This window comes from Leopardus geoffroyi, chromosome D2, assembly GCF_018350155.1.
Source record: "Leopardus geoffroyi isolate Oge1 chromosome D2, O.geoffroyi_Oge1_pat1.0, whole genome shotgun sequence".
In the NCBI taxonomy this organism is placed as follows: Eukaryota; Metazoa; Chordata; class Mammalia; order Carnivora; family Felidae; genus Leopardus; species Leopardus geoffroyi.
In genome coordinates, this window is record NC_059334.1 from 8,887,022 (window position 1) to 9,928,280 (window position 1,041,259).

Genomic DNA, 1,041,259 nt, shown 5'->3' on the forward strand with positions numbered 1-1,041,259 from the left:
AGTTCAGAGCTTATCATCTAAGATATTCACTTCTGCCTGGAGCCAGCATTCTGTCCGTGCCCCCGACGCCTGCAGCAAAGCAGTGCGCCTTCTAGACACAAGCCAAGAGAAGGAAAGGTGTGCATGGATTTCAGTTATAAACGTGGGATCTGTGACCAGCATGGTTATCCTTTGGAATGGGGGAAGAAGCAAGCTAGCAATTCGGTATTCGTGCTAAAAGCCGTTGAAGTGTTCTTATACCAAACTCGAAGAAAGCACCCTCTCATCTTCCCGGGACCTCCCCTATACGCTTCACTCAATTTCCCCCAATGTGAACGTCTTGCAGAACTACGATACTTTCATCAAAACTAAGGAAGTAACTCGGGTGCAATTCTTATAACTAAACTACAGAGTTTATTCAGATTTCGTCAGTTTTTCCACTAATGTCCTTTTACTGGTCCAGGATCAATCCAGCATACCACTGTACAGTCACCATCCGTCACTGTCCCCTCCAATCTGTAAGAGTTTTTTTGATCTTTCACGTCCTTCAGATGGCTGAAGAATAATGGTCAGGTATTGTGAAGAATGTCCCTGAATTTATGTTTGATGTTTTCTCCTGATTAGACTGAAGTTATATATTTGTAGGAAGATTCCCCCCGAGAGGATGTGCCCTACCTACCTATCAGGTGACACAGGATGTAAACATGATGTGACTTACTAACCGTGATTACTTGGTTAAGGTAGTGCCTGACAGGTTTCTCCACTATATGGTTAGGATTTTTCCCTTTTCAGTCTACAGTTAAAAGTGGGTTGGGGGTGCTTTGGTGACTCACTTGGTTAAGTGTCCGACTCTTGGTTTTCAGCTCAGGTCATGATCTCACAGGTTGTGAGCTCAAGCCCTGCATCAGGCTCTGCGCTGTCAGGACAAGCCTGCTTGGGATTCTCTCTGTCTGTCTCTCTCTCTCCCTCTCTCTCTCTCTCTGGCCCTCCCCAGCTTGTTCGTTCTCTCTCTCTCTCTCTCTCAAATAAACTTTTAAAAAAGTGAGTTTCCAAATCCAGTGCACACTCAGGGGCAGAGGAAATAAGCTGTATCTCGAAGTTTTGCTCATATTTTCAAATATTTATTAGTGAATTTGAGGAGAGACCCTCTGAGGCTACACAAGTATACTGTTTGTATTTAGAGTTTTGGCCACTAATTTTAGCTTTCATTGCTGGATCTTGCCTGCAACCGCTTTTACTACAGTGTTTTAAATGGTGACTTTTCTATTTTACTTCTTCTATATTTATTTATTGAGATTCTTCTGTAAAGCAAAAATTTTCGTTTTCCCCATTTATTCCATCGTTTATTTCCGTCAGTACAGGCTCATAGATATTTATTTTATTCTCAACCATTTTTACTCAACCCCACCTTTTGCACCCAACTCTGTGATGTGTTTTACATTTTATAATTTTACTCTTTTTAGAATGTCTGCAGAATCATCGAATATGTATCTTCTGGGTGTGGCTTTTTTCACTTGGCAAAATCCATTTAGGACTCATTTGTGCTGTTGCTCTTTTTCTTAAATTGGCTCCTTTCTCTCCACTCTTTCCATTTCATCCAATGCTATCATGTTATTATGTCGCTCAAATTGTCCCAGCTTTGGCATTGAGAGCTATCACACGTTAGCTTTGGGGTCCTTTTAACAAATCCGTATAACTGTTTTTAAAGCACTTCCTTACCTTTTTTTTTTTTTTAATTTTTTTCAACGTTTATTCATTTTTGGGACAGAGAGAGACAGAGCATGAACGGGGGAGGGGCAGAGAGAGAGGGAGACACAGAATCGGAAACAGGCTCCAGGCTCTGAGCCATCAGCCCAGAGCCCGACGCAGGGCTCGAACTCACGGACCGCGAGATCCTGACCTGGCTGAAGTCGGACGCTTAACCGACTGCGCCACCCAGGCGCCCCTAAAGCACTTCCTTACCTTTTGACACACAAGGTGCTCCCGGCTCCTTGAATTCTCCCTGTCCAGCCCTAGAATCAGGCCTTTCTCCAAGGAGCCCTGGTTCCTTTTATCGGAGAAATCGAGATCTGAGCTCTAGGTGTGCTCATTGGTGCTGGGTGAAATTGTTTCTAGACACTCTCAGCTGCCACAGCTAAGAAATACATGTATGTACTAATCCATGCTAGTAATCTGTTTCACAGTATCCACTGTATCCATCCCAGTATCTGTTCACAGTATCCACAGTATACATACACGTGACTGCCTACGTGAAAATTAGTAAGCTAACACTGATACCTTTTCGTCTAACTCAGGGTTCATTCTAGCCTTCCCACCCACCCCTTGCTTACTTTTAACTTCGCAGTTAGACACTGAGACACCTGCCTACCATTATGTACAATATGTTTATTCTTTTTGCCCTAATGTACTTGTAGTTTCAGAATTGCTAACCCCTGTGAGAATTTACCAAACTAGAGAGTTTATGTACATTTCTCTTTGTTTTGAGTCATAATGTATCCAGTCAAAATGTGGCTTTATGGAATTATTTAGGTCAGCTCCTATTTCCCCACTTTTTAAACTCAGGTTGTGTGATAATACATTTGTAAAAACACAATCACTAGGGGGCGCCTGGGTGGCTCAGTCAGTTAAGCGTCTGACTTCAGCTCAGATCCTGATCTCCCAGTTCATGAGTTTGAGCCCCGCGTCAGGCTCTGTGCTGACAGCTCAGAGCCTGGAGCCTGCCCCAGATTTCTGGGTTTTCGTCTCTCACCCCTCCCCTGTTCATGTGCACTCTCTCTCTGTTTCAAAAATAAATTTAAAAACATTAAAAAAAATTTTTTTAAAAGATTTATTCCTGTGGTAGTGTGAGGCACTAGTTCATTCCTTTTTTTAGTACTGAACAGTATTCCATTTATAGATGATCCACAGTTTATTCACCTATTGAAGGATAGCTGAGCTGTTACCTATTTTGGTGATAATGAATAGATAAGTATAAACATTTGTGTTGATACTTTTGTGTTTGACATAGTTTGCAATTCACTTGGGTAAATACACAGGAGTGAGATTACCAGATTGTATGGTAAGTATATGTTTAAATTTATAAGAAATTCTAGAACTTTTCCAAAATGTTTGTATGATTTTCATTCCCACCACCAATGTGTGAGAGTTCCTGTCTCTCAAAGTCCACAGTGGTGGCATTTTGTATTTTCAGTGTTTGTTTTGTTTTTCTATTCTAGTAGGGATGTGAAGGCCTTATGGCAGCTTAAATTTGCATTTCCTTATAAACTAATGTACATGTTTTCACATGCTTAGGTGCTAGCCATGAATCTTCCTTAGGAACTTGTGACATCTTTTGCCCATTTGGTTTTCTAATGAGTTTTAATAGACTTTAAAAATGTTGGTTTATTTTTGAGAGAGAGAATGAGTGCGAGCAGGGGAGGGGCAAGAAGAGAGAGGGGGGCAGAGGATCCGAAGAGGGCTCTGTGCTGACAGCAGCGAGCCTGATGCAGGGCTCCAACTCACAAACCATTAGATTGTGACCTGAGCGAAAGTTGGATGCTCAACCGACTGAGGCACCCAGGTGCCCCTTTTGTCCATTTTTTAAAAGTTATTCTTTGTTTTTATTATTTTAGAGAGAGAGAGAGAGAGCACAAGCTGGGGAGAGGGGCAGAGAGACAGAGAGACAGAGAAAATCAATCAGACTCTATGCTTGGCACAGTGTCCAAGCTGGGGCTCAATCCCACAACCCTGGGATTGCAGTTTACTGCCAGAACCACCCAGACTCCCCCTGCCTTTTGTCTGTATTAAAGATGAATTGTTTATTTTATTTTTGTTTTCAATAACTCTTTATTCTGATACAAATGCTTTGTCAGAAATGTGACTTGCACATATTTTTTTTTAACCAGTGTGTGGCCTATCTTTTCATTTTAACAGTATCATTCTTACAGCAAAAAGTTTCCATTTTCATAAAGTCCAGTTTATCTGAAGTTTTAGAATTTTAAATTTGTGTAGGTCTAAAATCCATTTCAAGTTAATTTATGTACAAGCTGTGAAGTGTAGGTTGGCATTCTTTTTGTTTGTTTTTGGTTTTTGCAGCTGAATATTTAAATTTTTTTTTACCTTTACTTTTGAGAGACAGAGAGAGACAGAGCACGAGCAGAGAGGAGCAGAGAGAGAGGGAGACACAGAATCCAAAGCAGACTCCAGGCTCTGAGCTGTCAACACAGAGCCCGACACAGGGCTCGAACTCAGGAACCCGTGTGAGATCATGACCTGAGCCGAAGTCAGACTTTTAACTGACTGAGCCACCCAGGTGCCCCTGCATATGAATGTTTTAATGTTCCAGCACCATTTGTTGAAAAGACTGTCCTTTCTACTGAGCTGGCTCTGTGCCTATGTCAGCAACCAAGTGGCCATGTTTATGTGGGTTTATTTTTGTTCTCTCTGTTCTGTTCCACTGATGTCTCTGTCTACCCTTTCACCAATACCACACTGTCTTTAATATTACTGGTTTAGAGTAAGTTTTGAAACTGGGTAGTGTGAGACCAACTTTATTTTTCTTCAAAATTGTTTTGACTATTGTAGATCATTTGCATTTCCATATTAATTTCATAATAAGCTTGTCATATCTGTACATAGTTTTGCTGGGATTTTGACTGCATTACACTTGAGTCTATAGATTAATTTGGGAGGGATTAATGTATAATATTGAGTGTTAGAAGCCAGGAACATGGTATATCTCTATTTATTTGAATCTTCCTTAATTTATTTCATCAGTGCTTATAGATTTCACCATATAGTTCTTATATATGTTTGTTAAATTTTACATGGGTATTTTGTTTTTGACACTTTTAAATTTTTTACTTTTAAACTTTTTTAAAGTTTAAAAGTTTAAAACTTTTAAACACTTTTATAAATTATACACATACACATGTTTACAAAAATCATACACCTGTAATTTTCTTTTTTGAAGATTTTTTTAAAGCATTTTAGGGGTACTTGGGTTGGTTCAGTCAGTTAAGCATCCGACTTCAGCTTAGGTCATGATCTCAAGGTTCATGAGTTCCAGGCCCACATCAGGCTCTCTGCTGTCACCATGGAGCCTGCTTCTGAAGCTCTCTCCTTCTCTCTACCTCTCCCCTGCGCGCACACACATATGCATGCTCTCTCTCTCAAAAATAAACATTTTTTTTAAAAAGCATTTTATTTTTTTCTTTCCCTTTGTTTGTTTGTTTGTCTTTAAACCAAGTTAGTTAACCTATAGTGTAACGATAGTTTCAGGAGTAGAACCCAGTGATTCATCGCTTACATATAGCACCCAGTGCTCATCCCAAGTGCCCTCCTTAATGCCCATCACCCAGTTAGTGTATCCCACACCTCTCTGCCAGCAACCCTTAGTTTGTTCTCTGCATTTAAGAGTCTGTATGGTTTGTCTCCCTCTCTGTTTTTACCTAATTTTTCCTTCCCTTCCCTTCCCTTCCCTTATGTTCATCTGTTGTGTTTCTTAAATTCCACATATGAGTGAAGTCATATATTTGTCTTTCTCTGACTGACTTATTTCGCTTAGCATAATACCCTCTAGTTCCATCCACAATGTTGCAAATGGCAAGATTTCATTCTTTTTGATCACCAAGTAATATTTCATTGTGTATATATACCACATCTTCTTTATCCATTCATCAGTTGTTAGACATTTGGGCCCTTTCTATAATTTGGCTACTGTTGATAATGCTGCTCTAAACATTGGAGTGCATGTGCCCCTTGGAATTAGCATTTTTGTATTCTGTAGATAAATACCTAGCAGTGCAATTGCTGGGTTGTAGGGTAGTTCTATTTTTAATTTTTTGAGGAACCTCCATACTGTTTCCCAGAGTGGCTACACCAGTTTGCATTTCCAGCAACAGTGCAAAAGTTTTCTCCCTTCTCCACATCCTCACCAACTTTTGTTGTTCCTGAGTTGTTAATTTTAGCCATTCTGACAGGTGTGAGGTGGTATCTCATTGTGGTTTTGATTTGTATTTCCCTGATGATGAGTGATGTTGAGCGTCTTTTCATGTGTCTATTAGCCATCTGGAAGTCTTCCTTGGAAAAGTGCCTATTCATGTCTTCTGCCCATTTCTTCACTGGATTCTTTGTTTTGGGAGGAAGATTTATTTTTAAACAATCTCTACACCGCCCAGTGTGGGGCTCAAACTCACAACCCCAACATCAAGAGTCGCATGCTCCACCAACTGAGCCAGCCAGGCTCCCCTACACCTGTAATTTTAAAAAGCACTAAATTATATATAATTACATATGTATATTACATATACATATGGCATATATTTTGTATGTATAACTTCAAATTCCAATGGATCATTTCTGCTACCTGAAATACAATTGGTTTTGTGTGATCACTTTGTATCTTGCAATCTTCTGTTATATTTCGAGCTTTTAAAAATATTTATTTAGGGAGAGAGAGAGAACATGAGCAGTGGACAGAGAGAGAGGGAGAGAGAGAATCCCAAGCAGGCTTCATGCTGTCAGCACAGAGCCCAGTGCAGGGCTCCATCTCAGGACCCATGAGATCATGACCTGAGCCAAAATCAAGAGTCCGATGCTTAACTGGCTGAGCCACCCAGGTGTTCTTTGAACTTTTTTTATGGGTTCCATGGGATTTTCCACATGGGCAAACCTGTCCTCCGCAAGTAGACATTGTTTGTATTTCTTATTTTTTATTTGTATGCCTTTTATTTCTTCTTCTTGTCCTATGCACTAGCTATAAATTCCAGTACAATGTTGTAAAAGTGGTAAGAGAGGCCATCCTTGCCTTGTTCCTGGTGTTAGCAGGAAAACATGAATTCTTTCATCATTAAGTATGATGTTAGCTGGAAGTCGGTTTCAATGCCCTGTATCAGGTTAGGGAAGTTCTCTTCTATTCCTAGTATACGGGACGTTTTTACCATGAATGGATGATGAATTTTATCAAGTGTTTTTTTCCACATATACTGAGATGTGCATGTGGCTTTTCTTCTTCCGGTGTTAATATCGCAAGCTACACTGATTGCTTTTTTAAATTTTTTATTTTAGAGTAGTTTTAGATTTACAGAAACATTACAAAGATAGTACAAGAGATTCTGTATCTCCACACCTAGTTTTCCCTATTATTAACATCTTACTTTAGTTTGGTACATTTGTCATAATTAATGAATCAATACATTAATACTTTATCGAGGGCACCTTACTATTTACCTATGCCTTTTTATGTTCTAGAATGCTATCCAGGAAGAATGCATATACTTGTCACCTCTGGCTCCTTTTGGCTGTGACAGTTTTTCTGACTTTTTTTGACTTCCTCATTTTTGACGATTTTGACAAATTTGAGGAGTCCTGATCAGGTATTTCGTAGGATGTCCTACTAGAAACTGCTGTTTTTCTCATGATTAGACTGCAGTTCTGTGTTTTGGGGAGGAAGATCCCAGGGTTGAAGTGTTATTTGAGCACATGCTATCAACATGCCTTATCACTTTTGAGGTGTCCCTGTTAATCACCTGTCACCTGGCTAAGGTAGCATTGTTCAGGTTTCTCCTCTATAAAGTTACTCTTTGCTCTCTCCTGTTTTCATACTGTCCTCTTTGGAAGGAAGTCACTGTGTGTAGGCCATACCTAAGGAGGGAGAGTTATGCTTCACCTCCTTGTGGGCAGAATATCTCGAATGTATTTGGAATTCTTACAGAAAATTTGTGTGTTCTTCCTCATTTACTAATTTATTCAATCATTTATAACAGTATGGACTCCTGGATATTTACTTTATGCTTTACACAATCCTACTTTATTTTTTTTAATGTTTATTTATTTTTGAGAGAGAGAGAGAGAGAGCAAGCAGGGGAGGGACAGAGAGAGAGGGAGACAAGAAAATCGGAAATAGGCTATGTGCTGACAGCAAAGACCCCATGTGGGGCTCAAACTCACAAACCATCAGATCATGACCTGAGCCGAAATTGGACGCTCAGCTAACTGAGCCTCACGGGCACTTTGATCCTACCTTATTTTGTTGCTCAAATTGTTCCAGTTTTGGCCACTGGGGCTCTTTCGGTTAGCTCTTGTGCTACCCTTCCCCCATTACAAAAATAAAAATAATAAGTTTTATTGCAATATAATTTGCATAACACACAACTGACTCATTTAGAGTGTACAACTCAATGATTTTTAGTATATTCACAGGAAAGAGTGATCATCACCACAGTCAAACTTAGAACATTTTCATCACCTCAAAAGAAGCTCCAAACCTTTATTACCCCCGTCCCCATCCTAAGCAACTAGTAATCTATTGTTCTCTCTATAGATTTGTCTCTTTGGGACAGTTCAAATATGCGGAATCAAACAGTATGTGGCCTCTTGTGACTGATTTCTTTCACTTAGCATAATGTTTTTCAAAATTCATCCATGTTTTAGCATGTTTTAGTACTTCATTCTTTTTTTTTTTTTTTTTTTTTGGACCAAATAATACTCCATTGGATGTACCACATTTTGCTTAGCCATTTGTCAGTTGATGGCCATTTGAGTTGTTTCCATTTTGGATATTATGAATAACGTTGCTATGAACATTCATATGTAAGTTTTGTATGGATATATGTTTTCATTTCTCTTGGGTATTTACCTAAAAATTAAATTACTGATTCAGATGGTAGCTATATGTTTAATATTTTGAGGAACTGATAGCCTGTTTTCCAAAGGATTCACCATTTTTCAATTTCACCAGAGTGTATGATGGTTCCTGTTTTCCACACCCTTACGCACATTGTTTTTACCTGGCATTTTTATTCTAGTCACTCTAGTTGGTGTGAAGAGGTATCCACTGTAGTTTTGATTTGCATTTCCCTGATGAATAATCAAGTTAACATCTTTTCATAAGTTTATAGACCATTTGTTATCTTCCTTGGAGAGTTTTTATTCAGATCATTTGCTTATTTTTAATTGGGTTGTTGCCTTAAGAATTGACTTGTAGGGGCACCTGGGTGGCTCAGTTGGTAAAGCTTCCAACTTCGGCTTAGATCATGATCTCATGGTCTATGAGTTCGAGCCCCACGTTGGGCTCTGTTCTGAAAGCTCAGAGCCTGGCTCCTGCAGCGGATTCTGTGTCTCCCTCTCTCTCTGCCCCTCCCCAGCTTGGGTGCTCTCTCTCTCTCTTTCAAAAATAAACGTTAAAAAATAAAGAACTGATTTGTCAAAGTTTGTTATATACTCTAGATGCAAATTTCTTATAACATATATGATTTGCAAATATGTAATCCCATATTGTGGGTTGTCTTTTCATTCTCTTGATAGTGTCCTTTCAAGCACAAATGTTTTTCATTTCAAAGAAGTACAGTTTATCTATATTTTGTTATATTGCTTGTGATTTTGGTGTCATATCTAAGTGCTCATCACCAATTTCAAGATCATGCAGCTACACTCCTATCTAAGAGTTTTCTTCTAAGAGTTTTATAGTTGTAGCTCTTATGTTTTGGTCTTTGATACATTTTGGGTTAATCTTCTCATATGGTGTGAAGTAAGGGTCCACCTTTATTTGTAGTGGCTATCTGGTTGTACAGCACCATTTTTTAAAATATTATTCCTTCCCCACTGAATGTTCTTGACCAAAACCCCGCTAACCATAGATATATGGGTTTATTTCTGGACTCTCAGTTCTGTTCCATTGTCCCCTTATGTCCATACTATGCTGTCTTGATGCATCTGCTTTATGTAGGTTTTGAGATTGGTGAGTGTGAGTCCTCCAACTTTGTTTTCTTTTTTAAGATTACTTTTGCTATTCTAGGTCTCTTGCTAACTCATATAATTTTTTGAATCAGCTTGTCAGTTTCTGTGAAGAAGCCAGTTGGGATTATGATAGGATTTCATCAAATCTGTAGATTCACTTGAGGAGGATTGCCATCTTAACAATACTATTCTGCTTCAAAACTATGGGATGTTTTCCCATTTTGTTAGGTTTTTAAGTTTTCATCAGCGTCTTGTAGTTTTTAGCACAAGTCTTGTACTTCTTTTGTTAGAATTATTCCAAAGTATCCTATTCTTTTGATGCTATTATAAATAGTACTGTTTCCTTAATTTTATTTTCAAGTTGTTCATTACAAGTATATAGAAATACAATAGATTTTTTATATTGATCTAGTATGCTGCCACCTTGCTGAACTCAAGGATTCTTTAGGATTTTATATAAACAAGATAATGTCATCTTGGATGAAAAGAGATGTACTTCTTACTTTCCCATCTGGATGACTTTTATTTCTTCTTGTCTAATTGCCCTTGCTAAAATGTCTAGTGCAAAGTTAAATAAAACTGACAATAACTGGCGTCCTTGAATTTTAATTGATCTTGTTGGAAAAGCATCCAGTCTTTCATCATTGAATATGTTATTAGCTGTAGATTTTCCTGGGTGATCCTTCTCAGATTGAAGAAATTCCCTTTTATTCCTCATTTGTTGAGTGCTTTTATTATGAAAGGATATTGGGTTTTGTTCCTTGTTTTGTGTGTCTATGGAGATGATCATGTGATTTTTGAAAGTTAAACCAACCTTGCATTCCTGAGAAAAATTCCCCTTCATCACAATGTGTAATGTTTTTGTATGTTGCAGGATTCAGTGTGCTATTATTTTGCTGGGGATTCTTGTGCCCAAATTCATAAAAGATACTTGTCTTGTTTTATTTTTTAATTTATTTTAACATTTATTCATTTTTGAAAGACAGAGAGAGACAGAGCACAAACGGGGGATGGCCAGACAGAGAGGGAGACACAGAATCTGAAGCAGGCTCCAGGCTCCGAGCTGTCAGCACAGAGCCTGATGCAGGGCTTGAACTCACGGACCATGAGATCATGACCTGAGCCGAAGTCAGCCACTTAACCGACTGAACCACCCAGGTGCCCCTATTTTTTATTTTTTTTTTGTCATGCCTTTGGTTTTGATAAGATAATACTGGCCTCATAGAATGAGTTGGGAAAAGTACCATCCTCCTCTATTTTGGTGAAGTGTTTGCAAAGAATTGGTGGAATTCACTTGTAAGCCATCTAGACCTAGGCTTTTCTTGCTGGTAGTTATTGATTAGTCACTTCGTGTCTTTACATGTTGTAGGTCTACTCAGATTGTCCATTTCTTCTTCAGTCAGTTTGGGTCCTTTATGCCTTTCTAGGAATTTTCCCATTCATACTAAGGTATCTAATTTATTGGCATGTAATTGCTCATATTATTTCTTACCATCTTTTTTTTTGTTTCTGTAAGGTGGGTAGTAAAGTCCACTCTTTCGTTTCTTATTCTAGTACTTTGAGTACCACTTTCTCCTCTGTCCACTCCCCTCTCATCGGTATAGTTAATGTTTGCCAATTTTTTTTTTACCTTTTCAAAGCACCAGCTTATGGTTACATTGATTTTCTCCACTGTTGTTCTGTCTCTATTTTATTAATTTGTACTCTAATCTTTTGTTATTAACTCTTCATACTTGCTTCAAGTTTATTTTACTTCCTCTTTTTAATGTCTTAATGTGGAAGTTTAGTTTATTGATTTGAGATCTTTCTTATTTTAAATATAGGCATATGCAACTATAAATTCCTCGCTAGGCCCTGCTTTAACTGCATCCTATATATTTGTTATGTTGTGTCTTCAGTTTTCTTCATCTCAAGGTATGATATAAATTCTTTCTTATTTTTTTCTTTGGACCATTTGTTATTAGGAGTATGTTGTTTAATTTCTACCTATTTGTAAACTTCCCAGATTTCCTTTTGTTATTGACTTATAGTTCCAGTCCATTGTGGTTAGAGAACATACTTTGTATTATTTCTATCCTTTCAAATTTCCTTAGGTTTGTTTATGCCTAGCATATGGTCTATCTTGAATAATGTTTTATGTGGACTTAAGAAGAATATGTATGCAGGTGTTGTTGGATGGAGTGTTCTATAGATTTCTCTTAGGTGTAGTTGGTTCATGGTGCTGTTCGAGTCTTCTTTTTTGTTGTTGTTGTTAATCTTCTGCCTAGTTGTATCTTATTGGAAGTGAGATATTGAATATTAGTCTCTGACTAATATTTTGAGTTGTCTATTTCTCCCTTCAAACCTTGCAGTTTTTGCTTCATGTGTTTTGGAGCTTTGTTTTTAGGTGTATATGTGTTTATAATTGTTATATTTTCCTGATGGATTGACCCATAAAATGCCCCTTTTTATGTCTAGTAACATTTTTTGCTTCAAAGTCTATTTTATTTGATGTTAGTATAGCCACTCCAACTTTTTGGAAACTGCTATTTATATGATACAACTTTTCCATCCTTTTACTTTAAATCTATTTATAGCCTAGATCTAAAATATGTCTCCTGTAGATAGCATATAGGAGGATACTGCTTTTTTTGCCCATAAAACAAACACTTCCTTTAGATTATATTGTTTAATCCACTTACATTTAGTGTTATTATAATATGGTTAGATTTATATCTGCCATTTTATTTTTTTGTTTTCTAAATATCTCATTTAAATTTTTTTAATGTTTATTTATTTATTTATTAAAAAAATTTTTTTTTCAACGTTTATTTATTTTTGGGACAGAGAGAGACACAGCATGAACGGGGGAGGGGCAGAGAGAGAGGGAGACACAGAATCGGAAACAGGCTCCAGGCTCTGAGCCATCAGCCCAGAGCCTGACGCGGGGCTCGAACTCACGGACCGCGAGATCGTGACCTGGCTGAAGTCGGACGCTTAACCGACTGCGCCACCCAGGCGCCCCAATGTTTATTTATTTTTGAGAGAGAGACAGAGAGATACAGAGTATAAGTGGGGGAGGGGCAGAGAGAAGGAGACATGGAATCTGAAGCAGGGTCCAGGCTCTGAGCTGTCAGCACAGAGCCTGACATGGGGCTTGAACCCAAAGAGCTGTGAGATCATGATCTGAGCTGAAGTCAGACACTCAACCAACTGAGCCACCCAGGTTCCTCTAAATATCTAATTTTTAACCTACTCCTTCTTTACTATTTTCTGCATTAAGTGAATATTCTCTAATGTGGCATTTCAATTTCCTTAGTGATTTTTTTTCATTATAACTTTTGAGTCATTTCCTTATTGATTGCCCTAGGGCTTACTACAAACATATTTTGTTTTCCTGGTACAGTAGTCCACCCTCCGCCATGGAGATATGTCCCAAGACCCTCAGTGGATACCTGAAACCACATACAGTACCAAACCTTAGTCATACTAATTTTTTCCTCTATATGCATACATGCATATGATAAAGTTTAATTTATACAGTAGACACAGTAAGAAATTAACAAAAATAACTAATAATGAAACAAAAATTATAGCAATATACTATAATAAAGGTTATGTGAATGTGGTCTCTCTCAAAATATCTTATTGTACTGTACTTAGCCTTCCTCTTGTGATGATGCGAGATGATAAAATGCCCACATGATGAGATGAAATGAGGTGAATGACATAAACATTGTGACATAGCATTACATTACCACTGACCTTTTGATAATACATCATGGGTAACTGAAACCACAGAAAAGGAAATGCAGATAAGTGGGGGACTCCTACATATAAAAGCTTATTTTTGTATAACTTTTAAAATCATGGTAAAAAATCATGTAACATAAATTTACAATCTTAACCATTTTTAAAAAAATGTTTTATTTATTTTTGAAAGAGAGCAAGCATGAGCAGGGGAGGGGCAGAGAGAGAGGAGGACAAAAGATCCAAAGCACGCTCTGCATTGACAGTAGTGAGCCTAATGTGGGGCCTGAACACACAAACCATGAGGTCAACCTGAGCTGAAGTCGGACACTCAACTGACTGAGCCATCCAGGTGTCCCTCAGTCTTAACCATTTTTAAGTGTATGGTTCAGTAGTCTTAAGTATATTCACATTGTTGGGGAGTGAACTTTTCCATCTTGCAAAACTTAAATTCTAAACCCATTAAACAACACCTCCCCATTTTCCCTAGCCCCTCAACCACCATTCTACTTTCTATTTCTATGAACTTGACTGTTTTACAGACCTTCTATAATTGGAATCATACAGTCTTTGTTTTTTTATGACTGGCTTATTTCACTTAGCACAATGTCTTCAAGTTTCATACAGGTTATAGCATATGAAAAAATGTCTTCCTTTTTTTCTTCTATTGGAACACCACATAAAAAGTATTAGTCCTGGGGCGCCTGGGTGGCGCAGTCGGTTAAGCGTCCGACTTCAGCCAGGTCACGATCTCGCGGTCCGTGAGTTCAAGCCCCGCGTCAGGCTCTGGGCTGATGGCTTAGAGCCTGGAGCCTGTTTCCGATTCTGTGTTTCCCTCTCTCTCTGCCCCTCCCCCGTTCATGCTCTGTCTCTCTCTGTCCCAAAAATAAATAAACGTTGAAAAAAAAAATTAAAAAAAAAAAAAGTATTAGTCCTGAATTTTTTCATTAGAAAAATAGCAGAGGGTGATAGTATAGGAAATCTGATGACTCAAAAAAAAAAAAAAGGGTGAGCTCATGGGTTGAAGATGAGGGCAACTAAAATACTAAATGAATGATCAAAGAACTTAAACTTCTATTAATATCATTAGATTACAAAAGGAGGACATATGAAAAAAGAGCTCAGGGTGCCTGGGTGTCTCAGTTAGTAAAGCATCCGACTTCAGCTCAGGTCATGATCTCACTGTTTGTGGGTTTGAGCCCTGCATCAGGCTCTGTGCTGACAGCTCAGAGCCTGGAGCCTCCTTCAGATTCTGTGTCTCCCTCTCTATCTGCCCCTCCCCCGCTCATGCTCTGTCTCCTTCAAAAATAAATAATGTCAATTTGTTTAAACTTTTCATATAACTTTCAAAAATGTTGCCAATCTTACATGTCATAAGAATTATTATGTGGTATTTTAAATCCTTACATTTCTGTTATTTCTTATAATATACTTTAATATACAATAAGTGGATTGCTCATTTTTTATTGTGTTTTAGGAATATTTTGTATGGTTTAGATATGAATTTTTTTTTGCAAATTTTGTATCAAATGTGTGTTTAGCAAATATTTTCTTATAATCTGTTGTCTGTTTTTTCATTCTCTTAGCACTACTCTGTCTTCCACAGAGTAGATGTTTATAATGTCAGTAAGTCCCGTTTATCCATTTTGTTTCATGGATTGTTTTGTAGTGTATATAAAAATATGTCACCAAACCTGAGGTCTCTTAGATTTTCACCTGTTATCTTCTAGAAGTTTCTTAGTTTGCGATTTTGCATTTAGGTCTATGATCCACTTTGAGTTAATTTTTGTGAAAAGTGTAAATTCTCTGTCTAGATTCATTTGTTTTGCATGTTTGTCCTATTGTCCTAGCATTATTTGTTGAAAAATTATCTTTTCTTCATTAAATTGCTTTTGCTCTTTTGTCAAAAACCAGTTGGCTGTATTTGTGTGGGTTTCTGAATCTGTTCTAAAGACAGATAAAGACATTGATCTATGTCTTTATTTGCTAATACATACTGTCAAAAATCAATTGACCATGGATGTGTGTGGTTATTTCTAGGCCCTCAATTCTATTTATTTTTCTATATACCTATCCTTAAAGCAGCACCACAGTGTTCTCTTTTATGTAGTTGTGTAGTAAGTTTATAAATCACAAAGTATGAGTCATCCAACTTTGTTCTTTTTCAACATTGCTTTGCTATTCAAGATGCTTATTTCTTTATGAATTTGAGAATTGGTTTTTTCATTTCTGTAAAATGGCTGTTGGAATTTTGATAGCGATTGCATTGAACCTGTATATGGCTTTGAGTAATATTGCCATCTTAAGAACATTAAGTCTTCCATAGCATGAACATGGAATGTCTTTCCATTTATTTCAGTCCACTTCAATTCTTGCAACAATGTTTTGCAGATTTCAACCTACAATTTCTTTATCTCTTTCTTAAGATTGTTCCTAGTATTTTATTCTTTTGTATGCTATTGGAAATGGAATTTCTTAATTTCCTTTTCCATTGCTGCTGTACAGAAACACAGGTGATTTTTCAGTATTGATCTCGTATCTTAAAAATTAACCTAATTCATATACTAGGGCTATTTGCTAGTATTTTATTAAGGATTTTTATAACTATACTAATAATTTTCATCTGTAGTTTTTCTTTGTGATGTCTTTTTTGTTGTTGTTTGTTGTCTCTTCTTAATAAGGAGAATGCTGGCATAATAATGAATGAAATGTTCTCTCCACTATTTTGTGGAAGAGTTTGGAAAGATTGATGTTAATTATCCTTTTAAATATTTGGTTGAATTTATGAGTAAAGCCATCTGATCCTAGGCTTTTCTTTGTTGAGGGGTTTTTCATTACTGATTTAACCTCTGTCTATTATGGATCTGTTGAGATTTTCTATTCTTGAGTTTAGGTAATTTATGTGTTTCTTGGTATTGTTTGACATTTATTGTCGGTGTATTTGTCTTTTACCTTACATGAGAAATAAAAAGAGGACTTACTAACACAAAATACAGTGATACTTGTTTTTATATTTACCTGTGTAGTTATCTTTACTGGTATTCCTTATTTCTTAATATGGCTTCAAGTTACTGTCTAATGTCTAGTGCCCTTCCTTTTCAGGCTAAAGAAGGCCTTTTAGAATTTCTTATAGGTCAGGTCTACACTGACTTAGCTTGACTAAACTTTGGTCAGGCCTCTCTTCCCTTCACAAGCCCTGAATTTTGTTTTGTCCTCAGGTCTGAGCCTGAACAGCTCCCTGAACAGCTCATCCCAAGGTTGGCTGACCACAGTGGGAACATTTCATGTGAGACTACCCCATCATGCTTTTTGTTCACCTCCCCAACTCACTTGCCCAGTTTCCTCTCGAAAATTTCTGCTGAGCGTTTTCCATCCTCCCTATAAAAATAGAAAAACCTTTTTCTAAAGTTTATTTCCTTATTTAAGTAATCTCTACACCCAACATTTGGCTTGAACTCACAACCCTGAGATCAAGGGTCACATGCTCCCCCAACTGAGCCAGCCAGTTGCCCCTTTTTTCTATTCAATTTTGAGATGCTTTCAGATTGAAGTCAGAGCATTGTTCCCATTGCAATAGTCTTTTTGAAATAAGTTTCTCCTTACCGAAGTCTGGATTTATTTTATTTGATACTTGAAGGGTCCAGGGCTTATCTTCCTCACTGCTGAGAGAAATGCTATTATTTTATATATTGTTTACTATTATTTTTATTTCATTGCTAGCATTTCCTAGTATTTAATTCGTTTGGCTTTCTACTATTCAAGGTAACTTTCCTATTTATGTTAATAACATACATCGATTTACATTTTTGCCTCCTTTGGTAGCTTGGTGTTCAAAAGGCACATAGGCTTTAAGACTTTTTCTCTGAGGTACTGAAAAAATACAGGGCTGCATACAGAAGTGACAACCACCTGCCACAATCTCTGAATTGCTAAAGAAACATCAACGTTTTCAAAATTCTCCAGGTCCTTAGCGAGCGGACTTGTGGGAAATGGAGTCCGGAAGTTTGAGAGTCCGCCGCGCGTGGTCATGGGAACGGGTCTTCTGCGGCTCCTTCTGCGCATGTGCAGAACTTCGCAGGCCCTTCTAGGTTCTCCCGCTTACGGTGAGAGTCGGTGCGCAGCCTCCACGATCCTGCAGGTCTGCCTGCTGCTCTGGGAGCTGGTGCGGCCCAAGTGGGAGGGTTGGCGAGGCCAGAGGGTTGGAGAGCTCCCAAAGGATCCCTGAGCGGCTCCAGGGAGCGTTGGTGCCTAGCGTGGGGAAGAGGCCCGCGAACCCCGGCGGGACCCTCGGCTGTTGTACCCGAGAGACTGGGTGGGGGAGGCTTCTGCCGGGTGGAGGGACTCCGGGACCGGAGAGTTTGTGTTAGGGGGAGGGGCCGGCGTGGGATGCGGGGATGCGGGGACGAGGTACCCCGGGGAAGATGCACGTTCCGCGTGGATCCCGGGGCGTGGCTTGTGCGGCCGCGGGAGGAGCGTCCAGTGCGCATGCGTGGTGGGTGCGCTCAGCCGCAGAGAGAGGGGGCCCGGGTTGAGCGGGTGCTTTGATGCAGGGCAGCACCGGGTATAAAAGAGTCATCTGGGAAAAATAACCTACCTGAGACTTTACGTCTGTAAAACTGAAGGTATTCATAACACCTGCCTCCTGGAGTTATTCAGAGGCCTAGCAGTAAATATTAGCGACTGTTAACAGACTTCTTATTCGTTACTTTATGCTCACTTAGGTGGGTATAGCTCTCCCTGCTGTAACAAATTGGAAAACTGAGACCGAGAGGAAAGTTATATGCCCGAAGTCACAACATTAGCAGATAAACTAGAAGACAATTTTAGTTGTTTCTCCAAATGTCATGGTCTTTGCAATTTACTATCTTGGTTATAAAAGCCAGCACTGCATCCTGCACAACGCTTAGCAGAAGTAATTTGGCATGTGAAGAAACAATTTGAACGATTGAATCTTACCATGGCAGTTCTGTTTGAGGGATTTCTAGATGTCTTCAGAGCCTCTGATAGACAGCATAATTGTTTCTGAGTTAGGTCTGTAACTGTTCTCAGAAGCCTTGATTTGAGTTTATTGAAGGTCTGACCTGAGAGATTCCATGGAGCAACAAATACAGTTGAACTGTGGGTCTGGGTGACAATTCAGTTAAAAAGAATTTGCCCCTTAGGTACATTTCTCATCTACCTTTGAATGAAGCACGTTTTGTCAAGTAAGGAAGAGTCTCTGGGAACAGAATCTTACCTGGAGAGAACCATTCCATGATTTGACTGAGTTTTTGAGCAGAGGCAGTGTAGTTCCCAGAGAGGAGCAGATTCTAGGTTTGCACAGCCTGTTCAGAATGAGTGAGATTTGAGAATGTTGCCACCTTCAGAATCCTTCAGGGCTGCCTAATGAAGGGAAGTCTGGACCAGGTTTCAGAAGAGAGGCATCTGGGTTGCACCAATGGAGGACAGTTAGGCTACACCGGAAATAGAACTTCATTGGAGGCGCTCCAAGGACGTGCAGGAAGGGTCTTAAAACCAGATCTGAGTCAGTCTTGTCTCACCAATCCCAGCTCATCCCCCACTCTCTTTATTTTTCACTCATTCTTCCCAGATTCCGAGCTGTCTTTCACATGATGAATCTGACATTTAAAGGTGTGCGGATGAGTTCTTTATAGGATAGCAGTACAAGAAGAGTTTGTTTTTCTTCCTAAAAGGTGAGGAAAAATTGGTGCTGAGGGTGTAAGTGAATTTCCCTGGTTTTGTGTTAGGGGCAGAGCCCAAAGTAGATAATGAATCTCCCCACACCCAGGCCAGTGCTGACCACATCATCACTGTGGAAACACATCTCTTAAAAGACAGCCGTTTCAGAGTGTACATCTATTTTAGAAAAACAATTAAAAAGTACCCTTACCTGAAAGTGCCTCCGTCCTTTTTTTTCACAGCTTTGGTTGAGTTCTCTAATTTGGGGAGTAAACAAGGAAATATAGATGTAACAACTTTTATTATAAAACCTTTGCTGAAGGTGTAGTGTTCCTTCATTTAGCATATTGTCATTTGTTTAACCAATTTTCTGATTTTTAAAACTTTGAAGTAGAATAAAGGGGTTATTATTTTAAACTATTTTAAAATATCAATATTGTAAAATATCAATAGACAAGAGTTCCATTCACCCAGTGAAAAATTGCACACCCAAGCTTTGCGTGGCCAAATCACAGTCCCATGTGGACATGTGGGTGCTTTATCTTATGTCCTTTCCTGCCCCTTCTCCAAGGTGAAAAGGATATAAAATGCCTATAGAGAGGCGTTTTATCCTGGTGATGTTGGCAGCTTTTTAAGAAGGCAAATCCAGGAACTGCAAAGCAATCTGTATCTTTAATGACTTCATTCCTGTTTTTCTATCCCAGCTATACTTTCAGAGATTTCAACATTTTTCCAAGAAAGACCAGCAAATTATGAAGAAATCCTATGTGAGTTGTTGTTGAAGTCATTTTATGCTTTGTTTTATAATGGATTTTATGAGGGTAACGACTCCTGTATTTTAAATGAAAAGTAGAAATAGATAAAATGAACCTGAGGGAAACAGCATGACACAATGGTTCTCAAACTTTAATGCACATCAGATCAAAACTGGAAAGTTTATTAAACCATAGAATGGGACCCGAAAATTTTCATTTTGAACAGGATTGCAGGTGATGTTGAGGTCTATAGACCAGTAGCATTGGAGTAACAACAGATCAATAGGGCAAAGTTGACGAGACACACACACACACACACACACACACAGTTCAAATGAAATTAGATGGTTAGCAAACTTAAGTTGCAAATATTTCTGACCTTATAGCCATGACCAAAAAAAAAAAAAAAGACCGTTACATTGATCATGCACCAAGCAATCTGACTCCATTTGGAGCCTAAAGACTTTTTGGCATTGAGAGGTGAATAGAACAACTTTTGTTTCTTTTATGTAGATGATAAACAACCTTCTGGTGGCAACCAGAATGCCTGTAATTATCTTTCAGTGGAAGCAAAAGACAAAGAGCTGAGCAGAGCCCAGTTAATGAGGTTTTTTAGGAGACAGTGTTACTGAAGCCACGTAGACAGCTTTCCGATGATCTTGATTTATTTTTGTTTTTGTTTTCCCTTGATAAAACCTAGAGCTCCTGTAGGCTAAATGGATGGTGTGTCCTTAAAGTTACTCTGGAATTCTCAGTCCCTGGCAACCAGTAAAATACATTCTGTTGCTGTAGACTTGCCTCTTCTGGGTCTTTTATATAAATACAGTCACATGATATGTATTTTTGTACGTCATTCTTCCTTCACTTAGCAGAATGCTTTAAAAGTTTGTTCATGGGGCGCCTGGGTGGCGCAGTCGGTTAAGCGTCCGACTTCAGCCAGGTCACGATCTCGCGGTCCGGGAGTTCGAGCCCCGCGTCGGGCTCTGGGCTGATGGCTCGGAGCCTGGAGCTTGTTTCCGATTCTGTGTCTCCCTCTCTCTCTGCCCCGCCCCCGTTCATGCTCTGTCTCTCTCTGTCCCAAAAATAAATAAATGTTGAAAAAAAAAAAAATCTAAAAGTTTGTTTGTATTGTAGGATGTTACAGATTTCATTTTCTTATCCAACTTTATTAAGGTGTATTTGACAAAACTCTAAGACATTTAAAGTGTACATCATGATGATTTTGATATTTGTATACATTGTGAAAGGACTCCTCCCGTCTAGTTAGCAAACACGTCCGTTACCTCACGTAGTTCTTCGTTTCTTGGTGTAGCAACTTTTTTTTTAATGTTTTATTATTAAAAACAATTTTTTTTAATGTTTATTTTTGAGAGAGAGAGAGAGAAGAGACAGAGTTTGAGTAGGGGAGGGGCAGAGAGAGAGGGAGACACAGAATCTGAAGCAGGCTCCAGGCTCTGAGCTGTCAGCACAGAGCCCTATGTAGGGCTCGAACCCACGAACAGTGAGATCATGACCTGAGTTGAATTCGGAGGCTTAACTGCCTGAGCCACTCAGGTATCACTGGCATAGCAAATTTTAATTGTACAATACAGGGATACCAGCTCTAGGCCCCATGTGACACATTAGATCATCAAGCCTTCTTCATTTTATAGCTGAATGTTTGTGCCTTTTTACCAAGACTTCATTCCTTTTTATTGGTGAATAATATTCCATTGCATAGATGGACCACATTTTGTTTATCCACTTATTGGTTAATAGACATTGGGTCTTTTTCTGCCTTTCCACTATTGTGAATAGTGCTGCTCTGAACATTTCATGTGCAAGTTTTGCTTGAATATGTGTCTTTAGTTCTTCTGGGTGTTTACTCAGAAGTGATAATGCTGGACCATATGTTAGTTGTATTCTCACCTTACTGAGGAACCGCCAGACTTTTTCACAGTGGCTGCACAATTTCACATTTCCACCAGCAATGTATGCAAGTTCGTTTCTCCTCGTTGTTGACAACACTTGTTGTCTTTTTATGTTAGCCATCCTAGTGGGTATGAAGTAATGTCTCATTGTGGTTTTGATTTGCTTTTCCCTAATGACTAATGAGTACCTTTTCATGTGCTTGTTTGGTATTTGGATATCTGCTTTGCATGCATGTCTGTTCAAATCCTTGGCCCATTTTTATTATTATTATTACTCCTGGCACCCTTTATTTTTATTTTTTTTCTGCATTATTCTTTTAATGTTTATTTTTGAGAGAGAGTGATTACGTGAGAGTGGGGGAAGGGCAGAGAGAGGGAGAGACAGAATGTGAATCAGGTCTGCACTGTCAGCGCAAAGTCTGACGTGGGGCTGGAACCCACAAACCGTGAGATCGTGACATGAGCCAAAGTCAGATGCTCAACCGACTGAACCATCCAGGCGCCCCTCAAATCCTTGGTTCATTTTTTAAATTGGATTTTTTGTTAGTATTTTGGGTACTAGATTTTTTTAAAATGTTTTTACTTTATTTTTTGAGAGACTGAAAACTAGTCAGGGAGGGGCAGAAAGAGAGGGAGACACAGAATCCAAAGCAGGCTCCAGGCTCCAAGCTGTCAGCAGAGAGCCTGACGCAGGGCTCGAACTCACAAACCACGAGATCATGACCTGAGCTGAAGTCGGATGCTCAACCAACTGAGCCACCCAGGCGCCGCATTGGGTACTAGACTTTTATCAGATGTATGATTTTCAAATATTTCTTCTCATTCTGTGAGTTGTCTTTTCATTCTCTTGATGGCATGTCCTTTGATTCACAAAAGGTTATAATTTGGTAAAATCTGGTTTCTCTTTTTCTTTATTGCATTTGCCATTGATGTCTTGTCTAAGAATCCATGTCAAGTCTAAGATCATGAAGATTCTCTCCTGTTTTATTCTAAGAGTTGTAGTTTTTAGCTCTTACATGTAGGTCTTTGATCTGTTTTGAGATAATTTTTGTGTATAATATGAGGGAGAGGTCCATTTTCATTCATTTGCATGTGGATATCCAGTTCCAGTGTCATTAGTTGAAGAGACTGTTTTTTTTCTCCTACACCCCTTAGGCTTGTTACTGTTAGGTAAGGTGCAGTTTTGTTGTTGTGTAATGAATTTCTGTAAAGAAAGACTTTTTTGTAAAGACTGTATTTGCTCCATTTCATTACAGAAGTGTATTCCATTTACCAGTGGTGAACTAGTAATTAAAAAAATTTTTTTAATGTTTTTATTTATTTTTGAGAAAGAGAGTGCGCACACATGCAAGTGGGGGAAGGGCAGAGGGAGAGAGGGAGACACAGAATCCAAAGCAGGCTCCAGGCTTTGAGCTGTCAGCACAGAGCCTGATGCGGGGCTCAAACTCATGAACCGCGAGATCACGACCTGACCCCAAGTTGGACACTTAGCCTACTGAGCCACCCAGGTGTCCCCCAGTGGTGAACTAGAGATTTTGTTAAATACCTGGGGCCAACAAAACCAAAAATCTCTGAGTCCTTGCTGCTGGGGTCTAGGTGTGTTGGGTTATACCACCACCACCGGCACGAGACCGGGCCGTTGACAACTCTTCCCTCGCGCTCACTTCCTGTTGGCGCAGAACTGATGGCCACCAGAGGTGAGAGCCTGGGGCTTTATTGGGTCTTTTCTGAACATGCACCCTGTCCTGAATACGTGTGTCTTCTAGATTTCCAGGAACATGTGGAAGCGTTTCAGTCTCAAGCTATTCCACTCCCCAGCGTTTCTCGCCAGACTTTTTTGGCATGTCTTGTTCGCCCCACGCGTTATCTTTTGCCCCTGGTGGCAGCAGCTGGTTCATTTGCCTTCAAATGTTTTCAGCAGGTGCCCTCCCTGTATCCTGTGATGTGTGACAGTTATATGAGTATTTTGCCTTAGTCTTTTCATGTCTCCACTAGACAGGTCAAAACAGACAGTCCCCATTGTTTGAGAACCAGCTCTCTTCTATTCTCTCCAGCACCAGGAATCCACACCAAGAATGTGGGATTTCATCTTCCAAGACTGTTGCTGAGCCAGCTCGTGGGTTGAATTGTGTCTCCCGAAAATTCATGTGTTGGAGTCCTAACCCCCGATACCTTAGAATGTGACCTTATTTGGAGGTAGGATCTTTACCAAGGTAATCAAGTTAAAGTGACATCATTAGGGTGGGCCCTAATATGGTATGACTGGTGTCCTCATCAAAGGGAGATTTGGACCCAGAGTTGCGTACAGAGGGAAGATGATGAGACACAGGGAGGCGGTCGCCTGCAAGCCCACGGAAGAAGCCTTGACCGGCTTCTTCTCTCACAGAAGGAACCACCTTGCCAACACCATAGTCTTGAAGTCTAGCCTCGGCACTGCGACCGTAACTTTCTGTTAGGACAGCAGCCCAGTTTGCGTTCTTTGCTGTGGCGGCTCTGCCCACGAGGGCCCCCTGTAAGGCTGAGGTGGAGCAAGGCTAAGTCAAAGCCACACGGGTCTCTCCTACCAGGTTTCAGCTGCCTTCTGTATCCGTCCTTCGGTAGGTGGTTGTCAACCTTTCCCTCTTTTCCAGAGGTCTGATAAAATTCATTCTGATAGTTGTTGCCATTGTTCTGATGTTTCTGTGGAGGGATGGACCCTGGGCGGTTCCCCGCTCTTACCTTCCTGACCCAGACCCGCTTCGGGAATCGTTTTCAGGGCACGAGTTGCTCGACCTCTCTGCCTGTACTCTTGTGCGGTCCCTACTGCTGGCTCCTGTGACTCCACACAAGCCCCTTCCTCCTGTCAGTGAGATTTCCCTCGTGGAATCTTGACTTGGCAGACCATGTTTCCTATTACATTAATTTCCTACTAGAGCTGTAACAAATTACCGCGGAGGTAGTGGCTGGAGCCGACACAGATTTGTCCTCTTACAGATCTGGAAGTCTGACGTCTGAAATGACTCTGACGGGGCTAAGGTCAAGGCAGTGGCAGGACAGGTATCTTCTGGAGGCTCTGAGGGGAGAATCTGTTTCCTCGCTTTTTTGGCGGGGTGGGGGTGGGGGGGCTCTTGTGGCACCTTCCTCCATCTTCAAAGCACATTACGTCAATCACTGCCTTTTTGTCTTCATGTCGCCTTCCCGTCTGTAGTCCAGTCTCTGCCAGCTTGTTAGGACACCTGTCATTATGCTCCAGGCAAGATCTGGATAATCCAGGAAAATCTCTTTTCAAGATTCTTACCTTAATCATCTATGCAAAGCCCCTTCAGCCATGTACAGGAATGTTCACAGGTTCCAGGGATTAGATGTGAATATCTCTGGGGCCATTAATCACCCTACCACTCCTGGCTTTTCATCCCTGACTCACTGTTCGCTTCTATTTGCGTATGTACATTGATTTGTCATTCCATTTGTGTAGGGAGACAACCGTATGTATGTATCATGAAGGAATATATATTTTTGTTGTATATGATTTTTAGAATTCTGAAGGCTGTATCTCATTTGATGTGTATGTTACCTCAGCTCTGTGTTTAAAATTTAATATTGCATTTAAGATCTATCCAAGTTGATTAATACTTAATTCTTTCTAATGTTGTTATGACACCATACATTTTAGTTGTCCGTTTCTTTAAGGCATGCCATTTTCATCTTTCATTTTTATGTATAATTCTCCAGTGAACATCTTTTACATTTTCTCTCCCCGAGTAAGAGCAAGCATTTCAAGCACACCAGAGCCTACACACATGATTAGGATTGTTGGACCATGAAAGGAAAGGACTTGCACTGTCCCTTGGTACTGCCTGATTGGTCTCCTAAGTAACCAAACGGCTCACGCCAGCTTATAGGATAGCACAGAGTTCTTTACCTCCTTATTGATGGTTGTTATTGTTATTTAAAAAGTATTGCTTGGGGCACCTGAGTGGCTCAGTTGGTCGGGCTTCTGACTGCAGCTCCGGTCTTAGTCTTACAGGTCGTGAGTTCCAGCCCTGCGTGGGGCTCTGTGCCGACAGCTCAGAGCCTGGAGCCTGCTTCGGATTCTGTGTTTTCCTCTCTCTCTTGCCCTTCCCCGGCTCTCTCTCTCTCTCTCTCTTTCTCTCTCTCTCTCTGTCTCTCTCAAAAATAAATAAACATTTTTAAAAAAATTTAAAAATTATGGCCAGTCTGATGGATAATGAAAGCCTCATTGTTGTGATTTGTATTTCTCTGATTATTTTATCAGATTGTGTCTTTCAGTTTTCTTCTGTGAAACGTTGGCTTATATATTTTGTATATTTTTACATAGTTTTCTCTTGATTTCGTTCTTGTGTTTCTTATTAATTTATAAATATCCTTTATGAGTTTTGTATAGTAATCTTTGTTTTTATTCGTTGTAAATATCTTCTCCAGGGTTTGTTCTATCTTTTAACTTTACGGTATTGTTGGTCACGTGGAAATGTTGTATTTTGATGTAGGCAGATTTGTGAATCTTTTTTTCAAGGTTTTTGTTTTTATTTGTTGGGTTTTGGGGTTTTTTTTGTGTTTTTTGTTTTTGTTTGTTTTCTGCAGTCCTTTTATCCTTTGGGTATATTCCCATTGTGATATGTAGTCACATTCCTATGCCTTAAATTCAGCAGATATTTTCTCACTGAGGTGTACCATCAAATTGAGACACAATTAGATTCATTTGTTTCATTTGCTATTTGTTTTAGGGTTTTGTTTTCATTTTGATAATTATTTTTGTTTAAGTATAAAAAACACAGTTTTCTGAAGATGAACTATACATATAATACACAGCAGATTCAGAAATCAGTCTGGCTTCTATCTCTGTCCCCTCCATCCTGTTTCTTGTTCCTTCCCTTACCTTTTGAGGGTGACCATTTTGTTTTAAGTTTTTTTTTTAATTAAAAAAATTTTTTTTTTAATTTTAGGGCGCACATGAGCAGGGCAGAGGGAGAGAGAGAGGGAATCTCAAGCAGGCTCCACATTCAGTGCAGAGCCTGATGTTGGGTTCGCTCCCACAACCTGGGATCTTGACCTGAGCCGAAATCCAGAATCAGGCCGGCAACCAACTGAGCCACTCAGGTGCCCCAAGTTTTCATTTGAATTCCAGTTAATTAACATACAGTGTTATGTTAATTTTACTTGTACAATACAGTGATTCTCATTTTGTTATTTTTAATTAAGCAGACTCATGTGTAGGTCTTTGTGGGTCGCATATTATACTTGATTTTCTCACTTAAACTTTTTGTCACTTAATAATATATTATGGAGTTCACTCTGTAGCACTATACGGAGATATTCCCCAGTTCTTTTTCCAGTCGCTCCGCACCACTCCATGGTGTGAGTCTATCAAAGCACATTCAACCAGTTCTTTATTGATCAGTGTTTGGGTGGTTTCTAGTCTTTTGTAAATATAAATAGTGATGTAGCCTTGTGCCTATGTCTTTTCTTTCTTTGGCTAGCGTGCCCTGTGGTTGGTTCCCAGAAGTGGGATTTCTGCGTTAAGTGGTAAATTCATCTGTAATTTAGCCAACTATTGCCATATTCCACTTCTTAGTGGTTAATCATTTTACATTCTCAACAGCAGGATATCAGGATGCTTTTATGTCAACAGCAAATTAAATTAAGTATATATGCTGTTATTCTTTTGGATTTCTGCCAGTCCGATAGGAGTGAAATGGTTCGGTATAATTTTTATTTTCACTTTTCTTTTTATTTTTTTTTTAATTTTTTTTTTTCAACGTTTATTTATTTTTGGGACAGAGAGAGACAGAGCATGAACGAGGGAGGGGCAGAGAGAGAGGGAGACACAGAATCGGAAACAGGCTCCAGGCTCTGAGCCCTCAGCCCAGAGCCTGACGCGGGGCTTGAACTCACGGACCGCGAGATCGTGACCTGGCTGAAGTCGGACGCTTAACCGACTGCGCCACCCAGGCGCCCCTTCACTTTTCTTTTTAAAGGGTGAGCTTGATTTTATAAGGTTTAGTTAGTGCCATTAGTGTTTCTCTTCCTGTGAGTTTTCTCAGTTCTTGTCCATATTTCATGGGGCAGTTGCTTTTTTTCCTTTTAAGGAGCTCATTATATAGGGATATTAACCCTTTCTTTGTCACCTAAGTTGTGAATACTTACCTCTGAGTTGTCATTTTTGTTTACTTTTGATTTTATTTTTAACTTTATTTAACTCTGCAGAGGGTTTTCTTTGCTTGGTTTTTAATTTTTTTGGTAAAATTTGTTATTTTATTTTATTGCATCAGGATTTTTAGTCACGGTTAGGAAAATGTTATTCTTTCTTAAGTTATCGGGGAACTCACCTATGTTTTCTTCTATACCTTACGGAGTCTTTTACATTAACCTTGACCAATCCGTTTGCAGTTTTCTTGATGTATAGATGAGAAAGGATCCCATTTATCTTTCTTATCCTATTAAGTTATTTTATCACTGTCTGTTTAAAAAAATTTTTTTTAACGTTTATTTATTTTTTGAGAGACAGAGACAGAGGGTGAGTGGGGGGAAGGGCAGAGAGAGAGGGAGACACAGAATCCGAAACAGGCTCCAGGCTCTGAGCCATCTGCACAGAGCCCCATGCAGGGCTCGAACTCACAAACCGTGAGATCATGACCTGAGCTGAAGTTGGTCACTCGCCAACTGAGCCACCCAGGTGCTCCAAGTTATCTTATCAGTGTTAATGAAAGATTCTTTTTCCTACTCTATGATATTGTCTTTATCATTTACTAAATTCCAGATGCATTTGAGTCTCTTTCCATTGATCCCTTTTTTTATTTATGTGTCTTGTACCACGTTATTTTAATTATGGCAGCTTTATGTTTATATCTGGTACTGTCCGGTAGATTAATTCCTCCTCATTGCTCTTTTCTCAGGTTTTTCTTGGCCTACTTTGCTTTTCTTCCAATTAAATATATAACCAACTTGTTTTATGCCCACTTAGAAGCTTGATGGTATTTTTTTGAGACTGCATTAAATTGCCCTATTAATGTTACGAATCAAAATCTTTTTGATGCTAAGATTTCTTATGTGAGAACATGGGCTAGCTTTCAGTTTCTTCTAATAGCTTCTTAAAGGAGTGTTTTCACAGCTTTCTTTATGTAGGTTTTGTTCATTTTTTGTTATGACTTCATGTCTAAGTATTTTACTTCAGCTTTTATATTTTCAAAGTTAAAAAGATAGAAGCATTTTCCCCACATACTTTCTTTGTCTGTGATATCCCTATTTGTACCCAAAGTGTCCTTTAAACTTTACTGGGTTTAGGATCCAATTAAAGATCATACCCTTATATTCTTTCATATGATAGATTTTTATTTTTTAAGTCCTGGTCACATGTCTTGCTGAGTAGTTATTCTTGAACTTAATGCTTTAGAATCATCTGAAACTCTTCGAATATTCCTGGACCCAGACTATGCTTCATACCAGTTAAGTCCGAAGGTCTGGGGATGATGCCTGGCTGTGGGCAGCCATGTCGAGAAGCAGGTCTGTGGAGTGGCCCCCATGTCTGGTTCGATGGATCTGTTTTTCCTCATGATTAGAGTCAGATTGTGTATTTTTATTAGGCTCATTTATTGTATACTTGTAAGGTATGACTGTACCATTATTAATAATACCACCAAATACCCCACTTGAAAAGTAGAGTTTTCTTGTCTCCTTTTGTAAACTCATAATCTGTCACAGGACACTTGGAGACTGTGTGAATGTTCTTATTCCCAATAGCCTTTCACTCAGTGGTTGATGGTGTGGGTTGAGCATTTTTCTCATGTTGATTGGCCATGGATCTTTTCTTTTGTGAAGTCACTGTGTTAGGTCCTTTTCCCATTTTTCCATTAGTTCATGTTGTTCCTTACTGATTTTAGGAGCATTTTATATATTTTGGATGTAATCCCTGTATCATTTCAAGATGTTGCTAAAATTTCCTGTTCTCTGGTTTGCTTTTTTAAAAAATTATTTCCTTTTGATTAATAGAAGCTCTTAACTTCACTGTCCTCCTATTAATTTCACTCTTTTTCTTTATGGTTAGTGTTTTTGGTGTCTTGCTTAAATTTTTTTTGCTTGTCTACAGATTGTGAAGATAGTTTTTTGTGTAATATTCTGGAAGTTTTACTGATCGCATTTCAACCTACAGTCCATCTGGAATTGATTTTCACATATTATGTGAGATTGAAATCAAATTTTTTTTTTCAGTGTCCTTTTCTCACTGCTTTACTAGTAACACTTTTTTTTTCTTTTTTTTAATAAACCAGGTGTCCATGTTTGTGGGTCAGATTCTAGATTATAAATTTAGCTCCATTGATCTTTCAGTTTATTCTTTTACTGATAGTGCACTCTGTTAAATTACTCTAACTTTGGAATAATCTTTATATCCACTAGTACATCAGTTTTGTACTTCATAATAAATTACCTCAAATTTTACAGGTAAGAACAACACAAATTTATTATCTCACAGTTTTTGTGGATAAGGAGTCTGGAAATAGGTTATCTAGGTCCTCTTAGGCGTAAGGTTGCAATCAAAGTGTCACCTGGGTTCCCTTTCATACATATGTGGCAGAATTTATTTCTACATAGCTCTAGAACTCAGAGTAGCCTGCTTCTTTCAGATCAGTAGAAGAATGTCTCTGATATTTTACCCTCTTTAAGTGACTCACATGATTAGGTCAGGCCCACCCAAGGCAATCTCCCATTTAGATCAGAGTCAGCTGATTAAGGGATCTTAATTATACTTGCAAAACCTGTTTTGCCATTGAATATAACATAACACAAGGAACACAATATCACAGGAACACAAGTCTCTCCCACTTAAGAGAAGATTATATCAGTGTGAGGCTCTTTGGAGGTCATCTTGGAATTCTGCCTACATCATTGTGAGTTTACTCATTTTGTTCTCCAAGATGGCTTTGGTCATTCTTGGTCATTTGAGTTTCTTCATAAGTTTGAGAATGAACTTGTCAGCTTCCACAGAAATATCTGCCAAGATTTTAATTCTGATTGTCTGGATTTAACCAATCGTTCTGATTTATAGGCTAATTTGGGGAGAAATTAGGTTTTTGTAATATTGAGTTATCCAATCCATGAATATAGTGTATTCATTTATTCGGGTATTCCTTGTTTATTCTCAATAATACTTAAAAAATTTCTGGGTAATAGTCTAATCTTTTCCCTGTTAACTAGTTTTTAATATATGGCATGAGCATTTATTAGCTATTTGTTTTGATAACCTGGGAGTGATACGTCTCTGTCTCTGCCTGCTTGTGTCTGTTTCTTGCAATATTTTCCACAGTGGTCATCTCCTAAGTGGGTCATATATAACCCAGGGACTGTGCAAGAGTCTGTTCAGTAATGGGAAGAAAATACTCAGATGCCTCCCTACATTTATTTTAATCCAAAAAAAAAAAAAAAAGAATGGAGAAATCTAATGTACGGTGAAATGAATATAGACAGTAATACCGTGTATTATCATTAGGTAATGTGGTAAATAGAGCTATGCCGGCAATCATTATAATATATAGGTGTATCAAAGTTATACAATGTTACGTGCCAAATTTATTCAGTTGAAAACAATAAAAGTGACTTAGAAAAAAAATAACGAGGAAACTTAATATATAGATTCACATTATAAGTTGACAATCCTATGAAAGAAAGGTTTCTTAGAAGAGTAACCAAATATTTTGGATGCCCCTATTCTACTGGAGTTACGTCCAGAATTGCTCGTACCACGTTCCCTGAATACCACTATAGCTCTTTATCTTCTCAGAGTCCCAACAGTACTCCCCTGTGTGTTCATTGTTACTGCTTTCACTACATATTTTGGACATATACATGGTGATGCTGTTGCCCGAGTTTCGTGAATGATACTCTGTTATCAGTGAAACCCACCCCAGTAGCAGGAGTAGAACTTTTCTCCCCTCTGTAACCTCCATCTACATCGTGCATCTTTTTCCTGTAGTAACATCTCATTGCAGTTACATGCTTACACGTTTATGTGTGTTTGTCAGATTATATGCTCCTTGAGGACAGTGACGTGGTGTTATTGGTCTTCAGATCCTCAGAGTAGGAGAGGTCTTTATGGCACGTAGGCACGTACCACGACCCCGGTAACTTAGCACAACGGTGAGGACCTTTCCAGTCAAGTGCACAAGTAGACATGCCATAACACATTTTCTAATTGCCTGTGAATGGCGAACTCCCTAACGGTTCTCTGACAGCTGTTCCATGCCTTCCAGTTCTGATTACTTACACTTAAACACAAACGTGCTGTTTCAGGGATCCTTATCATTTGAGGACGTGACTGTGGGCTTCTCCCAGGAAGAGTGGCAGCACCTGGACCCTGCCCAGAGGACCCTGTACAGGGACGTGATGCTGGAGAACTACAGCCACCTTGTCGCAGTGGGTAAGGGGTTGTTTGCCATGTAGACTCCTAGTATGCACATCCTTTCTTGATTTGAAACCTGTAGAAGCTTTGTTGAATTTAGTGATATGGAGGCTTGATACTCAAGTATTAAGGGGAAGGATTGTTGAAACACCATAAAGAATGTTTTCTTTTTCGGGGCTCCTGGGTGACTTAGTCGGTTAAGCGTCTGACTTTGGCTCAGATCATGATCTCACGGTCTGTGTCAGGCTCTGTACTGACACCTCAGCCTGGAGCCTTCTTCGATTCTGTGTCTCCTTCTCTCTCTGCACCACCCCCCCCCCCCAAATAAATAAATCTTAAAAAAAAAAAAATGTTTTCTATTTCAATGAAAGATTGTATTTGGCCCCTGAAGCTTCGTTTTCTGTGTTCTTCAAAGGCCTTGAAACCCATGGGCCTAGCCCAGTTGCCATGTCGTTTCCCATTCACAGGGTGCTGCGTCCCTAAACCAGACGTGATCTTCAGGCTGGAACAAGGACAGCAGCCATGGCTTGTAGAGGAAGAGTCCCTAGACCAGAGCTGCCCAGGTGAGTTAGTATGTGTTAAACGGATGGACACCCGATGGCATGGTATGAATTCCTTTTATTCTCAGGTGCTTGCTTGTATGTTCATTTTCACATTCAGCAAATACTGAGTACCCACTGTGTGGCACGAATGTTTTAGGCGCCAGAAATATTTCAGCAAACTAAATTTGTTCCTCACTTCGTGGACCCTGCATTCTGATAGGGAGAGAAAGATAAGAAACAAACAACAGTTCATACATAACGCCCAAACGCATAATATGCCAATAAAATAGCGAGGAAGTTAAAGATGAAAACTGATGAAATGTTATACTTGAGAAAAGAGGTTCAGGAAGGCACTTGGGTGATACCAACTTGAACGGAATGAGGTGAGGATTATGGATGGCAGAGGAGACATTAAATGTCAGTCCACCGAGGCAGGAATGTACTTGGTGTTTTTGAGGACACACACGTGTCACTGTGGACTAGGGGAAATGAGTGAGCAGAGAGTGGTAAGAGTTGACATTGTGGAGGTAACGGAGCTCAAATTACATAGGGCCGTTCAGGCCATGATAAAGACTGATTTTATACTGAGTCAAATGAAAAGCCATTGGTAGGATTTTACCTACTAAGCAACATATGCTTATTTTTCTTTTAACTTTTCTCTCTGGCCACTGGGCAAAGAAAATACTACTGGGGCAGAGGGATGAAAGGGAGACCAGCAGGACAGTACTGCAGTCTCTGAGGAGGGGGGATAGGTTACCCCCGGTTGGGAGTGGCGGAGAAGAGTAGTCATGGTTGGCTTCTGGTTATGGTTTGAAGGTGGGACCTATAAGATGTGCTGTGAGTTGGATGAGGAATGTGAGAGAAAGAAAGGAGTCAGCAACTCCAAGGATTTCATCCAGAGCAATTGGATGAATGGTTACCGGTTGCCAAGATGGGGGGAGATTGGTGAGAAGCAGTTTAGAAGTCATAGGAGTTTAGACTGCACATACCAAGTTTCAGGTGATTATAAACTGTCCAGGTTTACCTGGGAGTAAGTAAGCATTTGACTGTTTGAGCAGAGGTAGTTTAGGGGAGACCCCAGGTTGGAGATGATTTATTTGGAAATTATCAATTTATGGTAGTACTTAAAGTTTTTAAATTTAGTGTCTGAGCCTAAGGGACCAGACAGCCTCTCCTTAGAGGTACCAATGAACAGATCTGAGAGGTCTGAAGACTGTCCCCTGGGCTACCAGCTTTCAGAAGTCATTAAAATGAGAAAGCTCAGTGAAGAAGAGAGAAAAGCAGTTTGGGGATAAGGTGGAAACAGAGAATGTGGCGTCCTGTAGCCAAGTTAAGACAGTTTTCAAAAACAAAATGAACGTTTTGAAGAATATGTAACGTCAGCCTTTTTTCTCTCTCTGCTCACAAACCATCCAGAAGCATTAAGGAAAATGAACCACATACATGTCACTATGACACGAGAGGATATCTGAAATCCCAAATCAGTACAGGTGTAAATGGTGTGAAATTGGACAAATCAAGGAGCGTGTGTATCAGCAGGCCGGTAGAAAACAAAAGCATTTCTGATGCTCCGGGGGACTGGCGCAGTGCTTTTCGTGAACAGAGTGCGTAGTCTGAGGTGTGAAACGTAAAACTTAGATTAACAGCAGTGCTGTGCCCTAGAAGGCTGAGCTCCCTCGGATGCAGTTTGCTTCTGCCAAGCAGATGTAGTAAAGTGTAGAAACCAAACATATCTTCCAGTAGCCTCTTCTGCTTCTGTGATAGCGCAAGAGAGGCTTTATGTCTGGGAAAACCGCCTCACAGACGTCTAAATGTGGAGAGAGAATCTTACGCGCTCTTAGCGGGTACTTGCAGGACACAGAATTTGAAGCAAAAACTCACTCGGTAACAATTGGTAAGGATGTGCAGACCTTCTACAAAAATGAGGGAAGCGGTTAGGAGGAAAGGAAAGTTCCAGACGGCAGTTGCCTTGGTGACCAGAGCTCTGTAATTAGCACATCGGGTCGCTCGGACCAATAGGGTATTGTCAGAGTCTTCATGTGAACCGCTGTGTCCCAGAGCGGCGTGTCGGAGAGGTGGAAGGGAGAACGATAGATCTGTGGTCTTCTTCCTGTTCTCCTTTATTAGATGCAATTGTTCTGTAGAGGTTTAAGTACCTTTCTTTTCTGGATTGCATCAGACGGTTTGTCTGGGCAGATGCTGGGGCCCCAGAGCCTCCGTGGGTCCAGTTCAGTTACCGGGGCATGTAGTTTCTGGAAGTCAGCTCGACACCTGCCGTTCCTCACTCTGGAGCGACAGCAGTGCCAGCGCGGTGACCCGACGCAGGGATCGCCAAGAGAGAAGCCGCTGCCAAGGCCGCTCTGGCTATGAAGGAAGGCAGAGTTTGGCTGATCTATAAACTGAGTCCAGTACATGTGCAAAATGCTTGTTCATAAGGAATTACCTTGTCAGCCTAAGACGTGACTCTCTTCCCTTCTCTCGAGTAAACCTTGTGCAGCGTGCTGTTCCTTACAAAGCTCACCTCCTTTCAGCCTGAGTAATTGAACAGGAACCAGCGCAAAATACATACAAAACTGTTGCAAGAAAAAAGGGAGGACAAAGATCGGCAAGAAAGATAGTAGGTGATTGAATTGTCATTTGATCAAAGTAGTCATAAAGTAGATAAATACTGTGACCAAATATTAAATAATGAGTTTCAAAAGAGAGAACTAATGGAATTAATTACCTCTGTGATACAAGTTTTTAAGAAAGATGTTAATAGAGAACAAATTGTGGGGTGTCAAAGTCAGAAAAGAATTGAAACAAAAAATAAAATCACAGTCAAGAAAGGAAATCGGAGGAATCGCGAGAAAGAAGAGATAGTGTTGAAATTACATTCAGAAGGAAGTGAGACATGCGAGCGAGAAGCAGCTGAAACGAGTCCTGAAGATTAGAGGTCCCCCGCATGCTCTGCCTACAGTTCGTCCCCCAAATGGGAAAGTAAAGGAAATAGAACAAATATTTAAAACAACCCAGGAACACTTTTTGTGGGGGCGGTTGGAGGGAGAGGTGCAATTGAATCTGTATAAAAGGGCCAGTCGCATCCACATTAGGATAGATTCTAATAAAGGGACGGGATTTCAAAAACAAAGAGTCAATTTGATAACCAGCCAACATAAGAGAAAGTCCAACTAGCTTCAGACTTTTCCATAGTTAAATCTGTAGGTAAGAATTAGCACAGCAGTTCCTACAAAATCCTTAGTGTGTTCCATTGACAGTATTATACCCATTTAAGAAGATCTTCTTTAATGAGGAACAAATCTTTTTCGAATAGGCAAGAACCCTAGGATCATTGTTCCTGGAAGCCTCTATTAGAGAATGAGTATCAGGTAACCAAGGAGTGACAGAAAGAAAGCATGGTAAAAAGACTGGTGGTGGGCTTTGAATTTAACTGAAGAACTAATTAAAGCAATTGTGGGAGCTAGCTGACAGAAGAGAATGTACCAGTTGCAAATCTGGGCAACACAAAGGCTGGGTGTCTGTGTAGATAAAAGGAGGCTAAAAACAAGTGGAGAGCAATGAAGGTGTACGAATACACCTGTTATAACACGATATGTGCATTCCTGAAAAATCACTGCTCCATATGAAGCAGTAAACTAAAAGTCACTGGGCTGATGACAAGATGGGATTGGGGCTAGAACACTCAAAAGCTTTGTCAGTGACACAGTGAGATAGCACCGTTCGAGTCTCCAGCTAGAATTTTGTATTCATTTATTTCTCCTTTCAGTTCTGTTAGGTTTTGCTTTATCTATTTAAAGATTTATTATTGGGGTGCCTGGGTGGCTCAGTTGGTTAAGCGTCGACTTCGGCTCAGGTCATGATATCACGGCTCGTGGGTTCGAGCCCCGTGTTGGGCTCTGTGCTGACAGTTCGGAGACTGGAGCCTGTTTTGGACTGTGGATCCCTCTCTCTCTGCCTCTCCCCTGCTTGTGCGCTCTCTCTCTCTCTCTCTCTCTCTCTCTCTCAAAAATAAACATTAAAAAAACTTTTTTTTAAAGAATTATTAAGAATTATTATTAAGTGTATAAATATAAGGATTTTTATGTTCTTCTCTTAATGAGATGACCCCGTTATGATGATGTCTCTATCTCTCGTAGAACTTTTTGCTCTGAAGTGTGCTTTGATATTCATACACCTACTCCACAAATCCTAGGTAAGCCATTTATTAGCTTAGACAAGTCACTTAACCTCTGTGAGCCTCTGTTTCCTCATTGTATATTTCAATAGTAAGACCTTTGTCACAATACGTACGAGCATCAGATGAGGCAAGGTACAAATCACAGTGCCTTGCTAAAATAGGCATTCAGGAAGTTTACACCTCCAGCTAACATTTAACTAATGCCCTCCTAAAAGCTTGGGATACATCAGAGATACATCAAGGATTCTGCTTTCGTGGAGCTTAGATTCAGGAGGGAGGCACAGAGGTAAGGACCATAGACGAAGAAGTAGACAATAAACAAGGGTGCAAATAATTTAATCTTATAATTTCAGGTCATGCTGAATGCTATGAAGGGTTTTATTTTTTATTTTTTTAAATTTTCTTTTTAATGTTTATTTTTGAGAAAGAGAAAGAGCCCCCGCGTGCATGCACACGTGAGTTGGGAGCATAGAGAGAGGGAGACACGGAATTGGAAAAAGGCTCCAGGCTCTGAGCTGTCAGCACAGCACTCGAACTGATGAACCGCAAGATCATCCCGAGCTGAAGTCGGATGCTCAACCAACTGAGCCACCCAGGTGCCCCATTATGAAGGGTTTTAAAGATAAGAAAATGAGGTGATGTGATCGAGGGCATTTGGGATAGGTGGACTGTTTAAGCCAAGTGGCCCAGGTGGCTTCTTCAGAATTTTAGTTGAAAAGGACCTAAACCATGTGATCCCTGAGAAGAGCGTTTTCTGAGAGAGAGGGGAGTGTGCTTGACTTGTCGGGTCAACGGCAGGACGGCTGGTGTGGCTCTGGCGTGGCAAGTGCAGTGAGCAACAGCATGGAGTAAAGTTGGAGACCTCAGCATGAACTTGATCTTGATGTTCTCAGCCATGCCGCTAAATTTGAATTTCATTCAGATAGAACTGTGGGGGTCTATTGCAGTTTTTAGGTAGTGACAGAGGCTAGAATATAACAAAATTTTAAACTTCATATGTGATTCCTTGTACACACGACTCCATAATCCCTTGGGGTCTCTGGCATGAAAAGAGGGTCTTTGGTATACTGGGCTGACTGGATGCTGGGGGCCACTAGACCGCTTCAGCAAGGGGCTGGCTGCCACCAGTGGCCTGTGATTTAATCATTCAAGCCTGGGCAATGAAACCTCTGTAAACACTTTAAACAACAGAGTTTGAGTGTTGAGTTGCGTGCCCGGAGTTCCACACGCTCACACACCGCTCACGTCCCAAACCCTTGCCAATGTGTGTTTTCCTTCTGGCTGTTCCGGAGTTGAATCCTTTATAATAAACTAGTAATAAATAAGTAAATTGTTTTCTGAGTTCTGTGAGTTGTTCTAGCAAATTATCAAATCTGAGGTGGGCTGGCTAGTCACAGGAACCCTCAGTTTTTAGTCAGAATGCTGGAGGCAAAAAAAGAAAGATGCATACATAGTACCTTCACCTTTCTTTTAATTAACGTTTCCATGTGTATCTTTTTCCATCTTTTTTTTTGTTGTTAAGTTGATTTATTTATTTTGAGGGTGAGAGCACAAGCGGGGGAGGGGCAGAGAGAAAGGGAGGGAGAGAATCCCAGGCAGGCTCCACACTGCTAGCTCAGAGCCCAACTCTGGGCTTGAACTCCCAAACCATGATGTCTTGACCTGAGCTGAAATCAAGAGTTGGAGGCTTAACCAACTGAGCCACCCAGGTACCCCTCCATCTTTTAACTTTTAGCCTATTTATATTTAGAGTGGATTTTCGGGGCGCCTGGGTGGCGCAGTCGGTTAAGCGTCCGACTTCAGCCAGGTCACGATCTCACGGTCTGTGAGTTCGAGCCCCGCGTCAGGCTCTGAGCTGATGGCTCAGAGCCTGGGGACTGTTTCCGATTCTGTGTCTCCCTCTCTCTCTGCCCCTCCCCCGTTCATGCTCTGTCTCTCTCTGTCCCAAAAATAAATAAACGTTGAAAAAAAAAAAAATTAGAGTGGATTTTCTATCGATAGCATTCAAAGACCCGTATGGTTGAGTCTATTTTACCTAGTGTGAAAACCTCTATTTTTTAATAAGAATATTTCAAGCATTTAAGTGTTTGCCCTATGGAATACAACATCTTTAATTTATCAGTCTGATTTCAAATGACATACTAGTTTACATGTAGCTTTGCAATCTTATGTCAATATACGTCTGTTCCTCCCATTCTATGTGATATTTTACTTCAAACCCCACAAGGCATCTTTTATTTACTTTCTTTTTTTAAATCATTAGCACTGTATTTCTTTGTGCAGCTTACTCTTTCTAATGCTTCTTTTAGTATTTCTTACAACATGGATGTGTTGGCAGTGAATTCTCTCCACTTTGATTTGTCCAAAGAACCTTTATTTCCTCTTCATTTATGAAACATGTTTTCTCTAGATACAAAATTCTGCGTTGACACTCATTTCTGTACATACTTGAAAGATCCACTTCATTTTCTTCTGGCTTAATGTCCCTCCTCCTGTGATTTTCAAGTGTTTGTTCTTCTGTTCTTTAATATTCTGTTTTGTTGCTTTCAAGATTTTCTTTTCATTTTGGTTTTCAGCTGTTTAGCTTTGATTTGATTTTTGAGGTTTTCTGGGTATTCCTTGCTGTTTTCTCAGTTTCCTTTTTCTTTTTTTTTTTTTAAGTTTGTTTATTTTGAGAGAGAGCACGAGTGAGGGAGGGGCAGAGAGAGGGAGAGAGAGAATCCAAAGCAGGCTCCGCGCGTCAGCACAGAGCCCGATGTGGGGCTCGAACTCGCGAACTGTGAGATCATGACTTGAGCCAGAGTCAAGAGTCAGATGCTCAACTGACTGAGCCCCCCAGGTGCCCCTGCTTTCTGTTTCTTAAATTTGTGGTTTGATGTATTTCATCCTTTATTTTTGGCAGGGACTGCAGTTACTTATGTGTGGCTGTATTTGATTGTGTTCCATAGTCCTTGAGTGTCCTATGTCAGGAGAATTTCATCAGTGTCTGTGCTGCATTTTCAGCCGCCCTTCCAAGCCTGTGTCACAGAGGGTTTACCTCTCTGCTCCGGTTCCTCTTGCGGCAGTTGACTGAGCTGATGCTATTTCAAAGAGGAATAAAGCCAGACTCCAGCTAAAGGTGATAGATACAGATTTTATTCAATAGCTATGGGAATAGTAAGTGAGAAGCTTCAGTAAAACTGAGCTCAACTCCAAATACTGCTAAGGCAGCTAGGGACTTATAGCCAACAATCTGGGGGGATCACTGCATAGAACAGTACTAAGAGGGACATCAGGGGTAGGGGGATTCTTGCTAAGTGCAGAACAGGCACATCAAGGGCAGGGAATAAGGAACTTGATCAGATATCAAGGGTGAGGGGCTTCCCACTAGACTGACTTAAAAGGACTCTTGCTAGAACCGAATTCAGCATAGATAAACATGGAAAGGCCTAGTTGAGAACAAGGCTCAGTGGAGCCTAACTAAGGTTTAGTCAACGGGAGAGTTCTTGTCGGAGCATATCGTAAAACTTGGGTTGATCCTGAAATAAACGATAGAAGCCGTACCTTTTATTGTGTAATTTCGTTGTAAAATTCTAATGGAGATACTACTAGAAAAGAGAATATGATCCCCAAAAGGATGCTGGAGATGAGAGAAAGAGCAGTTAGTGATTAGGAAATTAGAAAACATCCAGGTAAATTTGAACAATAATGTGTATAAAATGATGAAGATATCTAATGTGTGGGACTAAACATGACACTATGATCCGCAAAACAATAACTGCATATAAACGAGGTGAGAGGTGGTCAAATTGAGTTTGATGCTTCTTTTATTCAGAAAAAGAGGTTCAAGATTTTGAATTACTTTAGATTTGAAGTATTTATGGTAAGATTAACGGAAAGCCACCTAAAGCTGAGAAACCAGTGTGTGTAGCTTTCAAAGTTGTAAAGAAGAAAAAGTAGAAAAGATACAAAATTCGCCCAAAAAGGAAAGAAGAATCAATAGAGTGGATAACTGTAGCCAATATAAAGTACCAAGTAAAATGCAAGAGAGGACTTTGCAACATTTCGATAATCACCATCGAACCGACTAAATTTATCTGTTAAAAGACATCTTGTCAAATTGGATCTTCAGAATAGGGTAGTACCTTCCTATGGCTAAGATACCAGGTTTTCGTTTATCCTGAGAAGTCCACGCTTCTATCTTCATCTTTTGCCCACTCAACATTCAGCGTTCTACTTTCCTGTGTGTAGGACGTCCTGGGTAGGACATACTGATCCCTTCAGTGTGACAAGAACTAATATTACAATTAGCATTTACGAATCATAGATTTTCCCCACTTGATTTGTTACCTTCTCTGAGTCTTCTACTCTTACAACTGACCGTCATAGTATTTTATTTTTCTGCCTTCTTCCTTCCTTCCTAATGTTAGATCAGTATTGTTATTATTTTGTAAACTTTGCAAATTATTTTATATTCTCGTTTTGCACTGACATCCCCCAAAACACTTGGGCATACTGTTTTACTCTTTGATGGTCTAATTCCTAAATGAAATTAGACTTTGCCCCACAAAGCATCTGATTTGTCATGTTAATATCCTGAGTTATATTTTCCCCAATATGTAATATAGCAAATTTAAGTTTTCCTCACTTAATGACCCTTAAATGTGGCTACATCTCATCTGTGTGGCACAGAACTGGTGCTAAACTCCCATTTAATCCTTCTTCCTGAGTTTTACCCCCAGATATGCTTTCCTGCCCTACAATGTCACATTTCATTTCTAATGTATTTGCTAATTCTTGTGAATTAATACATGAAGAGTACATGGAACAGTACCTGGCTCACAGAAACGGTCTGTTACTGTTCCTGTTGAGAATATCATCGTCATGAATTTTAAGTTTACACTCAGCTTTCCACACCTTTTGTAATGTAAAATGTTCCTTCATTGCTTTGGTTTACATTATCTGCTGTAGAACCTGGTTCCTGATGGTGTATGGATTTTGAATGAAGCTATTATCTGGATTATAATTTTTTCTGAGAGCGTCCTTTTTTTTGTTATATAACATAGAGTAGATATTGGGTCATTACTTAATTCATTAACTGTGACTCTTGGGTGAGAGAGCCTATATACATTCATTCAGAAAATACTATAAGAAATTAATTTCTTTTTTTTTTTTTTTTTTTTTTTTTTAAATTTTTTTTTTTTTCAACGTTTATTTATTTTTGGGACAGAGAGAGACAGAGCATGAACGGGGGAGGGGCAGAGAGAGAAGGAGACACAGAATTGGAAACAGGCTCCAGGCTCTGAGCCATCAGCCCAGAGCCCGACGCGGGGCTCGAACTCACGGACCGCGAGATCGTGACCTGGCTGAAGTCGGACGCTTAACCGACTGCGCCACCCAGGCGCCCCAAGAAATTAATTTCTAAACCCACATGTTGGGTTATAAACCTGTAGATTCTCGTCCAAAATTATAAATTTGATCAAGAACAAACTTGATCTTTGTTTTGGAAAGCACACCACTTGTTAAGGACCATTACTTTCAGAATCCACTCAGATGAATTTAGAGGAAATCAGATATAAATACTTCTGATACCATAGTTTGCGGTTGGAAAAAGAAAAAAAGACTACTGAGTATTCTAAATTTCAGCAATTAACAGGATATGTTTATGTTTCAAGGGAGTATAATCTAACGTTGTGATAGAATGAGATGTATAGAATGTGATTGATTTTATTTATTTATTTTTTTTTTATTTTTATTTTTTTTAATTTTTTTTTTTTTTAACGTTTATTTATTTTTGGGACAGAGAGAGACAGAGCATGAACGGGGGAGGGGCAGAGAGAGAAGGAGACACAGAATTGGAAACAGGCTCCAGGCTCTGAGCCATCAGCCCAGAGCCCGACGCGGGGCTCGAACTCACGGACCGCGAGATCGTGACCTGGCTGAAGTCGGACGCTTAACCGACTGCGCCACCCAGGCGCCCCAAGAAATTAATTTCTAAACCCACATGTTGGGTTATAAACCTGTAGATTCTCGTCCAAAATTATAAATTTGATCAAGAACAAACTTGATCTTTGTTTTGGAAAGCACACCACTTGTTAAGGACCATTACTTTCAGAATCCACTCAGATGAATTTAGAGGAAATCAGATATAAATACTTCTGATACCATAGTTTGCGGTTGGAAAAAGAAAAAAAGACTACTGAGTATTCTAAATTTCAGCAATTAACAGGATATGTTTATGTTTCAAGGGAGTATAATCTAACGTTGTGATAGAATGAGATGTATAGAATGTGATTGATTTTATTTATTTATTTTTTTTTTATTTTTATTTTTTTTAATTTTTTTTTTTTTTTTAACGTTTATTTATTTTTGGGACAGAGAGAGACAGAGCATGAACGGGGGAGGGGCAGAGAGAGAGGGAGACACAGAATCGGAAACAGACTCCAGGCTCTGAGCCATCAGCCCAGAGCCTGACGCGGGGCTCGAACTCCCGGACCGCGAGATCGTGACCTGGCTGAAGTCGGACGCTTAACCGACTGCACCACCCAGGCGCCCCGAATGTGATTGATTTTAAATTTCAGTGTATGTGGGACTTGAAATTGTAGAGAAGTTTGTGAAGACATGAATTACGAGACATGTCATTTTCCTGAAGAATGAAGTTGTGAGCAAGTCCAAAGTGGGAATGTAAGCTCGCTGAGTGAAAAGTATTGGTTGAACTTGAACAAGTTTTGGCAAATTAATAGTCTGGCATTTCTAGAAAGAAGACATTTATTATGGACTTGTGAAGTGATTAGTTGAACAACAACTAATTATGTATATTGTTAGTAAAAAGTCCCTTCCCCCCCCCCCCCCCCAGAATGATAACTGCAGTCTGTTTGCTGTGATGGCACTTGGAGACAATGGGCTGTGAATAGGTTTTACATTGTATGTACTAAGCAAGAAGGTAACGTGAAGTATGGCTGAGAATTCTTAGGGTAAATAAATGTAAATATCTTTTAGTGTTTTAGGTCAGGTCTTCCATGGTTATGAATAAAACCAGGAAAGGTGGAGATCTGAGTGTCAAGAAAAAATTATTACTATTATATCAGAGCATGTTTAAAATGGGGGAAAACTAGCATCTGGTGATAGCAGAGGTTCCCTTTTGAACAAACTCTGAGACTAAGCTGAATATACCACAACTAAAAACGGTTGATGGATTTGGTCATTTCAGCCTTCTTTCTCATCTGATTTCATATTTCCTGGTAGACATTTGTAAGTAACATGACTGGAGGGAAACTTAGAAGCTACGTTACAGGAGTCCTTTCATAAGCACAAAGAAATCGGTGTTTTGGGGATTTAATTTGGCATTGACAGTATAATAAGTTAACGTGTAACAAAATAGACATAATTAAAAAAAAATTTTTTTAAGTTTATTTATTTTGAGAGATAGACTGGAGGAAGGGCAGAAAGAGAGGGAGGGAGAGAGGGAATCCCAGGCAGGGTCCATGCTGTCAGCACAGAGCCTGATGTGGGGCTCGAACTCACAAACTGTGAGATCATGACTTGAGCTGAAACCAGGAGTCAGACATTTAACTGAGCCACCCAGGCACCCCAAAACAGAGGTAATTTTAAAAAGAAGGGGATGAAACTGGAAACATGTAAACCATAGAATTTAGGTGCACAATGTAAGGATGGGAAGAAAATTACCTAAAGTCTGATCCTTCAGAATATCAGATCATCCCTCTGGTACCTCTTTAGGGCATTCTCATCTACTTCTTTAGGGCCTCTCTAGTTCTCTGTATTTCCCATTCCTAGATCAGCCCCCTTTTTTTTCAATGACTGTTTCCTTTTCTTCACCGTGCTTTATATTTATTTCTACTGTGTATATGAAGTCTTGAAGTACATATTCGTAAATTGCCAAATATAGTTGTGTTTGTTATAAGTTTCTATCCCCCTTTTTCCACCCTGTCAGGTTTTATTTCTTTTTTTTTTTTTTTTTAATTTTTTTTTTCAACGTTTTTATTTATTTTTGGGACAGAGAGAGACAGAGCATGAATGGGGGAGGGGCAGAGAGAGAGGGAGACACAGAATCGGAAACAGGCTCCAGGCTCTGAGCCATCAGCCCAGAGCCCGACGCGGGGCTCGAACTCACGGACCGCGAGATCATGACCTGGCTGAAGTCGGACGCTTAACCGACTGCGCCACCCAGGCGCCCCCTTTTTTTTTTTTTTTTTTTTTAATTTTTTTTTTTCAACGTTTTTATTTATGGTTTTATTTCTTCTGATACAAAAGGATGGGGCAACACGACTATTTGGATCTGTCTTATTTCATAAAACTAAGTCAACTGTGTAAAAGGGCATTTGTTTGTAAGTGTAATTTCATCATAATTACCATAAGATTCATTACTTATGATTGTTGTGGTTGTTTTGTTTTGTTTTTTTCCTTCATTTCTAGAAGTCTGCAAAGTTGATAACCAACTAGAACAGAATCAAGAAGTCCAGCACAGACATTTCTGGCAGGCTCCATTTATCAACAACAAAACACTGACTGTACACAGAGGTAATGTGTTAGGAAACATTTTTAATTTCAGCACAGACAGCATTCCTTCCATAAAAATACCCTGTAAATGTGACTCATGTGGTATGAATTTGAAATGTATTTCAGAATTAATTATTAATAAGAAAAACTATTTAAGTAAGAAGCCTGATGACCTCATTCCATGTGGGAAATTTTTCCTTCATAGTAACCCTGAAAAAACTCAAATGGGGGAGAAACCTTGTGAATTCATTCAAAATCAAAAATATGTAAATCGTAATGAAGATTTCATTCCATATCAGAAAATTAAAAATGTACAACAATGCTTAATTCAAAGGAATAAGGAATATGAGGAATACAGGAAAGAGTTCCATGAGAAGGCACTTGTCCCATATAACCAAGCTGGTATAGGAGAGAGTCCTCGTGAACATAATGAATCTGATAAAACGTTCTGTAATAATGCAACCCTCGTAGTCTGTAAGATAGCACAAAGAATGGAAAATCTTCATGAGTTTAATGAATACGGTAAAACATTTGAGAAGTCCTCCCTCTTGAAACCTAGAGTTCATTTAAAGGTGAAGGGTTATGAGTACATTGGTAGAGTGGTTAGTTTCAATAGGAGATCAGACTTCCCTGACACAGGAGATAGAGTATTTGAATATAACAACTTGGGAGAACCTTTCTGGGAGAAGTCCGTTCTTAATATAACTCCAAGAACACACGTAGGAGACAAAGTCCATGAATGTAACGAATGTGGAAAAGCATTCTGCAAAAAGTCAAAACTCACCAAACACCAGAAAATACATCCAAGAGAGAAACCATATGAATGTAAGGAATGTGGGAAATGCTTCTCTCGGAAATCCCTCCTCACTTTACATCAGAGAATCCACACAGGAGAGAAACCCTACGAATGTAAGGCCTGTGGGAAATGCTTCTCTAGGAGTTCACACCTCATAATTCATCAGAGGACTCACACAGGAGAGAAGCCCTATGAATGTAAGGAATGTGGGAAGTGTTTCTACCATAAGTCCTATCTCACAGTACACCAGAGGATTCACACAGGGGAGAAGCCCTATGAATGTAACCAATGTGGAAAAACCTTCATAAGCAACTCAGTCCTCACAATACATCAGAAAACACACACAGGCGAGAAACCCTATGAGTGTAATCAGTGTGGGAAATTCTTCTCCAGAAACTCGTACCTTACGGTACATCTGAGAACGCACACAGGGGAGAAGCCCTACGAATGTGAGCTCTGTGGGAAAACCTTCTGTCACAAGTCAGATGTTACGAAACATGAGAAAACTCACATAGGGGGAAAACCCTATGGATGTAATCAGTGCGGGAAAACCTTTAGTCGTAACTCGGGCCTAAAAGTTCATCAGAGAACTCACACAAAGGAGAAACCCTATGAATGTAACGAGTGTGGGAAATCCTTTTCTGAGAAATCAGTTCTCACAGTACATCAGAGGATACACACAGGCGAGAAACCTTACCAGTGTAAAGAATGTGGGAAAACCTTCTACAATAAATCGGACCTCACTAAACACCACAGAACTCACACAGGTGAGAAACCCTATGAATGTAAGGAATGTGGGAAATTCTTCTCTAGGAATTCATACCTTACAGTACACCAGAGAAGTCATACAGGGGAGAAACCCTATGTATGCAAAAAATGTGGGAAAACTTTCTACCTTAAGCCAGACTATATAGTACATAAGAGAACACACAGAGGGGAGAAATCCTATCACTGTAATCAGTGTGGGAAGACTTTCACTTGCAGTTCAGTCCTCAGATCACATCAGAGAACTCACACAGGTGAGAAGCCCTATGAATGTAATGAGTGTGGGAAATCATTTTCAGAGAAATCTGTTCTCACCGTACATCAGAGGATACACACAGGGGAGAAACCTTATAAGTGTAACGAATGTGGGAAGTCCTTCTATCATAAGTCAGATCTCACTAAGCATCAGAGAACACACACAGGAGAGAAACCCTATGAGTGTAAGCATTGTGGGAAAACCTTCAGTTGCAACTCAGGCCTCAAAGTACATCAGAGAAGACACGTAAGAGAGAAACCCTATGAATGTATTGAGTGCGAGGTAACTGCCAAGAAATCAGTTATCACAGTACATCCAAGGTTACACACAGAGGAAGAAAACTAGTAAATATAGCAGTGAGAGGAATCTTTCTCTCGTGAGTCATACCTCAAAATACCATGGAAAATTTACAAAGGACGTGACTCAGAGAATGTAAAGAATGGCAAATCTCTTACCAGAAGTCATCTTCCAGAGCAAACGAGAATACTCATAGGGGAAAACACTCTGAATTTGATGAATGTTTCAAAATCTGATGTAAATAAGACAACTAAAAATGACTGCATGTGGAAGAAAGCCTACTGATACGTGTAGGGAGTATGGGGGATTATTTTATTATGAATTAGAGCTTATTAAACCAAGAAGTTACATAGGAGGTAATCCTGTCAATCAAAGATATGAAAATGTTCTTCCAGAATTTGGCCATTAGTAATCAGACCACATTTGGGAAAAACTGTCAGCATCTTACATTTTTTTTGAGACCTTCGTCCACAAGTTGTACTCATTTGTAGGTCAGAGGAGTAATAGGGGGGATACCCAAAGAATGCAGCAGACGTAGTTGAGCAACTTTATCAGAAATGCCCTTTGTTGAGCAACACAATTGATAGTGAGAGGAAGTCCTAAACGTGTTTTGAACGTACAGGCTTTACCAAAATTCAGACTTTATTATATCTGAAGATTGTATTGAAGGAAGTATGTCTTTAGGAAATATGGACAGAAATTTTCCTTTAGATCTCTTATCCCTAAAGTTATGCTTTTCTCTGATCTCAAAATTCTTTAATAGAAATAAAGCTGATGGTAGACATTTATAAAAATACTAACCATGCAATGTGAAGCTTTTTGAAAAGAACAAATAAACAGAATAATCTTCTCAGTCTCTGATTTCGCTTTTGGAGAAACACGTGTCACCCCGTGACATTCCCTATCATGAGCCATCGTATGTTTTTGATTAGTCCGCCCCCCAACTATGCTGTTACCTCTGCAAATAATGTGTGATGGTCTGGTTCCTCCTGGGATCTACTGTAGGGGTTCCCACCGTGGACTAGCCCAGCCCAGAATGTACACCGCCACCAGCCAGGGGCAGTCTGAAGGATGTGTCTGCTTCCTCTTCGTAGGTTCTGGAACCAGAAATAACATTGAGTGTATACTCTGTAGTACTCTAGTGCATATGACCTTTGTGCCCCAGTTCAAATTTACAGGAAGAGCATCTTAGCTTTGTTGCTTGAATTCAAGCCTGTTGACCCAATTATAGCCTGTCTCTCCAGGGGGGAGAAACTTGACATATTTCCTATGTGTGTCAGATTATGAGCAATAGCATAACCATTGTGTGCCTGTGTGCCTGATGCAGGTTGGAAGTAATGTACTACAAGAATAGTTGAATTCTCTGCATACCGTCCTCAAAACTATCCCATACCCTATAACTTTTTCCACCTTCAGCACTTTTCTCGATTTACTTAATATTGATCCATGTCTCATTACTTTTACAATAATATTTTAATGTATGTTTGTGTGTGTGTGTGTGTGTGTGATTGATTTGCTAGGGTATCGGTGGGAACACGTGTTTTGTAACTTGTTTTTGTCTTCAGATGTATGGTTTTGATATTTATACATATGCTTTAGTTGATTTGTTTTAATAAAGCATAATATATGATTATGTAACTGTAACAATAATGTCTATTTTCCTGTCTGTGATTTTCAAATTTTTACGAGTTTCATTATTAAAACAATGTTTCAAAATTAAAAAAAATCAACTCTGGGCAGTCATTTAAATATGGTTAAATATACCCTATTTAAGTATCCAACTTGAGTTTTATTATATATATGTGTGTGTGTGTGTGTGTGTGTGTGTATAAATTTACATCCAAATTAGTTAGCATATAGTGCAACAATGATTTCAGGAGTAGATTCCTTAGTGCCCCTTACCCATTTAGCCTATCCCCCCTCTGACAACCCCTCCCATAACCCTCTGTTTGTTCTCCATATTTATGAGTCTCTTCTGTTTTGTCCCCCTCCCAGTTTTTATATTATTTTTGTTTCCCTTCCCTTATGTTCATCTGTTTTGTCTCTTAAAGTTCTCGTATGAGTGAAGTCATATGATATTTGTCTTTCTCTGACTAATTTCACTTAGCATAATACCCTCCAGTTCCATCCATGTAGTGCAATGGCAAGATTTCATTCTTTTTGATTGCCGAGTAATACTCCATTGTATATATACACACCACATCTTTATCCATTCATCCATCTATGGACATTTGGGCTCTTTCCTTACTTTGGCTATTGTTGATAGTGCCGCTATAGACATTGGGGTGCATGTGACCCTTCGAAACAGCACACCTGTATCCCGTGGATAAATGCCTAGTAGTGCAATTGCTGGGTCATAGGGTAGTTATATTTTTAGTTTTTTGAGGATATGTATATATATTTTTTTTTTTTAGTTTTTTTTTTTGTTTTTTTTTGTGAGGATATGTATATTTTTAAGAAAGATCTGTTTAAACATTTTTTAAAAATATTTATTTATTTTTGAAAGAGAGAGCACAAGTGGTGGAGGGGCAGAGACAGAGGCAGACACAGAATCTGAAACAGGCTCCAGGCTCCAAACTGTCAGCACAGAGCCGGATGTGGGGCTTGAACCCACGAACTGCGAGATCATGACCTGAGCTGAATTTGGACGCTTAACCAACTGAGCCACCCTGTCACCTCCTACTTGAATTTTAGTAAGAGTATACTCACACGTATTACTTCTACAATTAAGAGAGACAACACCCTCATCACCAGGAGGGTTTCTCCTTCCCCTTCCCAGCCACTCCTGGGACTTCCTCCTCCCTCCTGGCCCCTGGCAACCAGTGATCTGCTTTCTGTCACTAGGTTAGATTGATGTTCTTAATATCATTTCACGTAAATGGATCTATACAAGATGTCCTCTTGCTCATCTGTCTTTTATTCTGCATGATTTTGAGATGCATCCATGTTTTAGCACGTATCAGTCACACATTCGTTTTTATTGCAAAGTTGTATTTTATTGTATGCATATATTACAGCTTCTTTATCCATTCTGTTTCCAGTTTTTGATTATTAAGAACATAGCTGCAGTGAACTTCTTGTGCATTTTAATGTAGGCGTGTTTTTATTTCTCTTGGGTAAATATTGAGGAGTAAAATTTCTGGGTTTGTAGGTTAGTATATGTAATGTCTGACTTGTCTGAAGTGCTTGTTACGTTTTGCATTTCCGTCACCCTTGTGTGAGAGTCGCAGTTATTCACATTTTTGCCAGTACTTTGGTACCGTGACTTTTGACTGAAGCCATTTTCATGTGCCTAGTGGAATTTCCCTGTGCTTTTCATTTGCATTTCCCTAATAATGATGTTATGCATCTTTCAAGTCCTGGCCATTTGTGTATCTTACTTTGTGAAGCATCTGTTCAAATCGTTTGCCCTTTTCATAGTTAGGTTGTTTGTCTTATTTGTATTGATTGTGAATATTCTCAATTTTTAAGAGGCCACTTAAAAAGCTTTTCATTTTGATGGGGCGCCTGGGGGCTCAGTCGGTTAAGCCTCTGATTTCGGCTCAGGTAATGAACTCACGGTCCGTGAGTTCAAGTCCCGCGTCAGGCTCTGGGCTGATGGCTCAGAGCCTGGAGCCTGTTTCCGATTCTGTGTCTCCCTCTCTCTCTGCCCCTCCCCCGTTCATGCTCTGTCTCTCTCTGTCCCAAAAATAAATAAACGTTGAAAAAAAAAAATTAAAAAAAAAAATTTTTTTTTAAGTTTTTCATTTTGATAAAATCCAGCTTATCAGTTTTAATATTTTCTAAAAAATCTATACAGACCCAGTAGCATCAAAGATTTTCCCCTGTTTTCTAAATGCCTTGGCTCTATGTTTAGGTGTATGATCTGTTTTGAATACATTTTTGTGTATAGTGTGTGTTAAGCGTCGAAATTTAGATTTTTCCATTTGAACATTCACTTGTTTTAGTACTATTTATTGAAAAGACTGTCTTTTCTCCATTGAATTACTTTGGTGCCTTCTTAAAAATCTCAGTTGATTATTTGTATTTGTGTCTGTGTTTTTGGGGGTTCTACCTGTGGACGCTTTTTTTCTGTCTCACTAACCTGTTTATCTTCTCTACATTGTCTGTATTCCCATACCTTTGTTAATAAGTCTTTAAATGAAATTGTATAAATTCTCCAACTTTGTTCTCTTGGCCAGTATCGTTTGGACCTTCTAAGTCTTTTGTGTTTCCACATACATTTCAGCATGAACTTGTCGATTTCCAAAAAAAGAAAAGAAAGGCTGTTTTAATACTGCTTTAGGATTTTATTGACTATGTAAGTCAGTTTGGGGAAAGTTGACATCTTAATAATATTGAGTCTTCTGATCCATGAATATGATCTCTTTCCCTCCATTTAATTAGATCTTTAATTTCTTGAAGCAGCATTTTGTATTGCCAGAGTATGGATATGGTGTGTTTTATTAGATTTATCCCTAGGTCTGTGTCTTATAAGCAGTACTGTTTATGTACTTTCACTTTTTGGTTGTTCTTTGTTAATCAGTAGCAGCACAGTTGATCCCTGTGTATTGACCTTGTTTCCTGTAACCTTGATAAGCAAACTTCATTTTGGTGGCTTTTTGGTTAAGGTTTTCTAATAATGGTATATGACCATGTCTCCTGCAGTTCCTTTTTAATCTTTATGCTTTTTACATCTTTTTTTTTCCCCCTTTTCTGCATTTTCACTACAATGCTGAAGAGAATTGGTGACAAGATATTCTTGTCTTATTCTGTCTTTGGGGACAGCTATGTGTCATTCACCACATGTCTCATGTCCGCCATGAATGGTGTTTTCTACTTGAGTTTGCTCAGAGTTGTATCATGAATGGAGTTTGATTTTTGTCAATTGGTCTTTTAAGCACAAAATCTAATAGTCATATGATTCCTTTTTAAATTTTTCTAATATGATTAATTTATATATATATATATTAAATGTTCAAATAACCTTGTATTTCTGGAATAAAATCCAGTTGGTTGTGACCTGTCATTTATACATGGGTGAGTTTGGTTTGCAGACACTGTGTTAAAAAGTTGGTTGTGTCAGTATTCATGAAGAATGATGTTTGTATGAACTATACCAGTCACCTCTTTCATTTATAACATTGATAATTTGTTTTCTCTCTTTTTCTTCATCAGTTTCAAGGAAATTTACCAGTTTTCCTGGTTATGTTTTTCAAAAGAACGTGCTTTTGGTTTCATTGATTTTTCTCTATTTATCCTTTTTTTATTTTATTGACTTCATTTCTTTACTATTTTTATCCTTCCACTCACTAGGGGATTAGTTTGTTCTTTCTTTGACTTCTTATAATGAAACCTGGGTTTTTCATTGGTTTTGATATTATTTTCATTTTAATTATAAGCTTTTAAAGTTCTGAATTTCACTCTAGCATCTAGAAGTTTTGGACAGTTATGTGTTCATTTTCATTTAGTTCAAAAATATTTTCGGGGTGCCTGGGTGGCGCAGTTGGTTAGGCGTCCGACTTCAGCCAGGTCACGATCTCGCGGTCCGTGAGTTCGAGCCCCGCATCAGGCTCTGGGCTGATGGCTCAGAGCCTGGAGCCTGTTTCCGATTCTGTTTCTCCCTCTCTCTCTGCCCCTCCCCCGTTCATGCTCTGTCTCTCTCTGTCCCAAAAATAAATAAACGTTGAAAAAAAAAAAAATTTTCTAATTTACCTTGAGATGTCCCGCCCCCTACCATGGGTTATTTAGAAAAGCCTTGTGTGATTTCTGAATATATGGGTATTTTTTCACATACTTTTCTATTATTCATTTCTAACTTAATTTGTTTGTGTTCTGAGAAAATAATCTTTATGATTTCACTGAAGTTTATCTTTCTTGGTGAATGTTCCATGCGCATTTGAAGAGGTTATGTATTCTGCTGTTATTAGGCGAGATGTTCAAAAACGGGGTGCCTAGTGGCTCCATTGGTTAAGCGTCTGACTCTTGGTTTCAGCTTGAGTCACGATCTCACATGGGGTTCTATGCTGGGGGTGTGGTGCCTACTTGAGATTCTCTCTGTCCCTCTCTTTGCCCCTCCCCACTCATGTGCTCTCACTGTCTTTCTAAATAAATAAGCAAAAAGAAATAAAATGTCAGGCCGAGTTGGTTGATAATGTTTTGCAAATTATATGTATTTATGATAAATTTCCCTTTCACCGTTTTATCCATTTTTGAGAAAGGCATGTTGAGGTTTCCAACTGTAATTGTGACTTTGTGTTTTTCTATTCTGTCATTTGTCATATAACCCGAAGCTCTAATGTTAGGTACGGTCACATTAAGGTTGTTAGGTCTTCTTTTTCATTGTGAAATTTTTCTACTTATTCCTGGCAAAACTGATCTTCCTGAATTTTTTTTATAATAATGTAACCAGTTACGCCTTTTATGATTAGTGTTTGCATGGTATATCTAATGCCATCTTTTTTAAAAAATCTGTATTTGTCTTTATATTTAAAGTGAATTTCTTATAGGATAGAGTTTGCACTTACTTTCTTATCCTGTCTGATAATCTCTGCCTTCTGTTTGAGTGCTTTTATTTGGAGTAAGTTTTTATTTGAACATCTACCATCTTGCTATTTTTTAAAATTTTAATTCTTATCAGATGCTTGTAGATTGACATGAAGTTTTTAGAAACAATGCATATAAGTCTTGTGAAAACTTTACACAGTTTTCTCTAATGGTAACATTTTGCAAAACCATTGGATAAATATCACATCCAGGATAATGACGTTGATAGAATCCTCAGGTCTTGTACAGATTTCTCCAGATATTTTTCATTTGTTTGCGTGTATATATTTAGTACAATACAGCTTTGTCACTTTTGTAGGTTGTATGTATCTGCCACTGTAGTCAAAATACTCTATTGTTCCCTCATCACAAGGGCCTCTTGTGTTGCCCTTTTGTAACCACACCGCCTTTACTCTGATGTGGCCTCACTGTCAGTTCAGAAATTTGTATTTATGTGTAAACATGTATGTTACGTAACCTTTTGGAATCGGGTTTTTTCATTAGATATAATACCTCCGATATTCATCCAAGTTATGTGTATCAGTGGTTCATTCCTTTTTGTTGCTGAATAGTGTTCCTCATTTTATATATATAACAGTTTCCTTAACCATTCATTCATCGATAGATATCTGGTTTTATTGCAGTTTTTGGCTATTAGAAATATGCTGCTATGAATGCATGGTATTATATTCCCATCAATAATGTATGAGTGATCAGTTTCTCTGCATCCTCACCATCATTTGTGTTATCACTATATTTTGTTTTAGCAATTCTGATAGGTTTGTAGTGAACGCTCATTGTCATTTTACTTTGTGTTTCCCTAATGGTGTTTAAAATATTTTCATCAGTGTATTTGCTGTCTGTGTGAAACAGGTTCTATTGTCTTTTGCCCATTTTCTACCTGGGTTGTGGTTTTACTGTGGAGTTTTGAGAGTACTGCATATATTCTGGACTGTAGTTCTCTGTCAGATACAGGCATACCTCAGAGATATCACAGGGTCGGTTCCAGGCCATAAAAATAAAGCAAATATTGCAATAAAGCAAGGTAAATTAATTTTCGGGTTTCCCAGTATATATGAAAGTTATGTTTACACTATACTGTAATCTATTAAGTGTGCAATAGCATTATATTTAAAGAAAGAAATAGTACATACCTTAATTTCAAAATAATTTATTTCTGGGGCGCCTGGGTGGCTCAGTTGGTTAAGTGTCTGACTTCGGCTCAGGTCATGATCTCGCAGTTTGTGAGTTCGAACCCCACGTCACGCTGTGTGCTGACAGCCCAGAGCCTGGAGCCTGCTTTGGATGCTGTGTCTCCCTCTCTCTCTGCCCCTCCCTCACTCAGGCGCACTTGCACATGCTCTCTCAAAAATAAATAAACATTAAGAATAAAAAAAATACTTTATTTCTAAATTATGCTAACCATCATCTGAGCTTTCAGGGAGTCGTAACTTTTGGCTGGTGAAGGCTCCTGTCTCAGTGCTGATGGCTGCTGACCCATCACGGTGGTGGTTGTCGAAGGTCGGGTGACTGTGGCAAGTTCCTAAGGCAATAGTGCAAAGTTTGCCACCTCAGTGGATTCTTCCTTTCATAAGCAGTTTCTCTGGGGCATGTGCTGCTGTTTGCTAGTATTCTGTTTCAGGTAGAACTTTCAAATTTGGGGTCCATCCCTCTCAGACCCTGTCACTGGTCTATCAACTATGTTGTGAGATATTCCAGATCCTCTGTTGTCATTTTAGCAGTCTTGATGGCATCTCCATCAGGAGCAGATTCCATGTCAGGAAACCACTTTCTTTGCTCATCCATAAGAAGCATCTCCTCATCTGTTCAAGTTTGATCATGAGATGCGACCATTCAGTCCCGTCTTCGGGCTCCACTTCTGAGTCCAGTTCTCTTGCTTTTTCACCACGTCTGTGGTTACTTCCTCCCCTGAGCTCTTGAACCCCTCAGTGTCATCCATGAGGGTTGGAATCACCTTCTTCCAGACCCCTGTCAATGTTGATGTTTTTACCTGTTCCCGTGAATCACAAAGTGTTCTTATTGACATCTAGAATAGGAAATCTTCCCCGGAAGGTTTTCAATTACTTTGCCAGATCTATCAGAGAAATCACTATCTCTGGCAGCTACAGCCTTTTAAAATGTATTTCTTAAATAGTAAGACTTGAAAGTCAAAACTATTCCTTGCAGCGTGAGCTGCAGAATGGATGTTGTGTTAGCAGACATGAAAGCAACATTAATCTCGTCCATCTCCATCAGAGCTCTTGGGTGACCGGCTGCATCGTCCACGAGCAGAATCTTTTTTATCTGGGTGATAATTGTCAGCAGTTGGCTTAAAATATTCAGTACACTATGTTGTAAACAGATGTGCCATCATGCAGGCTTTGTTCCATTTATAGAACACGGGCCAAGTAAATTCAGCATAATTGTAAATGACCCTAAGCTTTTTGGAATGGTAGATGAACATTGTCTTCAGTTTAAAGTCAGCAGCTGCATTAGCCCCTCACAAGAGTCAGGCTTTCTTTAGAAGCTTTGAGGCCAGGTGTTGACCTCTCTCTCGACGGCATCTTTTTCCAATAGAAGGCTGCTTTGTCTACACTGAAAATGTGTTCGGTGTAGCCGCCTTCCTGAACCCTCTCAGCTGGATCTTCTGGAGAACTTGCTGCAGCTTCCACACTAACACGTGCCCCTCCACCTGGCACTGTGATGTCACGGAGACAGCTTCTTCCCTTAAACCTCATGAACCAACCTCTGCTAGCTTCCAGCTTTTCTTCTGCAGAGCACCTCTCTCTGCTCTCACGGAATCGAAGAGAGTTAGGGCTTTCTCTGTAGTAGTCTTTGGCTTAAGGGAATGTTGGGGCTGGTGTGACCTGTCCAGACTACGCAAGCTTTCCCCACATCAGCAACAGGCTGTTTTACTTTATCATGTGTGTTCACTGGAATAGCACTTTTCATTTGCTTCCAGAACTTTTCTTTTGCATTCATAACATGGCTGACTGGCACAAGAGTTGTAGCTTTTGGCCTGTGTTGGCTTTTGACGTGCCTTCCTCACTATGCTGAATCATTTCTAGCTTTTGATTTAAAGCAAGAGACATGTGACTCTTCGCTTAACACTGAGAGGCCACGGTAGGGTATAATTGGCTTAATTTCAACATTGTTGTGTCTCAAGGAATAAGGAGGTTCATGGACGGGGAGAGAGATGGGACGGCTGGTCGGTGAAACAGAACACACACATTTATGATTAAGTTCGTCATCTTGTGTGGGCATGGTTCTGGTGACCCCAAACAATTATTATACCGACATTAAAGATGACTGATCGCATGACCATAACAACAACAATAATAATAATGAAAAGGTTTGAAGTACTGTAAGAATTAGCAAAAGGTGACATAGAGACATGAAGTGAATAAATGCTTTTGGAAAAACGGTGCCGAAAGAGTTGCTGGACGCGGGATCGCCACAGAACTTCAATTTGTAAAAAATGCAGTATCTGTGAAGTGCAGTAAAGCAAAGTAAAATAAAACGAGGTTTGCCTGTATTTGAAACTTTCTCAAATTTGACCGAAAACATGAATGTACAGATTGAAGAAGGAAAATAAACCACAAGAGGATAAATTAATATAAGTCAATGCACAGACACGTTTGATTAAAACTTCTAAAAACTGATAGTGAAGAGAAAATCTTGAAAGAAGTTCGAGAAAAACTGTGTATTAACTTTTAGGGAACACCGATACAAATGGCAAGAGATTTCTCCTCTGAAACCTTGCAAGGCTAGAAGTATATGGCATACAATTGTTCAAGTGATGAAAATATTGTCTCCTGTGAGCTTTATATGAAAAATAGCCTTGGGGAAACAGATAAAGGATAACAGAATTTGTTGCCTGGTGACCTGCCTACAGACAGTGGCTAAAGGAAGTTCTTCAAGAAAATAGTAACAGAAGGAGTCTTGGAAATTCAGAAAAGAGAAGGAAATGGGTAAAAATTTGGTAAGTATAAGGCTGTTGTCATAAGTTTATTAAATTATTTCATATTGAAAACAGACACACAAAAAATAACACCACCTGATTTGGTACTTAGTGTATGTAGAGAAAATACTAAGGGCAATTAGATTTCCAAATAGGACCTGTAAAGAAATTGATAATTTTCCATACTTCATTCGAAGTTTTAAGACATCACTACCAGTGGACTATGAGCAAACAGTAAGAAAATGGTAAAAAAAAGAATATACTGAATGTGAATTTTGCCCAGGCCGTCCCTCAGCAGGATCTACTCTGAGGTGCATCCCATACAGTTACTCAGAGTCCACAGTGGTGTTAGACGCCGTTCCTCCAGTGGCGCTTTATTCACCTTCCCTGCTTTCCTGGCCAACTCTCTCCATCCCCCTCTGGTTTTCCTAGGTGACATCCAAAATCAATTCTGTGTGCCCAGTTCCTTGTCTGTCTCTGCTTTCGTTCCAACCCAGAGCAGTAGTGTTGGCGCCACAAGTGGGCCTACAAATGAGAAGTTGAGTTTTGGAATCTAAAACTAGATCGCTTATTAGTCAGATGGCAGTGAAGTCCACGTTGCTGATGGTAAGTGGTAGGAGGCTAATCCTCGTCCCGTGAAAGAAGGATTCTCGAATGTGGTAGAGTAGGGTGAGGAGGGGTAGGCTGGTCTTCCGCAGTAGCTGCAGCACTTGAACAGGATGGGGCAATGATAAGTTTATGAGTTGTGGAGTTACCGACTTTCCTGCCTTAGGAGGCTTGAAGATGGGTTCAAGTTAACTGTCAACACGGGGCACACAGTAAAGGACAGCAGACCGCCATAGAAGCTTTCAAAGGAGTCTTCTATCCCGAGATGTAAGGCCATGTCCCGTAAGTCATGCCCCAGCTTTAATTGCGGGGGAGCAGGAGCTCGCCATGGTGCGGGTGTCACAGACCTCTTGTGTGAAATTCAGGAACCTCCTGAATGGGGGTGGGAAATTGAGATCTCGAATGGGGAAATTTGCAGCCGTACACAGGAGACTTGGGCCTTGAGGTTCCCTTAAACTCTTCAGATGGGCAGAAGAAGCCATTTCTCCTTAATAGAAAGAAGGGCACTGCCATTTCCTAGAGACGGTGTGGATGCCCTACATGGGGCAGATGTCTTTCAAGATGGTACTTGGCCTTTTCAAAATCTACCTTCCTCTCTTCATTTCTTACATGAAGATGTAATGTGAATTATTGGTGGATTTAGTTCTGTAATTTCATTATTTATGATTGGTCCCTCTGTTGTTGTTGTTCTGATTTCTTGCCTCTTTTACTGTTGAATTTGAATATTTTTTAGAATTCTACTTTAATTGATCCGTTGGCTTTTTATTTTATTCATTTTTTTAAATAAATTTAAATGTTTGTTTTTGAGAGAGACAGAGCGCGAGCAGGGGAGGGGCAGAGACAGAGGGAGACACAGAACCTGAGGCAGGCTCCAGGCTCTGAGCTATCGGCACAGAACCCGACGCAGGGCTCAAATCCACAAACCATGAGATCATGGCCTGAGCCGAAGTCAGACACTTAACTGACTGAGCCACCCAGGCGCCCCAATCTGTATCTCTTTGTATTGTACGTTAGTTGCTCTAGCAACTGCTTTTTCAGTGTACATTTCAACTTTTCACCTTCTAGTTAGAGTTAATAATGTACCATTTCGCATAAAACGTAGAAAACTTGCAACCGAAAAAGTCCATTTACCTCCTTCCTGGCACTGTTCTTTTTGTTGTAGTTGTCATATGTGCATTATGAACTCAAGAAAGACGAGGTAATTTTTGGTTTCTAGCTGTTACAGACTGAATGTTTGTGTCCCTTCAGTTGTTGAAACCAAGCCTCCCGATATGATGGTATTAAGCATTGGGACCTTTGGGGACTAGGATTAGATGTGGTCATGAGGGTGGGGCCCCCACGAATTGGATTTGGTGTCCTTGTAAGAATCCCCAGAGAGCTTGCTTCCTCTCCTCTGCTCCCTGCTACATGAAGATTCAATGAGAAGTCGGGTTTGCAATCCAGAAGAGGGTTCTCACCAGAATTTGACCACGCTGGCTCCCCAGTCTTGAATTCCCTAGCTTTCAGAACAGTGTGAATAACATTTCTTTTAATTATAAGCTACCTGCTGTATGATTTTTTTTCTTTTTCTTTCTTTTCTTTCTTTCTTTCTTTTTTTTTTTTTTTTTGGTAACAGCCTGAAATGACTGACATGGGTCCAAGATTTTTTTTTTTTTTTAAAGGGCCACAGTTTTGTTCTTTTTTTTAAATTTTTTTTTTTTTAACGTTTATTTATTTTTGAGACAGAGAGAGACAGAGCATGAATGGGGGAGGGACAGAGAGAGAGGGAGACACAGAATCGGAAGCAGGCTCCAGGCTCTGAGCCATCAGCCCAGAACCCAACGCGGGGCTCAAACTCACGGACCCGCAAGATCGTGACCTGAGCTGAAGTCGGACACTTAACTGACTGAGCCACCCAGGCGCCCCAATGGGTCCAAGATTTAAAGATTAATGTGTTGTCCATAAGCTGTCACCGCAGACCCCTGTGAGTGGAGGCCCTCTCGTTGCCTTTTGGTCCTGTGCCCTGTATAGTATTTTACTCTCTGTACTTTCGACTGTTAGTCTTGCCAGCTGGCTTCTATTTCGGAATTCACCCTCTCTCTTGGCATTTGTGAGAGCAGTTCCATAGCAGCGTCTCCCACCATTAGACTTGGCCTCCAGAGGAGAGTCCCTGCTAAGCTCACTCATTGTCCCTGTGCTCCCCTCACGGGTATGTTCTTACCACTTCATTGTTCTCTGGGCCCTAACAAAATTGGTGCCATCTCTTGAGAGGACCCAGCAATCCCATTCCTCTTTATAACTCCTGGAGCTTTGGTTTAAAATTGTAGGATGACATCCATGAATAGGTCGCAAAGTTCTTTCCATGGATTTGGGCAAACTTTTCATATACAACACTGAAGTAGAATATAAAACTGCATTATAAGTAGCGAAGGTATTCTTTCCAGAAATTTTTTTAGGATATATATTTCTTCAGTTGTATTTGTATATACTAGAAATAGTTTTTCTTCCGTCTTTAATGCTCTTACTCTAGATTTTAACATGACACATCCCCGTATGTACAGTCAGTGTGACGTCAGTGAGGACTTCCTTGATCACGCACCCGCCTCCATCAGTTCTTTAGCTCTCTTAGGTTTTCATCCTAGCACTTCCTGCAGTGAGCCATGAGTTTCTTACTTTTTGATCCCTACCCTGTCTTCCCCACCTAGAATTAAGCCTGTGCGAGCACACGGAGCTTTCTTTTACTGCTTTAAACCCTATGCCAAGAATAGTGCCTCGTACGTAGTAAGTGCTAAGACGTTGTTGAGGGTATGACCACATTTAAGTTTTTATTGTCATTGAAGAATACCACATTGCTTAGAGGGAAGTGAAGTTAAAAAAGTAGGGGAAAAAAGTGTTTGGGAAACAAATGAGTTTGGTTAGAGAAACTCATAATCTAAGACTTAGTAAGTGCTCATATCAATAAGTAAAATGGTAAAATAGAATTGATTATCAAATATAGTAATACGTCATAGGTGGAAACGATACTGTTTAATGAAACATTTCAAGTTGATATACATATATTCATTTATGAATACATGTGAATATACATATAGATATATATATAGATTTATAGCCTTTATCATATATTTACATATCACATATTCCCACATATATCCACAAAGTTCACTTACTCATTCTTCAGCTATTGGCTGGAATGTCATTTTCTCAGTGAGACCTTCCCTGACTACCTTTTTAAATTTGAATTCTCTCTCTATAATTCTCTCTCCTCTTTTATTTTTTCAAATAATGCTTGCCATCTTGTCTACTATATGTTTTACTTTTTTACATTTCCTAAACTCTCTTCCTCCCCCAACACCCTGCGCATCACTACAATACAAGCATTATTAAGGTAGAGATGTTTCTATTCGCTATTTCCAAGTGCCTAAAATAGTTCCTGATGAATGGTAGGTACTTAACAGAATTTTGTGAATGAATTAATTTAAATTTGTGTGGTTATGCTGGGTCATGAAATATAATAAATTATTTCTTATAGTGTGTTGAGATTTTTTTAAATGTTTAAAATTCTCTATAAAGAAATTCTTACTCTGGGCACCTGGGTGGCTCAGTCAGTTAAGCATCTGATTTCAGCTCGCCGTCTGTGAGTTTGAGCCCTGCGTTGGGCTCTGTGCTGACAGCTCAGGGCCTGGAGCCTGCTTTAGATTCTGTGTCTCCCACTCTCTCTGTGCTTTCCCCACTCACATTCTGTCTCTCTCTCTCTTACTCTCTCTCTCTCTGCTTCTGTCTCAAAAATAAATGTTTTTAAAAATTAAAAAAAAAAAGGGATTCTTACTCCTCAGCAATGAGCAATAATTACATTCAGCTGTAATAGTGAATCTCTTACTCCTTTATATAATGAAATTATATTTCCCTTATCATAAAAAATTGGAAACTAAATGTTCTACAACTGAAAAGATTCTTGTATGAAGTAGAATAGTATGTACTAGTTTCATCAACTTGACTGTACATAGATCATATAGATAACCCTGAAAACCATAGAATTGAATAGCAAGGTTTAGAAGAGCTTACATGCTACCATAGATAGAAAAATTGCAAAGCAAAAATATATGTTATTTCTAGTGTTGTTGTTGTTGTTGTTTTAGTGTTTATTTATTTTTGAGAGAGACAGAGACAGAGTGTGAGCAGGGGTGGGGCAGAGAGAGAGGGAGAAAGAATCCAGAGCAGGCTCCAGGCTCTGAGCAAGCTGTCAGCACAGAGCCTGCTGCGGGGCTCAAACTCACAAACCACGAGATCGTGACCTGAGCCAAAGTTGGACGCTCAACCGACTGAGCCACCCAGGCGCCCCAAATATATATTATTCTAGACACAAACATACAGAGTAAAAGTATAAGTAGATACAGAGGATAAAGGAGTTTAGAATAGCTGAGAATGGAAAGGGTACAGTGGGGTGAATGATTTTATAAAGATCGGCATGGGCTTTGGTTTTTGTAGCCTTTTACTTGTTAACAGGGCAATAGGTGATCATATTATTCTCGATTCTTTTCTGCTTGCAAGAAATATTTTCTTCTTAAAATTACCAGGCTTCCGATACCCTAAAAAGGTTATCTGTAGCACAGAACCTTGCACCTCCCCTGACCGTATTGCTTTTCTGGGAATTGGACTGGTGACCCCCAGGGCACATGTCATGGAAGATTCCAGGAATGGCAGTCCTCCAGCTTCATGTTCATGAACATTTTGCACCTAGAAGAGAAGAGGCAGGGATGGCCTGCGGTGCTACCTCTGGCTCCTCTCAGTCTCTCTCGGGGGAGATTGTGGCCAATTTTAAGCTCCCCTAGGGAGGATTCTAAATGAAATAGACCAGGCAGGCACTACGTGGAAAGCTGAGGCCAGTCTTCTGACAAACGTGAGATGGGAAGGTCACAATCTTGTGAGGATTTCCCCCAATGTGACGAGAGTTTGAGAGGAAAGGAACGGAATTTCAAGCCAAGGGAATGATGAGGTGAAGGTACTAACTGCTGATTATGATGTTGGAGCCTCTCCAAGGATGTCTGTAATTAGGGAGTCCATATTTTGTCAAAGAATTACTTAAGAGATATTTAGCATTCTGTACACAAATTTACTCTGGTATAATTTACAAATTATACCAGACAGTCGTGCCAAAATAAAGGATTCATTTATGAAGATAAAATGGTAAATCGTAGCTACAATGAGAACAGTGAATCTTACCTTTTTACTTTTTATTTATTTTTTTCTTTTTAGGTAAAGTGAGTAGTAGTTTGGCAGCTAACAGAAATCAGTTTGGGAAGTCTGTCTTTACGTAGCCTATCCAGGACATCCAAGAAAAGATGAGTTTTTATAGATTGTCTGAAAAAAAGTGAGAGCTTAACTGTTAAGTACATGTGACAGGTTGTCTCTATATAATCGGTCAGTGTCCTTCTATGAGCAACTCTACATTAGATCGATATCATTTTCCTCATTAGAAGTTTTCAGACTCCTTCATTTTGGACAAAACAGTTTTGACCATAAAGGCTTTAGTCTCTTTAGCGCAGAATCATCATTTAATGGAGGCTGAGCATACTGGCCGTGTAGCAACCTTTAAGCACCTGGAAATCAGACATCTAGAAAGATTCTGTCTACAGTATTCAACATCAATTTTAATTTCTTGGTATTATTCTAATGAATGGAGTTATTTCAGTCTGTAGGACCTTTGTGACTTAAGCCGTTTTATTCATTTGTTCCAAAGTCAGAAATAAATGGATGACCTATTCTGGTAATTTTCCTCCATGCTTTTATTCTTGTAGCATTTAAGAATATAAATATAGGGGCACCTGGGTGGCTCAGTCGGTTGGGTGTCCGACTTCGGCTCAGGTCATGATCTCACAGTCCGTGAGTTCGAGCCCCGCGTCAGGCTCTGTGCTGTCAGTTCGGAGCCTGGAGCCTGCTTTGGATTCTGTGTCTCCCTCTCTCTCTGCCCCTCCCCCACTCATGCTCTGTCTCTATCAAAAAATGAATAAACGTTAAAAAAAAATTAAAAAAAAAAAAAAAAGAATATAAATATAGGAAATGGTCCTTTTCAGTGTGATTTTAAGACTAACATTGATTGGTGTCTCTTTTAACATATATAATATCTTTGTAGACTTTGTAGGTGTTCTGGTGACTTTACTTTTAGAAATGGAGTTTTTACTTTTCAGGCGTATGACTGTGTACGTGACATTGGCTTTTTGATAAATCTAAACTTAAGCTTTATGAGGGGGAAATTCAAGCCCAATCTCAGATCATTTAGTAACAATTTTATGAGAATTTATAGGGATTTTATTTATTTAACATTTTTTTCAGTGTTTATTCATTTTTTAGAGAGAGAGACAGAGCACAAGTGGGAGGGGCAGAGAGAGAGAGACACAGAATTCGAAGCAGGCTCCAGGCTCTGAGCTGTCAGCACAGAGCCCGACATGGGGCTTGAACTCACAAATCATGAGATCGTGGCCTGAGCTGAAGTCCGACGCTTAACTGACTGAACCATCCAGGCACCCTGTGAACTTACAGGGATTTGAAAAGTATAGGGGCGCCTGGGTGGCTCAGTGGGTTAAGCGTCTGACTTCGGCTCAGGTCATGATCTCACGGTCTGTGAGTTCGAGCCCCGCGTCGGGCTCTGTGCTGACAGCTCAGAGCCTGGAGCCCGTTTCAGATTCTGTGTCTCCCTCTCTCTCTGCCCCTCCCCTGTTCATGCTCTGTCTCTCTCTGTCTCAAAAATAAATAAACGTTCAAAAGTATAGATCACATTGTCATTATTGTTAGTAATAGTTGTAGAACTTTGGGCTAAGGAATACTAAGCATTTCTCAAAGCATCGTATATTAATCATGTTTTTTCATTTTCTGTATTTTACGTTTGACAGCTTAAAAAGCTTCTTGGCCAGGGAGAGTCTGCCTCCCTTAGAGACCGCACAGGGCTGGGCCTGGAGCACCTCTTGCATATGCAGACCAACTAGTAGCAGCCCCAGCCTCCTACTCTCTCTCATAGAATCCAGTTCCCCTGCCCTAATCAGCCAGACAGCTAGAAATACCCCTTTGGTCCAGCGCTATAATGCTCGAAGAGGGAGGGCCCCTAGCCCTGTGTGAACTTTACAGATAAAGCATGATCTGGTCAACTGTTAAATCTCTTAGATAGAATCTTTATTCTATCTAAGACAGTGTCTGGACAGTTTCCCCCCTGCACTTGGGTTTAGTCTTTCTAATACTCAGCATACAGCTGTGGCTGGGGCAGCAGCATGAGACGGTCTAGTTTAGCTAGGATTGCTTCTTTTTCGTGGCAATAGATTGTGGTGTGTGGGCAAATCCTTGTTAGATGTCAGATTGAATGGTGGTCATTGTGGTATTCTTCATGGCAGCAAGACTTGCGCTGCATGTACCGTAAAACTTTTATCAAAGAAGAGACTGGTCAGTACCTGAAGCAAGCTTGACTTCTGGCTCCCTGTCGGTTTCACTCGTCTATTACTATGTAACAGGAACACTCAAAACTTCATGGCTTTTATAGTGGTTTGTTCTTGTAGGTGGAGTAGGCGGCTCCTGCACTTGGCATTAGCGGAAGTCTCGCTTGGCTGGGCCAGAAGATCTAAGAACCTTCGCTTCTGTGTCTGGGATTATATTGGGCTTTCACCTCTGGTAGCCTGAGTTTCTTCACAGCTTGGTGATTCCAGACTACTTGGACTTTGTGCACAAAGAAGATTAGCTTCAAGAAGGAAAGAGGAAACTGCCACACTTCTGAAGGGTTGGCCTGGAATCTGTCACATTCTAGTGAAGCCAAAGCAAGTCAGGAGGCCAGTCCAGATTGAAGGGGATGAGGAAAAAAAAGGATCTTTTTAGAACGGAGTAAGGAAGGGATTGATTCTGTCCACCGTTGGCCACCATACTAACCAGAGAAGGGCTATACTCATAAGTCAGTCCGGGAAAGTAAAGTGATTCAGGGCTTGGGAAGTGGATTCAGGGATTGGCAGGCTTTTAGAAGCAGAAGTGTTGGGGGACTGACTTGCTGGCTTTCAGTTGTAAAGGTTTGGTCACTGGAGTGAGGCTGCACCTGACTGACGTTCCGAGCACGGGCGAACTGAATGCTGGTGTTGATTGGCTTTCAGAAATGTGGAACTGTCAGGTTGGCTGGTCTTCTTCATAAGCATGTGTGGTGACAAGACACCGATCGTTTCTCTCTGATCCATCAATTCTCGTGGTTACTAATTCGTGGCTTGAGGCTCTTGCCAAGAAGCAGTCCAGTTCCCATCTTGAATTTGAAGACCAGGAATATTTTATTCTCATCAGAGTATTTTTAGAAGATTTTCATTAGCACAGACTTTATCCTTTTTTTCCTTTTTCGTTTTTTAATGTTTATTTTGGGAGAGAGAGAGTGCGAACAGGGGAGGAGCAGAGAGAGAGGGAGACACAGAATCCGAAGCAGGCTCCAGGCTCTGAGCTGTCAGCACAGAGCCGGATGCAGGGCTCGAACGCATGAACCGCCAAGATCATCACCTGTGCCAAAGCTGGATGCTTAACCGACTGAGCCACCCAGGCGCCCCAGTACAGACTGTATTCTTTTTTTTTAATATGAAATTTATTGTCAAATTGGTTTCCATACAACACCCAGTCAGTGCTCATCCCAACAGGTGCCCTCCTCAGTGCCCATCACCCACCCTCCCCACCCTCCCACCCACCCCACCCCCCCCCCCCCGACTTTATTCTTAATAATAGGTTTGGCAGAGTTACTGGACTTTCCCCACAAAATACTAATTTTTATTTAATTTTTGGCTGCGAAGCCAGGGGAAATTTAGAAATATATTTGCTTTCAAAGCAGGTTGAAATAAAGAACTACCCTAAAGATGACTGTAGTCAGGATGGCATGCTTATGTCAGTGTTGGGTAGAATATTGGTAACAATATTGTATTTGAATGTTCGGAAGTTATATAAATCATGCAGTCACTAAATATACTAGGTATTCATTAGTGGTAAACATTAGACAAATCAGAAGGAGGCATGCGTAAGAAGTTGAGCATCACGAAAGTCATCGTTAGGAAGGGGAGGTAAGGGCAGGATATAGATTGGAGCAGCATTTGACAACTGAATGAAGTTCAGGCAGTTCAATAATTTTACTAGTAATGTAGTGATACTAGTAATGTAGATTACTGGTAATGTACCTGGTGGAATTGGGTTGGGTATTGTAAGGGTTTTGTTGTTATTCAATTACGTTAAGTATGACATAAAGATGGTATTTTCTCATAGGACAGTGAGAAAATTATAAAATGATACAGGGAAAGCGGGCCATAGACTTGTAATAAAGTAAAGGAATATTTTAAGTAGGGACAAATTAACAATTCTGTTTAATTCAGACAATGTTTATTTCATACACGTAGTGCTACATTCCATCAGAAGATGTTTGCATTTTATGACAGTTCAACCAGTAAAACACATTTCTTTGAAAAAAAATTCTAATGCTTAGGCTTTTAACATATAAATACAATGTACAAAATAAATATACCACAAAAACCACCCACCCACAAACTGCTGTGTGCATCACTCCTGGAACATGTAGCATATATAAAAGTACACTGTATACATTGATTGTGATGTCTTCAGTCCTAAGTAACAGAAAAACTTGACTTTGTAAAGTGCCAGACAGTAACTGTCTTAGGCTCTGTGAGCCATATGGTCTCCCGTCAGAACTACTCAACTCTGTTCTTACAGTGCTGAAGGCAGCCTCAGGCAGAACAGAGACTGCGGTCTCTGTTTTATTACTTTATTAGTGTTCCAGTAAAACTTTATTTATGGACACAAATCTGAATATAATCGGCACATGTCACAAAATATTCTTTTTTTTTTTTTTTTTTTCAACCATTTAGAAATGTAAAACCACTGTTGGCTTGTAAGGCTACAAAGACAGGCAGCGGGTCACACGTGAGTATCTGAATCATTCGTAGGAAAATGCACAACCAAGCCAAAGCAAGGCACTACAGCAAGAAAGTGAGTGATGAATGCTGGGAGCCAACCTTTTTGTTTTCCAGCATCATTCAAGAAATACAATTATAGTGATAGTCGTAGCCAACGTACGCTTTTCTCGTCTCTCAGACGCTATTCTAAGTGCTTTAAAAATATTAACTCATACCTCCAAGCAATTCTAACATTCTCACTTCTCTTATAGAAAAGGAAACCGAGGCACAGAGAGGGTAAGTGGCATGCCCCATGGGATCTGAGCCTTGGCAGTGGGAGTCCAGAGTCCACACTCTTAACCGCTGCCATGTTGTGTGAAGAACATCCTTCCTCACACAAAATTCTCCTGCAGATACCTCTGCACCCTCCTAAAACGTCAGCAGTGGGACAGACACTCCTTCTTCACACAGCACTGTTTATCATACAGACTGTTTCCATCAGCTGTTTTTTCTTAGGAATAAATGTGTCCCTAATGCAAAATTTGGCTGACCACGAGACAGCTGGAGAATTTTACAAAAAGACTTTTAGCTTCTTTCTGAAGGATCAGTTCAGGAACATCTGAATTCACTTAAAAATGCCAGGAAATAGAGATGCATTAAATTTTAAAAGAACAGTACACTTAAAATACACACTGGAACAACAGGAGTCGATGCTGAGGGTTGACGTGGGATCTCCTCACGCACGTGAGAGCTGCGGAGCTGAGGTTACGGATTTTCCTGTGTACACTTACGGATGGGATCCGTGTACGCACAGACATCTGTGATCGGCCTAGCAGCACACAGACACACGTCAGCTCCACTCAAGGACTTTTCACGTGAGTTTAAGGATGTCGCCTGGCTTCTCAATGGGTTTGTGCTTTTTAAAAAGCTTCATCTATCTATCTATCTAGACATTTGCAGGTTTCTTCAAAGAAAAAAATAACCCGACCCTCACAATCCAGTCGCTGCAACATGACTTCTGGCGTAACTGTCACTCCCACTCAATACGGATACTGAGTTTTTGTCAGGAAATTGACGTATTTGAGATGTCTGCGATGGTTCTATCCTGGCATCGCTCATCTGAAGGTCACAGAGACGTCACTTCTCAAGAAGGGCTTCTGGATCTGTTTCGACATCTAGTCACCCCTTTGAGCGTTCGGAGTCCACCTGTTGTAAAGTATTTCTGAAGCTCAGGATGGACACAGATAGGAGGCTCTCATTCACGTGAGCTTTGGGATATCTAGGGATGGCTGCCCTGACCAGAAACTTCCTGACCTTCGTTTTTTTTATTTGTTCTTCTCTCATGTGATTTCTGTGTTGTGCAGTATACTGTGACTTCTAAAAGAATGGTCTCTCTCACGCTTTACAATTTGTAGAGTGTCTGACACTAAAGTCTAACATATGGTAAAAATTTCTTCCTCTAGATTCAAAGAATTTTTGTGTATTTGCTGTCAAGAAAAACTCTTATGACTGAAACTTTCCCATATAGATGATATTCCTAAGTTTTTTGGCCTTGTGTGAATTATCTGGTTATTCTGAAGGATGAACTCAGAAAAAAGTTCCCAATTCATACTGTTTATAAGCTTTTTTCCTCTGTGTGTGTCTTCTGATGGGCAGTGAGTTTTGATTTCTGGATAAAAGTTTTCCTACACTCCTGACATTCATAGGGTTTCTCCCCTGTGTGTTTTCTCTGATGGATGATAAAATGTGACTTCTGAGAGAAGGATTTCCCACACTCCTTACATTCATAGGGTTTCTCTCCTGTGTGAGTCCTTTGATGTAATCTGAGGACTGAATTCACAGAGAAGGATTTACCGCATTCTTGACATTCATAAGGCTTCTCCCCTGTGTGTTTTCTCTGGTGTTTAGTGAGGTCTGATTTATAGTAAAAGTTTTTTCCACATTTATTACATTCAAAGGGCTTCTCCCCTGTGTGAGTTCGCTGGTGCACCGTGAGGGCTGACTTCTGGTAGAAACACTTGCCACACTCCTTACATTCATAGGGTTTCTCTCCTGTGTGAGTTCTCTGATGAGTTTTGAGGTGTGAATTTCTAGAAAAGAATTTCCCACATTCCTTACATTTATAGGGTTTCTCCCCTGTGTGTGTCCTCTGATGTACTGTGAGGTGTGATTTCTGGGAAAAGGATTTCCTACATTCCTTACATTCGTACGGCTTCTCCCCCGTGTGTGTTTTCTGATGTACCATGAGGTATGCCTTAACATAGAAGAACTTCCCACACTCATTACACTCATAGGGTTTCTCTCCTGTGTGTGTTTTCTGATGTTCCACAAGGTGTGGCTTCTGGTAGAAGGATTTCTCACACTGATTGCATTCGTAGGGTTTCTCCCCTGCATGAGTTCTCAAGTGTCTACTAAGAGAGGACAGGTGGTAGAAGGTTTTCGTACATTCTTTACATTCATAGGTTTTCTCTCTGGCTTGACCTTTCTGTTGTCTTGTGAGGTCTCCATTCCTAGGGACCGATGTCCCACATTCCCTGGGTTTGTCCTTTGAGTGAGTATGCTGATGTATTAGGAGGATAGACTTCTGGCAGAAGGACGTTCCACATTCACTACATTTATAGATTTTCTCTCTGGCAGGAGTTTGCTGGTGTTTTGTGAGTTCTCCATTCCTAGAGAGAAATTCCCAAAGTCAGTAATACATAAGATACTCTGGCTGAGAACCCATTTCTAGAGATGTTCCCATACTGATTCGATTCATGGTTTCTCTACTATGAATGTTCTGACACACACTGTGGTTTAACATTAAGTAGCAGGAACCTTCCTTTGCATTGTATGCAGTCTCTTAATTGCCTGAGATCTGCTTTGGGTAACAAAGCCTCCCTTCCTGTGCAATTGAAGAAATGAAAGACTGCTTCAAAGTTTGAATCTCCTGGTCCTACAGAAGATCTCCACTGGGGAAGAGGGCTTTCCCATTTGGAAAGTGAATTCTTTGGAATTCACTCCAGTGTTTTAGTTTTCTCACGTTTAGTATGAACTAGTGCCTTCCCACTTCCAGTACTCCCATCAACACTTTTTTTTTTTTACAAGTCTTTTCATCTTAAAATCAAAATCTTGAACTTGCCTTGAATTTTCAGCTTGGCTTCCCTGGGATCTTGCTCCTAAGTCATGAATCTTCCAAAGGTCTTCTACAAAGGAATTCAAAATTTAATGCTATTTAAATCCTAACATATTATTATGGTTGTAGGGCTGATTCTTAGGCTTCAGGCCAATCTCCCCAAATAAAGGAATTCTTATATGCAAATTTCCTCTATGCCTTTGGTTTAGAAAAAATATAAACACTAAAGACGGTTGGAGCAGACAAGGGAAGAAATGTCATTATAAACCCAAGTACTCTGACACTTTACAAACATTTTAAAAACCTGGAGAAAAAAGTTAAGGAAAAAGAAAAAGAATGGGGAGCAGAGAACAAAAGACATTCAGAGTGCTGCACAAGAATCTGGGACTCAGAATGCGGTAAGCCCATTATAGACAATGAACAGTAAGTAGGATGACAAGAAAAATTAGTAGACGACCGTGTCCACTGGAAATATTGGGGAAAGATGAAATTGGATGCAAAGCTAAGCCTTTGTCAGCCAGAATTTAATTTACTGTTCATTAGTGACTATAAACTTCTACTTTATTTCCTCTGTACCCACACACGACAGTCTAGATGCCTAGTCTAGTCCCTACAGTGACTAGATCACAACATGTGTGGAGGAACAGTTCCACACTCCGGGCTCTCTCCGTCTCACTGGCGTAATTTTCACCGGGACAGAAGACCCAGGAACACATACATCCCAAAGGAAAGATGATTAAACAGCAGTGTGCAAGCCATCATAAAGAGGATGAGTTTCCATTTGTAGCACAGATGTTTTCAAGCCTGACCACCAAAAAATACTGCATCTCCAAAGTAGCGTTACCACGACCCAATGCCAGTCTTCCACTGCTTTCTTTTTTACAATTTTTTTTTTCAACGTTTATTTATTTTTGGGACAGAGAGAGACAGAGCATGAACGGGGGAGGGGCAGAGAGAGAGGGAGACACAGAATCGGAAACAGGCTCCAGGCTCTGAGCCGTCAGCCCAGAGCCTGACGCGGGGCTCGAACTCACGGACCACGAGATCGTGACCTGGGTGAAGTCGGACGCTTAACCGACTGCGCCACCCAGGCGCCCCTGCTTTCCTGTCTTAGTTTCGACATTTCTGCTTCAATTTACTACATGATCTTTAAGGATTAATTATTGAACATGATCCTGGAACCTTTACTGACCTTTAGATTTACTCCTCTTTAAAGGCCTGAAAGGAAGCGAAAGATAAAGAGCAGGGGCTTGGGGTAGGAATTTCATGGCCTTTGCAGGGAAGATGTAAGAAGTTAACGTGACGGGGACATGTGCAAGGCTAAGTGAGATGCACAGGAAACAAGAGCCTGTGTGTCTTTGGTCTTAAGAAAGGATGAGCCCTTGCAGGAGTGACTGTGAAAGGCATAGAGCAGAAGAAAGGGTCTGTCTCTTGTGAGTTCAGATTGAATATTTCCACAAACATCTAGTGAACAACTAAGAAATACCAGGCATTGTTCCTAGTCCTGGCAACGCAGAAGCTCACAAGTACAGGAAAAGCATTTAAGGAGCAGAGTGAGATCATCTTAGTGGGTTTTCTGTTTTTGTTTTTTTATCTTAGTGTTATAACACTCCAAATAAGGTGCAGATTTTAGGAGGGATAATCAGTACCTGTGTGAAAGACAAACACCATCTAAAAGGAAGTATCAACTCTGAAATAATGTAACTGATGAAAGGCATAATGACTTGTAACCTAATTTCAGAGTTTAAAGAGAGAATAGGAAGTTAATAAACTGGTGCTGAGAATAACTGAGGCACATTTCATTGTTAATAAAAGGAGGGAAATGGCATTCGAAGAAAAATTTATGGTCAGATTTAAGATCTAACACTTTAGGGGTGCCTGGGTGGTTCCGTTGGTTAAGCATCTAACTCTTAATTTCAGCTCAGGTCATGATATCACAGTTTGTGAGATTGAGCCCCACATTGGGCTCTGTGCTGACAGCGCGGGGCCTGCTTAGATTTCTCTCTCCTCCTCTCTGCCCCTCCGTTGCTCATGTGTACACGCAAGGTTAGGCAGGAATTAGTTTTGTATATAGGAAAGAAAAGTAAATCTATTTTACAAAGTCTGGCAAAGGACGAATTTATGTGGAAAGAATGAAAACTGGAGGTGCGATTTATGTTGCTTGCATATGCAGACCAGGTGCCCTCAGTCATTCCCAGATGTATAGGGCATTTAAAAAAGAGATTCCTGAAACATATTTCAGAAGGCAAAGGCACCAACCACCTCACTAGCGACAGGGGTTCTAATTTCTCTCTCACCTGGGTAGTTCCGACGTGGAAATTCCACCTCCAGTATCCACGGTTCTTTTCCTTGCTTCAGCTTGAAGACTGCATTTGCCTTATTCACACAGTAACCTATGAATGGAGAAGAAAACACGGTTTACTGGGGACTTAGGGCCTGTGAAGGATAAGGAAGTACAGTTGGAGAACACTGAAGTCCTACTTTGGCTCGGCAAATTTAGATTCTTTCCCCGGCGAGGGTGGGGACACACATTCTTTCTGGTGCCCGAAATGGCCTCATCACATTTGACCCCTGAAACAAAGCCAATATGGCGCAGCCCTACAGGGACCTTACATGTTGCAGCAACTGGGAAAGGAAATGTGAACTACTGGCAGTTCCACACGGGGAAGTTTTCCTCACCCACTGAGACTAGGTGACCATAGTTCTCCCGCATCACTTCCTTGTACAGGGTCCTCTGAGCAGCGTCCAGTAACTGCCACTCCTCCCGGGTGAATTCCACAATAACATCCTTGAATGTTACAGGTCCCTGTAACAACATATTTTGGTTGAAACTGAAGTATTCAGAGTGGAGTACCATGAAGAAACCACTTGTGAACTAGTTCTTAATGTGCCATCAGGTTTACTCTAGAAAGCTGGATACATTGCTACTCTGTACGTAGATAAAATATCTGCTCACTCTATTTGCTGAGCTACCGCTCCATGCCTGGAATCCTGCCAGGAGATACATAGATGAATGAAAGCAACTGTTCCTGCTGTGAAGGAACACACAGTCTGACAAGGAGGCAGAGACGTAAATACTCAAATGCAATACACGTGGCAGGTGCTCTGACAGAAACATGTACGAGCTATAAAATGGTCACAAGAGGGAGTGGTTACTTGAATTTGGTATTATCAAGTTAGATTTTCTAGGTTAAGCTGACTCATGGAAACTTTGGGAGCAAAGAAGACAGAATTGACAAAGACATGGATGGATGCATGAAAAATGGCAAGTTGAGGAAAATTACAAAGAAGACAGTCTGATATGAGAATAGGGTGTTGGACAAGATTAGTTAGAAGGTAATACAGTCCGGTCCAGTGACAGAATATGGAATAATTTTGAATGTGTCTCTGGATCATTAAAATGTATTTTGCATACCCACTGAATTGGTACCTGCTTATTATATTTGTAATCGTTTATTAAAAATTGGCAAGTTTCGGGGCGCCTGGGTGGCGCAGTCGGTTAAGCGTCCGACTTCAGCCAGGTCACGATCTCGCGGTCCATGAGTTCGAGCCCCGCGTCAGGCTCTGGGCTGATGGCTCAGAGCCTGGAGCCTGTTTCCGATTCTGTGTCTCCCTCTCTCTCTGCCCCTCCCCTGTTCATGCTCTGTCTCTCTCTGTCCCAAAAATAAATAAACGTTGGAAAAAAAATTAAAAAAAAAAATTGGCAAGTTTTATTTCTATTTATAATTAAAAAACTAATTCTAGTATTTTATACTATGTGGACTGTCTTACATGTTTTTGGTGATACATGTGGGTAGTAAGCAGAGCTACAGGAGTAGACTGGCAGCTTAGAAGAAAACACTAAAGGGGCACCCAGGTGCCTGAGTCGGTTACGTGACCAACTCTACATTTCGGCTCAGGTCATCATCTGGTTTGTGAGATCGAGCCCTGCCCCGCGTAGGCCTGCTTGGGATTCTCTCTCTCCATCTCTCTCTCTCTCTGCCCCTCTTCCACTCGTGCTTTTTCGAAGTTAAAAAAACACTAAAGAAGAGGCAAGAGCACATCAGAAATATGGAGTGTTACAAAATTAAGAGGCATACATGAGCAATAAACATTTAAAGTAGCAGCAGTGGGGGCACCTGGGTGGCTGTCGGTGAAGCATCGGACTTCTGCTCAGGTCATGATCTCACAGCTGGTGGGTTCAAGCCCTGCATCCGGCTCTGTGCTGTCAGCTCAGAGCCTGAGCCTGCTTCAGATTCTGTCTCCCTCTCTTCTCTGCCCCTCCCCTGCTCACACTCTTTCTCTTTCAAAAATAAACATGAAAAAAAAAAAAATAAAGTAGCAGCAGTGGGTAAGAAATAACTTCCTTGGAAATTAATTATTGAGAGAAGGGGAGGTTACTTCCCATAGTACCTCTATAGTTTGATAATGGCTAGAACTATAATGCTAATTATTTTCATTCTCATTTTTATTGACAGGACTATTTAGGGCTATGAAATTTCTTCCAATTGTTGCTTATATTTCATAAAATCTGAAATGTGAAAATTTGAGGAACTTCTTCATTGGATATAAATTCTTGCTTCACATTTCTTTCCTGAAAACACCATTCTATTCTTTTACATATAAGTTGCTAATAAGAATTATGTCCATTCAAAAAGAAAAGAGTTATGTCAATTTTATTTTCTTTCCTTGCCAAGAGATGTAGACTTTGTTCTTTGTGGCCTAGAGGACTCTTTTTTTTCCCTCTGCTTTTAGGTCTAATAGTTTTACTAGACTCTCTCTTGGTGTTTACCATTCTGGGTCAGTTCTCTCTGGCACAGAGAGTCTTTTCAGTATGTAATTCAGTTTTCCTTTTCTTTATGGAAAGTTTCCTCTGATTAAATATTAGTTTTAGATTTTGCTATTGACGGATTCTACTTCAGCTTCTACTTCTGTTACCCTGTCTTCCTCTTCCAGTTAATTCTTCCCCCTCCCACTTCCTGGGGTCTCTTTTCCATTTCTCCTGTGTATCATTTATCAGGCGTTCATTCGTCTTCTCCCCAAGGTGCCCTGAAATTTAATCTTCTATTCTGAGATGATGTGCTGTTCTACCATTTCTTTCCTGAGTTAATCTGCTTACATTTTATATCTACTTGTTTTTCCATGTCTGTTCTGAGGCTTTAATCTCTGGGGTTCAGGTTCTTTCCTGTCTGAAACACGTAATATTGGAAGGCTGTACTCTCCTCTACTTTGTGTGTGTTTGGGGGAGGAGTATTGACGTCAGCTGAAAAAATGTCAGTTCACACATTCCAATTTTTCTTGTATTAGCATTATATACATGTTGAGTAATATTTTTGGTTCATGATAAAATGAAGATAAAAGTTTATTTTATGTTGGGGAGGGGTGGAAAGTGTTACTTAGTTCAAAAATGTCTCTATTGGCATAGTATGTTCACATTTTTTTTTAATTTTTTTTTAAACGTTTATTTATTTTTGAGACAGAGACAGACAGAGCATGAATGGGCGAGGGTCAGCGAGAGGGAGACACAGAATCTGAAACAGGCTCCAGGCTCTGAGCTGTAAGCACAGAGCCCGACGCGGGGCTCGAACCCACGGACCGCGAGATCATGACCTGAGCCGAAGTCGGCCGCCTAACCGACTGAGCCACCCAGGAGCCCCATATGTTCACATTCTTGAAGAAAGCACTACTGGGGGAGGTATCTTTAGATTCTGTGTAGTGTTTTTTTTTTTTTTTTTTTAGGGCACCTGATTTCAGCTGCTTGTTTTCTTACGTGCTTTCAGTACGGGCACACAGGAATTCTATTTGTTTTCCTCTGAGTTGCTGATGTTCCTGCACACATTCTGAGTCCCTTCTTTTTTAATCCCAGTGCCAGTACTTGGACCCCACGATTCCAGACTTTGCCCCATCTTTCCCCGATCAGGGTGAGCGCCTCTGCTTGTGGCAGAGTCCACTTGATCTTCTGTTCCTTTACAACTGTGACCTCACCATCCTGTGTCTTCCATCAACCCCCTCCTGACTTCCTGCTCTGGGGGGAGCTCCCAGCTGCTTCTGCTCTTGACAGTGATCTCCCAACTTATACATAAACTGAAGCGTCCTGCCTCCTAGCTATACAGCAGGTTGTGTGGAGATGTTTGTATTTTGCCAGCTAACATTATTCTATAAAAGAAATTGAGAAAATGAGAAAAAGAATCAGTTGGGCAGAAAGAGGCAATGAGTTGAATTTTGTTCACACTGTGAAGTGACTGTTGAACATACAGCTGGAACTGTCCATTTTGGCATGTAAGTGAATTTCCACAAATAATATTGTCATATATATTTAGCAGGGTTCTGGAAGAGTCCAAAGAAAAAAGAAAAAGAAGTCTGTGGAAATAGGAATTTTCAAGATGATGGTAGGAGAAACTAGGCCAAGACCGAAGCCTGACAGAACTTCTGTAAATAGAAGAGCAGGCCAGGAGGAGAGTGCTCAGAAACCAAAGACAGACAGATTCACAACAAATGGGCAGTTCTGTGAAGCCAAATGTAAACATCCAAGGTAGAGTAATTGGGTAAGAGCACAGCAAGGGAGTGAAAGCTGTAGTCATTAAGCACGATGATTGGAGAAATTTTGGGAAGACTTAAAATTCTTCAGAGAAACCAGCTTTTGGATGCACATCCTAACAGCTCGGGAAAACAAAGGCCTGGAGTTTGATAAGGACAGAACAACGGATTTGGCAGGGAAACTGATCAGAGTCAAGCTTCTAGGATTCCTTGTCCTCACCCCCTTTTTAAAGAGCATTCAGGGGGCGCCTGGGTGGCGCAGTCGGTTAAGCGTCCGACTTCAGCCAGGTCACGATCTCGCGGTCCGTGAGTTCGAGCCCCGCGTCAGGCTCTGGGCTGATGGCTCAGAGCCTGGAGCCTGTTTCAGATTCTGTGTCTCCCTCTCTCTCTGCCCCTCCCCCGTTCATGCTCTGTCTCTCTCTGTCCCAAAAATAAATAAACGTTGGAAAAAAAAAATAAATAAAAAAATAAAGAGCATTCAGTTGAAGGCAAGAACTGGTGAAATGAACTGACCACATAAAGCAGAGGAAGACACTGGCTCTAAGTGTGGGAACAAAGCAGCCAGAAAGAGAAACACAAAATGGTGTTATACACATTGTATTCCCTTATAATACAAAAGGGTTTTTGTTTTTGTTTTGTTTTGCTTTACAAGGCAACACCTGTGATGAAATACTTACAAGTACTGTTTTCTTATAGCAATATCGCTTTGGCAATTAAGAGAATACCTAAGATAATAAAATGGACATGTGACTTTTCATATGCGGAGCCAAATGCTACAAGACAAAGAAGGAACACCCACAAAGATCTAATGAAAAACGTTTTGAATCTAAAATCCCATGCCTTGCCAGATTTTCAATCAAGGATAAATTTTAAAAAAGATGTCTTCTTGGGCACCTGGTGGCTAGGTCGGTTAAGCTTCTGACTGCTGATTTTGCCTCAGGTCATGATCTCCTGGTTTGTGAGTCAGCCCTGTCTCTTGGGGCTCATATGTATCTCTGTGTGGAACCTGCTTGGGATTCTCCTCTCCCTCTCTCTCTTTGCCCTTCCCCTGCTCATGCTCACTCACTCTCTCTCAGACTTTTTAAAAACAGATGTTTTTGTAAACATAAGGATACTAAAAGCATACAAACTATGCAACTGTTCTCCAAAGTACTTGGATACACTGAAAAGGAAACAAGAAGGAAAAGCACGTGGTAAGCCAGAAATGACAGCTAACAGATATGAGATCACTAAGAACTTATTTCTGGGATAGCCATAATAGGAAGCTGTGGGGAGTTAAAATGGATTGCATTCAGAGACCATGAAAAGGAATAGACTATTGTGCATACTAAACAATTACACTGTCCTTTCTAGATTACTGATTAGTATGTTAACAACGTGCTCACATCTTTTCATGGAATACTGACAAGATCATTTTCTGACCAGAAGACAAATCTGAAAATAACTGAAATCATATAGATTCTCTGCCCACAGCTGATTTAAACTTAGAAATCAAATACAAAATTATGTAGGAAAGTGCCAAATATTTGGAAATAATATTTGAGCACTTTTGTTTAGTGTTACTGGAAAACAAAAAGTTCTCTGAATGATCAAGAAAATTGATAAAATTATATCCAGAATGATGAAGAAAACAAAACAAGTTAACAATATCAGAAATGAAAAGGGTGACAATTCCTATAGGCCTTGCAAATGTTAAAAGAAGAATACTGTGAACAATTCTAAGTTTATAAATTTGACAACTTAGATGGAATGGACCAATTCCTGGAAAGAAAATATTAAATCTCACTTAGAAATACCTAGAGCTGAATAGTCCTACGTATTTATTCAGTAAATTGCTCTTGTAGTTAAAAACCTTTTGATGTGAGTGATGGTAGAGAGCTTCAAAAATTGTTCCCTCCAACTGAGGCAACCATTAAGCTGGCAAAAACTGACAAAATCAACTTTTTCAGAACTCTAGAATCTAATTCTAAGAACAAATGAAAAGCTTAGAGCAACTAGTGAGGTACTTAAGAAAGAGGATGCTAACCATGAAGAAAGCACTGGTATTTCTGCTTGCCCACCTACCAACCCCCTCTCCAGTGTAGCAAGGGCAGTAGGGACAGTGCCTGTGTTCCTGGTGCAGATTGACAGGGTGAGACAATACAGATTTTGTGTTCAAAAACTGCTAAGTGTATTGATCTGTCTAGTGGTTTCCTGGTGGGTGAGTGCAGAGGCTTGCCTGCCTTTTGCCCTTCTAGGTCTGGAATGGCATCCTGGGCCAGACTCAATGAAAACTACGCCATGACATGTACGGTCTGTGGCACGGTGGTGGGAAAAGCAGAGACAACTCCAGATGCCCGGGAAGGTGGAAGCTGAGGAGGAAGACAGTAGGGAGAAAAAGGGCCTGCACAGACTACAGTGCATAAACCAGGGACTCCAGAGAGCAATGTGCATGCCCAGGGCTGGACACAGGCTCAGAAAACACTAGAGAGGACACTGGGGCTGACATCCATCTCTGGCTAATTTTAGGGCTCTTCAAAAGAGGTGGAGGGTAAGGCAAAAGGGTAGACAGCATGGTTAAATGGAGAAGGAGTGCCCCAGTGCAGAGCCAATATGTAAATATCGAGTGAGTATTTGATTTTTCTTTTTGGTTCCAGAAGTTTAAGGAAATCTCTGTCACATCACCGGCTGACCTCTGAGATAATGGAACAGAAATGGCAATGACCACACTTGACAAGAAACATAGCCTTTGAAAAATTGGAGTAAACAAATGAACAAGTCCAGCCTTCAGCGAGCAGCAAAAGCAAACCATGGGGAGGGGGACAACCTGCTTTCCAGAGTTAAGCACATTATAATGTTTATTCATATTACAAAACTTCTAACCAAAAGGTAAAGGCATAAACAAGTAGGCCCATTCACAGGGGGAAAGAAAAGGAAATTGACAGGAATCATCCCTCAGATTATGCAAATACTGGATTTACTAGACAATTTAAATCGACTCTCTTAAGCGTGCTCAAAGGGCTATAGGAAACCACTGACAAAGAACTGAAAGAAACTAGGAGAACAATGTATGAACAAATAATATTAAAAAGGTACAAGTTATAAAAAGAAACCAAAAAGAAATTATGAAATTCAAAGGTACAGTAACTGGAATATAAAATTCAATACAACACATCGAAACAGATTTGAGCAGGCAGAAAAATCTGTAAGACTGAAGACATTTGAAATGAATCAGTCTGAGGAGAAGGAAACAAAGAATGAAGAAAGATGAACAGAGCCTAACAGGACCTGTGAGGGCACCATTAATCATACCAACAGAAGCAAACTGGGAGTCCCAGAGGAGAAGAGGCAGGAAAAGAGACATAATATTTGAAGAAATAATGGCCAGAAACTTCCCATATTTGATGCTAGACATAAATGTACACACAGGAAGCACAGTGAACTCCAAAAAGGAAAACTCAAAGAGCTCCATACCAATATACATTATAATCAAATTGTCAAAACCAGAGACAAAAAGTCTTTCAAAAGCAGCAAGATCCTCACTATGATTAAATCCTTAACAGAAACTTGGAGACCAGAGGCACTATGATGCGTTAAATTCCTGGAAGAAAAAAACTGCCAAACAAGAATTCTAGCAACACTGTCCTTCAGTAGTGCAGGAGAAATTAAAAGGTATTTGAAGATACAGGCTCGGGGACTAGCAGACTTGCCCTACAGGAAATGTCAAAGGGAGTTCTTCAGCTTGAAATGAAAAGACATTAGACAGTAATTCAAGGCCACATGAAGAACACAGGTAAAGGTGACCGTAGAAAAATATAAAAGCCTGTATTATTGTATATATTTTTAATGTTTGTTTATTTTTGATTTTAATGTTTGTTTATTTTTGAGAGAGTAAGACAGATCTGAGAGAGGAAGACACAGAATATGAAGCAGGCTCCAGGCTCTGAGCTGTCAGCACAGAGCCCGACACAGGGCTAGAACTCACAAATCACGCTTACGGACTAAGCCACCCAGGCACCCCTATTGTATTTTTTATTATAACTCCTCTTTATGTGCTGTATGGTTTAAAGTCAAATGAATAAAATAGTTAACTGTAAATCTAGGTTAGTGGGCACACAAAATACGAATATATGTGACACTAACAAAATGAAGGGGGAAGAATGAGCTGTTTCAGCAGTTGCTGTTATGCAAGTGAAGCTAGATTTGTATCACTTCAAATTGTTAGGAATTAGGGATATTAATTGTAATTGTCAGGGTAACCACTAGAAGATAACTTTTAAAAGGCGAAAGATTTATACGATCTGAAGAGAAACCAGAGTATGAAGATAACTTTTAAAAGTAACACAAAAATAAAAGGAAATGAGTAAATCAAAATGGCACACTAGAAAAAATTAAACACACAAAAACAAGACAGTCTTAGAGAAATTAAGGGAAATGAAGGAATACACCCAGAATAGATGTCAAATTGCAGAAGTAATTTAATTTAGGGTTTATGCTGGTTAAACTGAAGATTATAGGTTTTGAGGGAGAATAACAAAGAGTCCTCATCATAATATATCAGTATGGGGGCGTCTGCTTGGGATTCTCTCCTCCCTCTCTCTGTCTCTCCTGTTCACATGTGTGCGCATACCCTCTCTAAATAAATAAAACTGAAAAGTGTATAAAGTATAAAAGTATATATCAGTGTGGGTCCATAATACCACTGGTGATGATAACCTAGATTATTTGTTAAGGTAGTTTTTGCCAGTTTTCTCCACTGTAGAGTAGCTTTTTCTTTTTCACACTGTATTCTTTAAAAGAAATTTACTAAGTCCAGCACATACTCGAAGAGGGAGTAGGCCCCACCTGTAGAAGTTGGCACTATCTACATATATTGTAATTTTTCACAAAGAATATCCTCTTCTCCCTGCTTACTTATTTGTTCAGTCATTTATTTATATCGCTATGGCTTCAAGTATTTAATGTTTTGCGTTAGAATCCAATAGTGTGTGGGGCGTCTGGGCGGCTCAGGAAGTTGAGTGTCCAACTTCGGCTCAGGTCATGATTTTGTGGTTCGTGAGTCTGAGCCCCGTGTCGGGCTCTGTGTGCTGACAGCTCAGGGCTTGGAGCCCGCTTCGGATTCTGTGTCCCTCTCTCTCTGCCCCTCCCTCACTCATGCTCTGTCTCTCTCTCTCTCTGTGTCAAAAATAAACAAACATTAAAAAAATTAAAAAAAAAAAAAAAGAATCCAGTAGTGTGTTATTTTGTTGCTCAATTGTTCCAGCTTTGCCTACGAGAAGGTCTTTCAGGCTGGCTCCATGTCCACTTGACACGTCCTCATCTTTCTGAGCACATACGTTGTGACACTACAAAATTATATGGGCTTATTCTAAATTTCTATTACCTCATCCCTCAAATCAAATATTTCTCCATGTTATTCTAGTTCCCTTTCATTGGAGGATGGTAGTTAGAAATCAACACCTGTGAACCACGTATGATTGTTGCTACTAGACTCTCGTCACTGTTTACAGGCACTTCGGCAGAGTTAGAAAATATATGTGTATGAACTCGTGTATACACACATCCGTAATCATTTCTCTAAATACATATATGTCAAGCTAGTATATATTAAGGTAGTGTATATAAATTTGCTTTTCAATAAATGGGAGCTGGAATAAATGAGCATCCATATACAAAAAATGAACCTCAGCCAATAGCTTATACTTTATATACAAAAATCAACTCAAAATGAATTATAAACCTAAATGCAAAGTGTAAAACTACAGCATTTTTAGAAGATAGGAAAAAGTCTTCGTGACTCTGAGCTAAGCAAAAACTCTTTAGATACAACACCACAAAAAATTTAGAAAGAAAATCTGGAAGTCAGAAAAATTTGCTCTGTGAAAGTTATAGTTGAGTGGAAAGAGTAGGCACAGAAAGCGAGCAAATATTTGAAAATCACAGAGCACTCTCAAAATGCTTTGATCATATAAAGAACTCAAAATTCAGTAAGAAAATAACCTAATTTAAAACATTCGGGCAGAGAAGATATATAGATGGCAAATAAGCACATTAAAACATTTCCAGTATATTAGTCATTAGGAAAAATGCAAATTAAAACCACGATGGCCTACCACTACATCCCTATCAGCATCCCTTTTTTTCTTGAAAAAAAAAAAAAAAAAAAGAAACTGACAATACCAAATGCGGACAAAAATGTGAAGCGAGCAGAACTCTGCACTTTGTGGTGGGAATACAAAACAGTACGGCTACTCTGGAAACGGTTTGGCAGTTTCTTATGAAGTTAATCAAATACTTACAACATGACCAAGTAAGCACTTGCCTAGGTACCTATCCAAGATACATGAAAATCTAAACATAGAAAATCTAAGCACAAAAATCTAAACACAGATATTTGTAACAGCTCCTTTCATAACTGCCAGAAACCCAAATGTTTGTCAGCTGGTGAACAGATTAATGAATGGGGTACATACATACAAGTTCCTAGTCTCTAGCAATGAAAAAGGATGAGTTGCTGATACTTGGAACATGATTAAATCTCATGCATTATGCTAAATGCCAGTTGGTAGTCTTAAAAAACTACATACCATTTGGTTCAATTTATATGACATAACAAGAAAAGGCAAAATTATAGGGATAAAGAATAAACTGGTGATTGCCAGGAATTAGTGGTGGTGAGAGGGACCAAGAAAGTTTTGAGATGATGAAACCGTTCTATATCTTCACTGTGGTGATGACTGTGCCTTTATGCATGTGTCAAAACTCACTAAAATGTATACCCAAAACGAATGGATTTTGCTGTTAAGTTAAATAAGGAAGATAAGAACACAGCACAAAACAAAAACGACTTTACACCACAGAAGATACCAAGTATTCACAAGGATATCGAGAAACTGGAACCCCTGTCCATTGCTGGTGGGAATGTGAAATTGTGCAACTACTACAGAGGATATGTGTCGATTCCTCAAAAACCTAAGCCTATAATTACCACATGATCCAGTAATTCCACTCCTGGTTATATATCCAAAAGAACTCGGAGCGGGGACTCAAACAGATACCTGTACACAAGTATTCATAGCAGCATTATTCACAATAGCCACAAGGGGCAAATGTCCCAGTGTCCACGAAGACGAACGCATAACAGAGAAGCTGAGAAGATGGTGGAGTAGGAGGACCCCAAGCTCGCTCCATCCCATGGATACAAGCAGGTAACACATCACCGTGAATAACTCAGCAAACAACCAAGACAAGCAGAACAAACTCCACAGCTAAAAGTAGAGAAGAGGCAGGTGCCTGGGTCTGTTAAGCATCTGGCTTTGGCTCAGGTCATGATCTCACGGTCTGTGAGTTTGAGCGTGCGTTGGGCTCAGTGCTGATAGCTCAGGGCCTGGAGCCTGCTTCTGATTCTGTGTCTCTCTGCCCCTCCTCATGCTCTCTCTCAAAAATAAAGACACATTAAGAAAATAAAATATTTTTAAAAGTAGAGAAGCAGCTCCATCACAGAAGTCGGCTGAGAATATTATCAGAAGTGGATGCAAAAGTAAAGATGGAACTCATTAACTCATTAAAAGTTATAGAATCTTGATTTTTAATAAAACACCAATAGCAAAAAAAAAAAAAAAGATGAATGCATAAACTAAATGTAAACACAAACAGATGAATATCATTTTAAAGTCTTTAACAGGAAGGAAATCCTGTCACATGATACAGTGATGACACTATGCTGAATGAAATATGCCAGTTAAAAGGGGCAAATACTGTATGATTCTACTTATATGAAATGCCTAGAACAGTCAAGTTCATAGGTGAATAGATTGGTGGTTTCTAGGGGAAGGGGGAAGGGGAGTTACTGCTTAATAGGTAGAGTTTTAGTTTTGCAAGATGAAAAAAGTTTCAGAGATGGATGGTGGTGATGGTTGTACCATGATGTGAATGTACTTGATGTTACTGAACTATGCAATCAAAAATGGTTAAAATGGTAAATTTTATGTATATTTTGCTATAATTTTTTTTTAATTTTTTTTTTAACGTTTATTTATTTTTGGGACAGAGAGAGACAGAGCATGAACGGGGGGAGGGGCAGAGAGAGAGGGAGACACAGAATCGGAAACAGGCTTCAGGCTCTGAGCCGTCAGCCCAGAGCCTGACGCGGGGCTCGAACTCACGGACCGCGAGATCGTGACCTGGCTGAAGTCGGACGCTTAACCGACTGCGCCACCCAGGCGCCCCTATTTTGCTATAATTAATAAAAGCAAAAGCCAATACCCACAAAACGCACTAAAAAAACTATAAAAGTATCAAACGTTGGCATACACACCAGACTTAGAGGGATCAAAATCCCAGAAAAAAAGAAATTGATTGGAATGAGTCCTATGCCTTTAATTCGTATTCTCAGGGCATTTTCAAATTTCATAAGCAGGGAAAAAATGCAGGGCAGAAAATATCTTAGAGCTGGCATCTCAGGAATAAGGATAAGAAGCTAGTTCTGAATAGAATGTAGAAAAGGAAAAGAGAAGCTGATCTCACTATAACCATGAGAACAAGCCCCTAACCTAGAAAATTACAAGTTTTCCAAAACCTCGAAGAGAACCAAGAATCCAAAGATGAACAAAGGAAAAAAACTCAGAAGAGAAAAGAAAACCACAACTTCTTTCACTTTTGGGGGCTAGTAGGGGACAGAGAGAACCAGGCCAACTTTTCGCAAAATGTTCATGTTTGCTTGCGGGCTTCTGTGACCTATTAGAATCGCTAAGAGCTTTAGTCACAAAGCAAGTGATCGCCAACCTGCCATTTGATACTATCTGGTTTCATATTCAAAACAGAAGCCTAGTGTCTGCCGCACTTTTACTTCCCAAGTGTCTCAAGGTGATCAATTTATTTTGAGTTGGAGAACCAGGGAATGTTTCAGCAGCACATATAATAAGTCGGGGAAGCAGTTTCTGGAACCAACTAGGAAGGTCCATAACAGACACGGATGCTCTGAAGTACAAACAGCCACCAGTTTTCCCCCGAGCCCTCTACTGAGTACGTGGTGTCAACCCTCCAGTGGCTGGGGGCAGAGACGATGGGCAGGACGAGAGGTCTCAGATGGGGAAGGCTCTGCAGGAACTTCTCAGTTACTCCTCAGTAGCCTAGCTGGTGGCTAGGCTGCACAGCAGATCACTGGAGACCTGGTGGCGCTCAGATCCCAAGCTGTGCTGAAGAGAAAGCCTGCATCCTGCCCTGAAATCATCTGAAGCCAGTGGTGAACTGACCCTAATGTCCAGGGTCAGCTCAAGTATATCTCAGATCAGTTTAGCAACCAGACTGATGAAGGGATGTGCCTTTTTCTGGAGCTATTATTTACTTTGACCTCTACTGTCCCTTTATAAAATGTCTAGCACATAATACAGAATTAGGGGACATGCAAAAAAGTAGAAAATTTTGATACATACTAAAAAAAGAAGCCTAGGGGCGCCTGGATGGGTCAGTTGGTTAGGCGTCCATTCAGGTCATGATCTCAAGGTTAATGGGATCAAGCTCCATATCAGGCTCTGCATGGACAGTGTGGGGCCTGCTTGGGATTCTTTCTTTCTCCTTCTCTCTCTGCCCCTCCCCAGCTCACACGCATGCACACATTCTCTCTCAAAATCAGTAAACAGACTTAAAAACAAAGAAGCCTATTGAAGCAGACACAACCTAGATGTTGGGATTAGCAGATAAGGACTTCAAAGTAATTACAATAAAATGTTAAATGACTTCATGAAAAAACAGACTGGAAATGAAAGAATGGGGAGTCATAGCAGAAAAAACAAAAACCCAGGAATTTTTAGAATTAAAAGATACAGTATCAGAAGTGGATTCTGTGGGCTTATGAAGAGAATTAACAAAACAGAAGGAAACTATGAACTTGAAAAAAACTCTGTTCAACAGAAATATCCAAACTAAAAAACTAAAATAGCCTCCAAACTAAATACAGCATTTGAAGATATTCAGGACAATATGTACATGGTGTCTAACATTTGTGTAACTGCAATCTTAGATCTTAGGAAGAAAAAGAGAGAATGGGGCAAAGAAAATATCTGAAAGTGTTCAAGAATTTCCTGAAATGATAAAAGGAACAAACCATAAGTCTTTATCATCCCAGAGGGATAAAACAAAACAAACTGTACCTAAGCACATCACAGTCTAACTGTCAAAAACTAAGGATAAAATGGAAAATCTCTTTTGTTTTTTAAGGTTATTTATTTATTTTGAGAGAGAGAGGGAGAAAGAGTACAAGTGGGGGAGGGCCAGAGAGAGAGGGAAGAGAGAGAGAATCCCAAGCAGGCTCCCTGCTGTCAGCACAGAGCCTGATGCAGGGCTCGAACTCATGAACTGTGAGCTCATGACCTGACCCAAACCAAGAGTTGGACACTAAACCGAATGAGCCACCCAGGCACCCCAAGATAAGACTGAAAATCTTAAGCACAAGTGGAGGAAAAAGACACATTATTTCAGATGAATAACAATGAGACTGACATCTCAGAAACAGAAGACAAAGGCATCCTATAAATGCAGAAATGAATAAAATGCTCAGCATCGAGGTCTATATTTGGCAAAAAAATATCCTTTAAAAACCAAGGTGAAATAAAGACATTATCAGAAAGACAAAAGAAGTGAATTTGTCGCTGTCACTCCTGCACTACATGAAATGATAAAACAAGCTGCTTCAGCTGAAGGGAAAAGACATCAGAGACAATCCCAGACCTGTAGGAAGGAATACAGATACCTGTATATACAGATATTTGTATAAACATAAAGCAGTATTTTATGTGCATACACACGTGCATACTCAAGTTACTTTAAAAAGTCAATACCGTTTAAAGTAAAAATAACAAATATTTGGGGTTAAAACTGTATGTAAAAGTGAGATATAAGACAAGGACCACACGGGTGGGAGGATGTAAATTGAATTATGCTGAAGAAAGTTACTATATTGTTCATGAATAAATATTACTTGCAGACATAGGTGATAAGTTAATGGTGCATACTGTAGTCACCAGGCTAAGCAATAAACAAAATAACACAAAAGTAGAGCTTAAAAGTCAATAATACTCAAAATGCTCAACCTACACGAAGTACAACAAATCTCATTAGGATAATGAAAAATCCACACACAAACGTACTAGAATAAGATCTTAAAAATAGCTAGTCCAAAACACACAAATTTACTTTAGATGTCTGACAAATTAAAAGGTGAGTTTTCAATAGTATAATATAGTGAAATGCTTTCAATGTTTTAAAACAGAAGAACTTCCAACCAAGAGTTGTATACACAGTGAAAAAGTTCATTTATATTTCAGAAAAACCAAAGTGAGAATTTTCCACCAGCAGATCCTCACTAAAACAAGGAAACAAGCAGAATAAAAACAATAATTATAAGGGCACTTGGGTGGCTCAGTCGGTTAAGCGGTCGACTTCAGCTCAGGTCATGTTCTCAGTTTGTGAATTCGAGCTCCACGTCGGGCTCTGTGTTAACAGCTCAGAGCCTGGAGCCTGCTTCAGATTCTGTGTCTCCCAATCTCTGCCCCTTCGCTGCTCTGGCTCTGTCCCTCTCTCTCTCAAATGTTTAAATAAACATTAAATTTTTTTTTTTAAAAAAACAGTAATTATAAAGGATGTTTTCAAAGAGAAGAAATTTATGCCAACACAACTTTAGGGATAAAAAAGATCTAATTTGACCAAAATGGCTATGAACAAATAAAAAAATACAGTATCTGCAGAAAATGAACTTTTCTAAGAGTTGGTCGTGAACACTGTACTCAAAGTTACTTCAAAAAACAAAAAGGCTCGCTAGTCATTTGTGCTGTCCCAAACTGACCGTTCAACTCAGCAATTAGTTACAGAGCCTAACACAGGGGAAACACTGTAGCACCGTCGAGTGAATTCTGGATCAGGAGAATGGCACATAGATATACATTCAAAACTGACAGAAGCAGAACTGTAGAGTAGGTAAGTTTGGTTTTGTTTGTTTGTTTGTTTGTTTTTTTTGAGCTTCCTCCTACATTATTTCTCCCTCTTTCCAAAGCCTCTTTCTCCCACTATCATGCCCAAAAGCTACGATTTTTAGTTAGTAACAGATAATGTCTACATAGGGGGGGTGCCTGGGTGGCTCAGTCGGTTGAGCATCTGACTTTGGCTCAGGTCATGATTTCACAGTTTGTGAGTTCAAGCCCCGCATCAGGTTCCACGCTGACAGTGGGGTTCTCTGTCTCTGTCTCTCTCTCTCTCCCTGCCCCTCCCTAGCTTGCTCACTTTGTCTCAGAATACATAACAAACTTAGAAAAAAGAATCCAATACCAACAAGCCCTGTGTAATAACTGGCTGTAAAATGTTTGGGGCACTGGGTGGCTCAGTCAGTTAAGTGGCCAACTCTTGGTTTTGGCTCAGGTCATGACCGCACGGTTCGTGGGTTCAAGTCCTGCATCAGGCTCCACACTGAAGCTGGGGGCCTGCTTGGGATTCTCCCTCTCTCCCTCTCTCTCTGCCCCTCCCCTGCTCATGCTGTCTCTGTCTCTCTCAAAATAAACAAACTTAAAAAAACTTCAGCTTAAAAAAAAAAGATAATGTCTGTTCAAAAAATTTATGATACAGTAGAAATACCATGTCAGAAGTTGGGCTGTGATAGTTATGTAAGAGTGACTATGTCAAGTGCTTACCAAAGGGCTGGGAATTTAAAACAAAGATATGGTTACCACAGAACTCAGCATTCATTTTTCTCTGGGTAATGAATGGTGAGAGGAGATTAAGGTGGGGCACACAGGGGCTTCCAAGATACTAGTAATTGTCATTTCTTAAGCCAGATAGGGGATACAGCTGTGTTTCATTAATATTCCCTAAAATTTACATATACATTATGCACATTGTTTTGAATGACTTTTAAATAAATAAATAAATAAAATTGAAATTCAGTGTTTCTCCAGCCCACAAGGTCCTACATATTCTAGCCCCTTCTACGTCTTTGATTTTACCTCTAGGTCATTCTTCCCTAGGTTGCCTCTAGCTTCAATGTCTTGAATACTGTTTCTGGAACACGCCTCAAGGTGCTTGTATTTATTGTTCTTCCTATCTAGAATGCTCTTCTCCTAGAATTCTACTTGGTTCCCTTATTTAATTTAGGACATTTCTCAAATATTACTTAAAAAAAATTTTTTTTTTTAATGTTTATTTATTTTTGAGACAGAGAGAGACAGAGCATGAACAGGGGAGCGGCAGAGAGAGAGGCAGACACAGAATCTGAAGCAGGCTCCAGCTCTGAGCTTTCAGCACAGAGCCCGACGCGGGGCTCGAACTCCCGGACCCTGAGATCATGACCTGAGCCGAAGTCGGATGCTTAACCGACTGAGCCACCCAGGCGCCCCTCAAATATTACTTTTTAGAGCGGTGTTCCCCAATCAACTTATCCCCTGTTCCTCACTTCTCTGTATCATGCTGTCCTTGTAACTGCTTGTTTACCTCTGAGCACATACACGAGGAATATCACTCAAATGCTGACACATATAGAAAATATATCACATTTATTCGTATCCCCACCAATCTCCTCAGAAAAATCTTATACGTTAGAAGTTGTCTGCTTCACAGCGGAGGATACAATTTTCCAAAATTCTAAGTTTCACTTGAAACCTCAACTTTTTTTTTTTTTTAATTTTTTTTAATGTTTATTTGAGACAGAGAGAGACAGAGCATGAATGGGGGAGGGTCAGAGAGAGAGGGAGACACAGAATCTGAAACAGGCTCCAGGCTCTGAGCTGTCAGCACAGAGCCTGATGCGGGGCTCGAACTCACGGACCGTGAGATCATGGCCTGAGCCGAAGTCGGACACTTAACTGACTGAGCCACCCAGGCGCCCCGAAACCTCAACTTTTAACATTGGCAATAAATACCAAGAGTCATTTTCCTTGAAGTGACAGGCTCACTTCAGCCATTTTTGGGAAAATGGTAAATACTTCTCCGAATAACTATAGTTTGTCTGACAGTTGCTCTTTCAAGCAAAAAAGGTGGCCAGGAGAGCTCACAAATCACTTGCACAAGTGCTTTTCCTAAATGACCAACCATCATTCCTCAGTATGCAGCAAAAAGAACTGTATGTGCACTTCCCATTTGGTCATACTGAATAGTAAAAAGGGGTGTGTTTGGGGGGCGCCTGGGTGGCTCAGTTGGGTGTCCGACTTTGGTTCAGGTCAGGATCTCACAGTTCACGAGTTCGAGCCCCACACTGGGCCCTGTGCTGACAGCTCAGAGCCTGGAGCCTTCTTCGTTTGGATTCTGTGTCTTCCTCTGTATCTGCCCCTCCCCCACTTGCACTGTCTCTCTCTTTCCAAAATGAATATTAAAAAAAAAAAAAAGATGGGTATTCGGGGGGTCAAAATGTAATAAAATTAGTTACTTTTACTGTTTCATCAAGGCTGTCCTTAAGTGAAGGTGAATTTTTTACTGTTGAGTACACTGTTGAATACAGTCACCTGCTATCATTGTCTCATTCATGTCCAACAGCAATCTATTCACCACTGCTTTTACACCATCAGTGTAAAAGGCAATTTGCATCTTAGTATTAGGTTCTGACCTGATACACTCCTTTGAAAAGGTCTTGGGGAAGCCAGGGGTCTGCATTCTGGAACTGCTGTGTTATTCAAACAGTATTTTCCCTGAAGGTAATTTTTAACTATTTCCACTTTTCTAGTTTAATATATGGGCTCTTTTTCGTAAAACTCACTGAAAATACACACACACACACACACACACACACACACACACAGGGCTAAATAAATGACTCACCTGATACTTGTTCATTTTCTGCTGCTCTTGGGAAAGGATAGAAACTATGAAGCCAGAACAGGGAAAGGTGGAAGACAGAAGTCTTAAGAGACCTTATCTTGCCGCTCAGGAATCACCTGTGAGAAATTTCCATACATTTTAGTCAAACATAAACCCCTAGGAAAATATCCCTTTGAGCCATGAGAAGGAATAGAAAGGGCATGATAAAGGAATACCCACCTGTCCATTGGTGACTCTGATACAACCTGGATGAATCTGGGAAATTTTTGAGTGAATCTAAACATTTCTTTCCTACTAGCTGTTTTGCAAATTATGTACCCATTTACTAAATAATACAAAAGAATTGAAAACTTAAACATCCAATAAGAGCAAGTTAGGCGAAATGTGTAACACATATCCAAAGTGTGGATCCCTATGCTGGCATTACAAATGATGTTGAAAAGCACTGATAAAGAAGTGTTTGTTACATAACAATTGTTCCTATTAACATTATAAACCCCACGAAGTTAGAAAGTCTTCAGAGCTCTCAAAAATTAACATGTCTCTTCTCCCTAAATTGCAGTTTCTCAAAAATCACTTCTCTAAGACACCAGTTTTGACTTAAGCATGGTGCAGTGGACCTGGAGACTTTGGTTCCGTGCTAGTCTCTGGCATTAACAAACCTAGTGACTTCGTTTCAGTGGTATTATATTTAACGTGAGGAGGAATTAGATCTAATTTTGAAACTTTCATGTACCATTTTGATTCTGTAAATTTTCACTCAGTGCCACAAATCCCGACAGTACCCTGGAATTCACTGTCCCCTCCAAGCCTGGGCTGGGCCAAGGGTAAAATTTAATTAGGCCTCGAAGAATGATGACAGGGACACAAATCTAACTTCTAAAATAACAATTTGACACCATAAATCCCAGAACAGGCCCTTGATGTAGGTAAGCAAAAGGTAACTAGATGCCATAATGCTGAGATAGCAGAAAGCTCTTCCCGATGGCCTGATGCTTACAAAATGCCTAATAATAAGCCCAGATACACCAGCCAGAGGCATTATGATAGCACCTTAATAACACGGAGCAAGGATGAAATTCCAGTTTTTGTCTTTTTAACAAAGTGTGTCCCATTCCCCCTCTAGAAAGTAGTCTCCGGCTTGGAGAGGATTCCCAGCTTCTCCAATAACACGTAAGATTCAGGGCTCAATTTACATGTGTAACAGTCCTCTGAGAATACAAATAGGTTGGAGAATGAGGGAAGGGCCTCAATTATCCTTTTGACACAAGGGTTCTGAGGAAACCTCAAGAATTTTTGTTAATTGAACACTAGGTTAGGTCCATTACACTCCACAGTTATGCTTAGGGACAATTATTGTACTAAATACAGCCCAAGGCTGTAGGAAACCGCATGAACCAAAGAGTAAATAAAACGAATTTACCCACCCCCGTCACCGCTAACGCTGAGTAAACCAATCAATTTCCGACCTTTCGTACTCCTGTTTATGAAAATGGAGGTGGTTAATGCCGATTCAAAGGATGGTCATGATGATTATGATTAAATGAGCCAAGAATGAAAAGAACAGCATACCTCGGTAATAATAAAAGCAGCTCACCTTTATTGAGTCCTTATCAAACTTTATATATACGGCCCTATTTAATACAGCAAACAACCCCAGTAGTTAGTGTGGTTATTTTACAGATGAATGTCCGAGTCGTACCCAGGTCATCCTGCCCAGTTAAGTGGCGGGCACCGGACGCGCGCAGGTCCCCCAGGCGGACACCGCCGCGGCGCCGACAGCCACGCCAGCAGCCACGCCAGCGCGGACGCGGCGGGCCCGGGGTCCACGTCACAACAGCCGTTCCCCCCGCGTCCCTCCCCGCTGCTCCCGCGGCCCAGGCCAACTCGGGCAGCCCGGCTCCGCAGGTCGAGAGCCAGGCTTCTGGGGAGGGGCGGCAGGTGGACAACGGGCTTCCCCGCCAAGCCCCCTGCCCGGCCCCCTCCCCAGTCCTCGGAGGCCAGCCTGGCGCTCAGAGGGGGGCGGCGCCTTCCAAGTTCTCCGACTCGTCGCAGCCGCGGAGACCCGGCTTCCCCCCGCCCCCGGCCTCGCACCCGCAGAGAGGCCTCCGACACACCTGCAGGGGCTCGGCCACCGCTCCCGGCCCGCGCAGGTTCCAGGCCCCGCCCTCTGCCGCACCGCGGAGACCTGCAGGCCCTGGAGTCCTATCCCGCCCTGGGGCAGGAGACAGAAGATGGCGACTATCAAAAGGAGAATTGCGCATGCCCAAAAGCCCCGCGCGCCTCACTCTGGAACTACGCTTCCCAGAAGCCTCGATAGCAACTCCATTTTGGATGACATATGCTAATACGGCCTGGCCTCCTCCAGCCGCCTGAGCGCTGCTGGGATTTTCGGGACGCCCCCCCCCCCCCCCCCGTGATTACTCACAGTGACAGCTGGTGACAGTGGCAGCCCACAGTCAGGGGGCTTGAAAACAGATAACTAACCGGAAGCGGTGCGAATATTGATCAAGTACTTGGAACCAAATACAACAATACATTCAAATAATAATGCCCACTGACATCTGACTTTTATTTTAGGAATGCTAGTTTTCAAAATTATGCAAATGACACGTGAAATCTGTAATAAGGAGAAAATACGTATAGGCTAAAACAGAAAACTAGTACCACACATACCATTGCCCAAAAGAAAGAAAAGTTTAATGTGAGTGCACAGTCTGAGATTTTTTTTTTTTTACTCATTTTATGCTAATAGTATAAAATAACTCCTTTCACTAGGGAATATGCACTGAATGTGCAGTGATTTCCTGGTCAGTCACATTATGACATTAACTTAGTTTTGTGCCAACAAAAATGAATTTCCATTCAGTGTAATGACAAAAAAAAATTTTTTTTTTGGTAAGATTAACTTTAAAACCTAAAATCCATGTAGACAAAATATACATACACATTTGAGTATGTGTATATTATGTATACATACACACATAGCTGGCTCGCAGGGTGGAGCAACTGGATGTGGGAGTCCCAAACAGACCAGGTTCAGCCACCAATTGCTGAGAAGGCAGAGAGACTAGCGGTAGTGAAACAAGAAAGGAATTTACTTTTAGTGAGGCTAACACTGGGAAGACAGCGGACTAGCATCTCAAAGACTGTCCCCCAAGTGCTAAAAATGCTTCCAGGTTTATTTTTCAAAATGTGGGGCAAAGGATGGTGGGTACTGCAAGGAGGCAGTGAGAGTCGAATGATCATTGTCTTGGAGTCAAACATGGGTGGGGTCTTGCAGGCTCGGGGTAGTCCTTATTCCTTAAAAGGGTACTGTCAGGTTTGGGGGGGGGGGGGTGGATGCTTGGTCCTCAGGGTCCTCCACCGGAGCCATGAGACCAGTTGGAAAGAAAGATGCGACTAGAAAATCTGAGGTCAAAATGGAGGCAGCCCAAGTCCTCTTTCATATACCCCAGTGTTCTGGATGGGAGGTGTTGGAAAAATAATTAAAAATAAAGGGTCATCTTAATTCTGCCTAAACGAGTGATTTCAGATTTTGGCCTGCAGAACCATGGATGTAGTTACTATTTACCGATGAAGGATAATTCACCCATAGATATACAAGTATTTTTACACAATAAATGTATCATTTTTATTTACTGTTATATTTTATAACCATATATATATATATATATATATATATATATATATATATATTTCTTTTTTTGTAACTGTTTTATATATTAAAGTACCTGCCTTATTCTCAAGAGAGTCTGTGGTGGTCACTCCCACAAGCGATGGACACACACAAATATACAAGTCATACAGAAATAACCTCTTTAACAAAAATGCATACACCCAGACTCACTGACACAATAAATACACTTACATAGCCTGACTGGAATGATGTCTATTTGAGTCCTTACCTTGTGACAGACACTGTCATATCTCCATGAATACATACATACGTTTCATAGATTGCTCCATGTTACTGGCGTGTTTGTTGTTGTTTGTTATTTTTTATTTCAGAATATATTTTGAATATCCCTTGTATGATTTAGTATACTTCTACCTTATCACATTTATTTTTTTTAAGTTTATGTATTATTTTGAGAGAGACAGAGTGTGAGCAGGGGAGGGGCAGAGGGAGACAGAGAATCTTAGGCAGGGTACTCATGGTTCCATGCACAGAGCCCGACATGGGGCTTGAACCCACAAAACCGTAAGATCATGACCTGAACCGAAATCAAGTGTCAGATGCTTAACCAACTGAGCCACCCAGGTGCCCCCACTTTATTACATTTAAAGGCTGCTGCTTGTTATTGAATTTCATGGATTAGCATATTTACCATAAAATCTACTGAATATTTGTACCGACTCAACTAAACTGTGAAGGACATTCTTTATATAAATCTTTGAATTATATTAGCATATAACCCAATAAGTGGAATTACTCGTAAAATCTTTTTTATTAAAGTATGCATATATTTTCTGGCTTATTTAAAAAAATATATTGCGTCCTTAATTTAGAAAAGTTATTTTCCTTTTCTTCAATTTCGAGACAAACTTTGCTTGGTAGAGATGTTATTTTTTTACTGTATTGCTGGATTCCATTTTTTAACATTTTAATTAAATTCCCTATTCACAAGAACTGATAACTGATACATGCTTTCCTATTAGTTTTGTGTCTAAATGATACTCCCAGTTTTTTTTACTTTTGCAATCTTTTATTGAAGTTTCTATTTTCAATCACAGAAAAAAGGGAGCACTCACATACCATTGTCTATATTGGACAAATTTCACCTTTTGCCGTATTTGCTTTATCTTATGTTTGCTGAAATATTTTAAAGTTAGGTATATTTCACTCCTTAATACTTCAGTATGTATCTCTAAAACTAAGTACATTCTTTAATAGCGCATCTATACTCAAATTCCCATAATTGTCCGCAAATGTCTTTTAAAGATTTTTTTTTTCCAAAACCAGGACGCAGTAAAGGACCACAAATTACATTTAGTAGTTCTTCTATGTAGGGCCAGAACCACAGACCTGCCAGAGTAACAATGTCCATACCCTTTGAATGGGATAGGTTTATTTACATTTTTATTTACAGGAGTGCAAGCGAAGGACTATGGTAGACGTAGTCTTGAATTTTATTTGCTTACCCAGCAGTACTTGCGCCCTAGCCGTGGAGAGTGCTGCGCACGCGCAGCTCCGCCATCTTCCTGGTGCCCCTCCTGCGCCTGCAGGTTTAGAGAAGCCCTATATTCCGTTTCCAGATTTCCCAATAACTCTCAAGGTCCTGGTTGCCCACCTTCCTAACAGCAGAGGTTAGAGCGTGGGCCGGGTGGGAAGCGGCGTTGACCCGCGGTGGGGAGGAGCGGGACCCCAGACAGCGGGCAGGGGCGTCCAGGTCCGGACCATTGGCTTGGGTTCGAATGGCCCCCCAGCTCTAAGAGGGTGGTTCTGCCGGTGCGTCCGCGGGACGGGGGTGGGGGGCGTGCGCATGCGTGAGGGTGCGCTCTGCCTGCGTGGAGAGCCCCGTGACTTTTGATCTTGGCTTACAGCTCTGTAACAAGTGCCGTGAACGTCATCACCTTTGTTTTTGTCCTCAGTGGCCCCAGCTATCTAGGGGGACAAGAAGTTCCAAGAGGTGCAGATTTGGGGTCCTGGGTGAAGGTTCCAAATATGAATTTGCCTTCTAATCTTATATCCTAATTTCTAAAGAACCTGTGGGTTCTTGTGAAGTTAAAGACCTGGGTCTCCAGAAATAAATCGCATCCTGAAGAGACCCTTGGGACATTTGATCCCTCCCCAGAGTTTCAGTCCCAGAAAGGGGTAGATCCTGGAACTGCAGGGCATAGCATAGGAATTCTTCGTTTTCCTGTTGCGTAAGGTGCCACTGTAACCGAACTAACCTGAGTTCACTCCTTGGCGAGTGACAGATGCAGACTACACCAGGTCGAGTTGTACAAAGGAAAATTTGCGGCAGATAAGGAGCTCATGAGGCATAACTTTCAAAGCCTTGACTCCCTGAATAAGGTTGAACGGGTTCCTTTTATTTTTTTTTTAATTTTTTTATTTTTTCAACGTTTATTTATTTTTGGGACAGAGAGAGACAGAGCATGAACGGGGGAGGGGCAGAGAGAGAGGGAGACACAGAATCGGAAACAGGCTCCAGGCTCTGAGCCATCAGCCCAGAGCCTGACGCAGGGCTCGAACTCACGGACCGCGAGATCGTGACCTGGCTGAAGTCGGACGCTTAACCGACTGCGCCACCCAGGCGACCCGAATGGGTTCCTTTTATTTAGGGTTAGGATGAATATTTAGAAAGGGGATCTTTGTCATTGTATTGTAGATGGAGTAAGGTCCTGCAGTCGCCTTAAGGCAACCTACCTATACTCACACACATTCTGTGTTATGTAAATGGTACTCCTATTTGAACCAAGATGTTAGTATTATAATATGGTGGTTGCCGCACCTTCTAGAGGTCACTCCATGATCCCGCCTGCTCAGGGTTAAGCTCAAAGTGGTCCTGGCGGTGTTGGGGCAGTTGGTATTGGGGCATTCGCTATCCCTTGACAGGTGATTCCAGTTTGCATTTGCCTGCGTTTAGAGAAGCCGGAAAGAGCTTAAGGAAAAGTGTGGGACAGAGATTGGTGAGTACAAGCTGGTGAACAGTAAAGGTTAGGTGTTAGGGTCTAGCAGGTGACAAATCCCTCCTCTAGTTTTTTGTTTTTGTTTTTGTTTTTTTTTTTCCTCTTCATTCTTGAGGGGCACAGGGCAAAGGTCCATCTTCTGTAGTTGTTTCCTGGTGGACATGGGCTTGGTCATTAGGATTGTTAGTAGAACAGAATTTTCCCTTAGCCCGTTGTAGATATGTCTGTGGATCACCAGGTTTAACCTCAAACTACTCATATATTTGTGTTATGACCATCTGTAATTTTTGGCCTTCATGAATTTGCATGTGAATTGTACCAGCCAGTTAACTGTGCAAGGTCCAAACAGCAGTAAGAGCAGTCAGATTATTAGTGGCCACAAGAAAAGGTGATCAACAAATTAAGGTATACATACCATGGGTGTCCTGGGTGTGCACAGGCTTTGCAGGCTCTACTAAGGTAAAGCCAGTTAAGCAGTTTTGGGCTCCAGGAGACTAGGGTCCATTCCCTGTATTACTTCGTGATTTACTGGATCTCAGGCCCTCATCCTCAATGCCTTGGGTGGCAAATAAAGCAGTTCCCAAACCCCCTAGGTCTGGCCAGTCCTGTTCATGCTCTCCATTTGATTTTTCCATGTCCCAGCAGTACTGTGATATTTCTTTTCTGCACACTAATGGGTTTTGTTTGGAGAGCAATCATCATTAACGTCAAAGGTAAAAGGAACTATAGTTGTTGGGACTTGGCTGTCATTCCCTATCTCAGGAGTATACTTGTAGCGTGGCTTTTGCTTTGAGGTGGAATTTAAGTATCATGTTATCCTCTCTGCATCATTAATAACTGGAGTAAGGTGGACACTTTGTATTGCCCTGTGGGAATGGCCTAGTTGTATAGCTATGGAAGGGGGGTTTTCAAAGGATTTGGGGGAGCTCATAATGAAGTTAATGTTATGGTCATTTTTTATTGGGTGGAACACAGGCCATACGGTTCTTTAGTTTGTTTCCGTTTGCTATGATCCTTCTTATATCTACTAGAGAATTTCGCTCCCAGGGATGCTTCTCTGTGTTTATGGCTTTTGACATCTCTAGCATATTGGTGACAAGAACTAATATTAAGAGGGTATTCATTATAAAAATCAGAACAAAGTAGATTGGGCTAGATCATTAATAATCACGGAGATAATGATGGTCTATTATGGGACCTGACAGCAAACAATACAGGCTGAAGAAAAAAAAAATTATTTAGAGTTGGGAAGCCTTTTTCTTTTCTTTTTTAAGTTTATTTATTTTAGAGAGCGAGTGAGCGAGGGGTAGAGAGAAGGAGAGAGGGAGGGAGAGAGAATCCCATGCAGGCTCTGCACTGTCAGCGTGGAGCCTGAAGTGGGCTGGAGCTCACCCGAAGCGGGGCTCAAACTCTCAAACTATGAGAGCACAACCTGAGCCGAAGTTGGTCACTTAACCGACTCAGCCACCCAGATGCCCGGAGAACTCTTATTCTTTGAGGCTGCACTTATCTTGTGTCTCTGGAACAGAAGTTTCAGGCCCTCGAGTGGTTCACTGGAGTCTCTGTTGTCATCTGGCACTGGTAGCGTCTCCTTCTGGGTCTCGGTGCAGACGCCTTCTTTACCATGGTGGATCTAAGGTACGACTCCCTCTAATTTTAAGGAGGGGTGTGTGGTTCCTAGTACTGGGTGGGGCCCTGTCCATATAGGGTATAGGTGATTCTGAGGTGCCCCACTTTTCCAAGTTTGAGGTACACCCAGTCCCCAGGGTAAAGCTTGATCTCATTGGCTAGAGGGAGGCCAAAATTCCCGTATTTGTTGAGCATGTCCATCACCTGTCGGGGATTAAGTATATGCTTAGTGTCTACAGAAACCTCTGGGTCTGGAGGTAAAAAAAAAAATCAGAACCTTTTGGGAAGGGCCTCTTGTAAGTCATTTCAAATGGGCCGAGCTTTAGTTTGCCCTTTGGGGCAGCTCTCATTCTGGTGAGAGCTATTGGTAGTATCTTTAGCCAGTTTTCCTGTGTTTCCTGGCATAACTTTGCCAGGGTGTTTTTTGGGGTTCTGTCAGCACATTCTGTCTTCCTAGAAGACTCAAGTCTCCAAGCAGATTGTCACCTCCACTTGATATTTAAGGTCTTGGCTATCTCAGAAATAATTATTGATGTAAACGTTGACCCATTATTACTTCGGATTGACCTTGGCAATCCAAATCGAGGAATTATCTCTTATTCCAGCCTTTTCTTATTTCATTAGCTTTTTCTTTCCTACAGGAAAAGGCGTCAGTCCATCCAGTGAATGTATCTATAAACTCCAAAAGGCATTTAAACCCTCCAGGGGCCATTGGCATTACAGTGAAGTCTGCTTGCCACGCCTCCCCTGGTATTGTCCCCCAGATTTTAGTTGCTCTAACCAGAGGGAGTACCTAAGGTCTGGTTTGTACATTTTGTCCAGCAATAGGCACATTGGTTTGTTATTTTCTCAATAATTTCTTTCACCTTCAGGATGCTCATGATCTTTATTAACCACAGGTATAAAGCTCCTTTACCATAATGGGTCGAGTCGTGTGCACTCTTAGGGAGGCCCCAGGCAGTCAGCTTGGGTACCCAGATTCTTCCATTGTTATTTATCATCCACCCTCTGATTAAGAGACCATTGGTAGCCCAATTTTAAGCCTCCTCTATCTCCTGGGGGTAGGTGGAGAAAACTTATTTAGTGATAAAGACAGAATTAGAGCTAGCTGCAAAATCTCCCTACTTGGCAACCCTTTTTGCGGCTGCATCAGCCAAATTATTTCCCTTTGTTATCTCTGAATTTCCCTTTGGATGGGTTCTACGATGAACCACTGCCGCTTTTTTAGGCTTCTGTACAGCTTCGAGCCGCCTGTGCATTTCCTTGCCATATTGAATTTCTCTATGGTTGCTGTAGTCCTCTTTCCCTGCATGTGGCTTCATGGACATGCATTATAGAGAAGGCATATTTAGAATCAGTGTAAATGGTTAACACCTTGTCTTTACCCAGCTGGAATGCTCTGGTTAGTGCGGTTACTGCGGTTACTGCTGCTGCCGTTTGGGCTGAGGTGCCTGGGCCCAGGCCTTTAGCTTCTCTAGGAGGGTTTAAGGGTACTACTGCATATCCTGCCTTCCTAGTCCATTTTGTGTAAAACTGATTTCTTCTGCACTGGATAGACAGGTTCACTCTTGAGATCTTTGTGGCTAGAGTAAACTTGATCAAACACTTATGGACAATCATGGATAATCATCATCAGGGAGTAGGGTGGCTGGATTTAAGGTGTGACATGGCCTCAGTTGTGTCTGGGGGGCATCTCTCAGCATGGCCTGATATCATAGCATTCTGTTTTGGGACAGCCACTGATACATCCCTTGCTTTCCAGTAAAGTAGAAACCTGGTGTGGGGTCCGAACAGCCATAGGTTGGCACGTAGTTTTTCTTCTTTTATCAAGATACACTGCTACAGCTCTTAGGCAAGGGGGCCAACCCTTGGCCATCATGTCCAATTGCTTAGAAAAATATGCCACTGCTCTTTTTACAGGCCCCAGCATTTGTTTTAATATCCCTACAGTTGCCTCTCATTAACATGCAAATCAAATGGCTTAAGATCTGGCAGTGTGAAGGCTGGAGCCTTCCTAAGCAGGGCTTTAAGTTTATTGAAGTCTTGGCCCCAGGACTTATCGCTTGCAGATGAATCTGTTTCAGATTCCCACAGCTTATTACTAAGAGGTTTTGCAGTCATCCCCAAAGCAGGACTCCAAACACAGCAAAAGCCAGCCATTCCCAAAGACTTATGCAGTTGTTTGCGGGTTTTTGGTGGGGCTAGCTGACATACTACCGTTTTTCTCTCTTGGAGGAGGCTTCGCTGTCAGGTTCCTTAGAAATTTGGGCCTTTTCGTTTGAGACCATATACCATGTCTGCCAGGAAATTTAACATGGATCAACTGTTTTTGTCAGAAACTTTCTGGGTGGGACTAGTTATTGAAATATCATCTACATATTATAATACAGTGCTGTTTTTCTAAATTTAACTCACTTAAATCTCATCCCAGAATTTTCCCAAAGATGGTGGGGGAACAGTTCAGCAGTACTGTTGTGTTTGATGGGAGCCAGGATCTTCCCACTCAAAAGCAAATAGTTCTTGGAATTTAGGATCTAGTGGGATGCAGAAAAAGGCACCCTTTAGACCTGACACAGTGTAATATTTGCTGTTACTCAGTAAGTTGGTCAGTAGAGTATAGGGATTGGGTACTATAGGATGTATGTCTCAAACAGCTTCATTGACAGCTCTGAGGTCTTGAATAAATCTGTATTCCCTACTTCTGGCTTTTTAGTAGGTACAATTGGGGTGTTACCTAGGGATCTACATGGCCTAATCAACCCCTGTGTTAAGAAGATCCCTTGTATAGCATCTGGTTTTAAAGGGTATTGCCTTACCTTGAGCCAGCAATCTAGCTGTCTCAATTTTACTTTTACAGATGGGGCATTAATGGCATGCCCCCACCTGCCCTTACACCCAGACTTTTCCAGTTGACTTGGCTTAAGGTTTTTTTTTTGGGGGGGGCGTGGTGGGGATTTTCTCTCTTTTAAATACTGGCATATGTTGTAATAATGCCATGAATTCGGTTCCTTGGTATCTAGGGAGTTGAATTTGTAATTTGCCCTGTCCTGAACTTAGAGTGACCCCTGTTTTGGCTAAAATATCTCATCCTAAAAGAAGAATGGGACATTCTGGCACAGATAGAAAACAGCATTTTAACATGTTTTGTCTTATTTCACAAGTCAAAGCCTCTAAAAACTTTGGTATCTCCTTTTCCCGAGACTCCTTTTATATTACAGTTTTTGTTAGAAAGGCTACCCTTCTGGGTGTTCAGTACAGAGAAAGTAGCTCCGGAATCAAGTAAAAATTCAACTAGCTCTCCTCCTATTGGTAAGGTCACCTGGGACTCCTCGTAGGAGATGAGGATCTAATGGTCCAAGACCAGCTGGGGAGCCCCATGGCCCTCTCATACCTTCAGTGAGGGACAAGTGAACTGATTCAGCTTTGTGCTTCTTCCTTTCTTTCCAAGAGCAGTCTGAGCAATCCTGTTTCCAGTACCCTTCCTGCTTACAGTGTGCACATTGATTGGACCCCAACTTTGTTTCTGGTCTCTTGATCCCGCGGAGGGGACTGGGAGCACTCACCCTTGGGGTGTCTTTCCTTCTCTTCCTGTAGGCCGGAGAGCTACCATCAAAGGAGACCTTGCTTTCTCATTTTCTGGTCTTAACGTCTTCCATCACATTCTTTCTATTGAACACCTCGAAAGCTAGTTCTAGAAGCTGAGGAGTTAGTTTTGAGACTCTGCCAAATTCTGGAGTTTCCTTTGAATGTCTGGAGCAGGTTGAGGTATGAACTAGGTTATTAAGGACCATATAAACTATGCTGAGTCTCGGGGTCCCAGTTTGTATTTCATCTTGAGCAATTTTGCAGCCTTTCCGTAAAGGCTAATGGATTCTCATCTGTCCTGTGTTGAATCTCCCTTAAATTTAAGGGAACAGTTTATACGAGATACGCTTATCTCCTTCATAGCTTTTTATAAATATAATTTATTGTCAAATTGGCTTACATACAACACCCAGTGCTCATCCCAACAAGTGCCCTCCTCAATGCCCATCACCCACTTTCCCTTCTCCCCCAGGCCCCATCAACCCTGTTTGTTCTCAGTATTTAAGAGACTCTTATGGTTTGCCTGCCTCCCTCCCTCTCTGCTTGTAACTTTTTCTTTTTTCTTTCTTTCTTTTTTTTGTCCCTTCCCTTCTCCCATGGTCTTCTGTTAAGTGTCTCAAGATCCACATATGAGTGAAAACATAGGATATCTGTCTTTCTCTGACTGACTTATTTCACTTAGCGTAATATCCTCCAGTTCCATCCACGTTGCTGCAAATGGCATGATTTTATTCTTCCTCATTGCCAAGTAGTATTCCATTGTATATATAAACCACATCTTCTTTATCCATTCATTAGTTGATGGACATTTACGCTCTTTCCATAATTTGGTTATTGTTGAAAGTGCTGCTATAAACATTGGGGTACCTGTGCCCCTATGCACCAGCACTCCTCCATAGCTTTTAAGAAAAGCCTTGATATGCCCTAAACTTTGTCTCCCATCATGGGAGTGGGGATCCCACTCAGGGTCAGCTCTTACCACTGCTGCCTCGTTCGTTCTTCGAGGATTTGATCCTGGCTGATTATCAGCTTCATGTCTGGCTTATGCTAACAAAGCAAATTTCTCTCATTAAGACGGTGGTTAGCAAAGCTTGAATATCTGCCTACATTGGATTGTTGGTAGAAAAGACATCCTGCATTAACTTTGTAAATTAATCAGGTCAGCCCATAGCCCTTTAGTGTGTGCCTTCCAGTAATACAGGTCTGAGGTAAAAAATGGGATGTGGACATTATAGAGACTCCTGTCTCTTTCAGACTCCATCGGTCTCTGTCTGTCTCAATGGAAACATCCCATCCCTGGCTTGAAATTGATCCCTAATCTGGTAGTGCTATCTGGCAAAGGAGGATAAAGGGATACAGGAGACATAGGGGAAGGTTTGAGGATGTTAGTCAAGGTTTAAGGGCTGGTGCTTATAAAACTGGGGGAGCCAAGGCCTGAGTACCAGAGGAATAAGGCAGAGGCTGATTACGATCTAACGACTTGGAGGAGATGGCAATCTGGGCAAAGATTCCCTGACTTTAGGTTTTCTGGAACAGGTCTTCTCCATCAGAATATAGGAAGCATTTTTAGGGTTTTAGGTTCAACCGTCATTTTCCAAATCTTAGAATTCCTTTGCAACCCCACATTTTGATACAATGCCATAAAACACTGACCATATGAAATCTCTTCCCATTTTCTCTCTTTTACAGAATAAGCTCAGGAGAAAGTCCTATGTTTTCAGGTTAAGGGAGGGTATTTGAATAAATGCTTTCCATTTCTGGAGGTTATAGCCCAACGGCCTCTCCTTCAGAATAGAATTCATCCCTCCCATATTCTGGGATTCTTTCTTAGGGTTTCCTCTTACCCTCCACAAAGTAATTTATAATCGTTAGTGGTGACACAAATGCCACGCAACCTCACCCACAATATGTATGAGACTCGGTTGACTTAAAACCAGGCTCACAAGGAGAGAAAGTTAATGCTAAGGCGTCTAAGTGGGTGTGGGTAGTTGTGCCTTACAGAGTAGTGGCTGGGGCACAGGCTGCCTCTTCCATCCCCTCAGTGTCCAGGTGGTCCCAAAGGATTTATTGGCAGAGTGACTCAGGGAGAACCTGGTTTAGATTCAATAACTCAAGGCACACTTCCCTTTTTAAGAGGAAAAACAGAGCAGTACAGGTGTCCCCAACAGACAGATCAAACAGGTCAAACGGGTAAGATGGAGATACCCTTTACCATGACTGATTCTAGACTAGTCTCAGTTGGGCCACTTTCTCGTTTGCCAGGCTGAGGCACTCAGTCTCTGAGTGGCCAGGTCTTGTCCTGTGCCACTCAGGGATGTCTGCACCTGACTCTAATTGAGTGTTCAGTCCCCCAGAGTGTTTACTGGAGAGGCCCTGTTCTTAACTGACTGCCGGCCTGCCAGGCTTTGTGAGACAACTCAAAGAAGATACTCTTCTAGTCACACCATAGGATCCATACCACCTACCTACCTCTGTGGAGAGATTTCAGAGCAAGAGGCTCAGGGCAGCCGCAGTTCCTTCAAGGGGTCAGCAGCATCAGTCCAGAGGCACAGACCGCACAAAGGGAGAGTCCCCTCCAAGAATTCCTCTCCCAGTCCCCAGTGTGGATGTGTGAGCCCGGATGAACCGCTGCCAACTGCTCCATCGGTGGGGAACCAGGTAAGCAGACAGCAGGACCTCAGAAGGACAACAGTCCCATCTGCATTGCCAGATTTGTAACCCAAGTAACAAGAGTTTGCTCCTTGGTGTGTCCCAGATAGAAACTACATCAGGTGGAGTTGTTGCACAAAGAGGGTCATGGGGAGTGACTTCCAAAACCTGACTCCCCGAGCAAGGGTAAATGGGTTCCTCTGTTTAGGAATAGGATGAATATTTAGATAGGGAAGCCTCGTCCGCCACAGCTCACGCACACGCACACACACACACACACACACACACTCTCTCACTCTCTCACTCTCTCGCACGCGCACGTACTTTCACTTTAATAAACTTTCTCACTGTGTTGTGTCTGTCCTTGAGTTCTTTCTTGTGATGAGACCAAGAACCTTTGGTGACATCTTTGGGAGGGCTCTGGGGTCAAGGCTCCATGGCCCAGGATCTCCCCAGTTCACCCAGCAGCAATTTCTATATACCCCATGTTAACTTTCCCTATTTTTAACATCTTACGTAAGTGTGGTACATTTGTCCCAATTAGTAAGCCAATAAAGTCTGTATTTTCTCATATTTTCTCAGTTTTTCTGTAATGTTCTTTGTTCTGTGTTCCTCTCTAGGATACTGTACTACATTTAGTAGTCTTATCTGCTTAAGAGCCTCATGGCTGTGATCAGTTTCAAAACTCTCACTTCCTAATTAGTTTCCTTCCTTTTACTCATATCTCAGTTCTCTAGGCTATTTATCTATCAGTATGGTAAAAATACTATATTTCTTCCCAACTCTGTGCAGTGACATCATGTGGGTAGTTTGAAATTGGCCATGGCAGGAGTATTTATGCCTCCAAAATTGGCAAAAAAGTCAGAGCTTTTTTAAAAAAATTTTTTATTTATTTTTTTGAGAGCCTGTTATTAGATATTTTCCTCTGTTGGCACTATCTCTATGTGGCCGTCTCTTTTCAGGAGCCAATAGGACAGTGTCCCATAGGAAGGCATTTTACCCACTGGTGTACAGAGTATTTGTAGGCCAGTAAATCCAGGAGCTGTAGGGGAGGCAAGATGTAGGGGAGTCATTTATGACTCATCTCTGTTTTGTTATTTCTCAGTTGTGTCTGCACAGGACTCTATGCTTTTGTAAGAACGGCAGAAAATGGACAAATCCCAGGTGAGTTGTTTTTTATTATTTCCTACTTTGTTTACATTAGATCTTCTGAATAAGGTATGACCATTAAGATGTAAATGTAGAAATAGGTACATGTCAACTTAGGAGGAAATATGGAGTAGCAGATTAGTAGCAGAGCTAAGGGCACAGTGTGGCAGTAACCTTCAAGTGCTTGAAGTTTCTATGCTGAGCTCTACATTTGTCTTGGATAGCAGTAGCAACCATTACTATAGGGAGTAGCAAACATTATTACAGGAAGTGCAATGAAAATAAGAATAAACCATAATGATTCTTAATGGGACATGAAGACTGTCCTGAAACTGAAGTCTGAGAACATGGTAGAAAGAGAGGACATATTGCCAAAGCATAACTGGTTTAGATTATCAAGAGATCATACTACTCAGATCTAAACAATGAGCTGTTCATGGTCCACTCAAATCTGGGATAAAACCTTCTAGTATCTTGAGAAGTGATGAAGGGCAATAGAAATAATTTACTGTAACTCTTCATGAAAATGGTTTTGGTTTTTGTTTAGAATTTCATGTGCTGGTTTTCAGCAGGAAGTTCAAATTATATTCCCTGGAAAATATTTCTGCACATCATGTTTCCATTTTAACCCACTGCATGCAATTTTGGTTCTTTCCCACCACCTGCCTGAATTTGTTCTGGTGAAAATTCACCAGTGAATGTGATCTTACTGCTTGGCAACATTTCTTCTTTTCCAATAAAGCATTTAATATTTTAAATTTCCATCTAAGCACTACTTTAATTGCATCTCACAAGTTTTTGTAAGTTGTGTTTTCACCTTGATTCCACTTAAAATATTTTCTATTTCCTTTGAAACTTCTGTTCAACCCCGGGGTTATGTAGAATTGTGTTATTTAATTCCCAAGTAATTGGAGATATCCAGAGATTTTTCTGTTACGGATTTCTAGTTTGGCCAACAAACATAATATGTATGATTTCCTTCCTTGTAATTTCATCGAGATTTGTTTTATGGCCCGGAATACAGTCTATTTTGATGACTATCCCACTTGCGCTTAAAAATAAAAGTATATTCCACAGTTGTGGGGTGGCATGTTTGGTAAATGTCACTTAGTTTAGTTAAATGATGGTGTTGTTTAGGTCTTCTGTAGTCTTTCCAATTACCTCTTTACTTCTGTTAATTACTGAGAGAAATACTGAAGTCTCCGACTGTATTACTCTGTTTCTCCTTTCAGTCTTATCAGTGTTTACCTCATATTTTGAAGATCCTTTGATAGGTGATATATATTTGATTTTGTCTGGGAAAATTGACCCTTTATCATTAAAGTAATGTGCCTACTTATCTTTGATAATGTCTCATATGGTCTATTTTGTCTGATATTAACATAGCTACTCCAGCTTTCTTTGGATTATTGTTTATGTTGTATTTCTCCATTTATCTTTTTTTTTTTAATTTTTTTTAATGTTTATTTAGTTTTGAGAGAGAGAGTGAGACAGAGCATGAGTGGGGTAGGGCCAGAGAGAGGGAGACACAGAATTGGAAGGAGGCTCCCAGCTCTGAGCTGTCAACACGGAGCCCAATGTGGGGCTCAAACCATGAACCGTGAGAACATGACCTGAGCCGAAGTCGGACGCCCAACCGACTGAGCCACCCAGGCGCCCCATCCGTTTATCTTTAATGTATGTATTTAAAAAAAAATTTTTTTTTCAACGTTTATTTATTTTTGGGACAGAGAGAGACAGAGCATGAATGGGGGAGGGGCAGAGAGAGAGGGAGACACAGAATCGGAAACAGGCTCCAGGCTCTGAGCCATCAGCCCCGAGCCTGATGCGGGGCTCGAACTCACGGACCGCGAGATCGTGACCTGGCTGAAGTCAGACGCTTAACCGACTGCGCCACCCAGGCACCCCGAATGTATGTATTTTTATAGGTAAAGTTGAGTTTCTTCTAGACAGTATGTAATTTGTCCTACTTTTTAAAAAATCCAATCTGACAATCTCTTTATCTGGTCTGATCAGAATATCCACATTTAAAAATTGATTATTGACATGTAGGTTAAAATCTTCCATTTTGCTAGCTCTATTTGTTCTTTATCTTTGTCTTTTTCTTTTCTTGGATTTTAGTTGAGTGTTTTCTATTATTCCATTTTATCCTTGCTATTAACTTATTATTTATACCTCTTTTTTTAAGTTTTAAAATAACCAAGGACTTGGGTGCCTGGGTGGCTCATTTGGTTGAGTGTCTGACTTTGGCTCAGGTCATGATCTCACCTTGAGTTTTTTTTTTGTTTTTTTTTGTTTTTTTTTTAATTTTTTTTTTCAATGTTTATTTATTTTTGGGACAGAGAGAGACAGAGCATGAACGGGGTAGGGGCAGAGAGAGAGGGAGACACAGAATCGGAAACAGGCTCCAGGCTCTGAGCCATCAGCCCAGAGCCTGACGCGGGGCTCGAACTCCCGGACCGCGAGATCGTGACCTGGCTGAAGTCGGACGCTTAACCGACTGCGCCACCCAGGCGCCCCTCACCTTGAGTTTGAGCCCCGCATCGGGCTCTGTGCTGACAGCTCAGAGCCTGGAGTCTGCTTCAGATTCTGTCTCCTTCTCTCTCTACCCCTCCCCGCCCCTCACTCTCTCTCACTTTCTCTCTCAAAAATAAATAAACATTAAAAAAAATTTTTTTTAAATAGCCAAGGACTTATAACACACATTTTTAATCAGATTTATTAATTTAAACCAAATATTAAACCACATGATGGATATAGTATAATGACCAGACAACAGTATATTTCCCAGTTCTTCCTTCCTGCCCTTTATGTTATTTTTTACTTTACTTTAACATATTTTATTTTACTTTAACCTATGCTATATACACATAGTACAATTCTACTATTTTTCCTTTAGACAGTTTCCTTTAGACAGTTTAGCAACCTACAGCCCCCGTGCAACCACCAGTTTGTTTTCCATGTTTATGGGTCTGTTTCTCTCTTTTTTGTTGTTGTTAGGAGTCTTTTTTTTTTCTGTTGTTTGCTCGTTTTTTAAATTCTACATGTAAGTGAAATATAAATGAAATTATGTGGTATTTGTCTTTCCCTGTCTGATTTCACTTAGTATAATACTCTCTAGGTTCAACCATGTTATCACAAATATACAAGCTCTGATTCTTTTTTGTGGCTGAGTAATATTCCATTGTGTATGTATACTACATCTTTATCCATTCATTTATCAGTGGACACTATTGTTGCTTCCATATCCTGGCAATTGTAAATAAATACGGGAGTGCACATATCTTCTTGAAGTAGTATGTTTGTTTTTTTGGGGGGGGATGCCCAGTAGTAGAATTACTTGGTTGTATAGTATTTCTATGTTTAATTATTTGGGGAACTTGTAGATTGCTTTGCATAGTATGAAAAACAGTGGCGGCAACGCTTTACTTTCCCACCATTCTGACCACTTTTTGCTTGGATTCTTTAGGGTTTTTTAATGTTTTTAAGAATGCTTTATATATTTTGGATATTAACCCCTTATCAGACATGTCATTTGCAAATATTTTCTCCCTTTTATTTGGCTGCCTTTTTATCTTGTTGTTGGTTTCCTTCACTGTGCAAATGCTTTTCAGTTTGATGTATTTCTGTTTTGCTTTTATTTTTTTGCATAAGGAGATTGATCCAGAAAAGTATTGCTAAAGTTGATATCCAAGATATTACTGCCTGTATTTTCTTTTCAGAGTTTTATGGTTTCAAGTTTTACATTTGGGTCTTTAATCTATTTTGAGATTATTTTTGTCTGTAGTGGTACAGTTTCTTTCTTTTGCGTGTAGCTGTCCAGTTTTCCCAGCAGCATTTATTGAAGCAGATGTCTTCCCCATTGTATATTCTTGCCTCCATTGTCATAGATGAAGTGGTATGTGTGTGTAAACCTATACACATATAGGTTTATCTCTGGACTCACAGTTCTGTTCCGTTGACCTACGTATGTATTTTTGCAACAGTATCATACTGTTTTGATTACTCTGTCTTTGTAGTATTTCTGGAAATTTAGGATTGTGATCCTTCCAGCATTGTTCTTTCACGACATTGCTTTGGCTATTTGAGATCTTTCATGGTTCCATACAAATTTTAGGATTTTTTGTTCTACTTTTGTGAAAAACAGTATTGGTATTTTGATAGGGATTGCAGATCTGTACATTGCATTGCATAGTATGGACATTTTATTTTAATTTTTTTTAATGTTTATTTTTGAGAGAGAGACAGAGCATGAGAGGGGGAGGGGAAGAGAGAGAGCAAGGGAGACACAGAATCCGAAGCAGGCTCCAGGCTCTGAGCTGTCAGCACAGAGCCCGACGTGGGGCTCGAACTTACAAGCTGTGAGATCATGACCTGCGCCGAAGTCGGATGCTCAACCAATTGAGCCACCCAGGCGCCCCGTTTTCTGTTTTGTTATTAACGCAACAGATTTATGTGATTGATTTTGTATCCTGCAACTTTACTGAATTCATTTATCAGACCTAATAGTTTTTTGCTGGGGTTTTTAGCTTTTTCTATATGTAGTATTATATCATTTGCAAGTACTGACAGTTTTATTTCTACCTTACCAATTCAAATGCCTTTTATTTCTTTTACTTGTCTGATTGCTATGGTTAAGAATGCCAGTACTATTTTGAATAAATTGATGAGAGTGGACATTCTTGTCTTGTTCCTGATCTCAGGGCAACAGCTTTCAGATTTTCACCATTGACTATGACATTGATTGATTTGTGTATATTGAACCATCCTTCCATCCCTGGAAGAAATCCCACTTGATTGTGGTGAATGATTTTTTGAATATCTTGTTGGATTAAGTTTGCTAGTATTTTGCTGAGGATTTCTTTTTGTGTGTGTGTCTTTGTCTGGTTTTTCTATCAGACTAATGCTGGCTTCAGAGAGTAAATTAGGAAGCATTCCTTCCTCTTCTGTATTTTGGAATAGTTTGAGAAGGATAAGTATTAAGTCTTTAAATGTTTGGTAGAATTCACCTGTGAAGCCATCTGGTCCTGGTCCTGGACTTGTGTTTGTTGGGAGTTTGTTTGGTTTTTTTAAAGTTATATTTGACAGAGAGCTTGCATGAGCCAGGGAGGGACAGAGAGAGAGAGCATCCCAAGCAGATTCCATGGTGTCAGTGCCGACCCTATTGCGAGGCCTGATTCTACGAACTGTGAAGTCATGACCTGACCTGAATCAAGAGTCAGATGCTTAACTGACTGAGCCACCCAGGTGCCTCTGTTGGGAGTTTTTTGACTTCCAGTTCAGTTTCATTTCTAGTAATTTTTTTACCAGGTTTTTCTGGTGTTCTGGGAATTTATGTTTTTTATTTATTTATTTATGTGTTCTATGTTCTAGGAATTTATTCATTTTTTTCTAGATTGTCCATTTTTTCTAGGTTGTCCAGTGTAATTTTTATAGTAATATAATCCTTTGTACTAATGTGTCATTTTTAACTTAGCTTCATTTCTGATTTTATATGTTGGAATTTTTTCACGTTTTTTTCTTGATTAGTCTGGCTAAAGGTTTATCAATTTTGCTTATTTTTTCAGAGGACCAGCTCTTAGCCTCATTGATATTTTCTTTTTGTTTCTTTTTAGTCTTTATTTCATTTATTTCTGCTCTGATCTCTATTATTTCCTTCTTCTGTGCTAACTTTTGGTTTTGTTTGTTTTTCTTTTTCTAGTTCCTTTAGATGTTAGATCATTTATTTGAGTTATTTCTTCATTTTTGAGATAGGTCTTTATCACTATAAATTTCTCTTAGTATTGCTTTTGCTGTGTCTCAAAGATTTAGGACTGTTGTGTTTTCATTTCTGTCCAGATATTTCTTGATTTTTGTCTTTGATTTCTTCATTGACCCGTTGGTTGTTTGGTAATATGTTATTTAGACTTACATTTAGATTTTACATATTTGTGTTTCTTCTAGTTTTTTTCTTGTAACATTTCTAGTTTTATCCTTTTTTGGTTGGAAGAGATACTTGATATGATTTCATTCATCTTTAAATTGTTGAGACTTGCTTTGTGGTCCAGCATGTGATCTGTCCTGGAGAATGTTCCATGTGCACTTGAAAAGAATGTGTATTCTGCAGTTTGTGGGTAGAATGTTCTATAGATGCTGTTATGTCCATCTGGTCTAATGTGTCATTCAAAGCCACTGTTCCCATATTGGTTTTATGTTCTAGCGATTTATGCATTGATGTAAGCGAGTTGTTATAGTCTCCTACCATAGTATTAGTGTCAGTTTCTCTTTTCATATGGTAACATTTCCCTTATGTGTTTGGATCCTATTTACATTGGGTGAATATATTTTTTCAGTTGTTATATCCTTTTGTTGGGTTTGATCCTCATCCCTTTGTTATTGTTAATGACCGTTTTTGTTTTTTGTTACCGTCCTTGTTTTAAAGTGTATTTTGTTTGATTTTGATAATCCCTGGTGCTTTTAGAATTATTATTTCATTTGCTTAAAGTATTTTTTCCATTCCTTCACCTTCAGTGTCTTTGTTTCTTTAGTTCTGAAGTGAGTCTTTTGTAGGCAGCATATAGTTGGGTCTCGTTTTTTTATCCATTAAGTCACCCTATGTCTTTTTATTGGAACATTTAGTTCATTTACATTTAAAGTAATTGTTGATAGGTATGTACTTACTGCTATTTTGTTAATTGTTTTCTGGTGGTTTTGTAGTTGTTTTCTGTTCCTTTCTTCTCCTGCTCTCTTTCTTTGTGGTTTGATGGTTTTCTTTAGTGTTTTGCGTGGATTCCTTTCTCTACATTTCTTTGTGCATCTGTTAAATGTTTTCAGTTTGTGTTTACCATGGGGTTAAGGTTACAATATCCTATGTGTATGGTACTCTATATTATGTTGAAGGTCACTTAAATTTGAACATACTATAAAAGCACTAAATTTTTACTTCCTCTTCAGTGTTTTACCTATGTGATGTGACATACCTTTTTATTTTGTGTATCACTTGAGTAATTTTTGTAGATATAATTGATTTTACTATTTTTGCATTTTAACTTCCATAGTGACTTTATAAGTAACTAATCTACTACCTTTACTATATGTTTGCTTTTACTAGTGAAATATTTTTCTTTCTTAATTTTCCTACTTCTTGTGACCTTTTGTCTCCACTTCAAAGAGTTCCTTTAAAATTTCTTTTGAAGCTGGTTTAGTGGTGATGAACTCTTTTAACTTTGTTTTCTTTTGAAAACTCTTTATCTCTTCAATTCTAAGTGATAGTGTTTCTGGGTAGAATATTCTTTTTTGTAGGTTTTTTTCTTTACAGCACTTTGACTACATCATACCAGTCTCTTCTGGCCTGTAAAGTTTCTGCTGAAAAATCAGTGATAGCCTTATGGGGTTTTTGTTATGTGTAACTGCTTTTCTCTTGCTGCTTTTAAGACTATCCAGGGGCGCCTGGGTGGCTCAGTCGGTTAAGCGTCCGATTTCGGCTCAGGTCATGATCTCACAGTTTGTGGGTTCGAGCCCCACGTCGGGCTCTGTTCTGACAGCTCAGAGCCTGGAGCCCATTTCAGATTCTGTGTCTCCTGTCTCTCTCTGCCCCTCCCCTGTTCATGCTCTGTCTCTGTCTCAAAAATAAAAAATAAACAGTAAAAAAAAAAAAAAAAAAAAAAAAGACTATCTTTTATCTGATTTGTGTCAATTATGTGTCTCAGTGTGGGCCTCCTTGACTTCATCTTGTTTGGGGCTCTCTGTGCATCCTGGACCTGGGTGTCTTTTTCCTTCTCCAGATTACGGAGGTTTTCAACTATTATTTCTTCAAATAATTTTTCTGCTTCCTTGACTCTCTCTTTTTTTTTTTGGTACCTCTATAGTATAAATGTTACTTGGCTTGATGATGTCACAGAGCTCTTTTAACTTACCCTCAGTTTTTTCTTACACTTTTTTATTTTTGCTGTTTGGCTTGGTTGCTGTCTTCAGGATTGCTGATCCATTCTTCTGCGTCCTCTAATCTATTGTTGAAGAAGTATTCTAATGTATTTTAAATTTCAGTTATTCTATTCAGCTCTGAGTAGTTCCTTTTCATATTTTATATTTCATTGTTGAAGTTTAGGTTACTTCATTCACTCTTCTCTCAAGTTTGGTATCTTTATGACCATTAGCTTGAACCATATGTGGCACATTGGCTTATGTTTATTTCAGTTAGCTCTTTTTCTGTTGTTTTGTCTTGTTCTTTCAAATTTTATTTTTTTTTTAATTGTTTTTTAACGTTTTATTTATTTTTGAGACAGGGAGAGACAGAGCATGAACAGGGGAGGGTCAGAGAGAGGGAGACACAGAATCTGAAACAGGCTCCAGGCTCTGAGCCGTCAGCACAGAGCCCAACGCGGGGCTCGAACTCACAGACCGCGAGATCATGACCTGAGCCGAAGTTGGTCGCTCAACCGACTGAGCCACCCAGGCGCCCCTCAAATTTTATTTTATTTTATTTTTTATTTTTTTTAATTTTTTTTTTTCAACGTTTATTTATTTTTGGGACAGAGAGAGACAGAGCATGAACGGGGGAGGGGCAGAGAGAGAGGGAGACACAGAATCGGAAACAGGCTCCAGGCTCTGAGCCATCAGCCCAGAGCCCGACGCGGGGCTCGAACTCCCGGACCGCGACATCGTGACCTGGCTGAAGTCGGACACTTAACCGACTGCGCCACCCAGGCGCCCCTCAAATTTTATTTTTAATGTTTATTCATTTTTTGAGAGGCAGAGAGACACAAAGCACGAGCAGGGGAGGGGCAGAGAGAGAAGGAGACACAGAACCTGAAGCAGGCTCCAGGCTCTGAGCTGTCAGCACAGAGCCTGACATGGGGCTTGAACTCACAAACCGTGAGATCATGACCTGAGCTGAAGTCAGATTCTTAACTGACTGAGCCACCCAGCTGCCCCTGTCTTCTTCTTTAATTTGGAACATATTCCTCTGTCTCCTCATTTTGTCTACCTCTCTGTTTCTATGTAATAGGTCAGCTATGCATCCTCATCTTGAAAGTACTGGCGTTGTGTAGATAGGGTTCTTTTCCCTGTTGTGCAGTCCCTCTGGTCACTAGAACCAGATGCTTCAAGGGTGTCCTATTATTGCTGAGCTGTGATTGCTGTGAGCATGCTGATAGGTGTATCTTGCACTCTGTTCAGCTACCTGTAATGACCCGCTTTGCCTGCTGCATGCACACTGGGGTGGGAATCTTTCTCCCTGTCTAGCCAAGAGGCTTAGCTGCACCATGCCGGCTTGCTCACAGGTTGAGCCAGTACTCAGCCTGGTTGTCTGCATTTAGCTGCTGGGACAGCTTGGGTGCACTGATCACAGCTCCCTGCACGGCCAACTGAGAGTCTCAGCTGCTTGAGCTGTAGGTGCGTTGGTGTGTGCGGTTACCTCCCCACTTCCCCAGGGCTTGAGTCACTTTGGAGAGGCACTTTCCTCACCGGGGCTGCCTGCCAGGTGGGTGGGCTGGGAGCGGTTTTGGAGAAGCACCCTCCTGGGTGGGTTGATGGAGTAGGTCTTTAGAGGAGCACTGGGTGGGGTACATTGTGGTAGAAATGTAGATGCAGAGTGTTTGTACTGGCTTGTATAAGTGTCTGGCCAGGCTCTGGGAGGGCAAAGAAAAATAGTGCCTTCTAGCTTCCTCGTTTTTGGAAAAAGCTTCTGCAGATCCCCACCCTTCCTGCACACATCCTAAAATTAGTCAATAAATTTTCATGTATACCCCCAGGTGCTTTTCAAATGACTGCTTTTTTTTTTTTTTTAATTTTTTTTTTAACGTTTATTTATTTTTGAGACAGGGAGAGACAGAGCATGAACGGGGGAGGGTCAGAGAGAGAGGGAGACACAGAATCTGAAACAGGCTCCAGGCTCCGAGCTGTCAGCACAGAGCCCGATGCGGGGCTCGAACTCGAAGAGTGCGAGATCGTGACCTGACCAAAGTAGGCCGCCTAACCGACTGAGCCACGCAGGCGCCCCTCAAATGACTCCTTTTATGCTGGGATTATAATAACAGTGATTTTCTTCTAACACATTAGGCATGTCACTTTGTTGTGTTCTAGTTTTTATGGCTCCTGGTGAAATTGTCTTTATTCCTTGTCTGTCATGTTTCTTTGTTCGCTGGCTGCACTTAGGATTCTCATTCTTCTCTCTCTCTTTAGTGGTTTTAATATGTTGTGCATTGTTATGCTTTTGGGAGGCATTTATGCTACTTGGTATTGTTGAGCTCCTTGGATCTTAAGTTTGTTTCTGTCATTAATTGGGAGAAATTTTAAGACACTATTTTTTGGGGTTGCCTGGGTGTCTCCGTCGATTAAGTGTTCAGCTCTTGATTTTGCTCAGGTCATGATCTCACAGTTCCGTGAGTTCGAGCCCCATTGGGCTCCATGCTGATGGTGCAGGGCTTCCTTGGGATTCTCTCTCCCCTTCTCTCTGCTCTTCCCCCACTCATGCTGTTTCTGTCTCTTTCAAAATAAATAAACTTTAAGACACTATTTCTTAAAGTGTTTTTCTGTTCCATTCTTGACCCCACCCCCCAGGTCCCAATTATGCATATGTCAGAACATGTTATTATATTTCACAGCTTTCTAATGTTTTGTTTTCTGTTTTTCATTTTTTTCTTCTCTTTCAGTTTTAGTTGGATAATTTCTATTGACCCATTTTCAAATTCGTTTATTCTTTCCTTACCGGTGTTAACTGCTATTCAGCCTGTTGAAGCTTATTTTTCGTCTGTTACTATATTTTTATTTCTAGATTTCCATTTAGTTCTCTTTGCTGAAATTATCCATTTGATTTTGCATATAATCTTTTCTATTAGAGTCTGAAACATATTAGTTATAAGTAAAATCTTCTTAGGTAGTTTCAACATCTCTGTCATATGTGACTCTGGTTCTGATGGTTACTTTGTATCTTAGTAGTATCTTGGTAGTTTCTTTTCGTATGCTTTGTAAATATGTTTTGAAATGCGTATATCTTGGGTCAGACTCTAAACTGAGGTAACTAGATTCCTGGAATCTGGGCATGACTTTCCTGCTAGGCCTTTAGCCCAGGGGTTTGTTTAACTGTTAGGAGTTGGGCAGCATGTGAGGGCTACTGTTTCTGCTATTACTCACAATGCATCACAGGCTTCAAGTTTCTATAGAGACACCTTGTGTTTTAGGATACGGGTTTCTTTACAGCTATGTCTGTTCATTTCTGAGTTTTAAGGGTTCTCTTTGCTTTCTGTCTCAGAGACAGTCTCGTTCCATGTATTTATTTATCTCCTGTCCATCTATCAGCAATATTCTATTGATACTTGTTACGCCACGCTTGTTAGCTTGGTGGTGAGAAGTCGTTGACAGAATATGTCCTCTTTCTCCAATACAGCCTCAGTGTTAGGTGTGACCTTGTGGCCGTGGCCTTCTTGGTTCTCTTGCCCCACCCCCAACCCCAGCTGTACTTGGAGACTCAGTGCATAATCCTGCCCTTCCCCCAGGAGTAGTGTAAGTGCCCAGTGGGGTTCCCAGAGACAAAGCTGGTAAGAAGGGGCAAGTCTCAACGTCTGTGGTCTGAAGGGGTTTCACACTGTCGTGTCAGTTCACACTCAGTCTTCATTAATAAATGTGACCCCTATTCTGGTGAGTTCTTACCTGTGGTGCACCTCAGGCAAAAACATACATTTTGTCTCTTCCTAGATTTGGGACACTTGGGTGCTTTGTGACCTTGGCCCTCCTGTAAGTTAGGGGGGAAAAAGTTGTGAATTTGAAGTTAGTCTGGCTCATTTTCATCGTAGGAATGAGTGGTTTTCTTATTTGGTTTATATATCCTGGGGTAGAAGCTGAAGTCAACCCATGTTTTTAATACTTTCAGTATTTTATGTATACTGTGTTGCTTCGTAATCATAAAGCACATTTATCCATCATGTTTCAAGCCCTGCATCTCTAACTCTTTAATTAAGCATAAGCTGTGACACAAAATAGTTAAATTTTTGACTCCAGTATACTTTTTACATATTCTAATACATTCTAGTAATAACCTTATTTTCAGTTTTGGACTGTGTCATGTTTGTATAATATTTAACTTTCTAGAGAAAAAGAACAGTGTTTTATTTTTTTTAGTATTTATGACACCCAGAACATTTCAAGGCATAGGGTATTAATAAAGTAAAACAAGCATGATGTTGTTTCATTTTTCTTTCTTGTACAAACCCTAACCCAAAGTAATGTACACAGTAGGCATATTGTAACAGATACTCAACAATGAACCTGACAAGAATTAGTTCCCATGTTTCTTTCCTGTGCCACTCCAATTCTGGCCACTTCAGACTGAGCAAAAATGTGCTGTTTCAGGGGTCACTGTCATTTGGGGATGTGACTGTGGACTTCTCCTGGGAGGAGTGGCAGTGCCTGAACCCTGCTCAGAGGACCCTGTACAGGGACGTGATGCTGGAGAACTACCACAGCTTTGTCTCATTGGGTAAGCAATTTGCACACCGAACTTTCTATAGCGTGCATTTTATTTCTTAGATACCAAAGCATTTGGTCTTTTGTGGTGAATATTGTTGAGACTTTTGCTTCAGGAGACTGAGGTGGTTAATCTCTTTTGAGCACGAGGAAGAATATTGGTATTTTCACATCCCACGAAAGGTTTAAATGAGCCTCATCATGGTCCACCTCCTGAAAGTATACCTCCTCCCTCCTTTAGAATTGCTGTACCCATGCAGCTTTGCCCAAATTCTGTGTCATTTTTCCTTTTACAGGGTTTCTCATTAACAAGCCAGAGGTGATCTTCAGATTGGAGGAAGGGGAAGAGCCATGGATAGTAAAGGAAGAATTTCTGTACCAGAACTACCCAGGTGAGTTAGTACCAGGAAGGTTAGTGAGGAAGCCAGGAGAGATTACAATCTAAGTGGTCAGTTCAGGAGTTGGACATTTCAAATGTTTTCTAAGAATCTCTTAGTGGCACCTACTTTTCAAGTAGAGAAAGGATATGTATATGATAAAATTGAAAGCGAAAAGGGTAATGCCTGAGAATGACTGTATGCTGGTTTTCTGATTATTCAAAGCTCGGGGTCCAAGGGTATCATTTATGCAGACGAGTCAAGTGATAAAGGGTTTTTTGTGTGTGTTTAATAGCACAAAGCTAAAACTTAGGTAATAAAATCTAAAATTTGGTTCTTGAGGAGAAGAGAGGAAATAATATTTTCACTGCTACCTGTAGTACTTGATACTATTTAAATAAATAGGCAATAAATTAATGGGATTACAAGCTTGTATTAGATTAACTACTGTAACAAAAGCACAGCCATTGTTATTTTACAAGATTATATCTTTGTACCTAAAAACAATGGGAAAAAGACCGATTATGTGCCGGAAGAACATTGCTAAAATGAAACCCTCAGTAAATCCTACAAAGTAGAAATAGGACGTTCCCTAGTTGTAGTCTGATAAAACCAGAAATCAGTAACAAAATTATGAAGTTCAGAAGACAAACTAATTCTTTTTCTTTTGCATTTGTATTTCTTCCTTGTAAACTTCTAATATTTCTCATGTTCTTACTTTACATCAATATCAGGTAGAACTACATTCCCTCATACTTTGCTTTATTCTAGTTCCTAATTGTAGTTGGTGAGAGGTTTTTTTGTTGTTGATGGTGGTGGTTTTGTTTGCCTTAGAACGTCTTTTCTTTCATTAGTAAAAAAGACAAAGTAAATCTGTGTTACCCCTATTATTTATTTAATGAAATTTAAATTAACTTGCCTTTTGCATTATGCATTATGGCCAAACTTGCCATACTCCATTATGGCCTTATTTGGCTGCTGCAATCTTATTTTTATCTTGCTTGCACTCATGCTAAACACCATTTGATCCCCTCATCAAATATCACTTAAACATACTGTAATCATTCACACCTTTCTTCATTGTGTGCTTTCTCTGACTGAATACTAAATGAGCTAATGAGTGAAAAGTCCTCAGAACAGTGTTTAGTATATAAATAAAACATTTTTATTGTTATTATGTTGAATAATATAATATTATAGTGTAGGTTATAATATAAAAATAACCTATAATAGTATAATAACCTATAATAGTATAGGTTAAGTGTATCTGCTTCCAAGAAACAGACCTTGAATGTTTGAGCCAATGTAATCTCTTCTTTCTCAGAGTGTCCAGCATGCAGTGGGTCTTTCACAAGAAACAAAAGCAAAATCATGATGTTTCCTTATTGTATCTATCTTTTTTCACACCTGATGAATGATATTACAGAAAATGGCAATCATGGTACTCTTTCTTACTTTGGTGTATAACCTGAAATAGACATTTGATAAGCACGTGTTGATTGGAATCAAGTAGAAGAAAAATTTCATATTCTGAAAACATTGTGAGGGAACTCATTCTGATTACTTGCATGAACCTATAGTTCTGATTCATCAGGTATAAAAAGGCATAGTGTCGAAACATTTGTGTTTGAAAAAATTCTCCAGGTAATACTGATACGCACAGCTTGTTGAAGTCTATTAATTTAAAATTACTCAGGTTCAAAGGAAATCAGAGAGTTAACAGCACTTGTTATGAGCAGTGGTTATAAACTATGGTCTGCAGACCTACCACATGTTATTGTAAATAAAAGTGTTTTTTTTTTGCAACACAACCATACTCATTTGTTTACATATGATCTTTGGCGGATTTCATGTACAAATAGCAGAACTTGATGTTGTGAAAGGCAGGTATGGCCTGCAAAGCCTAAAATGTGTACTGTTTTGCCTTCTAAGGAAGTTTGCCATCCTCTGGATGGAAAAATGAGGATTAAATTATGTGAAACATTTTAAATTCAGTGTTTACTTAAGAAAAATTTGTTGTATTCCCTCAAATCTAAGAAGCCATAGTTTGTAACTGGACCATTATGTGATGAATCACTAAGGTAAAATATTATATTGTGACTTGTTGATCACAGATATGTGATCAATTATAACATGCATTCTGAGTTTAGAACTTAAATATATGTGTATCGTATTAGGTGAGATAGAGTATGTTACAAAGCAGTGGTATTGTTGTGTTAAAACAGTTGATCTACGTAGGAACTACTTTTAGATTTAGGATAAATTTTGAAAGTCTTGAAGAAGATTTGAAAAGGAATTCTTGAAATTTTGGAAAAATAGTGCTATTTTGTCTTTTTTTCTAGATACTAAATTGACTATATCCTAGCCTTGGCTCTGAGTGAGGGAACACACTTTGACCTTGTAGTCACGAATGAGTACTTTAATGAGACAACTGACTAAACTGGAGCAAAGGGTATTGACTGGGGAGTTGTAGAATGGCAGCTTGAAAATCTGATATGCAGGGGGCACCTGGGTGGCTCAACTGGTTAAGCTTCCAACTTTGGCTCAGGTCATGATCTCACAGTTCATGACTTCGAGCCATGCATTGGGCCTGCTGCTGTCAGCTCAGAGCCTGCTTCGGATCCTCTGTCCCCCTCTCTCTGCCACGCCCCACTCACGCCGTCTCTCTCAAAAAGGAATAAACATTAACAACAACAAAAATCTGATGCGCATTTAGTTGGTGTAAATTTTGTTTGTCTGAATGGTGACTTGTAACAGTTTTCCATGTAGTACATGCTTCAGGCCAGTGGCACTTTTTTCAGCTCGGGGCAGACTTTGTTGCACTGGGCAGAAAATGTGGACAATACTTTTTAAAATGGTAAATCAACGTAAACATTACTCATTTTCTGGGATTTGGTTGAAAAAATATGATCCTTAAATTTTGATAATAAATAGAAATGTGGAAATGTGAGCTGTGAACTGTAAAGCAAAATTAAGTATTAGTATTTTGGCACAAGAGTGTTGTTTCAAGGAAAAGCAAGTGAACATAAACGTGCCATGGTAGGTTCACCTATTGAATAGCTCCAGTAGAGCGATATGAAGGTATCAGAGCCAAAACAGGGTGATACATCCGATGTATATTGGCACAAGATTACTTAATGTTGTCATTGTTTTATACTTTCTGTTGGTTGTTGGTATTCCTGTGAATCATAGTTGGGAGGGGAGTTATAATGCAATCAGTGACTCTACTTAAACATCAGCCAGTTGGCTCATTCAGCAATTTACCTTGCTATTAATGCATAGGAGGAAACTTCAGCTGGAAGAATGAAAACTTGTTTAGATGTTACTAGAACAATATAGGTTTGAGAGTATGAGGTCTACTCTGTAGTCTCTCTCCTTAATGTCTCATGTTTTCCCTCTGAATACCTTTGTCTACTGGTTTTTCTTGTCACTCCAATTACTTTTTATTAGCTCGGTTGGACCCATCTTATGTTCTGTGACTTTTCTCCTGCTGAATCTGTCACTCCTATAGAATCTTCCATTCTCTGTACACTGCTAATTGCATTTATATCTTCATTTCTGTTTTAAATGTTTTATTTATAAAGGGCTAAATAATTACATGTCCTTGTGTTAATAGCTTTTCTCCCTTTTTCCACTTACGTTTTCTTGAACTAGATGGGAAAAAAGGCCCTTTGATCCTAAGAGACTACCAAAACCAAAAGTCAAGTATATAATAGGACATTTGTATCTTAATCCAGTTCCATTAGAATGGTGAAATCTTATGGTCTGTTCAATATTTTCATTTCTAGAAGACAACAAAGCTCATTACCTAACAGAGAGAATCCAGGAAAACCAAGACAAATATTTGCCACAAGTTGCATTTAAGAACAAAACACTGGCCTCAGAAAAAGTTCATGCTTTAAGACAACCATCTAATATGAGTGCAAACTTTGTTCCTTCAAGAAAAATGTCCTGTAAATACGACTTACATGGAGTGAGTTTGAAAAATATTTTAATATCAATTGGTAGTAATAGAATTTCTTCAAGAAAAAAATATGGCATTTTAAATGTGTATGAGAAATTACTTGATGTTAAACAGGAAAAACCTCATGCTCAAGAGATTTCTTGTGAAAATAGTCGGGATGAGAAAACCTTTGGTCATAAGAATGGTATTATTCAGCACCTAAATACTCAGACTTCAGAGGAGACTTTAAAATATAATGATGGTGGAAAACCCTTAGGAGAAGAGACCATAAAAATTCCACACAGGCAAAATGACATAGGAGAGAAACTCTGTGAATATAAGGAACCTGGGGAAACCTGTGAGATATCATCTCTGTTGAAATATCATGCGGTCTACACAGAAATAAAACAATCCAAAAGCAATCAAATGGAAAATAATTTCAGTCAGATGTCACACTTCACTCAAGTTCAGAAAAGCCAGAGAGGTGAGTGTCTATTCAAATGTAATGAATGTGGGCAAACATTCAACTACAAGTCAAATCTCACAGCGCATCAGAGAACACACACAGGAGAGAAATGCTATCAACTTAATTCACGTAGGAAGACCAGTCACAAATCAGTTCTCACAGACCATTGGAGGACACATACAGGGGAGAAACTTTATAAATGTAGTGAATGTGGGAAGTCCTTTTACAAGAAGTCATCCCTCATTCGACATGAGAGAACATACACAAGGGGGAAGCCCCACGAATGTAATGAAAGTGGGAAAACTTTCACCTTCACTCAACATCAGAGAACTCATACAGGAGAGAAACGCTGTCAGTGTAATGAAGACAGTAAAACTGTCTGTCAGCAGTCAGACATAAAGAGACATCAGAGGATTCACACAGGGGAGAAACGCTTTCAATGTAATGAATGTGGTAAAACTTTCCATTGGCAATCAGACATTAAGCTACATCAGAGAACTCACACAGGAGAGAAACCCTTTCACTGTAACAAGTGTGGTAAAACTTTCTATCGGCAGTCAGATGTTAATGCACATCAGCGAATTCACACAGGAGAGAAACGCTTTCAGTGTAATCAGTGTGGTAAAACTTTCTATTGGCAGTCAGACGTGCATGCACATCAGAGAACTCACACAGGAGAGAAACCCTTTCAATGTAACAAATGTGGTAAATCTTTCCATAGGCAGGCAGACGTTAATGTTCATCAGAGAACTCACACAGGAGAGAAACGCTTTCAATGTAATGAATGTGGAAAAACTTTCTACCGGCAGTCAGACGTTAATGCACATCAGAGAATTCACACAGGAGAGAAACCCTTTCAATGTAATCAGTGTGGTAAAACTTTCTATCGGCAGGCAGACGTTAACGTGCATCAGAGAACTCACACGGGAGAGAAGCGCTTTCAATGTAATGAATGTGGTAAAACTTTCTATCGGCAGTCAGAAGTTAATGTACATCAGAGAACTCACACAGGAGAGAAGCCCTTTCAGTGTAATGAATGTGGTAAAACTTTCTATCGACAGTCCGATGTCAATGCACATCAGAGAATTCACACAGGAGAGAAACCTTATAAATGTAACGAATGTGGGAAATCTTTTTACGAGAAGTCATCCCTCACTCGACATGAGAGAACTCACACGGGAGAAAAACCCTATGAATGCCAGGAGTGTAGGAGAACTTTCTGCCAGAGGTCAGCCCTCACTCAACATCAGAGAACTCACACGGGAGATAGACCCTTTCATTGTAATGTGTGTGGCAAAACTTACCGTCATCTCTCAGCTTTCAATGTACATCGGAGAACTCACACAGGAGAGAAACCCTTTCAGTGTATTGAATGTGAGAAATCTTTTCTTACAAAGTCGACTCTTATTAATCATCAGAGGACTCACACAGGGGAAAAGCCCTATGAATGTAATGCATGTGGGAAGAGTTTCCGTCATAAATCTACCCTCACTACCCATCTGAGAACTCACTCAGGAGAGAAACCTTATAAATGTTGTGAATGTGGAAAAGCTTTCGGGCGGAAATCAGCCCTTACAAATCATCAACGAATTCACGTAGGGTAGGAACCCTATAGCAGAAATGTGCTATGTTTTTCCCAATACCCATTTCTCTTTCTTTATGGTTACACAACTAGTCCAGATTTGCTAGCCTGTCTTCCATACACATGAGGCCATATGACCTGTGACTCACAATATGGGCACAAATTCCAAGCCTGTAAAAGACCTCATTTGGAATTTTTCCTACTTTCGTTTTTCTTTCCTTATCAGGGGGTAATGGAGATATCCTCAGGACAACGTGGAAGCTAGTCATTAGAGATTACAGATTCTTTTTTTTTTTTATTAAAAAATTTTTTTTTCAACGTTTATTTATTTTTGGGACAGAGAGAGACAGAGCATGAACGGGGGAGGGGCAGAGAGAGAGGGAGACACAGAATCGGAAACAGGCTCCAGGCTCTGAGCCATCAGCCCAGAGCCTGACGCGGGGCTCGAACTCCCGGACCACGACATCGTGACCTGGCCGAAGTCGGACGCTTAACCGACTGCGCCACCCAGGCGCCCCTAGAGATTACAGATTCTTAAGTTGGGAGAAACCAGGGTCCTGGGCAGAGTTTTGCCTTCACTAACATCACTTCGTAAGTCTTGTAGACGAGAAGTAATTTTTTTTTTCAGCCATTACGTGTTTAGAGCTTTCTGTTGTCATAGTGTATGCTAGCCATGCTTTATCCCATCTATCCTGTGAATCTAATGAAGGAATGAGAAACACTGTAGGTCAGAGAATTCATTAGGGGAGAAACCGCTCTCAATATCCTGCATTTTAATAAACCTTCATCAACAAGCCAAACATTTTATAAATCAGAAATTTACAGTGGAAAACCCCAAAAATGAATGTAGGAAAATTTTCACAGTCTGATTGTCCAGTAGATAATTGAGAGTAGAATAAAGCTAACAACCTGAAAAACATTTCAAGAGTTATATATCAGAATACGTAACAAAAGAAAATTGTCAGTTTAGGAAATGAGGAAAACATCCTTACCTAGAAATGATCTTATTCTAGAAGCGATGTTTCGGATGCAGTATTAAATAACTTACAAATAATATGACACAGGATGTTTATTTAACGGTCTTGCTCATCAAGGAACACATCGCTTTGAAAAAGGCACGAGTGAGTTGAGTCAGAGCAGCGGCATTAAATGTATATGAGTAGCGTCTGTGCTAGGTCAGGCTTGCACACGACAGTGCTCTTTAACAGCTGTTTTCTGTATCCTTGATTTTTGTTTTGTACTCACAGTAGTTACAGTAGGAGCATTGCACCCTTACCTAAGTAACTTTTGTAACGTACACTAGGATTTCTGACACTAAATACTATTGTCCCATCACATATTTACACCTTAACATATATGAATTTTAAAAGGAACATTGAATGAGTAAATGTCATGTGTGTTTTCTGCTTTTTGGTGGCATATATAACTCCATATAGACATTGTGAAGAAACTGTCCTTTTAGTAAATCACCCATATAACATTTAATAAAGTCAAGATTTATTGGAAATCTGCAACGATTCAGCACACAGTTGTTTATGATACACATATGAGTTAATTTTCAAAGGTGGCCTTGAACATTAGTACTTCGTACACTGCATGGATTAAAAGCAGGGCCCATTGAAGACATTTCCTCCATTTTTGTGTTTTCTACAGGGTATGTTTAGTAAGTTTAAGTGCAAAGTGCAGATATTGTGAGCACAGAACTCTCTGCATTTATATTTTTTGTGGTAGGCTGCCACGTTTCCACCCTAGAATTATGCATGGTTTCTGCAAACTGTTTTATGCCTGTCACTTACTATTTGAGTGACCTGTGTAGTGATTTTTTTTTTTTCAACGTTTATTTATTTTTGGGACAGAGAGAGACAGAGCATGAATGGGGGAGGCGCAGAGAGAGAGGGAGACACAGAATCGGAAACAGGCTCCAGGCTCTGAGCCATCAGCCCAGAGCCTGACGCGGGGCTCGAACTCACGGACCGCGAGATCGTGACCTGAGCTGAAGTCGGACGCTTAACCGACTGCGCCACCCAGGCGCCCCATGTAGTGATTTAATCTTTCTGCTTCAATTTCATTATCTACCTCACAGATAGTGAACAGTTTGGGTTGATGTTTTCTGTTATTAGAGCCAAAGGCAGTCATTCCATAGTATGAAGTGTATTTCTGCTTCTTGAGTTGATACAAGAAGATTCTTTTTAGAACTTTGTATTTTGTCAGGTTTGTCTTTAAAATATATGAAACAAATGTGTTTAGAATAAACAGAATAATCTATTGACCTCTTTGTGTTGTTGATTAAATATGGTGTGAACTAAAAATCCAACTTTTTTTTTTTTTTTTTTTGCAAATGACTAGCCAATGGATCTTTCACCTGTTCATTCATTTGCCCTTACTTCACTGATTTGAAACCCCATTTTTTGTACAGACACCCTTTGGTGTGGCTATTGCATTTCTAGGCCCTGCGTTCTTGTCCCTGTTCTTGCCGTGTCTACTGCTGGTCCATAATCTAGATGGACCAACCACAGGACACCACCCTCCTTCCCTACACTGAAGATTTCACTGCTGTTCACTCTCTGCTTTTTGCCACTGTGTATAAACTCATCGTGAATTTCGGTGGTTCTGGTAACATTTTGTCATCTTCCACACTGTGCCTTGAATACCATTTATTAAAACCAGCAAAATGGTTTTGAGTTATGACCATGTTTATATATGTAGCTTTTGTTCTTTTTAGCATCTTATGCTCCGTTCTATTAAAATAACTTCATTCTGTTGAAAGGCATCTTGTTTCTAATTTTTCATTGTTATGAACAATACTACTTTGGACACTTTGTGTTTATGCAGACTACAGCTGCATCCTCAACCCACAGTAAGAAACACATTTCTGTAAATACAGCCGAGCACTTGTTGATTCAATAAATATTAGTCACTATGTAGAAGGCGTTGTAGAACAGTGAATACAACAGAAGTTCTAATCTAATCTTCCCAAGGTTAAATTCCAGTGAGACATAATCAGCGTTGTCAGAAGAGAGAAACCACAGCAGTGATTTCAACAGAAACAACATGATACAAGGAATTGTTAACTTGGTGTACTGTTGTCTAGGGACCTGAAAGGGTATACGGGGAACCCTGAGATATGAAGAAGAATCTGAAAGGGGAAAATGAGAGTCAAATGTATCCCTAGGACAGCAACTGCAGGCAGCAGCTTCAAGCTCTAGGCTGGTAAAATGAAGGGGACAGGGTAGGTGTCCCTCAGAGCTGAAGTGCAGAACTCCAAAGGAACCTGTTCCACTGCTGGGGGTATCTGAGCCCAGAGGAATGGCCTCACAGGTCTGGGACCCATATTGGCTGCCTGACGTTGGTACTTCTGATGGGGAAACACTGTAAAAGTGAATTCAGCGCCTTGTCCTCAGAGGACATTACACCTGACCGGGTGAAGAAGCATTGGTAAGGTGCTGACAGCACAGGACATAGAGGGGAAGCCCACAGGAAACAGGAGGAAGCATGTCCCTCTTCCCTCCACCCTTGCAACCCGCCAGCATATACTATTGGCAAAGTATGACAGCTGGCGAAACAGAAGTGTGGTTACAGTAGAAAAAGTTGGCTCAGCCAGCCTAGTCAAGCGATTAAAGTTAACATAAATAATACCGACAATTAGTGTCATTCGATAGTATTAAATTTGTGTGCCATCTAATAGGATGCAGTGAGAATACAGCCAAAAATGCATAACCTGAGTCAAAGCAGAGAGGAACATCAAACCCATGTTGAGGCACACTCTTTAAAATAAATGACTTGTGGGGCACCTGGGTGGCTCAGTCGGTTAAGCATCTGACTTTGGCTCAGGTCATGATCTCGTGGTTTGTGAGTTTGAGCCCTGCCTCAGGCTCTGTGCTGACAGCTCAGAGCCTGGAGCCTGCTTCGGATTCTGTGTCTCTCCATCTCTTGGCCCCTCCCCTGCTCATGCTCTGTGTCTCCCTGTCTCTCAATAATAAATAAACGTTAAAAAATGACTTGTGGCACGACTGGGTTGCTCAGTCGGTTAAATGTCCAACTTCAGCTCAGGTCAGGAGCTCGCGGTTCGTGAGTTTCAGCCCCGTGTTGGGCTCTGTGCAGACAGCCTGGAGCCTGCTTCAGGTTCTGTCTCCCTCTCTCTGCCCCTCACCTGCTCATGCTCTTTCTCAAACAGTTAAAAAAAAATTTTTTTTTTAATAAATGACTTGTGATCTTCAAACATGTCATGATCATGCAAGTCAAGAAAACTAAGAAAGTGTCCCAGGTTGAAGGAGACTGAAGAAATAGCAAATTACAATGCAGGATCATGGATTAAATCATTTTTCTGTAAAGGAAATTATTTAGAAAATGGGTGAAACTTGAATGAGGTCTGAGGATGAGGTGGTAGGTATTAGTGTTAGTTTCCTGATTTTGAGGATTGAAATGTGATTATGTATTCTTGTTACTAAAGTATGTGAGGTGTTGGAACATGCTGACAACCTACTCTCAATAATTCAGAGAATAAAAGGTTATTTGCGCTACTCTTGCAAATGTGTTCTGAGTTTAAAATTATTTCCAAAGACTAACGTAGCTTGTACTTGATAAGTAAATCACCTACTCTTTAACTTAGTTAATAATGTTAAGCTACAAGTTAAAACACAGACTTAGTTAAAAATTGAACTGATTCTAAGGATCTTCCCTAGAGGAAGTCCGTGTATTCAGAGCAGAAGAGACAGGACTGTGAGCTGATTACTGTGTGTTTATAACTCATACGTGGATCTTTGGGTCACATTCTTTGAAACAATAAAGGAAATTGGAGGGCATTGGCAGCTATAACTGGTAACCATGCTTACTCCTGAGTTGATGGTCTCTCGGTTCAGGCATTTTATTCTTGGGCTGACACTAGCCATCATACGGGGAGGAAGAGGCATTGTGGATGTCCTGTGGGGAGGAAGGAGTGACTGGGTTATCTTAGGTAAACTTCCCCCCTCTGTGCCCTCTATATAATTACTAAACGTATGTTGTCAAACATTTACTATCAGGCCCTGTGCTATAAGTTATCAAATTTAACTTTTAGTAAGCCGGGGGAGTGTGAATGAATGGCTATATTAGTGACGATGAGAATGTGGATCAGGGAGGAGACATCACTCTACCAACGTCATGTGGAACATAGGAGCTATGGGTAGTGTGGCATCCTTAATGTGACTAGAAATTAGACCCTGTAGACCGTGTTGTCTAATTGTACATCTTAGTTAACTCAGGCTGCTATAACAAAGTCCATAGACGGGGTGGTTTATAAACAGCAGATAATTATTTCTCACGCTTCTGGAGCCTGGGAAGTCTAAAATGAGAGCCCTGGCAGATTTTGTGTCTGGTGAGGGCCTGCTTCCTGGTTCATAGAGGTCCGTTTCCTCCCTGTGTCCTCACATGGCAGACGTGGTGAGGGATCCCTTTGGGGCATCTTTTCTGAGGGCACTAATCCCATTCATGTGGTCTCCGCTCTAATGACCTAATCATCCCCCGAAGGCCCCACTTCCAAATATTAGGACATTGGGATTAGTTCCCCACAAAATGATTTTTTTTTGGAGGGAAGGTGATATGGGGCATAAACAATCTATAGCATTATTTCATTTTTATTATTTTTATTTTACAAATAATATTGGAATATATGTATATATTTTTAAATTACAACTATTCCTTTTTTTCTTCCTCCCCTTCCCAGTACAGGGACAGCAGTCCCAATGCAGGCCAGTGAGGGGAAGTGAAGAGGAACAGAATAGTGTGGCTGCTCCCATTACGGAAACACAGGCCACTAGGGACGTAGGGGTTAAGGAGATTATAGATAGAAGAAATAGTTGGCATGGGTGGAGATTGATTACTTCGAGGGAAAGATGAAATGTATTGAAACTGATAGCCAAATTTCTCCCTGTTGAAAGTATTTACAAATATAGAAAGGCAGAAGACTAAGCAGAACCCTGAGGTGTTGACATAGAAATATTTATAGGTGCGTATGTCTACATATGTGTGTAGACACATGCATGTGTATATGCAAATGTGTGTGTGTGTGTGTGTGTGTGTGTGTCCTCCATACATGTATTTCCTAGCTCTTTATACTGAGATTGCTTAGAAGCAAGTACATCCTCACAGCAATGAGCACTACCTTCCAGAGTCTGGTGCCTAGATACTACCTTCCACTTAAAGGAAACAGAACTCCTTTGTAAATGGCTGATTCCAAACTTGGGCCAGGGAAAGCGGATGAACCTAAAATATCTTCTTGAGGGAGAAGGCAAAGAGCTGCTCAAGGAATAATGGGGGCATAGCAAAAGTACACAAAAGCCATCTCAAAGATGCTCCTGTTGGCCAAATCTGAAACAATTTGAGCATAAAAACAAATAGTAAGAATGGAATATAATCTTTGGTACAAAACAGAAAGCCATGAATCCGTATTGATATAGAAATAAATGAATGGGAGAAGGGGAACCTTTTCCTTACTAATATATGTATGAGGAATAATGGAAATAAAAAAACAGTATTTGGTAGTGATTGATTCAGGTGAGATTATTAACAGATATTAAGATTGGTGAGTGGATGAGGGACAGATTATTGGCATAATCTCAGAATATATCTCCACAAATACCAGTTTCAAAGGGGATAATGGTGATTTTTTTTGGCAGGGAAACCTACCAGACACCAAAATGACAAGATAATCAAGGCTAATATCACCACTGTCAACAACGTGTGCCCCACGACGCGACGCATTGATCTATCTTCTCTGTGGTTACTACTAAGAAAGCATGACCTAAGTCTGGTGATGAAACATAGGATAGACCCAGACTGGTGGCATCCAGGACCAGGAAGGAAAAAGATGTTGGGACAGCTGTTGAGATTTGAAGGGGGTTTGTGGATTTGACAGTAGTGTTCTGTTAAGGTTGATTTCCTGACTTGCTTGTTTGGATGGTGGTTCTGTAGGAAAGTGCCCTCGTTTTAGGAAAATGCATAATGGAGTACTTAGGAACTGTGGTGTATGGTGTCTGTTGTTTGATCTCAAATAGGAAAAGAATGATCATACGAGGATAGTTGGTTAAATAGGTACATGCAAAAAGAATGCAGTGAAATGTTAACAGTTGGGGAATCTAGGTAAGGAGGTTATCGGAATTTTTGCATTGTTCTTGGAACTTTCATGAAATTTGAAATTATTTCAAAATGATTCATTAAAGAATTAATTTCTTTGGACCCACCACCTTTACATTGGTAGCCTGCCTTGCTTTAACCATTGCTATTAGTTCAGTGTGTAACCTTTTACATCTTCCTTTACCGTATAGTTAAAACCCACATATATGTATGTAAAAAGAATACATAGTAAGAGTACTGTCTTACTTTAAGATTGTTTTAGTTACGCAAATTTTAAATGACCTCATATAAACATTGATGAAGTCTGAGTTATTATCGTAATGTTGAAAGAATACAAGTTCTGAATTATTATTAGTTGTCTGGAATAACAAAATGTTAAAACTGACATCTCAAACGAAGTACAGATTGTCCCTCTCGTTGCCATATGGTAATGATACTTTAGCTAGTAAGCCGAAATGCATTCTGTAATTGTTTGTATCTTGCGAATGAACCCCACTCTTACATAAGTGCATAGGAAGTTTTATGTGTTATTTGATGATTTGGGCTTCTTTTATTTATTTTTAATTTATTTTCTTTTAGATGTTTATTTTTGAGAGACAGAGTGCAAGTGGGGGAGGGGCAGAGAGAGAGGGAGACAGAGGGTCCAAAGTGGTTCTGTGCTGACAGCACAAAACCTGACGCAAGGCTCAAACTCATGAACTATGAGATCATGATCTGAGCTAAAGTCAGACGCTTAACCAGCTGAGCCACCCACGCGCCCTAGACTTCTTTTAAATTACAAATTGAAATTGAAAATGTCTCTAAAAAAGGGAAGAAGGAAAATGTTTCTTAAAATCTTTAAAAGTCAGGTGCCTGAGTGGCTCAGTTAGTTAAGCGTTCGACTCTTGTTCTCAGCTCAGGTCTTTTTTTTTTTTTTTTTTTTTCCTTAATGTTTATTTTTTGAGAGAGTGTGAGCAGGGTAAGAGCAGAGAGAGAAAGAGGGAGACACAGAATCCAAAGCAGGCTCCAGGCTCCAAACTGTCAGCACAGAGCCCGATGCGGGGCTCAAACCCACAGACCGTGAGATCATGACCTGAGCCAAAGTCAGATGTTTAACTGACTGAGCTACCCAGGTACCCCTCAGCTCACGTCTTGATCTCAGGGTTGTGAGTTTAAGCCCCGCATTGGGCTCCATGCTGGACATGAAGCCTACTTAAAAAAAGAACCAAAAAAAACCAAAGCAAACCAAACAAACAAAAGAAGCCCCCAAAACAAAAAACTTCGAAAGTCATCTAAATAAAGGAAATAAAAAACCATCATTAGGCAAACAACACATCAATGATTGCTGTAGACACTATCCATTAACAGATACTAATATTAGAAGGCTATAAATTTGAAGAGAAATGGCATAGTTGCATGGCCTGAAATGATCTCCTCCAAGATACTCACAATGTGAAAAATTGTAACTTTACAGCAGAGGACCCTGGCAGACAGAACTTTACCAGAGTGGTTAACATCTCCAGTAATAAGACACAGCAACATCATGAACCCCCTGACTGGATGCTCTGAGAAGCACAGGTCTCTTCTGTGGTATTCTTGCCCAAAACATACAAACATGAGAAAACATCAGCCAAACACATTGAGGGACATTCTACAAAATAACTGACCAGTATTCATCCAAGTGTCAGGGCTGTGAAGGATCAGGAAAGACTGAGGAGCGTCCCTCCAATCAGGTGACATTTACTGCACAGACTGCAGATACCACGTCTTAGAACTCCAGCTCATACTCTCTTCTGAATCTAGGACCAAACCTTCCACAGTCATAGTCCTCGATGGCTTCTGAGAATGGCAACATCTTCCGGGTCTTGCCCACTTCTTGGGAGATGAATAACAAATTCTGATCAGAAATATAAAATATGCTCATCTTTGGACTTCTCTTACCGCTCTTTAGCGCTGGAGAGGGAACTCAGGCTAGAGAGTGTTATCTTTCAGGTTGAATTCCTGTTCATTGTGCTGGGCCTTGGGTCCTTGAGAATGATACACTTGCATAGAAACTTAATCCAGGGTGCCAAAGTCTGACTCTCTAAGGATGCTCAGTTCCCTAGAAACTCAGACTGTATTTTGTATAAACTCAAATGCCACTGGGGACACAGCGTGGTGGGACAGTGCAGGTATGTCCTAGGGACTTCAGTTATGCTGTGTTCTAAGGACTCTGAAGAGACAGCCAGAGATCACAGAAAGATAATGCTTATTTAGTAATCCCTGGTCCCATATCCATCCCAGCACGTCCTGGGGAGCTTGGAAATGCTAAGTGAGCTGAGAGCTCGCACAATGGACCTGTATTCTATAACGCATAGGGATTATATATATATACATACATACGTATATATGTGTGTGTGTATATATATATATATATATATATATGTATAAAGATATATATATATAGCTATATATATAAAGCTATATGTATAAAGCTATATATAAAGCTATATATATATATATATATACATATATATATATGGATATGTATATATATATATATATATATATATATATATATATATATATATTTAGAGCTTGGTTTCTGAACATGGGGCACTGTTGCCTTTAATCCTTTTGGTTGGGTCTTTCCTGGGTCTTGGGCAGTTCCCTCACACACATACTTATCGTCTCAGCAGCTTCCTGTCTGGGCCACTCTGTCCTTTACCTCGGCCCTGCAAACTTTAGCTGCTCTCATGAATGCTATGTAATGGTGCCCTTTTACCTGTAAGAAGGTAACTTCATCTGGTATCAAGAACTTACAAATTAAGTACAAGCTTATTTTCTATGCCTCGGAATCTTTTCAGATGATCTATTGAATCATTGTGGTTTCAACCTTTAATACCATTCTGATTAAAAAAAAAAACAAACCTCTGGAGTAGAATTTTGATGCGAACATGATGCATAGAATGTGAATACCCCACCATTCTGCAAGTAATAATTTAGAGGAAGATACTTTGCATAATATACATGAAATGTTGAGAAAATAAAGTATTAAAATACAAGTACCTTATAATGCTCATAGAGTAATGTTTTTGAAAACTGCACCCATCCTTCTTTGCATTTATTCTTGTTGTGGCGGAATAGTGGCCCCCAAAGAGGTGCACATCCTAATCCCTAGAATCTGAGAATATGTTACCTTACCTGGCAAAGGAGACTTAGCAAATGTGTTTAAGTTAAGGATCTTGAGATGGGAGACTATCTTGAGTTATCCCAGTGGGCCCAATATAATCACAAGAAATCTTCCAAGGAAAGAGGGAGGCAGGAAAGTCAAAGTCAGAGAGATGTGACAACATGGGCAGAGGTGGCAGTGATGCAGGATGAAAAGGCAAGGACAGCCTTTAGAAACTCGTAAAGGCAAAGAAGTGGATTCTTCCTCCCATAGAACATCCACAAGGAATGCAGCCCTGACACCTTGATTCTAGCCATGTGATAGCTGTTTTGCCCTTCTGAATTCCAATAGCATACTCAACTTGTGTTGTTTTAAACCACTATGCAGTAATTTGTTACAGCAGCAACAGGAAATTAAAACACCTCTAAATGGTTAATTTTGAATTTTGAGGAGTATGAATTTGTTTTTCTTTATCACTTTAGGATAAGTGGGTACGTTTTTATTGAGATATAATTGACATATTAACATTGGGTTAATATGGACTTACATATCTACCAGCTGCTAAGTTTGTACCCTTAAACAACATCTCTCCTGTTCCCTGAACGCCCAGCCCTCAGTAACCACCATTCCACAATCTGTTTTTGTGAGATAAGCTTTTTTAGATTCCATATAACTGTTATCCTACAGTATTTGTCTTTCCTTTTCTGACTTACTTCACTCCCATAATGACTTCAAGGTCTCTTCATAGAGTTGCAAGTGGACAAGATTTTCTTTCTCATGGCTGAGGAGTAGTGTGTTTTATGTATTTACCACACACCTTCTTTATCCATTCATCTGTTGATGGACACTTACATGGTTTCCATATCTCGGGTATTGTGAATAATAATGCAGTAAACATGGGAGTGCATGTATCTCTTCAGTGTCCTGTTTTCATTTTTTTAAAAAATTTTAATGTTTATTTTGATAGCCCATGCACACGAGTGGGGGAGGGGCAGAGAGAGCGAGACAGAATCCGAAGCAGGCTCCAGGCTCTGAGCTGTGAGCCCAAAGCCTGACATGGGGCTTGAACCCACAAACCGTGAGATCATGACTTGAGCCAAAGTTGGACCCTCCACCGACTGAGCCACCCAGAAGCCCCGAGAGAATATGCTTTTGTAAAGTACATATTTTTTTTTTTAATTTTTTTTTTTCAACGTTTATTTATTTTTGGGACAGAGAGAGACAGAGCATGAACGGGGGAGGGGTAAGGAGAGAGGGAGACACAGAATCAGAAACAGGCTCCAGGCTCTGAGCCATCAGCCCAGAGCCCGACGCGGGGCTCGAACTCCCGGACCGCGAGATCGTGACCTGGCTGAAGTCGGACGCTTAACCGACTGCGCCACCCAGGCGCCCCTGTAAAGTACATATTAAAGTACACAAAAATCAAAGAGAAAAAAGTATGTACAAAAATTTGTTCAGATTCTTAGTGGAATGTTGTCAAAGAATATTGAGTCTTTCACTGAAAGGGTTGATCTTTTGGGGTGCCTGGGTGGCTCAGTTGTTAGGGCGACCAACTTCGGCTCAGGTCATGATCTCACCACTTGTGAGTTCGAGCCCCGCTTCAGGCTCTGTGCTGACAACTCAGAGCCTGGATCCTGCTTCGGATTCTGTGTCCCGCTCGCTCTCTGCCCCTCCCTCGCTCCTGCCCGCGCTCTCTCTCAACAATAAAACGTTAAAAAACAAAACAAAAAACAAAACAAAAAACAAAAAACGGTCAATCTCCCATTTCTTCAAGTAATGTTAACGTCACAGAGGAAAGAATATGTAGACGAATAAAGAAATTTTGTTTTGGACTGTCGATTTTCTGATGTATCCTCAATTATTATTCATTGTTGTCGTGATTTTGATGAACAAGCTTTCTTGATACCGCCCTTGACCCCTGGCTTTTTATTTCCTGAGAGAGTTGCTGATGGTGACAGATCCTAATTTTTTTCATATTCTTTTATTGTATTGATGGAGTCTATTTCATAGTATTTCAAAAAGTGAACTCGACAAGCAGGTTGCTTTCCTTGACAGCTCTAGTCTAAATTGCACACTGGCGTCACATAGAATTCAGCTGCAATCCGTAACTTTTGGGGAGTCCCTGACGGGCTCTGACTGCTTGGGTAACTAGGTCAAGCTCCCCAAACTTCCCACGTGCTAGGTAAAGACTGCACTCTCAGCCACCCTCCAACCACTGGTCGGTGAATCTGCAGGGAAAGGTAGTTTTCTGCCTTTCGGCGCGGACTGCTCACACTGTCCGGTTCTGCGCATGCCTAGTTCTGCGCATGCTTAGTACAGCCTTCTGCCTCTGGGCACTTCCGCCAGGCTTTTCCTCCCCTCCCGTTTTCCTCACTTCTCGCGTGGGAGGCGGTTCCCCGGCCGCCGAATCTCTGCGCTTTTCTGGGGTCAGTGCCTCATGACGAGGGAACGATAGGTGAGCGCGGGACGGTTGGACGAGGGCCGAGGGGGCGCTGCGCTGACTGGGACGTCGCGGGGCGGCTGTAGGCGGTCGGTGCCGGTTTGTGTGGAGGAGGTCCGTGGACCGGTGACGGCGGGATGGGGACGTGTCCATCAGCACTAGAGGTCGGGCCCCCCGGTGCTCAGTCCCTGCCGGAGCGGCCGGGGCCGTTCGCGGGCCCGGTTCTGGAGGCCGCGGGAGGAGGGCGTGTGCCCGGAGGCGGTGGGAGAGGGACGGCGCTGCGGCCGGGAGGGGGGCCCGAGGAGCGCGTCGGGTGGAGGCGGGGTGGTCCGGGAAGACGGGCGCCCCTGCCTGGACTGACTCGGTTACCGCCCCGCCTCTTGGTTCTCCTTGTATCCTTCCTGAGTCTGAGCGGCTCTCCAGTGGGGTCCGTGACTGCTTCTTGAGGTGTGTTGTTACTCAGTCCGGCATTAGGGAAGGATCTCCAAGAATCCCTTACTTTTTGTCTCATTGAATAGAAACATTGTTTGTTTGTTTTTCTTCTCGAAGGTTACTGACTTATTCAGAATCACAGTTTGTTAGTGGCGAAGACTGGAAGTTGTGTCTCCCGACTCCAGAGAGACTTCCTGCTTTTCCACACGAGGAAAGGCAAATTACTTTATAAAAAGATCCTTGTTTTTAAAATTTTTATTTTTGAGAGAGAGAGATAATGACTGTGAGTGGGGGAGGGGCAGAAAGAGAGGGAGACACAGAATCTGAAGCAGGCTTCATCCAGGTTCTGAGCTGTCAGCACAGAGCCCGATGGGAGGCTTGAACTCAGGAACTGTGAGATCATGACCTGAGCTAAGTCAGGCGCCTAACCTACTGAGCCACGCAGGTGCCCCTGTAAAAAGATCCTTTTGAGAAACCCAAACAGGACAAAGAAAACATAGACCTGTCCTTAAAGCACTGCTTTTTATCATTTTCTGTGGAATCACTGACCAAAGGTTTAGTAACAGTAGGGAAATTGATAAACAGATTAGTCAGGAGTATTTTTTTTGTAAGTTTATTATCAAGACAGAGAGAGAAATAGAGCGAGTCAGGAAAGGGCAGAGAGGGAGAGAGAATCCCAAGCAGGTTCCACACTGTCAGCACAGAGCCTGATGCAGGCCTTGGTCCCACGAACCCTGAGATCGTGACCTGAACCAAGAATCGAGGCTGAACTGACTGAGCCACCCAGCTGCCCCAGGTCGGGAAGTTTTTTGTTTTTTGTTTTTGTTTTGTTTTTTTTTTTTTCTTTTTACAGTAGTTTGGTGAAGAGTTAATGTTGCTTCACTGAGTATATTGTTTTATTTAAACTAACTTTTTTATTTAAATTTTTTTTTTGTGAGCATCAAGAGAGGTTTAAACTGTGAAAAAATCCCCAGGAAGCAAATATTTACATTTAGGTGGTCTTTGAACATCTGCTGTCCTTTCTGAAGGTCAGAGCAACTGACACGCTTCCTATCTATTGGGTTGTATAGTTTTATAGGGCAGGAGCATTCAGGAGCCACCAGGCAGGCCAGCTCTTTTAGGACCTCATTCCTCCTGTAACTCAGCACAGCACCAGAGTTGTCTACACTTTTCCAAGACAGCAGAAAATGAACAAATCCCAGGTAAGTTGTTCATTCCCCACTTTATTTTGCGATGGACTTGGTGAATCCCATTGTAATGGGAAATTAGCAATAGATAGAAATCTACCTTTACAGAAAATAGAGAGTAACAGATCAATAGCAAGACTAAGGTGGCTTGTAGATACATACTGATCATTCTATATCTTAGAGTTTCTAAACTGACCTACAAATAACATCTCTGTTGTTTCTGATAACCATGGAGAAAGGAAGACACAGTCTTTTGGATACAGACAGAATTTTTTCAAGACACAAAGACTTCTTAGGTGATATCTTTTTTGGTTTTAACATAGGGACACATAGTGAATATCCTTCCTGTGACAGCCCTGAAATGAGTGCCTAAAACTGTTCCTCACTGAGAGTAAAAGGGTCTGAGAGATAGTTCAAGTAGTTAATTTAATGATGGTCATGTTCGATCCTGGTGTAAAACCCGGTATGTTCAGAGGAATGAATGGTCTACATGCCTGTTAACAAAAACTCTCCATAACTGCTTTAGCCAGGTTGTGTATGCGAGTTTTATAGCAGATGGTTCAAAGTTAAATTCTCTGGTAAATGTGTCTGAGCTTCTCAAATTCACCCTATAGATTTCTGTCTTGGTTTTTCCCTTCCACTTTTTTGGGGTTTGTCCAGGTAAAATTGCCAATGATTTAATTGTAATTGCCTTCCTTCAAGAACTGCTCCATTACTCTTCTGACAGTCTCTCCTGGGGAGTCTTCTTTGTCTCTTCTGATGGCTCTTTCCTGTAGCCTTCCTCATTGTACCCCATCGTTCAGTTCCAAGTTTGTATCCTTTGTCTACTAGTCTTAACGTTTATCTCTACATATATGCTGGAAAAATAATACTGTTTATTATTTTGAGCACTTCTAATAATATGTAAATTATCTTAATGTTTGTATGACAGGCATTTTCTCCCCTCAGTACACTAGTAATTTGAGATCTATCCATAGGAAGTTTATTTACTTACTTTTTTAAATAAATAGTTTTTTAAAAATTTTATTAGAGTTTGCGAGTGGGGGAGAGGGGCAGAAGGAGAGAGAGAAAGGAGATGGAGAGAGAGAGAGAGAATGAGAATATCTTTTTTTTTTTTAATTTTTTTAAACGCTTATTCATTTTTGAGACACAGAGAGAGACAGAGCATGAGCAGGAAAGGGGCAGAGAGAGAGGGAGACACAGAATCCGAAGCAGACTCCAGCCTCCGAGCTGTCAGCACAGAGCCCCCGACGTGGGGCTCGAACTCACGAACCGTGAGATCATGACCTGAGCCGAAGTGGGACGCTCAACCAACTGAGCCACCCAGATGCCCCAAGAATGAGAGTATCTTGAGAGAGAGAATATCTTAATCACGCTCCACACTTAGGGTGGATCTTGACCCAGAGCTGACTCTCACAATCATAAGATCATGACCTGAGCTGAAATCAAGAGTCCGATGCTTCACCACCTAGGCATCCCTGTAGTTTGTTTCTTTTAATGTTGGATTTTCGTGCTGTCTGGCCAAAGTGTATCCTAAATACTATATTTCATTGGTAGACATTCAGGTAATTCCATTTTTCATTGATATAAATGCTGCTGTGAATATCCTTGACATTCTCTGATAAATGCAAATGTATCTCCAGACTCATGAACATTGCTTCTCAGAGTGAGGATCTTTGGCCAGAAATGGCAGCGTCACCTCGAAACTTGTTTGACATGCAGATTGTGATCCACCGTCCCAAACCTACTGGAAGAGAACTTTTGGAGGCCAGGCCCAGTAATCTGTGTTTTTAACAGGATGTCCATGTGATGGTGTTAAGTTTAAGAATCATTGCTCCAATGTCCAGTGATTAGTATTTTTGAGTTATCGGATATGAAGATTTCTAATTTTTCTAGGTAAATTGTTATTTATTAGAAAACTACTTTTCCTACTTTCTCTCCAGATGTAAAAATTATCTTTACATTGAAGGGTGAAAAACTTCATTGTTTAATTTCCATGGGTCTGATTATTTAGTTTGTGCAACTTTCATAAATTTATGGCTTTTTAGGTTGTTTTATTCTACTGAGTTTTGTAAGAATTCCTGTGTATTTTATTTTATTTATTTATTTTTTAAAGTTTAATGGGCATTGAGGGGGGCACGGTTGGGATGAGCACTGAGTGTTGTATGGAAACCAATTTGACAATAAATTATATTTAATATATATAAAAAAAATTTTTATTTATTTTGAGAGAGACATAAACAGCGTAAGTCAGGGAGGGGCAGAGAGGGAGACATAGAATCTGAAGCAGGTTCCAGGCTCCAAGTTATCAGCACAGAGCCCGACTCAGGACTCAAACCCATAAACCGTGAAATAATGACCTTAGCTGAAGTTGGACACTCAACCGAGTGAGCCACCCAGGTGCCCCACCAGGCAGATTTCTAATGCATTAAAAGCTTAAAATTCTACCTCAGTGGAGGTTTAACATGCCAGTGTGATTTTCCAGGTACTTTTCAAAAATTGTTAAATTTCCCCCAAATCCTGGAGTCTTCACAATTAGATGGTAATTTCAAACAATACTACTTTCGGAAATCTCTTTTATTTAGAAATCCTGCACCTCTTTCTTTTGATCAGAAATTACATAGCTTTTCTTCAGCTTATAAAACAAATTCTACTTAAAATATAGTTTTATTTTTAAAATAACAAATAGATTGCCAGCTTGCAGAGACCTGGGGGAGCAGGTTCCATCCTCAGTTCTCTGCAAATGCTGCTGTCGCTGTCGGTGCCCCGATGTCCCTCTCCCTGAAGCTACCAGTTGTTCCGTCTCCACATTTAATGTATGTATAAGCCATTCCATTGCTTCTCGGCCACTCTTACCATTTGCAGATGTTGTACTTACCGTCAGTCCTTCAAGGTAACTGCTGAGACAGACTCCTTTCACAATGATTATGGCTTCTTGAGTCAAAAGAATTTTTTCTGGGTCCTGAGAATGTGGTTTGTATAGAAGTCTGTCATCCACTGAAACCATATTTGTAAATGAAATACTAGCAGATCTAAGTTCCATTGTTTTGTCTATGGGAACAACTACAGAATGTTTTTGCACATATGTTTTAGTTCTTGCTGCACCAATAAGAGATTTCACAGTGGAAGGCAATCCTTGCTCTGTTCCGAGAAGTCTTTGGCTGTGAAACTTTCCAAAAGGATCTGTATGTTCTGTCCAGTACATCAACTCCAAGCAAGCTTGAGGTCATAGGGTTCAGGTATTTCTGCACTGCGACTGTTGAAACAGTTTCCCATGGGTGATTAGAAATGCGCTCTGAAGTCCATATCTTCATGGTGTCGTCAGCCTGCATGATGACCCTGGCGTTCTGTAGGAGACAGACATCAGGTTACTTTCTTCCCATACGATTTGTCTAAGAACTCTTTTTGAAAACTTGAGTTTCCCCACTGTTTTGCAGTGTGATGTATGTCATAGTGCATACATCTATGTCTGGGTCCTTTCGCGCTCTATTCATTTCCACTGCTTAGTTTGGCCCTTTTTAGGCCAGTACCACATTTGATAAAAAATATTTCAGGTGAGTAGTGTACATCCTTCCACACTTTTTTCGTCTTCAGCAGGATCCTGGCTTCAGTTGGCCCTTTGTGTTCCTGTACAAATATTGTTAGCATTCACAAAATAACCTGCTGGAACTTTATTTGCAGTTGAATTGAATCTATAAGTCAATGTGGGAAAAATTGCTTATTTTCTGATATTGAATATTCTGCCTGTGAACATGATGTATTTTCTACATTTATATAAGTCTTTAGTAATTTTAAAAGTTTCTTTGTGTGTGGAATTCTTGCACACCTATTGTTAGAGTTATTTCTATGTGTTTAGCATTTTTATTAATATATATGCTTTTTTTTTTTTGAGAGAGAGAGAGAGAGAGGGTGAGAAAGAGAGGGGAGAGGGGTGAAGGAGAGGGAGAGAGAGAATTTTAAGCATTGTCCACACTCAGGGCAGAGCCTTACAGGCCTGGATTCCATGACCCTGGGATCATGACCTGAGCCTAAATCAAGAGTTGGATGCTCAACCAAGTGAGCCATTCAGGATCCCCTAATATACCTGTATATATTTTTTTAATTTTTATTTTTTAAATTATTTTTTAATTAATTTATTATTTAATTTACATCCTAGTTAGCATATAGTGCAACAATGATTTCAGGAGTAGATTCCTTAATGCCCCTTACCCATTTAGCCCATCCCCCGCCCCACAATCCTCCAGCAACCCTCTGTTTGTTCTCTATATCTAAGAGTCTCTCTTTTGTCCCCCTCCCTGTTTTTATGTTATTTTTGCTTCCCTTCCTTTGTGTTTATCTGTTTAGTATCTTAAATTCCTCATATGAGTGAAGTCATATGATACTTGTCTTTCTCTGACAGATTTCGCTTAGCATGATACCCTCCAGTTCCATCCATGTAGTTGCAAATGGCAGGATTTTATTCTTTTTGATTGCTGAGTAATACTCCAGTGTGTGTGTGTGTGTGTGTGTGTGTGTGTGTATGTATATATATATACATATAGACACATGCTCACACACACACACACACATACATTCATTTTGCATCTTCTTTATCCATTCATTCATCCATGGACATTTGGATCCTTTCCATACTTTGGCTGTTGTCAGTAGTGCTGCTATAAACATTACGATGGATTTTCCCCTTTGAAACAGCATACCTGTATCCCTTGGGAAAATACCTAGTAGTGCAATTGCTGGGTCTTAGGGTGGTTCTATTTTAAATTTTTCGAGGAACCTCCATACTGTTTTCCAGAGTGGTTGCACCAGTTTGCATTCCCACCAGCATTGCAAAAGAGATTCTCTTTCTCCGCATCCTCGCCAACATCTGTTGTTGCCTGAGTTGTTAATGTTAGCCATTCTGACAGGTGTGAGGTGGTATCTCATTGTAGTTTTGATTTGTATTTCCTTGATGATGAGTGATGTTGAGCATTTTCTCATGTGTCTGTTATCCATCTGGATATCTTATTTGGAAAAGTGTCTACTCATGTCTTTTGCCCATTTCTTCACTGGATTATTTGTTGGGTGTTGAGTTTGATAAGTTCTTTATAGATGTTGGATACTAACCCTTTATCTGATATGTCATTTGCAAATATCTTCTCCCATTCCATTGGTTGCCTTTTAGTTTTGCTGATTGTTTCCTTTGCTATGCAGAAGCTTTTTATTTTGATGAGGTCCCAATAGTTCAGTTTTGCTTTTGCTTCCCTTGGCTCCAGTGACGTGTTGAGTAAGAAGTTGCTGCAGCTGAGATCAGAGGTTTTTTCCTGCTTCCTTCTCTAGGATTTTGATGGTTTCCTGTCTTACATTTAGGTCTTTCATCCATTCTGAGTTTATTTTTGTGTATTATACATATATTTTCAATTGTACTTTTCATTTTTATTTTTATTTATTTATTTTTTTTAATTTTTTTTTCAACGTTTATTTTATTTTTGGGACAGAGAGAGACAGAGCATGAACGGGGGAGGGGCAGAGAGAGAGGGAGACACAGAATTGGAAACAGGCTCCAGGCTCCGAGCCATCAGCCCAGAGCCTGACGCGGGGCTCGAACTCACAGACCGTGAGATCGTGACCTGGCTGAAGTCGGACGCTTAACCGACTGCGCCACCCAGGCGCCCTCAATTGTACTTTTTAATTGCTTGTTGCTGGCATGTTATTTTTTATATATTGACCTAAAATCCAACAATTTTTCTACACTAATTTACTATACCTAATAATTTATCTCAACCTTATTTGCATTTTTTATATATACACATGTGTAATCTGGTATTGGTGACACTGCTGTTTACTTTTTCCAATTCATAAAACCTTTTTTTCTTTATTGCCCTCGTAGGTCCTCCAATATATGATACTCAATAGAAGCAAAGAGTAGGTTTCCTTGTCTTTGTTCTGTTCTCAAAGGGGAAGTTTTCCTCTCAATATGTGATTTTTGCTGCATTTTTTTTTTGCATTTCTTACCACATCAAGGATGTCCAATTCTATTCCTAGTTACCTAAAGTTTTTGTTTTCTTCATGAGTGCCTTTTAAACTTTATTAAATGGTTTTGGACATCTATTGAAATCATATTATTTGTCTCCTTCATTTTCTTAGTTGGTGAATTACATTAATTTTTAAATGTAAAACTACCTGGATATTTCTGAAATAAATCTAACTGGGTCATGCTAATATTTTGTTTCGGGTTTTTGTTTCTATGCCTATGAGAGAGATTGACCACTAAGTTTTTGGCCAGGGGGAGATATGTTCTTCTTAGGTTTTAGTATTTAGCATCAAAGTATGTTGAATTCATAACATGAATTCTTGAATGTTTCCTCTTGCTTTCTCTACAAGATTTTGTTTTATTGCTACTTCTTTCTTAGATATACATCCATCTGTGGCACCATCTGTGCATGGAGTTTGTTTGTTTCTCCTTCCTTCCTTCCTTCTGTCCTTCCTTTCTTCCACACCCAATCAGGGGCTCATTTTATACTCTGTTTGTATGATGTTGGCCTTTTCTTTTAGGAGATTCTACATGTAAGTAACACCATATGGTGTTTGTTTTCTCTCTTGACTTACCATAATGCCCTCAAGGTCTGTCCATATTGTCACAAATGGTAAGATTTCCTTTGTTTTTATGGTTGAATAGTATTCCATTGTGTGTTTACACACCACATTTTCTTTATCCCATCCATTCCTCTGTTGATGGACACTTATACTGTGTCATGCCTCAGCTATTGTAACGAATGCTGCAGTGAACGGGGCATTAAGGTGTGTTTTGCAGTTTTGATTCCATTTCTTTTGGATTTGTGCCTAAAAGTGGGATTTCTGGATCATCTGGTACTTCCATTTTTAATTTTTTGAGGGACCGCCATAGTGTTCTCCAAGGTAGCTGCGCCAATTTACATTCCCACCAACAGTGAAGGGTTCCCTTTTTACGCCACATTCTTGCCATTTATTATCTCTTGTCTTTTTGAGGGTAGCCATGCTTAGAGGTGTGAAAGTGATATTTCATTGTGGTTTTGGTTTGCATTTCCTTGATGATTCATGATATTGAGCACCTTTCCATATACATATTGGCCGTTTGTAGGTCTTTGGAAAAATGTCGGTTCAGGTCCTTTGCTCATTTTAATTGGATTATTTGCTGGTTTGCTTTTTGAGTTGTATGAGTTGTTTGTACATTTTGGATATTAACATCTTATCAGATACATGATTTGTGAATATCTTTTCCCAATCTGTAGGTTACTTTTCAGTTTATGGACTGTTTGCTGGGCAGGGCTCTTAAGTTCGATGAAGTCTTGTTTGAGCTTTTGTTGCCTTCCTTTTGGCATCTTATCCAAAAAAACATGATCCTAGAGAACAATGTTGAGCTTCTCCCCTATGTTTTCTTCTAGGAATTGTATGGTATCAGTTCTTATGTTTAAGTCTGATTCATTTCAAGTTAATTTGTATGAGTGGTGTAAGATAGGGGTATAGTTTCATTCTTTTGCGTGTTGGTATCCCGTTTTCCCACCACCATTTACCGAAGAGACTATCCTTTCCCATTGTGTGTTTTTGCAACCCTGTCAAAAATCAGTCGACCATATATGCGTGGGTTTATTGGGGGGTTTCTGTTCTGTTCCATTTGACTGCAACTGTTTTTATCACTGAAATAAGTCTCTCTTTCGCTGCAGTTGGTATTCCCTGTAATGTACCTTAATTAGGCCTTCATTCACTTCGTTCTTAACCACTTATGAATAGTTAGTACGTGTCCTAATGTGTGCCAGCTGGTGAGGATTCTAAGACTGAGACATCGCTCTTTATAAAGAGAAACTCTTAGAACTGTGTAGGGCATTAAAAGAAACTCACGTGATTTTGACGTTACTATAAGTCCTACAGTGGGGATCCTGTTTTGTTTTCCTTATGATTTTTCATTTCTGGTTAAAAATGAAGAGACAAGATTTTCAAGCCTAAAATAACATAATTGTTTTTTGTATTGGGTGACATAACCCATTTGTATTTGTTCTTGTTAGGCTTTAGTCCCTCCATCTGACAATGTATTTCTTCCCTGTGCTTTTTCTTGGTTGTGTGGGGCATCCCGATTGAGTGGGAGCCGGCAGGGGGCGCCAGTGAAGAATTCACTCAAGACAGAACAGAAGAAATAGAAGTTTACCGGATACCCTGCAAGGGAGCAGCAGGCAGGATGGCAAAGGGGAGACCGTCTGCTACTAAGCGGTGGTGAGGGGCTGTAGTTCTAGAGTAGCTGTAACTTTTCCCCCTTTTTTGGTAATCTTAGGCACTGTGCCTGCCGTGGGCAGCCCATTGCTCAGTGAGGGCCTGTGGCTTAATGAGCCTGTTCACGTCAGCTTGGTGGTCATGGTCGTGGTCGCTGTGGGTCCTTTTGCCTTGCTCAAGCTTTGACTGCTCAAGCTTGTTGTATACACAAGTGGTCTCTAGAGGTTGTTCGTTTGTATTTTATTGGATTATTTTGTTTTGTTTTTTCACCACTGCATCAGTCAGCTTGTGTCGTAACAAAGGATTCCTAAATTTATTTTTTGTTTGTGTCTGTGATCTTAGGAGCTAAGGCGTGGCTCTGTTCCCTGTGCTGTGCATTATGGGGTCAAGGATGAAGGATGATGTCTCTGAAAACTTCTCCCTGAAGTGACACATTTCCCTTGTACTGCTTTTCATTGGACAAAGCAAGTCACGTGGCCCAGGTTCATGTCAGGGGCAGGATTTGTAATGTACCTTTAGGGGCAGGCTGGGGGGCCAGGACTTAAAGTTTACTCCTTCTAGAGTGGTTCAGTATTCAAGTTTTATTCTATTATTAATTATCATTTAAGTTTAAATTGTGGTTATAGTTTGTAATTTTCTTTCAACATATAAAAGGACTTTTATTATTACCGCAATTCGACCTTTACCTTCAGTCATCTTCTGCTATCCCGTATTTTGTGGAAGCCCTCTGAAGTATTTTGTTTTCCTTAATGAAGAATATTTGTAATACTGTTTTTCAAACAGTTTCATGGGGCACCTGGGTGGCTCAGTCGCTTTAGCATCCTTCTCTTGATTTCGGTCCAGGGCATGATCTCACGGTTCCTGGGATGGAGTCGTGCTTGGGGCTCCACTCTCACAGCATGGAGCCTGCGTGGGATCCTCTCTGTCCCTTTCTCTCTGCCCCTCCCCTGCTCGTGCTCTTTCTCTCTCTCAAAATAAATAAAGAAACCTAAAAAAATTTCTTGAATCAGTTTCATTTAAGGACAGAGCTGGTATGTCAGGAATGATTTGGAATCGAATATATCTCTTGATTGGTGAATTCTGATTATGTGCCTGGATAATACTACGTTAAGTAAGTTTTCTGGATTAGCTAGTGCAATCCTACACCACCTTCATGCTGTAGGTACTGAAATTACAGAAGCTTATAAGGATTTACATTCGGGATCTATATAGAATAGTTCATTTGCAGAAAATGCAGTTTGAGAAATGGACAAATTTGAGATCTCTTGAGTCCGAGTCTACCAGGAGATGCCTCTTCTGCCAATTTGCTACTTGAAATGTGGGAACTGGAACTCACATTACAAATGATACTGGAAGTGTTCTCAGTAGTTCCTGAGGTGCCTCCTGGTTTTGAAAATGACTCAGGAAGATCTTTGTGTGCTGCTGATTTTATCATCTTGCTCACCTCACTTCTTCATAGACTTGTCATGTCTCAGTGTATTCTCCCACTTCAGATACTTAAGGAACCTCAGCCTTTATACTCACGATATGTAGCTGCATCGACAGGTAGAAACACGTTATTTACATATATTTTTTAACTTTTTTATGTTTATTTTTGAGAGAGAGAGAGAGAGAGAGACAAAGACAGAACATGAGTTGGGGAGGAGCAGAGAGAGAGGGAGACACAGAATCCCAAGCAGGCTTCATGCTGTCCATACAGAACACGATGTGGGGTTCAAACCCGTGAACAGGGAGATCATGACCTGACCCGAACTCAGACGTTTAACCAACTTAGCCACCCAGGCACCTTCGGTTTTACCTTTTAAACTGGAGAATAAAAATTTGTAACAAAATGTATTGATAGTATATTTATGTAATTCATAAATAACAACTTCGGTAGTACTCAAAAATATTCTTTTTGTTTTTAAAGTTTTTTTTAACGTTTATTCAATTTTGAGAGACAGAGAGAGACAGATCATGAGCAGGGAAGGGGCAGGGAGAGAGGGAGACACAGAATCCGAAGCAGGCTCCAGGCTCCGAGCTGTCAGCACAGAGCTCAACGCGGGGCTCGAACTCACGAACCGCGAGATCATGACCTGAGTAGAAGTTGGACGCTCAACCGACTGAGCCACCTGGGCACCCCAGTACTCCAAACTATTCTTTAAGGTGGAAAGTGATCACACATTTTGAAGACTTGGTCTAGTTTACTCTGTGATCCATTGCATGAATTCCTTTATGGCCCTTTCTGTCATCACAGATCCAGGGTGGAATCTCAACTTTTCTTCCGCCATTTGCCCTCTTCTCATTTCGCGAATGTGGTAGAGAAGCCCCGCTTTTCCTTGCACCTGGGACCACGACCCTGTGTTCATGAGAGCACGGGGTTCCTGTTCTCCTACAGCCGTTGTTCAGTGAGGCCCCACAAAGAGCTAATTTTGCTGCTCGTTTGTTTTAGTCTGTCTTGTGCATACTTCATCTTAGCAGTTTTAACCTGTTACTGCATGTTTTCTTATCAGATTATGTGCTCCTTGAATACAAGAACAGCTTTATTAATCTTAGCATTTCTAAGAATTGGAACAGTTCCGGATATATTGTGGGATTTGGTGATTTTTACATTAATAATACCTTGAAACAATGGCATAGTGTTTGCTAGATTTCTCGTCTTCCCTCAAAGCCTAAAGCCAAACACACCTTCTGCAGACTATTTTGGTAATCATGAGAAGGATTGGTTCCCATACAGCTTTTCCATGTCACCCAATTCTGTGAACATTTCAGACTGAACAGAAATCCCAGGGATCAGTATCATTTAAGGATGTGACCGTGGGCTTCACCCAGGAGGAGTGGCAGTGCTTGGACTCCAGTCAGAGGTCCCTGTACAGGGACGTGATGCTGGAGAACTACAGCCACCTTGTCTCAGTGGGTAAGGACTGTTTTTATATAATTCCAAGTAGCATGTTTTGATCGTGTTAATTATGAGGCGTATAGGCTGTGTGCCGTGTTGAATGATATTTAAGATTGGAATTCAGGAGTCATTGCCGATTGATCACTTTTAGGCGCCAGGAAGGTAGTTGTGTTTACCTCTCCAGTGAAGTGTTCCGTGGCTTCTTCACTGAGCAGCTGCAGCGGCTTCCTCCTCTTCCAGAGGCCCTGAAGTCTAGGCCACCTGGTCTGAATCCTGAATGATTTCACGTTGACAGGGTCCTGTGCTACGAAACCAGAGGTGATCTTCAGGCTGGAGCAAGGAGAGGAGCCATGGATATCGGAGGAAGAATTCCGAAGCCAGAGCCTCCCAGGTGAGTTGATACATACGGCACGGATGAACATCAGGACATTTATTACCTTCCCATGATTAACCCAGGGCTGGACAACTTTGGAATGTGTTTTTAAGGTATCTGTTTAGAAGTCATAATCCAGTGAGTGACTGAGAATACTGGTTATTGAACCAAACCTCCAGATTCTGCTGTCACGAAAAATGTTCTCCTGTTTGATTCACGTTTTGAATATTCACCAGTTCTTACATTTGTCAACAGACCAATCTTTGCCTTCCTCCCCTTTGCCATCGTTTTCCTGCATGAGTCTGTGTTTCTCAAAGCAGTGTCAGCCTCCGACCTTACCTGCGTTGTTGCACTGCATTCCTGCTGTTCCCAGGCATTGTTTCATACACTGATTTTCCGACTCAAATAATTTTTGAGTGCTTGCTGTTGTCTAAATACCATAGTAGTGAGAGGCGCGTGGGTGGCTCAGTCAGTTGAGCGTGTAACTTCAGCTCAGGTCATGATCTTGCTGTCCATGAGTCGAGCCCTGCATCGGGCTCTGTGCTGACAGCTCAGAGCCTGGAGCTTGCTTCAGATTCTGTGTCTCCCTCTCTCTTGGCCCTCCCCCACTCGTGCTCTCTCTCTCTCTCAAAAATTAATACATGTTAAAAAAATTTTTTTGATTAAAAACAATTAATAAATGCCATAGCAGTGAAAGATTAATGTGCCAGTGACTTTATACAAGTAGCACTAGTGGCCAAGAGATGCATGCAGAGATGGTCAACATCACTAACGTGAGGGACATGCACATCCGAGCCACGTCACACCATTTAGAATGGCTAGCACCAAGAAGACAAGAGAGAACAAGTGTTGGCGAGGGTGAGGAGAAAAGGGAACTCTTGTGCACTGTCGGTGGTGGTGATGTAAATCGGTTCACCTACTGTGGAAAAGGGTGTGCAGATTCCTCAAGCAGTTAAATATAGAACTGTCCTAGGATCCCGCAGTTGTACTTGGGAACATACCCGAAGAAAATGAAAAGAGGATATCGAAGAGAATATACACATTCACGTGTATCACGGCCTTATTCACAATAGCCAGATCTGGACACAACCTGCGTGCTCGTCAGTTCATGAATGGCTAAAGAAAGAAAAGAAAGTAGTAGTATTCAGTCATGAGAAATGACATCCTGCCACTTTAAGAGAAAGACATTTACCGTATGGTGTCACTTATATCTGGAATCTGGAAAAGGCAAACTCATGATAACGGAGGGTAATGTGGTGGTTCCCAGGGGATGGGGAGTGGGAAAGGAGGGATGGTACAAGATCGGACGAGATAAGTAAGCCCTAGAGATGGCGGATACCATATCAAGAATGCAGACAGTATCGTATTGTGATCATCACACTTGCCAAGACACCAGAACTGAATCGTTCCAATCACTAATAAGGCATGGGAATTGTGTAACATATTAAAGGTGCTGATTATTGGTACAGTAGCAGTCATAATACAGTTTATAATTGTCTGAAACTAACATGTGCACCTTGAATTTATACAGTTATATGTCTCATACATTTAAAAAGTAGCACTAGAAAGAGATACTTCTGCATATTAACGCTGTGTAGTGGTATAAAATGACCTTGGTATAAATTGTGCTGCTTTAAGAAGAGTAGTCAGGGGAGACCTAAAGTAGGAGATCAGCCACCATTAGAATAGGATTTGAGTGAAATGTTTGTGTGAGTTGGGTGGTTTCTGCCTCTTCTCAGCAAGGGGAATAGCACCCACTAAGCCAATGAGCAGGAATGTGTTTGGTGTTTTTTGGGAAATAGCGAAAAAAAAAAAAAGTACAATGGCCAAAGGGGAGTGATTGATGAGTGCGGGACAGGAAATGACGTCAGGCAGTTGTGGTCCACAAGGTAAATACCATAAATCTTATTAAAGATTTTAATATTATCCTTATTAGTATATTTTGGTTAATAAGCTATGTGTAGTTTATGTTTATAAGATCTTTCTTGCCCCTGGAGAAGATAATGGGAAGAGCATAAGCACTACAGATGTCGCTAGAGGATGCTTGTCGTTTTCCTTAAGGGTGATTATGGTCAGTCCCGATTGGAAGGCATGGAGGTAACGAGAGGAGGGTGGATTCTCTCTGTGTCGGGAAGAAGAGTAACAGAAAGGGAAGAGAGGGTGGGATTTGAAGGATTTTAAAGAATAATGGTTCAAAACTTCCCAAGTTGGGCAGTAGAGCTAAAAGTACTCATTGAAGAATCTGCATGAACTGTAAGAAAGATCAATGCAAAGGGATCCATGCCAATGGCATGTCATGATTACATTTCTAAAAACAAGAGAATGTTTCAAAGTAGCCGTAGAGAAACATCTCCTTTTCTTTGGAAATGATAGTGGATGTTTCAGCCAAAAGCATGGAAGCTAGAGGGAAATAATGCCCTTATTTGAGTACTGAAAGAAAAGAACTTTCAGACAAAAGCGGTATCTTATGAACATATATTAATGAGAGGAGAGCTGAAGATACCATAAAAAGGAAAACTAAGAGAAAGTGTTGTAAGCAAACAAAACTTTTAAAAATGGCTAGAGGACGTTCTCCGAATCGAAAGGAAATAACACTAGAAAGGTGGAACTTTAGAAAAGAAAGAAAATGGAAGTGGCAAAAATAAGGGTAAATATAATGGAGTTTTCTTCTCATGAGTTTCTATAATCATATTTGATTCAGGCAAAATTTAGAAATACCTTATGATTTGATGCTCTATGTGTGGAGAAAATGATATAATTACATTTAAAAGATAGATTAAAGGGCTTTAAATGGAATTAAAGTGTTACATTTCTCTTGAATTGATAAGATGTTGATCCGAGAAGACTGTGATAAATTATATGTGTGCCTTTTACCTAGAAATGGACTCAAATACCTAGAACAACCACTAAAAAGTTATATGAAGTGGTACATTCAGAAAAAGCGTAAACAGAAAAAAATGAAATACTCTAATGAAAATGGAATGTTTAAAATAATGTTCAGGTAAGCAGTAAGAAATTAAGTTAGGAAGAGATGAATGAGAAACTGAGAAAACAACCGAAAAATAAAATGGCAGACTTAAACCTTGACATTAGCAGTGTTCACCATCAATGTAAATGAACTAAGTACACCAATAGGCGTATAAATTGGTAGACTGCTTGAAACAGAAAACATGATGCAGAAATATGTTATCTACAAAAAATTCACTTCAGACAGAATATAGGTTGATAGGGAATAGAAAAAGATGGGGGCGCCTGGGTGGCTGGGTTAAGCATCTGAGTTGGCTCAGGTCATGATCTCACGGTTCGTGAGATTGATCCCCACGTCAGGCTCTGTGGTGACAGTTCAGAGCCTGGAACCTGCTTCAGATACTGTGTCTCCCTCTCTCTCTTCCCCTACCCTGCTCATGCTCTGTTTCTCTCTCTCTCAAAAATCAACAATAAAATTTTATGAAAAAGATGTACTATGCAAATATTAATGAAAACAAAAGCAAGATTGACTCCATTAATATCAGATAAAGTAGTCTCGACATCAAAGAAAATTATTAGAGAAAAACAGGCAGTGATCCAAAATGTAACCCCACCAAACAACAGAAACTCCTAGGACACAAATCAAAACTGACTGAACTGAACGGATAAACAAACAAATCTTCAATTATATTTGGGGAATTCAGCACCTTACTGTTAGTGATTCGTAGAACTTGTAGACAACAGATATGAATTAATAGCAGATGTGGAAGAGCTGCAGAGCACATCCCTGAACAGGATTGAACGAAAATGTAGAATACTACCTAAAAGATTGGGGTGCCTGAGTGGCTCAGTTGATTAAGAATACTACCTAAAAGAGCAGGATATGTGTTCTCCTCCAGTGCTTGTGGAGCATTCAGTAAGGTAAAACATATACTGGGCCATGAAGAAAGCTTAGGAAATTTTGCAGAACTGAAATCATGCTATGTTGTCCGTACATAAAGAAATCAAACTGTGGGGGCACCTGTGTGGCTGAGTTGGTTGGGAGTCTGACTTCAGCTCAGGTCATGATCTCACGGATTATGAGTTCAAGCCCCATGCTGGGCTCTGTGCTTACAGCTCAGAGCCTAGATCTTGCTTCAGATTCTGTGTTTCCCTCTCTCTCTGCCCTTCCCCGACTTGTGTTTTGTCTTTCTCTCAAAAATAAATAAAAACATTACCCCCCCCCCCCAAAAAAAACCCTCACAAAACAAAAAAAAAAGAAATCAAACTGAATCAGTAACAGGAAGTCAACAGACCTTACAAATTAAACAAGACCCATGTAAGTAAAGCATGAATCAAAGAAGGCTCAACGGAAATTTTAAAAATACTTAGAACTAAGTGAAAAAGTATACCAATTTGTGTGTGAAGCAGGTTAAAGTGCTGTTATGGAAGTTTATAGTAATAAATGCTAACATTGGATAAGATGAAAGGTCTTGAATCCATAATGAACTTTCTACGAACTTTCTACCTGAAGAAAGTGGAAAAGAACAAAGTAAATCCACAGCAAGTAGGAGAAAGAAAATGAAAAAAGCAGAAATCAATGAAGTTTATAATAGGAAAACAGTAGAGAAACCTAATGACACAAAGCCAGTGCTTAGAAAAAAAATAAAATTGATAAACCTAGCAGTCTTCACACACACACACACACACACATGCACGCATACCCCAAACCACCAATATCAGGAAGGAAACGGGGCTATCACTTCTGGGTTCATTAACAGGATGATACTTTAAATGTTATGCTTTTAATTTGACAGTTGAGAAGAGATGCATCAATTCTTTAGAAATCCTAAACTACCAAACTCAAAATGACATGGACAATTTGGTCCATAGATTGTCATAGAAGATGATGTAGATAATTTGAATTAAAGAAATTTAATTTAAAATAGATTAAAAAATCTACAGATGTTTTTACCGTCTATCAAACATGTAACCATTTAAGGAGGAATTCACACTGATTTTATACAATCTCTTCTAGAAAAAGAGAAGGAAACAGTTCTAATGGAGTTTTTTCTTATCCCGATACCGAAACCATGTAACGATAGCCCAGGAAACAAAATTAATCTATAGATCGATATGTCCCATAAATTTACTAGCACAATTCCTTAACAAAGTATTAGCAAATAGAAACTAGCCCTGTATAAAAAGAATCCTACACCGTGACCGAGTGGGATATATTCCCAGTATGCAAAAGTGGTTCAACATTCCAGAACCAATCAGCGTAATCTACCATAGGCTGACAAAGATGCTGTTATACATAAAATTGCTTTATTAATTTCCTTTCAGATTGTTGATTGCAGTTGCATAGAAGCCTCACCTGATTTGGGGGTCTTATATTGTGGCTTACAGCTTTTCTGAATTTATTTATTACCTCGAGTGGCCTTTTTGTAAATTCCTAGGGATGATTTGTAGTTAGAGGGAACTTTTCCACTCTTTCTTTAAGGCCAAAGAATTGTTTTCTTAATCCCAAAAGCAGATGGTCGCTCTTGGAAGAAAAACTACAAATAATTCTTAGGAATATAGATGCAGAACTCCAAATAAAGTCCAACAGTGTAGGAAAAGAATTATATGCCATGACGAATTAGGATTTATTCCAAACCTGCAAGCTTATTCAGCATTCAAAAATCAATTAACATAATCCATCCCATCAGTAAGCTGCAGAAAGAAAAACTGTATGATCCTTTGATAGGATCCTTTGATGCAGAAGAAGCATTTAACAGAATCCATGTATGATTAAAATTCAGCAAACTAGGAATAGAGAATTTCCTCAAGTTGATGAAAAACATCTACCAAAAAATCTGTTAACATCACATATAATAAAGAGAAACTGGGTGCTTTCTCTCTAAGATCAGGAGCAAGTCAGGGCCATCCGGTTTCACCACTCTTAATTTGACATCTTCATAGAAATCCTAGGTAATGCAACAAAACGGATATGAAAGGTGACAAGGGAAGAAATAAAACTCTTCTTTTTGCAGAGATTCGATTGTCTAAGAATCCTAAAGCAGCACACTCCTACAACATAGAAGTCATTTATAGGGAGGTTGCCGGATACAAGCTTAATATTCAACAGGCATTTGCCTTATTAATATTTTAGTTGTAGTTGTCTTGTTATTGGTGAGTTGTAAGCGTTCTTTACATATTCTGTATATCAGTCCCTAATTAGGTGTATTGTTTACAAATATTTTCTCCCGTTTTGGCGTTGTCATTTTAGTATCTTGGCTGTGCGCTCTGCAGCAAAAGAGTTTTTTGTTTCATGAAATACAGGTTATCTGTTCTATCTTTTGTCGCTATTGGTTTTGGTGTTGTATCTAAAAGGGCTGTGTCTATCCCAAGGACAAAAACATTCACTCTTATATTTTCCTTAAGTAAATAGTTGTTACATTTAGGTCTGTTACCCATTTTTGTGTATGGTGTGAGAAAGGGGTTTAATATTTTGACATGTAGATATCCAATTGGCTCAGCATCAGTTGTTGAAAAGGATTTGTGTGTGTGTGTGTGTGTGTGTGTGTGTGTGTGTGTGTGTGTGTGTCCATGTGTCTGTGTGTCCGTGTGTGTGTACCCATTTCACCTACCCGAAAACCCACACCTCTGGAACCAGCAGTATGCTCCCTGTATCTATAAGATCCCTGTTTGCGGTTTTCATTTTTCAAATTCCATATATAAGTGAGATTATACAGTATCTGTCTTCCTTTTTCTGACTTGTTTCACTTTGCATAATGCCCTCAGGATCTATCCATGGTGTCCCCACATGGCAAGAATTCATTATTTTTTATGGATGAATAATATTCCACATGTATATAATGTTTGTAAAATGTATAGTAAATATACACATATATATGTATGTAATACATGTATAATGTAGTGTATGTAATTTATGTAATTTAATATATAACTATTTAGATGTTTGTTCTTCGTTTATTTATATAATGCTGCAACGAACAAACGTGTATATCTTTTCAGGTTAGTGTTTTCATTTTTTTCAGATAAATACCCAGAAGTGGAATTGCTGGATCATATGATAGTTGTATTTTTAATGTTTTGAGGAACTAACTACCATGTTGTGTTCTGTGGTGGCTTCACAATTTACCTTCCCACGAACAGTACCCAAGGGTTTCCTTTTCTTCACATCCTTGTAAACAGTGGTTATGTCTTTTCTTTTTGATAATAGTCATTCTAATAGGCATGAAGTGATATCTCATTGTGGTTTTGGTTTGCGCTTCCCTGATGATGTAGAGTACCTTTTTCAAGTACCTGTTGGCCGTCCGTATGTCTTCTTTGGAAAAATGTCTATTCATATCCTCTGCCCATTTTAAGTCAAATTTGATTTTTCTTATTGAGTAATATTAGTTCTGTTTTGGACATTAACCCCTTATCAGATAAATGGTTGCAAATAATTTCTCCCATTCAGTGGATTGTCTTTTGATTGTATTGATGGTCTCTTTTGGGGTACAGAAGCTTTTTAGTTTGATGCCGTTCCATGTGTTCTTTTTTGCTTTCGTTGCCTTTGCATTTAGGGTCAAATCCAAAAACTTATTGCCAAGATTGATGTGTAACCTACTGCCTGTTTTCTTCGAGGACTTTCATAGTTTCAGGTTTTGTGTTCCAGTGTTCAGTCCATTTTGAGTTAGAGTTTGTGTATAGTGCAAGATAGCAGTTTAATTTCACTCATGTGGCTGTCCATGTTTCCTAACACCATTTATTGAAGTGGTGACTGTCCTTTCCCTATTGTGTATTTTGGCTTCTTTGTCATAGATTAGATGACTTAGATGTGGGTTTATTGTGAACTCCCTATTCTGTTGCATGGATCTGTGTGTCTGGATTTATGCCAATAGTATATTGTTTTGATTACAATAGCTTTGTAGTATAATTTGAAATCAGTGAGCATGCTACCTTTTGCTTTGTTGTTCCTTCTCAAGGTTGCTTTGGCTATTCAAGATTTTTTTGTGGGGGTGCCTGGGTGGCTTGGTCCATTAAGTGTCTGACTTTTGATTTTAGCCCAGGTCATGATCTCATGGTCCGTCAGATCGAGCCCTGCATAGGGCTCTGCACAGACAGTGTGGAGCCTGCCTGGGATTCTCTATCTGCCCCTACCCTGCTCACATGCATGTGTCCTCTTTCTCTCAAAATAAATAAACATTTTGGGGGCAGGGGGAACCTCTTGTGGTTCTACACGCAAACTTTAGTATTATTTCTTCCAGTGTGACAATTGCTTTTGCCCTTTTCATAGGGATTGTATTAAGTCTGTAGGTTGTTTTGGGTTGTAAGGACATTTTAATGCTAATCTTCCAATCCAAGAGCATAGTATATCTTTCCAGTTGTTTGTGTTGTCTTCCATTTCTTTCATTGGAGTTTTATAGTTTTTAGAATACAGATCTTTTATATTCTTGGTTAAGTTTATTCCTAGGTATTTATTCTTTTGGTGCAATTGGAAACGTATTCTTAATTTTTATTAAGAATGTTTTCTTAATTTTACCTCTGTTGTTTTGTTATTAGTGTATAGAAATGCAACAGATTCTTGTATATTGATTTTTTTTTATTCTGCAATTTTACCTAACTTATACATCAGTTCTAATAGTTTTTTGGTGGACTCTTCAGGGTTTTCTATATATAGTATGACTTCTTCACATAGTGATAGTTTCACTTCTTTAGCAATCTGGATGCCTTTTAGTTATTTATTTTTGTTCTGTGATTGCTGCAGCTAGGACTTAACTTCCATTACTGTGTTGAATGAAAGTAATGAGAATGGATGGACATTCTTGTCTTGTTCTTGATGTGAGAAAAAACTTTTAGTTTTTCACCATTGAGTATGCTGTTAGCTGTGGGTTTTTAATATATGGCCTTTATTATGTGGAGGTATGTTCCCTTTAGCCCCACTTTGTTGGAAGATAACCTTATGATTTTTATTCTTTATTTTGTTAATGTGTGTGTCACGCTAATGGATTTGTGGATTATGGACCATCCTTGAATCCCTGTAATAAATCCCAGTTTGTTACCGTATATCATCCTCTTATTATATTGTTGCATTCAGTTTCCTAATATTTTCTTGAGGTTTTTTGTATCTGTGTTCATCAGGGATATTTTCCTGTAATTTTCTGTTCTTGTAGCATCATTTTCCGGTTTTGGTATGACAGTAATGCTGGCCTTGTAAAATGAGTTAGGAAATGTTCCCTCCTGTTCTATTTTTTGGTGGAGTTTGAGAATGGTATTCTATTTTAGGTGATTTGTGGAATTCACCAGTGAAGGTGTTTGGTCCTGGGCTTTATTTGGTGGGTGTAGGGAGGGGGCTTTATTTTTAGGGAGGCTTTTTTTTCCTGATTCAGTTTCCTTAGTATTAATTGGTCTGTTCAGATGTTTTATTTCATCATGATTCACTCTTGGTAGACCATTTTTCTAGAGATTCATGCATCTCATCTAGAGTGTCAAATTTGTTATGACATAATTGTTCATAGTCTCTTAAAATCCTTTGTGTTTCTGTGTACGAGTTATAATGTTTTCGTTTTCTTTTCTGATTTATTTGAGTCCTCTTTTTTTTGGCAAGTCTAGTAAAAATTCAGATAATTTTATCTTTTCAAAGAACCATCTCTTAATTTTATTGATCTTTTCTATTGTCTTTTCAGATCATATTTCATTTATTTCTGCTCTGATCATGATTATTTCCTTCCTTCTGCTAACTTGAGTTTCATTACCTCATCTTTTTCTCGTTCCTTGAGATGTAAGGTTAGGGTTTTGTTTTGTTTTTTGTTTTGTTTTGTTTTGTTTTTTTTGAGAATTTTCTGGATTCTTACTGTAAGTATTTATCACTATGAATTTCCGTCTGAGAACTGCCTTTGCTGTATCCTGTAAGTTTTGATATATTGTATTTCCATTTTCATTTGCCTCAGGATATCCCTTGGTTTCTCTATTGAGTCATTGGTTGTTCAGGAGAGTGTTGTGTAGTCTCCACATATCTGAATTTCTAGTTTTTGTACTGGTAATTGATTTCTAGTTACATGCAGGAAAGATGCTTGATAGGGTTTGGGTCTTCTTAAATTTGCTAGGTTTTGTTTTCTGTCTTAATATATGATCAGTTGTTGAAAATTCTTCATGTGTACTTTAGAATTTTTCTTTGTGGATGAAATGTTTGTAAATGTCTATAAAGCCCATCTGGTCTAACGAGGCATTTAAGGCCAATGTCAAAAGTTGACAACACCTGATGATTGAACATATTCTAAAGTTCTGTGTTTGTATTCCCCCCTCCTTGTTTTATGGTTTTGATGTCAAATCCATAACTTTTAATCTCCTGTATCTCTTAACTAATTATTAGAAGTAATGTTTTTGTTTTGTACTTTGGTCCTTTATGTTTCATACTGCTTTTGTAAGTGATTAACCCACTATCTTCACGACATTAGGATATTCTGAATTTCACTATATATTTGTTTTTACCAGTGAGATTTATACTTTAATATGTTTTCGTGTTACTAATTTGTATTCTTTTGTTTCAGCTTAAAGAAGTCCCTTTAACATTTCTTGTGAGGCTTTTCTGGTGTTGGTGAATTCTAGCTTTTGTTTGGGAAACTCATTTATTTGTCCTTTGATTCTAAATGAGAGCTTTGCTGTGTATTGTTGTCCAGTAAAGATTTTTCTTTTCCCATTCTTTGAATATACCATGCCACTGCCTTCTGACTGGAAAGGTTTCTGCTGAAGGATCTGATAATCTTATGAGAGTTCCCTTTTCTGGAACCAGTTGTGAATTTTTTGCTACTTTTAACATTCTCTCCGTGTCTTTAGTTTTTGGCACTGCATCTCATAATGTGTTTCAGTGTGGGTTTTTTGAACTCATCTTACTTGGAAATTTCTGAGCTTCCTGGATATGGATTTCTTTTTTTCCCCCCAATTTGGGGAAGTTTTCGGCTATTATTTCTCTCAGTGAATTTTCTGCCCCTTTCTTTTTCATCCCCTTTTGTGATTTCTATAATGCAATTGTTGGTCTGCTGTATATTGTCTCATATGCCTCTTAAGCTGTGTTCACTTTTCCCCCTGCTCTCACTGGGTGAATTCCACTGTCTGACTGCAGATTACTGATTCATTCTGCCTCATTGTTCTGCTATTGAATTCCTCTAGTATTTGTCAGTTGTCTTACTGTATTTTCTGTTTGGTACTTTCTGGTACTTTCTTCATGTTGAGGTTCTCACCGTGTTCATCCGTTTTCTCCTGAGTTCGATGAGCATCTATATGACTATTATTTTGAACTCCTATTAGGTAAATCACTTGTCTCCATTCCATTAAGAACTTATTCTTAGGTTTTTTCTTGTTCTTTCATTTTGAACACACATTTCTTTGTGTATTTTTCTTGATTCTCTGTGTTGGTTTGTGTTCATTAGATAAAACAGCCACCTCTCCTAGTATTGGAAGAATGGCCTGGTGTAGGTGATGAACCTTATCATTCGACCCTGACTTAGCTCTTGGATGCCTGTCAAATTTTCATGGTTGTCTAACCAGCCTCTTTTATTTGTAGTGGCTTTCAGTAGTTGAGGGTGTTCCAAGACCTGTCACTGTCCCAAGGGGAGGATCTCACTCAGCATCTAGATTCAGGCTGATTGGAAGGGAGATCTTCAGACGGTATCTCTTCAAGTATGCAAATATGTACAGTCCTGTGAGACCGGAAGCAGAAGCGATGCTGGCCACCAGAGCTGGGGAATCTAAAAGTGTTCACTAGGCAGTAGGCGCCCAAGTATGGTGGAGGAGTATACACACTGCTTTCCAGAAGACCCTGGCGAGCTGGAGTGAGGCCGAGGGAGAACGCGGAGAGAAGATACCCTCCAGCTCGAGTGAATCAGAGGGAGAGCGCGCTGTTGGTGCTCACTTACCATTGCCGGATGATAAACCAGCCTTGCGTTAGTAGGATAAATCTCACGGGGTCTTTGTGTGTAATCCTCGTAATGTGTTACTCGATAACATTTGCTAGTATTGTGCAGAGTATCTGTGGGTCTGTATTCCAAAGATGTTGCTCTTAGTTGTTTTAGACATTGAACTGTAGTTGTCTTCTCTCATCATGTCTGAGTTTAGTGTCGATGTAATATAAGGCTCATATAATTAGGGGGGAGGTGTTCTTTTCTATTGTTTGCAGGAGTGTTTGAATAATCAATATTAATTATTACTTAAACGAGTTTAAAAGTTCACCAGTGAAACCATCTGGACCTGGGCTTCCTTTATGGGCAGTTTTAAAATGACTGCAGTGTGTTTACTTCTTACACTTTTTTTCAGATAGCTTATTTCTTCTTGTGTTGTTATATTTTTTCCGATTCTTGGAATTTTTGTATTTCAGCCAAGTTATCAAATTAGTTCAAAACATTCACTTATATTTTGTTTTTGTAGCGTAGAAAACATTCCAGGTTTGTAATGTGAGTACATTCTATCCCTAGCACGTGTACCGTCTTTATTTCACAACTTCAGTAATTTATTTTTTTTAGAAACATTTATTTGTTTGTTTTTGAGACAGTGCACATGAGAGTGAGCAGGTGAGGGGCAGAGCGAAAGGTGGACAGAGAATCCCGAGCAGGCTCCACGCTGCCAGCACAGAGCCCAGCGCAGGGCTCAGTCCCACGAATCATGAGATCATGACCTGAGTTGAAATCAAGAGCCGAATGTTCAACCGACTGAGCCACCCACCCAGGCGCCCCATAACTTCAGTAGTTTGACTCTTATGTCTCTTATTTCCATGTCAGCCTAAATACATTTTAGTCAGCTTTATTGATATTTTAGAAGAGTCATCTATTACTTTTCTTTGCTGGTTTATTAATTTTTATTCTTCTCATTTCACATCCTTCCTTGCTTTGGTTTGTATTGCTTTTTTTCTCCCGTTGTTCTCAGGTATACACGGCAGGTTATTCATTTGGGATTGTTCTCTTTTAATATGATTATTGCAGGATAAATTGTCTTCTAAGTACTGTTCTCTGTCTCATAAGTTTTGGTGTATTTGGTCTTCGTTTTTACTCAAAGTATTTTCTTAAGTTTCCTGGATATTGTTCCCCTCTATTTTATTCAGAGATGTGTTATTAATATACTATTTGAGTTTTCAAAATTCCTTCTTGTGATTGATTTATAATTGCCTTCCATTTTGGTGGGAGAACATTTTAGAATGTATTCTGGGGAATCTTTCATGTGTACTTCTGAAGAATGTGTAATCTGCTCTTCTTGAGTGGAGTGTCTTATATATACTTGTTAATCTGGTTACCTGATAGTGTTATTTTTATCTCTTTTTTTCCCCTTTTATTTGTATTCTACCAGTTGTTTTATCCATTACTTAAAGTGGAATTTTAAAGTCTTTAATTATTGTTGATGTGTGTATTTTTGCTTTGCATTCTGTCAGTACTTGCTTGAGACTTATCGTTAGCAGCGGATAATTGTTCGCATTTATGTCTCCTTAACTGATGGACTGTTTTGATCATATAATGTCCTGCTTTATCTCTAATAACATATTTTGTGTAAAAATGTATTTTGTCAGATATTAGTATCGCCTCTCTAGCATTATCGATGGTGTGTACGTGATAGATCTTTCTCTGCTTTTAAAATTTGCTACCTATTTGTTCCTTTGGAGCTAAGAGTGTCTCTTGTATACAGCATCTGTTTGGATTTACATATTTTCTGCAACCTAACATTTACTGCTTTTGATTGGATTTCTAAATCCATTCCCAGTTTTCTGTTATTGATACGGCTGGATTTACTCCTGCCATATTACATTTTGACATTTATCTGCCCTAAACAGCCTTATGAACCTGTAGTTCTTTTATATTACTGCCTTCGTTTTCATTAAGTGAATATGGTTTAGCATAATATTTCAATTTCTTCAATGACCTTTTCACTTTATTATTTTCGTAATGGTTGTTGTTATAATTTACCTAAGAAATTCACCCTATCAGACTCCACTTCAGATTTATACTCCCTCATCTTTAGTGAAATATAGAAAGGTCATTCATATGTAATTCTATTTCTTCTCCTCTATCTTTGGGCTGTTACTTTTGTACATAGTAGATCTGTATATGTTGAAATTCCAACAATACATTGTTGAATTACTACTTTATATAATTGGATGTCTTTTATTTTTTATTTTTTTAATTTATTTTATTTTATTTTATTTATTTATTTTTTTATTATATGAAATTTATTGTCAAATTGGTTTCCATACAACACCCAGTGCTCATCCCAAAAGGTGCCCTCCTCAATACCCATCACCCCCCTCCCCTCCCTCCCACCCCCCATCAACCCTCAGTTTGTTCTCAGTTTTTAACAGTCTCTTATGCTTTGACTCTCTCCCACTCTAACCTCTTTTTTTTTTTTTTTTCTTTTTTCCTCCCCCTCCCCCATGGGTTCCTGTTAAGTTTCTCAGGATCCACATAAGAGTGAAACCATATGGTATCTGTCTTTCTCTGTATGGCTTATTTCACTTAGCATCACACTCTCCAGTTCCATACTGGAACTGCTACAAAAGGCCATATTTCATTTTTTCTCATTGCCACGTAGTATTCCATTGTGTATATAAACCACAATTTCTTTATCCATTCATCAGTTGATGGACATTTAGGCTCTTTCCATCATTTGGCTATTGTTGAGAGTGCTGCTATGAACATTGGGGTACAAGTGCCCCTATCCATCAGTACTCCTGTATCCCTTGGATAAATTCCTAGCAGTGCTTTTGCTGGGTCATAGGGTAGGTCTATTTTTAATTTTCTGAGGAACCTCCACACTGCTTTCCAGAGTGGCTGCACCAATTTGCATTCCCACCAACAGTGCAAGAGGGTTCCCGTGTCTCCACATCCTCTCCAGCATCTATAGTTTCCTGATTTGTTCATTTTGGCCACTCTGACTGGCGTGAGGTGATACCTGAGTGTGGTTTTGATTTGTATTTCCCTGATAAGGAGCAACGCTGAACATCTTTTCATGTGCCTGTTGGCCATCCGGATGTCTTCTTTAGAGAAGTGTCTATTCATGTTTTCTGCCCATTTCTTCACTGTGTTATTTGTTTTTCGGGTGTGGAGTTTGGTGAGCTCTTTATAGATTTTGGATACTAGCCCTTTGTCCGATATGTCATTTGCAAATATCTTTTCCCATTCCGTGGGTTGCCTTTTAGTTTTGTTGGTTGTTTCCTTTGCTGTGCAGAAGCTTTTTATCTTCATAAGGTCCCAGTAATTCACTTTTGCTTTTAATTCCCTTGCCTTTGGGGATGTGTCGAGTAAGAGATTGCTACGGCTGAGGTCAGAGAGGTCTTTTCCTGCTTTCTCCTCTAAGGTTTTGATGGTTTCCTGTCTCACATTCAGGTCCTTTATCCATTTTGAGTTTATTTTTGTGAATGGTGTGAGAAAGTGGTCTAGTTTCAACCTTCTGCATGTTGCTGTCCAGTTCTCCCAGCACCATTTGTTAAAGAGGCTGTCATGGGGCGCCTGGGTGGCGCAGTCGGTTAGGCGTCCGACTTCAGCCAGGTCACGATCTCGCGGTCCGTGAGTTCGAGCCCCGCGTCAGGCTCTGGGCTGATGGCTCAGAGCCTGGAGCCTGTTTCTGATTCTGTGTCTCCCTCTCTCTCTGCCCCTCCCCCGTTCATGCTCTGTCTCTCTCTGTCCCAAAAATAAATAAACGTTGAAAAAAAAAATTTTTTTAAAGAGGCTGTCTTTTTTCCATTGGATGTTCTTTCCTGCTTTGTCAAAGATGAGTTGGCCATACGTTTGTGGGTCTAGTTCTGGGGTTTCTATTCTATTCCATTGGTCTATGTGTCTGTTTTTGTGCCATTGGATGTCTTTTAAAGAAACTGAGAGAAGAAAGGATAGCAAATATCTCCACGTGGAGTTTGTTATATTAACTTTCTTATTCACTATTTCTGCTTCATTTCATTTGCTGCTGTGGATTCATGTTACCATCCAGGGTCATTTCCTTACCCCAGGTTACCTGTGCTTTTCTGCCTCATTTTGCCTCATTGTCAAATATATTTAATTTCTACGGTTATAGACTGAACAGTATAGGTATATACATAATGATTGTTGCATGGCCTTGGCCATATGGTTAGGAGAAGAAATACGTCTTTATCCTGTCTTTTAAAATACCGTTATTTTTCCTACAGTCCTTATAGATTTGAAGTCATGACTGGGAATCTATAGGTTTATTTACATCACCTTCAGTTTTCAAAGCAGTGCTGGTATTTTGGTTGACTGTTGGGTTTTTTTTTTTGTTTTGTTTTGTTTTGTTTTGTTTTGTTTCTTTTCTTCTGCCAGCACACTGACTGTGTCATCCTACCTCCTGGATTCTGTGTGTTTGATGAGAAGTCAGGTGGTCATCTTACTGGAGTTACCTTGTATGTGGTGAATTGTAATTCTCTTGATACTTAAGAAATTTTCTTTCCTCTTTAGTTTTTAATATTTTTACTGTGATGCATTTTGATGTGGATCTCCGTTTATCCCTCGTGAAGTTTATCTATCATCTTGGATTTGCATATTGTTTTTCTCTAAGTTTGCAAAGTTTTACAACAACTATGTTGAATAATTTTTCTGCCCCTTACTCTTTCTTCTTTTCTTTTGATATTCCCATTATGAATATGTTGGTGCAGATAATGGTATCTTTCATTTATTTGAGGCTTTGATCAGTTTTCTTCATTCTTATTTCTAGTGTTTAGACTGTATTATATCTACAAGTTTACTAATTCTTTCTTGTATAAGCTTCATTGTAGTTATTGTAAATTTTCAAATTTAGAATTTTCATTTCATTCTTTTCTCTGTTTATTATATTTTCTGTGTGAGAAGGTATCACTACTACCTATCACCACTACCTCCCTTTTTTCCGTAAATATGGTTACTTTGTTTTTAGTTTATTTTTGAGAGAGAGAGAGACAGAGAGACAGAACATGAGCAGGATAGGAGCAAAGAGGGAGAGACAGAATGCGAAGCAGGTTCCTGGCTCTAAGTCAGCACAGAGCCCCCTGCGGGGCTCGAACTCACGAGCCATGAGATCATGACCTGAGCCTAAGTCGGACACTCAACCGACTAAGCCACCCAGGCGCCCCAGTGTGGTTCCCTGTTGAACATGTTTATAATAGCTGCTTGGAGGTCGGCTAAATCCAGTATCCAGACCCTCTCAAGGACAGTTTGTTGCCTGTTATTTCTCCCACGTATGTGAAATTTTCCCGTTTGTCTTGTGAACCTGTAATTTTGGACGAAAGCATATTTTAGATATTTTCTACCGAGTCTGATAGGGCTTCTTGTTATTTTTGCTTGCTTATGTATTTGTTAAGTGACTTGATTGTATTATTTGACTGAAGTCTTTTCCTCTTGCAGTGTACTGTTGGCTGATGTCTCTTGTCAGAGGGCTCTGCCTTGGGCAGTGCACATGGTTCGTAGAATGGCAGTCGCGTTGACAGGGTGCTCTTTGAGTGTGTCTATGATGATTAATTCTGGGTGTCAACCCGAGTGGCCTCAGGGATGGCCAGACTGGTAAAAGTGTGTCTTGGGGGGTGTTTCTGGAAGCAGCATTTGACTCAGTAGACAGAGTAAGGAGATCCACCCTCACCATTATGGTCAGATATGCTCTAATTCGTTGAGGATGGAATGGAACAAAAGGCAAAGAAGGACAAATTCTCTTTCTCTTTTTGCGCCGGGACGTCCATCCTCTCTGGACAGGATCAGTGCTCCTGGTTCTGGGGCCTTCAGGCTCTGGGACTTACACCACCAACCCTCTAGTTGGCAGGCCTTTCATCTTTGCTGGGAGTTACACCATCACCTCCCCTAGTTCTCAGGCCTTTTGAAATACAGTTGGCTTTCCTGGTTCTCCAGCTTTCAGACAGCAGACTGTGGGACTTCTTGGCCTCCGTAAGTGCAAAAGCCGGGTCCTTTAATAAACCTCTTCCTTTGTCTGTGTCGCTCTCACACGTACATATAGTACCTGGCTCTGTTTCTCTGGAGAACCCTGATTAACAGTGTCTTTCACTGATCTCTGTGTTAACCTCCCTGCCTCTAATGGTGTCACATTCTGCCCTTAGCCTCTACTCATTGTTGGCTCTTCGCTCAATGTTTCCAACGTTGTCCTGAGTCACACATTCTATAGTTTGGTCCAGTTAAATGTGAGTCCTTTCAGAGAGTAGTGTGTGAGGCGACTCTTTGGTACTGCCCTTCATGCCACCATTTTTGAGATCATCTCCTGGAAAACACAGTTGGAGGAAATCATTAGAATATCTTCATCTATTATAAGTGTATTTGTGTGAGTGGTTCTGGTGGATCGGAACAAATGCAATAGCCTGGGATGCCTCTTCTTTGTCTCTTTGCCTTGTTCCTTCTGGTGTAATGTCTCTTGTGTTCCAGAGCTGCACACACCACCAGCTGAGTTTGCCAGGAGCCCCCAAGGAACCAGGTTTTTTTAAAAATTAATTTCTCTTTTTGTTTGTTTCTTTTTGAGATAGAGTTCACGCGTGAGCAGGGAGGTGCAGAATGAGAGTGAGACACAGAATCTGAGGCAGGCTCCAGGCTCTGAGCTGTCAGCACAGAGCCCGACCCAGGGCTTGAACCGAGCCCTGACATCATGACCTGAGTTGAAGTCAGACGCTTAATCTACTGCGCCACCCAGTTGCCCCCAAATTACCAGCTTTTTGAGTTAACACTTGTACAACTGTTTTTCTGTTTCTGTTTTATTAACAGAAGGGATCATGAGGGACCCGGGAAAACTGACCTGGAATGACTCACTCGAAGGCATCCTTTAGTAAATCTACTGGGCCTTAATAATGAATAAAAAGTTTTATCTATATTATTATTTTTTAAGTTAATTTATTTTGAGAGAGAGAGAGAGAGCGCGTGCTCATGAGCAGGGGAAGGGGCTGAGAGCCCAGAGGGCTCGAATTCAGGAACATAACCGTGAGATCATCAAGTGTCAGAAGCTAAACAGAGTGAGCCACTCAGGCCCCCTCATCTGTATTATTTTTAAGTTTATTTTTGTATTTCAATGATTTTACCTTTATTATTTCCCTCCTTGTGGTTTCTACTTCTTTCTTTTACATTATTGTTGCCTTTTTGTACCTTTTTTTTTGGGGGGGGGGTCAAGGATTCAGTTGTTTTTCATTCCTTTTCACTGATACATGTAATGCTATGAAATCTCTGATCAGTACGTGTATTCCACATAGACTCATAAGTAATATTTTCAGTGGTTTTTTTGGTTTAGCAATTCAGCTTTGGTCTGTGTTTCCTTAAAAAAAGAGAGCAGTTTAGGGGCGCCTGCGTGGCTCAGTCGGCTAAGTGTCTGACTTCAGCTCAGGTGATGATCTCACGGTTCGTGGGTTTGAGCCCTGCATTGATGCTGACAGCTCAGACCCTGGAGCCTGTTTTAGATTCTGTGTCTCCCTCTCTCTTTGCCCCTACCTCACTCGCGCTGTGTCTCCTATTGTCTCAAAAATAAATAAACATTAAAAAAAAATTTTTTTTAAAGAAACAGAGCAGTTTACCAGACAGTTGTTTGGTTTTGAAGTCCTGATGGAAGAAGTTTTGTCTTCCTGAGTAAGTTCTAGTTTTAGTGCATTGTTCCCTGAGTGTGTTACCTTTATCAAGTTTTTTTTTTAAATGTTTTGTGCATCCTTGAGATGTAAGTGTATTTTGTATTAAAAGTTTTGATATGAAAAATTGTATATGGGTAATAATACATGTCTTCCTGATTGTTTGTCATTGCCTCTTCTATACCCTGACATTGTACTTTCTGATCTTTCTTGAAATACTCTTTTTTGTATCAGTGTGTTTTGTTTTTTTCCTTGCTTCTCTGAGTTTTGCTTCGTCTTTCAGTACTCACTGTTATTTGTACACTCAGAGTTGTGGGTGTTAGCCTTGCAAAGTGTTTTGTTTTTCTTTTTTTTTTTTTTTTGTCCTTCCTGATAACTAGATTGTATCTGTTTCCTTATTGTTTCCCTTTTACTGGGATAATATTGCCCATTCCTTTGTTTTTAGCTTTTTGAGTCATTTTCTGTCAGTGTGTTTCTACTTTGCAGCAGAGATTTGTGACTCAGTTTAAAGTCATTTTATTAATTGGTGAGTGAAGCCCATTCACATTTACTAACATGACTCCTGTTTGGTCTCATATCTGTCATTTTGTTACATTTCATGAGTGCATCATTTTTACAGAATCATTTTGTTTGAACATATGTTTTTTTTGTTTGTTTGTTTGTTTGGAGGCAGCCAATTAGAAAATATTGATGTTTTTGTTCTAGTAGTTACTTTTACAGTAATGTCTTTTATACTGGCCTTAGTTGCTCATTTCCTTATTTAACCTTTCATTTGATGTTTCAGCGTTTAGTGACCTTCTTTAGACTATTCTATGGCTCTCTCTGATCTTATTCTTTCTTCCTTTTTTTCCTGTTTCCTGTAGGCTTTTTAGTTGCATTATTTCTGCTTCACTGGAATATATAACATTTATGTATTACTCTTATGTTCTTGTTCTCAACTTTCTTTTTGTCTTAGTCCTACACTGCTCAGCTTTTCTGCCAGTGTGTCCTATCAAATCTCGGTTGCTTGAAGTTTGTCCTCTTCTAGAAGGTTCCGTGATTACATTATTACCTGATTTCTTGAATATCTAATATGATTGACCTCTTCCCAGAGCCTGGATACTTTTAAAGGATCACGTGGCTGGATATACAACCCTTGACTTCTACTTGGTTATTTGTTGAAAAGGTTGCTGCACTGACCTCACTTGGTTTATTGGTGACAGAGTCTCTTGCCCAATCTACATGTTTGTTTGTTTGCTTATTGAGACTTGATCTTTCTGTCCAGAGGAGACTTGTTCACTTTTAAGGTTTACAGTTTCATTAAAGCATGTCTTAGGAAGGACTGTTTCAGGTCAGCTTTCCTGATGGAAAAGGAAAGTTCATGGTGGTCCTTAAAATATGCGGGTAAGATCTCTTTTTATTTCTGGGCAATTTTCTTAGATAATGGTTTTTAATACTGTATTTATTCCATTGTTTTCTTTTTTTCTCTTTAGAGACTACAGTCACACATATAATTTTAATTTAAAACATGTACTTTATTATTTGGTAGATCACCTGCTTTATCCAGAACTTTCTCTGTGATCCAGTTTTCTTTCTTCGGTTTTATTGTCATTCGTTTTTTTTTTTTTTGTTGTTGCTCTATTGTCATGTCTTTTTTCCATGCTGTTTATTAAAATTTCATTCAAGTCTCTTTTCTCTTCATGCTTCCTACGAGTTGGCCTGAACCGCTCTAACAAAACACCACAGAGTGGGTGGCCTGTGTAGCAGAAATTTATTTTTTACTCGTCTGGAGGTTGTAAGGCAGGATGAAGGTGCCTTCAGGGTGCCTTCTGGTGAGCCCTCTCTCTACAGCTTGTGGCTCTCTCCTCACATGGCTTTTTTTCTGTGCACACAGGGAGAGCAGGCAAGTGCTGGTGTCTCTTTGGCTTCTGATCAGGAGGTCATTCCTATCCGATAAGTGCTACACCCTGATGACGTAATTCAAACCTTAATTAACCTCCTTAAAGGCTGTGTCTCTGGATGCAGTGACATTGGGGATTAGGGCTTCAGCATACAAGTTTGGGAGGGGGACAGTTCAGCTCATAACCAGGTTCTTACAATTTGAGTCATATTCTAAGATCACTCTGGCCTTTTTACAATTGAATTCTTCACCCGATCAGCCCTTGCCTCCGTAGTTCCCATTAATACTCCAAGTCCCTTGGGTCGGAGTTCTCGGTGGTCTGAGCCGTCATCTGTCAGAACGAAGATGTCTGCTCCATATTTTCCCTCTCACAGTGGGACTTCTCCTTTGAGGGAGTGATTTTATTTGCATGTAATTATCTATACGTTCTAGGGGCACCTGGGTGGTTCAGTCCGTTGAGCGTCTGACTTCAGCTCAGGTCAGGATCTTAACGGTTCGTGAGTTGGAGCCCCATGTCGTGCTCTGTGCTACAAGCTCAGAGCCTGGAGCCTGCTTCAGATTCTGTGTATCCCTCTCTCTCTGTCCCTTCCTTGCTCACACTCTGTTTCCCTGTCTCTCTCTCAAAAATAAGTAAGTATTTAAAACAAAGGACTTTAATTATCTCTAAGTTCTCTGTCTCTTCCTCTACGTGTAGTTGCCACGGGCTCAAGCTCTTTCTCTAGATGTGAGCTCTTTTATCAGTTTCTTCTGTATTAAATGTTTATTTCCTCAGTGGTGGTTTGAAGTCAGTAGTATTTTGTATTTCCCAGTTATGCTGAAGTCACGGGTTGTTGATTGGTCATTTTATTTGCTCTCCTTATGTTGATCCTTAGAGGCATTTGGAGGATAGATGGAGACGTTTCGAATTTAGTAGCTGCCGTTACTCCTCAGACGTCGGAATGCAGATGTATGCTTGCAGTAGTTTCCTCTCCTTTCTTCCACCATGCCAAGCCTTTTGTTTCTTGTTTCCATTTTCGTATTTTCATGTCCAACAGAAGAAATCGAAAAAATAAGTACGTATAGTTATTTTCTTCCTTGGAGACTAGAGAAGAAATCAAAATCCACTGAAACATAGGGCGTTTGTATATACGTTGCATTCCAGAAGAAATGCGTTAGTACTTATGTGTACGGTTAATTTTTCCTATCTTTAGAAGTCTTGGAAACTGATCACAAGAAAGGAAGGAGGCAAGAAAACCAGCATAAACCTATGTGGGAAGTTGCATTCATCAGTAAGAAAACGCCGACCAAGGAACGAGGTAATGTAATAGGAAAACCATTTAACCTGGACACAAATTCGTTTCCTTGCAGAGAAAGCCTCTGTCAGTGTGACTCATATGGAGTGAGTTTCAGCTGTATTTCTGAATTGTGTATCTATATGAAAAACTATTTAGGAAAAAAGACTAATGAATTTAATGACTGTGGAAAATTGCTACTCAGTATTGAACACAAGAAAACTCCTACCAGCGAGCAAAGTGAGTATTTTAAACATGGGGAAACTTTCAGTCAGGTTGAGGACTCTGTTGATAGTGAGAAGATTCAAAGTGGAGAGCAAAATTTTGAATATTACATGTATCAAGAAACCTTCCCCGAAAAGGCAACATTGAGTACGTACAAGAGAGAGATCACTGAAGAGAATCACTCTGAATGTATTGAATATGGGAGAACCTTCTTTCCTAACTCCTCTTTCCTGTCACATCACATGAATGCCTCCGAAGAGAATCATTGTGGACTGGGTACTTGTGGGAAATCGTTACGTGTGAAGTCTACCCTTTTGAAACCTTATGAGGCACGTATGAATCCCTCGGAGTGTAGTGAGAGTGGGGATCATTTCCGGGGGGATTTATGCCTTCCACAACTTCAAACAAATCATAAAGGAGAGAAACACTTTGAATGCAACGAATGTGGGAAAGCCTTTTGGGAGAAGTCCCACCTCACTCGACATCAGAGGATACACACGGGAGAGAAACGCTTTCAGTGTAATGAATGTGGAAAAACTTTCTGGGAGAAGTCAAATCTCACGAAACATCAGAGATCACACACGGGGGAGAAGCCCTATGTGTGCAACGAATGTGGTAAAGCCTTCAGCCACAAGTCAGCCCTCACGTTACACCAGAGAACACACACAGGGGAGAAACCCTATCAATGTAGTGCATGTGGGAAAACTTTTTACCAGAAGTCAGACCTCACCAAACACCAGAGAACACACACAGGGTTGAAACCCTATGAATGCTATGAATGTGGGAAATCTTTCTGTATGAATTCACACCTTACAGTGCATCAGAGAACTCATACAGGAGAGAAACCATTTGAATGTCCTGACTGTGGGAAATCTTTCTGTCAGAAGTCACATCTTACACAACATCAGAGAACCCATGTAGGGGATAAGCCCTACAAATGTAATGCATGCGGGAAAACTTTCTACCACAAGTCAGTTCTCACTAGGCATCAGATAATTCATACAGGGTTGAAACCTTATGAATGTTACGAATGTGGAAAAACCTTCTGCTTGAAGTCTGACCTCACAGTGCATCAGAGAACTCACACAGGGGAGAAACCCTTTGTGTGTCCTGAATGTGGGAAATTCTTCAGCCATAAGTCTACCCTCTCTCAACATTACAGGACACACACAGGAGAGAAACCCTTCGAATGTCACGAATGTGGAAAAATATTCTATAATAAATCGTACCTGACTAAACACAATAGGACACACACAGGGGAGAAACCCTACGAATGTAACGTATGTGGGAAAACGTTCTGCCAGAAGTCTCAGCTCACTCAGCACCAGAGAATCCACATAGGAGAGAAACCCTATGAGTGTAACCAATGTGGAAAGGCTTTCTGTCACAAATCAGCTCTAATTGTGCACCAGAGAACTCATACAGAAGAAAAGCCCTATAAATGTAATGAATGTGGGAAGTCTTTCTGTGTGAAGTCAGGACTTACTTTACATCAGAGAAAACACACAGGGGAGAAACCCTATGAATGTAACGAATGTGGGAAATCCTTCAGTCACAAATCATCCCTCACAGTGCATTATAGGGCTCACACAGGGGAGAAATCTTGTCAGTGTAATGAATGTGGGAAAATTTTTTACCGAAAATCAGACCTTGCTAAGCATCAGAGGTCACACACAGGCGAGAAGCCCTATGAATGTAACACATGTGGAAAAACCTTCTCTCAGAAGTCAAACCTCATTGTACATCAGAGAACACATACAGGAGAAAAACCTTACGATTGCAGTGGATGTTAGGAAGGTTGAGCTGTGGTTCAGTAGCCGCTATGCTTCAGAGAACGCACGCTGTAGAGGAAGTAATGTCGATGTTCTGAATGTTGAGTAACCTTCATCCACAAACTGGCCTTATTTTACCCCGAAGCAGACTGCAAAACATATAGGACAGTCTTGTTAAATAGTATTCCGTTGAATGTACCCTAGCAAATGTGGGTATAAAACCTTGCAGAATTTTGCTTTTGTGAATGTTTTTTTTTCTTTTTTTTTCGTGGCAAAAATATAAACTAGGTTATGTCAGAATTTCTATTAAGGGGAAATCTTCAATTTGAGACGTATAGCTTGAAGATTGTCTTTAGAAGTAATATAACATTGGAACTTGTGGTTTCGTTTTGATGCCATATTTGTCTTTAGGAAACATGAGAAATTGTAATTTATAGTTGAATATTGTGTAATGTACAAACAAAAAAAGAGTAGTAAAATGAAACAATGAATTTAAAAGAAGTTGCAGTAATACAGAGAATTCTCATTTGCCCTTTCCCGAGCTACCTCTTAAGATATCTTACATAAGTATGGTATATTCTCTGGCAGAAATGTGGATGGTACCATAATGCTAAGGCACATACGTCATTCACACTCAGTCGTTTTTACGTGCACTTTTGTGTATGTGTAGTTCTACAAAATATTGTCGCTTATGGTTTGAGTACCTGTCGATACAGGCTACAAAATCGAAAAGGAATCTGGAACCTGTGTTGCATTAGGATTACAAAGGAATCAGGATTTCATCACAAGAAGTTCCCTGGTGTTAATAACCATACCGTTTCTGCAATCTTAATCCTGGCAATTGATGAGAATATGAAGTTTTTAAAAAGGAGTTATAATTGAAATATTAGGGCAACAGTGTTAAGTGCTTCCGTGAAGTATCCCTTAAGTTTACGGGACTCCTGTATCTACACATGCTGCCTTCTATAAACTGTGTGTGTTCCATATGCATAACGGAAGTTAATATGATTGTGAATCGAAACCAGACACTCGTAGTTCAGCATCTCCCAGGTATGTCAGGGCCTGGAGGAACCTCTGGAAAGGAGGCCCCCAAAGCTAATATGTAACCACTTAAAACACATAAATCAAAATAACAAAATGGTAAATAAAATGTGTTCTGTGCAGAGGGATATCTAGTCCATAATCTCATTGTTCCCTTTCAAGCCGTGGGGTGCCTTGAGTGTACATATGTGAATTCTCCAGCCCTCAGCCTCAGTTGTATAAACCCCTGGAAGTAACTGCCCTCTAAGGCAGAGTTCAGAATAGAAGCCACAGACAGGCTATATGTCACTCAGGGTTGTAAACTAGGCTGTAAAATCACAGGTCCAGTGTACCCAGAAACATATCTGGGCTCATGGGTTTTTGATTATATGAGAAGGTGGGTTGAGACTGGAGCAGAGCCAGAGTAAGGTCAGAGTGAGGCTTTTATGGACCGACACGTGTAAAGGTGGTATATACTACATTCATTATCCGATTTCATAAGTCAGGTTACACAAACTAATGATCTTAAATTGCACAGATATTCTGAGCGTTCACCTTAGGAAACTAGAAACGGAAGAGTTAATTGAATGAAAAGGAGCAAAACAAAAGAAATAATAAGAATTAGAGCAGAAATCAGATCTTTGAAAAGACAAAAACAATAAAATGGAAAGTTTATTATTTGAAAAGGTCAATAAAATTGTTAAACTTTCAGCTAAGTTAACTAAGAAAAAGAGTAGATACAACTCACCAATATCAGAAGTGAAAGAGAGACATAACAACTGATTACATGGACATTAGAAGAATAGTAATGTTACGGACAACTCTGCCCACAAATTTCATAACCTAGATCTACTCCTTGAGAGACACAATCTGCCTAAACTCACAGAAGTATAAATTTGTATAGGCAAATATCTATTAAGGAAACTGAGTTCATCCTTAATCTTCCAAATCAGAAAGTTCAGGCCCAGATGTGTTCACTGGTGACTTCTAGCAAACACTTAAGGAAGGAAGAAATGATACCAGTTCTCTACAACCTCTTCCAAAAAGGAGGAGTAGAAGAAATCCTTCCTAACTCACTCTGTGATGCTTATTATAGTAGCAAAAGCAGGCAGAGACATTATAGGAGAGGAAAGCAACAGGGGTGCCTGGCTGGCTGAGTCAGTAGAACACGCGACTCTTAATCTCGGGGTCCTGAGTTCGAACCCTAGGTTGGGTGTGATTACTTTAAAAAATTCTGAAAAGCAAAGCTAGATGCCTGTATGTCTCCGAACATAGATGCTGAGATCCTCAATAAATCATCACCAAGTTGAATCCCACAATATATAATTAGGGGCCATGACCATGTGGTAAAATTTATTCCAGGGGTGCTGTGCTGGTTCAACATTTGATAGTCGGGTAGTCACCTGTCGCATCAAGAGGCAAAAGAAGAAATAATCATGTGATCTTATCAATAGGTGCAGAAGAGCCTTTGACAAAACGTTAACCCACATCCACAATAAGAAATCTCAGCAGGCTGGGAGTATGGGGAACATTAACTTGGTAGAGAACATCTCCAACAGCCCTACAGCTAACGTTGTACTCTCATGGTGAGAAACTAGATGCTTTCCCAGGGAGAAGAGGAGAGCACAGAGGTCCCGGTCCCTGCTCTTTCACCCTCCTTCTGGAAGTCCTCGCCGACAGAGCAAGACCAGAGAAGGAGAGAGGCTTGGATTGGGAAGGAGGAGAGAAAACTGTGTACAGTCACACATAACATGATTGCCCACGTAGGAAATTTCCAGGAGTCGACAATAAAACGCGCTGACGCGAGTTAACGAGGTTTTAGGATACGGCGATTGGGTGGGTGGGAAAAAGAAATGAGCCGTTAGGTAACAGGAGACAGGCAGGAGCCTTTACGTGCATACTGTTGAATGAGACAAGCCACTCTGAAAGGCTTTCCACCTTACGTTACCAGTTATAGTGCATTCTGGAAAGGCACGTGGGGAGACAGTAAAAGGATCGGTGGTCGCCAGAGGATTGAGGCAGGGGAGGGAAGGCGGAATAGGTGGGTCATGGAGGACTTTTAGGGCGGTGGGAGTATGCTGTGGGACACTGTAACAGTAGATGGCGTGCGGATCCTTTGCCGGTGCCCCAAAAGGTAACAAAGGGTAAGCCCTAATGTAAACTGTGGTCTTGAGGTAGTACTCCTGTATCAGCATTGAGTCATCAGTTGTAACAAATGGACCACACTACTGCAAGATAGGAATGATGGGGGGCTGCAGAGGGGTAGGAGTGAAGGGGTGTATAGGAACTCGACTTTCTGCTCCATGTGTCTGTAGCTCTACGACTACTCTAAAATGTAAAGTGTATGAAAGAAATGAACCATCCTGTCTGCCTTTAGCAATATAGAGGAATCTCCGAGGGTGTTTCTTCTATAATTACAAAGTTAGAAACACAGTATTCAGTACCACTTTTCCCACGGTGGGAGGCAGAATCCTATACTGACCATCACTAAAGCCTATTTTCAGCTGTAGCTTCCTGTTGTTATAAGCCACCTTGTCTTTTCTGCAAGTATCGTAAATTTCTCACCTCTCTTCATAACACCTTGTTTCTGTACTAAGCTTCCCTTGGTCCTGTGTTCCTGCACTACAAATATAATGGCCACTGATGAACATCTGAGCTGTGTCTATAGTCTTCAGAATATTTTTAATTACGGTAACTGTGGTCTGAAGTTAAGGCCTAGTGTCCTAGACTCTTGACATCTGAAACCAACATGGAGTGAACCCTCCGAGCAGGAGGCAGTTAACACAGTGGGCATCACTAAGAGGATGGTCCATCTAAGACCCGGGTCACCACGTAAGACCTAGTTCATCCAGTTGTCATTAAGTGATTGTTGTTGACTAACGAGGTCTGAGATAGGACAAAGGCCACCTGGGACCGAGCTACCGGTTGCTGGCAGACACCTCTTGCTGTGGACTGTGCTGCCTGTTTTGGGTGTCACTGTTTCCTCCCCTGGCAACAAGCTCTTGGCCCTAAGAATTGTTAATTGGCTGTACCCCAGGTGCCTGGGCTCCGGGTTCAGTCAGTTTGGCTGGTGTCGTGAGACGCTCCGCCTGTAGAGGCAGTGACGACACCGCACTTTAACTGGTGAGCATTTGAGCCCCAGCTACCCAGGGTCGAGGGTCTGGCTGGCACTCTCCGGTTACCGTGTACCGTGTGTTGGCCGGACGTCCCCGGCTGTTCAGGGTAGCCACGCTTACCAGTTTTTGTCATTGTGCCCCAGCGGGGAGGGCATGCAGATGGCCCTTGGTGGAAGTTTGGAAAGCTGGGCTGCCCTGGCCCCGGGAGCATGAAGCGTGCACGGCCCTCTGTGCGTGATGAGCTGTTGTTCACGTGCGGGCAGCGGCCGTCCCCATCTCTTGCTGCTCCTTCCCCTGCTGCCGTTGCACACACGCCTCACGCCCGAGGGTGCCGAGGTGCACACCTGTGGTGTCCTGTGGCCCGGAGGCTGATGAGAAACAAAAGGGGACGTCTTCCAAATCGCCAGAGGAAGGACCTCCACTGCGCTAATGCAGAACCCTCAGCAAGTGAACCTGGGGTTTGCGAGGCACTGGGGTTTTTTCAGTACACCAAAGGACTAACCTTGGAGTCCTGGGGCTTGACGGCCTTGACCCTTGCCGTGCCAGAATGACCTTATTGTTTGTGAACCGTGACCCCAGAGAGATTGACTGCCGTTCCCTGGAGGAAGCGGCAGCTGCCTGTGAGGCGGACTGCCGGGCTGTGGTCCTTTCCCTTGTAACCACCCAGGCCCCCGCCACAGGTGTCAGGATGGAGACAAAAACTGAAAGCTGTCACTTCACATGGCTAGAAACCCAAAATACTGGGAGGGAATTTGTAGAGAGAGAAATGAGAGAGAAGAAACCTGCACTGTTGCAAAAAGGCAGCCCCACAGAAGACGTTCGGTCAACCGCCGGCTTATGGGCCACGCTTGCTCCTTGCAGCTGTGCTCTGCTGCCTCTGTTGAGAAAAATTCTCATCCTCCTGCTCAGAGGGGAAGCACTCACCCTGTGCCACAGCAGAGGGGATCATTGGAATGCAGCGTAAGCCCAGGATCCTTAATCCGTATGAAGCAATGTAACCTTTGCCATAGAGTGGGCTCTTGAGCCCGTAGAGCCTCCCTGGAGGCTCTCTGGAGAAGGCAACTTGTACGTGCGATCAGAGTAAATAGAAAAGCCCCTGACGTATATTGAGTGACAACAAAAAGGAAAGAATTGGCAAGAAAGAATGAGGGGTGGGAGGAACTTAGGTACGGGAAAAGGAAACAACGAAATGACAGAAATGAAGGTGCACAGATTGCCCCAGCTGGGAGTCCAGACTATACGAAGATAACTTATGCAACAGAAGATCAAAGGGCACTAACTGGCTTTTGTACCTTCGCTAGATCGTTTGTGAAATGACTTAAATACCTGCTGAAACGCACCGTTGACAAATTGTCACGACCTTAACACAAGGCTTGAATTACAGCTGTATTTGGGCCTTCGGCTGAATTTGATCATGTCATTCCCTAAAATCTTAGAGGAGTTACTGACTACAAAATGGAGTGCGGGTGACTGTTTCCTCAGAACTTATATGTTGAACTCCAGTCCTCAGGGTGATGGTCTCTGGAGGTGGGGCCTTTGGGATGTGATGAGGTTATGGGGGTAGAGCTCTCAGGAATGGGAGTAAAGCCCTCACAAGTGTTGAGCGAACGCCTTTGGCTTTTGCACAAGTGACGACAGAGCAAAAGGACAGCTATCTGTGAACCAGGAGGCAGGCCCTCCCCACGTGCTGCTACCGCTGGCCCCTTCATCTGTCTTGGACTTGAGGGCCTCCAGAACTGTGAGAAATAAATTTGTGTTGTTTGTAAGCCACCCGGGCTGTGTTATTTTTTTTTGCCAGTATGAACAACCTGAGACATTCGGATGAGTAGGTATGTTTTCTCTTAATCCACAGAACTATTGCCTGAGTTCTCCGTGGTCATAGTACCCACTGACTTAATTATAGCACATTCCCATGGTAGGTTCCAGTCGAGTGAATATGAACTTTTGGCACGTAAAATTTGGGTTGTCAGAAGGGGACCCCCGTGTACTGTATGTCCCGGTTGAAAGCATGGTACCCACCTGTTCAGAGACGAAGTGATTATCACTGCTGCTTCTCCATTCAGTATTCCAGTTTACTGCGTTCTTAAACCTGGAAATAGTGTTGGCATGTCACAGTGGGTCACCGCATCCTTAATGCTGTGGCCAATTGTCCGGGACCCAACACCACTGTTCCTGAAATAACTGCCTTCGTCTAAGCAGCAACCAGTACATATTTTGTTACTATGGGTTTTGCCAATACATTCTCCCCAGTGCTGTTTTCAGCAGCCTCAACCACAGTTTGCCTTTGCCTCCAAAGGGGCCCGGTACACCTTCAGCAGGCTGCCAATGGGATATGCCAGCAACTCTTTGCCATTGCACATAGTCTTTGCAGGGGATACCTTAATTGCACCCAGATTTCTTCAGGAACCCAGGTATGATATATTGATGACCTCTTCCTACAAGGAGATCCTTCACCCACGTATTAGGCGTTCACATACAAAAGTTGTGATAATTCATTTTCCTATACATACTGCAAAGATCTACCTCAGGTAAATTCCCTGAAAATTACTTGTAAACCTGGGACTGTTGCATCCCTGCCACTGTCATGAAACTGCTACTGACTGTTCTTTGTCTTGTGTGTTCTTAGCACACAGAATGTTAATACAAATGTGTCTTTTCTTCTTGGGTTCTGCAAGCGACATATTCCCCACTTACACAGTTTGCTCAATTTTATTGATGGCTTCACCATCAATTGGCCCAACTTGTATAGGACCCCCTTCAAAAACAGTCTCTAGAATCAATCCACATTGAAGTCAACAGGCACTCCTGTGAGTGCCTTTCTTCACTGCAGAAACTGCCAGTATCCCCCCATTCCTCCTGGAGTTTGTAGACCCCCCTCCCCCCCGCCAGGGTGGCCATAGGTTGCCCAGTGTCTTCTGATGCAAGAAACTACCTTCTTCAGCCTTGCAGTAATCCCCATTGGAGCATCAGTTGTTGGTCATATACTTGGTGCCCCAGCACAAAGAGGCTCCCTGAGCCTGGGACCCTCCATACCCAACTGCCTGTTGTAGCTTGAGTCATGGAAGCAGTACCTTGCAAGCATGGTTACTGACACTTCCTTGCTGCATGATGGAGCCAAACGTGGGGTCTCTGGCGTATCCCAGCTGCAAGGGGGCTGTGCTCTTCTGCTTCATTCAGCCCAGCTGTGGTGCTGGAAGAGATCCCCTTCTCACAGACCCCGTTACCGGGACTGTCCCTTGGAATGAACTGAATGAGCAGCAGTAGCAGTTCTTAGACTTTACAGATGCCATCATCGTCCTGACATGTGATGGAGCTCGGGGGAATGTTGCTGGTTTTCATCCCTTATCCAGGATGTCCCTGATGAAGGGAAGGACCCAAGAGTCTGCATAACTGGCCAAACATCAAGTAGTCCTCTTAACACTGGAGCCTCTGGTCAAGAAGTGGCCCCATCTGCTCATTTTTATGTACTCTTGGGCCATTAACCCAAGAGGTGCCCCACCGTGGGGTAAGGAATTCTGGAAATGTCTTGCCTCACAGTACAGCCTGAATGTAAATCACGGTAACAGATGTTTCTCCAGGTCCTATGGCTATGATACAGGAGCCGACCAGGATATTCCTGTTCCCTTCCTAGTTCCATACGTTACTGATAGTGACCAAGGCACTCCTGTCACTTCTCAGTATGGACAATCCTGGGCTCTTGAAAAAGGCGTTCGTAGAACATTCGCTTCCCCTGTAAGCCGCCGGCGTTTTGTTTAATAGACCACCTCTTGCAGGTGGGATGTGAGTACACCTGTGCAAGTGTCGCTATTTAAAGTGCCTGCTCAGTGCTGAACTTAGACAAATGCTCACAATTCTTGCAGTAGTGCTCATACATTGCAGTTAATAAAACCTACTCTGGAAATTTTAGATGTTTTCAACCTCCCAGCTCCCCTGCATCTTCCATTGGGGAGATGAAAGAAGGCACTATTAAGTGGTTTCCTAAGTGTAAAGGTTTCAAAACATATTTGCAAATCTTTGACCCTTATTGAGAGGGAAGGTCTGTGTCCCTTCATTTTTTTTTTTTTTTTTTTTTTTTAGTATATTTATTTTTGAAGGAGAGAGAGAGAAGCTAGGGTAGGGACAGATGATGTGGGTGATAGAGAATGCCAAACAGGTTCTGTGTCAGCAGTCCAGAGCCTGAAGCGGGTCTCAAACTCATGAACCATGAGATCATGATCTAAGCCAAAGAACTGTGAGATCATGACTAAGCCAAAACCAGGAGTCAGACATTCAACTGAGTGAGCCACCCTAGTGCCCCTGTGTCCCCTCCTTTTGAATGTGGGCACATTTGTAGATCATGACCTGAGCCGTAGTTGGATGCTTAACTAACTGAGCCAGCCTGGTGCCCCTGTTACATTCACTTCTAAGAACATTTTGTTTGTTTGTGGATTGGTTAGTGCTAGTGTATACAAATTCATTTGCTATTAATATATTGATCTTGCGTCTTACAAACGTGTTGTAATGGTTTATTACTTCTGATGTTTGTTGTCTGGATTGTAAGAATATTCTATATAGAAGTTTATGTCATCTGCAGGGAGAAAGAGTTTTAGCACTTTGTTTCCAATCTGGATGCCTTTTCTTCCACTTTATTGCCTAATTGTCCTTTCTAGGACCTTCAGTACCATATTAACTAAGTGGTAAGAGTGTGTAAAGGCATTTACAAATTCAAAACGAGGCTTAATATTCTGCTAAAAATGAAGAGACATCCCTCCTTGTAGATTTTCAAGTTGCAAATTTTTTCTCTGCGCCATTGAGAATAAACCATAAATCTTGTTAAATGTCTCTTGGCAGTTTTACAACTTAGAATATCTTTCCTAAGGACCTCAGAACCATCTGTTTGGAATGTAAACTTTGAGGGAGCTGGCAGTTCTGTATCCCAGATTCTATGAGAGTGTAGAAGCTTAAACTTTGGTAGTGGGGGCCTTAATCCATGTTGCAAAACTACCTACTGTCTTAAGGATATGAGAATCTTGTGTTTTAACTTGTTGTAACACCAATAAACTAACACAGGTGGTCATTCTAATTACCAGGTAAATTTAGGGGAAAGAATGTGTGACAAAATGATGGTGTGAAATCCTCCTGCTTGAGACTAGTTATTGTTTATCTTTGCAACATTTATGTGATGGGTTGTATCTGCTTGACTATAAAGAAGGGTGAGATTTCTTTCTGTCTTTCGATTGTATGTGATATGTATCCTGGCACTGAATGATAAAATTGTTTTCTTTGTGTTCTCCCTGAGTGGTTAAGTTTATAGGTTCGGAGAAGATTTTGTTTCAAATCATATTGCCCTAACAATGTTGGTGATACGAGTGGTGATTCTTGACCACTCATAATGCTGAATTGAGTATGCTTTCTCATCAATGATGTCTGAAAGCGCGAAGAACGAAATAAGAGAGGGATGGTACTGTCGATGTTACAATATAAATGGAATTCAAACTGTCCCTGGAGAAATTCTGCAGGTGTATTCTGCAAAAGAAGGAACCTCTAGGAGAACCAATTCATCAGCGATATAGAATTAATGAAAGAGGTGTATGTTTAGGTACTTAGCATTAATTTCGGATAAACAATGAGTCAAACTGTAGTATCATTGCCTCCTGCTTGTACGTAATTTGCTAAATCGCGCAATTCTATCCAATGTCGCCTAAGAATGAAAGGTGTTTCCAAGGAGGTGGCGCCAGGGACTTGCGAAACTCTCCCTGGTCAGGCGCAGGAACCGCTCGGGGACTTCTGCGCATGTGCGCTGCTCTCTTCCCCGTAGTTCACGTTGGGGTACGCGGCATCGCGAGAGGACTGTCCGTGTTGCTCTCGCCACAGAGCGCCTGGACGCAGGCGGGACTACGCGATGGTGAAGAACTCGGGTGGCGGTGGTTGAATGTGGGTGACCCGTGGGACGGAGGCCCCGCGTGAGAGGGGCCGGTGAAGGAGGAAACGGCTCGCTGCCTGAGCGCGGGGTGAGTCCTGCTCCGTCTGTATGCATCGAATGCGAACCAGCGCGTCCCCGCGCTTGTCACCCGGCGAAGGTTCGTGTTTTCGTCTCCGAGGTGAAGAGTCGCCCAAGGCCTCGGTAAGACCGGCGGAAACTGGTCCGGGGGCGCTCGTGGGTGGTCGCTTCTTTCCTGGGGAGGGGGGGGGGACCTCGTTCTTCTCCACTCGGGTCCGTCTTCGTCCTCCCAGCCACCGGTGGTCAGTGTCCCGTCCCCATGGTAACCGCGTAACGCCTGCTGGGAGGTGACGGGAGCCGCTTCAGTGGTATTAGATACATTCACATTGTTGGGCAAATGTCTCTACCGTTCATCTCCGTACTCTTTTCATCTTGTAAAAACTGAAATTCTATACCTATTAAACAATAACTCCCCAATCTCCCCTACCTCCAAGCGCTGGAAACCACCGTTATACTTCCTGTTTCTGTAATTTTGACTACTCTGAGTACCTCGTATTAGTGAAATCCTGTAGTCTTTGTCCTTTTGTGACTGGCTTATTTCGCTTAGCATTACGTCCTCAAGATTCACCCATGTTGTAGGGTATTGCAGGGTTTTTTCCATTTTTAAGGCTGAGTAATATCCCATTGTACGTATATGCACATTATGCTTGTCCATTCACGTGTCCATGGACACTGGAGTTGCTTCCATGTTTCCACTATTGTGAATAATGATGCTGCCGTGAACACGAGTGGTTGAGACATGTGGTTGAGACCTACTCTTGGGTATATACCTCAAAGGAAAATTGCTGGGCCGTAAGGTAATTCTAGTTTTAATTTTGAGGAAACTCCATCCTGTTTTTACAATGGTTGTACCGCTTTACACTCTAAGCAGTCAGCAGCAGAGGGTGGGAGTTCCATTTCCTCTCCATCCTTGCCAACAGTTGCTTTTTCTTTTTTTGGTAGTAGCAATCTTAATGGGTGTGAGGTGGGATCTTACTGTACCTTTGACTTGTATTTCCTTTGGTATCTTTTCTTGTGTATTGGCCATTTGTATGTCTTCTTTGGAGAAATATCTGTTCAACTGCATTGCCCATTTTTGAATTGGATTGTTTTGGGTTTTGTTGTTGCTGAATATTAGGAGTTGTCTATATGTTCTGGATATTAATTCCTTATCAGATATATGAATTATAAATATTTTTTCCTGTGGATTGACTTTGAACTCTGTGGATAGTATCTTTTGTAGTGAAAATATTTCCATTTTCATGAAAAGTTTGTCAATTTCTTCTTTGTTACCCATGGCTTTGATGTCATATCCAGGAAAACCTTGCCAAGTCCAGTGTTGTGGATCTTTTGTCCTATGTTTTCTTCTAAGTTTTATTGTTTTAGATCTTAAATTTAGGTACTTGGTGTGAGTTGATTTTTGTGTATGGTGTTAGGTAAGGGTCCAACTTTATTCTTTTGCATGTGGCTATGCAGTTTTTCTAGTGCCATTTGATGAAAAGACTGTCATTTTCGCATTGAGTGGTCTTGACAGCCTTGTCAAAAATCATTTGACAATATGTGTGAGTGTTTATTTCTGGACTCTTTTTTCTATTCCATTGGTCTTATTTGTCCCTTTTTATGCTGGTACCATCCTGTTTTGATTGCTGTGGCTTTGTACTAAGTTTTGAAATCAGGAAGTGTAAGTCTTCCAGTTTTGTTGTTTTTCAGGATTGTTGTGGATAGTCTGGTTTCTTTGAATTTTAGCATGGGTTTTTTAAATTTCTCCAAAAAACATCATTGGGATTTTGCTAAGGATTTCATTGAATCTGTACATCACTTTGAGTAGTATTGACATTTTAACAAGAAGTTGTCTAATCCATGAACATGGGATGTGTTTCCATTTATTAATGCCTTCTTTAATGCCTTCAGCACTATTTTGTGGTTTTTATTGTGCAGATCTTTTACATCTTTGGTCCCAGTAATTCCTAAGATTTTGTTTGATGCTTTGGTAAGTGGAATTGGTTTTGTAATTTCCTTTTCAGATCGTTCATTGTACGTATATAGAAATGCAACTGAATTTTGTGTGTTGATGTATCTTGCTACTTTGCTGAATTCATTTAGTTGATGCAGCCGCTTTTTTTGTGGAGTCTTTAGATTTTTCTACATGTAATATTATTTCATTTGCACAGATGCTTTTACTTTTTCCTTTCTAATTTAGATGCTTTTTATTTCTTTTTCTTGTCTAATGCTCTGACTAGAACATCCAGTCCTGTGTTGAAGACAAGTGGTGAAAGCAGGCATCCTGACCTTACTCCTGATCTGAGAGGAATAGCTTTCTACCTTCTCACCATTGAGATTAATTTTTCTGTGTTTTCTTTCTTTTTCTTTCTTTCTTTCTTTCTTTCTTTCTTTCTTTCTTTCTTTCTTTCTTCCTTCCTTCCTTCCTTCCTTCCTTCCTTCCTTCCTTCCTTCCTTCCTTCCTTCCTTCTTTCCTTTCCTTTCCTTTCCTTTCCTTTTCTTTCTTTCCTTCTTTCCTTCCTTCCTTCCTTCCTTCCTTCCATACATGGATTTTATTATGTGGAAGTAGTTCCCTTCTTTTGTTGAGTGGTGTTACCATGAAAGATTGTTGAACTTTGTCACATGCTTTTTCTGCATCACTTGAGATTGTCATGTGGTTTTTTTATCCCTTCATTGTATTGACGTGGTATATTATATTAATTGATTTTTGTATGTTGAACCATCCTTGCATTCCAGGAATGGATCTACTTGGTCATGGTGTATAATCCTTTTTGAAAACTTCAATTAAAGTAAATTCAATGTTATTAATTTTCTAGAGAGACAGTGAGTGTGGGCGTGAGCAGGGAAGAGGAAAACGGAAAGACAGACTCTTAGACAGGCTCCATGCCCAGTGTGGAGTGTGACACGGGGCTTGATCTCATGACCCTGGGATCATGACCTGAGCCAAATACAAGAATGGGTTGCTCGACTGACTGAGGTACCCAGGTGCCCCTATTTTATTTTATTTTTTAATTGAAATATAATTAACATACAATTTTATTAGTGTAAGGTGTACAGCATACTGGTTCAACAATTGTATACATTAGTGCTTACCACAATAAGTGTAGTCACCAGCTGTTGCCATATGTTATTACAATATTACTGACTTTATTTGCTGTTGTGTACTTTTCATCTCCATGATTTATTTAGTAACTGGAAGGCTGTAACTCTTAATCGTCTTTCTCTGTTTCACCCCTCTACCAACACCTTCCCTTAGCAACTACCAGCTGTTCTCAGTATTTATGGGTCTCTTTTTTGTTTCTTTGTTCATTTGTTTTGTTTTTTAGATTCTACAGGGAAGTGAAATCATGTGGTATTTTTCTTTTTCTGTCTGTCTTATTTCACTTAGCATAATACCTTTTAGGTCCATCCATTTTGTCCCAAATGCCAAGATCTCATTCTTTTTAATGCCTATGTAATATTGCATTGTGTATATATACCAAATCTCTATTCCTTCATGTATCCGTGGACACTTGGGTTGCTTCCATATCTTGGGTATTGTAAATAATACTGCAGTAAACATAGGGGTGTGTGTGTCTTTTCAAATTAAGTGTGTTATTTACTTTGGCTAAATGCACAGTAGTGGAACTACTGGGTCATATGGTATTTCCATTTTTACTTTTTTGAGAAACCTCCATACTGTTTTCCACAGTGATTGCACCGGTTCCATTCCCACCAAAAATTTACATTTTTCTCCACATCCTCGCCAACATTTGTTATTTCTTTTTGATACTAGCCATTCTGACAGGTGTGAGGTGATACCTCATTGTGGTTTTGATTTGCGTTTCTCTAATGATGAGTGACGTTGAACATGTTTTCCTGTGTCTGAGAGAGAGGGTTACAGAGAGCAGGAGCAGGGGAAGGGCAGAGAGAGAGGGAGACCCAGAACCGGAAGCAGGCTCCAGGCTCCAAGCTGTCAGCACAAAGCTCAATGTGGGGCTCGAACCCACGAGCCGTGAGATCGTGACCTGAGCCAAAGTTGGGTGCTTAGCTGACTGAGCCACCCAGGTGTCCCTGTATGTCTGCTTTAATCAGGTGTATAAGCTCTTCATATGTTTTGGTTATTAACCTCTTTATTAGATATATCATTTTCAGATATTTCCTCCCATTCACTGGGTTGCCTTTTTGTTTTGTTGATGGTTTTCTTTGTGCAAAAGCTTTTTATTTTGGTGTAGTTGCAACAGTTAATTTTTGGTGTTATTTCCCTTGCCTGAGGAGACATATCTAGAAAAATGTTTCTATGGCCCATGTCAAAGAAGTTACTGGGTGTAGTTGTCTTCTAGGAGTTTTATGATTTGGGGGTGACATTTAGGTCTTTAATCCCTTTTGAGTTTCTTTTTTGTGTATAGTGTAAGCAAGTGATCCAGTTTAATTGTTTTGCATGTAGCTGTCCAGTTTTCCCAGCACCATTTATTGAAGAGACTGTGTTTTTCACAAAGTTTATTCTTGCTTCCTCTGTCATAGATTAATTGACCATGTAGGTATTGGTTTACTTCTGAGGTCTCGATTCTGTTCCATTGATTTTTGTGTCTATTTTCGTGCCAGTACTATATGTTTTGATTACTATAGCTCTGTGATATGTAATAATCCTTTTACTATGCTGGTGAATTCTGTTTGGAAATATTTTTTGAGGACTTTTTACATCCATGTTCATAAAAAATATTGTAGTTTCCTTGTTCTCTTGAAGACAGTTTTTTAAACTAGAAAAGGATTCACCCATTTTCCCCACCCCCCCCCCGAGTTCTCTGTATGAGCTTGTTTTTTGTTTTTGTTTTTTTAAGATTCCACATGTAAGAGAGATCACATGGTACTTGTCTTTCTCTTTCTGACTTATTTCAGTTAGCGTCATGCCATAAAGTCCATCCATGTTGTTGCAAATGGCAAGGTTTCATTCTTTTTTATGGCTGAATCATATTCCGTTGTATATACATACCACAATTTCTTTATGCATTCATCCATCATTGGACAGTTAGGTTGTGTCCATATCTTGGATATTGTAAATAGTGCTGCTGTAATCATGGGGGTGTATGTATCTTTTTCAGTTAATGTTTTTATCTTGGGGGGGGGTGGGTAAAGACTGAGAAGTGGAATGGCTGGATCATATGGTAGTTCTACTTTTAATTGTCTGGAGAGCCTCCATACTACTTTCCATAGCACCAGTTTACATTCCCACACCCAGTGCCCAAGCGTTCCCTTTTGTCTGCATCCTTGTTAACACTTGTTCCTCCTTGTGTTTTTGGTAGCCATTCTAACAGGTAGGAGGTAATATCATTGTGGTTTTGATTTGCCTCTCCCTAATGATGAATGATGTTGAGCATCTTTTTTATGGGCCTGTATGTCTTCTCTGAACAATGTGTATTCATATTTTTTTTGCAAGTGAGTTATGTGAGTTCTTTATACATTTTGAATATTAGTCCCTTATGAGATACAGGACTCAGGAATATTTTCTGTGTTCAGTAGGTTTCCTTTCTATTTTTGTTGATGATTTTCTTTGGTGTGCAAAACATTTTAGTTATGGTGTACTCCTATTTATTTCTTCTTGTGTTGTTTTTTTGCTTTTGGAGTCAAACCTAAAACCATTGCCAAGACCTATGTCAAGGAGCTTATTATTAGCACGTCTGTTGTTTTTCTTTAGGAGTTTTATATGGTTACATGTTTTCCTGTTTTCTTGTATGCCTTGTGATTTTTTGATTAAACATTGGGCATTTGAATTTAATAATGTGGTAGCTTGGAAATCAGATTCTCCCCAGTCTGCAATGTTTGCTGTATTTTCTTACTGTTTTTGTTTCTTCTTACTTATTTATTGTTTGATGGTGGTAGGCTCTCTTTGTGCCAAGGATCAGCCTGATGTATAAACGTAATGTCTTCTTAGGTGTGGATTCTTTAATTCCTGTGGCAGGTATGTCTTTGCGGGTTTCCTTATGAGAATATCTTCTTTGAGATCAGAAAGAGTATTTTATTCCACTTGGAATTGTCAGAACCAGGGCAGTTCCAAGTACATGTGTGCACTCAGATCTTTTGCGTTAAAGAATAAATTGATTCGTCAGTGTTATTTCTACTCTAATCTCTTTTTTACTCGCAAAGTCTAACACACAACAAGGTATATATATATATAGTAGAGGTTAGTAACATTATCTGGTCAGTTTTCAACAGCAAAACATGTAAGAATTTGTCTTTGAACATCTTTTTTTTTTTTTTTTTTCATATTTCCTGATTCTGACTGCTTTAGACTGAGCACAGTGTGCTTTTGCAGGGATTATTGTCATTCGGGGATGTGACTGTGGGCTTCACTGAGGAGGAGTGGCAGCGCCTGGACCCTGCTCAGAGGACCCTGTACAGGGACGTGATGCTGGAGAACTACAGCCACCTTGTCGCAGTGGGTAGGTAGTGCTTGTTTCTCAGGCAGGCCTCCAGTATGTGTGCCTGCTTTGTATTTACAGAAACCTGTAGAGTTTTTGTAGACTACAATAATATTTAGCTTTGGAATTTGGAGGCCAAGGATGGTTTATCCCTTTTGGTTGTCACAAGGAATTTGGTTCCCTGTGTCCCGTAACAGGGATTAAATTAAATTTTTTTTATTGTGTAGTCTTTGAGTTATACTGTCGTCCACCTTGAGGAGTCCTGAAACTCATGCAGTTTCTCCCACGTGATACGATTCTTATTCACAGGGTTATCCATTCCTAAACCAGAAGTGATCCTCCAGTTGGAGCAAGGAGAGGAGCCATGGATATTAGAGTCCCCAGGCCAGAGTGACCCAGGTGAGTCCGTCAGTGTGAGTCAGTTGGAGTTGAGGAGGAAATTAGATGACAAAGCATTAGTTCAGAGCTTAAGACCATTGAAATGGTCTTTGAAGTGGTCTTCAGGAATCAGTTTTTAGAGGCTCCGATGAACCTTTGGAAGTGGCATGGTGACTTGACTCCAATGTTCAGTGTCCCTGAATCACCCAGAATCTCCTACTGTCACTTTTATACACAAATGTTATCTTTTTTATTGGAATAAGTTATATTGACTTAAGACATACTATCTGTATATATGTATAACAACCATGTGTATTTTATACGTGTGTGTATATACACATATAGTACCGGGCATCTTTGGTTCAGTATTATATCTTTGAAAAATACCCATGTTGTGTGTGTGATTAGTTAATTGCTGTATATTTCTGTGTAGCATTCCATTGTGACTATCCCAGAGTTTATCTCTTTATTTTTATGCTACATCTTTAGGATACATATTGGAAACACACTTGTTTCGAAACTTATTTCTTTTGAATTTTAAAGTATTTGAATAACCTTGATGTAAATATTCTTCTGTGTGTGTTTTGGAGGACACAAACTGTTTTTTAATTTTTGAAATCTTTAAATGAAGTTCATTCATTAATTTGAGAGAGAGTGTGTGAATGTGACAGGGGAGAGCAGAGAGAGAGGGAGAGAGAGTCCCCGGCAGGCTGCATGCTGTTAGCACAGAGCGCAATGGGAGGCCCAATCTCATGAACCGTGAGGTTATCACCCGAGCTGAAACCAAGAGTTGAATGCTCACCTGACTGTGCCACCCAGGCACCCCTAAACTCTTATGTGTGTTAGATGTGTGACCAGAAATGGACTTGCTGGGTACAGAGTAGCTACATATCTAATCAATGTGTGTTAGTTTTAACAGTTTTCCAGCATGGTTGTACTAAATCATATTGCCACTAGCAGTGTGTGAGGAGTTTAATTGCAGTTCATCATTATGAGCACTTGATATTGTCAGTCTAATTAAATTTAACCATTCTGGTCGTTGTGTTGCTCTATCTCGTCAGGTTTTAATTCCCATTTCTCTGATGACTAATGATGTTGAGTATTCTTTCATATGTTCATTGGCTTTTTGGATGTCCTTTAGCATAGTAACTGTTCAGGTTTTTGCCGATACTAGTTTATTGGGTTATTGGTCTTATTGAATAATTCTAGAAGTTTTATGGGAATGCAAACTGATGCAGCCGCTCTGGAAAACAGTGTGGAGAGTCCTTAAAAATTTAAAAATAGAACTACCCTATGACCCAGCAGTAGCACTACTAGGAATTTACCCATGGGATACAGGATTGCTGATGCATAGGGGCACCTATATCCCAATGTTTATAGCAGCGCTTTCAACAATAGCCAAATTATGGAAAGAGCCTAAATGTCCATCAACTAATGAATGGTTAAAGAAGACCTGGTTTATATATACAATGGAATACTACTTGGCAATGAGAAAGGATGAAATCATGCCATTTGCAGCAACGTGGATGGAACTGGAAGGTATTATGCTAAGTGAAATAAGTCAGTCAGAGGAAGATAGATACTGTATTTTCACTCATGTGGATCTTGAGAAACTTAACACAAGACCATGGGGGGAGAGGAAGGGAAAAAATAGTGACAAACAGGGGTGGGGGGGCCAACCATAAGAGACTCTTAAATACAGAGAACAAACTGAGGGTTTAGGGGGGGTGGGGGAGAGGGGAAAGTGGGTAATGGGAACTGAGGAGGGCATTAGTTGGGATGAGCACTGAGTGTGGTATGTAATCCAATTTGACAATAAATTATATTAAAAAAATTCCCTAAAAATGAATTCTAGAAGTCTTAAAATATATCTTGAATATGAATTGTTTGTAGAAATATGTATTTATTGACAATATCTTTTCTGAGTTATGTCTTATCTTCTCCATGACTTCTGATGACGGTTGAAAAGACTGTCCTTTCTCCTGCTGATTGGTGGTTTTATATTTGTCATTTATTGGGTGAGCATGTATTTGTGGTTTTGTTTCTGGGCTTTCTGATTGTTCTGTTGGCTGAGTTATCCTTCATGACAATACCACTGCGTTTTATTTATCGTAACTTAATTATAAGTTATGATATCTGGCAGCGTCACTCTTCTAGGTTGGCTATTTTCTTCAGGGTTGTGTGGGTATAACGAATACAGAAAATTGCTAAGAACATCTTTTGAGTTTTATTTATTTACTTGTTTATTTAGATTTATTTATTTTGAGGGTGAGAAAGAGAAAGTACGAGTTGGGAAGGGGCAGAGAGAGGAGATCTGATTCTGAGCTGACTCGGCACCTCCAGGACAGAGCCCGTCAGGACTCAGTCTCACAGAAACGTGAAATCATGACCTGAGTTGAAACTAAGAGTTGGATGCTGAGCCAACTAAGCCACCCAGGTTCCCCATTTATCTTTTTTTTAGTGTTATTGATTTATTTTTTAAGTACTTCTTTTTTTTTTTTAATGTTTATTTTTGAGAGAGAGAGCACGTGGGGGCGAGGGTCAAAGAGAGAGGGAGACACAGAATTCGAAGCAGGCTCCAGGCTGTGAGGTGTCATCACAGGATGCTTTCCTTAACATCACCCCAGCGATGGCCCTGCACTTTGGTCACTAGTAGTAGACTACAGCTTCTTTTTAAAAATTGTTTTAAAAATTTAAAAATTTAAAAATAGGTGAGATATAATTCACCTACCACTAAATTCACTCCTTTAAGAGTGGAAAATTCAATGGTTTGTAAGCATATTCACAAAGTTGTGCAACCATCACCACTGTCAAATCCCAGCATGTTTTCTCACCAGCTTCTTTTAGCTCTCCCAGGTACAGCCATATTGATCCCTCCCTGATGGGCACACCAGCTGGGAGGCGTGAGCCCCAGAGGCGTTGTCCCCCCACCTCCGTGCCCTTTTGAGCGGCCTGCGGTAACTGGATGACACCGCTCTGAAGGTCTGAATTCCAGTTCTGCAGGGCTCTTCTCTGAGTATCTGTAGTATCAGCATGACCCAGCACCTCCTCCGCTTCAGGTGTGGAATCCCAGTTCTGTGGGGCCGCTCTCCTGAGTGACTTCTTCCGTCATGTTACCCTGAAATGGGAGCTGCTCTCTGCCCGTGTTACGCCTGTGTTGCCTCAGTGTCCAGTTTTGCCTTTAAAATGCCTGTTTTAACCTGCTCTATTAAATTCCCTCTCTTATAACATTTGGGTGGATTCTCTTCCCATCTGGACCCTGACTGATGTAAACATTCTTGTACGCACATCACTGAAAGTTAATTTTATGATAGCGTCATGTGGAGTCGTGTACGTGCTGGAAGTGCCAGATTAAAAATCCGTTAAAATTTGATAGAAACGAGCCTCCAGGGAGTTTACATGAATTAAACTCAGAGTAACAGTGACTGGGAATAAGTATCTCCTCAACCCCATACCATAACTCTATATTCCTCGTTTTAAAAATATTTTTAAGTCTTATATTTCAAAGTGTACTTTATTTATTCATTATTTCCCCAAACTGGAAATTTTTTTTTTAACGTTTATTTATTTTTGAGACAGAGAGAGACAGAGCATGAATGGGGGAGGGACAGAGAGAGAGGGAGACACAGAATCGGAAGCAGGCTCCAGGCTCCGAGCCATCAGCCCAGAGCCTGACGCGGGGCTCGAACTCACGGACCGCGAGATCGTGACCTGAACTGAAGTCGGACGCTCAACCGACTGAGCCACCCAGGCGCCCCTAACCAAACTGGAAATTAAAGTCACTTGACTGGGGAATAGTTAAGTGTGGTATATCCATACCGTGGAGTAGGACTTGGGAAGCAAATGTTTGGTTATTTCTGAGAGAGAGAGAGAGACAGGGCGCAAGCAGGGGAGGGGCAGAGAGAGGAGACACAGAATCCGAAGCAGATTTCAGGCTCTGGGCTGTCTGCAAAGAGCCCGAAGTGGGGCTTGAACAAAGGAACCATGAGGTCATGACCTGAGCCGAATTCGAACACTTAACGGACTGACCCACCCAGGCGCCCCAAGGACTTGGGAAATAAAAACCAACAATGTATGTGTATTGATACATAAAATAAGAAGGATGAATCTGAAGTATGTTGTACTCAGTCAAAGATACCAGACTCACAAGATTACATACTGTAAGATTCTATATGCATGGGACTTTCCAGAAAAGGCAAACCTATAGGCATGAAGTATAGATAGTAGCTGCCAGAGGATAGAGTGGTAAGGAAGTTTGACTTCAAAAGAGTAGCACGAAGGAATTTGAGGGCTGTGGTGAAATAGTTTTGGATTTTGGCTGTGGTGGTGGTTACACAGATCTCCGCATTTTGTCACAATTCCTGAAACTACACCAGAGTGAACTTTTGTGTATAGAAGTAAAATGAAAAAATTTTCTCTCAATAAATGATAGGTTACATGTTTTTACTTAAACATTTGCATTCTTTTAAATTCTCATAATAGACTTTTACATACATTTGTCATTCATTGTCATTTTCTTTTTTATCATGAGTGCTTAGTTATGTAGCCGGATTCACGTTTCTATTGACTTAAAGATCTCTTTATTAATTAACATATCTTTTCTTTCAAATATTAAAAATATATTTCCTTGTTTATTTGCTTTTAACTTAAAATAGAGCTGAACTATTTGTTATTGCTAATACTAAAACGCATCGGATACTAAATTTATGGTTTTTATTTTTGGTGTCACAGCTTGTCACCTTTATTTTCCTAGTGGTTTATTTTACACATTTCAAATCTTGAATCCCTGTGAATTATACCCTGTGTGAACTATGTCCCTAAGGCTATTCCAAACTGTTGGGAATGACTTGCTGTTTGGAATATTCCATTCATTTCTCATTGCCTTGAAATGCTATATTTATTAGACTACATTCAGAAAAACACTCTGAATCATGGCCATGTTTCCATGAAGCAGATGCCAGACTACTTGTAGTGGAGCACTATTATACGTGTTGATATTTCCTAGGAAGTTTTCTTTTCGAAATGTTGTCAGTTTCGATTTTCATGTATTACAGATGAAGTTACGAATGCTTTTGTAAAGTACCTATTAAAGTACACAAAAATCAAAGAGAAAAAAGTATGTACAAAAGTTGGTTGACAGTGTTAGTGGAATTTGTCACAGTATATTGAGTTTCAGTGAAAGGGTCTACTTCCATTTCTTCAAGTAATGTTAGTGTCCTAGAAGAAAGAATAGGATTATGTAGACGAATAAAGACATTTTCTTTTGGACTGTCGATTTTCTGATTTATCTACGATTTTCGTTCATTGCTTTCATGCTTTTGATGAATTACCTTGCTTGATGCCACCCTCGTCCCCTGGCTTTTTATTTCCAGAGAGAATCGCTGACGGTGTCAGATACTATTTTTTTATTTTAAAAATTCTTTTATTGCTTGATGGAATCTGTTTCCTAGTATTTAAAAAAGTGAAGTCGACAAGCAGGTTCCTATTCCTGACACTTGTGTGTCTAAATTACACACTGGGTGCACATTGATCTCAGATGTAATCTGCAACTTTTGGGGAGTCCCTGACGGGCTCTTCTGCTTGGGTAACTATGTCAAGCACACCCACCTTCTCACGCTAGATAAAGACACACTCAGCTAACCCCCATCGCCGCCCGCGGAGTCTGAACGAAATGGTAGCTCTGGCTGTCAGCGCTGACTGCTCCCACTGCCGGTTCTGCGAGTGCCTGGTTTCGCAGGTGCCTGGTTCTACGCACCCCTGGTACCGCCTTCTGCCTCTGTGCGCTTCCGCCCCGTTTTTTCTTCCTTCCGGTTTCTTCTCGCGTTAAGAGCCGCTTCCGGAGTCGCTGGGTCTCTGACCTTTACTGGGGTCAGTTCTCCGTATTGAGGGAGGGATCGGTGAGCCTGGGACTGTTGGGCAAGGGCCAATGGGGGCGCCGTGTGCCCGGGAGTCTGTGCCCCGGCGGTCGGTGCCCGATCGTGTGGAGGAGGTCCGTGGACCGGTGACGGCGGGATGGGGACGTGTCCATCAGCACTAGAGGTCGGGCCCCCCGGTGCTCAGTCCCTGCCGGAGCGGCCGGGGCCGTTCGCGGGCCCGGTTCTGGAGGCGGCGGGAGGAGGGCGTGTGCCCGGAGGCGGTGGGAGAGGGACGGCGCTGCGGCCGGGAGGGGGGCCCGAGGAGCGCGTCGGGTGGAGGCGGGGTGGTCCGGGAAGACGGGCGCCCCTGCCTGGACTGACTCGGTTACCGCCCCGCCTCTTGGTTCTCCTTGTATCCTTCCTGAGTCTGAGCGGCTCTCCAGTCGGGTCCGTGACTGCTTCTTGAGGTGTGGTGTTACTCAGTCCGGCATTAGGGAAGGATCTCCAAGAATCCCTTACTTTTTGTCTCATTGAATAGAAACATTGTTTGTTTGTTTGTTTGTTTGTTTTTCTTCTCGAAGGTTACTGACTTATTCAGAATCACAGTTTGTTAGTGGCGAAGACTGGAAGTTGTGTCTCCTGACTCCAGAGAGACTTCCTGCTTTTCCACACGAGGAAAGGCAAATTACTTTTAAAAAGATCCTTTTGAGAAACAGCAACCAGGATCAAGAAATGAAAACATAGACCTTTCATTAAAGCATTGCTTTTTATCGTTTTCTGTGTAATCAGTAATCAAAGGTTTAGTAACAGTGGGGAAATTGATAAACAGTTTAATCAGGAGTATTTTTTTAAGTTTACTTATTTTGGGGAGAGAGAGAGAGAGCGAGCGAGCGAGTGCGAGAACCCAGAAGAAGCAGAGAAAGAGGGAGAGAGAATCCCAAGCCGGTTCAACACTGTCAACGCAGAGCCTGCTGTGGGGCTTGATCCCACGAACCCTAAGATCTTGACCTGAAAGAGTAGAGGCTTAACTGATTGAGCCACCCAGGTGCCCCAGGTTGGGAATGTTTTTTACAGTAGTTTGGTGGAGAGTTAATGTTATGTCACTGAGTTGATGTTTTATTTAAACTAACTTTTTTGTTGAAAAATTTTTTGTGAGCATCTAGAGAGGTTTAAACTGTGAAAAAAAAAATCCCCAGGAAGCAAATATTTACGTTTACCCAGTGAAAACTTTTATGCCCAGCACCTACTACATGATTGTGTCAGAGTCCTGTTAGATAGGTGGTCTTTGAACATCTGTTGTTCTTTCTGAAGGTGAAAGGCACTGACGCTCTTCTATCTATTGGGTTGTATAGTTTTATAGGGCAGGAGCATTCAGGAGCCACCAGGCAGGCCAGCTCTTTTAGGACCTCATTTCTCCTATAACTCAGCACATCACCAGAGTTGTCTACACTTTTCCAAGACAGCAGAAAATGAACAAATCCCAGGTAAGTTGTTCATTCCCCACATTATTTTGCAGTGGACTTGGTGAGATTTGTGAGTCCCATACTAATGGGAAATTAGCAATAGATAGAAATCTACCTTTACAGAAAATACAAAGTAACAGATCAATAGCAAGGCTAAGATGGCTCTTAGATGCATGCTGATCATTCTATATTTTAGAATTTCTAAGCTGACCTACAAATAACATCTCTGTTTCTGAAAACCATGGAGAAAGGAAGACAGTCTTTTGGATATAGACAGAGTTTTTTCAAGACACAGACTTTTTGGATGATATCAAAGAAGTTTTGGTCTTAACATAGGTACACATAGTGAATAACCTTCCTGTGACAGCCCTGAAATGAGTGCCTAAAACTATTCCTCACTGAAAGTAAAAGGGTCCAAGAGATAGCTCAAGTAGTTAATTTAATGATGGTCTTGTTCGATCCTTGTATAAAACCTGATATGTTTAGGGGCACCTAGGTGGCTCAGTAGGTTGAGCTTTTGAGTTCGGCTCAGGTCAGGATCTCACACTCCGTGAGTTTGAGCCCCACGTCAGGCTCTGTGCTGACAGCTCAGAGCCTGGAGCCTGCTTCAGACTGTGTCTCCCTCTCTCTCTCTCTCACCCTCCCCTGTTCATGCTCTGTCTCTCTCTGTCTCAAAAATAAATAAAATTTTAAAAAAAAATTAAAAAAAAAAACAACTCTCCATGAGTACTTTAGCTGGGTTGTGTATGCGAGTTGTATAGCCTATCGTTTAAAGTTAAATTCTCCAGTAAGTCTGTCTGAGCTTCTCCGTCAAATTCATCCCATAGCTTTCTGCCTTGGTTTTTCTTCTTCACTGTTTGGGATCTGTCCAGGTAAAGGTTGCCAATGATTCAATTGTATTTACTGACCACTCTTTCCAGGAGACACTTGGTCTCTTTTGATGGATACTGGAAAAATGGTTGAATAATACTGTTTATTGTTTTGAGTACTTCTAAAAATATGTAAACTATCTTAATGTGTAATTGACAGGCATTTTCTCTTCTTAGTTCACTAGTTATTTGAGATCTATCCATATGTAGCTTATTTCCTTTTTTTTTTTTAATTAGAATCTTAATCAGGCTGCGGACTCAGTGCAGAGGTCAGTCTCACGACAGTGAGATCATGACCTGAGCCGAAATCAAGAGTCACATGCTTTACCACCTAGACACCCCTGTAGTTTGTTTCTTTTAATGTTGGATTTTCCCGCTGTGTGGTCACACTGTATTCTAAATACTATATTTTACTGATAGACATGTAGGTAATTTGCATGTTTCATTAATATAACAGCTGCTGTGAATATCCTTGTCATTCTCTGTGGTAAATGCAGATGTATCCCCAGACCCTGGAGCATTGCTTCTCAGAGTGAGGATCTTTGGCCAGAAATGGCAGCGTCACCTCGAAACTTGTTTGACATGCAGATTGTGATCCACCATCCCAAACCTACTGGAAGAGAACTTCTGGAGGCCAGGCCCAGCAATCTGTGTTTTTAGGGGATGTCCATGTGATGGCTGATAACACATTAAGTTTAAGAATCACTGGTCCAGTGTCCAGTGATTAATATTTTTGAGTTACAGGATATTAGGATCCTTTTTCTAGGTAAATTGTTACTCATCAGAAAACTGTGTCTTCTCCAGATACTGAAGTTATTTCTACTTCAAATGGGTAAAAACTTCACTGTTTAATTTGTATGTGTCTGATTATTGAGTTTGTGCAAATTTCATAAATTTATGGTGTATAAGTGTTCAGTAATACTATAGTTTTCAGGTTGAATTCTTGCATACCTGTTGTTAGAATTATTTCTGTGCATTTCATGTTTTCTAATATACATGTATCTCCCCCCCCCCCCCCCCGTGAGGGAGAGCGGGAGCTGGGAGAGGGGGACAGGGAAACTCTTAAGCCAACTCCACACTCAGGGTGTAGCCCGACATGAGCATGGATCCCACGTCCCTGGGGTAATGACCACAGCAGAAATCAAGAGTCTGGTGTTCAACTAAGCCACCCAGTATTATGTATTAAAATTTAAATATATTTTTATTTTCACTTTTTAATTGCTTGTTGCTGGCATGTTATTTTTTATATATTGACCTTATTTCCAACAAGTTTTCTACACTAATTTACTATATTATAATAGTTTACCTCCCAAATGTGTGGATTTTTTATGTATACACATGTATAATCTGGGAATAGTGACACTGTTATCTACTTTTTCCAGTTTTATACCTTTTTTTTCTTTATTGCCTTCTTACGTCCTCAAATATATAATATTAAATAGAAGCAAGAGTAAGGGGGAAGCTTTCCTTTTGGTATGGATTTTTGCTGTATTTTTTTGCATTTCTTGATGACATCCAGGATATGCAGTTCTGTTCCTAGTTATGTAAAATTTTTTTTTTTCATGGGTGCCTATTTAATTTTATTAAATGGTTTTGGTCATCTGTTGAAATCATGATATGATATGTCTGCATTATCTTAGTAAATTACGTTAAATGTAATATAAAATTAATACATTAATTTTAAATATAAAACTAAAGAGATATTTCTGAAATAAACCTAACCTGGTTATGATAATATTTTGTTTTGGAATTATGTATCTGTCCATGAAAGAGATTAACCAGTAAAGGTATTTTTTGCTGGTAAGGGATATGTTCTTGTTTGGATTTAGTATTTAGTGTCAAAGATATTTTGAATATGTAACAAGAATTCTTGAGTATTTCCTCCTGCTTTCTCCCCAAAATTGTGTTTTATTTTGTTTCTACTTTTTTAGGTATTCATTATATGTATTGCCATCTTTACCTGGAGTTAGTTTATATCCCTCCCTTCTTTTCTTTCTTCATTGTTAAGTAGGCTCTGCATGAAATGTGGGGCTCGAACTCATCACCCTGGTTTACAACATCCCATATTTTCCTTCTCCTCCCAGCCTCTGGCAATCCCTATTTTATGCTGTGTTACTATGAGTTAGGGATTTTGTTTTTGTTTTTGTTTGTTTTTGAGATACTACTTATATATGGTAAGTTATACTATATGGTATATCTTTTCCCTCTGACTTATTTCATTTAGCATGGTGCCCTCAAGGTCTGTCCATATTGTCACAAATGGCAGGATTTCCTTTGTTTTTATGGTTGAATAGTATTCCATTGTGTGAGTGTGTCTATATATATACGTATTTATATATATATACACACATTCTCATTACCCCATTCCTCTGTTGATGGATACTTAGGCTGTGTCATGCCTCAGCTATTGTCCATAGTGCTGCAGTGAACAGGGGATTACAGGTGTCTCTTGCAGTTTTCTTTCCATCCCTTTTGGATTTGTACCTAAAATTGGGATTGCTAGATCATCTGGTAGTTCCATTTTTAATTTTTTGAGGGACCGCTATAGTGTTTTCCAAGGTGGCAGCACCAGTTTACATTCTCACCAACAGTGAATGAGGGTTCCCTTCACGCCACATTCTTGCCATTTGTTATCTCTTGTCTTTTTGATAATAGCTATTCTGAGAGGTGTGAAAGTGGTATTTCATTGTGGTTTCAATTTGCATTTCCTTGATGATTCATGGTATTGAGCACCATTGCATATACATATTGGATTGGCCGTTTGTAGGTCTTTGGAAAAATGTCTGTTCAGGTCCTTTGTTCATTTTAATTGGATTATTTGCTTTTTGGTTTTTGTATTGTATGAGTTGTGTATACATTTTGGATATTAACGTCTTATCAGATACATGATTTGTGAATATCTTTTCCCAATCTGCAGGTTACTTTTCAGTTTATGGACTGTTTGCTGGGCAGAGCTCTTAAGTTCGACGAAGGCTTGTTTGAGCTTTGGTTGCCTTGCTTTTGGCATCTTATCCAAAGAAAACATCATTCTAAAGAACAATATTGAGCTTCTCCCCTATGTTTTCTTCCAGGAATTGTATGGTATCAGTTCTTATGTTTAAGTCTGATTCATTTCAGGTTAATTTGTATGAGTGGTGTAAGATAGGGGTATAGTTTCATTCTCTTGCATGTAGGTGTCCCGTTATCCCGCCACCTTTTACTGAAGAGACTATCCCATCCCCATTGTGTGTTTTTGGCACCCTGTCAAAAATCAGTCGACCATATATGCGTGGGTTTATTGGGGGGGTGTCTCTTCTGTTCCATTTGACTGTAACTGTTTTTATCACTGAAATAAGTCTCCCTTTCACTACAGTTGGTATTCCCTGTAATGTACCTTAATTAGGCCTTTATTCACTTCGTTCATTAACCATTTATGAATAGTTAGTACGTGTCCTAATGTGTGCCAGCTGGTGAGGATTCTAAGACTGAGACATCGCTCTTTATAAAGAGAAACTCTTAGAACTGTGTAGGGCATTAAAAGAAACTCACGTGATTTTGACGTTACTATAAGTCCTACAGTGGGGATCCTGTTTTGTTTTCCTTATGATTTTTCATTTCTGGTTAAAAATGAAGAGACAAGATTTTCAAGCCTAAAATAACATAATTGTTTTTTGTATTGGGTGACGTAACCCATTTGTATTTGTTCTTGTTAGGCTTTAGTCCCTCCATCTGACAATGTATTTCTTCCCTATGCTTTTTCTTGGTTGTGTGGGGCACCCTGATTGAGTGGGAGCCGGCAGGGGGTGCCAGTGAAGAATTCACTCGAGACAGAACAGAGGAAATAGAAGTTTACTGGATATCCTGCAAGGGAGCAGCTGGCCGGATGGCAAAGGGGAGACCGTCTGCTACTAGGCGGTGGTGAGGGGCTGTAGTTCTAGAGTAGCTGTAACTTTTCCCCCTTTTTTGGTAATCTTAGGCACTGTGCCTGCCGTGGGCAGCCCATTGGTCAGTGAGGGCCTGTGGCTTAATGAGCCTGTTCACGTCAGCTTGGTGGTCGTGGTCGTGGTCGCTGTGGGTCCTTTTGCCTTGCTCAAGCTTTGACTGCTCAAGCCTGTTGTATACACAAGTGGTCTCTAGAGGTTGTTCGTTTGTATTTTATTGGATTATTTTGTTTTGTTTTTTCAACACTGCATCAGTCAGCTTGTGTCGTAACAAAGGATTCCTAAATTTATTTTTTGTTTGTGTCTGTGATCTTAGGAGCTAAGGCGTGGCTCTGTTCCCTGTGCTGTGCATTGTGGGGTCAAGGATGAAGGATGATGTCTCTGAAAACTTCTCCCTGAAGTGACACATTTCCCTTGTACTGCTTTTCATTGGACAAAGCAAGTCACGTGGCCCAGGTTCATGTCAGGGGCAGGATTTGTAATGTACCCTTATGGGCAGGCAGGGGGCCAGGACTTAAAGTTTACTCCTTCTAGAGTGGTTCAGTATTTAAGTTTTATTGTAATATTAATTATCATTCAAGTTTAAATTGTGGTTATAGTTTGTAATTCTTTCAACATATAAAAGGACCTTTACTGTTACTGCAATTCGACCTTTACATTTACTTCAGTCATCTTCTGCTATCCTGTATTTTGTGGAAGCCCTCTGAAGTATTTTGTTTTCCTTAATGAAGAATATTTGTAATACTGTTTTTCAAACAGTTTCATGGGGCACCTGGGTGGCTCAGTCGCTTTAGCATCCTTCTCTTGATTTCGGTCCAGGGCATGATCTCACGGTTCCTGGAATGGAGTCGTGCTTGGGGCTCCACTCTCACAGCATGGACCCTGCGTGGGATCCTCTCTGTCCCTTTCTCTCTGCCCCTCCCCTGCTCGTGCTCTTTCTCTCTCTCAAAATAAATAAAGAAACCTAAAAAAAATTCTTGAAGCAGTTTCATTAAAGGACAGAGCTGGTATGTCAGGAATGATTTGGAATCGAATATATCTCTTGATTGGTGAATTCTGATTATGTGCCTGGATAATACTACGTTAAGTAAGTTTTCTGGATTAGCTAGTGCAATCCTACACCACCTTTATGCTGTAGGTTCCGAAATTACAGAAGCTTATAAGGATTTACATTCATGATCTATATAGAATAGTTCATTTGCAGAAAATGCAGTTTGAGAAGTGGACAAATTTGAGATCTCTTGACTCCTAGTCGACCGGAAGATGCCTCTTCTGGCAATATGACGCTTGAAATGTGAGAACCGAAACTCACATTACAAATGATAGTGGAAGTGTTCTCACTGGGTCATGAGGTGCCTACTGGTTTTGAAAATGACTCAGGAAGATCTTTGTGTGCTGCTGATTTTATCATCTTGCTCACCTCACTTCTTCATAGACTTGTCATGTCTCAGTGTATTCTCCCACTTCAGATACTTAAGGAACCTCAGCCTTTATACTCACGATATGTAGCTGCATCAACAGGTAGAAACACATTATTTACATATATTTTTTAACTTTTTTATGTTTATTTTTGAGAGAGAGACAAAGAACATGGGTTGGGGTGGAGCAGGGAGAGAGGGAGATACAGAATCCCAAGCAGGCTTCATGCTGTCCTTACAGAACACGATGCAGGGTTCAAACCCGTGAACAGGGAGATCATTACCTGAGCCGAACTTAGCCACCCAGGCACCCTTCGGATTTTACCTTTTAAACTGGAGAACAAAAATTTGTAACAAAATGTATTGATAGTATACTTATGTAATTCATAAATATCAAGTTTGGTAGTACTCAAAAGTGTTCTTTTTTTTTTTTAATTTTTTTAAATGTTTATTCATTTTTGAGAGACAGATCATGAGCAGGGAAGGGGCAGGGAGAGAGGGAGACACAGAATCCGAAACAGGCTCCAGGCTCTGAGATGTCAGCAGAGCCCGACGCGGGGCTTGAACTCACGAACTGCGAGATCATGACCTGAGTCGAAGTCAGAAGCTCAACCTACTGAGTCACCCGGGCTCCCCAGTACTCCAAAATATTTTTTTTTTTTAATTTTTTTTTTTTCAAAGTTTTATTTATTTTTGGGACAGTGAGAGACAGAGCATGAACGGGAGAGGGGCAGAGAGAGAGGGAGACACAGAATCAGAAACAGGCTCCAGGCTCTGAGCCATCAGCCCAGAGCCTGACGCGGGGCTCGAACTCACGGACCGCGAGATCGTGACCTGGCTGAAGTCGGATGCTTAACCGACTGCGCCACCCAGGCACCCCCAAAATATTCTTTAAGGTGGAAAGTGTTCACACATTTTGAAGACTCAGTCTAAATTTACTCTGTGATCCTTTCCATGAATTCCTTTATGGCCCTTCCTGTCATCACAGATCCGGGGTGGATTCTCATCTTTTCCTCCGCCATTTGCCCTCTTCTCATTTCGCGAATGTGTTAAAGGAGTCCCGCCTTTGCTTGCACCCGGGACCGTGACCCTGTGTTCGTGAGAGTACGGGGTTCTTCTTTCCAACAGCCGTTCTTCAATGAGGCCCCACAGAGAGCTAATTTTGCTGCTCATTTGTTTTAGTCTGTCTTGTTCATACTTCATCTTAGCGATTGTAACCTGTTTCTGCATGTTTTCTTATCAGATTATGTGCTCCTTGAATACAAGAACAGTTTTATTAATCTTAGCATTTCTAAGAATTGCAACAGTTCCGGATACATTGTGGGATTTGGTGATTTTTACATTAATAATACCCTGAAGCAATGGCATAGTGTTTGTTAGATTTCTCGTCTACCCTCAAAGCCTAAAGCCAAACACACCTTCTGCAGACTATTTTGGTAATCATGAGAAGGATTGGTTCCCATACAGCTTTTCCATGTCACCCAATTCTGAACATTTCAGATTGAACAGAGATTCCAGGGATCAGTATCATTTAAGGATGTGACCGTGGGCTTCACCCAGGAGGAGTGGCAGTGCTTGGACTCCAGTCAGAGGTCCCTGTACAGGGACGTGATGCTGGAGAACTACAGCCACCTTGTCTCAGTGGGTAAGGACTGTTTTTATATAATTCCAAGTAGCAAGTTTTGATCGTGTTAATTATGAGGCGTATAGGCTCTGTGCCGCGTTGAATGATATTTAAGATTGGAATTGAGGAGTCGTTGCCGATTGACCGCCATTGGGCGCCAGGAAGGTAGTTGTGTTTACCTCTCCAGTGAAGTGTTCCGTGGCTTCTTCACTGAGCAGCTGCAGCGGCTTCCTCCTCTTCCAGCGGCCCTGAAGTCTAGGCCACCTGGTCTGAATCCTGAATGATTTCACGTTGACAGGGTCCTGTGCTACGAAACCAGAGGTGATCTTCAGGCTGGAGCAAGGAGAGGAGCCATGGATATCGGAGGAAGAATTCCCAAGCGAGAGCCTCCCAGGTGAGTTGATACATACGGCACGGATGAACATCAGGACATTTATTATCTTCCCATGATTAACCCAGGGCTGGACAACTTTGGAATGTGTTTTTAAGGTATCTGTTTAGAAGTCATAATCCAGTGAGTGACTGAGAATACTGGTTATTGAACCAAACCTCCAGATTCTGCTGTCACGAAAATTGTTCTCCTGTTTGATTCACGTTTTGAATATTCACCAATTCTTACATTTGTCAACAGACCAATCTTTGCCTTCCTCCCCTTTGCCATCGTTTTCCTGCATGAGTCTGTGTTTCTCAAAGCAGTGTCAGCCTCCGACCTTACCTGCGTTGTTGCACTGCATTCCTGCTGTTCCCAGGCATTGTTTCATACACTGATTTTCCGACTCAAATAATTTTTGAGTGCTTGCTGTTGTCTAAATACCATAGTAGTGAGAGGCACTTGGGTGGCTCAGTCAGTTGAGCGTGTAACTTCAGCTCAGGTCATGATCTTGCTGTCCATGAGTCGAGCCCTGCATCGGGCTCTGTGCTGACAGCTCAGAGCCTGGAGCTTGCTTCAGATTCTGTGTCTCCCTCTCTCTTGGCCCTCCCCCACTCGTGCTCTCTCTCTCTCTCAAAAATTAATACATGTTAAAAAAATTTTTTTGATTAAAAACAATTAATAAATGCCATAGCAGTGAAAGAATAATGTGCCAGTGACTTTATACAAGTAGCACTAGTGGCCAAGAGATGCATGCAGAGATGGTCAACATCACTAACGTGAGGGACATGCACATCCGAGCCACGTCACACCATTTAGAATGGCTAGCACCAAGAAGACAAGAGAGAACAAGTGTTGGCGAGGGTGAGGAGAAAAGGGAACTCTTGTGCACTGTCGGTGGTGGTGATGTAAATCGGTTCACCTACTGTGGAAAAGGGTGTGCAGATTCCTCAAGCAGTTAAATATAGAACTGTCCTAGGATCCCGCAGTTGTACTTGGGAACATACCCGAAGAAAATGAAAAGAGGATATCGAAGAGAATATACACATTCACGTGTATCACGGCCTTATTCACAATAGCCAGATCTGGACACAACCTGCGTGCTCGTCAGTTCATGAATGGCTGAAGAAAGAAAAGAAAGTAGTAGTATTCAGTCATGAGAAATGACATCCTGCCACTTTAAGAGAAAGACAGTTACTGTATGGTGTCACTTATATCTGGAATCTGGAAAAGGCAAACTCATGATAACGGAGGGTAATGTGGTGGTTCCCAGGGGATGGGGAGTGGGAAAGGAGGGATGGTACAAGATCGGAAGAGATAAGTAAGCCCCAGAGATGGCGGATACCATATCAAGAATGCAGACAGTATCGTATTGTGATCATCACACTTGCCAAGACACCAGAACTGAATCGTTCCAATCACTAATAAGACCTGGGAATTGTGTAACATAATAAAGGTGCTGATTATTGGTACAGTAGCAGACATAATACAGTTTATAATTGTCTGAAACTAACATGTACACCTTGAATTTATATAGTTATATGTCTCATACATTTGAAAAGTAGCACTAGAAAGAGATACTTCTGCATATTAACGCTGTGTAGTGGTATAAAATGACCTTGGTATAAATTGTGCTGCTTTAAGAAGAGTAGTCAGGGGAGACCTAAAGTAGGAGATCAGCCACCATTAGAATAGGATTTGAGTGAAATGTTTGTGTGAGTTGGGTGGTTTCTGCCTCTTCTCAGCAAGGGGAATAGCACCCACTAAGCCAATGAGCAGGAATGTGTTTGGTGTTTTTTGGGAAATAGCGGAAAAAAAAAAAAGTACAATGGCCAAAGGGGAGTGAGTGATTGATGAGTGTGGGACAGGAAATGATGTCAGGCAGTTTGGCCCACAAGGTAAATATCATAAATCTTATTAAAGATTTTAATATTTTCCTTATTAGTATATTTTGGTTAATAAGCTATGTGTGATCTATGTTTATAAGATCTTTCTCACCTCTGGAGAAGATATTGGGAAGAGCATAAGCACTACAGATGTCGCTAGAGGACGCTTGTCGTTTTCCTTAAGGGTGATTGTGGTCAGTCCCGATTGGAAGGCATGGAGGTAACGAGAGGAGGGTGGATTCTCTCTGTGTCGGGAAGAAGAGTAACAGAAAGGGAAGAGAGGGTGGGACTTGAAGGATTTTAAAGAATAATGGTTGAAAACTTCCCAAGTTGGGCAGTAGAGCTAAAATTACTCATTCAAGAATCTGCATGAACTGTAAGAAAGATAAATGCAAAGGGATCCACGCCAATGGCATGTCATGATTACATTTCTAAAAACAAGAGAATGTTTCAGAGTAGCCGGAGAGAAACATCTCCTTTTCTTTGGAAATGATATGGATGTTTCAGCCAAAAGCATGGAAGCTAGAGGGAAATAATGCCCTTATTTGAGTACTGAAAGAAAAGAACTTTCAGACAAAAGCGGTATCTTATGAACATATATTAATGAGAGGAGAGCTGAAGATACCATAAAAAGGAAAACTAAGAGAAAGTGTTGTAAGCAAACAAAACTTTTAAAAATGGCTAGAGGACGTTCTCCGAATCGAAAGGAAATAACACTAGAAAGGTGGAACTTTAGAAAAGAAAGAAAATGGAAGTGGCAAAAATAAGGGTAAATATAATGGAGTTTTCTTCTCATGAGTTTCTATAATCATATTTGATTCAGGCAAAATTTAGAAATACCTTATGATTTGATGCTCTATGTGTGGAGAAAATGATATAATTACATTTAAAAGATAGAATAAAGGGCTTTAAATGGAATTAAAGTGTTACATTTCTTTTGAATTGATAAGATGTTGATCCGAGAAGACTGTGATAAATTATATATGTGCCTTTTACCTAGAAATGGACTCAAATACCTAGAACAACCACTAAAAAGTTATATGAAGTGGTATATTCAGAAATAGTGTAAACAGAAAAAAACGAGTACTCTAAATTAATGAAGATGGAATGTTTAAAAAAATGTTCAGGTAAGCAGTAAGAAAATAAGTTAGGAAGAGATGAATGAGAAACTGAGAAAACAACCGAAAAATAAAATGGCAGACTTAAACCTTGACATTAGCAGTGTTCACCATCAATGTAAATGAACTAAATACACCAATAGGCATATAAATTGGTAGACTGCATGAAACAGAAAACATGATGCAGAAATATGTTATCTACAAAAAATTCACTTCAGACAGAACATAGGTTGATAGGGAATAGAAAAAGATGGGGGCGCCTGGGTGGCTGGGTTAAGCATCTGAGTTTGATTCAGGTCATGATCTCATGGTTCGTGTGTTTGATCCCCGCGTCAGGCTTTGTGGTGACAGTTGAGACCCTGGAGCCTGCTTCAGATTTTGTGTCTCCCTCTCTCTCTTCCCCTACCTTGGTCATGCTCTGTTTCTCTCTCTCTCAAAAATAAACAATAATTTTTATGAGAAAGATGTACTATGCAAGTATTAATGAAAACAAAAGCAAGATTGACTCCATTAATATCAGATAAAGTAGTCTCGACGGCAAGAAAATTATTAGAGAAAAACAGGCAGTGATCCAAAATGTGACCGCACCAAACAACAGAACCTCCTAGGACACAAATCAAAACTGACTGAACTGAACGGATAAATAAACAAATCTTCAATTATATTTGGGGAATTCAGCACCTTACTGTTAGTAATTGGTAGAACTTTTAGACAACAGATATGAATTAATAGCAGATGTGGAAGAGCTGCAGAGCACATCCCTGAACAGGATTGAACGAAAATGTAGAATACTACCTAAAAGATTGGGGTGCCTGAGTGGCTCAGTTGATTAAGAATACTACCTAAAAGAGCAGGATATGTGTTCTCCTCCAGTGCTTGTGGAGCATTCAGTAAGGTAAAACATATACTGGGCCATGAAGAAAGCTTAGGAAATTTTGCAGAACTGAAATCATGCTATGTTGTCCGTACATAAAGAAATCAAACTGTGGGGGCACCTGTGTGGCTGAGTTGGTTGGGAGTCTGACTTCGGCTCAGGTCATGATCTCACGGATTATGAGTTCAAGCCCCATGCTGGGCTCTGTGCTTACAGCTCAGAGCCTAGATCTTGCTTCAGATTCTGTGTTTCCCTCTCTCTCTGCCCTTCCCCGACTTGTGTTTTGTCTTTCTCTCAAAAATAAATAAAAACATTACCCCCCCCCCAAAAAAAACCCTCACAAAACAAAAAAAAGAAATCAAACTGAATCAGTAACAGGAAGTCAACAGACCTTACAAATTAAACAAGACCCATGTAAGTAAAGCATGAATCAAAGAAGGCTCAACGGAAATTTTAAAAATACTTAGAACTAAGTGAAAAAGTATACCAATTTGTGTGTGAAGCAGGTTAAAGTGCTGTTATGGAAGTTTATAGTAATAAATGCTAACATTGGGTAAGATGAAAGGTCTTGAATCCATAATGAACTTTCTACGAACTTTCTACCTGAAGAAAGTGGAAAAGAACAAAGTAAATCCACAGCAAGTAGGAGAAAGAAAATGAAAAAAGCAGAAATCAATGAAGTTTATAATAGGAAAACAGTAGAGAAACCTAATGACACAACGCCAGTGCTTAGAAAAAAAATAAAATTGATAAACCTAGCAGTCTTCACACACACACACACACACACACACACACACACACACACACACACACACACACATGCACGCATACCCCAAACCACCAATATCAGGAAGGAAACGGGGCTATCACTTCTGGGTTCATTAACAGGATGATACTTTAAATGTTATGCTTTTAATTTGACAGTCGAGAAGAGATGCATCAATTCTTTAGAAATCCTAAACTACCAAACTCAAGATGACATGGACAATTTGGTCCATAGATTGTCATAGAAGATGATGTAGATAATTTGAATTAAAGAAATTTAATTTAAAATAGATTAAAATATCTACAGATGTTTTTACCGTCTATCAAACATGTAACCATTTAAGGAGGAATTAACACTGATTTTACACAATCTCTTCTAGAAAAATAGAAGGAAAAAGTTCTTTTTTTTTCAATATATGAAGTTTATTGTCAAATTGCCTTCCATACAACACTCAGTGCTCATCCCAAAAGATGCCCTCTTCAATACCCATCACCCACCCTCCCCTCTCTCCCACCCCCCATCAACCCACAGTTTGTTCTCAGTTTTTAAGAGTCTCTTCTGCTTTGGCTCTCTCCCACTCTAACCTCCTTTTTTTTTTTTTTTTTTTTTTTTCCTAGAAGGAAACAGTTCTAATGGAGTTTTTTCTTATCCCGATATCAAAACCATATAATGATAGCCCAGGAAACAATCTATAGATCGATATGTCCCATAAATTTACTAGCACAATTCCTTAACAAAGTATTAGCAAATAGAAACTAGCCATATATAAAAAGAATCCTACACTGTGACCGAGTGGGATATATTCCCAGTATGCAAAAGTGGTTCAACATTCCAGAACCAAGCAGCGTAATCTACCATAGGCTGACAAAGATGCTGTTATACATAAAATTGCTTTATTAATTTCCTTTCAGATTGTTGATTGCAGTTGCATAGAAGCCTTACCTGATTTGGGGGTCTTATATTGTGGCTTACAGCTTTTCTGAATTTATTTATTACCTCGAGTGGCCTTTTTGTAAATTCCTAGGGATGATTTGTAGTTAGAGGGAACTTTTCCACTCTTTCTTTAAGGCCAAAGAATTGTTTTCTTAATCCCAAAAGCAGATGGTCGCTCTTGGAAGAAAACCTACAAATAATTCTTAGGAATATAGATGCAGAACTCCAAATAAAGTCCAACAGTGTAGGAAAAGAATTATATGCCATGACGAATTAGGATTTATTCCAAGCCTGCAAGCTCATTCAACATTCAAAAATCAATTAACACAATCCATCCCATCAGTAAGCTGCAGAAAGAAAAACTGTATGATCCTTTGATAGGATCCTTTGATGCAGAAGAAGCATTTAACAGAATCCATGTATGATTAAAATTCAGCAAACTAGGAATAGAGAATTTCCTCAAGTTGATGAAAAACATCTACCAAAAAATCTGTTAACATCACATATAATAAAGAGAAACTGGGTGCTTTCTCTCTAAGATCAGGAGCAAGTCAGGGCCATCCGGTTTCACCACTCTTATTTGACATCTTCATAGAAATCCTAGGTAATGCAACAAAACGGATATGAAAGGTGACAAGGGAAGAAATAAAACTCTTCTTTTTGCAGAGATTCAATTGTCTAAGAATCCTAAAGCAGCACACTCCTACAACATAGAAGTCATTTATAGGGAGGTTGCCGGATACAAGCTTAATATTCAACAGGCATTTGCCTTATTAATATTTTAGTTGTAGTTGTCTTGTTATTGGTGAGTTGTAAGCGTTCTTTACATATTCTGTATATCAGTCCCTAATTAGGTGTATTGTTTACAAATATTTTCTCCCGTTTTGGCGTTGTCATTTTAGTATCTTGGCTGTGCGCTCTGCAGCAAAAGAGTTTTTTGTTTCATGAAATACAGGTTATCTGTTCTATCTTTTGTCGCTATTGGTTTTGGTGTTGTATCTAAAAGGGCTGTGTCTATCCCAAGGACAAAAACATTCATTCTTAAATTTTCCTTAAGTAAATAGTTGTTACATTTAGGTCTGTTACCCATTTTTGTGTATGGTATGAGGAACGAGTTTAATTGTTTTGCATGTAGCTATCCAATTGCCTCAGCATCAGTTGTTGAAGAGGGTGTGTATGTGTGGGGGTGTCATTTTGATGATACATCATTTTGATACATACACACACACACACACACACACACACACACACCCATTTCACATACCCCCAAACCCACGCCTCTGACAACCACCAGTATGTTCCTTGGATATATAAAATCACTGTATTTGTGTTTTTATTTTTCAAATTCCATTTAAGTGAGATCATTCGGTATTATTCTTCCTTTGTCTGACTTCTATGACTTTATATAATGCCGTCAGGATCTATCCATGGTGTCCCCAAATGGCAAGATTTCATTATTTATTAATGCTGAATAGTATTCTAGATGTATATCATGTTTATAAGATATGTATACAAAATATATACATATGTAAATGTATGTACTTTAGTATACATGACGTATGTAACTTAATGTATAACTATTTATACATTCTTCACTTATTTGTATAGTAGCACAGTGAAGAAATGTGTGTATATCTTTTCAGGTTAGTGTTTTCATTTTCTTCAGATAAATACCCAGAAGTGGAATTGCTGGATCATATGATAGTTGTATTTTTAATGTTTTGAGGAACTAACTACCATGTTGTGTTCTGTGGTGGCTTCACAATTTACCTTCCCACGAACAGTACCCAAGGGTTTCCTTTTCTTCACATCCTTGTAAACAGTGGTTATGTCTTTTCTTTTTGATAATAGTCATTCTAATAGCGTGAAGTGATATCTCATTGTGGTTTTGGTTTGTACTTCCCTGATGATGTAGTATTCCTTTTCAAGTACCTGTTGGCCGTCTGTATGTCTTCTTTGGAAAAATGTCTATTCATATCCTCTGCCCATTTTAAGTCAAATTTGATTTTTCTTATTGAGTAATATCAGTTGTGTTTTGGACATTAACCCCTTATCAGATAAATGGTTGCAAATAGTTTCTCCCATTCAGTGGATTGTCTTTATTGATGGTCTGCTTTGCTTTTTAGTTTGATGCAGTCCCACGTGCTCATTTTTGCTTTTGTTGCCTTTGTATTTAGGGTCAAATACAAAAACTTATTGCCGAGATTGATGTGTAGCCTACTGCCTGTTTTCTTCGAGGACTTTCATAGTTTCAGGTTTTGTGTTCCAGTCTTCAATCCATTTTGAGTTAGAGTTTGTGTATGGTGCAAGATAGCGGTTTAATTTCACTCTTTTGCATGTGGCTGTCCGTATTTCCTAACACCATTTATTGAAGTGGTGACTGTCCTTTCCCTATTGTATATTCTTGGCTCCTTTGTCGTAGAGTAGTTGACTTAGATGTGGGTTTATTGCTGGACTCCGTGTTCTGTTGCATGGATCTGTGTGTCTGCATTTATGCCGATAGCATACGGTTTTGATTACAATAGCTTTGTGGTATAGTTTGAAATCAGCAAGCATGCTACCTTCTGCTTTCTTGTTTCTTCTCAAGACTGCTTTGGCTATTCAGGATTTTTTGTGTGGGCTCCTGGCTGGCTCTGTTGTTTAGTGTCCAACTATTGATTTCAGCTCACGTCATGATCTCACGGTTCATGAGATCGAGGCCTGTGTTGGCATCTGCGCTGACAGTGCAGATCCTGCTTGGGATTCTCTATCTGCCCCTTTCCTGCTCACATGCATGTGTCTTCTTTCTCTCAAAATAAACAAATATTAAAAAAAAAAAAAAAAAAAAAACCTCTTGTGGTTCTACCTACAAATTTTAGTATTATTTCTTCTAGTGTGAAAATTGCTATTGGTATTTTCATAGGGATTGCATTGAGTATGTAGATTGCTTTGAATAGTAAGGACATTTAAAAAAAACTTTTTTTTTAATGTTCGTTTCTGAGAGATGGAGAGAGAGCATGAGTGGGGGAGAGGCAGAGAGACAGGGAGACACAGAATCCGAAGCAGGCTCCAGGATCTGAGCTGTCAGCGAAGAGCCCACTGCAGGGCTCGAACTCATGAACCATAGGATCATGACCTGAATTGAAGTCAGTTGCTTAAAGGACTGAGCCACCCAGGTAGCCCAGTAAGGACATTTTAATGCTAATCTTCCAATCTAAGAGTATAGTATATCTTTCCAGCTGTTTGTGTTGTCTTCTATTTCTTTTATTGATGTTTTCTAGTTTTTAGATTACAGATCTTTTTCCTTCTTGGTTAAGTTTATTCCTAGGTATTTTACAATTTTTGGTGCAATTGGAAAGGTAAATACTTTCTTAATTATTTATTATCAGTATTATTTTGTTATTAGTGTATAGAAATGCAGCAGATTTTTATATCTTGTTTTTTCTTTTTATTCTGCAGTCTTAACCTAATTCATACATCTGTGCCAACATTTTTTTGGTGGAGTCTTTACGGTTTTGTATATATTATATGACTTCACATAGTGATAGTTTCACTTCTTTAGCAACCTGGATACCATTTATTTATTTATTTTTGTTCTCTGATTTCTGCAGCTAGGACTTAATTTCATTACTGTGTTGAATAAAAGTACGAAGAATGGGCATCCTTGTCTTGTTCTTTATGTTAGAGAAAAAGCTTTTAGTTTTTCACCATTGAGTATGCTGTTAGCTTTTGTTTTTTTATATATGGCCATTATTCTGTTGAGGTGCGTTCCTTTTAACCCCACTTTGTTGAAGGATAACCTTATGATTTTTTTCCTTTATTTTGGTAATGTGTGTCATGTTGATGGATTTGTGGATGTTTGACCATCCATGTGTGCCTGTAATAAATCACACTTGGTTACGGTACATCTTCCTTTTAATGTATTGTTGCGTTAAGTTTGCTAATATTTTCTAGCATCTGTGTTCATTAGGGATATTCTGTCATGTTCTGTTCTTGTAGCATCATTGTCCGGTTTTGGTATGATGGTAATGCTGGCCTTGTAAAATGAGTTAGGAAATGTCCCTCCTCTTCTATTTTTTGGTGGAGTTTGAGAATGGTATTCTATTTTAGGTAATTTGTGGAATTCATCAGTGAAGGTGTTTGGTCCTGGGCTTTATTTGGTGGGTGTGGGGAGGAGGCTTTATTTTTAGGGAGGCTTTTTTTTCCTGATTCAGTTTCCTTAGTATTAATTGGTCTGTTCAGATTTCATGTTTTATTTCATCATGATTCACTCTTGGTAGACCATTTTTCTAGAGATTCATGCATCTCATCTAGAGTGTCAAATTTGTTATGACATAATTGTTCATAGTAGTCTCTTAAAATCCTTTGTGTTTCTGTGGTACGAGTTATAATATTTTATCTTTTCTGATTTAATTTATTTGAGTCCTCTTTGTCTTGGTTAGTCTAGTAAAAATTCAGTTTATTTTGTTTGTCTTTTCAAGGAACCAGCTCTTAATTTTATTGATCCTTTCAGATCATATTTCATTTATTTCTGCCCTGATCATGATTATTTTCCTTCCTTCTGCTAACTTGGGTTTCATGTCCTTGTTTTTTTCTAGTTCCTTGAGATGTAAGGTTAGGTTTTTTGTTTGTTTGAGAAGTTTCTGGATTCTTATTGTAAGTGTTTATTACTATGAATTTCCGTGTGAGTACTGCCTTTCCTGTATCCTTTAAGTTTTGATATGTTGTATTTCCGTTTTTATTTGCCTCAAGGTATCCCTTGGTTTCTCTGTTGACTCATTGGTTGTTCAGGAGAGAGTTGTTTAGTCTCCACATATCTGTGAATTTTCCAGTTTTCTTACTGGTAATTGATTTCTAGCTTCATGCAGGAAAGAAGCTTGATTGGGTTTGGGTCTTCTTAAATTTGCTAGGATTTGTTTTTTTGTCTTAATATATGGTCAATCCTTGAAAATTGTTCATGTGTACTTGAGAAGTTTTCTTTGTGGATGAAATGTTTGTATATCTCTGCAAAGTCCATCTGGTCTAATGGGGTATTTCAGGACAATGTCAATTTAAAAAAATTTTTTTTTCTCAACGTTTTTATTTATTTTTGGGACAGAGAGAAACAGCGCATGAACGGGGGAGGGGCAGAGAGAGAGGGAGACACAGAATCGGAAACAGGCTCCAGGCTCTGAGCCATCAGCCCAGAGCCCGATGCGGGGCTCGAACCCACGGACCGCGAGATCGTGACCTGGCTGAAGTCGGATGCTTAACCGACTGCGCCACCCAGGCGCCCAGGACAATGTCAATTTTAAAATGACAACATTTTAAACATATGAGGATTGAACATATTCTAGTGCTCTGTGTTTGTATTTTCCCCTCCCTATTTTATGGTTTTGATGTCAATTCTTGTATCTTTTAATCTTCTGTATGTCTTAAGTAATGATTATAAGTAATTATGGTTATTTTTTGTACTTTGATCTTTTATGTTGAATACTGCTTTTGTAAGTGACTAACCCACTATCTTCACATTAGGATATTCTGAATTTCACTATATATTTGTTTTTACCAGTGAGATTTATACTTTAATATGTTTTCATGTTACTAATTTGTATTCTTTTGTTTCAACTTAAAAAAGTCCCTTTAACATTTCTTGTGAGGCTTTTCTGGTGTTGGTGAATTCTAGCTTTTGTTTGGGAAACTCATTTATTTGTCCTTTGATTCTAAATGAGAACTTTGCTGTGTATTGTTGTCCAGTAAAGATTTTTCTTTTCCCATTCTTTGAATATACCATGCCACTGCCTTCTGACTGGAAAAGTTTCTGCTGAAGGATCTAATAATCTTATGAGAGTTCCCTTTTCTGGAACCAGTTGTGGATTTTTTGCTACTTTTAACATTCTCTCCGTGTCTTTAATTTTTGGCACTGCATCTCATAATGTGTTTCAGTGTGGGTTTTTTGAATTCATCTTACTTGGAAATTTCTGAGCTTCCTGGATATGGATTTCTTTTTTTCCCCCCAATTTGGGGAAGTTTTCGGCTATTATTTCTCTCAGTGAATTTTCTGCCCCTTTCTTTTTCATCCCCTTTTGTGATTTCTATAATGCAAATGTTGGTCTGCTGTATATTGTCTCATATGTCTCTTAAGCTGTGTTCACTTTTCCCCCTGCTCTCACTGGGTGAGTTCCACTGTCTGACTGCAGATTACTGATTCATTCTGCCTCATTGTTCTGCTATTGAATTCCTCTAGTATTTGTCAGTTGTCTTACTGTATTTTCTGTTTGGTACTTTCTGGTACTTTCTTCATGTTGAGGTTCTCACCGTGTTCATCCGTTTTCTCCTGAGTTCGATGAGCATCTATATGACTATTATTTTGAACTCCTTATTAGGTAAATCACTTGTCTCCATTCCATTAAGAACTTATTCTTAGGTTTTTTTCTTGTTCTTTCGTTTTGAACACACATTTCTTTGTGTATTTTTCTTGATTCTCTGTGTTGGTTTGTGTTCATTAGATAAAACAGCCACCTCTCCTAGTATTGGAAGAATGGCCTGGTGTAGGTGATGAACCTTATCATTCGACCCTGACTTAGCTCTTGGTTGCCTGTCAAATTTTCATGGTTGTCTAACCAGCCTCTTTTATTTGTAGTGGCTTTCAGTAGTTGAGGGTGTTCCAAGACCTGTCACTGTCCCAAGGGGAGGATCTCACTCAGCATCTAGATTCAGGCTGATTGGAAGGGAGATCTTCAGACGGTATCTCTTCAAGTATGCAAATATGTACAGTCCTGTGAGACCGGAAGCAGAAGCGATGCTGGCCACCAGAACTGGGGAATCTAAAAGTGTTCACTAGGCAGTAGGTGCCCAAGTATGGTGGAGGAGTATACACACTGCTTTCCAGAAGACCCTGGCGAGCTGGAGTGAGGCCGAGGGAGAATGCGGAGAGAAGATACCCTCCAGCTCGAGTGAATCAGAGGGAGAGCGCACTGTTGGTGCTCACTTACCATTGCCGGATGATAAACCAGCCTTGCGTTAGTAGGATAAATCTCACGGGGTCTTTGTGTGTAATCCTCGTAATGTGTTACTCGATAACATTTGCTAGTATTGTGCAGAGTATCTGTGGGTCTGTATTCCAAAGATGTTGCTCTTAGTTGTTTTAGACATTGAACTGTAGTTGTCTTCTCTCATCATGTCTGAGTTTAGTGTCGATGTAATATAAGGCTCATATAATTAGGGGGGAGGTGTTCTTTTCTATTGTTTGCAGGAGTGTTTGAATAATCAATATTAATTATTACTTAAACGAGTTTAAAAGTTCACCAGTGAAACCATCTGGACCTGGGCTTCCTTTATGGGCAGTTTTAAAATGACTGCAGTGTGTTTACTTCTTACACTTTTTTTCAGATAGCTTATTTCTTCTTGTGTTGTTATATTTTTTCCGATTCTTGGAATTTTTGTATTTCAGCCAAGTTATCAAATTAGTTCAAAACATTCACTTATATTTTGTTTTTGTAGCGTAGAAAACATTCCAGGTTTGTAATGTGAGTACATTCTATCCCTAGCACGTGTACCGTCTTTATTTCACAACTTCAGTAATTTATTTTTTTTAGAAACATTTATTTGTTTGTTTTTGAGACAGTGCACATGAGAGTGAGCAGGTGAGGGGCAGAGCGAAAGGTGGACAGAGAATCCCGAGCAGGCTCCACGCTGCCAGCACAGAGCCCAGCGCAGGGCTCAGCCCCACGAATCATGAGATCATGACCTGAGTTGAAATCAAGAGCCGAATGTTCAACCGACTGAGCCACCCACCCAGGCGCCCCATAACTTCAGTAGTTTGACTCTTATGTCTCTTATTTCCATGTCAGCCTAAATACAGTTTAGTCAGGCTTATTGATATTTTAAAAGAGTCATCTATTGCCTTTCTTTGCTGGTTAATTTTTACTTTTCTCTCATTTCCTATCTTTGCTTGCTTTCAATTTGTATTGCTTTTCTCCCCCGTTCTCAGGTGTACAAGGCAGGTTATTGATTGGATCGTTCTCGTTTAATATGATATTGTAGGATAAATTGTCTTCTAAGTACTGTTTTCTGTTTGTCTCATAAGATTTGGTATATTTTGTCTTCGTTTTTACTCAAAAGTGTTTTCTGTTTCCTGAATATTGTTTCCCTCTATTTTATTCAGAGATATGTTATTTAATCTCCAATTGTGAGTTTTCAAAATTCCTTTATATGATTGATTTATAATTTCCTTCCATTTTGGTGTGAGAACCTTTTAAAATGTATTTTTGGGAACCTTTTGTGTGTACTTTTGAAGAATGTGTAATCTGCTCTTTTTGAGTGGATTGTCTTATATGTATTTGTTAGTCTGGTTACTTCATAGTGTTTTTTTATCTTTTTTTTTTCTCTTATTTGTATTCTATCCCTTGTTTTATCCATTACTTAATGGGGGATATTAAAATCTGTAATTGTTGATGTGTGTTTTTGCTTCGAATTCTCTCAGTATTTCTTGAGACTCATCGTTAGTAGCGTATAATTGCTTGGATTTTTGTCTCCTTTACTGATGGACTGTTTTCATTATGTAATGTCCCACTTCATCTCTAATTATGTATTTTGTGTCAAAGTGGATTTTGTCTGATATTAGTATAGCCTGTCCAACCTGCTTACTGATGCTATATACTTGATTGATCTTTCTCTGCTTTTAAAATTTTCTACCTATTTGTGCCTTTGAATACAGTGTGTCTTGTAGATACCATGTGTTTGAATTTACATATTTTCTACAAGCTGACAATTACTGCTTTTTTTAAAAAATGGTTTTTTACATTTATTTATTTTTGATAGAGACAGAGCAAAAGTGGGAGGGGGAAGAGAGACAGAGACAGACAGACAGACAGACAGACACACACACACACACACACACACACACACACACACACACACAGAATCCGAAGCAGGCTCCAGGCTCTGAGCTATCAGCACAGAGCCCGACGCGGGGCTCGAACTCACAAACCGTGAGATGATGACCAGAGCCAGAGTCAGACGCCCAACCACCAAGCCACCCAGGTGCCCCTATGCTTTTTGATTGGATTTCTAAATCCATTCCCAGTTTTCTGTTATTGGTACGGCTGGATTTACTCCTGCCATATTACGTTTTGACATTTATCTGCCCTACCCAGCCTTATGACCCTGTAGTTCTTTTATATTACTGCCTTCATTTTCATTAAGTGAATATGGTTTAGCATATTTTAATTCTACGGTGACCATTCACTCAATTATTTTCATGATGGTTGTTATTAAAATTTACCTAAGAAATTCACCCTATCACCATACTTGAGGTTTATACTCCCTCATCTACAGTGAATTATAGAAAGGTCATTCATATGTAATTCTACTTCTTCTACTCTATTTTTGTGAGGTTCCTTTTGTACATAGTAGATCTGTATATGTTTAAATTCCAGCAATACATTGTTGAATTACTACTTTATATAATTGGATGTCTTAAAAAGAAACTGAGAGAAGAAAGGATAGCAAATATCTCTTTGTGGAGTTCATTATATTAACTTTCTTATTCACCATATCTGCTTCATTTGCTACTGTGGATTCCGGTTACCATCCATGGTCATTTTCTCACCCCAGTTTACCTTTGTTTTTCTGCCTCATTTTGCCTCATTGTCAAATACATTTATTTCTACAGTTACAGACCCAACAGTATAGTTATATACATAAAGATTGTTGCATGGCCTTGGCCAAATGGTTAGAAGAAATACTTCTTTATCTTGTCTTTTAAAATAGTTACTTTTACCTACAATCTTTGTGGATTTGAAGTAATGACTGGGAATTTATGGGTTAATTTATATCGCCTTCAGTTTTGAAAGCAGTGCTGTTATTTTGGTTGACTGTTTTGGGGTTTTTTGTTTTGTTTTGTTTTTGTTTGTTTTATTCCCCCAACACACTCTGTCATCCCAACTCCTGGATTCTGTGTTTCTGATGAGAAGTCAGGTGGTCATCTTACTGGAGTTCCCTTGTATGTGATGAGTTGTAGTTCTCTTGAGACTTAAGAAATTTTTTTTCCTCTTTGCTTTTTAATATTTTTACTGTGATGCTTCTTGACGTGGATCTGTTTATCCCACGTGGTGTTCGTCTATCATTTTGTGTTTGAATATTCTTTTTCTCTAAATTTGCACGATTTCACCATAACTTTGTTGAATAATTTTTCTGCCCCTTACTCTTTCTTCTCTTCTTTTGATATTCTCATTATGAGTATATTGGTGCAGATAATGGTATCTTTCATATATTTGAGGCTTTGATCAGTTTTCTTCATTCTTATTTCTTTCTAGTGTTTAGATTGCATTATAAGTTTACTAATTCTTTCCTCTATAACATTCAGTCAACTGTTGAGCCCATCTAAGGAATTTACAGTGTAGTTACTGTAAATTGTCAAATTTAGAATTTTCACTTAATTCTTTTCCTTTTTTTTATATTTTCTGTGTTACAGGGTATCGACACTACCTTCCTTTATCCCGTAAATGTGGTTCCCTTTGTTTTTAGTTTATTTTTGAGAGAGAGAGAGACAGAGAGACAGAACATGAGCAGGGGAGGAGCAGAGAGGGAGAGACAGAATGCGAAGCAGCTTCCTGGCTCTAAGTCAGCACAGAGCCCCCTGCGGGGCTCGAACTCACGAGCCATGAGATCATGACCTGAGCCTAAGTCGGACACTCAACCGACTAAGCCACCCAGGCGCCCCAGTGTGGTTCCCTGTTGAACATGTTTATAATAGCTGCTTGGAGGTCGGCTAAATCCAGTATCCAGACCCTCTCAAGGACAGTTTGTTGCCTGTTATTTCTCCCACGTATGTGAAATTTTCCCGTTTGTCTTGTGAACCTGTAATTTTGGACGAAAGCATATTTTAGATATTTTCTACCGAGTCTGATAGGGCTTCTTGTTATTTTTGCTTGCTTATGTATTTGTTAAGTGACTTGATTGTATTATTTGACTGAAGTCTTTTCCTCTTGCAGTGTACTGTTGGCTGATGTCTCTTGTCAGAGGGCTCTGCCTTGGGCAGTGCACATGGTTCGTAGAATGGCAGTCGCGTTGACAGGGTGCTCTTTGAGTGTGTCTATGATGATTAATTCTGGGTGTCAACCCGAGTGGCCTCAGGGATGGCCAGACTGGTAAAAGTGTGTCTCGGGGGGTGTTTCTGGAAGCAGCATTTGACTCAGTAGACAGAGTAAGGAGATCCACCCTCACCATTATGGTCAGATATGCTCTAATTCGTTGAGGATGGAATGGAACAAAAGGCAAAGAAGGACAAATTCTCTTTCTCTTTTTGCGCCGGGACGTCCATCCTCTCTGGACAGGATCAGTGCTCCTGGTTCTGGGGCCTTCAGGCTCTGGGACTTACACCACCAACCCTCTAGTTGGCAGGCCTTTCATCTTTGCTGGGAGTTACACCATCACCTCCCCTAGTTCTCAGGCCTTTTGAAATACAGTTGGCTTTCCTGGTTCTCCAGCTTTCAGACAGCAGACTGTGGGACTTCTTGGCCTCCGTAAGTGCAAAAGCCGGGTCCTTTAATAAACCTCTTCCTTTGTCTGTGTCGCTCTCACACGTACATAGAGTACCTGGCTCTGTTTCTCTGGAGAACCCTGATTAACAGTGTCTTTCACTGATCTCTGTGTTAACCTCCCTGCCTCTAATGGTGTCACATTCTGCCCTTAGCCTCTACTCATTGTTGGCTCTAGGCTCAATGTTTCCAACGTTGTCCTGAGTCACACATTCTATAGTTTGGTCCAGTTAAATGTGAGTCCTTTCAGAGAGTAGTGTGTGAGGCGACTCTTTGGTACTGCCCTTCATGCCACCATTTTTGAGATCATCTCCTGGAAAACACAGTTGGAGGAAATCATTAGAATATCTTCATCTATTATAAGTGTATTTGTGTGAATGGTTCTGGTGGATCGGAACAAATGCAATAGCCTGGGATGCCTCTTCTTTGTCTCTTTGCCTTGTTCCTTCTGGTGTAATGTCTCTTGTGTTCCAGAGCTGCACACGCCACCAGCTGAGTTTGCCAGGAGCCCCCAAAGAACCAGGTTTTTTTTTAAAATAATTTCTCTTTTTGTTTGTTTCTTTTTGAGATAGAGTTCACGCGTGAGCAGGGAGGTGCAGAATGAGAGTGAGACACAGAATCTGAGGCAGGCTCCAGGCTCTGAGCTGTCAGTGCAGAGCCCGACCCAGGGCTTGAACCGAGCCCTGACATCATGACCTGAGTTGAAGTCAGACGCTTAATCTACTGCGCCACCCAGTTGCCCCCAAATTACCAGCTTTTTGAGTTAACACTTGTACAACTGTTTTTCTGTTTCTGTTTTATTAACAGAAGGGATCATGAGGGACCTGGGAAAACTGACCTGGAATGACTCACTCAAAGGCATCCTTTAGTAAATCTACTGGAGCTTAAAAATGAAGAAAAACTTTTATCTATATTATTTATTTCCTTTAAAAAAATTTTTTTTACATTTTTTTAATTTTGAGAGGGAGAGACAGAGCACAAGTCGGGGAGAGGCAGAGAGAGAGAGAGGGAGACTCAGAATCTGAAGCTGAGCTGTCAGCACAGAGCCAGGTGCGGGACTCAAACTCACAAACCGTGACATCGTGACTTGAACCGATGTCATACACTTAACCGACGGAGCCACCCAGACGCCCCTGTATTATTATTTTTTTAAATTTATTTATTTTGAGAGAGAGAGAGAGAAGAGTGTACGCGCTCTCATGAGCAGGGAAGGGGCTAGAGCGCAGAGGGCTTGAACTCACAGACCAAACCGTGACATCATCAAGTGTCAAAACAACTTAACCACTTGAGCTCCCTTATCTGTATTATTTTAAGTTTAGTTTTGTATTTCTCTGTCTTTACCTTCATTATTTCCCTCTTTGTGCTTTAACTTCTTTCTTTTACATTATTGTTGCCTTTTTCTAGTTTTTTTTTGAGTCACGGATTTGCTTCTTTTTCATTCTTTTTCACTGATGCAAGACATTTAATGCTATGAAATCTCTGATTAGTACGTGTATCCCACATAGACTCATAAGTAATATTTTCAGTAGTTTTTTTGGTTTAGAAATTCAGCTTTGTGTTTCCTTTTTCAACAAAGAGCAGTTTACTAGACAGTTGTTTGGTTTTGAGGTCCTGATGGAAGAAGTTTGTTCTTCCCAAGTAAGTTATAGTTTTAGTGCATTGTTTCCTGAGCATGTTACCTTTATCAGGTTTTTTTTTTAATGTTTTTTGCACCCTAGAGTCGTAAGTGTATTTTGTATTAACGTTTTAATATTCGAAAATTGTACATGGGTCATAATACACGTCTTCCTGATTGTTGTCGTTGCGTCTCTACATTCCGACATCATACTCTCTGATCTTTCTTAATACTCTTTTTATCAGTGTGTTTGTTTCATGAATGTTGTTTGGTGTTTTGATACTCCTTACTGTTACTTGTACATTCAAAGTTGTGGATGTTAGCCTTGTGCTTTGTTTTTTGTCCTTCCTGATAACTAGATTTTATCTGTTTCCTTATTGTTTCCCTTTGCCTGGGACAATATTGACCATTCCTTTGTTTTTAGCTTTTTGAGTCATTTTCTGTCAGTGTGTTTCCCCTTTGCAGCAGAGATTTGGGATTTGTTTGTGACTCCGTTTGAAGTCATTTTATTAAGTGGTGAGTTAAACCCATTCACATTTACTACCAGGATTCCTGTCTGGTCTCATATCTGTCATTTTGTCACATTTCATGAGTATCATATTCACTAAATCATTCTGTTTCGTCACTCCTTTTGTTCATTTTGAAGGAGTCCATTAGAAACTTTAGATGTTTTTGTTCTAGTGGTTACTTTTACAGTAATGTCTTTTATACTGGCTTTAGTTGCTCATTTCCTTATTTAACCTTCCATTTGGTTTTCAGCTTTTAGTGACTTTTAGAGTGTTTAGTGACCTTCTTTAGACTATTCCATGGCTCTCACTTAGCTTACTATTATTTCTTCTCCTTTTTCCTGTATCCAGTAGTCTTTTTATGTGCATTATTTCTGCTTCACTGGTATATATAGCATTTATACATTACTGTGGTATTCTTATTCTCAACTTTCTTTTGGTCTTGGTCCTACACTGCTCAGCTTTTCTACCAGTGTTTCCTATCAAATACCGGTTGCTTGAAGTTTGTCCTCTTCTAGAAGGTTCCGTGATTACATTATTACCTGATTTCTTGAATATCTAATATGATTGACCTCTTCCCAGAGCCTGGATACTTTTAAAGGATCACGTGGCTGGATATACAACCCTTGACTTCTACTTGGTTATTTGTTGAAAAGGTTGCTGCACTGACCTCACTTGGTTTATTGGTGACAGAGTCTCTTGCCCAATCTACATGTTTGTTTGTTTGCTTATTGAGACTTGATCTTTCTGTCCAGAGGAGACTTGTTCACTTTCAAGGTTTACAGTTTCATTAAAGCATGTCTTAGGAAGGACTGTTTCAGGTCAGCTTTCCTGATGGAAAAGGAAAGTTCATGGTGGTCCTTAAAATATGCGGGTAAGATCTCTTTTTATTTCTGGGCAATTTTCTTAGATAATGGTTTTTAATACTGTATTTATTCCATTGTTTTCTTTTTTTCTCTTTAGAGACTACAGTCACACATATAATTTTAATTTAAAACATGTACTTTATTATTTTGTAGATCACCTGCTTTATCCAGAACTTTCTCTGTGATCCAGTTTTCTTTCTTTGGTTTTATTCTCATTCTTTTTTTTTTTTTGCTCTATTGTCATGTCTTTTTTCCATGCTGTTTATTAAAATTTCATTCAAGTCTCTTTTCTCTTCATGCTTCCTACGAGTTGGCCTGAACCGCTCTAACAAAACACCACAGAGTGGGTGGCCTGTTTAGCAGAAATTTATTTTTTACTCATCTGGAGGTTGTAAGGCAGGATGAAGGTGCCTTCAGGGTGCCTTCTGGTGAGCCCTCTCTCTACAGCTTGTGGCTCTCTCCTCACACGGCTTTTTTTCTGTGCACACAGGGAGAGCAGGCAAGTGCTGGTGTCTCTTTGGCTTCTGATCAGGAGGTCATTCCTATCCGATAAGTGCTACACCCTGATGACGTAATTCAAACCTTAATTAACCTCCTTAAAGGCTGTGTCTCTGGATGCAGTGACATTGGGGATTAGGGCTTCAGCATACAAGTTTGGGAGGGGGACAGTTCAGCTCATAACCAGGTTCTTACAATTTGAGTCATATTCTAAGATCACTCTGGCCTTTTTACAATTGAATTCTTCACCCAATCAGCCCTTGCCTCCGTAGTTCCCATTAATACTCCGAGTCCCTTGGGTCGGAGTTCTCGGTGGTCTGAGCCGTCATCTGTCAGAACGAAGATGTCTGCTCCATATTTTCCCTCTCACAGTGGGACTTCTCCTTTGAGGGAGTGATTTTATTTGCATGTAATTATCTATACGTTCTAGGGGCACCTGGGTGGTTCAGTCCGTCGAGCGTCTGACTTCAGCTCAGGTCAGGATCTTAACGGTTCGTGAGTTGGAGCCCCATGTCGTGCTCTGTGCTACAAGCTCGGAGCCTGGAGCCTGCTTCAGATTCTGTGTATCCCTCTCTCTCTGTCCCTTCCTTGCTCACACTCTGTTTCCCTGTCTCTCTCTCAAAAATAAGTAAGTATTTAAAACAAAGGACTTTAATTATCTCTAAGTTCTCTGTCTCTTCCTCTACGTGTAGTTGCCACGGGCTCAAGCTCTTTCTCTAGATGTGAGCTCTTTTATCAGTTTCTTCTGTATTAAATGTTTATTTTCTCAGTGGTGGTTTGAAGTCAGTAGTATTTTGTATTTCCCAGTTATGCTGAAGTCACGGGTTGTTGATTGGTCATTTTATTTGCTCTCCTTATGTTGATCTTTAGAGGTATTTGGAGGATAGATGGAGACGTTCCGAATTTAGTAGCTGCCGTTACTCCTCAGACGTCGGAATGCAGATGTATGCTTGCAGTAGTTTCCTCTCCTTTCTTCCACCATGCCAGGCCTTTTGTTTCTTGTTTCCATTTTTGTATTTTCATGTCCAACAGAAGAAATCGAAAAAATAAGTACTTATAGTTATTTTCTTCCTTGGAGACTAGACAAGAAATCAAAATCCACTAAAACATAGGGCGTTTGTATATATGTTGCATTCCAGAAGAAATGCGTTAGTATTTATGTGTACGGTTAATTTTTCTTATCTTTAGAAGTCTGGGAAACTGATCACAAGAAAGGAAGGAGGCAAGAAAACCAGCGTAAACCTACGTGGGAAGTTGCATTCATCAGTAAGAAAACGCCGACCAAGGAACGAGGTAATGTAATAGGAAAACCATTTTACCTGGACACAAATTCGTTTCCTTGCAGAGAAAGCCTCTGTCAGTGTGACTCATATGGAGTGAGTTTCAGCTGTATTTCTGAATTGTGTATCAATAAGAAAAGACATTTGGGAAAAAAGACTGGCGAATTCAGTGCGTATGGAAAATTGCTACTCAGTATTAAACACGAGAAAACTCCTACTAGCGAGAAAAGTGAATTTTTTAAACATGGAGAAACTTTCAGTCAGGTTGAGGACTCTGTTGATAGTGAGAAGATTCAAAGTGTAGAGCAAAATTTTGAATATTACATGTATCAAGAAACCTTCCCCGAAAAGGCAACATTGAGTACGTACAAGAGAGAGATCACTGAAGAGAATCACTCTGAATGTATTGAATATGGGAGAACCTTCTTTCCTAACTCCTCTTTCCTGTCACATCACATGAATGCCTCCGAAGAGAATCACTGTGGACTGCGTGGTTGTGGGAAATCGTTATGTGTGACGTCTACCCTTTTGAAACCTCATGGGGCACGTATGAAACCCTCGGAGTGTAGTGAGAGTGGGGATCATTTCCGGGGGGATTTATGCCTTCCACAACTTCAGAAAACTCATAAAGGAGAGAAACACTTTGAATGCAACGAATGTGGGAAAGCGTTTTGGCATAAGTCCCACCTCACTCGACATCAAAGGATACACACGGGAGAGAAACGCTTTCAGTGTGATGAATGTGGAAAAACTTTCTGGGAGAAGTCAGACCTCACGAAACATCAGAGATCACACACGGGGGAGAAGCCCTACGTGTGCGACGAATGTGGTAAAGCCTTCAGCCACAAGTCAGCCCTCACGATACACCAGAGAATACATACAGGGGAGAAACCCTATCAGTGTAGCGCATGTGGGAAAACTTTTTACCAGAAGACAGACCTCACCAAACACCAAAGAACACACATAGGGCTGAAACCCTATGAATGCTATGAATGTGGGAAATCCTTTTGGATCAATTCACACCTTATCCTGCATCAGAGAACTCATACAGGGGAGAAACCATTTGAATGTCCTGACTGTGGGAAATCTTTCTGTCGGAAGGCATATCTTACACAACATCAGAAAACCCACGTAAAGGATAAGCCCTACAAATGTAATGCATGCGGGAAAAGTTTCTACCACAAGTCAGTACTCACCAGGCATCAGAAAATTCATACAGGGTTGAAACCTTATGAATGTTGCAAATGTGGGAAAACGTGTTTGAAGTCTGACCACATGGTCCATCAGAGAAACACAGGGGAGAAACCCTTTGTGTGTCTTGAATGCGGGAAATCCTTCAGCCGTAAATCTACCCTCTCTCAACATCACAGGACACATACAGGGGAGAAACCGTTCGAGTGTCATGAATGTGGAAAAATCTTCTATAATAAATCGTCCCTAAGTAAACATAGTAGGATACACACAGGGGAGAAACCCTACGGATGTAATGAATGTGGCAAAACTTTCTGCCAGAAGTCTCAGCTCACTTATCACCAGAGAATCCACATAGGTGACAAACCTTACGAGTGTAACCAATGTGGAAAGGCTTTCTGTTATAAGTCAGCTCTAATTGTGCACCAGAGAACTCATACAAAAGAAAAGCCCTATAAATGTAATGAATGTGGGAAGTCTTTCTGTGTCAAGTCAGGACTTACTTTACATCAGAGAAAACACACAGGGGAGAAACCCTACGAATGTAACGAATGTGGAAAATCTTTTGTCCAGAAGTCTAGGCTCACTCAGCACCAGAGAATGCACATAGGAGAGCAACCCTATGAATGTAATGAATGTCGAAGGGCTTTCTGTGATAAATCAGCTCTAAGTGTGCACCAGAGAACTCATACAGAAGAAAAACCCTATAAATGTAATGAATGTGGGAAATCTTTTTATTTGAAGTCAGGACTTCTTATACATCAGAGAAAACACACAGGGGAAAAACCCTACAAGTGTAACCAATGTGGGAAATCCTTCATTCATAGATCTTCTCTCACAGTGCATTATAGGGCTCACACAGGGGAGAAATCTTGTCAGTGTAATGAATGTGGGAAAATTTTTTACCGTAAATCAAACCTTGTTAACCATCAGAGGTCACACACAGGCGAGAAGCCCTATGAATGTAACACATGTGGAAAACCCTTCTCTCAGAAGTCAAACCTCATTGTACATCAGAGAACACACACGCAAGAAAAACCTTAGGATTGCAGTGGGTCTTAGGAATGTTGAGGTGTGGTTCAGCAGTCGCTCCGCTTCAGAGAACTCATGTTGTAGAGGAAGCAATGTCGATGTCCTGAATGTTGAATAACTTTCGTCCACAAACTGGCCTTATTTTACCCCGAAGTAGACTGCAACACAAAAAGGACAGTCTTGTTAAGGAACATTCCTTTGAATGTCCCTAGCAAATGTGGGCATAGAACCTTGAAGATGTTTTGATTTTATAAGATTTGTTTTTAGCTAAAATACAAAGTAGGTTATGTTAATTTCTATTAAGGAGAAATCTTTCAATTTGAGACAAAGAGCTTGAAGATTGTCTTTAGAGGTTATATAATATTGGAAGTTGTGTTTTGGTTTTGATGCCTTATTACTTTAGGCAACATAAGAAGTTGTAATTTTTAGAGGAATATTGTGCAGTGTACAACAAAAAAATGTAAAATGAAACAATAAACTGAAAACAAGTAATTAGTAGTATGTATTAGTAGTAATACGTAACATGCTCACGTGCCCTTCCCTGAGCTTTAGCTAAAGATATCTTACATGACCGTGGTATATTCTAGAGCAGAAATATGGACGATACCCTAATACTCACTTACATTCACATGTCAGTAGTTTTTATATGCACTATGTGTATGTGAAGTTTTATGAAATGTTCTTGCTTATAGTTTAAGTATCAGTTAACACCGGTTACAAAATCAAAAGGGAATCTGTAATCTGTCCTAATTGCATTGGGATTACAAAGCAATCAGGATTTCACCACAGGAAGTTCTGATGTGTTAATAACCGTATCATTTCGGCGACCTTAATCTTGGCAGTTCGTGTGAATATGAAGCTTATAAAAAGGAGAGATAAATTTAATAATTACGGCAACCCTGTTAAATGATTCTGTGAAGTGTCCCTTAAGTTTACAGGACTCCTGTATCTTCAGATGCTACCTTCTGTAACCTGTGTACTTCATATTCCTAGTGGAAGTTGATATAATTGGGAATTGAATATAGACACTCCTAGTTCAGCAGTTGTTTCAATATCAGGCACACCTCCCATGTATGTAGCAACCTGGAGGAATGTCTTGAAAGGAAGCCCAGAAAGCTAATAGGTACCCATTTAAAATATATAAATCGAAATAACAAAATGGTAAGTGTGTTCTGTGCAGAGGGATATCTAGTCTGTAATCTCATTTTCCCCTTTCAAGCTGTGGGGTTCCTTGAGTGTACATATGTGAATCCTCCAGCCCTCAGCCTCAGTTGTACAAACCCCTGGAACTAACTGCCCTCTAAGGCAAAGTTCAAAATAGAAGCCACAGACAGACTATATGACACTTAGGGTCGTAAACTAGGCTGTAAATTCAGGGGTCCAGTGTGCCCAGAAACAGATCTGGGCCCTTGGAGATTTTTGATTATATGACAGGGTAGGTTGAGACTGGAGCAAAGCCAGAGGAAGCTCAGAGTGAGGCTTTTATGGACCGACAGAGGGTAAAGATGATATAATACATTTCAAGCTCCGATTTAAAAATCAGGTTACACACACTAATTATCTTAAATTGCACAGGTAGTCTAAGCTTTCATCTTCGGAAACTAGAAAAAGAAGAGTTAACTAAATCCAAAATGAGCAAAACAAATACTAAGAATTAGAGCAGAAATCAGTGAAATGTTTGAAAAGAGAACCAATAAACCAAAAGGTAGTTATTTGAAAAGGTCAATAAAACTGATAAACCTTCAGCTAGGTTAACTAAGAAAAAGAGTAGATACAAGTCGCCAATATGAGAAGTGAAAGAGAGACATAACAACTGATTACATGGACATTAGAGGATAGTAATGTTACACACAACTCTGCCCACAAATTTCATAACCTAGATCTATTCCTTGAGAGACACAATCTGCCTAAACTCACAGAAGTATAAATTTGTATAGGCAAATATCTATTAAAGAAACTGAGTTCATCCTTAATCTTCCAAATCAGAAAGTTCAGGCCCAGATGTGTTCACTGGTGACTTCTAGCAAACACTTAAGGAAGGAAGAAATGATACCAGTTCTCTACAACCTCTTCCAAAAAGGAGGAGTAGAAGAAATCCTTCCTGACTCATTCTGTGATGCTTATTATAGTAGCAAAAGCAGGCAGAGACATTATAGGAGAGGAAAGTAACGGGTGCCTGGCTGGCTGAGTCAGTAGAACACGCGACTCTTAATCTCGGGTCCTGAGTTCGAATCCTAGGTTGGGTGTGATTACTTTAAAAAAATTCTGAAAAGCAAAGCTAGATGCCTGTATGTCTTGGAACATAGATGCTGAGATCCTCAATAAATCATCACCAAGTTGAATCCCACAATATATAATTAGGGGCCATGACCATGTGGGATTTATTCCAGGGGTGCTGTGCTGGTTCAACATTTGATAGTCGGGTAGTCACCTGTCGCATCAAGAGGCAAAAGAAGAAATAATCATATGATCTTATCAATAGGTGCAGAAGAGCCTTTGACAAAACGTTAACCCACATCCACAATAAGAAATCTCAGCAGGCTGGGAGTATGGGGAACATTAACTTGGTAGAGAACATCTCCAACAGCCCTACAGCTAACGTTGTACTCTCATGGTGAGAAACTAGATGCTTTCCCAGGGAGAAGTGGAGAGCACAGAGGTCCCGGTCCCTGCTCTTTCACCCTCCTTCTGGAAGTCCTCGCCGACAGAGCAAGACCAGAGAAGGAGAGAGGCTTGGATTGGGAAGGAGGAGAGAAAACTGTGTACAGTCACACATAACATGATTGCCCACGTAGGAAATTTCCAGGAGTCGACAATAAAACGCGCTGACGCGAGTTAACGAGGTTTTAGGATACGGCGATTGGGTGGGTGGGAAAAAGAAATGAGCCGTTAGGTAACAGGAGACATGCAGGAGCCTTTACGTGCATACTGTTGAATGAGACAAGCCACTCTGAAAGGCTTTCCACCTTACGTTACCAGTTATAGTGCATTCTGGAAAGGCACGTGGGGAGACAGTAAAAGGATCGGTGGTCGCCAGAGGATTGAGGCAGGGGAGGGAAGGCGGAATAGGTGGGTCATGGAGGACTTTTAGGGCGGTGGGAGTATGCTGTGGGACACTGTAACGGTAGATGGCGTGCGGATCCTTTGCCGGTGCCCCAAAAGGTAACAAAGGGTAAGCCCTAATGTAAACTGTGGTCTTGAGGTAGTACTCCTGTATCAGCATTGAGTCATCAGTTGTAACAACTGGACCACACTACTGCAAGATAGGAATGATGGGGGGCTGCAGAGGGGTAGGAGTGAAGGGGTGTATAGGAACTCGACTTTCTGCTCCATGTGTCTGTAACTCTACGACTACTCTAAAATGTAAAGTGTATGAAAGAAATGAACCATCCTGTCTGCCTTTAGCAATATAGAGGAATCTCCGAGGGTGTTTCTTCTATAATTACAAAGTTAGAAACACAGTATTCAGTACCACTTTTCCCACGGTGGGAGGCAGAATCCTATACTGACCATCACTAAAGCCTATTTTCAGCTGTAGCTTCCTGTTGTTATAAGCCGCCTTGTCTTTTCTGCAAGTATCGTAAATTTCTCACCTCTCTTCATAACACCTTGTTTCTGTACTAAGCTTCCCTTGGTCCTGTGTTCCTGCACTACAAATATAATGGCCACTGATGAACATCTGAGCTGTGTCTATAGTCTTCAGAATATTTTTAATTACGGTAACTGTGGTCTGAAGTTAAGGCCTAGTGTCCTAGACTCTTGACATCTGAAACCAACATGGAGTGAACCCTCCGAGCAGGAGGCAGTTAACACAGTGGGCATCACTAAGAGGATGGTCCATCTAAGACCCGGGTCACCACGTAAGACCTAGTTCATCCAGTTGTCATTAAGTGATTGTTGTTGACTAACGAGGTCTGAGATAGGACAAAGGCCACCTGGGACCGAGCTACCGGTTGCTGGCAGACACCTCTTGCTGTGGACTGTGCTGCCTGTTTTGGGTGTCACTGTTTCCTCCCCTGGCAACAAGCTCTTGGCCCTAAGAATTGTTAATTGGCTGTACCCCAGGTGCCTGGGCTCCGGGTTCAGTCAGTTTGGCTGGTGTCGTGAGACGCTCCGCCTGTAGAGGCAGTGACGACACCGCACTTTAACTGGTGAGCATTTGAGCCCCAGCTACCCAGGGTCGAGGGTCTGGCTGGCACTCTCCGGTTACCGTGTACCGTGTGTTGGCCGGACGTCCCCGGCTGTTCAGGGTAGCCACGCTTACCAGTTTTTGTCATTGTGCCCCAGCGGGGAGGGCATGCAGATGGCCCTTGGTGGAAGTTTGGAAAGCTGGGCTGCCCTGGCCCCGGGAGCATGAAGCGTGCACGGCCCTCTGTGCGTGATGAGCTGTTGTTCACGTGCGGGCAGCGGCCGTCCCCATCTCTTGCTGCTCCTTCCCCTGCTGCCGTTGCACACACGCCTCACGCCCGAGGGTGCCGAGGTGCACACCTGTGGTGTCCTGTGGCCCGGAGGCTGATGAGAAACAAAAGGGGACGTCTTCCAAATCGCCAGAGGAAGGACCTCCACTGCGCTAATGCAGAACCCTCAGCCAGTGAACCTGGGGTTTGCGAGGCACTGGGGTTTTTTCAGTACACCAAAGGACTAACCTTGGAGTCCTGGGGCTTGACGGCCTTGACCCTTGCCGTGCCAGAATGACCTTATTGTTTGTGAACCGTGACCCCAGAGAGATTGACTGCCGTTCCCTGGAGGAAGCGGCAGCTGCCTGTGAGGCGGACTGCCGGGCTGTGGTCCTTTCCCTTGTAACCACCCAGGCCCCCGCCACAGGTGTCAGGATGGAGACAAAAACTGAAAGCTGTCACTTCACATGGCTAGAAACCCAAAATACTGGGAGGGAATTTGTAGAGAGAGAAATGAGAGAGAAGAAACCTGCACTGTTGCAAAAAGGCAGCCCCACAGAAGACGTTCGGTCAACCGCCGGCTTATGGGCCACGCTTGCTCCTTGCAGCTGTGCTCTGCTGCCTCTGTTGAGAAAAATTCTCATCCTCCTGCTCAGAGGGGAAGCACTCACCCTGTGCCACAGCAAAGGGGATCATTGGAATGCAGCGTAAGCCCAGGATCCTTAATCCGTATGAAGCAATGTAACCTTTGCCATAGAGTGGGCTCTTGAGCCCGTAGAGCCTCCCTGGAGGCTCTCTGGAGAAGGCAACTTGTACGTGCGATCAGAGTAAATAGAAAAGCCCCTGACGTATATTGAGTGACAACAAAAAGGAAAGAATTGGCAAGAAAGAAATGAGGGGTGGGAGGAACTTAGGTACGGGAAAAGGAAACAACGAAATGACAGAAATGAAGGTGCACAGATTGCCCCAGCTGGGAGTCCAGACTATACGAAGATAACTTATGCAACAGAAGATCAAAGGGCACTAACTGGCTTTTGTACCTTCGCTAGATCGTTTGTGAAATGACTTAAATATCTGCTGAAACGCACCGTTGACAAATTGTCACGACCTTAACACAAGGCTTGAATTACAGCTGTATTTGGGCCTTCGGCTGAATTTGATCATGTCATTCCCTAAAATCTTAGAGGAGTTACTGACTACAAAATGGAGTGCGGGTGACTGTTTCCTCAGAACTTATATGTTGAACTCCAGTCCTCAGGGTGATGGTCTCTGGAGGTGGGGCCTTTGGGATGTGATGAGGTTATGGGGGTAGAGCTCTCAGGAATGGGAGTAAAGCCCTCACAAGTGTTGAGCGAACGCCTTTGGCTTTTGCACAAGTGACGACAGAGCAAAAGGACAGCTATCTGTGAACCAGGAGGCAGGCCCTCCCCACGTGCTGCTACCGCTGGCCCCTTCATCTGTCTTGGACTTGAGGGCCTCCAGAACTGTGAGAAATAAATTTGTGTTGTTTGTAAGCCACCCGGGCTGTGTTATTTTTTTTTGCCAGTATGAACAACCTGAGACATTCGGATGAGTAGGTATGTTTTCTCTTAATCCACAGAACTATTGCCTGAGTTCTCCGTGGTCACAGCACCCATTGACTTAATTATAGCACATTCCCATGGTAGGTTCCAGTCGAGTGAATATGAACTTTTGGCACATAAAATTTGGGTTGTCAGAAGGGGACCCCCGTGTACTGTATGTCCCGGTTGAAAGCATGGCAACCACCTGTTCAGAGACGAAGTGATTATCACTGCTTCTTCTCCATTTAGTACTCCAGTTTACTGCGTTCTTAAACCTGGAAATAGTGTTGGCATGTCATAGTGGGTCACCGCATCCTCAATGCTGTGGCCAGTTGTCCGGGACTCAACACCACTCTTCCTGAAATAACTGCCTTCGTCTAAGCAGCAACCAGTACATATTTTGTTACTATGGGTTTTGCCAGTACATTCTCCCCATTGCTGTTTTCAGCAGCCTCAGCCACAGTTTGCCTTTGCCTCCAAAGGGGCCCGGTACACCTTCAGCAGGCTGCCAATGGGATATGCCAGCAACTCTTTGCCATTGCACATAGTCTTTGCAGGCAATGCCTTAATTGCACCCATATTTGGTGGAAGAGATTCCAGCATTATTCCTGAAGGCCACAGAACTCACTGCCTTGTTCGCTATTAATACTTGTAATGGGAGCCCTAAGCCTCCATGTGAGTAGTACACCTGCAGGAGACCTTCGTGTCAGAAGAAGCCAAGCCACACAGGGAGGTTTTGCATAGGAGTTCTGTTATATCCAGCCTTTGTTCTCCCAGATAATATATTGTGCATGGTAGCAAGCAAGTCTTCAGATGCCTGTAGCCCACCTCTCAGTGAAACCAGCTTTTCCTCAGACATCAAGGAGCAGGGAAAAGTTTTGTCTAGTATACCCTTGCTGCATTCTCCGGCATAAGAAAATGGTGGATGTTTTAGGCCACTATGGGATGGTTAATATTTCACAACAATAGTAACTGTGTCACCCAGATCACTTGAAATCAGATGATCATCTTTAATCTGTGTGTATCTTTTTTTGTCACCCGAATCATATTTTATATAGATTTCCAGAGGTGTGTGAATGACCGCGATACAGGGCTATAACCCAAAAGCCGTAATACTGCTTGTTCATGTCGGTCAGGCCCTATCTTCAGACAGCTGTTTGAAACATGATTGTTAGTGATGGTGGTAGTGGTGTAGCCTAGGAATCCTCAGCTTGCTTGGATCCGTAGGGTATATGACTCTTTCCTTGTAAGTTGGGCACATAATTCATTAGGTGTTGATCATATACACAAGGCGTGCGAAGGACTGTTCGAAACTGGAAATATATGATGACTATAAATACATGAGCCAGAAGTACTAATCTTGATTATATTCTTGAAATCACAGGTTTTTAAACTGCGTGTTCAGAATGTAAATGTCAGAGTTCAATCAGAGAAACACAACCATTAGGAGTCATGTAGATACAGATTTGTTACAGGGATTTGACCTTATGCATTGTGGGACCTTGTTAAATAGTCCCTGGAATGCTCTTGTTTTCGTGTCTGATGCTGGAGCTTGAAAGTACGGGGTGGGAGTGGGGAGCAGTTGAGAAGGGAAGATAGATGTGAGGTGGGAAAGCAAGAACAAACTAGAACTCACAAGTAACAGCTGGAACCTACAAGGGTGGACTGAAAGCCATGTTTGTTTCTGTTTCCTTTGACCTTCTCAGTAAAGGACTTGTGCAGAAGCCAGGGTCCTTAAAGCAAAACCTACCTTCCTGGCCCTGGAGTCAGCCCCAGGGAGGAGCCCCTGGAGGCAGCCCAGGCACTGCCTCATACCCATAAGTAAGTCAGTACATCCCCGACATAGGATGCAAACTTCAACATGGTGGAAGCTTCACTTCTTGTGAAAGAATCTGTTGTAGTGAACCTTAGGTAGAAATGTTCAAGAAATGGAACTTTGGAAAGTGTAGTTTTCCCCAGCCATTGGCACGTTACCATGCAACCTCAGTTCACCCTTGTCAAATTGAACCCATAAAAACCCCTAAACTTAATTTCCAAATAAAACCAAAACAAAGTCATGCTTCCGCTTAACGTGATCAACTATCTTGCAGACAACCAAAAACATGCTTATGCTTTTCTCAGGAGAAGGTACGAAGTCTTTCTTGTTTTCATTGCTTTCTTTCTTTGGATGATGTGTATTTTTCTGATTCATAGTCATCCACTGATACCCTGTAACTTAAATACTGGCATCCTTAAGTTGTAACTTGATTACTATTAACACATAGGATGTTAAATGATACAGGGGTGAGAAAGGGAAATAAAAGAAAAAATATTTGGTTAATGTTTACATAATTGGTCATTTAAAAATAAAGGAGGGGGCGCCTGGTTGGCTCAGTCAAGTCAGCATCCGACTCGATATCACCTCAGGTTTTGATCTCGCAGTCATGGGAGTTGTGCATCAGGCTCACACTGAGCCTGGAGCCTGCTTGGGATTTTCTCTCTCTCCCTTTCTCTCTGCCCCTCCCCAACAAATGCACTCTGTTCCTTAAAATAAATAAACATTAAAGAGTAGTAAAAATATTGGGTGACAGGCATTAAGGAGGGCACTTTGCAAGATGAACACTGGGTGTCACATATAAGGTAAATCACTGATGCCAAGTCAACTGTATGTTAACTAACTTGAATTTAAATTAAAAAATAACAAAAATAAAAAGTATTCATAACCATACAGTCCTTGTTTCTGCTATTGATCACATGGTTATAGCTGGCATTTATAATGACCCTCTAGTACATACCTACTGTGTTGTCCCTTTGTCTTCTGCAAGCACCCTAGCTTGTCTTGGTTCTTTGAGTTGACCCAAACCTTCACTTCTCTTAATGATAGGACACAAAAGTAATATGAGGCAGCCTAGAGGATCTCTTGCAACCCAGGCATATTCCCCATTACTCCCACTGGGTAGAAGCTAACCAGTTTCCCCCTAATAGTAACCAGTCACTCAGCCATTCCAGTAACCCAGCTCCCTGTTGATTCAGTGGCTTATGAGCACCAAAGTGGCTAGCTAGCAGTCTCAGATTCTAGGTCAGTGGAAGTGTTTCATGGTATATTCTTCATCTTGGAATAGACTTCTAGACCAACAGAACCTAACGCTGAGGGAATTGGAAGCAAGGAGTTTGCTAGTAGATCTCTAGGAAAATGATAGGGCTGTTCTCCCATTTCCACCTCTTTGATGCCGGCTCCATAAATTGTGGCTACGGGAGAAACAGGCCCAAATGTTGGGCACTTATTTAAAGCATATATCACATCTTGGAAGACATTACACAAGCCCAAAAAGGTGTTGACACCTAGCTTGTGCTGCAACTGAGTCTTCAAAAGGCCACTCCATGTTGTATCACCCTGGATGCTTCAAAATGATGGGGAACAGAGTAAGAACACTGATTCCATGGGCATGTGAAATGAGTTTCCTGGTATAAAACAGAGGTGTATGAGATACCATGGTGATGGGTTCAGCGTTCTGTAAATCCACTGATGTTTGTTTTGACAGATGCATTGCAGACGGGGAAGGCAAATCCATGTACAAAGTAAATATCTTCACCAGTATATACAAAGTATGGTCCCTTTGGTGATGGAAGTGATGTGATATAATCACTCTGGTATCAAGTAGCCCCTGATCCACGCAGGGAATGGTGCCAAGTTAGTTGTTAATTGGTGGTCTCTTCTGTTAGCAGTTTGGAAACTTAATAGTAACTTTTGTCAGATTGGCCTTGGTGAGTAGAGGTCCATGTTGCTGACCCCATGCATGATCTCTTCACTGCTACCAGGAATCTTTCTTTGATTCATGAACCCACTTGGCAGTGACAGAAATGGCTGGGGAAAGGGGCTGACTAACAGAAGGAGAGTCTTGTCCACAGAATATGTGCTTCCCTGCACCTAATTATTATATCCTACTCTGACAAGATTACACTTTGGTGAACATTCACCTGGTTAAACAAATGTCTTTACACACTGTGCCAGATTGGAAAAGTCTGTGCACACACTTCTTCTCCAGAACAACTTGTCACAGATTTTCCAATGTACTCCTTCCAAATCCTTGATCATCCAGTCAAACCATTAGCCCATGTGTATGAATCAGTGTAGACCTATAACTATGGCCATCTCTCCTTCCCTACAAAATAAATAACCAGGTGCCCTGCTCAAATTTTTGCCCACTTGGATGATATCCTTTCACCACTGACTTTCAGGACCATCTCAGAATGAGGCTGTAGTTATGCATACCATGCAGAATTATCTAGCTCAAGCCCGAATTATTTCTTTCTCGGTCATCTGGTCATAGGGAACTCCTTATGAGACTATAGCTGTGAATTGAGGGAAGTATATAGCAGCAGTAGGGGTCATGGGCATACTTGTGTTTTCAGGACCTGCTGGAGATGAATCGTGCATATCCCATTTCATTTCACGATGAAGTGCTACTGTGAACGCCCAAGTGTATGGCTTGACGGATGAGACAACACCTAGTTCTTGATGGGCGGTTCAGGTTGCATGGTAACTTGGTAGCCCATGGTTAGGTGTTCAGTCTCCACTATGACCCATTAGCAGACATGTCAAAAGGGGAATAGATGTTGACAGCGAATAGCATGGCTTTGCTTAAAGAATCCTAAGGGTATATGCTGTGATTCTTGGAAAAGTGCCTGCCAAAGGTTCTTAACGGGATCCTCATCCACTGAGACTTCAAGCAACATTAGGCCTTCTGGATAACACAATCCAAATGGCATGGCAGTTTGCTTGGCAGCTTGGATCTATTGCAGAACAGTCACTTCTTCTGGACTCTCTTCAAAATTGGTACCTTTTCTGTTCACTTAGTAGATGGCTTGGAGTAGCAGGCCCAGACGTGGCACATGCTGTAATCCAAGGTGGCCCAATAGCGCTTGTACATCTTCCCTTGTGGTAGAAGGAGTAACTCCTTCTTTACCCTAGAAAGATTATCTTGGCATGCCCTCCAACACTGGACCCTTAGAAATCTTACCATGGTGGCAGCCCCCTGCATTTTTGTGGGATTATAGTTCACCCTCAGGCTCACAGTGACTTGCCAATAGGTCTTGAATATTTTCTCTTTCCTGTACATTAGGTTCAACCAGCATTGTATCATCAAAATGATGAATCAACAAGACAGGTGGAAGAAAAAGACAATCTAGCAGCCTGTAGCCTGGACTATGATATTGGGCTGAAGAGTTGACAGACCCCTGAGGTTGGACAGTGAATGTGTATTCCTGGCCTTGCCAACAGAAAGCAAACTGCTATGATAGTATTTACTAATAAGTATAGTAGAGGGGATAAAAAGCATTTGCTGCTAAATAGCTTCACACCAGGTGACAAGAGAAGTGTTGCTTTGTTCCAGCAACAAAACTCCATCTACAAGCTCAGCTACAGAGTTACTACCTGATTAAATTTATGATCATCCACTGTCATTATGTAAGATTAATATACCTTCTGCGCAGGCCAAATAAGTAATTGAATGGAGGCAGAATCACCACTGCTCTATCTTTCCAGGCCTTGAGGCTGACACTAATATCTGCAAACCCTCCAAAAATGCAGTATTGCTTTTGATTTAGTATCTTTGTAGACAGAGACAGTTTTACTGACTTCCATATGGTCTTTATGCCATAATAGCTCTCACTTGAAGGGTCAAGGAACCAGTGTGGGAATTCTGAAAATTTCTGGTGTCTGTATTCCAATTATGTGTTCCACAGTTGAAGAAAGAACAGCCCTTTGGATTTGGGCTCAGTGGGCCCACTGTGAGATAGACCTGAGCTAAAATCCCTCAATCACTTGACTCCCCATTAGCTCCTTCTCTGGGTAGTGCACTACAAGCGACTTTTTGGGTCACTAGGCATTAACATCAGCTGAAAGCCAGTGTTTGGAAATCTTGAAAAGTCTGATTCCCCCTACCCACCCGCCCAAATGCCTACTCAGATTGGTAAGTGTCTGGCTGTTCCTCTGGGGAATGCTGGGAGATAGATTAACAGTATACATTTTTGGCATTACTGGGTTTTTCCTCAAGAAGACCTGGAGACTCCTCTTCTGAAGGGATGCTCTGAGTCTGTAAACTGGCTCAAGGCTGGACGTTGATTGAGAGGGTATGACTCCTTTGGTGATTCAAGTCAGACTTCTGCTCATTATGCCTGCAGGTTTTCCACTTAGATGAAGACTATAGTGGACTTCCCATCTATTTTATTTCTGCTTACACCATGATCAACTAGTAAACACCAAATATCTGCAAGCCAAACTATTTTGCTTACCGCTTTGGCTCCACTGTTCCTAACAGTAACCATGTCCATGTTTTTGATGATTAAGTGCCATGTGTCACCACTGCCACCCTGGCACCTCAGCATCCTCGTTGGACTTACACATCCCCATTTGAAAGTAGCAATTCTGCCTGTAATTTCTGATTCATAGAGAAGAGCAACCACAAGGCTCTTGAAGGATTCTGGGGTTTGCCTGATAAAAGACATGTCCTCTGGACCTTCTGAGGTTGGTAAGCAAGCCTTACAGAAATCCCCTTTAACATTCTAATCTTCCTGAGCCTTTGCATAGTTTTCTCTACAGTATATCAAGGAAGTTTTGGCATTTCAACTGCTTTAGTGCAGTAGGTCAACCAAATCAAACAAGAGACATTACTAGCCCCTCAAGCTAAATATTCAGTCCAGAATATCAATTTAGTGGGCCCGTGTCAATAAATTCAGCCCGACCTGACCTTATATTCTTTCCATTCTGATCCCAAACATATTCCCCAGGTTTCTGTTAATATAAAATTATACATTTATTTTAGTGTGTATCACACTTCTTTATGGGTTGCAGTTTGTACTCTTTGACATCTACTGGGACTTATGTCCAGTTACAGATCTAGAAGCAAGGGGAGATAATGTAAGAAAGTCCTGGAGAGGATCAGAAGATCTTTATGAGGGGCACCTGGATGGCTTGGTTGAGTGTTTTACTATTGCTTTTGGCTCGGGTCATGATTTCAGGGTCGAGGGATTGAGCCCTGCATTGGGCTCCATGCTGACCGTGGAGCTTGCTTGAGATTCTTTGTCTCCCTCTGCCCCTCTCCCTGTATGTTTTCTTTTTATTTTTTGAAAATGTTTATTTATTGTGCTGTCAAAAATGAGTCTGAGCTTTCAGCACAGAGAATGATATGGGGTTCGAACTCACAAATCATAAAGTCATGCATGTCCTGAGCCGAAGTTGGATGCTTAACTGACTAAGCCACCCTGGTGCCCCTTCCCTGTATGTTTACATACACATGCTAGTATACACAAAATATATCCTTTTTGTGTCAGCTGACACAATATAAGCGCACCAGAGTCCTGGAAGGAACATGCACACATAGTGCCCAGATCTTGGTTTCTAATACCATATCCCATGTTTAATCTCCAAATAAAGACAGTAACAAAGTCCTATTTCTTCCATCTAACATTATACAACTATCTCCAGGGTACAATTAAAAACCATTAAACCTATCCCTGAAAGAGGATGCAAAGTCCTTCAGTGATGTTTATTTACTTTTTTCCTTGATAACCCATAACTTAAATAGTATGATTTAAGTTAACAGTACTTAAATACTATGATATAAAATCAGTACACCATATATTACAGATACAGGGATAAGAGAAGGAAGTAAACAAAGATACCTGCTTAATATATATACCCAGTATATTTTAAGTATATGTTATACTAAGTGTATGTTAAGTAAATATTTAATATATACCTATATGTACATTAAGTACGTATACTTAAGGTATGGGCACACACATATTAATGAAATAAAGAAGAAATACTCCTCTGACAATTACAGTCCTTATTTCTGTAACTGCTCATGCAGTCACAGCTGGTATGTATTATGATCTTTCATGACTATGTTTATTTCTTTTACCCTCAGCAAGAACCTCAGCTGGTCATGGTTCTTTACCTGGTGGGGTGATCCAGACCTTCCTTCCTGAAGGGTCTGGGCCACTAGTAGTCTTTCCTGAATTGGGTTGTTATAGTTTTCCATTGATTTTAATCACAGGTCATGCTAGTACTATGAGATGCCTCAAGGGATCTCCTGTATTCTAGACACACTTTTCCTGATCCCCAATGTGTGGTAGTAGTCCAGTTTCTTCTTAGTAGGATCAATCGCCTCAGCACAGTATCTCCCTTCTCTGCCTGTTGATTTGAAGGCATGGGGAGCCCAAATTCGCCAAGTGACAATCCTAACTTCCAGTTCAGTGGAATCATTGTTGCGTCTCCTGGTGGAAGCATTCCTCCATTTGGAACTAATATTTCTAGACCAGCAGAACCAGAAGGTCTTGTGGACAGGAAACAAAAATTTTGCTACTGGACACTAGGGGTAATAATGCTGCCAATCCCATTTCCTCCCTGTGATTCATGGACCTGTGAATCCTGGCAATGGGAGAAATATCACCATATACTGGACACCGATTCAGAGCATATACAGCCTTCTGGAGAACTTGCCCCAGCTCTGTACCGTATTGCCACCCAGTGGCACTGTGCATTTTCAGAAAGTTATTCTGACATTCAATCAAGCTGGCTTCTTCGGGATGGTAGAACAGGTGATAAGATGAGTGAATTTCATGAGCCCTGGGTCCATTGCTTCTCTACTTCTTCTGTGAAGTGGGTTCTTTGATCAGAAGCAACACAGTGTGGAATCCCATGACAGTGGGATGTTCTGTTAGCCCACAGATGGTTGTTTTGGCAGAAGCATTGTGTGCAAGGAAGGCAAGTCTATATCCAGAGTGTCTGTTCCAGTAAGGACAAAATGCTGCCCCTTCCATGAATTTTTGTCACATTTATTTCTCATTCTTGGACACACAAATACATTTGCTTCTTTCTTTCTCTTGTCTTTTGGGACTCCCATTATGTGTATGTTGATTTAGTTGATAGTATTCCATAGGTCCTATAGGCTTTCTTCACTCGTCAAAAAAAATTTTTTTTTCCTTTATGCTCCTCTGGATATTTTTAAATGACCTGTCTTTGAGTTCACTGATTTTTTTTCTTCTGCTTGATTGTGTCTATTTTTGAAGATTTCTACTGAAGTTTTTCACTACAATCTTTGTATTCTTTGGTTCCAGAATTTCAGTTTGGTGCTTTGTTGTGGTTTCTATCTCTTTGTTGAAGTTCTCATTTTGTTCATTTGTTGTTTTCCATGATCTCATTTGGCTATCTCTCTGTGTTCTCTTGTACTGAGCTTCTTGAAGATGATTATTTTGAATTATTTTTATTGATTGAGAGTTTGTTACTGGAGCTTTATTTTGTTCCTTTGGTGGTGGCATGTTTCCCTAATTTTTTGTGGCCCTTATAGCCTTGTGTTGGTGTCTGTACATTTGAAGAGGTGGTTACTTTTTCTAGTCATTACAGACTTGGCATCGTCAATAAAAGCCCTATACAAGTCAGCATGACCAGATATTCTGGGTGGACTGGTTGGCTGGGTCTGGGGGTGAATGGACCCAGTGCTGGCTCTACACCGAACTTGGATCCCCACTTTGCTCTCTGTTTTCCTACAGGAGAACTTATGGACTGAGGGGATCTCTTTGAGTGCTGCACTGTGTGGGTTTTGGGGAGGAGTGATGAGGGTATAGTGAGACTGTTGTTCTCACTCTTTTCAATTATGTCTTTTTTGTTGTTTGTGTGCTCCACCAATGTGCTTTAACCTCTCATCTAGATTCTGGAGATCATCGGAAGGTATTTTTTTTTTTTTTAATTTTTTTCCAACGTTTATTTTATTTTTGGGACAGAGAGAGACAGAGCATGAACGGGGGAGGGGCAGAGAGAGAGGGAGACACAGAATCGGAAACAGGCTCCAGGCCCTGAGCCATCAGCCCAGAGCCTGACGCGGGGCTCGAATTCCCGGACCGCGAGATCGTGACCTGGCTGAAGTCGGACGCTTAACCGACTGCGCCACCCAGGCGCCCCTGAAGGTATTTTTATCTACGGGTGGTTGTTAAATCGGTGTTTCTGTGAAGGAACAAGGACTGGAACTTCATTTTTAACATCTTGTTGACCTCTCTCCTGATTTCCCGTTTATTTAGATGTCCAAAATCTTTCACTGAAATTTTTATTATACAAATCTTGTATAAACCGTGCAACTTTAATTGTAGAAGTCTTATGCTCCTTTTTGTTCATTTCTTTTTTTTTTTAATGCTTACTTATTTTTGAGACAGAGAGAAGTGAGAGCAAGGGAGGGAGAGGGGGGCAGACAGAGGATCTAGAGTGGACTCTGCACTGACAGCAGAGATCCCCATGTGGGGCTTGAACTCACAAACCTGTGAGATGATGACCTGAGCCAAAGTTGGATGCTTTCAACTGAGCAACTCAGGCGCCCCTGTTAAATTCATTTCTAAGAACTTTTGTTTGTTTGTTTGTGGATTGTTCAGTGCTATTGTGTACAAATTCATTTGCTGTTAATGTATTGATCTTGTATCCTGCAAACGTGTTGCAATCATTGATTAGTTCTGATGTTTGTTGTCATGTTCCTAAGTATATTCTACATAGAAGCTCATGTCATTTTACCACTTTATTTCCAATCTGGATGACTTTTATTCCATTTTATTGCCTAATTTCCCTTTCTAGGACCTTCGGTTCGACATTAACCGTAAGTGGTAAGAGTGGTGTAAGGGCATATACAAATGAAAAATAAGAGGCTTAATATTCTGCTAAAAATGAAGTGACATCCCTCGTAGATTATTTTCTTTGTAAAGTTGTAAATTCTTTGTCTGCGCTTTTGAGAATGAACCATAAATCTTCTTAAATGTCTCTTGGCAGTTTTACAGCCTAGAATGTCTTTCCCAAGGACCTCAGAACCATCTTTTTGAAATGTAATAGGGAGCTGGCACTTCTGTCTCCCAGAGTCTGTGAGAGGGTAGAAGCCTAAACTTTGGTGGTTGGGGTCTTGATCCAAGTTGCAAAACTACCGCCTGTCATAAAGATAGGAGAAGCTTGTTTTTTTAACTTGTAAAACCAATAAACTAACACAGGTGGTCATCCCAATTACCAGGCAAATTTAGGGCAAACAATGTGTGATAAAGGATGCTGTGAAATCCTCCTACTTGAGAATTAGTTATTGTTTATTTTTGCAACATTTTTGTGATGGGATGTATCTACTTGGCTATAAAAAAGGGTGAGATTTCTTTCTGTCCTTGGATTGTCTTTGAGATATATCCCGCCATTCAATGATAAGATTGTTTTCTTTGTCTTCTGCCTGAGTGGTTAAGTTTTCTAGGTTCAGAGAGGATTTTTAAAATTTTTTTCAACATTTATGTATTTTTGAGAGACAGAGCACAAGTGGGGGAGAAGCAGAGAGAGAGGGAGACACAGAATCCCAAGCAGGCTCCAGGCTCTGAGGTGTCAGCACAGAGCCGGGCCTTGGGCCTCCAACTCATGAACTGTGACATCATGACCTGAGGCAAAGTCCCATGCTTCACCGACTGAGAAACCCAAGCGCCCCAAGATTTTGTTTTCAATTATATTTCCCTAATAATTTAAGGATGGGCTGAGTCTGGTGAATCCTGACCACTCATAATGCTAAATCAAGTATGCTTTCTCATCAATGAACGTCTCAAAGGACGAAGAACGAAATAAGACAGGGATGACTACTGTCGAAGTTATGTTATAACATAAATGGAACACAGACTGTCCCTGGAAGAAATTCTGCAGGTGCATTCTACAAAAGATGGAACAGCTAGGAGAGCCAATTCATTAAGGAAACAATTAATGAAAGAGGTGTGTATTTAGATACTCATTTCGGATAAACAATGAGTCAGACTGTAGTATCAGTGTCTCCTGCTTATACCTTATTTGCTAAATCGGGCAGTTGTACCCAACGTCTCCTAAGCCTGATGCCTGATTCCCAACAAGATTGCGCCAGGAATTTGGGAAAAGGCCTGCACTAGCGGGTCGGCCACATGAGCAGCTCTGGGCCTTCTGCGCATGTGCACTGCGCCCGTCTCGGTAGTTCGCGTCGGCGGCCTCGGGAGAAGACGATCCCGGATGCTTCACTTGCCGAGTGCCGAGGCGCAGGCGGAGAGGACGCGATGGTCGAGCCACCGGGGGGCTGTGGTTGAATGTGGGTGACCCGTGGGACGGAGGCCCCGCGCGGGAGGGGCAGGTGAAGGAGGAAACGGCTCGCTGCCTGAGCGCGGGGTGAGTCCTGCTCCGTCTGTATGCATCGAATGCGAACCAGCGCGTCCCCGCGCTTGTCACCCGGCGAAGGTTCGTGTTTTCGTCTCCGAGGTGAAGGGTCGCCCAAGGCCTCGGTAAGACCGGCGGAAACTGGTCCGGGGGCGCTCGTGGGTGGTCGCTTCTCTCCTGGGGAGGGGGGGACCTCGTTCTTCTCCACTCGGGTCCGTCTTCGTCCTCCCAGCCACCGGTGGTCAGTGTCCCGTCCCCATGGTAACCGCGTAACGCCTGCTGGGAGGTGACGGGAGCCGCTTCAGTGGTATTAGATACATTCACATTGTTGGGCAAATGTCGCTACCGTTCATCCCCGTACTCTTTTCATCTTGTAAAAACTGAAATTCTATACCTATTAAACAATAACTCCCCAATCTCCCCTACCTCCAAGCGCTGGAAACCACCGTTATACTTCCTGTTTCTGTAATTTTGACTACTCTGAGTACCTCGTATTAGTGAAATCCTGTAGTCTTTGTCCTTTTGTGACTGGCTTATTTCGCTTAGCATTACGTCCTCAAGATTCACCCATGTTGTAGGGTATTGCAGGGTTTTTTCCATTTTTAAGGCTGAGTAATATCCCATTGTACGTATATGCACATTATGCTTGTCCATTCACGTGTCCATGGACACTGGAGTTGCTTCCATGTTTCCACTATTGTGAATAATGATGCTGCCGTGAACACGAGTGGTTGAGACATGTGGTTGAGACCTACTCTTGGGTATATACCTCGAAGGAAAATTGCTGGGCCGTAAGGTAATTCTAGTTTTAATTTTGAGGAAACTCCATCCTGTTTTTACAATGGTTGTACCGCTTTACACTCTAAGCAGTCAGCAGCAGAGGGTGGGAGTTCCATTTCCTCTCCATCCTTGCCAACAGTTGCTTTTTCTTTTTTTGGTAGTAGCAATCTTAATGGGTGTGAGGTGGGATCTTACTGTACCTTTGACTTGTATTTCCTTAATGATTCATGATGTTTACTATATTTTCCTGTGTTTATTGGCCATTTGTATATCCTCATTGGAGAAATATCTGTTCAAGTCCATTGCCCATTTTTGAATTAGGTTGTTTGGGGTTTTTTTGTTGTTGCTGAATTTTAGGAGTTCTCTTTATATTCTGGATATTAATCTCTTATCAGATATATGAATTATAAACATTTTCTCCTGTTCTGTTGATTACCTTTGAACTCTGTGGATAGTAGCTTTTGATGTGAACATTACAATTTTCATGACAAGTGTGTCCGTTTCTTCTTTGTTACCCATGCCTTTGATGTCATATCCAGGAAGGCATTGCCAAATCCGGTGTTGTGTATCTTTTGTACTATGTTTTCTTCTAAGTTTTATTGTTTCAGAACTTAAATTTAGGTACTTGATGTGAGTTGATTTTTGTCTATGGTGTTAGGTTAAGGGTCCAACTTTATTCTTTTACATGTGGCTATCCAGTTTTTCTAGTGCCATTTGATAAAAAGATGTCATTTTCGCATTGAGTGGTCTTGACAGCCTTGTCAAAAATCTTTTGGCAATATGTGTGAGTGTTTATTTCTAGACTCTTTTTTCTATTCCATTGGTCTTATTTGTCCCTTTTTATGCTGGTACCATCCTGTTTTGATTGCTGTGGCTTTGTACTAAGTTTTGAAATCAGGAAGTGTAAGTCTTCCAGTTTTGTTGTTTTTCAGGGTTGTTGTGGATAGTCTGGTTTCTTTGAATTTTAGGATGGGTTTTTTTAATTTCTGCAAAAAACGTCATTGGGATTTTGCTAAGGATTTCACTGAAACTGTACATCACTTTGAGTAGTATTGACATTTTAACAGTAAGTTTCTAATCCATGAACATGGGATGTGTTTCCATTTATTAATGCCTTCTTTAATGCCTTCAGCACTATTTTGTGGTTTTTATTGTGCAGATCTTTTACATCTTTGGTCACAGTAATTCCTAAGATTTTGTTTGATGCTTTGGTAAGTGGAATTGGTTTTGTAATTTCCTTTTCAGATCGTTCATTGTACCTATATAGAAATGCAACTGAATTTTGTGTGTTGATGTATCTTGCTTCTTTGCTGAATTCATTTAGTTGATGCAGCCGCTTTTTTTGTGGAGTCTTTAGATTTTTCTACATGTAATATTATTTCATTTGCACAGATGCTTTTACTTTTTCCTTTCTAATTTAGATGCTTTTTATTTCTTTTTCTTGTCTAATGCTCTGACTAGAACATCCAGTCCTGTGTTGAAGACAAGTGGTGAAAGCAGGCATCCTGACCTTACTCCTGATCTGAGAGGAATAGCTTTCTACCTTCTCACCATTGAGAATAATTTTTCTGTGTTTTCTTTCTTTCTTTCTTTCTTTCTTTCTTTCTTTCTTTCTTTCTTTCTTTCTTTCTTTCCTTCCTTCCTTCCTTCCTTCCTTCCTTCCTTCCTTCCTTCCTTCCTTCTTTCCTTTCCTTTCCTTTCCTTTCCTTCCTTCCTTCCTTCCTTCCTTCCTTCCTTCCTTCCTTCCTTCCTTCCTTCCATACATGGATTTTATTATGTGGAAGTAGTTCCCTTCTTTTGTTGAGTGGTGTTACCATGAAAGATTGTTGAACTTTGTCACATGCTTTTTTCTGCATCACTTAAGATTGTCATGTGGTTTTTTTATCCCTTCATTGTATTGACGTGGTATATTATATTAATTGATTTTTGTATGTTGAACCATCCTTGCATTCCAGGAATGGATCTACTTGGTCATGGTGTATAATCCTTTTTGAAAACTTCAATTAAAGTAAATTAAATGTTATTAATTTTCTAGAGAGACAGTGAGTGTGGGCGTGAGCAGGGAAGAGGAAAACGGAAAGACAGACTCTTAGACAGGCTCCATGCCCAGTGTGGAGTGTGACACGGGGCTTGATCTCATGACCCTGGGATCATGACCTGAGCCAAATACAAGAATGGGTTGCTCGACTGACTGAGGTACCCAGGTGCCCCTGTTTTATTTTATTTTTTAATTGAAATATAATTAACATACAATTTTATTAGTGTAAGGTGTACAGCATACTGATTCAACAATTGTATACATTAGTGCTTACCACAATAAGTGTAGTCACCAGCTGTTGCCATATGTTATTACAATATTACTGACTTTATTTGCTGTTGTGTACTTTTCATCTCCATGATTTATTTAGTAACTGGAAGGCTGTAACTCTTAATCGTCTTTCTCTGTTTCACCCCTCTACCAACACCTTCCCTTAGCAACTACCAGCTGTTCTCAGTATTTATGGGTCTCTTTTTTGTTTCTTTGTTCATTTGTTTTGTTTTTTAGATTCTACAGGGAAGTGAAATCATGTGGTATTTTTCTTTTTCTGTCTGTCTTATTTCACTTAGCATAATACCTTTTAGGTCCATCCATTTTGTCCCAAATGCCAAGATCTCATTCTTTTTAATGCCTATGTAATATTGCATTGTGTATATATACCAAATCTCTATTCCTTCATGTATCCGTGGACACTTGGGTTGCTTCCATATCTTGGGTATTGTAAATAATACTGCAGTAAACATAGGGGTGTGTGTGTCTTTTCAAATTAAGTGTGTTATTTACTTTGGCTAAATGCACGGTAGTGGAACTACTGGGTCATATGGTATTTCCATTTTTACTTTTTTGAGAAACCTCCATACTGTTTTCCACAGTGATTGCACCGGTTCCATTCCCACCAAAAATTTACATTTTTCTCCACATCCTCGCCAACATTTGTTATTTCTTTTTGATACTAGCCATTCTGACAGGTGTGAGGTGATACCTCATTGTGGTTTTGATTTGCGTTTCTCTAATGATGAGTGACGTTGAACATGTTTTTCTGTGTCTGAGAGAGAGGGTTACAGAGAGCAGGAGCAGGGGAAGGGCAGAGAGAGAGGGAGACCCAGAACCGGAAGCAGGCTCCAGGCTCCAAGCTGTCAGCACAAAGCTCAATGTGGGGCTCGAACCCACGAGCCGTGAGATCGTGACCTGAGCGAAAGTTGGATGCTTAGCTGACTGAGCCACCCAGGTGCCCCTGTATGTCTGCTTTAATCAGGTGTATAAGCTCTTCATATGTTTTGGTTATTAACCTCTTTATTAGATATATCATTTTCAGATATTTCCTCCCATTCCCTGGGTTGCCTTTTTGTTTTGTTGATGGTTTTCTTTGTGCAAAAGCTTTTTATTTTGGTGTAGTTGCAACAGTTAATTTTTGGTGTTATTTCCCTTGCCTGAGGAGACATATCTAGAAAAATGTTTCTATGGCCCATGTCAAAGAAGTTACTGGGTGTAGTTGTCTTCTAGGAGTTTTATGATTTGGGGGTGACATTTAGGTCTTTAATCCCTTTTGAGTTTCTTTTTTGTGTATAGTGTAAGCAAATGATCCAGTTTAATTCTTTTGCATGTAGCTGTCCAGTTTTCCCAGCACCATATTGAAGAGACTGTGTTTTTCACAAAGTTTATTCTTGCTTCCTCTGTCATAGATTAATTGACCATGTAGGTATTGGTTTACTTCTGAGGTCTCGATTCTGTTCCATTGATTTTTGTGTCTATTTTCGTGCCAGTACTATATGTTTTGATTACTATAGCTCTGTGATATGTAATAATCCTTTTACTATGCTGGTGAATTCTGTTTGGAAATATTTTTTGAGGACTTTTTACATCCATGTTCATAAAAAATATTGTAGTTTCCTTGTTCTCTTGAAGACAGTTTTTTAAACTAGAAAAGGATTCACCCATTTTCCCCACCCCCCCCCCGAGTTCTCTGTATGAGCTTGTTTTTTGTTTTTGTTTTTTTAAGATTCCACATGTAAGAGAGATCACATGGTACTTGTCTTTCTCTTTCTGACTTATTTCAGTTAGCGTCATGCCATAAAGTCCATCCATGTTGTTGCAAATGGCAAGGTTTCATTCTTTTTTATGGCTGAATCATATTCCGTTGTATATACATACCACAATTTCTTTATGCATTCATCCATCATTGGACAGTTAGGTTGTGTCCATATCTTGGATATTGTAAATAGTGCTGCTGTAATCATGGGGGTGTATGTATCTTTTTCAGTTAATGTTTTTATCTTGGGGGGGGGTGGGTAAAGACTGAGAAGTGGAATGGCTGGATCATATGGTAGTTCTACTTTTAATTGTCTGGAGAGCCTCCATACTACTTTCCATAGCACCAGTTTACATTCCCACACCCAGTGCCCAAGCGTTCCCTTTTGTCTGCATCCTTGTTAACACTTGTTCCTCCTTGTGTTTTTGGTAGCCATTCTAACAGGTAGGAGGTAATATCATTGTGATTTTGATTTGCCTCTCCCTAATGATGAATGATGTTGAGCATCTTTTTTATGGGCCTGTATGTCTTCTCTGAACAATGTGTATTCATATTTTTTTTGCAAGTGAGTTATGTGAGTTCTTTATACATTTTGAATATTAGTCCCTTATGAGATACAGGACTCAGGAATATTTTCTGTGTTCAGTAGGTTTCCTTTCTATTTTTGTTGATGATTTTCTTTGGTGTGCAAAACATTTTAGTTATGGTGTACTCCTATTTATTTCTTCTTGTGTTGTTTTTTTGCTTTTGGAGTCAAACCTAAAACCATTGCCAAGACCTATGTCAAGGAGCTTATTATTAGCACGTCTGTTGTTTTTCTTTAGGAGTTTTATATGGTTACATGTTTTCCTGTTTTCTTGTATGCCTTGTGATTTTTTGATTAAACATTGGGCATTTGAATTTAATAATGTGGTAGCTTGGAAATCAGATTCTCCCCAGTCTGCAATGTTTGCTGTATTTTCTTACTGTTTTTGTTTCTTCTTACTTATTTATTGTTTGATGGTGGTAGGCTCTCTTTGTGCCAAGGATCAGCCTGATGTATAAACGTAATGTCTTCTTAGGTGTGGATTCTTTAATTCCTGTGGCAGGTATGTCTTTGCGGGTTTCCTTATGAGAATATCTTCTTTGAGATCAGAAAGAGTATTTTATTCCACTTGGAATTGTCAGAACCAGGGCAGTTCCAGGTACATGTGTGCAATCAGATCTTTTGCGTTAAAGAATAAATTGATTCGTCAGTGGTATTTCTACTCTAATCTCTTTTTTACTCGCAAAGTCTAACACAAAACAAGGTATATATATATATAGTAGAGGTTAGTAACATTATCTGGTCAGTTTTCAACAGCAAAACATGTAAGAATTTGTCTTTGAACATCTTTTTTTTTTTTTTTTTTCATATTTCCTGATTCTGACTGCTTTAGACTGAGCACAGTGTGCTTTTGCAGGGATTATTGTCATTCGGGGATGTGACTGTGGGCTTCACTGAGGAGGAGTGGCAGCGCCTGGACCCTGCTCAGAGGACCCTGTACAGGGACGTGATGCTGGAGAACTACAGCCACCTTGTCGCAGTGGGTAGGTAGTGCTTGTTTCTCAGGCAGGCCTCCAGTATGTGTGCCTGCTTTGTATTTACAGAAACCTGTAGAGTTTTTGTAGACTACAATAATATTTAGCTTTGGAATTTGGAGGCCAAGGATGGTTTATCCCTTTTGGTTGTCACAAGGAATTTGGTTCCCTGTGTCCCGTAACAGGGATTAAATTAAATTTTTTTTATTGTGCAGTCTTTGAGTTATACTGTCGTCCACCTTGAGGAGTCCTGAAACTCACCCAGTTTGTCCCACGTCATATGATTCTTATTCACAGGGTTATCCATTCCTAAGGAGGGCTCTGGTGAAATAGTTTTGGATTTTGGCTGTGGTGGTGGTTACACAGATCTCCGCATTTGTCACAATTCCTGAAACTACATCAGAGTGAACTTTTGTGTATAGAAGTAAAATGAAAAAATTTTCTCTCAATAAATGATAGGTTACATGTTTTTACTTAAACATTTGCATTCTTTTAAATTCTCATAATAGACTTTTACATACATTTGTCATTCATTGTCATTTTCTTTTATCATGAGTGCTTAGTTATGTAGCCGGATTCACGTTTCTATTGACTTAAAGATCTCTTTATTAATTAACATATCTTTTCTTTCAAATATTAAAAATATATTTCCTTGTTTATTTGCTTTTAACTTAAAATAGAGCTGAACTATTTGTTATTGCTAATACTAAAACGTATCGGATACTAAATTTATGGTTTTTATTTTTGGTGTCACAGCTTGTCACCTTTATTTTCCTAGTGGTTTATTTTACACATTTCAAATCTTGAATCCCTGTGAATTATACCCTGTGTGAACTATGTCCCTAAGGCTATTCCAAACTGTTGGGAATGACTTGCTGTTTGGAATATTCCATTCATTTCTCATTGCCTTGAGATGCTGTATTTATTAGACTACATTCAAAAAAACACTCAGAATCATGGCCATGTTTCCATGAAGCAGATGCCAGACTACTTGTAGTGGAGCACTATTATACGTGTTGATATTTCCTAGGAAGTTTTCTTTTCGAAATGTTGTCAGTTTCGATTTTCATGTATTACAGATGAAGTTACGAATGCTTTTGTAAAGTACCTATTAAAGTACACAAAAATCAAAGAGAAAAAAGTATGTACAAAAGTTGGTTGACAGTGTTAGTGGAATTTGTCACAGTATATTGAGTTTCAGTGAAAGGGTCTACTTCCATTTCTTCAAGTAATGTTAGTGTCCTAGAAGAAAGAATAGGATTATGTAGACGAATAAAGACATTTTCTTTTGGACTGTCGATTTTCTGATTTATCTACGATTTTCGTTCATTGCTTTCATGATTTTGATGAATTACCTTGCTTGATGCCACCCTCGTCCCCTGGCTTTTTATTTCCAGAGAGAATCGCTGACGGTGTCAGATACTATTTTTTTTATTTTAAAAATTCTTTTATTGCTTGATGGAATCTGTTTCCTAGTATTTAAAAAATGAAGTCGACAAGCAGTTTCCTTTTCCTGACGGCTCTGTGTCTAAATTACACACTGGGTGCACATAGATCTCGGCTGTAATCTGCAACTTTTGGGGATTCCCTGACGCGATCTGACAGTTTGGGTAACTATGTCAAGCGCCCCAACCTTCTCACGCTAGATAAAGACTACACGCTCTCCGCTAAAGTCCATCGCCGCTCACGGAGTCTAAAGGAGCGGTAGCTCTGGCTTTCAGCGCGGAAAGCTCCCACTGTCCGGTTCTGCGCTTGCCTAGTACCGCCTTCTGCCTTTTCCACTTCCGTCCTGTTTCTTTTTTTCCTTCCGTTTAACTCAGTTCTCGCTGGGAGGGGGTGGGTTCTGCACCCGCCGTGTCTCTGACCTTTTCTGGGGCTTCATGCGCAGGGATCGATAGGTGAGCTTGGGGCGATTGGACGAGGGCCAATGGGGGCGCCGTTTGCCCGGGAGTCTGTGCCCCGGCGGTCGGTGCCGCCCGATCGTGTGGAGGAGGCCCGTGGACCGGTGACGGCGGGATGGGGACGTGTCCATCAGCAGTAGAGGTCGGGCCCCCCGGTGCTCAGTCCCTGCCGGAGCGGCCGGGGCCGTTCGCGGGCCCGGTTCTGGAGGCCGCGGGAGGAGGGCGTGTGCCCGGAGGCGGTGGGAGAGGGACGGCGCTGCGGCCGGGTGGGGGGCCCGAGGAGCGCGTCGGGTGGAGGCGGGGTGGTCCGGGAAGACAGGCGCCCCTGCCTGGACTGACTCGGTTACCGCCCCGCCTCTTGGTTCTCCTTGTATCCTTCCTGAGTCTGAGCGGCTCTCCAGTGGGGTCCGTGACTGCTTCTTGAGGTGTGGTGTTACTCAGTCCGGCATTAGGGAAGGATCTCCAAGAATCCCTTACTTTTTGTCTCATTGAATAGAAACTTTGTTTGTTTGTTTGTTTGTTTGTTTGTTTTTCTTCTCGAAGGTTACTGACTTATTCAGAATCACAGTTTGTTAGTGGCGAAGACTGGAAGTTGTGTCTCCCGACTCCAGAGAGACTGCCTGCTTTTCCACACGAGGAAAGGCAAATTACTTTTAAAAAGATCCTTTTGAGAAACGGCAACCAGGATCAAGAAATGAAAACATAGACCTTTCATTAAAGCATTGCTTTTTATCGTTTTCTGTGTAATCAGTAATCAAAGGTTTAGTAACAGTGGGGAAATTGATAAACAGTTTAATCAGGAGTATTTTTTTAAGTTTACTTATTTTGGGGAGAGAGAGAGAGAGCGAGCGAGCGAGTGCGAGAACCCAGAAGAAGCAGAGAAAGAGGGAGAGAGAATCCCAAGCCGGTTCAACACTGTCAACGCAGAGCCTGATGTGGGGCTCGCTCCATTCCACCATCCCTGAGATCTTGACCTGAACAAGAATGCAGGCTTAACTGACTGAGCCACCCAGGTGCCCCAGGTTGGGAGTATTTTTTGTAGCAGTTTTGGTGAAGACTTAATGTTACTTCACTGAGTATAATGTTTTATTTAAACCTACTTTTTAATTTAAAAACTTTTTGTGAACATCAAGAGAGCTTTAAACTGTTAAAAATCCCCAGGAAGCAAATATTTACGTTTACCCAGTGAAAACTTTTATGCCCAGCAGCCATTACATGATTATGTCAGAGTCCTATTAGATAGTTGTTCTTTGAGCATCTGCTGTCCTTTCTGAAGGTCAGAGGAACTGACACGCTTCCTATCTATTGGGTTGTATAGTTTTATAGGGCAGGAGCATTCAGGAGCCACCAGGCAGGCCAGCTCTTTTATGAACTCATTCCTCTTGTAACTCAGCACATCACCAGAGTTGTCTACACTTTTCCAAGACAGCAGAAAATGAACAAATACAAGGTAAGTTGTTCATTCCCCACATTATTTTGCAGTGGACCTGGTGAGATTTGTGAGTCCCATACTAATGGGAAATTAGCAATAGATAGAAATCTATCTTTACAGAAAGTAGTGACAGATCAATAGCAAGACTAAAGTGGCTTCTAGATACATACTGATCATTCTATATCTTAGAGTTTCTAAACTGACCTACAAATAACATCTCTGTTGTTTCTGATAACCATGGAGAAAGGAAGACACAGTCTTTTGGATACAGACAGAATTTTTACAAGACACAAAGACTTCTTGGATGATATCTTTTTTATCTTTTAACCTTCCTGTGACAGCCCTGAAATGAGTGCCTAAAACTATTCCTCACTGAAAGTAAAAGGGTCCAAGAGATAGCTCAAGTAGTTAATTTAATGATAGTCTTGTTCGATCCTGGTATTAAACCTGATACGTTTAGGGGTGCCTAGGTGGCTCAGTAGGTTGAGCTTTTGAGTTTGGCTCAGGTCATGATCTCACACTCCGTGAGTTTGAGCCCCACGTCAGGCTGTGTGCTGACAGCTCAGAGCCTGGAGCCTGCTTCAGATTCTGTGTCTCCCTCTCTCTCTGCCTCTCTCTTGCTCACACTCTGTCTCTTGCTCTCTCAAAAATATATAAACATTAAAAAGAAAATAAAAACCCTGATACGTTTAGAGGAATGAATATGGCCTGTGTGCTGGGTAACAAGAACTCTCCATGAGTACTTTAGCCAGGTTGTGTATGCGAGTTTTATAGCCGATCATTTAAAGTTAAATTCTCCAGTAAGTCTGTCTGAGCTTCTCCGTCAAATTCGTCCCAGAGCTTTCTGCCTTGGTTTTTCTTCTTCACTGTTGGGGATCTGTCCAGGTAAAGGTTGCCAATGATTCAATTGTATTTACTGACCACTCTTTCCAGGAGACTCTTGGTCTCTTTTGATGGATACTGGAAAAATGGTTGAATAATACTGTTTATTGTTTTGAGTACTTCTAAAAATATGTAAATTATCTTAATGTGTAATTGACAGGCATTTTCTCTTCTTAGTTCACTAGTAATTTGAGATCTATCCATATGTAGCTTATTTCCTTTTTTTTTTTTTTTTTTTTTTTAATTAGAATCTTAATCAGGCTGCGGACTCAGTGCAGAGGTCAGTCTCACGACAGTGAGATCATGACCTGAGCCGAAATCAAGAGTCACATGCTTTACCACCTAGACATCCCTGTAGTTTGTTTCTTTTAATGTTGGATTTTCCCGCTGTGTGGCCACATTGTATTCTAAATACTATATTTTACTGATAGACTTGTAGGTAATTTGCATGTTTCATTAATATAACAGCTGCTGTGAATATCCTTGTCATTCTCTATGGTAAATGCAGATGTATCTCCAGACCCTGGAGCATTGCTTCTCAGAGTGAGGATCTTTGGCCAGAAATGGCAGCGTCACCTCGAAACTTGTTTGACATGCAGATTGTGATCCACCATCCCAAACCTACTGGAAGAGAACTTTTGGAGGCCAGGCCCAGCAATCTGTGTTCTTACGGGATGTCCGTGTGATGGTTGATAACACATTAAGTTTAAGAATCACTGGTCCAGTGTCCAGTGATTAATATATTTGAGTTACAGGATATTAGGATTTCTCATTTTTCTAGGTAAATTGTTACTCATCAGAAAACTGTCTTCTCCAGATACAGAAGTTATTCCTACTTCAAATGGTTATAAACTTCACTGTTTAATTTGTATGTGTCTGATTATTGAGTTTGTGCAAATTTCATAAATTTACAGTGTATAAGTGTTCAGCAATTTCAAGAGTGGGTGGAATTCTTGCACACCTATTGTTAGAATTATTTCTTTGTATTTAGTGGTTTTTTTTAAATATACATGTACTCCCCCCACCCAAGAGAGGTAGCGTGAGCTGGGGAGAGGGGTAGAGGGAGATGGATGGAGAGAATCTTAAGCCGACTCCACACTCAGGGTAGAGCCCGACATGAGCCTGGATCCCACGTCCCTGGGGTCAGGACCACAGCAGAAATCAAGAGTCTGATGGTCAACTGAGCTACCCTGTATTATGTATTAATATTTAAATATATTTTTATTTGCACTTTTTTAACTGCTTGTTGCTGGCATGTTATTTTTCATATATTGACCTTATTTCCAACAAGTTTTCTACACTAATTTACTACATCTAATTCTTTATCTGCATATCCTAAAAATTTGGATTTTTTATGTATACACATGTATAATCTGGGAATAGTGACACTGCCATATACTTTTCCCAGATTTTGTACTTTTTTTTCTATATTGCCCTCTTAGGTCCTCAAATATATAATATTAAATAGAAGCAAGAGTAGGGGGGAAACTTTCCTTTCAGTATGGATTTTTGCTGTATTTGTTTACATTTCATAATGGCATCAAGGATGTCCAGTTTTATTCCTAGTTACCTAAAATTTTTCTTTTTTTAAATGAGTGCCAATTAAATTAAAAAAAAAATTTTAATGTTTATTTTTGAGAGAGAAAGAAAGAATACCAGCAGGGAAGGAGCAGGAAGAGAGGGAGACAGAGAATTCAAAGCAGGCTCCAGGCTCTGAGCTGTTAGCACAGAGCCCAGCTTGGGGCTCGAACCCACGAACTGTGAGATCATGACCTGAGCCGAAGCTGGACGCTTAACTGACTGAGCCAACCAAGCGCCCCAATGAGTGCCAATTAAATTATTTAAAATGGTTTTGGACATCTATTGAAATCATCATGTGATTTGTCTCCTTCATTTTCTTAGTAAATTACATCAAATCTTATGCAACTAAATTTAATGTAAAATTAATTACAACAAATTTAAATGTAAAACTAACAAGATATGTCTGAAATAAAGCTAACTGGGTCATGGCAATGTTTTGTTTTAGAATTATGTATCTGTGTCCATGAGAGACATTGAGCAATGAGGTATTTTTTCCTGGTGGGGGACATGTTCTTGTTAGGATTTAGTATTTAGTGTCAAAGATATGTTGAATTCATAACAAGAATTCTTGAGTATTTCCTCCTGCTTTCTCCCCAAGATTGTGTTTTATTTTGTTTCTACTTCTTTCTTAGGTATTCATTTATAGGTAGTGACATCTTTACCTGGAATTTGTTTCCCTCCCTTCCTTTCTTTCTTCATTGTTAAGTAGGCTCTGCGCCCAGTGTGGGGATCGATCTCATGACCCTGGCTTAGAACATCCCATTTTTTTTCTCTTTCTCCCAGCCTCTGGCAGTCCCCATTTTATACTATGTTTCTATGAAATTGGCTTTATGTTGAGTTATAGTGTATGATATTTGTTTTCTCTCTAACTTACTTCATTTAGCATGATGCCCTCAAGGTCTGTCCATATTGTCTCAAGTGGCAGGATTTCCTTTGTTTTTATGGTTGAATAGTATTCCATTGTGTGTGTGTGTGTGTGGGGGGGTGTGTGTGTGTGTGCGTTTATATATATATTTATTATATATGCATGTATGCATACATGCATTATCTTTACCCCATTCCTCAGTTGATGAACACTAAGCCTCATGCCTCATCTACTGTCAATAATGTTGCAGTGAACAGGGGATTACAGGTGTCTTTTGCAGTTTTGATTCCATTTTTTTGGATTTGTGCCTAGAATTGGATTGCTAGATCATCTGGTAGTTCCATTTTTAATTTTTTGAGGGACCGCCATAGTGTTTTCCAAGGTGGCAGCACCAGTTTACATTCTCACCAACAGTGAATGAGGATTCCCTTCACGCCACAGTCTTGCCATTTGTCATTTCTTGTCTTTTTGATAATAGCCATTCTGAAAGGTGTGAAAGAGATATCTCATTGTGGTTTTGATTTGCATTTCCTTGATGGTTCATGATATTGAGCACCTTTGCATGTACATACTGGCCGTTTGTAGGTCTTTGGAAAAATGTCTGTTCAGGTCCTTTGCTCATTTTAATTGGATTATTTGCTTTTTGGTTTTTGAGTTGTATGAGTTGTTTGTACATTTTGGATATTAACGTCTTATCAGATACATGACTTGTGAATATATTTTCCCATTCTGTAGGTTACTTTCCAGTTCATGGACTGTTTGCTGGGCAGAGCTCTTAAGTTCGATAAAGTCTTGTTTGAGCTTTTGTTGCCTTGCTTTTGGCATCTTATCCAAAGAAAACATCATCCTAGAGAACAATGTTGAGCTTCTCCCCTATGTTTTCTTCTAGGAATTGTATGATATCAGTTCTTATGTTTAAGTCTGATTCATTTCAAGTTAATCTGTATGAGTGGTGTAAGATAGGGGTATAGTTTCATTCTTTTGCGTGTTGGTATCCCGTTTTCCCGTCACCATTTACCGAAAAGACTATCCTTTCCCCATTGTGTGTTTTTGCAACCCTGTCAAAAATCAGTCGACCATACACGCGTGGGGTTATTGGGGGGTTTCTGTTCTGTTCCATTTGACTGCAACTGTTTTTATCACTGAAATAAGTCTCCCTTTCGCTGCAGTTGGTATTCTCTGTAACGTACCTTAATTAGGCCTTCGTTCACTTCGTTCATTAACCATTTATGAATAGTTAGTACGTGTCCTAATGTGTGCCAGCTGGTGAGGATTCTAAGAATGAGACATCGCTCTTTATAAGGAGAAACTCTTAGAACTGTGTAGGGCATTAAAAGAAACTCACGTGATTTTGACGTTACTGTAAGTCCTACGGTGGGGATCCTGTTTTGTTTTCCTCATGATTTTTCATTTCTGGTTAAAAATGAAGAGACAAGATTTTCAAGCCTAAAATAACATAATTGTTTTTTGTATTGGGTGACGTAACCCATTTGTATTTGTTCTTGTTAGGCTTTAGTCCCTCCATCTGACAATGTATTTCTTCCCTATGCTTTTTCTTGGTTGTGTGGGGCACCCCGATTGAGCGGGAGCCGGCAGGGGGCGCCAGTGAAGAATTCACTCAAGACAGAACAGAAGAAATAGAAGTTTACCGGATACCCTGCAAGGGAGCAGCAGGCAGGATGGCAAAGGGGAGACCGTCTGCTACTAGGCGGTGGTGAGGGGCTGTAGTTCTAGAGTAGCTGTAACTTTTCCCCCTTTTTTGGTAATCTTAGGCACTGTGCCTGCCGTGGGCAGCCCATTGGTCAGTGAGGGCCTGTGGCTTAATGAGCCTGTTCACGTCAGCTTGGTGGTCGTGGTCGTGGTCGCTGTGGGTCCTTTTGCCTTGCTCAAGCTTTGACTGCTCAAGCCTGTTGTATACACAAGTGGTCTCTAGAGGTTGTTCGTTTGTATTTTATTGGATTATTTTGTTTTGTTTTTTCACCACTGCATCAGTCAGCTTGTGTCGTAACAAAGGATTCCTAAATTTATTTTTTGTTTGTGTCTGTGATCTTAGGGGCTAAGGCGTGGCTCTGCTCTCTGTACTGTGCATTGTGGGGTCAAGGATGAAGGATGATGTCTCTGAAACTTCTCCCTGAAGTGACACATTTCCCTTGTACCACTTTTCATTGGCCAAAGCAAGTCACGTGGCCCAGCTTGATGTCAGTGGGCAGGAGTTGTGATGTACCCACAGGGGCAGGCTGGGGCACTGGACTTACTGGAGAGGGGAAAAAATATTTTGTGAGTGGTTTGTCAGTGGTCACATGATTTATCAAGTGACCTTTGATGATACACTTTAAAGTTACTCCTTCTAGAGTGGTTCAGTATTTAATTTTTATTCTAATACTAATTATCATTTAAGTTTAAATTGTGGTTATAGTTTGTAATTTTCTATTAACATATGAAAGGACCTTTATTATTACTGCAATTCGACCTTTACATTTACTTCAGTCATCTTCTGCTATCCCATATTTTGTGGAAGTATTTTGTTTTCCTTAATGAAGAATATTTGTAATACTGTTTTTCAAACAGTTTCATGGGGCACCTGGGTGGCTCAGTCGCTTTAGCATCCTTCTCTTGATTTCGGTCCAGGTCATGATCTCACGGTTCCTGGAATGGAGTCGTGCTTGGGGCTCCACTCTCACAGCATGGAGCCTGCGTGGGATCCTCTCTGTCCCTTTCTCTCTGCCCCTCCCCTGCTCGTGCTCTTTCTCTCTCTCAAAATAAATAAAGAAACCTAAAAAAATTTCTTGAATCAGTTTCATTTAAGGACAGAGCTGGTATGTCAGGAATGATTTGGAATCGAATATATCTCTTGATTGGTGAATTCTGATTATGTGCCTGGATAATACTACGTTAAGTAAGTTTTCTGGATTAGCTAGTGCAATCCTACACCACCTTCATGCTGTAGGTACTGAAATTACAGAAGCGGATAAGGATTTACATTCGGGATCTATATAGAATAGTTCATTTGCAGAAAATGCAGTTTGAGAAATGGACAAATTTGAGATCTCTTGAGTCCGAGTCTACCAGGAGATGCCTCTTCTGCCAATTTGCTACTTGAAATGTGGGAACCGGAACTCACATTACAAATGATACTGGAAGTGTTCTCAGTAGTTCCTGAGGTGCCTCCTGGTTTTGAAAATGACTCAGGAAGATCTTTGTGTGCTGCTGATTTTATCATCTTGCTCACCTCACTTCTTCATAGACTTGTCATGTCTCAGTGTATTCTCCCACTTCAGATACTTAAGGAACCTCAGCCTTTATACTCACGATATGTAGCTGCATCGACAGGTAGAAACACGTTATTTACATATATTTTTTAACTTTTTTATGTTTATTTTTGAGAGAGAGAGAGAGAGAGACAAAGACAGAACATGAGTTGGGGAGGAGCAGAGAGAGAGGGAGACACAGAATCCCAAGCAGGCTTCATGCTGTCCATACAGAACACGATGCGGGGTTCAAACCCGTGAACAGGGAGATCATGACCTGAGCCGAACTCGGACATTTAACCAGCTTAGCCACCCAGGCACCCCTCAGCTTTTACCTTTTAAACTGGAGAACAAAAATTTGTAACAAAATGTATTGATAGTATATTTATGTAATTCATAAAATCTACTTCGATAGTACTCAAAAGTGTTCTTTTTTTTTTTTTTAACTTTTTTTAATATTTATTCATTTTTGAGAGACAGAGAGAGACAGATCATGCGCAGGGAAGGGGCGGGAGAGAGGGAGACACAGAATCCGAACCTGGCTCCAAGCTCCGAGCTGTCAGCAGAGCCCAGCGCGGGGCTTGAACTCACGAACTGCGAGATCATGACCTGAGTCGAACTCGGACGCTCAACCAACTGAGCCACCCGGGCGCCCCAGTACTCCAAAATATTCTTTAAAGTGGAAAGTGATCACACATTGAAGACTGGGTCTAATTTACTCTGTGATCCATTCCATGAATTCCTTTCTGGCACTTCTTGTCATCACAGATCCAGGCTGGATTCTCAAGTTTTCCTCCACCATTTGCCCTCTTCTCATTTTGTGAATGTGTTAATGGAGCCCCATCTTTGCTTTCACCGGGGACCACGACCCTGTGTTCATGAGAGTATGGGTTTCCTCTTCTCCACCAGCTGTTCTTCAGTGAGGCCCCACAAAGAGCTAATTTTGCTGCTCGTTTGTTTTAGTCTGTCTTGTGCATACTTCACCTTAGCAATTGTAACCTGTTACTGCATGTTTTCTTATCAGAATATGTGCTCCTTGAATACAAGAACAGTTTTATTAATCTTAGCATTTCTAAGAATTGCAACAGTTCTGGATACATTGTGGGATTTGGTGATTTTTACATTAATAATACCCTAAAGCAATGGCATAGTGTTTGTTAGATTTCTCGTCTACCCTCAAAGCCTAAAGCCAAACACACCTTCTGCAGACTATTTTGGTAATCATGAGAAGGATTGGTTCCCATACAGCTTTTCCATGTCACCCAATTCTGAACATTTCAGATTGAACAGAAATCCCAGGGATCAGTATCATTTAAGGATGTGACCGTGGGCTTCACCCAGGAGGAGTGGCAGTGCTTGGACTCCAGTCAGAGGTCCCTGTACAGGGACGTGATGCTAGAGAACTACAGCCACCTTGTCTCAGTGGGTAAGGACTGTTTTTATATAATTCCAAGTAGCACGTTTTGATTGTGTTAATTATGAGGCGTATAGGCTCTGTGCCGCGTTGAATGATATTTAAGATTGGAATTCAGGAGTCATTGCCGATTGATCACTTTTAGGCGCCAGGAAGGTAGTTGTGTTTACCTCTCCAGTGAAGTGTTCCGTGGCTTCTTCACTGAGCAGCTGCAGCGGCTTCCTCCTCTTCCAGAGGCCCTGAAGTCTAGGCCACCTTGTCTGAATCCTGAATGATTTCACGTTGACAGGGTCCTGTGCTACGAAACCAGAGGTGATCTTCAGGCTGGAGCAAGGAGAGGAGCCATGGATATCGGAGGAAGAATTCCCAAGCGAGAGCCTCCCAGGTGAGTTGATACATACGGCACGGATGAACATCAGGACATTTATTATCTTCCCATGATTAACCCAGGGCTGGACAACTTTGGAATGTGTTTTTAAGGTATCTGTTTAGAAGTCATAATCCAGTGAGTGACTGAGAATACTGGTTATTGAACCAAACCTCCAGATTCTGCTGTCACGAAAATTGTTCTCCTGTTTGATTCACGTTTTGAATATTCACCAATTCTTACATTTGTCAACAGACCAATCTTTGCCTTCCTCCCCTTTGCCATCGTTTTCCTGCATGAGTCTGTGTTTCTCAAAGCAGTGTCAGCCTCCGACCTTACCTGCGTTGTTGCACTGCATTCCTGCTGTTCCCAGGCATTGTTTCATACACTGATTTTCCGACTCAAATAATTTTTGAGTGCTTGCTGTTGTCTAAATACCATAGTAGTGAGAGGCACTTGGGTGGCTCAGTCAGTTGAGCGTGTAACTTCAGCTCAGGTCATGATCTTGCTGTCCATGAGTCGAGCCCTGCATCGGGCTCTGTGCTGACAGCTCAGAGCCTGGAGCTTGCTTCAGATTCTGTGTCTCCCTCTCTCTTGGCCCTCCCCCACTCGTGCTCTCTCTCTCTCTCAAAAATTAATACATGTTAAAAAAAATTTTTTGATTAAAAACAATTAATAAATGCCATAGCAGTGAAAGATTAATGTGCCAGTGACTTTATACAAGTAGCACTAGTGGCCAAGAGATGCATGCAGAGATGGTCAACATCACTAACGTGAGGGACATGCACATCCGAGCCACGTCACACCATTTAGAATGGCTAGCACCAAGAAGACAAGAGAGAACAAGTGTTGGCGAGGGTGAGGAGAAAAGGGAACTCTTGTGCACTGTCGGTGGTGGTGATGTAAATCGGTTCACCTACTGTGGAAAAGGGTGTGCAGATTCCTCAAGCAGTTAAATATAGAACTGTCCTAGGATCCCGCAGTTGTACTTGGGAACATACCCGAAGAAAATGAAAAGAGGATATCGAAGAGAATATACACATTCACGTGTATCACGGCCTTATTCACAATAGCCAGATCTGGACACAACCTGCGTGCTCGTCAGTTCATGAATGGCTGAAGAAAGAAAAGAAAGTAGTAGTATTCAGTCATGAGAAATGACATCCTGCCACTTTAAGAGAAAGACATTTACCGTATGGTGTCACTTATATCTGGAATCTGGAAAAGGCAAACTCATGATAACGGAGGGTAATGTGGTGGTTCCCAGGGGATGGGGTGTGGGAAAGGAGGTATGGTACAAGATCGGACGAGATAAGTAAGCCCCAGAGATGGCGGATACCATATCAAGAATGCAGACAGTATCATATTGTGATCATCACACTTGCCAAGACACCAGTACTGAATCGTTCCAATCACTAATAAGGCATGGGAATTGTGTAACATATTAAAGGTGCTGATTATTGGTACAGTAGCAGTCATAATTCAGTTTATAATTGTCTGAAACTAACATGTGCACCTTGAATTTATACACTTATATGTCTCATACATTTAAAATTAGCACTAGAAAGCGATACTTCTGCGTATTAACACTGTGTAATGGTAAAAAATGACCATGGAAATTAGAGCAGAGTTAAATTGTGCTGCTTTAAGAAGAGTAGTCAGGGGAGACCTAAAGTAGGAGATGAGCCACCATTAGAGCAGGATTTGAGTGAAATGTTTGTGTGAGTTGGGCGGTTTCTGCCTCTTCTCAGCAAGGGGAATAGCACCCACTAAGCCAATGAGCAGGAATGTGTTTGGTGTTTTTTGGGAAATAGGGAAAAAAAAAAAAGTCACAATGGCCAAAGGGGAGTGAGTGATTGATGAGTGTGGGACAGGAAATGACGTCAGGCAGTTGTGGTCCACAAGGTAAATATCATAAATCTTATTAAAGATTTTAATATTTTCCTTATTAGTGTATTTTGGTTAATAAGCAATGTGTGATCTATGTTTATAAGATCTTTCTCGCCTCTGGAGAAGATATTGGGAAGATCATAAGCACTACAGATGTCACTAGAGGACGCTTGTCGTTTTCCTTAAGGGTGATTATGGTCAGTCCCGATTGGAAGGCATGGAGGTAACGAGAGGAGGGTGGATTCTCTCTGTGTCGGGAAGAAGAGTAACAGAAAGGGAAGAGAGGGTGGGACTTGAAGGATTTTAAAGAATAATGGTTGAAAGCTTCCCAAGTCGGCAGAAGACCTAATAGTATTCATTGAAGAATCTGCGTGAACGCCAAGTAAGATAAATGCAAAGGGATCCACGCCAATGGCATGTCATGATTACATTTCTAAAAACAAGAGAATGTTTCAAAGCAGCCGGAGAGAAACATCTCCTTTTCTTTGGAAATGATAGTGGATGTTTCAGCCAAAAGCATGGAAGCTAGAGGGAAACGATGCCTTTTTTTCTGAGTACTGAAGGAAAAGAACTTTCAGACAAAACTGGTATCTTATGAACATATATTCATGAAAGGAGAGCTGAAGTTATCATACAAAGGAAAGCTAAGAGAAAATGTTGGGAAACTTAACTTATTTATTAAAAAATTTTTTTGTAACATGTATTTACTTTTGAGAAACAGAGATAAAGCATAAGCAGGGGAGGAGCAGAGAGAACGGGAGACACAGAACCCAAAACAGACTCTAGACTCTGAGCTGTCAGCACATAGCCCGACGTGGGGCTCGAACTCACAGACCATGAGATCATGACCCGAGCCGAAGTCAGACGCTCAACCCACTGACCCAGCCAGGTGTCCCTAGCAAACTTAACTTGTAAAAATGGCTAGAGGAACTCCTCTGAATAGAAAGGAAATAACACAAGAATGTTGGAACTTCAGAAAAGAATGAACATTGGAAGTGGAAAAAATAAGGATAAATATAATGGAGTTTCCTTCTCATTATTTTCTGAAATCATATTTGATTCTTGAAGCAAAATGTAGAAATACCCTATGATTTGATGCTCCATGTGTGGGGAAAATATATAATTACATTTAAAAGATATAATAAAGGGATTTGGATGGAATTGAAGTTTTACATTTCCCTTGAGTTGGTAAAATGTTGATCTGAGAAGAATGTGATGAATCATATATGTGCCTTTTACCTAGAAATGGACTCAAATACCTCGAACAACCACCAAAAAAATGTATGAAGTGGTACACTTAGAAATACTCTCAAGTAGTTACCTGCATAATCCTTGGCAAAATATTAGCAAGTAGAAAACAGTGGTGTATAAACAGAATCCTACACTGTGACTGAGTGGTTTATATTCAGAGCATGTAAAAGTGGTTCAGCATTCCAGAAACAATCAGTATAATGTACCATAGGCTGACAAAGATGCTGTTACACATAAAATTGCTTTATTAATTTCCTTTCAGATTGTTGATTGCAGTTGCATAGAAGCCTTACCTGATTTGGGGGTCTTATATTGTGGCTTACAGCTTTTCTGAATTTATTTATTACCTCGAGTGGCCTTTTTGTAAATTCCTAGGGATGATTTGTAGTTAGAGGGAACTTTTCCACTCTTTCTTTAAGGCCAAAGAATTGTTTCCTTAATCCCAAAAGCAGATGGTCGCTCTTGGAAGAAAACCTACAAATAATTCTTAGGAATATAGATGCAGAACTCCAAATAAAGTCCAACAGTGTAGGAAAAGAATTATATGCCATGACGAATTAGGATTTATTCCAAGCCTGCAAGCTCATTCAACATTCAAAAATCAATTAACATAACCCATCAGTAAGCTGCAGAAAGAAAAACTGTATGATCCTATCAATTGATGCAGAAGAAGCATTTATCAGAATCCATGTATGATTAAAATTCAGCAAGCTAGGAATAGAGAATTTCTTCAAGTTGATGAAAAACATCTACCAAAAAATCTGTTAACATCACATATAATAAAGAGAAACTGGATGCTTTCTCTTTAAGATCAGGAGCAAGTCAGGGCCATCCGGTTTCACCACTCTTATTTAGACATCTTCATAGAAATCCTAGGTAATGCAACAAAACGGATATGAAAGGTGACAAGGGAAGAAATAAAACTCCTCTTTTTGCAGAGATTCAATTGTCTAAGAATCCTAAAGTAGCACACTCCTACAACATAGAAGTCATTTATAGGAAGGTTGCCAGATACAAGCTTAATATTCAATAGGCATTTGCCTTATTAATATTTTAGTTGTAGTTGTCTTTTTATTGGTGAGTTGTAAACGTTCTTTACATATTCTGTATATCAGTCCCTAATTAGGTATATAGTTTGCAAGTATTTTCTCCTGTTTCTGGGTTGTCATTTTACTATTTTGTCTGTGCACTCTGCAGCAAAAGAGTTTTTTGTTTCATGAAATACAGGTTATCTGTTCTATCTTTTGTCACTATTGGTTTTGGTGTTGTATCTAAAAGGGCTGTGTCTATCCCAAGGACAGAAAGATTCATTCCTATATTTTCTTTAAGTAAATAGTTGTTACATTTAGGTCTGTTACCCACTTTTGTGTATGTTGTGAGAAAAGAGTATAATTGTTTTGCATGTAGATATCCAATTGCCTCAGCATCAGTTGTTGATAAAGGTGTGTGTGTGTGTGTGTGTGGTCTTGACAATACATCGTTTTGATATACACACACACTCACACATCCATTTCTCCTACCCTCAAACCCATACCTCTGTCAACCGACAGTATGTTCCCTGGATCTGTAACATCACTGTGTTTGTGTTTTTCATTTTTCAAATTCCATGTAAGCAAGATCGAACAGTATTAGTCTTCCTTTGTCTGACTTCTGTGACTTTGCATAATGCCCTCAGGATCCATCCATGGTGTCCCCAAATGGCAAGATTTCATTAATTTTTATGACTGCGTAATATTCCACATGTATATCATATTTATAATATGTATATATACATAATACATATGTATGTAAAACATATAAAATATAGTATGCATAATGTGTTTAACTTATAACTATGTATTCTTCATTTGTTTATATAGTGCTACAGTGAAAAAACATGTGTATGTCTTTTCAGGCTAGTGTTTTCATTTTCTTCAGATATATACCCAGAAGTGGAATTACTGGATCACATAATAGTTCTATTTTTAATGGTTTGAGGAACTGCCATGTTGTGTTCTATAGTGGCAGCACAGTTCAGCCTCCCACGAAGAGTACCTAAGGGTTTCCTTGTCTTCATATCCTTATAAACACTTGTTATGTTTTGTCTTTTTGAGAATAGTCATTCCAGTAGGTGTGAAGTGCTATCTCATTGTGGTTTTGATTTGCATTTCCCTGATGATGAGTGTCGTAGAGTACTTTCTTCAAGTACCTGTTGGTCATCTGTATGTCTTCTTTGGAAAAATGTCTATTCATATCCTCTGCCCATTTTAAATCAAATATGATTTTTCTTATTGAGTAATATTAGTTCTGTTTTGGACATTAACCCCTTATCAGATAAATGGTTGCAAATAGTTTCTGCCATTCAGTGGATTGTCTTTGATTTTATTGATGGTCTGCTTTGCTTTTTAGTTTGATGCAGTCCCACGTGCTCATTTTTGCTTTTGTTGCCTTTGTATTTAGGGTCAAATACAAAAACTTATTGCCGAGATTGATGTGTAGCCTACTGCCTGTTTTCTTCGAGGACTTTCATAGTTTCAGGTTTTGTGTTCCAGTCTTCAATCCATTTTGAGTTAGAGTTTGTGTATGGTGCAAGATAGCGGTTTAATTTCACTCTTTTGCATGTGGCTGTCCGTATTTCCTAACACCATTTATTGAAGTGGTGACTGTCCTTTCCCTATTGTATATTCTTGGCTCCTTTGTCGTAGAGTAGTTGACTTAGATGTGGGTTTATTGCTGGACTCCGTGTTCTGTTGCATGGATCTGTGTGTCTGCATTTATGCCGAGAGCATACGGTTTTGATTATAATAGCTTTGTGGTATAGTTTGAAATCAGCAAGCATGCTACGTTTTGCTTTCTTGTTCTGTCTAGTTGATTTCTAGTTTCATGCAGGAAAGATGCTTGATTGGGTTAAATTTGCTAGGATTTGTTTTTTGTCTTAATATATGGTCAATCCTTGAAAATTGTTCATGTGTACTTGAGAATTTTTCTTTGTGGATGAAATGTCTGTAAAGTCCATCTGGTCTAATGGGGCATTTCAGGACAATGTCAATTTTAACTTGACAACAACTGAAGATTGTACATATTTTAAAGCTATGTGTTTGTATCCCCCCCCCTCCTTGTTTTACAGTTTTGATGTCAAATCTTGTATCTTTTAATCTTCTGTATGTCTTAACTAATGATTTTAAGTAATTATGGTTATTTTTTGTACTTTGGTCTTTTTTGTTTCATACTGCTTTTGTAAGTGATTAACCCACTATCTTCACAACATTAGGATATTCTGAATTTCACTATATATTTGTTTTTACCAGTGAGATTTATACTTTAATATGTTTTCGTGTTACTAATTTGTATTCTTTTGTTTCAACTTAAAGAAGTCCCTTTAACATTTCTTGTGAGGCTTTTCTGGTGTTGGTGAATTCTAGCTTTTGTTTGGGAAACTCATTTATTTGTCCTTTGATTCTAAATGAGAGCTTTGCTGTGTATTGTTGTCCAGTAAAGATTTTTCTTTTCCCATTCTTTGAATATACCATGCCACTGCCTTCTGACTGGAAAAGTTTCTGCTGAAGGATCTGATAATCTTATGAGAGTTCCCTTTTCTGGAACCAGTTGTGGATTTTTTGCTACTTTTAACATTCTCTCCGTGTCTTTAGTTTTTGGCACTCCATCTCATAATGTTTTTGGTATGGGTTTTTTGAATTCAACTTAAATAGAAATTTCTGGGCTTCCTGGATATGGATTTCTTTTTTTCCTCCCAATTTGGGGAAGTTTTCGGCTATTATTTCTCTCAGTGAATTTTCTGCCCCTTTCTTTTTCATCCCCTTTTGTGATTTCTATAATGCAAATGTTGGTCTGCTGTATATTGTCTCATATGTCTCTTAAGCTGTGTTCACTTTTCCCCCTGCTCTCACTGGGTGAATTCCACTGTCTGACTGCAGATTACTGATTCATTCTGCCTCATTGTTCTGCTATTGAATTCCTCTAGTATTTGTCAGTTGTCTTACTGTATTTTCTGTTTGGTACTTTCTGGTACTTTCTTCTTGTTGAGGTTCTCACCGTGTTCATCTGTTTTCTCCTGAGTTCGATGAGCATCTATATGACTATTATTTTGAACTCCTTATTAGGTAAATCACTTGTCTCCATTCCATTAAGAACTTATTCTTAGGTTTTTTTCTTGTTCTTTCGTTTTGAACACACATTTCTTTGTGTATTTTTCTTGATTCTCTGTGTTGGTTTGTGTTCATTAGATAAAACAGCCACCTCTCCTAGTATTGGAAGAATGGCCTGGTGTAGGTGATGAACCTTATCATTCGACCCTGACTTAGCTCTTGGATGCCTGTCAAATTTTCATGGTTGTCTAACCAGCCTCTTTTATTTGTAGTGGCTTTCAGTAGTTGAGGGTGTTCCAAGACCTGTCACTGTCCCAAGGGGAGGATCTCACTCAGCATCTAGATTCAGGCTGATTGGAAGGGAGATCTTCAGACGGTATCTCTTCAAGTATACAAATATGTACAGTCCTGTGAGACCGGAAGCAGAAGCGATGCTGGCCACCAGAGCTGGGGAATCTAAAAGTGTTCACTAGGCAGTAGGCGCCCAAGTATGGTGGAGGAGTATACACACTGCTTTCCAGAAGACCCTGGCGAGCTGGAGTGAGGCCGAGGGAGAACGCGGAGAGAAGATACCCTCCAGCTCGAGTGAATCAGAGGGAGAGCGCACTGTTGGTGCTCACTTACCATTGCCGGATGATAAACCAGCCTTGCGTTAGTAGGATAAATCTCACGGGGTCTTTGTGTGTAATCCTCGTAATGTGTTACTCGATAACATTTGCTAGTATTGTGCAGAGTATCTGTGGGTCTGTATTCCAAAGATGTTGCTCTTAGTTGTTTTAGACATTGAACTGTAGTTGTCTTCTCTCATCATGTCTGAGTTTAGTGTCGATGTAATATAAGGCTCATATAATTAGGGGGGAGGTGTTCTTTTCTATTGTTTGCAGGAGTGTTTGAATAATCAATATTAATTATTACTTAAACGAGTTTAAAAGTTCACCAGTGAAACCATCTGGACCTGGGCTTCCTTTATGGGCAGTTTTAAAATGACTGCAGTGTGTTTACTTCTTACACTTTTTTTCAGATAGCTTATTTCTTCTTGTGTTGTTATATTTTTTCCGATTCTTGGAATTTTTGTATTTCAGCCAAGTTATCAAATTAGTTCAAAACATTCACTTATATTTTGTTTTTATAGCGTAGAAAACATTCCAGGTTTGTAATGTGAGTACATTCTATCCCTAGCACGTGTACCGTCTTTATTCCACAACTTCAGTAATTTAGTGCTTTTAGATACGTTTATTTATTTTTGAGAGTGTGCACATAAGAGTGAGCAGGGGAGGGGCAGAGAGCAAGAGGGAGAGAGAGAATCTCAAGCAGGCTGCACGCTGCCAGCACAGAGCCCAGCGCAGGGCTCAGTCCCGCGAATCATGAGATCATGATCTGAGCCAAAATCAAGAGTTGAGTGCTCAACTGACTAAGCCACCCACCTAGGCGCCCCATAACTTCAATAATTTGATTGTTATGTCTCTTATTTCCATGTCAGCCTAAATATAATTTAGTCAGGTTTATTGATATTTTAAAAGAGTCATCTATTGCCTTTCTTTTCTGGTTTATTAATTTTTACTCTTCTCTCATTTCCCATCCTTGCTTGCTTTGGATTTATATTACTTTTTTTTCCCCATTGTTACCAGTTGTATAAGGCAGATTATTGATTTGGGCTTGTTCTTTTTTAATGTGGTTATTGCAGGATAAATTGACTTCTAAGTACTGTTTTCTGTGTGTCTCAAGTGTTCGTATATTTGGTCTTCATTTTTACTCAAAGTGTTTTCTTAAGTTTCCTGGATATTTTTCCCCTCTATTTTATTCAGAGATGCATTGTTTAATGTCCTATTTGTGAGTTTTCAAAATTCCTTTATGTGATTGATTTATAATTTCCTTCCATTTTGGTGGGAGAACCTTTTAAAATGTATTCTGGGGAACCTTTCGTATGTACTTCTGAAGAATGTGTAATCCTGTCTTTTTGAGTGGAGTGTCTTATGTATATTTGTTATTCTGGTTACCTGATAGTGTTATTTTTATCTTTTTTTTTCCTCCTATTTGTATTCTAGCAGTTGTTTTATCCATTACTTAATTTGGAATTTTAAAGTCTTTAATTATTGTTGTTGTGTGTATTTTTCCTTTGAAGTTTGTCAGTATTTGCTCTAGTCTCATCGTCAGCAACGTAGAATTACGTGGATTTATGTCTCCTTTACTGATGGACTGTTTTCATTATATAATGTCCCTCTTTATCTCTAATAACGTATTTTGTGTTAAAGTATATTTTGTCAGATATTAATATAGTTCATTAATTCATTCATTAATATGAATTCATTAATTCATTAATACTCATTAATATTAATTCATTCATTAATAGGAATCTAAGTGTGTCTCATGTAGACAGCTTGTGTTTGGGACCTGACAATTACTGCTTTTTGATTGGATTTCTAAATCCATTCCCACTTTTCTGTTATTGGTATGACTGGATTTACTCTTGCCATTTTGCGTTTTGATGTTTATCTGCCTTATGCCTTTTTGAACCCATAGTTCAAACAAGTACCTTGTTTTTCATTAAGTGAATGTGTTTTAGCATAGTATTTAAATTCTTCAATGACCTTTTCACTTAGTTATTTTCATAATGGTTGTTATTAAAATTTTCCTAAGAAATTCACCCTAACAGACTCCACTTCAGATTTATACCCCCTCATCTACAGTGAAATATAGAAATGTCATTCATATATAGTTCTATTTCTTCTACTCTATTTTTGTGATATTACTTGTATACATAGTAGATCTGTATATGTTTAAATTCCAACAATACCTTGTTGAATTACTACTTTATGTTCTGAGATCAAGACCTGAGCTGAGATTGAGATCAAGAGTCAGGTGTTTAACTGGCTGAGCCACCCAAGTGCTCCTCTTCTCTTACTTTTGGGTTTAGTTTTCTCTTTCCTAGTTTTTAAAGGTGGACACAGCTGTAGTAATTGAAAACTTTCTTACTTAACACAAGTATATTTTTGTGTGTATGTATGTATCTCTAATACAAATACATATGTGAAATTTCTTTTTTTGGAATACGTATTATAAAGTATATTTAAGATATGTATATATTTCATACATTGGATTTTGTATATATGTGTGTACACACATCTAACACACACGTATTAAATTTGTGTCAGATAAGATGGACTATCACAAACTAATGGCCAGCACAAGTACATTTTTGTGTGTATGTATATATCTCTAGCACAAATACATATGTGAAATTTCTTTTATATGGAGTATGTATTATATACAACATATCTAATATATGATGTATAAATTTCATGTGTGTGTACACACACATATATCTAACACACCTCTATGAAATTTGTGTCGGATAAGATGACCATCACAAATTAATGGCTTCAGCTGCTTCCTGTTTAAGAATCTAGAAAAAAAGGGAACAAATTAAATCCATAGTAAGCAGAATAAAGGAAGTAATAAAGATAAAAAGTAATGTAATTCAAATCAGAGGAATAAATGAGAAAATTAGTGAAACCCAGAGCTGGTTCTTTTAAGGTCAGTAAAATTGACAGACTTCTAAATGAGACAAATTACTATTATTTTTTTTAATGTTCATTTAGTGCAAGCAGGGGAGTTGCAGAGAGAGAGGGAGACACAGAATCTGAAGCAGGCTCCAGGCTCTGAGTTGTTGGCACAGAGCCCGACGCTGGGCTCTAACTCACGAACTGCCAGATCATGATCTGAGCCGAGGTCAGACGCTTAACCAACTGAGCCCCCTAGGTGCCCTGAGACAAATTATCAATGTCAAGAATAGGAGTGGCAATATCACCAAATATTCTACAGATCCTACAAGTCAAATAATGAAATATTATGCCTCTAACTTTATGAATTCAATGATTTAGATGAAATGGACAGTTTCCTTCAAAAAAGCAACTACTAAAGCTCACTTCAGAAGAAATAGATAGCTGTTCCACAAAGAAGACCCAGGGGCTTCATTAGTGAGTTCTGCCACATGTGGAATAACACAAGTTTTACTAAACTCTTCAAGAAAATCCAGGAAAAAAGGTATACTAATTCATTCGTAGGCCAGCATTTTCCTAACACTGAAAATGGAGAAAGACAGTACAGGCATACCTCAGAGATACGTTAACAAATTTCAGAACCTATGTGGAAAATTTTTAAAGAGATAATTTTGGTGAAACTCGTTTTCATGATAGCTATACCTCTGATTATGGAGGATTTTGTGAAGGGAGGAGTTTTGTGTAGCCCACAAGCACATAGATATTTGCAAGCTGTTGCTCCTCTTGAATGGATTATATGATGGGTGATGTGTCATTGGAGGGTTTTCTTGAGTGTGATCATGTCTTCATTCTTAGGAAATACATGCTGACATGTTTGAAATAACAGGTCATGATGTCTGCACTTAAACCAAATAGTTCATGGTCAGAAAGCCTTTATATAGAGAAAGATAAAGCAAATGTGGCAAAAATTTAACAACTTGTGACTCTAGGTGGAAAGGATGCAAGTGCGTATTTTATGGTTCAGGCAAACTCGGTATTTTCTGTTTCTTATGTGGGAATTATTCCATTTACATTTTGTTTCTTCCAAGGTAAATTTGGTAAGTGGTATTTTGTTAGTAAATTCGTTGCTACATTTCTTTCAGATGTATTTGTATCAAGTTGAACAAAAATAGCCTTTAGGATTTTTTCATACCATGTTTCAATGGTAGTTTCTTCCTTAATTTTTTTCTCCGTTTGCACACTTAAGATATCATTCCCTTGTTTTTGTTGAAGAGGTTAGCCTATGATTTGCCTCCTTTGTTGCTTTTCAAAGAACCAGCTTTTTTTTTTAAGACTTTATTTATCTCTACACTCGAGTGGGGCTCAGACTCCCAACCCCGAGCTCCAGAGCTGCACACTTCCACCACCTGAGCCCGCCAGGTGACCCCCGAAGAACCAGCTTTTTGACTTACCACTTATTCTACTGTTTTTCTGGTTTTTGTTCATTAACTTGTTTTTTTTAATGTTTATTTATTTCTGAGTTTTGAGAGAGACAGAGCACGATCAGGGGATGGGCAGAGAGAGAGAGACACACACACACACAGAATCTGAAGCAGGCTCCAGGCTCTGAGCTGTCAGCACAGAGCCTGACATGGGGCTCGAACTCACCAACCGTGAGATCGTGACCTGAGCCGAAGTCGGACGCCTAACCAACTGAGCCACCCAGGCACCCCTGTTTCATTAACTTCTAATCTAAGTAAATTGTCCAAAAGTGAAAAAACACCTGATGCACATATTCAGAGGGACCATCAGGAACCTGGGAAAACTGACCTGGAATGGTTCACTCTAAGATATGCTTTAGCAAAACTACTGGACCTTAAACACAGAAGGCTCAAACTCAGGTACTGTGAGATCATGACCTGAGCCAGGTCCCCTTATCCGTATTATTTTAAATTTATTCTTGTATTCATGTGTTTCTGCCTTTATTGCTTCCCTCTTTGTGCTACTTCTTTCTTTTATATTACTGTTGCCTTTTTCTAGTCTTTTACTTTTTGAGTTAAGGATTCACTTGTATTTCATTCTTTGTCACCGATGCAAAACATTTAATGCTGTGAAATCTCTGATCTGTATATGTATCCCACATAGACTCGTAAGTAATATTTTCACTAGTTTTTTTTGGTTTAGAACTTAGGCTTTGGTTTGTTTCCTTTTTCACCAAAGAGCAGTTTGCTAGAGGATTGTTTGCTTTTGAAGTCCTGATGGAAGAAGCTTGTTCTTCCCCAATAACAACTTCTTTTTTTTAAAATATTTTTTAATGTTCATTTATTTTTGAGAGAGAGAAAAGGGCAGAGCATGAGCTGGGGAGGGGCAGAGAGAAAGGGAGACATAGAATCCGAGGCAGCCTCCAGGCTCTGAGCTGTCAGCACAAAGCCCGATGCGGAGCTCCAACCCACGAACTGTGAGATCATGACCTGAGCCAAAGTCAGACGCTCAATCGACTGAGCCACCAGGCGCCCCATTCCTGAATAAGTTCTAGTTTTAGTGCATTGTTCCCTGAGCATGTTACCTTTATCAGGTTTTTTTTGTAATGTTTTGTGCACCCTTGAGATATAAGTATATTTTGTATTATAAGTTTTGATATTAGAAAATTACATATGGGTCATAATACAAGTCTTCCTGATGTCGTTGCGTCTTCTACACCCCGACATTGTGCTTTCTGATCGCTCTTGAAATACTTTTTTATCAGTGTGTTGTATTTTTTTCCTTGCTTCTCTGAGTTCTTTATGAAGGTTGTTCGGTCTTTCGATACTTCTCACTGTTATTTGTACATTCAAAGTTGTGGATGTTAGCCTTGTAAAGTGTTTTGTTTTTGTTTTTGGTTTTTTGGTTTTTTTGTCCATCCTGCTAACTAGATTGTATCTGTTTCCTTACTGTTTCCCTTTGCCTGGAATAATATTGCCCATTCCTTTGTTTTTAGCTTTTTGAGTCATTTTCTGTCAGTGTGTTTCCCCTTTGCAGCAGAGATTTGGGATTTGTTTGTAACCCATTTGAAGTCATCTTATTAAGTGGTGAGTTAAGCCCATTCACATTTACTAACAGGATTCCTGTCTGGTCTCATATGTCATATTTGTTAACATTTAATGAGTATCATATTCACTGAACAATTCTGTTTCGTCTTTTTGTTCATTTTGAAGGAGTCCATTAGAAACTTTAGATGTTTTTGTTCTAGTGGTTACTTTTACAGTAATGTCTTTTATACTGGCTTTAGTTGCTCATTTCCTTATTTAACCTTCCATTTGATTTTCAGCTTTTAGTGACCTTTAGAGTGTTTAGTGACCTTCTTTAGACTATTCTATGGCTCTCACTTAGCTTACTGTTATTTCTTCTCCTTTTTCCTGTTTCCAATAGGCTTTTATAGTTGCATTATTTCTGCTTCACTGGAATATATAGCATTAATATATTACTCTTATATTCTTGTTCTCAACTTTCTTTTGGTCTTAGTCCTACACTGCTCAGCTTTTCTGCCAGTGTGTCCTGTCAAATCTCGGTTGCTTGAAGTTTGTCCTCTTCTAGAAGGTTTTGTGATTACACTATTACCTGATTTCTTGAATATCTAACATGATTGACCTCATCCCAGAGCCTGGATACTTTTAAAGGATCACGTGGCTGGATATACAACCCTTGACTTCTACTTGGTTATTTGTGGAAAAGGTTGCTGCACTGACCTCACTTGGTTTATTGGTGACAGAGTCTCTTGCCCAATCTACATGTTTGTTTGCTTATTGAGACTTGATCTTTCTGTCCAGAGGAGACTTGTTCACTTTCAAGGTTTACAGTTTCATTAAAGCATGTCTTAGGAAGGACTGTTTCAGGTCAGCTTTCCTGATGGAAAAGGAAAGTTCATGGTGGTCCTTAAAATATGCGGGTAAGGGGGTGCCTGGGTGGCGCAGTCGGTTAAGTGTCCGACTTCAGCCAGGTCACGATCTCGCGCTCCGTGAGTTCGAGCCCCGCGTCAGGCTCTGGGCTGAAGGCTCAGAGCCTGGAGCCTGTTTCCGATTCTGTGTCTCCCTCTCTCTCTGCCCTCCCCCGTTCATGCTCTGTCTCTCTCTGTCCCCCAAAAAAAATAAATAAACGTTGAAAAAAAAAATTAAAAAAAAAAAAAAATATGCGGGTAAGATCTCTTTTTATTTCTGGGCAATTTTCTTAGATAATGGTTTTTAATACTGTATTTATTCCATTGTTTTCTTTTTTTCTCTTTAGAGACTACAGTCACACATATAATTTTAATTTAAAACATGTACTTTATTATTTTGTAGATCACCTGCTTTATCCAGAACTTTCTCTGTGATCCAGTTTTCTTTCTTTGGTTTTATTGTCATTCTTTTTTTTTTTTTTTTTTTTTTTTTTTTTGCTCTATTGTCATGTCTTTTTTCCATACTGTTTATTTATTTATTTATTAAAAAAAAATTTTTTTAACGTTTATTTATTTTTGAGACAGAGACAGAGCATGAACGGGGGAGGGTCAGAGAGAGGGAGACACAGAATCTGAAACAGGCTCCAGACTCTGAGCTGTCAGCACAGAGCCTGACGTGGGGCTCGAACTCACGGACCGCGAGATCATGACCTGAGCCGAAGTCGGCCGCTTAACCGACTGAGCCACCCAGGCGCCCCTCCATGCTGTTTATTAAAATTTCATTCAAATATCTTTTCTTTTTGTACTTTCTGTTAAATCTGCTTGGGCCATTTTACCAAAAACACCACAGAGTGGGTGGCCTAAGTAACAAATTTATTTTTTCACACATCTGGAGGCTGTATGGCCAAGATGAAGGTATCCTCAGGGTGCCCTCTGGTGCCTTCCGGTAAGCCCTCTGTCTTCAGCTTGCAGACACCACCTTCTGGCCCGCTCCTCACATGGCTTTTTTTCTGCAAACAGGGAGAGCAGGAAAGGGCTGGTGTCTCTTCGGCTTCTGATATGGATGTCTTTCCTGTCATTAGTGCTACACCCTGATAATGTAATTAAACCTTACGGCTTCAACATACGAATTTGGGAGGGGGACAGTTCAGCTCATAACCAGGTTCTTACAATTTGAGTCATATTCTAAGATCACTCTGGCCTTTTTACAATTGAATTCCTCACCCAATCAGCCCTTGCCTCCATAGTTCCCATTAATACCACAAGTCCCTTGTGTTGGAGTTCTCGGTGGTCTGAGCCGTCATCTGTCAGAACGAAGATGTCGCTCCAGGTTTTCTCCTCTCACTGTGGGACTTCCCCTTTCAGGCGGTGATTTTATTTGCATGTAATTATCTATACGTTCTAGGGGCGCCTGGGTGGTTCAGTCCATTGAGCGTCTGACTTCAGCTCAGGTCAGGAACTTACGGTTCCTGAGTTTGAGCCCCATGTCGTGCTCTGTACTACAAGCTCAGAGCCTGGAGCCTGCTTCGGATTCTGTGTATCCCTCTCTCTCTCTGTCCCTTCCTCGCTCACACTCTGTTTCCCTGTCTCTCTCTCAAAAATAAGTAAGTATTTAAAACAAAGGACTTTAATTATCTCTAAGTTCTCTGTCTCTTCCTCTACGTGTAGTTGCCACGGGCTCAAGCTCTTTCTCTAGATGTGAGCTCTTTTATCAGTTTCTTCTGTATTAAATGTTTATTTCCTCAGTGGTGGTTTGAAGTCAGTAGTATTTTGTATTTCCCAGTTATGCTGAAGTCACGGGTTGTTGATTGGTCATTTTATTTGCTCTCCTTATGTTGATCTTTAGAGGTATTTGGAGGATAGATGGAGACGTTCCGAATTTAGTAGCTGCCGTTACTCCTCAGACGTCGGAATGCAGATGTGTGCTTGCAGTAGTTTCCTCTCCTTTCTTCCACCATGCCAAGCCTTTTGTTTCTTGTTTCCATTTTCGTATTTTCATGTCCAACAGAAGAAATCGAAATAATAAGTACTTACAGTTATTTTCTTCCCTGGAGACTAGACAAGAAATCAAAATCCACTACAACATAGGGCGTTTGTATATATGTTGCATTCCAGAAGAAATGCGTTAGTATTTATGTGTACGGTTAATTTTTCTTATCTTTAGAAGTCTGGGAAACTGATCACAAGAAAGGAAGGAGGCAAGAAAACCAGCGTAAACCTACGTGGGAAGTTGCATTCATCAGTAAGAAAACGCCGACCAAGGAACGAGGTAATGTAATAGGAAAACCATTTTACCTGGACACAAATTCGTTTCCTTGCAGAGAAAGCCTCTGTCAGTGTGACTCATATGGAGTGAGTTTCAGCTGTATTTCTGAATTGTGTATCAATAAGAAAAGACATTTGGGAAAAAAGACTGGCGAATTCAGTGCGTATGGAAAATTGCTACTCAGTATTAAACACGAGAAAACTCCTACTAGCGAGAAAAGTGAATTTTTTAAACATGGAGAAACTTTCAGTCAGGTTGAGGACTCTGTTGATAGTGAGAAGATTCAAAGTGTAGAGCAAAATTTTGAATATTACATGTATCAAGAAACCTTCCCCGAAAAGGCAACATTGAGTACGTACAAGAGAGAGATCACTGAAGAGAATCACTCTGAATGTATTGAATATGGGAGAACCTTCTTTCCTAACTCCTCTTTCCTGTCACATCACATGAATGCCTCCGAAGAGAATCACTGTGGACTGCGTGGTTGTGGGAAATCGTTAGGTGTGACGTCTACCCTTTTGAAACCTCATGGGGCACGTATGAAACCCTCGGAGTGTAGTGAGAGTGGGGATCATTTCCGGGGGGATTTATGCCTTCCACAACTTCAGAAAACTCATAAAGGAGAGAAACACTTTGAATGCAACGAATGTGGGAAAGCGTTTTGGCATAAGTCCCACCTCACTCGACATCAAAGGATACACACGGGAGAGAAACGCTTTCAGTGTGATGAATGTGGAAAAACTTTCTGGGAGAAGTCAGACCTCACGAAACATCAGAGATCACACACGGGGGAGAAGCCCTACGTGTGCAACGAATGTGGTAAAGCCTTCAGCCACAAGTCAGCCCTCACGATACACCAGAGAATACATACAGGGGAGAAACCCTATCAGTGTAGCGCATGTGGGAAAACTTTTTACCAGAAGACAGACCTCACCAAACACCAAAGAACACACATAGGGCTGAAACCCTATGAATGCTATGAATGTGGGAAATCCTTTTGGATCAATTCACACCTTATCCTGCATCAGAGAACTCATACAGGGGAGAAACCATTTGAATGTCCTGACTGTGGGCAATCTTTCTGTCGGAAGTCACATCTTATACAACACCAGAGAACCCACATAGGGGATAAGCCCTACAAATGTGATGTATGCGGGAAAAGTTTCTACCACAAGTCAGTACTCACCAGGCATCAGATAATTCATACAGGGTTGAAACCTTATGAATGTTGCGAATGTGGGAAAACGTGTTTGAAGTCTGCCCTCACAGTGCATCAGAGAATTCACACAGGGGAGAAACCCTTTGTGTGTCGTGAATGCGGGAAATTCTTCAGCCATAAATCCACCCTCTCTCAACATTACAGGACACATACAGGGGAGAAACCGTTCGAGTGTCATGAATGTGGAAAAATCTTCTATAGTAAATCGTCCCTACATAAACATACTAGGATACACACAGGGGAGAAACCCTTCGGATGTAACGTATGTGGGAAAACGTTCTGCCAGAAGTCTCAGCTCACTCAGCACCAGAGAATCCACATAGGAGAGAAACCCTATGAGTGTAACCAATGTGGAAAGGCTTTCTGTCACAAATCAGCTCTAATTGTGCACCAGAGAACTCATACAGAAGAAAAGCCCTATAAATGTAATGAATGTGGGAAGTCTTTCTGTGTGAAGTCAGGACTTACTTTACATCAGAGAAAACACACAGGGGAGAAACCCTATGAATGTAATGAATGTGGAAGGTCTTTCTGTGATAAGTCAGCTCTTGTTGTGCACCAGAGAACTCATAGAGAAGAAAAGCCCTATAAATGTAATGAATGTGGGAAATTTTTTTGTGTAAAGTCAGGACTTATTTTACATCAGAGAAAACACACAGGAGAGAAACCTTACGCATGTAATGACTGTGGGAAATCCTTCAGTCACAAATCATCCCTCACAGTGCATTATAGGGCTCACACAGGGGAGAAATCTTGTCAGTGTAATGAATGTGGGAAAATTTTTTACCGTAAATCAAACCTTGTTAACCATCAGAGGTCACACACAGGCGAGAAGCCCTATGAATGTAACACATGTGGAAAACCCTTCTCTCAGAAGTCAAACCTCATTGTACATCAGAGAACACACACGCAAGAAAAACCTTAGGATTGCAGTGGGTCTTAGGAATGTTGAGCTGTGGTTAAGCAGTCACTACACTTCAGAGAACTCACGTAGAGGAAGCAATGTCGATGTCCTGAATGTTGAATAACTTTCGTCCACAAACTTGCCTTATTTTACCCTGAGGTAGACTGCAACACATAAAGGACAGTCTTGTTAGGTAACATGCCTTTGAATGTCCCCTAGAAAATGTGGGTATAAAACCTTGCAGATTTTTTGATTTTGTCATTTGTTTTTAGCAAAAATAACAAACTAGGTTATGTCAGAATTTCTACTAAGGAGAAATCTTTCAGTTTGAGACATACAGCTTGAAGATTCTCTTTAGAGGTAATATAACATTGGAAATTGTGTTGTAGTTTTGATGTCATATTTGTCTTAGGAAACCTAAGAATTTGTAATTTATAGATGAATATTGTGTGTTGTACAAAGAAGCAAAAAAAAAAAAGTAGTAAAATGAAATAAAAGAAGTTGCAGTAATACATAGATTTCTCATGTGCCCTTCTCTGAGTTTCCTCTTAAGATATTTTACATAACAAAGGTATATTCTCGAGCAGAAATACGGATGGTACCTTAATACTAAGTCACATAGTGTCATTCACACTTCAGCGGTTTTTACATGCACTTTGTGTTTATGTGAAGTTTTACAAAATGTTGTCGCTTATAGTTTGAGTACCCCTGAGCACAGGCTACAAAATCAAAAAGGAATCTGGAATCTGTATTGTATTAGTGTTAAAAAGGAACCAAGATTTCACCACAAGCAGGTCCCTTGTGTTAATAATACCCTTTCTGCAACCCTATCCTGGCAATTCATGTGAGTATGAAGTTTTTAAAACAGAGACAAATTGAATAATTAGGGCAACAGCATTAAATGCTTATGTGAAGTATCCCTTAAGTTTGCAGGACTCCTGTTTCTACAAATAGTACCTTCTATTAACTGTGTCTCTTCCATAGTGTAGTGGAATTTAATATGATTGTGAATCGAAACTAGACACTCGTAGTTCAGCATCTCCCAGGTATGTCGGGGCCTGGAGGAACCTCTGGAAAGGAGGCCGCCAAAGCTAATACGTAACCACTTAAAATACATAAAATAACAAAATGGTAAATAAAATGTGCTCTGTGCAGAGGGATATCTAGTCTATGATCTCATTTTCCCCTCTCACCCGTGGTCCTTTCAAACTGCCTTGAGTGTATTTATGTGCATTCTCCAGCCCTCAGCCTCAATTTTTTACAAACCCCTATAGGTAACTGCCCTCTAAGGCAGAGTTCAGAATAGAAGCCACAGACAGACTATATGACACTCAGGGTTGTAATCTAGACTGTAAACTCAGGTCCAGTGTACCCAGAAACAGATCTGGGCCCTTGGGTTTTTGATTATATGAGAAGGTGGGTTGAGACTGGAGCAGAGCCAGAGTAAGGTCAGAGTGAGGCTTTTATGGACCGACAGGGTGTAAAGGTGGTATACTACATTTCATTATCCGATTTCATAAATCAGGTTACACAAACTAATGATCTTAAATTGCACAGATATTCTAAGCTTTCATCTTAGGGAACTAGAAGAGAGCTAATTAAATCCAAAGTAAGGAAAACAAATGAAATAATAAGAATCAGAGCAGAAATCTGTGAGATCTTTGAAAAAACAAAACCAATACACCAAAAGTTAATTATTTGAAAAGGTCAATAAAATTGATAAACCTTCGGTTAACTAAGAAAAAAGAAAAAGATACAAGTTGCCAATGTCAGAAGTGAAAGAAAGAACAACTGATAACATGGACATTAGAAGGATAGTAATGTTACACACAACTCTGCCCACAAATTTCATAACCTAGACCTATTCCTTGAGACGCACAATCTGCCGAAACTCACAGAAGTATAAATTTGTATAGGCAAATAATCTATTAAGGAAATTGAGTTCATCCTTAATCTTCCAAATCAGAAAGTTCAAGCCCAGATGTGTTCACTGGTGACTTCTAGAAAACACTTAAGGAAGGAAGAAATGATACCAGTTCTCTACACTTCTTCCAAAAAGGAGGAGAAGAAATCCTTCCTAACTCATTCTGTGATGCTTATAGTAGCAAAAGCAGGCAGAGACATTATAGGAGAGGAAAGCAACAGGGGTGCCTGGCTGGCTGAGTCAGTAGAACACACGACTCTTAATCTCGGGTCCTGAGTTCGAATCCTAGGTTGGGTGTGATTACTTTAAAAAAATTCTGAAAAGGGAAGCTAGATGCCTGTATGTCTTGGAACATAGATGCTGAGATCCTCAATAAATCATCACCAAGTTGAATCCCACAATATATAATTACGGGCCATGACCATGTGGGATTTATTCCAGGGGTGCTGTGCTGGTTCAACATTTGATAGTCGGGTAGTCACCTGTCGCATCAAGAGGCAAAAGAAGAAATGATCATATGATCTTATCAATAGGTGCAGAAGAGCCTTTGACAAAACGTTAACCCACATCCACAATAAGAAATCTCAGCAGGCTGGGAGTATGGGGAACATTAACTTGGTAGAGAACATCTCCAACAGCCCTACAGCTAACGTTGTACTCTCATGGTGAGAAACTAGATGCTTTCCCAGGGAGAAGAGGAGAGCACAGAGGTCCCGGTCCCTGCTCTTTCACCCTCCTTCTGGAAGTCCTCGCCGACAGAGCAAGACCAGAGAAGGAGAGAGGCTTGGATTGGGAAGGAGGAGAGAAAACTGTGTACAGTCACACATAACATGATTGCCCACGTAGGAAATTTCCAGGAGTCGACAATAAAACGCGCTGACGCGAGTTAACGAGGTTTTAGGATACGGCGATTGGGTGGGTGGGAAAAAGAAATGAGCCGTTAGGTAACAGGAGACATGCAGGAGCCTTTACGTGCATACTGTTGAATGAGACAAGCCACTCTGAAAGGCTTTCCACCTTACGTTACCAGTTATAGTGCATTCTGGAAAGGCACGTGGGGAGACAGTAAAAGGATCGGTGGTCGCCAGAGGATTGAGGCAGGGGAGGGAAGGCGGAATAGGTGGGTCATGGAGGACTTTTAGGGCGGTGGGAGTATGCTGTGGGACACTGTAACGGTAGATGGCGTGCGGATCCTTTGCCGGTGCCCCAAAAGGTAACAAAGGGTAAGCCCTAATGTAAACTGTGGTCTTGAGGTAGTACTCCTGTATCAGCATTGACTCATCAGTTGTAACAACTGGACCACACTACTGCAAGATAGGAATGATGGGGGGCTGCAGAGGGGTAGGAGTGAAGGGGTGTATAGGAACTCGACTCTCTGCTCCATGTGTCTGTAACTCTACGACTACTCTAAAATGTAAAGTGTATGAAAGAAATGAACCATCCTGTCTGCCTTTAGCAATATAGAGGAATCTCCGAGGGTGTTTCTTCTATAATTACAAAGTTAGAAACACAGTATTCAGTACCACTTTTCCCACGGTGGGAGGCAGAATCCTATACTGACCATCACTAAAGCCTATTTTCAGCTGTAGCTTCCTGTTGTTATAAGCCGCCTTGTCTTTTCTGCAAGTATCGTAAATTTCTCACCTCTCTTCATAACACCTTGTTTCTGTACTAAGCTTCCCTTGGTCCTGTGTTCCTGCACTACAAATATAATGGCCACTGATGAACATCTGAGCTGTGTCTATAGTCTTCAGAATATTTTTAATTACGGTAACTGTGGTCTGAAGTTAAGGCCTAGTGTCCTAGACTCTTGACATCTGAAACCAACATGGAGTGAACCCTCCGAGCAGGAGGCAGTTAACACAGTGGGCATCACTAAGAGGATGGTCCATCTAAGACCCGGGTCACCACGTAAGACCTAGTTCATCCAGTTGTCATTAAGTGATTGTTGTTGACTAACGAGGTCTGAGATAGGACAAAGGCCACCTGGGACCGAGCTACCGGTTGCTGGCAGACACCTCTTGCTGTGGACTGTGCTGCCTGTTTTGGGTGTCACTGTTTCCTCCCCTGGCAACAAGCTCTTGGCCCTAAGAATTGTTAATTGGCTGTACCCCAGGTGCCTGGGCTCCGGGTTCAGTCAGTTTGGCTGGTGTCGTGAGACGCTCCGCCTGTAGAGGCAGTGACGACACCGCACTTTAACTGGTGAGCATTTGAGCCCCAGCTACCCAGGGTCGAGGGTCTGGCTGGCACTCTCCGGTTACCGTGTACCGTGTGTTGGCCGGACGTCCCCGGCTGTTCAGGGTAGCCACGCTTACCAGTTTTTGTCATTGTGCCCCAGCGGGGAGGGCATGCAGATGGCCCTTGGTGGAAGTTTGGAAAGCTGGGCTGCCCTGGCCCCGGGAGCATGAAGCGTGCACGGCCCTCTGTGCGTGATGAGCTGTTGTTCACGTGCGGGCAGCGGCCGTCCCCATCTCTTGCTGCTCCTTCCCCTGCTGCCGTTGCACACACGCCTCACGCCCGAGGGTGCCGAGGTGCACACCTGTGGTGTCCTGTGGCCCGGAGGCTGATGAGAAACAAAAGGGGACGTCTTCCAAATCGCCAGAGGAAGGACCTCCACTGCGCTAATGCAGAACCCTCAGCCAGTGAACCTGGGGTTTGCGAGGCACTGGGGTTTTTTCAGTACACCAAAGGACTAACCTTGGAGTCCTGGGGCTTGACGGCCTTGACCCTTGCCGTGCCAGAATGACCTTATTGTTTGTGAACCGTGACCCCAGAGAGATTGACTGCCGTTCCCTGGAGGAAGCGGCAGCTGCCTGTGAGGCGGACTGCCGGGCTGTGGTCCTTTCCCTTGTAACCACCCAGGCCCCCGCCACAGGTGTCAGGATGGAGACAAAAACTGAAAGCTGTCACTTCACATGGCTAGAAACCCAAAATACTGGGAGGGAATTTGTAGAGAGAGAAATGAGAGAGAAGAAACCTGCACTGTTGCAAAAAGGCAGCCCCACAGAAGACGTTCGGTCAACCGCCGGCTTATGGGCCACGCTTGCTCCTTGCAGCTGTGCTCTGCTGCCTCTGTTGAGAAAAATTCTCATCCTCCTGCTCAGAGGGGAAGCACTCACCCTGTGCCACAGCAAAGGGGATCATTGGAATGCAGCGTAAGCCCAGGATCCTTAATCCGTATGAAGCAATGTAACCTTTGCCATAGAGTGGGCTCTTGAGCCCGTAGAGCCTCCCTGGAGGCTCTCTGGAGAAGGCAACTTGTACGTGCGATCAGAGTAAATAGAAAAGCCCCTGACGTATATTGAGTGACAACAAAAAGGAAAGAATTGGCAAGAAAGAAATGAGGGGTGGGAGGAACTTAGGTACGGGAAAAGGAAACAACGAAATGACAGAAATGAAGGTGCACAGATTGCCCCAGCTGGGAGTCCAGACTATACGAAGATAACTTATGCAACAGAAGATCAAAGGGCACTAACTGGCTTTTGTACCTTCGCTAGATCGTTTGTGAAATGACTTAAATATCTGCTGAAACGCACCGTTGACAAATTGTCACGACCTTAACACAAGGCTTGAATTACAGCTGTATTTGGGCCTTCGGCTGAATTTGATCATGTCATTCCCTAAAATCTTAGAGGAGTTACTGACTACAAAATGGAGTGCGGGTGACTGTTTCCTCAGAACTTATATGTTGAACTCCAGTCCTCAGGGTGATGGTCTCTGGAGGTGGGGCCTTTGGGATGTGATGAGGTTATGGGGGTAGAGCTCTCAGGAATGGGAGTAAAGCCCTCACAAGTGTTGAGCGAACGCCTTTGGCTTTTGCACAAGTGACGACAGAGCAAAAGGACAGCTATCTGTGAACCAGGAGGCAGGCCCTCCCCACGTGCTGCTACCGCTGGCCCCTTCATCTGTCTTGGACTTGAGGGCCTCCAGAACTGTGAGAAATAAATTTGTGTTGTTTGTAAACCACCCGGGCTGTGTTATTTTTTTTTGCCAGTATGAACAACCTGAGACATTCGGATGAGTAGGTATGTTTTCTCTTAATCCACAGAACTATTGCCTGAGTTCTCCGTGGTCACAGCACCCATTGACTTAATTATAGCACATTCCCATGGTAGGTTCCAGTCGAGTGAATATGAACTTTTGGCACGTAAAATTTGGGTTGTCAGAAGGGGACCCCCGTGTACTGTATGTCCCAGTTGAAAGCATGGCAACCACCTGTTCAGAGACGAAGTGATTATCACTGCTGCTTCTCCATTCAGTATTCCAGTTTACTGCGTTCTTAAACCTGGAAATAGTGTTGGCATGTCACAGTGGGTCACCGCATCCTCAATGCTGTGGCCAATTGTCCGGGACCCAACACCACTGTTCCTGAAATAACTGCCTTCGTCTAAGCAGCAACCAGTACATATTTTGTTACTATGGGTTTTGCCAATACATTCTCCCCAGTGCTGTTTTCAGCAGCCTCAACCACAGTTTGCCTTTGCCTCCAAAGGGGCCCGGTACACCTTCAGCAGGCTGCCAATGGGATATGCCAGCAACTCTTTGCCATTGCACATAGTCCTTGCAGGGGATACCTTAATTGCACCCAGATTTCTTCAGGAACCCAGGTATGATATATTGATGACCTCATCCTCCAAGGAGATCCTTCACCCATGTATTAGGCGTTCACATACAAAAGTTGTGATAATTCATTTTTCCATACATAATGCAAAGATCCACCTCAGGTAAATTCCCTGAAAATTACTTGTAAACCTGGGACTGTTGCATCCCTGCCACTGTCATGAAACTGCTACTGACTGTTCTTTGTCTTGTGTGTTCTTAGCACACAGAATGTTAATACAAATGTGTCTTTTCTTCTTGGGTTCTGCAAGGAACATATTCCCCACTTAAACAGTCTACTCAGTTTTATTGATGGCTTTACCTTCAATTGTCCCAACTTGTATAGGACCCCCTCCACAAACAGGCTCTAGAATCAATCCACATTGAAGTCAACAGGCACTCCTGTGAGTGCCCTTCTTCACTGCAGAAACTTTGCCAGTATCCCCCCATTCCTCCTGGAGTTTGTAGACCCCCCCCCCCCCGTCAGGGTGGCCATAGGTTGCCCAGTGGCTTCTGATGCAAGAAACTACCTTCTTCAGCCTTGCAGTAATCCCCATTGGAGCATCAGTTGTTGGTCATATACTTGGTGCCCCAGCACAAAGAGGCTCCCTCAGCCTGGGACCCTCCATACCCAACTGCCTGTTGTAGCTTGAGTCATGGAAGCAGTACCTTGCAAGCATGGTTACTGACGCTTCCTTGCTGCATGATGGAGCCAAACGTGGGGTCTCTGGCGTATCCCAGCTGCAAGGGGGCTGTGCTCTTCTGCTTCATTCAGCCCAGCTGTGGTGCTGGAAGAGATCCCCCTTCTCACGGACCCCGTTACCGGGACTGTCCCTTGGAATGAACTGAATGAGCAGCAGTAGCAGTTCTTAGACTTTACAGATGCTGTCGTCATCCTGACATGTGATGGAGCTCGGGGGAATGTTGCTGGCTTTCATCCTTTATCCAAGATGTCCCTGATGAAGGGAAGGACCCAAGAGTCTGCATAACTGGCCAAACATCAAGTAGTCCTCTTAACACTGGAGCCTCTGGCCAAGAAGTGGCCCCATCTGCTCATTTTTACGTACTCTTGGGCCATTAATCCAAGAGGTGCCCCACCGTGGGGTAAGGAATTCTGGAAATGTCTTGCCTCACAGTACAGCCTGAATGTAAATCACGGTAACAGATGTTTCTCCAATTCCTATGGCTATGATACAGGAGCCGAGCAGGATATTCCCTTTCCCTTCCTAGTTCCAGACGTTACTGATAGTGACCAAGGCACTCCTGTCACTTCTCAGTATGCACAATCCTGGCCTCTTGAAAAAGTCATTCGTAGAATGTTCGCTTCCCCTGTAAGCCGCCGGCATTTTAATAGACCACCTCTTGCAGGTGGGATGTGAGTACACCTGTGCAAGTGTCGCTATTTAAAGTGCCTGCTCAGTGCTGAACCTAGACAAATGCTCACAATTCTTGCAGTAGTGCTCATACATTTGCAGTTCATAAAACCTCAGGAACTTTGAGATGTTTTCAACCTCCCAGCTCCCCTGCATCTTCCATTGGGGAGATGAATGAAGGCACTATTAAGTGGTCTCCTAAGTGTAAATGTTTCAAAACATATTTGCAAATCTTTTGACCCTTATCTCATTGACAGGGAAGTTCTTTGTCTCTCCCCCCCGCCCCACACCTTTCTAAAGTATATTTATCTGTGAGAGAGAGGGTGGGGGAGCGACAAACAGTGGGGAGATAAAGAATCCCAAGTAGTCTCTGCATCAGCAGTGCAGAGCCTGGAGTGGGGCTCAAACTCATAAATCATGAGATGACCTAAGCCAAAATCAGGAGTTAGACTTTCAACTGACTGAGCCATCCAGGCGCCCGTGTGTCCCTTTTGAATGTGGGCACATTTGTTACATGATGACCTGAGCCATGGTTGGATGCTTAACCAACTGAGCCACTCTGGTGCCCCTGTTAAATTCATTTCTTTTTTTTTTTTTAATTTTTTTTAACGTTTATTTATTTTTGAGACAGAGAGAGACAGAGCATGGAGGGGGGAGAGGCAGAGAGAGGAGGAGACACAGAATCGGAAGCAGGCTCCAGGCTCCTAGCCATCAGCCCAGAGCCTGACGCGGGGCTCGAACTCACGGACCGCAAGATCGTGACCTGAGCTGAAGTCGGACGCTCAACCGACTGTGCCACCCAGGCGCCCCCCTGTTAAATTCATTTCTAAGAACTTTTTGTTTGTTTTTGTATTGTTCAGTGCTAATGTGTACAAGTTCATTTGCTATTAATATATTGATCTTGTATCCTGCAACCATGTTGCAATCATTGATTAGTTCTGATGTTTGTTGTCATGTTCCTAAGTATATTCTACATGGAAGCTCCTGTCATCTGTAGACAGAGTTTTACCACTTTATTTCCAATCTGGATGACTTTTATTCCATTTTATTGCCTAATTTCCCTTTCTAGGACCTTCGGTTCGACATTAACCGTAAGTGGTAAGAGTGGTGTAAGGGCATATACAAATGAAAAATAAGAGACTTAATATTCTGCTAAAAATGAAGTGACATCCCTCCTTGTAGATTATTTTCTCTGTAAAGTTGTAAATTCTTTGCGCTTTTGAGAATGAACCATAAATCTTCTTAAATGTCTCTTGGCAGTTTTACAGCCTAGAATGTCTTTCCCAAGGACCTCAGAACCATCTTTTTGAAATGTAATAGGGAGCTGGCACTTCTGTCTCCCAGAGTCTGTGAGAGGGTAGAAGCCTAAACTTTGGTGGTTGGGGTCTTGATCCAAGTTGCAAAACTACCTCCTGTCATAAAGATAGGAGAAGCTTGTTTTTTTAACTTGTAAAACCAATAAACTAACACAGGTGGTCATCCCAATTACCAGGCAAATTTAGGGCAAACAATGTGTGATAAATGATGCTGTGAAATTCTCCTACTTGAGAATTAGTTATTGTTTATTTTTGCAACATTTATGTGATGGGATGTATCTGCTTGGCTATAAAAAGGTGAGATTTCTTTCTGTCCTTGGATTGTCTTTGAGATATATCCCGCCATTCAATGATAAGATTATTTTCTTTGTCTTCTGCCTGAGTGGCTAAGTTTTCTAGGTTCGGAGAAGATTTGTTTTAAATTAGATTTCCCTAACAATTTCGGCGATAAGGATGGTGATTCCTGACCACTCTAATGCTAAATCGGGTATGCTTTCTCATCAATGAGTGTCTGAAAGGACGAACGAAATAAGAGAGGTATGATACTGTCGATATTACAATATAAATAGAACACAGACTGTCTCTGGAAGAAATTCTGCAGGTGCATTTTGCAGTAGAAACTGCTAGGAGAGCCAATTCATCAGGGAAATGGAATTAATGAAAGAGGTGTGTATTTAGATTCTTAGCATTCATTTCGGACAAGCAATGAGTCAAACTGTACTATCGGTGCCTCCTGCTTGTACCTTATTTGCTAAATCGGGCAGTTATACCCAACGTCTCCTAAGCCTGAAGGCTGATTCCGAAGGAGGTGTCGCCAGGGTCTTAGGAAACTCAGCGCGCGCTTCCTGCTCGGGCGCAGGAGCCGCTCGGGGCCTTCTGCGCATGTGCGATGCGCTCCTCCCGGTAGTTCACGTCGCCGCCGCGACATCGCGAGAAGACGGTCCCGGATGCTCTCGCGACTGAGGGCCTGGAGGCAGGCGGGGAGGACGTGGTGGGTGAGACCCGGGTGGCTGTGGTGGTTGTTGGTGACCCGTGGGACGGAGGCCCCGTGCGGGAGGGGCCGGTGACGGAGGAAACGACTCGGTGCCTGAGCGCGGGGTGAGTCCTGCTCCGTCTGTATGCATCGAATGCGAACCAGCGCGTCCCCGCTCTTGTTACCCAGCGAAGGTTCGTGTTGTCGTCTCCGAGGTGAAGGGTCGCCCGAGGCCTCGGTAAGACCGGCGGAAACTGGCCTGGGGGCGCTCGTGGGTGGTCGCTTCTCTCCTGGGTGGGGGGGGGGGGACCTCGTTCTTCTTCACTCGGGTCCGTCTTCGTCCTCCCAGCCACCAGTGGTCAGTGTCCCGTTCCCATGGTAACCTCATAAAGTCCTGTGGGAGGTGACGGAAGCCCAGGTGGCGAACGAGTAGATGCGTTCTCTGCCTCATCCTCTGTCTCGCATCAAACCTGGGAGCGAGGCCGACGCAGTAGCTGCAGGAGACCTGACCTCTCCTGGGGAGTAATTTTCAAGTGAACGTGGCCTTGCATTGGGGGAATTCATTGTTGTTTCTGGAGAACCCGAATGATGGTGTCCAGGTCCCTCCGGCACCCTGCAGCCTTGCCTGTGCCCTCGGTAGCAGCGGTTTGCATTTACAGAAGGTCCAGCTTGCGATTCAGGGTTACAGGAAGGGCCAACAGCTTTCGATCTTGGGTAAGGATTCTAACCGGCTATGCTCAGTTTTCCTGGAACAGGGCAGCCATTGTGAGGGAAGAAGGGGGCCCCAAGAGCAGGAATCCCTCCTAGGACAGTCGGTCAGTTGGCCCCAGACCGCAGCAGAAATGCAGAGCGAATGTGGAAGGAGCAAAGACCCTTGCCAGGACCGCCGTCGTGTCGAGATCCTCGCAGACTGGGTGACGGTATTCGTTCTGGGCCAGCTTTCAGGAGGGACAGAAGCTGTGGCTGGGAGAGGAGGGTGAAGCAAAAGGAACGGAGAATACTTAACTGCTCGCGAGGGAGGTGTGGGGGCATCATGTGGAAGGAAGGGCTTGCCAGCAAAGTGGAAGGAAACCACCTCTTTCATCCCTTCCTTCTTTGCTCCACCCCCAGATTCTGAACCCTTCGCACAGGACAGCACAACTAGCCATGGGCTGAATGCTCCCTCTGTCCCCGATCTGATAGAATCCGAGATGGTAGTGCAGGAGAGGCCTTTAGGTCTCAGTGACCGCTCACAGTCACACATTTTGTGCTGGCAAAACCAAAAGCAGACATTGAGTCTCCTGATGGCCCTGGCAGGTGTTTTCTGCTTTGGCAACAGATAAGTCAGAACCAGTTTGTGGTGGTTGTTTTTAATCAAAAGATATGTTCAAGAACCTAAAACTGAGTTAAAGCAACCCCCCCTTTTTTTTTTCCCCTTACGAAAAAGATCAGCCCTTAAAATTCGCTCCCTTTTTTCAGAACCTAGTGGGACTCTCTGGTGTGTAATGACTATTACGACTTGAGTATTTTTTGCTCAGCATCACTTTTCATGAAATCCCTATGTTCCATTCCTTGGCTTGTCTTAATTTGCTTAATTAGTGTACCGTGTTGTTTACCTTTTTCTGGGTTAGAGTGTACGTTGTTAGTTAACTCAGTAAAAAAAATTATTTTTTATTTTTTTTTTTGAAAAAAATTTTTTTTGAGAGAAAGCATGCGTGCACAACATGGGGAGGGGCAGAGAGGAAGAGAGAGAGAATCCCAAGCAGGCTCTGCACTGTCAATGCAGAGCCTGAAGTGGGGCTCGAACTCACGGACTGTGAGATCCATGACCCGAGCCAAAAATCAAGAGCTGGATGCTTAACCGACTGAGCCACCCAGGTGCCCCTAACAAAATTTAAGTATTTTATCTTTAGTACGTCTCTACCCAACATGGGGCTCAAATCTACAACCCGAGATCAAGAGTCGCTGGCCCCACCTACTGAGCCTCCAGGCACCCCGAAAACAAATGTTTTTACATTTAAAAACGAGTGAGTCTCATCCCTCCGGAATTGTTCCTGGGCTGCTCCCTCCCTTCCTCTCATCCTTTCTGTCCCTTCTCAAAGCATCTCCCCTTCAGAGTTGCTTTGCCAGCAGCTACGTGGAATTTTGTAGGCTGGTGGCATCTCTCATGATCCGTCTTTCCTTCTCAGCTGTGCCCTCCTGGCTATCCCCACTCTTCCAGGGCCAGCAGAAGATGATCACATCCCAGGTGAGTTGTTCATTTACTCACAGTTTGGCCTAACAGTGATTATGTGAGGTTTATACAATTTGTGTGAGGTTTATTATAAAATGTCTGTACGTTCATATGAAATAGTACAAATAAAAATGTTAACATCAGGGAAGATATAGAGCACAAGTCCACAAGTTACAGTACATGGGCCAAATACAGCCTGCTGCCTCTTTTTCTATGGCCCACAAATTAAACAGAAACAAATCAAGAGTGATTTTTTTTTGTGATATGAAATTCAGATTTAAGTGTCTCTAAAGTTTTATTGGGACATAGCTGCACTCATTTATTTATGGCTGTGATTGCTTTCATATTACAGGGGTAGAGTTGAGTGATTGTGACAGAGATGGTATAGCTCGGCAAGCCTAAAATACTTACTAAGTGGCCATTTACGAAAAAGGTTTGCTGTTTGCTGACCTCTGATACAGTAGGGCAAAGATGCCCTGTAGATAAATGCACATCTTGAGATCTTACTGAGTTTTGAAACTGGAACATAAAAAAGTTTTTTGATAACCTTCATTTGGTGACATTGTGTCCTTCCAGTGACAATCCTGCAATTACTAAAAAAGTGGTAGGAATAAAGTGAATAATTCTCATCCAATTCAGAGGAAAATTTGAGTTGTACATGAATTGTGCCAGCATTAGGACTCATGGTTGTTCAAAGAAGGAGCGAATTTGGACAGACCATGGTGATGTAGGATGGTCAGTAGGAGGAGGTAGGCTTTGTGACTGCCCTGGGGACTGGGCAGAATCTAAATTTTTGCAGAGTCTGGTGAGGGATTCCACTCTTTCAGTTGTGGTAAAATACACATGATGTGTAATTCACCCTTAATCCTTTTTAAAGTGTAGAATTGAGTTGCACTTAATACATTTACAATGTTGTACAACCGTAACTGCCATCTCCTTTCAGAATGGTTTCATCACACCAGAAAGAAACCTCATACTTTTAATAAGCAGTGCCGTGACTTAATGAACAATTCCTCCCCAGTCTCCCCAGCCCCTAGCAACCACTAATCTACTTTCTGTTCGTGGATTTGTCTGTTCTGGATTTCTGATATAAGTGGAATCATACAGTGTGTAGTCTTCCATGTGTGACTTCTTTCACTTGCTTTAATGTTTTCAAGACCCACCCATGTTGTAGCATGTTATCATTACTTCATCTCCTTTTGTGACTGAGTGATATTCCCTTGTGTGTATACACCACCTTTTGTGTGTCCATCAATTGATGGGCATTTGGAGTGATTCCATGTTTGGCTATTGAGAATAGTGCTGCTGTGAGCATTCACGTACAAGCTTTTGTTGAAGACCTGTTTCACTTTCCTGGGAGTAAAATTGATGGCGCATTCTATGTTTAACATATCGTGAAACCGCCAAACTGTGTTCTGCAGCAAGGTCCCTTGCAAGTCCATGTGAATTTTAGATTAGCCTTTCTATTTCTACAAAACAAACAAAGAAACAAAACAAAACACGCACACACACAAAACACACAACACACAACACACAAAACAAAAACCCTAAAGCTGTTGAGAATTTGATAAGGATTGCATTGAATCTGTATATCACTTTGGGGATGTTTTATAATCCGTGAATGTGAGGTGTTTTTCCATTTGCCTAGGTTCTTTAATTTCTTTCAGCAATATTTTGTAGTTTTCAGTGTGCAAATCTTACAACCTCTTGCTTAAATTTATTCTTAAGTATTTTATTCTTTTAGATGCTGTTGTAAGTGGAATTGTTTTTTTTTTTCTTTTTTTTTTTTTTAACGTTTATTTATTTTGAGAGAGACAGAGACAGGATGCGAGTGGGATAGGGGCAGAGAGAGAGGGAGACACAGAATCCGAAGCAGGCTCCAGGCTCCGAGCCATCAGCACAGAGCCCGACGCGGGGCTCGAACCCATGAGCTGTGAGATCATGACCTGAGCTGAAGTCGGACGCTCAACCGACTGAGCCACCCAGGCGCCCCAGTGGAATTGTTTTCTTAATGCAACTCTGATTAGTTTCTCTTTCAACTTAGTTGAAAGCAGATAACTGAAAACACTTGATTGTAAAAGGAGATATTATCCATTCTCACTCACCAGTCAGTCGTTCCATCCTCTGATATCCTGGAGGTTTTGCGTCATGGAGGTAATGCACCTTAGTGAGATTTTACATGTTCTTTGTGAATATATTTTTTAGTAAAGAACATGTGACTAGACATTTTTAGCCCAATATGAAATGCTATGTCTTTTATATTGGGAATTTAATGTTTCCTTTTTGTTGTAGTTAGTGATACGTGGTTTTAACTCCTTCATCTTTCATTGCAATTTTATTGTCCACACCTTCTTCTTACATATTAAAAAAACTCCAATATATTGAGGTGAAATTCATATCGCAAAATTATTATTATTTTTTTTTTTGAGAGAGAGAGAGAGAAAGAGCAGGAGCATGCATGCCGGGAGGGGGAAGGAAGGAGGGAGGGAGAGAATCTTAAGCAGACTCCACACCTACTGTAGAGCCTGATGATGTGGGGCTTGATCTCACAACCATGGTATGATCATGACGTGAGCTGAAATCAAGTAGGAGGCTCAACTGACTGAGCCACCCAGGTGCCCCCAAAACAAAATGATTTTAAAGCAACCAAGTCAAATCAGTACATTTAGTACACAGTGTTATGAAACCACTACCTTTATTGAGTTTCAAAATATTCCCATCATTCTAAATAAAGCCCTTTACTCATTAATAAGTTTCTCCCTGTTCTTCTATTCACCCAACCCCTGGCAACCGACAATTTGTGTTGTGTCTCTACGGGTTGATCTGTTGTGAATATTTATTACAAGTGGAGTCATTCAGCATATGGCCATTTGTGTCTGGCTTCTTTCACTTAGCATGTTTTCAGGGTGTGCCCCTGTTTAGTACATGTCAGTATATTATTACTTTTTTTCTTTTTCAATTGTGGCAAAATACAAATAACATAAAATTTACCATCTTAAACACTTTTAAGTGTACACTTAAGTGGTATTAAATACATTCATGTTGTTGTGTGTCTGTCACTACCATCCATCCCCATACTCTTTTCATCTTGTAAAACTGAAATTCTATACCTATTAAACAATAACTCCCCAATCTCCCCTACCTCTATGTGCTGGAAACCACTGTTACAACTTCCTGTTTCTATAATTTTGACTACTCTGAGTACCTCGTATTAGTGAAATCCTGTAGTCTTTGTCCTTTTGTGACTGGCTTATTTCGCTTAGCATTACGTCCTCAAGATTCACCCATGTTGTAGGGTATTGCAGGGTTTTTTCCATTTTTAAGGCTGAGTAATATCCCATTGTACGTATATGCACATTATGCTTGTCCATTCACGTGTCCATGGACACTTGAGTTGCTTCCATGTTTCCACTATTGTGAATAATGATGCTGCCGTGAACACGAGTGGTTGAGACATGTGGTTGAGACCTACTCTTGGGTATATACCTCAAAGGAAAATTGCTGGGCCGTAAGGTAATTCTAGTTTTAATTTTGAGGAAGCTCCATCCTGTTTTTACAGTGGTTGTACCGCTTTACACTCTAAGCAGTCAGCAGCAGAGGGTGGGAGTTCCATTTCCTCTCCATCCTTGCCAACAGTTGCTTTTTCTTTTTTTGGTAGTAGCAATCTTAATGGGTGTGAGGTGGGATCTTACTGTACCTTTGACTTGTATTTCCTTAATGATTCATGATGTTTACTATATTTTCCTGTGTTTATTGGCCATTTGTATATCCTCATTGGAGAAATATCTGTTCAAGTCCATTGCCCATTTTTGAATTAGGTTGTTTGGGGTTTTTTTTGTTGTTGCTGAATTTTAGGAGTTCTCTTTATATTCTGGATATTAATCTCTTATCAGATATATGAATTTATAAACATTTTCTCCTGTTCTGTTGATTACCTTTTAACTCTGTGGATAGTAGCTTTTGATGTGAACATTACAATTTTCATGACAAGTGTGTCCGTTTCTTCTTTGTTACCCATGCCTTTGATGTCATATCCAGGAAGTCATTGCCAAATCCGGTGTTGTGTATCTTTTGTACTATGTTTTCTTCTAAGTTTTATTGTTTTAGAACTTAAATTTAGGTACTTGATGTGAGTTGATTTTTGTCTATGGTGTTAGGTTAAGGGTCCAACTTTATTCTTTTACATGTGGCTATCCAGTTTTTCTAGTGCCATTTGATAAAAAGATGTCATTTTCGCATTGAGTGGTCTTGACAGCCTTGTCAAAAATCATTTGGCAATATGTGTGAGTGTTTATTTCTGTTATTTCTGGACTCTTTTTTCTATTCCATTGGTCTTATTTGTCCCTTTTTATGCTGGTACCATCCTGTTTTGATTGCTGTGGCTTTGTACTAAGTTTTGAAATCAGGAAGTGTAAGTCTTCCAGTTTTGTTGTTTTTCAGGATTGTTGTGGATAGTCTGGTTTCTTTGAATTTTAGGATGGGTTTTTTTAATTTCTGCAAAAAACGTCATTGGGATTTTGCTAAGGATTTCACTGAAACTGTACATCACTTTGAGTAGTATTGACATTTTAACAGTAAGTTTCTAATCCATGAACATGGGATGTGTTTCCATTTATTAATGCCTTCTTTAATGCCTTCAGCACTATTTTGTGGTTTTTATTGTGCAGATCTTTTACATCTTTGGTCACAGTAATTCCTAAGATTTTGTTTGATGCTTTGGTAAGTGGAATTGGTTTTGTAATTTCCTTTTCAGATCGTTCATTGTACCTATATAGAAATGCAACTGATTTTTGTGTGTTGATGTATCTTGCTACTTTGCTGAATTCATTTAGTTGATGCAGCCGCTTTTTTTGTGGAGTCTTTAGATTTTTCTACATGTAATATTATTTCATTTGCACAGATGCTTTTACTTTTTCCTTTCTAATTTAGATGCTTTTTATTTCTTTTTCTTGTCTAATGCTCTGACTAGAACATCCAGTCCTGTGTTGAAGACAAGTGGTGAAAGCAGGCATCCTGACCTTACTCCTGATCTGAGAGGAATAGCTTTCTACCTTCTCCCATTGAGATTAATTTTTCTGTGTTTTCTTTCTTTCTTTCTTTCTTCCTTCCTTCCTTCCTTCCTTCCTTCCTTCCTTCCTTCTTTCCTTTTCTTTCTTTCTTTCTTTCTTTCTTTCTTTCTTTCTTTCTTTCTTTCTTTCTTTCTTTCTTTCCTTCCTTCCTTCCTTCCTTCCTTCCTTCCTTCCTTCCTTCCTTCCTTCCTTCCTTCCTTCCTTCCTTCCATACATGGATTTTATTATGTGGAAGTAGTTCCCTTCTTTTGTTGAGTAGTGTTACCATGAAAGATTGTTGAACTTTATCACATGCTTTTTCTGCATCACTTGAGATTGTCATGTGGTTTTTTTATCCCTTCATTGTATTGACGTGGTATATTAATCGATTTTTGTATGTTGAACCATCCTTGCATTCCAGGAATGGATCTACTTGGTCATGGTGTATAATCCTTTTTGAAAACTTCAATTAAAGTAAATTAAATGTTATTAATTTTTTAGAGAGACAGTGAGTGTGGGCGTGAGCAGGGAAGAGGAAAACGGAAAGACAGACTCTTAGACAGGCTCCATGCCCAGTGTGGAGTGTGACATGGGGCTTGATCTCATGACCCTGGAATCATGACCTGAGCCAAATACAAGAATGGGTTTCTCAACTGACTGAGGTACCCAGGTGCCCCTATTTTATTTTATTTTTTAATTGAAATATAATTAACCTACAATTTTATTAGTGTAAGGTGTACAGCATACTGGTTCAACAATTGTATACATTAGTGCTTACCACAATAAGTGTAGTCACCAGCTGTTGCCATATGTTATTACAATATTACTGACTTTATTTGCTGTTCTGTACTTTTCATCTCCATGATTTATTTAGTAACTGGAAGGCTGTAACTCTTAGTCGTCTTTCTCTGTTTCACCCCTCTACCAACACCTTCCCTTAGCAACTACCAGCTGTTCTCAGTATTTATGGGTCTCTTTTTTGTTTCTTTGTTCATTTGTTTTGTTTTTTAGATTCCACATGGAAGTGAAATCATGTGATATTTATGTTTTTCTATCTTATTTCGCTTAGCATAACACATTAGTGCCATCCATTTTGTCCCAAATGCCAAGATCTCATTCTTTTTAATGCCTATGTAATATTGCATTGTGTATATATACCAAATCTTCTCTATTCCTTCATGTATTCGTGGACACTTGGGTTGCTTCCATATCTTGGGTATTGTAAATAATACTGCAATAAACATAGGGGTGTATGTGTCTTTTCAAATTAAGTGGGTTATTTACTTTGGCTAAATGCACGGTAGTGGAACTACTGGGTCATATGGTATTTCCATTTTTACTTTTTTGAGAAACCTCCATACTGTTTTCCACAGTGATTGCACCGGTTCCATTCCCACCAAAAATTTACATTTTTCTCCGCATCCTCGCCAACATTTGTTATTTCTTTTTGATACTAGCCATTCTGACAGGTGTGAGGTAATACCTCATTGTGGTTTTGATTTGCGTTTCTCTAATGATGAGTGACGTTGAACATGTTTTCCTGTGTCTGAGAGAGAGGGTTACAGAGAGCAGGAGCAGGGGAAGGGCAGAGAGAGAGGGAGACCCAGAACCGGAATCAGGCTCCAGGCTCCAAGCTGTCAGCACAAAGCTCAATGTGGGGCTCGAACCCACGAGCCGTGAGATCGTGACCTGAGCGAAAGTTGGATGCTTAGCTGACTGAGCCACCCAGGTGCCCCTGTATGTCTGCTTTAATCAGGTGTATAAGCTCTTCATATGTTTTGGTTATTAACCTCTTTATTAGATATATCATTTTCAGATATTTCCTCCCATTCCCTGGGTTGCCTTTTTGTTTTGTTGATGGTTTTCTTTGTGCAAAAGCTTTTTATTTTGGTGTAGTTGCAACAGTTAATTTTTGGTGTTATTTCCCTTGCTTGAGGAGACATATCTAGAAAAATGTTTCTATGGCCCATGTCAAAGAAGTTACTGGGTGTAGTTTTCTTCTAGGAGTTTTATGATTTGAGGGCTGACATTTAGGTCCTTAATCCCTTTTGAGTTTCTTTTTTGTGTATAGTGTAAGCAAGTGATCCAGTTTAATTCTTTTGCATGTAGCTGTCCAGTTTTCCCAGCACCATTTATTGAAGAGACTGTCTATTTCACAAAGTTTCTTCTTGCTTCCTTTGTCATAGATTAATTGACCATTTAGGTATTGGTTTACTTCTGAGGTCTCGATTCTGTTCCATTGATTTTTGTGTCTATTTTCGTGCCAGTACTACATGTTTTGATTACTATAGCTCTGTGATATGTAATAATCCTTTTACTATGCTGGTGAATTCTGTTTGGAAATATTTTGTTGAGGACTTTTTACATCCATGTTCATAAAAGATACTGTAGTTTCCTTGTTCTCTTGAAGACAGTTTTTTAAACTAGAAAAGGATTCACCCATTTCCCCCCCCCCCCCCCGAGTTCTCTGTATGAGCTTGTTTTTTGTTTTTGTTTTTTTAAGATTCCACATGTAAGAGAGATCACATGGTACTTGTCTTTCTCTTTCTGACTTATTTCAGTTAGCGTCATGCCATAAAGTCCATCCGTGTTGTTGCAAATGGCAAGGTTTCATTCTTTTTTATGGCTGAATCATATTCCGTTGTATATACATACCACAATTTCTTTATGCATTCATCCATCAGTGGACAGTTAGGTTGTGTCCATATCTTGGATATTGTAAATAGTGCTGCTGTAATCATGGGGGTGTATGTATCTTTTTCAGTTAATGTTTTTATCTTGGGGGGGGTGGGTAAAGACTGAGAAGTGGAATGGCTGGATCATATGGTAGTTCTACTTTTAATTGTCTGGAGAGCCTCCATACTACTTTCCATAGCACCAGTTTACATTCCCACACCCAGTGCCCAAGCGTTCCCTTTTGTCTGCATCCTTGTTAACACTCGTTCCTCCTTGTGTTTTTGGTAGCCATTCTAACAGGTAGGAGGTAATGTCATTGTGGTTTTGATTTGCCTCTCCCTAATGATGAATGATGTTGAGCATCTTTTTTATGGGCCTGTATGTCTTCTCTGAACAATGTGTATTCATATTTTTTTTGCAAGTGAGTTATGTGAGTTCTTTATACATTTTGAATATTAGTCCCTTATGAGATACAGGACTCAGGAATATTTTCTGTGTTCAGTAGGTTTCCTTTCTATTTTTGTTGATGATTTTCTTTGGTGTGCAAAACATTTTAGTTATGGTGTACTCCTATTTATTTCTTCTTGTGTTGTTTTTTTGCTTTTGGTGTCAAACCTAAAACCATTGCCAAGACCTATGTCAAGGAGCTTATTATTAGCACGTCTGTTGTTTTTTTTTAGGAGTTTTATATGGTTACATGTTTTCCTGTTTTCTTGTATGCCTTGTGATTTTTTGATTAAACATTGGGCATTTGAATTTAATAATGTGGTAGCTTGGAAATCAGATTCTCCCCAGTCTGCAATGTTTGCTGTATTTTCTTACTGTTTTTGTTTCTTCTTACTTATTTATTGTTTGATGGTGGTAGGCTCTCTTTGTGCCAAGGATCAGCCTGATGTATAAACGTAATGTCTTCTTAGGTGTGGATTCTTTAATTCCTGTGGCAGGTATGTCTTTGCGGGTTTCCTTATGAGAATATCTTCTTTGAGATCAGAAAGAGTATTTTATTCCACTTGGAATTGTCAGAACCAGGGCAGTTCCAAGTACATGTGTGCAATCAGATCTTTTGCGTTAAAGAATAAATTGATTCGTCAGTGGTATTTCTACTCTAATCTCTTTTTTACTCGCAAAGTCTAACACAAAACAAGGTATATATATATATAGTAGAGGTTAGTAACATTATCTGGTCAGTTTTCAACAGCAAAACATGTAAGAATTTGTCTTTGAACATCTTTTTTTTTTTTTTTTTTTTTTCATATTTCCTGATTCTGACTGCTTTAGACTGAGCACAATGTGCTTTTGCAGGGATTATTGTCATTCGGGGATGTGACTGTGGGCTTCACTGAGGAGGAGTGGCAGCGCCTGGACCCTGCTCAGAGGACCCTGTACAGGGACGTGATGCTGGAGAACTACAGCCACCTTGTCGCAGTGGGTAGGTAGTGCTTGTTTCTCAGGCAGGCCTCCAGTATGTGTGCCTGCTTTGTATTTACAGAAACCTGTAGAGTTTTTGTAGACTACAATAATATTTAGCTTTGGAATTTGGAGGCCAAGGATGGTTTATCCCTTTTGGTTGTCACAAGGAATTTGGTTCCCTGTGTCCCGTAACAGGGATTAAATTAAATTTTTTTTATTGTGCAGTCTTTGAGTTATACTGTCGTCCACCTTGAGGAGTCCTGAAACTCATGCAGTTTCTCCCACGTGATACGATTCTTATTCACAGGGTTATCCGTTCCTAAACCAGAAGTGATCCTCAAGTTGGAACAAGGAGAGGAGCCGTGGATATTAGAGTCCCCAGGCCAGAGTGACCCAGGTGAGTCCATCAGTGTGAGTCAGTTGGAGTTTAGGAGGAAATTAGATGATAAAGCATTAGTTGACAGCTGAAGGTCATTGAAATGGTCTTTGAAGTTGTCTTCAGGAATCACTTTTTAGAGGCTTTGATGAGCCTTTGGAAGTGGCATGTTGACCTGACTCAAATGTTCAGTGTCCCTGAATCACCCAGAATCTCCCAGTGTCGCTTCTGTGTACGAAAGGAATAATTATATTGAATTAAGTGCACACATCTTAAGATATACTTTCTATATATGCTATATATGTGTATGTGGACCATATGTATGTTGTGTGTGTGTATATATAGTATCTGGCTTCTTTGGTTCAGTATTATGTCTTTGAGAAACATTCATGTTGTTTCTGTGTAGCAGAAACAATGCTGTGTAGCATTCCATTGTGACTATCCCAGAGTTTATCTCTTTATTTTTATACTACATATTAAGGATACATATTCGTTTTGAAACCTATTTGGTTTTAGTTTTAAAGTATTTAAGCATCGATATAAATAGTCTCGTGTGTGTCTTTTGGAGGAAAAATTGTTTTTAAATCTTTGAAATCATATCCTATATATCTATATTTATACCTATCTATTTATATATTAAACGTTCATTTATTTTGAGAGAGAGAGAGCATTCATGTGAGCAGGGGAGGGGCAGAGCGAGAGGGCGAGAGAGAATCCCCAGCAGGCTGCATGCTGTCAGCACAGAGCCCAACACGAGGCTCGATTTCACATGTCATGGTCTCACAGGTCATGAACTCACATGACCTGAGCGGAAAGCAAGAGTGGAATGCTCACTGGACTCACCCACCCAGGCGCCCCTAAACTCTTAATGTCTGTTAGATGTGTGACCAGAAACAGGCTTGCTGGGTACAGAGTAGCTACATATTTAGCTTTATCAGTATTTTTTAAACAATTTTCCAAGTGGTTGTACTACGTCATATTGCTACTAGCAGCGTGTGAGAGTTTTAATTGCAGTTCATCATTCACTTGGTATTGTCAGCCTAATTAATTTGCTATTCTAGTTAATTGTGTTGTGCTATCTTGTTCAGTTTTATTTCCCATTTCTCGGCTGACTCATGATGTTGTGCATCCTTTCATATGTTTGTTGGCTTTTTGGATTTCCTTTAGCAAAGTAACTGTTGACGTCTTTTGTCGATACTATTTTATTGGGTTATTGGTCTTTACTGAATTCTAGAATTTTTAAAATATATTTTGAATATAAATTTTTGGCAGATGTATGTGGTTATTGAAATCTTTTCTGAGTTATGACTTGTCTTAGTCTCTTGATGACTTCTGAATACGGTTACAAAGACTGTCCTTTCCCCTGCTGAATTGTGGTTTTATCTTTGTCATTTATTGAGTGACCATATATTTGTGGTTTTCTTTCTGGACTTCTGATTTGTTCTACTGGCTGATTTATCCTTCTTTACGACAATACCACTGCTTTTTATTTTTATAACTTAATTATAAGTTATGACATCTGGCAGTGTTAGCCTTCTGGGTTGGCTATTTTCTTTTTTTTAATTAAAAAAAATTTTTTTTTAATTTATTTATTGTTGAGAGAGCACGAGCAAGGTGGGGCAGAGAGAGAGAGGGAGAGAGAGAGAGACTGTCTCTCTAGACAGAATCTGAAGCAGGCTCCAGCCTCTGAGCTGTCAGCATAGAGCCTGATCAGGGCCCAGACCCATGAATGGTAAGATCATGACCTCAGCAGAAGTCAGATGCTTAACCGACAGAGCCACTCAAGCACTCCTGTGTTGGCTATTTTCTTCAGGGTTCCTTGGCTATAACATGAATACAGAAAGTTGCCAAGAACATCTTTTTGGCTTTAGTTTTATTTATTTATGTATTTATTTTGAGGTATATAGAGACAGCACGAATAGGGGAGGGGCAGAGAGAGAGGAGATCTTATTCCAAGCAAACTCTGCGCTGCCAGTGCAGAGCCCGACCTGGGGCTTGAACTCACAGAACTGTGAGATCATGACCTGAGCTGACACCCAAGAGTCAGACACTTAACTGACTCAGCCACCCAGACGCACCCATTGTTTTTTAGTTTTCTATTAGATTTATGTATTTATTGTTTAAGAACATCTTTTTTTTTTTTTTTTTAATGTTTTTGTTTGTTTGTTTGTTTGTTTGTTTGAGAGAGAGAGAGAGTGTCCGTGCTGGTGGGGGAGGGACAGAGAGACAAAGAGACACAGAATCTGAAGCAGGCTCCAGGCTCTAAGCTGTCAGCACAGAGCCTGACACAGTTCGAACTCACAAACTGTGGGATCATGACTTGAGCTGAAGTCGGACATTTAACCAACTGAGCCACCCAGGTGCCCCAAGAACATGTTTAGTCTACAAAATATATTAAAATAATTTTTGTGATGCCAGGTATTATGGATAATGCATTGCTGCTGTGAGCTTTTGCATTTTCATATACATGTTAAAAGCACCTTGTCAATTTGTACAAGTACACACACACTCCCTACACCTACCTTTTTAGGGCTTCTCTTGGGATTGCATTGCTCCTTTTGGAGAAAATTGACATGTTCATAATACTGAGTTTTCCAATCCATGACCATGGTATGACTCCATTTAACTCTTCTTTAATTTCTTTCTGGTTTTTTAGTTTTCAGTTTAGTAGTTTTTCCCATCCTTCATTAAATATATTCTTTGTTTTTTTAAGTTTTATTTGTTTAAGTAGTCTTTACACCAAGTGTGGGGCTTGAACTTACAACCCCAAGATCAAGAGTCACATGCTCCTCTGACTGAGCCAGTCAGGTGCCCTTTAGTAAATATAGTCTTAAATATTTTTATGTTTTCTTATACCATTTTCATTTTTAACCTTATGCTATTCATACTATTTTATTCTCCAGTTGTTTAATGCTAACATATAGAAAAACAGTTGATACTTGCACCCTGGCTTTGTATCCTGCAACTTTGCTAAATTTACTGATTTTGGTAGTTATATAGATTTTTAAAAATTTCATAGGTAAACAATTGTGTTCTCTAGGAATAAAGACAAGTTTACTTCTCCTTCCTAATGTTTATACATTTTTTTTTCTTAGCCTGTTGTACTGGTTGAGAATGCCAGTGATGTGATGTATAGAAGTGATGAAGGTGAACATTTTTGTCTTGTTCTTGACTTCAGGGAGAAACTGTTGGGTGTATCATTATTAATTTTGACTTTAGCTGAAGGATTTCTATAAATGTCTTTTATCATTTTGAAGAAGTTCTATTCCTAATTTGCTAGGAGATTTTTTTTTTTTTTTTTTTTTAGAGCATGACTGAGTATTGAATTTTGTCAAATGCTTTTTCTGCATGTATTGAGATAGTCATACTTATTTCATATTTATTATGTTAATATGGTGAGTGATCTTGATTGATTTTCAAATGTTAAACCAACCTGATATGTTTGAAATACATTCATCTTCATCATAATGTATTTTGCTGTTATAATCACTGAGTTTGGCTTTTCACTATTTTGTATAGGGTTTCTCTGTGTGCGTGTGTTCATGAGAGCTGTTATCCTGTAATTGTCCTCATCGTAATCTTTTCAGGTTTTGGGTTGAAGACTGTACTACCTTCATAAGATGAGTTGGGCGGTGTTTCATACTTTTCTATGTATGATATTATGTGAGATTATGTTATTTTTTTTAATGTTTGAAAGGTTTCACCTATGAAGCCTTTGGGTCTGAAGTTATCTCTTGGTGGAGATTGTAAATTTCAGACTGTTAAATTTTTAGTATTTGTCTTTGTTAATTTTACCGTAAATACAATATACAAATATTGGTACAAGTATCTGGATTAGAGCAGATGAATTATTATTTATGTAAAGCAAAGTAACAATTTTGTGGTTCTGGTGTACCTCGATTTCTTACTCTCGGAGCAATAAGAAAAACCAGGGGTCTTGCACATACATGCAGAATTGGTATTTTGGGTGCAGAACACCGATAAAATGAATCTGGGTGCTTGCATAGAGGAGAGAGGTAGTTGTCCCCCTACCCTTTTTAAAGCAGAGAGGGGAACCTTTGCTCCCTTAGAAAGGAGCCCAAGTTCACGCTCTAATCCTTTGAACTATGAGTAAATTTCTTCAGGGAAAAAGACGGTCATTATCTCCAGCTATGTGTGTATGTATGTATGTATGTATGTATGTATGTACTTTTTAAGTTCATTTATTTATTTTGAGAAGCAGGGGAGGTGCAGAGAGGGAGGATCCCAAGCAGTCTCCACGCTGTCAGCGCAGAGCCCCACATGGGACTCCAACTCATGAACCATAAGATCATGACCTGAGCCAAAGCTGCGAGTTGGACGTTTAACTGACTGAGCCACCCAGGCGCCCCTGTCTCCAGCTGTATACCCAGGATGGCATCAGGGTCCCAGGTCCAGCATGCCCACTGAACTGTAAATCTCTCTAGAGTGTGTCCCTATCTCATTAATCATTAATTACTTTCCAAGCTTCATTCTTGCACCTTAAGCTCCAAGTTTTATTGAGATTTGCTCAAAAAGTCCTAACTGTTCAGTAACATAAAATTTATTTTCCCTACAGTCCCACAGTACCATTCGTTTTATTTCTGACTTCTGGCCAGTTTTTCTGTGTACGTGCCATTCTTCATTTTGTTTTAGTCTTGAAACAGGTTTGTATGCTGAAAGCTAGATGCTCTTCACGTTTTTCCATTCACCTTTTACCTGGCCCGAGGTGGTAAACCAGCTGCGGCAGCATTTATTGATATTTTGTACAGACTGTGCCTTGGTCTGTGTGGTAGAAGTCTGTGGCACGCTCTGTGGTCCACACAGCCGTGGCCAGCCAGTTAAAACTGACTTGAATGCCTTCCAGGCTGAGGCAGGGTCATGAAGCATTTCAGCTCAAGGCAGGAAAAGATTCTGTCCCTCTTTCTAACAGAACACCTGCACTGTAGGTGACACTGCTCACAGAGTGCATGTCTGGGGTCTGTTCAGCACCAGGTGTTTGCTCACATACTTGAGTGTTTCTGATAACCACCCCTGGGTGCAGATCACACTTCAGTTTCAAGTAATGCCACACACACACACACACACACACACACACACACACACACACAATCTCAGAGGGTATACTGGGAAATAAAAATTTTGCAGTTGTTAGCACCACCTGCCCCCGCTGCCTCCATTGTGGCTTCTCACTGTCTGGTAATCTTTAGACCCCCACCCCAGTACCAGTCTAAATATTTGGTTTTGTCTTCTTTTCAGGCAGTCAGTTCCAAACAGTCCTGCTTGTCCATGACGCCATTTCGTCCATCCCCTTCTCTGTGGTATGCATGGTACCCACAGGTGCTCCGAGCTGCTGTCTTGTGACACCAAGCAGGGATGGGGGAAGCAGCTGCCAACTTCACTGCCAGGGATTCGCTGCAGTTTGTAGTTGGGTTGAAGAGCGCGGGCGGCAGTTAGCGGGAGCAGCAGAGGCATTGGTCCTCTGGGAGGAGAACTCCGAGAGCAGGTCTGACAGCCCTGTCCCCATGCTGCTATAAAGGTTCGCTTTCCAGGTGCCAGAGAGTTTGCTTTCCTTCCGTCATTACAAAGTCCGCCTGTCTTATTGGAAACTGCAGCCTCACAGTCTTTCCAGCCATCCTCCACTCTTAGCCAGACCTTGCATCTGGAAGGGCCAGGTACAAGGGAGACCACAGCCCTGTAACAGAAGCGTTTTCATACAACTTAGAATTAATTCTGATGCTTGAAACTGTTTTTTGGCTGTGTTCTGGCCTGGAGTCGCTGTCAGGGAAAAGAGATCCATCATGCGCACGTGAACGGTCAGGGTGAGATGTTGAATTTGCAAAAGAGGTCCGTGTACTACCCCCCCCCCCCCCCCATATTCACCCTTTTTCCCCTAATCGTATCCAGGAAATAGCCTGGAGACCATCCCTTTTGAGGACAGCTGCATTTAATAGACTGCTTTGCTAAGGTGTGTGTGCCAAGAAAGAGGTGAGGGAAATAGACTCATTCTTGCTCATTATTGAAAAGTCACAGTAGTGAGATATCCTCTAAAGGAGTTTAAAATTGAGATCGATTCCCTGTCCCAGAATGGATGCTCCCTACCCCACACCTTGCACCTTCCACAGGAACATGAGCTAAGAACACAGTCAGCTCCTGTAGTCTGGGCAGTGCAGGCCCCGGCACCAGAAGTAGCCCTCTCCACGATTCTGCCAGGATTCACCGTGTTTCCACAGCCCACAGTGCCTCAGGGTGGCTTTCAACATTGTCATGGTCAGAGTCCTGCCACTACACAGAGGGACCACACCTGCTTTCACACCTGCCTGGCAGAGCTGAAGGACACAGCAGAGCAGCAGCTAGGAGAGAGCTCTGTGACTCCATCAAGGCCTTTCTTGCTGGGTTTTATTTTAAAAAGTCTTTTTTGGGGGCGCCTGGGTGTCTCCGTTGAATGTCCAACTTAGGCTCAGGTCATGATCTCGTGGTTCAAGAGTTTGAGCCCCGCTTCGGGCTCTGTGCTGACAGCTCAAAGCCTGGAGCCTGCTTCGGATTCTCTGTCTCCCTCTCTCTGTGCCCCTCCCCCACTTGCAAGTGCGTTCTCTCTCTCTCTCTCTCTCTCTCTCTCTCTCTCAAAAATAAATAAACATTAAAAAAATGAATAAAATAGAAAGTCTTTTTCACCTTGCCAGTGGTAGATTCCAAGTTGATCCACTCAAAAATGGGTTCAACAGGCTAGAGACCCATTATCACTCTCCAGTAAATCAGGCATCACATTTTAACAAGAGCTCATTAGCAAGTTCAAAATGATTTTTCCAAAAGGCAGCTAGCTCCCAAAGTGTCTCTCTGTCTGGACAGGCCCTCCCTAGTTCTGTTCTCCTTCTGCACACAGCCCTCCCTTAGGCAGATCATCAGTCTTGCAGACTTGTTCTGTCTCCAGTACTGTAAGATTCTACACATGGACACTAAATCCTCACCCACAGACACTTCTTCCCTTGATAAGGACGACTGTCTCTGGGACTTACACCAAATTGTTTTCTGCCACATCTTTGGACGTAGTAGCCACAAGACAATACAGAGATGTTTTTAAAAATTCCCCCTTTTTTTGCTTAGTGCAAAATTCGCACCTACTCCTAGAAGCTAAATTCAGCATTGGGTGTTGGCTGGGGCAGAGCTGGGGCTGCAGGGCTGCCATGGAAATCCTTTTAGGAAACCACCCCCCACCGCCGCCTTTTAAAAGTTCTTTGATCCACGGTTCATGGGTTGCTTAGAAGGGAGTTGCTTCTAAAATCATTCTTTTGTAGTTATCCTTCAGGTCTTGAGTTCTGATTTAATACAGAGAAGATTCTTTGTGTGATTTCAGTGGCTTGAAAGTTGTTGATGTTGTCTGTTTGTACTTGAGAAGGATATATGTTCTACGATTGTTTCGTGTAGTGTTTTATAATGGTCTTCTGGTCTTCAGGTGTTCTGTATCCTGATTGTCTTTTGTCAGCCGCTCTGTCAGTTACTAAGTAAGGTGTTTTAAAATCTCCAAGTATGATATTTCTTGAAGCTGTATTATTAGGCAGACAGAAATTTACGATTGTTATGTCTCACCTTTTAATGGACTCTTGAACCACTATGTGGTGCCTGTCTCCGTATACGCAGTGATGCTCTTCCTTCGAGTCCATTTCTGGTATTAACATCGCCACACCAGCTTTCTTTTCTTTAGAGTTTGTAGGATATATTCTGTTTCGTCCTTTACTGCCAGCCTTACCACACTCTAGTTGTTGTTAAATCTAGTCTGACATTTTAAATTTCTTGTTTAGACTGTTCAGTCCATTTATGTTTACTGGTATAATTGGGCTTAAGCCTGCAGTCCTATTTCGTGTCTTTATGTACCATTTCTTCTTTCTTCTGTTATTTCTCCTTTCACAACTCCTTTTGGGTTTTTAATTATTACTTTCTTTTGCCTCTATTAGCTTTTTATAGTTATATAGTCTTTTATCTAGACTAGTTATGTAGTCTTTTAAAAAATTATTAGCCTTTTAGGGGTCACACTGTATGTAACAATATGCATTCTGTTAGGGCAGAACTGGAGAGACGAGTGGATGCCGGCTGTGTGGAGATGTTCAGTCGTGGGAGCTGTATGAGAGCTTCTTGCTCATGAGTGCAAATAAACCAGAGGTGTGGGCTCGTGGCTGAATCCTGGGGCACCATGAGGTTTAGAAGTGATGACGATGAGGACTGAGCAGTGGGGACGGTGGGGGAGTCTGTGACGATGGAGTAAATTTGAGAGAAGGTGATACTCTGGAGGCCAGAGAAGAATTTCAAGGAGAAGTAAAGGACCTCAGGCTTGAAGACAGAAACATAAAGTTGGCATTTTAACCTTGACTTCTTAGAAACAGGAAGAGCTAAGACCTGCCAGTCAACCCCACTTTGAAAGAACAAGCAGAAAGCTTAACTGTCAACAACAGAACAAGTGAAGGGTTGCCAAGAGCAGGGAAAAACGGGGTGGAGGTGTGTGCCCAGCTGCCACGTCCGAAGGTGTGACCTCGGATCGTCGAACCTCATCTTACAGAACAGGAGGAAGGACTTTTAGGATGCTGGTAGATCTCTGTAGTTTCTTTGTGAGAAGCAGAGGGCTGGAGTGGACTCCATACTGGGGGCTGGATGAGGACTCACACACACAAGCTCTGTTGGAAAGATGCAGGCCATCTGTGAAGTGGTAGAAAGTGCAGAAGACTTTGATACTTGAAACAAACCAAAGACTTCTCTCGGTTGGTTGGAGACCGTAGTAAAGATCGAGGAGAGCATGCAGTGCCCTTGTTAAGAAACATAACACGAGATGGATTCAAAGTTATTATGAGAAACAGGAGAAGACAGGACAAGCAAGTGGCAGGTGGAAAACAATTCACTTGAAAATGTTATCGTGGGGGCGCCTGGGTGGCACAGTCGGTTAAGCGTCCGACTTCAGCCAGGTCACGATCTCGCGGTCCGTGAGTTCGAGCCCCGCGTCGGGCTCTGGGCTGATGGCTCAGAGCCTGGAGCCTGTTTCCGATTCTGTGTCTCCCTCTCTCTCTGCCCCTCCCCCGTTCATGCTCTGTCTCTCTCTGTCCCAAAAATAAATAAACGTTGAAAAAAAAAAAAATTAGAAAATGTTATCGTGTAATGTCTGAATGTTGTCACTAGTTTTTAATATAAATTAACAATGAAACATGGTTTCTGGTGTACGAGAACATAAGAGAGGCAGGTAATTCACTCTGAAGGAGATAGTAAGACCACAGGAAGGTGTGTTATGAACTGTTATAGGAAATAATTCTATGTTATTATATCATAGGAAATAATTCTATGTTATATCATAGGAAATAATTGAAAAAAAGAATAAAATCACTGCAGTAATCAAAATACAATTAAAAAAAAAAACAGGGGCGCCTGGGTGGCGCAGTCGGTTAAGCGTCCGACTTCAGCCACGTCACGATCTCGCGGTCCGTGAGTTCGAGCCCCGCGTCAGGCTCTGGGCTGATGGCTCAGAGCCTGGAGCCTGTTTCCGATTCTGTGTCTCCCTCTCTCTCTGCCCCTCCCCCGTTCATGCTCTGTCTCTCTCTGTCCCAAAAATAAATAAACGTAAAAAAAAAAAACAGAGGTAGAAAAGATATTGCAGGGGTGCCTGGCCGGCTCACTCGGTGGAACAGAAGATGCTTGATCGCAGGGTTGTAAGTTAAGCCCCATGTTGGGTGTAGACATTACATAAAAATCTAGGAAAAACAAAAAGATATTGCTGAAAATAAGTAGGAAACATGGAGGTTGTAAGTGAGAAACCTAAACAGGAAACAAGGTGTGGAAACAGTGCCTGACATTGAGTAATGGCTTCTTGTGTTCATCACATGTTTTGTATTGCCAAGAGAAGCTCATCGACTACTTCAGCATACTTCTCGTTCCATGTCTGCCCATCAGGAAATTAATTCCTGGTCATATAGTTAGGTAATTATAGTTTATAGAAGCTTCTCTTCCTATCAGTATTTTGATCCTCCAAAGAGAAAGATCTTGGTTTCACTCCTTAAAAATCTAGTATTACACATTAATGATTTTGCTTGACCGTGGAGCCACATAGAGCCAGATTTTCATAATAATGCAGAAAGCCATTACCACACATTCTTTACAAACTTACATGCCAGCTCATCAAGCATGTAAGATTTTTTAGATTCTGATTTATTCTGTGTACACTGACATAGAGACTGAAAAAAATCGTGTCTATTATCATCCTTGTTTCTTCTTATCAGAAGTAGCACACACTCATTTTAAAATTTACTATGGAGTGTGAAAGCCAACCCCGTGTCATCTCCCTTAGATGAACAGGACATTTTTGATGGGGTTTATATGGATGTGTTAATAGCATTTAAATACTTATTTTCATTATAAACTAACATTAATTATTAATGTCATAAATATTAAATACATTATTCTATACATGCTTTTTAAAAAGTTTTCAGTGACATTTTACCATATTTGCTGTTTTTTTTTTACAGAAGTTTTTTTTTTTTAAGTTTATTTATTTATTTTGATAGCATGAGTGGGAGAGGGACAGAGAAAGGGGAGAGAGAGAATCCCAAGCAGGTTCTGCACTGTCAGGGGCTCAAACCCAACAAACCATGAGATCGTGATCTGAGCCAAAATCAGACGCTTAACTGACTGAGCCACCCAGGTGCCCCAGAAGTATTTTTAAAAGTACAGACGTTAAACCACTAAACCTTTCAGTATGATGCCTAAAATTTGTGTTTGGTAAAGCTGTGCAGTTAATTCTGATAAAAACCGTTTGTTAAATACCATTGACTTCATATCTGTTCAGTGTTGAAAGAAAATCATAGGTAGAGTTATGGCTGCCAGAAACATAGTTGAATGAAAATCAGAGCTGCATGAAATATTTAAAAATTTAGTATTTGGGGTGCCTGGGGGGCACAGTGATTGGGTGTTCAACTCTTGATTTTGGCTTAGGTCATCTAGTGGTTCGTGGGATTGAGCCCCTTGTCAGGCTCTGCGGTGATGTCACAGAGCCTGCTTAGGATTCTTTCTCTCCCTTTCTCTCTGTCCCTCCCCTGTTCACACACACCGTCTCTCAAAATAAATGAATAAACATTGAAAAAAAAAATTAGTGTTTAACAAAGACAGTGTTACCACAGTGTAGTTCATGTTTGTGGTAAAGTAAATTATACAAACAGATTTTTTTTAACTTTTTATTTTAATCACCCAGTGCTTATCACGACAGGTGCACTCCTTAATCCCCATCCCCTATTTTACCCATCCCCCCACCCACCTCTCCTCTGGTGACCATCAGTTAAGAATCTGTTTCTTGGTTTCTCTCCCTTTTTTCCCCCCTTTGCTTGTTTGTTGTGTTTCTTAAATTCCACATACAAGTGAAATCATACAGTATTTGTCTTTCTCTGACTGGCTTATTTCACTTACCGTTACATTCTCTAGCTCCATCCATGTTGTTGCAAATGGCATGATTTTTTTCTTTTTGGTGGCTGAGTAATATTTCGTTGTATATATATACACATACCACATCCTCTTTATCCTTTCATCTATCGATGGACACTTGGGCTGCTTTCATATCTTAGCTATTGTAAATAATGCTGCTATAAACATTGGGGTGCATGTATCCCTTTGAATTAGTATTTTTGTATTCTCTGGGTAGGTACCCAGTACTGTGAGTGCGGGATCATAGGGTAGTTCTATTTTTAGCTCTTTTGAGGAATCTCCATACTGCTTTCCGCAGTGGCTGTACCAGGTTGCATTCCCACCAGCAGTGCATGAGGGTTCCTTTTTCTCTGCATCATCACCAATACCTGTTGTTTTATGTATTTTTTATTTTAGCCATTCTGACAGGTGTGAGGTGATATCTCATTGTGGTTTTGATTTGCATTTCCCTACGATGAGTGATGTTGAACATCTTTTCATGTGTCTGTTGACCATCTATCCGTATGTTTTCTTTGGAGAAATGTTTGTTTATGTTTTAGGTCTTTTTTTTTTTTTTTTTTTTTAACAAATGAGGCTGAAAATTATGGGGAGATTTGGGAAGGCAACTTTTTAAAAACGTTACTGGACTGTAAGCTAACGGAGTGAAAGAATATAAGATTATGAATGAGAATGAGCAATTTATAAGGGACAAACAGCTGGGCTTACCAGAGTAAAATATATTCATTCTAGATTTGTAAATTGACAGCTTGATTCTAAGCTGAATCTGGATATAACTGATATGTTCTCTTCAGTGTGATACCATTGTAAAAAATATTGTCAGTTCTTAGGTTGTTGGACTCAATAGTATTATTATGGGTTTTGTACAGTATCGTATGATATATCATTACAGATATAGTATTGTAGATAGCAGAGGAGTAAAGGTGAGCATGCATAACCAAAAAAATATTAAAGTAAAGGTAAATGACAGTTTTAGGACCAGGTTTAGAATTGTAGGTTTTCATGTTTTGCAAAGATATAGAAGTGTGTGTGTGTGTGTGTGTGTGTATGCAGGATTGAAGACTAATGTTAAATCAGGTGAGATTTGGTTGGGGGAAAGCCAGAAAGCATTGGAAGAGGGTTTGATGGTTCACTATTGAACAACTCAGATGGAATAAAGGAAAATATCTATAAATCAGAAAAGAGCTGTAAATCTGATCCTGTGGCAAGGCTGGCTTGACTACTCATTGATTTTGCTATTTTGTTGTATGTTTTTATTGCTAGTGATTTAGAGCTAGTAACAGAATTAGATATTAGAGATTGGGTTATAGTAGTGTTCTCTTTTGAATTAGAGTTCTTTGAAATTTGATTTGTTGCTGTTGTGTAGAATGGAAGAGAGAGATGAGACTGGAAATGTGTATACAGTTGTCATAATCTAGATGTGAGAAGATAATGACCTAAACTTACCCACTCCCCAAAACCTAACTCTGTTTCTCCTAATTTTCCTGTCAACTAATCTTCCTTGTCACTCTATTTATATTTCAGAATTAATTAATAGCAGTAGAAATTATTCAAGAAAGAAGTTCAATGAGTTTAACAAAGGTAGAAACTGGCTCCATAATGATAAGCATGAAGGAATTTATTCTGAAGAGAAACTTTATAAATATAATAAAAATGGGAATGGCCTCCATCTTAATGAAGATTTTGTTCACCGTCAGAAAATTCAAATTTTGGAGCAACCTTTTGAATACAGTGAATGTAGGAAAGCTTTCCATGAGAATTCACTCTTTGTTGTACATAAGAAAACTTACACAGGAAAGAACTCCTGTGAACACACTGATTATGGGAAGATCTTCTGTGATATGTCATCCCTCATGGCTCATCAGAGAACACATCCAAGAGAGAATCAGTATGAATTTAATGAATGTGGAGAAAATTTCTTTGAGGAATCCATTCTCTTTGAGCATCAGAGTGTTCAGCCTTTCAGCCAGAAGTCAAACCTCATTCCAGTTCAGAGAAGCCACTCAGTTGACAATGTGATTGGATATAATGAATGTAGAACGTTTTTCAGTGAAAAGCTAGTCTTTGGTGTACAACAGAGAACACGCACAGGAGAAAAACCTTATGAGTGTCGTGATTGCGGAAAAACCTTCAACCAGAAGTCAGCCCACACAAGACATCAGAGAACACACACAGGGGAAAAATCTTGTGAATGTCAAGAATGTGGGAAAACTTTCTACAAGAATTCAGACCTCATTAAACACCAGAGAATTCACACAGGGGAGAAACCTTTTGAATGTCAGGAATGTGGGAAATCCTTCAGTGAAAAGTCAACCCTCACTCAACATCGAAGAACACACACAGGGGAGAAACCGTATGAATGTCGTGAATGTGGGAAAGCCTTCTCGTTCAAGTCAGTCCTTACTGTACATCAGAAAACACACACAGGGGAGAAGCCCTACGAGTGTTATGAATGTAGGAAAGCCTTTCTTAGAAAATCAGACCTCATTAAACATCGAAGAACTCACACAGGGGAGAAACCTTATGAATGTAATGAATGTGGGAAATCCTTCTCTGAGAAGTCAACCCTTACCAAACATCTGAGAACTCACACAGGTGAGAAACCCTATGAATGTATTGAATGTGGGAAATTTTTTTGCTACTACTCGGGTTTCACAGAACATCAGAGAAGACACACAGGGGAGAAACCTTTTGGATGTAATGAATGTGGGAAAAACTTCCGTCAGAAGTCAGCCCTAATTGTTCATCAGAGAACTCACATAAGACAGAAACCCTATGAATGTAATGAATGTGGGAAATCATTCTGTGTAAAGTCAAAACTCATTGCACATCATAGAACACACACAGGGGAAAAACCCTATGAATGTAATGTATGTGGAAAATCATTTTATGTGAAGTCAAAACTCACTGTACATCAACGAACACATTTGGGGAGAAACCCTATAAATGTAATAAATGGGGGAAATCACTCTGGGTGAAGTCAAAATTTTATAGAAAATGAATGCGAAAGGGGAGAAAAATCTGTTGCTGTAATGATTTTGAAAATATCTTAGGTCTAAAGTCAGTTCTCACAATACAGCAGAGAACTTATAGAGGGGAGAGAATAATATGAAGCTATTGAATATAGAAAACTTTAGTGCTGGAATTTGAACCATAGAATATATCAGAAATCTCAGAGTGGAGAACACCTTATCAGCAAATCGCCCAAAGCCACACCTCACAAGTTAGAAACCTCTATTAATGTTCATAGGGTAGAAAATACTTGATCCACAGGCTATAGAAAATGCACATATTATAGGAAGCTATAGGAAAGCATTGTGCTATTTTATTAGTTGTGTGTAGCATCTCAGTGGATATCAGTAGTTACTAGACAAAATACATTATTTTAAATGGGAGCTTTAAGTTAAAATCTAAGCTTATGCATCAGATATTTTGAATTGAAGGATCTCTGGCAATTTAAGGTGGAGGATGGTTTTCATTTAGAAATAGCTTTGTATTTTTGTTGAGATGCAATTTGGCCCATTGCCGGGCTTGTTATTCCCCACTGTTTAAGGTATTAGATGTGAAAACACAGCACTCTGGGACCAGCAGTTGGAAGCAAGTCAGAGGCTCATGCATCTGCAGAAGAAGGGAAGATTTTTAGCAAGAGGACCCACCAGGAGGACTTCGGATGCCCAGGTAGAGAGAGAGGTTCTGGATTGTTGGCTCATGGACGGGCAGCTTGCCAGCAGGATGTGTTCATGCTTCTGGGGCAGACTGTTGAGAGCGGCTCATCCTGGCCTAGGGGGTCAGAGGGGAAAGGTGGGTTGCTGCACGCACAACTTAGTGGAGGCAGTAGAAGTGAGCGTGCATGAAGCATAGGTGGTCTCTTTCCTGGCAGGCATTTACGTTTGTCTCAGTGTCACCCTGCTGGGGTGACTTGTCATACCCCACTCTGTCTCTCCACATACTTAATACTTTCATAGGTGATGTAACAATTTCCAAAAAACGTAATAGTCACACACAAAAATGTATCCTTTGGAGCGCCAGGGTGGCTCATTTGGTTAAGCATTCAACTCTTGATTTTGGTTCGGGTTGTGATCTCATGGTTCGGGAATTTGAGCCCCATGTTAGGCACCATGCTGAGAGCGCAGAGCCTGCTTGGGATTATCTCTCTCAGCCTGCCTGCCTCTCTCTCTCTCTCTCTCTCTCTCTCTCTCTCTCTCTCCCCGTCTCTCTCAATAAACATTTAAAAATGCATTCTTAAATATAAGGCTTTAAGAAAGCACAAGTAAAAATAAGTAAATTAAAAAGCACAAGTAGATTCCAGTGCTGGGTAGTAACTTGTAGCAGGTCGGTGCCCTAATGAGAACAACTAGAGAAACATCACAAAAAGCATCTGTTTCATTGCAGCTTATTGCTGCAGGAGCAAAGAGGACTAAAGGTAAAATTCAGGAGAGGAGTGAGTCACAGAAAGTTCCCTGGGCAAAATGCACCTGTTTCCCCTGGGAGCATTTGCCAGCTTTGGGCACAGAGGAACCTGAGTCCTGAGCTTGGCTCAGGTAGAGGGTGAAGCTCGTAGCAAGAGGGCGGAGACCAGAAGCCAGCAGAACTTTCAGCAGTCAAGGCTGGAGTGAAAATTTCTTCAACATTAGAGGCTTAAGCCTCGTAGCTAGTTTCTCAAATTTTTAGAAGATTGACTCAGGACGGGAAGGAGCCTGAAAAGCTAGGCCGAAAGTCGATTTTATTCAGGACAGAAAAAATGATTGGAATTCAGTTCCAAAAAATGATTGGAACTGTTAGTAGGATGGGCCCTTGGTGAGCACAGCGTGCTATCAGTAAAGGTAAGGTCATACCAGAGGTCAGTTGTACAAATGATACCTGATATTAAAAAAACAAAACAAAACTGCCCAGAAAGAAAACTCTGAGTACAGATGCTTTCACTGCAGTTATTCCAAACATTTAAGAAGGAAATAATAGGAAGCTCCCATGACCTTTTCCAGAGAATGGAAGATGGAACTTTTCTAATTCATTTTGGGGGCATGGTACAACCTTGATACCAAAACCTGTAAAAGACATTTCAGGAAAGTAAAGTTACCAGTATTTTATGAATTAAGGTGCATAATCTTAAATTAAAAAAAAAATCCAGTCATATCCATGGACCAAGTAATGTTTATTAGGGGAATCAAAGAATTTACTATTTAAAATTAAATCGATTTGGGGCGCCTGGGTGGCGCAGTCGGTTAAGCGTCCGACTTCAGCCAGGTCACGATCTCGCGGTCCGTGAGTTTGAGCCCCGCATCAGGCTCTGGGCTAATCGCTCAGAGCCTGGAGGCTGTTTCCGATTCTGTGTCTCCCTCTCTCTCTGCCCCTCCCCCGTTCATGCTGTCTTTCTCTGTCCCAAAAATAAACATTGAAAAAAAAAAAAAATAAATAAATAAATAAAATTAAATCGATTTGGCCAGTTCTTCTTCCTTTCACATTCTCCCTTCTCCCTTGTGCTTTCTGTGTTTCTCTTCTGCCTTCCGTTCCTAGAGTGGAAGTCAGAACAGGCCTGCCACAAGGGATGAGAAAGGTGTGGTGATGTGCACACTTGCATCAGACGTGTTGAATGCAACTGGAAGAGATGATCATCGTGGCTAAAGTATCGATAACATTGAGCAGATGAGAAAATGTGCTGAGGATGATGAGAGCCAGATCAGAGAAGGTTTTCATGAAAATGGAGAGGGGAAGGTTAGAAAATCCTAGGGTGTTGGATTGGAATGTAACTCACAGAAATGTGTGTGTGTGTGGTGTGTGTGTGAGATGGATCTGTCTGCTGAGAGGGCCTACACACAATGACACCCCAGGAGCAGTGTGCACACCAAATACCAGGTTACTAATGTCTAAATGCTGTCCTCCAACAAAAAAGGGACTGTCTCCGGAGTGATGGCTGGTTTCAGGTAAAAGATGGGGAGAAATACACGATGAACCTGAATCATCTTACCTGTCAGACAGTAAAAAAATGTTCAAATAATCATGGAGTCAAAAGAACCACCTTGGTCAGGTTCCACTGGCCAGATTTGAGACAGTTTGAACATAGCGTCAGAATTATTAATTCCCATTAATAAAATGGGAGTCCATTAATGTATGGTGATATAGATAAATTTGTAAATTCATAAAGGAGAAGGGAAGACTTGTACAGAAGAATGCCAGTTAATAAATGTAGGGAGAATAATGGACATAGAAAAACACCATTGGGCAACCATTGGAGGGGCAGTTGATTCAGGAGGTAGTTGTCAGCATAGACTAGAGTCTGTGAGTAGAGCTTTGATGAAGAACAGGATCTGGCATAATCTTCAGATATCTCCCCACAAAATACCCATCAGCTGCAGAGGTGAAAGGGTGATTTTGTGATTAAACCTGGCAGACACCGGCATGATCAGGCAATCAAAGTTCACCTCACCGGTGGAGTAGGACAGGTCAGCATGATGTGTCCCCTGATGAGATGCACTGAGAAGAGGCAACATCATTTGTGTGGTATTTTCACCAAGAAAGCACGACCTGTAGGATGCCTGGATAGCTTAGTGAGTTAGGTGTCCAACTCTTGATCTCAGCTCAGGTCTTGAGCTCAGGGTCATGAGTTTAAACCCTGTGTTGGGCTCCACTGGATGTAGAGTCTACTTAAAAGAAAAAAGAAAAGAAAGCTTGACCTGTGTTTATTTAGGAGGAAACATCAGGTGAATCTTATGAATGGTTATTTTAGTGAATGCAAAGCCTATAGTTTTTTATTATGTGAAAGATACGAAAAAGACTGAGAGGCTGTTTCAGATTAGAGGTGACTGGAGATAATTTTAAAATAAAAATGAAGACCAGACATTGGTAGAACAGTTGGCAAAATTCGGTGTATGGATTGGATGGTCGTGTTTATCAATGTTTGTTTCCTGATGTGGATGATTGCTGGGTGGTTCTATAGGTTAGTGCCTTTGGGGAAAATACACACTGGAATATGTAGAGGTAATGGAGCCTCATGGCTGCAGCTTGCTTTAATTTTTTTTCATGTTTATTTTTGAGAGAGAGACTGAGTGGGGAAGGGGCAGAGACAGAGAGAGGGAGGCACAGAATCCGAAGCAGCCTCCAGGCTCTGAGCTGTCAGCACAGAGCCCGACACGGGGCTCGAACTCACAGACCAGGAGATTGTGACCTGAGCCGAAGTTGGACGCTTAACCAACTAAGCCACCCAGGTGCCTCTGCAGCTTATTTTTAAATGCTTTAGACAAAGGCTGAGAGAGAGAGAGAGAGAGAGAGCGAGAGCGAGAGCGTGCGCCTGCCTGCGCGCTTGCGCATGCGCACACAGCGCAAAGGACTGATGGAGGAGATGCAGTGTGGTTAGGAGAATCTGACTGAGGGGGATATGGGAGTTTTTTGGTACTGCACTTGTGACTTTTTTAAGTGTGAAGTCATTTCAGAATAAATATTTACAAGTTTAAGGTAGTTGATGTAACCTACCACATTAGTAGAAAAAATAAGTGAAGCCATTTGATTATTTCAATAGATGCAGAAAACGTATTTGATAAAAACTTTCCTTTCATGGTTAAAAACCAACAAAACTAGGAACGGAAGGAAAGTTCATCAAACACAAAAGGAAACCAACATACAGCAAATATTATACTAAATAAATAAATATTGATCTATATCTTCCTGATATTAATGAGACAAGAATGCTTGTTACCACTTCTGTTTCACATATGACTGAAGGCTCTAGCTCGTCAGTAAGGCAAAAAGGAAGTAAGTTTAAGGCCTAAAACTTGGAAGATTGAAGTGCCAACTCATTATTGGTAGGTGGTATCATTGCATGGAAAAGTGAAAAAAACTTACGGAGAAGTTACTAAAAATGGTGAATTAGCAAACTCACTGTGTAAAAAACTACAAATAGAAAACAAGTGATAGCAGGACAGTTGTATCCACCCAGGATATGGTAGCAGAGACCAGATCTACCTACCTGCCTTAAAAAAAAAAAACAAAAAAAACAAAAAAAAAACGGAAAAAGGAAAGCGATAAAATCCAGGAAATAACTGTTTTCATGACAGTGGACGTCAGGCAGTAAAGGGGCAGTGATCCCTATAGGTGATGGGTAGGTTCACTATATTGTGATGGTTTTTCAGCTATATTTATCAAATTATGTCAAGATGTACACTTTAAAAATTTTTTAAAATGTTTATTATTTTTGAGAGAGAAAGAGAGCAAGCACGGGAGGGGCAGAGAGAGAGGGAGACACATCGGAAGCAGGCTCCAGGCTCTGAGTTGTCATCACAGAGCCCAAGGCAGGCCTCAAACTCACAGACTGTGAGATCGTGACCTGAGCTGAAGTTGCTGCTTAACCGACTGAGCCACCCAGGCACCCTGTCAAGTTGTACACTTTAAATACTGTTACATCGCTATTAAGCTTACAGTATTCCAAAAACAGTAAGTTCTAGAAATCCAAAAACTGCACCGCCACCAAATTAAGGGATATTAAAGATCAAAATAAATGAAAGGATATACCTAACTGTCTTGATGACTTTGAAGGCTCATTTCCCCAAAACTGAGTGGTACATTCAGTGCAACCCAATCACCATCTAACAGCAGGTTTTGTTATTGGAAATTAGCAAATCTGAATTTAAAATGTATATTCAGGGACACCTCGGTAGCTCAGTCAGTTAAGCATCTGACTCTTGATTTGGGCTCTGGTCATGATCTCCTATGGTCATGAGATCAAGCCCCACATCACGCTCTGTGCTGGGTGTGGAGCCTGCTTAAGATTCTCTCTCCCTGTCCCTCTGCCCCTCCCCTGCTCATGCTATCTCTCTCTGTCTCTGTCTCAAAAACACGTATATGCAGATGCAGTGACCATAGCTAAGACAATCAAAATAGAAAAATAAATCTGCAGGACTTAGATTTTGGATATCAAGACTGTGGTATAGGCACAAGGATAAACAATGTCCAGAAACAGGCCCCAATATCTTAATATATAACAAAGGTGACACTTTAATATTGTGGTAACAAGATGGTAATTTTGATAAATGGTGAGTTAGTCAGCTCTGTGTGTGTGTGTGTGTGTGTGTGTGTGTGTGTGTGTGTGTAAAGAAACATTTTGACTGTAGCCACCCACTATACACAAAGACTTGTTTGGTGTGGATTGTATATCTAGATGTGAAAGTAACACTTTTAGAAGAAAATATAGGCGAACATCACAGCTTTGGTTAAGACAGCTTAAACAAAAAACAAAAACCATAGATACACTATATGGTAACTAACCTGGGTTTAAATTTAAAAAAAAAACGTAGATAAATTTGAGAACATTAGAATTAAAAATTGCTGTTTGTTCAAAAACAAAAACCAAAAAAAACCCAACAACAACAACAACAAAAAAACGAGTTAAAAAGCCAGCCACAGCCTGGGAGAAGATAATTGCAATGCATATATCAAACCAAGGACTCTTATAAGGCATATATAAAGAACTCCAACAAATCAGTAAGGAAAGGAAAAGTGAGCAGCAGATTGAACATAATTCACAGAGTGTATTTAAGTGACCAGTAAATGTGGAAAGTTGCTCAATTTCATTAGTCAGCAAGGAAAAGCAAATCATAATGAATATGTGATTACCAGTATACACCAGAATGGCTAAAGTGGTAAAAAGAAAAGACCAACCGATGATGAAGATACGAAGCAGCTGGGACTAATACGAGTTTGGTAGGAATGTAAATTGTACACTGTGGAAAATAGGCTCTTTCTGCTAGAGCTAAACATGCGTGTACATTTGGCTGTGTAATTCTACTTCTAGGCATATATCCAACAGAAATACATGTTTACTGAAAGAATATTCATAGTACTAGAATTCTCAATGGAAGTAGAAACGGCACACATGGCCACAACACTAAAATGAATATATAAACTGTGCTGTTCATTCATTGCTATACAGCAGTAGGAATGAACGAACCACAATTACACGCATGCAAAGAACACAGAAGACTTAAGTGCTGTATACATGTTTTTCATTCAAAAAGCTGGCAAATCTAATATATGGTGTTAGAATCCACGTGGTTGCCTGGATGGTAGCAGCTTGCAGAGCCTAATGTGAGGGGGCTCCTCTGGTGCTCATCGTGTTCTTTTTGTCTCAGTATTGATTGTAGGTGTAATCAATTTACAGATGTTGTTACTTGTGAATACTTACACACACACACACACACACACACACACACACATATATATATATATATACATGTTTGAGTGTAAATGTTCCTTAATAAAAGCAGAAAGTCTGACATTGTTCACTCTCTGCTTAGATTCCTCCAACAGCTTCCCCATCTCATTTAAAAACACAACACAAGATGAATAATTAGGACAACAGCAGTAAGCGTGTGTGTGAGGGATCGCTGTGTAGTAAGTGCTTATGTATGTGAGTTTACTACAGAAAGTATTTTGTTCCCTTCTCAATGTGCTAAATAACAAAGATACTCCATGTTAAAAGCTAACCAATTTCTCTGTCTTACCTATTCAATAAACATGTTAAGTGAAGTAATATTCCATAGTTTTACCATATATTACACATGTTCTCTCTCAGTTTCCTGGCATATAAAAGTGGATTCGGCCAGTGTTTTGTATTAATTCTTCAATAAAGAATTCAGACACTGTGTTTATGAAGTTGTTATCTGCGTCAGGATCCATCAGTGGGTATAATGAAAATACTGATTACACAAAATAAGCCATATCAATTAAAGAAAGCAGATATTAACAGTACTACTTGAGTTCAACACAGTATTGCTTTCCATTATATGAAGAAAATATCCAGCTGAAACATTCAGATGAGGAATCCACTTAGGGATGAGTTGCATAGCCGAAGCGTAACAAACCATGTACATTTGTGTTGTGATGTTGTATATACATATTTTGTCTTATTCCTTTCTTCCCAGTGTAGGGGAGGCCGTAGAATTAGTTACCAGATTGCCTAGGCTCATATGATGTCTGGCCCTGTCACTTACTAGATTTGAGACAAATTACCATCTTGTGTACTCAGACTCTCATCTGTCAAATGGGGACATTAGTAGTGGCTACTTCATAGGGGCAATTTAATATGAACTGTGTATGTGTAAGCTGTTATTTCTTAAATTAACTTTCAAACAATTGATAGGTTCTTACAGACTCTTAATACCCAACACATTTTTCCCTTGATGGCAGTGCCTTAACTTGTAATTTCTCACCTTGACCTTGAAAGGTTCAGAGGTAAAGAACAATTATATTAAGCTAGTCATGAAAGACACTCCCCTCCAAGATTTGTTTGGGATTGGCCCGTGTTCTAGCTGTCATCAGAGTTGTTTGCAGAAGTGTTCTGAAAACTTCCAGGAAAGGTTTCTTTCTTGCCCAGCTGAAGTGGTTTATGCCTGGACTTGACACTTAGTTCTGTCTTGCAACTTGCAGAGGTAGGTGGTGGTCTGAGGATGGTGGGGCAGAGAGTGAAGGGTTCATGAGGATGTTACTGAGTTGCCTATTCTAACTGTTCTACAGTGAGAACGGATGGAGGTTGTATTCAGTGTAGGCAGAGCATGGAGTAGATTCCCTGCCCAGGCAGGACCACGCGACAGGCCTCAAGGCTGGCATATCTTGTTTGAGGAACTAGTCTGGCAGAATTGTAGTCCCAAGTTCCCTGGCCATGTGGGCCAGTGTCCTCAACTCAGCAGATAAGCAGTGCTGCTGGCCATGATCTCCACTCAAGTGCTGTTTCCCTAGGCAGCTTCCCAGGTGCTCAGGTCAGGCTTTTTACCTGGTGGGGTGGGCATCTCTGCACTCAATAGTGGGTGGGGCTTTAAATGAACTCCCCTGACTGGGTGGAAAAGGGAACCAGCTCCCAGCCCTGCGAGGCTTTATGTATGTGGTCTTAGGCTTGTTCTGTGGTGGTGCATAATTCTCTAACAACACTAGTTTAAAATTAAAAACAAAACAAAAAAAAAAAACTTAGTAAAAATAACCATGAATACAATAACCTTTTATTTAATATACAATATATATAAACTGTAACATCAATAATGAAAATGTGTGAGAGAGGAGAAATAAAAGTGTAAAGCTTAAGAATGCTGTTGGATTTAAGTTATCAGTTTAAAATAGACATAATTTTCATATACTTTATGTAAGTTTCATGGTAACCACAAGGGAAAAACCTATAGCATCTATGCAAAAGAACATGGTAAAGAAGTCAAAGCATACTCACCAAAAGGCATTAAAACACAAATGGATAAGAAGCAAGGAACAATGGAGCTACAAAAAAGAAAATAACAAAATGCCAATTGTAAGTCCTTATCTGTCAATAATTACTTTAAAGTAAAGAGATTATAGTCTTCAAAGACCTAGAAAGGTTGAATGGATAAAACAATAAAATCCCATGATAGGCTGCCTACAAGAGACTCTAGCATTAAGTTGCATACTGACTGAGAGTGAAAGAATGGAAAAAATATTTCATGCAAATGGTAACCAAAAATAGCAGGGGTAGCTATCCTTATGTCAGACAAAATTGACTTTAAACTAAAAATAGTAAAAGAAAAGTTCATTATATGACAGTAAAAGTGTCAATCCATCAAGAAGATACAACGGTTTGTATATATTTATGCACCCATCATTAAAGCAACTAAATATATAAGGTAAAAGTAGCAGAGCTAAAAGGAAAAATAAACAGCAATGCAATATTTGGGGACTTTAATACCCCTCTTTCAAAAAGGATACATCATTCAGACAGAGAATCAACCAGGAAATAACGGGTTTGAGCAGCACTGTAGGCCAAAAGGACCTAATGGACATATACACAGAACATCAGATACACATTCTTCTCAAGCATGCATGGAACACTTTATACAGGAGACCATATGTCCACAAAACAAGTCAGCAAATTCAAGAAGACTGAAGTCATACCAAGTATCTTCGTTGACCACAATGGTATGAAATTAAAAAATCAGTAATGGGAGGATAACTGAAAAACTCACAAACACATGGAAATTAAACAACACTCCCTCAAAAACCAGTGTATCAAATAATAAATGGGTAAAATAGTATCTTGAGACAAATGAAAATGGAAAGACAACATACCACAACATATTGGAATGTAGCAATACTTTCCCTTCTCAAACTATTCCAAAAAACAGAAGAGGAAGGAATACTTCCTGATTCATTCTATGAGGCCAGCGTTACCCTGAAACCAAAGCCAGAAAAGGACACTATAACAACAACAAAAAAACTATAGGCCAATATTTCTGATGAGTATAGATGCAAAAATTCTCAATAAAATACCAACAAGCCTAATTCAGGAGCACATTAAAAGGATCTTTTACCGTATTCAAGTGGGATTTATCCCTGGGATGCAAGGATGGTTCAATATATGCAAATCAATAAAGGTGATACAACACATTAAAAAAAATCATATGATTGTCTCAGTAGATGCAGAAAAATTCAGTAGATGAATTTTTTTTTTTTTTATGAATCCAAACATTCATTTTATTAAAGTAAGGCTAGTGAAGCCATGGCATGAAAACCTGCAGTCATTTGGGGCAAGTGGATGATTTTATAAAGCTAAAATCAAAAGACTTAAGACATGAAAAATTCATAAGTAGGAGGAAGTAATAAAACGCAAAGCGACCACAAGAATTACAAATATATTTAAATCTCAGACCTGGGAAATGGACACAGCCTTCTAGGCAAGAAGAGAAACACCTTATATGTTCTGACAGCACTGCATCTTTGGCTTGTTTTCAGTGGTTGGCGGAACATGAATAGGAACCACATTGTTGCTTGGAGACATGTCATTTTCATGTCTGTCTGACATTTGCTTTCTGGGAAACAATGCAGTAGATCTGTCAGAATTGTCTGAAGAACAGCTTCTACATTTGTAGAGTCTAGAGCAGAAGTCTCAATGAATGACAAACCATTCTTTTCTGCAAAAGCTCTTGCTTCCTCTGTAGGTACTGCCCTGAGATGACGCAAATCACTCTTATTGCCTACAAGCATGATAACAATGTTACTATCAGCATGATCTCTCCGTTCTTTCAGCCATCGTTCTACATTTTCATATGTGAGATGTTTAGCAATGTCATAAATCAATAAGGCACCTCAGTAGATGCATTTGACAAAATTCAACATCTGTTCATGATAAAAACTCATGACAAATTAATTATGGAAGGAACATATCTCAACATAGTAAAAACTGTGTATGACAAGCCCACAGCTAATATCATACTTGGTGAAAGTCTGAAAGCTTTCACTTATGATCAGACAGGGGTGTCCCCTGTCACCATTCATATTCAACATAGTCCTGGAAGAGCGGTTAGGCAAGGAAAAGAAATAAAAGGTATCACAGTAGGATTGGAAGAGGTAAAATTGTCTATATTTGCAGATGACATGATTTTTATATAGAGAAAATCATAGAGACGCCACCAAAATATTGTTAGAGCTATGATTTCAGGAAAGTTGCAGGACACAAAATTAGCAGCATTTTCATACACTAACAATAAATTTTCAAAAATAAAATTCTGTTCATGATATCATCAAGAACAGGAAAATACTTAGGAATAAATTTAACCAAAGAGATGAGAGATCTCTTCACTGAAAACTACAGGATATTGATGAAGGAAATTGAAGAAAACACAAATAAATGGAACGACATTCCATATTCATGGATATAAGAATTAATATTTTTGAAATCTCTATACCAACCAAAGCCATCTATAAATCCAGCGCAATTCCTATCAAGATTCCAGTGGATGGGGCACCTGGGTGGTTCAGTTGGTTAAGTGTCAGACTTTGGCTCAGGTCATGATCTCACCATTCGTGAGTTAAGTCTCCTGTGTTGGACTCTTTGCTAACAGCTCGGAGCCTGGATCCTGCTTTAGATTCTGTGCCTCCCTCTCTTGCTGCCCCTCCCCCCACTCATGTTCTCTCCCCCCCCCCAAATAAATAAAACATTAAGTAATTTTTTTTAAAGATTCCAGTGGAATTTTTTACAGAAGTAGCAAAAAAAAATTATCCTAAATTTATATGGAACAACTTAAAGACCCTGAACAGCAAGAGCAATCCTGTGAGAGGTTCACACTTCCTGGTTTTAAACTATGTTATAAAGCTAAGGTGGTCAAAACAGTATGGTACTGGCATAAAACAGACAAATAGATCAATAGAAATAAATTGAGAGCCCAGAAATAAACCCATGCATATACAGTCAACTAATATTTGACAAAACAACCAAGAATGCTCAATGGAGAAAAGACCATCTCTTCAATAAATGGTGCTGGGAAAATTGGACATTCACAAGTGAAAGAATGAAACTTGACCCCTATATTACTCCCCCATAAAAATGAACTCAAAATGGATTAAAGATTTAGATGTCTTTTTTTTAATGTTTATTTTTGAGAGACAGAAACAAAGCATGAGTGGGGGAGGGGCAGAGAGAGAGGGAGACAATCTGAAGCAAGCTCCAGGCTCTGAGCTGTCAGCACAGAGCCCAATGTGGGGCTCAAACCCACCAACCATGAGATCATGATCTGAGCCAAAGTTGGAAACCTAACCGACTGAGCCACCCAGGGGTCCCAACGAGTAGGACTGTCTTGAAATTAAAAGCTCCGTACAGCAAAAGAAATGATCGACAAAAGGAAAAAAACAATCTATGGAATGGGGGAAAAATCTGTAAACCATATATTTGATGGAGGGTTAATATCTGGAAGATATAAAGAACTCATGCAACTCAACAGAAAAAAAACCAATTTTATTTAAAAATGGAAAAAGATCTGAACATTTTCCAAAGAAGATATTCAAATGGCTAACAGGTACGTGGAAAGGTGCTCAACATCACCAATCACTAAAGAGATGCAAATGAGAACCACAATGAAGAATCTTTTGCTCGTTAGAGTGATGGTCTATTAGAGTGATGGACATGAACAAGGGTGTTGAGAAAAGGGAAACTTGTATTCCTTGTGGGATTGTAACCTGGTGCAGCCACTGTGGAAAATAGTATGAAGTCTTCTCAAAAGATTAAAAATGCAACTACCGTATGATCAGGTTATTCCTCTTCTGGGAATACATCTGAAGGAAACAAAATGCCGAAGAGACATCTCCATCCCCTTGTCCATTCCAGCATTATCTACAATAGCTAAGACATGGAAATAACTGAAGTGTTTACCAACAGATGAAGGGAAAGAGGTGTGGTACACACACAGTGGAATACTCATCCACAAAAAGAAGGAAACCCTGCCATTTGTGACAACATAGATGGACTTTGAAGGCATTATGCTAAGTGAAATAAGTGAGACAGAGAAAGACAAACGCTGTGTGATCTCACTTAAATGTGGAATTTAAAAACCAGCAAAGAAACAAAAACAAAAAACAGACTCCTAGCAAAAGAATTCAGGTATGTGGTTACCTGAGGTGGTAGGTGGGGGATGCGAGAATTGGATGGAGGTGATCAAAATGTATAACCTTTAAGTTATAATGTAAATAAATACTGGGTATGTAATGTACAACATTATGACTGTAATTAGCTTTGTTCTATGGTAGATATGAAAATTGTTAAGAGAGTAGATCCTAAGATTTCCCATCACATGGAAAAAAATTTTTTGTATCTACTTGAGATGATGGATGTTAAGTAAACTTACTATGATAATCATTCCATAATACATATGTCAAGTTGTGCTGCACACCTTGAACTTACACCGTACTGTGCATCAATTATATCAATAAAATCCAGGCAAAAACACTTGAAGTAAAGATGTCTATAAAAGTAGAATCTGGGGGCGCCTGGGTGGCGCAGTCGGTTAAGCGTCCGACTTCAGCCAGGTCACGATCTCGCGGTCCGTGAGTTCGAGCCCCGCGTCAGGCTCTGGGCTGATGGCTCAGAGCCTGGAGCCTGTTTCCGATTCTGTGTCTCCCTCTCTCTCTGACCCTCCCCCGTTCATGCTCTGTCTCTCTCTGTCCCAAAAATAAATAAACGTTGAAAAAAAAAATTAAAAAAAAAAAAAAAAGTAGAATCTGTATTCTACCACAGAGGAGTGTCATTTAATGGAAAGATTGTGGTAGACATTCTGGAATGCATTTAGAGAAGGACCTAAAACTTATATAATTATTGTGGTTCTATTAGGGCACAGGTAACCTGCACTAACAAGAGTGTTAGGGAACAGGTGTGATAGCTGTATCTGTTAACAGGTTAAGAGAATTTTTAAAAAGTAATAAAAATGTTTATACTGCTGGGTGTATATTAGTTTGAGAAGGATGTTGTTTCAAGGAATGGAAGTGATAGCCTTTCAGTATGCATTTAGAGAAGTGTTTGAAACACATGTGATAAAAATGGGTGTAAGAGTGCTATGTATAATGTGACTTGGAGTATGGTGTTGTATTAGGAAATTGATATGTTAGCCATTCTGTAAATTATATGCAGAAGTGTTTAAACAGACATGTAGTAGGGAGCGCCTGGGTGGCTCAGTCGGTTAAGCGTCCGACTTCAGCTCAGGTCACGATCTCACAGTCCGTGAGTTCGAGCCCCGCGTCGGGCTCTGGGCTGATGGCTCAGAGCCTGGAGCCTGCTTCCGATTCTGTGTCTCCCTCTCTCTCTGCCCCTCCCCTGTTCATGCTCTGTCTCTCTCTGTCTCAAAAATAAATAAAACGTTAAAAAAAAAAATAAAAAAAACCCCAGACATGTAGTAAGATGGTCATCACAATGATACATGAGTCCATCGTTGAGAGGGTTGTTATTTCAGAGCAGGGGTGTGATGTCCATTTTGCAAGGCATTTGGAGGAGAATTTAAAACCAAATGTAATAGCAATGGCTCGAAGAGTGCTACTTGCATTCTACTTTGAGAAGAGTTATTTCAGGACATGGATGTGATATCTTTTGTATTGAACGTAGAGAAGCGTTTAAAATCACATGCAATAAAGGTGGGTATTGGAGTGCTTATGGCATGAGCCCTGACAGTTGGGTTTTCTCTTTTTCATAATGCAAGCGCATGACTTAAGTCTGATTGCTGAGGGCCCACTTCACAGCTGCTCTTTAAGTAAATACGTAAAGAGCTGGCCTGCACCCCACCCCTGAGGCTCCTTTGTTTTGGAGATCTTGGTAGGTTTGGTAACTGACCCTTTGGGCTACTTGTTCTTTCTCTTCCCAGTCTTGATTTTTCTTTACTTTTTACATTTTTATTTATTTTTAATTTTTTTAATGTTTGTTTATTTTGAGAGACAGAGCACGAGTGGGGTAGGGGCAGAGAGAGAGAGGCAAAGAGAGAGAATCCCAAGCAGGCTCAGTGCTGCCAGCACAGAGCCCAACACAGGGCTCAATCCCACGAAATGGCGACATCATGACCTGAGAGCCAAACCGGGAGTTGGACACTTAACCAACTGAGCCACCCAGGCGCCCCCTGTCTTCAAATGCTTTAAATTCGACAGTCGTATGTTCAAAATTTACCAATAAAAAGCCTACCAATAAAAAGGCCCCCACTCTCAACTCCAAGAAAAGTAGAACTCTAGCTCCCCTTCTCCCCACCTGCAACCTTCAAGTGTGGCTTCAGGTATGCATGTCATGTCCAGGACTTGTAAGTGATAAGCCTGGTTTTTGTTTTTGTTTTTGTTTCAAAGTTTCCTGATGGTTACTGCTGAGGGCATCTTGCAATCATACTAAGAGCCACAGAGGCCAGTCCAGCCACACTGGTAATCAACAGGCTGAGCCTGGCACACGAAACAGTGCTCCCGGCAAGCTACCTTTACAAGAGTTCTTACGGGGAACGAATGCTGTAGATATTCTGTAAAACATTTATCAGCGTTTAAAAACACACAATAGGGGTGCCTGGGTGGCTCAGTCGGTTAAGCGTCCGACATGGGCTCAGGTCATGATTTCACGGTTCGTGGGTTTGAGCCCTGTGTCGGGCTCTGGGCTGACAGCTCAGAGCGTGGAGTCTGCTTCAGATTCTGTGTCTCTTGCTCTCAAAAATGAATAAACATTAAAAAAAATTATTTAAAAACACACAATAGACATGGTTATGGGAGTATTATGTGGAAGCCAGTGTTATTCCTGGGGATGGGGATGGTTGCTCTTCTGTAGTGCATTTACTTATTTAAAAAATTTTCAATGTTTATTTGAATGAGAGAGAGAGAGAGAGAGAGAGAGAGAGAGACAGGAGGGGAGGGGCAGAGAGAGAGGGAGACACAGAATCCGAATCAGGCTCCAGGCTCTGAGTTGTCAGCACAGAACCTGATGCGGGGCTTGAACCCACAAACTGTGGGATCATGACCTGAGCCAAAGTCAGATGCTTAACCGACTGAGCCCCTTTATGGTAGCCATTCTAACAGATTGTGATTTTGATTTGCATTTCCCTAATAATTAGTGACGTTGAGCAACTTCTTATATACCTGTTAGCTGTATCAATATCTTCTTTGTAGAAATGTTTATTCAGGCAAATTGGTGCAGCCGCTCTGGACAGCAGTGTGGAGGTTCCTCAGAAAATTAAAAATAGACCTACCCTATGACCCAGCAATAGCACTGCTAGGAATTTATCCAAGGGATACAGGAGTACTGATGCATAGGGGCACTTGTACCCCAATGTTTATAGCAGCACTCTCAACAATAGCCAAATGATGGAAAGAGCCTAAATGTCCATCAACTGATGAATGGATAAAGAAATTGTGGTTTATATGCACAATGGAGTACTACATGGCAATGAGAAAGAATGAAATATGGCCTTTTGTAGCAACGTGGATGGAACTGGAGAGTGTGATGCTAAGTGAAATAAGCCGTACAGAGAAAGACAGATACCATATGGTTTCACTCTTATGTGGATCCTGAGAAACTTAACAGAAACCCATGGGGGAGGGGAAGGAAAAAAAAAAAAAAAAGAGGTTAGAGTGGGAGAGAGCCAAAGCATAAGAGACTGTTAAAAAACTGAGAACAAACTGAGGGTTGATGGGGGGTGGGAGGGAGGGGAGGGGAGTGATGGGTATTGAGGAGGGCACCTTTTGGGATGAGCACTGGGTGTTGTATGGAAACCAATTTGACAATAAATTTCATATATTAAAAAAAACTGCAAAAAAAAAGTTTATTCAGGATATTTGCCAATTTTTAAATTGATTTTTTTTGCTTTTTTTACTTTTTTTAAAAGTTTATTTATTTTGAGAGAGAGAGAGCACGAAATGTGGAAGGCAGAGAGAGAGAGAGAGAGAGAGAGAGAGAGAATCCCAAGCAGGCTCCATGTTGTCAGCACAGAACCCGATGTAGGGCTAGATCTCACGAACCATGAGATCATAACCTGAGCTGAAATCAAGAGTCGGGTGCTTACTGGACCGAGCCACCCAGGTGCCACTTTACATATTCTATTAATCCCTTATCAGATATGTGGTTTGCAAATTATTTCTCCAGTTCTGTAGGCTTCTTTTCCATTTTGTCGATCATTTCTTTCACTGTGCAGAAACTTTTTAGTTTGTGTAGTCCCACTTGTTTATTTTGTATTTTGTTGCTTGTGATGCAGGTGTCACATAAAAAGTATTGTTGCCAAAACCCATGGCAAAACGCTTTTTCCCTACGTTTTCTTTCTGGGAGTTTTATGGTTTCAAGCTTGCATTTCAGTCTTTAATCCATTTTGAATTAGTTTTTTGAGTTTTTTAAATCTTTATTTTTGAGAGAGAGAGAGAGAGACAGAGAGAGAGAGAACAAGCAGGGGAGGAACAGAGAGAGAGAGGGAGATACAAAATCCGAAGCAGGCTCCAAGCTCTGAGTTGTCAGCACAGAACCTGATGTGGGGCTTGAACCCACGAACCATGAGATCATGACCTGAGCTGATGTCGGATGCTTAACTGACTGAGCCACCCAGGCGCCCCTTGAGTTAATCTTAAGATGGAGAGCTACTTTCATTCTTTTGCACCTGACTACCCAATTATCCCAGCGCCGTTAAATGGAGAGACTCCACAAGGGAGTGCTTTTGGCTCCCTTATCAAATATTAGTTGACTGTGTATAGGAGGTTTATTTCTGGGTTCTCTTTTGTTCCACTGGTCTCTACGTATCTGTTTTTATGGCAGTCCCACAGTGTCTCAGTTATTACAGCTATGTAAGAATTAGGAAGTGCAATTCCTCTACCTTTGTTCTTCTTGGTAATGCCATGTATATAATACTTTCTTAAGATCTTATGTATATAATGCTCTATTTTATGCTGGTAGCAATTTAATTTCGATGGCATTCATAAACTTTCCACTTTTACTTCCTCTCTTCACATTTTAGGTTATTGATATTACAATTTACATATTTTTATATTATGTATCCGATGGCAAATTATTGCACTTACGTTTATAATACATTTCAAAACCTTAAACTACACTTATAAGTATTATGTACCATTACAATATTGAGGAGTATGGCTTCTATTTACTTACCTTTAACAATGAATTTTACCCATGTGTCCGTATGTTCTTATGATGTTAATTTGCATCCTTTTCTTTCCACTCAAAGAACACCTTTCATCATTTCTTGGAAGGCAGGTGTAATGACAGTGAACTCCTTTGTTTCAGTTCATTTGGGAAAGTCTTTATTTCTCCTTGGTTTTGCCTCTCTGTAGGCCTTGGTTTCCCAGTTGTCCCGTGAGGAATTAGATTCAGAAACTGTCTCGGTGTGAACCCAGTGGCCCCAGCTCCCTCTGGCCCGAGTGCTGTGTGGACAGGGTGTCAAATGCCCGTCTAGGCGGCTGAGGACTCACCCCACCCCCTGTGCCACGTCCACGTGCACATACAGTCCCACCGACAGCCTTTTCCAGAGTCCCTGAGAAAACCTGGGTGCAGCCAGGGTCCCAACTGTGAGGACACAGTGGGGTTCACGCTTGGCTCTGCCTTCTTACTGGGATTCCGGGCGAGGCACTGAGCCTTTTGGGGCCTTCCCCTCCTCTCCTCAGTGGCTCTCTGCGATCCCCACAGTGGTCACATCCTCGTGTGATTTCCTTCTGTGAGCGTGGACTGGACTTGGTGGCCTCTTTTCCCTAGAAGGCGGCGAAGCTATGCACCGTCACTCCCAAGAGTTGGAAGTGACTTTGAGTAATGTTTCGCCCACTCTTTCTTGTGTTCTGTCTTCTCCCTCTTTCTCTCTTGTGTCACGTCCCTCGTGAGGCAGAAACAGAAATTGCATTGGTGTGTAGGAGAGGTTCATGCAGTCCACAACCGAGAGACACTGACAGGGGCGTCAGGCCCTCGGTCCACCCCGAGTCCTGCCAGCGCCCCCAGTGCAGGCGGCTGTAGCCTCGGCTGACCAGAGCCCCAGCCTCCCGAGATTTCTTGGGGAAGAGGCTCCCGGGACGAGCTGCGTTCCTGGTCCACGCAAACCGTTAGGTAATACACGTCCGTGGCTGCAAGTCGCCGTGTTTGGGGTAGCTTTTCCACCCAGAGACACATTGTTGACGCGGTCTCCCAGGCCCCAGGCCCCGGGTCCCAGCCCTGCCCTCCTCCTCCCCCGCCCCTCCTCTTCTCCCAGTGACAAGCCAGCTGTGGTGGTGCCTTGCTCGTGGCGTCTCTGGCCGCACTCACTTGTGTCACTTCGTCTCCGAATCGCTGCAGATGAGCCCCCACCCCCCCACCCAACACACACACTGTTCTGAGGCGCGTGCTGGGCTGGCTTTGTCCTGTCATTCTGGTCCCAGCATCCACGGCACCTCAGTGTGGCCTGTTCAGACCCGCATCGCCTGTGGCGCCCAGCCCTGCCTCACGGCACCGTGCTTTATTTAAAGACAGCGTTTGGCCTTTGTCTCCCACGTGTATTTGTTTCTGTGCTGTTGTCCATCTGTCCCTCCAGCATGTGAGCTCCTGGAGGGCAGGGCCTAAACCGGGATGAATGTTCTGGGCACAGTTGCCAGAATGAATAAATGAGCGGATCCAGGAGCCCCATCCCACCTCGGACCAGCTCGGACTGTGTAGATGGACGCCCATAATTGAAGGTGCCTGTCGGGCCGGGGCAGGAGAGTGGCCAGAATGACCTCCGCGCGGATCTGCTCTGGCGCCCCGCTCCTGCCGAGCACGGCGGGCACCGCCTGCCCCCTGGTGGCCAGCACTGGCATTGCCGCCTCAGGCGGGAGAACCTAGAGCAGAACACCTTTGCTGGGGCATTTGAGACCGCAAGAGGGAGGAAAGGAGGAGGACTCCGGGAAGCGTGGCTGTGTGAGCCTCCCCAGAGGCCCACAGAATCCTTCTGCTCACTGTAAGTCGGCCGAGACTTCACGTGGTCACTCTTAGCTGCAAGAGGTGACGAACTAGATAGAGTCCTTCAGCGTGGTGACTGGTTGCCCTGAATGAAACCGAATCTCTGCTGAGAAAAGTCGAGAAAAGGCGAAGGACGAGGCCAGGGCTCTTTTCCTGCACCAAACTCCGGGAAGAAGGGGGCGGCGGCGCCTTTCTCAGAGGCCTTGGGCGTCCACGTACCTACCACAGGCTCTCATTTCTTGGTTTCGTTTCCAGGGAGAGAGAAAAAGTCTTGGCTTCTAACCAGGATATTTGAGTAGGAAACCTGCTTTCGCACGGTACGCCATGGGGACAAGGATGGAAATTACGGAACGGGACCCTCAGGGGTATGTGGTGACGGATGATTCATAAGGTGTGCCTAGAATGAATCGACGGGCAGCCTGCCAGGAAAAAAGATCCAGGTCCAGTGGTTGCTCCCGTGAGAAGTCACGGTCTCTCACCTAACCCAAGCCCCCGAAGACAGTGTGGGACCTGGAGCCCCCAGCCTGAGGGCGAGACTGGAGCTCCTCGGGTAACGACCCTGCAGTCATCTCAGGTGGCTGCAACGTCTTCTCCCCAGCTGTTGGGGAACATGAGCAAAACGATGTGACAACCGACTGACCCGTGAGCTGAACCTGGGCACTCGGGGGCTCCTCACCCCGTCCCCATCCTTGGACTGTGGGGTCCACTTACCTTTCCCTCTCCAGGGTCTGCTCAAAGGACAGCATGTTGAGACGGTGATGTGTTGAAAACACCTGCACAATGTGTGACTGGGTATTTTATTTTATTTTATTCTATTATTTTAGAAAGGGAGAGGTAGAGACTGGGTGCGAGTGGGGAGTAGGGGCAGAGAGAGAGAGAGAGAGAGAGAGAGAGAGAGAACCCCAAGCAGGCTCCACGCTCAGCACGGACCCCAACGCAGGGCTCCATCCCGTGACCCTGGGATCATGACCTGAGCTAAAATCAAGAGTTGGATGCTCAACTGACAACCACCCAGATGCTCCAGGGCCTTTTTATAAACTTTTAAGATTTAGAGAGTGGGTGCAGGGGGAGGGGACGCATTTTTCTTGCTGCCACCTGAGACAAACCTCGTCTGCAAGTTCCCTTTGCTGTTGTTAAAATTGCCACCTACCGGAATGGCTTGCCTTTCTCTTCCGTCTCTCCCCGGCCTCTGAGGGCCGGTCTGAGATTACATCAGGAAAGCTCCTGAGGTTATAAACTTACACCAACCTTCCCCAAGTGTCCCCAAAGCTGCAGACATTTACCAGTGTGCCCATACTCTGGGAAAAGGGAAATACTGCTTTTTCTCAGGACTTACATATAGTAGTTTTGAACATACTCTGATTCCCAAAGATCATACATCCCACGCGGCCCATCAGTTGGCATAGGGCTTTGAGGTCTGGGGATAGAAGGAGTCTTAACCCACATTTAACAGCTTGTTTGTTGGGACCGTGGACTCTCCCTGTGCGTGTTTCTTCCATCCCAGAGTATACGGAATAGATACATTAGCAACTGCTGGAATTCTTGCCGTCGTCTCTGGAACCTAGGAGTGAAGGTTTGTAGAGAAGAAAGGGCTAAGTAGACTAGTAGGTCCTCGGGACCGCCTCTCCCTCAGAGTAGACGGCAGGCCAGTCCGCATCCATGGGGGTGGGGGAGAGATGAGTGGCTTCCTCGGGCCCTGGGGGGTTACAGGGTTGGGCCTTTTTACCGTGCTCGTTTTACTCGCCGTGTTGGCTACTGTGAACCCCAGATGGGTCATGGAGACGATGGTGGGCCTTCACGGACTTCGTGGGATGCAGGAGGTGCCTGCAGCTATGACCCTGCGTGTGGGTTCTCTACTGCTCGACTCCCCCAGTTGACCTGAGCCTGCAGAGAATCCAGCCCCAGCAGCTCACTGCTGCGGGAGGGGCAGGAGCTTGGTGTGAGACACAGGAAACCCCCCAGCCCCTCGGCCCCCACGTTAGGCAGCCAGCCCCCACCGGGGCGATTCGAACCCAGCACAACTCAACTACCTGGTCTCAGCTCCCCACAGTACGGCCTGGGGGAGGAGGAACCCCCGCTTCTGGACCAAACTCTGTTACCGCAGCTGCTGTACTTTTCTGTAATTTTACGTCAGCGAATTTGGAAATTTGAACCAAACGGACACATTCCTTAGAGGAAAAAAACCTGCATGACTGGTTGGTGAATTTTTCCTACTCAAAGAAATGTTCAAGAAACGTCAATCTCTTCTCCCTCTCTCACGGAAGCAAGATTAAGTTACTTTATTGTCACAACTGCAAGAGCCCATTTTAGAGTGACGCTAACGTTCTTTTTCAGCCATCCAAGTGCCCGCTGCCATCCCTCCTTCCAGCGTATTTCCAGTTTTCCCCGGGGAGGCGAGGCTACTGCCTTCCCTGTTAAGACTCCAGCGACGTTGCCTGGAGAGATGACTCCTGTGTGCTAACGTTTCCTCCAAGAGAGATGCAGCCCACTGTTCGGAAACATTAGTTGTCCCTTCTGCCCAAGGAGCAGGCACTGGATGTGGCCAAATGACTGAAGCGAAACCTGAGGAATATGACAGGGGTGATGTGGATTGCGTCTGGGCCACGACCGGAAGGTGCAGCCATGCCTGCCCCGTGTCCTCCTCCCTCTTCTGCGGGATGAATTCTGGCCAAATTGGAGAAATCTTTGTCTGCACACTGCACTGGGGGGGAAAACTGCCTCCCCGATAAAACAGGAACATCTGTCATGTGGATGAGCCACGAACGTCCATTATGGCAGGCCCCTGAAATGTGGGGGCTCTGGGTGTTAGCATAATACACGTGTGAGGGGAGAGGGCATAAGGTATTACTGATGTCAGATGACATGAAAATAATTTTGCTAGAGGGGCTCCTGGGTGGTCAGTCAGTTAAGTGTCTGACTCTTTTTATTTATTTATTTATTTATTTATTTATTTATTTATTTATTTTGAGAGAGAGAGAGAGAGCATAAGCAGGGGAGGGGCAGAGAGAGAGGGAGAGACAGAGAATCCCAAGCAGGCTCTGCACTGACAGCGGAGCTCAGACTCACAAACCGTGAGATCATGACCGGAGTCAAAACCAAAAGTCCGGCACTTAACCAACTGAGCCACCCAGGTGCCCCTAGACTAGCTAGGTCCTGATCAGGGTCATGAGATCGAGCCCTGTGTCTTGGGATTCTCTCTCTCTCTCCCTCTGCCCTTCTCCCCCACTCATGCTTGCTCCCTCTCTCCCTCTCTTTCTCTCTCTCAAAATAAATTAAACATTATAAATAAGTAAATAAATAAAGATATAAAGAAATAAAGTGATTTTGCTAGATAAATCTTCTTAACCAGACGTGGCTAAGAGCAGTAGCTTCCCCCACTATTCATTGTTTTCTTCTTCCACAGTAATGACATGTCTGATTTTAGCTAGGAGCATGGGGGCTGAGAAAAGAGGTGAAATGACATTTTCCAGTTCCCATTGTGTGCCAGGGGTGTGACCATGTGACTAAAGGTGGCCAAGTGACTAATTCGAGTTAATTGGATGTGAGCTACAACATCACGTGATAGCTGGTAGAATCCTTCCTTAGAAGAGAGAAGCTTTATGCAGTGAGCCCTCTTCTTCTTGATTCTTTTTTCCATTCTGCTCCCTGGAATGCAGATCCAATGGCTGGAGCCCTGACTGCCATCCTGAGTAATGAGGGGTGCCCTAGGGATGGTAGCGTATGGGGTAGAAGGAGCCTAGGCTATGAGGATCTCATGGATTACCTACATTCAGACTTACCTATGAGAGAAAACTTACTTTTGTATAAATCACTCTTATTTGGGGGTCTCTATTACATGTAGCTACAGTGAATTTTAGTTGAAAGACTTGAACGGTAAGTAGGAGTTTACCAGGTTCGAAAACTTTGAAAGGACGCTGTGTGGGAAGATCAAACTATATTTGCTTAACCCTTGTTGCTAAAAGAAAAAAAAAGTTACCAATTGATCTCCTTAGTAAGTGCAGCCTAAGGAACAAATGAGTCATTCTTACAGATTGGAGAGCCATCGTACGAAAGGCCTACAGCTGTAAAAGTGAGGGTGCAAAAGGTCTGTGTTGACTGAGTGCCATGTTAGTGTCTCAGGGCTTCTGTAACAGAGTTTCGCAAGCTCAGTGGCCTGAACAGCAGAAATGTATTGTCTCCCACTGCTGGGGGCTAGAGGTCCCAGGTCAGTGCATCAGTAGGGTTGGCTCCTTCTGAAGGCTCTGAGGGTGCCTGACCCTGGCCTCTCTCTTAGCTTCTGGTGGTTTGCTGGTGGTCTGGCTGCGGACGTCTCGTCCGGATCTCTGCCTCCTTCCTCCCGTGGCATTTTCCCTGTGAGCATGTTTGCATCCAAATTTCCTCTTTTAGAAGGACTTCAGGGGTGCCTGAGTGGCTCCGTCGGTCAAAGCGTCCAATTTCAGCTCCGGTCATGATCTCACAGTTCGTGAGTTCGAGCCCCGCGTCAGGCTCTGTGCTGACAGCTCGGAGCCTGGAGCCTGCTTCCGATTCTGTGTCTCCCTCTCTCTCTGCCCCTCCCCCACTTGCACTCTGTCTCTCTCTCTCTCTTTCTCTCTCAAGAATGAATACACGTTGGGGCACCTGGGTGGCTCAGTCGGTTAAGCGTCCGACTTCGGCTCGGGTCATGATCTCACGGTCCGTGAGTTCGAGCCCCACGTCGGGCTCTGTGCTGACAGCTCAGAGCCGGGAGCCTGTTTCAGATTCTGTGTCTCCCTCTCTCTCTCTGCCCCTCCCCCACTCTCTCTCTCTCTCTCTCTCAAAAATAAAATGAACATTTAAAAAAACAAATAAAAGGACATCAGGCATTTTGGGTGAGGGGCCCCTCCTGTTCCAGTGTTGATCGCATCTTCACCTAACTAGTTACATCTGTATTGGCCCTATTTCCAAATAAGGTCTTAATCTGAGGTCCCAGGGCTTGGTGTATCAGCGCCTGAATTTGGGAGGGGAACATAATTCAACCCCTGACACGTCCTGACATTGGAAAGTTGATGGGCTGAAGATCCTTCCTACTTTGTTTCTCTGACATTGCTAAATGTAGATCGATGACGGCGTCCCTTACTCGAGGGTTGAGGCTAACGATGGATTTACCTGCCACGTGTTTTCTCGGGGGTGAGCGCGTGGCTGACACACGGTGAATGCGAACCAGTCCCCGTGTTCAGGACGGCGTCAGAGGCAGGGCTCCACGCACGATGCGGAAGCAGAGCCCAGGAGCCATCGCCACCAGAGAGCGACCATTGGTGGCGACGGCCGTTGTGGCCTCAGCAGATGGAAGTGACAGGGGGGCCCCTCAGAGCTGGGGGAACGGAGGGCATGGATGCGGCCCTTGGTCCGTCTGATGTTTATGCCGGCTTCAGAGAGTCCATGTGGGTGTGAGGCAGATGAGGTGTGGTGCAGCCTGTTCCCAAAGCTGAATTGAGGGCGAAGGAGCATCATCTCCTCCTCCGTTTTCCATGACTTGTCTTAATAACGTCAGGCAGCCCCGGCGTGGGGCCTCTCACTCTGGCTGCGCGCAGACGCCCTTGGGCACGGGTGCATCCACACCAATACAGAGGTCTGACCCGAGGCCCAGACGTGTCTGTAAAGCAGCCGCTAGGCGGGCTGGATCTTAAGCGCTTTGGGGAACCCTACTTCCCCCGTGGCATTTGGAGTTAGCTAGCACTGCAAGACGGCAAAGGGATGGGACGAGCCACTTTGAATTTGACCACAAAGTCTGGCAAATAAGAAACTGGTGATCGGGGCGTCCAGGTGGTTCAGTCGGTTAAGTGTCCACCTCTGGATTTCAGCGCAAGTCATGACCTCAGGGTGTGAGATCCAGCCCTGAGCAGCCTCAGTGCTGGGCGTGGAGCCTGCTGGGTTTCCCTCTCTCCCTCTCCCTCTGCCCCTTCCCTGCTGTCGTGCTCCCTCTCTCTCTCCAAAAAAAAAAAAAAAAAAAAAAGGAAACTGGTGATCTGAATCATGGAATCGTGGAATCCTGTAATCATAAAGACCTTCTAAACAAGTAGGGGGAAACAGTAAAAATTTATAGCAAAATATCCTTCTTCGGCTTATTTTGGTTCTTTTTTTTTCTTGGATTTAACTATAACTCATGACACAAAAGGAAAGGCGGTTTTTCTCATATATAAAGTCTGTTAGGTTTTCAGAGATGGAAGGAAAGAAGAGGAGAAAAAGGGAAATTAACATTTAATTGGTACTGATACTTCTGTGCTAGGTGACTTAAAATTCACTGATTTATTACAAAACAGGGATTACTATTTCAATTTTAAGTAAAAGATAATGAAAACTTAGAGTAGTTAAAAATGCAATTCTGGAAGACTGAGGAAACCAAAATACTCTTAAAAAGAACAAGGTTGGAGGATCATGTTCCTTGATCCCACGACTACTGGAAATATATAGTAGTCATGAAAGTGTGGTATTATTGTCTAAAGAATAGACATAGAGACCATAGGAACAGAATGGAGCTCAGAGATAGATCCACATTTATACCCTAGTTGTTTCTTGACAAAAATACAGAGACAATTCAGTGATGGGAAGGGGCTTATAATTCATGTACTTTTGTGTCTAATTTTTCCTGCATACCATGATGTTTTTAAAGGCTTACCAATGTTATTGCATTTATCAGTAGTTCCTTCCTTTTACTGTGAGGTAATATTCTATCACACAAAAATATTATATTTGCATACTGACGCATTCTACTCTTGATGGATATTTGAGTTGTTTCCGGTTTGGAGCTGTTATGGATAAAATAGTCAGGAACTTTGTGGTAGAAGCTCTCTGTTTGGGCATATGTTTTATTTATCACCGTAAATACTGAGGACTAGTCTTGTTGGATTATAGAACAGGTGCACATGTACTTTTATAAGAAAGCAGGGTGACTGTGCCATTTTATGCTCTAACAACAAGGTGGGAAAGTTCTATAGCTGCTTCACATCCTCTCTGATATTTGGTGTCTTTAGTCCTTTTAATTTTTAGCCCTTGGAGTGTTGCGTATTGGCTCCTTTTCACTGTGGTTTTGTGTTTCCCTGATAACTAATCGTATTGAGATCGGGTCTCTATTAATTAACTATTTGTATATTTTCCTTTGTGAAGGTCTGTTCAAATATCAGGTTGTTTTCTTTACAGGTGTAGGAGTGAATGATTATATAATATATATTTTTATATAAATTAATGTTATATATAATTTATATAATATATATTATATATATCTTCATTTGGATTCAAGGCCTTTAATAGGTAAGGCCTTAAGAGAAAAAAGGGCCAGTTTTCTCTCTGTTTGATTTTTGGAGAGGGAATGCGTGTGTGTGTGTTATATATAATATGAAGATATTCCCCAAAATTTCCTTGTAAAAATTTCATAATTTTAGATTTCCTACTTGGATGAAATGTGTCCTTATAAAATTAATTTTGGGGAATGGTAAGTGGTAGGGGGTGTATTTATTTTTCCCCCACACAGATGGTAAAACCAAATTCTGAAAACTTTTACAATCTTTGTAATATAACAATAGTATTGTAATATAATCTTTGTAACCACTGCCCAAATGAAGATATAGAACATTTCTGTCATTCTAGATATTATATATATATATATATATATGTATGTGTATATATATATATATATATACACATACATATATATATATTTATATATATTTACATGTATATTTATACTAGAGGATTAGCTTGGGCCGCTATAACAAAGATACCATAGACTGGGTGGTTTACAAAACAAACACTTATTTTTCACCGTTCTGAAAGCTGGGGAGTCCAAGGTCAAGGCACTGGAACATTTGGTATCTAGCGACAGCAGCTTCCTCTTTCATAGATGCCTGCCCGTCACTGTGCACTCCACTCACCCTAGAGAGAGCAAGCAAGCTCTCTGGTGACTCTTCTAAAGGCACTAATCTCATTCTTGAAGGTGGAGACCTAGGACCTCATCTAACCCTAATTACCTCCCAGAGGCCCCACCTCCTGATACATCGCATTGGGGCTAGGGTTTTAACATTCGGATTTTGAGAGGACACATTCACAGGCATACATAAATAGATAGATAGGGACATAGGGACATAGGGACATAGACACATATCTAGACAGCTAGATGATAGACCCATGTCTATCTGTCTGCATCTCGAGCTCTCTATGTAGCAAGGAAATGGGGGGGGGCGGTGCTTGTAAATCTGAACTCCCTGTCAGAAAGGGCAGGCTGGACTCTCCCGCAGGAGCTCATGCTCCAGGTCGCAGGTGGAATTTCTTCTTCCTCGGAAAACCTCAGTTCTGTTTTAAGGCCCACCCAGATTTTGGAGGATATACTCATTTATTTAAAGTCAACTGACTGTAGATGTTAATCACATTACAGCAACACTTAGTGTTTGGTAGATGAGGACTCTAGCCTAGTTAAGTTGACATGTAACACCAGCTATGGCCCCTTTGTACTTTCTTTTTTTTTTTTTTTTTCAACGTTTATTTATTTTTTTTTGCGACAGAGAGAGACAGAGCATGAACGGGGGAGGGGCAGAGAGAGAGGGAGACACAGAATCGGAAACAGGCTCCAGGCTCTGAGCCATCAGCCCAGAGCCCGACGCGGGGCTCGAACTCCCGGACCGCGAGATCGTGACCTGGCTGAAGTCCGACGCTTAACCGACTGCGCCACCCAGGCGCCCCCGCTTTGTACTTTCTGACGGGATTAACCTGTTCTTGGACTTCAGATAAACGGAATCATGGACAGTACTGTCTTTTGTGCCTGAGTTTGTCCTGGAATGTGTTTTTACTCAACAAAATGCAAACTGCTGCAGAGATAGAATTTTAATGGAGGCAATGTCACTTGAGATCTTAAAATTTTAGCCAATACGTTTGTCAGGAAAAGGAGAATGGAGCACAATAAAGAGGAAGTGTGTCCATTTGTAAAATTTAGAGTCATAGGGAAGGAACACATTGAATCATTTGATAAAAATGTGTATCCCAAATTATAAAAATTATGAGAGGCAAAATATTTGACTTATATTTTACATTCAGTTGCATAATTTTGTGCATTTGGGTCCCATTATAACCTATAATAATCTTATGTAATCTTTTAAAAATAACGTTTATAGTTCTGTTACAGTCTACACTAGACAGAAAGGTTAAACAGCAGACTGCCCAGTTCAAAATCAGACACGTGCTGCCTAGTCATGATGTTAAAAAAGTGTACCAGTCAGCATCTCTCTCCGCAGGGAACAGAAACCGAACCTGTAATCTGAACAGGGATAACTTAATATGATGAATTGCTAAATGGTAAGGTGTAGAACTACTATTTAATAGGGATAAAAAAAAAATAACTAAAGATAACAAGAATTGCAGCTAGGGTGCAGACTCCACCAATTAGATCTGAATTTTAATTCGAAAGTAAGGTACTGAAGGAAGGAAGCTCTGCATTTTGCTGGAAAAAGTGGATGCAGGAGTGTTAGTTAGGCTTTTGGAAGCATGGAGGCCGCCAGGAACACAGGTCCCGGCGCGGGGAGCAGTTGGAGGAAAGGCTGGAGGTTTGGCGCCACCTTGTGGTTCTGAGGGAAAGAACCGCCGGATGCTGGACAATACACAGTTTCGCTGCTTCGTCCGTCCGTGTGCCCTTGTCTCCATCAGCTGACCCCCTGGACCCCATTCCATGTTCCAGCACTTCCTTGGTCTCCATTATTGCCCCTGCCAATGTTTACCTTTTCTGTGTACCTTTTTTAAAAACCATTTTTTATTCACTTTTCAAAGTACCAACTTTTGTTTGTTGATTTTCTTTTAGGTTTATTGATTTTCCCTAGTGTATTGATTTTGGCTTCTTTTCATTGATTTCTGCTCTTACATGTATAATTTAGCTACTTCTGCCTTCTCGTTGAACTTGCTGTTCTTTCTTGGGCTTCTTGCAGTTGAACCTTAGTTAACGAATTTTCAATAACTCTTCTTTTTTAATATAAGTATTTGAGGCTACAGTTTCCCCCCTAAGCAAAATCCACAAGTATTAGTATATTATATTTTTATTACCATTCAGTCCAAAACATTTTATACATTTTATTGTGATGATTCCTTTGGCGCATGAGTCATGTAGAAGAATATTGCTGCATTTCTGAGGAGTAGGGATTTCCTGGTCCTCTTAATTCTCATGTGTTTTTCACTGTTTTTTTCAGAGAACATGCTCAGTGTCACTCCAGTCTTCTGAAATTTGTTGAGACTTGATTTACTGTGTAGCATACAGCCTATTTTGGTGAATTTTCCATTCACAGTGGAAAAGGATGTCTATTCTGCCCTTGTCGTTGGGCGTGGTGTTTCATGAATCAGGTCAAGTTGGTTCATCAGGCCGCTCTTGGTGAATCAAACAAGATTAGTTAACCTGACCTTGATTGGGTCAAGTTGGTTAACCTCACCGTGTCCTGCCCTGTTGTGCCCGTTTGATCCCACAGCTAGTTCCAGAGATGCATAAAATCTCCAACTATGTTTTGGATTTATCTGTTTCTTCCTTTATCTTGAAGGTATATTATTACCTGTATACACATTTAGGATGTTTACGTTGTCCTATTGAGCTGGCCCTTTTAATTATGAAATGTTCATCTTCATCTCTGGTAATAATTCTTCACTTGAAGTCTGCTTTGTTTTATGGTAATAGAGCGACACAGTTTTCTTTCCCTTCATGTTTGCACATTTATGTTTCTTTATGTTTCTATCCTTTTATTTTCAAGTTTTTCACGTCAATCCGTGTGTGCTGCTTGCCAACAGCATATAGTTGAGTCTTGTATTTTATTTCAGTCTGGCAATATTTACACTCAATTTCCTTTTATATACACTTAATTAATGTAATTATTGATATAGTTGAATTTATGCTCACTGTCTCGCCACTTTATTTCAATATTCTGCCCTTTGTCCCAGTATTCCTCCTTTCTTGCTTTCTTTTGGATTATTTTAATTATTCAATTTTCTCCTCTATTAGCTTTTTTTTTTTAATTTTTTTTTCAACGTTTTTATTTATTTTTGGGACAGAGAGAGACAGAACATGAACGGGGGAGGAGCAGAGAGAGAGGGAGACACAGAATCGGAAACAGGCTCCAGGCTCCGAGCCATCAGCCCAGAGCCCGACGCGGGGCTCGAACTCCCGGACCGCGAGATCGTGACCTGGCTGAAGTCGGACGCTTAACCGACGGCGCCACCCAGGCACCCCTCTATTAGCTTTTTAAATTATATGTATGTCATATCTGGGGTGCCTGGGTGGCTCACTCGGTTAAGTGTCTGACTTCGGCTCAGGTCATGAGCTCACAGTTTGTGGGTTCGAGCCCCGCGTCAGGCTCTGCTGACAACTCAGAGCCTGGATGAAGCCTGCTTCGGATTCTGTGTCTCCCTCTCTCTCTGCCCCTCCCCCACTCACATTCTGTCTCTCTCTCTCTCTCTCTCTCAAAAATAAATAAACATTAAAAATTTTTTAAAAAGTTATCTATGTCATATCTCCCTATTAATAGTTTAAATTGCTACTAATTTTTTTCTTCTGACTCCCCCTTGAGATTTGGTTCTTTCCTTCTTTTCTTTTGGGTTCATTATTTTTTATAGCTCCACTTTTCTCTTCAACTAGCTCTTTAGTTAGGTATGTATCTCTACATTTATATCTATTTCCATCTATGTATACATAGATATATGTAGTTATTTTAATTGAATTTGTAGTTACTCTAGAAAGTCAGTATTTATACTTATAGTTACATGACTTATATCACTTTTATTACTTTTGTTTTTTATTGTAAATAATAAAAACATTTGAAGACTCATTACATTCTTTTATCATCCTTTTTAAAATTTTATTTATTTTTTAAAATTATTTTAACATTTATTTTTGAGAGACAGACACAGAACATGAATGGGGGAGGGACAGAGAGAGAGGGAGACAGAACCTGAAGCAGGCTCCAGGCTCTGAGCTGTTAGCGCAGAGCCTGACATGGGGCTTGAACTTACAAGCTGTGTGATCATGACCTGAGCCAAAGTCAGATTCTTAACTGACTGAGCCACCCAGGTGCCCCTATGATTATTACTTGTTAAAGTCAATGGTAAACGTTTTCTTTTTACCTGTACACGTATATTTGTTCCTCTTCATATGTGTGTATTTTATACACGCACTCTCTCTTTTCTGCTTATTTCTTTCTGCTTCAAGTAGAAAAAGTTTTCTCCAGCCTGAAGAGTTTCTGTTAGTATTTCTTGTAGTGCAGCTCTAGTGATGAATTCTGTAGGTTTGGTGGAACATAGTTTTCCATGGACTGCTAGTTCAAAACACTTGTCTTAAAAATAATGAATGAGGGTAAAGGTGGGCATTTTAGGCAAACAAGCAAAATATTGGATGAATACTTTGAATTAGGTGGGAATTTGATTACTTGTCAGATCACACTGGTATGGGCAACAAACTACTTTCTTTGTTCAGATGTCAAATGTATTGGTCACTGCTTGTCGTAATAATTTCTACATTAGCAGTTCTGTTGAAGGTTGTATACATTTCACCCAATAAGATATTGGCTTATTTCACTGCCTTAGTTAATTGATTTTAGCATAAAAGTGCATGGGTTATGGTGAATGCTCAATAAATATTTGCTACATGGGTGAACACAAAAAGAGGTTTTTTAAAATAAAAATCGTTACGTTGTAGACCCAAAGATAAATATAAGCACTCTGCCACGTCAGTTTCCTCAGACTATTTTGATCAGCAAGCGAGCCTAATAAACATCAGTTATATAAGCCAAATGTTGAGCAACAGTGAAGTGTATGACATTTAACAACAGATTTTCTGGTTACAACCGCAGAAGAGATATTTGAGGAAAAACCTTGAATGTCAGAATTTTTTCTTACAATCATGACAAATATCACACACTTTCTATTGGATTTGATGCAGCATTACATTAATATTACATAATTAGAAACATTATAAATCACGAGCCAACTCCCATCCAGATGGAAATGAGTGTATTTATAGGAAATGATCACATATTTATTTCTTGAAATTTAGGAGGAACAAATTTTGTATTTAGGACATTGGTAATTATCGAAGATACTCTTCATTTATGCCTGAATTACATTAAAAGGCAAATGAGTCATATCAACATATGTCTCCTTTCACTGATGTGGGTAAATTCTCAAAATTCACCTCCCATCAAATTTGCCTTATGGGCAACATACACATGTGATGTGTTTGTATGGAGATACATAAAACACAAACGCTCACATTAATGAACCACGTCACAGTTTATTCACTTCAAATAGCTTTTCTTATATTGAGATAGTTTGAGGGGCATCTGGGTGGCTCAGTCGATTCACTGTCTGACTCTTGGTTTTGGGTCAGGTCATGATCTCATGGTTCGTGGGATAGAGCCCCATATCGGTCTCTGTGCTGAATGCACAGAGCCTGCTTGGTATTCTCTCTCCCTCTCTCTCTACCCCTCCCCTGTTCGTGCTGTCTCTCTCTCTGTCTCTCAAAAAAAAAAAATATTCGGTTTTCTATTTGGTGCAAAAGTAGGCAAGGAGTCATATTTTTTCCCCTTCCGAAAACATTAACATAAACTTTAAATCACTATCTCTTGTTTTAGGAAATTATTGTCTATCAACTCTAGTGGCCGTAAAATCACACATAAAATTCTGTATGTCTCTGAATCTAAGTAACCACTTGTGAGCCCATTGTTTTATATACCAGAAAACTTCCTTCATTTTACTATTAACCAATGCTTTAAAAAAAAAAGAAACTTTTTATTTTAGAACAGTATTAGGTTTACAGAATGTGGAGCTGTTTCGTCATTACTATTATTATTGTACATTTGGTGACAGCTCTTGGAGACTTTAGGTATGGATTTAAGTCGTGTATCTTTTTCATACATGTGGGAAAAAAGGAACTATCAACAAAATAAATTGTTTCAGGCATTCCCAAAGCTTCTTGGCTTTTCTGAATCGAAGTCCCTGATGTCCACTTTTTCCCCCTACACTCTGCTCTCCAGAACCTTGGTGATGCTACAGCTCTTGAAAGCATCCCTCCCCCACTCTGCCATCTGATTGCTGACATTGTGTTCCTTTTTTATGGTCATTCTGCAAGTTTGACTACTGGTCCCCTCTCTCTGTATCAGGTGTCAAAATGATTTCAGATGATCAGGACGCATATTCCTTTCCTTAAAGGTCCTTCCTTTAAGATTCTGTTGACTCAGATGGCAAGTGGTGGTCATTGTCCAGACAGGTCCCAAGTAGTAACCACCGAAGTCACATGTTTATAGACAACAATAGCTACGTCACAATCCCAACTGGACGACTGTGTTTTTATGGTGCAGTCAATTTCAGATACAGGCGAAACTGTGAAAAGCATGTGACTCATAGAATGTATTCAATACATTAATTCTTTTCTCATCATCAACCACCCTCCCCCCACCCCTAACCCCAACTGGGCTGGGTAATAAAACAATGCAACATACCTATAATTTTATTATCCCTATTTTGTTTTATTTTTAATTTCTATTATTTTTTAATGTTTATTTTTGAGAGAGAGCAGGGGAGGGGCAGAGAGAGAGGGGGACTGCACTGACAGCAGAGAGCTGTCAAAAGTGGATTTTACTGGTTATGAGGATGACCTAAAGAGCACCGCACAGGAAAAGTAGAGGAAACGAGAGGGGGTTATGACAAAATGGGCTTAGGAAGTGGGAAAGGACCCACCAACAGAGTCCATGGCATCTTCATGGAAGAGGTGCTAACAGCCTTTGGAATCAGACACACTAATGTCTGAATTCTAGGTCGGCCAATTCATAAATGTGTGATGTCGGGCAAATGACTTTTCTGAGACTCGGTTCCATTTTCCTGGACTAAATGTCTCCTAGGATTGTAGGCGGAATAAATAGGATATGAATATATTGGCGTAACACCTCACCCATAGCAAGCGTTCAACAAAATGGAGGCTACCCCATGTCACTAATTAAAGAGTATCTGTGAATTTTTGAGGATTCTTTTATGAAAAACTGGCCTTTAGTGGTAAAAACGAACTTATACGGATTTGGGAAGCTCATTATGGCCTTTCAGAGCACACAGACTCTTCCAACTTCATATACGTTCTTTCAGTTAGCAGGAAAATGTACACACATTTCGTATTACAAATCATTACAGAGCAGCTGTGGAAACTAGAATTTGTAATCCTCTGTCCACAATGTCATTGAGATAGACGTTTCTGTGTCGTTTTTAACACACTGGAAAGACCCCACTCGCTCCTAAGTCCCTCTTTCACACCCAGAGGTCGGCATGCCTTGAGTTCTGTTTTTTAGAAATCAATTTTATAGGCTTTTCTTTTGAAGCACAAACATCTGTCCCTCCTGGGGAGGGTGAAGGACACATTACCACTTCTGTTTGGCAGAATATTGGCCCCCAAAGATGTCCATGTACTAATTCCCAGAGCCTATGAATATGCTTCTTAACATGGCAGAAGGAATTTTAAAGATGTGATTAAGTTAAGGATCTTAAAATGGGGAGATAAGCGTGGATTATCTGGGCAGCCCAATTTAAAATATATTTAAATTTTTTTTTAAATTTATTTTTGAGAGACAGAGTGTGAGCTGGGTAGGGGCAGAGAGAGAGGGAGACAGAGGATCCAAAGCTCTGAGCTGTCAGAGGATCCAGGCTCTGAGCTGTCAGTGTAGAGCCCAGTGTGGGGCCCAAACCCATGAACAGTGAGATCATGACCTGAGCCGAAGTTGGACGCTTAACTGAGTAAGCCACCCAGGTGCCCCTGGGAAGCCCGATTTAATTATAAGAGTCCTTATGAGGGAAAGAGGGAGGCAGAGAATCGGATTCAGAGAAACAGATATAACAACAGGGGCAGAGGTCCAGGGATGAGATTGTTGGCTTTGAAGGGGGCAGGGGCCACAAGCCAAGGAGTGTGGGCAACATCTAGAACCAGAGAAGGTAAAGCCATATCCTCTCTTTGACCCTCTGGAAGGCATGCAGGCCTTTCAACACCTTGATTTTAATCCAGTGAGATTCATCTTGTTCTTTGACTACAGAGCAAGAAGAATAAATGTATGTTGTCATAAGCCACTAAATTTGTGGGAATTTGGTACAACAGAAATAGTAACTAAAGCACCACTTGTATCTTGTTGTGAAGTAATTTAGTAGCTTTTTCTTCTAGGTCCATACACAATTGGAACAAGAAGGAACTGGGGGAAAAAAGACCAAAGATCCCCCCAACAAAGGGCAATGAAAAAATGCCTGAATATAAATTTGTATATTTTGCATTTCTTTTTCCTTGCCTGGAAATGACCACACAGAACCACCAGATTAAACGGAACAAAAGAAATAAAAAAACAATCCTGAAAACAAACAAACAAGGACCTATTTCAAATGTAAGGCTGGGGCTGCCTGTCCCTGGACTGAGTCAGTGTGATGGATTCATCTGCACATATGTGCCCTTTTCATCCCATTGTCACTTTCAAGGTGTCCAAAGCATTATCTTTCTCTTGTCTTGGAAAAGTGTATTTAAATAACTGGACTTTAGAGGCATCTGGGTGGCTCAGTCGGTTGAGCCTCCTACTCTTGATTTTGGCTCAGGTCATGATCTCACCACAGTTGTGAGATCCGGCCCCACATCGGGTGTCAGGCTCCTCGCTAGACGTGGAGTCTGCTGAAGATTCTCTCTCTCCCTCTGTCTCTGCCCCTCCCCTGCTTGAGTGCATGTTCTATTTCTCTCTCTCAAAAACAAACAAACAAACAAATAAATCACTGGATTTTACTTTTTTGGAAAGAAGAGAGAAATAGCTGATTCCCATGTATTCTTCTAGAGTACAAAGGATTTGGGGAATGGTGAGTCAGTGGCCATGAAATATAAGAAAAAGTCTCAGCCAGGGTGGGGAGTGTGGGACACATCAAGTCTTGGGGGATTTAATTGGGACATGTTTCTGGATTCCACCATTGAGGGTTTGGGGGCTCTAGGTGGAAGAGAGAGCTATTTTTTTGGAGTAATAACATACAAGCATAAGGAGAAAATGTGGAGCATGACGTGTGTTTCAGAGATCACTATTGGTTTTGATGTTGAACTAGCTTCAAGCTAGAATAACTCTAAGGCAGGAGAAAGATGAACCATTTGGTGGCTTGTCAAATAGTGCGGAGTTTGAAGGACGAAAGGAAAAAGACAGTAGTACCAAAATTGAGGAATTCAAATATATACATAATATGTATGTAATTATAATTACGGATAAATTATATATCTGTATATATTCAATATATAATTTATATTACCTTCATGTAACATATACATGTTGTATAAACATTTGCATATTTATATCTAAAACTATATGTACTTATATATATATCTATACATAAATCTATGTATATATATGAACAGTCATTAATATATAAATATACTATAGGAACATTTTACATAGTCATGGATAAATTTTCCAACTATGAGTACACTTCCATGTAAAATCTGGAAACAAATGTAAACTGTTATACTAAAGGCCTGAAAATGTATACAGACCATTCAAAACGTCGCATCATTATTGAATATGTGATATTACATATTTCCTAAGCTTTTATTGCAATGAGCTCTTTGTTGTTTCTAGAGCCCTAGAAGTAAGAACAAAAATATGAGAATGGCCCATCCTGCAAAGAAAGGCCTCAACTGGAGAGTGGGGAGCATTGTTCATTTCACTGGCTAGCGTGGAAGGCTGTAGAGCCTATCAAATTTCTCCTTGAGGAGTTATTGATCACACATTAGATAGGAAACTACATATACTGAAAAAAAGAATTCAAATCAATTGAAATGTGGAAGTTTGAAGACATGCTTTTAGATTTTATTGTGTTCATTCACTTAAATACGTTGTAAGTACCTGCCTAGCATCAAAATACTTTCCTAGGCTCTTACACATGGCAGGGGCGGGGCGGGGGGGCGCGCGGGAAGAGACAGGAAAAGTAAGCAAAAACCCAGTTTCCACAGAGCTTACATCCCAGTGAGGGGAGATAGGTCACAAATGCTTTTAAAAATGTGTAACGTAATAAGTGCTGTGAAGAAACATCCAGTGGGGTAAATAAGTTGAGAATGGGGTGGCAAGGTGCTATTTTAGAAAGACCCTACATGGTAGGGTCGTCGTAGGGTCTCTCTCTGAGCAGGTTCTATAAGAGCAGAGGATACACGCTTTCCCACAAAGCCACCCCCTGGAGAGCTGGGAGGGACATGATCTGGGTAGAAATGGCAGTGATGCCATTGGCCAAAGTCATGTGGTCTCAGTTTCACCTGCACCTAAGGAAACTCCTCTATGCTCTTTCTCTCCGGTGGGTGGTGACTAGACAGTTCTGGGCAGCACAGTCCCCAAGTTCATTTGCCACCCAAAGGCCTTATCATCCTAAAACCAGTTTGCCTTTTCTCCTGTTGCTTGACATGGAACTCTGGACTCTAGAACATCCCCTCTGCGCTATTCCGTAAAGCCCCCACTGCAAAATCCGAAGACAGGGCACCTATAACCAACCTCCAAAGTGTGGCTTCCACCGTAAACATCTGACAGCATCTGGGACAGTGAGAATTCTGAGGACCTTCCCTTCCCTTTATTCTGAACGGACTTAACTGCACATCTTGTTCCACTATGTAACGTAAGATACAGCATAAGAAGTAAAATTATGGAGCTTTCAGAAAGCTCTGCACTCCCCAGAGAAATATTTGAACACTGTCATCAGTGTGAGTGTCAGGTGCTGGGAGGGTTAGGGTTAGGGGGGCTCTCCTCTCTGCACTGACCTCTGCTCTGGAAAGCAGCGGGAAGCCTTTATCAGACAGGAAACAGAAACGTCAGGGCTTGAGCTGAAAAGGAGCCAGAGTTTTGAATCGGAAACGAACAAGCAAACAACAACAATGGTCAGCTACCAGCTGAAGAAGCAATACCAGATGAAGACTTCAGGAAAATGTGGCTCTCGGGGGCGCTGTGAAGACTTAGCCATGACCCCGGTCGAGGACCCCCGCTCGGCTGAAGGGGAGAGCCAGTGGAAATTTAAAGAGCGGAGAAGCATGAAGGCTCAGAGGCACATGTCCCTGGGTAGAAACCCACGGAAGGTCTTAGAATTCCCAGGAACATTTTTCTCTTTCTCTCTCTCTCTCTGTTACCTTTGAAAGCTATGGCTTAACGACATCTTTTTCTCCTCTAGGTTGGTTAAAAATCTGCTTGGAAGCTCGGAAGTTCAGCGTTTTGACTGTCTCTTTGCATCAGCCTTCTCCTTGAGCAGTACTTACAGAAACCATAGGTTCACGTGCAGGATTTGGCCAGAAGTGGGGTTGGGAGTGATGTGGTGCAAATAGGCAAATAGTGGATTAGAAGAAGTGAGGAACATAACAACCTGTTCCCCTCGCAAAGTCAGAGCCTACGACACGTGTGATGTCACCGTATCTAAAACGCCACTGACTCTAACCACATCACCAGTGGTCTTGCTTGTGGATGCACGCGTCTTGGTGTAGGTGGGACACACACTCACTTTCCTTCAGCCTCCCTTCTTCCTCCCTTCCTACTTTTTGGCTCCCTTCTGCTTGTCGACTGTGCCTTGAGGCAGACCGGGCACCTCTGACACAACGAGATTCGCTGGAGTTAGGGCAAGAAATTACGGTCAAGTCACTCATTGGTTCTTCAGAGGGCGGAGCAGCTATTGTTGTCTGAGTGGCTGCTTTTATGTGCACTGTGAGGTTGGACAAGCCAGATTCGGAGGCTGAGTTATCAGGAGGGCTGGGTGGGGGTGTGAGCTTGATCCCAGGAAAGACAGAAGTGGGACTTGCTGGGATCACTCACTCCTTCCCCCCTCAGTGATGCCCTTGACGGTGAACTATGAAGAATGGCTCAGGCCGTCCAGGAGGTTTAAAGTGGAGAGAAAGTGCTGTACAGGAGAAATGAGAATTGTCTTCATATATTCAGGGATATGCCATATGGATGAGGGGAGGTTATTACTCTGTTTTCTGTTTCACTGCTTTCTCCCCCCTCATTTACATAAAAATTTAAAAGCTGTATGCCTCTTGCCTACTTTTGTTTATAAACAGATTTAATATAAGTTCAAAGGGTGCAGTTTCCTGCATATGCCATATGATCTCTGTTCAATATATCAAAACTTTGTAGTGTAGATTTTTCTTTATCCACCTTATGGAAAATGTATACCTTATAATCCAACTGGCAAAGCCAGCCCTCACTGCGAAATGAATCAACAAAATTCATTTACTTTATGTTACGAAAAACCTGACCTAATGTTCCAGTTTAAATAAATGCGATTATACATGTTCTTATGACAGCTACCTCACCTTTGAATTCTGACTCATAGATTAGTGGATAGATGGATGGACGAATGAGTGGATGGATATATGGATGGACAGATAGAGGCACGGATGGATGGATGGATGGATGGACGAATGAGTGGAGGGATATATGGATGAACAGATAGAAGCACGGATAGATAGATAGATGGATGGACGAATGAGTGGATGGATATATGGATGGACAGATAGAGGCACGGATGGATGGATGGATGGATGGATGGATGGATGGACGAATGAGTGGAGGGATATATGAGTGGATACCATAGAGGCATGGGGCTTTAGTATAGGTTTGTTCTCTGGATAAAATAAGACACTCCACTCTTTAATATTTCTTTGAAGCTCTATTTGCTTTTCTGCTACAAGACACTCTCTGGGAAACAGTGCATTTTAAAACTGCCCTTTTGTGAGGCACCTGGGTGGCTCAGTCGGTTAAGCATCTGACCCATGGTTTCAGCTCAGGTCATGATCTCGAGGTTCGTGAGTTTGAGCCCCGTGGCTCTGTGCTGACAGCGTGGAGCCTGCTTGGGATTCTCTCTCTCTCCCTCTCTCTCTTCCCCTCTCCTGTACACTCACTCTCTCAGAATAAATAAATAAATTTAACAAAAATAAATAAATAAAACCGTCCTTTTGTTTATTGTCTAGATTGTTTGTGCACACGAGTGAGACTCAGGCTGGGTGAGATGTGTGTCATGTGAAGTAGCAGAAAGGCAGGTGTGATGGAGAAGATGATCTTCTAGTCAGGTCACCTTTGAGAAGGAGTACCTGTGACACTTGAGGATCTCGCAAATGACTTCCTTAAACTGACCCCACGCTAGTGCTCCCTGGAAAGTCCTCATGTATCCCCACTGATATGCATATACTGTGGAAGATCAGTGCCCTAGAGGGGAAGGCTAGAGCCCGTGGACACAGTGTAGCAAAACAATTAAAACCCTAAATAAAAAGTGGTCCACTTTGTTGATGAGTTTCTTGCCATTGGAATTACTTACACGGCATCTGGGTGGTTCGTGGTCAACAATGCCATAGGAGGAGGGACCCTTGCTTGCATTGATTTGACTGGAGAGTATTTAAATTTTTTTTAATGTTTATTTTTTGTAAAAAATTTTTAAGTTTATTTATTTTGAGAGACAGAGAGAGCAGAGGAGGGGCAGAGAGAGAGGGAGAGAGAGAATCCCAGGCAGGCTCCTTGCTGTCAGTGTAGAGCCCGATGCAGGGCTTGAACTCACGAACCATGAGATCATGGCCTGAGCTGAAGCTGGATGCTTAACTGAGTCAGGCAGGCGCCCCTTAACTGGAGAATATTTAAAGTTTTGTTGTTTTTTCCCCCCAACTAAAGGATCTATGATATTTTATCCAGGAGTGCTCAAACTTTGTAGTGCATTAAGATCTTAATCTTATTTTGGAATCTTGAAAGAAAACAAAGGAAGCCATTATCTCTTAATGAACAGTGAGTGTTTATTTTCCTTTTCTTTATCTCTGTATCTCTGTTTTTACACATTGGTTCTATCTTCTGAAGTCAAAGTCACTTCTGTTTGCCAAGCTTAGCTAACACAATGAGAAAGAGCTTGCTTACTAGTACACAGAATCATTTTTGTAACTTCAGAGGTGGGAAAGTGTTAAGTCGCGTTACAAAGCATATATGAAGTTTATATACTCGGTGCCAACAAGGTAGGAGTTACTTCTGGGTGTAGGGACACACAGAAGGCATGAGGAAGGGAATTGGGGTGGGGTGGGCAGGGGTAGCAGAGAGAAAGGTTGGTGTATTAACTCCGTTTTCCCACCTTGATAAGGAATCATATGTGCACTTTTTGTTTCTGACAGAGCCAAGAAGGAAATGCAGTTTCAGCAGGTATCCTACCTGGGTTTTCGTGAAGCCTCTAGTGAGTCTGATCTTGAAGCTCGTGGGCGTGTGGATCGGTGGTGGAAGGGGAGGGGTGTGGGGAGCTGTCATGGATCTGACCTCTGCCCCACACGTGCTCCCACTACGGCTGGGAACAGCTAGAGGCACGTCACTGATTCCACCGCCCGGGTGGCGATGATTTCTTGCAAAGCTACTGCGAAAATACTTAACCTCTGGCTTAGTGGCAAAGGACTGGCCTTTTGATATTGTTCTGAAGTTCATTTCAGAGGAGGCCCTTCCCTGTGACGTCATAGTTAAAGGTCCTCCCGACAGCTGGTAGGTAGTATTGGGCCTCCTTAATTATCTCTGCTAGTTATGAACTTCCTCCTTATTTGGTTGGAGCCTCTACTGACTCTTTCCATTTCAAGCTAACCTAGATAGTGCGACAATGTAGTCAACTCTTTCTAAATATAGCTATCCCTGCTGGGTGGAATCCATTCAAGTGGTCAGATTTCTAAAGGCACTTTGTGTTCTGGAAGCCAGGGTTAGTGGGGCGGGGGTGGGGGGTGGGATTGTGTCACTTAGAGATCTGTTTGTATCCATGTGCCAACAATTTAATGAAACAGATTATTATTCAAATTTCATTGGCCTTATCGAACTAAATGTTAAAGAATCTTTCCTGTGCTGAGTATATGAATATATAGTCAGCATTGCTTTCTATCTGTTTTCCTAGCTTGTAAGTGGCTGTCCATAGCAGAAAGACAAATCCCATGTTTGTCATCTTTATGAATTAATTGTTTGGGGGAGAATGATTGGACTCAGAAAGGTAAGTTAGTTAAGAGGGGAAGTTAGTATTAGTCATGAGAAAACACTGTGGGATTAAGTCAAACCCATACCCAGCCTACATTGTTATTGCCAATAGTTTCCTCCAAATCCAATAAGTAAAATCACTTAAAAATCAAAATCCCTATTTTTTTATGGAAAAGAACAACCAGTAAAATGAATTAAGGACTAAGTATGATAGATAACATCATTTACAAACAAGACATTATGAGAGATTTAGTCATTTAGTGAATGCAGAACATTAACATTGACTTTTATTTAAAACATCCCCACTGTCTAGAAACATTATGCTGTCTGAAATGAAGAAAAATGCAATGAAGAGACCCCTGATGTAATGAGTTTTAAGAATTACAGAGACAAAGATGCATATCAGGAAGATGATAGATATGGATGTAAGCACAATTTTGGTCACTCTTGGCTTAAATGCTGGCTGGCTCATCATATTTGGGGGTTCCCGGGTGTGGAGCACATTCAGGGCAAACTTTGGATCCTCTAAAATATCTATCCTGTGGAAGCATGGAATCCTTTTCTTCCCCAACAGAGATTTGTGATGTCTCAAATATTTTCTAATAGCAAACTGGCAAATGATTTGGTGTCAGAATAGGCCAAGTGGCAGTGCAGATGACGGGAATGAATGCAGGACTAAGTGACATTTCTCCTTCCACTCTGCAGCAAGGTTAAGTTGGTAAATCTCTTATGAGCCAAGGGTAGATACTCTATTCTTAAAGCACATTGCTGTGGAGAGTGCGAGAGAGCTCCCACGGTCTGGGCTCTGATTGCAACAAGATTCTCATCAGTGTCCCCATGTAACTAGAATGAGAACCCATCTTTCACAGTCACCTTAAAAATTTTTGTTAAATGTTTATTTATTTTTGAAAGAGAGAGAGAGAGAGAGAGAGCACAAGCAGGGGAGGGGCAGAGAGTGAGAGACACATACAGAATCTGAAGCAGACTCCAGGCTCTGAGCTGTCAGAACAGAGCCCGATGCGGGGCTTGAACCCACAAACTACAAGATCATGACCTGAGCCAGAGTCAGATGCTTAACTGGCTGAGCCACCCAGGTGCCCCCTGACAGTTACTTTTTATTGGTAATTACTTTTGCCTTTTATTGACTCTAATGGGGGTCCTCTGTGCTTCCTGGATTTTGATGTCTGTGTCTTTCCCCAGGTTAGGAAAGTTTTCTGCTATGATTTGCTCACATAACCCTTCTACCCCTATTTTTCTCTCTTCTTCTTCCAGGACCCCTATGATTCTGATGTTGCTCCTTTTTAATGAGTCACTGATTTCTCCAATTCTTAAATCATGCTCTTTTGCCTTAATCTCCCTCTTTTTTTTTGCTGATTATTCTCTATAAGTTTGTCCTCTATATCGCTGATTCTCTGTTCTGCCTCGTCCATCCTTGCTGCCGCTGCATCCATCCATGATTGCAGCTCAGTTATAGCATTTTTAATTTCATTCTGGCTATTTTTTACTTCTTTTATCTCTGCAGAAAGGGATTCTAATCTATTTTCGACTCCAGCTCGTATTCTTATTATTGTGATTCTAAATTCTGGTTCAGACATGTTGCTTGTATCTGTGTTGGTTAAATCCTTGGCTGTCATTTCTTCATACTTTTTCCTTTGGCGTGAATTCCTTCATTTTGCCATTTTGAAGGGAGAAAAGGAATTAATGAGGTAGGAAAATTAAAATTAAAAAATTAAGATTAAAAATGAATTTTTTTCTCTTTCTGTATTCAAGAAAAAGAAAAGAAACAAGAGAACAAAGAGAGAAAAAAGAAATCGTTTGAAAATTTGAAAAAGTGAATACACTGTAGTAGACTAAAATAAAATGATGGAAGTAAAATAGAATTTGAAAAAAATTGCATAAAAGCAAAAAATATAGTAAAAAAATTAAATGAATTTTTTCTCTTTCTGCATTCAAGAAAAAAGAAACAAAAAAGAGAAAAAAGAAAAAAAAGGAAATCGTTTGAAAATTTGAAAAGGTGAATACACTGGAGTAGACTAAAATAAAATAATGGAAGTAAGATAGAATTTGAAAAAATTTACACAAAAGTAAAAAATACAGTAAAAAAATTAAAGAAAAATATTTTTAATAAAAATTGAAAATAAAAATGAATTTTTTCTCTTTCTTCTGAATTCTGTGGTTCAGGTTGTGCAGATTGTTGTGTTAACCCTCCAATCAGTTTTCTAGGTGTGTAGGATGGGTTAGTGTTGGTCTGGCTGCGTTTCATGGACGCGAGACACACGAAAAACTTCCATGCTGTTCCGCCATCTTGGCTCCTCTCCTACTTTGGCCTTTTAACAATGTGAATGCTGTTGGTTAATTCTAGTGGTGAATACACTGACAGGTACACGTGGCATCTCCAAGAAGCGGGAATTAGGTTGAAGGGCGGTGTGCAAAAATGCCCAAGAAAGACCACAGTCAGACTAAGGAACTTCTGCTCTATAGAGAAGTTGGCTTCATTCTCTTTACAACTCTGTAAACGCTCTGGATGAGGGGACATCTCTTCCAGAAAAGTGTTATGTGCAGACTTACCTTTGTGAAGTATAATTTCAATAAAAAAAGTATGCTCATCGTTTAAATAATGTTAAATTCTTACTGCCCTTAAAAAGCATGCTAGATAGTTAAAAAATAATAGTGATTATTTTCATTAGAAATATATGGCTGCGGTTAGAGAACAGGAAGCATTGAATTCAAGGGTGAAATTCCTCAGTTCAGCCAAATAAAAATTTAATTAATTGTGGGAATATTTAAATCAGCGGAATGGTCAATTACACCCAAATGACTAATCCCATAATTTAAGATTTCGCAAACATTTGTATTATCTAATCCCCTCAGCTTGTAGTGGGTAGTCCCGTTTAGTTACAAGTAATAGGTACTTAGCCCAATGCCTTTAAACTAAAATGCTAAGTTTTGCAAATACCCGGGACAGGCAAAATACATCTGAACAACCAAGCTTGGGAGAAGTGTGCAGATGCCATTGGGCCTTGGGAAAATCAGGGGTAGATGGCGTCTTTCTCTACTCTCTCTTTGTCTCTGGAATCTGATTCATCTCACTTTTTCCCACATCAGTTTCTGACGTGCTCATACGATGCATATGATACATACGATGTGTTCATGTGACAAGTCACGGCTGCTAGCTCCCGTGTTTCACAATCCTGGGTGCGTGAGATGAGACCGGCTCCAATCTATCCCTCAAATTAAAAATTCTTTGGTTAATTTTTTGATCAGTCCCACTGGGTACCAATCCTTGGATTCATTAACTGAGGTCGAGAGAGCCAAGTTTTGTTTCACAAAATTGCCTCCCATGTAACCATGTAACCTGGGTGGCTCAGACGATTGAGGATCTGACTTCGGCTCTGGTCATGATCTTGCAGTTTGTGAGTTCAAGCCCCGCATCAGGCTCTCTGCTGTCCGTGCAGAGCCCACTTTGGATCCTGTCTCCCTCTCTCTGCCCCTCCCCTGCTCATACTCTCTCAAGAATAAAATGAAAACATTAAAAAACTGCCTGTTATCATAGAGTGTGAGAAAAGTAGTTCATTTCCTGGCAATTTGCATTGATCTCCTTGAGAATCATGACAAAATGGTTCATCAAATCAGACAGAGCTTGCCCTAGAGAGCATATGTCCAAATGATAAACTAAGAATGAGGATTTAATGACAGATGAAGGAGATGGGAAGAGAGAGAGAGAGAGAGAGAGAGAGATTCAGAAAACTGTTTTCTTGCTCTTGCTTACAAGGTGAAAGTTGGGAAGTTTCCACAATGAAGAGGCAGTGTTTGGTTTCTATGGCACGTGCTGTGAAATAGCATAATAGCCACAAATCAATTAAGCAAGACATTAAAAAAAACCCTCACATCCCTTGCCTAGAGTGACTTCAGTTTATACCTACGCTTGCAGAAAATTGAAAGTCAATGCTGTGAAATATGATGCTTGGTTTTTATTTTCAGGAGGAAAACATTTCTGATGGGTCCAAAAGAAATTAATAAACAATTCTTTAAAAAAGGGGGAGAAAGGGATGCCTGGGTGGCTCAGTGAGTTAAGTGCTCAACTTTGGCTCAGGTCATGATCCCACGGTTTGGGAGTTCGAGCCCCCTTGGGCTCTGTGCTGACAGCTCAGAGCCTGCTTGGGATTCTGTGTCTCCCTCTCTCTCTGCCCTTCCCCCACCCGTGCTCTGTCTCTCAAAAATAAATAAAAAGTCATTTAAAAAAAGGGGTTGGGGAAGATAAGCATTTCTTTTAAAAGGAGGAAAATAAAACTCCTTGTTCATGGGTTTATCTAGACAGAATTTTTCCTCAGACTCTTGGAATAAGGATTGTGTGTGTAGACACATTTTACACATGCTTAATACCCACTCCTAAACACATTATCATATGTGTTTTTGGGTTATGGCGGCAACACTATTGACTGTTGAAGAAAATTCTAGCGTATATAAAAAAGAGAGAGTAGTCTGTGTGCATAACTGCCTCTTCCAGAAGGAACCCTCCGTGTCTCTGCTCTCAGAGCAAAAAGCCGCAGCTGTGCAGACTTTGGATTAAAAAGCAAGCAAACCACATTCTTTGTTTATTAATAGTTTTATTTCCTTATTTCACTGTTAAACTCAGGGGATAATATCACCACACAGTTGCAGGCATCATTTTATAGTACAGACAATTGACGTATTTTCGGGAGAAAAGAATGAACGTGGCATACGGCATACCAAAAATGATCACTGAGGAGGTGAAGGCCACTACCAGGTCAGAAAAACAGGTAAAATTCAGTGCCTTTGGTAAAGATGTGGACACTATTATAGATGCAACTATGATACATGCCTTTTGCTTACAAAGCAAATACGTAGCCATCTCTTCTCGACAGTGGTTTCTCACTATACCTTCATAAACGAGAAGGATATGATGATCACTGGACGCATCGTAGATACTTCCCAGAAAGCTTCTTGCCAACAGAAATCAACTTGGAGGCCCATTTTAATTTAATTATCCCTCCAACCTGCACCAACTTAGTTCCCGTGTTTAAAAAAAAAAAAAAAAGAAAGAAAGGCATCATTTGCAATGTCGCCTTCGCATAGTCTTCAGTACAAGCCCCGAAGAAGTTTCTCTGAGTGTTGTCTGTAGGAGGCTGAAAATGGCCATGTAGTGGGTGGGGGAGGGAATGTGAGAGAGGGCTTTTGTTTAACTGCTTGTGGAACAGAATGGATCCTCCCCTAACTTTCCACACCCAGCAAAGCTACACACGAAGATGTCTTAAGCCAAATGACAGCTCTCACTTGCACAAACAGAAAACTGACCTTCATGGACTCTCCAGCCTCCCTCAGTAGTACTCGTACTAGGATGACCAAGGAGAACCAGATGGAGTTGACCAGTCCGGTAAAAAGTCCCCAAGTTCTAGGGATAAAAGAGACAGTTGCTTCCCCCCCCCCTTTCTGTACTCTTACTTATATCATTCACTTCAAGTCTATTTAAAATATTTCTCCTCGTTGCTTAGCAACATCTTATTAGCTAACCATTATCACATTTTCCTTTAAGTGACTTTTCGCAGCTCCACTGAGCTAACCCCTGACTACCGTAGCAGCGTGGGGCAGGGATGTGCACATAATCCTGATAAATATTTGATATGTTAATTCATAAGGAGTATATATTACACATTCAACAACACTTATTGAATATCTACTCTTTGACAAACACGGAACCAGTGACAGGAGACAGATGGATGGATAAGACCCACTTTGTATCATCAAGGAACTCCCAGAATTGATCAAAAGTTTGGGGCTTGGTGTGTGAATTGCAGAGTTGTTAAGGATCTTGGGACTTCCAGAAGGGACAATAATAAACATATATTCTGGGGATAATATTTTTTTCGGTTAAGATAGGGTTCCTGGGCTCTGATTTGGGTGAGGAATGTGTTATGAATATTTCTCTTTCATGGAGGCTATGGCCTCGTTTCCCATTTGCCTTTTATGTGGGACGTCGTCTCCTGTGGCTCAGAGGGGAGCCACCTCGGGCCTCAGGTCCCAGCCCAGGCCAGGGTAGGAGGGTCAGAACTCAGTGCTGAGTCTCTGTGGTTCTGCTGTGACCACCACAGACCTAATGTTCTGAAGCCTTGGTTCTACTCAAGCATTTGGTGTCCACTTGTACATGTCTCCAAGCATACTGTCTGTCCTTGTGTGTGTGAGGCTGTGAATGTAACATATGTCCAAGTAAGGTTTGTAGCACCTGTCTGTTTCCGAGCCAGTCAATACAACGTTGTGCTTGCAGGTGCGAACTTCTGCCGAGTAGAGTCGCTTTATTAACTTGTCTCTGTCCATGTTCATTCCCTCAACAGCCTCCTTTCTCAGGCAGTAATGCTAAAGCCAGAAAAATACAATGGAAGTCTCTAGTTTTAGAGAGCCCTGGGTTACCATCCCCAGAACCAGACTGTTACGTCTGTAATATTTACTCACATAGCAGGAATCCACGCTGAGATCTACAAAACACAGTCATGAAGACACAAGGAGAGAGAGCACGCGGCTTAAATCTGCAGGGGGAAGCCGTGCAATTTTCCTTGAACCTGAAGTGTGGGCTGGATTGTTCACTGTTGAACCAAGCTCGCTGCACATTTCACTTGAGGAAAAGTGCGCTTTTAGAGGAGGACGTGGGAGGGGGGGTGAAGAAAGGATTACTGTTTTAGGTGCTGTACTCTGCAGAGTTTGGGTCCCTTTAAGAGGAGAACCACCGTTGTGAACCCCCAAACACCTGCTCCCCAGCAGCTCTATTTGCAAGGCTGTTGGGCCCCAGGCGGGGGTCCCGGACTGGGGTGGTATTTCAAACAGTCCAATTTCAGGTTCACCCACAAAGTGTGAGTTCCTTAGATTCCGCTGTTTTGAAATGTAAGGAAATAACTGACGGATATAAAATTTTCAGGCGTTCATCAGATACACCATTTCACACTCCCCGCTGTTCTCGCTTACCTCCCACCAGGCCTCAGTTTTGATCTGTTTGCGATTAATTAATTAGTACGAGCTTATGGAGATGACGCAGACAGTCTGAGGGTAAGTGACATGCATGGCAGGGGACATGTAAGTCCCTGGTGACAAAACTGAGCCAGGAGCTCCCCCTGCCCCCCATGCTGGTTTAGTGTTTCTTTGTGCTACCTTCCTTTGCCCCCTGGAGCTGCTGGTGACAGACTGTTCTCAGTGATATGTCCCCATCTGGGTGGGAATCATCTCTGCTCAGGTCACTATGGGACACCCAGGGTAACCCCCGGGCGCTACCCCTGTTTCGTGTAGTCCAGATCAGGCTCCTCCAGCCTGCCTGAGCCCTGGCATTCTTCTTCCGTCCTGAGGTGCACCTGAGGCAGCCCTCTGCCTGACTCTGCCCTCCCACTTCTCTCAGTTGATGCCCAGGGGCTCTCCTCCCTCTCCAGAGCAGTGAACTTGCCCATGTGCGACAAGGGTGCTTGACAAAGTGGATATGCTTCTGGATCTTTACCCACGGAATCTTCTAATGCTTATGCTTTCCTCTTTGTTTTCTCTGTCAGAGTGGAGAACTATTACATGTGAAAGAGTGAACAGAAGTGGGACATATTTAGAGTCAAGGCTGGATTTCTGGCAAGGATGATGCAGGATTCGAAGGAGAACCAGCAGAGAGACTTCAGGTGGGTCATGGGCTGAAGATAAGAGAGCCAAGGGAAATAGGGGACTGGATAGGTCAATTCTCTTATTCATCTGGTAAGGCCTGGAGAACAGAGAATAGAATAGGTGTGTGTGTATGTGTGTATATGTGCTTGTGTATATGTATGTGTGTATGTGTGTGTATATATGTGTATATGCATGTACATGTATATGCGTGTGTGCATGTATGTGTGCATATGTATATATGTGTATGTATATGCGTGTGTGTGTGTGTGTGTCGGGGGGTGTTCTTCATGTGTGGTTTATTCTAGGCTTAATTATTTTGCTCTTTCAATTAAAGCGAATAATCGTGAAAGCTCTCTGCAAACCTCACTTCTGTGGAATAAAATGGTTTGAGGATAAAGACACTTTGATCTTATGGAAATGCTGAACCCCTCCTCTCATGACGTACCTTTGGAGAGCTGCACGTGTAGCCCTGTCCTGTTAGAAACACTCTTACGGGGCACCTGGGTGGCTCAGTCGGTTGAGCGTCTGAGGTCATGATCTCACAGTTCGTAGCTTCAAGCCCTGCGTCAGGTTCTGTGCTGATAGTTCAGAGCCTGGAGCCTCCTTCAGATTCTGTGTCTCCCTCTCTCTGCCCCTCCCATGCTCATGCTCTCTCTCTCTCTCTCTCTCTCAAAAATAAATAAATATTAAAAAAAAAAAATCCACTCCTACAGCTTTGACTACATATCCTGATTCCCCGTATTCGAGAGAGTAGAATTTTCCTTCTCTGGAAACAACCTAAGAGTTGGCCATACCTTTCTATAAACACAGTCCACAGATAGCACTGAAAAACAGCTTTCACCCATAAGAGATTTAAAAATTGTAAAGGGGAGCTAGAGTGTTGGGTTTGATTTCTTTCTGCCATTATCAGTGTTAGAGAAAGGCAAGGAGAGAATCATGCTCAAGAAGAACCGTTAGTGACCTTCGCAGCTTGGCCAAAGCTTGGGGGTTTCTCCATTTCTCAAAATCTAATCGTCTCTAATTTTGTTTGAAAAACAGGCTAACAGCCCTTTGGGAAAAAGGCAGGATATCAAAAAGATTCAGAATGATTGAAGTCCTGGGACACTCGAATCTGCATTCACGCATTTATTATTAGTGCCAGGCCAATGGGAGAAGTAAAGTATGGATGTGGTTGCTCACTAGACATTTCACAGGTGGATCACAGAACATTCTGTAGTCTGTTCTACACGTTAGAAAATGGTCTCTGGTTTTTCTTGTTCTTTGGTTGAATGTGGGTCAAAACAAAACAAAACAAAAACCATCATTCTTTCAATGGCACTGATCTGCTTTTTAACCCTTGTCATGTGACTTCAAATTTGCTCCGTTCAGGGTCCATCAGGTATCAAGTAAAGAGTGGTTTTCCACACTGACGTTAACGTTACAGTTGGCTTTTGATTGCCCAGGAGTTAGGTACTTGCTGACGCCAACGGGATGGCTGTCTTCTTCTTCCCGGCCTCATGAAAGCCCAGTTCCCTGCACGTGTCGCTCTAGAGGACCTTAAACAGTCTCTTGCAAGGGACACCACGGCTGAAGACTGAAGAGTAATATTTATCAACATTAAATAGACGGGTGGTGAAATATGCATAAATATTTCTTCATAGAAACGTAACACGAAATTAAATAGTTCAGCAACACGCACACCACTGAGTCCACGTCCGCTGATGTTGCTCGTAAACACCAGCTTACACTGAACACAAGCAGCTTCTGTTCTGGCTCCGGGTCCACGACACGGACGCCCTGTACAAGGTGAGGTTTCTCCTCAGTTCCCCCCCCCCACCCCCCCGCTCCCCACACGGCCCCGGCAAAAGGAAGGAGAAGGAGCCCCGACAATTACAGCAGCGACGAAAACAACAGCAACGGCAGCACCCCTCCCCGCCAAATACAACATTTAAGCTTTTGGATCAATTCAAAGGAGATACAAAAATTGTCGCGAAATGTAAGGAGATCAATTGGAAGCGATACTTTCCAGAGTGCTAATGCTTTCTTCAGAGGACACGCGCGTTCCTAAACCCCACCGACGGCTGGGTGAAGGTCACAGAACGAACCAGAAAGCACTGGCCACTGCTAAGTAACACAGGTGTGAGCCCTTTTTTGTTTGGAAGGTGCCAGGTAGCAAGAAATCCAATCCCACGCTCTCCTCCCCTCCTCACACACCCCACCCCCCCACCCCCCACCCCCCCACAGTGTCCCTTTTTGCTTTGCCATCTATATTGCTGTGTGTGACATTCAAGCGTGACACTAGTACTGTTTCAAGCAGTTTGGATAGCAGACATTTCGTTTGGAAACATTCAGATTTGAATGACTGAATTCAAACAATGTGCATGTGGTTCGTGTTTTGAGCTCAGAGGGGCCCCGGTTAGGTTGAGCTCTGTAGAGAACACCAGCAAAGGACGAGGCTTATGCTCACGAGTCTGGGCAAGCCGTGGCTGCGTAGGACCTGACTCTCAGGGGCTGGCCTCTCTGCTGAATATTCCCCAGGGTGGTTTGTGGACAAAAAGCCCTGGTTTCCAAAACATTACACTGGGTTTATTTCACTTTAATGTTGTGTTAGGATCCTAGAAAACTTCAGTTACCAAAGTACTGAAAACATATTGCAGGAATAATTTGCCAGCTCAGCGATTCCCACTCTATTATATACACTATGTGTGTGTGTGCAGAAGTCTCTCTCTCTCTCTCTCTCTCACACACACACACACATATATATACGTCTATATTTTTATTTTGTACGAGACTGGAACTGCACAAAACAGTACTTGGCAAGAATCAAGTCCACAAATAGAGTTTAACAACACACCAGAGAAGACGGAAGCTCTATTGGGACAAGAAGGTTCAGCTTTGCATGACGTAATTTCAGAACCACGGGGTCACTAGCCTGACGTGTTCCACGTGGAATCCTTGGAAAGGACGTGGCCAAGTGTGTCGGCTAGTTACGCTCATCTGAGATGCCAGCGCTATTGGGAATTACAAGAACCAAGCAGATCAATTTGGGTATGTAATTGCTACGAAACATTTTTTTTTTTTCCTTTCTTTAAGAAAAAAACACTTGAAGTCTATTTAAGAATAAATCTCTTTATATTCGGTAATACGCTTTTTTTTTTTTTTTTTTTTTTTTTTTTTTTTTGCTGAATTGGTATTTGACTTTCTCTATTAAAATGGATTTATTCAATGGGTCAGTGAACAGGCAGCTCCTTCCATATCTGGGTGATAAAAACCATATTCATCATGCCCAGAAATCGCCCCCGCCCTCGCCTCATTCCCTGCTAAGGTCTGTGGGCCGATGTGCGTGCGTTTGGTCACCGCGATTGGTAAGACCCCACTCTACGAGGCCTGCTCGGGCACGCGCTTGTGGAAGATCACTGACTGTCTCTGCTGATACTGCTGCCTGCGCCTCTTGCGTTTGTCACACTGGCACAAGAGCAGCATCTTGAAAGTGGTTCTGAATGTTTTGTTGCACAGGGCATAGCACACGGGGTTCACGGTGCTGTTGATATAGCACAGCCAGTAGCCCAGATTCCAATAGGTTTTGGGGATGCAGCTGTCACAAAAGGTGTTCACCAGAACCATAATATTGTAGGGGGTCCAGGTGATGATGAAGGCAAGCAAGATGGCGCTGAGGGTCTGGGCCGCCTTCTTCTCCTTGATGAGGGACATCCGCTTCCGCTTGGTGATCTGACTTCTGGTCTTCAGAGCAAACCTCTTGGCCAGAGTGGCTTCCTTGAAGGACAGGGGGAGGGTGGCCGTGGCCTTACCCACTGAGGAGTCGGCCTCAGAGGTCTTGGCTGTGTCCATGGCTGACTCTAACTGGACGGGAAGCTTGGAGAAGCTTTTCTGGAAACTGCCTCCATCGTCCACGCTCTTCTGGGTCTGCAGTTTGCCGGCCTTCCTCTCCAAGTCCGGCGCCCCCAGCTCCTCGTCAGGCACCCGCAGGTTGTCCGATGAGGGTAATTTGGTGGAGTTGAGGATGGTGCTGTGGCCGGGAAGCTTGAGCACGATGGAGTAGATGGCCCTCGTCTCAGAGCCGATGTCCTCCTCGTCGGAGGAGGCCGAGTTTTCCAGGGAGGCAGCAGCGTCGTTGTTGTTCCAGCTGTCGCTGCTGCTGTGGTCTGCGTCCATCTGCTCGGCACTGGGCTTCCAACTCTTGGTGGCGAACCAGAAGTGACAGCGTCCGTACTTCCTCCTGGCTGAGCGTTTCATACTTTGCTGTTGAAGCTCATAGCTGCTGCAGCTTCGAGAGCTGCCCGTGGGGTGGACAAAGTTTTCCGCCTCTGCTTCTGTCCCCGAGGCTTGCAGGCCGGCGAGCTCTTTGGTGCGTTTTTCAGTTTCCTTGTAGATCCTCCAGTATAAAATAGTCATGATGGTGACAGGCATGTAGAAGGCAGCGATGGCCGTGCCGAAGGTGATGGTGGGCTCGCTGAGGAACTGAATGAAGCACTCCCCTGGGGGCACAGTTCTCTTCCCAACAAAGTACTGCCAGAACAAGATGGCGGGGGCCCAAAGGATGAAGGAGATGACCCAAGCCAGACCTATCATCACGCCGGCTCTTTTTGTGGTTCGTTTGGCTCGGTATGTGAGTGGCCGCGTGATGGAAAAGTACCTGTCGAAGCTGATGACCAGAAGATTCATGACCGAGGCGTTGCTGGCCACGTAGTCAATGGAGAGCCAGAGGTCACAGGCCAAGTTCCCTAAAGCCCATCGGTTCATGATGATGTAGGTAGTAAACAGATTCATTGAAATGACCCCAATAATCAGATCAGCACAGGCCAGACTTAAGAGGAAGTAGTTATTGACGGTCTTTAGCTGCTTGTTGACCTTAAAGGCCACTATCACCAGGATGTTGCCGATGATGGTCACTAAGGCCAGCACGCCCGTCAAGAAGGCGATGAAGACCACTTGCCAGATGGTGTGACCTCCCAGAGGGTCATTGGTGGTGCCATTGGGAGAGGAGAAGTTCCCAGCTGCTCGAGAAATGTTGTAGCTGCCAAAGTGGGTGGCCGTTCCTGGGGGCAGCCCTGCATCCGAGGGGCCGTGTACCCAGGGGGAGCTGATGTTTGGAAACAAAGGCGAGGTTGTACTGTTATTGTGCAAGGTCATTGTGATTCTCTGACATAGTCTGGGGAGATAAGAGAGAAAAGACCCGGTTAGGAAAATGTCTGCCTTCGTTTGATTGGTTCGTTGCATCGACTGAACACTTTAAAAGACATGGAGACCTCTTACAGGATGCTGACCCTCAGGCAGGCTAGAGACACCAAGCCCTTCCTCTTATTTTTAAAGGTGAGGAGTCTAGAGCAGGTAGGCGTTGATTTGTTTGAGCACCGTTAGCTGGAGGCATGCACGGAACATTGTTCTTTCTCTCCACACTGTCCTTACTTTTAAGAGTCTGCCACCTACACTCGCACGTAATGCTGTTATCCAACAAAATCTTCCTTCTCTTAGTTTAAAGAGAAGGGGGAAAATATTAGATGCTCTTGTGATACTTATCTAACATAGCTTTATCATCATGCTACTCCAGACCCTGATGTCCCTCATCTGAATTTTCTCCACCTGGGCACTTACCTATCCCGGGCTGCGGATGTAAGCAGCGTTAAAGGTGCCCGAGCACTGAAGCCTCACCAGCCTGAGCAACGTCAACCCGGAGCAAGGGACGAGATAAGTGTAAATGACCTCACATTGTATCCCCTCTTAAGGACACAGATAGGAAATAGCGTACTGGATCCGTGTAGTGGTTGGTAACAGTACGGAAGGCAGCTGCCATATGCTTGATAATAGGCAGGATCTTTACCAGAATATTCGGAACTGCCCAAACTGGTTTTGGATATTTCCAGTATTCGTAGATATTTTAAATTCAGCGATGAAAAAGTATTGTAGCACCATGCATGCACATTTGTGTACAAATAGTTGCAAAATTGCAATTAGTTCTTTTGGACACTTGTCACCAAGATATAGAAATGACTAAGAATCATTACAATTAATGCGTCACCAGGAAGACCCCCATGCTGTCACGGGAAACCTTGGGGGAGACCTGCCCCATCCTATCGGAGCCTCTGGGGTCGTAAAGCCTACGGATGCTCACGTCACCAGCCACTGTGGAGCTGACTCAGTCCATCATTCCTCAGTGGGTGTCATTCTATGAATTCAGTGTTTGCTGATCACAGCAAAATACTACTGGGAACACTTCTGTTGTGTTTAGGCTCTTGATTTAAAAAGCGTTCAACCGGGGGCACCTGGGTGGCTCAGTCGGTTAAGCATCTGACTCTTGGTTTTGGCTCAGGTCATGATCTCACAGTTCGTGGATTCGAGCCCTGCATCAGGCTCTGAGTGGAGAGAGCACAGAGCATGCTTGGGATTGTCTCTCTCTCCCTCTCTCAATCTCTCTCTCTCTCTGTCTCTCTCTCCCTGCCCCTCCCTCACTCTCTTGCATGCTCTCTCTCTCTCTCTCAAAAATAAATAAACTTAAGAAGAAGCGTTCAACTGTAAGCTCTTACATATAAAGATGTGCACAGGTCACACGGCAAGAGTCCTGACTCAGGCCTTTAGACACTGCAAGTCAGAGTCTTTCAACGGAGAGCAGTCAGAATGACACGTAGCCTCTTGGGGTGGCCTCAGCCTGTAGCAGGAAGACCTTGTAGTCCCAAAGGCGTGGGTTCAAATCTCGGTTCAACTACTTTCTGGTGGTGGGATCTTGGGTATTTCTTAACTTAAAAAATTTTTTTTAATGTTTATTTATTTTTGAGAGCGAGAAAGAGAGAGCATGAGCAGAGGAGGGGCAGAGAGAGGGAGAACACAGAACTAGAAGCAGGCTCCACGCTCTGAGCTGTCAGCACAGAGCCCAACATGGGGCTTGAACTCACGAACCATGAGAACGTGACCTGAGCCGAAGTCGGACACTTAACCTACTGAGCCACCCAGGCGCCCCTGTTTCTTAACTTTCTTGAGTGCCAGTTTCCTCACTGAAAAATAAGAATGAAACATTCTGTATAATGCAATAAGCCATTGAGAAATTTAACACAGAATTCCATAGTAAGTGGTCAAAGAAATTTTGTTTCTCATCAAAATATTTTAATATGTGCAAAGAAAGTACTTAGTGCAGAGCGTGGCACACAGAACGTGCTACATAAGGGTAGTGTCTAGTGTTACTTTACTCTTCTTCTTACGAACAATGAGCTCACTTTGCTTTCAGGATGCTCAAAGCTCAATTTAGTGCAATAATAGTGATTAAAACAGAACATATATTGGATACTTCCTATGTGGTACACGTGCAAATTGCCATATGTTTTCATCTCGCTTCATCTTTAAAATAATCACATTTTACAAGAAACTGAGACACAGAGAGTTATTTGTCCGAGAATCAAGCTAATGAGTGATGGAGGAGGGGAGCAGAGATTCATTCATACCCAGACAATCTCGAGCCCACCACCTCTGTGTTTCACTGGGATGTTTCTCTGCTTCCCACCAGCCTGTCCCAATGCTGCATACACCTGGCCTGACTAGCTGAAACTCTTGATGAACCTGTTTCAAGTGGAATTAATGTGCATTTAAAGATCAATGAGATACCATTTGTCACCTACGAGGCAAAATATAAGTGATTTGATGCATGGAGTATTGACAACAGTGTGAAGGAAATAATTTCACGGTCTTGGCTGTAGGGTAAACTGGTCAACAATCCGAAAGGTAATTTAGCAGCATGTGTCCAAATAATGCACAAATTCCAAGATTCCGGAAGCTGACAGCGTGTACGTGTAGCATGTATGTATTGTGTGTGTGTGTGTGTGTGTGTACTTACACATAAAATACATAAATGGTTGGGCATACAAAAGCATACACATACAATTTTACATGCACTTACATGCATACACATATACACATGTATTTACTTCAGGACTATTTGAAATTGTAAAAAAAATTTTTTAATAGTCTAAATGTTCTAGTGTATTGTTCTATTACAGAGAAGAAGAGTTTAAGAACTCCTGAATACCCAGCAATAACACTACTAGGAATTTATCCGAAAGATACAGGAGTGCTGATGCATAGGGGCACGTGTACCCCAATGTTTATAGCAGTGCTTTCAACAATAGCCAAATTATGGAACGGGCCTAAATGTCCATCAGTTGATGAATGGATAAGGAAGATGTGGTTTGGGGCACCTGGGTGGCTCAGTCGGTTAGGCACCTGACTTCGGCTCAGGTCATGATCTCACAGTTCGTGGGTTCAAGCCCCGCATCGGGCTCTGTGCTGACAGCTCTGAGCCTGGAGCCCGCTTCGGATTCTGTGTCTCCCTCTCTCTGTCCCTCACCCACTCACACATTCTCTCTCTCTCTCTCTCTCTCTCAGGAATAAATAAACATTAAAAAAAAAGATGTGATTTTTATATACAATGGAATACTACTTGGCAATGAGAAAGAATGAAATCCTGCCATTTGCAGCAATATGGATGGAACCAGAAGGTATTATGCTGAGTGGAATAAGTCAGTCAGAGAAAGACAGATATCGTATTTTCACTCATATGTGGAACCTGAGAAACTTAACAGAAGACCATGGGGGAGGGGAAGGGGAAGAATAGTTACAGAGAGGGAAGGAGGCAAACCGTAAGAGACTCTTAAATACAAACTGATGGCTGATGGAGGCAGTGGGGGAGAGGGGTAAATGGGGGATGGGCCTTGAGGAGGGCGCTTGTTGGGAGGAGCCCTGGGTGTTGTATGTAAGTGATGAATCAAGGGAATCTATCCCCAAAACCAAGAGCACACTATACACACTGTATGTTAGTCACCTTGGCAATAAATTATATTAAAAAAAAGGAACATCTGGGGCGCCTGGGTGGCTCGGTTGGTTGAGCGTCCGACTTCGGCTCAGGTCATGATCTCGCAGTCCGTGGGTTCGAGCCCCGCGTCGGGCTCTGTGCTGACAGCTCGGAGCCTGGAGCCTGTTTCGGATTCTGTGTCCCCCTCTCTCTCTGCCCCTCCCCTGTTCATGCTCTGTCTCTCTCTGTCTCAAAAATAAATAAATGTTAAAAAAAAAATTAAAAAAAAAAAAAAAAGGAACATCTGAATAACGCATAGATGAAATCTACCGCAATGCACTAACTGCCAATCATAGGTGATGGAAGGGGTCCTCTTCCTTATTTATTTTCACCTCTTTGGGTTTTATTAGGTGCGGTCAACTCATCCTTATCTCCAGCTTTCTCTCACCGCGGGATGTCTGTATTCGGGAAGTGAGACTTGCTGTTTGGGTACTCTGTTGCATTTACGGTTCCTTCCCAGATCCATATGCAGAAGATCTGTTTCTTCTCCCTCCACCCGGTTCCCAGCTTCCCATAGGATTCCTAAAGGTGTCTGCCCGTCTTCCCCATCACACTCTCACCCATACGGATGGATGAGAACGGATCCGTCTCGAACCAGACACCTCAGCTCCACGTCTTGTCTCTGAGGTTAACAGCCACTTTCTCCCGGGGAGTCAAGGTGCCTGTCCAGTGTCCTCCACTGCATGTGCTCGGATGAGCGTTACTTTTTCACATCATCTTCTTCACATCATCACCCGTTGTCATGCATTCCTCTTCTTCCTCACGTACCCCTGCTAATTTTCTACTCACTGAGTGGCTTTTATCTCCCCAGCGTCTTCCATTCCAAAGCCTCCTGGACATAGCGGCAAGGTCCACGCTTGAGCTGCACTACAGCGAACGTCATATGCCTCCCTTCTTCCTACTTGCCCTCCCTACCCCAGCCCCTGCTGTGTGCTCTGAATCCCACATATCCTCTGCAGCACCTTTCAGAATTCTTTTTTTTTTTTTTAATTTTTTTTTCAACGTTTATTTATTTTTGGGACAGAGAGAGACAGAGCATGAACGGGGGAGGGGCAGAGAGAGAGGGAGACACAGAATCGGAAACAGGCTCCAGGCTCTGAGTCATCAGCCCAGAGCCCGATGCGGGGCTCGAACTCACGGACCGCGAGATCGTGACCTGGCTGAAGTCGGACGCTTAACCGACTGCGCCACCCAGGCGCCCCAAGCACCTTTCAGAATTCTTAAGAACGCTAAGTCTCTGTCATCATGTCCCACGGAATTGATCATGTTCTGTACAGTTATTTTCACAGCTTCTGCCATGCTGATTTTCTCATACATCATGATAACGGCCAATAATCCCAGTGCTTTGTATTTGTGCTGATGGCACATCTGTCTTCGTTCATCTTTGTTTCTTCTTGCCAATGTCATGGAGAGGCTGTCTACTATGTGTCTCTCCTTCGGCCATTCTTTTAGAAATGGCCTGTCATCCACAGTATGTAATTTCTTTTTTTTTTTTTTTTTTTTTAAAGTTTATTTATTTTGGGGACAGAGAGAGACAGAGCATGAATGGGGGAGGGGCAGAGAGAGAGGGAGACACAGAATCGGAAACAGGCTCCAGGGGGAGGGGCAGAGAGAGAGGGAGACACAGAATCGGAAACAGGCTCCAGGCTCTGAGCCATCAGCCCAGAGCCCGACGCGGGGCTCGAACTCACGGACCGAGAGATCGTGACCTGGCTGAAGTCGGACGCTTAACCGACTGCGCCACCCAGGCGCCCCCAGTATGTAATTTCTGGATGACCATCAATCATGTGGTCCTGACTCCTCTACCTCAGCAATGGGCCTGAAGAACATGCAAACAGGAGCAGCAAGAGTAAATTTAGGGAACTGATATGCGTCCTGGAAAAGGAAGGTAATTCTGTGTTCCTGGGGATTTCTAGGTGCCGGTGACCTATTTATATCCGCGCGGAAAACCTGAGAAGCAAGCGTAGAGCGGAGATACGGGGGAAGGAGAGAGATGGCAGGCAGTGCGGTGGAGCACAGAGACAGCATGATCATGATGTCTTCTCAAACCTGGATGGAGCCACTCCTGAGGTCAACCCCTCCTCCTTGACCTTGCAGGATATATATGTGAGCCAACCATTATCTTTGTGGCGGGGGCTACCGGAGATAGGTCGCTGTCATCTGCAGCCAAAAGGGTCCCAATTAACATAACTGTCACCCTCAACATCAACACTTCTCATTAAGCCACAACTAGCTTTAGGCCATTATGATTGGTGCCATTGAATTCAATGACTCAGGACTCTCCCCTCCATGGGCTTACCTCCAGATGAGATATGGGATATGAATAAAATAGTTTTTAAAAAGCACAAAGTGTTGGGGCGCCTGGGTGGCGCAGTCGGTTAAGCATCCGACTTCAGCCAGGTCACGATCTCGCGGTCCGTGAGTTCGAGCCCCGCGTCAGGCTCTGGGCTGATGGCTCAGAGCCTGGAGCCTGTTTCCGATTCTGTGTCTCCCTCTCTCTCTGCCCCTCCCCCGTTCATGCTCTGTCTCTCTCTGTCCCAAAAATAAATAAACGTTGAAAAAAAAATTAAAAAAAAAAAAAAAGCACAAAGTGTTTTAGGCAATGTCATATTGATCCCCGCAGGTAATCACATTACGTTTGTAAAAATTCAAGAGCAAATTAATTTGCTCAGTTGACCCATGTTGATGAAGAAACACGTAGGAATTTAAAAAATATGCCTGAGATCAATTCTTTTTGTTTGGCTCACTTCATCCTGTGAATCTGTGGCACACCACAAGTTGTATAATATTCCATTCTAATTATACTTTGTTGGAACACAGGATATAAAAGAAACCAGAATTGAGAGAAGACACCCATGCATAGGACTATGTCTCTATCCCGGGCTCATTAAATACTCGTTCTGGTGCTGCTGGAGTCTCTGGGCTTCTTGATTAATCACTAGAAACCCTGTGAATCACAAACTATCAGGCGATCTTTGACTTAAGTTCTTTGGCATATCTACCAGTGGCCATTGTTCTCTTTATAATTCAATGCTAATTCAATATCTAATATCCCTTAAAAGTTTCAGATATGTGCTTTTTCTTATTTTAAAAATATTCTAGGGGCGCCTGGGTGGCGCAGTCGGTTAAGCGTCCGACTTCAGCCAGGTCACGATCTCGCAGTCCGTGAGTTCGAGCCCCGCGTTGGGCTCTGGGCTGATGGCTCAGAGCCTGGAGCCTGTTTCCGATTCTGTGTCTCCCTCTCTCTCTGCCCCTCCCCCATTCATGCTCTGTCTCTCTCTGTCCCAAAAATAAATAAAAGTTGAAAAAAAAATTAAAAAAAACATAATAAAAATATTCTAGTCTCTGTCCATCATACCATGGATATAGATTATGAACTGAGCAAAAATTTTACTGTTGTGAAAGAGCCATTCACAGAGAATAACCTGTAGTTACGTGCTCTCCCCCTTGTGATACAACCTCTAAAGGACAGTAATTAAAAAGCTAATGGTTAATAATCATGTATTCACTCCCGAAAACTACACTTGTTTCCTTCTAATATCTTCATATGTGAAAGCGAAAAAGAAGAATGTGAATCTGGTAGGTGAACAGGTCACTGAGGAGAAGAAAGCCTTTCAAATGGGAGATGGAAAGTAGTGAGCAAAGCAAATTACGAGCGAAAACCTGTTATGACTTCTGGCTCTGAGAGGGAGAAATGTCTAGGAAATCATGGTTGCTCATCTGAGGCCACCACATAATGAGATGCACTAACTGCACTTCTATCAATAAATATGATGCTGTTGTTATCAATAATAACTTTTCCCTGGAAGGCAGCCAAAGGTAGTTGAAGAAGCATGGTCTTCAGAGCCTGTTTGATTTGGGTTTGAGTTCTGGGCTGGCTGAGAAGGAGTACAAACTTGGCAGAATGCCTGGCTTCTCTGAGACACATTTCTTCCTCTGTCAAGAGGGCTGCCCTATATGGAACCACAAAGGACCCCAGAGAACGAAAACCATCTTGAGAGAGAAGAACAAAGCTAGAGGCAACACAATCCCTGATTTAAAAATTCAACACAAAGTTGTAATTAAAGGAGTATGATACTGGCCTGAAGACAGACATACTGACCCAGGTAACCAGAAAGAGCTCAGAATGCCAAGGACACACAATGAGGACAGTCTCTTCCACAAACGATGCTGGGAAAACTGGACGGCCACGTGCAAAAGAATGAAACCGGACCCCAGTCTTATGCCATGCACAAAAGTCAACACAAAACAGACGAAAGCCTTACTGCACATAAGACCTGCAACTACAAAACTCCTAGGAGAAAACAGAGGAAGGGCTTCATGACACTGTCCTTGGCAATGATTTCTGGGCATTTATCCAAAAGAACTGAAACTAGCATCTTGAAGCACTTCAAGCCCTTACTCCAAGCCTTACTTCCTTACCACTGGCCCTTATTTCCTCGTTCATGTAGCACTACTAACAATCGCCAAGATACAGAAACAAACTAAACATCTATGGATGGATGAAGGGATGAAGAAAGTATGGGGGGTATGTACAGCGGAATGGTTTTCAGCCTTAAAAAAGGAAATGATGCAATATGTGACAGCACGATAAGCCTTGAGGACATTATGCCGAGTGAACTAAGCCATCACAGAAGGACAAACACTGCGTTACTCATATGAGGCGTCGGAAATAGCAGAACTCGTAGAAGCAGACAGCAGATTAGCCATGGCGGGTGCAGGGGGAGAGAGGGAATGAGGAGTTATTCAATGGGGCACACGTTATGCAAGATGAATGAGTGCTGGTGACCTTCTGCACAACACGGTGTCTGCAGTTAACAACACTGAAGCCCGCACTTAACATTGTCTTAAGGAGGGGGCGTCTGGGTGGCTCAGTTGGTTACGCGTCCAGCTCTTGACTTCATGATCTCACAGTTCATGAGTTCTAGCCCCACGTCGGGCTCTGTGCTGACAGTGTGGAGCCAGCTTGGGATTCCCTCTCTCTCTCTCTCTCTCTCTCTGTCTCTCTCCCTCTCCCTCACTCATGTGCTCTGTTTCTCTCTCTCTCAAAATAAATATACTTAAAAAATTTTTTTAAGGAGGTTGATCTCATGTTAAGGGTTCTTATCAGAATAAAAACAAACAAAAACCCTGGCCACCGCCTGCTCTCTGTGGGTTATGAAGAGGGTAAGAAACATGGTGTGACAGGCTAATTCTTGGAAGTATTAACTCATATGCTGCCTGCTTTCCACTAATGCCAACTTCTCGTGTCCTCAGTGCTGGGTTGTGACCGCAGGAACACAAGGAGAAAGAAATCAGACCATGCTCAAAGTGTGCTTTTAAAAGCAGACTTCAAATACTCTGGTAGAGGGGCACCAGGGTGGCTCAGTCGGCTAAGCATCGGACACTTGATTTCGGCTCAGGTCATGATCTCACACTTTGTGAGATGGATCCCGGAGTCGGGCTCTGTGCTGTCGGCTCAGAACCTGCTTGAGATTCTCTCTCTCATCCTCTGTCTGCCCCTTCCCTGCCTGTGCTCTGTTTCTCCCTCAAAAATCAATAAACATTAGAAAAACTTTAAAAAAGAAATACTCTGGCCGAAACAGGGCTTTAGGGATAAGTTCTTTTTATCTACAAACATTTAAGTCTTTGGGCACCAGGGAATGGTGTACTGGCCTAATCAAATATGAAAGATCCCTCCTCACCCCGTTAAATCTAAGTAGGTGGACAAAACGGCCACAAAAAGTGATTCAGCAGGATATTGGAAAAAATAGGTACGCCATAAGCCAGCAATTTAAATTCTAAGTATCTGTCCTCTAGAAAATCTTGCATATATTCAAGGAGATGTGCATAGGATGTTTGCTGAAGCATTTGTTGGCATGACAACAATTAGGAAAAAAGAACATCAGTTTGAGAGTGGATTAAGAAAATTTGGTAATACATAAAAGGGAATACAGCAAATAAAAGTTTATCTATCTATGATCTATCAATTTAAAAAATTTTAAATGTTTATTTATTTTGAGAGAGAGATAGAGCAAGCTGGGGACGGGCAGAGAGAGAGAGAGAGAGAGAGAGAGGAGAGAGAGAGGAGAGAAAGAATCCCAAGCAGGTTCCACACCATCAGAGCCCAATGTGGGGCTCGAACTCACAAACCGTGAGATCATGACCTGAGCTGAAACCAAGAGCTGGATGCTTAACCGACTAAGCCACGCAGGTGCCCCTCATCTATCTATTTAAACATAAGATCTGAAGTTCTAATTCTAGAAGAAGACAAAGAGGATAAGTGAGCTTCATGACCTTGGTCATGGTGATGATTTCATGGCTGGATATATACGAATATAGTTCTAAAAGCTCTAAAAATATATTGTTGAGTAGGAAAAAAATGCATGTGGGGTGATGAATAAACATGATATGATTCAGGTACCAATAAAACATATACAAAAATAGTATGTACCTTATATAGATGCTTATATGTTTAAAATTGTCATAAAAAGACAGAAAGATGCAAATCCCATAGTCGCAGTGATGTCTCAGTTGGGGAAGATGATGAGGGCGCGGGTGATGGACAAAGAGGACTTCAGCCTAATCTGTAACGTTCCTAATGGGAAAAGTATGTGTTTCCAAAGCCAGAGGGAGGCAGGGAAGAGAGTAAAGACGGGAAGATGCTGGAATTTTCCGCCCGCCACCCTGGTGTTGGTTCTCCATGAGGAGAGGGTCAGGAAAAACCAGGTCTGAGGATGCTGGTGATGCAGGGGTGACGGGGGGCCGCACACGCTCCCTGCCTGGCGCCCGGTGGGAGGTAGGGAGGCGTCTCTGCCTCTGGGTCACGAGGGCAGTAGCTGCGACAGCCTGCACGCACTTGGAGTGGCTGGTCCCTCGGCCTCACAACTGCAGAGCTCAGCTCAGGCCGGCTGACACCCGGGATCTCAGCTTTTAACACCCCGACCCGGGAACCCTGCCACCAGCTGAAATGGCAAATGGGTGTTGTAAGCTGCTGTGTGGCGATTTGGGGCGTGAAAACGGAGATTGCAGTTGGTGTATACAGATGAGATTCCTTGCTGACACGGGGCAGCATTCGTGGGTGGAAAAGGTAATACCCACGTTATACGTGAATAACGTCCTATCTGACACGTGGCAAACCCCAGTTCTCCAGTCAGTCGTGCACCGCGTCTCCCCACGGCTGCGGGGGGCCCTTGTCCCGTTTGTTCCTCCTTGGGAACATCCACAGGGGCCATGCATCTTCACAGCACACTGTCTTCTATCCCCAGCCAGGGGAGTGCATGTCCAGCGTCCCCAGTCCATCCACAGCGAGCTGTACCCATTGGATCTAGTCAGGGGGTGTCCGTATGTGGCCAGGAAACAAGACCTCCTCCTCCTCCAACTCTCACTCAGGTACAGGTACCTGAGACATTTTCCATAACCTTCTCCCTGGCCCCCTGTGCCAGATCCATCTTCTTAAAAGCACCCTCGTGCTCTCGGAGGTTCAGCGATGGAAGTCTTGTTGGTATGACATCAGAGAAACCGATCAGAAGGTCCTAAGGGCTTCCATAAGGACTATCTAAAAAGACTTATTAGACATGAAGTCACCTACTCTCTTTCCGTACATACTCCTGCCATTCAGAAGTAACATGTAACTTGCTAAGAACCAGGGGTCCTGGGTAAGATCCAAATGAAACGATGATAAACGTGGGGCTCCTGTTTAAGGCCTTTCCCCGAGGAGGGGGTGTGATTTCGAGGCTCAGCACTCTTTCCCATCCTGACTCAACAGCCTACACACTGTGGAGCTTGTCCATCGAAAGCCTACATGCTCTAGGGCTTATTTCGAATCAAGGAAGTTCCTAATCTATGGTCACTGAACTGACGTCCACTGGTGAGGACACCTGAGGGAAGCCCCGCCTTTTCATGCTCGGGAAGGAACAGGTGGTGGGAACAGAGATCCCTGCAAGCTAAGTAATCCCAGGCAGAAGGTCTAGGAACGCAGGCTGCCCAAGGGCAAAGGGGTGGTGAGGCAGGCACAGAACAGGGATCCAGAGATTTCCGACCCGTCGGGTGGGAGCCGGGGCCCGTGGGGGTTGGTGGGACATTTAGGGCATTGCTATGGAAGTGTTCCAGTCTGCAGACCTCAGGCGAGGCATTCAAAAACGAGCACGATCCTGCCAGTGGGTGGGGACACGAAGTCCTCCTCCACGATTCTGGGAGGAACGCCCTATCCTTCCACGTGGATTAGTGACATCTGTGCATATATAGGTTGGTTCCCGATTTCACCTCTGAGTGTATATTTTTCCAGACCGTCTTCACCACATTGTATTTACGAGCACATACAGAATTGCTTCGCTGAGTTTTTCAAAACAGAAACCAGAAACCAATCAGTGGGCCAACCGGAGAATAAAAAAGAAAAGACACAGAATTGAACAGGGCATATCAGAACACATAATAACTGTAAGTACTGTTTCTGAAGACTTCTTTTTAGGACACACATATTCACATACACAGGTATGACATAAAATGTAATTTGTACTGTCGGTCCTGGTCAGCAATGTTTGAAAGTCACTGCAGTGGATAGTTTGGCCTCTTTTCTTAGTATTTAAAATGAAAAATTGGAACAAAATGTGAACTATTTGAGAGTGCCAAGAGTTGAAAGTAACATTATGAGAAATTTAATCCCCCTAAATTATGGGAAAAGTTTTTGGGATTATAAATCTGTAAACTACCTAGATGACGTTTTAAAAACTTAAAAAATATAAATATCCAATATGAAAACACGTGTAAAAGTGCTTAGAGACACCTAAAAGGCCAATGTAAATGTGAGGCGTTTTTTAAATGAATTCCAAGAGACAAAGCCATTTCATTTCCTCTAAGCCGTCGTGAAAAAAAAGGATCGGGGGCTGTCAATTTTTAAACCTCCTGAAATGATTAAAAATGTGTAAATTAACTTTTTCTAGAACTTTAATTCCACTTCTGTTGTTGTTATAACTATTACTATTACTATTATTATTATTAAATCACGAAGGGCCAAGGGAAAAAAACAAAAATACCTTTCCAGTTCACAACCATGCTTTTTTCTAAGATCAACTATTCAGCCCTTCCTCCACATTCAGCATCAAGTACACATCACTTCTCAGGGTTTGCTGTGGGTCTCTCCTCCCCTTCTTTGTTCAGAGGGTCTCTGTGTCCTTATTCACCAGTCTTCAATGAAAAGGACTTTCCCCAACGCTACGTAGTTCAGATGACAGGCAATTCCAGAGCCGGCCACTAGGTGGCGAAGCAGACCCGGAGAAGCGGCTCGGCGGGCGGGCGGGCGCGAGGCTGCAGCCCTTCTCCCCAGGCCGGTGAGCGGGAACCTCCGCGCGGCTCAGTCATGCGGTGCGTGGAGGGACAGCCAAAGGGTCAACAAACCCTCTGCAGTCAAACGTGTCTTTAAAGGGAATCAAACCTTTGCAGACTCGCACAGTCAGAACCAAACTTTGTGAACCCAGCTCTTGTTTCGAGCTGCCAGGAGGAAAGTCGTGCCCTAATATGGTGCAATTGCTCCTGTTGCGAACAGAACATTCCGGAATGCCAAAATGGGAATAAAACGCCACTTCAAAAAGAGAAAGCTTGTTTTTGAAAAGTCGATGGATCATGCCGCCTCCCTTGGTTGCTGCCTTTCATAGGTTTTATGCAATTTGACAACAAAAAGGAAGGCTGCTTGGCAAAGTATTGGCCTCACTACTGTCTATGCACAACAGCTGGCTGCTGAAATAACACGGTGGAGCCTCAAAAACAAACGTCTACATTGGACTAATTATCTGCATCAGCACTCTCGAGCCGCACACCTTTTGTTATTAGAATTTTTAGAGCAACAGCAAGAAGTAGAAAACAAAGCTCAGAGGGGCTCACTCCCTATCCCTTTACTTACTCGCTTCTGAGGGAAAAGAGAGAAAGAGGGGCCAGCCGGATTCTGTTCTACCGCAAACCTTCAGGATCTAGGATTTACTTCTTATTTTCTCGATACTCTGAAAATTTACTGTTACTTCTTTTGAATACGGTGTGTGCGTTTGTGATGGGTGAGGAATCGTGTCTGTACACCGACAGAGCTAATGCACTCAGAGAAATAATTCTGATGAAAAATCTAGTGAAAACAGACTTGTGGACTACATATTTTTTTAAATAAAAAATTTTAATGTCTATTATTTATTTTTGAGACAGGGAGACAGAGTATGAGCAGGGGAGGGGCAGAGAGAGAGAGGGAGACACAGAATCCGAAGCAGGCTCCAGGCTCTGAGCTGTCAGCACAGAGCCCGACGCGGGGCTCGAACTCACAGACCGCGAGATCATGACCTGAGCTGACGTCAGATGCTTAACCACCTGAGTCACCCAGGCGCCCCTGGACTACATGTTTCTAACGTGTCCATTTATATACTGATAGGACACCTGGCAAAGAATGTTCTTTTGACTTCACATTTATGTTTTATGATTGCTTTCAGTTAGACTAGTTATGATTTTTTTCAAGGTCCGTATTTATCAGAGTATTTATTTTTGTAGCTGGACGTACTTCATAGATCTGATTTCCTTTGAAACTTCAGCCGATTTGCACCTCCCCATCCCCACGTGCCGGAAGACTGTTTGCAAAGAAGTAGCAGTTACTCGGGGGCGTGCACATAAGGGGAGACTGAGTCCGGCCCGATCCCGTTAGGTCAGCAAACATACACCTTCTGCCAGGTGGGCAATCTCCTGAGCACTCTGATCCTGCTTCCTTAGCTATAAAATGAGGATTATCCTACTTGAGGATTAGATAGAATGTGTAGAGAACATTCAACATAGATAGCCTGACGGGTCCATGGCAGTTTCTTGAGAATGGTTAAGACTATTAAGTTTCTGTGATTGTTCAATTTTACAGAATGTTTTTTTCAAGGCTAAACGAGAGCCAGCCTCTGTGGAGTTCTAAACCCAGGGTGACGTTTGGTAATGTCTGGACACATTCTTCTTGTCACAACTTGGGGAGAATGTGTGTAGCAGGGGCTGTGGCGGGGGGGGGGGGCAGAAATGCCGATAAATATCCTACAGCACAGCCCCCGACGACAAAATTATCCGGCCCCAGAGGTCTGTCGTCCAGAGGCTGAGAAACTCCCGTGTATAGACAGGTAATAGAGATCCAGAAAAATGGATCCAGTGCCTGGAAAACGTCCTGGCACTCATGAACCTGGCAAGCTGGTTGGCAAAGTCCCTTCAAGAATCAGCTCACGGGGCGCCTGGGTGGCTCAGGTGGTTAAGTGTCTGACTTCGGCTCAGGTCATGATCTCACGGTTGGTGGGTTCGAGCCCCGCGTCGGGCTCTGTGCTGACAGCTCAGGACCTGGAGTCTGCTTTGGATTCTGTGTCTTCCTCTCTCTCTGCCCCCACTCGTGCTCAGTCTCTCTCTCTCAAATAAATAAAAGGTTAAAAAAAAAAAAAGAATCAGCTCACATCTAATTCCTCTGGAAATCCCACTCCCCACGTACGGGAATCAATCTTGTCATCATTTGATCAACCCTTCAGTCATCATCTGAGACAGTCTGTGCGTTTGAGCGCTTACTGTGGCCTCGGACTGGGGACAGGGTTCTTGCTCCCCAGAAACCACTCCTTAGGGACACCGTTAGCTACGGTGAATTGCCGCAAGAGAAGGAGTCCGGTGAATAACCAGCTTTGCTTGAGTCGGCGGGGTATCTGGCGAGTCTTGAGAAATAAAACCCCAGGCTGCCAAGCAGGAAACAAAGAGCACAGCATTCCAGGTAGAGGGAACAGCCATTGCAGGGAGTAGCCGGCCGCCCTACACGCTCCCGTCCCTCCGAGCACAGTGTGTTTCAGTTTTTCTCCCTCAATTCACCGCAGGGGAGGTGCCTCGAGGGAAGGTTCCTGCTTCTCCCGCTCGCCGTTTTACTCGGAGATCTGCACGACTTCTTTTCCACAGCAGACCCAGAACTGTGGCCTGAGCTCCCGCGTCCCTGGCATCAACACAGCCGCACTTAGGACAGAAGCGCTGATAACGGAAGGGCCCGAGGAGATGCGGGCGCCCAGGGTAAACGGCGGCGGCAGGGAGGCAGAGACCGAGGTCGCATCTGATGAGAGGCCACTGGAAGGGAAGGAGCACAGCGGGCTTCTCCAGAGGCGGCTGCAGGGGGAGGTGGAGAGATCGCCTAGTGCCCTTGGGCTGGGCTGGTCCAAGAAGATAAGAATTCGGTGGCAACCGTGACTCGGGACAGAAAGGAGGTGTGGCTGGGAGAGAGGAGTCCCCATCGTCAAGGGCCTGCCTCAGCTTCTTCCGCGGCAGAGAGAGGGAGAGAGAGAGAGGGGTTCTCAACCACCCTGTCCCTCTAGATGTCCCTCCGTGAGGGGCACAAGGCAAAGACAGGCTTGCCTGGGGGAAAGAGCCACACGGAAAACACCATCATCTTGTCATCGTTCTCTGCTGCCCCCGATGCACTCTGGCCCTCACACTGGTGACCCTGGACCCACACCCTGTGCTGGGAGTCCTGTCCGGGTTTGGGTGCTGCCTTGTCATTTCCTCAGTATCCGCACCAGAAAATGAGCAGGGGTAACACCGCGTGGCTGTTAGGCACATTCAAGGAGATAACAGAGAAAGTGGGGGGCACAACTGTCATCACTCGATAGGCGTTGATTTATTTAAAAAAATTTTTTTAATGTTTATTTATTTTTGAGACCAAGAGAGACAGAGCATGAAGCGGTGGGGGGGGGGGGGGGTCAGAGAGAGGGAGACACAGAATCTGAAGCAGGCTCCAGGCTCTGAGCTGGCAGCACAGACACGGGGCTCGAACCCGCGAACCGTGAGATCATGACCTGAGCCGAGTCAGACACTTAACTGACTGAGCCGCCCAGGCGCCCCTCAGGAAGCGTTTTATAAGAAGGTGTCGGTCCTCTCTTGCCTGCCATGTGATCACGCCCAGAGCTGGAGTCCCTGGGACGTACCTGGGCCTTCCCCGGTCAGAGATTTGACACATCGCTTTTTGTTTCCACGGATCTTCATCCTCCTGACAGGTTGTAAGCCTCTTGGGGGCAATGAGCAAAGGCATTTTTATCCTTACTTTTTGAGTTTCCAAGTCTGTCTTAGAATTCACAACTCTGATAGGAGGAAAGCGGCCCCTTGGTGGTAACATGTTCAGTAGATTGACCCTTAAAGCATATGGTTTTATTAACCTTGTTCACTTTTGGGGCGCCCGGGTGGGTGGTTCAGTAGGCTGAGCATCCGACTCTTGATTTCAGCTCAGGTCATGATTCCAGGCTCATGGGATCGAGCCCCATGTCAGGCTCTGTGCTGAGCGTGGAGCCTGCTTGGGATTCTCTCTCTCTCTCTCTCTCTCTCTCTCCCTCTGCTCCTCTCCCTCTCTCTCTCTCTCTCTCAAAATAAATAAAATAAAAAAAGTAATACTCACTTTTTCTTATAAAAGCAAATCAGGCAAGAGAAAGACAGAGTAATTGTGATTCCTCCTTGAAAGCAAAAACCCCTCAAGGTTCAAATGAATTCTACTGAAGAAGAGGAAAAAACGGAGAACGGGGAGAATTAATCTCCAGTAACAGGAAAAAAAAAAAAAAAGGAACACACTGGCGAGGTGGCTTTGGTACGATCGGCGAAGAATTTACACACGGCCGAGATATTAAAAGGCTTTGCGGGAAGGAGAAAAAATGGTGGAAATGTAAGCAAGACCCAACAATTTTATTTTGACTTCTATTGTCCTTTGGGGGACACGCCTTCTTGGTTCCTTTCTCGTGATTTTATTTATTATTTAAAAAAAAAAAATTTTTTTTTCAACGTTTATTTATTTTTGGGACAGAGAGAGACAGAGCATGAACGGGGGAGGGGCAGAGAGAGAGGGAGACACAGAATCAGAAACAGGCTCCAGGCTCCGAGCCATCAGCCCAGAGCCCCACGCGGGGCTCGAAGTCACGGACCGCGAGATCGTGACCTGGCTGAAGTCGGACGCTTAACCGACTGCGCCACCCAGGCGCCCCCTTTTCTCGTGATTTTAAAGACAAACACCACGATGACCCCAGGGACTGCAGGTTTTGATCTCAGTGTCCCTTCCAGTGCTGCCATCGATAACATCTGTCCTCCAGGGACCCGGGCTCTTGCAAGTGTGCGTGTATTAACCCCTGCAGCCTTATAATCATCCCATGAGGTGCGGACGGTCAGGCCTCCCGCCTGCAGCGTGAAGAAGCCGGTGCACTGAGTGCCGTAGAGACCTGCCCCGGGTCCCGCAGCTAGCCGCGGCCGGCTCCCCATCTTTTCCTAACCCCTACCCTGGTGGCGCATCCACCAGGCCCATTGCCAAGCAACACCCGAATGTATGAAGCACCAATGCAGGCCTCTTGCCCCGCCTCTCTCACTCCCATGACCTAGAGGTAACCACTGGCAACAGTTCACTTGTTAAGTGAATACTTGGTAGAGGAATGGATATGTCCTTCCAAAATCACATATGTACGTATTTAAGCACTCCCTGTGTGCCAGGCACTGTTCTCTATGTTTAAACACATATTAAGGGGCGCCTGGGTGGCGCAGTCGGTTAAGCGTCCGACTTCAGCCAGGTCACGATCTCGCGGTCTGGGAGGTCGAGCCCCGCGTCGGGCTCCGGGCTGATGGCTCAGAGCCTGGAGCCTGTTTCCGATTCTGTGTCTCCCTCTCTCTCTGCCCCTCCCCTGTTCATGCTCTGTCTCTCTCTGTCCCAAAAATAAATAAACGTTGAAAAAAAAAATATAAACACATATTAAGCCATTTAATCCTCACGACAATTCTGTGAGTTAAGAGTCTTTCATTTAATGGCCAGATGAGGAAACAAGAGGCACAGAGAGGTTAAGTCACCGGGCCAGGGTCACACAGCTTGTAGGCTGCGGAGATAAGATTTGCACGAAGGACGAAGGCCGTCTAACCCAAGACATTGCTCCCAACCAGCCAATGTGTATTATGCTGTCTACCTTGCTTTTTTTTCATTTAACGGTATATCGTGGACATCTTTCTCCTTTAGCGCCAATAAATCTACGTCACACATGCCTAAAAGGCACCCGGTACCATAAAGAGGGACGGGCCAGGATTCATTAATTAGCACGTTATGTCCTGGACTCCAGCAGGTTTTCACGGCAGGAGAGCGTATGAGACACAGCGTCCCCTGACGATTCTTCCTCCTTTTAAGTGACATGATGCCGAGTCAGCGTGAGCGTGGCCAATGCGAATCTCTTCGAACCTCCAAACAAGACAATGACCGGTTTCCAGACTCCTGTTCCACACTTGCTCTACTGAAATTCTAGTAGGAAGGCAGAGGGCCATGTCTCCACGTCCTCGGCAGCTGGCCCACATCACAAAGCCGTGTAGAAGTCAAACAAATGAAGAGATACGAAAGGACTGTGATGGAGAAGATGTGGTGGTGGGGGGTCAACCCTTTTTTGAAAACACTACCCTCCAAGAACGCTCACAGATTTTGATGAAAGAAAATGGACACTAAACTCTCAAACTATGGTAAAGTATAAAAAAGTGACTGTTCAAAGCACTACACATCTGTTAAAATGAAACAATGAGAGCAGAAACTGTGAGATTTAAATAAAATAATAAAATGTATATTTTGGCACAGCCCTCACAATTAAATATTAGAAAACAATGATCTCTTGTTTTGAATTTCCTGAAACCAAATGGAAAGTAAAGCTCATATCACTATTAATTCTGGCTCCACGGGATTAAAAACAAAGGGCAAAGGAATAAGGTTGAACCGGTCTAACAAAACAGTGCAAATCCTTATTCTAAAACCGCACAGGAGTATGAATGCAAACATTAAATACCAGAAGTATGAAATTAATAAAATGAAAAGATTTATCAGACAGAAAAGAAGAAATTATACTGAGGATTCGGAATAAACACAAACAAAAAAATAATCATGGGCAGAATACTGAGGTTTGGTGCCCGGAATTATTTTTAGAAATCCCCATCAAACTGCCCTTCCTCTGGGCGATTCGGCACTTGCTGTCGGGGCTTCACTGAGGGGCCGTGGCATGGGGGGTCCCTGCCCCGATGAGCTCAGAAGTGTCACATCTCCCCACCTGCCTCTGAACTCCAGAGGGCAAGGAATGGCACTAACATGCATCTGTAACCCAGCAAGGGCACGATTCGGAGCTGGATCCGCATGATCGCATACCTAAGTTGCCTGGGCGGGTGGCTTCACCCTCCGAGTCTTGTGTTTTTCTTTCCTGAGATAAGAAAGGTTAAGCTTCTGATGCAGTGGCCACGATGTGACGTCTCTGTCTGTGGTAGATATTTTTTTAAAGTTTATTTATTTTGAGACAGAGACACTGGGAGTATGAAAGGGGCAGAGAGACAGAGAGAGAGAGAGAGAGAGAGAGAGAGAATCCCAAGCTGGTTCTGCACTGTCAGTGCAGATCCTGACGTGGGGTTCAAACTCACGAATGGTGAGATCATGACCTGAGCTGAAATCAAGAGTTGGACACTTAGCTGAGCCACCCAGACGTCTGTGTGGTAGATATTAAATTAACTGTATCTCACTGTTGATCTGCAAAGCAGTAAATGCTTCATAGAACTAATAATATACCACAATGGAGTGGCCATGCTTCTGTGAAGGACAAATTTATCAATGGCCAAATCCCAGACCCAAATGATTTTAAAGTCTTTATGATGTCGGCGATTCGACACGTCACATCACATTAATATTGGAGACTGAACTGCACATTGCACAGAGCTGTGCAGAATGCGGGATCGTTATGCTTCAGCAGGTGCAACATGACCCATGACATAACCGATTCTGTAATAACTGGTCATACTGTCATCTATCGAGTGCCTATCTCATATATGGCACATATATTATGTATATATTCAAAGTATATATTCATTAGGGCAAATCCTTAGAGTAATTCTATAAGGTGGATATTCTTAATATTTTATGTTTGAGAAAACAGAGCCTCAGGGGTTAAGAATTTGCCCAAGAGACATCGGATGTGTCCGATGGGATTATAGACTTTGTGTGTCAGACACTAAACCACAGTCTCCATGGTTTGCTTAACCTACTCTACCAATGGGGTCTTCTTGTAATTGGCATGAAACACATCGTTAATGTTGTGTTCATACATTGCTAGTTCGAGAATCGATTCCTCTTTCTCTGTAATAGATGAAGCAGGAAACGGTACGTGGGAGAATCCCAGAATTACAGGGGCAGGCCCTTCCCGAGTTTAAATCTGTACTCTTAGATGCAAGCGTGTCTTATTCATTCTTACCCCCCTCATTATGAGTTATTTTCTCTGGCAGAACCGTATTTTAGAATTGGTTACGTCTCTGACATAGGCTCAGCATATCCCAGTCTGGGACCGAGGGCTGAAATGCCACCCCCATGAGCCACTGATACAGTGACGGGACTGGCTGCCAGTTAGCAGCTGCCCCTGAACACGACAAAGTGCTTCGTTATTCTCCATTGCCGGTGGAGCCTGGTTCAACCAGTCTGCACAGCCTTCGGTAGAGCTGTACACGGGGGTGAAGTGAGTTCGAGGGGCAGTTGTTACATGACAGAGGAAGCCACCCTAAGATTCCTTCCCTGGCCTGGCAGACTTGGAGACCTGGACTAATGACAATTAATCATTCGGGGAAGCTGATTAACGCCCTGCTTGGCTTCTCTGTGAAGGCAGTGACACTTGCATCAGACTAGATCGCTTTATCCAGTCTATTTCTTGTTGCTGTTCCTACTGACACATGAATGTTGGTGTCAGAATGCATTTGTCTCCAGAGGAGAACACCACAGTGACCGTGAGCACCACCGCCTTGACGATAAGAAACCCTTTCCACTCCAAAAACAGGCTGTGAAAGAAAAGGCTTTCTATACGAGTTGATATTTCAATATATTCCAATCAGGGGCAGATACAGACTTTGTGGAGACTGAAGCTTCTACAAGTTTATTGTCCCCCTTTAAGAAAATGCATACGAAATTAGGAATATAAGATGCCATCACTCTCCTCTCCCCCAGAGGCTTGCATAAAGGGAAAGAGCTTGCCGTTTTAGCTTTACTAGCTTCACAGTAAATTTTCTCCCAATTCCAACAAAAATTCAGACGATTATGATTGAGGAACTTAAAGTTTTTAAAACTCTATATGCAACTCACTCAATATGTGTATCTGTAGACTTAGAGGTAATGAAGTCTTCAAACTCAACAAGCAAATGCAAATACAATGGCTGGAAATTCTGATGCTGTGCAGAAGGAAATTGGAGTTGGCCCAGGTATGATGTATTCCAATGAATTAGGTTTGAGAACGTTTAATTAGCTTCTAAAGTTAAGAACCCATGAGATCCCACTGTATGCCACCAAATGATCACATTCGAAAAAGGGTGGGCAGGGGAGAAGGGAAAAAGGAAGGGTTCCCCCTGCTGGCAGGCTGGTGTCAATGCAGAGCCAGTAGTAAAGGGACCTGTCTGTCGACCCCGGGGAAGCTAGTCACCAAAGCAGTCTTATAAGGACACAAAGGGACAAATTGGGACATGCAAACCTCATATTTGAGGGATTTAGTTTTTCTGAGAATGATAAAAACTGACAGAGAGGAAGTCACTTTGAGTCAATCATATGCCAAAGAAAGGTTTATGGGAAAGTTTCCTCCACGTGTTTGGTACAATGTGGCTCACACAGCGGCCCAGCGATGCTGATTGGAACCAGGCTGGTATACAATTAGCAGATGTGTGACAAATGGTACCCTCTCTGGCTGTAAGCAGGTGTCTACTGGGGCTCCTGAAGGAATGGTCGTTTCAGCCAACTTAAAATTCTTAATTAGAGATCTAGAAATGAACGCTAATGAAATTTTCACGTGATATTCAACTAGCAACTGTTGAAAGCACAATATGGAAGTCCACGGACTGCCTGCAATGTTACAGTTTATTTCAAGAAAGCCTCTGACCAGATAACATGCTATCCATGGCCACAGAAGGTGGAGGACCTACGGAAGGGTTAAGTCGAAACTGATTCCAGGAAATATTTAAATAAGATATGATAATGAGACAGAAGAGCTGGCCCTGAGAAAATGTTTCCATGGGAACGTCTATTTTTTTCTTCCCCGTGATATTTTAAATTAGAATACATATCCATCAGGGTTGGAAGCCCTCATGCGAAAGACCCCAAATCACTGGTCATTAGCACATCCCCTGTGCCATTCTGCTGGCCATCCAACACCGCTCAACACCTATCGTGTGCTGCCTACGACTGTAACCCAGGACTGCCCTCCGCACGTTCTCCAAGGTTTGGGCGCCAGAGAAGATGAAGTCAAGGCTTAGGTTCTGCCTCAAGAAGCATCAGGAACCAGACCTACCTTACTTGCTTCCTCAAAAAACGTCTGTCACGTGACGGGCTCGGAGTACCAAAAGCACATGCAATGGAGAAATCAGGGAGCAGTGTCTGCAGCACTAACCGTCGTAACAGTTTTGTTGATCGATCAGAAATAACTAGGTCGCTTAGCAATAGCTGTGAGAGCCTTTTAGTTGGCAATCCCCTCAACTCTCTGGCCGGGGAATCAGAGCCAGGTTAGCTTCCTATGACCGACCAGAGAAGGAGCGAGGCCGAGGAATGATCTTAACCCAGTGCACTTGGATCGGTCAGCTGTTTCGCGGAGTCACCTTGCCCTCTGTTGAATTGGGCCTGGTAGGAGCTGAAGATTCCCTATGTGGCCTTTGAGGGAAAGGCCACTGTTGGTGTTGCGCTGACGCGGGATTAATGGCTTAGTCACCGTGCGAGTGTGGGAGGCACGAAGCAGATGTGCCCTCTACTTGAAAGCACAATGTGGTTGCTGGAGTGTCCACCAGTGTCATTGTTGCCAAAGTTGTCACCAGATAAACGGATCTGCACTGAAAAGTATACTGAGGACTTCAGCACAAAAAGCATTCAGTGGTATTTCTCTCAGGGTACAAGAAATGGTCCCAAGATAACCGCAAGAAGCCAATCAATTTGACTAGATGAGTATATCCTTCCCTCATATAAGCTTCCTAGACTAGTGGTTCTCAAGGTGTGGTCCCCGGACCAGCAGCATCGGCAACTGGTTGCTTGTTAGACGTGCACATTTTCGGACCCCACGGAAGACATCCTGTTTCAGAAATTCCGCAGCAACACATGTCTCACCAAGCCTTCCAGGCATTTCTAATACATGGTGAAAGTTTCAGAACCCACTGTCCTCAAGACACCCACCGGGGAGCTTGGGGCTATTCCGGGGACATCAATTATTTTCCATTTCTTCTAAGGCACCTGCCTGTTACAGTTTCTCCAATGATCTCTAAACATTCTCTTCAGGCGTTCCTCCCGGTCACCTCCCCGCCCCAATTCTTACCAATCGGATTCTAAACAGACGGCTGACTGCAAGCTCTTTGGCAGTAAGAAGGAACCAAGACCGGCAGCATGATTCCCGTCTTCTATCTGGTAAGACATCTGCTGCTGGTGGCTAAGTACAGTCCACCTGTTTTCTACCAGCCACTCAGCAAGAATTCACTCTGCACCTACGAATTCAGCCTCCCAAGGCTTTGGGGGATATTTACCAAACTTCAAGGCATGTTTTTAAACTCAAGAAATTAGAGTCCCGCTGAAGAGAAGGAAACAATCAGAAGCATTGAAGTCATAGACAGGTTTCCGTTTTACTTTCCCTCCACAGTGCCCCATACAGTGAAGGGCCAGGGCGGACCTTTGGTACAGACCTGCTCACTGCCAAACCAGGATGTGTCATATTTATTTTTTTTTAACGTTTATTTATTTTTGAGACAGAGCATAAACGGGGGAGGGTCATAGAGGGAGACACAGAATCTGAAACAGGCTCCAGGCTCCGAGCTGTCAGCACAGAGCCCGACGCGGGGCTCGAACTCACGGACCGCGAGATCATGACCTGAGCAGAAGTCAGACGCTCAACCGACTGAGCCACCCAGGGGCCCCGGACGCGTCATATTTAAAACTTAGTAGCAAGCACCAGACATATGCTGGATTTACTCTACAACCATCCACAGCCACGCATAGGAAAGCTAGAGTAACTAAAAGAAAAAAAGAGATTTCAAGATGCCCGAGGTAAGCTGTTTTTCTTACCCTTTATCATTCATTTATACAAGACACATGAACCAAATCGGTTTCAAAAAGCTTCATTAATGGAACTAATAAGCACCTACTCAATCTTCATAGGTCAGTGTATTAGTTTCCAGTGGCTGCCTTAATAAATTACAACTTGGGTGACTTGAAAACAGCAGAAATTTAGTCTCTTGCTGTTCTAGTGGTTAGACATCCAAAATCAAGGTGTCTTAGGGCTGCTTGTCCTCCAGAGGCTCTAGGAGAGGGTCCCTCCTGTGCTTTCTTCCACTTTCAGGGGCTCCCGGCACTCCTTGGCTCATGGCTTTCTCTGCCTCCCTGGTCACACTGCCTTCTCCCGCTTTCTCCTCTGTCTTATGAGGATACTTATCACTGGACCCTCACAGATAATCCATGAGATGATCTCATCTCAAGCCCCAAATTACACCTGCAAAGACTCTTTTTCCAACTAAGGTAACAGTCACAGATTCGGGGAGGTGAGGGTGCGGACCTATCTTTTGGGACCTGTTGTGTGCAAACAGAAATCAGGCAAGTTTAGCTTTCTTGAGAATAGAACTTGCATCAAACCAGGGCTGATGTTTGTGTCTGTTGATGGGTTTCTCTTTTCATATGATAAATATATTTCCTTTGGAACTTCAGCTTTGCCAAAGGTTTTTCATTTGCATTCGAAAGATTTTAAGAGGAGAGAAACACTTTCAATAATACTTCAAGAACAACAACAAAAAAAAAGACCAAGAGATTAGAGGTGGGGATAAATATAGATCAAGATGTACGAAGTAAAGCCGAGGGGAAAACAGATACAGTTAAGTAGGAGGTATGTCATTCTTTGCTTCTTTCCTGGCTTTTTATTTATTTATTTATTTATTTATTTATTTATTTTAAAAAAATTTTTTTTCAACGTTTTATTTATTTTTGGGACAGAGAGAGAGAGACAGAGCATGAACGGGGGAGGGGCAGAGAGAGAGGGAGACACAGAATCGGAAACAGGCTCCAGGCTCTGAGCCATCAGCCCACAGCCCGACGCGGGGCTCGAACTCACGGATCGCGAGATCGTGACCTGGCTGAAGTCGGACGCTTAACCGACTGCGCCACCCAGGCGCCCCCTTTCCTGGCATTTTTAAAAAGTTTTTCATATGTCCAGCAGATAAGAATTGAGTGTGTCCATATTTGTTGAAAGGGATGGTTTAAGACAAACCCAGAGCTCGATTCTGTGGGTTCAAACCCGCATACTAGTTTTGTGCCTTTTGACAAGTTACTTGAACTCTCTGGGTGCCTTAATTAATTATTAAATTAATAAAGCACTTAAAATACCCAGCATATAGGGAACAGGTAGTGTTTGCTCAGTAGAGAAAAACAAATGTGTCAGGTTCTGAGCTAGCTTTTGGGAATGAACAGGACAAACACAAGGTATATATCCTGGTAGAAAAGAGAATCCTTCACAAAATAGATGGACACAATTGAGATGCTGTCGAGGAAATAAACAAGGGTCTGTCGTGGGGTTAAAAGTTATGTCGGATGGGGGGGGGCCCATTTCAGAAAACGCAGGGCAGGCTCGGCTGTCTAAGAAGGTGACCATTAAGCGACGCACAAGAAAGGAGCCATGCAGAAAGTTGGGGAAAGCAGTATTATGGACTGAGAGATGTGCTTCCTGATAAGACTAATTGTTTCATACTTTACAAGGATGGGTCAGATAAGAGGGGCACTCATTCTATCGGGTAACTGATTCAGTCATTATTACCATTTGTATGTTTCAAAAGAAACATACAGAGGGTGGAAATAGGCAGGAAATTCTCCTGAACCACAAGGAAAACATCCCACCTGAGGGAAATATTTGGATACGTAGTTCCTAAACTACTATGGCAAGATGATCCTCCAATAATCTTGAAGTGGAGAATCCTTTCTTTGCAAAAAGTAGCCTTGGAGCTGTCTCCCTGAATGGAAATCACACCCAAGGGTAAACTTCATCTCACCTGTCCCAGTGGGTGTAGCAAGTGTACCCCACGACAAAGCACGAGGCTACGTGGCCTCATAGTCACAGCCATGTATATTATAAAGATATGTACATACAGGCAATAATTTAGCGTAGATGAGGCTTTCCTTCACATCTGCCTTCTTGTTGCTCCCAGACCTGTTAACAATTGAGCCATTCTCAAGTTTTCCTACATACGGATGTGAAAGGCTAAGTGACTATGTCTGTCTGTGCCTCAGTTTCCTAGGCAGCAAAGAGGAAATGAAAATAGTTCCTATTTCACATGACTGTGTTGGGATCAAGTGAATTAATACATGTATTCTGAACAGTGTCTGGCATGTAGTGAAAACCCAGTAAGTGTTAAATGATGATAGTTATTATTACTAGTCTCCCCAGGACACCGTAATTCACCACAAAGTAAAAGCAAACACAATAACTAACAACAATCACCTACACACGCAGGAGCAGCTTTGTACTAATTAGCATACAATTTGGGCAAGTAGTTTTTCCCTGTGGGCTTCGAGTTTTCTCCTGGGTAAAACGAGGACAATGAAGGTAATGAGTCGTTCTCTAGCTGTAGCTTTGTAGAACTCTATGTTTCTAAATTCCCCAGTGCTTCTGGCTCTGTTGGGCTTTGCTAATGGTACAGCTCTTCTGCCTGGCAGGGGAAGAACCATAAAAAGGTTTTCTCCCATTGGTGAAACTCTAGCTCGAAAAACTTACTTTAAATAGTTATTCAAAGGGCATAGGAAGCAGATGGTTGAGTGTGAGTTCCAAGTCAGTGGCTTGGGGAAGAACCCTGGGAAAATTAAGGTAAAATCTGGAGATGTGGATTCTTCTGTCTGATTTAGGACATCGCGAACTTTGGGGAAAATGTCATGGAGGGCAGGGTGAGGCAACTGACGGTTACCCGAACCATAAGCCAGTGCATTTATGGATGGAGCCCGAAACAGATTTGCATCTTATTTTTTCCCCCATTTCTTTCATTATTTTCCCCCTTTCACTCTCTTTACCCCTGTGAAAAGTAAGGGAGATGATTCATTTTCAGAAATACCAAATAAAAGGTGGGCTGTCTAGTTAACATATTAGAAATATGGACACACACCTCCCTCCTGGCAGTGGAGTCCCAAACCCCAGACACTTCACTTTCTGGTTCTTCTTCCCCTCTCTGTTTCATGGGCATTTTTTCACGGGCTTTGCAATGAGCACACGCCAAGGACCTGAAGTCCCTGCCTCACCTCAGGGAATGTACATTTGTTCCAGTCAGACTACTTTTGGCCTTACATGAGCATAGGTAACTTCCAGGTGAGGCTGTAACCTCTGTAGTACTCAGCCAATGAGGAATCAGGGGAGGGGCTTGTGCGCTAGGAGCCAATGAGGAATCAGGGGAGGGGTTTCATGCTAGGAGACAAATCGTCTGCTGTAACTGCCCCAGGATGCCTGTCAATCAGACACCTGCTCTTGCAAGAACGTTGATTAAAGCCTCACTTCACTGTGCTAAGTCTCCGTGTCCCTACATCGATTGGGTTGATGGGTTTATTTCTCACACCCCTCTCCCACTTTCCTCACTAGACCAGTTGCAGCAGCTTCAGCAATAGGCACTACCCTCTGGTTCCTGTTTTTTTTTTCTCTAGTGCTTGCTTGCTGCTGTTACTACTAAGTAGCTTACCCTCTGCTTCCTCAGCTGAAAACTGGGATTGCTAGTTTCCTCTTGTGAATGCTCAGGCATATACAAATTAGCAGCAATAAGCAGATGTTTGAAATTACCCGTTTTGTTTTCATGGCCCTCAGGCACAGATAGACGTCTGTCTAGAGCTACTGATACGACTGCAGAGGGGAGATGTTTCTTGAAGCAGTCAGACCCCACAAGAAGCTGGTTGTGAGCCAGGCAGGGTGGGAGGTTGACCACCTTTGGTCTGGACCGGCAGGCCGTTCTCTCCGGTGGTGGGAGGAGGGAGGGGGTGGGGGCAGAAGGGGTGAGAAGCCTTCCTCCAGCCCGTGGCCCTGTGCTGGGACCAGCTGGTTCATCCAGAAGCCTGATTTTTAATCTGATGATTCATGATTCGTGGCTTCCTTGCCAGGGGAATTTTCAGATCGAAAAAAGGAAACTCGGCAGATTTATGGATGTCTTAGCAAACATAAGCAATGCAAAGTTGGTTTCTGAGGTAACACGTGGGTATGAACATCAAATTGATAAAACCTAGAAAGCACAGCCCAACTTGGATGACCTACAGAGACAGTCCAGCGGGGCTGATCAAAGCTGTTCTTCCCAAGGGTGGTCTAATGGCACCGGCATCATCAGGAGCCTGCTAGAAATGCTTGTTCTTGGGCCCCACCTGCTGAACCAGAAAGTCCGGGGGTGACACCCACCCATCAGTAGTGTTTTAACCAGTCCTCCCGTGATCCTGATGCACACTTGAGATTGAGGACTTTTGGTTTAAAAGAGTCTAGAATCGGGGCCCCTGGGTGGCTCAGTCAGTTGAGCGTCTGACTTCTTGATTTTGGTTCAGGTCATGATCTCACGGTTTGTGAGATCAAGACCCCTGTCGGGCTCTGTGCTGACAGCGTGGGGCCTGCTTGGCATTCTCTCTCTCCCTCTCTCTCTCTCAAAAAAAAAAAAAAATTAAAAAGTAGAAAATCAATAAAAGTCTGGAATCATTCTCTCTGCCATATCCCTGTACTTGCCACCCTCTCGACCTGGAAAATCCTGCCTCACCTTCCGCGGTCACCTGGTCAAGTCCAGGAGGATGCTGCTGGAGCCTCGCTTCCTCAGGCTGGGACAGGTGTCCCTGTGGGGCAGTCACAGAGCACACAACACACATGCTCTCATGGCAATGATGAAACCAACTGTCTTTCAGCTGATTCTTGCCTCCCGTGTCCCTGTGGTTTATCTGAGGGCAGCAGCCTTTCCTGAATGTCTGACAAGCTGCCTGGTACGGAGGCAGTGAATGGACGGACATCCGGTGTGGGGGAGAGGGGAGATAGATTTTATTTTTAAAATCTAACAACTTAAAAAACACTGAGAAGATAGTCATCACATAAAATTTTCTGTTGAAAGAAATTCTGGATTTTCCCCTCCTGGGAAGAAGCAGAATGCAATGAACTGACCCTCGGGGTTTGAATTTTGTCACAAAACGATGTGGCTTTTGGCAGTTCAATTAATCTCTTGTGGACTCAGTGTCTTAATCTATAAAATGGAGAGATTGCATGTCTGCTATAGTTTTGAAAGTGAGAAACAATGTGTAGAAGTACGGGGCACCTAATACTAAAGAAATGGCAGGTGGTAGGGGCGCCTGGGTGGCTCAGTCCGTTAAGCATTCAACTTTTGCTCAGGTCACCATCTCGGGGCTCATGAGTTCGAGCCCCATGACAGGAACGTGTGCAGCCTCGAGCCTGCTTCAGATTCTGTGTCTCCCTCTCTCTCTCTCTGCCCCTCCCCTGCTTGCACTCTCTCTCACAAATGAATAAACATTAAAAAAAATTAAAAAAAAGGAAATGGCAACTGGTGTTATCATTCACCAGTGAGACTTCATAGACTATGTAATTGAAAGCAATGTATTTTATCCTTTTTAAATTATAGGGCTGTAGTTACTCAAAGTCTCCAACTTCTTTTAAAGAAAAAAAATGCCTTTATGTTTCAAAATAAAAATCTTGCAGTTAAATTCTGAAGGAATGATTATGATAGAAACTGTAACTGAAATCAAAATTACCTGAGTACCTTCGATGGATTAAATTTGCAAGCAAACGCAGACTGGTGCGTGTGTGTGTGTGTGTGTGTGTGTGCGTGTGTGTATGTCTTTCTGAGAGAAAGGGAGGGAGAGGGGCAACTTTAAAAAAAAATTTTTTTTTTAAATTTTTGTGTTTATTTTTGAGAGACAGAGTGTGAGTGGGGGAGGGGCAGAGAGAGAAGGAGACACAGAATCCGAAGCAGGCTCCAGGCTCTGAGCTGTCAGCACAGAGCCTGATGTGGGGCTCGAACCCACCGACTATGAGATCATGACCTGAGCTGAAGTCGGACGCTTAACCGACTGAGCCACCCAGGCGCCCTGTGCAGGGCAATTTTAACATAAATTTGCTGCATTTTCTGTAAACCCCTTCTGATACAGCTCTTCTCCCGACATTACATAGTTGCTTTCTCTGTTGAAGACGTCAACCACGATGCAGAGAAGGTGAGGACAAAGTGACAGTTCTGTCTTCTCCCGAGGGCTGTTAATAAGCAAGTGACTCTTGCCAGCACACTTGGTCTGTGGAACCCCTTGGTGACCCCGAAAGCCTAGCTGAGAAAAGTAAGGGCCGCGAAGCGACGGCTGAATAAACACTATGGGGAACGGACGGTTGGCACAACCGAAGTTACAAAAGAAAATTATACGGTGCACGCCGAGTGTAGAGTAATGTCCCTAAAAATCCTCTGACTTCCCAGTTCCTGCTGTGCAACCTCGTCATGCTGGCGCGTGTGACTGGCCAGGGTGAAGGGACTGGAGAGGTTGCATGGCATTCTCTCTCCCAGGAATGCGTCTTTGGGACCGAGCGGCAGCCAGCAGTGTGTGGGGACCAGTCTCCCGTACAGTGGGGACGCACACTCGGGCTACGGCTGTGTTGCCTTCTGCGTACCATTTACACACACAGAGATGTAGGGTGAGTTCGTCCACAGAGGCCACTGGGGCTCAGATGAAGACACTGTCCTGCTCGGGGTCCCAGTGGCTTTCCAGGTCCCGGTCAGGGCCCCCCCATCAGCCCGCCCCTTTTCCGGGCTCCCCTGAAATCCCTCGTCATCATACGTGAGTTCTGCTTTGTGCTTACACTGCCTGCAGCTGCCTTCTAAGCTGACCACCGCCTGGGCTGTAAGCAGTGTTGTGTCCACAGCAAATGCAGACCAGCACTTTAACATTCAGAAATCAGACCAATATTAAGGATGTGGGGCTCCTTATCTTTGCGCATAGCTAAAAGTTAAGTTATGGAAGAAGACCCCTTAAGGCAAAGCTGGTTATTCAAATAATTCCTATCTAAGCGTGTTCAGGAGAGCTAAACCTGAACATGCGTGGTTTTGCCTCTTCCGTTTGCTTATGAGCAAAAGTGGAGTTATTCAGCAGGATACCAGTGGGAAAGCTGTGGAAATCAGCTTTCTGAAGCCTTCTGTTGCCACAATGTAAGGATTAAGATGTCCTCGATGTCGTCGCAATTTAAGGATTAAGATACCGTCAAAAGATGTGTGGTCAAAAGATGTCATCAAGTACCTAGCCCAATCTTCTGGTTACTTCTGCAACACTACATGAATCTAACTCCAAGGGGGAGTTTGGAGAGATGGCTGGGGTGGCAGTAATGCTCTGATTTGGGGACAGAGGGAGCTCTTCGGTGTAAGTTTCTTTTCTTTAATTCATTTGCTATTATCTTGGAAGAAACAACAGGAGAAATCATAAGAAGCGTTAAATAGAAAGATATTGATATACAGTTAATTTCGACCAAGTGCTGGTCATTTCTGCCAACAGGCTAACTCAAACACCAAGAACACCGATGATGTATGCCAGAATGAACATAAATCATCAACGGCTATACAACATCATCTTAAGATATAGCCTCTTACATCATTCAGCTAGGTCCCGACTGTCATACTGTCCCATAGATCAGGGGTTGACTGTGGACCAAATCTGTCCAGCCTCCTTTTGTAAAGCTGGTGAACTGAGAATGGTTTTTACACTTTTCTTTAAAGAGATGCAGGCTGATATCAGAGGAATAACACTTTGTGATACACAGAAAGTATACGGACTTCACCCTTCAGTGTCTATAAAAGTAGTTTACTGGAACACGGCAAGGCCCATTTGTTTATGTGTTGTCTGTTGTCGCTTTCCCGCTACAACAGAGCTGAATAGTGCAATCAGGACTGTGTGATGATAAGACCTAAAATCTGTACTCCCTGGCCCTTCCCAGAAAAAGTGTGTGGACCCCTGCCACAGAAACATACTGAGCCTTCTTCGTAACACTCATTCACTCTCCAGCGTTACGGGTTCTGATGGGCGGAAATCACATCTGTCTTATTACCGCTATTTACCCAGCATGTGACACATGCTTTGCACATACTTGGCATTCAGATATATTCGTCAAATGATTGAACTTCTGGGTGTTTTTCTAGTCAGACACATACAAAGGTATATGATGTATTGACCCTGCATTTGGATTGAACGTGTGGGTTTGGTCCCAACGAACGTTGAGACCCTTGAACAACACGGGTTTGAACTGCACGGGTCTACATATATGCAGATTTTTTTTCAATCGGTACAATATTGTAAATATATTTTCTCTTTCTTATGATTTTGTGGACATTTCCTTTTCTCTAGCTTACTTTATTGTAAGAATACAGTATATAATGCATATGGCATACAAGATACGCGTTCATCAACTGTTTATGTTACTGGTGAGCCCTCCAGTCAGTAGTTAAGTTTCTGGGGAGTCAAAAATATATGTGGATTTTTGACTGTGCTGGGGGGGCGTTGGTGCCCCGTGTTGTTTTTTGGTCAATTGTTTTATGTATATGGCTTAAAACTGAAGTTGCAAGGAAGCTGTGTGAAGGAAGTCTACACTCAGTGAAGTCGAAACTGTCTGAATTCAAAACTAGTTTCCTAGATTGGTGCTGGTGTCTCTGGCCTGTCTCCCGCCCTCCTGGGCCTCACTTTTCTCATCTGTAAGATGGGGATAACGCCTACCTCTCTAGGCTCCTGTGAGGGTAACAACAGAAGACATACATAACGTACCTAGTTGTGCTGGGCACACGGTGTGCACTAGATAAATGACAGTCCCCATGTGGTGACAATTCTGTCAACACTGCACAGAGAGCACGTGATGGTGGGGCATACCACCGGGGAGGCGAGGGGCACCTTGCCTGGCCTGTGAAGAGCCAGTTCCCGGATCCAAGAGGGTGGGCCAGGTCGGGAGGTGCCTGGCGCATGCAGAGAAGGAAAATGCACCGAGGGTCCAGGCACAGGGAAATGTGAAAAAGACAGAGACTTGCAGGAACAGTGCACCGTGTGGGTCCCCAGTTTGGGAAGTTTTAACTCTTAACTAAAAAGAACAGAGATCTGCTAAAAGGTTTTTTGTTTTTAATTAAACATTTTTTTTAACGTTTACTTATTTTTGAGAGAGAGAGAGAGAGAGAGACAGAGCAGGAATGGGGGAGAGGCGAGAGAGAGGGAGACACAGAATCTGAAGCAGGCTCCAGGCTCTGAGCTGTCAGCACAGAGCCCAACACGGGGCTCGAACCCATGAACTGTGAGATCATGACCTGAGCTGAAATTGGACGCTTAACTGACTGAGCCACCCAGGTGTCCCTTACTGAAACTTTTTTTAATGTGTATTTATTTTTGAGAGAGACAGAGAGACAGAGCATGAACGGGGGAGAGGTGAGAGAGAGGGAGACACAGAATCTGAAGCAGGCTCCAGGCTCTGAGCCGTCAGCACAGAGCCTGACGCGGGGCTTGAACTCATGAACTGTGAGATCATGACCTGAGCAGAAGTCGGACGCTCAACCGACTGAGCCACCCAGGCGCCCCTAAAAGTTTTTCGACAGGGAGTGGTAGGCCCAAGGGAGTGTGTAGAAAATTCCCCTCATATTATCACCAGTGCAGTGTTTCAGCTTCTGGAGACCCCAGATGTGTCTGCCTGTGTCCATCCTGACTGTACTAGCCTCCTGGTCGTGACTTTACAACTAGGTGGGCATCTCACGAAGGGCTGTGCTTCCCTAGCAATCCCTGTCTGGGCATCATTTCAAAAGTGCTTTCTGGAAACAACCATCTTCTGGTCCTAGATTCTACATGCAGTTTAGGAAGAAAAATGCCAACAAACTTTCAAGCTGAACTAGAGGAACTCGGACTAAAAACACAGTTTTGTGCAGGTGGCTACAGGCTCGGAGAGATTCGGAGCCTGCTGAGTTTTGAGGTCTGTTCCTGACATCTATCCCAGCATGTATAGGACTTGAAAAAAACATACCCACGATGCTAAAAATACTCCACAGTCTCCCCTGTCGGCAGGCTGTCAGAATGTTATATTCCGATTTTTATACTTCCTGCTGATATTTGGACATCTTCACAAGTATAGTGTTTACCATTTTTTTTTGGTTTTGTTTTGTTTTTCTCTATAAAAGTAGATCGTGGTGCACTCAGGCTTAGGGAGGGCAGCCTCGGAAAAGGATGCTGTGGCCTGTCATTCCGAGTTGCCGCGGGTAAATCACTCATCTGTGGAGTTGGTCTCAGGTTTGGGCCCCTCTCGCCATGTAGGGGTGAGTTAGTTCTCTTTGCAGGATTCTCACCATGGCTACACCTCTTCCTGGGCCTGGCCAGGCCCACACGTCCGTTGGGCATAACCAGTGCTGTGATTTGTCACAGGGTCTGAGCTGGAGGGCAGTCACCGGCTTGCCAACCTCGACCAACACGCTGATCATCACCTCATTTTACAGACACGAAGACCGAGATCTTCAGGGTTCCTGCCTCTGAGTGGAAAGTGGAGATGTGACAAAGGTTCAGATCCTTGGACTCACGGAAAGTCTGCGTTCTGACCGCACTGGCTGGCACGTTTGTAAACACTCACGTCTCCCCTTGACCCCGCGTTTCAACCTGTAGCTTTCAGGTTAGACGGGTCCCGGGACACAGGCCTCGCCAGTATCCTTAACACCAATCGTTCCCAAAGCGACCAGACCAGGGGCCAGGTGTCCTGGCCACCTTACCAAATCTACCAGAACAACCACAGACTAACTGATCTTTGTTTCTGTTTTCAGAATCCAATCCACACAGTTATTCTAATTAATTGGTGAGAAGTACCGAGACTGCCTATAAACATAGGCAGATTTACGGCCCTGATGACTTTTTTTTTTTTTTACTCTTGGACCCACTTAAAATTCTCAGCGCGTCCCTCATATTGGCAATATTTGGGAATGCTGCCTTTCACTGATGAGAAAAGGAGAAACTAGGTTCTGTAAGGCACTTACAGAAACTCTGAAGCAAGCAAGCATTCAAGCTCCAGAATGCCTTCTAGGCTGGGTAGCTCACAGACAGCAAGGATCCAGACAAAATGGGACAACAGGGACATATGACTACAGAGCAAACCAAAACGAAGCAGAGGGAAACCACTAGCCACGTATTCGGATTCAGGTTTATGGTGGTACTTCTGTCCATCTGTCCTGTGAATAGATCACAAGCCCACAGGCTAGTCTGAGGTTCATCCCAGCCAGCCTTCCATCTTTCAACCAGAGACGCTCTCTTTATACAGAATATCACGTGTTCAAGGCAGCACTATTCTAACTTTTCACTCTCCTCCATCATCTTCTCTCACTAGTACATTTGGAGTGATTCCGCGGTCCCAACTTTGCAAACCCCCCTGGGGGCACATCTTGAAGAGGGGACACTGCTGGGGTGGTTGTATGTGGTACGTTGGCTCAGCATCGCAGCACGCTGACCGGGAGTCTGGACAAGCCAAGGAAGGGAAGGGAAACCCCAAGTCCCCCCCCCGTAGCTGGGTAGCTGGTTACCGTTTTCTATGCCTGCTCCCTTCAGGAATGCCTCAGGCAAAAACTAACGATTGTCACTGGAGTCAAAAAAGAGGATAAACACGCCCAGCACCTGCGATGATTGCTCAGGTATTTCACACCCCAGTGAGAAGCTATGGAAAGCAGGATCTCCTTGGAGCAGTTAGTTTGCTTTGACCAGATGTGAATATTAAGAAAAGTGGCCAGCGAGGTCAATAGCTCTTCTAGAAGCCTAACCACAGAGTGAATGCCGAGCACAGAAACGCGCAGGAGGGAGGTTTTTCCTTCCCAGAACAGCAGGTGGAATTTGGTGGTGGTGGGGGGGGGGGGGGAATAACCAGAGAACAAACAGTGAACCAGCCCGTAAACCCTGAAACTGCTCACCTCTGAGCTTGAGCCACCCGTCAGCTGGTCCCTTTTATGTTTGAATTGTGCGTCTGTCCAGCGCTCCCAGGAAGGGACGGTGTTGTATGTCTGACACTCAACAAACAATATTAATCCTTATCATATGACTTAATTGAAGGCCTGCACAGGAAACTGGAAAACAAGGTTTCCTCTGCCCTCCCTGCCCGGAAGGGGCAATTCTGCTTCTTTGGACAACTGTACGGACCCGGGAGGTGGACAGCCACTCAATTTCTCCCCCCTCGCTTCTTTCCGTGTGCCTGTCTCTACAGAGATGTAACTTCTGGCTCCATTTGCTTCTGTCAGCATTGCATACAAATGCCTATTCTTTCCCTCTTCAGATAATAAACTCCTTGTGTGCAAAGATGGTGCCATTTACACACGTGGAACTTCCCAGGAGCGCCTCGGAGAAGGGACCTCTATCCTACTCATCTTCTAGTACCTAGGAATAACTCAAGAACAAGAATGCCAGAGCGGCCCCTGAACTTCGAGTTCACGTGGCAGTGAAAACAGGAATCCCATGGGGCGCCTGGCTGGCTGGCTTCGTTAGCAGAGCATTCCATTCTTGATCTCAGGGTTGTAAGTTTGAGCCCTGCGCTGGGTGTAGAGATTACTTAAAAAACGAAACCTTAAGGATGCCTGGGTAGATGGGTTCAGTGTCCGACTCTCGATTTCGGCTCAGGTAAAGATCTCATGGTTCGTGAGATCGAGCCTCAGGTCAGGCTCTATGTTGACCGCGTGGAGCCTGCTGGAGATATTCTCTCTCTCTCTCTCTCTCTCTCTCTCTCTGCCCCTCCCCTCTTCTCAAAAATAAATAAACATCGAAAAAAAATTAAAACCTTAAAAACCGCCCAAAACAAACAGTAATCCCAAAATTGCTTGTTCTGAATAGAAGGCAATGTTCACGAAACCAGCCATCAGAGAGTCGGCAGTGCCTCCCGAGTGCTCCTTCTCTTTGCCAACTGTCCCCGTCTTTGTGGCTGCCGGAAATCCCTGGCACCCTACCAGTCAAACAGCAAACATCCCATTGAAAAGTGTTTGCCAAACACCCTCGGAGGAGAAGGCACAGGAAGATGTTTAGACACAGCCCTTCCTTACAGGAATTCACAACTGGGCACATGAAGAGACGATACCTAATAAGAAGCAATAAATCCTAATACCAGGCACACATCCAGCTGGAGAGCTGGAGGAAAGAAACCTTGGGGGCAGGCTGGCCGGGGAAGCGCTCAGCCCAGAGAGTGGGGACCGAGGGCCCCAGGCTGAGCCAGGCCACGGGGCACTTTGTCGTTGAGGCTGTGTCCCCGGGGGGAGGCCCCATAGAGGCTGACCTCCAAAAAGGAAGGACAGGCCTCAAGATCCAGTGGATCCAGTGTCCCACCTAATCGCCTGATCACGCCCCAGGCTTACAAGGCTGTGTCTGACTGCGTGTGGTTTCCAGACGGAGAGGTGAGAGCCAGAAGCGGGACAGCGCTGTGGGCCCCCTCCCAGCTGGCCCCTCCATCGTGCTGTCGGACTGACTGTCACCTCCTTCATCTCCTTCCAAGCCTGAGCCTTGATCGTATCCCTCCAAATCATACCTGGTTGACAGTCTGTAAGGTATGACATTTTGTGGCTGCTTTTAGTTCACGCTGCTGGTGTGCTGCACAGAACCCCCTGTACACGGCCCCCCCAATGACGAGCAGCCGACACTGGTGGGCCTCCCTACCCCCTAGCTGTGCTGGGCCTTGCTCCACGGTGGGGCCACCTCAGTGGGACCGGCGGGCTCCAGAGCTGTCCTGGAATCAGGCTGAAGCAGTCTCCAGCCCGGACCCATCCTTGCTCAGCTCCTGAGAGCACGCCCCCACCACCGTGGGCACAGGAACCCTTGCCTCAAGCTCTGCTTCCAGGGAACAGGACCTAAGGCTCCAAATGCAATTACACAGGCGTGCTTATTTGAAGTGGGCAGTCTTGAAACTGAGGCTCACGGTCACGAAGTCACAGTGACAGGAGCAGTCTCACTAGGAGCCAGGGCTCCCTCTTGGCATCGAGCATCACAAATTCCTCTCCCCTTCCTGCGGGGCTGAGCGGGGACCCCAGGCTCAGGGGCCCTTCCCTGATCCCTGGATGACTCTGTGGGGGAAGACAGCACCAGATCTTCTTACATTCAGCTGGGCAAGGAGCGGGGAGGTGGAGGAGGTTGTTGAGTGCCAGATGGCGCTTGAGAAGGACGTGAGAACCTTCTCGATCGGGGTCATGGACTTGGCTTGTAGCTGTGGGTGAGGGAAAACAGCCCCTGAACGTTCCTAGTGAAGTGGGCTTTGTTTGGGGTGTTTCTTTTGAAATATCTGCACCTATTTCATTTACCACTTAACTTCTGGAACAATGACTTAGAGAGAGAGAGAGAGAGAGGGAGAGAGAGAGAGCGAGCGTGTGGTCGCTGGGGGGCACTCTGGCCGTCCGTGTGAGTACACGCAGCATTTAGTGATGGCTGTAAGATAAACATGCCCACGGGAACTGTGCACGGGGTACCCCCTTGCAGGGTAATCATTTCAGGTCCCGGGAGGTGTCTCCCAGGGACTTGCTCTGGCAGTTCCCTTCTGTTCCCTGGAATCCCTCAAGGCTGTCGCCGAGCAGTGTAGCGTCCTTCCCGAAACTCCTGCAGAGGTCTGGCTTGTGGATTTCTCTCCAGTGCGTGTCGAAGGCAAGGTGGACTTTGGGGCCGGGCTGCCGTGGGCGTGCCATCGGTGGGCGTCCGCCCTGCCTCGTTTTCCTCCGTGGCTCACCCTGGTCTGGCCACGCTCACGACACATACATGGCAGCAGGCTCCTCTAATGTCCGCGTGGAAGGACACTCATAGCCAAGAGAAATGTGCCCCCATCCCTTCTGGGGACTAGGGACTCTGCCAGATTCCACAGGCAACCTAAGGCCACTCGGAGGGGAGCCGTGCACGGTGTCTGGGCCCACGGGCAGGCCACAGCCACAGCCACAGCCACAGCCACAGGAATACACCCTATTTCTCTGGTATGTACTTGGTTCCTGCGTCACAGGAGTCACACACTTTATGCGACCTTCCCTGTGTGTTGGCAAATCCCTGCTCCTAGGGGGTATATTCCAATTCTTTACCCTCCGATTAGTGTTCAAATAGGCAGAACATGCACCCGTTGATTCTGTAAGTACAAGGTCTGCTGTCCTCAGCACAATCTCCACTAAAAAACTATCCTCTCTAGGGATGGTGTCAGGGACAAGCCATTCTATTTATGCTTTATAACTCTATTTTTTAATGTTTATTTATTTTTGACAGAGAGAGAGAGAGAGAGAGAGAGAGAGAGCATGAGTATGGGGGGTGGGCAGAGAGAGGGAGACACAGAATCAAAAGTAGACTCCAGGATCCAAGCTGTCAGCACAAAGCCCAACACGGGGCTCGAACTCACGAACTGTGAGATCATGACCTGAGCCAAAGTTGGATGCTCAACCGATGGAGCCACCCAGGCTCCCCTATCACTCTATTTTTTAATGTTTATTTATTTTTGAGACAGAGAGAGAGAGGGAATGAGCTAGGGAGGGGCAGAGAGAGAGGGGGACAGAGGATCTAAAGCAGGCTCCACACTGAAAGCAGACGGCCCGATGTGGGGCTCGAACTCACGAGCCGTGAGATCATGACCTCGAACTGAGAGATCATGACCTGAGCCGAAGTCAGATGCTTAACTGACTGAGCCACCCAGGAGCCCCCTATTTTGATTGGAATAGAGCAATGTCCCTCCGTACTGTGGGTGCCTGATTGAGGCTTTGGGCTAGGACAGATCTGTGCAAACATTCCTGCCCTGAGGTGGGCAGGGAGGGGAGCTGTAGTGGGCAGCCCAGGGCTCCAGCAAAGGCTCCAGACTCAGGTAGATGCAGGTTTGAGCGTGGTCCTACCATGCACTAGCTGTGTGACCTGTGGCAAAGCAGTTTTCATGAGTAATTATTCATTTTTCCGATGTAAAATGCAAGTAGGGATATCTATTTTATCGTACGATTGCTGAGTTTCAATAGCACGGTATATACAAATCCCAGCTAAAGGTTTATTAATCCCTGGTGATTCATAATAACGGATATTTGCTATTTTTATTTTCTTACGTTCATTTATTTTGAGAGAGAGAGTGAGCACTAGTGGGGAGGGGCAGAGAGAGAGAGGTAGAGAGAGAGAGAGAGAGAATCCTAAGCAGGCTCTGTGTGTTGTCAGTGCAGAGCCCAACACGGGACCCAAACCCACAAATCACGAGATAATGACCTGAGCTGAAACTGAATCAGAAGCTTAACCAACTGAGCCACCCAGGTGCCCCTTACTATTTTTGAAATACATAATTTTTGAAATAAGGCTAGTAGTTATTATTCATCCCATATGCAGTCAAGTGAATTCCTCTGCACACAGTAATTAATAATTTTTGCTCCATGGAAAAAAGCATATGCTACATTATCTCTTCCTTCTCAAACTACTTTCACGTTCATTACCTTACTCAACTATAAGGATGTCACCCTAATATTTCCCGGCTCTTGTGTTTCCTCTGAATTTTTGCCTTCCAGTTCACGTCCACTGCCACAATCCTGGTTTACAGAGGCATTTAAATTTTTTTTTATATTTATTTTTGAGAGAGACAGAGACAGAGGTAAATGGGGGAAGGAAAGAGAGAGGGAGACACAGATTCTGAAGCAGGCTCAGGCTCTGAGCTGTCAGCACAGAGCCTGACGCAGGGCTTGAACTCACCAACCGTGAGATCACGACCTGAGCCGAAGTCGGACGCTTAACTGACTGAGCCACCCAGGGGCCCCTAAAACAGAATTTAATATTCTTTAAAAGCAGAGACTATATAGCCAGAGTGCTTGGTGAATCCAGGCTTCACCCTGCCTGGCTGTGACTCTGGGCAAACTTTTAATCAAGCCCAGCCTCAATTTCTTCCATCTGTACCATGGGGACAACAGTAGAGCCCCTTCATACAGTTATTGCCAGGATCAAATCAGGCCCTTCATGGAACATGCTAGAAAGGTATCTAGTGTGTGGTAAGTGCTCTAGCTAGCTCTGCCTGGATGTGTGCCTACCAGTCGCTGTTCTATGCAGGGGGGCTAAAGAGCTGAACCAGGGTGAGTTTCTGTGCTCAAGGAACTCACCTGCTGTGCCTGTTCCTTTAAATTCGTTCTCTCTGCTGGTAACAGGTTTTAAGCCCTTAATAGAACAGTTTTGATCACGTCTCTTCTCTAATGAAAAGCCTCTGATGGCTTCCCATTGTCTGCCAGATAAAATGCAGCCCCTTTAAGCCTGGAGCCAATGTCCTCTGCAATGCCACCCCAGTATTTTGTACCTTTGATTCTTGCTCTGCTCATTCTGGTGAGACCTGAATTGCTGTTACCCTTTGAATGTCCTCCCGTCCTGCGCTTTCCGGCCCCCACTCCACTCCTGTATTCCCACCACAGACAATGCCCACACTGCTCCTCTCTCCCTCAGCCCTTGTCCACATGATGTGCCCTTCTAGCTGCTTGGACTAGATCAGTCTCAATGCAATTCCTGCCGCCACCACCACCCCCCCCCCTCCCCGTCCCGCTTTCTCCTTTCTTCCTTGATTTGCACTTTATTCATTTATTTCTTGAGAAGGTAATATATTCAGATGGTTCAAAAGTCAAAAGCTCCAACTGAAAATGTTTCGCTGACATCCTATCCCTCAGACACCCAGCTTTCTGCCTCACAGACATCCAATGCCTTCCGGGTCTCATGACTCCTTTTAGAGGATGTTTTATGCATATACATGTTTCTACACAAATGGGAACGTGCTACATACAACATGAGTTTACTGCAGATGCTGTTCTCCATCTTGTCCTTTCTCACTTGATAGGACATGGAGGAGAATGGGTCCGTGTCCATTCCAAGGAGATTCCTCCTTCCCCGGATGCCTGCATTAGACTTCACCGATGGATCGTGGTGGATGGATTCGTGGGTCATAATTTAGTCAGCTGACGGCCACTTAGGTTTTTTTCTGTTTTTGCTGTTACACGCAATGCTGCAATGTACATTCTTCACTCTACTTATGTAACATGTGTCACTGGTACGTCCACGTACTCCCAACGGTGGACTCGATGGTCGAAAGACATGCACACCTGGGACCGTGACAGAGGGCATCACGGCCTCATTCAGAGAAGACGTATCCCATCAACACCGTGTCAGAGCGCCAGAGTCTTCTCACCCTTGGCCGCGTCATGTGTCACGACGCATGTGAGTCTTGTCCGATCGGACAGGTAACAAATGAGATCCCGGAGAGTTTACTTTGCACGTTGAGTCTGTACTTTGAGAATCGCAGAGGATCAACTAGTAACACATTCGTACTTCTGGTTTCGTGTTTGACTGCAGCAACTTCAGGACAATTTTAGTGAGGTGGGGGTAGTGACCGCCCTTGTCTGATTCCTGATTAAACGTGTTCCTGATTTCTGCTTCTGGTCTTTCCCCTTTAGGCTCAGTGTAAGTCTCAGAGTCAAGAAGTGGCATCTATGTAGAAGATCTTATCATTTTTCTCCTTAGATCTCTTGTGTTGAACTATACTAATCAGTTTCGTAATGGTAAAACCATCCTTATTTTCCTGGAATAAGCAACACGTGGTCACGGGGCGTTTCCTCCTAATCCTAATTGCTGCAGTGTCCTGCCTGCTACTGTCATATTAAGGGTTGGTCCATCACTCTTCAAAAATAATATCTGTTTGTGGTTTTTGTCCTTTGCTGAGTTTTATAACATCGGATGCTTGTGTTGGTAGGGTTTCCCCGCTCTCCCCGTCAACTCCACACTGTGTTCTGGAACAGTATTAACAGCACTGGGGAATCTGTTCTTAAAAGGTTTGGTAGAATTCCCCTGGGAAACTGTCTAGATCCTGTGCTCTTCACGTTCCCGTGTCAAGGAGTCACCCCTGATGGTTCCACCTGCCACCCTGACCTGCCACCCTGGCTGCTATGCTTCCTCGGGGTGACACCGAAGGAAGTCGGTGCTATGCACTATGCTCTCGGGGATTCTGCATCCGAGATGCCCACACAGAAGGAACAGAAAGCGGCCAAGGCTGCCCATCATGAAATGACGACTGGGTGGCTGCAGGCACTATAGTCACAGACTGAATTTAGACCAGCCATTATCTCCATGATCTCAGAGGAGGGCTGAACACGTCATTGTGCCTTTAGAGCAACAAGGTCCGAGCTTAGATATCAAGTGTCTCTTCCTTGAAATAATATTAAAAAAAAAAAAAAGAAATAATATGAAGAACTTAAATAGGGGCGCGCCTGGGTGGCTCAGTTTGTTGAGCGTCTGACTCCCGATTTCAGCTCAGGTCATGATCTCAAGGTTCGTGAGTTCAAGCCCCGCAAGGAGGGTGGGGATTCTCTCTCCCTCTCTCTCTACTCCTCCCCGCTGCCACACGCATGCATGCTCTATCTCTCACAAAATAGATAAATTAAAAAAAAAAAAAGAATCTAAATACTATGAGAAGATGTGGCTTAGCCATAAGGAGTGCAGGTTTTGGTGCTGAACAGGCCTGGGTTTGAGCTCTGGTCCCATCTCTGTCAGCCTCTTGACGCCCAAGCCAAGACGCCTAACTAGCCTGGAAGGCTCCTCAGGGCAAAAGCCCCTCTTGATATCCTGAGGCTCAAAGACATTTATGACAATAAATGGGTTCTGTAACCTACTGTCCATATTTAATGATTCAAAGTTAGGGGCATTCTTCTGTAAATCTTTTTTTTTTTTCCACCAGCCTTTTGATTTAGAATTGGTAGGCTGAAAATAAATGAGAAAACTGATGGTCTCTGTGAAGTGTCACTGAATTTCACAGGAATGTGTGTTTTGACCTACACAGCCGAATGGGAAGAGGGCTGCATTAACGCGAGCAGCACTAGGGTGATTCAGCCCACGAGCTCCTACTTTTCCTTTCTGCCGCAACGCAAAGGTTTTCATCATATTTATTTTCACAACATGTTACTAAGTAATAGGCCACTTATAGAAAGCAAATTAATAACTATCAAAACATTACATTTAATGACTAGCCTACATGTTTAAACCTACGCTACCTGAAAATCTCTACTCGAAGTGCTATTTTTAAAATGTCAACCCTAGTTTTCTCTCGTGTTCTACCACCCTCTTGGGACTCAGTGAAGAAAAGAAGTAAAAATAACGATGTCACTGGACTTGTCATTTAACGACTTCCGGAGCCTAGTCATCGCTGCTTGGATAAACCTGCCCTTGTCAACGTTCTTCTTTGATGTTATCTGTAAATGAAGTCAAAGGACGATGAACATCCAAGAAGGTGATGCTCTAGACACGTTGCAATTTTCTGACACAGCTTCCTCTTTAATAGCCTGGATTTCTCACGTAAGAGGGAGACAGGCTGGCCTGAGAGTTGTGTTTTCTAGAAGTCTGCATAATTACTGAGACTCATCACGAACTTCCTCTTGTGTTTACATAAGATTATAATACTCCCAATATCCTGAGAGAATTCCCTAGGTTTTAATTTTTTTAAATGTGTATTTATTTTTGAAAGAGAGAGAGAGGTTGAGCGAGCAGGCAAGGGGTAGAGAGAGAGGGAGACACAGAATCTAAAGTAGGCTCCAGGCTCTGAGCTGTCAGCACAGAGCCCAACATGGGGCTTGAACTCACGGACTGAAAGATCATGAGCTGAGCCGAAGTCAGATGCTTAACCAACCAAGCCACCCAGGTGCCCTAAGAATTCCCTAGATTTTAGAAGGCTGGGCAACCTCTTTGATTTTGCAGCCTTCGTTCAAACAAGCGATCCTGTATGAGCTGAGAGTCTGGGTCTAGAGGGAGGCCTGTCGCCGGCTACTGGAAGCCAGGGACAAAGCCTCCTGTATCCTAAACTGTCCTGGTGAGTCTTTGCGATAGCTCCAGCACGGGCTCCACAGACAGTCCCAGAGAGAAGTTAATTTCGCATCTGCAAAAGTGTTTCTCTCTTCAAAAACCATTCCTGTCTTTCTACTAAAACAGTTCATGTATTTTTCGATTTTTAAAAAATGTTTATTTATTGATTTTGCGAGAGAAAGAGAGAGCATGAGCAGGGGGAGGGGCAGAGAGACAATCCCAAGCAGGCTCTGCACTGTCAGCGCAGAGCCTGATGCAGGGCTCAAACCCACGAATCATGAGATCATGACCTGAGCTGAAATCAAGAGTTGGACGCTTAACCGACTGAACCACCCAGGTGCCCCTGTTTATACATTTTTCTTAGATTTGATCAGCTTAGTCAATTACTAAAATCACTCGAATTAAGAAATACCGGAACAAGAAAACACATTGAAATAGTGGGCTGGGGGATCTCTATCTGAGTTTCCCAGGGACATTGCCAAAGTCCTCAGAGATGTACTTTCACGGAGCAAGGCGGCCTCTGGACAGGGGACTAAAGAGTCCATGTGACCTTGAGCACGAGACTCGCACCTGCTCTCCCGCCTTGCCCTACTTGGTCACGGGCACAGTTCTGAGGCCCCGTGTGGCCCCGCTGGCCTCCCCAGCCTCATCTTGGGCCTTTCCCTGCACCCTCCCTGCTCTCCAGCCCCGGCCGTGTTGGTCTTTCCACCCCTACCCTGTTTCTTTTCCCTGCGGTCAGCTCAGACTGTTTCCTCTGCCTGGACCCAGCTTGCTGCCCATTCTCGTTCAGCCATACACAGCCATCCCTCAGCTGTCAACTCCACCTTCTCTTCCTCAGGAAGTCCCGCCCAGTCCCCATCTCCCTCCGCTTCCACTGTGGACCCCATGATTCCCACACGCAAGGGCGTGTCTCCAGTTGTGGCTTCACTTGGTTCTATGGTTCCTGGACCACAGGGCTCCCTCCCCCTTTGCAAGCTCTGCAGAGTCTCTTTTGTTTATCGTGTCCCCGGGGCCTAGCCGAGGGCCCGACCCATGAAATATGCTTGGTGGAATATAAACTGAATGTTATTAATAACAGATATCAGTGACAGGAAGAGCACACAACCTCCTAAATCTTAGTCGTGATTCTCCCACTAAGTGACATATGAGATACTGGTGGCTGCATTTCTTTGCTCTTTAATTTCTCACCCTGTGAATATGCACAATAATAATAGCATTCAAAGGATATTATAAAAACGAAATAACATATTATGGTAACTGCTTGGGATTAATTAAAAATTTTTTTTTCAGTTTATTTTTTGAGAAAGAGAGAGAGAGAGAGAGAGAGCATGAGCAGGGGAGGGGCAGAGAGAGAGGGAGACACAGAATCCGAAGCAGGCTCCAGGCTCCGAGCTGTCAGCACAGGGCCCAATATGGGGCTTGAACGCACAGACCTTGAGATCATGATGTGAGCCAAAGTCGGACGCTCAACCGATTGAGCCACCCAGGTGCCCCTGCTTGGGGTTAGGTTAAAGGATATCTGAAATGCTTCAAATTGCTTTGATAAACTATATTACTGGTGTGTCTGATGCCAGGAATTTGAGCTGCATGGACTAATTTCTCACTTCCACCCTATCGGTTTCTATCTGTATATTTAGAAACAATTAACAGACAAGCATATTTGTAATAATTTATAGTTTAAAAGGCTTGTATACCTTTGATACTGTGCTTGCTGCTAAATGCAGAAATGTCGGTATTCATACTTAAAAAAATTTATTTTAGAAAGAGAGAGTGTGAGAGCAGGGGAGAGGGGCAAAGGGAGAGAGGGAGAGAATCTTAAGCAGGACCTGTTCTCAGCACAGAACCCCTCATGGGGCTCAGTCCCACCACTGTGGGATCATGACCTGAGCTGAAATCAGGAGCCACCCAGGCTTCCCGGTATTCACACATTTTAATTAGAATCATCTTTTTGTATAGTGTTTTGTAGTTTACAATGAGCTCTCACAGACATTATTAGGGTTCCATTTCCTGGTTGAGATAATATTAGGCCCAAGATCACGGGCCTAGGAAACAAAGAGCTGATACTTGAGCTGAGATCTTCTGCCTTGAGTGTGGGGCTCAGCTCAGACTCCCCGAGCATCCCCGCCACCTGCCTGACTCCTAGGCAGCTTTCTTCGCCTTGCAGCTGCAAACACTAGAGAAGGTGGACTCTTCTTTCCAACTGCTGAGTGTCAGGTTCTTGGGCTACATATTTCAGCCTTAGCATAACTTGAGGCTGGGTTTTAGAGTGTCCCTGAAGCTCTTCTAATGCCCAGCTGGAATCAGGGCGATCTTGGCCAGGTGCCACCAATAATGGTAAATTCTGGCCACTGTGATGTGTGGGTGCCCACTCTCTTTCAGATGTTGTCCCGGCTCCTTTTTATCCATTATATGTCATTTTTACAATAATCCTGCCAACTAGGCGTTACTGTATCCATTTTACGGTAAAGCCGTGGACTTGCCCAAGGTCAGGCTACTTGGTGCTAGCAATAAGAATCGAAATCAAGTCTGTCCAGGTATAATTTCTTCATAATATCCTCCTGCCTCTTTCATTCATACCAGAGGACCCAAGTACAGAAGAGAAAAGAGTGATCTCAGACAAAGTGTGCGTCTGGCTGATACACAGTCGTGGCCACACCGGTGTTCAAGGCCAGAGTCTTTCCTGAGTGTTAGCAGCCCAGCCATGTCTGCTGGTAAATACTTGAATACTGACCTCTGACGTAAGGCACACACTTAGCACCATATCGTTTGCCCACAACCTAACTGGACGTTTCCAAACAATTAGCTGGTGTCCCTGCCAATGCCAAAGCTTCCATTTCTAGCTACTCTAAATGGGCCGTGATAGATGGAATGAGCAAATGTTTGAGTCACATGCAAACACTGAAGGAAGGAAAATAGTCGTGTTCTCAGTCTTTCTCAAAATTATGGGTATGAGAATTCAAGGTGCAGATTTTCTCCCCTAGCAGATTAAAGGGGTGGCTGCTTTCGAGGTAGTTGCTGCTGTGCCCACTCTCCCCCTCCTTCCCTCCTGCTCCCAGCAGTGGAGGTGAGGAGGGGCAGCAGGGCGAGTCCAGCTGAGATCCAGCCGGAGATCCACATGCTTCCCTGTGTCACATCCCTTCCGTCCTCCCTTTTCCTTTTCCTCCACAGGACTCAGCACCACATGCTACACAACGTATCCATATTTATTATCTGTTTACTGTTTGTTTTCTGCCCTGAGGATGGTGAGCTCCAAAAGGAAGGTCCTCCCCACCCCCCACTTTTTTTTTTTTTTTGTAAATTGCTATTACAAAGCGCCTAGAACAGCATCTGGCATATGACAGGCACGATGCGTATTTGTCGAAAGAATGAATGAACAAATGAACATGTAGACAAAATAAGCCTTCTTTCAGGTTTACGTGCAAACAAAACCCTAAAAGCACATCTGGTCTTAAACAAAATCCTTATCGTTGATGAACTGAAAGCAACAAAGTGGTCATTCTACCTCTGGCATGTTCTGGAATGACGGTGGGGTGGGGACAACTTCGATATCTTTTGGGTATTCAATGAAAATGTAAATTAATGGTGTAATAAAAAAAAGAAGACGTCATGTTCTTTTCTAGGCTTGTGCTCTCTGGTTTTCCATTGTAACTCACATTTATCATTTGCAAAAAGCTCTGCATATAATAATGGTATACCTATTTTGAGATTAAATGATTATACGTGTATGTGTATATATATGTAAAGTACTTAACACAATGTGTGACACATAGTATGTACCATACAGATATTATCTATTATTCACTCAATCAATCTTTATTAAAAAAATGATATGAGGGGGCGCCTAGGTGGCTCAGTCGGTTAAGCATCCGACTTCAGCTCAAGTCATGATTTGGCGGTTCATGAGTTGAAGCCCCGCGTCAGGTTCTGTGCTGACAGCTCAGAGCCTGGAGCCTGCTTTGGATTCTGGGTCTCCCTCTCTCTTTCTGCACCCCCCCCCCCTGCTCATACTCTGTCTCTTTCCCTCTCTCTCTCTCAAAAATAAATAAAACATTCAAAAAATGATATGAAGTCAACAGGAATATGAAAAGATGCTCAGCCTCATTTATTATTAGGGAAATGCGAATAAAAACCACGAAGAGATACAACTTTATGGCCACTGGGGGTTAAGCATGATACAAAATAAAAAGAAAAAAGAAAATAACAACTGTTGACAAGGATACGAAGAAATCAGAACCTTCATACACTTGGTTGGAATGTAAAATGGTGCCGTGAGTTTGGAAAACGGTGTGGTGCTTCTTCAAGTGGTTAAGCATAGAGTTTCCATGGGACCCAGTAATTCTATACGAGGTACACACCCAAGAGAAATGAAAACATATGTCCATTCACCAACCTGGACCCAGATGTTCTTAGCAGCATTATTTATAAGAGTCAAAGGGTGGAAACAACCCAAATGTCCATCAGGTGATGAATGTGGTATTTCCATGTAATGGATTATTATTTAGCCATTAAAGGTGATTAAATAATGACACGTGGTACAATGTGGATAACCCCCCGCATCATTACGCCATGTGTAAGAAACAGGAAACAAAAGGTCACGCATTGTATAATTCCATTTATATGAAGTGTCTAGAATAAATAGATGGAAAGCAGATTGGTGGTTGCTAAGGGCTGGAGGTAGGGGGATATGGGAAGTGACTGTTTAATGTGTATGCATTTTGCTTTTGGGGTGATGAAAATATCTTGCAACTAGGCAGAGGTGAGTTACCAACATGGTGAATGTACTACATGTCCCTGAATTAAAATGGTTAGTGGTTAATTTTATGTTTTGTAGGTTATGTAAATTTTACCTCTGTTAAAAAAAAAAAATCCCCCAGACTATATGAAGCACAAATGATAACTATTTCCATTTTTTCAAATGAAACTCCTCAGACACAGGAAGGTTAAATAACTCATTGCGGGTTTCACAGGGAGTTAACGGGAGAGCCAAAATAGGAAGGTAGGCAGTCTGATTTCAGAACACGTACTCGAACAACTACACGCGAATGCCCCTCTCATTATTCCTTTCTCCTATTCTTTGATTTGACAAGTGACAAGAAAAGCTAAGAGCCAGCTCTGAAGGAGGAAGTATGGAGAAGGAAAGGGATGATCCAATATACACTTAAAGGGAACGCATTCATGTGTGCGATTAAAGAAAAACATCACCTGGTTGTGCAATACTGTGAAATCATGATGGATGTCAGTTCGTGAGAGCTCTTGAAAACTGGTCAAGGAATTTACCTGTTGTCGCTTCCAGCCCTCTAATAAAATGACCAGTGCAAAATTAAGTGAGTTACTTTGAAGTCATTCTGCTCTTTGGCAACTGATGAGAGTTATGATGGACACAGAGTGAGCTATATAATCTCCACCTTATATTTACAGCTTTATTTCCAAAAGATAAGCGATTTCAAATAACATCTGTGCCACATAACTGCCTATTTTCCTGAGGGAACACAAGGATAATATCCAAAGCAAGTTCAAATCATGTTATAACTAAGACTTCAGATAGATAGCAATAGTGGCAAAGCATGATTAAAGACCACGGGTAGGGGCGCCTGGGTGGCTCAGTCGGTTAAGCGACCTGACTCTTGGTTTCAGCTCAGGTCACCATCTCACAGTTCATGAGATCGAGCCCCGTGCCTGGTTCTGCACTGACAGCGTGGTACCTGCTTTGGATTCTCTCTCTCTCCCTCTCCCTCTCTCCAGCTCACTCTCACTCTCTCTCTCTCAAAGAAATAAATAAATATAAACAAACAAACTTAAAAAAAAAAGACCACAGGTAACTAAACAAACCCTTTGTCAGCTGATAAATTATTTTACCCCTTGTATCCGACTGGTTGAGAAAGTCTGACTGTACTCTCATCACTCAGGCTTACTCTGCTGCCTTCCAGGTGTGGTCAAGGTCCTAGACAAAGTAAACAAAAGCACCTCGAGTGATGGTCCAAATTACTTAAAGCGAGCTTCTGGCCACACTAAATAATTAGAATCACTTAAAAATGATATAAATAGGGGCGCCTGGGTGGCTCAGTCGGTTGAGCGTCCGACTTCGGCTCAGGTCATGATCGCATGGTCTGTGGGTTCGAGCCCCGCGTCAGGCTCTGTGCTGGCAGCTCAGAGCCTGGAGTCTGCTTTGGATTCTGTGTCTCCCTCTCTCTCTGCCCCTCCCCTGCTCATGCTCTGTCTCTCTCTCTCTGTCAAAAATAAATAAACATTAAAAATTTTTTAAATGATATAAATAAATAAAAACAAATGGCACGTACTAGGTTCAGTAGCCAGACACCCAGTTTATAACTTCAAAAATATTTTGGAATGATAAGACAAATTTTAGAAAGATGTTCTATTTTTATCTTCATTTTTTATCATTTATATACATATATGCACACACAAGGTTTTCTTTTTTTGAAATAGTGATTTTCTTTTCTTTTAAATATGAAATTTATTGTCCAATTAGTTTCCATACAGCACCGAGTGCTCATCCCAACAGGTGCCCTCCTCAATGCCCATCACCCACCCTCTCCTCCCTCCCACCCCCCCATGAACCCTCAGTTTATTTTCAGTCTTTAAGAGTCTCTTATGGTTTGCCTCCCTCCCTCTCTAACTTTTTTTTTTTCCCCTTCCCCTTCCCCATGGTCTTCTGTCAAGTTTCTCAGGATCCACATATGAGTGAAAACATATGGTATTGGTCTTTCTCTGTATGACTTATTTCGCTTAGCATAACACTCTCCAGTTCCATCCACGTTGCTACAAAAGGCCATATTTCATTCTTTCTCATTGCCAAGTAGTATTCCATTGTATATATAAGCCACAACTTCTTTATCTATTCATTAGTTGATGGACACACAGTTTTCTTGATTATTATATATTTTCAATTCTTGAAAGCAACACACCTCTTTTCCTCATTTTTAGGGAGCACCCCAATATTTTGTCTGTTTGTTGGGCTATCATCCATAGATCAGCTTGCGAAGGTACCTTCGTCTTTTTTTAAATTTTTTAAATTTACATTACTTTTGATAGAGAGAGCATAAGTGGGGGAGAGGCAGAGATAGAAGGAGACAAAGAATCGGAAGCGGACTCCAGGCTCCGAGCTGTCAGCACAGAGCCTGACGCGGGGCTCAAACTCACAAACCGAGAGATCATGACCTGAGGGGAGGTCAGACGCCTAACCGACTGAGCCACCAAGGTGCCCTGGTACCTTTGTTTTTATGCTCCAAACAGGAGAGATCCTGGTTCCAAATGGAAATGTCAAAAACATTTTTATTTTAGCTCTCTCTGTATAAGATGTGTGCTGAGACATTATCACCTTCCTTGTAAACACTGGGATCAGTGACTGAAGGTTATGCATCTGGTTTTCGCTTCAGCAGCTTTCTGTATGTCCCACACTTGTCCCACACTCACTCATCTCTACCCTTGCAGCTTCTATCTGAATCTTAAGTCCTTCAAACAGCCTCCTACGTAATCATCCAAGTTTTAAAAATACTCTTGAATGCTACTTGTCTTCAGGGAGCTTTCCCCAGGCAAGTTTCAGCCACCAAAAATACAAGTGCTCATTGGCCACCTCCACTTTTAATCAATGTGCTAACGAGATTGTGTTCAGTTGAGGGTTTGGCTAAAATTTTCCACTGAGATGAGTCTTACCTACTCTCTTGATGAAATCTCATTCATGTAAGTGTCAGCTTTTCCAAGAAGCCTTCACTTATCATCCTAGGTAATGGCGTCCTTTCCTCCCTTTCCCCCCTCTCTCCCTCCCTCTCTTCCCCTCTCTCTCCTTCCATTTTCTTATCCATAATGTTTATTGAGTACCACCTATGTGTCAGACACTGTGTGAAGCACTTTGTCAACTACCCCTGCCTTTCATGGTTTATAACACTCTCTGGCCATTAACTGTCTTTCTGGTGGTGATTTCATACCACCTGCACAGCTACACGCACCTTGGTTCAAGAACTCTTAACTGATTCATGGCTGCATACACAAGTCTGTGGTACCGGGGAAGGAATAGAGATGGGAGCACAGGCAGAGTTAGGACAATTAGCACCAGGCTCAAGAGAGCAGTCGATGAAGCCAAAAAAGAGAAGGGAGAACACTGGAACTTCCCAGAAGCCGGAACAACTGGACTAAAATTCTGAGTAGCTTATGATATTTAAGATCACCTGAAATGATCCCTTCCGCGAAACTTTTACATAAAAATTACTTAATTCCATACATCTGCTGACATATTTAGGGGAACCGATGTCCACAACTAACTTGGAAATGCATTGAATAAATATGATGGCTTGTTGGATGGATAGATGCAGATATGTACTATACCAAGTACAGCACAACACTAATTATTGACTCTAAGAGGTTTGTTTAGGGATGCCAACTGTAAAATTCTTTGTTTTTGAGGACTGAAAAAATCTTATAATCAGTGTTGGAAAAAGCTAGTTATGACGTAAAAAGAGATGACCTCTTATTTTGCCCACTGGTCAATCTATGAGCAGACATGTTTACCCGTCAATAAAGTCTATGCACGCAAGTGTGTGTGTGTGTGTGTGTGTGTGTGTGTGTGTGTGTGTGTGTTTGTGTTGTGGATCTGAGAAAAGGTCCATCTGTTTGCAAAACCCATTAATGTTGACCGGTTTCACAGGGCATATTGATATATTAAGCTAATGTGCATTCAGTTCATTTATAGTCTTCCTTGTCTTCATATAGTGAAGAAAATTCTCGTCTAAATGAGGGAGTGTTTTGGAAATAGTAATTCGTATGAGACTTACATAAAGATTTCTGTGTAAAACTGAGTTAGGTAGTTTCTGAATAGATTTCATGATGAAGCTGCTAATCAAAAAAGGTCAACTTCAAATCTAAAAACCCCTCCGTAGTTTTTATGTGTGCAGAGATATTTCAGGAATGCATGAGGACTCATGATCATTTTGACCATTTCAAAGCCATTACTGAAAGGCAAGGATTTATCCAAGGGACACTCATGTTCAAGGAGGTGTCACTAAAGTAACTGGAATATGCTGGAGAGTGTCTGAAACACTTAGTGCTTCTGGATCAATAAAATATATTTCCATCTGCAAAGTCAAGAGTGAAGGGCATTACCAGAAAGAACTGCATAATAAGCCTGTTAAATCTTCACAGACTTTATGAATGAAGTGACATCTGACACACTGTGAAAGAAGGACCTGACAAAAACTAGGAAGTGGCTTTTACTCTTGAATTTGAGCAATGCAATTTATAAAATGGAGCTATTAACTTTAAAATGTCTTCCACTTATCTGAATTCTTTTGAGTAGTGTAGCATTAAGCTTTCACAGAGGGAAGGAAACATACTAGTGCCCACAGTAAATTTTCCACGTAAAAATATTTCTGGTATCTCTAATAGCCTTAGTGATTTAGAATGAACAGATTGGTAAAACCTTTGGAATTATATTTCTTCTTTGGGAATAATAACGGCAGAGAGCCCATGTTTCATGCTGGATATGATTCCTTAGACATGAAACACAAGGCAACAGGTGGTTTGGAAAGTATTTGGCCTTTTTCATTATGAACCCAGGTGGCGTATGAGTCATGTTTTCTGTAAATCACCTAAAGGCTAAATAGAGCCCATAAAAGTTGAGCACTTTGGCATTTGCCTTATTATCATTTTTTTTAACATGCCCAGTAGAAGCTTTTACACATCGGACAGAACAAATGTAAGCTTAAATGCCTATGAGTCAATATATCTTGATACACGGTCTCATTACAGGGACATGGCCACCATGACAGATGGTGTTGTTTAATGCTTTTGAACCATAGAGATGTCAGAGTTTGTTTAATAAGAAACCAGATGACTTGAACAGACAAAAGTCTTCACATGAAATTATTATTTCTTGAGCTTCTTTACATTTGGACTCCTAGGGTATGGCCAAGAATTTTCCAGGTGCGATCAACAAAGAGATTCATACATAGAATAAAATGTGTATCTCGAGGATAACCAGGGAACAATCCACTTAAGCTTTCATAAATCACTGACTGTTCTGTTCACACGCTGCATGCATTTTTCAAGTGATCAATCAAGTGGGTATTAGGGGCCAGCTCGGTGCCCATTGCTAGGGTGAAATGTAAGAGCCCTAAAAAGCACGCAGCATGGCCTTTCAAGAGCTTGTAATCTGGCTGGAAACAATTAGTGAGTGACAAAAGATCCAATATAAAAGAGTATTAATGACAGTAGCACAGACTATAGAAGTTTATTATTGGTGAGACAAAGAAAGTACACAGAATTGATACAGTACTTGCTATAAACTCTCCTAACGGTTACCAAGGCACTGCTAACCTTTGTCAAGTTAGATCTCCACAGCACTGGCAGGGTCGAAAGCTCATGGAAGAAAGAGATTCATCTGGGTCAATTAAATTCAATGTGCATATTAAATAGCTTACATAGGAAATGTAATTGCTTCCCTTGTCATATTTCCCTTTGGAGGAATATCTCCAGTCTTACACAAAGGAGAGAAAAAGCAGGAATCACGGAATTTAGTTTTCAAATCATCTTTATAGGTCCTGTATCCTTGATGTCAATTGGAAAGGAACAGCATGTGGATGATTTTAGATTTGCTAATTTACTCTTATGTAACTACATTTCAAACTATTCACAATACACAGCTGGCTCTCAATGCATATCTGTCCTATATCCCCCCTAATAATTATTTGCAAATCTGATCACCTTGTAAAATGACTTCTAAAGTTGCATAGTATGACCCAAAGTAACTTCCATTATAAAAATACTTTGAGCTCTGTTTTACAATAGAGTTCACTATTTCACTGTTCCTTACTTAAAAAGGAAATATGAAAACATGAAGCAATGCAATTACAAAGTGGGCAGAGGATCTGAATAAACATTTTCTGAAAGAAGACTTTCAGATACATAAGCAGGTACATTAAAAGGTGCTCAACATCACTTATCATCAGGGAGATGCTAATCCAAACCCCAGTGAGATGTCACCTTATACCTGTTAGAATGGCTATCATAAAACAGACAGGCGATCACAAGGGTTGGCAAGGATGTGGCGAAAAGACAACACGCGTATGCCACTGGTAAGAACGTAAGTTGGTGCGACCACCATGAAAAATTCTACAGGGGTCTTCAAAAAATTAAAAATAGAAATACCATATGATCCAGTATTTCCACTACTGGGTATATATCTGAAGGAAAGGAAAACAGTAACTCAATATATGCAACCACATGTTCACTGCAGCGTTATTTACAACAGCCAAGACATGGGAGCCACCTAAGTGTCCACTGATGGATGAGTGGATAAAGAAAGTGTGGTGTACGATTTCACTTTTATGCGGAATCTTAAAAAAAAAAATAAGCAATATCAAAAAAGATAAGCTCATAGATACAGACTGGTGATTGCCAGAGGTGGGGGGGGGGAGTGGGAGATTGGCAAAATGGGTGAAGGAAGTCAAAAGGTACAAACTTCCAGTTATGAAATGAATAAGTCCTGGGGATGTCAGGTGAGTACAGTTATAGTATGGTGATTACAGTTGACAATAGTGTATATTTGAAAGTTTTTAAGACAGTGGATCTTAAAAGTTCTCATCATAAGAAAGTTGTAACTACATGTGGCGATGGGTGTTAATTAGACTTCTGGGATAATCATCCTGATATATACAGATATTAAATCATTACATTGTACACCTGAAACTAATCTGTTATGTTTCTATTATATCGTAATTAAATTTTTTTAATGTTTATTTATTTTTGAGAGAGATAGAGACAGAATGTGAGTGGGTTAGGGGCAGAGAGAGAGGGACACACAGAGGCAGAAGCAGGATCCAGGCTCTGAGCTGTCAGCACAGAGCCTGATGCGGGGCTCGAACTCATGAGCTGTGAGATCATGACCTGGGCCGAAGTCGGACGCTCAACCGACTGAGCCACCCAGGCGCCCCAATTATATCTTAATTTAAAAAAATAGTAAAAAGCCCCAATTAAAAAAACAAATAATTCAAATCCTTTCCCACATTCTTTCCTCATTTATTCTATATGTATATTGGTTTCCATAACGTGATGTGAATGTGATAAAACCTCTACATAAAGCCTAAAAATACCACATTATAGATTAACTGCATTTATTTATGTCTTGACCCAACATTTATCCATTAAAAAATCATCTTGAAATCATTCTACTCAATAAATCCATGAGTGAGGGAGGGGCAGAGAGCGAGGGAGACACAGAATCTGAAGCAGGCTCCAGGCTCTGAGCTGTCAGCACAGAGCCTGATGCAGGGCTCGAACCCATAAACCATGAGATCATGACCTGAGCCAAAGTCGGACACTTAACCAGCTGAGTCACCCAGGTGCCCCAACTCTTTAGGAATTTAAAGCCACTTTCTCAAATATTCATTTAGTTGTGAAGGAGATATTTAAATTAAAAAAAAAAACAAAACCTCACAGGATGAGACCAAAACTTTGTAAGAGACTAATTTTTAGTCATAAATGGTTTTGCTATATTAAGAAAAGCAAAGAAAATAAACATGGTAGCATTCAATTTAAGAAGTTCTAAAAAGAGCAAAGATGAACATCTCAAGGAGCAGAAAGAAAAAAATGTGAAAATAAAGTAATAAATTTATCTTAACACAGAAAAAACGAAAAATAAGTATAGTAACTGTCCAAAAAACCCCAACAAACTATGTTAATTTCTTTTAAGAGGCATTATGAGAAAGCGAAGATACAAGTAAAAATTACCATGTAATAAACACTTGTCAATACGTGAATTAGAATGTGCACAATGCTAGACAAATTTCCTTTAGTAATACTGAGTGCAAACTTGTTTTCATTTCCATTTAATTTCTTGAAAGTAGTTTTTTTCTTATTTTAAAATTTTAATTTATTTTAGGGACGCCTGGGTGGTTCAGTTGGTTAAGCGTCCGACTTCAGCTCAGGTCATGATCTCAAGGCTCGTGGGTTCGAGCTCCGTGTCGAGCTCTGTGCTGACAGTTCAGAGCCTGGAGCCTGCTTCAAAATCTGGGTCTTTCTCTCTCTCTCTCTCCTCCTCCCCCGCTCATGCTCTGTCCCTCTCTCTCCTTCAAAATAAATAAACATTAAAAATATTTAAAATTTCAAAATATTTTCAACATTTAATGCAATATACATAGTACCATGAGAATCATATGCCTACCCTCAGGTATAACAAATTTGCATTTTGCTCTATGTGTTCCAAATTAAATATCGTTATAATTTAAAAAGGAACTATTAAGATACAATTTAAGTTGAGTCCCTCGATTCCATACAGTCTGTCCCAGAGATAACCATCATCCTGAATTCTAATCCTTTTAAATCAGATCTTCTTAGTTGACCAATACATGGATGCATTCATGAATAATGTATAGAACTGTTTTATGAGTTTTAAATACATATATATATATATATATATATATAAATTATCAAAATAGTATGTAGTTTTATAATCTGCTCTAACTATTCAACATTGTGTTTTTTGCAATTCATACATGATGGAACACAGATCTAGAATGTTCATCTGAGCCACTCTTCAATATCACTGTATGAATAAACCATTCCTTATGAATCCATTATAATCTCGAAAGTATTTTTTAACGTGTTAAGTTACTCATTCATTCTCTTTTACTCATTCACTCATTCATTCATTCACTGTTCATTTATTTTTTCCAGTTTTATTGAGACAGAATTATCATATGTCATTGTGAAAGTTTAAGGTGTATGGCATAATGATTTGACTTACATATACTGTGAAATGATCACAAGAGGTTTAGTTAACATCCATCACCTCCTATAGATAGGAAAAAAGAGAAGAAGAAAAAGAAGAAAAACACTGTTCTTCCTTGTGATGAGAACTCAGGACCTACTTTCTCAATGACTTCTGAATATACTAGACAGCTGTGCTGGCAATTCCTTGAAAACATTTTATATCATGATTGGAAGTATTTGCTTAATAATTCTGGAGTATACGAAGAATGAAGAAAATAGGAGCACGTGGGACAATTGAGATTCGCTGTCCATAACCCAAGCTTCTACGCACATCTTTTTCATTTACACATTACTTTCTGGAGAATTTACTGGCACTGTGGGTCTGAATGCTGGGTCAAGAGGCCTGGAATCTCATCTTGGCCATTAGCTATGACTTTATGGTCTTTGTTTCCAATGAAAAACTCTCTCTCTGAGGGAGGGAGGCAAACCATAAGAGACTCTTAAATACAGAGAACAAACTGAGGGTTGATGGGGGAGCAGGGGAGAGGGGGAAATGGGGGATGGGGATTGAGGAGGGCACCTGCTGGGAGGAGCACTGGGTGTTGTATGTAAGCGATGAACCACGGGCATCTACCCCCCAAACCAAGAGCACACTGTATACACTGTATGTTAGCCACCTTGACAATAAATTATATTAAAAGTAATAATAACAGGGGCATCTGGGTGGCTCAGTTGGTTAAGCATTTGATTTCAGCTCGGGTCATGATCTCTCGGTTCATGAGTTCAAGCCCTGCGTTGGGGTGCTCTGTGCTGACAGCTCAGAGCCTGGAGCCTGCTTCGGATTCTGTGTCTCCCTCTCTCTCTCTCTGCCCTTCCACGGCTCGCACTCTGTCTCTCTCCCTCCAAAAACAAACATTAAGACAAATTTAAAAAAATAACAAAACAAAAGAAAAACTCCCTCTCTGGAAGGACATGATATTACTTGTATCTGAAACTGCTCAAAACACTGTAATTGAAGACCTGAATAATATGCCTTGTACATAATCATTATATCAGAAGGGACCCGAGAATCGTTTCAAGAGGTGGAAACAGGCTGAGTTGTAACGACTAGACCAGGCTCCCATTACAGTTAAGGGCAGTGTCACATTCACCACGTTTTCAAATTTGTCAGACAGCCTCCCCTTTTCCTCCACCTCTCTTCTATGAAACAGACATAGATGTAAAAAATAAGCCTTTCCCAAGATACTCAGAGCACGATTCCTTGACTTGGTGAGGAAAAGATCTCCTTTACAACCCTTCAACACATTCAGTGTTAATAAGAATAGAGTGAGTTACTGGGTGTTGAATGGGAGCTACTGTCATGTGTTTCTGCTCTTATGTGAAGGGTGACAGTGAAGATGACCCAATCAGCACTTCGCAAACGTGAGCGTGCCTGCAAAGGAGCTGAGGACTTTTTTTTTAATTTTTCTTTTAACGTTTATTTATTTTTGAGACAGAGAGAGACAGAGCATGAACAGGGGAGGGTCAGAGAGAGAGAGGGAGACACAGAATCCGAAACAGGCTCCAGGTTCTGAGCTGTCAGCACAGAGCCCGACGCGGGGCTTGAACTCACGAACCGCGAGATCATGACCTGAGCCGAAGTCGGACGCCCAACTGACTGAGCCACCCAGGCGCCCCGAGGATTTTGTTCAAATACGTGCTCTGCTCCTGGGGGCTCAGGTTAGGACTTGAGATTCCTCACTTCTTTTTTTTTTTTTTTATACATTTATTTATTTATTTTGAGAGAGACAGAGATAGCATGAGTTGGGGAGCGGGGAGAGAGAGAGAGAGAGAGGAAGAGAGAGAAATCCCAAGCAGACTCCATACCGTCAGCGCAGAGCCCGGTGAGGGTTCGAACTCACGAACCATGAAATCATGACCTGAGCCGAAACCAAGAGTCAGATGCTCAACTGACTGAGCCACCCAGGAGCCCCGAGAATCCTCACTTCTCACGAGCTCCCAAGTGATGCTCATGTTGTCAGTCACTTTGAGAAGTGAACGTCTACCAGATGGAAGGAAAGCCATTTGGGACGAAGCCTTTCATTTAGTCACTAATTTTATGGAGATTCATCTCTAGGGGGAAGGAAATGACACCTTTCCTATGCTAGCTTTATGGAACAGAGCAAAGACTCAGCAGGCAAGCAGATGGCAGCCACACTTCCTTATACACGAAGTTCTAGGCCACTGCTGAGAGCCGCGCACGCTTTTTCCATGTCTACATTTCCATGATCCTGGTTGCTTAGAAGGTGTCAAATTTTGCTATTTATTTCCTATTTGGAAAGGGCTGTGGGAGTTTAATATGTTGCAGAAAGGGTTTTTCATCGAATGTGATTAAAATCAAATCTGGATTCCTAAGGAGCTAAATTTCATTTCTTGGACAATTGCATTAGATGGAAAAGCTTCTTCTCAAAGGAGTAAGAAGAGGCTTAAGCCTGTTTTCTACAGTTTTGCTTGCTCCTGCCACAGAATATTGGAAGATAAAAATGCTTTGCTTGTAGGTACAGTCATTTAGTAAAGAGACGCTTCTTGAATAAGAAAAAGATGGAAATTATTTTTTTCTTAGAATTTCTACATTTCGGTGATGGGAATTCTACCTAAACAGCTAGTTGTTTCTTAATGAAGGATTAAAGATCACTAGATTGCTTTCTTGAGTTTTTTTTAAATTTCTGAAATCGAGGATTAAATTTGCTAGATAACCATTACTTCTCAACATGAATTGCAATTTTTTTTTTATTCATTCAGCTCATGTTATGTATTTCACTAGGAAGTAATAGCAGTAAGTTTACCTAATCAATCTTATTTTTCCTAAGCCAGACTTGGTTTTACTCACTTATTCCAGAACTTCACTGTCCTTTGGGATGTAGACTCTGAATCTTAGGGTTTATGACAGATATAAGAATGCCACATGTGTCATAGATTTCCATAGTCTAGAAAACACGGATGCTGCTTTTCTTCTGCTTGATATAAATATGTGGAATGGTAGAATCACTATTTTTTTCCATTATGGGTAATTCCATTTATATCTTAACAATGGGAACATACAGCAAATCATATTGTTAGAGGCTGGTATATCCCATACTTGGAAACCTACTCTCCATAGATGGCTTGTTACAACAGATTTCCCACCAATGATGTGAAAGTTTTGAAAAGATTATATACTCCTTAAGTATTTCCCCAGTAATCCAGCAAATTTATATTAAAAGTGTGTGGTGGGGTGCCTGGGTGGCTCAGTCAGTTGAGCTTCCAACCCTTGATTCTGGCTCAGATCATGACCCTGGGGTTGTGGGATTGAGTCCTGTATCAGGCTCTGTGCTGAGTATGAAGCCTGCTTGACATTCTCTCTCTCTCTCTCTCTCTCTCTCTCTCTCTCCACCTCTGCTCCTCTCCCCTGCTCATGCTCTGTCTCTCTCTCTCTCTAAGAAAAAAAAATGTTGAAAAAAAAGTGTATGGCAAGTGTAGAAAAGGGATCAAATACATTTCGATAAGAAAACTAGGGCTCATGAGTCAAACATAGCAATTACATCTATTACTAACAGCCAACATCCATTGGGCACTTACTAGCTGTTTTCCTGGTATTCTCTTATTTCTTTTTCTTTTTAAAAATTTAAAGGGTATTTATTTATTTTGAGAAAGAAAGTGCATGTGCAAGTTGGGGAGGGGCAGAAAGAGGAGAAAGAGAATCCCAAGCAGGCTTTTTGCTGGCAGTGCAGAGCCGATGTAGGGCTTGAACTCACAAACCCTGAGAAAATGACCTCAGCCGAAATCAAGAGTCGACCCCTTAACTGAACGAGACACCCAGGCGCCCCTATTCTCTTATTTCTTGGACAAACTCTATGAGACAAATGCTGTTGTTATCTCATTTACAAATGAGGAAGTTGAGGAAGGAAGAGTTGAATCTACAAAGTTATACAGCCAGTGAAACAATTAGCTTTATTGATCGAGTCAAAATCAAGCAACTTCAAACGTCTGTGCTTTTAAATACTACCCCAGAATAATTGGGGCGAATGTCAAAATATTTTAATGGGACCTCTTAGTATTTTACTGCATGATAAATATCTGTATTTTACTTCTTGAAAATTTTATCATTTCCTATGACACTTTTTCTAGTATTCAAAGAGATGAAGTCAACAACTCCATTATGCAGTCAGGATTTTGGTTCTGTTTTACGACTCAACCCCGAGCATGCGATGCACCTATAATAGGAAATGTCTGTAGATGGAAGAATGTGGCTGTTGGTCTTAACTTCGTGCTACAATGATACTTGAATCATCACCAGTAATAAAGACTCCGAGGACCGTGAAGCAAATATGCAAAATCAGAATGGTATTCAGCGTTTTCCTCCATTGATGTGTTGGCTTTGCTAAAAACAGCCCAGATTTTGCCTGAATTGTAAACTAAGCAAATATGACTGGAGGGTACACAGGGAACAGATGTTGATTTTTAAAAGACCACTTATCCATCATCACTTTTTTATATAATCAGCTGAAACCAGCATTCAATCCCTTTTCTTAAAATTGTTGAGAGTTTATCTATGAAGACTAAGCCTCAAAGATTATATGGTGAAAATGGAATAATTTCTTTTGAAGACTCTATACTGTAATGATGATTTGGTGAAGTTATTTATAGATGATCAAATTATTTTCAATCTTATTGGGCCAAGAATGTGGGGAATTGTATTCCTGTATGTGCTGTGGGAACACCATGACAGACATGCACCATAATTAGATTGAGTCAAGGGGCATTTATTTATTTATTTATTTATTTATTTATAGCAAACCAGGGAGGGACAGAGAGAGAGAGAGAGAGAATTCCAAGCAGGCTCTGCACTTTCAATGCTTTGGCTTGGTCTCAGCAAGTGTGAGATCATGACCTGGGTTCAAATCAAGAGTCCAACACTTAACTGACTGAGCCACCCAGGCACCCCCTACCTATTCTTAATAATAAACAATAGGTGTGTGTTACTCTGTTATATACACGCATGGAATACTGAGATTCCCTTGCAAAAATAAATTCAAATATGTACAAATACTTCTGACCCAGTGAAGAGTCTCTTCCCAAGTGGGAGAAATACAGCATAGGAGGTCAGAAACTCAGACCAAAGCCTGCTTTTGCTGCTTCCTAGATAGGACTATCAGTCACGTTATTTACCTTGTCTACACCTTAGCTTCCATTTGAAACATGGAGATAAAATCTCATGAAGAGAAATGTTATGACAGACCACTTGACATAATACCCAGCTGTCAGTGAGTTGCAGTGGTTTTCTATAATTTTTTTTGAGAATCATTAAAATCATATACAGTTGACCCTTGAACGACACGGGTTTGAACTTCATGGGTTCACTTACATATGGACTTTGTTTTTCAATAAATACACATACAGTTCTGTAAATGTATTTTCTCTTCCTTATGATTTTCTTAATGTTTTCTTTTCTCTAGCTTACTTTATGGTATGAATATAGTGTATTATACATAGAACATAAAAAATATGTGTTAATTGACTACTTATATTGTTGGTAAAGCTTCCAGTCAACAGTAGGCTATTAGCAGTTAAGTTTTGGAGGAGTCAGAAATTCTATAGAGATTTTCAACTGTGCAGGGGTCAGTTCCCCTAAACTCTGCGTGGTTCAAAGGTCAACCGTAGAATCAACCTGTGCCCCAGGTGTTTGGGAAATACTGATGAGTAAAGTATATTGTAATTTGCTATGAGTCTGAACCAAGCAGTGAAAATGACAGAGCGAACCAAGATAATTTTGAGGTCAATCTATTTCCAGAATAATTTCGAATGTCAGAAAAGATTGATCAGAACTCCCTCTCCTCCTTTTTAAAAGCATGGGAGGTGGGTGGAAGATGGGCTAGATGGGTCATGGGAATTAAAGAGGGCACTTGTGGTGAGCACTGGGTGTTGTATGTAAGTGATGAATCACTGGGTTCTACTTCTGAAACCAGTATTGCACTGTATGTTAACTAAGATACAAAAAAATAAAAAAAATAGATATTTCCATACACACGCATAAGCATTAAGGTAGTGATTGATTCCTTATTTGAGTCAGAGCCAATTCTATTACTGGATAATGAAAATTTTCTGAATTAGGGCAATGTCTCCCCAGCCATGGATAGATGGATGTTATCTATTATAATTAGGCAAATTTATGCATAAAAGTCTTCACAAAAAGGTATTTTTTATATGAGGGTAAAGACTGTGTTAAATGGCGGTTATTTCTATTTCTTTAAAAAAATTTTTTTAACGTTTATTTTTGAGAGACAGAGAGACACAGAGCGTGAGTGGGGGATGGGCAGAGACAGAGGGAGACACAGAATCCGAAGCAGGCTCCAGGCTCTGAGCTGTCAGCACAGAGCCTGCCGTGGGGCTCAAACTCATGAGTCACAAAATTGTGACCTGAGCCGAAGTCAGATGCTTAACCGACTGAGGGTGGTTATTTCTGTTTCAAAGAACGAGATCAGCTTCTCACTACCATGAACTCATGTAGTTATTTTTCCTTTACTTGTTTCCCTCACGTAGCTCAATCCTACATCTATTTTTGTTGTTGTTATTATTGGTTCAAGAAATTCATACCAATAAAAAAAAATCAAAACCTTTGTAAGTAATACTTAGACGTATCTAAATCAAATATAAATACTTATGCTATATATTATTTCGATTATCTGTTCAGTGATTTCTGAGTCAGGGCATAGATTCTAACAGTCTGCAAATACTCCTTCTCTCTTTCTGTCTGAAATACACAGATCCTCTCCTTGTCGCCATGCATATGACCACCTCGCTAAAAAGACTTAATTTCCTATCATCCTGGCAGTCAGGACTAAGTTTGGCTAATGAGAAATAAAAGGAAGCATTGAATGTATTTACAGAAAGTTCCTTTAAAAGACAGGTGGGATACCATACCTACTTTCATCTTATTTTTGAAACACAGATGTGATGGGTGGAGCTACAGCAGCTACCTTGGATTATAACACCACGGATCAAATTCTATGGTGAACAGAGCATAACACTGGAAGGAGCATGAGTACTCTATAAAAATAGAGCCATGTCAGTCCCGGCCTGCTTCTAGACTTCTTTCACATGTGAGAGAAACAAGTCATCATTACTCAAGCTTAAAACTCTGTCTCCCACAACTGAACTTAGCCTTAATCAATGTACAAGGTATTTTTCAAAAAGTGTATTTATTTGAGAGAGACTGTGTGTGTGTGGGGGGGGGGGGGGGAGGAGCAGAGAGGGAGAAAGAGAATCCCAAGCAGGCTCCACACAGTCAGTGCAGAGCCCTATGCAGGGTTCAGTCTCCGTCTCACGGACCGTGAGATCATGACCTGAGCCGAAACCAAGAGTCAGGCACTAAAATGACTGAGCCACCCGGGCGCTCCTCAATATACCAGGTATTTTATGTAGGGTGCTCATCCAAAGACATTCTATTGAAAATGGATTTATTTTAGGAATTACTGTATGCCATATATCTTCCCTGGGAATTCACCATTCATATTAACATAATAACATACTAAAGACTCAGAGAATCCTATAATAGAAGGAAGATGTTTTGACTTCATTAATGCATTGATTCCCAAATGTATATGACCAGAGGGTTTTAAATGTTGGGAACAACACTTACTAATATCCTGGATTATTAGTATTCCTTCCACCCAGTGCACTCTGGGAAATGCCGATCTATTTCTGTTGCTGTTCCTCTGAATTAGCATTTGTCATGAATTGTCCATATTGCTCAGTCTTTTGCTCACTTGCTGCTTGGGGCGACCCGTCCCTCAGTTTTGTCTCAGATCTTGGCAAAGCTGGCACTTCCGGAATATTTTTCATCATCTTGTCCGTTGATGCATTAGACTGAGAGTCTTTTCTTTCAGTGACATGGAGGCGATTAGTTTGACTGAGTTTAGATCAAGTCTGTTGGATTTTTCTTGAGTTTATAACAACAAACTACTAGGTATATACTAGAAGTAATAATTTTCCTTTACGTCTAGATAAATGTTCAGGCCAATAACTACAGTAGTCCCAAGAATATAATTTTTCTTTCGGGCCCTTCAAGAGAAAGCATTTTCTGGAATTTACTTTAAAAAGGACATTAACATTGCCATCTATGTCAGAAAATTTACAAGGAAACAAAGTGCACATTTATTATATCAACAGGATCCCCGGCCTAGAAAATGTCTATTAAATCATAGCTTTAAAAAAAACTATAAAATTAACTTTAAAATCACTGAGCCTGAGGTAAGTATATCAAGATACATGTTCCTCTTCCACAGTTAAAATTTCATTAGTGTGGATTGAAAAAAATGTTCCCACCTATCTGTCTATTGATCAATTACTTTCTACCAAACCTTTATTCTGTAAAATCAATATAAATTTAAGATGTATTTCCAGAAAGGCAATGCTTAAGATGCTTTTTCTTTTTTTAGAAAAGCAAAAGGGAAGTAAGGTTAAAATCAGCAAGGATCCATCTGGAAGTATATGGCTGACAGTGATATATAAATGTCCACCTGGAAGTATGTTTTGGCATGTATCTATAACACAGGCCAGAAATTGGAATGTGGTAGAGAAGACCTAAGCCTTCAATTGTTTAGTGGATGTTCTTTAGATATACCAAAAGTTTGTTTTCTTTTATGCATAAAGTATGTCCCTTTATGCAAAATTGCTTCAGAAAGAAAATTATGCCTTGTCCATGTAGTGAACTCCAGCAACTTAAAAAGTATTCTTCAGGTTGACGTAAGGGGTGGGGCAGCGCCCAGATGATAAGAGCTGGGTCGATGACATACTGAGTGAAGCAGGCACACTACAAGATGACAGGGCATGTTCCATGAACCTTCTGGAAACATGGCACTGTTGACCTGTGGATTCAGATCCAGCGGTGCTGGGTTTGTCTCTTCAAGAAAAGCATGTAACCATCCCGATTTTAAGATATTGGCAACTAACGATTTAAAAAGCAAAAACAAACAAAAACCCCCACAAAAATGAGCAGGGTAAAAAAAAAAATCAACCAAAAACTATAGAAAGCCAACAAATTTGTGGTTCAATTCCTAATTGGGCCCAGGGGCTGCAGTTTGCTCCACCTTGTTTATACCATCCTATTTCCTCAGTCAACACCTCACTGGGGAAGAATTTCCTATAGTTTTCTAGCATTTCTTTCTTAATTGGCTCTGTCACAGGCATTATGTAACTTCTATATTCTGCGACTAAATGGAAAATAAGGAAAACTCACTGTGAATGGACCACAGCCTCTTACCTGTAGATATCAAGCTATTCAGCCTATCTGTGACCTCTGAAATGTGTTTAAATGTGTTGAAATGTGTTTAAAACACATTTTAAACAGATTAAATCTCCCCTGAATCTGGAGGTTAGAAAAAAAAAATTCCAGAATCGCCTATAAGCACCTTCCCTTTGTTGGCACTGCATTCCATCTACAACTTTCTCAGACCATCTTCTCCCCACCCCTGCACCCTGATTAACAAAACGGGTATCAGTGTCTTGGTTAAGAGCCTTAGCTTTGAAGTCAAACGATGGGGTGACTATCTGTTCTGCCACTTTCCAAGTAACTCAGGATAAATTATTCAGTCTCTTTGCATCTCAATCTCCTTATTGGTGAAACAGGCTGGAAAATAACATAATCTACTTATGGGAAGGATAGAACCGAATAACAAATCACAGTCCACTCCATTTAATAGTAATTATTAGTAAGGGTAACCCATTTAATGATTACATAGCTGTAATTCTCAGGGAATTCTCCGTGAATTCAAGTTAAAATGGCACCCATTAGCCTCATTGTTTGGGCCTGAGCAATCAAGTTTCATCTTAAATGTAATCTCAGACTGAATGGGTGTAGTTTGTTGCATACAGAGAGGGGATTTCCTCTCACTGCCTTTATTCTAGACACTGCGTTTTCCCCTGTAGTCTGGGATCACCTCTGCCATAAGAAATAATAGGTACACCATACCAATGGCTCACACTGAACTCACTAATACGTCAAATCTTTAAACCTTGATTTTTGTATTCAAGCATAGAACCTCACATCTTATCCCTCTTAGGCCTCAGTGAAAAAATACATACTTTCAGAAAAAACTGGCAGCTAATCTCTTCTAGATATAAATTACCTATCTACGATCTGTTGAAAGAGAAACTAAAGCTAGCATCTTTTAGGTTCTGGTTTTTAAACATTTACCTATTTCATATGGAGTTTCCTTAGAAAATTTAAAATAGAATTACCATATGCACTTGTAATTACACTACTGAGTATTTACCGAAAGAAAATGAAAACAGCAATTTGAAGGGACACATGTACCCCCACGTTTGCTGCAGCGTTATCTACAATAGCCAAATTATGGAAAGAGTCCAAGTGTCCATCAATTGATGAATGGATAAAGAAGATGTAGGATGTGGTGTGTGTGTGTGTGTGTGTGTGTGTGTGTGTGTGTGTAAAATGGACTATTACTCAGCCATAAGAAAGAATGCAATCTTGCCATTTGCAATGGCACAGATGGAGTTAGAGAATATTATGCTAAGTGAAATAAGTCAGTCAGAGAAGACAAATACTATATGATTTCAGTCATATGTGAAACTTAAGAAATAAAACAAATGAACAAAGAAAGAAAGAGACAAACCACAAAACGGACTCTTAACTATAGAGAGGAAACTGATGGTCACCAGAGGGGAGGTGGGTGGGGGGATGGGTGACAAAGGTGAAGGGGATTAAGAGGACACTTATCATGACGAACACTGCGTAAAGTATGGAACTGGTGAATCACTGTACTGTCACCTGAAACTAATTTAACATTGTACATCGATTATACTGGAGTTAAAATAATCTTTTATCTGTTTCTTCCTTTCATTGGGAGAGGAATAGGGGCACAGTACTTCTATGTGGACAGTTACAGTTTTGTAGCTGGTAACATGTGGAAATGCTACAGGTACTGGATTACTGTCTTTTAGTGTGGGCTATACTTTTTCTCTTACTGCTCGCAAAATCTTGGGCTGGATTCCTTCCTCTGTCTATATAAGACCACTGCTGAGTCATTCATGCCTTTAGCTAATGTGCTACATCAAGGCTAATAAGGCCTCAAAGGGATGCTAAGAAAAGTGAGAATCCAACAGAGTTTATAGCTTAATGGAGTAGGTAAGAGACATCTATAAATAATTATGACATATATTGTCATGGGTCCCTGGTGCTACAATACCACATTTTACATTTCTGCTGAAGTTTTGGAGGATGGGCAGAATTTAGTAAATAGAGGTAAGGAGTATGGTGATGAGTGTATGGTCAGGAGGATTAACGCAAGCGAAGCCATAAAGTCACCAAAGCATGGTCCTTGTTTTGGGGCAGGACATCTATATTGCCTGGAAAGTAAGAAGTAAAAAGACCTAAAAAGCAACAAAGTAACCAGGAACAAGAAAGCCACATAAGGGGTTTTGTCCTTATTCGGGGAGTGGTGGGATCAGATCCCCTGAAGTTTACAGAGGATAGGAAGGAGGTGACCACAAAAGTGTAGGCTGTGGTCTAAAGAATGGTTAAAACATGGAGGGTCTAGGGGAAGGAAGACCATTTAAGAAGAGTCTATTGATACGGTCTAGGTGAGGGGTGATGAAGGTCTGAGTCCTGGATGGTAGCCATGAGAATGGAAATCTAACAGTTCCTGAGATATTGGGGCCATTATTTTAACACTTCTCCCCTCCCAATCTGCTGCTATCCCTTATGTTTAGTGTGTGTGTGTGTGTGTGTGTGTGTGTGTGTGTGTGTACATGCATGTGTGTGTTGGGATCTTAGATGATCCATCCAACTTTGGGATTTTATGAAGACATTTGGATTCCTGCTAACTCAAAGTGATCAAAATCCAGGCCAAAAAGATGCCTCTAATTCTGTACTCTTGTAATGTGTTGATCAATCCTTCCCCTTTCTTTCCTTTTCTCCCTCAGCTCTCCCCACCCATCATCAACAAAGTAGAAGAAAAGGGGGTTTAAAGGTGACATATTATAATTCCATGATATACAACCACCATAGGACTTAGACTCAAATTCTAGCTTTGTTTAGTTACGTAACCTTAAGTAAATCTTTCAGTATTCCTGAACCTCATTCGTAAAACAAGGGGCAGCCCATTTCAGCATCACCTAGAGATTTTCAAAGTACACAGCCTACCCTACGGGTGTCTCCCCCCTACCCCCCAGCAGCTGACAATCCCTAGAGTAAGTGAACTCCAACTTTCCTTCCAGATATAAAATCTTATTATTCTAGAATTCTGTTTTGCACAACTTCTCTCTGGGCTACTTCCTCATTCTACCCGCTTTACTTCCTGTTGTCAGACACTAGAGACGGGCACTACTTTCTGGGGCTTCTGAGACTGTCCATCTTCCCATCGAGATGAAAATAAGCCAGTTATGCTAATGCCTTAAATGGTGCTATTCAAGAGTCACACATTACTCTGGACTCCAAGTAGAAAATGAAGTGCGTCTAGTCAGCTTCTGTGGCCTTGATCATCTCTCATTCTTTGAGTTCAGTTTCTACCTTAATAGCCAAAGAATTTAGGATGCCAAGTCCTACGGCGTTTTGGGTTTCTAACCACGTGGAACTTCTCTTCATTGCAGAAAAAACTGGGGTCCTGCACATCTAATGAAGAAAACAGCAGGTCAACAAATAATGGAGTTGTACTCTTTGTTGTCCTCCCTTAGAGAGAGCTGACAGTCTGTGAATCTGCACACAATAGAATTCTACCGTGAATTGTAATCGATCATTGAAAATGGACATCGTTCTGTTTTGTCAAAATGCAACGTAAGGTTCAGACACGCCTCACCAAACCCCACATTTCTTCCAAATTCATCTCCAGAGCACTCTAGCTCAAGATTCATACTGAAAGTTCTAGCAAATTGTCCCCCATGTGCCAATATCTAACACATACTACACTGGTATTATTCCAGGAGAGGCTGATTCCATGAGAAAATTCAGCGTTGTGTAAGGAGCTTGATCACACCTAAAGGCATTTCTCAGCCTTTACGGATCAGTAAAAGGCAACACTCATGTTCTCAATGCTTGCTCAGTACTGAAGAAGACACCGTGGGTCAGTTTTGTAGCAGACAAGACAGGCAGGGTGTCTTGACGTACAATGTAGGTGGGTGGCTTCTGATCAATCTGTTCTGGTAGCTGGGCCTTTGTAAATGGCCTCAAATTATGACGTTTCCTCTGTGTCTGCTGCTGCCCACACGTGCACCATGAATCAAGAGACAATCACTTCCTATGCCAGGGTGACAGCAATGAATATTAATCACCCCAAAATGGAACAAGCAGTGACCGTGCTCCTTCTCTGAATACTCTGAATAGCATACTACACATCGAAACAATCCTCGAAGTCCTGAAGAGAAAACGCCACAGTAACTCTTTTTCTTATTCTAACTGCTGCTCCTCGAGTTGCCGGAGGAGCATATAGATGCAAGAGTGAGATTTCTGTTGTTCCCAAGATTTTGTGTGATTTGGCTTTTAAAGCCGGATCATGGAAACTTTTCCTTTTCAATCCCAGAAAAACGGTCTGTACCTTGGTCAGCAACAATTCCGAGGTCTTGCCATACGTCAGTGGTGTCCACTTCCTCTGCCTGAGCCTCTCCTCTGGGCCAGGGGACCACATTTGGACATTAACTGTAACTTACTTGTTTGCATAACTGGAATATTGTTTTGCGTATTACTGTCACTGTCTTCCAAGTATCAGTTTATTAGGAGTTAAACTGGAAGAACCAGACTGCTTCTTTGGGCATGACTGAGAATAGGAAACCAATGCCGTGTGACATGTCGGAGTGCTACAGACCAGTGATTGGCTCTTAAATGAATTATGAGGCCTAGAGATCATGTTAATGGGGAGAATTCATTAAGGTACACGCTGTCTTACGGTAACTGACTTCCCATTAATATCTTTAACGGGATGCAAAAAAGAGAGACCACAATCAAAACAGACTGATATGTTTCCAAATGTACATACAGCATAAAGGTAAATTTATAGGCAATTATCTGGATGAATATGCCCAAAATTGAGGGAGGAGAAAACTCTCTGGGTAGGAGAGTGAGACTGAGTGTTGGTCAAGGGAGATGACAGTTCCACCTTTCCTGTTTGAAGTTTTTCTTGTTTTAATTGAAAAATGTTTTTGTAATGTTTATTTTTTGAGAGGCAGTGAGCAGGGGAGGGGAGACAGAGAGGGAGTCACAGAATCCAAAGCAGGCTCCAGGCTCTGAGCTGTCAGCACAGAGCCTGATGCGGGGTTTGAACCCACGGACTGTGAGATCATGACCTGAGCTGAAGTTGGACACTTAACTTACTGAGGCACCCAGGCACCCCTGAAGTTTTTAGAGTAAGAACTCATGCATTATTGTTGATGTTAAAAATAAGTAACACTTGTAACGACTGCATTAATGGATTTAAAAACCGCGGTGTGAGCTCTGCACTGGGGGATGACATTCTTCCTCGTGTGCTGGGAGAAGAGCCTGGGTCTAAAACCTCTTTCCTCTCTCTTTGCTTCAGCTCTGGCTCCAGGAGTGCTATGGAAAAGAACTGTCCACACCTCCCCCTGAATTCAATATCAAGGTTCCCAAAGCATTTATGGCCCAAGCTGCTTCCTGGTAAGCCACGTCCTCCTTGCCTCTCTGTTTAAATGATGGATACGAATAAGTGGACCCTCATGAGGTTCTTCTCACTGACTTCGATATTTTAAAGCATATAAATGGCAATGTTCCTAAGCATCCTATTCTGCCTTGGGTAATGCTTCCCAAAGCCCAAAGAAAAATCTATCCCAATAAAACCTAAAAGATACGGCTGACCAGTATGCAGAACCACTGGAATAAATTATGTATCTCAAACCAAAAATACAGTCTGTAACACCTTATTATTAAATCATCTCATAAGACTTTCATTTGTGAGGCAGATCTAAGGGCAATGAAAGTGGCTTTGAATTAAGAGCCTCAAGAACCACCTGAGTTCCAGTCCCAGTATTTACCAGCATGACCTGATTAATGAGCCTTAATATTCTGATTTACCAAGGAAGGCATAATAATACTTACCATGCCTATTGTAAGGGGTTATTTGGAGAATCAAGTGTTTTGAGAATGCCCTGGAGGGCAAATCAAATGGAAGGGGGTATTTATTTTACATTCTGTATTTTGAAAGATGAATCTAATGCTCCCTTCTTTTTACATGACCTCTTAGAAAATCTGTCCCCAACCAAGTTTGAATTTTTTAGATGACATGATGCTTTGCTTGACATCTTCCTTAATCTAATTTGAATTTTCTTGGTTCTCTTCAGAATATATAAAAGAATATCTAGCCGCATTTTTTCAGAAGTGTCAGTCTCCCAGAAAATAATTTCATGTTTCTGCAAGGAGAGCTCACTTCTTTACCTATGATAATATTTTACACATACAAGGACCCCATTGTATTTTACAGGGCTCGTGGTTAACAGTCCAATAAGAACTAGGTTCTGGGGACCCCGTCATATATTAGGAGATTCCCTGGATCTGCAGGCAGAAGATTCCAGTGTCCACTTCGTCACGAACCAGCTATGTGACCAGAAAAAACCTCTTGGAACATGGTTTCCCTCCCCTACGATGGGCTAAAACATCATAGGCTGGCAGGAAGGAACAAACAAGATCAGGTGCTTGCAAAGTGGGCAATTTTAAAGACTTTACAAATGTTGAGAGGAGCAATGAAATAAGGAATGTGTTCTGCTTGCCAGTTACAGCCGACATGATACCTATATATTGTGGTGCTATCCCAAACTGGGTGAAAACAGATGGGGTTTGTGGTGGAGCTTGGAATCTTCAACCACACACATCTGTCTCCAATCACATCGCTTCTGTCTGCTCCGACACCTTCCGTGGGTCCCCACCACGTAGACTCAAGTTGACGCTCTGTTGCCTCCGCTTGTCTGACTCCACGCTGCCCTTCAACCTCGTGTTCCAGGCTTCCATTTATAGACCCCACTCTTGGTCAAAGTAAACGTCTTCCCATCTGCCAAATATTCCCTGAATTTTCCAACCTCACTGTGTATCCACTGCTAAGAGGGCTCTCTCCCATTTAAAAATTCTTTTTCCTTTTATGTATTTATTTTGAGAGATAGAGAGAGAGAGGAAGGGGTAGAAAGAGAGAGAGAGAGAATTCCAAGCAGGGTTGGTGCGGTCAGTGCAGAGCCCGATGCAGGGCTCAAACTTTGGAATCATGAGATCATGACCTGAGCCGAGACCAAGAGTCGGACGCTTGACCGTCTGAGCCACCCAGGGGCCCCCTCCCGTTTTTATACATCCTGGTCTTAAGGACTCAAGCCAAATGTCACTTCCTTCATGATCTTTCTTCGAGTCATATGTTTTGAAGTATGCTCTTCTTTAAAATTCCACGGAGGTTTGCCATTTTACTATTTCTGCCTTTTAAGGTTGTTATCTATCCACACAACTTATCCTCACAATTGCATTGCAAACTCTTCTAGCCTGAGTCAGCCTGTTTCAGTCTCATAGTACCTGCACAGCTTGGCCCGAGGCATCACACTTAATAGAAACTCAGCAAATGAGGAATGAACGAATGGATGAATGGAGGAACGAATGCACGAATGAGAGGGGCTTCATTCAGTTGATACAGGTAACAGAATATCAAAAAGAGACCTCCACTCTAACCCTCTTTAAGGGATTGGCGATTTTAGATAAACAAGTGAAGTCAGCAATCTATAAACTTCTGAAAGAGAAACGTCTAGCCATCATTATGTAATTGTGTGGTTAGGTGTGTAAGTGCAAAGATATTTTGCGGGCACTGAAATTCACTATTATCAGACAGTTCTGCCTGTAGTGTTTCACCTTAAGCTCGTGGTGTCTCACAAAAGCTTACATAACATAGTGTAGCCATTAGGTCTCTGGAATTAATTGGCTGCAAATGTCTGCTAGGGTCTGTAGTTTTCTAAGGAGGGCAGGGCAAACAGGGGGAGGCGGTGAGGACCAGCACCTGACTCCCTCACCAGGGTCCGTGCCTGCTCAAAACTAACCAGTGACGTCAGCTTCAGGAAGATCTGGACACAAGAGGCTGGACTGGACAACCTTCTGTGGATTCGTTCTAATTTTGCAACTCTAGGCCCCCGGATATTTTTCTGGCTCTCTCGAGCTATCATTAAGGATGTGTCGAATGTGTCATTTCATTGGCTCTAAACAGACACTTCAAAGGGCAAGCATGGAAATGAGAGAAAAGTAAGATGTGTTCTCTGCTCATACACCGTGAGGCATGACAGATTCTCAATTCACGGTTTAGCTAGCATTTCAGTGGGTGATCCATGAAGCACGAGGCACAGCACTCAATTTCTTCTCTTTACAACCCTATCTATTATGCGCTTCTGACAGCAGGGAATGATGGTGACTCTATGCTCCAAAGATCCCTTGCCCACTTCTCTCCATCTTACCCTTTAAAGAAACTTTCCCTTTGTGGCTGCTTCCTGTGAACGTCAACAGGGTTCCAGGAATTCTAGGAGGGTCGGCCCTCAGGTGAAAAGGCGCTTTGAGGTTGGTGTTCAGCAACAGTGGGGATGAATTAGGATCCCACACTTCTCTCAGAGCAGGATGTTAAGGACAGAATCGGCTCCTATGGCAGCTTCCCAGCCAAGAAATATACTGGGATAGGAATAACAATCACAGGGTTTCTTACATTTTTATCAATTGAAATATATTTATATGCTTCTCTTTAAAAAAAGGAGAAGGATTTGACATGGCTTCATTCAGCAAGCACCGTGCCAGGCTCAGACACTCGGCAGGGCACAGAATGAGGAAAGCACACTCCCTCCGAAGCCACACCCTCTCTTGGTCTGAGGATAAGACTTTGTTTTTGAAACAGCTTCGAGAGATGGGCCTAGAGCAGCTTGCGTTTCCTGATGCTGTGTTAAGTGTTCCTATTTCTCACTTAGGAATTTGCTGGATGGGGAGCTGGTCACGCGAGCTCCACCAATTCGAAGCCAATATACTCCTCGGTTGAAACAAGAGGTCACAGCAGGTGGCCGTCTGGAAGCTCCGTCCATGAAATACCATCCATGGCTGTGCATAAATGGCAGTGACCACCTTCTTCTCTACTAATGCATCTCCATCAACCCACAGGACGACCTCCTCTAAACTACCCTGGGTAATCGCAGTCTTTTTGCGCAGAATATATTATGGGTGTGTGTGCACCTGTCCTTCTGCGTGGCCTGTATGGGCTATATATGGTATTATTTACTGGGCATTTATGTAGATGTTTCACGGGGAAAATGCGTGGGTTTCCTGAGACATAGGTGGGGTCTGTAAATCCAAATATGAGACAGAAGAGTCTGATTTACTCCCTCATCATACCTTGTTCTTAACTAGTTTCAAACTTTGTTGCTAGCGTTGGAAGTTACTCTTTTTAAAAAATGTTTATTTTTGAGAGAGAGAGAGAGGGAGAGAGGCAGAGAGACAGAGGATCCAAAGAAGGCTCTGCACTGACAGCAAAGAGCCCAGTGCAGGGTTCGAACCCAGGAACTGCAAGATCATGACCTGAGCTGAAGTCAGATGCTTAACCGACTAGGCCACCCAGGCGCCCAGAAATTATTCTTGAATTGGCTTTTCATTAGGTAGGTTCCCTACAGCCCGGCAATTCCAAAAGCTGTTCTCTACCCAGGTCAGCTTCTGGAACACTTCCTTTGATAACACCGAATAAGCCAGATCATTTTCTCCTCTGCACCTGGTACTTAGCTTTCTTTATTGTGCTCACTGCATTGTTTTGATGGTGATTTAATGCCTTCTTTCCCCCTACCGGACTATAAACCTTTTAAGGGCAAGGACCATGTTTTATACCTCTGTGTTCCCACTGATTAGCACGTGGATGGTTAATCCTTATTTGTTACATTTAATTTGAAAATAAAAGTAAAAATTATTAGCTTGAAAATCTTTAAGGCGTTCCTTCAGCTGTCGCAAAAGATATGTCAGGAATATGGTTGGTTCCTTGTAGAAGACAATATGTGAGCTTTACTCAGACCCATTTAGAGATCCAAAAAAGTGATCTGTATATAAATGTATCTTATATGATATGTATGTAAAATGGCCTCAAGGAAAATATCAAAAGTAATTACCTCTGGGAAATGAGTTGTACGTCATCTCTCTACATATTTCACTGTAATATGGTGAACATGTATTATTGTTATAACTGTAATAAAGACAGTAAGTATTAACCATGTGGCAGAAGACATGTGTGAGATCTTTTCATCCGTGTCCTCCTACATGTTATGAATACAACTGAAACACGGCAGCCAAAGAGTTAGTTCATCAAAGTTCACTACTGCATGAAGGGATGTTTATACAGAGCTCACTGGTCCCAGGAAGGGAGAGAGAGGCAAAGCGGTACAAATATGATTCGGCTGGGGTCGCGTGGATCCTTGACGCTTGTTTGACATTGGATACGCTCATACTTCTCCTCACAACTTTAGTTTCTTACAACCCAGGGGCACCTGGGTGGTTCTCCGTTGAGCGTCCAACTCTTGATTTTGGCTCAGGTCATGATCCCAGGATCAGGGGATCGAGCCCTGTGTCGGGCTCCACACTGAGCGTGGAGCCTGCTTTCTCTTCCTCTGCCCCTCCCCTGCTCATGTTCTGTCTCTCTCTCTTTAAAAAAAATAAAAAAATAAAATCATCTCTTACAACCCGAATTGCAGTGACTTATGTACATGGTCATTGGTTCTTCTGAATCAGCGGGCTTCTGACTTTTTTTGTCTTACAGAAGGAAAGACAACCTAGACTGTTATCTGGGGCACACATAGCCACTCTACTGAGCGTAAGTCCCATGTGATACTATCTTCGCTTTACGGGAGGTCCTCGGATGCATTCTATTCTGTACTATTCTAAATAAGAATGTGCTTCCTGATCTACTAAATTGATTTCATGTCTTGTAACTTGAAAACCATTGTTTGAAAGTCTAAGGGCTCTGAGGTCGACAACCATGCTTTATTCATCTCTGACTCTTAAAATGCCTTCATACATAAAAGAAAGTCAAGAAATGTTGTTACCTAATTTTTTTTCCCAGTAAAAAGAATAACCTCCTGAACAGCACTGCCCAAATGATCTTTTGATTCCCCACCCCATGCTTCCTATGGTGCAGAGAACATAGTGGGCATGAGCCAGTTGCTTGCTGAAAGACCACGAAATCTATAAAAGATTCACACTTGAATGTCTTCATGGAAGGGAAGAATAAGGAAAGGGGAAAAAGGAAAGAAAAGCAGAACCAGATCTGTGCGTCCTCAGACAAAAGTTACAGGAACGAGCTGGCATGGAGAATCCCGGAAGACGGAAGATTTGCTGAGTCTCATGTTGGCCAGAAAGAGTGCCATGTGATTTATATTCAATCATTACTAGACAAAACTTTGCTAAAGGGAAAACACCTTAAATCAAAATGGCAGTTTAAGATAAACTAGTACTTCTCCCTTGATCCCAAGCCCCACCACCAGAATCTAGCAGACTTGTCCTCTGACATCTCCACGTAATGAAAATGAACTAAATAGCCAGAAATCAAAGCTTGCCCATATCTTCATTTGCCTTTCCTGTAGCGTCGACATTAAGCATATAACCTTGTGTATGTGTTAAACTTTAACCTAAAAAGATTTATTTCGAGAACCTTTCCCCTGATGGGACTTGTTCAAGCTGTACTCAGCATGTGTCATTAAGAACTTGGTGCTACCTTTTGGGATGAGCACCGGGTGTTGTATGGAAACCAATTTGACAATAAATTTCATATATTGGAAAAAAAAAAAAACTTGGTGCTAGATCATGGCAGGAGAAAGGTAGGTGATACCTGAACACCTCTCGGTCTATCTTGGCAGCCATATCCACAGAAAGCTTCGTACGATATTTCTTTTCTTTAATGTTTATTTATTTATTTTTGATATATATAGAGAGAGAGAGGGAAGGAGGGGCAGAGAGAGAGGGGGACAGAGAATTCTAAGCAGGCTCTGTATTGCCAGCGCAGAGCCCAAGGTGGGGCTTCAACCTATGAAATCACGAGATCCTGACCCGAGCCAAAACCAAGAGTTGGACGCTTAACCGACTGAGTCACCCAGGTGCCCCTTTTGCTACCATATTTCAAGTGTAGTACCATAGGTCTGAGCAAAGCGTCATGGATACACGGAGAGGGAGCCCAGCCTTCTGCTGAGTGTAAGAGGTAGTGTGGGGAGGCGGAGGGTTCACAGAGGAGGAGCCATTCGAGCAGGGCTTTGAAGGCGGGGCAGGAGTCATCAAAAGTAGAAGTTACTGGTATGGGGCATTCGGGTTAGTGGGGATTATGTGAACTTGGCTCCCAGCAGCAGGTTAAGTGCAGGACACTTGGGCGATTGCTGAGTGGCTGGGTGTTCTTGTTGCCTAAAGGTTTATGGTCGAGGTGGGGCAGGAATGGGTTGATATCAAGTTGAGAAGGACCTTGAGTACTATGGTGACGAGTTGAGTGTTGAGCATTTAAACATGTACCACTTTGTCGATTCTCTAATTGTCGAGTGTGTGCAAAGCTTGTCCTCTCCAGTGTTCGTGATGTAGAATTATACAGCTGGAAGGGGACTCAGGTTATTTTATACAAACCACTAATTTTGTACATGAAGAAACAAAAGTATAAGTCATTTGGTTAAAAGGGTCTTTTCCCAGGGCTTGGAGGGAATTCAGCCTATTTGCATATAGATAGAAAGCAATCTTCCTGCTGCTGTTGTATAGACTGGCTCTTAGTCAAAAAGAAAAACAACTCACTGTTTATTTAAATTAAGCAGGAAGGAAGTGTGGGAGCAGGCGGGTATGCCCGATAATCTCACTATTCAGGACAGAGAGGAATTTGGTGTAAAGGTAGCTTTGATTTGGACACGGTCCAAGGGAACTGAGCTACAGAAAGTACCGGAAGGACTTGGTAATGAGGCAGTTTTATGCCGAAAGTAATCACAAGTAAGAGCCTCTCTTGGACTCCACCAAGGCATCTTTTGCATTCAGGCACGAACAACACACATAGGTCATCTCCTTGGGGATTTAAAACAAAGTTCTCCTTAGTGAGAGTACAGAATTCCTCTGTTGGTAAAAGCAAGTTCTGGGATGGAGGCTGAATCCCATGAAGACCTTGGGTCTGAGAGTATCAGCCTCCTTCAGTGGGTCCTGTTCCGACCTCCACTGGGATATAGTGTGAAAATCATAGGACGATGTGACCCAGGAAGAGGCTCTGAAAAGTCACCGCCTGGAGGAATTTGAGAAACCTCTCCTCTCCTCTGGATCTCTCCTTCAGGCCCACTACCTCCTGATTTCCATAGACATCAAGCTCTGGGTTGTAGGGCGCCATCTTGAATCTATGCCATATTCATCATTCATCCTAGAGACAGGACAAGCCTGGTGTTTTGTCCCGTCCCACTCCTGGCCACGTCCCTCCCCTTGGCAATGCTGCCCTTACGTTGCTATACGCAAACGTATAGCGCCAATAAAGGAGCGGGATGGGATTAGCGGAGTTCTTTCTGAGTTGAAAATCTATGGTGTTTCCAAAGGCACGTTTCACAAATCACTGTTCCAGGGCACAGGTATCATTTCACCACTGGAAAGAATTCTTTGAAAGAGATACAGAGATTTTAAGTATCAAGCATTTTTCAAGTTCTTTAAAAGTAGAGGTGGGTAGAGTATTTGAGTAGAGAGAAGAAATAATAATTATAAGGAACTCCTTTATCAAGCAATGTATCAAGCAATCACCAAGTGCTTAACAAGCATTAATTTTTGTGGTTCTCAGAGCAATCCTGTGAGGGAGTACTGTTGTTATCTTCATTTTAGAGATGAGCAAACAGAGCACAGAGAGGTTGATTAATTTGCCTGGGATCACACAGCTAGTAAGTAGCAGAGCTGGGTTTGAAATGCCAGCAGTCAGGCTCCTGAGACCCTGCTTTAACCACCCTGTTACATGCCATTCTCCAACCTGCAGACCGACTACATGGGTCAGAGGGTTTTTGGTAAGGCTGGTATAGACTAAAATTTACTTGAAAAGAAATGCTTTTTAAATATGGAACGTAAAATATGGTAATGGATAGCAGGTGTTTTAGAACCCCAATGATGGAGTAATTCTTCAAAAAAATTTTTTGACATTTATTCTTTTTTTGAGAGACTGAGAGAGACAGTGCGAGCGGGGGAGGGACAGTGAGAGAGAAAGATACAGAATCGGAAGCAGACTCCAGGCTCCGAGCTGTCAGCACAGAGCCCGACGCCTGGCTGGAACCCACGCGCCGTGAGATCATGACCTGGGCAGAAGTTGGACACTTAACCGACTGACTACCCAGGCGCCCCCGTTTCTTGATCTTAAAGTAAACCAGGCTAATTAACTTTAAAAATTCTAAAAGTTCTAAAAAAAGAGGAGGGGGAGGAGGAAGAAAGAAAGAAAGAGGAAGCGAGAGAGAAAGAGGGAAAGAAAGAAAGAAAGAAAGAAAGAAAGAAAGAAAGAAAGAAAGAAAAAGAGAGAAAGAAAAGAAAGAAAGAAAGAATGAATCCATTGAGTCCCCATATCCAAGCAACCGTGGTAAAGTTTGGTGTGGCTGGGAAGCTCTTTGACCGAGCTGCAACGATACCTCTGGTAGAGCAAAGAGGTTTACAGTTTACATACAGCTTATAGTTGGGGAAACCAGGCTCAGAGAGGTCAAGATTTCCACTGCTGGAATCAGACTTGGAACTGTCAGTTCTGCATGTATCCACAGTTCACACAGATTCATTTATTTCACGAAGAGATGGAGTAAGTTACAACGAAAGCAAACCACAACAAAAACAAAGCGAGCTGACATGAAGGACATTTTGAGAAAGCAAGTTTCTGCACGCCTGTTGAGGCAAGTCACATTCGGCGGCGTCCCAGTCAATCGTCACTGGCATCTACAACGCTTACCGCATCCAGCACATCAGCAGACCCCGTACTCTCTGCTTAAAATGGACCCAGAATCCTAGTCCAAACTGTGACCATCACGCTGTACCCACGGCAGCCAGTGGCACTTGTAAAATGTAAATCATATCACTCCCAGGCATAAAATCTCCCCGGGTTCTTCCCATTCACTTAGAGCAAATCCGTGTTACAGCTCCCAGTTACTTTCTTAAATTTCTCACATACCGGGGCGCCTGGGTGGCACAGTCGGTTAAGCGTCCGACTTCAGCCAGGTCACGATCTCGCGGTCCGTGAGTTCGAGCCCCGCGTCAGGCTCTGGGCTGATGGCTCAGAGCCTGGAGCCTGCTTCCGATTCTGTGTCTCCCTCTCTCTCTGACCCTCCCCTGTTCATGCTCTGTCTCTCTCTGTCCCAAAAATAAATAAACGTTGAAAAAAAAAATTAAAAAAAAAATTTCTCACATACCATTCTTCCTCTGCCCCACTGTTCTCTGGCCTTATATGCTCTCTCTATGCTGGGATAGAGAGATAAAAGCTTGAAACAGGCTTCTACCCCAGGGCCTTTGCACCTCCTGTCCCCTCTTCCTTGAACGGGTCTTTTCCCAGAGACCATCACATCAGTGCATCGTTTACTTAAGTGTCACTGTATCAGCGTCCATCCCTGACTACACTGGATAACCATCCTCTCCATGCAATGCTCTTTGTAATCATTTTCCTTCATGGTCATTATTGCTCCATAACACACGTGTGTGTGTGTGTGTGTGTATGTGTGTGTGTTTCCAAACAGGAACATAAGCTCCATGAGAGCAGGGCTTGCTTTGTTCCATTCACCAGTGCATCCCTGTGTCTAGAACGCTGCCTGGAACATAACAGGTGCTTAATAGCATTGTGTCTACGGAGGACTGAATAATTTATGATCACAACAGTGAATCTGAAACGCAGAGAGAAAGTTAAATTTTCTTCCACACCTTCTGAAAAAAAACTTAAAGAATTATATGGTGTACTTCATAATGATTTTTTAATTTAAAACACATTAAAATTATCCTAGCATTTAATACTTAGGTACCAAAAAAAAAAACCCCATCTTTGTAGTTGAAATCACCTAACATTTATGAACAGTTGAGGCTCACTGTTGGGTGAAAACTATGTTGAATTTTTCTGGTGGGGTAAAACTGTGTTTTTAAAGATTTCATATTCTCTATGCACAGTGAAATTTATGATGGTCTCCAAGTATATCTTAGCAAAAGGAATAACTTAACAAAAACAGTGTGAGAAACAGCTGATATTTATTGAGGTATGTTCTTTGTAGGCACTGGTCTAAACATTTTATCTGTTCCCTTTCATCTAATCCTTTAAAAACCCCTGAGGTAGAAACTATTATTATCCCAAATTTACCAATGAGGAAACTGAGAAACACAGAGTTAAAATATCTTAATCAGTCACACAGCTAAAGAGCAGTGGAGTCGGGATACAGTGGCAATTTGCCTACTTTTACTTATTCACCAATTTTTAATGAAAAAAAAAACCCCACCTTTTCATAGCTACAATATGGTGGCACTGAGTTAGGTAAGGAGGGGCGCAATATAGTGATGGGACTCCTCCCCTTCCCTGGAACAGAGGTATGAACAAGATGGCGGCCTGCCCAAGAGGCTGACTCCATGTGGGGAGATGCAAAGAAGGAATATTTCACTGGTCAAGGACTCAGACCCTTCTCCATCTTTATTCCCACTTGATAAAAAAATGTATTTATTTATTCTGAGAGATAGAGAGGGGGAGGGAAGGGGGATAGAGAGAGGCAGAGAGAGGATCCCAAGCAGGCTCCATGCTATTAGGGTAGAGCCTGATGCGGGGCTCGATCTCACGAATCGTGAGCTCACGACCTGAGCCAAAAATCAAGAGTGGGATGCTTTAACCGACTAAGCCACCCAGGCGCCCCCCTTTTTTTCCCCATTTTAATGGTGGAGTCATTGAGCATCACAGAGGGATCCCTCTTGGTTCCCTAGCGTCTTCCACTGAACCCAGAAAAGAATGGGACTATTTGAGCAATGAGTTGCCTAAGGTTTAAGGTTTGGTTCTGGGGGTGGCCTTGAATTTGTAACTTTGCAGCCTGCCACTCTTCCGCACGCTTCCATCCAGGTTTTTCTTGACATCTGAAGAGGCAGTGTCTCTAGAGAGTATATTTTTGTATTTCTCCATATGCTGCTTTTTGTCTCCTTATGTATACTGCCAATAAAACGTGTGAGTTCCACCACAGGCCAGCCCTGCAAACTTGCCTGTGGTGTTGGCCTGGAAAGGAATATATTATTGTTGTTTCCACTGATTTACATCCTTCCCTCTATTGTAGAAATGATACTTTCTTGCATTTTCCCCTCAATGTACTGACGCACTTTCTCTCATCTTATTTTACCCATATTTCTTTAGAGTACTCACAGGTTGCTTTTGCTGATGATTGGCCTGCTTCCTCCTTTTATCAAAAATCCATTTAATAAAGTGCCCTGCTTCTATGTTTATCTCAAAGCTTTCCTTTGATTACTTTATCTGATTCTTTTCATTTTTCCAACACTGTGGATTAAGGTAATTTTTTGCTTATTTGGTCCTCTGCCACAGTCTTCTCAAAATATCAGTGACATTGACCTTGGTTTAATCAGACTATGGCTGCACATAACATTGAGGTCAGAGAGAGGTCAGGGATGCTTTGATGTTGGAGAAATTTCTCTCTCTCTCCTTCCCTGCCTCTCCCTCTCCTTCCCTGCCTCTCTCCCCCTTCCTCATTTCTCTCCCTCCCTCCCCATCACCTCCTTCTCTCTCTCTCTCCTTCCCCACCTTTCCCTCTCCTACCCTCCCTCCCCATCTCCCTCCCTCTCCCCTCCCCATCCCCTCCTTCTCTCTCTCTCTCTCTCCTTCCCCAACTCTGCCTCTCCTTCCCTCCTTCCCCATCCCCCCTTCTCTCTCTCTGCCCTACATCCTGCATTTTGCAGTCATTCAAGTATGTCTATTGAGCACCTTTGTTTATCTTATGTTTTCAGGGCCTGGAGAACATAACAAATGACACCAGCATTGTAAAACAGCAAAAGGCAGGGACCCTTAAGTTCTTCACAACTGAATGCGGTGGGGAAATGAGCATCAGTAATTTTTAAAAACATATATTTAAGTTGTGGCAAAATACACATAATATAAAAGATACCACCTCAACTATTTTTATTTTTTTAAGGATTTTCTTTTTTTTTAAAGTTTGTTTATTTTGAGAGAGAGAGAGAGAGCACAAGCTGGTGAAGGGCAGAGAGAAAGAGAGAGGGAGACAGACAAGAATATCAAGCAGGCTTCATGCAGTCAACCCAGAGCCCGACATGGGGCTCAAACTCACAGAACCGTGAGATCATGACTTGAACCGAAATCGAGAGTTGGCCCCTGAAATGACTGAGCCACCCAGGTGCACCAATATTCATACTGTTTTACAACCATCGCGAGAACTCTTTCCATCTTGCAGAACTAAACTCTAAATCCCCATTAAACACTAAGTCTGCATTCTCTGCGCCCCCTGACTGTGCCCACCGTCCCTGACAACCACCCTTCTATGTTCTGTCTCTAGGATTTGACCCCTTTAGCTACCTGCTACAGGTGGAATCATACAGTGCTTGCCCTGTTGCACCTGCCTTGTGTCACTCAGCACAATGTCCTCAAGGTGCATGCATCTTGCAGCAGGCGTCAGAATGTCCTTCTTCTTCACGGCTGCATAGTACTCCACTGTATATACATGCCACCCTTCGCTTATTCCCTCATCTGTCCACAGACTCTTAGGTTGCTTCTATCCGTGGCTCTCGTGAATAATGCTCTGTGAACATGGATGTGCAATGATCCCTTCAGAGCATGTGTAATTTTATTTTTTTTAGGTTTTTTAAATGTTTATTTATCTAAAAAATTAGTGTTTATTTATTTATTTTGAGAGAGAGAGAGGGAGAGAGGGGAGAACATGAGTGGGGGGAGAGGCAGAGAGAGAGAGGGGGGAGAGAGAGAGAATCTCAAGCAGGCTCCGTGCTGTCAGTGCAGAGCCCCGTCTGGGGCTTGAACCGAACTCACGAGCCATGAGATCAGGACCTGAGTCAAAATCAGGAGTCGGAGGCTTAACCAACTGAGTCCCCCAGGCACCCCAGGAGCATGTGTAATTTTTAAAGGCCCAGGGTTCACGGAGCAGCACAGACATGTGATGAACACCTACAGGGGCACACAGTGCCGGGGGCAGGCGTGCATTGCACAGAAAGCATCACAAGAAGGACCAGAGCCGGGGGGGGGGGGGACTCTAGAAGGGGGCTCTAGAAGGGGGGGTTGTGAAGTGGCACTTTCAGTGTGTCAAGAGAAAAGGTCTGAAAGGGAAGAGAGCGGGAGTGCACTTGGAATAGCCCTGGGAGCTGGGAGCTGAGCGATGAGGGGGACTGGGGGATGGGGCATTCTCGAAGCTAGAACATACAGTGCTAGCTGGAACGAAGGAGGGGCCTGCTAGAAACTGATATAAAACAGGAACGACTGTGATTGCAATGTTTTCCAAAGAAATCAAGACGACGAAGAAGCTGTGAGCGTCTCAGAACTGAGGAGGCATCCATCAGACGGTGCCTGCTGTGAAGGCAGGTGCAGCCTATACTGTCATCCAGGGCCCAGCACAGAACTTGCACCGGGACATGTGCAGCAAGGACCTGTCAGTCAGCCAACCGCAGGGCATGACTGTGGCGGAGAAGATGGGCTAACAGAGAAAGCTGGAGTCGAGGGCTTTGTTTGCAGGGATCAGGGTTGCCGGGGACGGCTGTGGGAAATAACAAAGCTACTGAATCTGAAATACACTAAGAAGGAAGAGTCCGCGGGACAAAATGCTGGAACTCTTTGGTTGGGATTTTGTTTATGTCTCTTGTCCATCCCAAAACACGTTGGTCTGTCCTAAGAAAACTCATTTATCACCGGTGGGTATTTAAAAAAAAATTGTAACACTTATTTTTGAGAGACAGAAACAGAGAGCGAGTGGGGGAGGAACAGAGCGAGAGAGGGAGACACAGAACCCGAAGCAGGCTCCAGGCTCTGAGCTGTCAGCCCAGAGCCCGACGCGGGGCTCGAACCCATGAACCACGAGATCATGACCCGAGCCGAAGTTGGATGCTCAACTGACTGAACCCCCCAGGCGCCCCACTGGTGGGTATTTTGACAGGTGTTAATATCCTTCCTTCTGCCCTGGGTGTGCTCTTAATCATTCATTTTTCTTTACAAGGCTCACTCAATATTCTCACACGCAGTCAATATTTTCACATGAAGATACAATGCTGAGGGACGCAGAAACACAAACCCGACCCTAATTAGTGGATATGCTAATTTCATTTTCTCAGACCGGCCTATCTTTACTTCTTCCAGGGAAAAAGAAACAATACATTCGTTAATTATCTTCTGTTTACCCACAAACTACAGAGGTTTTTATTTTTCGCACTGGGCTCTGTGATTAGCCAGCACTAAACGGAATGCTATTGGCATTGGATAAGCACCAAAGGTTGGGATTTGATAGTTTGGCATGTCAGGCCGGGAAAGGAAGCCTCGTTCACAATGGCACGTTGCAACAGCTTCCGCTGAAGGCATGGAGTCCACTTGTGCCTTCCGGGACCCTAAATGGAAGACGATAAATAGATCTGCTGACTGCTGCTCTCTGTAGTGTCTTCTCACCAGCATGGTGTCTCTGGTGACAAAGTTACAAAGTTTTCAATTCGAGAGTCAGGATATGAAATGAATGGATGTGTGTTGGAGTGGAGAACAGAGACGTCTGGCACACAGGGCACGAGGGACTGGAGGAAGTGAGGCATCGCCCGGCCCGGCCCGGCCCTCTGCAGGTGCAGGTGGGGGGGGGGGCCCTCGGCTACTCCCCAGCAGTTACCAGTCGGGGCTTCGAGCTTTAGGTATTTGCAGAGTTCCCGCCCTCCGATCTAACACCCCCAAGGTCTCCTTTACTCCATTTACGTCTCTCAGTGGCTTCTGGCATTCTATCCGCTTGCCCATTTTCTCTTCAATCCCTCTGGAAAACGATTTTATTTCCCTAGTTTACTATTTTACTTAAAAAAAAATCACAAGAGTCTGCTGTGTTCTTGAGTTGTCCACTTTTTTTTGCCTTTCCTCTTCGAAACATCTCACATAAGCCTCTCGTTTATGAGAAAAATAATTTTTTAGTTTTATTAAAAATTAAAAAGTTTTTTAACATTTATTTATTTTTGAGAGAGAGAGAGAGAGAGAGAGAGAGAGACAGACAGACAGAGCAGGAATGGGGCAGGATCTGAGAGCGAGGGAGACACAGAATCCGAAGCAGGCTCCAGGCTCTGAGCTGTCAGCACAGAGCCCGATGCAGGGCTCGAACCCACGAACTGTGAGATCATGACCTGAGCAGAAGTTGGACGCTTAACCGACTGAGCCACCCAGGCATCCTTTACTGAAATTTGTTTGTGTGTATTTATTTTTGAGAGAGAGAGAGAGACAGAGAGAGAGAGAGAGACAGAGAGAGAGAGAGAGACAGAGAGAGAGAGTGAGCGCATGGGGAAGAGGCATAGAGAGACAGAGGGAGACAATTGGAAGCAGGCTCCAGGCTCTGAGCTCTCAGCACAGGGCCCAACACGGGGCTTGAACTCACGAACTGTGAGATCATGAGCTGAGCCGATGTTGGCCCCTTAACCAACTGAGCCACCCAGGTGTCCCTATGAGAAAAAATAATTTTTCAGTGTCATCAATTCATAAGTATTTTCTGAATTTTTCTTAAAGATGAGCTGACTCCTCAATAAGTTATTTAATTGGGAATATTTTGGATAATCAATTGTAACATATTCTTCAGGTGACAGTAACTTGAGGCTGAGAGGGGAGGGAGCAGGAACGCAGGTGTATGGGTTGACACGCTGTGAAACGGGACCCAGAGCAAGTGGGCAGAACCCGGGCATCGCACAGGTGGCCTTCCTGCAGCAAGGCTGGGGGGTTTATCATCACTGGCTTGTCACCGTCCTGCTTAAAGGCACAAGGCATGAGCGTATGGGGCCTCGAGGCTTTTCTTGCCCTATCATTCTGTAAGGTTGTTGGTTTTTACATTCCTAGTTGCATGCGATGAGGTGAATGATTCCAAGCCTCCTTTTCCAGAGAGATGTCATCTGTCTCCCTCATCAAACTGTCTTGATAATCAGATAAGGTGATAGCAGGACATGTTGCTTTGAAATTTATAAACAGCTAAACAAATGTTAGAGATTATTACTAGAGATTGGGTGATATATATCGGCCGTGATCTCACTCTGACATAAATCTGTGATAAACTTTCTGCCATTGGTTTGTCATGCCTCAGCCTCAAACTCCGATCACCTGACAGAATAATTCTTTACGATGTTCATTAAGTAACACATTTTGGGGGAGGGGAAGCCACAGTTCTAATCTATTTCTTTGCCACTTTACCTGAGGGGAAATGAGAACTACTGGGTCTGTCCTTTTTCTCTTTTTCTTTCACTCTGTTTTCTGCATCATTGCTTCTCCAAGACCCGTGTTACTTGTGTAGTGATCCCAACCTTGCAATTTCCTGGGTTCCTCAAAGGGGTCACTTAATGCAAAACCCCTTTCCATGTTTCATTTATCAGCAAAGGTGTTAGTGTCCACAACACAAGTTTACCTCCTATTGATTAATTATATTCCTGGGCGCCTGCGTGGCTCAGTCGATTAAGCGTCCGACTCTTGATATTGGCTCAGGTCATGATCTCACGGTTCATGAGATGGGGGCTTCCATCGGGCTCTGTGCTGACAGCACAAAGCCTACGTGAGATTCTGTCTCATTCTCTACCCCTCCCCCGCTCGTTCTCTCCCTCCCTCCCTCTCTCTCAAAATAAATAAGTAAAAAAAAGTCATATTCTTTTGCTTCGCATGTTAAGGTAATAGGAATCTCTGTGCGTACCAGCGTTACAATAATTTATTGAAAGATAATCGGATAATTACCTTCCCAGATTGATCCTGAAAAGCAGGATCCGGGTCTCAGTCTAAACTTTTCGGTCGGTGTCGGGAGTTTTTCTAGTTGTAAAAGGTATTTGAAGAAGTGCTGATTGGTTTCTGGAGAATGACAGGTCTTCGACGGGCTCACATTTGTCGCTGGATCAACCATTACCCATCACGGTGCCCCCACCTCTGGATACGCTGAAGCGGATTCCGGTTAAGCCAACGCACCATCTCGAGAAAGGAGCAAAGCTTCTCTCCTGCAACTCCTACTCGGTTTAGTTATCTTTGCACTAGTCTCTAGCACAGACACAAGTTACAGGACACTCTTCAGGAGTGCCAGCATCACAACTAAATTACGCGGATCGTTTGTTGGTTATAAAAGAGCAACTGTTATTTAATCACGTTGGCTGTGGTATCATAATTTCTGAATGATGCTATAATTTCACGGATTAGATTTCCATCTAGAAATACCTAACATGAAAGCCTGTCCTTTATCTCTTATGTTTTGAATGCTCACAGAGCAGTTTTAGAAAACTATATTCTGATTCTGGAATTTAAAAATTCTGTTCGAGCTGAATTTAACCTTCTGTAAAGTAGATCCAAATCTGACCCTTTTTGTTCTTTATTCCATAAGGAACTGAGCACTGGTGTGCAGGTCGAGGGGCAGTTTCTCATTCCAGCGCCTGGGGCCTGGGAGACTGGCAGAGACAAGGCTTGTGTCCCCACCCTCCGCCGCCTTGTCCCCTTATCACTCACATCTCCCATGGCTCCTGTCACTTGGTTCCTATTTCCCACCCAGCACTGGGTAGTGCCTGCCCTCTGTTGAGACTAGAAAGCAGGTGCAATCAGAATGTGCACCAGAGGATTTCTGGCAATATCCTGATGACTGATAAGACTGGAGTGTCATCTAAAGACTAAGAATTACATCAAGGAAATGGCAGCAGCAGGACCCCTTTGCCCTGTTTTCTAGGAGATGCCTCGGATCTTCCCCACATGCTGAAGTGGGTTAAGTGGAGGGGGATCCCAACAGCCACTGTTCTTTTGGATCAGACAGAAATCAATGTTTATGTGGCTGATTAGGGACCCTAACCATAGTATTGCTGCTTTATCCTGCATGATGGAAACACTGCCAACTGAATAAGGTGCATTGAATTGTATTTTATTTACTTTTTAATGTTTACTTACTTTTGAGAGAGAGAGAGAGAGAGAGAGCGAGCAGGGGAGGGACAGAGAGAATCCCAAGCGGGGCTCGAACCCATGAACCGTGAGATCATGGCCTGAGCCAAAATCAAGAGCCAGATGCTTAACCAGCTGAGCTACCCAGGTGCACCTGAATTTTAAAGAGAACTGTACTAGTTGTGCTCAGGTGGCTCAGTCAGTTAAGGTTCCGACTTTGGCTTAGGTCATGATCTTGTGGTTCATGGGTTCGAGCCCCACGTTGGGCTCTGTGCTGACAGTTCAGAGACTGGAGCTTGCTTTGGATTCTGTGTGTGTGTGTGTGTGTGTGTGTGTGTGTGTGTGTGTGCCAGCACCCACCCCTCCTTGTGCTCTCTCTCTCAAGAATAAATATAATAAAAACTAAAAACAACTGCATCGCGGGTGTGGTCTTCTCAATTTTGGGACGGCCACTGGCCCTGTTAGGTCAGAACACGTGGCTCTTCATGCTCTCCTCCTTGGAAGGTTTGCAGACATATCACAAGATGGTAATAAGCCCACAGAAATCACAACAGGCTGTGATTTTTCCAGCGTGACAGTGTGAAAGAGTGCAAGTAAGGAGAGAAAGGAAGAAGTCTCAACTCAGTGCCCCCACGGTGAGTCTCTAACGAGTCACATACAAATCCAGCTATGACCATTTCTAAATGGCTATTTTCTGAATGGCATTAATGAAATTGTTTAGAGAAACACATAGTTTCTTCCGGAAGGCAGAACAGCAAGGGCATGCTGTTTGGCCACTTGTTTTGTGTCTGTCTTTATTTATTTTTATTTTTTCCCATTCATTTATTATTGAGAGACAGAGAGATACAGAGCATGAGCATGAGAGGGGCAGAGAGAGAGAGAGAGACACACACACAGAATCCGAGGCAGGCTCCAGGCTCCGAGCTGTCACCACAGAGCCCAAGATGGGGCTCAAACTCACAAACCAAAAGATCGTGACTGATCCACCAACTGAGCCACCCAGGCGCCCCTGTTTTATGTCTGTCTTAAGACCAAAGTGGCACCTTCCCATTCACCGTACTTTAGAACCATTGGTTCTTGTGGGTTCAGGGATTTAAAAATGAATGATCTGAATACCTGAGAGGTCTTATCCACGTACTAACCACAAGGTGTGGCCTCCCCTGCGTCCTCACTGCCAAGTGGGCACGGGGGCGGACAGCAGTGTCCGGGGCCGCCCCCTAGGCTGTGTCTAGAAGGTGAGGTTGGTGCGTGAACCGTAAGCTGGCCAGGGTGGACGGGGGTGGAAGATGCCAGATCGGTCTCGGAGCCGGAAGATGACTGGCAGGGAGGAAAGCCCTTCAACACCTCTAGCCCACTCTGTACTTCAAGCCTCGCTGTAAACAGCACATTCACAAGACGATGGCATTTTGATTTAGCAGCCTCGCATATGTCTCCGCTCACGGTATTGGGGGCTCCACCGCCATTTTTTACCGTATAGGTTTCTTCAATGAACATTTCAGTGTCCCCAGCAATTACGTCCACAGCCACACTATGCTGCCATCTGATCTTTCCATTTATCTTCCCTGCGGGCTTTTATACATTGATTTCACTTTCTGATCAGCTTTCCCTGATTATTTACATGTATGCGCAGCTCCACAGCTTTCACTAGTTTCCCAGAACTGCCAGGAAATAACAGAAAATCGAGGTCGAGTGTGGGCCGAACGAGGAAGGGGCTATGGACCCAAACATCTGCTATTCTCCTCCCTCAGGAGGGATGACAGGTCCCAAGATGACACCTGATCTCTAGAAATAGTAGAAACTTGCAGCCGTGGACAGTGTTGACCCTACCCCTTCCTATGTGTGTGATGACATTCCTGAGCAGGGACCGCTTACAGGGGACCTAAAATACCCACCTGCAACTTTGGGGTCACCGGCCTCATCTATTTGGGGTGCCACTGGTTGGAGGGAGGGCAGGGCCAGGGTGCAAGGAGGTGAGACAGAGCTCCCATGGGGGCACAGCTACTCGGCTTGGGGGACACCCAGTCAGCCAGGCATGCCCAGCAGCAGAAAGGTGAGGAAATGAATGGCATGGGAACAGGTATCCCAGGATACAACATACTCTCAGGAGTGCAAAGTGCTTGAGCTGCTGGGATGCTGGCCAGGTGCATGAAGCAGGTGCTTGAAGCAGGTGCTTGAAGCGGGTGCATGAAGCAGGTGCATGGGACACGTTCATGAAACAGGTGCATGAAGCAGGTGCTTGAAGCAGGTGCATGAAGCAGGTGCATGGAACACGTTCATGAAGCAGGTGCCTGAAACAGGGCTATGACTCTACATTAACGGGCTGCATCTGAAGCCCGGGACTCCAGGGCAAGAGGGACACGTGCACTTGACTTAAAGATGAAAACCCACGTGCTGCCAGGATGTGGGAGAAGCAAGGGAAAAGTGAGCAAATGTCACTTACTGTGCACCTGTGCAAACCTGCCTGGTCAAAACTCTAATGTCGAAGTCCCCCTTCCTGATGTGACCATTTTTGGAGAAAGAGCCTTTAAAGAGGTTAATTTGGGTTAAATGAGGTCGTAAGGGTGAGGCCCTAATCTGGTAGGATTGCTGTCCATATAAATTTTTTTTTAACGCTTTTATTCATTTTTGAGAGAGACAGAGCGTGATCAGGGGAGGGGCAGAGAGAGAGGGAGACACAGAATGTGAAGCAGGCTCCAGGCTCTGAGCTATCAGCACAGATCCTGGCACGGGGCTCGAACCCACGAACCGTGAGACCACGACCCGAGCTGAAGTCAGACACCTAACTGACTGAGCCACCCAGGAGCCCCAGGGTTGGTGTCCTAAGAAGAGGAAGAGACCCCAGAGATCTCTGTCCAGGCGTGCACGGAGAGGCCACGTGAGGACATGGTGAGAAGGCCGTCATCTGCGAACCAGGAAGACAGGTCTCACCAGAAACCAACTCTGCTGGCACCTTGATCTTGAACTCCAGAACCATGAGAAAATAAAGCCTCCCGCCTGTGGTGTGTTACGGCCACCTGAGCAGACTGGGACCACGCACTGCACACCTACTGTTAGCTCACCGGTTTCTCAAAACCTCCGTGTAAGGCAAGCTTCTCACCTCCATTTCATACACACAGAAGGAGCCTCAGAAAAAGAAAGTGATTTCTCTGACGTTGCACGGCTGCTAAGCGTCAGCGGACATTTGAACAGGGAAGGGGGTGCAGTAATACAGGAGCTCATCGACTAAATCACAGTTCCCGGAGCCAGGAGAGGGGGGAATCTCTTTAAGATTTAAAGAGCTGTGGGAGTGTGTGGGTGCAGGTGGATGGGTAGTGCTTTTCTCCTGGGGAGGGGATGGGGGTTTTGCATGCATGCACTCCTGTGTCCGGGGAGGCATGAGCTGAGGAGAGCTGAGGGAACACGGAGGCAGAGGGAAACAAAGGCAGCGCCCCCAGTAGCCTGTGGCAACGTCCGCACGCCTTTGAGAGACTGTAGGAGGCCCTAGGGACCCACAGGAGCTCTGTCCCATGGCCATCTCGGTGGGGCTGTGGCCTGTCTTCAATATTTTGGTGGTTCTGCTATCCTATGACCCAGCAATTGCACTACTAGGTATTTATCCAAAGGATACAAAAATGCTGATTTGAAGGAGCACATGTACTCCGATGTTTACAGCAGCACTATCGACAATAGCCAAATTACGGAAAGAACCCAAATGTCCACTGACTGATGAATGGATAAAGAAGATGTGGTATGTATATAGGATGAAATATTCCTCGGCCATCAAAAAGAATGAAATCTTGCCATTTGCAACAACGTGAATGGAACTAGAAAGTATTGTGCTAAGCGAAATAAGTCAGTCAGAGAAAGACAACTATCGTATGATTTCACTCATATGTGGAATTTAAGACACAACAGATGAATGTAGGGGAAGGGAAGGAAAAAGAAGATAAAAACAGAGAGGGAGGCAAACCATAAGCGACTCTTAAATACAGAGAACAAACTGAGGGTTGCTAGAGGGGTGTTGGGTGGGGGGCACGAGCTAAATGGGGGATGGGCATTAAGGAGGGCACTTGGGATGAGCGCTGGGTGTCATATGTAAGTGATGAATCACTAAATTCTACTAAATTCTACTCCATTATCACACCATATGTTAACTAACTTGGATTTAAATAAAATTAAAAAAGAATTTGGGTGGTTCTCGAGGTGGGACAGTTAGGGAATGTGACTTCACATCAAACTGACTGAGAAGCCCCTATTAGGCAGGGAACAGTAAGGGGAAAAGACTCAGGGAAGGAGACCTTGAGGGAGGGCTGGTTCAGGGGGCTCCATAAGTTCTCTGTGGGTGTCCCTGGCACTCGGTCAACCTCAGGACCTTCAGAGCCTGGTCTCACAGCCCCGGAGAGGGTGACAGGCACTGGTCCAAGTACTGTGCAAAGCTTCAGGCGTACATCCATTCCCACTTGCGTTTTGTGAGGCAGGTACTAATACCCCTAGTTTGGAAGGAAAGAAAGTGAGGCTCAGAGAGGTCGGGTGTAGCTTCTAGGGTCGTTCAGCCAGCAAGGAGAACAGGCATTGAACCCGGGCGGCCCCACTCCCCTGCTCTTGAGCACCAGATTACAGTGCCTGGTGACTCCCCAGAGAACCCCACTTTCCCCCATGCGTCCCGGACCAGGAGCAGGACAGGCAGGCATGGCGGCCAAAGTTCTGAGCGGGGTCTTAGAAGGGCTGACGTTGAACCCTTTCTTACTCCACCTGTGTCTGAGTTTGCCTGGCTTTCAACAGGGTCATTCACTATAGATTTTGCGTACAGACGCTCTGCACGGATTAGTGAGCGAGTGCTTGGACATTATGAAGAAAGCTCGTCAGGAAAACAGGATTACGTGGATAAAAAAATGTAAAAAAGCAGCCAAGAGCTGGACCAGTAAAGCAAGACTGTATTAGGAAAGACTATCTCTTTGAAGCAAGGCAAACACATTCCCTCAGCCTGAATCAGCCTCACGGGAGTGGGCAGCAGCAAACATCAGTCACGCTGAGGCTCTGCCTTCCCTGCATTCTAGATGCTTCTCTGCAGCCCTGCAGCTCAGCCAGCTACCAGGGCATCTAGATGGTAGCAACTGGTGGGTGAATCCTCCCGAGAGATGACCGTGGGAGGAGAGTCTGAGAGGAGGAGACTGACATGGAATCCTGGCTTTGCTTTTTGCGTTCCCGAATGAGAAAGGCTCAGCCAAAACCCAAATCCAAAACCCGACCCGAATGGCATACACGGATAACTGGCAAATGGCAGGGACCTACTGTTCAATTTGTCACTGAGGTACAAGGGCTTGCATCGATTTGGCTGAACTGCTGTCACTACATAACCTTCAACTCCAGAAGAGTCAGCTAAAAGTGCAATTTAAAGCTACATAAAACCTGATGTATACATAGCATCAGACCATGCACCACGTGCCCCCATGGCACACACGAGTGTCTAGACGAACACGTCTTCCCCTCCCGAAGTCAGTGTATCCCTGTTCAATGTTCAACTAACATCATTTCATTTTACCTTTCACTGCCTGTAGGCCGAGTGGGACCTACCCTGTAGTAAATATTCTAGCATTCTCTTTATACTTGGGTGTGTGAGAGCTCACCTTCTTCCGTTTTTCAGATTATTTTTTTTGAAAGAGGTAGGTGTTCAGAAGGACGGTACTTCTGAGCTTACAGGCTTGCTTTTAGTTACGGTCACTTCCAAAATGGGTACTAATTAAATAAAGATATGGGTTAATACATAGTTCATGGAATGAGAGGCAACGGCAGAAGAGGTCTGAGAGTGTTTTAGACAAACCTCTTCATTTTACAAATAGAGTAACTTGATTACAAATGGAAGAGGGGCGCCTAGGTGGCTCAGTCGGTTAAACACCCGACTTTGGCTCAGGTCATGATCTCACAGTTCGTGAGTTTGAGGCCCGCGTCGGGCTCTGTGCTGATGGCTTGGAGTCTGGAGCCTGCTTCGGATTCTGTGTCTCCCTCTCCTTCTGCCCCTCCCCCACTCGCTCACTCTGTCTCTCTCTCTCTCAAAAATAAATAAATAAAATATTTTGAAAAATGGGAGAGAAAAAGTTGCACAAAACAACATTCAGACAGTTTAAATGCCGAGTTCAAAGTCACACATTCCCTTTACTGGGTGAGTCACGAGAATGGGTACACACGGAACGGCCATGACAATACAGGGAGTCAATACAGGGAGATCCGTCAACACAACTATTTTCAATTTTATTCATGAATCCTTTTCAACTCTTTGACTTGCAAAATTCACTTTATCCCTACCTTCTGGTAACAAGATAAAGAACTAAAATGTATACAAGGGATCCATGGGTAGGCTGCCAGAGGAGAGAGAAGGAAAAGCAAAAGGCACGGTAATGTAAGAAATCAGGAGGGGCTGAATCCTGCCCCTATCTCTGAGGCTGGCTGTCAGTCACCCTCAGCAACCACTTGCTATCAATGTTATCATTTACTGGACTTTTGTGTGGTGCTTCCCGTGAACTATCTTCCTCACGAGCTCAGTGGCAGGTCGGGGTGCCTCACGCCTGAGATGACTGAATCAGCATTCAAGCCAATGTCACTAGCTTCCACAATGCCGAAGGTGTCAGCAGGTACATGTGGCAGTTCCCACGGATGAAAGAAAAACACCACCTCCAAGGGTGGCGGGGGGAGGGAAAGGAGGATTTGGGTGCCTCTGAAAGGGGCCATATTCAAATATTCCTCTCCAGGCAACTTTGATGTGACTCAGGACTATTTCTCTGGCAGGAGGCTAAGAGGAGAAGCAGCCAAGACTGTAAGGCAGAGAAGCCTGGGTTCGCTGAGAAATACATCAAACAAACCCTATGGTGACCTTCTTAAAAACCGAACTTTTGGGGCGCCTGGGTGGCGCAGTCGGTTAAGCGTCCGACTTCAGCCAGGTTACGATCTCGCGGTCCGGGAGTTCGAGCCCCGCGTCGGGCTCTGGGCTGATGGCTCAGAGCCTGGAGCCTGTTTCCGATTCTGTGTCTCCCTCTCTCTCTGCCCCTCCCCCGTTCATGCTCTGTCTCTCTCTGTCCCAAAAAAAATAAATAAAAACGTTGAAAAAAAAAAAAAATTAAAAACCGAACTTTGTCTCCCCTGAGCAAGACCTAGATAACACAAATGAATTTTATGATACTGAGACAGGGAGAGAGGGAGGCAGGCAAGGAGAGAGAATCCACATACTAACCTTCCTCTCCACTTTGAAATTAACCATCTGACTTCTAGTCCATGGATACACAAAATGATTTAAATTCATTTAAATTTGGACTGAAATAGCCAAAAAAAAAAAAAAAAAAATCCCAAATTGGCCTTTTAAGATGGTTTCATCAATGTTTTCTTAAAGAGAGTTAATAACTTTCACCTGATTGTTGGGGAATTGGAGTGAATAAAAAGAAAGGGCTTTGTCAATAGGAAGGCAGTTTACAATTCTAAGTGTGACGGCTGCTGTTACTTTATGTGGTGGGGATTTCCCAACGTCCTCCCCTCCCTTTGGAACAAGACTGGGGAGATGAGGTACTTGCCGAAGCAGCCAAGGAAGATAAATATTTGCCAAAGTCAGTTCATGGAAACAGTTCTTTTTTGTTTTGTTTTGTTTTGTTTTTTGGTCAAACAAGTGATTGAAATGCTGGGTAGTCCAAATCAGGTTCTCCCCCCATTTTTTAACTATAAATTTTGCTGCTTAGAATCACTAACCTACTGACACATATTGTGAATCTCTGAACAGGAGAATACAGTGGGCATCCTTGACTAAATGAGTTTTTTTAAAAGGGAATTTCACATGGTCAGCTTTCTGCAGAAACTCTTTTTTCTAATTTTTAATGTTTATTTGTTTTTGAGAGAGGGAGAGACAGAGTGTGAGCAGGGGAGAGACAGAGAGAGAGAGAGAGAGAGAGAGAGAGAGAGACACAGAATCTGAAGCAGGCTCCAGGCTCTGAGCTGTCAGCACAGAGCCCGACGCGGGGCTCGAACTCACCAACTGCGAGATCATGATCTGAGCTCAAGTCAGACACTTAACCGACTGAGCCACCCGGGTGCCCCTCTGCAGAAGCCTCTTTATGAGGTGGTGCAGTAATGGAAAGAAGGCAGATTTTGGAAGGCGGTACACTGGAGAGAAGACCCCGGCTTTGCCATTTCCCATGTATGTGACCTTGGGCACTTTACTCCCGTAAGCCTCTTGTCTCCTCTGCAAAATAAAATACCTGTCCGTCCAGGTTGCTGGGCTGGAGACTGTGCAGTGTGCTTGGCCAAGCGCCAGCACAGGGAGACACCCAACTAGGTGGTGGTCACATCACGACCTTCATTTCCGTGATGGACTGATGGCTTGCTCATTACGACCCGGTGGGTTGCAACTAGGTATTTTTTGCAATTGTAGAGAGATGTGATTTGTGGCCAGCAGCGTCAGCCTTTTATAACCCTATTGTACAAATCCATGTGATGCGGCATCTTGGAAATTAAAGCACCTTCGACAGCACTCCTAATACAATTGTACTTCATTATGCAGAAACCCCGGATTCCTCCTGTGCTCATTTCTCATTTCAAGTAGCCTTATGAGTTATCCTAGGCAGTAGGTGGGGGTATCTTTCTTATTACCTAATTTTGCCGTTGCTCAGGTGGTCTTGGGTACATCAGTCGGCACACGCTGCCTCCTCTAAAATATTATCAAATTAATATCTTTTTCCCCCTCTGTGAAATGTTTCACAATATACTCTACAGTTTCTAGGAAGCCCTACCACATGCTACTTATAAGTAAACACGGACACGCTTACAGGAATATTCTCCATTTAACAGAGAAGATACCAAGAAAAAAGTGGCTAAGGGAATTTCCTCATGTTTCACCATCAGCGCTGGGGGTGAGACCCCAGACCTCGCTGCTCAGCAACCACCAAGGGGCCTGCCCGTCCCATTGTTATGAGTTTGTCACAAAAGCAGAATCGGATCGCCTTTCCTCTACAAGAAGTGATGGTTCATAGTGATTATAGCAAGAGACTCCAGGGGACAAAAATCTTTCCCCAGGACGGAGGCGATCGGCCAGTTCATGCATGACTGAAATGAAATCAAGCTTTGCTCCTGGTGTTGGGCTGGGGATCTGTGTTGCTGAGTTGGTAGCCATGGTTTCAAGGTCAAGCACACAGCCTAGGTGTGGTCTATGTACAGAAGATATCCAAAAGTCTAAGAGATGGGTTGAACACAGCACAGACTCAACTGGAAAGAGATTAGTATTACTATAAATCTCACCCAAGTCCTCTTGGTATAAACCAAGAATCTTAAGTAGTATTTAAAGGAAGTAGACATCCTTATGTAAAAAAGACTTAAATGGGGGCCCCGCTATGGTTTCTGTCCTCACTGTAATATGTCACATACTGTCCTTCTTCCCTGGAACCAGTGACTTGCTTTGTAGTCTTGGACGCCATTTTATTTTTATTATTATTTTTTAATGTTACTTATTTTTGAGAGACAGAGAGAGAGAGAGAGCGTGCAGGGGAGGGGCAGAGAGACAGAGGGAGACACAGAAGCTGAAGCAGGTTGCAGGCTCTGAGCTGTCAGCACAGAGTCCTATGCGGGGCTTGAACTCACAAACTGTGAGATTATGGCCTGAGCTGAAGTTGGATGTTTAACCCACTGAGCCACCCAGGCACCCCTATTTTTATTATTTTTTAAAAGTTTATTTATTTTCAGAGTGAGAGAGAGTGAGCCAAGGAGGGGCAGAGAGAGGGAGAGAGAGAATCCCAAGCAGGCTCCATGCTTAGTGAGGAGCCTGACATGAGGCTTGATCCCACGAACCATGAGATCATGACCTGAGCTGCAATCAAGCCACCCAGGCACCCGCCTTTTTATTTTTTGAATTCCACTTGACACATATCAATCAGGCTCTTGACGTGTTTTGTCAAATAGAGAACAAATGCGTATGGGGATATGATTAGAAACCGACCTGTGGCCTTGGACTTTGTCTCATGTTTGCTCACTTGCAAAATCTACCCAGTGGCCACTGAATAGCTTTTCCTTCTATTCATTCTGGTTGCCTCCTCATTGGTGACACTTTTTTGCTTCTACAAATTGTTTTTTTTCTCCTGTCTTCAAATGGCTTTAAAACATCTTTAAACTGTGCTTAAAAGAATACAGAAAACTTCCTTCTCCCCCGAAACCTTTCCCTGGAGGGACTCTGACATCGGGTGGTCTGGTAGCCGTATAAAACCTGCAAAGCGTGAGTCAACAACATGCAGGTCTCATTCAGGTGCCTCCTTTCCTAACTCATAAAGGTTAGGAGGCCAGTGGAACTAGCCCACGTGAGAGAGAGACTTTGGGTTATGTGTCCTCATTCTGTTTTGCTCAACTGTCCTAGTGAAAACGAGGTACTGAACACATCAGATTGTGTCCAAGGAGTCTGAGAATAAACTTGCTGGGCTGAATTAGAGGAGACAGAGGGAGGTCAGGGGAAGGCAGGCGACGACCCACAGTTAGGGAAGCGCCCGGCTGTAGCAGCCAGAGGGAGGAAGCTGAGGCTGGCACAAAGGGCTTTAGGAAACAGCGAGAAGCTTTCAGGGCAGGAGTGACAGGATCAAAGTGGCTGGCAAGGAAGACGATTTTCACAGCGGTCTTGGACGGCCTGAATGGGAGACAATAGGTCTCGTGGTCAGCATGCTATCAGCTGCCAACGGAGCCACCGCATCACAAGTGCTAAAAGAAATCTAATCGCAGACTTCCTTGGAAACAAAAGGCAGAGCCTCCCTGTAGAGTGGGTCTGCTCACGGTTCACAGACAGCATTCTCAATGAAACCCTGAAACGTTACCTGGACTTTGAATCGGGATGGCTTCTACCGACAAAATAAAAATCATGGCCATGTGCGAAATCATACACTGCATCTTGCTTTAAAAGGAAAGAGACTTTTAATTCACACGTATGTATTGAGTATGCTTAGCCACGGACGAGGTAAGGTATCAAGTTTCCTCCGTGCCCTTAGAAGTGAGTGGCACCTGGGTGGCTCAGTCGGTTAAGCATCCGACTTCTGCTCAGGTCATGATCTCACGGTTCATGAGTTCGAGCTCCGCGTCAGGCTCTGTGCTGACAGCTCAGAGCTGGGAGCCCGCCTCAGATTCTGTGTCTCCCTCTCTTTCTGCCCCTTCCCTGCTCGTGCTCTGTCTCTCTCTCTCAAAAATAAAGAAAAAAGAAAAGAAGCAAAATTTATGGTGGTTCTAAACATTTCTTTGGAAACTCTGTCTCAGAACCACATGCTGGTACAGAGACTCGGCGGCTAACTTCACTCTTACGGATGGGGGTTTTCAGAAGCACCACCATGGCATATTACAAGGTGTGAACGGTCAGTTGAGGACAGCCCCTTCCCTTAGCCTCGGAGCGCTGATAAGCAGGTGGCGGTGTTTAATCACAACTCAGAGCTGACCCCATCTGTTAGCTCTTACTAACAAATGATGAAGGTGCCTTTGGACTTGAACAAGGATACAGGAACCATAACTATGATTATGCCAAAACTTAACATTTGTCATTTGGCCCTCAAAGATAGCTACCGGGAAATGAAGCTTCCAGTAAATTCCACAGAGATAACATTGGAAATAACTGGTGTGGCTTTAACTTCTGGGATCCTAAGCACCTGATTTGGAAGTCCTCCCCCTTCCTAGTCCGCCAGGCCCGTTCTTCTTGATCCTAGGATGTGTCCCACCAGGCACTGCCTTTTTAAAAAAGTCTCACAGCAGGAGGTCAACATTCCCCTGACCAGCCTCGCTTTCCCCTGAAAGACCATGCAGTCCCGGGGGCCACGGGGAAACTACGGCTGTGCCTTGGCCCCCCATGTGTCTGGGGGTGCCTCGAGTGCTTCCTCAGGATGGCAAAGCATGACCTCAAGTTCTCCCTCATCCCTTTAATAGCCCAGGAATCCAAAGCATCATAGATCCCTTTTTGGTAAGGGAGCTGGCATCTCATCCTGGCCCCCAGTGTTGCAAAAGTATGTTTGGAAGAATAGTCATTACACTGTGGAAGGTACAGAGCACAGAGCAGCGTGGGTCCCCCAGCCCGTGGCTTGGCCCCGGGGCAGAGAAGCACAAGAACAGCAGTGGCCACCTTCTGCACGTGGGCCTCCCGCGAGACCACGGATATTAAGACAAAGGAGGGAGCTTTGCTGGTCTCAAGATCAAAAAACGCAGTGGCCACACACCCCGTTCCTCCTTTGTTGAGTGGATGGACCTCACCTTTCCTGGGCCTCTGGACCACCGGGTGCACAAGTGTGCCGACCTCCTCACGAGGTGCAGCGACTCGGCTCACAGGGCAAAAAGGAGCCTTTGGTGAAACGAACAGGAAACAGCAATGAGTGGGCAGGAGATTCACTCCCGGGGAGGGACAGGGCGGCGGGGACAGGAATGGAGAAGAGGACTGCAGGGTGAAGACCCCCGGAGAGGCGGACCTCGGAGATCCTGCGGGTTTGGTTCCAGACGGCCGCAGGAAAGCTAACATCACAGCGAAGGGAGTCAAGTGAATTTCTTTTTGGCTTCACCGTGCCTATAAGAGTTACGTCTACACTACACTGTGGCCTGTTGGGCGCACAATTAAATCATGTCTAAAAAAAAAACAAGGTGCACACCTTAATGAAAAAAATCCTTTATCGCTGAAAAATGCCACCATCTGAGCTTTCAGTGAGTCGGCATCACTGATCACAGATCACCATAACAAATATAAGAGCAATTAATCATAGAATCTTTGAAATACTGTTTCCATTACCGAAGTGTGCCACAGAGGCGCAACATGAGCAAATGCTTTGGGAAAAGGGGTGAGGAAAAAAAACCCCATCAACCCGTGAACTCCCTTATTTCTCCTTTTGTAAAGATTAACACACGATGCTTAACTGGGAACCTGTCAAGACGTTAGTAACAGGAAATTACTATTACAAACAAGCCTTTCAACAAGTGCTTGTCCCCTGCATCAATACAAACCATCTTTGATGGCTTTCTAGAAGAGTGCTGATGAACTCTTTTTAGAATCAGTGTATTTCTAAGACATGAAACTACTCTGGGCAACTGTCTGGGAGGCTTTTAAAGGGTCTACGTAAAGTCTAAGGTGATGAATAACATCAGAGGTTCGCCCTGATTTTTTCTTCATGATCCATTTCGCGTTGTAGGAGACAGGAAGCATGGCAGTCTTATCACACTTGATTCATCAGCCCTATAGACACGGCAAAGACTATCACTAGGCATTTTCGAGGTGATAAATAAGAGGCTGTCTGCTTTATTCCTCTAGATTTGATGTATCACTATGCCTAGAAAAGATCACCTGGGTCAGAGTGAAGATGATTCACACAGCATGTAATTAAGGCAGCATGACATTGCCTCCTGAGCCATAGCACGATTTTAGGGCAAATTCCCTTGGTCTCCTTTTGTTCAAACATCCCACGTGAGTTCCCACCTTCTAGGGGGCAGATCGATCCTGCCCATAACAGAGCCTGGCATTTTACTGACAGAGATCAGGACTGTACGGATTTTTCATGCCTGGTAGGTCACATGGTGGGGGAAACGGGAGAGGATCGCGTTTCCTTTCTGCTCCTCTGACTTCAGCTCTGGGTTTTCATGGGTAGGTGCGTGTGTGAGAGCTTTCTCTAAGGCTGCCTTTATGGAGCTCCCACGGAGAAGTCACTTCAGAGGAGCCTGGTTGCAAGGGGCGATTCTGAGGCTCTTCTGATTTGGGTCAAAGCAGCCAGTGTCTCGAAATGGCAAGAGGTGGGCGATGACTCACAAAGAATTCAAATGATTTTGGGATAGGTTTCTTTAAAAAACATCTTCATTTTTTATAAGTATCACGCATAGACATTGCAGGATGGCTTGGAAACAGACGAAAGAAAGGAATCAATGAGATCATCCTTAACACCCATGATGCCGCCTCTGAGCGCTTGCTAAGTGCTTTTAAGATTCCAGTGTATTTCAGCATTTGGGGAGATGTGTGTGTGTGTGTGTGTGTGTGTGTGTGTGTGTGAAACAAAACAAAACAAAACAAAACAGAAACTCGATGGCGTGTGTTTCCAATGCATTATAGCAAATTTGCCTCTCTTACATGTACTGAAAGGTATAAATTAGGTCTTTTATTTGGTGAGGCTGATGAGTTAAAATACAACAGAGCGTGTAAAGATCAAAGACAAAGTGAGGAAAGCCAGAAAACATTTCACCTAAATATTTGAATGCAATGCATGATTACTAAGCCAAAGGAAAACTATTTATCTGGCCTGAAGAATGTTATTTAAATCCCAGGCTCATTCATGCTAAACAGAGGCAACATTTTCCATTCACTTCTCCAAGGGTTCTCTTCTCCTGGAAGTGACCCCCTCCTTTCTCCCTCTAGCATTCCTATTTATGGGCTTAATGCCCACAACTCAGAAGGGTAAGTTTAGAAGGTGCTCATTGCCAAAATGATGATGTTTAAGTGTCAGGTCAATTTTAAACAGGGTGATGTTTTTAGGTTGTGCCAACCTATAAAATTTTTCTTGCCATAAAACTATAAACTAAAATCCACTAATAAAAAGGCCAGAAGGATAATTATTTACAATGATGTAGTAACGAGTTTGAGCTACCTTCCCTTTTCCAAAGAAGTAAAAAGGAACTGAATTTTTTTAAGATGGAAAAGTCACACCGTCTTCTACCTAAGTGAGCCGTTTGCTCTTTTCCTTATATTTTCAGTGTGTTAGCGGTTAAAACGTGCAGAAAAATGCATTTGTCAAATCTCCCTATCTTGCTAGACACAATCCAATGCTAACGTCAGATAAAAAAAATTTCATTAATAAGAATTTTCATTATCATTGCCATCAAAACTCAAGTGGAGCCACAGTCTTTTGGAATATTCCCTGACCAGAGACCGTGGGTGCTACTCTCGAAACAGAATACATGCTTCCTTTTGGTTCTTCTGCCAACTATTTATTATCTTGAGGCCTGAAAGATAATGGAAGTGCATCTAATATTACCAGATTTCTTATATTCCTAGCTCTTCTTTCCATGTTTCTCTTTCTTTGCCCATACTGCCTGTTCTAAACGATGAAAGAAAAAAAAAAAGCTAAAATATATCTGTATTTTAGAAGGGGAAATAGCATATAGGTATGTATTTGTTTTCTACAAGGTATTTCTTTCTGGAACTGAACACGGTGATGGTCCATCTCCCAGAGGAGGCCCTGCCAGTCTGGCTTTGCCACACTTGAGGTCACGTGACCTGCCACGCTGTCCACCATTACTCTGCAGGCCTAATACGTCTGGCTTACTCATTCCCTTACTGCTTTCGGCTTAATTCCCGAAGTCAATCCTATTTTCTTGCTAAGCACGCCATCTGCTCCCGATGGACGCAACAATTATAATCTCTGGCTGTCCACAGATGTGTGTGTGGCATGGCATTCTGCCCCGTATCGCTGGGCCCTGCTTAACACCTAGGCACAGGTGGTTTTTGGTTTGAGTGAGTGAGGTCAAAGCAATTTGTAGGCATGCAGAATGCTAGAGGAGCAGAAACTCGAAATTTTCAGTTCTCTTCGTCATTAAGTGGTTGCTCGAAGCCAGGCAGAAGGTGTCACTGAACTGGAGGCTGCCGGCTGAGGGCTGATTACGGCATCTCAGAACCTCTCTCAGGGATCTGCAGGCAAGAGTGGGGTGGGGGTGGGGTTTACGTGGGGCTGTGCCAAGGTTTCTGAGCAGACTGGGTTCCCTGATGGCCATGGGAATCAAAAGCTTCCAAAAAACAGATTCAAGCCCCAGGAGATCTCTCTCTCTCTCTTTCTCTCTCTCCCTTAAAATGTGGTACTGAAATGCCAACTTTTAAAAAAAAATTTTTTTTAACATTTATTTAGTTTAAGACAGAGAGAGACAGAGCATGAACGGGGGACGGTCAGAGAGAGAGGGAGACACAGAATCTGAAACAGGCTCCAGGCTCTGAGCGGTCAGCACAGAGCCCGATGCGGGCTCGAACTCACGGACCGTGAGATCATGACCTGAGCCAAAGTCAGACGCTTAACCGACTGAGCCACCCAGGCGCCCCTGAAATGCCAACTATTAAGATGCTGGAAAGAAACAGTGAAGGTGAACTTCTTTCGAATTGACCAATAAGGGAAATCAAATGCTTTAAAGTTAGTACCGTTAATAATCATAAAAAATGCTGATGCTAATTACAGTCTCCCTTGGAGGGTGTTTTATACTTTACAAAGCGTTTTAAAGTACCCTAGTTCACATAGTCCTTAAAATAACATGAGAGGATATATGACGACGACGGCGTTCCCATTACTCAAAAAATGTAAACCCAGACATAAATACGTGTATGAAGTGACAGAAGGGATGGAGTTGGGGCTCAGACCCAGGTGTCTGTTCCACTGATGCTCACCCTGCTAGTTAACCACTCACCCTGCTAGTTAACCACTCACCCTGCTAGTTAACCATTTTCCCTCTTTCTGCTGCTTTCTTTCTTTCTGCTTATTTAATGGTTTCATGATGGATTTGGCATTTTGCGGGGTGATATTACAGCTGAGGGAAGCGAGCCATCGGAAGGTACCCACTCCACACTCCACAGGGTGACTGTGAACTCTGTAAAAATGTTGTACATTTTGCCTGAAAGCCAACCTTGTGAATTTGTATGCTTAGTTAAACCAACTTGACAGCTGAAGAATATATTTATAGTTTTCTTTACTGCAGACACAAATTCCTCCAGCCTTATGGGAAGGGGTGAGCTCAATCATTCCTTGCCCATCCACTGTAAGGCTGTGACTCCTCACCTCACCCCTCGTCAGGCCCCAGATTCCAGGGCCAGAGGCTTTCAAGTCTCAGAAACGTCAATCCTTTTCACATGTTTTTCTTCCCCAGCTACTTCTCTTGACCCCGACTCTTCTCTTCCTCATCCCACTTTGCCACTCTGCCTACCTGTTAGTGCCTGAATTTATGAACTGCTTAGATATCCAATATATAATTATTGAAAGATGTGCAGTAAAAGAAATTTATCTGCATCAAAGGGTACAGGTCAATGAATGGCCCTGAGTGAAACGGTATAAATATTTATCAAGCTTCACTCCAGGCCTATGAGTTATAGCTCACAATTAAGCAAGCTGTGTCCTTTTTCTGCACACCAGGAGTCAGATAAACAGTACCAGACCGGAAGCTCTGTACGCTGATCATGGTACGAACCTCATCGAATCTCATCAATTAAAGGGCACGGTGCCATCCTGTCATCTGCAGGGATTAAGTGAGACATCAAATGTGAAGTGTATAGCCCAGTGTGTCCTGAAACATAATAGCTTACAGTACAATCATCGCCACTCTCATCATTGTGACTTATTTCAGGTCTAGAAGGCGAACAACGTTAAGACTTAAGGAAATGAGCCACGGGTGACTGCAGAATAGGGAAGGAGCAAGAGGTTGAGTTAATAATCTTTGGGATAAATGAGGAGAGATTAAATAGAAGTACTAACACAAGGACATGATAAAAGAGAACATTTTCGAGAGAAGAAAAGAGCTTGCACAAGACACGGCCAGGCAGAGAGAAATAAAGGGGAAGATATACACGGTATCAAGTGATGCAGAGAGAAAGGGACCCTTGTGAGAGGAGCAGAAAGAAGATTCAGAAGAATGAGTACCCTGTCTTCTGCTGCCCCCTGAGCCCCAATTAAGAGGACGGGGCTGCATTTACCTCAAGCTAAATCCTAAGATTTGGGAGTGAACTTGCACATGGCCCTGTGGACCACTGACTCTCTAGGAAAGATGCGGTGAAGTTCAGAGTCACCATCAACTTGACTTCCTTAGAAACCCAACTACAAAACAAACTCCTTCAAAAACAAAAGGCAGTTTTGGGCCAAAGGAAGGCAAGACTTGCACCCTTAAGAAGTGGTAGGTGGGTCCTCCACATATGCAGCTCAAAGGCTGGTAACTTTGAGGAACTTCCCCAGGAGAGAATGTCAAACAGCAAACACACAGGTCTTTACCACAGGAAGAGCATTTTCCACAACACGGTCCTTTATGGATAAAGGAAAACAGTGGCTGACATGTGAAGTTGCAATGGGATAAATCAAGGGGCGGGGGAGTCAATTTCCCTTCATGGAAATGACATCTCATTTATCACCCCTGAGTTTTATTCAGCTTTTACTTCATAGTGTGGTTCCTCTTTCCTATGCCACTGCCCTTGGAAATATGTCAAAAGACGGTTGATTTTGTGAAAGTACCTTCCGTGGATTTTCTCAGTAAAATCATAAAACTGTCATCACTGAGGAGAGATAAATGTTTCCCGAGAGGGGGAATGCTCCTCTCTCCCATTACCACGATGCCTACTGCTTCTGGTGGCCATAAATCCTCTGATCACCAGAGTTTAAAGGTAATCGGCTTGCTTGGCAAGTCTGGCAAATCTTAGAATGGCAAGATACCAGCCTGTCTGAGGCAGGACTGAGAGTTAAATTCAGACAAATGCTAAGGAGATGTAAGGCACTTACCGGGATCTCCAACAGGCCATCCTCACAGGGAGGGCTGAGGCCTTTCTTTTCTGCTTCAATAAATCAGAGTCCCCCTCTGTCTGGCAATGTGGTATATACTCTCAGCCTGTACCATTTAACTTGTTGGCCACAATCACCTGCCTTATGCCTTTCAGATTGGAGTTTAGTGCCTAAGGCTATAATATTCAGACTAAGAAAAAAAAGCTGATATTCAAGAATTTGTGATTATCTGACACTGAAATGATAATTTTGAGGATCAGTGAAGTATGGGTAGAGAGATCAGGTACCTCTTGAAATGCAAAGCTCTTTGTGTCAGCTTCAGCTGATACAAAGGGAAAACATTTCCCAGGACTCTTGCCTCATAGTGATATAACACCCTCTCTGGGAAATGTATGTCTTTTTTAAAAAAATTGTTTATTTATTTTTGAGAGAGATCTGGGGGAGGGACAGAGACAGAGGGAGACAGAGGATCTGAAGCTGGCTCCGTGCAGAGAACCGGACGTGGGGCTTGAACGCACGAACCATGAGATCATGACCCGAGATGAAGTCAGATGCGTAACTGACTGAGCCACCCAGGCGCCCCAAATGTATGTCTTTTAAAAATGAGTTGGTAAACAGATTCACGTAAACAGATTCATGGTTCTGAAGGCGGTGTGATGATGGACATGCTTGCCTTGTATTTTAAGTACCTCCCCCTTCCATTTTCGTCATCCCAGCCAATGGAGGAAGTGCTGAGAACACACGTACTTCCACTCCACGTGCTCGAAGGAAAGTGTTCTCGGAATTCGCTGCCATGTGTTGGGCTTTGTGTTGAAATAATGGACCATCCAGATGGGCCAGCACGATGGAGACCTGCCCTCACCAAAACCAGCAAGAAGGTAAGACACGGGGATGCCTCCGTGCCTCCTTGTTCACTGGGGGAAATACAGCTTTCTACTGAGTTACCCTGTGAAAGTTTCTACTCAGTTACCCTGTGAAAGAAGCGTCTAAATGTGTTTTCGCACTACGATGTGAAGGACTCCATGTCACTTTTCTTAGGGACATTTGTCTTTTCAAACAATGGGATCACATTGCATATGGTGGACTGTAGGCTCCACTAGAGGAGATAGTTAGCTTCCCAGTGCCTCTCAATCAAACCTCAAATTAAGATTTGGAGACCACTCCATGTGCCACCTGCATGTCTGAGTGCTATGCCTCTCAGCTTCCTTCCCTCACAAAGGCTGCGTGCTGCTTCACTGCTTCTGGGAGACCATAGAGGGCGCTGCTCAGCCATTAGATAGATCGTTAGCAAGGAACTCACAGGGGTGGTATCACTTCGAACTGGTGTTCTCTTAGATTTCTCGCGTAATCAACTGTGCTGAATTTTTACGTATTATCAGCTACTGGTATAAAATAATTTGCAAAATTATGGTACTGTATGGTTCAGAACAATATTTTTCTTGAGGATAAGCCTCTAGGTTATTAGCTTAAGGACCCACACACAAAACTTCAGGGTTCCTGTTGACCCTGGGGTCTAACCGATGGTCTCAGCGACATCAGACTGCATCGTTCCAAGGCAGCTTGACTTTCTCCAAACCTGAACCTCTACAGAGTCTCCCTTAATCGAAAGGATCAGGGTGTCTCACTTTTAGAAAAGTCAGGGATTTGTGATAGGGAGAAGGAGAAAATTTAGTCTATTTTTGTGGAACAGAGAGCCATAATGCATAAGAGAAACTGGCCTGCCTGGGGCCACGGCTCCTGCCGCACTTGCCCTTGGCCACCAGGTCAATCTGTGGGCAGCAGGCATGTTCATCCACATCCCAGAATGAGCATGGTGCGTATCTGGAAAGAGCGGTATCACAAGCATGGAGAAATACTACAAGTGATTAGCTTGGGGTGGGAGATGATGGGCATTAAGGAGGGCACTTGTTCTGATGAGCACTGGGTGTTACATGTGAGTCATGAATCACTAAATAAAAAAACCCCAAAAAACATAGGAAGTAGGAAACAAAAGAAAAAAAAAGATTGCCTTGTATAGCTTCCAGAATGCGGACTTGAAATGCATAGAAGAGAATTTCTTCTTTATAACACTCAGTGCTACCCTTTTAAATTCCATTTGTGTAAGGAGTGAAACCCATTAACTGTCACCTAGTAATGCAATTTATAAAAACTCATTACAGACCGTCTTTTCCTTTAACTGTGATGGCTGCTTGACAGAGGCACACATTAGTGAGAAAATATTGATTGTCTACGAGCCTAGAACCCCGGATCGGATACTGAACAGAAAAGCCAGTCAGTCTGCTGACTGTTACCATGAAAGAACCAGAAAGAGTAAATATCCAGGTTCATACAAGGCACATCTCTATGATTTTCAAAGTCACTCTGCCAAATGCATCGACCTGCTTTGTTTCAGCTTCTCCACTGAGTCTTGGACGGGAAGTGAGATGCCCTGGTCCCAGCCCCGGGTCTCCCTTCCTCGGGAGGCTCAGAAACCCTGTGGCTGACAGCAGGGACTCTGACGAAAGATAGATGTGTGCTCTGGGGCAAACCACCTGGCTTCTCTAAGGCCCTGTGTCCTCAGATCCAAGTGGAAACAATCATAATATGTACTTCAGAACACTGCCACGAATACTGAATGTGATAATGTATATATCACGCACCATGCCTGGCTCGTACACAGGAAGAACCCAATAAACATGAGCTGTTGTCCTCAATGTTGTTGTAAGGCTGACTAGCTATTCAAACCTCCCTGGTCCCCATTTCCTCATTGGGATTATACTAGTGCTTCTGAACCTTTTTCTCTAAGGTACCCCAGCAGCTTCTGATCGAAAGCATCCCCTGGAGGCCAACTGGGAGTGTAGCCTGCAGGCGGTGATCTCCACCACAAAGAAATCCCATGTATATGTATGTATGTATATATATATGTATATGTATATATATATATATAATATATATGTATATATAATATAATATAATATAATATAATATAATATAATATAATATAATATAATATAATAACAAATATATATTTTTTACAGTTTACATTTTTCCTTGCAATTTTAAAAACCAAATTTTGCATTTGCCATCATAGTAAACCTTTGTTTAAATATTTAAGAAGATACCAGAGTTCAAACTACGTTCAGCCACATTTGACGCTGCAGGAAGAGGAATCTGGATCATCCTGTGGGTCTACGACAGCAGCGACAGCAGCGGTTGGCGGAACCTGTGGGGGGTGCATTCCACAAAAACCCTGCTGCGTAAGGCGTGGTCTGCAAACCAGCATGTAGGCGCCCCCTTGGAGCTTGTGAGAAATGCGGAATCAGATCTCGACACAGACCCACAGGGGCAGGGCTGCATTTTATCAAGATCCCTGCGTGGTAGTATGCCTATTAATGCCGAGAAGCATTGCATTCGGTTTCCAAGGAACCACTGGTGCTAACCTACTCTGATTAAGTCAGGTGAGGAAATCAGCACACGGTCATTGAGCGTGGGAGGCTGACACTGTGCTAATTAACGTGGGGAACGCAGCGACGACAATGCCATGCCCCCCCTTTGAGGGTTTTCTAGCTGGGAACGGGAAGAGCAACGACCTGGCCCCACAGGAACCTGCCAGCTGCCCCACTGGAAATTTGCTCACCTATTCATTAGAGATTGTCCACCTTTAAAGGGAAGTGAAAATAAAGGAGGTTGGTGATCTGAATCTGGAAATCTTAGAGAAATGGCCATCAGCCTCTCGCCTATTCCCCTCTCCACCTCCCTCCCTATCTCCAGCCCTATTAAAATACTTGCTAGTGGGTTTTCTTTTTTTTTAACGTTTATTTATTTTTGGGACAGAGAGAGACAGAGCATGAACAGGGGAGGGGCAGAGAGAGAGGGAGACACAGAATCAGAAGCAGGCTCCAGGCTCTGAGCCATCAGCCCAGAGCCCGACACGGGGCTCGAACTCACGGACCGCGAGATCGTGACCTGAGCTGAAGTCGGACGCTTAACCGACTGAGCCACCCAGGCGCCCCTACTTGTTAGTGTTTTAACATATTATTCTTACATCCCTACACATACCGTTAGTGTTGAAAAAATTTAACTCCCTGGTGTGAAGAGGAACTAAAAAACCATTTTGACCAGACTGGCATTAAGTAGTTTTCTTAAGGCAGCTGTTAGGGTGCGTAATGAGTTGTCTGTGTATTGCAGACACCTGTTTACAGTCTAAGCTTCTGACACCCTCTCATTTGACTCTGCTGCTAATAATTCACGGGTTCATTGAAAGTTGCAAGGGAAGGAGAGCTTTTCTGAATTTTATGGAGCCCTTATGTTCTCCCTGAGACAGGCCTGCGTGGAGCAGTTCAAGTCTGATGTTCTGCAGAGTAACATTTTCACCCGAAGACCACAGGATCTGCGCTGTTACGAAAGACTGTCAAGGCAGAAAAAGGAAAAAGTCAAGGGAAGCCCAATCTGATGGTTTCTCTTGACGTCCACATGTGGGACTGTGTCACTAAAAGGGGCAGTGGTGGCAAAGTGTCGTCTGTGGCTCCGGGCTCTTTGGAGAAGAGGAAGATAAGGACAGAACCGGTGGGCTGTTTGAGGGATTCCGTGAGGCGATGCTGGGTTCCTAGGAGTCTGGGTAGGAGTCTGGGTACAGGGAGGGGAGGGAGAGCGTCTACACTGCCCATCAGAAGTGCAGATCCACAAATGCAGTCTCATTCCTCGATGGTATCAACGACGTCTTGATTCTTTCCTGTCTAACGTCATGAAGATATTACCAGGACTAGTGTCCCTCCTTCCCACAGGCTCATTTAAGCCCGTTCCATCTGGCTCACACCTTCCCACTTGAATCCCACAGATTCTGCCCATGACCTCTTAGGCCTCAAGTCCAATGGCTTTCTGAAAGGTCTTCTCCCACTAGATTTTACTCCAATATTTGACACAGTTTGTCTTTTACCATCCTCTCTTCCTTTGGCACCTCATTAATCTGCTTTTTTTCAATGTATCCGGTGTTCTCTTCTGAGTTTCCTTTAATGGCTTGACCCCTGAGCCTGTCTGTTAAACAGCCACTTCCTCAGTCCCAGCCCCCATCTTTCTGAAGCTATGCTCTCGTTTTTAAATATGCATCCACTCCAACAGCTTCAACGGACGTTTCATTGAATACCCCCAGAATACACATATCAACAACTGAGGTCTGTATTTCCCAGGATCGAGTAATAAATCTCCCACCGTCTCCTGGGCATTCGCATATGATTAATAATCTCTCCATCTACCTTTATCAACTCGATACACTACCACCACCCCGGGCTGAGCGTTGGTATTATTAGTACCATGAAGCCTTCAATGACCTCGAAGCCTAGAACAACCTCTCTCTCCCTACTGAAGTGTGCCAGTTGAGATTTGCATAGTAATATCTGCTCTTTGGTATTTCACAGAGCTATTGTTCTCCCCAGGACAGTGCAGGACTGAGCAGAATGATGTGCAGAGTAAGATTTCTGCCTTGTATCACTCACTTATTTAACAAATATTTATGGAGTGTCTACTGTGTGCCAGGCACTGTTCACACAACTAGGAATAGAGAGGTTACCAAAAAATACTTCGTCTATCCAATGACCCAACAATTGCATTACTAGGTATTTATTAAAAGGATACAAAAATGTTGATTCAAATGGGCACATGCCCCCCCCCCCCCAATGTTTATAGCAGCACTATCGACAATAGTCAAATTATGGAAAGAGCCCAAATGTGCATCAACTGAGGAATGGGTAAAGAAGATGCGATTTATATATACAGTGGAATATCACTTGGCCATCGAAAAGAATGAAATCTTGCCATTTGCAACAATGTGGATGGAACTAGAATGTATTATGTTAAGTGAAATAAGTCAGTCAGAGAAAGACAAATATACAATTTCACTCATGTGTGTAATTTAAGACCCACAACAGATGAACAGGGGAAGGGAAGGAAAAATAAGATAAAAACACAGAGGGAGGCAAACCATAAGAGACTCTTAAATACAGAGAACAAACTGAGGGCTGCTGGAAGCGTATTGGGTGGGTGTTGGGTGGGGGGATGGGCATGAAGGAGGGCACTTGTTGGGATGAGCACTGGGGACCATATGTCAGTGATGAATCACTGGGTTCTACTCCTAAAACCAATACTATACTGTATGTTAACTAAAATGGATTTAAATAAATAAATAAATAAAAATAATAATAGCAATAATTATTAAATAATAATAAATAATAATTAATAAATAAAAACGAATAATAAAAACACTTTGCCATCAAGAAGCTTACATTCTAGAATGGGAGGGGGACCTGACCAATCATCTATCTGCCTACCTACCTACCTACCTACCTATTTTAGGTGGTAATAAGCACCATGAAGAAAAATGAGTAAAAGTAAGAGGGAAGGAAATGATGTGTTTACAGAGGAGGGCTATTTACTTAGGGTTGTAAAAGGGACCTTTCTGCTGGACTGATATTGAACAGAGACCTAAAGAGAGAGAGAAAGTCATGCACGAAGACATCTGCAGGACGGGCATTCGGTGCCAGGCGCAGAGCACGCTTGCGGTGGACCGGACACGGTGGTGAAGCCAGTGGGGGCCAGGCAGGGAAGGAAGGGGATGGTGGGAGGAGAGGACACTGGAGAAGCAGCAGGGAACACATCACTAAGAGCCTCAGGTTCCAGCAAAGACTTTGGATGAGAGAAGAAGCCATGACAGAGTTCTGAGTAAGAGTGTTTGGGCATGATGAGCCAGCTTGCGTTTTGTAAGAGCTGTTCAGGCTGCCATGCTGAGACCAGGCTGGAAGGACTTTTGTATCCAAAGACAGAAGCAAGCGGTGCAGTGAGGCGATGATTAAAATAGTTCAGATGGGGGCTGATGGTGAATTGGGCTGGGAAGTGGTGTGGGGCTGGTAGCACTGAATAGATACTGAATATATATATTTTTAAAAGGAGAGTCAACAGTAGGAGAGAAAGAAAGAAACAAGGAGGACCACGAAATGTCAGATCTGAAGACCTGGAAAGAAGGAGGCGTCAAAGACAGAGGAGTTGGTTAATGGCCGTTGGAATGTGGAATCTGGAGTTGGGCTTTCTGAGTTTGAGGCATGCGCTGGGTAAGGAGGTAAAGAATCAGAAAGGCGGTTTGTTATATATGCCCTAGTTGTCTCACTCTCAGAAGACTAGCGCATTGAAGGCACAGCTTTTCAAATGCTGGGTAGCAAAAAGAAATCGACTCTACAGGGGAAGGGAGGAGGCATATCATACAACCTGCGACTGCTTTTTTGCATGCCACATGCTGAAAACAGCCATCTACCACATGAAGCTGTTTCCATTTCATAATCGAATTACTCCCTCAAATAGGCCTGACCATTTTCATTTTTAAACCATTATTAAAAAAAACCACATTATTTTGGGACAATGCAATCCTTCTGTCTTACTCCTACTGCAGAAACTATCAGTGTAGTAGTGGAAGGTGAAATATTGACAGAGTTGTGAATCCGTTAGTTTCCAAACAACAGTGGGTCAGACATTTTCTACTACAACATGGTGCCCGCCCAAGAAGGGATCACGGGGTGATGCCTTTCGACACCTGAAAGCATCTGAAAGGTGGATCAGCCCAGTGCTCCGACCATGGACGTCTGCTAGCACACACACGAGTCTAAAGCATGTATCTAACTGCGCCAGAATGTACATGGAGTCCACACAACTGATTTCCAATTTCTATTAGCGATTTAGGAAGTACTGGAAACATCACACCAAAACTCTGCCTCTCTGACAGAGCCTCTGGAGATGTTCATTTTGAGACCTGCATCCCTTCAAAAGTGTGGTAATTCTTCTCTCTCCTGTGACTAATGGGCAAAATCCCTGCTTTCCATTTCTCTTTTTTCTGTGATCCCCCATCCTTCTCACTTCATCTCACTATACTTTCTTTCTTCAACTCTAAAGGAAAAGACAGAGTACAGAGGAAGGAGGAAAACATTAAAATTCCAACATTTATATATACATTCAACCTCGGATGCTCTAGAAAGACGAGGTTCCATCTGGGTGCAAATTCGACATATATTAGTTCAAAGCAGGAGTATTAACAAAGCCTTAAAACAAACCATAATAACAACACAAATTTCAACATATTGCATTTCTCTGATGAACTTAAAAATACGCTTAGCCAGAAGACTCCACAAAATGTCTCGTTTGTGTTCCCCACGCCAGAATGTAAATGTCATGGAGCATAGTCAATGTGGAAATAACAGCATAAAGTCCCCTTATACCTTATCACGTGGAGACCATGGTTTATTTTATACTCAACTCCGACAAAGATGAACTGGTCAGACCTAATGTGCTGCCAGACAAGCAAATAACAATTTCACTTATTTAAAATGTGATCCCTCCAGGGACGCCTGAGTGGCTCAGTCAGTTGAGCATCCAACTTCGGCTCAGGTCATGATCTCACAGTTTGTGGGTTCGAGCCCCACGTCAGGCTCTGTGCTGATAGCTCAGAATCTGGAGCCTGCCTCGAATTCTGTGTCTCCCTCTCTCTGCCCACTCATGCCTCTCTCTCTCTTTCTCTCTCTCTCTCTCTCAAAAGTAAATAAACATTAAATTTTTTTAAAAAATATGATCCTTCTAAATCTGAGAAGAAAAAAAAAGCCACACTATTCACAAAAATGCAAGGATGATGGGGCGCCTGGGTGGCGCAGTCGGTTAAGCGTCCGACTTCAGCCAGGTCACGATCTCGCGGTCCGTGAGTTCGAGCCCCGCGTCGGGCTCTGGGCTGATGGCTCAGGGCCTGGAGCCTGTTTCCGATTCTGTGTCTGCCTCTCTCTCTGCCCCTCCCCCGTTCATGCTCTGTCTCTCTCTGTCCCAAAAATAAGTGTCTGCCTCTCTCTCTGCCCCTCCCCCGTTCATGCTCTGTCTCTCTCTGTCCCAAAAATAAATAAAAAACGTTGAAAAAAAATTTTAAAATAAAAAAAAATGCAAGGATGATCAACCTTCAATAAAAATGGTGAAGCTTGTCAATATTTTCTCAATTTCTGAAGCTACAGTAAATCCACTCAGGAAGCATATTATTACAGATTAACAAAGCATTGTATAGGATGAAAGAAACAAATGAAATAATTAAGAGAAGGCCTTCATCTTTGTTCTCCTGCCTGACTCCAGTGAGTTTTGAGCACTGTTTTTGGACAGTTAACAAGGACCGAAAGCCACGGGGACAGCATGGAGAAGACCCGCTTCACACGGGATTAATCACAAAACAGCCCTGGAGTCACTGATGTGCTAACTCACAGCATGAGGGGTTGAAATGACCAGTAGTTATACAAACCACTCCCGATGCAATTAAACTCCACTGGTGAACAAAATTTAAAATCACTTCACTCAAAGGCATAGAGTCTCTTGAAGGATCTTGAAAAAAATTACTTTAAACAACAATAGCAAAATTATGGAAACAGCCTAAATGTCCATCAACTGATGAATGGATAAAGAAATTGTGGTTTATATACACAACAGAATACTACGTGGCAATGAGAAAGAATGAAATATGGCCTTTTGTAGTAATGTGGATGGAACTGGAGAGTGTTATGCTAAGTGAAATAAGTCATACAGAGAAGGACAGATTCCATATGTTTTCACTCTTATGTGGATCCTGAGAAACTTAACAGAAGACCATGGGGGATGGGAAGAAAAAAAAAAAACAGAGGTTAGAGAGGGAGGGAGCCAAAACATAACAGACTCTTAAAAACTGAGAACAAACTGAGGGTTGATGGGGGGTGGGAGGGAGGAGAGGGCGGGTGATGGGTATTGAGGAGGGCACCAGTTGGGATGAGCACCGGGTGATGTATGGAAACCAATTTGACAATAAATTTCATATTTAAAAAACCCCCACATTTTTAAAGTTTATTTATTTATTTTGAGAGAGAGAGAGTGTGTGCATGCAAGCGAGTGAGCACAAGTAGGGAAGGGGCAAAGAGAGAGGGAGAGAGAGAATCCCAAGCAGGCTCCATGCCATCAGTGCAGTGCCTGATGAAGGGCTCGATTCCATGAACCATGAGATCACAACCTGAGCCGAAATCAAGATTCAGACGCTCAATGGACTGAGCCACCGGGCACCCTGAGAAAAATTACTTTAAATGATCATCCATAAAAGTAACCATTAAACCCATCTACTTTAGTAAAGTTACTCTTAAAGACCATCAGAAAATACCCATTATCTCCCACCTACTTTTTATACCAGCTCACTTTCAAAATACAATTTAACAAAAAAGCAGTCAAAGGACTTTATATAAGTTAACATGAGAGAAGCCAATATTTTCTTAACTTTTGGTCAAAAGAAATGTGGTTGGTGCAGGAAATGTAATAATTTGTTTTTCACACAAAAAAGGGAAAAATAGTTATTAAAGATAATTCTACCCTCTTATGATTAAACAGTGCCACAGCTAGATAAAATGGAATGAAATTGGACCACTTTCTTACACCATACACAAAAATAAATTCAAAATGGACTAAAGACCTAAATGGGAGACCTGAAACCATAAAAATCATAGAAGAGAACACAGGTAATAATCTCTCTGACATTGGCTGTAGCAACATTTTTCCAGCTATGTCTCCTAAAGTAACGGAAACAAAAGCAAAAATAAACTATTGGGATTCCATCAAAATAAAGCTTTTGCACAGCAAAGAAAACCATCAACAAAACAAAAAGGCAACCTACTGAATGGGAGAAGATATTTTCAAATGATATACCTGATAAAGAGTTAATATCCAATATATATAAAGAACTTCTACAACTTAACACCAAACCCAGAAATAATCCGATTAAAATGGGCAGAGGTTCTGAATAGATAGTTTTCCAAAGAAATGCAGATGGTCAACAGACTCATGAAAAAGATGCTCAACATCACTCATCATCAGAAAAATGCAAATCAAAACCACAGGGAGATATCACCTCATACCTGTCAGAATGGCTCAAGTTACAAAGAAATAACAAGTGTTGGCAATGGTATGGAGGAAAAGGAGCCTTTGTGTACTGTGGTGGGAATGCAAACTGGTGCAGCCAGTGTGGAAACCAGTAGGGAGGTTCCTCAAAAAATTAAAAATGGAAATACCATATGATCCAGTAAGTCCACTATTGGGTGTTTACCCAAAGAAAACAAAAACACTAACTTGAAACCTCTGTGTTTACTGCAGCATTAGTTAAAATGGCCAAGATATGAAAACAGCCCAAGTGTCCATCAATAGATGAATGGATAAGGATGATGTGGTGTGTGTGTGTGTGTATGTGTGTGTGTGTGTGTAATGGAATATTAGCCATAAAAAAGGATGAGATTGTGCCACCTGCAACAACATGGATGGACCTAGAGGTTATAATGCTAAGTGACATAAGTCAGACTAAGACAAATATCATAAGATCTCAGTCATATGTGAAATCTAAAAAACAAAACAAAACCCTAAATGTATAAACAGACAAAAATCAGAATAAGACATATAAAAACAAAGAACAAGGGTGTCCAGGTGGCTCAGTCAGTTAAGCGTCCGACTCTTGATATTGGCTCAGGTCATGATCTCACGGTCATGAGATCGAGCCCCGTGTAGGGCTCTGCACTGAGTGTGGAGCCTGCTTGAGATTCTCTCTCTCCCTCTGTCCCTCCCCTGCTTGTCTACACGGGCTCACTCTCTCTTTTTCTAACAAAACAAAACAAAACAAAACAAAACCCAAAACAAAGAACTGATGATGGCCAGAGGGAAGGGGGGAGGGGTATGAACAAAACGGGTGAAGGGCGTGGGGGGTACGGGCTTCCAGTTATGGAATGAGTGAGTCATAGGCTAAAAGGCTCAGCAAGAGGAACAGAGTCAGTGCTATTGCAGTAGTGTTTTATGGTGACAGATGGTAGCTATAGTTGTGAGCTGAGCATAATGTACAATCTTGTTGAATCACTCTGTTGTACACCTGAAACTAATGTAACATTGTGTGTCAGCTATTCTCAGATGGGAAAAAATGATGCGCCATCTCATCAAAAATAAGATCAGTTCTATATTGACAGATTTTCAATATCAACAGCTAGTGTGCAAATGTGAGTTAACAGATTAATAATCTGTTCTCATGTATGGATACTATAAGCTAATTTGGAAATTATCCAAAATTGGATGTTTACAGAAATGTGACAGGAATTGAATACTGTTATCTGGCCCACATAATGGTTGTTCTGATGTTTAAAAGACATTAAATTTATTGATATGACCAGAAACCTCTTGAAAATGTAAAACGAAAGAAAAAAAATGATGGAATGGGCATACAGCAATGTAATGCCAGTTACTTGCTTAATATTAAAAGTGGTTTAATAGCTTATAAAACTTGTAAATTAATAAACGGAAACACTGCTGCTTGTTCAGAGAGAGTGGTAATTAAAAGCACAGAAAGCAGAAACAAGCCTTTGAATACATACAGCCCACCCAACTCCCACGTTTTTACTGGTAGGAAAATAGAAACACAGGTTGATCAGGTTAAGACAAAGCACAGGATGTATACAGCAGGCCCTCGCCATTCTCCTTGCTCTAATGTCTGAACTCTTGGCTTGGTACTGAAACATCCATTTGAGTTGTTGAATGGTCACACGACCTAATACAAATTACAGGTCAGTCAAAGGGAAAAAGACAAAGAAGGGAACAAGCTTGTAAGTGGGAGAGACGAGGCTCAAGTTGATTCCCAGGCGTGTGCTATCCTGGTGAGGTTTTTCCCTACCTACGTCTATACAGTCACCGCGGCAAATAGCGTACCTCTCATTACTGCATATTCCGTCCCATGTATGGTCAGCAGTGTTAGAGCCGATACCTGTATCTAATTTGTGTTACTGTAATCTGTATATTTTCCATTCAGAAATACTTGCCGTCCAGAAACTAAAAATTTTCTGACCTAAACAGCCGACGGGGGGTAGTCTGGGAGGAAGTATGGGTTAGATTCTCTGAAAGTGACACATCTGCTCGCTTCTGGTGCAGAAGGTTGTGATACAGCGAGAATTCCCCGACGTCCTCAGAAAGCCGAGGCCGTAGGCCAATTTCCCGCCTTAGAGTGTTCTGCGTAGTCCAAGCAGACGAGATGTTTTCACACTGAGAAGCTCAAAAGATAAGAGCATCCACAACAGCTTTAGATGCAGGACTGCTAATCTGATATGTTTAATTCCTCTGCCTGAGCAGTTAAGTAAAATTTTGGTTGTTTCTAGGAATCATTTTGTTTCATATTAACGGTCTCACCGCTAACCACCAGTTTTTTAAAAGTCCCTAATGTGGGCGTGTTCCCTCTCATTCTTTTCTGGAATTAGGATAACTTGGGGGATACTCCATGAGGTGACTGTCCTCAAAGGGAAGGCCACTGATCTTGCCGGGACCCTCCTGACAGCTCCATCCCAGCGAAAAACTATAGGGTCATTGTAATTTTATTTATTTAATAATTTTATAAATTACAAACTTATAAATAAATGTATTTACTTATTTAAAAATTTTGTGTATCACTACCAGGAGCAGACAAAATTGGTTTTTTCTACATTTTTTTTAATGTTTATTTATTTTTGAGAGAGAGAGAGAGAGAGAGAGAGCGAGCGGGGGAAGGGCAGAGAGAGAGGGAGACACAGAATCCAAAGCAGGCTCCAGGCTCTGAGCGGTCAGCACAGAGCCCGACATGGGGTTCGAACCCATGAACCTGTGAGATCATGCCCTGAGCCAAAGTCGGGCACCTAACCCACTGAGCCACCCAGGTGCCCCAGGAGTGGACAAAATCTCAACCTTTTGAAACAAAAGATAAAACTATATTAAAACAAACAATCCCGAAGGAATCCCTAGAGAATTAAAATAACCAGTGCCACACCATCATTCAGAATGGATACAGATTTTAAGAGCAGCTCAGTAATTCACATGCTAACACTGGGAAGGTATCCAAATGTGTGACAAATAATGAGAAATAACTGAAGCCCATTTGTTGTGTTTTCTGAAAAATAACTCAGAGGCCAAACTGTCTCTAGCCAGGAAGAACGACCAGCAAGTTCAGGATTTGCCTTCCTATTGGTACTTGTTTTATAAAAGATAATCATTTTCATTGAATGGCATCTGTCACAACTACAGGCTAGGTCTTGCTGTAAAATGCAAATCACAGCTGTGTCACTTACTCCTGTTGTAAGTTACCAAAGACCATAGCAACACCACAACTTGGTTAGCAAAGCGTCAAGCTCAGGGTCCAAGGCTTAGGTGTTCAGCCGAACTGTGTGGTCCACTGTTTGAATGTCCTTAGAAAGAACCAGTTATCCTCTCTGAGCCGTGACCTTCACCATCTTTAAATTCCATTCAAGTTCTAACATCCTGTGGCTTTATACAAACACATTTTGGTTTTCACAGACAGCTAGAAACAACAGGGAAACAATGAATTTGAAAGTCATCTTTATAGTTGGTTGAAGATGAAGACAATCTTATAAAACGATCTCATCCACTTGTGAACATTAAAATGCATGTTAATATTGAAAGTTTCTCAGGAATTGTTTGGCTGGGACCCACACAAGAAAAGGAAGTGGCTTTTTGTCTGTCTGTTCCAAGGCTTTCCCAGAGCCTGCCAGCTAGGCTTTCTTTCTTTTCTTCCTTTTCTTCCTTTTCTTCCTCCCTCCCTCCCTCCCTCCCTTCTTTCTTTCCTTTCTTTAATTTTTTTATCTTTAGTTTTGAGAAAGAGAGAGAGAGAGAGAAGGGCAGTGAGAGAGGGAGACACAGAATCTGAAGCAGGCTCCAGGCTCTGAGCTGTCGGCACAGAGCCTGATACAGGGCTCAAACCCACAAACAGTGAGATCATGACCTGAGCCGAAGTCAGACGCCCAACCAACTGAGCCACCTGGGTGCCCCTTTTCTTCTTTTGTAAAAATCAATATTCTGGGGCGCCTGGATGGCTCAGCTGGTTGAGTGTTCAACTTCGGCTCAGGTCATGATCTCACGGTTTGTGAGTTCCAGTTCTGTGTGGGGCTGTGCTCAAAGCTCAGATCCTGCTTGGGATCCTCTGTCCCCCACTCTCTCTCTGTCCCCCCATCCCCCCACTTATACTCTCTCAAAAAAAATTAAAATTTAAAAAAAAAAATCAGTATCCTGAGTAAGAATTGTAAGACTAATGACGTGTATTTATAGACAACATACACATACTACTGTAGACCTCCTTGCCCCTGTCCACCTATCCAGGGTGCTTCTGGAATCCCCCTGCCCCATTTCTTTCTCACTTTTCCAGCTGAATCTGTAGACTTCTGTCCTGTGTCTTCACCCAACTCCATGAGGACCTGCCCCCCCCCCCCCACATCATCTTAGTGTCCGTGCCTAATGAAATACATTTGGCTTCCCCCCACTCACGCTCTCAGAGCTGGCAGAGATCATACTGAGCCTTCTGTTTGGCAAATCTTTGGACGGCCAGGAGGATGTGTCATGATCTCAGACATCAAATGATAAAATTGACTAGAAAACCGGAAACACCAATGGTAGCACTTGTATGGCTGGTAAAGATGCAGAGACATCTAGACGTATTTGCTCCTCTTAATTCATCTTGCTTCAGCACGTCTTTAATTATGTTACTGAAAGTGTTCAGCCCGCCCCTTTTAAAGAAAGTCTACTGATCTTGACAGACTGTGGGACGTGCCTTTTTTTTTTTTCTTCAGAAGAGACTGCTGCGTATATCTTCCTGTATTTTTGTCTGTGGACTTTTACCAGTTAACGATAATAATCTAACTGTGAATAATTGCATTGTACATTTTTCTTTTAACAGTTCCTTCCACGAAGTCACACCCTTTGTACAGCTGCAGAGTCGATGTGGCTTTGACTGCCAGTGTGACTTTCATGTCAATAGAGGTACGTTTTGAGGCACAAGCCCAGTCTTGGCTCTACTGTGTCTGTGCTCCAGGAGATTAATTGACTTAGAAACCAATACTCTGTGCAGGAGGTCAGGGAACTCACCTTGCGCTTTTAGGTCTGCTATTAACAGCTTTGTGTCTGCCTCTGTTTAGGTTTGCACAATTGCCAGGCTAAAGAAAGGGTATTTATCGTTAAGTAATCCCCAAAAGACTGAGGAAGAATTTTCTCGGGTAATCCTCAAAAGACTAAAATGGAACTGTGTATTTATTCAGTGTGGCTGGAAAGGTGATACTCTGGTTAATAACAGCTGAAATATATGCATTATTTCCTATCACTTACATACTGTGCATTGACTGGCTAATCTTCACATTAATTTTCTCTTCCTCTGGGCATACAGCTAGATAACATTCTCTAGCCTCCTTCATAATTCGGGAGGGTCTGGGGTTACCAATGGGCTACGAGCAGAAGTACTGAGCACCACTCCAAGCCTGGCTCACAGCATCCTCCCCTGAGCAATTTTATATGCTTTTTTTCTCTTCCAAATTGCTGGAGCGGAGACACCCTTACATGATGGAGCCGGAGGATGGGACAATCATCAAATCACTGTTCAGAGAAGAGATGCCTGACCAGGAAAACTCAAAGTGGACTCTTGCATGAGCAAAACATATGCTAATACTGTTTTTCTTTTCTTTCTTTCTTTCTTTCTTTCTTTCTTTCTTTCTTTCTTTTTTAGCTTCTTCAAAAGTAACTTTCATTTACTTCATGGACATGAATTGCATCTTAATTTTCAGATTTAAAAATTTTAATTTGTTTTTTTGTATTTTACTTCCAGTGCAGTTAACATATAGTGTGTGCAATATAGTGATTCAACAATCCCATACATAACTCAGTGCCCATCATGATAAGTGTCCCTTAATCCTCATCACCTAGTTCACCCATCTCCTCCCTCACCTCCCCTCTGGTAACCATCAATTTGTTCCTTGTAGTTAAGAGTCTGTTTTGGATTTGTCTCTCTCTCTTCCCCCCGCCCCCTTTTGTTTGTTTTGTTTCTTAAATTCCATACACGAGTGAAGTCATATGGCATTTGTTTTTCTCTAACTGGCTTATCTCACCTAGCATTATACTCTCTAGATCCACCCATGTTATTGCAAATGGGAAGATGCCATTCTTTTTTATGGCTGAGTAATATTCCATTATGTATTCCACCATACACACACACACACACACACACACACACACACACACACACCACCTCTTTTTGACAGTTGGGCTGCTTCCATACTTTGGCTATTGTAAATAATGCTGCAATAAACATAGGGATGAATATCCCTTCAAATGAGTATTTTTGTATTCTTTGGGTAAATACCCAGGTGTGATTCCTGGATCACAGGGTAGTTCTATTTTTAATTTTTTGAGGAACCTCTACACTGTTTTCCATTGTACCAGTTTGTATTCCCACCAACAGTGCAAGAGAGTTCCTTTTTCTCCACATCCTCGCCAACACTTGTTGTTTCTTCAGTTTTTTTTTTTTTATTTTTATTTTTTTTTTCAACGTTTATTTTTTATTTTTGGGACAGAGAGAGACAGAGCATGAACGGGGGAGGGGCAGAGAGAGAGGGAGACACAGAATCGGAAACAAGCTCCAGGCTCCGAGCCATCAGCCCAGAGCCCGACGCGGGGCTCGAACTCACGGACCGCGAGATCGTGACCTGGCTGAAGTCGGACGCTTAACCGACTGCGCCACCCAGGCGCCCCTTTTTTTTTTTTTTTTTTTTTTTTTTTTTTATTTATTTTTTTTTTTTCTTCAGTTTTTAATTTTTAGCGATTCTGACAGGTGTGAGGTGATGTCTCATTGTGGTTTTGATTTGCTTTTCCCTGACGGTGAGTGGTGTTGAGAATCTTTTCATGACTTCAGGTTATATTACAAAGCAGTAGTAATCACAAGGGTATGTACCAGCACAAAAATAGACACATACATCAATGGAACAGAATAGAAAGGCCAGAAATAAACTCACAATTATATAGTCAACTAATTTCCAGCAAAGGAGGAAATAATATGCAATGGGAACAAGACAGTCTCTTCAACAAATGGTGCTGGGAAAACTGGACAGCTACATGCAAAAGAATGAAACTAGACCACGTTCTTACACCATACACAAAAATAAACTCAAAATGGAGTAAGGACCTAAATGTGAAACCTGAAACCATAAAAATCTTAGAAGACAGCCCGGGCAATAATTTCTTTGGTGTCAGCCACAACAACATCTTTCTAGATCTGTCTCCTCAGGCAAGGGAAACAAAAGCTAAAATAAACTATTGGAACCACATGAAAATAAAAAGCTTCTGCACAGCAAAGGAAATAACAAACAAAACTAAAAGAGAATCTACTGAATGGGAGAAGATAGTTGCAAATGATATATCTGATATATAAGCAACTTATACAACTCAATGCCAAAAAATCAAATAAATAATCCAATTAAAAATGGGCAGAAGACATGAACAGACATTTCTCTAAAGAAGACCTACAGATGGCCAACAAGCTAATACTGTTCTATTCCACTGAGTTTTTGGAATTTATCAATTGTATTAGCTAGAATTGTCATAATTAATACATATTCAATATCCTTTCAAAGAATTAAGGTAGCATAAAAATACTTCATAATCAAATGAAATTTAATCTTTCTTTGGTGATTTAACATATTCCGCAGAGTCTTTCATTCGGGGTCATCCAAATAAAAAACATAAGAAAGTCTAGTTGCTGAAGCTCAGTGGTTGTCTGATTTCCCAGTATTAAAATATTGGACCTACTTGGGATTCAGGAGAAAACCCTTGATTATTCAGTCTAAAAATGACAGCAAAAATGACAACTATTCTCATTAACAATGTACTTCATATATGTGAATGTACATATTTTTGTGTTATAAACATATAACATCTTTTATACGTAAAATCTTTTTTATGCCTATCGGCACATTTAATCCCCCAAATATTCTCTGAGATACACGGTATTAACTTTACACACTAGAAAGTTGTAGGTATGGTATGTGGTCACTTACCTAACGTCGGACAGGGTTGTTCAATGCCAGAGCTACAATCTGAACTCAGTTGTGCTGATCATCACGCTCATTCTTATTAAAAGATGAGTCAGAGAAAGTGGTTCCCACATCCTCTTGCACGGGTCGGCGTGTTCACACTGCAGTCTGGGCTGTGTTTCACCCCACTGGCCTACATTCAGGTCACAAAGACCTCTGGCTCGCCATATCTGATGCCCCTCTATTGACCACTTCTGCCATTGGAACCTCCTGTCTTGGCTTCTAAGACTTGATTCTCTCTTGGCATTCTCTCCTCCTCACAAGCTTCTCCAAAGCTTCCACACGGCTTCTGCCCCGTGAAGTTCTCACCCTGCATGTGGGTGGCTTTACTTAACTTCCCAAGTCCCCTGCATCTACCGGCCACCTTGAGGCGGAACACTTGTCTCTTCACGTTCCAGACACGGCTTTAGCTGCCTGGTGGGTCCACCATGATGTGATATCTCTGGCACTTGAGACTGTGGGCATCCAGCATCTAAATTCAGTCTTTCTTTTCCCACCTGGTCTTATGGCACGCTCTATCTGAATTGGTATCATTGACTTATTTACAAAAGCCAATACCCTAGATCTGAATCTTCTCCTGATGTTCTCCTGGGTTTACTGCAATCACCCAGTAATTAGTCTTTCTGCCTTCTGCCTGGCCCCTCTGCCAGCTGTCTCTGCGTTCAGGCCGGAGTGGTCTTTTTGAAAAGCACATCTTCTCGTTGAATTTGCTTGCACAATGTCCTTTAATGGCTCTCTCTGACTTCGAACTCCCTGGTTCTGCCACAGGATTTCCACAACCTGGCATACTGTTCACCAAACCCCTCTCCTGCACTCTTCTCACTCGGTTCTCGCCCTGCCTTTCACTGTGCAGTGTGGACACCTCAAGCGGGTAGACCCCGCAGAGCTGAGGTTTTGCCTCATTACAGTGTCTACCCACAGGAACGTTGTGAAGTTGAAAGACATAGCACATGTAAAGTGATCAGAATGGTATTTGGTGCACAGTACTTCTAAGTGTTGGTGATAGTTATGATTTGCTTTTGCCTCACTGTAGCCTAGCTCAATGGAGAGAAAATGTTAATATAATGGACCATATACAACTGGGGAGGGGAGTGTTCTTAGAGTGCATTTTAAAAATAAAACTAAATCAGGGGCGCCTGGGTGGCTCAGTCGGTTAAGCATCTGACTTTGGCTCAGGTCATGATCACGAGGTTTGTGGGTTCGAGCCCCGCGTCGGGCTCTGTGCTGACAGCTCAGAGCCTGGAGCCTGCTTCGGATTCTGTGTCTCCCTCTCTCTCCCTGCCCCTTCCCTGCTCGCACTCTGCCCCCCTCTCAAAAATAAATAAACATTAAAAAAATAAATAAAATAAAACTAAATCAGACTGCATCTTGATAAAAGCAACACCCAGCCTTCCTGAAACCAAACCAACATCAGGAGAATGACAGGTTGATGCTATTGTAGGGCAAACAAAAGATGGTTCAAAGTGTAGCTGATGAATCCCTTCACGTACAGTATGGTTGGCCCTTGACCAGCATGGGTTTGAACAGTCTGGGTCCACTTACACATGGATTTTTTTTCCTGATAAATTTAGGACAGTATTGTGAATGTATTTTCCTTTCCTTGTAATTGTCTTTATAATATTTTCTTTTCTCCAGCTTACTTTATCAGAAGAACACAATATAAAATACATGTAACATAAAAATATGTATTAATTTACTGTTTATGTGATTTGTAACGATTCCTGCCAATAGCAGGCTATTAGCAATTATGGTTTTGGGGAGTCCCAAGTTGTAATGTGCAGATTTTCAACCGCGCTGGGGTTGGCGCCCCAACCCCTGTGTTGTTCAAAGGTCGACTGTGTACTCAAACAAGTCACCTGAGATAATGTGTTTAACATACCAGATCTGTTGGGGCACCTGGGTTGCTCAGCTGTTTGAGCGTCTGACCTTTAATTTTGGCTCAGGTCATGATCCTAGGGTCATGGGATCAAGCCCTGCATTGGGCTTCCTGTTGAGAGTGGAGCCTACTTAAAATTCTCACTTTCCCTGCCTCTTTCTCTGCCCCTCCCCTGCTCACGCCCTCTCTACAAATGAAAGAAAAAAGTATTAGATTTGTTGATATCATGAAAGCCCTTGGACCCACTTTCTAAGATTACTTATACCCACATGTGCACACACACATGCACACTTGACAGGGTTTGTTAAAATGTAATTTTACTCAAGGAAAATATTTCCACCTCCTCGTGAGGGAAAGCCTCCTAAGTGCCAAAGAAGGAAGGATCTACGAAGTAATCTTTTCCATGAAGATTAAAATAAAAACCATAGCCCATTGGCGATGGCTGCTTCCATAGTTAGTTCAGTCCCCATGTTTTCATGAAGGAACTAACTCTTGTCAATCCCAGATAATACATGTGGAGTCAGGAGAAATCATTATCCAAGGCAAAAATTAGCTGAGGAAACCACAAGATATCAAGAGATAATAAGAAATTAGCATCTAAAAGAAAGAAGGAGGAAGGAACAAAAGAAGGAAGAAAGGAAGGGAGGGAGGGAGGGAGGGAGGGAGGGGGAAGGAAGGAAAGAAGGAAGGAAGGAAAGAAGGAAAGAAGGAAGGAGGGAGGGAGGGATGGATGGAGGGAGGAAGGAAGGAAGGAAGGAAAGAAGGAAGGAAGGAGGGAGGGAGGGAAGAAGGAAAGAAAGAAGGATGGGCAAGAAAGAAATCTCACACTGAAAGAAGAGAACAGATAAAGGCAAACAAGGACAAGGAGACTGAGAGGCACAGAGAAGTCAGTGCAGCTGCGAAAGAAGAGAGCCATCCATCTATGTGGTCTCCATGTGGCCAGACAGAAAGCCAAGGGTTTAGGTGATTTATTTTTCTATGTTTGTATTCTCAAATTCTCATCCCAACTAAATTCCCAAATCCATTGAAAATAATACAACCTCTATAACCCAGAATATAATTTTAAGAAGTCACATAACCAAGCCACATAAGGTTTCCCTACAGCATTAATTTCACCTTACCTATACAAAAGAAATACTCCTAAATGAAGTTACAGGGGGTTCATCTATGATCATGGGCCACTGGGGATGCTGGCCTCGGGCTGTGTGGCTTTATGTGGGAGTGGTCACACTGTGGAGGCTGGAAGGCCTGCCTCTACCACCCTGGTTCTGACTGTTCTGAGACCCTCAAATCGCACAGAAGGAGCCACAGCCTTGCTGAGCGGTCGCAGAGCTGGCACGTGTGGCCGGCAGAAATCTCGCCAAGTCAGCAAACTGACAGATGACAAATTGGAAAGCGAGCAAGGGGACAGAGGGAACAATGGGAATGCTGGACACCTGTAGGACACAACGCTGTTTGGTTTTAATTAACAATTTGGTATGCAGATCTAGTAAGCAATGGAAGGAGAAAGAGGCGAAACCAAAACCACTGAAAAACAGACCTGGGAGAGACATCAAAAATAAGTGAGGACCGCCCCCCCCCCGCCTCGCCCCCGCAAATATTTATTTTTTTTCAACGTTTATTTATTTTTGGGACAGAGAGAGACAGAGCATGAACGGGGGAGGGGCAGAGAGAGAGGGAGACACAGAATCGGAAACAGGCTCCAGGCTCTGAGCCATCAGCCCAGAGCCTGACGCGGGGCTCGAACTCACGGACCGCGAGATCGTGACCTGGCTGAAGTCGGACGCTTAACCGACTGCGCCACCCAGGCGCCCCGCCCCCGCAAATATTTATCAAGGGAGGAGACACATATCACAGGACTTGTGTAAGGCTTTGCTGCTGAGAAGTTAATTTGGTCCCTAAAAAGATGAGCAAATAGAAACAAACCCATACATCAAGGTTGATTAGGATTCGTAAGTGATCACCGTAAATACAGAGAGAGGAAAGAGTGTCCACTCGTCCTTCTGACGAGCGACGAGAAGATAATGATAAGCTACCCTTCTGGAAGGAATAAGAGTGGAAGTGGAACCACAGTCAGAGACATCACCTTGTTGAACCTATAAGTGAGTCTCCTTTAAGGAAAGGGCTTTTTATGGTCATTGTGAGTGTTTATAATCAGGGAGGGAAAAGTTGGACAAAAAAGGCCAAAATGAATAGGATTTGGCATCCCCTGTAATTGTGGCTCGAAGGAGAGGAATGACAGGATCGCGTGTGGGTAACGTCCAAGTCATTTCTGAATCACATCCAAATCCCCTAGCTGCTATCAGGAAAACACTGTGTGCGAACCGACCGGCCCACCATCATCCACCTCGCGGCAAGGGACGCGCAGTCCTGAGGCTGCCCTTCCAGAATCCTACAGTGTTGCTGGAAAGGGGCCAGACAGAGGCGGTGGAAAGGAGGGAGGTCGGGAAGGGGGCTGTGAAGTCTGTATAAATTCTCATCTGCCAGGATGAGAGTGTTCTTACACAACAAGGGATGCACGTCTAGAAGATCATGAAGGCGTGGGTAGGGTAAACATGGAACTTTTATAGCCAGGTGCTGTGAAAACCCAGAGCTGGGGAGAGGCTGGTGGAGGTGACGCCCTGGAGATGTCTGAAGTAAACTGAGGCTAAATCAAAGTATCACTTAATCAGAATATAGTAAACATCCTTCACTCAGTACTTCAAGAACTGGTAAAGGCTGAAAATACATAGCACTCCAAAGGATGGCTTATGTCATATCAAGTCTAATGGTTCAACCTGATGTTTTGAGAGTATATCCCAATTGGGTTCCCCTGAAGAAAAGAAGCTGGTTTATCATCTAGGTGTCCAAAAATGCGACCTTTCAATGATTTGACGGATTCAAGTGTGTTGCTAATGTCTTTCATCCATCCTAGAATACAGCCTGGTCTCTATGAGCGACTGTTCCTTTGTTCTTTTCTGCACTCATTTGTGTCTGAATAGCACAGATTATTAGGCAGCCTTATGACCTGTGTGCTCAGAGAATAGAAGCCCGTGTCTTCTCGCTTTGTGCACACCCGTGCCCTAATCCCTTTAAACAAAACTTTGTGCCTTTCTCAGATTTGGAGCTTACTGTTTACTGACTTATACGTGATATACTTAATGTTTTCTCGGCCTGAACCTTTGCTGCAATTCGGTTGGTTATAACTATCCCACCTCAAACAGCACAATCCCAGAACAAAGTTTTATGGCATGACATCAGTTCTCTTTGTTATTTGGGATGGCAATGACTGGTCTAATTCCACATCCATCTCACTGCATTATTAAGCAATCCAGATTTTGTCCCCAAACACAGTGCCTGGAAAAACTGCCAACTGTCTTTCTGAAATCAAGACGCTCTCATCTGAAACCAAGAAGCACAATGTTTAAACGTTACCGGTCTCTTCTGTCAAATCCGTGATGATGTTGTTGGGGCTTGACTTTTGGTGAGCTCTTGTTCGTCCCACTTCTAGTTATCCATTGTTCACAACAGTGTTTAATAACCTTTTCTAGAATACAAACAGTACAGTGCATTACAGAGACAGCCAAAAGCTTTGGTTGAGGGAGTAAGCCCTCCAGCTCATGGATGAAGGATGTACCATTTTACATTGTACTAGACGGGCAGTCCCCGGTCGTGGACCTCATCTAGCAGATCCTGTCCTAGGGCTGAGTCTTTCTTTCCTGTCCTTCCCTTTCTTAAAATTGTGTGAAGGGGAAACGGAGACACGGATCATGGCGTCTAGTTTTGAGCGGCAATGTTGAGAGAGACGAGAATGTATTGAACAATCCTTTATAGTATTATCCTCCTTAATAACTGGCACTAGTTTGAAAGTTTTACTGAAGATACTATGTTTTCGATATGGTTTTTAGGACTTTAGAGTCGTTACTTCATGTAATCTTTTGTAACAACTTTATAATGTAGAAACCACTATGACCCCCATTTTACAGATGAGAATACTCAGGCTATAAGCCACTCTACTATGCTGCTACGGAGCTAAGAGGAGACATACCCACAGAGGCTGTATCGTCACGTGATGACTTTTTCAACAGAGAAGACAGCGCGAACAAAATGAATGGAGAAATGGATAAAGCACACAAGAGAGCCCACATGCGCAGAACGGGTCAGACTTCTCGAACTGCAACATGCATAAAACACGTATAACATGTATACAACATGTTATGATGAGCCTTCAGGTCTACAAATACCTCTGCAAAGTAAAAGCCTCTCAGGGCTAAGAAGCCACACCAGGGCACCATGGCCAGATCCATCAAATCTCCCTTCTTACAAACTCACCGGGATTGCCCTAAAAACTCCACCTGCCGCCCCCACCCCCCAGCCCTGTCTGCTGTCACTAGCACCGGCTGTATTAAACCTCAGGCTTCTCCTCAAATTCGGCTCTGGGATTATCTATTTCTCCTCTCTGTTTTCCACAGATAATACAATGACGGTTGCAATATGCCACAGGTTTGTGGCATATGGTGACATGATATGTTCAACAGTTGGTCTTTCACAATACCTTGTGCTTTTTTCCACCTGAAAATGGAAATCTTGAGCAAACGTGTTACAGGCATCCCCCCAGGTACACAGGCGGCCAGGGACACAGCAACTACTGCTTGGTGAGGACTTCTGGGAAGTTCGGAGTACGAGCTAAAGCTGTACTGAATTTTCTGTGTAAGGGGTCCTGGAACACTTCTTTATTCATGCTATGAAAGATAATATGTGTTTTTAAGGCATTTTTCACGGCAGGATTTTTTTTAAAATGTTTTATTTTTGAGAGAGAGAGACAGAGACAGAGAGCACGAGTGGGGGAGGGGCAGAGAGAGAGGGAGACACAGAATCCGAAGCAGGCTCCAGGCTCTGAGCTGTCAGCACAGAGCCTGACGTGGGGCTCGAACCCACAAGCTGTGAGATCACGACCTGAGCCGAAGTTGGACACTTAACTGAATGAGCCACCCAGGCGCCCCTCACAGCAGAATTTTTTAAAGTAAGGTTTGAAAGTTGAAGAAAATCCCTCCCACCTTGGTGGAAATCCTGAACATTTTTGCAGACAGCCCTTCATGTTTTTTCATTGATTTTTTAAAAAGTTTATTTATCTTATTTTGAGAGAGAGAGAGAGAGAGCGAGCTGGGTGGGGAGCAGGGTGGGGAGAAGGACACAGAGAGAGGGGGAGAGAGAGAAACCTAAGTAGGCTCTGGGCTGTCAGTGTAGAGTCTGATGTGGGGCTCGATCTCACAAACCGTGAGATCAGGACCTGAGCCAAAATCCAGAGTCAAGCACTTAACCAACTGAGCCACCCAGGTGCCCCGGTCCTTTTAGAAAGCTGACTGTATTACATAGAAAAACAGTACCTCGAGTTTCCCAAATAAGTCCTTTTCCGGGAGTATTACTTAGTTGTGCAAGGCTGCAGTTCAAATATGGTTGGAGAAGTAACTACTTCTTTAATAATAAATAGAAAAGTGTTACTGGATTATTAACGTGGGCGTCAGGCATAAAGTCATTGTTTGATATTTTAGTAATTTGCAAAACTGATCTAAAATCTTTTTTTTAACTCACCTAAAGAAATAAAATAAACTTCTTTTAGGCCATGATCCCAAATTGGATCAGACAAGGGAGGCTGTCAGATAAGGGAAGAGTATCAAAGAGCATTTCTTGCAAAGTTTCAGTTCAGTAGAGTTCCAAAAAGGCAGAATTCATATAAAGAATACACGTGAGGTGTTTGGGTTTTTATTTTCAGATCTTCTTTTCCACGAAGCTTGACTTTCTCTCCTTCCCCAAATCTTCCTTTCCTGCATCCCAGACTGGCTATTAGGAAATGCCTGAGTGGTACTTGATGTCGTTTTTTTCTGTGAAGGGAATACCTTCTTGATTCTTTTCATTAGTAGAAATATCTGACAAGGCAGGGATCAGAGAATTCTTGTTTCTAAATTGAGAAACTTCACCCACATCCTTCTATGAGCCAATGCAACCCCAGATTTTGGAGAAAGCTGCTGGATAGAAAGTCTGGGTGGAGAACCCCGGAGAGTCAGCAGTACTCTGAAACAGGATTCAATCCCTCAGACTCGTATTTTATTTAATGGCATGTCTGTCATTGTGTTTGTTTTTTGGTATGTCTGTCATTCCATTTTATCAAAATATGTCATCCAAGAACTTCGGATTCAAAAGAAATTTTATTTTGCATTGGTCCCTAAATTAAATGTTCTTTTTCTTTTTCTTTTTTTTTTTTTTAATTTTTTTTTTCAACGTTTTTATTTTATTTTTGGGACAGAGAGAGACAGAGCATGAACGGGGGAGGAGCAGAGAGAGAGGGAGACATAGAATCGGAAACAGGCTCCAGGCTCTGAGTCATCAGCCCAGAGCCCGATGCGGGGCTCGAACCCACGGACCGCGAGATCGTGACCTGGCTGAAGTCGGACGCTTAACCGACTGCGCCACCCAGGCGCCCCTAAATGTTCTTTTTCTATATCTTGATTGTACAAGTCTTTCTTTACCCCACACTGAAACTATATTTAGTTTTCACGATTAAGCAACATAGGAACCTCTATGCGTTGTAAATACCTCACTTCTCTCTTTTATTATTTTTTATTTAAAAAAAAATTTTTTTTAATGTTTTATTTTATTTTTGAGACAGAGAGAGACAGAGCATGAATGGGGGAGGGGCAGAGAGAGAGGGAGACACAGAATCGGAAGCAGGCTCCAGGCTCTGAGCCATCAGCCCAGAGCCTGACGCAGGGCTCGAACTCACGAACCGTGAGATCGTGACCTGAGCTGAAGTCGGACGCTCAACCGACTGAGCCACCCAGGCGCCCCTTATTATTTTTTAATGTTTATTTATTTTTGAGAGAGAAAGAGAGAAAGGGGTAGACACAGAATCTGAAACAGGCTCCAGGCTCCGAACTGTCAGCATAGAGCCCCATGCGGGGCTCGAACCCACAGACCGTGAGATCATGACCTAAGCCAAAGTCGGATGCTTAACCAACTGAGCCACCCAGGCGCCCCTGCCCTACTCCTCTCTTTAAATAAACACATTGCCTAGGTACTCCTACTTTGACTTAGAACTTTAAGAGAGCCTAAATGAGGCGACACAGCCATGACTATTCTAAGAACAATGACACCAGTGGACTCATAGGGAGACGAAAGCTCAAGGGCACCGAAGAATCTACCAAGAGCAATCCCTGCCCCAGAGCAGTAGCGAGGGGCCAGGTGTTGCTGGCATGCAGACCATGTGGCTCCTGGTGCTTGGCCTGAGGCCCACCACCTGGATTCGGTCCTCACAATAATCCCATGAGATACACGGTATTGTCTCCTGTTTCGTAGTTAGGACAAAAAGCCCAGAGAAGTTAAATAATTACCTCAGGTTCCCATAGCTGCTAAATAGTAGACCTAGAATCCTCCTGTCTAACTTCAAATTTCATGATTTTTTTCTAGTACATCTAAATCCAGTGATCTACGAATCTGACAGTGCTAACCAACACCGGCACAGACAATCTTCGCTCACCAGACACTCTTCCTCCCTCCTTCTTCCATTCTAACAAAATCCTTACATCCAGAGGTAACGAGGAGAGATTCCTTTAATTAAGGGAGGCTATACTCATCCCCCCAAGTCTAGGGGTTGACTCACAATCGATGTAGACTAGTTACCTTCGTTTCACTGCCCTGGACCAATGATTGAGAGGTGAGTGGCCACGGGTAAGGGGACAAGGACATGTAACGCAAAGACTTCTCTGTCATAATTAAAAGAGCAAGAAGAGAGGCCTTTTCTTCTATACTTTATTTCCTGCTCCAGTGTGGACGTGATTCTTGGTGACGCATAGCCATCCTGCAACCGTGAGGCAACACGCATGAGACAGAAGCCAGCTTGCTAAGAAACAGTGAACGTAAAGATGAAAAGGGCATTTATTCCTGATGCCAGCAGTGAGCAGGTAATTCACCATCAACACTTGCCTTCCTCCAGACCGCATATCTGAGAACAGGAAGCACTTAATTATCTGGGCCATAAATAGAGGATTCCATTACTTGCAGCTGAATACGTTCACTACGAATATAGCCATAAAATCAACATCTTAGAAGGTGCTACTTGACTTCCAATGCAAAAAGCTTTGGGTTGTCTTGGCCACTCAGGTGATGCTGAAAACATCCGAGTCCACAAAGCAATAAGGCAGACCCACGTGTGCACCCCTCTCTTACAGATCATTCACGAATAACCCTTTTCTAGATGGGGATATTTAAAACATTTTGCCATACGAATCTGCATTGTAGACTTCACTGAACATTTTAAGATTTCAGTGTAAAAATCTCCCTATCACATCCCTAAGATTCTTAAAATATTTCCTTAACTAGGAGCCTTCATCTGCACAGATTTAATGAGTGTTTACTGTGCGCTAAGCTGTGTGCTGAGTATGGAGATTCAGAAATGGTGAGACAGAAGCCCTGCCTGAAGAAACCCAGCCTAATGGAGGGTGTGAAAATGGAAACAGTTATATATTAAAATGATGGGAACAGCTTCTGGATGTAGGAGATGGGAAAGATGTGGGCACCAGTGGAGAGATAGAGGCTCAGATTTCAGGAGATTATTCATTATTTCAGTATTTTTCTGTAATGGAAATACAACACATAATCATGTACAAGTTTAAACAATATAGAAGTATATAAAAACATAAAGCACATAAAAACAGAAAATTTCCTTGCCTTTATACCTATCCTCTCTCAGAAGAGCTCTCAGTAATATTTGGTGCATATTCTTCTGGATTTTTCTGTCTTGTGCATAATGTATCATGTATTTGATTTATTTCTATTTGCATTTGTCTCTATCTCCTTCTGTCTGTACACATATATATCTTTTTAACAAAGATTGAAAGGCAAAGAAAGATAGCATAACAAACATAGGATATATCAGTAGTATACTGTTTTCCCTAAGACTATATTGTGGATATCCCTCCGGGTCAGCACATGCAGACTTACTTAATTGTTCTAAATATCCAGTCCTTAATCTATACCAGGGCTTGGGAGCCTACGGGTCTAGGGGCCAAATCAGCATGTCCTTGTTTTTATAAATAAAGTTTTTTTTGGAACACAGCCATGCTTATTTGTTTATGTATTGCCTGTGGCTACTTTCTTGATATAAGAGCAGAAGTTAGTAAAAATGATCGAGATCATATGTCCTGCAAAGCCTAAAATACTACTATTTGAACTTCTACAGAAAAAGTTTGTGGACTCCTGGCATCCTATGTATTATGCACTAGAATAAATTTCATTGTATCCATATTGACAGACACTTAGATCACCCAATTGTTTTGTCACAAATAAAATGGTAACAAATGTTTTGAGTATTTCTGTTGAAGAGCCTTCTAGAAGTAGATTTGCTGTATGAACAGATTTTCTTTAGAAATTTTTATTTTCTTCTTTGGAGAGGATCCTGGTGGCAGTATGGAGAAGAGTCTGAGTAAGGAGTCTTGGGGCAAAGGGATCAATTAGGAGGCTATTCCTATCAGCCGGGTCAGAGACGAGGGAAACGCAAAGGATGGAATGGGCAGAGGTGTCAGAACTGATGAGGGGTGCCTGGGTGGCTCAGTCAGTTAAGCGAACAACTCCTGATCTTGGCTCATGTCATGATCTGACAGTCTGTGGGTTTGAGCCCCATATCGGGCTCTGCGTTAATGGTGTGCAGCCTGCTTGGAATTCTGTCTCTCCTTCTCTCTGTCCCTCACCACTTGTGCTCTCTCTCCAAATAAATAAATGAACTTAAAAAAATAAAAAAACCGGGGCACGTGGGTGGCTCAGTCGGTTGAGCATCTGACTTCGGCTCAGGTCATGATCTCGTGGTCTGTGAGTTCAGGCCCCGTGTCAGGCTCTGTGCTGACAGCTCGGAGCCTGGAGCCTGCTTCGGATTCTGTGTGTGTGTCTCTCTCTCTCTGCCCCTCCCTCACTCATGCTCTGTCTCTCTCTCTCTATCAAAAATAAATAAACATTAAAAAATTTTTTTAAATAAAAAAAAATTACTGAAGGAGGAAATATTGAGAAAACACTGGCTAAAGTCAAGATGCAAGAGGGGGTAAGAAGAGCTTCTGGGGTTAAAATCCTAACTGAAATAAAAAAGTGGGTAACTCATCCCCTGAGAAGAAAGGATGAACACAACCAGAAATGTGAATTTAAGGAAATATATTTTCTTGAACATCACTTTTCTGACAAATCGATGTAAAACTCACGTATACGTTCATGTCGTGATAGGTGACACTGTGAACAGAGATTTGTGATTCTTTATACTGCCAATGTTAGCTGTTTTATTTTATTTTAATTTTTAAATGTTTTTTAAAAATATTTATTTTTGAGACAGAGCACAAGCAGGGGAGGGGCAGAGAGAGGGGAAGACACAGAATCCGAAGCAGGCTCCAGGCTCTGAGCTGTCAGCACAGAGCCTGATGTGGGGCTTGAACCCACGGACTGTGAGATCATGACCTGAGCCAAAGTTGGATGCTTAAGCATCTCAGCCACCCAGGCACCATTACTGTTACAATTTTTAAGAGGAAAGGAGCCACCATAATGGGATTTGACTAAAAGAAAGCTAAACGTTGGCCTAAAAGGAATAGATGGACCCCCAGAAAAGAAATGATTCTGGATCCTGAGAAGAAAAAGTGATGGACTTACTGAGTGATCTAGGAGAAGAGTTACAGCAACAAAGCTGATGGCAAAATGTCATGATTCTTTTTGGAACATGGTGTTTATACCACTTTTCCGTATACCGAAGAGGTCAGTAACCATATGATGAAAGTTCACATTTTTAAGCAAAGAAGATCTTGTGGCTCTCTCTGTCTGCGAGAACCAGAAACCGATACCAGAGTTCTTAGCTCTGAATGACACAATGGCAGCATGGTGCCTTTGCCTGAGACCTCTGAGGTCAGATCCAGGGAACTGGGGTAGGACTCATCAAATCCTGGTTATAATGACCAGTCAAGGGTGCCAGAGGCAGGTGGCGACACACAGCTCTCCTTTGCTTCCCACTGCCCTGCTTCCTCCCACACTGGAAGGGAAAAGCAAATAGATCCCCGTCTTCACCACTCCCCCCCATAAAGCAACTGAACTAAAGAAGAAATTCAAAATGCTGATGTGCGGGGCACCTGGGTGGCTCAGTCGGTTGAGCATCTGACTTGGGCTCCGGTCATGATCTCACAGCTCGTGAGTTCGAGCCCCGCGTCAGGCTCTGTGCTGACAGCTCGGAGCCTGGAGCCCGCTTCCAATTCTGTGTCTCCCTCTCTCTCTGCCCCTCCCCAGCTCATGTTCACACTCTGTCTCTGTCAAAAATAAATAAACTTAAAAAAAATTCAAAATGCTGATGTGCAAATATCATGCAGGATGTGTTCTGAAGAAAAAAAAAATCACTGGTGTCCTGGCCTGGCCCCCGTGGAGAAGTAAGGAAAGGAAGGAGTTTCTAATAAGGGAAAAGGTTCAATCTGGAAAATGTTTTTAGCTCCTACAGTCTCCACAAACAATCCCTGCAGTGTCTAAGGGCTTCAGTAAAGGAAGCATCAGATACAGGAAAAAAGGAGAATTTGAAACTACTAATAAAGTTTACAATGAGCAATTCCTCCCTCTATTTCTTTCATTTTCTTTTTTTTTTTTAAGTTTTGTTAGTTGGTTTGTTCTGACAGAGAGAGAGCAAGTGAGGGAGGGGCACAGAGAGAGGAAAAGAGAGAGAGAGAATCCCAAGAGGCCCCCTGCTATCAGTGCAGAGCCCGACATGGGGCTTGATCTCATCAACTGTGAGATCATGACCTGAGCTGAAACCAAGAGTCAGACGCTTAACCGACTGAGCCACCCAGGTGCCCAGCTCCCTTGAGTTCTTACTGCATTTTTCTCAACCTCCATTTAGAATTCATTTAATCCTGCCCTGAAGTTAATTTTTTTACACATTTATTTTCACCAAGTTGAGCTCTCCTTGAAGGCACGGGTCCTGCTTTATTCTTTTTTGTATCCCCCCCCCCACCCCCACCATTGCCTTCCCAGCTCCAGTAACTACTAGGCATAATAATGGTTATATAACTTTACCTTATTCTGACCACTGCCAAGTCTTTGTTTCAGTGTCTTCCAGAAAAGGTCAGTCAGCATGATGGAAAGCAGCCTTCTAAAGAGAACCCTAATCCTCAGGTATGCTGGATAGGGAAAAATTTCTATTACCAGACAGATTTGAAAAATGGGATATATGCTCCTCTCCTTTTAGATCACAATGCACATTAACAAATTCAAGGTTACTTTTTTGTTTTGGTCATTTCTAGGGAAATACTCTGGGATTATTGCACTTTACAGCTTTGCTACTCAACGTGTGGCCAATGGTCATTAGCACTGACATCTGACAGCTTGTTAGAAATACTCAAAGGGATTCACACACACACACATCAATGTTTGTAGAACATATCTAAGGAAACTCTGGTGTTCTGGAAAGAGCATTCATTAGCTTTGGAACCAGGTAGATCCATCTGATTCCATCAGTTACAAATTGTATGAGCTCCTGCAAGAAAATATACATCTTGTGTGGTCGTTGTAGAGATAATATATAAATCACCTGGCACACAATAAATACTAAATAACTTCTAGGAATTAATATTATGGTTACTATTCATGCTCTATATATACTTCACTCATTAGATATTACATAATATATAATTATAGTTTTTCATTTCAAATGATCACCAGAATTAATTTGTTAACAGTTTTGATTTTAGAAGTACACATTAGTGTAACTAATGTTTACTGTAATGAAAGGGGAATTTCATAATCCTGGAAAGTCCCCTTGGATTCTTCTCCATTGGAATTTTATTTATTTACTTATTTTTAATTTAATTTTTAAATTTCATTTCCAGCACAGTTAACATACAGTGTAGTATTAGCTTCAGGTGTACAATATAGTGATTCAGCAATTCCCTACATCACCCTGGGCTCATCAAGGCAAATGCCCTCCTTAATCCCCATCCCCTATTTCACCCTGTTTTACCACCTCCCCTCTGGTGACCATCAGTTTGTTCTCTATAGTTAAGAGTCTGTTTCTTGGTTTGTCTCTCTGTGGTCTTGTCCCCTTTGTTTTGTTTCTTAAATTCCACATATGAGTGAGAGCATATGGTATTTGTCGTCCCCTGACTTATTTATTTAGCTTAGCACTGTACTTCCTAGCTCTACCTATGTTGTTGCAAATGGCAAGATTTCATTCTTTTTATGGCTACATAATACTCCAGTGTGTGTGTGTGTGTGTGTGTGTGTGTGTGTGTGTGTGTGTGTGTATCACCTTTTCTTTATCTATTCATCTATCAATGGACACTAGGACTCTCCAGGAGTTGTTTTTATTATAGGGACCTACACTTTTAGAGGAATAAGACATTGCTTTATCGAAGTTCTAGAAAGTTCTCTGTGATTATTTGTTTTTTCCTTCAGGAGAAATGAAGGACACAGACTTGGAACTTAAGTCTTGAATCTGAAAGGTTTACACTCCTGAGACCCAGATTTTATGCCATTAAATTAATAATCTAATATTTAATTAGCCATTGAACTTCAGTTTATCTTAGGCACATAAACAATATGCATTAAAAAAATTCAGCAGCCTGATTTTCATGTAGCATGTAGCAGACATTTACTGAACTATAATTAGAAAGAAAAATGTTCAAGGGTTGTCTGGGTGGCTCAGTTGGTTGAGCATCCGACTCTTTTTTTAAAAAATTTTTTTTTTAACGTGTATTTATTTTTAAGACAGAGAGAGACACAGCATGAACGGGGGAGGGGCAGAGAGAGAGGCAAACACAGAATCAGAAGCAGGCTCCAGGCCCTGAGCCATCAGCCCAGAGCCCGACGTGGGGCTTGAACTCACAGACCGCGAGATCGTGACCTGAGCCGAAGTCAGACGCTTAACCGACTGAGCCACCCAGGCGCCCCGAGCATCCGACTCTTAATTTCGGCTCAGGTCATGATCCCAGGGTCGTGATCCCTGGGAATCCCAAACATGGGGTGTGGAGTCTGCTTAGGATTCTCTCTCTCTCTTCCTCTGCCCCTCTCCCCCACTCATACTCTCTCTCTCTCTCTAAAAGAAAAAAGAAAAAAAAAGTATTCAAGTCAGTTGGGAAAGAGGCGAAATTAAGTGAAAAAAATTTGATTAACAAGCAAAAATCCTTCCTGTCCACATTTCTAGATTTGCTATGTTATTTAATATACACCTTGTGAACCCTGTTTGCATTTTGTACCCACGCAAGCTTTAAACGGCCAACATTATAATTTTTTCTTAAGATTACAAAGTCCCAGAAATTATGTGTTTCACTCTCTCTCTCTCTCTCTGTATGCTATATTTTATGTATAATATGTAACACATATAACACACACATAATATACATTTTTGAAAGCTCGGAATTTAAATCTCGCATTATTTCCCAAGAAGTAGAAGAGACACGGCAGTTTTTTTTTTTTAATAGGGAGTTTCAGAGGCCTTGGGGCGCATAAGGGACTTACAAAGGAATACAGTGTTTCGCAAGCAAAGCCAGGATAAGAATTCAGGTTTTCTGTGTGGTTCCTGTTGTTGCTGTTGTTTGTATTCAATTCTGTTTCTAAACCTAGTATTGCATCAACAGTACATCTTCTGGGGTATGGTATAAATATACAATGGAATATTACTCAGCCACAAAAAAGAATGAGATCTTAACAGTTGTGACACCACGGATGGACCCAGACGGGATTAGACTACATGAAATAAGTCAGAGAGTGACAAACACCCTATGATTTCACTTCTGTGTGGAGTCTAAAAAAAAACAAACCGAATGAACAAACAAACAAGCAAAAGACAGAAACAGATCCATAAACACAGAGAACAAACTGGTGGTTGCCAGAGGGGACGGGGGTGGGGGGGAGGGGATGGGCAAAAATGGTGAAGGGGAGTTGGAGACAGAGGCTTCCAGTTCTGGAACCAATCAGTCACGGGGATGAAAGGAAGTGTATAAGGAAGGCAGTCCATGTACAGTTGGTAGTTCTACTTGTGAGCACAGCCTAAACTATGGAGATGTCCAATTACTATGTCTCACACCTGGAACTAATGTAACACTGTGTGTCTACTAAAAAAACCCCCAACTTCCTCCCCACCCCCCGTCCCCCCCAAAACCATTAAGTCTTCCGGAAGTTTGATTCTACAGCGTGGGAGTCTGCATGCTCTGAAAGTGGCTTAGCTGTTGGAAGCTTGGCTGCCTTCCTTATGCGAAACCCCTGCCCCATCCACCTGGCCAGGAGGGTGAGCGTGAGCCACGATGGGGACAGCATCTTCCCACTGGACTCTCTACATGGGATGTCACAAAGACAGAGCGTCTGTGAGCGGGAGGGCAGGGTATTTTATGAACTCTCCACATTCCCTGTGCGTGTCTAACACATGTCAAACAAAACCACAAATGACATTAATAGTCTACTGTCTCCTAAAGTTGAAGAGGATGATATTTTAAACTTTACTCAGAGTACTGGCAGTCCATATTTACTTATGATGATTAAAGGAATTTGTTATTCCTCGTGTGTTTCAACAAGCCTCAGAGAGACACTATGCTGTGGTATGCGTACTGATTTTTCTCGTTTTCTGTTCATTTTGTTTTCTCTATATGACAACATATCCATTTACAGTAATCCCACATTTGATGATAAGCTCTCAGAATTTCAGTTATTTATGCATACCATTTGTTCTTAGGTATCTCTCCCATTTCCCGCATTTATTTTTGGTAAGAATATATCCACTCATTTTATTAAGTTCATTTCATTGCCAGTTTGATTCTCGTTTGACCATTTAAATGCATACTGAATATACTGACTGCTTGAGAGTCTTTCTACTATGGTTCAACATTCTTACATCAAATAAAAGAGGTAAAAGTCAGAAGTTGGGCTCCTCCCCTACAAAGCCGCTTTTGGTGTCAGGTAAGAAGGAGATTTCAATTTTTATGGTCAATCTGACATCAGCAACACCAGGAAATTAAACTACTGGTCTTTTAGCCTCAAAATGTGTCATCAGTTAATTTCTGTCAAATATAGCTGTTGAAATAAGAGTCTGCAGACGTTTCTATTGTCTGTTGCTATAAACTATTGACATTACAAATGTCATAACTAGAAAATAATAAAGCATTAAATGCACCTGACCCTGAACAGGACTTATTGCCGTAAGGATGAGGATTTAAAAGCAGCCAGCTAAGACCAAGGGCCAGTGGCAGAGGGACATTCACGCTTCCCAGGAGGCAATGGAGAACGGCAGGGTGGGGGGCAGAGAGGGAGTCCCAGGCTCTGTGAATAGACAGAGATCTGTAGAGAGGTTTGTTGGCTTCCACTGTGAAAGATCAACATCTCCCTGGAGAAGCCTGGCCAGCACAATTGCGGCACCACTAGCACCTTCCAGAACATTCCGAGTAAGGCACCCCGTGACTGACACAGTTCCCTCGTCTCTAAAAGGAGGGAACAAAACGATGATCTCCAAGTTTCTTTTCACTTCCAGATTATTATAAGTTTATGTTTCCAGACAGACCTAGGAATTCTTTTCCCTGGGATATCCTGAGTTCTACAGTATGACAAAATGGCAGAAAAAGACTTTCTAGAGTCATATAACTTCACCTCAGTGGTGGCCAGTCAACGGTGTGACTAAATTCCTTCACACGATCACACGTGTCCAACAAAAGGCAATTTCGGGTTCGCTGGACAAGACTCTTTTGAACATTTTTTTTTCAACGTTTATTTATTTTTGGGACAGAGAGAGACAGAGCATGAACGGGGGAAGGGCAGAGAGAGAGGGAGACACAGAATCGGAAACAGGCTCCAGGCTCTGAGCCGTCAGCCCAGAGCCCGACGCGGGGCTCGAACTCACGGACCGCGAGATCGTGACCTGGCTGAAGTCGGACACTTAACCGACTGCGCCACCCAGGCGCCCCAAGACTCTTTTGAATAGTAGTGTGTAGAGTTAAGTCTTTACCTGTTCAGAATTTGTCAAGCCAGGAGATAATTATGAGGAGAAGAAGTGGCTAGAATAGCCTCTCTTTGCTAAAAATATTCTACTGAGTTCCTGCAGCCTAATTTATCAACCCATTCTGCTATCACTGGACATTCACAAGCTAGCAGAATCCTTGTGTGTTGTGAAAAACTGCATGCGCATACAGAGAGGACAGGAAGGGATTCTGAGAAGTGGAATTTCCATAGCAGCTGCATAAAGCCCCTTGCATTCACACCCCACTCCACTCTGCCACCTGTCCTGTACCCAAGTTTCATGCCCAATGCACACATTTGTGGACAGCTGATCTGCCCCATGGGCTCCCTGAGAAAGCAGTCCACCTCAGCTGGAAATCACTCAAGGTCCACCTACCACACAACCCTCTGTGCTAAGTCACTCCCGTCCCCCCTCTGTTCAGATGGGAGAGAAGTCTTCCGCGTGCAAAGGATAATTCTTCCAAGTCAACATCAATTTTATCCCTCCCACTTTTTTTTTGGTCCAAATTTTCAACATACACTTCAAGAGACCCTGTTATTAACTTATCATTATTTATTTATTTTTTGCCCTTTGAGAAAGATACAGAGAGCAAGCAGGGGAGGGGTGCAGAGAGGAGACAGAATCCCAAGCAGGCTCCACGTTATTAGCCCAGACCCCCACATGGGGCTCGAACTCACGAACCATGAGGTCATGACCTGAGTCGAAATCAAGAGGGGGACACTTAACCGACTGAGCCACCCGGATGCCCCTAACTTCTCATTTTTATTTTTTATTATTTTTTTAATTTATTAAAAAAAAATTTTTTTTTTCAACGTTTATTTATTTTTGGGACAGAGAGAGACAGAGCATGAACGGGGGAGGGGCAGAGAGAGAGGGAGACACAGAATCGGAAACAGGCTCCAGGCTCTGAGCCATCAGCCCAGAGCCCGACGCGGGGCTCAAACTCACGGACCTCGAGATCGTGACCTGGCTGAAGTCGGACGCTTAACCGACTGCGCCACCCAGGCGCCCCATAACTTCTCATTTTTAAAGAGGAATACAAAACAACCTAAAAATAGATAAATGATTGGAGGTGGCACGGTAACCTACATCACTAACTCAAGCTCAACGGGGAAGGAGCTGGTGGCATCGTCGGCTTACAATATTAACAGTCATCCTACTCCCCAGGAGTTAATGAACTAAACGCTCACTGAGGACAAACGTCTTAGGTTGTCTTTTCAATTCTTAGCGCCACAGTATGGAAAGTGACGAATAGGTTTTCTTTTTCCCTGAGAGTGGAAGGAATTCATGGGAATTCACAGCAGCACTTTTTTTGGGGGAAGATCCAGTCTCCAGGCCACAGACACATTTCTCATCTTCCATTTTATAGCATTTTGGTGCCTTCAAAGTACTCCACCATGCATCCATCCAGGCATTTGGGATTACCATTTGTTCGACCCAGTGTTGCAGAAATTTGTGTCTGTGCAGACAGTGCTGTTAATTAGCTACCTGCCTGGAAATGGGATTCATTTCTTTGAGACCACTCAATTTCATCATCTGCAAAATGGAAATAATATTTCACGAAATGGCTGTGAAGTTTAGATGGTATTATATATTCTTGAGACACTGAGAAAGTCAAAAAAAGCTATTTGGACGTCGGGCTTTCTTCTGCACACCCGCACACGGTTAGCGCAGGGCCTGCTGAAAACCTTTCTGATGTTCATAACAGTTTGTTGTGTTTTTCATTTACTGGCTCCCAATGCTAAGGCTCCTGCTTTGGTTTCGGTTAAAGGCAGTGGTTGTTCTTTTTTGTTTGCATGTTTTCTTTGATACAGCACGCTACTTTTCTGTACACACAACTCGTTCTTACAGAGAGGCAAGAAAGCAAAAAGGGAAAACGGGAATAAGGTTTCTTCGTGGGTTCCATTTGCAGGAGTTTAACAGCTTTCTTCTTAAAACCCTATATTTGCTAATGCTCTTAAAATAAAAATAGATCTCAAAAATGCCACAGGATTTTTATATGGGTTGTATAATTATGATTGTGAAAGGATAATTATCTTTGTCACTTTTACAAAGCATCCTATAACAACAGGAAATTTCATTTTTGACGCGTTTTCAGCTTGTGATTCACCACGGCTCTTACAATCTTATGTGGTTCCAACCCTCTCTATCATGGCAGGTGGCTTAATTCGTTTCTAAAACTTAATAGCTTGTAGTTTCATTTAATTTTACTTACTTTGTGATCACTCATCCTACTTGCCAAGGATATAATTAACCCTAATCTTATATTTTGAGATTACGATCCCCTTCGGGCTTGGTATCCTCTACAAATTTAATGAACGTGCTCCTTACTCCCTCCTTCCTGTCACTGGTAAAATTATGCAGAAGGACTGAGGGGAGAAAGCCGAGCAAAGGCAACTATTGGAAAATGTATTTCGTTTATCTGCAATGTTAAACAGAGGCCCAAATTCTCACGTATTAACTAATGTGAACGTATTATAAATGCCTTTGTTCCTTCGCTCTCTTGGGCTGTGGGACACACCGTGGACACATTCTGTGATGTGCAGTGGGCGACTTAAAAAAAGGGTGTATCACAGCTACAGTTTATTGAGAGGTCATTTGGAAGCCTCAAGGAGCAACGCAAAATCGACCAGAGAGGTGCTATAATGCTGGAAGAAATGATGAACTGAACCACTGTAGATGAAGTCACAATCAATTCTCCTGGGGAAAAAAAAAGAGACTCCTAGACTTTCATTAGGGATGTGATGGCTGAAGCAGGGTTTAAGGAGCTGCAAAGAGAGAGGGTTCCGGAAATCCGTCGGGTGTGACTGGCCGGTGCATGTGTAGAAGGAAACCATCTGAGGTTGGGGAATGCATCCCAGGGAAGGAGCAGCAAAGCAATCTTCAGACCACACAGGCCAGGAAGAATTCACATACACACACCTTTACAAAGGACTCTGAAGACACAGTCAGTCATGGGGTCAAAGTAGCTTTAAACTAAAGACCTTGGGTCTTTCCTGAAAAGCAAGCCTCAAAAAGATTGAAATGTTTCCCACTTAAATGCATCCTACAACAAAGAGAAAACATTTAGAGGGATGCCAAACGTCAGGACCCCATAGAATAAAATTCACAATGTCTGGCATCAGATGTTAACATCCTCAGACATGCAAACAAGAAGAAACCCACAATCCTAGTGAAGAGAGAATCCACAGAAATGGGTCTGGACATGAAATAAATGGCATCGTTAGTAGACAAGGACATTAAAGGAGCTCACACACACACACACACACACACACACACACACACACACAATGTCCGAGAAAGGAAAGTATGAGCATGGTAACAGAATCACACAAGACATAAAAAGAACCAATCGAACTTCTACAGAAAAAGGGGTGCCTGGGTGGCTCAGTCAAACATCCAACTTCAGCTCAGGTCATGATCTCGCGGTTTGTGAGTTCAAGCCCCGCGTCAGGCTCTGTGCTGACAGCTCGGAGCCTGGAGCCTGCTTCAGGTTCTGTGTCTCCCTCTGTCTCTGCCCCTTCCCCACTATTGTTCTGTCTCTGTCTCTGTGTCTCTCTAAAAAATAAAAAAACATTACAAAATATTTTTTAAAAATGGGATGGTATGCTGCACAGTATTTTAGAAACCTTGTCCTGAATAAAGACTAAAGAACTAATTGGTGTGCCAAATTTTTGGTGTGTGTGTAAATATATGAAATTGTATACTATATAACAATATTATACATTATAGAAAAAAATATAATTATCTTAAATATAAGTATTAAATACAAATATATCAATAGACATTAAAAGGCACATGTTAGAAGGTGGTGGCTCAGTCGGTTAAGCGTCTGATTCTTGGTTTGAAGTTTGAGCCCCATGTCAGGTTCTGCACCAATGGTGTGGAGCCCGCCTGGAATTCTCTCTCTGCCCCTCCCTCCCTCTCTCTCAAAATAATACATAAAACTTAAACAAAATTGTACCACTATGCCTGTATAAAAAAATAATGTTCTTCTTCTTTGATCAACTCAGTACTCGACATTTTGTTACAGGAAAAAGAGTAGGGGGCTCATGCTCATTTTCTCTGTGACTTCCCGGCTGTGTAAAAATGCACCACAGAGGGCACAACCACACCCATTTTCCCTTTCCAAAATCTCCTTATTTTACAGTGTCTTTTAAAACAAATTGGAAGCAGCAATATGATTATTGTTGCTATTTTTGTACACAGATTGAAGAACAAATTCAGGCATCTAAAAAGACACGGTCAGTATTATTTCACCTTGGCTCGACAGGCTGCAGTTTAACTGTCTAATCTCTTTGGTCTTGTGGTTCCACAGGATTTACTTGGCATACCAAAGGCCTGTGACTACTTGTGCTTATAACTCCTTCCTCAGAGGATGACAGGTATCCATATCTATCGTCACTCGCTCCTTGATACATTAACATAACACAAAAGTCTAGGTAAAATTGAACAGATAATATATTTTAAAAAACGGGTTCCAAAATAGCTTATTTTTACTGAGTTAAAATCCAGCCCAAACTGTGTATGTAAGTATTTTAAAATAGGAGTTTCCTCTCTGCAAAAGCCCACAGACCTGTGGGATAAGCCTCTTAAGCGAAACACTGAGTTAGGAGGAAGATGTCGAGGTGCTGATTGGTCCTCCGCCCCTGCTTTTCTGATGCAGGTATGGAGCCATTTAATAAATCAGAACTCTCCACTGCATATACTCTGGGAAACCTACACATTCAAGAACCAAGCACTTGATTATAAGACAATCCATACAGCTCATTCTTTGATTTCTTTTTTTTTTAATTTTTAAAAATGTCTTATTTATTTTTGAGAGAGAGAGAGAGAGAGAGAAAGAGAGAGACAGAGTACGAGTGGGGGAGGGGCAGAGAACGAGAGAGGGAGACACAATGCAAAGCAGGCTCCAGGCTCTGAGCTGTCAGCACAGAGCTCAACACGGGGCTTGAACTCATGAACCGTGAGATCATGACCTGAGCTGAAGTCAGATGCTTAACTGATTGAGCCACCCAGGCACCCCTCATTCCCTAATTTCTTAGAAAAGGCTTTGAGTTTCCTGAAAGGTCTCCTTCAACGGCCAGATGTATGAGCACTGGGGACCACATCAAGTCCAAGCTCTGTTTTGTTTTGTTTTTTAATTTTTTTAGATGTTTATTTATTTTTGAGAGAGAGAGAGAGAGAGAGAGAGAGAGAGAGAGAGAGGGAGAGCAGGGGAGGAGCAGAGAGAGGGAGACACAGAAACTGAAGCAGGCTCCAGGCTCTGAGATGTCAGCACAGAGCCCAGAGTGGGGCTCGAACCCACTAACTGTGAGATTATGACCTGAGCTGAAGTCAGGAGCTCAACTTCAGGCGCACCCCCCCCCCCCCACCAACCCCTGGCTCTGTTATGTGAATGTTTACAAAACAAAGTCATCCACATCTGAAATTCATCATAACTACAATATGAAAAAACAATATACTCAGGAAGATAAGAGCTTTCCCAAGGGGGAAAAAAACAATAGAATTACAAAATATAATCTTTCTTTTGAGACAGTTATATTCCAAACTGTTTTTAACAGACACGCCAATTAAAAAAAATTCAAGCATTTAACAATTTCAGTAACCTCAAAATTATGAAGCATGAAGACAAGTCCTACAATTTGGATAAAATTGGAATCATTTACATATACGTCTTTACATATTCCTGTTCCAATAAGCAATTGTCAACCATTTTCATGGAAATGTGCTGATTCTCCTACAATGCCATCACAATCATTATATACCACCTTGTTTGCTGGGGTGGCAAGGGGAGACACCATGCAAGGTGCCATTCTTTGGCATCCAGCATTCATTCCCCAAGGGCTATTAGGTGGGGCACAGCCCTAGAAGCTGTGGGAGAATACCAGGGAAAAACAAAATATATCTCCTGCCTACCATTTAGGACACAATTATTAAAAATCCTGGATGCAAAAGGTTCTTTCTTAGTTACTATTTTGAAACATTTATTTATTTACTTTTAAAGATTTTTACTTTTAAATAATCTTTACACCCAACGTGGGGCTCGAACTTACAACCCCGAGATCAAGAGTCACATGCTCCACCGACTGAGCCAGACAGGTGCCCCTTAAGACATTTATTTAAAGTTTCAAGAGCTACAATCCTTGGAAAGAGCTGTTTAAGGCCAACTCAAGCTTTTCCTTATCCCCAGCCTACCCTCAACTGGGGTCTTAAATTTGGATATTTGATTCTCTTTTTTTAAAAAAAATATTTATTTATTTTGAGAGAAAGAGAGGGGGAGGGGCTAGGAGAGAGAGAGAGAGAGAGAGAGAGAGAGAAAATTTTAAGCAGGCTCCTGTCAGCCCAGAGCCTGACTCTGGGCTTGATCTCACAAACGGTGAGATAGTGACCTGAGTCGAAACCAAAAGTCAGACACTTAACTGACTGAGCCACCCAGGCATCTCTGAGTCTCTTTATTAAAAAAATCTAAACAGCTAAATTTTTATATTCATATATGGATTTTGGGGGGGATGGTCAGAGGCTAAAGTTACATTGGTGACACGCAAGAGAAAGTATTCCTCTGCAAGGTGTCAGTCTTGATTACGATGGCCAATGAGACCAGGCCCATGCTAAGTTCAGAAGAGTTACGCGGTAAGATTCGCGGTGTTACAAGCCACTATCAGTAGTTGCTATTTATGCAACAAACTGCTGAGATGTAGCACTGTTGGGTTGGGCAGTGCTGGGAATTATTTAATTCTGCAAATTAACTTGGATTTCTTAACCACACATAAGATGTTTGCAGTTGACTGACTGCTTCTGACCTATGAGTCACTCAGGAAGAGTGAGTGGCACTTAAACATCTTCATTTCACTAGGATTAAGCGCTTAAGTCATTGCTGCTTGTATTAAGGGGACTGCCTCCCTTTGTCTATTTCATGAGATGGGCAAACGGAATGCATTAACATTCAACATTCATTTACCAAATGTTTATTGAGCTTTAAAGTAAGAAAAGCAAAGGATTAAAATGGATTGCTTATATTGAACTTCTACTTTAGATAGCCCCTGGCAAGTACATAAAAAACAACTTTCACATCTACCATCCAGACATTCTTAATAAGGACATCTTCCCTACAGTTATTTTAAAATAGGGTGTGCAGGGGCGCCTGGGTGGCTCAGTCAGTTGAGCCTCTGACTTCGGCTCAGGTCAAGATCTCATGGTTCGTGGATTGGAGCCCTGTGTCGGGCTCTGTGATGACAGCTCAGAGCCTGGAGCCTGCTTCGGAGTCTGTGTCTCCCTCTCTGTCTGCCCCTCCCCTGCTCACGTGCTCTGTGTCTCTCTCAAAAATAACTAAACATTAAAAAATTTTAAAAATTAATAAAAAATTAAATAGGATGTATATACTGAATGAGGACATATACACTCGTTACTTAGAGGGGATAAGGTAAGAAATGTGAACAGTTGATTTTCAGTATCTCACTCCTTGAATTAACAATCAAAGGAAGTTTGGGATAAATATGAATTTGACACTCATGGATGAGGGAGACAAAGTAAAAATTGTAACAACATTCATTTTTGTTCTCAAAAACCTTCAGCACCTTTGTCTTGAAATTCTCAAAGTCCCTCACAAATAATATTCATGACATTGTCATGTGAGGGAAAGTGGTATTTTAGTCTCAGGCAAGAAGTAGGAGGCCATAGAAAAGCATGTGGTCTATTTTAAATTCCATTTAATAGACTGTGTATAATTCCAAAACTCTCCAATGATTACAAGTCACTTATCGAATGCTTAAAAATGCAGATTACCTATATCTCAGAATTTCCTCATAAACTAATATGAAAGTCTACAATATTTACCTCTGTGTAGTAAAAGGCCAGAAATACTATGTAAAAAACTGAGGCAAGAATAAGATGAGAAGAGAGTAAGGACAACGATTTACTTCTGCTGCCCACTGTGGGCACCACAATTTAACCCCAACTGGATGGTTCTACACCTCAAAACTTTAGGCAGAGAACAGGTCAGCCCTCCCCCTCCCCACCTTTGCTCTCATAGGATCCAGTTCATTCTCTCATGATTTATCATTATTTCAGTAACTAGTATATTTTTCTTCCCTATTAGACATTGGGTATTAGAACAATAGTGGTCCAATATATGCAAACATTTTAGGGCTATGCATTGTACTCTATCTGCATTGATTAGTCCTTCTCTGGAATAAATCCATAGGCAGGACACACGCCATAAATGCAATTACGCTAATCTAAGGGTTACTAACAAAGAGAGAAGAATAATCTAATCTGTAAGCTTTAATTATTATGTAACACATATTTTCCATTTTGGTAGCATTTGATTTCAGTCCAATTCCTCAATTCTCTTTACCTGTGATGGTGCAAAATGAATAAAAGACGTTCTCTCCCTCAACTTATGTAAGGGGCATTGGAAACTATGGTTTCACCCATGCACCAGCCTGATGACGCAGGTTCTCATGACACTGAGTAACTTTGCATCCCAGTGTGCACTTGAGGCAATCAAGTGAATAACATATAGTATGAAGACATCTGTAGGTCAGGAAGACACATATCCCATGATGGGGGATAAGAGGTACAGAATTTGCTGTGTTTACTTTCGAATAGTTTCAACTTTCAAAGGTAGATTTCCAAACTGAATTTCCCATACAACCGTCTCATTGATCCAGCTTTATTAGGAAGTAAGATATTCTAAATAAGTGGTGCTTTCCCCCCAGACTGTTACAGTTAGTCTTATAGCCGGCACAATTGTAAAAAAATTACAAATTTGGAAAAAAATGATGAAATTTGAGGGAAACCTTGTAAAAGGGGCTATAAACTTCTCTTGCTTCTTTCTATTTTTTTAAAATTTTTGTTTATTTATTTTTGAGAGTGAGAGAGACAGAATGTGAGCAAGGGAGAAGCAGAGAGAGGCAGACACAGAATCGGAAGCAGGCTCCAGGCTCTGAGCTGTCAGCACAGAACCCGACATGGGGCTCGAACCCACGAACTGTGAGATCATGATCTGAGCCGAAGTCGGACACCAAATGGACTGAGCTCCTCGGGCACCCCTCTCGCTTCTTTTCATATGGTTAGCGTGACCACCAGTGTCTACACCTAGGGAACCAGCAGTGTGCTGTAGGAAATGCCTAGCTGGATGGCTTCTCTGAACAAAACACCCTGGTTCCAAACTCACATGGTTTTAGAGTTCCTTTTTTGTCTTCCAATAAAAGTGGGGTACCCTTTGCCCGTACCTTTTCCGTGCCAGGCTATAGGAGGTCCTGCTGCAATCCTTAACCCAAACTAAATAACTCCCTGGCTGTCCATTTTTCAATCTGTCACGAGCCAGGGAAGCAGATAACAAAACTTCTTACAACGGTGTGTAAATTGAGACTACATCGACTCCCAAGAGAGCCTGAAGTTTCTCATTTTTGGCATAAAAATCGGGCGCTTTGTTGCTTGGGTTACTATATCCTAGATATTCGAGATTCACAGATAAGGCACTTCCTGGTAAGTGAGGTTTTATTGTGTTAACTGAAATAAAACACAATGGTTTACAGAATTCAGCCTGGGGGCTGCCTGACATACCTAAGGGAAATGAAACTTTTCAGAATGTTGATCACAACATCCCCAATGGTTTTGAACAGATTTCCTTTAAAAAAGAGGAGGATAGAGTCAGCTGGAATATTTAACCTGGTTATAAAGCACTGATAAGGACCTGCTTTGGATTCAGTTTTAAGAGAACAAAGAAAGGATAAATCTCATTAAAATTAAAGAGAATTCTACCTCAATAAAGTAGGAAAGTTCTGTAAGCTTGGCTGGAACAGAAAAGTCCCTTAATCCAATCCATAATCCTTTTAAGACAGGGTAGGACAGCCTTGAGTCTGCACATTTAAAATTCATTAATGGTCTTAACCTGAGAATAAGACTGGGCATTTTTTTCCATCATCAGACAAATTAGGAAAGAAAGTCTTCCTTCTTCCTTCTGCCTCTTTCAGCCTCTGGAGGACTAGCCCATAACTCATGGATTTTAAGTTTTTCTTCCTCATTGCCCTCTGGTTGGGGTTACCCCAGGATCACACTTCCCTTCCTGAATGCAGCATTAATTATCACGGATTCTGGTAGAATCCCTTTTGTCCTGTGTTCCAGTGTGTGCATGGTCTGCCCACGCTTAGCCTGAGACAGATACCTAAAGTTGGATCTTCAGAACATAGAAATGGACGAAGACTGACTTGATCTCCCCGTATGCTTCTGGATGGGAAGCCAGGGATAGTCTGGACAGGACAGTCCCCCATGGTACTGAGCTGTCCGTGTGCTGCCAGCATGTAGGGATTTCAGCCTCTGTCCGAGGTGCGCAGTCATTGCGAGAACTGAAAACGCACCGACATATTTGCAAATGCCTCCTAGACGGGTGGTTCTGGCCCCACGTGAGGACCACTTAGACGCAGTGCTGTGCTGAAATGTCTGCAGAAACCATCAGAGCCACCACCATCTCAACAAAACCCATACAGGGGAAAAGTGCTATCTGGTGGTACCAATAAAGAGCTGCTTGAGCCAATGTGCAGAAGATGTTCAGGTTCTAAGTTATTTGTTCACGTAGTACTCAGATATTTATAATCGTGGTTACCAGACACATCTCCTTGGTACCAACCACTGCAATTGAAAGACATTTGTCTGGAGTTTGTCTGCATATACTAACAGCTTGGTATTTGCTTCTGAGCTGTAAGCTCACTGAAGGCAGTCTCGCCTCCCTTGTGTGTCACTATAGTAAGTACTGAAAAGAGAACAAATGAATGAGTAAGCGAATGAACACAGAAAAGCCTCTACTGACCATCCGGGACACCTACAATCCAATGGGCTCTGTCACACAGGATTGACTGTATTAAAAAGGTCAACAAATACACAGGATGGATGATGTTAAAAAGGTTGACAGATGAAACTGTCTTCTATTGAGTTACTTTTCTTACTCTGTCCAAAATGTCTTTTAAAAAAATCCCTTGGGAAATACCCACTGTTGTCTTTGTAGTGACTATGGTCATTTGCCAAATGACACCTTCCCCATCTGCAGGTTGGCTTATACAACCCAGGAGTAAACCGAGGCCTCCCTGCTGCTCAGACTTCTACAATCATCCACTCATTCAACAAAATATGGGAACTTGCCATCTCTATCTATATCGGTAGCTATATCTATATATCCATATTTATATATGTAGCTATTTCTATATATTTATATCTATAATGTCTCAAGCATCCCTCTAAATCCTGGGATTGTACTCTGGTGAACAAGACAGATGTAACTCCTGCCTTCAGCACACTATAATGCAATTTCTATATTCTAAGTGCCAAATTCCTTGGAAGAGGTTTCTATGCTCACTCTCGTGGATTTCAGAAAGAATATAAATCATTCTAATCTTACACATAGTAGACTATGCAGTCTTGCTCTCTACCTTTGGTGGCTTATCAAAGTAGTTCTTCCAACAAATACTTTTGCTGTCCAAAAGAGATATTTAAAAAAACATCACCTATCTCCTTATGCATAAATATCAATAAAAATAATGCATTATCTTGAAGCTTCACATTCTCTTTACCAAGATAAGAATAAGCTAACACTAACCCCGACCTTAATCCCCTTTTGCTTTGATTTGTTTCTTTTTTTTAATGTTTCATTTTTATTTTTGAGATGGGGGAGGGGCAGAGGGAGAGAGGGAGACAGAGGATCTGAAGTGGGGCTTGAACTCAAGAACTATAAGATTATAACCTGAGCTGAAGTCAGACACTTAACTGATTGAACCACCCAGGCACTCCTCTCTGAAGCCTAGTGAAAAAATATTTAAAAAATACAATTATCACATCTAATAGACAATCATAGGAATTTCAGGATTTTCCAATTTAGAAAAACAGCTTAGGAAAACTGGCATAGCTAAACTATTCTATTTGTTTTTAGAAATGTTTGAATGGATAAATTTGGCAGTTGTTTGTCATAAGCTCACTTAATGTTATTTCATATTTGAAAATGGAAAACAAAATAATCCTTACCCTGTATTTTTGTTGGCAATTTTTCAATTAGGAAAATATTTAACCAAAGTGGTGTTTTGCTAAAAGTCAGTAGTCTCTAATTCTCTAATACTGAGAACTGGAAGGTATCTCATAAATGACTTATTCCCACTCCTCATTTAAAAAGACGAGGGGTGGGGCGCCTGGGTGGCTCAGTCGGTTAAGCGTCCAACTTCGGCTCAGGTCGCAATCTCACGGTTTGTGGGTTTGAGCCCCGTGTCGGGCTCTGTGCTGACAGCTCAGAGCCTGGAGCTGCTTTGGATTCTGTGTCTCCCTCTCTCTCTGCCCCTCCACTCCCCCACCCTTCTCTCTCAAAATTGAATAAACATTAAAATATTATTTTTTGAAAAAGAAGAAAACCACAGGGGCGTCTGGGTGGCTCAGTTGGTTAAGTGCTCAACTTCCGCTCGGGTCATGATCTCGTGGCTTGTGGGTCTGAGCACCGCGTCGGGCTCTGTGCTGACAGCTCGGAGCCTGAAGCCTGCTTTGGTTCTGTGTCTCCCTCTATCTGCCCCTCCCCCATTCACGCTCTGTCTCTGTCTCTCAAAAATAAAATAAACATTAAACAAATTTAAAAAAAGAAAACCACAAAACTATACACGTTAGACAGCCTTGACTCACAAACTCTCCACGTAGGCAATTTCCAGGGACCTGTGTGCGCTCTGCCAATCTCCCAACAGAAGACTGACGGCTCGAGGACAATTCACTGTCCTTCTCTTCCACAGGAGCAGAAGTGAGGGCGCCCAGCAGTTGTGTGGAGCTCTGTGATCATTCCCCCCCAGTGCAGTCTGATGGACCTGACAGGTGTCACTTCCACGCCCGACCCCTGACCTCCCACATTTGCTGCTTCATGTTCTGTGTCCTTTCCCTGAAATGGACGAACTAGAGAGACCTTGAAAATGACCTCATGAAGTAGAAACTCACTGACTTGGAACGTCTGTTGAGCATCTTTAAGCAAACAGTACCTACACTTCTGCATGCCTTGAGCTCTAGAACTATAAGGGATCTTTTGCTACAACGGCATAGCATTCCCTATCTAACACACAGTCTTGATGGACTCTTCCAGACAAATTTGTGTCTTGCCACTTTGTTTTAAAGTAATAATGTGTTATTAGCATGGCTCCTATTTTTAAAAAATGCTATTTTAAAAAGTGCTCCACCCAATGTCAAACGCTTGGCCCGGGTCATATCATTTATTCACACAAACCCTCTCAGGAGGATTGTATTGTTGCCCCATTTTGTAGATGAGGATATTGAAGGTCCTTGAATAACTTGGTGGAGCTGAGATGAGGGTCCTTGTCTGTCTGACTCCTTATGCTCTTTCTTCTGAGCTGATAATTGCTTGTTTCTATGGAGTTACACTAGCTGGTTATGTTGTAAATGGGCAGCAGCCCATGGTTCCAGCGTCTCAAAGAAAGATGTTAGGAGTAAAAACGTTTTGATACAAATGTCCTTAAGAATCCCAGAAATACGAACTTTATTGAGAGGATTGAAGTCTACTAGCTCTTAGCTCACCAGCACAAGTCAGTTTCAGATGACTGATGTGAATTGCAGATGTACACAGCAGAAATCAAATGGCAGACATCGACAGGTGGTTGGTGCCTTTAGCCCAGAAACCAAACCTCACCTTCATTTCCCTTGGAAGCAACTCAAAAGCTGAAAACAGGAGGTGGCAATGACTCTTCAGTCACATCCCCTCGGAGGATAATTATTTTGTACATCATCATTTGACATATCATCTCTGTTTAGGGTAAGGTGAAAGAATCCACCAGGAGACATCTGGTGAGAAGAACACTTTCGGGTGACGGCAAAGTAGATTCCTTGAATAAGTCCTCACACAGACATGGAATTTGAAGAGTTGACCGAATGATGGCAGCAGCACAAGTCCTTACAGAAAGAAATCTCCAAATAAATTGCAAAAATGCATTTGACAATAAATGCATATCACTGGTGACTTCCTATTCATTCATTATAGGTCTTTCATATTTTTTTTCCATTTTCCTTTTCATAGCCTCTGCTGTGCCTTCTTTCAAGCACATTCGTATCTACTTGTCTATCGGTTTTCCATTTATATCCTGCACATATTTACCAAACCCTGTTGCAGCCAGTCCATCAAGAAGGTTGCAAACCCTGATGCTGAGTTACAGGCACAAAGATGGGGGTACATACAGATCAGAACAATGAGGAAAGTCAGTGCTCCAGAAGGGAGGGGTAAGAAAAGTTGTCACAGGACGGGTGATAGTGAAGATGAAGCTTGATGTTATACAACCAGTACTATCTCCACTAATAAAAATTCAATCTACAAATAACTATTTCTTCAACAGCAGTCATGGACTATCCTAACCCTTAACTGCCACTCAGTGCCACAGTCTTGTGTTTCTTTGTATCCTTCACACAGGCCTTTATAACTCAAGTAGCCTCCTTCCATTTGGGCAAGTAAGTTCTTCGATACCTTCAATAGACATTCTCTAATCTGAGGTCAGGATGTCCTTCCTATGTTTTAATTTATTTACAATAAAAACCCTTACCTAACAAATGCCATCACTCTGCTTGGTGATTAAACTGCCCTTGTTTGAATGCTCCCTGAAGCCCGGAGGCTCACACACGACGCAAAGCCACCCCTGAAACTTTGCACGAGCACGTCAGAGTTTGGAGTGATAATGAGAACAGGTCTGCTTTCCTGCTTTAGGATTTATCTGGCATAATTCGGCATGCACAGCAGCCTGATCAAAACCAGTCTCCCAAAAGGGGGCGGGGGGGGGGGGAAGATTCCATTTAAGCTCATTACAGCAGAGCTGTCAAGGGTCAAAAGGTAAAGTTTCACTACTGGTAATGATTCCTCTTTCTTTACCAAAGAGTGCCGAATCCAAACCCACATTTTATTAAAATATAAAACAAATATGGAAGGGGAAAAAAGTATGTCCCTGGCCTTCTGAACCGGTGGGGTACACATCCTGTGGTCTTGGTACCCACACTGCTCATCACCTGGGTTTGCCTCACCTGTACCGTAATGAGGAGTCATCTCTCCTGCGCATTTCAGTATCAATGCTCATTTCCATGCCTGTTTTCACAGGGTTGGACCTCTTTCACAGAACTGCCAGTACAATCTCGGTATTCCACAGAAATCATTTTCCCTCAAAAAAGCCATCCACTCCACGTGAAGGTTAAATATCTCAGCCCTGCATAAATCTAGACAAGGCTAACTTACAAAATAGAAGGCACGCTAGAATTTGCATCAACCTCTTTTGTCTTCTGCAAATTGTTCCTTGTTTAATGACGTTGGTGTTTAAGGGCTAATTATATTTACCAAGTGAATTCAATCCATCCATTTTGGACTAATCACACATTCCCTGGCTGTTCCTTCTTTCCTTCCTAATACTGAAGTAACAATGAAACAAGATCTATGCAAATTGATTCCAGTTAATAACTTCATAGTTTAAATTTTTCTGACTTAGAAATCGACTTCTGCACATAATTTATTACTTAACTGTCCAGACATTTCATTAACTGAAAAACACAGTATACTTAAAAATTCTATGGAATTAAAGAGAGTCAAGGACAGATGGGTATTGTGATTTATCTTTTATGGGAATAACGGCTGAACAAAAGTCCACCATAAAATGGGAGGTTGATCGGGCTGAGAATTAGACAAAAAGTGCCCATAAAACTCTGTCTACAGAACAAGAGAGAATTGATGTTTGGAAAACCAAAATAAAACAAAAATGAGGAATGTGACTCTTAAGATGAGAATGAATGGTAAGTAGTTAATAATACCCAATACATTTTGAAGCAGTGCCTATAATGGGTGAGGGTGTGCACACTTTCTTCTTGGGTGGTAGTTTGAGATACCCCAACAGTTGATAATTTAGTCCAGTTTTACAGAACGGTGAAATCTACAGGTGTCTATTCAAGTTAAAATAACATCATTTCCTTATTCCTATTTTGATAGTGGTCCTTTGCACAGCACTATTTCTGCTGGATTAAAAACACCATTCTACTTATAAAACTGATTGGAAACATTTCACACGTGTAAAATACTGACCAAATTACACATTTTTTAACAGTTTTTACTTAAATTCTGGTTAGTTAACATAGATGGTAAAATTGATCTCAGGAGTAGAATTTAGTGTTTCATCATTTACAACACCCAGTGCTCATCACAACAAGTGCCCTCCTTAATGCCCACCCCCCATCCAGCCCATCTCCCACCCACTTCCCTCCATCAACCCTCAGTTTGTTCTCTCTCCTTGGGTCTCTTGTGGTTTGCTTCCTCTCTCTCTCTTTCTCCTTCCCATATGTTCATCTGTCTGTTTCTTAAATCCCACATATGAGTGAAATCATATGGTATTTATCTTTCTCTGACTGACTTATTTCGCTTAGCATAATACACTTTAGCTCCATCCATGTCGTTCTAAATGGCAAGATTTCATTCTTTTTTATGGATGAGTAATATTCCATTGCATATATACCACACGTTCTTTATCCATTCATCAATCAATGGACTGAAAATTACACACTCTCAAAGAAGAACTCTGTGCCCTGTGTTTTCTCAAGTTGCTCTCCATGTTTGACCAAAAGCTGGGAATTTGATAAGAAAAGTGCAAGAATGGTTTGTAATGGAGGACCAATATATCACCACTTGTTTCCACAAAAGTTTCCCGGGCCCAGTCCTAATCAGAATCCTGTGAATCTTTTAAATCACACAAACATCCCGGGGTCTTGTGCATCTTCAAACTGTTCCATGGACAATTCTTTTTTTGTTTAATATGTACTTTTAATGTTTATATTTTAGACAGAGAGAGACCGAGTGCAAGTGGGGGAGGGGCAGAGGAAGAGAGGGAGACACAGAATCCGAAGCAGGCTCCAGGTTCCGAGCTGTCAGCACAGAGCCCGAAGCGGGGCTCGAACCTACGAGCTGTGAGATCATGACCTGAGCTGAAGTTCGATGTGGGGCTCGAACTCATCAACCGCGAGATCATGACCCGAGCCGAAGTCGGACGCTTCCCCGACTGAGCCACCCAGGTGCCCCTCCCCCCTTTTTAAAATTTAAATTTAAATTTAAATTTAAATTTAAATTTATTTAGTAAGGCTTTTCAGTCTGGGAGAGCAAACAAAATCTCTTTACTTAATTTTGTTTATGGACGTTTTGCTCTTCTACCTGCATGTTGACCAGGGAGGGAATGAACTACTTAGAAGGAGAACTGATATTTACCGACGAGATGGATAAATCTTCCTGAGAGCGTTCCAAACTGCCTATGAGAAACAGTATTGGCAGGACCCTTCTACCTGTCGATGTGCATTTTGCTTTACGTACCCGAGTACGCTTTCTCATAACAAGCAAAGCAGACGCAAGTGGAAATAGCCATCACTCTGGATATGAGGCGTGTATCCAAGTTATTTACATCGCTTTGGAAAAGAGGCGTGTATCCTTAGCCAAGTTATTTACATCTCTGAGCTCAGTACTGTCACTTGTAAAATCACACATGGAACACAGCGTTTTAAAAATTAAATAAAAATTCATGTGCAAGTGCCCGGCATAGAAAAGACACGCAAGAAACGCGGTTTGGTATTCAGTCTCTATGGACACAAAGGATAAGCTTCTGTTGATCCTGGGGAGTTCCCTTCAACAAGCTTTAAGACATACATATTCCCAGCTCCTCCGGCTTGTGTTTGGGGAAAATGCTGTGCTATTTTTCCAAAATGAAATACTGCAATTTGATCAGTATGATACGGGTAATGGTATTCAGGGATAGAAAATATGAGGGTGTTCTGAATTGTCGCCTTTCTTTTTCATATACTAAATAAAAATGGGATTTAGTCGCAAGGAAGTTGGATCAGTTTCTTCAGGAACTCAGTAAAGAGGGTAATCAACTGTGACACCAGAGGGTCCAGCTCTGTGCAGAGAAATGTGGTTGTTTATAAGGTACTCACATTTCAAAATAGATCATCATTTCAGAAGGGAAATTATGTAAGGCCTTCAAGAAAAAGAAGTCATATCATATTATGCTCTAACAAAAATTACAACAATAAGTAACAGTAAACACAGGCCATTATTGTTTCTTTCAGGAGTGTTTTTTCAACATGAAGAGGTACATGTCATCTTTGCATAGCACTTGACCTGTCCATCGCGTGACTGTCACTTTCAACCTTGTTGGTAATTACGATGTACATGACTTAAGTCTCCTCCTCTGCAATTTAACCTTCACTGTGCTGCCAGTTACTTTTCTTAATGATGTGTCCGGTCATGTTACATGCCTGCTTCAAAGACTTCCATGGCTCCCATCTGGTTGCAGAACAAATACTAAATTCCTCGTCATGTCCTATAAGGATGGTCGCAATCTGGCTCTCCAATCTGTTTCTCTAACCTCCCCACCACCCCCTTCCGCCCCCTCAGTGTCTTGTCCTGCAATCCAGCCACATCTGATACTGCTCCCTGAGCGCCAAACCTTCCCTCGCCCGGGGTCCTTGCTCAAGGTCAGTCCCTTCACCTGCAATGTCCTCATCCTCAATTTCTGCTCCTTGATCTAATGCAAGTCCTTCAGGATCCAGCAACTCCTAGTATTCCCTCCCCTGTCTGGGCTGCCACAGACTGAACCGGTCTATGAACTGAGGAGTCCCACACGGTGTGCCAGTCCAGATGTGCTTCTGACATCCTTCATTCCTGCATCTGTCTATGTGCTTCCTCAACCTCTCCCCTATGGATGTTTAATAAGCATCTCAAAATGAAAACATCTAAAACAAACCCTCCCCTCCCACCTGTCCTTCCCAGTCTCCGTAAACCTCCTCTTACTGTTTGCCTTCCAGCCACCCGGGCCTCCTTGATCTTTCTGGAACTAGCCACTCACGCTCCTGCCTCCGGACATTTGCACCTTTCCCTCTGCTGGGAACAGCCTTCCTCTCTAGCCGCTGGACCCTATCCCAACTCCTCCAGGCCTCTGCTCAGCTGCCGTCTTCTCAGTGAGGCTTTCCTTGACCTCCCTACCTAAAACCACAATCCAGTGACTCCCCATCACTAAGCCCAACCCACACACACACTCCCTTTTCCTATTTTTTCTACTTTCCCTATAGTACTAATGATCTGCTTATATGCTGTATATTATCTTCCTTACTTTTGTTGTTGTTCTTGTACCCCTGATCTGAATGTAAGTTTAATAGCAGGAACTAGGCCAGTTTTGGTCACTGCTGAATCCCTAGGGCCTACAGTAGTGCTGAGGACATACAGTGGCTCAATGAATACACATTGAATGAGAGAGGTATCAGCTGTATCATTAAAAATGGAAAACACGTATGTTAAGATTTAAATAAATGAAAATAATTTGATTCTTTATATATAAAAAAAAGGAAGGCACTGAGACAGAAAGAAATTGAATGGTCACTTCTGAGTAGTCTGGAAAGGGAATAAAAGTTGGTGGTTAGAAGCGTAGGTTTGGATCTGGGTTCTAATCCTGGCTCTTCCACATGGTAGCCAGGGGCCCCAAACATGTGGCCAAGCCTCCCTGCCTCGGTTTGCTCTGACGTGAAGTGGGAGCAATGAGACACCTCATTTGGAGGCCGTGGGGGACACATGTATAAAGTGCCTGCTAGTGGTCCAGCAGGTCATAACGGTTCCATCAAGGTCAGCTGTTACTGGGATCGCATGCAACTCCCAGGCCTCGTAGTTTCAGACCACCCTCTTTAAGACCACACCACTATTTCCATAGGTCAGTTATCAAGGAACGTTAAGTTGGGTGCTCTGTCAGGGTCTGGGAGCTGAAATGCAAACGAGAAATGGTCCCTGTGCTCAAGAGAGAGGACCCCTGACCAAGAGGACACCGATGTGTAAAGCAACAAACAGAGCCTGATGGGCTAGAAGTTCAGTTCAGGGAGGCCGACAGAGGAAGTTTGATGGGAGGCGTGATGCCTGCCCTGATTCTAACTGGGGAGTAGGAGTTAGATCTCCCAGCTTCTCATCTACGCTCTGTGCACAGTCTTTACGATCCTCAAGACGCATCTACTGTGACCTGGGTTTACAGGGGGAGAGCTGACCCAAAGTGCAGCAGGTGTTCAATAAATACTAGGGCAATGGCAGCGGCCATTACCGTTTTCACCACTAGCTAACTGTATACTAGCACGTGGTCAGATGATCTCACCTTTGATGATTCAAACTGACAACCCTCTAAGAAATAAACTTGGAGAGGGGTGCCTAGGTGGCTCAGTTGTTTACGAACTGGAATCTTGATTTGGCTCAGGTCATGATCTCACGGTTGGTGAGTTCAACTCCCACATCGGGCTCTGTGCTGAGAGTGTGGAGCCTGCTTGGGATTCTTTCTCTCCCTCTCTCTCTGCCCCACCCCCTCCCCAAAAAAGAAAGAAACATGGAGGGCTTGTGAAAGAAATTGTTGTAGCCTAAATCATGGTTAAAAGCAAAGATGCTTCCCCTCCCCCCCTCCCCAAGAAGAGGAAAGAAGAGAAAATTTAGGAAGATAGAGTCAGGATCACTGGTTGAACGGTCCCCACCCTAACTTTGTTTTTTCTTAAGGACCTACCATTTCTAGAAGCTTAAAGTCCTTTTGTATGTGCTGTTAATTAAGGACGCCTTTTCTTTCCAAAACATTCACGGAATAAAGACTTTGGTTAGAAGGACACTGGGGCTGCTACTATACCATCTGCAAATAAAAGCAGGTGGGCTGCAAGACGAAAAGGAACATGCGGAGAAAGCTGCAAAGAGTGAAAGGCTAAAACTGTAAATTACAACAAGGCACAGAGATTTGGTAGGAAAAAAGATATACATGTATTTGTGTGAAAATACCAGCTGAGTACTTGCCAAGTGCTAGACCTGAAGCAAGTTAGCTCGAGGGCACTGAGGCTTGGTTCTTTCATTTGAACCAGGATAGCGACACTTTTTGGACTGATGGCATACACTGGATTACATTGTAGGATACAAGGAAAGTGTGGTCCTCAGCGCCCCAGCCACGCACACTCTCCACAGAAGTGGCTGAATGAATCAATGACTGTTTGATAGAGCTCCTGGGACTATACTTGGTTACTGCATGGATATAACAGAATGCCCTCTCTCTAACAATATTGTTTGGAATTTTCCAGATTTGAGACAAAATACTCATATTTTTCACAGATTCAAAATGACTTGTAAGCTTCTGTGGTCATAGGTAATACATTTGTAATTGGCCTCTTTATTTGGGTGGTGGGAGTAGGGAAAATTCTTCTCAGGAAAGAAACGTATGCTGCTTTTCTTTTTAGCTTTATGAAGGAAATTGTGAAATCTTACCGTAAATTTTCCCTACAAATGGAGGAATATGCTATGTTCATGAGTAAGAATATCATCTTTTGTAGAGACGTCCCTTTTTCCCAAACGATGTCCACCCCCAGCTCTCGTGAAGCACAACTGGCAAATGTATGCTGTCTTTCTATCGGTTGTAGCTGAGATTTGAAGTGATGGGGCTACTTGATGGGTCTCTCACACACAGCAATCTCATTGCCATGTCTCATAAAATCGCAGTGTGGATAGGTTCGCGTGAATTTTATTAGGAATTGATTCTCCCCAGCAAGAAAACATCAATGCTAAAATGATTAAAGGGTATTTATGCTTAACTGGAGTTTAGTGAAAAAAAAAAAAAAAACAAAACACCTGGGATACAAGAATAAATAATGAGGAATGGCACCCGATGCTTGCGCTATATTATGTGATAAATATTAGAAAAAATTGTTTTTTCTGGAAACCAGTTTCAACTTTGAGTTCAAATTATAAATAAAATGAGTAGTAAAATGGAGCCATCCTCATTACTTAGACAATTGCTAGGGTTTCCAGTTAAATAGAAGTTATTTTTTTAATTGATTTTACTTTGGGCTCCAAGTCATGGCATCTGTTGAATATGCCTAGGCATTCAACATATCCCCAGACTGTTTCCCCTTTCGATAAATTATAGAAACTGGTAGCTTTCTAAAAAGACCTATACTCAGGAGGTGAGGTTAGTGAAGGCAGACGGTGGTACAGATGAGTAACATAGGCAATAGCAACAGAGATGTTTGGTTTTCTTTCAATTATCACAGGGTCACGGGTTTTAAGTGAATCTTGTCGGAAGTTTAAAAATGACACCAGACTCTTGTTTCCTTAATGTTCGGACTTGCGACATGTTGCTTCTTTTACTTGCGTGTCTACTACTAATGAAATGAATTTGACAAAAATTAAGATGGTAGTAGATATTTAAAAAATGTTATTTAAAACCTTTTTTCGTGTTTATTTTTGAGAGACAGAGAGCGAGGAAGGGCAGAGACAGAGGGAGACACAGAATCCGAAGCAGCCTCCAGGCTCTGAGCTGTCAGCACAGAGCCCGACACAGGGCTCGGACTCAAGAACTGCAAGATCGTGACCTGAGCAGGAGTCCGTGGCTTAACTGACTGAGCTACCCAGGCTCCCCAAGATGGTGTAGATTAAACATGGTCACAAATGATTTCCTGTCTTTCCCATCTTGGGAGTGTATTTCTTCAGCCTAGAATCCAGGCTGGACTTGGGACTTGCTTTGACCAAGAAGATGTGAAGGTCCTGACATCGGTGACATCCAAGTGTGGCCCTCGTGAGGCCTGTGTTTCTGCTCCCCCCCTCCCAGACTGGCAAGACCATCATCAGAAGCCTGACTATCCTGTTGGATCAGCCATGCGGAGGGGAACTCAAATACCTGTGCAAAGTCCTGCTAACTGCCATACAGGTGAGTGAGACAAGCTTGGACCATCGGGCCCCATTTTGGACCCCTAGATGACCTGAGCTGAAGTCAGACATTCAACCGACTGAGCCACCCAGGCGCCCCTAAAATATGTCATTTTAATATAAACTTTCTCTTGTATCAAGTTCAGCCAAAACTATACAAACAGAGAAGGAGTAAAAAAATGTATGCAGACTGCCATGATAAGACAAGACCGGTAACATTTGTTCAGGACAAATACGTACGGCAATTGTTTTGGCTTACCTTTTTATTTTCCCAGAAAAAAAGAGCTGGATTCATTATTTCACTGAAGAAATTCAAAAGTGTACAGGAATTTCTCCAAAGGTGTATTCTAAAACCAACACTTATATTAGGTTTCCACTGATTCACACTATCACGTTCCTTTTTGGCGCCTCGCGGTGTCCTCGGATCCGTGACTCATGAGGCCCAGAATTCATATACGCGTTCACACCCAGCATGATTAGAACGCAGTAACGTCCAATTATTTAAGGAATCGACAGTGCAAACTACTGGGGCTCCCAGGTCAAAATCGAAGTGCAACCGACCTTTGCAAGACTGAGAGAGAGGCCTAGGGTTGGGAGCCGTGGGCGGAAGCATTGACTGGCAACGGGGGCTGGAGGAGATGGTGACGAGGTGAGGGGACCAAGAGATGGGCGGGAGCAGGAAGTGCCCTGATGTGTGGGGCCGATTCTGCCTTGAAGGGACATAGGCAGAGATGCGGTTGACCAGCAAGATGGAATTAGATTTACTTTGTGGAAAGAAGTCTTCTTTCGTCTGCCACAACTCTCGCTCTGTGAAGTTAAATATAGCTTTGGACGATGACACAGAAATATAGGGGGTGTGTGCGTAGCGTGACTATAAGTATACAGGAGGGGGTGTGGAGCTTTATTGTAAATAGATAAAAAGGCTTTAACTGACTGAATTCAGCCACTACTCAACTGGCTTCAGTGTCAGAATTCCTTTTATTTATTTGTTCAAACCCAGATGTCTTACTAAAAGGATACGAGATTGCTTATAGATCGCATACAAAGGGCTGGGAAGAAAATACATGAATACATCAAGAAAAAAGAAAAACAGGGAATCATAACAAGATTAAGCTGGGGGAAACGCTTTTAAAAACAACGGTGATTTATTTTTACTAAACTTGACCTTCCCCCTCACCTCAGCAAGTATTTGTGAAAACACCCTCAGTGTCAATTTCCTTAGTAGCCAGTGGGACCTCAGAGCAAGGAGCCTGCATGTTTCCTGCTGAAGCTCCTCAGGCTGAGCCTAGAACATCTTGTCAAAATTCCAGACTTCCAGTTTTGAAAACGGGAAAGCAATGGTAATTAAAAAAAGAAAAAAAACATAATTTTTCCTCAAATCCTAGACAAAGCACTTCACAATATTATTTTGAGGAGATTTCCAGTTGTTGTTTTAAATAATAAACCAATAGTTTTCTCAACTTTGGTTGTAGCCTCAAAAATTCCTGGCCTGGAGAACATCCTATTCCCTGACAGGAAGAAGGTTGTAGGACAGAAAGTGACCCAAATGCCTCAGAGCAGACTAACCCTTTTCTGGCGACAACCCTTCTCACAGTGCTCCACTCTTTCTGGAATACTCCCCCCTTCCCTATTGCCCTTCTGACTTGGAAACCAGCACGCTTACTCCGTGAACGCCCACAGAGAAGTGACGTCCCACACGGGCACACACCTCTCTCGATAGCTGTCCCATGTAAAGCAGCTCACAGTCTTAGGAGCTGAGTGGCTCGGTTGGTTGAGCATCTGACATCGGCTCAGGTCACGATCGATCGCTCAGCTCATGAGTTCGAGCCCCACATGGGGCGCTCTTCTGTCAGTGCGGCGACTGCTTCAGATCCTCTGTCCTCTTCTGTCTCTTCCCCTCCCTCGCTCACTCTCTCTGTCTCTCTCAAAATAAATACACTTAAAAAAAAAAAAAGTAGCTCACATGAAGCACCAGGACAAAAAGCAAAGTCAACTGGCTTCCAGATGCCAAGCACCCACCAGCTAGCAAAGTATAAGAGCAATCAGTCTCTTTGAAAAAAAAAAATATTAGGCTGCTAAGGAAAAGAGACATTAAGTTTTTTGACATCATGTGTACCGTTCTTTGAGATGACTGGGACATGCCCCGTTGTACCCAGGACAGTGTTTAAAATATACCTCCTCCCGTGTGACCAACGCTCTCTGGGTACATAATATGATGCTGAGCTCTTCACAATCGTACAAAGCCCTGATGCCTGATGTCACAACTGAGCTGGGTGTTTTCCAGACTAAGTAGGGGGATCTCTGCACTCACCATCCTCATTCACTATAAATTCTCTATCTCGGGCACAACGGAAGTATCCTGCCTAAAAGTGACTGACTCAGCTCTCCTGACCAAAGTTTTAGCAGCTACGTGATGTTCTGTCCAAAGACCACTACCGTTGGCTTGATTTGTACTGTTTTGGAAGAGAAAGGCTTTCGGATTTTTTTCTTCCAGATGAAAAGGGCAAAACAAGTACGAGATTTGAAGTCCTATTAATAGTCCGTCCAAGTGCCGCAGCAAAGCCCAGTACGCACCCGTTTTCAAGTGCTTCTGAAATGACAGGAGCTTTCAAACAGAACCGGGCAGTGCATTTTTCCAATGCCTACCCGGGCTGGTGCTGCCGTGCAATGTCAAATACACACTACTGAAAAGCCCAATTGGACACCTATTCGCTGCAATGTTCTTGGCTGTTCTCCACCCATCCTGTCTCAAGATAGAATCTGCTCCGAGCAGCAAGTCTATTCTTAGGTGCTTCCTGTAGTGAGCACTAACAAAACGATTGAAATCGACGGAGGCAGGTAGGGATGGGGAGGAGAGCCCGGAGGAGAGTGAGACCCCCCCGCCCCTTCCACAGCCCCGCCCCGGGAGCAACCTCAAAAAAGACAGAATGTGTAAGACGCTTCCTAGTGTGGATGGGGACTTCTACATCAAAAACGTGTCCTGAATGACACCTATCTTTTCCAGAGCCTTGTGTGGATTTTTCAGTCCTTTCCAAAGAGATCCACCACTCCGTATTTACACGGTGCTCGGCCCAGCGCACAGAGTCCACATTACATACCTTTAGAGAGAGCAGAAAGAGCGCCGAAGTGGTTAATTTTCAGTGTCTGTTCCCAGAGCACAAGAACTAGCAAAAGAAAGTGAGTCGTGCATCTGTCTGGACCAGGCTTTGTCCCTCTCTCTCTCTCTCTCTCTCTCATTTCATCCCGTATGTCCAAACATCTAGTTCACGCGTTTCTAATACCAAACTGATGTCATTCGCTCGCCAAACATCAGAGTCACACTTGCCCGAGGACAAACGGGTTTGGGGCCATCCTGTCAATGTCTCATTTGCACACAACCCCTGGCCCCCCCAAATCTCTCTGAGCCTGACCCTGGGATGATAATCCCCATCTGGCTGGCTGCGATCACCCGCTGTCCCTACCACTAAGCCCCGGTGCTGACCACCAGCCAGGGCTGTCCATATGGGACGTGGGTGCTCGCGTGCTGAGGATCCAGCTTTTTTCTAAATCTGTACAAACAGAGGTGGATCCTGCAACCACAGATGGCACCAGAATGAGGCGACGAAGGGCACGGGGTCACCGGGGCGGAGGATGGGGCTGAGAGAACGGATCAAAAGCTGTTTCCCAAAATGCAGATATAGAGTATGATTAAAGGAAAGTTCAGTTACACGGACGCTTCCCTGCAAAACCATCATGGAAATAAACCTCATGAACCTCAAACCCTATTAGGTATTCAACCTGCTCCTCTTAATTCTTGCTGGCAACAAAAGAAAGAGGCAAACTAAAGAAGCTATATCCGTGAGTAGTTTTTTTAGGAAAAAATTTCAGTTCAAGAATGAACTGACCAAGAGAAATAAATACAATGTTCACATGTGTTCAGAAAGGTCAGTTTACTTGATTTGTTGACTCTTGGCAGTGTGATCTCAGATACTTGGACGGGCATCTTTGTAATCCATCATGATTCTCTCTTTGTCGGAATGTTTTAGAGTTTTCGGAGTTAGCTGTTACTTCAAACAACTCCAAAGAGCAGAGAGAGCAGTGCTGAGCTGTGATGCTCCGTTCTGGAAAACATTGCTCTGCCCCCGGGTGCCCCCCACAGGGCCAGGTTGAGGCTGCAAAAAGTAATGATACAAAAATGCAAGAAGAAAGTGGTTGTGTTTTGAAGGGTGAGGAGCAGAGGACATTTCGACAAAAGCTAGCGAGGTCAAAACTACCTGGCAGAGCTCTGGCTTTGAACTATGTGTTTGGGACATTGGTAAATGGTGCTGGACACATCTGAGCACCTATACCTATGGTTAGTCATGTTTTCTGACATCCTTTTTCTCTAAATGATTTGTGGCAACAGTAACATTATTACTTTCTATGACTGATGCTGTAGTTAGTAGTTAGATTCAAGTTCCATTATTTGCTCAGATTTTCTGTGGAAAATTCATTTTGTCTAAGTAGATCATTACAAAGTGGCTATACTCATTACCCACAGCGACAAAGGGTAACAATTAAATTATAAGTTATTTTGTCAAAATGTAGTTAAAAATTGTCATAAATAATATACTAAGATAAAGATGTCCTGGATGACTAACGATGGTAAGCAGACTCAGGCACATCATCCTTAATATGTATATAGTATTTTACAGGGACATGGTTGAAGAGATATATATGTGGAAAATTAGGTATTAATTTTTTTTAATGTTTATTTATTATTGAGGGACAGAGCGAGACAGAACATGAGCATGGGAGGGGTAGACAGAGGAGGAGACACAGAATTTGAAACAGGCTCCAGGCTCTGAGCCGTCAGCACAGAGCCTGACGCGGGGCTCAAACCCACCACCAACCGCAAGATCATGACCTGAGCCGAAGTCGGACGCCCAACCGACTGAGCCACCCAGGCGCCCTGAAAATTAAGTATTAAATAAAATACAGACTAATTGTCCAGAAGTTAGTGTTTTGGGGAAAAAATTCCTGAAAGGAACCCCAAACATTAAACTATTTAGAAATACTTCTGTAAAGACCATGGGGGAAGGGAAAGGGGAAAAGATAGTTACAAGAGAGGGAGGGAGGCAAACCATAAGAGACTTTTAAATACAGAGAACAAACTGAGGGTAGATGGTGGGAGGGGTGGGGAGAAGGGAACATGGGGGATGGGCATCGAGGAGGGCGCTTGTTGGGATGAGCACTGGGTGTTGTATGTAAGAGATGAACCATGGGAATCTACCCCAAAAACCAAGAGCACACTTCACACACACTGTATGTTAGCCAATTTGACAATAAATTATATTAAAAAATAAATAAATAAGAAATAAAAATAAATAAAAATATTCTGCAGTAGCGGTAATTCCATACAAATATAAATGTTTTATATAAATGTATTCCCACATTTTTGGTAAGACTGAACTTTCACACAAAACTAAATTAAGAGCAGAGAATTGATTTCTGTGATAACCCAATGGATTGTTCTAAGTAGATTCCAAGTTGGAGCCATTTTATAGGCAATTTCTTTACAAGTGACTTTACTATGTTTAAGGAAATAAAACAGTAAAAACTGAATGCTGCCAATTTGATGCTGGAAACGTAATTTTTATTGACATCATTTGTTACAGAACCAGTATGAGCAAGATCAGCAATTAAGCTTACAAAATTTTCAAGAACAACAAAAATGAGATCGAATTTCCAATCTACGACAAAGCAAAACTGACAGCATTCAGCGTGAATCCGGCAGTCATTAGGTTCAGTGTCTGATGGTATATCCTAAAACAAATCCTTTATTTTATATATTCAAATTTTTTTGAACATTTATTTATTTTTGAGAGACAGAGAGAGACAGAGCATGAGCAGGGGAGGGGCAGAGAGAGAGGGAGACACAGTTTTCAAAGCAGGCTCCAGGCTCTGAGCTGTCAGCACAGAGCTGGACGTGGCCTCGAACTCACAAACTGCAAGAACCTGAGCCCAAGTTGGATGCTCAAACGACTGAGCCCCCCAGGCGCCCCTAAAATAAATCCTTTATTTCCAGAGCAATAGCTGTGGACACACCAATGTCTTTATGTATAACACAAATGAGGTTGGTATCATTTGTGTTCTGGGCAGTATTACGGTCAAGATGGAGTTAAATGATAGATCAACATTTTTAAATTCTTCTTTTCCTGCACATTCCTGTGTTATTTGGTGATTGGTTATATTTTTATTTATTTATTTTTAAAGTTTATTTATTTATTTTTCAGAGAGAGAGAGAGAGAATGAGCTGGGGAGGGGCAGAGAGAAAGAGAGGGAGACACAGGCTCTGAGATGTCAGCACAGAGCCCAACTGCGGGGCTTGAATTTATAAACTGTGAGATCACGACCTGAGCCGAAGTCAGATGCTCAACTGACCAAGCCACCCAGGCACCTCTGGTTATGTTTTTAACTACACCTTGTTTTTTTCCAGCTGATTGTAGTAAGCTATTCACCCTTAAGGAGGCTGTACCGAGTAGAGATGAAAAGTGCAAGGTTGAGCTCAGACTTCAGAGTTCAAATCCTGGTTCTGTCACAGTCCAGCCCATTGGCTTTGGGCAGCTTATCCTATACCTCCTCATACGAGATACAGGTCTACAGTAATAACATAACCCCTTCCTCACAGAACTTCTGGAACGGCACACAGGAAGGGTTCAGTTTCCATCCACTGTTGCCATGTAATCGAGAATATAACATTATAGAGTTGGTTTATTTCTCCTTGCCTTCTAGGCTCCAATCTCATGAGGGCAGTAGTAATGATGGGTATCAGCACGTCAATAATTTGTCCCCAGTGTTTACAGAAGGAGCCCTCACTGCTGAAGGTGGACATTATGCACGTTACAGCACATCCATGCGTCTCTGAGGAAACCCCCCTGTATGGTCTCAGCTGCTAAATTATTTCAGCGTAACTGCTTTTCCGATGCATTTTATTTGTGCAAATTACATAATGGCGTTAATTTGTCGGCATTCATTTTAGGGGAGGCAGTTTTCTCTGGATGGCAAATTTCAAGGAGAAAAGAAAAGAAGTGACTCAACCAGGTCCTCAGGAAGTAATGACCACTGTAACTTAGGTGGTCAGAAAAAGAAACGTGACAGGAATTTATACCTCAAGCCAAATTACTGCTTCATTTACGATTTGTTGTTTTTATTCACTGCTTCAATTTTATTCAGAAGTAATGAGTCTGTGTCTGGGAAAGAAAAAGGTTGACAGTGCCTTGTTTTGACAAAAACATTCAGAACTACTGTGTGATTTTTTAAGCTGGAGTTATCATTTTTAAAAGAATAATAAAAGCAGGGGAAAAACGGTCTTTCATTTTATACTTGTCAGTGACATGAAACATGTTAGTTGCAGCGGATAGACAGGGCTGAACAAGATTATTTGGCAATACAGGAAGCAGACACAGACAGTATGTTCTGAATACCCAATTTCTGCATTAAGCAAATCAGCATCATCTGTAAAGCAATGATGGAAACTACTTGGCTTGCTTTGAGAGAAGACCCATAAAGGACCACTGGACTTTGATATCAGTCACATGATCTCAACCAGGGTGATATGAAGGATGATAAACTCATGTTACACTGATTTTATACCAAAGTTTTGTGTTTCTGTGTCTGAGCACCTTTATTCTGTTTGCTTTCTTGCCTACACAATGGGTAAATTAGAAGTATGATGATTCTTTCCGTATTCTGACATCACCACCTTTTTTTGGGAGCAGGTGCAAATGCCCTGATGTATTTCAAATGGGTACATTTTATTTTATGGAATAAAAAATATCTATTTTTATATTAAATAAAGGAAAATTTCCAGTGTACACAAATGTAGAGATATCGTATTGAGCTCCATCACTCAGTTTTAACAACTGCCAACATACGGCAATCTTATTTCATCTAAATTCCTATCTACTTCTCTCCATCTTGGACTGTATTGAAGCAAATCCCAAGTATATAACCACTATGTCAAAACCACACCTAAAAAATTAACAAATATTCCTTGATGCCCACTAATAGTATTTCTCTCATTACATATGAGTGTTATTTTATGGTTGGTTTGCTCAAAATCTGGATCAAAATAAGGTCCACATATTACATTTGTTTGGCCTTAGTTCTCTTTTAATCTATGCATGACCCCTCCTCCCCTGCCCTCCTCCTTTGTTGAAAATCCTGATTTATTTATCATGTGTAAGTTTCTCATCAGCTTTTCTGCTAATCCTCTTGACAGTGAATGAGGATTATTGCCCAGATTCATGATTTCATTTACTGGTTAAAAAATAGCGATGTTCAAAGTTTTTCCACTTGTTATATTCTAGTTATTAATTGGAATTCTTTTTTTTAATTTTTTTTTCAACGTTTTTATTTATTTTTGGGACAGAGAGAGACAGAGCATGAACGGGGGAGGGGCAGAGAGAGAGGGAGACACAGAATCGGAAACAGGCTCCAGGCTCTGAGCCATCAGCCCAGAGCCCGACGCGGGGCTCGAACTCACGGACCGCGAGATCGTGACCTGGCTGAAGTCGGACGCTTAACCGACTGCGCCACCCAGGCGCCCCTTTAATTGGAATTCTTCTAAAAGGATAACATTTCCCTCATCAGTTGCTTGGGATAGCCTGAGATCCCATTTGTAGAGAGGAGGCAGGAGAAACACTTGAGTCTTTGCCTTCAGTTACCAATTTCCAGAATGCTGCGTTGAGTTCCTAACATTCTTCCAAAGCTCAACTCAATCTCCTCTTTGGTCCTCACCCTTTAATTTTACTTCAAATGTTCCCCTGTTAAATGACAATAAATGTGCTTTGTGATAAAACTACAGTACCTCTGTGTGCATCTAAAGAGGTGATAACAAATCAGGGATTTATTGCTAGTCTCTAACTTAAGACTCTTTACCTGGAAAATTACTAACTACTACTACTACTACTACTACTACTACTACTACTAAAATATTTCTTGGATGCATAGTATATGCCAAGTATATACCTGCAAATCGCCATGTGCCTTACTGTTAATAGAAATTTTTGCTTCAATTCCTTCCATTTGTTTGTAAGTCTTTGAGACAGCTGGAGAATCCTTGGGGGTCTTTATTTCTGTTCTACTCTGCATCTCTCTTGCCCTTGGAGCCTCCTCCTCCTTTGCATACTCAGGGAGCTGTCCAGATGCTGGTGCTGGACCCAGTCTCCACTTTAGCTCAGGGCTGACTGAGGTAGTTGGTGGTATGGTTCGGGATTACAGGCCACGGAGAAGTAACTCAGACAGATTAGAGAGCTAGGGGGAATGGAAGAATTTGGGGAACTTGATTAAATGCCCAGAAAAATGGATGATGAAAGGGTCAGATGACATAAAATCTTTTTGGAATGAAATGGCATTTAGACACTGGAGACATCTGGAGGGAAAAGATCACTTCTAAGAATGTAAGCAATGTTAAAATGACATTTGTTCCTCTTTTTAGATGAAGTTATCCCAATTAATCAAATGAAATGAGATATTAACTATGATTATCTAAATGTGATATGTTTTAGACAACTTCACATGAATCATTGAATTTATCTGTATGTGGATAGAGGGTCAACCAAGTGAAAGAAAGTCTTCTGCTCAAGCCAGCTGTGTCCTATAGTTATGTCACTGAACATTTCCTAGACTCAGACTCAGAGATTTTTCTTTGTTAGAAGGTTTAAATTTAAAGGTTGCTAAATGTGTTTGAATCTAACTGTTCATATTTACTCTTTATATTGTAAAACCATAATCCTCATAAAGCAGTTTAGTTTACATTTTACATTACAATGTAAAATATAAAACACAAGCACAGGTAGCTAATTACTGGTTAATTTTTCAGTTTTGGACCAGTGTTTCTGCCAGACCATTGAGGCCAGCACAGCAGTAAAGATTTCTAAGTGTTTTAATTTTTTTTAATGTTTATTTATTTTTAAGAGAGAGAGAGAGAGAGAAAGAACGAGTGGGTGAGGGGCACAGAGACACAGAACCTGAGGCAGGCTCTAGGCTCTAAGCTGCCAGCACAGAGCCCAATGTGGGGCTCGAACCCACAAGCTGTGAGATCATGACCTGAGCCGAAGTTGGGCGCTTAACTGACTGAGCCACCCAGTCAAGATTTCTAAGTGTTTCTGAAGGAACAATCTTCATGGCTATTTACAGATCATAAATGGTTGGCAAAAGGTACATTTGAATCTAAACCAAAATTTAAATGTTTTAAATTATCTAAATGCTGCCAGATATTTAACAAGAGTAGATTTGTACTAGAAAGTGTTCAGTTTCCATATACATTCACATTCACTGCACCCCTCCCTCTTTCTCTTTCTCTTCTCACTCTTTTATTCTTAATCATGTGCAAGAATGCATACAGATCTCAACATATATGATAGCATGTGAAAGCCAACTGTGACAGAGAATCAACCACTGAAGTCTTCAGTTGGGATCACCAGCTGGGATGTTCTTTAATCTCAATCTCAGGGAAACTGAAGGTTGAAAATGAAACTCTCCTAAGTAACGCAACAGTCACTACAATAGACAACATCATCTGCAGTATAGTTCCTTTTGTCCCATGTAGCTCTTTGACACTGACCCTGCTCTACTCTCATCCTATGCCTGATGTCTAAGTGATCTCAGCCAGAGCCGTGGAGCCAGTAGGTGTTAACGTTTCTGTATCGATAGCATCCACATCTTTATTTTCAGCCTCTGTGTTTTTCCTAATAGAGGTGGACATTCAAGTGCTCATTGGCTCTCTCCATTTGATGATCTAGTCAATCAACAGCTCAAAATGTAACAATATATTGATCAACACCATCCTTCTCCAGTTTTTCCCTCATTTTTTCTTTCACGCAAAGAGCGGCACCATTGTTATCCAATCACCCAAGCCAAAAACTTAAAGCCATATATTTTTTATCTTCTTCATCATCCTCTGCATTCAGTTAGCTATAAATCTGACCTCACTAACACGGATCAAATCCATCTCTTCATTCTCCCTGCTTCCACCTGCTACTGCCAGTTTTTCTCACTGCCCACAACAGTCTCCAGGGTAGTGCTGGAGTCGGCTTCTTAGGATGGGAATGTTTCTGTTGTTTCTTCCATGGTCAGAACCATGTGCAAGCTATACTGCTCCAGTGTCCGCACCGTGGCTCACTCATGCAACCTGAATTTGCAGTTTCCAGAACATAGCATGTTCTCTTACGATCAGTTTCTCTGAACAGTGTGTTCTGTCTACAAGAATGCACATATTCTCCTTATTGGCTGAATGTGAACTTGAATGTCAAGATTCAGACAAACATCAAGAGTCAGATAAACTTAAAGACTCAGGCACATTGTTATGTCCTTTAAGAAGCCTTCCCTGTAGAAGGGAAGGAAAAATAAGATAAAAATAGAGAGGTTGAAAATCTTAATGGCTATTTACAGATCATAAATGGTTGGCAAAAGATACATTTGAATATAAACCAAAATTAAGATGTCTTAAATTATCTAAATGCTGCCAGATATTTAAAAAGAGTAGATTTGTACTAGAAAATGTTCAGTTTCCATATACGTTCACATTCACTGCACCCCTCCCTCTTTCTCTTTCTCTGCAAACCGTAAGAGACTCTTAAATAATGGAGAACAAACTGAGGGCTGCTGGAGGGGAGGTGGGTGAGGGGATGGGCTAAATGGGGGATGGGCACTAAGGAGGGCACTTGTTGGGATGAGCACTGGGTGTCATATGTAAGTGATAAATCACTAAATTCTATTCCTGAAGACATTCTTACACTAATATATTAACGAATTTGGATTTAAATAAAATTAAAAATAAATAATAAATAAATAAAGAAGCAAGCCTTCCCCATAACTTCTGTGACTTATGAGTCCTGCCTCTCTTCCCATAACCTCCTTACAGAACTTCTATTTCAGTGTCACATGCAAGGGAGTAGCTGAATTGCTCGTTCTACTTCTACTAAATTGTGAAGATGAAGGTTATGGTTTTGAGTCTGCATTGCCTGTATCTAAACCACGGCATCTCAAAATTTTGGGCCTTAGTCCTCTCTAATCCATTAGAATTATTGAGCACACCAAAGACCTTTTGTGTGTTGGGTATGTGTGTATCAATATTTACTATATTAAAAGTTAAAACTGACAGTTTAAAAAAGAATCTAGAAATAAGCCGTTTACGTCAACACAAACCATGTATTTTTATTGAAAAGTGGCTGTATTTCCTAAAGCAAAAAATGTATTGGTGAGAATAGTACTCTTTCATATTTTTACAAGTTGCATTCATGTCTGGCTTTATAGGAGACAGCCAGATTCTTGTTTCTGCTCCTGAATTGAACGTATTATGAGAGATGTAGCTTTGGCTGACATACACGAAGAAAATCCAGCTTCACACAAATACATAGTTAGAAGGAGAGTAGTATTTTAATAGCTTCTTCAGATACTTGTGGATATTTTACTTTGAAAATACACTCAAACTCAACAGTAGTAGTTTCTTAAATATGAGATGCAATGCAGAATCCAAAACCGTATCTATAGAGTTTTCACGATGTTATATTTGAATCCCTTGTATTTTGACTGAATTTTTACCCATGACTCTTGCATTAAAAAAACAAAAACAAAAATAAAAACACTGGTCCACTGAATTATGCAGATCTTCCAAATTTCAACATGTTTCATTATATAATACAAAAAAAATCACATTAATCAATATCACACCATCTCATCAGAAAACTTTTTAAATACCATGAAGCCATCAAACTCACAGTTTTTCAAAATTTTAATTTTTGCTTTTCTGAAAACCTAAATTTTGTCATTGGTAACAAGTAGTCAAGTATTTTCCTCAAAGTAACAGATCATTTCATTCATTATTGAGAAAATAGCTGTAAAATACCCAAGTCTTAATAACCCGAGTTTATCTGTTAGTCATTCTTTTAATGGGATTCTCATTCTTTTAATGGGAAATACAAATGGGATCCCATTAAAAAAATGGTTAGTTCAGCTTGCATCTCAAACAAGCACACATGTTCTTCTCTTTTTTTAAGTTCATTTATTTATTTTGGGGGGGCAGAGAGAGAGAGAGAGAGAGAGAGAGAGAGAGAGGCAGAGAATCCCAAGAAAGCTCCATGCTGTCAGTGCAGAGCCCAACGTGGGGCTCGAACTCACAAACCATGAGATCATGACCTGAGCCAAAAATCAAGGGTCACACGCTTAACCGACTGAGCCACTCAGGGGCCCCACACATGTTCTTTTAAGACAAACATCACACTTCAGTATGAAACAGAAATTTGTGCATACCTCACACATATTAAAAATATTACATATTTTAAAGTTTTATGGCTGAAGGATGGAGATTTAGTGACATTAGTTGGCTTTAAAAAAAGAAAAAAAATTGCTTCACTGCAAATGTTTTTAAGTGAAAATGTGTGGGAAGGGGTAGTGGTGGAGGATGGCCGCAACTAGTACAGTTCTGTGTCCCTGCCTGGATTCCTGCTAAGGAACTAGCAGTTTTACATACTATTGACTTAACACCATCAGTGTGAATGTCAACGGAGTGCACATTCTCTTAGTATTATAACCTAATGATTTCTGACCTGGTGTACTTCCTGAGAGAGTCTTGAAAACACACACAGTTCAACAGACCACAGCTTGGAGAAGTGCTGGTGTGAACTCAGTGAGCACTCAGAATATTCCGAATGATGGATCCATGTTGGTTTCATCTATTAACGATAGTCCTTCTGATGGCTTGAAGGACATATGTGAATGTGTTGCATCTAAGTGTGTGTGTGTGCAGAGAAGACTTTGTCTGTTTGATGTACAGTTTAGTAGACCCTTGAGTCAAGATTACAATAAAAGACAGACTTTGTGCCAAAAATTTCCATTCTGATTTGGGGATGTGCTAATGAGAAAGGTCTAGGTTATTCCATTAAACGTGCTGCCTTCAACTACAAGGAAATATAACATTGTTGCTTCATTTTATATAGACTTGTCAATTAGTGCTATTTTAATTATTTTGAAAAGCAATTTAATCTACATAATCCTTAACTGAACTACTCTTGTGAACTTATAAAATATGGGACAAAGATGGAAAGATTTGAAAGACTCAACCAAATTGAGCCAAGAATATTGACAGATGGACATAGCATGTTCCAGGCGATTTAGCTTCCTCTCCTACCATTGTATCTACATTACTTCCTTTCCTAGAGAGTTGGCCCCAAATATGTATATCTTAATGTTACATGAATCACAAACTTAGGATTTTCACCAGAACCCCTGAGATCTCATTCTCTTACGTCCTAATCTCATTCAAATGGCATGTAACTGTGACCACTAATGTTAAGTTTAGCTTCTGTCAGTGGGGGTGACATGGAGTGTGTGTCCATCCTGAGAGAGGCACAGCGTTTGCTCCACTTAGGGGAAAACCTTATCAGTAAGAGGCAGAGGTGGTGAACTCTATAATCCTGCTGACACCGTGTGAAAAGGAAGTAGGTTATGTAAATTATTTGGCTGGGGGTGTCCCCTCTGTAAGAGAGGGATTTCTTCCTTGTACTCTTGAAGTGACAAGGGTCATCTTAGAAAAGTTCAACAAAGAATCTTGGGAGGCAGCAAGAATTCCCGACAAAATAGTGAGTAAGTGTATTTGGTATCGTGTGTTTGACGTGCCCTGGTCCCAGCATTGTCAAATTTGGGCAGGCGCAAACTTAACGGACGTGGGGTGATGGGCTGTCCACTCTAGGAGAATGCATGTGGTGAACTTGTCTGTCAGTGGAACAGGTTTGCAAATAGCCAACATGGGAGACTCACCATTGGCCTTAATGAAGCATATGCATAATTCAGTGCTGAAAGCAAATGGTAAGGTTGTTTTTTTTTTTTCTTTTTTTTGTTAACCTCCCCCTCTGTATTACTTCCCTCATGTTTTTAAAAAAGTCATTTTGACCCTTGCTGATCTGTGGAGGCAGAGTGCCCAATTAAATTACTTTCATTATAAAAGCACATACAGCCAAATACTTTTTATAGCACATGATTCCAAACCTATAATAAGCATCAAGGAAAAGGAGCACAAAAGCTTTTTAAAATTAAATAGAGACTTTTAAACAATTGGGGATGCCAAAAAAAGGTCAGAGAGAGTGCCTCACTCTCAAGGGTTCAATTGGCAAAGAAATTGTGAAGCTGACATTTTGAAATGAGAGAACATTTTCATACTCATTTCTGGGGGGGTCAGGGGTAAGATACTCAGAATAACAATTATATCCAAACAGAAGATGAAGACCTTCCAGGCAGAATTACATTCAGAACAGGCTATCCTTCTTCACTTAAGATTTATATATTAAGACATGATAATAACTTACATTTACTGAGAATTGCCTATGTACCAAGTGCGTTGTTAGAGCTTTATTTGAAATTTACCATTTGATCCTCACCAAAGGTCTATGAAGGGGACACTGTCATTACCCTTCTCATACACATGGCTGCGGCTGTGAGTTTAACTGCAGTTAAACTCTGTGAAAACTGTGACACAGAGTTTCATTAACATGTGTGAAGTGACAAAGGTAGTGAGTGATGGAGCCAGTATCCAAACCCAGGGCTGCTAATTTTAGAGGCTACACTTGTAACTACTGTTCTGGAAGGTTCCCTACTGCAACAGTATGAATTTAGACAATTCAATCTAGATACCAAATACCTGATAAGCACTGCTGTCTATCAGGCATTGTGATAATAAATAAGAAATTGATCTTATTTCTTCACAAACACACAGTTTCATGAGCACATGATTTCTTGGAGTTGGCTTGGTAAGACATTTACTGTCATGTCTGTTTTCGCAGAAGGAAAACCCAAAGAGAGATTGTCCAGGATTTTACACTGGGTTGGTAATAGAATTCCTGCCCATTGATTTTGGTCAAGTGTTTTGTCCACTAAACATCACTGTGTCTGGTAGAGAATCAGGAAAATAATTTTTGAGGCCATAAAAATGAGTTCTGTCTTCCCAAACCTGGTACATCCTCTTGGTCGGAGCTCTCTAGATAAAGAAGCTATTTTAATACTTTAAATTATATGGTAGTCATATTTTTAAAAACGTAAATCAGAATCATTCAAAGTACAAGAAAATAGAAAAAAACCTAAATGGTTAATAAATGAAGCCTTGTTTAGTAATATGCACATTAATTCCATGGGTATTACAGATTTACGTAACTTCTAATCCAAAAGTTCAGTACTAATGTGAACATTATTTTACCACATACGTAAAACATAACTACTTATGATGCACCAAAATTACCTATTAATATAACCACATCTAGACAAAAAAACCATACAACAGCTAATATACTAAATCAGTGGTCAGCAAACTTCTCATTAAAGGGCCTGAGAGCTTCTAGTTTGCAGCCTCTGTTGGAATTAGTAGTCAAGCCTGCCATTTTAGTGCAAAAGCAGCCATGAACAATGTGCAAATGAATGAGTGTGGCTGTGTTCCAATAAAACTTTATTTACAAAACAGGCAAGTAGAGCGGGTTTTAGCTGAGGGTTGTATGTGCTACACTGTGGGAGTACCAAAAGAGTTTAAAGACATTTACACTAGTGTTTGTAGTAATATTTTCTGGTATTGCTTAATACATTTCAAAAAGGGGAAGATGTGCTCATCTCAATAATCAAGGTATGCATTTGCTCATTTGAATTCAAACTAGCAGCCTTAAAAAAAAATCCAGTCCACATTTATCCCCTTGAAATAGCTTGCAAATTCTAGCCTAGATTTTAGGGAAAGGAGTCTTCTTTTTTCTTAAAGTTTATTTATTTATTTTGAGGAAGGGAGGGGCAGAGAGAGACAGAGAGAAAGAGTCCCAAGCAAGCTCCATGGTTTCGGTGCAGAGCCCAAGCTAGGGCTCGATCTTATGAATCGTGAGATCATGACCTGAACAGAAATCAAGAATGGGACACCTAACTGACAGAGCCACCCAGGTGCCCCAGAAAGGAGTCTTTTTAAAATGTTTAGCCAGGCAGCAAAACTCTCATAATTTTTTGTTACGTAAGTGAAAATTAATTATCTGACTGTCAATGAGTGAGGCAACAGGCGTTTACACATTAGTTACAAAGTGTTTTGCCTTTTCTAAGCACAGTGGGAACACACACTTGTAAGAGTTCCTTTGTTGTCAAAAAGCTTAGAATGTAATAGATGAGGCAACTGCATTATTTATGTGGTGAGACATCTGACATAAAAGGAAAAACATCTAGAGAAACAACTTGTACATCCAACAACAAGAAACAAGTACATCAAACTGCGTAGGGTGGAATCACTCCAGTATACAAAGAATTTATACTGTAGTATAGTTTAAAAATTACTGTACTATACCTGCATCCATAGAAGTATAGTCAAGTTTACTTTATGTGTGAACATTTCTACCTAATATATTCAAACTTACAATATTTTGAAGACAAATGGTCAGTAATTTATTAATTTTAGGCTCTTAATATTCATTTTCCAAGCCTCAATTTCACTGCAATGGTAGTAGTAGACAAACGGCATAATTATTTGGTAAAGTATCTTATGTTACACCACAAAAGCAAAGAAAATATAGTGTCATTATTCCCCAGGCAATGGTAACGCTTGAATTTTTCTAATAGCGAAAGACTGTAAAAACTCCTTTCCTAAGTAACTTCCAAAGTGCAAAGCATGTTGAAGAAGGAAAATATGTAAGAGAGCCAGACAGTAGCTAGATCCAAGAAGATGCCCTCCATTTCCAGGAGGGCGGCCAGGGATCACTGTGTCCATGGGGGACGTGCTGGGGGAGGAGGTGACGAGGGATGTCAGGCAGGACTACACCTGAGAATAAATGATTGACTGCTTTAGTAATCAGGTCCAGAGATGATAAGGGACGGAAAGAAGGCACTGGTATAAGAATGCAGGAAAGAGAGCAGATTGAGGAATATTTAAAAAAATTTTTTAAAGTTCTATTTATTTATTTTGAGAGAGAGAGTGAGCAGGGGAGGGGCAAAGAGAGGGAAAGAGAGATAATCCCAAGCAGGCTCTGCACTGACCGACACGGGGATTGAACTCCCAAACCGTGAGATCATGACTTGAGCAAAAGTCAAGAGTCGGCTGCTTAACCGACCAAGCCACCCAGGAGCTCCCTAATGAGAAATATTTCGATGGCAAAATCATCAGGCTTTGGTAATTGATGATATGTGGGAGATAAGAAAGAGTAAGCAACGAGAATTCCCAGCCGAGAGGATTTGGTGAAAAGTTGAAATGTGACACAAAGAAATGACTGGATCAGGGGAGGATGAGGGAGGAACTCTATTTGAGATATGTTTGCAGCATCTGCATGGAGAAAATGCCAGATTGGCAACTCATCATCACGAACTATCCTAACACTGGCGTTTACTGAATGTGTTCTTTGTACCAGGGACCGTGCTAAGCCCTTTGCGTGTATAACCTCACTGACTCCTCGCAAAAGCTCTATTGCTGTGCACATCTTACAGGCCGAGAAACAAACGTCTAGTGAGGGTTAGTAACTTCAAAGCATAAACAGTCAAATAAATGGCATACCCTGGACGTTAACTCATTCATTTGCAATCCTAAATTGAGTCTTAACCATTACCACACTGTGATAATAAAGCAACTCCGTCTGAAGAAAACTGCGAGAAATGATTTCCTTTGCCCAGGCGAGCTGCCCAGGTGTGCTATTTGGGCTTTGCCATATGTCTTATCAGCAAATGACTTGATAAAGAGAATTACACTTCCTGCACTCCACTGAGAGCTCAAGACACAATTCTGTAAACTGGGGAGGTTTATAAAAGGACGAGAATGTATTCCTATCCTCCTAGGTCAACATTCTTGCCAAAGTGACACCGTTCCAGTGTTCCGACGTCTACAGCATGGCCAACAATGGCAAGCCTTCTGACTTTGGCCAGTACTGATGCACAGAGAGACCAAAAGCCAGATTTGCAAGCTTTCAACCATATTTGAAATACCCAGAGACTGTGCAGCTTGGTTTCAGTGAATATCAACCAAGGGCCAAAATATGCCCATTCATAAAATGGAGTTTGCTTCCTGACTAATATATTTAGTGGTGACAGCCCCTGGATTTTTGGCAAGCTCCACAATTTGACACTCCATTGAATTGTTGTTGTAAGGAAGCAAAATGCTACTGGTCTGTACCCTGGGGCCTCATGTTCTAGAATCAGTAGAATAAGTGGTGTATTAGCCCTAGGTCAGTCACACTGAACAGGGCAATTCCCAATCTAGTTCTAGAAACATCTCATGAAATTTGCCCCAATGGGCAGGGATCATATTTAGCCACTTTACATCTTACGGGACTGGTCTAGTGAGATACAGCATATGATGTACCAAACTCTGCCTGCATACACAAATTGTTCAATACATGTTAGCTATTATCACTACAAGTTGTTAGCTATTATTACTACAAGTTGTTAGCTAAAGTATGGTTTAGTAATAGCAGCCGGGAGCTTAATACGCATTTGCCTAATGGTTGAATTTGCCAGCCCCCACGACCTGTTATGTACTTTAAAGATAAAGCTGAAAATACCACGTCCAAAATGAATTTAAAAAATCATCCCTATTAAATATAACATAAACTACTGACCTTCCAAAAAATACTGATATATTAAAATTCTTAAAAGTAAAAGCCATAATTCGATTATACTTTAGGGGACACTTAATTTTATTCTCATAATTAAGTACCTATAGAAATCACTGAGGCACTGTTGTATTTAGTATTTAATATTTAGTACTAAACACTTAATATGTATTTAGTATTTTTGGCAAATAGCTGAGTCATGATGCCTTACATATAGCTTAATAAATTGAAGTGATGACCTCTTCCTCATGAAAGCAGATTTAGAGACCACCAACAAGGCAACCCAGCAAAATCTCTCATGAGGAAGTAAGAGAGAGAAAACAGAGGATGTTGAGTAAATTCTTGTCTCCATAACTCCAAAAGCTAATCTAAGTACCATATATATGTCAGTAAGGAACTGCCAGTCTTTATTCAAAACGAATTAACCAGCCAGAACTTAGTTCGACTTTTATTTCCCTCTTGTAGTCACATTTAAGAACTCAAGGTAAAAGAAATATGAAATTCAATAAAGCACAATCACGTTTACAGATGTTCTCACAATCAGTGCGTAGCTTTTCCAGGCAAGAACGCATTCATTTGAATGATCACCTTAAATGCCACGCTTGGTTGCATGGTTGGCTCTAAATTAAATGTATTATCTCTACGAAGTATTTACTACTTTAAACAATAAAGATTCCTAACACCAACGTACTTGCATTGCAGACAATGCATGTACATTTCTCAGTGTGCTTAGTGAGTAAGTGCTCAGTGAGGAAAAACTAAGTTGAAGACACGTTCAATGACTCTACCAAAGTCACCAGTGAAACTGCAAGAGGAAAAATTATGTAGGCCGATAAAAAGAATACTTAAACGGGGGAGAGAGCAGGTAACTATAATGTCTGTTCATGCAACTAACTGGGGGTATGTGAGCGGTTGGGCACATATGGCCAACAGGCACTAAGAAACATGTCTACCGGGTTCTTTTTGTTTTGCTGAAAACTGTCAAGTCAACCTGACTGAAACAAAGGCACATGTCACAAGAGTGGAAGAAAATTGGTTTCAGCCAATCCTGTTAGCATTTTCTAGGCGAGTACATCTTTATAAATCTCCTGGCAAAAACCAAGTGGTTATATTGCTTCACAGACTTTGGCTGGAACATGAAAGAAATGGAATGATTTATGCAGGAAAAGATCAAATAAGTTGCACCGTATCTAAATGCTTGTCCCTTGAACCAAAAGCTGAATGTGAATTGGAAAAGTAATTATTTTTCACCTTTTTTTCCTAGGATTTCGTGGCCTGGAACGTCTTTCCCTACCTTCTGTTGAGGGGACAAAGTTTGCTCATTTTCAAGGTCCATCATAAAAATCATTGTCCTGGAAACTCCCCATATCACCGCTGGTCCCCTCCCTCATCTTCTGCGATACTTACTTTTTTCATGCTCCACTGTTACATTTTTTGGGGTCCTGTTTGTATCTTTCTCCAGCTGTTTCACGAGTGCGTGTAATACACACGGGGGCATACAATTCCCATGCAGGTTATAGGCACTTCTTGTTTTGTGTTTCCCATACTGTACGGAGATAATATATATTGAATATCCCACGATGAATTTTCAATGTAGGAACCATTTCAGTGAAATGTTCTTCATTTGAGCTGACGGTATGTAAGAGATCTTTTCCCATTCTTCTGATCTATCAGGGGGTAGTCTTTCTGTACTCCATTAAAATAGAAAGTCTTATTTTGACTTTCAGTTTGAAACTTTGTACTGCTTGTTAATGAAATGTGTTTATATCACCCGTGGGTTTCTAATGTCTCAGAAGCCCTGAAAACATGAATGATTATTCGGTATAAACACCATTGCTAAGGTTCGATGCCATGCCTGTCATTGAAAGGTGCTTCTTCCCACTTGGTCTTAAATACCTGGGGTTGCGATCTAAGCAGAGCCATCTGAGCCAGTGGGAAAGGTGAGTCCACCTACAAGATGAAGCGGAGAAGACAGTTCTTTCCCATCGATCACTAATCTCATCTTCTGTATTCAGTGTTCCCTCTAAAGAGAATTTCACTCACAGCGTTAGACAGGAACTCCTTTACTCTGTCTGTTTTAAGATCTAAAACACACTCAGTTCTCTGAGAAACAGGCATCATTTCACTGCACAGAGTTTGGGCTTTTGACACATTTCTCATCCTTCACGCGAGTACTCCTTTAATTGGATAATCTGAATACAATTATAATTATTTTCAATTTCACAATACATAATTTCCACATAATTTTTGGAGACCCTCGTTTAAATAAATAAATGTTCTTCTCACAGATCTATTTCGATCAAATGTAAGTGAAACAAAAATAAAATTAAAAAGTGCACACTGCCTCTCAAAATCACTCTCTGGCAGGGATGTTTAAAGAAGGAAATTTGATTCACACAGAAAAAACTGCATTCAAATAAACCTAAGGGGCTATCACTTGTTTTCATTTTCATTATATTTAAGGAGATGACCCCTCTGATCATATGTAAAGAGACCTAACAGTCATGATTTCCAACATGAATTACATAAGGCTTTGTTTTCTCTTTAAATTTTTTTAATTTGTATTTATTTTTGAGAGACAGAGACAGAGCGTGAGTGGAGGAGGGACAGAGAGACAGGGAGACACAGAATCTGAAGCAGACTCCAGGCTCTGAGCTGTCAGCACAGAGCCTGATGTGGGGCTCAAACCCATGAACTGCGAGATCATGAACTGAGCCAAAGTTGGACACTCAACCGACTGAGCCACCCAGGTGCCCTGTTTTCTCTTCAAATCATGCCTGTTCCATGCATTTTACAGTAAAGGTTCTGGAGAATTGCATAATAGAAAATCAAACAAAACAAGACACAACCCCCCCAAAACCCCACTCAAATTTCCCATATCTCCATAGACAAAGCCCATTAAAGTTTGGGATTAAACCTTTGGAAATATCAGGAGCATTTAAAACATGCTCACGTTTACTTGCAACGTGGAAAGTTCTTGATTTGCACCTTGAGGAAGATAGAGGCAGATGGGCATGGGAGCATTACTAGTTTACTTCAATAATGCAAGCTTCATTAAAAAAATTTTTTTTTTACATTTATTTATTTTTGAGAAACAGAGTGAGACAAAGTGTGAGAGGAGGAGAGGCAGAGAGAGAAGGAGACACAGAACCGGAAGCAGGCTCCAGGCTCTGAGCTGTCAGCACAGAGCCCGACATGGGGCTCGAACCCATGAACTGTGAGATCATGACCTGAGCCGAAGTCCGCTGAAGGACGCTCAACCCACAGAGCCACCCAGGCGCTGCACAAGCTTCATTTTTAATACAACTTTCATTTCTACTTTACATTTGTTTTGGGATTGGGTGCTACTCTGCCTCCAAATAAATAACCAAATCATTAATTGCTAGTGGCTTCATGAACATGCTAGGAACAAAACAAGCAAAGAGAAGAAATAGGGAATAGTTTTCGGTTCCAGCAAAACATACGCTCACGTTCTATCTGTTCTGGACGTCCTCACTGGAACAACAAGCAGTAACTCAAAATGTTCCTACAACATGGCTCATTAGTCTGCAGGTTGGATACACGACATGTCAAATCCCTTCCCCTGAACCATAATAATTAGAGTAATAACACAGCTATAACAAAGTTTGCAAGCCCTCGCCCTGCTCTTCAAAACTTAATGCTATCATAAGTCTCCTGTGTATGTATTTTTAGTGCCCACTTCCTAGTTCAGTGTTTAAAAATCCTGCTGATCCTGGAGTTGGAACAAAGCTTTCGGAAGCAATCAACTGCCCTTGCCATCACAGGTGCCAAACACACACACAATGTCCTTTTATTTATGGAAATACACACAGATCTATTCTGCATGTGCTCAGAGTGCAACACAAATACCACCCCTTTCCCACAGGCAGCAGGAAGGATGTGGTTTGAAGGGACACTCTTGCTTCATCTGAATGTTCAGTTCTTCAAAGACCTCTTGTTTCTGCACTGAGTCGCTGAACTTCTATTTGAATTTGAGAAGATACAACCAGGCCATGCCTGAAATCCCACTTTTATTTAACTGAAATCGGCATTAAGGCAGATCGTGCAATACTCTCCCCCCCCCAACCCCTTGTGTTCAATGGATGCGTGCTCAAAGCATGTCCATAATCCGAAGGCATTTCTGTGAGCTGGTGACCCAGTAATTCTCTACATATACAGGTCAGCTGCAACAATACAGTACTAAAATCGCCAGACGAAATGGTCAGAATTACCCAGCGGTTTGATAAAATCAGCTTACTCTGAGTCTAATCCAGGGATAAATATACAGAAAGCTCCAAGCAGTGGAAACTGTAAACATTGTAGAACTGCCCCTGAAACTGTGATGCAGGCAGATCCGTCACTGCCAGAGAAGTAAATATTTGCTGAATTATAGGGCATTATCTTGGTTTTTACCTGAATGCAAACGAGGGCTAAATAATCACAAGCTGCTGTTTACAGTGGAAAAGTGTTACAAGCGGTACAAGGGACTAATTCCATCCCTCCAATCAACGACGAACTCAGAACATGCAATCCACTAACCCTGATTATTAATTCAACATCTTGCATTCCCGGAGCTCACCGACTTCATCATTTCACTTGCAAAAGGCTGGAGGTCTATGCATGAACATTTAATCCACGGCCCTGCACCCTTTATCTTCTCCGTGATTCTCGTCCTTACCCCTTTCTTATGTGTTCCGCAGACGATTTCTTTTGTTGAAGCCCAGCACCTTGCACCTGCCTGTAGTCCCACCTGACCCAGTATTTCTGTGCTCCTAAGAAATATAGAAGTCGTTCAACACTGCAGATTAAGTCTTTTGTGACCTGAATTTACCTTACAAAGGATGTATTGTTAGTTACCAGTTGCTTCTGCATCCTTGCACACAAAGGCTATTCTCCCTTTACGATTCCCCTGCAAAGTTACCAGCTCATGGGAATCTAGACTTTGAGAAAATAGCTTTGGCAAGAAAGTAGGTAAACTGCTACTCATGGTTACTTCTGAATTACTGGACTCTTGTGTTTTCTCTTGGGTTTTCTCACCCCCCCCCCTTTTTTTCCTAATCAGTTTTACTATGTGCAATACATGAAATTACTTAGAACTACAGAAGCAGATATCAAAAGAAAGAAAAAATGGAAATATGAGGAAAATATTTTATGGGGAACACCAAACTAAAAACCCCACCTTCTGAGAAAGTGTGCACAACTCCACCTGTCAGGTGGAATATTACTCCTGCCCCAGGGTTTTAAATAAGCATTTCCTTTCCCAAATAGAAACAAATTGCTCTTGACCAAATGTCTGAGCCCTGGACTTTCCAAAAACCCTATCTGGCTCTCAGATGCCAGGAAAATTTCACCTAGTGTCATGTTTCATGCTGAGAGTCTTGTACAGCTCTTGTGTAAACCTTGCTCTCGGAGACACATTCCAGGCTGCATTTATTTCGAATTCCCAACCAAGTGTATTCCATCCCACTCACTTAAAATTCCTATTGTGATTGGAAAATATATATTTCATTTACCTTCTGCGCAGCGTTCAATGAACCGCTTGTCATGTTTCACCCTTGAAAGGTGCATTTCAATCCTGAGTGGGTCTGTCTATCAGTTGATTAAAGCTTTGTTATTACTTGAACGGAACATCATAACATCCACTGTTATCTTTCTTGACAGTTTTTGATACTGTCACATGAGAGTTCTGGCAAAATAATATGGTGGTTGCTACTCTTTCCCCTACACTATACCATTTACTTGTCAGCCCACAAAATCATGTTTCAAATGAAGTAGAAACACGTGTACAAAATCAACCTCCCTGTCCTGTGAAATCTATGTCACTATATATGCTGACATGATATAAAACGAGATTGCTTGATAAAGTGCTTTAGTTAAACACAGATTACTACCATTTAGCTATAGCAGGATGAGTCATTTCAGGACATGGCCTCAGGGAATGTCAAGTTTAGAGGAGGAAGGATAAAACTCAAGCAAGGGAGCCGGTTCTTTGTTCAGTGGAGGTGAATTTCCCGGACAAAGTTTAAGCCACAAATGACAGGTAGCATAAAAGAGTAAACTACACCTCGAGAAAGGGAATGATATAAGCACTTGACCCCCAATAAGGTTCACACAAGGTCCTTACTACATAGATCATTTCTCAGATCTGAAGAAACATAATTCTAATCTCTAACCAATGGAGAATAACCATCAACCATGTTTAGTTACTGTTTACTAACAACAGTGAGAAACGTGCGTGCATATATGTCTCTCTTTTTTAAAGTTTATTTATTTATTTTGAGAGAGACAGAGACAGAGTGAGTGAGGGAGGGGCAGAGAGCAAGGGAGGGAGAGAATCCCGAGCAGGCTCTGTACCACCAGCACAGAGCCCGACGTGGGGCTTGAAACTGTGAAATCATGACCTGAGCGGAAACCAAGAGTCAGACGCTTAACTGACTGAGCCACCCAGGCGCCCTGTGTATATGTCTCTTAAGTTTTGTTTTAGGATTTTCCAGTGGTGATGGAATGGACTGTTAATAAAATATTTCTATCTGCCCAAGAAATGGTCCTGGCTCCCCTCTGTGACACTGAAATGTCCAGCAAGACCCTGGGTTTTCTTTTCTTCTTCTAATTTAAAACAATTTTTTTTAATGTTTATTTATTTTTGAAAGAGAGAGAGAGAGAGAGCAGGGGAGAGACAGAGAGGGGGGATACAGAATCCGAAGCAGGCTCCAGGCTCTGAGCTGTCAGCACAGAGCCTGATACAGGGCTCAAATCCGTGAACTGCGAGATCATGACCTGAGCCAAAGTTGGACACTCACCCATCTGAGCCACCCAGGTGCCCCAAGGCTCTGGGTTTTCAAAAACAATCTGTTCAATGCTTTCCCAGTGCCAGCATTACAAAATCAATACAACTGACTGCTTTTGAAGTCAGTGGCTATTTCCTTATCAAGCTATAGGTCCCACATATGTATAAACCTTATTCAGGGTCCCAAAATTCGCAGTTAAGAAATTTACCCAGGGGCGCCTGGGTGGCTCAGTCAGTTGAGTGTCTGACTTCAGCTCAGGTCATGATCTCAGGGTCCATGGGTTAGAGCTCTGCGTCAGGCTCTGTGCTGACAGCTCAGAGCTTGGAGCCTGCTTCAGATTGTGTCTCCCTCTCTCTCTGCCCATCCCCCACTGTGCTCTCTCTCTCTCTCTCTCTCTCTCTCTCTCTCTCTGTTTCTCAAAAGTAAATAAATAAACATTAAAAAAATGAATCCAAAAATACTTTTTGAGAACCTCATCATTCATCTCGGATCTTACCCCTTAAACTTTCTCTTTTTTATTGGAAGATATACTCATGGCAACTTTTTCATGCAAGAAAAATGAAGGTGATTAAGAACACCTATGTCTTTCTGAAACTGAAGACATTTCAATTATCGTTCCCGAAAGTGTCACTCCCTAACTATCTTCTGAACAGTCTTCAAATATGCTTGTGTGGATGGTGAAAATCAAAGGAAACTAACAAGCCTAAACCAAGTCAAACAAACATACACACAAACCAACCACAACCCTCCTATGTGTTCTTGTATTCAGAGAGAGCTGCCTTCTCCTGCTTTCCCCCTTAGCTGTACCTGGGCTCTTCTCTGTGTCTACTCACATCTTCTAAAGTTCAGGCTCTTCATTAAAAAAATCCCTATGTTTTGCCTCATAAGAGACTCTTAAATTCAGAGAACAAACTAAGGGTTGCTGGAGGGGAGGTTGGTGGGGGGTTGGGCTAAATGGGTGATGGGCATTAAGGAGGGCACTTGCTGGGATGAGCACTGGTTGTTGCATGTAAGAGATGAATCACTAAATTCTATTCCTGAAATCATTTTTTACACTGTATGTTAACTAACATGGATTTAAATAAAATTAAAAAATAAAGGAAATATTTAGGAAAAAATCCCTACTCTCTCAGGACCCCTTGGCTAGCTTTCTTCATTACCACCTTAACAAATAATATTTCTTCACTCTCTTGTAACTCACGCTCCCTTCTAAGGAGCACACTGTTCAGCTATACCCCATTTCTCCCTGCAAGTGGCCACAGTCTCAGTGAGCTCCTCCTACATCTAACAAAGACTTTCACACAGGGTTTAAAGTCTTAATATCCAGTACAAGATCCTGGGTGACTTCAGTGTCCTTTTGAATGACTAACACCCTTGCTTATTTGTTGTTATGGTCCCCACCCTCCCTTGGGCTTTGGCCCAGCACAGTCATGACCTCGCAGGACTTGGTTATCTCTGTACCTGTTTACTCTGTGATATTGTCCAACCTGCACCTCTCAATGTTTCAGCTCTCAACTTCGTATTTCTATTAGATCTGTTCTACAACCTCGTTAAGACTTTCAATCTCCTAGAAGTAGCATTTCTTTTCAGTCTAAAAACTCCCCTTGGCTCTCATTTTTGTTCTTGCTCTTCATCCTAGACACCCTAGCCTATCACTTCAAACATTCTCTTGTCAATAGCCACTGTTTCCCTGAATTCTTGCCCTCCCTCCACATTCTCCAGCAAAATTTCAATCCAAGGACAATGCAATTGTTTGGTTTCTGTGTTCCAGTACCTGTGCTGCTATGTTCTGGAAAAACCCACATGCCCCTGCTAGAGACAGCTCTGTCCATGATATCGGTAGAACCCCAACTAACCTACCACATGGACGTTTCCTTCCAACTTGGACTATTCCTTCCAAACCAGTATTATATACCGACCACAACTTCCCTGCTCTCAGCAAAGCCCTCATTTCCTCATTTTATTTTATAGATAAAATAGCCCAAGAAGCGAGACCTCTTTCAGCTCCCTCTCTTCTCTCTGAATTTGTTCCAACCCCGTTCTGTGTCCCCCAACTCCTTAGAAGCGATGTCTTTTCTCTTGCCCAGCATTGATCTTTCCACTTTTATTCTTGATGCTACCCCTTTCCTCTCTACCTGCTCTATTGCATATTTCATTCCGCACACAAAGCTCCAGCCACTCCCACTGCGCTGGAGCTGTGGCTGATTCTGTGTCTCTGCTTGTATCTGCGCCACTAAGATCACATCGACAGCCTGACGTCAGCCATGGTGGAGAACTGAAACCATGGCAGTGAGCCAAAGCTAGAAATCAGGGGTTGGGTTATCAACCCCACCCCAGAGAGAGCTGGTTTATCAGGACGCCACTGCACATAAACCCTGCTCAAAACAAACAAAAATACTGACAAAAAAAAATCATTGTGTCTAGCCTATGTCCTCTCTTTTTCCTTTTATATTCGACTTAAATAGTGTGGGTGCGCCTGAATGGCTCAGTCGCTTAAGTGTATCACTCTTGATTTTGGCTCAGGTCATGATCTCACAGTTCGTGGGACCCAGCTCCCCATCGGGCTCTGTGCTGCAGCCTCTCTTTCCCTCTCTCTGCCCCTCCCCCACTTGTGTGCTCTTGCTTTCTCTCTCTCTCTCAAAATAAATAAGAAAAAACTGTAGTGTGTACTCAGCCTGTAATTTCTTCCTCACCAATTCAAATATGCCTTTAATTCTTACCATTTCCTCACTGAAATTGAAAGTAATAAGTAACCTCCCAGTTGATAAATCTAATGGCTGCTTTGCAGTTGTTACTAACCTAATCTGACCCTATTGGCAACTCCCTCCTTATAATCACTTGCCTCGGCTTCTAGGATATCACCGTTTCTTGAATTTCTCCTTACGTCTCTTGTCATTTTTTTCTCAGGGTCCTTTTCAGGGACCCTTCATTTATGTTCTCTCCTCAGCCTGCCCCCTCCACATTTATTCAATACAATAATATTTGTTTCTCTCTTTAGATGGTGACCTCTCTGAAGGCCAAGACTGTCCCTTCTTGCTCATAAATACACACCCAGCAGTTTATGTCACGCTCACATGTTAGTCTTGTGAATATGTACTGAATGCTTGAGTGCAGGTCCTGGGAATTTCCAAAATTTCTTCAGGTGGGGAAACTGGTAGAACGCTAGATTTCCTGCAGACCAGCAGAAAGCAGTTCCAAGCCAGGAAATTAAGGCCTCGACAGAGATATAACCTGATTTAGTAAACATTGCTGGTGAGGCACAGACAAGATGAGTTACTGAAATGACAGCAGAGAAATGTGTCATCTTCACACCATGTCTCCCCCCAAGATCAAGGTTTAAAACCATCAAGAGCTATATACACTTTTCTAGTTTTATGCTCAGTCTCTCCTCCATATAAAATACGATGGAGTATCATGACATATGCTCACATAGGGTAACAATACAGTTTATTATTCACACCTGGCATGTTGGTCAGTGACAGGAGGTGATATTAATAATTATGCCAGGACAACAGAGGTAAACCGTGGAGCTCTCCAGACAACTGGGATTCATGGTCACCCTAGCGCCAGTTGACAGAGCAGAACAAAATGGGTAAATGCAAAATTCTCTGTCCATGGTGAACCGTCATTGGGGTCACAGAAGGACCAAACCCATCACAGAAGAGAGCTCCTTGCAATGTGGTGCTGGTTCTGTGCAAACTGTGGAGTCAGTAGTGTATCCGCAGCAACCATCACACAATTGCATTAATCATTTGTGTTTTATCCGGAGCTTATGCCGTTTGGCACATTATTTGGTAACCCCCTGCAATAAACCCAGATTCCTCTCAAAACATTTACTGAGCACGGGGCCCGTGTGAAGGAAGAACAAGATAGAGACCATCCTTAGAGAAGCTATTGTTTCATTATCAAGCAAGTAGTATCGGGGTGCCTGGGTGGCTCAGTCGGGTAAGCAACCCACCCCGGTTTTGGCTCAGGTCATGATCTCACGGTTCATGAGATCGAGCCCTGGGTCGGGTTCTGCGCTGACAGTGCAGAGCCTGCTTGGGATCTTCTCTCTCTGCCCCTCAGCTGCTCGCATGCTGTCTCTCTCAAAATAAACATTAAAAACAAAGCAAGCGGTGCTGCCCATATTTACAGATGAAGAAACTGGCGCCCAGAACTCCGAAACGCAGATAATAAATTGCACAGCTGGAATGGTGCCATCAGATCTCTGACTTCCAGTTCAGAGATCGGTTCATTTTGCTAAGCTGCCTCCAAAAATGGAGATGGCATACCTCAAAGTATTTTATGACCTTGTCTGCTACCACACAGAAATGCCCGTAAAGAACATTCACACAATCTTTGCAGAGGCAGACAGTACCCACGCACAGCGGGCAGTATTTGTCGTGTCTGTGCAGACTTCCTTTTTAGGCACTGAGAACTGGCCCTGCGATGAGGATTTAAAGGGGCTTTAAAATGTCAAACGCACAATCTCTGATTGGCTTGTCATTGTATCATACCTGTGCTTAAATCCTGGGTAAATTAAAAGGGCAAAAATATGTCCTTTACTGTGTGGGCAAATTTCATACAGGACAATGAAACAGCCCAGCTGTGGTCACTCTAGTCTTCTTGACAAGACACCATCTCTACCACACGAAACGTAGGTATTTCGCCAGGATTTGTCCATGAAATATTTCAACCTTGCAGTTAACAGATGAATTCTTTTTTAAAAATGTCTGTTTATTTTTGAGAGAGAGAGAGAGAGAGAGAATGGGCAGGGGAGGGGCAGAGAGAGAGGGAGACACAGAATCCGAAGCAGGCTCCAGGCTCTGAGCTGTCAGCACAGAGCCTGATGTGGGGCTTGAACTCATGAACCTCCAGATCATGACCTGAGCCAAAGTTGGATGCTTAACCGACTGAGCCACCCAGGCGCCCCCAGATGAATTCTAATTTATTCGTGCTTTGGGGTTCTTCTTCAGTCTTTACAAAATAGATCTATCTCTGTTCTCAGGTTCTCAAGGGAAATCGTTTTTGAGATTGCAATTAGGGTGTTAAAGGCAACGTGTCACCATGCTACATTCACCTAAATGCTGGCAAGAGGAACTCATTACAGTGTTGAGAGTTTTTGGTAGTCAAATCCCCCCTGCCCCACCCTCACCCCCCAGATACAAAGACCTCTGGGTTTTCATTCATTCCAATGACAGAGTTCTGTTAGTATAAGATCCCAGTAATAAACTCCAAGGTGAATTTTGTTATTTTCTGTTTTTCAGAATAATATATTTCACTTATTTTAGGAAAATATTTTTTAAGTAAGAGATGGTTTTCACACCATCTTTTTTCTCTTCTGATCTGAGAAGAATTCTGTAAAGGACAAAAGTAAATTAAAATAGCTCACCAATCAATGAAGTCATTCAAATCACAAGCAAGGATAACTAAAATAGAAGGCTTTCAAAATTACCTGAAATTGATCAGGGACCGAGTTAACTGAGACAATAACAATCAATGAAAGTTGTTTTTTTTTTTAACATCTGCAAAAATCTTGATCCTATGCTCATGACAGAGATGAATAAGACACATAAGTGAGATAAAAGGAATTATTCTCTTTATGGAATGTCTGAGAGTTTCTCTTAAAAGAAGAACTTTTTTGGGGGTGGGGGAAGGGACATTTCTGAACAAGCTTGCTGGGGATAAAAGCTGAGATAATGAGGAGTCTGCCTAACAGGGCTTCCCTGAGTGAGGTCTGGGGAGGCACCTGGCTGCAGCGGGGAAAGAGGGAAAAGAAGATAGAGGCAGAGGGAGACTGGCAGGTAACTCAGGATTGGGTGGAAGGAAGTTTGCTGTGTTTTGTTTGAGGATTTTCTCCTGGAAACCCTCAAATCTTTGACAAATCATTAATCATTAGTTCATCAAATTCCAGAGAAAGTTGATACTACTTTCCTGGAAAATTGCGAAGGGACTGAGTGGTGGGTCTGGGCACTGGATCATTGCTAGACACATGGAGGTAGGAACGAACACATCAGTGATACAAAGAAATAAACTCTTGGGGCACCTGGGTGGTTCAGTCAGTGAAGCGCCTAACTCTTGATTTCAGCTCAGGTCATGATCTCATGGTTCGTGAGACTGAGCCCCCAGTCAGGCTCTGTGCTGACAGCATGGAGCCTGCTTGGGGTTCTCTGTCTCCCTTGCTCTCTGTCCTTTCCCCGCTCGTGTTCTCTCTCTCTCTCTCTCTCTCTCTCTCTCTCTCTCTCTCTCCCTCTCTCAAAAACAAAGAAATAAACTCTTCACTAAATTCCAGGACTTGTAGGGAGAACTCTGGACCATAAGAGGATGCAAAGTTGGATGCAGTGAATACTGCTTACCAAATCTCAGAGGAGCAGGAAAACCCCAACTTAACCATCAGGGTAATAGAGACAATCCATACAGGACCCCAATGCCTCATGGTGTGGAGGGAAAGGCAGGTGGGCAAGCAATGAACAAAACCTCAATACTGTCACCTGTGCCACAGTGGCTGTGTCCATATAACACCATGTGGCCCCAGAGAAGGGCTCCTTTATCCTATCTTAGGACTCAGGGAGGTGTCACCAGGGAGGTGACATTTTTGGTAGGTATTGCAGGATGAGCATGAGTGGCCAAGTAATTTAGAAAACTCAGGACCGTATCCCTTCACTTCCCTCAAATGAAGCCAAACAAAACTGGAAAAGAAGAGGAAGAGCTTTCCAAGCAAAGGATATAGGACAAATGAAGTGGGCCAGGGACACCCACAGGTCATTTGGGGGACAGTGAAAGGTGCTGGGCACGTGATTGAGCAGTGCTCAGAGGCAGCACTTAAAGGCTCTAACTATTGTCCCCATGCTTAGGAAGAAGTGATTTCTCCAGAATGAGACATAGGAAAAATCTATTAAATGACTTAACCCAAACTTGGTATTCAATTATAGTCATCAGATTCTCTGTACTATATCTGGTTAAATAATATTCAGCAAATTATTTTAATTTGCATGCTTACTTGAAGCTTGTTCTGAAGTGAACCCCAGCCCCCTCTTCACGTCTCCCTCCCCTCATGTCACATACACAGACCCAGAACACATCTATCTCTGCAGTTTTAACAATTTTAATCATGTAGAATGCTATGTCATTCTTTGGACTGTCACGATGTATTTTCTTGCATTAACGGCCTTACCTATTGATATGAAATTATTACAACTTTATGAAATGTCTGCCTAACTTAGATCAGGGAATTTTTCAATGATTGATCTTGATATGAATATATAGTTGTATAGGGGGTGCCTGGGTGGCTCAGTCGGTTAAGTATCCAACTCTTGATTTTGGCTCAGGTCATGATCTCATGGTTCTTGAGCTTGAACCCCACATAGGACTCTGTGCTGATAGCGTGGAGCCTGCTTGGTTTTCTGTCTCCCTTTCTCTCTGCCTGTGTGCTATCTCTCTCTCAAAATAAATTTAAAAAATTAAAAAAAAAAGAATATAGTTGTAAAGATGATGTATAGATATCAACAGATGGAAAGACTATTTATTTATCTCTTGGTCTTTAGTCGGGCTATTACATTGTCTAATTCACAATGGTGTATTCCTGGGGTCCCATGACAATCTCAACAACATTAACCAGCCTTCAAGGTCAATGTTGGCAAAAAGAAATTGCCAGTATGAGCTTTTCGATCAGTGCCTTTCTTATCTGATCAGGGTATAAGAGGACTGCAGTTTCTTTTATTAGTATCTCATGATACAATGACATTTCATGCCAAATGCCCATTAAAATAATTTTTAACTTATCCCCATGTGGATACTGTTTCGATATATTATAGCAACCTTTTAAAAACACTTAGGCTTTAAAGATAAAGCAAGTTCACCTAGCCATCAAGGAGTATTTGTTAGTAGTGAAGAATTTAGGTGTACCAATGGTTATCTCTTTAAGCTTATTTGGAATTTAGCTACTGAATACAATTTTACAACAAATAATGAATTGCAGAAATAGCCTCATAAGAGGACTCTTAAAAGCCTGTCTCTGACAACATTATTTCCAAAAGCAACTAGTGAACAGGATAAAAGGACTTGTATACTCCTTTAAGCAATTCCATGTCTATAAGAAGGATTTCATTCATTCATTCATTCATTCATTCATTCATTCATTCATTCATTCATTTCAACAAATACAGAGTCTCTACAACACTGGAAGGGCTGTTTCTCGCTTTGGACATATAGGTAAAAGAGATAAAGTCAGTCATTAAAAGGAATTTTATTCTAATAGGGGAGAAAAAAATTGCACCTGAATTTATATGATACATTAGCTGCTTTGCTGAAGAAATAAAGCAGGGTGTGTGGGTAAAAAGAGCAGTGGAAAAGAAGAGGATGGGCTGGCAAGGGCATGGCCATTTTGGATCCAGTGGCCAGTGAAAGCTTCCTGAGGTGGAGTCACATTGAGCAGACCACTGCTCACCAGAGGGCAGTCTATGAAAGCATTCCAGAAAGTGGAACACAGGGGTGCCCAAGTGGCTCAGTCGGTTAAGTGGCTAAGTCGAGTTCACCTCAGGTCATGATCTCATGGTTGTTGGGTTTGAGCCCCATGTCCATCTCTGCACTGACAGCTCGGAGCCTGGAGCCTGCTTCAGATTCTGTGTCTCCCTCTCTCTCTGCCCCTTCCTTGCTTATTCTCTCTCTCTCTCTCTCTCTCAAAAATAAATAAATGTTAAAAAAGTTTAGAGGCTGGAACACAGAGAACAAAGGCCTGGGGTGGGAACAAACTTGGCTTGTTTGAGAAGCTGCAAGATCAATGTGAATGTGTTTGATAAAATCTTTGATAAATACCAAGCTTAGATGAAGAAAATAGGAAGCAAAAGAAAGCATTATATTTCTCAGGATATGTAAATAACCAGGCAGGACTAGATGGAAAAGACTTATGTTTTGGTAAGCTCTTTTGTTTTTAATGGCAATGTCTTTTTGCCAACGTGGACCTTGAAAGATGGTTAACGTTGTTGAACTTGTCATGGGACCCAAAGAACAAACTACTATGAATGAAACAGTTTAATAGCCCCATGAGAGACACAGATAAATAACTTAAGTCTACCTTTAGCCTTCAGGTTTGGAAACCATTTTTACACCCCAATTGAGGGACAAGATGGACACTCATAAAAGTTCCTTCATTCATTAAACATTCTAGCCCTCTGCCTCTGAGGAATAGCTATCCTTACGTATTCCACAAAAGAAATTTAAAAATGTATCTTACTCATTCATGAACACCATTTCCAGGATGGAAGAAAAGCTTTCTCAGCCTCTTTTGGCTTAGGCCAACAAAGTAATATCCATTTGGATATTCCCATTTTTCAGAAAATTAATTTCGTTATTTCTTCACGGAACGTTTAATGCTTACATTGTAGGGGTCTTGGTCCTTCAAACATCCACACACATTCATAGTGATTCTACCATGACATTCATGTAATTTGAAATATATTTTCTTTCGTGGTTCTGAGAAGTGACAACCTAAAAATTCCAACCTCAGGAACGGCATTCTAAGGCAATTCAGAGACAATGAATTCTTAGCTATTTAAAAGGGAACTCCCTGCATGGTCACTCATTATGTTGAAAATCTTGAAACACTAAGACTGTTATGAATGCCCAACAATAGAAACTTACTCAACTAGGTGGAGAACTATTTTCTGAAATATTATAGATCCGACAAAACGAGAATCATGAGTCCAATGAAGCACCAGAAAACTCCACTATTATGAGAAGTTTAATTAAGGTTTGCAGCATGTATGTAAACTTTTATACATAATCTGTTGTAAATAGGGACAAGGAGAAACATGCGAAGAGCTGAGTGAAACAATGAGTATTTTTTTCTATTTTCTAAAAAATTATATAGTGTTACATTGCTAGTGTTGGATTTTGTTTTATTTCATCTTCTGGTTATGTTTCTTTTTTTTAGTTTTTATTTAAATTCCAATTAGTTAAAACACAGGGTAATGTTAGTTTCAGGTGTATAATACAGTGACTCTACACTTATCACCCAGTGCTCATCCCGACAAGTGCACTCCTTAATCCCCATCACCTGCTTCACCCATTTCCAACCCATCTCTATCACATAGACTCAAACACCCTGAAGGTCGTATCTTCTCCCATGCTGCAGAATTACTACATTCAGATACTGACACCGTCCTTTTTAAGGAGATGAGTAGGTATTTCACGTAATGAAATATTCCATAGTATTTATTTAGCAGGTTGAAGACAGGTCGAGGGAAATAGCTAAACTAGTGTACATAAAGGCATTTAATGTCTATAAGTGTATACAAAATTACTCCAAGACCAAAGATGCCCAGTACTTTTCTATATTAAGTTATCCCAAGGTATGTTTATTTTCAGTCCATGCTTAAGTTTAGCTACAGAGTCAGGGATAAAGTAGGATAAGTGAAGGTATTTAATTACTGTTTTCTCTTCTGCATTCTCAACAGAGTAATTGCTGACAAACTCTGTTGCCCAGAAAATGTCGGTTGGAATTATTGAGTACAAAAAAATACAAAAGCAATGAAAAAAGGAGGATGTTTTATTTACATCTTTTTTTCAAAACCAGTGCCTCTGTGTGATTTATGTCTCTGTGGGACCAAGATCACACATCTGCATGAAAAGTTTAAAATCGTTCCTTAAGTTTTCCTCCAACAAACGTTGGTATATTCATTTGAAAATGTAGATTTTATTTCCTTCTGAAACAAGTATCTCACTATTCAGAACATCTAGGTTTGCAAAACGAAACAAACAGAAGGAAACTTGACACGAGCAATGGTTGCCAGTTTTGCTGAGAATCATCCCAGTCCTACAAGAGCTATGGGTTTGTCCACTGGAGATTCAGATTTATTTTTTTATTGTCCAGCTAGTTTATTTTCACCTTATGAATATGACAGCAAATCAGTCTGTGCATATGCATGTGTTTAAATCTATAGGCAGAAATGTCTGGAATCTTTTGGTTATGAAAATTATAATTCATGATAATGAAAGAGAGATATAACACTTATTGTATCCTTCATACAGCTCATTTAATCGAATTGTCCAAATGACTATATGACATATTTGTCCTCTTCTTACATGGCACATTAACCAAAGTTTGTAAGATAGGCTCATATGTCCACAGCCACCTAGAAAATGTTGATGGAGCTCATGTACAAGGCTGCCTGCCAGACTCCAAGGCTTTTGTTTTTAAATTTATTTGTTTTGAGAGAGAGAAAGACACACACACGCACACACACACACACAGAGAGAGAGAGAGAGAGAGAGAGAGAAAGAGAGAGAATGAGTGTGAGCACTGGAGGGGGAAAGAGAGAGGGAGAGACAGAATCCCAAGCAGGCTCCGCAATGTCAGTGCGGAGCCCAATGCAGGGCTCAAACTCACGAACTGTAAGATCACGACCTGAGCCAAAACCAAGAGTCAGACACTTAACCGACTGAGCCACCAACGTGCCCCAAGACTCCAAGACTTTGCTCTTTCTTCTACCATACTCTGCCCTCACTTTTCTCATACAAGTTGAAAAACAGCATTCTCTTTTTCACATTTCCCTGGAAATTACCCATGATAATAAATCGAGTTTTTGTAGTATCTCCTTAGTACTTCCCAACATCACCCTTATACATGTGTGCTTACCTGTACACGCCTCTGTGTGTGTGCACGCACACGTATGGAGGGGATGTGTGAGGCAGAATGGGAGTGAAATTTTTTTCTAGATTTAAGTATCAGGAAGCAGTGGAAACCTCTCCAAATCATGCTTCATGACTAACAAATTCTACCTCTTTGAAATCCGCAAGGAGACAGACGATCTAACCCAGGACATAGGAGGTGGTACCTCGTAACAGTGCTTCAGGTATTTTATATAAAATTTGGAGCGGGCAGATGGTCTGCACATTGGGTCATGGGATGTCCTAGCTGTGCTCAGTGCCTTTAACAGTTCCTGGAAGTTGAATGAAGGTATTCTTTTCCTCAGTTTAATATTCCTTCCATCTCAATAAATTAGCCACCGTCCTTGACATTCAACCCCCTCCTCTCATACGTCAAATATTTAATTATAATTTCTCTTTTACCTCCAATATCATCTACTGCCACCATTCATTTCACAACTTTGCATCCTAATTGTGTATGAAAGCTTACTTAGTATCCCAAGGTCACTTAAACACCTTGTACAGATTGCCCACAGAACTCCAATGCTTAGAATAATGTTTGTATTTCTTATTTTGAAAATCAGGGCCACTGGATATATACAGTGAATCTCCCAGTCCGTCATTTTCCCTCCTTTAGGTACTCTTGTGGGTTGATTTATGTCCTTCTCAAAAGATGTGTTTAAGTTCTGACCTCAGGACCTCTGAATGTGATCTTATTTGGAGGTAGGATCTTCACAGAGGCAACTGAGTAAAAACAGGGTCATCAGGGTGGGTCCTAATCCAATGTGACTGGTGTCCCTATAGAAAGTGGGAATTTGGACACAAACGCGTGAAAGAAGGCCATGTCAAGCTCAGCCTCCAGAGCTCCAAGACTATAAATTTCTATTGTTTGAGCCCCTCAGGCTGTGGTGCTTCGTTAAAGCGGTCCTAGCAAAGTAGCAATTTGGGCTGCATTCAAAAAGGGCAATTTGCTTTTCCCCAGCCATGTTCCATACTTCTCCTTTTCCAAAATTCATTTATTTCATATACGCCTAGACAATTCCTCATTATCATTTATGATTAGCCCGAAGATGACTTCTACCGTAAATTCTGCAAAATCGCTAGCTGGCATAAATGTATTTCCTCCAAGCTCCCGGTAGCGCTTTATTTGTATCTTAGTATAAATATTAATAAATTCTACCTTGCTTTGTTGTTACTTGTATACATATCTTCCTCTAATAAATAAACCAAGTTCTTTGTGGCAAGGACTACTTCCTCCTTCTGGTACCGGTTCATGATTCTGCTCACAGCACTCTGCACAGAGAAGGTACTTCGTGTTTATTTTGTTCCCTGAATTGCACAAGAGAAGCCCAGCTACTTGGGAAAAGGTTGTGGTGAATTGCGTTTCTGCTTCTGTGATAAGAAGCTAAAATACACTTGTGACTGTTTATTCTCTTCTCAGTGTCCTTTCATGGTATATCTTCTCCGTGGGTCTGGTGTCCCAGATTTTCCTTTTTTGTAATCAATTCAAAAATCCAAGTCAAAGTTCTGCCAGAAGGTCTTCTTCAACCGATTCATCAGTTCAGTGGAAGAAAGAACTGCAGGTTCTTCATAATTTCCACAGCCAGCATTTCATCTCTTGTTACATCCCACACCTCTCAACGGGGCCAGGTGCAGACCCGCCTTAACAGTTGCAGATGCTTCTGGTTTGCACATACATTTTCCTCTGCCCTTCTTGAGGAATTATTTACCTTCAAAGTTATTTATGCAGAAAGCATAATTATAGAATAGTTGGGGAAGGGCATTTCTAAAAATTTTACACCAGCATTTCTTCTTTAAAATGAACAAAACAGGGGGTGACTAGGTGGCTCATTTGGGTAAGCGTCCAACTTCAGCTCAGGTCATGGGTTCGAGCCCCGCGTCAGGCTCTGTGCAGACAGCTCGCAGCCTGGAGCCTGCTTCGGATTCTGTGTCTCCCTCTCTCTCTGCCCCTCCCCTACTTGCACTCTGTCTCTCTCTCTCTCAAAAATAAATAAACATTAATTTTTTTTTAAATGAACAAAGCTGGATAAAGCCTCTGTGACCTTCATGAAAAGCCTAGAGGCTAAATGCTTATTAGCCAAAGAAGTGCTCCCCCAAAGTTATTCCACTTCTTTCCAGCTGAAATGTCAAAATTGATGCAAAAATGAGTTGCTCTCACATTAGTTAATAAACAAATACATTCTGAATAGGAGGGAACAAATACAAATATTAGGTAGATTCACCAACTCATGCTTACAAGATGACATCATCACTTATTAAAGGGATTCCTAGATCTATCAATTTTCACTTAATTTGATGAAACCATTTCTGGCCTACAGCTTTGAGGACAAGTATATCAAACTTGGGACAGGTTCAATGTAATGCTTATTATGTCATCATCTCACAAAAGCCGTAAGATTTTGCTTGCTTTAACCTGAATAAGAGGACATATATTTGGGGGTAAAAAGAAAAGGACAGATTGCCAAGTAACAGTCATTAGTTGGGTGCCTTTATGAATTTCTTGATTTGTACTGTAGTCATTTCTCACACTTCTACCCCAAACGACAAAGATCATATTAATAAGTATCTGTCGTTTTGTTTTCCTGAACATGGATACCTTCCAAATGCGACCGAAACCTGACTCCATTTTGCTTTTAGTCCAAAGGCACAGTAGCAGGGAAAGTTAACTCATCTAGCTAAACGGATTTCTGTATGTGGGTATATGCAATCTCTAGACAATGTAGAAACTTCCTCTGTCACCCGAGAAACCAGAAACTGATGTAAGCTCCTAAGAGAATCAAGCAAAATAGAGTTTCCCAGGAGAGCAAAAATATGGCTCATCCACATTGCTCTTTTTACAGAGCATTGAGCCCAGCGCCATGCCTGGAGGGGCCTTATCAATACATTTCTGCGGTGGTGGTACAACTTTGAATTAATTACAACACAGGATATAGGAGGATGAGACAACACTCAGTCTGTGAAATTTTGGAAGCAGTTTGCAATGGTATCAATCCACATAGGATATCTATTGAAGACTACATGTGAGGCTGACATAGAAACACTGAAAATCGGGACAGACAAAAAAAGTTACCTGTTGCACGCCACTGTTTTGGAATAGAGATTCAGGTCACCATAGGAACTCAATGGATCGAATTCACGTTTTAAGTTACCACATAGCAAAAGAGATGAATTTTATCCTTGCAAAAGTGAGACTGAATTAATAGATAAGACAAGAAATTTCTACAACGCTTTATAATACTAAAGTTTTTCTTTTGCGTTCCTTTCTGAAATTAAAATGAAAGAAAAAAAGAATAAAAATAAAGACAATGTTGGGGCGCCTGGGTGGCTCAGTTGGTTAAGCGGCCGACTTCGGCTCAGGTCATGATCTTGCGGTCTGTGAATTCGAGCCCCGCGTTGGGCTCTGTGCTGACAGCTCAGAGCCTGGAGCCTGTTTCAGATTCTGTGTCTCCCTCTCTCTGACCCTCCCCTGTTCATGCTCTGTCTCTCCCTGTCTCAAAAATAAATAAAAACGTTAAAGAAAAATTAAAAATAAAGACAATGCTCCCTTTTCTAGATGTGAAGTGAAAAATACATGTGATGTACCGTGAATGACATCTGTGAACGTTAGCTCAGAGTAGCACCCCATGTTCAGTAAAGGGAAAAATCTGTGGACAAAGTATTTAAAACAAGAACTACTGACATTCACATGAATGCCAGGATTGAATCTGAGATAGCCATGTCTCCGGGGCACACAGAAGGCTCTTCAGAAATACTGTTAGAAGGGTCAGATAGAAATTGCCCCCAAACACTGTCCTCAATCTGAAATTCCATAATCAATCAAGTTAGTTGCACAATGGATCAGTGATAAGTTTAAGCACCACATTCCTTTAAGTGTAAGTGTATCAGCTTGAGAGCAACATTCACCAGGCATCCGTCATGTGTTTAATACTATTTCAGGAAAAGTGTTTAGACAAAGCATTAAAGCACATGGCTCCTTCTCGACGCACTTACTCTTCAGCCCAGAAATAGGAATAGAACCCAACTGGAACCATTAAAGAAGTGATAGTAGAATCATTAGGAGTTGACTTAACGTTGATTAGTATAGGGTGCCTGGGCGGCTTAAGCATCCAACTTAGGCTCAGGTCATGATCGTTCAGTTTGTGAGTTTGAGCCCCGAGTAGGGCTCTGTGCAGACAGCTCGCAGCCTGGAGCCTGGTTCGGATTCTGTGTTTCCCTCTCTCTCTCTGCCCCTCCTCCACGTGTGCTCTTTCTCTCTTTCTCCAAAATAAATAAACATGAAGAGTCTAGGCTGCCCAGGACTCTGGGTGGGTCAGAATGGAATGGGGTCACTGAGGCCATGCCACCCACAGGGAAGAATGTGCATTTCTTAAAACTTTTTTTAATGTTTATTTATTTTTGAGAAAGAGAGAGAGAGAGAGAGAGACAGAGTGTGAGCAGGGGAAGGGTAGAGAGAGACAGGGAGACTGAGAATTCAAAGCAAACTCCAGGCTCTGAGTTGTCAGCACAGAGCCCAAAGTGGGGCTTGAACCCACCAACTGTGAGATCATGACCCAGTTGGATGCCCAACTACTGAGGCACCCAGGCACCCCGAAGAGTGTGCATTTCTAACTACAATCTATTAAAATATCAAGAGCAGAACAGACATGATGAACGTGATATTTTAGGAAAATCATCAGGCAATGCCACACAAGGTGCGCTGAAATTCAGAGTTAAGAGGCAGCCAGCCAAACAAGGCAGGTAATTGCTGGCAAAACCCTAAGCCTAATTTGATGAGGGACAGCTCTTAACCATGAGAACGAAGAGGACAGCCTGGTGGCCATTCTGAAATCAGACCTCCCACACCCTGGTGACAAGCTTTGGGGAAGGAGGACAGACTCAGAGGAAGAGCAAGGAGCATGTTGAACCCACGGGGAAGAGGAAGGTATACGGCACCCTGCTCGTGGGTCTCTCCTCAGTCGGGTCCTGCTCACCTGTGCGCCAGGACATGACAGAGACCACAAGCTTTCCCCAGACAACACAGTCCTGCAAGGGACTGACAGATGCAGGACACAAAAGTTGTCAGTATTCTGCCTTGGCGGACCAGCTCTAGAAAGACATGCTCACTGGTCATGAGTCCGAACTCCTATGCTTCGGTTCAGAAAACCGACTGCACAAGTAAAGGCAGAGAAAGGACGTAACGGGACACTGAACAGTGGAAAAATGTCTTAGGAACTTAAAATGAAGAGTAAACAAAAACCAAGTGTATAAATGGCTGATACCCATTTGGGGAATGTCATTAAAATGAGCGAGGTCACAGCTCTCTTTTCCTCCAAGTGGTTCAAATCAGATCTACAGTGCTGTGTTCATTTGAGGGACCTGCCCTGTAAGACAGAGGTCACAAACAGACAGGCGTCCAAAAGTCTGCAGGTAACTTAGATGAGTAATAACTTCAAGAAGTTAAGAAAATTGGGAGGAACACGTCAAACTAAAGAAATAAAGCCCCTCAGATCTTACCTTTTTTTTTTTTTCCTCCCAAATACTCAGGGATCAAAACCCAGCCTGCAGGCTATGGGTTTATGACATCTGCTTTAATAGGAACATGCCCACAATGGGGAGCATTCTGAGGGTGACAGGATGCTAATAGGACTCAAAGCCATATCGCCCAAGGGAAAGGGGATGGACTGATAACATTTATCCAGGAGAAGGTTTATTTGACAGCTCTTTTCAGATTTCTGAAGGCTTTTGAGTCAAAGTGGAATTAGATTTGTTTGTGATCCCTCCAGAGGATGGATATCAGCAAATGGGACTGACCAGTGAGATGACGAGTTTCCGGTCACTGAAGAGGCTCATACGGAGCTTAAATGAACACTTGGCGAGGATGTGATAGAGGGAGTAACACATAGTGGATGGGATATTGGGATGACAGCCTGCGAGATCCTTTGCAAATCTAAAATTCTAACACTGTATGACATCAACGTCTCAGGCGGGAGAGAGCGGAAAGGAACACTGGTCCCTTGACAGAAAGGCAGAGGAGTCGGTGAGGGACAAGCCCAGAGTTTTTGTCCAGCTTTTCTGTCATGAGCCTCTATTTATCAGACACCATATTCCTCCGTGAAAGAGTGAATTAAAAATCTGAAGGCATAGGATCCACTATTCTTCTTCCTTCCAGAATGAAGGAGAAAACAACCCTGCTGAATGGGAGGCAGAGGAAAAAGGAACGACGGAAGAAAAGAAACTTAAATTTCTTCCCTATTTTCCTAAGGCTGGTTCCAAACACGGTTCTGATAGTCTAACTAATATTTTGAGGGTTTCTGTCACGCATTTCTTTTTAGTGCTGTTAGGCCGAAGACATGCTTTCTCCATATTCCTTTTGGCTATGTAATTTGGTACAACCAATTTTATAAACACTTAGCAAGTATTCTTGTCTTTGATCAGATAATTCCACTTCTGAGAATTTGCACAAAGGAAGCAATGTGAACTACAGAAAAATATTTTACGCACAAAGACGTACACCACAGTGACAGAGGTTGCCTGTGGACAATTAGAAATAATCAAACAATATAGCATGGAGTCACTTGTCCTAGTCAGCTCAGGCTGCTGTAAGGAAATAGCACAGACTAGGTGGCTCAGGCAATGGAAATTTCTCTCTCATGGCTCTGGAGGCCGGGAAGTCCAAGATCAAGGTGCCCACCAATTCAGGCTGGTGAGGGCTCTCTTCTCTTGGCTTTTAGATGGGCATCTTCTCATTGTGTCTTTACATGACCTCCTCTTTGTATTGGCATGAAAAATGAGCTCTCTGGTGTTTCTTCTCCTAAGAGCACTAAACTTTTCAGACCAGCACCCCACTCGTGACGCCCTTTAACCCAAGTATCTCTCAGGGACCCAACCTCCAAATACCATCACACTGGGGGCCTGCGCTCCAACATACGCATTTGGGGAAAGACACAAACATTCACTCCGTAACACCACTCACTCAACAATGAGTTTTCCCAAACTATGTAATAACGCAGAACATAACTTTTGATAGATTAAATAAAAAACAGGATCTAGAAATTATATAATATTACTAAAAGCACACTGAGAAAACCTCAGACATAGGAAAAAAAGTCTTCAAAGTATCAATGTGCTAGCTGTGGTTGTGTTAGTGTGGTAGGACTAATGAATGGCTTTTATTTTTTTATTTTTCCTTTCTTTTTTTTAAACCTTTTTATTTTCCAGGCTTCAAGAGAGAAATGTACAACTTGAACACGGTGCTAGGAGAGTTAAGTTTGTGGGAACACTCCTGCTAATCAGTTCATCAACAAGTGGATTGAGAGTCTATTACCTTTGTTAGGTAAATGGCCCTGAGGAGCAAGAGAGACCAGAGGGCCAGGACCCTGGCCACCTGGAGATAAAGGGTCCCCACACCAGGATCAGAGCCCATAGGACACAGAGTTGACCCTCAGTAACTGTTCATTGAACTCACTGTTTCTGCAATAAGATAGCGGCTGACCATTCATTACAAGGGCCTCGGGAAGTAAGTGTCGCTCTGACAAGCAAGGGTCTGTGTTGTAGTTAATTAGCTTTTCTGTTTGGAAGAATTAAGTTCTGCCAGTTAACTGTATACTTAACGGGAAGTACAGTATATTTATTGTGGGTTTTTTATTTTATATAAAAAATTTTTTTTAACGTTTATTTATTTTTTAAGAGACACAGAGAGATAGAGCACAAGCTGGGGAGGGGCACAGAGAGAGAGGGAGACACAGAATCCGAAGCAGGTTCCAGGCTCTGAGCTGTCAGCACAGAGCCTGATATGGAGTTCGAACCCATGGACCGTGAGATCATGACCTGAGCCGAAGTCGGACGCTCTACCGACTGAGCCACCCAGGTGTCCCTACTGTGTTTTTTAGCTTTTATTTTTATTTTCTGTTTTTTAGAGAGAGAGAGTGCAAGTGGGGCAGGGACAGAGGGAACAGGAGAGACAGAACCTCAAGCAGGCTCCATGCCGAGTGCAGAGTGCAGAGCCTGACACGGGGCTGGATCTCACTTCCCTCAGATCGAGACCTGAGCTGAAATCAAGCGTCAGATGCTTAACTGGCTGAGCCATCCAAGGGCCCCTATTTATTGTGTTTTAAATCCTACGTTCTAATGAACAATTTAGTAGCCTCATAACAATATGCATTTTATTTCCAAAACAAAACAAAAAAATGCAATTGATTCACATCCTTCTTTGTCAATGAAATAGTGAGTATAATTCATGAATATGAGGTGTATCAGGTAGGCGTGATCCTGCTCTTTGACGGGTCCACACCATAAATTAAATTAATGCAGCATGGAAAGAATAAATCTGCTTTAAACTTTTATGCTGTTTTCCTATATGCTACTGAAGTACCTTAAATTTCATTTCAGATTAATGACTTAGAAATAATGACCTTTGAGGAGGAAATGGGAGAGTGATTTCTCGAGATCTGCAATAATCTCTTCTTAATTATGCAGTAATGTCAAATGTAGACGTCGTAGCATTCCTAATGCCTGTCATGGTGCAGTTTCGCAAAATAATAATTACCTCTTAATGCCTGTTTTCACAAAACGAATGTGGCAAACTTGGTGTGTAATTCCTTTCTTAGAATCTTTTTTTCTTAATTGCCCCTGTGTATGAATAATTCTCCAGCTCTGTCTGCACAAAGCCAGAGATGTCAAATTTAGTCACTTCTCTTCTCTTCTGGCTTTTCTCTGCGGCCACTTTTCCCTCCCCATCCACCAAGGACAATGGTTTCTGATGTCACAGGTGTGAAGGGAATGATTCAGAGGACTTGGTTTTCTTTTCTTTTCCTATTTTATTTTATTTTTTAGGGAAAACACTGGTAAGTGGTTTAATTTTTTTTTTATTTTTTAAATGTTTATTTATTGAGAGAGAGAGAGAGGGAGGGAGAGTAGGGGAGGAGAGGAGAGGGGCAGGGAGAATCCCAAGTAGGGATTCTCAGCATGGAGCCTGATGAGGGACTCAGTCTCACAATTGTGAGATCATGACCTGAGCCAAAATCAAGAGTCAGGCATTTAACCGACTGAGCCAGGAGCTCCATGGAAAATGGTTTATATGTGTATCTCTTGACCCCCTCCATGTGGCTATGGTCGCATCCCTGCCAGTAGAGTGGTCAAATACTACAGGGGAAATGGTGAAATCAGGGTGATTCTACCCTAAGCAAGGGCATATGTTTTAGTTATTTAAAGTAGTTTTCAGTCCTTATTAACACAACTATAGTTTTGTAAGTCAGTTGTTTGTTTCTCTTATATATTGTACTTCCTGAATTCCTCCCCCTCCACTGGTTTCCATTCTTAGGGACTGGTTTCTCTGCAACCCAAATCCATCCCATTTCTATCCTTACTGTTACTTTGGTTTTCTCTGAAATTATTTTTGTTCAAGTACTTTTCCATCTGAAGCATGTAAAATAATGATTCTACCTGGCAATTAGATTGATGGCGGTTTTTCTTTTCTTCTTGCTTTTCTGTACGTTCTGAGAGTTTACAGCAAAGATGTATTATTCAGTTAACAGAAAAATAAGTCTTACAAAACTAAAATAAAAATTCATGTTTTCTTTTTAACACATATCCCATTCTGAGCAGGTAATACCAATGCCAGCTACAAAACTGTGCTAGTATGATGCTGAGTATGTGTGTTTTAAAACAAAACAATATGAATTATTATTTATTTTATGCTCATTACCTGCCAGATTTGTCTGTAAGTACTTTGCATGCATTTTCTAGCTTAAACTTCACTTTGCCTTTGGAGGGGAATATCCTCAAAATTCCGAGTTTAAAGATGAAGAAACTGAAACTCACAAAGGTTCAGGATCTTAACCCAAGTCACAAAATTGTCAGAAATGACTGGAGAGAGATCACCTACGCAAGGAGGACACCAGTGTTCATCTGTCAAGCAAGATACCTACACTACTGCCCCCGTGAGAACTTGTATTTTTTAAAAATATTTAATCATGTGTTTTATTTAACCTTATATATCCAAAATCTTGTAATTTAAACATTTAATTGAGTAAAATTTACTAATGAGGTAGTTTACATTGTTTTCATAGTCTTTAAAATATGGTTTATTTCAGGGGCACCTGGGTGGCTCAGTCGGTTAAGCGGCTGACTTCGGCTCAGGTCATGATCTCGCGGTCCATGAGTTCAAGCCCCGCGTCGGGCTCTGAGCTGACAGCTCAGAGCCTGGAGCCTGCTTCCGATTCTGTGTCTCCCTCTCTCTCTCTGCCCCTCCCCCGTTCATGCTCTGTCTCTCTCTGTCTCAAAAATAAATAAACGTTAAAAAAATTAAAAAAAAATAAAATATGGTTTATTTCACATGTGTAGTGCATTTCAAGCACTGAATGGTCATAGGTGCTTGGTGGCTGCCATACTGGATACTACAGTTCTACGTACAGATAATTTTCGACACATAATTAAAAAAAATTTTTTAACATTTATTTATTTTTGAGAGACAGAGCATAAGCAGGGGAGGGGCAGAGAGAGAGGAAGACACAGAATCTGAAGGAGGCTCCAGGCTCCGAGCTGTCAGCACAGAGCCTGACACGGGACTCGAACCCATGACATGAGACCATGACCTGAGCCGAAGTCAGATGCTTCACCAACTGAGCCACCCAGGCGCCCCTTGACACATAATTTTATATTATTTCCTATACTGCCTGTTTTTGTTACTTACTCTTTTTTATTTTTTTAAAAAATATTTCCAAGTTTACTGAGATATTATTATTGACATAGATGTAAGTTAAAGGTGTACAGGATAATTATGATGCATGCATATACGGCAAAATATGACCATACTAAGGTGAATGAACACCTCCATCCCCATACATAATTACATATTTTTTGTGGTGGAGAGAACATTTACGATCTACTCTCTTAACACCTCTCGACTTCCGATAAAAGTGACAACATACAAGAACTTGCATTTTTTAAAAATGCCAGTATAGTTAACATACAGTGTTATATTATTTTCAGGCATACAATACAGTGATTCAAAAATTCTATACGTTACTCAGTGCTCATGATGATAAGTGTACTTTTTTTTTTAAATTTTAACGTTTATTTATTATTGAGACAGAGAGACACAGAGCGTGAGTAGGGGAGGGGGAGAGAGAGGGGGAGACACAGAATCTGAAGCAGGCTTCAGGTTCTCAGCTGTCAGCACAGAGCCTGAGACAGGGCTTGAACCCATGAAACATGAGATGATCACCTGAGCCGAAGTCAAAGGCTTAACTGACTGAGCCAGGTAGGTGCCCCTATTTTTATTTTTGGAGGAACCTCCATACAGTTTTCAACAATGTCTGCACTGGTTGACATTCCCACCAATGGTGCACAAGGGTTCCTTTTTCTCCACATCCTCACCAACACTTGTCTTTTCTCCGGTTTTTGATTTTTGTCATTCTGACAGGTGTGAGGTGATATCTCATTGTGGTTTTGATTTGCATTTTCCTGATGATGAGTGATAATGAACACTTTTTTCATGTTTCTGTTGGCCATCTGTCTGTCTTCTTCGTAGAAACATCTGGTCTGGACTTCTGCCCAATTTAAATAATTTGTTTTTTGGGTGTTGAGTTGTGCAAGTTCTTTATATATTTTGAATACCAACCCGCTATCAGGTATGTCCTTTGCAAATATCTTCTCCCATTGAGTAGGCTTTTCGTTTGTTGATTGTTTCCTTCGTTATGCAGAAGCTTTTTATTTTGATGTAGTCCCAACAATTTAATTTTGCTTTTTGTTTCCTCCTGTTGCCTCAGGAGACATATCTAGAAAAAAGTTGCTATGGCTGATGTCAGAGAAATTACTGTCTGTGCTCTCTTTAAGGGTTTTTATGGTTTTAGGTCTCACATTTAGGTCCTTAATCCACTTTTAGTTTATTTTTGGGTATGGTGTAAGTAAGTGGTCCAGTTTCACTCTTTTGTATGTAGCTCCAGTTTTCCCAACACCATTTGTTGAAGAGACTGTCTTTTTCCCGTTATGAATTCTTGCCTTCTTTACGAAGAAGATTACTTGACCACATAACTGTGAGTTTATTTCTGAGCTCTCTATTCTGTTCCATTGATCTGTGTGTCTATTTTTGTGCCAGTACCATACTCTTTTGAGGACTAGAGTTTTGTGGTATGTCTTGAAATCTGAGATTGTGATACCTCCAGTTTTATTCTTCTTTTTCGAGATTGCTTTGGCTATTTGGAGACTTTTATGGTTCCGTACAAATTTCAGGATTATTTGTTCTAGTTCTGTGAAAAATGCTACTGATATTTTGACAGGGATTGCATTAAATCTGTAGATTGCTTTGGGTAGTATGGACCTTTTAACAATACTGGTTCTTCCAACCTATGAGCATGGAATATGTTTCCATTTGTTTATGTTGTCTTCAGTTTCCTTCTTCAGTGTTTTATTATTCTCAGAGTACAGGTTTTTTCACCTCCTTGGTTAAGTTTATTCCTGGATATTTTATTATTTTTGATTCAACTCTAAATGGTATTATTTTCTTAATTTCTCTTTTTGCTGCTCCATTATTAGTATATATATAAATGCAATGGATTTCTATATATTAATTTTGTATCCTGCAATGTTAATTCATTTATCAGTTCTAGTAGTTTGTGATGGAATCTTCTGGATTTTCTCCATATAGTATCATGTCATCTGCAAATAGTGAATGTTTTACTTCTTCTGTACCATTCTGGATTCCTTTTATTTCTTTTTGTTGTCTGATTGCTGTGGCTAGGACTTCCAGTACTATGTTGAATAAAAGTGGTGTGAGTGGACATCCTTGTCTTGATCTGAGGGGAAAAGCTCTTAGTTTTTCATCACTGAGTATGATGTCACATGTGGGATGTCTTTCTTTCTTTTCTTTTCTTTTCATTCTTTCTAATGTTTATTCATTTTTTTGAGAGACAGCATGGGTGGGGAAGGAGCAGACAGAGAGGGGGACAGAGCATTCGAAGCAGGCTCTGCACTGACAGCAGCGAGCTTGATGCAAGGCTCAAATTCAAGAATTGTGAGATTGTGACCTGAGCTGAAGTCAGATGCTCAACTGACTGAGCCACACAGGTGCCCCTAAATGTGGGTTCTCTATATATGGCCTTTATTATGTTGAGGTATATTCCCTCTAAACTTATTTTGTTGAGGGTTTTTATCATGAATCGGTGCTATACTTTGTCAAATGCTTTTTCTGCATCTATTAAGATGATCATATAGTTTTCATCCTTTCTCTTGTTGATGGTGATGTATCACATCGATTGATTTGAGAATAGTGAACCACACTTGATTGTGGTGAATGATTTTTTAAATGTATTGTTGGATTTGGTTTACTAATATTTTGTTAAGCTTTTTGCATCTACGTTCATCAGAGGTATTGACCTGTAGTTCTCTTTTTTTTGTAGTGTCTTTATCTGGTTTTAGTAATGGGGTAATGCTGGTCTCATAGAATGAATTTGGAAGCTTTCCTTCTTCTTCTATTTTTTTGGAATAGTTTGAGAAGAATAGGTATTAACTCTTCTTTAATTTTTTGGTAAAAATCACCTGTGAAGCTGTCTGGCCCTGAACTTTTGTTTGTTAGGAGTTTTTTGATTACTGATTCAATTTCATTGCTGATAACCAGTCTGTTCAAATTTTCTATTTCTTTCTGATTTTGAATCTTGGTTTTGGGAGGTTATATATTTTACATCTTATAATCTTTTGTATTTATGTGGAGTTAGTTGTTATTTCTCCTCTTCATTTCTGATTTTGTTAATTGGAGCCTCTCTCTCTCTCTCTCTCTCTCTCTCTCTTTTATTTTTTATTTTTGGTGATGAGTCTAGAGAAAAGTTTATCAATTCTATTCATCTTTTCAAAGAACCAGCTCCTGGTTTCATTGATCTGTTCTATTTTTTTGGTTTCTATTTTGTTTATTTCTGCCCTAATCTTTATTATGTCCCTCCTACTGGTTTTGGGTTTTGTTCATTCTTCTTTTTCTAAGACCTTGCATTTTTATAGTATTTTATGGTTTACTACATATAGCACTTATTTGGACATAAGATTTTCATTCAAGCTGCAAGGCAGGTATTATTGTCTCTATTTTAATAGGGCAGAACCTGGAATTTAAGGAAGTTAAGTGTCTTACTCAAGGCCAGACATTTTAACAGATAGCAAAGTCAGGGCCAGAAACCATGTCTTTTGGCTTCAAATCCAGATATGTACTTTCTATACCTAACATGATAAAGATGGTCTACACCCTCACTGTATAGTAAATCAAAGTCTTAAGAGAAAATGCTAGTGCATATATGGAAAGCATGGAGAAGATACTGGGTTTGGAGGTAACACATATATTATGATGACTACAGAGGTAATCCATTCATTAGAAAAGGAAACAGAAATCAAAATAAATAATTTTAAGGTAATAAGGGCACTTGAGTTGGGCGTATTCTCTAGCATGTTCCCCAACCACTGAATTTAAATAGCTGTGTGAGTCTAGTTCAACATCTAATTAAAGAACAGCAAATCTGAAATAATTCAAAGGTAATGAAAATTCTTTCTCTGCTTCTTAAAAATAATTTTCTAAATGAGTTTTCTTTCCTTTTCATTTCCTCTAACTAGGACTACTCTGAGGGAAAAAGTCATTTCATGTAACTATCATAATAGCTTAAAAATTCTTAGAGCCTAAGTTTGAATTTCGATCACTAAAGCTTATAATGTGCACTAAAGCCTTTCTTGTTTACAATGTAATTTTGCATGTAATGACTGTAGCTGACCACAGAGAGCATAGTGTGATGATTTTAGTCTCTGGTCCCTCAAGATCTTCCAGATTTCTTGTGAAAGTAAGAAAAATTAAATATGTGAGTAATAACAATGTGCCGACATGTCAAAGCAGTAAACTAAATTTTCCCAATTAAAAACAATCTAAAAAAATAGTAATTTACTTTGCTAGTGGTGTATATAAGGTAAAATACACAAAATACAAATATTTTCCCAAAGTAAAATAGAAGCATCTTTAATAATCAACTCCAATTTTACCCACGTCATTTCTATTGCAATTTTTTTTTTGTAGGGTAGTTTTTTGCTCTGCAACATAGATGTCAACGAAAAACCAATGTATAGGGGCACCTGGGTGTCTCAGTCAGTTAAGTGTCTGACTTCTTCAGCTCAGGACATGGTCTCACAGCCTGTGAGTTTGAGCCCCGTGTCAGGCTCTGTGCTGACAGCTCTGAGCCTGGAGACTGCTTCAGATTCTGTCTCCCTCTCTCTCTGCCCCTCTCCTGCTTGTGTTCTCTCTCTCTCTCTCTCTCTCTCAAAAATAAATAAACATTAAAAAATTTTTTAAAAAAGAAAAATCAATATGTAACTCCAAAAGGTAAAAATATCTGAAAGTTTTTATAAGTAGCTACACATATTAATAAAGGATACCCTTTTTAATACATTGATTATGCAGATCAAGATTAGTATAATTATTTTAGGATGTTAAATTTGTATTAAAATGTAGATGATGACTCAGAATTTTTTCTTCAGTATCATTTTTATATGCTTATTAATGTGTAAGAGAATGGGACATTTTAATTCTTTTGATTTTTAAGCCCAGAGTCTCAAGGCAAAAATGAAATAAAATATTTTTAAAACAGAGAGATGGCAGTCTCTACTATTCTAACACCACTCAGAAAATACAATATTTAACTTACCATCACGCAAGAACAAATTCACATTCCATAAGCACTTTACCCGGGAATGCCAAAGACCTTTTCTTATTTCTTGGAACATCTAAGCTCCTTTGAAAAGTCTCAGAACTTGGATGGCCCATTGGCATGAGGCTTGTGGAAGCAGAGACACGGTCGTATGCCCGATTTGTCTTAGCTCCCTTCCTACAACCTGTGACACATGACTTGAGCCTTGTTCTTTCTGACCCAGGGGAGCTTCTATGTGCCTTGGTGGAAAATGAAGCAGACCGTGCCTTCATTGTTTCTTCACATCTTAAGATGATGTTAAGTTATCTTCATTGTAACCACAGGGTTTGGTTCCATACTGATCTCATTCTTTACAATCAGCACAAATTTAAGAGGTGGAGAAGTGTGTGGGTAAGCAGTACCGAGTGCCTGTAGACCAGAACTGCTGACACAGTACACAGGCTAGAAGCATGATGGACCCAGACTGCTGAGGTTCAGCCCCTATCCTGAGACTTGGGCAAGCCGATATTTTCAGCCTTGACTCCCTTATCTGAAAAATGGGTGTGATGATCATAACACCCACCTCAAAGAAGAGCACTAAGAGGAAAAGAGAAATTAATAATTGCAAAACCCTTTGGAACTTCTGTGGCTCGATGTAGGCTGGGCCTGATGCTTCTCTAAATCACCAGATCATACGGAATCCAAAGAGTGTCATAAAGACTACATTTAATTACAAGTTCTATAGCAAATGTGTGAGTCAGTGCCTAGATTAACATCTACACCTCATGGCAGTCTTTCATTCTGAGCATTCACTCCTTCACTCAAGATATTAACGCGCAACTGTTGTTATCTATATGCATATACAAATGTAAGAACAAAAAGTCTTAAACAGTGATGATGTCCTAGAAGAAAACATGCCTACGTTCCATTTCTTTGAGTTATCTTCAAAACGTTATTCGTAACGATGCCTTTCTTGGCTGAATTCCCATTGTACTGGGAGTAGGTATCGGATCAAAGTCTTCAACTGCCAACTACTGTCTTAATTGGTTTTGATACGTAATTCTTGTCTCATTGTATTTTGAATTTCTGAGTGTTGACTTCTGTTCTTAATTCTCTTAACCTTCATAAATATGTAAAGGCCTGGAACTTGCATACCATACAAATAGTGTAAAGCTCAATGCACCCCACTACACAGTGTCTAATATATAAATTATTGCTATGTGAAAAGGAATCGAAAATCATCTTCCTGAATGTGGCTGTCTGTCATTTATATATTGGCCAGAGGCTAGCCTGTCTTTTATTCCTAATGGAAGAATAATTCCCACCGTGTATGAAATCAAAGGAAACCCTGTAAGTTTATCTCCTGATCTGTTCACGAAAGTATTAAACAAGTCTGATTTAAAGAGTGTTCTGGCACGTCCCAAGTATGGCATAAATCACCCAAGTCTGTTTTTGTTCTAATGAGAAACCTTCCAAGGTGGACATGCCCTGAGCCTTTCTTCTCCTATCGCCCTCCTCTTGCCCCCACAACCAGAACTCCGCCCTGCCCCTCACCTCTATGGAGATACTTATGAGAAAAGCCTTGTCTAATTTCTAAGGTTTCTGCTAATTAAAGCCAGCTTCAGACAAATGAGATTATGATAGTCAAGTAGCAAACTTTCCTCTTATTAGTCTACTCAGGTTACCACCACCAAATACTATAGACTGGGTGGCTCACAAATACAGACAGCTCATGTTTTTGGAGGTTAAGGAAGTCAAAGATGAAGGCAGATTTGGTTCCTGGTGGGAGGGTTCTTTTTATAAGGCTACCAATCCTATGGGATTAGGGCCCATCTTTAAGATCTCATGTAACCTTAATTACCTCCTAAAAGCCCTATCTCCAAATAAAATTGCGCTGGGGGTTAAGGCTCCAACATATGGGTTTGGGGGCACACAATTCAATCCACAGTGCTCTGAAAAGTCAAAAAGCTATCATAATCTTGTGAAAAAAAAGTAAGTGGCATCTGTTTTGAACTACTGGGTTATGATCGTGTAGAGAGCTGAGAGTAGCAATCACAGTACTTTTCTTAAACACCTGTGTGAAGAAAATGGGGGCAAACAGAGGCGTACACGAATTCAGAGCAGTGATGCCCAAGCTGTGCACCCTCTGACGATCTGATTTCTTACTTGTAAATGCACTTGAGACGTCCTTCTCTGGAGCAATGAAGAAAGTCATAGCAATGCTTAGAAAAGATTAAGGAGTCAATCTGAGGACAGGACTTACCAAAGCAAAAGCAAGTAGGTGAAAACACATCTTCTCTACACCCTAATTCTTTGAACAACTAAACTTTACAATCTTTTGGTTCCCGCTCCTGCTGTTTCCAAGTTTCACGGTCAAGAAACCAGTTTGGTCCTGGAATGTAAAAGCCCTTACCCCTAGTTGCGGTCTGTTTGGTCCTGCAGAAAGAACGCAGACGTAACCATCTCTCAAGGGGCTGTTGGTGACTTCAAAGATCACTCAAGTTCTTTAGAGAAGTTCTTTGCTTTTCATAACTTTTCCTGCTTTTCGTTTTGTTACTCATCTTTGTAATTACCCTTTAAAGCTTCTTCAAAATCTCCACGCTCCTCTGGAGTTATGGAACCAATATACTCATTAGGGTCTTTTCAGTATTGAGCATGACAGCAGGATTATCTCACTGTTTTTGCAAATGGCTGACAACATCTCCAAACAGCCAGGCGCAACGGGTTCCTTATCGTACCTCAACTGCTGTTTCTTATGTTGTCTTTTTTTGGTCTTATTTTGTCTTTCAAAATTGCAACTAACTCTAGGCCTTCCACTATTTTGACATGCAAATCACCTCTAACTAGAGTTTACATTTGAAAGTGTTGATTCTGGAACCTTAATTTCTCTTCAACTCCATAGACACACTGCCCCCTACAGAGTCATTTGGCCTGAGCACATGCAGAATGATCCGGCACCATCATCAAGGCAGATTTCTTCAAAAGACATTCTTTTTTCCTTGCCTGACTGATTCTAGCCTCTGAATATTTATTTCAAAGATATATGTGTTTTGCTCAAGATGCCTAAGAGAGAGACCACCTTTCAGACTCAAGAGAAAGAAACTGGAACAGATTCCAGGCAACTAGCCTAGAGGGAACGGACAAGATACTGGTGACATCTAAAGTTGATAATTCATTTTGAGATACTTTTGTCCCCTAAGGTCTCTTGCCTTAGGATCCTTGTCAAAACACTGAAATAAGTACCCTTTGATTTCATTACTTCACGACTGATCTTTCCAGACACTTGGTCTTGGGGGAAAATCCTCAAATGATGTTCCTTGGGGAGCTGTAAGCCCGGAGCCTAAAAGTGGACATTCTATTTCACAACAAAATATGGAGAGAGCCATTTAATCCACTATTCATATGCACATCCAAATTGGGAGACATCAGCATGACTGAACAGAAAAGGCGAATACAACGTAAAACGTTTAGAGTTCATTTAAAATTATGATTGACTATTTTCTCCCTAGGAACAATATTTAAAACGTAAAATGGATGAATTACTATATGATGAGATCCCCAGGTGGACATGAGGGACACGGCTTAATGTCACTCTAATCTATCTTCAGATAATTGCTTCGTTGTTCCTCCCTCAAGCTGACATTTTATTTAAATTAAACCGAATACATGGACTATATTATCTATGTCTCTTGGCTAAATGATGAAAAGCTTGTAGCCTCTGACCTTTAAAATATTTTCTTTTTCTTTTCTTTTTTTCCTTCTTTTGGTAAGAGTCAGGAAAATTTTCTAACATGTTGAGTAAGGTAAAATTCTTTGAGCAAACACAAGGCAAAGCCAAAACATTTTAAAAAGTTACTCTTAGAAGCAAGCCTTCTAAGAAAGTTCTTAATCACATTTACCCATGCCTCTGTTTATAAGACTAATGAGCTCTTCCTACAGGCTTAAAATGAAATCCAACTCTTCCTGAAAATCCTGAGTCAGCCCTTAAAGCCCCTCACTGCCCAGCTCTCACTCTGCCTCTTGGTTTATTCCTCACCCGATCTGCACAATCTCGTGGCTTCTCCAACCCCAGAGTGGCTTCCTCTAGCTGACCCTCAAGAGCTCAGCCCTTAACAACTCCCATCGGAGCCTGGCAAATGTTCCTGAGCGATGCTGGACCAAAGGTTTCTGCTTTCTGCTGCTCTTAGCTGGTATCCAAATGTCATAATTACTTCAACTTTGGACACTTTAAAGCTTTTCTTTAGCTGGATTCCTTTCTCTTGGATTCTCTGTCTCTATAGGTATATAACTACATATACACTTAGATATAAAATACTTAAGTATGCATATATATAGGTATATAACTATATATATACTAATCTAAGAGATATATATGTTTCTTATATATACACTTATAAATACTTAAGTATACATCTATGTAAATATATATTATATATATTTCCTCTGCTTATAACAAAATGCCTGTAAAATACTTCAGTAAATATGTTTATATAACTATATATGTAGTAATCCAAGATATATACATACATATATATATCTTATACATACTTATCTTGTAATACCTAAGTAATTATCTACCTAAGTATATACATGCATATTTCATCTGCTTATAACAAAACACCTAAATATATATACTTCAAAATTACCAGCTACTACATGTCACAGAAACATTATGAATTTTTAGGAATACTAACACAAACAACCCTATGCAACTTCTTAAAATGATGATCCTCTCCCAGAGCAGACAAAATAATTTACTGTGAATTTGCATATAAGGGGTAATTTTTGAGAAAAACAGTCCTATTTTTAAGTGATTTCACCCTTTAAGATGAGAAAGTACTTTTGCATGAAGTATGTTCAATTTAGGTTAACACAGCCCCCTTGTTTTGATGATTATTCTGCCTTGCTGGGATCATCTTAGGGATTTCAAGTATTATATATGCAAAAGCTTGCACTCACACTGAGTTGGGAGAGAGAAATTGGAATGGGAATCCATAGCACTCTGAGTGTTAGGGCAAAAAGGAAATGTGCAGACCCTGAGGAAAAAGAGAAGTCCATCCACCAGCACCTTCTCTCCCTCTGAGGGTGAGGTGACTCTTCAAATATGTTCTCAAACCACGCTCAGAAGCAGGGACATCCCTAGGGTTCTTATCTCTTTCACTTTACATGCTCTTGTTTCCAAGCTTCGAATTGACATATAACAATACAAAAGAACCCCAAATCTTCCCCAACCAAACAACTCCTTTGTGCCCCTCCCAAATATTTCATTGGGGTTCACCTGAGCATCTCGTATTTTTCCTGCACAAACCCTCAGGACTTCCCCTCCACAAACTTGGTCCTTCTACCCCATGTCCTACCTCCCAATGACACCGAAACTGCTCTTTTCACACTCACATCCGTTCTTCCTATTCTTGTAATAATAAGCCCCTGACTCTCAGCTGGTCACATGGTGACCTTCCTTGCAGCTGGGCGTGGCTGTGCAAGGAGAAATGTTCACGTCTGCTCCTCACGCTCCCATCTATTACTGATGGTCTGCAACCCTTTCCCCATCTAGTCTTCTTCACAGAAAAGCCAGAATGATCCTTCCATAAAACCCTTAGATTATGTCACTCCTTTGCTCAAAATCTTCCAAACGCTTCCCAGGTCACTTCGTCTAAAATTCAAAGTCTTATGATGGTCTACTTGGCCTTCCACCAATTTCTGACTTGATTCCATTTTCTCAGCGTTTTCTTCCTCTCCATCCTGAGCTTGTGGTTCTTCCCTGCCTCTCTTCAACGTCTCAAGTATGCTCCTACCTCAGGGCCTTTGCTGATGCTGGTCCCCTGCCTTGGCTTCTTCTGGGGTTTCTCTTCCAATGTGACCTTAACTGAAAAAGGACTCTGAACACTCTCCTTAAAAGAACACTGCACCACATCCCTTTAGTGCCAAGATTCTCTCTTGCCCTGATATGCTTATTAAGATTGATTTCCCTGCACACTCAACATTTGTATGTGTATCTCTGTACTTCCTATCTGCCCCTACTATAACATGACCTCCATAAAGGCACAACCTTTTTGTTTCATTTGCTGTCACAGCCTCAGTGTGTACGGATGTCTGACCCAAAGTACGTGGTCAGTAAAAAAATCCCAGTTTTAGGATCTCTCAGAAAGAGGAAACATGTCTGAAGACACGGTGCAAGGCTAATGAAGCACAGGAAATTCCAAATACAAAATAATTTTACATTTGGGGACCGATTTTATGTGTTTTAACACACAGCGTTATCAAAAGTCTAATTCATGAGCTCTGCTATTTTATAATTCTTTTCACTATTAAAAAACTTCTAGGGGCGCCTGGGTGGCTCACTGGGTTAAGCATCCAGCTTCGGCTCAAGTCATGATCTCACAGTTTGTGAGTCCGGGCCCCGCGTCGGGCTCTGTGCTGACAGCTCAGAGCCTGGAGCCTGCTTCGGATTCTGTGTCTCCTCTCTCTCTGCCCCTCCCCTGCTCATGCTCTGTCTCTCTCTTTCTCCCAAGAATAAATAAACTTAAAAAAAATTTTTTTTAATTCTAACTGGAAAAATTTACATTTTTATTCATATTCTTATCACCTTCTTATGCAAACATTTACTTACCCTATGCCTGAATGTAAACCTGTCTGTGCACAAAGGAAGTGCTTCAAGTTAAGGCAACAATCGGTCCCATTAATATTTTATTACTTGTCATTCCTCCTGCATCTTTTTTTGTCTGTTTTTATTACTAAATATAATTTATTGTCAAATTGGTTTCCATACAACACCCAGTGCTCGTTCCAACAGGTGCCCTCCTCAATGCCCATCACCCACTTTCCCCTCTCCCCCATCCCCCCATCAACCTTCTGTATCTTTAATTTGTGACGCTTCAATTAGAATCCTCCCCTGGGGGGGCGGGGAAAAACTAACTGCGAAAAATCTCATTCTGTGTTTTCCAACAAAACAAATTAGTAACATTCAAACAGATCACATTTTCACTGTAATTGTTATTAAAAACTCCAGTGGAGAGAACTGAGGAGGTTTACTTTATTTTAAAACAAATCAGCATATATATATATATATATATACACACACACACATACATATGTACACATATATATATGTACACAAACTTTGGTTTTGGCATTAAATATTTTCTAAAAGATTTTATTTTCTAAGTAATCTTTACACCCCACGTGGGGCTTGAACTCACAACCCTGAGATCAAGAATCACGTGCTCCACTGGCTGAGCCCACGGGTGCCTTGTGGTTTTTGAGTTAAATCTTCAATTGTGATGTTCAATGGTGAATTTATCACAGTACTCGGGTCAAAGTGATACATTTTCTTATTTCAATATCAAAAACAAGAGAAGAAGTAAGACTGCAGTTCCACCTTAACTATCCTAAGGATACACAATAATTTAAAGGACTTCAGAAGTATCTGTGCTATTGAAAGTCATGGTGTTCCTTAAGGATCATTCTTCTCTCACCTCCTAACATAGACACCTCAAAAATACCACTATCCACAGTCCCTGAATTTCAGTTACATTTTATGCATAAAACAAAACAAACAGGGGCGCCTGCCTGGGTGGCTCAGTCGGTTAAGCGTCCGACTTCAGCTCAGGTCATGATCTGACAGTTTGTGTGTTGGAGCCCCATGTCAGGCTCTGTGCTGACAGCTCGGAGCCTGGAACCTGCTTCAGATTCTGTGTCTCCCTCTCTCTCTGCCCCTCCTCCTGCTCACACTTTGTCCTTCTCTCAAAATAAAATAAAGACATTAAAAAAAAATAAAAAACAAAACAGACGACCATGTCTCAACTTTTCTTCATTTAGTACACATTAACAAAGTTTTATTTTATTTCAATAAGAGTCTTAAGAAAAAGATAAATATTTTTAAAGTATTGAGAAAACCAAGTCCAGTTGTTTGTAAGCAAAACAAATGGAGGAAAAAAGCAAAGGAAGAATTTTATATTGCACATGGAAAAGAGGAATACAAGGAGACTTGATGATAAAAACCCACCCTAAGGCATATATTCTTTCCAAAACGTTAGTGGCAAAACAATAGTAAGAATAATAAAATTTTTATTTCAAAACTTCAAAAGGTTTCTATTAACACTACCTTCTAGTTATTCAAGTTTATCCATTTGCTCTATCAGTTATGAAACGAATAGATATTGAGTGTCTGTGTATACCAGGCATTCTCTTACATCAATTAAGACAAGATTCTTGCCCTTGGGATGTGATGTAACAGAACCTTAGGAAAAAGACTACCTTCTGCTGTACTAGTGTGGCTCAAAGACTCTCAGTGTATTCATCCCTAACTTTAATTTCCCATAGGAATTCTTACAATCACGCAATTGTCAAAATTTTCTTTAACTGCGTTATTACCCAGCATTTCTGGAGTGCTTACTATGTTTCAGAACATACATTGAGGATGTAAAGATCCATCTGGCCCACCAGGAGCTCGGGGCTGGAGGCAGGGCAGGCATGAGGGAAGCCCGCATTCAGGGGCACTCCAAAGCTCCGTGACCTGGAGTCAGATACTTCCCAATCACTGTGGACATGGCTTTTTCCCTCTATCTCTCCCTTTGACACAAAATTGAACTATTAAAGGCCTTTGTGAGGTCTAAATTCAAATCGCTATTCTCTGTACTCTAACCTGCACAGGCACGCAGAAACTTGTTTAACTTTATACACCCCATCTCATGGAATCCTTTCCATGGTCTGTCCATAAAATGGGCCTGATGACCCTGCTTGGCAAAATGGGAAAACGGGGGCTAAGATAAGTCAGGAAACAAGGAAACTCCATGGCTAGGTTTCGATGGGGAACTTGAACCCAGAGCTTCTGGGTGCAAAGTTTATGCCCATAACCGCTACACTATGCTTATGGAAGTACTTTTTAAATCGCTGATACATCGACTTACAACATTGTTAGTCTTAGATGGGCATGTGTACAAATAAATATGCACAAATATGCACTTAGTGGACTTGAATAATCTTAGCAAAATACAGAGCATATAAAAAATGAAATTTTGCACTGATAATGCAGTTTGAATAAAGTTAAAAAATAGTCATTAAATCTGTGTTGAAAACCAGTATGGTAACATATTTTTTAGGAAAAAATCCAGGACAATGCTTCGAAGTCAGCGAGAAATACATATATAAAAAATATATAATATACTATATAATAATAACATATAATTATACACACTAGCAGTTATACACTAACATATTTATATTGGTGCTTTCTGCAAATAGATCAGTGAAAAACACTGCAATATATTACAAGAAAAAGTAAAAGAAGGTACCAAACTCCCCAATTTTTTTTTCATTCTCACAACTATCTTAAGAGAAGAGAATTTTTATTAAGTTTATTTATTTTGAGAAAGAGAGAAAGAGAGAGAGAGCATGCACGTGCGAGAGGGGGCGGGGCAGAGAAAGAGGGAGAGAAGATCCCAAGCAGGCTCCACACTCAGTGAGAGATCACAACCCGACCTGAAATCAAGAGTCAGACGCTGAACTCACTAAATCACCCAGAGGCCGCAAGAGCAGAGACTTTTGTACATCAGTGTAAACATCCAGCATGGCGTGATGCATTAATAACAGTGGTATTTGGTAGTGATCAGAATATAGTTATATACTCAAATGCATATACTTCTTGAGTGTATAAACACGTCACATTTATATTAGTAAAGGCAGGTTTTTACAATTTTGCGACATGAAGACCATAAACTTGTTAAATTTGTTCAATGGAATGTAAAAGGAATGGCTTTATGCAGTAAACTAATTAAAAAAAAATTTTTAATGTTTATTTATTTTTGAGAGAAGAGAGACACAGAACATGAGCAGGGGAGGGGCAGAGAGAGAAGGAGACAAAGAATCTGAAGCAGGTTCCAGGCTCCAAGCTGGAACTCAGCCCCATATGGCGCTTGAACTCACAAACCATTAGATCATGACTTGAGCTGAAGTCCGATGCTCAACTGGGCCACCCAGGTGCCCGTGAAGTGAACTAATTTTTAAAAAATATATCTAAGTATAAATATGATCTAACTCAGAAAGACATGATGTAACAATACCACATGATGTTGTTGTTCTGGAATATTCCTGCTCATAAAGTGGAGTGAGGAATAATCTCTGAACCCAGCACCAAGATATATAGGTAACATCAGCTTCCTTTAGAAGGAGTTTATTAACAAATAAATTTAAAGTCCTGGATCAAATATAAAACTTGTAGATATCTTCTTAGCACAAGTGAGTCAATTAATTATTCTTGGGCATTAGAGGACACATTTTACATCTCATTCATTTTCTTTTTTTAAAAATGTTTATTTATTTTTGAGAGAGTGAGAGAGACAGAGCATGAGTGGGGGAGGGACAGAGAGAAAGGGAGACACAGAATCCAAAGGAAGTTCCAGGCTCTGAGCTGTCAGCACACAGAACCCAATGTGGGACTTAAACTCACAAACTGCAAGATCATGACTTGAGCTGAAGTTGGCGCTTAACCTACTGAGCCACCCAGGCGCCCTACATCCCATTAATTTTCAAAAAATAGTACGATTATTATTAAAATATAGTATTAATAGAACAATAATGTTCCAGGCAATCTGGCACATATTCAGCAATCAACACAAATCTGTTGAATGAATGGATGACATCTGTCCTTAAGTGATAGCTTTTTTTCTTGAGAGAACATTATAATACCTTAAATGCTTCCTAAGTACTTATGTTGATAATTTTGAAAGAAACTGGATGACACCACATCTTACAAAAGGTGTCAAAGTATTAGGAGGTAGGTACATTACATTTTTCTCTCTCTGCATTTCTTCCCAGCTGAAAAATGGTGGGAGGGTAAAAGCTGAAGTTAATGAAACTCACTGCTAATCTTTTTGGATGATCCAGAACGTTGGGCAAATTAATTTATTGCACCATTTCCCTAGCTGCAAGGGAATGATAAATTAACAGGGATTCATGGGTCGCTTAGCATTTATTCAACAATAAAGCATGTATTTAGTGGCCGTTATGTACTGCCCTAGGAATACTGTGATGAATATGAGGGCGGTCCCAGGGAAATGACCGAGGAAATCAATAAGTTACAATACAAGGTGCTAAGTGCTGGGTAACTATGAAGGAAGAGTTCTGGGAACACAGCATGGTAAACCTAACTCTGCTTGGGGAAGATGAGCCAGGTATGTGAAGAGGCATCAGTGAAAAAGTGAGATTTAATCAGGGTCTTGAGAAGAATACACACGTGGCAGGAAAGGAGGTTCAGCACACTGCAGGCAGATGGGGACCGTGTGCAAGCACAGTGTTTGGATAATTCCCAGCGAACAGTAAGACACCAGCGTGGTAGAACTTACCTAGGATTAATGGAAGGGAGTGGCTCTTAGGAGCTTGCATAAAATTCTCCAATTTCAGTTTGTAGGATAGGCACCCGTGGGCACCATGGAGTCAACAGTTTTTTTTTTTAAACATTTATTTTTTGAGAGATAGAGACAGAGCATGAGCAGGGAGGGGGGGGCAGAAAGAGAGGGAGACACAGAATCGGAAGCTGGCTCCAGGCTCTGAGCCGTCAGCACAGAGCTTGACGCAGGGCTTGAACCCACAAACCACAAGATCATGACCTGAGCCGAAGTTGGACGCTTAACGGACGGAGCCACCCAGGAGCCCCTGGAGTCAACAGTTTTTAAGGTAGAAGCGTAACGTTATGTGGCTCATTTAAAAACATATAGATTATTCTGGAATCAGTACCGAGGAAGGACTGGAGTGAAGTAAAACTGGTGGGAGAGACATAACTGAAGAAATCGTTAAAGAAGACTTCAGAGTCATTCAGTTGCAGTGATGACGACTCGCACAACAACGGGGGAGGGGTATGTCAAAGACGAACCCGATTCTGAGAGCCGGCGAGACCCAGACTAGGGAGGAAGCAGAGCAGCAAGTTTTTATTATTGCTTTTGTTTGTCCTGTTTGGGGATGAGAATGGCAGACCACAGAGCACCAGTGGTTAGAACTCTTGTTTTTGTTTGTTTGTTTTTTTTTTTGAGAAAGCCAATGAAATGCCACTTAACTGAGGAGCTAATAGGATATTTAGGAAGAACTTGCTTTGTAGTAGAGACTCTTTTATTCCTTACGACAATCCCAGGAAGAAAATACCACTATTTCCACTTTTACAGATAAAGATACCGAAGCTCAGGGAAGTTAAATATCTTCCCTCAGAGTAGATACAGCCATCCAGTTCCCGGCTGGGGTTGTATGCAAGGCACAACTGAAATGCAGATTTGGAGTAAGACAGGCTCCCCCAGTAGGTAGTGGGTCATGACACTTCTTAGAGCTTACATGCCCTGTGGAATCAGAATGAGCAGCAGAGGGGAAACGGCCAAGAAAGTCCAGAGAGATGCTGAGTGAGGCTGGAGCCTGAAGAGGGCAGACAGCTTGTCCTGTATTTGAAAGGAAAGAGAGGGGGCGTCTGCGTGGTTCAGTCGGTTAAGCCTCCAACTCTTGGTTTCAGCTCAGGTCATGATCTTACGATTTTGTGAGTTCGAGCCCCGTGGCAGGCTCTGAGCTCAAAGTGTAGAGCCTGCTTGGGATTCTGTCTCTTTTTTTCTCTCTCTCTGTTCCTCCCTTACTTGTGCTGCCTCTCTCAAAATAAAACTTAAAAAATAAGAAAAAACAAAAAGGAGGAGAAAAGCTCCCTTTCATACATGTTTCCACGTGTCTCCTGGCTCCATCCGCAAAGCCTTCCTGCCCCTGACACTCCCCCTCAGCCCCCAGACTCACTCTCCCCAGTGTCCCTGTCAGAATACTCACTTCCTATACACTTTCCTTTTTTATGCACATCTATAGCCTTTCACTAACTACTCAATACTCTCCACAAGGCACTTTTTAAAAATTTATTTATTAAAAGAAATTTTTTTCAATGTTTATTCATTTTTGAGAGACACAGAGCGTGAGGAGGGGAAGGGCAGAGAGAGAGGGAGACACAATCTGAAGCAGGTTCCAGGCTCCGAGCCGTCAGCACAGAGCCCGACGAGGGGCTTGATCCCACGAACTGTGCGATCATGACCTAAGCTGAAGTTGGACACTTAACCGACTGAGCCACCCAGGAGCCCCTCACAAGGCACTTTTTTAGAGCAGGGCGTCTCCACCTCAGCACTGCGGACATTTTGATCTGGAGAATTCCTTGTTGGGCATATGGGTTCCCTGTGCATCGCAGGAAGTTTGCATCATCGCTAGCCTCTGCCCACTAGATGCCAGGGACGCTTCCCCCTGACAACCAAACATGGCTCCATAAACTGCCCAATGTCCCACAGGGGACAACACAACCCTGATGGCGAAGCGCTGATGGATAAGAGTTTTGTGCTGAGAAAGCAAAAATTCTGGTTTTCTTGGGTTATCCTTCTTAGTAAGGAGATGGGAATTACTCATGACATAACTTTGCTGTAATACATTTCTGTTTATTACATGCAGAGTGAAGATGATATTACCTATCTCCCAGCGCTGCTCTGAAATCAGGTAATGTGAAGTAATGATATGTGTTAGGGTTCCCACATGGGGACTGGACCATAGCAGTGCTTGGAAAATGGGAAAGAGTCGAGCAGATTAATGGTGATACTCAAGTTTTAACTGCATAGCAGTAAAAATAATCAATTTAATAAAATTTAAAAAAAATGTTTATCTATTTTTGATGGGGGGGGGGGAGGGGCAGAGACAGAGGAAGACACAGAATCTGAAACAGGCCTCAGGCTCCAAGCTGTCAGCACAGAGCCCGACATGGTTCTTGAACTCACAAACCACGAGATCATGGCCTGAGTTGAAGTTGGACGCTTAACTGACTGAGCCACATAGGCACCCTCAGAATAATCAATGTAATTAGTTAATTAATTAATTATTATATTTTAAAATGTAATTTATTTTAAAGTTGGCTAACATACAGTGTGTATAGTGTGCTCTTGGTTTTGGGGGTAGATTCCCTTGGTTCATCGCTTACATACAACACCCAGTGCTCATCCCAACAAGTGCCCTCCTCAATGCCCATCACCCATTTTCCCCTCTCCCCCATCCCCCCAGTCCACCCTCAGTTTTTTCTCTGTATTTAAGAGTCTCTCCTTCCCCCATGGTCTTCTGTTAAGTTTCTCAAGTTCCACATATGAGTGAAAACATGATCTCTGTCTTTCTCTGACTGACTTATTTCACTCAGTGTAATACCCTCCAGTTCCACCCACATTGCTGCAAATGGCATGACTTCATTCTTTCTCATTGCCAAGTAGTATTCCATTGTATATATAAACCACACCTTCTTGATCCATTCATCAGTTGGTGGACATTTAGGCTCTTCCCATACTTTGGCTATTGTTGAAAGTGCTGCTATAAGCATTGGGGTATATGTGCCCCTATGCATCAGCACTCCTGTATCCTTTGTTTTTTATTTTTATTTTTTTCAACGTTTATTTATTTTTGGGACAGAGAGAGACAGAGCATGAACGGGGGAGGGGCAGAGAGAGAGGGAGACACAGAATCGGAAACAGGCTCCAGGCTCTGAGCCATCAGCCCAGAGCCTGATGCGGGGCTCGAACTCACGGACCGCGAGATCGTGACCTGGCTGAAGTCGGACGCTTAACCGACTGCGCCACCCAGGCGCCCCACTCCTGTATCCTTTGGATAAATTCCTAGTAGTGCAATTGCTGGGTCATAGGGTAATTCTATTTCTAATTTTTTTGAGGAAACTCCACACTGTTTTCCAGAGCAACTGCACCAGTTTGCAAAAATAATCAATTTAATTTAAAATGGTCTTTGTAAGTTGAAAAAATGTCCCAGAAAAACAGCATTCGGTACCACCATGTTGACCTTTTGTTTAATACCTGGAGACAGGCTCTCAAACTTATCTTTTATTCTAAATAGGGAGAACTTATATGGCAGCCACAAGTTAAAAATATGCTCAAAATAAAAAAACATAAAAAGGTTGTTAGGAAAAAAAAAAGAATATGCCCAAAGTCATAAGAAATTAGTGGAAAAAGAATATAAATTTCAAATTTTGCCCCCTCATTACTTAATTCTACTTTGTGTTGGTTACAATGCAATATTTGGAAACAAGCTATATGTTAACATAGAAGAGGCGTGTTTTACTGACGATTCATTCTTTCTTATGGATTCATTTCCATTGGTTTTTCCTTATTGAAAGTAGTCCTTTCAATCTTTTAAGACCAGAATTCATGCATAGGGATTCTTAACTCTATCTTATACCATGTGGCTTACATAAAATGTGATTCCCTTTTTTTCCTTTTTAAAATGATCCAGTTGTGTGCCATGCTTTTACGAGAATTAATCACAATACTCATATTGCAATAGATTAATGCAGGAAGTTGTTTAGGGAAATATGTAGCAGTTTACTACTCTTTGTTCAATGATCCTAATCAAAAACATATAAAGACTCATTCATTTTTTTTTCCCCAAAAGCTTACAGAGTAACAAAATTAAAAATATGTATGTCTGGTATTAGCCAACCTAATAAAAACAGTGTTAGGCGGCCATGTGATTTTATGCCAAATGAAATAAACTAAAGAATTTGAAACAATAAAACTACCTCCACTTTTGTGAGAATCTAGACAGCAATTTTGAAACTATAGCTTCAACCTGATTCCATAAACCATCATTCAAAATTTAATGTTGACAGGGACTCCTGGCCGGCTCAGTCAGCGGAGCATGAGACTCTTGATCTCTGGGTTGTGGGTTTGAGCCTCAAATTGGGTGTAGAGGTTGCTTCAAAATAAAATCTTTAAAAAAATTTTAATGTTGACGGTGGTAGAGAACAGAAGATATGATCAAGACCTCTGTGCCCATTGAGGTTAAAAGGCTAATGGAATTCAATATACAAATTCCTGACTTCAATGGATTTCATTCAACCATTAGCTGAAACAGGACTTCAAATATAAATAGATGCTGATGATAGATACACACAGTTCAGGATAGCTGTAGCTCATTCCTCATATTGTGATGCTTTAATATGAGTTCAATCGTCCCACAGCATCATAAACAATTTCCATTCCTTCAAGTGTGCAATTTCTCTTTTTACAGAATGAATATGATAATGTTAGGCAGTACAGTACTTGCTTTTTGTGAGATTTTTTTTTTCAGATAACAAAATTGCCTAACTAAATTTTGCTGCCAGGAAACTCAGAGTCAAGCTTAAAGACCAACAGTAGTAACTTCTGGTCCCTAGGGTCTGCCTAATTGTGACTGATATTTCTTTCTTTCTTGGTTCTCTGGTTTTAATTACACTTTTTTCCTCCCCTAATTTTCTTTTTAAAAAAATGTTTATTTACTTATTTTTGAGAGAGAGAGAGAGAGAGAGAGAGAGAGAGAGCAAGTGAGCACACTGAGTTGGGGAGGGGCAGAGGGCAAGAATTGCAAACAAGCTGTCAGCAAAGAGCCCGATGTGGGGCTCAATCCCACCAACCACCAGATCATGGCCTGATCCAAATCAAGAGTCTGACGCTTAACTGACTGAGCCACCCAGGCACCCCTCCCTTAATTTTCTATTTCATTTATAATTATTCTATTTTATTATTGTGCTAAGCCATCTAAAACCTTTTTATTTTATAGGTTAGAAAAGATACACAAGTAAAAACAAGAGTAGATGAAGATGTTTTAGAATATTAATAATGTAAAGAAAAATATGATTGAACATTGAAAAGGCAAAGTTAAATATGGAAGTTCTTTATTTCAAAATACTTACTATCAAAGTTATCATTGATCATATTATTATTCTGATAAAGAAAATGTTTTGCTTTGTTTTTAAATTCTCCCAAATAGGAGGATATGATTTAGGAACCTTAAATATATGAAACTGTTTCTTTCCCAAGGCACTGTGTGTTGTTACACTATGAATGCAGTCTAATTTTGAAATGAAATTTCACTATTATTGAGAAAAATAACTTTCCGTATGAAGGGCTTATAGTATTGTGAAGACCATCATATCCATTTGGACCATCTACTCTTTTTCTAAAATGCAAAAGAGAAGTAATATAAAGTCTATCATCTTTAATTGGGTTTGAACTTTGCCAAGAAAAGTCAGAGATTTAATGGATAGGTAGATGGAAATGTGGAAGACATTCAAGTACTTCCTAGAGTTTACTTGGACAGAATTAGAAGCCACCAAACTATTCACTAGTGCAGCTATTTCTATACCAGACTAGTATTTATAGCCACTCTGTAGTACTCTACATTTTAATGGTTGTCCACATGACTCTAGAAAAGTTTCAAGAGATAAGGCATCTCAGTTAGGAATCTTCAGGCTAGAACATCTCCTCAACATGGCAGAAAAAAATTAAAGATGAAAATATTGGTGAAGAAGGAAGTCAACGGCCATGGCCTTAATAAAATCAGGATGAGTTCTTAACCAAAATATTAGCCTTCTTGGCTTTTTTACTTTATCCAAATCCTTTAAAAATGATGTCCATCTCTCTGCTTCAGCAGAGCGTATCAAATATAATCTCTGATCTGATGAATTACCATTTCCATTGCTCATTATTCTATGTACCAAGTCCGTTCCTAGCTTTGGTATTTCCTCTGCTTGTGTCTAATATCAAAATGCATTTGAATTATTCATTCTACAAATTCTAAAAATATTTACTAAAATCTAATGTGGAGTCCAAGCATGGAGGATACTGGAAGACTATATGTTTCATTCTAAAATATTCGCTCTCAAGAGGCAACATGATTATTCTCAAGAGGTCATGATTATTATGACCAGTGGGATTTATTCCTGGGCTTTGGGGCTGGTTCAATATTCACAAATCAATCAACATGATACACCACATTAATAAAAGAAAGGGTAAGAATCATATGATCCTCTCAATAGATGCAGAAAAAGCATCTGACAAAATACAGCATTCATTCTTGATAAAAGCCCTCAACAAAGTAGTGATAGATGGAACATACCTCAACATAATAAAGGCCATATAAAAAAGACCCACAGCTAATATCATCCTCAATGGGGAAAAAAAATAAGTGTGTCTACTCTCTCTGTTGCTATTTAACATAGTACTGGAAGTCTTAGCCTCAGCAATCAGACAACAAAAAGAAATGAAAAGCATGCAAATCAGCAAAGAAGAAGTCAAACTTTCACTATTTGCAGATGACATTATACTGTATGTAGAAAATCCAAAAGACTTCATCAAAAAACTGCTAGAACGGATACATGAATTCTGCAAATTACAGAATATGAAACCAACCTGCAGAAATTTGTTGCATTTCTATACACCAATAATGAAGGAGCAGAAAAAGAAATCAAGGAATCAATCCCATTTGCAACCAAAAACAATAAGGTATCTAGAAATAAACCTAACTAAAGAGGTTAAAAGATCTATACTCTGAAAACTATAGAACACTTAGGAAAGAACTTGAAGAGGACACAAAGAAATGGAAAGGCATTCCATGCTTACGGATTTGAAGAACAAATACTGTTAAAATGTCTATACTACCCAAAGCGATTTATACATTTAATGCAACCCTTATCAAAACACCACCAGGATTTTTCACAGAGCTAGAACAAACAATCCCAAAGTTTGTATGGAACCACAAAAGACCCCAAATAGCCAAAAACAATCCTGAAAAAGAAAAACAAAACTGGAGGCATCACAATTCTGGATTTTAAGCTCTATTACAAAGCTGTAGTCATCAAAGCAGTATGGTACTGGCACAAAAACAGACACATAGACCAATGGAATAGAATAGAAAACCCAGAAATGGACCCACAACTATATGGTCAACTCATCTTCACAGAGCAGGAGAGAATACCCACTGGAAAAAAGACAGTCTCTTCAACAGATAGTTCTGGGAAAAATGGATGGCTAGATGCAGAAGAATGAACCTGGACCACTTTTTTACTCCATACACAAAAACAAGTTCAAAATGGATGAAAGAGCTAAATGTGAGACAGGAAACCATCAAAACCCTAGAGGAAAACACAGGCAGCAACCTCTTTGACCTTTCCACAGCAACTTCTTCCTAGACATGTCACCAAAGGCAAGGGAAACAAAAACAAAAAGGAACTACTGGGACTTCATCAAGATAAAAAACTTCTGCACAATGAAGGAAACAATCAACAAAACTAAAAGGCAACCGACAAAATGGAAGAAGACATAACTGCAAAGACATTTCCAATAAAAGGTTAATGTTCAAAATCTATTAAGAACTTATCAAACTCAGTACCCAAAAAACAAATAACCCAGTTAAGGAATGGGCAGAAGACCTGAATAGACACTTTTCCAAAGAAGACATCCAGATGCTAACAGACACCAGAAAAGTTGCTCAATATCACTCATCATCTGGGAAATACAAATCAAAACCATGATGAGATACCACTTTATACCTGTCAGAATGGGTAAAATTAACAACACAAGAAACAATAGGCATTCGTGAGGATGTGGAGAAAGGGGAACCCTCTTGCACTGTTGGTGGGAATGTAAACTGGTGCAGCCACTATGCAGAACAGTATGGAGGTTTCTCAAGAAACTAAAAATAGAACTATCCTATGACCTAGGAATTGCAATGTTAGGTATTTACCCAAAGGATACAAAAATACAGATTTGAAAGGGTACATGCACCCCAATGTTTACTGCAGCATTATCAACAACAGCCAAACTATGGAGAGAGCCCGAATGTCCATCAACTGATGAATGGATAAAGAAGATGTGGTGTATATATATATATATATTTCATTGTGTGTGTGTGTGTATATATATATACACACACACACACAATGAAATATTACTCAGTCATCAAAAGAACTAAATCCTGCCATTTGCAAAGATGTGGTTGGAGCTAGAATGTATTACGTAAAGGTAAGTTAGTCAATCAGAGAAAGACAAATACTGTATGATACCACATGATGTCACTCATATGTGGAATTTAAGAAACAAAACAGATAAACATATGCAGTGGAAAAGAGAAGAGTGGGAAACAAACCACAAGAGACCCTTAATGATAGAGAACAAACTATGGGTTGACTAAGGGAGGTGGGTGGGGGATGGGCTAGATGGGGGATGGGTACAAATGAGGGCACTTGTTGGGATGAACACTGGGTGTACCTAAGTGATGAATCACTGATTCTACTCCTGAAATCAATATTGCACTGTATGTTTACTAAAAAGAATTGAAGTTTAAAAAAAGGTAAAAAAAAAAAAAAAAAGAACAACAACAAAAAAAGAGTCAACACGAGGTGCTAGAGGAATGACAGTAATAAGAAAAAGTCTGATGCAGTAGTAAATATCTGTGACAAACGTATATTTTTGGAGCCATTTGATATAACAATACAAGATAATATGAATTTTCAGAATGATTTCAGTATTCACAAGCATTCATAGTGTGTCTGCTCTTTAACAAACATAATATGTATTTACCTTTTATATTCGATTTTAAAGATTAATCTGAATCAACTGTATGTGAGTTTTAGGGAGCTCTCTGATTAAAAAGACTTAATAGAAAATGAGCAAAGTAGTAGAAAATACAAAGTGAAGGACGCTTAACACAAGGTTCATTTCAGATGCTATTACTTTCTCCCTCAATAGCTGGTTCATGTGGTCGCGATATGGTAGATTTTATAGAGATTTTAATCTTCTTCTGTCCAGAACCCAGGGACTCGGGGATATAAGGAATTTAGAAAAATGGCTTTCTATTATTTGAAAAGCTTTGTCTGTACAAATGTAAAACTCTAAAACACAAGGGGTGTCACTGCCTGAATCCTTTCAAAGAAATTCCTAAAACAGCATGAAAGGAATCTGTGGCCTTATTAAAGCTCTATTCACCACAGAGAATTCCATACAAGACCAATCCACCTTGATCCCAAAAAGAAATGTGTGGGCATCTCATTAGCAAGCAGGGTCCTGTCCAGTGTCTCTTGGGATGGTCCGTGTGTGTGGGTGAGTGTGTGTGTGTGTGTGTGTGTGTGTGTGTGCATGCACGCATGTGTGCTTCTCTCCGTATATTTTGTTTTCCATTTTCCCCCAAACTAAACGTTTAGGGGAAGCTTAAAATATCAACTGTTTTCTTAAATGAAGGATAACTCTGCACAGGCATATTATTTGGGTAAATTAGGTCCCCAAACACACTTTAGCTTCACTGATGAAAATAATGTAGGGTAAAGAAGGTAGCCATGCCCCCGGCCTTAATTCAACACCTAGGTAGCTGCATTTATAACCTCTTTACTGGTCTCCATTACCTGAATGTCAAATGCACATTTTTGTCAGGTTCTTAAAGCAGCTCCTTGAACTTTTTAATAATGGAAATGGTGAACTGCAGAAGGTTCTGTATATAAGACAGCATGAAATAAAAGCATGAAATAAAAGTCGATTATGCCACGTGCATGGGGTGCCGACAGGGATCCAAGTTTCCACTCAGCACCAAAGCGGTTTGCATTTACTGGTATCTTTTAAAACTCTGATGAAACAACATCACTATACCTCAAAGAGTGTACTTTTTGATGAAAACCTTATCTTCTGCCCTCCCCGTGGAAAGCGCAACATCTACAGTGATGGGGTGCTTAGAATCTAAAGAAAAGATTTCAGTGGCTGATACAGTGGTCTATAAAATCACGATACAGTCACATGAGGAAAAAACGTCTCCACTGCAGCTCAAATAAATAACTGGATTTACATTATTTATTGGCGAAAAGAAAGACCTACATCTATGAGCTATAGGAAAAAAGATCCTAGCTGTAACCATCATCCCCCGCCCCCCAACAAATACACACCCTTAATTCTGTTATTCTGCCTAAAAATTTACCAATATCATTGTATTTTGCTGGGTGAATCATGCAACTCTGAGGGAGTGACATTTAATAAACTTTGGTGGCTGCGCCATGAAATTAATCTTATAATAGTGTCGCCGACAAATTATGAAATCCCTTTGCTCCTCCTGATGGTCATGGGAGACCAGGACATGGATTGGGTGGCAATTTGTGGGAAAGGTCAGCACTATTTTTGGCCTCTGGGTCACTGCCTAGAGGAACAGGCCAGCAGAAGATTCGGCCAGAAGCCTTATTTGGGGGTGTGTGTGGAACAAAACTGCCTTGGTATTTTCAGTTATACCTTTTATGCCCTTTCCCCCATTTGTCCTGAAATTCACCACTTGGGGGACTCGGTCTTTCAACAAACCTGAACTTCATCCCACCAAAGCATAAATGATCATTATCCGTGATCTTCGTTATTGCTGTTATTACTGAAGAGGTGTAAGCAGGCACTGACCAGGTGTTTTTCTATTTACAAACAATCGTTCTGGCTGTTGGGCAGAGAATGGGTTGACTGGGGATCAGAAAAGAGGTGAGAAGGTGAATTCAGGACCACTGCAGGGCACTGGTGAGACGGGAAGGTCTCACTTGCGTGGGGGGAGGGGTGGTGGCATTTGACACAGACACGAATGAAGATTTTGGAGCAGTGGCTCTAAACCCCACCTGCACATATGAATCTTTTGAGGAGCTTTTTAAAAAAAATTCTGCCTTCCTTTTCTGGGTGCAACCTGGGAACCAGCATCTTTTCACCATAAAGGTTGAGAACCACGGAGTCAGGGCTGAACTTGGAGAACTTGATGGGGTAGATGTGGAGAGGTTAAGAAGAGGGAAGTTTCTTGTATGGCAACTAGATTTCTTAAATAAGTAACTGGTTTAATTGTAGTGTCACTGACCAAGAAAGAGGAGACTGGGAACCTAGATTTTTATGTGAACTCTCCTGGGTTTTTTGATTTGGTAATTGTTTAAAATACATACATATCAACTTTGTGTGGGCCAAAAACCAAAACAAAACCTTGTAAAAATAAACAAACGAAGACAGATCTAACATGTAGGTGACCAGCTGCAAATTCTGTTTAAATCAGGCAGTTAAACTCTAATTATGGATTTCAGACTCTCACAGAACGAAGGAATGAAATTCTTTGGAGACTCTTGGAAACACAATCCTTAATTACCTGATACTTCATTAAGAATAAAAGTGGCCTCGTGGACTTCATACATTGTACCTGTGAATTAATTTATCTTCTTCCTCCCATTCAAATTAAGTAATAACACTCTTCCTAAGGAAACATAAAAGATTCTCCTAAGGTAATGCGTTAAGTAGTAAAGCTAGGTCCTCATGTCTCATTAACTCTCAAGTCTGTGCTACTTCTGAAATGTGGTTTTCAACACTTTTTTTGAGGGGTGGGGCACGGGAGAGTTGTTACAGAGTTTTACTTTTGAAAATACAATTTATATAGATGGGACACTTTTCTAAATTTTTGCCAGCATCTCAACAAGCCTACCATATTCCTAATAATATTTTAAAAGTTGAATACAAGAAAGCAATGAATCTTATAATAAAATATCCCTTAGTAATAATATCTCTCTCTCTCTCACACACACACACACACACACACACACACACACACACAGTAGTTATCCAAGTAGTCTTAACTGGATCAAATCAAGAGTTACAAGGCTTATACCTTATAAGAATCTAGTTATAGAACATTTCCTTCAAAAGAATTCTGTATATAGAAAAACTGTCAGATACTGTATTTTGTGGTTTTTATATCATATTTATATGATGATACACCAAGGGAGTAATTGTCACAAAACCCCAGTGATCCGGGGATGATTAATTAATTCACATGTGCAATTATTCAGTCTGTAATTTAGTATTCAGTTTTGTCTAAGCCTGGCCTAATTTTGGGAAAAAAGAAGTTTGTATCTTTCCATTACAGCACTGAACTACAGATATTATGCTCATAAACATACCAGAGCATCAGTCATATTTCATATACTTGATGTTCAAAGAGTTGCAGATTAATATTATTTTCAGAATCCTACGAGCATAGAATTTCCTCCCTCTCCTGGAATGACTGTATTCTCAATGTGTATTTATCACACGAGGAAGAAAAGAAAGGCATCTTCCGGAGCCTTGCAAGTCGCAAACACATACTTCGAAGCAGAAAAGACAAAGGTCATCTCTGACCCGTCAGTTTTACTCCTCATAGCAAATTCCATTCTCAGTGAGCAGGAAGACAGCAGAAATGGTTCCTGTTGAATCATAAAAAGGGTTCAAAACACTAAGTAAGAAAATATTGAAGTTCTACATACCTATTCCAAGTGGGATCATCAAACTAATCCAATTTATCAAGGACTCTGCTGTGTGCTGAATTTCTCTTGTAGAAGGAAAACGGGGGCCATGTTACCACGAAAGCTGAAAATCAAACAAAATAATGAAAAAGGAAGTTAATCTAAACCAAAACAAAAGACAAAATGATACTCGGAAAGCTAAGTTGTGAGATGGCATTTCACTTTCTTCCAGTCCTGTTGAGATATAACTCACATACATCACTGTGTAAGTTTCAGATGTACAGCCTAATAAATTTAATTTACATATATTGTGAAATCATTATTGCTGTAAGTGTAGTTATTAGCATCCATCATCCCATATAGATACAATAAAAACAAAGCAAAAAAGAAAAGAAAAATAATTTCTCTCTCCTTGTGATGAGAGCTCTCAGAATTTATTCTCTTAACTGTTTTCATATATGTCATATGGCAATATTATCCATAGTCATCATGCTGTATATTATATCCCTAGTATTTTTTTATCTTATAAGTGGAAGGTTGTTACTTTTTGACCAGCCTTCTCCTACTCCTCCAGAGATGACATTGTAATTAAATGATAAATTTTATAAATAGAGATTTTCCCAGAATTTTCCAAATGTTCATCAAGAAACCCTATTCTTCTATAATATGTGTTGGTGTCCTGCTGAATGAGTGATTCATGGCAGCTACTGGGGAAACAATGAATTTGTATAACTTACCTCTCCACATAAACATCACATCTTATGGTCTCTGTCACATGGTCACATGTCCTCGGTTTGAAACTTCAAATAATTGGGAGTATTTTTTAAAGTTATTTTTTTTTTTTTTTGAGAGAGAGAGAGAGAGAACGCATGAGCAGAGGAGGAGGGGCAGAGAGAGAGAGAGAGAGAGAAAGAGAGAGAGAGAGGGAGAGAGAATCCCAAGCAGGCTCCACCTTGTGGAGCCCAATGTGGGGCTCAAACTCTCAAACTATGAGATCACGACTGGAGGTGGAATCAAGAGTCGACTGAGACACCCAGGAGCCCCGGGAGTATTTTATTAGCTTTCCCCTTTAATACGTACACAAAATGAATATATATGTATACCACTTATAGAAAGCTGAGTGATGAGTTTCCTTCATAAATTTATAGCAAAGAAGCAAAGAATCGCTCACCTGATTAATACAATTGATTTCATGGCACCAAGTATTTGACATTCACTCACCATTTTGATCAACATTTATTGAGTGAATAACATGAACCAGGTATTGGGGTGAAAACTGAGTAAGACTTGGTTCTGCCTTCGACAAGCCTGGTCCAGTCAAATGGAAGAGACCACACTGGACACAGATCATCCCAATACAGGCAAGTAATTGCCCGACTGTGGTACAGAGAGGGTACAGAGGTGGGCATCACCAGTCAGGAGGTCTTTAAGCTGAGTCTTGAATGCTGAGTAGGAAAGTGGCAGACAGACAAAGGGACATGGGGGTGGAGGGGAGGAGAAGGATATTCAAGCGGCATATTCAAACGCAGGAAGCTGTGAGGGAGAACGGCATGTTCTGAAAGCCGCCTTAATTGGTGCACAACAGGGTGAGGAAAGTGGAACATACACAAACAAATGGCAGAACATCTTTTTACAGATTTAAATTACTGTAAATCAGCCTAACGGCGCTAACAAAAACAACTACCCTGGTAATTGTAGAGAATTTGAACCCTGTTCCAAAATCCTGCGTGCACATTATCTCCTTCTAGCTTAATGAACTCTTTGCAGGACAATGTGACCTTCCCTGCACTTTGTAGGGGAAACTGTGGCTAAGGGGACTTGATCAAACCACAAAGTGAGTCATGCAGACTGAGGTTCAAGCTGGGGCCAGTCCTCCGTCAGCTGCAGGGAGAGGCTCAGGATGCCAGGGTTCATGAAGAAGCGCGTGCGATTCAGCGATGAACGCGGTGTGGCCATTACAGTCACTGTCCTGTTTCATGTCAACAGCTTTCTTGCTGTGTGCAAGTTGGGCTCTGGGCACAAGTACACCGTTTCTAATATCACCCTTTCTGGTCCCGGCTTCATGAGTGCAAGTGTGGGGCAGAGAAACAAGACCGTGACTGTAAGTGCACGTTCCGTTCACCTTGTGAGTTTGGGTATTTCAGTGCTAGATGTCTCTGCGCAGGCATATTGCGGGCATGGTGGCTGCTGTGTACCACTCACCAGCAATGGAAAAACCGGTCTTTGTGTCTAAACCCAGCTGTGATCCTTGAATTCCCTTTGTTGATTTAACTATTACACAGGAGCCTCCCTCAGGCTTGGTGGAAATCATCAGTACTTGAACATTGGCTGGTGCAGTGTGGGGATGAAGGGCTTGGATGTGGGTAAGAAGGATGTGGGTAAGAATTGTTGCATCTGCTCAGATAGGAAAAGAGGCCAGCATTCATGTGTAACATCTAAAAATGGGGAGAGTGGGCACAGAGATGCAGGAAAGCAGGTTTAGCAATGCAAAAATGAAGCCTTGCCTGTGACACATAAAGAGAAGGCTTATGTAAGAAATAAAAAATCGAAAGGAGCCCGTGGCATTCTCTAGAGGATGAGAAATACAGTTGCTGAGGCTGGAAAAGACTGTCGAGAACTCTTCTCCCTGCTTCTCCCTCCTCCCCTTTTGCTCTTTTTAAAATCCCGAAGTGGAACTGCTTAGAACACATCTTACTCAGTTCGATTTCCCGTCATGAAGGTGAGAGATGGGAAGATCTTCTGGTAGACCCCAAACCGCCTTGCCCTCATGGAAGAGGACAGGAATTTACAATTTTGATGCTTTTCCAATTGAGAAACCATATGCTTGCTCACAGGCTTTCTCATACTTTATAACGTATTTGGAATTATTTTGGGTTTAAGGGAGAATGACTGCTTGAAAAGACAGCTCCTGCCACAAAGGTCCTCAAGATGGAAACCAACTCCAGGCAACCGCTGGGCGATAATGCCTGGAAAACACACTAGACGTAAGATGGACAAAATCCAGATGACAGTATCATCTAGAATGCAACGTCTAGCGATCGGCTTGTCTTACGACTGTTTGACCAACTGCACTTGTTACCAGAAGAAGGACGCGTGTTCTCAGGTGGGACACAATAAGTGGAAGATTAAGATAAAGTATGACCCGAAACCAGCACCAAGAGGCAAATAAACAAATAAAAATATCTCTGAAAAGACTAGTGGAAGGAAACTCGGAGAAGAGACATTTAAAAGAGAAACTGGACTATACACAGAATCCTAAAGTGAGTAATTTATAGAAAGACATTCATACTGAGTGTATTACCCACATGTTTGTGTGAACACTCAAGTAAGTTCACACGTGCTCCAACAGATCTGACTTCAGCGATGTGCAATATAAGTCAGCACTTGTTGGCAAGTCAGAGATCGGTTCTCTAGAGAACGCTGACAAAGAGCTCCCATGGATGTAAACTCTGGAAGGACAAGGCGGGTCCTATAAAACTGTGTACCAAGAGAGCGTGAGTGCATAATCCATGCGAGAGGAAGTCAGGGGCACGAGGGTTGGTAGATGAGATGAGGGAGGCAGAGACAGAGAGAGAAGTAACAATTCCCCATGTGCTGCTAACTCATGAGGCATTGATTAATTCATCCAATCGTTTCAACAACTTTGTAATGCAGGCCTCATTGTCACTAAGTCGTAACTGAAGAAATTATTTTTTTTTTTTGAGAGGCTAATTCAGAGTTGGAACTCGAACCTATGCTTGAATGATACTTCAGTGATTTCCCTGATTAAGCTCACTAATAGTAAGGCATGTGTAAAGCAATATGTAAACTTTCAAAATCTGAAGAGCAATTAAAGAAATACAAATAAATTTAAAAAGTGACACATATTATGTTAAAATTATAAGCAAGAAAATATAAATGCAGATGAGGTTACTGGGAAAACAATTGATAAATTCATATAGTTCTGGTGGTACTATACATATATATAGCCCGTGGACCCCCCCCATCTGATCCATATCTATATTAAGAGTCCCTAAATATATTCATATCTTTGGACTATTAATCTTACAAATCATCCCAAGGGAATAATTCAAAATTAGAAAATGGCATGCTTAGGAAAATGTTTATTGCAGCCTTATTCATTACAGTGAATAATGGAAACAATCTGTGTATCCAACAGGGGAGATTCTAAGAAAATGTTGCTAGATTAACGCCATTAAGTTGCAATATGGAGAATGATAAAGAAAGCTATATATAAAATTGCATGTTCTGATTATAAGTAGGAACAAACTACATATGTGAGTAAATACTAGCTGGTGACCAGAAAAGGAAAATAGTTGTGCTAGGGGTAGAGTAGGGATGAATACATTTAAGAGATCCTAATCCCCTTCATACCATATAATTTAAAACTGTACTCATTTAAAGTATCCATTGAATTAAAATATAGACCCACAAACACAATACAGTTGGAGTACGTGTTTATATGGTTAAATTATTTCCACATACACAATATTATTTTGTTACATAATTAACTATTTGATAGTGGAGGAAGAGGGAAGGAGGCACGGTTTGTATGATGCTGGGACAAAATACACATATTTTAACATAATGGTGTAAACAAATGTTTTTAGTATTATGACAGCCATTGGAAATTAAGATGAGATTACAAGATTTGTTGACATAATTGCTAATGTATGTGATTTGAAATGGATCTACGACCAGTAGTCTTTCCCACTATGTATTATGCTTTCATCTTCTCACATTCCCTCCATCCCATGTTCTAGGGAAAGTAGGTGGGCTGGAGAATTCTCCCATTGCTTCATCTTCTGCTCTAAGACATCACCCTTGGCCCCAGCAAGGTCTCCTCCATCTTTGGGAAGACATTTGTCTTTGGCTGGGCAAGAAGAAGGAGCATTTGAAGAAACAAGAGCGAGTCTTGGTGCTTGCTTCTGCCTCGTGTAAGACTAAGGATGAGCAAGCAAGTGCTTAGATGGTGTCATATTCACCCCTGTCCACTCTTGGTCTCATTCTTGGTTCTAGACAGTTAAGTCCTGGCATTTGCTGCTCCAACACACTCCTTGTCTTCTAGAGATGAATGCAGAGAAACTATTACCCATCTCATGTCAACAGTTCTTGGAAAGCAAAGGCACTTCCTAAGTGTATAAATCTTACAGATCATTAGAAATTCACAAACCGCATCCCTGCCCCTCTGCCCGCATTGTATTTATGCATTTGTATATAAAAAGAAACACAAAATTAAGTGCAATTCAGGTACCATTAATCTTTTTTGGACAAGTTAGCATCTCCGTCAACTTCCTCTATTTCTTTTCTAAAGTGTGTGTGTGTGTGTGTGTGTGTGTGTGTGTGTGTGTGTTATGCGGAGTGGAAAGAGGTGTGCCTTCAATAAATTTAGGAACAGGGGCACCTGACTGGCTTAGTTGGTACAGCAGGCAACTCTTGATCTCAGGGTTTTGAGTTCCCAAAACTCAACTCAAGATCTTAGGGTTCTTAAGCCCCATATTGGGCGTAGAGATTACTTTAAAAAGAACAACAGCAAAAGAATAAATCTAGGAACAGAAAAAAGGATCTCTGTCTCCAGACATGACTTCTATCTGTTCTGACCTACGGGACCGGGCTCCTTATCCATCTGAGTGCTCCCGGCTTGGTGGACTTTACAGTTCAATTCACCACTGGTAGGTATGCCATCTGCTTTTTCTTGCCCTGCTACGTTGGGTAGACATCTCTATTTAACTCATCCTGCCTCCTGCTGACAATGAAGCCTTTTCTAGGGTGTGGCTGTGATGCAAACTCAGCCCTCGAGTGCTGCAGCCCTCAGGTCAGAAGCACCCTCACCCACGTGATGGAACCCCAGCCCCAGTGACAGGTTCTCCGGCTATCTCGGGGTCCTTTCTGTGCCACACGGGAACCTACGTTCCAAGGCCTCCCTGTGACCTGGCAGGCTGAACTGCCGAGTTCACTATGCTGCTGCACGGGGCTGCACGTGAAATAGCTCCCTGTCTTGTGCACACCTCGTTTTCACTGACACACCTCTCTTTTTCTGGGCTAAAACCCCAAGGGAGAAAGTTGGCAGGCACACATTCTACAGCTTTACTTTCCTCCCTGCCACTGTCATTCCTGCTTGGCAGAGTTCCTCAGGCTCAGCAAAGGGGCATGCTTTCCCTTCTCTTTCTTGGTGTCATATTCTTTTACCATCAGACAGTGAGCCCAGAAGTGATAAGTTGAACGGTTTTTGTTTTTTTTTTCCCATACAATATGACTTGAGTTTTCTGGGATTGGTCCTTGATAAACTAAAAAAAAAAGAATATAGAAAATTGCCGAAAATAACCTGAACTTCTATTTATAACCATGACAGAGTAACACGGATGGAGAGTAACCTAAATCCTTTGCACACGGCACTGGCCTTCCCCCTTGCCCCCCAAAAAAGAACCTTAGAAGACTGTGCAAAACAAACGAAATAACTGTTTTCAGGAACTGGACAACAGGTACACAGGACTGTGATGACTGAGGGAAGGCAAACCAATGAGGGAAGACAACATCTGGGCTCCCTGTTTGGAAAAGATTTCTGGAAAGTGGACAGAGGAAGTGGGCAGAGCACAGCTGCCTCACTGAATTGAGAAAGTGACGACCCGAGTTTGAGGAGTCCGGTAAGGTGACGAGTGAGATGCTCAACACCATTAGTAATCAGGACACGCAAAATAAAACCTCCATGAGAAGCCACCAAGCCCCCACAAGAATGGCTCACATTAAAACGACTGACTATATTCGTGCTGGCCAGACAGGACAGGAAGCCACTCTTGTCTCCATACACTGCTGATGGGAATGTAAGGTGATGTGACCACTTTGGAAAACAGGTTTGCAGTTTACTGTATAGTTAAACATGTTTAGTACAAGGCTGTGCAATTAAACTCCTAGTTAGTTTCCCAAGAGAGATAAAAGCATGTATCAATACAGAGACTTTTACACCCATGTTCAGAGTAACTTCATTCACAATTATACCAAACTGAGAAAGCAGATGTCCATCAGAGGACACAGAGGAGCAAATCTAGATACTTTCATACAATGGAATAAAAAATGTAATGAAAGGGAATGAACTGCTCATATTCACAATACTATGCAGAAACTTCAAGAATATTACGCTGAGCAACAGAAGCCAGGCACAAAAATATATATCGTAGGACTCCATTTAAAAAAAAAAATTAATGCTTATTAATCTTTGAGAGACAGAGAGAGACAGTGCATGAGTGGGGAAGGGGCAGAGAGAGAGACGGAGACCCAGAATCCGAAGCAGGCTCCAGGCTCTGAGCTGTCAGCATAGAGCCCAATGTGGGGCTCGAACTCACGAACCATGAGATCGTGACCTGAGCTACAGTCAGACGCTCAACCAACTGAGCCATCCAGGCACCCCTCATAGGATTCCATTGTTAGAAAACTCTAGAAAAAGGAAATCTAGAAAGCAGAAAGCACAGCAGTGATCACCTGGGGCTTAAGGTGGGCTGAGGGCGTGTGTCAAGAGACAAAGAAGGGGCATAAAAGGAACAAGGTGTGGTGACGGAAGTGCACTCAAGATTTGATTTACTGGTAATAACATGGTTAGATGAATGTGTTTCACCTCATCCAAATATACATTTAAATGGGTGCTTAGTATTGTATATACATTATACCTGACTATAGTTCATTAAACAGAACCTTAACTGGCTTCTTAATTCTTATATAATATCAGAGATGATCTCTTAAAGATTAAATATTTTATTTTTAAAATTAATTTTTAATATTAAAATATCAATTTAGAGACACTTGGAAATATGCATATCTCGCATTTCTTTTAATGTAATCCAGTGCTGGGAGCTACAGTGGCTTAGTCAGTTGAGTGTCTCACTCTTGATTTTGGCTCAGGTCATGATCCCAGCATCATGGGATCGAGCCCTGCGTCAGACTCTGTGCTGAGCATGGAGCTTGCTTAAGATTCTCTCTCTCTCTCCCTTTGCCCCTCTCTAAATAAATAAATAAGTAAATAAATAAATCAATCCAGTGTTTGTGGGAAAAGAGGGCCATCTACAAGAAACAAGCTGGCCGTGTGCCGCTAATTACTGAAGCTAGGCTGTGAGTACAGGTGGTTGGTTATGTTCTGCCCGCTTTTGAGTAAACCTGTAGTTTTTTTTTTATTTAAAATGTTTTAAACATCTAGAGGACTGCATTTCTTTAAAAGAGTATCATCGATATAGCAGGTGGAATTAGATGTATGTTTTAATGCCCTCCTCTCCACATTCTTCTTCTTGGATTATGTGGTGAAGTCCTTCTGGGTCTTTCTCACATTCTCTTTACTGTCCTTTCCTTATCTCCTTTCATAGCTTAGTCGACCACAGCTCTCAGATGAGAATCAACGTGTGTCACATGTACACGTGAGGTTCTGAATAATTTGAGGAGAAATTGGTTAAGTCAGAGTCTGGTTCTTTGTATTAAACAGTAATGAATTTCAGTAAAGACTGGCCTGCAGAAGAGAGGTCCTTTTAGGAATAAACTAAGCAAGGTGCAGAGAAACGCCCACTTTGTTAAATGAAGGGGAATAATAAGTCTGCTTTCACCAGTTGATCGAAACAAACAGAACCAAGACACCAATTTAACACAACGAACATCAAGAAAGAATTTTTGTTAAAGGGAATGGAAATTGGCCTTCACTGTTTTCATCTTACTTTTCCCTTTTAAGGCGTTAGAATGCTTGCTAACTTCGGGGAAAGCTGGCTGCAGGCTCGCAGTCACATGAGTGGGGTTTGGGTCCGGAAGTGCTGAGCCCCTTCCTGACTAACAGGAGCGTGAACAGGCTCCATGCTGACAGAGCCTCCTGAATTTTCCAGGGAGATTGAAGCTCAGGATGAGGTCAGTCAGAATAGAAATTGATGAACGATGTAGAAGGTGGTGTTCAGCTATGTAGGCAGGGATGCCCTTTAGAGAAATTAATGTCCCTTTCAGTTTCTCAGTGTTGTATAACATGGAATATGGCACTTCCTGCTTGATCTGATTATCTCTAGAACTACCCGTTCTTTCTGTGAATAAGACCCCAAACTGTTTTACTAATGAGCAAGAATGGACACAAAAAACATGTACTAATTACCAGCAAAGAACATAAGCTTCTGCAATCACACTCTGATGTGATAAATTAGAATTCTGTTTTCCAGAAGCCAACACATTATGGATGAACTGGGAATTGTTCTTATTGTTGAACTAGAACAATCAAGCACCAGGATATTTAAGAGTGCAAGTTGCATAAAAGTAATGCATAATCCCACTATTTTGGGATTTAATTTTCCTGTGGACACAATTTTTTAAAAAAATTGACTTTATCTGCTTGAAAAATGTTTTGTCTTAGTAATAGGAGCTTAAAGGAGTCCAACAGAAAGAGTGTGACTATATAGAACAAAGGTCGGAAAGTTTTAGAATAGAGACATTACATGTGTTTCTTTTTCAAGATGTTCTAGATTTAATTATTCCAAAAAAACTCAAGTAGAGAGTATGATACACTAGGGATCTAGTGTCTCTGTGGGATATAAAGGAGTGTAAGTCATCATCCTTGCCTTTGGGAAGGTTACACGATGTTTTCGGCAAAAAGATAATCATGTTGGGAAAATAACAGAAAGTTACATATATGCATACAGTGTGTATATGGTGTGTATCTATTTATCTATCTATCTATCTATCCATCCATCTACCTATCCATCCATCCGTCCATCCATCCATCCATCCATCTTCTAATGTGGTGCTCAGTGTTATTGGCAGTGAGTCTTCCGGCGCCATGGGAAAGGCACAGATTCATAAAGAATAAACTAAAAAGGAAGAAAATGCTAGATCTTAAATTCTTAATGTAATTCATAAAATAATAGAGGAGGGAAATGGTTCAGGGATTGGGGGGTGGACAATAAGAAAAAAGGCTCAGAATCAAGAATCAAGATGATATACTGTAAGACCAAGGGGAGGATAACACTGAGCTGATGTACAGGAATCTAGGCTAGAGCCAGACTGAGAAAATCTTGAATGCTAGTCATTAGGAATTTGTGCTTTATCCTGAGAACAAAGCAGAGTCACTGAATGTTTTGAGTAGAAGGTTCATGTGACAGAGATGGTCTTTCTGGGAAAAAAGATCTGTAAACAATGCTTAGCAGATACAAAGAACAAGGGACTAAGGAAGCAGAGGCCAAATTAAATTTGGAAAGTGTATCCTTAAGTGATGAATGAATAACATTTCCAAGTAGCGGTAAAGTTCCAATAAAATTAGGTGCTTCAAGTCTGCACATATTGTCAAATTTCAGAGCAATTCAACACAAAACACTAACTGCATATTGTGGGAGGAAGACAACAGGGTTTGTGACAGAATTACAAAGCTACATGAACACAGAGAAGGGTGAGTTCTGTTCTCATCAGGCATGAGAAGGCAATGGCAGATCTGTGTTGGATCCTGCAAGGTGGGGTAGAGTTTTGGCAGCAAGACATGGGAGACATGGGATTCAGGTACAGAGGAACACAGGAAAATGTCCACAGGCTGCAGCAGGGAACATGACAGGTAGCCTTCCTGGTGCATCTATACTTCTGGAAGGTGGCACATGCAAAAGGAAAGAATGAAGTGATGCTTCTTTGAGAAAATTATTTTTCCCTTTTGGGCCTCAGTCTCCTCATGGAGCTCTATGTTTTTATGGCTTGAATTCACACTGAAGACATGTCAAAAACTTGAACGGTAATCAATCTGTTACAGAGAGGTGAAACAGAGTCATGATGGGAGTCAGTCACACTGGGGATCACGAGAAAGAATGAGGCCTTGGTAGAATCTGGAGAATGATGCCAAGGGTCTAGGCACACAGTGACTGATGCAGGTGCTGAGGCTGGGGTGGAAAATGAAGGACTGAATATGCCAAAAGGCCTCATGAAGGACACAGCTGACTAGGCTTTGGTAGTGCAAGCACCTGACCAGACGCTTTTGATCGCTGAGGCTTCCTTTTCATAGACCCTCATCTCAACTCAGAATACCGGCCGTTGTGTGACCGAGATGCTAATAAAACCACCAGATAAGGAGCTAGGCCTCTCCCACGCATGAAGTTCCCCTTCCAGAAAGCCCCGGGGAACCTAGGTAACTGACCACTTGGGTGACCCCACTCTTCCCTTCCTACATTCTAATTCCCCACTCTTATGTTTTCAATTTATCAATACTGAACCCCCTAAACCATGGGCACCCCACCCTTGGACTCCAAAAAAGGCCAAGCCTCAGGCCATGCTCCCTCCCTCTCTCTCTACCTGTGACCTCAATGTGTGGCCCTTAGGTGTGCCTTCCACCGTCCATAACCTGTGAGGAATAAATCTTCTTCCTCAAACTTCCCTGACCTTGTTGCTGAGACGTGTTTAGAAATTAGAAGAACCACAAGGCCGGTGCAACCCCAACACAGGCTCCGACTGGGGAAATGTCAAGGGGGGCTCGATAAGCCCCTGGCTCAATGGCTACAGGTAGGAGGGGCCCAGGTGAGTCCCTCAGGCAGAGATCAACACAGCAACTTCTCAACCAACTGGATATAAAAGAAAAAGGAGATTATTCACATATTTTGATAAGGCCAAGTTACTAGGAGAATAGCAATTTCTTTGAGATAAAAAGGAGAAGAAAATGTGTGCGTGTGTGTGTGTGTGTGTGTGTGTAAATTTCAAGAAAAATGGTAAATAGTTCTGTGTTTCAGAAGTGCTGACTTTTACTCATTCAGCCATTTAAACAATTAATAGCACAAGAATTAAGCCTTGGAGAGATAGTTTAAAGATTAAAATATAAAGACGACCTACCTGCCCAACAGCCATGAGAGTTATGTGAACAGAGCACGTAGAATAGGAAGAAAAGCATGTAAGACAGGAGAGGCAGACTCAGTCTTAGGGGATAACTATTTTAGGAGGGCAGGAGGTGGAAAAGAAGACTCCAGCCAAAATTCAGGAACCAACCGGAGAAAGTGGAAAAATACAAGGATTCACAGATCTGACTGATGGCGATGTCAAAAAAATAGGTAACTATGGCCTCAACTTCTGAAAAGTTTTCAGGTAGAAAAGCTGGAGAAAAATAGGTTTAAAAAGAGAAGGGTTCACTGAAAACCTTTAAGACCAATGTTTCTAGATAATGAAGGAGGAGAAGTCAAATGGCAGTGAGCTAAAGAAGAGAGGGGACCGGCAAGGGCAGGTGACACCGTGGAGTCTGGAGGAAACGCGTGCTCGCTGGAGACAGCACGGGGCACGCACTAGGGCACTCACGCCTTTTTGAACAAGCGAGAAAAGACAGGGAGGTGAGGTCAACACGCATTTTAAATCTTTTAAGAACAAATTTTTAATGCTTGAGATAGGAGGATTAGAACTCAGTAATTGGCTAAAAGGTCAGATGTCCAGGACCAGAGAGACAGGACGGAGAGTCTAGGTTGGAAATCGGTTAGTTTGAAGGGACACTTCTCCAGAGACAGAGGGAGACATGAGACAGGAGCGGAATAAGGGACCGACATGTTGAAGATGCCTGGAGGGCAGATGTGGGAGCTCTGGGTTTCTCAGTCAGGCAGGTGATGAGGTATCCCATTCCAAGAGAACTCAGGTTGGAAGGGCAACGTACAGGACTGGGGGCAAAGAGTGAAGGAGAACTGGAAAAGCCACTGTGAAGAGTAGAGTCGGCCATTATGGACAGTGGGCAGACCCACATTTATAACGGGACTTGTCTACAAGGCTTGTGGGAGTTTCCAGTGTTCTCAAGCCACCGAAGCATGAGGAAAGCTTCAAGGAGGGTAAAAGGGGAAGCCCCTGAGCGGTGGGTGGGGAGGGGGGCTGGGCAGAGGAGGGAAAGAGGCTGGAGGCTGGAGTGTGAGAGGAAGGCAGTGAAGGGGCTGGACGAGGCACCTGTGTAGTCCGAAAGGGACTCTCAGAGCAGTCTCCACGGACTCTGAGGAAGGAAAGGACCTGCAGTCTTCTTGTGAGGAGAGATTCTGAAGATAAGGGGTGCAGGAGAACAAAACAAACTTTTAAACTGTACTGGTCCCTCTGCCCAAGGGGCAAGGGCAATGTCTTCCCCATTTCACGGAATAAAACGTAAGCATGTGTGGAAAGTATATGGATATATGTAGGATGCCCAATTTGTTCTAAGGAAGCAAGAACCAGGGTGCTTGTGACTTTCACTGTAGAGCCCAAAGAACAGGGCCATACATGCAAGAATTTCAAAAATGCTTTTGATAGTGTTCAATCAGGGATAAATCAAACGTGGGTCAGAAGCTACTTTGCCTCCCAGACTATGTGCACGGGCTAACAGAGCTGGGTAAGTAGGATGACTTCCCTGAAGATAGTGCTTTATGCTCAGAAAGAACTCTGTAAATATTTACAGACAAAGAGGGTTCTTGGACAAGTGACTGGTGGTCTATTGCTTTCTGATGTCATGAAAATATTTTTTGAATGAAGATTGCATTAGGGTTTTGGTAGCTTTCAATTCCTCATGGGAGCCAGAAGGGACACCCAGAGGGTAAAGCCAACCATCACGTTTGTAAAACTTGGGTTCACGACTAAGAAAAAAAAATCAGCAAATTTTAAAAAGGGTTACATATATTTTAAAAGCTTTTTGATATTTAAGTAGTTTTCACTTACCACCCAAGATTGCATGCCACTGGTTCCCTAACCTGATGAAATCATCAAAATTCCTTTTCAAGAAGACATTGTTTGCTTGCTTGCTTCCTTCCTCCCTCCCTCCCTCCCTCCCTCTCTTTCTTTTCTTTTTTCTTTCTTTTTCAAAGTTTATTTATTTATTTTGAGAGAGAGAGGGAGAGAGCCTGAACTGGGGAGGGACAGAGCAACAGGGAGAGAGAGAATCCCAAGCAGGCTCTGCACTATCAGTGCAAATCATGAGATCATGACCAGAGCTGAAATCAAGAGTCAGATGCTTAACCAATTGAGCCACCCTGGCACTCTGAAGAAGAAATTCCTTGAAAAGGAAAGATTTCTAGGTACCACGCTTAGAGACTCTAAGTAAAGGGGTGCGGAGCAGGCCACAGGAATATGTATTTTTCAATAAAGTCTCCAAAGGAATCCCGAAAGAGTTTTCTACTGGTAAGGACTGACTATAATTAATCAGCTGCAAAAAAAATATATTTTGACTGGCATTGTACACATTTTTTTTAATGTTTATTTATTATTTTGAGAGAGAAAGAGAGCACAAATGGGGGAGAGGCACAGAGAATTCAAAGTAGCCTTCCGGGCTCTGAGCTGTCAGCACAGAGCCCGACGCAGAGCTCGAACCCACAAACCAAGGTCATGACCTGAGCGGAAGTAAGATGCTCAACTGACTGAGCCACCCAGGCGCTCCGGAATTGCACAAAATTTAAGAGTAAATTGGCATTGCTCAACTACCATCCCAGATGGTTTAGCTTCTTGTTTCATTTGGAGATCCAGTATGTATGGTTCTGGTTTTAGTTATTCCTCCTTAAAAATATAAATAGGTTTAAAGATAATTAGGCAGTAAACAAGAAGTAAATTTACTGTATGTTCTTCCTTTCTCTTATGATTCCACTCCATTGACTATTATGACAATGATATGTGATGAGATCACCTCCAGCATATTTGCCTCAAGGAGACATTCGTGTTTCCTCTTCCTGGGAATGTACAGCAAGGAAAAGAAATGTGAGCGTGTCGAAAGTGAATTATACGGAGTCCGGGAGTTTGGCACATTGTTGATAAAATTCGGTATGTCCATTCTTTTGATATCCTTGTAAGTGTGTTAAGATGAAAGTCACAGGTCTCATGGTGATCTGTATTGAAAGAGTCGAGGGCGCCTGGGTGGCTCAGTCAGTTAAGTGACTGACTTTGGCTCAGGTCATGATCTCACGGTTCATGAGATCGAGCCCCGCCTCGGGCTCTGTGCTGACAGCTCAGAGCCTGGAGCCTGCTTCGGAGTCTGTGTCTCCCTTTCCCCGCTCACACTCTGTCTCTCTCTCTCAAAAATAAATAAAGATTAAAATTTTTAAAAAAAAAAAGAAAGAAAGGGGAAGACAAAGGAAGAGCAAAAGAGGTGAGATTGAAAGCCCTGATGAAGCAAACGGGGCAGAAACTCCTCCTCAGCTCCAACTTGATAGATGTCTCAGCACCATGACAGCCTAGCTACTGAATCAAGACCTTCTATTCCCCAAACACATGAATCTACGTGAGATATTTAACAAAAGAAGAAAAAGGAGGGGGGGAGTGGGAAGAGAAGGGGGAGGGGAAAATGGGGTGGGGAAGGGGGAGGGAGAGGGAGAGGGAGAGGGGGAGGTCCTTGCCTGGAATGTAGCAAAACTTCAATAGATATTCTTGAAAAGACTGAAGGATTCCAATTTTTCATAGGCTTCATTTTTTAGAAAAACCCAGATGTGAGCTTCCGAGAATCTATATAGTTTGGTAAGCATAGAGAGGAGGCAGAATACAACAGTCTGAGGATAAAGTATAATATGAGGCTGGAAAGTAGAAAAGTAAAATTAGCATTTGGAGGATAGTGATGAATTCCATTAAGGCAGAGAATTAGGAGTCAGGATTGAGAAACTTGCACTGGACTGCCTTTTAGAGATGCTGATGATCTTTGCAAATGGTATATATTTGAACTTCGTCTTTCAAGGGGCTGGAAAGGAAGACTTCAGTTACCTTAGCAGAGAGAACAAAGTCCTGATGCCCTCAAGCACCTACTACATGTGCTGATTTAACTTCTCTGCATCTTGGGATAATACTCGCTATGTACTATCCCTGGGAGAATGGAGATGATACATTCAAATAATTTTCTGTGTTGTGTGGCTCAGGTGAGGGACTCTGGCTTAGAAAGTCTACCTGTTGTCCCATATTGCAGCCATTTGCCCTGTATGACTGCTTTAAATTTAAATTAAATGTGAAGACGTTCCTCAAAAAACTAAAAATAGAACTACCCTACGACCCAGTAACTGCATTACTAGGTATTTATCCAAGGCATACAGGTGTGCTGTTTCGAAGGGACACATGCACCCCAATGTTTATAGTAGCACTATCAACAATAGTCAAAGTATGGAAAGAGCCCAAGTGTCCATCGATGGATGAATGGATAAAGAAGATGTGATATACATATATATATATATATATACACACACACACACAATGGAGTATTACTCGGCAATCAAAAAGAATGAAATCTTGCCATTTGCGACTACGTGGATGGAACTGGAGCATATTATGCTAAGTGAAATTAGTCAGAGAAAGACAAAAATCATATGACTTCACTCCTATGATACTTTAAGAGACAAACCGATGAACATAAGGGAAGCGAAGCAAAAATAATATAAAAACCGTGAGGGGGACAAAACATAAGAGACTCATAGATATGGAGAACAAACAGAGGGTTACTGGAGGGGGTGTGGGAGGGGGGATGGGCTAAATGGGTAAGGGGCACTAAGGAATCTACTCCTGAAATCACTGTTGCACTAGATGCTAACTAATTTAGATGTAAATTAAAAAAAATTAAATTAAAAAAAAACACAAAAAATAAAAAAATAAAGAGGAAAGAAAACGAAAAAATATAAAAAAATATATTCGATATAAATGCACTATACCTTTTTTTTAATGGAAATGCCACATTTTTAAAGTTTGACTACACCATTTTAACCACAACTTGGAAAAGACATTTCAATAAAAAAAAGTGAAAAATAAAAAAATAAAATAAAATGTGTAATTAAAATTAATTAATTAATTAATTAAATGCCAAGAAATCACAGTTCATTTCTTCAAGTTACAGCAGTCACATCTCAACTGTTCAAGAACCACAAGTACTGAGTGGCCTGGACAGAACAGGTACAGAACATTTCCGTTACTTCAGGAAGTACCTCGAGTGAAGGAAGGTCAGGAGGCCAGAGAGGCACCTGTGAGAGGACAGAAATGATATGGTAGCTGGAAGTGAGGGACAGAGCTAAGTGAAGTGAAGTTTATACTGAAACAGAGAGACTAGTAGATCTTTAAGGAGAGGGAAACACTCCAGACAAGAGAAAGACAGGGCAGTTACTACAAATCTTGGGAACAACTGAGGCACAAGATCCCAGGAGGGGCAGGAGAAGGTAAGAGCAGAGCAGGTATATACTTAGAGGTGAAAGAGAGAAGCGCCTTTGCCCCAGAGACATAAGGAGCAGATAGCAGGTACAAAAACAGTGAGTTTGAAATAAAAGACACAGAACTCACATCTGTTTAAAAATTTTTTTAAAATGTTTATTTATTTTTTGAGAGAGGGAGAAGCAGAGTGCAAGCAGGGGAGGGGAAGAGTGGGAGAGGGAGACACAGAACCCAAAGCATGCTCCAGGCTCTGAGCTGTCAGCACAGAGCCCTATGTGGGACTCTGAACCCACAAACTGTGAGATCATGACCTGAGCCGAGGTCGAACGCTTAACCAACTGAACCACCCAGGCACCCCAGAACTCACACCTGTTAACCTTGAACAAACCACCATGGAGGATGAAAGATATAGACTTTGCTAGTGTTTACACAAAGAGAGCATGGAATAAATGTACTTGCTGAAAAGCAAAATTGTAGTATTACTTTGAAGAAGCTACGAGGACACACAGATATGCTGTACAATGTGGCAACTTTTAGGTGCTAAATATTTGCTAATTTGTCAATCCGTTAATTAACCAATCAATTATCATTGCTTACTGGTTCCTAATATACCAGATGCTTTGGGAAAATGTACAACGAAATTGAAAAGTCTGGACTTACAGAAGAAGCTTAGAGAACAACATAAAGATACTAAAATTTTTTTTTCAATATATGAAGTTTACTGTCAAATCGGTTTCCATACAACACCCAGTGCTCATCCCAAAAGGTGCCCTCCTCAATACCCATCACCCACCCTCCCCTCCCTCCCACCCCCCATCAACCCTCAGTTTGTTCTCAGTTTTTAACAGTCTCTTATGTTTTGGCTCTCTCCCACTCTAACCTCTTTTTTTTTTTAAGATACTAAATTTTAGAGTACAGTTTGAAAATGTTATCTCAAATTGGGCACAACAACACCCTGGCACTCGGGTGCACCTCGTGGTCCCTGTCTTTTGTAGACAGTATGAATCCGTCTTGATATTCTTTCTGGTTGAGCCCAAGGAAGCCTTGGGATGCCTTGCAACACAATACCCATTATTTTTTAAAAAAAATGCTTTTTTAATGTTTATGTATTTATTGAGAGAGAGAGAGAGAGAGAACAAGTGGCGGAGGGGCAGAGACAGAGGGAGACAGAGGATCAGAAGCACTGTCAGTGCAGAGCCTGATGCAGGGCTCAATCTCATGAACCTGTGAGATCATGACCTGAGCTGAAACCAAGAGTCGGATGCTTAACCAAAGAGCTCCCACCAGGCACCCCATAATACCCATTATGGAGCCTGCCACTTAGTATGAGAACTAAAGATTATTTGTAAATCTAGCACAAATAATATTAAAATTGTGTAGTGAGTCACACAAAGGAAGTCCTTGGTGAAGCAACAGCTTCTTTTTCCAATAATAAACTCATCTCATTATTAAAAATCCAAAGAGTTAATCACTCACTTGCAATAAAAAAGTCGATCTCAACAGTTGGTCTCACTCTATTAGACATTTAATTCCTAATCAGGGACTTTTCCTCATTTGAGAGAACCACACACAGAGCATACTAAGAACTGCAAATTAATATTAATAAAGGGGCACATACTAGACCCCTTAAGAATAACCCCAATAGCGCCTGGGTGGCGCAGTCGGTTAAGCGTCCGACTTCAGCCAGGTCACGATCTCGCGGTCCGTGAGTTCGAGCCCCGCGTCGGGCTCTGTGCTGACAGCTCAGAGCCTGGAGCCTGCTTCCGATTCTGTGTCTCCCTCTCTCTCTGCCCCTCCCCCGTTCATGCTCTGTCTCTCTCTGTCCCAAAAATAAATAAAACGTTGAAAAAAAAATTAAAAAAAAAAAAGAATAACCCCAATAAAGTACACTGCATTGTTCTCAGTTTTTCGGTACTTATGCAATAACACAGCTGTCAGAGTAATAAGATAAATCTTGTAATTTCTCTCCAAGGACCGTAGAGGGAAGAACATAGACATATGAGCTCTATAAAGGACAAAGGCACCAAGGGCAGTGGAGACAGATGTTATTCTTAATGGGATTTTGCCTTATTTGAAAAAATTTTTTTAATGTTTTTATTTATTTTTGAGACAGAGAGAGACAGAGCATGAGCAGGGGAGGCGCAGAGAGAGAGGGAGACACAGAATCGGAAGCAGGCTCCAGGCTCTGAGCTGTCAGCACAGAGCTCGATGCAGGGCTCGAACTCACGGACTGTGAGATCATGACCTGAGCCGAAGTCAGACGCCCAACCGACTGAGCCTCCCAGGCGCCCCGCTTTTGCCTTATTTTAAAAAGCAACCTACCGATGTGAATGTTCTTCCGAGGGCCAATGACTTGCCTGTCCATACTTCAAATCACAGAATCTAGCTAGAGTTAAAATGGCTTTATCATGAGATTTAGTACCTAAAATATATTTCGGACAGCGGGGGGAAAATGACTGAGGATAAAAAGGCCGTGAATGAGGAGGAGTCTCAAATGCCTGTCTGGTACCAACCTTGATGAATCGTTCATATAAGCTGCTGACTCTTCTGTGCTGAATCAGCAGAGTCCTTAACTGCTGAGGCCACCTTGTCAGCCAGTCACCTGACTCCTGAAATTCTAGGTTCTTCAAGGGGAAAATTTTGGCAGGATGTTTGGTTGTACCTTGGTATCTCTCAATTTACCTGGAACGTTCCAAATTGAGCGCAGTAAATATTACGGAGTATTGTTCCATTTTCTTCAATATTCTTGTGCAGAGCTGGGCAATTTTATAGTCACAATGACACAGAGAGAAAATGAGACATTGTAGGCACTCCATCTCCATGTTTCACTGTAAAATGGCTGTCTCCAAAATAACTTTATTTCACACTAATGTCATTAAATAGAATTTTAATGGATTTGAAATGGTGTATATACGTGTTAATATAGCCCTCATAAAAGTTTGTAAAAATATACCTATTGGCCCTTCTCCTGAAGGGTCCTTTTTGTTCTTAGACCAAGTCCTTTATATTAGTATAGTATTAAAATATCCTTTCCTTTTCTTAAAACTTAACAGCACAAGATTAGTTGCTTTTAAAACATCATTCCATTTTCAAAACCAAAAATTCATAAGAACCGTTACTATAGAATAAAATAATGTGCACAATCACCAAAACGTATCAAAGGATGTGTCTTTTAGAAACAAAACATCAAGGGGCGCCTGGGTGGCTCAGTCAGTTAAGCGTCCAACTCTTGATTTCGGCTCAGGTCATGATCCCAAGGTCATGGGCTTGAGCTCCACATCGGTCTCCACACTGAGCATGCAGCCTGCTTAAGATTGTCTGTCTCCCTCTTCCTCTACCCTTCCCCTCCCTCACCGAAGCACACTCTCTGTCTGTCAAAAAAAAACATCAAAATTATAAAAAATGAAGTATGATGGTTATGCTTAGGAAAAAGCTTTTTAAATAATAGATTTTATTTATCATTGGATGAATGATAAAGAAAAGATGGTAGGTATATGTATACATATATATGATGAAATATTACTCAGCCATAAAAAAGAACAAAATCTTCCTGTTTGTGATAATACAGATGGACCTTGAGGATACTGTGCTAAGTGAAATAAGATGGGGGAAAGACAAATACTGTATGATCTCGATTATATGTGGAATCTAAAAAACAGAAAGATGTTACCAAAAAAACCACAAACAAAACCAAGCTCATAAGTACAGAGAACCGACTGGTAGTTGCCAGAGGTGGGGGTACAGGGTGGGTGAAATGGGTGATGGGGGTCAAAAGGCACCAACTTCCAGTTGTAAAATACGTAAGTACCGGGATGTAATGTACAGAATGGTGACTATAGTTAATAATACCATACTGCATATATGAACGTAGCTGAGAGTAAATCTTAAAAGTTCTTATGACAAGAAAACAAAAATTCTGTAAGTAGGTATGGTGATGGACACTAACTAGACTTAATACGGTGATCATTTCACAGTATATACAAATGCTGCATCTTTATGTTACACGCCAGGAACTAACATAACTCATATGTCAGTTATCTCTCGTATCTCTAAGAAATGGTTTTCTCATTACAAAGATTTGAAAAGAAAAAATGAAAACATTTTACAAATCACTTACAATCCCGAACCAATATTTTTACGTGGCAGTACTTTTTCTTTGCATTTTCTTAATATTGACTTTTACCAAACAAACAAACAAACAAACAAACAAACAAACAAAAAGAGATCGCATTAAGTTAAATGTTTCATTTCAAACTATTTGGTAAGCCGTTAGAAAGACTGCCCCTATAGAGAAGACATCGAGATGACACTAAGATCTAAGATCGAGCCTGACGGGGCAGGTTAACAAACGTCAAGGAAATGACAAGTCAGGTGGGCACGCAGCTCTGAGAGTAAGTGGACGAAGGTGGCTAATCAGTTTCAAGAATTTACACCAAGAAAGAAAGCTGGTCTGCCACCATGTGTATGAGGACATCCGAATTATGTTTAATTTTGGGTATCTGGAAATATCTGGAAACCAAGGCACTCAAAAAGCCTTTGTTACAAAGACAGGGATATAGATGAAGAGTATGATTATCCCCCATTCAACAGATAGAAAAACCCCGGCTCAGCCAACAGTCCAGGAGGGCAAAGAATGGATGCAAGATTTTTGATGCAGTCTTGAGATCTATTGTTAGATCTTGCAAATTTTGGTGAGAAACGAGAAACAGTTTGACTTTACTTTGCTTGGCCTTTTGGCCTGCAAAAATACTAAGTCAGGCTGACATTTCGGCTACAAATTTTGCAGCTGTGTAATCACTGGGGTCTGGGAGACCTTACTATAATAGAACTTATAATTAGCAAACTACCATAAGTCTCAGAGTATGACACATCAAAAGAACTCTTCCTTTTTCTCTTTTCCTTACACAGGGACATAAAAATAGAACAAGAAACTAGTATATTTGCACTTCTACTCACACTAACTTTAAAATATATTGAAACATGGAAGTTGGCAAGAGCATTGCTCACTATGAAGTGAGTGATTTCTATTTTCCTCTAACACTGATGATTCTTGCTGACCAGGAAGAGTCATGTTACAAAGGCATTTGCTCGAAACTGTCCTTTCCTTTTCATTCCCAGCATTACAAATCCAGCTCAGGGCCTGATTACTTTTCCTGAGCCACTCCAATACGGATTTAGTCTCTCTACTTATTCCCGGTTTAAGCCACATCACACATGGATGCCAAATAAATGTTCTGACACACATCCCTGATCATGTCAGCTCCCAAATCAAGAACCATCTATGACCAGCCGTCGTGCAGAAATTAGGAAGCGAACAGTCAGGGTCCTTCACAATCTGATCCCCACCTACCTTCACGACCGATTCTTCCTCTCCAACCCTGTGCAATCTGGAGCCTCCAAATTAGAATCTTCACTCTTCCTTCATGAGCATCAAGCTTTTCTGGCTTGTTCTTCTCATGCTATTTCCTCCAATAAGACTGCAACTCCCTCTCAAGATTCTCTCCATCCCCCAAGGCCAACCATAAAAATCTTCTCTCTCAGAAGCTCTGCTGAGATCCAACCAGATGCAATCATTCCTTCCTCTGATCCTCTTTAGAAACTTTTCCTCTATGCCTACTTCCTTAATTTTGTCTCGCTCTTTTGCTGCTGCTACATAGGTAAAGAGCAAAATACTTAAGTATCCCTTGAAAGTCTACGTTATTTTTTCAAGAACAAACTTCAGAGGCCTCTGTCTCTGAAGACGGAACTAACTCCCTCTCCTCCCCATCTGCCAGTAGAATCCACCTGCTCTCCTCTTATCAAAAGGGAACGCCCTATCATTTATTCCACCCTGCATTACTCTAAAGTGATGTAACTCAGCACCTTCAGTTATTTAGCCTCTCATGGTAAGACGATTCTTTCTTTCTTTCTTTCTTTCTTTCTTTCTTTCTTTCTTTCTTTCTTTCTTTCTTTCTTTCTTTTTTCTTTCTTTCTTTCTTTTCTTTTCTTTTCTTTCTCTCTTTCTTTCTTTTCAGTAGGCTCCAGGCCCAGCGTGGAGCCCAACGCAGGGCTTGAACTTATGACACGGAGATCAAGACCTGAGCTGAGATCAAGAGTCACACGCTTAACTGACTGAGCCACCCGGGCACCCAAGAGGATTCTTTCTAATTGTGAAATCCATTATGCTACCTTCTCCAGACTCGCTCTTTGAACAATGAAAAGAATCTACTGTCTTATGGACCCCTTCATTTTTTTTTTCCCACAACTGTGATACAGGCTAATGTGGCCATCCCATGCTACTGGGGAGGACACTGAGGCTCAAAGAGGTTAAGTGACATGTCCATAGGAATGTAAATAGAAAAAAAAACACCTTGTGGTGGCAGAAGGAAACTCCGAGAAACTATCAGATCTGCTTGCAAGTTCCTGCTGAGTCTGGGATTGGGAAAGGAGAGAGTAAGGTCATAGCGAGAACCCTTCCTCACTATTTCCTTTTCTTCCTGCTCTGCATTAGAGAAATAATAAACATAGCTAAGGTTTATTGATTGCTTACTGAAAGGCAGGTACTACACAAATTCTTTACGTGTAACCTATCTCATTTACAACGAGATAAGGGTATTTATGACTTACCTATAAGTGCAGAGGGCAGATGAGATAAAACAGTATTATATAACTGGCCTGCCCGAGGAGGAATCAGGATTTGAACTCAGATCGCCTTGCATTAAAGCCCACGTTTCTAATCCCTAGAACAATACGTTTCAAATTTTAATTTAAGATTGAAGCCCACACACCTTGAGAACTTGTTAACGGCAGATTCCAATTCAGTAAAGAGTTGCTATGGGGTCTGAGATTCAGCATCTGCAGTAAGTTCCTGGGTGATGCTGATGTTTGTCCATGGATCACGCTTTAAGTACCAGTTGCCTTTTTTTTTCAATTTGTTTTTCTAATGTTTATTTTTGAGAGAGAGAGAGAGAGAGAGAGAGAGAGGCAGAGTGCGAGTGGGGGAGGGGCAGAAGAAGGGAGACACAAAATCTGAAGCAGGCTCCAGCCTCTCAACTGCCAGCACAGAGCCTGATGCAGGGATGGAACTCACGAGCCATGAGATCATGACCTGAGCCGAAGTCGGACACTTTAACTGACTGAGCCACCCGGGTACCAGTTTCTTCATACTCCCAAAGTACCAGTCTCTTCATACTCCCCTCAGAAAGTACTAAGCCAGTCACTCAGGTCACTGACGTTCTCATTCTGGAGACTAGCCTGGGGAAGGGGAAGAAGGAAGGACAGAGAATCCCCAACTCTGTCTTAGCCAGGACTACTATTCAAGCTTCTCTGAACACCCCCTCCCTGTTCCCGTGCTGTGCTGCATCACCGCCCCCTTTAAATCTTGCCCTCCTTGGGGCGCCTGGGTGGCTCAGCTGGTTGTGCATCCGACTTCTGCTCAGGTCATGGTTCACGAGTTTGAGCCCCACGTCAGGATCTCTGCTGTCAGCACAGAGCCCACTTTGCATCCTCTGTCCCCCACCCCTCTGCTTCTCCCCTGCTAGCACTCTCTCTCTCTCAAAAAATAAGTTAAAAAAATTTAAAATCTTGCCTTCCTTCTTCTCTCATAGGAATGTTTTGATTTTGCAATACATACAACATTATTTCAGGTAATACTTTAATGGTATGATTTTGTACCATAAACTTTTTTCCAACAGTCTGGAGCACAATCCTACCTACGCTTACATGATATGTACTTCAGAATGCCTTGCCCTTTTTCTTGGATTTTGATACATCAACTCATACAAAATTCCTTCATCATAGTGCTTTCTAGCATTAAGCACAATTTTGTGTTACATTCGTTTGTAAGAATCTAAATAGAATGTGTTGGCTATTTTTTCCTAAGATGGAGACCCTCCAATGTAAGCTACGTAGGTTGCAAACAGGGGTTTTATCTGTTCATTTATTCATCCACCACCATCTGGTAGCTACCATGTCCCAGGCACTGTTCTAGATTTGCCCTTGGACACTGGTGGTTCCATCTGGAAATCAAGACACATAATATACACATTTTTAACACTCTGTTTTTATATTATATCCATGATGCTACAGAACAGTATATTTTAGGGGCGCCTGGGTCTGTTGGGCATCCGACTCTTGATCTTAGCTCAGGTCATGATCTCACGATTCATGGGTTTGAGCCCCAAGTCGGGCTCTGCACTGACAGCTCAGAGCCGGCTTGGGATTCTCTTTCTCTGTCTCTCTGTCCCTCCCTGGCTCATGCTGTTTTTCTCTCAAAATAAATAAACATTAAAAAAAAAACCCAGAGTATTTTAATTTTTTTTTTCAACGTTTATTTATTTTTGGGACAGAGAGAGACAGAGCATGAACGGGGGAGGGTCAGAGAGAGAGGGAGACACAGAATCGGAAACAGGCTCCAGGCTCTGAGCCATCAGCCCAGAGCCCGACACGGGGCTCGAACTCACGGACCGCGAGATCGTGACCTGGCTGAAGTCGGACGCTTAACCGACTGCGCCACCCAGGCGCCCCAAACCCAGAGTATTTTAATTAAATAGTTAGTTTACTTAGTTTTAAGTGTTTTGCATGATGCTCTGATATAACGTGGTAATTAATGTCCTTTCCCAGTACAAAATCTCATTCAATTACAGATACGTGTTTGGAAATGCGCCTGTGCACACACGAAATCTCCCCTGGCCTTTACTGAAGTGAAAATGAAGAACTTTTTATTAAATTTATCAGCTTCAAAACAAAAACAAAAGCTGGGCCTTGCCCACCTCACCAGGCTTTAATTGGCTGCCATTTGGTTACAAATTAAGTTTTTAAAAACTTTGCCTTCAAACCTTTAATCACTTTCTCTCTCCCCCATTTCTGTTAGGATGTCACCAGTGTCTGGCTGTCCTTTCTCTGTACGCTCTCTTGTTGTGTGCTGGGAAATTTATGTGCAATTTCTTTTTCTTTTAAAAAAAATTTAATGTTTACTTATTTTTGACAGAGAGAGAGAGAGACAGAGACAGAGACAGAGACAGAGCCAGAGCATGAGTGGGGGAGAGGCAGAGAGAGAGGGAGACACAGAATCTGAAGCAGTGGGGCTTGAACTCAGATCATGACCTGAGCTGAAGTCAGACGCTCAACCGACTGAGCCACCCAGGCGCTCCTATAGCAATGTTCTTATTTGTTGCTCATTTTCACGACCAGCTTTAATCACCATGTTACATGATAAGCGCTGAGGTGGAAAGGGCTAAGTGCCTGGCCCAAGTTGACAGGGACAGTCATGATGGGGCTGGCACAGGAGTCCATTCCAGAGTCCAGACCAACCCAGTCCCGTCCTCACCACCACCAGCCGTGACGAGAGCCCTGAAGCTGAAGGAAGGGGGCAGAGTCAGGACACAGAGGTCTGCCTGAAAACAAGGCCCCTGAGGTCAGTTGCTGGGCACGCGGTGTGCTTTCTCCAGACCTGTTCTTCTAAATCCAGAAGGTTTAAATCTGTACCCCACTTGAACTCAGGGACACAGAGCCCTGTTGCCCAGTCTCTTAGGGTTGGGGCGACAATAAGTGAGAAATGTATTTGCTCTTCCTTATGATTTCCTTAAGAACATTCTCTTTTCTCTAGCTTACTTTATTGTTAGAATACAGTTTAGGATACATATAACATATGAAATACGTGGTAATCGACTGTTGTGTTACCGGTAAGGTTCCCAGTCAACAGTAGGCTATTAGTAGTTAAGTTTTTGCAGAGCCAAAGGTTATACATGAATTTTTGACTGCATGGGGCATCAGCACGCTTAACCCCTGTGTTTTCAAGGGTCAGCTGCACATAAAAATGTATATTTATAATATACTATTATACATGGCATTACATCCACAAATACCATAACAAAAAAAAAACCTGTAACTCATTAAAACTGTGTGTATATTGTTATATCTCAACTTCCTATATATCACAAATTTTTGTATGTTTTGTCCTTTCCTCATTCTTGACACTGAGAGCCTCTCTTTTTTGGAATCTTCTTCCGGAAGATTTTATGCAAATATAAATCCATCATAGGTCAGCATGAGCTCTCCTTTCTTGCCAGCCACCCCTTCCACTGGGCCCCATGGACCTCTCCTCCACTGTGAACCATCTACCAGCTGGCTTCCATTTTTCCCCTCACATCTTTGACTTAGCTTTTCCTCAAGATCCCCATATTCCTTTTGCCTTGTCCTCTTCAAACTTTCCCTTTTGCAGCTACCTCAGACTCAGCTGAGGTAAAGGCTGACTCACCCATATTTAGGGCCATTTCTAGGTGCACAATTGGCACGTCCAACCGTTATTCTCTTTTGTCCACACCCTATTGGTTATACTTCTTCTCAAAACCACTCCCACCTACAGATAAATAGGACATCCTCTACCACCAAGAAGCTGATAGTACAGAGGTAGAGATGAAGATCGGTGCTCGATGGCAACATAGAAGGAACAATCTCTGAGGCAATGGCCTTCCAGAAGCACATGGAGGAAAACTAGTTGAGATCGAAGAGAAAAATGCAAGAAGAGCTAAGCACCTACACTTAAAAAAAAGTTTATTTATTTTTGAAAGAGAGATAGAGATAGAGAGAGCAAGCAGGGGAGGGGCAGAGAGAGAGGGAAACAGAGAATCCCAGGCAGGTTCCGGTCTGTCAACACAGAGCCCAACGTGGGGCTGGAACTCACGAACCATGAGATCATGCCCAGAGCCGAAATCAAGAGTCAGACGCTTAGCCAACTGAGCCACCCAGGCACCCCTACCCACATACACTGTGATGATCAGGGGAAATTATCATGGTTAAGTCATGATCTAATACCAGGAAGAGGCATTCATGAGCTTGGGGGATGGTGGGCAGAGAATGGCACCTTAGAGCGTCTTCTATAAGGGTGGAGAGCAGGGTGGAAGTTGGGAAACGGTGGGAAAGAAGTTTGAGAATTAGGCAAGAATCAAATCACATGCTAAGAAAACTAGGGTTTTTATTCTTTTCAAGTCTACGGGGAGTCAGATTATTTCAAACAATGCAATAGCTATACGTATTGAGGGCTTAAAATGTGCCATTTCTTATCTTCACAGCCCTTCTGTGAGAAAAGTGTTACCATTCTGTACATTTTATAAACAAGCAAACTGAGAGCCATAGAAGGTAAGTAACGTAGAAGGTCACATAGCCAGGAAGTGGCTCAGTGGAATTAAGATTAGATTTTCACTTGATTTTTAAATTTTTTTTTTCAACGTTTATTTATTTTTGGGACAGAGAGAGACAGAGCATGAACAGGGGAGGGGCAGAGAGAGAGGGAGACACAGAATCGGAAACAGGCTCCAGGCTCCGAGCCATCAGCCCAGAGCCCGACGCGGGGCTCGAACTCACGGACCGCGAGATCGTGACCTGGCTGAAGTCGGGCGCTTAACCGACTGCGCCACCCAGGCGCCCCTAGATTTTCACTTGAGAAACGGAAAGGGTTTATCTAGTTTCTGGGTTGCACCTGTATAACACACACAGCACTAAGACAGAGACACGGAGAAGCAGAGAGTGGAAAGAGGAACAGGGGAGTTCAGTTCTGCCGTTCTGACTTTGGAGCATGTGGTGAAACCCTGTAGAGAGAGTTGTCTCTACAGATACAGATAGATGTGAACTAAGGAAAGGTGTCTAAGCTAGAGGCACAGATTTGAGGTCATAGTCTAAGCCTGGAAGTTAAATGAAATAAGGAGAATTCTGAACAGAGCTTTGCGGGGGCAGAGGAGAGAATTTGCACTTAGGCAGCTGATAGAAGGAGAGAGAGAGAGAGAAGGAAGGAAGGAAGGAAGGAAGGAAGGAAGGAAGGGAGGGAAGGAGGGAGGGAGAATGGCAATGAGGGAAAAAAAGGTACAATGAGATTCAAGGAGAGGAAGTTCCTTGCATTCCAAGCAAAGAGAAAATTTCAATTTTTTTTCAACGTTTATTTATTTTTGGAACAGAGAGAGACAGAGCATGAACGGGGGAGGGGCAGAGAGAGAGAGAGGGAGACACAGAATCGGAAACAGGCTCCAGGCTCTGAGCCATCAGCCCAGAGCCTGACGCGGGGCTCGAACTCACGGACCGTGAGATCATGACCTGAGCTGAAGTCGGACGCTTAACCGACTGCGCCACCCAGGCACCCCTACAAAGAGAAAATTTCAAAAAGACCAACGGCAGCAAAACTTGCAGAGGTGTCAGAAAAGTTGTGGATCAAAAATTCTTGGGGTTCATCAACCAGGAGATCTTCGCTCATTTTAGCGACAGTTCCAGTGAGGCAGGGGGACCAGCCACCAGGCTACGGAGGGTTGAGGACTGAGGAGGAGGAAACCCAAGGAAGGAACTAGGGTCACTGACGGGTTGGAGGAAGAGAAGGAGGGAGAGACAGAAATCAAGAGAACCTAGGCAGGGTGTTGTTTGCTTTTTCTTTATGATTTGAACCCATTTGGCATGTACATATGAAAGGCAAATCATCATAAGAACAGAAAGGTGTGAAGACGGGAGAGAGCAAACACCACACCGACTAGGAAAGAAGAAGACAGAGACTTCGCTGTGCTGTTTTCTGAATCCAGGCTTTCCTCCCTCCTGGGGGTAGCTTTCTCTTCAGCCTTTGACATTCTGGTTCCTGATTAAAGTCACCCACATATTTTCCCCACTTTCCATCTAGCTCCACATAGTGTTGCCTAATTAATTTTTCTCACGTTATCCCCTAGTTCATATTCTTTCAGTGGTATTCCATGATTTTTCAGATAAAATCCAAGCTGCTTTAGAATTACAAAGTCCTCTTCATTTTGCTCGTCCCCTTCTCTCGCCATCCTTGAAAGCCACCCCCTACACACACACACACACACACACACACACACACACACACACACACGGATGATACCTGCATTCTGCCCTGTGAGCCTTTGCAATGTTCTCCGGTTTCTTTCTGCCTATGTAAGTCCTACTCTCTCTCCAGCCTCTATATATGTCATCCCTTTCTTTGAGGGGTGTCTCTGTGCCCCTGAAGCCATGAAAAATGTTACCTTTTATTCTGCTTTGGCATGTCATTAACACATCCTTTTCATAAACATGTTCTACAAGCTCACATAGGTCTATCACTGAGAAAAGCATCAAGGATGTAAACACGCTAAGGCTATAGCCCATGACCACAACAGGTCAATGATCTGTTTGGTACTTAAACTACTTAGTTACATTGCTAATACCCGGTCTTGTATTTAACACTTACAACATTTAAAAAAAAAATGTGTATGGCTTCCCGTCTAAACGGAAGTGCACGTTCTTTGAGGATAGACCCTGTGTATTAAAGCATTGGTATAGATCATCTAAAATTTCTCTTAGGAACATCCAGCAGGAATTGAATAACTCCTTTGCTGTAAAGAAAACTGGATAGAGTTTGCAGTCTTGGAATAATAAGAAACTGTGTAGATGGATTTTCTTTTTTTCTCCCCTCTGACACACTAGAATGTAAATATAGCACTTCGACAGCTTTTGCCTTTGATCACATTATGAGATCTTTTCTTTCCAAGTCATCCTTATACGCACTTTGAATTTATTTCTTCTTATACTTCCATGTACGCTGCATGTTGTCTGGTGTGAAGACTGTGGCTTGTGTTTAATGTTCCTTTCTACGGGCTTAAAAAATTTTTTTTTTACATTTATTTATTTTTGAGAGACAGAGAGAGACAGAGCATGAGCAGGCGAGGGCAGAGAGAGAGGGAGACACAGAATCCGAAGCAGGCTCCATCCAGGCTCTGAGCTGTCAGCGCAGAGCCTGACGCAGGGCTCAAATTCATGAACCGTGAGATCATGACCTGAGCTGAAGTCAGAGGCTTAACCGACTGAGCCACCCAGGTGCCCCTCTACAATTTTTTTTTAAGTTTATTTATTTATTTTGAGAGAGAGATAGAGAGAGAGAGGAAGAGAGAGAGTGTGTACCAGGGAGGGGCAGAGAGGGAGAAAGAATCCCAAGTAGACAGAGCCTGATGTGAGGCTTGATCCCAGGAACTGAGATCATGACCCGAGCCAAAATCAAGAGCCGGACGTGTAACTGACTGAGCCACCCAGGAGCCCCTACGATGTTTTTATTCTAACGAGCTCTTTCATTTCTCTTGGAATGTAACTGAATTTCTCCATGTTATGGAATTATGTCTAAAACCCTCTTTTATTTAAAAAGTATCACCTACTAACACCAAACTTGGATTTTTATGAAATCAATCACCTTTATTACTTTATCTGATTACTCCAGTTTTCTAGAGCTGCTCTTTTGTTACAAGTTTTTATAGTCACCCCATAATATTTTTTAATTTTTGATTCCCATCTCCTGATACTGTTTGTGTGTTTGTCTTCAACAGGATTCTGTGAGGGGCGCCTTGGTGGCTCAGTCGGTTAAGTGTCTGACTTCGGCTCAGGTCATGATCTCATGGTTCTTGAGTTTGCGCCTGGCATCGGGCTCACTGCTGACAGTGTGGAGCCTGCTTGGGATTCTTGCCTGCTTTGGAATCTCCCTCTCCCTCTCTTTCTCTCTCTCCCCCTGCCCCTCCCTTGCTCATACTCATTCTCTCTCTCTCTCTTAAAAATAAATAAACATTAAAAAAATTTTTTAAAGTGGGATTCTGTGATATATTTTGATGATTTGATCAATTGTTGGGTAGCATTTTATTTCTTTTGTATATGGCGTAACACCTATATTTACTTCCCAAATGTTTCTTTTCTAATGTTTATTTATTTTTGAGACAGAGAGTGACAGAGTGTGAGCAGGGAGGGGCAGAGAGAGAGGGACACACAGGATCTGAAGTAGGCTCCAGGCCCTGAGCTGTTAGCACAGAACCTGATGCAGGGTTCGAACTCACAAACTGTGAGATCATGACCTGAGCCGAAATTGGACGCTTAACCGACTGAGCCACCCAAGTGCCCCCAAATGTTTCTTTTTTTGTTTTGTTTTCTTTTGTTCCTAATTTGGATTTTCTTTTCTCTTTGGTTCAAAGGTTCCTCTGAGAACTTAATCATTTTTTTATGCACTGCTTTTATTTGGGTCACTTCTGAAAACTTTCTAATCCAATTTCATATAATGAGGTATAATCTTGCTAGAGAACTATTAGATTTACCACTTCCCCCTAATGTGCCTTTTTGAGACTGATTGCAGGACTTCCCACAAGCTGGGCGAAGTGCCCCAGGGTGTAAGATAGGTGCATATGCCCTCAGGGACCTGTGTGGTTTGGGGGGGGGGGCAATCCCCAGGGGCGGGTGTGCCTGAGCCCGGTCTGGTGCTGAGCTCTCCCTGGCTGCAAGCATGCTGGGGACACCTGGCCTTGCGACACTCTGAGCACAGCCAAGGTGGGCTCTGACACCTGGACATCAAGTTCAGTGCCCAGCCCCTGAGTGGGCTGCTGCCCACGTGGACAAGGGGCTGGGAGCTGATGGAGGGACAACTGGTGACACAGGTTGCCAAGGGACATGATATAGAATTGGGCTGGGAGGTCCTGGGGGTGAGGACAGCTGTCTGTGGCAGGCCCATGTCTCTGTGTTCACCCAAAGCAGATACTTCTGTCCAGTACTGCCCTGCAACCCAGACGGTAGGACCCTGGCCTTGACCTTGTGCATCACCGTCTTGCTCCTCAGAGTTTAGTCAGCATCAGCATCAGCCTCACCTGGAAGCATATCAGAAACGCCAAAGCTCAGGCCCACCTCAGCCCTTCTGAATCAGAATCTGTATTTTAACAGGTGCATCCATGTTAGTGTTGGAGAAGTGCTGTATCTGTGTCCACTCTGGACTTCCTCTGGCCATGACCCTCTGCATGGGAATTGCCCAAAGGGAGTTGGGTTTCTTCTAGACCAGGCTTCATCTCTGCAGGTCCCTAGAATCTCTCACCAAAGGTCTGCTCACTTCTAGGGCTTATGTGGTGGCTTCACCAGATGCATCCTTAGGTGTCCCTGGGACCCCATGGCTGGCCAAGGGACAGCTGTGACACAGTGGGGAGGGGGTGTGTTAGACTTCCACAGGGAGTGTCTACATGAATGGTCCCAGAGCAAGGCCCCTGGAAAGACGGGGAAGAGCCAGGGATGGGAAGGGGGTGGGCCCTGGGCCTCCAACTGCACTTTTTCTCCTGGTTCCACAGATAAACTCAAGCCCACTTTGGCCCATTTATGACTGACGTGCCCTTTTAGTGGGGTCCAAACTATGTGCAGGGTGATGGCTATAAAAGAATATATGTTTTATACAAACTTAATATACTTGATACTAAAAAGTTAGGTTGGATTCCAAAATCATTTGCCTTACCTTAAGAAACTTCAACATAACATTCATCAGTGAAAGAAAGTAATAGCTGTTAGATACTTCAAACATAATGTCAGTTACAGGAAACCCTTGAATGGCTATAAAATAGGTTTCAAATTTTCTATCACCTACTTGTTCTTACAAAGCATCACACAGACAGTGGCTGTCAAGATTTTAGACAGATACCGATCAAGAATTAGAGGTCACTGTTTCTAACATGATACCTGATAAAGAAAAGCTGCATGTAAATTTACACTTCTCATGAGAAACACTTAAAAGTATTTTATTTGAAAATTCGATATAAATTCAATAGTTAGTATTGTCCCCAATACTTTTTATTTTCTCTTCTTTCAAGTACTAAGAATATATATTGAATTCTTTTTCTGTAAAATTCCATAGAGATGCTCTCAAATCCTGTCTAATTCACCCAAGTACCATACAAACATTATGTATGCCTAATAAAGTAAAGAAAGGTGAGAAACGTGTATCTAGCTAGCCAGAGCTGACTGAGAAAAGATAAAGTTCCCAGAACAGACGAGGTGAAGAAAGATACTCCCTCATATTACACGCAATATGTCTTTGGATCACAAATGTCTATTATTCCTGACTTTTATTAGAAATACATCCTTTAATAAAGTAGATTTCCTTCCTTCGTACAATTTGAAAAAAGCCAGATATTTTTTCCCCTCAACAGATCAGCTTCAGAATTTTTTTAACGTTTTCCTAACATATAATTATCATCTTCCAAAGACCCAAAAGTGTTGTCAATGTGACTGAAATCAGAATGTAAATATTTTATAAACAGCTGTCAAATCTCAATTGGCAGAAAACAAAAAGCCCCCGAATTGCTGTAATCGACCCACGAGGCTACATCATTTAATTGACAGATAAGACATTTTTCTAGTTTCCATTTTCCCATCAGCATTTTAATACGTTACCACGGTATGCCATCCTGGAGAGTCACTGTGACAATTTACTTGAAGATGGAATAAATTCTGAAATGCTCTCAGGGAGATGCCTAGCGCAGTAACCGAATTCTGCTTCATGGAACATTCTTCACACTCAGTGTATTTGGAATGGCTGTTACTAACACGGACTAAATATTGGCATCAAGGGAATGTTATCCTGCCCATTTTAAAAAAAAAAGGCAAAATGCTCTTAGCAGTTCAATAATTTATTATTTCATTCTTTTGGGCCTTCATTCAACAAACAGTTCTGATCGTCCACATGTCAGGCTTAGCTAATAAATCTTTGTAAGATCCAAAGAACTGGCCTCCGCCACCCATCACCACAGATCAGAAATACTGCTCGTAAAAATATCTGAAGCGATCCCTCCCAAAGATTTACTGTTCTTTCCTTGTGCCCTGCTGTCTGTCCCTCTCCCCAGAATTCTTTTTTCATCTTTACTTTTATTTTTTTTTTCCTTCCTTCCTAAGCAATAAACTCTTCGGGGACATCTGTAAGCACTGGGGGGGGGATATTTGATCTACGGCATTTTCTGCCTCAACATTCATTCATTCGCTAAATATTTACTAAGCTTCTTGCAGGGACCGGGCATCCTTGTAGGCACTGTGGGCTTTGGCAAGGAAGGAACAGATAAGGCCCTGCCCTCACCGAGCTTAGATCACACTATGGCAAGAGATAATAAACCATAAACAAACATGGCTGAATTCTTCACGTCTGGCCTAAACCCCTTATTTTTCACGTCTCTCCTAGATCCCCTAAGTTCTATGCGTACGTAGTTTTTGCCATACATGGGTATTTTCGTATGCTTCACAAAATAAAATTTCTAGTTTTTAAAAGGAATTCAATTTGGGTACCTGGGCTGGCGCTCATATCCAGAGAGTGGTCAGGGAAGGTTGAAGCAGCTGAGATCCGAATTGGAAGGAGCAGGGACACACAATGCAAGCCAGGGGACGATACTGCCAGGGCCCCCGGGGGTGTCGGGGGAAAGAACACAAAGACACATTCAAGGAACAGTGAAAACGACACTTGCTGGCGTTGGGAAGCAAGGAGTCAAGTACAGGTAGAAACCGGATCGTATGGGATGTATAGGTCATTGTTGGGCACCGGGGGTTTTGCTCTTAATGTAGAGGAAGGAGTTGAAGGGTTTGCAACAGGTCTCCAGCAGGAGAGTAATGAGACGTGCTCCGGGCTCCCCAGCCTCCTGGAAGCCAGGAGACCATCGGGAAGCTCACACAGTTGTCCAGGAAAGACAGAATGATGACCTAGGGCAGGGTCGTGACAGAAGAGACACAAAGAAATGAAGAGATTCAGGATCTATTTGAAAGAAAGGAAAGGAAAAGGGAAAGTACTGAGAAATCGTAGCTTCAGTGGCCAAAAGGAAAGTTTGACTTTAGTAGATGCAGCGTTTCCCTGCCTTAGCAAAGGAGATCTGACAAAGAAAGCTATTATTTTACACGAAGAGAATATCAGAATATCTAGCACCCTCCATTTACAAATAAAGAACAAAGGTCCAGAGAGGTGAGCTGGCGTTTTTCAAGCCTTGGAAGAGTTGGCTGTCACCTGCACTGCCCCCCTCGTATTTTCCAGCCCAGAGACTTTTCCATTACAAGCACCTCCTTCCCTGACTCAGCTCAGTACCTTATTCAATATCGTGCATGACTTTCTTTGGAAAGGAGTTCTGTATATAATTTATCTTTTACCTGCATTTTCCCCCGATCCCAACAAGTGCGAGTAAAGGAACAGAGATTGTTGGAAGGAGAATATTTCATATTTGGACCATAGGTTAAAAGCTGAATTGTGGTGGCCTTATTGAGACCATGAGTTCTAAACTTTTACTGCCAAAAAATACCCCCCAAAAACAAAAAAAAAACCCACCTTGGAATTAATATTTCCTTCACTTGCTTTCACAGGCAATTCCAATCAAATCTGATCCCCCCAAATTAGAATTTTCTCTCTTCTTTTTTTTTTTTTTTAATGTGGAATAGCCTAAGTTCACTTGGTTTTATAAGTGGATAATCCAGTGGAAATTCTGGCATATCAAAGAGCAAGCATTCAAAGGGGTAATGAATCGGCGATGTTGCTGACTAGCCAGCAGATGTGAATACCGAAAGCACAGGCTCCTGGCATATGCTGTTAGGATAGGCATCAGGGTAACAGAGGACAGGGAAGGGCACCGGAAGGTCCAGCTCAAACCTCAACCTTAACACTCAGTGTGTGAGTTTCCCCATCTGTAGATGGGGATAATAACACTTACCCTGACTGCACACTACTGCCAAGATTAAAGACAGGCATGTCTAGCACAACCCCCGGGTACGAACGCCCGTGAATCAGTGCTGTCTGGACTGGGCTCTGAGTGTCAAGAGATCTAGAGAATCAGGGATTTATCGGAGTCATCCCACAGGAGAGCTGATGGTAGGCTCACCGGAGGGCAAGAATGTCATCAAGGAGTCAAGTTCATTTTACCTTCCTGCTCTAACATCTCTGGCTGTGGCTTTCGTCCTTGGGATCTCAAGATGGGGGGGGGGGGGGGTTGTGCTGTGTATCAGGCATGTTCTTTCCTTTCTGTATTTTATGATGTTTTGAGATCTTAAAACCTTGCTGCTGAGGGAGAGCATGCCTCTGTCAAGGCTAGCCAGTTCTTTTCATTTATTTTTATTTTCTAATTTTTTTGAAATAATTTATTGTCAAGTTAGCTAAGATACAGTGTATACAGTGTGCTCTTGGCTTCAGGAGTAGATTCCTAGGTTTCATCGCTTGCCTACAACTCCCAGCGCTCATGCCAACAAGAGGGCTACCCAGTTCTTAGAGACAGCAAAGGGCGTGGCCCAGAGCACATCTTTCGTGTGTAAACCAAGCAACCCTAGATCCACAGTCTCAGTTCTCCTCTAACTCACACACCAAGCCAGTGTTTCCTCAGCCCTAAGTCACCCAGCGGCCAGGGACCACCCTTACAGCCCAGAGCCCCTCACACGGTTTTAACTGGCCAATCCTCAACCGTATGCCCCACACTGCACAGCTGTTCCCACAGACACTCCCAGGAAAGACTGCTGACTCAAACTCTCTCCTCTTCCCGTCTTCTGCCTCTTGACCAAACCCGGTGCTTCCTCAGGTGGCCTGGTGGCACAGAGTGGCCCTTCTCTCGGCATATGTATGGAAGAAATTCTCCTTTCAATGGCATTGACCTCTCCATGTCAACACTCAGTCACCTCCACAAATTAAAATCCGCGGCTACAAATGTTAGAACAGCTTTACAGGTAAGAAGATGAAGTAATAACAATATTCCCAAAATATTCTGCTCTTGAAGCTCTGATTTTTTAAGTCAAGAAGGGAATGAGTGCAGGAAGGGAATAAATTCAGGAAGAGAAGTCCTCCCTGGGGCCCACCATCCAGGGTCATTAGTGAGAACCAGGTTACGTGGCCTCAGTAAAGGAGTCTGGGAATGTGACGGTATTTAAACAAGGCATTTCACTGCCTTTCAAAATACCAGGATGATGATGATGACGATTTTTGGAAGGAAGAAGGGAGAAGGGATATTGACTAGGGCAATAACACTGTCTGCTGAATAGAGAAGGTATTAACAATAACATTGAGAGGAAATGGAGCTTTTTCACAACGTTGCTCTGTCTTTATATTCACTATCAGATTTTGTATGGCGTTTTATATAAGGTGATATCAATCAAGGGATAATATGTAAGCTTCTGTAAATTAGACAAGCTATAAAATTTTATAGATGCTAAAAATTCAAACATTTGGCACTAATTTCCAATAACCACGTCTTGCTACACTTAAGAAACAAATGAGTATTTGAAAGAAAACAACATTTCATATTTTAACCGACATGCTTTCATTGTAATTTTGAATATTATGAGCAAAAAGCCAAAAAAAAGTATCTGTATTAAGACAAAAATCAAGCACGACTGTGTTATCTATGTTGAGATGCACAGAGAGCAATTATAAATCATACTTGAAAACACCAACTTAGAAATTCCTATTCCTCATTAATCTGTTTCACTGATCAAGCCATACATCCCTTTTTTTTTTTTAAACCAAAGAACTCAACCCAGAAAAAGATCTTACCTCATAGTACCTCAGTAGAAGTTCTGAATGTCGTTTATTTGGCCTCTGACCAGAACACAGTTGCTAGAAGAGAATTAAGAAAATAAGGTTAACATAGAGCCCCGGGATGAAAAAAATCAATAGGTTAAACAAAAGATTTGAGGCAATGTACGAAAATTATAGAACTTTCTAGGGAATGTGATCCTAGTACTGAACCACCGCATATCACTGATGAGGATACAGGTGGTCAGAGAGTTAAGATCCCTGTCATTGGCAGAAGAAACACATCTATCGACTTTCTACAAAAGGATCTTTGTATAGTTCCCCTCCTCATACCCATCAAAGCCCCCGTCAGAGTGAAGGGACACAAAGGGAGAAGAACAGAAAACAAAAGATACTGCACATCCCTTCATTTTACAAGTTAGTGATGGTACCCTTCTTTGTTAGCAAAGGGTTAACAAATGGTACCCTCCTTCGTTAGCAAGTGGGTTAATACCTTCTACCTTCCTCAGAAGCTTTGGTCCGCTACCTTCTCCAAACACGATGGACACATATACACGCAGTTAACTCCTGCTTAGCCCCCTTTTCACATTGGGAGAGAGTCAAATCTTAACATCCCCCAACCCCGTTTCAGACACTGACATTCACATTTTTTTTTAAAGTATATTTATTTATTGTGAGACACAGAGAGAGTGCAAGTGGGGGAGGGGCAGAGAGAAAGGGAGAGAGAGAGAATTCCAAGCAGGCTTCAAACTTTCAGTGCAGAGCCTGATGCGGGGCTCAAACTCACAAACCGTGAGATCATGACTTGGGCCGAAATCAAGAGTCAGACACTCAACTAACCGAGTCACTCAGGCACCCTTGACATTCATATATTTAAAGTGCATAGAGCCTGACATTTAGGCTAGAACCTTAGGAAAGCTTTTAGAAGGTCGCCTAGAGAAAGAAAAAGAGACACCACGTTCCACGGGGAGAGAGTGAGGGAAGCGTGCTCCTGTGAAGGACGTCACGGACAACACAGGGTCGGGAGGGAACCATAGGTGCTATGGCAGAATTGGGGGTGGGGACTGACAAGATGTGGCTGGATTTTTAAAAGGAGAACCTTGCAGTTTCCTGAGAGGTGACGGTGAGGTCAGACCATAGGAGGGGAAGAGGCCGTGAGGTGAGAGGGTGAGGGTTCCCAGGGTGCGCAGGACGAGAGGAGCTCAGGGCAGCCTCTGAGAATGTGGTCTGCAAGATAAGCCCGGAGACAGAAAGAAATACTTCATTCATAATGAAAAATAGATGCGTGTTTTGTGTGTATCTTTTGTTGAAAGTATCGATCTGCAGAAGATTGGGAAAAAGGAAAAGAAAGAAAAGTCACCGGTGCTGCCTCAGTCTGAGAAGCATTATCCTAGAGAACATTCCTCCTTTGCTGTCTCATTCTCCTTGAGGGCCTCTCACTCTGCTATTGCCTGCACTGGCGGAGCTCTCAATCAAGGGACCTCTCCCACTCTGGGAAAAGGGTCCCGGACCCAGTGAAGCCTCACACGGTTCCTCTCCCTGCAGCCCCAGCAGAGGAGGGCATCCTCGGGAAGGAACAGCTGAAGCTGATCATCTCCTGAGAGCATGGGTAAACTGAGGCTGTGGCTGTGAGTGAACAGAGGTCACTTGAATCCAGGCTCTCTGGCCTTTTCCACCTATGGCCTTGCTTCTGGTAGATCCCAGCATCTCCTCAGGAAATAATACATGTATTATGGCACTTCACGGGAATGTGCGACAGCATTAACACTCCTGTTGTAACTAGAGGAAGTGCTAGGAAAAGCATCAAATAGCATGTCAGTGGGAGGATACAGACATTTCTCTCTGGTCTCTAACAAACTGGATGTTTTCTGCCAGGTGGGGCATGCCAGGGAGCCTAGACTTCATCTTTCACCGTTGATTCCTTATAGAATCTAGGGAACCCAAGGGCAAGTGGATCTCACTGAGGCCCGTGTCAGTCCTGTCACTGTAACCTGCAAAGTCCCCCACGCACAGTAATTGCTCAATACGTATTTGTCATATGGATTTTATCATTAAAATGAACGGTTTTCCAGAACACAGTTGAAGCAGAAGTAGAAGTCCTAACATGCCTATGTATTAGGATTATGATCACTTGAATATGTAAATACGTATCTCAATAAAATAAAATTAAGTCACACATTTAATGATAAAATAAACACTATCCAGTCATTCAAGTGTCTGCTAATAAAAATATCTCATTCACTACATGAATCAGAGAACAATAACTGAGACTGAATACCTTGAAGAATCTCTAAGTTTCTCTAATGTTAGACTCGGCAAAGCACTCATTGTGAGAACCAGTGAGAGAACTGGCTTCCATCATAACTTCAAATTACTTCTATCGCAAATTAACTGCACATGACATTCATTGAGGGTGAGCGTCAGCTCTCCGAGTATAGATGACAAGCTCTACCAAATCCCAGTAGACACGGCTCAAAGGGTTACATGATGAAAATATGATTGGCGATTCCAGAGATTGTTGTCGTAATCTTGCAGTAGGCCAAATAAAGAGGAACACAAAGCCAGACACAGAATAATAATTAAGGAACCACAGATGAGAAGATTCTTTCAATAGGCCAACAAAACATTACTTTTAGGATGTGTAGGCTCTTTTGTTAGTGTCTTTAATGTTTCTTTGTGTCGTATCAGTGGGTATTTACAGAGGTCATGAGATAGCAACAAGGTGGCAGGTCTGGACTTTTAGTATAACCATCTGAACGGTCCCATTTCCTTCAATCTTTTCCAAAAACTCACATTATTTGCCTACTTCCTAATTATTGTGAGCATGCATATTGCTCTGATCTCCTGGGAGACACAGAACACTTGAGCAGATGTTTTGCAATCTAAGTGAGTGATAACTGAACCCACAGCCATCTGATGTTTAAAATTTTTTTTAGTTTATTTATTTATTTTGAGAGAGAGAGAGCACGAGAGCAAGCAGGGGAGGGACAGAGAGAGGGAGACAGAGAGGACCCCAAGCAGGCTCCGTGCTGTCAGCACACAGCCCGACGCGGGGCTCAAACTCATCAACTGTGAGATCATGACCTGAACCAAAATCAAAAGTCATATGTTTAACCGACTGAGCCACCCAGGTGCCCCACAGCTATCTGATTTAGACAGCATCATACCTGCTCACAGCTCTGAAATAAATAAGCTTAATTAACTAATTTAACTTCTGGTATTCAGCTGAAATTAGATCCCAGCCTCTTCGGAAAGATCTAGAATATTCTCCTTTTTAATTTCATGATACAGCTTTAGTTTTTAACTTGCTTATCAAAGACCAAAATAACACGTGTTTTGACAAAGTTGTGTCTGACAGCCTGCTTTATGGGAATAGGATAAATATGGTTCTAAAAATGTATATATTATGCTAAGTCTGGTTTGCATTAAGTTCTTATCTAAACACAGGATTCACTAAGTATCTGCATTCATTCAGATGTTGTGTTGGACCCTCACTAGTTCCTTTCAAAGTCTGTCTTCTCATTTTTAAGCCAGCCTATCCAGAAAAAGGAAAGACAGATAATTAAAACATGAAATTGTTCTTATGAATGAAATGATTCATTCTTTTGTTACTCTTCCCAATTTGCAGATGAGGCTTGGGGATCAAATCACGGTCTCAGAGTTGTCCTGTGAGTGGTGGGTACAGCTGCTGTCCAAGCTTGGCTCCTTTGCATTTCCAGTCGCACATAGTTGTAGCGGTAACCACAACAGCGACAAGTATCTACGAACGCTCACCATGTTGCAGGTGCCATTCCGAGCCCTTTTTTTTTTTTTAACGTTTATTTATTTTTGAGACAGAGAGAGACAGAGCATGAACGGGGGAGGGGCAGAGAGAGAGGGAGACACAGAATTGGAAGCAGGCTCCAGGCTCTGAGCCATCAGCCCAGAGCCCTACGCGGGGCTCAAACTCACAGACTGTGAGATCGTGACCGGAGCTGAAGTCGGATGCTTAACCGACTGAGCCACCCAGGCGCCCCCCGAGCCCTTTGTATACACCCGGTCATTTAATCACCACAGCCCTAACTATTGTCTACATTTCATAGATAAAGAAACAGCTACTTGTTTGCTCTGTGTTGGGGCACCACAGCTCCACAGGGATCATTGAGACCAAATTTGGCGTTGCTTCATCTTTTTCCATTTACCATTCCCCTTCTCTGTCCTTTCCTTCTTATTTTACTTCATCCAAGACATACAATTAACACCACTCTCGGTTTGAATGGGTAGAGCCGCAGCAGGTCCAGCAATATCCAAAACATTTTTGAGATGTTGCTTTGCCTGTGCTGACGGTCAGTGGATCTTGATCCGGGCAGCACCGTGAGAATTTTTAGTGGATCCTGAGCCCTCTAAGATAGATAGGCTCTCCTTTCATATTCCTGAGAACAGAACACTCTGGAAGGGGAGAGGCAGTAAGTGGGAATGGCATTTGGGAGCTGAAGAAAAGCTCCCACTTTGGGGGTTTGCTGTCCAGGAGAGTGTTGCCACACTGCAGTGTCTAAGGAGCCATTGCAAAGCCAAGATGGTGGGCAGTGGGCCCGCTTGATGGGAGACACAGTCTTAGAAGCCTTCAAGACAGGTTCCGTACTCATCATCAGGATGGGAGCAGACTCGGTGGCTCATCCGAGCTGACAAGACCTCAGCCAGTGGCTAGGAACACGGGCAAGGTTTGGTAGTCTGGAGTGAGTGCCCTGGTCATAGTGAAGCAGATCCCTGGGTCCCTAGCCTTCAGAGGTGTGTTGAATTGGGGGGTGGGGTCATCTATTTTAAATAAGAATGAGAAGAGCAAACCAGGATTTGAGGATGATGAACTGTAAACACTGGCTCTACCAAGGCCCATCCTGGACCTCTTGGAGGTCACAGGATTCTCAGAAGCTGCCAACTGGAGAGGACGAGTCTGCTTCTTTACTACTCGGGACCTGGGCACGGCTGAGTCTTGGTGGCTGGCAGTGGTCAATTCTCACGGCTCCCGGAGCCTGAGGTCAGTAGGAGTGGCTACTGAGATTCTTGTAAAGTCTCATTACACCCAGAGTTCTGGAAATTTGAGGCAGCATCAGCAGACAATTGAATGAAGAGAATTTCAGTTGTGGTAGAAAGCGGTAATGGGAGAAGAAAACTCTCCTACGTTCGTGGAAAAGGACCGCCTGCCAGTCCAATTTTCGCAGACCTAATCTCATACCGTTGAGATAAAGGTTGGAGGCTAGATTTGACTAGACGTACAAAACAGTGTGAAGGGTATTACTCAGACTTTACAATTTCACCTTTCTCCGTCTGTACACAGAAAAGTAACAAAAAGGAGCTTCACCAATAATATTAACGCCTGTTGGCTGGCTCCTTCTGTAATTAGATGTGATTCTTGTGTACTTCTTTGTTTCTATGAATTAGAAGAAAATGTCTTTCATATAAACTAACTAGTGTTTCTACGGGGCCCACGAAATGGCTAGAATGTAATAGGCTAACCAGTGCTTTCCCCAGAAGCTATTTTAAAAGCAAAAGAAATAATTCTAAAGAGGCATCATTTCAAGTATCACTTTCAAAAAAGATGTACGTACGTATCTCACATATTATGTTCAATATAAAGACATTTTAACAATGTAATGAAATAATTCATGACCTTCTAAAATTGGACCCTGTAGATTATACCTGCTGGCTGTGGCAAGCTGTTAAATGTCAGTTCAATTTGTTTCTTTTACTAAAAGACACAAAAAACTTAGAAGGGAGAAACTTAGCATAATGTAAAATATACACAAATTTTGTATCCCGTGGTACCCTATGTTTGTTTTTCTCCCTGTTATGGACGAATTTTGTCCCCCTGAAATTCATATGTTGAAGCCTTAAGCCCCAGGTGTGACTGCATTTGGGGATGAAGTCTTTAAGAGGTAATTAAGGTTAAGTAACAAGGTTAAATAATAAGGGGGGGGGGGCGCTAATCCAATAGGATTGGTGTTGAGATAAGAAGAGAAAGAGATACCTCAGCTTGACTGTTCTTCTCTTGCTCACTCTCTCTTTCTGCTTAGGTACAGAGAACACAGCATGTGAGGACACAGTGAGAAAGCCCTGTCAACAACCTAAGGAGAAAGGCCTAACCAGAAACAAGTTCTGCTGGCCTCTTGACCACAGACCCTCAGCCTCCAGAACTGTGAGAGCAGGGGCTCCTGGGTGGCTCAGTCAGTTGAGCATCTGGCTTCGACTCAGATCATGATCTCACAGTTCGTGAGTTCAAGTCCTGCATCAGGCCCTGTGCTGACAGTTCAGAGCCTGGATCCTGCTTCAGATTCTGTGTCTCCTTCTCTCTCTATGCCCCTCTTCCACTCATGCTCTCTCTCTCTCTCTCTCAAAAATAAACATTAAAAGATTTTTAAAAAAGAATAAACAATAAAACACCCCATCTGGGATATGTCGTTATAGCAGCTTGAATAGACTGATACACTTCCATTCAGGTCTCCAGTGAGCAAAAACCTACTGGAGATTATGTCTGGCTTCACCGGTAGTTTTAGCTTTAATTTTTCTTTACAATCATAGAATTCGAGAACTCTGAAGCTGGCAAGAATTAAAGGACAATTTATGGGGTGCCTGGGTGGCGCAGTTGGTTAAGCGTCTGACTTCAGCCAGGTCGCGATCTCGCGGTCCAGGAGTTCGAGCCCCGCGTCAGGCTCTGGGCTGATGGCTCGGAGCCTGGAGCCTGTTTCTGATTCTGTGTCTCCCTCTCTCTCTGCCCCTCCCCCATTCATGCTCTGTCTCTCTCTGTCCCAAAAATGAATAAACGTTGAAAAAAAAATTAAAAAAAAAAAAAGAATTAAAGGACAATTTAGAGCGAAACTTCCCATTTTTGAATTTTGTCCTTTGGTCACAAGTGGTGGATTTAAAATGAAATTTGAACTCTATGTGGAGTATGTATGATGACAAAACGAAATATCTTCCTCTGCTAGCATCTTTCAGGAGAAGGATAAAAAAAGAAAGTTTAAACATCAGTTCCTCTTTTAACATAATTAATTTGAAGCCAATGCACCACATTGAATATTATGTGTGGCCTATATCTGAATTAAAGAGTGAAAGAGTCATTTATCACATGTGATTCATGATTATTTTCATCTGTTTTTCAAAATATTTATTTATTTTTGGGAGAGTGAAAGCTGGGGAGAGGCAGAGAGAAGGGGACAGAGGATCAGAAGGGGACTCTGTGCTGACAAGCTGACAGCAGTGAGGTGGATGTGGGGCTTGAACTCACAAACCATGAGATTATGACCTGAGTCAAAGTCAGATGCTCAACCAAGTGAGCCACCAGGTGCCCCTCAACATAGTTCTAAAACTTGTGAGGTAGGTTGGTCGAAAAGTAGTTAATCTGTATTGCTGGTAGAAATGAGGTGAGAAGGGGGCTCCTGGGTGGTTCAGTCAGTTAAGCGTCTGACTTCGGCTCCGGTCATGATCTCACGGTTCATGAGTTTGAGCCCTGCATCGGGCTCTGTGCTGACAGCTCAGAGCCTGGAGCCTGCTTTGGATTCTGTGTCTCCCTCTCTCTCTCTGCCCCTCCCCTGTTCATGCTCTGTCTCTCTCTGTCTCAAAAATAAATAAAACATTAAAAAAAAAAAAAAAGAAATGAGGTGGGAAGGAAAAAGAGCCATGGGTTTGTACATTTCCACTTTTCCTTTTATACAGAAAAACTATTATTTTCCACCTTTTTTTTTATTTGAGAGAGAGGGAGAGTGACGAGCAAGAAAAGGGGGCAGAGGGAGCGGGAAAGAGAATCCCAGGTAGGTTCCATGCTCAGTGTAGAGTCCGAGGCAAAGCTCGATCCCATGACCCTGGGATCATGACCTGAGCTAAAATCAAGAGTCAGATGCTCAACTGACTGAGACACACAGGCGCCCCAGTTTTCCGCCTTTGTATCCCCATTGGATATAGAGGTATTTATGAGTCGAGACATGTATTTATGGATAAGCCTAGGACAATAACCTATCTATAATTCCAAGGAGTCTATGGAAATTGAGTGGGAAGAATAAGGTGGGGGCAGGAGGTAGTTTTGTTCACCTGGGTTCCACCATTAACTTTTTGTTCTGGAGCCTTCATCTCGGTCAGCCCAAATTCCAGGTAACCTAACCTCTTAGAAACAGAATTCAATGGCCACTCATGCACAATAACACATAACAAAATGTTGTCTATTTTGTATTTATAAAGTCATAAAGTTCATTTAATAAACCAAAATATACTAGTTACATAAAGAGAAAAAAAAATCAATAAATTTGTCTTTCCCTCATTTTCACTCCCAAATTCAATCCCTTGAATTTACTAGTTTGATGTTTGTTGTTCCCTGTGTCTTGTCTTGTCATTCTGTACTATTACTCTAACATTCATGTTACAAAGCATATGCTGTTCTCAGCAATATTCCTCATCAGTGGGTCTAGGTCTAACTCATGCTTTGTAAGAGCTGGTGAACCCACCTCGGCACAAAGTGCCATAATTTATTCAATCCTTTTACTGTTCAAGGAATTAGGATTGTTTCCTTTTTTTCTATTAAAAACAATTTAGCAATAACCATCCTTGTGTATATGTATGTTCATTTTGGTAGTTATATATTCTTAAAGCTATAATTTGTGGATCATACGGTCTTCACGTTTTATGTTTAAGTCAATCATGTCAGTTCCTTATCAAAAAGGTTGTAGCAGTTTTGTTTCCCGCTTCCCATAATTGTGTATTTATCTCTCTCTATCTTTTGATCAATCAGTAAATCTATCTTATTTTTGGCAAGAAAATCAGTGTCCTCAGTGTTACCTCTTTATTATCTGTTGGGATTCAGAGATAGTTTTGTTCTAGGGGCACCTTTGGCCAAAGTTCCAATGTGGTGGCATAAGAGGGAGATAATCCTTGGAAAATGTATCTTAGGAAAAACAACAGGAACTACCATTCAGAGATAGAATTTTTGTACTGAGTGAAAACAAGTAAGTGCTCCATTCAGTGAGTTGCTCTGAATGGAAAAAAAACATTCTGATTTAAAAGCCACTGCTATTATTTTCTCCATAAAACTATAATTTTAAAAATGCCTAACCCACCCAATGGTTTCCTGTATTCTCTAAAAGTTCAAAAAAATATATAACAAAGGAAAAGGTCCAGTCTTGAAGTTCCTTAATTTTATAAACAATATTATATCTTTAAAATGCTACCCTTCAGCCAGAAATGACTCAGTTCACATGCCTGGAAATGTTAATCACCCTTTTCTTCAGGTAACCTTTCAGGAGTCCTTACTCAGGTGGCTTATAATTATAGCCCTTAAATCTCAGTCTTTCTCTCTGTCTTTGAAGTTAGGTCATAATACAACTGTAAAAGCCACAAAGGAGTATTTCTTATTTTTGGTCAAACCAGTCTTACAAAGCCTGAGCAAATAATTGTGTTTACCGGGATGAATTTTAAGGGGGAAAATGTACCTAAAGCCTAGATTCTTATAAAGGATATTCTTTGGGGGACTTCCATTAGGCATCTGAGAGACACCCAAAAAGACCACTGGTGAATGTGGAGCCCAAGATTTCTTAGTAGTGGGGCGCCCACACTCACTGACTACACTTTGGAACAGATTTGTGATGAACAATTAGTCATAGTGCCAGCTTAGTTTACCACACCTCAGGTAGATAGACTCCTTAAAACGTAATAATGAAAATAGACTTTGCTCTATGCCTATTATTTGCTTGTTTGGAGAATAGTTTTTTTTCCCCTTTTTTTCCCCCCTTCTTTAGTCTTCATTTCAGTACTCAGGAAGTTTCCATGTTCTTGAGCCCTCGCTGAGTCTGGACTTTGGGCAGGCACTTGATTCAGTGTTTTGGTTTTCTCACCCACAGCCTGAAGTTAAAAGCATGAACTCAGCTCAGAGAAGTGACAAAAGAACTTGTAAGACAGAGAAGGAAATACTACATCCTAATGACAACATGGGCTGTCTTTTGAATAAAGGGAATGTGTGTTCTGTATTCTCTATCACTCTTGTTTTCAACTTCTTTTTTTTATAAGCAGGTGCATTTGATGCAAAAGTAATCTGAAACAAATCCTCTGCAATATGAAGCCTGAGTTCACCTTCAAGTCTGACAGGATCTTCCATGCCTGACGCCCTCTCTGCGCTTCCTCTCTTCCCAACATTCCTGCTTTGTGCTGCTCGCTTCATCTGTGGCTACCATGCTGCCTGTAATTAAAAATCAGCCCTACTTCCTATTCTTGTGTCTCGCTCTTCCACAGGATTGTAGATAAGGACCGCATGCACCAAATGTTCCCTTAAGTCGACACTGCTTCTCAGGTAGACATACAGCTAAGACCAGAGGAAACAGTGAAGTCATGCCTGGTAAGTTCCTAATGGCGACACTTCTCAGAGTATACTACAGCTAAGCCAGATTCCTCAGGGATATGGTTGATTAAACGAGCAAACAAAAGCAGACACTTAACAACTGCAGGCAGAGTCTGAGATTTCTAAATGCTCCTATAAGACACAAGAGAAGCACAATACTTAAGGACACGGTACCTGAAATAGTAATAGCGTGGGGATATAAAAGGGACTATCACAGACTATTCAAATCCAGACACAAAAGGACAAAAGGACCCTCCAGTGGACCGCTACAGTGGTCTTCTTAGCTACAGATTGTTATCCATTTTGTGTGTGTGTGTGTGTGTGTGTGTGTGTGTGTGGCAAGCAAAGGAAATTAGTATTAGTATATACAGCGTACTGTATATAATATACATATAAAAATATAGACCTTTTTTTTTTTTGAGAGAGACCGTATAAGCAGGGGAGGTAGGCAGAGGGAGAGAGAGAAAGAATCTTAAGCAGGCTCCACACTGAGTGTGGAGGCTGATGCAAGGCTCAATCCTACGACCCTGGGATCATGACCTGAGCCAAAATCAAGAGACAGATCAAGCCACCAGGGCACCCCTAAAAAATATAGGCATTTTAACACCACACTGTAGATTCAAATTTTTTGGCACAAAACTATCTAATTTTATAAAATTAACTTGTGCTGGCATTGCTGTAGTGAGCCACCTTACCTGTCTAGATTCTGATACGTGACCAAGAGGATAGTGTTTGGAGTAGACAAAATCAGGCAATCAGAAGACTCTTCACTGGTGTTTACAACCTTTTCTAAGCTGCACCTGACATCTAGGAGCTGCACAGTATTTAAAAAAGAGATCTGGCGCTCAAATAAATTTGGAAATTACTGGGTTAAATACGACATTACCATTATCTTTACAACAGAATCATTCAGAAATTAAAACTGAGGTACACATCATGAATTTCCTAAAGACAGATGCATTCTGATACTTGCTCGTCCAATTTTGTTTGGCCATGTGAAGTTTTCCTAGGAGGACAAGGGCAAATGCTGCATTGCACAGCTCAGGACTCTTTTCTACTTCACTACAGAAAAAGACATCTATTTCTTTTCTAGCCTAGCTTGAAAATGAATTTGCTCTTGAGTCTGGACTGGTATTTTCTCCAAATTCATAGACCCTATAACATCATGAAAAATAAATTTGTCTTTCTGAAAAGAGAATACTGCCTGCTGTGTTACACAACAAAAACTAATTGATTTGGGATAGGAAAAAAATTCAATAACAATATTCAAAATACATATTTTTAAATGCCACGTTTTGAAATGTAACCATGATATTCTAGGATACACTCTTGAAAATCTAATGAGCTCCTGAAACTGTAGTTTGCTAAAATCTCAACCTCTTAAATATTTGGAAAGGTCAATTTTGATGTGATGAATTATAATTTTGGCAATTCCTATTGTACAGCTGTTCTTGGGAAATAGAATACTGTTGGGGGTGCAAGCAACATATTTAATCAGCTCCCCTGGAGCTTTTCTTGTTAAATATCTTTCAGAGAATGCTCAAGTGTTCTGAGTTAGTATGCCTTTTCCCTACTGGATTGAACAGTATCTTTGGTAGGTAAAAGGTTAACACATACCGCCTTCTCATAACCAAGGCTATATTCTTGTCTTTCCAGATCAGAAGCAGCCTGAAGGATCCCCAGAGTCACAACGGTGATGCTTCAAGACTCAGGGAGTTCTTTCATTAGAAAGAAGTGTCATTTCTCCCCAGGGAGCTGGGCAATGGGAGGAGCTTATTCCTGACTGATGGCTGATGGCATGAAGGCATTTGTATTTTTCCCTAGAGAGGGCCATCTCGAGTTCACAGAGATGGTTTCCTTCTAGTAAAACCCATTTTATTGAGATCGCCCCCCCAAAACGTGAGCAAGATGGGGGGAGAAGAAAACAATTAGACTGAAATAAAACTACGAGTAATTAAAAAAAAAACCCATGAGAATTATTAAGAAATAGTCAACCAACCCTGTGTGTTAACTACACAGGAATTAAAATAATAATTTTTAAAAAGACAAAAAAAAAGAAATAGTCAACCAAATAATAACTCTTGAAAAAATATATCAACTTTTCCCATATTATGAAGACTAGACAGAAGTGAATACTTTTCAAGCTAATAGAAGGGTATTTTTATTTGAATCTAATATCTTTGTATTCCATTTTGCTTTTCAAAATTCTGTTGATCCTATTATATCTGAGATATTCAGTACGTTGAAAAAGATGACATGAATTTTTGGCAATTAAGTAGTCAACTAGGGATTTAAAAATACTCTATATGTCAATGCTTCCGTAATCCATGAAATCATCTCCACCTTTGCATGAATTAAAGCACAGTTTTCCTTCAACCACATGGAGTGCCAGCCATTCTGGGAGAGCACAGGTTTTGCTGGATGAGGGAAAAACTGGACATTTTGACTGCCTGTGGTAGACAAGAGGAGTCACTGGGAATCTGGGGTACAGCAAAAGACAAGACATTAAAACTTAGGTTCAGGATTTATTTTTCTCAAGCCCAGTGTGAGCCTATTCGGTGCATAAGCATTAACATTATAACCATTATTTCTGTGTCTTCCTAGCAGGACTCGACAACCCATCTCCCACATATACAACGTGATGAATCCTTAATTTGGATTTTTATTTGTTTGTTTTTTGATTTGAGAGAGAGAGAGAGAGAGCGAGAGAGAGCGAGCGAACATGGGCAACGGAAGGGGCAGAGGCTTCATCTCATGAGCCATGAGATCATAACTTGAGCCAAAATCGACAGTTGGATGCTCAACCGACTGAACCCCCCAGGCCCCACCTTGGATTTTTATTTGAAATTTCACATTATAGAGAATACTGTTGTCTTGTATCTTTTGGTTATTCATTCTAATAATGTTATCCAATTGATATTTTTATTTGCTTAGTTGTAAGAAATCAGTAAGATTGCACATACTTTTGAAATAATTAGAAACTTGGTCTTTAAGAAAGTACAGGCCAGACACAGAGGTATTGCAGCCACCTTACTCTTCTTTTTCTCTTAAATGAGATACTGCATACTTCTTGATTACTGCTGCCATGACTTTACATTTCTGAATAGTGATTAGTCATTAATGTGGAGAGAGTGGGTCTCATTGCCCGTGTGCATGTATGTGTAAAAGAAAGAGACAGCAATAGAGAGTAAGAAACACCCAAGCAGAAAGACTGACAGAGGGAGAGAGACAGACTGACACACAGACAGATGCACACATACCCAATGACTGACATTTGTTTTGATTCTCTTACGGCCCCTTTAGTTTCATCTCTCTTTACCTACAGATCTTTCATCAACTAACATTACTTGTTTTGAGACCTGTAACTCCTTAGGCTTCAACTTTTTGTGCATGTGCACGAGGCTGACCGTGAATAGTGCTGTATTATGTGGTACCTGAGATTGGGAGAGTTTTAGAATATATAATCTGTGTGATACTCATTTTTCTATAACTACAAACCCTATGTCTAAATATGCATAAAGATATATGTTGTCTTAATTCTACTTAAAAAAAAAATCACAGCACTTTGTTGCTCTGAAATGGCTCGTTCTCCTCCAGCTCACTCGTGGCTCCTTAGCGATGATCAGCAAAGTGGCAGAGCTGGCCTTAAGAATGACGGCGCGTTCAGCCTTTGCTTCCTGTGTGCACAGAGGTGTAATCTGCACCTAGCTTGGCAAAAACTTGTGTTTGATGAGATATCACATCAGCTCTTTGTTGCCTGTCACGTCCTCCTAGCACCACGGGGACAGCCACAGGGAGGATGAGGTGAGGACGCCCCAAGTCACATCGGCCTATTTTGTGCTATGCTTTTAGGGCGCATTCTCCTAGTCTTGAGTTCATGGTCAGGGAAGTGGATTAGCTTAGCCGTATAGCACCTGACGTACTCCAGACGGTCCTCAGGAACTACCTCTAATTCTCATAAAAACTCTATGCCAAGGTGCTCTTATCCTCCCTGCCCCTGAGAAGGGAAAATCAAGGTCTGGAAGGGAAGCTTACTCAAGATGACCCAGGTAGTAAGTGCCAGTGGCCGAGTTTGAAGCCGGACCGTGCGGCTCCATGGCTGGGGCGCTTAACCGCTGTGCTATTCCACACCACTGCCAGCTGACACCACAGGGAAACATTCAGTGGGGACAAAGTTCCATAGTGGATCCGGACACTTAATGTGAGACAACGGGCAGCATTTCCTTAAGTGCATCCTGCAGGAAATGGAAAAAAAAAATGATGGAGAAGGAAAAAATAAAACAACTAGAAATCAAACTGCTTGTGAATGATACCCTGTCAGACCGACATTTCTCAGTATGTAATGAAGAGTGGGGTTGGCAGGCAGTGAGGAATAGGCCGGTTTCTGTTATCGGTGGGTTTGATTGCTTTTTCCTTATCTGTCTGAGGAAGACGGCATGCAATTTATAGAAGAGGGAAAAACATATTTTCTGCTTTAAGGAAGAGTTCTAAATGCAAAACTCAGAAAATGTTGATACCCTTGGTTCATCAGAAGTGGCCATTCAAGACACAAAAATGCTCTCTACAGCTATATGCCAATTAATAAAATCACCTAATAATTAAGCAAGAACTGCTAAATTAGATGTGGTATTATGTCTCGTGACATACTAATTAAAATAAAAATTAAAAATCTGGTCCATGTCTTCTACGAGTCTCCTTTCTAAGAAAGTCAGGGCAGTAGGAATTATGATTATCCCTCTGATATGACAAAACACTCAGATTTATGATTTAAAATAAAGACATGGTGTTTCCATCTCTGAATATCTTTAAGCAGAGAGAGTTTATTGTCAGATTCATGAAGACATGGTAAAGGGAAAGAACCAATTTAGAAACCCATGAGAGCAATCCCACCTCCATGACCCAACGATTAAGTTATTTCACGAATGATTCCATGTGTATAAACTCAATCCTGTAAATTAGAATTTTATAAATTGTACTTAGAATTCTTTAAATCTGTGAGAATTTTCTCTTCATTTTTCATCAACACATTTAATATTGAGAGAGAGAGAGAGAGAGAGAGAGAGAGGTAGGGGCAAAGAGAGAGGGAGAGAGACAATCTCAAGCAGACTCCACACTCAGTGCAGAGCCCCATCAGGGGCTCTATCCCATGACTGTGAGATCACTACATGAGCCAAAATCAAGAGTTGGATGGTTAACCAACTGAGCCACCCAGGCGCCCCAATATCACACACTTCTTAATTATAACCCTTTGACAATAAGTTTTAGTAGACTTGTCTGAATTTGCCATGTTATGAAATTTTGTCTACAGAAATAGTCAATCTTAAATTTTCTCTTGGATGCAAAACATGTCACTTACAAAATTTGGATTTACAGGCGTCTGGTTGGTTCAGTCTCCAGAGCACGCAACTTTTGATATCCAGGTCATGAGTTTGAGCCCCACCTTAGGCATAATGGTTACTTTGAAAAAATAAAGTCTGGATTTATCCAATGTTTAAAGAATTGTCTATTTATATGATATTATACTACTTCCATTGTCTATTTATTCTATTTACATGTTAGAAAAATTAGCACATGAGTGCATGATACTCAATGAATTTAATGAATAAGAGCTTGGTTTAGAATTTATAGATTTTTCCAGTAAGCTTAACTTTGTTTTCTTTTCTCCTATACATTTTGATATTTCCACTACTTAGAAAGGGCAACAAAGCTAGCAGTCAAATTTGTTTATTTTATTTATACAAAGGTTAATTTGGTGACAGAAAAATCATTAACATCCATAGCTTTTTTTAAAAAAAAATTTCCAAGCCTTTAACAGAGATCTAGAGTTTGTACACTCAGACCAGACAGCCCAGATGTGAAGTGAGTCCTAACTCTGCCCCTACTCATTCGTGACTTTGGGCAAATGTCTTTCTTTTCTTTTACTAGGTTTTCTCATTTCTAAATGGGGTCACATTAGTACACTCATGGTGTTGTGAGGACCAAAGTATTTAATGTATGTAAAGACCTTAGAATGATTTAGAATAATGCCTGGCAAGGAAAAGTGCTATTCACTTTTAGCTTTTACCATATCTATATAAAGCTACAAGGTTTTATAAATACATAATAGATCAGGAACAGCATCAAGGAGAACTTGATAACTATGGCATAAAAAAGGGGACAGAAAAACACCATTTCATGAGAAATTGTAATCTAATATAGAGAAGACATAGGCATTAAAAAAATAAGAGGCATAAATAATGATAGCACAGTTTTTGTCTGTTTTAGAGAGAGGGAGAGCACAAGTATGCAAGTGTAGAGGAAAAGGGTAGAGGAAGAAAAAGAAAAACAGAGAGAGAGAGAGAGAGAGAGAGAGAGAGACAGAGAGAGAGAGAGAGAGAATCTTAAGCAGGCTCCATGCCCAGCACAAAGCTTGACTCAGGGCTTGATCTAACAATCCTGAGAACATGACCTGAGCTGAAATCAAGAGTCAGATGCTTAACCGACTGAGCCACCAGGTGCCTCCTGATACCATAGTGCTTGGAGCATACACAGTAAAACAAGAGATGATTCATACGTTGAATCAATTTAAAAAGCATTAATTTTAAAAGTTATAGAACTTTGGGGCAGCTGGGTGGCTCAGTTGGTTAAGTGTCCAACTTTGGCTCAGGTCATGAACTCGCGGTCTGTGAGTTGGAGCCCCATGTCGGGCTCTGTGCTGACACCTCGGAGCCTGAAGCCTGTTTGGGATTCTGTGTCTCCCTCTCTCTGCCCCTCCCCTGCTCATGCTCTGTCTCTCTCTGTCTCTCAAAAATAAATACACATTAAAAAAAGTTATAGAACTTTAGTTTGATGAATTTATGGATGAAAGTTTAAACAGCATCAAATTAGCTGTAAATTCTAGCTTATAGAACTTTACACGAAATATATGAAGAACTATTAACACTCAAGAATAGAATGAACAGCCCAAGAGAAAATATGAACAATACGATAAAAAAGATTTTATCAGACACTTCACTAAAAAAATATATACGAATGGCACATAGGCAACATGAACAGATGCCCAAGGTCATTAGCCATTAGGGAAATGCAAATAAAAATAAATACCAGTATCCATCTGCTAGGAGGACTAAAATGAAAAGCACTGACCACAGTGAGCCTTAGCAAAAATGTAGAGCACCTGGGACTTTCATTTGCTACCGGGAATGTAAAATCTATAACCACCTTGAAAAACAGTGTGTCAATTTCCTAAGAGGTTCAACATATACCTACCATATGATCCAGACATTTTGCTCCTGGGTATTAACCTAAGAGAAAAGGAAGCATTTTCTATGCAAAGATATGTACACACCTATTCACAGTAGTTTTTTTTTTTTAATAGCTCAATGCTGGAAACAACCCAAATGTCTACTAAGAGGTGAATGGATAAATAGTAGAATATCAGCATACTTGAATACTAATAAGCAACAGAAAGGAAGAAACTACTGATGCACATAAAAGTATGAGTAAACCGGGGCGCCTGGGTGGCGCAGTCGGTTAAGCGTCCGACTTCAGCCAGGTCACGATCTCGCGGTCCGTGAGTTCGAGCCCCGCGTCAGGCTCTGGGCTGATGGCTCAGAGCCTGGAGCCTGTTTCCGATTCTGTGTCTCCCTCTCTCTCTGCCCCTCCCCCGTTCATGCTCTGTCTCTCTCTGTCCCAAAAATAAATAAACGTTGAAAAAAAAATTTAATAAAAAAAAAAAAGTATGAGTAAATCTCAAAATAATTATTCTGAGTGAAAGAAGCTAGATCAAAACAGAGTACCCATTATATGATTCCATGTGTATAAAATTCTAGAAAATGCAAACTGAGTATACTGCCAGGAAGCACATCAGTGGTTGGTTGATGACAGGGAATTAAGGGTGAACGGAGAACGGAAAGATTGCAAAAAATTACATTACAAAACATTACAAAGTGACAAAACATTCTCATTGTCTTGTTTTTGTTGATGGCTTCACAAATGTATATATTATGTCAAAACTTCAACCTGGTTGCTTTAAATATGTGCAGTTCGGAGATTCAATTATGTTTCAATACAGCTGGAAAAAAATAATAAATCCGCTGTATGTTTCAATTTATTGTATTTTCCCATGTCCTGCAATGTATGCAACAGAAAATAAAGAAAAAGTGAGGCTGTATAAGAAAAATGATTTTGGCTGAACTGCTATCTATATAGTATGTCAAATTTATTTGTGAGGTTAAAATTTTTCTTTAAGCAAACCTTATGCCTAACAGTTTTGTACTAAAAACCTTTGTCCTGGTGAAAATCGCCCATTTTCCCCAGAACTGAGTAATGGGACTAATCAACTTTGACTTTCATTAATGTTTCTGCCCATGTGTTACTGCTTACTGGTACCCATGGTCACTATCTGCATTTACAAGGTGATATTATAAAGTACGAAACGGGGGGCCTGGGTGGCTCAGTCCGTTAAGGGTCCTGACTTCATCTCAGGTCATGATCTCGCCATTGGAGTTCGAGCCCTGCATGGGGCTCTGTGCTGACAGCCCAGATCCTGGAGCCTGCTTCGGATTCTGTGTCTCCCTCTCTCTCTGCCCCTCCCCTGCTCACCCTCTGTCTTTCTCTCAAAAATAAGGAAACATTAAAAAAAAAAAAATAAAGTACCAAACGAACCTGTCCATATTCTAAACCACAGAACTATCAAGGTTTATTATTTTATGGATGGCAAGTCAGTTCTGGCACTTTCTTGCAGGTGAAAGTATCTATGTTAGCTCTCTTAGAGCGTACAGAACAATTAAAACAGATGGAAGTATTTAGAAGGACATATTCTTGCCAGCAAGGATTTTGTCAGAGCTGCTCTTTTCTGAAACTCAAAATTATTAAAGTCCACAGAAGTTTATTTAAACAATCAGTATGTGGGGAACATTTTCCAAAACAACCTTTGAACAAAGTAGGTACATGTGATAAGCACATAAAGCTGGAAGAATTATTTAATCCTGCATTTACCATGATATTTACCAAGAGACTTCAGCCAGTGAGTGATAAATGAGTTTGATTCATGTATAACTAAATGATTTCAAAATATAATTATATACAAACTTCAAAGTTTATCCACAACAAAAATTATATTTAAGTTAAGGTGCAGTTTATTCTGTTTATTATCATACAGAGTGGGGCTTATTAAATAAAGGAACTCAGGACCTCAGAAAGTCTGAAAACTACTTTGTTTATGAATACATACTTGGTCATTTCTTCCAGTGAAAAAGCATCTTCCTTTAAAAGTAAATACATAAACTCTTAGGAGCCCATGGGAAGACACCTAATGAAAGGTTTCCCCAATTCTAAACACAAATAAAAGAAGGCATAATTATGTTACAATCTTAAAACAGAATGCAGGGAATAATGTGAAGCATGTCTTCATTATCAAGTTAACAGAATAGATAGTTTCCTTTGCTGTGTAGAAGCTGTATATGTAGTTCGATGTAGGTCTACTTGTTTATTTTTCCTTTTGTTGCCTTTGCTTTTGGCATCAAATCCAAAAAATCTTTGCCAAGACCAATGTCAAGGAGCTCACCAGCTATGTTTTTCTTCCAGAAGTCTTATGGTTTCAAGTCGTACATGCAATCTTTAATCCATTTTGAGTTGATTTTTGTTTATATGATAGGGCTGTTTCATTCTTTTGCACATGGATGTCCAGTTTACCAACACCATTTATTGAGACTGTCCTTTCTCCAGTACATTCTCAGCTACGTTTTTGTAAATGAATTCACTACATATGCTTGGGTTTATTTCCCGGTTCTATATTCTATTCCATTGATCTATGCCTGTGTTTTTTTTTTTTTTTAATGTTTATAATGTTTATTTATTTATTTTGAGAGCAAGAGAGAAAGAAAGCAGGGAAGGGGCACAGAAAGAGGGAGAGAGAGAATCCCAAGTGGGCTCTGTACTGGCTGCACAAAGCCTGACATGGTGCTTGACCTCATGAACTACTGGATCATGACCTGAGTCAAAATCAAGAGTAGGACGCTTAATCAGCTGAGCCATCCAGGTGCCCCAGATCTATATCTATGTTTTTATGTCAATATCATATTGCTTTGATAACTTAGCTTTGCAATATAGTCTGAAATTTGAAAGTGTGATCTCTCCAGCTTTGTCTTCTGTCTCCAGATTGCTTTGGCCACTCAGAATCTTTTGTGATTCCACACAAATTTTAGAATGGTGTGTTCCATTTTTGGTAAATGCCATTGGAATTCGAATAGGGATTGCACTGAATCTGCAAATTGCTTTGGGTAGCATGAACATTTTACTAATATTAATTGTTCCATCCCATGAGCACAGAGTATCTTTTGCTTGTGTCTTCTACAATTTCTTTCATTCAATGTCTTATAGTTTTCAGTGTATAGATCTTTCACCTCCTTGGTTAAATTTATTCCCAGGTATTTTATTTTTTTAATGCAACTATAAATGGGATTTTTTTTCTTAATTTCGCTCTTAGTTTGTTGTTGGTGTACAGAAAAGCAACTGGGTTTTGTACACTGGTTTTGTATCCTGCAGCTTTACTGACAGAGTTATTAGTTTTGACTTTTTTTTTGGTGGAATCTTTAGGGTTTTCTATATATATCACATCATGTCATCTGCAAATAGAGGCAATTTTATATTTCCCTTTCTTATTTGGATTCCTCTTATTTATTTTTATTGCCTAACTGTTTTGGCTAGGACTTCCAGTACTATGTTGAGTAGAAGTGGTGAGAGTGGGTGTCTTCTTCTTCTTCCTGATCTTCGAGGAAAAACTTTCAGTTTTTTTTCAATGTTGAGAATGATGCTAACTGTGGACTTGTCCTATATGGGCTTTATCATGTTATGATATCTTCCCTGTACACTGAGTTCGTTGAGAGTTTTTATCAGAATGGATGTTGAGTTTTGTCAAATGCTTTTGCTCTGCATTTATTGATATGATCATATGATTTTTATATTTCAGTTTGTTAATGTAGTGTATCGCATTGAGGGTTGATGAGGTTGAACCATCCTTGCATGCCTGGAATAAATTCCACTTGATCTTATACTTTTAAATTTTACAACCATGACTTGCAGTGAAAAAAAAATATTTCAAGTAAATCCAAGGAACGCATGCTAACTTTTGTGTAGTTTTCAGGTCAAGTAATAAATTCCAAAATTAATTTGTGATACACACACATATAACAGAAAGGTGGATTTAAACGGAGTCTTTTTCATTTTAGTTTTTCATATTGGTGGCATTCCACTGAGATAAATAATTTAAATGGAAAAATAAAATCACTTTCTTGTAACAAAAAGAAGCTGAGTCAGAATTTTATTTTTTTCTGCCAACATTCTAAGTTATTGAAGAAACTGATCCCACCATTAATACAGGTCCTACAGGTACTTCTCTTTTCCTTGGGGACATAAAAGCAAGGGATATAGGCAGCCTCCACCCCAAGAAGCCGTTGTTCCAGCCAGATGCCTATGTATTTGTTAAAGGGAACTAGACAACTCTTTTTTTAACAATCAAAATAGATCTAGCACTTGCTGTACAGCTATCTTATGCTAGGCATTATTCTAAGCTCCTTAAATGTATGAATTCATCTCTCACCACCACCTGATGCAGGATTACTGCCTTACTCTTCTTGCACAGGTGAGGCCAGGGGCCCAGAGTGATCCCTGGCTCTAGGGAAAGAATGAGTTTAGCCTGTTGGGCTGGCCCATAGCACATGAACTATTTTTTTTATCATTCTGCTGATCTGGAAACCTTTTTTTGCTGTTTAAGTTTAGAAAATAATATATTTCCACCTAAATGGAACCTGAGTGGCAAGAGGGAAGAGAGGCCAAGTGGATGAGAGTAAGAAGCCAGTGTTCCTTCTCAGAGGGCGTGTGGGATAGGACTGCAGTCAGGAGGCTCACATTTTTGGGTGCAATCCTGTTTATGTAATGGTACATTGTTTGATGGTCTTAAGGACCTCTAGGGTGCATAGAAGAGACTACTTAGAGGTTGACTTTGGATTTAAGAATTAATTTTCTTTTTTTTTTTTAACGTTATTCATTTCTGACAGAGAGAGACAGAGCATGAGCGGGGGAGGGGCAGAGAGAGAGGGAGACACAGAATCTGACACAGGCTCCAGCCTCTCAGCTGTCAGCACAGAGCCCGACGTGGGCTTGTGGGCTCAAACTCACAGACTGTGAGATCATGACCTGAGCTGAAGCTGGACACTTAACAAACTGAGACACTCAGGCACCCCAAGATTTAATTTTTGACTCATTAGAGTCAAATCAAATCAAAATCATGGCTTTCTTAGGCATTCTACTTAGCCACCACCTCTACACCCCATGAATGTGGTGACTTTAACAATTAATTTAGAGTAGTCTCAAGGTTGTAGGTTTCAGGATGCGTTTACATGCTCAAAAATAACACCAATCAGCTGTTCTTTATGTTAATTATACCTATAAATATTTACTGTATTAGAAATAAAGACTAGAAATTAAAAAAATTAATTCACTTAAAAACTAAATCGACCCCCCAAATTAGCATGAATGATTTATCTTTCAGTGAAAAATAACTAGACTTTTCAAAGCAAAAAAAATTTCAGTAAAAAAGTGGCATTGTTTTACATTTTTGCAAATCTCTTTAATGACTGGCTTAACAGAAGGCAGCTGGATTCTCCTATTTGCTTCCGAATTTTGTCTGTTGCAATATTGCACTTGGGGAAGCCTCTGGGCGAGTCCACTGGACGTGCTGAGGCAGCAAGAGTGAAAAGGCAAATAGTCTAAAATTTCAGCAGTGTTATGAAAATAGTTTTGACCATGTGAAATCCCTAATGGACCTGGGGACCCCACAGAATCCCAAGGCACGCCTTGGAAACTCACAGCAGTGATGACCTTGAATGCTGTTTGTTACCAACTGATATGTCTAATCCTTTTTAAGTGTCACAAATGCCCAGATGAGAAACTTCCCTAAGCACATAAGTAGTTCTCATGCATTTAATAAGTTAACCTTATAAATGCCACAAACCTTAAGTTATCTTAAACATTCTAATGAAGAACATAAACTTGGTTGAGATTTCTGACCCAAATCCCAAGTTTAAATGATTATATATTTTAAACTGGAATTATCAGTCTGTAATTATACTAGGGTGACCTTAAAATTACATGTCTGTAAGTTACCAGTTGTTCACAGATTCTCCTTTAAACAAAAATATTAACATGATGGTTTTGATTCTCTTGAACATTTATATTTTAATTCCTTATCTTCTCATAGGTGAAAAGTGCTTGCTTTCTAGGGAAGACAACCACCTTCTCAGTCTCATTGGGATTCCCTTTGACATGTTCCTTTGGCCAATGTTTTCATGGGATTTTGTTAGCTGATCTTATGAGAGGTACTAGACTCCACATGGTCAATATATCAATGGCTCTGTACCATCAAGAAGGAGAAAGAATGTAGCCCATAACCCTACATGGGCATGACCTATTTTTTCCCTTCTACTGAAAAGTCTAATACTCTCACGCAGGCTGGTGGCTTGATTGGATTTTGAATACGACTGGATCTTAAGCTATGTAAATGTCTTCTTACCTAAGGACCTTTGAATTTGAAAATAATTCATTCATCCACATTATCTGGACTATACAAATGTACAAGTATTTAAACTCATACCTGACAAAATTTTGGATTACTCATGTAGCTCTTCCTGGCATAAAAACCAGTGTTACTCAACCTATATATGATCTCTTGAGATACAGAATTCATCCTAACTTTATAAAAATAGTATTAAATCAAATTTTTTTATTAAAAATCTTAGTCATTACAGGGAGCACTTTGATTGAAAATAAAGAGACCTTAATGAAATTAACGCATATAATCATAGACTAACAAGGTAAAACGGAAGGAATTCACTGTGCAATTAAACAGTCTAACAATCTTTAAACGGCACAAAAATTTAAAAATATCATTTGGCATTCCATTTTCCCCAACTGTACCATTTCAGAGGAAAATGAGCTGCAAATCCCTGGATTAAAGGAACAATAAACGTATCCGAATACTCTGAAGCTAAAATGTTGTAGAGGACATCTACGTTGGGACCGACTTCTCTGGGACTATTCGTAAGCCACAGAAACCGAGCCTCTGTCTGGAGATCCACAGTCTGTCACTTCATGAGAGGGCAGTTGCTGTCTGACATGCAGAGAGCCAGCCAAGATGCACGTGGCTCTAGACAGGAGTCTTAGACAAGTAAGCATAATGTTAGACATATTGTCAGAGACTGGAGAGGATCTTCCCATTTTTTTAATCATTTCAGTCCTATCTGAAGAGAGGTGGAAATATGTTCAAGAATTCATCAAGCCCGGGAAATACAGGAAGGGGCTAGATGAAGTGAATGTCATGGACAAACACCATGAGAGTATTCTGAAGTTGTAATTAGTGAAACTGACTTTGTTCTGGTTGCTTTTCCTTGATTGAAAAAAACAACCAGCCTCAGTTTTCCCAGATGGGCTAAGAGTTTGCTATTCCACTTGAATTTCATTAAGTTTCCAATTTAATAAATGCTACTTCTTAAGGTGCAAATAATCACCATCTTTCATGCACAGAGCACAAAAGCACGGGCAGGAAATGTTTAATCCATCATCTGAATCTCTAACTTGAACCACAAAGATGTTTGTTTATTTGTTGTTTGTTTTTAAAGTTTATTTTTATTTACTTTAAGAGATATAGAGAGCAAGCAGAGGAGGGACAGAGAAAGAGGGAGACAGAATCCCAAGCAGGCTCAACACCACCAGTGCGAGATGGGCCTTGAACCATGAGACCATGACCTGAGCCGAAACCAAGAGTTGGATGCTCAACTGACTGAACCACCCAGGCACCCCTCACAATGTTTAATTCAAAGGAAAAGGATTTTCCCAAGGAGAGAAATTTTTAACACTGTATTTCAATTTAAAAATTTACGTATTATGGATCTTCTTCACTTTTACTAACACATAACTAGGTAACCTGTGGTTCTTATTCGAGTTCATCTTTTACTACATTGTTGAAGCTTCATAATACCATTGAGGAAAATCAAACAGAATTTGGGCCATTAACTACCATCTCCAGTAGCAAATGTCTAAGTTATAGAAAATTACTTATAGTTCTAATTTTCACTCCCAACAGAACTTCATGTAAAGCTATTCATTTTTTATTATGAAATTTATTGTATCTATAGACTGTCCGTAATGTGTTTATATAATGTGTGTGTGCATGCGTGTGTGTTTACATGTGTGTGTGTACGTGTGCATAAAGGTAAAAGAAAAACACCCATGCACCCATAACTCAGCTTACCTTTGAGGTTCCCTATCAGTCTGTCTACATTAATCATATAAGGCTATCTTTCATGGGGAATTAATATATTTTCTCTGGTAAAGAAGAAAGTCAGTTTCTAGATGCAGATTCAAAAAGAACAAAAGAAAAACCATTGGTTATAAGAAGGTCAAACTCAGAGCTCATTGGCTTACTATCCATGCTTACTTACTTACTTAAATTATTTATTTATTTATTGACATAATTCATTGTCAAATTGGTTACATACAACACCCAGGGCTCATCCCAACGAGTGCCCTCCTCAATGCCCGTCACCCATTTTCACCTCTCCCCCATCCCCCCTCAGATTGTTCTCTGTATAAGAGTCTCTTGTGGTTTGCCTCCCTCCCTCTCTGCTTGTAACTTTTCTTCCCCTTCCCCTCCCCCATGGTCTTCTGTTAAGTTTCTCAAGATCCATGCTTCCTTCAGTGTAAACTTACCAACAAAGGCTGAGGAAGTCTGAACAATCAACTCCGGTAGAACACGGCAATAGCACGTGCCTTCTTTGTCCAAGCAGACAGAATGCCTACCAGGATACAGGATAAATGGCCCTATCACTGAATGGTAATAACATTCACATCTGTTCAGAAAAACTCAGTTACTTCTGAAATATTGCCACGTTATTTATTCTTCCTTTACCTATCCATCCCAAAAAGTTAACTTGTCTAAGTTCTTGCCTTTGATTGTAGGAATTCCCTACAAAAACTTGAGGTGAAAATAAGAAGCATTATATTTTTAAAAAAACATTTTCTGGGGCGCCTGGGTGGCTCAGTCGGCTAAGTGTCCAATTTCGGCTCAGGTCATGATCTCATGGTTGGTGAGTTCCAGCCCCATGTTGGGCACTGCGCTGACAGCTCAGAGCCTGGAACCTGTTTTGCATTCTGTGCCTCCCTGTCTGTCTCTGCTCCTCTCCTGCTCGTGCTCTGTCTCTCTCAAAAATAAATAAATTAAAAAAATTATTAAAAAAATTAAAAAAAACATTTTGTTTTTATGATAAGGGATTATTAAATATTCTTACTGCTTTTAACAACAAACAATAATAACAAATGAAAGTGTTATAATGACTCATTTAAAATTTCTGTGCATTACATGGGGCGCCTAGGTGGCGCAGTCGGTTAGGCGTCCGACTTCAGCCAGGTCACGATCTCGCGGTCCGTGAGTTCGAGCCCCGCATCAGGCTCTGGGCTGATGGCTCAGAGCCTGGAGCCTGTTTCCGATTCTGTGTCTCCCTCTCTCTCTGCCCCTCCCCCGTTCATGCTCTGTCTCTCTCTGTCCCAAAAATGAATAAATGTTGAAAAAAAAATTAAAAAAAAAATAAATAAAATTTCTGTGCATTACAGAGCATAAACAACAGAGTGAAAAAGAATGGAGAAAATATTTGTAATTCATAACCTAATAGGAGATTAATGTCCAGCATATATAAATAACTACTACAAGTCAACAACAACAACAAAACAAATTTTAAAATGGGCAAAAGACGTGAATATGTATTTCTCCAAAGAGGACATACAAATGGCCAACGAGCATATGAGAAGATGCTCAATATCACTAATCATTAAGTAAATGCAAATCAAAACCACAATGAAATATCACCTGACACCCATTCAGGTGACTACTATCAAAAAAGAAAATAACAAAAGTCGCTGAGGATGTAGAGAAATAGGAGTGCGCTGTTGGCGGGAATATAAAATGGTGTATCCACCATGGAAAAGAGTATGAAGGCTCTTCAAAAAATTAAAAAAAATAGAATTGCCATATGATCCAGCAACCCCTCTCCTGGGCATATATACGAAAAAGAATTGAAAGAAGAATGTCAAAAAGATATTTGCATACCACGTGCACAGCGGCACTGTGCACAATAGTCAGAAGTTCTGGAAGCAACCAAAGTGCCCATCGATAGATGAATGGAAAAGCAGATGTGGTATATACACGCGATGGAGTACTGTTCAGCCTTCTGACATCTACAACGTGGATGAACCTTGAGGACACTATGCGCGTGACATAAACTAGTCACCAAAACACAAATGCTGTGTGATCCCACTTATATGGGTGGGGTATCTAGAGTAGTCTTTATCAGAGACAGAAAGTAGAAGGGTGGTTTCCAGAGGCTGGGGGTGATAGGGAATTTTTGTTTAGTGGGTATAGGGGTCAATTGTGCAAAGTGGAAAAGTTCCGGAGATTGGTTGCACAGCAATGTGAATGTACTCAACATAACTGAACTGTGTACTTACAAAGCGTAAATGTTTCTCAGGTTGCCACTGCAAACAGCTCTAAAAATGAATTGTCCTACAGATGTTTAGGGAAATGCTTCTAGTTTTATATGGACACACTTCCAGCAGGTTTCAAAAATAATTATTTGCACACTAAGCATTAATTAAAAAAATACATACTCAGCTCCTAGTATTTGCCTGTTGTTGAAAATGTTACTTTTATTGCATAAAGAGCTATCAATAGACACTTTCATTAATTTTTCTAGAGCTCAGGATGGGCTTTTCAGCACAGAGAGACTGTCTATTTTCTCTCATCTAAATTCTTCATTAGTTCAGCATTTCACATTCTCAGTTACTCACTTTCTTTTCACACCAAAATCCATGATCTTAAATGGGTACTTCATCTCCAACAATACCTCAAATTGTCTGGGTTTGTTACCAGGATGGGGTTTTTTTTCTAATTATAAAATCATATTCTTAAAGTCCAAAGTGACTCCTCCCACTTAAAAAAAATTTTTTTTTTAAATAGGGCCAATTTAGTAGCATTGTGGGCATTTATATATTGAAAGTTTTGTGAGCAACAAAAGAAGGAAGGAGGCTACCATGGAAGTCATAACCTGCCGATCAACATAGTGGAAAACAGTTATTGCACAATGAAGAACAAAGGCTAGTGAGTGGATTTCATAAACAGCACAGCAATGGAGCACATGAAAAAGCATAGAAATGTCTAAGCAACAGCAATGAAAGCAGCCATGGGAACACAGCAGAAGTCATCATCTATCCATATATTGAGCCCTTATGCTTTGCACTGTATTCAATACTTGATAGGTTATCCGTTGATTTACTCCTCACAATAAGCACATGTGGGGGACTGTTGCCCCCATGTTCTAGAAGCATAACTGACAACCAGAGAATTTAAGTAATTTGCCCAATGTCACACAGTTGGTATCCATGAGCCTACCACCCCTTTTCTAATGGGTCGTGGGGTCTATCAAACTGATAGAGCTGGACGTTCCTCTGAAATGCGTGTAACTTGATCTGGCTCTAACCTCACTCTTACTCTTTCCCACTTTATTACTCAGTAAGCTCATGCATATTGACATTTCCCTGAAGAAAACACAGTTTAAAAACCACTTCCATCACACAGGATCAATCAGGTCACAAAGATTATTTGCTTGTTTTATGGATCAGGAAACAACCCCACAGTGCCATCGGTCATGTCACCACGACTCACATCCCGGGCCTCTCTATGGTCTCCCATCAATCACCAAACAGCACAGACCTCAGCGAATTAACCGAGGAAAACATAAGATTTGAGAGCGGAGGATGAGGGAAAGCTGTTCCAGCATGGGATTCAGTCCCTTGGGATAATTAATAATTAGCTTTCCTGAAATATGAAGTTTCACTTAAGGAATGACATAATCCTCTCCACTGGGTTCTTAAAGGCAATATTTCAGATGAGAAAGATGAGTTCAGCCTCCTATCACTGGGATTTAAAATCACTCTCCCCCCCCGCCACTCCCTGAGCCCACATACTTCAAAATCAATGGGCTCAAAAATCTCAAATATACTTTGTACAATGTGGGGAAATGTTCCTTTAATATGTTCAGAGGTCGCTGCACATATGGGAAAATACCTGTCTTGAGCTTCCATGAGTAACCCATCATTTCAAACTTCCTGTCTCTGTTTAAAATAAAATATGCCTCGGGGTGCCTGGGTGGCTCAGTCGGTTAAGCATCCAACTTCGGCTCAGGTCATGATCTCACGGTTCACGAGTTCGAGCCCCGTGTCGGGCTCTGTGCTGACAGCTCAGAGCCTGGAGCCTGCTTCAGATTCTGTGTCTCCATCTATCTCTGTTCATCCCGTACTGGTACTCTGTCTCTCTCTCTCTCTCTCTCTCTCAAAAATAAATAAACATTAAAAAAAATTTTTTAATCAGAAAGTGCCTTATTTCCAACTTAACAAATTGTGAGGAAACAAGCCATCCATCGGGAAAAACAGTCAAACTTCTTGTTTTCAACTGTTCTTCGCAACATTCACCTAAGTGACACAATCCGAAAAACTCCCTATCGGTTCACATGGTGGTAGCAACACTGGGAGAGGTGAACGAGCAGGTCCAACAGAGCATGGCCAGAGTGTAGAGTCCTCAGAGCTATGGAGCAGGGCTCTCCCTACCAATAAACCTACCACTTTATAAGCACTTATAAAATAAGTGCTTTATAAGCACGTTTATAAGCACTTAGACTTAGCCAGTTCCACCCTGCAAAGGGCCAAGCAGGTAGAAGAAGCCTGGAGAGGCAGGAGATCATGGAGGGCACTGCCACAGAAACCGCCCTGCCATTCTCATTCTTCAACTGAAGGAAGTCATGGCAGAATTTTAAGTATGTGGATGACAGATTCACAGTTAAAAGTTCATTCTGGGGGCGCCTGGGTGGCGCAGTCGGTTAGGCGTCCGACTTCAGCCAGGTCACGATCTCGCGGTCCGTGAGTTCGAGCCCCGCGTCGGGCTCTGGGCTGATGGCTCGGAGCCTGTTTCGGATTCTGTGTCTCCCTCTCTCTCTGCCCCTCCCCCGTTCATGCTCTGTCTCTCTCTGTCCCAAAAATAAATAAACGTTGAAAAAAAAAAAAGTTCATTCTGCATAAAAGCATGGAGGATGCATGGGGGAAGGGCAGAGCTGAAGACTGAGACCAGTTAAAAGGTGCATCAGCCCGAGTCCCGGCAGGAAACCCACTGGCACACCCAAACAGAGGTGAAAAATCACTAAGGGTGAAGTGCCCAGGGAAGTTGCCAGCCCAAAGAAGAAGGGGAAGGAGGGACACTGTAACTGGAGGCTGCAGAGAACCAGGGGTGGATGAACAGCTCCCCGGATGAGCCGTGTCCTCAGAGGAAGACGACCAAAGCCACAACCATGGGGACCGATCTCTCCCCTCATGCCTCTGCCACCTTCTAGGGCCTCCTATGGATTTCGCTCAAGCACAAGAGCCCACATGGAGGTCACTGTCCCAGGACACAATCCCAGATGAAGGGCAGAGAATGTACTGGGGTGGGGGTGGCCGGTGGGAACTAACCATCCAAACAACTCTCGATAGAGTCACAGGACAGATGCCCGGGGTCTGAACAAGGGGAGCGGCAGTGATGACAGACAGGAAGGGGAAGGCAGCAGAGATTATATGAGAGTTAAAGTCCGTGTGACTCAGTTCTGAATTGGATGTGAGGAGGGAGGAAAGGGAACATTCACAGATGACTCTGGGGTTTCTGGTTTTGGGGGTGGGGGCACTGCTTTTAATCAGAAGAAGGCACATACATTACAGTGTAAGTTTAGAGGAAAAAATCAGTTCCTCCGGGTGCATGTTAGGTCTGAGGAGCAGCCCAGTGGGCGTAAAGTGTACATTCTTGGCCTTTGCAGTACCCCAGTGTAGGCATGGGTAGGAAATAAGCTTTGGGCATAATCATCAAATGGACAGAAGTTAAAGCCAAGGGAATGGATGCAAAGCCCGTGGATATGACATCAGAAAAGAAAAGCAGGGGGTCAGGGAGGACCCCTGTGGAACATTATTAATGTTTAAGACTCCAAGAAAGGAAAAAGGCCACCAGGAGCCTGCCAAAGAGACCGAGAGAGGATGAAAAGTAGTGGAAACTGTAGAAGGAAGGAGAGGTCTGTGCAGGGCATCACCGTGGAAGATAACTGAAGTAAGAGGGTGTGGGGGCATCCAGTGGGTTTGCTGAGGAGGTGGTCATGCCGACCTTGGGAAGAGCAGCTATCCTGGGCGACCAAGGGAGAATCCATCGCCATCGGTAGGGCGGAGCACGGGAGACCCAGAAGTGAAAGTGAAAGTCCTCTAACCTTTTGAGAAGGTTGCTGCTGCTGGGCAGCTGTGGAATGCAGGTGTCTGCAGTGGGAGGCAGGACCAAGGGCGGGGGAATGTCTTCTCAAAATAACAGTTGAGGACAGTCTGCGGAAGGGGGCTAAGAGAGGGGCTGAAAACACAGAGAAGAAATTAGATCCCCAAAGAGATGTCACAAGAGGAGGGAGCAGCTGGGAACAGATGAGGGAAGAGCCAAAACATGAGCAGGTGGTCCATGCAATTTCAGGTGACATCCATGATGGGGGGTCGAAGTAGCTCATGCTTGGAGGCCTCTGTGCAGACCCTGATGGTGCATGGGGCTGGGGCTGGGGCTGGGGGCCAGTGGGGATGAGGGGAGCACAATTAGTCCGTAGTCTCACCTATTCCCGCTCCAGAGCCCATACTCTCCACTTTGGAAAAAGAGAGAGAGGAGAGGGAGAAAGGCAAGAAGCACGTTGGTGTGCAAAGGAGAAAATTTGGTTCAGAACAGTTTATAGACTTTCAGAATCAGGAAACTCAAAGAAAGTTTGAAACACTGAAACCTTCGTCACTGCTTCCCCAAACGAGTCAGGTGTGAACCCGGCTCTGATTGACCAGTGACTCCACTCGCTCTTTGAACCACAGTTGTGCCTTATCCTTAAATCGGGAACCTTTAATTCAGCAGTCCCACCTTTATTTTTATTTATTTTTTATTTTTTTTCCCAACGTTTATTTATTTTTGGGACAGAGAGAGACAGAGCATGAACGGGGGAGGGGCAGAGAGAGAGGGAGACACAGAATTGGAAACAGGCTCCAGGCTCTGAGCCATCAGCCCAGAGCCCGACGCGGGGCTCGAACTCACGGACCGCAAGATCATGACCTGGCTGAAGTCGGACGCTTAACCGACTTCAGCTCAGATCATGATCTCACGGTTTGTGAGTTCGAGCCCCGCGTCGGGCTCTGTGCTGACGGCTCAGAGCCTGGAGCCTGCTTCGGATTCTGTGTCTCCCTCTCTCTCTGTCCCTCCCGCACTCATGCTCTGTCTCTCTCTGTCTCAGAAATAAATAAACATAAAAAAAAATTTTAAATTGGGGGGCATGGATGAAGCATCTTGGTTTAATGCCACTTCAACCTAAACAGAGTTTCGGAGTCACGTATGTGTCGTGTTCTCCTGAGACAAAGGTGCGATCGAAAGACAGAGCCGAGACGAGAGGCTGAGAATCCGTCTCCCGAGTGCTCGGTCAGCAACCTTTTCATGATACCAGTTTCCGAAGAACACAAAGGTACTGTGTACGGATGTATCTCAGGGCACATTCAAGATGCAAAGAAGCCAAGGAAAACACACTTCTTATTTTCTTTGGCTCAACAAAGATCCAGCTGATCCTGCAAGCCCAGCAGGGAAATTCAAGCAATAACAGTAACACAACCATACCAATCTCAATGATGACTGGGGCCTTTCCAAGGTCCTGATGTCTCCCATAGAACCAAAGCGTGAGGGAGCCCCTCGCCCCCCGCCTCTGAGTCCTGCCTGCTGTCCACACTGGCTTTTGCCTTCAGAGCCCCTGGCTCTGTGCCATGATGAGGTACAGAAATTGATTTTACAATTAAGAACCCAGGTCTGAGTCCAGCCTCCTGCTAGAGCATCCTCGGAAGTCTTGCTGTGTCCCCAGGCAATGCCACTGAATTACTCAAGGGACCCCTCTGCTCAGAGATCCCAGCTCTCAACGTTGTATTTCAGGGGCAGGGGAGGCTCTGGCAAATCATTTGTGCTCTCTTCCCATTGCCCTCAGAGACCTACAGTAGCAAAAACCCCATCAACAAGTTTAGGCTTTTAAAGAAGACCCGAGATGCTACTGACTGAAAAAAAAATACACAAACAGAAGGAGACGTAAGGAAATGCTAAAGTATAAATGGCTCTCTGCTCGAAGTGAGGTGAGGGACAGTTGGGTGAATAAACACAAGTCAACACTACAATCCCTTGCCTTGATTTTCACAGGACATGAAAAAGAACAAATCAAAAGGTATCAGCTAGAAACAAATTATGATGAGAAACGGAACTTCAGTCATGTCATGAAAAAAAAAAAAAAAACCAACAAAACACCCCACTAGATCAGAATCTGCTACAGGTCAGCTACTGATGGTAGTTTTATCGTATGTCATTTTAGCTTTCTGAAATACATCACCCTCTTGATAAAGCCAGTGAAACGAAACTGAACGTGCCATTATTTTTCTGTAACACACACAAAAAATCAAAACGTTGGAATCACGGAAGGGCAGGGTGTCCACTCATAGGAAATGTCCCAGGATGCATTTTGGTGATGATAACAAGATGGCAGGAGGATGAAAGACAGGAATATCCCACTCCCTCCCCCCAAATAAACCGAAGTGAATTATAGTTGAATTTTCATCCATAAAGTCTCTTGGTTTGATTTTATTTACTCAGTTGTGTTTACTTTATTTTATTGTTGTGTTTTGACTCCTCTGTTTAAACCGTGAGCTATCTGGAAAATCAGAACCTAGCTCATTTCTTTGTGAAAAGGTTCGTGTTCTTGGATTCCCCCTCACTCCCTCCTAGAGAAGCACAGAGTGAAATGAAGCCTCTTTTGCTTTCTCTGTCCTGAATCTTGTTTCAAAAAAAATTCCGGTCACTTGTGCAGCACTTACACTCACACAAAGTATCTGTATATATGTGCCGACACTCAAAGACAAACCATTTAGGGGCCTCTTATCCATTAAATTTTAATCTCTTTAAAAAATCAGCAACGGAGATGACATCCGTTTCCTCGGAGACTGCTTCACATTCTGGAACAGCGGCGTGTGCACTGTTCTGTTGCAAGAAAGGATTCTTCTCAGAATGGGATGACTCGGGCTGGGTCCATCTTCCGATTTACGATCAATCAACTTCTTAATTGAAATTAAAATTTATCAGGGGATACACTTGTCTTTGAGAGTACAATTTTTATCCACGAAGAAGAAACAGCATAGTTTGGTATGCAGCTTTTTTTTTTTTTAACGTGTCGTATTCTCTGAGTTTGTTACTTTTGCTCAGAATTTTTTAAACAATAGACATTCTACTTCAGTTCTCTTAGCGACCTTCCTTACGTACGAGCTGCTGACTGTCTCTCATATTGGCAACAATTCTTTCACTCAAAAAAATAAAATAAAACTTTTAGGGACATATGGCTTTTTTTCCACCTCCAGGTTTCAAATTTACTTGAAAACACCTACACAGAGTTGGAAGTTCCTAAAGTGTCAACAGCTGAAATGTCCCAGGAACTGCGAACGCTTTTCATGTAGAATCAGAGATGGAAAATTACTGAATTTAAAGAATGAAGAAGAAGGTAGGAATTATCTCAACATTGTTTTATTTCTCTGCGACTTCTCACAGTCTAGTGAAACGAGAGATGGAAAAAACAGCCCACATAAAAAATTTCAAACTTTGAATTTTGTAAATCCAGCCAGGTGAAATATACTTTAAGGAGGATTTTTTTTTTTCTAATTAAAACTAAGAAGCATGAACTAACACTGATTCTTAGTATAAAGGCACTGAATGTTTTAGGCAACGTTCTGTTTCCTAAACATAACATGAGTCACATATAGTACAACAGACTGGTATAACTTAGTATTCAAAATCATGGGACTACTTGTAAAGACTTTCAGTATTCTAAAAACCAACTCTAAAATTAAGGAAATAGAAAGTAGAAGAATATAGTAGTACATTTTGGCATTGACGTTTATATCAGAACATATTTCCCCTGGTACACAATTCAATTTTCAAACACCCTGGCACTAACTTGGCCATTTTAGAGTAAAATGGTTAAAATAGATTTAGATTTGTTTGTCTAAAGAAAATTCTAATCTCTGCCACCCAAATGGATAAACATTAAACATTGTTTCAAAAGCTTACAATGTTCAGAGCATTAGAGAACTGAAAAGGGAAGTTTAGAAAATGCTACAACCAGGGCGGCTGGGTGGCTCAGACAATTAAGTGTCTGACTCTTGATTTGGGCTCAGGTCGTGGTCTCACGGTTGTGAAATCGAGCCCCGCATCAGGCTCCATGTTGGGCATGGAGGCTCCTTAAGATTTTCTCTCCCTCCTTCTACCCCTCCCCACTCATGCTGGCTCTCTCTGAAAGAAAGAAAGAAAGAAAGAAAGAAAGAAAGAAAGAAAGAAAGAAAGAAAGAAAGAAAAAAAGAGATGCTCTGATTGAACAAAACATCTTGGAAATACATGGTTTTCAAATACTTAAATAAATCCAATGGTTTTGTGCCTTATAAAAATATAAATAAATGATTAAGATAGTAGAAGTCCAGTTGAATACCTTAAGTTATGGGAGATATTTCTGAAGACATACTCTTCTCTCAGTTATCCAAATAATACTATTTCCTGGGGCGCCTGGGTGGCTCAGTCGACTGGGCGGCCGACTTCGGCTCAGGTCATGATCTCATGGTCCGTGAGTTCGAGCCCCGCGTCGGGCTCTGTGCGGACAGCTCAGAGCCTGGAGCCTGTTTCAGATTCTGTGTCTACCTCTCTCTGACCCTCCCCCGTTCATGCTCTGTCTCTCTCTGTCTCAAAAATAAATAAAAGTTAAAAAAATTTTTTTATTTTATTATTTTTTTTTTCAACGTTTATTTATTTTTGGGACAGAGAGAGACAGAGCATGAACGGGGGAGGGGCAGAGAGAGAGGGAGACACAGAATCGGAAACAGGCTCCAGGCTCTGAGCCATCAGCCCAGAGCCCGACGCGGGGCTTGAACTCACGGACCGCGAGATCGTGACCTGGCTGAAGTCGGACGCTTAACCGACTGTGCCACCCAGGCGCCCCACGTTAAAAAAAATTTTTTAAAAATAATACTATTTCCTTTCTTAAAAGTCTTTCTTAAAAGCTACTGGAATTCTATCTACTGAAATTGAAACAGTGAGGATTTGCTCAAACTGAGAAACGGCCACAAATGTATCTGAAGTTATACATTCTCAAAACACCTTAAAAGTCTGAAACACTGAGTTGAACTTAAGTGAACCTTGACACCAATGACAAGTTGATTTTGCAACAGTAAATTCACAGGTACAACAGTACCACTGCTAATATTCACAACAGAGATGTGCCCGTATAGATACAAACACTGCTTCTTATAAACACAAACATCTTGCAAAATGTATTCTTTGCCAATGCATCTCACGATCCATACCAAATATAGAAAATCCAACCATTTGGGGAAAAGCTTTGTTGCTACCACTTTTAGTCTCCTTAAACAAAAGTCAACAAACTCCCCAAGTAGTACAACTGTGCTTATCAAATTCGTCTGGTTTTAGAAATGTACTTTTTATTCCCGTGCTTGTAAATCAAATGAGTCATATTGAAAAGTCCTTTGCTTCTGATTTCCAAATATTTTCTTTTCTTTTTTAAATATTTGTTTATTTTGGGGGAGAGTGCAAGTGGGGGGAGGGGCAGGGAGAGGGGGGCAGAGGAGCTGAAGTGGGGTCTGTGCTGACAGCAGTAAGCCCGATGGGGTGCTCGAACTCACAAACTGTGAGATCATGACCTGAGGCGAAGTCAGACGCTCAACTGACTGAGCCACCCAGGTGACCTCTGATTTCCAAACGTTAAAGCTAATCATATCAAGTTATATCATAACACAGAATGCAGAAATAATTTGTGCCTGGCAAAAATAATTTAGACATGAAAAGGGAGAAAAAGCTGATCCACTTACGTGTTTTACAATACTTTCTGACACATCCTGTGCCTGGATAACTGTTAATACGGCTTAAAAGGGGGAAACATATTAATAATATGGAAAATACCTAAGAGCACAATTAAAGTGGTTATATAGAGCAGTAAATGAGGAACTTGCTTATCAGTGGATTTGAACATCAGGGTTTAATTACAATTCTGAAGATTTATTTACAACTTAATGGCAAGTGCCGCTAAGTAAGGATTATAGGTGCTAAGGATTGCTTTTGAACGAGATTATAATCAACTGTGGTGATATATCAGATGCATTAATGACTTCTGCTTTCCTTGGGCCTGGATGAAGGTCTCCCTTTCAGTGATGCTTGCTTAAGCTGGCGGTTCCCTGAGTGTTTGACACTGTATCTTCTGGTGGAGAAATGCTACTTTGCTGGCCTAGTCATAGTGTTCTTCGTCTTCAACCTCAAATCACTGCAGGTTGTGCTTCTGGTAAAATTCTGAGCCTGATAAAGAAGTGTGTATATTCTCTTGGATGAGTTTACAAAGAGGCAACAGGTTTGAAATTGTTACCTTCTGCATAGAAGTTGGTCCATAAGTACACTCTTTGAGAGAAATCAACAGAAGTAAGAGAACAGATAAAAAACCTGGCCATTTGTCTTTGAAAATGGACAGGGGAAAAGGCGGGGGCAGCTACTGATATTAACATAGTTATTATACTTTCTAATATAAGTTAACACAGTTTTCCTAGGTATGAATTCAATATTGAATTATAACAACCTACTAAACAGATCATAGAATTGATCTCAGGCAAATGAAATAAAATATATGAGCTTTATTATGTTTTTAAAGGAATGGACTAAAGTAAGAAATAACTCAAGCAAATTCAATTATTACTTTTGTTTGACACCCAAACCGATTTTGGAGACCAAAGGAGAAATCAAGGCCTTCAGGCATTAGAATGAAGATCCAAACACAAACAAAAACAAAAAACTTGACAATTTCTGGTAAGGAAAAAAAATGGCAGGTATATTATGGATGAAGAATAAAATGTTAGTTTTAAGGTCAATCAATCATGGTAGATCACTTTGTGCTCAGATAATTATAAAGAGCACGTTTCTATTAAAAAAATTTTTTTTTTCTTCAACTTTTTTTTTTATTCATTTTTGGGACAGAGAGAGACAGAGCATGAACGGGGGAGGGGCAGAGAGAGAGGGAGACACAGAATCGGAAACAGGCTCCAGGCTCCGAGCCATCAGCCCAGAGCCCGACGCGGGGGTCAAACTCACGGACCGCGAGATCGTGACCTGGCTGAAGTCGGACGCTTAACCGACTGCGCCACCCAGGCGCCCCTAAAGAGCACGTTTCTAGATTAGCTATATTTTTGCGAGAAAAAGGCCAAAACCTCTTCACTGCAATGATGCTTTCTGAGAATAAATTTTCTTTTTCTTTTTGTTTAATTAAAAAAAATTTAATGTTTATTTATTCTGAACTCAGAGCTGATGGTCCATACATTTACTTAAGAGGTTATGAAAACTCCAGAATATTCATTCAGAGTAATCTTTCTGTTCATTTGTTTCAATAAAGACTAGCATGGTAAATGTTGCTACGGCACTTTAAAATGAAAAGAAATAACACATCTTAAGTAGTAAATATAAGTCTCTGTTTTCTCCCACTAAGATGGTATAACCATATTCTTTCACCTCTGCCGTGAACTATCTATTGGAGACAAAAGAACAGGATGATTAACACTATGGGCAAGACAGTGAGGTGTGTAAGCCGCCTGTCTCGGGGACCGGGGGATATCAGAAAAGCAGAGGCCCAGGGGAAAGTGTTTTTAAAACAACAACCACCACATTTTCCATCTGGGTGGATGTTAGAGCAGTGGTGTCTAAAATGGATGCATGCCTTAGAAGGAGAGGAGTGTGTCACAGGGAAGGAAGAGTGATTCAGTTTTAGAGAAGGGACTGAAAATTGCTGGGAGTGAAGAACTGACTGAACAATGGAGAGTTGTTACAGTTACAAACCAGGCCATGTATCACTGGGTAGTACGAGATGCTACACACTCAGAAGCTTGGCAGTTGGTTGAAACTGAAATTCAAGATGGAGGCCAAGGTTACTCCAGAGATATACGCGGGGAGGTCTTCTCCATACAGAGCTTTCAGGTTTTCTGTTATTTTAAATGTGACACACAGAACCAAATGGATTATTTTCCAGCTGTGCTCTGACCAGTGCCTGGGATAATGGGCTTAATACTTACTGTGATATGAAGCCTGTTTCCATCAACAGTAACTGTGGACAAGAGGTTGAGTTGGGATTTCAGCAGCTACATCTTACAATGGGCTTATACTGAAGTTTGCGGTCAGCTAAAATCTTCAGACCTTTTCATTTAAGTCAGTGCTTCTCCTGTCTTTTATCTGTGATAACATTTTTAATTTAAATATAGGATTTTATGTTTATTCCTGTTATATTTAATCTTTTTGGTTTTCATCCAGCAATTCAAATTCAGCCTGCCAAAAATTCAGATTGCTAAATAAGGGATACCAATCAGCAGTTTTCCATCTTCCCTGGAGAAACTAAGGAACTTCAAGTTAAAAATGCATCCTGAAAAATTTTAGTAAGATATAAAGAATTTCTTAAAAGAAGGGTCAGAGAGGCAGAATAGATACAGGGAAAGTTTTTGGTCTCTGCTTTGTAAAAAATGAAATTATCCAGACATTTTTTTAAAGTTTATTTAAGACAGAGCAGGGGAGGAGCAGAAAGAGAGAGAGGTGGGGAGAGAGAATCCCAAGCAGACTCCATGTTGTTAGCACAGAACTTGACACGGGGCTTGAACTCAAGAACCGTGAGGTCATGACCTGAGATGAAACCAAGAGTTGGACACTCAACCCACTGAGACACCTAGGCACCCCTAAAGACATTTTTTTTATTATAAAGTTTCATCTTATGCAAAATGGTTAAAACATAGTTCTTTAAGTAAACTTGTATCCCTGTCTCAAGGAGAATTGGCCACCCTTTCTTTGTGTCCCAAATGTATCTTGTTTTATATGTAGGTCATAATACTGGTAAGATGTATTGCCCATTTTGCCCATTGGTCTACTTTTTATGCTCAACTGTGAGGTCTTGGGGATATTGTATTGGTCTTGAAATCCCTAGATGTACAATGGGCATTTGAAAGATTTTTTTTTAAATGTTTATTTATTTTTGAGAGCGAGAGAGAGAGAGAGAAAGAGAGAGCACGAGCGGGGGAGAGGCAGAGAGAGAGGGAGACACAGAATCTGAAGCAGGCTCCAGGCTCTGAGCTGTCGGCACAGAGCCCGATGCGGGGCTCAAACTCACAAACCATGGAATTATGACCTGAGCTGAGGTCGGATGCTTAACCAACTGAGCCACCCAGCCTCCCCTAGATTTTTAATGATTGACTTAATAAATCACTGAATGAACTGAAGGCAAAGTATGAGGTAAAAGGAATCAGTCATTTCATCTACAAACATTCAGCATCTCTGACTGAGCTTGAGATCCTTAGGGACAAGGCCACTGCTTGACCTGAGGAAGCGAGTCAGACAGACCAGATAATCTATGAAGGTGACCTTGAGTCTTGTGGATCCATCACACCCGAATTTAGGTCTAAGGCCATTTACATACAAATATTATAACATGCCTCAGAGAGAAACATAAAATAATAGAAGATTTAAAAAAAAATTAGTGATGCCTAAAATGTGGGTTTTCATATAAAAATCAGACCCTATTATTTTATATTTATCACTAAGGTATTTTATGGCACTTGTAAATGAATGGTCTTACTTCTGAAGTCATGGACTTCACAGGGACTTCTATAGAACTTCAGACACAAAGTCAGAAATACATAGTTTTATGTAATTTTCATGTACTAATATATGATTTTTTTTTCATGAACGGTGCTTGCATTTGGTACCTTGAATCATCTTTGGCAGAGAGAGGTCTACAAATGTAGGAGGCTATTTTCACTCAGTTGAGTGAGTTAGTAGATACTAAATTTGGTTCCTCATTGAAATCAGTACATTAACTATTCGTAAGTTAATACACTGTTTGGTTCTCTTATAATGGTGCTTCAAATACTCAATAAAGTACGTGTTTTGCTTTTTTGTAACACCTGAAGGTCTATGATGGCTTTCTAAACCCATTTCCTTTTCTACAAAGTTGTACGGGCACTTGTGAACTATCGTATACATGTGGGTATATGCAATCCACTTCTCTACACAGCTAAAGCCTGTATGTTTGTTTGTTTGTGTTTTCTTTTTTGTAAAATGCTGTTATAAGAAGCATTTCCCCCAGCTTGTACACTGCTGGCCTTCTGCTTCCTCTGTCGCAGAGCATGACGAGCACAAGAGAGCTAAAAATATATATATGTATTTTTTTAAGTATCTCAGTGCCTTTCCTTTTATTTTCCTTTTGATTTTTTCCTTTTATTTTCCTTTTGATTTTCAAAATCATCCTTTGTTCGCAAAAGTAAGATGATTGTCTACTCACGCCCTGCAATAGAACATCTGAAAATGGAAAGTGAAAAGACACGACTGAACACTCCTAGTGGGGGTCTGATTATAGCCACACATCGAACAGATGATCCTTTACTCAGTCAATAATTGCTTACTGAGCTTCTCTCATACTATGCACTATGCTACCTATTGGAGGTCTATGAATTCTAGAGACAACACTCTGTTAAGGATAATAAAAATACCTCCATATGGTATATAAGCACTTCCAGACGAAGGACCTTCATCTCCAAAGACCAGTTTCAACCAGACAGTGTGAGGGCTGATCAATATTCTAGATTACAGTTTCATAAATATTGTCCCCAGGCTCATCCACTCCTTGGGAGCTACAGGAATGGTATTCTAACTAGCAAATGAACCAATCTGCATACATGCTTAAATCAAGTTTGTTTAAAATTAGAAAATGGCATAATGTATTCAAAAGTTTTTATGCAGTATTCACATAGAATTAAAAACATGCCACATGGTTTGCATTAAGAGAGCAGAGATGTGTGGCTCGTCTATGGGTCTAATAGAATGTTCAAAAACCAAACTTCAAGAGACCTTTGTACTTAAGTAAAAATGGAAAAATAAAACCAGAATGTAGAAGTTTGTTTTACCGGTCTACTAAAAGTATACTTAGCACCTGTGAGAAAGCTATATTGGTGGATCAGATATGTCAAATTTAAGCCAATATGAAGCTTCTTTTGTTGCTTAGCCCCAGAGAAAGTTTCTTTATAAATGAATCTCAGAAAATGTTTCTCTTTGCCAGAACACGCTTTTGTAACTGTGGCTATAATTCCTGAATTAAGCCCTGGAAAAATGACTTTGTTGCTGCTTAGGGGTTAGAGAAATGGAGAGAGGAAGGGAGGAGTGTAGGGCAGAGAGACAGGCAGATAAACAGAAAAATAAAATAAAGACTAGTGTCTGTAGGTAATTTAAACAGTTCTGCCAACCTCACTATTTTAATTGCATAGCTGGCTTAAAATTCCCCAGGGTACTGACTCCAAGGCCACCCTCTGCTTCCTCATGTCCCAACCTGGCCTGTAAATGATGGAATTTCTTGATGAGAAGCAAAGTTCTTTCTGGGGTGTGTGTGTGTGTGTGTGTGTGTGTGTGTTTGGGGGTGGGGTGAAGTAGGAGAAGGAGATCCTTCTATCTCACTTTCCACCATATTTTCCATCAAAAGGAAAGAGCAGCAGTAAACCGACTGGTAAGAGGCTAATCTCTCTGGTGCATGGTATTTACAGGACGGAGGGCTGAGCGCTCCGCTCAAGTGGGAACTGACCTCCGATCCATGTCAGTCTGTGGTGAGTGTCACAGCCCTGCAGGAAGCAACCGGGACCTAACTGGCTGCTCCGTTGGACACCTGTGGGTAAGGCTGAGGGCGCACCTGCCAGAGGGAGGGCCTGGAGGGTCACACCGAGCTCGGGGGCTTGACTCTGGTCTTCCTGTGACAGACTGTGGTGGGTAGAGCTGAGGTCAATCCTCCCCTGGTTCAGGTGAGAGGACATGCTCCAAGCTTTCTCTACAAGCCCAGAAAGGTACAGCCCTCAGAAGTTAGTAGGAGCCCCAGACTTCTCCATATTTTCAAATCCAACTTCACCAAAAAGACCTGTGTTGGGAGATGCCAATATCCACCCTAAATAAAACTTAAGCTTTCACCTTCCTTTTTCTCTTCCTGTCTACCAGACAGAATCTAGAAAGAAGAGGCAATATACCAGCACCACAAACCTCCAGGACCAATCCTAGAACTGGCTGTAGCTCATTATGTATCTCAGAAAGTGCAAGAAAATGATTTTAACTTACTCCAAAAATTTAAGAAGCCTCCTAGCACATTTTTTTTTCCTTGAGTGCCAAAGTTATAATCTTCACACAGAAATAAGAAGGAAGCATGAAGCATATCTGCTTTATAACATCCCAAAATATATAATGAAAAGCGTTGAAGTGTTTCTCAAAGAACACCTGAATAATTTCTAAATAAATTAATAGCGAATTTAAGAATAATCTCCCTGAGACATTGAAGAATGGGAAGGGGATTATTTTCTGGCCTTGAATTTTGGTTCTAAGAGGTAACTATAATTTTATTTCTGCCTGTGTTTTGATTCGTATGAGTATCCAAAGCCCTGACATTTGCTTTGAGAAACTTCCATGCTGCAAAAAATAGACTGCAGTCCGAGTTCACCTCGGCAGTTTTTGCATAAAGACCTTGTGCCTGTGTGGACCACAGTTATATATTAATAGGCTTTGGTGTAATTCCAGGGCTGAAATCCACTAAGAAATGGCAACAAAAAAAAACTATATAACTTTCCATCAGTTCCGACTCGGCTTGGCCTCAGATACTGTTTTATGAACAATCTAAACATCTTATCACATCAATTCACAGACACCAGGGTCTCTGGGCCTGTCTACTTCCTGAGGCACAGCAGTTTAGATAGAAATGATTCCTATGGAGCATGGAGGGTGGAAAGTGGATGGAACGCTGCTTCGTCAGATCAAGATTTGCATCACGATTGATTAGCTGAGTTCCCCTAGCAAGACTGTGCCCCTGGGCTTAACTATTCCCATCTCGAAACTGGGAATAATAAATAAAACCGACATCATAGAGGAAAACCTTTTTTTTAGAGTGGAAGCAAGGGCACATGAACACTGAGTTCTTTTCCTTTCTCCATGCATCCTGTGCAAGATTTAAAAGGAAGTGGTGACCAGTTTACAGACTGAGTTAATCTTGATGTGGCCGTTTAGAATTCATATTCTGTCTCTTAAAGTACAAGGACTTCTTGAACTACAACTCTCCACTGGCTTCCATAACATTCAGCCTGCAAATCAGGAAAGATCGGCCTGCCAAGCATTTATAGCCACCCTCAAATGTGATCATTAGATGCAGGCTACACCGGACCCATTGAGCTCAGCGTTTACTCTTGAATATTGCTGCTTAGGGAAAGGCTGACATGGGTGCTTTTGATGACAACATGATCAAAGGCAAGGTGTTTCTCCTACATACCTCCGAACTACTAAGGGCTGCCCAGGTCCCAGTCCATGAATACATCACATCTTATCTTCCTGTAATCATCTTGGTCTTTGTTTTACTAATGTTAGGTATGCTGCTCAAAATCTTTGCCTATTGACCTCAGCTTCAAATCTCTTTCTCCTATCACCAAACAAAATACCCTATAGTCCTGACCAGCCGGTTGACCCTCACAAAGGTCCTGAACACCTATTTTTTTCTCCCAGACAACACATTTGGATAATCACGAGACAGGAGCCACAGTGACTCTTACTCAAATGACATGTCCAGTTTATCATCCTTTTAGTATCAAAGTTTTTCGGCATTTTCCTGTTAATTTATGACTGAAAGTATGCATAGATCTATACATGTACACTGTGTCTCCAATCATGTAGGTCATTTTTCAACTTTTATTGGGTTGATTTCATGAAGAACTATCGCCTCTTATGGCTGTAAGTCATGGGCCTATTTGAATTATTCTAACCAGAACCAAGTGCAAATGTTCACAAAATAATCTGAGCTTAGAATTATAACACTGATATCTGATATATGAATTCCAGGTCTTAATGAGCTTCTAGACTATCAGAGAAGACACAACTTACATATTGCTGGTCAACACAATGCCCACACAACCGACAGACACTTTTCCAACTGGCATTTTGAACGAATTATGAGGAATGCACCTTGAACTGAGGACAGAAGGTGTCACTACAGGTGACACTTTGTGGGGCTCAATCTGAACAGGAACGAGAATTCTCTAAACCTAGATCTTCCTGACTCTCTTCTCAACACAAGGCTTTACCCCTCTCAGCAGCTTCCGATTTGATGTATATCATAGCATTTTTTTAGACGATTTCACGTTCACCCTTACCTTCTCTCTTCTTCTAGAGGCTCTGAAGCATACTATTAAAATATTTCAATTAAGCTTAACAAAACTACAAAATAATGGTTATTTTTAAAAATCTCAAGAGCCCAAGAATTTGAAATAGACACTAATCATCAGTATTTTTGTGTCTTCCATATCAGCTACCCAGATGGCTATTCCAATCAAACCTGAGAGAAACACAGCTTGGCTTTGACATTCTGGTGCTGAGCATGGTCTGGGAGGGGGAAGGAGGGCTCTGGGGCCAGTTGGCAAGGGCAGAAGCAGATCTTGTCTACTACCCAAGGCTTCTTCATCTTCATGGAGTCATAAGGTTTGAGTCTATGGTGTGTCCATTGGGCAGCAGGCTAGGAGGGAACCCATAATTTAAAACATTTTTTTTCTTTTCAAAAAAAATTTTTTTTAACGTTTATTTATTTTTGAGACAGAGAGAGACAGAGCATGAACGGGGGAGGGTCAGAGAGAGGGAGACACAGAATCTGAAACAGGCTCCAGGTTCTGAGCCATCAGCACAGAGCCCGACGCGGGGCTCGAACTCACGAACCATGAGATCATGACCTGAGCCGAAGTCGGACGCTTAACCGACTGAGTCACCCAGGCGCCCCAAACATTTTATTTTCTAAATAGTCACAAGATTTTTACAAAACTTCCCTAGCTAGAGTAAATAAAAATGAACGATTAGTAACCATTCTGACAATAAAAATGTGCTGGGTGATAAAAATTAAAACAAAGTCCTCTTATGGTGATTACACTGATGACTTTATACTGTCATGATGCCAAATGAGAGGAATTAAATAAATCTTACATTACTGCTCAGAAAAGGGGGTGAAAGGGAGGAGAAAGGGAGAGAAGAACAATTCAAAAATTGTGAAATTACTTTCAAAGTAATTCTTGGCTAAGTAATTAACCAGTCAAAATAGATATTGAGACTTAGTACCCCTATACTAAATTGACCTACATTACCATTTCTTTGTGTCTGTGTCCTATCTTCTCAACTACATTGTCCAAAACTTTGAAGACACACACTGTGCCTTATACCTGCTATATTTAGCACAGTCTGAGGCATAGCAGAGCATTTACTAAATACTTTTTGAACAAATGCATTCTTTCTTATGCCTAGCATTCAGTAAGACTTAGTAAATATAAGCATTTTTGAGACTGATGATATATTCCACTGCTTCCATGTTTTATAAACTCAATGAATCATTCATGATTAAGCTATAAACAAATACATATGCATATTTAATATAAAATACTACAAATAGTATTAACATACTGGTTTCCATATGGTTCATTCATACATGAGACCTGCCCTCATAGAATTTCACTCTCCCAGGAAAAATAGGCACTGAACTATGAACTAAAGTGTGGTGAGTGGTGGTGTGGGCAAGTCACATGGTCCATAGTGAGCAGAGGCTCACTGAAAGGGTGACAGGGGAGAAGCTAGCCAGCCCAGTGAGCCAGCTTGAGTGTAGGCGTGGGTGTGAGTGAGCTCTCATGCCAGAGAAGCCCAGAGACATGCAGCCTCTCGAGAGGTAGCAGGAAAAGACAGAGTGGCTTATGGGGACTCTGGAGAGCTCGCCAGGTAAGGTATCAGAAGGTGTCTTGCAAATCAAATAAAAGCCATAGGACTTGATCCCAATGGAAGACACTCAAGACTTCTGAGAGAATTCACAGCTTGAACCCATCAGGAAGATCCATGTGATTTTAAAGGTTCCCATTAGTTGCTGTGTAAAGAACAGATTCTAGAGGGGAATGACTTAGTTAGGGGGTAGGCTACAGTGCTGTTTCAGTAACTCAGGTGACAGACCATGATGGCATGGATTTGGACGGCATTGGGGAGATGAATTTCAGAGGCTGGAGGGGGAAAGCATGTTTAGTCTGAGAGGTGGTATGTTTGAGATGCCTGCAGAATGCAAGGGGTGATGTGCAATAAAATGTAGGATGTACTATTCTGGAGCCCAGAACATCTTTATTATCCAGAGAAATTGTTTGAGAGCCAGGGGCACGTGGCTGGTAACCGAAGCCGCACTGCGCATGGGCTCTCAACTGGGAGATTTTCCACTTGAGTGAACAATGATTCTACAGGTAGAAAACGGAGTTTGTGATAAAATAACTCAAATACTCGGGCGCCTGGGTGGCTCAGTCGGTTGAGTGACCGACGACTCTTGATTTTGGCTCAGGTCTTGATCTTGTGGTGCCGGAGTTCGAGACCTGTGTCGGGCTCTGCACTGACAGTGTGGAGCCTGCTTGATATTCTCTTTCTCCCTCTCTCTCTGCCCCATCTCCCACTCTCGGTCTCTCAAAGTAAATAAATAAACTTAAAAAAAAAACTCAAACACTAAAAAGGTAAGTACTATGGACCTCCTTATTTTACACAGAGATGGTTCATTTTTTTGAATGAGACAATATATTGATTAAAAATAAGTGTTTTTAGCAAAGTAAGCCTGCTAATTCTCTAAGCTGATGGTGCAGTCTAAATCCTCTTTAGTATGACATTTTCAGGGTAGTTAGAGCACAGAGGAAAAAGTCATAAAGGTTGGCAGGCTGGCATAATTTATACTACCCAAGAGTATCCTATGTTTGTAGCACACAAATGGTTTCACTCAGCACACAATCTACCTTTACTGTGCTCTCGCTCAAGAAATTCAAAATTTTAGTTATTTAAGTGACATCTACTTGCAAAGCGGTTAGGTTAAAAAGTCCTACAAATATTGGATAGTTATATGTATTCACTTCTATGTATGCTTTTATATTATTGTGACAACATTATGGCAGAGATGAAAAAGGATAAAAAGAAAGATATTATAAATCATTCGTAGAATTTATTTTCTCTGCACTGTATATAGTGAAAAGTATGAAAATGTTTCTCCTAATTTCTTTACAGAATAGCAAAGTGAATAGACACACAGAATAGATGCATAAGCTTTGGAATCAGGCAACCTAAGTCCAAGCCTTGAACTTGAATAACGTCCTAACTTAATCTCCTAAACCTCAGTTCCATCATCTATAGCATGGGATATTACCTAACTTTTAGGGTTACTGTGAGCTTTAAATGAGATCATGTAATTAAAGCATTAGCATAGAGCTGGTCACCCACAGATCACTCAACACATGGTTAACCATGGTGAATTGTGTTCAGTTAATGATTGTGCCTTCATCATGTCCGTATCCACCAGTACAGGGTGACCAGTACAGGGAGTCTGGCTTTGCAGGTGCTCAATAAATATTTACCCAATGGAAACTCAGTAAGCATTTGATACACACACTCACACATGCACACGCATATACACATGCACATGCACGCACAAACAGGCAAGTCTCAGCAGTAACTCTCCTTAAGAAGAGAGTGTTGGTATCAGACAGGCCTGGATTCAAATCCCATCCTTGCCACTGACTAGTTGTGTGATGTTAAGCAACGTCTAACCCTCTAAGCTTTGATTTCTCCCTCTGAAACAGAAAGATAACCATATCTCCTTCATAACAATGCTTTAAAATTTAAATAAGAACCTTTTTTTTGAGCAGTACAGTTTATTTGGTAAAGGTACCTTTTTCATTGTAAGTCCTCACCATATTCCTCTTCCTCCTCATTACTAATATTCTCGTTTGAGAAACAAAACCACACATACAGAACTACAGGTCCTGTGGAGTTACTACGTGGTTCCTATAATAATTTCTTACCAAACAATCCTTAATTAAAATGAACAGCAAGGGCCATCTTGAGAGGGTTAAAAAAAAGGTGATAAACCACAACTTTGGAGTACTGTGAGGTCTGTGTAAAGGGCCATGTCCCTGGGTCACTGCCAAGTGCTCAGAGTATGACCCCAATGGCCTATGTTTGGTAGTGAAATGCCCTAGAGGTAAGGAACTCTGTTCCAACAGAGAGAGATGTTCATCTAAAAAAGCCAATCCGAAGAAGCACATTCACTGAACACCTCCACATGTTAAAATCATATCAAAGTTCTTAACTTGTGTGTAACAAATGTGAACATATATATATATATATATATATATATATAGTATATACATATAAACATATAGTATATATATACATAGTATATATATAGTATGTAGTATATAAATAGTAAATATATTTGGCATAGCCGTGCATCTAATCTCACATACAGGTAACAACAGGGAGAGAGCACAGGTGGATATTCTGACACTGGGTCTGAAAATCAGAGCAGAAACATTCAACTGTGCTGTCAGGTTTGATAACCTCTCAATGACTACAAATCAATCATTTAACAGTTTTTTCTTTCGTTGAGTGAGAATCTAAGAGTGACTTTCCAACGAGGCATAAACAGTCACTAAACTCTTTGCCAAAATAGAATATTATATAAATAGTCACCAAGTGAGAACAGCAAGGAGGAATTTTAGTTTCCTTCCTTGTTAGATAATAGCATCTTAATAATTTGATTAAAAAAGAAAACATGGAAACTGATCATAATACTCAGTTGAATATATTTATTTAGTCAATTTCGTTTCAACTAACAATGTGTTGGTGTGCAGGAGTGCACGTTGTTTCCTGAAGAGCACAGTCCAGTTCCTGGTTCAAAGAGACTTGGGTTTAAAATATGGGGAGAAAGAATGTCATCTGTGTATTCATAAATCCCCTTAGTGACAGAGGAGGGGTAGGTAATTAACAGAAGCGATGTGGATGCATCCAATAATCTTCACTGAATCCATACAGCACCAAACTATGAACAAAATATATGGACAAAGGGCACATAACTGAGGACAGCATAGTGTCCTCAGCATAGTGGTTAAGAATACTGGGGCTTGTGGGGTGCCTGAGTGGCTCAGTTGGTTGTGCGTCTGACTTCGGCTCAGGTCCTGATCTCACAGCTCATGGGTTCGACCCCCCCATCGAGGTCTGTGCTGACAGCTCTCAGCCTGGAGCCTGGTTCGGATTCTGTGTCTCCCTCTCTCTCTGTCCCTCACCCTGCTCGCACTTTGTCTCTCTCTCTCTCAAAAATAAATAAACATTAAAAAAATTTTTTTAAGGAATACTGGAGGTACGCTGCTTGAATTCAAATCTCAACTCAAATATCTTTGGGCTGTAGGACCCTGGACAAATCACTTAACATCTCTGTGCCTTGGTTTCCTCCTCTACAATATGGTGATAACCACAGTTGCCTACCTCCTAGTGTTTTGGGGAAGATATATAAGTTCATAGAGAAGTATAAAATAAAATCCAGCAATGCCTGCCGTAGAGTGAGGACCAAGTATTAACTATTAGGAAAGACTGATAAAAACAATTTAGAAGATCTAAAATTCAAAATAAGTTATAGGGCACAACTCTCATTAAAGGCAAGAAGAATTATCTCGGGAGTAAGAAAGCTCGCACGGACTGCTTCTGGACAATCGGGTTGTGTTACTGGATGAGAAAGTGAAAGTGGAAGAGACTAAAACATCTCCAGCTTGTAATGTTTTTTTTTTTTTTTTTTTCTTCTCTGTCAAGAAAAATGAGCTCCTAAGTGTATGTGAAAATTGCTAAGATGAAATTCAAAGTCAGCTACACGAAAGCAGGGATTACACAGGCTGCTCCAAGGGAAAAATCTACTATCCTTGCCTCCGGTGAAATACCTTTATAGGCACTGAAGAATCCACAAGTAAGAATATTTAGCTGTGACTGGTGACCTTTAAAACCATATACAGAACATCAAGAGTTCCAATGGCTCTGGAAAATTATACACGCTGTTCCAATTCCCCAAAAGCAGTGTCATTTCCAAATATTGAGACTAATCTGTTTGATATTCCAGAAATGATTCTATAACAGATTAGCATAGTAAAGGACATCATGAAAAGAGACTGGGAAATCCCTAAGGACCACTATGGGTTTAATAAGATAGTACATGTCAAACTAATTTCAACACTTTCTTTGTTAGGCTTGGAAGATTGGTAATTTAGGGAAATGTGGGATAAAATAAAACCTGGGGCCAGAAAAGCATTTAGTAAGGTCTGTCTTGATGCCTTCATTCAGCCACTTCATCATTCATTCAACAGCTATTTCATAAATGCTCAAATTATGCCGGAATAGAATTCAAGTCTCTTACTGGAGACAAGTGGTGAGACATTCATGCTCATAAATATAATAGCGAGACAGTGAGATATTTAAAATGCAAAGTCAATAGGATCTCATTACTCAAGAAAACGGGGATGAAAACATCCAAGTCTCTTCAAGTTTCCTGAATGGGGGTAGCTGTACATCAATGGTTCTCAGTAGCCCCCACTGGTGTTGATCTGGAAGCATGGGAATCACTTAGGGAACCAATTTCAGCCATGCATTCTGGGTGGGAGACCAGGAAATTCTGGGTCAGGTCTCCGGGCTGAGTCGTGGTGGTCTCTTCGTGTAAAATGCTCTTGAGGTGGTTTTGAAATTTATCTGGGCTTTGGAACTGCTGAAAAGATGGCATTTAGTAAAGAGCTTAACCCAGGATAATGAGATTCATTTTATAAAACCCTACACACCCCTCTCTATCCATTCTGGTAATTCAGGTCATTTTCAAGATAGTCACATAAGAAGTCATATACTAATGACAAAAACAGTATCATTGAATTGAAATACGAAAGACTGCTTCTGCTGAATGTCCTTCTGATTCCGCAGCATCATCATTTGAATGTTGACCATGCTAGTAGATTCTGACTTTTATTGATAGATTTGACTTTTGGAAAAAGTCCAGTTATTCAGAGTTAAATAATACCAGTAAGGTGCATCATTAACTTTATTTTTTGGAACAAAGTGGTATCACTGAGGTAGATGCACTATATATATATATACACACCAGAAACATTCCCTGAGTTTCACTGATATATATATATATATATATATATATATATATATATATATATATTGATATTGATATATATTGATATATATATATATTGATATTGATATATATTGATATATATATTGATATTGATATATATTGATATTGATATATATCAGTGAAACTCAGGGAATGTTTCTGGAAAATATAAAATTATGAAATTTAATTGAAAACATACAAAAATGTGCACAAACATTTCTTGTACCAGGAACTGCAAAGCCACAAGACACAGAGTCAGAAATGTATTTACTATAATTGCACCCATAGATGCGACTGTAAGATACTGTAACTTGTCAAAAGAATTAGCTGGTCTTCCATAAGGACAACCATCTTTGTGATCTGATTTCAGGGGTATTCCAGAGTTTACATCTTAAAAGAAAAATCTCATTTCTTTGGTCCCTTGCAGATACCCAAAATCCAACCATAAGCATTCTATTCCTCAGGCCAAAAGCATTGATCGTTATAAAAATGCACATACCCTTGGGAAGAATGACATAATAAGCCTTCTCACATATTAATGTCTTCACATTAATAAGTCTGTCATTTCCTTCATGAACAGGGTTTTGCTAGAACTGTAATGATTCTCCTGAGGGGTCAGAATACCCGTGATGGGCACTTTAGGTGAGTGCCGTTGACAGGAAAGTGAGGATGCTGTAAACGAGACCTGCCTCCTTCAGGATGATGCATGGCTGAGGCACGTTGGAAATGGCAACCAATACATAAATCCGACAGGAAGCACGCTTTGGGCAAAAAAAAATTTAGAATATAACATTCAAACGTGGTGAATTTTATGCAGAATTTTATAACAGAATAGGTACCAATGCCAAAGTTAGTAAACAGTTTGTACTCAGAAGCAATCATTATTCCAAAACCCAAGTGCACGTTGTTAACAGTTTTAAGAATTTGTATAACCCATCGCTCTTTAACTGTGAGGCAGGGGAGAGGGTGGTGCATGTGGTGGTGACAACACCCGGAACGTGACCCCCTTGCATGGGAAGATCGTGCATCAATCCCAACGGAGCTGGCTTGCAGGTTTGGCCCATCCTTATCTCAGATGTGAGAACTGCATTCATTATGAATATTCTCTAAACAGCTTGTTTTCCACTATGTTTCTCGAGATGTAGATGAACAGGGAACGGTTTCTCATTTTAAAATAAAATTGGGGCGCCTGGGTGGCTCAGTCAATTAAGCCTCTGACTTCAGCTCAGGTCATGATCTTATGGTTTGTGAGTTCGAGCCCCACGTTGGGCTCTGTGCTGACAGCTCAGAGCCTGGAGCCTGTTTCGATTCTGTGTCTCCTCTCTCTGCCCCTCTGCCTCTCATTCTCTCTCTCTCTCTCTCTCAAAAATAAAAAAAAACGTTAAAAAATTTTTAAAAATAAGATTCAATTAAAAGGGGTCACCTCGGTGGCTTAAGTGTCCGTCTTTGGCTCAGGTCATGATTTCGCAGTTCACGAATTGGAGCCCTACATCAGGCTCCTTGCTGTCAGTGCAGAGCCCTCTTTGGATCCTCTGACCTTCTCTCTCTCTGCCCCTCCCCCACCTGAATGCTCTCTTTGATTCAAAAATAAACATTAAAAAATAATTTAGAGGAGGAATCACAAACCAATGAAGTTTCTAATATGTCAGTTTCAGTTTAAAGATCTCAAATGGTCTTGAAAATTCTGAACTGTTTGTGATAATTTTTCCCCCGGAAATGTTTTTATATCGAGAAATAAGTAACTTATCTTTAAAGGTAAAATCTCTATGTGTTTACTCTTTACTCTTTGCTGGTGCGTGTTTGAGAGCACAAGGCGTGTTGTTCAGAGGGTCACAAAGAGGAGGTGTTGGTCTTTTTTTTTTTTTTATTAAGCTTATTTATTTATTTAGAGAGGGAATATTCACAGGAGGGGCAGAAAGGGAGAGAAAGAATCCCAAGGAGGCTCCGCACTGCCAGTGCAGAGCCTGACTTGGGGCTCGAACTCACGAACTGTGAGATCATGGCCTGAGCCAAAATCAAGAGTTGGACGCTTAACTGCCTGAGCCGCCCAGGTGCCCTGTTGGTCTCTTTGCTGCATCGAAGCACGTGCGGCCCACAGTAACTGTGCAGACACTGTGTACTTTCATTATTCCCTCATCGTGGACCAAACCTCTCACCAGTTACTTCTCTCAAACTTGCTTTAAAATAAGGGTCATTCCAATGTTCTTTCTGGTAACACTTCCCAAAATAATCTCAAGTACCTCTTCTAACCATCACAATTTCACTTATAATTGCCACTAACTACAGGCCCTGGGAGGAGGGGCGTAGGATGAGGGGAGAAGTCTAGTCTCCCAGAATGAATGGATAAAGAGAATGTGGTATATCCATACAATGGAATACTACTCAGCTCTAAAAAAGGAAGGAACTTCTGAAACAGGCTACATGGATGAATGGAAAGGACATTAAGCTGAGTAAAATAATCCCATCACAAGAAGGACAAAACCCGTATGTTTCCATTTTTATGAGGTATTTAGACAAGCCAAATTCAGAGATGCAGAGAGTGGAATGGTGGTTGCCAGGGGCTAGGAGGAGGAGGGGATGGGGAGTCACTGTTCAAGGGGTACGGAGCTACAATTTTGCAGGATGAAAAGTTCTAGAGGTGGGTGGAACAACAATGTGACTGTACTGAATAAAACTCAACTGGGGGCTCCATGGGGGCTTGGTCAGCTAAAATTCTGACTCTCGGTTACAGCTCAGATCATGATCTCATGGTTTGGGGATCAAGCCCCGTGTGGGGCTCTGCCCAGACAGCATGGAGCCTGCTTGGGATTCTCTCTCTCTCTCTCTCTCTCTCTCTCTCTCTCTCTCGGTCTCTGCCCTTCCCCTGCTCACACACTGTCTCTCAAAATAAATAAATAAACATTTTTAAAAAACTGAACCATCACATGAAAATAGTTAAGGTGGTAAATTTAATATTATGTGGGTTTTTTGTCACAACAAAAATCATTAAAATGTGTGTGTGTGTGTGTGTGTGTACGTGTGTGTGCGTGTGTGTTTAAAAACTGTAAATTGTACACAGCCTGTGGGACTGCACACCCTCTCCTGATTCAGGATGTTATCATGCAGCTGGTCACTAGGGCTGTACATGGCTGTCACTGAGCACAGCTGTCTGAGTCAGACCAGCCACCTTTCTGGCTCTGACAGCCTATAGTTTTTCCAGTCTCTAGAAAGGATGATTTTAGCTTAGAACCCAAACGACTGGCTCACCCTAAGAGAAAACACAAATCCCTTTACAAGACACCACAAAGCATCCAGGACTTGGGGCGCCTGGGTGGCACAGTCGGTTAAGCGTCCGACTTCAGCCAGGTCACGATCTTGCGGTCCGTGAGTTCGAGCCCCGCGTCAGGCTCTGGGCTGATGGCTCAGAGCCTGGAGCCTGTTTCTGATTCTGTGTCTCCCTCTCTCTCTGCCCCTCCCTCGTTCATGCTCTGTCTCTCTCTGTCCCAAAAAAAATAAATAAAAACGTTGGAAAAAAAAAAAAAGCATCCAGGACTTGTAATGCACGCCTATGTCTACAGTGACCTAAATCAGAAGTCAGAATTAACTCTGTGTCCTGGGTGTGATGCAAAGCTGATCATTACTCTCAAAGGTGTTCTACTTTCTCTAGAAAATGAGATGTGGTGAGATCCAACAAATTCAGAAACCCAGTAAGTCAAAAATACTCTGGTTTCCTCCTCTGACATTCTTATAAAAGATTAGGATTACAATAATATGAATTATTTCAGTTGCCCCTGGGCATTATTAAGACTTGTAATTTCTCTCTTCATTCACAACAGACTGATGATGACTTTGGTGAACCAGAGGTGTAAGAACTGTTCCTGCTTTCTGTTCTTTATTCAAAGTATACCACCTTTTTTAAACAAATTTTTTAAGTTTGTTTAGCTTCTTTCTTTCTTTCTTTCTTTCTTTCTTTCTTTCTTTCTTTCTTTTTCTTTCTTTCTCTCTTTCTCTTTCTTTCTATCTTTCTTTCTTTCTTTCTTTCTTTCTTTCTTTCTTTCTTTCTCTCTCTCTTTCTTTCTCTCTCTCTTTCTTTCTTTCTTCTTTTTTTCTTTCTTTGAGAGAGAGAGAGTTGGAGCATGAGCAGGGGAGGGACAGAGAGAGAGAGAGAAAGAATCCCATACAGTCTCCATGTTGTCAGCACAGAGCCCGATACGAAGGTCAATCCTACTGTGAGATTGTGACCTGAGCCACAATCAAGAGCCAGAAGCTTAACCAAATGAGCCACCCAGGCACCCCTCTACCTTTTTAAAAGAATGAATGCTAATAAACATAGGGAATCTATATATTTTAATCTGTTTTCATAAAAGGAGAGATTTAATAATACCCCAGTTGGAAAAAAAACCCCAAAACTTAGCTCTACTTAATTTAAATCCCTTAATTCTTATCTTTGGACATAATGAGGGCATTAAAGAGTTCCGGGGCTCCTGCGTGGCTCAGTTCGGTTGAGCATCTGACTTCAGCTCAAGTCATGATGTCATGGTCCGTGAGTTTGAGTCCTGTATCGGGCTCTGTGCTGACAGCTCAGAGCTTGGAGCCTGTTTCAGATTCTGTGTGTGTGTATGTCTCTCTCTCTTTGCTCCTCCTCCACTTAATGTTCTCTCCCTCTCTCTCTCTCTGTCTGTCTGTCTCAAAAATAAATAAATAAACATTAAGAAAGTAAAGAGTTTCACTATACTGACATTTATTTGACATCAGAATCAAGGCATAGTTTCTGACACTATAAAATTAGCATTGTAAACTCTGAAATAGTGTCCTGTAGTCTAAGGATAACATTAGGGCCAAGTTGTCAATTGGTGAGATGGGTACTTCCATTCAACAAATATTTTTGAATACACATTATGTGCCAGGCATTGGTCGAGGTGATGCTGTTGCTGCTGATGGCAACTGTCATAATCATAATCACAAGATGAAAATCACTACACTTACTGGACATAAATTATGGCAGAGGGAATAAGAAAATAAATGAGAAATCAAATTAAAAAAGTTAATTATCAGGGTGCTTGGGTGGCTCAACTGCTTAGGCGTCTGACTTTTGCTCAGGTCATGATCTTGCAGTTCGCCCTTGTCAGGCTCTCTGACAAGTTCGAGTTCGAGCCCTTGTCAGGCTCTCTGCTGTCAGCACAGAGCCTGTTTCAGATCCTGTCTCCCTCTCTTTCTGTCCCTCCACCACGTGCACACGCTCTCTCTTTCTCTCAAAAAAAACAGAAACATTTTATTAAAAAAAGTAAATTATTGGGGCCCCTGGGTGGCTCAGTTGGTTAAGCATCTGACTTCAGCTCAGGTCATGATCTCACAGTTTGTGAGTTCGAGCCCTGTGTCGGGCTTTGTGCTGACAGCTCAGAGCCTGGAGCCTGCTTCAGATTCTGTGTTTCCCTCTCTTTCTCCTCAACTTGCACTCTCTCTCTGTCAAAAATAAATAAACGTCAAAAAAAAGTTTAAAACATTAAAAAAAATTTAAATTATTTAGAGTGACAGAAAGTGATAGGAACATGGCAAAAAAAAAAAAAGGCATAAGTAGAGTGAGCTGAGAGTGACAGGAAGTGTCCCGTTGTGGCTTTGGGGTGGGGGAGGGGGGATAGCTTGTTCTATTCCACAGGACAGTCTAGGCAGGGCTGGTAGAGGAAGTGACATTTCATCAACGACTTGAAGGGAGTGAAGGGATTGTCTCCGTGCGTATCTGGGTAAGAGTGTTCCAGGGTCCCAAGGGGGAAGTATCCGGGGTCCCAAGGGGGAAGTATGTGTTGCATGTACGAGGACCGGCGGGGCTCATGAGCTAGAAAGTCATGAGAGGCCGAAGCAGGAGGGGAAGTAGATGGGAAACTAACATCCAGCCACGCTGGGCCTTTCAGACTCTGTAAAGACTGTGGCTTTGACTCTGAGTGACATGGGGAGCCACAGCACGCTGATGAGCAGAGAAGTAGTGTGCTCTGGCTTGTTTTACAGAAACACTTCAACTGCTCTGCTGAGCATCAGCTAAAATGGGGCAAGGAATAGGAAGATCAAATAATCTCTCCCCCATACCCAAAACTAGTTGTGTAGGAATGCAAGACTCTTTTTTTTTTTTTTTTAATTTTTAACGTTTATTCATTTTTGAGAGACAGAGGGAGACAGAGCGTGAGTAGGGGAGGGGCAGAGAGAGACATACACAGAATCAGAAGCAGGCTCCAGGTTCTGAGCTGTCAGCATAGAGCCTGACGTGGGGCTCGAACTCACAAACCACAGGATCATGACCTGAGCTGAAGTTGGATGCTTAACCGACTGAGCCACCCAGGTGCCCCCCAAGACTAACTCTTGATGGACTGTCAGGGTGGGCCGGTGTGGACTGCTCTCAGATATGATGACAGCAGGGAAGTCCTGGCATTTTGCAACGAGTGTTAGATCAGGAGACAAGAGATGAGACCCAGCCTCCACCACTCACCGAACCTCTAACTAGGTAGGAGTCATTCTAGGGGGTGGTGGTGACCTGGAGTGGAAGACGAGGTGAAGAATGTTAACGCTCTGGTGAAGGGTTATATGAAAACTGTGTTCAGAAAGGAGAAAGTTAAAAGAAGGACAAGATTAATATATCTATAAAATGGGGATTTCAGCTCAGAGATATGCTTTGAGCAAAACTCAGAGACATTGTTTAGAAGAGAACAGGACAATTACAGAAGGAGGAGATTTAACGGGGGACTGCGGGCCAGGAAAAGGAGATCCTCGGCCAGAAGAGCTCTTACCCACAGGAGAATTAAAGCAGATAAAAAGCATGGTTTATGGGGACCTCTACTGCATTGCTCTATGAGATTACAGGCTTTGACAAGCTACTGTTTTCAATATAGGTTATGTGCATTTAATATAATTTTGTTCTTACCCAGTAACTCTTCCCTACATAGTAAAATCATTAAAGGACTTTAGCAATCACTTGGGGGAAGAATATGGCTTAGAGAAGAGAATTTCTGGGACATGCCAGAAAGCCACGGCCAAGTTTTGGCCCTGGGATGTATCGGTGTTAAATTAATCAGAGTAATTTTCTATAGAGAATGTTTTCTTGATGATATTTCAATATAATATTACCCAGAAGCCTCATCTTTTTGAGTTTCATCTCACAGAAGGCACTTAGCAAAACTGCCTGACTAGCTCATCAGCACAACGCTGGAAGGGGGAAAGCAGAGATTGGAAGGGAAAAGGGAAAGTGAAGTCCAATGTTGGGAGAAATTGGCAGTGAAGGGTAGTCAGAGAAGGGATGCCGGACAAGACAAATCTGGTAATGAAAAGAGATACAGAGAAGAAGAAAAAGTATGGGGAGGGGGAATCTGTGCTCTATATGCCCGTGGAGTAGTGAGGATCGCGTCAAAGCCCTCAGAATGCCAGAGAACCCCCGGAAACCTGGCAGGAATGGGAGGGGTAAGCACCACCTGTTAAGCGAAGCAGAAGGTAAGAATGTTCTGGAGAAGAAAGAGTATTGGAAGTGAAAGGTAAACTCAAAGGGGATATGAAGAATCACAGACAAGGAAGGGCTCAGTATAAAGTATGCCAGCTTGTTACTCTCTCTGTATTTCGCATGTTTTGGGTAGTCCTTAACAACATGATTTCATTTCTCTTAAATAAAAATAGTTACTGTAAAGGAAATATGAAACAATGGATATGGGTATGTCGCAAACATCCCAGATCACATCCATTAAAGGAATGGTATTCATTGTCACTACTTAGTGACCAGGGGCACAGCAGGACATCAAAACGATGCATAAAAATCAAACAATTCTTGAGAAGAAAGATTTGATGTATTAAGTACCTAATGGAAATAGAAGGCTTCATTTAAATAAACTGGTTTACAAGAGCAGTGTAGACAAATAAAAATGGATGAATTTGCCCATTGCTGATGATGACTAAGTATGATGCATGCTGGCTGAAAAACACGTATATTCTCCTGATACAACTTTATACTGAATTAGGAAATCTCATTCAACATGACCTTCGTCAACATCACATTTCTAACAATAATTTACTGATATACTGTCTAGAAATGATAAGCTTCTACATTTCAGACAGAAAATTAGCAGTATCTCTGATCCACCTAAGAGTCTGGAAGACAGGACTGAATTTATGAAAAGCTTATTCGTTGGGATCTCTTCTCCACTTCATCAAGATGGTCCAGGATCTTCAGCAGTCACTGTGGGAGTCCCCAAGGGCTCAGAATCATTCTGGGTAAAGGAACCTTACCCCCAGCCCCTGTACCTGTACTCCTGCACACACAAGTCTAAGTCCCAGGTGGCAACTTGCAGGAGATTTGGTCACAAAATGGCTAATCATACAGCCTTAGGTCAAATCCCAGTTAAAATGCAAAACGCTGTAACCTCCGTATAGGGTGCTTGTAAAAATAATTTGACATTATATGTAAGTTACTTTGCATGCCTGGCACATAATACTTTTATAATTAAATGGTGGCTGACGGGACATACTGGCTGAGCCAGGGCTAGGGAAAAGAAGTTCAAGAAGTCAGCCCTGTTGCAATGCATTGCTCAGTATGGAGAGGTTGAATTCTAGTGGGAAGAAAGGTGCTATTGCCCAATGCCCACATATCTACATGTATTTATGAATTTATGTATTAGTGCACTGATTACTTTCAAGAGAAAGGTAACTGGAGCTTTGGCCACTTCCATTTGGAGTTGAGCATTTTTGAGACCTCTCTGATGGCCTGAGATTGCCCTGACAGAGCAGGAGAGAGTAAGGGATTGCGGTAGATGGAAATCATGGAGAATAAAAGAAGTCTGAAGCAGAAGGGGCCACAGGGAATGTTACCATGGGAAGGGACAACTGATGGTGACCTGGTCTTCACCCAGCCACCCCCAAACGGGCATGTGTCCATGGTGGTTCCTAGGGATGTAATGGAGGACGTGTCTCTGAGGTTTCTCTGTACCAAAGAGCAGGGTTCCCAGATGCTCTGAAATTTCACGGTCATGTGCCTCAGTGTCGATCTTAATTCGTTCTGGTGCAGGGCAAGGGCATGCCTCTTCAAACTGGAGACTCTCCGAGTGCCTGGGTGGCTCAATCTGTTAAGTGTCCAACTTTGGCTCAGGTCATGATCTCATGGTTTATGAGTTCGAGCCCCACATTGGGCTCCATGCTAACAGTACGAAGTCTGCTTGGGATTCTCTCCCATCCTCCCCCACTAACGTGTTTTTTTTTTTCTCTCTCTCAAAATTAGAAAGAAAGAAAGAAAGAAAGAAAGAAAGAAAGAAAGAAAGAAAGAAAGAAAGAAAAAAAGAAAGAAAAACTGGAGACTCTTGTCCTTTAGTTTTGAGAAATGTTTTTGCATTGTTTCCTTGTTAAAATTTTTCCCTGCAATTTTCTCTACACTATGTTTCTGGAACACTTCTGTTCGAAGCTTTCCTCAAATAGCTTGTGCTCCCTGGCTGTCTGTCCTTATTAACATGCAAAACCCTAACAAGCTCACCAGAAGGTCTGGTACATAGGGGACGGCTTGTCCACTTCATGGTACAGAGATTTTTAACTGGTGGCCCTTTAATTGTTACGATCTTTAGGTGATTTCTCTGGGTAGAATCGGTATATCCAGAGAAAGGTCCTGCCCTGTTCAGGCAGCTGCTTGTCAACTAGAACTGGGCAGACAAGAGGTTTGGCCCCAGGGTCTCCATTCACTGCAGACTTTTGTGTATATCCCTGAATTTTATCCAGCCCCTGCCCCTGTTGCCATTTTCCGAGTATTATTGGTAGTCATACCTCCTACTATCAGAGAAGATGGAGTTTGGGTTTATTTCTTGTTATTTTGAGTTTATCTTGTTATTTTCTTTATTTAAGATGAGAAGGATTGAAAACATCTTTACTCCATCTCAAAGCTAGAGGTTGCCATAATCTGAATATGCCCTGTTCGTTACAGTGACCTCCAGCTGAGTCACTTACCGCTAAGGTGACCTCCAGCCGAGTCACTTCCCTCCAGAGTGTATTTCGTATTAACCTACCTCACATTTTTGAGCAAACTATATGATTGAAGGGAACATCCTTTATCTGGTTCACCTTTTTTATTTAAAAAGCGCCCTCAACTATCAATTATTGGAAAGAATGAGCCTATCAATGTTTGGCCTCAAGAAAATACAACTGATCTGCAAGTGTTACTAGAGATTCACGAATGCCTGACAAGCTGGCCCTTCACAAATCGCTGTGCCGTTTGACATTGGTAGAAACCCAAAGGAAGTGAAAGGAGGAGGTTTTCCATGTCTGTGTCAGCCCCTCTCCCCTCTCCCGAGGACAGTGGGAGTTTCTGACGTGTCCATTCGAGAAGCGTCCCCCTGACCTCTCTTTCTTTTGTTCTTGTTTTTTTTTAAACGTAAAACATAAATGTCCTCTTTGATTTCCTAGGAAGGTAGCCAATTTTAGACGGATCTTCAGAATTCAGTTAAACTACTGAAATAACACACAGTGGGGGAAATCGTAAACCTACAGAAGTCATCTTAAAATACAAACCTCTTAAGGCTCAAGTGAGCCACCTCTCCGTCCTTCCTCTCTTAATGTTCATATGAACGATTCCACCACCACGGGGGGGGGGGGCACCGGACTCATCCAGCCCTGCCATCTATTTCTGACTGTCAGTATCGGGAAACCCTCTTCAGTACCCACATCAACCAACGTTCCTCTGCTTTGGCTTTGGGATTTGGGATTCTCTCTGATCGCAAAGATGGGAAAAGACAGGTCAAGATGATGTCTTGTTCTGCCTCCTCTCAATTATTCTTTATTTCTCATTAAAATCAGGACTCGTAGTATGAAGGAAAGTAGATTTCTTTTCTTTTAATGTTTAGTTTTATTATTTATTTTGACAGAGAGACAGTGTAAGCAGGGGAGGGGCAGAGAAAGAGGGAGAGAGAGACAGAGAGGGAGGGAGGGAGAGAGAGAATCCCAAGCAGGCTCTGAGCTGTTCATGGAGAACCCGATGTGGGGCTCGAACCCATGAACCATGAGATCATGACCTAAGCAGAAATCAAGAATCAGACACTTAACTGACTGAGCCATCCAGGTGCCCTGGAAAGTGGATTTCTTAAACAACAATGGATACAATCACTTTCCAAAGGCACAGCTTTGACAAACTGATTGAAATCACTAACCTACCGCCAATACATACATGTACTGCCTAATAATCTGCATTACTATCATATTTACATTTTCTTAGTTTAAAATAAGTACAAGGGCCCTTTTGATAGATTTCCACAGCAGCCATCTGAGTTATTACACAATGAGTTAACTGTACCTGTTTGAAGTGTCTCTGAGTATAGAGTCAAAGATCATTAGATCTGAATTTAAGGTTCTTAAAGACCTTACCTGTCATTTCACCTACTAAACCCTGTTTACCACTTTAAAAAAAAAAACCTTACAGGGGCACGTGGGTGGCTCAGTTGGTTAGGTGTCTGACTTCAGCTCAGGTCATGATTTCACTGTTTGTGAGTTTCAGCCCCACATCGGGCTCTGTGCTGACAGCTCAGAGCCTGGAGCCTGCTTTGGATTCTGTGTCTCCCTCTCTGTCTGCCCCTCTTCTGCTCTCTCTCTCTCTCTCTTTCTGTCTCTCAAAAATAAATAAACATGAAAAAAAAAATCCCTACAGAGTTATGGGCTTTTATAGCTACATCTTAGTGCAAACCGAAGCTTACAGAGTAAAGCAAATTTGTTACAATCATATAGCGGGCAGGTGACAAGACTGTTACATTTACATATGTATGTATATACACATTACATATATAAATATTGGAGATAATGACTGTAAATATTAAACCAACGTCTTCCTCGCTTTCTCCTTTCTGTCAAGGGTGCAAAAGGCAAAGAACCCGATTCTCTTTAGCAAGAGGCAATGGGAGCCAGGCCTGATACGTGGAGACCAGACGTATTGGTCTGAATTGCTGAATTCCAGCTGCTCTCATTTAGTTCATCAAGAGCTAAGCAGAGGGGTACTTGGATCCCAGGTACCCCGGGGAGTAGAGAGAACACCCTTATTCCTCCTCAGGGATTAATGATTAGGCTTGTATCCAGAAGAAGTATGTGATCCCAGAAAATCTGCCTTTTGTGGTTCCTAGGGAAGAGTGGAGTAAGAAAGGAGGCTGAGCCAAGAAGAAGAAGGCAGGAGGCTAAGAGTGAGGGGTATTTACTCTCCCATTCTGCTCTTCTCTCTATGTTGTCCATGGGTTGGGAGGGCAGGTTAAAGAAGAGAGCTAAAGCAAAGCAAAGTAGGGCTTTTGACTCACTTCCTTACCTGGAAAGAGGCTGCCCACACCAGCCTGGGGTACAGTCCCATGAATGGGAATTTGGCAGTCCAGCATGGCTGGGTGGGGGAGACCAGGCAAATTCCATTTCACGGCCTGGCTCGGTTCCTAGAGACGGAGACAGGCTCAGAGGTGGCTGAGGGGCTGCCTGAAGAAGAGCCAGGGCAGGCCAATCAGAGCTGAGTGCCAGCCCAGCTGGAGCCGAAGGGGATAAAGTGAAGACTCCATGCGGGCCTAGGGAGAACCCACCAGCCGGTGCCAGGGAGATGGGGAGTGAGCCAGGGAAAAACAGACCCTGTGCCAAAACAGACCAGCCTCTATGTGACTACTTATCCAGGTTTCATAGATGCCACAGGACAAGTGGGGATGGGGGGGTCAGCATCCTGAAGCCCAAAGCAGACCGCCCCGTGCCCAGAGATGGGCATCACATGCTCCGTGATATAACGGAAGCCCCACATTCACCTTTGCTCACAGAAGTAATCCTCACCAGCGGACAACTTAAAGATCACGTCCCCTAGACAATGGGCAGTATCTAAGGCACTGCTTAAATTATGGCCCCAAAATAAATCCTGAAAATGTTTTAATCAGTAGTTTAGGATTAAAATAAATAAAATGTATTTTTTTCTGCATATCTGCGTTGCATTGAGAATGAAAATTTTAACTACAGCACCAAGAGGATGTCACCAAGTTCTTTACTTAAATTAGAGAGCAATCAGCTTTAATGAGGTCATAGGTAGGCTGGAAGCCCCTAACAGTAGTTCTTAAAAATTTTTTTTAATGTTTATTTATTTCTGAGACAGAGAGAGACAGAGCATGAGTGGCGGAGAGGCAGAGAGAGGGAGACACAGAATCTGAAGCAGGCTCCAGGCTCTGAGCTGTCAGCACAGAGCCAGACGCAGGGCTCAAACTCATGAACTGTCAGATCGTGACCTGAGCCGAAGTCGGATGCTTAACCGACTGAGCCACCCAGGCACCCCAGCAAAGAATTAATTTTAAGTTCCTGAGATACTATGAAATGTCTAACTATAGCACATAATCATCCTAATACAATGATGCTTTCCTTAGAATAAGCTCTTCCAGTCACCCTGGAATAAAGATCTCGATCTAGGTAATTTCACCTTGCACAAATTTGGTACATTTCTGCAGAGACTTTTTAATCTATCATTGTGAATGCATTCGCATCGGACACAATTCGTATTTGTATTTAGTGAAAGGGATCGTATTTGTTACCAAGTGCAGTCGCGCTTTTTGGGGACCTTCCTTCTCTGACCGCGTCTCTGACACCAGACCCTTACTGTTCCGTAAGCAAGGAGCCCGGCTTGCTCTGAAGAGCCTGAAACGTCCTAACTGAATCATCAACATTTCTCTGTGAAATGTGGGTCAAGTGGGAGCAAACTAGACTCCTCAAAGTACCCTGCAAATCCACACTCCTAGGAGAAATGTTCATGTCCCACGAGGAATTCATGTCCCATTGTATTTGACAGCAATTTAGAATTAAAAGTAAATAATCTGGGACCAACGAATCCTTCAAGTTAATAAACATCCACAGAAGAACTCGGATTAAAAGGAACTGAAACCAGGCATCCAAGTAAAGATGAACAACTCTGATGCAAAAGATAGAGTGTGTTTTAATAAACAGCTTCCCTTTCCATTAGCAGGTATAATTGCTGCCACTTAGGGAACTCATATGTCTCTTCGAGCTCTTATTACTATGATAAATCGCTAGTGAAATGCATTCCAAAGTGAGTAATGTCTTGCTGGACATTGGTAATTCACTTAAGCTAATTAACATAATAACAGATACGATGACCTAACCTCCGGATTCACGTTATTATCTATAGCTCGGTCTGCTCTGGCAGACACAATGCTGAATCAAAATCAAAGATGCTTGGAATGAAAACAGTGTTTGGCGAAGGTGGTGTTTCAACATATATCATTTTCTCAGTGGGACGTGCTATAAAAACAAGACCAGATCAGAGCTGTTATGTTGTCTTCTTAATTCCTTTACCGTGATCACAAATTGCCTGAATGTGAGGAGACTGTCACTGGAAAACAGAACAAGAAAAAGGGAGAGTTAACCACCTAACTGTGGAATTTAAAAACGGCCTAACGGCAGGTATTCTAATCTACTTCTAATATACATCACCGAGGACCAGTAAGGCAAAATGGGTCGAGGAACTTTGGGAAATAAATTTCTAATAGATGAAATAAATGTGACTCGAACATTTAAAACTTGATTTCTATCATATTTAATTGGCACAGAACAACAGAGCTTTATGGCATGACCTCAGTAATTGAGAACAGATGAAGTACGGGGGGTAAAAAATACTTTGGGTACAAAGCTAGTTTTTTTTTCACCCTATTACAGCTATGATAGCTTTGATTAGTTTTATTTACCTGAAAGTTCTAGTTAACAACTACATTTTAATATATTCCACAGACTACATTAGATTTAAAGCTACTTGAGAATCGGAAACTCCATGTCTCAGCCTGTAGTAGATAAATCATGCCTCCCTTTATTACAGAGATGTCAGGCCCTAATCCCTGGACCCTGCAAATGTGACCTTATTTGGAAAAAGAGTCTCTGCAGATGTGATTAAGTCAAGGATCTTGAGATGCGGAGATTATCCTGGATTATCTAGGTGAGTCCTGAATGTGTTACATGTGTTAAGAGGAAGGCCACACGAGATCTGACCCATTTGGAAGAAGAGGTGATGTGAAGATCCAGACAGAGATAAGAGTGATGTGGCAACAAGCCAAGGAATGCCTGCAGCCACCAGAAACTGGAAGAGTCAAGAATTCTCCCCCAGAGCCTCCCATGGGGGATGAAACCTTACCACCATCTTGATTTTGGACATATGTCCTTCACAACTATGAGAGAATAAACAAGTTGGTGGTAATTTTTTTACGCTGGCATTACGAAACTAATACACAGAATTTGATTTTTGTCGCCCACAACCCAAATAAAATCTAGCGTCAAGAAGACAACAACTCCAGTGAAAAATGCATTTTGTTACTTAAAAATATAGTTGCGGTGGCTAACTACTGCAATAGAACCGTATATCCTAAGATATATATATATATATATATATATATATATATATATTTCATATATTCATCTTATAACTGAAAGTTTGTACCTTTTAACCAACCCTTTCCTAGTATCCCCCTCCCCCAGCCCCTAATAAGGAAATATTTTTTATTCTTTTGTTGTTGTTGTGGGAGAGAGGGGCAGGGAATTCATAAAGAGATTCCACTCAAATCTTTTGGAATCATTTTAAAAAATATAATCCTACCTATAGCTTATTAGTTGCATTAAAATATTTTTCCAAATACATTTTTACATTGTCTGATTTATATGTTTCCTTCAGTCCTTGTGTCTTTGGGATTCCAACTCCTCATTATACCAGTCCTAATATTTCTTTATTTGGAACAATTAAGTGCAGTTCTATAAAATGTTAGGTCTCTGGATCGTTTTCTCAATGGTTAGCTAAAATACTCATTATTCTGTAAAACTGATTCTAAGTGTTGAGTTCAATACAGAACACTTTCTATGAATGACATAAGCAGAGAGTTCTTTCCTCTTTATGCTATTCGAAAAATCTCCATTCTAGTATAATTTCTGAGTAACTAAAATTAGAAATACATGCATTGTCTCATTAAAGAGTCCCCCAAATGGCTAAGAACTGAGCTTCTAAAACTCATTTTTTTGCTATTAAAGTTTTACAGAAATCTGTTAGAGGAAAAGGCAGCATGCTTTTTGAACGATTTCCTGTCCTTGTTCCAGGGCTCATGAAAAAAAGGAACGCTTTAGATAAACCAGCTGCTGGATTGCCTAGAATAGTAAATTACTCTAACACTCCTATTTGATGTGATCCTGTCACACTTTTTTTTTTTTTCCAGCAGGATTTCCTCATTTTTCACAACTATTTGTTTCTACTTTAAATTAGCTTCCTACAAATAGCCTCTTGTCAAATGTGTACTGAGCAATCTGCACAGAGTTACCATAAATAAAGACACTCTAGTCCACAATGCCCACCTCCCTTTCATTAAAGTGTTGCCTCCTCCCTGCCTTGAGACAGATCACTTCTATAGTATAAAAACTTCAAATTCTGCGAACCCATCTGGAATTCTTCATGATTATTGAATTATACTGTGAAATGTTTGGGATTAAAAAAGAACAAAAATGAAAAGGTCATTCATATATCTGAAGAACTAGTCTAAAAGTAATTCGGCCTCTTCCTTTTTTTTAATTTTTATTTTTAGCTTAAGCCATTCTTAACTCTTCTCATTTTATTTACCCAAACATTCGTTATGTCAGTGACATTCTGAGGGCTCCTTAGAAGTTAGGTATCTGGGGAACTTGAACAATTGCATGCACACGCCACACTGACCTCATCTTCCTGATTTGAACTAAGCCATCTCTGTGATGATCTGCTTATTCTTAGAAACAAATAAATATTCATAATTTTGATTATATCATCTGAGAGAAAGAGTTTGCACCTGGATGGATCCCTTCCTGGTTTCTTATATGTCGCTCCACGCCAACCTTGGAGGAAAGGACATCTTAACCTTCATAGGAAGGAAGGCAAATCTCTGCGCCTGTAAGCATGTCTAGAATATGACAGAAATCTCATCGGCACCAATTCTGATGACATGATTTTATTAATGCGTAAATAAAAGGTTTGCTGAACTCTCCAACAGCAGCTTACCATTTCTTTGCTTATATAAATGATGGATTCCAGTTACTTCCAGGTCTCTACCTGTGAAATTTCCCTTTATGTAGTAAAACAGATATGTGAGTCTGTGGAAATCTCCTAAAGGAATGACACCTGTTTCTTTAAAAAATGTTCTGAATAAAGCACTAATATCCAGAATCCACACTACAACTTAACGGTTATGGCTCAGAAAGCTTGTGTGGTGATGGATATAAACCTTTATGTTTATGATGTTGCATTAACACTTCAGACTTTGGCATCAGCCAGACTTGGGTACAGATTTAAACTATACAACCTGTTAGTTTCCATGAACCATAATCGCTCAGAGAACATCTCTTCATATGAAAATTTAAAAAAAGGGATAATATCTATTTTCTAGGGTTACTATGAGGGTCAAATATTTGACTTAAGTGTAAATACTTCAATGAAAAACAGCAAGTATATGGTCCCTAACAGACTCTCAATAAATGTCTCCCCATTTGCTTTATCCTTTCCTTCCGGAAGTCTTCAGATTGGATCAGAAGCCTGGATTGGGTCAGAAGTGAGTGGGCTTCAAATGAGAAAGATTTCCAAACTTCTTTGGGCCCCATTAGCAGACACTAATGTGAAAATGAAAACCATTGGTTAAATGCTGTGCACTGAGCTGGCAAAACAATATTATTCATGCAGTGTTGGATGGGGAAGGCGGTGTGGTAAATTTAGCCCTGCCACATAATGGGCGGGGACTAAAGACTGAGACGCAAAAGGTTAAGAAAAAATTTTTTGACTGAGAAATTCTATTTAATACAAATTCTAGTAGTAAATCTTCATGGATTTATTTGTTCACTTGGTAAATATTTAGTCTCCTCCACACAGCACTATTCTTGGTTCTGGGGATAGAGTTGGGAGTAAGACCGAGTTTTCTCTCTGCTTCCACAGAGCTTACATTCTAATGAGTGGATGTATGATAAACAAACACAGGAGTATTTAAGAAATAATGTACATACACAGGAAACAAAATGTGCAGGTCTGTTGGAGGCCTTCTTTCCTACTCGTTGGGCAGGAAGCCACTGAGGGCAACGGCATGTCTGCTGAATCCTGAACAAAAAGGAAGAGGCAGCGGGAGTGTGAAGGGAAGGGATTTTCTACGAGGCAGAAAGAAGCCAGTAGACAAAGCGGGAAAGAGGAAGAAGGTGGTGAAAGACGAGGGAAAGCACGCCTGGTGAGGCTCACATGGGGTCCCGGCAGCTGTGGAAGGGAGTCTGGATTTTATCTGGGAATAGCGAAAGCCCCTGCACGATTGCGAGCGAAGGAGAGATGTGACAGGGGCCAAGAGTGGGCTCAGGGGGAGCTGATGGGAAGTGCCAGGTACCAGCTCAGGTGAGGCCAGACGGCCTCGGCAGTGCTGGAGGAGAGCACATCCGGGATGTGTTATGAAGGCTGATTTAATAAAACGTACTGGTGGATTACATGTGGGAAATGAAGAAAGAAGAAAAATAACACCTAGGCTTTGCCTGGTTCTCCTGGGGAAGAAGTAACGTTTGGGGGCCCCTGGGTGGCTCAGTCAGTTACGTGTCCAACTCTCGATTTCGACTCGGGTCACAATCTCACAGGTCAGGAGATCGGGCCTCCCATCTGGATCCATGCTGACAGTGTGGAGCCTGCTTGGGATTCTGTCTCTCTCAGCCCCTCCTATGATCGTGGGCATTCTCTTTCTCTCTCTCAAAATACATAAATAAACTTAAAAAAAAAAAAAAAAAAGCAGTAAAGTTTGAAAAGGGAAACAAGACATTGTGGAGAAGCATGTTTGAGGTGGAATGGGGGAAAATCCATAGTCCAATTCTGCACATGTTAATTTATCACTAACTATCTATTAGGCCCTCACGTGATGATGGCATGTTTGTTACATAGGAATGTATTGTTATGCTACTAAGAGGAAAAAGGGAGGAGTTTTGTAATCCCACCGGTTCTGTAAAAGTATGTAAACTTTAGAAGTCTAGAATACAAAAAATATTTGAAGAGTTACTTTGTAGTTTTTCAGTGGTAAGGTTTGAGGTGTTTTATATTACTTTTTGTATCTCTTTTTATATTTTTTACATTTTCTATTTTTATATTTTATAAAATCTGGAAGAAATAAGGACCATAAAAACTTCAGTTAGCCTATGAGTTACAAGAAAACAGCAGAATATATTAAAGAAAGATTTCGCAAAACCAGTTTAACGGTATTTCATTTCCTAACATTACTATAAATTTATTAATTGAGAAGTAGCATATTGATATATTTTCTAATTAATGTGCTTATATAATGGTATTGTTTAAAATTTTGTTTTTACAACACAAAACATTTCTCTGTATCTTTTCCCTATTCTTTGTATACATAAATTTTTGGTCCCAGAGAATTGTTGCACACCAGTTAATACACTTCACCATTTGTATCTTTTCTTACAAATAAATGGTATATAGTTAGTCTATCCATCACTCTTAAATCTACTTGGAAAAACAAATTGTGACATCCATTGCTATTCATTCCAAAACAAAAAGGCCATGAAATGTTTTGTTTCCCCTTAACGGTTGATTTGGATGAAGCATGGGAAATGATCAATTGTGTGATCAATTGTGTGAGCTCTGCAATGACAAAAAAGGGGGAAAGTGTGCATAAGACATTTCATAGTCATTGGGACAATGTTATATATATTTATAATTATAGAATCAATGCAATATTTTCCCTTACTAAACATATCCTATCATGGCCAGTGAAATGTAACAAGGTAATCAATTCATGCACAAGAAATGCTGATTAGCTTCCTGCAACTAACAGGAATGTCTTCTTTACTAAATTAAACCAATCAGTGTTCTGTCTTGAAATTCTTCCTCACTTTCCCTGAAGTCTTATGAAGAAAATATTATACTTAAAGCAATCGGCCCCTCAGAATTAGATGTTTAAATCTGATGCGGTGGTTAAACGGTCAGTTGTCGACGTTCAATGAAAAAAAATTTGACTATAATAAAACAATCAGGGAAAATGTGTTGTATAACACTGTTCAAGATGAAGGGTAAGGTCAAGAGTAAGCTGAAACCCAAGATTTGATTTTAAATTCTAGTGTTGAAATAAGTATTTGTGCCCACATTGGAACATTACTTTAGGATACACACTGTAAAAGCATAAACTGGTGAATCCATGTAAGATGATCTTAACCCAAGTCCAGAGTATCAATGGAATAACGTGAATAATGGAGACATATTGCTTTGCTTATATGACCTTTTCAAAGATTATAAAAGTCATAGATGGGGTGCTTGGGTGGCTCAGTTGGTTAAGCATCCAACTCTTGATTTCAGCTCAGGTCATGATCTCACAGTCCACAGATTTGAGCCCCACATCGGGCTCCATGCTGTCGGTGCAGAGCCTGCTTAGGATTCTCTCTCTCTCTCTCTCTCTCTGTCTCTCTCTCTCTCCTCCTCCCCTACTTGCATTGCCTCTGACTCTCTCAAAATAAAGAAATAAATTAAAAAAAAAAACTCACAGATATAGGGAAAGTGATGGAGAATGGCTATGGTGAATATTATTTTGTGCCATACTTACGAGTCTAGCAAGAATCTGTGTCAGTGGTATAGTGGGAGTGAGAGGATAAGGAAGGCCGTACCAGTAAAAGAGGACTGGCAAATATCTGCAATGATTCTGGCACAAGAGTTCACTCAGCCCATATTCCCTGAGCATCCTTCTAGTGTTCCGCACTGTGACAGCTTCTATCTCTGGTCACAAAGGGAAACTGGCAATACGTGTGCAAGAGAAGCTCCGAGTCTAATCAGGGATAGGAAGACGAACATATAGACATTGAGGGATTTCAGTTTCGTAAATAGTAAGTAATGGCAGAGAAGCTGACTCAGGTGACTCGGAATTCTTACATAAGGCAAAAAACCTGAACCAATATGTTAATGGATGTGTAGGCATTTTCCAGGCATAATAGAAGGTGAAGGCATTGTAGGCAAGGAGAGCATGGGCGAGCCCGATGGTCCAGTCACACAAAAGATTTTAACGTGCTTAATAGCTGAGAATACCGACCTGAGTTCAAATGTTAGGTGTAGAAGTGGGTAGGGCTGGATATGTTTGGAGAATTTCCTGAAGTCACATATTGGAGGGCCTCTTATTCTCACTGAAATGTGTCTGGATTTTAATCTCAAGGCAAAGGGAATGTGGCTATGGGAAATGTTTATGCAAAGAGTGAAATATTCAGGTTTGTGTGTTAGAAAAGATTCCAACGGCAAGAGCAATGGCATACCAGAAGGGAGTCAAATAGACTATTGCAATGTTTACTGTAATAGCTTAGGTATAAAATCACAGGGCCAAATAGTAGTCCTGACAAGGTAAAGAATAGGATTGTTTTAAAGGATATTAGGTGATAGAATCATCTGGATTGATCACTCATTTTGATTAAAGAGGCCGGGGAACTTAGAAAATGACTCAGAAATTCCACTGGGTAACTGCATGGTTGGTGGTGATTACCACTGGTCATAATAGGGATTAAAGGAGGAAAAGGAGGGTGGGATTAAAAACTAAATTCACACTTGGGACTTACAAAATCGTAACTGCTTTTTTTTTTTTTAATTTTTTTTAACGTTTATTTATTTTTGAGACAAAGAGAGACAGAGCATGAACAGGGGAGGGTCAGAGAGAGGGAGACACAGAATCTGAAACAGGCTCCAGGCTCTGAGCTGTCAGCACAGAGCCCGATGCGGGGCTTGAACTCACGGACTGCGAGATCATGACCTGAGCCGAAGTCGGCTACTTAACCGACTGAGCCACCCAGGCGCCCCAAAATCGTAACTGCTTTTAAGAATGCCAGTAACTTGGGGCGCCTGGGTGGCGCAGTCGGTTAAGCGTCCGACTTCAGCCAGGTCACGATCTCGCGGTCCGTGAGTTCGAGCCCCGCGTCAGGCTCTGGGCTGATGGCTCAGAGCCTGGAGCCTGCTTCCGATTCTGTGTCTCCCTCTCTCTCTGCCCCTCCCCCGTTCATGCTCTGTCTCTCTGTGTCCCAAAAATAAATAAACGTTGAAAAAAAAAAATTAAAAAAAAAAAAAAAAAAAAAAGAATGCCAGTAACTCATTATTTCAAACAACATTACGACATCACTCCAGTGATCTCTATACTAAGTGTTGGCTATCATGACAGAGATACTGAGGAACTAAGGAGCTGTCTACACTGACAAAAAAAAGAGTTAATAAAATGAAAATTTTGAAAATGTATGAGTTAGAAAAGACAAATTAAGAAGACAGAACTAAGAAGAGAGGGGAGGGGATTAGATAAATAACAGGGGTTTTCTAACTTTTTTTTTCCACTGTGACCCCCAATAATAAACACATTGTACCCTTGACCTGGCACATATACATACAGATATAAATGAAACAAAGACTTTATAGAAAGTCATTATGGGATACACTCTGACACTTTTTCCTTTGCTGTGTTGCATTTTAAAATGCTGGTGGCAATCTACCAACCTGATTTTATGATTGATTCGCAGGTCAGCCTTGAAGTATGAGCAAGGCTGACAGAGAACTCAGATGGAAAGACCAGTTTTGTTCAGCAGCTAGCTGAACAAAGAAGTTTTAGTGTTAGAAGAGATGAGATTGAGTTGCCTTTCTCATTAGCAGGCAACAGAGAATCTGAACAAAGGGAGAGGGCTCTCTCCACTAATTAAGTGGCTTTTCCTTAATCTGCACAGCCCCTGAGGATCTCCTAGCCCAAGGCATAAATGAAAGAATGAGATTAAAGTCCATGATCCAATTACTTTTTAAAGTTAAAAAAAAAAAAAATAAACACCTTTAGTAATATAGTCTGAGCTTGTAGCCGATCTCTTAAAGAAACTGAAAAGCAGGGGCATCATTCGATTCAACTAACATTTATTTGCTTCCTCCTATGAGCCCCACTTGGTGTGAATTTCCCCCTGAGAGTTACAACAAAACTGAAAAAAACAACCTGGAACTCCTTCTACACAATGAGTTTTTCCTTGTCTTGGGCTTACTAGTTGTATCTTGCAACTTATCTTACATATCTCCTCCCCGAGGAAGCTGGAGACACATCTCCAGCTTAAGGAAGACTGATGTTTCTATAACGTGTCTAATGTATTTTAATAGACAAATGCTAGGAGTATGAGACACTGAAATGCAGCTTTAATTACTCTCCTTATTAGACTCCTACACTTTGCAGGCTGTTAGCACACAGGATGGGAACTTGATGATCATCGCTTTGTCAACAATTGTCACTTTGGCGGAAATTCTTTGGTTTTGCTCTCTATACGGAGTAGTAGGGAAAAGGCAAAATAGCACTGATGAACTACTCATGGCCCTCCACCTCGGCACTGTTTTTGCCCCATCGTCTAAAAGCCATTAGACATTACCATTTGACTACATTATTTTTTAATCTAGGTTATTTTAAAGAGCTAAATTTAAAAATGCACTCTCAAGAATGGCTGCAAAGTCTTATGTAGCACTTTTTGCATCAAGCATTGATTTTCACATCAGTGGCATGAGAGTTAAGTGATCTGGAGTTGGGAGAGTCACCAAAACCACGTATTCAGAAAACCTAGAAAGTAGACTAAGTTGTCAAACATGCAACTGGGCTTCATGCAAAGAAAAGAAATATTTTTTTTTAAATGAATGCAGTTATGATGTTTATCATCTCCCCCAAGAGGAATGGGCTATTTTATTTATCACTGCAATCTAAGTAAACAGAGTTTAGTATCTACTTACTTGCTGAGCTTAAGAGGTCATTATATGGCATCCAAAAATCACTAAAAATCTCTGACTCACTTTCCTGTTGGAAAGCTGGTTCAGCATAGTGCATGGCTGCCACTTTACCCATTTTTTTTTTATTTTTCCTTTTGTCACCAGCTCTACATCAGATACTACATTTTTTTTTAATTTTTTTAATGTTTTATTTATTTTTGACAGAGAGAGAGAGAGAGAGAGAGAGAGCGAGCATGAGCCGGGAAGGGTCAGAGAGAGAGGGAGACACAGAATCTGAAGCAGGCTCCAGGCTCTGAGCTGTCAGCACAGAGCCCGACGCGGGGCTCGAACTCACAGACCGAGAGATCATGACCTGAGCTGAAGTCAGATGCTCAACCAACTGAGCCACCCAGGCGCCCCCAGATACTACATTTCTAATTAGGTGATGGATATCAATCAATGAATGGTTCTGGTTCTATACCCAACTTCCAATGGATTAGGTGATACAAGGGCAACACATCCATGCCACTCCGTGCTTCAGCAGAGAAAGAACTTGAACTTCGACCGAAGTTCCAAAACACTGGAATTGCTTCTCTTCTCTCTGTTATTTTTTCCCTTTTGGGCCTCATGGTGTGCAAGCTATCTGTCCCCCTCAGTCGCTTTTAGCCACTCTCGGTGTAATCTGATGATGTACACAATAGTCTTGAAGTTTTCTCCTTTAGGTTCTGGAGCACCTACAAAATTATCTTACAGTGAGTAAAGAAAACAAGGCAGAAAACACATGAATCATTTTCCAACAAAAACTGAGATAGATTATCAAAATTTTCGTTTCTGGAAGCAATCAAAATAGGAAGTTTTGGTGAGTAAGAATTTCCAAGTTTGTAATCTAAAATTATGCTTTGGAGGGGCGTCTGGGTGGTTCAGTCGGTTGAGCGTCCGACCTCGGCTCAGGTCATGATCTCACGGTTCATGGGTTCAGGTCCCACATCGGGTTCTGCGCTGACAGCTCAGAGCCTGGAACCTACTTTGGATTCTGTGTCTCCCTCTGTCTCTGCTCCTCCCCCACTCACACTCTTTCTCTCTCTCAAAAATAAATAAACAGGGGCACCTGGGTGGCTCAGTTGGTTAAGCATCCAACTTCAGCTCAGGTCATGATCCCACAGTTTGTGGGTTCGAGCCCTGTGTCGGGCTGTGTGCTAACAGCTCAGAGCCTGGAGCCTGCTTCAGATTCTGTGTCTCCCTTTCTCTCTGCTCCTCCCCCACTCATGCTCTGACTCTCTCTCTCTCTCAGAAAGAAATAAACATTAAAATTTTTTTTAAAAAATAAATAAACATTATAAACAAATAAATAAAATTATGCTTTGAAGAAAGTTTCTGCTGGTACAAAAAGCAACTGCTTTTATGTAAGCTTAAATTCATTACTATTTGTATATACATATATTTAATGATCTATGTCACTATAGAAAAGGACTTTATATATATGTATACACACACACACACACACACACACACTCTACTCTCGTCCTCCATGCCTCCTGCTCACCAGTGGCTACCTGGAAAAACTACGAGGACAAGGATTTTGTCTGTTGTTCACAGCGGCAGGCAGGGCCTGCTGCATAGAAGGAGGTCTAGAAATATTTGCTGAATGAATAAACAGAATACCTCAGTTCCCCAGCTTCAAATATTTAACTAGTGTCATGTAGGGCATGATTTTCTTTCCAGATAGTTTAATCCCCTCGAATTTTAAATGACTTCAAAATATTATAATTATCTCCTTTATTTAAAAGCAAGTGTTTCTTCAAAATTCTCTCTGCTTCCCAAGCTTATTTTATTGTATTTTTTTTATTCCATTTAGGTGTTGCTTGCTGGGGTTAACAGATCCGCTGAATGCGCATCTAAGGGACAGTAAAACACTGTTAATATCTCTCCATCAGAGAGCGAGAGGCAGCATATGACATGAATCCACAAAATTCTTTTCAAGCATAACTGAGCTGAAAAGAGGGAATTAATGTGAAAGCATTTGGTGAGGTGACTGGTGTACAGAAGACAGTTGTTGAGAATAAGAATTTTAGTCTGAATTTTGTGGGAGCAATTAATTATAGTATGAAACACATGTTGATTTCATGGCACTTACACTGACTGTTAATATGAAAAAAAAAAAAAAAAAAGACATAAGAAAGCATGTTGAATAAGGATGTCGTTGAACTTTGCGGATAAACTGTCCAGTCTTAAAAATGCATTTCTGATGCATTTTCCTGGAAGACACCTGCTTGTATCTGTTACTGAAGACATGACTGAAATAACTGCAGATTCTCATTTTTATTCATATCGGTTGCTGCAGAAGGATAGAAGGGGAAATCTTTAATTATAATTTTATAAGCTATTGATTCTCCAGGATATGAGAGAAGCATGGCTCAAAACCCGAAGCACATTATATTTTCAACACTAATTTTATTTTAAAAATCAAATTAGTTTTCTAATTTCATAAGATATGATATGCCTCCATACATACGTGCCCCCTTGTAGGGATGAGGCTGTTACAAATTTAGGTTATGTAAGTATGGATGTGAATCAGTGGGGTACAGGGTACAGTACTCATCTCCTTTGTGAAAGGAAGATGATGAGGCCATTGTTGCAGAGTTTCGTGAGGATGACACAATGATGTGACACAATAGGAGACCAAAGCCTACTGCACAGTTACTAGCTCAGTACGTGGTAGTCATCACTGTCATTGCCAAGTTTCACCACACGACTGTAAGTTCATTAGCTAAAAAGAATGTCAGGAAATAGTCACTAAGATAGTCGAATCTTCAAATACATAAAATAAAGACTTAAAAAGTTACCAGGAAACAATCTCGAAACTTTTCAAGTGTTGCCTCTGGGAATAACAACAACAACAACAAAATAAAAACCCCTACTTCTTCCCATAATACGTTATTCTTGGCATACGATGCTCTACTTATTGGAGCACACCAAAGCTTTAATATTGTGATTACCCGAGCCCTATATTTCTACATTAGTCGTATATTTCTGCTTACGCAACTGGATGAATATTCATCACTCCTACATTAGTCCTGTATTTCTGCTTACACAACTGGATGAATATTCTTGATACATGATTCATTCAAACATTATCCCTTTTTGCCAGAAGCATGTCAATCTAAAATAGCTCATGCACTGAAAACTGTCAGCCCATTTTCCTCTCTGAAATACGTCTTTACTGGCTCCATGCCTTCCGCTTACCTATCTACAGCCATCTGTGAAAGCTCAATGGCTTAAGATACAGTGTGTCACAATTCTACGTTAGCCTGTAGTGACTCCTCTGTGGAAGACTGATGTACACGAAGTAACAAAGATGAATGTCGAGTGTGAAAATACTAGTTTAGCGGATCGGACGATCTTCCCTGTGAACATGGTACTATTCAAGTATAAATATTAAACTAAACAATTGTAAGTCCACCACTGTGTCGTATACGGCCACCAAAGTTAAGTTTCAGATAGAACTTCACGCGGCTACATCATGAGGGTTTCGTTTATTGACTTGGAGGGAATTTTTTGGTTTGGTTGTTTTTCTCTGTATTTCTTCAAAAACAGCTCAAACCTATAGGAATGTTGACTTACACAATATATACATTCCACCTTTCCCCACTCAGATTAATAGTAGGTATCTTGCATGGTTTCCATGGGTAAACTATGTTAAAATATCTTACACATTTTAATATATTTTATAATGAATTGAACAAAATCAATTTTAAATATATGTAATAATTACTATAATAAAACAAAACCTTAAGAACTCTTTAATGTTTTTTTATATATTAGTAAACTATTAATTAATCTATTAATTCCTTAATTAACATATAAATAATTTCTTACATATTAACTTACATGGAAAAAATCATTTCCATCTCAGTCAAGAAAAGGTCAAATAATTCTCATTATTGTTGAAATGCTGTTCTAAAAATAATACATTTAATAGTAAACCCATAAGGAAGTTAGTAGAATCAGTTTTACATTTTCAAAAGTGTGTTCTGTTTTTCTAAAAGTGTTAAAAATGATACAAATCTCATAATATGCTAAAAGTTGCCAGTTTTCATTTTTCTGGTTATACTTTTTGCAGATCTATATATAATATATAATATTGTAATATATAATATAAAATTATATGATGTATAATATATTATAATATAAAATTATATATATATGTGTATATATATACTTTTTAATGTTTTATTTTATTTTTTGAGAGACAGAGAGAGACAGAGTACGAGCAGGGGAGGGGCAGTGAAAAAGGGAGACACAGAATCCCAAGCAGGCTCGAGGCTCAGAGCTGTCAGCACAGAGCCCGACGTGGGGCTCGATCTCATGAATCGTGAGATCATGACCTGAGCTCAAGTCGGACGCTGAACCGACTGAGCCACCAGGTGTCCCTGCAGATTTATATTAATAACAATTTGAAGTAATATCCATATTGAATAACATTTCGTAGAAATCTTTTGATGTGGCAAATGCAATTATTGCCTCTTCAGGCTGAGGACAGAGAATGGTGTTGTTTCTACCATTAATTTAATCAGGAATTAGTTGTCGAGCACTAGACCCCGGACATAAGAGACTGAGTAAGACGAGGAATGCCCTCAACAAGACTGCAACGGGGTAGATGGACACTTGTTAGAGACTGACTGTGGACCTCTCACCCAAAACTCAGACGTCACATGCAAATGTCCAGTGTGGTGGCATGTGGAGGGGGGCGGGGTCTTTGGGGAGGTGATTAAGTCATGAGGGTGAAGCCCTCATGAATGGGATTATAGTTACACAAGAATACGTGGGAAACATATAAAAGGTGCCCCAGAAAACTCCTTTGCCTCTTCCACCATGTGAGGACACGGAAAACATGGCTTTCTAAAGAGCAGACCCTTACCCTACATGAAGTCTGCTGGTGCCTTGATCTCAGAGTGCCCAGGGTCCAGAACAGTGAGGAATAAATTTCTGTTGTTCATAAGCCACTCGGTTGATGGTGAAATGGAAGCCAAGTACTGCAGAAGAAGTGAAGAATGTGGTCTCTCACTAGGGCGCGTCCGCAGTACAGAGGTGGAAGGACAGCAGGGGACGGTCAACTTTAAGAGGAGGATGGGGGTAGCTTTCACAGACGGCAGCGAATGCCAAATGAGTCTGGAAGGAAGAACTGCAGTCTGATGGACGGCGAGCATGAGGAGATGGCGACGGGCAGGTGAGACGGGGGTGCCTTCGGGTGGGCGGTCAGCGCAGAGGCTGAGATCTGAAGCCGACAAAAGAGAGGGGGCCTCATCCACATCTGGGGGCGTCTGCGGCTCATCTGAGGCTACTTCTGGTCACTGGGCAGCAGACGCTCGCTGTTCACGAGCTCCTCTTCCGCCTGTCCTGCCGCCCATCCGGCTCACCCGCAACCGCTCCGATCTTCTCCCGCTCCCTGCCATGAGTGTGTTACACTTACAGTCACAATCTCTTCTTGAAAGTCCCGCCGAGACAGATTTCGTTTCACGTCTGTCTCCGAACGACGGCCGACTTTAGTTCTGGACGCCCCCCACCTCTTCCAAACTCTGGCCCTGTGACAGGGAATGAAATGTCTCTTGGTTTTCAGAGACACGATTTGATGAAGTATTAGCGTGATAACCGACTAGATCAGACCCCTTTAAAAGGACACTTCTAGGGGCGCCTGGGTGGCTCAGTCGGTTGAGAGTCCGACTTTGGCTCAGGTCACGATCTCGCGGTCCGTGAGTTCGAGCCCCGCGTCGGGCTCTGGGCTGATGGCTCAGAGCCTGGAGCCTGTTTCCGATTCTGTGTCTCCCTCTCTCTCTGCCCCTCCCCCGTTCATGCTCTGTCTCTCTCTGTCTCAAAAATAAACATAAAAAAAAAATTAAAAAAATAAAATAAAATAAAAGGACACTTCTAAAGCCACAAATCACTTTTGAGACAAACATTGCAAGTGTGCAATGGCCGCGGCAAGAAGGAGGGCGGAAGGAGGGCAATGTGAGAATCCACTTGTTTGGATGAGCACGACGACTCTGCTTCTTTTTATTATACTCTAACTCCTAATACGAGACTTCAAAACGTGAATGGTGACCATACCGAAGGCCTGAAGCATGCAGCAATGCAGGGCCCTCCGGAAGGAGGTCAGAATGATCAAGGTCATCTCTCACCAAGGGCCCCAAGCAGGGACAGCAAAGCCTATGTCTGCATACATGGACATAAGAATGCACTTCCCCGGGGCGTCTAGGGGGGCTCAGTCGCTTAAGCGTCGGACTTCAGTTCAGGTCATGATCTCACAGTTCGTGGGTTCGAGCCCTGCATCGGGCTCTGGGCTGACAGCTCAGAGCCTGGAGCCCGCTCCGGGTTCTGTGTCTCCCTCTCTCTCTGCCCTTCCCCCACTCACATTCTGTCTCTCTCTGTCTCTCAGAAATGAATAAACATTAAAAAAAAAATGCACTTCCCAAACGTTTACACCCAAAAACCTCCTCTACAACGATGACTGTCCTCATCGTGGGCAAACTCTTAAAGGCTAACGCTACTGCAAAAATAAACAAGAAGAATACAGGCGTGTAGAAAGCAACTGTTGATAATATCACTATCTGAATTCTCAACAAGTCAGGTTAAATTTGCATGTGAAAGAGTCTCTGGGTGGTGATACTGAGGGACAGAGATGAAGTGACCAAGCACTGTCACTGTTCCAGACGGTTTATAATTAACACGTGATGGAAAGAGACTTGGTTTTCTGTTCTGAGTCGTACACAGCAGCCAGCCAATTGGCTCTTGGCTCAGATCACTGCCCCAGATTATCAGCATTTCCCACCTTGGGAACAAATAATGACTCATTTGAAATATACCACCCAGTACAAGCACTGAATTTTGTCCAATGTGCTCCCAGAGGACAATACATTAAGTTTATTTATAACAAGAATAAGTATGCAATATGGTTTAGACGAAATGTTCATGGAAGTGAAAAAGCAAACCGTCCTCCACATCGTTTTGTGACATACATTCTGCATTTCCACCTCTTTCCTCCCCCCCACTTTTTTTTTTTTTTTAGAAAACAAATCATTTTAAATGTGGTAACAGCCCAATCTTTATAACAAAATAAACACTGAGTTGATATTCCCTGATAGGCTTAAAAAAGGCAACAGATTTTTTTTTTTTAATCAGGATACCATATTTAAGTTATGTTTGCATTTTTTAATTTGAGTTAAGTTATTCGTTTGTCTTTTTTGAAATTCTGGATCTCACAAAGTAAATCATATAATTGGGCACATTTCTAAAAGTCCCCTAAATATAACATATGGCAAGAAGGACATTTTCAGAATTGGAGTATCTCTGATTTACATTACTTTAAAAATGCATTCTATAATAATTTGTGACTATATTTTCACAACTCTCGATTCAGGTGTTGGCTACCACTGCTTGCCAGATGTTGTGTTAAATCATCCTAACAAAAGCAGTATGGAGTATTTTTAAATTCTTTCTTTTTTTTTTTTTTTTTCCAGAAACTGAGACTTCGAAAGGTTCAGTAACTACTTTAGCTTCCACCATAACATAATGAACGGTTTTGGACTTAGGGCTTTCTGATTCCAAAATCTGTGGTGGTTACCATAATCCCTCACTCTGTCCAGTGAATAATAACCATAAATATTGATTAGTTACGAAGCATCACACAGCGCTCCTAAGCACTTGACCCTATTAACTCATGTAATCCACACAAAAACCCTATGAGATAATCCTGGGTGCTGATATACAGATGGACACAGAGATGCGGTGACCAAGCACTGTCACTGTTCCAAATGGGTTATAATTAACATGTGACAGAAAGAGACTTGGTTTTCTGTTCTGAGTCATACACAGCAGCCAGGCAATTGGCTCTTGGCTCAGATCACCGCCCCAGATTATCAGTATTTCCCATCTTGGGAACAAATGATGACTCATTTGAAATATACCACCCAGTGCAACCACTGAACTTTGTCCAATGTGAGCCCAGTGGACAATACCTTAAGTTTATTTATAACAGGAATAAGTATACAATATGGTTTAGACAAAATGATCGGGGGAAGTGAAAAGCAAACCGTCCTCCACATCGTTTTGTGACATACATTCTGCCTTTCCACCTCTTTTCTTACTTTCTCTCTCTCTCTTTTTTTAGAAAAAGAAATCATTCTTATTATTAGACCCATTTTACAGATGAGCAAACTAAGGCACAGAGAGGTTAAAGGACCTGTCCAACAGTGCAAAGCTGGAAAATGAAACAACTGGGTTGGCTGCAACCCCATAAATCTGACTTTAGACAGCTCCTCCCCCCCACCCCCACCCCCACTTAGGGACTATGCTACAATATTAGCAAGCGAATATATATTACCTGTTATTAAAGATTTTGTTTCACCTAAATGCGAACACTTTATTCATGTCATAAGCCACTGCCCCTTCAAAAATAATCATATCCAATTCCTGGAGAATAATCTGCAAACCAGTGTCATTGCATGGTCCCGGTTATATAACAACTTTTAAAATTTTAGTGAAAAAGTCTTTTTCCATCTTACTAAATATATTCGTTACGATTCTCATTTTCAATCTTTTAAACACACTAACTGTATTCCATTAGCAAAAAAAGAATGGCTATATGAGGCACTGAAGAGGTTTCGGCAAAAAGGAATTTAATATAGTAAGCTAAATGAACAATGTCTGGTTGAATTTCTCCATTGTCTCTTAATGTCCTGAAATTAAACTGTATACAAAAAGTATCTAATGTATCTTTTCTCCTCCGAGTGTAAATACCCAAACGTAGTCTAATAAAGTGTATCCAGGAGAACAGAAGCAGACATCTAACACCCATAGTTGGTGGGGACTGATGTGCACAGTATGTGTGAGAAACATGGTTGGTTTTGTTTTTTTTCATGTTTCATTTACACATAATTTTCTCCAATATGAGAAATTTATTTGGTTCATGAATTAAAGTTAAGTATGATTTTATCATTTATATTTTGGGTGAATAACACACAAAATATCAAACTGTATTGGCCAATTTAAAAAGCTGAGCACCAAATGTATGGAAGTCCTGAATCATAAATTGTAGACCTGAATTTAATATTACACTGTATGTTAACTAATTAGAATTGAAATTAAAAAAAAAAAAAACTAAAGAAAAAGCAAAGTATGATCACAACTCTTGTCCAACTCCCTCCTTGAAATATTAATCAGCCACAGATAACATCATTTTTATGGGGTTTGTAGTTAAATAATAACTTCACGTTATTATCTCACTGGACCTATAAAGTAATCTTATGAATTAGGTAAAACAGAAATTCTCTCTCATTTTGCAGATGAGGAAACTGATGCCTGGAGACCTGAGGGTCTGGTCGGATGATCCAATTAGGATTTTCTGACACAGTATAATTCCTTTTCCATGACACCATAAATATGACAAGTCAATTACCACATGATACTTGTGTAAGTGGACACATGATCAGGTATCTTGTTAGTTAAAATGGCAATAAAATTGAACCGTTTCAAAACATCACATTAGGTAAAATTTTTTAGGCTTTCACTGCCAGATTTATATGATGATATCAAAGAGCCAAAGGACAGTGAACATTTCCAGTGACATTATTTTTACTCAGTTAAAAGAGAGGTAAAGTTCTATCCTTCTAAACTCTGCTATAGGGATACATATACGCTTCCATACTAATATACACACACATACGCAACAGGTACATTTTAACCTGTTCTTTCATTTTGCAACTGGCTGCCACATAACCAGAATAAATCTAGCCATGTTCATAACCACAACACGAACACAAGTATTCTGCTTCTCTTTCATTATAAATGTAGACTCTGTTGACAATCTCCATATATAGCCACGTAAACAATACTGAATAGAAAATACCTACTAGTGAAGAGGCTTAGCGGCATACATCACGACAGGCATGCTTATCGTTCCGTCGATCCACAGCTCACTGAGCGACTCATAACTGAAATGTGTGCCATCACTGTTCAGATCTAAAAAAGACACACAAAGAGATAGCAACGTCAGTAAAGAGTATTTTGTATCATTCGTATAAGAGTATGTTTCCAACCTCCAGCTTAACAAAATGTTTGGTGATACATCACACTTTTCTGATTTCTCCCACAATGCATAGTACAGCCACGGACACGCACTATGTGGTCAATAAATAAGTCTGATTTAGTAGTAAATTTAGCAGTAAATCGGTAGGACTTTACTGGAAGGCTATAAATTTATCAATAAAGAACAAAACAAACAAAAGGCAAATTTGACATCCTTGGATGTGGGTGGTTTTTTTAGGGCCTATGTGCTAAACATTTATATCTTGCCCGTGTATGACATTTCTTTTAGTCCTCCTAACAAAGCTCCAACACAGGTAGTCTCCTCGCTTACAGCATTTAGGGTTCAGAATAGTACAGCAGCTGGCCCCAGACTCTGACCTCTAGAGCCATGTCCTTTCACTTATCATGGGCAACGTGTAGGAACACGTGTCGTCCTATGCTTCCTGTGCCCCCTACGTCCTACAATATGAGTGACAGATACCAAGAGATTCAAGGAAAGATGGGTCTCCTTGATCTCTGCCTCCCCTGGGGTTCTCGGGAGACAAACGTGGTCCTCTGCTCATCACTGTACGTAGACCTGCAAAGCGAGAGATCTCGTGTGGGGATGCAGAGTCTGGCACATGTAAATATCTGCTGAGTAAACGAATGAATAAATGGCAACAAAAGTAGGAACGGGCATATATTTTTTGTCTGAGTTCACACTTTTGTTTGATCAACCCTTTCATTTACTTGCCGACATTACCTTCCTGTCTGCAACACAGTCTCGGGAGAAAAAAAAAGCAGAATACATAATCTGAAACATCAAGTGAGCTAAGGTCAAATAGCCCTCATTCAAAGAATTACAAATTCATTAGGAGTCAGTTCAATTGGCTTCAATTGGAGAGGTTCCTGAAGAACAGCAAAAGGTCAATAACAAAGAAATTTTCCAGAGACAGAAAAAGAATTCGGCTTTCACTCCTAGATCAGATATCAGCGTGCTAACAGAACTTAACCACCGTCCCCTGCGGCCAGATCTCTTCATGCAGTCCTTCCCTTGCACAAAGACTGGGGCAAACAGAAATGGCTAAAGACCCTAGGAAGAAACTGCGTGACCACAAGGAACTAGGAAAAGCTGGAGAAGCTATGGAGAAAGAGCTACGTCAAAGACCCCGATGGTCAGACCCAATTTACCCCACTGAAGAAGCAGGGAGTGCTGTGGCTGACTGTCTGTGTAGAGCAGGGCCTGGCGACATGCGGCCTGCCGCCTGTTTTTGAGCTAAGAATGGGTCTCACATTTTTAAATCGCTGAAAGGAATCAAAAGAAGCATGCAGATTATTTGAAATTCAAATTTCAGAGTCTATAAATAAAGTTTTATTGGAACACAGCCACAGCCATTCATTTACATATCATCTCTGGCGGCTTGGGTGCCACAAGGGCAGAGTCAAGAGGTTGTGACAAACAGCATGACTCCCCACGTCTAAAATACAGACTATCTGACCTTTTATTGAAATGGTCGGTTGGCTTCTGATCTAAAGAATCGCTCTCCTCTGTCTCAGATTCTGTGTCTCCCTCTCTCTGACCCTGCCCCGTTCATGCTCTGTCTCTCTCTGTCTCAAAAATAAATAAAACGTTAAAAAAAAAAAAAAAAAAAAGAATCGCTCTCCTTTGGGTGGGGATGATATTAGAGAAAGATGGGTGTTTTCAGGCAGACTGAAGGGGGTGGGAATCCAATCCTCACAGAGGATGCAGAACTCCAGGGGCAATGCAACGGCTGCACTGAGTATGGCCAGGCTCCTCTGGGGACAGTGGGGCTTTTCCTTGGAGGAGGCACTGGGAAGGTTAGACTCAGCCACACTCAATCTGGCATACAGGTCGTGCCAATGGGGATGGATGAAGAAATCCGGCCATCAGGATAAACGGGCCACGGTGTTCTCAACTGGCCACGTCTAAGGGTGGATTAAGGGGAGACGGAAATAAACAGACAAAAAAGCATAAAGCCTGTCAACAAGAATCTGCTGTGATGAGCACCAGGTGTTGTAAAGAAGTGTTGAATCACTAACCTGTACACCAGAAACTAATATTACACTGTATGTTAACTAACTGGAATTTAAATAAAAACTTTAAAAAAGTAAAACATAATTTAAAAATCCTATTTAAAAACCAAAAAAAAAAAAAAAAAATCTGCTACAAAGCACAAGGAAACCATGCCGTCTTTATGAAGAGGAAACATTTACATCTGAAAGACACCAAAGAAAGTTAAAGTGTTTTGGAACATTCTTTGGACTCTCAGTGAAGTTTGAGACAACACAGAACAAAATCCCACAGTTTTATCTTTGCAGAAATTAATTAAACCCAAATAAATGAGAAGACATTTAAGTGGCTTTCCATTTAACTACTAATTGCATCTTGGTGAAGAAAAGAGAGGTTCTGATCTCAAAGATGTGGCTCTGAACACCAAATCCACCATATTCTTGCTGTATGACCTTGAACAACCTCATAATCAAAGTCTCCTTTCCACTACCTCTGAAACAGGGTTATTTTGAAAGTTGTGAGACAAAATACGCCTAAAATGTCCAGCATATTGCCTGTTACATGGGAAGTATGATATTTACTAGCTTGCTACCTTCCTTCTGGTCTAGCCCTGTTCACCTTCCCACCCTCCTGTTCTAAAACTCATCCATCCACCATGACAATTATGACCATAGGAAAATCGTTGCTGGACATGTAAGTCTCACCTGCCTTTGCATTTTCTGCTTTCTTTGCATAGACTATGCTTTCTAACATTGAATCTTTTCTCATCTCACTGGTAAACTGCTATTCACTTGAAAAAAATGTTTAATTCAGAAGTGAATTTTGTAACCATTCTTAATCCCTTGGGCAGAAATATACAGGCACAACCTTTTTGTGCAAAAATCTGTTATTATTAAGTCATAGTGTATTATCTGTTAACATCTGTCTTGCCCAGGACGCTGTATCTTGGTCATTTTCATTGGTATGGTCATTTTCATCATATGATGTGATAGCAAAATGACCAACTATAGCCTCCTGGGAAACACAGACATGTAAACACACACACACACACACACACACACACACACACACACACACACACACCCCACATACATTCCTGCCTGCCTATTACTGGCTTAGTGTTGGAGACCACATCTGAGTCATCTGACACTTATTGAATAGACAACACCTTCCTCATGCCAGCTGCAACCTGAGTGTAATGGCGACTTCAGAAATGTCTGGTGCCCAAACACTGGTTATTTGTTGAAAGAATAAGTGAAGAATGAGTGCAGGAAGAATGCAACAGCAAACCTAGTAAGGATCTGATATGTAAGAAATGGACACTTAGCAAGTTCTCAGTGACACTGACTGCTTAATTACCCTGGAAATCCATCTGGAAATAGACACAAAATAGTATACATCTCTTCACCTTATAGATTTGGGCAAAAGAGCTTTCGAAGTAGATTTCAATGACAATCTTCCCAATTTCCCAAACATCTACTATGTACCAGACTCCAGTGGGTACAGCCTCTAAGTCAGCTATTTCCATTTTTATTCTTTTTCAGAGGAGGAAGTTGAAGGGGAGCAAAGAGTGGGAAGCTTTTTCTTGACTAAAGTCACACAGTGAATGGAAACTTAAGTATATCAAAGTCTAGGCATTTCCACATTAAAACTCCTTTTTGGTCTCTACTTTGTTAAAAGATGCTCTTAACGGAAGACTTCTTGTATAAACAGTCAATAAGTGATAGTTGTTGTTACTACAATTATTATAACCCAACAAAAGGGAAACAGTTTATCACTGTGGAATGTTATAATGTGAAACTTATATTATGCTTTGTTTGCTGTAAGTATCGAAGTTATGCTAACATAAGGATCTGTGTCCATAAATGCAGAATACGAAAAGCTAAGAAGGCTTATCAAAATTATGAGCAATTTCATGTAGAATAAATAATAAATATTGGAAGACAGTACGGTGAAAGCAAGACCATGTGATTATAGGTAACTTATTTGAAATTCATCCATTTATTTGAGAAAAGTGCAAACATGCATGAGTTCAAATTTATATTTTAAAAAAGCTGACATGTATACATTTCTAAGAGTGGTGGTAACATGCCAGACTTCTCCACATTTGAAATCTCACTTTTTCCCTGAGCAGGAAAATACTTACTACTGTTTTGGTAAGAGCTATTAGTTTGTCTATTTATTTTGCTATTGGAAATGGAAACATTTAGAGGCGGATTTAAAAAACGAGGATTACTGGAGCTAAGTTCTCTCTCAAATGGAGTCATTTAAACTATCTACTCGACTTAAAATAGAGTTTACCTTCACATTTGCCAATTAGGATAAGCAATCGACACAAGATGATACTGACTATGGTACTCCTGCAAAAAAAAAAATAATACACACACACACACACACACACACACACACAAGTGTGTGTGTGTGTGTGTGTGTGTGTATGCATACCGCATATAGGGAGCGTGCTATTTTAACAGAACCACAGCAAAGATAATGATGAAAGTTCTTACCCAAAAAGGGAGACAGTGTTGGACAAGAGCAACAGCTGAGGCTCAAAAACATGTTGACGCGTGCTCAGACAGGACCTGATATCCACGCCAGCAAATGCCCAGGTCACAGACCATCTGCATCTCCAACTTTCATCTGAAGGCAGTTCTAACCTGTGTCACTTACTCATGAAGCAATTAGTATTCTCTTATGGTCATTGCATTACAACAGAAGAAAGCCACAAAAATTTAAAGAAATCTGTTTGCTTACTTATTTTTGATAGAGGGGAGGAGGCAGAGAGAGCAGGAGAGACAGAATCTGAAGCAGGTTCCAGGCTCCGAGTTGTCAGCACAGAGCCAATGCGGGGCTTGAACTCACAAACTGTGAAATTATGATCTGAGCTGAAGTTGGACACTTAACTGAGCCACCCAGGTGGCTGTAAAGAAGTCTGTTTAATCAAAAGCATCTTCTAGGAGGCTCCTGGGTGTCTCAGTTGGTTAAGCGTCCAACTTCAGCTCAGGTCATGATCTCACTGTTTGTGAGGTCAAGCCCCGAGTCAAGTTCTGTGCTGACAGCTCGGAGCCTGGAGCCTGTTTCAGATTCTGTGTCTCCCTTTCTCTCTGCCCTTCCTCTGTTGGCTCTCGGTCTCTCTCTGTCTCAAAAATAAATAAACATTAAACATTTTTTTAAAAAAGGCATCTTCTACCAACAAAAGTACAGAAAAGTGATCTTGATTATATAACCATGAAACCTAATCATCCAGGAATCAGGAGCAGCTTCTTCTGTGTGAGTGGGTGGCTTTTCTCCCATACAAATGATTATGCCCAGAGACCTACGTCTGACATATACATGGTTTAAGCACACTAATGGTTATACCCAGGGTACATGGTGATATTCCGGATGAAAATACACATTTTAGCTAGGTTTCCCACTATATAAAGGATAATCTGATGGGTATTTTTCCTTCTCTGTTAAGACTCTAAAATTAGTTTTCATGGGAACTATTTTATTTTTCAATGTTCATTTATTTATTTTGAGAGAGGGAGAGAGAGAGAGAGAGAGAGCAAGCAGAGGAGGGGCAGAGAGAGAGGGAGAGGGAGAATCCCAAGCAGGTTCCACACTCAGTGCAGAGCCCGATGCGGGGCTCAAACCCATCAACCATGAGATCATGACCTGAGCCGGAACATTGAGCTGGATGCTTAACCGACTGAGCCACCCAGGTGCACGAATTAACTATTTTAGTAACTGCTGTGGACAGCTACAGTGTTAAGGTAGGAAATAGTAAATCAAAAAGAATGATAGCCTTGGCAAGAAAGGCTCAGGCATAGCCAAAGTAGGAGGTATATTTTTATTTCTAAGTTTGTTTTAACTTGCTACTGGGTAGGTTTATATGTGTTTACATTTGTAATGAGGTAACTGTCACTTCATGTTTATATTTATTGGCTATTAAACTTTAAAGACTAGTTGCACTGAAAATTAACTTCCATGCTTATTCGACATTTGCTTTCCTGATGTGCCAATTAGTCTTCTATATTACTTTTAAGTAAGGACTGTTAAATTAGCTAGACAAAAATCAGTAGATTTTCTCATATGCCATTTACAAAACAGACAGCAGCTTCTAACTCTATTTAAATTTTAAATCTGACTCCAATATTATCTGATTGGGTTGAGACAGCCAGTTTGGCAAGCTGTGGATAAAGGGCTCTCTTATGAATCAAGGCTGTCATGATGGTAGAGAAGTGACCAAGCCTTTTGAAGGAGGGATGCTGTGGAGGTTAGCTAATGCAGAAAGGCGATCTAAAGTTGGGGCAAAGCACCAATAGAGGGGAGGTGGGAAGCATTTTCTATCGGCATCTTCCTGAAAAGAAAAAGCCTTTCAGAGACTCTCATCGCCCTTTGTAATCACACTGAAGATGAGAGCTAAGGTAAATTGAAGAAAGAGATACTTGGGAAAACCCTCCCCAAAGGCTATTGAACAATGGAGAATCTCCTTATTTGAGCCATTCCAAGCTCCTCCTCTCCTCTCTCTTCTATCCTTCCTCTCCTTCTCCTCTCTTTTCTCGTCTTTCTCCCGGTCCTTTTTAGCAAGAGCATTATCACACTCATTACTCACGAGCCTACTTCTGTGCCAAGCACACTGATGGGTACTTTACATGCATCTTTGTTTTCTTTTTCAGTCTTCCAAAACTGTTGCTACTGGTATTTCACAGAAGCTGAGGTTCTTCCAGACTGGATTTCACAGCCAAAGAGCCACTGAGTGGCAAAGGTAGAAACCAAACCCCAGTTGAACGGATTCTTTTAGTGAGAAAAGTTAAGAGCTCTGTGTAAATGCAGAACTCACTGCGACACTGCAGCCCCTGAGCATGTAAGGAATCATGATGGAAACTGGCAGCTGGATTGTTATCCTTCAGAACCTACTTCCATATCAGAGAGCTACTCAATTAAACATTCTTAAATCACAGCAACAGAATAGGTACTTCCAGAGCAAATGGAATTAATGTCTGAATCTTCATGTTAAAAAGGACCATGATCACTATCAACGTTCCAGTTAATTTACGGATGATAAAAGGAAACAAAAATAAAATAATGGTTACCAGACCAAGAGGTGTCTAGACTGGAAGGAGTGGCTAAAATTTAGGGTATTTTTTTTTTTTTTTTACCAAACTACAACAAAATTAGCAATCTATGAATATCTCAGTCATTTGATATCTGCTAAGGATTCCAGACATAAAGCCCAAGGAAAGCAAACTTCAAAGTCATCTTTGAAGCCCAAGAAACAAAAGAAAAGAAAAAACAAAACAAAACAAAACAAGCTTCATTGTCCTCTTAAAACCTCATAGAACCTACTACTGGAATGCGGAAGCTTTCGACTGGAATAGATCAACAGAGACAAAATCTGCATTTCTATCTAAATAAGAAAGGTTTCCTTAGGACTTCTAATGCCGTCTGCTGGAGTGCATGGTAACTTTCCAGGACCGAGAAGCCAGTGCACAAATTTTCCTGAAACCTGAAAGGCCTTGGTTTCCTGGAGGCACGGTAATGAGGAAGGCAGCCAAGAGAACACAGAAATGATTAAAGTTGGGGTTTTCTCTTTTCGCCTTACCAGCCTGGATAGTTAGATGGCTATCATCATGAATGCCTTTGGACACTTTCCTAGTTTTGCGCTTGAAAGGAAGTGATTTAGGACTCTGAAATCACACAGTTACCTCACATGGATATTACAGTTTTCAAAATGATGACGGTTTACTAGTATTTTGGGTGAAGAGACGTCTCAGGTACATTTTGCAGTCAGAACATTTACACATTTCACAAATGCTCTTGAAGTCTTTGGAAGTGATAACACTTCCTTAATGTCACGGAAAGACAAATGCATAAGCATTCCTTAGTGCTGATACTCAGCATTCTCTTGACTAAGTAAGGAAGACTACAGCAAACGTTGAGGGCAATAGGATACTGCGCTCTTAGGGCAGAAAGAGGACGTCCTCATGGCTTAAAGTGGCAGCAAGGTTTGCTTATGGCAAAATGTATTCAGGATTTCAGTGTGTGGCTTCACGCAGATGTCTCTGGGCAAAGCCCCTCTCTACCCTACACATTTAAGCAAGGAAAGTATCACTCAAAATGTGGATAAAAGGAGGGACTTCCACTACATTAGAGAAAGTAGCTTTCCAGTCCACCTACAAATTGATATCGAGGACAGGATTAAGAAACTAAGGACAAGCAACAGTCCTGTGGTATGGGGCATACAAGCTTTGGAAAGGAATCTCCCCCCATATAAAAATGCACCATATGTGCATATTATTAAGCTGCTCTTAAGCTGTGCATTTATACAATGAATACACTCATTAAGATTATCAACCTCTGGGCAGGGATCCGCTGAATTCCACAAGCATACAGCTGGTTGATGAATGCAGAAACACGCTAGTTGGAAGCCTCACCACTAACCGCCAGGGCCAGTGGGTCGAATGCACCTTTTACACATTGCCTTTTCCCCAGTCCATAGCTCCTGAGTATCAATCTCAAAACTATGGTCTCCATCTCAATAGAGACGGCTTGCCATAGGAGGACGATGGCTTTGGCCAAGAGAAAACTAGTAACCACGTCCTCCAGTTAGAACGTGGAAATAAATGATTGAGATTGAATGGAGGGCACACAAACCACCGGCTCCTCAAATACTCTGCATTGTGGGAATTGGAAAACCAAAGTCACGGTGAGAATTTTGGTAATTAATCCAACCAAAGCAAACTTGAAACCATGAGAATACACCGTATAAGTCCAGTGTTAGTCCCGCCTCCTGGACCCCAAGCGTAGAGTGGAATTGGAAGCAACAGACCTCCAGATGCTCACACCATTCTCAGACCCAGTAATGTGAAAGATGGAGTCTCAACAGTGTTTCTTCACGTGCGCAGCAGGCTTGCAGCTTGAAAGCACTGAACACTATTCACCTATCCTGCTTAAAATACTCAGTCTCCTTCATTAGCAATTCCAGGGTAGGTGGGATCTCTCTGGGTCAAGGTCAAGCTGCAGCAGCCTGTGCCCAAAGGCCCAGGTGACAGCCAGTTTCACAGTCCTCACCTTTGCTCAGGCCTAACAATAGCCCTGCTCTCAACAGCCGACTGACCTCCATGACATTGACTCCTTGATGCTGGGGAACATGCTTCACAAGTATCGACAGCAGCTCCAGGCCACGAATCTGATGGGAGAGATCCCCAAACAGAAAAACAAACGCAGGCAGGAGAGGGAGAAATAATCTTCCCAATTAGACAGGTTACTTTAACCTAAGCCAAAGCCAAGGGCAACACAGGCGCCTGAAGAATTGCCTGACCAGAATGTGAAAGCATTTTCACAAGGCAGATCCCACATTCCATATGGTCTGGGGTGCTGGAAACATGGGGCCCAAATGGGAAAAAAGAAATGTAAAGGGCTTAAAATATATCCTAAATGGGAAATAAATATATACTAAATGGGTTCCACTCAAAGTTCTCAACCTGGTAACATGGCAGCAATATGGTGAACTCTCCCCTTTGGAGAGAGGAGACAAAATGCATTACAAAGAGCTTTTTGCCCCAGATGTGATGAGTGCATAGTGCCAATATTAACTATTAGAAGATCATTCCCAACTGAGTTTAAGCCCACAGCATGCAGACTCTGGACCACTGGCACCGACTGGTGGGCATCCTCATCAATGCCAAGTTTTAATCTGTCCGTCTTCCTTCCCTCAACGAATACTTGGTGCTGAATGAATTCCAGGACCGAGGTTCTGTTAAAAGTGCAATCACTTGGCGCAAGAAAGTTGTAGAGGCAGAGCAATGTGCACATGCTAAGAGACACGGTAAGCTGCAGGAGAGCAGAGGCTCTTTCTCACTGCTGCATCTCCGGTGCCTGGCACGGAGTCTGACACGTAGTGGGACAGCTCTCGATGGAGGAGCATCCTTACAGAAAGACGCTATCTTCAAAATAAGCCATTACTCAAGTTCAGCAGCCACTAGCAGTGGTAGGACCCTTCAGTTAATGAGAACCTTACTGCAATCAGAGTTTATTGCTTTTATTATACACTGTTAGTTACTGAGGTTCTCCCAGGAACTAGACCAAATGTTAATTGTTCCAAATATGGACTGTGCCATTTAGTCTTCCTTACTACCTTGAAAATGTATATTGGCCCCCTTCTACAGATGGGAAAACTGGTGATTCAAACTTAGGTTGGATTATGCCAAACCCCATTGACCTTCCACCTTATGAGAACTTAAGTTTTTGTTTATTTTCTGTTTCAGAGAATGTCCCTGAAGCTGGAAATGATTGGTAGACTTCTAGATGTGAGAGGTAGTAGCTTATTCTGCCCTCAGCACCTAGACATATGATAGTGATCTAGCCTGGGACCCCTTTCCCAATCCATTACGTGGGATCCAATAAAGTAACATGCATGTGAAAAAGTTTTGAAAGTTAAAGACCTAGAAATGCAAATCAGTGTGTGCGCTCACCTGAAATGCGCATCACCATTTGACGTGCGTGTAATGGCACGGAAGGAGGAAGGGATCTCCGGCTGTCTAGTCAAGGCTACTGAGTCAACCCCATGTTCAGTGGGGCAGCACAGGTGACAACCAGATTAGCCTCATCGTTGATGTACCCATTTACCAACATGGAAAGTTTGGCCTAGTCATGGGGACCTTAGTATATTTTCTTATCATATTCCCACAAAAATTGAGGAATGGAAGGAATACAATGCTTTTCTTTTCTAAAAACTTGGAATAATTTGACCTTTTGTTCCCTCCCCTAAAGGAGAATGATAATACATCAAAATACATTATTTCCATCAGAGTTCCACAAATAGTTAAAGGATACTCCAGAATTATTTAAGGTTTTGATTATGGGGCCTTTTGCAAAACTAAAAAAAAAAAATCATGAAACAAATTAATTCAAGTGAAAATCAGCTTAAAACCATAAATAATATTTTAAAATAATCTGCTTCGGTCATTTTTGTTCTCATTTTCTTACAGGTGATTATGTCTAAGTTTGTAGCAAAGATTATATTAAACTTCACCAGACAGTCTTCTTTCTTAATTACCTTCTTTTAGCATATTGTTTTTTTTTTAAAGTTTCTATTTTAATTTCAGTTAGTTAACATACAGTGTTATACTACTTTCATGTGTACAATATAGAGATTCAACATTTCCATAAATCACCCAGTGCTCATCACAACAAGTGCACTCCTTAATCTCCATCACCTATGGCATCCATCTCCCCACCCTCCTCTGGTAACTATCAATTTTGTTCTCTACAATTAAGAGTCTGTTTCTTTATCTATCTATCTATCTATCTATCTATCATCTATCTATCTATCTATCATCTATCTACTATCTATCTATCTATCATCATCATCATCATCTATCTTTTCCCTTTGCTTTTTTTGTTTTGTAAATTCAATATGAGTGAAATCATATGGTATTTGTCTTTGTCTGACTCATTTCACTTAGCATTATAATCTCTAGCTTCATCCGTGTCATTGCAAATGGCAAGATTTCATTCTTTTTCATGGCTGAGTAATATTCTATATATCTATCTCTCTATATAGATCTATATCCATAGGTACATAGATATACACCACCTCTTCTTTATCCATTCATTAATTGATGGACACTTGGGCTGCTTCCATATCTTGGCTATTGTAAATAATGCTGCTATAAACACATAGGTGCGTGTAACCCTTTGAACTGGTACTTTTGTACTATTTGGGTAAATAGAAGTGCAACTGCTGGATTGTAGGGTAGACCTATTTTTAACTGGTTGAGGAACTTCTATATGGTCTTCCACAGTGGCTGCACCAGTTGCCTTCCCACCAACAGTGCACAAGTGTTCCTTTTTCTCCACATCCTCACCAACACTTGCTGTTTCTTCTGTTTTTGGTTTTAGCCATTTTGACAGGTGTGCCCTGGTATCTCACTGTAGTTTTGATTTGCATTTCCCTGATGATGAATGACGTTGAACATCTTTTCATGTGTCTGTTGGCCATCTGCCTTTCTTCTTTGGAGAAATATCTGTTCATGTCTTCTGCCCATTTTTAATTGGATTGTTTCTTTGAGTGTTGAGTTTTGTAAGTTCGTTATACATGCTGGATACTAACTCTTTATCAGATATGTCATTTGCAAATATCTTCTCCTATTCTGTAGGTTGCCTTTAGTTTTGTTGATTGTTTCCTTAGCTGTGCAGAAGCTTTTAATTTTGATGAAGTTCCAATAGTTTGTTTTTCCTTTTGTTTCCCTTGCCTCAGGAGACATATCTAGAAAGAAGTTGCTATGGCTGATGTCAAAGAAGTTACTGCCTGTGTTCTCTTCTAATATTTTTATGGCTTCAGGTCTCCCGTTTAGGTCTTAAATCCATTTTGAATTTATTTTCACGCATGGTATAAGAAAGTGGTCCGGTTTATTTCTTTTGTTGCTGTCCACTTTTCTCAACACCATTTGTTGAAGAGACTGTGCTTTTTTTAAAGGTTTATTTATTTTTGAGAGAGAACAGCATAAGTGGGCAAGGGACACAGACAGAGGGACACAGAATCCAAAGCGGGCTCTGCACTGACAGCAGTGAGCCCAATCCAGGGCTTGAACTCACAAACTGTCAGATATGACCTGAGCTGAAGTCAGACGCTCAACCAACCAAGCCACCAACGTGCCCCAAGACTGTCCTTTTCCTATTGGATATTCTTTCTTGCTTGGTTGAAGATTAATTGACCATATAATTGTGGGTTTGCTCCTGGGTCTTCTACTCTGTTCTATTGATCTATGTGTCTATTTTTGTTCCAGTACTGTATGGTTTTGATTACCAAAGCTTTGTAATATAACTGGAAGTCCAGAATTGTGAAGCCTCCAGTTTTGCTCTTCTTTTTCAAAATTGCTTTGGCTATTCAGGGTCTTTTGTGGTTTCAATTTTAGAATTGTTTGTTCCAGTTCTGTGAAAAATGCTGGAGGTATTTTGATGGGACTGCATTGAATGTGTAGATTGCTTTAGGTAGTATAGACATTTTAACAATATTTGTCCTTCCAATCAATAAGCATGGAATGTTTTCCATTTCTTCGTGTTGTCTTCAATTTCTTTTATTGTTGTTTTATAGTTTTCAGAGTACAAGTCTTTCACCTCTTTGGTTAAGTTTATTTCCAGCTTTCTTAATGTTTTTGGTGCAATTGTAAATGGGATTGATTCCTTAATTTTTCTTTCTGATGCTTCGTTATTGTTGTGTAGAAATGCAACAGATTCTGTATGTTGATTTTGTATCCTGCAACTTTACAGACTTCATTTACCAGTTCTAGTAGTTTTTTGGTGGAGTCTTTGCGTTTTTTACATATAGTATCATGTCTTCTGCAAATAGTGAAATCTTTACTCCTTCCTTACATACTTGGATGCCTTTCAATCCTTTTTGTTGTCTGATTGTTGTGGCTAGGACCTCCAGTGCTATGTTGAATGAAAATGGTGCGAGTGGACATCCTTATCTTGTTCCTGAACTTAGGGGAAAAGCTCTCAGTCTTTCACCATTGAGGATGATGTTAGCAATGGGTTTTATGTTGAGGAATGTTCCCTCTAAACCTACTTTCTTGAAGGTTTGTATCATGAATGAATGTTGTATTTTGTCAAATGCTTTATCTGAATCTACTGAAATGATCACATGGTTCTTTTCCTTCTTATTGATGTGGTGTATCACGTTGATTGATTTGCAAATATTGAACCACTTTTGTAAACCAGGGATAAATCCCACTTGATAGTGGTGATATTTTTTAAAATGTATTGTTGAACTTGGTTTGCTAGCATTTTGTTGAGGATTTTTGCAACCATGTTCATCAGAGATATTGGCCTATAGTTCTCTTTCTTAGTGGTGTATTTACTTGGTTTTTGTATCAGGGTAATGCTGGCCTCATAGAATAAATATGGAAGTTTTCCTTCCTTTTCTATTTTTTTGGAATAGTTTGAGAAAAATAAGTATTAACTCTTCTTCAAAATAAGATTCACATGTGAAGCCATCTAGTCTTGGACTTTGGTTTGTTGGTAGTTTTTTGATTACTGATTCAATTTCTTTGCTGGTTATCATTCTGTTCAAATTTTCTATTTCTTCCTGATTTAGTTTTGGTAGGTCATATGTTTCTAGGCATTTATCCATTTCTTCTAGATTGTCCAATTTGTTGGCATATGGATTTTCATAATATTCTCTTATAGTTGTTTGTATTTCTGTGGTGTTGATTGTTATTCCTCCTCTCTCATTTGTGATGTTATTTGAGTCCTTTCTCTTTTTTTCATAATATGAACCAGCTCTTGGTTTCACTGAGCTGTTCTATTGTTTTTTAGTTTCTAAATCATTTATTTCATCTCTAATCTTTATTATTTCCTTCTTTGTGCTGGTCTTAGGGTTTGCTTGATTTTGTGTTTGTTTTTTTTTTTTTCTAGCTCCTCTAGGTGTAAGGATGGGTTATACATTTGAGACTTTTCTTGCTTCTTGAAGTAAGCCTATATTGCTATACACTTCCCTCTTACAACTGCTATTGCTGCATACCAGAAGTTTTGTCCCATTGTGTTTTCATTTTCATTTGTTTCCATGTACTTTTGTATTTCATCTTTTATTTCCTGGTTGATCCATTTATTGTCTAGTAGCATGTTATTTAATTCCCATTTATTTGTGACTTTTCCAAATTTTGTTTCGTGTGTGTGTGTGTGTGTGTGTGTGTGTGTGTGATAATGTGTGTGTGGTTTACTTCTATTATTATAGCTTCATGGTCAGAAAAGATGCATGACATAACTTTGATCTCTTGAATTTGTAAAGATTTGTTTTGTGGGCTAATGTGTGATCTATTCTGGAGAATGTTGTATGTGCAAAAGAATGTGTATTCTGCTGTTTTAGGATGCAAGGTTCTAAATGTATCTCTTTAAATCCGCCTGTTCCAGTGTGTCATTCCAAGCCATTGTTTCCTTGTTGATTTTCTGTTTAGATGATCTGTCCATTGTTGCAAGTGATGTGTTAAAGTCCTCTACTATTATTGTATTACTATTAGTTCTTTTATGTTTGTTAATAATTGTTTAATGTATTTGAGCGTCCTATGTTGGGTGCATAAATACTTACAACTGTTATAGCTTCTTGTTGAATTGTCTCCTTTGTGATTATATTGTGTCCTTCATTGTTTCTTGTTACACTCTTTGCCTTAAAGTCTATTTTGTCTTATATAAGAATTGCTCCTCTGGCTTTCTTTTGCAATCTGTTATAGATGTTTTTCCATCCCTACACTTTCAGTCTGCAGGTGTCTTTAGGTCTGAATGAGTCTCTTGACTTTTCTATCCATTCTGCCACCTTATTTCTTTTCACTGGAGCATTTAGTCCATTTACATTTGAAGTAATTATTGAGGGATATGTATTTATTTTCACTTCATTACTTGTTTTGTGGTCATTTCTGAAGCTTTTCTCTCATCCTTGTCTTTCTCTTTCACGGTTTGCTGGTTTTATTTAGTGATGTATTTGCTACTTCTTTCCCTTTACTCTTTGAATATTTATTAGTAGTTTCTGATTTGTAGTTACCATTAAGTTAGCATCTAACCTCTTCTGCATATAGCAGTGTGTATTAAGTTGATGGTCATTTAGGCTTGAACGCATTCTTTACTCCTCTCCTCCCCACATTTTAGGTATATGCTATTATATTTTATATCCTTTTATTTTGTGAGTTATTTGATTTTTATAGAAATATTCATTTTTCCTACTTTTGTGTTTTCTACCTTTATACTGTCACTTTTGGTTTTCCTTTCCACTCAATGAATCCCCTTTAATATTTAATATTGCAGAACTAGCTTAGTGGTCACAGACTCTTTTAGTTTTTGTTTATCTGGGAAACTCTATCTCTCTTTCTATTTTGAATGATAGACTTGCTGGATAGAGTATTCTTAGCTGCAAATATTTCCCATTGAGCACTTAGAATATATCATGCCACTCCCTTCTGGCTTAGTGTAATCTCTACTACTTCCATGCTTATTAACCTCTCAGTTTTCATTACACTGCTTTTGTTTCAAGGTCTTAATGTTAAACTTTATCAAATAGAGTGGAACTCCTACATATCTTGTAAGACGACTTCTTCATCTTAGAAACCAATTCTAGAAATGTTCTTTTCTACAACACAAAGTAACAGATATTTTTTTCTTAGAATTAACCAAGTTCATGATATCTTGAAATACTTAATTCATAATAAATCCATTTTAAGTAGAATTACAAAGAATGCTGCTCTCTAACATTTTAGGAGTACTGACATCATCTAACTATATGATTTATGTTCAGTCCCTAAATACAATTATTGGTTGCCATTAAACTACTTTTGAAAGTTTCTGATCAGATGTTCTCATGACCCTCCAACATTTTTAAATGCAATTTTCCTCATGTAATTCATCATCTCTATCACATATATGTAGTTTTTTCAAACTTGTTTTGGACCTCAAAACTCTTAAAAAATAATGGTCAACAGCAATGGCATAAAACAAGTTCTTAAATGAGTCCTATTCTTTTATTATCACTATCAAACACATTAACATGTTGAGCTTGGTACAAACCATGATTCTAGGCACCATGAGGCTCACAGGCTTTGGCTGCAGAAAATCTTACTCCTTCAAGAGCGTATTTAGCAATGCAAAGAGATAAGTCTTGATTTAACTTTACGATGTGAACAAGTAAGACAAATAATTCAATATATAAAAGAAATAACATGTATCCAAATTTGTGTACATTTTAATGAGAGAGGTTATTGAAGATACTGACATGACATGCATGCCAAACTGGTTTGATTGATAAAAACTTCCCACAATACATCTGTCTGCACTTGGACTGAACAACAGAGAAACACAAGAAATGATGGCCTGTTCTGAGCATGGGAGAAAGGTCTTTGTCAGCTAGTCTGGTGTCGGGAACCAAATTCCCTGCACTAGAAAATAAAATTTGTTGAACAGGATAGGCGAAGGGAAGAGAAATGTACTTCATTCAAGTTTTGTATCTTGGAGATGGCAAAAACAGAAAAGAAAAAAATGAAAAAGCCCTCCACTTTCAGTTGATACTTTCAATATTTTAAGATAAAGGATAAAGAAAATTAACAAAATTATGAGGCAGTCACATAACGTTTCTAGATGTGTCATTTCCAATAACTGAGAAAAAGTACCAAATTTATTTCCTGGCAAATATTGCTATTGCATTTTAATGAAGAGAAAATAAGTTTCTCAGTAAGTGGCAAAGCCTAAGTGCACATGCATCACTGTGCTTTGATTCAAAGGCTCATGCCCTTTTCACGAAATTGTCAATATTTGCTAAAATGTAATTATAAATAAATTCAGGATGTTTTCAGTTTTAAAGCTGGATTTGTTTAGAAATAATTTTCAAAGAGTAAAATTCACCCCTTTTTTATCATATGGCATGTTGAGTTTTTATAAATGTTCATGGTACAGTAGCCATGCCTAATATCACAAAATACATTTCCATTACGCTAGCCAGTTACCTGTGCCTCTTCGTAGTCAGTGCCCTTCTCCCACTCCAGTCCTGACAACTTCTGCTCTGATTTATATTCTTTTTTTTTTTTTGTCCTTAAGTTTATTTATTTTGAGAGAGAGAGAGCGAGAGAGAGAGAGAGAGAGAGAGAGAGAGAGAGAATCCCAAACAGGTTCTGGGCTCTCAGCATGGAGCCTGATGCAGGGCTTGATTCCACAAACCATGAGACCATGACCTACACCAAAACCAAGAGTCAGACATTTACCTGACTGAGCCACCCAGGCACCCCTGCTCTGATTTCTATTCTTTAAGTTTTTCCAAAATGCTATACAAATGAAATCATAGAGATAAAAAAGCATTTTGTATCCAGCTTCTTGTACTTAGCATATATTAAGTAAAATCAATGCTCTATGCATCTGTCTTTAATGCTATCACACTGCTATGATTAATGTAGTTTACATTAAATTCTAAAATCAGGAAATATTAAGTCCTCCAACTTTGTTCTTCTCTTCCAAAATCACTGGATTATTTTCAATGCTCAGAATTCCCACATAAATTTTTGGATCAGTTTATCCCTTTTGCAAAGATTCTAGGGGGAAATTGATAGGACTTTTTGAATTGATTGATAAAGCTGGCAAGAACTGCCATATTAGCAATAGTGAGTCTTTCTATCTATGACCATAAAATGTCTCTCCATTTATTTAATCTTCATTAATTTCTCTCAGCTAACCTGTTCTTTCTCTCAGAAAGTTTCTTTTTCTTAGCAGTGCTTTGTAATTTTTGTTGTTTAAGTATTGTATTTCATTGTTAAATTTATTCCTACATATTTATGGGGGGAATGAAATTATTTTAATTTCATTTTCAGAAAATTCATTGACAGTAAATAGCTATGCAAATGATTGTGCTTGTTGATAATATATTCTCTGGTATTGCTGAACACTTTTATTAGTTCTAACAGTATTTTTGTCGATTTCTTAGGATTTTCTACACACAGGCTCAATCGTCTGCCAATAAAGGCAGTTTACTTCTCTTCTAATCTGGATGCATTTATTTATTTTATTTAAATTTAATTTTTGACTTTACTGCAAGTGATCAGCATGTTCTATACAATGAGGAGGAGAACACTGAGATTGGATGTCTCGACTTGTTCCCTGTCATAAGGAGCAAGTATCAATTTCTCATCCTTTTGTATAATGTTAGCTGTATGTTTTTTGTAGATGCCCTTTAATAGACTAAGAAAGTTCCCTTTTATTTCTAGTTTGTTGAAAGTGTTTTGTTTTCATTTTTGTTTTTATTTTTATTTTTGAGAGAGAGAGAGAGAGCACAAGTGAGGAGGGGGTAGAGAGAGACAGAGAGGGAGAGACAGAGACAGAGAGAGAGAGAGAGAGAGAGAGAGAGAGAGAATCCCAAGCAGGCTCCATGCCTACCACAAAGCTTGACCTGGTGCTCAATCTCACGACCATGAGATTATGATCTAAGTCAAAATCAAGAGTCTGAAGCTTAACTGACTGAGGCACACAGGTGCCCCTTCATTTTCATTTTTAAATTAGGAATGCGGGGGTGCCTGGGTGGCTCAGTTAAGTGTCTGACTTTGGCTCACATCATGATCTCATGGTTTGTGAGTTGAGCCCTGTGTCAGGCTCTGTGCTGACAGCCTGGAGCCTGGAGACTCCTTCAGATTCTGTATCTCCCTCTATCTCTCTGCCCCCCCCCCCCCCCGCTCATGCTCTCTCTCTCTCTCTCTCTGAAATAAACATTAAATTTTTTTTAAATTTAAATCAGGAAAGGATACAGGATTTTGTCAAGTGCTTTTTTGTATCTTTTAAGATGATCGTGTGTTTTCCCTTTTATTCTATTAATTTGGTGCACTACATTAATTGATTTTGAATATTAAACTGATATTGTTTTAAAATGACACAACGCAATAAATTTATACATGTTGGTCAACTGACACGTTGCTTTGGTTTGTTACTTTGTTGATGATTTTTGCATCTGTATCTATGAGGGATATTGGTCTAGTTTTCTTGTGATGTCTTATCTGGCTTTGGTATGACAGTGATACTGGACTCAAGGAATTATATGGAAAATATTCTCTTTCAATCTTGAAGTGTTTGTAAGAGAATAGTATTATTTCTTCCTAAAATATCTTACAATTCACCAAGGAAGCCACGTAGGCCTGGGTTTTCCTTTATGTGAAGATTTTAAATTGTTAATTCTATTTTTTTTTTTTTTTTTTTACTTATCACCCATTCAGATTTTCTATTTCTTTTGAGTCAGTTATGGATTTCTATCTTTGTAGGTATTTGTCTATTTCATCAAAATTGTCCATTGAGTGGCGCCTGGGTGGCGCAGTCGGTTAAGCGTCCGACTTCAGCCAGGTCACGATCTCGCGGTCCGTGAGTTCGAGCCCCGCGTCGGGCTCTGGGCTGATGGCTCAGAGCCTGGAGCCTGTTTCCGATTCTGGGTCTCCCTCTCTCTCTGCCCCTCCCCCGTTCATGCTCTGTCTCTCTCTGTCCCAAAAATGAATAAACGTTGAAAAAAAAAATTTAAAATTGTCCATTGATGGCAGAAAATAGTTCAAAGTTTTTTCTTATAATCCCTTTAACTTCTATAGGATTGGTAGTGGTGTCTCTTATGTTCCTGATTTTGACAATTTGTATCTTTTCTCTTTTTTCTTGGTCATTCTAGCTAAAAGTTTGTCCCTTGTTTTGATTTTTTCAAAGAACCAAACTTTGATTTTATTTTTTCTACGTTTTTATTGGTTTTATTTACTGCCTTTCATTTCATTGATATCCACTGCAATCTGTATTATTTTCTTTCATATTTTATTTTAGTTTGCTCCTCTTTTTCTAGTGTGTTATGATGAAGTTTAGATTATTAATTTTCAATTGCATTTTACTATGTTGTGGGTGCTTAAAAACACAAATTTCCTATAGCACTCTATTAGCTGCATTTCAAAAATTTGGATAAGCTATATTTTCTTTTTCAGTCATTTCAAAATATTTTTAAATTTCCCTTGTGAATTCTTCTGTGACTCCTGGGTTATTTGAAAAGTATTTTGTTCAATTTTTAATTTTTGGAGATTTCCCCAATTTTTGTATTGTTGATTTCTAATTTAATTTTGTTAGGGTGAGGGAACACAGGTTATGTGACTTGAACCCTTTTAAGTTTATCGAATCTTGTTTTATGGGCCTAGCATATGGTTTTTTCTGAAAATTCCCCATCTGCACTTGACAATAATATATATTTTCATGTTCTGGGGTGGAGTGTTCTACACTCCACTTGTTCTTTAATTTTAAGTTAGTTGATAGAAGTTGTTCAAGTATTTATATACTCGTTGATTTGGTCTCTTTATTCTATCAATTATTAAGGGCAGAATTCTCAAACTATTTTTGTTGAACTGCTTGTATCTCATTTCAGTTTTGTCAGCTTTCACTTCCTATATTTTAGGGTTCTAATGTTAGGTGTCTATATGTTTTCAAATTTCTTATCTTCCTTAACAGACACTTTTGGCATTATAAATATCTTTGTCTCTAGTAAATGTCTATGGTCTTTCTGTTAGTCTGTTTTCAAGTTTTTATCTTTGTTTTTGGCCTTCAACAGTCTGATGATGATGTGTTCAGGCATGGATCTCTTTGTATTGATCTGACTTGGAGTTTGTGGTGATTCCTGGATATGTAGATTGATATTCTTCATAAAACTTGGAAAGTATGGCCATTACTTTTGCAAATGTTTTTTTCTATGTTTTCTGCCTTTTTCTGGAACGCCTAATGTTGGTACATCTGATGTTGTACCACAGTTCCTGTGGCTCTGTTCATTCCTTCACTCTTCCTGTTTTTCATGACTTATTCCTTCCTATTCATAAATCTTCATGTTCACTGATTCTTTCTTCTACCATCCAAGTCTATTTTTTAGTTTGTCTAGTAAATTTTCATTGGGCTTTATTATATAATTTCTTCCTTTTTTTCTGATATTCTTTATTTTGTGATATGTTAGTCACATATTTCCCTTTACTTCTTTAGCATTTTTTTTCCAACGTTTATTTATTTTTTGGGGGACAGAGAGAGACAGAGCATGAACGGGGGAGGGGCAGAGAGAGAGGGAGTCACAGAATCGGAAACAGGCTCCAGGCTCTGAGCCATCAGCCCAGAGCCTGACGCGGGGCTCGAACTCATGGACCGCGAGATCGTGACCTGGCTGAAGTCGGACGCTTAACCGACTGCGCCACCCAGGCGCCCCTCCCTTTACTTCTTTAAAGCATAGAGTCCTTTCATTCTTTGAACATATTTATCATAGCTCCACTGAAGTCGCTATATGCTAAATTCCACACCTGGCCCTCACATTGACAGCATCTATTAAATGACTCTTCTTTCTTTCTTTCTTTCTTTCTTTCTGTATGGACCACACTCTTAAAGTCCCACTTTCCTTAAAATTTGTAATTATTCATTTTTATAGGCACACTACTTAGAGCTGTTCCCTGTCTTAAGGTCACTATAAATTGTACTGGAACAACCAATATAGATAAAAAATACATCAAGTTAGTTTTTGCTCATATGTTGGGATAGAAATTTGAATTTGAGGAATTAGGAACTTAGTAGCTAATTCAAGTGTGCAATTATTTAACTTGATGTATTCATGGAGAAGTTTATTATCAAAAGTAATGAAAGACATGATAGCTCGGTAGGGTTGGAGGGTAGGGCTAAGAAAGGAACTTGTTCATCAATTAAAAGTGTTTTTATTAGAAGAACAGGGGTGAGACCAGCACCCGAAGCAGCTACCACTGAACCTTCATGGGGTAATCTCTGACCCAAATGATGATTGGGTTGATGTAAAGATGAATGATAAATGGACAAAAATGAGAAAATGCGCAATTAATCAAGAAAAGTGACAAATAATTAACAAGACATCTCCTAATATACTAGCTATTTAAATTTAAAAAATGAAAGACATTTGGAATTAGAACTTCATATATTTACTTCTCAAACTACCACATCAAAGCAGCTGATAATCACTAAAGTGATGATCTGCTATATTCTATGACATGGAATATTCTCCACAAACAAAGCCAAGACCTGCAAGTGTTTCTTCAGTAACAATTTTCCAGTCATATTTTCTTTCTCTACAGGCAACTACAGCCAAGCAAATTGCTCAAAAAGGCATGAGTGTATGAGAAGTGAACGGAAGGTGGGGAAGAGAATCCAGCAAATAAAGACTACTCTTTTTAAAAAAATGTGTGTTAATGTTTATTTATTTTTGAGATAGAGAGAGAGAGACAGAGCATGAGCAGGGGAGGGGCAGAGAGAGAGGGAGACACAGAATCCAAAGCGGGCTCCAGGCTCTGAGCTGTCAGCACAGAGCCTGACGCATGGCTCGAACCCATGGACAGCGAGATCATGACCTGAGCCAAAGTCAGACGCTTAACTGACCGAACCACCCGGGCGCCCCAAGACTGCTCTTTTAAGCTTGAATAGGAAAAGGAATATTCATACTGTTTTGGGGAGTTATTCCAGAAGAAAAGATTTTGTTATGGTTGTCTACATCCCAAATTAAATGAATGTCCTTTTAGTTCCATCTCCAACCTCTGCTGCTCCAGAATGTGTAGGCTTACTTGTAACAGAGATTACCAGGTACTCTCTTCAAGTCATATTTTGGAATTTACTGTAGATGAATTACTAGAATTTACAGGAAAGTACCTTATTTCCTTGGTCACCATTATGTCCTGCACCTTCAAACAAATAGTCTACCAAAATTCCAGGGCAGAATAGAAAGAATCTATGGAAAGGGTTTATCTTATTGTCAAAAGAGACATTCGGCAAGACTTGCCAGGTCTCTCACTGATCAATACAATACTTACTCCCTGGACGACTGCAGAAATCAGTCCTGCTGCATATTGGTAAGACAAAGTCTAAAGACTGGTCATATCCCATCACACAATGAAGTCTATCTAGGAGACAGCTGACACAGACAGCTGTGATTTGCCACTGTCTCAGTATAATAAATAGAAACCAGCAGCATAAGAAAGTTTTACTCGCTCCTGAATTCATCCATCCATTTATTCAAACTTATTACATAATGATAGTTGCTGACACTTATTAAAATATTTCCATGCTAATCAGTTTAACATTCTCTCTTAATCCACATATAACCTCATGGGGTCCTCATTATTGACAGCTGGAGGAGTTAGGTAACTTGCAAGAGCTCATAACTTTCTACTGTGTGCTCAGCACTTTACATAATATGGAAATACAAAATACAAATCACCGTGCCCATCCTCACAGAAAGTAATCACGTAGAAAGAGAAAATAGTTTTTTTAAGAAATTGTGCTATGAACACTTTCAACAATAGCCAAATTATGGAAAGAGCCTAAATGTCCATCAACTGACGAATGGACACAGAAATTGTGGTTTATATACACAGTGGAATACTACTTGGCAAGGAGAAAGAATGAAATATGGCCCTTTGTAGCAACGTGGATGGAACTGGAGAGTGTTATGCTAAGTGAGATAAGTCATACAGAGAAAGACCGATACCATATGTTTTCACTCTTATGTGGATCCTGAGAAACTTAACACAAGACCATGGGGGGAGGGGAAGGAAAAAAAAGTTAGAGAGGGAGGGGGGCAAACCATAAGAGACTCTTAACAACTGAGAACAAACGGACGGTTGATGGGGGGTGGGAGGGTGGGTGATGGGTATTGAGGGCACCTGTTGGGGTGAGCACTGGGTGTTATACGGAAACCAATTTGACAATAAATTTCATATTAAAAACAGAAAGAAATTGTGCTATGAAGAGATGGTTAATAATAAAAAATATAGTGAGGGGCACCTGGGTGGCTCAGTCAGTTCAGTGACCAACTCGTGATTTCAGCTCAGGTCATGATCTCATGGTTCATGAGATTGAGTCCCACAGTGGGCTCCATGCGCTGCGTAGAGCCTGCTTGGGATTTTTTTCTTTCCTTCTCTCTCTGCCCCAACCCCCTGCTCACACGCTCGCTCTCTCTCTCTCTCTCTCTCTCAAAAAAAAATAAACTTAAAAAAAAAAGGTTGTCTCTCTCCCTCTCTCTCTGACCCTCCCCTTCTCATGCTCTCTCTCTTTCTAAAATAAAATAATAATAATAGTTCATATTTTTTAAAATGCTTACTCTACAACATGTTGTTAAATATCTTAAATTCATTATCTCCTTTTATCCACATAAGACTCTGAGGCGAACCCTCTGATTAACTGAGGAAACTGAGTCTGACAAATGAATCAGCAAAAGTCATTAGCTAGAAGTGCCTGGGTGGGTCAGTCGGTTAAGCATCTGACACTTGATTTCAGCTCAGGTCACGGCCTCATGGTTCGTGGGATCGAGGCCCACGTTGGGCTGTGCACTGCCAGTGTGGAGCCTGCCTGAAATTGCTCTCTCCATCTGTCTCTCTGCCTCCCCACTGCTCGTGCGTTCTCTCTCTCTTTCTCTCAAATAAATATTAAAAAAAAGTAATTAGCTAGTCAGTGATGAATGCTATGATTGAGATATTTACCATATGCTGTAAGAACACAGAGAAAAGAGCAAATAACCAATGTGGGAGCTCAGTTGAAGCTTCACATAGAGTCGTTTGACACTTGAACTGAGGTTTGAAATTGTGAGTGGGTGTCCACCTTGAAGGAGCAAAAGTTTCTGGCTTAAGAAACAACATGTGGAAAGACACGCCGTTGTCACAGTTGGGGTCAACCAGTAGGTCGGTAGGACTTGAGGAAACAATAAGTGAAGATGACCGTGAGAACACAGAAGTTGGAGAGTCGATTTTTTGAGGATCTTGCATATTTTTTAAGAAGCCCAGGTTTCACAAGACCACGGGTAATTCTCAGGCTCTGGGAACTCATCACTCCTAGGTTGGATCCTCTTAGCTCTGTCATTTATCAAATATGTTACCTTGGTCAAGAAACTTTGTTTCCTCATCTGCAAAATGGGACTGAGTAAAGTAATTTATTTTGTAAGCTGTTACAGCAGCAAATGAGATATAAAAGGTGTAGAAGGCTTATCAGGGTGTGTAGATGTAGAAAGAATCTGATGAAAGTGAGTTATTTTCATCATTGTGGTTCTTGTCATTACGGATGAGACAGACTTAGTTTGCAGCTGGTGGAAAATAAAAGTAAAAAAAGGAAAGCCTAATAAATGGAAATGGGCTTTTCTTCCCTGCTCTGCGAGCTGGTCCTATTAAATACAGCAAAAGCTGCTGGATTTCACTTGCACTTAATTGTGGTAAAGGAATCAGAGTAGGAGTGTGTTTGCTGAGGCCAGAAAACGTCTTACTCATTAAAGCTATGGGGAGGCCAACCCAGCCACGGGCCTCTAGCAAGCAGTGGTGCCCAGGCCAGTAGCATTCATATTCATTGCAAAGGTCAAATCCTGTAGAAGGTATGCCCTAAAACTACTGGGATGAAGTAGGATTGTTGTGGCTCCTGATTAACATAAAAATATCAAGTATCCTCTGGGAATACAACTTCAGCCAGGGTTTGGAGGTTCAGGAAGCAAGATGTAGCTCTGCAGGCAAAGAGTCAGAGAAAAGTGTGCAAGCAGTCAGATGTGGTACCAGTGGGGCTGACAACAGTAAGGAGGGACTATCATAGGGAAGGATACTCAATATGGAGAGACCAGCCAGGCAAGGATGTAAGCAATACGAGGAGATTCAGGGTCAAGGTAGGGTTTGCTTCAGCAGAATGGAACCAAGTAAGACAAGCAACTCTGCTTCATTCTGATTGCCCCAGAAGATGGAACTGAGGCCATTTCTCTCTTTCCAGTCCCCTGTCAAACCCAGAGACAACTTCACAACCAGCTTAGTCCAGTGCTCCCCAAACCCAGCCAAACCTGATTCCAACAGAATCACTTAAGCAGATTTAAAATGTAGGGATGACTGGGCTCAGTTGGTTAAGCGTCTGACTCTTGATTTCCAGCTCAGGTCATGATGTCACCGTTCATGAGATCGAGCCCCACCTCGGGCTCCGTGTGCTGACAGTGTGGAGCCTACTTGAAATAAATAAACGAACCTAAAAAAAATGTACTGATGCCTGAGTTCCACTCGTAAGGACTCTGACTTAAGTGGAATTAGAATTGGGGTGTCCTGAGCATCAGGGTTTCTAAAAGCCCCCCAAGTTAATTGTAATATGCAACCAAGGTGGAGGACCACTGGGCTTGACAGTATGTTATGAACAGTATCTCATTTCCTGCCATAATTAAAAAGCCATAAATTTAATCTTTTAGGCATTAAAACAAAAAATGTAAGCTGTCGTGAGATAGTGGATGAGGGAAGGTGGGGTGGTATTGCCAGTTAATCTGTTCTGTTAATCTGTTCATTTTCTCTAAGAAAAATCTGGGAGGGGATCCTGGGTGGCCCCACTGGTTGAGTGTCTACTCTTGATTTCGGCTCAGGTTATGATCCTGGAGTGACGGGAACAAACCCCTGTGTTGGGCTGTGCACTGGGTGTGGAGTCTGCTTGGGATTCTTTCTCTCTCTCTCTCTCTCCCTCCTTCTGCCCTCTCCCCTCTCTGTAAAAAAAAAAAAAAAAAAGAAAAAAAAATCTGGGAATGTGTTGTAATTTGTAGCTGAACTTTTCTATTCAACCCCAAATAAATAGCCTAATCTGTATATAAGTGCTTATACTATATGTGATTTAAAGGTTTTTAAAAAGAGAGAGAAAAGGAAATCAAAATGCTTAGCAAGACAATAGCTGATAATCAAGTTAGGACACAGCAACACGGTGTTACGTGGCTAAGACAGTAAAAATTAGGTGGACTATCTCAAAACACAAAAACTTGTGTAAGAAAAATGAAGCAAAATGCACAATAATATATTCTGGATAGTGTTATATAAGGATGTGCATGTGAACAGACTGAAATGCTTGAATGTGCTCAGTTTTTCACTTTGCAAAACCCAATATGAAAAATTCTTAATTTCTCCAACTAGAGAGGGAATAATTAATTTTTTTCCCTAAACAATAACAGGTTTCAGAACAAAGGGTAGTACTGGAAGTAATCTTTGTTGATCAGGCCTCTGACCTGTGCCAGGCTTACACAGAAGGGTGAAGAGACGATAGCTCAAAGAATCCACTTTGCTTTTAATTCCCTTGCCTTTGGGGATGTGTCAAGTAAGAAATTGCTCTTGCACTGTTGGTGGGAATGCAAACTGGTGCAGCCGCTCTGGAAAACAGTGTGGAGGTTCCTCAGAAAATTAAAAATAGACCTACCTTATGACCCAGCAATAGCACTGCTAGGAATTTACCCAAGGGATACAGGAGTACTGATGCATAGGGGCACTTGTACCCCAATGTTTACAGCAGCATTTTCAACAATAGCCAAATTACGGAAAGAGCCCAAATGTCCATCAACTGATGAATGGATAAAGAAATGGTGGTTTATATGCACAATGGAGTACTACATGGCAATGAGAAAGAATGAAATATGGCCCTTTGTAGCAACGTGGATGGAACTGGAGAGTGTGATGCTAAGTGAAATAAGCCATACAGAGAAAGACAGATACCATATGGTTTCACTCTTATGTGGATCCTGAGAAACTTAACACAAGACCATGGGGGGAGGGGAAGGGGGAAAAAAAAAAAAAAGAGGTTAGAGTGGGAGAGAGCCAAAGCATAAGAGACTCTTAAAAACTGAGAACAAACTGAGGGTTGATGGGGGGGTGGGAGGGAGGGGAGGGTGGGTGATGGGTATTGGGGAGGGCACCTTTTGGGATGAGCACTGGGTGTTGTATGGAAACCGATTTGACAGTAAACTTCATATATTGAAAAAAAAAAGAATCCACTTTGATTTTACCACTGTCTCTTTTCACATTTTTTGTTTGTTTAGTCATTTAATTTTATGTATATTTATTATTGAGGTAAGACATGGTTCACTTTGATATGAATTTAAAAACGGAAGAGGGGACACCTGGCTGGCTCAGTCAGTGGAGCATGCGACTCTTTAATCTCGGGGTTGTGAGTTCAAGCCCCGCGTTGGGTGTAGAGATTACTTAAAAATAAAATCTTAAAAAAAAATGGAAAGGAAACCTGATTTTCATGCTCAGGTTATAAATTCAATCTGTGGAATTCACTGATTGGATTTAACAGAAAATCCCCTATGATAACAACGTTCTTAGCTACATTTATCCCATTTTAGCCTGGCATGTGGTTGGCCAACCGTGCCGAAGGACTTGGTAATAAATAATGGAATGCTCTGTCCGTGTTTGCAAGAGAACACCCACTGCAGAGATACAGAGCGATTTCATTGGGGTGATACCTCAAGTACTACAAAGTGGAGAATAAGTTGCTTAAATCAAATGACAGATTGTTGAAAAGAACAATGACAAGGAACCGTCTTCTTGAAGAGATAAAAATATATGCTGTCAGTAAAATTTGCATTTATTTAGAAAATCACAGAAGGCCTGTTTTGGGGGGGGGGAGGCAAATAATTTTATGAGAAACTCATATATATATATATATATACACACACACACACACACACACACACACACACACATATATTCTTTTTAAGTCAGTAGGGTCTAGAATTATAAGTTGGGCAGGTCTATTAAAAAAGGTGGGATGTAGACTTAATGTTTTTGGTGGGTTGAATACTTAAAAGCTGAGAAATGTGACTTTACCTTTTACAGGAGACCCAGGACTCAGGCACTTGGTTATCAGTTCGGCCCTATAGGTCTTCCTTTCTAACAGATTTCATTGACTCGATATCCTCTGTCTGGTTTCACCTCACAAATATTGCACTTATTAATTTATTCTTTTATTTCTTCTATTTCCTGAGTTGAGCATGCCTTTTCTGATTATAACTTCTGCACAAAATCACACACAAAAAAGCCAAACAACAATGTTTTATTTGACACCACACTGCTTCTTCCCATTAATTCCATCTTACTTTCTGTCATCTCGTTTTTGCATTCAGTCCTTCTGAAACATACTGTTCTACCTAACACACAGTAGTCACTTGCTAATTGTCACTGGGGGCCTCTATGGCACCTTAATTTCTGGTCCTGGCTCTATTTTGATCAAGAAAATAAGCTGAAATCAGAATTTCTGAACTATAATATGATAATAACAGAGAGACACCAAATGGGAATGTAAAAAAGAAAAAAAAGCTAAGCTAACAAAACATTTCCACATATGGGGGACAAAGGATTCAGATTTTATTTTTGTCTTCAACCACATCTGTCACTCCGACTATCTGCATTCATCAGCTTATCTGTAATTTTTAAATGATATTTTCATTTGCAAAGCATCACTGCTGAGAAATTAATTTTTTATTGCCCTTGCAAGTATCTAGAGTAGTGGCGTATGAGCCAGATGCCTAGTTTGGACAAGTGCTACTAATGCTGCTTAACCTGGACTTAGCTTTGCCTTTAAGATCTGTAACTTCAGCTATTAAATGACAGAGCAGGACTCACAAGATGATAAGGCTACTTTGGTCTTCAGGATTCTAGGATTCAAGAAGTCTCACTGTGCCGCACCTTCCTTGGTGACAAGGAACAGGATATACCAAAAATAGATAAATAAAAGTACTAGGTTTATTATGGAATATTAATCATTCTATAGCTGATGAAACACTAGGCTCAAATAAAAGCCAATCATTCATTAATTCACCAAATATCTAATGAATGCCTACTGTGCGCCAAGCCCTCTGCTAAGAGCCCTGGATGGGTCACTGAATACAAAGCACATGGAGTTGACATGCTCGCAGGGAAGACAGACAACACCCAAGTGAACAAATACATCAACAGGGAATCACACAATGACAAACGCTATGAAGAGAATAAACAGGAAGATGCAATTAAGCAATGGGGGATGGGTGGCTTCAGGTGGATATTTAGGACAGCCTTTCGAGGGGGCAGGGCATCTGTGTGGGATCCTGAGGATGCCATTTAGTAAAGTGCAGAGGTGGAGGTTAAGCTTTCCAGCAATGGGAACTTGGACAAGTACACACGCCCATGTATCTGTGTCTCTGGTTCTACATTCACGCCACTGTCCTTTTACTACAAGACCTCACGGAAGGCCCCAGGTCGAAAGTTTCATACATGTGGGCGATAAAGAAACACAACTGGGTCAGAAGAATTGTTCACGATTTCTCAGTAGAATTAGCTGATTGCATTTGATTATGCTGAATGTGTAAAGAGAGTGAGAAACTCCAAATGTAAGCATAATGTACAACTCCTAACTCTTCTAAACATTATCTTCTAATACACCTGGGAAGGCAAATTATGAGACCACAGAAAGCAGTCACGATGGTCTGCCCATCAAACAGCAGGACACATCACTCAACAACATCCCGGTTCTTCCACCACAGAATGCACGTAAGATCGCTGTGACAAATGTCTGGGCAGTGTTTGCATTGCACTGTGTAGGCATTATCCCTGTTTTTGATATTTAAAAAGTTGACAGTACTTAACTCTTATTTGGAATCACTACAGAATGAACTGTTTTTGATCAAATAACGCACTAATAGCCACACGGGCATTTATAGAGAGATACCCTATTTTCCAATAACTCCATGGCATAAATCCTTTGATAATTCTGCAGGAACTTCAGGTCACCATTTGGAATGTCATTACCAATTTCTGCTCAGATAACAGGCACAGCTGTGGAATAAGATGTTGCCTGTGATTCGCTCTCTAAAAGTTAAGCCTAGGTTTTGGAATTACTTTGCCACAAAACTTTTCATTACGTAATTTTGAAATGTGGTCAGTCCCTCCACTGGTATACTCTGACTCAAGACCGTTAGGTGCTAGGCACACTTATACTATGGAGTTTTTTAAGTCTTAGAAGAAACTAACAAATACAATTATTTCTTGAGGTCACATGATACACATTTCTGAGGCATAATGGGAAGATTTTAAAATCAGACTGGTTTCAAATTGTAGCTCTGAAATTAGTTGAGGGATGAGCCTACTGCAAATAACTTCTTTTTTTTTTTTTTTAACTTTTTTTTTTTTTCAACGTTTATTTATTTTTGGGACAGAGAGACAGAGCATGAACGGGGGAGGGGCAGAGAGAGAGGGAGACACAGAATCGGAAACAGGCTCCAGGCTCTGAGCCATCAGCCCAGAGCCTGACGCGGGGCTTGAACTCACGGACCACGAGATCGTGACCTGGCTGAAGTCGGACGCTTAACCGACTGCGCCACCCAGGCGCCCCAATAACTTCTTTATCTTAAGTTTCTTCATCTATAACATATGTAAATAGTCGTCATCAAGATTTTTGAAAGAATTTAAGTAGGTAGCATGCTATTATTCTCTGATTTGAAAATGGTTATTTATTGAATATTGTAAGGGGTCAATAAATGGTTTAGATACATGCAAGTATATATGTATTGTATATGCTGTGTACCTATATGTTGTGTATATATTGTCAAAAAGAGGGGTGCCTGGGTGTAGTCGGTTGAGCATCCGACTTTGGCTCAGGTCATGATCTCTTGGTTCATGAGTTCGAGCCCCACGACGGGCTCTGTGATGACCGCTCAGAGCTTGTAGCCTGCTTTGGATTCTGTCTCTCTCTCTCTCTCTGCCCCTCCCCAGCTCATACTCTGTCTCCCTCTCTCTCAAAAATAAATGAAACATTAAAAAAAATAAAAAAAAGAAAACCATTATATGCCTGTACATACAACATATATATTATGTACTGTGATGGTTAAGGTTTTATCAACTTGACTGATTACAAGGTGCCAGATATTTGACTAAACATTATTCTACGTGTGTCTGTGAGGATGTTTCTTGAGATTAACATTTGAATCAGCAGGCTTAGTGAAGTCAATTGCTCTCCCCAGTATGGGAAGCCTCATCCAATCCATTGGGACCAGACTAGAAGAGGAAAACGAAGAGTGAGAATTTCCTCTCCCTGCTTGAAGGTCTTGAGCTGGGACATCAGTGTCTTCCCGCCTTTGGATCCAGACTAGAACTTACACCATGGGCTCTCCTGGGTCTCCAGCTTGCCAGCTGCAGATCTTGGGACTTCTCAGCTTCTAGAACTGCATGAGCAAATTTCTTATTATAAATTACTTCCTGTTTCTCTGGAGAACCCTGATTAATACATCTACAGATGCAATCAACTTGATTTTTGTCATTTTTTTTTCTTTCACTGCTGCTCTCCACGTGAGTTAGATAGGTGGGAAGAGCCCACACAACACCAGCCATGGGGGGGAGGAGATTAATTATGACGTCTGATCTTACAAGGCAAGGCTGGAGCTGACTCAGTCCCTTAAAGCAGGGACTCCCTGGACCCAGGAGTCCGTACAGACCTCCAGGGGGAATAACATTTTACACCCAAGAAAGGATTTTGCCAGGTGTGAGAAACTCAAATTTTTTGCTAGACCACTACTTTTTCTTCTATGGGCTTATATGACCTTTCCAGAAGGACTTAATCTAATAATGTATGAACTTTTGTATGGGAGTATTCAGAAACACTGAGAGTTCCTACTGCTTAAATCAAGCTCAGCGTCTGCAAGGCCATGTATTTCTTGGAAGGAAAAAGTGGTTTCAAAGCCTAAAGGTCTCTATCCAGAATGTCCCTACCACCTGATCTTCAGCAACCAGAAAGCTCACTACCCCTTATGCACAAAAGCAGAACATATAATGAACCTATATGCCCAACCCAAATCAGTATCTGCGATCTACTGCTATGAAGTAATCACCTCGAAACCAGGTGGCTCCAAACAATATTAATGGTTATTATTCTTCATGTGGTTTCTGCTGGATGAGAACTTGGGAAAGGTTTGGCTGGGTAGGTCCACTTTCGGGTTTTTCATGTAGCTGTAGTTATGCGTTGGCTAAGCCTGAAGGATCCAGTAAGGGTTTGAGTGAGGCTTAGGCATTAGCTTCCCAGGAGGCTCATTCAAAAGGCTGGCAAGCCAGTGCAGGCTGGGGGCTGAGGGCCTCCATCCATATGCCCCCCCCCCCACCTCCACAGGCTGGTTTCAAAGTCCTCATGACAGGGTGCCCGCCTCCCCAACTGAAACAATCCAACAGACCAAGATGGATGCTGTAAAGCCTTTCAGGGCATGGCTTCAAGTCAACGATCTTATTCTAAGACCTGAGGCAGCAACGACCATCTGCCCGTGTTCAAGGAATGAGTGCATTTTCTTATCTTTGTATTGGAAATTTTCTGTGTCACACTGTAATGCTAGTACTATGACCAAAACAATACACATCTCTTCCTCAAACAAAGCACAGACTAAACCTGTACATCCAGCTGTGCAAGGGAATTTCACTATCTTTCTTTAAAACTGATGCAGTGAAAATAATCATTTGGCAATTCAGTATAATTCACATGGCATATTATTTCAATTTCAGAAATGACTTCATTTAGTGAATAACCAAAAAGGGCATAGTGCATATACATTCTACTTATGGGAAACCATTATAACTATGTCAATACTGGAGAATTTCAGAGAATTACGGACAGCACAAATCTTCAGTGAATAATTCCTAAGCTGCCTTCCACAAGGATGGGAAAGACCCATTGTCTTGTATTGCTCAGGGACCCAATGTTTTCACAAAGACACCCATGCCTTCATTGGAGCTGTAACTCTTCTAAAGGCCTAATGACCAGGAAAATAGTTTGTGTGCATGTCCTAAGGGAAGTAGGAACAGGGCAATGCTGACCTTAGCGATGACCATCTGCTGACCACCAGAGAGCTTCAAACTGCACTATGTACTGACAACTACAAAGGAGGCTCTTTAGTCTTTGGCTGACAGATGAGGTCTAGGTTAGTTACTGTGATTGGAATTAAAGATAACAGACTCCTGGATGGTGCTACGGCAATGTGGGAGGAACATCTAATCCAATTATTTTTAATACTAATCTGAATAATGAAAAAAAATTCTAAAGGATTTCCTGCAAGTCTATTTTTGCACTCTCACTGCCAACCTTGATTCCTTTAAGTTCTTATCGGGTCAAATCTCTGTCTTTTCTGTGCTTTATACTTATGTAACTCCAAAGAGACAGGAGTTTTATTAGGATACGTTTGAAACCCTTTGTAAGACTGTACTAACAGTGTGCCATGTATGTACGAATGCTTTGGATTGAAGTTGCCTTTTGAAAGTCAACAAATGCCTCAGCAAATACATGAAAGTGTCCCTAAAACGAGGTCAATATTACATCTGTTCAAAGGAGCTGAATCCTGCAAAGCTTAGGAGAACCAGAAGAACCTGGCTGGGATATTGTTTCAGTTACTGATTTGACTTGCATTACGACATACCTGCCTTGCTGTTATGAACTGGAGTTCTAGATGACCGTAAAACATTCCCATGCCCCAAATAGTCCTGATTTCAATTTAATTTCCTGTACGCATTTCTTAGATGCTAGAATATTAAATACACCATGGGGATTAAGCAAAATAATTTTTTTTCTCAGCAATAAGTGAGCACACTTAGAGTTAAACATTTGGTATTCGGATGGGAGACAATATGTTTTGAACTTTAAGAGACAGGGAAAGCAAAAGAATAAGAACCGAGGAGCTAGTTTTTAACCATGTGAATATGGCAAGTGAGTTCAAATAGCAAGGAACATAGGAGAACAATTCTCTTATGGAAGGATATTCAAGAAATCAAAATAAAGTTGATAAACACTAAATATTCTCTCTGTTAGAAATCTCTCTGCTAACAACTATTTAGACATTTCAAAATAGGTGTTGTTTTGATGATAAAAAGAGTATTTGTGCTTACCTGAACCCAATGAATGAACTGCTTAATTTACGAATCACTAACAATTCACATGTGAAACACAGAAAATTGATATTCCTAATATCAATGAAAAAATCATAAAAATATCTGCTTCATTTTGGTAGGTCTTAAAACATACATGGGGCGCCTGGGTGGCTCAGTCAGTTAAGCGTCCGACTTCGGCTCAGGTCATGATCTCGCGGTTCGTGAGTTTGAGCCCCGCGTCGGGCTCTGGGCTGATGGCTCAGACCTGGAGCCTGCTTTGGATTCTGTGTCTCCCTCTCTCTCTGCCCCTCCCCCACTCATGCTCTGTCTCTCTCTGTCTCAAAAATAAATGTTAAAAAAAATTTAAAAAAACATACAGAAGACACTGTATTTGTTAATACTGTCTTATAAGGGATGGCTTTATTTGAACTGCAATATACAATCTTAAAACCTGGGTTTAAATTACTACAAAGGAAAATCTGTATAAATTTTTACTTATCTAGATAAACGTGTGTACCACATGCTAAATTTTTATACTATTCACATTGAAAAAATTGCATTCAAAGTATCTCTAGATTATACTCAAAGAAAAACGTATGTTGATGACCTCTCAAAGTCAAGTTGTTATGATGCAAAAATCATCAGTCCATTATTCTGTGGCCATAGAAACATTTGTATCAAATATGCACCGGGCTAAATTCAGGGGGAGAAGGAATGAATACAGCAGATCACCATAGACAGGAAGGCTGTGCCTTAGCAGCTCAACCACCGGTCCTCTGTCTTTTAGATAAGGAGATTCGTGTGGGGGCACCTAGGTGGCTCAATCAGTTTGGCTCAGGTCATGATCTCAAGGTTCTTGAGTTTAAGCCCCATATCAGGCTCTCTGCTGTTAGCGCGGAGCCTGCTTCAAATCCTCTGTACCCCCCCTCTCTCTGCCCCTTCCCTGCTCAGACTCTCTCTCTTTAGCTCTCTCTCACTCTCTCTCTCACTCTCAAAAATAAACAAACATTATTTCTCATTGCCAAGTAGTATTCCATCGTATATATAAACCACACCTTCTTTATCTGTTCATCAGTTGATGGACATTTAGGCTCTTTCCATCATTTGGCTATTGCTGAAAGCACTGCTATAAACATTGGCGTGCAGGTGCCCCTGTGAATCAGCACTCCTGGATAAATTCCTACCAGTGCTATTGCTGGGTCATAGGGTAGATCTATTTTTAATTTTTTGAGCAACCTCCACACTTTTCCAGAGCAGCTGCACCAGTGTGCATCCCCACCAACAGTGCAAGAGGGCTCTCGTTTTATATATACGATGGAATACTACTTGGCAATGAGAAAGAATGAAATCATGCCATTTGCAGCAATGTGGATGGAACTGGAAGGTATTATGCTGAATGAAATAAGTCAGTCAGAGAGAGACAGAAATCTTATGTTTTCACTCATATATGGATCTTGAGAAGCTTAACAGAAGACCATGGGGGATGGAAGAGGGGAAAAATATTCAAAACGGCGGCGGGGGGAGCAAGTCAAAAGAGACTCTTAAATACAGAGAACAAACTGAGGGTTGATGTGGGGGGGGGTGAGAGGGGGGGAAACGGGTGATGGGCATTGAGGAGGGCACCAGTTGCAATGAGCACTGGGTGTTGTATTTAAGTGACGAATCATGGGAATCTACCCCCAAACCAAGAGCACACTGTATACCCTGCATGTTAGCTATTTGACAATAAATTATATTATAAAAAATAAATAAACAAACCTTAAGATTTTTTTTAAAGGGAGATAAGTGTGGAATAAATGCACATAAAGTTTCTCCTCATAAGCACCAGTATATAGGTTTTCCCATCATGACCCTAAATCATGCCATTGCCTTCACTGTATTTAAGTTAATCTCTAACGCCAGTTACCTTCCTGGAAACAGCTTCTGCTTTCTGTGTTCCCTCCACCACATCCACCCTTCTGATTTTGGAAACCTTCAAACCTATAGCAAATTGAAAGGGCCTTCACTCAGGGTGGCAATTTACATTTGGCCACACGTGCTTTCTCCATCACCCACCATGAGAACCTCATGGGAAGCACCTTTTGTGGACCTCAGTTTGGAAGACTATACAGCGTAATGTCACTGGCACCAATCACCTGTCCTTCTATTTATATTATGCATCCAGTCCAGGTGTAAAGTTGAGAATGACTTGGGATAACAGAAGGGGGTAGTGGGGTTCATTGATGACTGAATTGAGACAGGTTCCAATGCACATTCAGTTGATTGTCTCTGATAAATGGGAGAATGTTTTCACCTATATTTACTATTCCCCTGCATATATTTAAGGAACTGATTACTTCTGCTTATTAGAGGTAGCCTGGGAAATTTATATGACTGTTTAGTCTTCCCTTGTGCTCTTTAAAAAGCAATTACATCAGGGGCACCTGGCCGGCTCAGTGAGTAGAGCATGTGACTCTTGATCTCAGGGTCGTGACTTAGAGCCCCACACTGGGTATAGAGTAGGTGTAGAGATTACTTTCAAAAAAAGAACTATAAAGATTTTTTTTAAAAGCAATAAAATTAAAATGTGGGGAAAGTGTCTTTATCTCATCAGATATATTGATTATTTATCCCCAGTCTGCCATAGTTAATTTTAAAGTAGAATATATAAAACAAAGACAATCAAAATAGTGCTTCCTAAAATGTGCCCTTTGAAAATGCTCGTTCCTAAAGATACAAGTAGTCCCTGGAGAAAAATAAAAAATAATTTAAACATTACATTTTCTTAAACCCATGACTCTCCTAGAAGATCTGAATGATGCTCTGTGCCTAGCTGTCATTAATGTTGCTGATAATTGGCCACCTAATGAATTATACTTCACTGAATTCGGGAACTACTTTATAAGGTATATTATGTCAATGATAAACTCATGTTGTTTATTTATGGTCTAAATGCAAAGCACAACAAAGGCAACAGATGTCAAATCAATGGGAAAGTGAAGATTTTTGAAGTGGGGAGACAAACTCTTTGCTTATCAGCTGAGCAAACTTGGACAAGTTATTTGTCTCTTTTTACCTCAGCTCTCACACCTAGGAATGGAGATAAAGAACAAATCCTAACCCAAAAGCCAGGGTCTGAGGTTTTAAGTGATATATTTTCAAGGTTGTGAGAACTACTTGCAAATAGCATAATTCTTTGAGCTTCTTCCCTTTATTTGATATGTTTGCATAATTGCTTATAATGCTTCCCCTGTTAGCAAGTCCACTCTTTCATATGGTGAAAAGTCCCTTAAAAAAAAGAGAAGAAAGTATTACACCAGAAGGACTAACCTACAAATGGTTCTTGCCAACAAGCAAAAAATAAGCTCTCAGTTTTCTGGCAATCTAGATAGAAAAGGGGGGAAAGCAATGAGTTATCCAGCTCTTAATGGCTATTAAAAGGAAGATTACTAGGGGTCAGATTACCAATGGTCCCATTCAGCAACCAAGCCAAAGAGCAGCACTCTTAAATTTCATAATTCATACTCCCAAAAGTCCCTAAAAGTCATTCTGCACTTCCTTGGCAAAAAAGATGACAGTTCAGTGTATTCCATCACATTTTACTCATTTCGGATGCAGATTGCTGCCTGCCCAAAAATATGATGCAAGGAGTTAAATACATTGTCACTTTTCATTTCTCACAGTCGTTGTTCGTCTGCCGTGTTTTTGAAGCCATGCAACATGGTTTTAGAAAAGTCAATAATTTAAAGTCCAGAGAAATAATTCCCTCTTTGTTTCTGGCAGAAAACAGGTTTGCAACAGACATTGCTCTTGTTCAAGTATAAATATTGCGAAAAATTTTAACTTAAGATAAAGTATTTCCCCTACCCCATCCTTATTCTAGAATTTTAAAAAGACCTACAAATAATTATAAATTATTCTAGATGTCCCATTAATAGTTGCAATTATATGGCATATTTTCTGCTTTTCATTTGTATATCTATTTTTAACTTACTCAATGCTTACTTGTAAAGTCAATGTGAGATTTTTAAAGTCACAGGGTGGGGTGCCTGCCTGGCTCTGACAGTCAAGCGCCCAACTTAAGCTCAGGTCATGATCTCGCAGTTTGTGGGTTCGAGCCCTGCGTCGGGCTCTGTGCTGACAGCTCAGAGCCTGGAGCCTCCTTTGGATTCTGTGTCTCTCCTTCTCTCTGCCCCTCCCCTGCTCACGCTCTGTGTTTCTCTGTCTCTCAATAATAAATAAACGTTAATATATATATATATATATATATATATATATATATATATATATATGACAGGGAATCTTTATGGGTTTTTAGAAAAAAAATCATATGTATTGTTTTAATTTTAAAAGACTTTGAGTTCGAATATCTAGTTTATTTATAGGTAAATATATATAGTTATCAAACAGTGGCAACATGTTAAGCTTTAAAAACATGACCAATAAATACACTAATTGATAGAGAAAATCAGTGTATTTTTTCTTGTATAGTTCAGCATCACATTTAGTTACATTTCTCTTCTTTCTACAAACGTAGGGAAAGTTATTAGCAAGGGAAAATATTTTTAAGTTCTTAAATATTCAACCAAGTAATTTTAATTTTCACTTCTGTAGTGATGCTTTGATTTAGAGAGGATTTTATGATGGATTGAATCCCAAATTTTTAAAAATTTCTTTCTGCTATGGTCAAACACCTAACAATGAAATGCTTCCACCTGTAAATTTTCTTTTTGCTCAAGATCAGTGGACAGTAGTCAAGGTGAGGGACTGAAATAAGTGATGCATGTAAAACACTTAAATTCTGCACAGAAAAAACCATTCAAAACCAGTAAGCTTAAAAAGGGCACCCAGAGGAGAAACTAGAAGCTTCCCTAATTAGATCAAGAACAAGCCAAGGAAGTCCCCTCTGACCATGTCTTTTCAACATTCTGCTGGAAGTCCTAGATAATGCAATTAGTAAAGACAAGAGAAGAGAAGAGAAGAGAAGAGAAGAGAAGAGAAGAGAAGAGAAGAGAAGAAAAGGGAAGAAACGGGAAGAAAAGAGAAGAAAAGAGAAGAAAAGAGAGAAGAAGAGAAGAAAGAAAGAGAAGAAAGAAAAGAAGAGACGAAAAGGGAAGGAAGAAATAAAATTGTCTTTGTTTACAGAGAATATCAATGTCTATATAGAAACCTGAAAGATTAAGTTAACTCTTGAACTAATGCAAAAAAAAAAAAAAAAAAAAAAAAGTCTAGACATAGACCTAAACCCTTCATGAACTCAAAATGGATCACAGACCTAAATGCAAAATGCAGAACTATAAAATTCTGAAAAGTTAACACAAGAGAGAAAATCTAAATGACCTTGAATAGGGTAATAATTTTTTAGATAAAACACCAGTGGCATGATCCATAAAAGAAATGATTGATATGCTGGACACCTCATTAAAATTAAAGACTTCTGCTCTGTTAAAGACTGTCAAGAGTATGAAAAGACAAGCTACAGACTGGGGGAAAATATTTACAAAAGCCATGTCTGATAAAGGATTGTTACCTGAAATATATAAAGAAGTCTTAAAGCTCAAGACTAGGACAATGAACAACAAATTTAAAAATGGAAACCACAAGAGACTCTTAAATACAGAGAACAAACTGAGGGTATATGGGGGTGGGGTTGGGGAGAGGGAAAATGGGTCATGGGCATCGAGGAGGGCACTTGTTGGGACGAGCACTAGGTGTTGCATGTAAGCCAGTTTGACAATAAATATATTTTTAAAAAGGCAAAAAAAACCCCACAAACCCTAGCTTCCTAATAATAAATAAATAATAAATAAATAGTAAATAAAAATGGATAAAAGACTTAAGTGACTCCTCACCAAAGATGATATACAGATGGCAAATAAGCATATGCAAAGATACTCAACATCTCATATGATTAGGGAACTGAAAATCAAAACAAGATACACACCTATATGAATAGTCAAAATCCGAAAACACTGGCAACGCTGACTGATGGTAAGGATATGGAGGAACAGGAACTCTCATTCATTATTGATGAGAGTGTGCAATGATACAGCCACTTTGGAAGACAGTTAAGTAGTTTCTTACAGAACTGAACATACTCATACCATATGATCCAGTAATCACCCTCCTTGGTATCTGATCCAAATCGGTGGAAAACTTAAGTCCATACAAAAATCTGCACGCAGATGTTTATAGCAGCTTTATTCATAATTTTTAAAACTTGGGGGGCGCCTGGGTGGCGCAGTCGGTTAAGCGTCCAACTTCAGCCAGGTCACGATCTCGCGGTCCGTGAGTTCGAGCCCCGCGTCGGGCTCTGGGCTGATGGCTCGGAGCCTGGAGCCTGTTTCCGATTCTGTGTCTCCCTCTCTCTCTGCCCCTCCCCCGTTCATGCTCTGTCTCTCTCTGTCCCAAAAATAAATAAACGTTGAAAAAAAAAAATTAAAACTTGGAAGCTGTCAAGAGGTCCTTCAGTAGGAAAATGCATCAATAAACTGTGGTCCATCCTGTCAATGGAATTCAGTGGTAGAAAGACAAGAGCTATTAAGCTATGAAAATGCATGGAGGAACCTACGCTATATATGCCTAAGTGCAGGCGGCAACCTGAAAAAGCTATATCCTACATGATTCCAACTGTTAAGACGGTCTTGAAACAGGAGAACAACGGACACAGTGAAAAGATTATTGGTTGTCAGTGGTTAAGATGTCAGTGGTTAGAAGGATGTCAGTGGTTAGAAGGGAGTGAAGGATGGATAGGCAGAGCACCGAAGATTTTTAGGACAGTAAAACTACTCTCTATGATACCGTAATAAATAAATTACGTATTTGTCAAAAACCATAGAATGTATAACCCTAAGAGTAAACCCTAATGTAAACTAAGGACTTGGGGAGACAATGAAGTTCAATGTAGTTTCGTGGATTGTAACAAATATACCACCCTGGTGGGGAATGTGGACGGGGTGGGGCATATAGGGACTTTCCCTTCCATTTTACTGTAAACTTGAAACTTCTCAAAAAACTAATGCCCAACTGTAAAAACAGGCACTCTGTACATAAGCTGTACTTTAAGGCACAGTTTCTAACAGTATCCAACAGTTTTCTAACACTAAAGACAGTATTATTTTCGTTCACAAAACAGACTCTAGTTGAAACAAGTAAAGAATGTGTTTTTTTTCCAAAAGAAAGTAAGCCCTGTGATATCAGGAAGTTTACTGATAACTGACTTTCCAGTGCCTGGAACAGTGTCTGCTCCCTGCCATGAACTGGTCACTTGTTAAATGACTAATTATCTGACTGAATTAGCTAATTAACCTTTCAAATATTAGGAGCATGGCTTACAAAAAGGTAATTAAAAAGTTTAGAATTTGATATATCTAATTTAGAGAAAATGTTTTATTTCCAATTGTTAGAATGTTTATCAAGTTTGTAGGAGAAAAAAATCAAACCAATGCATATATAAATAAATCAAAATGTTATTTTGAAAAATGGCAAAATTAAAATATACAGATTTAAACTAACTAAATCAACACCCCCCCCCCCCAAAGGGTTCAGGTTAAGATGCCAAAAGACTAATAGTATGTCCTTTTTCTCTCTTCTATTATTATGTCTTTACAATACCTATAAAAACATTTAAGATATATTATTGGAAACCCAGTTGGCATTGGGCTAACTGCCAAAATCTAGGTTTCTGATATTAGAAATAAGACCTAAAATGTAAAAGCCGTTATGAAAAACATTTCAGTATAAAATGTTTCACTATAAAACGTTTATCAATATCGAGGTGAGGGGCATGAGAACAGGCATTCCTGTAGGCATGGCATACCCCAAAACAACAAGAGAGAAATCGCCAGAGTGAGCTACGAGTGAAGGCGAAGCTGACCAGGTGGACTGGGGAGTTGGCACAGAACCCATAGGTACTCTGGGCCATCTGCCAGATGCTCAACCAAAGGTCTTGATTCTTATGGTTTTTCTAAGGGAAAGAGATAAGGACTTGGACTCACACAAAATATGGAACTGAAAGTTTCACATACAGCTAGGTCCTTAGAGGATGGTTACCCATCAAGAAACCAGAGCAACAAAAGAGAATATCCATCAGCAAAGGGTTATGACAAGAAGGAAGGAAGGAAGGAAGGAAGGAAGGAAGGAAGGGAGGGAGGGAGGGAGGGAGGAAGGGAGGGAGGGAGGGAGGGAGGGAAGAAGGGTGGGAGGATGGAAGGAAGGGAAGAAGGAAGGAATGGAGGAAGGAAGGGAGGAAGGAAGGGAGGAAGGGAGGAAGGGAGGAAGGGAGGAAGGGAGGGAGGGAGGGAGGGAGGAAGGAAGGGAGGGAGGGAGGGAAGAAGGGTGGGAGGATGGAAGGAAGGGAAGAAGGGAGGAAGGGTGGGACGAAGGAAGGGAGGGAGGAAAGGTGAGAGGATGGGAGGAAGGAAGGAAGGGAGGAAGGGAGGAAGGGAGGGAGGGAGAGAGGGATAGGAGGGAGGAATGGAGGAAGCAATCACAAGCTTCCAGATACAATAAACAGGCCAAGTGCTCCTAAAAGACAATAATACCCTGAAGTTAATATCAAACTGTGGTGAAGTCAACAAAAGAGACTGGGACAGGGACTCAGGGATACAGTCATGATGCTCAGGCTCTGCTGCTTCCTGTGCCTTCACCTTTAGCCACTTTCCCATGAGATCTACATAGATGAGGCTTTCATTCAGGTAAAATTAGTTGAATGGAGTTAAAATCCTTCAGGGATCACCCAGAGCTCAGATAGCTCCCCCATTTCTCTGAGCACTCACCTGACTGAAGCCCTGAATTCTACGCTTAGCCTGGGAACCTAGACTTGACTATCCCACTTTTACATCAATGGCTGTCTAGGAGTGAATTAGGGTTTCCACCCAAAGCATACCCCTACTGGACTGCCCTTTTTCTGGATTCATATTTCTCTGTTAACTCCTCCTTCTGCAAACTCAATCTTTCAGCTCTCACTCTGGTTCCTTCCATCCAGTTGCCATGCCAACGTACTAGCCCAAGCCCTCAACTAGAGTAAGTGGCTCCTTCCATCTTTCTTCTTTCAGTCTTAACCCTCCAATCCGTGTACATATCATAACCAGTTAATAGCCCAATAATATTCCTCTCTCTGCATAAATGAGTTCAACATGCACTTGTAATAATAATGTAAAGTGCTCATTCATTACAATTTCAATTACCTTACAAAAAGCTTATTTTGCTTCCTTGATCTATTGGTTTGGCAACGGTAGGATTTTCACGTTTGTTCTCTTCCCCTTAATTTCCCATGAAACACGTTTCATTCTGATCAAGAAGTAAATCTGAAAATAAGTATCAGCCTGTGCTTCATGGAATTAAACTTAATCAAAAAATAAAGTTTTAATTTGTTACATGTCAGGCAAAAAGTCTCCAAACTCTTCTCCTAAAATAATGTGGTGCAACTTCCAACTAATTGAGCCTGATTTATTTTTTAAATCCCATAGAGTTGAAATCATTTAACAAATTCATGACAAAAATGGAATAGACATATCTAATATTTTTGGAAAGTTATTTTTAAGGAGAAAAATAACCATAGAAATCAGATTTGACACTTTCATTTTTTGAATCTTTTAAGACACTTAATTCTACCAGAAGAAAGTGAATATTTACTTTAAGTTGCAGTGTAACAAAATTACAACAAATAATAGACCTCACCTTTATAATGACTTGATATTAAATGTATCTACAAGACAACAACTTAGAGAAAACTGGAAATAGTAACCCATAACACATCTACAGATTATTTACTCTGTGTTTAATTAATTTTGAAAAGATATTATCAGCAGTATTGGAAAGTAACATCCATGGTTCTAGCCAGTCTTCACAGTTAATAAAACTGTATGCAATCAATCTGATTAATCTCTCTCTCTGATTTCTTGTATAAGAGTGCATAACCTATAGCCACATAGATGTGATTGACGAATGCTGCTTAGTTCTTTGCATCTGGTACTTTTCTTTAAAGCCCTTGGACATTTCATTCTCTTTTCATGTAAAGGTGTTTCTGTCTTTCTCTAATATTTTATTTCTCTTTATTGCTGTAGTTGCATTGTTTTCTTCTGGACAATTCCATCTCACCCCTAGAGTTTCATTGTCTATTCTGTGTCTCTTAAGAGATTTCAAATGTAGACAGGAAAAAACCTCAAACTAGCTAAAACTTATTATCTCATAATACAAAAGTCTAGAGGGTTAGTTTGGGCTTCTAGCACATTCTAATCCAATGATGCTACTAAAGATCCCAGTTCTCCTATCTCTCAGCTGTGCCATTAGCTTCTCAGTGACAATCACAACATGGCAGCCACATTTTCATGCCTCAACATCCAGGGGAAGAAGAGGGAACAATTTTTGCTCATTTCTCTTTCTAATGAACAAGAAAACTCTGCTCATTTCTCTTTCTAATGAACAAGAAAACAAGAAGTCCCAAGCTGATTCTGCTCATGACTCAGACCTAGATTACTGCACATGCTCTTTCTAGACCAATATTTGCTAGGAAAAAATTGAGATACTACATCTACAAAAAACAAAAACAAAAAACCCAGAGTTACTTTGTTTGGTTTAAACTAATAATCTTGGATTAAGATATATTTTGAGGCATCAGCCTCCCTGAGAACTACATACAGCTTCTTCTATGGTATCTCAGATTGCTTACATAAGGTAAATAGCTTCTACTTCTTAAAACTTCTCAGTTGTTGACTAAGCAAACAAACAAACGAAAAAACCAAACTCATAAACACACACCAATTCCTAAGCGATGTTCAAAAGGCACAGATAAATATCTTTACACACCGAATTTAGTCTAAAACATGTAAAAACAAACAAACAAACAAACAAACAAACAAACAAACAAACACTTGTTTCTATCCAGAACCTATAGTATCAACATTGCTATGTAAACAGGCATGGATGGTTTCACAGGATCCCAGAAGCTTTTGAGTTGCTGGCTGGGAACCAACCAACCAACCAGATTACATGGAAATGAACTCCACCTACACCTTGGGGAAAAACATTTCCAAGTATTTTATACACAGATTTTACCAGAGTAAAAAGCATGAATGCTGCTGGATAGAAATTCCAGGTTAATTTCTTCTTTGTATAAAGGAAAATAGCATATAACTGGGTATTCCCATTGATGGAATTTGATGGAATTTATCTAAAATCACTTCAAGACCTGAACAGGATGTGTAATTGCTCAACAGTAAAAATGAAAAATTCTTGTTATAACATATCCAGGAAGAGCAGGTAACAAGAAAGAATATTTCTCCAGAAAAATATCCATCAAATGTATTTATCCACACCCCTGCACATTTTTGCTGAATGGATGAGTTAAATTAAGAAAAGTGTAATACTGGATAGAGTCTGAAGAATTTGTCCTGGGACTATAGTGAAAATTTCTCTCTCTTTATAATACCTGGTTTAGATAATGTAGTAAATGTTTGCAGGCCTGGAGACACTTCACACTATGTGAGGTGGACCTAGCCCTTCAAATGTTTATCCAGTATATTTATTTGACACATTTCATTTGAAATAAAGTCCTGCTTCTCCTAGTCTTCTCTACTGCTTACCATTCATGCAAAGGCTGATGTTTTTTCACATTTTCTAGACCATCAGCTCACAACACACAGCTGAAAGGGCCCTCAAGATAGTCCAGTAGATACAAAAGCCTAATTTGAAGGAGACTCAATGACTTGGTCCCACGTCACAACACAAGTAGTCACACAGAGAGCTGGAACTAGAACGCAGCTTGCAGGGCGCCTGGGTGGCTCAGTTGGTTAAGCGTCCGACTCAGGTCATGATCTTGCGGTTGGTGAATTGGAGCCCCGCGTCGGGCTCGGTGCTGATAGCTCAGAGCCCAGAGTCTACTTCAGATTCTGTGTCTCCCTCTCTCTCTGACCCTCCCCTGCTCACTCTCTGTCTCCCAATAATAAATAAACATTTAAAAAAATAAAAATTTTTTTTTTTTAGAACAGAGCTTGCTTGATACTGATTCATGGTTCGGTTAATTAATAATTATATATTGAACACCAACTATGCTGGAAGCTCTTTGCTACGGTTTAGGGCTGATTCTAGAAGCATCATACATTTGTCTGTGTATTTAAGGAGTTTACAATGTAAATATGGAAAGAATACAAACAAGAAAAAGTATTTTAAAATAAATAAAGGAGCCAGCTGAAGTTCACGCAGGATTAATTTGTTACGTGAGTTTAGAAGTCCTTAGGTACGAAAAATTTACCGCTATCTATGGAGTTGAGAACTGAGTTCACAGGAAGGAGAAGTTCAGTGAGGCATGCCTAGAAGGTAACATACACATAGGTAAGAGGAGTGTCTGAGCTGGTTATACTGAGCGGGGAAGGGCATCCTCAAAGCCTTCGTGTGTGCACTGTTTCTGGACGTTCCATGTCAGAATTGCCCATTATGCTTATTGGCCTCAACATGAGGCTGTGATTCAGGAGATCTGGAGCGATGCTGAGAAATCTGAATTTTAAACAAGCAGCCCAGGTGACTTTAATACACATCCAATTTAACAGCGCCAAAATGTTTAACTTGTCGACCTTGTCAAGTGTTACATCGCTCAACTCTGCTGGCATCCACTGAAGTATTCCATAAATATTTGTTGGAGGATGGTGGGCACAGGAGATAGATGATTGTAGAAGATGACTGACATAATTCTTGTTGCCTGTGTTCATAAGAGATTCCATACAGTTTAACTTTCATGCTCTAGAAATAAGTACCAATATGGGAAGCATTCTAGTCTTCTCTGTAAGCTCCTAGTCCTTTCCATAAGAATGTACCCATTGGAATTATAAATAGGAAGTTATTAGTGATTATACTTAAGGCAGAAAAGTAAGGGCAGAAGCCAGACTGTAGTGAGTTGAGGAAGAGAATAGAGAGCAAAGATGTAGAGTCACTTTTACCCTAAACCTTAGAAGAGGAAAGAATATCACACGTATTACATTGTAAAAATAATTAGAGCATGGCCAAAATAGAGCTGGTGCTGTAGGTTTTCAAAATGCAAAGAATTCACTTACATTCATATTTGCTGCTTAAACACTTATATTTTAGTGAAGACTTCTGGTATTCAGGATGATCCTTCCATCTGGATGATCCATCCAGATTCCAGAAAACACTGAGGTATATATACAGTTTGAGTTCACTGTACAGAACTGCCCAGCTTCATAATTGCCCTTCCACATTAAACTGTCAACTACTCTTAAACCGAAGATGTATCGCTTCACTTCTCATTTTTCTCTGACTACTAACCTGGAGAGAGCCGATCTAATTCTTTTCTCTGGAAAATAAATTTACATATGATTAATAGTCATTTCCAATGACTTTAGGATTTACAGGAGAAGTGTGTCTGTGAACTCTTCCTGTCCCCCCCCCCCCCACCCCGCCTCCGTCAGAGGGAATATTTTCAGCCTCGGGCTCTGTAGCATTGTGCTTGAAATAATTACTACATCCTGCCTTGTATTCTTATCAGCCACATACCATAGAGATTCTCGCCAATTGTGTCTTCAATAGTCACCCAAATCTCTGCTTTTCTCATAAGCACAAAGCTCCTATTTTCAGGGACTTCTATATAAGTTTTAGGGATATCCCCCTCATATCCTAAACCCCAGAAGGTCCAAAATAGAATTTCTCGTTTTCACTCGGATGTCTGTTCTTCAACAGTCCAACAAGCACAGCTGTGCTTGACATACAAAAATAAATGAGACCAATTCCCTGAATTCAGTGAGTTTCAGTCTATTCACATAAACAGGCCCATAAATACATCATGGAAAATATAATACAGTAAGCACTTAGCCCAAGTAAAGGTGATCTCTTTATGTTTTTGTCCTGCTCATCAACATTATCAAGAACCACCATCACCAGCTTCATTGTTCTTATCACGACAAATAGCTACTGAGTCTTTATATGTCTCAGGCACTTTTCTTTCTTTCTTTTTTTTTTTTTTTTAATTTTTCAACGTTTATTTATTTTTGGGACAGAGAGAGACAGAGCATGAACGGGGGAGGGGCAGAGAGAGAGGGAGACACAGAATCGGAAACAGGCTCCAGGTTCTGAGCCATCAGCCCAGAGCCCGACGCGGGGCTCGAACTCACGGACCGCGAGATCGTGACCTGGCTGAAGTCGGACGCTTAACCGACTGCGCCACCCAGGCGCCCCCTCAGGCACTTTTCTAGGTGTTAATTCCACTTATTTCTCACGACACTAAGAGGTAAGTGCTAATGCGATCCTTAGTCTTAAGGCTGAAGAAACCAAGGCCAACAGATGTGAAGAATTTTCCCCAAAAAACAGAACTGGTAAACAGTGAAGTCTTTAGTTATTATTAAGCTATAATGTATTAATATTATCAATTATGATACAGTATTAGCATCAACTGTGTATTAATGTAATGTTACATAAGAAACCATTATACAATATAAATTATGTACAGAATTATATGTAAGTATAGAATATAGACTATACATGATTATTTGTATATTGATAATATAATTCATCAACAGAGCTAAAACTAGTCATTATTAAACTCCATTTAAAAAAATTATTTTTGAGAGCATGTGAGTGGGGAAGGGTCAGAGAGAGGCGGCGGGGGGCAACAGAGGGTCTGAAGCAGGTTCTATGCTGATAGCAGCAAACCTGATGTGCGCTGGAACTCATGAACCGTGAGATTATGACCTGAGCCAAAGTCGGACCTGAGCCAACCGAGCCACCCAGGTGCCCTTAAACTCCCTTTTAATGTGGAGTTATTAAGCACTAACAACTCACGTTTTGTTCACAGGTCTGCAGTTTGGGCGGGACGCAGTGGGGATGACATTAACCAGTCTTTTTACAATCCTGGGACAGCTGAATAAAATGGAAAGTCCGAAAAACTGGGGTGTCGAGCCCCTACCCCAAAGCATAAAAAGAACGACCATGGTGATCACCAACATTCTCCCAAAAGTGTTATCATCACCTCACACTCCTTGGGATAACATTTGTCTAAATTTATTCTCCGAAGCCATGATCCAGTTCCCAGATTTGGGAAAGTTAGTGCAGTGATACTTTCTTGGTCTGCCTGGTTATTGTAGCGTATGCCCAACCCCAAATACCCCTCGCTAGAAACAGAAGCATCTAGTTCAGTGTCTGTGTTTACACACACAGATGAGGAGACTGGCTGGGGAAAGAGGAATTATTCTAAAGCGACACTGAGGCACAGAAAATGGGTTTCATAGCAGCCTCTCTTCAGCAGAGAACATCGGTGATTCATGCAAACAGGGTTCCGACTGCCCTGTTTATTAAAAACAAACAAAACAGGGGCGCCTGGGTGGCGCAGTCGGTTAAGCGTCCGACTTCAGCCAGGTCACGATCTCTCAGTCTGTGAGTTCGAGCCCCGCGTCAGGCTCTGGGCTGATGGCTCAGAGCCTGGAGCCTGTTTCCGATTCTGTGTCTCCCTCTCTCTCTGCCCCTCCCCCGTTCATGCTCTGTCTCTCTCTGTCCCAAAAATAAATAAACGTTGAAAAAAAAAATTTAAAAACACACAAAACAAAATAATTTTTAAAAACCTCTGGACTGTATAATTATGATACACATGAGAAGTTGTGTGAAGTTATATTCAAAACACGTCACCCAAGTTGGAGAATTCTGAATATCAACACAAGGAGCTGCTTCAAAAATTCATTGGTGGTATGATCTGGAGATAAAAGGAGACAAGTGTGGTCACTGCAGAAAATTCTTTATCGTACCCTTATTTGTTGAGGCTTGGAAAGTGAAAATAAGCTCGTCAAACTAGCAAACGTAGGACTGATACTTGGCTAAGTGTGATTCCCACATGTAGGATGATGCAATTAGGCATGGTGTTTTCATCTAGCTTGTCCCTTTGGTGATTTCTGCATGTAAATACCCAAGAGAGAGATTGTGATGTAGACAGACATCTGAAAATAGAGTGCTTGAGGTATTTATTTTGCAGACTGCATGAAAGATGATGAATGTCCTCAGGTTCCAACACAGCACAGACCCGGATGTTAGTTAGCAGTAGACAGGAAACATTGGAACAGAATCCCCGCTCCCTCTCGGCTCCCAGTGACAGTATATACACGTCGTACCCCTTTGCCCTCTTATTCCTAGTTTTGGTATAGGTTGTCAAAAATAGGGACAATAGGGTAAGAAATCAGAAGAAATTATGCTTGCTTTTGAGCAGAGAAGGAAACTCCAAGATGGGGTGTGCAGGAATTAATAAGACCAGTGGCAGTGATAATTAATAATAATAGCTAATGGGGCGCCTGGGTGGCTCAGTCGGTTAAGCGTCCGACTTCGGCTCAGGTCATGATCTCACGGTCCATGGGTTCGAGCCTCGCGTCGGGCTCTGTGCTGACAGCTCAGAGCCTGGAGCCTGTTTCAGATTCTGTGTCTCCCTGTTTCTCTGACCCTCCCCTGTTTATGCTCTGTCTCTCTCTGTCTCAAAAATAAATAAATGTTAAAAAAAAATTTAAAAAAAGTTTGAAAAAAAAATAATAGCTAATATTGGGGTGCCTGGGTGGCTCAGTCGGTTAAGCGTCCAACTTTGGCTCAGGTCATGGTTTCATGGTTCATGAGTTCAAGCCCCGCATCCGGCTCTGTGCTGACAGATACGAGCCTGGAGCCTGCTTCAGATTCTGTGTCTCGATCTCTCTCTGCCTCTCCCCCGCTTGTGCTCTGTCTCTCTCAAAAATAAATAAACATTAAAAAATAATAATAATAGCTAATATTTATTAAGTTGTTACTATGTGTAGGAAACTTGATAGATAGGTTCATTCATTCTTCAGTATCGCAACTGTAATTATCATCCGCATTTTATATGTGAAGATCTGAAGCTGAACCTACTGAGGGCTCACGGTTGGTGGAGAGCAGAGCGGTGGTCAAAGGGAGGTGGACTGATCTCAGTGCAACCTGCCTGCTGGTCCTGCAACATCCCCCCCCCATTCCGCTGTGAGCACAGAGAACATAAATCCAACCTCAGATGCAGAAGTGTTTCACAGGTGGATGGAGAGACTGGTTCACAGAAAAACCAGCCAAATTTGTACCTGGGAGGGAGTGGTACAGAGGGTAGGAAGCTAAAAAGAAAGTTAATTAGAGGAGAGACAGGGCTACAGTCCACTGTCTGCCTGTTTCTTGGGCTGCTTTCTTGCTCTTCCCTTTGGTGTAGCAGTTGATGGTTTGCATTTTTTTAATGTTTTTATTCATTTTTGAGAGACAGAGAGGGACAGAGCATGAGTGGGGGAGGGGCAGAGAGCGAGAGGGAGACACAGAATTAGAAGTAGGTTCTAAGCTCACAGCTGTCAGCACAGAGCCCGATGTGGGGCTCAAACCCACAGACTGTGGGATTATGACCTGAGCCGAAGTTGGACACTTCACCGACTTAGTCACCCAGGCGCCCTGGTTATATGGTTTAATGTGGAGAAAACCCAACCATCTACATGAATTCCCAATGAGTTTCATTCTAAAGATATTGATGTAGGAGTTCCTATGAGTATCCTGGTTGGTAGACAAACCAGTAACTATACCTGAAACAACATAAATACGTGTCGAGTCCGGGTCCTAGTAACTGAATTTCGAAAAACTGCCAGCAGATGCACTAAGAATTTTGTCTCCATTAGAGTAACAGCTGTCACATAAGAAGTGAGTGTCCCAATCCGGACAGACACGAAAAATGAAATACTGAAAAATGCCCAATGCTTAGATACAAAGAAGACCCAGGAGAACCAGGACAAAGGCATTGTTTTATCTACTTGGGAGAAGGAAACAGGACTAAAGATATAAACTATACAAATATTTTTGGCAACTTGTTGAGGTGGCATGTATATAAATATCCACACACATTTTCACTATCAAGTTAACTGTCTATCGAAGTGAACATGAGTACGCAGTTTGTATTTAAGAATGCTCTTGGACAGGCGGGCCTGGGTGGCTCAGTCGGTCGGGCATCTGACTTCGGCTCAGGTCATGATCTCGCAGTTCGTGAGTTCGAGCCCTGTGTCCGGCTCTGTGCTGACAGCTCAGAGCCTGGAGGCTGCTTCGGATTCTGTGTCTCCCTCTCTCTCTGTCCCTGTCCTACTCGTGCTCTGTGGCTATCTCTCAAAAATAAAAAATAAAAAGTTAAAAGTTAAAAAAAAAAGAAAGAAATGGTGACTCTAGAACACAAAGAGGTTAAGTAACTTGCCTAAAAATTTGCCAGGACTCAACTGTGGCACATCGGCTGGAGTCCATGGTTATAACCACTATGTAATGTAACCCCTATAGACAGCTCTGGCTTGTGTGTTTCATGTTCTGTGTTGCCATGTTATTTCCCAGTGTCTTTCCCCCATGTCTTTTTACTTGAATCACTTTGTTTACATTTAATTATCCAAGGTGGAAAATACAACTTCCCTTATTTCCATTTGCCCTCATTGAGCCTTGGGGATATTACTAATAAGGTCTGACCAAAAAGTTACAAAGGATTTTTTGGGGCACCTGGGTGGCTCAGTTGGTGAAGCAACCGACTTCAGCTCAGGTCATGATCTCGCCATTTCTGAGTTGAAGCCCTGCGTCGGGCTGTCTGCTGATAGCTCAGAGCCTGGAGCCGGTTTCAGATTCTGTGTCTCCCTCTTTCTCTGCCCCTCCCTGGCTCGCGCTCTCTCTCATATGTATAAATAAACATTAAAAAAAAAAACAAGTGATGCTCTTGGACAGTATTGAACAGCAGTTCCTGGACTAGTGGACTTTGGCTGAGCATGAATAATGTCCAGCGTCTGAATGCCTCTTCCTCCTTACACACAGTTACAGAGTTGAACCACACTACAGGTCGGAAATTTTAATTTTCTACTCAGTGGGAACCTATTAACTAAAAGTACAAAGCTTCTAACGTGTATCATTAGCTTTACTGCTTTTCAAATCCCTACTGTGTGTTTGGCATGGTATTCAAATAATTTTTAAAGCTATTTTTGAGCAGAGTTTTCAAGAAACTTCAACCATAAATAAACTTCCATCTTATAAATATGTGATAACAGCAACTTCCCACAGAGATTAGTTTAGCTGAGATGTTTTCAGTACAGGATGGACTGAATTTTTTTGAAACACATCTGACGGGGTTGGGATTAAAGGCGACAACGGGCAAGCCCAGCAGTGAGAACACAGCTCCTCAGCTAGTAACTGGGGTCTCCCAGGGGGACCCCATGGTTCTTACTGAGAAACTGCATTGGTCAGCTGGCATGAATCTACATGAAAATACAAATGCATCTGCAGTGTATAACTTCATCACTTGTGTATCTCTAATATTTAATTACATTAAGGTAAACATAATCCCTAAGAGTCCTTTGTTTTTAATATCAGCTTTTCCTTGCAAAATCTTTTGATTGCAACTCTGTGCTCTAGCTTCAGTCCAGCTATTGTCTCAAACTGTCCAAATTTCATTTCCTGGAACTTCAGCTTCTTTACCCATAACCTGCGAGCCTGTAGTGGTAGGCTGGTGTGGTGCCTAAATAGTGTGATACTGAGTTCTGAGCAGACTCCATATAAACCAGTGGGCTTCTCCAACAGGTTTCGGACAAATGAAGAGTTAAGACCAAAGAGTCAGCAAATTCCCCCGAGTCTGATCAAAGTTGGCCTGGACCAAGGGGCAGACTGAGATCAGCTTCACTCACCTCGTTGCTGGTAGCCCTGGACCCTGCAGCCCCCCACCCCCATCCCAGGGCAGGGACCTCACCCCCATTTTCCCAGCCTGGCCACAGCCACAACAGCCCTGCTCTCTGCAGGCTGGCAGAGAAAAGACAGCACTGCCAGTCAGAAAATTCCAAGTTGTTCTGTCACAATTTCTGCTACGACACTTTTACCATGGGAAGGAGGAAAGAGTGAGGGATGACACAGTGGTCAGGTGTATTTGGGCAAAAGTGCCTTCCAGGAAATCAGGAATAGGAACGTTTTCCTTGAAAAAACTAAGCTGTGATTCCAGACATATCCAGCTATAAATATAAAGCAGGAGGTCCTGTAAACACATAAAGGTTTCGATTACAGTCATGACAGTGTGAGAAGCTGGGTTGTTTCTAACTTATCAAAGTATTTTTCTTGCTCAAAAAAGAGTAGTCAAAAATTGGAGCCTGCCTTTTCTCCAGCAGCAAAGTATCTAGGCAACACGTGATGATCTTTATTTGCAACCAGATTTTTGTTACAAAAAATATCATTAGGTTGGAAACAGGCAGGTGTAAGTTTAGATATATATAATATGAATTTCCATGTGACCTCCTAATTTAATATCTAGAAGAAACTACAGGCCTAATTCCTTACCAATTCTTCTGAAACCTTTACGAGCATCAACTGCAAAACAATTTATGTAGGAGAAATTATAAACCTAATTATAAACCTATACACAACTTACAGCTTGCTTTCTTCTCACTAGGTATTGAAAATTGTCCTCTATCAGCGTCTACAAAACTAGCTAATTAGTCTGAACAGCTACTCAGGAGCCCAAAATAGGGATTTACCATAATTCAATAGTGGTCTCCTATTAATGAATGTTTAGGTGCGACCACTGTAATGTCAATAATACCTTTCACATCTTTACCAGTTTGTAAGTACAAAATCTTCGTACAAGGGGAATCTGGCTGTTAAGAGGGGTCAAAGAGTCTATGCACTTCACCTTTTGAAAGTTAGCCTCATGGCAGACTGATGGTCCCACACCAGTTTAAACTCTTGCCAAGAGGGCGGGGGGAGTGCCTGAGATTATGTAACTTTAATCTTTGCCAGCGTCATAGGCTAAAACATGCCTTGGTTTTTTTTCTTAATATTTATTTATTTTTGAGAGAGACAGAGTGCAAGTGGGAGAGGGGCAGAGAGAAGGAGACACAGAATCTGAAGCAGGCTCCACCTAGGCTCTGAGCTGTCAGCACAGAGCCCAATGCACCGGGAAACATGATCTGAGCCGAAGTCGGATGCTTAGCCAACTGAGCCACCCAGGCACCCCTAAAACATGCCTTGTCTCAGTGTGCATTTCTCCGCTTAGTGATGAGGTGAGCTTCCTTTTTCCCAGATGATCACTGTCTATTTATGCTTATCTCGGTAACTATGAATTGCTCTTTGTGTAATTTTCTACTGCACGGTTTGTATTTATCTCTGTATTTTAAGGATATTTTCTCTTTGCCCCCCTTTTTTTTTGCAAATATTAAATAATCATGTTTTGGTCATTTGGTTTTGTTTATTTAGTAGTACAGGTTTTTTAAAAGAATAATATTTCTCTTTTCTAGATTAAGATTTATAGGTTTGATAGGATTTATAAATGTGCTATCATCTTAGGTTTACGTTTCTCGTATCCTTGTAAGCGTTCCTGAGATAGTCTCTTTTGTTATTTTGACAAGGAATTCAATGTAGTTACAGATTAATTCATGGAGAACTGGCATTTTCACAATAACCAAACTTCCTATCTAAAACCATGCCATGTGTTTCCACGTATTCAGCCATTCCTGAATGCCAAGAGTGGGGTCTGAAGTTCTTCGTGTTGGTCTGACAAGTTTCTGACTGAATTTCTTCCTAGACGTGCTTTTTTTGTTGTTGATATTCTACATGGAGGCTCTTCTTCCAATTTTTTTTAACTTATTTTAAGTTTATTTGTTTATTTTGAGAGAGAGAGAGACAGAGAGCAAGCGGGGGAGGGGCAGAGAGAGAGAGGGAGAGAGAGAATCCCAAGGCTCTGCACTGTCAGTGCAGAGCCCGACATGGGGCTTAAACTCATGAACCATGAGATCATGACCTGAGCCGAAACCACAAGTCAGACACTTAACCGACTGAGCCACCCAGAAGCCCCTCTTCTTGCAAAATTTAAGTATTTGTTGTGTGTACGGAAGGTTACTCAGATTGAGTTATGTACAATTTCTTTAAAGCAGAACCTTTATTAAATTCTCTTCTTTTTTTGATTTTTCCGTGAGATTTTCAGGTTTACTAGAGACCATGTTATCTGAAAATAATGGTAACATTATAGTCATTTGAAAGGCTAACAAGATTATGACAGGGATTCTGAACGTGACTTCAATTATCATGCACAAAAATTAAAGGAAATAGCTTTGTCTTTCTTTTATACTTCAGTGTCTTAAACTAGGGCCATTTTCTCACATTTACTTGGAGTTTATTGACTTCATGAAGTTCAATATATAGATGGTTTCAATTTTCCTTACTGACTTTTATATTCGAAAGGAGAAAAGATTAGCATAAATATGACAAGAATTAGGTCTCCCCTGCATCGTTCTTTATTGCTTTTCTCAGTAAGTTCTATCTACAAGTTGGTATTTGTAATACATGTCCAAACCCAGAAACTTCAATGACATGGAGCAAACGGTTCTTCATATTTTCACGTAAATGCTATTCAGTACAGGAGATACAAAGAAGAACGACTCGTGGCCCTCTCCCCCAGGAATCTGCCATCTTGTTGAGGAGGACACCTCAACAAGAGGTGTTGACTACAGCCTTCCAGGTGTTTACAAGTTGTTGTCCTGAATAGTTATGCTAATTACTCCCCTATTTATGGTGAATAAGAAAGAATTCCTGACTCTTCACATCTTTGCCCGAAGTTTCTATTACCAGACTTTTAATTAGTAAATGTGGTAGCGGTGGTGTCCACAGATCAGAAACCAGGATTCTTTTCTAGGGGTGATGATGAGAAAGCATCAGAGGGCAGGAAGTTCAGGCACACAGAGGTAGGGGAGGAGATTCTAAGTCAAGGGTTAGTCAACTACAGCCTTTCAGCCTTCTGTTTTGTAAATAAAGTTTTACTGGAACACGCGCTCTCCTTTACATGTTATCTGGCTGGTTTCGCCCCACAGCTAGGTGAACGGTTCCAAGAAAGACCATACGGCCTGCAAAGCCGAAAATATTTACTTTCTGGTCCTTTACAGATGAAGTTTGCCAACCCCTATCCCAAACCATGTCCTGAGCGAGTTCCCACAGACAGAACAGAACTAGATCTTTTCCGTGGTGTGTGTGTGTGGGAGGAGGTGGGGGACGGCTGGAACTAAACAGGACTGAGAGCAGACTGGGTTTACAGAGAAGCAAGTTGGGAGCCACCATGTCTGCAGTAGGCACCGTGATGCACGAAGGCTGAAGTAAAGGACAGACCACAGCCAGACTGGGTAGAGCCTTGAACGCCAGGCTAAGCAGTTCAGAATGTATTTGGTAGCAAGAGGGATTTATAGATGTTGCTGGAAGGTGGGGCATGATCCATATAGAAACTGAGAAAGATAAACCTGATGTCTGCGCGGGAGTACTTGCAAAAAGGGATGCTGAACGAGAACCAGCGTCATAGTCAGAGAACACGGTTTTGTGTCCCAGGCACCTCACACAGGGTCCAACACACAGAGTGTAAATTAAACTTCTCTCCTTGAGAGAATAAAAATAGAAAATCTATTGCTGTAATTGGAAGAATGGTCCACACGAGGCCCTGTTCATGCATGGTAGTGACAAGTAGGAGGTGTGTAGGAGGTCCCCCTCAGTATAAGCATGGGCCCTGGTATGTTATAGTCCACTGTTCCTGATGCTTCCCAACATTGAGGTGTCATTTCAATTAATCGTTGAACTGGAATTTATATTTTCCCTTCATGGAGACACATTTTTCCATTCTTACATCAAAAGAAAGAATGAAAAAGGCCAAGATTGCAGCATCTGGGTGGCTCAGTCGATTGAACACCCAACTCTTGTTTTCCACTCAGGTCATGATCTCATGGTTCGTGAGTTCAAGCCCTGCGTCAGGCTCCATGATGACTATATGGAGCCTGCTTGAGATTCTCTCTCTGTCCTTCCTATGCCCATGCTTGCTCTCTTTATCTCTCAAAAATAAACAAGCTTAAAAAAATAAAAGATAGGCCAAGATTATTACACCTTTCAAGAAAAGAATTGGGAGGTAGCATATTGTCTGACACTGAAAAGACGAGCCTTGCCGATTTAATAGCAAACTCCTGGCCCACTCTGTGACTCCTGGAGACAGTTGAGACTTTGTACACTAATCCTATTCGTGCAAGACAGAGCAAAAAATTGGGCAATAGCTGGGTCCTCGGGCATTCCAAGATGGCTAAATTAATCTATAAAGTTTTCATAGCTTGATAATACAGATCAAGGCAATAGCTAAAAACTAATAATGCTTTGTTTCAGAATATTAAGACAATGCTAAGGTCCACTGAGGAGCCTGAAGGTCATCATGAAAGGGATCCTGTTTAGCAAAAGCAACTTAATTTCAAGATTGCCGTAATGGAGGTCCAGCAAAGGGGGCAGGTGAACATACAGGTTTCTAGAAATGTATACATTTGAGATCTGTATACAAATGTATACATTTGAAATAAGGTTTTATGTTCTAGAAGTCTTTGTCATAAAATTCCTTTTAGATTTTATCCTTGCTTTCTCAGAGCACAGCAACCTGAGGATAGATCATCTTCACACTGTGAGTTTCACACCATATCTCTGCTTCCTTAATGCAAAATCCCAGCCCTACACGGTGTCCACACCTGTCCCCTGCTCCCATGTCTGGCTTTCTTCCATTCTAATAGCCGTGTTCTTCAAGTTGGAATAATATCCTAGAAACGTATTCCAATGAAGATCTTTTGCAGATCTTGAAAGGATGTTTCAGAGCTGAAATGCCTACACATTAATTTTGTTGGTAATGTTATGTTATTAACAAAACGTCCACTGCAGTGAATTGGTTTCCTTCTTGTACAAAATAAGCATCCGAGAAAAAAAGAAGTTAAATTAGTAGCTGCATTAGAAGTAGACCATATCCTGGTTGTGTTAAAACCTACACTTGCTGAGATACCAAGCCAGCTTTTCAGCTAATGTAAGGGTGGACAAAAAGTAAGGACAATTGTTTATCCAGAGCCTTCTTATTCAGCCAAGGAAGGGGCATGATTTGCCTCCACTTTGTTCATACCCCCTTCTGTTTACATAGACTCTGTCTCTGAGGTGCTCACATAATTTTTCAGACAGTATCCAATTAATCTCTCGCTACGTAGGTGGCAGCATTTCAGATTAAATTATCTTCCAGTCACTCCCTCAATTAAAAAAAGAAAAAAGATGTCAAGCATGTGACAAAGCATCTTGTCAAAAACAATTTCACAGTTAAAGAAGCTTTGCAAAAGCAGGGCAAACCACTCCCATTTGCTCCTGTGCAAAGCCAAGTTTGTGCTGCCACCACCATTCATTCTTTTGAGAGGCTGACCATCTCAGATTACTGGGCTCGGTCTTATTAGGGAAGTCCAGCAGCATATGATTAGTTAATTTCTACAGAAGCCCATGGAAGTACAGTGGAGCATTACAATGAGAGCTTATGACAATGAGAGTTCTCAACAGCTTCTGGAGAGGTGCATTTTTCTACTGGGGCAACATTCTTAAGTCTCAACTTGGTCAGTAAATCTTTTTTTTTTTTTTAATTTTTTTTTAACGTTTTATTTATTTTTGAGACAGAGAGAGACAGAGCATGAACGGGGGAGGGGCAGAGAGAGAGGGAGACGCAGAATCGGACGCAGGCTCCAGGCCCTGAGCCATCAGCCCAGAGCCTGACGCGGGGCTCGAACTCACGGACTGCGAGATCATGACCTGAGCTGAAGTCGGCTGCTTAACCGACTGAGCCACCCAGGCGCCCCTTGGTCAGTAAATAAATCTTTAATACCTTCTTGTATAATGAAGGTTAGAATAATTACAAGTTAGAAAACGTAGAACAGACATGTAATAGTTGTAAGACATGCGGTACTGACTTGCTGTTGAAGTAGGTTTTTCAAACACTTTAACTAGGCTATTAATTACTGCTGTGTTAACACTAGCATCCTCAAAGTACTCCTCTTACGTCTTTCAAATTTACTTTGCAAGGGCCATAAACCCAAAGAGGAACCCTTAAAGATCCATTTGATTAAAAAAAAAAAAAAGCCTTTACAAACATGATTATGAAGTCAGCACAGATTAGGAAATCACCTTCTTTCAAGGTGGTGGGGGGGGGGAAGCAATGTTTTAGAATCACATGAATACAAAGAATATTGAGGACACCAAAAAAGTTCTGGGGGGGGGGTTTCAGTTTCATGAAAACAACCATGAAGCACTTCTCTGTTTTTTCTATCACGCCATTCATTCATTCATTCATTCATTCATTCATTCATTCATTCATTTTGACAAGAGAGTCTACTACGTTCCAGCTACTAAGCTAGGTACTGGCCATAAAAGATGAATATGACAAAAATGATACAGAGCAGAACGAAATTTATGGCTCAGTGGAGAAGAGAAACAGGGAACTGCACCTCAGTGTCACAACAAAGTGGCACCGTGCAGGGCTAGGAGCAGGAGCTCCTACCCAGGGTAGGAGCAGCCTGGGTCTGGGGTGTCAGAGGAAGGCTCCCTGGAGAACGGGATCTCTGATCTGATATATGAAGGATCAAGGTTTAGCCAGGGGAATCGAGGGTGAGGAGGAGAGGGGGGACCACAAGGGTACTTCAGGCAAAAAGGTTCTCTTGCGTTGCAGAGCAAAGAACCCGTAGTTCAAGGAGGGTGCGTAGCATTCCAAGCTCAGACGAGTTCACGTTTGTGGAAAAGAAACATGAAAACGGTCTTGTTTGGCTTAAGCCCTGTGGGTGTCTATCTCCCTGAGGGGGCCAGTGTTCCCCACCACAGTTACATGTCCACGCAGACAGAGGTTAAGAAAAAAACCAGACATGCAAAAGAAGAGAAAGGCTGCAATCATCAGCAATGTGCGAAAATACTTGCTCTATGAGTAAGGAGAGCAGCTGTGAAAAGCACGAGGCTGTCCTTGGGCTGTGACTGCCATGGCCAGGCCGGCACAGACGGGCCAGAAAAAGAGAGAGGAAAGAAAAGGGAAGCGTCGCAAGGACAGGGCGAGAGGGGGCTGGGACAGAAAGGAGAAGACAATGTGAAAGAAGAGAGTCTTTGTAATGGCAAAGAGGGCTGGCTTCAAAAGTTACTTGAAAGAACTTCTTGCCGGGGCGCCTGGGTGGCGCAGTCGGTTAAGCGTCCGACTTCAGCCAGGTCACGATCTCGCGGTCCGGGAGTTCGAGCCCCGCGTCGGGCTCTGGGCTGACGGCTCGGAGCCTGGAGCCTGCTTCCGATTCTGTGTCTCCCTCTCTCTCTGCCCCTCCCCCGTTCATGCTCTGTCTCTCTCTGTCCCAAGAATAAATAAATGTTGAAAAAAAATTTTTTTTTAAAAAAGAAAGAACTGGGGCGCCTGGGTGGCGCAGTCGGTTAAGCGTCCGACTTCAGCCAGGTCACGATCTCGCGGTCTGGGAGTTCGAGCCCCGCATCGGGCTCTGGGCTGATGGCTCAGAGCCTGGAGCCTGCTTCCGATTCTGTGTCTCCCTCTCTCTCTGCCCCTCCCCCGTTCATGCTCTGTCTCTGTCCCAAAAATAAATAAACGTTGAAAAAAAAAATTTTTTTTTAAAAAGAAAGAACTTCTTGGCATATTAATTGTCCTAAAGCAGTGTTATGTCTGAGGCTCAGAACCCATCAATGACCCCTCACCCCCACCCCTCAGCCCACAATATAGCACTAACCTACCTTCGTCTGTTCATTATTTCCCAAAAAAGACTGTGCTTCACCAACACGTATCTGCACTTCTCAGCCTCCCCCACCTATGTCTGTATCATTCTTGCCTCAGGTGGCATATATGGTGGAGCTCAGTGATATATGTGATATATCTCAGACCTCAACCCCCAAAATACTGCCCATCCAGTATCTGTTCAACTATTACCTCCTACATTATTCTTCTACGCAGTCCTATGTATTTCTGGGCTTGTCTCATCCCAATATTTCAAAGAATTTTACTCTATCATTACCAACATCCTTTATTTTTTTTTATTTTTTTTTTAAATTTTTTTTTTCAACGTTTATTTATTTTTGGGACAGAGAGAGACAGAGCATGAATGGGGGAGGGGCAGAGAGAGAGGGAGACACAGAATCGGAAACAGGCTCCAGGCTCCGAGCCATCAGCCCAGAGCCTGACGCGGGGCTCGAACTCACGGACCGCGAGATCGTGACCTGGCTGAAGTCGGACGCTTAACCGACTGCGCCACCCAGGCGCCCCAACATCCTTTAAATGGAAAGTTCAACAAATAGTAATGGCTTTATGCCAGGGCATTCGTTATACTGGGTACAAAGGAAAAATCTAGATTAAAAGAATGGCCTCTGCCCCTAATAAGTTCACGTTGTGAGTCCTCTGTTGGTTTACTACAGCGAAACGAGCAAAACTAGGATTTGTTTAAAAAACTAGGCTTTTCAAAATTGGGGGGAAAGTGCAAGTATGTAGCAAAAATTTTAACAACACCAAAAGAGAGTGTTGAAAAAGTAAGTCTCTCTTTCAGTTCTCACCCTCAAGTTCTAAAGCCCTTCTTAGATTCAAAAACTCTTAGCAGTTCTTTTGTTTTGTTAAGGGCTAGTTTCTCTCTCTACATGTATACATAGAGATGGGCGTTTGTGCACAAAAGCATAGAAATATGCACACATATATGTGCATAGGAAAATATGCTATTCTCACTGTATTAATCTGACTTTTCCCACTTAAAATTATGTCATGGATATTGTTCCAGGTCAGCACATTTAGATATAGGACCCTTTTTAACAGCTGTATAATATTCCACAGAATGGAAACACCATAAAAAAGAATGGAAACATGGTTTTTTTATTAGTTGCTTCCTGGTAGAATGGAGTTATTTTCTGTATTACTTATACAAACAATTTTATAACTTTGTTCATGTATTTGGAGTGTAGAAGAGCTTTGCAACTACGTGGCTGTAGGATGTTAGGCAAATTACTTCAGTCGTCTGAGCCTGAGTTTCCTAGTCTATAAAGTAAGGGCTATCCACCTGACTTTAAACGTGTAAAGTACAATACCTCGCACATAGGATGCACTCAATACATTATATCCCTTATTTTTATAAGATTGTATTAAATATTATGAGATGCTGTTCACGTGTTATAAATCTCATGGTGTAATGCTATATATAAGCTCTGAGTAGTTAATATGTTTTAAAGATACACATACATACACACGCACACACACACAAACACAAGTATATGTAAACCAAAAGCAGTCCTCTGTTTTATCTACATACTTATCCTTTTTGTTGTTCTTCATTCTTTTCTATGAATCTGGACTCTCATCTGTTATAACCTAATCATAAACCTTTCAGACTAAATCATTTCCTTTAGTATTTAATTTAGTGTAAGTTGTCTTCATCAAATTATCTTAGCATTTGTCTGCCTGAAATGTTTTATGTAGTCCTTATGTTTGAAGGATATTTTTTTTTTCTTGCTGTAGAATCCTAGGTTGACTGGTATTTTTTCAGTGCTTTGAAACATTCCATCATCTTTCCAGCCTCCACTGTATCTTCTGAATAGTTATCTGTTTTCTTACCTGTGCTCTCCTGTAGGTCTTCTAGTCTGGCAGCTTTTAAGATTTCTTTCATTTCGTTGGTTACAGCAGTTGGACTACAATGCATGTTAAGTATGGTTTTCCTTGTATTCACCCCATTTAGATTTACTGAGCTTACTGGATTTGTAAATGGCAATCTTTAATTTTGAAAAAAAAAAAAAAAGGCCATTACTTATTCAAATATTTCCTCTGCCTCATTCTGTTTCTCCTTTCCTAGAGGGATTCCAGTTACACTAACATAAGATTGTTATTGTCCTATAGTTCTTAGGTATCTATTACATGTTTTCACTCCTTATTTTCTCTTTATGTTTAAGTTTACATAATTTCTACTTATCTATCTTAAAATTCACTGATTCTTTCTTCTGCTGTATCCACTCTCTTGTTAAGTCCATGGAATTAATTCTTCAAATCTTATTTTTTTTCTTATTTTTAAATGTTAATTCATTTATTTTGAGAGGGAGAGAGAGAGAGAGAGAGAGAGAGAGAGAGAGAGAGAGAGAGACATAAAGTGCAAGCAGGGGAGGGCCAGAGAAAGGGAGACACAGCATCCCAAGCAGGCTCCACACTGTCAGCACAGAGCCTGATATGGGGCTCGAACCCACAGACCGAGAGATCATGACCTAAGCCAAACAAAGAGTTGGTTGCTTAACCTGCTGAGCCACCCAGGCACCCCTTATCTTATAGTTTTCAAGTTCATAATTTCCACCGTTTTTTTTTAATATATAGTCTCTATTTGTTCTGCTAAAATTCCACATAGTGATTCACATTGTCTACCTTTTCTAGAAAGATACATCTTTTAGAATATACATTACAGGTATTTTTAAATTCTTTACCTACTAATACTAGCGTTTCTAGGTCTGCATCGATTTGACTGTTCTTGTTTTGACTACCAGTGACCTTTTCTTGCTTCCTCAACACTTTGTCATTATTTTATGCTGAATATTCTGTGCAAAGAACAATCAGAACTGAAGGTAGCAGCATATTCTTCCGAAAAGAGTGCCCCCTTCTTCTGTCAGGCTGCTGGTGTGGAGGTAAGTCGCTCTTGTCTAAATTTGACCTTTGTCTGGCCTTTTTATATCTTTATTCAGTTAACCATTGAGGGAAGAATCAGACTTTCCTTTCACCAGGACTTGAGAACTTAACACCAGAAATAGGCTAGAGATTTACTTTCGCTTATAGAGCAGCCACCTGGTTTCCACACTGCGGAAGATCTTTCTCTGCTTTATTAACTTTCCTGCCAGCTCTTGGTTTCACTTGTATATATTCCTCACAGACACAACATGGATGGTTTGTTTTAACTTAATTGTTTCTTAACCACACTGTACCCTATTTTGTCAACTTAATTTACTTACCAGTTACATCATCCCATTTTCCTAACTGTTTTGTTGTTTTTCACATAACTTCCTCTTAACTGCATATTTCTATCCGGTATTTTGGTGCCCCCAAACAAATACGTAAGTAAAAATATGGTTTAACCTCATTTTTGTGAGTGGGTGATATCACTGTCTCTGAGTATAACCCCAGTAGTAAGTATTACCAACTTATTTAAATGCCTAGTTTATCTTGTTTGCTGTAAATGTGGTCTAATACTGTAAAATTTTATCAGCTTATGATATTCAAAAAAGTTGATGCTTGCTACCTCTTAGACTCTAACTAAAAGTGACTTTAGATCCTTTTTGGAAGACATCTTTTATCTGTAATGATTAGGTTCTGTGTAGGCATAGCCCATCCCTGCAAGCAAATTGCCATTGATTACATTAGTTCTCAACACTGTCTTTATCTTTTAAAAATTATTTGCTACAGGACACCTGAGTGGCTCAGTAGGTTAAGTGCCCAACTCTTGATTTCCACTCAGGTCACGATCTCATGGTTGTGGGATCCTAAGAGTCTCTCTGTCTTTCTGCCCTTTCACTATTCACATGCATGTGTGCGCTCTCTCTCTCTCTCTCTCTCTCTCTCTCTCTCTCTTTCTCTGAAAAAAAAAAAAAAAAGAAAAAACTGTATCATTATATTTCCTCAATATATCACTCTACAATAATTCAGTGAGCACAATTAGACATCAGTCAGTATTCCCAGTGCTGGTGACATGGTAACATAAGAGTAAACAAAATAAATCAGCAAAAACATATACATGTAATAGTCTACTCACAGATACACCAACAAACACAATTACATGTATATATAAATTTATACTTATACATACAATATATACGCAATAGCCACTTTTTCACTTTTTATTGTTGTGATTTTATATATTGCTCATATATCTTGGACTACATCTCTAATTATTTATTTATAACAGAATTAGGGAATTGGAAACAATAACAGGGCAAAAGGCATGAGGCATTAAGTACCACCATGTTAACTTCCAGGACTTTTACGAATTTAGTCACAATGAAGCTTAGGAGGGCTATGTTTCAATATATTTTTGCTGGTTCTTTTTTCTTTTTTTTTTTTAAAGGCTTTTGTCATTTCATTGAGTAAAAATGACATCTTTAGATGCTTTAGATGTTATCTTTTAAAATAAAATGGAACGCCTTTATATGGATAAAGACTTTTTATTTCTTGTTTTGCATTGTGAAATACTTTGGCAAATCATTCTCTTACACACAGCCTTTCCAAATCTTACTATTTGCTGGTTTGGGTTCTTTTCTAATAAGACAATGATTCTACTGAAGCCCTTTCTGATACCATTTCTTCTCTGTTACTCTCTCAGAGTAACCATGACCTCGAATTTGGTATTACTACAAACATATGTACACATAAATAATACCAGTGTTTTAACAATACTGAAATGGTATAATACCGTAGGTACACCTCTGAAAATTCCTTTACTTATTTAACTTACTTTTGCTAAATGTATTTAGGAGGTACATTTATCCACATTGACTTCAGAACACAGGTCCATTCATTTATGTTATTCCACAACATCAGTATACCATAATTTATTTACCTGTTTTGTTATTATCATGTAGATTGTTAACATTTTTTTCATTATTACAAACAATGTGGTCAATAATAGATCAACATCTGTGAATAAAATTGCATTACTATGCATTGTAAAATTACAGCCCAAATTAATTACACAAATGATTCACCCAACATTTCATGACAGTTCTGCTTGCTTCACATTTTTGCAGCCCTTTGGACCATCTCCTACGTGAACTGCCTGTTCTTATCTTTTCTTTATTTCTTTTACTGAGTTATCTTTTTCTTGCTGTATGTAAGAATTTTTTTTATAAAAAGAATTTTCTATATACTGGAGTCTAAATATCCATCCGTGCTTGGTAATGTGTGCTGCAGATGTATTTCCCCAATCTGTGACTTGTTTTTAGTTTTTTCATGCATCTTTTTAAAAGTTTTGCTTGGATATGCTTACATTCTATTTAAAATTTTCAGCCTTTTTGCTTATGAGATGGTTTTTGCATTCGACTTAAGAATTTACGTATTTCCCTTCATTCACAAAAAGATTCTTGTATATTGTTTTCATATTGTAAAATTAGTATTTAATGGACCAAAGATTTACTTTTAAATTGGTTTATTTTTGTCTTTACATACACCCATTTATTCCACCACCATTTTTTAAAAAATTATGTATTCTTTTTATTTTTATTAAAATTTTTTTTTAACATTTACTTATTTTCAAGAGAAAGAGACAGAGCGTGAGTGGGAGAAGGGTAGCGAGAGAGGGAGACACAGAATCAGAAGCAAGCTCCAGGCTCTGAGCAAGTCCGCACAGAGCACGACGTGGGGTTCGAACTCACAAGCGGTGAGATCATGACCTGAACTGAAGCCACCCCAGTGCCTCATAAAGTTATGTGTTCTTCTCAAATGCCAATTTATCATACATCAAGAATGCTTTCGTATGTGAGACTATTTCTGATCTTTGTTATTTCCTTGGTTTACTGTTTACAACTGCACCAATGCTGTGATATTTTCACTAGTCTAGATTCTTAAGTTGATATGTGTAAAAGCAAAATGTTACCTGCTTTATATTTTTAAAATAAATCTGTCTGGTCTTGGCACTTGGGCCTCCCCCATTTGAAGAGAACTGACCTATTTCTGACACCGCATTTTGCCTGCTGTCAATGAACATGGCCTATCAGTCTGTTCATTCTTTTCAGGAGTTTCTAGCAACGAGGGTTTCCTATAGAGGCAGGCTATGGCAAGCAGGGAGAAAATCACAGAATGTACAATATTAGGTGACCACAAGCACCGAACCCATAAGAAAAACAGAATCAGTATAGAACCATTTAAGATGAGTGCTAAGAAAAGTTCTCAGTGCCCACACCTGAGGACAAGAAAAGGCCATTCAGGCCTGTCTGGAAGGGGATGAGCCAGGAATGGTGTCATTAGGAGAAGAGCAGAGATGTATAATAAGCTAGCTTTGTATATGAGGCTCATAAGCTTCCAGTCACTCGTGCTCCTCCCTGAAGTGATGTTGGACCCAGCATGATAAATGCATGCGACTCCAAGGAGCTGTTTGCAGACTATTTGGTTACCTGCCCCCACTCGGCGGGGTGTCCTTCCCACCTGGAAACAACAAAACAAAACAACACCACTTGGGGAATTGGGCTCTTAGTTAAAACCTATGTGTGATTTCTTCAGAACTGACCACAGGCGGTTACGCAGGCTTTTTCTGGCAGATGTCATGGGGGAAAGCTGTCCTCTCCACGCCAGACTTCGTGCACAGACGGTGCGCTCAATGTCTAAAAGAGGGGAGTTACGGTCAAAACTCAGGGCCCCCCAACCCCTTGCTGGTCATGCTCTGACCCACGTTTGCATATCCAGCCCTGCTGCCTTCATTCCTAGGTCTCTCTGTCTAAGACCCCAGGCAGAGTTTTCCTCAGGTGGCTCTGCCAGGACCTCCTTATGGGGAGGGGGGGAGGGAAACACATGAAGACAACTTGCCCCCACCCTGACTCAGTATCCAGTGCTTTCCCACTACTAGATTTTGCCTGCCTTGTTGTTTTGTGTCCCCGCCCCTGCCAGGGTCCCTAATCTGCCAGAGGCTTTCAATCAAAGCTCTGTCTACAGTGAGACTTCTGTGCTGAACCACCTGACCATCAACTGGTGCACCATTTCACGGGGAAGGTTGCAACGGGCGAGTTCAGCACCTCCTCCAATATTAGACAGTTGCTTACAGTGACACCTCAGTGATGAAAGGTTTAACTCTTTCATGCTCGGCTTTTTGCCTTCATCAAATATTCCAGCTCCTCCAACACTTGGCAGCCCAGCTTTCTCTCTCCCTCAGCTGAGCTCCTGGCCCATTTGCTAGAGAAAGGAAGTCTAGCAACAATGAAACATTAACAAAAATTTAGTTTTGTAAATGCACAAGTCATTTTGAAATTCTTCAAAGTGCAATTAATGAGTCATTGAGTTCTCTCGTATAATTCATGGTCATGAATTTATGCCCATTTCTTAGGGCTATTTAAAAAAATTTTTTAACATTTATTCAGTTTTGAGAGACAAAGAGAGACAGAGCACAAGCAGGGGTGGGGAAGAGAGAGAGGGAGACACAGAATCCGAAGCAGGTTCCAGGCTCTGAGCTGTCAGCACAGAGCCCGACACGGGGCTCGAACCCCCAAACCGTGAGATCATGACCTGAGTCGAAGGTGGATGCTTAACCAACTGAGCCACCCAGGTGCCCCCTCTTAGGACTGTTTATATCCTAACTAAACAGGACTATTTAAACAATTAAAAACATATAGCCTTTACATATAATTATAGGAAATCTTATTGTTTATATAAATGATATATTTGATTCTAGGCGAGGAATTCAGCCCTAAGATTGTTTCTGCTAAAAACTATTCTATTTCACCAAGAAGTTTTCAGGAAGTGAATTCAGTAAAAATGAAAGCCTTGTTGTAATTCTTCAACTTAATACACACACTGTCTTAGCTAAGTCTTTTACAAAGCAGAGCCTGAAGCAAGTATTAAAATACTGATACTTTTGTTCTGTGAGGTGCAATTCTGTGGAGGTGATGGGGAGGAAGGAAGGAAGCGAGGCAAAGCGAAAACACAAAACAATGCCATGTGATGTTATTACAGTGCTGGCCTCCACGATGAACTGGGGGGAAACGCTGTAGGTAGCTTGGGGAGTGTGACAGGGAGGCGCTTCCCTGGAAAGCATGAAATAAGAAACCACATAGTGGCATGTTCCAAGAAAGGATGACAGAGGGGAGCACTTTCTGACTGGCTGCTCCTATTTCCAACTGGCTCAAGCTATACGGGTGTCATGCATCCACACTTCTGAGATGCTTCCTGAGGACCACTCTGGGATCCAGATCCAAGCCCATAGGGTAACATTTCCTCTACCAGAATGGAGAGATGTTTATTAGTTTTCTGGGGCTTCCGTGAACGACTACCGTAAAGTGTGTGGCTTCAAACAACAGAAATTTATTCTCTCACAGCTCTGGAGGCCAAAAGTCAGAAATCAAGGTATGCTGGCAGGTTGGTTCCTGAGGGAGACTTTGTTCTGAATTTTTGGTGGCTGCTGGCACCTCCTGGCATTCCTTGGCTTGTAGCTGTGTTTCTCCATCCTGGGCCTGCACCTGCACATCACCATCTTCTCTGTGTCTATGTGTCTCAAATGTCCCTCCTCTTTTCATGTAAGAACAGCAGTCATGAATTCAGAGAGATGATCTCATCTCAAGATCCTTAACTAAATCACATCCACAAAGATGCTATTTCCAAATAAGGTCACAATCACAGGTACCATGGGTTAGAATGTGGACACCACTATTCAATCCTCCACAGGGTGAATGGCACAGGTAAGTCTCGGTGGGTGTGGTGTAAGAGCCACACAGCCCCTGGGTATCACCTCAGACTCCAGCCTACAGAGGGAGCTTGACAAGGGAGGGTGGACACAGTCCCAGGAACAGGTGGGGCTTTTGGAAAGAAGGAGGCCATCGAAGGAATCCAAGAAAGTGCTCAGAGTTTGTATCCAGAACATCCACTAAATTTACTTAGCATCCAGGCTGAAGATTTGCTTATGTAGTCATGATTGTGCAAATAATGCTCATTCCTTCACTCATACGTTTATTAAGAACGTTCACTGTGTCAGGAGCTACAGATACCAAAATGATTCAGATATAGACCTTGAAGAGCATACAGTCTAACAAAGAGAGAGACGTGTCAAATAAATGGGCGGAATTAACTGCATGCACAAGGTATGGGAGGGAGCGGGTCGGAACGCAAGCTACCATCTGTTTTAGCTAGAAACAGTCAGGAAAGTGCAAAGCACTTTAACATATACCGTATCTGTCTGACCCTCCACGGAAATGCTACAAAACAGGCTAGTTTGAAGGAAGGAGACCATGAGACCCAGGCTGAATAAATTACCCAGATTTCTCTGTAAGATAAATGAGAAGTACTGTCTAGTACTCAGGCCTTTTGACTCTGAGTCTAATTTCTATTTCTTATTACGCCTGACTTTCATAGGAATTAACAACCTCTGTTCTTCCCTTACTCATCTTGGCTTTTATAATCCCAGAATAACTTTTCCTTCTGTAGGAATATGGTAGTTAGATGGCATCATTTACTAATAATGGTCTGTTAATGAATTTCCTGGACGTGTATACAGTTATCTCCTGCTTCATTTCGTCTTCTGGCCATTTCTTTCTTAAAGTGGCTAAGACATATCCCCAAAGACAAGGGAATTAAAAGCAAAAATGAACTATTGGGACCTCATGAAGATAAAAAGCTTCTGCACTGCAAAGGAAACAATCAACAAAACTAAAAGGCAACCGACGGAATGGGAAAAGATATTTGCAAATGACATATCGGACAAAGGGCTAGTATCCAAAATCTATAAAGAGCTTACCAAACTCCACACCCAAAAAACAAATAATCCAGTGAAGAAATGGACAGAAAACATGAATAGACACTTCTCTAAAGAAGACATCCAGATGGCCAACAGGCACATGAAAAGATGTTCAACGTCACTTCTCATCAGGGAAATACAAATCAAAACCACACTGAGATATCACCTCATGCCAGTCAGAGTGGCTAAAATGAACAAATAAGGAGACTATAGATGCTGGCGAGGATGTGAAGAAACGGGAACCCTCTTGCACTGTTGGTGGGAATACAAACTGGTGCAGCCGCTCTGGAAAACAGTGTGGAGGTCCCTCAAAAAATTAAAAATAGATCTACCCTATAACCCAGCAATAGCGCTGCTAGGAATCTACCCAAGGAATACGGGAGTGCTGATGCAAAGGGGCACATGTACCCCAATGTTGATAGCAGAACTTTCAACAACAGCCATATTATGGAAAGAGCCTAAATGTCCATCAACCGATGAATGGATAATGAAGTTGTGGCTTATATATACAATGGAATACTACGTGGCAATGAGAAAGAATGAAATCTGGCCTTTTGTAGCAATGTGGATGGAACTGGAGAGTGTTATGCTAAGTGAAATAAGTCATACAGAGAAAGACAGATACCATATGTTTTCACTCTTATGTGGATCCTGAGAAACTTAACAGAAGACCAGGGGGGAGGGGAAGAGGGGGGAAAAAGTTACAGAGAGGGAAGGAGGCAAACCATAAGAGACTCTTAAATACTGAGAACAAACTGAGGGTGGATGGGGGGTGGGGGAGAAGGGAAAGCAGGTGATGGGCATTGAGGAGGGCACCTGTTGGGATGAGCACTGGGTGTTGTATGGAAACCAATTTGACAATAAATTTCATATTAAAAAAAAAAGTGGCTAAGAGACTGAACTCCAGGAGCCACACAGTAGATACTTGAGTTTCCTTATTTGAGATCTGTGTCTGAAGGCCTGTTTCAATGTATTTTGTACATGAGAATATATTGTCATTACACATTAATCGCTTAAAACATATCTGGCACTAAATTCTAAGATAAAGTCATAGGAATGATGTCCAATTTTCCTGTTTCTAATTTCAGTACGTCAAATGCTAAATACTAAGATGGCTTTGTTTCAAATAGTTGAGTGCACCACCTAAAGCAAGGAATTTAAAGATCCTCATGTAAAGACCGTAGTGCGGTTTCTAGGAGTTGACAAAAATTCCTCCGAAAACAGGAAATTTCAATCGTATAGAATTGGCACCTATCACTTTCACGTTTGCCAAAACCATCATACCAGACATGAACTTCAACGAATTTAATTTACAAAAAAGAAAAACCATACTTTAAAATAAGTTCATCACTGAGTCACTATTTATAGAAAAAATATATTTAACGTTTATGTAATGGTAAAAATACATTGCAGGGGTAAAAGCATCTGAAGACTTCTCTTGGTCACCAAAGTCAGAAGAAAATTTGGTAATAATCTTATAATTTGATATACTTTATTTCCCATATCCATAGAGTTACCCACCATGGTCAGCCTTTTCTGGAAGTCTATTAAATCAGCATTTCTCAATGACTGATCCAAAATGGACATTTTGCACTCTGGGAAAAGAGCAGTGAGTCAGAATAGGGAGAAGCAAAGATTTCTTTATGTGTTACTCAAGAATAGCAAAGTATATTCTATTACTAAGCCTAAGTTTTGGATCTTTTTAAAGAAAAAATTATAAGGGGCCATGTGCTTTTTAGCACAATTCCATCTGTTTTACCACTCAGAACTCTTTAACACCCTCAGACTTCGAGGAGACAAATGATCACATTTTGTCATCTTTTCATCTTGGAATAAAGTTGGGAGGGGGTAGGAAACATTGGTGGAGAAAAAGATGAGTTCTATTTTGAGGATGGCATTCTGGGAAATACAGAAAATAAAAGTGAGCCAACCCACTAAGCAAGAGTATGTCATTAATCATAATTCTCTTAAACCCAAGCAATAACCTATCTCAGCAAAGGTGTCACGTGCTATTCAACATTAGCACAATAGCTGCATACTTTAAAATGAAGCCAACAGGTAAAACTTGTAGAATATATTCAATGCCTCCAGATATTTTTTTCTTACTGTCTGTCCTCTCTTAAGATCTAAAGGCATTTAAACTCATTCACCCATCATTGGAAACTGTTCATCACAGAGAACTTTTTAAAAAACAAAAGGAAAACAAGCATGCACATCTAAGCATGAAATCTGTGTTTCAAGTCCCGAGGGATGTAGTGTTCAACGTGACACGGTCACTTTCTTAATTGCTAAGTGTACTGTGTTGAAGAAAAAAAAAAATGAAATAACCAGAGGAAAAGATTAGGTATACTTAATCACCTATTTAAAAAAATTTTTTTTTTCAACGTTTATTTATTTTTGGTACAGAGAGAGACAGAGCATGAACGGGGGAGGGCCAGAGAGAGAGGGAGACACAGAATCGGAAACAGGCTCCAGGCTCTGAGCCAGCAGCCCAGAGCCTGACGCGGGGCTCGAACTCACGGACCGCGAGATCGTGACCTGGCTGAAGTCGGACGCTTAACCGACTGCGCCACCCAGGCGCCCCTTAATCACCTATTTAAAGAGGACAACAATAAAAACACTTGTTTAGTACCTTAAAAACTGCATTACTCTTTCTCCAAGGATTGTAAATACCTTCTAGAGAGACTAGGAGAGGCACAGAAAAAGACCCAAACATCTGAACATTAGTCTCAGGCCTGCACCTGCTCCGGTTAGTGACCATGAGAAGCTGATAGAAACCGCCTGCGTCCGGTTTCTCCACCCGGTTATTAGCACAGATGATAGCATCCTCCTGTCCATCTTAGATGTACGTGAACCCAAACGACTGGAGTAGAATTGCAACTTGCAATTTACAGTAATAACTACTACATAATACAAAACTGATACTGGAAATTAAGACCCCTTTTTCTCAGAAACGTATCTCAGCACCCAGATGGGAAGTTTGCAATTACGCAGGACGACGGGGCGTTACCGGAATCTAAGTTCGCTGCCCCTCCCCGAGGCAGCGGGGACCCAGAAGAATTGAAAGTGACCCTTGACCTTATACACCTCCTGGCTTAGCTGTGGAAGCAAACGCAAGCGCAGTGCTGCATACGAACGGCAAACACAGGCAAGAAGTCCACGGAAGGAACCTGACGAGCACAGCACCGTCAATGCCATCCCGCTCAACCTCCTGCTTGCCTGCGTCCAAAACTACTTTCCTCAGCCGCGGAGGAATATTTAAACTCCTGGCCTGTCATTCGAGACCTGATACTACACCTCGCCCATCCAACGGCCCGTTTCTTCTTACACATACCCTGCGCCGTAGCCGGAATGAACAACCCCCTGGCCTACAGATGTCTTAGGTCATGTCCAGATTTTTGCTTTTCTTGATGGCATCCCGTAAGCCTGCAAGGTTCTTTTTGTTACGTCACTTCTCTCCAGAAAGGCCAGAGCACAGCTTTCACTAACGCACTGTGAACTGAGAGACGGGGCCACCCCTTCCCCAATTCTGGAAGGTCGGCACACAGCAGCACAGAGCTGCACTGGCTTATCCTGGGTGTTAAGGATTGAGCAGTCACCGTATAAATAAAGAAAACTTGGAAAAAACCACCTCTCCGTTTATAGGCTTTGATATTATTACAAAACATTCGTGGAGAGAAATTTTGTAGGCACCTAAAAAGAAACTGAATTCGATTCTGGGGGAATAAATCAAATTAGAGGCATAACTTTGGAATTCTGCAAGGAGAGGCCTTGGCTCACTGCCTTTTATTTGTGCGTTCTCCCTTTCAGGGACTTGCAACGCTACATCAGCAGTTAATTATTGCTCTTCTTTTAGGAAACACTAGTATGCGTATACACACATAGGTTAAAGATGATTAAAAACATTTTTTTAACATTTATTTACTTTTGAGAGATAGAGAGACAGAGCACAAGCTGGGGAGGGGCAGGCAGAGAGGGAGACACAGAATCCAAAGCAGCTTCAGGCTCTGAGCTGTCAGCACAGAGCCCGACATGGGGCTTGAACACACAAACCGTGAAATCATGACCTGGGCGGAAGTCAGATGCTTACCCAACTGAGCCACCCAGGTGCCCCAAAGATGATTTTGATGTTTACAGATTCATAGACTTTGATCTTGTTAACAATCCAACTTTTTCATTAAAAAATATTTATGCACATGCCTCAAATAGGTGTATATTTATACATAAATCACAACCATGTATTACACATTATAATGTCACTAAAATAGAAATGATGCACCTAAGGGAAATTTAAAAATATGCTACAAAAAAAACATAGTAATGCAAATGATAATATTTACTTCCTACACCTAAGTAGATTGTCTTTTGTACTTTGGAGACCACTGTTTTGGGGAAAGTCTCAAATATAAACATAAGTTAGAGTCAGGAACCCATTATAGTCACTTATTTTTTCTTATGTTTATTTATTTATTTTAGAAAAAGAGAGAGCACGCACACAGGGGAGGGGCAGAGAGAGAGAGATTCCCAAGCTGACTCCGCACTGTCAGCACAGAGCCCGACATGGAGCTCAAACTCAGAAACTTCAAGATCGTGACCTGAGCCGCAAATCAAGAGTCGGATGCTTAACCAACTGAGCCACCCAGGCACCCGTACAGTCACTTCTTTAGTAAAAGGAAACAGGACCACCTGGGGTAGTCAGACTTTTTAAATAGAGGCTGGGGGAGTGGACAGTGAGTGCTCCAGGAGAAAGGAAGCATAAGCTGCCGATCTCTTGAGCCTCAGGACTGGAAATCAACAGTGTCCCTCCTGACATTCTGTGTTAGAACAGTCCAGGACCTGCCCATGTTCAGGGGTAGGGGGCACGGTCATCACATCTCGGCAGGAAGAATGCGCAATAACTTCTGGTCATCTTTAATCCATCACACCCAGAAACAAACCCCAACCGCAAGCATTCCGCTAAAAGCATCGCACAGCTTTGGGGATGAAAAAGAGCACATTCCGGGCAGAGGGAGAAAGACCCCCCGCGGAAAGCAGGGAAGGAATGAGTTCACAGGATTGGGAAGTGAAGTCCAGCACGAGAGGAAGACAAGTCAGATGGAAAGAGAGAATGCATGCCAGTGACAAGTGGGGAAGGAAGACACACAGGTTTTTAGATTCTAGCTCTAAGAGCAGACAGGTAAGAGCTAAACTTACATTTGCAGAGAAGACTCATCGTGGGAGCAGTATTTAGGAAAGATGAATGTGACAGTGACAGATTCAGAAAGCTCTGCTCGGGTGCTCGCACAGAATCACAGAGCAGAGAAGCACAGGTCCAGGAAAAGAACAAAGGAACGGGCAAGGAGGAACAAGGAGAATCCGAATGGATGTGGTCACGAAAGCCTCTCAGGGCACACCCCAAAATTTATGAAAACTAGACTATACGTGGAAACAAGTTCTGACTTCGGTTGGAAAATAAAGTCTCCCAAAATTGCCACACGAATACAATGGGCCGTTACTTATCTATTTGTTTATTTGCTTCTTAATTGCTTACCATCCTCTGTTACATACCATCCCAAGGCTGGTATGATTTCATCTCATCACTGCAATCACTATAGTGTGAATAGTCTCCACTCTGGGAACTACATTGTTCAGTTAATGAAGTCATTATACATAGTCTGGAATAATATAAAATGGGAGTTAGGTATTTTGGCTGCATAAAAGTGAACTGCTTTTTCTAGGAATCATGACTCATACATTTTCTCTATTCCTCTCATTATGTATTTACTGACTGGCGATCAGAAAATTAATTTTGTCAACCTGAAGTCGAAGAGACGTAACACTGTCTACGACCGATTCCATAAAATGTCTGAAAAGAGTAAGTTTCGTTCATCGTCTGGAATTTCAAAACACTATGCTAGTAAAATATAACTATCAAGGAAGGAAGCTGGAGAAATAGCTGTCAACTAAACTTGAAATATAAATTCAAAAGCTAGCAAAATCATTTTTGGTGTCAAACACACTATATGTAAAGTTAATCTAAAAGTATTTTACACATTTAAAAATTATCTCTAATTAGAGCATGTCTGAGTAGCTGAAAATCAATCATCTATTTTGCTATCTTAATCTGCCAGAAAAGTGAACTCGTAGTCAAGTTATTTTTACACAGAGCCTGTAAGCAGCTGTAAAAGTGTGAATGTACAAAATGAAAGTCTGTTTTTTATATCCCTGGGATGCATTGTATTATAAAAACAAAACCAAACAAAAGCATTTATGATTTGGCACAAGAGCATAAATTGAGAAAAGTTTTTCGGTTTTCTTTTGACAACTATGGGATTTCAGAATTACAACTTTTGTTTGTTTTTTTAATTTAATGTTTAGTTTTGAGAGAGAGAAGGAGACAGACAGACTGTGAGAGGGGGAGGGGCAGGGAGACAGGGAGACACAGAACCTGAAGCAGGCTCCAGGCTCTGAGCTGTCAGCACAGAGCCCGACGCGGGGCTCGAACCCACGAACTGTGATATAATGACCTGAGCCAAAGTTGGATGCTCAACAGACCGAGACATCCAGGTGCTCCTAAATCACAACTTTTGAAACAGATCAACTTTGGGTAACAAAAATGGGTTCTTGTATTACCAGATGTACCCAGTGGCATAACACACAATAAACACTTCTGCTCACATAAACCTGCTTGAAGCAAAATAAAATAAATGCCCCTCAGTTCTCAAATATAGTAAATGCCCCTGAATCCCCCTGTTTTCCCTTTGAAGCAAAATTAGCATTCATACATTTCACATTTGAGGACAACCTCTCCCCACCCCACCCCTAATCACAATTATTTACTTGTTTAAATGCATGCAAGAAACAGAAGTTCGACTCATAGCTACATCAAACACAATCTTGAAAATTAAAATTTCTACTCATCTGTGAAAAGAAGTGGTATTACCTGAGGGTGGAGAGGCCAAAAGGCAGGTTCAACATAAGGTTCTTTTTTTCTTGACTTATTCAACTTTTGAAAATGGGAGAGAATCGAGAATGTGGAGGAGAAAGAACTTGCAGGAAGCAAGATGACAAAAAAAAATGAAGTCAAGGTGTCATCCACGAAGATGTCCCCAGAGGAGACAGGAGGAGGTGTCATACGTGGGTGGGGTCTTGGCAGCAGTCGGGAGTGGGGGACGGAAGAGGGGCAGAAAATAGTATCAGTTACCTTCCTGGGCAAAGGGTGTATGTTTCCAACTGCTGGATGGAACCACACCGCAAATCAACCAGAAATACCACCTGAAGAGCTCACTTTGTCAAGGGAATTGTATTATTTACTGTGTGTTTACGGAGACAAGCACATTCGCTAAGGTTTGCTTGCAGAGAATCTGCATTTAACATACACAAGACAAGAGGAGCATAGAAGTAAAGGAAGTACGGCAGGGTGAAGGAAGTCAATCCTCCCACAGTGTACTTTGTTTTAAAAAAACCAACAGGGGCACCGGGGTGGCTCAGTTGGTTAAGCATCCGACTTTGGCTCAGGTCACAATTTCGTGGTTCATGGGTTCACACCCTGTGTCGGGCTCTGTGCTGACAGCTCAGAGCCCGGAACCTGCTTCGGATTCTGTGTCTCCCTCTCTCTCTGTCCCTCCCCCGCTTGCTTGCTCTCTCTTTCTCTCTCTCTCTCGCTCAAAATAAACAAATGAACTTAAAAAAAAAGAAACAGAGCAATGAATTTCATTTTTGTCCTTACTATCAGTATCACAGATACTAACTCATCACATGACACGATGTCTCTGCATAAGGAACCATGAAAGTCCTCTCTGCCGCATGGGGATGACTACACTCTTTCTATGAGTCTTCTTTAACCCAAAGACCACTGCATTCTACTTTATATTTTCCTTTGTGTGTCGACTGATGAGAGACTATAATCCTATTTCTATCCCATCACTTTTAAGCACGGCCAAATTGATGTTAACTTATTGCCCGTTTTGCTAATTTATTTTTCTATCTTTACTTCCCTTAACAACTTCATTTAATTTTATTGTGTTGTAGTTCAAGTATTTTTGGAAATCACCTTAGATCTTTTTGGGGGAAGTGTACAGAATTTTTTTCTGTGAAAGAATATAGAATAAGAAAGGATCAATAATATATAAACACAGAGAAGAATTGCCCAAAGCAGAAATGAAAAAGAGAAAAGACCATACAAGATCTAACCTTGAGTTGAAAGCAACCACTAGTTTCATTGGTTACAAACGACTTTTGAATGGAGTTTGGTAGGAAATCCATCCCCTAACATGAAAAGATTTCACTGGCTTTGATCAAGGATGGCAAGTTCAGGCAGAGATCTCTCCTTAACACTGCAGAGCTTCTCCCCAGTAAGCATCAATGGTTCCATTATGACTGAAAAATGGGGGTTAGAAGCCCATGCCCAAGAGAGAACAGAGGAGGGAAAGAACATGGAAAATAAATGAAATATATAGGGGCACCTGGGTGGCTCAGTCGGTTAAGCTTCATGACGTGACAGGAGTCCAACTTCGACTCATGTCATGATCTCGAGGCTCACGGGCTCGAGCCCCACGTCCGGCTCTGTGCTGACAGCTCAGAACCTGGAGCCTGCTTCAGCTTCTGCATCTCCCTCTCTCTGCCCTTCTCCAACTAGTGCTCTGTCTCTCTGTCTCAAAAATAAATAAATGTTTAAAGAAAATTAAAAAAACTAAAAAAATATAAAAAATATCTATATTCTAGGGAAAGGTTCCTATCCACAGGGTATAGAGAAGTTTAAGAAGATTAAATAGATTCTTACAGACACTTTCAAAGACAGTTTATTTTCATCCATATTATATCATAATCTGAGTAAGTAGAAAAATGAAGGGAAACTAATACAATGATTTTTTCCTTGGTAAGCTTTATTTCTTTCTTAGTTTTAATTATGACTGTCTTATGGAATTAATGGGAAATAGAAAAGATTCAACTCATGTAATAAAAAACATTTAAGGTACTTGCAGAAACAGAGAGAAGAAAATTAATATTTTCTGTTCTCATAGCCCATTACATTCTCTTCTAGTAACCTCAGTCCATTCAAAAGACTTCTTCTTTTTTAAGGCTCTACCCACTTCCAAGAAACTTCTGTTCCACGTGTAACTTACTGACTATGTTACAGACCATCAGAATTTGGCCAAGTAAAACGGGATATTACATGAAAGTCTTTCCTCCTGCTAGAAAGCTGCCCCATCCCCCTGGCAAGCCCCTCCCTGTCCTGGGATGTCAGCTGCCTGGTCAGGAAGACTCTCCTTGTGTAAGTCCAAATACACGGTGGGTCTGAAATAACCGGAGGTGTAAAGGTTATTGTTTAAAAAGTACTTGAGGGGCACCTGGGTGGCTAAGTCGATTAAGTGCCCACTGTGGCTCAGGTCACTATCTGTCGGTTAATAAATTCAAGCCCTGCATCGGGCTTTGTGCTGACAGCTCAGAGCCTGGAGCCCGCTTCAGATTCTGTGTCTCCCTCTCTCTCTGCCCCTCCCATGCTCTCTCTCTCTCTCTGTCCCTCCCCCACTCACACTCTGTGTGTGTGTGTGTGTGTGTGTGTGCGCGCGCGTGTGTGTCTCTCAAAAATAAACATTAAAAAAAAAGTACTTGATTTTTCTTTTACATTTGGTGGGGGAGACCCCAGACTCCAGGTGATAAACATCATCCTGGTTATTTGGAAATACCACCACCACACCTCTAGTCAATGGCCAACATCACCAAATCCCCTGTCTCTAAAGCTCTCCTGTGCTACAAAAAATCCTGAAATTCTGACACTTAGCAAAAGGAAGAACATCTAATCACAGGGGAAAGACATCTAACTGCAGGGAAAACCATTCTTTTCACATTTATTTATTTTTGAGAGACAGAGACAGAGACAGAGCGTGAGCAGGAGAGGAGCAGAGAGAGAAGGAGACACAAAAGCTGAAGCAGGCTCCAGGCTCTGAGCTGTCAGCACAGAGCCTGACGCGTGGCTCGAACTCACAAACTGTGAGATCATGACCTGAGCCGATGTCGGACGTTTAAGTGACTGAGCCACCCAGGCACCCTGGGAAAACAATTCTTTTAAAGAAATTCTTGACAGCTCTGTTGAACATAATGTGCCATTTCTGCATAAAGGGTATAAATAAGGCCCATATACCCAAAGTACCAAGTAGCCAGAAGACTTTGATGGCACTTCTCCCATTTCTTCCTCTTGCATGAAGATTATCTGCAGGGTCTCTTTATTTCACTTCATTTCACTTCACTTCACTTCACCTCACCTCATTTTTATTGTTTTATTTTATTTTATTTTATTTTATTTTATTTTATTTTATTTTTTATTTTACATATGTTTTTGAAGTTTAGTTAACACACAGTATTATGTTAATTTCAGGTTGTACGATTAAAAATTTTTGAGTCTGTGGTCTTTATTTCCAGAACAGTACCAAGTAATTTCTGACTCTATGTGATCAGGACCTTACAAAAAAAAATACAATAAAATAATAAAATAAAGTAAAATAAAATAATAACGATGCAGACTAAAAGCAGTCATTGTCTAAATCAAGGGTTTGATGGAAAAAAGACAGTCTCTTTAACAAATGGTGCTGGGAGAACTGGACAGCAACATGCAGAAGGTTGAAACTAGACCACTTTCTGACACCATTCACAAAAATAAACTCGAAATGGATAAAGGACCTGAATGTGAGACAGGAAACCATCAAAACCCTAGAGGAGAAAGCAGGAAAAGACCTCTCTGACCTCAGCCGTAGCAATCTCTTACTCGATACATTCCCAAAGGCAAGGGAATTAAAAGCAAAAGTGAATTACTGGGACCTTATGAAGATAAAAAGCTTCCGCATAGCAAAGGAAACAACCAACAAAACTAAAAGGCAACCAACGGAATGGGAAAAGATATTTGCAAATGACATATCGGACAAAGGGCTAGTATCCAAAATCTATAAAGAGCTCACCAAACTCCACACCCGAAAAACAAATAACACAGTGAAGAAATGGGCAGAAAACATGAATAGACACTTCTCTAAAGAAGACATCCGGATGGCCAACAGGCACATGAAAAGATGTTCAACGTCGCTCCTTATCAGGGAAATACAAATCAAAACCACACTCAGATATCACCTCACGCCAGTCAGAGTGGCCAAAATTAACAAATCAGGAGACTATAGATGCTGGAGAGGATGTGGAGAAACGGGAGCCCTCTTGCACTGTTGGTGGGAATGCAAATTGGTGCAGCCGCTCTGGAAAGCAGTGTGGAGGTTCCTCAGAAAATTAAAAATAGACCTACCCTATGACCCAGCAATAGCACTGCTAGGAATTTATCCAAGGGATACAGGAGTACTGATGCATAGGGGCACTTGTACCCCAATGTTTATAGCAGCACTCTCAACAATAGCCAAATGATGGAAAGAGCCTAAATGTCCATCAACTGATGAATGGATAAAGAAATTGTGGTTTATATACACAATGGAATACTACATGGCAATGAGAAAAAATGAAATATGGCCTTTTGTAGCAACGTGGATGGAACTGGAGAGTGTGATGCTAAGTGAAATAAGCCATACAGAGAAAGACAGATACCATATGGTTTCACTCTTATGTGGATCCTGAGAAACTTAACAGAAACCCATGGGGGAGGGGAAGGAAAAAAAAAAAAAAGAGGTTAGAGTGGGAGAGAGCCAAAGCATAAGAGACTGTTAAAAACTGAGAACAAACTGAGGGTTAATGGAGGGTGGGAGGGAGGGGAGGGGGGTGATGGGTATTGAGGAGGGCACCTTTTGGGATGAGCACTGGGTGTTGTATGGAAACCAATTTGACAATAAATTTCATATATTAAAAATAAAATAAAATAAAATAAACATTAAAAAAAATAAATAAATCAAGGGTTTGAAAAATTTGGAAATTCCTTTAAATACATTCAAGAATAAAACCCTTTGAGTTTTAAGGCTTGTATATTTATGATACCTTATGTAATTTAGACATAATATGTATGCCTTATTATTTTAATTATTCTGCTACACCTTATTTATTTTCCTTCCAGTTTAATTTTAAATACTATGCTTTTAAATATATTGGTTTAGTACTGACATAGTAGGGACTTCTGTTTGGAAAGCGATATACAGTAAAACCTTGGTTTTCTAGCATACTTCATTCTGGAAACATGCTTGTCATCCAAAGCACTTGTCTATTCAAAAACCATTGACTCAGCTGTGATCATGTGATGTTCAGAGTCACGTATGACTCATATTGCAAGACACTGCCCATTTGTCAAGTTAAAATTTATTTTTCATTTTTTTTTTATTTTTTAATGTCTTATTTATTCTCGAGAGAAAGAGAGACAGAGCATAAGTGAGGGAGGGGCAGAGAGCAGGACACAGAATCAGAAGCAGGCTCCAGGCTCTGAGCTGTCAGCACAGAGCCCGACGCGGGGCTCGAACTCACGAGTGGTGAGATCATGACCTGAGCTGAAGTCGGACGCTCAACTGACTGAGCCACCCAGGCGCCCCTCAAGTTAAAATTTATTAAAAATGTTTGCTCATCTTACAGAATACTCACAGAACAAGTTACTGACAATCCAAGGTTTTACTCTATTTCTTTTTATCTGCAGCTTATTGTATTAGTTAGAACCATAACAATAGAGTCTGGATCATGCATTTAGCTTTGCTTTCCAGCCACACAGAACATCCCTATACCCAGCCAGGCATCTTAAAAATATGGGCCTTTGGATCCAATGGCTTGAATGTGCCTGGAAAAACAGTCACAGTCTACGGTAGGTCTTGTCTTCTTAAACCCAATGGCTTCTCAGCTTTATTTTTCTCCATAGATTTATCACCACCCAACATACGATATATGCTACTCTTTCCTTATATAGTTTCTTACTTTTCTTTTCTCTTTTTTTTTCTTTTCCCAAATACAATGCAAGCTTCCTGAGAACAGGTTTAATTCTGAGACCCTAATATTCAACTACCATTGTAATATGTAATTTCCTGGACAAACACAAGGAGAGCATAACGGACCTTAGTTGTCCCCCACAAATGTATCGAATGAGAAGCAATTTCTGTCAACGGCAGGGGCAAGTGATAAAACAGCTTCACCAGTCACTTGGGTTGGGTCCACATGAGAAGCTGTTGTATTCAAACCCACTCTTTATAATCTCTTTCTCAAACAACTGTATTTTTCTTATATTTATCAAGGGCATTCCCAAGTAGATAATTTTATGGTGATCATTTTTCACAAAGCTACAAAGGTAAGAAGACATGTATCATGTTTTCATCAGTAAACCAAGCACCTCTGTGCTACAGATGTCTTGCCCTCTGTCCTGACAAGTACTGGGGTTCCTTTTATCTGTAAGCCTCACAGCCCTCAATATTTATTTTTGTTCCTCAGAAATATGAAATCATAGTACTCATCACAGAACTTTGATTTGGCTTGCCAATAGACAAAACACCACATTGAAAATCCACAGCATTAGACAAGGTCCTCATTTGGCATTTTGTAGATCTCTGACATCATTTGTTCTATATTTTCCATTAAACTGAAGGATACAATTGGAGCTTTCAAAACAAAGCTTGTCAGCTCAAATGGAAGCATACAGAAACTCAGATATTTCCAGATAAGAGTATGAAATGTATAGATAACAGAAGGATACTCAAAAATTACAGTTACAATGAAAATTGTTAATGTTTTCAGATGCTTGAGGTAAGCCAAGCATCATATTGAGAGGTTTCTATGTGTTCTGTCTTTAAATCCTCTCTTTCAATACTTTATATTTTCCTTCCCAGTTGACAGTTGAGAAAACTAAGGGTTAAAAAGTTAAGTAAATGGGGCATCTGGGTGGCTCAGTTGGTTAAGTGTCTGACTCTTGATTGTGGCTCATAAGTAGAGAAATATTGGAAGCTCTGAATGAAAAATGAAGCAATGGAAATGTCATCTCATCCCTCCGACTCTTTCCAGGGCCAAGAGATTTTTGAATGCCTTCATAGATAGTTAGAAGATACAAGTACCTACAACCTTACTTAGAATGGCACAGAAAGGGGCCTGGGTGGCTCAGTTGGTTAAGCATCCAGCTCAGGTCATGACCTCATTGTTCATGGGTTCAAGCCCTGCGTTGGGTTCAAGCTGTTAGTGCAGAGCCTATTTGGGATCCACTCTCTCCCTCTTTCTCTGCCCCTTCCCTGCTCTCTCTCTCTCTCTCAAAATAAATAAACTTAAAAAAAAAAAGAAGTTAAGTATGCTGCTTATGATCATACAAAGAAAACCAGGTAGAGAGCCAAATCCAGACCCGAAGGACCCCTTGGTTTGAACTCCGAAAGTATGACACCAACCAAAGACACAACAAGACAACACGTTGAACATACTCCCAGTCCTCAGCAAAGGGAGGGCTGAAACTTAGAGACCAGACCACAAAGTGAAGACGTGCATCAGTAACTGGATATAAAACGACGTAGAGGTAGATACACTTGCAGGGGCTGTGCGTGTGTAAAGGCAAATTTGTACTTTCTCCATGGTGGTCAGCAAGACGGTCACAGAATTCTGCTCTGGGCTCCCCGCAGCAGACCTCGCTTTGTGGAGGGTCGTCACCTGGCAGCCTCTAGTCCTTGTACTTTTTGATCCACGGTGGCGTTTCTAGCAGGCCACGTGGCCTTCCCCCAGGTCCAACCCCTACCCCCACTCCAGCTGCTCCAAGCCAGTAATCAAGCAATGGCAGACTACCAGACAGAATCAGCTATTCTGGGGGCGCCTGGGTGGCTCAGTCGGTTAAACGTCCAACTTCGACTTCAGGTCATGATCTCACGGTTCGTGGGTTCGAGCCCCGCGTTGGGCTCTGTGCTGACAGCACAGATTCTGTCTCTCCCTCTCTTTCTGCCCCTCCCTTGCTTGTGCTCCGTCTCTCTCTCTCTCAAAAATAAATACACATTAAAAAAAAATTAAGAATCAGCTATTCCGGCCCGACACTTAAGTTCGGAGCCTTTCTCCAAACCGCACTGCCCTCTGAGGCTCCCCCATTCTGAGACTCCTTCCCTGCTCCCTTCACAGATGCCAGACCTGCACTGTGGTCTCAAGCTCTCCCCACTCGTCCCTCCTCTGTCCTTACCTCCACTGGCTTCTCCCCCAGGGAATCTCTCCTGCATCTAAATCCGTTTTGGTGCCTGCTTCCAAATGGACATATATTTTCTCATGAGAGTAATAATACTTTAACTCTTCTAGAATCTTCACAGTATCTACGATTATTTAATAGGATGCACAATCAATGTGTTAGTTCGTATAAGGCATAATTTATACCTATGTGTGCCCTTCTGTTTTTAATGGCTAAATTTGTTCATTCCTTTTGGAAGATATCTGTGTTCCTTGTGTGGAAATAGAAGTGAGCAAATCTTGTTTATAACGTGACATAATGTGTCTGTGTGACAATTTTGTGCAAAATTGTACAAAGATGCTCCTTTGTCATTTAAAATGAGAACCCGGATGGTGTGTCAGACATTTGCATACATTTGGATGAAACCACATTAAAGAAGTCGACCTATTCCCCAAGGTAGGCATTTTAGCTTAGCTCTTGCTACAACAACACTTGGGATAGCAACAAACCCGTCTCCATTTATTATTCTGAATTCACTATAATTTCATACTGACAAACATCGTGAGGTAGGAATAAAAGATCACTAGTTAAAATTCCATTTTCTTCTCTCTCTCGTTTCTCAGAAGCAATGCCGAAATAAAACGGAGAAGTTAAATTATCTTGATGACACCATAGCGGGCCTGAAGTTTTTCAGGCTTCTGGAGCGGTTTCCTCGTTCTCTTAGTCTCTTTTATCAACACTACCCTGCATCAGTTAATCAGAAGCAAGCCTAAATACAGAAGAAGTCTGTGTCAGCTTTTTCACTTTCACTGCTTTCTGGAATCGGAATGACTTTCTTTGTAAATATAACTGTCAGGTATTAATCTAGAGTTCTGCTACAATTTATACTCCCTTTGGGTAACGAATTTGATACATGCATTTATTCTTTGTTGGCTGACATCGGGCACTGGACTCTGATTGATTCTATATTATTACGGGGATCTTACCTCAGTGAAATATCTTGGCTACAGTGGAAATTAGTATTAGAAATATTGGAATATATTTAGTAGCTCGGTGGTTCTTCTGGCAGAGATTCTTAAAATAAGCCCACCTTTCGAATCTGGGCTTAATGAAGCAATTAATTTCCAGAATTCCTGAGGTCTTTTTCTCACTATGGTGTCAACCCCCTGGAAATGGCATCAGTCACTTATTGTTGCAGATATTCATGGATGGGTAATGAGAGTACTGTTAATTATTTAATAGTAAACTATATAAACTTTGTAAAGAAACAAATTGTAACCAGCTTCTATAAAAGGCCAGTGACTTCTGCTACATTTATGGAATCCAAACCCACGCTAAACTAATTCAAACGCATGTATTCACAATTATTTTAACATGTGAATTTTCTTTCCTTCATCTGGCCTAAATCAGGGTAGAATGTGATGTATTTGAATTATGATACGTGGGCATCAGTTTGTGTTGCATAGTTATGGGAAATGGATAAACACCATTTTTTATAGGATGGACGTAATATTATATGGAAAGTATATTTAAGCAAGAATGTCGTGTGACAACAAAAAAGGTACAGGAAAGTGTGTTCAGATTTCACATTCTCTTATTTCAAAATGTATTGCCTGTTAATCAATGAATAATTTTATTTCTAAAATCTAATAGAATAAGTATCCTAAAACATAACATTCAATTTTAATAGGCAATAGAATTTAGGAAAACAAGATAAAATATTTTATGTATTTAGAGTTCGTTCTGAACACTCTTAGTCATATATTCTGCGGTGTGAAACGTATTTCATTTTTCCATCCCTTTGCTCAGTGTTTTCCTACTGGTTACCAAGTTTATTAAAAATATCTTCTTGGGGCGCCTGGCTGGCTAAGTCAGTGGAGCCTGCGACTCTTGATCTCAGGGTTGTGAGTTTGAGCCCCGTGTTGGGTGTAGAGATTACTTAAAAATAAAATCTTAAAAAAATATCTTCCTGAGGTTAACGATCTTGCTTCAGTAGATTCTTTGATTTTTGAAAATGTTCCAGGCACTGTTTAAAGCGCTCCATATCTGTGAATTCGTTTAATTTGTATGAGATCTGTGAAGTGGTACTCTTCTTGTCCCTGTACCCCAGTGAGGAAAGAAGGGTACACAGGTTGAAGAAAGCGGCCTGAGGCCACACGAAGCTGGATCTCAACCTGAGACATGTCCTCCTGAGCCCGGTCTCTAGATACTGCGAGAGGCCAGCCCTCCACATTCCTGACTTAATCGATCTTTTCTTGCCCACATACTCATTCTTGGCAACAATGTTGGTATTGTACCATATAACTTACAAATTCAATTCTGCAGAATTATAAAAGTCAAATTCAGACTGCTGTGGTGTGCTTCTTAGACTCACTGAGCAGTTGCTGGCCCTATACTTACTTAAATGCCCACATTTAATATATTGATATTGATGGCTGAACACTGATTTCATCTATCAATTCACTACTGTAATGCGATTTTTAGGATCACATCCACAGACACTCTAATTTTATAACTAATACTTCAATACTGCCTTGAGAAGTGTCCTTAAAAGACTTAAGAAGAGACACTTAACCACAGATAAATTATTACATCTTATAATTCCACTTGATACAAACCAAACGTGTAACCAACGTGGACATTTATAAGCCTGAGTTACCTGGGACGGTCACACCAGCTGTATGGGATTCCCTTGCACTGTCGAGAAAGTCTATACTTTTTCTCCAAAGATATGTTTATATCTAGCTTCACAGAATCTTTCTGCTAAACACTCATCATCGAAAGTGAAACAGGGGCGCCTGGGTGGCTCCGTCAGTTAAGCGTCTGACTTCGGCTCTAGGTCATGATCTCGCAGTTTGTGAGTTCAAGCCCCAGTGGGCTCTGTGCTGACAACTCAGAGCCTGGAGCCTGCTTCGGATTCTGTGTCACCCTCTCTCTGCCCCTCCCCCCACTCACGCTCTGTCTGTCTCTGTCTCCGTCTCTCTCTCCAAACTAAACATTACAAAATTTTTTTAATAACAAAAAAGGAAGTGAAATAGAGACAAACTCACTTTTCATGACCATATTTATTCTCGACAGAGCTAACACTGTCTAGGGGAGGAAATCTCCTGTTGCGGGATGTAACAAAGCCTGTCCAAAATGTAACACGTCGAAATCACAGCGTCGTTCAATGAAGTGGCAGAAAAGGCAGCCTCTGCGTATTTTTTAAGATCACTGACGATTAGAATCAAGTACAGAAAACCGTGACAGAGTGCAAACAAAAACCGGAAACGCATAATTCATTCTCCAAATTTTAGTTCCCCACTCACTTTCCCGTGCTAGGTTAGGCTCTGAGCTAGACCCTGGGATTCATAATGAGCAAGACACGGCTCCCGTCACCTAGAAGTCTGCAGTCTCACAGTGAGCGAGACGAGTAAATAAATTGTGAAAAGACGGCGCGATGAGGGCCGCTGTCACAGGAGGAGCCGCGAAAACAGGCCCCAGAGCGGAGCTCGCTGGCAGACGAGCAAAATGCTGCCGTCTCCCGAGGGGCCCGTTTGGCAGTATGTTTCCAGAGTCTGAAACGTGTACACATCCCGGAATTCCTTTTCTAGGAATTTGTCCTGCGGAAAGAATATCAGATGCGCACAAGAGTGCTTTGCTTGTCAAAGCAAAATATTCTAAACGGCCTCAGTGCACAACAAAGAGAGGAAGCATTACACTAATCACACTCTAACCTGTGTGACGGAATATCGGAAAGGGATTACACCATGTTTTCTCAGAACACTGAAAGACACGATCTAAGGAGAAGTGGAAAAGAGAATGTAAACATACATGCACATCGGTTCCCAAGTTGGTTTTCTTGCGGTTGTGTATTCTGGAGCGGTTAGAGTCAAATACAAGGTGAGTACACTAAAATAATAATGTTGTGGGGATTTGACAAGATAAACTAAACTGAGCTGTCATAAACTCTCCTAACTTATTTATTTATTCATTTATTATTATTTTTTTTAAACGTTTATTTTTGAGAGAGAGACACACACACAAACAGAATCCAAAGCAGGCTCCAGGCTCTGACCTGTCAGCACAGAGCCCGAAGCAGGGCTCAAATCCATGAACCGCGAGATCATAACCGGAGCTGAAATCAGATGCTGAATGGACTGAGTCACCCAGGCGCCCCACTAATTCATTTATTTAAGTGGGTTTGTATAAGGTTAAGTTGGTAAAATTATACTAAAATACTAGGGGTATTTATCTCTTTTCATGAAGTATTGGATCATATTTATTTTCACTTTTTTATTTCTGTATTTTTATGCAATGTACCTAAATTAAATTTTTCAATTAAAAAATTTTGTAATGTTTATTTACTTTTGAAAGAGAGAGACAAAGCACCAGCAGTTGGGGGGAGGGGCGGGCAGAGAAAGAGGGAGACACAGAATCTGAAGCAGGCTCCAGGCTCCAAGTTGTTAGCACAGAGTCCAATGCAGGGCTTGAACTCACGAGCTGTGAGATCGTGACCTGAGCCGAAGTCAGACGCTCAAGTGACTGAGACACCCAGATGCCCTTTAAATTAATTTTAGAAGCCAAAGATGTTTTTAAAACAAAAGAAGAGATAAGTAAAAAGTAACAAGAAAAGCTTTAGAATGGAGGGGGCGTCTAAGATGGGCCCAGAAGGACGACAAGTGCTTACCTAGGAGGGAGCAGGAAGGCATCCTTGACAAAGTCAAGGACTTGTGCAAATGCAGAGCCATGAGATGCTTTAGACAAGTGGGACCTACTTGGTTGGAGGGAAATGTAAAGAATATTGGCTTGAAAAGACATAAAATGCATAATTTGCCAAGGTTCCTGTATTATTAATAGGTCCAGGGCACCCATATTTACCATGTAACTCTGAGTTAACGGAGATGAGAGCCCCCCAGTAATTTAGTTTGCTTAAGTAGTCATCTACAGAAGATGTGGTATACATTTACAATGGAATATTACTCAGCCATGTAAAAGAATGACGTCTTACCATTTTCAACAATGTGGTCGGAAATAGAGTATTATGCTAACCAAAATAAGTGAGAGAAAGACAAATACCACATGAGTTCACTCATCTGTGGAATTTAAGAAACAAAAAAAAAACAAGCAAAGGGAAATAAAGAGAGAGGCAAACCAAGAAACAGACTCTTAACTATAGAGAACATAATGGTGGTCACCAGAGGGGAAGTGGGTGAGGGGAATGGGTGAAATAGGAATTAAGGAGGGCACTTGTGATGAGCATTGGGTGTTGTATGCAAGTGCTGAATCACTAAATTGTACACCTGAAAGTAACATGACACTAACACTATATATTAACTACAGTTGAATTAAAACAAAAATGTAATTAAAGAAAGTGGTCACCTACCTAACACATGGCTAAGGGACTTGAATTTAGGTCTTCTTACTTCAAACCCATGAATCTTTCCATTCCGTGTTCCTACCCTGCCTCTTTATGTTACAATTTTACACACACACACACACACACACACACACACACACACACACACACACACTGACAGACCTACACACCCAGAAAATGAAAATTCATCCTAAGTAACAGAAAGCTGAGAAAATTAAGTCTAGTTAAGTGAATAGTGTAATGAACTAAATTTCTTGTCTTGGTGTCATCTATTCTAATTACTACAAAAGAGGGGAACCTGGGTGGCTCAGCCGGTTAAGCAACTGACCTCAGCTCAGGTCAAGATCCCATTCACAGTTTGTGGGTTTGAGCCCCCTTTGGGCTCTGTCCTGACAGCTCAGAGCCTGAAACCTGCTTTGGATTCTGTGGCGCCCTCTGTCTCTGCCCCTCCCCCCCAAAAAAATAAACATTTAAAAAATTTTTTAAAAATTACTACAAAAGGGGGCGCCTGGGTGGCTCAGTCGGTTGAGCGTCCGACTTCGGCTCAGGTCATGATCTCACAGTCTGTGGATTCAAGCCCCGTGTCGGGTTCTGTGCTGACAGCCCAGAGCCTGGAGCCTGCTTTGTATTCTGTGTCTCCCTCTCTCTGTGACCCTCCCCTGTTCATGCTCTGTCTCTCTCTGTCTCAAAAATAAATAAACATTAAAAAAATTTTTTTAAATGACTACAGAAGAGCACCTGGAACTATCCGCAAAATTCCACGCCACACGCCTTCCAACTCCTTCACTTCTCTCTTGGGTCTAAACATTGAACCCTAGATCAACCGGTAGGAAGGAGAATGAAAAAATATTATTTTAATACATTACACGTCTTTCTGTTTTTAAAATCTCCTTCAAGCTCATATAATGACCTTTATATTCACCTCCTCTGCAAGGATTCTGTATGTTGAATTGTATTGTTCAGGTTTTTGTGCAGCAATTTTATTTTTTTGCTCTCTTTTTCTACATCATCAGCGAAAACATCCTTTCCTTAAAAAAAAAAAGATGGTTGAGATTGCATTATAAAATACCTATATAAAGTTAAATATGCTAAAATTATACTAATAATGTCTTTGGGGTTTGACCAGATAAACTAAATTGAGCTGTCATAAGCTCTCTTAATTTATTTGCCCAGCAGAATTGTAAATGCAGCAGAAAACAGCTTCCTGTAATGTAAACAGAACTTTCCATGTACTGCGCACAGGACAAGTTTATTTAATGTAATATATTACACTCACCCATCATTGCTACCTTTCAGTTTATACTTTTATGGTAACAAACGGTTATAATAAACAGAGCCGTTGTGTTAAAAAATCAAATAGAAGGGTCAGCGTTCATCCTGTAGTTGAAAAGGATTGGATATTCCTCAACTTTATAATTTGTGATATTAAAGACTCACAGACCAGAGTATTTTAAGACTAGAAAGACCCTAAATTCCTGATATTGATCCATAGAGAATTTTGGTCTAGATTTTCTTTAAAACTAGTCTATCCTTTAGTATCTCTTTCATGGTTTAGCTGAGTGGTAAGCAGGTTGAAAAAAAAATAAAGATTTGCCTGTAATAACATTATTTGGGTGTTTTATAGTATTAAGTATTACTAATGCCCCTGTCTTCTTTTAAAATTATCTTGTAACAAAAGTGATATATTAATCATGACAAAGAAATCTGTGAGTATATCATTTTGAATGTTTATAAAGGAACATTTATTTCCTTTGTAGACAACTTAGGTAACCTTTTCTTGTATGAGGTAAAACTGGGCTCAATATTTGTTACAAACTTGATAAAGTGTTCAAGTTCTAAAAATCAATTACCTTTGATTCACTAAATTTGAGATATCCTTTAATGAAATACCTGCTAGGCTCCAACCTATTAATAATTTACTAAACATATTACTCTATGTGTAATTTAATTTTTAAATTAAAGTGAATGCTTTGACTAAAATGCCTACGACTTTGATCTAGCAAGTGAATTACATAGGACCATCATATCCATCTTTCAGAACCAAGAGCAGAGTAGCCAGTGGCTGCTTTAGGAAAGATACATTTCTTGAACATGTATTATGTGGTGAATGCTTTGCTAAATCTTACTCCATGTCGTTTCATTTTGTCCCCCCAAATCACTTTTCAAGGCACCTTCTTCAGTTTAAACACAAGGACACAGGGCCTTAGAGAGCTTCATTTGCCCAGGACCTTGTAATGGTAGAATAGCAAAATCCGGACTGGAATCCAGATATGACCGGAACTGCCACTTTTTTTCAAGAACAAAGTGGTGGGTTGGGTCTACCTCCAATGGTGTGGTGGGGATGGAACCAGCATTGAATGATGGCGCACCAAACCCAGTGAAAAAACAAGAGTATATTAAAAGGAGTGCAGGATGCCAAGAAAAACACTCTAATTCACACTGTCAACTCCAATAATGTCGTCTTAATAAACAGATTCCAATTTTAAGGCCCTTCTACTTGGACACAAAGCTCCTGGTCTAATAGGAAGCATTTGTAAATTTTGTTTTGTTTTGTTTTCCTGGCACTTAGCTGCTTTCAAAGAAAAAAATGCATGCAATTTTTTCCCTCCAGAACTTTTCTCTCTGACCTTCCTTCTCTCTGTCCCCAAATTCTTAGAATATTGTAAGGAAATATATCTAGAAACTAACTTAGAAAACTACTTTTACTTAATCTTTTCCTTCCACATCTTTTTTTTTGTATAAAGATTCTTAAGACTTTTTCCAAAATAGTATTTTCAATATTGGGCAGTCATGAAATCTTCTTGTTTAATCTCTAAAATATATTGCCAGCCTTATCTAACTTACAAGTCATCCTAAAAAATCAAATGGAAATCATTTAGTGAATATTTTAAAATACTAATTAATGTTAATCTGGTGATGAAAATGATTGCATGCATACATACTCATAAACTAGATTCTAATTAAACATAATTTGTAAAATGTGGAAAACCCGAAAAAAGTCACTTATAGACCTGTGCCCCAAGACCCAATACAACCACAAAAATAGATCCTCTCTCCGTTTTTAGTGACCATATTTTTACGTACATAATTTTTGTGATCTGCTTTTTCTTTACTTATTCATTATTGTTATGTGGGCAATTTCCATTGTGTTAAACAACATTACTAACATCCTTCTAAAAGGCCCCTTAGAACCACTGGTGCCTAGTCACTCCCCCTGTCTAGATGAACATTTAGATGATTCCAGTCTTCTCCTACTTTAAATACGCTGAAATTTATTTTTTTTTAATATTTTTTTCAACGTTTATTTATTTTTGGGACAGAGAGAGACAGAGCATGAATGGGGGAGGGGCAGAGAGAGAGGGAGACACAGAATCGGAAACAGGCTCCAGGCTCTGAGCCATCAGCCCAGAGCCTGACGCGGGGCTCGAACTCACGGACCCCGAGATCGTGACCTGGCTGAGGTCGGACGCTTAACTGACTGCGCCACCCAGGCGCCCCAAAATACGCTGAAATTTAGATGCACACTGCTCTCACCATACTTTATTATATTTCACTAGAATGGTCCATTCAGACTTACACATTGCCAGGCTGTTTTTTCAAGGGATTGCACCATTTATACTCTCATTGGTAATGCATGAGTGAGCTCATTTTACTGCACATTGACAGTCACTGAAAATGTCTTAAAATTTTGTGTCTAGTCTGCAAAGGAAAAGTTAGGTCATAATGACTTTAACTTATATTTCTCTGATTGCTGTTTAAGATGTAGTATTTTTAGGGGCGCCTGGGTGGCGCAGTCGGTTAAGCGTCCGACTTCAGCCAGGTCACGATCTCGCGGTCCGTGAGTTCGAGCCCCGCGTCAGGCTCTGGGCTGATGGCTCGGAGCCTGGAGCCTGTTTCCGATTCTGTGTCTCCGTCTCTCTCTGCCCCTCCCCCATTCATGCTCTGTCTCTCTCTGTCCCAAAAATAAATAAACGTTGAAGATGTAGTATTTTTGTTCTTGTTTAGATGTGTTGACGACTCTTTAGCAAATGGCTGGCTATCCACATTGATCACTAATCTGTGAGCTGTCCACTAATTTCTTAACAGTTTAACTGACATTATATACTAAATACAGTTTCCTTTTATTTTGCTACAAGTTACATTCACAGCTTAATCAGCTCCAAATGTGATTTCTTATTTTGCATAAAGGTTATAAATATGAAATCATTCAATTCTATTTGCCTTTGTTATTTTTTTCTGTCTTCAAGGCTTAGAGAGTGTTTGCCACTTAAGATGTTTGGTAATTAACTCAATTTTTTTTTTTAATGGATCAGTACCCTGTAGTTGGCTGTTCTACATTCCTCCCCCCACTGGACTGTTTCTGGCAGGCTCTTTCTTTCATCTCTGAGTTCCCCAGTGTCTAGTAGATAAAACTCCGTATTTCCTGATTTTATAGATGGATGAATGGATGGATGGATGGACGAGGATGGTAATAACACCGGCTAATGTAATTTGACTTCGTAAGCACTGTTCCAATCATGTTTATAAATACTAACTCCACGATGCTTTAAAGTTTCTAGTCTTAACCACACTTATATAACAATTTTAGAAAGAAACTGAAATCCACCTCTAAGAGCCTGCTCTTCTAATGAAGGGCCATTAGAGAACACTTGTCAAACTTCTGCCTCCACCCTGTGTCTTGGATGATGGCTGCACTGCCCACTAGCAACTATAAAATAAAGGTGTGTACAAAGTGCCACAGCTTCTGTTGTGAATGCATTTTCTCGCACTTAAAGCTCAGATGCTTTAGTCTTAGAAACATGTCTGTCATATGGATGATCGCACTCCACTGAGTTTCCGGCATCTTCTTTCCTTCATCAGTAGAAAGAAAATAATGCCGTCTCCTTCATGAGGTTGCTATGGAGAGTAAATGGGACAGTACTTAAGGCAATGCCAGGCACCTGGAAGAACTCCATAACATTTAGCCATTATCATCAACATCATTGTCAGATCAGCTAGCATTACCCAGGTTGTCACTCCTTCTCCTCTGCCAAGCTAGACAAATTTCTGAAAAATAATTATTTCATGACTATACAGTTCAACTTCCCCAACTTTCACATGCTCTTCAACACTGCAATCCGATTTCCATTTGTGAAGACACTGCCTCCAGTGTCCATCATCTCCTTATTGCTAAATCTGCTGGTCTGCTGCACAAAACGAATCACAGATCGCCCTTAACCTTCCAAACCTTCTGTCCTCCCTCTCACTAATGCCAGAGACCTCAGTACCACTCTCGTTCTTTCTCTTTCCGCCTGCCCCTAAGGGTAAATAATCATCAAACAAATATCCATCAAACCCAATCCTTCCATCTTGGCGAGCTTCCCTTCCTTCCTTTCTCTGTCTTAGCTCCCATCACTCCTAGAGGCCACTGGGAAATATGCAATATTCTCTGCTCTCTTTGATCTGTGTTTTTCTCCAAGAAAAAAAAGTATATATAATATATATATATATATATATATATATATATATGTTCAGAATTATAATTCTAATTGCATCATCCGATTGACTTTTTCCCTCAAATTCTCTGAAATCAACTAAATTGAAAACACTCCAGGTCTTCTATGATCTAGTTTCAATCTCCTTTTCCAGTCTTCCATTTTTCCTTTCCCGTCTGTTCCTCACCCCTGACCTCTCTCCTTGACAAAGTTCTTTTTCTACCCACCTTTCAAATCCCGGCTCCTACAGCAGGGCCTCTAATGAAGTCTTTCTTTCGTATTCTTTCCAGCACAAATTAAGTGCTGTATCTTTTATAAATCCTTAGTAATTTTTATACTCCTCAATTAATCTAAAACATTATTTTTATTTCAGTTGTATATAAAATGCCCGTCTCTCCTATCATATTGTAAAATTCCTTGTTTATCTTTGTGGGACCCATTGTACCCAGGAGAGAGAGAGAGAGAGAGAGAGAGAGAGAGAGAGAGAGGAAATTGACAGACAGAGTGTCATTTAACTCTTTTAGATCTTATTTTCTTCTTTTTTTAAAAAGAGACAACAATTTGATACACATAGAGAGCAACCAAGTGGAGTAAGAAAATAACGGGCTTTCGTATTTTCATCGGTACATACAAAGTGTGTGACTCTTGAGGAAGACCCATAACCAGCCTGAGGAAACTTTACTCATCAGTAAAGCAAGAATACTGATAAATAGCTTGAAGGATTCTCCTAAGAACTGGAGAAAACATAGGACATGCCTCGTGTGATGCCTGGCTCTTAGTATTCAAGGTCACAATTGCATTTTATTAAAAGCAAATTCCACACAAGCTATTTTTTGGTAGGCATTACATAACACAATAAGTGGAGGAGGGTTTTGAAAACTATAAAATATAGAACACATATGTCCCACAAGAGAGCTCAAGTAATAGGAGGACAGGAAGACCTCCACAAAGGTTTAACTGAACCTTCTTTTAGTCTCTCCCAAATTCTCTGTGATGACTGAAGCTTCTTTCACTCAAGCAATTTTGCATGTATCTAGCCTCTGATGAGTCAAAATATTACAATGACTAATGCTCAAACAAAGAAAAATATTTTTCTTCACATTTTTCACTTTCTAAGCATTTCTTCAGATTCTTCACTAAAGTAAGTACTTTCTAAAAAAATACTCTGGATTTATTATAGGCAGCTTTCAACGTGACAGTCACCTTAAACAGCCGGAAAAAATCTTATCCTAACAGCAGGTTTTCTTCTCAGACAGGTTGATATGATCTTTGCAATTCCAATTCCATTTGTGCTTACATAACTGCAGTCCGTCGGCAATTTTTTCCCCAGATTTGATGTTCTCATAATTATTTGTTTAGAAAAACCGATATCAATTTTATGTTCGTAGCACTACAAAATCAGCTTTCTTTAGTAAACTGCAGAAGACTTCAGTATGAGATATTCACTTTAACACCATATTAGGATACATGACTCGTGACAAATTATACAATCATCAGATTATTCCTCAAATACAGGACTATTCTATAAATGACTTTCATCCTCTCTGAACACCAAAAACTGCAAGTCACACATGGGGGTGGAAGAGTACTGTAAATTCATTCTAAAATATCTTTATAAGTGACAGCAATGACCTCAGGCTTTTGTAATTCACTATTAAACGAAATAAAATAAGCTGTGTTATATCACAGTAAATTAACCACATAAAACCATCAAGAAGTAATACTCTGTACAATCAAATGAAAATGTTAAAGATCGGTGGGTCAATTAAAATTGATAGTTTTATCCTTATTTGTAAATACACTTTTGAGAACCTCAGACTCGACAAAACCATAGCCCAAGGATTTGTGCATAATAACAACACATATACCTATTGCCAGGGAAAAAAGGCAACTAGCACACAGAACTCACCAGGAAAGAAACGACACAGGTTCTAAGTATAAAAAAAAGTATTCTGATTTTCTCTTCCCATGCCTGCTGGCCGTGGGAGAAAGTTTAAGTCTCTGCCACTTCTGGTCCCTTTCTAAACTAAAAAAATAAAACCTGTTGTAGGTTTAATTAACTTTAAAAAGTTCCCTGCTTCTATTTTTTCTTTTTCTTCTTCTGTAATCAGAGCAAAAGCCAACAGTGAGAGCAGGCTGTTAGGGCCATCTTACAGGGTCCGAGCCACATTCCCCGTTTCTGCTCAGGTTACCCCTGACGGGTAAGGAAATACAACCGGTGTGTGCCCCACACATTTGTTTCCAAGACAGTTCATAATCTCTCAACCTGAAAACTTCGTTAACCTCAAAAACACAAAAAGAAAAAAGAAGTCTCTATCCATGCATTCATCGAGAACTAGCATTACTTGTTTTTAATGTTAAATATAATCTGAGACAACTTGATATTCAACCCCTGCTAGCTGAAAGGAAGGACCGGAGACAACATACTTATATGCCCTTTGGCGATTAATATACGGGCTGTCTCCTTCTAGGTATACAGTAAAATTCAAATAGAATTTTTATGCTAAGAAGAATGATCTATCTGTAATTTTCTTAACTTCTTAATTTCTGTTAAAAACAGTTATTTGTTATCAAGGATTTTAAGATTCTTCATCTGTACATGGCAACAGGCAGCAAGAGTTCAACTAATGACAAGTGTATGAATTCTTAAACACACAAGCAGCTTTCGAAACAAATTGGTCACGGCATAATCTGAAGAAGAATTCTGTTTGACTGAAAATTATTAGCTGCAACTGTGAAAAATAAACAAAAGCTTTAACCACCTGGGAAAGCCTTCCCCTAGTTTCTCGGAAGGACTTATTTGAAAGGACCCTCACTGGGGCAGCAGGGTGGCTCGGTTGAGTGTCCGACTTTGGCTCAGGTCATGATTTCCCGGTTCATGAGTTCAAGCCCCACGTCGGGCTGTGTGCTGACAGTGCAGAGCTCACTTGGGATTCTCTCTCTCCCTCTCTCTGCCCCTCCCCCACGCTCTCTCGCACTGTCTCTCAAACTATATAAAGAAACTTAAAAAAAAAAGACACAGAAAGTCATGCAACTTGCTCCAATTTAGGTAACAGTTGTGTTTTTGTTTGCTTTTCTGTTTTGACTTACGTTTTAAAAATATTTTTTTAACGTTTTTATTTATTTTTGAGACAGAGAGAGAGCATGAGCAGGGGAAGGGCAGAGAGAGGGGGAGACACAGAATCTGAAGCGGGCTCCAGGCTCTGAGCTGTCAGCACAGAGCCCGACACGGGGCTCAAACTCACGGACTGTGAGAACATGACCTGAGCTGAAGTCGGACGCTAAACCAACTGAGCCACCCCGGCACCCCTGTTTTGTCTTACTTTTGCTTAACTTGCCCAAGAGCCAACAGCTCTAATGTGAACTTTTCCAGTTATAAATGTCCTGTCCCCTTTTTGTTCCCATTTCGGATCTATTCATCAGCAATTGATGACACATGCTTAAAATAGTAATCAATACTTCTGGAAAACTGTGTGAAGCCTTCCACGAGTTAAGAACCATCATCAGGAGAGTTTACTTTGCTTATTTTTCTGTTTCTGGCCTCCATCTGCCGGTTTACGAATTTAAGTGTTGACACTAGGAGTACTAAGCAGCCAAAAGACTATCAAAGAAAAACACCATCCAGAGTAACGTCTGCCTCACAAGTGAACAGTAAATGCAAATTCGACCGCCCAGGGGAGGCTGAGCTGTTTATGGAGTTGAACCACAAAGATCTGAGCTAGTATCACAGGTTTCCAGGCAAGGATTAAGGGATTATTTAATTAGGTACAATTCTGGGGCCGTTAATTAGTGTGCCATGTTAGCACTCCTGTAAAGGATATATTTGTTAATTGGTTGAAGAGCAACAGGGCGTTGAGACCTGTTCTCTGACAAAAAATCATAGTCAAGAAATACTGCTATTGATGAGGAGATAGGAATATTCTGAGCGATGGAGCTAAACATCACTTTGATGATGAATACGCCTTATATTTCTCCACCGTCCAAATTGGAACTGAACCCCCGAGTATAGAGTTAGCCATGCGCTTAACGTTAGTATTGCTCGTAAACAGGATACATACATCATACAAGGTCAGCAGTTCAGCTTCCTAGTTGGATTTTCTGATCTTCTGCCCTTTTTCTTTTCTTTGTGACTCACTTTCAAGAACTACCTTCTAGGGGCACCTGGGTGGCTCAATCGGTTAAGCATCTGACTTGGGCTCAGGTCATGATCTGTAGTTTGAGTTCAGGCTCTATGGTGGGCTCTGTGTTGACAGCTCAGCATTAAAGTAATTTTTTAAAGAACTACCTTCTACACTTTACACTCAATGTCTAAACCCACCGGGTTCCTAGCCCTGAAGTGAGGTCTTTTAAACTTCCTGATATCACCTTCTTGCTCATTATTTCCTAAAATCGAACAGGCTGATGCCATGCCCTAGTGAAAGGTACAAGGACTGACTTCTGCTCCCTACAGAATGTTCTCCACACAGACGGCCCCACTCTGTGTCCTAGACACAAGCAGTCTATACCATTCAGTACAAAGACCCAGGCACAGTGACACTGAAATGACCACAATAGATCATAATAAACCCATGAAGCCCAAATTTTCAGGAGTTTTAACAACTTGTGTTCTTTCCAAGATCAACTTTTTGTAGTATGTTGACTGCCTCCTCCATTATTCTAAGAAAAACTAACAATAATTAGAATTTGTCCAACAAGCCCTTTCTTACCCTTCTTTGGACCCTATTTCGAATTCTCCGTTTCACTGCGCTTACAGACTTCCAGGTGTTTAGTTTCCTCTCGCTGCTCCCAGTGCAGTCAGAAGCTGACTGTAGCCTCCCACCAGCTACTGTCCTCACAAGTGCCAAAGATGCTAATATTAGTTCTCTTTCCCCAATACTCTTTGCCCTTTCCCATGAATGACTAAATAGAAAAGCTATGAAGTGCTATTATTACTATTATTATTAACATCAGCAGAGCCATTCATGTTCATGTCACAGAAGACAGCCACAACCTTGACCTGGCCACCTAGGAAATCCCAGGACTTCCAGTGCAATGTAAACCCAAGGAGCATGTTTCGAACTTGTACTTGTACTAACTCGTGGCCTTCAGCGGAAATGCTAATTCAACCAGGGAAATGTGCCTTTTCAGAAACTGCCATTAACCTATGTGAACCTGTCAATTTTCACACTACGTTTGCCAGGAGAAGGTACTGCTGTTTAAGAACCTGGGCATTCAACTAGGCTCGATTTACACAACTATCTGTTGGGGGATGGGGCGGGTCACTATGTTCATCAGAGTCAGGGTTACACTTTGATTTTGTATGGAACATTCTTTGCTTCCAAGTCTCTAAGTTACATCAGTTTGGTTTTCTATTCTTTGACGACTGGGGCACATTTGTGCAACCTTTTGCTTAGATAATATCAAAATTCTGAAACAGGTTTCAGAAGCACGTCACTACTGAAAAATACTATATATAGCAACTATTTTTTTCTTAGATCGCATACTTAATCAGAAAGCCTCAAGGTTCTTTAGAAGAGATTTGTAACTTACAAAAGTAAACATCATCTCTCCTAATGCAGAGGTCTCTTAAAGCTTTTGTGGCTTAGGAAAGCTTCTCGAATCTCAAATATTGAGTCACTATTGTGACTGACACAATAGTTCTACCAAATTTATTGTAATGACAGATTTACTGTAATCCACGACATATAGACAATATACAATAGTGTATAAAAGTAAAACACAGAAACAGACTGTACCAAAGTCAACATGCCAAGATGTGGCAGCAGAATGCTGTGTTTAGCTTGGCCAAATCGAAGCAGAATCTTGTCCTTTATTAGTTAGCTTATAAAGTGCGACTCCATTTTTAAGTTGCATATGGGTTTGAAGTCACATACAGAATTAGCCTTACTTGAATGTGTCTCTGTGTGTTTACGTGTGTGTCGAAAATCGGCACCATTTATAGATAACTTCTGTAAAAGTTTCACATCTCAAGACTTTGGCTACAGTTGCTGAAAATATACCTTCCTTACCTATTAAGAAAATACCCTGGGGACCTGGTGTGCGGGCCACAGAGAAACATGACATCCCCGGTGCTATGTGTGCTCTGAGAACAGCTCATCTGATCTCTTGGGGAGATGGGACTGGTCAGGACCAAGTTTCTGGGAGCTGGAACAGAAGCCAAGGCAATGGATATCAGGGGTGGGGTGACCAGGGGTATACTCTGTGGCCATGCAACTACCACATACCTAGGATTGTCTGGGCTTAGGACTGTAGTAGACAAATCCCACACTGCCTCTGCCCATGGGGCTGGGGCCTCTCCATTGCTACCCGACTCCATTCTTGGTAGCCTAAGGCTGAGGGCATTTGAGCCTTTCTGCTGCCGAGAATCGGAGTCTTTAGCTGGGCTGAGCTGGGGAAAGTCAGGATAGTTTGCTGCTGCTGTGTGGCACCCTAAATTTGAGGTCACCCTAGTGTGCCCCTAAGATCCAGAGCACTGACACAGAGTCCAAGGTCCTGATGTCTGGTAGACCTAACATCAGTGTTGGGTAATGTTGGCTAAGCACTTGACCTCTCTGATTCTCAGTTTCTATCCTTTAATGGAGTTAGTCTGCCTTGGGTTGTGAGGCATGAGTGAGTCCCCATAATATTTAAAACTGACATTAAATACAAACAAGAAATTCTTTTTTTATTGTCCCCATTGCTTGCAGGTATTCTGCTATGTTAAAACATTATTTATATACAAAACCTTTGCTCCATTTTGTACATTTCTGTGCCTCCCCTCTTTAAAAAAATAGGCTCCACTTACCTACATCCTATCAATGCTTTCAGGCTGAGGTCTTTGTTGATGCCAAATCAAGAGTTGGGAAAAGAAACATAATAGTTGGCATCTGCCCTAGTGACTTGTCTCTGAACAATTGTTTGCCATTTCATTCATTCAGTAAACTTGTATTAAACTCTTAAAAAAAAAAAAAGAAAAAAAATACCTTGGGGTGGAAATAAGTGTAAATGTGCTTAAGATACCATATCGTGAAATATGTTTTGTTCTATTTTAAAATGTAACGTGCGTTTGCCGAAGAAGAAATGCAATGAGCGAGAAGTCATTAATGAACTTCAAGGTCTATTAGAGTTAGAACTTCCATTTCTCTCCATGTGACCTTCACCCTGTGATTCTTCCAGTCCCCATTTCAATTAGCCCAAGGAAGATCTCAGCTCCACACTAGGCAAAACATTAAGAACGTTAGGAAGACCTTAAAATTTTGCTAATATTGGGGTACGTGGGTGGCTCAGTTGGTTAAATAAATGTTCAACTCTTGATTTCAGCTCAAGTCATGATCTCACAGTTCATGAGTTCAAGCCCCACATTGGGCTCTGCACACTGACAGTGGGGAGCCTGCTTGGGATTCTCTCTCTCTCCCTCTCTCTCTGCCCCTCCCCTGCTTGCACACACTCTCTCTCTCTCTCAAAATAAGTAAACTTAAAAAAATTTGCTGACATTATTCAAAACTGCTTCTAGCTTTCATTTAAACAGATAATCTTTATTCTTTTAGTACCAGCTAGACTCTTGATGGTCTCTGGTTTCAGATTTCCTTTCCAGAGTCCCTGAGTTGTTTGGTGAACCTTTGGGATTATTTTGTCAATTTTCATCTTCTGCCATTGCTATGGGGTGCACAGGTCCAGTAAGAAAAGCTCTACCTGCCTGGGGTTCCCCAAGGCCATTAAGGGGAGCAGACAGAGCAGAATCCCACAGCAGAGACTGTGATGTGACTTCAACGCTCTAAAAGGGGCGTGACCAAGCATTAGCAATTACTTAACTGGAAGAGAGATAAAAACTTTCCTTACCCACTAGATTGTAAACTGTGTGAGGCCACTCATTTAAAAAACAAAAGAGTTTATATGTGAGATATGTTGTGCCTAGCGAGGCATTCATGTGTGGTTCTGGAACTGGAAATCCCATGAAAGGTCACTTCATTGGGGCATCCTTCATGATAAGGTCAAACAAAAAAAGGGCAGGCAAAGGCCTAACTCCCAATAAAGATGGAATAATAGCAACACTCAAGGCAAAGTTTAATCTGGGAGAGGTACTGGGGTGGGGGAAACAAACGAGTCATACAGATAAAACCCTGCATTGCTACTAAAATTAATATGTTTGCCCTAGAAAAAGTAACTGTGTATCACTCTGAGGTTTCTCAGTAGGAAGCCTTTCAAGGCAGAAAGTTACAAAGTAACAGCATCCAGAAAAGGTATCTGAGCGCAATTAATGAATGTGAGAGCCATTCATAAAGCTCTCCCACTTTTGATCAAAATAAGGGCAAGTGACTAACCCCTTGGCTGGTTCCAACAGGTTGGGGAGATGGATGAACAAAAGCAGCAGTGGATGCAAAGGAACAAACAAATCTGTGTTATCTCGGGATTGCACACACCACGGTCAATGCCACGGGCAGAGGCTGCCCACGGTCAATGCCAACGGGCAGAGGCATCCTGCCGATTCATCTCGTAATGGTCTAGTGAGAACAGCACTGGAAGCACAGCTCGGTTTACTGGGAGGAGAACAGGGTCTCGTCATGCAGTCCTTACCCCAGAATGCTGGGGACCGACTGTACATCGAGACCTCCGACTTCCACATGGCTTGTGTCCTCAATCTCTTCAGGTTAGAAATGCCCTGACCCGCCAAGCTATTTGAAACTAATGTGTTTCCAAACTGCTGGGCAATGTCAAAAAAACAAAAAACAAAAAACAACAACAAAACTCCTCCTAACCAACCTCCCTGCCTTTCAGAATACTAAGCTAAAATAGCCAAGAATTCTCTTTCTTTCTTATATGCCCATGAGCATACACATAACACGTGCATACACAGATTCATTTTTAAAAATTTGTCAAATATTATTATTTACAGTATCTTTTGAAATTATTTTTTAAAAATACCACATATCTTAGGGCACCTGGCTGGCTCACTCGGTAGAGCATGTGACTCGATCTTGGGGTTGTGAGTAAGAGCCCCATGCTCTCGAGTAAAGAGATTACTTAAAAATAAAATCGGTAAAAATATACCACATCTCGTTAATTCTCAGCAGAGAAGTGTGATCTTCTGAACCATTCCTTGCATAAAGCCCTCTGCAGTGCAAACTATCACACGATGGAAATGTTGAAAAATAAAGGCATAAAATGCTTTTTAGGAGAATCAAAGGTCCATCTGAGCTCAAAATTAAATCTCCGTAGTCTATAAACATGGTGGAATTCATTACTTCTAAACATTATCTGTCAAACATGGAAAGCACTGAACACATTTTTTACAGTATGGACACTTACTAAAAATAAATAAGAAACTTCTAAATGCCTAGCCTACCTTAGATATTAATTGGTAGGAAAGTTGCAGATACATTCATTCACTTACTCACTATTTCTTTGGGATAATACCAAGTGGTGATCACACCAATAATAGTGAGAAAAACTTTTATTGAACCCTTAAAAGCACTGAGCATTATTAACTAGTATTTTTATTTCTAAAAAATTAATTGGGCAACTGTTCATATAATTTTTGCTACTCCCAGTTTTATGAAACATTTAACATTTATTAACAGGAAAGAAATGGGAACAATACTGTCTTCCACAGGCAGTAGAGTCCTATAATGAAGTCCTAAAGCAACAAAGAGCATGAAAGAAAACAAAACAAAACAAAGCAAACAAACAAACACTAAGAAATTTGCTTCCCTTTCCACAGACTGCTAGATGGCAATCTCAACTTCCCAACCAAAATACCCATTATTGTTTCCTTTCAAAGCGATTCCAATCCCATAATTTAATCTGTGTATCCTTCCATCCTCCCTTCCTTCTTTCTCTGTTCTCTTTCCTTCTCTTTCAATACCAAGCAAATATTATACACTAGAATCGAAATTCGTATGTGCAGCGATGTCTGTTTTGTTCACTGATGTGTTACAAGCACTTAGCGCCTAGCATATAGTAGGTGTTCAGTAAGTATCTGTTGCATTGAACTGGATATGCTGGGACAAGAGCAGTAAATCAGACACAGCTCCTGCTCTCAAGGAAGTCACTCTATAGCTGAGGAAACAGACAAGAAGATCATATAAACCATGTGTTACATGGTAAATTATAGCAGGCACTGCGCAAAATGTTCTTGGAATGCAGAAGGGCATTCTATTTCTACATAGTAATTCTATTTCTATATAGATGGAGTAGTCCTATGAAATATCCAAGTGAAGATGATGTTTATCTTAAGTTAGGAGACAGAAGCAGGAATTAGCTACACAAACAAGGCAGGAAAGGGCCTTCCAGGTAGAAGAAATAGGGCACATAAAGGGATGAATTATGAGATCACAGGGCACTGCCTGCCCAACTAAGGAGAGGCTTGTGTAGAGGTAAGAGAAGTAAAGTTATCAGGCGTCAAGGCTCAAGTGTAACTCATGGAAACCACTGAAGAATTTCAAACAAAGAAGCAATTTGATCAGATTGTGATCTTCAAAAGCCAGTTTTGAGGGTGGGGAGGAGGAAATGTGTAAAGACTGAAGGGCTAACGTCTAAGTGAGGATGAATTACATTTGTTTAGGCCAGAGTGTGGTGGGTAGAGCGGATGAAGGAGGGGACGGAGACGGATAAATAATTGTTGAATTAATAGAAAGACCAAGACTCCTATCCTAAGAAGCCCCAGTATTGGAAAATAAAAGAGCCTATAAACTTGGCTGAGAAAGTGATAATCGAATATTAACAGACTTACTATCTTTGGGTAGAAAAATGCATTTGACTGAATTTGACGGTTTCTCTTCAGTTCTGAAGTACCAGAGAAGACTGAATCTTCTCTCTAGATTATTAAACAATACCATGCTTGGTTTTCATACATTCTATTTTCAAACATATCTTGTTGTTTTATCACATTACAGTTTTCACAGGATGAACATCAAAATCAACTTTTCAAAGGAAACAGCGCAGACGTCCCAGCACAGCACTTACAGGTGACGTACCGTGGGGTCAGCATAAGTAATCCCCAATTAGTCCACTTGTGCAAAGACAGCTGTCCTCACAATCTACCTACAAAGCATCTTCCCCACTCACTCTTCATATAGCAAACAGCAGCCACACAGCAGCAGCTCATTAGGTAAGATTAAACAAAAGTGAAACCCAGGTGACTAAGGAGGAGGATTAATATATTTCGATATAAATACAGAGTCTGAATGCCAGGTCAAATTATATGTGCACAGACCAGCTAATGGAATGCCCCTGAGACGTTACCACCCAATAAAAGATGCTCCCAGGAATTTCCCAGGAGGTAACAAAACTGCTTATGAAAACTGAGAAGGTAATCGCCAAACAGACACTTCCAGATGGGATTTTGAATTGGAACATGCTGTTTATCTGTCTCCCCTCCCCACCCGACAGTCAACCTCTATAAGCCATCTTGGGGTGGCATATTCCCCATGCACAACTACTGTGATAGCCACATTCTTCAAGGATGAGGGAGATGGTTACAGAGAAGGAGTGTCGAGGGTTACACAGAAACGTGTGCTCTCCCTTACAGCGGGGCTTGCTGGATTTTTATAACTGCTCACAGTACAGTGTTTAGCACTCTAGCAGATTGACCCAAAGCAGCGACTTCCTGACTCTTGGGGGAAAGTCTCTAGACCCAGTAAAATCAAAATGGAAGTCATTCAGGACTAGAGTCCCATCTCAAAAAGCCCTAAAATGGAGGGAGCGGGGTCTCTTGTTGGCAAAGTTTCTTCAAAGGATGCCAAACACTGCTCTCTACCTCTCTGTATCTCTCACAGTACTTACTAAGCACTAAATAAATGAAATGAATCACTCAAGTGGTAACCAACACTATCCTTGACTGTAAATTACAGAGCGTGGCAAAGGCAGGGAACTTCAGGCAATTTACACTGACAGTCAGTCTTCTCTTCAAAAGCCAGGGCCTGACCTTGAACTCTGTCTGGGTTTATTTTGCTCCAACCTAAGTCCGCATGTAGTAACTTTGAGGGATAATATTTATTTCCCTGTTGGTAAAGAGACTATTGTGTCATGCAGATCCACTGAACCTTGTTAATTTCATTATTTGGCATGCCTGGTTATATCCTCAGGCATTTTAATTGCTATTTTTATAGCCCTTAAAAATCCTTTTCCTGAAAATGAAAATCAGTGAAGCAGATTTGATAATCTGTGGAGGGTTGATAGAACAAAAAACTGTTGTGTGATCCTTATGTTCCTTATAAATTTATTTCAGAGGGAAAATTAACTAGGTTGCATAGATTTATTATGTAAATTAATCTTTCTCCTTCTGTATCCCAGAGCATTTTATAGGCATAGTAGGTACCTATCAATATGTCATGCACCAGTGAATAAATGAGTTAATTTCATTAGATTTTTCAATATGGAAGGATTATGAAGGTCACATTCTATCATTCATAGTGAAAGTCTGGCACAGTAGTACAATGTGTGGTTCAGAGGGATTGGTTTAAAAGCAGTTTCGGGGGGCAGCTGGCTGGCTCAATCAGTAGAACATATGACTCTTGATCTTGGGGTCATGGGTTCAACAAGTCCCATGTTGGGTGTAGAGATTACAAATAAATAAATGGGGATTACAATAAATAAATAAATAAATAAATAAATAAATAAATAAATAAATAAATAAATAAATAAAACAAAGAAACAAGAAGCTCTAAGGTCAACTAAAGTTAACAGATGTTATGATTTTCAATATGTTGAAAATACTTTTCTATTATTCACTTAATATTAGAAGTAACAAAGATATTCTTAGCTGTTATCTTTCTCTCAGGCTCTGAAAACTCTTATATTACAAAAAATCTACTTATAGAGAAATCAATATACCAGGCAACGTGTCAAGCAAAAAAAAAAAAAAATGTTAACAGAAAACCAAAACAGCAAAAAGTTAAACTCCTATCAGCCATTTGATATATGTATTTGGGGAAATGTGTGTGTGTGTGTGTGTGTGTGTGTGTGTGTGTGTGTACATGTTTACCTGTGTGTATGTTTATATATGGGGGATTAAAAGACAGTATGATTTTAGGTATGAAAATTGTGTCCTGTTTTTTTTTGTCTTTTTTTAAGTAGACTCCATGCCCAGCACAGAGCCCAACACAGGGCTTGAACTCATGACCCTGAGATCAAGACCTGAGCTGAGATCAAGAGTCTGACACTTAACCAACGGAACCACCCAGACGCCCCTAAAAATTATTATTTTTTTAATTGAATCTGCTCTCTACATCATGTCATCAGGGAAATGTAAATTCAAACAATAATGAGATATCTACCATCACATACTGATTATAATGGGCAAAACCCAGTACAATGACAACGCCAAATGCTGACAAAGGTGTGGAGCAACAGGGAGTCTTGTTCACGGCCGGTGCGAACACAATATGGTGCAGCCGCTTGGAAAGACAGCTTGGTGGTTTCTTACAAAATGAAGGATACTCTTCTCTCTTATCCACCTCCATGGAATTTTCCCAAAAGAGCTAAAAATTTATTTCCTCACGAAGACATGGATGTTTATAACAGCTTTGGTCATAATTGTCAAAATCTGGAAGCAACCAAGTTGTCCTTCAGTAGCTGAATGAATCAGTGAGCTGTGGTCCATCCAGACATGGAATATTATTCAACGATAAAAATAAATGAACCATTAGAGCACGAAACGACATGGGAGAAACTTAAATGCGTATTATTAAGTGAAAGAAGTCAACCTGAAGTGGATAAGTACTATACGATTCCATCTCTAGGACACTCTAGAAAAGGCAAAAACATGGAGAGAGTAAAAAGACCAGTGGTTTCCAGGAGTTGGGGGCATGACAAGGGGTGAATGGATAGAGCACATAGGGTATGATACTATAACGATGGATACATGTAATCTTTATTTGTCCAAATACATACAATACACAGTAAACACCAAGAGTGAACCATAATATAAACTATGGACTGGGTGCTAATGATGTATCAACGTCACATCAGCTATAACAAATGTACCCCCCTCTGGTGGGTACATGTTGATCGTGGGGGAGATTATGCATATTTGGGGGCAAGGGGATATATGGGAAATCTCCGTGTCTTTCTCCCCACTTTTGCTGTTAACCTACAACTGCTCTAAAAAAAAGTCTTAATTTTAAAACATTGAGTCTACCATGTTTAAGGCTTAGCCAGTTATCGATAGTAATATTTTCCAAAAATTCAGCTAAACATGGTTTTCTTCTGATTATTTTGGCCATTGAGTGGAAAAATATCCAGCAGTCACATGAAAATCATACCTGCTGATTTATAAACGTTGAACTCATCTTAAACAGATGCATTTAGGGGTAGTTTGTGAGAGTCTGTGAAACTTGTATGTATTTTAGGCATTTATTTACTTAATTTAGAATCAAAAGTGAAAAGTTAAAAGATGTGTTAAGTTATGGGTTTTACTTATTTTTATAAAGTGAAAAATATTTACAGGACTGTCTGGGTGTTTATTTACTTGATCAAGTGGTTTTATACCATTTGAGCACATATTTTATTTAATTGCAGTGAAAGGTTTAATAAGTTAAGAGGTATGAAGAAGGCAGAACCCATGTGTAGGTAGTTTGGGAAAACATAAAGGAATTACCATTGAGATGTTACAGGAGAAAAACTCATGATAATGAAGATGAACAGAAAATAGTGACAGAAGGGGAAAAATAATTAAATGCAAAGAGAAGAAAAATGCAATCAGACTAACCAGATAAAAACACCAGATATGAAAAAATCAACACATTGTCAGAAGTGTAAAAGAGCAAAGCACAGAAAATATGTGCCATCCACTTGAGTTCTGCAGTGTAAAATCACGGGGCAAGAGTTAAACACATTAAGTAAGCATTGGTATATAACAATCACATCCTAGTTTTATAGCATATGTTACACTGGGTATGAGTAGGTCACAGCTAGCCTTTTGATCTAGTTTGAAGCACTGTAGCAGATGGTAATTGGACTGAAATAAATCACAGATAATGACTTAAGAGTCACGGATTAAAACCTGGGGCACCTGGCTGGCTCAGTTGATTAAGCATCCGACTTCGGCTCAGGTCATGATCTCACAGCTCCTGAGTTCAAGCCCCGCATTGGGCTCTATGCTGACAGCTCATAGCCTGAAGCTTGCTTCAGATTCTGTGTCTCCCTCTCTCTGACTCTCCCATGATCATTCTCTCTTTCTCTCTTTCTCTCATTCTCTCTCTCAAAAATAAACATTAAAAAAAAGAATCATGTATTAAAATTTACTCACTAGATTTAATCCAGTTTAATAAGTATCTGTCCTTGCGTTCAGGGATGAAGGGTTTTAAGTCCTTTTGTTAACTTCCCTCTTACACAGAGCTACCACCGTTAAGCATACTGCAGGCTTACACACACAAACCACTAGGTTTTACTTAGTTTAGGGAGTTGTTAGATATTAGAGATACTGAAAATGTATTCATTCAAAGGCAAACTTAAGAAACAGTAATATCAACGTGCCTTAAATTGCATCAAGATCCATAACAATGTTTCTGCTCTTGGACCTAGTAATTTGATTTCAGAAAATCAAAAAAAAAAAAAAAATTACTAACAACCCAAAACTCAGTGGGTAAAATTCTGGGTTCAAAAACCTCATTATAATATATATTTGTAAGAGTGAAAAATGTGAAAAAAAAAAAAAAAACCCAGTAACAGGACAACAACTAAGAATACCATCTTGTATCTTTCAAATTGGCTATTTTTCTGCCACTAAAAATGACAACTAGAAGTGAGGTGGAGAATCCCCATCATATAAAGCTGACCCAGGAAGCAGTTAATCCATAACTGTGTACATAGTAAGCAGAAAAAGGACATAACACAACGATCTAGAAAGAAATTTCTCAAAGTGATAAATATGGTTATGTTGGCATGTTAAAAACTGCTGTTGTAGTTGTGCTGTTAACAGACTTATATTTTGTAACAGGAAAAATAAACTTAAAACAAATAGTGAAAATGTTACTTTGGCTAATCCTTCGGTGAGATGTCGAACAATACAAAATGAGAACGTTTCCTCTACCAAGTATTCTTATGACTAAATCTGGTAGCATCTCTCCAAGTTTTCCTTTGCTCCATTCAACATACATTTATGGAACGTTTGCTCTGTATTGTGCTGTTCCCTATATGCATTTCACTCACACCTCCAAGGGCCAGTCTCCTGACATTTCATACTAAATACAAGGACTTTTGCCTTTCTTCTTTAACGTGTTCTATGTAACGATTTCTGACTCCCTGTCAATTCACAACCAGGTCATATTTTGTATTCTGAAATACCACTTCAGACTGTGCCAAAGACAAGAACCACTAATCACTCGCGCGAAATAGTCTACTGCCATTTCTGAAATGGAAAACACTGTGTCTGCCACTCCAGGACGCGTGTCAGACTCCAGGGGGTTTCGGAAAGCGGCAGGCCCCTCCCCTCTTGCTGCTGGCAGTTACCACTGCCTTCCCTTCTTGCACAGCATCCTGGTGCACCAAAGTTAATCATTACCCATCTTCCCTCACACATCTTTCAGAGCGTATGCTTGCAGAGACAGGGGCACAGGTGGCACAGGTACAGTCCCACTCTTAAGGGACTCTCCATCCTCTTCATGTTTGATGCAAGAACCACGGTGCCGAATTTTACAAATATGCTCCTGTGGCCGCCACCAATTTCATAACCTCGTTTGTGCACATCAATGTGAAGTCACAAGAGTCACCAAGGACCCTCAATGACTAATTTGGTGGACACTCTCTGGAGTTTTGTTATTAGATTTTTCTCCTGTATATGACAGTGTTGATGGTTTCCTCCTCCTTGCAACGTTCTCCTTCCTTCCAGCAAAACCACCCCACCCGTCCCCTTCGGTTTCCAGCTAGCCCTTGATGCCCTTACTCAGGCTCCTCCTTCTTACCTGTCTTTTCATGTTGGTGCTTCTCCAGGCTCTGTCCTGCCCCAGCCTCTTCAGATGACCTCACCTGTTGCCTTCCACTCACCATTCCAAGTCCACAATCTCATTATACCTTTCCCTATCCTGCTCTGTGCCCAAGGAAGATGACCTCTAAAGAGCCTCAAAGCGTTTCCTTGCCCTTTGGTTTCACTGTGGATTTGGCCAATGGAAGACCAGAGGTCAGAGAGTGGGAAGGGAGAGAGGTCATAATATGTATTCCCCAGCCTGTTGTCCTGCTGGGCCAAGTCTGGCAAGGGCCAAATTCCTCTACTGAAGGCTATAAATACTATTAGGCATTTCTCTCCTACAGCCATATCTACAGATTTCGCTTCTACTTGTCCATGTTCTGGTAAGTGCTCCTTCCCTCTGGCTCTCCAGACCTAATGTGGACAATGGCTCTATTCCGTTGCTGGTCCCAGTGTGTTTTATCAATGCAGCTGGCTTCCTTAAGCCTTCCCATAACCTCCATGAACCATCTTATCATTGAATTCCCCTTAATTACCCCATTTGCACATGACCTCTGTTTCCTGTTGGGATCTTGACTAATACCCCATCTCATTCTCATTCAGCTTTGACTGCCGCCACAGGGCAATGACTTTAAATCACTATCGCCCATCTTTTTCCAATTTCCAAGTATATAGTTCAAAGCACCTTCCAGGTATTCTAAAATAACTTCAGATTAACACACCCTAAATTAAATCCATCCCCTTCAAGGACCTCTGCCTGCCCTACCCACATCTCCCTTCAAGCCATTGCTCTGCCTGTAATTCTCGTTTTGGGGACAGACAACCATCCACCTACCTGCATAGTCTGGAAAACCGGCAATTATCTCATTCTCTCTGGCCTGTCATCAAGTATTTTTGGTTGTATCTCCTACGTAGTTCTTAAGTCTCTTGCTTCTCTTCAACTGCATGGCTTCTACTTCAGTTCAGATTCCATCCTCAATATATTGTACAGGATTCCCTGTCGTCTCTCACCAACTAGGTTGGGATCAATTTGAGGAAAAAGACCCTTGTTTGCTAGAGTCTCCAGTAAATAAATGCATTGCTTGAGTGAGTGAATGAGTGAGGTGCAAACTGAACATGAGAATAACAAAATTTTGCTTTTCCCATAGGCCTTAGAAATAGGCCCGAACCATTTCAATCTGTATGTGCCCGTGCATGCACACACACACACAGCACACATGTGTTTCAGAATTAATGTAATCCATGAATCATAATTTTTTTCTTTGTTTTTTTTTTTTTGTGTGTGTGTGTGTGTGCGTTTTGGATTCAAAGCAGTGGTGTGCTAGAAAGTAATTCACAATCAGCTTTCTGAGGGAAAAGGCCAAAGCTCTGATCTGTAGCACTTGCAGTTTCCGTGCTGAAAATACGGCCATCACTGCCAATTTCAAGCTACCAAGGCAACATCAGTAAATAGGAGCCAGCAGACAGGGCTCTCCTGAGCTGGAACGAGCTGGTCCAGCATACACTGAGAGGCATGTCTGACATAGGGAAGGTTAGATTCCCCAACTCGTCAGAGATTTCCGAAAGAACACAACTGCATGGAATGGAGTGTTTGAAGATTCTACGTGAAAAATCATGTGGATTAACAGTCACTTGCCAGGGAAATAATAAAAATAACACATACAGTTAGGGATGTCATCAGAATCTGATCGTCATTTGACCAGATTTAAATGATCATCGTTCAAAGTAAACAAAATTTAATTTCGTTTCATGGAAAACTCCCCTCCTTTGTTTTCTTCAGTTTATTTTAACTTGATCGAATAAGCATTTTCCGCGTGCCTGTATTTTGTGGGTCTCTGTTCCAGTGGGAGGAACCAAATCTGAAAAAGCAGCACTCTGTCCACACTACTGATCAAGCAGAATGCCTTACTGTTTGAGAGCTGCGATGTTTCTACCTGGTGCAAAGATGAGTAAAAGCTGCTATTTCTAACTGGGAAGACCCACAAAGTGGTCTCGGGAGAACAGGCTTGAGTTGCACTTGGGTAAGAAAAGTTACAATAAACTGAGAGACAGAGCAAAGGGAGACTGAGGTTAGCAAGGGTACATGGTTTTGTGTGTGGCACACACAGTAGGCACACAATAAGTATTTATTGAGTGAGTGGATGAATATGTAAACGACTCACCTAATAAAAGATTGAGGGAATGAAGGAAAGGTAAAGGCAGAGATGTGACAGGTCATTTGGTTTGGGTTTGACCCATTGGACCTAAGGTTTCAGCTTGCAGCACCTGTCTCAGTATTACCTATTCAACCTTAATTCCTGTTACTCCTAAATCACTTGTAGTGACGTTACTAATCCCTCCTTATCCCAAGGTATATCTATCCTAAGTTCGGTCTCCATCAGAAGCACTCGTGGCCAAGCCTCCAAGGGAGTGCAACAGCCCTCCAGGCCCTCAACCAGAATCCACTCTGGCCCTTCCCCACAGTATCACCCAGGCCGCAGGCAGAGTCAGCTCTTCGAAATGTCAAAGTGAAAGTCTGATGATTTCTGCCATTCCTTCGCTGCTCACGCAAGATTTAAGACTTCTCAGCAGTTTGGGCTGTTCTTACAACAAAGTCAAAGCTCCTTAACGTGGCTCACAAGGTCTATCTGATCTGGTACCCACTGCCTTCTTCAGGCCAACACCTTCCCCCCGCCACCGACCCCCTTGTACCGGCCCACAGCCTTCTTTCAGACCATCATGTTGTGTATGCAACACTCCTCTTGGTAGGAGTCCTCTCCCTTCCTCCTGTCACCACATTGCACCTAACACTCTGTCCTCTGCGACTAGGTCAGACGCTTAGAGCTCCATGTACCTTTCCTTTGCGGAATTCATCCCAGCTACAAATGTCTACTTACTGCCATGACCGTTTGATTAATGCCCATCTCTCCCACTAGTCTGTATGTTCCACAGGGAGAAGCTGTATCTGCTTTTACTCAGGGGCTTGGCACCAAAAAGCTGCTTAATAGATGTTTGTTGAATGAATGAATGAAATGGCATGCTCTTTTCTTTTTTATTTTTTTTTTGATGTTTATTTTTATGTTCATTTATTTAATGTTTATTTTATTTATTTATTTAATGTTTATTTATTTTCAGAGCATGAGCGGGAAAGGGGTAGAGAGAGAAGGAGACACAGAATCCAAAGCAGGCTCCAGGCTCCCCCAAGCTGTCAGCACAGAGCCTGACTTGGGGCTTGAACCGCGAGATTGTGACCTGAGCAAAGTCGTATGTTTAACCAACTGAGGCACCCAGGCGCCCCAAGATTGTTCCCCTTCCTGAAGAGACTTCACCCATCCCCACCACCATGAACGAAATCCCGCCATGAACAAAAATCGAGTATTTCCTTCATGCCCAGCTCAAACCTGTTATTTAATTCAACAAATATTCATTAATGAATTCTCATGTTCTGAGTCCTGTGTTACAAGGACACGGACTATGCGGTTACATGAGATCTTATCAGCTCCCCTGAGGAATGCCTATTCTACCCAGCAGGATCCCCCACCAATTGTCAGACTATGTGTAAGTGCACTAATATAGGTGTGGTTGAAATCCGTGGATACATGGTGGAGAAATAGGTCGACAGTCTCTGGATATCCAATATGGTTTCACAAAGAAAGAGGCATTGGGTCTGAAGTTACAAAGCTTTCTTCTTGAATGTTTTTCTATTTCTTAGGGGAAAAAAATCACAATAATATATGTAATTTTTAAACCTACTACTTACAGGGGTGCCTGGGTGGCTCAGTCGGTTGGGCGGCCGACTACAGCTCAGGACATGATCTCATGGTCTATGAGTTCGAGCCCCACGTCGGGCTCTGTCCTGAGTGCTCAGAGCCTGGAGCCTGCTTCCAATTCTGTGTCTCCCTCTCTCTCTGCCCCTTCCCTGCTTGCTCTCTGTCTGTCTCTCTCTCAAAAATAATAAACAATAAAAAAAAAATTTAAACCGGGGCGCCTGGGTGGCGCAGTCGGTTAGGCGTCCGACTTCAGCCAGGTCACGATCTCGCGGTCCGTGAGTTCGAGCCCCGCGTCAGGCTCTGGGCTGATGGCTCAGAGCCTGGAGCCTGTTTCCGATTCTGTGTCTCCCTCTCTCTCTGCCCCTCCCCCGTTCATGCTCTGTCTCTCTCTGTCCCAAAAATAAATAAACGTTGAAAAAAAAAATTAAAAAAAAAAAATTTAAACCTACTACTTACTGGGTTTCTGCCCTGTGCCAGTCACTCTGATTGAGGCTTTTTATAAATTTACCAATTGAATCCTACTTTATAAACTTTTCGGACTCTACCTTTTAGTAACACTGGTTTACAATAAAAGTCCACTCAAGTATACATTGAATAATTGTTAAATAGTTTTACTGAATGTCCTGGCTTCCCCAAATATGGCTCAAAAGCTGGGATCTGATACTGTATTTCTTCCTCATTCTGACTCTACCCTCCTCTACCAGGGTGCTACCCTAGACACAGGCTAAGTGGTTAATGGATACTTTCAGATGAGTGGAATCCAGGTGGTGTTTGAGCATATGTGGTAAAGAGCTGCTATTCTAGTCAAAGTGTTCCATAAACAAGTTATCATAATCTTGAGAGTTTTAACTTCTTGATTGCATATGATTTTCTTTTAAATGCAAAAATATGAGGATTAACAGTACACACCTGCCGTACCTATTTTTTTTTTTTTTGACACGTGTCCTAAAAAGATCAAGAAACACTGAGGAAGAAATAAATTGGAATTTCAATCCATTTCCCAAGAGTTCCCTAGGTACAGGTGCCCTGCAGGTGACTAGCATGCTTTACTTCGCTTTGTCCTCCTACAGCCCTTTGAGAGCGATAGTGCTATCTCTGTGTCACAGATAAGAAAACCAAGGATCAAATGAAACTTACGCAACTCAGTGGAGATCAAACAGAACTGGCACCCACACCTTCTTTTTAATTTTATTTTTAAAAGTAAGCTCTACACCCAACGTGGGGCTTGAACTCATGACTCTGAGATCAAGAGTTGCATGCTCTACTGACTGAGCCAGCCAGGCACCCCAACACCTTCTGATCTTGAGGCCTATCCTCTCCTATCATACTTACATTTCCTTAGATGCAAAGCTGTCCCATAATGACCTATCCGACGTGATCCCTTGCCTTCCTGCATTAAATGGGTTTTATTCTTGGCAAAGTATTTCGTAGACAACTTACTGCCATTACAAAACCATTGTCTTCTCAATTGTTAAGGCAGTCTTTTATTTATTTTTAATTTTTCAAAGATGGTCTTTTAAAAATAAAAATGTGAAGCTTGCCATAATACAACTTCATTACGCACTCTTCCAATGTTTGTTCTAAAGAAACAAAGTAAACTAAAAAACAGCAGTAACGGCCACAGAGAAAGAAAGCAAACGATGATTTACTGACTTCCCAGAACCTCCCTACTTACATGCACTGGGCCAGGTCACTTTCTCAGGATTTGCACGGCCTAGAACACGAAGTTATTGAACACAGTCAAGCTTCAAACTTCAACAGAAGTCAGCAATGGGAAAAACACAGTCTATGTCCAAATCCTGTGATCCCAACACTTTCTTACGGTAGCATCATTGAAATCATCACAGGCATTAAATAAAAACGTTTTATGAAATATAAGAGTAAGATAAACTCCCCTTTTCGGGCCATTATAGATAAGTGGCTTCTGGCCTCATTTATGATCTCTTGGCTAAAGGATCACACAGCCTTCATTCTCCTGGGATGTTATCTGTGTTATCACTTAACAATGGAGACAAGTCACGTACAGAGCAGAATACATCTACGTGCCTTACAATTACTGCATTATGTGCGCTCCATGGTGTAATATGAATTATAACTTTCATTCTTCACAAGATAAAAAGAAATTTAAGCACATTTGTTAGTCCAATAAAAAAAAAACTATCTGGCATCCGTATGGTGTGGTTTGGCAATGAAGACCAGAGACTGTAAAACTAGCCTAATATAGACAAATGGAGAGATAAAGAGCACATTAGAGGTGAAGCATTCCACAGGGTGAGTTTCACACGGATGATTGGAATTTCTCAATAAAAGCATAAGAGCACTTAATATTTCCTGACCTATGTTTTGGAGGTCAGATCAAGAATGACTGGTTAATATATCTGGAGAGCAAAGAAATTCTTTTTATAATACCAAGTCACACACATAAACATATATAAAAGCAATATACAAATACAAATTTTTAAGTTAACATTATTTACAGGGAATCTGAAAAGGGAGTTTAAGATTTAAAACGTAATTAAATGATAAATATTTATTAGCCAAAAGCTAAGCTTATACAATCAAATGCAAATCGATACCTCCCTCCGTCATTTTACTGTAATAAAAGGTCAGTACCCACCAAATAAAAGACTAATAACATTGTGGTATTTCATACAAGGAAGTCAGAAAATAAAATGGACAAATGAGGCTGCTAATTGTGACTAATCACACAATGTTTCCAAGAATTCTTTCTTTTTTTTAATTGAGTAGGCTCCATACCCAACATGGGGCTCAAGAGTCACATCCTCTACCAACTGAGCCGGCCCAGGTGCTCCAGGAAGAATTCTTTCTAACAACCATTCTAAGGGCGCCTGGGTGGCTCCGTCTGTTGAGCGTCCGACTTCAGCTCAGGTCATGATCTCGTGGTTTGTGGGTTTGAGCCCTGTGTCAGGCTCTGTGCCGGCAGCTCAGAGCCTGGAGCCTGCTTCGGATTCTGTGTCTCCCTCTCTCTCTGCCCCTCCCCTGCTCACGCTCTGTCTCTCTCTCTCAAAAATAAACATTAAAAAATTTAACACATGAATTCTTTTGAAAAAGTAGACTAACTTGTAGGAAATTAGATAAAGTTATCAAATGACAGAGCACCAGACCTATGGGTCAAATATGAGAAGAAAAAACTATCTGCATCATGTTCCAATGTCCTAATATCACAGTAGGCTTATCAAAGTTTTATGTTCTTTCTTTCTTCAAAAACAAAGCTAATAAATACATCTAAACTTCAACCATTCACAGAAAACATACTAAACAGAAAAACTGGGGAAGCCAGCATAATTGTCCCAGAGGATTTATACTGAAATCAATACTATTTATCAGTCTTAAAAGATACAGAGTATTTTCAATAACCTTACTCAGAGTGAGGAAAAACCTCACTAAGATTTCTTATTATGAAACTCATTTTTAGACTAAAATTGAAATGTTCCTTAATCAAAGTGTATCAACATTATTAAATTTACAAAAACTTAATAAATATCCAGCTCGGTGGCTTTCAACTCTGCTATAAATCAGGATCCCCTGTGAAACTTTTAAAAACCTATTGAATCAAAATCTCTCAGGTAGATTGAGAATGCCTCAATTTCCTTAAAGCTTCACAAGAGCTTTGAGAATTGCAGTCTATGCTTTCATTCTCTGAATCAGGGGCACTTCGGTGGCTCAGTCGGTTAAGTGTCCGACCTCAGCTCGGGTCATAATTTCATGGTTTGTGTGTTCAAGCCCCGCATCAGGCTCTGTGCTGACAATGCAGAGCCTGCTTGGGTTTCTCTCTCTCTCCCTCTGTCTCTGCCCCTCCTCCACCCATGCTTTCTCTTTCAAGAATAAATAAATAAATCTTTAAACAAACAAATAAAATAAAAGTTTTCCGAATCAAGTGTTGTGCAATAAGATCACGAAGAATGATAGAATTTGAAATGAAAGACTGAAGTTATTTTACATTTGATCTTTTTAGACAATAAATTGTTCCCCATATGTATCCTGATGGTTACATGTGAACACTGTTACATCTAATTTTATTAAATTCCGTAACATATGAACAATATGGACCACAGACGCCTCAAGTCCAAAAGCTTTAAACACACACGATTTGATCCTTCTTTTTAGCTATCATCCTTCAAAACAACAGGCAGATAAAACTTAAAAGTCTTATAAAATCCTTCCTTTGTGATTTCCTAACATCAGATCTTAAATCCAATTGTACATGTTGCTATCACTTAAAATCCAAATGTCAAGATGAGTTATATCTCCACGTGGTTAAAGATATGGAAAGCCTAACACTTTCATCCTAACTCTTCCAAAAGAGTTAATCCATATGGAAAGGTTGGGTGGGAGCTTATGGTACTAAAATTTGTTTGACTCTAATAAGTAGGTACTTACAAAAACCCTTTTGAGAGCTGGATATCTAAAGTCAGATCAAGTCAAACTCACAGATTCATTGAGGCAATACTATGGATTAGGGAAAGAAGGGATTGATGTCTCTGCCTTCAAAAATATGACAAGTCAGGGGCGCCTGGGTGGCTCAGTCGGTTAAGCATCCGACTTTGGCTCAGGTCATGGTCTCACAGTTTGTGGGTTCGAGCCCCATGTCAGGCTCTGTGCTGACAGCTCAGAGCCTGGAGCCTGCTTCAGATTCTGTGTCTCCCTCTCTCTCTGCCCCTCCCCTGCTCATGCTCTGTCTCTCTCTGTCTCAAAAATAAATAAACATTAAGAAAAATTAAAACAAATACGACAAGTCAGAGCACATACCAGATAGAGATGAGCAATTCAAGGACCCTTACACTAGAAATTGGCTGTGAGTCTTGTCTTTCACTTCTTTCCTTCCTGCTTTTATCCTATGCCGCAGACAAGCTGGGCCAGGTACCCATCCTCCACCCCAAATGTGCCTACGACACATACCAGCATGCCCCTCTCTATAAATACCATTTCTGCTGCAGAAATCCTACAGATCCTTCAAGGTCTATTTAAAAGACACGTTCATGTTTAGACACACTGGATTTGTTCTTTCCCTCCAATGATTTCCCATCTCATTAAGGAACAAAGTCACCAAGAATGGTGTGCACCAATGTCCCATGAGGCAGCAGTGAGGAAACCACTCATGAAGTGACTGATTATCATGGCCAATACACTCCTTCTCAAGCACTACACTTGTCCTACTGAAGTACCAATGTCAACATAATTTCTCTTTAAGAAACACCCAGGCCAGGAGGACAGATGCATTCGAGTTTTCAGCTCCTTTATTTAAAGAAACCAGGTTTTGAAGAATATACTTTTTTTTTCAAACTGTTATTTATTTTGAGAGAGAGACAGAGAGAACACGAGCAGGGGAGGGGCAGAGAGAGAATCCCAAGCAGGCTCTGTGCCCTAAGCACAGAGCCCAATGCAGGGCTTGAACTCATGAACTGTGAAATCATGACACGAGCTGAAATCATGAGTTGGACGCTTAACTGACTGAGCCACATAGGCACCCCAAAGAATGAAATTTTTAGTCATTAAAAACCTTCCAAGCTTTTCGGGGTGCCTGGGTGGCTCAGTCGGTTAAGTGTCCGACATTGGCTAAGGTCATGATCTCACAGCTTGTGGGTTCAAGCCACGCGTCAGTTTCTGTGCTGACAGCTCAGAGCCTGGAGCCTGCTTCGGATTCTGTGTGTCCCTCTCTCTCTGCCCCTCCCCCTCTCCTGCTCTGTGTGTCTGTCTCCCAAAAATAAATAAACATTAAAAAAAATTTTTTTAACTTTGAAAAGGGAAAACAAATGTGTTACAAGGTTATCTGCTCTCAAATAGTTCTAACAAATTTCATGACCCGATTGCTTATTTTCATCATTGCATCCACTTGTCTAGGGTTGAAAATTTGCGCTATTTTTCCAAACTGTCTTTAGTCAAGAAGGAAACCTATGGAATTCAAAATTAGTAAGTCCTGTCGACTTCAAAATATAAAATTAGGAATATTTTAAACAGATGTCTTCAGATAGTTCAAAGTAACTTCTGACCCCGAATTATATTCTAAAGAGATATACATGTACATGTAAAATTATGGAAAAAAAAGCAAAAATTAAAATGGGATTTTTTAATCTGTACACTGGCTTAAAACCTAGAATGTATGAAGAGTGACTGGGATAATAACCAATTAACCTATAATTTATTTTAACTTACAATTTATTGTTCATTAGGAGGTTAACCTTCTGTCAGCTTCTGTGGCAATATTCTGAAAAAAGGAGTATGGACGAATCTCTTTTTCTTTTCTTTAAAGAACTAAATGGAACAAACTTAAAGTTTACCCAGGAGCCCAGACTACTTGTTCTAGAATATACCAGACTATATTCTTTATTCTATCATGAAGTCTATGAATTTCACATCTTAAAATTTTCTCCATTCACACATTTTTTTTTCTTTTGAAAACACCATGTGTGAGCAACACATACTCCCAGCTTAAATTGTTTTCTTCGCATCTTAGAAAAATGATGAAAAGTTCACATGTACCTCTTTTCCCCAAATTCAGAAACAGATGGTAGGGTGATTGTGGAACCGCCTAGTCAGTCTGTTATTAGGTAGCCGCTGATATTGCACAATTCTGTTTTCACAGACCCTTCTTTTCATTGTACAAACGAACCCCTGGATCCTCACAATAGTTTACCCTTTTGTTCCATACTTTTGATCCGTGAATTCCAAAGCAATTCCAGCAATTTCCTTATTGCTGGCTCTCCTTCCTTCAGCCTTATCAACAATGGCATGACCCAGCACCTCGTCTTCCCTAACTACACAACTTCGTATCTAAAGAGAGAGTTGGGGCGCCTGGGTGGCTCAGTCGGTTAAGCGTCCAACTCTTGATTTTGACTCAGGTCATGATCTCACAGTTTATGGGACTGAGCCCCGTGTTGGGCTCTGTGCTGACAGCATGGAGGCTGTTTGGGATTCTCTCTCTCCCTCTCCCTCTGCTGCTCTCTGTCTCTCAAAATAAGTAAACATTAAAGAGAAAGGAAGGAATGAAGGAAGGAGGAAGGAATGAAGGAAGGAAGGAAGGAAAAAAAGAAAGAAAGAAATGAAAAAAGAGTGAGTTTAAAGCAGCTTACTAGCCAGCAGCAATCTGGGCTCCCAAACCATATCCATGGGAGAGGAGGAAGGTTACATACAAACCCTTTGAGAACGTCTCCTCACCTTCCAACCCTGGAATGAGTGTGAAATGTAAGGGCATATTCCTTGCTCAGTTTTACACACTTCTTTCATTTACGCTTCCCCCCCCCGCCCCCCATTGTCTTGACTTATAAACCAGAAGTCCACGAAATCATTTTCTGAAAAGAAGGAAAATATTAATTGGCAGCAAAAGAAGAACACGAAGTTCACAACTGCTTCTGATACCTCATAGTCATTAGTATCGATGGATATATTTTCACCAGAAAGAAGATATAAATATATTTCATTCTGGTTCCTATTCTCGAGGCTTTATCACTCAAAACAGTCAGATCCCATAGAATGTGAAGCAAATGCCCATATGAGGCTCCACTGGTCACCTCAGAGAACCACAATACTGTTCTACAGAGAACACCTCTCTTTCGTGGAAGGGGAAATTCTTTCATTTTACTACATAGGCCAATAGTTAGTTTCTGCACTGACAACATCTTGTCATTTTTTTATATAATCTAAACTTTAGGGGAAAATGAATGACAGAGTCAGATAAAAATGAGTCTACAAAACTAAATTATCATTTAACAAAAACCAACCCATGATCACTGAAGACCGATGTTCAAATGAACAATGGTCTTTATGATTTTATTTCCTTCAGGTAGATTTTGAGATTCAGATCAACTGTGGTTTACCCAGAATATTTAATTCTGTTCCTGAAGAGCTTTCTAGAACTCTCAACAACTTGAATTATCAAAGAAGCTGAGCACAGTGGCAGAATCACTGATACACGTTCCTATTTGAAAAGTCTGCTCTTCTCCCCTTAAATGTTTACTGTTTGGAAAATCCATACCAAACACAGAAACTGAGTAATTCTATCTGTCATCTTTTATAGCCACAGTGCATTATTTACATAAGATCACTAAATTAGTGTCCAAGTTGCAAAGAGATCATATTGAGAGCAGTAGATGATCCTACTTAGATGAATAAAATAACCTCTTATTGTAACATTATTATGAGTAACTTAAAAAAATTTTATGTTTTTATTTTTATTTGTGAGAGACAGATACAGAGTGTGAGTGGGGAAGGGGAAGAGAGAAAGTGAGACACAGAATCTGAAGCAGGCTTCAGGCTCTGAGCTGTCAGCACAGAGCCTGACATGGGACTCAGACTCACAAACTGTAAGATCATCACCTGCACCAAAGTCAGACACTTAACTGCCTAAGCCACCTAGGCGCCTCAATAAGTTTCATTTTTTAGTCCAGAGATTGCAAATACCTTTAACCAAAACCACAGTCATACTTGGACTGGACAAGTCATTTAACATATGTGTGGTTTATTATGCTCACCTATTAATCAGAGAGGATACCTACCTTGCAGTATCGTTTTAAGGGCAAATAAGATATTACAAAGAAAATACTTAGCACTGTTCTAACACAGAGCAAGAACCCAGCATTTTTTGGGTAAATATTAGTGTTTATATTATTGCCGGTGAATCATTCTGTATGACAGGGTCAAGCTTGGGGCGCCTGGGTGGCTTAGTAAGTTAAGCGTCCGACTTCGGCTCAGGTCATGATCTCTCTGTCCGTGAGTTCGAGCCCCGTGTCGGGCTCTGTGCTGACAGCTCAGAGCCTGGAGCCTGCTTCAGATTCTGTGTCTTCCTCTCTCTCTCTGCCCCTCCCCACTCGCTCTCTGTCTCTTTCTCTCAAAAATAAACATTAAAAAAAAAAAAGAAACAAAGGGTCAAGCTGGTTTCCTACAACCTACCACCAGTATTTCCACTACTAGCCATATGTTCCATAAAGGCAGGAGCTCCCAAGAAACTGATCATAAAATAAAATGCATGTTCAGTTTCTACTCTATATATTGAATCAATCCTCCTTGATCTCAGCTGAATTGAATTTAGGAAAATATATGAAATTAAGTGTCCTATCTATGCTAGTCCATTTTTCTGAAATGGATGTTATCTGATCTGAACTATTTTGTTCTGTTCCAGCTGTTTAATACCTGCTTTGGAGCAAACATAAGGTAGAGGCTGATGTTTGTTGAATGTCACATAGCACAGGCAACTTGGAAACTGTGTTCCAAATAACATCAAACTGTTGGAAACACTTGCCTGAGGTAGATGCAACCTAAGTGAGTATTAAAAATTACCTAGGTTTGTTAAAATCGAAGTAAGGAAGATTGAACCCCTTTAAAAAAAAGGTAAGCCACAGGGGTGCCTGGGTGGCTCAGTCGGTTAAGCGTCCGACTTCAGCTCAGGTCATGATCTCACGGTCTGTGAGTTTGAGCCCCGCGTCGGGCTCTTTGCTGACAGCTCAGAGCCTGGAGCCCACTTCGGATTCTGTGTCTCCCTCTGTCTCTGACCCTCCCCTGTTCATGCTCTGTCTCTCTCTGTCTCAAAAATAAATAAAGGGTAAAAAAAAAAAAAAGGTAAGCCACTTGTGTGATTCATCGTAGAATTATTCTTTTGATTGACGTCAAAGACAAGTATTCAGCTGTCACAAAGCATGTGTATTCAGTATAAAATTAATTGTGAATAGAAAAGAAACCAGGGATTAGATGAAACAAAGAGCATAGTAGTGAAACAAAACAAAACAAAACAAAACAAAACATAGCAGTGATGAGGTGAGCCAGTGCCCCACCACCCACTCAAACACATTTGGATTTTCAGCTACACAGACACAGCAAACTCCGGGATTGCTCACAAAATTACCACAAATGATGAGGTCCTAAGAACTTCTAAAGTTCAAATTCTTTTTGAACTTCAGAGAGAACATTCTCAGGGAGAACCTGAGACAAGACAAGAACCCTCGTTTCTTGTCACCAAACACTCCCCACCTTGGGTCTGCATTATTCTGGTATCATTCATATGATTTAAAACCACCCAAAGTAAACATTTGCAATGGAAATAAGAACAACAGAAAACAAGCTGATGCCTACTTCTTTAGTTGAAAAAAGTGTGTGTCTATGTGTCTTGTGTATTCTCTATACCCCCAAACCACTCTAACTGCACAGTAACATCTAAATCCATTTATTTTTGAGTCCTTCCCTTTATTAAAAAAATTGTTTTTGATGTTTATTAATTTTTTGAGAGAGAGACAGAGTGCAACTTGGGGAGGGGCAGAGAGAGAGGGAGACACAGAATCCGAAGCAAGCTCGAGGCTCCAAGCTCTGAGCTGTCCGCACAGAGCCCGACGTGGGGACTTGAACCCACGAAGCCACGAGATCATGACCTGAACCGAAGTCAGATGCTTAACCGACTCAGCCACTTAGGCACCCTGAGTCCTTCCCTTTAATTAATTAACTAAATAACCTGTACAAGTGAGTTCTGTGTTTCAACACAGCCATTCATGCTTTTATGTTCTACAGTTTCACTCAAATTAATATTGAAGTAGTTGACTGACGTTCACAAAAAATATAGAAGACTATTAAAAGTCGTGACGGTTTAATTTCAATTCGGATTACGGTTCAGTTCTAACCCTCCCAGGAAATGGGCCTTTCTTTTGAGGGTCAAAGTACAAGCGAGGTCTGGACAGCAGTGGTCAGCCAGCAACCCTCAGCCGGACTCTCCTCCATGAGGTATCTGCTCTGATTTATCCATGAAAGAAGTCTGCAGTACCATTAATAGTAATTGTAATAATTATGGCTACATAATCATTCTGCAAGACTCTTAACTTATTCTACAATAATCTCTTACTCTACTCACATCATGTCATAGAGACGGTGATGAGACTGGTAAGATAATAATAGAAAAATAACAACAAAACAGTAGATACAGCAGTGATAATAACACTGCTTTTTGGGGTACATACCACGTGCAAGTTCTACTTAAGGGCTTATATATATACTCAGTTTAATCTTCCTGATAACCAGAAGAGGCAAGGAATAGTAATTATCCTTCTCCCACTACAGATGGTAAAATTGAGGAACTCTGAAGAAAAGGGGTAATTCAGGGAAGAGTAGAGTGAAGGAATATCTTAAGAGTGCAGATATATGGCAGGTCTAGAGAGCAAACAGTTCTGGAACGCTCCTAATAAATGAAAGAGGACAGGAAGGAAGGAAGGAAGGAAGGAAGGAAGGAAGGAAGGAAGGAAAGGAGGGGGAAGGAAGGAAGGAAGGGAGAAAGGGAGGAAGGGAGGGGGAAGGAAGGAAGGAAGGAAGGAAGGAAGGAATGAAGGGAGGAAGGGAGGGAGAAAGGGAGGAAGGGAGGGGGAAGGAAGGAAGGAAGGAAGAAAGGAAGGAAGGAAGGGAGGGAGGGAGAAAGGAAGGGAGAAAGGGAGGAAGGAAGGGAGAAAGGGAGAAAGGGAGGAAGGGAGGAGGGAGGAAGAAGGAAGAAGGAAGGAAGGAAGGAAGGAAGGAAGAAAGAAAGAGAGGGAGAGAGAAAGGGAGAACATGAGACAAGTATTACTTCCTAGAAAATAAAAAAAAAACAAAAAGAGAAAATATCATAAGAAGTTCACTAAATGGTTCAGTAGTGAGTAACATTTATACAGTCAAAACATGTTAATATTGAATATTCATATAACCAAAATTTTAATGTGATTTTCTCAGTATATGGACAGAGGTTTTCTATAGTAAGAAGTAAATTCTAAAAGCCAGAAAGTAAGGGGTGCCTGGGTGGCTGGCTAGGTTGAGTGGCCAACTTTGGCTTAGGTCATAATCTCGTGGTCTGTGAGTTCAATCCCTGCATCGGGCTCTGTGCTGACAGCTCAGAGCCTGGAGCCTGCTTTGGATTCTGTGTCTCCCTCTCTCTCTGCCCCTCCCCCAATTCATGCTCACTCTCTGTCTCTCAAAAATAAACATTAAAAAGTTATTGAAAAAACTAAAAGCCAAAAAGTAAAACACATCAGTTGAAGCACGGTATTTAGAAATATGAAAGTAAATAAGAGGGGGGAAAAATCAGCCTAAAGAGTTAAAAATGCTCACCTCTCAAGACTGGGAAGCTGGGAGGCCTGGGGCGCTGAGGGCTGCTATAATTTTCTCATAGCCTTGGGAACCATGGGACTTTGTGAAGGACTGAGGTATTACAAAAGCTTCAAAACTCTTTGATGACACAGGAATGCAACAACTGTGTAAATCGTGTAAGAAAACAAAACAGAGTGGCCCTATCTAGGCTTCCCTTTATCTCAAGTGTACTTGGGTGGTGAGAACAGGCAGATTTGCCAGGCAGAACAAAGCAAATTTAAGGACACCCACAGCAGTGGAGCTGGAGAAAAGCAGTAAGAAGCTGGAAAATAAATAAAATTGTGCTTGGATTTTCTTATTGTGCCTCAGAAGAACACACTGACCTTCTCCACTGCTCAAAAACCCAGTATTAAGGGGCCAGAGTGTAGTAGAGGTTTACTGGAAATCCTTTTTTAGGGACAGCAGACGCATCAACTCTAGCACGAGTCCTGAGGGATCAGAGGATTCTAGCAGAGAGATGGTGGGGAAGGGATCCTGCGTGCTTCCATGAGAGAATCATGTCAACGGTACAGAACTTTTCTGGGGAACGGCAAAGGAGACTAAAAGCACCATGAAGTGTGAGGGGCCATGGAACCACTTCTGCCCTGATACTGTCCTGGTAAATGATCAAAGTATGTAAGGGCATACCCAGCCTTTAAAATGGGTTCTTAGAGGGGAAAAAAAAAAGTTTTAGAGATTGCAATGGTTTCCAAATCTCTGAATGGCCACATTTTACAAACAGCTACACAATGAATGCATGGTATTAAATTTTCATGGGTTACAGAGATTAGGACCAAAAAAAAGTCCAGATGAGAAACACTGAATTAAAAGAAGGTTAAGAGGGAAAATAATGGTGGGAGAGCTTCAGAATGGAAATTGGTAACAATTGAGAAGGACCTTATAATTCTGGGAGCATGACAGCATTTTGTGGTTAAAAACATTTTTAAGGTTGGGATGCCTGGGTGGCTCAGTTGGTTAAGTGCCTGACTCTGGATTTGAGCTCTGGTCATAATCTCACGGTTTGTGAGTTTGAGCCCCACATCAGGCTCCGAACTGACAGTGTGGAGCCCGCTTGAGATTCTCTCTCTTTCTCGCTCTGCCCCTCTCTCACACTGGCACTCTCTGTCTCAAAAATAAGAATAAAATAAAAACTTTAAAAAAACTATTAAAAAACAGCAACAACAAAACATTTTAAGGTTAATATTAGCCATCTGATACCGTACAGCAAAATGTTCTTTAAAATGTTAGAGCAGCAGATGCCCTCAAATGAAAATTGCTTTAGTATCTACATCACTGATTTTGTTTTAACAAAAGATATTCTCTATTCAGTGAATCTCTTTTTTTAAATTTTTTTTTAACCTTTATTTATTTTTGAGACAGAGAGAGACAGAGCATGAACAGGGGAGGGTCAGAGAGAGAGGGAGACACAGAATCCAAAGCGGGCTCCAGGCTCTGAGCTGTCAGCACAGAGCCTGACACGGGGCTCGAACCCACGGACCGTGAGATCATGACCTGAGCCGAAGTCGGACGCCCAACCGACTGAGCCACCCAGGCGCCCCTCAGTGAATCTCTTGCTACCAATTCCAAGCATCTCACTGTCCTTTTAGAGATCAAGAGGTCAAGCTTGTGACAACCTCACATTCTATTGGACAATAGCTTCTGTGTGATCCCAGCAAAATATTTTCCTAACTTCCAAATACCTGTTCTGAAACCGTGCCTGTACAAGCATCGTTTCCCACTTTGATTCAGAGCCCAGACAAAAGTTCTCACCTACACATATGGTTTCAAGACCTGAGAGATGGGAGAGATCCAGCCCCAACCGAGTTCTGGGTGCTGCTAAGATGGTTCACACAGTCGAGTGTGTGTGCGTTTTGATCTGCAGGTTCCAGAGAAACAGCGTCTCCAGGGAATGCCTCCTATCCCACCATCATCAGAGCAAAATTTACCATATTAGGAATGTCAATCTCACGGCGATGCCCACGGATCAGCACCCTTCAAGCCAGATTACTTATTATAATATTTATATTATATTTATTATACTCTTATTACATTTTTTAAAGCTACTTTTCAATAGCAAGAACAATTAGTGGATTCACTGAAGCTTGAAGCTCCTCTTGAGGGCAAGACCCTGTCTTTTTTCGGCATCACTGTATCCCTGACGTGGAACAGCATTCTGGCTTGGGCAGTTGCTCAAAAAAAAATCTGATGAATGAAAAAATAGAATACATTATTTTCAAGTATGTTTGGCAATATGTCAAGACCTAGATTTTGCTGTGAAAAACCTAACAGAGTATGATACTTGGTTATTTTTAAGAGCCTCAGAATCACCAAACTGCTAGAAAGCATATTAGCCAAGTAATGTAGAAAATTACTTTGGGCCAACACACTCGTGATTATGTTACTTTTTGCACAGTGACACATAGTAGGTACTCACTGGTGACTTCCTAATTACGCCACAAGAATCAAACTGAGAAAAGTCCTTCGACTTCCCCTTCCATTTTATAACCCAAAGAATTTCTTGACTTCCTTTTTAGTGCATATGCTTATAATTAAGTGAGCACTTATTTAATACATTTTATTTATTTATTTATTTATTTATTTATTTATTGTGAGCACGATAAAATTTTAAAAAATTAGAAGGTAGCAACTTGCTTCTCTCTTATGTAATTCTAATGGGAAAATAGGGGAAATAACATTATTAGAAACAAGGCTAGGCATAATCAGGTAAATCTGAGTGAATGTGCTAGTTTATTTCATTGTTCTGCACATCTATAATCCTATATTTCACTGTAAATGATGCTATGAGTGATGATTTTAATATGAATGTACAAAAGAAAGGGCTATGGCTGAATGGACAATACGGGGTAAGTTTATCAGTGTTTATGTGACAAGAAATGCAAAAGTGGCACTGAGTATTCACTTATTCAGTTAGTGTTTGTTAAGAGCCTATGGTGGGCCAGGCAGTGTTCTAGGAACTGGAGATTTAGCAGTTTAAAAAAAATTAAATTCTTGGTCTCAGAGAGCTCATATTATGTGGATTATAAACAGGCAATAAATGAAAAAATAAATACACATGATGTCAGGTGGTGATAAATACTATGAAGAAAAGGACGAGAGATTGAGGGGACAGTGAATAGTGGAAGAGAATTCATACTATTTCAGATGAGGTGGTCACAAAATGCTGGCCTGACCAAGTGACATTTGAGAAAAACCTAAAGTAGGTGCATAAGCATGCTGTAAAGATTTCCAGAAAGAGTGTTCCAAACGGAATAGCAGGTGCAAAGACTCTGAGATGGAATGTTCCTGATACAGACAAAAAATAGCAAAGAGTTTCCACATGTAAGGTAAGTTTTGCCTAATTAGTGTACCTTGCATGTCTATTTAAACCTTACCAGTCCTTTAAAGTATTTCTCAAGTGAAATTCCTTTAACTAAGAAGTTCCTGGAATCACTCCAAAAAGATTTGGCTTCCCCACCCTTTAAATCCCAAGAACAACTTGGCTCAGATAATTCTATTTTACAAATTAACACTTTTATAGGTTATAAACACATATCTAAGGGCAAGACTTTGCTACACATTTTTCCCTTCTGAACCTCATTGCCTTAAAACAATTATTTCCAAGCTGCTCTGGAGGTCAAAAACAGCATCTACAGTTGGTATGGGCTTTCTAAAATTTTAAAGAGTCAGTGGGCACCACTTTATAGCTTGGTCTGGTTTGGACTTGGAAAACACACAAGATGGCGCCTTCAGTCTTCTAAAAGACACACTGAATGTCATGCTTTGGTTAGTTATTTCTTTTTTTTTTAATATTTATTTATTTTTGAAAGAGAGGGAGAGAGAGACAGAGAGAGACAGAGAGAGAGAGAGAAGGAGAGAGGGATGGGCAGAGAGAGAATCCCAAGCAGGCTCTGTGCACAGAGAGCTCATGACATGAGCCAAAATCAAGAGTCAGACACTTAACCGACTGAGCCACCCAGGAGCCCCTGGTTGGTTATTTCTGTGCTAAAAAGAAGATACATTGGTGGGATCTTCATTAGCAGGATCTGGGCCAGCTTTCTACTCTGTAATGGTAATGTTAATCTTGGTTTACACATATGAGTTGCCTGATATAACTTCTGTTTATATTTCATTTTTTTTTTTGGATTCCTATAACCAATGGCAGATAAAATTAATTAGTCAGGCTTAATGTTTCTCGTATCTTTGTTTCTTCTGTCACCCCCCACCCCAACACACACAAATGAAACCTTTGTTTCTCACACATTTGGAATAGTAGTCTACTCCCTAGAGCTACTAAATGTGTTCATCCAGGTTTCAACTTGCAAAGTCTATTTTAATTTTTTTCATATGTAAGAAACACTGGTCAAGGTATGTTAGGGAATTTCTATTCTCGCTAATATCTTATATTTCATATATTTACTATATCATAACTTAGATATTATAAGGTTATTATAAGATATTAGAGATAATGTCTTATATCATAACTCCAGCAATACACGTGACTTTCAACATAGGTTTCAAAAATAGGCTGTCCTGTGTTTGGAAAGAAAGAGCAGATAGCCGCATTAAAAACTAAATCCCAACAAAACAAAACAACAAACTAAATGCCAGAGAGTAAAGAATGACCATATTTAAAGCATGAAATCTATGGAATATAACAGCAACTCCTCCCTCTCCCTCACATGGAACTAACAACATTTCCCCATATCAAGTGACTCGTTTTGAACCTCATTTTAATTTTTCAAGACTTGACCCATTCATTGGACACAAATGCTGATGTCTGCCATCTAGTGGCAAAAATCAGAATCGGCAGCCTAATTTTTCTAGAAAACAGTCTATATATATGCATATATACATGCATAAATATACACATATATTTTTTTGAGAAAAATTCAATCTAAGCTCTAAGCTTAAAAGATAGAGGAAAAGTCAAACCTAGGAAGGTCACACATCTAAGTGACCATGCTACTGTAATACCCATATCTCTCTGACTTTGACATCAAGTTAAGGAAGGCCTGTGTAAAACCCCTTGGGATCCTATGGAGTCTATGGATTGCTAGGGATCCCATGGATTTTCACAAAAACAGAAATTTCATGAAACTTCTAGATCTTATGTCTAGATCCTATGGATTTTCACAAAAACAGAAGTTTCATGAAAGCAGCATCTTGTCCTGTTTATTTCTCTCTTTATCTCTGGCACCTAGAACAGTGCCTGAAACAATTTAGGAACGTGATAAATTTAATGACCTAGTGAATGGCAGTAGAGGAACTGGAAACAGATCAGAACAGAGTGATTGATAAATTTGTTTAATTGTCTTAGAAATTAATATAATACTTTAAATTTGTGAAGTACTATGAAATGTATTACATACGCTTTTTAAAACTTATTTATTTCTGGATGATCTACACGGAATGACCTTTAATCAATGAGCAAAATGAATCTATGCTTATTCTATGAATATTTACAATAATTGAATTATTAGGCACATAGGTAGCAGTTCTAGACTATACCGTCTCACTTTCCTGACATTATCTTCTTCATATCAATAATGCATATGATATACTTTCTCAGAAAGGTAATCCTTAAATATAGCATTAAATACATGCAAATATATGGTCTGTGTATAATAGCTCCATAATATAAATCAAGAAACAAAGAAAAAAATCGTCGAGGACTTCCTGTATTCGAGATCAGAACTTCTGTTTTAATACAACCTATGAACACATATCCGTATTTTTTAAATACAACAATATAGTTAGATACAGTGGAGGACATTTGATGGAAACAGTTTCATCTTATTTCTACACCTGAGATCTCAGTCCTTGCTCGATTGTGTTTAAATTCCAGTGGAAAAGAGCACTCCACCCTTCCTCACAGCCTGAGAAACACCCTAAATTGAATATGACTCATCTTACCAGAGAGAACAGCCTAAGATAATGCACCCCTTGCCAACCAGGCTACTCAGAATCTACACAGAAAAAAAAAAAAAAAAAAAAAAAGAAAGAAAGAAAATGTTTCTTTCTCAATTTCTTTCTATGTCTGTCTCCCTCCTGTTCGCTGTTAATCCTCACTAGTGGGTCTTAAAATTGAGCAAGCCTAAGTATCCTTCAAGGCATTTATTTGAAATGCAGACTGACAGAACCTGATTCGGCTGGTCTGGTTTCAATCCCCAAGAATGCATTTTTAACAACCACCCCCAGAGAATTCTGGGGCACTCAATCCTGGGCTATGTATGGCTTTAGAAACATCACCATTTCTAAACCTGTCCGGTGGTTACAAGAATCCCCACGAGAAGCCGCTACTTAGGACGCTCGACCAGTAATGACTACTTCAAAAGTACAATCAGCATTGGCCAGTGAGAGGAGCCACATCTGGAGGTGGTTCTCTGAAAGGATTATACCTCTCAAAATGTTAGGGTCACCCGCGTAACCATTATATCTACACAGACAACCCTCCAAGCAAGTGACACTCTGGGTCTGGCCTGGGATAATTCTATTATGTTCTGTATGATACTCATCAAGAACTGGTTACTGTTCATAAACATGTCAGCTATTTTGTCATTATTAAGATGCACTGAAAACTGGTAAACCTGAGATTTAATTCAAGCCTCCCCTCCCCGCCCCGCAAGGGGAAAAGTAAGAGGGAATTCACTCAACAACAAGTACATAACGAGAGTCTATTATGTGCCAAGCACTGTTTTTGGCCCATGGGAGATGTTGGCGAGGAAAACGTAACATAAAAATCTCTGCCCATACAGGGACAGATTTCGAGAGCTTCTCATTTGGACTTTACAGCATAAAGTCCTAGGCATCGAAAAATAAATAATGGTGGCTCCTGATGAGACACGGAAAATCTAAAGGAAAAGACAGTTATTCACATAACTTATTCTAGCGCAAACATATGTGGCAAATGGGATAGCAGGCATGGGACTAATACACTAAAGGGGCATGGGGACTGAAAAGGTGACTTTTGTCTGGGGAGGCAGGCCTCTAGCATCTGTGGGTCTGCTAACAGAGCAGGAGTAGAATGTCAGGAAGCATGGGGGGGGTCTCTACAGAAACCCGGAGGGAGGAGAATGGGGGCCAGTGAGAGGGCTCCCCAGCAGGTTGACATGGATCTAAGAGCCGCAGCAGAGGGAGGCAAGGAAGACCGTATGGACAGTTGTGTAGAGCCAAATGTGAATGACTTTGACCTCATTACAGAACAGGGAAAAGCCAAAGCAGAATGAAAGCAGGGAGCCACGTTCGAGGCCATGGGCACTGTGTGAAGGGGAGATGGGAAAGGCAGTGGGAAGGGGAGGGAAGGAATGGATGAGACAGCTCAAGAAAATCTGTTAGGATGTGGAGATTGCATGTGCAGAGTGAGGGTATAAAGGAAATACAGTGGCAAAAGGTCTGAGATCCTAGGGGGACTGATGCAATCATTTAATATAGGAAAACCAGGCAGAATGGTATATTTCGGAGAAAGGTGATGGGTTCCAATGTCCAAACAGGACGTGAGAGGTGCCCAGTGGATATCCTTCGTGGAAATGTCCAGCAGAGTGCCAGAAATGGATGTCCCGCACTCAAGGGAACGGACCTGGGTCTGCTGTCACCGAAGCCCTAAGTGCAGCTGAGATCTCCAGGGGCGAGAACACACACAGACAGCAGGCGGGATGGCTCTTCCCTGGGAGAACCGAGAAACCCTGACGTGCAGCCCAAAGACCCAGGCTTGTTAAGTTTGTGTCCTCGGGTGAATCACTCAAAGTCTTGGGACCTCATTTTCCTCAAATAGAAGAGATACGATCTAGAAGTGTTCTTCATATAATTTCACAAACTCAGACCACAGCAGCCTCATACATGTCTAAGCATCAGCCCCTTATTGTCTGGCATTCTGCTTTTAGGTTTTTTCTTCACGAGACATAGCCAGCTTCAATGACAACTGTAGGTTCCCCCTACATACTCCACCTGACCCACTACCCAGGCAAAACGAACTTCCAGAATTCTACCGCAAAACTGATTTTTCAAAAATTGACAAATAATGGTCACAGTAACAAACATTCGTCGTTATTAAGAGCTGTCTCTCCAAAATCCTTAGAGGAATTTTGATTTAGACTTCTACAGGAATTTTCTTTTCAATCAATGTCTTACATTGTGCATTCATTTATTGGCATTCTAAAACATAGCTCGTATGACTTTGTGGGTTTTTTTTTTTTTTTTTTTGCCTTTCCTTTCTAAATTGCACTTTTGTTAAATATACAACATGATTTCATTAAATCTTTGTTAAAGATTTTCTGGGAGAAAAAAGATTTTCTGAGCTTTTTTACTCCAAGATTACATTCATTCATGAAACAAAAACTAATATACATTATACGTGTGTCTTCAATAAATATATCCACATTCAGATTTCAACACGAATCATCCGCTTTCCACAGATCTAAAGTATGTGAAAGATTAGGGGCGCCTGGGTGGCTCAGTCAGCTAAGCGTTTGACTTCAGTTCAGGTCATGATCTCATGGTTGGTGAGATCTAGCCCAGCGTCACAACACGCTCTCTGCTGTCAGCCAGGGGCCCGCTTCAGATCCTCTGTCTCCGTCTCTCTCTACCCCTCCCCTACCTGCACGCATGTTGCCTCTGTCTCTCAAAAACTAAAAAATAAACTTAAAAAAAAATATTAAAATATAAAGCATGTGACAGTTTAAATTTCAATATGAAATTCAACTATCTGAAAGTACAGGGCATCAAACATGAGTGGTCACTACATCACCACCAGTCTACGGTCCAACATCAGCCTGAAGGGACGTGAACAGCTTGTGCCCTCTGGGGCAGTATTATGTCTTACTCTCATAAATCCTAAGTGTCTAATCCTGGGGGCAGAGAAAGTGCTGAATAAAGACATGCTTAACTGATCAGAATCTCAAAGCAAACATATTTCTATACCACTGGGCCATCTTAAGTGGATTGATTTTTATGCAGCGAAATCAGTAGATCTTTTGGAATACATTGCAGATTTTGGAATACATTGCAGATAAAAAAACAGGGAGAGGTAGATTTACATTTAAAGTCAGGTCACAAAAATCTATTATTATCTCAGTTTTGTATAAAATAAATGTGACGATGTATATAGAAAAATATCAAAGGATTGGGGCGCCTGGCTGGCTCAATCAGTAGAGCACATGACTCTTGATCTCGGGGTCATGAGTTCAAGCCCCACGTTGGGTGCAGAGCTTGCTTTAAAAAAAGCATTAAAGGATTTTGCATCAAATTGTTAACCATGGTTTTTTAGGGGATATTAGGTCACGGTGAACTTTTTGGTTTTACTTTTGACGTCATATACATTGTTGTAATGCTTGGTTTTTAGTGTAATCCCTATTACTTACATAATGAGAAAGCAACAAATACAGTATATTTACACAGTTTATAGGTTGATGAGTATACTGAGCATTTGGAGGAAGACTCCACGCAGGGTACTTTAGGGCAATAAAGGACAAATGAGACACGGTGTCCTCAAAGGACTTCACACTCCAGTATTTGAAATAATTTACACACACACACACACACACACACGCACGCACGAGTAAATGTGACCGGTGATGACACTGAATGTCTGATAAAGTACTAAAAGATGAATTCATGGTAAGAAATGTCAGTTCAAGCAATCCTTGACAAACTGCTAAAATCCGAGCCCATGAGGATATGGAAGAAAGGGCATTTTGTGCAGCACTGAGAACACATGAAAGTCAGGGAAATGGCAGAGAGTATACACAACAGCAAGTGCCAAGGGTACCGTGAGAGGTGACCTTGAGACTTGGGATTGAATTTAAAATGTAAATCCAAGCTATGGAACAAGTGGAACGCTAGTTGAATGCTGATAGAATACATTTAATTGTCATTCAATAATAATAGAAGGGGATGTCAAAGAAGTTTTGTGAGGATAGGAGAAAACAACGATCAGATTGGGTCTTCAATAAAAGTGATCTGTATAAAATGGGTGAGAAGAAGAGGGCACGGTCATCTGGGAGGCCCAGAGACTGGATGAACGAGGTGACTTGAATCAGCATTCGCATCACCTGAGCTAGTTAGAACTGCAGATTCTCAGGCCCCGGCCCAGACCTCCCGAATCAGAGTCTGCCTTCTACCAAGATCTCTATGTGATCTGAATGCACAATAAAGTTGGAAAAGTAATAAATCAAGGTGCTGGTGATAGGGAAGAAAAGAAGCCAAGAGGTTTGAGCTATTACTTGGTTGAATTATTACAATTTGGCAGCTGACTAAATGTGGGAGGCAATGGAAGGGAATAAATCAAGATTACTCAGACATTTTGAGTTGTACGATGGCCATGCTATTTATAGAAATAGGAAACCGAAGAGGAGCAGGATGAGGAGGAAACAGATGAAGGCTGTGCTGTCCGGCAAACTCATGGAAACACTCCTTCCAGAAGCCAAGCTGGGCGTGGAGACCATGAATGGGTGTGCTCCACACTGGAGGCACTGGAAGCCATGAAAACAAGTGCAGTTACCAAGGGAGGAGGGGGCGAGGAAGGCATGGGGGTCAACAGAAGACAAATTCTTGGAGAGTCTCACTCCGCTCAGGAGATGGGGTAGGGAAGCTGGGAGAAGGCAGAGGAACCACAAGAGAGAGAGAGAGAGCCAGGGAAATACGATGCTTTGAAAATAAGGAGAGGTACAGGTGTTGCTAAGAGACTAAAGGGGACACCTGGGGAAGGGCTACTTGTTTTATGACTAAGAGGTCAGGGGTGACTTTTGGTAGTGGTTTTACTCCTGGTGAGGAGGGAAGCTAGAGAGCAAAAGGTTAGGGTGGGAGGGTAGTGAAATTGGGGGTGGAGGGAGGTGGCACTGAGCACGAATGAAAAGATTAAGAACGAAAATGAAAATTCAGAAGGGGCATAAGAGACCAGGTTGAATGAACTTTAAACTGTTGAACTTTAAAGATTTGCTTATGGAAAAAAGATGAGAAGTATTCTCATCATAATTCTCAGAATTATTAGGAGGGCAAACAGTAAGAATTAGATTTTTGGCTCAACGTAAGGAGAATCTGCTCTGGGCTCTCTGAAAATGGAAAAGGCCACCTTGTATACATTCATTTCTCAGAGCTCACAGATCGCACAATTCAACAGGGAATCACAAAGTAGAATGTGGTTCATCACTGACATCTGTAGCTGGTTGAAAGGTGTCCTCTCAAAATATACGCCCACGTCCTAATTCCCGAAACCTGTAAATACTACTTTATGTGGTAAAAGGCATGATAACATTAAGGCTTTCAGAAGGAGGAGCTTATCCTGGATTTTCTGGGTGGGTCCTAAATGCAATCACATGTATCCCTGTAAGACAGGAACACATAGGAGGAGACACACAGAAAAAGAGGTGGCGATGTGACCACAGAGGCAGAGACTAGAGGCAGTCACAAGTCAAGGAATGTAGACAGCCATCAGAGGCTGTGGGTGACAAGGAAGGATTCTCCCCTGGAGGCTTTGGAAGGACTGTGCACCTGCCCACACTTTGATTTCAGACTTCTGCTCTCCAGAATTATGAGAGGAAACATTTATTTTGTTTTAAGCCATAGTAAATCAATACGACACCTGACATCACCTTCCAGCTCTTAGATTTCTGGAGCTGCTCTCAACACATGCAGATCATAAACTCTTGGAAGGCACAGCCCTGGACTCACCCTCTTGTGAATCCAAAGAAGGATGTCTGTGGTACCCGGCACATTAGATAACACTGAACACTGTCAGGGAGAATTACCGCAGAGATGTACACCCACATGTGTAAGCGGAACACAGAGATGGATACACAGACACACAGAGAGACAATAGACAGATGACTGATGGATGGATAGATAGACAGACAGACAGACAAAGCGACAGGGAAGGAGAAAGGCAGATGGATAGACTCATTCTACTCAAGCAAGGAAATTAAAATTTATTTATACTCTCATGAAGATAACTTCATAAATACTACCTGGGTTATCCTCGAATGCCACATTTACTATTCAAGATAGAGGGTACAACCAGAATTTGGAGGAAGGACATGAGGCTTATAGTTGCTTGGACAAGTTTTCTTACTATTACATGAACTAAAGGGTTTAAAATAATTTATCACAAGGAAAACAGAATGATAGCTGCATTCAAAGAAAGTTGAGAGAGGTTGGCTGAGGATTTCGGGGTGAGGAGGGAAGAAAGGAGGACTTCATATGAAGGGACACTGTGGCAATTCCAGTTTTCCCAAATGTCTCCCTTCTGATAAGGTAATGCACATGGCACATGTCATTATCACATGAGGAGTCACAGGCAAACTAGACAGGAGGATCTCTGCATCCATTTCATGTATGAGAACTTCTTTTCAATGCAGATAATCTGAGGGATTTGCACATGAGAGAAGTTGTGCTTTTAGACTATGTTGAACTGAAAAAATTGAAAATAACAAAAAATCACTGTGTTCAACACTTCTCAATGAATACACATATATATAAATAGATAGATACACAGACACATAGAACCCGGTAATATTTGAAATTTATGTGGATTCTTGGATTCTGCAAAATACAACTGGATTGGGTCCCACGGGAGGTTAAGAGCCGGCAAGATGAAACTCCAAATGGCCATGGGCAAGAAGTGGTTCTTAGTTGAGCAGTAACGGGGTCTCTCTCCAGACTTGGTTCCATGGGCAAGTCCAGAGCAAATATCACTACTAAAGTGGGAAGTTGAAAAAAAATGGACAAAGGCTGTCCATAGGTCCCTTTCCCTAAAACTTACTGGCAGGATATTTTGGTGTGAATCTAATTCCATGGCCATAGCTACCTGTGATAAATTAAAAGGCCTTAGCAGAAGAACACCTCACAACCATAAATGCATGGTCCTTTACAGCCTGCTGGCGGTATTTTCCTTTGGCTTGATCTTACCTGAATTTTATCTGCACAGCAGTAGTGGGAGGATATCCTGCCTGACCCAGGATGTCTATACTAGCTCTACTTCCTGCAGTAGAGGTGACTGAAGGTAGAATATGTCAGGGCTCAGCTGGTGTGCCAGATTTCAAGGGAACACTGGGGACAGGAAATAAGCTAGGGCTAGGCCAGAACAAATGACCTAATGAAGAATTAATTCTGTAGTGGATAGTCAGCAACTCAAATTACAGTGGCCAGGAGGAGTGTGGAGAACTGAGATTTGATCCTGCCAACAATGACACACAAGGAGAATTTATTTGTCAGGTTGGAACTTGGCAGCACGACTCTTCAGGCAGGAAGGATACACTGTCAGGAGGGTGACTGTGCCTTAGGCCTAGGGGTTTGTCCACTTTAGGGTTGCATCAGAGACTAAGAAGAGAAAGAATGCAGTCTTGCTCCTGGAGAAAAGTTCTTGGCAAGGGTGAGGCTTACTGCCAAGGTCACAGCTAAAGCCCTTCCAGGCAAGCCTGTAGGACTAAAACTGCAAACATGAGAAAAGCCTAGCCTTGGAAAATATGACAAGAGTAAGAGAAACTGAGGCTAGCTTGGCATGGGAAACGCTAGAGCTCACTAGGGTTAGGGCCAGTGAGCCTCACACTCCCTTCTCTGCAGTGCACTGGTTGACGAGTCCAGAAGCCCAGTCTCCCAGTGTCACACAATGCAGGGCTGGGGAAGGCAAGAGCTCAAAGCCCACATGCATCAGCCAGCTACTGTTTGTCTAATCGTATTCCCCCATTTCCCCCCCATCGTTGTTTCTCCTCAAAGTGTTCACATTCTAGCTGGCTTCAGGATGAACTGGCACAGTTGGTGAGAAGAAGATGGCAGGAGCTCAAATATTCCTTCTGTTGGCCTGCCATCACCACTGGTGGATCCCGGGGCTCTGTCAATGTGGGGAGCTACAGCCTCGGCAGAGAGAAGTCAAAGAAGGTGCATGCCAGCCAGAGGACTTAGCCTTCAGGAGTGCATGAGCAGGACGTTTCAACAGGTGGGAGAGCAGAAGTGCCAGCCGGAAGGGGAGAGCCTGCCAGAGGCCAGGGAGTCTACAAGCCGCCAAAACTTCCGGACAGAAGGGAACACAAGTGCAGCCAGCTACTTAGCCGGAGGGGAACCTGTACTCTGGCTCTCCAGGCTCCACATCAAATAATATTAAGGGTCCAAATCGTGCACCACATTTAATAGTGCTTTAGAGATTGTTTGAAAAGCACTTCCACAAAAGTCATGGCTATGGATGGCCAAAAACATTCTGCAACGTAGACAGGAAGACTGCTATCCCCTCCACTTGCACATGGGGAAAGAAATGCTGGGGGAGGGCACCCCATTTCCACTGTACGGCCCATTGTGATTCAATATTTCCAATAGCTTCACTGCAACAAAACTGTCTTCATTTCCTTATTTGATGACAGTGCTAATGCAGGTCTAAGTCGCCCAGGATATGCACTTTTTAGGGAACGGAGAAATCTAATGGAGCACATGGGATGTGGGATTACAACCAAAAGCGGATGCCTTTTGCACCTGCACAGCCTTTCTGTGGCATGCTGGTGGAGAGACAAGGGCCATAACTACTGATTTAGGATTCAGAGTCTTTAATTTGATCTGAACAAGAACCCCTTCCTTAATGTTGAAGATGGAGTCTTGTCACATATGAGAAATTAACTTCCAATTTGACAGGTTTTGCCTCTTGTCAAATTCATTAGGTGATCTGTTCACCTTTCTCCCCTAAAATCAAAACTTTCCACCGAGGCTACAATTCTATCCCCCAGTTCTGTTCATACTGGCAACTAGGACAGGGATTCCACTGGACTAACTGAGATTGATAGGTTAAAAAAAAAATCCAGTGGACCATTTCATGGCCATCTAGGGAAGCACTGCCATCAAAAATTAAGCATAAGGCACATTTTATTATGCTGATTTTTTTTTTAAATAACCGTGGTGGAGGCATTTGCTTAATTTTTTTTTATTGGAGCCATATAGGTCTTTTTGATATTCTCCTGTACGAAAAATGTATTTTTCAATTCACAAACATATTGCATAAAGTAAAACATTTCCAGTTACTCACTGATGCTTCAGAACCACAATGTGAGGATAATGCTATGGGTCATAATATATTATGACATAAAAGCAGGTTCCCTAAGTGAATGACAGGTGCATCTCTCAGCATACCCACCAGAGACTCCGTCTTCATATGATTCACCATTCATTCATCTCATGTCTGAAGTGCCACTAGACCACAGCTGTTCTCAATATAAACTTCCCTGCATTGCAAAGACCCAGTTCCTTAATAGTTACACTGACAATGTCCAGGCCATTTAGGAGTAGGCAAGTAATTCTTCCAATGCTAACAACTCTATTAGGCAAGAACAGTACGTGGGCTCAGGAAATGCTAGAGGAAATTTTAGGTACAAATTTGAACAAAATTATTACTTTAGAATTTGCAAATACACAAGGGAATGTTGCTTTTAATTATATCACGGAAATTTCTTTCTATTCAGTGGACTGGTGGGGATGCAAGAAATTTTATAGTATTGTGAATTTCATATATCCCCCCCCCCCCCACCGCCAGGCTCATTTTCAACAGGTTGCCCTCAATTAAAGCTAAAACACCATTAAAAGAAGTTCACGCTTTTACACACTGTAGCTTAAACAACACACTCTTTCTGCAAGGAAGTAAATCATTTGTCTTTATAAGGAGAAGAAAACGGGTGCATCCTAAAAAAACCCAGTATGCCTAAATAATCTTCAGAAATTGGTAATACTTTTGATGTGTTATTTCCCTTTTTTCCCAAAAAGAAAAATGTACAATTCATACATTTCACTAAACTTTAATAGGAAGTTTCCTAAATAAGTTTAAATGTAGGTTTAATGCAAAACTACTCTTATAACACAATCAATCTTTCTCTATATGCTGACCAATTCCACACACGTTTTCCCTTTTCCCGAATTACACTTTCCTCTTACAATAATTTCCCATGCAGTAGATATATACATTATCAAAGATTCTTTTCAAAATCTTTTTCTCTTTCCTTTTTAAAATATTAAGTCTATTTGCATAAATATTTGCTATTATTTTTAAAAAATGGCATTTCAGTAGTACTATTTTCATTTTGGAAGTCAATGTTATTAGCAACCCCCCCCCCCCAGCCTATAGAAACAGTCTAAATCAGACCTGCAATGTAATTAATTTTAAGTCAGCAATTTAAGCTAAAGGTATATTTCCATATGGAAACCCATTTAAAAATAACATGCTTTCTAGTGCAACAATAGCTAATTATACATTAAGCTAATTGAGACAAGCTATGTAAACAAAATCTCAAATAGGCTATTCAGGGATAGGAGCGTATGATCTAAACCACAATTCTGTGGCATGTTGAATGCACACAGAAAAGGCAGGCATGTTCTATATACTGTTCGCAATACCAGCTCCCATAACAAGAGGGTGCACCCAACGCCATATCTATCCCACCACGTTTGGAACAGAAAGACCTCAGTTTTGTTTTTTTTTTTAAATTAATACGTGACTACCACAATCTTGTCTATATGCTGGTATTTGTCCTAGGTTCACCTCTCCCCTTTCTTAAGTGTATATTGTTAGGCAGGGTCTCTTTCTTAAGTAAATACAGGGGCATTGTTTTAAACACAGGAAATAGTGCTGAATGTTTCATGCAATTTAATGATCTCACAATATAAAATTATTTGGGACCGCAAAATCAACGAATACATTTTTTTTTTTTTGGAAAAAAATTATTTTTCAAATAGTAACACAGAAAGACCCAAAATGGGGGATCAGGCTATCTGTTCTGTTGGGACTCAGAGGCCAAGAGAGGCATGAAAAGGTCTGTGCAAAACATACAGTGGAATAACCAGTGTCTTTAACAACACAAACGCTTGTATACATACATTTACCTCCTAAGAAGAGCCATCCCGTTCAACATGGCAACACGGCCAGCCTGAGGACAGCATATCCTTACAGCCATCGGACAGGTTCAAATAACACTTGCAGACACATGAATGTTTGCATTCTTGTAATCTGTCCATATGGGTGCAATTCCCAAACCCCTGCTTCCTCTCCCACTTCCAACCTGCGTGCTAGGAGAGTCGCACACATGCACACGCACGCCGAACAGGATCACAATTCCAACACGCACAGCGCGAAAAAGACAAGTGCATTTTGCTGCACGAGTCAACTGTGCCCCCACCCCGCCCCCCACACCACCACGGTTTAAAAACACGCAGAAATTAACCCAGCTGTAAGGAGGCTGTTCTGGGGGAGGGTTCCAGAGAGGAGATCCGGTGCGGTCTAATGGCCACGGCTCCGCGAGTGTAGACTCTCTCTGGGTCAGTAAAGATGCGCACCGGGGCTACCCACCTTCGCCCAGGTGTTACACTTAAGTGCCAAATTTGCCTCTTCGCCCCCTGAAATGCAATCCGAACAAGCCACCCTATTTCGAGGTTGGCGGGTGTCTGCTTTAGCTTTCCTAAAAGCGGTAGGAAATCATCTGAGGGAAGCCACACGCACATCACACAGGCGCGCGCGCACAAGCACACACCAAGACGAGTAGCTCCTCTTGTCCGGACTCTTGGTGCCTCAAATCCCGCATTCGGGGGAGAGAGGATGCAAGGCGAGGAGAGCCCATGCAAGGCGAGGAGAGCCCAGTGGTGAGCCCCCGCTCTCTCCCGGCCACCGCTCCTGTTACTCCCGTCATTTCCCGGCACTTGCGGTGACCCCAGCATTCCCACCCTGGGTCCCAGGCTCCAACTCCGCACAATATCGCGCTCTCTCTAGGTTCAAGTTTCCATCGCCCACTCCCCTACTCCCCAAATCGACAGACCAGCTCTCTCCAGCGTCCCCAATACCCTGTTTGCATTCCCCAAAGCAAAGACATTTCTTACCCGGGCCGAAAACTTTTTCCTCCCTTGGCAACGCGATCAGGCAAGAAACCAGGTCAGCCGCTACCTCCACCCGCTTCGCCCAGCGCCCCGGTGGCGAGCACCGTCTTTTACCTGGCCGCTGCGCTCCAGGTGACCGTCCCACGCCGGCCGCCCGCGCCTCCTCGACTCACGGGGGTCGCCGGGTCCCCTGTCCTTTAGTCGCCTCCTGCTCAGCGCTCCGGGAGCGAGTGTCCTAGGACCGCACGCCCATGCCCGGAGCCGCCCTTCGGTTCATCGCGCGTCTTTGCAGAAGCGAGGCTACCGCCGGCGATCTCACCAGCAGCGCGGGGATCCGGAGGCACCGACTTGCCCCGCGGTGTGCGCTCCCGGGTCCGAGAGCGCTCCGCCCGCGGGCAGCTGCGGCCGCGTCACATGCCGCCTCCAGGCAGCGGCCCGGCACCTGCCCAAGCGGCAGCGCTCTTGGCTCGGCACCGCCGCCCCCGCGCCTCGGGCGCCCGGCACGCTCCGGCCCTCTCTGTTCGCGTCTTTTTTTTCTCCCCCCTCTCTCTCTCCCTCCTCACTTTTCCCCCTCCTTCTTTCCGTCTCCTCCTTTATCTTGTATTCTGTCTTTCCAAAAGCAGACACAAGGCGCTCCAAGTGGAAGGAGGGTCTCTCCCTCCTCACGAACTCTTTCTCTGCCTGGTGGTGGCGGTCGTGGCTACTGCTCGCCGCTCCTCCTTCTCTTCCTCCCGCGCTCCTCCTCCTCCTCCTCCTTCCCCCAGGACGGCGAGCACGGGTGTAATGCACAAGCTGCCTGCCACAGACCCAAACCTGCCCGGCTTCTGAGCATGCCCAGTGGCTTTGCTGGCGCGCGCTCAGCTCCCGCGTGCCGGCTCCACGGGCTTTCTGCGCCTGGGGGCGGGGGAGCCCGGCGGCGGCGGGAGAGGCCCGCGGCCTTCGGGCTGGGCTCGCTCTGTCCACGCGTGTCCCCAACTCGGGCCCCCGGTGCTTCAAGGACCGATCTTGTGGGTCAGTGTTGCTGTGTTCTCTCCTGAGTCCATTTGCTTGGGCTGCTTGGAAGGATTGAGAGGAAGTGGATTCTTGGGCACAACTTACTGCCCAGAGAACCCCAGCGCGGTTATAATAAACGACTCCGTTGGGAACCTTTCCTTAGAGAGCAGCCTGAGTCTTCCCCGCCCCCTCCCTGATGATAGTCTCTTCATTACAGAACAATGTAATAGAGGACGACCTGGCTTTTCCTCTTCCAGAAGTTGACGCCTTAGTTGTAAAAAAGGTAAACATGCATTAAAAAGACGCGCGCGTGCACACGCACCCAGACCTTTTTTTTTTTTTTTTTTTTTTTTTTTTGTAATCAGAAGATAAAAGATATGATCTTGCTAGCCAGGCTTTTATATTGCATAGGTAGCTCAAGAGGAATGAGAAGTTCAAAAGAGAGAAAGGAGGAAAGAAAAGAAGAGAAGAAGGAGGTGGGGAGAGGGGGAAAATGTCTTACTATACTACTTTCAGCTAACTAAATAAGGACAAAGTGGAAAGAGGCCAAAGTTGCAGAGATACCAATGAGGCTGCCCCACAGCGCACTGAAGGTTTATAGAAGATCATGTAAGGAACAATTGCAGGAGAATCCCTTAAGGAAGGAGAAAGGACTCTGGAGGGAAGGGGGGAAAGAACTTAGAGCACAGCATGAAATTAAAGTTTTAATAATATGGGAAGAGAAAAATGATTTTGTTAAATCTATTTGGAGCAAGAAAATAAACAGGAAAAGAGCTCTTCTTTGAGAAAGTAAGTCATGCTAAGAGAGAAATAAAAGTGTACATATTACATTCTGAGTCTATCTATATATTCTCTTCTAGGTAGAGCAATCTTCAGGACAGAAGACACTAAACATTGCTTAGAGAGAATTAAGGTCAAAATAGGAAAAATCTAGTGAGAAAGCATATGCCTACTTAAATTTAAATACCCAAACTCAAATGAATTACATGCAAAATACTAGAATGATGATAACTATTAGTAAGGCAGGCATCTTGTTTGGATACCTCTCAGACTGAAATATAATAGTTGCCTTCAAATATATATCCCTAATCGTCAAAGCAAACATAAAAAAAGTATGTTACCCCCATTTAATAATGGACAGAAATTTAAAGGACTAGATAAATACCCATTACACAGCTAGTAAGAGCTAGTAAATTCAAATTTAAAATATCTTTCCATTACACAAAATTGCTATTTACTTTTTATAATTTGATATAAAATATATATTTTGGTAATGTTTTGTAAATCCATAAATAACATACAGGAGGCCAGAAGAATGGACATATAGAAATATACCAGTTTTTTTTTTTAAGGTAGATTTTCTTATCTATATAGTGATTAAGTGTCAGATGGATTCCTGGCAATACTCTAGAGAAGATCATGAAATAAATCATTTGCCAGTAGTCAGAAAACAACTATAATTTAGTAAAAATATCTTCCCAGACCTTGCTTCATTTATTTCTTTCTTCATTAAACTCATACATGTGGCATTTCCCAATTCCAGTTAAATTTCTCATTATCTTTATGGACAAGGCAAGTGTAAATTGTATGGTCATATTGAACAAAGTGAAACCAACAGTTTGGAGGGTTTCCTGAAGTGTCTTGGTAATTATATTCATGCTAGATCAGAGTAGTGTCTGGTTTTGAGTGTGGTGCCCTATTGTTCAGCAAATTTATCAAATTATATGGATACTTCTTAGATTTGAGAATGAACCAAATTAGGGGCAGTGATAATTTATAAGACACTAAATGTCAAATCTAAAGAGTTCTTTATTTTTTTTGTTTTGTTTTTGTTTTATTTTTTAATTTATTCATTTAAATTCAAGTTAATTAACATACAGTGTAGTATTGATTTCAGCAGTAGAACCCAGTAATTCATCACTTACATGAAACACCGACTGCTCATCCCAACAAGTGCCCTCCTTAATGCCCATCACCCATCCTGCTCATCTTCCAACCCACCTCCCCTCCAGCAACCCTCAGTTTGTTATCTGTATTTAAGAGTCTCTTATGGTTTGTCTCCCTCTCCGTTTTTATCTTATTTTTCCTTCCCTCCCTCTATGTTCATCTGTTGTATTTCTTAAATTCCACATATGAGTGAAATGTATTTGTCTTTCTCTGACTTACTTCACTTAGCATAATACACTCTAGTTCCATCCACATTGTTGCAAATGGTAAGATTTTACTCTTTTTGATCACCAAGTAGTACTCCACTGTGTGTGTGTGTGTGTGTGTGTGTGTGTGTGTGTGTGTGTGTGCATATACATACATATGTATATTCCATATCTTCTGAATCCATTCATCAGCGAATGGACATTTGGGCTCTTTCCATAATTTGGCTATTGTTGATAGCAGTGCTATATACATTGGGGTGCATGTGCCCCTTCAAATCAGCATTTTGTTGTAGGGTAGTTCTACTTTTAATTTTTTGAGGAACTGCCCTGCTCTTTTTCAGGGTGGCTGCACCAGTTTGCATTCCCACCAGCCGTGCAAAAGGGTTCCTCTTTCTCCACATCCTCTCCAACATCTGTTGTTGCCTGAGTTGTTAATTTTAGCTATTCTGACAGGTGTGAGGTGGTATTTCATTGTGGTTGTGATTTTTATTTCTCTGATAAGTGATGTTGAACATCTTTTCCTGTGTCTATTAGCCATCTGGATGTCTTATTTGGAAAAGTATTCATGTTTTCTGCCCATTTTTTCATTGGATTACTTTTTTTGGGCGGGGGGGGGTGTTGAGTTTGATAAGTTCTTTATAGATTTTTGGATACTAACCCTTTATCCCATACGTCATTTGCAGAATGAACTATTGGGACCTCATCAACAGTTCTTTACTTTAGATGTTGATTTATAGCAAAAGGCATAAACTAGATAAAATACATTCTGAAATCCTGCCTTTTAGGTTCGTTTTTCAAAAATAAAACACAGGGGGTGTGTATAAGATTTATTCATTTATTCAATGAGTCAATTATTAAATAAGGCTTTGGTTTTGGACAAGACAGAAAGCTAATAGCACACTTACCCTCCTACCATAAAATAACTACACAACGTGGACAACATATGTAAAACTACATTTTTCGGTTATTAACCTGCAACCAACGTAGGGCTGCAATGTTTGAGTAGGGGAGGCACAGGTGGAACCATTTCCACGGATTTTCCCTGTGGGCCATTTTGTTTCTCCAGCAGAAGCGCTAGGCGCCGGGGTTCAAGATGGCGACACGGGAAGACCCTAAGCTGCTCTCCTCCCTCAGAACCGCTGAATTCAGTTCTTTATGGAATCATTTCCTCCCAGAAAAACCTTCAACCCGACAGAGGAAACGCCCTCCCATCAGCAGGCAGGAGGGAAAGCACGCGGCAGCAGGTAGGAAAGACTGAGACACGTCTCACCATGAGGACCACCCCTTGTTCCCCAACCCCAATACGTGGGAGGGAACTCAAAACTTGAGGCTCCTCCCTGAGGGACACCCCAAGTTTAAGACCGGCACCTGAAGGATGAGACCCCAAAACCTGTGGCCTTGCAGCCCAAGGCCACCGGCAAGCAGGAGACGCAGGGCCCTCGTTCATAACGGGTCTGCATCCAGGCCTGCCCGCCCAGAGTGCCCAGACTTGAGGTGAAAGGGACTCGTTTGGTCATTTCATTTTATCTTTTTTTTTTTTTTTTTTTAATGTTTACTTACTTTTGAGGGAGGGAGAGCCAGCACGAGTGGGGGAGGGGCAGCGAGAGCCGGGTCAGAGGATCCCGCGCTACCAGCAGGGAGCCCGAGGCGGGGGCTCGAACTCACAAACCCCTAGACCGCAACCTGAGCCAAAGTGCGGCTCTGAACCCACGGAGCCCGCCACCCCCCAGGCGCCCCTTGTGTGGGAGTTTTGAACCCTCCTTGGCCTGGGGCCTCCGCGAGCTGGGGAGGAGCTGGGAAACTCCCCCTGGCGGCGCTGGTGGCGCCATCTCCCCCGCCTCGCCCGAGCCAGCGGGCGCCCTGCCTTTTCCTCTTTTCTCTTTTCTCTTCTTTGTTTCATTTTCTTCTTTTCTTTTCCTTATTTTTTTCTCTTTTCCTTTTTCTTTAGCGGGCGCCATCGTCGCACTCGCTCTCCACCGGCCTGCAGCCAGTGGGCCCCCGTGGGGCTCTTGGCTCTGGCGCATTTCAGGGCACTGGCCTCTCTCCCGAGGAAGGGTTGGGGGACCCCCGTGTTCATGCCTGGGGCCCTGGGTTTTGCACATTTCTGGGAACAGTATTAAGATATTGTGCCTGATGCTTACTGTGGAGTCTTAATACACTATTATGTCTATTATTGTAATCTCTCGATGAAACTCCTTTCGGAGCGCTGAAAACAGACTCACATAGTCATGAATGTCTTGTTAAATGTGACAGAAGCAAATAGATGGCAGAAGCTGTGATGGGGTTTGGGGGGATGGGGGGGATGTTCAGAGCCCAGGGCCAAGAAAGAATTCTTGAAGATGGCTTTGGTGCAAATGGGTGATTTCATTAAAGCATGGGGACAGGACCCTGGGCAGAAAGAGCTGCACAGCGGTTGTGACAGGTAACTGATTATATACCCTCAGGTTGGTAGGGGGTCAGGGATAGAGTAAGTCTCTGAGGAATTTTGGAAGCTAGGTTTCCAGTACCTAGAGGGGCTAGCTGTTGCTAGGGAAACACCATTTAGTACCTTTTAGTAAAACCTCAGTCATGAGACCCTTCAGATGGACACCAGGGGCCATAAGCTTGGAGTATGATTGCCAGCCTGCATTTGGGGGAGTTCAGTTAAAGGAAGTTTCCAAAGGAATTTTTATACGTTAAAGTAGGATGCTTGGGGGTCAGGATAATGTTAGGCCAAGATTCCCTTTTGCCCCAGCAAAGTGTCATCATCAGGGCAGCTCAGGTCCTAGAGGGAGGTCACTCTGCCTGTTTCAAGGACTTGTCAATGGGCTGTGGGCAGTAAGGGAATTTAATTTTTCATTTGCCGTAGTTTCCTGTATCACCATGCAAGCACTTTAACTCCTTTACGTCTTGAGGAGGGTGATATTAGGGCTCCAGGAAGCGGAGTCTATAGGTTTCTGGAGATTAGGCTCTGGATAAGATTACCTTTTTCTTGCAGTTTACTAAATTATCTGTAAACTGAGGGAGACTCCTGTCCTGCGTGACTGTGATGTGTATCAGTCAACCATCTGCTTTCTTTCCTTTCCCTGTTCTTGGGCGGCCAGATGTGTCCGAGGAATATCACACATGTCCCACCTGGGGTGGGGAGGTGGGGGAGGGGTGCTGTTAGCCTATACTTTGCTCTCAGCTTGCCTTATGCTCCCTCATCAGTTGGGTTCATATTTAGTTTTCCACACACACCCCCCCCCCCCACCAAGTCACACAGTGGTGATATCTGCCTACAAATAATATTGCTCTGGTGATGGGACTGTTGTACTTAAGTAAAGCAAAATGAAACAAGACTACACTCCCATAGCTGGAGCCAATTTAAGGATGCAGTCTTGAGAAATAAAGTATCATTGAAACCAGCTGGACAGCATATGTGACCGAACCCTGTGAAGGCCTCTATACACACTTTTAAGATTCTGGAAAGTGGGTGCAGAGATTTACTGGGCTTGTGGTCGCCCAAGACAAGTTTCGTATGTAAATCCCCTTGCTTATTAAATTAAACCCCCCATCTACCAATCTGGAGTGGTCTGCCTCTTTCTTTGGACTCTCCTTGCCCTCTGTGTATCGGGGCTAGTTTTGAATTTCACCTGGGGTAATCCCAAGGTTGTCTGTCAACATCAGCCCCTTGGCTCAAGAAAGCTCTTCTAAAAGAAAAGTAATGACTTCTATCAGGCTAACTCAAATGTGCTTTTTGCTTCTAGAGGTCTTGGTCCCTGAATCCAGGCTACTTTGTTTAATGTCCTTGATTTTTTTTTTTAATCTACAGTTTTTTGTAGTTCTCCTTGGAAAAGTTGGCTTGATTTCTGTAGATGTCGATAATGGAGAGTTACATTTGAAGGTTATGTATTCAACAAGTGTAAGGCCATTTTAAACGAAGAGTTATAATTGCAAAGGGGAGGCTAGAGATGAAGTTACGTTGACACTTGTCAGTGACAGTGGTGTCTGACTCTGTATTGTGGTCAATTTCTTGACTCTTACTTGGACTTGGTATCCTGTTCTTATATGGATGCTTTTAGGATTAAATTTGATATATATAAAATAAAACCTCAGATTAACCTCAGTATTAGACCAGATGGAAGCTTATTTATCTCATCTGTAAAAATAATCCAGAAGTATGGTAACACCACACCACAGTCATCAGGGAGGCATGTTCCTTCTAGCTTTCTGTTCCATGAGGAATTTGTAGCGATTATCAAGAGCTCCTCATGGTCTACAATGGCTGCTGGAGTTCCTATAATAATGTCTGTGCTGGAAGCAGGAAAAAGGAGGACATGGTAATAAGACAGGATAGAGGGATAATCTCTAGTCTGGGATTGCCCACTGTAAGGACCCGTCTACCCCTTTATACCTGATTGGCAACTCCATTTGCAAAGGAGGCTATGGAATGGGGTCCTTTGCTCAGAATATGATTGGAGTTTTATAAATAAGAAAAATGAGGAAAATGGATATCAGATAAAAACACTAAAAATCTTTACTACATTTCCCCTTTGTTCTTAAGATTAATATATAACATATTTTGAAGCATTACTACCTTCTAGCCATAAAATAGTCTCCGACTCAGATAATTTTATAATCCTACTTTTGTAATTCTACTGTAATCATCACTGCCTCTATCAGTGTCTTTATAAACTAGATTAATCTGTATAACTACACTGCATTGCTGTATATACATATCTATACTATCCTAAACAAGCCTGATCTAAGACTGAATTAAACTTAAGTAAAGAACATAGAAAAATAGCTGGTACTAAAGGCATTTGCTTCCTCTAAACTGTAGGTTCCTTATAAGCAGAAAAGTGTTTTTATGTACTCTCACAACTTGGTCAAGACTTATTAAATATGAAAACCATGAAATTAGTCAAAATGAATTAAATGAGAACACAAATTAATTGAGAAAGAGCAAAACTTATCTTTTAGGACTCTCAGAAGTTATGGAGCTTTACTGATAATGGCAACCTGACTTTTATTTTATTTTTATTTCTTTATTTTTAAGTTTTTATTTTTTAATTAAAAAATTTTTTTGAAGTATGCTCCACACGCAGTGTGGGGCTTGAACTCACAACCCCTAGATCAAGAGTCAGATGCTCCAGTGACTGAGCCAGCCAGGCACCCCTTAAGTGTTTATTTTAATTCCAATTAATTAAAATATAGTGTTATATTAGTTTCAGGTGTACTAGCAACTTGACCTTTATTTTTTTTTTTTATTTTTTTTTTTTTTTATTTATTTTTGGGACAGAGAGAGACAGAGCATGAATGGGGGAGGGACAGAGAGAGAGGGAGACACAGAATCGGAAACAGGCTCCAGGCTCTGAGCCATCAGCCCAGAGCCCGACGCGGGGCTCGAACTCACGGACCGCGAGATCGTGACCTGGCTGAAGTCGGACGCTTAACCGACTGCGCCACCCAGGCGCCCCGCAACTTGACCTTTAAAACCTTATTAGCTGATTATTTTTTACCTCCTTTTTTGTACCTTCTGCACAGGACTAGGCATGCTTTTTAACAAGTGTATCTTTTAGTAAGTTTATATGGTTACATATAGTTCTGCTTTTCCTGCATGCCCACATTAAACTTCCTTCAAACCAAAGAAAATGCAAAGTACACAGAGGTATGAAATCAATTCCTTAGCTCCAAACTCTTCGAGCTCAACGAAGGCATACTGTTTCAGGATTCACATGACTATTGGCATTAGAACTCACCCCACATCATTGCTTCACATTGACTCAAGTTTTTTCTTTAACTTCCTTTAAGTTTGGTATATATCTTCAAGTTGTTTTTAAGGACATTTAAATATCAAGCCTTTACCAACATTTCAACCACTTTTTCATTTCTTGGTCTTTTTTTTTTTTTTTTCTCTACCAATTCCAAAATTCTATAGCCAGCTTGGTCTTCTGATATAGAAGTCAGCAAGCAAGTAAATAAGTAAGTGAATAAATAAATAAATAAATAATATGAATAACTTAGAATAATGTGTTGTAAATCTTAGCAGACACACAGTAGTTATCCAGAAAAGTAGAATAATAGAATAAGAAAGAGCATTTGAGGCACGGAGGTTAATGGTAACAGAGACATGGTAGCATGATGTGTGTGTAGAACTAAAAGCTGTTTGATGTTAGTAAATGTAGATGTTTGCTAACTAAATAGATACAGCCAGATATTTGAAGACTTGTGTCTTGATTACTATGATAAGGTGTTTGCATTTCATGTTGTGGTTAATAAAGTACCACACAAGGGTATTCAACTGAAGAGTGAAGTGACAAGCATTGTGTCAAGCATGGGCTTGATGGAGAATTGACTAGAAGCAGAGGGATTACTTAGGGGGCCGTTTCCGTTAATTATAAGCAAGAAATAATGAGTGAGGAAGTGACTTAGGAAGATAACTCAAGGATGATTCACCTGGGGGATAAGTAGGCTCTGATGTTTAAAACTGTTAGTCCTGGAGAACGGCTTTGGTTGAGTGAAGACAATTTCAGTGTTTCCTTTGTTGTATTCACTTTCCTTTGGGAAATGAAAGTGGAAATGTCCATCAAGCATTTGGAAATAATACTCTGAAGATTAGTGTGGGTCTCATGCTAGGGATGTAGATGTGGGTCACCTCTGTCTTTGAGACATTGGGTCAATGGGAATTGAGAACAATATTCAGGAATAATGTTTACTTTTTTCAATGTTTATTTATTTTAGAGAGAGAGAGAGAGAGAGAGAGAGAAGGGGAGGGGCAGAGAGAGGGAGACAGAGGATCTGAAGCAGGCTCTTTGCTGACAGCAGAGAGCCTGATGTGGGGCTCAGACTCATGAATCGTGAGATCATGACCTGAGCTGAAATCAGAGCCTCAACCCACTGAGCTACCCAGGTGCCCCCAGGAATAATGTTTAGCTTGAGGCGGGGTGTCAGTGAAATTCTGAGAAACAACTACAGTTCAGAAATCTGAAGAGAAAGCGTAGTACATACAGAAGAAAGACCAGAAACGCAGAGATTGTGATGACAATTAGAATACCACAGTGTCACAGAAGTCAGCAGAGTAAAGTTAATTCAAGAAGGTAGAATTATCACAGCAATCAAATGCACTGGAGAGATCTGGTAAAATTAAGGATTTAAAATATATAGATATAGATCGATGGCAACTCAAATATTAATGAAGATGTTATTGAAGCTGTTTCTCTAAAGTGATAAGGATAGAAACCAAATTTTAATGGGTTAAAAGATAAATGGGAAAGCAAGTGTATGAAAATTTTAATAGATTTACTGAGGTATAACTGACATTAAATAAAATGTACCTATTAAAGTGCACAGTTTGATAAGTTTTGTCGTGTGTGTGTGTGTGTGTGTGTGTGTGAATAATCAGATTATGGGGAAAAATGTATATATCTATCTTTTCCCTGGTTCCTGGAGCAGAGCTCCTAAACCTTGCAATTTCCTAAGTAATAAGTGTATTAAAAGCATCTTTTGTTCTAATATTTGGTCTTTGATCTGGGTTCCTGACCCAGAACTCCTAACTCCTATGGAATGTCCTGGGTAATAGGAGTGTGTTTTGTTCTAATGAGGCAACTCTTGGTAGGCTCTTGGATGGGGACTCATCACTGGAAAGACCAAGGCATGATTAGAAGTTTGGGTCTTTCATGATCCTTCCATCCTCATTCTCTAGAGAAGAGGGAGGGGCAGAAAATGGAGTTAATAATCAACCATGTCTACATGATGACGCCTCCATAAAAAACCCTATAGTACAGAGTTTGGACAGCTTCTGGGTTGGTGAACACATGGAGGTGCTGGGAGAGTGGTACCCAGAGAGAGCATGGAAGCTCCATGTCCTGTACTGTGTGCCGTACCCTATGCATCTCTTTATCTGGCTGTGTCCTACCTATCTGTATTCTTTAGTATATCCTTTATCATAAACCAGTAAATTTAGCTCAGCATTTCCTTGACTTCTGTGGACCATTCTAGACTATAGAGTCTAGAGGGGCCTATAAGAACCCCCAATTTATAGCCCATTGCTCAGAACCACAGGTGACATTCTGGGACTTGACATTGACATTCCAAGTGGGGGGCAGTCATGTGAAATTGAAGCCTTAACCTGTGGGATCTGATGCTAACTCCAGATAGCTAGTGTGGCAGAAATGCTTACTATGTGGAAAGCTTACCACTACAAGTGGTGTGAGTGTGCTAGTAGTATGAAAGTAAAGGAGAAACACAGGAGTGATACACACACACACACACACACACACACACACACTACTTGTTCTTCACCCCCTGTAACCCCCAAGCAACCCCTGATTTGCTTTTTGTCACTATAGATTAGTTTTTCTTTTCTAGAATTGTATATGAACGGACTCCTACATTATATACTCTCTTTTTGGTCTGGCTTCTTTCTTTCTTTATTTTTTTTAATGTCTTATTTATTTTTGAGAGGGAGAGCATGAGTAGGGTAGGGGCAGAGATGGGGGGAGGGACAGAGGATCCAAAGTAGGCTCTGTGCTGACAGCAGCAAGCCCAATGCAGGGCTCGAACTCAAGAACCACAAGATCGTGACCAGAGCTGAAGTCAGACACTCAACTGACTGAGCCACCTAGGCACCCCTGGTCTGGCTTCTTTCATCCAGCATAGTGTTGCAGTATTGATCATGATGTAGTTATTTTAAGTCATCAATTTCTTTTTGTTTGGTGCTGAGTATCACAGTTTATCCACTCACGTGTGGGCTTAGACTATTACACGTACAGATTCTGTGAACATTTCTGTACAAATCTTCTTTGGATATATACTTTGGCTCCTCTAGGATAAATACCCAGGTGCTGAATGGTTTGATCATGCAAAAAGTACATGTTTATTTTTCTAAAAAAACTACCTAACTGTACCATTTTACATTGCCATAGCAGCCGTGTATGAGAATTCCAGTTCTTGCATAATCTCACCAACACATGATAGGGTCAGTCCTTTTCGTTTTAGCCATAGAGGTGCATAGTAGTATTTTATAGTGGTTTTAATTTGCATTTCCCTAATGACTATTAATATTGAGGATCTTCTTATGTGCTTACTTTTCACTGGTACATCTTTGGCAAAGTGTCAGTTCAGTTCTTTTGCCCATTAAGAAATTTTTTTTTTCATTACTGAGTTGAGACAGTTTTAAAAACATATTCTGTTTACAAAGGCTGAAGACAGAAATCCTGATGGATAATGTCTTAGAGACAGAAAGACTTTGGTCAAAGGCATAGGTAGCAGGGTTAGTTGAAAAGAGCTGGTACAGTTGTCTTCTACCTGGAGGAGAAAAGGCAAAGACAACCATGGATATAGAAGCGTGAATACTCGTCGCATCTCACGATTTTTATTCCATCCCAGGATGGAGTATTTGCTTACTCTGTGTGACTTGCCACAGAGAACTTTTGTGGTGACCCATTGGAAGAGGGCTCCACAGAGAAACTGAGATACCAAGGAAAGACATGGTAATCCTCTCAGAGAGGAAATCCTAGCATAGCTGAGTGAGGAAGCCACAGGCAAGTTTTTTTAGAGACCCACACAAAAGAGATGGTCCAGTAGCTGTAATGATTGGTGGAAGTTGGGGAAAGTTTTAGAACATCTTGGCATTTGTATAATCCTGTTAGTACTTCCTCTGGGAATTCAATAAAGATCTCCTTCACTCTTCAATGCTTTTGAAATAAAAGTTGTGTTTCTTTTGGATACAAAACTCTTGTACAAGTAACTTAAGGCCAAGACTTACACACTCACACACACACATACACAGTTTGTAATCAGTGGTGATGAATATGGTCAGAGATCATGCATACTGGGTAAGCCAAGTAGAACTCATGAATTAGAGGATACATTTTCTCTGATAGTGTGGAAGATGGAGTTTGAATAGAGAGTAAAAGGAAGGGAGTAAAGAATAGAAATCTTTGGAAAAGTCATTGAAGAAGCTGACAGAAGAAGCTGAAAAAAAAATGAAGTGAAATTTTTACAGGTTCCCCTGAGGTCTCAGCTAACTTTTAATGCCACAAGATTTTTATGGTTAGGCAGCTATTTGTAGCAACCCTCAGCTTCCAGGGTGTAGGAGCTAAGAAGTTAGATCATCATAATAAATGCACTGAGCCTGGATGGTGGAAAGATAAGACTGCAAAGGAACCAGGGTGGCAGATAAGAGGGGAGACCAGATGTCTCCGCAACAGGCTGCGTAGGAAAGAGAAGAGCAAAGAAGAAGGTGGCAGTTCTGGGAGTACATGATGCTGATACTGGGGTGAGTAAATCTTCCCCTCATCCCTATCCTTCAACTGAGCTTTGACAAGAGACCGCCCAACAGACTCAATCACTCTGTCACCTTTAGAGCCGTTGTAACCAAGCATTGGCACACTAATCCTGGCATATTACCAGTTCCTGAACGAGCCCTACATGGCACACATGTGCAGTATGCTAGGAATGCAGAGATGCCCACTGCTTGGCCTCGTACTGACGGTGTTCTCAGCTCTTGCGCTTTTTACGAACTCTCACATCTCCTGTAGCTTCAAAACAGTCTTATCATATCAACAGCCGGTAATCAGGTAGCTGCTAACGTTTCTTAAAACGCTTTTTGACTGCTGTTCCCCCTGCACTACTCACCGCTTCTGTTGTAGGCCTGTTTCTCCACTTTATATTTCTTCTGCCTCAGTGAAACAAGATACCTCTTTTGACAAGAAAATGTATAAAGATAACAATTTTGGTGCCCTATAAATTGCCCACTGTTTGAAATTCTGTCATGTATTTCTCTATCACTTTTATAGAAGTTGCACCTTTAGTTCTTACTCTGTATTTACAGTTGTCTTTCCTTTGTAGTAGTTCACTTACCTTTCCCCAAAATTATTACAGCCCTGGGACATAAAAGTGTATTTAATTGCTCCATTAACCCAATCTTTTGTGCTTGCAAAAATTAGGGCTTCTAGCCAGATATCTTTACCACTCCAGGCATTTATTAATGGGCCAATAAAACATACCTTAAAGTGTCTTCATCTAATAGAAATCATAGCAGACATCTATATAGAGGTTTCCATTCTATGAGATCCAAAGTGCTTGGCAGATTTTTGCCATCAAACTCACCGAATTTATGTGTAGCAGAGTAATAATTGATTAGGCAAGGAAATGTAATGATTTCATGAATACAGAATTCAAAGAGACTGGCTAAAGGGGAAGGGAAAAGAATATCTCTGCCTTTCTTTAATGCACCAAAACAATGGTATTTATCGTACAGGAAAATGTGGGGTGGAAACAAAATTACGAAAATATGCTATAAAGCGGGCAGTGATGAGTTTGCAAAATAAAAGGAAGGAAAAGAGTGAGTTGGTGAGGTACAAGGAAGTCAAAGGAATATAGGGAGAGAAATGAATGTTTCTGTTCCACATTGTGTGCTCACTTTGACCCTGCCCTCCCTGTTGTGGCAGGTCAGATGCTGGCAGCAAAATAATAATTTCCTGGGCTTATTCAGCTGGTGCAGGCTATGTATGATGCTACACATATGAGTTCTGAAGTCTGAAGATTCAAAGACCGTAATATCACCCCCCCCATTTTTTTTTTTTACTTTTACTTGATAAACATTGAATTTTGATCCTTGTGTTTCTCTTGAAAGGATAATGGGTTGACATTTGAATTTCATATTTATATATGGTACGGGATTTCAGATGCACAAAAACAGGCTTCATAATGAATGGGAAAGTCTTTCTCCTAGGTTAATATATGATGCAGGAACAGTTTAAAGGTATCATTGGAAGAAAGAGAAACATTTCTGTTTTACCCTTATAAAAAGATGAAGAGTACAAGAATAAAACATAAAATCCAAATTACATTATTCTTCCTTAGACGTGTTGATGGGGTAATTAGTAAATGATGCACACATTATGTTGAAATTAATATAAGTTGAGGTTTACTACTGAGTAGTAGGCAAATTCACATGAACTTTTAAGATAAAGGATAAGGCTTTGGAGAAATTTCATGCTTGTGGCCAAACTTTTTGAGCTACATGGTGACCCCTTTCCTCCAAGATACAAATCCACTTTCCTCTATCTTAGGAGGAATTTGCTGGATAAGTTTGAGCTTTATTGCTTTAAAAGAACAGGTTGTAAAAGAGTTCTTATAAGACTCTGGCAGCCAGTTTGGAGTTACCAAGTTGTTGATAAATCTAATTAATACAATTTGAAAGGTAAAGAATGAGAAAATGGGAAAATGAACCATTTTATTGCAACAAAGCAGTGTTAGTGACTCCATGTAATGGCCTCTAATAAAGCTTGTTTAATCACCTGCTGTGAGCAGGAATTTCCCTTCAGCATTTGTAGAGTCTGAACAAAGGAACTATTTTCCTTTCTCCTTTTAATGCCTCCTGCCAGAGCCAGCCTTCGGTGTGGTTGAATTGGCAACCCAGCTCCATGGGATGATTTGCAAAGTTCAGTAAAGCCTTTTCTGCCTCTAAGCTCCGCCCACCCCTGGGTGTCCCTCTCCCTTTTGTCTAGAAACTTCACCTTTGGAGTCACTGTTGAGTAACAAATGGTTACTTTGTGTGTTGCTCAAGAATATAAGAAAATATAAGAAAAGAGAAGAACCTGGGGTTAACTGTGCTTACACAAATCAAATGTATGTATATTTAAAGCTGCGGGCTACTGGGGCATTGGGAACTATTCATACAAGGGACAGATTTGAATTGGATGCTGGTCGGAAGTTGCTCTAGGCATGGCCACAGGTGCAGGTGACTATGATGTGAACATGACCAACTGCCCACCTGGCAGCATGTCAGATTGACAGCTTCATCCACAGCAGGCCTACCTCTATAATTTATTTCATGGAATCATAAAACCAGTGCCTATGAATAATCTTCTACACCAATTCCTACATTTTAATAAATTGGGAGCTAAGATTTTTAGAGAGACACAGTTGCTTTCATTTAGTCTCACCACTAGTTACTACAAAACCTAAGACTAGAATATGGGTTTTCTGCTTCTTCGTTCAGTGTTCTTTTATGTATCAGTGGTGAATATTCTAAATATAAGTAATCAATGCTAATAAATAAGAAAATACTTAATTTTTAATTATTCTTCATATTTTAAGATAAAGAGATGGAAAAGGTGGGATGCCGCAAATTCTGTGGAGTTAAGAAAAATGAGTGGATAGTAGAGGCACATAACTAGTTAAGTACATGTTTTATATTGATTTTTTCAAAGGCACAACCCGAGAACAAAAATGGGGCATAGGTAAATTATTCAAGGGGAAATTTCAAGGAGCAGAAGTAAAAGAGTGGGAAATATGAGAGAAACAAAGAGGGTAGAGGGGCAAGCTCTGAGTTTTGAGAGTCCATTTACCCCTGTGAATGAGTGAAGCTCGGTCCTACCATGGACCCTGGTGAGGAGCTGTATCCGACCTCCCTTCCACGGTCTCTGTAGAGGATAGGAAGGCTGGGCATTTATCAAGACTCCTGTCTCCCACTTGTAGAAGATTGTTCTCAAGGGGTTAATTCCCCTACCTTTGCAGGTTGAACCGGGTTCAGTTGAGTGGCCTCCTGTGGCTTAGGAGAAGGCCTTGAAGACATGGGGCCCTGGCAGTGTGGTTGGAACTGTCCACCTCTCATGGGCTGAAGTCAGCTACGCTCAGGAGAGTTTGCACAATGCATCACAACCATCAACGATAGCCTAATTCCTAACGATGAAAAAAGACGCTTTTATGAGTTTTCTACTAAGTAATTATTCCCGTGAAATTGGAATTGAATCTTCTGGGGCTCTGGTGAAGTAGATTTGTGGGTTCCTTGTAAACTAGATCATTAGATACGCAAATTATTCACAGAGAGGGTGCAAAACTCCAGGAAGAAGGTAGAATCAGTATCAATAAAAATGCTTCTTTGAATTTATGTAAACTTTTAACTTTTTCCCCAAATCTAATACATTATCTTGGTTTTGTCCTCTCAAATATCTCATTTTTCTTTGAACATGTTGGTCTCCTTTCTGCTTCCATTCTCTTGTGATATATAATACCCTCTTTTATAAAGGTAGGCAAATCTCTCAAGATACAGATGACATATCAGTTCTCTTATGAAGCCTTCCCTAATTCACCAGGAAAGCTGAATTAGTTGCTTTCCTCTTTGGTTCTAAAGACCTTTCCTCCTTTCTCCCTTCCTTCCTTGCTTCTTTTCTTTTTCAGAAAAAGTAACAAGTCTGGGTTTAAGTGTGCAGATTCAAATAAGATGCTACTTTTTCCTCATACTACTTTCATTCATATTTAGAATAGAAGCTAGTACACAGCATGGATATGGGAGTATAGAACGCTGTAAACATTGCTATTAATTTAGAGTTCCTGAAAGACAGTATCTTCAGGAATCTTGACTGTCAAAAGGAACTGTATTATTACCATTGGATTTAAACAGTTTCTCGTATAAGATGGAAACTTAGCAATGTTGCTGCCTCTGCCCATAAGTAGAAACACCGATTTCATCTATTATTAAATTATGAGAGATCTATAATTCTGAATTACAATGTGCGAAGATGGAAAGAAAAAGTAGGAATTTAATTATTTATCAAAGTAGAAAGAGATGAGGGGCGCCTGGCTGGCTTGGTCAATGGAGCACGTGACCCTTGATCTCAGGGTTGTTAAGTTCGAGTCCCATGTTGGGTGTAGAGATTACTTAAAAATAAAATCTTAAAAAAAAGTAGAGATGGTATACATGGAAGTCTACGAAGTGGGTTATCCATGAGGAAGAAGCTGATTTGTTCTTTGGATACTAGAAAGACAAAGCTGCGGCACCATAACTACAAAAGGGCGGTTGGAGAAGGCTCTAAGCCTGGGGCAGTTTGGAAGTAAGTTTACATAAGAAGCAGCTAGATTTCCTGCTCTCACCTCCACCTCAGCATTGTTAGAAAACTGTAGCCGCTAGGTTTCCTAGGAATGTGAAGCATGCTCTATGGAGGAACTGAACCAGAGAGGCTTAGATTAAGATAACTAGCTACAGAAGAATGTAGGACGAGGTGCAAGATTAGAAGAGAGCTGTTCGATGGGAGTCCACATACTAATTACATGATGCACTGCCACCCTCCTTCCAACCTCTTTCTGCTACCTGGCTGTATAGACCACCCGCCATCAGGTTTTTGTACAAGATCAATAATGTGAAGCCTCCACCTCTACATAAATTGAACCATGCCAGAGAGAAACCTAGATCTTGCCATGTAGTGTTCTCCAAAGGCCACCTGCTCATTTTACAATGCATCTCTCTGGTCAGTGTTCTCTGCCATGCACACAGAGCTTAAAGGCAATTTTTACTATGAACAGATGGCTATGTATCTCAAAACTTTTGAGAGAAATCTGTAACATGAAAGGGGAAAACCAACAAACAGATAATACCTGAGAAGCTCAGAAGGGGCAGGAACAACTGAAAGCAAGAAAACTTCAAAGAAACAGTAATTAATTTACCCAGAGTCATTAGATAAGACATTGAACCCATTAAGGAAGAGCCAAATGCTGTGAAGAAGGAATAGAGATCAAAGTAAGAGCTCCAGGAAATTAAAAATTCCATACCAAAAAAAAAAAAAACCTTTTTTAAGTTTATTTATTTTTGAGAGAGAGAGAGAGAGAGAGAATTCCAAACAGGCTCCACATTGCCAGTACGGAGCCCAATGCAGGGCTTGAACCTATGAATTGTGAGATAATGACCTGAGCCGAAACCAACAATCCAACACTTAATCAACTGAGCACCCAGGGTCCCCTAAATTTTTTTTTAGCCAAAATGGTTTCAGTGTTAAAATCAAGGAATACTACTAGAAGGTAGAACACACAGGCAATAGGCAACCAAGTAGATACTGAGAAATAAAGTTGTGATCATTCCAGGAACAATCCATGGAACATCCAACTAATACAGATTCCAGAAAGAGAGAAAAGGAACATTGGAAAGGAGAAAATAATAAAAATAAATAAATAATACAGAAAATTCCCCCAAATGCAGGAAATTAATCTTCAGATTGCAGTGAATCATTGAGCATTCAGAATAATGAATTAAGACTTAACCAAGTCAAATTTTTGGGAGACTTTTAAAAAATATCGTATCATCAAAGTTCAAAAAGTTCAAGAAGTTTCAGGTGTACCTCATAGTGATTCAACATCTCTATACGTTACACACACACACACACACACACACACACACACACACACTCACAGTGAGTTTTCTGTAATGACATTTGAAGCTAGAACACATAGATCTGTGAATTCAAAACTGTGTCTACAAATGTTATAAATTGATAAATTTGATATGGTACAAGCGTTGTAAACACATGAAGGGAGAAAACAATGAGAGAGAGAGAGAGACTCACCTTTATCTGTTTCATTCATCTACACTATCTTTTTTTCAGATACAATGGATCTATGATACAATGAGATCCTAGTTTCATCAAAAGTCAATCCTGTCTTTGAGATCTGGATCCTGTTCCAACTAGTTCACTCAAGAACCTTGAACAATTATCCTCTGTACTACGTCACTTTCTCCTGCTTTGCTGAATAATTCCCTTACCACACAAGGGAAGCCCTGATAGGTCATAACTTTTAAAAGAAGGGCAGATATCATGTCTTTCCCCAGCTACTATTCCTTTAGTCTGCTTATCTTCACAAAACATTTTTTTGAAATTTTATTTTCTGATTTTATCATCTCTCATTTACTGTTCTATCCGCTTCAGTTGAACCTTCACTGTTACCACCGTAAGAAACGGCTCTTACCAAGGTTCGTCACATTGCCAGATGTACTGTCTAATTCTCTGTTCACGTTTTCCTTGCCTACTGAACAGAATGTAAAATAGTGAACCACTATTTGCTCTTTGAACCAAGTTATTTACTTGACTTCTGGAACATTGTCATGTTCTATTTTCCAGCAGCTTGCTGGCTCATCTTCCTTGGTGTACTCTTCTTCTACTTGATTTCTCCTGTGAAGTTTACTTGGATGTCTAATAGGCATCTCAAAATGTCTCCAACATGTTTCCCCTGCTCTCAAGCATGTTCCTACCCCAGTCTTCACCACCCCATGCAATGGCACCACAATAATTCATTTACGCAGTTGCACAGTAAGTGGGAATCATCTCTTTTTCCTAGAGCTCAACTTTCAAAATAAATTCTGAAACTAGCTTCTTCATTCCATCTTTATTTATAGTACCCTGGTCTGAATAACCATCAGTAATCTGATGCCTCGTTTCCCTGTTACCATTCTTGTCCTTTCTCAACACAACAACAATGCAATCTCATTAAAGGGTAAATCATATTAGAAGCTAACTCTTACCACCTCCTTAGAATCTTCTAAATACTTCTCATTGTACTTAAAAAGCTGCAATTCCTGACTATGACATGCAAGTCTCCATGTTGGTGCTATCTATAAAGGTATAATGTGGGCTGCAGATGCAATCTAAAATTTTCTGGTAACATCTTTAGAAAAAGTAATTAATTTTTTTAGTTGGTTCTAGTTCCTTATATCTGCATTTTTGCTTGTTTTAATAGTGTACATGCAAGTATTTATTTACTTTCTTATTTTAATTTTTAATTTGTGTAGTTGACACAAATGCTATGTTAGTTTCAGTTGTACATCACAGTGATTCAACGTCTCCACACATTACGCTACGTTCATCACAAGTGTAGCTACCGTCTGTCACCATTTACCACTATTATAATACACTGACTATATTTCCTATGCTGTTCCTTTCATCCCCATGACTGATTCATTCTGTAACTTGAAGACTGTGCCCCTCCCCGCCTTCATCCTCTTTGCCCATTCTCCCAACCCCTTTCCCCTGGCATCCATCAGTTTGTTCTCTGTATTTATAGGTATTATTCTGCTTTTTGCTTGTTTGTTTATTCATTTCTTTAGTGTTTTAGATTCCACACATAAGTAAAGTAACCCCTTTACTTAAGGTAACCATCAGCGGAACAAAAAAGCAACTATGGAATGGGAGAAGATATTTGCAAATGATATATGCAATAAGGGGTTAATAACCAAAATATGTAAAGAACTTTTACAATTCAACACCAGAAAACCCAGTCAAATTCAGTAAAAAGAAATGGACAAATGATCTGAATAGACATTTTCCCAAAGAAAACATACAGGTGGCCAACAGATACATGAAAAGATGCTCAACATCACTCATTGTCAGGGAAGTGCAAATGAAAACCATAACCTTTCAAAATAGCTGAAATTAAAAAGACAAGAAATGACAAGTGTTGGGGAGAATGTGAAGAAAAATGAACCTTGTGCATTTTTGGTGGGAATCTAAATTGGCACAGCCACTGTGGAAAACAGTATGGACATTGTTCAAGAAGTTAAAAATAGAAATACCATATGATCCAATAATTCCACTGTTGGGTACTTACCTAAAGAAAATGAAAACAATAATTAAAAAAGATGTATTCAGGGGTGCCTGGCCAGCTCAGTCAGAGGAATATGTGACTCTTCATCTTAGGATCATGAGTTTGAACCCCACATTAGGTGTAGAGATTGCTAAAAAATAAATAAACTTTGGGGAGCCTGGGTGGCTCAGTTGGTTAAGCATCTGACTTCAGCTCAGGACTTGATCCTCCCAGTTTGTGAGTTCAAGCCCTGCATTGGGCTCTGTGCTGACAGCTCAGAGCTTAGAGCCTGCTTTGGATTCTGTGTCTCCCCCCTCTCTCTGCCCCTCCCATGTTCATGCTCTGTCTCTCTCTGCCTCTCAAAAATAAATAAATGTTAAAAAAAAATTTAAAAAGAAATACATGCACTCCTATTTTTATTGCAGAATTCTTTGCAGTAGCCAAGATATGGAAACCTCAGTGTCCATCAATAGATGAATGGATAAAGATGATGTGACAATTGTATATATAGAACTTATATAACTTTATTTATATTATATAATGTGTAAGTAATTTATATGTAAATGTAAATAAAATACAAAATTATATAAGTAAATGTATGTATTATATGTAAGATATATATTACATGTATAACTAAATATTGCACAGCCATAGAAAAGGATGAGATCTTGCTATTTGTGACCATGGATGGACCTAGAAGGTGTTATGCTAACTGAAGTAAGTCAGACTGAGAAAGACAAATACCATATTTTTTTGCTTAGAAAAAGTAATTTAATAATAAAACCTAATAAGTCATTTAATAGTAAAAATATATTTCATTTAATCCAATATGTCCAAAATCATCATTTCAATATATAATCGATGTAAAATTATTTAAAATTTTTTTTAAGTTTATTATTTATTTTGAGAGAGAGAGCAAGAAGGGAAGGGGCAGAGAGAGAGAGAGAGAGAGAGAGAGGGAGAGAGAGAGAACAGTAAGCAGGCTCCACGCTGTCAGCACAGAGCCCAACGTGGGGCTCAAACTCAGAAACTGTGAGATCATGACCTGAGCTGAAACCAAGAGTTGGACGCTTCACCAACTGAACCGCCTAGGTGCCCCAAGTATGAAAATTATTAATGGGATATATTCTGTTTCTACACTAGACCATCACATCCTGTGTGTATTTCAATTCAGACTAGCTTGATTCAGACTAACTTGATTTAAAGTGCTCAGTAGATACATCTGACTAGTGGCTCCCATATTGGACAGTGCAGCTGTACAAGGCTTACCCCTAATTAATTCTGCTGCTTCTGTTATTATCAGTCTTCACGTCTTCAGACTCATCGAACTGACCTCCTTTCATTCTTTAAATATGCTAAGCTTATTCCCATCTTAGGCCTTTTGCACTGACAGTCCCTCTGTCTGGATTTTGATTCCCCAGCTTGTCTCCAGATGAACTACCTCTTATTCAGTTGTCAGCTCAAATGCTCAAATGCCCTTGGTAAGGTCTTGCCTTATCATCCAATGTAAAGTCATGCTCCCTCTTCAGACCCTCTTAGTCCCATTATTCACGTTTGTCTTCTTCATAAAACTTCCGTGTTTCATTATTACCTGGCTCCTGCACTGCAATACTGTTGTCTTGGCCATATAAGTTTTAGGTAGCTTGTTCACAGATGTATCCGTAGGGCTTAGAACAGCTCCTGGAATATTTACAGAAAGGATGGGTGAATGTATATGTGAAAGAATAAAGGGATCATTAAAACGTGAACAGTAGTGATCGAATATTATTATTTATGCCATATCTTTTTCTAAGTTTGCTTTAACAAACACATGTTCCTTTTGGAATAAAAAATAAAAACAAAAGCCTTTGTAGTAAACTAGCAAAAAATGTTACAAAGCCACTGGATGCTAGACTAGGTGGGCAATCAGAAGTACCAAAAGGGTGTTCCCTTCCTGGTGAAGTGGATGCAATTTCCTCTAAATGAGAGATGTAGCTGCTTTGCAGTATACGTTCAGTGAACGTTCTGACACTTGAACGTGAGCTGACCAAAAGTACAGTCTATCTCAGATGTTGTAATGGATGGATAATGCTCATTATCTGATTCTGTTCTTCTTGGCATTTGGCATCGGGCCAAATTATAACACTCATACACTATACACAAGGTCACTGTAGAGAACGTGGTGGAAAATATTTGAGAGGTACTAAAACCCCTTGCTTTAATCCTAACTATGTAGTTGAGTGTGGTGATGTCACATGTGTTTGCTCCAGGTACATGGTTGTCATTTCCCAGTCTCAGTCTCAGGAGATTCTCTAAAGCATATGTGTTTAATGTGGTACCCTGCGAACCTGTATTCCTAAACATTCATTCCAAGAGATTCTGTTGATCTTACTTGAGAAACACAGCCTGAAGTCAAAGATCTCTTCCCTTTTATGGCACAAGTTCTTCTGAGGGGAACAACCGTGAACAACAGTGAGCTAGTCACAATTTAGAGGATGAGATTTTCAGATCTTTCTACATTGGCAACTTGCTGAAAGCAGAGTTTAAGGAGAAAGGGGTAAAGATTTCTGTAGAAGCTGAGGACTGCCTAGGGAGACAGTCTATTATGATAGAATTTTCTGAGCTGCCAGGGCTCAGATAGCATAAGAATCCTGGGCATAGCTAGTCTGCAAAAAGACGGAAAGGCACCAAAGAGAAGCAGTGCCCATCATACAATTTTTCCAAGATATGCAGTCATTTTGGGGAAAAATCTTCTATACACAGACACACACTCAATTACAAAGAAGAAAGAAGAAAAAATGTTAGGACTTCGGAATATAGGCTATAAGTAGCACCTGCCCAGACCCCTGTTAGAGGCTTGTGTTAGAGACTTACATAACTGAGGTGTGGAAAGATAAATTGTTTGGCATGACACTTCCACATCCTATCGGTGATGAGAAATGAAGACTGAATCAGGGCTCTTAAGGACTCTGAATCACCTGGCTATTCGCCTAAAGTGGAATAAAGAACCCATTCTGTCTCTTCTTTCCCTTTAAGCTTTAGGTTTAGTGAACCAGTTTACACCTACTGCTGATGAATCATCTTTCTAAATGACCCTGCTAAATCATACGCAGTTAATTATAAAGATTTTAGTGCTATGTTTTGTGTGTGGGTTGTAGATTACCATTGCCTGACCACATCCTCAGTAAAACTTTCAACTGTCATCAGACTATACATAAAAGAGTGAATTCTTCATTTCCTATAACTGCAGAGGAAGAAAAAAATAAGGGATAAACTCTCGTGACAAAATAAGACTGTAAAGCCTTAGCCCTTTGTCCTCACTGCACACCGTTGATGCAGACTGCGTCTGGGACTCTTTGGTACTGTTACTTTAATTATCTGCTTCTTCGTGAAGGAGAGAACCGGTAGAAATAGAACAAACATCTTGTTAAAAAGTAAATAAGTCTCACACCAGGAAAAGGGAATTACATAGGGCAAAAGACAGGTTTGTGGGGCCAGATGATGTGAAGGGCAAATTTTTCTTGTAAGTGATAACTTCATTGGCAAAGACAGATTCATCTCAGCATAAAATTATTTTTCCGTATCATAAGGAATAAAAGTTATTGGGGTGTGGGTGTTTAATCCTGGATACCTGAACTGTCTTATTAGCTTGCAGAAAAAAAATCTGTATTTATAATTGCACTCCTTGGTATTTACCCTAAGCAATTCAAAACGAATGTCCATACAAAACCCTGCACACATTGGGGCGCCTGGGTGGCGCAATCGGTTAAGCGTCCGACTTCAGCCAGGTCACGATCTCGCGGTCCGGGAGTTCGAGCCCCGCGTCGGGCTCTGGGCTGATGGCTCAGAGCCTGGAGCCTGTTTCCGATTCTGTGTCTCCCTCTCTCTCTGCCCCTCCCCCGTTCATGCTCTGTCTCTCTCTGTCCCAAAAATAAATAAAAACGTTGAAAAAAAAAATTTAAAAAAAAAATAAATAAAAAAGAAAAAAAAAACCCTGCACACAAATGTGTAAGAGCAGCTTTACTCATAATTGTCAAAACTTGAAAGTCACCAACATGTCCTTTAGTAGGGTGAAAGAATAAATAAACTGGTACATCCAGACAATAAAATTCTGTTTCTCACTGAAGACCGAAGAACTATCAAGTCATTAAAAGACAGGGAGAAACCTTGAAAGAATGTTACTAAGCGAAAGAAGTCAATGTGAAAGGGCTTTATACGGTGTGATTCCAGCTATATGACATTCTGGAAAAGACAGTGAAAAGATCAGTGGGTGGGGAGGGCCGAATACATGAAGTGCAGAGGATTTTTAGGGCAGTCAAAACCCTCTGTTGATACTAGAAAGATGGATATATGTTATCATATATTTTTCCAAACCCACAGAGTGTACAAGGCCAAGAGTGAACCGTAATGTAAACAATGGACTTTGAGTGAAGATGATGTGTCCATGCGGGTTCCTCGGCTCTAGCAAATGTACCCCTCTGGTGGAGGATGTTGATCATTGCGAGGTGGGAGACAAGGTATGTGTGCGGCAAGGGAGTGATGGAAAATCTCTGCAGCTTCAGCTCAGTTTGGCTGTGAACTTAAAACTGCTCTAAAAAAGTAAAATCTTCATAAAAATATGGCTGGCCATAAATTTTACTATTTACCCACAAACCAAGAAGTCACATCAAACATATCAAATTCAGTTATTTCATTTTACATTTTAACAAAATGTAATACTGAATTAATTTAATGGCAAAAATATATATACTTTTTATTTTATTTTTTTTCAACGTTTTTATTTATTTTTGGGACAGAGAGAGACAGAGCATGAACGGGGGAGGGGCAGAGAGAGAGAGAGACACAGAATCGGAAACAGGCTCCAGGCTCTGAGCCATCAGCCCAGAGCCTGACGCGGGGCTCGAACTCACGGACCGCGAGATCGTGACCTGGCTGAAGTCGGACGCTCAACCGACTGCGCCACCCAGGCGCCCCTATATAAACTTTTTAAATGCCATTTCCTGTTAAACAGATTTTTAACCTGGCTTGGCACTTAGTTTTGAAATCTTTTTATGGTAGAAAAACCTGAGTTGTTTCCCCCTACTTAACTATAGTAGTAATCCATGTAGAATTTTGGTATTAAGCACAAATATTTCTTAATGATGGGAAGGGAATCTATGAACTCCCAAATCAAAAGTCAGCTTGGGGCACCTGGATGGGTCAGTCGGTTGAGCATCCGACTTCGGCTCAGGTTCATGAGTTTGAGCCCCGCATCGGGCTCTGTGCTGACAGCTCAGAGCCTGGAGCCTGCTTCTGATTCTGTGTCTCCCTCTCTCTCTGCCCCTCCCCCACTCATGCTCTGTCTCTCTCTGTCTCAGAAATAAATAAACATAAAAAAATTTTAATAAAAAAATTTTTAAAAAGTCAACTTTAGTTATCTGTATGAAAAGAAGCAAAAGAAAATACATTAGGAGTCTAATTTTATTTGTCATAGAACAGATAATAAACAGTAGAGCTTTTCTTCTAGAAGAATTCAATTTTTGAAGCTCCTCCCAATTAATTTTATCCTAATATTTATTATTTACTTATTATATTTTGCAGAAAATAATACGTGTTAATTGTAGAAAGATTTTAAGAGTAGGGGCAAAGAGAAAATTTGTTTCATCAACTCTCAGTGGCTATATGATACTCCATTTCTAATTTTTTTTTTAATGTTCATTTATTTTTGAGAGAGAGAGAGAGAGAGAGAGAGTGCGCAGGGGAAGGGCAGAGAGCGAGGGAGACACAGAATCCAAACCGGGCCCTAGGCTCTGAGCTGTCAGCACAGAGTCTGTGTGGGGCTTGAACCCACGAACCTCAAGATCATGACCTGAGCCGAAGTTAGATGCTCAACCAACTGAGCCACCCAGGTGCCCCTATAATACTCCATTTCTGATATAGCACTTGTGTGATCAAACCCATAAGTGTTAATTATTTATCCCCAGCTGTTAGCTTCTATAACGAACGTTGCAATAAATACTTTTGTTCAAATATCATTTGGCAGCTGAGTGGTCCAGAAATGTTCTCCCACTGTCTAGTGCCATTAACAATGGCTATGAATGATACTTTTTACTCGATACCACAGTTCTCAATGGACTAGTCAATAAATAAACACAAATCAATGTCTGTATTAATTTGTAATTGTAACTGTTAGTAAAAATGAAATTCTTTTTAATATTCTTACTACCTATTTATGTTCCTTTGCTATTAATTTACCAGGCCATGTCTTAGCCTTTTTTTAAAATACCAGTGATATATTTTGACTTCACGTGTATTGAGTTAATTGTACTCATCAATGGTCCGGCATGATATTATGATTGTTCTTTGCAAAGTACAGTAAGTGCAATTCTGTTGTGTTCTTTGTTTTTGTTTTTTTACTTATTTATATATTCCATTTCTTCTATTGCATTTCTAATCTCCTCCCACACAGATATTCATTCTAAAGTACTTAATGTACATTTTTTGTATATGTTTTCGTTTGTACGTATGTTGTTCTTTATGCACATACGAATTTACATAAATTTTATATTCTCATTTTTACCATATTAAAAAAAAAGCTCAACCCAGATTATTGGGTTTATGTCTAGTTTATTACTTCTGACTTTTACACAATAATTCTGTGTTCATTAATCTCATTTTGTGAGTCTTGTCTCCCAGGAAAAGTCACACAGATTGCCCGTAATATCCCAGTAGTGAAATAAAATACTTTTACAAATAATCTTTGCTTAATTTTACCTAGGAGTGTGATTTCTATGCTATTGGATAGGCTTACACATTTTGATTGAGCTCTGTTACATGTGTCACAAATATTTCCCCTATTTTGAAATTGACTGATTGATTGATTTGGTTAATTCACTGTGTAGTCAAATCTGTCAGTTTACTCATAACTCTTTCTGGTCTTGGCGTCACATTTAGAAGGCCATCCTAATCCACTAGACATATACCATTTGTCTATGTGATTTATTTTATTATAGTCATAACTGTAACGAATCTGGAATTAATTTTGCTAAAAAGAAGAGGTATAAATTTCGCTTAATCTTTTTCAAATGTTTAACCAATTTATCAGCCTAATTCATTGAATAGATACTTCTTTTTGCCAATGGTAAACTCATCTGTACTCAATTCTATTTGAATCTGTTTCTGGACTTGCTGTTCACTTTCTTTGATCATTTTGTTCTCATGCATATATAATATTTTTCAATAAATATAGAATTATAGTATGTATTATTATCTTAAGTAGACTTCATGCCCTGTGTGGAGTCCAGCACAGGCTCAACATGGGGCTTGAACTCACAACCTCATGAGATCAAGGCCCGAGCTGAGATCAAGAGTCGGATGCTTAACTGACTGAGCCAGCCAGGCACTCTTTATCATTTTTTTTAAAGTTTATTTTATTTATATTTAGAGAGAGAGAGAGGCAGAGAGAATGGAGAGAGAGAATCCCAGGCAGGTTCCGCACTGCCAGCATGGAGCTTGACGTGGGGCTCTAGCTCACTAACTGTGCCGAAATCAAGACTCAAACGCTTAACTGACTGAGAGACACCTAGGCACCCCTCACCCTTTATTATTTTTAAGTTTAGTTTAGAAATAACTGCTTTTTGTTTAAAAAAAATAAAAGTACAATGTGTATAGGAAAAATTATTACTCATAATTTCTTTATTTCTAGAAGTCATCAGTTGTTAACATTTATAAGTCTACCTTGTAATATTTTTCCCTGTCTCATATACATCTCATATATGTATATATTTTTCAAAGTTTTTTAAAAAGTAAGATTCTAATATACATATTTTTTACAACTTGCTTTCCCCACTGTTCAGTATATCATGGCCATATTTTAAGAACAAAAATACTTTATATCAGTTATGGTAGGCTGGGTTATGCTTCAGTAATAGTAAATATAATAATAACAGTAATAATAAACCGTTTTTAAATTTCAATGTTTTAAGACAATAAAGGCTTATTTTTTGTTCAACTGCATATTTATTAAAGTTGCTAGGATCTGAACTCTATGTAATATTCTTATCCAGTGTCTTGGAACAAGTTATATTTATGCCAGAGGGAAAGAAAACAAATTATACACAAGCTTCAGCCTAACACAGCAATGTCATTTCATTGGCCAAGGCAAGACACATGGCCACACCAAACTTTAAGAAGGATCCCAAATCTCAAAGTATATTACATGCCCTGAAGAGGATAAATGACATATTTTTGAGCCATTCTTTAAAAAAAATTTTTTTTAATGTTTATTTTTGAGAGAGAGAGAGGGGAGGGGGGAGAGAGAGAGGGGGAGGAATGAGCAGGGGAGGGGCAGAGAGAGCGGGAGACACAGAATCCAAAAGCAGGCTCCAGGCTGTCAGTTGTCAGCACAGAGCCCGATGTGGGGCTCCAACTCATGAACCGTGAGATCATGACCTGAGCGGAAGTTGGACATTTAATAGACTGAACCACCCAGGTGCCCCTTGCACCATTCTAATAACTACCATAAAACAGTTTAGTTCATATAGAAATATAGTGTCATTTGTTCAGACATTCATTGATACAAACATTCAAAATATTTCCATTTTTCCTTTGACACACTACTGTGAGAAATATAATTTACTGTAAGTATTTATTGGAAATATGCTTGCAGATTAAATATTTTTATGAATATACAGTGGGTTTTTAAAAGTTATGTTGCTGGATCAAATAATTATTGTCAAATTACTTTTTGGAAAGTTCAAGGCAATTTACCATTCAGTGTCATGTGAGCAGATTCATTTCCCTACATCCATGGCAACATTAATTAGATAGTATCAATCTTTTGATATTTTTATTTTGTGTTTTTAATTATCACATTTTTGGTAGTAATAAAGTAGAAGATCCATTCACAGGTTTACTAAACTTTTATATTTACTATTTTGTGAATTGCCTAATAATATTTTTTGCCTAATTTAAAATTGTTATTTAAACATAAGTTTATAGTGAAGCCAAAAACCTAGGTACCATATACATCATATTTATCAAAAACTCTTGTGTGTTCCTAAAGTCTTAGTGAAAATATGACTTTCTTTATTCTTACCCCCTACCATTTCAAAACAAGTGATTATATTATTTTACTGGTTTTACAAAATTCTTTGGCTAGGGTTAGATTTATTTTTTTCCTTAATGCTATTCATAGCATCAACTACAAGGGGAATGTGGGGAATAGTTTACATAAATACTGTATCCTGAGAGTGATCAACCAACAGCCTGTTTTTAACTAAATTGTCAAAAGACAATAACTAGATTTTATTTTGTTTTTTTGCTTTGTCCCCTGCACAGTGATTGCCATGTATTTTATTAGCAGTATCATCAATAGTGTTTGATGAGATATGTGAATGTATTACTGGGAAAGTCCAGGCATTTATTTATATCATGGTACTTGACTTTTTAGATCATTCAACTACAACTCCATAAATACTACACATATATCCTTTTTTTTTTTTTTTTTTTAAGACAGAGAAATGTTTGTTTAAGTTCCCAAGGATTAAACTCTGGGGTTATGGAACATGTTTGTTCCCTTTCCTCTCAATCAGGATGACAGTAAATCGAAAAGAATTTAGGGAACCTGCTCTGAGGGCCAGGGACCCTGTAGCGTCATTGCTCTTGATAATCCAATTATGGCAGGTGGTGAATCAGGTAAATCTCCCAGAGCTTCTGAGGGCTCCACAGCTACAAAGAGATGTAAGGCAGGAGGGGTTTACAAGGAAGTTTATATGAGTGCCAGTTATATTGCTGTGCAAATAAACACCTTCCTACATTATTACTATGTCTAATCATTAACATGTAGGCATTAACTTTCCAGTTGTTCACACCTCATTCAGTTCACGACTCAAGGAGACTGGGATTCACCTTCTCTTTCTTTATCTCCCAGCCTTTGCTTGGGAAATAATCTGTGCCCGTGTCTCTCAAAACTTTTTATTTTCTTCTCTACCAACAAAACTTCTGAAGACACTTCTGCCTAAAATAAACAATAAAAAACTAACAAGTTGACAAATCTTCTCTAATGTTGCTGCCTCTTCTCACATTGGCCCGTTTCTCCTCTTTCTTTTGCCAGTATAGGACTTCAAGAGGAGAACAAAGCCCTCCTCCATTTGCTCTCCTTATAGTTTTTAATTAAAATTTTTTTTCAATCTGGGTTTGCCCCACTCTTATTCCTAAAACTTGTCTCTAAGTACCAATCCAGTGACCTTTTTCTCAGTCTTCATCCTTTCTAAACTTTTTTTTTTTCCCCAGCCAATGGCAACGTGGTCTATGTCCTCTGGGGTAGATTGTTGCAATAATGGAGCTGAATGACTCATGTCTGCCTCCTTTCTCAAGCACATGTGGTCCTTTCCCACGTTCTGTCAGTGCTTGGCCAATAGAGCCAATGGATTCTTGAAAAGACTTTCTTCCCAGACTAGAGAACATGCTTCCTCTTGAAACATAATTTCTTTAGCTTAATGTCATGGTATCCTATGCTCCTGGTTCTTTATATTACTGTGTCAGTGCTCAACCTGTCTCCTCCTCCTCCTCCCCTTCTTATTCTTCTGTCTTCTTTTCTTTTTTTTTTTCTTCTCCAAATGTAGTAAGAAGTGGGATGTACCAACTTTAGTGAAACTAGGTCACAAAGTAGAAATAAAGATCACGAATATGCAGGCAATTCGTATCAATACCCATCCCTATGGAAAAATGCAAATGAGCGGTGGCTTTTGGGTAGTAAGAAAACCACTCTTCTTTGCGTCCAAAGCTTGCCAATGGTGGTTATCATTACCTGTATGCTGCTTACGAACATTAGACCTTCCTAATATTCCTTTGAATGAAATCACAAAGGTTTTAATGTATGATCTGTGTGAATTATCGACGCTATGCTATATCAAGAAAAAGTGAATCATTTGGTTTTTGATTTCCCACATGTATTTTTCATCATTTGTTGCTATTAAAATGGCAAATGTACATATATTCTGTGCATAATCAAAGGTTATTTATATACCCACAGTGAATCACTATATAGCATATTTAATTACTTATGCAATCTTCTTTATGGTTATTTATGTGCAATAGTAAAAGCCAGAGCTTTGTATGTTAACTAATGGTTTAGTGTGGACATATACTTGATGAACTGGATATTTAATTAAACAGGAAGAATGTTTCATTCCACTCCAAGTGCTGTGTCACATTTCTGAGTTCAGTAAAATCGGATGACAAAATGAAATAATATTCTTGTAAGTAGATCTGCCTATATATCTTTTCAGGTATGAAGTAGACCTACACTAAGGCCTTCCTGTTGGTTACCCCAGTTAGCATTTATTCCTGACATCATCTTATGCTGAATTGAAGATATGGAAGGATTACTCTTTGGCTGGCCCACCTGAAAATACTTTATGATCATTATAAAACTACTAACTGCATCAAGGTATGCCCACTTCCTTCATATTCCCCTTAGTTTATTAAGTACTGACAAAGCTTCTGAGTTATTCTTCCAGTAAACAAAATACAATATTTATAAATTACAGAATAATAGCTTGGTTCTATTAAAAAATCATCGCTCATTTAGTTTGTCTCTAATATATGCCTACATGCAGGACAAAAGAACATGTTTTAGCTTGTATGCATAAGGAATAGTAAACCCAATTAAAAAAAAAGTCATTGAATAGGAAATGTGTTTAATTTCCTATGAGTTATTGTGATACATTGGGTAGAAGGTATTTAGGGGAATTCAGTTGTATGTCCTGAACCTTTAAAGCTCTGCATATCCAGTCGTTCAGGGAGAACTACCTTGATGGTATTCATCGTAAGCCAAGGATAATACAAATGCTTTTAGCATGAAATATATTTTATTTCACCAAATCAAAAATACATTCATGAGACTTTTTTTTCTTCGTCCTTTGGACTTCAACATTTAAATGTTTTTGGTTCCGTTTTTTCCTCCAATAAAAGCAAAAATAAATACATACATACATAGATACATACAAAGTTAAGCAGTAAAAACCCCAAGGCTTGGACTAGTCATATAGTCTTTCCCTGTCATCTATGACTATTCCTGAACATATGATTCTTATTTTCATTGAATTTTTTAGTCTTTAAGGATATCTTTTTTTCTTCATTACAGGCCTGGCCTGAATAATGTGATTTCTTCAGAATCATTTTTTGCAGCTATTTTTACTGTATCAACTTGTTTTCTTTGTCCAATTTCAATAGAAGGAGTTGGAAATAAAACTAGAAATAAAGCTTTTTTTTTGGTATAATTTTTTTCCCTCTTCAGATTTGAAATAGCTAGTTTCCAGAAAAGACATGGAAACATAAGTAGAATTCTAACCTGAGCCCTTGAATTAGTGATTGACCAATATGGATTCTTGAATTAAGAGCATAATGTCAAATATTCTTTATAAATGTAAGCAAGTTTGAGATAGTTTGAATTGTGTTCTTTTTCAGATTTATAAAGGAGATATTCTATTGATTATATTAGAAAGTCCAAAGAAACAAAACCTGAATAATTAGGTGTTTACAAAAGTTCTTACAACCATACATCTTGGAATTATTTTAAAACTAATTTTCTAGTTGTGATATATTTATGAAAAGAAGTCAAACTGTATTTTAAAAGCCATAATGGGGGTGCCTTGGTGGCTCAGTTGGTTGAGTGTCAGACTCTTGATTTGGCCTCAGGTCATAATCCTAGCGTCATGGGATCAAGACCTGTGTCAGGTTCCAGGCTGAGTGTGGAGCCTGCTTGAGATTCTCTCTCTTTTTTTCTCTCTCTGCCTTTCCCCCAGCCCCGCTCATGCCCTCTCTCTCAAATAAATAAAATGAAAAAAAGTTAAAAACCATATTGTCACAAAACACTTCTTATCACTTCTTTCCCCTCAAAAATAATAAAAGTTGGGGCACCTGGGTGGCTCAGTCGGTTAAGCATCCAACTCTTGGTTTCAGCTCAGGTCATCATCTCATGATTTGGTTCGTGGTTTCAATCCCCACCCCCCCGCCCCCTTGCCACTGGGTGATTCTCTCTCTCTCTCCCTCTGTCTCTGCCCTCCCCCCATGCCCTCTCTCACGCTCTATCTCTCTCAAAATGAATATACATTATAAATACATAAATAAATGTCAACATACTCATTTCTTTTTTTTAAGTTTATTTTACTCTTAACTTAGAATACCAACTTCAGAGTTACCCTGCTGTGAAGGTGAAAAGTAGTATTCAGGCCTTGAAATGCTGATATTTGCTGAAGCTGCCCACTATAGCCTAATCAGTGGTCATTCTAGAATTTGATCCTGAGTGCCTGGGTTTGTATCCTGACATTCTCATGTAGTTGTGTGACATTTGGAGTTATTTGCTCCTCTGTTTTTTGACTGTTAAGTGAGCTATGAGTACCAAATATGTCAGCACCACCACAAATGGACCATTGGTCCAAACATGGTAGGGAGTATGGAGCTCATTGTTTTGCTATTATTTCTATTTTGTCTAATGATTTAAGATGAGCTCTTACAAATAGTAAACTAAAAAACAAGTTTATCAATGACTTTGAGGGAATATTCTTATTTCTAAGGAAAGAACATAGAAATGAAAGACTGAATCACTAATATGAGCTGTGTAGGTCTCCACTGTATCAGAAAGGTCCAAAATAGAGTTATAACTCTATTAAATTGAAAAAAATGTTATTGCATGATCACATAATGGTTGAAGGCTTCAGTAACAGTGATACAAAGTACAGAAGGGAAGTCAACATCCATGAACTAAACTATTCGCTACAAAGTATGTGCTGCTTGCTTTTTTCTTGCTGTTTTGGATGAGGAAGAAGTATGGTTTCAATTATATATTATGTTGCATTCTGTAACAAAGAATGATTACTTAATCAGCAGATAAAGTAATGAAAGAAGGAAGGCTTTAGATGAATTTAGGGAAGGGAAACTTCTCTTTTAATTCAATTCTCTCATGTAATTAAGAAGATATTGTGGAAGTTTATAAAATAGAAAAATGTCAAGTCAGAGTTCTCACTGAAACCCATATCATTTAAACCACCAAGAATTATAGAAAATTCTAATCACCATTTACCTTACTCCTGGGATATTCACTAATACCTACAGTTATATATCCGGTCTAATATATGAGGTGAATCCTATTAGTCTGGTTAGCCGTCAAGAATTAAGCTTCTTGGGGCGCCTGGGTGGCGCAGTCGGTTAGGCGTCCGACTTCAGCCAGGTCACGATCTCGCGGTCCGTGAGTTCGAGCCCCGCGTCGGGCTCTGGGCTGATGGCTCGGAGCCTGGAGCCTGTTTCCGATTCTGTGTCTCCCTCTCTCTCTGCCCCTCCCCCGTTTATGCTCTGTCTCTCTCTGTCCCAAAAATAAATAAACGTTAAAAAAAAAAAAAATTTAAAAAAAAAAAGAATTAAGCTTCTTGTCATCAGTGGTTAAGTTAGAAACATGCCAGCCTCCATATTTAAGGATGGTCTGAACCACTGCAGTAAGAAATAGTTCCTAGATTAATATTCTAGTAATGGAAATAGATTTGATTTTGTGCAAATGGATTCTGTTGTCCAATGTTCCCCTTAACCAATGGTGAAATATTTAAGTTATTCTGGTTGAGCTGAGAGATCCTGGTTGCAAAGGGTGCTCATAAAGGCTCCAATGAATCAACATTTAGTGATTGAGTCCCAAATGTATTCGATATTATCAAAAAGATAATACTAATCAAATGTAAAATACTAAGTAGAGCACTGGGTGTTATATGTAAGTGATGAATCACTAAATTCTACTCCTGAAACCAATATTACACTCTATGTGAACTAAATAGAATTTAAATAAAAACTTTAAAAAAATCATATAAAAAAAATAGGGGTGCCTGGGTGGCTCAGTTGGTTAAGCATCTGACTCTGGATTTCAGCTCAGGTCGTGATCTCATGGTTCTGGAGTTCAAGCCCCATGTTGGGTTCCACATTGGCAGTGTGGGCCCTGCTTGAGATTCATTCTCTCTCTCTGCCCCTCCCAGCTCATTTCCTTTTTCTCTCTTTCTCAAAATAAATAAATAAACTTAAAATAAAATAAATGAAAATAGTTGTATGGGAACAGTTTTGAAACACAAGAAAAGTAGAACCTTTGGGGCTCTGGGGTGGTTCAGTAGATTGAGCGACTGACTTTGACTCTGGTCATGAGCTCTTGATCCGTGGGTTCGAGTCCCTCTTTGGCCTCTGTGATGACGGCTCAGGTCCTGGAGCTTGCCTTGGATTCTGTGTCTCCGTCTCTCTCTCTCTGTCCCTCCCCACCTCATGCTCTGTCTCTCTGTCTCTCAAAAATAAATAAATGTTTAAAATAATCATTTAAAAAACAACAGCAAAGAAAAGTAGAACCTTTTATAATAAACATTTGTGTATCTACTTCTGTAATTTTAAGATATGTTTCATTATTTTATGTTTTTAATGTCTATTATTTTTGAGAGAGAGTGAGCCACCCAGGTGCCCCTATGTTTAATTATTCTAATTTTTGAAAAATAAAAGATAACGGATAAAAAATAAAATAAAAAACTAAATAATACCACCTCTAATACTAATATTAAAAGATAATGTTCATTGATTCAGTTTTTTTCCATTTCAATTGCTACCTTTGTTTACTAAATTTTGTTATAATTATCATACAATCAAAATTTTATTTTCATTAACTTTTAATTAACTATTTTCCCTATTAATTTTCCTTAAACTCCTTAAATCATGCTCAGGGAGCACTGACGTCTCTCCTTGAAACAATTTTAGAAACATCTACAGCATTATCTTAAGAGAAAATTATCCCTAAATCCTCAAGATGTCAGTTCTGTTCTCAGAGGGTGAAATTTATGGAATTATTATGATTTTCCCCTCATTTTACTTCAGCTTTCCTTTGAATTTTAATTAGCTGCAGAAATGGGTTTATACTTTGGGAAGAAGTCTTTGACTCTTACAAATTCTTTTTTGGTAAATTGTTTTACTATAGACGGTGAGTCTCAGTGCTTTGGTGACTAATTCATCAGCTTTTTCCCCTATGCTGTCAGTCATATAATGTCTTTTTCTGAATGGCATTCACCACTGATAGGAGCAGATTTGTCCAAGAAAACCACTGAATCTACAAAAAGAAAAATACTTATCCTGAAACACGTGCTATTTTGGTTGTTCCTTTGCCCCAATCAAATATGATATTTAGCATGTCTTATAATTTACCTTTCTCATCTTCCAATTTATTTTCCTCATCAGAAGGGGAAACAATTCCAGTGCTCTGAACAATACTCACTGTTTGACATCTCTCTATACTTGTTACAGCATTCTGCATTTATCAGATTATAATGAATCCCTATGTGGGAGGTAGAGACCCTTTATTCAAGAAGTATTTATTAAATATCTAAGCAAAACATAATAGAGATGCATATCTAGAAGGAGATCTGTTAGCTTCCTAAATGACTACTTAGTGATATTGTAGCTTGTTAGAGATCTTTTAATCAGAGTCCTTCATTGTTTCAGTGAATATTCTTTTTTTTTTATTAAAAAAATTTTTTTTTCAACGTTTATTTATTTTTGGGACAGAGAGAGACAGAGCATGAATGGGGGGAGGGGCAGAAAGAGAGGGAGACACAGAATCGGAAACAGGCTCCAGGCTCTGAGCCATCAGCCCAGAGCCTGACGCGAGGCTCGAACTCACAGACCGCGAGATCGTGACCTGGCTGAAGTCGGACGCTCAGCCGACTGCGCCACCCAGGCGCCCCATCAGTGAATATTCTTAAGGCCAGTCCAGGGAAGTGACCTTTCCGGAGCCACACAAATACCTCTCCAGTTAAGACAAAATCAACAATAAATGCAGGAAGGGATAGAGAACTGAAGCATTTGACACATTTTTCTTTCTAACCTTTCTGTTGACTCGACCACTGAGAGACTTGCAAAGCATTTCCTTCATTATTTTCCCCTTCAGGTCAGCCTGGCCTTGATCTCGTTATTACCATCAAACATACCCTTATGTTTATAACTTGAGTTCGGTTTATTCCAATGCTTACTATTGGGGGTCTTTGTCTGATTTCCGGTACTGATTCCAAGGCTTCTCAACCGTGTGCTGAGGCACCCTGAAGAGCTTCAGTCAACCCAGGGGGTGGAGTGGGAGTGTCATAGTTTTGCTTATGTTCAGCTCCACTTAGAATGTTTTCTATGTCTTCTGTCTATCTGTTAAGGGCTCAATTTAGTCCTGGGTGACCAACCCATCTCTGTCGTTCTTTTGATGTGATAGCATTCACTGTAAATATGTCTCATGGTTAATGAGAAAAAAGGCAGGACTGCCTCCAACAGACTGGTCTCAGATGTCAGCTCTATTATTTCTAACTCTATAGCCTTAGGCAAACTATATAACCTCTTTGAGGTTGTGTCTTCATCTGGGTCATGGGAATAAAAGGCATATATTTTTTAAAGGTAGAGGTGAGGATTGGACAATATAGTTTTTTTTAAAGTTTATTTATTTTGAGAGAGAGGGAAAGAGAGCAAGCGGGAGTGGGAGAGGACCATAGAGAGAGGGAGAGAGAGAATCAGGCTCCAAGCTGTCAGTGCAGAGCCAGACATGGAGCTCAATCTCACAACAGTGAGATCACGACCTGAGCCGAAATCAAGAGTCACATGCTGAACCATCTGAGCCACCAGGCGCCTAGAACAATTTAGTATCTTAAAAACATCTCGAACCACCTATTTCATAGAAGGCGCACCAAAATTAAAGTTACCTTTTACATTATTACTTCTTTGTATCATTATATTTTTCTTTTTATGGATGCATTTTTTCCAAACTTGAGTCTAAAATTCAGAGGATTTATGTAAGTTTCTGTATTTTCACTATTTGAAGCTGGGGGTTGGATAAGAACAACAACAACAACAACAAAAAGGAAACAAAACAAAGTAAACAAAACCATGAATTTGGGGGATAGAATAAAATACTAAATTTCTAATTTTAGTAGTTCTGATTTAAAATTTTCACTTTTAGGTCATCTGAGTGGCTCATTCGGTTAAGCGTCTGACTTTGGGTTTTGGCTCAGGTCATGATCTCATAGTTTTGTGAGTTCAAGCCCCACATTGGGCTCTGTGCTGGCAGTGAGGAGCCTGCTTGGGATTCTCTCTCTTCCTCTCTCTGCCCCTTCCCTACTCAAGTTGTCTCTCTCTCTCAAAATAAATAAATAAAATTCAAACAATTAAAAAATTTGAAAAAATTCACTTTTACTTTGAGCTGGTTTACCTCAAGTATGATTTGGTTGCCCAGCTAAGAAAATTATTTTATGAACATATTTTCAGGAAAAAAATTTTTTAATTTAAATCCAAGTCAGTTAACATATAGTGTAATAATGAATTTAGGAATAGAATTTAGTGATTTATCACTTACATGTAATAACACCCAGTGCTCATCCTAACAAGTGCCCTCCTTAATGCCCATCACCCATTTAGCCCATCCCACCACCCACCTCCCCTCCAGTAACCCTCATTGTGTTCTCTGTATTTATGAGTCTCTTATCATTTGTTTTCTTTCTGTTTTTATCTTACTCTGCTTCCCTTCCCCTATGTTCATCTGTTTTGTTTCTTAAATTCCACATATAAGTGAAATCATATGATGTTTATCTTTCTCTGACTTACTTTGCTTAGCATAATACACTCTTATTTCTATCCATGTTGTTGCAAATGGCAAGATTTTTGATCGCTGAGTAATATTCCATTGTATATATACCACATCTTCTTTTTCCATTCATCAGTCAACGGACTTTAGGGCTGTTTCCATAATTTGGCTATTGTAGATAGGGCTGCTATAAACATTAGGGTGCATGTGCTCCTTCAAATCAGCATTTTTGTATCCTTTGGATAAATTCCTAGTAGTGCAGTTGCTGGGTTGTAGGGTAGTTCTATTTTTAATTTTTTGAGGAACCTCCACACTGTTTTCCAGAGTGGCTGCACCAGTTTCCAGAATGGCTGCATTCCCACCAGCAGTGCAAAAGGGTTCCCCTTTCTCTGCATCCTCACCAACATCTGTTGTTAACTGAGTTGTTAATGTTAGCCATTCTGATGGGTGTGAGGTGTTATCTGAGTGTGGTTTTGACTTGTATTTCCCTGATGATGAGTGATGTTGAGCATCTTTTCATGTGTCTGTTAGCCATCTGGATGTCTTGCTTGAAAAAGTGTCTATTCATGTTATCTGCCCATTTCTTCATTGGTTTATTTGTTTTTTGGGTGTTGAGTTTGATATGTTCTTCATAGATTTTGGATACTAACCCTTTGTCTGATATGTCATTTGCAAATATCTCCCATTCCATAGGTTGCCTTTTAGTTTTTCTGATTGTTTTTTTCACTCTGCAGAAGTTTTTAATCTTGATGAGGTCTCAGTGGTTCATTTTTGCTTTTGTTTCCCTTGCCTTCAAAGACATGTCAAGTAAGAAGTTGTTGAGGCTGAGGTCAAAAAGGTTGTTGCCCATTTCTCCTCTAGGATTTTGATGGCAGGAAAAATTTTAATTACATCATTTTTATTTTAAGATGATTACAGTTGCAAAGAATTCTTAGAGCCATAATGACTACATTTTAACTGCAGTTCCGATATCAACTATAGTCTTGGCAACAATCTCTATGACTTTGGATAACATTACACCAGTCTCTTGCCAATCCTGTAAGATGTACGTAAGCACTGTTGTGCCTCCTGCCCCCTCACAAGAGAATGTGAGAATTATTAATTCTATGTAAAAGTGTTTGAGCCTTGAATGCAAACAGGTCTGAGCCAATATTGAAAGCATGTGGGTTTCAGATTGTTGAATGCCAGGAATGTGCATCATGTTCTATTCCTAAATCTCAGAGTAGAATTGAGTAGGCGTTTTTCTTTCTTTCTTTTGAACTTCTTAGTTTAGGAATTGGCCAATATTGGGACATCTATGATTATAATGTCTTAAATCTAGTCTTCAGCATAAAACTTAGTTCCTAGGACACATTGATCCTTTTCACGTCCATTTCCCCACATTGCACGCAAGCTTTGAAGGTGCGATGCATGGCATAAGTTCTCTTTTCAGCTTGAATGCTGAAAGTACTGGTGTTTATAAAGTGCTGGAGAAATGTTTGAAGAATGTTTTACTTCCTTCCTCTGTTACTTAGAATGAGACAGTCCACTCAACTACAGCCTAATCTTACATCTTCAGTTTTGAACAAGTTTTGCTTCAAATATTTAGCAAAAACACTTACCTAGAGTGTGATACTTTACTAAATGAAAAAAACTTGTGATGTTTATATCTTGCAAAAGAATTAATCTGCTTTCAAAAATAACATCAGGTTTTAGGGTGTGAAAAGCAATAGAATTTTTTTTTTATTTAATTTTTGAGAGAGAGAGCGAGCAAGCAGAGGAGGGGCAAAGAGAGAGGGAGACATAGAATCTGAAGCAGGCTCCAGGCTCTGAGGTGTCAGCACAGAGCCCGATGCACAACTGGAACTCATGAGCGGTGAGATCATGACCTGAGCCGAAGTTGGACGCGTAACCAACTGAGCCACTCAGGTGCCCCCAAAAAAGAAATAGAACTTTTTGCCAAAATACATAGAAAGAGATATATGGAAGATCTCTCTGTCTATTCTTGCTTTCCTCTTGCTCTCAATTCTTATAATAACCCTGTAGGGTAGGTATTATACCATGTCAAAGATGAGAATGTTGAACCTCACAGAGGTGGAGTGATATGCTCAGGGTCTTGGAGCTTATTACTGACAAACTTGATATTTCAATTCAATCCTCTGATAATAAATTCAATTCCTATATTGCATCATAATTAATAAGGGTGTTTAAACTGTTTTGCCATTCTCTTGCTCATTACTCATACACCATTTTTGATAAAAATTGTGTTAAACTAGTTTGAATGCCATTACGTGCTCTACAAACATGTTACTGAAAATGTTTGTTTTTCCCATTCTGTAGGACATGTGTAATGTAAGTCTAAGAGGTTAAGGGATTTTGTGCCTTCCTATATCTCCAAAGGGGGGATAATAACTTCACTAGAAAACCTATTTTAGGGGCGCCTGAGTGCTCAGTCATTTAAATGTTAGACTCTTGATTTCAGCTCAGGTCATGATCTCGTGGTTCTCCATCTAACACCTTGTTCTGCTCAGCACGGAGGGCAGAGCCTGCTTGGGATTCTCTCTCTCTCCTCCTCCTCTCTCTCTGCCCCTCTCTAGCTCATGCTTTCTCTCGAAAGAAAGAAAGAAAGAAAGAAAGAAAGAAAGAAAGAAAGAAAGAAAGAAAGAAAAGGAAACCTATTTTAATCACTTATTGGGCAAGAACTTGAACTTAAACTTGGCACAGTGTTAATGGAAACTGTACTATAAACTATTTTGCAGTACATGCTAGGAAGCAAACATGCTGGGAAGCTCTGTGTAGCAACTTTTTTCATGAGTCAGTGCTCAGTTCAAATCCTAACTGCATTTAGAAATGTCTCATCTTTAGTTTTCTCATCTCCTTTTGCAAGCTGCTTTTAATATTTTTCCCTATAGTATATGTCACATTGTAATTTATGCTTTAATGTCTCATTTAGACTGTGAAATTCTTGGGGCCAAGGTCCAGTCTTGCTATCCTTCCCCATCAACAGCATTTATTAGAGCATTAGGCACAGAATAGGTAGGTGTTCGATGGGTGTTTATTCAAATGCATAAACAGACTTTTATAATATAAATTGTTTCTTAGGAAAGTTAAATTTCTAAGGTCATTGATCTAAAATTCACTTAGGTTCTCTTTACTCTGACAGAGTCCCATTAGTTATCTAAACTGTACTCCATAACTTAACGATAATCAGTGACACCCGTGTCCCAGGTGTTGTGTGCTTTGCTGTGTGAACCTCACCTCAGTGTTCTTCCAGGGGTCTGGATGTACTAACCAATCCTATATCCATTTTAAGTTTTCACATTTACCTCCTTCTCACAACTGGTAAATACTCAAGACAACTGTATTTCTGTTGTCACACTAATTTTTTTTTTCAAATTCAAATGTATCTCAAATGCAAGCTTAATGGATCCTAATATAAAAATAGATATGGGGGCACCTATGTGGCTCAGCGGGTTAAACATCCAACTTCAGCTCAGGCCATGATCTTACAGTTTGTGGGTCCGAGCCCAGAGTTAGGCTCTGTGTTGACAGCTTGGAGTCTGAAGCCTGCTTCAGATTCTGTGTCTTCTTCTCTCTCTGCCCTTCCCCCACTTGTGCCCCCCCTCCTCTTGAAAATAAATAAATAAACATGTTTAAGAAAAGAGATCTGTGCTAAGTTTTCTTTAGAGAGAGAGCTGAACTGTGGAGAGGGGTCAAGGGAGAGAGAGAGAATCCCCACACGGGGCTTGATCTCATGACCGTAAGATCATGACCTGAGCCGAAATTAAGTCAGACCGTTAACAGACTGAGCCACTCAGGCACCCCGATGTGTGCTAGTTTTATACCAAGTTAAGGATAAGAATGGAATGTGGAGAGAAGATAAAAAAGTCTCTCAACAACAAAAAATTTCCTAAGGACTTTATTTACATCTATGTTTATATGCATGTGCATATAAGTACACGTGCACATACACAGACACACATTTTTGAATCATTATATTTAATTCCAAATGTTTTTTAAATGTTTATTTACTTTTGAGAGAGAGAGAGAGAGAGAGAGAGAGAGAGAGAGAGAGAAAGCAGGGGAGCGGCAGAGAGAGAGGGAGACACAGGATCCCAAGCAAGCTCTGCAATGACAGCAGTGAGCCTGATGCAGGGCTCCAATTCACAAACCATGAGATCGTGACCTGAGCCGAAGTGCAGCTCTCAACCCATTGAGACACCCAGGTGCCCCGAATCCCAGATGTTTTTAACTTAAATTTTATCAAGTGAGATAAATAAATCTTTCCCAGATTAAACCATATCTTAATTCTGCACTTACGAATTCTAAGGCAACAATTTTTATTTTTCCCACTCCTTTCTTCATGGTTTAGAACAGTGGTTTACTGTAAACGGATGAGTTTACCCAACGTGTGTGACAAGACCAAAGTACTACTATATTGTCCAATAAGTCATGAGCTGACACAGACTTCACTTGTGAAATATTGGAAATGTTGTATCATCTCAGATGTGGGAACTTCCTACTACTGATTGCATTGTACCACTATGTTTAAGTGTGGTCTCTGAGAAAAAAGTTTCAAGTACTTGAATTGCACTCTATATCTCCCCTGCTCCCTACAGAGTCATAGAGCTGGTGACAATTTCTAAAGGGTGAGTGCTTTCTGAGGCTCTTTACTAGCTCAATTAACAAGTTAAAGCCTGGGCTTTAGAGTAAGGCTGATTTGGAGCCAGGTCTTGGCTTCCACACTTAATCACTGTGTAAATTTGAGTTAATGACTGAATCCCACAGAACCTTATTGTTTTCAACCATAAATTTGGAAAAATATTAACAGTTTTCCTAGTTTTGGAAGGGACTGTCGCTAATATGTGTGATCCACTCAATAGATGAGTGACAAATGATAGACACAAGAGATATGGCCTGGCCCTGGGATGCCTGTAGGAGACTGGGAAGTGTTCACTCACCCACATGAAGCAGTTAGCAAACCATACAGGGTCACAAATATATACATGAAATCTAAGATGTGAAGTCTAAGGTCTTAACAATAATAACTATCTGTGATATGCAGATCATTAGTTGAATAGGATTTCAGAAAAGAGTGAAATGATTAATAATATGGATCATTCCTAGAAGACTTCATGGAGAAAGGGGTTTTCAAATAGGCAATTTAGTTGTTTATAGGATATTGGACGAAAATTTCTAAGAGGAGACTGTATAAGCAAAGCTATGAGCAAAAAGGGCAAACGTGATTTTTTTTTCTCAAGCATTTAGGGAATTGGGTTTAGAAGTGCAGAGAGTAAAAGAGAGTGGTAGAGAATGTTCTTGACAGGTACGCTAAGCCCAGATTATAAAGAGTACCAAATGCAAGAAAACAGACGTTAATCTCAATATCTTAAATAAAACAAAGTTAATCAAATTTTCAGAAGAGCCAAGTACTGTGATAAAAACTGTATTTAATGAAAACAAGACAGATGGGAGACTGTATAGTCATGGAGGAGACACAGGAGTGGAAGAAGGAATGACCAACTGAAGAGGACAAAGTTAGGAAAAGAAAGAGGAAATGGTTGGTTTTAATCATACCGACTTGAAAAAAACAGAACCGTGGAACAAGGAGTGAAAATGGTCACAAGGAAGGATCTGAGATGCAGATTTCAGTAGCTAGTGAATATTTTGGAACAGTTGCCTTAAAGAAAACTATTCATTGGCAAACAAAAAATTGAGATCTGGAGAAGTTGAGAAATTGGCCTGTGGATGGGGACATGACCTGGCTCCCAGTCCAGCACCATTTCCACCAAAATGTGAGAATGAATATGCTCCCCAAAAGGCAAAGAGAGGAGGCTTACAAGTGCGGAATGCAAATGTTTAGAGCAACATATGTGAGTACTCCGTGAGTGCTAAGTGAGCGAGACCAAGTCTGTGAGGAACATCACAGGTGGTCAGAGATGGAGGCAGAGTCAGCATATTATAGCTCGTGGGAAGGAATGGAAGGGAGGAAAACATTCTGTGGGGAGGATGATGTTCACCTGATTCCTGATTCCAAGAAGCACAACAAATAGAAAACAAGCATGGAAAACGTGAGGGCAGAGGCCTAGGGTCTAAGTGAGAGGGAGAACTCACAGTAGCTGTGGAGACAGATACCCTTAAGGATGGGAACAAAGGACATCAACACCAGTTAGCTTTAGCCAACTAAAGGGGGGCGTTTATTTCAAGACTCACGGGAGGAATAAAAGAATACATGTAATACAAAACATAACTATTAAACTAGAAATAAGCAAACACATATCAAATGTATTCATTTATTGGTTTGTTGGGGGTAGACTAAAAGTCAAACTCACTTACATACGTAAGAAGGCCATGAGGGTGGTGAGTTGTACTTTGAGAAAGAGTAGAATGGAGGGGCACCTGACTGGCTCAGTCTATAGAGCACGTGACTCTTAATCTCAGGGTTATGAGTTTGAGCCCCATGATGGGTGTAGAGATTACTTAAAAATAGACTCTTAAAAAAAAAAGGTAGAATTCATTCAAAAGTTGGTATGTGGCAAGTAGAATTAAAGGGATTAATAAAGATATTGTATTAGCAATGTGTTGGGATGAAAATAACAACATAGCTAAGTAACTGCGACTTTAGATAGTTAGATATCTCTGATTATAAGAAATGTAGAGAGAGGTAGTTCTCGAATTGGCTCAACACTCAATAATATCAGAGTGTTGTGTCAGCTGCTGTAGATTTTTCTTGGCTTTTCTGCCGTCCCAATGGCTGTACATTCATAGGACAAAAAAAGGTGGTGTGAAAATAGAATGTCTCCTCGTGCACCTTTTTCTCTATTATTAGAAATAAAATGTTGGTCTTGTTCTAATGAAACGTGTTTTATCTACATCCTGTGAAATAACTGAGGTGAAGGAATGAGTTAAAGTTGGGTGGTTGCCAGGTGCGGAGGGTGGGGTGGGGGTGCTGGTGAGGGAATTGTATGAAAGTTATCAGAACAGACAAACTTCCAGTTGTGAAGTGAGTGTGACTGTGGGGATGGAACATACAGCATGGTGACTGTAGCAGTCCTCTACTGTATGTTCGAAAGTTGCTAAAAGAATAAATCTAAATAATTCTCATCACAAGGGAAAAACGGTAATTATGTGAGATAATGGAGGTTAAGTAAACTTATTTGGGAATCACTTCACAATGTTTACATAAATCAAATCATTATTTGTACACCTAAAATGAATACATGTCAAAATATGTCAATTGAGTCTCAAAAAAAACAAAACAAAACAAAAACCAGAAACAGGAAAAAAGAGGTAATTCAAGGAGGTAGTCTACATCTGTTGGTGTATATATGGCTCAATAAACTTGGGCTAGTTACTCAGCCTCTCTCTCTCTCTCTCTCTCTCTCTCTCTCTCTCTATATATATATATATATATATATATGTCTCAATCTCCCTCTCTCTCTATGTGTGTGTGTGTGTGTGTGTGTGTGTGTGTGTGTGTGTGTATATATAGACATAGCATTCAAATAGTATGACAAACACTGCAATCAGCCAGATTTCTCCTAATACTGAAAATGAAGAAACATTTGCAATTGAAATTCTATCTGCAGAATGGTATTCACATGAAGGTTCTAAACAGTAGACATGTTGCATTGATTTAAAAGTGTTTTGCAGGGGGCAGGGGTGGTGCCTGAGGTGGCTCAGTTGCTTAAGCATCCAACTCTTTCTTTCAGCTCAGGTCATGATCTCATGGTTGTGAGACTGAGCCCTGGCCCACGGGCATAGAGCCTGCTTAAGATTCTCTCTGTCTCTGTCTCTCTCTCCCTCCCCCCACTCTCTTTCTCAAAAAAAAAAAAAAAAGTGGTCTGCAATGATAAATGGTCATTTTGGTTTTCTTTATTATCATTACTTAGATCCCCTAGTAAACAGAAAAAATTTCCTGGCATTGGTATTGGGGGTACTGGTATTAGTGAATTTCATCAGCGATTATAAAACCACAAACGAGCCTCAACAGAATGCATACTTTATTTGAACTCTTAATAGAATAAATAAATACAAATATATTTGATCAAGTCTTTACTAAAGTGTTTTTACATTACTCTGAAATGATACATGGCAAGATTCAACATGCTATCCTGTCTCTGTAATCCATGTGAGAGATGCGGGGTTATCAATTTTCTACAAAGATCAGAATTGGATATGTGGTTCTTCTTGTTTATGCAGACTCTGTCACAGAAAGGAAGTAATATACCCTGAACAACAGATGGACTGAATATTTGTTGAATAAGGACAGCTGGGTTAACAAATATCTGGGTTCCAGACCCAGCTTTGCCTCTGTGCAAATTCGTAGTTGCTTACACTTTCTGAACCTTAGTTTCTTTATCTGTAAGATGGGAATAATCACAGTAATTCAGTGACACGATACATACAAAATACTTTACGTGGTATTTGCACGTTCTAAGTAATCGGTAATTGTGAACTGTTAATACTATTAATTTATTATTTTACACATTTTTTTTTCAACATTTATTTATTTTTGGGACAGAGAGAGACAGAGCATGAACGGGGGAGGGGCAGAGAGAGAGGGAGACACAGAATCGGAAACAGGCTCCAGGCTCTGAGCCATCAGCCCAGAGCCCGACGCGGGGCTCGAACTCACGGACCGCGAGATCGTGACCTGGCTGAAGTCGGACGCTTAACCGACTGCACCACCCAGGCGCCCCTTATTTTACACATTTTTAAAGCATGTATTTCTTTTAAAAAATTGCTTTAGAAGAATCAAAAACAGCTTCCCTAAGAGTCCACATTTCACCTATGTAGCAAATCAATGCAAGAAGTCAGTAAAAAAAGAACAATACAAAAATTCTTCCATCTCATTTAACTGATATGATGCCTCTGGAAGAAAGATGTTCTACGTAATCAACTATTACAGAACAATTGATCTGTTAAGGTAGGGCCAGAGAGGGGCCTGCTTCAATACTTCCTGCTTCACTGCAAAACATAATCTGAAACGTCCTTATTTCCTGTTTTTTTTCCTTCTTCTTAGTTTCCTGGTGCCCCTGTCCAGTCCATCTCCACCGCCCATAAAAAACTATGTTGTGATTTCTGTCATCATAGATTGGTTTTGCCTGTTCTGAGCTTTATGTGGTCTGTACCTTTAGGGTCTGGCTTTCACTCAACATAATAATAACGAATTTCGTCCATGCTGTGTGCATCAGTGTAGCTTTTTTGAAAACTTTTTTAAAGATACTTTTGTAAAAGTTGCAAGAATCAAGGGATTTCTGCATACCATTCATCCGAGGTGCTAACTGTTAATATTTTACCACATTTGCTTTCTCTTTCCCTTTCTGAGTCATTTGGTGGAAGTTGTAGACTTTATGCCTCATTAACCCTAAATATTTCCTGTGTATTTCCTCAAAACAGCATTCTCTTGCAGAACATTAGTGTAATTATTAAAGTCAGAATATCAACATTGATATAATACTAACATCCAATCCAGACACCTTATTAAAACTCTACCAAATGTCCCAATATTTTCCTATATAGATGGGAAAAAAAGTGGTTTTTGGCTCTTTTTGTTTGTCGTTTGCTTGTTTGTTTTTGGTTCAGGATCCAATCCAGGATCAAGTATTACATTTACTTTTGAGGTCTCTTTGGGATCTTTTAATTAGGAACAGTTCCTCAGTCTGACATTTTCTTTCATAACCTTGACATTTTTGAAGAGTCGGAGGCATTGTATAATGTCCTTGAATTTGGGTTTGTCTGATATTTCCTTATTATTAGATTTGGGCTATGCATTTTTTGACAGGAATAGCATAGGAGTGATGATGTATCTTTCTCAGTGCATCCTATCAGGAGGCTCATAATGTTGTTTTGACCTATTAGTTGTGATGTTTACATTGGATACCTGGTTAAGATGATGTCTGCCGGTTTTTTTCTTCTGAAAAGTTATTGTTTTTACCTTTGTCATTAAGAAACGCTTTGAGGGGCGCCTGGGTGGCTCAGTCGGTTGCGTATCCAACTTCGCCTCAGGTCATGATCTCGCAGTCCATGAGTTCGAGCCCCGCGTCGGGCTCTGTGCTGACAGCTCGGAGCCTGGAGCCTGCTTCCGATTCTGTGTCTCCCTCTTTCTGACCCTCCCCCGTTCATGCTCTGTCTCTCTCTGTCTCAAAAATAAATAAACATTTTTTAAAAATTTTTTAAAAAAGAAACACTTCGAAGAGAGTTAATTTATCGTATTTGAGTTTTTACATTTTTTTTAAGTAATCCCTATACCCAGCATCAGGCTGGAACTCACAACCTGAGATTGAGTTACATCCTCTACTGACTGAGCCAGGCAGGCACCCCAATTTATTTTTTAAAACTAAATATTCTCATCCCACAAATGTCCAATTTATTAATCCATGTGTCTGTTAATGGGAATTGAATTGCTTCCAGTTTTGAGTTATTATGAATCTGCTACGAGCATTCTTGTGCAATTGTTTCTGTGGACATACATTTCCATTTCTCTGTGTGGATACTAAGAATCAAATTGTGGGATCATGTGGTAAAAAGTGTACATTCTTTTGAAGAAAGAAAAATGTCCTCTCTCTCTTTCTTTCTTTCTTTCTTTCTTTCTTTCTTTCTTTCTTTCTTTCTTTCTCTCCTTTTCCTTTCTCTCCTTTTCCTTTCCTTTCCTTTCCTTTCCTTTCCTTTCCTTTCCTTTCCTTTCCTTTCCTTTCCTTTCCTTTTCTTTTCTTTTCTTCATTTTTTAAGTAAGCCCTATGCCCAATGTGGGGCTTGAACTCATGCCCCTGAGACTGAGTTGCCTGCTGTACTGACAGAACCAGCCAGGTGCCCCTGGTAGATGTGTATTTCATTAACACACACACACACACGCACGCACGCACGCACGCACACACACACGAATGGGCAGAAAGTTTTCCAAACTGGCTGAACCAGTTAACATTTCCCTCAGCAGTCTAAACATGTTCCTGTTGCTTCACATCTTTGCAATATTTGGCATTGACCTCGTTTTAAATTTTAGCCATTTGAGTGGTTGACAAGGCATCTCATTTTGATTTTAATTTTAATTTCCCTTATGACTAATAATATTGGACATTTTAATGTGCTTACTGGCCACTTATATATCTTCTTTTGTGAAATGTCTTTTGAAATGTTTTGCCCACTTTATATAAGGGTTATTTTTCTGTTGATTATTGTTTTGTAGGAAATCTTTATATATTCTGGATACAAATTTTTCTTTTATTATTTTTTACAAGTTCTTTGTATATTCTTTGTCATCGATTGTCTATATTTTCTTCCAGCCTGTTGCTTGCCATTTCATTTTTTAAATGGGGTCTTTTGATTAGGAGAAGTTTTGATTTTATTGAAATCAAATTTTCATGCAAGATTTTTTTTTAACGTTTATTTATTTTTGAGACAGAGAGAGACAGAGCACGAACGGGGGAGGGGCAGAGAGAGAGGGAGACACAGAATCGGAAGCAGGCTCCAGGCTCTGAGCCATCAGCCCAGAGCCCGACGCAGGGCTCGAACTCACAGACCGCAAGATCGTGACCTGAGCTGAAGTCGGACACTTAACTGATTGAGCCACCCAGGCGCCCCATGAAAGATATTTTTAACTAATAGTTTTCTCACCCTAAGATGTTTTTTGTGTAACTCAAATTCATGAAGATGTTTTTGCATGTCTTCTAAAAGCTTTATAGTTTTGGCATCTACACTCATTATTATGATCCATGACAGAGTGATTTTTGCATATGGTATGATGCAGAGTTCAATTTAAAATTTTCCCATATGCTGGGGATGCCTGGGTAGCTCAGTCGGTTGAGCATCCTACTCTTGATTTCTGCTCAGGTTATGATCCCAGGGTCATGGGATTAAGCCCTGCATCCGGCTTTGTGCTGAGCATAGAGCCTGCTTAAGATTCTCTCTCTCTGCCTCTGCCCCCCCTTCCCCCCACTTGTGAGCTCTCTCTCTCTGTAAAATAAAATTTTAAAAATGATAAAGTTCCCCCAAATGTTAATTCAATTGTTTTTGCCCCACTTTTGGGAAGACTTTCTTTTCTCATTTAATTATTTCAGGCGTTGAAAGCTTATTAATTACAAATGAACGGTTCTGTTCCCATACTAAGTCTATTTTGTTAATATATTTGTTTATTCTTACACATTATCAGTTGCCATAATTAGTGTAGATAAATAAAAGAATTTTAATTTGGATTATATAAAACATATGAAATTTTTAAGAGATTATTTTGGCTATATTTGGCAACTTTAGCTAATCTTTGGCTGTTTAAGGTTATTTGGTTACTTTCATTTTTATATAAATTTTAGAATCAACTTTTAAATTTCTATTAAAAACCTATTTGGATTTTGAATCAGATATACTAAATTTATACATTAATTTGAAGGGAATTGACTTTTTAATAATCTTGAGTTTTTCAGTCAACAGGTATAATATATCCATTAATTTATTTAGGTCTTAAAAATTTTTTTTCTGTACCATTTGGTAGTTTTCAGTGTTGTGTTCTTGAACATCTTTTTTATTTATTTATTTAAAAAAATTTTTTTTAATGTTTATTTATTTTTGAGACAGAGGGAGACAGAGCATGAACGGGGGAGGGGCAGAGAGAAAGGGAGACAGAATCGGAAGCATTCTGGTGACTGAGCCACCCAGGCGCCCCTTGAACATCTTTTTTAAATTGAATCCTAAATGTTTTATATATTTTATGCTATTCTAGGTGGATTTGTTTTAAAATCCACTTCAGGACGCCTGGCTGGCTCAGTCAGTTAAGCATCCGACTTAAGCTCAGGTCATGATCTTGCGGTTCAGCTGGAGTCGGGCTCTGTGCTGACAATTCAGAGCCTAGAGCCTGCTTCGGATTCTGTATCTCCCTCTCTCTCTGCCCCTCCTGCTTGTGTTCTGTCTCTCCCCATCTCTCAAAAATGAATAAGCGTTAAAAAAAATAAAAAAATAGGGGCGCCTGGGTGGCGCAGTCGGTTAAGCGTCCAACTTCAGCCAGGTCACGATCTCGCGGTCCGTGAGTTCGAGCCCCGCGTCAGGCTCTGGGCTGATGGCTCAGAGCCTGGAGCCTGTTTCCGATTCTGTGTCTCCCTCTCTCTCTGCCCCTCCCCCGTTCATGCTCTGTCTCTCTCTGTCCCAAAAATAAATAAACGTTGAAAAAAAAAATAAAAAAATAAAAAATAAAAAAATAGAATAAAATCCACTTTTCAACTTTTATTGCTTCTCTATTGAGATACAATTGATTATTTTGTAAATTGGAGTTGCGTCCTGTAGCAGTTTTCCATTGGTTATGAACTTAGCTATATTTTTTTCCTGGATGCCCTTTCCTGGATGCTGATAAATACCTTACCATTTTTAGTTTGTTATGGAGTTCTTTTTTTAATCTTTAATGAGTATCAAACTCAGTCCCCTGCTTTATCTGATAATCAGTGTTTAATCCTTTATTCAATCATGGTGGTGAAGTAAATGATTGATTTTTCTAATGTTAAACTAAATTTATATTTCTGGAATTAACCTCACTTGGTCATGAGGTGCTTCCTTTTTATATATTGCTTGCTTGGGTTTTTTTAGCTAAAATTTTAAAGGGGTTTTGCATGTATGTTTCTGAGAGATACTTATGTACTGTTTTTTTTTTTTTTTTATTTTTTCAACGTTTATTTATTTTTGGGACAGAGAGAGACAGAGCATGAACGGGGGAGGGGCAGAGAGAGAGGGAGACACAGAATCGGAAACAGGCTCCAGGCTCTGAGCCATCAGCCCAGAGCCCGACGCGGGGCTCGAACTCACGGACCGCGAGATCGTGACCTGGCTGAAGTCGGACGCTTAACCGACTGCGCCACCCAGGCGCCCCTGTACTGTTTTTTTTTAATGCTACCAAATACTTGTCTTCATTTGGTATCAGGGTAGTTCCAGCATCATAAAATGACTTGAGAGGTATTCTCTCTTCCTTTATTTCCTGGAAGAGTTTGTGTAAGTCTGTATGTTTGACGGAACCAGTAGGAAAACTGTTTGTGCCTCAGGTTTTCTTTGCGATAAGATATTAGCTATTCATTTACATTTTTTAACCTAGTATAAGGCTATTTAAATTTCTTAGTTCTTCCTTTTCTGGCTTTACAATTTACGTTTTTCAAAGAATGTGTCCATTATAGTGTGAAATTTATTGACATAAAGTTGTTTTAGTGTTGACTTTATCTTTTTAATGCTTATACAGTTGAGCCTTGAACAATATAATCCACTTATACATGGATATTTTGTACAGTACATTACTGTGAATGTATTTTCTCTTCCTTATGATTTCCTTAACATTTTTTCCTCTAGCTTACTTTATTGTAAAATACAATGTGTAATATATACAACATACAAAATGTGTGTTAATTGTTTATGTTATCGGTAAGCCTTCTTATAGTTAAGGTTTGGGGGAGTCAGTTATATGCGGAGTTTTACCTGTGCAGGGGTCAGCGCCTCAACCCCTGCATTATTCAGAGGCCAGCTGTAGTGTATTAGGAGTTGGATTGTGCCCTCCCAGAAGATAATGTTGGAGTCCTGTGAATGTGACCTTATCTAGAAATAGGGTCACTGCAGATATAATTAGTCAGGTTAAGGTGAGTTCATATTGCAGTAAGGTGGCCCTTAATCCAGTATGACTTTGTAAAAAGAAGAGAGAGACACGGAGAGGAGAGCACTCTGTGAGGACATAGAGACACGCAAGGAAAAGATGGCCGTGTGAAGTGGGAGGCAGAGACGTCACCCGTGCTCGTACCCGGGGAATATGCTGGGACCCTCAGAAGCCAGAGACATGCAAAGAAGGAGCCTCCCTAGAGGCTTCTGGTTTTGTAATTCTGTGCTCCAGAGAATAAATTTCTGTTATTTAAAGCCACAAAGTATGTGGTCCTTTGTTATTGCAGTCTTAGGCCACGAATATGAAATTATATCCACTCTTCAGTTCAAATACTGGCAATTTCTGTCTTGCTTTCTTTTGCAGGCGGAAGACTCTTATGAGAAGCTTATTAGTCTTTTCAGAGAAATTAATTTTGATATTGTTTACTTTTCTACTGTTTTTCTGGTTTTTATTCATTGGAATTTGTTCTCATCCTCAATCTTTTTTTCTTTCTACTTACTTTAGACTCAATTTGCTCTTTATTTTCTAGATTCTTTTTTTTTATTAAGGTTTTAAATTTTAATTCCGGTGTAGTTAACATAGAGTGTTATATTAGTTTCAGGTGTGCAAAATAGTGATTCAACAATTTCATACATTACTCAGTGCTCATCGAGATGAGGGTCCTCTTAATCCCCTTCACCTACTTCACCCATCCCCCCACCCACCTCCCCTCTGGTAACCATCAGCTTGTTCTCTGTTTTTTGTCTCTCTCTTTTTTCCTTTGCTTGTTTATTATGGTCTTTTTCTGACAGACTTACTTCACTTAGCATTATACTCTCTAGCTCCATCCATGTTGTTACAAATGGCAAGATTTCATTCTTTTTATATAGAATAGTATTCTATTATGTGTTTGTGTATTACATGTATATTATATATATTATTATAATATAGTAATATTTATTATACAATTTATTACTTATTTTTTATATATTTATTTACTTTTTTATTACTTATATATTATATAAGTAACTATTTATTACTTATTTATTATATATTTATTATATATTTATTACTTATTTGTTACTTATTTTTCTTATGGTTCTGGAAGTCAAGAGTTTAGAAAGGAGTGTCAGCAGGACTATATTCTACTAAGGGGTCCAGGGGAGAGCCTGTTTCTGTGCCTTTTCCAGTTTCTCAGGGCCATCTGCACTCGTGGGTGCCAGAATGCTTCCTCTAACTTGCAAGTGCCTCACTCCAGACCCAGACTCCGTTTTTGCATCTCTTGTTCTGACTCTGGCCCTCTTGCCTCCCTCCTAGAAGGTTCCCTATGATTACTTTGGTCCATGTGATAATCTAGGGTAATGTTTCTATCTCAAGAATCTACCAACCCTTAGTTTAATCACATCTGCAAAGTTCTTTTCCATTTACAGCAATGTTTTTATGGATTCCAGGGATTACAATGTGGACTTTTTGGGGAGGCCATTATTCTGTTAACTATATTGAATATAAACATTATATATATTAATATATATTATTTTATTATTTATTATATTTTATTAATATATTATATTTATTATTATTTATTATATATTAATTTACTTATATGTTAATATATATTAATTTATTTACTTATTTGTTTATTTGGTTGTTTATTCTTAAAGCTTATTCAATTCTGTAGCCTTCATGGGTTTGTGCAGAAGGCATGAAGAGGCTATGGGATGACCTGGTCTGGAAAGAAGAATATACAAGGAAAGTTATCTGGGCTGGTGTTCAGGGAGAGTATACCTTAAAGTTGACCTTTAAAGAGGGTAAGCATCAGTACCAATTGCAAAACTTTTAAGGGGATGATTTGGGTTCCAAGACAGCCCATCTAGTTATCTGATGAGGGAAAAGAGTTGAGGTACTTGGTTTTAATTCACCATCAGGTGCAACAGATAGAGACCCATGGCAAGAAATGGCAATGTGTCATCTCACGGGACCAGTCCCATTGGGGATTCATTATGCAGATAGGGAGTCAGAACAGCAGTACAATTTGGAAGTTTTGACATTGAATCCAGGGGGGAAGCATATGGATTCATACCAGGTTTGGGGCAGGATGACTCTGTGGATCTCATTTGAAGGTGAGACTTAGTATGAATTCAGTGAAGTCAGAATTGCTTCTTAACTGTTTGAGGATTAGCATGGGCTGTGTTTCCTGGCTTCAGGTTTTCAGTAATCACAAATGTGCAGTCCTGGGACAGTGAGAATTTAATAATCAACAAATATAACCAGTATTAACCAACTTCTGTTTGTTGCGTAATGGACAGCAACGGATGAAGCTCTGGGCAAAGCTTTACATGGTATAAATGGTTAACAGTATTCATGTTGTGAAGATTAAGCATAGACCCCACGCACTGCTTGTTTTCAGCCTAATCCTTAAACATAGTAGGGGCTCATAGTGCACTATCAGTATTGGTCTTATTATTAGCTTTCTGTGTCATGTGACACCTCTTTCCTGCCTTATCTCCTACCTGAGCCAACAGAACACATGTTTCAGCCAGACCAGCCACCCCCTGATCCTCAGATTGGGCTTTTCACCATCTCCTTGTGTTGGCACAGGCTGGAACTTCCATTGCTTTGCAGACTCTTTTCATCTTTAAATCTACTCTGTGTACCTGTTTCTCCGACTTTCTTAAGTAAGGTTTGCCCTTCTCTTTCCACACAGACTTTTCTATGTCCCATAGAACCCTCGTCACATTGACTATAATTGTCTGTGTCTTTGCCACTAGACAAAAAGGCCATTCACCAACCATATGTGTTCCCCAGGAGCTAGAATCTAATAGTGGTGCTTGGCACCTGCTTGGTGACTATTTATTTATTTATTTATTTATTTATTTATTTATTTATTTATTTACGTTTCATTTATTTTGGTTTCTAAGGAATCTCTACACCCAACGTGAGGCTCGAACTCACAACCTCGAGATCAAGAGTCCCATACTGTACTGATTGAGCAAGCCAGGAGCCCTTGGTGGTACTTAAAAAAATTTTTTTTAATGTTTATTTTTGAGAAAGAGACAGAGCATGATAGGGAAGGGGCAGAGAGAGAGGGAGACACAGAACTTGAAACACGCTCCAGGCTCTAAGCTGTCAGCACAGAGCCTGATGTGGGACTTGAACCCATGAGCCTCGAGATCGTGACTTAAGCTGAAGTTGGATGTTTTACCGACTGAGCCCCCCAGGCCTCCATTACATTTAAGTAGTTCTTATATGCTACATGACAAATCTTTGATGCAGTATTTCATTATCTAGTAGCAGTAGTAGTAATTGCATTAGTTTTAATGTAATTAATATATTAGCAAAGTAGTTAAAAAAAATTTAAGAGCCTCTACCAAGTTTCAGTGTTAAGTGCCACTGATACAGAAATGTTGATCAGAGACAAACTAAAATACACTGTTCATACACTTAAGCCATTTACGATTGAACTGGTGACTCCTGGGGAGTAATTAGCAGGTTGTGTTGTAACTTGCTCCAGCTGGCCATTCTGCTAGCCTTTCTCCATCCACCACCTTACCTTGGACCCAATAGCACTTTCTCACAAGAAATATTCCCAGTGCTCAAGGTCTGGTCCAAGTGGCTCCCCACTGTGAACTCCCAGGATGATCCGGCCCCCATCTCTGTGATTGTAATGAGCACATTGTGTTATAATTGTCTGCTTCAGTCATCCATTCAGTTGTAAATGCCTTAAAGCATAAGCAGTGTGTTTAATTCCTTTTCTTAATCATTTGTTGTTGTTGTGTTTAAGAAGTAAGTACACTCCCTATCATGCCTGGTAACCACACTAAAAGTGCATGGTTTCTTGGGAGACAGCATGCAGCAGGGAATAAAAGACAGAATTCCAAAGGAATGCTCCACACTGGCATCCGGAAGCCTATGGTTCAAACCAAATATGAATGAGGCAAAATTAATTTTTTATTTATTTTTATTTTTGTTTTTTTAGTTTATTACAACAAGAGATAAAAAGACAATTTAGCTGGGGAAAGAGAGAAGCAGTAGAGAGGAAAGTTGAAGACTGGACTTTTCTTGGTCCCTTTGGTGGAGGCTGTGTACTCAACCTGTCTCTGCTTGAAAATGGGGGCCACTAGGGTCATTGCTGGACCTTGGGAAGGCCATTCTGGGCACAGGGGACTAGAGTTTAGGGATGTCTGCTTGGCAGTAAAACCTGCCTAGAGACAAGTGCAGTGATTTGGCAGTGTGGGTAGTAGAGTTTGGGAAGCGACAGAACTTGGTAGGAGAAGGCAAGGATGAGCCCCAAATTCCCTCAAAGCTGAGTTTGATTCAGCTTTGATTCAGTTGCCAATAGGCCTAGAGTCGCCTGTGAAAAAATCTGGAAGGGCGAGCCCTTTCCCCAGCATCACACGGGGCCACCCATGGCAGTAAGAGAGCTCTGTCACCAGAGGGTCTGCCTGGAACCCCCTCTACAGTGGATTTTGAGGGGGGCAGCCATGCTTCCCTGCACTGGAGTCCCGCGGGGGACCCACACACATGGAATGCTTCATATGCTGAGCCCAGCTTCAGATGCTGTCCAGGCTGAAACAGACAGTTCCAGGGATGGATTGAGGTTTGACAGCAGCAGTAGAAGGCAAAGGACCACCCAGACCAGACATGTGGTGTCTCTCCTGAGGGACAATCCCATCAGCCCACTCCCCTTTTCCCACCTGCAGCTCTAACAGAGAGGCACCAGCATCTGGAGAAAAGGAAGTAAGAGCGGGAGGTGAAGGCCACAAGACAGGGGGAAGTAAGGCACTGTGGATAGTGATGGAAATAATAATACTTGAATTTGACTGAATATTTACCCAAAGGAAGTGAAGTTTTAAACTAAAAGAAAAAAGAATACCTGGAAATGTCATGATTTTGTTAACCCTTGGCCACTGAGAAAGAATGAGGCCTTGAGAAAGGAAACCCGTTTTATATCAAAACAAAGAGATTTTTTCCCCCTGCAAACATTTGATTTTGCTGTCTAATTCGTACCTGTAAAGAATCTCAGTCATGCACTCCTTTGATACTCAAGGAACATTCCCAGGGAATCAACAAGCTTTCCCTCTTGTGACTTGTAACATGAATAGCGATCAATGAATACTGTAGTCATGGTCTATTATATTATTTTAACTTGACAATAACTGAAATGGGAAGGATAGAATTAATATTTTTTAGTTTGAATAAACAGCCTTAGACAAGTTGTGACTTCTGACATACAGGTCGATGATTGTTCTGCTGGCCCAAGTTGCTTACTAAAGATCAGTGATAAGAATTCTCCAGGCTAGGGTGCCTGGGTGGCTCAGTCGGTTGAGCATCTGACTTTTGGCTCAGGTCATGATCTCATAGTTTGGGAGTTTGAGTCCCACACTGGGCTCTGCTGACAGCTAGCAGCCTGCTTGCTGATTGGGATTCTCTCTCTCTCTCTCTCTCTCTCTTTCTCTCTCCCCCGCCCCCAACTGCCCCTCCCCCATTTATGTGTGTGCTTTCTCTTTGTCTCTCAAAAATAAATAATAAACTTAAAAAAAAAAGAATTCTCAAGGCTTCATCCAGGAACTCTCTGCATCAGAACCAATTGGGATATTTGTTAAAAGTGGAGATTCTTGGCCACACATCTGATCTAAGGAATCAAAATATATAGGAGTGAAGCCTAGGAAAACAGCATCTTAACTGTTGCCCAGATTATTTGATGCTTGCTAAAATTTGAGCACTACTGAAGACCACATTGCTTCTCTAACTGATGTGTCATCTTGAAATGACATTAGAGTTTGGTTTTGAATAGGGCTGAAAATACATCATATTCTGTTTTTGACCTTTGTAATTAAGGATGCATTTAAAAACCCTTTCCTTTTACCTCTAAAACATGCATGTTAAAATAAAATTAAAGTCTAAGACCTCAGAGACAGGAAATTGTGATTAAATTGTTCATGCTCTGAAATGCTGTAGGTGACAACTTTGATCTGTGCACGCAGAAGTCGCTGTGAAGCAGAATGTGCAGATGACTTTTCCTCTACTTGTTGGGTCATTAGTTTTCCTGTTGGTTATTCTCAGCTTCTGTTCGTCCTTAGCATCAGACGTTTAAGCCGTTCGGTATCTGGCAGGAAATAACTTTGTACTTTCTTCATGTACTGCTTCTAGTAACCCCTGCTATTTATTCACATGTGTGATAAGTGGTTCCCTGGAGTCCTGTCCTGTTTCACTTTTGGTTTTATGAATGTTTCTTCATTTGCAAGTTAAAAAACACCGCAAATATCTTGAGACAATAAAAGAACGGGGAGGCTTATGATATGAGAGCCTGTGTGTACATGAATTAAACACACACACCTACACACACACACACACACACACACACACACACACACACAGGGATTCTCAGACCTATGCACAGTCGGCCATGCATCTGGGCTTCAGAACAGGTTGGAAGTAGGAACTGAACATGGCAAGGGGCTGACTTTCTTAGGCTCTTTCTTTTTGGAGGCACGCGGTCTCTTTACCGTTCCTTCTCTTTGGACATCAGTTATATTCTTTCTATTTTGTGGATGATGGGCACGTAAGACCTACTATGATTGAATCTTGGTCCTCCTTTGAGCCCTTCTCTTACATCATTTTTTTTTTTTTTTTTTTTTTTTTTTTTTTGGTTTCATCAAAATAGGTAGCTTCCTAGTGACTTATGACAGCCTGTGTTTTCCTTACTCTGGTCCCTCTCTTTGCTTTGGATTCTTAGCCTTTAATCTCCCATGTGGAAGGCCTAAACATCCTCTCCCTCAAATACCATATCCTTGGGGAATCTTCTTCAGATCTGCTATCTAGGAGATACCTTTTCCTCCTCTCGGAAGAGGGTATGTTATGTTTCGGGTCGGAAGCAAAGTGTTTGTGTCTCTAGTTTATTTTCCGTGATAGATGACATGTTCACTGAGGTTATATACTTTGTGCACTTCAGCGTCCCTGGTCGGTCCTGTATATACAGTAGCTACCCAGTAAATATTTGAAAATGAACAACAGGAAAAAAGACCAACTGTGCTTAAAAAAAAACAACACCAACACAAACGTACCGTTCATCATACATCCAAGATGCACCATGCAGCTTCATGTTCACTTTCGTCACATTGTCACATGATGCTTTTCAGTGTAAAGGAAAGGGTAATTGTCAAATAGTTACAATTAGATTACCAATGCGCTCTGGAGAGTACTTTTAATAAGATAGTACACAGCACTGAAACGCCTCGTGGAGTAGAAAATCGTTAGGGCGAGTAGTCAGTACTTTTGTATAGCAGCTGTTTTTCAAAGTTACATAGTCTGTTTTACAAAAGGAATTATTTAAAAATATAAGAAAAAGCTTTTGCTTGTAGAAATCAGTAACTAAAAAAAGATTATTCTCAAAAACATCCTTCCTTTTGCTGCTCTTAGGGAAAAAAAAAGACAACTTAAAATAAATAAAATGTCATCCAGCTTCCCCTCAAACATGCATAGCAGTTAAAAAAAAAATCGGAGAACAAATGTGGATGGAGCCAGAGCCAAATTGAACCAAATGCAAATGGGAATGGTTTCCTAATAATACCCTTCCTGATAATCCCTCTAGAATGGCCTCCCGGTGAACTTGTTGACATATCATTTTGTTACCAGGGCCTCGTATTTCGTTACTAGGGCCAATATGGGTGCCAACTGTGAAATGTCACTATGTAAGAAATGAGAGAATGAGAGAGAGAAAGAGGAGAGAGCGAGCGAGCGAGAGAGAGAGGGAGAAGGAGGGAGAGGTGGGCATGTGCCGGCACACACACGTGCACACCGGCAGACTTTAGAGGAGAGCCGATAAAAAACTGCCAGATCAGTGGCATCTAATTGAATGTAACTGCTCTTATGGTATTGGTAACAGAGCCACCAAGTAGGTCATGCAACCCATTTGACTTCTTTCCTGGGATCAATCAGCCTGAAGCTTTTGCATTCCTTGAACAAAAAGGCAGGGAAATGATCAAGGCAGACATCTGAACAAACACACGCTGTTTATATAGCGCAGGGTGGCTTCTAGAACTGATCCTTACCTGATTTGGCATATCAGTTATTTGTACCCTACTGCCTCTTACGTAAACTCAAAGCTGTGCCTTGCCTTGCTGATTTCCTCTGATAAGGGCTCCCTGCCTGCCTTTAGCAGCAGTTTGCACAACCTTGGGTAATTCATTCGCCTGGGGTCCATATCTGACCGACTGTACATCAGACACAGTAAATTACAGCACTGAGTCCTCAAATATGGTTTTATGTGTTCCAAAATACAAGTGAAGGACCACTGGTAATTTGGAGCAATCAATCAATTAAAGATTAAAAAAAACCTGATCTATAACAAATGGAGACATAAGTAATTTGGTATATTTCCATGTATACTGTAACTTATAATGTATCTAAAAATTAAAGCAGGGATAATTCTTACAAATCAAAACAAAAAAAAAAAAAAACACTCAGGTAATACCAAACCACTCTCTTAACTGCACACTTCAGATTTTCTTTCACGAAAACAGATCGGTTGCCAATAGAGAGATTCATTTGGGTCACAGAATGTACGAAAAGAGCCTTCGGCAACATTATAAATAATAATTACCATCACTGATAGCACACAAAATGTATTACTATAGATTCGGTTGTAATAAAGAGAGTCAGAAATTTTAGTAGGAGGGAAACCTTGACATTCTATATCAACAAGCACATTGTATAGAAAACACAGTCATTGGACAGAGTCTGGATTAATATCCGGATACTAGTTCCCTTTATATCACTGTCCAGTTTAGATTTCTGTTTTACTTTAATATAAAAGCTGCAGCTTTGATAACAGAAATAAAGTAGCTCGTGGTGAAATGCATTGATGATGTTTGACTTGCTTTGTAATGCAAATAAATGTGTATATGTGAAAGCACGCTAGTTCTCACACTGTAGGTGTGTAATAAAAGTTTGTTGAATGAATATGATAAATCAGTATATCTTAAACTATAATTCAGTTATAACTTTCAGAACACAAATGACCAATTCCTCACAGGGAAGTCAGCCTTTCAGCGGAAATTATTTTATTGGAAGATGGATTTAAAGCACTATAGCTATAGAGTCAGTATTTCATGAATGCCTTCAGTTCTAGAAATACGGTCATTGTTGATTTAGTGCAGCTCAGATTATTTATATTTAAAATTACACCTATTTTTTTCTCTGTACATAGTATTAGAGAGGCAAATTGAGGAAATCACACTTTAGTAAAAACTATAAAAATAAATTATGAGTGGAGAGTGTTTGTGTTTTTAGTTTGTTGAATGTAATTTTACTAATAGTATACTTAAAATTATTCAATGTGGGGGTACCTGGGTAGCTCAGTCAGTTAAGCATCCGACTCTTGGTTTTGGCTCAAATCATGATCTCACGGTTTGTGGGGTCGGGCCCCATGTCAGGCTCTGTGCTGACAGTGTAGAGCCTGCTTGGGATTCTCTCTCTCCCCCCCCCCCCCCTCTCTCTGCCCCTTTCTACTCTCTCTCTCTCTCTCTCTCTCTCAAATAAATAAGTAAACTTAAAATACATTCAATGTCTAAGCACAGGGATGACACTATTTTGGACTTAGGTTTAAAAATTTTTTAACTTTTGTGATTTAATCCACAGCTAAGCCTATTGCATAGTGACTCTTTGGGATTTTAGAAGGCCATTTTATTCCCCCACGTTTCTCACATATATGAGAATTTCTCATCATCAGAGTACATCATTCCCCACTTCCATTCCCATCCTCATCAAGTGGCATTGTAGTAGGTGGCTCTTCCCACTCGAGCAGTTCCTACTTTCACGCTTGTGTCTCCTAACAAAGCCTTCTTGACTTTTGTCCTGTGACTTTTCATCTCCCATTGATAGATCTGGCCTTAGCTGTCAACTCAGGTCATTTTTCTACTCATGTTCTTTACATCATGGCCAGGACTCATTGATAAGGTTGAGTGAAGCAAGCATGCGATTACTTGGGTAATTGAAGCTACCACCATGCTTTGTCTCTATTACCTGGACAATTGGCTTGCTAGGAGGTCAGTAGTGAAGAGATTATTAACTTGCAATTATTCAGGCAATTCAAGTCAAAGTAATGTTTTTGCTTGAATTATCCAGATAATTGCTTCAAATCTATATTTTGCTTTGCTAATTGAGAGCTAACCTTGGGAAGCATGGCTTAGCAGCAAGTAGCCTCAGAGATTCCAGTTCAAACTTTCATCCCTGGGACTTGTATTGGTAGCTGATTTCATTATATTTTTATAAGGTGAATACAACATCTAAGTTCATAGATAAGGAACAGGTAGTTAAAGTGCCTGGTGTGACTTATGGATAAACATGAAACTGCATGAGCCTCATAGACGATTACTAGAACTCTGCCACTTAACCTATAGTCGCCCTTCCTGTCAAAAGTGAAAGAAGACTATGGATGATGTTCCATGTTCTGTAGTTCTTAGTCCATATTTATGCAGATTATGTCATGGTTTTCTTGGGATCAAGGAAATGTGGTCTACCTCAGTGCCTAAAGAAACTCGGGATTTATTTTTAAGACACACAAAGGCTGGAGCTGAATTGGGAAGGTGGTCTCTTCTCTATGTCCCTCCTAGGACTCTCCTGGAAGATCTCCAGGGAATCTCGGCATCGCTCAGCACATTTGCTTGTCATCCTACTCTTTGTCTTTTGCTTGCAAAACACCTAGAATGGCTGTCTTGCTTTCAGTTTCTTAAAATCATCCGGCTCAGTTCATTATTTCCATCTCAAACTTTCCTATCTCTAAACTCTCAAGAGATGAATATGATTGGTTCTGCCCAGTGTTCCAAGGAGGTGGTGTCCGTGGGCTGACCGTGAATCTATTGACCACAGGTAAGCCAGTAGGCTGGGGCAGGCCATTGGGTTCATGCAGAACAGAACTTTGCTCTGGAGGCTCACCTGCAGGGATGTAGACACGGATTCCCCCGGGAATGTGTGCAGTGGGTCAGGTAGCGACTCACTTCTCTAATGCTAAACGTACGCCTGAGCAGTATGGTTGAAAAACTGCAGGATTCAGTTAGTCTTCTTCTTCAAATGATGGTAATATATAAAAATCACAAATATCAAACGCATACTGTCTTGATTAAAAAGTAGGGCTCTGGAGACTAATAAGCGTTAAATGCAAACATCTATCTAGTGTCCATTATACTCCAGGCCCTGGTGCTTGGAACACAGTAGTAAGACAGATGGCATGTCCCATGCCACTTAATTTGTAACAGGGGGAGACATACTACAGGCAAATACACAAATTCTACAAAAGGCCGGGTCTGCAATGATAATTGCAATGAAGAAAAATAAAGCTTGGTAACGGAACAGAGAATGCTTAAAGTTAATATTTAGATGAGATGGCAGAGAAGACTTTTCTGAAGAGGAGACATTTGAACGGAAACAGGAAGGAAGCACGTGACTGTTTAGGGGATGGGTGTGCCAAATAGGAAGAGGAAGTGCAAAAGCTCCCCCCGCCCCACAGTGGGAATGTGTTGTCTGGTGTTTTCCAGGAATATATGAGGGAGGCCACTGCGGCTGGATAGCAGGGAGGTAAGGGGCAAATAGTCATAGAAGAGGTGAGGTAAGGGAGGAAGGTAAGGGCTGAGATTATGTCATTCTTTAGGTCATGGGATGGAGTTTGGAATTTATTCTAAGTGAAACTGCAGGCCTTTGAGCAAGAGAGTAGCACTAACTTTTTTATGTTTTAAGAGAGTAATTTTCTCTACTGTTTGGATTATAATTTTTTTTTTCAACGTTTATTTATTTTTGGGACAGAGAGAGACAGAGCATGAACGGGGGAGGGGCAGAGAGAGAGGGAGACACAGAATCGGAAACAGGCTCCAGGCTCTGAGCCATCAGCCCAGAGCCTGACGCGGGGCTCGAACTCACGGACCGCGAGATCGTGACCTGGCTGAAGTCGGATGCTTAACCGACTGCGCCACCCAGGCGCCCCTCTACTGTTTGGATTATAGACGGTGGAGAGTGAGAGAAAGCATGGCGGCCATGTAAGAGGCTGTTGGAATTTGTCAGTGTGACTAGCACTGTAGCGTAGGAATGGTGAGAAAAGGTACATTCAGTTTTAGGAAATATTTTGATAGGTAAGCTGATAGAATTTGCTGATGGTTTGATTTGGGTTGTAAGTGAAGCAAAGGAGTTGAAAATGATTCCAAGCATGTTCACCTAACCGAAGAGTGAAAGGTGGTGACGTTTCCTGAGATGAAGAAGACTTGAGGCAGCAAGGACTTGGGTGCAGGGGGGCAGAAGTTCATTCTTGGACACATTAACTTAGAGCCTTGACTTATATTAGCCCTGCAAATGTGGATGCTGAAGAATCGTTGTCTAACTCTAGAGTCGAAGGATTAGACTGGAGAATAGATGAAAAGCTATCTTTAAAGTGAAGCAAAGATCAGCTCTTTGAGATGGTTGTGTGGAAAAGAGCTACCTCTTATTCAGTTCCTAGATTGCCTTACCTCTTTTTCTTAGGTCTATATACAGAAAAATTTCCAACTTCATCATCATCACAAGTACTGACCCTAATTGTGATCCTTTAGTTACTGTCTAATTCTTTGCACTTTATCATTACAGTTCCCTGCTTATAATTACTCCTGCCATTTTTAATTTTGCCAATGCTCTTTGCCTTATGTTGTCTTCCCCACCAAATTATGAAGTTCTGCTTCTCACCTTTTGAAGAAATTACTTTAATACTCACTTTCTACATTAGTTTTGTGAGGCTCTGGCTCACCCTTTATTCTGTACCCACATTCCACTGTGTTCCATTTGTAGCATATTGATTTTATATTTGATTCAATAAATCCTGTTGAAGAGTTATATGCTAAGAATTGTGATCTTATGCTTTATAAATGTTCTGATTCTTTTTAATATCCATTACAATGTTTAGAGCAGCATCTTATAAATAATAATGTTAACATTTGTAATCATAATAATCTATAATGTATAAGCAGTGCTTTACTTTTTTAAAAAATTAATTTATATAAGTTCTAGTACTTAACATAGGCAATCATAGTGCAATATTGATTTCAGGAGTAAAATTCAGTGATTCATCACTTACATACAACACACCCAGTGCTCATCCCAGCAAGCTCCCTCCTAATACCCATCACCCATCTAGCCCATCACACACCCACATCCCTCCATCAACCCTCAGTTTGTTCTGCTTCATTAAGAATCTCTTGTGGTTTGGGGCACCTGGGTGGCTCAGCCAGTTATGTGTCTGACTTGATTTCCTCTTGGTCATTGTCTCATGGTTCATGGGTTCGAGCCCCATGTCAGGCTCTGTGCTGACAGTTCAGAGCCTGGAGCCTGCTTTGGATTCTGTGCCTCCCTCTCTCTCTGCCCCTACCCTGCTTGTGCTCTTTCTCTCTCTCAAAAATAAGTAAATAAACATTTAAAAAAATCTCCTGTGGTTTGTTTCCCTCTCTTCTCTTTTTTTGTTGCCCCCTTCCCGTATGTTCATCTGTTTTGTTTCTTAAATTCCACATATGAGTGGAATCATATGGTTTTGTTTTCTCTGACTTATTTTGCTTAGTGTAATACATTCTGGCTCCATCCACATCATTGCAAATGGCAGGATTTCATTCTTTTTGATGAGTGAGTAATATTCCATTGTGTGTGTGTGTGTGTGTGTGTGTGTGTGTGTGTGTGTGTCTGTGTGTGTATCACATCTTCTTTATCCGTTCATCAGTTGATGAACATTTGTGCATTCTCCATAGCTTGGCTCTTGTTAATAATGCTACTGTAAACATTGGGGTGCATGCACCCCTTTGAATCTGTATTTTTGTATCCTTTGGGTAAATACCTAGTAGGGCAATAGCTGGTGAGCAGGGTAGTAGTGCTTTACTGTTTACAAAGAGTTGTCATGTATCATACCTCACTTAAACTTCTCGATAAGACTATGAGGGTGACATTACTGTTATCTCTGTTTTATAGGTATTTATATTGAATATCTATTATGGCACCTGCTCCAGGAAATAAAGAAGATGTAGAGAAGGGTGGGAAGATGACACCTCATTCCATTGGCTTATAATGTGAAATAATATTTACATTTAATTAGATAGAAAATGAAAACAGATCAAAGGTACAGTTGTGCAGCAATTAGAGGTGCAGTGGCCTGTGTCATATGAGCAAACACCATTTACTGTGAGGAGAAGAGACTGGATGTCCAGCAGCTCCAAAGCCGTAGTTGTCTTAGGAGCCTGCTAAATACATTGCCAGTCACTTTCTTCTCATTGTCATTTTTGAATATAAAAATGAGTGTGAAATGCTGCCGGAAGTTGGGTTATACCATTTTGAATTATTTAAGTCAACATACACAGCGTCCTTGGCTACAGAGAAAACAAAACAAACCAAAACATTACTCTTTTATTAGTTGACTGGATGGTTGAGGAGTCAAGAGAAACAAAAATACTCTATTTTTTTCTGTATTTGACATTCTCAAATGAGGCAACAAAAGGCTACATAAAAGTACAAACCATGGGGATTTTCTCTTCCTCTTCCTCTTCCTCTTTCTCTTTCTCTTTTTATCATTGTCATGAGCACTCTCCTTGTGTGGTGGCTTCCAACAAGTGTTTAATGTGCTTTGTCCGCTCAAAACGTTCCCTCCTCATTATGAGAGACTGCATGAAGGAAGGAAGGGGCCCAGTAGATTCCTTCGTCTTCTGTATTAAGAAATTATTTTAACGTACTTTAATGTCTTGCGACCAGAACGTGCTGCTTTTGTTCCATGTGAGTTTCCTTAGGCTAATACATTGATTTTGATGAGCAACCAGGAACCAAGCTGTGTAACTTTAAGTAAATCACCTAATTCTTTAGTCCTTAATTGCCCTACCTTTAAAGTGAGTGAATTGAACTATGTGATGTCTGTTCTTCTTACTTTAAAATTTTTGTGGGTCTACAACATGCATAAGAAACTCAGTATTAACACCCCGCATGTCCTGGAGCTTGTGGTGTCCTTCTGCAAAGTTCCATTCTGGTCTGTCTGTTGTCTGGGAACCATTGCATATAGTCTCAAGGATTTAATACCACAAGAATATTGATTACTTCCAAACACAGATCTATAGCCCAGCTTCCCCAAGTCATGTTTGTGGGACATTAGTGTTCCTCAAGATAGTAATAGTAATTTATTCAAAAACAGTTCCAGTGGATGTAATTTTTAGTATTCTGCTTACTCTATTCCCAACTGGGAGATAAACAAAGCACATAGGGCATCAAGTTCAGTAAAACTTTGGTTGGCGAATACAGTGCCTTCTAGAAACATGCTTGTAATCCAAAGCACTTGTATATCAAAGTGAATTTCAAGAACTATTGGCTCAGTTGTGATCATGTGACATTCCACGTCAAGTACGACTCATATTGCAAGACATCCCTCGTTTATCAAGTTAAAATTTGTTAGAAAGGTGTGCTCGTCTTGCAGAACTCGCAGAACAAGTTACTCGCAATCCGAGGTTTTACTTGTACTTTGAAAACTGTTGCGGTGTGGAAAGTTGCTTAGGACAATGTCTCAAGACCTGTTTGGGGTACCAGCAGATGCCTTTGTTTACTTGTCTTCTCTGGAGCCCCGCAAATCCTCAGTGAGCACAGAACATACAGGTCCTGGTGCTTTGAATAAGTCATTTGAGGTTAGACTCCTTTCATGTTTGCTTATGTGAGTCATTGAAAGACTAAGATCTCACGTTTTTATTTCTCAGAATTCAAATATGGTTTTTTTTTGCATTCATATTTTCTGCAGTGAAAAAATCAGTATAGTACAAAATATCTAATTGATCAAAATCTGGATGATTGCTCAAGTCAGACAAATAAAAAAAAGGAAAGAAAGGAGAAGGATGCATCAGATTGTGCATTTCCATTTGCTCATCAAACAAATGCTGCAGCATTTATGATTTTCCTTCTACTTCAATGGCAGAAAGAACAGATGTTTAGCATGGTTGGAAATCCTTAAATGAATACTTACTGTAGCATGCAAAAAGCAATTGATTGTTCGGATGTACAAGCTTTTGAAAGCCAAATATTTCAGATATGACATGAAATTTAAAAGACAGTGTTCCTGAAATCATATCACAAAGACTTTTTTTTAGCTCATATAAGGAACTAAGTCAGATGATACTATTTTATGAAATCCAACCATGTAAAATAAACTTCACAATGACTGATTCTGTCACTGAAAAATAAAATTTCTTGTAAATATTGGAATAAAGTTGGTGAACACTGTAATTTTTGTGTGCACACATATATTAGGGCATATGCAGAGCTTATTCTAAGCCTAGCGCTACCTAAACCTCACTGCTCACCTGTGAACTGTATTCTTAAACAAGGTCATTCTTATCACAAGGCACAATTGCAGCTTACCTTAGTTAATTGTTAATAGCTCCGACCTGTGGCTTTCAGTAACCAAGTTATCAGGTCAGTGCCATGTGGGACAGTTACCTGCAGTGCACCTAATTCCTCACTATCTTTATTCTGGGCATTAGACAAATTATCTTTCATGAGATAAAGTTAAATGCATAAATTTAAGTGTTGGAAGAATATCTTATTCCTTGTGAAGATACTAACAGTGGTCTAAGAAAACAGTGTTATATCTTCAAACATTATTTATAGTAGATATTCTCCATCTGCATTCTATGGCTACAGTTTTGGTTTAACTCTGAGAGGAGATTTTGTCATTCCATTAGTTTCCCTGCTTCTTTAATCTTTTCCAAAAAAAATGAGATTTCTACAAGGAGAAAGTTTAAGAAAAGCAAATAAGATGTCTATGCTTGTTAATAAACAAAAATGAGACATTTAAATAAATTGAGCTTTTTCAGTCTTAATCCAACAAGTTCCCCCAAACGAGGTTAGCATTAAAGATTAATTTGGCCAGAGGAAAGAATTAACAACAGGAAACCAAGTAAAATATACTGTAGCTGTCCAGCCAAATAATTGTATCATAATTTCTTTTCTCCTCTCCCAAATATATGCCTAAGTGGTAAATCTTATGTAGGAAATATGCTGAGTTCTTATAATTTTTATTTTTTATTCATTAAAGTTTATTTATTTTGAGAGAGAGAATGCAGTGTGCAAGCAGGGGAGGGGCAGAGAGGGAAGGAGAGAGAATCCCAAGCAGGCTCCATGCTGTCAGCTCAGATACTGATGTGGGGTTCAAACTCATGAACTGTGAGATCATGACCTGAGCGGAAATCAAGAGTCAGATGTTCAACCAACTGAACAGCCCAGGAGCCCCAGGTTCTTATAATTTTTAAAATTCTCTTACAGCTCTTCTCACTTGGCTTCAGAGGTATGGAGAACACTTTCTTCTTCCTCAGACATGACTCTCACCTTCTCTAAAAGTCCCAGCTTTGTTTAAATTTCTGGGTTGGGGTGATGTGGAATTTAACTTGACTCATTCTTTCAATTCTAAGTAAGCTCTTCATATGTCAAATTCCAGTTTGAGGCAATCTGTTTAAAATGTGGGAATACCGGGGCGCCTGGGTGGCGCAGTCGGTTAAGCGTCCGACTTCAGCCAGGTCACGATCTCGCGGTCCGTGAGTTCGAGCCCCGCGTCGGGCTCTGGGCTGATGGCTCAGAGCCTGGAGCCTGTTTCCGATTCTGTGTCTCCCTCTCTCTCTGCCCCTCCCCTGTTCATGCTCTGTCTCTCTCTGTCCCAAAAATAAATAAACGTTGAAAAAAAAAATTAAAAAAAATAAATAAAATGTGGGAATACCTAACACTTCTTTAAATTCCATTTGGGACCCATTAAAACTTCCTGAAAATCAAAAAAGTGTTCATTTAGCATCTTGCTGCATAGGCTGTTGGTATCAATCCTGCTAATAGTGGGGACTATGGGTTCCAAAGAAAGAAAGCTTAACAGTTACAATCTAGTTTAAAGTGAGAAATGCTTGTGGTTTGTCTTGAGGTTTCTCTCAACCCTCAGCACTCTGGTTTCTTGATTTATTTTGGAAGCTGTTGATGGTGGGGGTTGTAATAGAAATTAAACAAGTAGTGAAAGCATCCTCCCAGTTTCCTCAATCTCTTGCTCTAAACACCTCCCTCCCCAGTCCGAGCCATACTTCAGCTCCTGGTATTGTGGTTGGCACTGATGAAGAAATGGCTGTCTGGAATGACCACAAGCCTGTTGCTTCTTGCATGATGAGCTCAGCTCCACTTTGGGAGGGACGCTAAGATCGTGCTATGCTGACCCTGCGAAGGCCAAGCTCCAGGATGTGGGCAGGGCTCCTCCCAGTGTCTATGGGAACATGGGCAATTTTTTGAGAAGTCTTTGTAATGACTTTATAAATGAAATTCATGGGTCCATGTAAGGTATATCGATTTATAGTTTTAGTTTTAGGCTCAGAAGAATGGGTAGAGAAGAGGTACCCAAGCATTTGTTTATCATCCAACCGGTTTATGATCCAAAGGATCAGAGGATCCTTTCTGATATTTAGGCACTGTCATCTTCTGTTCAGATCTAGGAACTATCTCTTCATGGACTTTACTACCAAATGCACTTTCCTGGCAAATTTTGTATGTCCACCACAGTAAAAAGGCAGCAGTTCTGTTACTGCTTAAAATGGCACGGCTCCTTGGAATCTGTTTCTATTGAAACAATATAGATATTCTTGCCTTATATCCTTTATCTAATGCTAATTACATTGATACTCATGACACTGTCCTTTCCACTGAGTCTTCTGTGAATATTAGATACTGTCTAATCATAGCTTGTTACTGTGCTTTGCTGAGAATGAGCTCAGGTGCAAATCTTATCCAGAATATTCAGAATAATGTGAAAAATAATTCACTCTTGTCGTGTTAAGTTTATTGTGAGGAGTTTGTGGTGGAAACACAGTTCAACACATCTTCAAACCACGTCTTCTCTTGAACTCTTTAGGCCATGCTCACTGTATTCCTCTTGCAGTGTTGTCCCTGCCCTCCACATACCAACACAAGTGGGGAGGGTAGTTGAGGGGCAAAGTAAGAAAAGCAGCCCTATTTGCACAAGGAATGTCAGTCCCTCATCTGGCATGCCTTCCTAATCACCAACAAGAGCACAACATCGCCGTATCTGTTGGAGGCAAGAGAAGACAATGATTAGTATGGCCCATTTCTGTTGTAGAGCAATAATTTCAAAATCCCTGAAAAAGAATACACACAGTGGAGGAGGTGGTCGACTGCATCTGGGGCTGGTGGCATGGAGAGCACAGGGTAAGGGAATTCTGCCATTACTCCACTACTCTCAGATACCAACCAGAAGCAGTGATGGATGGGTGAGAAGCAATTAACCATCCTGCACATGGCTCAGGCCCAAGGGTCAGTGGTCCTCTGGTAGCCCATATCCATGGTAGCCTTCTGTTTCCTCCATGGGTCAAAATCACCCCAAATCGGCATGTAGGCATGATTCTGGCAGCACGGTCTTGCATTATCCTGTAAAAGAAATACCATACAATCCAGTGGGAGTAATCTGTTTACCAGACTCTTCTTCTAGAAGTAGAGACTTAACGCAAGGTCCTGGGATAACCCCAAAGGCATGAATCCTACATCTCCTCCTTGAGGCCTCTGTAGAGCAGGTATGGGAGAGATGAGTTAATGGGATAGGGTTGCAGAGTTCCCCAAAAGGGAGAAATGGGGACTAGGGCCAAGCAGTCCAGGCCTGGGGCCCCCTGACACGATGATGGTGTTGGCCCACAAGACAGGAAGGATCTAAAGACATTTTCAGGAAGACATTCCAGAGTGGACGTAAGGACCCTACTTGGCCAGGTCTAGCAGTGGTACTGCCTATGCCTGGCATGGATAAGGGTTGGCCAGTGTGTGCCATCTCATGAGTGAATATCACATTGTTACTATCTGGAAAAATTGTCCTTTAGGACTCAGATCATCTATTTTAACTCTGATAAGAATGACTGTTAGCAATTTCCGCCTGTTTTATCTCAGATGGGATGAGATGGTCTGTCAACACTATGTTCTCTGAAGCCCTCTTGTACCAGATCGTAGGTGAATTTGATGTTAAGGTTTTACCTTCCCTTCTCCTGGATGTGTCTAGACTAAGTCTGAGATCTCTGTGTGTTACTGATCCTCAGAGGCCCTTTCTTTCTTTGCTCTAGTCACTCATGTATACATGATCCAAATCTTTGGCCTTTATCTTTTTTCTGAGTGGAGTCTCTAGACACAGATGGCTAGGATCCTGACTAGTCCCAGTCAGCTGGCTGATTTCCCTCAAGTTTTTGAGTGAGTTGGGCAGAAGAGAAACTGTAGGATAAAATTAACCATATCTGGGGCTCTGGCTTCCAATTTTTATAAAATCTACTTTATGGGATTGGAACACAGTACATGTGACTCTGAGGAATTCCTCTGACTGGACCAGAGACACACCTATGCTTCCTGCCCCATTGTTTCTCTTCCTGTCTCTCACTCCCGTTCCCACCTGGTGGCTCTAAAGAGATGAGCGCTAGACAGCATGTCAAGCAGGAAGGACAACTGTACCAGACCAGACAGGAGAAGAAACCGAAGCAATCCCCAAAACCCAGCCCAAAGAAGGAAAAAAGAATTACAGAAGAGAGGACTGAAAGAGGTCGATCCCCAAAGTGGTGATCCTAAGAAGAACATCCTGAAAAAGATTTCCAACTGGGCATAATTGCTTTTAGAAGCGTCATCCTACCCCTACCTACCCCCAAACCGTGCACTCCAGCACCAGTGGTGTGTTTGCTATCGCTCCAAGCCGGCAGCCGGTGTCCTGTTAAGAAAGGTGAAGAAGGGGGCGCCTGGGTGGCGCAGTCGGTTAAGCGTCCGACTTCAGCCAGGTCACGATCTCGCGGTCCGTGAGTTCGAGCCCCGCGTCAGGCTCTGGGCTGATGGCTCAGAGCCTGGAGCCTGTTTCCGATTCTGTGTCTCCCTCTCTCTCTGCCCCTCCCCCGTTCATGCTCTGTCTCTCTCTGTCCCAAAAATAAATAAAAACGTTGGGAAAAAAAAAATTAAGAAAGGTGAAGAGGGGAAGGAAGGCGGGGAATCTGCACCCTGGTCCAGAGCAGGGAGCGTGCTTTCCACCTGGAAAAGGTGGGGGCAGGCACACTGCCTCATGAGCCTTCATTCCTAGGCCACCGTGAATATATGGAACTTAACTCTTTATTTTATCTTCTCACAACATGAAGGTTTTTTGTATTTTTTGTTTGTTTTGGCTACAAATCAAGAGATAGAAAAGGAAAAAAAAAAGTCACAAGTTCCCCTGAATTTTTCTCTCAAAAGCTCTTCAAGCCTGCTGCTGTTCGTGGAGAAAACAAAGTGTGAAAATAAATCATGGAGACTTTTTGGAAAAGATTAGTTTATAGGAAAAAAAAATTAGGGCACCTGAAATATCAAAATAAAACTGTGACTGACAAACCAGAACTCTGATTAACAGGGTATTATGTAATGTGTTATTAAGACCTGGCCAATAACAGAGTACATTATATGAAACAACATTAATGGGAATAAATATAATCAACCAGTCCCTCCCTCTTAAAAATCGGTACCACTATTTTAATTTTTCAGGCAAAATTTATGTTTTTGACTGAAGTTGTTCCTTGGTACAAAAAGCGATGAATTAAGATATTGCCAAGGTATTAGAACTTGCTATATTCAAGTGATATATATGTTTTCCAATTCTCTGAATATTTAATAATTTGATTGAAAAAGATACTTCTAGATATCTGTTGAAAGTGATAAGGGAAATTAGAGCTCGTCTATGTTTCTACAATATAAAAAATTAAACCAGTTGCTTGGGCATTTGGACAATAGCATTACTTTGTCTAGATAAAGTTATGTTGCTTGAAACTAAATATTATAAGAGAAGCATGTTTATATGTGTTTTCAGATATGCTTTTCCTTAGCCATTTATATATGCAGTTTCACAATAATTTAAACTATTTTAAATGCAAAAAAGATGGCTTTCAATTTTATTTATTTTTATTATTATTTTTCAAAAATTTTTAATGTTTATTTATTTTTGAGAGAGAGAGGGAGAGACAGAGCGCCAGTGGGGAAGGGGCAGAGAGAGAGGGAGATACTCCATGCTCTGAGCTGTTAGCACAGCGCCTAACATGGCCCTGAGATCACTGACTGAGCCACCCCGGGCCCAGCTTTCAATTTTAAATACGGAAAGAGTTTATTTCAATGAGCATATATCCCTTCTTGGGAATTTATCACAGATTTTTCAAAGCAAATTTGTATCTCAATGTTCCCATTAGCACTGTTTCTTTAGGACAGTTTGTTGTAGAACTTAGTTTTTCCAAACCAAAAAATGGCATCCTTGTACTTCAAGAGTAATGAGTTCATTGCCCTGTGACAATGGGCTGTTTTGCATTCTTTGAGCAGTTATCTACTAAGCACCTTAGGCAGGCACAGGGGACAACAGGAAGTTTCCTGCCCACAAGAAACCTGGGATCTTGGTCAGAAAATACATCTTGACATGGATATTCATAACGAAAACAAAGAATAAAGCCTAAGAGAGTCTGAAATGAAACCCTACAGAATTATAAAGCATGGAATAAAAACATTTTGTATAAAATCTTTTTTTTTTTTTTGCCTTTTTTTTGAGACAAGGAATAAAGACATTTCAGCCAGAGAGAACAAAATGGGCAAGTTGTGTTTAGGAAATGGCCGATAACTCATTTTGTCTGAAGCATGGAATAACATAGGGACCAAATGGTATGAGGAGTTTGCAGCTGATGGTGAAGAAATCGGAGTCTGAGTCTTTGGAGGAGACATGTAGGAAGACACAACTGCAGGCAGCTGGAAGGGGGACCTGGGAATATGGGAGAAGAGTAGCTGGGCATTCAGATCCTGAAGTCCTCTGCACAGAGGAGAGAGGCGGGGCTACCCGAGGGCATGACTTCAGAGGACTGGAAATCAAGAAGACAGGGAACAAACTTAGGGTTGCTGATGGGGTGTTGGGTGAGGGGATGGGCTAAATGGGGGATGGGCACGAAGGAGGGCACTTGTTGGGATGAGCACTGAGTGTTACCTATGTGATGAATCACCGAGTTCTATTCTTGAAATCATGATTATCCTATATGTCAACTAACGTGGATATAATTTTAAAAAGTGAAGAAAAAATGATAAAACAATAAAAAATAAAGTAAATATGAAAAAAAAAGACAAAAGGTGGTGGAAAGATCCCAGGACCCTACTCCTCAGGGGATGTTTGGAGAAACAAGAACGACTGGAAGGAGAGAGAAAACACCCGTGGGGGTAAGTCAAGCAAAGAATAATCAACAGGGGCGAATGTTGTGAAAACCTGATGAAGGCGTAGCCTGAAAAGGTGATAGGGTTTGGAGATGAGGTGATTTTTGAGCTAAGAATTCAGCTGATAGTTCTGGCAGAAACACTTAATATGTATCCATTTAAAATGCAACAGCTATTTCTGAAATGATTCCTCTGTGGCATGAAAGAGTTGCTGCGTTTTTTTTTAAAGGACATAATGTACATTGTAGCATAACCTGGACCCTGAAAAATCCCCTCTTCATGTCTGGCATTAACCACCCCCAAAAATCCTGCACAGGCGGTCAAGACAATGGAAGTGATGGTAAACTCATGCCCTTCAGGTTTTATAAAGAAATCGAAATCGAAATTACTAGGCTGAGGTATGTATAACTATGCAGAGAGAGACAAGTTCTGCAAAGCTAGATGTTAAATAAACCTCAAACAGATGAACTTCTAACTTCTTTCTTAAGTTTCATTACAAAAATGAACATGTGTTCCCAGGAAACAAATGCAACGGACTCAAGATGAAAAACAAAAACTTAACCAAGGATAAAGTCAAAGATTTAAATAGGAGGAAAACAGTAGTTTTCTTTTAAAAAGTTAAGAAATGTAATGCAAACAAAGGTGCATATTCTTGGAGATGGAGTCTTATCTGGGATAAGCATTCTTTAAAAGCCAAACGTACAAGTTAAAAGCAGCTGGCTTCTCTACTCCTTTTGGTTCTTTGTTCTTTACTGTAAATATACTGATTGTTCATCTGTTTAACTAAGGTCCGCAGGGCTGAGAGAACATTAAAGGTATTTGCCGCCCTTGATTTGTCATGAGCCACAGATCTGTACACAAGTAAGGGACTGCTTGGACTTGGACCAGAATATATACACATATTATCTTTTTTCCTTATGTGGTGGTTTTTCAAAATGACGTTTTCCAAAATGAGGCATACCTTTGTGAGATTTACAACTTTTCAAGGAAGTAGTATGAATATGCTTCCCTAAATAGCCCTAGAATTGGGTAGAGACTGCATTATTAAAGCACACTGTTCTGATCTCAGCGTTGGAATATTTCTTTTATTTTTTTATGTTTTTAATGTTTATTCATTTTTGAGAGAGACAGAGCATGAGCAGGGGAGGAGCAGAGAGAGAGGGAGACACAGAATTCGAAGGAAGCTCCAGGCTCTGAACTGTCAGCACAGAACCCGACACGGGGCTCGAACCCACAGACTGTGAGATCGTGACCTGAGCCAAAGTTGGCCATCCAACCAGCTGAGCCACTCAGGTGCCCCAGTGTTGGAATATTTCTGAGGTTAAAAGAAGTATTATATGAATTTAGTGGTATGGATCTTTTCAACCCTGAGATTATGCCTGTAATAAAAATAAGCAAAAGTGTCTAGCTTGAAGAAAGCATTATTTTTTTTAATCTAATATAATAATAAGTTCTTCTATATTTTGAATGCTGCAAATAAAATCACTTATATCACCAACAAGATGATTAAGTGGCCTTTTGCCATTTGCTCTTCACATCTTTCTTTTTTTTTTAATTTTTTTTTTTTACATTTTATTTATTTTTGAGAGAGAGACAGAGCAAAAGCAGGGGAGAGGCGGAGAGAGAGGGAGAAACAGAATCCAAAGCAGGATCCAGGCTCTGAGCTGTCAGCACAGAGCCCGACATGGGGCTCAAACTCGCTAACCGTGAGATCATGACCTGAGCTGAAGTCGGACATTAACCGACTGAACCACCCAGGCACCCCAGGTCTTCACATCTTTTTAAGGTTAAGCTATAATTTTTATGAGCTTAATACAGCGATTCATACTTTTGTTTCTGAGTATATACCTAAGTTTTCTCACATGCGGGAAAGGTAAAGAAAATGTCATATCATAAGAGGGCTAAAGGAAGGAGGACAATTGCGTAGCTAAAAAGTTAATGTTTCTAACTGTGATGTAACTCACGAACCAAGAACTGGGAACTCTATGGTATTAAACATTTTCTATTTAAAACCTGGTGACATTTATCCATTTTTTAGAATCTTTGAGGTGGGTTGCATTTAATCTGTTACTTAGCAACTCTATAAATTTAGTAAATATCTTATCATCCAGGATCCAAGTAAATGTATTATTCTGAGTCAATAGGAATCATTATAAGTTTGTTGGTAACAAATATTAATCATAAAATGGTGTTTTATCCTGTTTCATTCATAGTGAGTAAAACCAAAAATCAATGTGGTTTGCTTGAGGAATATATGTTTTCTACATATGTATATGTGTTTCCAATTTAACCACTCTCAACGATATTAATATATCGTGGTTGTCCTCTAAGGAAGGAATTCAATAGTTACCTACAGTAGTTTAGGATTCAAGCAGATTTTGCTCAAATCTGAACTCGGTATGTGATCTTGGCTAAGTTGCTTTCCTTTGTGAGTCTCTCCCCTTCTCCAAGATGAGCATAATATACCAGATTCATAGTTCAGAGGTGATTAAGTAATATCAGACCCAATAGCTTAATACCTTTTTGTGACTTAAAACTTAGCAGCACATAGTCACCTCCCCTCCCCCATTTTTGCATGTAGGACCAAAGTCTTTTGTTTCTATCGATGCCCGCAGACAGATACCTCTGAGTCCTTCTTGAGTAAACCATAAACATAAAACTTTGACTAAAGTTGCAGTTCTTAATGTTTAATTTCAGACGGTAGCGTATAAACAAGCACTGATGAAGCACATTCAGGAAAGTCAGTATGTTTACATTCTTAACTCATATTTTATGGTTATTTATCCTGCACCTAATTCCACAGATGGTTTGGGGGATAGGGTCAAGGGGCATCCACTTGCCTGAACTGAGTTTCCAGCTATTTGGCTTACTTTACTTTGTACAACTGTGTGTAACTGCTGTCTGTTACTGTTCCTGTTTTCTGCTGTCTAATAAAAAGGCATGGTGAACATAAGGAGTGAAGGTATAAACAGAAGAAATCAGAAAGCCCCCTGCATCAGGTGACTAGGCCCATATTGGTATTTTTACAGGGAGAATGGAGAACCCCTGGTAATTCTGAAGCAACAGCATGTAAGTTAAAATTCTTCTGCAGTATGAATGATCTCAAGCCATCTTCATACACGTTTATCAAAGCAAAGCCATAGCCTAATATTTGACACAATCTACATGATAAGGAAGGCTGTCCTGATTATTGCATGGGCACAGACACTAAATTCCTCTTCCTATCTTTCACAGTATTTTTGTACTCAGTGCACAGAGCGGAAGCACGGTGCGTCGACCCCTTTCTGCCGTGGAGACTCTCCTTACTGTCTGTGGCCTGTTTTTTCTAACTCTGTGTCGGGGGGATCGCTAGGTGGAAAGTTATGAGCTGGGGAAAGGTGCTGGGGATGTTTCTCTGAGAGTCATGAAGCCCACATAAGAAGGTCACATCACAAGGACCTGCCATATTCTTTCTTTCTTCCTTTCTTCCTCTCTTCCTTCCTTTCTTTCTTTCTTTCTTTCTTTCTTTCTTTCTTTCTTTCTTTCTTTCCTCCCTCCCTCCCTCCCTCCCTCCATCCATGCGTCTATCATCTATCAATACATCCACTCATCCATCCACCCATGCATTTATCATTTATCCATCCATCTATCCATGCATCTATCATCTATCAATTCATCCATCCATCCATACACCCATGCATCTATCATCTATCCATCCATGATCCATCCATCCATCCATCCATGCACACATGCATCTATCATCTATCCATCTATCATCCATCCATACATCTGTGTATTTATCATCTATCCATCTATCTATCCATCCATCCATCCATCCATCCATCCATCCATGCATCTGTCCATCTATCATCTATCTATCTAGTGTGGTCAGAGGGGATAGAGTTGAGATTTTGGTTTCATGGATGCTTTGTTTGTACAAAACCATACTGTTCTTCCATAACATATTTGCTCATTTCCTCCTTAAATTTCACATTCAAGTGATATCTAATTCAATATTTTAAATTTAAATTTGAATGCCTGTGTGACTCAGTCAATTAAGTGACAACTTTTGATTTTGACTCAGGTCATGATCTCACGGTTCATGTGTTTGAGCCCCGCATCAGGGTCTGTGCTGACAGTGTGGCACCTGCTTGGGATTCTGTCTCTGTCTGTCGGTCTGTCTGTCTGTCTCTCTCTGTCCCTCCCCCACTTGCTCTCCATTTCTCTCTCAAAATAAATAAAAATAAATTAAAAAAACAAATTTAATTTGAACAGAGCTTTTAAAACTTAAATTTTGATTATTTTTAATAGTTCAAATGTCGCGTTTTGTTATTTTAGAGTTATCCATTTTAGTTAATGTGTATACAATTTACTAGCCACTAAATTTAAAATTTTTTTTCAAAGTTTATTTTATTTATTTTTTGGGACAGAGAGAGACAGAGCATGAACGGGGGAGGGGCAGAGAGAGAGGGAGACACAGAATCAGAAACAGGCTCCAGGCTCTGAGCCATCAGCCCAGAGCCTGACGCGGGTCTCCAACTCCCGGACCGCGAGATCGTGACCTGGCTGAACTGGGAGGCTTAACTGACTGCGCCACCCAGGCGCCCCTAGCCACTAAATTTAAAGCTCTAAACATCAATCAGTACATTTTCAAAATTTATCTATTTCGTGTGTCCTGACTCCTAATGGCTATGGCCCTGATGATTGTGCTGCTCGTAAGTTTGTCCATAAAGACATGGCTTTAAGATGGGGTTAAAGTCTACCATTTTCATCCTGTTAGAATTCAGAAAAGCTCATGCGTATCTGGCTCAGATATTATGGGCACTTGCTGGCATTATAAAATTCACTAGGTTAGACTGTGTGTATTGTAATAGTTAGGACTGTGTTCAGCTACAGGCAATAGAAAATCAAATGAAAAATCGCTTCAACCAGGCAGGGGTTTTATAGGTTTATTTGTTTTTTTTTTCAACATATCAAGTATTCCAGAGTAGGCTGCCCAAGACTGGTGGTGTGGCCGCACGACTCGGCTTGGGATTCAGCCGCCCTTCACATTTTATACTTGTCACCTCTGATTGGCCTCCAGGGTCGCACTGAGTTTCAGGCAGGAAGAAGAAATAAAAAATCCAAAGGACACATGTCTGCTGAATCTCCCCGATTGAAAAGAAGTTTCCCTGAAGCTCTGCTCAGTGTCATTAGGTACCTGTCATTAGCCACATTCAGTTATCTCTAATTGCAACGGAGCCTATACGTTGAAACTTAAAAAAAATTTTTTTTAATGTTTATTTATTTTTGAGAGAGGCAGAGAGGGAGAGAACGCAAGCAGGGGAGGGACAGAGGGAGACACACACACTCACACACACACACACACACACACACACACACACACACACACACACAATTGGAAGCAGTCTCCAGGCTGAGCACAGAGCTGATGTGGGGCTTGAACTCACAAACCTTGAGATCATGACCTGAGCTGAAGTCAGGTGCTTAACCAACTGAGCCACCCAGGTGCCCCTATATGTTGAAACTTTTTATCTGAATGTGTTGTAGTCCTGAACAAGTGGGAGCCTTTTGGTTCCAAGGAAAGGAAGACTAAATACTGCATAGACTGACATCAATCAGCATCTTGCACAAGGCACTAAGATTCGCATGCTTCTGCATCATAGAGGTCTCCGAAAAACTGCAGTGTGAGGTTTGTTTCCCCTCTGCCTCCATGTGTGTTGAGATGGAAAGTGAGGAAGGGTTAGCAGGGAGGTGCTACATTCTGACATGTTCTCAGGTTTGAAGCAGAGCCTCGGAAATCCCAAGTTCTGTGCTTCTGAGCAGGAATAGTCTACTAAATGACAGAAAGTGTGTTATACTTTAACACCGCTGTGACACCAAGGAGTGAAGCTGGGAATAGGGGCAGCTGTTGGGTAGACAGTTACTCCCCAAGGAATCTGGGAGAAATAATTTGCAGTTTGGTGATAGTATTATCAAATTTTGAGAAAATAGCCAATCTTCCATCATACAAAATTTTAAAATTAAAATGCCCATATTTTCACGCTTCATCCTTTGAGTCTTGCAGCCTAGGCTTAACTGGTTCCTTAGATGTTACAATGTAATCTACACTTTCAATATGTGCACTTAAAATGTTGTAAACTTTTTATGTTGCCAAATGTGTAATGTTTTAACTCCATAGTCGGTGATAAACATTAAAAAAAATCACGTGAAATCCTTAAGAAAGAAAGAAATTTCACATAATATGATAGTCTTGAAATACCTGTGATATATTTTTATGAGAAGAAATGTGTTATATAATAGCATATTCTCTTTTTTAATTGCATGACTTCAAGTGAGTAATTTCCTATTTACAGATGTATTCTAACATTGTGTCCATTTGGAGTGGAGATCCTAAAGGTCACTATATTTTTTTAATTTTTTAAAGTTAATTAATTAATTAATTAATTTATTGAGGCAGAGAGAGACAGCATGAGTGGGGGAGGGGAAGACACACACACACACACACACACACACACACACACACACACAGAATCTGAAGCAGGCTCAAGGCTCTAAGCTGTCAGCACAGAGCTTGATGCAGAGCTCGACGCAGGGCTCAACGCAGGGCTCGAACTCACGGATGGTGAGATCATGACCTGAGCCCCAGTCAGATGCTTAACCGACTGAGCCATCCAGGTGCCCCCTAAAGCTCACTATTTAAAAGTGTGGTATTTGGGAGCACCTGGATGGCTCAGTCGGTTAAGCATCGAACTCTTGGTTTCAGCTCAGGTCATGATCTCATGGTTTATGAGATCAAGCCCCATGTTGGGCTCTGTGTGGACAGCATTGAGGTTGCTTGGGATTCTCTCTTTCTACCTCTCCCCCACTTGCACTCTCTCTCAAATAAATAAATAGTCTTTAAAAAAATAAAAAAGTGTGCTATTCTTAAGACAGTATAAATGAAATTTTTTGAAAGTATTTTTTTTAAAGATTTTATTTTTAAGTAACCTGTATACTCAACATGGGGCTCGAATTCACAACCCCAAGATCAAGAGTCACATGCTCCATGCACTGAGCTGGCCAGGTGTCCCTAAAAGATACACTTTCTAAGAAATTGTACCTCTGCTTTGATTTTTGCCAGGATACTGTAGATCCCAGGCTAAAAAAACTTCCTATGACTTTAAAAAGCATTCAGTGCAGCTTGAAGCTGGACAAAATGCAAAATGTTTATAAACTAAAGTTTTCATATGTGCCTTAGCCAAAATTCAATTTTAGTTCCTCATTTTCCTATTTCTAATCATACCTACAAGAAAAACAAAGACTAGTTCTGTGCATATAATAGCACAAATTCAATTATCTTTTGAAACTAGGTTTCTGTCTTTGTAAATTGGATTAGTTATAACCTCATCATTTGTGAAAGGAAATAAAATTGTTTATAAGGAAAATAGTTTTTTTTTTAGTTTTTAGTTTTTCAAAGGTTGTCTCTTGGTATTCTTATATTTTGATGAAATTGTGTGTATATTCAACTTTCTACAAAACTTAAGAAAAAAAAAATCATTGCTAACTTTCTCTTCCAGTACTGCCCTACCTGTAGACACCTGGAATTCTCCTCAAGTTCTGAGAGTGTCGTGCTTTCTTACAGTACTACTTTGCCTGAGGCTTGTCTCTTCCTTTTTGCCCAAACTTGCTTATCTCATGTTCTAACATGACAGACACGCTGTTATTCACACCCACCCCAGGCAGTTTATTAGAGATTCCCAACACATTAATGTATCTTAGTGCAAAGTTATACAAGGTCTTTCTGAGAGAGTGTTATCGTCTGGTATTTTATCAGCTGGCGTGTGAGTAACAATCCCGCCGACAGATGTTGATACGTGCCCCGTTCAAAATATGAAAACATTTCAGAAATGGTGCATTGCAAGTGTGCTCTCTGTGCTCCATTTTCTTCAGTTAATTTTAATGCAATCTGATTGGAATGGAGAAAACGTTCTTTTATAGCATTTGTACAAGTGTGTAGGTATTTGTATACACCTACATATAGTTTCCTTGTAATTCCCACTAGGGAAAGGCTGGCTTAACCCTATGGTATGATTCTAAAAGGGACAATTTAAAGTGGCACCACTGTAGCCAGGAAAGTAGATACATGGACCTTTGAGAAGGACGGAGGAAGAAACCAAAGAACTTCAGTGTTCACAAGACAAACAGAGAAGGAGAGAGAGGAGTTGAGAAGGAACAGAGAGAGGTTGGTGTCACACAAAACCAAGGGACGAGAGAGAAGTCTAAGGTGGTGACGTAGTGCATAGGCTGGTAAGATTTATAAGGAAGTTAATTGACAGGTGCCTAGAGATGATGGAAGCATCAGCTGTTGTGGGAAGAGAGGGCACGAACCGGATGATGCGGAGCAAGAGGAGACAGATGAGAAAGTGTGACTTTAAGTAACCTTCCATGAAGTTTGGGTGTGGAGGTAGACATTTGTGCAAGGGTGGAAAAGACTTGGGCTTTTCTTAAGCTGAGGGGATGAATAAAAATGGGAGAATCCTAGAGAGAGCCAGGCTGAGCGTGTTCAATTGGGGCAGGTGGGTTCTGAGCACAGGTGAGGTGGGGCAGGTGAGCTGTTTCAGGACCCGTTGTGTGTGGGCAGTAGGGAACTGAAGACATTGACCTGGGATCAATTTGTGTGTGTGTGTGTGTGTGTGTGTGTGTGTGTGTGTGTAGTAAGAGAGGGAACAACAACAACAACAACAAAACCCCACAAAACTGTGCTAACCATGAAAGTGGTTCTTTTAGGACAGAAGACTTAAAACTTTAAAAGTAAGAGTGCTCATTGAGGAAGACGATATGAGACTAACCAGTGATGTGTAAATACTTTATTTTGCATCCAGCTAAGTGTAACTTCAGGTTAACATTCCCTTCCACCTCCTCTCCCAGCCGACTGCCTTATAGAATTTCTAAGAAGATATTTAAGAAGAAAAAAATGAGGAGCTACAGAAAACACCAATTATATTGCATTCATTGTTAATAACGTACCAGGATTTGTTTTTTGTTTTTGTTTAATTGTTTTTTGATTTTTTATTTATTTTCCAGAGAGAGAGAGAGAGAGAGAGAGAGAGAGAGCGAGAGAGAGAGCAGGAGAGGGGCAGAGAGAGAGGGAGACACAGAATCCAAAGCAGACTCCAGGTTCTGAGCTGTCAGCACAGAACCCATCGTGGGGCTCAAACCCATGAACTGTGAGATCATGACCTGAGCTGATGTAAAGAGTTGGACGCTAAACCAACTGAGCCACCCAGGCACCCCCCCAACCCCCCCCAAAATGCACCAAGATTTGTTTTAATCAGATATGGTAAGACACACAGACAATGAAATGACTGTCATGAAGAAAGACATTTTTATGCTCAAAGATCCCTCGAAGCAGGAGTCATGGGAGGTCATGCAGGGCCACATGAGGAAGCAGTAGGGGCAGTCAGGAGGCAGGAGTAAGAGGAAAATTTGGACAAAAGCATTTATCATGGTTTCTGTGAGAAGGAATGTGTGAGGCGGTGAAAACAGACATAGCATTGGCTAGTTGGAATAGTGTCCGTGGGCTCTGAAGTGTAGGGACCACCCCAGCTTGTCTGATAGCTGGCCGTGGGGTGATCAGAGCAGCTGGATGGTAGCTACGAGTGTGAAAGTTCTAGAAAGGAGGTGGTTGGCCTATGTAGGCTTTGGATGGTTTAGTTTGCATGTGAAAGGCGTGCTCCACAGAGGAATTGTTTGCTATCTCTAAGAACTGGCTAGCCCAGGAAGGGTAGCCTCATTAGTCGGTGAGGCTTCAGATGCCAGAGTATCAGAAATGTAGAAAAAAAACGAGGGGCACCTAGGTGGTTCAGTCGGTTAAGCAAGACTTGGTTTGGGCTCAGCTCATGATCTCACAGTTTTGTGGGTTTAAAACCTGCATTGGGCTCTGCACTGACAGTGCGAAGTCTGCTTCGGATTCTCTGTCTCCCTCTCTCTGCCCCTCCCCAACTTGTACTGTCTCTTTCTCTGTCTCAAAATAAACAAATACACTTTGAAAGAAAAAGAGACATATAGAAAAATTATATATGTATTTATAATACATAAAATTACATAAAATATACACAAGTTTTTTCTATATTCCCCTTTTTAAAAATATTTTATATAGGGACGCCTGGGTGGCTCAGTCGGTTGGGCGGCCGACTTTGGCTCAGGTCATGATCTCACGGTCCGTGAGTTCGAGCCCCGCATCGGGCTCTGTGCTGACCCACTCAGAGCCTGGAGCCTGTTTTGGATTCTGTGTCTCCCTCTCTCTCTGACCCTCCCCCGTTCATGCTCTGTCTCTCTCTGTCTCAAAAATAAATAAACGTTAAAAAAATTTTTTTTAAATAAAAAAAAAATATCTTATATATAAATATAAAATGAACAGAGCCATCAGAGCTATATTTGTTGGGTGGAGAAAACAATTGGTGGTCTGTTTCAATATTGTCCTCTTCCGTGCCCTAACAACACCAACCAAGAAGGAGGTGGAGAGATTCAACTCGATCCACAACCTGTGAGTCAGTGTCCAGCAGCAAAACAGAAGCGACCCTGGTTCCTTCTGACTGTCATAGTGTAATTCAAACAACCGGCCACACAGGTGGGGAGTGGCTGACAAGATAGAGACAGCAAGGCGTCCTGAACTGCGCTACCGTGTGAAGCCACGATCTGCCTAGAGCAAGAGGTAGTAGGGTTAACAGAGCTCAGACGCTAAGGGATGAGGGCAGGAGCGGAAACCAGGCATTTGGCCCCCTCCCTGCTGGAAGCCGTGAGATAAAGGAAGGTCCTATGGAGTGGGGGCTGAAGCTACTGAGCAGATGTCTGGAGGCCGAGGGGGCAGAGACAGACAGTTCAGCCCTGCTTCCCGTGGACTCAGAAATGCCCAGAAGCCAGAGGACAAGGGAGCGTGGAAAATACTGTCCTGAGGTGAGGGGCAGGCAGGAGACTGTCGGGAAAGCATCCGAGAGCAAGCAGGGCATATCCTGCAATGCAGAGACCAGGCTCAGAGCGACTAGAACGACAGGAAGCCTCCCGGGTGCTTACTTCCGAGGCAGCTATGTCCAGGTCGCCCAGCTGCTCTCCTCACATCTGTTATGAGAAAGTGGAGCCAGAAGGAGAATACGGGCAGAGTTCCATGCCCCGCACAACCCCTGACCCTCAGTCTTCCACGCCGCAGACGCAGACGGGGTGACAGGGCCTGTCAGGAGGCAGAATTCCTCAGCTGGATCCCTCAAGGGAAACCCCTTCTTCAGTCTTAACAGCAGGCTCCTCTGTGCAGCCTGGTTGTTTTTGCAGGACAGACTGTCCTCATCAGTTCCCATTGTGAGAACTTAAATGCAGCCTCTTGTAAGCTTCCTTTGACTCTGCTAAAGCTTGTTTAAAATGTGCGTTTTAGACTGCATTGCCTGTGAACGACTTTGTCCATACGTGGGAGGGAAGGGTGGTTTATACACTGCCCTCTGGCTTCACATGAGCATCAATTGCCCTCTGATCCCTGTGTTAGCAGAAAACATACTAAATTAGCTGTTTCCCTTCCCTTTCTTTCCTAACTAGATTGATTTGGTCTAGGACTCCAGACTCAGGGCAGAAAGAAGCTCTGTGCTCTCTCAGTGGGCGTTGAAAGGCAACCTCTGTTTCATGTGGGTTACAGTAGTATGACTGTATTATTATTATTATTATTATTATTATTATTATTATTACTATTACTTTAGAGGGGAGGAGGGGCAGAGGGAGAGAGTGTATCTTAAGCAGGCTCCATGTTCTCTGTGAATCTGAATACTATAACCCCACGTGTGGGTCTGAGAATTCTGCTGGATCATTCCCTTCTTGGAGGCACGGGGTCTGCTCAATAAATAATTGCTGATTCACTAGTAATTTTCTTTAGTGCTGTGACAGTGTCTTCAAACTGTAGCCGAATGGGGAACAGCTAATTACAGAAATTACAATGTCCACCTAGTTCTAGAAAAAAGCAAGAGTTTTGCATACACCATGCCTCTCAAAATGGAGAGTGACCGTTGTACTGATAGCATGAGTCTCCACTGGCCACAGTGAATAGGCACAAGATGAATTCATCTTCAGTTTTATCTAGTTCGAACCCTCATAAACCGACTTCCGTGAAGTGAGAGAAAACATCAGGAAATGTTCCTGACATACCTTGGCCAAAGTGGTATTATATATAAAAGTAAAAAGAAGAAATATGTACATAGACCATAGTTACGTTTCCACTAACATCTAAACTTTTTTTTTTTTTTTACTTTTATTCCCCGAGAACCAAAGTACAGTCTCTGCCTGAAAGGAACTGACATATTCTTTTTGACTTATTTAGTGGTTTTAAATCAGAATGTCTTCTCAGCATGGGAGGGTAGGTCAAACAGCAAAATAAGATTGGAACAAAGGTCAGGATATCTGACAGAAGCCAACCGTGTAGGTGGACCATCATTATTTACAAACATAAAGAAAGTAGGTGGCAGGAAACTTGAAAAGGAAAATTCAATGCTTGTGCGAAAATAAAGAGCAGCCCAAGCTGTCCAAAACAATTCTCGTTTTTCTAAATCAAATGTGAAGACCAGAAAAGAGAATGATATTGTCCAGTCCTGGTGCCTTTTTCTTTGTCTTCGTTGTCCTTTCTCATTTTAACTTTGTCCTATCTGCCCAAGCTTTCCTTTTCACTTCCATAAACGTTCGCTGTGTTAGTGATCCATCATAGAAATGAGGTTCGGTCATGCAAAATATTCATTCGTTCCTTCATTCACTCATTCCCTTGTTTCATACTTTTGCACATACGTTTTTCTGCACATACTTTTTTTTTTAATGTTTATTTTTAGAGAGAGAGAGAGAAGGAGACAGAGCGTGAGCAGGGGGAGGGGCAGAGAGAGAGAGAGAGAGAGACACAGAATCCAAAGCAGGCTGGAGGCTCTGAGCTGTCAGCACAGAGCCTGATGTGAGGCTTGAATCCACAAGCCACAAGGTCATGACCTGAGCCAAAGCTGGACGCTTAATCGACTTAGCCATGCAGGCACCCCTCTGCACATGTTTTTTGAGTGCCTTCTGTGTATTAGGCACCAAGTGCTGAGAAAGCAGTGGTGAGAAAACAGACAAGATCCCTGCCCTCTGGGTTTTACATTCTAGTGAGGGGTGAGAGGCAATCAATTAGTTAAATAACTAAAACATATAATAGACTGCATGGGTGGTAAGTTTTAGGAAGAAGATAAAGCAGGAAGGGGGATAGAGGTGGTCATGGAGCTTTCACCTTAGAGAGGATCAAGAGGGGCTGCTCTAGGAGTCAAAACCCGAGAGAGGTGAGAGAATGAGCCATGTGGATATTTGGGAGAAGAGTGTTCCAGGCCAAGGGAACAGCCAGTACAAATACAAAAGGCTTTGCCTGGGGAATTCCAACAACAGCCAAGATGCCATCGTGGATCCGAGTGAGCAGGGGAGGGGCGAGTAGGTGTAGTGGGCCGTGGGGTGACAAATCCCGAGAAACCCTTGGCCCGTGGCAATAAGTTGGTCTTCTACAGCGAGAAGTGAAGCCATGGATTCTTTGAGCTGCCATATTGAGAAGAGGCTGAAGAGAGTGAGGGTATCAGTTGGGAGACAAGCTCGGAAGCTGCTACAACAATCCAGGTAGGGGGTGATTGTGGTGTGAGCCAGGGTGGTAGCCGAAGAGGAGGTGAAAAGTGTCTGGGTTCTAAATAATATGCTGAAGATCGAGGTAAAAGAATCTGTTGATGGACCAGCTCTAGGGTAGGAGACAAATGAGCAGAGCCAGAGATGACTCCAAGGGTTTTAGCCTGAGCAGTGGGAGGCAAGGGATTGTCCCCACTGAACGTGAAAGCCTGTGTTAAGAAAGGATTTGGGAGCAGGGAAAAGTCGAGGCTCATTTTAGGACAGGCTAGGACTTGGATGTCTATCAGATATGCAAGTGGAAATGTCAGATAGGCAGATCGATACAAGAGGTTGGAGTTCATGGAGGAGTCTGTGGCTAGAGATGAAAATGCAGGGGTTGTCAACATACAGATGCTTTTGAAAGCCACAGAACTGGGCAAGATAGTGAAAAGATTTAAAGAAAAAGGAATGTAAATGTTCAAAGGATTGGTCCTGGGAACAGGCCTACCACAGCCAAGGGCACAACCATGGGCTGCAGGACTCCTTTAGGGAGGGACTCATGAGCAGAAAGAGGCAGAGAAGCAGGGCCAGAGCAGGCACAGGAGAGCTGAGAGTGCGGTGACCTGACGGCCGAACACAACAGTGGCTTCAAGGAAGAAGAGCCCACTGTGCCAAACGCTAAGTGTTCTAATAAGCCGAGGACTCAGCAGAAATCACCGATGGCTTTGTGATACAAAAGAAGTAGGACACGGCCGTTCCCTGGGGATGATTCAGAGTCTCGCAGACTCCAACAGGCCAAGTTTTACAGCACAGCTCTATGCAAAGTGCCAGGAAGTCCAGAGGGGTAGGTAGGTAGCCGCTCTGACAGAAGGCGGTGGGAAAGAGTGGAGGGGAAAATGTGACATAACCACGCAAGTGTTGACAGGAGAAACTGTTAAGAGCTAAGGCAAGTATTTGAAGACATTATGCAGTGAGTGACCAGGAATAAATCATTTCTGTTCAGTGGACTTATCTTAGTGAAACTTGGTCTGGAAGATGTTCCTTTCCTGTTGTAACTAGGGCTGACCTCCCGCCCTTAGTAATCCTCTTTTGGATGCTCCTGAAGGCATTTCAGGTAAACAAAGACAAACACACCTGACACTAAGCATGCGGCAGAAGAAGCCTTGGAAAGTTTTGTATCACAGACTCTTGTGCAGGGGCAGCCACAGACAGGGATGTCTGCAATGGTGTAAACGCACTTGAGGCAAGATGTATTTTAGAATCTGGACTTCAGCAGAGATGTAAAACTCTGTGAAATCGGTTTAGCAGTGCAACTACTAAAAAGAGTTCATTCTATCACTTACTTGTAAGAGAAGAGAAAAAAACTTAGGACGTAATGTAGAATATAAATGGAGGGGCACCTAGGAGGCTCAGCTGACCTTCGGCTCACGGTTTGTGGGATCGATCCTCATGTTGGGCTCTGTGCTGACAGTGTGGAACATGCTTGGGATTCTCTTTCTTCCCCTCTCTGTCTCTCTCTGTCTCTGCCCCTCCCCCAGTCCCGCTCATGTGTCTGTGCTCTCTCTCTCTCAAAATAAATAAGTAATCATTTAAAAATAAAATAAAAAAAAAATAATATAAATGGAAAGTTGGTAAGATCTGTAAAAAAACCAAGACAGAGAAACTTGGCTGGATGTTTCGCCACTTCCTCAGCGAAGCAGTTTTAGAAATTCCGACCAGAACTGCAGCGTATGCCAGTCGTAATTCATTGTAAAGATGAATGACAGGGTGTCGAGAACAAGAGCGCTTTCTGAATTTGCACTACTTTGCTTGAAATTTCAGTATCCTAATTCACTAACTTCGAGACTTTTGGAAAGCTAACTTAACTCGTCATAGTGAAAATAACAAAAAATGTGTGACTAATAACGATTTTTCTGCATTAAATGAGATAATACATTATAGTGTCCAGGGCAAGATAATCACTCAATACAATGTATCTATTATTAACAGGGTGTGTATGCCTAATGTAATTCTCTAGTAAACTCCTACCATTCCCTCCAATGTTTGATTAGTCATTCTCGACTAATATTTTCTTGCCTTTATAAGTTCCAGAGTAAAGAACGCTTGAGATTTGGTTATTAATTGGTTAGACTTCCATTGGTTTTTGACAATAAGATTTTGTCACTCTCTAAGTAAACTGAATAAGACATACCCAACAAATATTATTTCCTTATTTTTGTTGTTTCGGTTGCACTGTGTTATCAATGGCATTTGAATTGTATTTTGAAGTATATTTAGGTATTTTTCAAGGATAAAGTCTGCTCTAGAAAGAAATTCTTGATATTAAAGCATGGTGACGTGACAAGGGTTCTTAGAGCACAGTAGTGGTACAACGTTGATTGCAGGATAGGATCCGTGCATATGGCAGGTAGGAATTAAGGCAATGCATGTAAGAGCACTTTTCATAATATGCGGAAGAACTTGCACATTGAATTACAGTTTTTTTTTCACAGAGGTTTAATTAATGTACAATGAACTATACATATTTAGAGTATACAGTTTGATAAATGACCTTTTTTAGCCCTAGTAATATTCTTTGCTCTGAAAGATACTTTGGCTATAGCAACTATAGCTTTCTTTGGATTAGTGTTAGTATGCTATGTATTTTTCCATCTTTTACTTTTAACTCTCTGTAGCTTTATACTTAAAACTGGGTTACTTATTGGTAGCATATGGGTTATTTGTTGGCAGAAAGTTTGGTCTTATTTTTTTTTAATGCAATCTGAAAGTCTGTTCTTTAATTGCAATATGTAGACCCTTTACATATCATGTGAATATTCATATCTGTGTCCTGTTTAGTCCTATGTGTTCTGTGTTCTATTTTTCTTTTTTTTTTTTTTTTAATTTTTTTTTCAACGTTTATTTATTTTTGGGACAGAGAGAGACAGAGCATGAATGGGGGAGGGACAGAGAGAGAGGGAGACACAGAATCAGAAACAGGCTCCAGGCTCTGAGCCATCAGCCCAGAGCCTGACGCGGGGCTCGAACTCACGGACCGCGAGATCGTGACCTGGCTGAAGTCGGACGCTCAACCGACTGCGCCACCCAGGCGCCCCTATTTTTCTTTTTTTTAAATACCTTTTGAATTCACTGACTATTTTTTAATGGCTCTATTTTATTTACTGTCTTGGCTTTTGAACTATAATTCTTTGTTACTATATAAAGAGATATATATAAGGTAACAAGAATATGTTTCTAGTTATCTCATCCTGTCTTTTTTTTGTTTGTTTGTTTTGTTTTGTTTTGTTTTGTTTTGTTTTGTTTTTTTTTTTTTGGTTATACATTCTACTTCTTACAAATGTTACCAGTCCTACAGTACACTGTTGTTACTTTTGCCTTCAACAATCAATTACCATATAAAGAGATTTAATTAGTAAGAAAAAAGCCTTTTGTATTTATCCATGCTATCACTGTTGCTGGTGCTTTACATTTCTTGGTGTAGGTTCAAATTCATAGCCTCTGAAGTCTTCTTTTCTTCTGGAGAACTTTCTTCAGTGTAGATTACAGTGCTGGTCTACTGACGGCGAGTTCTTTCAGCTCTTCTTGGCCTAAAACAGTCTTCATTTTGCCTTTTCTTTAGAATGTTAATTTTCGTCAAATTTACAATACTGACTGGTGGATTTTTTTTTCCTTTCCATGTTTTAAGATTTTGCTTTACTGTCTTTTGGCTTAACTTGTTTCCAGTGAGAAATCTGCCATTATCCATACTTTTGTTCCATTGTGTGTAATTCGACTTCTTCTCAAGTGATATTATGATTTACTCTTCATCTCTTTATCAGTTTTTTTCCCTGCCCTCTCCCATCCTCTTGGGACTATAATTAAATATATACTAGGCCATTGAAGACTTCAGGATTTTTACAGTTTTTTTAATGTTTATTTATTTTTAAGAGAGAGAGAGAGACAGAGTGGAAGCGGGGGAGGGACAGAGAAAGAGGGAGACACAGAATCTGAAGCAGGCTCCAGGCTCTGAGCTGTCAGCACAGAGCCCGATGTGGGGCTCGAACTCACAAACCATGACATCATGACCTGAGGAGAAGTTGGAAGCTTAACCAATAGAGCCGCCCAGACACCCCAGGATTTTTACAATTTATAAAGTATTTTTTAAAATGTTAGGTTTTAGGGGCGCCTGGGTGGCTCAGTCGGTTGGGCTTCCGATTTGGGCTCAGATCATGATCTCGCAGTTCATGAGTTTGAGTCTGACATTGGGCTCTATGCTGAGAGCTCAGAGCCTAGAGCCTACTTTGGATTCTGTCTCTCTCTCTCTCTCTCTCTCTCTCTGCCCCTCCCCACTCGTACTCTTTCTTTCTCAAACATAAATAAACATTAAACAAAATTTAAAAGTGTTAGTGAAAAATACTGAGGCTCTAAATGTAAGCAGTGGAAAAGACGTACAACCAATGGAATGATATGTACAAAGTAGAATTTACTGTTCGGGACATTGGGCAGGGTTAATGAGGCACACAGAAAACTCTAGAAAGAGTCATTTGCCTCTAGTTTGGACATTTGAGGGCTATTTAGTTCACTAAGCAACACACAGAAAAGCATTAGCAGTAGATTTGAGGGTGTAAGAGAGATGATGATTCTAGATGTCCATCCGAGTGTCATGCAGGGTATTCGGGTTGAAATGCACATTTGTCAGCTGATATGCTTGGCAGGCGAGTTTGATGGGGAGACAGCAGCAGAGAGGAAATTATTCATGTTGTGACAACTTACAACATTGCTCTCTTAAGGTAGATAGAGTGCAAATGAGACAAAGAAAGGGGTGCGGGAACATACTCTTATAGAAGTAGGAGCTAAAAGTGGGGCAGCCAATGAAGGAGACAGAGACTCACCATGTTAGAAGGAGAAAATAGTATTGCGTCGTCCAGGCCCTGAAGGTAAGATTTGCCAGGAGGCTGGAGAAGTGGGATGGGTCCTACACAAACTGGTCACTGCTAATCTTGCCAACAGAAGTTTCAGTAACAGAGCTGGGGGTTGAGTCAGCTTCTTGCAGCTAGAAGGACACACGGAAAGCTGAGGACATAGGGACAGGAGAAACATATTGGGCCATGTGGTTAGACATCAAAGAGAAGTAGTAAGGAAAGCACCTTTAAGTTTAGGATAAAGGAGGTAAGGGTGTGGTTTGGGTAAAAACAGAATAAAAATAGGAAAACGAGAGACTGAAGATGTTAGAAATGAGAAGGAAAAGAATTGTTTCTCATTGAGGAGCTACTAAGAGACAAAGGCAATTAAATTTAAGACAGAAAAAGATGCAGACGAAGAACGCCAACATTTTTTTAGGGCCTGTGTGTTGCTAGTTCCTTGACACATATTATATAATCTATAATGTTTGTAACCATCAGTCTCTAAGGTAGTACTTATTATTTCCCTCTGACAATTAAAAAAGAGAAGACTCAGGCAAATTTAATAACCCACTGTGCTGTGGTTAATACGTGATAGAGCTGGGATTCATATTGAAGTTTTAAAATCAGGTATATCTAATATTCTTTTTACTCCACTGAGCCCAAGTTGGAGACGGCTTTAAAAACATTTTTTTAACGTTTTATTTTATTTTTGAGACAGACAGAGAGCGAGCAGGTAAGGGGGAGGGGAAGAGAGAGAGGGAGACACAGAATCTAAAGCCAGCAGGCTCCAGGCTCTGAGCTGTCAGCCCAGAGCCCGACACGGGGCTTGAACCCACAAACTCTGAGATCACGACCTGAGCCGAAGTCGGACATTCGGCTCAACCGACTGAGCCACCCAGGTGCCCCTAAAAGAAGGCTTCGAGTTTGAAAATGGGATACTTTCTTTGGTCTTTCACAGGAGGAAAAGAAGTAAATATAAGTGAATAGACAGATCTTTGTGACTGGAGGCAGAGGGAAATGCAAATGTTGATGTCTGATGTCCCTTTTTGTCTATAGATGTCTGTCCTTGCAGGTGTATACCTGGGGACTTGGGGTGAGCAATAAAGATTTAGATTGTCTGGGGCACTTGCCTGGCTCAATCAGTACAGCCTACAATGCTTGTTCTCAGGGCTGTGAGCTCAAGCCCCACGTTGGGAGTAGAGATTACTTAAAAATAAAATCTTTAAAAATTTTTAGATCATTTACTATGGGAAATGGAAAAGATGACAGACAAGAAATAAATCAAGAAATTATGTTTGTTCAACTTCTAAATGTATTTAGGAGAATTTCTTTGAAGTTTCATCGGTATTTCTATTATTAGAAAATGAAGCATATGAAGTTCTTAGTAAGAAATTAACACTTCTGACTATCATTGGAAAAGTAGATGTAAACCGTAATTTGTTATAATTTTGGATTAGCACTCTATTTTTGGGTATAAAGTATTTTAAATTTATTAGAACTATCCTGGAAGTCATTGAATTTATTGCACTTTTAAATTTATAAATCTTCTGAAAAAACAGCAGATAACCCATCCATTTGGATCAGGTATACAGATTTTTTTCATCGAGTTCAATAACTTCTTTCCTTAGAACTTTCTCTTGGATGATAAAGAAATAAATTATGGTATAGTAAAAAAATGAACATTTTGAAGTCTCTTGAAAAGACAAATGACTTGAAAAAATACATGTGATATTTTCTCCTCTCTTCATGAAGACCAATGATCATGACAAAGAAGATTGCTTTTTAAAAAAAATTTTAATGTTTATTTATTATTGAGAGACAGAGAGAGACAGAGCATGAGCGGGGGAGGGGCCGAGAGGGGAAGACACAGAATCCGAAGCAGGCTCCAGGCTCCGAGCTGTCAGCACAGAGCCTGATGCAGAGCTCAAATTCATGAACCGTGAGATCATGACTTGGGCTGAAGCTGGATGCTTAACTGACTGAGCAACCCAGGCGCCCCAAAGAAGATTGTTTTAATCAAATGTTTTAAATAAATATTTTAAATAAATTGAAAGAGCGAGAATTAATTCCACTTATTTGGAGAAAAATCAATTTAACCATAAATGAAGTGGCTCTAAGCAGGTATTAGAAAAATTCATGATGGGGGCACATGGGTGGCTCAATTGGTTGAGCATCTGACCCCTGATTTTGGCTCAGATCATGATCCGAGGGTCGTGGGAATGAGCCCCATGCTGAGTTCCATGCTAAGTGAGGAGCCTGCTTGAGATTTTCTCTCTCTCTCTTTCTCTTCCTCTCTCCCTCTCCCCTGCTCATGCTCTCTGTCTCTCTCTCTCTAAAATGAAGAAAAAAATCATGATGATTCTTTAGTGTGTGTTATAAAATGAAATCATAAACAAAGCAAGTATTGAAGTGTTTACTAAGTGAACAGAATGAAAGAAATTACTCATGTTTGTGAATTATGTTGGGGAAGGACAAGGTAAGTGGAGATATAAGGAAGGGCTTGGTACAAGACCTAGCATTTGCCTGAAGCCGTGGAGCACAGTTAGGATTCACCAGCTATTGACAGAGAAAGATGCTGATACAGAATGAAAAAGAAATAGTAGCAAACACCTGTGTAATGGTTAGTACGTGTCAGGTTCTTCCCAAAGATGCTAGATATACCTAACGTAGGCACTGTTGTTATTGTTTTAGTTGAAGAAACTCAGGCTTAGGGAAGTTAAGTAACTTGCACACGTTTTCACAGCTAGTATATGATGTAAACATAAACCATGAAAGAATGAATAAAATTCTTCTAAAATATTCCTGGAGGAAAAGTTTCAGATAATGAGGCATTAAATCTAAACATAAAGCAACAGTCTGTGAGATAGGGTAGATGTTATTCTCAGATTATATAATCTCATATCAGAAGCAGAACTGAAACAAGAATTCTAGTTTCAAGATCAGTGTTCATTCTCTTTTATTTGAATGTTGACCACGTTCCGCTCAGCAATCATTTATTTGGCCAACAAATATTTATCTTGAATTTATTATGTCCTAGATATTCTCCTAGGAACTGGGAATTCAATGAAGAATGAAGCTTTCCTTTTTTTAAGGACAATAAATAAATATATAACTAAATATAAACCACGTAAACAAAAATGTATGATGGTGATAATTCTGGGAGGAAAATAGAGTACGACAGGGTGACTGGGCAAATTTAGACTGGATGGTCAGGGCAGGCTTCTCTGAGGACGCGATGCTTGCTTGGAGAGATGGAAGAGGAGAAAACACAGATAAGCTGAGCAGTGCAGGCAGGGAGAACACGAGTGAGGAGGCCCTGAGACAGAGATGAGCTAAGTGTGGTCAAAGGGTAGAAAGCAAGTCCGTGCTGTTAGAGGTAGCAAAGGGGGGATGGGGAGAGTGGAAAGAAATGGGGGAACAGAGTTATTCTGCCAGATTATGTGTAGCATGGAGACCATTTGAAGGAGTTCAGGGGTTTTAAAATGTGAGTGGGGACACTGGAAATTTACCATTTAGTGTGCAAGTATAAGCCACCATTTCCAAAAGCATACATGCTGAGTTTCATGTAATCAGTGTAAACTCTTTTTTTTTTTTCTGGCAGTATTCTTTATAGACTTCTCCTCCTATAAATATTCAGAAAATTCCAGAGTGATTCACGTATCATTGTATTCAGGGTATAGAATCTAAGAAACCCAAACGTAGCTAGTGGGGGACTGGAAAAATTCTAGCAGAGCATCTAGCAGGAAAGCACTACACAGTAATACAGATGTGAATACTTCTGGAAATAGAGAAGGATTTCAGGCTCTAGTATAGTGTGTGGCTATAGATTCATAGAATCATAATGTTAGAACCGGAGTGGAGCTCAGTGATCATCTCATTTTATAAATGAAGAAATTGGAGCCCAGCCAAGGTATTCACTTGCCCAGGGTCATAAAACTCATTAAGCAGAGCCAGAATGAAATTATTCCTGTAAGTAAGATGCCGAAGAAGGGAAATAGAAAAATCTCTCTTTCATATTCATTGACTTTGCCAAAGCATTTCATTCTGGACTATAGTAATTCACTGAGGTCGAAGCCAGTATTTTGTGCGACTCAGTGATGGCCCCATCGACAATGCTTTTGTGTCCTTCCTCTTGCCCTAAGGAGACCGACCATGTCCTCATTTGTTTACTCACTGGAAACCAGAGATGGTGCTGCTATAGCCTACGTGGGACGTGTATGTATGTGTCCCACTTCACCTTCCCTCACCTACCTCTTTACGGTAGGTTTGTGTGGCTACCGCTGTTTACTTGTGACCCGAAATACTGGGCCTTAACTCAATCACATATTTCTTACTTTTGGCCCTGAGAATTCTCTACTGCCCTCACCCCTGGCCCCCATGGGCACCTTAAGGGATCCGCTTGCCATTCTGATGTAAGATAAACCAGGAAGATTGAGGAAACCCTTGACCAATGAGGAGGGGGTATTGATGGATAAGTACACCATTTTTCATGGTTCCCCAGAGTCCCCAGTGGAACTGGTCCCATGCTGTCCCTAGCAGTAATCATTTAGCCTTGAATTCTTCTTCTGTCTTTCCCTGCTTCATGCTTTCCTGTCCTGCACCTTTGTCCCTTGAAATTACTTCCCCAAATAAGTGACCTGAGGGCCATCCTTTGTTGAGGGGACTCACACTATGGTATCACCCATATGTTCACACTGCAGTTAGATGAAAACTCAGGTGAGAGATAGCATTAAATAATTTCAAGTGATCCCTGTTATTTATAAAATTATATTTTAATTTATAAACAAGTATAACCAGTTTATGGAATATGGGATCAATGGAGAAAAAGAACAAAAATGACATATGAATCTTAGCATCCAAACATAACTTCTTTCAGAATATTAATGTATTTCAATCTAAGCTTCTATTGTAAGCCTATTTATTTTATATACATGTAATCATAGTTTGCTAATGTTTTTGGATCTGTGTTTAAGCAATTACTGTATTAGTACATAGTATTTATTAGAACAGTAATAATGATTGGGGCGTCTGGGTGGTTCAGTCGGTTAAGGGCCGACTTCGGCTCAGGTCACGATTTCGCAGTCCGTGAGTTCGAGCCCCACGTCGGGCTCTGTGCTGACAGCTCAGAGCCTGAAGCCTGCTTTAGATTCTGTGTCTCCCTCTCTCTTCCCCTTTCCTTCTCATGCTCTGTTTTGGTCTCTCTCTCTTTCAAATATAAGTAAACATTAAAAAAAAAAGAATAGTAATAATGATTATATAACCAGTTGGCTTGTGGGGTGTCTCAACTGCTTTGGGGATGTGAACATAAATTTTTTTTATTTTTGTTTCAGTCATTGCTTCCAAATTACTATGTCAAATCTCTTTTCCTGGCTGCATTTCAAGCACCTGATGACATCTAGATCTGATTGTAACTCTTCTGTCATTTTTTATCATTGAAATTAGTTCTCTCATTTAAAATTCTAATTTCATATCCAATTCAAAGCCCTTCTCCCTCCCTTGTGAGGGCTACTTAGCAATGCGTGGAATGGGGTGGGAACTTGGCATCATCTTGAGAAGTCCCTTTCTTTTTTGTGCTAAAGTCCTTCCAGTCCTGGGGGTCACAGAAGAGGGTTTGGAAGGAGCAGATGTCTCTGTAGAATGAGTGAAGTCCAGTCCTCTGCCTGGTGGTTGTCTCTGCTCCTCCAGTCGATATTGACACGCTCTTTGTAGCAGATGCTGGAATGGCAGCTCCAGTACGGGATCTGGCTCTGTCTCTGTTTCCTTCCACCTTGTTTCATCTCCGATGCCTGAATTCTGCTGCTGGCTGGATCTCCTTGCCATGTGGGTAGCGTTCTTAGTTGGATTATGAAAAATCAGTTGAAGCTCTACTATATGAAAACATTTTAAAGGCAAAACTTCAAAACCAATGCTTCTGAATATATGGTGCTGATCGTGAGGAACACAGTTAGTTACAAATTGACCTCTCCAGCTCTATCAGCTTAAAACCTTTGGCTGGAATAAACCCTGTATTTTAGAGGGAAGTAGATTACCTAATTTGCATGCATACATGAACAATTTCATGATATCAAAGTCCAGATTGAATGAGGTTCATGGGGAAGAGGGCAATGATGTGTTTGCTCTGATATTGTAGAGTCAAGACCCTTGAACAGGTAGCAGGGAACAAAGTTGCCGTAATGTTAAAGGCCTGTATTATATCATGGGCAGGGAGAGAATCTGAGGTTGCATAGAGCTGAGGCTCCTCTGACCATCCTGAGACCCCAGTCATAGATCACAGGGAAGAGAAGATCAAGTGTGATGGTGTCCTTTATTCCCTGCTGGAGGGAAAGCTAATGATAGTAATAGCTACCATTTATGGAATACCATGTACCAGGCACGTTATGCACACAATTGTTAAATTATTGAGCAAAATAGATATCATTTGCATTTCATTGATGATGCTCAGCGTTAAATTGTTCAAGGCTACAAAGCTAATAAGAGCCTTTAATGTTTCCTTCTCAGAGACAACACGATCTGGGGAAGAAAAAGTCTTGTAATTGTTGTCAATGCTTAGCTTTCCCTTTACCCAAATTTCAAGACCCGTTTAAAGGAAGAGATGATAAACATGTGTATTGAAAAATAAATGTACCTTCAAAACATTTTGTTTTGGAAGGTGTAATATTTAGGGCAAACACATTTGGTTCTCTGTCAAAGAGAATAATTGAAGGTTCAGGCAGCTGAAGCAGAATGCATGGCCTCTGAGGAAAGCGGGCTAGACTTGGTGCCTTTTCACTTGAAAGAACAGAGGCAGAGCTTGTGGAGAGATGAATGTGCTGAGGGAAGCAGGTGGTCTGTCCTTCAAGGCCAGGGTCAAGGTGATGCAAAAGACACCGAAGGCCCAGGAGATGGAGTCCTGCCCAGCCACACTGCTGGATTCAGACACACAAGTTAAGCCATGGGCGGGAGAGGGGAAGGATGCAGAAAAGAACCATGACGAGAAATTCCTTTTTGAAATGTGCACAGCCAGGTTTGACATTAGTCTAAGATCAATTACCTGCCTTTTTTTTTTTTTTAAACAAGGTTAGCGGCTGCTTTTCTTTCTTCTGACATCCTCCACTGTGGCTTGAATATTCAAACAGCAAAACTGACATTTCAAGAGAATGAACCATTGACAGGTTGTTTTAATCTCCCCAAGGGGCAGTAGAGAGGGGGTTGTTTGGTTGAGGTAGTTGACTGAGTGTTTTGAAATCACAGAGAAAAACTAAGGTTTTCAGTACATCTGAACAAGTGAATCATTTATGGTTACTAAAAGTCTACTAAGTGTTTCACGTGAGGGTTAGCAGTTCATAACTGAGTAAAAATGATTGAGAAGTTTTGTTAATGATGTTATTGTTCCCACATGAGTTTATCAACTATCTACCTAAAATTATCTTCTCCTCTCTGTATACTTCCATCTATGAAGATATGTGCCCATAAACTAACCCGCACAGATGTGAATTGAGAGAATATTTATAAAATGAGGTAGCTCTTAATATAGACTCATACATAAAGCCACCTTTCTATAGTAATGTCAGAAATTCAAAACAGTGGATTCATAATAGAGTAAAACAGACCAAGATCCTCTTTATTTTCTTGCGATCTGTCCTACTTTATTATTGTTTTTTTAAAGTAGGCTCCATGCCCATGTGGGGCTTGACCTCATGACCCCGAGATCAAGAGTCACATGCTCCACCAACTGCGCCAGCCGGGTGGGTACCCTTGTCCTACTTTAAACCAAATTCACTATTGGTTTTTAAAAGTACTGATCATGTCGTTCATAATTTTGATTTTTGTTTTTGACGTTCAAGAATTGGGGGTTGTATCAGTTAGGGTTCCGTTAGAGAAATGGAATTATATATGCACATGTGTGCGCGCACACACACACACACACACATACACATTTTTTTCAAGGAATTGGTGAATGTACTTGTGGAGTCTGGCTGGGTAAATCTGATATCAGAAGGTCAGAACAACAGGCTGGAAACCCTCCAGCAGGATCAGGGAATGCTGTTGAGAGGTGGGATTTCTTCTTTCTCAGGAAAACCTTCAGTTATGCTCTTAAGGACTTTCAGATGATTGGGTGAGGCTCACCCACATTATTGAGGGTAATCTAGTTAAAGTCAACTGACTATAGGCTTTAACCACATCGGCAAAACACCCTCACGACAATATCTAGATTAGTGTTTGAATTACTGGGTCCTAAGCTGTAGCCAAATTGGCACACGAAACTCGCCATCACAGTGGTTGACCCAAATTTACATTTAGAATTTGACTTCAAGTTTCCATAAAAGCATAATGTAGAAATTGAACAAAGAGACATTTAAGGATACAATATATCTTTAGAGGTCTTTGGAAAGTCTCATGTATAGGAAGAAGGGAAATAGAATACAGTTTGACATGAGAATTCTTCCTGTTTCACTGTTGAGTTTAAAAGTTTGGTGTTCCTCAAGTGCATAGATTTGAATTTGTGTACTCCTCAATTCAAAGCACACTGTTTCATTAGTTTGTGCAAAGATGTTGGTTTGCCATTTTATTTTTCCCTGGCTTACTTTGTTTTGTCTGTTTTCACTAGGACCACCTTTTACCCTTCCTCCCATTACGCTATGTTACACTACACTACTATAATGTACAGTGTTGTGCTATGTAATAGCATGCTAATGTCCTTAATACACATATTATGTTAGATATACATACATCCTTTAATAATGATGTATCATTTCTATATGTATATATCTTAACATATATTAAATTGCGCTATGCATTTCATTCCGTTTTCTACTTCTATTACTCATTGCTATGCATGGAGTTCTACCCATGATGCTGTGCATTCATCACATTCAATCCTTCATTCTACTGGACAGTTTCCCCTTGACTGCATGCACCATATTTTATTTTTCAGTGTTTCCATTTATGGACACTTGTGTTGCTACCAAACCATCACTAATCTACATGCAAAAAATAGAGTGATGAAGTTTAAGTACATGTCTCCTTTTGGATCTTTGCAGACATTTTCTGGTAAATATAGACCCCAGCAGTTAAAGCAACTTGCAAATGTAATTTGTCACATGAGCAGACAAAAGAGAATACCATGTATTTTGTTCAATGCATATAAAATACAGATAAAATTCAATACATATTTTGGTTAAAAGCTCTTGAGTGTCATGGATAACTTTTTAAACATATTTAATATTTTTAAACTATAATTCTAAGTGCAATGAACTGATAGTTTACTTCTTGCAGTCTTCTTATTGTGGTTTTGACATCAAGTTTACGTAAGTCTTAGAAAATGGATTAAGCAGATTGGTCTGTCTCCATTCCTTGAAATTTTGGTATAATTCATCTGGTCAGGGGTATTTCAGGAAAGAATGGAAATTATTGTTTATTACTCTTATTGCTCAACTTTCAAGGATATTTGTTCCTTTAGGATTTTTTTTTCTTTTCTCACCAACTTTGTTGTTTTGTAAGTTTTTCAGAAATCCATCAACTTGGTTTAGACTATTGAGTATATATCTGATCAATACTATTCTCTTGTTCCATTGACCTCCCTGAATCTAAAATTATCCTTTTCTTCTTGTATGTATTTTGTTTGTATGCAATTTATTATTTTTTTTTTGTTTGTTTGTTTTCTATATTGCTAGAGGTTTCACCATCATGTTGATCTTTTCAGTGAATCAGAATTCCAATATCTTGTTATTGTATCCACTTTTTGGTTGTCTGATATGTATGTTTTGATCTTATAATTATTTTTCTTTCATCTTATTACTAAAGGAGTTGCTACATTTCTTTTATCCAGGTTCTTAATTTGAGTGTTCAATTCTATATTTTAAATATTTCTTGTTTTCTGATAAGTACATTTAGAGCTATATATCAAGACATAAACATTACTTTAGAACCATCTCACAAATATCAGTGTATAGTGTTTTCATTGACAATTACTTTTATGTACACTTCCCTTTATGTGACTGTCTTTAACAAAATTAATTAGCAAGATGTTATGAATTCATAAAGCAATTTCATTTTGAGGTATTCTTTGGTAATTGATTTATTTTCTAAACATTTTTAAAAGTTTATTTATTTATTTTGAGAGAGAAAAAGAGAGAGCAAAGGAGGGGCAGAGAGAGAGAGAGATAGAGAGAGAGAGAGAGAGAATCCCAGCCAGGCTCCACACTCTCAGTGTAGAATTCTACCTGGGGTTCAATCTCAGGAACTGTAAAATAATGACCTGAGCCGAAATCAAGAGTCAAACAGTTAACCAACTGAGGCACCCAAGTGCCCCTGGTAATTGATTTTTAATTTTATTGTATTGTGGCTAGGGAAAAAAGACTACATTATGTTGATTCTTTGCATTATATTGAGACTTGAGACTGTTTTTTGAAAACTGGTTCATAGTAAAATTGGTGAGTGTTCCAGGTGTAGTAGAAAAACACACAACTGCTGTGAAGTTCTCTGCCTATTTATCTGTTCTGTCAGTTTCTGAGAGTGTGCCTCCATAGTCTGCCAGTTGGTGCTGCATTTACCTGAAATTATTATATTTTGCACACATATGTTATAAAATATAGGTTTTATTGTTATTGAGGTATGGAAAGGTCAACAGATCAGGAAATGACCACCATTGAAACGATTGTTATGCTCACAGATTGTACAAGAAGGGGGCAGGCCATTCTGTGGGGGCAGGCACATAGGGAGGCATGAGAGTCAGGAGGCAGAAAGAGGGAGACCAAAATGTGGGCCGGACCTTTTATGTGCTTTCTATGGGAAGAGTGAGTTCATGCAGAGTAAACCGGTTTGGGATTGGCTAAATTGAAGAACTTCAGTAGGCTCTGGGGCCTAAGGGTGGTCCCTGGTTGTCTGGTACCTGGCCCCGTGGTGATTAGTGCAGGGGACTCTTGGCTGGGAATGTGAAAGCCTGATAAAGGAGCTGGTTGGGGTATTGTTTGATTTGCATATGAAAGATGCACTGGGGAGGAGGGGCAGTGCTGGTGTGTGAGTCCATTCATTTAACATGTCTAGGAATTGGCTGACACTGGGAGGGGCAGTCTGTCCAATGTCAGCAAGGTCCCAGATGTCAAAGCATTAAAAATATAGAATATAAAAGTACATATATATATATATGCACATATATATAAAATTATAGAATTAAAAATATAGCATTAAAATGTAGAATGTAAAGGTATATAAATATATATAATTATAGAATTAAAAATATAGCATTAATATATTGAACATAAAGTATGTCAATATCTGAATATACATATATATAAACATATAAATATGTATAATCATGTTTCCATTATGCCTTTTGCCACCATAGATATGTTCTTCCTGATACTGTGTCATTGTTTTAAATACTACTATTGCCTGATATTAAAATTGTTGTCTGGATAATATAGTACTATAGGTATCCAGGTGATGTAATACCTTAAAGTTAATTTAAAAAAAACCCAAAACTGGAACATTATATTTTCCTTCCTACCCTTTCTTCTACTCTGTGTTTCCTCAGCTCAGTAAATCAGAACCCCATATTTCCAGCTGCTCAGACCAAACACTTGGATTTCTCCTGAACTCTTTTCTTTCTGGAGCACCCACATCTAGTGATGTGCATCCATGATCCCCCCCGGATAATGCAGCAGAGAATGAAGAACACAGATCAAACCTTGTCACCTAGCCTGTATCCTAAGTTTGGCATCAGGCCGTCCTCTGCTCGGAGCCACCATTTTTGTCTCTACACTAGACCATAACTGATACCATTATCAAGGGTTCTGATGGGTTGTTCATTGGTTAGTTGGTTGATTTTTCTTTGGCTTGACAGAACTATATATATTCCTTTTATTTATGTGGCTTCTTCTGGGTTTGTCCAGTAATAGCCAATGTCACTTTACCATCCTGTCAAGAGCCAAGGTTTCTTTTTTAATAACTTGTTTTTAAGTTATCCAAGTGTATTATAGTAGGAAGGAATATCTTCTCAAGTAGACAAATCTACTTAAAACATTTTTTTAAAATATTTATTTATTTTTGAGAGTGGGGGAGGGGCAGAGAGAGAGGGAGACACAGAATCCGAAGCAGGCTCCAGGCTCTGAGCTGTCAGCACAGAGCCCGACGTGGGGCTAGAATTCACGGACTGCAAGATCATGACCTGAGCCGAAGTCGGACGCTTAACCGACTGAGCTACCCAGGTGCCCCGTAGACAAATCTACTTTTATCCCAACTCTAGTAGGATCACTTGTGGTATCTTGCGAAAGCCATTTAAATTCTTTGAACCTCGATTTCCTCTACTGTAAAAAGAGAACAATACTATTTCCCTTGCAGGGGTGTTTAAGTGTGCGAAATTCTCTTATGTTAAGTGCCTGCCTTATAGTAGGCACTCCTTAATGACTATTCTCTTATATATATCTGTTGTTTGTTGAGTCTTGCCTGCTTCTTGCCTGAAGTTGGTAAATCACCTTAGCTGCAAATTCTCAAAGCCAGTGGAAATTGTCTCAAGGACAAAATAATTTTTCCAACACTGCATGTTTCCCAGTATTAATACTTCCTCTGATCAGTGCTGAACTACTGCCATTCTTGGAGTGTTTAATAAGGAAATGTTTTTAGGAGAAAACTCCCTCTCTCTTTCTCTCTCTTCCTCTCTGTCTCTGTTTTTCTCTCTCTAGCTAAACCTGGATGCTGCCATGAATCCTTCCCCATTAACTCTGACAAATTTCTCAACACTTGTCTTCCTCAGATCAGCGAAGGCCCAGAACCTCTTGTCTCACTCCAGCCCATTTCTTGAAACAATCGTAAAAAGGTAGGAAATACACAAAGAGCTTTACCTTAGCAATAAATGGGACTTGAAATTAGGCTTATGTATGGTGTTCAATGATCAGGGCTGATATTTACAGAACAAAAATATCCACTGAGTTTTCTAACTTATTTTAACTCTGGGACAAATTTGTTTCCGCCTTGGTTTTCACTCAACTTCTTTGGGAACTTCTCCCAACCTCAGCCTACCTGACAAAGGCCCTTAGAACATACTGATTCTTGCTAGCCCCTATTCTCAAAGTTGGGAAACTCTGGTTGAATCCCATCCAAACCTGAACGAAGTTGCTGGTAATACTGTGGGGCATATCTGGAGACTCCAGCTTCATCGAATGTACCCCTCATTCACCAAATGTACCCTTTTGTCTCCCCACTACACTTATACATACCAATAATTCCTTTGCTTTATTGTGCATAATAATTATAGAGTGAAGAAGAGTGCTTAGTTTTAAATGCATACTTTCTTCTTTGTCTGGATTCTGATATACAATATGTCTTGGTTGGGACCCAGGGATCAAAACTTTTAGTAAGCAGACCGACTGATTCTGACAGTCATGGTCCGAGGAAGCCGCTTTAAGAAGCATTGATACATCCAGGCGTGGATAACTAGTTTCTGAAAGTCAGCTCTGTAGTGATGGTTTATGTCTGTCTTCCTGCTGACGACCCTCAGTGCCAAGAGCATCCCCTGTCATTCAGCCTCGTCAATATTTGTTCAAAGACCGATGCCTGTTGAGGTCAAATGTGAGCAAGGGAAGTTAGGAGGCCTCAGTAGCCATTACAATCTGCAAGAAGAGCCAAGGGAGCTTGGGAAAGGATTAATAAAGCACCACATGCACAGGGCAACATAGGTGGGCATCCAGCACAGGTGCTGGTTAACACCGATATGAAATAAAAGGGCGAGAATGGAGGAGCGGAGGCTAACGGTGGTCACTCAGACTAAAGGTCAATAATGTGGAAGGGCGTCTGGGTGGCTCAGTTGGTTAAGTGTCTGACTCTTGATTTTGGCTCAGGTCGTGATCTCATGATTCGTGGGGTCGAGCCCCATGTCGATGTTGGGATTCTCTGTCTCTCTCCCTCTCTCTGCCCCCCCCCCCCGCTTGTGCGCTCTCTCTTTCTCTCAAAATAAATAAATAAACTTTTAAAAGAGTCAGTAATGTTGACTGACTACCAAAAGAGATAATCATTGTAGGCAAGGGAAACTCTTAAGCCAAAGCATCTAATAGTACCTATTGGAATAGAGTACTTTTATCACAGTAACGTTTTCAAACTGGTGAATGATTTGTGATTCATTTAACCAGTCTGCAAGGTTGTTTTAATTAGGGTGGCCTAGATGCTGTGGAGACTGCCTGTTAATTGGTTTCTGCTTATATCTGATGTTTTTTTCATATCTCATTATTTTCAGTGAATTGGGATGAGAGAAAAAAATTGTTAAAAATGTTTGTCATGGAGTATGGTTTCAAGATCTGATTTCCCCATGAGAAACTGTAGTTTTACTTCTCTAACTGGAAGGCTTGTACATTTCCATAGCCTTTGGAAATAGTATATCCTGCTACTGCCCTGTAGGTTGGGCAGGAGAAGAAAGTAGGCTTTCACTCTATTATTCTGTCTAAGAGGGCTGCCTGCTTTCCACCTGAGTGAATCCTGTTAGACCTACTGGGCATGGTGACTAATTCTGAGCAGATGTCAGGGTGACTTAAATGAGTCAGGCACACAATACCAGGGGACTTAAGACCCAAAGTAGCTAAATTCTAATGAAGGAAAACGTATGTGGGGAATTTGAAATCTGTAACGTTTTTCACTACGTTGGCCAAATAGGCAATTGCTACTTTGCTTTCTTAGAACACTTGTTACCATGTTGACATGGTATTAGTTTAAAGCCAGGAGATTTGGTTACTATATTCCAAGAATTTTTCTTGTAAAACAGGTAAATTCAAAGTCTTTTTGTTCCTTCCAGTGATAGAGGAAATTTATATTGATTGTGAAAGAAGTTTTACTCTTAACTATCTGGTTGGATGTAAAAAAAATAAATGGAAAAATAAAACCATAGTGATTTCACTACCATTTGCTTTGTGTTATTTCATTACATTTTCTGATTATTCTTCTCATCTTAGCACAGATATAGGTAATCTATTTAATAATAAAACCAGTGCTCCATAGGGAAATTAATAAGGCTACATAAGAAAAAAAACCACCCAAATATTTAGAATACACACACACACCACACACAAGAGTTTCACAGATGGGGAGAGAGTCACTTGGACATACGAAAATGGAGTAATAAAATAAAGGCAGCTAAGGAAAAAGGCAGGGACTATACTTGTGTGTGTACTTCATAAAATTACATCCATGTACATATTTGCATATATATTTAATATTTGCAAAATATTTAAAATGGCTTTACCTAATATTTACCTAATGCTTTGTATTTTTAAGAACATTCTTTAGGGACAAGAGCCCCCAAGGAAAAAAAGGGAATAAGGATCCTCACTTTCAATAGAGTCACAGCTTTTGAGATTACAACAGATATCATCTTTTTTTTCTGAAGTATAGTTGACACACAACATTACATTAGTTTCAGGTGTACAACATAGTGACTCCACAACTCTGTGTGTTGTGATATGCTCACTACCTGTGTAGCTATCACATGTTTAAATAGGGTCTTGCTTAACAAGATATGGCACTTGGTGATGCTGTGCGGTCGCACTGTTTAACTATCATTGCTTTAAGTTGCCTGCGTGCTTGTGCTTGTCAATAGGCCAGCATATATCAAGGTTGGGTGCCATCCCTACCCACCACATCTACGTGGGTCTCTCCTTGAACTCTGGATCCACTGTATCCTTTAATCGGCCAGGAGCTATGACTTCACCTTATTTCCAGTTTCTCAATTCGTTATGTTTTCCTTCTTGGGAAATAACATTTTATTTATTTATTTTTTAATTTTTTTTCAATGTTTATTTATTTTTGGGACAGAGAGAGACAGAGCATGAACGGGGGAGGGCCAGAGAGAGAGGGAGACACAGAATCGGAAACAGGCTCCAGGCTCTGAGCCGTCAGCCCAGAGCCTGACGCGGGGCTTGAACTCACGGACCGCGAGATCGTGACCTGGCTGAAGTCGGACGCTCAACCGACTGCGCCACCCAGGCGCCCCATATTTTTGAAAATAGCCATAACCAGACTACTTAGTTCAGGGCATAGAGAAAAATAACAGGGACATCTTACAACACTATTTCTATTTGCAGACATTTCAAGAAAGAGCTAGCTAGGTATCCCAGACTCCTGTAGTAGAGAGTAGGTACATATATGTCTTGACATTTACTACAAGCAAAGGAAAATCGTAACCTCTTTTCTCTGTACCCACATTATAATGCAAAATTCATTGAAAAGTGAAAAGAATTTAAAAATGTTAGATAGTTTGTGGGGAAAGAAGAGGAGAGAATAAAAAGCCCATAACTTCATCACTCTGAGAAACTGTGATGATATTTGTGGATTTTCTTCCAAACTTTTTTCCTAAATAATACACCTTACATGGTTAAATGAAATTAGATTAGATTAATATTGAATTTGGTGTTGAAATATTACTGATTTTGTACAAAATTCTCTTTTTCATTTTAGTGGTATCAATTTTGGCCATAATATCATTTTATAGCATATTTTAAAATACTTCTTTATAATATTAATAGAAATTAAAATGCACAAATATGTATTTTAATGCCTACTTATAACCAAATTAGAAATTATTCTAAATTTTTTTAATGTTTTAAAATTTATTTTTGAAGGAGAGACAGAGACAGAGAATGAGCAGGGGAGGAGCAGAGAGAGAGGGAGACACAGAGTTCGAAACAGGCTCCAGGCTCTGAGCTGTCAGCACAGAGTCCGACACGGGGCTCGAACTCACGAGCTGTGAGATCATAACCTGAGGTGAAGTCAGATGCTTAACAGACTGAGACACCCAGGCGCCCCAAATTAGAAATTATTCTAAAAATGGAACTATAACTATAAACCATAAGCCACACCCAGATACTCAAATAGAAAGACTGATAAATAAGATTACAATGGCTGTATTGCAAAAAAAAAAAAAAAAAAAAAAAATAGCTTAAACAAACTGAAAAGAGATATAACCCAATAGGAACATATTTTCTAATTTCCTCTGTTCTAAATAACAATAGAAATCTGGGCAGGGGTGCCTAGGTAGTTCAATGGGTTGAATGCCCAACTCTTGATTTTGACTCAGGTCATGATCTCATGGTTTGTGAGATCAAGCCCTGCATCAGGCTCAGTGCTGAGCTTGCTTGGGACTCTCACCCTCTCTCTTTGCCCTGTCCTCCCACCTCTCAAATTAAATAAATAAACATAAAAAAAAAAAAGAGAAATCTGGGCAAAGACATGACCTAGAATTTTAAAGAGGGAAATAAATACAGAATGTGATGAATAAATTCGTCTTTATTGAACCTTATAAAACTTATAAAATATTAAATATTACCCTAAAATTTAAGGAACCTAAATAAGTTAGAGTGCTCTTTTTAAAAACAAAGACTTGGGAGCCAGACTATCAGACAATCTGTATACGAATGTCAATTCTGAAACCTGGCTGGTCATGTGACCTTAGACTAGACACGTAACCTTGCTGTGCTTCATTTTCCTTGTCTGCAAAATGGGGATAGTAGCAATTCCTAGTGTTGTTTTGGGGGATAATAAGCTAACCAATATAAGCATTCACATGTCATGTCTTGAAAAGAAAGAATTCTCATGGGAGAGGAGGGGCCGTAGGAATTAGGACCTCAGTGTGGCTTCTAGGAAAAAGAGTGGCCCCAGCTAGCAGCCAGCAAGAAAATGGAAAACATGGTCCTACAATCCCAAGGACCTGAATTCTGACAACCAGGGGCCCCTGAGGGGAACCCAGCCCCCACCGACATGTAGATTTCACACCGGTGGGCTCCTGAGCAGGGGCACCGGCTGACTGGCACCCACCGTCGGGGCCCACAGGAACTGTGAAGTGATAATTTTGTGCTGTTTAAGCTGCTGAATTTGTGATAATTTGTTACACAGCATCTTCTCATTCACTGAAGGTCACAGGGTCTAGTCGAGTACATGTAGAAATTTGTGAATAAATGTTTCTTCAGGCAATAAATAAATAAGTGACCAACTCTGGCTTTTAACTGGCTTTTGAATATTTTATAATAAAATATAGAATCCTTTTAGCTAAGTCTTTCCTATGATTCATAAGCCAAAAAATTCCATTAAAATCAGTACTTACAGCCAAGGTGAAAAAAAGAATAAAGAATAAAAGTAAAATACTGAGATTCATTCCATAAATCATCTGAGAATTTCTTTTCTTTCTTTTTTTTTCCTTCATTGTATTATAGTCATACCAAATATTTTGGAAAGGAAATGGAGAAATGATTATGAAATATATCCTTGGTTGATGAAATAGGAGAGAGCATCAGTAAATTAAATGACACCTTTACAACAAACTGAAGCTTATTTTGCTTGTAGTAATATCCAGTAAGGTAATAAAATGAAATAAAACTCTTTGTTTCTTGATAACAACTAAAACCAAAACATGAACTCTCTCCCTTCTTAGGGTTGCACATTGACCTAGAAAATTCCTAAATCCCCCTCTATCACACTCTAGCATGAGAACCTGTTTAATTTTTAATCATTTATTCAGGCATATCCATACAATGAATATGAACAAGAAAAGGCTTTGTTTGTTCTAATCATTGCTCCCCACCTGTCCCATATGGAACCCTATTTCTTGTTCAGTACTAGATTTCTCAGTAACATCTTGACATAATTTCAGAATTTTTCTCCTGTTTTAATATTTGGATATTTTCATTAGGGTATTCAAAGTCACTGAATATGTCCTCACGTGGTGGAAGGGTGTAGGAAAGCTTGGTGGGACATCTCTGATAGGGCACTAATACCAGCCATGAGGGTCTCACCTTCATGACTTCATCACCTCCGAATACCATCGCATTGGGGGGTTAGGGTTTATGGATTTTGAGAGGATGTAAACATTCAGTCTATAGCAGGACTTCAAATGAAACCAACTTGAGGCTCAGCCACTCACTTAATAATCAAGGAATGCTCTTTTTCTCTGTCTATCCAGAGTATTATTGGCTCCATAAATTTGGGCAGAATATTGCCCATGGATATAGCATATTAATGTATTTTTACTACTACTACTAGCTATTAAATATTGTGGTTATGGAACACTCTCACCTTCATTATTCTTTGAGGAACTAATAGTAATTACTGCAAAATTAATTGTTTATTACTGAATTTATCTATCTATTTATTTTAAGAATTTTTTTAAAAAAGTGATCTCCACATCCAACATGGGGCTCCACTCATGACGCTGAGATCAAGAGTTGCATATTCCACCAACTAAGTCAGCCAGGTACCCCCTTTTTTACTGAATTTAAATATAAATCCATAACCCTCATACCTAAGATAAGATAACCAAGGCTCAATTTCATATTTACCTGGTGAGTTTTGCTCTGTTATCTGCAGGAGATATATTACCTCTTTGTTATGCATGATTATTTTGAGTTGTCAGCCATATTGCCAAGGACTGATAGAAAATCATTGTTGGGTGCCTGAGTGGCTCAGTTGGTTTAACATTTGACTCTCGATTTTGCCTCACCCAGGGGTGTAGGATCAAGCCCCACGTGGGGTTCCATGCTGAGTGTGAAGCCTGCTTAAAATTCTCTCTATCCTTCTGCCTCTCTCCTTTGCTCCTGTCCTCTCTCTCTCAAAAAAAAAAAAAAATAAATAAATAAATAAATAAATAAAATAAAAAAGAAAATCACTGCTATGTCAAAAATCTCAATGGTACATGTGTCGTTGCTTTAATGGATGTTTTCCTTTGACCTGGAATTACTATGCTGAATGCCCATGCAACCTCACTATCACTTACTTGTGACTCTCTGCTTTGGATAATATACGAAGAGCTTGTCACCTCTATGCATTTGAATTTATCCAAACTTTCCCTCCATGCTACAAAAATAAAAATATACATTATATAACTATCTCAAGGAGGTGGAGCCCATATTGTCTCTGAGGGATTTTCCCTGCTAGGAAAAGATAGTGCAGCAATGTGAGAATGAAGCACATGGTTCTTTGAAATGGCAGACATGGAGAGAAGATAAAAAGGCTTTCAGAAATAATATCTTTGATGTTTACCAGCAGCCCAGAAACACGAGGACAGCACCCTCTCTAACAAATCTATTAAATTGTTTTGGCCAAGGTGGCAATTTTTTAAAAAGTGCCTCTTATGTTCGTATTTTTTTTATTGGAATACATGTCAACTTTTACCATTTTTATCCTCTCAGGAGTGTTTTAAGAAGTTGATTACTGAAGGAAGTTAGTTTAATAATGGATACAACCTCTCCTGTCAACCCAGTCATCTGTCGTGTTGCCAGCAAAGCCGTGCATTATTTCAAGTCCAGGAAATAAAAAGAACAGGTAAGATGTGATTAAATTGGCTGTTATGAAATTTGGCTAAAGCCTGGGAGTATATGCCTTTACCTTTTTTTTATTAAGTGCCAGAGGACTTGGAAAATAATAAGTTTATTGCCTTGAATGTAACATAGCATAAAAAGATACAACTCTGAGAAATTACTTTACCATTCATTCATATTGAGGAATAATATTTATCTCTCCAAATTCATTTTTACCCTGTTCTGTTCTATTCCCCACATAGCAGCAATAATTAACTTAAAAATGATTGAGAAAATGTACGGTATTTTCAAATTTATAGACTCAGCTAAAACTCCTACTTAAAAATACCTAGGAGCACTGGGTAAATTATAACCACACAGAAAATAAGGGCAGGAAGTTTCCAGGTGACAGAGATGGGAAGACAGATAGAAAGCTAGAACAATAGTAGATGAACTGATGCAGTTATGGGGGCCTGAGGGACAGGTAGAGATAATCTGACCAGGAGCCAGAAAGAAAGACGAAGCCTTGTATCCTTGTTAGTTCTGAATTTACCTGTGACCCTTGTTTTAATGTGAGACCCTCTGGATGCTGCACCCTCAGTAAAACGAAACCATTTAATAGTCCAGGGAATTAACAAGTTGCTTGGGTATTGAGCATAAGAAGAAAAAAAAAAGGATCTTGGGAACAATAGAATCATGTGTTTTTTGTAGATTTAGAGTAAATTTGAGCAAACCATGTATCAGGATTCTCTAAAATCAAAAGTGAGTGTTAGTTCTTTAATATCTGTGACAACTTTGGTGCCCGTGATAGAAAGAAACACAAAACTAGTCTGAGAGATCTTTCAAACACCAGACTTAGGATATCTCCATGAAAGAACACAAGCCCTACTTTAGATAAATAATACAATTTCAGAGAACATAAGTAAAATAAAACATTATACAAATGTGATCGACTGACCCAACACATAGGCAGTAAGAGGCTTAAAAAAGACAAGCAAACAGTGACAACAAAAACAATAACAAACTGTAGCAACAACAATGGGGGGTGGGGAAGAATCTTATTTCAAGAGTTGTATATTATTTTAAAAATCCAATTTCACACACACAAATTTATGTGAAATACAAAGATAAAGAAAACTGTGGCTACATACAGGTAAAAAAAACAGCTAATAGAAACTGCTCCTGAGGTACAGTGAGGCTGGACTTACCAAACAGACTTCAAGTAAGCTATTAAAAAATCTTAAAAACAAAGGAAACCGTATCTCAAAAATGAAAGGAAAACATGTGAATGATATCCCTATTAAATAGAAAATGTCAACAAAGATAAAGGAATTGCCGTCACCATCAAGCATCCCAATATATACATCATGTGAGTCCCAGAAGGAAAGGAGAAAGAAAAAAGAGGGAAGAATATTTAAAGAATAATGGCTGAAAACTTGCCAGATTCATGATAACGTAAACCAGCATCCAAGAAATTCAGCAGACTCCTAATAGGATAAACTTAAAGAAGTCCGCAGCTTGATACATCATTATTAAATTATTGAAAGACCAAAAAAACAAAACAAAACAAAAAAACAGAGAATCTTGACTTTAGCAATGGTAAAACAACTCATGTTGTAGGTAGGTGTCCTTGACATGATTAACTGATGACTTCTTTTTTTTTTTTTAATTTTTTTTAATGTTTATTTATTTTTGAGACAGAGAGAGACAGAGCATGAATGGGGGAGGGTCAGAGAGAGAGGGAGACACAGAATCTGAAGCAGGCTCCAGGCTCTGAGCTGTCAGCACAGAGCCTGATGCGGGGCTCGGACCCACGAACCGTGAGATCATGACCTGAGCCGAAGTCGGACGCCCAACCGACTGAGCCACCCAGGTGCCCCCTGATGACTTCTAATCAGAAACATGGAGGTCAGAAGGCAGTGGAATGATACATTTAAAGAATTGGAGGGACAGCTGGGTGGCTCAGTCAGTTAAGTGTCCAACTTCGGCTCAGGTCATGATCTCACAGTTCGTGGGTTCGAGCCTTGCATCGGGCTCTGGGCTGACAGCTTAGAGCCTGGAGCCTGCTTTGGATTCTGTCTCCTTCTCTCTCTGCCCCTCCCCACTTGTGCTCTGTCTCTCTCTGCCTCTCAAAAATAAAGAAACGTAATAAAAAAAATTTTTTAAAGGACTAGAAAAAAAAAGGCTCCCAACAAGAATCCTGCATCTAAAAAATCTCTCCTTCAAAAATAAGGGAAACTTAAGACATTCCCAAATAAACAAAAACAGAGAATCTGTTGCTAGGAGATCAGCTTAACAAAAATTACTAAAGGGAATTTTTTGGTCTGAAATGAGAGAACACTCAACAGTAACTCAAATCTCCACAGAGAAATAAAGAACACCAATAAAGATAACTATGTGGATAAATATAAAATACAATACCAATGTATTTTTTATTGTAACACTTATCTTCTACCTGATTTAAAAGACAAAGGGCTTATAATGCATAAACAGGTAATGTATATGAAAATAATAGCTCCAAGGATGAGGAGGGAACAGAGCTGTATTGGAGCAAGTCTTTTTATGTTATTAAAATTAACTTGGTGCTAAAATGAAATGGATTTTGTTAAGGTTTTAATTATAATTCCCAAGTAAACTACTAAAAACATAACTCAAAAATAGTCAGTAAAAGAGACAACAGAGATTTACAACAGTATACTAGAGGGGCACCTGGCTGGCTCACTCTAAAGAGCCTGTGACTCTTGATCACTGTGTTGTGAGTTCAAAACCCACACTGGGTGTAGAGATTACCAAAAAAATAAACAAACAATAACAACAAAAAATATTTAGCTAACACAAAATAAGTCAGTAATGAAAGTAGTAAACAGACAGCAAGATGGCAGATAATGCATTCTACCTTATCAGTAATTACATTAAAAATGAATGGCTCATCAGAACACCTGGTAGCTCAGTTGGTTGAGCATTAGACTTTGGCTCAGGTTATGATCTCACGGTTTGTGAGTTTGAGCCCCACATTGGACTAGCTGCTGTCGGTACAGAGCCCATTCAGGATCCTCTGCCCCCCTCTCTCTGCCCCTCCCCTGCTCACGCTCTCTCTCTTTCTCTCTCTCAAAAATAAACATTAAAAAAATAAAAAAATAATCTTACAAAAATGAATGGATCAAGCATTCCAATTAAAATGTGGAGATTGGAAGAATGGATAAAGATATATGATTCACCTATATTCTGCCTGTAGGAGACATGTTTTAGACTCAAAGACGCAAAGAGATTAAAAGCAAAATGATATAAAAATATGCCATGTAAATTATAACCAAAAGAGAGCTAGCATAGCTATAATCATCCCATGAAAATACACCTTAAGAGAAAAATTATTATTAGAGAAAATGAAGAATATAAAGAATAACAAAACAATAGGGAGTATCAACAAAAAAGAAAGTTGGTTCTTTGAAAAGATCAGCAAAATTTAGCTAGGTTGCCCAAGAAAAAAAAAGAGAAGATTCATTTTGGTAAAATCAGTCATGCATGAAGGGACAATACTATTGACCTTACAGAAATAAAAAAAGATTATAAGAGAATGCTATAGTCAACTATATGTTAACTAACTAGAAAACTGGATTAAATGGACAAATTCCGAGGATGAAACAAAGTACTGACTCTGAATGAAGAAGAGATAGAAGGTCAGAGTAGATTTGTAATAATAAAAAGAAATTGAAATGGTAATTAAAAACATCCCACACAGAAAAATACAAGATAAAATGGCTTCAATGGTGATTTCTCCCATAAGTTTAAGAAAGAGTTAGTATCAACCCTTTACAACCATGTCAAAAGAATGAAAGTGGAAGGAACAATGCCCAACTCATTCTATGAAGCCAGCATTACTCTGATACCAAAACTAGACAAAGATATCTCAAGAAAACAATAGGCCAGTACCTCTTATTAAAACATAGGCAAAAATCCTCAAAACTATTACCAAACCAAATCCAAGAATGTGTAAAAACGATTATATATGCTAATGAAGTGGGATTTAATCAATAAATAAGAAGCCTGATTTAAATATCTGAAAAATCAATCAGTGTTGACAAATTCAACAGCACTTTGTAATTAAAAAACGAATCAACCTCAACAACATTAGTGGTAACTTATTCAACTTGATAGCTGGTATCTACATGCCAAAGATAGCATTGAATCTATGATAAGAGACTGGATGCTATTTCCCTAACGTAAGGAACAAGACAAGGATGTCTTCTCTTGCCCCCTCCATTCACCATTGTACTGAAAATTTTAGCCGTGGTGATTAGGCAAGAAAATGAAACAAATGGCATTCATATTGGAAAGGAAAAAGCACAGCTTTGTTTGTAGATGCCATCATCTTATATGGAAAGCCCTGAGGACCACACACACAAAGCATTAGAACTAATAAATGTGGTAAGCAAGCCTGCAGGATAGCAAGATCTATACATCCCAAAGATCAATTGTGTTTCTACATATCAACAATGAACGATCAGAAAATGTAATTAAAAAGGAAAAAGTTATAGGGGCACCTGTCTGGCTCAGTCGGAAGAGCATGTGACTCTTCATCTGGGGGTTGTGAGTTTGAGGCTCATGTTGTAGAGATTTACTAAACAATAAATAAACTTAAGAAATTCCATTAATAATAACAAGAAATAAACTAAAATACTTAGAGATGAATTTAACAAAATGTGTGAAGCCTTATGTGTTGAAAGTTACAAAAAAACCATTAAAAGAAATTAAAGATGGTGAAAGTAAGTGGGAAGACCATCCATATTCATGGATGGGGTGACTTAATATTGTTATCATGATACCACTCCCCTAATTGGTCTACAGATTCAATACTTCTCTCATCAAAAAATACAAGTAACTCAGAATAGCCATAGTAATTTGGAAAAAGAAGAAAATGTTGGAGGACTCAACCTTCCTGATAACAAACTTACTAAAATACTACAGTAATTAGTAATCAAGACAGTGAGTTATGAATATTCAAATATATATTGATGAAATAGCACTGAGATTAACACATATTTGAGGTCAATTACTTTTTGATAAGGGTTCCAACTATTCAATGTTGGGAAAGCAGGGTTTTTAAGAAATGATGCTGGGAAAACTGGATATCCATATGCAAATAAGTGAAGTTTTACTCCTTTCTCACAACATACACAAAAACAAACTCAAAATAGATTAAAAATACCCCTAAACATGAGTGCTAAAACTATAAACATTTTTAGAGAAAACACAAGTACATCAAATGCTAAATTCTTAAAGTATGGTCCCTCATCACAACAAAATTAAAGCAGAAATCACTAACAATAGCATATTTGGAAAATCTCAAATATTGGAAAATAGACAACAAACATCTTAGAAACCCAAAAGACAAACAAGAAGATGATTCAGATGATTATAATCTGAATGGTAATGAAAATAAAATTTATCAGAATTTGTGGAATACAGCAAAATCTGTGTTTTGTAAGAAATTTATAGCTTAATGTATGTATTGTTTTACTCAATGATCTGAATTTCCACTATTAGAAATTTGAAAACATAATAGTAAGAGTTAAAGTAAGTGGACAGCAGAAAATAATAAAAGAAGAAACAATAGAATTAAAAAAAGATAAGTAATAGACACAATTAACAAAGTTCAAAATGGATTTTTTGGAAATATTAATAAAGTTGATAACCTGGTGAATGGGTGAACCAGAAGAGGGCAGACCAGAAAATATTAATAGTAATGACCAAAGGGCGAGCATGCATGGACTACTCCTTCCGGTGCTGCCTTCTCTTCTGAGAGCCCTTCTGTCTTGTAAATCCTCCCGTCTTCTGACACATGTTGCGTGCTGACCGAGCGGCTCTTGATCTGTAAGTGAAACTGTCAGCAAGGACTTTGGAAGTTTCAGCTCCGAAAGCTTTATGCCTTCAGCGGCTGCAAATAATTATGGCTACCGTTTCTTGGTTACCGTCTAGCCAAGGGAGCCTGTCAAATTGTGTATGATTTGTTGAGTCATTGGCAAGATGAGACAGGTGTGAGGAAGGGAACTACTCATTTGTCGCTTAATCACAGAATGAAAGAGCTGAAAAAGGAAGAGTAAATAGTTGGGACAAGATGGGCAGTGGATGCCCCACAGCTCATAAAGATTTACCATGTTGCATTGATCCTGTGTGTGGGTGTATGTGTGGTTACTATGATGCTAATAACCTGAATGAGCCCCGGATGAGTAGATTCAGAACTGCTGTGATATCTCTAGAATAAAAGGAGAGCAAAGTAACATTTTTGGTGCTTTCTACACCCATCCCGTGTCTTCTTCCCTTTAAAACAAACGTCCTGGGGCACATGGGTGGTTCAGTCGGTTAAGCGTCTGACTTCCACTCAGCTCATGGTCTCTGGGTTGGTGAGTCCAAGCCCTGCATCGAGCTCTGTGCTGACAGCTCAGAGCCTGGAGCCAGTTTCAGATTCTGTCTGTCTTGTCTGTCTCTCTCTCTCTCTCTCTCTCAAAAGTAAATAAACATTAAAAAAAGTAACAAAAATAAAAATAAAACAAATGTCCTTTAAAAATGACTTGGCTATTAACAAAACTGAGAATTGATTTTTTGAAGGATAAATGAAATTGATACAAAGAAAACCAAAACACTGTATTGAAAAGATATCTGCACCCACGTTTCAGGATATATGGAAGTCAAATAATTATGCAGGACACCTTCAACTTACACAGCGTTGTATGCCACTTATATTTCAATAAAACTTGGAAAAAAGAAAAAAAACTGACTTGGCTATGCTTATGAATCATCACCTCCCAGTCTTAGATTACTTCCTTCATTATCTTCATTGAGATCCCTATCACTTTTGTCTTGGTTACAGATTTATAAATATAATACATAATTCTAAATTGCCATCTTACTTGATGTCTTACAGAAGCCTGCAAATTGTCTTTGTCTTTCTTGAGACATTTTACTCCAGGACAACCACTTCCCTGTTTTGTTTTGTCTTGTTTTTAATGCAATGTTGGTCCTTTTCACCCTCCTTTGTTTATTCTTCCTCATCCTTCTGACTACTTTCTAGTGCCCTAGTGATCAGGCATTAGACATCTCATCTTATCTATACTGACCCTATATTTTCACCCAATCCCATGATGTTATTTACAATCCATTTTCTAATATGACCAAATTTTGTATCTCTCTTGAGTCCAAACACATATACCTTGCCACAGACTGAAACTTTCCTGTTGGATTTCAAACAGGCATTTCAAACTTAATGCATTTAATCTCTGCCTTTCTCCAAATTTGCTGTTCCATGAGATTTTTCCAGTAAGTGGTGCCTTAATTCCTCCTTTACATGCAGCATCTAGTCCACCAAAAACTTCCTGGCATTTCCATTAAAATAGATCCATAACACAAATACTTCTCTCTACCTTCTCTCTTACATCACAGTCCCAAACGGCCATGCTTCTCTCCTTTCTCACCTGAACCTTTTTCTGCAAAAGCCTCCTGATTGGTTTTCTGGTCACCCCTGGAGAGCGACAGAGTTAATTTTCTACATGGAAGGCTGTATGAGTGTTTGAATACGCAAATCAGATGATGCCATTTTTTTCCAAATCCCTCCGTGGCTCTCCATAACATGTAGAATAATATTTTCAGTCTTTACTATGGCTTACATAATCCCGACTTCTTACTTCTCTGATCTCATTTTCTTTCATTATTGCTCGTGTTCACCTTGATACAGAGATACCTGTCTTGTTGATGTCTCTTGAATAAATATATCAAGCATGTTTTTCATCAAAGATATGCTTCTTCTATTCCCTCTCCCTGAATGCTCTTCCCTAGAGGGCGCCACGACTGACTCACTACATGTGAGAGAATGTACCCTTCCCCTTCCCCATTGCTATATGATTTGCAGTACTTGTCTCAGGGAGGAGAACCCATTCCTGCCCCAGTGACAGTAAGATTAACCCTGTGATTTGGTCTTTCTAGTGGAATGAGAGCAGAAGCAATAAATGCCACTTTTATAGAATCACTGAGATCTGTGGTTTTGTTTTGTGTGTGTGTGTGTGTGTGTGTGTGTGTGTGTGTGTGTGTGTGTGTGTATTTTTGTTAAGGACTATGCATACCTACAGTTGAGCTTATTTTTATAAGTGCCTCTATCTTACTTACGTTCTCAGGGAAACACCTATGTAAATTCTGGAAAGAGATTAAGGAATTGGACTGGGTTTCCATCTATAGAATTTACAATAAGGACTAGATGAAAAATATGTTGAAATTGAGCAAATTCAGCAGAGATGGGAGCTTAAAATCAGAGGTATCCCTGAGAATATAAGGGCTACCCTCCTTCAGCCCAGTTACTTCACAGAAATTTGGGGGAAGGCATTGGGCTTTTCTCTAATCAATAAATGTAGGTCTGAATGAATCTTGTCCAGATCTTAGGGAAAAGAGTGTACCTGTTTATATCTAGGGCACAGTTAGAGAAAACTTATAATGAACCCCCAATTTTATCTATTAAATATAATTATTAATTAGAAATATTTTTAGTTTTTCTTTTTTTTTTTAAGTTTTATTTATTTATTTATTTATTTTGAGAGAGAGAAAGACAGAGAGTGTGAGCAGGGGAGAGGCAGAGAGAGGGAGAGAGAAGATCCCAAGAAGGCTCTGTGCTGTCAGCACAGAGCCCAATGTGGGGTCAATCTCACAAACCATGAGATAATGACCTGGGCTGAAATCAAGAGTTGGAAACTGGCTAAGCCACCCAGGTGCCCCTGGATTTTCATTCTGAAAAATAAGATAGTTACACATTTGTAAGTATCCTGTATGCAGACCTACTATATAAAGCAGAATCCAAATTTAAATGAAGCAAATTGAAGATCATTTGAATATCTCCATCTCCAGTCATATAAAATTACACCAAGAAGACTGCATAAGTGAGTTTGCTTTTATCACAGTTATCCAGAGGTCAGAAAAGAGAGCTGAATTAGACTGAAAGATTGATTTCTGAGTTCACTGGTTTGTGGGTATCTATTATTATGTAATAAATGACCGCCAAACTTAGTGGCCTCAGTTATTATCCCTTTTGGTTTTGTGCACTGCTGAGCTTAGCCATATGGTTCTCCCTTGGGATCTCTCATGTAGTGGATGAAGTTGCAATTAGCCGAACCCTTGCTTACTGGCTACATTTTGAATGGCTTCCTTATATGACTGAAATTTGATGCTGTCTCTAGGCTGGGAGCTCAGCTGTAGTTATTCATTGGCATGTCTACACTAGGGCTCACTTTGTGGCATGGGATTCTACAACATGACAGGTGGATTCTCAGAAGAGTTCCAAGAACAGTCATTCCAAAAGAACCAAGCAGGAGATGTTATGATTCATATGATGCAGCCTTGGAAATCATGCAATGTTATTTAGTTTTGCTTTTTATCAGTCAAGTGAATCATAGGGTCCATCCAGATTTAAGGGGAAGGAAACTAGACTCCACCTCTTGATGGAACTAAGAATTTGCAGCCACCAATAATCTACTATATGCTATGAGTTTTCATTTGCATCTGTGGTTAGACAAGGGATACATGCACCAATCAGTATTAATATCTAATATCACAAAACAGATCATAAGTAGGCTTCTAAGAGGATCCATGAAGTGATTAAGCTGTTGGAAAGACACACACACATATTCTCACTGCTAATGGAATACTACTAAGGTTGAATGAGGGCCAGCCTTGTGAGTCAGTTTTCTTTCCCCCTCACTGAAGTTAAAGAGCACTTTAAGAAATGAGAAATAGGGGCGCCTGGGTGGCGCAGTCGGTTAAGCGTCCGACTTCAGCCAGGTCACGATCTCGCGGTCCGTGAGTTCGAGCCCCGCGTCGGGCTCTGGGCTGATGGCTCAGAGCCTGGAGCCTGTTTCTGATTCTGTGTCTCCCTCTCTCTCTGCCCCTCCCCCGTTCATGCTCTGTCTCTCTCTGTCCCAAAAATAAATAAACGTTGAAAAAAAAAAAAAAAAAAGAAATGAGAAATAATTTCAAAAGCATTCCTATAAACTGCTGCTCCATTAATTGACTCTTCTGTGATAAATTTATTAGATATGCTTACCCTAAAATGTTCACAGTTACTGGAATAATTGAGATGAATGAGTTGGTAAGTTTACCCATCATTATGATACAATCATATTTTGAAAGTATGCTTGAAACAGCATATTGACACTTAAAGCCAAGGATCTAACGGAGGTGTTCATCAGGCAACAGTTGACTTATACCTAGAAGAGGAGCTACTAGGAAGGACTTGGTATATATTAAACTTGAAACAGAATTGCCTGTCAGTTTTCCAGAGTAGTTACACTACTTTACACTCCCTCCAAAAATATGTGAGAGTTCCCAATGCTTCATACCCTAAATTCCAGCTGGTACTGGCTGGTTTTTATTGTTTTCATTCTTGTTCATGTGAAGTAGCATGTCCTTGTAGAGTTAATTTGAGTTTCTCTGATGCCTAATGGTATTGGACACCTTCTGACTTATTACCCATCGAGGTATCTTCTCTTGGGAAGGGTCTGCTCATGTCTCCTTCCAGTTTCCATTAGGGTTTTGGCTCTATGTTACTAAGTTGTTGGAGTTCTTTGTGTAATTTTTGTTAGTCTTTTGTTAGACATATGGATTATGAATAGTTTCTCCCAATCTATGGCTTTTTCTTTTATTAATTGGCATCTATTTATGGGCAATGTTTCAGTTTGTTGTTTCTTTCTGTTGTCATTGGGACTTTCTATGATGTGTCTGAGAAATATGTGTACCCCAAGTTGAGGAAATGATTTCCTCTGTGTGCTTTTAGAAGCTTTATGGTTGAATTTTTGTTCAGGTCTATGACATCTTTGGAATTAATTTTTGACTAGTATGAAGTAGAGCCAGGGTTCACCACTCCACTTGCTCAACCCCATTTATTGCAAAGACTTCTGTGTCCCCACTGAATTGCATTGGCTCCTATGACTCTCTTTTCTGTTGCATCGATCTATTTGCCTCTTTCTGTCAATACCATGCCGTCGAAATTAATGTAGGTCTATTGTAAGCTTTATAATTAGGGAGTAAGTGTATCTTATGATGGAGTATGTTACCCTGAAACCAAGTACTGAAAGCCCTCTAAAATTGTTTTTCTTTTTCTAGATTGTCTGTGGCTATACCAGATCCCTTTCAATTTCACATAAATTTATTTTATTTTGTTTTATTTTATTTTATTTTATTTTATTTTATTTTATTTTACTTTACTTTTATTTTATTTTATTATTTCATTTTTGTCTAGTCTAATTTATTTATTTTGGGGGAGAGAGAGAGAGAGAGAGAGAGAGAGAATCCCAAGAAGGCTGCACACCGTCAGCACGGAGCCCAATATGGGGCTTGACCTCATGAACCCTGAGATCATGACCTGAGCTGAAACCAAGAGTCAGATGCTTAGCTGACTGAGCCCACCCAGGCACCCCTCAATTTCACATAACTTTTAGAAGCACCTTATATTTCTACCAAAAAACCCAAACAAACTAGGATTTTGATCTCGATAGCATTGAATCCCTAGTTAAATCAGAAAGTGAATATCTTAACACTACTGATTTCACTTTATGAATAATTCATACCTAGTAATTCTTACAACTCATCATTAATATCTCTCAAATTTTTTTTTTTTATGTTTAGTGGTAGAGTTCTTGCATATCTTTCAATAAATTTATTTTTAAGTGTTTTGATTTTGGTACTCTGTTACTCTTAAAAATTTCATTTTCTTGGGGTGCCTGGGTGGCTCATTTGGTTAAGTGTCTGACTCTTGGCTTCAGCCCAGGTCATGATCTCAAGGTTAATGAGATCGAGTCACAGGTTGGGCTCTGTGTTGATAGCATGGAGCCTGCATGGGATTCTCTCTCTCTCCCTCTCTCTCTGCCTCTCCCCTGCTCATGCTCTCTATCTCTCAAAATAAATAAATAAACTTAAAAGATATTTTGCTGAAAATTGAAGGGTTGTTTTTTTCTTCTTTTGTGCATTAAAATTATCATTTTGTTGTCTACCAGCTTTTGTTGTATCTAATGAGAAGTCAATTATCGTTATCATTCTTATCATTCTTTCAGGATTTCAAAATTATTTTAGGGGTATCTGACTGACTCAGTCAATATAGCATGTGACACTTACTCTAAGGATTGTAAGTTTAAACTCCACATTGAGTGTGGAGCCTACTTAAAATAAAAATTAAAAAACAGTGATAAAATGATTTTGGATTGGATTGTCAGTAGTTTGGTTTTGTTGTGTCTAAGGGTGGTTATTTATGCCCTGGTTGAGTTTAGGCTTGCTATGTCTCTTGGACATGTATATTGGTGCTGTAAATAAATATGGACATTTTAGCCTTTATTTCATGAATTCTTTTTTCTGTTATATTCTTTCTCTTCTCTTTTTTGACTCTAATTATAATAGGTTAGAAATTTGATGTTTTCCTACAGGTCCCTTTTTGTTGTTTTATTTTTTTAATTTATTTTTGCCTCTACTTTAATTTGCATAATTTCTATCCATCGGTATAAGGATCACTAACCCTTTCTTCTGTTGTGTCTGAGCTATGTCCAAAATTATCATCTAGGATGGGGGAGGGAAATTGATTTGAACTACTTTAAGTTTCTTATTTTTCAGATATATTTTTTAATGTTTGCTTATTTATTTTTCAAGGGGAGGGATAGAGAGAGAAGGGGAACAGAGCCCCACATGGGGCTTGATCCCACAAACTATGAGATCATGACCTAAGCCAACATCAAGAGTCAGATGCTCAACCTACTGAGCCACCCAGGAGCCCCAAAGTTTATTTTATTTAAGTTTAATTTATTTTAAATAAATATTTAAGATATGGTGTCTTTGAGTTTGAGTTTTTGTTTCATTTATATAGTTTCCTTTTTTATTCCGTAATTCTCCCTTTCTTCTCCCAATCTGTCCTTTTTCTGGGTTTGTTTTGTGTTTTTGTTTTGTTTTGTTTTGTTTGTAATTCTTTAACATTTTTATCATAGTCCTTTTAAACCTCTTCCTGCTGATTGCAATATCTGGATCTCCTGCTGCTCAGCCTGTGTTGACTATCTTTTCTCATAATTATGTAACATTCCCTGTTCTCTGCATATCTTTACATTAAATAGAGCGGAGATTAGATCTGTAATATTTTTTTGTTGTTATCATGTTGTATCTTTTTTTTCCCCTAGGGATTTCAAGTAGTATTTCTCTCTGGAGGGGTGAGTAGTATAAAGGAAGGAGTTTTCAGATTCCATGAAGAGTTTGGTTGAGTTGTTTGGCCTGTTACCATTAATAGATTGCATTCATTCACTTGGTGTTTCAAATTGGGTTCAGACCCCCTCTTTAGTCTCCCGCTAATCTCTTTGATCTTGTCAGGGGTCGGGTTGGAAGCAGTTCAGATGGCAATTTTAGGTAGTCTTGATTCACTTTTCCATTCTACTCTTGCTGATCCCTGGAATGCGAAGCATTACGGAGCTGTGCAAGTCTGCGCAAAGACTGCTTTTCGCTCTCACCTCTGTTGTCTTTACTCAGCAGTACTCTACAAAGGGAAGTGAAGATTGACAAGTTAAGATATTTAATTTTTCTGTTACTGATTTTCTGTGTTCTGTCATTGGCTGATTTTACAGTGTCTCTGCAAGCTCTTTGTCTTTGACAGGCCTACTTTTCTACTTACCTATTCCCACACTAGGCCCTTGATCCCAGGTGTGGAAATGGCACTTTGATAACCTGTGAAGGGCTCATCTCTATCCAGAACTCAGTTCATTAAGACATCTTTGTGTTCAGTGCCCTTCAATAGCTTTATAAAAATTATGCATGTTAGCATATCTATTTTCGTCTTGCTGCTACCATGGGAGTGAAATTCTTTCATGTATTCCTACATCCTAATTGGAAGTAGAAATCCAATTAACCTTTTCCAAAACACATAAAACTCTAACTTGTATTAACACCTTGCCGTGTGTAGACTGTAATATCTTCTGCAGTCGTCAGGTTGTATTTACATAGATTTTGCCTCATTTGTTTGTCCATCTCGAAAGTGTCCGTATTTGTTAATGATATCATCAGCCACATTACTGATTGCAGAAGAGCAGTGTGGGACTTCTTTTGAGAGTACGTGTTTTGGTGTTGAGAGACTTGGATTTGAATCCAACACTGGCATTTGTCAGTGATCTGAGTTTGCCTCATCTGAAGAGGGTGATACCCAATAGCAGTTTCTTCCTTTAGTTGTTACAAGAATTAAATGTTATTGCACATGAAATGTACATGTCTAGCGCATAGTAAACACTCAGTAATAAAATCTATTATTGTTCCATGTTATCATAAATGTCTTTTGTTTTCTCATCACCGTCCCTGTTTCACTTTCAAGTTAATCTAATTAGAATTTAGATGTGTTCTGGTGGGTGGTCTGGGAACTTCTTTGCATATCAGAGTACAGGGAACTCAACTTTGACAGACATGCAGAAGAAAGACAACTGAGAAAATGGTTGCAATGCTTAAGACATTTTTTACACATAGTTACTTTATTTATTTCTCTGTCAAAACTGTGGTTTAATGAATCATACATATGATGATTTAATAAATGAATTAATCAACTCTTCAGATAATGTAACCAACAATCAGTGATTTCAGGTGATTATTTTAGAGACAAATGTATTTATTTATTTATTTATTTATTTATTTCAATATATGAAATTTATTGTCAAATTGGTTTCCATACCAACACCCAGGGCTCATCCCAAAAGATGCCCTCCTCAATACCCATCACCCACCCTCCCCTCCCTCCCACCCCCCATCAACCCTCATAGAGACAAATGTATTTAAATTTCTACATGTTGCCAAGGCAAATTATTGAAATGATAACATTTGTAAATGGGAAGAACATACCATATGATGATGACTTTATATTTGTAACTGCCATATTGATGTAATATGCTTAACACTCATAATACATTGTTCCGAGCTGCTACACATGTTGCTTAAGGTAAGTTATGAAATTTATTTTGATATTTGCTGAATCTCTACGTTGCATCTTCAGAAGAAGTTAGCGGACTTTATAAAGAAAAAAATATTCTAATTCTTTATTATTTTTGAATATTGACAAGATTGCTTCTCAGTATTATATATTGCCAGGCAAGTTAGTAAAAGCTTGCATGGGTATTCTTTTTGCCTTCATCTTAAGGCCCAAATAAGATGTTGACCAGGGAAATTCCCTCCATGCCAGCTTCCTTGCAAACCACAGTGGCTATAAACATCATTTTCTTTAGGCCAGGAGCAAAGCTTGCCTAAACTAATTTCTAGTACATTGGGCTTTTGTATTGTGACCATTGGTTTACCTTCCAAGTGTAAGGACACCTGCAGGCAAAAGTAATCTGCAGGCCACCTTATCATAACTAGAGCAGGAGAAGAAAGGAACAAAAAACACAAGAAGGAAGAATGTTCAGACCTTTTTTGATATCACCCCTAAAGCCCCACCCACTGGCACACTGATTAAGCTTCTTTCAGCATTTCCAACTTTGCCTTGAGCCATTTCTCCCTGAGGATGAAATGAAATGAGCTCCCCCAAGAGGTTAGAAGGTGACCTACAATCCAACATCTTGCTTTTATTGAGATGAATTTTTGTTTTTAAAGCGTATTATTAGAATTGCTTTTGGTTTTTGTCTCCAGGATTTTTTAATCTGCATTGGGATGCTATGCAGATTTTTCCACATTAAAGTCTGCTAATTATTTAAAGTTCTGTTCTTTAGGCTAAAGATCCTTAATTTCCCCAGAGACCTCTCCGAGCTTACTAACAAATATGGTTGCCTTATATGGACAAATCATGGTTTCTGCAATTTAATTTCCACCACACTTGTGAAAATATTGTGTGCTACCATCCCTTCTCAAACCATTTTGTCATTAAAAAAATCATACCTTTACGGAGCGTCTGGGTGGCTCAGTCAGTTAAGTGTCAGACTCTTGATTTTGGCTCAGGTCACGATCTCATGGTTTGTGAGTTTGAGCTGAGCTCTGCGCTGGGCTCTGCGCTGACCACGTGGAACCTGCTTGGGTTTCTCACTCTCCTTCTCTCTCTGCCCCTTCCCAGCTTACTCTCCATCTCTCTCTCAAAATAAATAAAAATAAAGTTAAAAAAATCATACGTTTACATTTAAAATATTAAACATATTTGTAATATGTTAAAAATATGATAAACCAACTTAGAATATATGAAACATGGGTTCAAATTTTTGATACGTCAGATTCATGAATAAATAGTTGAGGGTAAAAAACTATATAAATGGGATTGTTTTATACTTAATGAGAATATCATGGCTAATCTTCATTAAATTTTCTTTTTACTCCATAGGCTTGTATTTTCTTTAACATTTCCTCTAAGAGAATAGTTGCTTGCATTATCTATTGAAAATGAAAATATCACTTGCAAAAGACCAGCTTTGTTCTCTTCTTTCGTGGTTCTGGTGATGATTTAAAGAATGCATATACTCCAACCTGTGTAAGGGTAGCCTTTAGGGATAAACTGAGTGGACAGGCTTCTGAACTCTGGTGGCCAGTGTAAAAATTGTAAAACCATGTTTTCTTAACTGCTGTCTTGATATGATTGCTTGCAAATTCCACGCTCACCAGTAGAACCTTCAATATTCCCTGTATTACTAAGAATTTTGCATCTGGCTCTCATAGCTAATGAGAGATCACAGTGGTGTCTGATTCTGGGGCAACAACGTATGAGTTAAAGTTAAAAATGCAAGCAGAGAAGTGGCCTTCCATTATGTAAGGTGGAGAGAAACTGAAATTCAGATTTCTAAATGCACAGAAGAAAAACTGAATGTCACTTCAAGGGCAGAACCTCTGCTAATGTAGATTAGAGCCTCTTCAAAAGACTAAAAGCTTTTAAGGAAATTATAAATATTTCTCTTTACCAGTCTTGAGTACAGGCACAAAATCTTTCTTCGTCATATTCTTTTAGTTGAATCTCAAGATTTATTTAATCTCTGTGGCAGCATTCGTGATGGTTAGAGATTCTAGTACTTAAAAGCCAAAATAACTGTACAAGTTTCCGAATGTTCTGTTGATTGAAAACAAAAAACAACTTTTTTTTTCCTTTTCTTCAAACTTGGCTCTACCATTTATTAGGTATGTGATCTTGGGCATGGTTTTTATACTTGTTGAGACTAAATTATATCATCGATAAAACTGTTTAAAAGGGCACTTATGTGAATAATTTAGAAAATGCCTAATTGCCCAGCAAATGCTAAATGCTATTGTTATTTGTTATTGTTATTTGCTTGTGTATTGTATGTTACCTCACCAGTCCTGACAAAATAGGCAGAATCCCATTTGGAATTGAGAAGCATCTCAGCTCCATAAATAGAGGTTATGCATCCGAGGTTATTTCGATGAAGCCAGGACAAAATTGGGTTCAGAAATCATTTTTGTGCAGTTGACTGAGCCATTCTGCCTCAGCTTTCTGGCTTGTATTCCTTTATCTTTCAATGATGAGGTTCCTGGAATGAGCTTTAGACCAGTACTCCTTATGCTTTAATGCGCACAGATCCCATGAAGATGTAGTAGGGCCCAAGTTTCTCCATTTCTAGAAACTTCCAGGTGGTGTCAGTGCTGCTGATTCATGGACCACACTTGGAGTAGCAGGGCTCTGGCTTAGCACTGCCCAGATGATGGAAAGTTTCCGTATCTGTGCCGTCCAGTAGGTGTGCCACTGTGGTGAGTGCTACGGTGGGACCCAACTTTAATTTTACCTGTTTTAAAACATTTACATTCACCTGTAGCTAGCAGCTACTGTATTGGACAATATAGCAATAGATAATTTGCTGATCCTGCTCTTCTTTTTCAACATTCTTTTTGTATTACCGGGCTCTGGGTGGGTTCTGTTCTGACACAAATGACAACTGGTACGCACAACCCTTATTAAGGATTGTCACTGCCCAGAGATCTCTGATCCTCTATTTCATGTAATGGATAAGACCTCCTAGAATCTAACCAGGGCTGGTATTAGGCCACCTGACTGGCTGCTGAGTCCGGAAGTCATCTGAGTGTTCTGGATGAACACTCCATCTGTCTACCTTTCTGACTTCCTGCTAAGAGTTGTTTGAGGATCAGTACCTCTGGAGGTTGAGTTGATATGAAATTCGGCAGTAAGGAGTATTTCTGCTTTCTTTTTTTTTTTTTTTTTTTTAACTTGGTGATTCATTGCTTTGCTCATTTTGTATCCAAATTATACTTGTACTTCGTCTACCTAATGAATCACAGTTTTTATAGAGAGGTGCTTAATGTTGCTGATGGACAGATGTTTAAAGAGATAGAGACGGAAGAGGGAAGTGATCTCACTGGAATTATACAGTCTGAAGGATTGTAATTACATCTTAAACTCATATCTTTCCTCATGATCAACAAAGCAAAGGAATGTAAAAATCACGTATTTATGTAGCATTTTGTGGGTTTTGCTTATTTTTATTTATTTCACTGGAGTTTAGCCTTTATTCAAAACCTCATTCATTCTCTTAAATAACGTGCCCTATTAGTTTATGGTTCCTCACTTTCACTTGCTTCTTTGCTCTTGATTTCCAACGTGTACAACCTTGAAGATGTGAAAATACTGAATAAATGCTAAGAAAAGCTTGACATATACACATACTAGTGTTTGACACAGCTACCTCAATATATTAAAGAACTACTGAAATAATGCCATCGATCTGGTAAATATTTAACTCAAAGCAGTTATTGAAATGAATCTTTGATGAGGACAAATTCTGTCAAGATTTTCTGTCACATTACCCAAGTCAAATGGTTGGTTCTTAAGCAATACTTCAGTTGAAAAATATATTTCTTCTGTTGCTGTTGAAGGTACTTGGTGTTCCAGTGACTTTATCTTTCTTTTGAATCGAATAAACTGTTAGGACACTTATTTTCCTAATTCTTATTTTACCTTTGCAATGGGAAATACCTGATAGATAGAAATACAACATAAATGCATATGGATTGTCTTTTTCACGTGGATTAGAGAATAGAAATCAATCTCAGGTGTGATTATTAGTTGTGTCATATTCTGACTCCATTTCTTACATTTGTTTCCTAGACATCCCTGGAAACTGTACTCTTGTTAATGAATGAGACACGCTGGAACAAACATTTAACAAAAGAGGAGGAAAAATAGATTTTGTTCAGTGTGAAAAATACCCTAAGAATTAAAGGAAGTGTTTGAAAATGAATGGAGACCACGATCTTTTAAGAGAACAAGGCTAAAAATGTTGGTCTGGAGTTACAGGAAAGAAAAAAAAAATGCCATGATAGATTTGGTGTGGGGGGGGGATATATTTTTTTCTAAAAAATTTTTTAAACGTTTATTTATTATTTAGAGACAGAGAGACACAGAGTGTGAGCAGGGGAGGGGCAGAGAGTGGGGGAGACACAGAATCTGAAACAGGGTCCAGGCTCCGAGCCATCAGCACAGAGCCTGATGCGGGGCTCGAACCCACAAACTGCGAGGTCATGACCTGAGTTGAAGTCAGACGCTTAACCGACTGAGCCACCCAGGCGCTTTTATTATTTTAATTCTAAGAATAAAATATTATAATTAGAAATCAAGAGTAATCCTATGCGTTCTAAAGGTGGAGCTACAGACGTCTGTGCAAATGTGGCAGGAGTAATGTAGCTAAGAGCTCACTTGGAAACCATGATGGGGGGAGGTAGGTTGACTTTCTTACTACATTCCTTACTGATAGACAAAGCCAGGGAAGAACCCAGCCCCCAGTTTCTCCACTCACCCCACGCATTGTTGGGAGGAAACCAAGGTTCATCCTTACAAGGCTCATTCCAGCATTTGTGACCTGGAAGCCATTTCCTGTTGCTTCCTGCATTGTGTTCTTCCTGGTGGTCTGCACCATCCATCTGTATCCTCACTGATCTGGGTAACGTTTCATGGGTTCATTCTTGCCCTTCAATCTCACCCCACTCTTTCCTTCCATCTCCACGTTTTTCAGATTGGCTTGAAATTGATATTCAATTTCTTCATCACCTACTTACCCATTTTTTAAAATTAAGAACTAATTCTACCATACCTGAAAGTATAGAGAAGAATATCATAAGCATCCATGTAGCTACTACCCAGCTTAAAAATAAAACTTCCCATATGGCTACTTGTGTTTCAAAGCATTCATAGATTCAGTTGACAATACTTGTCCTTAGCACCATTTCATTCCCTCCCCTCTCTTCCCAAATAACCTGGATTTTGAATTTAGTATTTATCATGCCACATCTGTTTTTTTAAAAATTATTATTTATTTATTTTGAGAGAGAGAGTGTGTGTGTGAGCAGTGGGAGGGCCAGAAGGAGAGGGAGAATCTCAAGCAGGTTCCATGCTCAACAGAGTCCGTCATGGGGCTTGATCATGACCCAAGCTGAAATCAGGAGTCAGATGCTCAACAGACTGAGCCACCCACGGCCCCATGCCACATGGGTTTTTATACTTTGAAAAATTTGTGTGTATCCAGATGCATTTGTGTGCATCATATTTTTATGACAGTAGTAAATACTTACGCTCATATGTCGATGTGCAATTGTGTGAGTCTCTTTAGTACTTAAATC

The 1,041,259-nt window shown here is 40.9% G+C and overlaps 7 protein-coding genes, 2 long non-coding RNA genes, 1 other non-coding gene and 1 pseudogene across 36 annotated transcripts; 7 read left to right on the forward strand and 4 right to left on the reverse strand.

Annotated features, from left to right (window-relative positions):
• The first annotated feature begins 17,437 nt into the window (after window positions 1-17,437).
• Window positions 17,438-49,132, forward strand: LOC123576397 (zinc finger protein 33B-like). Its single transcript, XM_045437183.1, has 5 exons — window positions 17,438-17,563; window positions 19,809-19,871; window positions 32,051-32,177; window positions 32,627-32,722; window positions 45,291-49,132. Exons 1-5 carry the CDS (start codon window positions 17,453-17,455, stop codon window positions 47,534-47,536), a joined length of 2,643 nt encoding a protein of 880 aa, XP_045293139.1. The 5' UTR covers window positions 17,438-17,452; the 3' UTR covers window positions 47,537-49,132.
• Window positions 49,133-67,909: 18,777 nt separating this feature from the next.
• Window positions 67,910-98,119, reverse strand: ZNF25 (zinc finger protein 25). Of its 4 annotated transcripts, none has more exons than XM_045437225.1 (6): window positions 98,013-98,119; window positions 92,868-92,983; window positions 74,256-74,382; window positions 73,874-73,969; window positions 71,583-71,646; window positions 67,910-71,130 (listed from the first exon to the last, which is right to left on the reverse strand). In XM_045437225.1, exons 2-6 carry the CDS (start codon window positions 92,880-92,882, stop codon window positions 70,077-70,079), a joined length of 1,356 nt encoding a protein of 451 aa, XP_045293181.1. In that variant the 5' UTR covers window positions 92,883-92,983; window positions 98,013-98,119; the 3' UTR covers window positions 67,910-70,076. The 4 variants fall into 4 exon arrangements, with proteins under 4 accessions (XP_045293181.1, XP_045293180.1, XP_045293179.1 ...); XM_045437224.1 differs by lacking the exon at window positions 98,013-98,119 and adding an exon at window positions 94,985-95,095; XM_045437223.1 differs by lacking the exon at window positions 98,013-98,119 and adding an exon at window positions 94,465-94,574.
• On the forward strand, window positions 98,069-127,601 carry LOC123576411 (zinc finger protein 25-like). The gene is given in 8 exon segments (XM_045437226.1): window positions 98,069-98,177; window positions 106,410-107,378; window positions 108,475-108,533; window positions 120,846-120,972; window positions 121,256-121,351; window positions 125,125-125,309; window positions 126,639-127,345; window positions 127,347-127,601. Coding segments are annotated over 6 exon segments (1,218 nt in total). The 5' UTR covers window positions 98,069-98,177; window positions 106,410-107,378; window positions 108,475-108,518; the 3' UTR covers window positions 127,435-127,601.
• Window positions 127,602-139,882: 12,281 nt separating this feature from the next.
• Window positions 139,883-178,243, forward strand: LOC123576402 (zinc finger protein 33B-like). The gene is given in 6 exon segments (XM_045437200.1): window positions 139,883-140,022; window positions 141,510-141,641; window positions 152,598-152,742; window positions 153,020-153,115; window positions 175,665-177,736; window positions 177,738-178,243. Coding segments are annotated over 5 exon segments (2,442 nt in total). The 5' UTR covers window positions 139,883-140,022; window positions 141,510-141,626; the 3' UTR covers window positions 177,852-178,243.
• Window positions 144,356-144,940, reverse strand: LOC123577555 (annotated as a pseudogene).
• Window positions 178,244-194,234: 15,991 nt separating the features above from the next.
• On the forward strand, window positions 194,235-234,690 carry LOC123576401 (zinc finger protein 33B-like). The gene is made up of 5 exons (XM_045437198.1): window positions 194,235-194,256; window positions 194,545-194,634; window positions 209,639-209,783; window positions 210,061-210,156; window positions 231,884-234,690. Exons 3-5 carry the CDS (start codon window positions 209,750-209,752, stop codon window positions 234,208-234,210), a joined length of 2,457 nt encoding a protein of 818 aa, XP_045293154.1. The 5' UTR covers window positions 194,235-194,256; window positions 194,545-194,634; window positions 209,639-209,749; the 3' UTR covers window positions 234,211-234,690.
• On the forward strand, window positions 194,238-387,726 carry LOC123576398 (zinc finger protein 37A-like). Of its 19 annotated transcripts, none has more exons than XR_006701363.1 (12): window positions 244,792-244,973; window positions 245,260-245,436; window positions 258,604-258,730; window positions 270,334-270,429; window positions 287,194-287,298; window positions 301,772-301,830; window positions 310,842-310,968; window positions 311,257-311,346; window positions 324,292-325,362; window positions 326,321-326,445; window positions 376,449-376,565; window positions 387,298-387,726. XR_006701363.1 is itself a non-coding variant. In XM_045437196.1 (11 exons), exons 2-11 carry the CDS (start codon window positions 245,392-245,394, stop codon window positions 376,476-376,478), a joined length of 1,875 nt encoding a protein of 624 aa, XP_045293152.1. In that variant the 5' UTR covers window positions 244,792-244,973; window positions 245,260-245,391; the 3' UTR covers window positions 376,479-376,705. The 19 variants fall into 19 exon arrangements, 13 of the variants coding, with proteins under 13 accessions (XP_045293144.1, XP_045293141.1, XP_045293143.1 ...); XR_006701364.1 differs by lacking the exon at window positions 387,298-387,726 and adding an exon at window positions 384,041-384,639; XM_045437196.1 differs by lacking the exon at window positions 387,298-387,726 and having other exon boundaries at window positions 376,449-376,705.
• Window positions 367,495-376,275, forward strand: LOC123576412. 2 transcript variants are annotated; one of them, XR_006701370.1, is made up of 4 exons: window positions 367,495-368,134; window positions 368,828-369,329; window positions 373,541-373,685; window positions 375,890-376,275. It is a non-coding gene; the product is annotated as an uncharacterized LOC123576412 (long non-coding RNA). The 2 variants fall into 2 exon arrangements; XR_006701369.1 differs by having other exon boundaries at window positions 367,495-369,329.
• On the reverse strand, window positions 377,659-904,977 carry CHRM3 (cholinergic receptor muscarinic 3). Of its 4 annotated transcripts, none has more exons than XM_045437201.1 (5): window positions 904,200-904,977; window positions 755,114-755,222; window positions 668,936-668,998; window positions 630,598-630,700; window positions 377,659-381,697 (listed from the first exon to the last, which is right to left on the reverse strand). In XM_045437201.1, the coding sequence occupies exon 5, from the start codon at window positions 381,676-381,678 to the stop codon at window positions 379,906-379,908; it is 1,773 nt and encodes a 590-aa protein (XP_045293157.1). In that variant the 5' UTR covers window positions 381,679-381,697; window positions 630,598-630,700; window positions 668,936-668,998; window positions 755,114-755,222; window positions 904,200-904,977; the 3' UTR covers window positions 377,659-379,905. The 4 variants fall into 4 exon arrangements, with proteins under 4 accessions (XP_045293157.1, XP_045293158.1, XP_045293159.1 ...); XM_045437202.1 differs by lacking the exon at window positions 904,200-904,977 and adding an exon at window positions 903,102-903,327; XM_045437203.1 differs by lacking the exon at window positions 668,936-668,998.
• Window positions 601,417-601,499, reverse strand: TRNAR-UCG. The gene has a single exon. It is a non-coding gene; the product is annotated as a tRNA-Arg (tRNA).
• Window positions 702,922-715,091, forward strand: LOC123576413. 2 transcript variants are annotated; one of them, XR_006701372.1, is made up of 4 exons: window positions 702,922-703,602; window positions 703,815-703,954; window positions 712,062-712,186; window positions 712,504-715,091. It is a non-coding gene; the product is annotated as an uncharacterized LOC123576413 (long non-coding RNA). The 2 variants fall into 2 exon arrangements; XR_006701371.1 differs by lacking the exon at window positions 702,922-703,602 and having other exon boundaries at window positions 703,627-703,954.
• Window positions 904,978-1,041,259: the final 136,282 nt, after the last annotated feature.

Excerpts from the sequence above, each read along its gene's own strand:
- LOC123576397 (XM_045437183.1), top strand. The coding sequence starts at position 17,453 with ATGGGAACGGGTCTTCTGCGGCTCCTTCTGCGCATGTGCAGAACTTCG. Across the intron at positions 19,872-32,050 it reads AAATTATGAAGAAATCCTAT|GGATCCTTATCATTTGAGGA; the intron begins GTGAGTTGTTGT and ends GTGCTGTTTCAG. Across the intron at positions 32,178-32,626 it reads CAGCCACCTTGTCGCAGTGG|GGTGCTGCGTCCCTAAACCA; the intron begins GTAAGGGGTTGT and ends TCCCATTCACAG.
- ZNF25 (XM_045437225.1), bottom strand. Across the intron at positions 71,647-73,873 it reads TCCACGTCGGAACTACCCAG|AAGACCTTTGGAAGATTCAT; the intron begins GTGAGAGAGAAA and ends ATTCCTTTGTAG. Across the intron at positions 71,131-71,582 it reads AGCCAAGCTGAAAATTCAAG|GAATGGAGAACTCACAAAAC; the intron begins GCAAGTTCAAGA and ends ATTTCTCTCTAG.
- LOC123576401 (XM_045437198.1), top strand. The coding sequence starts at position 209,750 with ATGCTGGAGAACTACAGCCACCTTGTCTCAGTGG. Across the intron at positions 209,784-210,060 it reads CAGCCACCTTGTCTCAGTGG|GGTCCTGTGCTACGAAACCA; the intron begins GTAAGGACTGTT and ends TCACGTTGACAG. Across the intron at positions 210,157-231,883 it reads CCCAAGCGAGAGCCTCCCAG|AAGTCTGGGAAACTGATCAC; the intron begins GTGAGTTGATAC and ends TCTTATCTTTAG.
- LOC123576398 (XM_045437184.1), top strand. The coding sequence starts at position 245,392 with ATGTGTATTCCTGGCCTTGCCAACAGAAAGCAAACTGCTATGATA. Across the intron at positions 258,731-270,333 it reads CAGCCACCTTGTCGCAGTGG|GGTCCTGTGCTACGAAACCA; the intron begins GTAGGTAGTGCT and ends TCACGTTGACAG. Across the intron at positions 270,430-287,193 it reads CCCAAGCGAGAGCCTCCCAG|AAGTCTGGGAAACTGATCAC; the intron begins GTGAGTTGATAC and ends TCTTATCTTTAG.
- CHRM3 (XM_045437203.1), bottom strand. The coding sequence starts at position 381,678 with ATGACCTTGCACAATAACAGTACAACCTCGCCTTTGTTTCCAAACATC.